The following is an 832,888-nucleotide window of genomic DNA, read 5'->3' on the forward strand; positions in this document are numbered from 1 at the left end:
GCAAACTGTTGTGTGTGTGTGTGTGTGTGTGTGTGTGTGTGTGTGCGCTTGCATGTGACATTTTGGTTTAACAAAACAACTATAAAGAATTGGCTCAACTGCATGAGGAAATCATATTTTCTTTGGGCAGAATCTCCCACATTTGGTGACATGGAAAACCAGCAGACTCCTCACTAAAGGCAAATCTGGAAGCTGCTTGCAGGGAGAGTTCTCACAGGAAGGGCCCGGGGGGAGCCTTGACTGTGCTCTGGGCCAGGAGCGGGAGCACACGCCTGGGATATTTTCCGGGAAATAATACAGAGGGGAGCCTGGTTGGCAGGCCTGGGAGCAGGGACACAGAGCTGGGATTACTGGGGGTGGCACATACAGCCTACTGGGCTTCGCTTTGTGTGCGCCTTTCAGGATGCCTGGTGCTCTGCTAATGTCCTTTACCAAGAGATCGGGAGGGTTGCGTGAGGGCCCTCCCTTATTCAGAGCCAAATTCGAAGGCCAGGCTGTTGGATCTTTAGTCTAATCCGGCCTGGTCCGGGCATTGCTGCACGAAATTTACCCACAAAGGAGTGCAATGGTGAGAGTCCCGGTTCCACGTGGAATCGGGGCCCTCCACCACCCTGCCGGCCACAGTGCAGCAGCAGGGCCATGTGGGTTTTCGGCGGCGCCCATGGAGATGTGGCGACTACGCCGCCTGCACACCACGCAGCGATCGTGACGTTTCAGTCATGGTGGGCGCCAAGGCAAACCGCAATCCAGCCTCTCCGCAGCCTTGTGAAAGCCCAGGTGTGCTTGCAGCGGGGAAAGAATGTGCTGACTGTGCCTGCTCCTGCCCGGCGCCCGCCCAACCATTGCAGCTACTCTGCTCCCATGTTCTCTGCTCTCAATTTACATACGAATAAGCGGGTTGGCCAGCCAGTCATCCAGGCTCCGCTCCACCCACAGGACTTCCCCACCCAGGCCTACTCATGGTGATGGCTTGCCCATTGTCTGCGCCCTTCCTTTTGTGACTGTTTTGTCGGGCCCCCGCGGGGGCCCTAAGCGTTGTTTCGTCTCAGCAGAAGCTGAGTTCATGGGTGGGCATATGACCGCAAGCATTTTTCGAGCTCGCGAGAAAGCCTTATCCACGTGGAAACGGGGCTCTCACCAAACCGCCACATAGCGCGGCGGTCGAATTTGGCTCTGAATAAAGAAGTCGCCCTCATATTCCCCGTTTTAACGCCCACAGGCTCCATCCCAGCCCTCTTGCGGTCAGGTCACGGGTGCTCGAGGCTGCGTGGCGGATGCCAAGTTTCAGCATCGGGCGAAGACGAGGGGATGGTGCTTGGTCGGTTATGGGCTGAAAAGCCTTACTTTTCGGGGCGCACACCGGTTAAATACCGGCAGTACCGGGCGGATAGGCGTGCGCTATAGGAAAAATCTGCATATTCCTTCCCAGCCTGCCGTTTCTCGGGGGAGGGGGAGGACTCTCCCCACCACTGTTCCAACGGAGCAGGTTTCGTTCGGGGGATCAGATGGGCGCGCGGCAAGAGGGATGGCTTTGAGTCCATTGTGATCCCCGTTCGATTCTTGCCTGGCCCGCATCGCCTACTTCTTTTTTTCTGGGGCCCAAGTTGCTGTGCAGGCAGTGTGATTTGCACATGTTTCCACGACAGGCATGCCCTGGCCGCGCCCCGGGGACCTCTCTTTTGTCCTTCAGATCACTCCTGCGAGAAAACACTAGCCTCTCATTGAATTTGAACGACTGGCCAGCCGCGGCCTCTGCTCTCCAAATCTTCCTTGTGTCCTGTCCTGCTTCTCCCTCCCTGCCCCCCCCGATCACAACATGGAGGACACAGGCCACTTCGGGGAGACTTGGCGAAGGACTCCCCAAACCCCCCTGCCGTTTCTTTTCTCCTGACTTTGTGTTTGAGGCACAATTATAGGACTTGTAGGAGAGATTTGCCTTGTGCCAAGAGTGGCGGAGGGTTTCCGGTGATGCCTGCCGCGGGGCTCTACCCTGAATAAGCGACCTGGCACCTGGTTCCAACAGAGCAGGAACAGGTTTTGGGGGGCAGATTTTGCATGTTCTCCTCTCAGGGCCGCAAGTTGGTTTGCGGGCCGTTTCATTTGCACATGTTTGCGCGACAGGCATGTATTCGACGCGCCCCAAGCGCCACTCCTTTGTCCTTCATATTTCCCTTTTGTGCGATGCAAGGCTGAAGTCATCCGATGTTAACATGCGCTCTGCCTCTCCCCCCCTGAATTCCCTCCCCGACGGTCGCAGCCGAAATATGCATGCTATCAGAAGGGACTGCCGCACAGGAGTCCCGTAGAGCAACAAGCAGGAAGGCCTGCTTAGTGCCCTGGGACTCCTTGTTCGAGCCCCGCATCGCCGCCCGCCCGGCCCGCCTCCCTTTTTCGCGTCTGCTGAGACCGACGGGTGGGAACCGCGCTGGCGGCCGCCGGTGTCCCCATGAATTTTTCACCGACCAGGGGGGGGGGGCGCGATTCTCCAAATCTTCATTGTGTCCAGGCCCTTTGGCAAGATTTGCACATGTTTCCGCGACAGGCATGCCCTGGCCGCGCCCCGGGGGCCTCTCTTTTGTCCTTCAGATCACTCCTGCGAGAAAACACTAGCCTCTCATTGAATTTGAACGACTGGCCAGCCGGGGCCTCTGCTCTCCAAATCTCCCTTGTTGTCCTGTCCTGCTTCTCCCTCCCCGCCCCCCCCCCCGATCTCAACATGGAGGACACAGGCCACTTCGGGGAGACTTGGCCAAGGAGTCCCCAAACCCCCCTGCCCCCCCTCTTGTGTCAGTATTGAGCCAGAAAAGGGTTTGCTCCAGGCCTTCCCCTGCCTGGGGAGACAGGGCAGGGCCTTGCATGGCTCTTCCCAGCCATGGGCCGGCGGAGAAAGGAGCAGCCCTGCCAGATCTGTGTTCCTTCCCACCCCCCGCCCAAATCCAGGGTGCTGGTTCCAGGCCCTTGGGCCAGATCACCCCCCAGGTGTGCCCTGGACCTCATGTGCCAATATTGAGCCAGAAAAGGGTTTGCTCCAGGCCTTCCCCTGCCTGGGGAGACAGGGCAGGGCCTTGCATGGCTCTTCCCAGCCATGGGCCGGCGGAGAAAGGAGCAGCCCTGCCAGATCTGTGTTCCTTCCCACCCCCCGCCCAAATCCAGGGTGCTGGTTCCAGGCCCTTGGGCCAGATCACCCCCCAGGTGTGCCCTGGACCTCATGTGCCAATATTGAGCCAGATAAGGGTTTGCTCCAGGCCTTCCCCTGCCTGGGGAGACACGGCAGGGCCTTGCATGGCTCTTCCCAGCCATGGCCCGGCGGAGAAAGGAGCAGCCCTGCCAGATCTGTGTTCCTTCCCACCCCCCGCCCAAATCCAGGGTGCCGGTTCCAGGCCCTTGGGCCAGATCACCCCCCAGGTGTGCCCTGGACCTCATGTGCCAATATTGAGCCAGAAAAGGGTTTGCTCCAGGCCTTCCCATGCCTGGGGAGACAGGGCAGGGCCTTGCATGGCTCTTCCCAGCCATGGGCCGGCGGAGAAAGGAGCAGCCCTGCCAGATCTGTGTTCCTTCCCACCCCCCGCCCAAATCCAGTGTGCAGGTTCCAGGCACTTTGGCCAGATCACCCCCCAGGTGTGCCCTGGACCTCTCATTGAATTTGAACGACTGGCCAGCCGCGGCCTCTGCTCTCCAAATCTTCCTTGTGTCCTGTCCTGCTTCTCCCTCCCTGCCCCCCCCCGATCTCAACATGGAGGACACAGGCCACTTCGGGGAGACTTGGCTAAGGAGTCCCCAAACCCCCCTGCCCCCCCTCTTGTGTCAAGATTGAGCCAGAAAAGGGTTTGCTCCAGGCCTTCCCATGCCTGGGGAGACAGGGCAGGGCCTTGCATGGCTCTTCCCAGCCATGGGCCGGCGGAGAAAGGAGCAGCCCTGCCAGATCTGTGTTCCTTCCCACCCCCCGCCCAAATCCAGGGTGCTGCTTCCAGGCCCTTGGGCCAGATCACCCCCCAGGTGTGCCCTGGACCTCATGTGCCAATATTGAGCCAGAAAAGGGTTTGCTCCAGGCCTTCCCCTGCCTGGGGAGACACGGCAGGGCCGTGCATGGCTCTTCCCAGCCATGGCCCGGCGGAGAAAGGAGCAGCCCTGCCAGATCTGTGTTCCTTCCCACCCCCCGCCCAAATCCAGGGTGCCGGTTCCAGGCCCTTGGGCCAGATCACCCCCCAGGTGTGCCCTGGACCTCATGTGCCAATATTGAGCCAGAAAAGGGTTTGCTCCAGGCCTTCCCATGCCTGGGGAGACAGGGCAGGGCCTTGCATGGCTCTTCCCAGCCATGGGCCGGCGGAGAAAGGAGCAGCCCTGCCAGATCTGTGTTCCTTCCCACCCCCCGCCCAAATCCAGTGTGCAGGTTCCAGGCACTTTGGCCAGATCACCCCCCAGGTGTGCCCTGGACCTCTCATTGAATTTGAACGACTGGCCAGCCGCGGCCTCTGCTCTCCAAATCTTCCTTGTGTCCTGTCCTGCTTCTCCCTCCCTGCCCCCCCCGATCTCAACATGGAGGACACAGGCCACTTCGGGGAGACTTGGCTAAGGAGTCCCCAAACCCCCCTGCCCCCCCTCTTGTGTCAAGATTGAGCCAGAAAAGGGTTTGCTCCAGGCCTTCCCATGCCTGGGGAGACAGGGCAGGGCCTTGCATGGCTCTTCCCAGCCATGGGCCGGCGGAGAAAGGAGCAGCCCTGCCAGATCTGTGTTCCTTCCCACCCCCCGCCCAAATCCAGGGTGCTGCTTCCAGGCCCTTGGGCCAGATCACCCCCCAGGTGTGCCCTGGACCTCATGTGCCAATATTGAGCCAGAAAAGGTTTTGCTCCAGCCCTCCCCTGCCTGTGGAGACACGGCAGGGCCGTGCATGGCTCTTCCCAGCCATGGCCCGGCGGAGAAAGGAGCAGCCCTGCCAGATCTGTGTTCCTTCCCCCCCCCCCCCGCCCAAATCCAGTGTGCTGGTTCCAGGCACTTTGGCCAGATCACCCCCCAGGTGTGCCCTGGACCTCTCATTGAATTTGAACGACTGGCCAGCCGCGGCCTCTGCTCTCCAAATCTTCCTTGTGTCCTGTCCTGCTTCTCCCTCCCTGCCCCCCCCCGATCTCAACATGGAGGACACAGGCCACTTCGGGGAGACTTGGCTAAGGAGTCCCCAAACCCCCCTGCCCCCCCTCTTGTGTCAAGATTGAGCCAGAAAAGGGTTTGCTCCAGGCCTTCCCATGCCTGGGGAGACAGGGCAGGGCCTTGCATGGCTCTTCCCAGCCATGGGCCGGCGGAGAAAGGAGCAGCCCTGCCAGATCTGTGTTCCTTCCCACCCCCCGCCCAAATCCAGGGTGCTGCTTCCAGGCCCTTGGGCCAGATCACCCCCCAGGTGTGCCCTGGACCTCATGTGCCAATATTGAGCCAGAAAAGGTTTTGCTCCAGCCCTCCCCTGCCTGTGGAGACACGGCAGGGCCGTGCATGGCTCTTCCCAGCCATGGCCCGGCGGAGAAAGGAGCAGCCCTGCCAGATCTGTGTTCCTTCCCCCCCCCCCCCGCCCAAATCCAGTGTGCTGGTTCCAGGCACTTTGGCCAGATCACCCCCCAGGTGTGCCCTGGACCTCTCATTGAATTTGAACGACTGGCCAGCCGCGGCCTCTGCTCTCCAAATCTTCCTTGTGTCCTGTCCTGCTTCTCCCTCCCTGCCCCCCCCCCGATCTCAACATGGAGGACACAGGCCACTTCGGGGAGACTTCCCCCAAATCCAAGTTGTGTGTGTGTTCCAGCCCCCCGGCAAGAGCACCCTCCAGGCTTCCCCAGCACCTTCTGTTTAAAGATTATCGCAGAAAATGGGTTCCCAAAACATGCAGACATGCTCAAAGCGCAACCCGTTTCCGGATCCAGGACATGTGTATTCAGTGTGCGGAGCCTGTTAAGTTTAAACATAGCTTTATTTTGCTGACAGACAGGGCTCACCATGGCAGGCGGGAACCCCAGGCCCCCTGTGTCCATTCACTCAACTGTCCATCGAGCCAGACGGCCCCCCCCTTCGACGGCCAAGCACCTGGGCAAAGCTCGGGACACGCGAGAATGCCCTAACTCTTTTTGGCGATGGTGGACGCGGGGTCGAAGTCCCAGGCTCTTCGCGGAGTTGCTCGGGTGCGTGCGGTCTTCCACGCTGAGTTGCCGCGAGAAAGGCGGCAGGAGACATCCCACCATCCAGCAGGTCAATCTCCTCCTCCTCCTCCTCTTCCTTCCCCGCAGTGGGGCCTGCTGTCGGGAAACCAATTGGAAAGCAATAAGCAGTCTTTGCCCCGACCAACCATACTACTGAGCATTGTGGAAACACCGACCAAAGCCCCCATCTAGGCGCCCTCTGTCGACCCAACAGTGACCTCGCAGCGCCCAGTGGGCCGCCATTAGCCACTTACTCCAAAACTGGTCCCGGCGTGCCTGGATTCTCTCATGGGCCAACCCCACAGCCTCCATCCGTCGCTCGGTGTCACTGGCTGAAAGAAAGGCGGTGTAACGATTAAGGAATTTCAATCGGTTGGTGATGCCCATCCCCAAACCTGCAAGCCGTGTGTCCCTTCTCCCTGGCAATCGCCACCCCCAGCCTTCCCCAGCACCGCTTCTGTCATATTGGGGGATGACCGGGCCCGCTTCTCTACCGACCGTAAAATTGTCTGGACACGCTTCTCGCCCGACCTATGCCGAGTGCAAAAGTGGAACTTGCCCGGGCATGCTGCCGGCCCAGACCATGCTCCGCTTTAGCCAGCTAGGCCTAGAGAGGAGAAAGGAGCAAGCCTGCAAGCTATGTGGACCCTCCCCAAACATGAGTGCTATCTCCCTGTCAGTTCCACGCTCCAGGCTGCACCAGGACACACAGCGTGCATATCCGCTGGACTCTTGTTGGTCATATTGGGACGTGTCCGCGCACGCTGCCGGCCCAGCCCATGCTCCCCTTTAGCCAGCTAGGCCTCAAAGGAGAAGGGAGCAAGCCCGCAAACTGTGCGGCCCCTCCCCAAACATGCGAGCTGTGTGTCCCTTCTCCCTGGCAAGAGCCACCAGTAGCCTTCGCCAGCACCTTTTGTTGACCTATCCCCAGCACCCAGAGTATAAAAGTGGAACTTGCCCGGGCACGCTGCGAGGCCGCAGGCCAATGTCCCCCTTTGGCCAGCTAGGCCTCAGTGGAGAAAAGAGCAAGCCTTCCAGCTGTGCGTCCCATCCTCAAACATGAGCGCTGTGTTTCCCAGCTGTCTGGCAGCTCGGCCTGCGCCTGGCGCCACACAATCGGCTGTACAGTCGGTTTGTTGATGTAATATTGCCTCTGACAAGCAGAGCTTCAGCCTTTTGTTTATGCTCACTTCTGTATCACCATCAATTGCTGACCATAATCATTATAACCATTAGATATCATTTTAATATTTCACAGTTTATTCAATCCTGTTAAGAGCAAGCACAAAAGAAATCAGCTCTTTAAAAGTTCTCCTTTTGGAGGTTGGGTGTAAAAAAAAGCATATAACACCTGCATTGGTACTGCTGCATAGTCCTTTACCTAACCTCTTTCCAAAGTGCAGAATCTTGTGATCTCAATCACATTCTTCAGATGGTAGATGCTAAAATAGCATGCCACACCCCAGAACTTCCCATATAGTAAAACGCACACAAAAGTTTTAACACTGGAAGCTCTCTATCTTGCTTCAGGAGGTAGAACCATGCAGGCAATGTACTGTGCACTGAGCCCGGCTTCTACTGAAATCAATAGAAATGCTTTTCTAGGTTGTGGGACACTTGGGTGCAGACAGGATTTCTGGAACTCAGCGGAGAACCTAACTTTGGAGTGCTGACCAGCCAAATACCAGCTGGTAGAGCTGTGACTGACCCAAGGCCATGCAGCTGGCTTCAAGTGGAGGGGTGGGGATTCAAACCTGGTTCTAATAAAAATAACCGCGCTGTGCGGCCGCAGGCCAATGTCCCCCTTTGGCCAGCTAGGTGTCAGAGGAGAACAGAGCCGGCTTGCAAGCCGCTAGGCTAGGCCTCAGAGGAGAATAGAGCAATGGAGCTTGGGCCGCCCAAAAGAGAATATAGTTTGGGCTGCCCAAGCACCTGGAGATCAAAGGTGTAACATTCCTTGGCCCGCAACAGAACACTGCACCCATCGAGGAACAGCTTCCGGGGGCCGCCGCCCACTTGTTTCTTGACCAGACTTACTTCGTGGTCGCTCGCCCAGAAACTCCTTCTCCACCATGTCGACCTCGATGTCCTCCACCACAGCGGTCAAGTTCCTGCGGACCGTGTGGGCGAGATCGACACGGTCAGGGAACAGCGACTCCAGGCGGAACGGCACCATGGTCTCCTCCGCCGCCTCCCGCTCGTGCTCCGTCAGCCCCTTTTCCTCCATGGCCGCGGCCGCCTGCTCCGCCCACTCCTCACGCCAGTTGCTTGGCACCCACTCTGCCATGCTTTGCGACGATGGCGGAGGCACGTCTGGTCGGCAGGGGAAGCCTCACGAGTTTGCGGGGGTTTGCGCGGGCAAACCAACCGCACAGCCAATTGCGTTGCACCACGCGGAGGCCGAAAGCTGGTTGGTCGTAGCCGAAAAAGCGGGAATCGGTGACACCGACCGGGTCAATGCGGCAGGTCAAGAGCTGATCAAGCCCCCCCCCCAATTCCTGGGGCCTCTGAACGGAAAACCAGACGCAGCCGTGATGGGGTCCCCCCGGAGGCACCAGGGGCAGTGCGCCCCTGGATTTTGGGCAAGAAAATTTTTTTGGACAGACATGTCTTAGACCTCGCCCGTGCACTCCCCCCAAGCCCTGGGCGGGCCCTGGGATTTCGGAAAGTCCCGTGTGTGTGTCTCACAAACATGTTCCACCCTCCCCAAGTGAAGACATGTCTGTGTTTGCCTGTGTTTGTCAAAGGCATGCCCCCCCCAGTGGACAAGCACCAACCAACGGACAGGGGCCCCCGCCCCGCTTCGAAGCCCTCAGGCAGCCGGGCAAGATCCCGGAGTGCGGGGGGGAGCCAGGGGGGCCATCTCTGACAGGAAGCCAAACAGTCATCCAATCTTTTGAGGCCCGCGTTGGAGGCCCCCGGACCAGTCCATTGCGCGTCACCTGCTCGCTCGCAAGCTGCAGGCAATAGCGCCATCTAGCAGTCATTGAGAGGTCCACAGCCCTCGGGATGGTAAAAATAGCCGCTCTGTTCTGGGAACTCGCTGGTCGTCAGGAGGGGCACGTGCAGACGCGGACACACAATCACAGGTCTGGTGCGGGCAGGACACGCGCCGAAATTCTGAAACAGCCACGGGCGGGCCGAAACAGACGGGAGCGCGGACACGTGCGCAACCACGTGTAGTTCTTAACGTCTGTTTCGGCTCTATATATCTGGCTCCTTCAGGAGTGCATGGATGAAGTATTTGCAATAAAGTTACACGCATGAGCTGAAATCACTGCCTGGCTGAAATCAGTATGAGCACAAGGCTCAATATTTAGTACTACACATTATGTTTTTTGATGTGGTGGGTCTGAGGTGGACCCAACTCACTTTCCACATTCTTTCATAGCTGCAGCTTGGAAAGACATTTTTAAAGTCCCCACCAGCTTGATTGGGCTGGAATGACAACATGAAGGGAGGAGGGACTCCTGCCTCTCCCCCATGCAATTTTCTAAGCCAAAATGGCCAAGGGGAAGTAATTTGTCCATCTTTGAAGCCGCATGTGCACAGAGTACTCCACATGCAGCACTAAAAATGGGCAAATTATCCCTCCTGGCCCTTTTGGCCTGCGAAAATATCTGGGGAGAATGTCAGGACTCGGAGTCCTTTCTTCCCATATGCTGCTATCTCAAGACCAATCAGGCTTCTAGAAATTTTTAAAATGTTTTCACTTACAGTGGCTGTGTGATCGTGGGTGTTTTGCCACAAATAGTTCTTTTGGATTTGAAGACAATAATCACACACGTATGGAAAGAAAGTAGATTTATTAAATCTCTCCAGTTTGATACAGGAAAGAAATGAATAAATCCATTCGAAACAAATGCATTGACTGCTTACTTTAATCTGCTCAAGTAATTTTGAGCAATTATTATGTGTAGATCTGAATATACCTATACGAAATGTTGATTAAAAATGGTAGGTCAGCACTGAGACTGGCAGTACCAGTAGGTTTGCATGAAAAGCTCTCATACATCACTAGGGTTTAATCTCTTTTTACAATAATCTCTTTTTATAATAGACTTGAGTTTATCGATCACAATCAAAGCTCCTTCAAATTACACAAGAATTAAATGAAACTATTGGCAGCCAGACATACGTCAATATGGCTCTTCCCAAATTATTTCATTGGCTCATCCATCATCCTGCCAAAAAAACTATTGATCTCTTGAGGTTATTTACTGTTGTTTTATACTAGGATGGAATTTTGTTCCCATTGCTGTGCTTAGAATTTTATATTGCAAACTTCAGACCATATCGGAATGTTGTTGAGGTAAGGGTAGTGATTTAAAAACTTGGATGGCTGTTGGTTCAGTGGTAGGCTGGAAGTCACCACAACTAATTTCTGTGAATGCACATAGTGGCTTTCTGTCATGTGTTTCCCCTCTTGTTCTTGATGATTTGCTGTACTATTTTCTTGTTTAATTCATAATAATGGCTATGAAAACTTTGCAGATGAGGATGGCACAAGGTCTTCCAACCCACAATTCTCCTTCTAGGGCTGCTAACTCTGGAAAAAAAATCCTTGCGATTTGGATATGGTACCTGGGGAAGACAAAGTTTGGGTAAGGGAAGGAGCTCAGCAGGGATGTGATGCCAATGAGTCCACTCTCCAGAGCTGCCATTTACTCCAGAGGAACTGATTGCCATTGTCTGAAAACCAATTCTAATGCCAAGAGAACTCTAGTATCAACTACCGCCATCATCCCAGAAGTTGATAACCCTACCACTGGCCCTCTTGTGTAAGCATCTAAATGTACATCAGCTGATCCCTTTCTGAACACAAAGTTGAATGTATGGATTGCTTCCATTGATAGGCATTTTATCTGAGGTGACATGAAAATCTGTCCTGTAACAGCTGGCTCACATGTGCTATTTATTACTGGCTTCCATTCATCAGACAATCACCATATTTATATGTGAGACGATCATCTAAGTGACATTCATGGTGTTCCCATCCATGTACTGATGTAACTAGTTTTAAAAATTGAACAGCACTATATACTGTAAGAGAGATATAAAGCTAGCCTTTCATTGACTCCCTAGTATGTCAGACTCTGGGGAGCCTATAATTCCCAGGAAGAGCAGGGCAATAAAATGTTCAGATTTCAATCTGAGTGGAGATGAGGTTCCAACCAATTGCTCTACTGTCAAATGGAGCTAGAAGGATGATTATGTGACCTTTGATGGCCAATAAAGTTTCTGGCAATGTGCTGTATGTTTAATGTATGTGTATGTGATTGGACATCGATGTCATGGGACCCATGAGGACTTGCTTTCCCAAGCCACAGCATGGGTGGGGGACGGGGAATCCAACCTTTGGCAGAAGGAGATAAAAAGATTAGTAGCTCCTTTGTGTATGTGCGTGAGAGAGAGAGAGAGAGAGAGAGAGAGAGAGAGAGAGAGAGAGAGAGAGAGAGAGAATGAGCAAGAAAGAGAACTGCGGACCTGGAACAGGGGAGGGCAGGTTACCTCTATCTCCTATACCTTGGGGAATGTTTTTTTCATCACATGCCATACAGAGATGGTAAGATAACATCAGAATAAATCTTAGATTAGGCTACTTAGAACATATTGTTTTCTTTCTTTAGTTCTGTTAGCCTTTATGCCATGATATCACCTTCCTAGCCTTTATGTGTTTTGCAAAATATTTAGTATGGTACAATTGAGATCTTTCTCTGTTTAAGAAGAAATCAGTGTCAAGAGTCTTTCCCTCATGCCTAGCTGTTCATTCATACTTGGAAATCTGTATGCACTCAGATGTTCACCAGTGCCAAACTGCTGGTGAAACATAAGCCTGAAAAAATCAATTTGGTGGGAGCAAGTCCAGAGACTAGATAGCCAAGAGGAGACAGAAGTGTGGGGTCCTGTTCTCTCATATGCAAGTGTGCACACACATCTTCCCTGGGGCTATACCTTTAGACATTTCTCTGAAATATAAAAACATACAGAACTTGGGGCTGTGTGTAGAATTTGAAACACTCAAAAACATCCACTCCATTTCTCAGATTTGAAGTCCACAGATGTGATGTTCAAAACAGTTCTGTGAATTTTGAATTGTGATGCCCCTCCTCCTTCCTTGTGTTTTCTCTAATACACCTGTGTAAACATTTTAAATTAAAGTAGGAGTGTACATTTTTCTGTTGCTGTGCTATAGCAATTATTTACCTCCTAGACTATCTTGTCCATGTAGGAAAATCCAGTTGTGAGTGATTGTTATAGCACAATGAATGACATAATATCCAGTGATGTGTGGATGCAGCCTAGGTTCATGCAGCTATGGTTTTGTGGGCTAACGAGTGCATAACACAGGAGATCTATTACTGGATCTCCTGGCATATTCTGTAATGAAATGCAGCCATAAGAGGAGTGAGGGAGGAATGTTGGCCCCTCCATGCCTAATAAAAATCACCCCCATGTAGGCTGTTGTTTCACTTTCACTTTTTTTTAAAGATTTTTTTATCTTTTTTATTAGCTACATTGACTAACAATACAGAGGGAAAGAAAGGGGCCAGGGGAAGGAAAGAAAAAAAAACAGCAACATATAACAACACTACACTACACATAATGCTTTCCCTTCATACTGCCATTATTAAAGAATTAAAACTTTGTATGATATTGATGGAGTGGTTGACCTTGCAAAATACAAATTACAATTCAAATTAAGTCTTCCTCCCCCCCCTGGGCCTCGGACGCAATTCTCTCTGAGCAACTGCAGCCGCAGTGCTCGTTCCCACCCCCCGCCCCCTTTAGACTTCGCCTTTTCTTCTTGCTTGGTGTCTTGCTGAAATTCTTGATTTTTGTCCTCAAAATCCCTTAGTTGATCTTCTGATGTTATCTTGTAAGCTTGATCTTTGTAACTGAACCAGATACCTTCCGGAAATAGCCATTTGTACTTTATTCCACGTTCCCTCAGAAGAGCTGTGAGCTTTTTATACTTAAATCTTCTTTTCCGAACTAAAAATGGGACGTCCTTCAGTATCTTGACTTTATTACCCAGAAAGTCCAAATCCACATTGTATGAGTTGTATAGGATAGTGTCTCGGATCCTTTTAGATGAAAAATCGATGATGATCTCGCGAGGCAGCTGACGCTTCGTTGCATATTTTGAAGAAGCCCGACGGACTTCCAAAATGGCGCTTTTTACCTCTTCTTTAGTTGCCTTCGTGGGTGTCGCCAATAGCTCCGAGGCCAGACCCCATAAATCCTCATTTTCCTCCTCTTTCATGTTCTGGAGGCGCAAAATTGTCTGTGTTCGTTCCACTTGTAACCCGATCAGCTTTAACTCTTTATTCATTGCCCTCATGAGTGACGCATTTTCCCGGGCAGACTTCTCTGCCCCCCCCCCCGCTGCTTCCTTAATAGTTTTCACTTCGCTCTCAATTAAGCCCACCCTTTGATCTGTTTCATTCAGCTTGTCAACAAAGGGCTTTATGGCTTCGATAACCGACCTCTTCACCAAGTCCTCGAGCGACTCTCCTTTCCCCTGCAGGGCAGCCGAAATTGACTTGCCCAAAGCGGGACTCTGCTTTTTCGCTGCCATTTTAGGGGGGGGGGGGGACCGCCAACCAAATTCTGAAACTCAGCGAGGGGGAAGAATGAGCCTTCTTAGCTTCAGATCCCACCACTCCTTCACGTGCACTTGTAATAACAGAAGGGATTCGCTTACTTACAGGCTTCCGCCTAGTTCTGCTCTTTGCCGTTTTCCATGGCCCGGCAGCACTCAAGGTGCTGCGCACGTCTGCCGGCCTCCATAGGGACAAATGGGCAATTTACCCCCCACATCGATTTCAGGGGGCTCTTCCCGCCGCGTCCTGGACCCTGCCTCCCTCACTGGGAGTCCTGGGGGCTAATCTTCGCAGATCAGCCGCCCGGTCAGGCTGCTCGGGTGCTTCCTCCCAGACCTGCGGAGAGGAGCGTCCGATATGGCCGAGAAAATGAAAACTTTCACTTTTTTTCACCTAGGTGAACAGCAGCTGGGGGAAGGGAAAATTTGATTGAGAAAGTGGATCATGTATTGTCGAAGGCTTTCACGGCCAGAGAACAATGGTTGTTGTGGGTTTTCCGGGCTGTATTGCCGTGGTCTTGGCATTGTAGTTCCTGATGTTTCGCCAGCAGCTGTGGCTGGCATCTTCAGAGGTGTAGCACCAAAAGACAGAGATCTCTGTCTTTTGGTGGTACACCTCTGAAGATGCCAGCCACAGCTGCTGGCGAAACGTCAGGAACTACAATGCCAAGACCATGGCAATACAGCCCGGAAAACCCACAACAACCAAAGTGGATCATGTGATTTATTTATCCCTGAGAAGCCACTTTTTTATGAATCAAAGCTTGTCCTTACACCTTACATGCTTGCTTTTACATTAAAACCTATTAATAGATATTCTTCTGTGGCTTTGGTAGCCTTGATGATAATAATGCCACAGCTGACATTAAACAAAAGCAGACTTGTTCCCTCTCACATACTGTTTCCATTCACTTATATCTTATAAGGAACCACTTTTGCTATCAAGGATTAGGGGCTGATCGTGGCTGATCATAAATGATGAAAGTGCTGTCCTTATCTCTTACTTATTGGAGTGTCAATCTTTTTTCTTTTTTCTTTTTTCTTTTTCTTTTTGGCTGGAAAATGAACAAACAAAAGAGCACTGATTTTCCTTTTTTCAAAAAAATTTCATTGAGCTCTCTTTTTATTCATCCCATTATTTGGATTTTAAGGAAAGATTAATCATATCAAGAAAAATGTGGCACAAAGGTGCAATTTGCCTCTAATTGCTTTAGATCAGAACAATGTATTCTTGCCAGAAAAATTAAATGCATCCCACTTACAAAGCTGTTTATGCCACGTGTGAATTATTTAGGATAGGTTTCATTATAGCTATTAATATGCATGATGTTGCCTCACAATATGAAACCTATCAAGTTTGGAACAGAGAATCTCTGCTCTTATTTTTTTTTTTTGATGTACAGCTTAAGAAAAAAGAAAAATGTATACTCTCAATCAAATCTTTCTGCTTTTTCACAGACTTAGTTCAGATTCCCAAGAAGCAATCATGCCTGTGAAATTTAATTTGTATGCACGATGCCCTTGTCACATCCCACTTGATGTGGCACACTTCCATTTTTGCAGCACAAATACTCGGATCTGTTGGGCTGTTTGGGATTATTATATGCCTGGGTGAGGAACAGAAGAACATTTAAAACTGGAGCAGAGACCTGAATATATCATATAGTTGCATGATAAGATCAGAAGAAGACATATCCCTAAAATATTATTCAGTTGGGTTGCTTAGCATCCACTTCTAGGTATTCTTTAGTCTGTATGTTATCTTGGTTGGATTTTGGACTTCACCAAATTTCACTAGAGGGATAAAAAGAGAGTGTTTGAGGGGTATTTATGTGAAAATGTCCATGAAATCCTGCCTTGATTAATTTTTCATGCATAGTTGTTTCTGTGCTTGCTTGCAGCTGCTGCTTTAGTTGATGATAGCATAATTAATGATAACAAAGCCAAATCAGTGTGCATATGGCTGATTTTTTAAATTTGTTTTGCCATTTTGTTATTTCCTACCAACAGAAAATTACTAAAACACAGAGGGGCATTTTACAAAGGGAAAGCACTGAAAAGCTCCCCACACTTAGGTACATTTTGGTTATTCCTGTTTAGTCTTGGTCTGAGAGACTTAGGGCCAAGCTACACATGACGAAAGACACTTGCCTGGCAAGTGGATTGAGTGGAGGGCAAGTGAACAGGGAGAAATACACTTGCCATTCAAGTGTCATTTGTCACTTGTAGCTTGGCCCTTAGGGTCAGAACACACAAGATAAACTTCATGTGAAGAGCACTTGCTTGGTCCTGCAATCTTTGCTGGGAATGTAGTCTAACCCCCAGCCCCCCAGCGAAGTGGATTTTCTTGCAAACTACATCCGCTAAACTGAAGAGATTGTCTTTCAAAGATCTTTCAAAGAGAGATTGATTCTCTTTCAAAAATCCAGTCAGCTGGTTTGCTGCTCAGAGATGGGAGTGGGGTGGGGGAATCCGAGCTGTGATTTCCTGCTTAGAGAAAAAGAATGGGCAAGACTGGATTTCTCTCTCTCTCTCTCCCTCTCTCTCTCTCAAAACACCTTGGTTTTTCCCCTGCCTCTTGTTATGTTGTTCCCCTTCACCCCACCCCATCCCAAGTTCTCAGAGGATTTTTAAAAGAGAGGGCATGTGTGTGAAACTCCCTCTTCCCTCCCCAGCTGAGAATCACATTGAGCGGATGGGGGTTTTTTTACTACAATTCCCAGAGATCATTGCAGGATCTGACACATCTCGTGTGTTTTGACCCTTAGGTTCAAACTCAACCAATAAGAGGAATCAAGCAACAGTAAAAATGTACAGGAAAAATCAACAGTGAACTGCTGTTTGGGAAATGAGTATCCTTTAACCTCAGGAACTTTGATCCTAAGGCTCATGCTAAATGAGACATCAGGCTCGAGTTCATTCCAGTGGCTAGTGATGCAGTTTTATCTGTCAGTTTGACAGACCCTGTGCCGGGTTCAACCCATGGGCTGAGGCTGCAGGGTGAATGAAGCTGACAGCTCCTGTTCTCCTGGGCAGCAGGAGAACGGGGTCTATCAAACTGACAGCTCTTGTTCTCCTCCTGCTTAGGTGGCATGAGAACAGGGCTGTTCGTTTCACTCACCCTGTGCTGGGTTCAGTCCTGTTCTCCTGTCCCCTGAGCAGTAGTAAGTCCCATTTATTCAATGCAGCTTGCTCCTTGTTCTTAAAGCTGCAGCCTACATGAATTTCAGGATGCAAAAGGGGCCTGCTCAGCCTAAAATGATGGGAATCACAGAGAAAAAGACCTTGACTCATTTCAAAGCAAATCCTCCAAATGTTCCTTTTCAGTTTCACCTCAACAGCCAATTCTGGGGACAACAAGGATTGAAAGGGTAGGGTAAGGAATTCACTGTCCTGGAACTCTGGGCAGTTTTGGCTCCTGGGCCAGGCACTTTTCTCAGCTTGCTCCTAGCTGCCAGTAGTCCTTCAGGGTAGCTGACAAACTGACAGCTCTCATTCTCCTTCCACTCGGGTGGCATGAGAACAGGGCTGTCAGTTTCACTCACCCCGTGCTGGGTTCAGCCAATGGACCCATCGCTGGGTTCAGCACATGGGGGAGCCTTGTTCTCCTGTCCCCTGAGTGGGAGGACAACAAGAACTGTCAGCTTCACTCACCCCATGCTGGCCTCAGCCCATGGGCTGAACCCGGCGTGGGATCTGTCAAACTGACAGCCCCCATTCTCCTTCTGCCCATGAACCAGGCATGGAGTGTGTGAAACTGATGGCCCTGTTCTGTTGCCACTCGCCGGTAGCAGGAGAAGGGGGCTGTCAGCTTCACACACCCTGCACTGGCTTCAGCCCATGGGCTGAAGCCGGTGCAGGATGTGTGAAACTGACAGCCCCCTTCTCCTGGGGCTCACTGGCGGCAGGTGAATGGGGCTGTCATTTTCACACACCCCTCAGCAGCACCAGCCTGTCTGGGGTCACAAAACACTCACGAACATGACAAACCAGGCCAAAAAGTCATGGGGTTCATGGAAAACGTGGCCCCACGAACTGCGTTTTCCCAAACCATGAACTGGCCCAGTTCGTTTCGGGTTTTTTTGGTTCATATTGTGGTTCGTGCCCACCTCTACTCTTCAGTCATGGTTTTGGTGGCCAATGAGTAAAAGAAACACAGCAGGAAGAGCAATCACCACATCATTGGTAAATGGGGGGAAATAATCAGAACTCTTTATCCACACAAAAGTAAAATTATTGTTTGTATATATCTTACCTTTGCCAACATATAGGCCAGGTGAACTTCTCTTGTATTTTTGACTCACTGGAAGAGTCTTGCATCAAATTTTATAAATCAGGATAACCTGGAATGTATTAGATGCTAATATAAATATCCATTATCCATAGCCACACATGTGCTGGGGATGCGGGATGACAAGATCACAGTAATAAATTCTGAGGCTTATCCTTTCTTATTTTATGAATAATATTTTGACTTAGGCATCATGTGATTATTCCAAAACAAGAACTTCTATGGAGCCTAAACTTTAGTTATGAGATTAAGGTAAATGGAATATAACCCTACTCCTTCGCAAAGAATTCACTCTCCTATAAAATCTAGTACCTGTCAAAGTGACAAATGGGTTTTCTTGTTATCTTCCCATCTGTATTTTTTTTAGTCAGATTCCTATCAAATACCAGGCTAACACTGTGAAAATGGATAGTACCACTGTATACTTTTTTACTTCCCTTCCAGGAAAAAAGAAGAAAGTTGCTTGTAAAAATGGGGTTTGATTTTGTTCTTTTTTGAAGCAGTCAAACATCTACACCTTAGATTAATTTGACTGTCTGTAAAGGTAAAGTCTTTGTTATGGAGTAGTAATGATTGTCTCTGACCCTTCCCTCTACCATAGTTAATTTGTAAAAGAAAAAATGCTTAGACTTAATGGCAGCATTCTTTGTCTGGGAAGCCTGGCCTCCAGTTCTAGATAAGAACTGTTTTCTCAGTGGTAAAACCATACTTCACACACACACACACATATATATATATATATATATATATATATATATATAAAGATACTTTTTTCTACTATATCATATTATTATGTCTCATATTCCATAGCTAAGTTCAATCAAGGTAATTTGAGAGATCTCTGTCTTTTGGTGCTACACCTCTGAAGATGCCAGCCACAGCTGCTGGTGAAACGTCAGGAACTACAATGCCAAGACCACGGCTATACAGCCTGGAAAAACCACAACATCCATCGTTCTCCGGCCGCGAAAGCCTTCAACAATTTGTAAATGGTTTAGAGTTCAGCTTTTGAGTTTCTTACAACATGATTTGTCTGATTTTCCCATTAGATAATATGACATTATTTAGGTCACAGTCTCCTATGAATTTAAGGTGGGTTCAGTACTGAAAGTGAATAGAAAACCATGGAAACAGAGCCATGGCCATGTTTAAGTAAAATGTGGCAGTCCAGTTGCTTTATTTTCTTCATCTTGTTACAAAACTTATCCCCAACCTTTCTGCCCTTGTGAGGGCCACACAAGGTTACCTACCTAAATGACTTTTTCTAGTGGAGGCTGTCCTTCAAGCACCAAAGTTCTTAACATCTATGTAAAGCCATGGGAGAGTCATCCAGAGATTTGAGTCAAGTTGTCACCAATATGCAGATGACACTCAACGCTATCTCATGCTTCCAAAAGTTCCCAGAGAGGCTGGGGAAACTGTGAACAGGAGTCTGGAGACAGTGTTGGGATGGATGAGGTTTGGCAAGATGAAGCTTAATCCCAACAAAATGGAAGTGATGTTGGTCAGGGGAAGGTTTGACCCAGAAATTAGGATATCTTCTGTTCTGGATTGAGTTGCACTCACCTTAAAGGAGTTCATAGTGTGAGGGAACCTGGGCTTGCTTTTGGATAAGGAGGCACCAGCAGTAGCTGGGGATGCCTTTTACCAGCTCTGGCAATGAGCCTTCTGCAGTCTTTCCTGGACAGGAATGATCTCGCCACTGTGTTGCATTTCCTGGTAGCATCTAGAATATATTACTGTAATTTGCTCTATGTGGGACTGCCCTTGAAAACTTTTTAGAAGCTACAATTGACTGGACTGGGCTTTAGGAACCATATCACTCCACTTTTGTTCCATATACATTGGTTCCCAGTTTACTTCTAGACAAATTCAAGGTGCTGGTATTGACCTTTAAAGCTGTATATATTTTGGACCAGCATACTTTAAGGATTACCTTCTTACATATGAACATAGTTAGCCACTTTGATCATCTTCAGAGGCTTCTCACTCTAAAAGGCTATGCTATTTCACTTCTCACTCTAAAATGCTATGCTATTTCATTCTCTTTAGTTACCACTTTATATATTTGTATTATTTCTCACTAGAGGTGGGCACGAATAGGAAAAAAATGAACACAATGTCCATTGTTCATTGCCATCCATGAACAGGGAATCATGAACAACCACGAACGTGACGCTGTTCATGAACATGTTCGTGGTTGGCTGTTCATGGGAGGGAGGGGGGAGACTTAGAAGGGAAGAATTTTTTCTGTGCCATTTGCAAAAGGAATGAGGAATAGACATGAGCAGGATCTGAATTACGATTTCAACCCCCCCCCCCCGATTTTGGCGTTTGCACCATCGTGACTCAGCTAATTGGTTCCATCCACGGCAACCGATCCAGCAGTTGGGGGTTTGCTTCTTCGGGAATTGATCGGATGTATCGGTTTCTGTTCGGAATTGCAGACACTCTGGCGCCAGTAATTTATTCCCGGGGCAACGGAGCCAGGGGAATGAGCTGTGTTTTCCCTCCTTCTGTCGCCCTCGAAACACGAATGGAAGCCCAGCTTTCCTTGATTAGCAGGCTTCCTTCCAACCACGGAGCAGCAACCCAGAGGAGGGAGGGGGGTGTTCTGAAGTCATGGGCACAAAGGAAAGGCAAAAGGCAGCGCGGGAGGCTGGGAGGCCACCCGCACCGTTTGTCTTTCCCCAGGACAAGGGGCGCTTGTCCTGGGGAAAGGCAAAAGGCAGTGCCGGTGGCTGGGAGGCAGCCCGCGCAGTTCGTCTTTCCCCAGGACAAGGGGCGCGTGGGCAAGCCGGCCACCCCTTGTCCTGGGGAAAGGCAAAAGGCAGCACGGGAGGCTGGGAGGCCACTTGCACCATTAGTCTTTCCCTCCCGCTTTGGCCTTCCTGATTCTGGATTGGAAATGGGGCTTGATCGGTTAGAATCGGTGGCCTGGGTTTGGCAGCAGCCCGGATCCGCGAACAGCTTAATCGATATTTTTTTTTTGGATTGTGCCCATCTCTAATGAGGAACCTCCTTCCCTTCAGTCTCCCTCCTTCCAGCCGGCTGGAAGAAGGGGGGGAGACTTTATCATGAAACCCCTGACAAATGGCTAAGTCGGGGGTGAAGTGCCCCTCTCCCTGCTGCTGTGCAGCAGTAGGGAGAAGGGCATTTCACCCTGACAGGCTGCACTCAGCTGCTTGTCAGGGGTTTCCCTGACAAGCAGTTGAGTGGGGGATTTAAATGTTCCTCTTCCTGCACTGCAAAGCAGCAGAGAGAGAGAAATTTAAACCATGTCAGGCTGCACCCAGCCACTTGTCATGGAAACCCCTGAGAAGCGGCTGAGTTGGGGGTGAAGTGCCCCTCTTCCTGCTGCTGTGCAGCTGCAGGGAGAAGGGCATTTCACACCAGCAGGCTGCACTCAGCTGCTTGTCAGGGGTTTCCCTGATAAGCAGCTGAGTGGGAGATTTAAATGTCCCTCTTCCTGCACTGCACAGCAGCTGGGAGAGGGAAATTTAAACCCTGCAGGCTGCAACCAGCCCTTGTCAGGGTTTCCCCTGATAAGCGGCTGAGTCAGGGGTGAAGTGCCCCTGGGCTTAGATTGGGGTTTCCAGGGCAACAGGAGTTCAGACAGAGTTCAGAAAGTCTGTGCCTACTGTTGCCAAAGGAATTGATTGAAAGGTGCCAGACTGTCTGGCTTTATAAACGGCTGATGAACACTGCGAACAGGTCTTGGAACGAACACATGTTCGTTGGGAATGGGGCCTCACAAACAGCTTGCTCGCAAACAGCTGATCAGGCTGTTCATGGCTTTTTTTTTGTTTGTATTGCTGTTCGTGCCCACCTCTAGTTCTCACTGGACCCGACTCCTTTGTCTGTATACGTCCAACAGTTTCTCAACAAGTTTCATGTCTTGTAAGGACAAGAACTCTTGCTACAATAAAAATAATTTTCTGTGAGCAGAAAGCTCATCTGATTGGATCCCACCAACTTTTTACTAATGAAAAGGGAGAAGGGGTCCTCCTTTGACCACATATTCACACAGAAAAAACCTATCCTGGAGAACATGGGGCCTGAAAGGAAAAAAAGCCATGCTGGATGGAAGCTTAATAAGGAGGGGTTTTAGGTGAAGTTGAGTGAAAGTGCTGGCCAGATTCAATCCATTAGGTCCAACCATTTAGATCAAACCAGCACTACTGCTCAGCCTCGGCAGCTGCACAGGATTTGGCCTTAAAGTTCCAAACTGCTGGGCTTTTTAAAGCTGAATATCACTGGTCTGAAGTCAAAAGGGGAAAAAAACTGAATTACACATTCTATTGACATTCACGTTAGCAAAGTATAAAAATATGTGGGAAGCTTGAGCTAATAGTAATAATAATAATAATAATAATAATAATAATAATAATAATAATAATAATAATAATAAAACCTTTGCAAGGCTTTGTGTTAATCTCACATTATTCTCCTCCCAGAAGCATAATGAAGATCCTGAATTTTTAATAAGGGAACTAAAGCAAACTCACTTGAATGGACAAGAAAGGAGAAAGAAAAATCCTCATCATTTGAAGAAGCTGGGATGGCTGGATCTCCTGGCAGTGCAAAAGCCATTTTTTACATTAGCTCAAATACCACTATGTATTGAATGTATGTGAATGAAGAAGCCACATTCCGTAGAACTGGAAGGATGTAAATCCTTCTTCCCCACCATGAAATTATATTTAAAAGGTCATCATTTTCCATAGAAAAATGCTGTCATGATTGTTCCAATTTGCTTCTGATTGGGAACAAGAACTTTTATACTACCTGAACGGAAGAGCATATATTCTATAATTAAAAGAAGACTGTGATTTACTGGGCAAAGCACATGGGACGGCTTGCCATGCAGAAGCAGTTTATTCAGGAATAAGAGAAGATCTACTGAGGACAGCAGAGAAGTGATAGCTGTATTAAACTGTCCACAGCACAGTGGAGAAATGTTATATGAAAGCAATGGGGTGATTCTTTACCTCCTTCATTCATGTTTTCATATGTAACTCCTTGTGGTAACTCCAGTACTATAGCAAGAGATAAAAGCATTATGTGGTACATACTTTTGCTAGGGAAAATGAGATTTTCCTCCAGTTCTGTTCTTCCCCTAAAATGAAATCAAGCTTGGTTTGAGTATAGTGGGTATTATTGGCACTGTTATTGGATGCATTTTGAATGCTGTAGTAAAGACTTTTGAGAAAACAAAGAGAGAAGGTGTGTGTGTGTGGGTGAAACATTGATTTTTTTATTGTTTGTAAAGATAGAGATAAAATTATGTATTAAAAAGTGCATAAGGTAGTGTGAGTTGCCCTTTCTTGGTATCTGTCTTTCAGTACCAGTTCTGCCTTGCTTCGTGACTTGTTAGTTTTCAAGACAGTGACTTCTTGTCTTATCTTTCTAACCTTCTCCATTATTAGCACATCTTGTTCTCCTTGCAGAGCTTATTAAGCTAACATCCAGATTCACACCAGCATTTTTGTGGAGATATAGTCACTGACCCCTGATTAAAAATTTTCATCAACAACAACAACAAAAAATCAAAGAAGAGGATACTAGTCTAAGTGGCATAAAAGAGCACTTTCTATAGAGTAACCCAGAAATACATTATTTCTGCAAATTGTTTACAACTACAACTGGATCCATCTTGATCACTACTGCTGTCATCCCCAGCAGAATGTAGCTGTCAGTATGTGGCCCAGTATGCAGTGTTTTGGGATCAGAATGCTATATTCATTAGGAAAAGTATGGAAGGGCTCAAAATTTCCCAGCTCAATCTCAGTTTAGTGTGTTCCCTATTCCCAACTGGCCATCAAGCCTCCAATTTGTTGCTTTCTCTCTCAACCTCCATCTTGACTACCAAGACGAGATTTTCTCTGCTCTTGATAATGAAGATGGAGGTCCAGAAGATTAGTGTTGGGCCATCTACAGTACAAAGGCAGAGAAGGGTCAGGATTGAGTATAATTTTGCATAATTTCATCAATCTCACAAGAAATGACAATGACCTCAGAGAGATACAAGTTTCTTCTTCCCCTAGCCTTCAGACCATAATTAGGACTCCAATGTAATTATACTCAAGAGTACTTTGGTACAAACAAGCTGGCTGTCTTGTGGCAACTTTGGGGCATTGGGTCAGACCCCTGGGGAGAGTGACACCAGTGGGGTGGCTTACCCCTCCTTTTCAGGATCCTCTTAAGGGATCTGAGGAAAGATCCTCATATCTGGGGTATGACGATCCTGGGGTCATACCTGGACAGGTGCTACACACACCTCCTGCCATCCCATGTTGCCCAGTAGGCAAGATGGGGAAGGCATGTCATCATATGGCAGGTAGGTTGTTCAATGCTGTGGATTTGTACCTTATGACACATCAATGTTCCAGTGGCTGTAATCAATAAAATTGTGATCTATTTCATCCAGCCAGGCATATGGTTTCATCATTTCAGCCAGGCATATGGTGGAGGCTAATTTTAGCCCATCATTGCTGAGCCTTCCACCGGTCTCCCTCTACAAGGTGTATGGAGAGTCCACGCCTGCTGGTTGCCCCGAAAGGGGCAAAATATTTTATATGTTTTTTATAATTGATTTTAAGTTGTATTTTAATCAGTGTTGTACCTCACCCTGAGCCCGCTTACAGGGAGGACAGGTTAAAAATAAATAAATAAATCCTGTGTGTATATGTGCTTATTGCCCAGAGCACCTTCATCATAACTAATACATCTGCAAAGAGACAGCAGGGAACATCACAGGATATTGATGAGCCCATTATCAACTTCTTACATACAACAGGCATTAGAAAGGGGAGGGTGGGCAAGCAGGCATTCCCTCCTCCCCCATCACTCATTCCAGCTGGTGAAGGAGCGGGGTGAGCATTGTCATCTACTCCCTGCCTGATCTGCCCGATCTGGACCATGTGAAGGGGTGATGGGCTTTGCTACCTGATCCATGCCTGATATATGCCAATTAAAGGGGGGGCATTTCCTCCTGTTCTGCGTCTGACTATGGCTGGGTGAAGGGGGGCAGGCATTGCTGCCTGTTCCGAGCCTAATCCCAGCTGGGTGAAGGTGCAAGGTGGGCATTGCCACTTGCTCCACTCCTGATCCCAAATGGGTGATGGTGGGGGGTGGGCATTGCCACCTGCTCCGCTCCTAATGCCAGCTGTGTTAAGGCAGGGGAGACGGGCATTTCCAACTGCTCCGCTCCTGATCCCAACTGGTTCAAAGGGGGGTGGGCATTGCCACGTGCTCCACTGCTGATACCAGCTAGTTTAATGTGGGGGTTGGGCATTGCCACCTGCCTCACTCCTAATACCAGCTGGGTGAAGGTGGGAGGTGGCCATTGCCACCTGCTCCCATCCTTCTCCTGGCCTGGGCTTTCCACCATGACACGTTTTCTGGAGGGACATGGTGCATTGCCTAGGCTTCCTTCCATGGCAGTGCATTCTGGTGGTGCACCAGGGTATAAAGTGAGTTGTCTGAAATATGCTTAATTATATAGTAAGATTCTTCTATTCAAGGATAAATTTGAAGAAATTATGGCAGAAACCTATCATCCCCCTCCTTTTCAAGTAATGAGTTGAAAAAATGTTGGACTGAGGAACTTTTTAAGTTTTCTAAGCTGACCTTTCCCCATGGCTGGGGATTTTAATATGCCTGCTGGTGGATTTTAATGTATTTATAGGCACCCAAGATGAGGATTAGTTGCTGAAAGAGGAGATGGAAAATCTTGACCCTAGGAGATAGATCAACCCCTTTTATGCTAAAAGTTATAAGGACTGTAAAATCAACCAGCTGGAACTCAAGATGTTGAATTTAATATTGGAACACAATTTGGTAGTGCTCAATAGTAGATGGTGAGTTGACAAATTCAGAGATTACATTTTACCCCTGAGCTTGATTGACTATTTTCTTATTTTTCCTGCATTACTTACTTTTGCTGCTGATTTACAGGTGGGTCCTTAACTTGGTAGTGACCACCAGCTGGTTACACTTGTCCTGGTGTGTTTGTCAGGAGAATCTTTTCCAGACCATCAGGTTCCCCTCTTGAGACCCAAGAATATACTTAGACTGGTCCAATGGAATGCAGATGTGGAAGGAAAAGTGGTTGCTCTTTTAGATTCTTTAGATTTTCCAAAATTTATTACACATCAGGATGCTCCCTCAGAATTCCTTTTGGGAATGCTGGACAAGGTTGTGGGAATACTGAAACCAATCTTTTCTAGAGGCTTAAGGGTGAACAAGAAACTACCTTTGTCTAGCAATAGTAACAACTCAAACAACTCAAGTTCATCGTAAGTTGATGAGAATTTATCGCTCCCAAATATGTATTGAGATGAACCAGCTAAAAATAAAATTTAACCAAGTGGTCAGAGATAAAAAGTATGAAGAAATCAGAAAAAGGCACTCCCGGAGCGTGCGCGCATGCTTACCTGGGTGCCTGGCTTTGCCCTCATGCACGGAGGGAGAGCGGCAGGATTTCCCGGGCATCCGGGTGCCTGTTGTGGGCGGGGTTTGGGAGCCGTTATTGGCTCAACCCGCCTTTTCCCTCCGTGCAGTCTCGGGCTGGTTCGTGTAGGAGACGGACGTGCGGAGCGTCTGCTGCCGGACGCTGGGACCGCACGCCTGATTAGTCTCCAGGAGAACGACTGCAGCGTGGTTTGACGGGCGGGTGGTTTTCCCGCGGTTTTGGGGGTGTTTGGCCGCCTGCTTCGCCAACCTCCGGCTGGGGGGTCTGGGGTCCTGCGCTGGCGTGAGAGCATCAGAGCAGTTGGCCTGGCTCTCTCGCCTTCTGGGCGCAAGTTTGCCGGCCGGTAGGGCCGTTCGCGCCGCTCTTTGTGCCGTGCCGCTGCTTTGAGCGGGCACCGCCTTGCTCATTTTGCACCGCGGTTCGGCGGGCATTAGACTGTGCTTGGGGTGGTGTCCAGGCCATTCATTGTGGGTCTGTCTCTCCCCCCCCATCACTCATAACTCCTCTTCTCCTCCTTGAGGGGTTTCGTTTTGGGCCCGAAGGTTGGAGCAGCAGCGTGGCTCCTGCGGCCCCTGGGTGGCTCCTGCCTTTGGTTCCCTTAATAAGTACGAGCATATACTTGATACAAAGGTAGAAATAACCAGGGTGTTTAGGTAGGCCGGGACCTGGGCGGCTGTGGCCTGGGGGCACTATTTGGTTTTTGGTCCTAGTTGTGGGTTCCTGGAAGGGCCTGCGGGCTTGTGCATTGTTGGGCTTTTTACACGCACACCCCTTGGCTTCGTCATTATGCCTCCTAAAAAGGGTGTGGGCAATAGCAAAGGCAAGCAGCCTGCTAAGCGCCCTAGGGTCAGCATGCTTGCCCCGGTGTCATCCTCTGATGAGGATGATGCAGGGTCGCTCCGGCAGGAGATTTTGGATAAGTTAGCCACATTGGAGCGGGCTAAGGGGGCCTCTTCTGGGCAGGTAGTTCTCAGTAGGGCAGGTAGAGTTTCTAAGAAGGTTTCTCAGGCTACTTTCCAGCGAGATGTCCTCACGCGTCTTTCTGTTCTGGAAAGTTCTGCAGGTGGTGTGGTAAGCGATGTGGGCACGCATCAAGAGAACCTGGATGGAGCGGAGCCTGCAGCACGTGCGGAGGAAGATTCTGCTGAGGTGCTGGACGTCCCTCATGTGGCGGTGGCTGTGGAGCAGGCTGAGATGGAGGGTAAGTCTGCTTTGCCACAGACACCTCAGACATGGCCATGGGGGCCTATAGGGGCAGCTGGTGGTGCTGCCGGCTGGGGACCTCAGCTTGCACAAGCTTCCTCTTCCAGTTCTGCAGTTTGGCCTGCAATCCCCGGGCAGTTACAATTGGTGGGTGTAGGGCCATGGCAGTCTTGGGGTCACGTGCCTGTTGCTGGTCAGCATGGGCTTGTGGGACCGGGTCAGGTTCCGGCTACGCCTGTTGCTGCACCCCTGGCGGGTTGTAGTCCGCAGCTGTTTGGGCAACCCGCTGCATTCTGGCCTCCCTATCTGGGGGGTCCTTACTATCAGCCGACCGCCCTAGGGGCGTTGCCCTATCAGGCTATGCCGTTTGGGGATGCGGCCCTCCCTTTGGGAGACCACCTGACTCCTGCCACCAGGGACAAGATATTGCGTGGTGAGTTCGTAGACGTCTTTACCCTTCTTTTCCGGGAATTGGAAAAGAAGGATAAGGAGGATATGGATGAGCGCGATAAGGAGAGGATGAGGAGGCGTAAGGTTGACCGATCCTGGGCCAACTGGCTACCAGGCATGTTGATCTACGCCGGGGTTATTGCCCGCGCGCAGCCTCAGAGGGCGGCCCCCCTGTTTCAATATATTGACATAATATACAGGGGATACACGGACTTCGTTGGTGCTGCTTGGATGCAGTACGATGAAGAATTCCGTATGCGGGCTGCAGCCGATCCCACCTTACCTTGGGATCGTATCCATCAGCAGCTTTGGCTGCAGTTGATGGCCCCTGCCAAACCCAATCTTGGTGATAGGGCAGATAGTGGACATTTGTTATACAAGCCTGCTTCCACCTCTGGTACCCGCGCCTCAGCGGGGCAGTCGGTTCAGCCCCGGCTGCTTTGTTGGGATTTTGCCTATCAAGGCGTGTGTTCCAGGAAAGGATGTGGGTTTAAGCATGAGTGCCCATGGTGTAGGGGTTCCCACTCCTTCTCAGCCTGTCCTCGTCCCAAGCCACGGGGCGGTGGGAACAGGCGCCCGGGAGGTGGCTCCGGGCAGGCTGTTCCTGACAAAGGGTCCTTCTCCCATAAAACTGAGGGCTCTGGCTGAGGCCCTGAGGGGTTATCCCGATCGAGTTTCTGCGCAGTTTTTGTTAGTTTTGTGCACGGTTTTAGGATTCCGTTTCAGGGCCCCAGGGCCCCGTTTATGTCCCGAAATTTGCGGTCAGTTATGGGTTTGGAGGACGTGGTTAGGCGTAAGATTGACAAGGAATGTGCTGAAGGGCGCGTCTTGGGCCCATTTGCTGTTCCTCCGGTCCCCAATTTGAGGGTTTCCCCCCTTGGAGTGGTGCCTAAGAAGGCGGCTGGTGAGTATCGGCTGATACATCACCTGTCCTTTCCCAAAGGGGATTCAGTTAATGACGCCATTCCGGAGCATTTGTGTTCCGTACGCTATACGTCATTCGATGAAGCTGTTAACATGGTTAAGAGTAATGGTTTGGGTGCGGAAATGGCGAAATGCGACATCAAGTCAGCATTTCGCCTTCTCCCTGTTCACCCAAGGGATTTCGAGCTGTTAGGGTTCTCTTTTGAGGGCCAATTTTACATGGACAGGGCGCTCCCAATGGGGTGCTCTGTGTCTTGTGCGGCCTTTGAGAGGTTTAGTTCCTTTTTGGAGTGGGCCTTGCATCATAGGCTGCAATGCCGTGACTCCGCCCACTACCTTGACGATTTTATTTTTTGTGGGCCGCTGGGATCTGGTCAATGTTCACGCTTGTTGGCAGGCTTTCTGGCGCTGGCAGAGGAACTCGGGGTTCCTTTGGCACACGAGAAGACCGAAGGGCCCACCCAGGTATTGACCTACCTGGGGATTGAGATAGACACGGTGGCGCAGACCTTTCGTCTCCCAGTGGCTAAGGTGGCGGATTTGCGCGAGCGGTTGGCCGCCATGCAAGGAAAACGCAAGGTGACGCTGCGCGAGCTGCAACAGCTCGTTGGTCACCTGAACTTTGCTTGTAAGGCTGTGGCGCCTGGGCGTGCCTTTTTGCGATGCCTATGTGGCGCCATGGCTGGACTTCGTTTGCCCCACCATAAGGTTAGGTTGTCTCAAGGTGTTAGGGAGGATCTTCAGGTGTGGGAGGATTTCCTTTCCTCGTTTAACGGAGTTACTCTATGGCGGGAAGAATTGCTACTGGAGGCGGAATTGCGGGTTGCTTCAGACGCCTCTGGGGCTTGGGGTTTTGGTGTCTATTTTAGAGGGCACTGGTGCGCTGAGCCTTGGCCGGCAGGGTGGCACGCTGGGGGCGTTACCAGGGATCTCACGTTTTTGGAGTTTTTTCCAATCCTGGTCGCGCTTTGGTTGTGGGGGGATGAGCTCGCCAACCATGTTGTCCACTTTTGGTGTGACAACATGGCAGTGGTGCACGTTATTAATTCCCTCTCTGCCAAGTCTCCCAGGATCATGGGGCTGGTCAGGCCTTTTACGCTCCGTTGCTTGCGCCTGAACATTTTGTTCAGGGCAAGGCATGTCCCGGGTATTGATAATGGGGTGGCGGACGCTCTGTCTCGCCAGCAGATGGAGCGCTTTCGCTTGCTCGCCCCCGATGCCGACCCCTCGCCTTCTCTGATGCCCATGGAGTTGTGGAGTCTTGGAGGGACGAAGTTCACAGAGCCATCCGTCTAGCCATCACCCCCAGCACAAGAAGGGCGTATGATCGCGCTGTGCGGCAGTTTGCAAGCTTCCGGATCGGAGCCGGTTTGGAGCAGAGCAGGCCCATTCCGGCCGAGCATCTTCTGCAATTTTGTGTGGCAAGGAAGTCTGGTGGCCTATCTGTCAGGTCCATTCGGGGGCTCTTGGCGGCCCTGGCTTTTGTTAGTAAGGCGAGGGGGTTTCAGGAGGTGACTGGCGACTTCAGAATTCGTAAGATGCTGGAGGGCTGGTCGCGGGAGGCTGGCGCTCGGCCAGATGCCAGGCAACCTATTTCGCCGGCCATCCTGAAGGGCCTGGTTGGCGCCTGGCGGTTGGTTTGCTCGTCAGATTACGAAGCTGCGCTCTTCCACGCAGCCGCACTAACAGCCTTCTTTGGGGCCCTCAGGGTAGGTGAGTTGGTGGCTCAGTCTTGCTCAGACCTCTCTCAGCGTGCATTGCTCCTTGGTGATGTACGGTTTGTGGGCGAGAGAGTCTCTTTATGTATTCGGTCGTCCAAAACTGACCAACGTCGAAAAGGGTCAATTGTTTGGCTAGGCTCGTGTGCCGACGCTGAACTTTGCCCTGTTCGGGGCTTGAGGGCGTACCTTAAGAAGAGGGGAGGGGGCGAGGGCCTTCTCTTTCACCATTGCGATCAGACCCCTCTTACTAGGTACCAGTTTTGGTCCGTTACTGGGCGGGCCTTGGCTAAGTTGGGCCTAGAGGGTGTTAAGTTTGGTACCCATTCTTTTAGAATTGGGGCAGCTTCCACGGCTGCGGCTATGGGTTACCCAGAAGTTGCTATTCGCAAAGTGGGGCGATGGCGCTCAGCGGCTTACCGGGGGTATGTCCGCCCCCTGCCTGCCTCGAAGTGAGCTGTGTCTGACTGTTCTTTCTTTTAGGTGCTGGTGTTCGCCGTGGGAGGTGTTGGATCCTCATCTGCGGGCACAGCATGGTCTTCTGGGCCGCCCATCAGGCCAAGAGGACCCACCTTGGATCCCAGCTTGGCCTCAGTCGTTGGGCCCAGATTGAGTGGCAGGGCCGTCGGGGCCTACGTTGGCCGGGCCTGTTGCCTCTCTTGTTTGAGGGAAGGTCTGCCCCTCCGCCTAATTTCTTAGTTATACATTTAGGGGGTAATGATTTGGGTTGGATTAAGGGTAAGGCGCTTACGCTGCAAGCGCAAGCCGATCTTAAGTTTATCTTGAACCGGTGGCCTGGCGTCCTCATTATGTGGTCGGCCATCCTCCCCTGGCGGGTGTGGAAGGAAGCGTTGGATCATGATGCTGTTGAGCGGACGAGACGCAAGGCCAATAAGGCCATGTTTAAGGCTTTGGGTGAGGGCCTGGGGGTTTATTTACCCCACCCTCAAATCCGGGACACGTACGCCGACCTCTATAGGGGGGATGGTGTGCACTTGTCCTTTAAAGGTAATGAGATCTTTCTTAATGACATGCGGCAAGGGTTGAGGTTAGCCCTGCAGGAGATGTGGGGCGTTGGGGCCTAAGCAGAGGCTTGGCCCTAACGATGGCAGGTTAGCTGGGGTAGGCAGAGCGGGCTGGTGAGCACCCGGTGGCACATCCCCATTGGTGGGGAATGGGGGTCTGTCTCGGATCGGCTGGCGGGCCTTACGGCTGCCAGCTGAGAGGGCAGACTGCCCTTGGGACCCCCCAGAAAAGGCATTACCTCGGGCCTTACGGCTGGGGTCTATGGCACTTTAAAGGGGGGAACCATTAGCCTGGCCGGCTGGGTTATAGCCATGCAGTGGATGGCTTGCACCTAGGGCAGGGGGTGCTCGCCCATGCAGTACGAGGAGCTGGTCACAGTGACCCCCTTGCTCGAACTGTACCGCTAGTTCACCCTTGCCGTTAGTTAAGTATTACTCAAGTTTGATGTTTAATGGTCAATAAAAGGCCCTGTTTCACCCAAGCCTTTGTGTCTGCCTCTTCTTTCCGAATATGGGGGCAAAAAGGCACTCCCGGAGCGTGCGCGCACGCTTACCCGGGTGCCTGGCTTTGCCCTCATGCACGGAGGGAGAGCGGCAGGATTTCCCAGGCATCCGGGTGCCTGTTGTGGGCGGGGTTTGGGAGCCGTTATTGGCTCAACCCGCCTTTTCCCTCCGTGCAGTCTCGGGCTGGTTCGTCCCACCCTCCTCGCCCTTGGGAAGGCAGTACAGGTATAGCCGGTCGCTGTTTTAGGGCCAGGTAGGAATTTTTTCACCCCTCACTGTATTGGCTATTTGTGAGGGGTGTTTTTCGCCTACCTTGTACTGCCTGGTTTAGGTGCAGTTTGGTTGTTGGCAGGTTAGCTGGGGTAGGCAGAGCGGGCTGGTGAGCACCCGGTGGCACATCCCCATTGGTGGGGAATGGGGGTCTGTCTCGGATCGGCTGGCGGGCCTTACGGCTGCCAGCTGAGAGGGCAGACTGCCCTTGGGACCCCCCGGAAAAGGCATTACCTCGGGCCTTACGGCTGGGGTCTATGGCGCTTTAAAGGGGGGAACCATTAGCCTGGCCGGCTGGGTTATAGCCATGCAGTGGATGGCTTGTGCCTAGGGCAGGGGGTGCTCGCCCATGCAGTACGAGGAGCTGGTCACAGTGACCCCCTTGCTCGAACTGTACCGCTAGTTCACCCTTGCCGTTAGTTAAGTATTACTCAAGTTTGATGTTTAATGGTCAATAAAAGGCCCTGTTTCACCCAAGCCTTTGTGTCTGCCTCTTCTTTCTGAATATGGGGGCAAAGGGGTATAATGCTCTAATTCTTGCCTCTTAAAACAATAATTCATTTTTTTTCTGTTCCTTGGTCTCTGGTGCTATGAGAAGAAAGAAGGAGATGGTTTTCTGCATCCCTCCAGGTGTTTGAGAAAAATCTTATGCTAATCTGGTCTGCCAATAAATGAAGAGCTTCTCTGGGAGCAAGGGATACTCTCAGCTTGGCCTAGAGTCTTGCATGAGAAGATAGATACTTTAATCAAGAAACTTGAAGAAAGAAAGAAAGAAAGAAAGAAAGAAAGAAAGAAAGAAAGAAAGAAAGAAAGAAAGAAAGAAAGAAAGAAAGAAAGAAAGAAAGAAAGAAAGAAAGAAAGAAAGAAAGAAAGAAAGAATTTTCTCCTAATGATGAATATAGGAAATACCTTCTTCAAGTTTAAGATATAGAATACAGTAGCCCAAATTGGAGAATGTCTCTGACATTGTCAGTTGCCCAAGTGTAATATTGCTTTTTGCCCTTCAAAGAAACTATATTACAGAGCTAGCTTGAGGGGTGAGGGTGAGGGCACAGAACATAAAGCAAAGAGACTGTGATTAGAGTTAAAACACCAATTTTTTATTGCTTACAAGAACCTTGGCGCTGCATGGGACACAAGTCACAGATTGGCTAACCCACTTGCAAGCCAATGATCCCCTTATCCCTTCAGATGGCAAACTGAGTGGGGACGCCGTGGGATGACAGTAAATGGGATCCTACCTATGCATATGCCTCTGTGCTGTTCCCTTGTCAACTGGGAGCAAGTATCCCCTGACAGCCCACTGAAATGTGCTTGTCACTGCCCTGCATTACCCCCAAGATTCTGTAAGGGGATCCCTTTTTATGGGGAAACAGATCACACAGGCCATGTTTCCCCACAAACAGGTACATGCCCAATGCCAAACCACGACGATACCCCAAAATGGCTCCCACCAAAGACCCTAAAGCTGTAAGCAATGTTGCAGGCTGTTCCAAATGTCCTATAATCAAATGTCCTGGCCCAACTAAACAAGTGCACCCCCTCAGGATGATACAAGGCCTCCAGTCAGAAGGAAATATCTGGGTGGAAGATGACCTAACCGGAATGGCAAACCAGTGTTAGATGGCCGATGATACATTTAAGGATAGGCTACATGATGGGCCTGTGGTCATCCGCTGGAGGAGGGCGGCACCTCTGGAAGCCCTGGATGGTCTGGAGTGCACCAAAGGAACCACAGGGGAAGCAGAAACCCTCAGCCTTGCTGAAGAAGTTAATTCCAACCAGATGATTGCACATGGTCTTGGGTGCCAAACCCTGTTCCCTAAGGGAGGCCAGATGTGGGCAGGGAGGCCCTGCCCTGGCTGAATAAGTTAAGTCTAGGAAGTTTGCCAAGGCCTGTTGGTAGGTTCACAGGGTGGAAGGGGAAACCAAAACCAATACTCCCTGCAATATCACCACCAAACTCCCATAGGTCCTCTGGTAAGAGATAGGGGTTCTAGTTGGCCTCTAGGGCAAGAGTGAATAACCTCTCTGTCTGGAAGCAAGATAATACATCTGTGATGCTATTACCAGTCCCTGCTATGTAACGGGCTGAAAATGTTAGCTGATAAGCAAGGCAGCACCAGAACGTGCACTAGGTACATGACTCACTAAGAGCATATGGACTTCCTATTCAGAACACAGACCACCACCTGGTTCCTGCACCAAAAGCAGACCCATTTGTTCCTGAACTGCCCTTGCTAGACAATGACCACAACCAAGATGGGGAAGAACTTAAGGACGGTAAGATCCTATCACAGTTCCATAGCTAGAGCCTGGAAGGAAGCCAAGCGATCGGCACAAACCATTCCGCCCACTGGGCCCACTTTCAGAAAGCCATCCAGGTAGTGTGTGACATGACAACACTGTATGTGGCCTTTAGCTGCCTACTCCAAGAAGGTGCTGAAGGCCTGGAAGGCCCTGCAGGCTACGAAGCATCCCGAAGGCATGGCTTTGTCAACATACCAGGCCCCACTGAATTAGAAAACCAGGAGACAAAAATCATCAGGGTGGATAGAGAATGGGCAGAAAGCCAACTGCACATTCACTTGGCCACGAGTGCTCCCGCCCCACAAGATCTGATGAGGCATAAGGCCTGATCAAAGAATGCATACCTTACAAAATAGTACTCAGCTGGGATTGTGTCATTAACTGAGGCACCCCGGGAAGTAGGAAAGGTGGTGAATTAAATGGTATTCCCCTGGACCCTTCTTGGAAACTACCCCCAGTTGGGACACCTGAAATTAGGCATGGACGGACTTCCAAAGGGGTCCGCAATACAGCCAGTGTATTAGCCTCCTTAGACGCCACCACCCCCAGCAAGTCCTTGGCAGATTTGAGATTGTCAGAGGTCATGTTCACCCTGGGAGCCCTGAAGAGAATGTCTCAAAACCTATCTCAAAGGAAGTAGCCTCTTTGTTGAGGTAAAGGGGGCAGATGGTCTCCTTGCTGATAGGGGAAAATGGAAGCTCCTGGCCCAATTGGGGGGAACTCTTTTCTGGAAGTGACTGGCTGGGCCCTGGCACTAGTGGACCCTCCCTCCTTGTGAGTGCTGGTGGAGGGGGGGGCTGGGTTGCTTGAAAGGGCTGCTGGCCCCCTGGGGACCCAGGGCATGTGGGCTGGGGATGGGGGCCAAAACAGCCATCACAAGCCATCACATCTCATCTACACCTGGGCCACTTACACTTCCCCTGATTGTATGCCCAACAAACTCACTGTGCTTTTTCACTGCCCAACTTAAGGAATGCAGCCCTGTCCTTGATGTGAGAACCTACCAGCCACAACCAAGCTTGTGACTGATGAGGTCCCAGTTAGCCATGGCATTATGAGACGCTTGTTTACAGAACACCTCATCATAAGCGATGGCTGCATTGTCCCTGGCAAGCACCCGTAGACACAACGTAATTGTCAAGTGGTTGGAAAGGTGTCAGCCCCTCTCAGGGTAAGCTGCCTACATGACCTCCATGAAGATAGTATAGCTCTCCAACCAATTAGAAAAAGTGCATGCCGCCTCCTCCTCTTTGATCTCTTCCTATTCCATTTGGAGGGGGGCACCCTGCCCATCCTCTGCCTCAGGATGTAGCAGGGGGAAAATGTCCACAACCTATCAAGGATCCTTTGTGGAACTTCTGAGCCAAGTGAACCCCTGGGAGAGCCTCTTCACCCCCATGGGGACAAGGGATGCAGAAGCATCCCTCCTCCCCTGACCAAGTAGCTCTTTTCCCAGGGACCCCCACCATCCCTCCAGTCCTGGGCCATTTGGTCCAGGCTGGCAGCCCAGGCACATGAGCAGACCTCCCTCCAGTAATCATTGGCAAGGTCCCTGTCCTCCCCCTCTGTAAAGGAATCACCAGTTGATCCTCAACTGTCTGACTTGTCGTCCCTGCATGATGATCTCCAAGACTTGCAGGGCCTGTGGCTCTGCTTCTTAGCTAATGTCTTCTTCCAGACTGCATCTCCTAGACCCCTGTGGTCGATGCACCCCCATGGCAAATGTACCTACTGCTTGGGAAAGGGGCTCAATAGGCCCTGGAACAGCAACCCCCACTGCTGCCCCATATCTAGAGGCACCCAGCTGCTCTACCCTCTCAGAGAGGAGCTCAACAGCCCTAGACAATCCTTGCAGAGGGTAGTTTCTGTTTGGCCTGGGAGATGGTTCCCCTGCATGTCTGCCAGGCCTCAAGTTTCCTCCCCCCTTACTCATGACTGCAGCTCTGCAAATTGGCTTGGCCTGGCTGTCCTTGACCAACTGTAGGGGAGCTGCCACTGTTGAGGATCACTAGCATTGGATCCTGGCCCTGCACTGAGTGCTAACCCCAGCTGACCTTTTGGGTGGCATGGCCAACTTCAGGTCCCCCTGGATAGCAAAGCTGTGAAGTGCCCCTGCCCCTAAGGAGAGAAGGCTGCAAGGTTGGAGTGTTTGATACTTTCCTCCGCTCCCTCACCATGATGGGGGACTAATCCCCAGCCCTTGGACCCTGCCACAAGCCCTGATATTTAAGGGGAAGCTGTTGTCGTGGGGCTTGTCCCCAAATCTGCTTCCCAGTACGTTGCCAGATTTGCCCCCCTGCTGCAGCAATGGCCACCATTGCCAACCAGCCAAGTGAAGTGGTGTCCTCTGTGCCACGCTGCTGCTTCTTTTGCATGCCACTGCCATGCCACAGCCATGCCACTGCCATGCAGCCACCAACCACTGCTGCTGCTCTGCCACGGAATCCAGGTGGGTCTCCTTTTTGAGCCTACTTGCCAGACCTGAGGGGGAACTAGGACACCCAGGTCCACCCACTCAGGCATGTCCCTTCACTTGGTCAGTCATCTTTTGATTGGATGGTTGCCATGTGGGGTCAGAAGGAGCTGTCCAGGCCATGAGCCTCCGCCACTGCACATATTCTGCAGCCCTGCAAACTGGCCTCCCATTGAGTTGTGGGGGGGGGGATCAGAAGCTGCAGAGACAATCCAGAATGAGCAAATGCAGTTCTTCTTTTACAAATTCAATTTCCACTTCGTATAGATTTTCCTTTTAGTTTAGCTTTTCTAGCAGAAGCCCAAAGCCAAGCAAGACAACTGAATTTTTTTTTAATTGAACAAAATCAATGTATTGGATTTGCCTTGCTTCAGAATGTAAGTTTGTTTTAACTAGAGAGAAGCCTGCATTTGCAGAACTCTGAAGTTTCATTAATGTATAGCCATTCCAAAATACATCATTGGTGCATTATTCATAGTTGTCTCTATTTCCCTTTATGTGGTTTTGGCCATCTGATCTGAGGAAAATAAAATAATAATGTTAAAATGCTGATACTTTTAAGATATTCTCAGTTATATTCTCAGTTGTTACAATCTTTGCAATCCCCTAAATCACTGTATATCATAAACATCTGAATGCAGTCTGTACAGTAATGTAGTTAAGTTTACTTAGGCACACAGAAAATTCAAGTGAATAAGGGGTCTAGGGATCTCTCTTGCAAAGAACAATCCATATTAGACTTCCCACTTAGACCCCCATACTCAGCAAACCCCAGCCAATGAACAAATACAATTTACATTTCACAAGAAATTATATTTGGCCATCTATTATTAAAAGAAGAGGAAAACAACATAGGATCTACCTTTTATTCCTCTAAACAAAGAATCCGAAGTTTCATTCTAAAGTAAGAAAAAAGTTTCCTTATTCATTTCTGAAGGAGCACAACACTGATAACTACACTACAGTATGGGAACTGCCTTTGTATCTGTTCTTCCCTATAGATTTTTTTCTGAAATAAATTTCCATTTAATTGCTCAGTTCCACATTGTAATATATTTTTTCCTGAAAAAAATTAGACAAAAAAATAATTATTGCACATTTAAGATAATGCTGACCTGATTTTTATGGGCTTTGATTTTCTCATCAAAACTTGCCTTTTCAAGAAGTATACCCTTTATTCAAATACACATGGAAGTCTGTACAGTGAGGGGAATACTAAAAAACTCAATGAAAAAAATTGTATGTTCTTCATCCAGAGTGGAAGCGAAACCCCAACTTACTGAGTGATTTTAACTCGGACTAAGACAAACACATTTGCAAAAAAGGACCCCCACCCCCACCCCCACTGAGAAAAGAAGAGTTTATCATCTGGCTTCCTAACTTCTTTTTATTCAGTTTTGTTACTAGAAATGTTTAACATCCTGTGTTAAACATGGCTGACCTTAGACTTTTTTAAATAAGGAGAATAATCAGAATGATGCCATCTTCCGACAGGGAATCTTATGGGACGGAGTCCAACATTAATGTGGAATTCAGTATGTGGAAGAACTATTGAGACAGCCAGTGTTTCATAGTGGTTTGAAAGTGGCTGCCAGTCTGGCACTTCACCTCCTTTGCGCTCTCTCAGCCCACGCCTTCCATCGACACTGTTGTTGTCGTGTGGATACAGGTCCTGAGGGTTTATGGGCCCGGGTTTGCATCTTTCCTGGTGATGGTCTAGCGGCTATCTCAGAGACTAGTGACAAGGTTTCTCTCATAGACTTTGGCTGGATGGCCTCTGGTACTGCTAGAGAATGGTAGGCAGGTGCCTCTTTAGCATCAGGCCCTCCCTGATCCTGCTGGTCCTCCTGGTTACCTGGTCATCCTCTGAGCCCTTGAATCAGAGTCACTAGGCTAGTCAGAGGGCTGGTCAGAGGGAGTCATCATGACTGGTGGGATTAAAAATAGAAGAAAATAACCACCTCAGTCCTGAAAGGGTGTGATTCAACATGCCCATATTTTGTATAAGAGATTAATTTAGTAGCTTATTATGCAACTACATTATGCAGTTTGGCGTAATGGTTAATAGTGTGGGACTCTAATCTGGAGAACTGGGTTTGAGTCCTCATTCCTCCACTTGAAGCCAGCTGGGTGACTCTGGGTCAGTCACAGTTCTCTGGAGCTCTCTCAGCCCCACCCACCTCACAGGGTGATTATTGTTGTGGGGATAATAATGACATACTTTGTAAACCACTCTGAGTGGGCATTAAGTTGTCCTGAAGGGCAGTATATAAATTGAATGTTGTTGTTGTTAGTTTTCCCCACACAAATCATAGTTTTTCATGAAGAGAAAGTAAGGGGTGGACAAAGCCAGAGAAAGAAAAGATTAAGATGAAATCTGACAGGGACAGATGCATAGCTGACATATTCAAAAATGTCATAAATTGAGATTCGTCACATGTTACTTGAGAAAGTGAAAAGCAATACAGAGTCAATAAACAATATGGCATAAAAGAGGCAAAATATTTACCTTACATGGTGAAGAACCAGGATACATTTAGAGATCTGCTGTAGCACAGTGTTTAAGAGGTTCGCCTGTGAATCAGCACTCTATTGGTTCAAATCCCATGACTGCCATGAACTCAGTAGGTGTTCTTGAGTATGCCACTCCTCTCAGCCCCAGCTCCCCAGCTGTATTGTGGGGATAATAATACCACTAACTTGTTCACCACTCTTGGTGAGGCACTGCTCTGTCTAGAAAAGCGGTATATAATAGCAGTTATTATTATTTATTATCATTGTTTTGCCTATATAGCTAGACAAACAGGTCAAGTGAATGGCTTGGATACAGGGACCGTTGCTATCCACTCCAAGAGCAAAAGATGAGTCTTCAGAATTGCTCTCCATTCTTCCAATAGTAGGTAGTTGTCCTATGGAAGAGCAATTCAAAAGACACATTCCATATGAATCAATTCAGGAGAACTGTAAATGGCATCTTCTAGTGACCTGTCATCAGTGTCACAGGAATGGGTGTAAAATCTCCAAGCATACCTTGAATTTGAAATAGCCTGGTTTCATATCATCTATCAAAAAAGGCCATCCATCAAAAATGTTTATATTTCTTAAATAAGGAACATACAGAATAAAACTGCACAACACATAAATCTTTATTACTGTTCAAAGGGGACACATGGATCTTGCTGATCTCCAAACTGTAAGGCTTGCCTGCCACTTCAGATGTTATCTTGATGCAGATGCTGAGTGGCTAAAAAGAACTATTGTGATGAAGTGTTCATGGTGATGTTTCCACTTCTCACAGGATTAGAACAGACAAGTGGAGACCTCAAAGACTTGTGGGAGGGCATCTCATTTCCCCCTTCCCCACCATGTCCTTTTTCTCTTCCCTGCCCCCCATCGCCTTTTTTTCTTCTTCCTTCTCTCCTTCCCACCACCCATCATCCCCCTCATCTTCCCTCTTCCCTCTAGAAACCTCTTTCTTATCCCTTGTATGTGCCAGCTGAGGTGGGCCCAGTTGCATGGTGGGAAACCTGCAAAGACTTGCAGGGAGTGTTTTATTCCCCCCTATATCCCCTTCTCCCCACTTTTTCCTCTTTCCCTCCTTCTGATAGCCTCCATATGGTCACTGTTCTATATATCCTTTTCTCCTTTAAACCCACCAAACAACTTTGGTATAGTGGTTAAGAGCGACAGGACTCTAATCTGGAGAACTGGGTTTGATTCCCCACTTCTCCACTTGAATCCAGCTAGGTGACCTTAAGTCAGTCACAGCTCTTCCAGAGCTCTCAGCCCTACCCACCTTACAAGGTAATTGTTGTGTGTGGGGATAATAATAACATACTTTGTAAACCGCTCTTTGTAAACCGTGGGTGTTAAGTTGTCCCAAAGGGTGGTATATAAATCAAATGTTATTATTATTATTATTATTTCCATTTATCTGTTCCCATCTTCATCTATATTTTTATTAATTTATTTCATTTATATACTTCTTTCCTCCATAAAGCAGGTTACATCATTCTCCTTGTCTCCATATTATCCTTACAACAACTCTGAGAGGTAAGTTAGGCTGAGAGTGTATGACTGGATCAAAGTCAATGAGCTTCCACAGCAGAGTGGTGATTTGAACCTGTGCCTCCCAGATCCTACTCTGAAATGCTAACCATTACACTACATTGACTTTAGTTGATGGGGTAGGGGCTGCTGTTGAACAGTAGCAAGCAGCCAGGCCTTGGTGAATTATGCAGGTTATGTTATATCAAGTGGTTTGCTTCTGGGTCTGGCTCCAACAAGCTATCCCTCAAAGGCCCAAACATCCCTGAAAAGGGGCTCTGCCTACTCCCCCTACCTTTACTGACTGAAATAAAGCCTGGAATACTAGTTAAATTGTTATGGTTGCCCGGCAACAGCCATTGAGGGCATCCAGTTAAAACTACAGGTATTCCTTTTATCATTTTTTTACTCTCAATATTTTGTTTTAGGTTTCATATTTTTCTGCAAACCTGGGATATTTTTAAGTGTGTAGGAAGATCTGTCTTGTCCATTCATGGCTCTAGTCTCTGGATTTAAGTATCCTCAGTTCAGGACCACTTGGCTAGTAGTATATAAGATTTTATACATTTTCATTGATAAAGTTGCATTGACTTTACCAACCATTTTCGTGACTTTATCAACCATTCACATGAAATTACATCCCTGTCCATTAAGCCTACTAGTAGTACCTCCTATACAGTATGTTTCTTTTCTTGCTTTTGTCATGAGGGTGTATCTGTAGAATGCTTTTCTCACCATAACTAAAGGCTGATTACAAAATATAAAAGCAATGCAATTAAACAGCATAAGACATTCAATAAACACAGAAGGCCTCAGGGCTCTCTCCCTACTTCAGTTTACATGTCTGTCTGTCTGTCTCCCAGGTCCTAGCCCAACATTCTAACCATTACACTACACTCTTGCTTCTTGTATGGAGGAGAAAGGCCTCACTTGCTGCTGTTGTTTGCTGTTGTCCTCAAGGAATCTATCCAGGACATGCTAAAGACATGAGATGGATGGCCAGAGCTTTTGTTTCACACTGCTGAACAATTAAAACAAAGTAAACTCAGAGGGACTGGGCTGATCTCACTGCATAGATGAAGTTCAGCATTATGGGTTTTGCTCCCTAATAAATTTGCCTTTATCACAAAAGGATCCCTCCCTCCCTGGTTGATTTTCCCAAGCAACACATGAAGTTTTAAGTGGTGGAGGTGGGCTTTCTTTTAGTTGAGCTGGATCTCAGTTACCTGTATGTGGAAAGGCAAGTGCAGCCCAGGCTCAGCACAAGTCCAGCACAGAACCACAGTGTGATTGACACACTCAGGACAGTTGCACTTAAGGCAGAGACAAAGAATAAGGCTCCAGCAGAACCATGCCAGATTTTTTTCTGAACATATGTCTCTCCTTGTACTTAGCTTTACTTGGATTCCTTGTAAGTGGCATTCTATCAACTGCCTTTTCTCAACCCTTCCAATCTTATAAATCCTGTATTCAGTCCTATGTTTCTGTACTTGGTTAAAAATTTTACTAGGTTAAAATCTGTACAAGGTTAAAATTTTAGAAAAGAAAACAAACACAAATCACTCTAAGATATAGCATACCATGGCCAATGCAGAGAACAGTTCACAAAAGTAAAAGACAAATGAATGCATACAATGGTCAGTGCTACAGTCCCATGACCTTATAAAAGCACCCTCCTGAACTATTCCATTATATTGCAGCCCTATATCCTTTATAAAAATGCCCTCCAAAACATTTCTCTTGTACACATTTTGTGAATTATTGGAATATATGGAAGCCTTTCTGAGCTCCTGAGCCAGGCCTTTCCACAAGGAGGGAGCCCCAAAGAAAAATGCAAATGTACTGGCGGCTGCTAATCTTACCCATTTGCAGAGTAGCATCTTCAGCAAACTATGCTCACAGTAGCAAAACTGTTTCTGCAGAGCTTGCAGGAGAAATGTAGATATATGCATAGATGTAGACCCAAAGCCATGAGTAACACCTTGGATTATACAGTAACTGGTAGATAACTATTGGCATGATTGCAGAATAGATGTTATATGCACACTCTATCTAGTTGCTCATAGTAACTGAGCTGCAGAATTCTATACGAAGTGGTTTCCTGGTTGACTCTAATGGAAGGCCCATGTAGAATACATTAGCCTTGAAGTTTCCTTAGCATGAATTAGGGCTGCCAGTCCCCTGGTGGGGGTAGGGGATTCCTCCACTCCCAGCCTCCCCTGCTACCAAACACCTGGCCAGAAGTGGGGAAGGGCCTAGGAGGCAAAAAAACTTCCTGGACCAGCACAGAGTGGGTGTGCCTGGCAGCAGGCATGTTCCTGATCTTCACAGGAGCCCAAATTAAAAGGTAGATTGGGACTTCTACAGCATTGCTGGGTGATTTGGATAAAGAAATACAGAGCTGGCGGTCATCAGCATATTGATGACAACCTACTCCGAAACGACAAATTATTTCTCCTAAAAACTTTACATAGAGATTAAATAATATAAGACTGAGTTCTATGGAATCCCACAGAGCAAGTCCCACACTGGTGATAACTGGTGCCAATAGTGACTTCCAGAGTCCAGTCCATAAGGAATAGGTTAAACCTATCAAAAGCACATTCTTTGATACCTCCAAATGTCTACCTCCAAATATCTCAACAAGAACCCAGAGTTACAAGTGGTGCCTTCACAGATCCCAAGACCCTACCAATAGGGGGCAGTCTTAGCCAATGAACAACAGGAGCAGCTGCACCAGGCTGAGGTGTCCGTGTGACCATCCATGGTCCTGCCCACCATGGAGAGTTTATATCTGCTCCATCTGAGGCTCAGGCAGCTGGTTTCTGGTGATGGCTTCTCCTTGTCTCTTGTTTGGCACCTGCAAGAGAGGCAAGCAGAGGAGGGGCTGAGGGAGTGGTAGTGATTCTGGGGCGACTTCCTAGACTTTTGTCCAGGGCCTACAAAACACTAAGACTTCCCCTACCTATCAACAGGTGCAATTGATGTTTCTACAGTCCCAACTGTATTACAACTGGCATCTAGATTGGAACATATTTGAGATATTTTTTCAAGAAAAAAAATTATAGAAGTGTCACAGTCACTATTTCCTGAAAATTTAAACTCTCTGACATAGGAGTCAGTAAGTGGAATAGGGTGCCTAGGAATGTGGTGGCTTCTTCCTCATTGGCAGTCTTCAAGGAGCAGCTGGATGAATACTTGTTTTAGGTTGTTTCTGTATTGGGCAGGGGGCTAGACTAGAATGGTCTGTAAGGCCCCTTCCATGAGTCTATGATTCTAAGTGCTAAAATACTTTAAATACTTGAACTGGGCTGATGCAATGGTAGCAGCGATGTAGGAATTATTACCACCTCATAGGACTTCCAATAGGCTCTATAGCATACTTTGACAAATTCACTTTGAGTTTTCCACCAACACTACTCTAGATGTCTTCTGGCCCTATTCAGGTCACTCAGCTCTGTAGTAAACCAAGGTGCCAGTTTCTGCAACCATGCTGTCCGGCGTCGGCGGCCATGCTGGATTTCAAGGGGCTCACCTGCCCCCCTCCCAACCCCCCAGCAGCCCCGAAGAACCCCAGCTCACACCTGGAGAGGGCGGTGAGCCCCTTACCTGCCGCTCCAGGGAGCTTGCCACCCAAGAGCCCAGGACCACCGCCAGGGACCGCCGCCAGCCCATCCCGCCACCGATCAGCTGTTTGGCGGCAAGGAACGGCGGGCTGGCAGCGGGAGCACGAATCGCCGTAGCGGAGGCCACCAACCCCTCCGGGCTCAGTGGAGGCTGCAGCAGGCCGGGCCTGCCCCCGCCCCAGAGCAAAGCCCTCAGCCAAGCTGGTGGCAGCTGGGGGAGCGGCCTCCAAGATGGCGACCATCGGGAAGGCGAGGAGGATACTGGAGGAGGGTGGGGTTTCAGAGGTGGAGGCAGGACCGGGTGGGGATGAGGGGTGGGGGCACCAAGCCCAAGGGCAAATGGCTGGCAGGGCGGGGGGAGGGAAAACACAGGGATAGAGAGAAGGCATGTTGAGGAGGAGGAGGGTGAAGGAAGGGAGAGCGGGGATTGGGAGCAGAAAGAGGGGAAAAGGGGAAGAGGGATATAAAAGGGAGGCTCTCAGTGAAGCCAGGGAGGAAGAGAGCTTATGTGGCCTGGTAGGAGGAGTGGCACGCTAAGCCAGGGGAGGGGAGTGGGAGCTCGGTGAAGCAACCACCCCCATCCCCTACTTCTGAGGTGGAGAGAGCCCCCCCACCCAGGAGGGGGGGCAAAGGGGAGCCAACAAGTCACAGCAGACCACAGGCAGGAGGCTGAGGACGAGGGGAAGGCCCACACATGCCAAAAGCTTTCAAGACCTTCTAAATTCAAACTCCCAATTTAGCCTCATTTGGGATTCTAAAATCTCCCAGAACACTCCAGATTTTGGTCATATCCATAAGTCTCCAAGGGCAGAGCATTTACTTTTTATATCATTCAACAGAAACATAGTTTTTGGTGTGAATCGACATTCACTGTGTAATCTAAAGCACAAAACCCTTACACCATCATCTCTGAAAAAGATCTTGCTGTGCCTTTTCTTTTTCTTATCTCTGTTGTTTTTTTAAAAGATCTGCACAATTGCTCCTTTGGGTTCAAAATCATAGCCTGTGAAATAACAACTTGCTCCTCTTAGATTGCAATCATACACCTTGGCTTGATTATGCACCCCAGGTACCATAAAGTCTTCAGGTTAAACCATTTGCATTAGTCTGTTCTTCCACTTCTCCACACAGTTGTTTCTGCTTTCCTGCGTGAACTCAGATCAACAAGAATTTATAACTTAGGAAGCTCTTCTGGTCTGTAAGATTTAAATTATGGTTGTCTTCCAGTTCAATTTAAATTATAGTTCGATTTAAATTATGGTTGTTTTCCAGTTTGTTCGTAACAGAAATAGTTGTCTTTCCTTTTAAGAAAGTATTCTGCTTTTGAAGGGTATTCTGCTTTATGTGAGGGGGGAAATTTGACACTTCTTGAAGCTAATGAAATGACCTCTGTATTCACATCTTTCAAATTTTAGATTTATGGTGTTGTCTAATTCATTCTTTCTACACTGATAGTTGCAAGATTTGCTGTAGTTGCACTGTCCTTGATCAATTTTATTCACCTGTCTGTTTAAAAATATTAAAGATTACACTAGATTCACCAAGTAACTATTCATAATATTAAGAAGGTATCCTTTAAATTTATCATTGTGCATTTGAAATCCTTTGCTTCAGGTGCAGGAATACTACAAGCATATTGTGGACCCCACATCGTTAGGCTGTCTTACCATCCATGCCTTCTCTTTGATTCCTACTACTATTCCTACTCACAATTCCTACCAGACATAACATATTGCTGCATTTCTTGCAACTGTTTAGTTGCAATGACTAGTTTGCATTCTGTATCTCTTTTGGTCAATATTTCTGACATTTTTTAAAAGCAATACTCTAGTTTGCATCTGGATGGTGTATAATCACTGATAACCCTTTGCCAATTCTCCAGGTCATAAAGTATCATATTAGAGAGGAGTAGTGGACATACATATGGAAAAGTCTGCTCACACTGAAAAGTACAATGACAGTTGTGATGGATTTCACTGTGAAAATGTCCCTGGTTGAAATCCCCACCCCCCACCAATATGTAATGAAGACACGGACACGTATATTGGGAACTATAGGCCAAATTTTATTCTGGCAATGAAAGAACATTAAACATGACACGGTGTCACAAAACCACATCAACCTCAGGCTTGGGCTGACCTTCCCCTACTCTGAGGTAAACTTCTCTTTAAGCCTATGAAGCTGTATACTGGGCTGGGAAAACTCTGGTAGCATGGTTGATGTTAAGCTTCAACTTTCCTTCTTGTCCCACCCTTAGGAAATATTAAAAATGGTTACCCAGCCAAGTCTTAGTAGGGGACAGATCAAGGGGTTGCACTTCCCTTTAGCAGAAACTGGCACACAAGGCTTGGGGAGGTTCAAAACGTAACTGAAGGTTTATTTACAGTAGGTTAAAGTCAAAAGGCAGGTAGGCAGGTGTTTGAACTTAAGTAACAGAAAGGTTTTTGTATAGGAACTTCACTGGTGTGAAGCACAAAACACTTGGTACAACACTAGGTTTCTGGCTTCTTTCAGAGGTTGACACTGCTTCACAGCTGTTACACTTTATATAGTCAAACACAAACACAGCATGACTTTCCCACCTCTCCAGACCTTAGGGTGCTCCACTGAGACAAACCCTTCCTAGATACTGGGCAGGCATTATAGTTATGAGCTATAACTTTGTTCCTGGCACTGAAGGGGAGATTCTTCTCTACCCACTTCCTTGGCCCTCTATAATTCCCAAATCTCTTGAGTCTAAGTAGGAGTTAGTGCTGGTTTCCCCCACTTTAGTCCTAGGACTAACAGTGCTTCATAAATATTATTTCCTCTCACAGAGGATTCTCTGGCTTACCCTCTCTGGTCTAAAACCAGGCTCCAACTCCCTTTCACTCTCTTCTTTTTCCTCCCACCCCAACTGACAGCTTTCCCAACATTCCATCCCCAACTGCCATTTCAGGCTAGCCCCATGGAGAAGGAAACATGTCAATCATACTCTCACTTCTGGAAATCTCAGCATCTGAAGCTGAGTCCATCACATATGGCAAGGACCTAGCTAGCGGTACAGGTCAAGCCCTGGGGTCCCTGGACCTCCGCCTTGACCTGTTTGGGCAAGCCCCTTTGCCCCCGGCATGAACCAACCACGAACATGGCCCTGCTCACGAACATGTTCATGGTTGGCTGTTCATGGGGGCCAGCAGGCTCTCCTCCAGCCATCCTCCAAGTTTGGTCAAGATCCCTAATGCACCACTCCCATTTCTACCTGAGAGCAGCCAATTTAATGACAGTTTTTCTGTCAAGGACTTCTTGTCCTGGGGCACCTATTCTGAAGAGAAACATAAGATATCCTTTAAAAACATGTGTGTGGGGTTTATCTAAACCCTATCTTTTAGCCCCAATGGAGACTCAGAGGCTGTAACACTTTGCACCTTTCCATTTCATCCACACAACAACCGGACAGGCTAAGTGAATGTAGTGGGCCCAAGGTCACAGGCAAGCGTTTTGGGTAGAATGGCATTTGAACCTGGGTTCTCAGATCCTAGATCAATGCTCCAACCACTATACAAAAGTAGCTCTTGTTAAGACATAGTATCATATAGGAATGACTTCACAGACAGGCTGAACACTGATGAAAAAAGAACTCTCTCCCAGCAGCAGCGATTGTAAGGTTGAAGAATCTGTTTCACGTTTTATATTAGTTCCAGTATATTAGGACTTGGAGTAGCTTCAGCCCAGGTTTAACTTACCTGTGTGTAAATTGGTTGAAAGATTGCTATGGAAGTTCTCTGTTAGGATCTGTTTCTGCTGAATAAAGTTACTCTGTGTTGACTAAAATAAAAGACCTTCTGCATATTCCTGAATGACTGCAAAATCTTACAGCAATGAGATTGAGAACCCTGGGAAGATCCAGCGCCATTCCTGGGTAGGAAGAAAGGAGTGTGGGTGTAGATGGAACCAACAAGGTGGGGGGAAACCCTGCTTTTAAAAAGGATTTGGATTAGAGGTGCAGGCTTATCATCTCTGTTAGAAAAGAAGCAGGTAAGGTGCTGCGAATTTGAATCATTACATTGATGATTTCAAGTCTGCTATGTCAGTGTTAGCTCTGTCAGCACTTGCCTCCAGGGGTGCTGCAGAATCTGCCTGGCATAGGTTTTCCTGTGACTTTGTACCATGCTTCTGCCAGCCAAAAAATAATTCAACAAATAAAACTAAATGATACCCCCAAAAGCCTCTGCAGCCTAAGTCGTATATCCACTGGAGTTTCTCCATGAGTGCAATATTTTCTGTGTGAGGAGCTCAACTTTCTCACCTCACAATACCACAGTATCCTGAAACCCCGCCCCCCCCGAATGCCTGTTCCTGAAGGTGCCTATCCCTTGGTGGTGGTGAGGGGGAGGGCGCTTTTCAAGCTGCCATGGGAAGGAGGAGGTGAGAAAGTCATGATCCATTGGCAGAAATCCTTTGGCCCACAGAATGTCTCTAGTGGCACTAAGCCAAAATCCTCAGCTCTCTTTGCTATATTCTTTCTCAAAAACTGCTGCTGCAAACTCAAGAGAATGAAGGCCTTTATACTTTGTGGTAGACAATTCTTTTCAGCATGTTCAGGAGCCAAAACTGATATTCACATATAGTTGCAGAAAGCCAGGGATTTCTTGTGAAATATTGTTTGCTTACCCTGGTATCCGACAGTTCAGTAGATCTCATTGAGTAATCCCTTCAAGTTCTTCACCTCCTTATGTTATTGAAATATAGCAGACAATAGTACTTTGGATTTGGGGCATTTGGTTCTCAGCAGGAAAGGCACAGCAGGCTGCTGAGTGTTTTTTTTTTTATGTTCCCCTCTAAGAAATGGCTTTTCTGAATTTAATGATTTAGTGCTTGCAATTCCTGCTAAAGTCTTTAGGAGCATCAAAGAACAAGAATTCAGCCAAAAAAGAGTGTAAGCAAGAATTCATAAAAAATAAGCCATACATCTACCTACTAAGACCCTGGAATAGCAATGCCACAGCTAGGAAGAAGGCCTTCGTTATTATTTTCTTTCCATGTTCATTGGCTGCATTTTAAAAAAATAATTAATTTGAAAATGTGTAGAAGAAAGCTCAAAATCAGCATTGGTGGCTCACCAAAGAAAGCTACCAGATGATGGGAAAGTACAAATATTAATCTGAGATTTTTTTTTGCGAAAAGTGTGCCTGATACAGGATTGTCTGGTGATTGTATTAAGCTGCACCACCCATCTGTGGCTATGGATAAAGAGAAAGATGGCATGAATAAAAAACGGGAGAACTCAAGGAACTCATGAACACCCATCCTAATAACCCAGTGTATGACTGCTTATTTTTATTTTTCAGACCAGAGTTCACCAGGCATAAAATATCTGGGCAGACCACACCAAAGGTCTATCTAGCCCAGCATTCTTTTTCCTATAGGGCCTGACTGAATGGTTCCAGGAAGGCTACAAGCAGGGCCAGAAAGCAATAGCCTTCCTCCTGCTTCTCCCCACCAGCTGAACAGGGAGGCTACATGCATGGCTTTCAACCACTGATAAACCTGTGAATCTGACTAATTCATAAAGTACTTCAAGAGTACTTTACAGATGACATTGTACACAATGAAATCAGCATGCATGTGAGGGAGCACTGTATGAGCATGCTGCTCCTGCCCAACCCCCACATGCAATCACGGGTTCATGTGCACTGATTCTGTGTGCATGCTCTGTATCCATGATGGGGAACACATTTCTTTTCAAATGTTCCTGATCACAGGGTTGAAACCTATGTGTTCATACTTCCTGTCCACATAGACTTCATGTGCACAAGATGGCAATCAATCGGGCAGACCCAACATTTTTGTGCCTGCTTTCCCGCTGCATCCATTGATTTCAATGGGCATAATGTCATAAAGGGCTCAAATTAGCGACCCTCATTGCACCATGGCAGAGAATTCCACACATTAACTGTACGTTGTGTGAAACAGTACTTCCTTTTTGTTTGTTGTGATCCCCTCTTGTGCAGGCTTCTGCCCTTTTAGACTTCAAAATTAAGTTGCATGGCAAACATTAAAACTAGCAGAGCTGTCAGAATGTCAGTTCTCAAGCCAAAGCTACGCCATGTTCTCCTGTTATAATCTGTAGTTATTTAGTTCTCTCCATCCAGTCCCAGGTGCTGCCCAGGCCGCCTATATCCATGGGAATGAAGAATTCTTATCAGCCCGGCCGACCTTGATGTCCTCGCCTTCCCAGGCCTTCTAGACAGGACTAAGGGGGGAGGCTGGGAAGGGGTGTTTGAAGTGTTGTTACTTTCATTTTATGTGTCATTCTCAACAAAGCTTCCATTCAGCCAAGGCCTAAAATCCTTGGAATATGGATGCTTGTATGTTGAGCATTGTCTTTCAATAAACCTTTTGGAATCAAGGAACTTTGTGCTTCTTGCAGAAGGGGGGAGATGAACTCTAGATAACTGGGATTCCATAGTCTGACAAGAGCAAGATTCATGTCCAGGAGCTCCTTAAAGACCAACAAGATTTTCAGGGTATAAACTTTCAAGAGTCAAAGTTCCCTTTGTCAAATACCTTCATCAGAAGGAAGCTTTGACTTTCAAAAGCTTATACCTTGGAAATCTTCTTAGTCTTCAAGGAGCTCCTGGGCTTGAATCTTGCTGTTTTACTGCAAATCAACACAGCAGCCCACCTAAAATGGAAGGCACCACATTCAACCCCATGGACTGGACATCCATCATCCTCATGAAAAAAATCTTGCTCATGTATAAGTATCTGACAAAGGGAGCATTGACTAGTGTACAGCCTGACCTTTGGTAGAAAATTGGTTTTATCTCCCACTTGAGTTTTCAGAAAGACGGTTGCAGATGTGAGTGTCTCATTTTAACTGAACCTGATCAGCTTTCACTATTAATTCCCAACACTCATGAATCTCATTGAGGCTACCCAAACAACCCTGTAGAATCCAAGTGGCATTGGGACACTCCAAGTGGCCTGGCCAGAAAAGAACATGACTGAGCCAGAAGAAGCAATGGGATGTCTTCAGGAGGGCAGTGTCTGCCCAAGACAGCCAAGCCATCTGAAGGGAGGCAGAGGGGGAAGCAAGGAAGAGTGTAGTGCCAGCTCAGGTGGAGGAAGCCAGGAAAGCCTGAAGCCAGGCAGGGTGCAGGAACGAGGCCTGGCAGGTTAGGCCACAGTTGGTCAGAAGGTGAGAGCAGGTAATGGAGAGAACGTTTGAATCTCTTGCCTATGGAATATTGGCTTGCAAATCCTCAGAGAGCAACCAGGATGAGATGGCAGCAAGAAGGACCATAGGGAATGAACCTTCAATTGGAAGGAATTTATCTCCTGCAGTAACAGCTGGCCAGGTAGACCTGAGACCACGAGGCAAGCAGGGACATTGCCCCAGCAGCAGCAGCAAGCATCTGGTACAAGGAAAGGACCCTGCAGAAGTGGTAGGCACAGAAGTGTGCGGGGAGCACCAAGGAAGGAAACCTGTGAAAGTGATACATTGGGTAAGGGATACATTTCAAGGCCAAGGAAGATTTCAAGGGACTGGCCTATGGTTAAGGGTCATGGCATCCCGTCTGAGGCCACAGGAGATAGTGACATTTAGTAAGTTAGGGTACTTTCTAAGAAATATATGACAAGCCATATTGGGGTGTTCTTATTCTTTTTTCAGGATAAGTTAATGTTAACTTTCCCATAAAAGTTTAGTAGTTCTCAGCAGGTATGGAATACAGAAATCATATGCCCACTTTTATCTCTTTTGTCTTCATGATGAAAAAGGAGATAAAAGAAAAAGAGACAGTCAAAGTAAAACCACCCTCAGCAGATCTTAATGCATTAAAGTGCCATGGAGAAATAGACATGCTTGGGGAAAAAACTGTGGCACACATATCCATACACTGGTTTTTACTCATTCAGGGTCTTCAAAAATTCTACTAGATATTTTGCATATCTTAACAAGAAGGGAAGATGAGGATGAAACCTCAGCCTGCAAAAACTCAAAAAAGAAAAAATATGTAACAACTTTGTATTTCTGTGTTGTCCACATGATTGACGTTGCAATTCTAAAAACATTTTCCTGGGAGTAAACCCCAATGAATAGAACTGCTTAGGATGGTGTTGTGAGTCACAGTTTACTCCTACAGAGTCACGGTTAACTTCCTAACACAGCTAAAATCCTACAGAGTCTCCATTAAAAAGTTGTGACTTGACAGCACTTTCCATCACCATCACCTAAAGAAAATAATGAAACTTCCCAAAGTTTCCCCTGAGCTTCTGCTGTTTTTATGCTGTCATTTCCCCCCTTCTATTGTTCTATAAAAGAGTAATGGATACACGTAAAACTCTGGTTCTCTAACATGGAATTCTAACAGCAAAGCTTAGGACTTTATACAACCTCCAGATCAAATGTGTGTGTGTTTTTAGCACCGATCCACAAAGGGGAATGCATCTAGAAGTTAGCAATTCTTCTAGTTTTATTTCTGTTTGTTTTTAACTCTCTTTGTATTTCTCGTGCTCATTATTATCTCTGTTTGAATTCATTTTCATTTCTATTGGTTTAAATAGACACTAGCTATAGGATTTTTTTAAAAAAATCTATCCAAATGTGATCAAGTTTAAAGTAATGAAATCATGGGATCTTGCCCACCAAATTTCTCCATTTTGAGACATTTACAGTGCAATCTTATGCAAAAGTATGACACTGTAAATCTATGGGGAAAATAGACTTAGGCTGGAGAAATTCTACTTAGAACCACACTAACAAAGGCAAAACACATTTCTAGTGGTAGCTTTTTTGTATCCCTCACTCAAAAAAATGAAACAGGAGAAATCACCCCCATTTTAGAGGCTGTTAAATATTCAACTTATTTCCAAATGTAATTTCTTCATTTCCTATCCATTTAGGATGACTATCTCAGAGATGTACCCTTAATGAAAAGTATCCTTTCTACAAAATTTAAGGCAAAAAGGACAAAACATCTATGGTATAGATGTAATTAAATTTCTGGCTAGTAGGATGGGCCCAGCCCTGGCCTGAATAGCCCAGGCAAGCTGGATCTTTTCAGATTTCAGAAGCTAAGCAGGGTCAGTCTTCGTTAGTAATTGGATAGAAGACTTCCAATGAAGACCAGAGTTGACATAAGTCAGCTATGACTTGATGGCACTCTCCACCTCCCCAGGATGAGCTGAATAAATCTGCCAGTGTGGCACAGTGGACAGAGACTGTGTCAGGAATTGCGAAAGGAATGCAACACAGATGTACAAATACACCAGCACATATCCTACCATAGGTTGGAGGAGGTTTATTTGGGAGCTTTTCTCCAGTTAAGAATTCTCAGTCCAACTTTAATGGCTCTTCCTACAATGAAATAGTCATTTAAGTAGGGTTGTTAAGTGGAATTCTCTTAAGTCCTCTTTGCCAAATTTCTCCCTGAAATCCAGAAATCCATTTAAATTCCTTTTTTTAGGAATTTGAGTCAGTTTCAAATTAATTCCTCCTTCCTGAAGTGGAAAATCCTACTAGCTCTCAAAGAAGTAACATAATCTAACCACTATGCTACAATGTCCCTAATAGCTCTGGGAAGTACTTAAACATCCCTCCTCCCGTTACTCATACACACTTAGCTTGGTCATTAGCACTTTCATTAAGCAACACAAGTTCCAGATTTCAGAATCTTAATACATATACATGGAGTCATATATGGGGAAAGAGGGAAATTGCATCCCTTCTCTAGCTTCTACAAGTCAATTTAAGAAGCCACCACAGCCACTGTGGTGATGCTGTGACTGGATTTTTCATTATAGGAGGATAATGTAAAATCTGTGTATAGACACATCAGTCAGGATGGTCCATGTGGCAGAAACACCAACAATCTGTTCATGTTGGATAATATCTTTGTCAGGTACACATCTGCAAAGTTGTTCTCCCTTCTGCCTGCCCCTCCTACCTTCAACTGCCTAGAAATATGAAATCAGAGTGTGAGGTGCCAGGTCCTGAATGTCAAAAATACTTCTGTTTTGATTTGGGACATTTGCTATATTATGAGTAGATATGGCTTAGCTCAGATCCTGATTAATAGATTCCAAACTGCACATCCCTGCTGTATACATAGGTATGTGTGCGACTGACTACACAACAGAATCCTCATATTTGTCCTACTTGTAATTTCAGTAAGTTATGGCAGTTCTTCATATTAGATAAAAGAATATGTGGTGGCAACTTGACAGTGTTAGCCATCCCCAAATGAAGCAGAATACCTCTTCTCAGTAATCATCCTTGTTGTCATGACTGATTTGTTGATCTTGATGTCCAGCCAAGAGCAGAGCACAATTAGGTTGTCACTGAAAAAGAAAAGAGCATTTATATATTTTATATGAAAGTCAAGTAGAAAAAAAGTATATAATGCTCAGAAGGCTGGCTTTATTGCTCTTATATATTTCAATGTGTCTGAGCTTCAATGGTAAATATGGGATTTGGAGACCGTATATGAATTATGTCAGAGAGATTTCGTTCAGCATGTAGGGTGTTTCAGGGCATGCCTGGGAACACCTGCAGCAAGCAATTCCGTCACCTCATCTCACTTGGGGTACAAGGCTTTTTGACTCATACATTCACTTTTAACACATCGAAAGTTAACTGCTTTAAAATCAAATGATACAAATGCATCAGGGAATGGCACAGTCTTGGCAACAAACTGCTCAGAAAACCCAATGCATAATTTTAGAGACATTGTAGGGTAGTGGTTAGAGTGCTGGACCATGATCTGGATGACTGAGGTTCAAACACTCTCACTGCCATGACACTTATTTGGTGACCTTGGGTCAGTCACACATGTTCAGTTTAAGTTATCTTAAAGAGTCGTTATGACCAAACTAGATGGGGGAAATCATATATGTCATCCTTTTCACTTCATTTTTTTTCATTTTTTTTAAAAATAACTGGGAGGTCATTGGAGAATTCAGGATTTACACCATACTAGATGTTTTAAAATTCAAGCGGAGTATCTTGTAATGTAAACATACATATGGAAATAGGTGATATCTCATATTACCTGCCTACTTCCATGAGTTTTTGAAAGACTGGGAATTAAATCAAGAGCTTTCCAAGCAATTACTACACTACCATAGAACTTCATCCTTCACACAAGACCTAAAAAGTGGCCAAATGTCAGGTCCAATTGTGGTTATGTAAAAAAGGGTTGTGCCACAATATTTTTCTGCATTCTGGAAAAACAACGCACCACACAATAAATATTTAACAACTGAAAAACATAACCTGGGCCTTGGCAAACTCTCCAATGTTGTGCTTCATTTTCTCCTCAAATGCTATATTCATTAGAAAGAGGAGGAAAACAAATGTGCAAGAAAATAAAGCAACCTCGCTCTGCATTACAGATACATATTTTTTCATGCTACATTTGGAATGGCAGCAACTGATTGCTTTGCCTTTCGAGGCAGGTGGTCTCTGGAGAGAGCAAAGAAAAAGGCTTGAGTTTTCGAAAAGAGCTGCAAGATTGCAATCGTTAGCTCACACTATTCCCCTTCCAGAGTGTCACTGTAAGCAAGAAAGAACAACAAAAGACAAAGGAAAAGAAATTGAGCTCGGAGCTGGAGCACTCATCTTATCTTTCAGATACTGCTTGCAGTTATCTCTCCTGACACACCTGCTCTGTATACATACCTCTTCTCACCCCAGCCTTTGCTTTCTGCCTGTCTTCATTATGCTGGTGAAATATCTTTCCTCCTCTGTGTACAGCCCAAACTGCTGTTGCCTTGGATGTTCTAGGGGCTAAATTAGCCAAGTTGTTTGTATTATTGTCCTGAGGGTGACCCAGCTACTCAAACTAATAAGACATATTTCCTTTGCCAGGTCTTTGCACTTGAAGCATTCTGGAGAACAATTTATATGTCTAAATTGTAGTGATGTATTTGGGGGGATAATAACACAGAAGCGAAATTAATTCCTTTTGGAGTTTTCCTTTCGGCTGAGATTGGGCAAGTCTGGATAAATAGGTTTCTCATCTAACCTTTTCACTCATGGCAGTGGTTTAAATCTTAGAGAGTTCGATAATGTCCCCCCCCCCCCAGCTATTTCATTGAAGTAATTTCATAGCTTCGCTCAATTTGTTTTTTGATACATGGCAATTTGCAAGTTTTGCTCTTAGCCAAAGATAAAGTGAACTAATTTGATAACTGAAGATTGATATTCTGATGCCATCAAGTCAAAGTAACATCAAATGTGAGTTAACTTCATTGGAGAGTGAAGAAATCCTGGCCTGAACAACCTGTGACATATCAAGCTGAATTTAGCCCAGATCACATGTGTGTCTGGGCCTTGCTTGTTTTGTTAATCCAAAGCAAATAGCACAAACAGGAAGTTATCAAGAACCTAGTGGGTCTCCACACTTGGTAGCTGGATAGTATTTGGTACGGTATATTCAGGAATGGCTTGATGCAATCTTTGATTTTCTGTATTTAGAATTCCTCATAATCTCCTGCTCTGATATGGCTACTGTACTAAAAAGTGCTTTTTTCATTGTATCCTGCTAAAGCTGCTAGGTAGCCAGGTACCCCTCACCTCCCATCGGGAGGGTGGCATCTCTGGCACTTACCCTAATGCACCACACAAGGTCCTCTTTTGTGCTCACACTTTGCATGCATGTGTCTTGGCGTTGCATGATAACATCACTTCTGAAAGTGACATCACCATGCTGGTTGCACGAGGGCTCCCGCGCTCTGCACAGGGCTGATTCAGCCCATTTGGAGCCCAAATCACCCCCAAACGAAGCTTGGGAAATCTTCCATGGGCAGTGCAACAACATCACTTCTGGAAATGACATTGCCACACTAGTTGGGAGAGTGTGCATGGCACATGCTCTAGAGGTGTCTGCTGATGGCAGGCAATCTCTGGGAGCTTGCCCTCTCCCACCAATCACTGGGCGATCAGTTGACAAGGGGGCAAATCTCCAGGAGCTTGCCCTCCACTGGCAGGCATCTGGAAACCCTATATCCTGCACTTATTTCTTTATGAAGGATATTTATATCCTGAAACGGATCCACAAGGCAGCTGAAACTTTGTCACTTTAGAACTATAAGAACAGCTTTATCGGGACTTTCAGTGGCTTCCTTGTCAGATACTGATACACAGCCTCTTAGTTACAGTTAGAAGACTCTGACATAATTTAATGTATAAACTCGCCCTTGTTACAAGCATGAAAAGGAATGCTTTCTCATGCCCATGCAAGCAATTCACACATGGTACAGCACTTGTAATTTGTAATGTCTTTGTAAGTCTTGATTTCAGTAAAGCTTTTGATAAGGTCCCCCATGACATTCTGATGGGCAAACTGGAAGACTGTGGAGTAGACTGTAGGACAGTTCGGTAGGTAGGGAACTGGTTGGAGGACCGCACTCAAAGAGTGGTGGTCAATGGTGTTTCATCAGATTTGAGGGAGGTGTTCAGTGGGGTGCCACAGGGCTTGGTTTTGGGCCCGGTACTTTTCAATATTTTTATCAATGATCTGAAGGAGTGGAAGGGCTGCTCATTAAATTTGCTGATGATACCAAATTGGGAGCGGTAGCAAACACCCAAAAAGATAGAATTAAAATTCAACGAGACCTGAATACTCTGGAGAAGTGGGCAGCTGTGAATAGGATTCAATTCAATAAAGACAAGTGCACAGTATTACATCTGGGTCACAAAAATGGGAAGCACAAATACTGGATGGGGGATACACTTCTGGGCAGTAGTATATGTGAAAGGGATTTTGGGGTAAGAGTGGACTGTAAACTGAATATGAGCAGTCAGTGTGATGCGGTGGCAAAAAAGGCTAATTCAATCCTGGGTTGTATCAAAGGGGCCATAGCATCGAAATCGCAGGAGGTCATAGCCCCTCTCTATACTGCCTTGATCAGGCCACACCTGGAGTATTGTGTGCAGTTCTGGAGGCCTCACTTCAAAAAGGATGTGGACAAAATCGAGAGGGTGCAGAGGACAGCGACAAGAATGATCAGGGGTCTGGAGACTAAGCCTTACGAGGAAAGGCTGAGGGCCTTGGGAATGTTTAGTTTGGAGAAGAGGAGGTTGAGGGGGGACATGATTGCTCTCTTTAAATATCTGAAAGGCTGTCATTTGGAGGAGGGCAAAGAGCTGTTCCAGTTGGCAGCAGAGGGTAGGATGCGAAGCAATGGGCTAAAACTATATGCACAAAGGTACCGGCTGGATATTAGGAAAAACTTTTTCACAGTCAATGTAGTTCAAAAGTGGAATCAGCTGCCTAGGGAGGTGGTGAGCTTCCCTTCACTGGCAGTTTTCAAGAAGAGGCTGGATGAATACTTGTCAGAGATGCTTTAGGCTGATCCTGCACTGGGCAGGGGGTTGGACTAGATGGTCTGTATGGCCCCTTCCAACTCTATGATTCTATGATTCTAAGTGCAGAACCACAAGTGACAAAAGGCACAGATTGGACACTTGTCTGCTTCCCTCAAGTTTTGATGGGAAATGTAGGCATCCTGGTCTCGCAGATTGGCTCTCTGACTGCTGTCCAATGGACTTTTCAACTGTCCTTTGTCCCAACATTCCGCCAAGCTGCCTACATTTCCCATCAAAACTTGAGGGAAGCAGACAAGTGTCCAATCTGTGCCTTTTGTCACTTGTGGTTCTGCTCTATGTCCCATCACACATCTTCCCAGATATTCTGATGCTATAGGGTGGTCGTTAGAATACATGAGCACTGTTTGGCTTCAGTTATCATCTTAAAAACTCCTTGCCTTACTCAAGAAACTACTGGTTCAGGAATAGAAATCACTTCAGTTTATTTTGCATCTTGTGTTATATCTCATAATGAAGGTTGTTGGAACTGAATGTATGCAAATGCCAAAAATGTTGTGTATAAAATTCAGCCCTGTGAATCAGGATTAGAGGGGGGCATGATCCAAAAAAAATTACCGATCAAGCTGATTGGGGATTGGTGCCAGCGATGACCCCAAATCACTGATCCACACCAATCATCTCCCATTTCTGATCCATGGATTGGATCAGGGATGCCAAAGCGGAGGGGCGCCCCGCTGTTCCCAGCTATGTGGGAAGGTGGGTGGTGGTGGTGACCGCCGGGCCCAGTGGGCACGGGGAGGCGGCAACAAGCTGCCTCCCCTCAGGGAGGGGACATTCACACACACACACACACACACACACTTTGAGAGCGGGGGTGTGTGTTAACCCGGCGATGAGCTGCCTCCCCTCAGGGAGGGGACATTCTCTCTCTCTCTCTCTCTCTCTCTCTCTCTCTCTCTCTCTCTCTCTCTCTCTCTCTCACACACACACACACACACACACACACACACTTAGAGCAGAGGGGGAAAAAAGTTTTTAACCCATCCCTGCCTCTCCAAATAGAGAGACACCCCGTCAACGTTTCAGCCAGCTTTTTAAAAAAAGCAGGGACAGAATCCTCCATTCTTCCCCACCCGATTTTAAAAGCAAGCAGCCAGTCTTCCAAAAGCATATTTTAAACACACACACACAGAGCCATGAATGAGGTTTTCCCACAAAATACAGTGTTTTAAAAGCAGGTTAAAAACAGAGAGGGACAGACAGAAAAACAGCCATTCCTCCTACAAAGCCCCATTTTTTAAAAAAGTAAAAAATGTTTGGAGTGCCCATGGCTACAGAACACCCCTTTCCCCCTCCCTCCTCTGGCTGTCTTCCAACTGGTGACTGCTTTGCTGCTCCGTGGTTGGAAGGAAGCCCTGCTAATCAAGGAAAGCTCGGTTTCCATTCGGGTTTCCAGGGCAACAGAAGGAGGGCAGACAGAGCTCAGGCATTCCCCTAGCTCCGTTGCCAGGGGAATAGATTGCTGGTGCCTGACTGTCTGGCTTCCCGATCAGATCCCGATGGCCCGATGAAGCCCCGATGAAGCCCCCCCCCCAAATGCTGGATCAGTTTCCGTGGACGAAACCAATCCGCTGGGTCCCGATTGCGCGAACACCATTATCGTGGGTATTTTTCTATCATAATGCCAATCGTGCCCATCTCTAATCAGGATGTCTAGTTCCTGTCTGCATGAATTTTGCAGCATAGTTGAGTTAATTTTCTTCAAATGTAGATAGAGTTGCCAGGCCCACACCAGCAAAAATGCCCAGAAGACTGGGAGTCAGTGCCTGGGAAAGGTAAATCTGGGAGGAAACTTCCAGGTGATGCCGTTTACCATGGAGGATGGGGAAATCTTGAAACTGCATGGAGAATGGGACATCACATCCAGGTGGAGGGTCAATGGATGTGAGTTCACTTCTGGATTATACTCTAGGAAACTGCCCTAAGCTCTATGGACTTTACCGTAGAGGTTGAGGAAATATAATCACTATCAATGCCATTTATCTTTGTCACCTGCTTCTCAGATTATCAAGGGTAAGAGATTGAGAGCTTGTGCAGAAGTTTGCCTACTGCCACTTGCCAATGGTAATCCTTAATGTAGAACAATAGATCATAATATGCAGCCATTGTGTCCCTCTCAGTTCTGTTATTTTGAGATTTAGCAATGATCCAAATTCTATTCAGAATGTTTGGTACATCATGGCTGCCTGCCTTCCAAGCAGTATTCCAGAAAACTGGAGCTGTTCAAGATTGGGGTCATCTTAGATTCTGCTATGAACTCTTATTTATTTGCATTATTTATAGTCCGCCTTTCCCCTCGAGACTCAATGTGTATTACACCGTTTGAATCAAAAGAAATCAACAGGATGGGACATTCAATAAACAATGCAACAGGGTTTGGATTGCAGAAATCTGAAACAAAGTATAAGCATTTAAACATGACACATTAAACAATGCGGAAATTGCATAGTAGGAACATACTTAAAGCAACAGACAGAAAATAGTAGTATAGTCCCTATTTCTTTACCAATGCATCTTTCTGAACCACTTTATAATAGTACAGCCCTATTACTTGTGTAAAAAAAGTTATCCCAAATAATTCAGTTTTGCAAAGTTTACAGAAAGCCAGAAGCACTGTAGGCTCTACTACTTTGTACTGTGTGATGCTGCAAGTATGCTCCTACTGAGTAGTTTCTAATATGGCATGTTAAATTGCTTACGTTTTGTTTCATCATTATTTCAGCTCTCTATCGGATTTCTACAACCCATGTCCTATTATATTGATTAGTTATTAATTGTAGCGACTTCCACTGTGTAATCCACCTTGAGTCTCAGGGCCAAGCTACACATGACGAATGACACTTGCCTGGCAAGTGGATTGAGTGGAGGGCAAGTGAACAGGGAGAAATACACTTGCTGTTCAAGTGTTATTCGTCATGTGTAGCTTGGCCCTCAGTGAGAAAGGAGAACTATAAATAACGCCCAGATATCGTGCCAGATGTCTTGGCTAATGGGTTGGACACCGTGGCTGTGTGGTTGAGACAGAGTCAGCTGAAATTAAATCCCTCAAAGACGGGGGTCTTGCACCTGTGCTGTGGGACAATGGGTGTGGGGATCCAGCTCCCAACCTTGATGGAGTGCCTTTAATGTCTATATCAATGGTGAAGAGCTTGGGCATGATCCTAGATGCTGCATTTTCAATGGAGGCCCAAGTCACAGTGGTTGTCAAGTCTGTACTTTTCCATCTTTGTCAAGTCAGGCAGCTTGCTCCTTATCTCTCTTCTCTTAACTTAGCTAAAATGATCCATGCAATGGTCACCTCCTGGACTACTATAACTCATGCTATGCAGGGCTACCCTTGGGTCTGACCCAGAAATTGCAACTGGTCCAGAATGGAGCGTCACGTGTCCTTAGGGGAACACTGTTTAGAGCACATATACATCCAGTGCTGTATGAGCTGCTCTGGCTCCCAGTTGAGTTCCGGATCCAGTTCAAGGTTTTGGTTTTGACAATTAAAGCCTTTAGTGGACTGCAACCAACATACCTACAGACTGCCTTTCCCCATATGTTCTACCGAGGGCTTTACACTCTCCAGATAAACATCTGCTGGTTGTCTTTGGCCTGAGAGACGTTCACCTGACCTTGACCAGAGCCAAGGCCATCTCAGTTCTGGCACTGCCCTGGCAGAATGCTCTCCTGGTGGAAATGTGGGCCCTTCAGGAACTGTTAAAGTTCCATAGGGCTAGTAAAATGGAAGTGTTCCGCCAAGCCTGTGGCTGAGGCATTGGCGATCTGACCCTACTAGCCTCCCTGCTCAACTGTGCCTACCCTGGATATGTTGGCAGATACTACGTTATCTAGATATGTTATCTGTGTTCTCTGGCTTCTACAGTCAACTTACCTGGATTTATTAATAGATGCCTCTGACTGGATTTATTTATGGGATCTAATATTGTATATTGCTGTTTTAATGTAAATTTATATTTATTTTATATGGTATATTTTATCTTGTATTTAGTCTTCTTGTAACCAGCCCTGAGTCTGGGGAGGGCGGGCAATAAATAAATAAATAACTTGTGGGGTCTGCAAATGACTCCTCTCAAGGCAATACAACACATCCACCCTAGCTATAATTGCTTGTCTTGTTGTCATAGCCTATATCATACTTTTGAGTTAGCAGGATCAAAAGGACTGTTTATTTCATATGTGTGAACCACACCATAGTGAAGAAAGAAGTCATCATTTTAATCTGAACTTGAAACAATTGAATCATTGGGGGAGGGGGAATGAGCCAGACTTTTTGAAATGTCAAAAATCATTAATACAGGCTTGTTTGAGACTGAATGGTAATTTATATTTATTACAGAGGCACCCAGTGTGGCAGGAACAGGTGACAAGCACTGAGTGGAGAATGTATAGCAAATCGTTTGTTGCTGTTGAAAATCATGTAAAAATATGTTATGTTGCTTTCTTATTTGTGTGTATCAAAATCAGTGAGGTGGGAATGTGATTGCTTGACTCATCTTGGTTTATTTATGAAACGTACTACTTTCTTATGGGACTTCTCTGGCACAGAGAATATTGCTAATACCTGTTTTTAAAAGGGTATCATGGTCTAGACCAAAATAATCTACTCGAGATTGAACAGGCCGGTTTTACACCTGGTCGCTCCACTATTGACCACTGCTTGGTGTTAGATTATTTTATTTATAAATATGTGAAACACTGGAAGAAGACACTGTATGGGGCCTTTGTGGATCTCAAGGCAGTCTTTGATTCTGTGTCTAGGGGAAGGCTCTGGGTTAAATTGGCTGACTTGGGCATCAATAAAAGGCTATTATTTTTATTAATTAAGTTACATGAAAATAATAGCCTTCAGATAAGACTTACACAGGACGGCAGACTCTCAAAAAGAATTCCAGTCCAAAAAGGGGTCAGACAAGGTTGTCTACTGGCCCCGTTCCTATTTAACATCTATGTCAATTCTCTAATCACATGCTTTCATACAACGGACACTCATGCCCCTGTGTTCTCTAGTGGCAGAAAAGTTCCAATTTTAATGTATGCTGATGATGCTGTTCTTTTATCTCAGACCAAAGTTGGCTTGAAGCGAGCTTTAGAAAAATTTAATGATCAATGTAACATTGAATTGTTAACAATTAATTTCTCTAAAACCAAAATTGTTCGTTTTGGCAGCTCATTTAGGAAATATATCTGGAATATGAAAGGTAATGTCATAGATCAAATTAAGAACTTTCAGTATTTAGGCATAACTTTTTCCTATAATGCCAAATTCTCAGCACATCTGACCTCATCAGCCACTTCAGCAGAGAGAAGTGCAAATGCCATCCTTAAATTGTTTAGAAGGAAAGGCGCTGGCTTTCTCCCTATGGCCTTAAAAACTTACCAGGCAAAATCTTTGGCCCAACTTTTGTATGGCTCACAAATTGGACTCTCTGCCAATCTTAAGATTCTTGAAACAGTCCAATCAAAATTTCTTAGATCTCTATTTGGTGCTCCCAAGAGTACATCTAATGTAATACTTAGACAAGAGGCAGGATTACCCAGAGTTGAATTAAAAGTATGGGAACAGGCAATATTCCTCTGGCTGAAAATTCATTATAATCCAAAGGGAATGATAACTCATCTCCTAGCTGCGAACCCTTATCCACCTTGGTTCACACAAATCTTTAACAAGATCAAGCAAATTGGCCTAAATCCTGAAGATCTTTTTAATGGAACCCTGAATATGGCAAAAACAGCTATTACTCAGAGGCTTCTTGATATTGAACTTCAAAATGAAGAAGCTTCACTTCCCAAGAACTTCAGGTGCTTAAAATCTTGGCCTAATTTTTCAGCTGCCCCATATTTATCCAGTATTACCCATGAGTCCTACAGATGGGCATTTTCTAGAGCCCAGTTTGAGGCATTGCCTTCAGCTGTATTGTACGGCAAATTCTGGCAGATACCAATGCATGAGCGCTTATGTCCATGCATGGACAATATGGTGGAATCGGTTACTCACATACTTTTATTCTGTGAATTTTATTGTGAAGAACGGTCTCGCCTCATACTACCTCTTTTGTCTAAATTCATCCCTTTGCAATCCTATTTGGAATTTAGACCAGAAGTTCTGCGCAAATTTCTTTTAGAAGATTCTCAGAGCTCAGTAACCTATGCTGTGGCCAAATTCTGCTCTTTAGCTATCAGAAAACGTAAACTTCTCTTAGTGGAAAAAACATTATAAATTTTTTTCTATTTTCATTATTGTTATTCCATTTTCACTCTTATCCCTTTATGCCTGTGGTTTTCCTGTATTGATAATATTGATTTATTGCTTGTAATCGTATTGTTTTATATTGCTGGCTTTTGCTGTAATAAATTGGATTTGGATTTGGATTTGAAAGGGTATCATGTATAAAACGGCAGCTGTGTGCTATAGGTGTAGATTGCATTCAGTAACTGTGAGATTCATTCTAGCCTGGTTTACTGTGGTGTGGAGGCAAGATAAAAGGGTATACCTTTCCAGGTTTACAAGATTTCTCTGATCTCCCAGTTTATTTACCAGGAATAGTTTCCCCATGAAATTCCTGTGAAGGGATACAAGGAAACTGAGCTTGTATGTGTTTCAATAACTCTAACATACTGCACACTGAAGATGCCAGACATGAAAATGGGTTAAACAAAGGTTATTAAATCAGCTGAAATAGACCATTGTGAAGGTCAGGGTTTTAAATGGCAATTGAGTAGAGGTAGCATCATGTGAGGTATGACTATTACGGTCTCTAGAACTTCCATGTGACAGACTGATACAGAGGTAAACAGAAAAAAACAACAACTGTACTTAACTTTCTTGGGCAGAATAAGGTTGTTCAGTAAAAAGGCTTTAAGCTACACACACACACACGCACGCACAACATTTTCTGGGCTTATTCAGTTATAATTCCTGGATACACTCAACAGTTATCAGCCAAGCTTTTATTCTTGAGGAGTCTTTCATCTTTCCACAGCCTTGGGAATCCCATAGTATAAGGGCCAAGCTAGATGTGCAGGTTTTTAAAGAGGTAAGTCTGGTTTCCCCAGACCCATCTTGGGTTCCCAGCAGCCACAATGCAGCTGTGGGGAATGGCTGTTAAAAAATATAGGAGAGCCCAAAAGCCTCAGAATGCCTCTGCTGGCGGAGGAGGGGCTCGTTTCTCCCCATTCAAGTAATTCCTCTGTGTCAAAATAGCACAGGAGGGAGGTTTCCCCCCGTTTTTACTGCTCCACGTGCACAGAATACTCCATGTGGAGCAGAAAAAAAGGGGGGGACCTCTCTTCTGTGCTATTTTGAAATGGGGAAAGGGATTGAGGGGGAGGGAGGAGCCCCTCCTCCCCCTGCAGAGGAATTCTGAGGCCATTTGGGCTGTCCTTTATTTTTAACAGCCATTTCCCAAAACTGCTGTGTGGTTGCAAGGAACCCAAGTTGAGTCTGGGAAACCCAGACCCTGCTCTTACAAAACCTACACATTTAGCTTGACCCTAAGTGTGAGCTCCATTAGGAAATTCCAGTTCTTTAGTCAGCTTTCCCCTGAAAATTGGTTCTTAGAAAGGTATAGTGTGCTTTTAAAGTGTTCACTAAGCTATCCCAGCTCTGAGACCTATAAAGTCTCCAGACAAAGAATTCCTCTAGTCTCACTCCTTGGAAGTACAAAGCCTATCTGACTGTCAGTTTAAAGGTTTTTCTTCTCTACAACCCTCTCCTATCTGGCTACTCCAGTGTTCCATGAGTCCTGATCAGCTGTTAACTACTCTACTGCTCTCAAACAGTTATACAGGGAATTGGTGACTGATAGAAAGAAGCTAGACCTTTACCCATCCATCACAATTGTATTCTGTTTTTTTTTCTCAGCTACCTGACAGATTCACCAGCATTTTGGCAGAACCACACAGGCTCAAAGGTTGGAGTGATAATAGAGCTGCCCTTTTTTTGCCGGCAGATTAATCAACAGCATTCTCCTTCACTGTCCAGTTTGAAATATCAGGTGATGATGAGCACTAAGGCAATTCCCTACCCAGGCCCTTGGATTAGTCAGTCCTCAGTTTATGGTTTAGTTACCTTCCTGTACCATTCCTTTTTAGTTGGAGGGCAGTATTAATATACTTACCCAGATTCTTGCTCTCAGGTTCATACAGGAAAGATGGTTATGGTCAAAACAATATTTATTAACAAGGAGATACAGGGATGGGATCAACTGCTTTCAAGACAAGGGAAGTCATGTATTCTCTACTTCTAGCTAACAAAGAACTAACTAAGCAGGGACTCCACCCCATGAAACAAAACCAAATCAAACACAAATCGGGGATGGGGGGAGCACATCGCTCCATTTTAATATGTACAATAAATATATCACATTCCCCAATCAATGGATGTTTCAGAATCCTTGTTAATCTAATAAACTTGAAGAATTTAACTTGCATTAATCAGGCCTACCCTTAGAACCAATGCTATTATAAGCAGTATGAAGCAGTTGAAAAAAGGAAATTTTCCTTAAAAAGTTGAGAAGAACTCCAAAATTCTTGCCATAACATTTATGTGCTAAGTGCTGGAAAATGTCCATCTAGTAAAATCTAGATAGGATTTGACTTGAATATGGAAGTACTAGGTAGAGCGCACTCGTATTCCCTGCAACAGCAGTAATGTGGGTGATAACGGCGGCCGCTGGGCCTGGCAGGCACAGGGAGGCGGCGATGAGCTGCCTGGGGCCAGGGGTCTGGCTGCTCGCCGGCAGCACCCCCCATTTGCCCGCCTGCCAGGCCAAAGAAGAGTGTGCTCGTATTCCTGGCGAAGGCAGGAATGTGGGTGAGGACGGTGGCTGCCGGGCCTGGTGGGCACGAGGAGGTGGCGGGTCTAGCTGCTCGCCGGCGGCACCCCCCATGTGCCTGCCCGCCAGGACAAAGTAGAGCACGCTCGTATTCCCTGTGACGGCAGGAATGTGGGTGATGACAGCCTTGCAGGCACGGGGAGGCAGCGATGAGCCACCTCCCCTCAGGGGGCAGGGGGTCTGGCCGCTAGCTGGCAGCACCCCCCATGTGCCCACCCGCCAGGCCAAAAAGGAGTGCACTGGTATTCCTGGCGCAGGCCGGAAGGTGTGTACTAGGGGCGGCCACTGGGCTTGGTGGGCATGGGGAGGTGGCGACAAGCTGCCTCCCCTCAGGGGGCGGGGGGTCTGGCCACTCACTGGCAGCACCCCGCATGTGCTCGCCCGCCAGGCCAAGGAGGGGCACGCTGGTATTCCTGGAGTGAGTGGGAGAAGACCTGTCATCATGAGGAGGGGGAGGGGGAAGATCACCCAGCAACTGCGGGTCCTCTCCTCGGGGTCTCGCTGAGGAAAATTTTGACAGCAGCCGACAGTACCCACCTTCCTGCCTTGCCGGAAAGGATGGGAGGGAGAGGACCTGTCATGTGGGGGGTAAGTTGGAAGATCCCCCCCCAACCTCCAGGCCAAAGAGGAGCGTGCTGGTATTCCCGGGGTGGGTGGGAGAGGACATGTCATCATGAGGAGGGGGAGGGGGAAAATCCCCCAGCATCTGCAGGTCCTCACCCGAGGTTCCCACTGAGGAACAGTGCGGTGGCGGCAGCCAACAGTACACACCTTCCTGCCTTGCCAGAAAGGATGGGAGAGAGAGGACCTGTCATGTGGGGGGGGGGGTGAGTGGGAAGACCCACTCCAACCTCCAGGCCAAAGAGGAGCGTGCTGGTATTCCCAGAGTGGGTGGGAGAGGATCTGTCATGGATTGGGCCCACCCAAGCTGATAGTCCAAGCACTAACATGAAGCCAAAGGAGTGTTCAAGATTCAAAAGCCAGGTCCAGTCCATAGAGCACAAGGTAAACACCGGGGGGTGGGGGCGGGGAGTGTCCAGAATCCAAAAGCCAAGTCAAGTCATTGCTTCCACATCTGGCAGTTTCTCCAGACTGGCTTTTATAGCTAGGCATGGTTTTTCAGCCAGCTGCTGGGGCTCCATCCTGACACTATTCATCATCGCTCTCCAGCAGCTGGAGTTGGCTCAGGAGATGAGCACTGAGCCGTCTCTCCTGAAATTCCTATCTCTGGCGTTTTCTGTGGCATTCTTTGGGCGTGGATGAACCTGTGTGTGTGTGTGTGAAGGCTCTTGGCTACGCTGCACCTGTAGCCTTGGATGTCCCTGGCTGAGATTCCCCTGTGGGGTTTGGCCAGTTTAAAGGGCCCTGCCATTGGCAGGTCCCTTTAAACTATCAGCTGGCAGGTGGTGAGGGGGATCCCCCCTGCAGCCTGCCAGTTGATAGTTTAAAGGGACCTGCTGCTTGCAAGGCCCTTTAAACTGTTAAATGCACCTTTCCCTGCCGCTGCTAAGCAGCCGGAAAGGGGTATTTAAAATCCATGAACCATGAACCACAAACTGGTTCATAACTGGCCCCAGTTCTGTGCCAGTTCATGGTTTTTGGTTCATCAAAATCCACGAACCACGAACCTCATGGTTTGGGTTTTTTTGGGTCCATGCCTATGTCTACTCACAACTTCAGGTCTCTAGTTGTAAAATGAGAAGAACCCTATCCATAGCTACATGGTTGTGATAGTTCACAAAAAGGTTTATACATCTGACGTTCAACGTACCACTTGGCTGATCAAGAAGCTGCCTCATCGCTCTGCTACCAATTGTCTCCAAGATGATTGCAGAGCAGGGCAAAAGTACCCCCATCCCAGATCAAATTTTCATTTATCTCAGAAGTCAGAGACTTTAAAAATTAAATGTCAGGAGAGAAAGAGACCTGGCAAGCAACTCATCACTCCTTGTCCTCTTTTCTTCAGATGACCCCCCCGCACCCCGCAATAACAAATGCATTTCAAATTATGACAGATATAAATTAGACAACACTTTATTTTAGCTTCATCCTCATAAAGTTTCTTTCAGGGTGTTTAAATGGCCCTTCGCTGTATATTAAATCCCCCTCCCCCAATAAAGTGAAATACAACTTTGCCCATTTCTTTTATTGCAGATTTGTTTATCTCTATGAGGAATGGGGGACTATTTTGCCAAGATCATTAATTTTATGGTGCTTGTGTTTCCAAAGAAGTGCAGAAGCTATATAGGTTCTTGTATTATTGCCTAGCTATGCCCAAACCATAAAGTTTAAACTTTAAGTGTGTTTACTATTCTCTTCCAAATATAATTCATGGCTCAGAACAGATCTTTATGTCAGGTGTTCATATATTCTCTTGAAGTTGCATTTGATAGATAATTTTTCCAGTGAACCCAACATCTAGATGCTTTGGTTATTGTTATATAAAAGGGATACTGAATTCAATAAAAACAGCCAAGTGTAGAACATTCAATGTGCGATAAGACAATGATTTTTAGACCTTTTGTGTAACTGATTACTTTTGTTTTGTAAAACTTATTACAGGGCATTGATCAAGATGGGCCAGCCCAACATACAAAGATCCCCATCATGCTGGTAAGATGAATTATTGGAACTAATTCACACCTGTATAACAGCATCTAGTATGATGGATTGGGGGAGAAATATATGAGGTCTCACTTAACCATGCAATACCCAGGGCAGCCATGGGAAAGACATTATCTTTATTTATTTCTCCCTGATGGAGACTCAAAGTAGCTTATAAGTAGCATATGTGCTACAAAATTCCTGAAGGGAAAATATATACAAAAATGCTGTTTGGGGTTGTTTCCATGATTTTCCAGAATGCTAACACAAATCTGGGGTTCATGGGAATTACAAAAAACCCTCCCTGAAAAATCCACATTGTTTTTCATTTTGGGCGCTTACTGTCAGCAATGCAGCAGGCATCTTATTTTTGTTTGAGTCTACTGATTTCCTGGGCTGTGGCCTGAGAAGGTACCTGATAGCACAAGCCAGGCACAGGGCCAGGAAGAGCTGTGGTTCTCACTTGTTCCTTCTCCTCCCCTCCCTCCTTTGTAGGGACAGATCCCACTTTTCTTTTGCAGGCAGAATGCCTGGGTGCCTCTTGTTCAGGGGCAAGTAGAACTGGGCCCCTTGGCCCACTTAATTTGAAACTTTTTTTTCCTAGACAGGCAGAACTAGATCAACCAACAGTTTAGTGTCATTTGGTTGAAAAACAGTCACTGCATCTCCCTAGAAAATATAGGGGATAATCAAAGAACTGCAGTTCTTTCCAGGTTTGATGGCTGAAAGCACCTTGTTCAGAGGCCCAAAAATTGGCCCTATTGTCCAAAATTGGGTGTTCTTTGGGGGACAGGTGGCTTCATTGCAATTTTGGTGTAATTTGGTTAAAAAAATACCCACCCTAGCCCTGCCCTTCCTCAAGTACCAATGGTAGATTGATGGTATGGGATGGAGGCGTTTTCCTCAAAGGAAGTTATGACGCCCCCCTCCATCCCTCTTCGGGACTTAATCAGCTTAAATGGCACCAGAGGTGTTTTTAAATTCAAAAATAAACACACACACATATTAACATAGATGGGAAAGGTCAAGTGAAATAAGCACTGAAAATTTCTGAGGTAACTCAGTGTAGATAACTCTGAGGTAAAATCAATACATGCACAGACTTAAGGTTTATGTTTCAGACTAATGAGAATTTCTTAAGCTCTTCACAGGTACTTAAATCTAGGGTGTGCACAGGGAAAAAATGGTTGATTTGGTTCGGTAATACCAAAGGGGGGGGGGAATCAGAATTCAAGGAATACCGAATTCATTTTCCAGTTTGGTTTGGTAATACAGAACAAATTTGGTAAAATTTAGCCATTGTTTCCCAAGGGAAACGCAATTTGGAAATTTTCAGTGGCCTGGAGGGGGTCATTTTTTGACCACATTTCATGAAATTTGCAGCAGACTGACTCCTACTTCTACCTGTCCTTTAACGATCCCCCAAGTTTCATGAAGATTGGACCATGAGGAACCCTTTTACCTGCCCCCCCCAGAAGGTGCCCCTAGCCACTCCAATTTCCGTTATTCTCTATGGGGAAAACCTACAACTAGCCTATCTTAAAAACACTTTTCAAAAGTTCCAATCAACAACTTTCTCCGGATACTCAAACACACACCGAAACACTACTAGGTTAAGTTAACAAACTAAACCATGCACCTAACCAAACCAAACTTCTTTGCCAACAGGAAAAAAAAACACCAACAGCAAAAAAAACACCAGCCAAACATCTGTAAATAAAGCCCAACAACAGGGAAAAACACACACACCCTTCCAGAAGAATAAGCAGTAAAATCAATAGTATATATAATTAACTTCAAAAGCCAGAAATCAAAGCCCCCCTTCACATGACAAAAAAACAGTTTTTAAAATGCAAAGTGCAAAAAAAAAAAACCCTTCCCCCCTCTTCCTCACCCTTATCCCTCCCAGACATCAGGGCAACCCCCTCACTCCAAAGAGAGGAAAAAACAACAACCAGTGAATCTATGACTCTCAAACCAGGCAGCAGCCAGTTAGGAATAGAGATGGACACGACCCACAAAAAAACGATCCCTGAGGTTCGTGGTTTGTGAGTTTTCACGAACCAGAAACCACAAACTGGCATGAACTGGGGCAAGTTTACAAACCAGTTTGTGGTTTGTGGAGTTTAAATGCCCCTTTCCGGCCACTTAGCAGTGGCAGGGAAAGGGGCATTTTACAGTTTAAAGGGCCCTTTCCTGCCTTGCAAGTGGCAAGTCCCTTTAAACTATCAGCTGGCAGGCGGCAGGGGGGGATCCAATCCTAGCCACCTGCCAGCTGATAGTTTAAAGGGATGGCCCTTTAAACTGCCGAAACCTCAGCCCCCATGGCGGCCATTTGAGGGGCAGGAAGGCCGTTGGTAGCCTCCTCCGCCACTATGGTGGCTATTTGAGGGGCGGGAAGGCTGTTTTCAGCCTCCTCCACTGTCGCATGGGCCCACAGGGTGGCGGAGGAGGCCAAAAATGGCCTCCCTGCCTTTCAAATGGCTGCTGCAGCTGGGCAAGGGGGAGATGGGTATTGCCACCTGCTCCGCTCCTGATATCAGCAAAGGAAAATGAGTAACCTCACGGGAACATACAATAATAATATTGGCGTTTTGGATTTTTAAACTGGATTCTGTAAAACCTCACGGTTTAAACAGTGAGCTTTCTTTAAGTTGTTATCTTTGAGATGTATTGCCCTTGGGACTGCTGAATAGAAGTTTGTATATGTATAGTTTATGTAGTGTTATTATACCTTTAAATGGTGTGTCATCAATTAGCCAGCACTAGATTTAAGGGAATTACTTTGGATGATTGGCGTGCGAGAGAAAGCACTGCCGCCTTGGTCCGGGATGTACGTTTTGTGTTTGTCCCTCTTTCATGATGGTATGTAAGCATAAGAACACATATAATGGATAATATATGATGTTATTTTTAATGAACAAAAGATGTTGATGTAATTGAATTTATATTTATGTTAGAGTGCACGCTCCTGATGAAGTGAACACGAAATCTGCTTTGTGTAGCCGGCCCCAGATTGGGTGTGACTGGTAGCCCTTTCCATCGGCTCCGTGAACATCTCTCGTCAGCTTCACGACCTCCCTGTGGAGGACGACGGAGGAACACAAGAAAAAGAGAGACTTAAGAGAGACTAAACTTTGACAACTTAAGAAGGATTTTTTTGCACCCAGTTGGTTGCTGCATTCAACCAGTTTTCATTTTCTTGTTCCGCATATTTATCTATTTATGAAATATTGAATGATATGGAATATATTGGGAACTAGCACTTTAAATACACTTTGTAATAGATTGTGAATGTGGTTATTATTATTGTATGTTCCCGTGAGGTTACTCATTTTCCTTTGCTGACTTGTTACGGGAATAGCCATTTCTGTTGGTTTGCCGCTCCTGATATCAGCTGGGTGAAGGCAGCGGGCGAGTAAGGTAATTAGACTCTCCTATTATTGCTAATAATAATTAGCAACAGAGAAAGCCACAGGAGTTGTGGCAAGAGCTTCAGACTAGAATCTGGGTGGCCATTGGGCACTCACTGTCTTTCAGCCTAACCTAACTCACATGATTGTTGTGAGGAGGAATGGAGAAAAATGTTGTAAACTACCTTGAGTCACCAGTGAAGAGATATGTTTGTTCTGTCGTTCCTTTTATGTACTTCTGAGAAGTTTGTTTCTTGTTTTAAATTGTGCTCCCCCCCCCCCAGTTTGTTGGCAGTCGTGGGCGGCCCCTCCACTCCAGGCCGGCTCTCCTCCACTCACTGGCTGAGCCACAGCTTGCCATTGCAGATCAATCATGCATGGCCCCACTGCACCCAGCTGGCGTCCTGTCCCTTGCTGCCTGCTGCAGGGCAGGCGAGCATAGCCCAGGCTCACCCACGACTCACCACTGGGCACCCAACTGAAAGGGCAGCAGTGCCTGGTATGCCCAGGCTATCTGATCTGTGGCTCACAGCCATGGTGACTGGTCAGCTTCCCACCTCGAGCTGCCCAGTAGGGCTGCAGGGTGGGCGTGTGCAGCCCCATCTCACCCACAGTTCACCACGGGCCAACCATCCAAAAGGACAGCAGTGCCTGGTGTGCCCAGGCCAGCTGATCCACGGCTCACAGCCATGGCAACTGGCTGGCCTTCTGCCCCACACTACATAGGAGGGCTGCAGGGGGGGGTGCGCAAACTCTGGCTGAGCCGCAGCTTGCTACCATTGCACCTGGCTGGAAGGGCAGCTGTCATGCCTCAGGTGGGGCGAGCCACCTATGCTGCCACCACTCTGGGATTTAGGGTCCCTTGGGAAGGCCCAGAGTACCCTCCCAACCCTTCTGACCTCCGAAGCTTGGCAATAAACAGGCATGAGGACCCAGCGGAGTAACAACAAACAAAAGGATTTATTTACAAGGAGGTCAGTTAATATCAAACAAACAAGCAAGCAAGCAAGGTGCATTAGCAACAATAGATGGGTGAAAGCAAAATAAACAAAAGGTCTAGCGTGACTGAACTTACTGTCCCTCTATCTGCCAGGTCTGTCTTCTCACTCTACCTGGATGAGGGCCTCTCCCCCTAACAGAAACCTCCTCTGGCTTGCTCCCTGGGAGAAAGAACGCAGGCTTTCCCTCCTCCTAGACTTATATAGCACTAGCCCCCTGTGTTCTGATTGGCCAAAAAGGTGCCAAAACAGCCCAGGGGCTACTGGAAATCGTAGGCAGGCCTACTTCCACTGCTAACAGGCTTCTGAGGCCTTGCTAGGCCTTCCTGGCATAGCCAGATCATGACAGCAGCGATGCAGGGCATGCATGGGCCAAGTGATCTGCAGCCACGACGCCTGGCTGGCACCTGTTCCATGCTGCCCAGGATGGCTACTGGAGGGATGTGCAACCCAGGTGCACCATGGCCCACCACTGCACCTGGCCTGCAACCTACCCTCACACTACATTCAATTGCCCTACTAGTTAGTATATGGTTGTTTTATATTTTCAGTTGGATTAAGAATTTATGAGGAGTAAAGAAATAACTAACAAAGCAAATCAAAGGCCATTTTTGTACACACAATTTTTCGTGTTTTTGGCCCCATACTTCTTTGGGTTTTCTTTTGAATTCTGGATGATTAACTCCCCCTTCAGATTTCAATGTGATGTTTCAAGGGTTCTCTTCTGAGTTTGCTCCCCACGCAGAAAAAGCACAGGCAGAAAACTCGGAAGAAAACGCTTAAAATGCCATATTGAAATCTGAAGGGGAAGTTAACCTTCTGGAATCCAGAAGAAAACCAGAAAAGGTATGGGGCCAAATGCAGCAAAAATCACCCGGGCACAAAAGGCCTAAGAAGAGTTATTCCAGTTTAAACTAATTGAAGTCAATAGGCTTAGACTAAAGTAACTCTGCCTATGATTGCACAGTAAGTGCAGGAAGCAGGATATATAAAGTCTCTCCAGTGACAAAATTCTAGAAAAATTAAATCCTGGCAGGCTCACTAATTTAATTATAGCCTATTCCGAGTACTTACTATAATGTGGCATAGATTTCAGGGATCCAGGCAGTTGTGGTCCTTACTCAGTGATCCCAAAAGCCCAGGGCTTTTTTTCAGTAAGAACGCGGTGGAACGGAGTTCTGGAACCTCTTGAAAACGGTCACATGGCTGGTGGCCCTGCCCCCTGATCTCCAGACAGAGGGGAGTTGAGATTGCCCTCTGCGCTGCTGAGTGGCGCGGAGGGCAATCTCAACTCCCCTCTGTCTGGAGATCAGGGGGCGGGGCCACCAGCCATGTGACCATTTTCTCCTAGGGCAACCCACTGAGTTCCACCACCTCTTTTCCTAGAAAAAAAGCCCTGCAAAAGCCAATCTCTGCTAGAATACATGCATCTTTCTCAAATGAATGTTGAGGAGGTATATTATGAATCTGTGAAAACATTGGTTTGAATTGAAAGTTCAAGTTTCTTGGGATGAAAGTGTAGGTCATTCTTCTGCTCAACTGTATTAAAGTTCAATAGTAATATTGCTATCAAAATGAACACTTGGTATATAAGTAGAGTTAAAATAACAAACATTAAGTATAACTTAATTTATTTAAAATATCTATATACTGTCTCATCACCTAAGGCTCAGGACAGTTATATTAAATATAAATGTTGCAAAAGATAAAATGGGAAATTTGCTGGAGAAAATAGTTGAGATGAAAATGGTTTTATTAATTGTGCACAAAACTGAAAATAAATTATTAAATACATATTATCTAAATCATCCATAATGGAAACACTGGTGGGGGTTGGGGAAATCTACAAATACTTATTGTACATAGCAGTTTACAGACTAACCTAAGCAAATATGGAAGAGATGCTTCCCTTCCTACTAGGACTCTGTAGTGTATATGTTGACAGCAGGGAAAGGGGCAAGACAAGGGTAATAAGGGAATTGCCTCAGTTGCATCTTAATCATTGCTTGGGATGATAACATTTGTGGAAATGATGGATTTTGATGAAGAATTTGAAGAAAAGGACCACATTGGAAATATTATCGGGGATTTCCAGACATAAAGAGAATTGAGAGAGAATGTGAGGAACAAAATATACATTATGTTTTGTCAGGTTCCAGTTCCTCTAACTCAACTTGCTCTCCTCTCAGCCACTCATCAGCTGTGAGGACTGGCATTTTAAAGGTCTTCAGAAGCCCAATTCAGCTTAGGACCATGGTATGGAAGAGAAGAGAACCCTGTCATCCTGCTGTGCCATTTTTCCAAGCCAGAACAGCCTGGGTGGGAGGAGTTACTTGCCCCATTTTGTAGCTACATGTGCACAGAACCCTGACCCAGTTCTTCACAAAATATAATATGTAATTTGGTGCTGAGTTGTTTAAATGAGGAGGATATTTTGGAGTGGCTTAGAATGGCACAGATGTAAAGGTCACTGTCAGGCATGTAATGCGACACCTTCCCAGCATGCAGCAATGCTGCCTGAGCCGGGTGCCGTTGATTGCCATTCTGGTAGGAGGGAGGCAGCACCACCCCCCTTCCTCCCATATAAAGGTTTTCTGGGTGGGGCAGAGCAAGAGCCTTAGGAGGCTGTGCTGCCCTGCCCAGCAGCAGTTGCTAGATTTGCTCGGCGAGGGAGGACTTGTCCTCCGGCCAAGTGATTGGGCGTGGCAGCAGCAGTGCAGTGAGGCCTTGGGCGTGTGCAGCCTTGCGGGCCCCACTTTTTGGAGCGGCTTGTGGAGCAGCGTTGCGGTATGAGGCGTTAGCAGCACATTGCTGCCAGCCTCGCCTGCTGATGCAGTGGCACAGTGGTGGCGGCACAGCACAGGTCAGGTGACATCGCTCCTGCCTACTTCCTGGTGCTGTGTTTTCTTTTATATATTTGCTGCTTCGCTTGGGTTTGGGGGCAACAGCGGCAGAGGAGAAGGTGCCCTGCATGTCCTGTTGGCGCCTCTATGGCCCACCATGCTTGACAGCGCCGGGCGTTAGTGGCTTAGGCACGGCTGCACCTGTAGCGGGTGGTGGCATGTTTGCCTCGCTGGAGGAGGCCTCCCCTTTTCTTTTGTTGGGGACTTTGGGGCTAGCCTGGTTGCCCCCCCCCATTTTTCCCTTCAGGATTATTAAGGGTGGCGGCCTTAATTGTTCATAAGATTTTGCCTTACAAAGAAGGTGAGTGTTTGGATTCCTATTGCCCTTCGCTAGCCCTGGTTGTCTGACTAGGCCACCCCCCCCCCCCAGTCTGTTGCATTGGAGTTTGTAGGGTCAGGCAGCCATTTCATTGGACACATTATTGGTGGGCCTGGTGGCCATTTTGGTGGTGGGCAGCCATTTTGTTGGGCAGGTAGTGGTCATTTTGGTTAAGGCTGCTACATTTAGCGCCTCCTGGTATACTGCCGCCCAAGAAGGGTAGAGGTGCACTTAAAGGGAAGCAGCCTGCAAAAAAGGCACCTTCCAAGCGGCCACATCTGGCATTATCCTCATCTGATGAGGATGACTCCAGTATTAGTCAGCAAGATATATTGAGGCACCTGGCAGCCCTTGAACAGGCTAAAGATTTAGGCTCAGCAACTCAAGGGGCTGGTGCATCCAGGCCAGTTAGGCATACCTCTAGGAATGCAGTGAATAGAGATATTTTACGACGTTTGTCTGTTTTAGAAGGTGCAGCTGGAGCCTCAGCCAGTGAAAGTAGTAGTACGAAGGTGGCAACCAATTTGGAACCACAGGAGCCAGCGGTGGACATAGAGCAGGAATGCCCTGCTGAATCACCCCCTGTGGCAGTGGCTGATGACCCGGTGGATGTTGTAGGTAAGGAGAGCTCGTCACAATCGGGTTGTCCTTGTCCTTGGGGGCCATGGGGGCAGGCAGCTACCTGTGCTTCTCTAGCTGTGTCCCAAGGGGTTTATCCTCCCTATTCAGGGGCTGTAGCTGGTGGGGTCACACTGCCTGGTCTGGGCAGGGTTTGGGGTTGGCTTCCCAGCATCAGTCGGCAGCCCCCACAGTGTGTGTGTATGGGGGGGCTGGACTGGCTGCATATCTTGGCCAGGGTATCCTGGGGGCCCTTGGGGTTTCTACGATTATCTGTTCTTGGCCTCTGGCCAGGTTCCTTTTAATGCTATGCCATTTGGGGATATGGCCTTACCCATGGGGGATCACTTGACCCAGGTTACCAGGGACAAAATCCTGCGAGGGGGAATACGTAGACATGTTTTCTCTTCTCTTTCAAGAGCAAGAGAAAAAGGATAAGGATGAGATGGACAACAGGGACAAGAAGTGCTTGAGGAGGAGGCGTGTTGACAGGACTTGGAACAACTGGCTGCCTGGCTTTTTAATATATGCAGGGGTGATTGCTAGGGCGCAGCCCAATCAGGCTGCACAGTTTTCCAGTACCTGGACATTATTTTCAAGGGGTATTCTGGCTTCTCGGGTGCTGCATGGATGCAGTACAATGAGGAGTTCCAGATGAGGGCAGCTATGAACCCCAATTTGCCGTGGGACTGTATTCACCAGCAATTGTGGCTTCAGGTGATGTCCCCAGCTTAGCCAAACTTGGGGGACAGGTCTGATAGTGGGCACTTAGTATAGCATGCTTCGCAAGCCTCCAGCACCCGCAGTGTGTGGGGGGGCAGCTGGTTCAACCCCGGTTGCTGTGCAGGGACTTTGCGTATAAGGGAACATGCATTCGGAAACCCTGCCGTTTCAGGCATGAGTGTCCTTCTTGCACAGGCCCCCATCCAAACAATGCCTGTAACAAGGTCAAGCAAGGCTGGGGTGGCAAGAAGTCAGGTGATGGGGGTTCAGGTGGGCAGCAAGTTCCTAGTAAAGGGTCCCAGCCCGGTAAGGCTGAGGGTCCTTGAACAGCTGTTGCGTGGGCGGGAAGATGCAGTTTATTTGTTTAATGGGTTTAAGTATGGTTTCAGGATTCCTGTTCTAGGGCCCCATGTCCCATTCATGGCTGATAATTTACGTTCTGTGTTGGGCAAAGAGGACATAGGCAGAAGATTGGAAAGGAATGTGCTGAAGGCTGGGTCTTGGGGCCATTTGCAGCCCTTCCAATGCTCAAGGGTGTCCCCCTTGGGAGTGTGCCCAAGAAGGCGGCTGGGGAGTTCCACTTGATTCACCACTTGTCATTCCCAAAGGGGAGTTTGATGAACGACGCCATACCAGAACATTTATGTTCAGTCATGTACACCTCGTTTGACCAGGCAGTCCAGGTGGTGCGCAGGTGTGGGGTGGGGGCAGAGATGACAAAATGCGACATTAAGTCAGCATTTCGTCTTTCCCTGTCCATCCGGATGACCTCAAGCCTAGGGAACCACTCTGTCCACTTTTGGTGTGACAACCAAGCGGTGGTGCAGGTACTCAGTTCCTTGACCTCCAGATCCCCCAGGGTGATGAGGCTGGTGAGGGCACTTACGTTGCTGTGCCTCCTGTGGAATATTCTGTTTAGGGCAAAACACGTTCCAGGCATTAACAATGGTGTGGCAGACGTTTTTTCTCACCTACAGATGGAGCGTTTTTGGCTGCTTGCTCCGGAGGCTGATCAGCAACCGGTGCAGATGCCTCTGGAGCTGTGGTGGCTTTGGAGGCTGAAGTGTACCGGGCCATTCAATTAGCCATTGCACCCAGCATGCGGAGAGCATATCAAAGAGTGGTAGGCCAGTTGGTAGCGTTTAGGAAGGCAGTGGGTCTTGTTGATAGTTGGGCCAGTCCCAGTACAACATATTCATTTTTGTGTGTGGCAGAAGTGCCATGGGATGGCAGTTAAGTCGAGGGCAATTGGCTGCCTTGGCCTTTGTTAGTAAAGCCTGGGGATTGCCTGAGGCCACAGGTGATTTCAAGATTAGGAAGATGCTCGAAGGCTGGTTTAGGGAGGGTGCCACTCGCACTGACCCTAGGGAAGCCATCTCCCCTGCAGTGCTTAAGGGCCTTAATGCTGCTTGGGAGGACATTTGCAGTTCCAAGTATGAGGTCATGCTCTTTCATGCTGCCACTTTGATGGCATTTTGGGGGGCATTATATGAGAGCGAGCTTGTTGTACAATTTGGCAAGGATAACTCTGATCGTGCCCTTATGGCAAGTGACCTGAAATTTGAAGGGGACATTGTCTCCCTTATGATCTATTGATCCAAGACAGACCAAAGTCAGAGGGGGACAGTTGTTCAATTAGGATGCTGTGCCGTGTCGGAGTTTTGACCCATTTGGGCTCTACAGAAGTATTGGCGGTTGCAGGGACCAGGACACGGTTGTTTCGACATCAGGATGGTGCTCCTTTGACCCGTTACCAATTCTGGGCAGTGACAAAATGGGTGCTATCTAAGCTAGGATTGAGTGTTTTTAACTTTGGCACTCATTCCTTTAGGATTGGAGCGGCATCCACTGCAGCTGCTATGGGGTATCCCGAACAGGTGATTCAGTGGGTGGGCAGGTGGAAGTCTTCTGCCTATTGATGGTTGTTGTGGGTTTTCCAGGCTGTATTGCCGTGGTCTTGGCATTGTAGTTCCTGATGTTTTGCCAGCAGCGGTGGCTGGCATCTTCAGAGGTGTAGCACCAAAAGACAGAGATCTCTCAGTGTCAGTGAGACATCAAAAGATCTCAGTGTCAAAAGATCTCAATGTCAAAAGATCTCTGTCTTTTGGTGCTACACCTCTGAAGATGCCAGCCACAGCTGCTGGCGAAACGTCAGGAACTACAATGCCAAGACCACGGCAATACAGCCCGGAAAACCCACAACAACCATCGCTCTCCGGCCGTGAAAGCCTTCGACAATATATCTTCTCTCTATTGTTCCTATGTGCGTCCTCTTTCGTGGTTTTGAATGTTTATTAATTGGTTGTTTTCTTAGGTCCTGTGTCGCATGGTGGCGAGCAGAGGATCTTGATCTGCTGGCACAGCTAGGTCTTTTGGGTGGCCCATCAAGCACGGAGGACACCTGTGGGGTCCCTGTTTGGGTTGAGTGAATGGGCCACAGTTGAATGGCAGGGCCGGTGTGGCCTTAGATGGTTGGGCCTGTTGCCTTTGTTGTTTGGAGTCGGGGGGGGGGGTGCCGCCCCATATCCTTGTGATTCATCTGGGCACCAATGATCTTGGGCTCATGCAGGGCAAGACTTTGTCCTCACAGGCACAGTTGGATCTGTGCCTCATCGTGCAGTGGTGGACAGGGGTGCTGATTATGTGGTCAGCTATGATCCCTTGGCAGATTTGGAGGGAGGTGGAGGATCACCAGGCCATTGAGAGGGCCAGAATGAAGGCCCCAATAGGGCCATTCAAAAATGATTGGGGGAAGGGATTGGGCATCTATTTACCTCACCCCATGATCAGGGCCGAATTTCCTGACCTCTACAGAGGTGATAGGGTGCACCTATCCGAAGCAGGCAATCAAATTTTTCTTAATGATCTGCAGCAAGGGCTCTGGTTAGCCTTAGGCTACCAGTGGGGTGCCGAGGCCTAAGCAGAGGCTTGGCCTGGGTGTTGGCAGGTTTGAGTTTGAGATAGGGTGTAGGCCGGGGAGCACCCTTGGTTCTTCCCCATTAGTGGGAAGAGGGGCCTGCCCGAAGGGCAGCTTTGACAGCTGCCAGATGCAGGGGCAGGTTGCCTTCAGGAACCCCCACTTGTGAGTCCTTCTCTTACTGCTATATGGCTGAGGTGTTCAGGAGCTTAAAAGGGGGGTGACCAAATTTACCTGGCTGGCTGGGTCCACACCATCAAGAGTATGGGTCGCACCCAGGGCTTCTGGGCTCACACAGACAGGTCAAAGCGGTGGTCCATGGAAGACCCCGTGGCTTGACCTGTACCACTTTAGGCCCTTGCTGCTGTTATTGTCATTAGTTGTATATAGCTAATAAAGTGGCCCTTAGATCCAAACTTGGTGTCTGCCTCTTCATTCCGACTAGGGTGGCAATGGGAAACAAAAAACAGAAAGATAAGATATGGTGAAACTGTGAAACACTTCGAAGGTATGAGCAAGGAGTTTGTGCTGGACATGGACAGGGACTGTAAGACACTGTAGGATTTGATAAAGTCATTTTTGTGTGGTGATATACATACGCTTTATGAGAAGAAGTCCAAATAAAAATATTAATCCCCTTCCCAAGTGGGAATTTGTCTCTAAAAGTACCTCATACTAAATAAACAACAAATAATGAGCTAGTTTATTCTTAGCAAATTTTGCAATGAATCCCTGGGATTACGAGATTACCCCACCCCAGCTCCTTTAATTTGTGAAGCAATACCTTTCAGCAAATTGTGCCCCCCCTTGGGGTTTCTTCTTTTTCCTGCTGAGCTAATTGTGCATGGCTTTTTCCATGCAGAATTTGTTATTTAGGTTTTAGTTGAGCCTTTTATCCACAAAGAAAGTAAGATAGTACAATCTATTTGTATCTTTGTACAAAAAAGTATGAAAAATATCAACTTTATGGGAAATTGAGATAGAGGGGAAAATACAGAGCTGATATTTGTCAGAGTGTAGGGCTTCAATTACCCAAAATTAGAGGAAGAATATACTCATTTTTTATAAAAAGAAATAAAATATCTCAATGCATTCCTCACTTGGAAATATTCAAGCATTCAAATAGCCCAACCTACAGAAATATTGGAACTTCAGAACAAACTAAAGCTGGTGACATAACAAGGAGTGTTTACACAGTGCCAAACAACTGCCTTGGATACTTCCCATATCCCGTATGGGCAATATCATATTAAACTGTCCATGTTACAAATCTCTGTTTCTCGTTCTTCCATATTTCCCTTGAAAGATTTAACTGCTGGGCTTCTCTTAAGTTTGCATAATGCTGGTCTAAGCTCCCAAGTTCAACTGGCATAAAAATGTGGGTGATAAAATTGACTTTTTCATTTTCTTTTGAAAGGTCAAGTCTCTATAATTATTCATGAGTAAATAGTATTTTATGACACATAACCAGAAGGACTATAAATAAAAGTGTGTTGATCTTTAGAGCCCTGGTTCAAAAGTCAGTGACTTGACCTAACTTGTGACTGAAAGTAAAAGCAATGGGAGTTAGATTTCTCAGGATTAACTTGTTGCACTAATTCAGGTGGGACGTAATAATGACTAACTCTAGCTGTACATACCTAATTACATGCAGTGCTACAGCTGGATGGAGCTGTAGCATTTTTATTTTCTCATGGGCATAAAAAGGTACATCCAGTGACTTCAATTTGAATTGCAATCCTGGTTTGCATTGGTAGTTGCATATACTGTGGGCATGTTTACATACCTGTGATGCCTTATCAAAATAATTTTTATAGGTTTTCCTGAGATAAGAAGATCTGTATTCACCTGCAAAAACGATCATACCACCAGTAGCAAATCTGTTTTCTAATGGATGGTTCCATAGTTCCAAGAAGAAATAATGGCCCAATCATTGTATTTTTAACCTGCCCTTCATCTAAGGTCCTCAGGACAATATACATTGTTTTACCATCATAAAAGTCCTCTTGACTGAAACAGATCCAATTAGCATCCTACCCAAGTGGGGATTTGTTCCCCAGTTACCCAGTCCAATTAACCACTGGCTCAGTCTGTGAGTGATCCAAGAGTAGACATGGGCACGGATTGAAATACGAATAAAATTTTGTGATGAATCAGGCCGATTCATGTTTCACGAAACACATTTCATGGTGCCGTGGTTTTCATGAAATTCATGACTTTGGGGGCTGATTCGTTCGATTCATGAATGATTCGTGATGCCAGACAGGCTGGCACCGATCCATTGATTCCCTAGGCAACTTAGGCCCAGAATGTCTGCAGACCTTTTGTTGCCGTTGGAAACCCCAATCTTAGCTTGCTTTGCATCAAGACTGCAAGCCTCAGAAGAGAGGAGATATAAGCAGATAGATATGTGAGGTACTGATGAAACTAGAGTAATCATTGTTTAACAGAGTTGGCATCAAAACATTGTGAGCTGCTCAAAGCCTCTTTATGACATTTATTATCTATTACCCTGTATAATGTTTTGATGCTTACTGTCCCTCCAAACACAGTGATGGCAAAGTAAAGGCTACTGGAGACATAAGCTGAACAATGTGGATATTTCCATAAAGAACTCGCTGTCTTAGTGCAGTAGAGAATAAGGGTATATTTTCAGGGCACTAGGCAGGCTAAATAGGTTGGGGGATTTTTGTCAACAAAAATAGTGCTATGACGATCATCGTAGAATGACTTGCAACCCTCATAAAATAGAAGAAGGACAAACACAGTTGCTTTAAAACTCCTTTAGGAACATATTATTTTTTATTCCCCACCCCCATGCAGGGGATTCCATTCTTTAATTGGCTGGATTGTGTACTGTGCAGGTTTGTGTGCATTACTGATTTATGTTTTTTGTTGGCATTGTTTTGAATGTAACTATTCACTTAAAATATTAATATCCTGCCTGTCTCTCAAGGGAGAGAAGGCATTGTGTCTGTCCCATTATCAAATGGGACACGAGGTTCCTATTAGTCTAGGGGCTCATATTGGGTCTTCCTAGTGCACTAGTCCTCATATACCACAGCCAACTGAACAAGTAGTTTTGAGAGGGTATTTTATTAGCTGTACAGCATTGGAGCATGCCTTTGTCCCAAGCTGGCCCATTTCCTTACACATTTTTAATAATGTGGGATTAAAATCTGATGGCATCATACAAGAACTTTTTGTGCTCCCCTCCAAATGGCCTGGAAAGGAACCTTTTTAAAGCCTGCTCTGCATTGTTCACTGGGTTGATATGTATTATAATAATGTCTGGATTTTGATTGGGTAGACTATAACTAGGGTTGGCAGGAAAAGCATTGGGTGCTATGCCACAAGTAAAATTATTCTATGAGCATCCTGAGGGATGGATGGATGGAAGGGCATTCCAAATTTGGCTGAAATGGGCAGGTAGGTTGGGAAATGGGTGCCCTTAATGCTGAGAAGCATCAACCAAGCCTTTAGCTGAATGTTGGGGAAGGGCGTAACAACTCGCAACACGCAGCATGAATATGCTGGTTGAGATAAACAAATCTGGCAGTAATGCTGGCCAAATTTTGTGGCAGATGGGATTTGCCTACAATACTGGTATCCACTAAAGGCTACCTAGTAGCAGTAGCTCCTGCTTCAAGTAAATGATGCTTTATTGATCCTGTAGATCAGCCAAGAATAAAACCCTAGCTTAACCCATACACTGTTGTTTCATGTCTTCATTTGGGGATGAGTTCAATAACCTTTATCTTGCTGTAAATGAAAATTGTTTACAGAGCAATTACAGCTATTTCTGTCCTCAAACTACGCTTGGGGCCAGATTAAAAAGAGCAAATACACCATCTAGGGACATCTGAAATTGCTGTTTTACCATCTGCTCAATCACCCTATCCAAGAAACATGAAGACTAGACAAGCCTGAAATGGACCTCATCTTCCTTCAGTAAAGAAGGTTCTTTAAGAATAGTTGAATCAATAGCCCCTTAAGAAGTTTAAGGAAGACTCCTTTGACCAACTAGATGTTTACAGTTTTAGTCAGAGAGATGTGTTTAATTTCTTGCAGAATAATTTCATCAACCAAGAAGGTTCGAGATCCAACTTGCATGTGGTGGCCCTCACAGTTCCAAGGATCCTATCTACATTGGTCAGAAAAATTCTCACAGAACTCTGACAAGCAGATCCTGAAACAAACCCTCTTTAGTCATTATTACTTTGAACATGCCAGGGGTAACGGGGGAAGTTATTGGTTAAGTAAGGTGATGTATATGAGTAAAAGCACCAGACATTAAAATAACTGTTCTTGTCAGGTTATATGCTCCTGATGTTTATTGTTTTATTTTTATTTATGTCATTTACAGTCTACCTTTCTCACTAAGACTCAAGGAGGATTGCATAGTGTGAGATTAGTACAATCAATTTCAAAGACATTTACATATCATTCTATAACAATCCATTACTACCCATAAACAGTCAAATATAGATAGCTTTTTGGGTTTGGTGAGAGTCTTGTAGAAGTTTTTGTTGTTTATAAGGAAGTCTCCATTTCCCCCCATTCATTTCTTAGAAGTCCCATCTGGTTGGCTATATTATATGGGACATCATCTATCAAACATAGCAATGAAATATGCAAAACTTGTCAATTCCAAACATGCACATGACTACCAAAAACAGCTGAAGTACTATACTAATATATTACAACAATACAAAGAGGCTGGAAATTAGTCCATGTGTTATAAAATGCCATGGCATATGCAGTCTCATGATTCTTCTTGCAGACGTCCTATTCCTTTATTGCTGGCTTCACCCAGGGTAGGAAGAATTACAGTGACAGTAAGGCTTTGTGGTGCTTCTGTGATACAGGAAAATCAGACCAAATGTGCTATGTAACTCCACCAGGACACATCAATCCAGCAATTTCCCCGACATTAAAGCAGCTTTTTTTTTGCGAAGTAAAATGAAACTTGACAAGCAGCTATGCTAGTTACTGCAAAAATGAATGTGAAACAGGAGCTGGCCAGGAAAATAAGGAATTTCTCATCCTTAACCAAAAGCAAACAGCAAGAAATCTCACCCAGTACCTGTAATGAGATGAGGGATCAACCTTACCCCCTTTGCCTGTGGCTATGAAATCCACCATTGTGAAGGCTCCTCTTTAGAATAAATGGTCATCCAGAAGGCATTCATTTTCCCTGCTGTTGTATCAGTAGCCCCAAGAGGTAGAACTTGGAGTTGTGTGCTATGATGTATCACTTGAATAAAAAAGAGCTTTAAGGTGCAGCAGGAAATCTCACTGCTTCATTAGAGCTGAATCTTTTCCTTCAGCGTGGTTGCTAATACTGTGCATAGAAGCTGGGCAGAGCAGGCAAAATGGTTGTTTTCATGATCACAATTGCAAGCCTCTTCTTTCAACTTCAGAAGGCTTGAAGCAATTATAAAACTTGTGTGGCTTACAAGCTGCAAAAGGCCTATGGTCTCAAGCAGGCCCACAGAAAGGGGGATTCACAGTAGGACGTCAACAGCACATTGCTAAGAGCTTAGAGAGGTTGGACCTACAGAGTAATGAATGTCAGGCCAAGTACAGATTTTATACTAGGTGAGAAAATTCTCAAGACAGCCCTGGCCCTTAGTGCTGTGTCCAGAGCAAAGAGATCCATGAACAAAGGTAAGTTCAGCCAGTAACAGCAGGAAACTACCAACATTCTTGTATTTCTGATTTTCAAGTATTGTGTTTCAATATTGTAGAAAAATATCTTGACATTTATGCCTAAATTCTTCATTGCTTTTGGAAGATCCCAGGGCGTATCTTTTATGCTTCTGGATACCACAAGGAGAATCGTTATAAGAACTTTCCATCTGTCCTTTCAGGCCAAAGCACAGACATGTTGAGTCTAGAAATCAAAAGCTGAACAAGTCCAGATCACTTTTTTCTTCCCTTTACAGGCTCTGAAAATCTGATGCTTGTAGTTGTGGGTGCTTTGGGAACAAAATGCCATGGGACTGGGAAGGCTGCACAGAGGAAGGTAGTCGGGAAAATTGTCCGTCCGTTCCCCCCCCCCCCCCGCCTCTAGAGTCTCTTGTGCCACTGGAACTGAGAACAGGTTAATTCCCCCAATTCCTTTTCCTTGTTGCATTCCCCTGTGACATTTTGACTTCTGTGGTTTCCAGCATCAACTTTTCAGATGGCTCAGAAGGTCCTTGGGGAGAACATAAAAAAAAAGACTTGTTTGTAGTAGATTCCCATCCATTCATTCATTCGCCTGCATTTCTCCCTGTGACTCAAGGCTGATTACCTAGTGTAAGTTAATGTGATCAACAGCTGGTATATCCAATAAATGATGCAATAGGTTTTGGACTGCAGAAATTTGAAAAGCGGAAATATGATACAGAACTGAAACAAAGCATAATCAATTAAATATGACATGTTAAACAATGTGAAAGTTTCCTAGTAGGAGCATACTTATATAAACAAACAATACACAGTAGTATAGCTTACAGTCATTATACTTTGACCAAAGCATCTTCCTGAACCATTTCCTTTCTGTGCAGCCCTCCATGTAAAAATGCTCTCCTGAGTCATTCAGTTTTGAATAGTTTGTGGAAAGTGGGTGCCCTCTTAGCCTCATTAGGCAGGCCATTCCATAAGATGGGAGCCACAACAGAGAAAGTGCATGTATGGGCTGTTGTTGATTTCACTCATTCATAGGGTGGCACTTGCAGAAGGCTCTGTTTAGATGAACAAAACTGCTGAGGCAGAGCATTGGGGGAGAACCGGTCCTACAGATACGAAAGACTGGGCCATGAAGGGCTTTGTATGAAATAGCCAAAATCTTGAACTCACCCTGGTAACTGATGGGTAGTTGATGTAGTGACTGCAGAAGGGAACTTACAGTGCAATCCAAAGCAAAGTTACTCCAGTCTAAGCCCATTGCTTTCAATGGGCTTAGTCTGGCGTAACCCTACTTAGAATTGCACTGCATGTGTCTCTTTTGGAGAAACAGTGGAAGCAACATTTGTTTTCATCTGATTTATATTATTCTCTCAAAAACAATGATCTTCTCTTTCAGTATATGTGTGCCAGGGTGAGCAATAGGAAAATAATGTGACACCAGCCATTTGAGAGGTCATCTATGGTTCTGGATATTTTCTGTATGCTTTTGAAACTGAAATGTGTTTGCATCCTTTACAGAACACAATGAACTCTTGAATGGTCTTTTAAAGATACATGTTTCAGAAGCATTCAAAGGCTTTCTACTCAGAGTTATTGTTCACTGAGCAAGATAGCTTCATGTTGCTCAGCCAAAGGCAGTGGTCTTCTTCCCAGCAATTTGTGCTTGCTTTTGTGCCTTCTCAGCTGGCATTGTATTTTTTTTTAATTAGCTGGGGCTAATTAAAAAGGTAACATTCCTAGACTGTTGTGGAAGTGATAATAGTCTGTGGATAAGGGCAAATAAAAGGTAAGTTAATTAAGGCTTAAGAGAGTTAATGAGAGTGAGAATTAAACTAGTCACAAGAATTGTGTAGAAGGTTCCATCGTAAACTACTACAAGGTAAAGATGGTCAACCAGGGACAAATCATCCCCCATCTGAAAAAGACCCATATTCTTCAGCTTTTCATGTGGGAGAAAGCACTTCAACCCTTGATGATTTTAGTTATCCTTTTATCTAATTTTTCCCACTCCACAGTATCTTTTTTTAAAAGATGGGGCATGAAACAGCTGCTCTGACCTGGATCCCTCAGGCAAGCCTGATCTCGTCAGATTACATAAGTTAAGCAGGGTCAGTCTTGGTTAGCAATTGGATGGGGGACATCCCAAGAAAACTAGGGTCGCTCTGCAGATGCAGGGAATAGCAAACCACCTCTGTTAGTCTCTTGCCTTGAAAACCTCAGCAGGATTCTCCATAAGTCGGTTATAAATTGACAGCACTTTCCACCATTGTCATCATGACCCCTATGACCAGCCCTGTGACTCTGATTTGAGAGTCTCAGAGGAAGAGCCAAGGCCAGAAAACCAGGAGGACCAGTGGGATCAGGGAAGGCCAGGCGCTGCAGAGGCACCTGCTGACCATGCTCCAGCAGTGCCAGAGGCCACCCTGCCAGAGCTCATAAGAGAGACCTTGCCATTGGCCTCTGAGATATCCACTAAGCCTTCACCAGGCAGGATGTGAACTCAGGCCCATCAGCCCTCAGGACCTGCACCCATGTCACAAGAGCGGTGTCCGAAGAAGGACCAGGCAAAGGCAGCACAAAGGAAATTCCTAGAAATTTTACTGTTACATATTGTATACATAAGACTGTATTTATTGTATTGATTGTCTATATAATAGAGCACTTCCAGTACTTTAAAAAGTTTCCAGATTGACACATATGAATTGTGTTTAAATTTTTGTAGTTATCCTCCGGTGGGCGGTGGCCTTCCTTCCTTTGTAGTTTTGTCTGGGGGAGCTGCAAGGAGACGGGCAGATGCCACGGCCAGAAGCTCCCTGTTGTGTCCAGCTGTAAGGGAACAGGGCAACAGGATGGCGTGGTCACTTGATTTTTCCCCCTTGGCTTTACCGATCATGAATATCATCAGACGGAATTGGCATATGGTAAGCAGCATCTCGGGCTGCACCCAGCCGCCCCTGGTGGGTCTTAGACGATCTAAAAACATCAAGGATCTGGTAGTGCACTCTGATTTCGGGAGGGAAGAGACGACTCGTACCTTACCAATTGGCCACTTTCCTTGCGGCCACTGTAATGTTTGTTCTTTGTCTGTCAATACAGACACTGTAGTGAATCCTGTGACCAAGAGAAATTTATATTCAAGGGATTTTTCCACGTGCAGTACCCGAAATGTGGTTTATGCAATTAAGTGTTCATGTGGTTTGCTGTACATAGGGATCACAATTCGTTCAGTAAGGTTCCGCATTCAGGAGCACATGTCGAAAATTAGAACCAAAATTCTAGAAGCGCCTCTCACTCAACACTTCATTCATCACCACACAAATGAACGGGAGCTACAGTTCACAGTTCTTAAAGTTTTAAAAAATGGGGCAGGTGTGAATATTAGGAGATCTTTATTAAGACTGGAAACAGAATTGATTTTCAGACTTCATACCTTAGCCCCAGAAGGTCTCAATCAGGAGGCAGACTTTACACCGTTCCTATAATGTATTGGGGGCAACTTGCAAACATTAAGAACTATGTATATAAAAGAATTTCTGTTCCAGCTCATTTGTTTAACATCAGTTTAGATTGTGTGATTGTTAAAATAGGAAATTTGACCTTCAGTATATTGTGACATGGGTCACTTTAAGTAGTTCAACACCTGGTAGCAAATGCTCATTAGGGGGCTGCATTTTTAAACTCCACCCAGATTTGCAGCAGCACCTTAGAGATCGAGAGAAGACAGAGGCTTTTAGCCCGAGATTGAACGAGGGAAATTCAATGGTAGACGACTCCTGCTGTGCAATTAATGAATTTATTGGTAAGCATGTAGGGAGGGTAGTCACTGATGTTTCATTGGTAGTTTCAAACTATAACTCCTGTGTAAATGATATAATTTTTGCATGTATATGTATTAATTTTTGTATGTTGTATTGATTGTATATATGTAATTCTAGGCAATTGTATGGAGGCTTTTGAAGAAGCGTGTTTGTAGCGAAACGGGATATTCAGCCGGGCATACCCGTTGCCATTCTCCCGTCAGGAGGAACCCCCTCCTCCTCCCCCAGCGGGGGTTCGCTCTCTGTACGGTCATCACCAACTTGGGTGTTTATGGTATTGCCTAATCAGTAAAACGACATCGGAAACAAAAATTGGTTGTTCTGCAACGGTCCTTTATTGGCTTCTGCGGTGGTTAATTTCGTTTGTGACCGTTCCCCACTTTTGGCTTTTGAGTTTGTAAGAAAGCCTTTTTTGCAAGTGCAGAAGTACTGGATCCAGTATAACCTTCAGGCTCTTACCCAAGTCTGCAAGGGTCAACTGAACTCCATTAAAAGTGGGAAACTCAATGTCCTTCAATATCTCTGCCTTCCCAATCAGCAGCATTTCCATCTTTCTGGGTTCTGTTTCAATTTGTTTGCTTTAAACCAACTTAAAGTGCAGTCCTAAGAAGAGTTACTCCAGTCTAAACCAATTAAAATCAATGGGCTTAGAACAGAGTAACTTTGCTTAGGATTGCACTGTTAGACATCTAGAAAGATAGTGGCAGAAAACTTGCACTGAATCAGATAGTGTGTGCTACAGAGCCTAATGGAAGACCTATAAAACAGTGATAATAGCAGTAAATAAATGTTATTTTTCTGCAACCATTGCATCAGCTGGTTTGCAACCATTCCAACTCTTTAAGGTATTTCAGCACCTTCTGACTCCTAATTCTGAACCATTATTATCTCAGGTACAGACATTTAGCTGTGACACCTTTGCAAAGTTCTTTGCTGAGAAATAACATGAATATGCACTGATGCTGGCTGTAATCCAGGCAAGGTGGAAGAAATGCCTAATACACTCTCTGGTTTGGTTATGGACCATGTTGAACCATTTTTAGTGATGGATATGAACTAGATTTTGTTACCTGAGAAGGCCACTACTTGTGCACTGGATGCTTGCCCATCTTGATTGCTAAAATCATGTAAACACCACATGAACGAGCCTTTGATGTCTACCACAAATCAAGTACTAACTCAAGTTTCCTTCCCCCAGCCACTGAAATAAGCATTTATCTGTCTGCTACTTAAAAAAAAATCCCTAGACAAAAATGATGTAACTAATTATTGCCCAGTCTCTAATCTGCCATTTCTGGGCAAAATGAGAGAGAGCAGTAGCAGACCAGCTCCAGGTCTTCTTGGATAACTGTTGTGCTCTGGACCCTTTTTAGTCTGGTTTCAGGCTGGTCTATGGGATGGAGATGGCTCTGGTAGCTTTAGTAGATGACCTGTGTCTGAATGTAGACAATGGTCATGTTTCTTTGTTGCTCCTCCTGGATCTGTCTGTAGCCTTTGACCCAGTAGATCATCAGGCAGTGATTTAAAACCTCTATTGTATCACCTGGGAATATGGATAGAGAGATATAGAGCTGGGTATCATCTGCATATTGATGACATCCAATATCATAGGTACAAATTATTTATCCTGTAGTCTTTATATAAAGGCTGTATAACATGGGGAATAAGATTGCACCCCATGGAAGCCCACAATATAACTCCCACCCTGAAGATAGTTGATCTCTAACAGTAACTTTCTGAGTCTGTTCCATTTGGAACAATTTAAACCAGTCCAAAGCATATCCCCTGATACCCACTTCTGCCTAAAAATGTCTTCTTTTCCTACATTTTGGGAGGAGGAAATATTTCTCAAGTCAATTAGCTTTTCTAGTGACATTTTCCAAGCTCCCAGTTAGGTCTTCTGGCTGAAGGAAAACGGATGTCTTGGACAGTCTCTTACTGATCTTCTTTGGGCCACTGCTAAGAGGTTGAATTACAACTCCTGAGAGAGAAACAAGATTGATACAGCAACCAAAGGGTAAAATCAAGTGAAATGTGACTCCTGGCTAGGGAACTCTTCATTTTGCAAAGAAAATGCTGCTCTCCCAGTGCGGCAGAATGCCGCTGAAGCTGGGAGCCGCCCTTTGAAGCTCCGCCTGGTGGAATGGAGACAGTCTCCCTTCCCGGGCATCTGGGGCTTTGCTGGGGGGCAGAGCCAGGAGCCGTTTACTGGCTACTCTGCCCTTCCCCAGCTCCAGTCTCTTCGATCGCTCGGAGAGGCTGGAGTGTTTTTTCTCTCCTCTTCCGAGCGACAAAGGGAAGGCTCAGCCCAGGCCTCCGTCGCAGCGCAGCATGGTGACATGGCCTCGGGATGATGGTGGAGCCGGTCCAGCCGGGAAGCATTGGGGCCAGTGTGAGGCCGGGTAGCTTCGCGCCGCGGCGGCGTCCATCGACCGCGAGGGCCGCTTTTTTGGTGGTGTTTTTCCCGCGCCTTTTCTTCCGCCGCTGGAGTAGCGGCGTTATAGTTGGCACCTAACATCCTTGCCTGCTCTGCGGTTCTTGTGGGGCCCAACGGTTTTCGCCCCCCCCCCCCCGTTCGTCAACTGTTTAGCCCCTGGTTTGCCCACCCACCCCATCTGTGGCCTGGTTCCCTCCATCCACAGTTGCCCCTTGGCAGGGTGGGTGTGACTGGGGGCCGTGGGGGGGAATGGACCTTGGTCGGCTCCTTGTGGCCCTCCCTCTCCCCTTTGCTCCTGCATAGAGTGTGGGGTGGGTTGATGGGCCTGGGGGTGGCTGGCGTGCGGTTTGGGGGATCTTACACACACATACCGCATTGCTGGGTTTGATTCATAGCCCTACATTGAGGCCGGTGGGGCTAACAGGTCGCTGCCTTATTAAGCTTGGGGGACATTTTGTTTCTGGCCCTCAGACATTTTGTGGCTAGCCTGTGTAATTTTGCTGAGGCTTGGTGCCATCTGTGGGTCTTTAAGGGTAACTGACTCTGTGGGTGGCTCAGGGGCTCTCGGCGCCGCCTAGTTGGAGACTGATCCTGTAGGCTGTGCAGGGGATCATAGTACCACCTGGCGGTGGCCTTTGGTTACTGTCTCTTGGTTGCACAATTTTCTGGCACTGGCCTACCTTGCAGGGAGGGGTTGTAATTGATTAGGTGAATGGACTGGGTACCAGTCCTATACAGCAATTTGCTTTAACAGCATCAGGGTTCTCTTTTGTGACAGTTATGCCGCCCAAGAAGGGTGGTGGCCCCTCTAAGGGGAAGCAGCCTGCTAAGAGGCTTGCGCCGAGGAACCCTCCTCCGGCTCTGTCATCATCGGACGAGGATGACGGCCCGAGTATACAGGAACTTATGGAGCGCCTTATGGCTCTCGAGAGGGAAAAAGGGGGCTTGGTGCCTGCTGTGATGCCCGCTCAGCCACGTAGGGGTGGATTTTAAGAAGGATTTTGCTTCTCACCTTTCTGCCCTCGAGCAACTATCAGGTGTAGCGGCAAGTGATGGTGGCGGAGCCCTGGAACAACTGACCACACTGGAGGGTGTGGCTGGCGGTGGCCAGGAATGGCAGGCGGACAGTGGGCAAGTTGCCATCATGGTGGAACCACCAATACCCGAGGGTAAGGATTCCCTGCCCCAGCAGAGCACTGCTTGGCCCTGGGGGCCCTGGGGGCAAGCTGCTTCCTAAGGTGTTTCTGCCCCTTCTGTGGGGAGTGCTTACCCCTCACAGGGTTGGCCTGCTGCGGGCCCCTCGGTGTAGCCTACCTATGCCGGTGGCGCCTTGCACCAGCAACAGGCTTCAGTCCTGCCTTTTCCGGGTGGGGCAGCTGGTTGGGACGGACACTCCTTTCCACCTTCTGCGCCAGGATGGCCTTACGGATATGTCAATCCGACAGGTTTAACCCCCTTATGCGGCTCAAGGATACGGCATGGTCCCTTATAGGTAATTGCCCCCGGGGGATACTGCCTTGATGCTAGGAGATCATCTGACACAGGCCACTCAGGAGAAAATTATTAGGGGCGAGTATGTGGACGTCTTTACCCTTCTCTTCAGGGAACTGGAGAAGAAGGATAAGGATGATCTTGAGGACAGGGACAAGGAAAAGATCTGCCGGCGGCGGATTGACAGGACCTGGGCTCATTGGTTGCCCGGGTTCCTGGTTTATGCCGGGGTTCTGGCTAGGGCACAGCCACACAGGGCCCTCCCCTTATTTCAATACATGAATATAATATATAGGCGGTACACTGATCTTGAGGGGGGGCGTGGCTTCGTTACAACGAGGAATTCCGCATGCGTGCGGCCTTGACCCCTAGTTTCCCCTGGCATCAAATAGTGATCCAGCTTCGGGTCCAGATTATGACTCCTTCTAAGTCCACCACAGGAGACAGGACTGACAGCAGGCATATGAATATTTGGCCCGCTCAGGGCTCCGGTTCCCGTGCCCTCGCGGGGCAGCAGGTTCAATCACGCCTGCTCTGCTGGGACTTTACGTCCAAGGGGGTGTGCCAGAGGAGGGCATGCAAATTTAGGCACGAGTGCCCTAACTGTGCAGGATCTCATGCACATTCCGCCTGTCCCAGGGGACGCCAGAGAGGTCAAGGTGGAAGACGTTTGGGGGGCAGTGGTGGCCAGCAAGGGCCTGGAAAAGGGGCCCAGTCCAGTAAGGCTGAGGGTACTTGAATGATTGCTTCAAGCATACCCAAGGCGCGTGGATGCAGAGTATTTACGTTTAGGTTTTGAGTTCGATTTTAGGATCCCTTTCCAGGGTCCCAGGACACCTTTCATGGCAGCCAACCTTAGGTCAGTGGCTGGCATGGGAGATGTGGTCCGCCTTAAGATTTTAAAAGCGTGTGCTGAGGGCAGGGTCTTAGGCCCCTTTGATGCCTCTCCTGTCCTGTCCCTGTGGGTCTCTCCTTTAGGGGTGGTGCCAAAGAAGGCGCCGGGAGAGTTTCACCTCATTTACCACCTGTCTTTCACCAAAGGGGGCTCGGTGAATGATGGCATCCCCGATGAACTCTGCACAGTGCACTACACTTCCTTTGACCAAGCGTTCACGGTTGCGTGTCGGTGCGGGGTGGTAGCTGAGATGGCAAAGTGCAATATTAAATCTGCCTTTCGCCTCCTCCCTGTTCACCCAGAGGACTTTGATCTTCTGGGTTTCGCATTTGAGGGCAAGTTTTATATGGATAGGGCCCTTCCTATGGGGTGTTCCATATCTTGCTCTGCTTTTGAGCGCTTCAGTTCCTTTTTGGAATGGGAGTTGCATCGCCGCTGTGCCTGCCCAGACACCGTTCATTATTTAGATGACTTTATGGTGTTTGGGCCTGCTAGCATGGGGCAGTGTGCCAGGCTACTGGCAGGGTTCATGGAGCTAGCTGAGGAACTGGGGGTTCCCTTGGCTCATGAGAAAACGGAGGGACCAGCTGTTGTCCTGATGTTTTTAGGCATTGAACTGGACACGGTTCAGCAGACTTTGAGGTTGCCATTGGAGAAGGTGGCAGACCTTAGAGACAGGTTGGAAGACTGCTTGAGTAGAGACAAGGTGTCTCTCCTCAAGTTGCAGCAATTAGTTGGCCATTTAAACTTTGCCTGTAAGGCAGTGGCGCCGGGGAGGGCTTTCCTTAGGCGGCTGTGTGATGCTATGGGGAACTTGCGGTTACCCCATCATCGCTTGCGAATTAACAAAGGGATGCGGGAGGATTTATTAGCGTGGAAGGAATTCCTTGCCACCTTTAATGGGGTGACCTTCTGGAAGGAGGATCTGCTGTTAGAAGCAGAACTCCAGGTCACCTCTGATGCCTCCGGGTCCACAGGCTTTGGAGTCTTTTTCAGGGGGCATTGGTGTGCTGACCAATGGCCCGCAGATTGGGTAGCCCAGGGATTGTCCAAAGACCTTATGTTTTTGGAGTTTTTCCCCTTGTTAGTGGCTGTGTGGCTTTGAGGATTACAATTGGCAAACCAAGCTGTCCACTTTTGGTGTGACAACTTGGCTGTAGTGCACGTGGTTAACACCATGGCATCTAGATCCCCCAGGGTGATGAGGCTTTTACTTTGAAATGTTTGCAGATGAACATTTTGTTCAGGGCCAGGCATGTTCCAGGTGTTAACAATGGTGTGGCAGACGCTTTGTCTCGCCAACAGATAGAACGATTCTGGCAGCTTGCCCCCTGAGCCGACAGGCAGCCAGCAAGGATGTCCCAGGAGCTGTGGGAGCTTGGACGGTGGAAGTAAATAGAGCAATCCAGCTGTCCATTGCCCCCAGTACACGCTGGGACTACGACCGTGCAGTAGGGCAGCTTTATCAGTTTAGGGTGTCGGTGGGGCTCCAGCAGTCATGGCCCATCCCGCCTGAGCACCTGATGCACTTTTGTGTAGTGCAACGGGGACGGGGTCTTGCTGTCAAGTTTATCAGGGGACAGCTGGCCGCTTTGGCCTTTGCCAGCAAAGCACATGGCTTACCTGAATTCATGGGTGTTTTCAGGATTTGTAAGATGCTGGAAGGCTGGGCCAGGGAAATAAAAATGCCAAGTGACCCGAGGCAGCCCATCTCCCCATCAGTGCTGAAGGGGCTGGGGTCAGCATGGGCGGAAGTCTGCACATCCATTTTTGAATGGAAGCTTTTCCACGCTGCTGCCTTAATGGCATTTTTTGGGGCCCTACGAGTAAGTGAGCTGGTGGCCTCATCGTGTACAGACGTGTCTGGATGGGCCTTGAAGGCCCAGGACATTACATTTGTGGGGGACAAAGTATCTATTGGGATCAGACGGTCCAAAACAGACCAGCGACAGCAGGGGACCACCTTGCTTTTGGGCCCCTGCTCTGAGCAAGAGCTGTGCCCTGTTAAGGCCCTCAAGGAATATGTCATGCTTCGTGGGGATGCCCAAGGGGGCTTGTTCCGCCACAAAGATCAAGCCCCTTTGACTAAATATCAATTCTGGGCTGTGACGGAGAGGGAGCTTAAGAAAATTGGTTTGTCAGGGGTCAAATTTGGTACCCACTCCTTCCTGATTGGGGTGGCCTCGACAGCAGCTGCTATGGGATACCCTCAGCCGGCCATCCAGAGAGTGGGCAGGTGGTGGTCAAGGGCGTTTCGGTCCTATGTCCGGCCCCTGCCTCAGTTTTAAATGGCAAACTACTTGTTCTTTCCTCAGGTGCCATGTCGGGCCATGAGAGGAAGAGAATCCTGATTTGTGGCCACAGCATGGTGTTCTGGGTGGCCAATCAAGCCAAGAGAACGCCGGTTGGATCCCAGCTGGGCCTGAGCACTGTGGCCACTGTGGAGTGGCAGGGCAGGCGTGGTCTCAGATGGAACGGCCTGCTGCCTCTCCTGTTTAGGGGACGGACGAAGCCTCCCCCACACATTGTGGTCATTCACCTGGGGGGTAATGACCTTGGGCTGGTACAGGGCAAGGCCCTGTCGATGCAGGTAGCCGAGGACCTTGAATACATAAGCAGCCGATGGCCGGGTGTGCTTATAGTATGGTCAGAGATGCTACAACGACGGGTTTGGAGGGAGGCCTTTGACACCAGGGCAATAGAGAGGGCCTGACGTAAGGCTAACCATGCCATTAAGAGGTCTTTGGAGCAAGGCTTGGGTATTTATTTGCCACACCCCAAGATTATGGCCACGTTTGCCCACCTCTACAGAGGTGACGGTGTCCACCTGGCACCTGAGGGCAATGATATTTTCCTAGATGACCTGCAGCAAGGGCTTTGGGTGGCTCTAGGCCACCTGTGGGGCGCGAGGGTCTAAGCAGAGGCTTGACCCTTGCGGTGGCAGGAGATTTTGGGAATAGGGTGCGGGCCGGTGAGCCCCTGTGGCATTTCCCCATGCGTGCGGTGCAGGGTCTGCCAGGACGGCAGGATGCTCTTTGCTAGGAGGGCAGGCACCTGAGGGGATCCCCAGGAGCAAGGCCTAACCTCATGCTAGTCGGCTGGGGTGTAAAGGGTGCTTGAGGGGGGATCCAAGGCCTGGCTGCCAGGTTCCAGCCATTCATGAGATGGCCTATACCCGGGGCAGTGGGGCTCACCCAGACAGGTCAAGGCGGAGGTCCGGAGTTGACCCCAGGGCTTGACCTGTACCGCTTAGTTAGCTCTTGCCGTGCATTACATTTATGGTCATTTTAATAAACAGCCCTTTATTCCAAGCCTGTGTCTGTCTCTTCCTTCCGGCTGGGGTTTCAAACTGAAAGAACCAGAACAGCAGCTTACCTGAAGATAAACCTTCTCTGACCTACTTTGTAACTTAGCCTTTTGCCCTTCTGTACAAGTGTAACCCTTGATACTTTTTGTGCTGCACTTCTTCCTGGGGAAACATATCAAAAGGCACCCACAGTGCTCTGTAGAACTTGACGATGTGTTCCCTTTCCCTTTAGTTCTCAGGATGTCCAGATTAACCGTGGGAGAGCTGAGGAAGTAAATGAGCCTGCATTCATCGCTTTGATGTACATCTTACTGAGCACTGCTGAGAAGGAAAAGCAGTGGAGTGAGCACATCAGCCTATAGCCTTTCTTTTTAAAAACTTCATTTTCATTATCAGTAATGCACAAGGAGACTCCTCCATTTCGGAAGCTTTAACGAGAGCTGTGCTAAATTGGATTTTCCTGTGGGAAGCAGCAGGAGATGCACCAGAACTACAACACTGCTTTAGATCTGTTTGTTTCTTTTGCAGTACTGTTTTCTTCAGATAGGTATTATTAGACTAGCTGAGACACCTAAGCCATTTTTGACCTATATCCAGGGATGCCATATTGAAGTTACCCATATCCTAGTGACCCAATTTGCTTATTAGGATAATCAAGCATACTAACTGCTGTGTTATCCACCAATTGCTTTGCATCTCCTTCTGCTGGCTGCCACAAAAAGGTAGACAAGTATGAGGAAATATACCTTTATCTGACTGTTCAAGCCAGGATTTGCCCAGACTCTTCTGAAACAGCAGATGTTTGGAAGAAAGATGGACTTAGATTTTGAAAATGGGTTCCATATCAATATTTCACAATGCCCCCCCCCCCCCCATTTCAGAATTCTGATTTTTTTTTTATTCTGAATTTTTGGATCCATTATTCTTTATTGGGGAGTATGGGTGGGGGGGAGCATTTTCAAGAAAATGACAATATGATTACAGAGAACCTAGTACTGCCGGTCTACAAGTGACCTCCCTCCCAAGTTTAAAGTGAATTGGATCAAAGTTTCCAATTCTGTGGAACCCTGAACAAGATATCCCTAGCCTTGCTATCTGCCTCTGTTGTTTCCTATGGGGAAAAAAGTCCTTGTGTTCTCCAGGGCAAAGAAGCCATCAGCAAACACACAGGAGCAACCATTGGCCAAAAGCCTCCAACTAACCCAACATAACCAAGTCAAACCAGAGAATCCAAGCCAAACCAACTAAAGCAAGGAATACTATTACAAGCCCAACAGAACCAATGTCAAAGCTCAGAAGCCAAACATAACTCAGACTGCAGCATTGGCAGAAGTGACATAAATGGGCAAAGCAATGTTAGTTATAGGGCAGGATTCCCGCCTTGGGATAAAGGCTGTTAGAATTTAGGTGTGCAGGGCCTAGGAGGTTGGAGGGGGTAGGGAAGGGGAAGACAAGGATGAGCTCATTTCATGTCTCAGGGAGATATGGCTCCGGCCGGCATTCCAAGGACACTTTCCCATGCCAGTCGAGAGAGCCAGTTTGGTGTAGTGGTTAAGAGCACGGGACTCTAATCTGGAGAGCCGGGTTTGATTCCCCACTCCTCCACGAAGCCAGCTGGGTGACCTTGGGCGAGTCACAGTTCTCTCAGCCCCACCCACCTCACAGGGCGATTGTTGTGGGGTAATAATAACACTTTGTAAACTGCTCTGAGTGGGCATTAAGTTGTCCTGAAGGGCGGTATATAAATCAAATGTTATTATTATTATAAAGTGAAAGCAGCCACCTGCAAAATAAGCTACTCTTGGCTACATAGTCAGACAGTTACCAAGATAGTTCTTTACACATTCTCAGAGGCCCAGAGTATAGAGAATAATTGACATACATGGCAGATAAGCAGGGCGCATCTGCCACCTGGCAAGCCAGTACCTGACACAGATGCGCACATGCATGTGCTCGCATACACACACAAGCATCATTTACCTAAGGAAGGCCTTAGAAAGTGAGAGGGATGGTTGGGGCACCCAAGTTCTTCTCTCTCTGCAGCCTGTAGCCTATGTCATTACTTGCTTGCAGGAGTTGTCTTAGGATCTGCTGCTGTCCATCACTGGCATTCCTGTTCCCTTTCACCAGAAACACAATGCCAGTACACATTGCATGAGCTTCCTTTTAGGTGCTTCCGCGGGCTCTGTGTGTTGTAATTAGCATATTCATTTACTTTCCTAACATCTCTTACTTCAATGGTATCTTGGGAGGTGGGTTTCTTATGAGAGAGGCAAGAATATTTTTGGCACCATACTCATTTATTTTCTGCCTGTAAGAGCTGCTGAGTCCTATCAACCCCCACCCCCATGCCACAAGGCACTAGAGTTCAGATGAGACTGGCTTTTTTATGTTTGTTTGTTTCTAAAACAAAATCTGTAACTTTCAATGGGGTTCAACTGACCCTTGCTGGCTCAGTAAAGAATCTTGGGGTTATAATGGATCCAGTATTACAGCTAGATAAACAAATTAATGCGGCTGCAATATATGCTTTCTTCCAGTTCAGTCTAGCCCAGAAGACGGCCCTCACCTTGACATGGCCGATCTAGCCAACTGGATTCATGGCATGCTAACACTGAGACTTGATTAATGTAGTCCATTTTACGCTGGTGTCTCTTCAAAATTAACTTGGAGACTCCAGTTCATGCAGAATACCACAGCTTGGTTATTATCTGGAGCTATACAAAGCATGCATATCAGTTCCATTCTATAGTCACTCCATTGGCAGCCCATCAGTTACTGGACTCATTTTAAGTTATTGGCTATTACACACAAAGCCCTTCATGGCCTTGGTCCCTTATATCTGTGGGAGTGCCTCTCTCCCTATGCTCCACCATGACAACTTCACTGGATCCTGCCAACCCGCTCAGTTACCACCCAGTCTCGAACCTTCCATTTCTGGGTAAGGAGATTGAGCAGGCAGCAGAGAAACAGCTGCAGAGTTTCCTGAAGGAGACCTCAGCCTTGGATCCCTTCCAATCCAGCTTCTGCCTGGGCCATGGGGCATTGCTGGTCCGAGACATTGCTGGTCGCCCTCACGGATGATCTTTGCAGACATCTGGATCGAGATGGAATGGCACTGCTGATTTTACTAGATCTTTCAGCAGTGTTCGACCCAGTCGATTATGACCTTCTGACCCACTACCTCTCTGACGTGGGGATACAAGGGACAGCACAACTGTGGCTTGTCTCCTTTCTCCACGGTCAGGGACAGAGGGTGGCACTAGGGGAAAAGTTGTCATCCTGCCATCCTCTAGTGTGTGGCATGCCCCAGGGGACAATACTCTCCCCATTATTGTTTAACATCTACATGTGCCCCCTCGCCCACTTGGTGCGAAGTTTCAGGCTTGGGTGTCATCAGCATACACCCAGCTATATCTGTTGATGGATGGCCGGCCTGGATTGGCCCCAGATGTCCTGGAGCATGCTTTTGAAGCCGTGGCTGGATGTTGAGGCAGAGTCAGCTGAAGTTAAACCCCTCAAAGACAGAGATCCTGGACTTGAGTTGTGGGAATGTGGATTCAGGGCTTCTGACACTCGATGGGGTAGTGCTTACACTGACTCCAAGGGTTAGGAGCCTGGGGGTGATCCTGGATGCCTCCTTGAAAAGGGAAGCCCAGGTCATGGTGGTTGCCAGGTTGTCGTTCTTCCATCTCTGACAGACCAGACAGCTCGCCTCCTATCTTTCAACCCATAACTTAATTACAGTGGTCCAGGCAATGGTCACCTCTAGGCTAGATTACTGTAATGCACTCTACGCAGGGCTCCCCTTGAACTTGATCCGGTGGTTACAACTGGTCCAAAATGCGGCAGCACATGTCATCACCAGAGTGCCTTCTAATGCTCACATAACACCAGAACTGTGTCAGCTGCATTGGTTACCAGTGGAGTACCAGATCAGGTTCAAGGTCTTGGTACTAACTTACAAAGCCCTATGTGGACTGGGACTAGTATATCTGCAGGACCGCCTCTTCCTATATGAGCCCTGGAGGATGCTTCAGTCCACTGACAAACAGCTGTTAATGGTCCCTGGCCCCAGGGAGGCCCATCTAGCATTGACCAGAGCCAAGGCCTTTTTGACCAGAGCCAGGCCCTGGCTCCAACCTTGTGAAATGCTCTGTCTAAAGAGACCCGGGCCCAGCCGGATTTGCTATCCTTCCACCCAGCCTGCAAGACAGAGTAATTCTGCCAGACATACGGTTGATGCTGGCTAGGCCTTTCTGCTGGCCAACTAGAGGAGAATGTGCCCCCCTACTGGAAGCATCTACCGCCCAGCCTTGTTAAATACTTTTGGAGATGGTCGGATGGTGGTTTTTGGAGAAGTCTGCTGCTGTATGTTTTTAAATGTTTATATGGTTTTATTGGTTTTAAAGCTATTTGTATTTTAAATTATTATACTGGCTGTAATCTGCCCTGTGCCTGCTGATGCAGGGAGGGCGGAATATAAATTGAATTACATACATACATGCATGCATGCATGCATACATACATACATACATACATACATACATACATACATACATACATACATACATACATACATACATACATACATACATACATACATACATACATACATGGTGGGAAGGGGGAGCAGCTGCTTTCCCTCTCCTTCCCCTCTCCTTGAGGCAGCATGCCCATCTTGGTCTGCAAATGCTGCCCCCACCGAGAGAGTTTATGTCTCCCATGAATGAACTGGCTTACACACTTTTTGAGGCAGTAGGAATTGCTTATGTGCCTTCAGCTTCTGAATAATTCCAGAATTCTCTTCCTTGGAAGAATGGACACACCGATATACACAGAAGGCAACAGGTAATTGTTATAAAATACTATATTTTTCTTTCTATGTCCAATAATGGCATCACTAGCACATCAAACAACTCCTTTTGGCCTAGAGGTTCTCCCCATGTTGTTCTTATCACCACCTTCAGATGGTACGGGTTTATTGGGACTTTGCCATCATATGATAGATAGCTACCTCTGGAGGGTAGATTACTTAGGAGTCTTTAGTGTGAGGTGTAAAAGAAAGGCTCTTTTGTTTGCTTCCTGACAAGTCATTGGCTCTTTGAAAATCAGCCACTGAGATCAAGACCATTGTAGATGAGAAGCTAAGGAAGATTCTGGGGAACAGCCAATTTGTTTTTCTACCGCTTGCTGATAAATGAACCTGATAACAGCTAGGTTCAGATCTAAAATCCCTTGGGAATATACTATTAATTGCAAGAGACACTTGTTCTGGAGTAAATGGCCTAATTGCACGGTAACTTCTGTCACCATTTATTATTTGGTTAAGAAAAAAATAAAAGGAGCTAATTAATGCTTTGGGGATTTGATGGGACCAGGACAGCAAGACAGGCTGTGCTTCTTGTAGTGAAAAAGAAGAAAAAAAATATTTCAGAACAAGCGTATTTTTATTTTTATTTCATCAATAATATTTGACAAAATGGTAAATCGTGTTTCTGAACACATGGAAATAAACAGATGTCGTTCTTTTCATCCGTATCTGAAAGTGTATTCGTACAAGCATATTCCCAGATGTAAACTCCACTGAATAACATGGGATTTACTTCTGAGTAAGTCTGTTTGGGATTTTTTTAATGAGTTATTACTCTGTGAAGCAGCAGAAGCGGCCAAGGAGAGCTACTCCTATTGGGATTTAGAGCCATTCCAGATCCACATGCTACCGTATTGGGATGGAACTGAGCAACTGGCATACTACTAGACCATTTTATGGCCACTGCTGGCAAGTTATCAGAGTAGGAAGAATGAGCAGGCTTAATGGGTCCTCTTGGCTGGAAACATAAAAATCACATCCCCACATGATTGTGGCTTCAAAGGACCTGCATGGCATTTGTAGCAGTGTGGACAGCTGTCGACTGACCATAAAGTGATCTGAATGTTACCACATTCCATCTGAAGGGAAGAATGGTGCCTTGTAGGTTAGAGTTTTCAAAAGAATTGCACTACTGGCCTGTTGGTATTCTCACTTACTGGTATTTAAAATTGGCATCATGTGAACAATGCAATCATCTGATAAACAATGCTCTGGATTTTCCCATTGCAGGCCCTACCTTCAAATAATCTGCTTTGTGGAAAAAATTGTGTGGAATAGTGATTAATATGTTGTATTAGTATATAGAAGTGACCCAGTCTCAAATACTTGCTCTGCCAAAGAAGCCCAGTGTGTGACCTTGTGCCAATCACTTTTTCTCAGTCTAACCTACCTCACAGATTTCTTGTTGTGAAGATAAAATAGAGGAGGAGAGAATGGTAGCCCCTTTCAACCAATCAAGTAATTTATTTATTTTTTTAGAAAAAAAACCCAGTTTGTGTAAGGGCAAACTGGGGAAAAATCTGCTCTTCCAATTCCTTCTATTAAGTCTGCAAAACGCCATAGGTCTGCATTGACCTTCATGAAGCTATCTGTATCCCGCTTATTCAGATTGCCTCCTATAAAATCTGCACATTTCTGATTGTCGAATTAATAGCCCAGCAAGAGGTGGATGGGGAGATGTTTCTCTTGTCTTTATTTTATTTACTTTATTTATACCCCATTTTCTCCCCAATGGGGCACAACATGGCTTATGTAATTCTCCTCTTTTCTATTTTATCCTCACAGCAACTCTGTAAGGTAGGTTAGGCTGAGAGTGTGTGACTGCCCAAGGTCACCCAGCAAGTTTTTGTGGCAAAGTGGTGATTCAAACCTGGTTCTCCCAGATCCTAGTCCAACACTCTAACCACTAGGCAATACTTGCTCTTTTTCTATACCCTGTGAAAGCTACATCTTTAAAAGTGGTTGAATAGGGTTTTTTCTCTATCCACTTCTTCCAGTACCTGTAAAATATTTTTTTAAAGCAGAAAAACTTCTGTATTGTCAGCTCTTTTTAGAATCACATTCCTAATTTCTTCCTTTCTCCACAAGGATTCGTTATAGGATTATATAATTAAAGGGCTGAATGAGATCTTGATCAATTATGACATATATGTCCTTGTTGGCAATTGATTTAGGCTGCAGATGCACAGATTTAGGATTTTAATGCCACTGGAAAATCCAGTCAAAACAGTTGGGTGATCGAACAGCTTGCCAGAAGAAATATTCAAGGCTGATTCACACATGAATATTCATGACTGATCATTCAGTGACATCACTTGATTACTTGCAGCTGAACATTGCTGCCTGAAAAGCAGTGAGTCTTAAGTGAAGTCAATGGACAAGAAAGCTTTTGCTGGTTTCTATTCACATATACATTTATAGCCCTTGATGATTTGATTATACAATGTGACATGATTAGCTGAACTTATGAACTGATCCACCTAAAAGAATTGAGGTGATACGAGTTAATACCTGTCTCTGGTGCTGGATCTGTGATGGCCCATTCATATATACATACCTCACCTTGACACTGCAGTTATCCAGTGAGGAGCATGAGTGTATGAACCAGTCTCAATTTTTTTATCTAGGAGGGTTATTTTATACCATTCATCTCTTCGTGTTTGTAGTAATTTAGGACATGCATTAACACACTTACACTCAGAAGCATTTTAAACCATACACTGATGTTTTGAGTTGGATTCAATTGGAATGTTCAGCCGAAAACATGGCATTCTTAAACCAGTATTTGCTGCCAATGTGCTGAGAAATGGTGAGAAGGGCAATGTGCATGGGGAATACAGTGAGAAGTTAAGGACTTAATAAGTCTGCTCACTGCCTTTCCCCCCATCAACTAGTAAACATGTCTCAGAACCTCCTCTGAGAGTAAAGGAGCCAAGACGGAGGATTGCTGAGGAAAAGCATGGGGCAGAGAAGTTTAAACACCCTTATCCTGCCTGTCTTACTTCCCCAGCTGCCACTTTGCTGCTAAAAGCAAAGATGGGGTTGGGAATCCCATGGCTGCAGCAAATGTTTGATTCTGCCTTGCATTATATTGTTCCAATGCAATGACTGGGCTTGATGGCTCTAAAGGGCAATTCCAGCATGCCACCTGCTCTAAGATTGTTTATCATGATTGTTTATTAGTAAAATATAATGAGGCCTTTGCTTCCTTGCTCTCAGCTAGATATGCCCAAAGCATTCAAATACAGTGAGTATTGTTTTTACAATTACTCTGAAGTAGGACTACAAAGAATTGGATGTAACTAAGGAAGCAGTACAGAAGTAGAGATAATGGGCATTCTTCTCCAGATGTAGCTGGGTTAACAAATTAAATGGACTTGGGTCAACTGATTAAATAAAAGCTATAATCAACCTGGCTAAATGTACTGGAAGGGGGGAAAGTGGTTTTATTGAATGAAATGCCAAGGTTGCCACAGAAGTTAATAGTTATGGTTTGATGGGATAATCTGGCATCTGCTTAGTTTTGCAAATGTTTAGCAAATATTTTATACTTGACTGAAGTTGTATTACTGTACAGTTTTATTAGTGAAGCTTCACTATTGCCCCCTCAGTTGGAATGAAAGGCAGACACAGTATTTGGGTTCTAAAATGGGTCACTTTATTAAAATTATAACAATTAAACATAAACTACAGCAAGGGCCAAACCATCGGTACAGGTCAGCCCCTGGGGTCACTCCTGGACCCCGCCCTGACCTGTCTGGGTGAGACACCTGCTGCCCGGGTGCGAGCCATCCATGGTATGGCTGGGACCCGGCCTGGCCAGGTGAAGTGGTTCACCCCTGTAAAGCTCCCCCACCCAGCTGTACAGCAGCGGGGGGGGGGAGACTGGCTTGTCCAAGGGTTCCCCACCACGGCGTCTGTCCTCGAAACTGGGCCATACAGCAGCCAGCTGCTCCTGACAAACCCTAATTCCCCACCAATGGGGAGGTGCCAAGGGTGCTCACCAGCCCACTCAAATTTTCCCCTAACTTAAAACCTGCCACCAGGGAATTACCTCAGTCCCACCATGCCAATTACTTTCCTCTTCTCACATTGCAAGGTAGGCAAAAAAACTCAATTCCCAAGTGCCAATAAGGGACAAGGAGAGAAAAATTCCTACGTGGCCCCAAAAGGCGACCAGCTAATCCTGCATTGCAATAGGGTGAGGAGGGTGGGCAGAGCATGAGGCAGAACTGAAGTCAGTGGGGGCGGAGAAGCCAGCTAAGGCTACAGACTCCACCCCCAATGCTAAGCCCTGGATGCCAGGGTGTGCCTTCTGCTTTCCTCCATCTGAGCAGGCAAAGAGCAGCCACCAGCCCGAGTGGCTGTTGCCAATGGCTGGGATGGCCAAATTGCCCCCTCAGTCAGAATGAAAGGCAGACAAAGTATTTGGGTTCTAAAATGGGCCGCTTTATTAAAATTACAACAATTAAACATAAACTACGGCAAGGGCCTAACTAGAAGTACTGGTCAGGTCCTGGGGTCACTCCTGGACCCCTCCCTGACCTGCCTGGGTGAGACACCTGCTGCCTGGGTGCAAGCCATCCATGGTATGGCTGGGACCCAGCCTGGCCAGGCGAAGTCGTTCACCCTTATAAAGCTCCCCCACCTGACCGTACAGCAGTGGGGGGAGACTGGCTTGTCCTGGGGTTCCCCACCAGGGCATCTGTCCTCAAAACTGGGTCGTACAGCAGCCAGCTGCTCCTGACAGACCCCAATTCCCCACCAATGGGTAGGTGCCAAGGGTGCTCACCAGCCTGTTCAAATTTTCCCCTAACTTAAATCCTGCCACTGAAGAGACCAAGCCTCTGCTTTGGCCTCAGCGCCCCACAAATGGCTTCAAGCCCAAACTAAGCCTTTGCCGCACGTCATTAAAAAATATACTATTGCCTCTTGTAGAGAGGTGCACACCACCCCCTTGGTAGAGTTCTGCAAACTCGGCCCGAACTTGCAGATGGGGCAAATTAATCCCTAACCCCCCTGTCATAGACTTGAATAGGTCTCTGTTGGCCATTCACCTAGCCCATTCTAAAGTGTTGTGGTCCAATGCATCTTGCCACACCCAGCATGGAAGCATTGCAGACAAAAAAATCAGGATGCCGGGCCAATGCTTGCTATTTTCCAGCAAGTCATCCTGCACCTGCCAAGACAGGGCCATGCCCTTCATCAAACCCAGATCGTTACCTCCTAAATGAATGACCAGGATATGTGAGCCAAGGTCATTACCACACGATAAATGACCAACGTGAGGTGGAGGGCCACACCTCCCATCAAACCATCAGGCCACTACTTGCCTGGGCGCTGCAAGCCTGTGTGAGCTTGTAAGGAAAGGGCCATGCCCTGTGAGAAAAGGTCAACACCACACGGTGAATGACCAGGACATGAGGCGGAGGACCACACCTCCCCTCAAACTATCAAACCACTACTTGCCTGGGCGCTGCAAGCCTGTGTGAGCCTATAAGGAAAGAGCCATGCCCTGTGAGCCAAGGTCATTACCACACAGTGAATGACCAACGTGAGGTGGAGGACCAGACCTAAATGACCAGGAGGCGAGGCAGAGAACTATATCTCCCTTCCAGACACCAGGCCACTCAGACACTGAGATGGGTGTGCGCCATGTATGTCAGAACAATGGTCACATCCTATTGCTGGACCTCCATGTACCAGCCAAGGGGACCCCTGGGCATAGCTCCTGACCACCCTGAGGCCCAATGGCCTCCTAAGCCCCATTGCCTTTGGCTCGTTTGCAAACGTGTCATCTGTAAGATTTGTGTCATGGGCCATAAAGGCTCCTCATGATCCATCCTTAATGGATTAGGCCACAACAAGGCAGAACAACTGAAAGATGTTTTGTCACATCAAAGCTGGGAGGCATGCTAAACCAAAGTTGCCATGCCTCCCCTCCACCTAAAAAGGTGTACAGCAGTATTGAAAGTCCATTGAGCACTGGGTAAAATGGCAAACTAGATTGCCCTGTACACCTCTGCTTTCCAAGCTGGGGAGGGGGGAAATCCTGAGGAATCCAGACCAGGGATCCACTGGTCTCAAGGGCAAGCTAACTAGGGCTGCCATCAAAAGACCTTCAAGCAGGCATCGGAGAAGGCCTAAAGCACACCAACTAGCAACAGGCCTCCCTCCATAAAGTGACTCCGTTAAAGGAGTTGAGAACCGTCCATACTTAGAGGTCCTCTCGCATGCCTGCTGTAATCCTAAAACTGAGATATGGAAACTGTGGGATAATCATGGCCATGTTAAAGCTGTGGGTGAGTGTTACATGCCCCCTCAAGAAAAGAGCTGAAGCAGCCAAAAGCCACACCTGAGACAGAGCATGTGTTTGGCAAAGCCCTGCCCATGTAGGGATAGTGCTTGAATGACAATACAAAAGCAAAGAGTCTTCAGGCAGGACCCAGGGGAGGCAAAATGCCAACTCAGTGTCACCTTTCTGTGCCAACTGCAAGCCGCTGATAACCTGATGGCCCAGACGAAGCATGGGGTGGCTTACTGCAAATATGCATGTTCAGTGCAGCATGCACGACAACTTCTCTGGCTATGGTATCCAGAATGCAGTATCATAGATTTCCATTGGAACTCTGTTTCCTTCACTCAGAAAAATTAAATTTTGGAGTAAAAATTGTCTGATGATTTTTGGCTATCCCTATGTAGAACAAATTATCAAGCCATGCCTCATCATGTTTGCCTTCTATAGCTGTACCTTGTAATGAAAATATATGATTGAGAATTGCCACCAAATCTAGGAATATGGTGTGGAGAAGCAGGTGGAAGGATCTGTATTGGAGAGAGAGTGTCTGGAGAATGATTGCCATTTGCTCCTGGGAGTGCTTTGCAATCAGACCCCAAATGTATCTCCAGACTTGACTTTCATCAAGTAGACACATTAGCTTGTGTGCACTTCAGAAGCAGGTGCTGCAAACCGTGATTAGTTACTCGAGTCAGGAATGTTGTACTGTGATCAAATACCTTGTGACAGCACTTTTAGCAATGTTTTAAATCAATAAATCTGAGCTATGGGGGCTTCACGTGTTATTGCTATCTACCATGTTGCTCCTGCTGCAGAAATGAATTGCCTAGAAGAACAAATGAGACCACTATTCAGGATTCAATTTTTTTTCCACTGTCCATTTATATATTAAAAAGAATCATGGCATGAGGCGCTTTTCTTCCACACAAAATCATACAAAAGGCTTTCTTTATTAAATATACATTATTTACAGTTTAAGTCTCTCTTCTGTACAACAAGAACCATAGAAAACAGAAAAAAAAAGCTAAGGCTAATTTTTCATTGTTGTTTTAATCCCCATACAGTATATTAAAACATGATACATGGTCTACAAAACTGACTTGGACTGAGGCAACATCCTAGGAGATTCTATATCAAAAAAGCAGACAGTGGAAGAAGAGTGAGTTAGAATTCCATTTTGGTTTCCTGTATTTTACTGTAACTGAAAGACTAATTTGCATGTCCCTTAGATAAGATTGTTTAATGTACTTTTTAGAGCAGCTTTGAACATTTAAACAAGAAGTGGAAATAGAAAGGGCAAGCGTCTCTCAGTTCTTATTTCTTCCCTCACCATCTATAATACAGCCCTGAAGTCAGATATCCAGTGAGAAGACACCTTGCAAATCTCCAAGACAGGACAAAACTGCCTTTCTCTGTCAAATAATATGCAAACATTCATGGGAAAGGAAGCAAGAGGTACCACCTGTTCTCCATACTTTCCTAAACACTCCAAGTAGCTCTTATTTAGCCATTGTTTCAGAAAATGTCTGCTGTTGTTTGGCTGAACTTGAGAAAATTAAATATTTTCAAAATGTATAGAGACTATATTAGGAATTCAAAACTAATTGTAAACCAAAATTGAATGACAATTAGGCAAACAAAAGTTTCTTGATTTGTACAGCAGATTCTAGCACAATGTAATCCATATGGCAGATTTTCAATTGTCCAATATGAATCAGATATAAGCATAACATCAACTTTAGGGACTAATATAATAATTGAATCAGAATTTTTAGCTAAATTTAGATATCCAAGAAAACTCTGATGATCAAGACTTACTAAAATAGTCAAAGCCTATGTGTGACAGATATTGTTAAAAAAATCATTAAAAAAATCATAGTCAGACAGCTTTCATAATCCAAATACATAACTATTGTTGCAGATTCTTTAAAATATTACTTCATTCTAGTTCTTATTGTTAGCCTGTAGGCAGCTGAGACTGAAAAAAAGAAATCCACAAATGAAATTCACAGAAGTTAGTCCAGAATAACAAAATGTTCACAATATCCAACCCCACAACTGACTTGATCTCCATTTTTCTCAGTGGCCCAATTGATGGTATCATGTTCTTATCTTGGTGCTGAACTGAGGAGTCTAAACTGTAGGCCAGAGTAGTTCCTGGGATATTACTGTAATTGCAACCAAAGATTAAAAACAGTCAGAAACTCACAGCCCTGTGCTTTCTGTCTTAACAAGCCTTGACTTTTTGGTATATTTTGGACTAAAGGAGCTCTATCAGTCATCTATTGCAAGATTCACCTTGGCTGTTTGTAGCCTGAGTCCAATATTATTGCAGCTACTGGGATGTTAGGGCTACTGTGTTCCCATAAAAGGACCCCATACATCTTTCATAATGTCTGGATGACTGATTTGTGGAATCATCATCAGCCTATCACTGGTAGTGTACCTCTGATTAACAGATATTTGGATGAACCCAAAGGGATTGGTTACACCATCACTCCTTGTTCATGAGCTTTCCAAAGCATCACGTTGGACAAAACTGAATCCAAAATGCTAGGCTACACAGACTCCTACATTCTTGTGATATTAATGAATGAATTGGAGCAGAATAAACAATCCTTTTTTGTCATTATCCTTGAATGTTTATCAAAGTAACTTAAGAATTCTGGTTAATTTATAAAGAAGTCTTCAGCAGAATTACACCCTTCTAAGCCCATTAATTTGAATGAATTTGACAAATGTTTAGGATTGCACGTTTGTTAGCTTCAAATCTACAATTTGACATCAGTGATATTTTGACTTTAAGCAAAATTATACCTTTTTCTGATCTTCACTGCCGTAAGAATAGCTGTATCTGAACTTTTCTTTATCAGTGAAGATGGGAGCATTCTATCTCTGGATGTTTTTGAATTCATGGAGATAATTCGCTCTCCTCCTTTGACATACACGCACACACACACAGAGGCAACTCCAGAGAGTGGCAAGTTCACACATTTGCCAGAGCCCCAAGCCTGCAGAGCCCCTGGTAGACCCACCATTATAACTTTGTGCAGAGCATCGAAGAAAATCAGAGGTAGCAAGAGTGAATTCTGGAATTACATATTCTCAACTTCAGGTTAGGGAAGTCTCCTAGGTGTGCCTTGTTAGAAGGCTCCTGTAATTCTTAACTGGACACAGTATGTGCACACACATACACACTCAGCACCTTGACAAGGTATGTGGAATAGTGTAGAGATTAATGCAATACTTACAACAAATATCAATGTAATTTCTATGGTGTATTTAGTGAGATTCTCTTTAGTAATTGCTTCCAGGCTATTCATGGTGGATGGAATACCTGGCCTGCTGGCGGTGTCACCTACTTGTCTTGCTGAACATATTCAAGGCATTCATTGTCCTTTAATCTTGGCCTATTGGTCATCAAATTAATGTTTGTGTCCCCCCTGCCTCAGTCTTTACTGTAAAAAGCTGGAAAATTTTATCCATGACAAAACTGAATCTACTTTTTTTAAAAAAATCACATTTTTGACATTTTCTATAATAGCTTTGGGATATCAAAGGCTGGGGAAAAGTTCCATGCCAGGAAGAGAAGACCTGAGATATAAATAAAAACAAAGGTTATGATCCTCCTAAAGCTTCTAATCTGCAAGTCCAACTGAAATGAACAAGAAACAGCTGCCTTTCATATGTTAGTATTTAACCTCAATATCTGGTATGTCAAGGGCAAAACACACTGCAGATATACAAATAGACTATCTTGTCTCCTACTACTTATCTCAGCAATGTCTGAAGCCTTCCTGTAGCATAAGGAGCTTTTCTCCAAAGGAAGTGGCTGTATCTCATCTTTCCTCTAAGAAGATAGAGGCAACTTACATGGCTCTTCCTTCCCCCTTTTATCCACACAACTACCCTTTGAGGTAGATTAGGCTGAAGGAGGCATTAATTTTTCATTTATTATTTATATCCCACTTTCCCCATCACTTAGGCGCTCAAAGGGTCATAGAACATCCTCCTCCCCTCCTCCATTTTCTCACAATAACAGATCTGTGAGGTAGGCTAGGCTGAGTTTGTGATGGTACCAAGGTCATCCAGTGAATTTCCATGATTGAAGTGAGGATTTGAATCCAGGTCTTCTCATATCCTACTTCACCATTCTATCCATTATGCCACGCCGATGAGTTGGATTCAGTACAAAGACATTGCAAGCACAGTGAAAAGATCACTGATTTTCTCAGCTTTCTCCAGCAGCCATTTCCAACCATGGGTAAGTTTACTCAAGTGGTTGAAAGGGCCTGCATGAAACAGTAGCCACATGGGTTGGGAGGCTGCATTGGGGCAGGTGAAGGGGGCAAAATTGCTGCTTTCTTCCTCTTCCATCACCAGAGGTGTGCTCACATAAGAGGCAGGAGGGAGCTATTATTGCACTTGAATCCTCCATGTGGCTGGAAATAAACTTTCCTGAGGTTTGAAATGGCTGCTGAGGGAAGGGAAACACCAGGAAGAGTGGTGACAATCAGTACCTTCCACTGACAGATCAGAATCCAATCTAGCAACTGGCCCAAGGACATCCTGTGAGATTTATGGTAATGTGGGGATTTGAACCCAGGTCTCCTGTGTCCTAGTCCAACCAGTACACTATAAGTATGTCATTCCAGCTTCTGTAGCATTAGCAGAGTATGCCTAACCTCATCAGATGAGAAGTGGGAAAATAGCCTACTTAAGGAAAAATATAGATGTGTTGGGTAGGCATATTAGATTTATTCCTACTTGACACACCCTTCCATGAATCACCCACTGGATATGACAGCATGTGGTGTGTGACTGGCCAGAGGCAAACCCTTTTTATCAATCCCTGCTAATCATTCTGCAGAGTCAGAACAATTCAAGAGACAAATGACTAATTTGCAAATTAGAGAAGTTTGCTAGTTAATGTGCTCTTTTTCATTTAGTTTTTCCTTTTTTGAGTGCTTTGGTGGAAAACTCGCAAGGAATAAATTTTGTGATATACTGAATAATCAGATCTTTTTATGCATTCTTCAAAATGGACAATGGAAAAAACAGTATTACAATTTCCCACACCCCAACATGTCGATGGAAGATTTCATGGCTTTGGGCTATATGACTATCTATAGGATCTCGAAATGTATAATTGTACTTTTAATGTGAATAGATTTTGGATATGCATAGTAGATACATTAAAAAGCAAATAAGAACAAAGAATTGACCATACTTCTAGGAGGAAGCAAATAAAATCCATAATCTGATAGTATCTGTGGGTGTGAGATAAGGCAATTTTAGCTGATTCTTAGCAACTCAATTTTAGCAACTCAAAATACCACCCTCCCCAAATGCTGTTCCTGGGGGGTGGGTGGCCCACAAGACTATCTGAGGAGGAGCAGAGTTCTTTTGGGAGAAGGGGAAATTGGGAAAAATTTCCCCCTTTTTGGTGCCTATAGAAATTCTATGTGGCATCCAAACCAAAGTCTCAAAGGAATTTAGTTATTTCTGGTATGAAACTACATTTGCATCACCTGATTTCTCATCACTGGGTAACATGCACTTCAGTAAATGAACTAACTCCACTGATAAATGCATTGAAGGCAGGCATTAGCTTTCTCTTTGGTTGTGATAGGTCATCACAGCTGCATGTCAAAGCACAATATTTCAGTTATCTTGAACTAGTTCAAAGTAAATTATTTCCTTTTATCTGTCCTGAACCCATTTCCCAACAATTCCACTGGATGTTCCCAAATCCCAGTATTATGAGAAAGCAAGAAAAAACTTTCTCTGTCCACTTTCTCTTCCCCTTGCATAATGTTATAAACTTCTACCATGTCTCCTCTTAGCCATCTTTTTCTGGACTAAGAAGAGACTAGATGGCTACCTGGAAGCAATGATTCTATGACTCAATATGAATGTACACAAATGGGGAGAGGAGGGCATGAAGGGATGAGTTGTGACTCTTTCTTACATGTCCAGGGCAATGCCAATCACTACTTTAGCATCAGGAAGGAATTTTCCTCCAGGCCAGTTTTTTTGTCTTCCTTTGGTCATAGAGCAGGGGTCACTTGGGCAGGTGAGGGGGGAGATAGCCGTGAATTTACTGCATTGTGAAGCATATTAAACTAGATGACCCTTGGAGTCTCTTCCAGCATTATGTTTCTATGTTTCTAAAATTTCCTGCCTTTCTCAGAGGAGAGGTATTCCAGTTCCTTAATCAGTCATCATTTTCCAGCTCTGCAATATTCTTTTTGAGATACGATGGCCATTACTACTTGTACAACCCTGGTATAACAGAGAAGATTTTAACACCACATTTTCCAGTTTAGTTATATTAGAAAAGCTCCTAGTTCTAAGTATGTGCACAGAAGTAAATGCTAGCAGAAAAGAATCATTTGCAACTTAATAGGATCCAGCCCCACTCTAGACATTCATAACAAGGGGGATGCACACTCAAGAACTATCCTGGATTAGGTCTGCTAGTCCTCCTGTGGGGGCAGTGGATAATCCTCTCCCAGCCTCTGCCCCTCCCCCACTTACCTGGTTTGTGAGGGGAGGCATGGGGAACAAGTCTGGGAGGCAAAATACCTCCTGAGCAAGCCTGCAGCAGGTGCACTTCTGGCGGGGTGCAATAATGTCACTTCCAGGAGTGACACCATCATGCTGCTTGCGGGAATGCTGCCACACTTTGTTTGTGGCCAGTTTGGGCCCCAAATGTGAAGCATGGGAGCATTCCTGCAGCCAGTATGATGGCATCACTCCCATAAGTGACATCATCACATCTGCACCAGAAATGTGCAATGCACTATGCACGCACACAAAGATGTTCAAACTAGTAAGTATCAGGTTATCCCCACCCAGAAGGTAAGGGGACCTGGCAACCCTATCCTGGATTAACAAGTTCATATCTGTGCTTTCAATTGATGTGATAAGACCTCAGAAGCATACCATGATGTGGGGCCTGTCTGCATTGCTTCCTGCTCCAGAAGGATATCTACAGGATGAAGCCATGAATTATCCTTATGGGATTAGAGAATGTAAATTTGGGATTGGGGAGAAAATCAGCAGTAGTAAATTTGCAGCCTGACAATGCAGTCTAAACGCATGGATTTCAATAGGCTTTGAAAGGAGTAACTGCATAGGATTTCACTGTAAGATGTCCTTCTGATCAGTAACAAAACTTTGTTAAATAATTTGGTCCTACTTATTTTCTCTTCTTGTACTTTTGTTTGTTTTTAATCAGAGGAGTTCTGCTTCAAAGGGACATAAATGGAATAAATCCACAAATGGCTCTAGACATGGTCTTCTTTGTGCTGCTGAGGTAGAAAATGAAGGGACTGTGTCATGTGAAGTATGCAACGGAAACAGATTTCAAACTGTTCCCAGGCACATGAAGACTCTTCCAGTGATCAACTGCCATGATGTGAGGGTCAGAACTCATGCTAACTACACACATCATACTCTATTGCTTATGTTAGAATATTGTGAGAGAGAAAAATTATATATACAAGGTAGCAAACAAGAAATTTAATGTATTTTAATGAAATGGGCAACTCAATCCATAACCCAGCTAAGTGAAACTAGGGACACTAAGATTTATACTGAGTTAATTCAATTGATTTAAATGTGGCTAATTAAGCTTACATTCTAGTAATTCTGTTTAACTGAGTGGCATATTGGACTGTTTTTCCTATATAAAAAAGACTATCAATAACAGCACAAAATACACCTCTTGGAAGTGAGCAAATTAAGGGCAGCATAGTAAACCCAGTCAAATCCTACCATCTGTAAATCTGCAAGCATGTATCACTCTTTCTATATAACAGATTAGAGAGTGACCTGATTTTCAGATTTTGCAAACGAAAATGAGTTCAAAGGCCAACTGACAAATCTAAAGATTGTATCAACAGGCTGACTGGCCCATTTGTTCTGGTTCCCTGTTAATTTACAAACTTCTGTGGCTAATATTGTGCTGTAATTTGTAAAGGGCTAGGAAAGGAAACAGTTTTTCACTAAGAACCTCCCAAACTTAGTAATAAGAAACTTCAAATTCTGTGAATGAAACTCAGAACTAGTGTAATATAATGGTTAAAGCCTCAGATGAGGATCCAGGAGACCCAGGTTTGAACCCTCATTTTGACAAGGAACATTGCTGGGTGACCTGGAGCCAGTCACACATTCTCAGCCTAACCAATTACCTCAGAGAGTTGTTATGAGGATAAAATGGAAGTGAGGAAAATGATGTAAGGCACTTGGTGTCACCATTGGGGAGAACTGCGGAGTATAAATGAAATAAAGATGTAAACAAACAAATATATGCTTGTGCCCCAATTCACAATGAGAGCCCCGCATACTAGAAATAGCTTCCTACGACACACCTGATGTGGATGTAGATGCGCATCCTTGTCTGCCTTACAAAGCTCTGGATTGTAATGATGTCAACAGTCATGCATTTTGATGTGCAGGGAGATGAATATCCCTATCAAAGTCAACCAGTTGTTAGGTAAGGCTAGGAGCACATGCTTAGAGGTGAATCAGTGTCTCAGAATTTAGTTACAAAATTAGAATTGAATGTGTGGGGATGGTGGAGGGAAGCAGACATTGGAAAACCAAAGAAGGCACAAGTCCTAAGAGACCCGAGTTAATTATGCAAATGTTAAATAGATTTTTAATTTTTTAAAGTGCAGGTGCAAAGAGTGTAAATATAATTATCTAACAACCAATACAAACCAAAGAATATTATATATCTACTCCTTCTAGTACATAAGTACTCCAACTGGTGAGTTTCTCAAAATGGATTAATGCCACAATATATCTAAGTCCAATCCAAACTAATGCTTGTCAGTGCTTGTCAAAAATAAGTATCAAAGTTCTTAAAATGAGTCCATATTACATATCCATTCCTTGTTTCTTTCTTTTCTAGGCAGAAGCCCATCGAATAAGAGTCAACAATGGGATGCAGTGTTCCTGGAGAGTTGGCAACGGATGTGCCAGCCCTTACAACATCCCGTTTCGCATTGCTTCTTCATAAGCCAATAATTTAAACAGCCTATAATATATAAAAATTCATTGGACTAAACATACAATAAATAAATAATAAATACAATAAATATTAAATACAAATATATGTCTGATCCTATTTAGTACTCACGTATTAATTCCAAGTCAATTCATTACACACATTGGTGTCACTTCTAACAATTTCCATTTTTAATCAGAGGTTGAACATCAGTTATATAACCAATTAAGCAACTGAACTCAAGGGAGGCTTAAAGCAACACCCATCCCACCTTTCTTAAATGGACCTAGCAAAATTTTCAAAAAGGCAATAAAATCTATTTCATGGTTTAAGCCTCTATGGGCAAGGCACCCAAGTCTAAAAATCCAATGCACTTCAATCTGCAGTAAAAGTTTTTGTAAAGAAGCATGCTGGTTAATTTCCACAATTTGTAACACAGAATATTTAAGCTCACGTTCCTGCTGATGAAAATGCTGTACTAGTGGAGCATCATAGACCCAATTTCTTATCTTGGATAGATGTTCTTGAATTCTAATTCTGATGGGCCACAAGGTGCTACCCACATATAAGAGACCACAGACACATTTAATAATATAAACAACTCCGGATATCACACAGGTGGAGAAATGTTTAGCACACAGAGGTATCCCTGTTCTAGGATTTTTAATGGTATTACTATTGACAGCCAATGAACATATTTTACAATAGCCACAGGTGAAATACATGAATACATGAGTACTGTAAATAGGATCAGACATATATTTGTATTTAATATTTATTGTATTTATTATATATTTATTGTATGTTTAATCCAATGAATTTTTACATATTACAGGCTGTTTAAATAATTGGCTTATGAAGAAGCAATGCAAAACGGGATGTTGTAAGGGCTGGCACAACCATTGCCAAGTCTCCAGGAACACTGCACCCTGTTGTTGACTCTTCTCGATGGGCTTCTGCCTATAAAAGAAAGAACAAGGAATGAATATATAACATGGACTCATTTTATTAATTTTGATACTTATCTTTGACAAGCATTGACAAACATTGGTTTGGATTGGACTTAGATATATTGTGGCATTAATCCATTTTGAGAAACTGACCAGTTGGGGGTACTTATGTACTACAAGGAGTAGATATATGAGATTCTTTGGTTTGGATTGGTTGTTTGATAATTATGTTTATACTTTTTGCACTTGCACTTTAAAAAATTAAAAATTTATAAAAAGTTGCATAATTAACGTGGGTCTCTTAGGATCGTGTCCCCTTTGGTTTTCCAGTTATATGAGACCTGCCCCCTTGTATCTTCAGTGTTGGGAAGCAGACATTGCCAGGACAGCATCACAGACAGGAATTATAAGGCAACAGAAAGCAGTACCAAAACTCAAGCAGATAGTGCCTGGAACTGGACATCAGGGATTTTTTTCCCTTAAAGAGAACTGAAAGTATGATGGTAGAGGCATAGTTTCCCATGGTATATACACACATTGATCCCACCATCCTTTCTGATCAAAGAGGCTATGCAGGTTCAAAAAACCAGATATAGTAGAAAAATGCAAGTGATGGGGTGAGTTACCTGTTTGTGATACTGCTTTCTCTAGGAAAAGAAAAAACTTGTCTGAATTCAGCCACTGTTCATTAGAGATGAGTACATAAAGGACAAAAAACAAAATGAGTGTTTCATGTTTTGTCACATTGCACGAATCACGAAACATGAACTTCCACAAAATTGTCCCGTTTCATGATACGATTAATTAATTTCGTGATTCATCAGAGCTCAGGGCACTTCAATAGCCCCCTTCATACTCAGAGAGACTGGGCTTGGGGGGATGGCCCCAAAAGCACCACAAAGACACCTGGCCAGGTGGGAGAGGTGCACAAAATAAAACCAAAGAAAACAACAAGAGTGAGAGCCCTCAAAAGAGCAGAGAAAGAACTAATAAGAAACAAAGGCAAGCAAAGAAAAAATAGGGAGGCCTCAGTCAAGTTAGGCCCCAGAGCCAAGCAAAGGCCTGAGACTAGGGTGGGGTAGGGTGCAGGGGAAAAAAGCACCCTCACCCAAATATCTTCCTAGCAAGGCAAAGAGCTGAAAATAAGAGGCTTTTCAGTCTTTTTTAAACATCAGCAGCCAAAAGCTCAATTCCACTCTTTCTCTCACTCTAGTCTCAGCAACAGGTCCTCCCTCTCCCTCTGTCTACTTGGACTGAAAAGCATGAGGCAGAGAGCTTTGCCTTATATAACAAACACTCACATAGAGCAGAACAGGAGGTCTGTGGTTGGCAGATAGACCTGCCTAACAGGGTTTGGAGGGATTAGATTGGTGTTCCCGTGGCTACAGAAGGTCCATCTCTTCAGTTGCCTAGGGGATTTACCCCCCTGCTCCTCGCTGTATAGGGCAGAATGGAAGCTCTCCAGTTGGCAAGGAGAGCTGCCTATCAAGTTTATGTGGGCTAAGATTGGGGTTTCCAATGGCAACAAAAGGTTGACAGACATTCCAGGCCTATGTTGCCTAGTGAATCAATGGATCGGTGCCAGCCTGTCTGACATCACAAATCATTCATGAATCAAACGAATCAGTCCAAAAAGTCATGAATTTTGTGAAAACCGCAGCTTCAAACATGCGTTTCGCGAAACACGAATCAGCCCGATTCAACACGAAATTTGATTCGTATTTCAATTTGTGCCCATATCTATTGTTCATACTTTTTTTGGCAACAATAAAGGAAACTTTGTTTAAGAAAAAAGAAACGTGCTGAACAAATATCGAGAACACCTGTACATCAGAAAACTTTGAGTGGATCCAACCAACGTTTCCACTCTATCTTGCCTAACTCCCTTCCTTACTACAGCCCATTTCACATGCCTGTTTCTTATGCAGCATAACCTGTTGGGATGGTCTGGGGTAAGCCGCTTCCTTCCCTTTTTATTACCATACTGTACCATACTTCTGAGAACAGTTTTTGATGGATATACAAAAATAGATTTGAGTGAGAAAGAATATGTACAATGTTCTTTTTTATTTATAAGAAACCTATGCTTCTAATTGATAAAGCTTAGTAGAATCAAATTCTGCCCCCCCCCCGCCCATCAGAAGGTAGTTCAGGCTTTTAAGTTACTTGAATAATGAAGAGATTCTGTTCAGCTTTATTGCCCAGACCCTCTCTTTTTATCCCATTAGAGTATCTGCTTGAGGCTAGATTTGCTACACTTTAGCTTGACTTTTATATCAAGGAGGGGGGGGGAGAATATGTAGCAGAGCAAAGGGGTGATTTGCTCTGCTACTCAACAGCTGTGTTGAGTAAGGGAAAATACAGCACAATAATTTATAGGGTGAAAAACTTATTGGAATAAAAATGTGAATTCCATTTCCCTGTTCTCCCCCTTTTTAGAATGCAATTAAGCATGTCACGAATGAATGGCTTCCTGTAAGTGAAATCATATAAAAGAAGATGACTCGGCCAAAGTACAGTCAAAATAATGAGGAAAAATATGATGCCCTGAGTCAGAAAAAGACTCATTAATGTCTGAATTTGTTTGTATCTCTTTATCTTTTTTTGGTTTTTTGCCCATCACTCAGAATTTAATGCAGAGAAACTTTATTGTGAAGAAAGCTTTTGGTTCAAAATGTTTTTGGACAAGGGGCCATTTAAAATTGCAGAAGTAGAGCTACTGAGTATCACCAGAACCATTCTGGTCATGTTAAGGAAGTTTCTGATAATCCAGTACCATACAAAAAGAAAGAGTAATAGTTGTTGATTGTCAGGGAGTAGTAAAGACTGCACAATAAGGACCAGATAGTCTTGGACCTTCTTGAAAGATGTTTCTATGAGTTCAGTTTCATCCCTTCATCTTAGAAAATGCTGGTAACCTACTTAACCACACGGAGCAATATTGTCATTGTCATCTGCAATGGATCAGTTAAAGTTTCATTTGTCCCCTGACTTAGGGAGTATATAATAAGAGTCTCCAATCAGTGGGGAATAGATATTTTACTTCTGAGAACAGTCTTTGATGGTTAACTCAAAAGACAGAAGCAGAGGAAAGAGAGACAAACTACAGGAGTAGTGGGAGACCAATTATCTAGAGAAGGGGAGCAAAATGCTTAGAGCAATCAGTCTCTGGCAATCTTTAGGACTAAGTCACGCCAACAGTTGGATAGAGACATTAACAGAATAAATGGTTTGACGAAGGCTCTTTCCACAGAGCTAGGCCACCCAGGAAAAGAATTTTGTGCCTTGCCAGTTCCCATCCTTGAAGAGCACAAAATCAGTCAATGTTCAGCTGCTTTATTGATGTGTACTAGCTGAAGAAAATGAAGGGAAGCCATGGTCTGCACAGTGTCACTGAAATTGTCCACAGTATAGAGGGTGAGTAATTTTTCAATCCTTGAGTGCCTAACTGCAGTTGAGAGCTGGATAGTAAACTTCTTTTTCTTCCTGTGTACTGAAATGGTTATCCTTGGACTGAATAAAAGCAACTTCCATGAAAAAGGTCCAAGTACTACAAAGTTCATACCTGAAGGACTGATAATAACAGGGAATACAACAGGTCTTCCTTGGCTATATGGTGTTGGATATTTCAGATAAACTCCAGCCCTTCCCAACACTTTCAGAAGAGACAAAAGATGTCTAGCCATAGCTTCAGTGCCTGTACCTAATCAAATAGCTGAGGAAAAATGCCATCATAAAGCCATAGCATCTTAATTACCCTTCAGCTTTGCTCCCCTTTACTTTACCCACTATAACTGAAAGCAGTTTGGTTCCATCTTATCCCAAGGGCTTTTTAAGAGGGAGAGGGGGCACCTTACAGCTTTTTCTAGGATAGAAGGAAGCAGTCTTCAGGTGCCAGAATGCAATCCTGTTCAGGTAAAACATAATTGGAGGAAAGTAGTGTAGTGCTCATCCCTGCATTAAGTCAAGGCCAGGTACTTACCATGCATCCTATGCAGAATTACTCTAGTCTAAGCCCACTGATTTTAGTGCTGAACAAGATGTACTTTGGTTTAGTGCTGTGCAAGATGTGCTACACTGCTGTGTAGTGATGTGCTTGGGTTAAAATGCTGAACTCCTACAGCATACGTTCCTTGTTACAGGTACCTACTCTGTGTTGTGAGCACTCAAATAAAATTTGACTGGGTTCTAAAACAGAGCCCTATTTCAAGGCACACCTTGCAAGAAGGAGGGTCATCTCATTTCCTCCTCCATCAATATATTATCTTTCTTTATCTGAAAGCCCCCATAGCTCTCCCCTTTTCCTGCATCCTTCTCTCCTTCTGACTCATCTGCCAACCTACCTTTATCTCCACCACCCCCACCACCCCCGGCCACATGTCATCGCTATTTCTCTACTTCTTTCAGTCTCTACCTGGGAAAACTGTGGCTCACTTACATGATGCTGGTGACTGGGCCAGGTCATGGTGCCACTGACAGCTCCCCCTGAGTTTTACTGACAGAATATGGCAAAGTTGTTGTGGTTGCCTAGCAACAGCCATTGAGGGCATCCATTTCTTAAATCTACAACAATCTTTTTATCATTTTCTGTTTTTTTAAAAAACTCCCATGTATTATTCTTCAGATTTCAGATTTTTTTGCAAACCTGGGGTGTTTTTCGCATTTGTAGAATGATCTGTCTTTTCTGTCCACTGCTCCAATCTCCAGATTTAAGTATTCTCTGAATTGGCCATGTTGAGAATTAGATATATTGATGATACAATTTTTCTTTGTTTCAAATATTAGGCAAGTAAAAAACAGAACAAAAACCCAGCCTCAGACTTAATTCTTCAGTCTGCTTAAAGTAATCATGATCCCGACCTGACATGCTTAGAGAGGAACAGATGTCCCTGTGGTTTCATTTTTTACATAAACTATTGTGTTATTTATAGGGGGGGGCGGGACATTTTCCATAATGACATGATCAGGAAAACCATGTCTTCTTCCATATAATTTTTCAGATGTTTAAGATTCTGTTATGTCATACTAGAATTTAACTTGTACATTTTACGTTGGATTTGACACTTGATCTTACAAATTTTGGAAATCTTGCTCCCCAATATGTGAAGGTGCCATTGCAATTTTTTCTTCAAGGTGGGACTACAGAGTGCCCTAACAACTTAAATCAAGGAAACTCACTGTGCTGCTTTCCTTGCTTCATTAACCAACCTTGCAAGATGAGTATTGTAATGGAAACGTGTTGTTACTGTTTGTTGGTCAGGTTCAGTACATTTTAAAGTGAGGGTTCCTGAAGTCTAAAAGTTACAGCAAAAGGAGAACAGGGAAGAAAAGGAGAGAGGGTATCAATGAATGAGAGGGAAATGTCATTCCAGATATTCAACTCTCAAAATCAACACAGCACCACCAATATGAAACAAAAGTATTATGCTGATTTGCAAAATAAGGAGAATTTGGCTCCTTTTAAACACATAATAAACAAAATGAGATAATTTGGTCTTATTCTTTTCCACTACCTTGTTGCAATAGCTGTGATGCTACATAGTTAGTTTGCACAATTTACCTCTAGTATATATCGCTCAGGTCCGACATGAAATATTGAAGTAAATGGATCCAAAAAGCAATGTTGACAAAATCCAGAAAGGAACCATCAACCATGCATGTTATGTGGAACTTAGGCAGGACACACAGTTGCTTGAGCTGTTAGGCATTAACTGTGGTGGGGCTTGGCGAAGAGCATGAGGCACTGTATTGCTGCCATTCTCTTCTGTGCAAAGCTAGTTCTTTCCAAAGGGGCAGAGAAATTCCCAGGAAATGGATGGGCAAAAAAACAATCACCATAATAATAATAATAATCAAAGAAATACTAAAATGTAACAAGGAGCTCTGGGGTCCATCAGATGAAGTATTCTCGTTTGCACTCGCTCACGGTGTTCTGCAAGTCAACATCAGTCTTAAATGAACTATCAAGGTGCTCGGGGTATTCCTTTTCTTTTGTCTGGCTGCTCCGATGTGTCTGCTTGTGCTGGTAAAGAAATCTGCTCATAATTGCCACAATGCAAAAGATAATGAAGATCACAACTGCTATAACTCCTGGAAAAGAGGAAAAAGCAATAAGAACACAAAGGGAAGGATGGAGGGGCTATGGTCTGACTACTCAGGAGCAGATCTGTATAAGTCCATGAAGACTGCCACATTAGAGCCTTTGTCTACATCCACAAGTATTTCAGTAGTCAAAATTGGCTGTGCCTGTTCTTTCTGCCTGGTCTCATTAGAGAGCTAGCCACATTTTGGTTGTATCCTTCCCAGGACTGGCATTATTTCAGCAGATGGTGCTGTCACTTGGCCACAGTGAGTGTGCAGGATATCACTGCTATGTTACTAAACCACCTCCTCTGCTAGAAAGAAGAGGCCTAAATAGATGTCTCTGGTTATCATATTTCTTTTAGGATGGTGGGACACCATTTTTAATGCATTTGGGCTCACAGAGGTAGTAACTGAAGCTGCCAAGCATTTTTGGCTTGCAAGTATAAATAGTTTAGAGATTTAAATCATCCATGTTTGGTCTCACTCTGAATAGTTGCTTCTAGTTCATTTAGTCACAAATGGGTCCTTAATCTATTGGGCTGGGAGGGTCAAATTGAATAGATATGGTGCTCATTTCATTACTCCCTTCTTAGGTATTCTAATTCATGTTTTTTAATTAGGAAGGCTAATGGGTCATAAGGTTTGATGACTTTAGGAATAAATAGTGCTTTGAGATGGTGGTGGATTGAGACTAAATCGATGCATCTTCATGAAATTCATGGTACTTTTTGTCAAGTGGCTAGACCTGTAAGCTATCTTCTTGTGTGAGAGGACTGAAACAGTATTTTAACTGTAGTTAAACCACAGTTTTCTATAATCACACTTCTCCTATTATCAATTCATTGCTAATAAATTGGAATACTGAATTTGCATCTTTTGCTGATGCACTAAACTGATTTTTCAGTGAACTTGCTATAACGGCCTTAAGCACCCATCAGTGTATCAGTTTCAATTTTGTTGTTCCTTCTGTATAGCACTATGCTGGTACTGTGATAAGCAGCCCCAAACCTACATGTGTGAATGTACAGAATAACTCATAGATGAGTAGGAATATATGGTGAGAACTGAGGATTGATGAAAACTACTGAAACATATAGCTTAAATATAGCTTGAAATCTGAGAATTCACTGGCACCTACTTGAAACTTATATTGAAGAGACCATGTAGTAGCAATAAACAGGCAAACAAAATCTAGAATAAGTACACAAAATGTAGACATTAAGGAAGGAAGAGAGAATCACCAGAACATGAGAGTCACTACTGATAAGCCATGGTAGAGAAAAAGTTTGCTTGCTCAGCTTTGTGTGTGTGTGTGTGTGAGTGAGTGAGTGAGTGAGTGAGTGAGTGAGTGAGGAGAGAGAGAGAGAGAGAGAGAGAGAGAGAGAGAGAGAGAGAGAGAGAGAGAGAGAGAGATTACCTCCAATGACAGCTGAATCACTCCTGACAGCATTTGTAAGTGGCTCTCTCTCATCTGCTTTCCCAAATGGATCTGCAATTCATTAAGGACACAACAGATTAACTTGCATTTTGTGTTCTTGTAAGCATTTTTTCTCCTGTAAATAAGTGTCAAAATACTTTCTTGGAACCAGAGAACTGGATACATGGAAATAGCCAATGGAATCCTTACTTGTGGAGTGCTCTTCTTGGGTTTTCTTCCTGGCTCTCACAATGGCATCCCACAAAGAGTTGTACACAGTCATTTTGTTTTGACTTTTATTAAGCCAAAAAAAAAAAAAACCACACAAAAACCAGAAGGCTGCAGTTCTAAGAAGAGTATTGGCAGCAGCGAGGAAAGCCTACTTAGCCACATTTCCTTGGGCCATTCATCCCCATTCAAAATGCATCTTTTTTCCATGCAGAAAATCCCAGGTTCAATCCTAAGCATCTATAGTACTCACCTTGATAGCCCAATGGTCTGCTTCAGTGTAGAATAGGAAAATGTGTTGAAAAATCTCTCCTCAAGCTAGCTGCTTTTCTGTTTATTAGGAAAATATAGTTCCTAATGCAAAGCACTGTTCCTAATGCAAAGTGCCATAGTGTAATGCAAAGCATTGTTATACCCTTCTAGACCCTTAGAAGTTGCTGCACTGTTGAAATGATTTTTAGCACACAATTAGCCTGAGTGGAAGTGGTTTAGCATCTCTTCCATGCATTGGCACCATGCATCAAGACTTATAGGTATGCTGGCTGAGGCCCAGCCACGCCAGCTCTGCGGTGCGCACCTCCACCCTGACACTCCCTCCAGTGCCCCTCCAGTGCCCTCGCACCCTGAGTCCACCGCCTACCTGGCCTCAATGGGCACACCGGCCCTGGTGGTGGTGGGAATACTGAGAATACTGAGAGCCAATTTGGTGTAGTGGTTAAGAGCTGGAGAACTGAGTTTGATTCCCCACTCCTCTGCTCGAAGCCAGCTGAGTAGGAATATATGACCTTGAGTCAGTCACAGCTCTTCCAGAGCTCTCTCAGCCCCACCCACCTCACAGGGCGATCGCCGTGAGGATAAAATAACACACTTTGCAAACCTCTCTGAGTGGGCATTAAGTTTTCCTGAAGGGTGGTATATAAATTGAATGTTGTTGTTATTATTATTATATTATAAAATGGCAGAGGGGGAATGGCTAACCTACCACCGAAGCAAGGTCTATGGCCTTGCTCCAGTGTGTGTGTGGGGGGGATGGGGGAGAGCTGCAACTACTTTTAAACTTAACTGGAGCAGTTTGGATTCAGTTAAGGATCTCTTGGGGCTCACCTAGTAATTCCCACAAGAATTTAAATATTCTATCCAGTCTTGGCACTTACACAGCCATGTTAAAAGATGCTAAAAATATTACTTCAGCACAGCAAACATTTGAATTTGGGGGTAAACAAAAGCAAACACTCAGCCTATAATAATAATTTTGTCCTACTTCTATTCAATCAAATCCAGATTTTGTTTTGTAATGTGTGCAAGTAACACAAGGCATAAAAAACAATTACATAGCAGCAAACAGGAAAGTTAAGAAAAGAGGTGTCATTTTTTAAAAATTGTGTCACCAAAATACATATGTACAATAAACTGAATTTATTCAAATGGATTGAAACCCATAACAATGCTAACAGAACTGAAATTTAAGCAATGAGAAATAGTGCAGCAATATGACCCCCCCCCCCCCCGCATGCCCTTTTTTGCCAACATGTAGTTGGATGTTAGAAAACTGATGGCTGAATAGTACTTAGCTTTGCTGTAGATGGCCTTGCAATGTAATGAATTCTGTTGGCTTAGCCATGAATATGATTATTTGACTGTTTGGTTTGTGACAAAAAAACCTTTGATTGCTTGTAAAATTGTACATCTTTAACCTCTTTGACATGATTGTATTATAGAATATAAAACAGATGCTGACAGAACTGGGGGCATGTATAGCTATTTCTGAATCTGGGAAATGGGAGATGAGAAACAAAAGATTTGAGATGGGGTTCGTTTTATTGTTTGCTACCAAGTGACTGTCAATCCAGGCCTGAAAGTCAAATTCTGTCCATGCGGGGGAAAGAATTATGAGAGAGGAAAACAGAATTAACAATTTGCTTGTTCATAAAAATAAACTAGTATGTTGTTCTCTAGTTCCAGAATGTATCTAGACTTCTCTTATAGGGCAATGCTATTCACTTAATTGGTGGGGCATCTTTGTGGCAGTAGCATGCATTAAAACTACATTTATAAGAAACTACTGGATAAGGTATCCAGCAGGCAGAAAGTGTCAGGGCTTGCCGCCGCTGCCGCTGGGCGTGGCACTGGGCGGTCTGCTCCTGACGTCACAGGGGGGCCAGGGATTCTGCAGGACCCTGCTCTGTGGAAGGAGGGGCGGTATACCTCACCCAGACTCCCTCTCAGTCCACTCGCTGGCCTGCTCAACCTGGCCTGCTTACCCTCTGCGTCCTCCTTCATCTCCTCCTTCCAGAACTCTCCTCCAAACCTCCACCCTTGCATCTTACTGCTCTCACTCCACATCATCACTCCTCACTCACACCCACCACCACAGGGCTCTTCCCAGCCAGCTTTTATAGGGCTTCCTTCTACTGCCCCACCCCTCTTCCAGCCTGGCCTTGGGCTGCACCAAGCAGTTGCAGCGGGGGTAGCTGATCTGGCCCCACTGACCAGCACCAGCTGTGCCTTGTTCTCTGGCTGCCCAGCCTCCCTGCCTTGGCTGATTGCTGAAGGCATGTCCAGCTGCAGTACCCTGGCTAGCAGCCCAGCCTCCCTGGCAGAGCTGATGGCTGAAGGTGGGTCCAGCTGCGGCTCCTTGGCTGGTTGCCCAGGGCTTCCTGCAGAGTGCCTCCAATAGCCCCACCTGGAGTGGCTTGGCTTTTGGCAACTCCTGGGCCAGGCTACTATTTTCTAGCTGGGGCATGGCTTTGGGTTGTTGGGGCTGCTGCTGCTTCTCCTCCTCAGGTAAGGTCTTTGGGTGGGTGACTGCTGGGCTCCCAATCCCTCTGCCCTTGCCCCCTTCCGCCTTGCCTAGCCCCCTTCCCCTCCCTAGGGGAGTGGGACTCGCTGGCCTCTCTCTGTCTCCCCCTGCCTCCTGAGGCCCTGGGCTTTTGCTCCTTGCCCCTGGCACCGGCAGGTTCTGGCTCCATTTGCCTGTGGGAGGGGTTGACCTGATGTCCCCCAGCTGCCCCCTCTGCCTGCCAGTCAGACCGGTTGACCTGCTGTCAGCTGGCTGACCAGTTGACCTGCTGTCTGCTGGCTGCCCCCTCTGTTTGCCCATCAGCCCGGCTGACCTGCTGTTCCCTCCTACCAAGTCTGGGGGCTGGGACCCAGACCCCGGACACACACCCCCCGCTTAGCTTTGAGTTGTGGGGGTCAGGGTCAGACTCAAACATGCGGGACATGAAGTCCGCATCCACATGCTGCGCCCCCTTGCGGTACTTGATGGTGAACCGGAAGGGGAGGAGGGAGAGGTACCACCGCAGCACACGGGGGTTGTGTGCCTTCATGTGGTGGAGCCACTGCAGGGGCGCATGGTCCGTTAGTAGGACAAAGGGATTATTGGCCAGGTAGTATTGCAGGGCCCCCACTGCCCACTTGACCGCTAGGGCCTCCCGCTCCACTGTTGCATAGCGCCTCTCTGCGGGCTGCAGCTTCCGACTCAGGAAGAGGATGGGGACGTCGGTTCCGTCACGTTCCTGAGTCAGGACTGCCCCAAGGCCGGTGTCAGAAGCGTCTGTGGCCAGCGTAAAGGGTCGGTCAAAGTCCGGGTTCCACAGGGCTGTGGTATTAGAGAGGGCTGACCGCAGGTCCTTGAAAGCTGCTTCTAGTGCTGGGGTCCACCGGACTTGGTTGGGCAGCCCCTTCTTTAAGCAGTCTGTCAGGGGGGCGGCTCGGGAGGCAAAGTGGGGGATGAACCGCCCGTAATACCCCAGTAGTCCCAGGAAATGTCGGACCTGCTTCTTGGTCCGGGGCTGGGGGGCATCAGCTATTGAGGCCACCTTGTCTGGTGGTGGGCGAACTCGGCCTCCCCCGACCACAAAGCCCAGGTACTGGAGTTCCTGGAACCCCAGGTGGCTCTTCTTTGGGTTATCCCGTAGTCCGGCTCGCTGGAGGGCCCTCATGACAGCTTCCAAGTGTTGGAGGTGGGTGGGCCAGTCCGGGCTGAAGATGATGATGTCATCTATGTACGCCATTGCATACGCCCGGCACTCTCCCAGCACTTGGTCCACCAGCCGCTGAAACGTGGCAGCTGCCCCGTGTAGACCAAACGGCATCTTCTTGAACTGGAAGAGGCCTCGTGGGGTGGCAAAGGCTGTCTTCTCCCGGTCCGCTGGCCGCACGGGCACTTGCCAGTAGCCCTTCGTCAAGTCTAGGGCCGACAGGTAGCGGGCGGACCCTAGGTGGTCTACCAACACATCTGCTCGGGGCATGGGGTATGCATCGAACTGGGCCACCTTATTCAGTTCGCGATAGTCGATGCAGAATCGGGTGGTCCCATCCGGCTTGGGCACCAAGACTATCGGGCTCCTCCAAGCGCTTCGCGAGGGCTCGATTACCCCAAGCCTGAGCATCTCGTCGGTCTCCTTCTCCACTGCCTCCCACCGCTTCCTGGGGATGGGGCGCCAGGTAGCCCGGGCTGTCTGCCCCGGGTCCGTTGGAATGGCATGTTGGATCAGGCTCGTGCTGCCCGGCCTGCGGGAGAAGACCCCGGGAATCCGAGCCCAGAGGTCTTGTAGCTGGGCCCTCTGAGCTGGGTTGAGCTGAGGGTTCACCTTGGGCTCCTCAAACTCCGGGGCATCAGTGGTCCAAGGCAGCACACTGTCAGGGAGCTCTAGCGGGTCCTCAGCCACGCCGCACTCCTCTTTTGGGCGCTCGTGCCACTGCTTTAGGAGGTTCACATGCAGGGTCTTCCGCCGACGCCGGCCGACCCCACACTGGACTTCGTAGGTGGTGGGGCCCAGCACCCTTCGAATCTGGTAGGGACCCCTCCATGGGTCCCCTTCCTCTCTTGGGAACACCGAGTGGTGCACGAGGACCTTCTCTCCGGCCTGGAAAGTCCTCATCCGCGCACCCCGGTCATAGGCGGCCTTTTGCTTTGACTGGGTGTGAGTCAGTCTGCGATTTGCCTCCGCTTGGGACTGTTGCACCCGGTCACGGAGCCGGCTCACGTACTCCTGTATGGGGGGCGCGGGGCTGCTGGCCCGGGGCCCCCAGCGTTCCGTCAGCCGGGAGAGCATCCCCCTTGGCTTGCGCCCATATAGCAGCTTGAATGGGCTGAAGCCAGTGGAGGCCTGCGTGGTCTCCCGGAGGGCGAACATGAGCGGGTCGATGTACAAGTCCCACTGGTGAGGCTTGTCCCGCGTCATCTTCTTCAGAGCCTCCTTGACGGTCTGGTTCAGCCGCTCTGCCAACCCGTCTGTTTGAGGGTGGTACGCCGAGGTGAACACCTGCCGGATCCCCAAATTCCGGCAGAGCTGACGCATGGCTGTGGCACGGAACGGGCCCCCCCGATCCGTCAAAATTTCATCTGGCAGCCCCACCATCGCGAAAAACTTGGACAGGGCCCGTACCATCCCCGGGGTCTGCATGGTCTTCAGCGGGATGACCTCGGGGAACCGCGTGGCATAGTCCACAATCACCAGGGCAAAGCGATGGCCCCGGGGTGTGCGTGGCAGTGGTCCGATGAAGTCCATTGCGATGCGTTGGAAGGGCGTCTCCATGACGGGCAGCGGGGAGAGGGGGGCCTTCGGCGGGCGGCGGGCTGCCACCCGCTGGCAGGTGGGACACGAGCGGCAGTGGGCCTTCACGTCTGCATTCACGGAGGGCCAGAAGAATTGCTCAAGAACCTTCCTCAGGGTCTTGTGGTGCCCGAGGTGCCCGGCCCAAGCATGCTCATGGGCCGTGCGGAGGACTTCCGCCCGATAGGCTGCTGGCACAAGTAGTTGGCGGACCTCCCCCTGGCCATTTGGGGCACGAGCTATGCGAACCCAGACCCCTCCTTGCTTCTCGATGCGAGGGAGCCGTTGGGACCTCCGTTCATCCCGCACTTGCTCCTCCTCACGAGCGGCTGTCTCTCGCAAGCGCTGCAAGGACTCATCTGCCCCTTGGGCATCACGGAATGGGCGGTCTGCAAGGGTTCCAGCTGGGCCTCCAGCCCGTGGTTCTGCCCCTGGCCTGGTGGAGGGACCCTCTCCCGGGTCGTTGGCCTCCTCCACTTGCAGAGCGGTGGCAACTTGTGGGTCTGTCACTTCCCCTGCCGCCTTCAGCCGAGACCCGGCAGTCCCTGGGGTGTCTCTTCCCAATTTCTTCGCTGCCTGCTGGAGGAGCCTGAAGAACCCTGGGGCATCTCTTCCCAGCAGTATTGGTACGGGTAGGTGAGCTAACTGGGCAACTTCCATTTGGTGGCGGACCCCTAGGTACTCTATCGTGATTAGGGCCGTAGGGTACGGCTGGGTGCGGCCCATCACATCCGTCACTGGGATCCAGCGGTACACTGGGGTGGCAGCTGGGAGGAGCTGGGGCCGAATTGCTGAGACTGCACTCCCAGAGTCCAACAGGGCTTGTAGGATCAGCCGGCCTATCTTCACAGTGGCACATAGACTCTGCACCTGCTTGCCAGGCGGTGGGTTATTTTCCCAAACGAGGGCGCAAACCCTTGGCAAGGCCTCAGTGAGCACGCCGGCTTGCCTCTGCAGCTCCGCTGTCTGTGCTAGTTCTACTGGAGCGGCTGGGTAGGCTGCCTCCAGCTTTCCCCACATCCTATCCTGGCGTTCCTCCAGCCACGGTCCAAGCTCCGCTGGGGCGGCGGCCTTGGGAGGCCGCCCCTTGACTGGTGCCTGCGTTGGAACGTCTCTCCCCGTACGGGCCACCAACTTGTCAGGGCTTGCCGCCGCTGCCGCTGGGCGTGGCACTGGGCGGTCTGCTCCTGACGTCACAGGGGGGCCAGGGATTCTGCAGGACCCTGCTCTGTGGAAGGAGGGGCGGTATACCTCACCCAGACTCCCTCTCAGTCCACTCGCTGGCCTGCTCAACCTGGCCTGCTTACCCTCTGCGTCCTCCTTCATCTCCTCCTTCCAGAACTCTCCTCCAAACCTCCACCCTTGCATCTTACTGCTCTCACTCCACATCATCACTCCTCACTCACACCCACCACCACAGGGCTCTTCCCAGCCAGCTTTTATAGGGCTTCCTTCTACTGCCCCACCCCTCTTCCAGCCTGGCCTTGGGCTGCACCAAGCAGTTGCAGCGGGGGTAGCTGATCTGGCCCCTACTGACCAGCACCAGCTGTGCCTTGTTCTCTGGCTGCCCAGCCTCCCTGCCTTGGCTGATTGCTGAAGGCATGTCCAGCTGCAGTCCCCTGGCTAGCAGCCCAGCCTCCCTGGCAGAGCTGATGGCTGAAGGTGGGTCCAGCTGCGGCTCCTTGGCTGGTTGCCCAGGGCTTCCTGCAGAGTGCCTCCAATAGCCCCACCTGGAGTGGCTTGGCTTTTGGCAACTCCTGGGCCAGGCTACTATTTTCTAGCTGGGGCATGGCTTTGGGTTGTTGGGGCTGCTGCTGCTTCTCCTCCTCAGGTAAGGTCTTTGGGTGGGTGACTGCTGGGCTCCCAATCCCTCTGCCCTTGCCCCCTTCCGCCTTGCCTAGCCCCCTTCCCCTCCCTAGGGGAGTGGGACTCGCTGGCCTCTCTCTGTCTCCCCCTGCCTCCTGAGGCCCTGGGCTTTTGCTCCTTGCCCCTGGCACCGGCAGGTTCTGGCTCCATTTGCCTGTGGGAGGGGTTGACCTGATGTCCCCCAGCTGCCCCCTCTGCCTGCCAGTCAGACCGGTTGACCTGCTGTCAGCTGGCTGACCAGTTGACCTGCTGTCTGCTGGCTGCCCCCTCTGTTTGCCCATCAGCCCGGCTGACCTGCTGTTCCCTCCTACCAAGTCTGGGGGCTGGGACCCAGACCCCGGACAGAAAGGGTTGATGAAATTCATTTCAAATCAACACATTCAAACACAATGCTTGGGATGAGAATTTCTTCTTTGAGTCTTGTTGTATTCCCCACTTGATTTGCAGAGAATCAGGAGATGTGAGATGTTAACCATACATATACATTCTCCTTTGTAATGTATACTTTCCCCAGCTCCATTGTAAAAGGGTTCTGCAGAGAGATGAAAAAGCACTAGCTGATCTGTGTACACGCCTTTGAAATCCAGAGCCTGAGGTTTTAAACTCAGACTTGAATTTCCTACATTGATAGAATGAATTACATAGAAATAGTGAACATAATAGGATTGAAATATGCTTCAAAATATGCTAAGATGTCAATATCCTCATTCGTCCAGCTATGTATTCATGTACTTCTGTGATAGTTTCTGTATTTCATATTCTTTAAATTTGTTCAATCTTGGGGTATAGTTGATCTTGTTTTAAACAAGGGAAAATCAGTTTTGTCTCTGCAAGCTTAATATTTCGTTCATATAGTCTATGAATTGTACAATGTTGGATTTTTTTAAAAAAACTGAGACATTCTTTATGCCCTGTTAAAATAATCTGACATGACTTATTAAATGATGTGACAACTCTCAGTAGGAGCATATCTACACCACAGACAGTACCTGGTAGTATAATCTAAAGTCTATGTTCCTTTACCAGAACATCTCTTTGAGCCATTTCTTACAGCACATGCCTATTACCTGAGTTAATAGCCCTCCTGAATAATTCAGTTTCACAAAAAGCCAAGAGAGTGGGAGCTTTTCTGACCTCTTCAGGCAGGCCATTCCACAAGATGGATGAGCTCAAAGAATTTAACTTCTGGATAACGTGGCAAAATGCAAGTGAAAATAGAATGACAACTGTAGAAAGTAAAATGACCCCAAATTTTCCCCCAAGGCAAGCATCATAAATTTACTGGTGATAACTATATGAAAATTGGGTCCGTCCCTGGGAAATATGAAAAGTTGAGTGTATATGCCATGTGATTCTTAATTTCTTATCCCAAAAGAAGCCATTAGGATTCTGAAAGGCAATACGCATTTTGAGGGGCAAACACCAATTTCAGCATTTGTAATGGAGTATCAGCAAGAAAAAAAAAAACTATTACATTTTGATGAATTTGTGTAAAAAAACAAAAGGCAGACTATTGGGTCTGATAATTTTAAATTTTTGTATGTGCTTCAGAATTCAGCTCAACATTCCTTAGACTTATGAATTGCTGAATTAAAAAAAAAACAGATTGGGGAAGAACACAGAGGTGTTTGCTGCAGAGAAACAGAGGGCAACTGACAGCAGAAACTTCCCCAGTAGGGTCTCCTAAATTCTGCAGTCAAAGAAAACAACTGACTTACATAAGACTTAAGTCCTCAATTTTTAAACAGATATAGCCCTTGAGATCATAGTGCAAAGACAAATTATACTAAAGGTTATCGTAGAGGACTGAGTACCCCTGATATTTCAGGACCTGCTCAAATGCCAGTAAGAAGTATTTCACTTTAATAATGGCAGACTAGCAGTGCTGAGATAAACATGTTTGCCCTTGCACTAGTGAATAAAAATGTCGAGCTTTCACCTAATTTATATTCTAGCCTTCTGGAATTAAAATCTTTTTATTTATGTAGTGTCAATAGAGAATCTCCACATCTATGCTTCTAGAATCTCAAAATCTATCTTAGATTTTAATTTTAGCAGCCTGTTTTGCCTAAAATTAGGACTGGCCCTATATTTCAATTGTAGCTGACTTTTGCTGGAATAGAAATTTCAAAGATCTGAGGTAACCATCCGAGGTAACATTGTTCACCTTGGTGCTCTTGTTTTCTGCTGCTGCTCAATGATTCAGCAGGAGAAAAAATGGGCAGGGTGATAGCGTAGCATGATGCAGTCACAATAGTTCTGGATAAAAATTGCACTGAATGACAATCTAGGAATTCCTTCATCTTTATGATATTTACCATAAAGATTGTGGGAATTCTTAGAAGTTGCTCAACATGGTGATGTGATTTCTAGGACTTCACCTAGGAGTGGTGTTATCATGTCACATAACACTTCCCATGTCCCACCCTCAAACTTCCTGGGATTGCCAGCCTTATGCCTGGCAACCCTAAGTAACCAAGATTATATGAAAATTAGGGTTGCCTTTCTGATTCTGTGTATGGTCATTGTAAACTGTTTAATGTCCATATTTCTTGCTGCTATATGTGATTAATTTTAAATGGAATTTTTCTTACAATGATACACAATTTACATTTGATTGATGCAAGAATATTTTAAAAACACATAAATGTGAAGAAAGAAAGTGATGCAAAAATACAGACTCAAAGATTTTGCACAGGGGAAAGTGAATTTTCTAGTTGAAACAGCAGGGTTGCAAAATTTGGTATCATATCTTTTAAAAAAATGCTGAACCAGAAAATTGTCCAGCTGCAGAGAGGAGATGGCAGACTCAAATTATTATGGTAAACATGGTTACTTTTGCTGCCTCGCCTGCCAATAAAATAATAAAAAAATGATGAAATGTTTAAAAGTTACATCGGCCATTAAAAGGCTCTCAACTGGCTGACAGGCAGTATGGAGGGGAGGGAATATTTAATGGTGAGTGTTAATTATGAGCTTAATGGCCTGCAATTAGTAGGCAGGTGCTGAAATTGCCAATGTTTTCAAAGAGTTGGACAAAAATATTTTTAAAATGTAGTTATCTATTTGGAAAACAGCACAACCATGAATTGTAATGTTGGAATGTGCTATTCTTATATACCCACCTAAAATAGAATTGATTTGATCTACGAGCAAGAACAGGTTTTGACAAATAGTGACAGATAAGTGTGTGTGAAAGAAATTGATATGTATATTTCTATGTGGAAAAGGTATGTGTATGAGCATATTAGAGAAATATGGTCAGTGCCATCTTAGGCAGAGTTAGACTAGTTTAAGCCTATTGAAAGCAATGAGAATAGACTGAAGTAGTTCTGCTTAGGATGGCACCATTAGAAAGAGAGAGAGAGAGAGAGAGAATTATATTTTATTTACGCACATGGTTACAAAGCTATCAGTCTATATTAACCAGAAGTGATTCCTTGGTGAGGCATGGGAAGAGAACATAATTCAGCCACCAAAAAGAGTAAGACATGGGAACGCATTCATCCCATGCAGTGGGATCATTTTTTTTTCATTAAAATCATTATTTTTCTGCTGAAATGTCTCTGGTACAAAGCACAGTGAAGTGGGGATCTAATGCAAATCCAGGTGGAATAAAAACAAGTAGGATACCTTATTTGTCATGACATGAGGAGCAAGATAACCAAAGACTGCAATAAGGGTGGTTACTTTTAGCTACAGCATTCACTTTTGGGTGAGCTAAGACAGGTTTTATCTATTTAATATTCTTTCACTGTTGGTGATTAGGGGCAATCCACTGGAAAAGTCTTCCAGATGCAGCTCATTAAAAGAATATAATTCCCATTAATGGAAATTTTGCAAGATGTTTCTTGAAAGAAGCAACTTTTGTGTCTCCAGCCTATGGTAAGAGGAATCCTAGTTTCATGTTGTGTTCTCCTTCCTAACATGCAAAACACTTAAGATTCCCAAAGGGCTACTTAATGATTGCAGGCAAGAATGAACTGCTGGGATCTTCATCAGCAAGTAATTCAACTCTCTTTAAATCCAGAGAGGATAAGAGGCGATTAGAGTGCAAAATACGCATGCACACAAAAATACTAGCTGTTTTCAGTGAGGTCAGTTTACTACTGAGTCAGTCAGTCCACTACTGAGGTTAAAGACAGAATTAGTGAATGGTGCTGCTGTTTACACATCAGAGAACAAATTGGCTATGCCTGGGCAAAAAAAAAAAGTTAATTACAGGGGTGAGCTGAACCATGGGAGGGGCACATTTCACTAACATCTCCTTGCCAAGAATTCACTCTTTTTTCATGGATTAATCAAGCAGCTCAAAAACCAGATGAAATTATTTATACCTCCTTAGCATAGGCAGGCAGCATCAGGTGCCTTCCTAGCATCCCATTTATTGCAAAAGGGGGAAAAGCACACAGAGAGAACTATGTCTGGGTACTAGTGAGGATGGCAATTCCCTCCCCTCAGGATGCAGCAGTCTCAGAGGAAACCTCTTTGTAATCCCAGCTGTTTACTGCATTGGTGCCAATCTTTTTCCACATCAGGCTTTCCTTCTTGGAAACAGTGTAGACATCATATAGCTGACTAGCTTTGGCAGTATGATGATATCATTGAGAAGGAAGCTATGTCAAAGGTGGGGAAATGTCCTTATTCTGCATCAGTTTAACCTCAATAATAGCATCACATGTCCAGTTTGCATTGGCTACATGCAACTCCATTGTTTGCTGTCCAGCTTCAAAGGGGCTGAGGGGACAGGGGCAAGATGACAAACAAGATACAGTGTCAACTTGTTGGAAATAAAAAGGCCACAACTGTATTGCTTTACAGCTTGGCTCAGCACAGGGCATAGATCCAAGCATTGGCCGACCCACCCTCCCAGCTGATGATCACCTGCCTGCTGGTGGGGTGATAAGACATGGGGTTCTAAATGGGCACAAACCTCTGCATGGGTCTCTGCCACATGTGAGCGAGCATGCCCTGACAGCCCCCCAAATGGGCTTGTCCCTGCAATGCAAGACCCTTCAAAAGAATCCCCAAGTATGGGAAAATTTGCAGGCCCTGCTTCCCACCAAAAGTTACCTGACACTGATTCACTGATACCACAAACATAACTCGAACTAGCAACTTCTTTTTTCACTTAGTTGGATGCTTTGATTTTATTTATCCCTGCATGTGGGTAACATTAGCAAAGGAATAATAGATATTCTAAGAAGTTTGTCTTTTCTTGTCGCAGCTCAATTATCTAACACAAAAACAGAACAATCAAACTGAGATCTTATCACACAAACCGTCAGTAAAACTAACTAAACATACCTGATGAAGAGTATATTGTAGTTGCTGTATTCACATCAACTTCAACTGAAGACCTACAGTTAGATTCTGTCAAGGAACCCAGGACTGCCACTGGTGCTATACTCGGGTGTCGCAAAGCAGCTTTCAGAGGAGCTATGTGATTATACTGGACAGAGGACATGCATCCAACAAATCCAAAGGTGTTTGCCTTGGAAACTTCTGGGTCTAGTCCCTGACTATCTGTAAAACACCAAGCAAATGGAAGCTGTTTTAATTTGTATTTTTGAATTGGAAATCAGTTTTCATTCATTCATTTACTCAAACATCTATCACTGGCATAAACTTCTAATTGCATTAGATTTTCTTTAATATAAGTATGGAACTAATAGAACAATGATTTGGATTTGGAACTTTCAGGTTGAACAAATGCATTGTCTGACCTTGAGTAAATGCTCTCTCTCTCTCTCCTCTTATTTTCCCAGATGTAAAATAAAAATAACAGTGGTCTACCACATAGATTTGTTGTAGCACTTTGATAATCTTTCAAAAGTGTTATATTCATAGTCAAAGTCAAACCAAGGATAGGTTTAGGGATACATTTCTAGCATCTGACCCAAGCCATCACATATAAATCATGTTTCCTCTGTCTAGAGCCCTTATTTACTTAATAATCCAGTTAACTAAAATTATATGATTAATTTATTTAAGCATATTTATGCTTTTTTTAAAAAAAACATATCCAAAATGCTTGACCAAAAATAATATAATGTATAAAATAATAACAATTATATATTTATTTTACAAATATAAATAAAATCAATCTAATTAACAACTAGCTGGCACTCAGGATAATAGAATAGAAAAAAATGAATAGAATCAGTTATGTAGGACAGAAATAATCAGTTCAAGAGAAGAACCTACCCCCACTTAAGTACACAGCTGATTTTGCCTGATGCTAAAAAGATAACAGAGAAACTGCCAGGTGAACATCTACTGTACAGAGTTCCTCAGTCAAAGTACCATTTCAGAAGAGGCCACTGGCCTAACTTCAGAAAACGGGAGCTTACTAAGAAAGGGTTCAGAAGATGATCTTCACTGACAAGCAGGTTTGAGCAGATGGGCCCAATCCCATCCCCCCTTCCAAAAGGTAAACTCTGTGCCATTCCCTTTCATGTCTCCCAGAGAATTTCACACTGATTAAAACAAAGTATAGACAGCACATGTAACAAATGTCCATAGAAGGAAGGGCATTGATGACTGGAAGAACAGATATATGACTATATACTTTTCTACCCATAAACATGCTTGATAGAATATGTTATGTGGGAAATGGACATTTCAAAACAACCCTAATATTCCTGACAAGAGGCCAGTTTTGCACAGGGTAACATGGTAGTCAGACTGTGTTCTTGGATAAATATGTAAAAAATGAACATTGAAAAGTGTAACTGAAACGTTCTCAGTCCCTTAAGTGCATCTGAATGTGCCCTCAACATATTAGAGCTTGCTAAACTGCATGTCACCTCATGCACCCGAGATTTGGGTTCTTCTTGGCTTCTGCAGATCCTTGAAATAAGAACAGGTTTTTCATTGATTGCTCTTTATGTCCTTCTACTGATAACGGCAACACTTCTTCACTGAGTCACAAGTTTGTCCCTGTATTATTGTCAAGTCTCTGACTTGTATTAAGGCTGTAATTTAAGACAGAAAGTAAGGGGGGGCCTACATTTCCTTAACAGAGTTGAAAAAGGCAAATATGTTTGAAAAAGCTCAATTTTTTCAACATAAAACTAATATTCTACAGCATCTTTAGATAATTTTTGTTTCTGTCAGTTACGGAGTGGTACAGCTTTCTGTTTTCTAGCTTGTTTAAGGCACTCTTGTGGGATGTTGTAGGAACATTTTAGATATATATAGTACATTCAGATATAATGGGAGGAAGTGTGATACTGTTCCTTTTGTAGTGTCAAATATAGTACAGCAATGCATGACAAATGTAGGGAATTAAAAGGCTGGCTGAAATTACCTGAAGAAGATAATTCCCAGGTGCAAGAGGATATTTACAACTGCTGGTTGCAGAAGTCCCGTAATGAAGATGATACCCAAGATGAAGATAATGCAATTATCACTAGGATTCCAAAGCTAATGACCTTTCCTTTTGCAATAACTGGTTACTGGAAGTTTAATAACCACAAGTTTTTAGGGGGCTAAATTTTACATATTAATTCCAGTCCAGTACCTCCGGCAGCATGGTGCCCTATGAGATAATAGCAATGGCACAGAGATGTCAGCTGGTTCATTAGCTATTGCACCTTGGGGTTCTGGGAAGCATTAATCATATGCAGCCCTTTCTTATTAATCATTCACAAACTTGCTGACCTATTGCCCTTTCTAATCACTGTACATCCCAGCTGCAATTTGTACCTTAGAGGCCATGTATTATCAAGTTTCTGAAACATTTTATCAAATTTGGGGCACATGCTTCTCACCTTGGTCACTTTGTCACCTCTACTTTTGATATATCAGTTCTTAAAGTCTGAAGGCTTCCTGGCCTTCAGTTAATGTTAATATTTAACATTTGGATTAAATATTAAAGGGTTAAATATTTAACCCTTTAATATCTGGGTTAAATATTAAAGGTCAGGAACATGAAAAGAGACATGTGTATGTAGGATTGGACAAATAATGGATCAGTAAACAGGGCTGCATATTCTTTTGCTGTTGTCTTCTAGTTTCTCATATAAGAGCCAACTATATTTCTAAGTTTTATACCAACTTTAAGGGTCGCAACTGCCCTTTTATCTCTGCCTGCTATTTTCAAGAATTAATGCTGATGGATCAACTACAACGTATTTTAGGATTAAGGAGAAGGGGAATACTATAATTACTAGGCAGCTAGCTATTTAGTGATTGTAAAGAAAAAATGTTATGTTTAAGAGTATAGGAAGCCCTTTTGAGAGCTGGGTTGGAGGCTTCCTTGGCTGGAGAAATTCCCTCCCCCCTTTTTGGAGAGGCTTTTCACTTTTGCTAGCAGTAAGTTATGTATGCTCTGTCCTTGAGTCAAGATAAGCTGTTCTTGCTAGCTAATTGGTAATTAACTTCACACCTGTAGTTTGGGGTCGTGTGCCAAGAGCTGCAGACCTTCCACACGTCCCTTTGCACACTTGTCAGGTGATGTGGTCAGGCTGGGAGTGGGTGTGGTTAGGCCTGTCTAATATAAACCGGCTGTTAACCAGCATGGAGAAGCTTATGTTGAGTGTCTACCTTAGACCTCTGCTTATGCTCTTTTGCTTTGTTTCTGGTTCTATTTGTTGAGAAGGACTGAAGCTCCATCTTTTGCCTTGCTGTTTTGTGGGACTTTTGCTTGCTACAACTGAGAAACCAACTTGCTTTGCCTCCTAAGAATTTACTGTGGTATGTAGAGCTTACTGCTGTAGGTTTTTGTTTGTTTGTGTTCACTTTTTGTCTTGTGTGTGATAACCCTGCACCTGGAATTAATAAACCTTTATATTTTTATCTTGTGTGGGTTATTAAGACTCTGAAGCCTCACTGCTATAAAACCATTGTTGAACTCACCCTATGTGTGCTTGAGATCCACCTACCAAACATCTATTCTTTTGCTGTGAACTCTGCCTGAAAGTTTATCCTTGCAAGGTAGACTTTGCTTTGGCTAAATTCCCTAATAGGCTCTGGAGCTTTGCTCCCTAACTCCTTAGCCTAGGGATAGACTGGGGAGCTGGTGGCAGCTTACTTAGTTTGCTATTTGCAACAGGACCTTCCAGGAAGCCTGTGTCCCTTCCCCTGAGCTGGGCTGGGCCCCAGGGGTCTGGAACTCCTTGACAGTGATTACTAGTGGAAAATTTCCAAAAGAAACATTTGGGGTTTGAATTGTTCTGTCTGCTGTTAACCATGTAGATGAGCTCCCTATTCTCTCCATTTAATGACAAAATGAATCTTGAATTTTTAGGGATCTGCACAGGTGTGGCAAGATCCTATGGGATTCTTTGATACTTTTTTTTAAGGATTCCAAGCAGAAACTTGATCAATGGTGCAGCAGAGACTTGAAATGCAAACCATTTGGAGCCATTTGATGATGTTGCTTGCTTCCCAGGGTATCTCACATACTAAACAAAGAATTGTTTGCACCCTATGGAGCTAGGTGTCCCGAAGAGGGTAAAGAAATGCATTGTTGAGCATTGTTGACAGAAAACTGTCTACATATAGCTCTTTAGAAGGTCTAGGAGGTAGTAGTGGTAGCAATAATGAAACTGTACTTCACCATCACCATTGGTTCAGCTACATCACATTGCCCAATTGTTTAAGACGTTTAGCATTCATCGCTTCCACATCAGAATTCTTACATTTTCCAGAATTAGTAATTATTTAAAACATTTTTGCTGAGAAAATCACCCAAACTTGCTCTGACTTGGACACAAGTTTTATAATAAAGCCAGAAGCAGAGGTGTCTAATGTACCATCTGGACTGCTTATGGATAACTTCTACTTGGTTACCCTTGATAGATCTCAGCCCATGCCCATCTTGGCTGTTGAAATCATGTAAGGAGAAAATTAGTAAGCTCCTCATTTTATTATTAATAACTCTGGTTTGGGTTGTTTTCCCTTTGGACCTTAAAAGATGCAGTTGTTTATCCATAATTAAAAACCTTCATTGAAGAAAAGGATATGGCAAACTAATGTCTAAAGTCTAATGTGTTTTTTGGGGCAGGGTGATTATGAGAGTAGTGGCAGAGCAAATCCATGTTTTTCTGGATGACACATATCCCCTTGCCACTTTTAAGCAAAGTCCAAGTTGTACTTTCTTATTGCTGTTACGAAAACTGCTATTTCTTCACAAATGAGTAAGCACTGCTATAGTTGATTGGAAAGTAAGAGGTTATCTAGTTGGAAGACTCATCCTACATTCATGAGCAGTACCCAAAGCCTTAACTAACCTGTTTTTTTCTACTTTTCAAGCCTGCCTAGAACTTCTGAGACAGTGTATAGAAATAGAGCAGAATCATTTTCCACAACCCCTTATCCAAAGTTTGGTGCCTGGAATAATAAAGCACCAAATTGCTAACTGTAGGCTCAGAATGCCACCCCAATACAAATTAATAATATGGTAACAGGATTTCCTTTCATTCTGTCCATTCCAGTTGATGACTGCCGATCATTCCACGGCTTGGTTGCAAATTAACTAGAAGAGAAAAGCATAGCAATTAGCAATGAATTTCTGGGCCAGAGCACACCAGCCAGGCAGAAAATCACCCTCAAGTGTACTTGTTTCTAAGCACAGCCACTAAACATAAAATTGGGTCCTTGGGACTCTGTGGAAAGCAAGTCTATAGTTACAAAACAAAGGGCATATTCTTTTCTACAACTGTAGAGAAGAACAATCCAGATAGCATCCTTCCTTCGGATGCTATCCATCCTTCTTTAGGATGGCACAAGACTGCTAGCTTTTTAGGCAACACTTGTGGGATGAGGTAGGACACCACTTGCCATGATCTACCACTGTTTGAGAATTGCACTCCCCCCTGCATGTTTTCACCTCCTACTGTAGCGAAGCATCTTGACTTCCCTATCAGTTAATAAACTTTTGCTGACTATGACTCACTCACACTATAGCTAATTTTGCCCATTTTTGTAACATCCTGGAAGACTATGCATTCATCTAAAAGTGAAAATGCTCCCATGTAAGTTTTGTTCAGCCTCTAAAGATATCTGTGACCCTTGCAAAGCAATGGGCCACAATATGACCACCAGTTTTGTTTTCTATTTTAATCAGGGCTTAAAATACAGAACATTGCAGTAAGAAAATATATGATTGATGCAACGTGATGGGGAGCTGTAGGTGCCAAAACAAAGAAATAGAAGATTCTTTTGATAGAAGACAGCTGCAGTCAATTTAGACAGTAACCACTCAGTCTAAAAATAAAGCTACAAGGGAGAATCTCAAGGGGTAAGAGGGTGGAGACCTTGCAACCTACTATTTCGACAATGCTCCCTGAAGGGATCCTATAGATACTCTCTGGAGGTTAGTATAAGGCACAGCAATTAAGTAATATTACTGTGCAGACGCTATTTCTGAAAATAGTGGCAGTCTCCAGAGGTGAATGCAGAATGTTTTTCTCTTCGTGTGAAGTGATTTTTTTCCTGCTCATGCTGGTGTACGTAAAACTGGGCCGTAAACAAAGAGCTAATAAGGTTTGGTTGCAGGCCAATAAGAAGGAACACCTCTTGGTTTTAAGGTCAGTTAAAGCCTAATTAGATAACATCTATAATGTGTTAAACCCTCCAATAGCTCAGTTTCAGATCTCACCATGCCATGACATACATATTATACAGAGATCTCCTGCCACATTAACACAAATTCACTCTTTGGTGAATCATACCCTCTTTACTGCATGGCTGGATTGAAATGCTAGGAAAGCAGACGTTTGAAAGCTCCAGTATTCCCCACTACTGTTCTTTGTGGTCTTTATGAGTTTACAATAAGATGCAAATAGTATAGATTCAAACACTTTCCAATGAAGACAAGTGCATAACCCTTTATACCTCAAATCTGGTGATGGTATGAAAAATATATGTATGCCAGCATCAATTTCAGTCTACAGTTTTTGTTGTGAAAAAAAACTTGATGCTGTTATCCACTGAAAATCTAGTAAGGTGAGGCATTGACATGCATTTGTGGTCAGGAGAATCTTAAGTAGAATAAAATTCAGAAAAAAGTTAAGTCTGTATACTGGGGGGCAGCAGGGACAACAGCAGTCCCTCTCTTTCTTGGTAGCCAGTGCTATCAAACTCAATGTTTACTGGGTCCAGGGAGGCTGCAGATGCACCCTTTAAAGATCCAATGGCAGCTGGCCCTTTAACAGCCAGCCATCTGACAATCTGCTGTCAGGTGGCTCTGCTCTTGGAGAAGAAAAAGGGACAGGCAGAGCAGAGATTGCTCCAAGGCCACTCTTGTTCTCTCACAGGCTTAGCCTCACCCCTGTAGGGTTTCTGACTAGAGAGAGGGCACTGATAATATCCTAGGCCTGGTTAGGGCCTTTAAAAGGCTTACACGGGAAGGCTGAGAAACAAGAACCAGCTTTGGCTCCCAGCTCAGAAGAGAGCAGAGTTAGGGGAGAGGAGATAGGATAGGGTGGTGCTCAGTCCTGCCCCTCTGTGTATGAAACCAAAGAAAGGCACTTCAACCAAATCAGACCTGGTGCACAACAGCCATGGCCTGGGACCCAACACTGCACATTTGATTTCTTCCTGGCTTAAAAAGCTTCTTTATGTTAGTAAAGAGTCCAGTAGCACCTTTAAGACTAACCAACTTTATTGTAGCATAAGCTTTTGAGAACCACAGTTCTTTTTCGTCAGATTGCTCTTCTTTATACAGCCTTAATCACTGATTCCACAGTAGTTTCCATTTTATGTATGGGGTCCTATCTGCTTAAGCCACAAATACATAATAGAATATGAGGCCTAAAGTGATGCCAAGTATGAGCTGGCATGCTATACTCAGTAGGTTTTCCCTTTCAAAGGTTGCAGGTTGCAAGGTCCAAGGCTGATGTAAAACCCCCACTTCCTGTAAAGCATGCACCATTGATGACATCTATGGGGTTGATTTAACATACAGTTCAAATTAATTTAAGGAACAAATTATTTTCACATTGTAAAATATATATTTGAGAGCCATACCTGAATTTTGGGGTCAGCTTTCAGAGCTCAGAAAGAAATACAATTAATGAAACTGAAATTTCAGAGAAATTAAAATTGTCCACCCAACTAGGGGTCTGGACAGGAAAAAAAAATCAGTAAATTTGGTTCAGTAAAACTGATCTGGGGAAAAAAATCAGTATCCCCCAAATATCAGATTGATTTTTTAGTTCAGTCCAGTATTACCAAGTAAATTCTGTAAAATTTGGCCATTGTTTCCTATGAGAAACTCAATTCGAGTATATCAGGTGGCCTGTGGGGGTAATTTTTTGAACAGATTTCACCATATTTGCAAGGGACCTACTCCTGAATATTCTCTAAAGACTCCCCAAGTTTCATAAATATTGAACCTTGGGGAGGGGCATTTTATTCCCCCCCAAGGTGCCCCTAGGCACCTCCAATCTCTATTATCCCCTATGGGGTCTATCAGGGGGCTGTGGGGAATTTTGCAAGCAAAATCCACCAAATTTGCAGGGGAACTACTCCTGACTTTCTTCTGTATGCCTCCAAGTTTCAGGGAGATTGTTCCCCACAGTCCAATTCCGTGGGTCCCTGAACAAGGTGCCCCCAGCCACTCCATTTTTTCCTATTGTGTGTGTGTGTGTGGGGGGGGGAAATCCACTGCAGAAACATATGGACTAAGGCTGCCATGACCAGAGGCACATTCCCAAATGTAAGCTCCACACCAGGCAGTCCTATAGAACCAAAATGATGCCTCTCCCAAACTCCCAGTGCCACCTAACCAGGCTGACTAACCACTTTCCATCGTCCCCTATGATAAGAACTTTTACAAGGGGCACATACACACAGGGCAAGGATGCCAGAGCCAAGGTGTTCTCCCAAATGCAAGCTTATCCCTGGGGAAGCCCAACTGAGTCAAACTGATGCCCCCCCCCCGCAAACCTTCAGTTTCCCCTGACAAAACTGACCAGCCACTCTCTATTGTTCCCTATCATCAACCAACATCACACCAGAGAATCACCCAACCAAACTGAAGCAAGGGACAAATTCATTCATTCATTCATTCATTCATTCATTCATTCATTCATTCATTCATTCATTCATTCATTCATTCATTCATTCCATTTATATCCCACCCTCCCTACACCAGCAGGCTCAGGGAGCTAGAAATAAACTGAAGCAAGGGAATGAAATCCCCCAAGAACAAAAGTGAAGTAAAGGGACAAACTTCACACCAGAAAATCACATCCATTCTACCCAAACCAAACTGAAGCAAGGGATATTCTTGCAACTTGGCCCAACAGAACCAATGTGATTTACAGCAGCCAGGCACTGGGTTCAGCCAGTGGGGGAACACCACAGAACAGAACGAAGCAGTACCCAGCCACAAGCTACCCACGTTGCCTTAGGCTGAAGTGACAGTGAAGTACTTGGGAAACCCAAGTAATCCTCTTTGCATCAGCCTTCATTATCAGCCCCCTCCCACCCCTGCAATGAAGAAGGTTAACATTAGACCAACACATTAGAACAATACAATACATCGGCCATCCCTCCCACCCCTGCAATGAGGAAAATGAAGTTAACATTAGAGCAACGCATTACATACATTATATTACCCAACAGCATTCTGTAGCTTCATTTGAGTGTTTCTATGGGTTTCCCTTTGTAGCACATGTTGTGTCATTCTCTACTTCCTTTAACATCTCTCTCTCTGACTCTTCCCATCCGAGAGGCAAGAGAACAACATTTCTGGAGCATCTTTTCTCAATTATCTGCACAAATCTGTACTAATGTGGGCTGGTGGTTTTGCTGTGTGTGTGTGTGTGTGTGTGTAGGGAGGGTCCAAATTGCAATGGGCATTTACTGTGCCAACTGTCCTTCTCCTGCTGGTTTTCTACCTAAATTTTAAGTCTTGGGAAGAGCATTTTCTCCCACCTCTTAGACTCCCAGAGGATGCAGTCCACAAGGTAGGCTTGCCTCATTCACTCTGGAATTCCAAAGTTGTAAAATCAAAGAGCAATAGGTTGACCTTCAGGAGGACCAACTGGTCAGCTCTGCAGGGGAGCAGGGGAGTGCAATGTGAACTGACAATGTCAACCACATGGGAAAAGATGTACTTGCTCTCCACGCTTGTCAAATGGCATGAGAGGAGTTTCTGAGCCAAGAGAGATAGATGTGGCTAGACCTCCTCTTTCTTGATCCAATAACCTGCTGTGAAGGAGAAAGGGGGGATCCAGCAGAGCTAGGCCCCTCCCTACCCCCTCTGCAGGTAGGAGCCCCTCTTGGCCTGCCTGTGTCACATCTTGGCCCTCTTGGCAAAGGTACCCTTGATGTGTGGGTCGCACATGGTCACCAACATGTATGACTTCTCCTCAGTGAGAGGCTGCAACTGGGATGTGATGCCCTGTTGCAGCCTTCTCATGAGTGTGTTCATGTTGGGAATAAAGTCAGCATGTCCTGCATCTGGATCCAGGAAGAAGACCATACTATTCTGAAATGTATGCACCAGAGGAATGACCAGACCCAGGATCGCCATGTCAGATGAGACCACAACAGTGAATTCCTTGAAGGGCTTCAGGACCTCCACTGGCTGGGAGATGGTGAGCCCATCCTCTGTGCTGTATTCACCCCCCCCCTCCAAGTGCTGCTCTCTAAGAGCCACAATATTAGGGTGGCCTGCTGCTCCACCAAATGCTCACCAGGAGGTGAAGTTTATGGGTCACACAGTAAATACATTTGAGGCCCAGTCGCACTCCTGCTTCCTTCGTGTTTGCATTACCATCAGTCACCATGTATCCCATAGTGATGCTGCCCTAACCTATCTAGTCCAGTAACTCTCTCTTGATGGCGATATTGATGTTATCTGCCATGTGTGCAATGTTGAGAACCTCAGTGTGGAGCCGGCCTGGTGGTCTCCCATCTGACCCTGGATGACACTGGTCGTCCCACCCCCATCCTGAAGGTCATCAGATTGCCATCAGTGTGCAGTAAGTGAAAGGTACACATGCTATGACTAAGTGCTGCTCCAGATGTCCAATGTGAACTTCATAGCTCTCCTGGTGGCACAAGACAACTGTTCCTTCATGCACTCCTTGGCAGCCCTTTAATGGGAGGGCACCATGGTCCTGTTCACTGTGGTTTGAGCAGGAGGTGTTTGCCAAGAACAGACTAGCTGGAGCATCCCTTGAAAGCCAAAGTCCTCTGTCATGGAGAAAGGCTGCCCATCTATGGCATTCATCTCCATGATCTTCCAAGTGAAGAGCCTAGATGCCTTCTGGATCCCCTCTCTTGCCACATTAGTGCCATGTACACAAGAAATGTCCAACAGAGATGTTTGGTGTCCCTTCCCTACAGGAAATTTGGAGGGAAGAGCACCAGAGGTGGTCGTGGGATGACCCCCTTTCTGGTTTGATGGCAGCTGTGTGGTGCCAGTCTTTCCCTCCCCCTGCTGAAGAAGCACTGCCTGGTGGTGCTTCCTCATGTGGTTCCTGAGACTTGACATTAAGAGATGATTCACATTCTTCCCTCAAATGACTTGGGCCTTGCAGTGGTGGTGCTGTGCATATTGGGGATCCTCCATCTTCTGGAAATGGTCCCAGACACTGGTGGATAAGTGAGGTCCATGCTGACTTGCAGCTGCAGGCACCCTAGGAGATGTCTCCTGTGAAGCACTTGGGCCAGACACACTGTGTCTAAGCTGGGCAGATGTGGCGGTTACTAGTTACACAATTTCTTCCTCTTCCTCCACCATCCTCGCCTCCTACTTCACCCTGAAAGGCCTGCTGCTGACCACAGAGGAAACTAGGGAAGGCTAACTGATGGCGGGCCCCTCCATCAATTCCTCCAACATACTCTGAGCCCCTGGACTGAGCATGAGGGACGGAAAACTCACATCCACCAAACACACCCCAGAAGACTTCTCCTGCTGCTGGATCTAAACAGCTGGAGGAGGGAAAGCCTCACTAGCAGGCCCCTGCCCAGTACCAGCTTTTGCCTTGGCACTAGTGGTGGGGGTTGTGCTTTTGCAGCTGCCTCAGAAAAGAGGGCCTTGTGAACCTCTTCCTGTCACCAGAAGTCAGGCTGGTGAACAGCATCTGCATTGGGGCAGGCTTCCTCCATGCAGGTGGGGAGGAGAGCTGCAAGCCTCTTCCTCCCTGTTCCCTCCACCCCTCTAGTCATATCTCTCACCTTTCCCCCAGGGCCCTCTCTGGTCTCCTGTCACTTATTTTTCTGTCCCCTGTAACTTATACTAACTTATAGCTAACCTTATTAAACAGTTACATTATCAACCCACCCAAAGCACCAAGCCAAAAATGAGTTTCTTTTAAAACCTACCTACTTACTTTGAAAGCTTGCTTTATTGGTCTAAACTTGGAGATGGACACACTCCTCTTTTTAAAAGGCCCCATTTAGCTATGTGGTACTACATTAGCAAGCAGCTTAATTCCTCTTCAGCAATCAAGCTACCCTTGAACCTCAATCTATAGGAAAACCTATAACAAAAACTACTTTTAATGTGCCTAGCCTGGCTCCAAGAGAGTGAGAGGTGGGAAGGGAAAGCCTAGTTAAATGTCATTAATGAGTCATCTATTTTTCTACAGAATTTGTCTAGAACCTCAACTTAATTCCTACACAAGCCTATTAAAGGGTGGTAGTCCCTAAAAGCTATCAATTAAGTTCTGCTTTACAATACCTACAAGTAGCCTATCTTAAAAACACTTTTAAAAAGTTCACAACCCTCTCAGAATACTCAGAGTACACCCAAACATCACTAGGTAATTTGAGCTAACAACACCCCAGCAAACACCCCCCTCAGAAGAACAACCAACCTGCAAGAATTGAACACCAAAGCTAAAATAAATTTCTATGGCAACAGAAAACAGAACTTAGCAAAAAACACAAAGAAAAAAAGGGGGGAGCCCTAACAAAGAATAACCAGCCACAGCAGGTGAATTTAATAAAATTAACTGGTACTGTAAAATACCAAACAACAACAAAATAAATGAGACACCTCCTCCCCAGAAGAACAAGCAACAAAATGAACAGTAAATTTAACCAACTTCAAACCAAAGCTCCCTCCCTTGCACAGAATCTCAACCAAAGCACCCTTCATACAGAAAAAAGCAGTTTTTAAAATGGAAAGGGAAAAAAACCCTTTCCCATCTCCCCAACCTTATCTCTCCCAGATGCCAGGCCAAGCCCCTCCTGTACAAAATAGAAAAAACAACAACAGTGGGTCTAGAATGCCCAAACCAGGCAGCAGAAGTCCTTCAGATGCAGAAGTCCTTCAGGTACAGCAAGAACAGGTCTCAGCAGGCAGCAGTAGGAATCCACTGGATCCAGTTGCATTCCATGTCAAATCCAAAGCAGGCCAGGCCCAGGTCAGACCACAGAGAGACAGTCCACAGCCAGCAGCAGGCAGGGTCTCAGATCTCTCCAGGTAGCCAGAGCACATACATCACACAAAATGCAGGCTGCTCTGAGGCAATCCTGCAATTTAACTCCTTGCAGAGCAGTTTTTTAAAAAATACTGTCTTTCTAGAGAATCTCATTGAAGGAGAGTTCCTGCAAGGATTGGTCACTCACTCCCCCTTCCATTCCTCCTTCTCCCTCCTTTCTGCCTCTGCCTCCCTCCCCTCTCCAATCTGTGAAAAAAGGCAGGAAACAGTGTTTCTTTGCTGTTCCCTAGTAAAGGGATAGCCCAGCCATGATTACTGAAGTTTACCAAATTAACCCAAAATAATTTGGTAACCTTAAGTTTGGGAATACTGAATCTGATTCAGTATTCCATTTTGAGTTCGATAATACCGAATTTTACCAAATTAGGTAAAATTTGGTATTTTTAAAGGAATGCTGAACCCAAATTGCACAGCCCTACACCATACCCTATCACAGGATACCAAAGTGTTAAAAATGAAATTCTTTAGGGTTGTGGGTGTGTGTAGGAGAGCAGAAGTAATTAAAATGTGTGCAGGGTGTAGGAAAGCATGCAAACATTCAGTTCCCCATCTGCCATCTGAAGTGGTACAAACCGATTACAGATGTATCATTTGAAGCTGCTGATCATGTGTTTTAGAGTGCAGGCTATGGGAAAGTTGCAAAATGCAAAACACCCAATTAAATGCAGAGGACTGAAAATGAGGAGAATTTCACAGCTACTTTCTACTGTATATATCCCTTCATCTTTGCTACCCAGGTACATTATCAAAAAGCTGTATCACCATTAGAACATAATAAATATAACAAAAATCTTAATGAGGAATATTATACAGAATAATGAATTATCATGTCTTACTTTGGATCATATGTGCTCTTCAAATTTCACCCAAGTAATGAAAGGTTAAGGATGGGAGATCAAAATCAGGGCCAGTCATCACATTCTGAAGATAGCCATTCAGAAATCAAAACATGGTTTTGTGAATAAGGAAAGTGCTTCTGCAGAAGCTGCTCTATTAATGTAAAATCTGTTATTTTATCAAAACTGTTATTTTGGAGAGGTTAGGTCATGTTTAAACAGCCATCACAAAAAATGTCTGATAAGGAGGTTGTTTTCATATTTTATTCTACCTAGGGGTTGGATGGATTTACTCATTCTATTTTCTCAGTCTATTGTTGGGATTGTGTTCCACTCTGTATTCTGATTTCCTTTGAGAATTTATATAATTAATTTTGGAATGTGCATGTGCACAGTTTCTGTCCATTTGTTCAATTATTTTTTTTCCTTGCAGGTAGTCCAACACATTAGTGATTGCGCTCATTAAATCATTGCTTTTTATTTTTAGTAAATAGAAAGTGCAGCAGTTAAATTTAAGCTCCTTTACTGCTCTTAAAAAGTCCCAGCTGAGAAATGAATTTAGGGGAAAACAGCATAATTAATGCCAAAAAAGCCAAATCAGTTGCATAATTTCACCCCAACTCAGATAAGGAGACCCATCTGAGTGCATGACCAGCAGCAGCAATAGATATTATAAGCGATGAACCCAGCCTGCTAGTTAACCCCAGCTAAACTGAGCCTCCAACTGATATATCAAAGGCCTTAATTTAAAGAAATATTGGTGTGATCTTATGCATAATCACACAATAAAGAAAAAGGGACAAGAGTTGCTCAGCAATCTGATGATTTTTACATACAGTATCTTCTGTCCAATGTGCCTTGGGAACATTCTTTTTATGGCTAGGATCTTATGAATGAGTTCCATGCTCTGCTGCACATAGTACATCTTCTTTCTCAAAAATTTTTGTTTTGAAAACATGGGCCCTTCTGAAAACTGATTTTTTAGAAGAAGAGCAAGTGTGCTCCATGAAACAGACTAGCAGGCACAAAGTTCATCCAGGCCAAAGAGTCTGCAAGTATGAAAATTGCATTTAATGGTTATTGGTGCATCTCTGGAGGTAAGCAGCCAACTGGCTCTCACGACTCTTTAATATACATTCCAAGCAAAGCTCCTTCTTTGACAGAGGTGAAATTATGAATGGGCTGACCTTTCCTATTTATTTTATTTATTTATTATATTACATTTCTAAACCACCCTCCCCGTCAGATGGGCTCCTAGCATTAGTCTCCCTCCAAGTGATCTATTCTCCCCTATATGCATTCCTCATCTGAGGATTTTTAGACAGTAAAGGAATTTAATTTTAAACAGTTGCACTAAAAAAAAGTGGTGCTTCGAAGTGCACAGTTTGCTGGGGTTCATGACTTGTCAGCAAGGGGGGAAATCACATGTATCTATGACAGGTACAGAAAACTCTACTAAGAGCACAATACATGCGCACAACAATATTGGGAAAGAATGACAATTCAAATTGAAGAAATGATAAGAGAAAAAAAACTAACTTGATAATGCTGTTCTCTAATCAGAAGGTATTTGGGAGCCTGTGGGATAAAATTTCAATGTAGAGGATTTGGAAGGCATTCCTAACTTAGTGCTAGAAAACTGAAGAGAAGTGAGCAAGGGATACCCAAGAAAGAAACAAGTGAAACAAATTACCATTTTAGAGTCTAATTATCCATTATATTATCCTTGCATCCTCCCTGGGTCCATCTTGAGGACATTTGGTCAGATGAGCCTCATGATGTGCCTCAATTTCCAGCGCACACAGGCCTGATTTGGAGTGAGACCATGCCATGTGAGGCAAGATGGCTTCAGCCTCCCTACCTCATGCCATTTCCCTGATGTGAAATGGCCCTGGGGAGTCTCTTTTTCCCTGGTGGGGAAACCCGCATGTAACTATCAGTACACATAGGTTTCCCTGCTGGGGCAAACAGTGGCTTCCCAGAGCTATTTCAGGTTGGGAAGTGGCTCGGAGGAATTGAGATTAAAGCCTTGCATGCCATGGTCTCAGTCTGAACTTGACCTTGAGTTCTCAGCATGCAATTCACAATGCATGTCTGATCAGAATTCCCCATGATACATTTAGGGAGGATGCAAAGATAACATGAAATCATAGAATCAAAGGGTTGGAAGAGACCTCTAGGATCATCTAGTCCAACCCCCTGCACAATGCAGAAAAATCACAGTTACCTCCCACTGATACACACACAGTGACCCTTACTGCATGCCCAGAAGATGGCAAAGCACCGTCAGGATCCCTAGCCAAACTGGCCTGGGGAAAATTGCTACCTGACCCCAAGGTTGTGATTGGTCTTACCCTGGGCATGGGGAAGGTCCAAAGGTGACAAAAGCAGAAAGATGGCAACTAGGGATGTTGACTTTCCCTAGTTAGATACATTTATTGAGTTTTAATGTACTGTTTTTGCACTTCCCTGAATGAGAAAGATGTTCCATGCTACAGGATCATATTTCTTATGAGAACAAAACAGTGGAGAGACGTTGGGTGCCTTCTGTAACATCTGTTTATCTATAATATATATATATATATATATATATATATATATATATATATATATGTGTGTGTGTGTGTGTGTGTGTGTGTGTGTGTGTGTGTGTGTGTGTGTGTGTGTGTGTTATAATAATATTTGATTTACATACTGCCCTTCAGGATGACTTAACATTCACTCAGATCAGTATACAAAGTATGTTATTATGATCCCCACAACAAAACACCCTGTGAGGTGGTTGGGGCTGAGAGAGCTAGAAGCTGTGACTGACCCAAGGTCACCCAGCTGGCTTCAAGTGGAGGAGTGAGGAATAAAACCCGGTTCTCCAGATTAGAGTCCTGTGCTCTTAACCACTACATCAAACTGGCTACTTACAAACATCTACTAACATACATGCTGAATGAGGGAAGAGCCAGGCAATAGTTGCCTCCAGAATAATATCCAAAGAACGTAAGAAGAGCCCTTCTGGATCAAACCAATGGCCCATCTAGTCTAGCCTTCTGTTTTCTAAAGTGCCCAACCAGATGCCTTACATGGAAAGCAACAATGCCAAAACCTCTCCCTGCTCTTATGCCCCAACAAATGATATTGAAGTATACTGTCCCTGAACCTGGCAATGCTATGGTTAATGCCATGAACGTAACATTAGTCCTCAGCAACAGCAAAACCTTGGCGCTCTTCCGCATCCCCTCCAAGGTTTCCCATTTCTTTCTTCTTCTCTGGCCAAACACAAAGAGCAAAACTATTTTGTTCAACTTCCATTCCTGCAGGGAGCATATGATACAAATGGAAATTATAATTGGAGCCATCCTTATGCCTAATTTATATTAATCATTATTGTTAAGGCCATCTGCACGATGGAAAGATGCAGACAGGAACCCTCTGTTGTGGACACCCTCTTTCCAGCATCCAGCTACCACCGGAAGTGTCATTAGAAAGAGGGAAAGCAGCAGCAAGACACCCTTCCACTGTGCCTGCAGAGAGGAAGAACCTCATCTCTTCAGAGACTGACGATATCTAGCTGCTTAAAGTAAGATGGTAATAGCAATTCATTTGGGAGGAGCAATCATTTTACTTGTAGCCTTCACAGCCTGAAGGAGGAACAACACCTAGGATTTGCTAAGACAAGCCAGGATTCACTGATCATCTGTAGACCAAATCCTGGTTTCATTAAATAACTACAGACCATGTTTTTGCATTATTTCTGAGCTAACCCATAGTGTTCCTGATTAAGTTCCAAAGTATGGCAATCAGTCTCAAAGTCCTGCCTATCATTCACAGTTCTGAACCAATCCTTGGGATTTTGGCCACAGGCAAATCTAAGTGATTGTCAGCCAATCAGATTCCAAGGGAAGAAGAGAGAAAATCTTCCCTCTGGATAAGATCATCAGTTTAGACAAGATTTTTTATTTGGCTTTTTGTTGAGATTTGAGGTCAGGTTAGTGAAGAAAACTTGATTTAGTGAGACAAACAAGCACTTGTTTTAGAGAGACAAACAAACACATTAAGGAGTGGCTTAGAACAGTAATGCTGTCACTTGGGGAAATAGATTCCAGTGAACCTTGAATGCTGAGTTTACCTGTCTGGAGAAAAAGGAATCAAATCTCCCCTCAAAGTTTCTGTATGAGGCTCAATTTCAATGAAAAAATTGGAAAAAATAATAATCCCATTGGAAAAATTTATAATCTCTGGGGAATGGTGAAAGTAGCTTGGGAGGCACTTTGAGCAGATTTGCTCATATTCATTAGACAAAATATAGTGCAGTCTACAAAAATCTCATGCCAAAATGTCTTTACTATGTCCACTGGACATTATCTCTCTGGTCCAGAGTGGAACCACAGGAAGACAGTAACAATGGTCTTCTGTTTTCTCCGGAGTCACAACCAATTGCCCAGCACAATCCTCAGGATCTCCCAGTTCTTCACAAATCTGACCCCTTCCATTGTCTCATAGCAGAACACAGCCATTGGGAGCTTTCTTAGATTGCACTGTTCCTACACAATCTCTGTTTTGTGATTAAAATAGCAAAGAGTCCAGTAGCACCTTTAAGTCTAACCAACTTTATTGGTTTTGAGAGCCACAACTCTCTTTGTCAGATGCATCTGATGAAGAGAGCTGTGGCTCTCGAAAGCTATGCTACAATAAGTTGGTTAGTCTTAAAGGTGCAACTGGACTCTTTACTATTTTACTACTACAGACTAACACGGCTAACTCCTCTGGATCTGTGTTGTGATTGATATTTGACATGGACAACAAAAAGCATGTCATCCAGCAAGGCAATTCATATTTAGCCCTTGTTGCTAGACATGTCAGAGATATAAACACATCCATACCCTATTTGCAGCTCAGCAACAGACTGGAAAAAAAACGTGCACACAGACATACCCCAAACAATATAACCCAAGCAGTGATCCACTACAAATTAGAAAGCCATTAGCAGAGCCTACCTGTGACTTTTCCCAAGGTCAAAGATTTGATGGCTCTGAAGTCAGTCTCTAAAGAGAAGTTGTGTTTGACTTTGAGAACCTGGTCAATCTGGAAGGGGGTCAATAAAAGTGATCCCATTATTACAGCATGCAGAGACCCCTGATGAATCTATAGTACAAGGCTTCTCACCAGAAAACAAGTAATACCTGCCCCTGCTGGGAGTCACTTTCCAGAGAAAGCAAAATAAATGTGCCTTAATTCTACAGGAAAGGCTAAAAGGTATGGCACAGTGTCTTTACAACAGGGCTTTCAAGGAACCTTCCCCACAGGAACCTTTATATAATATCTAGAAGTACTTTGGCCCCCACTGAGAATTCACAGCGTCTCATCTATGATTGCAACAAACAAGCAGGAAAGGTGAACTCTGGCTGGATGTTTCCCATTCTGAGTCAGTCTTATACTGGGAACGATAAATAGGATGATATAAGATTGGCATGTGACAAAGTGATAGCATAAAGTTCACTTTATCTGTAAGTGAAGAAGAAAAATCCACCTTCTTTCTTGTGTAGCCGCCTGTATACACTCCCCCCAAATTCTCCCCCACTGTAACCTCCTTCAAAAGTCACTCAAAGTTGGAAAGAGCCTTCCAGGAATTATGTGGGACACAGTGATTGGAGCTGAGCAAAAAGGGGGAAACCAGGGCCGTTTCCAGATGGCTTACCTGAAGCCGCTCCATGCCGCAATGTTGTGGATCGTGCCGGGGAAAACGCGAAATATCGCATTGCGACATCGCGTAAAACTCGCGCGAGAAAGCGCGATATTTCACGTTTTCCCCGGCACGATCCACAACATTGCGGCATGGAGCGGCTTCAGGTAAGCCACCTGGAAACGGCCCAGCAGAAGTGGTCCTCCTCTTGTATGAGCTTTTCATGCAGGACTGTTGATTTCTTAGATCACATCCCACATTGTTCCTTGATCCTTGAATGTGGCTTTTCAGGGGCAAAGGGTATCGCACTGGAAATGGCAAAAATCCCTTCTACAAAGTTGCTCCTTTTGAAAAAGAGATGCACTTATAACTGAGATTACTCCTTGGTTGTGAATTTAAAACACAAGCTATGGTTCTTTAGAGGTAGCTGTTGGAAGATCAGGCCAAAATCTGCCACACAGTTGAAAGACATACAGAAACTGATTTGGTCTCTTTGGTTTCAAAAGGTCTGTCCTTCATTCTCGTTAAAGTGCTCTGGCTTCCTTCCATTTTGAGCTCCTCAGTTAGAAGCAGTTAGTTATACATCTCAGTCCAATGAAGATAAATAACAATATAAGATATAACAAACTTGCCAACAATGAGGCGCTAAAAGTTAGCTCAGTGGTTCATGGGACTTCCCTCCAAAATGTCAGCTATCACTTTTTAAATAATTCGTTGCCTATGCCAAACATGTGGGAATTACTGATTTGCTGCTTCATTTTAGTCTGTACTTCTCAGTGTGTGTTGATGTTTGTAGTTTTTTATTTGGTTATGTTATAGCAATGTGTGTTGCATGCAACACTGGATGCTTTGCAGAACAGCACTCTGTAAATGTGAGAGACAAATAGATGATAAATAATAAATCTGTTTTCAGAATTTAATTTTCAGAATCGAGATATTCATTATAGTTCATAAATATTTAATTTTTGCTAATGAATTTCAAAACCTTTAGTTATATCACAGCATGGAGTCACTTCAGCAACCCCGATTAGTTTCTTTAATTATGAATTCCCTGTATTGTAATTAGGGAAACTAAGGCACAAGCGTTAGGGCAATATGCTCCACGTTCAAAGTACAATCATGAATAGAACTCACAACTATTGACATCTTTACTAGTACCAGCATTCTCCAAATGTAAAGAGAGCCTTCCTACCAGTGCAAGTTCCTCTCCGATGGTCCCTTCATAACTCATATCTTGTGTGTGTCTTAAGCAAGTCTGAAGTATGTCATGTCTTTCTGATATTCCAATATACACAAGTAGTCATGGGGAGACTGGTTCTGCTCAACAACATTGGGAAACCAATGATAAAAATACTTTGGCTTCTCCTGTGTCTTATAGAGGACCTGCACACTTTATGAACCGTTGAGCCAAAACCTTTCTACTAACCTTGCATTGTGGCTTACCAACAGCTTAACACTACCTTTTTTAGCAGTCCCAGAGAGGCAGCAAACCAGAATGTTTATTGTGTCTGTGGTGCTGCTTGGCTGTACATGGGGGGAGGGACACGGCTGGCTTGACAATCACAAGTAGAACCTAAGTGTCTTAAATCATGCAATACAACTCTATAGCTCTGGAGAAGCAAGAAAGGCACAATTTCCTTAGGATTCATGTTGATGATGATCAGGTCATTTGGTGTCAGAGGAAAAAATCTCCCTCACAACAACACCCGCCACGAGTTTTGTCCTTTTCCTCATAAACATAAATAGTCATTTATATGGGAAAGTGCAAAGACATATATCCAGATAGGGGTGAAATATGTTGGTCCCAGAAGTGGGGATTATCTACCCTTCAAGGGAAAAGCAGGTTATGTCCCTTTTTGATTGCTTGCAGCCTGTCCATTAGAAGCTAACAAGAGCTGTTGAAGCCTAAACCAGGTCCTCTTTGCATAGAGCTGCCTGTCCAGGGTTCTGGTTCTTTTTCATGCAAGAGTATGATGGAATAACTGAATGAGAGATTGGGATAGAATAATTGATAGGGAAATTATTGATTGATTGACTGACTTTTAGATAAAATAAAACAGGAGTCCAATGGCAACTTAAAGAAACATTTATTCTGTATGAGCTTTTGAGAGTGAATACTAGAGGTGGGCACGAACTGCAATACAAACCAAAAAAATGCACGGACCTGGCTGATTTGTGGTTCATTAATACACGGTTCGTGCAACCACATGTTAACGAACCCCCACGACTTTTTTGGCCCAGTTCATGCGATTTGTGAGCAGTTCGTGACCCCAGACAGGCTGGGTTCTCCTGCCGATGGGACAGTCAACTTCACACACTGTGACAGGTCAGCCTGACCCAGAGCCAGAACTGAGTTCCAGTGAGGACTACACAAGAGCAAGGGGGGCTAGTACAGCCAGTGAGGACTCCTCAGAAGAAGTAGAGCCAAGTGTAGCCATGGACTACATGGGAGGAAGGAAGTCCCAGGCAAGCAACCCCAATGCAGTCGACACCAGCAATCAGGGAGGACAGCTGCCAGCAGAGCAGAGCTCACCGGAAACAGCTGAGGCACCAACACCCTCAGGCTCACATGCCACTGGTGAAGCCCAGCCCAGGACTTCCCAGTCTCCTAGCTCAGCCCCACCTAGGGAAAGCCACAGGCAGCAGCAAAGGATGAAACTGCAGGAAAGGCGATGAAGTGCTTGCCTCCTGAGCCAGCACCAGCTGCTTCTAGGGAGTGATGATGAGTAAGCAATGAACTCTCATGCAGCTGGCTATGATCAGCACATTGACTATAAAGGACAGCACAAAAGAGCTGCAGGGTGTGGAAGTAACAAGTCTATACTCTTGACACTATAACTACTGCCTGAAACCGTGCCTGAATCATAGTGACCTTGGACTGTGTAGACCTAGCTCTTGCCTTATTGTTTGGACTTACTGGTATCGGACCCTCTGGACCCCCCTGACATTGTTTAATGGACTTGCCCTGAAACAATGTTCCTATCAGCTGGATTTCTGTGCCTTAACTTCAGACTGACTCTTGACTACTCTCCCACAGCCTGTGCACTGGACCACCTTGCTCCACACCACCCAAGACCACCTGCACCGGGCCCACCCTGCCCACGACATAGTGAAAATCTATGAACCCGGTTCGTGAACTGGGAAAGGGTTGTGAAGTTTGTGGCTCCTGGTTTGTGGAAATGTGATGAACCACGAATCACGTGGTTCAGGGTTTTTTTTGGTTCATGCCCATGTCTAGTGAAAACTTGCTTCTCCTTTGCCCGCTAAAGGTGGTGAAATTTCAAGTAGGGGAGACAGCAGAAACTAGTGGGCAAATTAAATACCTGAATGGTTAGTTCTCTTCCATCTCTATTAATCTTTACATGGTGAAGCTCCTGGTTAGCAAAGTTTCCAGAATCGATAGTGAAAATAAGGGATCTGTCCTTAATCAGCCTGTATCGAACTTGCAAGCTTCCTTAAAAAAAAGAGAGAAAAAACATTTCCATCTTAAAACGCAATACTAATTAGCAGTTGCCATACAACAATGTTTCACAGTATTGATGTGCATGCTCAACAAACCTTTTGACAAACTGTAGTAAATAAGAAGAGACAATACTTAAACACATAAAACTCACATGGAGGAAAAATACTCTCTTCTTTGCAAGAACATCTTCCTTACCAACAGAACCCAGTATCAGCCAGATCATAGATCTATAGGTCCTGATGTAATCTACCAAATATTTCCATAACATAGCAAAATGATATAGTAGTGACATCATAATTCTTTGGATCAGAATACAAACAGCAGCATCTCTTAATGCTCACCATTGATACACGAACATTACAGTTCTGGGCATTATCCTCCAACTCTGAATCAGAGAATAACTCCTTCTCCTCACTTCTGCCCACTCAATTGTTTACATAGCTGTTATTAAGACAGGGGAGTGCAAAATGGCTTTGAGTTACACCAAGAAGATTCCAGTCTCAAAGAGGGGAAAAAAACCATTGTCTATCTTTGGGAGAGGAGGTATAAACTGCTCAAATCACCATCTTAGCAGAGATGAGTTTCCAGCATTTGCTCAACTGCCAGAAAGGGACAAGATGGGTTTGGATGACCTGGGTTAGATGATAAAGGCTTGAGAGAATTGGAGAAAAGGGGGTAATATGATCCATGAGGGATTGCACTCTCAACTTTGTGATAAGGCGAAGGAAAACTCACCTAGCAGGGGCAGGAAGGGTTAAAAGATATAGAAACCCTGTCAGAAGCACCCAGGCTGAGGACAAGGAAGAGAACAGAGTGGTGTTGATGTTTCAGCAATCTTGTGTTCATCCCAAAGAGGGGATGCCAAGGTAGCATCAGAATCTCTAAAGCTTAGATTAGCCACATGTTTTACTTCCTTTCTTAGTTCTGCAATAACTCTCTAGCACTGTGATATACTTTCCTATGTACTTGTTTAGTAAAGATCTTTCTCTTATAAGAGTCTCACCTTTGTATCTGGCCACTTCTTTCATGTATAGGCTGTTAGAATCTCCTGGTAAGGCAGGAGAAAGTGTGGTGGGAGTTAGAATTCCACCCCCTCCCTATAGAGCCCTTCTTAAACTCCAAGCTATAGCAAATAGGGAAAAAGGAAAGAGCTTCAGTGGTGGCACTATCCCATATAGCGGATGGGATGGGAAGCAAGTGAGGCAAGCCTTCTTACACATACATGAGTAGTTTCCCCATTGTGAGAGCTGCTACTGCAACACATGCTATGGAAGCAGGGGGAAATGTTAGTTGCATTTTGAGCTAAGACTGAAAGAATTCATGCATGCATCACTGCATGAAGACTGCCTCGAATCACCTGGCCAAGAGCTCCTACGTTTCAAATTATACAATTCAATATCATTCCATTTGGATGATACTGAATTTGCAAAGTAAGAACAAGAAAGGTGACCTGGGCCGATTCCAGACGGCCCTCTGCAATCCGAAACATTGCGCGTTGTCGCGCGTCATCATGCGGAAAACGCGAAATATCGCGTTTTCTCGCACGAGTTTTGCGCGAGGTCGCGCAAAACTCGCGCGAGAAAACGCGATATTTTGTGTTTTCCACGCGATGACACGTGACAACGTGCAACATTTCGGATTGCAGAGGGCCGTCTGGAATCGGCCCCGGTAGAGAAAAATGTGGTCAAACCACAGCTAACTTATGGCAACCGCATAGACTTTTCAAAGCAAGAGACTTACAAAGGTGGTTTGTCATTGCCTACCTCTGCATAGCAACATTGGGCTTCCTTGGAGGTCTCCCATTCAAATACTAATCGGGGCTGACCCTACCTAGCTTCTGAGATCCAATGAGATCACACTAGCCTGAGCCATCCAGGTTAGGGCAAAAGTTTTATGCAGAGTCAAACAAAACCAACTTACATTATTCACATAAGCAAGCTATGTCTAAATTTATAAGTGATTACTAAAGTCCTCCAGTAATATTGGTCAATGCAATGAAGAGGGAAATAATTTTGGGGACCTAATGCTGTGATAACAAGGTTGTCCAACCCATTACTAATAAGTGGTACCCCTTGTAATTTGATACTTATTCTGTAAGGTTCGGATTCTGTTTGGGACAGGCCACTGGAGAGGCTTTCTATGCAGTGCTGGGCCCATTGAGCATCTCACTGGATCACAACATATAAGCTACATTATGCTTTATTGTATAATAATCATTTCCACCAGAGGGAATATAGGTCTAATGTAATTTAGGAATAGCTAACGTATACTTTAAAATTGAGTCAAATAAATCAGAAAAGGATAAGGACAACATTTTTGGTAATGTTTAAATGGAAAAAAAATATTCTGCTATCATGTATATTTAAATATGTGACTTGCTTTTAACATATTATTGTTTTGCTATAACTAATAGCAAAAATAAGTAACAAATTTGGAACAAATGAAAAAAAGGTCTTTATATATTACACTGTCTGTAGAAACTAAGGTAATTTGATGTATTGTTGAAAGCTTTCACGTTCGGAGAACGATGGTTGTTGTGGATTTTCCAGGCTGTATAGCCGTGGTCTTGGCATTGTAGTTCCTGACGTTTCGCCAGCAGCTGTGACTGGCATCTTCAGAGGTGTAGCACCAAAAGACAGAGATCTCTCAGTGCCTCTGAAGATGCCAGTCAGGAACAACCTTCCGCCTTCAGTCTAGTGATACACACCCTGTAGCAATCAATGCCAGTCTTTCCCATCCTCCAGGGCTCTGAACCAATCTTGGTGATTTAGGTCTCATGCAAATCCCAGAAACTGCCATCCAACCAGAGTCCTTGGAACTCTATTGGATGGAATGCAGTGAGCCAGCCTCAGTTTAAGGGGGGGGGGGGAGAAATTCGTGGATTTGGGTGACTGAGGATAACAGTATAAGCTTAGACAGGCTTTTATGTTACCTTTTAGTTAGGACTGGGGGCCAAGTTAAAGAAGGAAACTTGTTTTTAGTGAAATAAACAAGCACCCTGTTAAGGGTCTGTCAAATCCAGTTTTCTGTTTACAGGTTCTACAAGCAGGATCTCTGTGAGTTAAAGGAGCAGCCTGCCCTGTCAACTGTGATGAAGTTGAATCTTAAATGCTGAGAAACCTTGTTTGGAGAATAAAGAATAAAGTCTTCTCTCAGTGTTAGTGTTTCGTTAACTAAGGCTCAGTTCAGCTTGTTAATTCACAATGGGGAAAAAGTATAACCTCTGGGGAGTGCAACGGAGAGCCAGTTGTACATTCCATACTGATTATTCTACATTAAACCTTTACTGTGTTTATGCCTTATGTTTTGTAAATAATTTTTTGTTGTTGTTCAGTTCCAGCTATGATTTCTGTCAAGTCAAAATAGCTACATGAAAGAGATTATACTTGACAATTAAGTACCTGTAATAACCCAGCAATCTTTCTGCTGCCTCTCTAACCCTTCTCACTTTCACTCTCTTCCAAAGAGCACCAATTGTCACTGGCCCAGCATTCTGCCTGCTCTCATTGGTTGTTTCTAAGGAGTGGTGGAGCTGGAGCCAGTCCTGTCTGTCATAGTACTATACTATATCTTTCCCCCTTCCCCCACAACCTCTCACCCTTTTCCTGCTTCCTGCTCCTTTCCAACCAACTTTGTCTGCCCTCCCTCAGTCTTCATCTCCCCCCTCCCTCCCAGCATCCACTTCCCTATGGCCCAGTTGTATGGAAAGGAACTTGCAAGGATTTGTGGGGATACTTCACTTTCCCATGTATCCCCTTCCCCACACCATTTCCTCTTTCCTTCCTCCTGACAGCCTCCATATGCTCACCTTTCCCTACATCCCTCTCTCCTTCAACCCCACTGAACAGCTTAACATTCATGTGCCCCCCATCTTCTTCTATATTTCTTCATTTCTCCCAAAGCAGCTTATATCATTTTCCTTGGCTCCCTATTATCCTCACAATAACTCTGAGAGGTAGATGAGGCTGAGAATGTGGGACTGAATCAAAATCACCCGGTGAGCTATCACAGCAGAGTGCTGATCTGAACCTGGCTCTCCCAGATCCTATTCTGAAACTCTAATTACTACATTAATTGGTGGTGTTGGTGGTGGGTTGCTGTTGGACAATACCAAACAGCTGGGCCTGGGTGAGTCATGCAACTTATGTGGTTTCAAGTTACCCACTGGTTGTTTCTGGGCCTGGCCCTGAGTCATCCTTCAAAGGCCAAAAGAGCCCTGAAAATGACCCTGCCTTTTACTGACAGCAACCAAGTCTGTAATACTGGTTAAGCTGTTATGGTTGCCCAGCAACAGTCACTGAAAACATCTGGTTAAAGCTCTAGGCACTCCTTTTATCATTTTGGGTTTTTTTAATCCTTCAATGTTTGGTTTTTTTAAGATTTCAGTTTTTCTACAAACCTGGGGAATTTTTCAGGTGTGTAGGAAGATCTATCTTGTCTGTTCAGGACTCCAATTTCCAGATTGGCTTTTAGCATATAAGATTATTCTTTCAGTGTCACAAAGAGACAGAAGTCTTACACAATACCAACCAGTAAATAGAGCTTGTGTCTACCCTTTTACTGATTGTGAGGGACTGAGGGTGTTAAAACAAATAAAAGGAGAAGCCAGAGTATAGGCTTTGGACCACCATAAGTACAGAGGGCAGTCACCTCAGCAGTATCCTTCATCTCTCTCTCTTCTCCTGCCCAATTTCATCCTGATTGCTACTATACACCCCATTCTGTGATTTTTTGGTAGGCTAGCCCTCTGTGGAAATTGATTGTTGAAAGCGGATTACTGAAAGGCGATAGAGTGATATCAGTGTAAATGTTGCTTGATTTTTTAATTTGGCTTGAAATGAAGTCAGCACATGACCATCACTCCGGATGCAATTTGCCCCAGATACACTCAACCCTTACTTTTGCAGTATATGAGAATTGCTTCCAGTTAATGCAAAACTGGCAGAAAAGGAAACAAGCAATTTATATGGATTGGTATGTTAATTAACTTTAGGGCTACCTACTGATGAAATTATTTTATGTTGATTATCAATTAATCAACCTGAGGCAGATGATTAAGTACTAAAGCTGTTAATCATTTGTCAGCAAAGACTCTTTTATGGAGGGAAATATATCTTACAATTTACAGTCAACAGAAGTTACCAGTCATAGTTTGAAGGAAAGACAATCTTATACATTTTCTTTTTCATTTCATATGAACACCTTATGTACTCATACCATTGGTCCATCTAATTCACTATTATCTACTCTTCTAATGGCTTTCAAGGCAGTGAAAGGTTTTACCTGACACATGACAAATGAGCTCCTTTAACTGAAGATACTAAAAACCAAACTTGAGACTTTCTGCATGCAAAGTAAGTGTTTTGTTGATCTATGGTCCATCCATAATATACTAACCAAAATGTTGGAAAAATAAAAGCATGTCCTTAACTTGGAAGGCCCATCAACTAACCCCTCTTCTACAGTGATGGTGCTGTCCTGAGTAGAGTTACTCCCTTTTAAGTCCATGTGATTATGTGGGTCAAAGTCTGCTTAGGATTAGACATGGGCACGAACCAGAAAAAAACCAAACCATGGTGTTCGTGGTTTGTGGGGTTTTCACGAACCACAAACCAGCACAGAACTGGACCAGTTATGAACCAGTTTGTGGCTCGTGGGGTTTAAATGCTCCTTTCCAGCAGGGAAAGGGGCATTTAATCGTCTAAAGGGCCTTTTCCAGCCGCTTGCAAGGGGCAGGGCCCTTTAAACTATCAGCTGGCAGGCGGGGAAATCGCCCCTGCCACCTGATAGTTTAAAGGGACCTGCCACTTTCAAGGCAGGGCCCTTTAAATGGCCCAAACCTGAGCCCCCAGCCCCAGCCCCAGCCCCTCATCCCCTCAAGCCCCAGCCCCAGGCCCTCACTTAATTTCCCTCTGTTGCTGGGGTGGTGGAGGCCTCCTTTGCTGCCCTGCAGGCCCACACAGCAGAGGAGAAGACCAAAAACAGCCTTTCTTCCCCATTTTTGGCCTCCTCCACTGGCCTGTGCGCCTGCAGGTCAGCGGAGGGAGAGGAAAAGGGTTCAACTTTTCAACTTTTTCTGCTGAGCTGCATGCCCACAGGGCTGTGGAGGAGGCCAAAATGGGCCCTCTTGCCCCTTAAATGGCAGCTGTGGCTGCCATTTGAGGGGCGGGAGGGCCCCTTTCGGCCTCCTTCACTGCTGCGTGGGTCTGCAGGGCAGCAGAGGAGGCCTACACTCCCCCCAGCATTAGATGGAAGGTAAGTGGGGGGGTGAGGAGCTGGTGCTGGGGAGGTGGGGGTGGGGGTGGGGGTGGGGGTGGGGTGGGCCGGGCCGTTTAAAGGGCCCTGCCTTGCAAGTGGAGAAATGTCCATTTAAACTGGCCCTTTGGTATGAACCAAACGAACCAGTAGTCCAGTTCGTGGAAGTTCGTGGAAATGAGCTTCCATGAACCCTGGTTCATGAACCCTGAACTGGGCTGGTTTGTGGGGTTTTTTGGTTCACATTTATGTTCATGCCCATCTCTTCTTAGGATGGCTCTGTTAATCAACTAATGCTTTATCAATGAAACTTAATAAATCCTGCAACCCCTGTAATTCAGTCAGGGACCTTAAGTAACTCTACAACAGTATGCACTGTCAAGTCACTTGCCTCAGACTACATTTAAACATGTATACCAATTGGGAATAGGTTCATTAACTTATATAGCATTACAACTCTAACCCATCTTGATCAACAATATCTTAGAATGACCTAGTTTCTGCCTGCAAAACCTGCAGATTCTAATTGTTTCATTTAAATTTGTGACAAAGAAAAATGCATAAAAAGGACTATTTTTGTGGATCCTTGAATTTAGATTTTCTGGTTGATTGGAGTTGTATGCCACATTATGCCTCCAATAAGAGTATGGGTACAATCTATTTTATTTTAATTTCTGTATCATTTCTGTCTCATAATTGTAATTAAGGCAATCACCAAATTATGGTTCTGGGAGCTTTATTACAGTCATGAGTTGCTTTGTCATCCTGTCTGTGGCTTTGTGTATCTCAGCATGCATTCAAGACACGAAATAAAGCTTAAGCTATGTCTTACTGCCAAGTTCTTAGCCAGCAAATTTCAGAGTACTACTAGCTTATTTTGCAGATGTTCTCATTACATAGAGGATCCTGCAGTGCACTCCAAGATCATCAAACCAGAGTTGAGTAATTGACATCTAGGCCTCTTCTGCATGGTATAGTTTTCATTGGGCTTTTTGCATATTCCACCTATGAAGATTAGATCCACTTTATTCATCAGTTCTGACCCTATATTGCTTCAGTTCTTTCATTCTACGCTTAAAGGGAGTTGAACCAAAGTCATATCTGTTTTTTATTTCTGTGCTAAAAAAAATGCCCCAATTCTGCTGCACGCTTTGAAGACTCCTCAGTTTCCTCAGTCAATCGGCTATGGAATGGTCAGTTTCCACAGTGGATTGCTGAGGAAACTTGCAGAAGTTGAGGGGGGTATTTTTAATGGTACCAAGGTTGCAACACTTCCATTTATTTTTTTTAAAAAATCAGGGAGGGGGGGAACTTGATTGGTTTCTGTTCAACAAATAAAGGGGAGGGTGAAAGACAAGGTCAGACCTCACACTGAAGAAATCATTCTTTACTTCATAACAACCCTGGTTTGACTTTGCTGGGGAAAAAAACCATTAGGTATGTATGCAGGGAGAAAAGGGGCAGAAAAGCCAGGGAAAGATAGATTCTGCAGCAGTTGCAGCCTTTCTCCATGTAGACAGGGAACTCTAGAAGCAGTTTGGAGAATGAAACAAGGTATTTTGACCATGTGTGCAGAAGTATGGAGAGAAATCGATACAGTATGGGGGCAGAACTGATGAAAAGGTCCTGTGTGAAAAAGACCCTAATTTACTTGATTGTGTCCTCTGATGCTATTTTATTTGGGATGTCCTCCACAATTTTTGTAATACTGAGGTGAATACTTCACCCACAGTTTCCTAAGAGAATACAAAATGATTTTCAAAAGTTGTGAAAAGTTCAAGTATTCAGAAGTTTAATATGATGTTTCACGGTATTGTTCAGGAAAGACTACTGGATTACTGAAACACTCTTGAGGCTGATCTCGGAGACAACTTTGAAACTTCATTTGGTCCAGAATGCAGCTCATCTTCTGACAGCAATACAGTGATGGACATATATAACTCTAATTTCACAACAGCTGTATTATTTGTATTGTCGAAGGCTTTCACGGCCGGAGAACGATGGTTGTTGTGGGTTTTCCGGGCTGTATTGCCGTGGTCTTGGCATTGTAGTTCCTGACGTTTCACCAGCAGCTGTGGCTGGCATCTTCAGAGGTGTAGCACCAAAAGCTGTATTATTTGCTTATTTGTTTCTAGCCTTGCATGATCTGCAATTCATGTATTTGTTGGACTGTTTCTCTCTATACCTGTTTAGATCTGTTCAACCTCATCTACTTGAAGACTCCACTTTTAAGGTAGTGTATCAGGTGTGAGTGGCTGCTGTCCTTTCTATGGAGTGGCCTTCCAGATGAGGTGTATAAATTCAAAAAAGCTGTGTAAAGCTGTTCTGTGCCCTTGGATTCTTATACCTCACAGACTGGGAACTTTTTTTGTCTCTAGACTCAAGTGTGGCTATGGAAATTCAGTTGAACTAGTAATTTTTTAACTTTTTTTAACTGTTTACTTGTAAGCCTGAACTGGAAAAAAGGTTTGGGGCCTATTTCTGATTAGTAGACTGCAGATACTTAGATAGACCTTTGGCCAGACCAGACTAGCAGATAGTCCATGTGTGCATAGGCTTGTATTAATTTGCATGTTTAGCAAATGATCATAGGGCATGCATTTGAAAGGGACCACCATGACTAGGAGAAGTGGTATAAAGCAGGACTGGACTAGCTGAAAGGACAAGGAGGAAGAGAGATGTACACTGAAGGTGGTGCTCTCTGACAGGCAAAGCTTGTTTTCAAGCGCTGGATAAAAAAAACAGACATGAAACTGCTAGCTGGGAAGAATTGAACACTTCTTCCTGGGAGAACAGCAGTAGCTAGGAAGAACTGAAGACACTGGGAAGAGAAAACAGCAGGAATTACTGACAACTGAACTCTTCACTGACTGCCTGAGGACATCACCCTAGTACAGAGCTGCCCCATTTCATCTTGCCAGGAGGAAAAGGGAACTGCTCCTAGGGCAATGAACAAGCTTGAGGATCCATCCAGCATTTTCATAAAAAGAGTTCCTGCTCTTGCCAGAAGGCCCTCTGGGCGAACCCACAGCATTGTCTGCATCTTCCACATGAGTGGAGTGTGAGTAGGACTCTGCTCTGGGGACACTGGTTAAAGAACCAGTATTGATAACTTTGGGAACGTTTCCCACTGCAGCATTCTGTTATATTTAAATAAACTAGATTTACATTTCAAATTTGTTACTATTACTCTAGAATTTGAACCTGGCCTTTGGGGTTCAGGGGGTTACATACTGGTCTGGTTTTTTTTGTTACTAGAAACCACTTTGCATGTGGTACAATTTTAAATAAGAAAAATAAGGATATGGCTAAAAGGCACATGTCCAGCACTCTGGCCAGAGGAGTCTAGTTCTGCTTTGTCTCTGAAAGGAAGACTCTTTGGGCCTCTGTTTATGTCTCCTAGAGTTCTATGATGGAACCAATGCAGTGTACTGGCTAAATGTTCCGGCTGAGATCTAGAAAACCTGAGTTCAAATCCCCACACTGCCATGAATCTCTTTGGGTGGATGTGGGCTAGTAATAGTTTCTTAAACTGATTAACTCACTGAGTTGTTACATGGATAAAACAGAGGTCAAAGAACCACGTATGCTGCCCTGGACTCTTTGGAGGAATGGTGGAATAAAAATGTAGATAAACAGATGGAAGACAAATGGGATAGCAATGAAGTTTTAAAAAATCTGGCCAATAGCCACTCTCCAAAATAATAAAACATTGTGTGTATTTCATTGTTTATTGCTCTCCCCCATGTGTTCCGGTAAAGCAAACTAATAGTTTATAGTCTGGTCCACCATTAAGTCACAACCAGTCCAAAATACTTATTTTAGAAAAGACAGTTTCTTCAAGGTAAAATTCATTTTAGTCATTTAGTGCATCTGCCCATATGTTTTAGTTCTCAATTGCTGTAGCAGAAGATTACCGATTAAAAATTACCTCTAGTAGTTCATGGGAATGAGGGGGGAAATCTGCCATACAACTTCCCTTTGAAATAATGATTAGCTGGCACAAAGGGAAGGGCTAATACACACACAATAATGGAAATGAAGTTCAGTTCTCCTAGCTTAGCCATGTGACTTGTGATGGGCACTGATGTGCAAATATGATGTGCCAGACCTGAGTCTGTGAGCCTCTCACAAAACCATTAGTCAAAGATCCAGAGGAGTTAGCCGTGTTAGTCTGTAGTAGCAAAATCAAAAACAGTCCAGTAGCACCTTTAGGACTAACCAATTTTATTGCAGCATAAGCTTTCGAGAATCAAGTTCTCTTCGTCAGATGCATGATACAAACTGGTCAAATACAGAAGAGGAGGGGGGAGAGGGGAGAGAAGGAGAGGAGGGACAAGATGCAATTAGGGGGGAGGCAACCAAAACATTCCTTTGCTAGTAAATGTAAACATCTCCTTTTGGTGTGTAGTCAGTTTGCCGTGTTAGTTTGCAGCAGTAAAAGCATCCAATTTCTATGTAGTATAAGCCCTCGATAACCACAGCTCTCCCTGTCAGATGCATCTGACAAAGAGAACTGTGGTCCCCGAAAGCCCACACCAGGCGTCACTGGGCTCCCCCAGACCACGCCGCTGTAAAGGAAATCTGTTACCTGTGATAATGTGATAACCATTCATAGTCTCTATTCAGTCCCAGCTTGACAGCGTCAAATTTGCATATGAATTCCAATTCAGCAGCCTCCCGTTGGATTTTGTTTTTGAAAGTTTCTGTTGAACCACAGCGACCTTTAAGTCTTTGGTGGAATGTCCTGGTAGATTGAAGTGTTCTTCCATAGACGTACTCAGGCTGAGATAATTGACAAACAACAACACCTAAAGCAGAACCTCAGCCTTGGAGAAAGAGAGGCCATAAACAGCCTCCAAAATAATTCTGGCATCGTAATCAAGGAAGCTGACAAAGGTGGAGCAGTTGTCATCATGGACAAACATAATTATATACAAGAAGCAGAAAGACAACTCTCCAACACAACATTCTATAAAATACTACCTTCTGACTCCACGGAGCAATACAAAAGGGAACTCAATAAAATATTAAAAACACTCCCCATGGACATACAAGAATGCATCCAGACGGACACACCCCAGGAACCACGACCAGGAAGATTCTACCTACTACCCAAAATCCACAAACCAGGTAACCCAGGACGCCCGATTGTTTCAGGAAAATGCACTATCACAGTAGGAGTCTCAGGATACATGGCCTCTATCCTCAGGCCCTATGCCACCAGCACACCCAGCTATTTACGGGACACCACTGACTTCCTCAGGAAAATACAGTCCATTGACAACCTACCAGATGACACCATCCTAGCAACCATGGATGTGGAGGCCCTGTACACCAATATCCCACATGCAGATGGACTGCAAGCCATACGGAATATTATCCCGAACAAAACCACAGCACACCTCGCCACTGAACTTTGTCATTTCGTACTCACTCACAATTACTTTGAATTTGGTGACAACTTATATCTACAGGTTAATGGCACAGCCATGGGCACACGCATGACACCACAATATGCTAACATATTCATGGCGGACTTGGAGCAACGCTTCCTCAGCTCCCATCCACTGGAACCACTACTATATTTAAGATTCCTGGATGACATCTTCATCATTTGGACCCATGGGAAGGAAGCCCTTGAGAGATTTCATCAGGACTTCAATAACTTTCACCCTACTATCAACCTAAGCCTGGACCACTCTACACAACAGGTACACTTCCTGGACACCACTGTACAACTACATAATGGATGAATAAATACCACCTTATACTGGAAACCAACAGACCGATACTCATATCTACATGCCTCCAGCTACCACCCTAAACATACCACTCGGTCTATTGTCTACAGCCAAGCCTTATGTTACAACCGTATCTGCTCCAATGCTCTCGACAGAGACTCACACTTAAGAGATTTACAAAAAGCATTTTTGAGACTACAGTACCCACCAAATGAAGTGAAGAAACAAATCAACAGGGCCAGACTAGTACCCAGAAACAGTCTGCTCCAGGACAAACCTAAAGGAACTAACAACAGAACACCACTGGTTGTCACCTATAGCTCCCAGCTCAAACCCATCCAACGTATCATCAGTGAGCTACAACCCATCCTGGAAAATGATACCTGTCTCTCAGAAGCCCTGGGTGGAAGACCTTTCCTTGCCTACAGACAGCCCCCCAAACTTAAATGACTTCTCACTCACAACCATGAATCGGCCAGCAGAGTCACCAGCACAGGTACCAGGCCCTACAACAGACCCAGATGCCAGATCTGCCCCTATATCTACCCAGAGAATACAATTACAGGACCCAATGGCATCAACTACACTGTCTCTGGCTCTTACAGCTGCTCATCCTCCAATCTGATATATGCCCTCATGTGCCAACAATGTCCTTCTGCTCTGTACATTGGACAAACCAGCCAACCTCTACGCAAAAGAATAAATGGACACAAATCTGACATTAGAAATGGAAACGTCCAAAAACCAGTGGGAGAACACTTCAATCTACCAGGACATTCCACCAAAGACTTAAAGATCGCTGTGGTTCAACAGAAACCTTTCAAAAACAAAATCCAACGGGAGGCTGCTGAATTGGAATTCATATGCAAATTTGATGCTGTCAAGCTGGGACTGAATAGAGACTATGAATGGTTATCGCATTATCACAGGTAACAGATTTCCTTTACAGCGGTGTGGTCTGGGGGAGCCCAGTGACGCCTGGTGTGGGCTTTCGGGGACCACAGTTCTCTTTGTCAGATGCATCTGACAGGGAGAGCTGTGGTTATCGAGGGCTTATACTACATAGAAATTGGATGCATTTACTGCTGCAAACTAACACGGCAAACTGACTACACACCAAAAGGAGATGTTTACATTTACTAGCAAAGGAATGTTTTGGTTGCCTCCCCCCTAATTGCATCTTGTCCCTCCTCTCCTTCTCTCCCCTCTCCCCCCTCCTCTTCTGTATTTGACCAGTTTGTATCATGCATCTGATGAAGAGAACTTGATTCTCGAAAGCTTATGCTGCAATAAAAACCATTAGTAAATCTATTGGGGAGGGTGGGGATAGTCCAACTAGGTTGTTATAAGTAAGGGGTGTGCACTAAGAAAATTTCTGTTTCCGTTTTGGTTCTGGGGTGTGCACTGAGAAAATTGTTTTGGTTCTGGGGGATTCTGGAATAATTCCATTCTAGTACTGTTCATCCTGGCTAGGGCATTATTGGCTTGGATCTGATCCATTTGTTTCTTCAGTTTTTTTTCTCATTTTCATGAGTTTAGGTGGGTGTATGAAGCAGGCACCTCCCAAAATCCAATTCTAGGCACTGACCCACAGTCACACCAGACTCCTTAGGCTGCAGGAATGTGTCTATTCATTTTAATTGTGAGACTTTTCAGTCTTAGGGTCTGTTCTGAGATTGTATCTGTGTGCAACAAGTGACTACAGACACTGGCTGAAATAAAATATCTTTATTGAATACAGGTTACAAAGAGTGTTTGCAAAACATGAAATACTCTTTAGGCAATAGGCAAGATAAAACAAATAACACTACTGCTAGCTAGAACTATCTGATTCAACACTTAAAAGCTTGCTATCTTAGCTTCTCTGACATAGCTCCTTGGCTGACAAGTTCTCACTGTTAGGTTTAGCAAAGGGGTTCATTTCCATGCCAAGCAAGTCAAGGCATCTTGTTGGTAACAGGCATGAAACCCTGTTCTCTCTTACATGATGAGGAAGGAATAATGCCTTAGAGAAGAGAATCATGTACAGCATGGACCCATCTTTTCTGCCCTGCTGATGTCACGCTATCAGGGCAAGACCCATGGATAAGGAAACTACATATAAATCCATATTCTGAACCAGTGATTGCCAACTGGCACAGGAGCTCAGATGCACGCAAAAAGAAGCCTGATCTAGGTACACAAGATGCATCTGTGCAGATCTGATCTTGAAACTGAATTTGATTAGTACGTGCAGGACATTTGTTTTTGTTCCAGCTAGGATGGTCCTCTTAACCAACGCAGTAACAAATGTCTGGCACATGCTTCTCAAGAAAAGCACATGGAAGGGGGAGTAGGCAGCCCACTTTCACTAGAAAGCCAAAAAAGTGAGTAAAATATTTGATATACCATTTAACAATGCATGTTAACTTAAGTCTTTTACTAGATCAGGATTTCCCAACATGGTGCTTGTGGGCACCATTGCACCCACTGACACCTTTCCTAGTGTCCACCAAATATTCTTAGAAAGGGGTGATGCCAAGCGTGGCCTCTGATGAGCCATTGGAGTTTTGATTGGCTGTGCAGATTTTTAAAAACATTGCTTTGGCAGAACCTGCTTCCACAGCACAAGGTAAGTTGTAGCAGCCTTTTTGCAACTGACTCCACCTCCTGCAGCAGCCTTTTTGTAGCTGTGCCCACCACACTGTGTCAGACTTCCAAATGTGTCTGCATGCTCAAAAAGTTTGGGGACTCCTATACTAGATTATTAAGTGACAACTCTCTCATTATATTACCACAAAAGTGTGAGAAAGACTTACAAAGGAGAAAACATTGATGAGCGGTGTTGATTGAAGAAGGAAAGGAAACATTAGTGAGGTAATTAATAATGCTATGTACTCCTTATGTGCTATTAAAAATTGCACAGAGAGCTTTTTGCTATGATTTATTGGGCATAGGAAGAGGACTGAGAGAACTTTGTTGTGTTAGCTCTCAATCATGTCCTGCTGGATATGCTGGTTATTTTCAGAGCCATTCAGCATGAACTATGTTGCCTGAAAATTGCTGAGCCCTGGTGCTGCAATAGAATTCCTTTATAGTCTGGATGTTTTAAAATGGACTACCTCTTTCCCTGGGTGTAATGTCATTGTATCAGCTCAGATCACACAAGATACTCATGAAGTCACTCAGACATCCCATGCAGTAGATAAGTCAGTTTATTGGCATCATACAAAAAGGTTCCAAACAAACTACCACTTCCAAACTCCAAGAATGCCAACAACTGAGAGACAGGAAAACACTAAAGCCCTAAATACCTTTCAGCTGTGCTGGGGAAACTGTTTCACTTAAAGACACATTACAGCACATCCCCCGTTCACAGGAAAAAAAATAATTCAAAAAATAAAATCAGATAAAAACAGTTAAAAATGTGTATAACAATACAATTCATGGTATATATCTTTCTGGTGAAAACACAAGTCTACCACAAGATGATACATATCAAGGACACCTTTCCTCCACCTGTAAAAACATGTCTCATAAGGTACATTTACATCCTGTTTGACATCTTCCATAACCCCACTAGACATATTATTAGGCTCATTACATTAGGCTCATTATCAGGCTCTATATTTTGTTGTAAGCCTATAAAGTCATTATTTCCAGCCCCTCTATGTTGACGCCTTATCATGCGTCTGCTTTGCCAATAAGTACGCCCATCTGGAGTCATCACTTGATATGTGCAGGGCTGGTCACATTTCTCCATTAACAGTCACAGGGAACCAGCCATCATTAGATTCTACCCATACTGAATCTCCTTGTTGTAGTGGCTTGAGAGGTTTTGCTGTCCTATCATAAAAATATTTTTGCCTATCCTGACCCTTCTGAAGACCTTCTTGCACCCCAATAGGTATTTTGGGATGTAATAAACCAGTAGTTACTGGCAATTTACTTCTTAACATTCTACCCGTCAGTATCTGAGCTGGCGAATACACCATTCCAGTAAAAGGTGTATTATGATATTCTAACAATGACAAATAAGCATCCCTTTGCGATTCACAAGAAGGAATGGGGAAAAACAATATTCAAAAATATCAATAATTCAAAAATATCTACACTCACTTTTCCCCACAGTAATTCAGGAATCTCACATGATATAAGTGGCTCCTTTTGATTTTTTGGTGCTAAACATGCACACACACAGCAATTTCCAACCATTGTTTCAATGTCATTACCCATAACCGGGCCAATACGTTAATGCTCATGCCCTAGCTTTAGTTCTCTGCATACCCTGATGCGACTCATGAAGCTGAAACAACATATTTTGCCTTTGTAACAAAGGAAGAACTATCACCCACATAAAGAATACCATCTTCACAACATAACGAATCCTTCACTGACCAGAATGGCTTTGCCTCCGGTGGAACATCTCTCAAATATTGTGGCCATCCTTGTCTTATAAGGGCTACTACCACTTGAAGTTGGTAATCTTAACTTGTGGCCTGCTTTATAGTGGTTATTCCCTGGGGACAGCTGGCTGGGAAACATGCTCTTTAATTAGCTGCCCATTCCCTAGTAACTCCTGATGTATAAATTTACTCTTCAGGTAGAATAGTAGGTACTTTTATGGAATAGTGGGGACTATCCTCTGCAGCTTTTGACTGGTGGTAGGATTTATTTAGAAATGGCAATAAAAAATACATTGCCTATTTTTTCCCTCATTCCCAGTGATGGGATTTGGAAGGAGGGAGGGACAGAGAGAGGACTGATATATTTATCTTGTTGCAGTGGAGAACATGGGTGGAGAATGGAAAGTTTGTTCACTTACTGTGAATTTACCTTTCTGGAAGTCCTAGGGTGGGGCAATCTTCACTAATGTGAAGAAGCTGTTCCCTGAAGACAGTGAGGGTCACTACAAAACTCACTAGAAACAAACTACAAATAAAACCACAGAAACTGAATTTGGAAAAAGCAAGAATGGAGAGAACATGAGACCAAGGGACAGCCTAACAAGCTCAAACTAACTATACTGGAACCAGAGGTGGTTCAGGTATCCCCTTGGAGGTTGCCTCAAGTTTGTCCCTCCAGGACTCAGAGTATATAAAACTGCCCCCATCCTAGAGCCACCAAGGAGGTAAACAAACTTTCCGTTCTCTGGTAGTCCAAAATGAATCTGTCTTCACTAATAGGATATAAAAAGCAGTGTATCCCTGGGCCAGCCAAGTGACCTGTCATCCCATCAGAGGAGTCTTCAACCAAAAGGTGCACAGGTAAATGCCTCTCTGTCAGTGTGATAATGGTGAGTGAAAGTATCCATGGAATTCCAGGCTGCATCCTTGTATACAACTTCTAAGGACGAGAATGCCCTATGGGCAGCCACAGTTGTTGTCTCCTAAGCAAATGAGCTGTAACATCCATTGGGGGTTCCAGTTTCCTTGCCTTATAAATGATAGAAATGCAACTTCCATCCAAGATGGAAACTCTAGCTCCTAAGGAAGCCCATCTAAAGGACATGAACATGAAATTGGACTTCCTAAATGACTAAGTTCTATCCAAATACAAGCTTAGGGTCCTTCTTAGGGGTGTACAGAATGAAACAAATGAGCCAGAAATATGCACAGAAACTGCTGTTTCATTCCATTAAAGCAGCTTCCAGAATGGTGAACCAAATCTGGGAAACCAAGTTGTAACAACACCCTTCCACTGAAAAGTTCATGTGTTTTGCTTGAGTTCTTACCACACAGCAGCAGCAGCAGCAGGTAAGCAGGCACTGGGCCAATAGCATCTTCTTTTCCTTATTGTCATTTTTTACCAATCTGATCCCAAGGACAGAGGGTCCTTACATTATGTTATACAGCTAATTTTCATTGGTGGGAAGGGGGAATGTGCACAAATGCATGGCGGGGGGTGCTACCAGGGCAATAGCATTGTCTCCTTGCCAATTCAGACCTCACAAGGGGAGGCGCTCTAACCCCTCCTCAGCCTTCAGTTTTGGAAATGTTCATTTCTTTAACTCTGCTGAAGGGGAAATGTGCATCTTGTGGGTGGGAGGAAGGGAGGATTTGCAGTGCTACTAGGGCACTGGTCTGTCTCCCCCACCCCCATCAGGGCACTTGATTGGTTAGTCACTGTAAGGAAAAGTGCTTCTGGATGGGGTGCAAGTGATCTGTTCAATCAACTGAAATTGATAAAAGCCCTGAAGACTTCAGTTATCTACTTTGGGGGCTCTCTTTCTCTGAATAAAATGGCAAATGTGTACCCCAATGAAACTTCAGCTACTTCACAATTCCTACTGACACAACAATCTAGTTTTCTCTTCAGGTTTCTCCTCACTTCTATAATACCTCCCCCTATCCAGAATCCAACAAAACATTATTTTTTTAAAAAAATTCTCCACATCAAGCTTAAGTCAAGATCCCTGTGAGCCACTGGCCTACTCTGCCCTTTCAAAACTAATCCTGCCTGTCCACAGCAATAAGAAAACTTATGGGGGGAAAAAAACATGTCTGTTGGGAGGAGGGTGGGCAGGGTTCAGACAATCATGCTGCCTGCCTGCCTGCCTGCCTGCCTGCCTGCCTGTACTTGGACAATGGAGATTGGCAGTGGCTAATGCAAGAACACACATACCGCCCCCCCCATTTTGCCGAATGTCAAATGGAAAGATTTGCCCCTCGTTGGAACGAATCTGCGAAGCGCAAGTAAAGATGGCAGCAGTAGGCAACAGCAGGATACAAAGGAGGCACTATGATTATTTAGAAAAAAATGAACAAAAACTTAGAATTTGTTAATGTCTCTATGCTGCTGCTGCCCCGCTACAGCTTTGCCAGCCAGTTTCCCATAGTGTGTGCCTGCTGACACTCATCTTCTTCGAGGTCCTTTGTAGTGTGTGTAATGCACATGAGGAAAAACTTGGTGGATTGATGGTTTAGAGGTAAGGGGAGTAATGGTTGATGCAGAATACATCTGTCCCAACAGCTGTCTTCAGCCCGAATGTTGCCCGTGTAGACAAATCAAAGAAAGCTCCTGTGAAACCAGAAGATTGGTATGTGAAGGTATGCTTCCATCAGGTCCACTTGTCAGATAGGCAAGCCAGCCTGCCTCTCATACCTGTGAATGTATATCTACTGGGGGGGATGGGTAGTAGTGTAGCTGCTTTCTTGCTTCACTGTATCTTTGCTACACTTTGTTTGGGTTGAGTGGTGTTATCAGTACAGCTGAGACTAGGCATCTGGGAACTGACCAACCTTGAGAAATTCAGCTCTGCATCTTTTCCAGGACTTTCACATTTCGCAGCTCTGCACCAACTTCAACTGACTGTCATTTGAACTGGGGAGAGGAGACTGAGGGTATAACTTTTCTGGGAGGACTTTGCTTTGGCATTCCAGGCAATTACTATGTATAGTGTACTTCTAGGAAGCAAATCTCTAATAAAGAAAGACCTTTAACTCATACAGCTGTCTGATGGAGTGGAGAGTCTAAGAGAACTCCCTAGCCAGGCCTGACACCACTGATGCCAGGAAATCCCCCTTGTGGATTGCTGCAGTTGTTGATTGGAAACTTTCCATCTGGAACATCTTTCTTTTTATCCTGAGGTCCAATCATTTCAGATCCAGGATAGCAAAGACATCTCTGTTTCTCTTTGGAACTATGAAGAGAACAGAATAGACCGCAGATATCTTTTGGTTCTCTGGGAAACTATTACTTCTATTTCCAGAAGGTGCTCTGTAGCTGAGGACTGAGGGCAATGTATGTTTGGGCAGCAGTATATTTGGGACCTGAATGAATCTGTTTGGCAAAGGACCTTTAAATCCAAAGCATATCCATTGGTGAGCATATCTATTATCCAGCAGTACTGGGAGGAGGCCTTGTTGAATGTAGCACCTGAGCCAACTCTCTGTTTGTGCTGCTGCCACTTTTCCTTACTGGATTTGAAGGACCCAAAACTGATGTTGGGTTGTGCGTCATGAAAGGAGTAGGACCTCTTCTTCCTGCACATCAGCAGCACCTTTTTCTTGTCCATGTCCTGTACAAGTTATTTTGTCTATGCCATCCTCAAACAGATTTACTCCTTGGAATGGGACATTGGCTACCCTTGCTTGAGAACTGGGATCCACTTTTCATTGGAGCCAAGTGTCAAATTCAATGCCATCACTCCAGCAGAAAGCTGAACAGAGTCCAGAGATGTGTCAGCTGGGATGATTTTCTTGATGCCATCATCTAGCTCTTTTGGACTGTCATTGTTAGTTGTCAAGAGATCCGATGCTTAGAGGTAGACTGCCCTAGCAAGAAGGGAGCATGCTGTTGAGTCCCACAGAATTTTGGCCAAGGCCTCAAAGATTTTGTGCAGGGCCAAATCAATCCTCTTGTTGCACAGATCCCAATGGAGTCCATCTGCTTCAGTTAGGATTGCTGAATTGGAACTCAGAGCATCCAGCAGGGCATCTACCACTGGAATTTGAAGCAATCTATCATGCCTGGGGATCGGGAATAAAACCATGAAACGAGGTAATGGTTTGCCTTCAGTCTGGCTCATGCTTCCCACTCAGTCTTTTCCACCTTGTCAAATAGAGAAAGAAATGGAACTCCTGAGGAGGATGTACTCATGGATGGGAAAGCGCTTGCTGAACCCACCAGACAGGTAGGATCAGGTTCCTCTGCCTTTTTCTTACAGCTGGGAATCTCCAGGATGCACAGAAGATTGTAAAAGATAGTAGGAAGGATTTCTTACAGGAAAAGGTGAATTTGTGTGGTAGTCACAATGTATTATTCCTTCTCAGTGAGTTCCCTCTTCTCTCTAGCCGAGGAAAAGTCTGAGAGCTGATACCTCTGAAGCTGAGTCCATTAGAGGCTTATGGCTCCTGGATTTATGCATAGGAAGGTAATCTTGCTCCTTGGACTCTTGTTTTTCAGAAGGGTGGAAGGATTTTGGGATACAAAATGCGAGTCCCTGTCACCTTCTCTATGCCCCCTGGTTAGAGTGCCAGACTAGGACCAAGGTGACCCAGGTTCAAATTTCCACTCTTCTTGCTGGCTGACCTTGGGCCACTCACACACACCCAGTCTAACCTAACTCACAAAGTAGTTGCAAGGATAAAATGAAGGAGTTGAGGGAGAAAGTTGGTGTATAAATGTAGATAAATAAAAAATAAATATTATCCGTTTCTTCAAGAACTTAATCAGGAGAATTACAAAGTTTTAATGGGCAGGCTCTCCTTCTCCTACTTGTTCAAATAAAATGTGCTTGTGTTACACATCACACAGAAACTGAGTACTTCAAAGACAAGCTACATAGTACTTTGTAATACTAGCCAAAGGCTGTTTTTTTTAGAGAAACTGTGGAAACATGAAGACAAATGACCTGCCATATCCAATCTAGTGCAAGGGGTACATATGTGTGTGTGGTGGTGGGGGAACAGCCCAGTTTCTGACTGTCCTCAGCAGCCTACAGCTAATAAAGCAGTAGAGAGACCTAGCTGGAGCTCAGAGTTAACTGGATTTTATCCCAAATGGCATATGGGCATGGTGCTGGGCAGCCAGGATGCAGTGTGCAGATTAGTTTCAAAGCACTTGCATTGTCTTTCTCTCTCTCTCTATAATCCAATCAGAGTCTCTTGGCTATTGTGTTTGGGTCTCTTGTACATCTGTTGACACATCACTAGCCTGCAGAGATCTAAATGGGCAAAAATATCCATGAATTTAGCTAATGAAGAAGGCAACTTTAAGTTCCATACCAACCACAGAACAGATAATGCATTTGCCAACCAAGATCTTTGGCTGAGGATAGACAGATGTTACTGCCTTGCTACATGGGACTTGCATACTCAGGGATAGAGGTGGGCACGATCCCCCCAAAAATACCAATCAAGCTGATTGTGGATCCGTGCTGGCGATGACCCCAGATCACCGATCCACACCGATCAAGTCCTGTTTCTGATCCGGGATCGGGGAGGCCAAAGTAGAGGGGCGCCCCCCCCCCCACACACACACTTAGAGCAGAGGGGGGGAAAGTTTTTAACCCGTCCCTGCCTCTCCAAATAGAGAGAGAGAGACACCCCGTCAACATGTTTCAGCCAGCTTTTTAAAAAAGGCAGGGACAGAATCCTCCATTCCTCCCCACCCGATTTTAAAAGCAAGCAGCCAGTCTTCCAAAAGCATATTTTAAACAAACACACAGAGCCGTGAATGAGGTTTACCCACAAAATACAGTGTTTTAAAAGCAGGTTAAAAACAGAGAGTGAGAGGCAGAAAAACAGCCATTCCTCCTACAAAGCCCTGTTTTTTTAAAAAAGCAAAAAACGTTTGGAGTGCCCATGGCTACAGAACACCCCCTTTCCTCTCCCTCCTCTGGCTGTCTTCTCCCAACTGGTGTGAGTGTGTTGCTGCTCCGTGGAAGGAAGCCCTGCTGATCAAGGAAAGCTGGGCTTCCATTCGTGTTTCCAGGGAGACAGAAGGAGGGGAAACACAGCTCAGGCATTCCCCTGCCTCCGTTGCCAGGGGAATTGATTCCTGGAGCCAGAGTGTCTGGATCACAATCAGATACCGATTGATCCGATCAAGCCCCGAACAAGCGTCCCTCCTGACCGCTGGATCGGTTGCAGTGGATGGCACCGATCAGCCGGATCCCGATGGCACGAACGCCATTATCGGGGGTATTTTCCTATCGTAATGCCGATCGTGCCCATCTCTTCTCAGGGATTCAGAATACACTCTAAAATGAGAAATGTTCCAGAAGTTTGATGCAGATTTTCTCTAGCCCTCGGTCTGCATATTTTTCACAGCTTCCTTCAATGTTTGCCACAGCAGTTGAAGATCATTATAAGTACCACATTTGTACCAAGCACAATAAAATAAACATGGTTAACTCTGACAATCTCCTGCACACTAAGGTCCAAATCTAGCCATGACACTCCTGTCTGCTTGGCTGTGGTATTTTGGGATTAAATTAGACAAGATGATGGTAATTTCATTTTCAGAGCTCCTAAGCTTTCATTGCCACCCCAGTCAGAATGAACAGACAGACAACAATCTGGATCTAAGGGCCACTTTATTAACTTTATACAAGTAAAACAAGCCAAACAGTGGCAAGGACCTAAAGCGGTACAGGTCAAGCCACGGGGTCCCCCATAGACCACCGCCTTGATCTGTCTGGGCGAGCCCCGAAGCCCCTGGTGGGACCCATCCAATGGATGGGGCGGACCCAGCCGGCCAGGCAATTTGGTCACCCCCCTTTAAACTCCTGAACACCTCAGCCGTATAGCAGTGAGGGAAGGACTTGCAGGCTGGGTTTCCCGAAGGCAGCCTGCCTCTGCCTCTAGCAGCCATCAAAGCAGTACCAGTCCTTTAGGCAGGCCCCTCTTCCCATCAATAGGGAAGCACCAAGGGTGCTCACCGGCCCGCACCCTACTCCCACTCAAACCAGCCAGGACACTGCTAACAGGCAGTGGCCAATCACCTCAATCCCCAAATTCGGTGCAAGGTACGCGAAAAACGCCCCAGTTCCGAGGCCATTTTGGAATGAGGGGAGAAAAATTCCTACCTGGCTCTGAAAACAGCAGCCGGCTACTCCTACACCAATACAGGGAGAGGAGGGGGGGGCGAGCGATTTGCTGCAATGAGGCTGGGAAGGGCAGAGCGGCCGATAAGGCTCTTGCTCTGCCCTCCCAGCCACCCCTTATTTGGAGATAGGGGGTGGTGCCATCTTCCTCCTCTGGAGCGGCAATCAATAGCCCCTGGCCCAGTAGCGTTGCTGCATGCCAGGAAAGGGCTGCTTTCTTTGAAAACAGCAGCTATTCAGGGGCCCTTTTTGAATTGGGGCTGTGAAATAGGAAAATTTAGCCCTATCTCATGCTATTTTCCTAACCTGAATCAGACTCATGGACCTGCTATTCACCCTCTTGGGGCAAACTCTATATGTTGCCTGCAACTTGGACCCAAACAAATGAAACAAAAGGCAGCTCTGAAAGAGAATTTTATGTCAGAAAAATGGTGCAAGGAGACTGGGTTAAATCTCCCCTTCTATACCACAACCTTCAATCCATAAAGAGCCCCTGAAAATCTGCTGTTTATGATATTAAAAAAAAAAGCTCTTAACATGCAATTCTCAACTTTTTACAGGATTGATTGGCCATTTACTGTAATGAGGAAAACCCCAGTGGGCCACTCCGCTAAGCCCCAGCCACCTCTACACTGGGGCCAGAGAGGAGGAGTAAAGGTTCTGCTAGATGAAGCCAGAAGCTTCTTCTCAGCCACACCAATGAAGAGGAGCATAGGCACAGGACTACAGGCACAGTGCCAGCTATGCCTGTAGTCTGCCTTATTGTTCCCACTGCACCCAGGCCAGCAAAGAGGATCATGGGAATGGTGACAACTGGCTTCACCCTATGTCAGAAGCCTCCATATTACTCCCCACCATGCCCACTCCAGCAATGAGGAACACAGGTGTATTATTCTGGTGTGGAGCAGCTGGTGAGAAGGAGCACAGGCACAACAGTACTTGGTGGCACCTTGCAGGCAGAGGTTTGGGTCAGCCAGTAAAAAGGAGAATACTACTCTTCACCAGCTCTACTATGCCAATGCTGGTGAGGAAGAGCACATGACTTGTGCCAGCTGGAGCATCATGTTTCTAAAGAAGGGAAATATGGCAGTGCCCACCTCTGACCTGCTAGCACATGGGGGTATGGCCAGCAAGGCAGAGCACATTGGCACCTCCTTTCTCTACAGCTGACTCTTTGGATGTCTGTGAGGTGAGAAGTTGTAGTGGCTGAAGGGGCATGGCTCTTTTCTAGGGCCTTTTTTGCCTCCCAGTCTGCCCCTGCCTTCTCGTGTAGCTTGACTGTAAAATACCTACAAAACACAGCAACTAATCTGCTTTTAATTGAACAAAGTAGTAAGACTTTATTTAATTCAACAAAACATGTAGTTTCCATGACACTTTACAACCTTCTGCAAATATCCCATTGGAACTCATAATACCTTTCATTATCACCTTTACCACTACTGTAGACATTATTATTCATAGTCGCTTAGTGTTATAACAGCAAATATAAACTAGAAGCAAGAAGAAGAAACAGCACACCAGAAGGCTATTTTTAAATTAAATAACTTCAACTGCCTTGAGACTAACAAAAAATGGTGTAGACATAAAACGGATGAAGACATGAGGAAACGACAGACATTTAGGGAGGAAATGTTGACGATGCAACTTCTACCATGAAGAATGACTTCAAAACAGTTTTGAAGACAAGTTGAACTGAATACCCACAGCATAGGCTGAATATATAATTTTACTGATTCAAATGACCCCCCGTTACTGATAAAAAAGCCTTACTTGAATTCTGCAAGTTTCACATAAATAAAGTTCTCATAAAAAGTTAACCAGAAGGCTAAACTTCAACTGATTCCGCTACAAAAACACTACAAAATTAGTTACCATTATCTAATCAACTTAAGGTTGAGAATTTAAATTCAAACTGCATATCAGTTTTATCTATGCAGTTTAGAGACTTCCCTAGGGTTGCATCAGAGATGGGTGAAACTTGTCTGTTTCACCATTATTATTATTATTATTGCCTTTGAACTGTGAATACAATCAGAGCTGAGCATTTCTGGACTAGCTGCTGGACGTACACAGAGTGGTGGAAGACACAGATGAGGAAAACACATTTTTTAACATTTGGGGCACATACTATGTACGTGGGCCCAGTTATTGTTTGAAAAGTCTATGATATCTAATACGCTCTACAAAGTTCCTATGGGATGGTACAAGGAAAACAGAGAATTTTTCCACACAGCAATAATATAATAATAAAGAAGGTATGTTGAATTTAAAAACAGGAAGTAAAATTAATTCAAGAGATTCTTGAAACATTAGGGTCAAACTGCACATTACATTTTTTGACAAGTTGGGTCAAGGTTCCCCAAGATGAAGCTTCAAGGATAGTCAAATGCCACCCCAATATGGCCATTTAGATTTGAGGAAATGGTACACAGATGAGAGGGAGACCGGAGCTCCTCCTCCCTACTCACCATCATCCTGAGCCTACACAGAGCCAAGCTACAAGTGACATCTTACACAGGTTGGACACTTGTCAGCTTCCCTCAAGTTTTGATGGGAAATATAGGCATCCTGGTCTTGCAGCTGTAATGGAGAGCCAAGCTGTAAAACCAAGATGCCTACATTTCCCATCAAAACTTGAGGGAAGCTGACAAGCGTCCAACCTGTGTAAGATGTCACTTGTAGTTTGGCTCTCAGGCTCCTGGGGACTTTTAAAATGCCTATTCTTGCTGGTGCTGAGTGACTGCAGGAAAAGCGAGTTAGTTCCAACCAGTCAAAAACATAATTGCAGTTTGGACCTTAAGGATATGATGATCGGTCAAAGAAGTTAAAACAGCGGGGGGGGGGGTGTCAACTCTCTTAGACACTCAGGGCCATGCTACAAGTGATGAATGACACTTGAACAGCAAGTGTATTTCTCCCTGTTCACTTGCCCTCCACTCAATCCACTTGCTGCTCAAGTGTCATTCGTCACTTGTAGCTTGGCCCTCACACATTCCATCTGAATGCTATGCATCTGGAGATTTCACCAAACTTCCTGCCTTGCCGAGAAATGGCTTTCAGTAGAATAAATCACAGGCAAATGCTAACTGAGTGAAAATCACAACACTGTTCAGCGGCAGCAATATGATTGTTCAAGAAATGACATGAACACAATGCAATGAACGCAAACCCCAGGGCTGAAAAATAAAACCAATCAAATAACTAACATTTATGACAGACAGTGGCTACACTTTCAACCACTGAGCACATCCTCTCCCTTGAATTCAGCTTTGTGTTCTCAGGTGCTTCTAACTGAGCTGCAATGTCACAGGCCCTTTACCAGTTTATCCATACTTACCATTCTTGGAGAGAATCACAGCCAAATAGTCATGAGAGGATGAGTTGACATAAAAGAGGAGACTGGGTGCATGCGCTGTCAGGAAAGTAAAGGCAATGCTTTCCTTGGCCATAGAGGCATCTGCATAAATGGCAGAGGATGAAGTGCTTGCATTTTTGGTCACAGGATAAGGCTCCTGAAAATTATATGTAATGGAGGTGCCAGCTTCAAAAACTGCAGAGACTTCTAAAATTCAAAGAAAAGGCAAAATATCACTGAAAATCACACATCAAGCAATAGAATTATCTTTTGTTAAGTATCCTCCTGCAGGCCTTGCCACGATCCTTGCACTCCAGAGTTTACAGTGGCATTGGCAAACATTACAGAATGAAAATTTTTGCCAGCGTAACAGACTTCAACAAATGGTCATTGTTTGTCTCCTGTCCTGACTGCAGAATTCAGTGAGATTTAGTATAGAAATCTAGGAATCCAGTTCACAGGCACATACTTCCCCATGTCTCCATGTTTAAACTGTGCTTCTGACTTTTTTAAGTAGCCCAATTTCTACTGACTTCTGGGGGACGGCAAGTTTCCAGTATTCAAGAGAAGGAACTAAAACATCAATGTTCAAAGAAATCCTGGCTGTGATTTTTAAGGCAGAGGAAGATTATGTGGGATTATTAGGACTTTCCCCAAAGCACTTTTTATCTAAGGCATATGTTCTCCCTCCCCATCCTTTCTTCTTGCATGCAACATCTGTTGTGAAATGGCTATGGCCATTGTCTTCAGTCCTCTGAAAAAAAATCCTCCCTATTTCATTTTATTCACAATTGCTTGACTGCTGAATATTGATTTCCTAGCACGCTCCCAAGGTAAACAATAAGATGAATCTTCCTTACAAAGTTGTCCTGTTTGAGCTTGGCAAATAATTAGAGCTTGAGGAAATCTTCTGCTGAAGGCCCAAGTTCATTGGAATATAGGATTTTGTATGTTTCAAATAATTCATGTGTGATCCAAGACCAAAATTTTAAATTTATTGGAACAGTGGATTGGAGTGTAATCTTTTCTTACATGTTTGGAACTCTGGTAGGTGGTTAATTTATAGTCTCTCCTTATTATGGGTGTGAGGAAGCTAGATGAGAAAAAGGATAGAATTCCTTTGCCAAATATCATGGGACAAGTTCTGGGTATCCCCCCCAGCATCATCCACAGACATGTGGGTGGAGGGGATATTTTGTGATGGAACCAATTCAACAGGAAGCACTTCTTCATGCAACACATAATTAATTTATGGAATTTATGGTCAGTGGAATGGTAAATTCTTCCTGCTCTGTACTGCTTTATGTTTTTTTCTTTATTTAAACTATAAACAATAACATAAAAGCTATAGACAACAAACACAGAAGATAAAAAACAACATTGTAAAAAGAAATCACACTAATAATACATAAACAAGTGAAAATTGAGTTCCAATTTTCTCCGCCACAAATATATTTTCAGAGTCTCACTTATTCTAAGTGAGACTTTTAAGCAACCTGGTATCTTAATAGCTTCCATTTGACTTTTTAAAAACTAAAAATTAAATGGAACTTTTTAATCACATACAATTTGTCAAGAAATTTTCCTAATCTGTGATGTGTCATTAAAATCAACCTTCCACAATGCTGCATAATCATTTCACCCATCGACTTTGCATAACAAACTCTGATCATAGCTGGAGGGGAGGAAGCTAAGAATCTGCAGCATGGCCATACCTTTTCTGCAGAATGGGCCTTCATATGGAGAATTGGTGCAGTCACACAAAATGCCATTGGTTTTCTCCACACATTTGCCTCCATTGTGGCAGAGGCTTCTATAACTGCTGCAGTGCCCAGGGCATCCAGGTTTGACACCAGATGTCACTTTAGCTCTCTCTTCCAGGTCAAGTTTCTGCCCATTTAGATGGAGAGCACGAAGGCATCCCACAAACCCTTTGTGTCTTGACACCGTTCCACCTGGTAAAAAAGAGGCAAGCAAGAAGTATTAGAAGTATTAGTATAATGTGGACCTGTAATGTTAGCCTTGCTGGGTTTCTTTTTGATAACCTAGGGTGGGGATGAGCAGATTTACTTCTTCCATTCCTTGACTATTCCAGCATTTCTTCCTGCTGCCTTTTCACTGAGCCTTAATTTTGGTTTAACTATGGTCATTATTAAATGTTGTTTGAGAACTACAAATTGAGCAATTTGATACAGTTTTCAATTCCTTCAGTTCATGTACACTTGTACACACATGTGCATTGGTTAAAACACAATACAAAAACAATCTTAATAGAACTGTGCATACAAACACATCATTTCCTTTTTAATTTCTCAGTCAGTCACATGGAGATAGAAAAGATGCATATCAACTAAAGAATCCAAAAATGAATACTGTGCAGCACAGTATTCTACTCAAAACTCAGACTTAAAAAATAGTAATTCAACAATATATATCCCATGATGGAAACCAGACTGCTCCAAAATCTGAGGACAAATTTGGATAGAAGTTTAGAATATTGTTAAGTGAAGACAGCTGCCAGCATTCACTGGGTTTGGAGACTACATACATTTGTTCTGAGGCTATTAAACTCTTAAAGCTGCTTCCTATATTATCAAGAAGTGTTTTGAAAAATCCCTCTACTATTTCAAAAACGTTGCCTGGGAACCTTTTCATACCTGCAAGAAGAGCTAACTACATACATTCATCCTTCCAGTCTATGTTTCCTAGTACTGGGATTGTCTTCCTTGTGAACTATTCCATTAAGTCATAACAGAGGTCAGGGAACCCACTCAAAGAGAGGGCATTGCAAGATTTGCTATTGTTATGTTCCAAGTTCAGTCTTTGCCATATTGAATTAAAACAGATCAATATGTTTAAGGAAAATCTTAGCCTCTGGCCTTGCAGAGTTCTTTATATTTGTGCTAATACATATGGTTTCTTACCTGCTCCTGGAAACCCCTGAACTATCAAGTATATGAAGGAAGAACCCTTCAAGTCACAAGTGTAGTTTCTTCCATTTTTACGTTTCTATTCATCGTTCCACTAGAAATCATCTCTCCCTTTCCACAGTCTCAGGAGCACGGGTCAGATATGTGAGTCTGCTCACTTGCATTCCTCATTAAACATGTTTTAGTTTTCTCTCTGTTAAAGCATTGGTTACTATCCTGCTGTACATCCCACAACTGCTAGTTTTCATCTACTGGGGAAACGCCTTACCAATTTTTGTTCCCCAGATGAATGATTTTGTGAGTCCCAAGCATTTTTATACATATAGTAATTTATCCATATTAGTGAAAATTTGATTTATAGCCCCAGAGACTTTGAAATGGAACTTCAATACATATCCCCTTGTAAAGCTGCGTTGATGCTTTCAACATAGACTTTCTCTTGCTTCAGCTGTATTTGGTAGTTGAATCTTACAAATCATGAGTTGAAATGGACTGTGTAGAGGACCGAAATAATGTGTTAAAACTTCTTGGAGGTCAAAATAGATCTAATGGCAGATCTAAGGAATAACTGAAGTACAAACAAAGAGTTGCTGCTACATTAGTAACATCCCAAGCTAGGCAAATTAAGGCAGGGCTGTTCAACTTTCCATTGCACAATCAAAATTCCCAACTGCATCTAATAAAACTGGTCTGGCTCATGAAAACTTCTGCCACAATAAATTTAGTGGCAGTTTATAAGATGCTGCAAGAATCTTTGCTGGGTGGCTGAAGCAGATTAACTCCTCTTAAAAACTCCACAGCTTCCCAACAGCCTATTTTTCCGATACCAAATGATGCTCGTAATTTCAGTTATAAGCACCTTGGATTCAGAACCAGTTATAAGCCCCTTGGTCTTTTGTTATGGGTTTATATACTTTCCATTGCAAAAATTATTGATCTTTCTTTCCAGAAGCATCCTAGAAACTTGTGCTACTTAACCAAAAAGTAACTCATTAAACTGACTACACATTATATAAGAATGCGGCTCTCCCAGCAGCAGCAGAATGCAGCTCAAGCTGGGAGCCGTCCTTTGCAGCCCCTCCCTGGAGGAAAGGAGACAGGCTCCCTTCCCAGGCATCCTGGGCTTAGCTGGGGGGCGGAGCCAAGAGCCTGATTCAGGCGGCTCCTCTCTTCCGGGCTGCAGTCTCTTTGAGTGCTCGGTGAAACAAGAGCTCTTTGCTCTGCCTTCCTTTGAGTGGTGAAGCTGAAGGGAGGAATGTGTGCTGAACAAACATTGATGGCAGCGGTGGAGGCAGTTGGAAAGCAGTGATAGCAGTCAGCTCTTGGAGGCTGTAGGAGGCGGCTGGTGGCTGCAGCTGCAGCGCACAATACAGGCCAGGGCTTCAGGGCCTGTTGGGGCTAGAGTAATTGAGCAGTTTAATTGAGCAGGCTGGTGGGGCACTGCGGTGGCAGGCAGCTAGGCTGTATTGGAGGGACTTTGGCCCAACTTGGGTGTGGTCGCTCCCCTTAATAGTTGTCTTGGAGAGAGTGGGTGGTGAGAGCCCTCTCCCCCCCCTCACACAGCCTGTTTGTTTCCATTTAGCCTCCCCCCACCCCCGGCAAAAAGTAATATAAAGTAACTTAAAAACAGCCTGTGTTCTTCACTTTGGCTTACTGGTAAAGCAGCACCTAAGCCTATATTCTTGTGGGCCATAAAAGAGGGCCTGGTGGCCTGTCTCTACCTGATAGCCATTCTGTTAGCAGGCAGATTTGCTCAGGGCTATGCTCAGCACCATCTTTTGGTGGAGAATTACTGGTGGCCTGTTTCTGCCTGACAGCCATTCTGTTGGCAGGCAGATTTGCTCAGGGCTGTGTTCGGCGCCATCTTGTGTGGCAGCTTGGTACTGCTGGCAATTGCTACTTTTGCTGGGGCTTAGTGCTACCTGTCAGGGCTAGCGTCAACAGTTGGTTAAGGGGTAAAGCTGCGAGCCAATCCAACACATTATTAACGGCTGCTGTGTCATCATTTGGGAATGTTTATGCTGTCCAGAAAAGGAGGTGGCCCATCAATGGGGAAGTGGCCTGTAAACGGCCACTGCCGCAGAACCCTACTCGGGCTCTGTCTCCCTCAGATGAGGATGATGGCCCAGGCAGGCAGGAACTTATGGAGCGCATTGTTGCTCTTGAGAGGGCTAGGAGTGGTACAGCATCAGCTGTTGCACCTGTTCAGCCACACAAGGGTGCTAAAAGAATTACAATTGCTGCTTTTGATAAAGATTTTGCCTCTTGTCTTTCTGCCCTGGAGGAAGTATCAGGAGTGGTGGCAAGTGATGGAGGCAGCAGCCAGGACCATCCAACATCAACTGAGAGTGTGGCTGACATTGACCAGGAATGGTCAGCTGACAGTAGGCAAGTTGCCATAGCAGAGGAACGACCCGTGCCTGACGGTACGGATCTTTTGCCCAAGCAGAGTGCCACTTGGCCCTGGGGGTCTTTGGGGCAGGTAGCTGCTACCGGCGCTCCTGCAACTTCTGTTTTGGAGACATATCCCATGCTTGGTTGGCCTTCTGCGGGCCCAACTATTTGGCCTAGTTATGCCAGATGCTCCTTGCACCTCCAGCAGGTGCAAGTACTGCCTGTATTGGGCTGTGCTACCAGTTGGGATGGATAGGCCTTCCCTCTGTCTGTGACTGGGTGGCCTTTTGGTTATGGCAAGCAGATGGACCTGGCCCCTTATGGACCCCAAGGATATGGCATGGTTCCTTATAGGACACTTCCCCCAGGAGATATGGCATTGCCTGCGGGGGCGGGGAGAATATACAAAGGGTTAGTACATGGATGACTTTACCCTTCTCTTCAGGGAACTGGAGAAGAAGGATATCGATGATCTGTACGATAGGGATAAGGAGAAGATCCGCTGCAGGCAGATTGTCAGGAACTGGACTCATTGGTTGTCTGGGTTCCTGGTTTATGCAGGGGTATTGGCTAGGGCACACCCAGGTAGGGCTCTCCCCCTTTTCCAATACATGAATATTATATACAGGGGGTACATGGACTTTGAGGGGGTGGCTTGGTTGATACAGCTGTGGGTGCAGGTCACGGCCCTTGCCAAGTCCAACCTCAGAAATAGGAGCGAGAGTGGTCATATGATTACTCTGCCCTCTCAGGGTTCAGGTTCCTGCACTTCTGCGGGGCAGCAGGTTTAATACGGCTACTTTGTTGGGACTTCATGTCCGAGGAACTTTGCAACAAAAAAGTGGGCAAGTATATGCATGACTGCCCTGCATGCATGGGAACCCACCGATAATCTGCCTGCCCCAAAGGAAGACAGGGTGGGAAATGCTTTGGGGGCAGTGGTGGCCAACATGGGCCTGGCAAAGGGGCCCCGCCCAGTAAAGCTGAGGGTACTTGAACAGTTTTTTCAGGTCTCCCCAAGGCGCAGGGTGCTGACTATTCGTCCATTGTTTAGATGACTTTTTGATGTCTGGGCCAGCTGGCATGGGGCAGTGTGCCAGGCTTTTGGCAGGGGTCATGTAGTGTTCAGAGGAACTGGGGGTTCCTTTAGCTCATGAGAAAAGCGAGACACCATTTGTTGTCATAGCATTCTTGGGAATAGAACTAGACACAGTACAACAGACCTTAAGGTTGCTCTTAGAGACGGTGGTAGATGTTGGGCTCGATTGGAGGGCTGCTTGAGTGGAGCCTAGATATCTCTCCTTGAGTTGCGGCAATTAGTTGGCCATTTAAACTTTGCCTGTAAGGCAGTTGCGCCTGGGAGGGCTTTCCTCAGGTGGCTGTGCGATGCTATGAGGGCCTTACGGTTGCCCCATCAGCGTTTAAGAATTAATAAGGGCATGCGGGATGACCTTTTGGTGTGGAAGGAATTCCTTTACACCTTTAATGAGGTGACTTTTTGGAGGGAGGAGCTTTTGCTAGAAGCCGAACTTCAAGTCACCTCTGATGCCTCCTGGTCTACAGGCTTTGGAGTCTTTTTTAGGGGGCATTGGTGTGCTGACCAATGGCCCGCTGATTGTGTAGCCCAGGGATTGTCCAAAGAACTTACGTTTTTGGAGTCCTTTCCCTTGTTAGTGGCCGTGTGGCTTTGGGGATCACACTTGGCGAACCGAGCTGTCCACTTTTGGTCTGACAACTTGGCTGTCATGCACGTGGTCAAAACCATGGCATCTAGATCCCCCAGGGTGATGAGGCTGGTGAGGGCCTTTACATTGAAATGTGTGCAGATGAACACTTTGTTCAGGGCCAGGCATGTTTCTGGTGTTAACAACGGTGTGGCAGACGCTTTGTCTTGCCAACAGATGCAACGATTCTGGCAGCTTGCCCCCTGGGCCGACAGGCAACCAGTGAGGATGCCCCAGGAGCTATGGGAGCTTGGACGGTGGAAGTAAATAGAGCAATCCAGCTGTCCATTGCCCCCAGTACACACCAGGCCTACGACCGTGCGGTCGGGCAGCTTTACCAGTTCAGGGTGTCGGCGGGGCTCCAGCAGTTGTGGCTCATCCCACCTGAGCACTTGATGCACTTTGTGTAGTGCAGCAGGGCCGGGGCCTTGCAGTGAGGTTCATCAGGGGTCAGTTGGCCGCTTTAGCCTTCGCCAGCAAAGCACATGGCTTACCTGAATTCACGGTTGTCTTCAGGATTAGAAAGATGCTGGAAGGCTGGGCCAGGGAAATAAAAATGCCACGTGACCCGAGGCAGCCCATCTCCCCATCAGTCCTTAAGGGACTGGGGACCGCATGGGCGGAAGTCTGCTCGTCAGCGTTTGAATGGAAGCTTTTCCACACTTCTGCCTTAATGGCATTTTTTGGAGCTCTGCGAGTTAGTGAGCTAATGGCCTCATCGCGTACAGATGCGTCTGGCCAGGCACTGAATGCCCGGGACATTAAATTTGTTGGGGATAAAGTCTCCATTGGGATCAGATGGTCCAATACTGACCAGTGACAGCAGGGGAGCCCCTTGCTTTTGGGCCCCTGCTCTGAGCAGGAGCTGTGCCCTGTTAAGGGCCTCAAGGAATATGTCACGCTTTGTGGGGATGACCGAGGGGTTTTATTCCACCACGAAGATGGGGCCCCACTGACTAAATATCAGTTTGGGCGGTGACAGAGAGGGCCCTTAAGAATCTTGGCTTGTCGGGAGTCATGTTTGGAACCCAGACTGACCAACGACAGCGGGGAAGCACCTTGCCTTTGGGCCCCTGCTCTGAGCAGGAGCTGTGCCCTGTTAAGGCCCTCAAGGAATATGTCACGCTTCGTGGGGATGACCAAGGGGTCTTATTCCACCACGAAGATCAGGCCCCACTGACTAAATATCAGTTTTGGGTGGTGACAGAGAGGGCACTTAAGAGGGGGTCAAATTCGGAACCCACTCCTTCCGGATTGGTGTGGCCTTCACAGCAGCTGCTATGGGATACCCTCAGCAGGCGATTTAGAGAGTGGGCAGGTGGCGGTCAAGGGCGTTTCGGTCCTATGTCCGGCCCCTGCAGCAGTTTTAAATGGCAAACTACTTGTTCTTTCCTCAGGTGCCGTGCCGGGCCAAGAGAGGAACAGAATCCTGATTTGTGGCCACAGCATGGTGTTCTGGGCAGCCAATCAAGCCAAGAGAACACAGATGGGATCCCAGCTGGGCCTGAGCACTGTGACCACTGTGGAGTGGCAGGGCAGGCATGGTCTCAGATGGCCCGGCCTGCTGCCTCTCCTCTTTAGGGGATGGACGAAGCCTCCCCCACACATTGTGGTCATGACCTTGGGCTGGTACAGAGCAAGGCCCTGTCAATGCAGGTAGCTGAGGACCTTGAATACATAAGCAGCCGATGGACGGGTGTGCTTATAGTATGGTCAGAGATGCTACAACAACGGGTTTGGCGGGAGGCCTTTGACACCATGGCGATAGAGAGGGCCCGACACAAGGCTAACCACGCCATTAAGAGGTCTTTGGGGCAAGGCTTGGGTATTTATTTGCCACACCCCAAGATTAGGGCCGAATTTGCCCGCCTCTACAGAGGCGACGGTGTCCACCTGGCACCTGAGGGCAATGATATTTTCCTAGATGACCTGTGGCAAGGGCTTCGGGTGGCTCTAGGCCACCGGTGGGGTGCAAGAGTCTAAGCAGAGGCTTGACCCTTGCAGTGGCAGGAGATTTTGGGAATAGGGTGCGGGCTGGTGAGCACCCTGTGGCACTTCCCCTTGAATGGGGACAGGGCTGCTATTAAGGGCGGTATGCCTGCTTGTGGCTACCGTACACTGGCAGAAACCTGCGGGGATCCTCAATACAAAGCCTCCCCTCATGCCATGCGGCTGGGGCGTAACAGGTGCTTCAATGGGGATCCGTGGCCTGGCAGCCCGGGTTGCAGCCATTCAAAGGATGGCCTACACCCGGGGGTGTGGGGCTCACCCAGACAGGTCAAGGCGGAGGTCCGGAGTTGACCCCAGGGCTTGACCTGTACCGCTTAGTTAGCTCTTGCCGTGCATTACCTTTATGGTCATTTAATAAACGGCCCTTTATTCCAAGCCTGTGTCTGTCTCTTCCTTCCGGCTGGGGTTGCAATGCGGCTCTCCCAGCAGCAACAGAATGCAGCTCAAGCTGGGAGCCGTCCTTTGCAGCCCCGCTCTGGAGACAGGCTCCCTTCCCAGGCATCCTGGGCTTAGCTGGGGGCGGAGCCAAGAGCCTGATTCAGGCGGCTCCTCTCTTCCCGGCTGCAGTCTCTTTGAGTGCTCGGCCCACCCACCTCACCCTGTTTTTAGTGCAGGAATAGCTGGCTGCTGGGTCCAGAGCCAGGTAGGAATTTTTTCCCTCTTTTCCCCGATTGGCCTTTGGGAAGGGTTTTTTTTTTTGCCTACCTTGCACTAATGGCAGTGTTCTGAGTTATTGTTGGGTTGTGCTGTTTAGTTAGTAGTTGGCAGGAGATTTTGGGAATAGGGTGCGGGCTGGTGAGCACCCTGTGGCGCTTCCCCTTGAATGGGGACAGGGCTGCTATTAAGGGCGGTATGCCTGCTTGCGGCTACCGTACGCTGGCAGAAACCTGCGGGGATCCTCAATACAAGGCCTCCCCTCATGCCGTGCGGCTGGGGCGTAACAGGGCTTCAATGGGGATCCATGGCCTGGCAGCCCGGGTTGCAGCCATTCAAAGGATGACCTACACCCGGGGGCATGGGGCTCACCCAGACAGGTCAAGGCGGAGGTCCGGAGTTGACCCCAGGGCTTGACCTGTACCGCTTAGTTAGCTCTTGCCGTGCATTACCTTTATGGTCATTTAATAAACGGCCCTTTATTCCAAGCCTGTGTCTGTCTCTTCCTTCCAGCTGGGGTTGCAAAAGATACTTTTGTTTGGGTCTTGAGCCTAGAGTTAAGTAGAATATTCCCTCTGCTTCAGTAATCGAGAATCAGTCATGGGTAGAGATGGGCATGATCAGCAATACAATTTGAAAAAAACCCCAATAATTGCATTTGCGCCATCGGGACTCAGCTAATCGGTGCTGTCCATGGCAACCAATCCAGTGGTCGGACGTTTGCTTGTTCGGGTCTTGATTGGATTGATCAGTTTCTGTTCTGGATTGCAGACACTCATGCGCCAGTAATCTATTCCCGGGGCCACGGAGCCAGGGGAATGCCTGAGCTGTGTTTGCCCTCCTTCTGCCGCCCTGGAAACGCGAATGGAAGCCCAGCTTTCCTTGATCAGCAGGGCTTCCTTCCAACCATGGAGCAGCCAGCAACGCATCACCATTTGGGAGAAGAGAGGGGAGGGAGGGGGAAGGGGGTGTTCTGTAGCCACCACGGGCACTCCAAATGTTTTTTTGCTTTTTAAAAAAACAGGGCTTTGTAGGAGGAATGGCTGTTTTTCTGTCTGTCACTCTCTGTTTTTAGCCTGCTTTTAAAACACTGTATTTTGTGGGAAAACCTCATTCACGGCTCTGTGTGTGTGTTTAAAAGGGAGTGGGTAAACGCTGGATCCAGATGATTTTAAATGGATCCTCATGAATTCATATGATTTTTATATTGAAACAAAACAAAACAAAAAGGCTGTCATATTATAGATCATGTCCTAGTCTACAGACAGCAACAAAACAATCATGCATCCACTGATCCGTGGTGCTGCCACGGCACAAAAACATGCTAAAAAAGCACGGATCCGCATGGATCCTCTTGATTTTTAAGTGGGGCCACCCAAAATACACCACACAATCACAGACCATGTCTGCTGCCACAAATGGGACCAAAAAATTCAGCCATCCACTTCTTCATGGAACTGTCATGGCGCAAAAATACAGTTCAAAAGCACGGATCCACATGGATCCTCTAGGTTTTTACATGGGACCACCCAAAATCCACCATACAATCCCAGATCATGTCCATTGCCACAAAAGGGGAGAAAAATCAGTTATCCACCACTTCGTGGCACTCCCACGGTGCAAAAACATGGTCTAAAAGCATGGATCCTCATGGATCCTCTTGATTTTTACATGGGGCCACCCAAAATCCACCAAACAAAACCAGATCATGTCCAATGCCACAAACAGGACCAAAAGATTTAAAATATGACAGCCTTTTTGTTTTGTTTCAATGTAAAAATCATATGCATTCATGAGGATCCGTGTCTCAGATTCATGTTTTTTCACCGTGGCAGTGCCAAATATTTTTGGATCTGTGTTTTTTTATATTTCAGTCTGTGGACCTGGCTGTGATATTTGATTTGATGTTTCATTTGTGTTTTTCCTATCTAAAAAACTATAGGATCCATGAGGATCCATGTGGATCCTGGTTTTACTTTCTTTCTGTTTAAAATATGCTTTTGGAAGACTGGCTGCTTGCTTTTAAAATCGGGTGGGGAGGAATGGAGGATTCTATCCCTGCTTTTTTTAAAAAGCTGGCTGAAACATGTTGATGGGGTGTCTCTTTCTCTCTATTTGGAGAGGCAGGGATGGGTTAAAAACTCCCCCCCTCTGCTCTAAGTGCGCGTGTGTGAAAACGTCCCCTCCCTGAGGGGAGGCGGCTCGTCGCCAGGTTAAAAACTCCCCCCCTCTGCTTTAAGTGTGTGTGTGCATGTGAAAATGTCCCCTTCCTGAGGGGAGGTGGCTTGTCGCCAAGTTAAAAACTTTCCCCCCCTCTGCTCTAAGTGTGTGTGTGTGGGGGGGGGCTCCGCTTTGGCCTCCCTGATCCCCGATCCCCGATCAGAAACGGGACTTGTTCGGTGTGGATTGGTGATCTGGGGTCGTCGCCAGCATGGATCCATGAACAGCTTTATCAATATTTTTTTTTGGATCGTGCCCACCTCTAGTCATGGGGGTAACTGGGCTGTTTCAAACTATGTGGGGAAAAATAATAGTCCAAGACTGGTTCTCTGGAGAAATGGCATATACATTTTCTAAACAAATACATAAAATGGGGAATATATTTTTATGATAAACACTCCAAATACAAAATCTGAATACACAAACCTTTGATTTCTAGAGCCTGAGTTTTCTATTGTTAAGTGGTTATACACATAGGCTGAAAACTGAAACCCAATTTCAAATCTCACTTTCTATTAGCCTGAACTCCTTATGTATAAAACATAAAATGATAGTAATCTAGATGTAATTTGGGGAAGAAATAGTAAGGAAATGATACCAGGATTTGATTCTTAGGCAAAAAAGTACACACACACACGCACAGAATGAGAATAACAACAACATTTGATTTATATACCACCCTTTAGGATGACTTAACACCCACTCAGAGCAGTTTACAAAGTATGTTATTATTATCCCCACAACAAAACACCCTGTGAGGTGGGTGGGGCTGAAAGCGCTCCTAGAAGCTGTGCCTGACCCAAGGTCACCCAGCCGGCTTCAAGAAGAGGAGTGGGGAATCAAACTCAGGGCCAAGCTACACATGACGAATGACACTTGAACGGCAAGTGGATTGAGTGGAGGGCAAGTGAACAGGGAGAAATACACTTGCTGTTCAAGTGTCATTCGTCATGTGTAGCTTGGCCCTCAGTTCTCCAGATTAGAGTCCCGTGCTCTTAACCACTACACTAAACTGGCTCTCTGATGTTCATAGAAACTCTGATGTTCATAATCAAAAAGAGTCCAGTAGCACCTTTAAGACTAACCAATTTTATTGTAGCATAAGTTTTTGAGAATCAAGTTCTCGAAGAGAACAAGAAGAGAACTTGATTCTCGAAAGCTTATGCTACAATAAAATTGGTGCTACTGGACTCTTTTTGATTTTGCTACTACAGACTAACACGGCTAACTCCTCTGGATCTGATGTTCATAGAAGACGCTCCAGAATCCTGAAGAAAATGTGTTGCAATGCAGCGATTCAAAGTAGTGAACATGAGAAATTATCCTTCTGCTTTACACTCTGTAGACATGCAAAGAAAACAAAATGAGAGTCTGCCATTTACCTACATTTTGTCTAGTAACTCAAAATCTTATTAGTAAATCAGAAATATACACACAAACATGCACACATATCCAATTAGGTAGAAGAGAAAGAGGGAAAGGAAAGAGAAAGAGGAAAGGTTTCCTAAATGGCTTCCATCATGGGAGTCAGTTTTTCCACCATCACCACTGCAAGCCAGAAATCCATCATCTTGTGTCATAATGCAGCCAAGTTGACATCAATTAATTTCAGGGCAAATACTGAAGAAAATGAGTCATCAGACTTGTCTTTGGGCTAACTGTTAAGCACCCTTTGCCAAGAAGAGTAGGGCAACATTTACTTCCTCCTCATAAATTCACCAAGCAAAGAGCCAAGGACATAAAATATCTGATACGGGGCGGGGGGGGGGGGCATCTACCTTGCTGCAATCAAACTCTGCAAAACATCAATAAACTCCCGCAGGTTGTCCCTACCTACAAATAATTGATTGTTGAGCTGTAATCGGAAATGTCCTTCAGATGGTGCCTCCAGGGTCTTCTTTGGAAGGTTGTCCACCTGTAGAGATGTTTCCTTGAGATTCCTCTCAGCATGTAAATAATGCCACTGGTTGTCATTCAAGGGAACTAGGGACTGGACTGTGACTTCTGCTGGGCCATTACCAACATCTACTGTGAAGGTGATCTCTTTAGGAGCTAGAAAGAATAAGGAAAAGGAGTATCTCATGTGATATCAAATAAAACCAAACATACTACGAGACAGTAATCTTTTTGCCAGTAAATAATGACATAGCACTTGTCATTCCCTGAGATCCACTGGTTAAATGTTTGCATTCTTTGATTTTTAACATGTTGTATGTAGGAAAAGAGGGAGAGGCAGAGGACTTCTTTTTTAAGAAACGGAGCCATATAGGAACGAAAGGCCTTGTAGGTGGACGAGATTACCTTTTTCTTCATGCCTCTCATTGGCTAGTGGTGTATGATGGGACATCATGATGGGAGCTATGCAAGAAGCAATCCTGAGATGTAGGCAGGGAGAAGGAATTAGAGCTATCATAGACGGAAATTATGTCTGAAGCAAACAATGTGGTATAATTGCTGGGAAAAATTGTAAGATATTGCAAAAATCTGAAGCACTTTTTAGTCAGCTTTAATCAATTTAGTTGGTAGATTAATTACCTAATGCATTAATAGATTTTTTGGGAGGAGGACATTAATTAGTTGAGCCAAGACTGAACAGCACACTTGCATCTTCTTTTTTATTATAAAAAATTACTGTTTTGGTGTTTACTGTAAGGAATTATGAAGTAAATTATAGAACACAACTTTTCCTTCCAACAATGTCAATGAGTTGTAGGGGTGCGCTGTGCACTGAAAAAAATTCCATTTTAGTTTCAGAGCTGGGGCTTCTGAAGTAACTATGTACCGTCATTGTTTTTTTCAGGATGGGGCATAGTTGGCTCAGATCTAATCTTTGGCACGGTTCTTTGCAATGCGGGCTTCTAGGCTCTTTGAGGCAGCTGTTTTTGCACTTAATAGCACCAAAATCTCGCAAAACACAGTCTTCTTTCTAAATCATTGATCCACCAAGTTTTTCCTCAGTTATACTACACACACACACACAAAACAATGGACTCTGAAGAAGGTAAGTGTTGGAGGGTGCACACCATGGTGGGAAACTGGATGGCAAAGAGGTAATGGGGTGGCGGCAGCATTAAAAACAACCTTTTTATCTACACTTTTATGTGGGGGAGACAGACCAATTCCTGGTAGCTCTGCAAAACAAACAGATGCACCCAAAGAGGTCTACTCAGATGCAAGTCCCATGATATTCAGTAGTGCTTATGCAGCCTATGATTAAAGTCTGCACATTCCCCCTTCCAATTTTTTCCAAAGCTGATAGGTGGGGAAAGGTCTCCTCTTGTGAGGACCTGATTGGCAGGGAGACAATACCATTGGCCAGGTAGTGATGAGAAAAAATGATGCACTCATGAGCATTATGCTTATTCCCCCTTCCCACCAACAGAGTTAATAACATAAGTGCTCTCTGCATTTAGGATCCAATTGGTCAATGCTGTTAAGGAAAACTGCCATGTGGGCCCTGTGTCTACTTCTTGCGGCTTATACTGTGAGGAAAGAACCTAAACAAAACAAAACATACTTTTGGTGGGAGGGTGTCATTACAATTTGGTTTCCAGATTTGGTTCTGCATTTTGAAATCTGCTTTAACAAAACGAAACAGCGATTTTGTTCCATATTGTACACTCCTAATGATCAGCCCTTAAATATAGAGCATGGTAGGACTCTACCAAATTTAAAAAAAAAATCAAGGTGAAATGGATTTCAGGGCCCCAAAACTTTTCATAAAAATACATATCACAAAATAGATGCACTATACTTTTTCCATTGGTTGCAGTAGTTGTCTCTTTTTTCTCCAGTGGTTTTGGTGCCATTTTCTCCCTGGCTGTTCTCCTTCCCTGTGTACTCCTCACTTCTCTCAGTAATAAATGTTATAAAAGTTATAGCTCAGCGGCAGAACAGATGGTTTGCCTGCAGAAGTCCCAGGTTTAATTCTTGATATTTACATTTAAAGGATCTCAGATAATGGGGGAGGCAGAAGTTTGCTTGAATCTTGGAAAGATACGGGAACTCTTAGGCAATAGTGGGGTAGATGGATCAGAGTCCAAAAGTTTTACACATTCAGCAGTATCAAATTGATAGCTGAAGTACTGACAGGGGCGGTGCTGCAGGGTCTGAGGATGGTGCCTGAAGCTGCAAGGCCAGTGAGGGTGGTGGCGGCTGGAGGACATTGTCACCAGATGTAGTAAACTAAATATGACAAATTCTCTTATATCCCCTAAGGAAGGATAGGCCCACTTCTAATGGCCACATTGTTTTGTACTCTTAATAGAATGATAAATTGAGTAAATAATGTTTGCTATAAATCTGATAATTTCTGAGCCATTTGCTATGAGCTAGCTGGGACATGGACCATATTTACAGGATCACATACTTGAAGGTAAGTCACAACACAATCAGATTTGGGATAAGCCTAGGTAAAGGACATACCTACGTGTATGCTATGAAAAAGGGGGAAATCAGGGCTATAATTAGGCTGCCATCACTTCTGGGAAAAACCTGGAAGTGTTATCAGTAGAGATGGGCACGATCCACATTATGAACGTAAAAAACCCACGAAAATGGTGATCGCGCAATCATGACCCGGCGGATCATGATTGTCCACGGCCAACGATCCAGCGGTCGGGAGAGGCCTGGATCATGGCGTTCGAGCTCAATTTGGGGATCCAGACACTCAGGCGCCAGCAATCTATTCCCCTGGCAACGGAGCCAGGGGAATGCCTGAGCTCTGTTTGCCCTCCTTCTGTCGTCCTGGAAACCCGAATGGAAGCCCAGCTTTCCTTGATCAGCAGGGCTTCCTTCCAACCACGGAGCAGCAAAGCAGTCACAAGTTGGGAGAAAACACACAGGGGAGGGAGGGGGAAGGGGGTGTTCTGTAGCCATGGGCACTCCAATTTCATCCCTGCAAACCCTGATAGGCAGCTCTGATGGCCAAACACAGACCTCCTTTGTTGCTGAATGGGACCCATGCTTATAAATAGCCATGGGCTCCCAGGCTGGGTTTCACGATCCACGATCCGGGTTCAGGAACGGGACATGTTCATTGCTGTTCAGGAATTCGGGATCGTTGTCCGCACCGAACCACGATCCTCTGGTTCTGTAATTTGTTTTGGTTCGTGCCCATGTCTAGTTATCAGTCATCTCTAGGAATTCACCACAAATTTTCTGGAGAGGACAGATGTCACTTCCGGTTTTTCCCAGAAGTGACATCACAGTGTTGCCAATGGCACCCCATGTACCCAGCCTCCTGTTTCCCTGGCAACCTTAGCCTGGCAATTCTAGCTATAATCCTATGTAGGGCTAAATGTGCCAAAGCCCTATGAAAAGGGGGGAAATCAGGGCTATAATTATTCTGCCATTAAAAAAATATATCTATCATACTGTCATCACTTCTGGGAAAAACCTGGAAGTGACATCAGTCTTCTCTAGGACCTGATGGAAACTCTATGGTTTTACCACAGATTTTCTGGCAAGGACAGATGTCATTTCTGGGTTTTTCCCGGAAGTGACATCACAGAATTGCCAATGGCACCCCCGTGTACCTGGCCTCCTGTTTCCCTGGCAACCTTAGCCTGGCAATTCTAGCTATAATCCTATGTAGGGCTAAATGTGCCGAAGCCCATTGTTTTACTTGTATTTAGGTATACTGACTCTGCATAGGATCATGATGCCTTCTCAGCCATAGAAGTTGATCTGTGGTTTTCAGTCAGTAGATGTCCTGCAAGATCCACAGTAAGAAGCTGGTAAAATGAAATTCAAAGTAAACTATCTCCAGGCTTGCCCTCTTTGAATATCACCTGATTTTTCTGTGCAAATCAAAGTGCAAGCAAATGTCTAATCTTGATTGATTGCATTCTTTTGACATCAATTCATGCCAAAGCCCTGCTTTTTAAAAAATGGCCCTTGAGAATAAAATACAATTCACTGAAGTGTCAACCAAATAGGACTTTGATGTTCAATTAATACTAAACTATATCTTATTACCTAGTGATAATGCACCATGGTATTTACAATAGGTTTTATGAATTAAAGGACCTTATGGGCCTTATTTTAGTAGAATTTATGTTGAAGTTACTAGAACTTTATTATGAAATGATGATACTTCATGCCATGTTTGTTCAGCCTGATGGAATCTGCAACAGAAGGACCTTATTTCACTCCAAAGACACAACAGTCCTCACCTGACTCCATTACTAGCTAAACCAATGGAATAAAAGCTGTTAAAACTACCCGTTAGATTCTTCTTTAATATACTGGGCAATAATTGCAGTTCAGTTCCAAAGCAAAGCTATGTGATTGGCAAGGCACACTAGAACTATTATGACCCTCAGCATGTTTTGCATCTCTCAATTCATGTTCTTTTATGTGCCAACTATTTTCCAAAGGCAGATTACGTAAGTACTATTTACCATCAGCCAAGAACAACTAATACCAGGAGAGAGAAACAATTGATAACTGATATAATGCACCAGCCATGCAAAGCAGCTATTTTTATGAGTTGTTCCAGATGGGAGATAAGAGCAATAAAACAACAGTACAGGCACTGATATGAGCAGAACTATCCTCCCTATAGATTTATGAAGCTCTATGTGCATGCGCAAAAGACACATACACACAACTCTAAAGAACAACCTATTCTTAATGGAAGACAATTCTCAAGAAACCTTGTCCCTTTGCCACTGTTTCCACTAAAACCTTGAATATCAATGTTTTCACCCACCAACCAATCTCTTTCCTTAAATACTAGTTTTGATGTGTATTTTAAGTCTTTTACTACTATTATACCTTGCAGCTGACTGCTGGAGAAGTGGCAGGGGGAAGCATCAAGATGTTAAAGAAGAACAGGTAGAATAGGTGATTCTGGTAGTAGCCATGCACCTTTGAGTGTATCCACACATCTGTGTACACTTATAAAATGAATTTTTTTACAAGGTATACTATGAACTTCTATTTTTTCCCAGAGTCTTCTATTTGGAGATGCTTGCCACTATCCATGCTGACATGCTATATTAACCCTACTTTACTTTAACATGTGGTAGGGGAATAAGTTTCGACTATGGTTGTGTGAACCTATCAGTCTTTAGTAGAGTTGCTGTAAATTTCACCACTGTGTGCAACAGTCAAACTTAAAGTGTTTGAAGGGGTTGGTCAGACATGAGTAAATTATCCAGTCTGTTGGATTCATGCCAAACTTCTGCAATTGCCTGCCAAAGAGGCTTGCACCACAATTTTGCAAAGCTGTACATATGCAAAGGTGCTGCCAGTTCAAACTGATTGGCAGCTATTAGCATTATTAGGGACTAAAATGACAAACACTGAAGGGTAAGTTTTTTTAAAAAAAAATAGTTATTTGTGACTGATTTATGTGATTCATGACTGATTTAATTGTCTATTTAGACAATTGGTACAGAAAGCAAATTGTTCTATGCTGCATGATTAGAGGCAACATATCAAACAGCTCTGAAGATGCTGATGAACAGTCAAACTGATCATAGAAAAATCAGCTCCCTGTTTGTGACTGGTGAACAAGACATGAGCCAAACTAGCAAGTGTTCGAGCATCCCTTATGTTTAGTTCTTTTTGTGATCTTTAATACATGAGGAGCCCAAATTCTTCTTTCTTTGATTTTTTTTTTCATTCAAGATCCATCACCTTGAAGGTCCCATAGGCAGATGGAAAGGTGGGATTAAAAAAAATTAAATAAGTCAGTCAGTCACACACTTACACCTTATTTCAAGTCTGATGAAATCTTTCATTCCAAGATTTTCTAAGAAGACTCCAGATGTAGCATTGGTTTTGAAGAAAATGGAAATGTCTGCACTGAACTCCATATGGAAACTGGGGAAGTGAAGATAGGAAGCCTCAGTGTTGAAAGAAGCTGCATTCCAGAACTGTCCTGCAAATAGCAACAGCCTTCTCTATAGTTAATCAGAATCAGGGAGTCAACAAATTTTGCAAAAAAAAAAACCAAAACCCCATTTTAACAAATAAAATCCACAGAAGCCAAAAATCCACTCCCAAAATGAAACACACACAGAGAAACAAAGTCCATAGATTTGTTGTGGTATAACCATTGTGATTTAGTAGTTAAAAGTGTGGGGCTACGAGCAGGAAGACCCAAGGTCAGATCTCCACTTTACAGTGAGGCTTACTGGGTATCCCTGGGTCTCTTGTTTGCTCTCAGCCTAACAACAGCATAAGATTGTTCTGAGGATTTAGTGGGAGCACATCCTGAGCTTCTCAAATGAAGGGCAGAATAAAATAAAGTGGGAAAAGTTCAATTTACTGTCATTCATACTAAAAACAGACCTCTGAAAATAATACCCAATATATTCTTTGAAATGCATTGGGCACTGACAACATTATGAAGCCTATTTTCAGTATAAGAAGACTTTCTATTATATAAATATACATTTCTTGTGCAACCTGCATGCAAGGATACTGAGAAGAGCCAATACTCACTATCTCCATAGCAACGCAAAGGACCAATTTTCAACACAGCTTCAGAATTAGGTCTGTTTGTGTCAGTGACAACTATCTGGTTCACAGGTAAGTGGTCTTTGAAGGAAAGGAAGCCAGTATCGTTGGTCCTGGATATGTATATATAGACATATAAAAGATATATAAATAAAAAGCCATAATCCCCAATTAATTTTTCCCAATAAAATACATATTTGTGATATTATTACTTTGATTTCCAAAAACATGCTGAAAGGATTTGAAGTGTTTGTAGATAAAAATGTGTGTAATAGCTAATTAACAGAAGGATAAAACCCAATGAAATCATACAGAGATAAAACATCAAGGTTCTAACTCCTACTCATTGCTACAAGTCAGTTGAAATCTATTTGTGTGTGTGTTTTGTTTTATTTTCCTGAAAGCCAACATTCTGATGGCTGGAACATGCCATAGATAATTTCTTGTTTTTAGCTCTTTTGAGATGAAATTTCAACAACATTAGCAAAATCACTGCAGCTGATGCTAAATTCTATTTATATAGGGTAGGGGTAATCTCTCATTACCCATTGTGTTCTGTCAGAAGCACATAGGAATACAAACAGATCCCGATGGAAATGCTTGGAACAAGGGGAAGTTGGATTCAAAATAAATGGGGTTTTGCATGTCCATACCCACTGTATGATATCATTTGTGTGGGTATTCTGATAATCAGGAGCCAATTATAGAATTTTGTCAAGCAAAGGAAGAGGTGAACAGCTCTAGCTGACTTGACAGGAACACTTGCTATTGTGCATATTGTCACTAAAGTGGGTAGATGGTCTTCAAGACAAGCAAAGTTGAAACTAAGTTGCTTTATATGCAATTAGCTCAATGTTTGAATCATTATGAGGCATAAACACTGAAGCCAACAAAATCCTGCCATACCAGCCTGTGGCAAAGCCACTTAGGCAAGTGGCAGTCTTTTGACTCCTCGGAAGGAGGAAGGCAGAGGACGAGCCCTACATGCTGGGGCTCAGTTTTGGGGGTGGAGTCTTGCAGCCATTGCTGGCTTCTCCGCCCCCGTGGCTTCAGTCGCGCCTTGTGCTCGGCCCAACCACCTCACCCTATTCCAGGGCAGGATTAGCTGATTGCCTTTGGTGGGGCCAGGTAGGAATTTTTCTCTCCTTGTCTCGAATTGGCTCTGGGACTGGAGTTTTTTTACCTACCTCACACTGGGAGAACGGTGGGGTTAATTGGCTTGGTGGGTCTGAGTTAATTTCCTGGATGGCAGGAATTCAGTTAGGGGAAATCTGTAGTGGGCTGGTGAGCACTCTTGGCACCTCCCCATTGGTGGGGAATTGGGGTCTGTCAGGAGCGGCTGGCTGCTGTACGGCCCAGTTGCAATGATAGACACCCTGGGTGGGGAACCCCTGGACAAGCCAGTCTCCCCCTGTTTCTGTATGGCCAGGTGGGAGAGCTTTACAGGGGGGAACCACATCGCCTGGCCAGGCCGGGTCCCAGCCATTTGTCAGATGGCTCACACTCAGGGCAGTGGGTGTCTCACCCAGACAGGTCAGGGTGGGGTCCAGGAGTGATCCCAGGGCCTGACCTGTACCACTAGTTAGGCCCTTGCCTAACTAGTTGATGTTTGCATGTTGTTAATTTAATAAAGCGGCCCATTTTAGAACCCAAACACTGTTTCTGCCTTTCATTCTGACTGTGGGGGGGCAAACAGCACACCACAAGTTTTTACATGCTGGGCAAGCTGAATCTCTCTGATAATTTTCAAAGGTAGGCAAATTGCTGAATACAATCTGGAAACAGCACAGTTTAGGATCATTCTGTGCAGTTGTTCAAAGCGTGTCCCAAAGTCTCTTGCACATAATTAAAAAAAAAACCCTTTCACTGACAATAGTTTGCTATCATTTAATGGTGGACAACCCTTATAATGGGATATATGTGTACTATTTGACACACTAAAATATGCATGTCAAACGGCACACACATAAGAGAGAACCATATACCTACATTGAAGACTCTGGAACTGGAAAAGGGGAGAGTTCAGTCTTTGAAGAAATAAATGTAAGTAAAGGAATTACCAAATACTAAGAATTACCAAATACTAGTAAATGGATCCATTCTGCTGGCTGCTACATCAGCAGTGCAATCCTATGTTCAGTAACTATGTACAGTTTTTCCTGTGTATGGGAATAACTCACATAGGACTGCACTGTAAAATTGCTCTTGTTGTAGTGGACCACACAGCACCCAAAGCTTTTTTTCTTTTTTTAATTAAAATGTCTTTGTGTATCTAGTTATGTCACTTAATAGAGATTATTCAATAAAGGCCATAGTTACGAATGCAAAAATCTTGTGAATTATACTAGAAATACAGTATACTCTCAATAGAGGGCTACCTTGAGTTAAAATATGTGGAAAACCAAGAAGAAGTGAGAAATACATGTGAATTAATTGTACCATAAGCTGTTTGTTTGGAAAGGTCATTAAAGAGGACCTTATACCACTTAGTATTGTTCTATATAATCTGCTCATTAATATGAATTAATTAACTCAGCATGTTTTCATCTAATTTTAAATGCTGGATTTGCAAAGTATAAAATTGCATTGGAAACCCTGTTGACATTTCAATACCTACTCAAAGGTATTGAAATCCACTAGAAAACAAAACATTTGTTATAGTACACAATAAGTTTTTCCTTGATTTAATAGGACAAAGTAACTAGCACCTCTAGACTACATAACAGAATAGACAAAAAAAGAAAAGAAATAATGTGGGAATGTTGGTGTAGAAATCATGAGGCAGGATCTTATTTCATGATTTTTTTCAAGGTCTTTAACATTGGGGTTTCATAATTTCACTTTCAGTTGTCAGAATATGCATCACATACCTACCTCTATTCTATGCAATACACACTTACTGGGTACATGGAAATGAAACGGGATGTAATTATATAAGCAAATTTGCCCCCATCTTATGGCACATTTCAGATGTGACCATTAGTCCTGAAAAGAATGTCCAGCTTTGTCTTAAAAAAATGGATAGCTTTATGTGATCCAGCAGAAGCAGCTGTCTTTACCTTTAAGTGACAAGCAAGAACCTGGATTCTTGCCTTCTGGAATCATTTTTCATCCTTCTGTGTTGTAATAAATGGATATTCAGAAAAAGCTCATTCTGTTGTATTCCAGAAGCCTGCAATACTATAAAATGGTCATGTCTCTGGGTAAAACCATTCACAGTTTCCCCCCACTAACAGATGGTAGGGCAGTGGTGTCATTAAATATAATTTCATCCCTTATGGTACCCAATTGGTATATCTTCTCCTTTACATTAATGAAATCTCTAGTGGGTAGGTAAACTCAGAGGCATAGATATTTAATGAAATTTGTGATAGACACAGTATACTAGGGGGAAAATGTGCCATCAGCAGATGTCTCCAGCTATGTAAATTAACAGCATGGGAAACAAGCCAATAAAATAAACTCCAGATCCTGCAAGTTTGATACCTGTACAGTGTAGATTATTAATAATGCAACGGAGTAGCTTAATTAGCTTATTCCATGTATAATATAGCCAAGCAAGTTTAAGCTCAACCAGAATTAAATTGAGCAAGGTGCTGCAGATAATATAAGACTGGGGATGCTACAAGATAACCTCAGGCATTCTTAATTGGATTTTAGTCCAATTTCCTCTCTAAAACAGAATGCAATAGTAGAAAAAGAAAAATCTACCAGAGTCTAGCGATAGGATGCAGTAATATACCACTTTATCAGAGGTATCCATGGTGGACCTTTAACTAGTGACACTGCAGGATGGTCTATGAGCCAAACTAAATGAGATCCCTGACACAAGGAGGACATGTGTCAGTTTCCCACATGTTTCCCCAAGAAATGTAGTGAGAAAGAACCTCTGCCAGGGAGAAGAGGGAAAGAATCCCTCTTCTCCCTGGCAGAGGTTCTTTCTCTAGGCATCTCATCTAGTCCGCTCCGCTCCCTGTCACCCGCTGGTGCTCTTGGCTCCCTCTGGCTGCGGAGTGAATTTAGGGGAGCAAGGGATGCTGACAGCACCAAGAGGGAGCCAAGCATGCTAGCGGTGGTGACGAGAGGGAGCCAAGCATGCTGGCAGCAGTCAGAGGGAGCTGAGTGTGCTGGCAGTGTAATGCACTCCCCTTGCTCCCCTAAATGCACACCACAGCCAGAGGGAGCAGAGCGCGCTGGCAGCTGCGAGAGGGAACCACGCTCCTCTTGCTCCCCTAAATGCACTTGGCAGCCAGAGGGAGCTGAGCATGGTGGCGGCAGCGAGATGGATTCAAGAGCACCAGTGGTGGTCAGAGGGAGCTGAGTGTGCTGGCAGCGGCAAGAAGAAGCACGCTCCCTTTGCTCCCCTAAATGCACTTGGCAGCCAATGGGAGCTGGGTGCATCAGTGGGTGAGAGGAAACCGAGAGGACTAAATATGACACTGAGAGAAAGAACCTCTGCTAGGGAGATGGGGGATAAAATCCCTCTTCTCCCTGGCAGAGGTTCTTTGTCATTACCTTTCCAATGGAAACTTGTGGGAAACTGACATGTGTTCTCCTTGTGTCAGGCATTTGATCTAGTTTGGCTCTATATTACTTAGTATTGTCTAATTGGCATAGCTATCCGGGGTCTCAGACTGAGAAATATCTTTTATAACATCTTCTACCTGAGAACTTTTAACTGGAAATGCTAGAGACTGAGCTGGACCCCTTGAGCAGTCAAAGTGTCTGCCTTCCTACTTAGCAAAAGGACCTCCATGTGGGTGATAAATAGGATAAAGAAAAAATAATGCTGAGTACCAACTTGAGCAGGCCACCATGTGGAGAAAGCATCCAAAGCTGAAGGGAAAACTACAAACCAGCCTGAGCACCAAGTGCAGAACTCTGGCACTCACTTGCTCTGTGCTGTCAGTCTGCAACATTATGCAGTACTGCCCTTCTGTCTCTGTGCAAACAGCATAAGGGAGTCAGCAGGAAGTGGTAATGAATCCTCTGTGTGCAGGAGAGAAATGGTGCATGGCATTCACTGGACAAAATGATAAGTATGTGGGACAGCCAATGAGCATGGAGAAAAACTTCAGCTGTGCTCTGGTGTGAAGCTGGATTTCCTAATAAGTCTTCCCATGTGGGAACTAAAACTGGTGTCTTGGGTATTGTCCGGGGTCTGAGGCTCCGCCCCCAGACTCGCCGGAAGCAGAAGGCAGGAGGCAGCCAGGAGACAGTGACCCAGCCGCCCTGATGGACACCCAGGTCCAGAAACTGCCAGCAACAGAGAGAGGGAAAGAGTCACCCAAGCCTCAGAGGGTAAGATGGGGCAGGTGGAAGCCCAGCTAACCCCACCCTCCAGTGGGAGGCTAAGAGCCCCAACAAGAGGAGCAAGGACAGCCAGGAGGGGACCAGGGCAGAAGGAGAAGGCACAAGAGAGGGACAGCCAGCCATCAGCCAGCCAGACAGCAACCTTACTGGAAGGGAAAGAAAGGCAGCATAAGCAGCACAGGGCCACGCCCCAACCTGCAAACAGGGAGGAAGGGAAGAATAGGGACCAGCTGAGGCTGCTGGAAGCTCTGAGCAGGAGAGGCTTGGCAGCCAGCCAAAAGAGCACAGCTGTAGCTGCCCAGGGGCCTGAAACTCAGAGCAGAGGAGGCTTGGCAGCCAGCCAAGAGAGCACAGCTGTAGCTGCCCAGGGGTCTGAAGCTTGGAGCAGAGGAGGCTTGGCAGCCAGCCAAGAGAGCACAGCTGTAGCTGCCCAAAGCAGCCAGACTAGCTACCCCATGTGCAGCTGCTTGAGGCAGCCAAGGCCAAGGCTGGAGGGCAAACGAGGGGTGTGGCTGGCAGGTGGAGCCAGGAATGAGGGAAAGGATATAAGGGAAGACTGCCCACAGGACGGGGTGGGTTGTTGTGTAGGAGTGTGGTGGAGTGGAGGAGAGAATGAGAGAGCAACAGAGAGGACGTGGAAGAAAGGAGATGAAGTGGAGGAGCAGGAGTAAGACTGACACCTGGATTAGGACAGCTGTCATGGAAGGCAGCCAGGACAATTTCAGATTGAAGGGATCTGTGAGTGGACTGAGAGGGGGTGAAGTATACCCCCCTCCTTCCATAGAGCGGGACCCTGCATATTCCCTGAAGGTCCTTCAAGGCTGAAGTTAGACATGCTGGCATCTCACAGGGTGGCAGCCTTGGCAGAACCTCACAGGTATGTTATTCTTGTGATTTTCCACTGTTCCATACCTACTTCTGCATTCTTACTTGCCCAGTCCCATATGGCTGTTATGGCCAGGAATGCCAAATACCCTATAGGTATGCCCTGAATTTAGCAACAAATATGTCCAACAGTCAAAATTTATTGTATTCAAAAGTGGCAATCTGATGTGAGTCAATCACAAGGTCTGCTCAACTAACATCAAATGACTCGAATTCCTGATGAACAGTTTTGTAATGGATGTTTTCAAAATTGCACATATGTAAGGGATATTAACAATGGACTACTTAAACACCAAAGAGCAGGATATTTTTAAACACAGCATTTATTCATGATAATATATAGAATTTGAGACTGATTTAACTATCTACAGCTGCATCCATATAGTAAGCCACCATTTTTGCCACATTTTTTTCTCTGCCATGGCACTGGAGGGCCTTTTGAAGTTGTTTGTTTGTTTTTAGAAATTGATAAATAGTTATTGCATTATTGCAAACTAATGTTTCAATATCTGTTGCTCAGAGCTCTGAAGTCACAGGTGTACGTGTATGTGTATGTGTATGTGTATACGTGTGGAGGGTTTCTATCCCTGAAAATTTCAGCTGAGTATCAAAAGAAATAAAAGTCAGTGAACTGATTGTTTTCCTTTAAAATCAAAAGGAAACTATTAAAAATGGATGAAAATGGAAATTAACAAACTCTTTGTATTTGGCATCTGCCCAACAATAATTTTGATGCAATCACATTCACCATCACATCAAGATTAGTATCTGTGCACACATTCGTGCATGTGGCGCTTTATCAACTTGTACGTTGATAAAGTAGAAAGAGAGAGAAAGATTCAAATTAATGGAAGACATATTACCAGTTTAGCTATAGAGAGATACAGAATATATGCTCTTCTAGGCACCTGATCTTTCCTGCCCTTGAAACTGGTAGATATAGAATTACTTTTAAAACAGAAAAAATGTTACCATTAAACAAGAATAATGTGGATCACTATGTCATGATGGTGCCATGAGAAAAGAATTTTCTTGAGAGAGCAAATGATAATTCATCTATGCAGAAGTAAATCCCATGTTATTCAATGAGTCTACACTGGGGACAATGTCTTTAGGATTGCAGCCTTAATCTATATTCATTTTTATTTTCTCAGGCCATTTTCTTATTTCCAAGGAATTGGCTGGGCCAGTAGATGACAATACGATAAAAGTAGGAAAGAGCAAAAGTCCAGTAGCACCTATAAGACTAATAAAAAATGTGGTAGGTTATGAGCTTTTGTGAGTCACAGAACTCACTTCTTAAGAATAGGATGAAAGGACTGCTTAAGGATAATAGGGAGATGTCAGAAGAACTGAATGAATTCTCTGCATCTTTCAGATTTTCTGTGGAAAATGCAGGGCGTGTGGCTCCCGCCCCAGAGCCATTGTTTCAGGAAGGGCGTCTGAAAAACTGTAGTGCTAGAGATGAAGTTCTAAAACTACTAGGCAAATTGAAAATGAATTAAGTCTCCTGGTCCAGATGGCATAACCTGAGGGATTCTTAAAGAGCTCAAATGTGAAATTCATTGATCTACTAACCAGTATATGTAACGTCACTAAAATTGGCCTCTGTAGTGGAGAAATGGAAAGTACCAAACATTCCATCCGTTTTTAAAAAGAGTCTGAGGGATCCAGGAAATTGCAGGCCAATTTGCCTAACATCTATCCCAGGTAAATTAGTAGAATTACTAAGCACAGAGAAAAACAAAGTCTACTGAAAGGAATGCAATATGGCTTCTGCAAAGAGTAATCCTGCTTCACCGAATTTATAGAGTTCTTTCAGAAAGTTAACAAGGATCCGGGGGACATTATGTGTTATATATTTAAAGTTCCAGAAAGACTTTTGATAAGCCACCTCATCAAAGACTCCAAAGTAAATTTAGCAGTCATGGGATGAAGAGACTAAAAAATAATTAAATGACAAAAGATAAAGACTAGGAATAAACTGATAGGTCTCACAACGGAGGGCAATGAGTACTGGAGCCCCACAAGGATTAGTATTGAGAGAAGTAGTATTTAATATGTTCATAAATGGTTTGGATTTGGGATTGTGTAATGAAGTGGCCAAGTTTGTGGAAGATACCAAATTATTCAGCATGCTGAAAACTAGAGGTGGGCACAATCCAAAAAAACAACAACAATCCAGCTGATCGTGGATTGGCACTGGCGACAATCCCGATTTAATGATCCACACCGATCATCCCCCATTTCCAATCCGTGGATTGTGGATCATGGAGGACAAAGCGGGGTGTGCTGCTCTTTCCAGCGATGTGGAAAGGTGGGTGGTGGTGTCGGCCAACGGGCCTGGCGGGCACGGGGAGACAGCAACGAGCCACCTCCCCTCAGGGGGCATGGGGTCTGGCCGCTCGATGGCGGCACCCACATGTGCCCTCCCGCCAGGCCGAAGAGGAGAGCGTTGGTGAGAAAAGAGCGGTGGGTGATGTTGGCGGCCACCAGGAATGGTGGGCCTGGGGAGACGGTGATGAGCTGCCTCCCATCAGGGGGCAGGAGGTCTGGCCGCTCGATGGCAGCACCCCCATGTGCCCGCCCACCAGGCCAAAGAGGAGCGCACAGGCAAGAAAAGAACAGTGGGTGAAGACGGCGGTTGCTGGGCCTGGCGGGCACGGGGAGATGGCGACGAGCCGCCTCCCCTCAGGGGGTGGGGGGTCTGGCCACTCGCCAGCAGCACCCCCATGTGCCCGCCCACCAGGCCGAAAGGAGAGCGCTGGCAAGAAAAGAATGGTGGGTGATGACGCAGGCTGCAGGGCCCAGTGGGCATGGGGAGACGGTGATGAGCTTCCTCCTCTCAGGGGGTGGGGGGTCTGGCTGCTCACTGGCGGCACCCCCCATGTGCCTGCCCACCAGGCTGAAGAGGAGCACAATGATGAGAAAAGAACGGTGGGTGATTACAGCGGCCACCGGGAAAGGTGGGCATGGGGAGATGGTGATGAGCCACCTCCCCTCAGGGGGTGGGGGGGTCTGGCCGCTCACTGGCAGCAACCCCCATGTGCCCGCCCACCAGGCCAAAGAGGAGAGCGTTGGCGAGAAAAGAACGGTGGGTGATGATGGCGGCCGCCAGGAACGGCACGGGGAGACGGTGATGAGCTGCCTCCTTTCAGGGGGCGGGGGGTCTGGCCACTCACTGGCGGCCCCTCCATGTGCCCGCCTGCCAGGCCGAAGAGGAGCACGATGGCGAGAAAAGAACGGTGGGTGATGATGGCGGCCACCGGGAAAGGTGGGCATGGGGAGATGGCTATGAGCCGCCTCCCCTCAGGGGGCAGGGGATCTGGCTGCTCGACGGCAGCACCCCCATGTGGCCACCTGCCAGGCCGAAGAGGAGTGCACTGGCGAGTAAAGAATGGTGGGTGATAACGGCAGCTGCCGGGCTTGGCGGGCACGGGGAGATGGCGATGAGCTGCCTCCCCTCAGGGAGCGGGGGGTCTGGCTGCTCACCGGCGGCACCCCCCATGTGCCTGTCTGCCAGGCCGAAGAGGAACGCGCTGGCAAGAAAAGAATGGTGGGTGATGACGGTGGCCACCGGGCCTGGTGGGCTTGGGGAGACAGCAACGAGCCGCCTCCTTTCAGGGGGCAGGGCATCTGGCTGCTCGCCAGTGGCAACCCCCAGGTGCCCACCTGCCAGGCTGAACAGGAGCGCGCTGATAAGAAAAGAATGGTGGCTAACGACGGCGGCTGCCAGGCCCGGCAGGCATGAGGAGATGGCGATGAGCTGCTCCCCTCAGGAGGTGGGGGGTCTGGCTGCTCAACAGTGGCACCCCCTATGTGCCCGCCCGCCAGGCTGAAGTGGAGAGCGCTGGTATTCCCAGCAACAGCAGGAAGGTGGTTGATGACAGTGGCTGCCAGGCCTGGCGGGCACGAGGAGATGTCGATGAGCCACCTTCCCTCAGGGGGTGGGGGATCTGGCCACTCAACGGCAGCACCCCCCATGTGCCCGCCTGCCAGGCCAAAGAAGAGCATGCTGGTATTCCTGCCAGGGTGGGGAGATGTGACATTTGCCTGGGGCAGCCTGATCCCCCAGCAAGTGTGTGTCCTCGTCTGAGGCTCCCACCGAAAACCATCCTGACGGTTGCTGACATCACCCACCATTCTTTTCTTGCCAGAAAGAATTGGAGGGATATGACGTGTCATCATGAGTAGGGGGAGGAGGGGGGAAGGTCCCCCGCAGCCAGCAGGCCAAAGTCGAGTATGCAGGTATTCCCAGTGTGGGGGGGGGAGGAGGCAACATTCGCCCGGGGGCAGCCAGCTCACACCTTCCTGCCTCGCCAGAAAGAATTGGAGGAACATGATGTGCCATCATGAGGAGGGGGAGGAGGGGGAAGTTCCCCTGAAACCGGCAGGCCAAAGTTGAGCACGCTGGTATTCCCGGCATGGGGTGGAAAGGAGGCCACATTCACCCGGGGGCAGCCTTATCCCCCAGCTACCGGGTGACCTCACCTGAGGCTCCAGCTTAGGAGACACTAGATGGCTGCCAATATCATCCACCTTCCTGCCTCATCAGAAAGGATGGGAGGGACACGACATGTCATCATGAGGAGGGGGAGGAGGGGGTAGGTCCCCCAGCAACTGGCAGTCCAAAGTCGAGCACGCTGGTATTCCCGGCGTGGGGGGGAAAGGAGGCCACATTCGCCTGGGGGCAGCCTGATCCCCCAGCAAGTGCGTGTCCTTGGCTGAGGCTCCCACCGAGAACCGTCCTGATGGCTGCCGACATCACCCACCTTCCTGCCTCGCCAGAAAGGATCAGAGTTGCAGGACACATTCCCACCCAACTGAAGGAGGTCCCGTCAGTCCCGTTGACAAGGGGAGCTGCCACATTGTCAACCGACTGTATCCCTATATGGTACAATTGGCTGCTCGATTGCAACCGAGCTGTGTAACCAAGAAGGGAGCAGTAACAGGATAGTTCCTCATGAAGCAGGGGCAGACCTGATCCGCCATACTGCCTTTGCAGCATGTAGGGGATGGGCAGGACAGGAGACATTGTTTGGATACGTAAGTGTGGTTCCTGAGAGGGGGAGACAGAAACAAGACAGCAGCAGCAGCAGCAGCAGCAGACCTCAACCATCTTCCTGCCTTCGCAGGGCGGACAGGAGTCAGGGGACCCATTCCTTCAAGGATCCCTCAGCATCCTCCTCCTCTCCAAAATTTTTTAGGAGTTCCTCTTCCGCCACCGGCAAGAGATCTTGGGCCTCCTCCACAGCCTCAACTGGTGATTTTGGGGGAGCGGGAGTCTCTGCTGCTCCAGAGCCCTGCGTAGCACTGCTTCCCGTGCAACAACTGGGACAATCTCTGCACTTCCCCCCACGACCACTCTTGTCCCCCACCCAGAGCCCCATAGTGCCAGCCAACAACAACTGAGGAAAAGGAGATGATACTGAGAGCCCTCAGCCGAGATGCCCACCGAGCTTGGCCCCAGGGCCTGGCAGCAGCCCTGGCACCAGAGAGAGGGAGGGACTAGAGCCCTAGCCCACCACTCCCAAAGACCTGAACAGAGCAGGCACTAATGTGAGCCCTCAGCCGAGGTACCCACAGAGCATGGCAACAGAGCCTCAGCCGAGGTACCCACGGAGCTTGGCAACAGGAACTGGCAGTAGCCCTGGCACCAGAGAGTTGGAGGGACTAAAGACCTAGCCCACCACTCCCACAGACCTGAACAGAGCAGGCACTAATGTGAGCCCTCAGCCGAGGTACCCACAGAGCTTGGCAACAAGGCCTGGCAGCAGCCCTGGCAGCTGAGAGAGGGAGGGACTAGAGACCTAGCCCACCACTCCCACAGACCTGAACAGAGCAGGCACTAATGTGAGCCCTCAGCCGAGGTGCCCACTGAGCTTGGCCCCAGAGCCAGGCAGCAGCCCTGGAACCAGAGGAGATAGATCCCTATCCACTAAAGCCAAGCACAATTGTACTCTCTCAGTCTCTCTCTCTCTCTCTCTCCAAAGGCTAGCAAGTGGCAAGCAAGAGCTCTGTCCCATTCCCCTGCTAGCAGAAAGTGAAACCCAGCCTGGGAGCCCAAGGCTATTTATAAGCATGGGTCCCATTCTGCAACACAGGAGGTCTGTGTTTGGCCGTCAGAGCTGCCTATCAGGGTTTGCAGGGATGAGATTGGAATGCCCATGGCTACAGCCCCTTCCCCCTCACTCCCTTGGGTGGCTTCTCCCAGGTGGTGACTGCTTTGCTGCTCCGTGGTTGGAAGGAAGCCCTGTTGATCAAGGAAAGCTGGGCTTCCATTCGCGTTTCCAGGGCGACAGAAGGAGGGCAAACACAGCTCAGGCATTCCCCTGGCTCCGTTTGCCAGGGCAATAGATTGCTGGTGCCTGAGTGTCTGGCTTCCCGATCCGAGCACGATCGCTCCGATCCAGCCCCAATCTGGGCCCCTCCCGACCACTGCATCGTTGACCGTGTACGAGCTCGATCCACTGATTCACGATTGCACGATCGCCATTATTGTGGGTTTTTTCCCATCGTAATGCGAATCGTGCCCATCTCTACTGAAAACTATTCAGCCTGCCAACCTGAAGATCTCCAGGAATTATAACTGATCTCCAAACTACAGAAATCAGATCCCCTAGAGAAAATATCTGCTTTGGAGAGTAAACTCTATGGCAAACCCCACCCTCCCCAATTCCACCCCCCAAATCTCCAGATATTCCCCAACCCAGAGTTGGCAACCCTAAGGTGACTAAAGGGAACTTCCAAGTTCAGAGGTAGAAAACCTCTGAATATCACTGCTCGCAGGCAGCATTGGGGAAAGCCTTCGCCTCTATGCCCTGATTGTTGGCCCTGCAAGGTAACTGTGTGGAACAAATTGATGGACTAGATAGACCACTGGTCTGATCAAGCACTGCTCTTCTTGTGTTCTTATTACATCACCAGAAGGCAACATAGTGTCTAAGGACTCTATGGTGCTCCCCTAGGTTTCTCCCAGCATATCTATCATGACTGAGGAAAGTAAGGTTCCCAGCCTCACCAAGGTAAAAATTTGATAGGTCAGACATGAGCTTCTTTGGACCTGGTATTGCCTCTCCAAGTGAAAGTATTCCAACAGTTAACACCTTAATCGCTGCATATCTTAGTCATTTACTATTTAAACTGAAAATGGCAAATCTTTTTTAGCATCTCTTATTATAGAAGCCACTCTATATTGTAGATAATTTTAGCCATGCTCTTTTGTTCTTTTTCCAGTTCTACTAGATCCATTTTTAAAGATCAGCACAGATTTATATTGCTTCACTTTAATTTTTGTGTGTGTAAAATAGGTCAATGGTAAAGAAAAGGCAGATAAATCCATATTCTTCAAACAGTAACTTTTCAACCATTAATTGTAGGGTTTCTATCATATGTATTGTGTGCTGTGTTTCAGTTTTTGCCCCTTCCTCAAGGCTCAAATTAACTACCACCTCAGTTATTCTGACTTAAATTCACCTAAATATATAGTTTGCATGATCATGTTGCTCAAGAGAGTTGGATATTTGATGCTGACATGCACCTCAAAGCAGAGATGTACATGAGATTCTCCTGTGTAAGGGAGCTTCATTCATTTGAATGAAAGGGGTTAATCTACATTCCAGCTGTTGATTATATTAGATATCACTTGCACTCTGGAACACTTTCTCTACAGAGACTCATCTGCCCCCTTCTATTGCCATGTTCCACTAGCAGGTGAAGACTTTTTATTATTATTTGTCGTTCCTTCAGTGATTCTGCTCTTCCTGCCCAATATTTTAATTTTTTTTTAATGATTTTGTATGTGTACTACAGATCAGGTTTTAATTGCTTTAATGATGTGCTTTGTTGGGTTTAATAATTTTTAAGATGTGATTTTATTATGTGTGTTTTTAAGTTGTTAACTGCCTTGGTCACCCCCTATGAGGGCAGACCAAGATGGTTGGAGCAATTTGCTATGAAGAAAGGCGAAACAGTTTTAAGTTTAGAAATAGGATGAGTAAAGAGAGGGCATGACAAAGTTTTATAAAATTATGTGTGGGGTGCAGAAAGTCAGTAGAGAGAACTTCCTTTCTCATAATACTAGGAGTTATGGCAACCCAATGGAGGTTACAGACAATGGATTCAGACAGAAAAAAGTATTTCTTTACTCAATGAGCAATTAAATTGGGAAATTCATTGCCATTTGACATAATGGTGGCCACTAGTATTGATTCATAAAGAACTGGCTGATCAATGGCTAATAACCATGGTAATTAAGGGAACTTCTATATCTTGACACTGCAAACTTCTGACTACTAGTGCTAGCAAGAAACACTGGCAGAAGATATTTGCCTCTGTGCCCTGTTTGTTGGCCTTCCAGGGCATCTGGTTGGCCATTTTGTGCAATGGATGCTGGACTAGCTAGACCTCCCACCTAATTCAGCAGGGCTTTTGTGTTCTTATGTTAGATTCATGCTTGGATGGAAACCTATATGGGTGCTTATGACTCAAAACTGCCATATGGTGTAGTGGTTAAGAGCATGGGACTCTAATCTGGAGAACCAGGTTTGATTCCCCACTCCTCCACTTGAAGGCAGCTGTTTGACCTTGGGTCAATCACAGCTCTCCAGAGCTCTGTCAGCCCCACCCACCTCACAGAATGATTGTTGTGAAGGGCAGGGCCAGATCTAGGGTTGCCAGCACCCAGGGCAACCCAAGTCTGGCTCCGTGTGCATGCACACGCTTCCAGTGCTGCGTGATGATGTCACTTCCGTGACATCATCACACAGGGAGAAGCGTGCCACCCGCATGGCTCGCTGGCTGCCCCAGCATGCTGCGGAGTTGGCGGAGGCAGTGCGGGTGGCTGGGAAGCCTCCTGCGCCATTCGCATGCCCCACAGGACAGGGAGCACGCAGCAAGCCGGCCACCCCCTGTCCTGTGGGGCAGGCAAATGGTGCAGGCTGCCTCCCAGCCCCCTGTGCTGCCGCCCACGCACTCCCAGAGGCTGGCAGCTGCGCCCAGCGCCCTCTCTTTGGCGGCGCCGGGGGCAGACTAACCCCCCTGCCCCCCCCGTCAATCTGGCCCTGGTAAAGGGAGGTATATAAATTGAATGTTGTTATTTTCATTATTATAAAATTTAGTATAACCAAATGAACAAACAAGTTAATGAACAAAAATCAAAATCTGTCTCCATCCTTTTTAAAACCGCAACTACATTTATATAAACAGTTCCTATCATCACATACTGCCTTTCACTACCATTAGTCACCAATGTTCCAATGCAGAATTTATACTAGAATAATTTCCTGTCATTACCATTCCTCCTTATCTGCATCACAGTTACAAAAATATCTCAGATCCAGACAGCTTTCTTCCAATCCACAGGCACATTGCTGGACTCCTGGTGGAGATCCTCCCCAGTAAGGATGTTTTTCGTTGGCACGGCCAACCCACCAAACAAATGGCATTCCATCTGCGGAAATAAAAACAGCTGTCATAAGAAATCTGATTTAACAAGACTTCAAGGAGAAAATGTAGGAAAGCCTTGTTGGGAAAGAGTTCAGTCTTGCAGTTGGTTCAGTATAAATCCAATAAATAAATAAATAAATTACTCTGGGAATGTAAAGGTCATAAATTGGTAAATCCTTTGACAATGTGCTTACTTGATATGTTTTTGTTCTTTTTCTGTCTCTTTGGTGTTGTTGAAGTTTAGCAACTTTTAAGTCTAAAAGTGCACTGATATTGAAGTGGTGGTATGTGAGTATCATGTTTTAAACACACAGAACTCAGACATTGACAGTGCACTGCAATCTGGTAAAGATACATACTATATCTTATCCCTAGAGTAGATTAGAGAACATATGAGTTATGTAAATCTTTGCAAAGTTCTAATATCCAATCAAATGGGGCAATACTGCGATGACTATTTTGCACATAGTTGGAATTATCAATTGAACCATTGCGCAGGTTTCTTTACTTAAAACGACAATAGCTGGCAGAGGAGAAAAGAGAAGGAAAATAGCTGTAGGGCTTAATTTGAGTTAAGTACTTAATAATGCTCAGTTAGGCACTACGGTTTGGTTTTGAACTGTGAAGAGGAAACTATTGTCACTGGCATCACCTCCTTAAAAATGACAACATTTTACCCTATAAATGTAGGACTGTTATATGACTGTTACCTTTCTAAGAGTCACTCTACATGTTACACCTTTTACAAGTTCTCAGTGGAGCCTACCCATGCTCTGTACAGACACAACAGCTTCAAGGATAGGCTTTATATAAAAAAAGAGAGTGCAAATGGGCTAGGAAAGCTGCCCATTTTTCGCCATGCAAAAACAGTGTGGAGGGGATACATTTCCTCATTTCTGCTGCTCCACATGTAGGTATTGTGTGCATGTGAAGCAGCAGAAAGGGGGGAAACTCCCCCCCCACACACACACATTGTGTTTGCACAGAGAAAAAACCTTGGGAGAAAGACAAGAACTTTCCCTCCTCCTGCACCAGCATTCCGAGACCATTTGCACTCTCTTTTTAAAAATAGAAGCCAGTCCCCGGAACTGACATATGTCTGTGTGGAGCACAGGTTGGCTCTGTAGAGAACTCATAAAATAAATAATGTGTAAGTGGCCCTAAGCTGGAGAAGAAAACCTGTCCAGGCTACCAGGACACACAAATCAAAGACAAATTGCAGAAGCTATAGTGTCTGCTTCCTCTCTCACTGTCTCGGAAAATCTGAACAGACAGGCACGGTGTATCCATTATGTGCCATCAAGTTGCCTCTGACCTATGGAAACTATATGAATGAAAGACCTCCAAAACATCCTATCTTTAACAGACTTGCTCAGATATTGCAAACTGGAGGACGTATCTTTTATCAAGTCAAGCCATCTCATTTTGAGTCTTCCTCTTTTCCTACTGCCCTCCACTTTCCCTAGCATTATTGAGTTTTCAAGATAGTCTACCTATCAGCTACCATGCTCAATTGAAGGACCTGGTTATTACATACAAAGTTCTTCATGTCCTTGGCTCGACATACCTACGGGACCACTTCCCTCCCTATGTCCCTCCATGGCAGCTTCGCTCATCCAAACAGGGTCTCTTGCAGATGCCAGCCTGTACAGGGGCAAAATCAACTGCAGCCTGTACACGGGCCTTCTCTGTGGTGGCCCCTACTCTATGGAACAGCTTGCCTGAGGAGGTCAGGAGAGCTCCCACGCTTTTGGCTTTCTGCAAACAATGCAAAACTGAATTATTCAAAAAGGCTTTTTTTACTCAGATAGGAGGGCAGTATTGTAGGGAGGGGGTCTCGGATGTTTCGCCAATGAGTTGGGAACCATGGGCTCCACCATTATGTTGCTTTACATATTATCTGTTGCTTTGAATATGTACTCGTATATACTACTTGTGCTTCATGTTGTCTAATGTCAATCCTAGAATGGATTATGCTCTACTTCAGCAATCCTTCAACCCTGTATTGGATCCTTGCTAATGCTATTTCTCTGTAAACTTGTATTCATCTACCCTATGACACTGTTTATGGAAATGTCCTTGACACTGTATGGAAATGCCTACCCTTGTCCTTGCTACTGATTGTACTGATCTCACACTATGTAATTCACCTTGAGTCTCAGTGAGAAAGGCGGACTATAAATGACAGAAATAAAATAAAATAAATAGTCTTGTATTCTCATGATGTGACCAAAGAATAACAGCCTCAGTTTTATCATTTTAGCTTGTAAGGAGAATTCAGGTGTAAAGTGATCTAAACCCCACTAATTTGTCTTTTTGGCCATCCATGGAATCCGCAAAACTCTCCTTCAATGCCACATTTCAAATGAGTCCATTTTCTTCCGGTCAGTTTTCTTCATTGTCCAACTTTCACATTTATATATAGTAACGAGGAATACCATAGTTTGGATTATTTTGATCTTTGGAGAGACATCCTTATCTTTAAGGATTTTTTCTAGTTGCCTCATATCTGTTCTTCCAAGTCTCAATCTTCTTCTGATTTTTTGGTTGCAGTCTTTTTTGGTTGATGATTGAGCCAAGGAAGAGAAAATCTTGAACTATTTCAATGTCCTCATTGTCAATTTTAAAGTTGTTTTATTCCTCAGTAGTCATTACTTTTGTCTTCTTGATGTTTAGCTGTAACCCTGCTTTGGCGCTTTCTTCTTTAATCTTCATCAGTAGTCGTTTCAAGTCTTCACTCTTTTCTGCCAGTAATGTGGTGCCATCACAGCATAACTCAGATTGTTAATGTTACTTCCACTAATCTTCACTTCACATTCTTCTATAATCCAGCTTTCCTTATGATATGCTCTGCATAGAGGTTGAACAGGCAGAGAGAGAATATGCATCCTTGTCTGACATTTTTACCAATTGGAAATAATTCTGTTTCCCCATATTCTGCCTTAACAGTAGCCTCTTATCCAGAGTACAGGTTGCACATTAAAATGATCAGATGTTGTGGCACCTTCATTTTTTTAAACACCATCCATAACTTTTCATGATCCACACAGTCAAAAGCTTTGCTGTAATCTATAAAACATAAGTTGATTTTCTTCTGAAATTCTCTTCTATGTTCAATTAGCCATAGAAAATTGACAATTTGATCTCTAGTGCCTCTCCTTTTGTGAATCCATCTTAAACATCTGGCATTTCTTGTTCTATCTAAGGGCCAAGCTACACATGACGAATGACACTTGAACGGCAAGTGTATTTCTCCCTGTTCACTTGCCCTCCACTCAATCCACTTGCCGTTCAAGTGTCATTCGTCATGTGTAGCTTGGCCCAAAGTAAGAGTCTTTGCTGTAGAATTTTGAGTATCATTTTGCTCACATGGGAAATTAACATGATGGTCTGATAGCTGCTGAACTCTTTGGCATCTCCTTTTTTTGGAATTTGAAAGTAGACTGAACATTTCCATTGTGTGGGCCTTTGTTTTGTTTTCCATATTTGTAGACAGATTCTTGTTAAGATTTTGATGGACTCCATTTCTGTAGCTTGAAATAGCTCTATTGGTATCCCATCTCCTCCAGGTGCTTTGTTTCTCCCAATTCCTTTGAGTGTAGCTTTCATTTCACTTTCTAATATTTCTGGTTCTTTGTCAAAAAGATTTTTCTTTGAAAGAATCTGTCATCCTTCCATCTGTATAGTTCTTCAGTGTATTGTCTCCATCTTTCCTTTATTTTGTCCTAATTGGATACTGTATTTCCATGTTGATCTTTCAGCATCCTGAGCTATAGTTTGAATTTTCCTTTGATTTTCTGGGTCTTGTGGAACAGATCACTTGTTCTTCCTTTTTTGTTGTTCTCTTCTATTTCTTTGCACTGGTTATTATAATAGGTTTCTTTGTCTCTGTGTGCGAGTTGCTGAAAAGCTGCATTTAGAATTCTGCCTCTATTTCTGCCACTTTTTGCTTTTGCTTCTCATCTATCTTTAGCAATTTTAAGAGTTTCCTCAGTCTTCCATTTAAGCTTCTCCTTTCTTTTGGCTACAGGAATAGTCCTTGATATATCTCCAGTTTCAGCCCATACTTCTTCTGGTTCATGATCAATTAAGTTTAGTATTGCAAAGCTGTTCCTTACATGGTCTTCAGGAATATTATTTAGATAATATTTTGGCACTTTTGATTCTTTTAATATTTCTTTTCAACTTTATTCTAATTTTTGATATTAGCAACTCATGATCTGTATCACAATCAGCTCCTGGTCTTGTTGTAGTGGAGAGAATAGAGCTTCTCCATCTTCTGCTTCTGCTTATGTAATCTATTTGGTTCCTATATTGGTCACTCAGTGATTTCCATGTATACAACTGTCTTTTTGGTAGCTTGAAGCATGTGTTAGCAATGAACAGGTTGTTGGCTTCACAAAATTCTATGAATTACTCTCCTGCTTCATTTTGTGATCCTAGTCCAAATTTTCCAATAATATTTGATTCTTTTTTTTTCTCCAACTTTTGCATTTCAGTCACCTATGATTATCAGCATATATTGTTTAGTTCTATGATTAATTTCTTCTTGGACACTTGCATAAATTTTTGATTTCTTCCTCCTCAGCATCTGTAGTTGAGGCATAAATTTGAATGATGGTTATGTTAATAGGCCTTTTATGAAGTCTGATTCATATTGATTGGTCAGACTTAACGTTAAAGCTCTTGACTGCTTGTGCCATGTCTCGTTTCACTTTTAGAACAACACAATTTCTTTTGTGTTTGTTATTTCCACACGAAAATATTTTGTAATTTTCTGACTGAAAATGTCCTGAATTCAGTTCACATTAGTTCACTCACACCCAGGCTTGCAAAGTTTAAACTTTCCATTTCTTGTTTTATGATTTCTAGTTTACCTGGGTTCATACTTCTCACATTCCATGTTCCTATTATGCATCTCACATAGCTTTAGACATTCCTTTTGCATCAGTTCACATCAGCAACTGGATGTCCTTTTGGCTTGAATCTAGTCCCATAATTAAGAGTAGTGCTATTCAAACTTGTCCTTAGCTCTCCCCCAGTAGCCAATTGAGTGCCGTCTGACCTGGGGGGGGGGGTCATGTCTTCTACTACTATATCTTCTTTTGTTTTGGATTGTCTCATCATAATGTTTTCAAGTTAAGAGATTAGCAGACGCAGTTTACCATTGCCTTCTTCTGTGCAGTACTAATCAGGGTTATCTGAAGTGACACTGCCATGGTCTGTGAAAGATCCTCCGCCAGTGTCACCTTCCACTACTGCTGCTGCCCAGTAGCTAGCCTTCAAGAATTGCTCTGCTCCGATTCGGTTTCGTTTTCCCTGCCATATCGGACGCTCCTCTCCGCAGGTCCAGGAGGAAGCGCCCGAGCAGTCTGACTGGGTGGTTGACCTGTGAGGGTTAACCCCCAGGACTCCCAGTGAGGGGGTCAGGGTCCGGAGCGCTGTGAGAAGAGCCCCCTGAAGTCGATGCAGGGGGTAAATTGCCCGTTTGCTCCAACGGAGGCCGGCAGACTTGCGCAGCACATCGCGTGCTGCCGGGCCATGGAGAATGGCAACAAGCAGATTTAAGGTGAAAACCTGTAAGTAAGCGAATCTCTTCTGTTATTCCAAGCGTATGCGAAGGATTGGTGGGAGTTGAAGCTAAGAAGGCTCGGATATCTTCCCCTTCATTGAGTTTTGAAACTTAGTTGGCGGACTCCCCCCCACCCCTAAGATGGCAACGAAAAAGCAGAGCCTGGCCGGGGGCAAATCGGTCTCGGCTGCATTGCAGGGGAAAGGAGAGTCTCTTGAAGAGGTGGTTAAATGGTCGATTGTTGAAGTTATGAAGCCCTTTGTTGATAAGCTAAATGAAATCGGTCAAAGGGTTGACACAATTGAGAACGAAGTGAAAACCATTAGAGATGTAGCGTCTGGGGCAGAGCAATCTGCTTGGGAAAATGCAGCACTCATGAAAACTACAAACAAAGACGTAAAGCTTTTGGAGAATCAACTGATAGGGCTACAAGTGGAGCATGCTCAGATGGTATTGCGTCTTCAGAATGTAAAGGAGGAGGAAAATGAAAATTTAAAGGATTTGGTGTCGGAACTTTTGGCGTAATTCGCAAAGGCAACTAAAGAAGAGTTAAAAAGTGATATTTTGGAAGTCCGCCGGACATCTTCAAAATATGCAACGAAGCGTCAGCTGCCTCGCGAGATTATTATTGACTTTTCATCTAAGAAGACTCAGGACACCATCTTATATAATTCGTATAATGAGGACTTGGACTTTCTGGGTAACAAGGTTAAGATATTGAAGGACGTTCCATTTCTAGCTCGGAAAAGAAGATTCAAATACAAAAGGTTTGCAGCTCTTCTGAGGAAGCGTGAAATAAAATACAAATGGTTATTTCCAGAAGCCATCTGGTTCAGTTATAAAGATCAAGCCTACAAGATAACATCAGAAGCACAGCTGAGGGACTTTGTGTTTAATAATCAAGAGTTTCAGCAAGGAGAAGATCCAGAATCTGAAGGGGGGAGGGGGAGGAGGCAGTGAGCGCAGCTACTATAGCTGTTCAGAGAGAGCTGCGACCGAGATGCAGGGGGGGGGGGAGAAGACCTGATCCTGACTGTAGTTTGTATTTTATAAGGTCTACCAATCTAATGGCATATTAGAAAGTTTAACTTTAAATAACTGTATTATGAAGGGAATGCAAGACTTGTAGTTGTAGTGTGTGTGTTTTTATATGTTGTTCCTTCCCTTTCCCCTTGTTCTTCCTTTTTCCCTTTTGTAGTTTTTTGAGTTCAGTAATTAAAAAAAAACTATTTAAAAAAAAAAGAATTGCTCTGCTCCCATCACCACTGTTCCTCCACTTTGGGCAGCCAGAACTGTTTCTCCTCCGACATTTTTAGTGGCCACTCCTATTCTGTCCAATGGTCTCCTTGATGATGTGAGAAAGACACTGAAGATTTAGGAAGCTTTGTAAAACAGAACTTTTCTGATGGACTTTTCATAATGATCAACTGGCTTGTTTTTCCTGTCCTTTTATCTGTAGTGCATTTCTGTGGCTTGTAGATTAAAGTAGGGGTTTTTAATGTTATAAAGGCACTGTAAATCCCGTAGACTGGGAGAAAAGCAACATATAAACACTATACAAACTAAGAAGCAAAACATTTTTGACATTATTGAGCTGTATATAATTATAGCATACTGAAATATTTGTTTTAATTCTTTGCCTCAGTAACGGTTTATAATTCCATCAACAAGTTGGGGTTCACATGATAAATTTCTTGGCTATTCAATTCTATATCTAGGATGATGTAATAGAAACTTCCAAATAAATTGCTTGGCTGTTTTTCTTGAACAGGATCCATACATTCACCTCAAAATTTCATTTTAGAGATCATTTGATGACAATTCTAAATGCATGCTGATGTCCATTATTTAAATAGCCTGTGTTATACAAGCATCTGAGTTATAATCTGATAGATCTAAACCAAAAATACTGGGAAATTGCTAGATTAAATTCTGAAGACAGAAAAACACTCTGCCAATTTGGCTAGCTAGCCAATTTGGCTAGCAGACTCCAAGAGTCTGCGCCTTCCAAAACAGACTTAGACCTTTCTATGCCAATTAACTTCATTGGAATTAGAAGGTTATTACGCTGCTTAGAATGCTACTACATGGGATCCAACAGTTTATTTCCCTCTAGCAGTCCAACTACCAATTGAAACATACTCCTAGCTTTTAACTAATTACTCTTCCAAAAGAAAACCCATATTCTAAGTTTTCTTGGACACGTTGATCAGAGACTGGATTTTGAAAGCCAAAGAAACAGAAATGCCTACAAGATCTCCCTTGCCTATGAGCTTGTTGACACCTGTAGGAAGACTTGAAGACATCCAAGGGCATTCAGAATCCAGCAATTGATTTTAACTGACAACTTAAATACACATGACAGAAGTTCTGTCTAATTAAAAATGTGGTAATTTCAAGAAAAAATATTTAGCTTTAAAATACAACTTTGCATGGCTATTAGGAAATAATAGTGAGCATTAATCAAAGTCAAGCTGCATAATATTGCCTCTTGGATAGGATCATTAAGCTAGAGCATAATCATATGATAAACAGCCACCACCAGGGTATTAAGATAGAACAATTTTATAACATCTTCTCTGAATTTGACTATATCTATTTTATGGTACTACACCAACCAAAAGATTTATTAAAGTCTCCCAGAGTAGTACACTTGCCAAAGCTTGAGTCATTTAAAACCAGGCTAAATAGAGAACTTGCTAATACACTGCAGGGAACAATCTGACAAGGGATAGAGAATAGACTTCTATGGTCTAATGTATCTTTTTAAGTATCTGTTGTAGCATCTGATTCTGCCACTAAGAAATGAAATAGTATCTCACTTGAACCGCTGTAAGAGGAAGAATGAGTGCCTATAGACTCTCATACAGGTTTAACAAAGAACCTTAACACATGCTTTGGAAGGATTTAATTATGCTATTACTAGTGTGTATTTGCTTAACAAGCAGTTCAGAAGCAATATAATTATTGCATTTTTTATTATTCTACAGAGTTCCCTCATCTTTACAATATGCTTACTCTAGACCATTGCTTCAACTGGAATTAAAAATACCTATAAAAGGCTAAAGCTATTGTATGTGTTACTTATCCTTTACACAGGACATAAAAGCATGAGTACTCAATGTTTCCCACACAAAAGAGCTATCAATAGTTTAAATGTTCAGACTTTGGCCTTACTCTCTGAATAAAATAATGAATATCTTGTCTTTAAGGTACCAGAGCAGTTCAATTTGGTGAAGTGGATCTTGATATTACCCTCAAAGGTAAGTTCAAGGATCTCTGATTTCTACATTGTTATTATTATTCTAATTCTGAAGTGGGCCATACACAGTGCAATCTAAGAAAAGTTACTCCATTTTAAGCTGATTGAAATCAATGAGCTTAAACTGGAGTAACTCTGCTTAGGTTTGCACTCAGTGTGGATCAAAAAACCCACACAGACCAGGAATAAAGAGAGGGCATTACTCTACAAGTCTGGTGGAAGCCCCAAGGTTACAAAAAAATATGAAAGGCAAAAAAAATAAAAGGCTTTAGAAAAACGCTAAACCAGTGCATTGATGTTCTTTCCTCTGTACCAGTGCATAACTCCTTGGGAAACAAGCCCTATGAAAATCATAGAAGCAATGTCTGCTTCTTTAAGAAAAGCATGCTGCTAAGATCTCAAGAAACAATACTGTGAGATACTGGTGGCCATTTTGGTGATTGCTATGCAACTTCCAAGCCTCTGTTAGTTCAGCGAGGAGGAGGGAAAACAAGAAAAATGATAAAATATAGGAGGAAGGGAATGTAAAGCTGGAGGCAAGATGAGCAGAAAAGATAAAAAGGAGCAAACTGAAGACAGGGAGGATGACAGAAAAAGGCGAGGGCAGAAGCTTTCAGATGGAGAAATAGTAAAAAGCAGATAGGCAGGGAAGGAAGGATAGGGGAAATGCTGCAGACACTAAGAGAAGCAAAGAAGAGACCCAAGGGAGTGGAAACTTGAGATTCTGCCCCGTAAGTGCCCCACTTGTAATATTATTGGATGTCATTCATAGCAGAACTGCTCTTATATGAAAGCTAGTTAATGCCTTCTGAGTTTTTGTGGACTTCGTTAGAGGCATGGTATTTTCCTCTGATGGAAAATACAATTTAAGTTCAATGTTTAAGGATGACTGCAGTTAAGGAGGAAACTGGAGTACTATTGGAAGACAATAATACCATTGGATCAGCCTTAGACAAAGAAGAACATTAATAGAAATGAAATGAAATGCTATTTTTTCCTTATGTCAGAAAAAAAATAAGTTAAATACCAGATATATTTTAGTGAAAGGTTATTCGGTATGAGATAAGATTACATTGGCTTCATTATATACATCAAATGGACCACAGGAATAATGTTTTGTCAGACTAAATAGGGATTTAGGCTGAATCCTGACAAATAACTAGGGCTGCCAATCCCCCCCCCCAGGGTGGGGATCTCCTATTCCCACCTCCTCCCCCTCCGACCCCACTTATGTGGCCAGCAGGGGGTGCCCCCGGGCCCCCCCCAGTGGCATGGCATGCCTCCACGCCCTGCCACGACATGCCCGACAACGGGCCTGTTTTGGACCGAATCGGGCTCACGGGGGGAGGGAATTCAGCCCTTCAGCAAGCACAGGCATGCACAACAGGCTGCCCTTTGATCCGTGTGATTATGTCACTTCCCGGAAGTGACATCATCATGCACACACAGAAGAGATGCCAGATGCCATGGAGGGTGAGTGCCAGGTTCCCAGTCCCCCACCGGGTGACTAGAGGGACCTGGCAACCCTACAAATAACAGATGAGATGACAAAACTGTACCCTCACCATATAAAATAAGGACAACGACCCATCTAGAATCAGAATGGTATGGTCCTCTCTTTGAAGGATAAATTGAAAATCTGAACAAGTCTATTCAAATGTCTGACTTTAAACACACATACTTTCAGTTACCAGCCTTCTTCTGCTAAGTCACATTTACCCATCTTTGTGTGTGATCTAAACACTCTAAGTAATTGAAGCCAGTCTCTAGGGTCACAGCTAGGGTTTCCAAGTCCCTAAGGTCTCCCAGTGGGAGGGGAAGGGATCAGCATCTTCCTATGTACATTCCCAACCTGATGCAATGATGTAACTTCTGGAAATGATGTCATCATGCCAGCCACTGGAGCACTCCTATGCTTCAGAAGAGGCTGATTCAGCCCATTTGGGGCCAAAATTGACCCCTGTGAAGTGCAAGAGCACTCATAGCAGCGAAAGCAATGACATCACACCCACTGTGTACTTGCCCAGGTTGCCTGCCAATGGCGGGCAATGGAGTAAACCTCCAGAAATTTACTCACCACCAGTGGGCAACTGGGAACCCTAGTCAAGGCTATTTCTCATACCAGCTAGCCAACTACTTGTGTATACTTTACAATAATCATGGGTGAAAATAGTATTTGACTTGATAGTTTACATTATCATAATGATTATAATGGCTGAAATTATTTTGCTTTCTGTTAATCAGAAAATAAGCCAGATGAGTTGTTCAAAACAGGAAATATAGGACAGCATATGCATAAGAAATACTGTGTTAAGGGTATCCTGCAGTGTTCGTAGTAGCATGGGTTATCATGGCCTAAGCATCTATATGTTAAAGATGGATTTTTTGGTAAGAGTATGAAATCACTCTTCGATTTTAATTCTAAATATCTTTGCCTGAAAACAAACTACATTGAGATCAATGCAACTCCGTCCCTTCTGAAAGGTCATCTCTTCCCAATTAACCCATGCATCAGCTGTAGTCCTCACAGCAATTTCTTCTCTCAAGTCCTTCTTCCCATATGATATGCTCTGCCTTTCTCCACTCTTGGACTTTTGCAGTCACTGCTATGGCATTTATAACTAAATTGTGTTATGGAATGGCTTTTCAAAAGGCCCCAGTTCTGATGGCCTTTCAAAAGGCTATAAGACAGTTCTCTTTCAAAGGGGCTATTGCATGATGGACCCTTGCCACCTTTGATAATGTAATAATGTGACCTTGCCACCTTTTACAACATTTATCCTAGTTTTCGTATTCATTTCATTGCTTAAAAATACATTCACAAGAAGCAAATCTCCCTTCTGCTTTAAACGCTCTGATGTGCAGTTCTTTCTGTGATGCAGAATGTGAGCCAACTATGGCCTTGCAGAACACAAATTTCACTTTATGTTCTCATGAATAAAAGCCCACTCATGGCAAAACACTTTAGCTCTTTGATTCAGTGTTCATGTTATTTCCTGTAACACATTTATTTAGTCCAAAATAGCAGATGGGAACCAATTGCACAAATAAGCACATTACTACTGATCTATTTTCCCTCCTATTCTACAGAACAGAGAATCCACTCATAACATACATATTAGGGTTTTATTATACACAGAGTGAAAAGACAACTGAGCTGGTAGCCAGTAAAGGCCTGAAAGAACACAGAATCAGGGTAACTACAGAGATTTCATTTCAACAATTGTACTTCTGCCTAAGATAAGCAAGTATTAACCTCCCCTTCCCTACGATAGTTTTATACAGGACATAAGCCCACTGCAGAAGTTAAGTTCGTGCAAAATGGGGGCCTGCTAACTGTGTATATCGTGAGCTCATGATCCCCATGATGTACCTGATACATATGATTGCCATATCATGTGAATTGAACAACACATGGTTTTTCATGAGCAACATGTATGGAGGCAGTGTGTGCATGAAAAATCCACATCCTCAACTGGCATAATACAATGATCACAGGCTCCTAGTTTTCACAAATGTAACATTTGCAGACAGCATCAGCCCCTTTATTTACTTAAGGCAAAATTAGATGTTACGAGAGATGCATAGGTGCAGCCCAAAACTGCAGCTCCATGTCTTTTTCTCTTATTCTTGCTTACATCTACTAACTGTAAATGCATGATATGACATGACCCGTTTCCTGCCCCTGCAAGCATAATCCAGTGAAATGGTACAGGGATTGAAAACTCAGAAACACCGTTATGTCCCTTCACATCAGAGTACCGGTGTAGTAAAGTGGTTATGGTGATTGACTAAGATGTGGAAGACCTGGGCTCAAATCCCCAATCTACCATAGAAAATGCTTTGTAACCTTCTTTCAATCTCATCTACCTCACAACTCTGTTGGGAGGAGAAAATAGGGGAAGGAACATCCTTACTGTTCATCTCCTTTTCTCAAAAACATTTGTCCCTGTGACCCTTCCCTCTTTGAAATGCAATATCTGTCTATGGATCCCTTCATAGTGACATTCAGAACTAATTCATATGATCAGAAGCAGTTAGGATTTTCTCCATCATCATGGTTACACACAAGGAAAAGAATAGCATGTAAGAGAGCTGCTATAGCACAGTGGTTGGGTTGTGAATCAACACTCTGCTAGTTCAAATCCCACTACTGCCATAAGCTCAGTAGGTTGCCTTGGATAAGCCACTCCTCTCATCCCCAGCTCCCCAGCTGTATTGTGGGGATAATAATAACACTGACTTTGTTCACCACTCTAAATGGGGAACTAATCTGACTAAAAGAACAGTATTTAAGTGCAGTTATTATTACACTCTCCCAATTCCAGCAAGTATGCTGAGCACCATAACCTGCAAAAATGTAGTATATGTGATATAATGGCAATTTAATATGAACAAAAAGACTAACTGTACTTCCTTTTAAAGAAAAGCGCAAGCAACAACAACAACTTTGTCCTAAGCTTCTAAATGTACAACTTGCAACAGATTTGCTGTATCATACAAACTTTTCAAAAGTTAAAGAAAGGGATGGTGGGAAACTCCAGTGAACAGTAGGCTGTTGATAATTTAAAGAAATTGTCAGATATATTAGCCTTGAGAAACAACAAAGAAAAATCAAAACACTTTGAACTACACAATGGAAAAAGAATATTCTGCTCTATGGTCCAGTAAGTTACAAGCCACAGTAAAATTTTACATTAAAGAGTTTGCCATGACTAAAGGATAAGGGTGAGAGACACAGGCTATTTATCTTTGCTGAAATAAGCACAACTGTACCAAATGGGATGATGCATCTGAAGCATTTGCTGTACTTGGAATTTTCAAACACTGCACAAACAACCATCTCAAGGCTAAATGGCTGCTAAATCCATTCTTCAATGATTCTCATAGAGCTGTTCTATGTAACTGTATGAATTTGCTCTTACAGATAATCAGCTATTCCTACCAATTTTGAAGCTTTCTTACTACACTTGTTTTGCTACTTTCTAAGATGGACAGGATATACACACCAGTGACAGAAACTGAGATAAGTTTTATCTCACAGAATTAGGTCATGTTACATTTTAAATGTCCTTCTCCTTGCATAAAAACTATAACCATATAAACCCACTCATAACCCATTCCTCTATACTCCTCTATATGTACATGTATGTGTGTGTATACATTACTGTTAAAGGAAACTGAACACTAGGGGTGTGTGATTCGGTATATCTGTTCCAAAATTATATTAATATATTTGTATTTCAGAATTTTTCAGGAATATTCAAGTATAACCAAGAATCCCCATCACTGTCGAAGGCTTTCACGGCCGGAGAACGATGGTTGTTGGGGGTTTTCCGGGCTGTATTGCCGTGGTCTTGGCATTGTAGTTCCTGACGTTTCGCCAGCAGCTGTGGCTGGCATCTTCAGAGGTGTAGCACCAAAAGACAGAGATCTCTCAGTGGACACTGAGAGATCTCTGTCTTTTGGTGCTACACCTCTGAAGATGCCAGCCACAGCTGCTGGCGAAACGTCAGGAACTACAATGCCAAGACCACGGCAATACAGCCCGGAAAACCCCCAACAACCATAATCCCCATCACATCTGGCATTTCTGGGAAAGGTGATTGAGCAGGTGGCAGTGGAACAGATACAGGGTTTCCTGAAGGATGTCTCAGCCCTAGATCCCTTTCAGTCCGGGTTCCGGTCAGGACATGAGATGGAGACACTGCTGGTCGCCCTTATGGGCAACCTTCGCAGACATCTGGATCGAGGTGGTTCGGCGCTGCTGATATTACTGGATTTGTCAGCAGCGTTTGGCACAGTTGATTATGATCTTCTGAACCACTGCCTCACCAATGTGGGGATACGAGGGACTGCCTTACAGTGGCTTCTCTTTTTTCTCCACAGTCGGGGATAGAGGGTGGTGCTTGGGGAGAAATTGTCACCCTGTCACCCATTGGTGTGCGGGGTCCCACAGGGAGCAATACTCTCCCCTTTATTGTTTAACATCTACATGTGCCCCCTTGCCCAGTTGGTGCGAGGTTTTGGGCTTGGGTGTCATCAATATGCAGATGACACCCAGCTGTATCTGATGATGGATGGCCGGCCCAACTCAGCCCCAGATGTCCTGGAATATGTGTTTGCAGCTGTGACTGATTGGTTGAAACACAGTCAACTGAAACTGAACCCAACAAAATGGAGGTCCTGTAGTTGAGCCACGGGGGACTGGGTTCAGGACTCTGGCTCCCGGCCCTCAATGGGGCACAGCTTGTGCCAGTTCCGAGGGTCAGGAGTTTGGGGGTGATCCTGGATGCCTCCCTGAAAATGGAGGCACAGGTCGCAGCGGTTGTCAGGTCCTCTTTTTTCCATCTGCGGCAGACCAGGCAACTTGTCCCCTACCTGTCTACCTGTGACTTAACTACAGTGATCCATGCAATGGTCATCTCTAGGTTAGACTACTGTAACTCACTCTATGCGGGCCTACCCTTGAGCCTGACCCAGAGATTACAGCTGGTGCAAAATGCAGCAGCATGCGTCATTATGAAAGCACCAAATAGGGAGCATATTACACCCAATACTGTGTGAGCTGCATTGGTTGCCAGTGGAGTACCAGATCAGGTTCAAGGTTCTGGTATTGTCCTATAAGTCCTTGTGTGGACTGGGGCCACCATATTTGAGGGACTGTCTCTCCCTGTATATTCCTCAGAGGACTCTCCGATCGGGGAAAAAACAACTGTTATTGGTCCCTGGCCACAAGGAGGCCTGCCTCGCCTCGACTAGAGCCAGGGCTTTCTCAGTCCTGGCTCCTACCTGGTGGAATGCTCTGTCTACTGAGACCAGGGCCCGGCAGGATTTACTATCTTTTCACCAGGACTGTAAGACAGAGTTATTCTGCCAGGCTCATGGCTGAGGTTGGGCCTCCACTGGCCAGAGGACGTAACAGCTACCCCCCTCCCTGTGAAAGTTGCCCACCACTGTTTTTCAGCTGCTGTTACTGTGCTGCTATATCCAGTTGTACTGCTATATTGTTGGTTAATAATTGTATTGCTGCCGCCAAGCAAAAGAGTGCTGCTATTTTTATATGATGTTTAATGTTTTAATATGGAATGTTTTTAAATTTTTTAAGGTTGTTATCCATCCTGAGCTCGCTTGCGGGGAGGATGGAATACAAATATGATATAAATAAATAAATAAATAAATAAATAAATAAATAAATAAATAAATAAATAAATAAATAAATTTCTGATTAACCCTGAAAATAAATAGGGATAACTGGGGCTGCCATTTCAAATGTTGTCAAATATTAAAGGTGGATGCCCACAACTGTGGGAATCAAAATATCAATAAGGTTGAGAAATCAATCTATGTTATGTGGTATATTAATATTAATTTTGAAGTGTGCAAAGTGACTATGTGCTTATATAAGTATTAATAAATATTTTAAAGTGCTTACAAAAATCAATCCACATTCCACTAATAATCCATTACAAATCAGTACAAATACATCAAGATAAATACAATAATCATATCTCCTGATTGTCATCCAAAGATGTACATTCAGTACAAGTCCATGTTGTGTTTAGAATAATATAGGCCATTTCGCAAAACTTATGGAATGACAGCATCTTCATGGTACGATTTCCCATCATGACTCTGTTTTGTGATCTGATGATGTCAGAAATCTCGCCACAAAATGGAATCATGACAGGAAATTGCACCATGAAGATGCCATTGAGTTTTGCACCATTTTGCGCAATGGTTAAGATGTGTGAAAACAGCCACAGTCTCTTCCTTCATTTTTCTTGTAGGTGCGCAGAAGATGGGTGCTATAATCAGGAGCACCATTGCTACCAGGTAAGTCTTAAATATAGGGAACAATGTCTAATATCTTTTTCTTATTTCTTTTTCAGGTGGAACCACAAAAAGAGGAAAGGGAAGAAATCCCCTGACCTCAACAAGGGGCTGGCAGATTTTCACGCTTGTTTCATACATGTACTTCTTCAGGGGCCATGTACCTGGTCCACCATGAACTAATAAAATTCAAGCATTAGACTCTCTGATGTGCCAATCTTGGTGCACCTCAAATCTCAGCAGTGTAGCAGCTTGTTTTTCTTACCTTCACATGTTTCCTGAGAAAAACAAAGGAGGGGGGGAAGGAGATGACTCTCACAAGCAAATGGCATTGCTTTGAGGGTGAGCTCAACTGTCTGTCCTATTATGATGATTCTCTTCTTGAAACTGGAGGAGTCTTTAGTGTACATGCAAGTTTGGTGTCCTTTGCATGAAAAACAACCCCCAAAAAGATTCCCCCGTAAGGGACCTGGTTAATATTCAAAATCCTGAAAAAAGCCAGATCTGACTATAAAACTGGCATGAGAACCCAAATATTAGGAATACCTTCCCAATACCCAATTCTGAAAAATACTGAGGGGGGGGGGGTTAGTGCGCATCCCTTCTGAACACTAACAATTTCAACCAAATATTATAGTGCAGCCATGGGAACTTCTTCCTATTAATCACAGCCTTTTCCTCTCACATCTTATCTTCTTCAGTTCTTCAAACCCATCCTGATTAATCCATTGATCATCTAACTCTGCCGATTATCCAACATTCCAGTTTAATATCCTTACTGCAGAACAGCAATACCACTCAAAAGTTCAAACTACTTTAATATATGGCAAACGAGAAGGAACAACAATAAAAACAGCCTTCTGTTAATACCTTGTGTTGTTAACTTTTCTAATAGTGATAACTGGTCTATGCCCTACAACAACAAGCTTTCCTCTTTCCTTGAAGAGATGGTCATTTGACCTTATCCCATAGGATCATGTAAAATGGTGTATGTATTTAATCTTCCACATTTGCACAAGGCTGGGCTTCTATGCTTCAAACCACAGCAACTTGGTGTTTTTTCAGTGGCTAGAAGTAGGAATGATACTTTCAATTAAAAAACACTTCCGGCTCTGCCAGTATATAATTTATTTTGATAAATCATAGATCTGGCCATCTTCTGGGCACAGGTAATCATATTTAAAGAACAATTAAGATGGATGGAAGTGGATGACCAATTATAATGTACTATTGCTCAAGTGCAACAATATTCTAATTATACCTGTATGGATGTATCTAAAGATTCTGCTTTAAATGCCTCAATTACCAGTGGGTATACATGAAAATTAAGTCAACACAGATGCACCATTTCAGTTTTTTGCTGAAATCTTTTCATGCCCTGGTAGTTATTTTTGTTGCATTCAACCCATAGTACTCAATACACAGTAAAGGGGGAAAGAAAGACACCTTCTTTCATATCATATTTCTTGGAAAAATAGCTAGAAGTCAAATCCATTTTCTCAGGTGCAATCCATTTGGAAAATTACTCCATTTTATTTGGCAGTAATAAGATCTCATTGTCAATTAGAAGCACTAAATGCAGTGCACAGCCCGGTGGCAAGAAGAAAAAAAATAGTTCTGAAGGCTGAGTTGAGAGAAGGTTTGACTTTATGGATAAGCTGCTCTTCTTATCATCAGTGGATATGCATCATATCTTTGGCACATGACTGAAATGAAGCAAGACTTTGAAAATGACAGTGGCAAATGGTTCCATTACCCCAAACAATTGATGCATAAAGGAACTTCGCTTACTTTAAAAAGCTCTTAAAATACATGATGTAAAGACTGTACTCAAAATGCAAAACAGCTACCCAGTCACCTAGACAGAGGCCATATAGAAACCCTAACAGGCATAATATAAAGTAGACATGGGCACGAACAGCATAACGATTGGGAAAAACACATGAACAGCCCGTTTGTCTGTTCGCGAACAAGCCATTTGTGAGGCCCCATTCTAAATGAACAAGTGCTCATTGCAAGCCTCGTTCATTGCCTTCATCAGCCGTTCATCAAGCCAGACAGTCTGGCGCCTTTCAATCAGTTCCCTTGGCAGCGGAGGCAGGGAATGAACTCTGTCTGAACTTCTGGCTTTATTTCAGTTCCAAGTACACCGATAGTTCCAAGTAAACCGATAGTTACAACTAGTACCAGACACACCCCATGTTTATATAACAAGCCTAGGGTTATCCAATTAGGAAAAAAAAAAACCTCTTAAAGGGGCAGTGTCAGCAGGACACAAAACAGAAAAGTAACCAATACAGCACAAATGCAAACATGACAGAGAGGCAATACATGTACAATTAATCCATATACAAGGCAAATACAGAGAATGGACCATAGTATATACATATCAGGCAATCATAGATGGAAACACCCTGCTGTTTATCCTAGGAAACAGGAATAATCCATTGTAAGATTTAAACCCCCCGGCGTGATTGGTGTACTTGGAACTGCAATGGTGTGTGGAGTGAGGGGAGATGCCAGTGGACAGTAAGGAAACTTTTAATTGCCTAGATTGTAAACCAGTAGCTACATTGGTCAGGCTGTGTATAATGCTTATTACTGATGGGTTAATTTTATTTATAGTCCATAGAGTCTAGCCCAGGATGAAGAAAGACTGAAACGGGAATTGGAAATAGCAAGCTGTAGCCCGTCGGCTAGGTGTCTCTGGACACGTCCTTTTTCCACTCTTGGACATATGGACATTTCCTGAGTGCATCCTTCCATCTGTCTACACTCTCCCACCACCAGAATATTCATTGTATATAGAAATATATTTATTGTCTACCCGATAGACTACCTCTTCTTGTATATATATGCACTTTAAATCTTGTTTGAGATATATTACACCTCTGCACTGTTGCACTTTGGATTTAATACAAAAATTTATATCAACCTTGCATGATTAATTTTTGTGACCCTGGTTGTTGTACTTGTGTTGTCTGTATAGCCAGGGGGTTCCTTTTGTTGGTTTGTTGTTTTCTGTTTGGCCAGTACTTAAAGGGTGTCAGCTTAAGTCTTCCCACTCACTTAGCCTCTTTAAAAAAAACAGCCTCTTTTTTTAAAAAAACTGTTTATATTGTACTCTCTACATGGCCTTTTATCTCCTTTCTCTGTTCTTTTGAAGCCAAGCACACCAGCCATGCCCCAAACAATAAACCATCCAAAATGAAAGGCCAACACTATCAATGGACAAGAAACCTATTTACCCTTCCTTGACTCCTATCAAAAGAAAGGCATCCCACACTGGGTGAGTCACAGAAGAGTTAATACCCCTCATTAAACTTCTTTATAGCCTAATGTGTTAAAATACATTCACGAGCAACTGTAAATAAATAATTGCTGATTCAACATAGCTGTCAACCTCTGAGTAATTCCAGCACTGGAAAAGTTACAATTAATGTCAGTAGTTAATGTTCTAAGTAGTGGAAGGGGGAATCATGCTGCAATAAACAAATGCAGTCAATTACAACTTAAGGGCATATACAAACGACTGCACCGCCTTGGCTCAGCTGTCCCATTTGCAACCTGCAATTATGTCTCTGTTGGTCAAAGCAGCAGGGATGTCATTTGTTATCCCAGGGTGTGCTCAAGGGCTGCGTTTCAAAAAATGCAGCCATAGCAGAACATATGTATAGGCAGCACCATGAAATGAACTGGCTAAAAGCCAGTATGCTAGGGTTAAATAGGCCAAGAAAATAGAAATGAGAAAATTCATGGACTACTGTGCTCCAAAGACTCCCAGTAATACATCCTGACCAATTTGAAAGGTCAGTATGACAATAACCCATCTTCTTTATGGAGCATCTTAATCACCTTTGAAATGTTTTTTCTTACCTTATGAATAATGATTTTTCTAGCTCTGAACTTTGCTACTTACTATGCTTTAATATGCTTCCCACTAATTTTTAAACAAGCCATAATAATGTTTTGTATGTACTTATATGCAAATAAATAGGATAGGTGTGTGAAAGAATGGGTGTAGGGTGTATCTGCTCAATACTACAGGGTATCTGTGGTCCTGTTCTGTATTCTTTATGAATTTGGGATATGATGGTTTCTAGATATACATGATCAACTCAAAGTTATGAGGTCTTATAACTGATCCCCTACGTAGGGAGTTCTATAACCCAGCTGCCCCACATAACAACAACAGCATTTGATTTATATACTGCCCTTCAGGACAACATACCCACTCAGAGCAGTTTACAAAATATGCTATTATTATCCCCACAACAATCACCCTGTGAGGTGGGTGGGGCTAAGAGTGCTCCTAGAAGCTGTGACTAACCCAAGGTCACCCATCTGGCTTCAAGTGGAGGAGTAGGGAATCAAACCTGGTTCTCCAGATTAGAGTCCTGCTGCTCTTAACCACTACATCAAACTGGCTCTCATAATGCTACAATTAAAATAAGAAACAATGGCTAATTCTTTGGTTGGAAGTTCACTTGTATATTATCTGGCTCAACATGCAACAGATGGGCAATAAATTCACAGCATACAAAAAGTAGTACATCTTTACTCAATGAGTAATTAAATTATAGAATTTACTGCCAGTGGATATAGTGATGACCATTTATCATAGATTTGTTTAAAGGGGAATTAGACATATTGATGGAAGGTATGCTTATCAGCGGCTACTAGTCATAGTGGCCAGTAATTTCTGAATACCAGTGCTGGAAGGTAACATCAGGGAAGGCCTGGCCTCTATGCCATGTTTGTTAGCTCTCCAGGGCAACTGCTTGGCCAACGTATGATACAGGATGCTGGATTATATGGACCACTGGACTAATGCATCAGTGTTCTTTTTATATTCTCTAGGGTCATCCGTATGACTGCTTTCCCATCAGATTACATCTACAGGAAAGGATCCCAGGACAGACAGCCGCATGAAACATGGTCTTCTGAATATTTTCAACATGAACTCCATTTCCTTTGCAGTAGATATGTCTCAATGCTTGTAGATGATACGGTCATTTTTTTTCTTACTTTGAAATTGGGCACTTCTGAAGTAGGGTCTTCTAACATTTACTTCTTACTGCAAAGAGGAATAATTAATGATAAATTCCCAAAAGACCAAAACCCTTGTCTTCACCACAAGATTTCTTAAACCCAAATGGCAGACTGATGGTCATGAGACTGAAAAAGTTGGTGTTTAAAAAGCTGTGCGTAGTTTTTCAGTCATCTGGTTCATGGAGAGCTCAGCTTTCCTGTGTTATTGAGAATGCCTGAAGAGCAGTCTCAACAACTCTTCACAAAAGGGGGTTCCAATCTGAATTCCTTAGATCGATATTTGGGGTTCTGAGCTGTGTGCCCAACAGCTGTGTGCCCCAGCTGTGTGTTCTCAGAGCAGAATCAAGTTTCACTTGAAGCATATGGCTGGCTTCAAGCAGTATGGTTCTGGCTCAAGTTAACCTTCACCCCAAATGGATTAACCCCATTTATTCTCCTAAATAGTTACCTTTCAGGATGGGTGACAGCTATTGAGGAAAAATTAGAACTTTACAGTTTTATCCTCCTAGCCCTACAATATCTCGGGTTCTTAGAAGCTAAAGGAATAATTAAATAAAGAATTTGAGACATAGCTCTTCAATGGTTGTTGTGGGTTTTCCGGGCTGTATTGCCGTGGTCTTGGCATTGTAGTTCCTGACGTTTCGCCAGCAGCTGTGGCTGGCATCTTCAGAGGTGTAGCACCAAAAGACAGAGATCTCTCAGTGTCACTGTGATGCCAGCCACAGCTGCTGGCGAAATGTCAGGAACTACAATGCCAAGACCATGGCAATACAGCCCGGAAAACCCACAACAACCATCGGTCTCCGGCTGTGAAAGCCTTCGACAATACATAGCTCTTCAAGCTGAGCATGGGCCCAATCTGCTCTGGTAGCTGGGAATTGTGGCAAAATTCTGTCCTAGCCGACTATACATTAGAATTTCCCAAATACCACATAACTTTTCCTTGGCTCACTTTACTGTGGGTAGCCATATTGGTGTGCAGTAGAAGAGCAGGATTTCAGTCCAGTAGCACCTTAGAGACTGACAAGATTTTCAGACAGTAAGCTTTTGAGAGTCAGAGCTCCCTTCTTTAGACACAAGGAAGCAGTTGGTCTAGTTTTTTTAAAAAACTTTATGTATTACTTTTAAAGTATTGATTTGTTTTTAGTGCATGGCTGATCAAGGATCTCAAATAAAATTGAACTGAATTAAACTAAACTTAATGATTAAAACAGCTGTCAGACAAATGATAATGGAGCTGTATGGCTTTAGGACAACTTTTTACAAAGATAGGTTGATGTTTGCAATAAAGACAAAATTAGTTTTCTGTTGTATTTTAACAGAGTATGACAATCTAGCCACTCATCTACCACCTGATGTAAAATTTAAAAAAAACCCCAAAAACTATCATACAGTCGCACTGTGGTGCCGCTCCCCATTTGATTAAGGAAAAATAGCATACAGTGGCACTGGTAAGTTGCTGCTACCTTATATACTAATATACTATCAAATATATACTAGCCAAGTGGCCCTAATCTGAGGGTGCTTAAATCTGGAGACAGAAGCCATGAATGGACAAGCCAGAGCTTCTCACACACCTGAAAAATGTCCCAGGTTTGCAGAAAACTCTGAAATTTAAAACAAATAAAAAACAAAACATTGAGGTTAAAAAAACCAAAATGATAAAAGGAGTGCCTGCAGCTTTAATCAGATGCCCTCAGTGGCTGTTTCTAGGCAGTCATAACAGTTTAGTTAGTATTCCAGGCTTGATTTCTGTCAGTAAAAGGCAGGGGGGTCGGCAGGGTCTTTTCTAGGGCTAGTGCCCAGAAGCAACCACTGGGTAACTTGATATGACATGTCTTGCCTGACTCACCCAGGCCTAGCTGCTTATTATTGTTCAATAGCAGCAGCCCCCTCCCCCAACCCAGTGTAGGGTAGTGGTTAGAGTTTCAGAGTAGGATCTGGGAGACCCAGATTCGAATCACCACTCTGCTCTGGAGTGGTGACTTTGATCCAGTCACATTCTAACCTACCTCTCAGGGCTGTTGTGAGGATAATAAAGAGGCAAGAAAAATGATGTAAGCTGCTTTGGGTTCCCATTGTGGAGACAGGTAAACAAAATAAATCAAGAAATATAGATAAATATGGGGATAGATAAAACATATGTTGCTTAATGGGTTTAGAAAAAAAGCTTGTAGGGAAAAGTGAGTATACGGAGGCTGCCAGGAGGAGAGAAAGAAGAAATAGTGTGGGGAAGGGGATACAGAAGAAAGTGAAGTACTCCTGCAAGTCCTTGTAGGTTCCCAATCATGCAACTGGGCCCAGCTCAGCTGGCACCACACTACAGGGCCATAGGGGAGAGGCTGCTGGGGACAAAAGGAGATGAAGAAAGGGGATAGACAAAGATGGGTGAGAGGAGAGAGAAGAAAGTAGAAAAGGGGGGAGAGGCTACGGGAAGCAGGTAAGGGAAAGAGAATATGATGGGGGAAGGGGAAATGAGATGCTCCCTGAAAGACCTTGCTGGTCTCCACTTGTATTATATAATGAACAGAGAGTCAGGAACACATGCATTCTCAAGGCTGCTCTGACAGGAGAGCTAAGCTAAGTGGCCTTAAGCATACAGCTTTGTATTTAGACAAAACACATCAATGACTTTCAAACAGCTGGTCCACTTAACACTCCCATGTAAACATCTGTTCATATCCATGCATACAAATGAGGACATCAGCTGCAAAGTCTCTTAGGGCTGTTCCAGACATTACTTTTTTGAACTCAGAATCCTCTTCCTGAGTATTTTGTTCTCAGAGGTGAGGTAAGGAAGGTGCTGGTTCAGAAAGGTACTAAGACTTGGTGCTTTGCAATTACAGAGAGAGAATTCCAGAATACATCTTAATAGCCCTCCATGTAACTGTTTGTTTGGCACCAACTTTGAGAGCCTTTCTGTACTAGGCTAAAATAATTTTAAAAAATGGTTTGCAGTGAACTGGTATTTGTTTATCTTCACATGTAATAGTACTTTTATTATTTTATATATACTCCCACTACTTTTTAAATGTATTTGTGTTACTGACTATTTTGATTCTTATTGTATTTAACTCTAAGCCCCACTCAGGAACTCTGCTTAGAGTTCACAAATATTTTAAATAAACAAATGGATAAATGAACGTATGGTAACAAAATGAATGCATCTATAAATACATGTATTTTGTAAACTGTAAAGTGCAAAAAATATGGCCCTCCCAGCCAGCAGCTTCCACTGATAAGGCTGGGGGCTGCTCTTTGGCTCCCTGGAAGGAGAAGGAGACAGAGCATTTCCATGGTATCTGGGTCTCAGGCCGGAGGGGCAGAGAAAGGAGTCTTATGAGGCAACTCTGCCCAGCCGGCTGGCAGTTGCTCTGCGTGCTCGGCCCAGTGAGTACCCTAGGCATTTTTCCATTGATGGAGAAGAGGGTCTGCCAGGAGCAGATGGTACTGCTTGTGATGGCTGTCATGCTGTGTGGGCAGAGTGCCTTGGGGAACACCATGTGCAAGTAATTTCCTCACTGCTGTACGGCTGAGGCTTAGGAGCTTGAGCTGGGGGGATCCATTTTGCCAAGTCTTAGCCATCCATAGGATGGCTCGCACCTGGGGCTTTGGGGCTCGCCCAAACAGGTCATGGTGGAGGTCCAGGGGTGACCTCGTGGCTTGACCTGTACAGCTAGTTGGCCCTTGCCATATTAATGGTTGATGTTATGTTTAATAAAGTGGCCCTTTAGTTCCAAGCCTTGTGTCTGTCTCATTATTCCGACTAGGGTGGCAAAGTAATGTATGAAGCAGCTTCTTCGTTCATCTATGTCTTTACCAATCCTTCCAAGCATCTTCCAGGACCAAACAGTACCACAAATGATATGAATTTGTAAAGAATTGGTTTAATGTTCTAAGAAAAACTCTGGAAGAAGCTGAATGTTGGAAATAAAGTGTATTTCATCTAGATTCGAGACCAGCAGTACCTTAAAGATAAATATCGTTCATTTGTATTCAACCTATATTTAATCTATATTTCCAGCTGTTCCTCTTAAGATTTTCAACAGCACATTTTGAAATGGCAAGGTGTACTGACTCTGTCCACCATCCCTGACCTGGTCTTCTGGGCTCCATTTTATTTTCAGATTTTTACTATCCTCTAACATTGACTTACACAGAAATAGGACTGAGGTTGCCATATGCCTCATTAGATACATTGTTCACCCATATCTTCAAATTCTGCTGAAGTTTTCTTTTAGAACAAACAACTTAGGTAAGCTCTAAACTCATGCACTGTCAACTTTAAATATAGATACTTAAACAAAAGCACCTGATGGATTAGCTACTGTTTCCTAAGACAGCCTAGAAAAGAAATGCAGCCTGAAGATATTTCCTTTGGCCAACACAGTTTATTACAAAGTCAAAGGTAGAGCAGTAAGGTTAACTTTGATTTTGTGATAGCACAATATGCTGAAAGAGCTTGTTATTCCCAAGACTTGCAGCTTTTCAATAGTTTTAATACCCTGTTAAGGTCATCATATGTCAAGCCAGCATGTTTTTCAGAAGCAGAAGTCTTTACCCTTAATATGAAATTACCTTAAATACTTTATGCTGACAAATACAGTGCAGAGTTATTGTTTTTTTAAAAAAAGATGGCATGCCTGTCCAGGTAGAAAGCAGCCAGTCCCAAAAGATCTCTGCTGTATTAAAAGGCATATGTTAATTACTGAGTTTTTAGTAGCATCCCTTTGACCAGGCCACTGGAAAGATGGGATATAAATCTAGCTAGTAAGCAAGCAAAAAAACCCCACCCTCTCTACGCATCATTGCTTTTGGGAAAAAAATCATACATGTGGTTTACAAACGTTTGATGTCTCCATTGATAGTGATTTCAACATACCAAAAACCTGTTAATTCTTCATGTCTTTTATTTTTATAGGAGAATTTACATTTTTGCTGAATTTACAGCACAGGTTTCATCTAATTAGTAGATATCGGATCTCCAGAGTTCTTCAAACTCTCACTGCTAGTTTAGGTAATGGATGCTGATAACCACAGAAATGTCGTCACATGCATAATCCCTTTCCAATATATCACCTACAAATTAAAATCAATGACTTTCTTTCACTTTCTGATTTACATTAGACTTTCCTTTTCTCTTATCGTCCAAAGCAAATATGACTTTCCAGCTTCATTTAATGCTAATACAAGTATAGTAATATAAAAGTCCCCAGTTCATAAGATTCTGTTCCAGTCTGGTTAATAAAAAAAATCACTTTGAAATCAACTAATTGTTCTACTGACTGTTGAATAATAAAGCACCTAGTTGTATTTTCCTCCAGCATCTGGTAAATTTAGATTCAGAAGCTTTGTTGACTGCGTTACATCTGGACTCATCACAGTTTCTCAAGAACTTTGGAAAGTCATTCCCAATCAACTTGTGGTAGTCCAACTGAGGGTCACATAATGACTAAACACCATGTTCAGTATGATGATTAAAAAGAGAAGCAATTATTTTCTATAACTTAGAAAGGATGCAATTGATGATAGTGCCCAGGCTGACATTTACCATTTGTTCCCTTTTAAAGATGAACATTGAACTATCATCTCATGTTCAATTTAATGCAGAACAAGAAAACAATGGCTGCAAGGAGAACAAAGCCAGTATGTTGTCCTTTTGTATTGAACAAGTACACAAGGGTGTAAAACATTTTAATACGGCTTTGAAGGTACAAATGTCGTTTTTGTCACCTGGCTACTGTTGCAGTTAAGGAAGCATAATTGTCCTTTGGCTATTATCTTAAATGTATGAGGAATGAATATGAATGTTTTCACTATGTTATATCTGGGACACTTTTTTACGGCTAATTTCTGAGTCTGTGAATTATTCATAATACACTTCAAACTGGCTCTCTTGGATAAGGTAATTGACCTTGTCTGTATGAAGCACCAACTGCCTTGCTCTGGGATAATTAAATCTGTGATGTAGTCCATTATTTAATGAGAATGTCTTTTCATTAGCCCAGGTGATATATTATTGCTTAAGCTGGTCACCTAATTCTGCAATTAAGACCTGCACATTTTTACAATTTTGCAAAGGCCTACATTCACTTATAGCAATATTTTGGTGCTAAGCAGCATGGAACACTCTTGTTGAACAACCTTCTGAAAAGTGTAAGTATCAAGTGCTTCCAACCAAATTAAATTACAGTACAAGATTAGCCTGGAACGTTAAGCTATGTCTCAATTGGATCTTTTCTGAAATGCATATACTGTGTTTGCACCATCTCTAGATCTTGCCCATCCAGCCAGCTCCTACAATCCAAACTTGATGCTCTAGAAACCAAGACAGGAGTAGAACAGGTGGTGCCTTTTCCCTTCTGGATACTCTCTACTCAAGGTTAGATAGTCACAATGCATTATCTGCAGGGCTTTCTATGAAGACTTTCAAAAACAGGTTCAGAATGCAGCAGCAAGATCGCTGACTAGCATGGATAGGAGGGACAACTTCTTGCCAAAATGGGAAGATCTACAACGGCTGACTATCAAATCATCCTACTATATAAAAGGCTAAGCATATTCAAGACAACTCACTTCCTACCCTGGGGCACCACCAGAGGGTGCTGCTGTGGAGGGAAGCCCAGTTGAGGCAGCCAGACCTCCAGAGAGTGTGCCATGGTGGGAAGCCCAGGCTGGGATTAGGCACAGAGCAGGCAGCATTGCCTGCCTCCTGCCTTGACTCAGCTGGGATCAGGAGCACAGCAGGTGGAAATGCCCACCTGCCCTTCACCCAGTTGGGCTCAGGAGCAAAGCAGGTAGCAATGCCCAGCTGGGACCAAGAGCAGAAAGGGGGGAATGCCCACTGCCTGCATTCACCTAGCTGGGATCAGGAGCGGTGCAGGTGGCAATGCCCATCCCCCACCTTCACCCAATTGGGATCAGGGGCAGAGCAGGTGGCAATAGCTGCCCACTTCTCTCACCCAGCTGGGATCAGAAGTGAAGCAGGGGCAATGCCCACCCCTCACCATCACCCAGCTGGGATCAGGAGTAGAGCAGTTGGCAATGCCCATCCCCTCTTCACCCAGCTCAGATCAGGAGCAAAGTAGGTGGCATTGCCTGCTCCTCCCTTCACCCAGCAAGGATCAGCCACAGAGCAAGAGTAAATGCCTGCCCCCCCCCAGCTGGGATCAGAAGTGGAGCAGCCCCCCATCACCTGGTCACGATCAGGGGAGGAGCAGGTGACAATGCTCACCCCCTTCACCCAGCCTGGTTCAGGCATAGAGCAAGAGGTAACACCCGCCCCCCGTTCAACCTGCTGGAATCAGGCATGGAGTAGGCAGCAATGCCCCCACTTCACCCAGCCAGACTCAGGTGCAGAGGACATGGCCATGCCCACCCCATGTGCCTTCATCTGGCAGGGATCAGTGACAGAGGAGGAGCAAACTTTAGGGGCAAATCCTACCATTTCCTAGATAAATACATGCCACATGCCCCTTATCCTGAATCATGACAAAGAGATCCTTTGATTGGCTGTAACATATGTTGCAAATTTACCAAGAAAGGCATAACCTATCCATGACCTTGTAGTGTATGAAGTAACTTATGTAGGAAAGCATGTAGAAGTGGCTACATGGTCAATTGTTATACTGAATGCTGCAAACTATGCAAGTGCATAGCTGTTTGGCATGTTATCTGATTCAAACATCAAACAAAAAAGCAAGGTGATCAAATGATGGGTCTGATCAGGGCTTTTTTTCAGGGGAAACGCGGGGGAATGGAGTTCCAGAACCTCTTGAAAATGGTCACATGGCTGGTGGCCCCGCCCCCCGCCCCCTGATCTCCAGACAGAGGGGAGTTTAGAATGCCCTCCATGCCGCTGGGCATTCTAAACTCCCCTCTGTCTGGAGATCAGGGGGCGGGGCCACCAGCCATGTGACCATTTTTTCCAAGGGCAACACACTGAGTTCCACCACCTCTTTTCCCAGAAAAAAGCCCTGGGTCTGACTTGCGTGTAAAGAAACAGTTCAATTGTAATCAGTTCAAATTTAAATTGAATTTCTTGCAGACTTCACCAGCATCACTAGCTATGTTGTCTACTGATCTCAAATCCCAGCACTGAAGTTGTGAACTTCTGTTCAAGAACATTTAACAGTTTTGCTTGTGGATAACATGGCTATGGCTATAGACAACATTCTGGTCATTTACATTATTGCAGTGCAGTCACATTTATTTTGTTTCTTCTTCTTTGACTACATTGTTACCATGGTAATACAATTCATTTAAAATTGTCTGTTTCATGACACTGTTATACCCATTTATCTTTGCAACGGGTGCATGTTACATTGACCATAAATTTCATGCATTGGAAACATGACATCCTTCTGTACAATATGGCTGGGGACCTCCTCTGTCTTGTAGAAAAATGAGATAAATTGCCTGGGGTAGACTGTTCTTTTTGTTTTTGAAGACAGCCTCTCCCCCTGGAGACATCAGCTACAGCTAAGGTGATTACTATGACACTGAAAGGTGGTGATTACTCACTCAATAAATTTCCGATCTATTTAGCAAAGACTCCTTATGTTCTGAACAGTGATTGGAATCACAAATCAGTTTAACTGAGGATGCAATTTTGAAATTAGAATTTATATGCCAAACAGGAATTATGTCTTTTTCAGAACTAATGATTTACCTGAAACAATATCTGAAAAATCTGAATAATAGCAATACAGGACCCTTGATTTACTATTCGTGAAGGTGGAAAGCAACTACTATTACATTCATATTTGCAGATACCCTTGAGAAATATATGTACTTATGTCCAGGATGTTGAGAATTTAACATTACTGTCATAATACGTGACAACATTTAACTCCAGACACTTTCATGATATTGACTGTGTAATCCTCGATCCCATTGCCTCCAATGGCCTTAAAAGGGTGTAACTCTCCTTAGGATTACACTGTCAGTTCAGCCAGTCCCATCTGCCATTCTTAGACCTCTTTTAGATGTTTAAAATCAGTAACAGAGAAAACACAAGAAAACATGTGTGGTTCCCACACTTCTGAGTCTGACATGAAATGGGTAGAAGACACACATTATGTCTTTGAACAGAAGAGAGTCCAGTAGCACCTTTAAGACTAACCAACTTTACTGTAGCATAAGCTTTCAAGAACCACAGTTCTCTTCATCAATCTGACTAAGAGAACTGTGGTTCTCGAAAGCTTATGCTACAGTAAAGTTGGTTAGTCTTAAAGGCGTTACTGGACTCTCTTCTATTTTGCTACTACAGACTAACATAGCTAACTCCTCTGGATCTATGATTATGTCTTTGAGGAGGGATAATGCTCTCCAGATGCAGAGTCAGAATGTGTATCTTCCCTTTCAGATAAGACAGATATCAAAGATAAAACAAGACAGGTATCAAATGTTCTTCATAAAGTTTAGGGAAGAGAGAGAAAAGCACAAACGCACACTCATTTACATACTTTTTAAGAATAAAAGTTAATAGATATTGTGTATTGCAGTGTGAGAGGGCCTAGGACCAGCTTGCTTTGTTATGTCTGTGCTTTCTGAAGAAGTTTGAATTTGAATGTAGCTAATGGAGAAGGATTCTTGACCACTGAATCAACATTTTTTATTGATAAGGAAGAAGTATTGGATATATTACCATTTGTCTCATTCCCTGGCACGCCCAGTTACCATCTGCTTTGGACTGGAAGTCACCCTCTTGACCCTTGCTCATATGGTTGTGAATTTTATGATTGATAAAGGATTTCTGTAAAATAAGACTCGGACTTGGACTCAGACAGAATCTCGTTTACATATTTATTTATTTATGAAATTGTATTTATTGATTATTTACTTATTCACTTGCACTTGGCACTTTACACAAATATAAACTTGAGTATTTATGCACTGTTGCATTGTATGTATATTCCCAGACTTGTGTTGTTCCATAGTAGTACTATCTGGACGTCTCCCTTTGTATTGCAGTATCATTCCCTGGACTAGCAGGAAAAAGATCTGGGAGTGAAAATGATGTTGCACAACATGCTTAAAAACATAAGCATGTCAGGTTTTCAGGCAGATGTGATGCCACACACCACTGGACATCATTTCCTGCCATCACCCTGCACTTAAACTTCCTGTTGATGCCAGCTAGTGGCCTGACATCATTAGTTGGATATGATCCCATGGCACTCTCATTGTAGTGACTCATGCATCTTACATCTCTAATTTTTCTTAACAGATAATGTAAAGGAGTGGTTTGTGCTCCTCTTTTTGCTTCAGACTTTGAGACAAATATTTAATATCTCTTTTTCTTATCTGAATCTGGCCATCCTCAGAAGACCTGGACTCATCATTAAAGAAAACCCATTAGAACAGTCGTAGGTTTAGTATCAGAAAATGGAAGACAAGATGGGATATAAACCACAACCTAGGAACCACAGCTAACATTAAAGTCTTAATAAGTAATATAAGCTGAACAGAAAGAAGAACTGAAAGAATGGTTACTGACTGCACACAAAACCACTGAAAGCTCTTTTTCATGCACTATTAATGCTAATGTGGAAGAAGTACTGTAGCTTGTTAACTGAATGCTTAAATTTTTAACCTTTATGTAAACTGTGGGTTTTGAAGAAGTAATGATGATAAATGAAATGTCTCCATTTTGGAGAAAGGGAGGCACACCACATTATACAATCAGGTGCAGTTTTTGAACAGTATCAGTGTATCAAAGAAAGTGAGAAAGAAGGATTTCTTAGACTTAGGTCAAACTAGAATTTGGTCATCATGAAGAATATTCAACATTTTCAGTTAATAAAAAAACTCAGCTACAGAAGAGTTTTAAGGTCCTGTTGTCAGGACAGAAGTAGATTCAAAGTATTTTAATTGAAATAAATTATTTCAAATACATAAATAGGAATTCTTCAGTCCCCAGATTTACGTAATGGTAGATACAATTTGTCACAAAATTTATAACTAATTCTAGAAGTAGTATTGTAATAGATAGAGCACTGAGTGAGGAGCAAATGATTTCTGTGTGTATTTTCAGCTCATTTGTCCAATTCTGCACACCCTAGGGCTTTTTTCTGTGGAAAGAGGTGGGGGAACTCTCACCTGGGGCAACTTCTGGGAGGAGGTGGAGCCCTGGTCACTACATGCACACGTGTACAGTGTGTACATGCTCCCAGGACAGTGCAATGATGTCACTTCCAGGAAATGATGTCATCACACAGGCTCTGGGTGCTCCAGGAATGCTCCCATGTTCCACGGGGAGGGAGGGGCGATTTGGCCATGATCATGCCAAATTATGCCTCGATTGGGCCAGCATAGGCCCAGAACAGGTTGCCACAGAGTGAGGGAGCACTCCCTCACCTGGTAGCAGCCAGATCTAGGCAATTTTGAACCAAAATTGGGTCAAAATGAGCCCCAAATGGCCTGGATTGGGCCAAAATCAGCCTGAAAAGGGGCGCTGCCACATGAGACAACACTGCTCCACCTGGCAACAGCCCTATCCTGGCATTTACAGACCCAATCCTGGCTGTTTAGGGCCCAGATTTGGCCCAATATGGACAAAAGGGACCCAATATGGCCAGGATCAGGCCATTGCTGGGCAGGGGAGTGTTCCCTCACTTGGCAGAGGCCCGATATTGGCTGTTTCGGGCCAGATCCTGGCCATTTGGGGCCCAAATTGGATTGGACCTGAAACAGCCCGGATCAGGTCAGTACCAGGCAGGGGAAGGTTCTCCATTGGGCACCAACCCAATCCAGGAAGTTTTGGCCCCAATCCCAGGCGAAACAGCACCAAAATGGCTGAAAATGGCAATTTTGGACCCGCATCAGCCCAGATTGGGCTGAAACAGCAGGGATCTGGTCGGTATCAGGCAGAGTAGGGTTCCTCCACCCAGCACCAACCCAATCCAGGCAGTTTTGGCCCCAATCCAGGCCAAAACGGGTCCAATCCTGGTCAAAATGACCCCCAAATGGTTGAAAATGGCCTTTATGGGGCTCATTTTGGCCTGTATCAGGTCTTAAATGGCTGAGATAAGGTCAGTGCCAGGCAGAGGAGGGTTTCCTCACCTGGCATCAACCCATTATGGGCCATTTCAGCCCCAATCCTGGCCGAAACAGGCCCAAAATGGTTTAAAATGGCCATTTTGGGCCCCTTTCAGCTTGGATTGGGGCCAAAACAGTGGGGATTGGGTTGGTGCCAGGTAGGGGGAGTTCCCCCACTCAGCACCAACCAATCCTGGCCATTTTGGCCCCCGATCCAGGCCAAAATGGGCCCCAAATGACTTAAAATGGCCATTTTGGGCCCATTCTCCCGCCCTGCACTGACCCAATCCCCACAGTTTCAGTCCCCAAAATGGCACAAAACAGCTGGAAAATAATCTTAAAAATAACCACTCCAGTGGGTATTTTTAAAATTTTCCAGAACGGTGTTCTGGAGCGTTCTCCCTCAAAAAAATCCCTGCCCTTAAAACAAGTCTGTGTTTCCTCTATTTTTCATGATATGATCAAAAAAAGAAACTATCCTCCCCAAGAGGAGAGGAGCTACTTATAAGTGCTTAATTCAGGAGAAACAAAAGGAAATACATAAGTGATTAAGATGTTGAATTCACTGCCAGAGGATGTAGCGATGACATAGACAGCTTGAAAGGGGGATTGGGCGGATTCATGGAGGATACATCTACCTAGGGGCATGCATAGGAAAAAAATTAGTAAATTCAGGTTTGGTAATACTGAATTGGGAAAAAAAAATCCTGAATACCAAATTCCGTTTTCCAGTTTGTTTCAGTAATATAGAGCAAATTTGGTAACATTCAGTAATAAAGGTAAAGGTAGTCCCCTGTGTAAGCACCGAGTCATTACAGACCGATAGGGGGATGTCACATCATGACATCTTCTTGGCAGACTTTTTGTTATGGGGTGGTTTGCCATTGTCTTCCCCAGTCATCTGCACTTTACCCCCAGGAAACCGGGTACTCAATTTACCGACCTCGGAAGGATGGAAGGCTGAGTCAACCTTGAGCCGGCTACCTGAACCTGGCTTCCACTAGGATCAAACTCAGGTCATGAGCAGAGCTTGGACTGCAGTACTACAGCTTACCACTCTGTGCCATTCAGTAATATTTGGCCATTTTTTCCTATAGGAAACTGAATTCCAGTACATCCGGTGGTCTGGGGGGGGGAGGTAATTTTTGGACCAAATTTCACCAAATGTGTAGTGGACCTACTCCTAACTGTCCTCTAATGACTTCCCCCCAAGTTTCATGAAGATTGTACCCCAGGGGGCCATTTTATGCCCCTTCCAACTGGAAGGGAAAGCAATCTGGGAGCTATCCAGGGAGCTGCCCATGAGGAAAGCAATCTGGGACCTATCCAGGGAGCTAGGGGCTGGATTTTGTAAGCAAAATCCATCAAATTTTCAGGGGACCTACTATTCACTGTCCTCTATAGAATTCCCACATTTCACTGAGATTGGATCCCAGGGGGACACTTCATGCCCCCCCCAAAGAAGGTGCCCTAAGTTACCACCAAAGTCAAATCTCTGTGTCAACAGAAAACAGACATACCAACCAAATTAATGTAAACAAAGAGCAGCCCCAACAACTGCGGAAAACAGCACCCCCCCCCCCCAAGAACTAGCAAAATTTCACAGCACAAAACACCCATAACAGGGGAAAGCGCAGACCCCCCCCCTGAAGAACAAGTGAACCTAAAGCATACGAACAATAGGATAAAAGCGAAGAGCCCACCCCCGAGAAGAACAGCAAAATAAACACTAACTATAATATTTATTTATTTATTTATTTATTTGAATTATACCTCACCCTCCCCACAGATGGGCTCAGGGCGGCTTACAACATTAAAAAAAATACATTAAAATCACAAAAACATAAAATCAATAATAATTTTTTAAAAATCATTAAAATAGTCCAGGAGCAGGCTCTTTAAACAAATATTGGGAGTCCATATATGGGAATAGCAGATGGCTGAGGGCAGCCCCAGAAAAGGTGGTGGTCTTAGATGGAAGGAGGAGGACATCCGCTGGCACTCAGCCGAAGTCCCAGTGGAACATCTCCATTTTACAGGCCCTGCAAAACTGTAACAGGTTCCGCAGGGCCCAGATCTCCAGCGGGAGAGTGTTCCACCAGGCCGGGGCCAGGGCAGAAAAAGCCCTGTCCCTGGCTGAGGCCAGACGGATGTCCTTTGGGCCGGGGACCACCAGGAGTTGCTTGTCTGCAGAGCTCAACACCCTGCAGGGGACGTAGTGGAAGAAGTGGTTTTTAATAAGTAAAATCAAATGAAAACACCTCCAACACACAAAATCCCAATCAAAGCACCCCAGCACACAGGGGGAAAAAAGCAAAAAAAAATTACCTAAACTAGGATAAAACACCCCCTCAGAAGAACAAGCAGCAAAAATCAAACACCAAACCGGACTTCTATTCCAACTAGCTGAACCCTAACCGAACCTGCAAAAATTAACAGCAGCTAAATGCCAACTAATTATGCCAAGAAAATAAAGAAAGCACTCACAACAGGATAAAACAAGACTCCCCCAAAAGAACAAACAGAAAAATGAACAGTAAATGTAACCAAGTTCAAAAGCCAAATATCAAAGTCCCCCTCCCTAAAAGCGCAACCAAAGCACTCTCCCACACAGCAAAAAAGCAGTTTTTAAAATGCAAACTGAAAGGAAAAAACCCTTTTCTTTTCCCCCAACCCTTATGCTCCTAGACACCGGGACAACTCCCATCTCGCAAAGAGAAAAAAAACCAGTGAGTCTAACAACTCTCAAACCAGGCTGCAGCAGAAGCACACCTCTAGATGCACTCCTCCACGTACAGCAGCAGAAGTCCATCAGGTGCAGCTCTCAGCAGGTGACAGCAGGAATCCACTAATTCCATGATCCAGGTAGTCACAGTCCAAAGTGGGCCAGTCAGAATCCACAGAGACCACAGAAAGAGAGAGAGAGAGCCAACAGCCAATAGCAGCTTTGTCTCTCTCAATCTCCAGGCCAGAGGAAAATGGAGGCTCATTGAGGCAAGCCTCCTAATTTAACTTCTTGCAGCAGTTTAAAAAAAGGTGCTCTCCCTCTTGAGAATCCCATTGGCTGCAAACATTGGCCACTCACATTCCCTTTCCCTTCCCCCTCCCCCTTCCACATATACCTCCCTCCTCCCTCCCTTCTCCCCCCTTCCATCTGGTTAGAAAAGGCAGGAAGCAGTGTTTCTTTGCTGACCCTTAGCAAAGGAACAGCAAGGAAAAGCCCAGCTGCGGTTTCTGAAGTTTACCGAATTTTACGGAATCAATTTGGTAAACTTAAATTCAATATTACAGAATTTATTTGGTAATACAGAATTAAGTTTGGTAATACTAAATTTTACCAAATCAGGTAAAAATGGGTGTTTATTACTGAATACCAAACCTGAATTGCACACCCCTGCATCTAGCATTGGCTAATAGCTGTGGTGGTGACTAAAGGGAACCTCCACACAGAATGGCAGTAAACCTCTGAATACCAATGCCTGGAGGCAACATCAGAGGCCTCTATGCCCTGCTTTTGGCCCTCTAGAGTAACTCCAATGCAGTCTTCCCATCCTTGATAAGATCCAGCTTCATTTGGCACTCTACCACAGAAGCTGAATTCTTTTTGTTTTGTACTACTGAAGATGCCAATGGTATTTTTCTACAAGCATCATTAACCTTTGTCGGTGAGATAATATAACATATTTTTATGCACTTGACCGTTTGCCTTTGTGAGAATATTGTATCATTGTGCACTCTTTGCCCTGAGCCCCCTGGAAACCTGAAAAGGGCCTGATGCAGTCAGATCGCTAGGAGTGGAATACAGTGTAATGAGCTCCTGAAAGGAAAACTCTCTACTTATGCACCTCTCTATCTTGTGGTCAGGCTTTTCCATAATTGATTTAGCTCTCTTTTCAAAACCATTTTTTAGGATAACAAGGAAAGGTTTGGAACCTAAAGGACTGTTAATGTTTATTAAAGTTGGTTTCTGCTGCTTTGGAGTCAGGCTCTGTTGAAATTCATAGCTCTTCTTCAAGCAATGTTATTTCATGTTATCTCTCTCTTAACAAATAATTAATATTATAAAACTCAGTGAGACTATTATTTATTTACTAGCAACAGGGTCCGTTAAGTAAATAGAAACCCATTGGTTTATTTATCACTACAGAAATACAAAATCAAAATGGGTATATTCATACCAAATCAGCAAGCTTGTAAAAGTTTGTGTCACCCTTGATCATATCCCTAGTCTTCATCAGATTCAATGTATGCCTGTAGTCAGACTCAGAACTGTCAAAAGAAAGGGAAAAGGGAACAAAAGTTGGGGGGGGCTGGTCATCTTTTGAGCTCAGGAAGTCAGGCAAAAGTTTTCATACAGTGTCTGGGTTGGATCTGGTTGTGACAAGGGAGGCCCAGAGGGAAGTGGTCAGGACTTAAATTGACATTTTTAAAATTAAAAAGTTAACTTTTGCGTGTTTCTGCTAGAGTCACAAAGCCTGTCAAACTGAAACTTGTCATTTACAAGTTTTCTATATCAGAAATCACACACACACACACACACACACACACACACACACACACCACATAAACAATAGGTGGTAGGTCAGAAGGAGATGATTGAAACAATGGGCAGCCTGGTCCTAAAGGTCACTGAACAAGAAAAATAGTTCTTCAATAAAACCAATCAGTGTTCACAATGAGATAGGGAAATTCTCAGGGTACAGCAAGCAGTACTTTAGACTAGATCTTTTTTTCAAAGGAAGGGTAAAATACATTTTTGGTTGAGGATAAGCCATTTTTTATTTCACTTTTTGAGGACTGTGAGAGCAATCCTAATCAGGTCTCCTCAGAAATAAGTCCGATTTAGTAAATGGAATTTACTCCGCATAAAATATTCTTAGGACTGCTTTAGCCTAATTAAACTAGAAGAATCAGGGAGGCAACCACCAATCCTCTGACGAAGGAAACTGCAAGAACATCTTGCAGGTTATAGGGGAACTTAAAATCACTTCCAGGTAAGAAGAGACTCCACTTCCTAAGGAAGATCAACCTCTGGTTTGGGGGGGGGGGGCTTTGCTCTGCAGTACGACAGTCTTTTCTCTGACCCTACTGTAAGCTCAGTGTAGATGTAAAGCAGCAGCAGCCACAATGCTTAATGGGTTTGGGAGAAAAAATGAACATTATACACTGCCTGGTGCCTTCTTCTGCCATCACAACTGATTTCACTTTAATTTGTTTTTATTCCAGGGTGCCTTTATGGCTAAAAGGAATTCTATAAATAGAGTATATAAGTAAGTAAATAAACTTTAAGCTTATTTGGAGGAATGGAATTGCTGGAAGGAAGTACAGACTAGAGCACTCAAATGTTTTTTTTTTTTTAAAAAAATACCTGATTACTGCATCTAAATGGTAAAATGTCAACCTCTTGAAAACACAGTCATCAAAGTTTTCACTGAAGTGGATTTTGTTCCAGAGGTTCTCAGTGTAAGCAGCAATTCATCCTCTTAACCAGATTTATCTGCTACTTCCTACTTTTCAAATCACCGTCACAATAAATTACAAATTATTTGAGTGATCAACAAATGTAAATAACCAAAAAAAATAAACCCCACATAAAATATTGAGTACTATGGTAATTTTGGATTTGGAATTAGAGAGTTTGTCCTTGGTGTTAGTGTTGCTGCACAGGTCTACTTGTAGGATAGAAGATCCCAGTGGCTAAATGTTCCTCCATTATGAGTTGAATCTCTTTTGAATTAAAGAATTCTGGAATAAACTCTTAACTCCAAAGTCCTTCCTTTATTTCATCCTCTATCTGCCTAGCATTGTAGACATTAAACACAAATGACTAAAGGATTTGCTTTAAAAGATCTGGTTTGTTTCCCACCACCAAAGACTGTCCAGTTCCTTTGCAGGATTCAATCACATCACTCCAAAATCGTTTTTAAGTGAAATGTGCCTATTGTCTCCTAAAATACTCTATAAAAGGCAAAAAGGGGAAAAATACAAAGTGCTGCAAGGCAATTTCTGTGCACTTAAACTTTCTTCCTTAGACTCTCAAACATTTTTAAAGGACCCTCCACCTCAAAAGAGAGAGAGAGAGAGAGAGAGAGAGAGAGAGAGAGAGAGAGAGAGAGAGAGAGAGAGAAGAAAAGTGGTTTTCCAGGGATTTTGCATATCATTATATATGAAAGATCTCAAGCTAATCATACACAGACAGGGATTAGCATACAAAATAACTGAAAAGGATTTCTATCTATCATCAACAGGACTACAGGAAGATGGGTACGAAACAGACAGGTACTTATCCATCATGCCTAGATCCAGGTTACCTGAGAAGCCCTTCCCCAAAGAAGGGCATGCACCTTCCTTAATTCAGATGATGGAGTGAATTCTGGATTCTCCATGTGCAGAGCACAACCTTCTCTTTGTTCCTTCAGTTTCAAACCTACAGCTTCAACATTTCTGGTGTCCAGCATTCCTCCCTTTGCATTTTCCTTTTCCTCCCCTACTGATACATTCCATAGACCTTCATTGGCCCATATGGTACACACAAAATTTCCATCATAGTCTAAAGAAAATAGAGCTGGCTGCTCTGATCATTATATTCTGTAAGTTTAAAATAGACGTTTAGGGTAAGAAATAGGTTTGATTGGGGCTCTCTTCCTCTTATGCTATCTGGAGCTGCAAGGTGAAAGATCCATGAATTATGATTTCCTCTTAGGTTCAAGAATGACTCAGTCCCCTCAGGAAACCCACTGGCTTCCCTTGACCACTGCTTCTCCAATTTTTTTTTTTAAATAATAAATTTTATTTATCAACAAAACAATAAACAGCTTCAACCATACAACTTACAGTAAATACAAAAAGTAATAAGATACTCTTCATAAACAAAATTGCTGACAGAATGCGGCCCCTTCCTGGCACGCAGCTACGCTGCTCAGCCAGGGGCCGTTGATTGGCGCTCCGGAGGGGAGACGACACCACCCCCCTCAATCCTTATAAGGTATGCTGGGAGGGCGGAGCAAGTGCTCGTTGCGCAGCTCTGCCCTTCCCAGCTCAGTTCGGTGCAGTCGCTCGGCCCACCCGCCTCTCCCTATATTGGTGCAGGATTAGCCGGTCGCTTGTTTGGGCCAGGTAGGAATTTTTCTCCTCCATTTCCGAATTGGCCGAGGAAAGGGGGTTTTTTCGCCTACCTTGCACCAATGTTGGGGATTGAGGTGATTGGCTGAGGGTGGTGCTTGTTAGGAAGTTTTGGCGGATTTGAGTAGGAGTAGGGTGCGGGTCGGTGAGCACCCTTGGCGCTTCCCTATTGTGGGAATAGGGGCCTGCCTAAAGGTCTGGTACTGCTGTGACGGCTGCCAGATGCAGAGGCAGGTTGCCTTCGGGAACCCCAGCCTGCGAGTCCTTCCCTCACTGCTATACAGCTGAGGTGTTCAGGGGCTCAAAGGGGGGTGACCAAAATTGCCTGGCCGGCTGGGTCCGCCCCATCCTAACGGATGGGTCCCACCTGGGGCTTCGGGGCTCGCCCAGACAGGTCAAGGCGGTGGTCCATGGGGACACCGTGGCTTGACCTGTACCGCTGTTAGGTCCTTGCCGCTGTTTGGTTTGCTTGCTTGTACATAGTTAATAAAGTGGCCCTTAGATCCAACTTGGTGTCTGTCTCTTATTCTGACTGGGGTGTCAATGCTATGATTTGCAGTTCTTACAGTTAAAGATATTATACAAAATTTTCTTGAAGCAACTTAGCTCATAACTAACTATCTAGAATTTTCCAATATAAATGGTTTGGAGGATTTGCTTCAAATTTTCAAGTGTCAGCTGTGTAACAATGTTACATCCAGGTAAAGCCCTAAAGTGATGTAGGGTAGCTTGAGGAATTGCCAGAAACTCTCTAGCTTTATTATAGAGTTTCTAGTGATTCCTAGACTTACCCTATATAGATCCAGAAGTGATGTTCCAACATAGCCAACATCACTCATTAGCCATGTCTGTGCCCCATCCCTCTTTTCAGTTGCCAGGCTCAACCTTGGTCCAGTAGGGATTTTGATCCAATAGGGATAATTGGGTTCCAATCATTGATCCAATACTTGATCTAATAGAGATTATTGGTTTCCCCCAACTTCATCTCATTTAGAATCTGATCATTCTTTACTCATGGGTGTTTGAGACACAGATCTTCTATTAAAGTTCACAAACTTAGTAGAGGCTTAAGGAATGGAAATGGGCAAGTGAAGCCTTTTCATGACATGTTGGTAAATAACATCACCCTGTAAACGGCATTCCACTAAACATCACTTAAAGGGACAGGGAATTTTTCTCTAGGCTTGTTGTCAACCCTAGTTCCAGGTAGTCATTCTTAGGGCCAAGCTACACATGACGAATGACACTTGAACAGCAAGTGTATTTCTCTCTGTTCACTTGCCCTCCACTCAATCCACTTGCCGTTCAAGTGTCATTTGTCATGTGTAGCTTGGCCCTGAGTCTACAGAGAGTGCACTGATTTGTACCAAGAAATTAGATAGAAATGTCTTTTGTTTGATATTGTTTAAAAAGACAGGAATCTCAGTCATGATGCTTTCTACATTTAAATGGCCTCACCCATCACTCCCATTTTTTCCACAAAACTTTTGGAATGAGCTGCTGGTATAATGCTTCCACATACAGTAAAACTCACAGGATTTATTTGCCTCGGGGGACTTTCCACATTTACTTTCTTAGTATATTCTGTCACCAGCTCCCTCATATATCAAACACTGCATTTTTTTTCTTGGAGGCATCTCTAAAGTCAAATGAAAATATCACCCAGGAACAATCAAATGAGATACTTGCAGTAGAATATTTAGCTTCTGCAGGGGGGGGGGCAATATAAAGGAAACTTTCTTAGGCAGCCTTGAAGACAAACAAAACACATACTTTTCCCCAGACCACCTTGCTGGTAAGAGGGCCTTTTAAAATTTCCTCAAATTGCTTATATTTAATGTTAAATCATATCTTGCCAATTATCACTCAGTTGATGAACAAATCACAGCCGAATATCTGGTAATACATCTGTTGAGAACAGATGAGCGCTCTTGAACCCAGGTATTTTTCCTTTTGATGAATTTTACAAAATAGTGGCCATATGGCAAAGAATGTATTTATTTATACCTTACTTTTCTCTTTACTTAGCATGGATTCTATCATTCTGCCCTCCTCCATTTTATCTGCACAGCTCTGTGATATAGACTATGCTAATAGAGGGTGATGGGCCCATGGTCACCATGGCAGAGTTTGGATTCAAACCTAGATCACCCAGAGCCTAATCTAACACTCTAACCTCTATACTACACACTCTGCCAGGAACACCTAGATCAGGATATAACCATCTCTAAATGAATACATATTTTAAAGGCCCCCTTCACATATGATAGGAAGGGAACAATCCCATTTTTTACCTTTTATTCTGGGACTATATATAGGCAGAGTATCAACTTTCTTTTCCTTGTATTCTCTTTATATTTTTCAGAGATGGGGTGGAGTGGCTGCTTTCAACTAAATGGCAGCAAAATTGCAGAAGAGCTAGTAATGCCTGTCCACTAAAGATCATCCCCTCACCCCCAAGTTTCAAGCAAATTGGACTAAGGGGTCCAGTTCTACAAGCCCATGAACATGGTGTCCCAGCCAACCGACTTGCAGGAGTGTGGATTGCATGAGAAAAATCAACCTGGAAAAGGGTCCCACCCCCTCAAAAGAGAAAGGGAAGAAGAAGTCAGCCAGACTTGCAGTTGTGCAATGCCCTGCACCTCGCTCATGGCTAGACATGGGCACGAACAGGGGAAAAAATGAACAAGCTGTTCGTTATTTGTTGCCATCCACAAACATGAACAACGAACAGTAACGAACATAACCCTGTTCACAAACATGTTATTTGTCCGTGGCGCCTTAAAACTATCAGCTGGCAGGTGGCAAGGGGAATTCCCCCCTGCTGCCTGCCAGCTGATAGTTTAAAAGGCACTTTTCTGCCATGTGCAAGGGGCAGGGCCCTTTAAACAACCCACAAACTGACCTTCCCAATGTCCAATACCCAACAAATTTGCAAGGGACATAGTCTTCACTGTCCTCCAAAGACCCCCCCCCCAAGTTTCAGAGAGATTGCATCCCAGGAAAGGTATGATCCATGGGTCATTCCCTTTGCTGTCATTTTCTCTCCACAGTGGCAAAAACGGGACTCTCTGCTGGAAGTACTTTGAAGGGTTAAAGCCAGAAGGAAAGCCAGAAGGAGTTCAGACAGAGTTCAGTCCCTGCCGTTGCCAGGGAAATTGTTTGAAAGGCCCCAGACTGTCTGGCTTGACGAACGGCTGACGAAGGCAACGAACGAGGCTTGCAAGGACCACTTGTTTGTTTAGAATGGAGCCTCACGAACAGCTTGTTCACAAACAGACGAACGGGCTGTTCATGGGTTTTTTCCGTTTGTAATGCTGTTTGTGCCCATGTCTACTCATAGCAGCCAGAAGCCACATTCCCCTGCTGAAGTGAGATTCATTCTGGCCTTCCCCAAGCCACGAGCTGCCTTCCTGTTGCTTGAGAAACCTGTTAAAGGGGGAAAGGCAAGGAACTAGGCCTGGGTTCTTAAAATGCTGACCCCAGATATTCCTAAATATTTTCAGAAATATACAGGACCTGGATACATGTATTCCTGAGAATTCCAAATACCACTCTGGATACCCAAATATGCTAGAAATTCTAAGAAGGTATTTTTCAAGTATATTCTTACCAAATATAATCAAGTGGATGTCCCTAATGTGTAGGCCAGCCACAGAATATTACTCTGTTTCTGACTGGCCAGTTCCAAGAAGCATCTTATGGCACAACATCATAGGACAATGGTAGAGTATAAATTATTTCCTGTTCCTAGTTCAATGTTAAGGATACTGCTGGCATACATTACTAGAACTACAGTGGACAGCTATTGTTCATAACCCTATTCCCTATGAAAATAAACATAAATACACATATATCACATTCAGAATAAAGAGAACAGGAATTCCTCCAACACACCTTACATTTTCAGTCATCCTAGGCTTGATGTTAAGAATTGGGGAAACAGAATAATTTTGCTGAATATTGCAGTGATCAAGTCCCATTCAAGGGTCGTGGGGGGTAATTGTGAATTTCCTGCATTGTGCAGGGGGGTTGGTCTGGATGACCCTGGTGGTACATTCCAACCCTATGATTCTATGAACATTCTGGGGACATGTAGAAATCACACAAGGAAAGAGGGGCAGAATAAACATGCCTGTGAAGCAGTACTAACTCTAAATTGCAATTCCTTTTTGAACATTTTAATATATTCACAGAAATGCTGTTGCAAGTTTAAGAAGTTATCTACATCTGCTTGATGGAGAGAAATGTGCCTGACTCTTTAAGTAGATTGTTTAAAAAGAACTTCTTTGATGTAGGGGAAACCCATTTATTAGCAGCTACATCATAATATTGAAACTCTGGATTTTTCAGACACTTGTAAACCAAATAAGGGGTACTGAAACCCATCATGGGCCCCATTGGTGGAAAGGTTACACTTTGGAAATAAGACCACATAATCTGTAACTCCAAAATCTGGTAAGGGATTACATTGAGGGGAATTTCAGAATGATCTTTAATCGGAAGGTGTACATTTATTTTTCTCTAAAACCAAGAGTGTAGGGGATGTATTGTACAGCAGGTACAATGTAGTCCAATATTTGCCAGCCTCTTTTTTGTGAGTCACAGCTACAGCAGCTGAGCAAAACCAACCCCAAAGTGGATTAAATACTGATGCGTGAATCAAACTAAAGGTGAACACTTGATAAAGACTTGAGTTCCAGGCTTAGTGTGTCGAACAAAAATTGCAGTGCAATCCTCGCAGTGTTACACCCTTTTAAGTCCATTGATGTAAATGAGCTGAACCCAGGTTCCTGTTTCTTACTCAGCCAATTCGGCCATGCCTCTGGGCAGCTTAAGCTGTTCAAGGAGGTGGCCGTGCATTGCTCTCCTGGAAGGAGGAGAGCAGAGCAGTTTTTCCGGGCATCCAGGGCTTTGCCAGGTAGGCGGAGCCAGCAGCTGTTTCAGGCAGCTCCGCTCACCCGGCTTCAGTTGTTCTCAACGCTTGGCCCACCCTTCTCAGCCTGATTGGTACAGGATTAGCCGGCTGCCGTATTCGGAGCCAGGTAGGAATTTTTTCCCCTTATCCTTAATTGCAGTTGGGATGGGTTTTTTTTCGCCTACCTTGTACCAGGTCTTGTGTGTTGGAAATTGGCATGAGGTGGTGCTAGTTAGTGAAGTCACAGGTGTAATAGAGTTTGGTTAAAAGCAGCAGGCCAGTGAGCACCCTTGGCGTTTCCCTATTGGTAGGGAGGAGGGGTCTGCTAGGAGCGGCTGGTACTGCTTGTGACGGCTGCCAGTGCTCATGGGCAGACTGCCTGGGGGAGCCCCACGTGCAAGTCCTTCCCTCACTGCTGTACGGCTGAGGCTTAGGAGCTTGAAAGTGGGGAACCAATTTGCCAGGCTAGCCAGGTCTCCTAACCATCCGTGTGGAGGGCTCGCACCTGGGTCTTCGGGGCTCGCCCAGACAGGTCAAGGCGGAGGTCTAGGTTGGACCCCGTGGCTTGGCCTGTACCGCTTTACCCTTGCCGCAGTTATATTAATGTTGTGTTGAGGTTAATCTAATAAAGTGGCCCTTTAGATCCAACACCTGTGTCTGTCTCTTCATTCTAACTAGGAGGGCAATAACCTCATTAGGTGATCTTTAGCCAGTCACTCTCTGTCAGGGCTGCTGTGAGAACAAAATCTTGTTACCTACCCTGACCTTTTTGAAGGAGTGGTAGGATAAACATGTATAGATAGAGAAATGAATGCCACCATGGAAACTGGTTCAGGGAAAAGGTGCAAAACAAAACATGATAACTTGGAAATAGCCAAAGAGGTAGCAAAAAAATGTGAAAGGAGTACAACAATGTGAAAGAAAGCACCAAGAACAAAATGAAATGTAATTCTGTGAAGGAAAATTAACACGAAATTGCATTTCAAGAAAGCAGGGGCAGGATAAGTAATGTATGCTCTATACTCCCTATTATGCCCATCCCTTCATGGGACTCTTTAACCTGCAGTGCATGGTCTATATCCCAGGCTATGGTTGGAAGGCACATGATCCTACAAGCTTTCTTGATGTTAGGCTGATATAGCTCTGGTAGGTACCTGGATGGGAGACCTCCCAGGAATGTACTATTTACTTCTTGAGTTCAGTGATGGAAGATAGGCTTGACATAATATGTTGGATATGGTTTATCTTATCTGCATGCAAAGCTGACTAGTTGTATTTATGACCACCTAAACATACCCTTTCAATTGTTTGTCTAATCATTTCTATTATCTAAAGAACTAGTTACAATGTGCAGAACACTTCTCTCTGAAAAGCACTATAGTCACAATGTTGGCAGTTTAACCTGTCCTATCCTCATTCAGTGACAGCTGTACTCTCACATTTCTTTTACTGCATATTCTAAATATAGAAGTGTCGCCCCCCCCCCCCCTAATGTAGAGAAGTGTCAATGTTGCCAATCTGGTTGGTGGAAGAAATAAGGTGGCATCATGGATAACAGGCTTCTAGTCAATCATTCTCAGAATGAAGTCTCTAATTACCCAAGTAATAATTACACTATAGAAAATGCACCTGACATCCATTAGCCATTCTCAGAAGATAGGAGGCCATAGTCCTTATTGTTTTATGACAATGCCACATCTCTTGAAAATACCATGACAATAGATGGTATCTGGAGAGATAAAATGGAAATTATCTTTTAAAGTGGAGACAAAAGCAATGGAAAATGCAGTTCTAACAAATTATTGTTTGCTTGTTATGTGTATTTTCATGTCACTTCATGTTATAAGCTGGATGGATAAGATCACATCGGAGTCCATTTTTTCTTGTGTTATAGGACAAGCAAAAAACAAGAGGGAAAAGTTGCTGAAAATAGCAGATCAGCATCAAGACACCCTTTTGATGTAACATCTTCATTTCCCTTCAATGGTTCTCAAAGAATATTAGCTGCCCTAATAATAGTCTCAGAGGAAAAACACTTCCTAATACCAACTGACAAATATTTAAGTATCAGATTTAAAAAGGCATGATATAGTACCTTTCATAAATGTTTTCAGCTTTGACTTTAAGACATAATCATTGTCTTTTATTCTGTCTTCCAAGCACTAATTAGGTGCTAATTAGTACTAACTGTGATGACAGTGTGTAATCTGGGCATTTCTCCACTAATAACAGGATTTCTGTTGCCACCCACAATTACTAGGTGTTCTACATTGTTGGTTGCTTAGAATTAGCTTTAATTCTATCTAGTATCAACATGAAGAACATGGAAACTTGGTATTGCTTAAAGCAGGAACTGATGGTATTTGATCTGTTATTGCATAACAACTGTGAAGCACTTCTATGGAATCAATGCCCTATTGTAAGATTCTAGACAATATGAAATCTCAGATTTTCAGAAACTAGATCTCATGGTTTGACGGCAAGCTTAAAAGCACAATATCATACAAGAAGCACTATATATAGAGCCCAATTTTATTATGACTTTCAAGTCTTAGAGACCCCTTGTTTGGAAGAATTCTGAAGAGTTACTTCAACATATTTCAGATAATACATACATCTTAAAGTTCTCAGATTTCAGAAGAACACATCAGCAGTGCACAACCCTTCTAGAGATAGGACTCATCTTTAATCCTCAGACGGCAGCATGAAACCCATTGATTTTCAAGCACATGATAGGAAGTTGTGCATTGAATTTTAACACTTGCTATTTAACCTGCAGTAGTGTTTGTGTGTGAGACTAGATTGAGCTCTGAAATGTTTCATAACTTCTGTTAAGCCACAGACATGCTTCCTAAAGGCTGATTCAATGTGTACATGTATTCAGTTAATTTCTCTTCACATCATTGCTCAAAGTAATGAGTTGGCTACAACCAACTTTTCCACCAATGAAAAAGAAAGGGGGAGGCCTCTTAGACCACCCAGAAGCCTATGCTGGTGATCATGGAATCTGCCATGTAGGATTGGGGCAGTAGGAGGATACCTGGGTTAAGAGTGAATGGAAAAGCTGACTGGATCCAACCCAATGATTCTCAGCTGAATATATGGTCTTCATTCAAAATATCCACGTCTGAGGTGATGCCAGATAACAACAAAAACATTCAATTTATATACCACCCTTCAGGATGACTTAACATCCACTCAGAGCAGCTTGCAAATGTCATTATTATCCACACAACAATATCACCCTGTGAGAGCACCAGACAGCTATGACTAGCCCAAGGTCACCCAGCTGGCTTCAAGTGGAGAACTGGGGAATCAAACCTGGTTCTCCAGTCTCACATTCTTAACCACTACACCAAACTAGCTCTAGATGAGATAAAATGTCCCTGAGTGTTGTGGTTTGTTACTCCCAATGATTGGATATTTATTTATTCAAATAACTATAGCCCCACAATCTACAATATCTCAAGGAGGCTTACAAAATAGTGATAATCAAGCACTGTAAGAACAATTAAAACATAATCATAAGGTTTCAAATACAGATAACTTACCCAATATACAATTCCTCAAAACCCTATCATGGTAGGATTCTTTCTTTTAATTAATGGTTGCCACAAGGTTTGGTCCCTAGCTGAACAGAAAACTGGCAACCACAAATTCTGGAAAACAACAATAAGAAACTGTACCATCTGCTTCAGAGGATTTGTCCTTTCAAGCGGGACAGGGAATAGAGATGGGACAGTTTTTCCTACCAATAATATGTGACAGTTTCTCCCTCTATCACCAATGCCCCTCTTCCAGCTCAACCCAAAAGAGATTATCAAAGACTTTGTAGGTATCAGAGATCTGGCATCAGCTCCTTTCAGGAATTATTCACTGATTATGACAAATATCAAGGAAACCTGTCCACCCCATTTCTTTTACAATGTCTTTCAGAACTTTATATATACATGCTCCACAGCATTTATCTATTTGCCTCTTGTGAATTTTCTCCCTGAATGGTCCATTCAGAGTCATTACAGTAAACAGGAGGTGAGATAGTTCCAAGTTAAGAGTACAAAGAGTGCTTTGGACAATGTTGTCTCATGGTCAATTCAGTGTAAACTTTCTGTACGTGTATGTAGGGAGTACAGGATGAAAAGGAATACATATGTATGTATTTGTGTGATCAAAGAGGGCCTGAAACAAGCACAGACAGGGAAGCTATTTAAAGCTGTTTTACTAGATGGCCATAGTGATCATATTAACATAACTAAGTTTTATGTCTTTGCTTATCACCTTCCCATGTTGGAAGCTTTTTTAACATGAACTAGAGCAGTGGCAAATTTTCATTTGCTTGTTTTCAGGATAAACGTTGCTATTTTTTGCTGATATACCCCACCTCCTTTTGCACTATAAGCAGACTTGGAGATATTTGAAAATGTATGTGAGTGTGCATGGAGACCTGTGACTAGAGCATGTGCAAGAATTTGCTCAGTAGGAGCTCGCAAAATGTTTGTGAGCTTCCATAAAGAGCAGAGCAATGTCAATGAAGCATCAGGATTTTTCACGATGTCTGTGAATTTGCTTGGTGAAGACTTTGAAATGCAATGCAAACAGTGTTGGAGTTCAAGCATGATACATTATTTTGAAGTTTTTTCCCTAACCAAAATAACTTTATTTCAAAGTAAATTTCTTTATGATTGGAATCTGAGTGAGTCAATGGACAATAGTAAATTAGGGTAATGGAAGGATTGTCTGAAAAGGGCTGACAGTACTTAAAACTCCCATCACAGGCTACAGTAAAAGATTCACATGTAGCAATGGTAAATCTGACTCATTCTTGTTCTGATTCTGTTTATTGTACTGTGAAATTTTTCAATGCCCAGAGTCTATCTAGGTATCAAAAACTGTGTACAGGTGGAAGTTGTGGGATGCCAGACAACAGCTGACAGCAGTTGACATGAAGCAGCATGCATCACACTGCCCGCTGAAGCGCAGAAGTCTAAAGAAATAATAAATTGGACCGACTGTTCTTCAAATTATGTCAATGTGCTAGAGCCCGATGACAGAACAAACAGCTAATATAAACCGAGCACTTGTTGTATCTGAGACAAACACACAAATGAACACAAAATAAAATATATCACATGCCTGAAAAGAAACACAAGAGATGACATAAAATCAGGATTCATATCATTTTTGAGATGAAAAAAAGGTATAGGAGCATTATTAGTTTCTTTTAAAATGTTCATCTGATGCTTTCTACATATCTGGCAGAGAAATTGTTTAATTAAAGATCAAATATAGAAATCCAAGAGGCAAAGAACAAATTACTTTCAGTGGTATGATACTGGGGCCATGGTCCTCAAACAAGTCATTTCTATTATGATATTATTTTATTCATTTATTTTAATTTTTATTTTATTTATGCTCTTTATAATCTGCCTTTATTGCTGAGATTCAAGGAGGATTACACAGTGTAGGTTAATAAATTCAACTTCAAGCAGAATTACAATGAAGGATCCACATTCTAGTGGATATTAAAATGAAGGACCACATTCTAGTGGAATAATTCACTAGACAATAATAAGTCATTGTTGACTGAAGATGGTAGAAGCATAACTCTGTGATTTTTTTCTCCCAGTTTGACCTATCAGCACTATTACATCATGAAAGTATATCACTATTCTCCTGACCCCACTTGCAATTATACCCAGCCAAGAATACTTGATCCCTGCATCTAATGTGGAGAGCAAAAGAAGCAGAATGTTTAAAGGACTATAATCAAAGCCCTTTAAGGAGGCTAAAAAGAGAGCTAAAGCAACACACATTACAATTTTTCTCATAATGAAGTTATCAACTAAGTCTTAACTGCCAGCAAAGATCATGGTTTGGCATAGCCTTGTGCATTCATGCATGTTTACCCACACTCATAACTAGAGGTGGGCACGATCCAAAAACAAATACCAATCAAGCTGATTGTGGATCCACACGGGCGACGACCCCAGATCACCGATCCACCCCGAACAAGTCCCGTTTCCGATCTGGGATTGGGGATCGGGGAGGCCAAAGCAGAGGGGCGCCCCCCCCACACACACTTAGAGCAGAGGGGGGGTTAACCCAGCGAAGAGCCACCTTCCCTCAGGGAGGGGTCATTTTCACACACACACACTTACACAGTTAGAGCGGGGGGGGGGAGTTTTTAACCTATCCCTGCCCCTCCAAATAGAGAGAGACACCCCATCAACATGTTTCAGCCAGCTTTTTAAAAAAGCAGGGATAGAATCCTCCATTCCTCCCCACCCAGTTTTAAAAGCAAGCAGCCAGTCTTCCAAAAGCATGTTTTAAACAGGAAGAAAGTAAAACCAGGATCCACATGGATCCTCGTGGATCCTATGGTTTTTTAAATAGGAAAAACACAAATGAAACATCAAATCACATATCACAGCCAGGTCCACAGACTGAAATATAAAAAACACAGATCCAAAAATATTTGGCACTGCCACAGTGGAAAAAACATGAATCTGAGGACTTCCGGTTGGGAATCTGGGACTTCCGGTTGGGTTGACTTCAGTCAACTCCAACGCCCGTTTCCACCCCAACTTCAGGGAGAAGTTGGGCTCGAATGCTATGCACCCCCAAGAGCATGTGAACTCAGTGAGGGAGGGAGTTCTGACTCAATGACTCCCACCACCACCTTGAGGTCCCCTCGGAGAAGGGCGAGCTTCTATCTCTGCAGTGCCTCAGGAGTCATTAAATTGGCGTAAGATGGTCAGAACCAAGCTTCAGCAACAGCTTTTACCAAAGAATAAGCAAAGGAAACAACACAGACAACCCGCAGAATTGGCAAAGGTAAAGATGGTTTTTGGACTTTTAAAAACGGAACGGCAGTAAAAAGACCAAGGGAAAATAAAGTAATGGACAGAATATAAAAGAAGAGACATTTAGTAATAGAAGCAGAGTAAAATTGAAGATGCTGGGGAAGTAAATAAGGACTAAAAAAATGAAAAGAAATATTGTTTATACTTACTGCGGTTAGAACTGAGATAACCAGCGTGAAAAAGCGGAGGGGGGAATGGAGAAACATCGCGAGATGGGAAGTTAACAGCAGAGCAGACAACTGGATTCCTAGCAAGGACAGCAAAGTGAAAGGGAAGAGGATTGACAGAAAAAGGAAGCAAAATAAGTATACCACTGGGAGGCAACGAAGGTAACAGGAACAGGAAGTGCGCCATCTTAAGTAAGGTACAAAGTTAAACCAGAAATCATAGAGACGTTGCAATGGTACCATAGAGAAAAAACGCCCGACATTTTGGATTTTAAAAAGGCTCCCCCCCTTTTCTTTAAGAAATTTTAAGAAAAGGCAAGGTTTAAACGATTCAACACGGATTTGAAGAAAAGAGCAGACACATGGGGAGGCTTGAAACCAGGCCCCATGATGGCCGGGTAAAAAGGAGCAGATAAGGAATGGCAAATTTTGGTGGATGCTGCGATCGAAGGACTGGGGGAAAAAGTGACAGAGAATCACAAAGAGTTGTTACAGAAGATGCAAGAAATGTTGGCAAAGGATTTTAAAGAGAAGAGAGATGTTATTCAAGTCGATGTAGCTGCACTGGCAAAAAAGATAGAGGGAGTAAAGGAAGATTTGCAAGTGACAACTAAAAAAGTGGAGCCGGTGGAACAAAAGACAAATGACATAAAAGCAGAAATGAAACATGAAAATCAAGTGATTCAGACAAGAGTGGCAATGATGGAGTGTAAGGCGACGGAAAAGCAGTTAAGATTTCGTGGCATTCAGGAATCTGAGACTCAAACCACACAAGAACAGATGACAGAGATATTGGCAGAATTTTTAGGGAAAGAGAAGGATGAAATAATAGCAAATATGGATTTGGCGTACAGAATCTTTTGCTTTTGCACAACAGAGAAAGCTACCAAGAGATATTATTGTGCAATTAGTGACAAAGAGAATGCAGGAAGAGATACTTAAGAGGCATTTTGAAAAACCTTTAATAAAGGAGGGGAGCAGAATTAAGATCATGAAAGAAGTCCCAAAACGGATTCTCCAAGAGCGGAAAAAATATAGGGAATTGACCCAGAAACTAAGAGACAAAGACATCAGATATAGATGGGAAATTCCAGAAGGTCTAAGCTTTTATTACAAAGCCTTGAGAATTATCATCAAAACAAAGGAGCAAATGGAAAAAAAATTACAGGAAAAGGCAGAGGACTTTCCTGGACTATTAAAAATGTAAAATATGGAGTACAAATTAATATCGTGGAATGTGAATGGACTAAACTCACCTCAAAAGAGAAAGACAATTTTTCATTGGCTAAAGAAGCAAAATTGTAATATAGTATGTCTACAAGAGACACATATTAAAGATAAAGATATAAAATATTTTTAAAAAACAATTGGGGAAAGAATATATATCAGCGTCTAAACAAAAGAAGAAAGGAGTAGTGTTTTATGTAAAGGAGGCTGTAGAATCAAAATCAATTTTTCAGGATCAAGATGGAAGATATGTGGGCGTGGAAATAAATATAAATGCGAAAAAAATATTGGTAATAGCCCTCTATGTGCCAAATGGAGCAAAAGACCAATTTTTTAAAGACTTATTGAATAAATTAGACCAGGATGTCTTTGATCAGATGATATTGGTTGGAGATTTCAATGGTGTGGTGGACTTGCAATTAGACAAGAAATCAAAAACAACTGTTAAAAAATCAGGGAAGCTACCAAAAACTTTTTTTGAACTAGTTCAAGAAGAACATTTGGAAGACGTATGGAGAAAAGAAAATCCAAAAAGTACTGAATTTATATACTACTCCGCAAGGCATTTATCATTTTCACATATTGATATGATTTGGGTAACAAAAGATTTGACTGTATTGACAAAAAAAGTGGAAATCTTACCGAAGGTGAGCGCAGACCACAATCCAATGTTATGGAAATGGACAATGGGTCAAAGAAAATTTAGATGGAGAATAAATGAGGATTTATTACAAAATCAGGAAAATTTGAAGTATTTGACAGAAGAAACTAAGCAATTTTTTGTAACAAATAACAACAACGAAGTCTCAACACAGATGGTATGGGATACCTATAAAGCTGTAATGAGAGGAAATTTAACCTTACTTAACAGTAAGGATAAGCAAAGAAAGCAGGAGAAATGGCAAGAAATTCAAGAAAAAATATATTAAAAAGAACAACAATTGAAGAAAAGACCAGGAAAAAAGTTGATTATACAGGAAATTAAAATATTGCAGGATCAAATAACAGCCATTAGTAATAAAGAGCTAGAAAGGAAGTTAAAGACATTAAAGCAGAAGTCATTTGAAGGAGCAAATAAACCAGGAAAGTATTTAGCCTGGCAACTGAAAAAAGGAAGGAAATGAAAATTATTAATACGATAATGGAGGAAGGTAAAGAATTGAAAGATCAACTGATTAAGCGTGCGTTCTTTAAATACCATGCTAAATTGTTTCAAAAGAAATCTGTGAATGTACAAGTGATAGATGGGTATTTAAGGAATGCCCACTTACCAAAGCTACCAGAAGAGATGAAACAGAGACTGAATGCTCCAATAACAGAAGAAGAAGTCATACAAGTAATTGAAGCGGCTAAGATTGGGAAAGCACCAGGACCTGATGGGATCACAGCTAAATTTTATAAAGTAATGAAGGAGGACCTAGTACCGATTTTAAAAAATGTAATGAACGATATGCTTCAAGGAAAGGGTCTCCCAGATACATGGAATGAAGCTAGTATTGCACTGATCCCAAAAGAAAGCCAAGATTTGACAGAGTTGAAAAATTATAGACCCATATCGCTTATAAATAATGACTACAAAATAATGGCAAGAATACTGGCGGATAGGATCAAAATATGGTTAATGGACTTTATAGATGATCAGGCTGGATTTTTACCAAACAGGCAGTTAAAAGGCAATTTGAGAGTAGCGATAAATGCTATTGCATACTATGATAAGCGACCTGATAAGGAAGTTGGCCTTTTCTTTGCCGATGCAGAGAAGGCCTTTGACAATTTGAACTGGGATTTTATGTTCGCAACTATGGAGAAGATGGATCTAGGTAATGAATTTATACAAGCAGTGAAAACAATGTATAACTTACAAAGGGCAACAATATGTGTTAATGACAACCTGACAGAGAAGTTGGAAATAAGGAAAGGAACCAGACAAGGATGTCCACTATCGCCGCTTTTGTTTGTGATGGTCTTAGAAGTATTATTGAGGAGGATTAGAGAAGATGACAGTATAAAAGGAATAAAAATAAAAGGATCCTCCTACAAATTGAGAGCATTTGCAGACGATGTGATGTTTATAGTGGAAGACCCTCTACAAACCTTGCCAAGACTGCTGGACAAAATAAAGAAGTTTGGAGATTTGGCGGGTTTCTACATTAACAAAAAGAAGTCAAAAATAATAACTGAAAATATGACTAAGAAGAAACAACAAGAATTAAGTGAATTAACAAACTGTGAAGTGGTACACAGAACTAAATATTTGGGGACAGAGCTGACAGCTAAGAATATAGACTTGTTTAAGAATAACTATGAAAAGCTCTGGACTCAAATTGAAAGAGACATGATAAAATGGAATAAATTAAATTTGTCATGGTTAGGTCGAATTGCCACAATTAAAATGAATGTACTGCCCAGAGTGATGATTTTAATACAAACAATTCCAATTGTGAAAGATAAGAAACAATTTGAAAAATGGCAGAGGAAGATATCAGAATTTGTCCGGGCAGGAAAGAAACCAAGAGTTAAGATGGAAGTTCTTTGTGACGTTAAGGAAAGAGGAGGAATGCAGTTACCTGATCTAAAATTTTACCATGAAGTGATATGTTTGGTGTGGCTAAAAGAACAGGTGTCTTTGACCAATCATAAGTTATTAACATTGGAAGGACATAATAAACTATTTGGATGGCACGCATATATGTGGTACGGGAAGCATAATATGGATGCAATGTTTCAGCACCACTACCTGAGAAGAAATCTACTGTCAACCTGGCTCAAGTACAAGAAATATATAGAGCTAAAGAAACCACTTTGGATTGTTCCAGCTGAAGTAATCAACCCAAATATGGAATATCAGGGAAAGGAATGGCTTACCCTCAAAGAATTAACAGTATTAGAAAATGATGGGTTGAGACTTAAGCAAAATGAGGAGTTGCCATTTAAATATGGTTGGTTACAATATAGACAAATTAAAGATTTATTTGATTCAGAACATAGAAAGAATGGTTTTAGAATTAAAAATGCAGAACTAGAGGAACTATTATTGGGGGATAATAGTAAAGCAATATCTAAAATGTATAAGTTGTTATTGAAGTGGTTTACAGAAGAGGAAATAGTCAAGGTGCAAATGGTAAAGTGGGCCATAAATTGTAATAAGAAAATAGCGATGGAAGCATGGGAACAACTATGGAAAAATACCTTAAAAATATCAACTTGTACCAGTATTAAAGAGAACGGTTATAAAATGCTGTATAGATGGTACTTAACACCGAAAAAATTAGCCATAGCTAACAAACAGTTATCAAATAAATGTTGGAAATGTAAGGAGCATGAAGGTTCTCTATTTCATATGTGGTGGACTTGCCAAAAGGCTAGAGACTTCTGGTCTAGAATATGTGCATAGATGTCTTTGATATTACAATATAACGTTGCTAAAAATCCAGAAATGTTATTACTATCTTTACATTTAGAAGATGTTAATAGAAATGATAAGATATTGTTGTATTATATGATAGTAGCAGCAAGAATTTTATATGCTCAATATTGGAAAAAAGAAGAAGTACCGAATATTGAAGAATGGACAAAGAAGCTGTTGTACATGGCCGAAATGGACAAATTAACTAGAAATCTGAAAGAGCAAGGCCCAGAAATTTTTTTGGAAGACTGGAAGAAGTTTAAGAAATATTTGTAAAAGAAATGAGATGTTAAAGGACAATTGTGGTCTTTAGAGGGATTTTAAATTTTATTAAGTAAGACTTTAACGAAGGGAATATATATAAGATCTCTACCATGGGTAACATAATATAATTGTATTATAATGAAATAATAATCTCTATTAATAAACGGGGGGTTAGAGTGTTGTTGGAAGTCAATAGAGAAAAGGGGGAGGGGAGGGGTGGGGTTATATATTTAGAAAGGTTTAATTTGGGTAAGTTGCATGTATTAACCAACTATTTTATATCACCTCATCCAATAAAATCTATTTTTAAAAAAAAAAAAACATGAATCTGAGACACGGATCCTCGTGAATTCATATAATTTTTACATTGAAACAAAACAAAAAGGCTGTCATATTTCAGATCTTTTGGTCCTGTTTGTGGCATTGGACATGATCTGGGACAGTATACTGGATTTTGGGTGGCCCCATGTAAAAATCAAGAGGATCCATGACTAGGATCCGTTCTTTTGAACTGTGTTTTTCCACCGTGGTGCTGCCACAAAGCGGTGGATGAATGATTTTTTTGGTTCCATTTGTGGATATGGACATGATCTAGGATTGTATGGTGGATTGTGGGTGGTCCTATGTAAAAGCCTAGAGGATCTAAGTGGATTTGTGCTTTTGAACCATATTTTTGCACCGTGGCAGTTCCACGAAATAGTGGATGGCTGAATTTTTTGGTCCCATTTGTGGCAACAGACATGGTCTGTGATTGTGTGGTGGATTTTGGGTGGCCCCACTTAAAAATCAAGAGGATCCATGCGGATCCGTGTTTTTTTAGCATGTTTTTGTGCCGTGGCAGTGCCATGTATTAGTGGATGCATGATTGTTTTATTGCTGTCTGTAGACTAGGACATGATCTATAATATGACAGCCTTTTTGTTTTGTTTCAATATAAAAATCATATGAATTCATGAGGATCTGTTTAAAATCATCTGGATCCAGCTTTTACCCACACCCTTTTAAACACACACACAGAGCCATGAATGAGGTTTTCCCACAAAATACACTGTTTTAAAAGCAGGTTAAAAACAGAGTGACAGACAGAAAAACAGCCATTCCTCCTACAAAGCCCATTTTTTTAAAAAAGCAAAAAAGATTTGGAGTGCCCATGGCTTCCCCCTCCCTCCCCTGGCTGTCTTCTTCCAACTGGTGTGAGTGCGTTGCTGCTCCATGGAAGGAATCCCTGCTGATCTAGGAAAGCTGGGCTTCCATTCCGGTTGACAGAAGGAGGGGAAACACAGCTCAGGCATTCCCCTGGCTCCGTTGCCAGGGCAATAGATTACTGGTGCCAGTGTCTGCATCCCCGATCCGAGCACAGATGCACCGATCCAGGCCCCTCCCGATTGGTGGATAGTTGGGCATAGCTGATCACGATCTGCTGAGTCACGATCGCGCGATTGCCATTATCGTGGTTTTTTTCCGAACATAATGCAGATCGTGCCCATCTCTACTCATAACAAAGCAATTCACTACAACTCATCTACTAGTATATCTCAACCCACTGCTTCTTTTCCCCATCTTTTTCTGAACTAAATTACACAGGGTGTTCCAACTCCATGTTTACCTGTCATAAACAACAGCTGCCCACTAACCATGTGACAAATCTCTCTGAACAGCAAATCCTTGTCTTGTGATGAGTTTATAGCAGGATTCCAGCAACTGCCTCTGTGCACAATGTTATAGGAAAGGGTGTGTGATCCCCTTACTAAGAGCCATGAAAAAAGAGCAATGAAGGCACCAGAGCCAGGGATGCAAGCACCATATAGTCACTAGACTGAGTGGATAACAGAATCTTGTGCCAGTGACTATGACTGTGTTCTGCTATTCACTCAGATAAAAACTAGACATTAACTTTTGCCCCAGACTCCAAATAAAGACACGAGACCCAAGCACATGGATTTAACTAGTTTATTTAAATAGCTGATCTATGTCAACTGGTAGTCACTAGGGGTGTGCGCTTCGGGTTCCCAATTTGGAAAAAATTCCAGAGTCGGACCCTATCTGTAAAGGTTTGGGTTTTCTGAATCAGGGCACCTGAAACACCTGAATCAAAGCTTCCCGAAGAGATTTAGGTGCTGGAGGAGGGAGTTTAAAGGGAAAAATGCTCACCATGCCATTTGCAAATGGCGCAGGGAGCCTTCTACCCTTTAAGTTCTCCCCCACTCCCTCCAGCCAGCTTGAAAGGGGGACAGTTTAAAGAGCAGAAGGCTCCACACCATTTGCAAATGGCGCGGAGCTTTCTACCCTTTAAGCTCTTTCCCCGTCCCTCCAGCCAGCTGGAGAGGAGAAGAGCTTTAAGGGCAGAAGGCTCTCCATGCAGAGAGCCTTCTACCATTTAAGTTCCATCCCCGTGCCTCTGGACAGCTGGAGAGGGGAAGAGCTTAAAGGACAGGAGGCTCTCCCCACACCATATGCAAATGGTGTGAATAGCCTTGTTCCCTTTAAGCTCTGTCCCCTGTGCGTCCAGCCATCTAGCGGGAGAAGAGCTTAAAGGACAGGAGGCTTTTCCCACACCCCACATATGCAAACGGCGTGCGAAGAGCCTCCAGCCCTTTAAGCTCTTCCCCATCCCTCCAGCCAGCTGGAAAGGTGAAGAACTTAAAGGGCAGGAGGCTCTCCAAGTGGAGAGCCTCTCCATGCCCTTTAAAGCTGAGGAATGTGTAATAGATGGAAATACCTTATCCTAACCTAGCAGAAGATGGCCAAGAAGACGCAAACTCCCATAATAAAACTAAGACCATTTCAGAACACCAGAATAGCAGGACTTTTCTCCTAACTGAATCAAGGAGTGTAATGAAGCATCCATAATCATCATGGGGACACACATTGCTTCAGGGCCTCTCTTTCATTTAATAGCCTCTTATACACAACCAAGGACAAGCTGGCTCAGAAAACTTGTAATTTCCACAGTTCACACAGCTTATTTATATTTGTGCTCCACATCTTGCTAAATTCCACAGCCTTAGGCTAAACAATAAAAGTTCAGGATGACAAATGTCAAATATAATTAAAAACAAAAGGAGTGGGATAACAGGAAGAGACTGGGGAAAGAAAAATAATGACATGTTGAAGCCACCAGTTGTGTTTTCATAAAGTGTAGCTATTTCTCTGGTTCATCATATAAATGTGATCTACAGACACAGGCTCCAACATGCCAAGCAAAAGAACACGAGAGTTCTGTCAGATCAGACTGGTGGTACATCAGTTGCCCCAGAGGTCTAAAAATGAGGGCACAGAGGTCAAGGCCTTCTCCTGATGTTGTTTCCTAGCATTGGTATTCAGAGGTTTGCTGCCTCTGTCTATGGAAGTTCTCTTTAGTAACCATTGTTAGTAGCCACTGATGGTTTTTTCCACTATGAAGCTATCAAATCCCCTTGATGGCAGTTCATGCTTGTGGCCATCACTACATCCACTGGCAATTCGGCCCCTTCCTGGCAAGCAGCTTTGCTGCTCAGCCAGGGGCCGTCCATTGCCACTCCTGAGGAATGGACGGCACCACCCCCTTTGCTCCTTATAAGGAGTGGCTGGGAGGGCGGAGCGAGCGTTGCGACGCAGCTTTGCCCTCCCAGCTCAGTGCTGCTCAGTCGCTCGGAGGGGACAGACGTTCCCAGAGAGCGACTGAGGGCCTAGAGTGCAGGCGTTCTTGCCTGGCTCTGGGCTGGGTCGGCAGCGGAGGAGCTAGGCAGCGTCGGGAGGCTTAGTCGTCGTCGCCGCGTCGTCCCGAGGCCCGGGAGTGCGACGGGCGGTTGAGGCGCGGCGCGGCTGCGTGGCCTCCAAATTCTCCGTCGGCGGCATCAAGCCGACTGGGACTTGCTGGTTTGGTGGGCCTTGTCCGGAGGCCCGTGGGCGAGCCGGCTGGCGGCGGCGTGGCGCGGCTGGGCGCCTTTTCCCTTACCTGCAATAGGGCACGGGGAGGCAGGCTAACCGAGGGGGTGTTGGGGCGTGGGGTGGAAGCGGGCCCGGCCCCCCCTTTTTTCTGCGAGGAGTCTGAGTGGCGTAGTTTGCACGCGGCTTCAGGCCCGGCCGCCATTTTGTTCCTGGGGCCGGCGGCCATTTTGTGTAGGCCCCTTTGGAGTCGCCCCCCCCTTCTTTTTGGCCACTTCTGTTGGGCAGGGGGCATTGTGCCCTAGTGGGTAGGGCCTGTGCTGCACGTTAGTTGTGCCTACCGTGTGAGTGAAGGGGTCTGGGTCCTTCTTGCGGGGGCCCTTCCCCCCCCTTTTTTAGAATAAAGTGCAGCCAAGGCTGTGTTGCCTAGTGCTTAGTGCGATTTGGTTTTATAAAAAAAAAAAAAAAAAAAGGAGGGAGAAATAAATAATCCCCAGTTGCTTTTGGTGACTTGCCCACATCATTAGATCTTGGAAGCTAAGCAGGGTTAGCCTGTTTGGTTTGTGAACCGGGCTCGGAGCACGGCATGGCTCCCAAGAAAGGTACGGGAGCTTCCAAGGGGAAGCAGCCTGCTCGGAGGGTGCCGACTAAGAGGGCCCCTCCTCCGGCTATTTCGTCCTCTGATGAGGATGACTCCTTGGGGGACCAGCAGGACATCTTAAAGCGCCTGGAGGCACTTGAACGGGCAAGAGGGGATACGGGCTCTGCACAACAGGGGGCGCGAGCAACACGGCCTGTGCGGCGCGCAACTAGGGACGCAACTAATCGAGATATTTTGCGTCGTTTAGCTGTCTTGGAAGGCGCTTCTGGATCTTCGGCGGCTGGAACCAGCAGCGGTCGTGCAGCGATGGTGGCGGATGCCCAGGAACCGGCAGCTGAAATGGTTGACTTGCCTGAGGAGTTGCCGCCTGTTGCAGTAGCTGTGGATCCAGTGGAGCCGGCTGGTAAGGACAATGCACCACATTACACTGGTCCGTGGCCTTGGGGCCCGTGGGCGCAGGGCTCAGCCAGTGGGCTGGTGAGTGGTATGCAGGATGCCCCCTCCAACACAGCGGCTACTCTTGCAGGTGCGGTGCAGACCGGCTTTAACCAGGGCATCCCGGTTGGCGCTCAGCAGCAGCATGCGGTTCCCTTTCAGGCTTGGGGGTGTCCCCCCTTTGGCTGGCCAGGCTTGTCAGCCGGCCCTTGGGGCTATTATCCCTATCAGCCATTGAACTATGGCCAGGTCCCTTTCCATGCCCTGCTGTTTGGCGACACGGCTCTGCCATTGGGTGACCACTTGGCGCAAGCCACGAGGGATAAAATCCTTCGTGGTGAGTATGTTGACGTCTTTGCCCTTCTCTACCGTGAGTTGGAGAAGAAGGACAAAGATGAGATGGATGATAGGGACAAGGAGCGATTAAAAAGGAGGCGAGTCGACAGAACTTGGAACAATTGGCTGCCGGGCTTCTTGATTTATGCCGGGGTGATTGCCAGGGCGCAACCCAGTCGGGCCGCGTCTCTGTTCCAATACCTCGACATTATATTGAAAGGTTATACGGGCTTCACAGGTGCTGCATGGATGCAGTACGATGAGGAGTTCCGTATGCGGGCGGCCATGAACCCCAGCTTACCGTGGGACCGCATTCACCAGCAGCTGTGGTTGTCGGTGATGTCCCCGGCTAAGCCCAACTTAGGGGATCGTTCGGACAGCGGACATGTGGTTTCCCGTAATGCCCAGGTGACCAATACCCGCGGTGGAGCGGGGCAGCAGGTTCAACCCCGGCTGCTCTGCTGGGAGTATGCTTATAAGGGAACCTGCCCTAGAAAGCCTTGCCGGTTCCGGCATGAATGCCCATCGTGTGCGGGCCAGCATCCCTACAATGCCTGTGGGAAAGCCCGACAAGGGTGGGGTGGCAGAAAGCAGGGGGGTGGCAGTTCCGGTGGCCAGCAGCCCCCTGGAAAAGGGCCCCAGCCCGGTAAGGCTGAGGGTCCTTGAGCGCTTGTTGCGTTCTTATCCTCTTAAGGAGGATGCGGTTTACTTGTTTGAAGGTTTTCGGGATGGTTTTAGAATCCCTGTTCAAGGTTCCAGGGCCCCATTTATGGCCGAGAATTTGCGTTCTGTTCAGGGCAGGGAGGATATAGTTAGGCTTAAGATTCAAAAAGAATGTGCTGAGGGCAGAGTTTTGGGACCATTTGTGACCCCTCCAACCCCTAATTTTCGGGTGTCTCCTTTGGGGGTGGTACCGAAGAAGGTGGCGGGCGAGTATCGCCTCATTCACCACCTTTCCTATCCTAAAGGGGGGTCTGTTAATGACGCCATCCCTGGCCACCTGTGCTCGGTTCGGTACACCTCTTTCGACCAGGCTGTGCAAGTAGTGCGCAGATGCGGGGTGGGCGCGGAGCTGGCGAAATGCGATATTAAGTCTGCATTTTGCCTTCTCCCTGTTCACCCGCTAGATTTTGAGCTTCTGGGGTTTGCCTTTGAGGGCAAGTTTTATATGGACCGGGCCTTACCAATGGGCTGCTCTGTTTCTTGTGCAGCCTTTGAACGATTCAGCTCATTCCTGGAGTGGGAGTTCAGGAGGCGTGCCGCTTGCTGTGACTCCGCCCACTATTTAGATGATTTTTTATTCGTTGGGCGGGCACAGTCGTCTCAATGTGCCAGGCTCTTGGCCATTTTTATGGAGCTGGCAGGTGAGCTGGGGGTTCCATTGGCTCACGAGAAGACGGAGGGTCCAGCTACGGTACTCACTTTCTTGGGTATTGAGTTGGACACGGTACAGCAATCCTTGCGATTGCCTTTTGATAAAGTCGAGGAGCTCAGGGCCCGTCTGCAGGAGTTTAGGGGCAAGCGCAAGGCTTCCTTAGTAGAGCTGCAACAGCTTGTGGGGCACCTTAATTTTGCGTGCAAAGCTGTAGCCCCTGGGAGGCCATTTTTGCGTCGCTTTTGCGACGCTATGGCTCACCTGCGTGCACCCCACCACAGGTTGAGACTTTCAGGGGGTATGCGCGCCGACTTAGAGGTGTGGATGGACTTTTTGAGGGATTTTAATGGCATTACCTTTTGGCGGGACGACTTGCTACTTGAGGCGGAGTTGCAGGTTACGTCTGACGCCTCTGGCTCCACTGGCTTCGGAGTTTATTTCCGGAGGCACTGGTGCGCTGAGCAGTGGCCGGCTGATTGGCTGGCTTCAGACGTGGTTAAGGACTTGACTTTTTTAGAGTTTTTTCCCATTCTGGTGGCAGTTCAATTATGGGGGGCGGAGCTGGCGAACCACACTGTCCACTTTTGGTGTGACAATTTGGCTGTGGTGCATGTCGTCAACTCCTTGACCTCTAAGTCCACGCGGGTTATGCGATTAGTAAGGGCGTTTACATTATTGTGCCTGCGGCGCAATATATTGTTCAAGGCTAGGCACGTTCCAGGCGTATGCAACGGTGTGGCGGACGCTTTGTCTCGCCAACAGATGGAGCGTTTCTGGCAGCTTGCCCCGGAGGCGGATCCTCGTCCGGCAGTGATGCCTCCAGAGCTTTGGCTGCTTGGGAGGTCGAGGCGTGCCGCGCCATCCAGCTAGCCATCGCACCCAGTACGAGGAGGGCGTATTGGAGAGTGGTAGGCCAGTTAGAAGGGTTCAGACGGGAAGCTGGCATTGGGAGCACCTGGCCCATTCCGGTAGAACACATCCTTCAGTTCTGTGTCCACCAGAAAGGGCGGGGGCTGGCAGTGAAGTCCATTAGGGGGCAGCTGGCCGCCCTCGCCTTTGTTAGCAAAGCCCGGGGATTTCCTGAGGCCACGGGGGATTTCTGGGTGAGGAAAGTGCTAGAGGGTTGGGCCAGGGAATGCGCGGTCCACAGGGATCCGCGACAACCCATTTCCCCGTCTGTACTTAAGGGCCTGGGTGCGGTTTGGAAAACGGTTTGTGCATCGGGATACGAGGCGAGGCTCTTTCATGCGGCCGCATTGACGGCCTTTTTTGGGGCCCTCCGGGTTGGTGAGCTGGTGGTCTCGTCCGGCAAGGATGCCTCGGGCCGTGCTCTTATGGCCAGTGACTTGGTTTTTGAAGGGGATACGGTTGTTCTGACAATCCGCTGGTCCAAGATGGACCAGATGCGCAAGGGGACTTGTGTTCGGCTGGGCTCTTGCTCTGAGGTGGAGCTGTGCCCAGTCCGTGCATTGAGAAGGTATTGGCAAGTGCGGGGTCGGGGGCAAGGATGCCTTTTCCGGCACCAGGATGGCTTCCCCTTAACTCGCTACCAGTTCTGGGCGGTGACTAAGCGAGCTCTGGCGGCGCTGGGTCTGCAAGGCGTGAGTTTTGGGACTCATTCCTTTCGAATTGGAGCGGCTTCGACGGCCGCTGCCATGGGGTATTCGGGTCAGGTTATTCAAAAGGTTGGTAGGTGGCGGTCCGCAGCTTACCGCTCCTATGTGCGTCCTTTAAAGCATGTTTAAACGTTACTAATTGTTGTTTTTTCTTAGGTCCTGCGTCGCGGGTTGGACGTCAGCGCATCTTGATATGCGGGCACAGTTTTGTATTCTGGGCTGCCCATCAAGCACGCAGGACGCCGGTTGGGTCTCAGCTGGGGCTTAGCGACCGGGCTACGGTGGAATGGCGGGGCCGTCGGGGCCTTCGGTGGCCGGGCCTGTTGCCATTGTTGTTTGGAGTTGGGTGCGACAGGCCACCCAACATTCTGGTTATACATCTAGGGGGAAACGATTTGGGTCTGCTGCAGGGTAAGGCGTTATCTTATCAGGCGCTATTGGATATGCGTCTTATTGCGGCGCGTTGGCCGGGGGTGCTGATCATGTGGTCGGCTATGATCCCTCGGCGGGTTTGGAGGGAGGCTGAAGATCGCCAGGCCATTGAGCGGGCGAGGATGAAGGCCAATAGGGCCATCCAAAAGGGTTTGGGGGATGGGTTAGGCGTTTATTTGCCTCACCCTCGGATCAGGGCCGAATTCCCCGACCTCTACAGGGGTGATGGGGTGCACCTGTCTCAGACAGGTAACATGATTTTTATAGAGGATCTGCGGCAAGGACTCCAGTTGGCCTTAGGCCACCAGTGGGGCGCCAGGGCCTAAGCGGAGGCTTGGCCCGGGCGTTGGCTGGTTTGTAGGAGTAGGGTGCGGGACGGTGAGCTCCCTTGGCGCTTCCCTATGTGGGAAGAGGGGCCTGCCTAAAGGGCTGGTACTGCTGTGACGGCTGCCAGGCCCACAGGCAGGCTGCCTTCGGGAAACCCTGCCTGAGAGTCCTTTCCCTCACTGCTATACGGCTGAGGTGTCAGGAGCTTAAAGGGGGGTGACCAAAGTTGCCTGGCCGGCTGGGTCCACCCCATCCATTGGATGGGTCCCACCTGGGGCTTCGGGAGCTCGCCCAGACAGGTCAAGGCGGTGGTCCAGGATGGGACGCCGTGGCTTGACCTGTACCGCTTTAGGTCCTTGCCGCTGTTTTGCCTGTGTTGTTTGTATTAAATTAATAAAGTGGCCCTTAGATCCAACCTGGTGTCCGTCTTTTTTCTGAATGGGGTGGCAATTCGGCCCCTTCCTGGCAAGCAGCTTTGCTGCTCAGCCAGGGGCCGTCCATTGCCACTCCTGAGGAATGGACGGCACCACCCCCTTTGCTCCTTATAAGGAGTGGCTGGGAGGGCGGAGCGAGCGTTGCGACGCAGCTTTGCCCTCCCAGCTCAGTGCTGCTCAGTCGCTCGGCCCACCCGCCTCTCCCTATGTTATGGGTGCAGGATAAGCCGGCTGCCGTACGGAGCCAGGTAGGAATTTTTTCCCCCCTTTCCGAATTGGCTTAGGAAAAGGGGGGTTTTTCGCCTACCTTGCATCTATACTTGGGGATTGAGGAGTTTGGCGAGGTGGTGCCTGTTAGGTGTGTCATGGCTGGTTTGTAGGAGTAGGGTGCGGGACGGTGAGCTCCCTTGGCGCTTCCCTATGTGGGAAGAGGGGCCTGCCTAAAGGGCTGGTACTGCTGTGACGGCTGCCAGGCCCACAGGCAGGCTGCCTTCGGGAAACCCTGCCTGAGAGTCCTTTCCCTCACTGCTATACGGCTGAGGTGTCAGGAGCTTAAAGGGGGGTGACCAAAGTTGCCTGGCCGGCTGGGTCCGCCCCATCCATTGGATGGGTCCCACCTGGGGCTTCGGGAGCTCGCCCAGACAGGTCAAGGCGGTGGTCCAGGATGGGACGCCGTGGCTTGACCTGTACCGCTTTAGGTCCTTGCCGCTGTTTTGCCTGTGTTGTTTGTATTAAATTAATAAAGTGGCCCTTAGATCCAACCTGGTGTCCGTCTTTTTTCTGAATGGGGTGGCAATGAATTCCACAATTTAATTGCTTATTGAGTAAAGCATTTCCTTTTGTGTCCATTATGTGCTCCCAAGTTCTCTACCCCATGCACTCCCTTCCACCCAGGTTGTCTTTTTAGAAACTGAAATTCACAGACTCTTTAGCCTTTCCTCAAATGAAAGGTGATCCATCCCCTTAATCATCTTAGTGGTCCATATTTTGTCCTGCTCTACATTATCTTTTTTGAGCTACACTGGCAAAAACCGTACACACCTAATGAGATTGCACCATAGATCTATACAGGGCTATTATGATATTGGCCATTTCCTAAGAACCCCGATTCCGAACATGAAGTTTGTCCTTTTCACTGCTTCTGCAGAATTGTTCACATTTTCACTGAGTGAACCACTACATCCCAAAGATCTTTCCCTCTCAGTTTCAAGCAGTTCAGACGTCAGCATATATTTAAAAATAGAAATGTTCATTCCAATGTTCACCATCTGACACTTGCTTACATTGAACTTCATTTGCCACACTGTTGCCCACTCACCCAATTTAGAGTGATCTTCCTGTAGCTCTTCACATGAGTTACCATCAGGGTCACAATATAGGAATAATGACGAGAAGCTCCACTCTGTCTGTTTTGATTTTACTGAAATAGACTAGCATATACACTAACTGTTCCACTGGAATGACTATGCTTTTACTGTCTTTAAGATATTTTCACTGTCATCTTTACAAAAGAATTTAAGAAAATGCATTGACTCTTCTGTGATGTACTACTTGAAAAAAAGAAAACCCTGAATGTAAGATGACTCCTTCAGAAATGTTATATATATTCACACACACACACACGCTAAGTATTACTGGACATAATTGTAACGTATACAAATGTAAGATGCCCCCTTCTTCTTTTTTTTCTTTTGATGGCATACCAGGAAAAAAAAGTGTCTTGTATTTGAATAAATACAGTATTGTAGGAGACTTGGGGTCAGCTAGATGTGCAGGTTTTTAAAAAGTTGAGTCCATGTTCCTCAGACCCAACTCAGGTTACCTGCAGCCCCACAGTAGCTGTGGGGAATGACTATTAACAAATAAAAGAGAGACCAAATTACTTCAGAATGGTACCGTGGGGGGAGGAAGGGCTCCTGCCACGCCCCTGCCCCCGCTGCCACGCCCCTGCCCCCTTTGTCAAAATAGCATAGGGGAGGGTAATTACCTGTTTTTACTGTTCCATATACACAAAATACTCCACGTGGAGCAGCAAAAACTAAGACCACTCCCAAGTTTGCTATTTTGGAAAATGGATTGAGAGGGCAGGCAGGAGCCTTTGCTTCCCTTTGGTGCCTTTCTGAGGATGTTTGGAATCTTTATTTTTTAACTTCCATTCCTTACAACTGTTGTGTGGTTGCCAGGAATCTGAATTGAGTCCAGGACCCAACTCTTTAAAAACCTGCTCATCTAGTTTGACTGTTGGATGTATAGTAACAAGGTCAGTATATGTAGAACTGGTTTATCCAAGGCACAGCTGAGGACCACTGGGAACTCAGGAGCCATTACTCTAATCTTTTGCCTCTGCCTTCTTCTCTCTATGCATGTTTCAAAATTCCAGGGCGTTGCAATGGTAAACTGGCCCTAATTACCACAGCTTTAATCTGGACAGAAAACAACTGAGCTACATATTTTACATTTAGGATGCTAGGAGGATACATTCCAGCCTTGTGGGCAGCAGCAAACCCCTTGCCTATTGGGCAAAGGCTCAAGTATTCCTGACACATATTTCAACACACATTTTCAGCACAACATAATAATAAGGCTGCAACTGTAGCTCATTAACTCAACCATAACGTTGTTGAGAACAAAAGGATAAACACTGCCATGCCATCATTGAAATTGTTTGATCTCACTATGCTTGCGTCTGTTTCTACAATACAGCTACACTTGAAGGCACTCTGATTCCAATGAAAAAGAAATATTTTGTATCACACAGACCTCTCTCTGTGTGAGCAAGCAAGGAGGCACCTGACTTTGTGCTCTACTTTTTTGCTGGGTTTGCAGTGTAGGCGGTGTCTGCTGCACAATCAATAACAGTTAAGGAGGAAAGATTTCGCTTTATGACACTTACTTGGGGTGTTGAGCAGACGTGACTTTTTGCAGTGGTAAGCTGCCTCCTGTTCACAATATTCAGCACTATTTATCATTGCCTCCAGCTGCTCCACACTGCTGTTGTAGTTGAAGTTCAGGGTGTATGGCTTCCCTGGATCAGCCCCATGGACGTGAGTCAGGCCAGTGTTATTGTGTTGGACCACAGTCCAGATCTTGTCTTCTGTTAAGCCAAATTAATTAAAGAGAGATAAAAAAGTTCACATTATTTAAAGTTCCATGCAACATCATCAAGACACAGATCACTGAAACAGATACTCTTGGACAAAGCATTAATTTGAAACCAAGAAAGAGTCATAGGCCATTTTTAAGCCATGGTATACACTAATTGGGGTCAAGGGTAAAAACAGGCTCATCTGCAATTGCGTATGATCCAGAAGGAACACATTATTACCACCACTGATAGATATATTGGGTGGGTGGAGGGATCCTTGTGGAAATTCTTCTTGCTAGAAGTGCTTGTAAGAATTCATATTTAAACTCATGATTCACAATTGATGCTGGATATTTATTTTTGAGTTGATATCAACCAACAAGACAAACAGGTCATCACCTTTCTCCATCTGGATAGATGACTACAGTAGAAGATTATTCTACACACTCCGCCCCTCCCAAAGCCCTCTATAAACTTGGATCCCAAAGAGAACATACTGCCTACTTCTCCTTGTGGAGAAATAATTTTATTTTTATTTTATTATTATTTTATTTTTATTTTATCGGGGCGAAGAGGCAAGATCATCTTATAGAGCAGGTGGCTGTGAAGGTGACGAAGAAGGAGTACTTCACCACCTCCATAGCATCTGCAAGCTCACACCCAGCAAAATTGTTTCATGTAGTTTGCTCCTCGGTCTCCCTTTCACAGGGGTACTGCCAAATTAGAAATTCGGCCATCAGCTGGGGAGCTTTTTTGCAGACAAAATCTTGTCTCTCCGCCGCGACCTGCCTGCCACGATTGATACAGTAAGGGAACTGGCCCCTTGGCCATCTTCCGGTTCAACTTTGGATCACTTCAGCCTGGTCACCCAGGAGGAAGTGGACAGGATCCTGTGGCTGGTCAGGCCCACTATGTGCGCTCTGGACCCCTGCCCATCATGGCTGGTGAAAGCCAGTGGCGACGTGTTGGGGGCCCAATTGGAGGATATTATGAATTCATCATTGAGCTCCGGGGTTTTCCCCAGTGCATTGAAGGAAGCCATAGTGAGGCCTCTTCTGAGAAAAACATCCTTGGACACCACTGATCTATCCAGTTACCACCTAGTATCGAACCTTCCGTTTCTGGGAAAGGGGATTGAGCAGGAAGTGGGGGGACAGCTGCAGGTTTTCCTGGAAGAGACCTCTGTCCTGGACCCATACCAGTCTGGTTTCCGTCTGGGCCATGGAACGGACACAGTGTTGGTTGCCCTCATGGATGACCTCCGTAGGCACTTGGATTGTGGCAGGTCAGCGCTGCTGATTTTGTTAAACCTTTCAGCGGCATTTGACATGGTCAACCATGCGTTGTTGGCCCACTGCCTCACTGACATGGGAATTCGAGGGACGGCTTTGCAGTGGCTTGTTTCTTTTCTCCATGGTCGGGGACAGATGGTGGTGCTGGGGAAGAGATTTCCACACACCAGCCTTTGGTGTGTAGTGTCCCTCAGGGGGTGATTCTCTCTCTCTTGTTGTTCAATCTTTATATATGCCCCCTTGCCCAGCTGCTGCAGAGGTTTGGACTGGGTTGTCATCAATATGTGAATGACACCCAGTTGTATCTGCTAATGGACGATCAACCTGACTCTGCTCCTGATGCCCTGTTGAGAGCTTTGGAGGCTGTGTCTGGATGGGTGGCACAGAGGAGGCTGAAGTTGAATCCCGCAAAGATGGAGGTCCTGTACGTGGGCCGTGGACTGTTGGAGGAGTGGATCCATCTCTCAGGTTTTGGGGGAGGCACCACTTGTGCCCATACCATCATTCAGGAGTTTGGGCATGATCCTGGATTCCTCCTTATCCATGGAGGCCCAGATTGCGACGGTTGCCCAGGCTGCTTTTTTCCATCTTCGGAGGGCTGGGCGGCTAGCCCCCTAATGACAGTGATCCATGCAACGGTCACCTCCAGGTTAGATTACTGTAACTCGCTCTATGCAAGGCTGCCCTTGGGTTTGATCCAGAGACCACAGCAGGTCCAGAATCCTGCTGCACATATTTTGATGGGTGTTCCTTGTAGGACACATATTACACCAATTCTGCAGCAGCTCCACTGGCTCCCCGTGGAATTCTGGATTCGGTTCAAGGTGCTGGTTTTGACCTATAAAGCCCTAAATGGACTGGGACCAGCATACCTAAAGGACTGCCACTCCCCGTATGTGCCCCGGAGAATGCTCCGATCAGCTGGAAAACATCTGCTGGTGGTCCCTGGCCCCCAGGGAGGCTCAGTTGGCCTCAATCAGGGCCAGGGCCTTTTTGGTCCTGGCCCCAACCTGGTGGAACTTTCTTCTGAGGACACCCAGGCCCGTCAGGATCTTCTATCATTTCAGCGGACCTGTAAGACAGAGATGTTCCACCAGGAGTATGGTTGAGGCCAGCATGAGATCCTCACTGAGCCTCCCACCAGGCACCCACTGAGTGTGGGGTTATACAGTGTCCACTGGCCAGCTGCTCAACATATGGGTACAAGCACGAGGCTATGTAGTGCCCATTCATTTGCTGACCCACGTATGGGTTGCAGTACATTATATGTCCGTTTCTCTCCTCCTGTATGTTGATGGGCAGGAATCTAGAATTGATCCCATCTTGGGACAGTTATTATCTGTTTGTTGATTTTATGATGAACTGTTGTTTTATTAATTGTTTTAATATTGATGGCTGTTGTGGGTTTTCCGGGCTGTATTGCCGTGGTCTTGGCATTGTAGTTCCTGACGTTTCGCCAGCAGCTGTGGCTGGCATCTTCAGAGGTGTAGCACCAAAAGACAGAGATCTCTCAGTGTCACAGTGTGGAAAAGGTGTTGGCAGGTCATTTATATCTACTCAGGAGGGGTGGGGTTGAGCTGAGTCATCCTGTAAGAGTTTCCCAGGGTGTGGAATGCTAATGGCAGGAGGCTTCACTGTATCCTGAGGAGGTTCTTTTGCATATGGATTGGTGCTTGATGTGCTAATCTTCTCCGCAGGGCTATTGTCGGGTGTAGAGTGTTTTGTTAGCCTGGTGTTTTTCAGAACTGGAAACCATGCTCTGTTCATTCTTAAGGTTTCTTCTTTCCTGTTGAAGTTTTGCTTATGCTTGTGAATTTCAATGGCTTCCCTGTGCAGTCTGACAAAGTAGTTGGAAGTGTTGTCCAGTATTTTGATGTCCTGGAATAAGATACTGTGCCCTGTTTGTGTTAGGCTATGTTCAGCCACTGCTGATTTTTCAGGTTGTCCAAGTCTGCAGAGTCTTTCATGTTCTTTTATTCTTGTCTGGATGCTACGCTTTGTGGTCCTGATGTAAACTTGTCCACAGCTGCAGGGTATACGGTATACTCCTGCAGAGGTGAGTATACATCTTCCCATATTCCTGGACATCCTCTGAAGCAATGTAATTTATCTTTCCCTAGTAGCTCAGTCCTCCTAACCACTTCACCATCATATATATATATATTTTACCTTATTCCATGGAGAGTTTGTCCCCATCCTGTAGAACTTCCTTTAGAGGAGAGTCAGGCACAAGGGTTGGATTGTGCAATCCACTTGCAGCACTGGGGATCTTTCACATGTTTCCTTTCCTCTACAGATGCCACAAACTTCACAACAAACATGTTCCATTGTTGAACATATCTTGTTTAATAGATTGTCTGTTAGCCAAACCTCTGATATATTCAATTGTCCACTAACCACATCAGACAACTGTTGAACAGCCTTGCAGCTGTGCAATAGCTACAGTGATAGAGCTTTACTTCCTTACCTTACAAGAGATTAAGCATCAGCATAATAGGTGAGATTGATTCTACCTGGAGTCATGGATGGTCAGGTCAGGTCATTAAATGATATGAGGGGAGAACTATACCCCCATAAGGCTTTGTATATGCACATGTATGAAATAACATAACACAGATTTAATTAACACAAAAAAGGTAAGACTTTTTAAAAACTGGGTGTTCACTTATAACTGCTGGCTGATTTGAGCAAGGCTTTCACGGCCGGAGAACGATGGTTGTTGTGGGCTTTCCGGGCTGTATTGCCGTGGTCTTGGCACTGTGACACTGAGAGATCTCTGTCTTTTGGTGCTACACCTCTGAAGATGCCAGCCACAGCTGCTGGCGAAACGTCAGGAACTACAATGCCAAGAGCACGGCAATACAGCCCGGAAAACCCACAACAGCCATCGTTCTCCGGCCGTGAAAGCCTTCGACAATACATGTTTTAATATTTTTATTATATTTTTATAACTGCTGTACCTTGCCCTGAGCCTGCTTGTGGGAAGGGCGAGTTAGAAATGTAATAAATAATGATAATGATAATGATAATGATAATGATAATGATAATGATAATGATAATGATAATGATAATGATAATGACAATGATAATGATAATGATAATGATAATGATAATGATAATGATAATTTGCAGGTTTCTGCTGTGTCACCCAAAGTCTAAAATATGTCTCTTAACTGAGAACATATGGGAGGGGAGAGGAAAAATCACATGCTTTCTAAACCATACCCTATGCAGATATGGCCAGAAGCCTTTTTGTTAGAAGTTTACCCTTCCAGGGGTGTGTGTGCGCGCATGTGCGCACGGGGGAAGACTTGGAGGACTAAAATGCTAGAAAGGTTTTTTTCCTGGAACCTCTGGGAAAAGCTTCTCTGACCTGCCCCTTTGACCTGCCCAGGGGGTGGGCAAAGGGAGAAAATAAAATCTCCTGACACAGGAAGGAGGCTTTCTTTTTTGGCTGATTTGAGCTGAGAGCTGAAGAAGCTGAGAGATGGTCCCTTGCAAGTGTGGCTATTGATCGTGTGGACGTTGGAGGCTTGAACCAGGAAAGGTATGAAGACCTCTTAATAAGCTGGAACTTTCTGAGAGAGACAGTGTGCTTAAACAGACGGTCTAAGTTAGGCACATATAAAGGGAGAGAAAGAGGAACTGCATTTTCACCCATGTCTTTTTGAGTTCCTTTGCTGGCATAGGAACTGTGCTTAAATGTGTGTGAACATTTTTTCTCTTAAATGTTTTTTAAAAACACTCTTATGTGCTGGTAGCTGTTGGTTTGTACCACGTAGACTCCCACTGCTCAACCACGCTACCTAAAACAGGTGCCACAGGAAGAGGGTGTTCTATTGGCAATTGGCTGATCCCTCAGTGCAGTAGACAGTCCTTGTAGTAACCAGGTGCTGGGTAGGAGAAAACAGGCCACATGGCAGGGCAGTGGGGAGTCTCTTGGTCCTCCCCACAGGCAATTCCCACAATGCCCAAGTGGTGGCAGTGGATGCAAGAGAGAAGGAGCAAAAGACCCTCTGAGGGTAGAGGGAGGCATGTGCCAGGTGGAGACTTGGACTGCCACTGGTGAACCCCAGAGGGCAAGGAGGGGCAATGCTCCCAGGTCAGTGGGGCTGTTCTGCTACACTCCTGTTTAGTGTTGACCTCAAAATTCCTGCTGGCTGGAAAAGGAGGTAACTATTACATAGTACAAAAGGTATTTTATTTTTTATTTCTTTATTTTTATTCATGTCATCTGTATTCTGCCTTTCTTACTGAAACTCAAGTACTGAAACTCACACAGTGTGAGATTAGTACAGTCAATATCAAGGATATTTCCATGAAGAATGCCATAGGGTAAGTAAACACAAGTTTACAAAGATATAGCATTAGCAAGGATCCAATACAGAGTAGAAGAAATCTTAATTTCAGAGTTAAGCAGATCTGAGGGCTCCTTTAACCAGCAGCTTCTTTACCATGTTTATGAGGAAAAAAAACTGCAAAATGAGATGCAGCCGGGGATCTCCCACAACTGAGAGCCAAGCTACACATGACAAATGACACTTGAATGGCAAGTGGATTGAGTGGAGGGCAAGTGAACAGGGAGAAATACACTTGCCATTCAAGTGTCATTTGTCATGTGTAGCTTGGCCCTCAGATGCAGCCGGGGACGGCTGCCAATGGAGGACTGTGGGGAAAGGAGATGTAAGTTGGCATTGTGGGTAGTTCCCCGCCTTAGGTCAGCCATAAGCCACCTCACTGACGGGGTGGCTGAAAGGGAGCCTGAGGTTGGGCGACTGAGTCTGGCAGCAGAACAGAGACTGGGGTGGCTCAGAGCCCCGATAACTCCCCAAGGTCCAGGGAGGGGTAGCCCAGTAAGGGGAGGACAATTAACCCACCAGGGCTGGGTCCAGACATGAGCGGCGGGTGCAGAGCAGGTCCATTAGCCAGCCACAAACGATAATTGATTTGTGTCAGGCTTCTGGCCAGATTTGTCAGAGCCTGGGGGTTGCATGCCCTCCTGGTTGGCCTGGGTAGTGGTTAGGGCTCAAGGAAAGCCTCCGATATGGATGAAGGAGGGGGATTGGAGACACCATGGATCCCTTCCTCCCTCCCTTGGGATGGCCAGTGTCACTCCCTTTTTCTCTGACCTTGTCATGCTCTCTTATCTCTCCAACTCACTGTTTCTCCCAACTACTCATCACTAACTCCTTGCCCCTGCCCACCTTTACAGCCCCCCCCCCTTGGTATCCTCCCTCAGTCCAGAAGATGATCTTGGGGACACAGGAATATTCTTTTCAAGGAGAGGAGAACAGACACAGTCTATGAGAGGAGGTTAATCTTGGGAAGGAGAAGATATTTGAGGAGACAGGATATTCTTGAATGGGCTTTCATGGCTTGGGGTGCTGGGCTGATCGTCCTCCTCCTCCTCCTTCACCATCAGTCCCTCTTCCATGCCCTCTTCTCACTGGCCAAATCATTTGGCCTGAAAACTGTGCACCTCTCTGCAGAGGTCATATGTCCATAGCTGGTGCTCAGGATGGTGCATGGCAATGCTGCCCTTTCTACAGGGGTCACAGATGCAGGCGAGTCTGTACACCACCTCTTTGCAGAGAGGTTGCAAGTGGGTGGCCACACCTTCCTGCAACCTTCTCACCAAGTCCCTGACTCTGGGGAGAACAGTTTTTCCCTGCTCCAGTTCTTTGGCCAGCACCTGGTCCAGCATGCAGATCAGGGGGATGGCTTGACCCAAGCTAGCCATGTAGGAACAGAGGAGGTAGGAGGTCTCCTGAAACAGCTCCAGGACATGCACCATTTATTATTATTATTTATTATTTTATTATACTTCTAGACTGCCCTCCCCATCAGACAGGCTCAGGGCAGTGTAACAACATACGATTTTTACGTAAAGATTAAAAACAATAAAAACATAAAAACATTATTCCATATACAATTAAAATTGGCAGATATAAATTTTAAAATACAGCATAAAATACAGCATATAAATATTAAAATACAGCATTTAGGAGAGGGCTGGCCAGTTCAAGGAGCTAATGATGAACTCCTCTTCCCCCAGCACAATGGGCACAGAGGACATATCCTGCCCCACATTTCTTTGCTCCAACAAGCCATCATGACATAGGTGGAGTTCCAAAGGATGGACATGTCTTTGAAGAGCTGGTATTCAGGATCCCCTCCTCCCCCACCTCTTGTGTAGCTGCTGGGAAGAATTAATGCTGTTGGGAAAGTAGCCAGCCAGAAGCTGGAAGCTGTCCAACAAGTCACATGTGTCCAACGTTCCCTGGTCCCAGGTGGGATTGATGTTCTGACCCAGCCTGAGAGTATCCCTCATGACCAGGTGCAGTTTGTATGCAAGTCAGTTGATTCCCTCAAGGGACATAACATCCATGGCTTCCACTAAAATTCTACTGCTGAATGTGACCATGCAGCCATGGACAACATCACCCGTGGGCACCCAGTCCATAAGTTCAGCCTTGATTGCAATGGCAATGTTCCTCCCCCCATGTGGTCCTCATCCAACCCCTGCACTTGAAGTAGAACCACTCTGTAGCCCGGCAGCAGGGCTGTCCCCTCCTCCCAGGGCCCTGATTTTACCTTGAGGGTTCAGAGGTTCTCCAGTTGCCACCATTGGACAGTGAGGGCAAGGTAGCCATGCTGATGGATGCTCCACAGGTCCGCTGTGAAGTGCACTGTTTGCCCTTTTGCTCTGGACAGCTAATTACAGACCAGCTTTACCACAGAGCAGTAGATGGGTGGCAAAGCCATCCAACGGTTGCCAGCCAACGGTCCACTGTGAGGGCATGGTATACCTGGGGGTTACATGAGGCAGCACCCACCAAAAGCTCATCCCTCCATGACAGAAAAAGATAGTCCATCCAGGGCAATCATCTCCACGACAACATGAGTGAGCACCTCCTGAATTCTCCCCTGGTTTTCTTTCCTTGGCTGTGCCACTGACCCTGAGGGAACAACCTCCTGAAAGGGAGCCTGTCTGGAAGTTCCACTCCCACCCACAGCACCCTCAGGCCTAGTGTGAGTTTTCTTCCTTGGGGTGGACTCCCATTCCACTCCCCCTTCTCCCTACTCAGAAGCCCTATTCATTCCCTTGCTCGATTGTTCTTGCTCCAGAGGCAACAGACTTGGGTGGTGCCTCTACAGATGCCTGTGGAGATCACTGGAAAACAGGTGCTTGGGGTCCAAGCCCCTATGCACCAAGACATCACAGTGCTGGTAACGCACCGCACAGGGATCATTGGGGAGGGTTTTGAAATGGGTACGGGGACAGATGTGCCTGAAATGGGGACTGGAACGGATGTGGCTGGGAGGACGCAGTTAGGGATGGACTTCAGGCAGGGACAGCCCCAAGAGGTTGGGATGTGGAGGAGCTGGATGTTTCTCCAACCCACCCACCCCCGATGCACCCTGAGATCCCTCCTCCTCGAAAACTTTTGCAGCTGTTCTTCCTCTGGCAACGCTGACAACTCTTCTTCCTCCTCCTCGATCCCCACAAGCAGATCTTGAAAAAGAGGCTCTGACTCTGAGACCTCATCACTATTGCTAGGCACTGGTGGGATGGAAGGATGAGCTTGGGACTTCTTCCCTCCGTGACCACCCTTGCCCCTCACTCTAACCCTCATGGAGCTAATAAAAAAAGCCCTCAGTCTAGGACACCACTACACTGTTTTATCAGTCTCTTTTTGAGCAGCAAGCCAGCAACTCTACCAAAAAGCTCCCCAAAATGCCTTCCCTCACTCCAAATTCCAGTAACACTTCCTCCTTCTGCCTCTGCCTATTGGAAAATGAAAGCACACAGCGGAGAGCTGGTTATTATATACTCGTTGCTCTCATAGAGAAGAATGGGAGTTCTCCGGTTGGCAGGCAGAGCTGCCTATCAAAGTTTTGAGGGCTAAGATTGATGTTTCCATGGCTGCGGAAGGGTCTGCAGACTCTGCAGACGTTCATGCCTTCCATTGCCTAGGGAATTAATAGACTGGTGCCAGGATGTCTGGCTTCACGAACCAATCACAGCCCTTAACAAACTAGTCAAAAAAGTCATGGAAATTTGTGAAAAATGAGGCCCCACGAGCCACGCGTTCATGAATGCTGAACTGGCCAGGTTTATGATGAACTTTGGGTTGTAATTTGGTTAATTCCCACCACTAATAGGCACACATTATTCTTGCTATACATTAAATGCTCAGTCAAACAAATGTATTTTGGCATATCTTTTCTCTCTGTCCAGATGCTGCTACTGAAGTTTTATTAAATTATTTCTATGATTTAAAGAATCTTACTGTCCTAATGTCTGATTTTATGCTTTACTGTTATTAGCCACCATGAATATTTTATATTGAAAGGCAGCAAATAAATATCTGAAAATTCAGAAGAAAAAAATGTACTATACATGTTTCACACAGCTAGAAACAGAATTATTTACCTTTTAGGAATGAGAAGAAAATGAATAACTATGTAGCAGAGGCATCAGTTATATTGGCTTGGGGCACAATGCCAAAGCACTTTCCCCTAATTCTCATCTTGCCTCCAGTAGAAACAGAGATGGAAGTTTCTCAAAGAATGAGTCCAGGAGGACATTTGTTTTCGAGGGTTGCACAAACTTTGTACATTTTCATTTCTTTGGAGTTTCTGTAATATTCAGTGAGCACTGCTTTATCTCTTCCTGTGTTCTTTTCACAGAAACATGAATTCTGATTATTCTTTTATGCTATTATGACATTTGTTTTACGCCAGGTTTTTTTTTTAAAAAAAGCTTACAGTGACTGTTTCCGTGCCATTCTGCATCTTGTCCAACCTGTCATGCATACTTAACAAAAGCATCAAGGAGCTAACTCCGCATAGTTAAAAGCCATTGAGAAAACTATAGCGTGTTTTCAAGCTGGTAAACAAACAAATACGTTGGCAGCCAACATTGGCAGCAGTACTGCTACAGATCAAAACAGGATACTCGGTAAAGGTGCAGAGAAGCCTAGCATGTGGAGGAGCTGCTTCTGTTTATTTCCCTTTCCTTTCTTCTACCTCACACTCTCTTTCTCTTCAGTTGCTGCTGATGGTTCTGCCTTCCCATTGACTCCCAGTGGTGAGGGAGAAAATGGGTGATCTAAAGGGGATGAAGGGGAAAGGGGAGGAAAATATATAAAATTGACCTCCTGTGCTTTATTTCCTCACTGGGGTATCTGTCCTTTTCAGCTCCACCTTCTCTCCTCAGCTGATGAAATTCCATCACCTCTGGTTGACTTGCTGCTTCCTCTCACCAGCTCCAGAGTGGCTGGTCATCAACAAGAGGCCCAGCAGGTAGATGGCATCATGGACCTCTTCTCCTTCATCTCAGCTCCCCTTCTCCTGCCCTGTCAGGTCCGTGCACCTGCTGGTGAGATTATGCAGCAAAAGAGCCATGTATGGTCTGTGAAGAACCGTATCTGTCTTGTCATGAGCCATAGCTTGCTTATTCCCACTTTATAGCCAACCAAAAACAAACTAAAGGAATGCTAATGCACTCACACCACACAGTTAGAAAAATCCAAGAGCATCTATTTATTAATATTTATACCCATGAAATGAAAGCAATTAAAATTGTAGCATATCAAATTTAATTTCCTAATGTAAAAAAAGTTCTGAAAGCTGCTATATTGCATATACATCAACATTAGTCCCTGTAATTAGCTAGATGTATCCATATTATTTTCTCAATAACCCAAATGAGCTGTCTATGGACAGATTTTATGAACAAATAAAAAGATTTAATATTCACCACTGATTCCTTAGTAGAGATGGACATGAACAGAAATACGAACCAAAGTTAAGCATGAATAAGGCAGGTTAATGGTTCGTGAACCACAGTTCGTCAGATCCCATTTCTGACGAACCACCATGAACTTTTAGGCTGGTTCGTTTGGTTCATTTTTTGGTTTGTCACTGCAGACAACCTGGTGCCAATAAATCAGTTTCCTAGGCAACAGGGGATGGACTTCCTGCAGAGCTTCTGCTGACCCGGAAACTACCTTCTGCTGGCACAAAAGTGACCTTCTGCTGGCCCTGAAGTGATGATTTTCTGACCTGGATGTGACATTTTCATGAACCAAACAAACTGGTTTGCGAACCAGGGGCAGGTTTGTGAAAGTTTGTGGTTCACGGTTTGTGAAATTTGATGAACCATGAACCATCTGGTTCAGTTTTTTTCTGGTTCATGCCCATCTCTGTTCCTTAGACTCTCACTGTCAATTTGGGGCTGGGGGGGTGGATATCAGTAAACACAGTTACTCCATGGATACCTGAAATTTCCCTAATCTGAATTCTAAACTAGGTGCACTGAGATATCCACCAACAACTCTAAGCTGGAGAAACCCCACTGCTTAGGCCACCTTATAAATAACCTAAGAATTAAGGACTATCTGCAGTAAGCATTGTACTCAGAGATACATATATGGCACCAGAGTAGAGAACTGTTTGTGCTTTTTTCTATATTCATAGTATTAGCCCTTATAAACTAGGTTATTTTTAAAATCTTTTTAAAATCCATGCAAATTTTGACCAGTCACATAGAATGTGTGTGTGTGTATACAAAACTGTTTTTTCCACTATTTACCTAACTTCTATCAGGTTATTCCCTTCTGACACTGGGGTTCTTGCTCCATATAGAGATATAAGTTCTGATTACCATAAGAGCCAGAGAAAGGTGTGGTAAGTACCTGAAACTAGAGATGGGCATGAACCTCATTACGAACTTCAAAAACCCACGAAAATGGCGTTGGCGTGATCGCAATCCGGCGGTTCGTTATCGGCCACAGCCAACGAAACAGCAGTCGGTAAAAGCCTGGTTCAGTGCATTCAGCTGCAGTTCAGGAAGCCAGACACTCAGGCACCAGCAATCAATTCCCCTGGCAACGGAGCCGGGGGAATGCCTGAACTCTGTCTGCACTCCTTCTGTCGCCCTGGAAACCTGAATGGAAGCCCAGCTTTTCCTTGATCGACAGGTCTTCCTTCCAACCACGGAGCTGCAAAGAGGTTACAAGTAGGGAGAAGACACCCAGGGGAAGGAGGGGGAAGGGGGTGTCCTATACCCATGGGCACTCCAATCTCATCCCTGCAAACCCTGATAGGCAGTTCTGATGGCCAAACACAGACCTCCTGCGTTGCTCAATGGGACCTGTGCTTATAAATAGCCATGGGCTCCCAGGCTGGGTTTCACTTTCAGTGAGCAGTGGAGTGGGACAGAGCTCTTGCTTGCCACTTGCTAGCCTTTGGGGAGAGAGACTGAGAGTATAATTCAGCTTGGATTTGGGGGATAGGGATCTATCTCCTCTGGTTCCAGGGCTGCTGCCTGGCTCTGGGGCCAAGCTCAGTGGGCACCTTGGCTGAGGGCTCATATTGATTATTGATCAGTGCCTGATCGGGTCAAGTCTGTGGGAGTTGTGGGCTAGGGCTCTAGTCCCTCCTTCCCTCTGGTGCCAGGGCTGCTGCCAGGCCCTGGGGCCAAGCTCAGTGGGCACCTTGGCTGAGGGCTCACATTAGTGCCTGATCTGTTCACGTCTGTGGAAGTAGTGGGCTAGGGCTCTAGTCCCTCCTTCCCACTGGTGCCAGGGCTGCTGCCAGGCCCTGGGGCCAAGCTCGGTGAGTACCTCAGCTGAGGGCTCACATTAATGCCTGATCTGTTCAGGTCTGTGGGAGTGGTGGGCTAGGGCTCTAGTCCCTCCTTCCCACTGGTGCCAGGGCTGCTGCCAGGCCCTGGGGCCAAACTCAGTGGGTACCTCGGCTGAGGGCTCACATTAATGCCTGATCTGTTCAGGTCTGTGGGAGTGGTGGGCTAGGGCTCTAGTCCTTCCCTTCCTCTGGTGCCAGGGCTGCTGCCAGGCCCTGGGGCCAAGCTCGGTGGGCACCTCAGCTGAGGGTTCACAGTGTCATCTCCGTTCTTCTTCTCAATTGTTGTTTGCTGGCACGATGAGGCTTCAGGTGGGGGACAAGAGTGATCATGGGGGGAAGTGCAGAGATTGTCCCAGTTGCAGCACAGGAAACAGTGCTGTGAAGGACTCTGGATCAGCAGAGACTCCCGCTCCCCAAAAATCACCAGTTGCGGCCGCAGAGGAGGAGGCCGCAGAGGTCTTGCCGGTGGTGGAAGAGGAACTCCTGAAAAATTTGAGGGAAGAGGAGGCCAAGGGATCCTTGGAGGAATGGTTTGGGTTTGAGAAAACCTCCAGCCTGTCCCCATCCCAAACTACCGGTGGTGCTGTCCCTGCCTGCAGTCCACCCATCACTCCATCTTCCATTGCCAGCTCCGTGGCACACCCAGCAGCAACCTTTCATCCTCCCTCCCCTGGAACCGTTAGTGGGCCACGGTTCAACCTCAATGTTTGGAGGCACTTTCGGTCTCTTCCTACTAACCCCCGCGTGGTGCGGTGCTGTGTGCGGTGCTGGTGCACAGGGGCAATGACCTGAAGCACCTGTCAACGATGGCCCTGAAGAGGCACCTGAAGAGGCACCTGAAGAGGCACCACCCGAGCCTGTGGTATCCGTTCTTGGCCAGCGTAACATCTGTCGGGGGGAGAGCGAGGGCCACCCGCTCATTTGATCCAGGATCGATGGGAGGGTCTACGGAATGGACCCGAAGCAAGGAGCCTTGCCTCGAGGGTGTGGCTGACGGGAGCAGAAGGGTCAGGCAGGCTGCCCTGGGGGAAGTTGTTCCATCGGGGTCAGGGGTGGCTCCTCTGAAAAGGGTGAGGTCAAGGGCTCAGGAGGCGGGCGTTTGTGTGGTGGCTCAGACAATTGCCCTGCAAGGCTTCCCCTATTTGTTGTGGAGGGTGTGGGCTTCCAACTGCTGCTCCAGCACTTTGCCCCATGGTTCTACATGCCATCATGGCACACCGTTGGGCATCAAGTCGTGCCCGCCATGTACGAGGCAGTGCGAGACATGGTGCGCAGAGACCTGTCGGCTGCCCAAGGCAGAACAGTGCACTTTACAGCTGACCTGTGGAGCGGCTGCCATCATGGGTACTTTGCCATCACCACACACTGGTGGCAAGCAGAGGACCTCTGCCTCCCCAGGCCAAGATCTGTCAGCCGGAAAAAGGTGCTCAGCTTGACACCAGGCTACAGGGCGATTCTTCTTCAGATCCGGGGAATGGACAAGGTCCACACCGGGAAGAACATCGCCGCCACCATCAAGGCGGCTCTGAGGGAGTGAACGTCCGAGGTGGAAGTGTTTGTCCATGGCTTCATGGTCACGGATGCGGGCGCCAACATGTTGGCAGCCCTGAAAGAGGCATCCCTCCCGGGCCTTGTGTGCATGGCACGCAAGCTGCACCTCGTGATGCAGGACGTGCTCAGGCTTGGGAGGAAGCCAAGGGACAGCTGGGACAAGGGAACCTTGCAGAGGCGCAATCTGCTGGACAGCTGCCGTCACATCGCTTCCCACTTCTCCTGCAGCATAAACTCTTCCTGTGAGTTGTTCCAGAGGTAGGGGGAGGCAGGGGACCCCAAGCACCAACTTTTCCAGGACCTGCCCACCCGCTGGAACTCCACCTATGACATGCTATGTCGTCTGGTGGAGCAGAAGGGCATGTTGGAAGACATCCTGTCCTCTTCGGATGTGCTGAGGAGGGGAGAGGAGTTAAGCCTCAGCTCCATGGACTGGAGAGTACTTGCCCAGATGTCCTGGATCCTGAAACCCTTCAAGGATGCCACTGAGCTCTTGTGCTCCTACCATGCTAGCCTGGGTCAGGTCCTCCCTCTGATCCATGACCTAGACCAATTTCTGGCCCAGGAGCTTCAGCATGAGCAAGAGCTGCTCCCCAGGATCCGGGACTTTGCCCGGAGGATCCAGGCCTGCATCGCTGAATGCCTGCATCCTCTATGCTGAGAGGCGCCGTACCAATTGGCCTCCCTCTGTGACCCCCACATCAAGGGCAGCATCGCCATGCAGGCGGGTCAGATGCAGCACTGTAAAAAGGAGCTCTGCAGAGCAGTGCTCCATTTCCAGAGACAGAGGGCAGGAGAGAAGGAACCAGGCAGCCGCGAGGGGCAGGTGGTGGAGGAGGAAGGGGGAGGGGGAGGAAGTGGGAAGAGGGCCACGCCAGGGAAGAGCCACCCCAACAGACACATTCAATCTCTGGGACTCGTCGGTGGGCTGAGTGGTTGGCTGTTGCACAGCAGGTGCATCCCTCTCAGTGGAGGACTTGGCGGGGGCCATGGTGCACGAGTACCTTTCTGAGCCCACCGAGCCCCTCCACGCCAACCTGTTGCAGTATTGAGCGAGGAAATCTGACCAATGGCCGGACCTGTCCACCGTGGTAACAAACATCCTGTCCTGACTTCCCACCAGCATGCAGAACGAGCGGGTGTTCTCCCACCTGGGAGATGTCCACTGTCCCCACCGCACATGTCTGCACCTGGACCTGGTGGACATGTTGACATTCATCAAGGTGAACCTCAACCTACTGGGGCAGCCTCCCGTGGACCTGGACCTACCCAGGCTCTGAGCCACCTTCGGGTTGTAGCCGGCCCAGCTCGTCCAGAGAGGTCTCAAGCCTCCCTCAGTTCTTGGGGCTGCTTCCATGGCTGGTGACCCTTTGCCCTCCTCTCCCAGACAAGTTCCCGTTCACACCTCTCCCTCTCTGGATCTGTTCAGATGCCTCCCAACCTCTCCTGTCTTTCCCATCCCGTCTTTTCCGTGAAGGCAGGAAGTTGTGGTGCTGCCAGCTGATGCCGCTATTGGGCATAAGAAACTGATCTGCTGCTGTTGCCTATGTGAGAGTGGCACCATATAGTACCCCTCCTTCCATGGAACCTGGTGTCCCCTCTGAGCAGGGGGGAATGGGCCCCTCTCACCCTTTCCACAAAGGCAGGAAGTTGGGTGCTGTCTGCTGCTGCTGCTTTGGACCCCGAGGGGCAGCTCAGAAGCTTTTGCTGAGCTTGACAGGTTTGAGACACATGGTGCACCCCTATCCATGTGTACCTGCTGTCCTCTCTGTGCATGGGGGGAATGGGACCCACGACCAGTCACGTGTCCTTTCCGCGAAGGCAGGAAGGTGGCTGAGGTCTGCCGTGGCTGCTTTTGGGCACGAGGGGCAGCTCAGAAGCTGTTGCTGGTGTTAGTGTGGCACCGCATAGTACCGCCCCTTTCCGTGGTCACCTGCTGCCCCCTCTGAGCAGGGGGGAATGGGTCCCTCGCCCTCACACCCTTTCTGTGAAGGCCGGACGGTGGGTGCTGTGTGATGCTTCGGCTTTGGGCCACAAGGGACAGATCAACTACTGTTGCACATAAGATCGTACGTCACAGTGGCCCCTGCCAACAGCAGCGGCTGTCCCCTCTGGGCAAGGGTGAATGGGTAATGCTGCTATGACCAGTCATATCCTTTCCGCGAAGGCAGGAAGGAGTGGTGCTGCAAGCTGACACCACTTTCTGCTGTGAGGAGCAGCTCTGCTGCTGTTGCTGGTGTTAGCATGGCACCACACAGTACCCCTACTTTCCATGGGCACCTGCTGCCCCCTCTGAACAGGGGGGAATGGGTCCCTTGCCCTCATACCTTTTCCATGAAGGCTGGATGGTGGGTGCTGTATGATGCTTCAGCTTTGTGCCACGAGGGACAGATCAACTGCTGTTGTGCATAAAATTGTACGTCAGGGTGGCCCCTGCCAAGAGCAGTGGCGTTCCCCTCTGGGCAGGGGTGAATGGGTAATGCCGCCACGACCAGTCACATCCTTTCCGCGAAGGCAGGAAGGTGAGTGATGCTGGTGACAGCCTCCACTGTGACACAGGGGGAGTGGACAAGCCTCTGCCACAGCAGTCTGCATACTCCTTCAGAGTGGATGTGGGATCCCTCCATCCCGGTCCTGCTGCACAATGTGGCCAAGAAGCCTTGGGCTCAGCCCTCCTCTCCCACACAAGTACATGGTCCCTCTTCTCACCTCGCCCTCTGCAAAACACTGAGTCCCCTCCCAATGACCTCTCCAGTCCTGTCCTATTCTATCCTTTCCACAAAGGCAAGAAGGTGGTTGATGCTGGCTGCTGCTGCAGAGTTCCTCAGTGGGATCCTCAGAGGAGGCCTCACAGCTGTTAGGTTCTTCTGACTTCACAGACCCTCCATTCACCTGTCCCTCTCTGGAGCACTCCACCCCCTCCAAACGACATCTCCTCTCCCTCCCATCCTTCCATGGGCGGTGCTGCGGCCAGGCCCCCTCGCCCCCTAAAGGGGAGGTGGCTTATTGTCACCTTCCTGTGGCCACCAGACCCGGCAGCCACCATCATCACCCTTGTTCCAGCATGCACCGGGAATACCAGTGCACTCCACTTTGGTCTGGTGGTTGCAGGAGGATCTTCCCACCCCCACATGACAGGTCCTCTCCCTCCCATCCTTTCTGACAAGGCAGGAAGGTGGGTACTGTCGGCTGCCACCACAGAGTAGCTCAGTGGGAGCTTCAGAGGAGGTCTCGCGGCTGTTGGTGGATCTTCCCACTTCCCCTCCAAATGACATCTCCTCTCCCTCCTTTCCTTTCCAGCAAGGCAGGAAGGTGGGTGCTGTCGGCTGCTGCCGTACTGTTCCTCAGTGGGACCCTCGGGTGAGGACCCGCAGTTGCTGGGGGATCAGGTCCCCGTCTGAATGACATGTCCTCTCCCACTCATGCCAGGAAAACCAGCGTGCTCCTCTTTGGCCTATCGGGCGGGCACATGGGGGGTGCCGCCGGTGAGTGGCCAGACCCCCCGCCCCCTGAAGGGGAGATGGCTTGTCGTTGCCTCCCCATGGCTGCCAGGTCAACACCCACCATCTGTATACTGGGCCAACGTCAACCGGTGGCTCTAATTGTGTTGAGTGGGAGTTTCCTGGGGTCCTTGGATTGGAGAGGGTATAACTCCAAGATCTCTTTTGCAATCTTGTCCAAACTTGGGTGATGGCTGTAGGAGAGCCTGCAAAAGACTCCTTGGGGATATGGGCTCTGTAAGTGCGACGGGGGGCATTCCGTGCCTAACGAACTGCGAACCGCAAACCAGTTTGATAACGGGAAATGTCCGTTGCAGTTCACAATCTCGGGATTGTTGTCGGCACCAAACCGCAAACTGCTGGTTCATTAAATTTTTTTGGTTCATGCCCATGTCTACCTGAAACTCTTCATGGCAGCAGCATATTTTTTAAAAAATGGTTTTGGATTCTGAGCTGAATCAGGAAAGACAGCCCATATGGAATGCTGCAAATTGCTGATAAAAAGGATAACCCCAGAGGCTAGGCTCACCATTACACCATCATAGGTGATTTGTACCATATATAACATAAAAAAATATGTGGTATTTCCTGGGCTAAACAAAGGACAATTGGTAAATTAAAAAAAGGAATTTTCTGGAGGAAACTGAGAAGTATGAAGGCTGTAATTCAATTTCACCCTGAAAGTGATGGGATTTTTTTCAATTGTGACAATTTTTATATTAAAAAGAACCCTACTACCTATCATTACATGGGAGACAGGACAGATGATCATATAATACTTTCCTTTATCAGCCACCTGTGAATGGCTGTTGTTGTTGTTGTGTGAATGATCACTAGTTACGATTGTTTCCTATTATTTTTTTTTTTTACAGCTGTATTAGGCTCACTCCTGGCAAAAATCTGAATTCCTATGTAGAAAGTCTTTTTTCTAACTTTCTCACAGACCCAATTAAGTCTTTTGGGGATGGCAACTTTAGTACAAGTTGCACATTACAGGCTTAGAATGAAAAACAATCCTGATGATTGCTGGTATTTTGCTCTAATTGGGTTCTGAAGAGATTCAACAGGAAGGGAGGGAGGGAAAAAGCAAATGTATACTAACTTTTAAAAGTAGTCTGCTAATCCACTAAAGTGCCTCTGACAACTTCCAACATTTTACCAGTGGGAGTTGTGCCTTGCTGAGCCGCTTGAAAGATTCTTGCTGAGCTTTCCACTTTATGCTATAGATATTTGCCACCCTGCATATCACTAAAGCTGTTCATGAAAAGTACAAAAAAATCATACCCACCCACAGCAAATCACATGGATAACATGCTTACTCTGGGTCAAATGGATCTACTGATGGGTACAAATCATCATTCTCTTCCACTCCCAACAGAGATGGCCTTTTCACTGGCTTGTGTGCCATACACTTAAGAATTGTTGACAAATTCATTTGCAACAGACTGCAGCCTATGTTTTATACAAATGTCTAATAGAAATACAACCTTGCTGTGAAAGCAGGAGAAGAAAGGGACTGGGGCGGCAGGGGGAGGAGAGATGGAAAGACAAAGAGGACTTTTTAAATGGATTGCCCTCCCAGAAACCCAAAGAAAAAGACACTCATAGGTTTCAAATGGAACAAGGGAAAGACAGGGGGATTAAGGGGGAAAAATCTATATTGGTAGAAAGCTTTATATTTTTATATTTCCCTTCACTTCCAATATATTGTTTCAAATGTACACTACCTGTAACTTTTACAACTCAGAAATCAACCTAATGCTGGACTGAACCAAGAGTATTTGGACCAGAATAGCAGCAGCTACTTTTATAACAGATAGACACAAAATAAGTATTTTAAATAAATAATAATCACTATTAATTAAGAGCTTTGTCTAAAAGGTACAATCATGCAGATCAAGCATAATTTAATTGTTTTGTACACATTATTCTGCTTCAGTTAGGACAAAGAGCTACATGGGGCATCCCAGTCTCTTTCATTGCCTGGTTCTAATGACTGGAAATCTCATTCAGCTTGCCTTCTGGCTTTGAGATTTCATCAGATATTGGGATGGACTTAGAAATCCTACTCTTTGGGGGAGAAAGGACCCCCGGGAACAGGATTTCAGGGGGCAGGGTGGACTGCTGTGGGAGGAGAGAACCACAAAAGTTGTGCTCTGTGAGCAAAAGTCTTTGCACCTATGGAAACCTTGCACTGGACTCAACCCATTGCTCACAGGGTTTCAAGCATAATATCATAATCATAGTACTATGAAGGTTTTATTTTTTAGTGGAGGTTTCTGGGAAATTAAATTCTACACCTAGTATTGTAGTTTAGGCTTGTAAAGTATTTCAGCATCCAGACAATTTTAACAATAGACAATTGATTGACATGGCTGTAAGTAGCAAAAGAGATCCTCTTTTGTTCTGGAACGTCCCTCTATGATTTAATTACGAGAATTATATCTAGCATTGGTGTGTGGATTTGTTCATGTTCTGTTTGCTGCAGTTTACAGCTCCCTAGTTTAATTTACACTTTTTTCTCCTCTGCTTTATCTTATTAATAGAACACACCAAGAAAAGCAACCTCGATATGATTATTTCATCATGATTTTTTTCCTACTGTATTATTAAATGTGCACATGTACAATGACTACAATGAAGGAGAGAGGTGCATATGAAGTACTGAGCTCTGGGGATTTGTTAAACCTACAGCAAATAACCAATTCCCAGTAGTCTGTAAAATGGAGAATTCCTAATTTCAGTTCCATTTGGGAAAGAAGGTAATTCTGAACTCCAAAATCCAAGGAGAAAAATCACATGAGGAGAATTTTTAAGGAATTTCTGCAGCCTATTGGGTTGAATCTAGTGGAAAACTTTAAGTGAAGGAAGGGGACCATTTGGGTTTTATTGAATTATTTTATACTATTTTAAACATTTTAAATTTAAGTATAAACTCTGAGAGCCAGTTTGGTGTAATTGTTAAGAGCATGGGACTCTAATCTGGAGATCCTGGTTTGATTCCCCAATCCTCCACTTGAAGCCAGCTGGGTGACCTTGGGCGAGTCACAGTTCTCTGGAGCAGAGATGGGCACAAAATGAACTACGGAACAAAATTCCGTATGGAACAGCCAGTTCATAGTCAAAGAACCACGCATTCCGTGGGACCATGTTTTTCCTAACCAAACAAACTTTTCTTACCGTTCCGTTGCCGGTTCGGACACTTTTGGCATCAAATACTCCCTTGCCCAGGCAATGGTGGCAGTCTTTAGCTTGCCCCCAATCTGAGGCCTCCAGGCTTGATTGGTAGCTGTCCCTGCCAACTAGAGAGCTCCCACTCTGGCCTATCCAGCCAGGAAAAAGGGGGGAAAGAATCTCCAAGGCAACTGAGGAGATGGGCCTTCAGCAGCCATGGTAACACCAATCTCTTCCATCCAAAACCATGTTAGGCAGGTTTTTCTACCAACCAGAGTGCTCATGTGTTGTTCAATCTCTTGACTTTTTCCATAAATAGGGGAAGCCGTGTGATTCAGTTTTTTTAGAGTGGGAGAGGGAGGAGAGCTTGGTGGCTTGGTGGCTGCTGTGGTGTTGGGATTGGGATTGGGACTTGGATCTTTGGCCTGCACTTCTGGCTGCTGGAAAAGGAGCTGAAAAGCCTCTTTTCTTTTCTCTTGCTTTCTTGTTTTTCTTTCTGACTGGGGAGGTGTTTGGGGAAAGGGTGCTTTTTTCCTTTCTCCTCCCCCATCCTAGTCTTCCCCCACGAACCTCGAATCGGTTCAGAAACTGGGTGAATTCATTAAGTTCGTGTTCCGTGTTCCATGGAAATTAACGAACCATGAACCAAGTGGTTCAGGGTTTTTTTGTTTCATGCCCATCTCTACTCTGGAGCTCTCTCAGCCCCACCCACCTCACAGGGTGTTTGTTGTGGGGATAATAACATACTTTGTAAACTGCTCTGAGTGGGCATTAAGTTGTCCTGGAGAGCGGTATATAAATATTATTATTATTTTAAAATGTTGCTTTAAATTTTTTTAATGTTTTCATGTTCTCTGCCCTGGGGACCCTAGGCAGCATTCAAATGCTTTAAACAAACCAAGCAACCAACAAACAAATTTTCACCAATCCCTCTTCCTATTGCAGATCTCTGACTTTCCTCTCCAGCTGGACTTCCAGCTGATCAGCTGGAAGCTGCTTTCTTCTGATCTCTCATTCGGAAACTGTGGTGCCTCCCACACTTGCTGAGATGCAGTAAATTCAGGGGAGAGGATCAAATGCTCTCTTCTTTGCGGCACAAACTCAGAGTTTAAGGTGAGAAGAAAGAAACAAATTGCTTCTCTTTTCCCCACTGTGAGTGGGCTTCTGACCAACAGGCAGTTGCAAACTCGTTCAGCAGCTGTTGGAGTTGCTTGATGCAATCCAAGCATATCCCTTATTGACTCAACTTCTGAACAGGTTAGCTGAGGAATCTTTGACACACAGCACCACATTAGGGCAAGACAACAGCTACATGAAGACAAATGCTATTATGCTGGCATTCCATCTTCTCCTTTCCTAACCTAAATAGTCATTTATTACATTATTTCCCTTGCCTCTCTGCCATATGCACCTTCTGGTGTCATATGTGTGAGGCAACATCAAGTGATGGCATGAATATCTTAAATGGTCATCGCATATCAAATACCACAGCCAGAATTTTCACATCATCGGACAAAATTGCAAAAACAGGACTTCTAACTTAGGAAGTTGCACACTCAACAGCAAGCCATTGTGTAAGGAAGCAGCAAATGATGGCGAGGGTCCTGCTACATGCTATGGCAGTATTACCTGGCCCAGGTCATTTTAATTCCTTCTACACTCTGTGTCTGCTTTTAATATTTTACATGCAGCATGTGCAGAAAGGAGAACTGAACACTTTGCCCTACTTCATTTTTCTCCCATGAGAATTTTTTCCAGGAGAGCCCAGCAGGAGAAAAAATGGCTTGAGAAAACTGATTTCAGGTAGAGGTGCTACTGAATTACACTCCCCCACACATGCACACACATGGTTTTGACTAAAAATCCCCATTTTCATTTCCACTTTTTCCTTATGCAAACTGAACCTGTGAGTCTTTATTTTCACGTCATTTTATGTTTCTTCACACTGAATCTTTCCATTACATTTACATAATTTTTAATGTTATTTTTGTCGATGGTGTATAAATGGTGCACAAATACCTTTAAAATATTCTAAAAGAACCAATTAATTTGAATAAAACAGCAATGAAAAGTCACACAATGATGGTACCTTTACATCTCTCTCTTCCCCATCCTATCCCACTTTACAGAATGGCAATCATTTGCCACTGACCTTTCTAGTCTGGCCCCCAGATCTATGCTTGTCTGAATCAGCCTTCATACTGTACATCATAGCCATTTAGTAAATCACTCACTTCAGTGAATAGGGAAGACATGCTCTGGAGCAAAAAAGAAAGATATCCTTCCAATTAAAAGAATTTGGCAATCTTAGAATCCATCAAACCAGGCAGCCAATTTGGACACTTTACATTTTAGTTTGTATTCATGAGCTCAGATGTTTCATCTACATTCTTCAATTCAGGTGCACTGATGACTCAGGGAAAACAAAGGTAGCAGGTTAAGCACCATCCAAGTTGGTTGAAGAGCAGGCAATAGAGAAAGGGCCTAGGAAAAACAGGGCTTGGATGAGAGCAAGTCAAGTATCTATTGACCAGGGTGGAAAGTGGGAAGTGCACAACTACCATATGATGTGTACAGTGCATTAGATAAAATGGCATGGGAGGACAGTTAAAGAATATGCAATACAACCTTTTGAGATGCAGGGTGTGTGAATATTTCTTTCTATCAGGATCATAGACAATTCACTGATAATACTGAAAGGGCTTATATATGCACACATCTGTTTCAAAAAAGGTGACTTCTACTGTGGTCACAAATGCTATTTGTGGTCTGTGTGTAAAAATGAGGTTTTTCAATCTCCTCAAAAGAGAAAGTCTGCTTGGCAATGCAACCCCAAACCTCAGCAATGGCCGAGTACTTCTTTCTGAAGAAATTAATTGGCTATTCTGGGATCACTGGCACTGGCTCAGTTAAGCTGCAGGAGCTTTCTTCTGCTGAATCCCTGCTTTAGAAATAATTGTGAAAAGGGCACAGCCGAATAGGATGTGATTCATAAGATATGTAAACAAATAACGCTTTCTTTCCTCATTTCAACAAACAGGGAAGAACGTTATTACTTTTATGTCCTATTTTTTTCCTCCCTCCATTGACTTTAATTAATTAGGTCTCCCTAGACTTGCAAGCATGCAGAGAGAATGAGAAAGAAGCTCTCCACACAGTATTTCTGGCCTCCCTCCTGATACACTCCACTTTATTATTTCATTACACTCTTGGATAAGTTTCAAACCCAGTTCAGGTAAAACAGCTGAAGGACAGCTAATGTTCCTTGCATCACATTTACCTGGGAAAGTTAAATTAAGCCAGAAAAAGCCAAATGTCCTAAGTGGTTATTAAATTGTTTTGTAATACAAAGGTGACAATGCCTAAATCCCAAGATAATGTTACAGCATTATGTCTTAGCCATCTTATTTAATGGTACAATTTACTAAGAGATTACAGTGCAGAGGTAGTCTTAAAGGATGGCTCTCAGAAGTATAGAACCGTCCAATTCTTAACATACCTCAAGTTCCCCTCCTACATTATATGATGAAATGGAGGAAAATAGGGAAGCACAATTCTCATCATTGCCTAGTGTTTCTTTCCCTCTTTTAAGCTGATGGGACTTCCCTTCTCCTTTCGTGCATTTACCACATAAATTAAGAGAACTACAATTTGACAGGAACTGCCTTTTGAAGCTGATGTGATCCAGCATGCCGTGCCTCTGAAAAACAGCAGAACTGCAAATTTACAAAGCACGAGACCACACAGGGTAAAAAAAAACCTGGGGACAAAGTCTAAGAATGATCAATTGCCGATATCAGAGTGTTGCAACTTGAACCTTTCTGGATGCAAAGTTAAACATAATTGCAAACATAATAACAGCTGCCTTTGTAGCCCTAATCAGGCAGAAATGTGGGATTTTAACATGGTAAGTAAGAAGTAAGTTAGCAAATAAACAAATATTTTTAAGGGCTATAAGATTCCTTCTTGGGTAGCAGAATCTGCTTGGCTTAAGTAAATGTGGTGGTGGAAAGTGCCATCAAGTCATAGCTGACTTATCTACAGCTCTTCAAAAACCCAAAACAATGCTATTAAGATGGTCTCTTTTCAGAAGGCAATATTACTTCTGTAATAACCAATGGAAAATACATGTAATTATTAAACCTGTTTTGTTTAAATGTAGGGCACAGGAAGTCAAGGTACAAAAATAATGAAAGTGAGTTTTCCTAGGTAGCCCAGCACATTGTTTAACTTGAAGAGGGAGAAGATAATTTCAGGGCTTCAAAGCCTGTATTTGTTTTTACAGTTCAATAATGTCTTAAGGATACATGATGTTATCAGCCAGGGCTCAGATAGTCCAAGGCCTGGAACAGTTGCAAGCAACCACTCTTGCTCTCAGGTATCACTTGGGCAAGTGATAATCAGTTGTGTTATCAATCTAGACAGCTTTAAGACTGCAGAGGAAAAAATGACCAGCCTCCTAAGCTGCTTCCATGCAGAGTTGCAAAAATGACCCCTGTCATGGCAGTAGCAGAAGCAGTTTGGATGGAGTTTTAAACAGGTTAAAAACTGCATCCATACTGTAAACATAAGAACATGTAAGCAGTCGGCCCAGCCTCCACCATTTTAATAGCCATTTTTAATATGGCTGCTTGTGATATTAAAATATCACCAGGCCTCTGGATTTAAAATGGCAGCTGTATTGCCACCAGAGGACCTCCAAAAGTTGCTGAATCCCACCTGGGAGGACATGGCATGCATGGAATGCCACACAGGAATGCGGAGTGATTAAGAGGTGATTGGATTTGCAGTCCCTCCAGCCCCATAGGAGTAAGGTGCAACAAAGGTCTCGCAGAGTTATCCCTACTTAACACATTCCGTTCCCTTCTTCCATGATGAAATCTCCTGTCCTTGATTGAGGAGCTAATCAAATGACGTTCATAAATTTATACAATTGTTCCTGGGAAAGTACAGTCCCCGCCTAAAATCCATCAACTTAGCTCTGGTGGAATTCACTAGCAAACTAGGAGCCTGCCAGATCAAACCAGGGGTTTGTTTAATCCAGGATCCTGGTTTACGTAGTGAACTAGGCCAAAGCGTTCCCTAGATGCTTTGGTCTTCAGAAGTTTATTGGCTCTGAAGATGGAGGCTCCCTTTAATCACCTTGAGTAGTAGCCATTGATGGAGCTGGTACTTGTCTATAATAAAGGACCTAAATGGTAAAATAAGTTTAGAAAGGGACCATACTGGTCTCAGGACAGGCAAATGGTAATAGAAAATAGAAAATTCATTTTTAAATTGGTCAAGGGGTCTTTACATAGGGTACTATGTAAGAAATATGATGTGAGCAAAAAATCTCAACCTACACAGGTATAAGAGTATACTTTAATGCTGTAAGAGATCAAAGTCGCTTCAGTTCCATTATGAAATAGCCCGTTTTGGCACCAACAACGTGCAAATCAAACTGGGCAACAATAAGAGGGTTTTACTGCGCCCCCCTCCCAGTTTCATCTCATCTAGTTCTCATTTTTTATTCGTCTTGTTTGAAATATTCCTACAGAGAATGATTTGCTCCTGGAAACAAAATCATTTCTCTGTGATTTAGAATGTTTGTCACTGAATAAGATTATTCAGACTGATTAAATTTTAAACAAGTCAAATGTATGGTAAATGTTACAGAAGTAGGAAGAAAAACTCTGCAAGTTGGTACAATGCATTTGTTCCAGGGTTCTTCCTGGTATCTGTAACTTGCCATAACGCAAACTGTGTATCAAAAATGTAACTACCTTGGTTTACAACACAGCCCTTGTTAAAATGTTGTGGCAGCCTCAATACTTGATCATTATTTTTCTGAAATTATGTACATTGCTCAATTAGTTTGAGATAACGCCACTCAAGCAGCAACCATATAAGAGAGGTCTAACATTCCACCTCTATGAAGAGCCAGCAAGTACTGTCTAGACTAAATAACAGTGTAAGCAGTTCAATTTCTTACTTTGACTTTTTTGTTATCTTATATTCCTCATTCTGCTACATCTTCATATGCAACAACCTATTGTTTTAAATAGGCTGCTTAGTTAAATGGTACCCAAGTGGATGAATGCTGGGGAGTTTAAATCCTCTCTTTGTTCTCTGGTAAATGAAGTCATGGTACTCATATTAAATGTACAGAGGAATCTGATTTAAGGGCCCATAATGAAGGTGAAAGAGACCTTAAGAACTGACCGATAATAACAACCACCACCACCACCTTGTGCTTATATAGCACTCTTCAGGACAACTTAATGCCATACTTGGAGAGGTTTACAAATCTCATTATTATCCCCACAACAGACACCCAGTGGGAATGTGGGGCTGAGATAGGTCACCCAGCTGGCTTCAAGTGGAGGAGTGGGGAATCAAACCCAGTTCTCCAGATTACAGTACTACTCCTCTTAACCAGTAAATCAAACTGCAAGCAACAATTGAGGTCTCTTACTTTCACACCTTGGAATTTGATCTTTGTATTTACCCAATTGTAGAGCCAATGGCAACTCTCTTTTTCTTCTTCCCCAAGACTGAACTGAATTTGTCCATACACAGTCAAAGAGGAGGCCCCATTGAAAGGCTATGGCTCAATGGTAGAGCATCAGCTTTGCATGCAAACACTCCCAGGTCCACTATCCATCATCTGCAGTTAAAAGGATCAGGCAGTAAGTGAAGTGAAACTCCTCTCTCAGAAGCCCTGAAGAGCCACTTGCAGTCACAACAGACTATACTGACTTTGATAGACCAATGGTCTGACTCAGTATAAGGCAACATCATGTGACTGTGGTCAAGTCATACACCCTTATAACCACACATTAGTCTTCCCAGGAGATACCTGCTCACTCTGTTCACATATTGTACCCATCTCATTAACATGCTACAAATATCTTGGCATATCAGACTTTTTACAGTTATATTGTGTAGACAAATTCAGTTCAATCATGGGAAAGAAGAAAAAATAGAGTTACCGTTGGCTCTACAGTCCAGTAAATAGAAATATCAGATTCCAAGGTGTGAAAGTAAGATACCTCATTTGTGGCTTATAGTCAGTTCTTATTCTCTTTATAGCATTCCCCAAATAGCTTCTCTTTTTTCCACCACTAGTATTGGCAGGCATAGAAAAAGATTTTCATTGTTCCTACTCCCAACCTTCTCAAAGGCAACAGCAACAAGGCTTTCAATAATGGATAAATACCTGGCCAAGTTAAAATTAAGCATTGATCTTGTCACACCAGCATCTAAGTGTTATTGATTTCTTGGCTTGGGGTCTAAATACAACAAAACTGAAACACTTGGAGAGATACTGCAGTGGAATGACTCTGGGTATTGTAACCAAACTGTTCAGACACGGAGGTTAAAACATAATCCCGTTGGGAACATGGACAGTCCATTTTTAAACATTCTCCAATATACTTTTAGGATTTAGGAATCCAATCCAATACACTGGGGGGGGGCAACTATCAGAAGCACATCTGAGGCTCTTGAAGCAGAGCATATAGCCCATGTAAAGTTCACCTAAGGGTACTTTCATGCAATAATTGAGAGAAATGTGTTTTCCGGGTTGATACATGAAGCCAGCCACAAGTGACATTTCAATCATCTATACAGTTTTAGGAGTCACAAAATGTTTGGTCTCATCCACCACAGGTACAGTATCTGCACAGAGGGATCCCCAAAAGGAATTTTCTCCCCTTTTTTATGGAACAGTGTGCCAGGCTGCTATCAGGAATTGAAGATTCTTTCCATATCCCCATCACTGCCCCCATTCTCATCTTCTTGGTCAAGCAATGCAAGCCTGGAGTTCATATTCTTTGACTGAGCACACAAGAGAAGGCTTGACAGTAAAATGGAATGCACTTAAAATGACTTGGCACAGTGCCTATGCATACACCTATATGTGGGTTCCACAGGAGAAGGCATGGAAAATTATTATACCCATTTAAAGTTACTGGGAATGCCAGGGACTAGACTGACACTCAACTATTTTGCACATACCCATAGTTTTCATTATTTTAATTTTAATAATCAGTGGATTTAAGTCTTAATATATGCTTGCATATAATCAAATTCAATGGTACTTCACATGCCCTATTCTCTCTCTCTCTCTCTCTCTCTCTCTCTCTCTCTCTCTCTCTCTCTCTCTCTCTCTCTCATCTAAAATCTAAGATGCAGTGTTACAGCAGGAGGGGGATAAGTAGGGAGGGAAATGATCTCTGTTTCATTACTCTCAATAAGCGTTTTCCCTTTTGCCCATAAAAAGAATAATCTAGTCCGTCATTTTGAAAAATAGATGCAGAAGGACCTTGAAGTTACATAGGCATATCAGTTTATTGCACTGATATTGTAAAGATTAAAGCTTTATGTTAACAGACATTTTAAATATGTTTTACACCTTTAAAAACATTCTTAATAATTAACTGGTAAATGTTTAATTCATGTACGGTAACTGCCCAATTAACTCAAAATGGAAATTGAATGTGAGGCATAGGAGGAAGAAAATAATGTCAAGGCTAGCTTGTCAGGCTGCCCTTGATATCCTAGAACAGGGACATGATGTTTTCAAAACTGATCAGTCACAACTACACATGGCTGAGAACCACCAGGCACAGCCATTGATGTTACTTTTTCTTGCCCCCGCAAGAACTCAATATAACAGCATCTGCTGAATCTCTGTTTTCCTGTTCCCTGCAAGATCTCTCATTATTATCGCCCCTAAATTGTCTTGGATTGCCAGTTCTTGACAGACCAAAGAAAGAGTGGTGTTGGGGGGTGATAGTGAACTTTGAATTCCCTTCAGTAGAAAAGAGGGGAGCTCTAGTTTGCATCCATGGGCACTTGTCCACATCTTTACAATGAACAGGCAAAGAATGAATATGGTTTAACCCCATTCTATCAGAAGTGTAACCTCCTTGCTTACACTTGGTTTGCAGGGGTGTTGTTTTTCTCCCTCTTTTCTCTCTCTTTTTCAGTTGTCCTTACACGGTATTTACATACATTCAGTTAAAGAAGAGTTAATTTTAGTTAGCAGATACTTCTGTTTTCTTATGGGAACCAGAATCATTTTTGTCATAGACAAGATATTGAGAACATGCTCCAATTTAGTGCCATCTAGCAATTAAGGATGTCACAGTTACAGAACACATATATTCAGACACACTTGAACCATTACATGCACAATCCAAAGAACGATATGGCATTATAGCATGCATTCTCTCTTAAGATACAATTTCCCCCTTTTTTACAAATGAAATTATGAGTAAACTTTCAATCCAAAAGGTGGTAGAGCCTCCAGCCTGTGGGCTGCTAGTTGACCATCCAAGATCTAAAATTGTTAGGAGGATACTTTCAGAAAGGAAATAGAACTGAAGTTTATTGCATTGCTGATTGTATATATTAGCTTGTTTGTACACCACTGTTTTCTAAATTTTGTAACCCAGATGTATATGGTTTGTGGTTGGTCTTACTGAAGCTTTTCTAATACTGTAATCTGCTTTGTGTCTCCACAAGAAATGCAGACTGTAAGTAAACAAAGTATGTGCATTATCAAGAAAAGCCACACTATTCCAGAAGAAAGACTTTAAGAAAATCTGAAATGTTGTCTGCTGTGACTGCATGCTCATACTGATTCTAAAGATACTCAGTGTTTAGTTTCTTTTATATTTGTTTATATTTTGTCAAACATTTTGATTCTTCACATTTTACTATTGGTCTAGCAGTGTTATTTGCAATATGGACACATGTTGCACATTTTCAGATACTTCATACAGTATTTATAAGTCATTTATATTATTTGTTGTAGATTTTCTGGGCTGTATGGCCATGGTCTTGGCATTGTAGTTCCTGACTGTGACTGGCATATCATAAGCATAAGCACAATTTCAACAGGAAAGAAGAGAGTTTAAGAATGAATAGGGCATGGTTTCCAGTCCTGAAAAACACCAGACTAACAAAATACTCTACATCTTACAATAGCCCTGCAGATAAAATTAGCATATCAACCACTAATCCATATGAAAAAGAACCTCCTCAGGATACAATGAAGCTTTCCCCCATTAGCATGCCAAAACCTGGGAAACTCTTAGAGGATGACTCAGCCCAAACCCACCTTCCTGAGTAGATATAAATTACCTGCTAACATTTTCTCCACACATTGATACTGAGAGAATTTTGTCTTTTGGTGCTACACCTCTGAAGATACCAGTCACTGCTGCTGGAGAAATGTCAGGAACTACAATGCCAAGACAATGGTTATACAGCCCGGAAAATCTACAACAACTAACATTCTCCAGCCATGAAAGCCTTTGACAATATATCATTTGTATTATATTTATAATGTGGATTTATTGACATACAAATAATGTTGGGAAAAATCTGTACGTTTTACAGGAAAAGTAATCAGTGCAAGGAAATGGTGCAAAAATTATTAAAAGGTTCAATTTTGCAAGAAAAAAAAATCAAAATGGGGACTCTGGACCTCAAAACAGCAAATATGCAAATCATTATGAGTGGCTTGATCACTGGCCACCATAACTCTTCAAAGTTAAACAACAAAGGAATGTGCTTGCTTCTCATTTCTGTGCCTGACATTCTGATAAAAGGCCTTTTCATCTCTAGGGGGAAAATATGGATATGCCTTGTTTCTAGGAGGAGCTCAGAACAGTTTTTGTATTTTAGAGGGTTATGCATTATGATGCATTGCATTTTAACAAGATTTTATACATGGCAGTTAGATGCAGGAGCAATTTGATATTGTCCAAAAGTAACAAAGAATGCAAATTAAATTTCTTTCACAATACCTTCATGAATGAATTGTACTTCCAGTTTTATGAAAGGAAAGATCAGATCTGCACCAGATGACTTATAAAATTCATGGGTGCACCAAAAAAGGGGTATGCACCAAAAACAGGGGTGTATATGATCTGAATCCTAGTTTCAAGGTTACCCCCCAAAAATGGTATTCCTGAAATCTGAATCAGATTCTTTAATCTGGTTCTGTAAGATTAGAGAATCTTGAATTTATCCAGCCATTATTCCCTATGGGAAAAACTACCCTGGGGGCTGGGGGGTATTTTTCAAGCAAAATCCACCAAATTTGGAAGGAACCCACTCCTTCCTGTCCACTAAAGACTCCCCAAGTTTCAGGTAGATTGAACCCAGGGGTCCAATTCTATTGGCCCCTGAACAAGCTGTCCCCAGACATTCTCCATTGTTTCCGACAATGCCCAACAGAATCAAAGTGAACTTCAAAGCAGAGAATCCCAATGTAAAATTAGACAATCCCAAACTGGAGGGGGCAGTGCTAACGGTAGCTGCAGAGTTTTAAAAAGCAACTGGCAGTGGCTCAAAGTGCTGTTTTAGAAGTCAGACAGGGTTGAGAGGGCAATGAGACTGGAATGCACTCTGCCTGCTACCTCCTGTCTCCTGCAAGCCTCATGCTACTCTCTTGCCTCCACTTTGTACCACTGCCTTCTCACTCACTGCTGCAGCTGCCTGTGACCCAATAATCCATCCCAGCAGAGTTCAACTCCCCAGATCCAATCTTAGCTTCTCCAGTGTAATCTAGCATAACAGGATTATGCAGGATAGGCAGAAATCCGGCTATTTAGCTGAATCACATTTTAGTCCCGGATTGCACATCCATATGAGATTTGCAGCCACTCTTCCTTCACTTGCCTTTACATAACTTCTAAACCTTTACTATGTGGTGCTGGTTTTGAAATCAGCAGCAGCACAACCTTGTCTCCCTCTTCTAATGGAGCTGCATGGAAGAACCACGTGCCCTTGTTTGCTAACACACACACACACACACACACACACACAAAGACTACCATGTAGTTTAGGCCAGAGATTTCATAATTTAACAACTGTTACCCAGTACTAAATGCATACTGGATGAAAGAGATTTCTTACCTGTTATATTGCAGTAGACTAAAAGTGGTGCAAGTGAACCACTTGCATCAGAATCAATGTGGAAGAAACCAGACATCTTCCCTTGGTGCCTGTAGGCTTCACACGATCTCTCATAAATAGCTGAAAGAAAGAGAAAAAGATATTTACAGCCAACAATACAAACAGTCATCAGGGAGGCTTGGGACAGTTTAGCACTATGTGCTGTGTGCCTGTCCCACTGTATGAGGGTGGCATCTATCTGTGGAACTAGTAATCTACATTATCAAGTAGCCACAATGACCTTTACAACCTGTCACTGCCAACACATTACTATGTGTTAACTAGACAAGGCGGAGTTAACTACATGTCACTCTAAAAAGCTGGTTTACTACACAGATGCAGCTGCCACAAAATGAGACTATAAGCAGCCAAACAGCAGGGCTGTTTGTGCCATCTGAAACGCCCCATAGATGGTCCTGTTTAAGTAAGAAAAAAACTCAACAGTAGATAATTGCAAGTTGTCTGCTAATGATCTCTAGTGAGATCACAGTTCTTTCTATACCCCTAGTCAGGGATTATGTACTTTTCTTTCGTTAAGTCATCATGACGCTGTGTCGTTGTAGACCTGTGATTTTTTTGTTATTCATGGGATACAGCACAATATTGGCTGGCTTTGAAAGAGAGGCGTTAGAAAAAGAGCTATTAAGAAACAAATAAGGGCCAACTACTTTGGGGCTGTCAAGAAGATACAGCATTCGATAATAAGGAAAATGGGGTTCAAATGCCAAGTGAACTGTAAACTCTTCAGATGGATCTGGGGAAAATATTTGTGCTTTACCTAAGTGAACGATAATGACCTTTCTCTTGCACTGCTGTGGGATGAATGAAATGAGGACTGTAAGTACTTTCACATCCCAAGCATGATATAAAGACTGAAAATAATGCAATATCTATGAAGTTGTTTTGCCTTGATGCATGAATTCTATAAATTACACCCTCCACCCCCAATTCCTCTTTGGGAAGATGTAATCAGTTGCTACCATCATACATTAATTTGAGTTCATTAACCATAACAGCTTGCTGGTGGTTCCCCCCCCCCCAATAGTTAAGTGGTAAAAAGGATATTCCTCTACATGTAACCAATTGATCAAGATATTTTCCCCTCCATAGGAGGCAGAAATATTTGTGAAACATTTTGCAAGAATGAAAGCAAAACACAGATTTGCCCTTTGTGCTAAAATAATAGCTTTATTTGTGCTAATGATAGTATATAGCCATATAATCAGGCATCATCATTGGCTGTTCCAAGGTCAATTCTACACTTCTTTCTGCGTACTTTGTAGTGTAACATACATAGAATACTAAGTAGAAATGCCTTCAAAATGTGCATATACAAGCACACCAATGAAACAGAATACACAAGGATTTCTATTCTGCATGAACAATACAGATTGGGACAGCATATTCCAGTGAAAATTCCTATTAGGCAAAATTTGGAGGCATCCTGGACATGTACAATCATTTTAGAGGATGCAAAGGAAATGCACTTTTTTAACTTGTTTATGTATTGTTGGTGTCTTCTTTTTAGAATTTTTTTTATCTTCTCTTTGTTGTATATAGCTTTTATGTTATTGTTTATAGTCTAAATAAAGAAAAATTCCATACTGCAAAGGAAATGCAGATTGCAATATGCATGGGCAGCCCAATCCTAAGGGGGGGTGGAAGTGCATAGGGAGAGAACCAAGGCTTACATGGGCATAAGTGGCTCCTACACGGGCACAAATGCTCTTCCGCCGGCAGTGGCACAAGGCGTGCTACTGCCGCAGGGCCACCGCCACCAGGAACGCTTGGCAGGCGGAGGGAGATGGAGAAGCAGCGCAGGGCCCCACACCAGCACAGGAGGGGGTGGGGCGGAGGGCAGGGCCAGAGTTAGTTCACTCCCTAAGCCCCGCCAGGCACAGGAATGCCCACAGCGGCACAAAAGAGCTCTGCTGCAGAAAAAGGTGGCATAGCACTTAGAGGCCCATTGCCGTGGAAAACTTGGCCCCCTCTCCGAGCTCTCAGCCCTGCCCCCATGGCCTGAAGGAGCATAGGATGGGAACTACCACAGATGCCAATCTGCATCTGCTACTGGGGCGGACAAGCCCCCCTCCCCACACCCGATCACCTGCTCACATAGCCTACAAAATGTCCGGCTGCACAGCTCATGACCTCAGGTAAGTGAGCACGCAGCCAAAGGCTCTGCCCCTCAGACTTCTGCCGTGGGTACTTTGACCACAAGGCGGGAGAGAGGGAACTCACAGTGGCAGGTACTGAGTGCACTTTGGGGACTTTGCAAGAAAAGTGGGAGAACTTTGCACTCACTCAAGGGAAGAAGGGCAAAGTCCAGAATGTCTGGCTAACTAACAATAAACACTCAAGTTTCCTTGCAGGTTATCTGACTCTGAAGTTCCATCTCAGTAAGGAGCGAGGTAGTACTTACAAATAAGAAGGAGATGAGACGGTGGCTAACCTGGCTCGTTGATTTGTGCTGGCTGCCCTACCACCTGAACTCATCTGACCACTAGCCTTGGCAGGGGAGAGGATGGTGGCGGCAGTCCCTGCCTGCCCCGGAGGGAGTTGCCCAGAAGACTACTCTTGACCAGGTGTTTGTAACTACCTGCTTACTTTCTCCCTTAAAGGTAAAACCATCTGACGGGGAGGGCGGTCTAGAAATGTGATTAAATAAATAAATAAATAAATAAATAAATAAATAAATAAATAAATAAAATCACCACAAGGCAGGGTACTTCCTCGCCAGAGGGTCTTACATCAGCGGGTCGCTAGTTGTACCTGTGGGGCTGTTGGGGCTGCTCTCTACTATGTGCATCTTCTCAGATGTTGGAGTGTGGGCGTTGGCTCGGCCGTGGGCTGGGCTGGGTTACTTGCAACACATGTGTGTCTTTCCCTTGCAGGCACGTCATGACTCGTCCTGGGAGATGACCAAGCATGGAGCACAAAATGAGGGCTGCACAAAACGCCTTGGCTCCCTCACTTTTTCCAGTTTAATGAAACGTGTTGAACAACAACAAAATTCTGTGTTTGCATGCCTGACTGACATTGCCATAGCCCGTCTCTCAACTCCCTGTCACACATGTCCACTCACACATCCCCGCAAATGTATCAAGTGGCGCCCCATCCAGCCTCCCTTCCCCCTTCCTCCCCTCAATGTAACTTCAGACAGTGGGGTGGGAATTGAAGTGCGGCCCATGAATGTCTGTGGGGGGGGGAGGGGGGAAGGAGGGGATGAGGACTTTCATTCTCTGATAGTCTGAGCTGCTGGCATCTGATAAGCCAGGAAGATACTCACTGCACTTGGAAAGCTGCTGCCGGGGGGGGGGGATGTGTTTGCAGAAGCAGGGATGGACTTGGCCAATCTGGTGTGGGGAGGGCCTGTCAGTTCATGCTGTGGGGGGGGGTCAACTCCCCAGTACTGGGACATGGCTGTCAAGGTCCAGCCCCTGTTCTCACATTGGGGAGATGCAGTGATGTGTTCAAGTAGCGCTGCAGCAAGTTTGTGCATGCTTTTCATTCTCCTCCCTTCCAAACGGCCTCCTGGCCTCCCACGTGGTTCCCAATGGGCGTTCTTGTCACTCATTGAAGACCCCACCTCCGCCCATCTGCTTTGCTGGAGCCTGGGAACTACTTAGGGTTGCCAATCTCCAGGTGGTAGCTGGAGATCTCCCAGAATTACAACTGATCTCCAGGCAACAGAGATCAGCTTCCTACTATCCGGCCCTACTTTTCAGGGAGGGGGAACCTGTTTCTTGCGGTGATGGTGGCAGTGGCAGGTATTTGCAGATGTACCAAGCTGCAGCCACCAGTCTGGCCTTCATCGGAAATAGGGGCTGGATGGGCGAGAGGGTGGGTGTTCGATCTGAACCTTCACTGTCACCTCTGCCCCCCTTCCTGGCAGGGATGCCTGCTGTCTGACAGGGAGGTGCCTATTGGTGGCAGTGGGGATCACAGCCTCCCCATAAGCTGTGCCACTGCTTGCCCCTCCCCTGGATGTCAGGGGAGGGGTGTGGCGGGGTGAGCGGGGTTGTCAGGGGAAAGGTGGGTGGGTGCTCCTCCCAGCAGCCACACCTCGTTTTGTCACGCTCGGGCACCAGTGGGACTCACCTGCAAAAGTCCATAGGGAGCTGTGTGGCGGTGCCCCATTTACACAGACGCACGAGCACCAATGCTGTCTTGGGGGTTAGGATTGCACTGTAAATTTATGTTAAGCATGTCTAAAATAAGCATGTAAATGTACATCATGTGTTTGTGGATGATTTGTTGGGGATCATGGGAGCCCCATGAATGCAACATTTTGCACTGTGCAACAGATTGAGATTCTCACTGAAAGAGAGATATCAGGAATTGTTTAAACATATAAAAATTAATTTTTATTTTATTTTTAATGATTCCCCATGACCATCAAACCATGCTGTTAATACATTAGCTACTTTATACAGGGTTTCTTTTGATCAAAAAAAGCTTTGATTTGTATAGCACTTTCAGGTGGAAGAATGACAAGATGTTTTTATACACTAATCTGCAACTTTTACTCCAGTAATATGTTCTGACAGAATGTAAACCCCTTGAGGCCAGCTATACTAGTTTTCTTAACAGGTTTTCTCCTCCATGACTGAATAGATATTTTCAAATCTGTGATCAAATCTACACATGCAACACTGCCTTTTTCATGTGTTTTTCATTTTGTTAATTTTCATTGCTGGTTTTTCTGATTGGTTTGCTCCTTTCATGGCATTTTGACACTATGTTTATACCATTTATACACACCTGAAGTAAAAGTAGGTAGTGTTATGCGCAAAACTTTGTGCCTCTGTGGTTCGTTCTCCCTTTTCTGACCAATTACAATAAAAATTAAAATAAAGATCCTGGAGTCCTTTTTGAATTGAAGCAAAACAGATGGTTTAATTAAACTGGTGGATGAGCCCTTTCTTTTACACAGAAGTAGATGGTCTCCTCGTGTGCAAAGCTCATCCCCATTACAATAGAAGTGCAAAGCAATTAATACCTTCAGGTAATTATAATAATATTACAATATTCTAATATTTGTTATCTTATTGGCTCGTAAGGTATCTAGGGTCAGTTCTGATTTGAAGATGCAATTTTGGGTCGGCCCCTCTACTTGGGGGAATTCCAATTTTTGCAGCTTTGTATCTTGTCCTCATTTTGGAAGGACACCTTCCAACCTTTTACCTACTTCCTTCTGGGCATAACACTTTCACCTTCAATGGTACCAGGGAGTCTCAATCTGGCAACCTTGGTGCCTTCAGATAACTGAAGTCCGTGGGCAGAAAGGAGTGTTTCCCCCATTTCTGCCCTTTCCCCCAGTTTTTATTTGCAGCCTTAAGGGAGATAATGCCACAGGTGGCCAAACCAGCTTGCTACATCAAATCAGTTTTCTACAAAAGGTTCTCTAATACTGATTCCTATTGGAATCTTATAGAATAATGTAACATATGTGTAATATTCTTATAAGTGCAGCTCTACAAGCAATATATATATATATATATATTAGTCCTCAGTTCTTACAGAGGTTCAGCATACATTCTTCTCAGATCTTCTTGTTTCAAGTGTCATATTCTTACAGGTTGCATTACAAATACTACATTGGCTCCTGAGCATAGAAAAAGTGAAAGGCATGTAATACTGAAAAGGCACAGAAGTAGTATATAAAAAGTATATAAAATCCCTTCTCTTCAAATCTATATCCATCAGTAGGGCCAGTTCTATATACAGCTATTCATCAGAGGCAAACTAAATCCATAGGTGTATTGTCGAAGGCTTTCACGGCCGGAGAACGATGGTTGTTGGGGGTTTTCCGGGCTGTATTGCCGTGGTCTTGGCATTGTAGTTCCTGACGTTTCGCCAGCAGCTGTGGCTGGCATCTTCAGAGGTGTAGCACCAAAAGACAGAGATCTCTCAGTGTCACAGTGTGGAAAAGATGTAGGTCATTTGTATCTACTCAGGAGGGGTGGGGTTGAGCTGAGTCATTCTGTAAGAGTTTCCCAGGGTGTGGAATGCTAATGGAGGGAGGCTTCACTGTAACCCGAGGAGGTTCTTTTGCATATGGATTGGTGCTTGATGTGCTAATCTTCTCTGCAGGGCTATTGTCGGGTGTGGAGTGTTTTGTTGGCCTGGTGTTTTTCAGAACTGGAGCCCATGCTCTGTTCATTCTTAAGGTTTCTTCTTTCCTGTTGAAGTTTTGCTTATGCTTGTGAATTTCAATGGCTTCCCTGTGCAGTCTGACAAAGTAGTTGGAAGTGTTGTCCAGTATTTTGGTGTCCTGGAATAAGATACTGTGCCCTGTTTGAGTTAGGCTATGTTCAGCCACTGCTGATTTTTCAGGCTGTCCAAGTCTGCAGTGTCTTTCATGTTCTTTTATTCTTGTCTGGATGCTACGCTTTGTGGTCCCGATGTAAACTTGTCCACAGCTGCAGGGTATACGGTATACTCCTGCAGAGGTGAGGGGGTCTCTGCTGTCTTTTGCTGATCGTAGCATCTGTTGTATTTTTCGGGTGGGTCTGAATACTGCTTGAAGGTTATGCTTTTCCATAAGCTTTCCCATCTGATCAGTAATTCCTTTGATATATGGCAAAAACACTTTTCCTGTAGGTGACTGTTTTTCCTTGGTTGTTTGATTCATCCTGGGTTTGATTGCTCTTCGGATTTCATTTCTGGAGTAGCCATTTGCCTGAAGTGCGTGGTTTAGATGATTAATTTCCTCATTGAGAAAGCGCGGCTCACATATCCGTCTTGCACGATCCACTAATGTTTTCATTATGCCTCTTTTCTGTCGGGGGTGGTGATTGGAGTTTTTGTGTAAGTACCGATCAGTGTGAGTTGGTTTCCTGTAGACCTTGTGACCTAACTGAAAGTTTGCTTTGCGGATGACCAAGGTATCTAGGAATGAGAGTTTTCCCTCACTTTCTTTCTCCATTGTGAATTGTACAATTCACAATGGAGAAAGAAAGTGAGGGAAAACTCTCATTCCTAGATACCTTGGTCATCCGCAAAGCAAACTTTCAGTTAGGTCACAAGGTCTACAGGAAACCAACTCACACTGATCGGTACTTACACAAAAACTCCAATCACCACCCCCGACAGAAAAGAGGCATAATGAAAACATTAGTGGATCGTGCAAGACGGATATGTGAGCCGCGCTTTCTCAATGAGGAAATTAATCATCTAAACCACGCACTTCAGGCAAATGGCTACTCCAGAAATGAAATCCGAAGAGCAATCAAACCCAGGATGAATCAAACAACCAAGGAAAAACAGTCACCTACAGGAAAAGTGTTTTTGCCATATATCAAAGGAATTACTGATCAGATGGGAAAGCTTATGGAAAAGCATAACCTTCAAGCAGTATTCAGACCCACCCGAAAAATACAACAGATGCTACGATCAGCAAAAGACAGCAGAGACCCCCTCACCTCTGCAGGAGTATACCGTATACCCTGCAGCTGTGGACAAGTTTACATCGGGACCACAAAGCGTAGCATCCAGACAAGAATAAAAGAACATGAAAGACACTGCAGACTTGGACAGCCTGAAAAATCAGCAGTGGCTGAACATAGCCTAACTCAAACAGGGCACAGTATCTTATTCCAGGACACCAAAATACTGGACAACACTTCCAACTACTTTGTCAGACTGCACAGGGAAGCCATTGAAATTCACAAGCATAAGCAAAACTTCAACAGGAAAGAAGAAACCTTAAGAATGAACAGAGCATGGGCTCCAGTTCTGAAAAACACCAGGCCAACAAAACACTCCACACCCGACAATAGCCCTGCAGAGAAGATTAGCACATCAAGCACCAATCCATATGCAAAAGAACCTCCTCAGGTTACAGTGAAGCCTCCCTCCATTAGCATTCCACACCCTGGGAAACTCTTACAGAATGACTCAGCTCAACCCCACCCCTCCTGAGTAGATACAAATGACCTACATCTTTTCCACACTGTGACACTGAGAGATCTCTGTCTTTTGGTGCTACACCTCTGAAGATGCCAGCCACAGCTGCTGGCGAAACGTCAGGAACTACAATGCCAAGACCACGGCAATACAGCCCGGAAAACCCCCAACAACCATAAATCCATAGGAATTATACATTTCAATCTATAATTTAGTAATTGATTTGTTGAGAAAATAATGTTAAGCAGAACGGGACACTGACCACTTCTTCAACATAATGTATGCCCTGTCAGATTGCGAGTACATTACTGTGGCAAGGCAAGCAGAGTCTGGTTGAAATGTTTATGTTTACTAACAGGGCATAACTGAATTACACCTCAGGCTTAGAGACACATTTGGGAGTAATTCTCACTAAGCATGTGAACATGCACATTCAATGTTCCTGAATACACAATAGCATCCTTATTCATTGCAGGGTCAAAAGCTCCATCTGCACATCCCTATTGTATTCAAGAGAAACCCCAACACCACAGCAAAAGATGCTAATTGGGAGTTCAATATCCACATCGGAGTGCCTTTGGAGGCTTACATCAGGCTTATTTTAGTGCCATCTGTTCCCCGCGTTTCCAGAATCTGTTGCATGATTATATTGCTCATGACAGACACATTTCTATTCACTCTCCATAGACTCATGCACAATATTTTTTATGTTTTTATGTACACTAAAAGCAATACATTCAGATGACAAAATGCATATACTAGCCCAGTAACAACACACTGTGGTCCTAACAGCACGTATCATACAAGCTATGCAAAACCATGAAATTTCATACAAAGTCTCACATTCATAAAAGGTACATACTCAGACAAAAAAACCCAATGGAGATGATGGAACTGCCTCTGAGTTGCTCTAATTTTTCTTTATACTTTCACCTCCAAAAGTATATTCATTTTTAGAAATGTGTTTCACTCTTAATAACAATAATAACAACGTGCTTATATACTGCAGTTCTAGACAGATTAGTACCCCACTCAGAGTGGTGAACAAATTCAGTGTTATTATTCTCCCCACAATACAGCTGGGGGGTTGGGGCTGAGCAGAGTTGCTTAGCCAAGGCTGCATACTAAGCTCAAGGCAGTACTGGGATTTGAACCAGCAGGGTACTGATTTGCAGTCCAATTTCTTAACCACTACACTACAGCAGCTCTCCATTGAATTTGGCTTTAAGGGACAGAAAGAGCAACCCTAAGCAGGAATCCCCAGAAGTAACTGCCATTTTTATCCAGTTTTATTAATGTATTCTATCATAAGCATTTATATTTTAGACTTCTTTCATTATTAGTTTCTATTTAATTCTATTTATGCCCGCCTCTTCTCAGTCCCCCAAGTTCCTGGGAGGTGATATTATACTATGTACCAAAAACACAGCTTAAAAAATCTTCCATAATTACTGGTGCTTTAAACAGGGAAAATATAATTAATAGCTTATTTTATAAAAGCATAAAATAGAACTGGGACAAATGAGAAAACACGCCTCAATGAAACTGGTAATAACCAAACGTGGAAACCAGCCCACACAGAAGAAATGTTCTTTGTTCCTACATCAACTGTATGGGTTTAAGGAGAGTAAGTAATCCTAATGGGAGCCACATGATACTCTCAGGTGGGCCAGTAAGCTTTATAACCATGGGGTTATCTGCCACCATGGAGTACTGAAGAAAATAAATAACATGCAGTTCTTTATCCCCACCATCCTAAAAGATGCTGCAGCTTGGATATGAAGGGCAGGGAAAAGAAGCCCTGTATTTGAATTATAGTATGCACATAATTCCTTCCTTCCTCTTAAGGGCAGCATTGTAGGTAGAAAATCTGCAGCGGCAGTTAATTCTACAGCCTATGAGAGTTGTGGGCAAGAGACATACAGAAGTATGCTCAAAAGAAGACAAGAGTGGGCACTGTAATAAGAGTCTCCTCTTAAAGCACATATTGAATTTCTTACATTTTTCACTACAGGAACAATTTCTGTTTCTATTCCCAGGTTGTGACGGATAGGCAAAGGTCCTACCCCTTTCTTTCAGCCACTGATCCCCTGTAGGTCTGTTGGGAATGTGTGTGTCAAACAGCTAACAGTCAGTCATGGCCCATGGATGTCTGAGAAGTCAGACCGGACAGGGGAGTGAGAGAGAAAAGCTGATACACTGTTAGCTCCATCCAGATTGGGTCTGAGTTTTCAGAGAAAGAGAGAGACTGGGTGATCTGATATCAAAGTCTGGTTTGAGCCAAAGGAGGCTAAAACAATGAATGTTTGAAGATAGGATTTGTACTTATGGAGGAGTAGGCTGAAAATCTTTTCTCAGAAGTCTTTGAATGTCACTCATAGTCTCATAGAGTCTATTTTTTGTGAGAAAGCAAGTTAGCATAGTGAATACTTTTGGAATATAAAAGCACAAATCTTGAAGTGTACCCAGGGATCATCTAGTCCAACCCTCTGCACAATGCAGGAAATTCATAGTACTCCTTCTCCACTGACTACTGCTCTATGCTCTGATCCAGTGACCACTGCTCTAAAAGACTATAGCTGTTTGAGGGTCTCATTGCTGAGGGAAACTGATCAAAAAATTGTGGTTTCTGGAAGGAGCTCTCATTTACACTGTGAGAATGTTGAGGTTGAGGGAAAGCCAATATTCACCTCAAGAATAAAAGGCTGGCTGTTAACTGTTCTGTGCACCCAAGGGTTGACAACTAACAATGAGCCCAGCAAATGTTTTCCTGAATAAAAGGTATTTTTTATCCTGTTACCCTATTACCTTGTACATATAATTACATTTAGAAGGCCACTTTGGTTCAGTCAGTCAGTAGAAGGTTAAGGTCAAACTACACAGCATGCTACCACTTTTTAAACATTATAACAATAACATTTCAAACAGTATTTTAAATCCAGGCTTTCACAGAGGTAAGGTTGCCAATAGCCCTGGTGAAAAATGTGCTTCTTTCTAATTGAAGCTTGATGTGTGTAAAAGGGCATCTGAAGATTTCCATGGTATGGAGATAAATAATATCACCTAGTAAACAACATCCCATTAACACTCTGTTAAGGGGACAGGACTTTTCCCAGGCAGTTGGCAATCCTACTTAAGGGCCTTAGTGAACATGCCTCTTGTACTGTGCATTAATACACACGGGACAATAAAAGGATTCAAGAGATAAAATACATTGGGTTGGCTACAGTTCATAGTCATTTTTTACCACGGGCCTTTTAATAATCATCTCAATTGCCATGTTTTCTGAACCTATCATGCATTTCATTGAATGAACAAGGAAACAGGTGAGACTGCACTCATTAATAAAACAGACAGATGGTACTCTGGATCATCTATGCCAACAAAAGGGTCCTTTTGATTATCACATGAAAGGAAAGGGAAAAAAATCACCTCCTGAAGACCAAGTCAGAGTGTTGCATATTTACCAAGCTTTAAAAAGGTATATCACTATCACATGCTAAACAGGTTTTGAAAAGGATAATGTTAAAGACCAAATGAAGAGGTGATTTTTAAAAAAGGTTCATAGTTTCACAACACCACCACATTTGGGGATTCCACATGACTTTTTTTCTTCTCAGTTTGTTTTGCCTCTCCAGCCTTAACTAGTGTACGTGGGCACTATTGTTTCAGTACCTACATAGGGGAATTGTTCTGTCAAGTTACCCCATATCAAAGTCTCTTTCTACAAAGCAAGCAGTTTTCCATGTACATTCTGAGGGAGTACTGTGTTGCAAGGACAGTACCATGCTCTCTTTCTAAATGCCTGGATTGGCTTTCAGTCATGCTGTATGGCTATTTTCTGCTGTGCCAGCTATTCCTACAATCCCCCCCCCCAATGGTTCAGAGATGGTATCTGATTCTTAAAAACTTCCACAGATTTTGTTGAACTTTAGAGAACTAGTAGTAAGGTGAATAGCTATAATCACTTCCAAAAACTAGAGAAGGGAATACTTCCTAACATGTGAGAATACTTCCTAGCAATACCTCTTAATATGTAAAAAATACGAAACTTATGGCAGTATGGAAAGGAAGATGACACGGACAAGGCAGTCATACTCCACAGAAGACTGCACATCCATCAATACTACTACATCAGTATTGACCAGGGCTTTTTTTGTGGTTGTACTCACTGGAACCGATTACTGCCCTATTTGCTGGGGGGGGGGGCACTCTCCCAAGTCCAGAAGGAGGAATTTGTGGAAATCAGTGCAACCATATGTAATGGTTAGCACCTGGTTGTCACCCCTTTTTAAAATATATTGTGATTGCCTATGTTGGCTGCCACTGATTTTAATTTGTAGTGCTGCCCAGTTGTGATGGGGAAAAGATAAGAAGGGAGAACTGAATGGGGAGACCTTTGAAGTAAGCTGTCTCTTTAAACTGAGAGCATTGTTATTACCTCTGCTTTTCCTTTCTGGCTTTTCCTTTCCCACCCACCACAATATCAATAAAAAGAGAGACACATGCTTTGATTAACTGGATGGTAGCATGTAGCTTTCTGTTTGTGACACTAATAATGTGATACTTGATAATGAGAATCCCTTTTCCCACAACTATTTTGAATGAATAGATAGCAGACAGATGGAACAGGAAAACAACCAAATATTTATTTACAGAAAATAAGTTGTAGAAACAGTTAAAGATTTAGCATGGAATTGATAGTAAGAACAAATATATAACAGGTTCACACTCCACAGAGTTTATGTTCCTTTCTTACTGGGAGTTAACTTGTTGAATGTGAGCCTAAGTTAATAAAACAGATACTGAGAAACTAAATGGATGCTTTTCCTCCAGACAGGACTTCACAGTACATAAGGTTCCTTTGTAATCTCTTTTCCACAGATGTCAGGTGTCTACTCAAATACTACACTACTCTTTTAAATTTATTGGCACCAGAACCAGTACCATAAAAGTTTTATTTTGGACAGGCCCTTTTCTAAGGGTGCTTGTTTGCTTCCTTAAAACAAGGTTCTTACCCTGCCCTGCCCCAAAATCTTAACTAAAAAGCTCAAATGAAAACCCTAACTCGAGGCTGCAATATTCTTGTCCAAAGGAAAATGCATCAACACCCCCCTTTTAAACTGGTGGCACACTCCCCTCCCATTTAGTAGAGCTCCAGGGGCTCTGATTGGCTGTCTAATGTCTCGGGCTAGCTTCAGGGCAGATTCCCCAGGATTGGTTCAGAGCCCTGGAAAATAGGGGTTGATTGTCACACAATGCCTGTGAGTACTGACACCTTTAAACAAACAAACAAACAAACAAACAACTCCAGTGATTCAACGTTATTTCTACAATTACTAAGGCAGACCGAGGCCAATTCCACACATGTTGAATAATGCACTTCCAATGCACTTTCGCAATCCTTTTGAAGTGGATTTTTTGTTCCACACATGGAAAATCAGTTTCAAATGTTCACTAAAGAGTATTGAAAGTGGATTATCCAACATGTGTGGAAGCAGCCCAGTAAGAGAACTGAAAATGATTGAATACTTTGTCATTATCTCAATTTTAGATCCTACTGAAATTCTCATTTTTCTTCACAAAGATTCCTCTTCTCTCATACAATCAGTACCTATTAATGACATCATGAAGCAAAAAGCATTGACTTTGTCTTGGATTCCTTTCTCATATATGCTCCTCATTTTGCCAAGTCAGGTTGCTTCTTCTTTTCTAGATTCCCCTCCCCAAGAGGTCTATTAAATCATTGTTGTGATGTTACTGAGAACTGTTATCTGTCTGATCTGATGTGGATTGTCAGGCATCTTTTTAATAATTGGTGTGCAATGAAACACTATTTTCAACAACAACAAATAAAAGCACTAAGCAGTAGAAGGAAGGCTTCTCTGCTCCTCTCATTGCTCTAACAGCAGAAGCATTAAGAGGCAGACAGAGAAACCAACAGAAGTGACTGTCATGCTACCTCCATAATACAATTGTCATGTTAAATGCCAAAAAGAAATGAAATCTGTGCTATTGAAAAACTGATTTGACAGGCTCCACTGTTGACAGACTAATAAAGTCCCTGCTGCGATGTTCGGGGATGACAGATGGCTCATTTTCTCTTTGTTAAAAATACATATTTACTGGTATGGGACAAAAAAGCATACTGGGCTTTTTAAATGCAAACATAGCTTAAAAATAATGATTTTAAAGAGGAAGGTAGAATGTTTATAAAGGGTTATTCTACCCTTTTATAGCTTTGGTCTTTATTAGTATGTTTAGAACAATGTTGTGAGCTCTGGTAGAAAAGGAAATGGCTGCTCAGCCTGGAACACACACTTTCCTCTCTCTTTCTTCTTCTCCTTTACAGGAAAGCTGCATTGTCAGGTGCCTTGGTGGCAAAAATTTCAGTCCCTTCCCTCCCATGTAATAAAATCACACAAAGAAGGGTAAGCAAGTACAATGAGAAAAAGGGCACATATACAAGAAAGTATTCTTCAGAAAATTCCATTGATATGTGAAAGAACAACAGTGCCAATTCTAAGGACACTTTCTTGGGAGGAAGCTCCGCTGAGTAGACCTGACTTGGATTCTAAATAGATTGGATTAAGATGGCATTATAAATCAGTGAGATCACAAAATGCATATTAAGGAGTGCTTATTAAGATCGACTTTTGTCTCCAACACTTTTTTAAAAAAACCTCATCAAATGATAAATTTGAAATTCAAAATTTTAACACTGATTCTGGACCCACAACAGAATTTGAACAACTTGTTTTGATTGCCATCCCCCCTCCCCTGATAAAGAAATGGAGAGAAAGAATGTTCATAATATTTGAAGATATTGTATTGATTTCACATTGACACTTGAAAACTTCATAATGAATATATAAATATTGAACATATTGAATATATATATATTTATTGAAGAAATTTTTAAAAGGAAAAGATTGTAGTGCCATAAATAAAGTGAAAAATACGTACAACCTTTTTTTTTTTTCTACTGAAGGACCTCTTTGTAGACCTCATTGGTGATTTTCCCTTTAGGATTACCAGGCTGCTAGGCGAGCTCACTCTGGAGCAGACCACATAGAACTGCCCGTGTGAGAAGCAGTCCTCCCTCAAGTCAATTCCTGCCACCTTCAGTATCTGCCCCTGGGACTTGTTGATCGTCATATCAAAGCAGTCTTTGAGGGGGAACTGCAGTCTCTTGAACTCGAAGAGGTTATCTGATGGTATGAATGGTATGCATGGTATGAACACCGACTCCCCCCCCCGAGCACTGCTGATGAACAATGTGGCCTTGATGATGTTCCTGTGGAGGGCTTTCACTCATAGCCTGGTGCCATTGCAGAGTTTGGGTGAGCTGCAGTTCTGGACCAGCATCACTGGAGCCCCCACTTTGAGGAGAAGCTTGTGGGCTGGGAAGCCAGGAGGGTTGAGCATGTTGAGAAACTCCACAGGGTAGTGGACCGCATCATCCATTTGCACCACTGAGTCCACAGATCTGTACTTCATTTCTGCTCCTTCGAGGGAGTGAAGTTGTGTTTCATTAATGATGGCATCCTTGTTGTTCTTGGGGGTCAGAATGGCATGCTTGCATAGCCCATCCACGGACTGCTCCATGATAGTGGCAATATCAGGGTATATCGTGGCTGTTAGGTCTGCTCGGGTTGTCACTACTGTGCCTAGGCTTGCAGGGATGGTCACCTTTCCCTTGGACTTGGGACTTGCTGGTACTTGGCCACTGCTGCTCAGTGCACCACAGGAGTACGATGTGCTTATTTCTTTACCGTATCTCTAAGTTGCTTCTTCCTTTTAGCATCGGTATATCTTGTACAACATCTGCCAGGAGGCTTCTTAGGGGCAGTAAGAGATGATGGCTGCAAGAGGTGTGAGGTGGAGTTGGACTGAGGGAGGGATGGTGTGGTGGGCACTTCAGCAGGTTTGTGTGAGAGGTTCGCATTGAAATGGCCCCTAGAAAGGTCGTGCACCATCTCCCCATGAACATTTAAAAACTCAGTTGCCATACTGACTTTTATATAAAACCCTTTTTCAGGAGTCTTGTACTGTCTTTCTTCAACTGTTTGCAATTTCCTTTACCTATTTTTTACCTCAGAACACAGAGTTCCACAGCTGACCCATCAGCCTGCTAGCCACACAGGAAAGCCAGGCCCCACAGGGAGATTAGCAACCCTAGACTGGGAGGTGTATTTTTACCTCAGGACACATTCAGTGACTCCCAATAGCAAGTATATACTCTTTAGAATGTTGGAGAGATGACCAATCAAGGCCGCATATGCAAATGACCTCAGGGAAGAGTGGCGGTTGGGGGGAGGACCCTACCAGCCATACAGGGAAGTTGTATCCCTATGGGAAAACACATTTTACCCCTTTTTACCCCCTTAGGGAGCAAATTTCTTAAAATCCCTTCTTAGTGAGCCCCTACATCACAAAAGGAAAGTCCTGCCCAAATTTCACGTTTCTAGGTCCAGAGGTTTGGGCTGCACGTTGATGAGTCAGTTAGCACACTTGTCTTCAATTTATAACATATATGTTTATAAATTGGAACTTTAGTATTTGATCACAGATATCCTGCTGGAACATGATAGTTGTTTCAAACAATCAATCATGTGATAATAATCTGGGAAGTAAATATAACTGCTTGTAGATGGGACTATATGATTGGATTAATTAATGTTTGGGTGTGTCTAAGTAGAAGAGCATCTGTTTTGCATACAGAAAGCTCAAGGCTCCATCCCAGCACCTGCATCTCCAATTAAAAGGATCATGCAGTAAACGGTGTGAAAGACTACTCAGAGTAGACAGTATTGACTGTGACAGATCAATGGTCTGCCTCAAAATAAGGCAGCTGCATGTGTTTGTGAGACACAGGGAGAGAAACAATGAGATAAACTGTTCATGTATGAAACAAATGCTTATTTATAGCTTTCACATTATAGAATGTGTTTGCTTCACTTCCACAGTTCTCCTCACAATGGGATGACTGCCATTTTGACATATTATCCACACAGGTGGAACCAAGGCTTCATACTTCAAGCAGGGTTTCAAAAAAATTCACATATGCTGCATTGATTGGGAAAAAAGGAGAGGGAAACAAAAACTAGCAGAGCACAGCTGGCTCAGCAGCAGTTGTCAAAGTGAGGAATTCCAAAATTATTCAAGAACAAAAATAACAGAAGGCTACAAAAAGCTCACTTTTTAAAAGAAATGGGGCTGGGCAGTTTTAAACATCTTTATGTTATTGTGTCATAAGGCATAATATATTTTATATTACAAATTACAAAGGTTTATATCTTTGTAGAATAAGAATTGTCTTCAAAGTATCTCTTAGTGTCACTAATAAGATGTCAAAAGCACAGACAAATTCCTAGTCAACCGTTGGAAATTTAACAAAGTTATTCCAAGTACTAACAAAGATACTATGGTTAGTGACACTATCAGCTCTAAATAAATTAATATATGTTTTGAAGAAACTAATGAGAAGTTTTTCACACAGTTTATTCTTGCAGATAACACCTCCTCTGTGGTGGCTTCCGGTACTATGCAAGACCATCAAGAGCCTCACGATTTGGCCACGATCATATGGAAATGCCAGCTGTATGATTAAGTGCCTCTGCATGGATACGCAGGGAGTTGAAACCCATAGCTGCCACAAACATGTACCTTTCTGTGGCCACATGGACAGTTTTTTTATGGTCTGAATGCCTTCTATACATAGAATAGTATCACATCCTGAAGTGCATGACATGCTTGCAGGCCAAGGAGCCATCTAGGTGACAACAATCAAGAGACAAGCACAGGCTGTGCAGTGTGAACGATAACAGTCATGTTAAAAGTCTGTCAAAAACTGGTGTCTGCATCTTCTGGGCTTATTTTTTTCCTTGTATCAAGATTGTTTTCTTACATAAATAAACTTAATTTACAGCATCCCTACTTACACTGGTACTTCCCAGCCGACTTGGACGCCTTACGGCTAACATCATGAAAAAGTAGCTAGAGAAGTGTTTGCTTTCACACTTATACAATGTGACAACAACAGCAACTAAGAGCCAAACTAGACATTACATTTTTTAAAGAGACAAGTCTAGGTTCCCCAGGCTTGACTCTCTCTTTTCCTGGACCCGCATAGCAGAAATGTTGCTAGGGAAGGGGAGTTATTCCCCCTCCTTTTGGCCTATACAGTGTGCAGTATGCTGAGTATGTGTGAAGTAGTCAAAAAAGTGGAAATAACTCCCCCAAGCACCATTTCTGGACTGTAGAAAGCATTGAAAAGAAGTCAAGAATCCTTCCTCCCTCTTTGCGATAATTCCAAGCTCAATTGGGCTCTACTTTATTTTAAAACTGATAATTTCCACAGCTGGTGTGTGGCTGTGTGGAGCCAGGGTACAGTCCAGGGAGCTCAGATCCAATTCTTTTTTTAAAAATGTAATGTCTAGTTTGGGTCTAAGTAACACAGATTGGTTTGGATCCAACAGAAAAACTTTGCTGAATGAGATGATGGAACAGATCTTTTCCATCCTTGTCCTTCCTCCTAGTAGCCCACTATGATCCTTCAGGTACTATGTAAAGTTTGGAGGGCACTCTTGAACAAACTTCACTGTAATATGGGGTCAATGGTGAGGAAGGGGAACTGAGTGACATTATCTCCTGCTTTGGCATAACAATAGGTTGGATCCTATGACTCTTTTTCTGCTAAGTCATCCTTCAAGGGAGAAAGGCTTCTTCTGATAGAGAATTCCTTTTTCCTGACAACATCAGATGGGCGAAAGCCTTCCTTTGTTTAAAGGAACTGCTCTCTGTTAAAGGAAGACTTTGTAGAAGAGAGTCATAATAGTACCTAATGAAGGAGGAAATTTCATTCAGTCTGATACCCCCTTCTCATTGCAGCCCCTCATACTGTTGTGCATTTTGCTCATAATGGTCTCCTGAACTTCAGACAGGAGCTTTGGGACAAGCTCCTGAAGTTCAGGATACCATTGTTCTGAAGGGAGACCATTGTTCTGAAATCTGAAGTTCAGGAGACCATTGTTCATAATGGTCTCCTGAACTTCAGACAGGAGCTTTGGGATAGGAAGGGGAAGGAAGGATAAGCTCCAGTCCACAAATTCCTTCAGCAAGCATTTCCATGGAACGCAGTTTGCTATTCTTAAATAAAATATAATCATGGCTGTTCCTTGAAAAACTTTTTAATTGTAAGGATCAGCACATTGGCAGATGTAGCCAGGGTATGCTGATGGAATTTATAAAGAACTCCCATCAGGATAATTAGATTTGTGTTGCATGGAGACAATTAAAATAGCCCAATGAAAAATATCTCAGTTGAAAAATATAGTTTGGGAGATGAAATAAGATCCCAGATTGAACGAAACGTATGTAATCTTTTAAGGAAGTCAAAAAACAGAAAGTTCAGAATACCTGAATATTGTAACATTTAAGCATTTCATTCCAATGTGGAACCACAATGAATGTTTAAATGTTGACATTTCCTGTAGGATAAATTTCCATTTATGAAATGGTACTGATATTCTACATATGCTATAATGGAAATTCCACTGATCAATTGCAAAAAAACATCCCTCTGGCAGCAACAAAAAGAGATATTTTTACATATAAAAGATATAGCAAGCACCAAGACAAATATTAGGGATTGAAGTAAGTTTTGTTAGATATCTCATGGCAAGACATTTGGCCATACTGACATCACTTTACATCATTGGAAAGGTAGAGAATTTAAAGAAAATCTATGGGATCAGAGGGAGAGCTAATTGAATAAATGAAGGTCAGTTGTGGAAGTAGGATAAACACGAGAGCAGATGTCTCCAGGAGTGAAAGCTACACAAGAGGATTTAGAGAAAGTGGTAAAGCAGGGGAAAATGAGTATTTGATGGCAGAAAGAGATGCGGATCTTTCATCTTGGGAACAGAATGGGTCTAAGGTTTTGAAACACATGTACACACATAGCCAATATCCCCAATGAGATAATCTTCAGGGAGGATACAGGGCAGCAAGAAAGCCATTTCTCATTGAACTGTTATCTTAGTGTTATACTTCAGTTTTTAACCTAAGAAGTTGTATCAGTGTTTTACATTTGATTTATTTATGGTATTTCTATTCTACCCTTCTACTTCACAAGTCTGTGGAGGTAGTTTAGATGAACCAAGGACTTTCTAGTTATTTCTAAATACCAGCCTTTACTGGGCCAGCTCCAACACCTGTTCAACTGATATAGAGTAGCAGGAAAGTTGTTGGAAATTAGGAGTGTGCAATGAAAAAAAATCTGTTTCAGTTTTGAATCTTGAGTTCCGAACCAATTAAGCACTGTTTTTTTAACAGATGGAGTGTCACCAGCTCAGATCTAATCCCTTTGTCCCCCCCCCCCCGCCTCATTATCAGGAGTTTCAGCACTGTTATTTGCTATGCTGGTTCCAAGCTCTTTGGGACAGCTGTTTTTGTACTTAACAGTACCAAAATCTCACAGAACACAGTCCTCCCTCTAAACCATCAATCCAGTGAGTTTTTCTTCAATTACACTAAACACACACACAAAACAATGAACCCTGAAGAAGAAGAGTGTTGGTGGGCACATTCTATGGCAAAAAACTGCTTGGCAAAGGGATAGCGGTGCAGAGGCGGCGACATTAAAACAATCCTGCTTTATGTTCACTTTTTTTTCTTTTTTGTAGTGCCATATTTACTTGTACTACTCCCGGGGAAGCATCTTTTGAATTGCAGCCTATGATTGAAGTCTGTTTATTGCTTCTTCCAAATGTTTCCAAATCTGATAAGCAGTGAGGGTTCTCATGTACATTGAGCACATTCCCCCTTCTGCCAATAGAGTTAACTGATACTGTAAGGGCTCTCTCCAACTGGTGAATGCTGTTCAGGAAAACAAGATGCTGCCATAAGAACCCAGTGCCTGCCTGCTGCTGCTGCTGCAAAGTAAGAACATAAATGAAACACACACACTTTTTGGTAGGAGTATGCAATTATAACTCAGTTTTCCAGATTTGAGTCATTGTTCTGGAAGCTGCTTTAACAAAATGAAACAGCAATTTCAGGGTGTATTTCTGGCTTCTTTGTTTTGTTTTGCACACAACTTTTGGAAATGGACCAGCAGGACCAAGTTGAACAATCTGGGTGTCTATGAAGCTAACATTCAGCTATCCTAAACAAAATTACACTCATGGAGGTCATTCAGCTCAGAAGAACAGAACTCTGCTTAGGGTGGCACTGTCAGACAGTGATCCTGAAATAGTCATCTCCATTGTAGATAGCATACCTCATTGGGATGTTGCAAGAAAAAAGGGAAATAATCCAGTTATTCTGTTTTCTGATCCTTAAAAGAAGAACTAGGTACAAGTGTGATAGATATATTACAACACTCTGTCAAATATACCATGTGGTCTCTAACTATTACAGATGCAACAAATAAAATGTCTACTGCATTGTTGTACTGCATTGTATTATATTACATTGATATTCTTCCTGCTTTTCTTCCAGAGAACTGAAGGCTGCATGAATAGGGTTCCCAGGCAGTCCCAGAGCATATATTTGGCATGCAGAAGACCCCAAGTTTAATCGCTGGCATTTCCTGTTTAAAAAGACCAGGCAATAGTTGATGTGAAAGACCTCTACCTGAGATCCTGGAAAGCCACTGCCAGTCTCAGCAGACAATACTGACTTCGATGGACCAAAGTTCAGTATAAGGCAGCTTCCTGTGTTACGTTTGTTCACTAGGTACTGACCAAACTTGATTAGTTTTGGCAAGGCTAAGGCTTCATGTAGCTTCAGATTTCACCCTTGTGAAATACATATTGCTTCATGAATTGGGGAGTGTATCGATGATGGATCTTTGTTTATCTCAAATATAGCAAACAAAACAACAACATATCTATCACAGACAGAAAAGAAGAGACCCAATTGCTTGCTTTAAAACTGCCTAATCTACACTACATGTTTGTGCATCTTTTCTTCTCTATAACAGCTTCATGGACAGTTTCTTTTGTACACCAGGAAAATGCAAAACAATAAAGGAGATGAGAAAAAAAATAAGGAAAAGGGAGGATGTTTGTGAGCTCTCAGGGACAATGCCCCAGTTTAGGTATCCAGAAAATTTAGTAGAGCAGCAGTTACATCTTTCTAGCATTACTGCATTGATTTTTCCCCCTGCATCAAGAGGACAGTTTAATAAAAAGAAAGGGTATTTTGTAGGTGGCACAAATTGAATTGCAGTGATCTTAGCCTTGGAAGTGCTTCTTTGGAACATGCATCTGTTTCCAATAAAATGAAATTGCAATGCCATGTGAAAAATAAGATCTGAAACACTGTAGCCTAGGTCTAGTTCAAACATAGATTACTTTCACAAGATAGTCCAAGAATACTTTCCGAATTGTAACATTTATTTTAAAAAATGGGTACATGATTGCGGAGGCAGCTCATGGGTGAGGGGGGAGATGTTTTCTCTATAGTATATTCATGCAACACAACTTTGGCAGCCCATGCACACATGCATGCATGCACGCACACACACACACACACACACACACACACACAATGCCATTCATTTAAAAGAGCAAGACAATGACATCGGAAGAAGAGCTATGGGTTTTTTCCCCTTTTGGTTTGCCAGTTTGCCTTTTGCTATTGAACACAGTCTTCGGTTACTGATGGAGTAGATATTTGTATACTGCTGGGGTGGCAGAGGAGAGCACATATCTTTTTAAAAAACCGTTTGGATTCTAGCCAGCCCATTAACTTTGCCTTTAGCATTATAGAACAGACTGCTGAACAGCACCCTGTGTGTGTCTTTGCGTGTGTTTTCTTACAGGAGGGAAGGATAGGGGAAACCAGGTCTTTCTCATTTGTCTTCTCATTAGATTGAAGTTGAGAAGATAATATGAGGTTAATGGCACAATCCCTTGTCCACCTATGTACCAGTAGGCAACATTTAATACAGTGAGATTTATCTCTAAAAACAGTGCTGGGAGTAAGTTGTTTTAAATTTTTGCCTCCTCACAAAATGTTCTTCCAAAGAAGGCTTTTCTGTTTTGCTGAACACCCTACCCCCGCCATGAAATCCTCACACCTCTGCCACCTTTCTTTCTGCCTCTCTGGCATACTTACAGTTATGACAAGTTGTTCCTGTGTAATCTGTTTCACTGCAATCACAGTAGAATGTTATCCAGGACTGAGAACATTTTCCTCCATGTTCACAGTAGTTCGGCAAACATCTGATGATGTTAAAAAAAAGAGAATTTGTTTGAAACAAATTATATATGCAATAAAATATGCAACATATTGCCCTTAGATTCTGGTTCTTCTAAACCGTGAAATTTTCTAGGTCTACAAGCAGTCATACACAGACAAATATTTTTTTCTTCCCTACATATGGGTGTTTAGTTCAAAACAAAAGACTTCCAAAGAATAGCTTGCACTGAAGTATGAATTCATGAAGGAGCCCTAATTGATACCAGGGAGCTGAGAAGAGTGCATAGAGATTTACTTCTCATCTCTGCCTAGGCAACTAAATTACATGTTTTATTCTGATCTCTGATAAGAACAAATGTCAGGTGAAAACCTACATCATTTTTCTTACAGTGGGAAGTCCTTTTGTGTGTTTCACTGTCATTTGGATTGCTAATCTGACTAGTGCTGTACTTCCTCACTGAAAACACAAACAATACATGAATAGAGAGAGCAAATTAAAAACGAGATCAGATTATGAATCATGCACTTTGTGTTTATTCTCTAAGCATCATTGTTTTTTTCTTCAAAAGCTTTATTGCCAAGCTTCTAAAATGAAGAAAGTAGCATAAACAGTATGAAGCAGAGAAAGCCAACAGAAGCAGATCTAGAATCATAGAATCATAGAGTAGGAAGGGGTCATACAGACCATCTAGTCCAACCCCCTGCCCAGTGCAGGATCAGCCTAAAGCATCTCTGACAAGTATTCATCCAGCCTCTTCTTGAAAACTGCCAGTGAAGGGGAGCTCACCACCTCCCTAGGCAGCTGATTCCACTTTTGAACTACTCTGACCGTGAAAAAGTTTTTCCTAATATCCAGCCGGTACCTTTGTGCATGTAGTTTTAGCCCATTGCTTCGCGTTCTACCCTCTGCTGCCAACTGGAACAGCTCTTTGCCCTGCTCCAAATGACAGCCTTTCAAATATTTAAAGAGAGCAATCATGTCCCCCCTCAACCTCCTCTTCTCCAAACTAAACATTCCCAAGGCCCTTAGCCTTTCCTCGTAGGGCTCAGTCTGCAGACCCCTGATCATCCTCGTCGCTCTCCTCTGCACCCTCTCGATTTTGTCCACATCCTTTTTGAAGTGAGGCCTCCAGAACTGCACACAATACTCCAGGTGTGGCCTGACCAAGGCAGTATAGAGAGGGGCTATGACCTCCTGCGATTTCGATGCTATGGCCCCTTTGATACAACCCAGGATTGAATTAGCCTTTTTTGCTACTGCATCACACTGACTGCTCATATTCAGTTTACAGTCCACTCTTACCCCAAGATCCCTTTCACATATACTACTGCCCAGAAGTGTATCCCCCATCCAGTATTTGTGCTTCTTATTTTTGTGGCCCAGATGTAATACTGTGCACTTGTCTTTGTTGAATTGCATCCTATTCACAGCTGCCCACTTCTCCAGAGTATTCAGGTCTTGTTGAATTTTAATTCTATCTTCTTGGGTGTTTGCTACCGCTCCCAATTTGGTATCATCAGCAAATTTAATGAGCAGCCCTTCCACTCCTTCATCCAGATCATTGGTAAAAATATTGAAAAGTACCGGGCCCAAAACCGAGCCCTGCGGCACCCCACTGGACACCTCCCTCCAATGTGATGAAACGCCGTTGACCACCACTCTTTGAGTGCGGTCCTCCAACCAGTTCCCTATCCACCGAACTATCCTATAGTCTACTCCACAGTCTTCCAGTTTGCCCATCAGAATGTCATGGGGGACCTTATCAAAAGCTTTACTGAAATCCAGATAAATCACGTCAACAGAGTTCCCCCAATCCAGTAAGCTGGTCACTTGATCAAAGAAAGAAACCAGGTTGGTCTGGCAAGATCTGTTAGGAACAAAACCATGCTGACTTCCCCGGATCACTGAGTGGTCCTTCAGATGCTTACAGACTGATCCCTTTAAAATCTGTTCTAATATCTTCCCAGCAACAGAAGTCAGACTGACCGGCCTGTAGTATCCCAGGTCATCCTTCCTCCCTTTCTTAAAGATTGGGATAACATTCTCTCTTCTCCAATCTTGTGGCACATCCCCAGTCCTCCAGGAGGCCTTGAAGATGATGGACAGGGGTTCTGCAAGTTCTCTGGAAAGTTCTTTCAGCACTCTTGGGTGCACCCCATCTGGCCCAGGGGATTTGTATTCATGCAGTGCAGCCAGATGCCTCTCCACTACCTCTCTGTCAATGTCAATTAGCCACTCAGGTGTCCTGCCACATTTTCTACTATCTCTAGATGTGCCTGAGTTCTTCAGGGAGAAAACAGAGGCAAAAAAGCCTGTCTGCTTTTTCTCTGTCCTGCATCAGAGTTTCTCCATCTACTTCCAACAGCAGTCCAATTGCCTCTTTTACCTTGCGTTTGCTTCTCACATATCTGTAGAAGTTTTTCTTATTGTAGCGAGCCCTCCTGGCCAGACCCAGCTCGTACTGAGCTTTGGCCTCTCTGATGGCTGATCTGCAGTACCTAGCAACCCTCATATACTCATCTTTAGAGGTCTGTCCTTCTCGCCATTTCCTGAACATTTCCTTTTTCTCCCTTAGCTTATTCTGGAGCTCTCTGTGCATCCACATCGATTTCTTGGAGCCCTTACCATGTTTCCATCTTGCTGGGATAGTGAGAGCTTGAGCTTGCAAAAGCTCATGTTTGAGAATGGCCCATCCAAGTGGTGGAAACTACAATTTGGATCTAATTTAGACAAGCAAAAATTAATTTTATTAGTAGGTAGAATTTATGACAGAGATTTCCCCCCCTAGTCGGAATGAGAGACAGACACAAAGCTTTGGGTATAAAACGGGCTGCTTTATTAAAATGACAACAACAAACATCAACTACGGCAAGGGCCTATCTAGCAGTACAGGTCAGACCCTGGGGTCAATTTTCGACCCCACCCTGACCTGTCTGGGCGAGCACCCGCTGCCCCGGGTGCAAGCCATCCACCAAATGGCTGGGTCCTGGCCTAGCCAGGCGGAGTGGTTCACCCCTGTAAAGCTCCCCCACCTGGCCGTACGGCAGCGGGGAGAGACTGGCTTGTCCAGGGTTCCCCACCCAGGGTGTCTGACCTCGCAGCTGGGCTGTACAGCAGCCAGCCGCTCCTGAAAGACCCCAATTCCCCACCAATGGGGAGGTGCCAAGGGTGCTCACCAGCCCGCTACAGATTTTCCCTAACTGAAATCCTGCTCCTGGGACCTTAACTCAGACCCACCAAGCCAATTAACCCCACCTGTCTCCCAGTGCGAGGTAGGCGAAAAAACTCCCATCCCAATGCCAATAAGGGAAAGAGAGATAAAAAATTCCTACCTGGCCCCATCAAAGGCGACCGGCTAGTCCCACACTGAAATAGGGTGAGGAGCTTAGGCCGAGCATGAGGCAAGACTGAGCTTTGGGGGCAGAGAGGCAGCTAATGCCTCGAAACTCCGCCCCCAGCAGCTAAGCCCCGTATGAAGGGCTGAATTCCCTGCCCCCATCTTTCCAGGGAGGCAAACGGCTGCCACCAGCCTAAGTGGCTTATGCCACTGGCTGGGATGGCAGGATACCCCAAGCTTTTTTTAAAATGTAACACTCAACCACAAGGTGGTTTTGAAACTTTTTTTTAAAAAAATTTTTTTTATTGGATTAGAAACATATCAAATCATTTACACTCACATTCCCTTAAATTTCCAATTCTAACCCCCTCCCATTCCCCCCCTTTTATTGACTTCCAACAGTTTTCCAACCCCTCATCTATTTTCCCTTTACTCATATCAACTTTACTATATTTATTATAATATACTTTCAAATTCTTCTAAGCTTATCTGTCATAATTGTGCTATTTCTGATTCCTTTCCCTTACAAATGAATAGGACTCTCTTAACCTATCTTCTTCCCTAATGCTAATAATTTTCATTTTAATAACCTATACTCTATCTTACTCTTTCTACTCTCTTCAATATGGGACAAACAATTTGCCCCACCTTATACATATTTTCTAGTACTTCTATAAACATTACATACATTCATAATAAATCAATCAATTTGACTTATATTCTATATATATTGCTCCTTACTTCCTTTTACATGTCTTATCCATTTTAATTATCTAATTTCTCCATTATAGAGCCATCTAACTGAAGTAATCCATTCATATATTCATTTAACATAAGTCAATCTATTATATCCACATATCATATGCTAATATATATCCATTCACCCTTGTACAATTATTATTTACCATCAGAAAGATATTTGATTTAGTTTCTATCCTTATATTTCTTATAATAATAGCACTACTAATACCCTATATAATAATCCAATATGATATTTGCTTAGAATTATTCAGTTAACTCTCCACCCCTTGGTATAGTCACTTCCCTCTTCTTATATTGTGTTTCAGTAATTTTCAAACTGCCACAGTTCTCCACCCACCTCCCATTTTTTCACCAGATATTGTTTCAGCTTCTCCCAGTCCTTGTTAAACTGCCCTGGGTCAAGGTCTCTCAATTTTCTTGTCATTTTATCCATCTCCGCCATGTACAGCAATTTGTAGATCCAGTCCTCAATGGTTGGCACCTCTTGTACTTTCCACTTCTGCGCATACAAAAGTCTAGCTGCTGCTGTCATATAGAATAACAATGTCCTGTATTGTGCTGGCATATCTTGCATTCCCAAGTTCAGTAGCAGGAGTTCTGGGTTCTTATTAACTTGAAATTGTAAAATCTCACTCATTACTTTTATTATTTCCCCCCAGTACTGCCTAGCTACCTCACAAGTCCACCACATATGGTACAGAGATCCCTCATGTTTTCTACACTTCCAGCATTTGTTAGACATATTCAAATTCCCTAGCACAATTTTCTTTTGTGTCAGATACCAACGATAGATCATTTTATAAACATTCTCTTTAATATTAGTGCATGTCGTAGTCTTCAACGTATTTTTCCACAAGTATTCCCACGCCTCCATTGTTATTTCTTTGTTAAAGTTTATAGCCCACTTCACCATTTGCACTGTAACTGCCTCATCTTCAGTATACCATTTTAACAACACTTTATAAACCTTTGAAATTTCCTTTTTGTCTCCTTGTAGAATTACTTTCTCTAATTCTGAGTTCTCCATTCTTATTCCTCCCCTCGCACAGTCCGAATAATAAAGATCTCTGATTTGTCTGTATTGAAACCAATCATAGTTTGGGGACAACTCTTGTTGTGTCTTTATTCTAGTTTTAGAAAATTCTATTTGAGTTATCTCCTTATACGTTAAACACTGTTGCTCATTATCGACCGTTCTTGGATCAATTACTTCATATGGAACCACCCAGGAGGGAATTCCTTCCTGTAGGTAATCTTTATATTTCTTCCAAACTGTGAAGAGGCTTCTCCGAATATAGTAGTGCAAAAACATAGAATCTGCTTTCACTTTATCATACCATAAATATGCATGCCATCCGAACAGTTTTTTGTATCCCTCTAAGGCCAGCAATTTGCGATTTTTCAGCTTCATCCAATCTTTCAACCATACCAGACAGATTGCATCATAGTAAAGTCTCAGGTTGGGCAGTTGCATTCCACCCCTTTCTTTTGTATCCTGCAACACTTTCATTTTCACCCTAGGCTTCCTGCCTGCCCACACAAACTCCGATATTTTCCTCTGCCATTTTTCAAATTGTTTAGAGTCCCGAATAATTGGTATTGTCTGTAACAAAAACATCACTCTTGGCAAAACATTCATCTTAACTGCTGCAATTCTTCCCAGCCATGACAAGTTCAATCTATTCCACTTGATCAAGTCCTGCTCTATTTGAGTCCATAATTTCTCATAATTGTTCTTAAATAGATCTATATTTTTTGCAGTCAGTTCGATTCCCAGATATTTTACCTTGCTTGTTACTTCACAGTCAGTTATTTCCGTTAATAACTGTTGTTTTTGTTTAGTCATATTTTTGCATAATATCTTTGATTTCTTTTTATTTACGTAAAAACCTGCCAAGTTTCCAAACTCTTTAATTTTATCTATTACCTTAGGCATGTTTTCAATTAGATCTTCCACAATTAACATTATATCATCTGCAAATGCTCTGACCTTATAGGAAAAGTCCTTTATCTTTATTCCACGGATTGCATTGTCTTCTCGGATCTGTATCATCAGAATTTCCAATACCAAAATAAACAACAGTGGAGACAACGGGCAACCTTGTCTTGTACCTTTCCCTATAGTCAGTTTCTTAGTCGCCTCATCATTCACCACAATTGCTGCACTTTGGTCTCTGTAAATTTCTTTAACTGCTCTTATGAATCTTTCTCCCATTTGTAGCTGTTCCATAGTTGCAAACATAAAGTCCCAGTTCAGATTATCAAATGCTTTTTCGGCGTCTACAAAGAAGAAACCAACCTCTTTATCACAACGCCTGTCATAGTATTCAATAGCATTTATAACTGTCCTTAAATTGTCTCTGATTTGTCTATTTGGTAAAAAACCTGCTTGTTCTTCCCCAATAGCCTCAGCTAACCATCCCTTTAGCCTCTCTGCCAAGATCTTCGCAAAGATCTTGTAGTCATTGTTAAGTAAGGAAATGGGTCTATAATTTTGAACGTTAGTCAAGTCCTGTCCCTCTTTGGGGATCAATGATATATTAGCTTCACTCCAAGTATCTGGAGTTCTTTGATCTCTCAAGACACCATTGATCACCTCTTTTAAAAATGGCGCCAGCTCATTGGCCATTACCTTATAAAATTTTGCTGTAAGTCCATCAGGCCCTGGCGCTTTTCCCAAATTTGTTGACTGTATTGCTTTCCTTATCTCTTCCTCTGTTATTTCACAGTTTAATTTAGCTCTCCAGTCTTCCGAAATTATTGGGAGTTTTACTTTTCCCAAGTATGTCGCTATTGAATCTTTTTTCACTTCTTTTTCCCATACAATTTGGCGTAGAATTTGTAAAAGGCTCTACTAATGGCAGTCTGTTCCAGATGCACTTTATTGTCCTCACATATTTTATTTATTATCTTTTTTTTCTTTTCTCTTCTTCAATTGCCATGCCAAATATTTCCCAGGTTTATTTGCACCTTCAAACGACTTTTGATTCATTCTTTTCAAATTCCATTCCTATTCTCTATTATTCATTGCCGTCAACTGCTCTTGAAGAATTTTAATATCCTGATAAATTTTCTTTTTCCCTGGTCTTTTCTTTAATTGTATTTCTTTGGCTTTTATTTTCTCCATAATCTCCTGTCTCTTCTCCTCTTGTTTCTTTCGGGCTCTTCCGTTTAAGTCCATTAGTATGCCTCTAATTACTGCTTTGTATGCATCCCAAACCTTATTGGTTGGTACTTCTCGATTCATGTTGTGTTGTATGAAGAACTTAGTTTCCCTTCTCAACATCTCCATATTTTCTCCCTCCTGTAGCAAATCCTCATTTATTCTCCATCCTCTCCTCTTGTTTCTTTTCCCAAACTTCCACATAATTGGATTATGATCTGAGCCTACCATAGGCATTATTTCAACATCCTTAGTCCAGAGCACTAAGTCCTTTGAGGCCCAGATCATATCAATACGTGATAGAGTAGAGTGTCTTGCGGAGAAAAATGTATACTGTCTACTAGGGATGTGCGTTTCGGCATTCAGAATGCCGAAAGAATGCCGAAACAAAAGTGTTTCGGCTTCTTTCGGGGAATGCCGAAACGTTTCGGGGAATGCCGAAACGTTTCGGGTAGCCGAAAGAAAAAAGCCGAAACGTTTCGGGATTCTTTCGGCTTTCTTTCGGCTTTTCTATGGGAAAATGCCTCCGTCTTCCAGGACGTCTGGAGGAGGCATTTTCCCACCGAATAAGCCCAAAATTGGTGGGGACCTTCCTCTAACCCTTCTCTAACAACCACCCAAGTTTCAGACAGATTGGACTTTGGGGGGCCATGTTATGGCCCCCCAAAGCAGGTCCCCCCATCCTCCCATAAGAAAGCGAAGGAGCAGCATATTGTTAGCATGCGGCTGCTGATCTTTCTTCATTATTTCCTATGGGGAAAAAATGAAGAAGCAGGCTTCCTTTGCCAGGGGTGGCATTTTGCATGCAAAATGCCCCCCAGCCCTCAGGGGCCCTTCTCCCACCCCTCCTCCCACCCCCCACCAAGGCTCAGCCTGCTCCCACTTGGGGGGGCCATTTCATGGCCTCCCCAAGTAGGTGCTCTAATCTCTACCACTGACAGCTGGGGGAGGCTTGTGTTGCCAGGGGTGGCATTTTGCATGCAAAATGCCCCCCAACCCTCTGGGGCCCTTCTCCCACCCCCCCTCCCACCCCCCACCAAGGCTCAGCCTGCTCCCACTTGGGGGGGCATTTCATGGCCTCCCCAAGTAGGTGCTCTGCTCTCATCTCTACCACTGACAGCTGGGGGAGGCTTGTGTTGCCAGGGGTGGCATTTTGCATGCAAAATGCTCCCCAGCCCTCTGGGGCCCTTCTCCCACCCTTCCTCCCACCCCCCACCAAGGCTCAGACTGCTCCCACTTGGGGGGGCCATTTCATGGCCTCCCCAAGTAGGTCCTCTCAGCCCCTAAAGTCCACCCCTTACAGCCCCACACAAACCCAATTCCCCCCCAGCTGCCACACACAGACCCAAATCCCCACATTAGCCCCTCACAGACCCAAATCCACCCCCACCTGCCCCACACCCATAACCCCAGGAAGAGGCTGGCAAAGGCCAGCCCTCTCCCTTTGTTCCCTATGCTGGGAACTTCTAAACTCTCTTTCCCTGGGCAATTCTGCACAGCCCAGGGGTGCCACAATGGTGGGCACACTTCTGAGTGCCAGCTGGTCCCTGTGAAAGAGCACCTGAACCACAGACACCCTCTCTCAAATTCCCCCACCACCTACAGAGATGGCTGGCCAGCCAGCCCCATTGTTCCCTATGATGGGAACCAACTGCACAACAAAGAATAAAACACGAACACAAAATAAAGTTTTTTAAAAATTATTTTCTCCCTTTCAAAGTACAAGTAGGCAAAGAATTATGACACATTACACCAGCAGTCCCCCACACAGAAAAATTAAAACACAACTCACTTAACATCAGAGAATCACAAAAGCACAATTCCTGTCAAAAACACTTTATTTCTTGAACAGCTTTAGGATACACAGCAGGGAGGCGCACCAAAGGGCATGGCAGCAGTATCTTACACAAAAATAACACAACTCACTTCACATTAAAGAATCACCCCAAAAAATTGCTGTCAAAAGCACTGTAACTGCTTTAGGTTACACAGTAGGAAGGCACCACAGAGCAGGAAAGCAGTGTACTACACAAAAATAACACAACTCACATCAGAGAATCACACAAACACAATTGCTGTCAAAAACGGTGAAGTGGGTTGTATTATTTTTTGTAGTACATTGCTATCATGCCCTGTTGTGCCCTCCTACTGTGTAACCTAAAGCTGTTCAAGAAATAAAGTGTTTTTGCCAGGAATTGTGTTTTTGTGATTCTCTGATGTTAAGTGAGTTGTGTTATTTTTGTGTAAGATAGTGCTGCCATGCCCTTTGGTGTTCCCCCCTGCTGTGTAACCTAAAGCTGTTCAAGAAATAAAGTGTTTTTGACAGGAATCATGCTTTGTGATTCTCTGATGTTAAGTGAGTTTTGTTTTAATTTTTCTGTGTGGGGGACTGCTGGTGTAATGTGTCATACTGCTTTGCCTACTTGTACTTTGGAAGGGAGAATATAATTTTTTAAAAACTTTATTTTGTGTTGTTCTTGTTTTATTCTTTGTTGTGCAGTTGGTTCCCATCATAGGGAACAATGGGGCTGGCTGGCCAGCCATCTCTGTAGGTGGTGGGGGAATTTGAGGGAGGGTGTCTGTGGTTCAGGTGCTCTTTCAAAGGGACAAGCTGGCACTCAGAAGTGTGCCCACCATTGTGGCACCCCTGGGCTGTGCAGAATTGCCCAGGGAAAGAGAGTTTAGAAGTTCCCAGCATAGGGAACAAAGGGAGAGGGCTGGCCTTTGCCAGCCTGTTCCTGCGGTTATGGGTGTAGGGCAGGTGGGGGTGGATTTGGGTCTGTGAGGGGCTAATGTGGGGATTTGGGTCTGTGTGTGGCAGCTGGGGGGGAATTGGGTTTGTGTGGGGCTGTAAGGGGTGGACTTTAGGGGCTGAGAGGACCTACTTGGGGAGGCCATGAAATGGCCCCCCCAAGTGGGAGCAGTCTGAGCCTTGGTGGGGGGTGGGAGGAAGGGTGGGAGAAGGGCCCCAGAGGGCTGGGGGGCATTTTGCAATGTCTGTGGTTCAGGTGCTCATCAGAGAATCACAAAAGCACAATTCCTGTCAAAAACACTTTATTTCTTGAACAGCTTTAGGATACACAGCAGGGAGGCGCACCAAAGGGCATGGCAGCAGTATCTTACACAAAAATAACACAACTCACTTCACATTAAAGAATCACCCCAAAAAATTGCTGTCAAAAGCACTGTAACTGCTTTAGGTTACACAGTAGGAAGGCACCACAGAGCAGAGCAGTGTACTACACAAAAATAACACAACTCACATCAGAGAATCACACAAACACAATTGCTGTCAAAAACAATGAAGTGGGTTGTATTATTTTTTGTAGTACATTGCTATCATGCCCTGTTGTGCCCTCCTACTGTGTAACCTAAAGCTGTTCAAGAAATAAAGTGTTTTTGCCAGGAATTGTGTTTTTGTGATTCTCTGATGTTAAGTGAGTTGTGTTATTTTTGTGTAAGATAGTGCTGCCATGCCCTTTGGTGTTCCCCCCTGCTGTGTAACCTAAAGCTGTTCAAGAAATAAAGTGTTTTTAACAGGAATTGTGCTTTGTGATTCTCTGATGTGAAGTGAGTTGTGTTATTTTTGTGTAAGATAGTGCTGCCATGCCCTTTGGTGTTCCCCCCTGCTGTGTAACCTAAAGCTGTTCAAGAAATAAAGTGTTTTTGACAGGAATCATGCTTTGTGATTCTCTGATGTTAAGTGAGTTTTGTTTTAATTTTTCTGTGTGGGGGACTGCTGGTGTAATGTGTCATAATGCTTTGCCTACTTGTACTTTGGAAGGGAGAATATAATTTTTAAAAAACTTTATTTTGTGTTCGTGTTTTATTCTTTGTTGTGCAGTTGGTTCCCATCATAGGGAACAATGGGGCTGGCTGGCCAGCCATCTCTGTAGGTGGTGGGGGAATTTGAGGGAGGGTGTCTGTGGTTCAGGTGCTCTTTCACAGGGACCAGCTGGCACTCAGAAGTGTGCCCACCATTGTGGCACCCCTGGGCTGTGCAGAATTGCCCAGGGAAAGAGAGTTTAGAAGTTCCCAGCATAGGGAACAAAGGGAGAGGGCTGGCCTTTGCCAGCCTCTTCCTGGGGTTATGGGTGTGGGGCAGGTGGGGGTGGATTTGGGTCTGTGAGGGGCTAATGTGGGGATTTGGGTCTGTGTGTGGCAGCTGGGGGGGAATTGGGTTTGTGTGGGGCTGTACGGGGTGGGGTGGGAGAAGGGCCCCTGAGGGTAAGGGGGCATTTTGCATGCAAAATGCCACCCCTGGCAAAGGAAGCCTGCCTCTTCATTTTTTCCCCATAGGAAATAATGAAGAAAGATCAGCAGCAGCATGCTAACAATATGCTGCTCCTTCGCTTTCTTATGGGAGGATGGGGGGACCTGCTTTGGGGGGCCATAACATGGCCCCCCAAAGTCCAATCTGTCTGAAACTTGGGTGGTTGTTAGAGAAGGGTTAGAGGAAGGTCCCCACCAATTTTGGGCTTATTAGGTGGGAAAATGCCTCCTCCAGGAGTCCTGAAAGACGGAGGCATTTTCCCCCCCAAAAAACCCGAAAGAATGCCGAAAGAATGCCGAAAGAATCCCGAATCCCGAATCCCGAAAGAGATTCTTGTTTCGGCTTTCGGCTTTAACGGTAGAGAATCTTGTTTCGGGTAATCCCGAAACAAGAAAGCCGAAAGTTTTTTCCTTGCACACCCCTAATCCCCACTAAGGACTTTATCCTCCCTCTTTTTAAACTATTACACCAGGCCTGACCAGCATTTCTATTAGCAAAGCACCTGAATTTGTATTCTTTTTTATTAATTTTTGTACATACTTGATAATTACAAAGATATTCTGCTTGAGTGAGATCTGAGTTTGTGAAACCTCTTTGTAGTTCTAAACATGCCAAAAGAATCAATGTTTATGCCCAAGGCCAGGCCAAAAAAAATGTCATTAGACACATAAATAACAGATAAATGACACTTAAAAGGCACCTGTTCCAGCTGTGACTTTAATTCTCAGCTATTCACTCAAGTTGTTTTCACATACACTTATTCATGTTTGGGGCCTTAGTTCACCAGCATACTAATGAACTACGGTTCTACAAGGGGAAAAGTCCACCAAATAGGGTTTCTAGGTCCTCCAGGGGCCCAAGCGGAGGTGCAGGAGGCTGGGGGCAGTAGGGTACTAACTCCCACACATGTACAGCAAGATGCAAGCTCCTGCAATCCCGTTGTGTCAGAAAATTACATCATTTTCCCATGTGATGGGGGAATGCAGGAATGGCACATGCTCTCCCCCTATGCCTCCCACTTCCATCTGGATAAGAGGACCCAGGGGGAGCTGGAAAGCCTACTACCAATTAATATTTTTATTGAAGACAGCAAAGAGCAAACAAACGTTAATTCAACAATTCTTATAGCAAAACTCAATTGAAATCTTTAAAGTTGTTTTTTCCCCATTTTTACTGGCAACCAGAACAGTTTTTGACAGTATATGAAGAGCAATAGACATCAATACAAAATATCTACTAAGAAATAAAAAAGTGGATCCAGAAAATAGGATTTCAGTCAGTTTTTGAAATTCATCCCAAAGCTGCTTCCAGGTACATGCAAACTGAAAATGCTAGCTAGCTAAGCCCTGATTTATCAAAGACCAAAGAGATAAACCATAGTCCTTTCTCTTCATTCACTGTGTCTCCAGTGTTTCAGTGACATTGCCATCTCTTGACATGTCTTTTTTTTAAAAAATTTTTTTTTATTGGATTAGAAACATTTAATATCCATTACAATCAATTTCCTTTAAATTCTAATATTCCAATTCTAACCCCCTCCCTTCCCCCCCTTTTATTGACTTCCAACAGTTTTCCAACCCTTTGTCTATTTTCCCCCTACTCATTTCAAACTTATTTTATCTATTAAACATATATTTTCACTCTCTTCTAAGCTTATCTATTATAACACAGTGCTATCTCTATTTCCCTTCCCTTTTAACTTATCAACTAAATAATACATTCCTGGCATATATTCTTCAATAGTCATTTTAGTAGCCTGTACTCTATCTTACTCATTCTAGTCTCGTCTATATGGTACAAAAAATTTGTCCCTCATTATACATAACTTTAAGTACATTATAAGCATTGCATACATTCAATATAAGTCAATCAATTTGACCCATACTCCATATGTTACTCTTTACTTCCTTCTACATATCTTATCTTCATACTATTTTAGTTATCTAATTTCTCCATTATACAACTATCTGCCAAAAATAGTCAATCATTTTAACCCATATACACATTCAGCATGAGTCAATCAATTTAACCCATATTCTGTATGCTACTATATATTTCCCCCCCCTTTCTTGCATTCATTCATTTTGATTATATAAATTCTCCATTATACAATTATCTGCCAGCGATGAAATTAATTAATTTCTATCCTTATAGATCTTATAATAACACCTCTATTACTTAATACTATGTATAGTAGTCAAATAGAATAATTGCTTAGAAATTTTCAATTAACTCTCCACCCCCCGGTATAGTCACTTCCCTCTTCTTTTGTTATATTTCAGTAATTTTCAAACTGCCACAGTTCTCTTCCCACCTCCCATTTTTTCACCAAATACTGTTTCAGCTTCTCCCAATCCATGTTAAACTGTCCTGGATCAAGGTCTCTCAGTTTTCTTGTCATTTTATCCATCTCCGCCATGTACAGCAATTTGTAAATCCAGTCCTCAATAGTTGGCACTTCTTGTACTTTCCACTCTTGCGCGTACAAAAGTCTGGCCGCTGCTGTCATATAAAATAGCAATGTCCTGTATTGTGCTGGAATGTCCTCAATTCCCAAGTTCAGTAGCAGGAGTTCTGGGTTCTTATTAACTTGAAATTGTAGAATCTCACTTATTACTCTTATTACTTCCCCCCAGTACTGCCTAGCTACTTCGCAAGTCCACCACATATGATACAAAGATCCTTCATGTTTTTTACATTTCCAGCATTTATTAGACGTATTCAAGTTCCCTAGCGCAATTTTGGTGTCAAATACCAACGATAAATCATTTTATAGACATTCTCGTTAATATTGGTGCATGTCGTGATCTTCAACGTATTTTTCCACAAGTATTCCCACGCCTCCATTGTTATTTCTTTGTTAAAATTTATAGCCCACTTCACCATTTGCACTTTAACTGTCTCATTGTCAGTGTACCATTTTAACATCTTGTAGACCTTAGAGATTTCCTTTTTGTCTTCTTGTAAAATTACTTCCTCTAATTCCGAGTTCTCCATTCTTATCCCTCCCTTTGCACAGTCGGAGTTGTAAAGATCTCTAACCTGTCTATATTGAAACCAGTCATAACTTAAAGACAACTCTTCTTGCGTCTTTATTCTTAATTTAGAAAGATCTGTTCGTGTTATTTCCTTGTACGTTAAACATTGTTGTTCATTATCAACAGTTCTCGGGTTTATTACTTCGTAAGGAACCACCCAGGAGGGAGTTCCTTCCTGAAGGTAATCTCTATACTTCTTCCAAATTGTGAAGAGGCTTCTCCGGATGTAATGGTGCAAAAACATAGAATCTGCTTTTACTTTTTCATACCACAGATATGCATGCCATCCAAATATTTTTTTGTATCCTTCTAAGGCCAGTAATTTACGGTTTTTCAGTATCATCCAATCTTTCAGCCACACCAAGCAAATTGCATCGTAGTATAGTCTTAGATTGGGCAGTTGCATTCCAACTCTCTCTTTTGCGTCCTGTAATACTTTCATTTTCACCCGAGGCTTCCTGCCTGCCCAAACAAAGTCCGATATTTTCCTTTGCCATTTTTCAAACTGCTTTGAGTCCCGGATAATTGGTATTGTTTGTAACAAAAACATCATTCTTGGTAACACATTCATCTTGACTACTGCAATTCTTCCCAACCATGACAAATTCAATCTATTCCATTTAATCACATCTTGCTCTATTTGAGTCCACAATTTCTCATAATTATTCTTGAATAGATCTATATTTTTTGCAGTCAGTTCAGTTCCCAAATATTTCACCTTACTTGTTACTTCACAGTCTGTTATTTCCGTTAATAACTGTTGTTTTTGTTTAATCATATTTTTACACAATATCTTTGACTTCTTTTTATTTACATAAAAACCTGCCAGATCTCCAAATTCTTTGATTTTTTCTATTACCTTAGGCATGTTCTCAATTGGATCTTCCACAATTAACATTATATCATCTGCAAATGCTCTGACCTTATAGGAAAAGTCTTCTATTTTTATTCCACGGATCGCATTATCTTCTCGAATCTGTATCATCAAAATTTCCAAAACCAAAATGAACAACAGTGGAGACAGCGGGCAACCTTGTCTTGTACCTTTGCCTATAGTCAATTTCTTAGTCAGCTCGTCATTCACCACAATTGCTGCACTCTGGTCTCTGTAAATTTCTTTCACTGCTCTTATGAATCTTTCTCCCATTTGTAGCTGTTCCATAGTGGCAAACATAAAGTCCCAGTTCAAATTGTCAAATGCTTTTTCAGCATCCACAAAGAAGAGACCAACCTCCTTATCACAACGCCTATCATAATATTCAATACCATTTATAACTGTCCTTAAATTGTCTTTGATTTGTCTATTCGGTAAAAAACCAGCTGGTTCTTCTCCAATAACTTCGGATAACCATCCCTTTACTCTTTCTGCCAAGATCTTCGCAAAGATCTTATAATCATTATTGAGTAAGGAAATAGGTCTATAATTTTTAACATTAGTCAAGTCTTGTCCTTCTTTGGGGATCAATGTTATATTGGCTTCACTCCAAGTATCTGGAATTCTTTGATCTCTCAAAACACCATTGATCACTTCTTTTAGGAATGGTACCAGTTCATTGACCATTACCTTATAAAATTTAGCTGTAAGTCCATCAGGTCCTGGCGCCTTTCCCAGGTTTGTTGACTGTATTGCCTTCCTTATCTATTCCTCTGTTACTTCACTATTCAATTTGTCTCTCCAATCTTCCGAAATTGCTGGAAGCTTCATTTTCCCCAAATATGTCGCTATTGAGTCTTTATTCACTTCTTTTTTATTGTACAGTTTAGCATAAAATTTGTAAAAGGCTCTACTAATAGCAGTCTGTTCCAAATGTGCTTTATTGTCCTCACATATTTTATTTATTGTCTTCTTCTCCTTTCTCTTCTTCAATTGCCATGCCAGGTATTTCCCAGGTTTATTTGCACCTTCAAACGACTTTTGGTTCATTCTTTTAAGATTCCATTCCAGTTCTTTGTTATTCATTGCCGTCAACTGCTCTTGAAGGATTTTAATATCCTGATAGATTTTCTTTTTCCCTGGTCTTTTCTTTAGTTGTATTTCTTTGGCTTTTATTTTCTCCATAATCTCCTGTCTCTTCTCCTCTCTTTTTTTTCTGGCTCTTCCATTTAAGTCCATCAGTGTGCCTCTAATTACTGCTTTGTAGATATCCCATACCTTATTGGTTGGTACTTCTCGATTCATGTTATGTTGTATGAAGAACTTAGTTTCCCTTCTCAACATCTCCATATTTTCTCCCTCTTGTAACAAGTCCTCATTTATTCTCCATCCTTTCCTCTTAGTTCTTTTTCCGAACTTCCACATAATTGGATTATGATCTGAGCCTACCATGGGCATTATTTCCACATCCTTAGTCCAAAGCACTAAGTCCTTTGAGGCCCAGATCATGTCAATTCGTGATAAAGTGGAGTGCCTTGCAGAGAAAAATGTATATTGTCTACCTTTGGGATTTTGTATACTCCATACATCTTCCAAAGTTTCCTGTTGCATTAATGCGAAAAAAGTCTTTGGTAATAGTCCTCTTTTCTTTTGTGCAGTTGCTGATTTTTTATCCTGCTCCAAATTTGTGACTCCATTGAAGTCTCCTGCAAGAATTATCTGGTCATAAGAAAGTTCATCTAATTGCTTCCTCAAATCCTCAAAGAAGCTCTCTTTTGCTCCGTTAGGTGCATAAATTCCAATCACCAACACTTTCTTTAAATTCCATGTACATTCCACTGCTAAAAATCTGGCTTCCACATCTCTAATCACTAGCTTTGGCTGTAGTTCCTCTTTTATATATAATGCCACTCCCCTTTTTTTCTTTTTTGAGGCCGCTACAAAATCATTGCCCAATTTGCTCGATTTAAGATATTTTACATCCTGTTTTCTAATATGAGTCTCTTGCAAACACACAATATCACATTTCTGTTTTAATAGCCAGTGGAAAATACTTTTTCTCTTATTGGGTGAGTTAAGTCCATTTACATTCCAAGATAAAACTTTACACTCCATATTCATAGCCTTGTTGCTGGAGAGTCTTTTTCATTGTCCCTCAAAAACTTTTCCATTTCAAATTCAGATCTGATGCGCTTTTTCACTCCTCCAAACTCAAATGACAATCCTTCCGGTAATTCCCATCTGTACCTTATTTTCATGTCCTTCAGAATCTGGACTAAAGCTTTATATTTTTTCCGGTCAAGCAACACCGATCTTGGTAGCTCCTTCATAATAATAACCGTCTTGCCATCAACCTCCGATGGGTCTTGAAATTGCTTACTCACAATCATTTCTCTTATATTTCTAGTCGTAAATTGCACAATCACATCTCTTGCTAGTTTCCTCTGGGTCGCAAATCTTGAATTTATATGGTACACCACATCTAGGATAGCCACAGTTTCCTCCTCCTCCTTCCCCAGGTATTCAGCTAACACCTCGGCAATTTGTTCTTGGGCTGTCTTTCCTTCCACTTCCGGCAAGCCACGAAACCTCAGCTGCTTCTCCATATGTTTACTCTCCGCAACTGCCATTCTTCCCCTCATCACCCTCATCTCTGTTTGTTGCGTGTCTGCTAGGTTCTCCACCGCATTTTCCACTACCTTGACTCTTTGCTGTGTCACCTGCAGGTCATTTTGTATTGTTTCCATACCCTTCTTCACCTCTGCCAGTTCATTCTTTACTGTCTCTTTAACCTCTTTCACCAGCTCAGGTTTCATGTCCTTGAGCTCCTTAATTGCTTCTGAAAGTTTTTTATCCAAGTTCTCTATCGCCATTTGCCACTCTTTTTTCGACATTGTGGGGCTTGCTTTGCCTCGCTCCCATGAGTCTGCTCGCTTCCTTAACACCGTGGCATTTGGCTTGGCGTTCTTTTAATTTAATTTAAATGTCCCGCTTTTATAAGGAAAAAAAAAACGTTTAAAGAGTCCAAAATGCCGGTCGTCTTTTCTCTATGGTTTTTCTATAGTTTTTGTAATCCAATATGGCCTACTTCCTCTCCTGCTGAAGTCGAGACTCTTCCCTTTTCAAAGATGGCGATTCCCTTCTTCCTGTCCTCCAGTAGGGGCCATCTCTCTCCAGCAGCTCTATTGCTGTTACGTACTTCCTGTTTCCTGACTCCCCACAGCAGCTCTCGCGATGGTAAAAACTTTCTCACAGCCTACTATCTCCTTGTGACCACAGGTATGAAAAACAATAGTCCAATTTCTTTAATAACTTCGTTTAGCTTAGTCCTTTTTTTAATACAATTCTTGCCAAATCTTCCCCTCTTTATAATCAATCTGTTGCAGTTTAAAAGTCCACTTTAATACTTCATTACTTTAATTAATCCATCCCATTTCAAGAGATAGTGATCTTTACCTTCTCAAACGTCTTTCTGGGTTGTAATCACTGTTTCAATCTCAGATTCTCCTTCACCTTCTTTCCCCCTGTTGAAGCTTGGGCATGTAGGTCTTATGCCAGCCGCATTGGCTCCAGGACTGCCGCAGAGATTTTAGCCGACCTGTCTTAGGGTGGGACCTCAAGAGTCGGGAGAGAGTCCATTGCGCAGGACCTCCCCTCACCCGAAATCAACGCACCCTGAGGTACTTAAGCGTTCTATGCCTGTTCTCTGCCTGAGAACAGTTGGCCGCGAGCATGTGCTGCCCCGCCGGCCGTTGAAACGGCAGCCCGGTCAGCTCAGCACTTAGAGCTGCGTTAGACCTTCATGGATCCCCAGCCGGAAGTCCCATCTCTTGACATGTCAAATACCCAAATACTTGTCTGGTGAGATTTAGTATGGCCTGAGAATGCTTTCACGCTAAGCACTCTGCTGTGGTCTGGAATTATTTTTTTAATCAGTCCAAATAACGTTTTTTTGGAATAAAGCTCTAGTGTTCCAATAAACCCTGGAAGAACCCCATAATTTTTTTTCATTGCTGTCTATTTTTGATCCTTTGCCAAATGAATATATAGCATAAAACCAGATACATCATCTCTTTTCTGTTTTCCCAAATAGTCAGTTTTCCTCTGATCCCATCCTTTTTATGGCATTAGCTTTCACACAATTCTTACTGTTTTTTAAAAAAACAGATTTCACTTACTTCTTAGCACTCAGAAGAACAGAAATTGTCTTTATATTGTATTTGATCTGCTTATCTCGCTTTTCAAATATCACTTTACTTTATCTTTTGCCAAGCCTACAAAGAGCTAAAATTAGAGCTTGGCTCACAACAGTAGATACAAATTATCTAAAATGGAGGAAGGGGACTATGGATTAGCTAAAATGTCTGCAGACACACTAATCTGTACAGTGCTAAATAGGGATGTGCATTTCGGCATTCAGAATGCCGAAAGAATGCCGAAACAAAAGTGTTTCGGCTTCTTTCGGGGAATGCCGAAACGTTTCGGGGAATGCCGAAACGTTTCGGGTAGCCGAAAGAAAAAAGCCGAAACGTTTCGGGATTCTTTCGGCTTTCTTTCGGCTTTTCTATGGGAAAATGCCTCCGTCTTCCAGGACGTCTGGAGGAGGCATTTTCCCACCGAATAAGCCCAAAATTGGTGGGGACCTTCCTCTAACCCTTCTCTAACAACCACCCAAGTTTCAGACAGATTGGACTTTGGGGGGCCATGTTATGGCCCCCCAAAGCAGGTCCCCCCATCCTCCCATAAGAAAGCGAAGGAGCAGCATATTGTTAGCATGCGGCTGCTGATCTTTCTTCATTATTTCCTATGGGGAAAAAATGAAGAAGCAGGCTTCCTTTGCCAGGGGTGGCATTTTGCATGCACCCCTGGCAACACAAGCCTCCCCCAGCTGTCAGTGGTAGAGATTAGAGCACCTACTTGGGGAGGCCATGAAATGCCCCCCAAGTGGGAGCAGGCTGAGCCTTGGTGGGGGGTGGGAGGAGGGGTGGGAGAAGGGCCCCTGAGGGCTGGGGGGCATTTTGCATGCAAAATGCCACCCCTGGCAAAGGAAGCCTGCCTCTTCATTTTTCCCCCATAGGAAATAATGAAGAAAGATCAGCAGCAGCATGCTAACAATATGCTGCTCCTTCGCTTTCTTATGGGAGGATGGGGGGACCTGCTTTGGGGGGCCATAACATGGCCCCCCAAAGTCCAATCTGTCTGAAACTTGGGTGGTTGTTAGAGAAGGGTTAGAGGAAGGTCCCCACCAATTTTGGGCTTATTAGGTGGGAAAATGCGTCCTCCAGGCGTCCTGAAAGACGGAGGCATTTTCCCAAAAAAAAAACCCGAAAGAATGCCGAAAGAATGCCGAAAGAATCCCGAATCCCGAATCCCGAAAGAGATTCTTGTTTCGGCTTTCGGCTTTAACGGTAGAGAATCTTGTTTCGGGTAATCCCGAAACAAGAAAGCCGAAAGTTTTTTCCTTGCACACCCCTAGTGCTAAACTGAGCGCTATGTGTTTTTTATTGTTCATAGTGTCTGTATTGTCAACTGATGAATATGCATTTTCCATATCACGTACTATTCATTAGCCCCATGCAGTAAAGTTAATTGCTAGTGATTGACAAGCCTCAATAGATCTGCATTGAATATTTAACTTAATGTTTATGCTAATGGAGTTTTATCTCCTAGTAAACGTTTTAAAATATTGAAGGTCAGCCCCCATTTTCCAAAACAAAGACCAGAAGGAAAAAAAACCTCTTCTATTCTTTTCAGTCCCAATTCATTTTCAAAATGAAAATTGAAATTTTTAAATATACTTTTAAAGGGTTTATCCTGTCATAACTGCTGGCTCAGAGCATCCTAGTCTTGCACCTTGGCTCTCTGACTGCTGTCCAATGGACTTTTCAACTATCACTTGTCCAACATTCCTCCAAGCTGCCTACATTTCCCATCAAAACTTGAGGGAAGCTGACAAGTGTCCAACCTGTGCCTTTTGTCACTTGTGGTTCCGCTCTCAGTTGCTTAATCTGTAATCCTGTTCATGATTTACACAGGCCGGATGACAATAAAATTGCTAGTAATGATGACAGCCCTGAGGATCTAAGCTGATAAAACAGCATTGTTATGCTACTGTGATATTGGTGATGGAGCAAAAGCAAAAATCTACTGGAGAACAGGTACATTTTCAGAATCTCATTCTTGCTTACAGCTTAGTACCTGTACCTGGCAAAGGTGCAATGTCCCAACCATTACAACTGATAATCACATAACAGATCACATTTTTATCCAAATCTTGAGAAAATCACTGGCTATCCGGATGGATAACAGAGGTGAATACATGGGAAAGGAGATGACAAGCTTCCTAGAAGCAGAAGGAATAGAGCATCATTTCACAGTCCCATACACACCAGAGAACAGTTCAGTAGCAGAAAGGAAAAATCACTCTCTCACAGCAATGTACAGAAACGTTTCGGGTTGTTTCGGGTTGTTTCGGGTTTTTCAATGGGAAAATGCCTCCGTCTTCCCGGATGCCTGGGGGAGGCATTTTCCCACCGAATCAAGCCAAAATTGGTGGGGACCTTCCTCTAACTCCTCTCTAACAACCCCCCAAGTTTCAGATCGATTGGACTTTGGGGGGCCATGTTATGGCTCCCCAAACCAGGTCCCCCATCCTCACCTAAAAAAGGGAAACGTGAACGTATTTTTAGCTTGCTGCTGCTAATCTTCTTCATTATTTCCTATGGGGGAAAAATGAAGAGGCAGGCTTGTCTTGCCAGGGGTGGCATTTTGCATGCAAAATGCCCCCCAACGCTCAGGGGCCCTTCTCCCACCTTTCCTCCCACCCCCCACCAAGGCACAGCCTGCTCCCACTTGGGGGGCATTTCATGGCCTCCCCAAGTAGGTGCTCTTTTCTCTACTACTTACAGCTGGGGGAGGCTTGTCTTGCCAGGGGTGGCATTTTGCATGGGTAAATGCTTCCACTAGTGATATCCATCTTGACGTTTTTGTATATATTTGGGCTTTTATTTCCCCCCAAACATTCATCAGGGATTTTCTTATTATATGATCCTTAAAATATTTATGTGTATCTGTTTTTTGATACCAGAGGTAGGCATGCCATCCCAACTTAAGAGCATGTCCTTCTAATTTTAAAAGTCTTGAGTTGCGCAGTAGGATTCATTCCTTTATTCATACCAACGTACAAGCCTTGTAGTATATCTCCCAGTCAGGTAGGTCACATCCTGCTTTCTCTTTGGAGTTCTGTAGGACTTTGAATCTTATTCTTGGTCTTTTACTTTGCCATATGAATTTTGAAACTATTTTGTTTAATTCTTGAAAACAGGATTGATTTCTTATAATTGGAATAGTCTGAAATAGAAACATGTACTTTGGTAATATGTTCATTTTAATTGTAGCTATTCAGCACAAGAGAGAGAGATGCATGTTTTTCCATTTATTCCGATCTTCCTTGACTTCTTTTAGTAATTTCTGGTAGTTGTCTTCCATTAAGGAGGTAACTCTATTAGTTACGTGAATTCCTAAGTATTTTATGTTTTTTCCCATTGAAAACCGGATTTATCCATTAACTTATTAATTTGTATTTTTGTCATATTCTTGGTAATTATCTTTGTTTTTTTGGTAATTAAGTTTCATTCCTGCCATTTCGCCAAATCTTAATTTCCCCCTCAAGGAATCAATTGCTTCTATAGGTTCTTCCAAAATACATATCAAGTCATCCGCAAATGCTTGTAACTTATATTCTTTTCCTTTAATTTTTCCAGAAACCCCCGGGGATGTTTGGTCAAGATGAGCAATTTAAATCGGATTGGGCTGCGATATTGAACAAGTGCAGCCTCGACTTAATGCTGTTAATTATCAGGAGATGTAAAAAAGAGAGCGAGACACTAGCGGAGGAGATTGAGAAAACTGGGAGGAGGATTAGTGACTCAGTCCCCTTGGCTGACTATGAATCGCGGTTGAAAGAGATAGAACAGGAAGTGCGGGCTTTTGAGAACAGGACCAGGGAGATAAAAGTTAAAAAATATAAGAGGGATTCCCTGGACTATATGAACAACAGAGTGTATCTTTGGTGGGACACTCCCATCAACAGCAAAGATGCAAACCGGAGAGTGACTTGGGCGGATCCGATCCGATCCTATTCCGACCTCCGGGCTTTCAGATAGCTCCGGAGACGAAGGTCCTAGCAACCGCCGCCTCCGCAGCGGAACGGTCTTCCCCAACAACAGGGAACCTTTTTTAGGCAGAGGCAGAAAGCAATCAACCCCCAAGGGGAGACAGAAACCCTAGTAGTTAATCTTTCCAAACACATTTTAGAACCAGCAGAGTACACGGTGCTTAATAAGGGACTTGGATTTGTCCCTACACCTAGATATCAGGCTTTCCAGACAAGAAAAAATGTCTTTAAATTGATTAGACAGATCAAACTAAGGGCGTTCTTTAGCGGCGCAACTGAAACAATCAACAAGGATCCAGAGATAGCAATACCAAAACGTCTCAAACAAAAGTCCAACTTTATGCCTCCTACGGTTGATCATAGGATAGAGACATTTGATTACATGGTCATGAGAGATATCAAACTTCTTGAAAGTAAACCTATCAGGATGTGGCAGAACCTGTCCAGGGATGAGAGGAAAGCAATCCACACGCTAAAAAATGACAAAACCATTATTATAAAACAAGCAGACAAGGGAGGGGGAGTGGTAGTAATGGACCGGGATATGTACGTTAATGAAGCCGAGAGACAGTTAGAGGACACTGCTAGCTACCTTAAGATCCCTTCTGATCCAACAAGCCATATTAAGAACATTATCAGGGTAGTTCTTGATGAAGCAAGGGAGATGGGGGAGATTGATGAGCAACTACATAAGTTGTTACAGACTAGGACCCCACAGACGCCCGTCTTTTATATACTACCTAAAATACATAAAAAGATTTCCCCCTTCCCCCCTGGCAGACCAATCGTGTCAGGGTGTGGATCTGTCCTGGAACCTTTAGCTATTTTGTTGGATATGGCTCTCAAACCAGCGGTAGCCACAATAGGCCCTCTTATACAAGATACTAGGGACTTTATTCAAAGAGTTGAAGGAGTGCATTTGGTGGAGGAAGCTTGCCTCCTCACCATGGACGTAGCGTCACTATATACTATCATCCCGCACGAGTCAGCCCGAATGGTGGTGGAGGAGGCCCTGGACCTTGCAGGAGATAAAAGACCATCTAAAGGGTTTCTCTTACAGTTACTGGACCTTGTTCTGGAGAAAAATTATTTTCGGTTCCAGGAACAGTTTTTCTTCCAGACAAGGGGAGTGGCCATGGGCTGCTCTGCAGCACCAAACATTGCAAATCTGTTCATGGGAAAATGGGAGAGTCAGCATATTTTAGATCAATCTAACCCATTTGGAACACAGATCATACATTACTTTCGATTTATTGATGATCTCTATTTTGTGTACAGAGAAACAGAGTCAGTTGGCAAGTTTTGTGAGTGGCTCAATACTAGGGATCCCAATGTGAAGTTCACTTGGCAATATAGCAAGTATGGGATTAATTATCTGGACGTGGTCACTTTTAGAGACACGCGCAATAAGATCAGGGTGCGGTCCTACAATAAGGCCACAGATAAGAATTCTTATTTACGCTTTGACTCATTTCACCCCCGACATCTCCGGGAAAATATTCCGTTCAGCCAATTACTACGGGTTAAACGTAACTCCTCCACCCCAATTGATTTCAACAGGGATGGAAGGAGACTCTGTGGACAGTTTAACAGAAGGGGTTATCCGAACAAAGTGATAGAAGCAGCTTGGAGTAGGGCCAGCAATATAGATAGAGCATCGCTGTTTGAGCCGAGAAGAGTAGAGCAGGGAAACCGGATAGTTTGGGCTTTAGATTTCACTCCTAGGGCCAATCAAATTAAAAAGATAGTGTATCGCCATTGGCCCTTGGTAGAGGCTGTGAGAACACACCGAGGCTGTGAGAACACACCGAGAATTGGCTTTCGCAAAACTCGGAGCATCAGGGACGAATTGGTATGGGCTGATATTAGAGACAGTGTAAAGCCCCACAACCTTCCACTAGGCAATTTTAGATGTGGCCATTGCCAGATTTGCGGCATTCTCAGTGTGGGCAGGGAACTTCACATTCATGATAATAAGTTGATGGTTCACCATTTTGCTAATTGCCTGTCCAAGTGGGTAATCTATGCGTTGGAATGCCCCTGCAGGTTATTATATGTAGGATGTACAACAAGACCAGTTAAAGTGAGAGTATTGGAGCACATGTCACGGATCCGCAATAATGTTCAGGAAGCGCCATTAACACAACATTATAGGGAACAGGGACACCCAGATAATGCCCTTAAAGTCATGATCTTGGAAGTTGTGGAAAGGACTAGTGGTGGTGCAGGGCAAACAATGCTTCTCCGCAGGGAAGCATTCTGGATTCAAAAACTGGACACAGTAAAACCCAAGGGACTGAATAATGAGTTATGTTTAAACTGTTATCTGTGAGACGTAATGTATTGTGGTACTTGTTAAATTTGAGGCATGGGAGGTCATAAGGAAATCCAGGGAATGGAAATGGTATGTTGAAATGCATGGTCTCTTTAAGTAATAGTGATACCAATCAGCTTTGGCTAATTTAAACAAGGGGCAGTTAGCAGCGAGGCACGTGGAAGAGAATTTGCGATTTACTAACCAGGTGGAAAGAGAGATATGATGGTGATAGTTTTCCGTGGGATATCAGTGAGTATAAATAAGCATGAGCTATAAAGAAAAGGGGGTTGAAAAGTAATATTGAAGTTGATAGTAATTTTATAAGGTTATGTTAACTACAGATGGCACGCTCCTGATGAAGGTGGCACGAAATCTGCGTCCGTAGCCGGCCCCAGATTGAGCGTGGCGGTCTTCACTCCCCACCCCAGAGTCCTTATTTCCTTGAGGCCTGTATTTTCTTTATGGATTAGAGATATAATTGCTTCATTCCATGAATCCGGGATCTTCTCTTCTTCATAAATCTTTTCCAATAGCTGTTTAAAGGGCATTGACAAGCATTCTTCAAATGTATTGTTGGAGGCTTTCACGGTTGGAGAACGATGGTTGTTGTGGATTTTCCGGGCTGTATAGCTGAGGTCTTGGCATTGTAGTTCCTGATGCTTCGCCAGCAGCTGTGACTGGCATCTTCAGAGGTGCAGCACCAAAAGACAAAGATCTCTCAGTGTCACAGTGTTTTATAATATTCTGATGGGAGACAGCTGATATTTTAAAGCGACCTGCTGCTTGCAAGTGGCAGGCCCCTTTAAATGGCCCTAATTCCAGCCCCCACTGCCAGACCCCAGCTGCAGCCCAAGCCCCACATTTTCCTTGCCCAGCCACCCTCCGAGCCCATGGTGTCCTCCCCCTCCTCCTGCAGGGGACGAGAAGGCTGATTTTGACCATTTGAGGGGGGGAGGCCATTTTTGGCTTTCTCCACTGCTGTGCAGGCCTGTAGGGCAGCAGAGGAATTCAAAAATGGCCTTCCCACCATTTTCGGGAAGCGGGGAGAATGCTGCGGGCCCGCAGGGCGGCTGGGCAAGGTAAGTCTGGGTCTAGGTCTGGTTCTGGGTTTGGGGGGTGGGGGCTAGGGTTTGGGCCATTTAAAGGGCCCGCCACTTGCAAGCGGCAGGTCCCTTTAAACTATCAGCTGGCAGGTGGTGAGGGGGGATCCCCCCCCACCTGCTAGCTGATAGTTTAAAGGAACCTGCTGCTTGCAAGCAGCAGGAAAAGTTTATATGGCCATTTTCCCTGGGAAAACGGCCATTTAAACTGCCCTTTAATATGACCCAAATGAACCCCAGGGAAATGGCCATATAAACTTTTCCTGCTGCTTGCAAGTGGCAGGTCCCTTTAAACTATCAGCTGGCAGGTGGCGAGGGGGGATCCCCTGGGGAAACGGCCATTTAAACTGCCCTTTGATATGACCCAAATGAACCAGCAGACCAGTTCATGGAAGTTCATGGAAACAAGCTTCCACAACCCACTGGTTCACAAACCACAAACTGGCCTGGTTCGTGCATTTTTTTGGGTCATAATTCGATTCATGCCCATCTCTAGCTACTACTAGAAAAGCAAGTTAAGGCAGCCACAAAAAATGCTTTCTACAACCTCACTCTAGCCTGGAAGATGGCTTCCTACCTTGACAGGGCCAACCTGGCCACCTAGATCCATGCTATGGTAACATCAAGACTTGACTATTGTAATGCACTATACATAGGTCTCCTGTTTAAGTTAACTAGGAGACTCCAATTGGTGCAAAATGCTGTGGCTCAGCTGTTGTCAGGATTGAGCAGAAGCATAAATATCACTCCCATCCTGCGGTGATTCCATTGGCACATATAAGTTATGTGCTCAGGTGGCAGAGGGCAGAGCCTGGGAGCTATATATGGCAGCTTTATATGTTTATCTGCCATTGCATTAATCTTCTGTGATATTAGTAAGCCACAACATCTTGTTTACTTTCACCAGTAAACTTGTTTACTTTCACCTGTACATATAAGGCCACCCAAGATAGCTACCTAAATATCAGGGCCAGTCTTGCCCTATTTAATTTCAAAAGCAAACCTCTGAAAATGAACTGAGATTACATGAGGATGGCAAAAATGCAGCGTGAACATTTGATATCCCCAAGGATGGATATTTAATATTGCTAAGAATAAGAGGGGCCTGAAAAAGAGTGTCCTCTTTTACAAGTTTCTACAGCTCACTTCAGGTTAATTATTTCAAGGCAAATACAATATTAAATATTCGTTCCTTCAATCCCATCCAGGGAATTTGATTTCACTATAAAACAAATAAAGCTGAAACACATGGGGCATAATTAGAGAGAAAATTCTCTTGTTTCGAAGGGCAGTTTTATTTAAAAGAAAGAAATTCATAATTTGAGATCAGCTATATTCCTCAAATTAAATGTTAAAGAAGAGCTGGCATGTGCAAAAACAAGCTTCAGTTTTCATCTTTTCCTCTCCCCTCCCCCTTAAAAAAAAATCCTGCAATAGCATCTAATTTCCCTATGGTCCATTTTCTGTAATACAACACTTGCAAGCAATACGAGTTTAAATGGGGGAAGGAGAGGAGAAAAACAGAAGTCAGAAATTAAATTTCAGTGCAGATAGCTAGGTAAAGTAAGTGGATACATGCAGGAAACAGGGAGAATCCTAAATGGTAAATGTCAGCTCTGATAAGCAGACCAGATATCAAGTTAATTTTTTTAAAATATATATTTTTTGAAAGTTGTCTACGACAGACAGTAAGCATAGGAAATAAGCGTGGGTATAGAGCACAGCATATGATCACTAGAGATAGTTTTGAACTTCTTTTCACCTAATGTTTCTCACAGCTTTTAAAGATTACCTGGTCTTGTTTCTGAAGTAGAATCCTTGGGGTCAGAGCCAGAAAAATCTCTGCTGGTGGAAGGAATATCTGCCAGTTCAACAGGATTTATTCACCTCCTGCTCTAGCCCCCAAAGTTCCCCATATGCTGCTCCTAGGGAATGAATAACCCCAACCAGCAGTATGAGAGAGGAACTGGAGGTCTACCATGGGAGGGAGAAATCATTATGCTAATTTGGTTGGTAGGTAAAAGGTCAGAGTCTAGACCAGTGTGTCAAAGTTTTATCTGGAATTTTTAGCATGAATACATCAAATTTCATACAATTTCTAATCTGTATCTGCAGAGTCTGAGTCCAGTGGCACCTTAGAGACCAACAAGTTTTTCAGGGTAAGAGAGTCAGAGCTCCCTTCAGCAGATACCTTCAGAAGGGAGCGCTAACTGTCAAAAGCTTACTCCCTGAAAATCTTGTTGGTTTCTAAGGTGCCACTGGACTCGGATCCTGCTGTTCCTACCTATCTGATTTGTATCTGTGTATTTGTAAACACCTGTCCCCACCCCTATCCCGAAACATGATGTGCTATTAGTACAAAGGTGCTTAATCTCATATTTCTGTTTATTTTCATGTTAATTTCCACCCACTATTGTATCCTATGATTTCTGTGGTCATTTGTCGTCATGTAACAAGCTGCATTATTTTTTCTGGTTGGGGACACGACATGTATAGAATTATCACTGGAATTCAACTAAATCAATCCATAGATTCTTAAGAAACAGAATACAAATTATGTGGCATTTGCTGCATGACATAGCTACTGAGGTCAGCTGTCTTATTCGATGCTATACCTGCCATTCCTCAGCTTCTTGATGCAACTTGATCTACCAGCTCAGATTTCTATGGTACCCTGTGAAACTTCAGGTTTTTTCATGCTATAGGAAAAGATGGATTATATTTCACGAGCCATGCTGAAATGCCTCCTCCTTTCTTCTCTCTGCAACCTATGATCCTTGTATTTGATACCAATAATGGCAAAGTAATAGGAAAGCACTGAAACTTCCCTGAGCCATTTTTCTCAGTTTTGTCCTTGTGTATTTTCATTTATTTGCTGTTAATTGGTTCCACCTAGATTTCCACAGAGACCATGATGATAGTGTCCATCATCCAGTAATCCACCAAGTCCCCTTGAAACCTCCTGAAATTGCTTTTGTAAACTTAATGCCTCTTCATAGGTCCTTTGCTGCTTAAAATATCTTCTACGTGTTCATCAATGTCATTCATGTGCTCTGTAGATATTTCATTACCCTTATTGTGGTTTCTGGTAGAAAATAGAAGAGATAAAATTCTTTTTCACCAAAAAGCTGGACCATTCTCTTCCTCTGATATATTGGTCTACCAGCTGCAAAGCTGAGTTTCTTTCAGAAGGATTTCAAAACTTGTGCAAATAATACATATGAATTTCTAAACATGTGAATATGAAGTATGTATGGAAAAATAGAATCCAAAGGAGAGTGTTCTTGTTGCATTAATTATATGGTGAATTAGGAAGGACAGTTATGCGGAAGCTTCCTTTACACTCTTGGTTCAATATTCTGATGTAAAATTAGAAGTTAGGGATTATACTGGATCCAAAACTACTGCTAGAAAAGCAAGTTAAGACAGCTGCAAAAAATGGTTTCCACAAACTCAGTCTAGCCTAGAAGATGGCCCCCTACCTCAACATAGGCAATCTGGCCACCTGGAACCATGCCATGGTAATATTAAAATTTGACTACTGTAATGCACTGTACATAAGTCTCTCCTCTGTGTTAACTTCGAGACTCCAGTTGATACAAAATGCTGCAGCTCAGCTATTAATGGGATCTAGGAGGAGCATGAATATTACTCCCATTCTGCAGTCACTCCATTGGCTACCTATCAGTTACCAGGTTCAGTTCAAGGTATTGGCTATCACAGACAAAGCTCTTCAGAGCCATGGTCCATCATATCAATGGGATTGCCTTTCTCTCTGTGTTCTACCATGGCAGCTTTACTCATCTGAACAGGGCCCTCTGTAGGTGCCACCTTGCACATGGGCAAAATCAACAACTGTCTGTGGTGCTCTCCACTTTATGGAATGATCTACCTGAAGAGGTTAGGAAAGCTCCCACTCACTTGGTTTCAATAAACTATGCATAACTGAATTATTCAAGAAGGAATTTTATTCAGATAGGAGGGCTGTACTGTAAGGAAGAGGTCTGATAGAGATCCATTACTTAAGGGATAGGAATGGACCATATTCTTTACTACTTTTGCTGTAAGTATGAAGGCCTTAAACTCTATCACTATTGCTATAAATATGATCCTACTGGATAGTTCCTATGCTGTTTAATATGTTAGTCTTAGTATTGCCTATGCTCTGTTTCAGCATTTCTTCAGCTCTGTATTGGATTTCCATTGGCTTTAAATCTTTGCAAAATTGCATGTATATACAGGCTTTGTTTGAGGTGGGTGGGATAAGACATGATGGGCTTCCTTGGCCATTATCTGAAGACAGCTTCACATTTAATATGCACATTGTAATTAAAACAAAGCATGAGAGAAACAAACATCTGATTTTCAACATGGTACACTAAAATAAACACTGTATGAACCTTGCATAGGCAACATTTAATCTAAGGTTCATGAATACACAAGGAGGTGGGGGAGAGGGGACTGCAAGTGGTCCATCCACGGTCAAGATCTATGTATCCATTAGCTGTTTTGCACACAGCATATGCACAAGCTGTATGAACACTGGGCCAGTATTGAAAACTCTGTCCTGCAAATGAATGTAGGATATACAGATCACAAAGAGAGAACCTACGTTAATGTGGCAATGAACATAGAAGATTCATAGAGCTGGAAGGGACCACCACAATGCAGGAAATTCACATGTAACATGTAAGAGTCGGGAGCAAAGAGAGCAAGCACAGTACCCCTCTCCTTCACACATTCATTATTCCTGAATTCCACATCATTTGCTCAAAGCTATGCAAAATCTATGAAGCTGACTGGCCAGGTTCACAACCATCTCTCTCTCTCTCTCTCTCTCTGTATGCGTGCATGCATTATAGGCAGAGAGACTACACAGCTTCTGTATAACTAGTATGAACCTACTGCAAGGTGACCTGGGAACTATAGCTCACAGCTGAGGTACTTTTATCCATGAAGAGATGGGTCAGATGGCTGGGAACTTTCCCTTCAGGGAAAGGGGTGGAGATCAGCAGCACTGGGTAAAAAGTTAGTATATAATTGAATTAACACCCGGTTTTAGCTCTTTAATAAAGCTGTGGCCTAGTTAACTATCATTACTGTCTTTTGTATTCCTTCAGGGATATGGAGGGAATGGATATTCAGAAACAAAATCTCATCAGACTCGGACGCCCCTGTAAACCTTTCCTACCATGAAATCCACACCTAAACTGAGAAGTTTACTGGGAATTTAAAGTCTCTAAACATTAAACACTGAAATAAAAAACATGTACCCACTTATGACAGGTAAATCTCCCAGTGCTTTGTTCTATTGCCTGCTATTGCTCTGAGTGTTAGCAGGAGAAATTTTTTCTGAAAGACCCTGGCATAAGCACTGGTATATCACTTCTGGATACAATCCAAAAGTGACAATAGGAAGCTCTAGGAATTGCCCGGTGACTCCTAGAGCTACCTATTGTCACTTCCAGGTTGTATCTAAAAGGGTCCCAATTAGGGAACATATAACACCTATACTACACCAGCTGCACTGGTTACCAGTTGAGTACCGGGTCCGGTTCAAGGTTTTGGTGTTGACCTATAAAGCCCAATGTGGACTGGGCCCAGCATATCTGCAGGACCACCTCTCCCCATATGTACTCCAGAGGATGCTTCGTTCAACAAATAAACAACTATTGGTGGGCCCTGGCCCAAGGGAGGCCTGCCTGGCCTCAACCAGAGCCAGGGCCTTTTTGGTCCTGGCACCGACCTGGTGGAACTCTCTGTCTGAGGAAACCAGGGTCTGGCAGGATTTATTATCTTTCCGCCGGGCCTGTAAGACAGAGATGTTCCACCAGGCATATGGTGGAGGCTAGGTTGGGCCCCCACTGGCCACACTAAAGATCTGTCCACCACCCTACATATGAGCCAGGACTTGAAAAGAAGTATTTTATCATCACCATCTGAAGAGAAGCTGTATTATGTTATTTGTATACTGGCCCAGTGTTGTAATGTTATTTGTATACTGTTTTTATCTATTTTTAATTGTATTTATGTAATGTTAAATGTGGTACTCCACCCTGAGCCTGCCTGGAGGGGAGGGCGGACTAAACATCTAATATAATAAATAAATAAATAAAAATAAAAGTGACATAGTAACATCGGCAGCATCACAAACATCATACAACCCCCACATTCCCATCCCCCAACCCTCCCACTCTTTGCCAGGCTTGGCCCAGGAACCCTATTTATGAGAAAAAAAAAACCTGTGTCAAATTCAAGATGTGAGCATTCCTTCCACAAACGGTTTCAGGTGCGATATAGGTACATTTCTTGAGAACAGTGAAGATTTGCAAGTCCATAAAAACTAGATCATAAAACATTTTTCTTGTCCCTCAGCCCACAAATTCCTTTGTGGCCTTAAAAAAAAAGAGTTGAGTTTCATAAAGCTACTGGACAGGAGAAGATTAAGCCTTAAAATGGCCCAGGAGCAAGCCTAGCTAAGCAACTCTCACAGGGACTACTTGGCTTTAAATCTTGGCCAACAAAAGCACAAGAGAAAGCCATGAGCAAGTTTATGCTTGTCATCAACACTGCTGGCAGTGACTTAGTCAGGCAGCCTCTGTGGTGCTGCCAATGCCACTGGTGACTAGCATAATTTACTTCACTGCTCTCCAGGAAAATCACCACAGGTGACCAGTCAAATTTGTAAGACCATCATAGTTATCTGTCAACCGATACTGCACTTAAGCACAGCAGACTGGACCAGATGACCTTCAAGATACTTCGGTGAAGTCTGTAATTTTTCTTGTACAGGGCATTTTACTGTGCCATCATTGCAAAAGTGCTAGGGTACACACCATAGCATGCCATTCCTAAGCGATCCATTGAAACTAAACAGAAAATGCATTAAGGAGATGATTTAAATGGTCTACTTTACTTTCCCTTTTAAAACTTCAAAGCAATCAAATTGCTTTGCATAAAATTTAATCCTTATACCAATCTGCAGCCTGATTCAATTTGCATACTCCATCTCCCACAGTCTGACATGTAAAGAGAGAAAGCCTCATGCAATTTACCATTTCCTGGATGTTCACAGCATCACAGCAATATTTTCCATTAAGCACTCTATTATACCTAATATCAACAACACTGGTAGATTAGAATTTTCACTTACAGCAAATTACTTATAAGCCGCTTGGCTGAAAAGAAAACAAAACAAAAGAAAGGAGAAAGAATAATTACCTGTCTTTGATGCCACAGAGATCAATGCGCAAATCACTAAAGTTCCCCAGGGAGCCTTGCTGAACTAAAATGAGGTCCTTGGGCTGGTTATCAATAAAGATGAGTCTCATGCAGCCTTGGAAAGCCGTGATGGGATTTAAACATTTCAAATCGGTGAAATTGTCAGGGCACCCTGTGGGATAAAGAAGGGAGAAAAGAGTGTAGATGAAGAATACTTAAATGATAATTTATTTCCTTGGGGACCTCTGATGGAAAGGTCTAATTATTCCTAATGTTTTCATTGCTTGCTCAATGCAAGTGTCTGAGTTATAAATTCTGCAGTAATAAATATTGAAAAAAATGAAAAGAAAAAGCAACCAGGTGATAATGGTGATATAATACAGATACCTGGAGAAGTGAAAGGCTTTTTTGCCTTCTAAGAAAGTACAATTCAAACCTATTAAAAATGTTGCCACTGATGTCAGTGGGATATTGGTGGGACCTGCGGGGCACTACTCACTTGCTCAAGCAACTGTCTGTGTCTTTGAGGATGCCCCTCACTTAAGAGATGCAGCAGCGGTGGAGCACAGATTACATTTATTTATTTATTTATTTGTTTGTTTGTTTGTTTGTTTATTTATTTATTTATTTGGTTCGACTTTTAGCCTGCCCTCCCCGCAAGTGGGCTCAGGGTGTGTCACAAGAAGCATAAAACAATAAAGATAAATACATTTACAACAAAACCAATATCAAGATGATGCTTCAAAACTTTACTAGTTTTCCCAAAATAAAGCTTACTATTAGGTTGTATAAGGTTGTATATCTGTTGTAAGTCAAATCCATACCAGTCATGGTCTTAAAACTGAAGCAAGTGATAGGGCTGTTGCACTAAACAGAAATTTCACTCTTTCCTTCCAATCTAAAGCACAGTGTCACCTCTGTTATTCATGTGTGACCCACATCTTTATGTTCAAAGTCCTCCATTACCATGCCATGATAGTATTATCAGAGCAGTCACATACATAATGACTTCCACAGCACAGACACGAAAGAATCCCATTGTGCCCTCATCCCATTATCTGCCATGCTATAATGATGGGAAAGAACAGCAAAATCTATAAACAGTGCTCCATGCCCATGAAATACGTAGCAAACAACCAATCAGTGTGAATAGGAAGTACATTCATGGAGAGAACTAAGGGCTGTTAAGGACAACTAGGTAGCTGCCTGGATGCGTTTGTTACTCATTTTTCTGTTTAACATAGTAATGATAAACAAAGAACAGATTACAGAATACTCTGTGCAGTCCTAAACAGGCTTAAGCCCATTAATTTCAATGGGTTTAGATGGATGTAACCCAGTTCAGGATTATACCACTCTAAATGACCTTTATATCATTTTTAAAAAATCTCATCCTTCCTCCTGTCTGTCATTTTAGCCTCACAACTATCATGTCAGCTTGTTAACCAGAGAAAGAGTGACTGGCTCAAGGTCAATTAGTAAATGTCATGGCTGAATGGCGATTTGAACTCGTCTCTTCACTCCTAATCTAACCACTATACCACACTGGCTATGGCTATTTCAAACTAACACATTTTGATCTGAATACAGGAAATATCAGTAACCCCCGTTAGTATAATCTAGCACTCACAGGATGTTGATAGAATAGAGTCACAGGCAAAGATTGACTTCAACTGAGAGCAGCCTTTCCATGGGCAGAAATATGTCCACCTGCAGAGATCAACTGTCTTACCTCCCCCTTCTGCTGCATCCCAAAATGCCTCCCAAAAGCTGCTGCCAGAGGAGAAGGGACACCACCTTCCAGGAAAAGCATTGTGGGAGGTATTTCAGACTCCAGTGGGAGGGGATAGTGCGAAAGTTGTGTTCCATGGGCAGAAACCCTTGCACCCATGGAAAAGCTACTTGGGATCCAAGCCACTGCCCTCATCTTTTAAATTCTTAGGCCTTATATAAGAGATGATGGTTTGGTCCCACTTTCTTACAGGAACTCTAGTTTGTACTCCCATCAAGTTACTTGAGACATTCTCTAAGACCCTTACAGGTACACTATGGGGAGAAGCTAGAGATGTAAGCTACCAGAAATTTTGAAGCCATGGGGTGGGGACTTTTTTTCAGATTTTTTGGGCAAGGGGGGAATGGAAATGTGGGGAAAAATTGAAACATATGCAATACTTTTCTATCTAAAGCAAACGTATTTTAATACTTTAACAATATAGAGGCCCTTTAACAACATAGATGCCCTTTCCAGATGTCTCCATTTTCATTTTTATGTTAATTTTCTTTATTTAAACTATAAACTATAACCATTTTCAAAATGGTTGCAGGCTGTTTGGCTTCCATTTTTTCAGCGCTTTTCTGGAACTGCGGCAATGCAGCCCTTTCTGGCTGCCTCGCAGAGCCTTAGCTGGGGGAGGGGGCAAAGGAGGAGGAGACAGAACCCTATCTTTCCCAGGCATCTGGGTCCAGCCGGGGGGCAGAGACAGGAGCCAGAGAAGGCATCTCCGCCCCCTGTGGCTTCAGTTGCTCGGTGTGATCGGACAGAGCAGGAGGCGTTGTGAGGCTTCGCCCTCCTCACAGGGAAGGCAGGCCGTTTGTGTGGTGTTTCCACTGTTTGCTGGCTCTGCACGGCGGTGGCTGTAGTTCCTGTGGAGAAAGTGGACAAGGGCACTTGCAAAGCCCCTTTTGGTGGCATGGCTGCAGAAGGGTAAGAGGAGAATGGGACTGGCATTATCGATGGTGGCGGCCACAGAGGAGTGGTGGAGATCCTTTTTGGCCCTTCAGGGCATGGTTTTTTCGCAGTGGCCATGCTGTGCCATGGCCAGTTTTATTGGGCTGGTGTGCTTTTGGGGAGTGGTTTGTTCGCCACAGCAGGGCCCTGTGCCGGAGCAGGCCTTATGGGACTGGGGATCCGGCTTTTACCCCTGCCTGCTCCTGCAGCACAAGGAAGGCCTTGGTGCTTTTTGGACCTTGTGCTTGCCCTCAGGGCACTGGGTGGGGTGCGGTGCCAATAGGGGTATTTCTGACTGGTGGCTCAAAGCCCTCCCCTGGGGTGCCCCTTGGAGCTATTGTGCTAGTGGGAAACAGGGTTTATAATACCCTGGGTTTTGGCCTCAGGCATTTTGGCCACTCTTTGTCGTTATATAGCCACCATGGTGTGGTTTTCCACCATTTTGTGGTGTGCCCAAGTGCTGTAGTCAACCAGGCCCTGTGGGGCGGGCTTTGCCTGGTATTTGTCTGCCTTCTTTGATTTCCAGTAGACCTGCAGTGGTACAGTGGTTAAGTGGTTTGGCTGCAAATCCATTTTGCTGGTCCAGTCTGCTCATTGGCACGTGTTACATCTTATTCTACACTTCTCTTTAGCTGCCAGAGACATTCAACAAGGGAGTTGTAAGGGAGATGTCTTCCAGAAAGGGCACAGGCCAGTCCAAGGGCAAACAGCCTGCTAAGATGCAATCCCCCAAGAGGGCCCTGCCTGTTCTCTCCTCTTCTGAGGATGAAGGGAGTGGTGGTGGTAGGATTCAACTTTTAAAGCATCTGGAGGTGCTGGAGAGGGCCAAGAGGGTCACTGTCCCGGAAAGTGGCATGGAAAAGCGCACCAGGCTGGTCAGGGCAGTGTCTACAGGGGAGTTCCAGAGGGAGTTACTGAAGCGTATTTCTGTCCATTAGTCAGCAGCAGGTTCAGCGATAGTGGCAAGTACTAGCCTGGAGAAGCGTGCTGCGAATGAGGAGGATGATGGGGTTGACATAGTGGCAGAAGGTCAGGGAGATGGGGGCCAAGTAGCAGTGGCGGTGGAGCATGACATGGCTGGCGGTAAGTCTGCCCTGCCTCAGCAGGCATGCACTTGGACATGGGGACCCTGGGGTCAGGCCCCTGCTTCCGGCTCCCTGGGTCTCACAACACCTTCCTATCCTTGTACTCATTGCAACACCTCAGCTTGGCAGATGCCAGGACAGTTGGGGTGGCATGGTCAGGTATCAGGTACTACATGCTGTCAGGCAATGTTAGGGAGCCCTCAAGCTACCTGGGGGTCAGCCAGTGGTCAGCCCCTTTGCCTCCCATCAGTGGGTTGGCAATGTGGGGGGTGCCTGCCATGGGGCTTTCCACCTTATAGCACCCCCTCCTATGGACAGGTCCTGTACTGGGCACTCCCCTTTGGAGACACAGCTCTCCCCCTTGGGGGCCATCTTACCCAGGCCACCAGGCATAAGATTGGGAAAAGGGAGTACGTTGATGTTTTCACCCTTCTATTCCGAGAATTGGAAAAGAAAGACAAGGACGAGCTGGAGGAACGGGACAAGGAAAAAATCAGGAGGAGAAAGGTGGACCGTAACTGGCACAACTGACTCCCGAAATTTTTAATATATGCTCAGGTTTTAGGTAGAACTCAGACTTTTCAGGCGGTGCCTCTTTTCCAGTACCTGAACATTATTTACAGAGGGTACACTGATTTTGTCAGTATTGCATGGCTGCAGTACAGCGAAGAATTCCGGATGCAGGATGCTCTCAACTCGCACCTCCTCTGGGATCAGATTCACCAGCAGCTGTGGCTGCAGGTTATGTCCCCCACAAAGCCGAATTTGGATGATAGATCAGACAGTGGTCACCTGTCTGCTTCACTGCCCCTTAGCATCGGCAGGGGCTCGAGCCCCTGATGGTCAGCAGTCACAACTCCGGTTGCTCTGCTGGGATTTCACAGCAAAAGGGGCCTGTAATAGGAGAGCCTGTAAATACAGGCATGAATGTCCCTCTTGTGCTGGCAACCACCCCTAAGCTTCCTGCCCTGGATCCAAGCAGGGAGGGGGTGGTAGGTGAAATGGAGGGGGAGGGGGCCAGCAGGGAACTGCCAAGGGGATCCAGCCCAGCGAGGCGGAGGGTAATTGATTGCCAGTTGTAAGTTCCCAGTAAGGTTGGGACACTAGGCCCATGAGAAAACCGGAATAGTTTTTGATGGTGTTGGTACTGTTATTCAAGAAGGTGTTTTTTGTTTGGGCAGGGATGTCCCCCCTGGTGCATAGCAGCTTCCCTTGGGAGGCGCTGCTTTTCTGAGGGGAGGGCCCCTTGTGCAGTGGCCATGGTGCACCAATAATGCCCAATACTAATGGAGTTTTCCTAGGTGTGACTGATGTCAGCAGAGTGGAGCCGGATTGCGGAGATGGCTGGCCGAGACAGCTGGGTTCAAGTTGTTGGTTTGGGGGATGGAATGGTCCTCCCCTGCACTTTGGTTTTGGGGAAGGAATGGTCCTCTCCGTGTCAACTGTTTTGGGGATGGAATGGTCCTCCCCCGCACCCCTGGTTTAGGGGAAGAATGGGTCCTCTCCGTGTTCCTGTTGGGGGAAGGAAGGGTCTTCCCCTGCATTTTGGTTTTTATGGGAGTTTATTTCCTCCATATGTTTTGGTTAAAGGTCCGCTACAAAGTAGGTAGCATGGGAGGAGGGGTCCTTTCCTGCCTATTGTGGTTACATTTGGTCCAGTTTCTGAGGCGCTTGCACCTGATTCACCTTACAGTGGGGGTTAGCAAGGAACTTAATACTCATCCAACTGGGACCACTGTTGCCGGCAATTATTGTATGGGGCTTCCTGTATGAAGCTGATAATGATACCTTTTTCCAGAACCTGTGGCAAGGCTTGGGGTGGCACTAGGCCACCTGTGGGGCGCGAGGGCCTAAGCAGAGGCTTGGCCCTTCGCGTTGGCAGGAGGAAGTTGGGAAATAGGGAGCAGGCCGGTGAGCACCCTCTTGGCAGTTCCCCATCAGTGGGGAAATGGGGTATGTCAGGAGGGATGGTATGCTTTATGGCTGCCACCACCTGTCCGCCTTCAGGGAACCCCAGGTGCAAGTCCTTCCCTTATGCTGTACAGCTTAGGCTTTAGGAGCTTGAGGTGGGGAATCTTTTGCCTGGCCAGCTGGGACGATGCAATTTCAAGAATGGCTCATGCCCGGGGCAGTGGGGCTCACCCAGACAGGTCAAGGCGGAGGTTCTGGAGTGACCCCGTGGCTTGACTTGTACCACCAGTTGCCTTGCTACAGTTTAGAACGTATGTTGTAGTTAATAAAGTGGCCCTTAATTCCAAGCCTTGTGTCTGTCTCATTCTTCCAATGGGGGGGGGGCACTGTGGCCCTTCCCAGCTGCCTCACAGAGGCTTAGCTGGGGGGCGAAGTTTGGCCCCTGGAAGGAGGAGGAGACAGACCCCTCTCTTTCCCAAGTATCCAGGTCCAGCCGGGGGGGGTGGAGACAGGAGCTGGAGAAGGCGTCTTTGCCCCCCATGGCTTCAGTTGCTACGTGCGATTGGCCCACCCTCCTCACCCTGTTTCAGTACAGGATTAGCCAGCTGCTATTTCAGAGCCAGGTAGGATTTTTTTCTCATTCTCCAAATTGGCAAAGTGGGGATGGGTTTTTTGCCTACCTTGTACTGTAGCTGTACTGCTGTATTTAATAAAGCGGCCCTTAATTCCAAGCCTTGTGTCTGTCTCATTCTTCCGATGGGGGGGGGGCAAAGTACACTCCCAGAAAAAGCATCTAAAAACCTTAAGTCAAACACCCTGCAACTGTTTTGAAAATGGAGATGTCTGGAGTCAAGGGGAAAAGCCGCCAGCATTCGGTGAGTGGGCCATCCCTTATCGACATGTGGAATTGTCCAAAATGTAGCAGTAACTCAGTCACTTTGTGCTAAGCATGGTCCTCATGCTGCCTTCTACACAGTTAAGGTAGCTTGCCTGGCATTAAGCAAGTCCCATACCTTTTCTATTTTAGTTTCCATTTTGTAGAATGAGGAGAGCTCAGTTTTCAGAAATGTTCAGAAGGACATGCCTAGCCATTTGATTTTCCAGAGCTTTTAATGAAGTATAAACTGCAGCACCTTTTGGAGGGAGGGGGGTTATATCTGGTATCAAATGGGCTGCCTTCAGAGAACACATGAATAATCAGCAAGTCGCTGACATTTTAACAGAATTTTCTGTTTAACCATGCGAACTTAAGCAGAATCACACCCTTCTTAGTCCATTCCTATCAATGGACTTAGAAGGGCATAACTCTGCTGAGGATGGTATTGTGAAAGTGTTAGCATAACATCAGAAATCAAGTGGTGACAAGGACCTTTGTCTCAGATTTATTAAAAAGAACACAGTTGTACCTAACTCAAATTTACACTAGAATTTTGCCACGGTGGTTCACTAAAAGTTAGATAAATGTTCTGTATTTGAAAAATGATGGAAATTTACCAACAAGTCTCTGGTAGGCCACAATGCACAGCCTATGGGCAACTTGGGTTTGATGGGTCATAGATCCCAAAGGACAACTCTAGTCTAATTTCCACAGTTCTTTACAATGCATGCTGAAACAGGAAAAGAAGCAAAGTATCTGTATATCTGGCTAAGCCAAGGATATGGTCATAAACTAGCACAATTCATTGGTAATAGCAATAAAACAATAGCAGGCAGATGTTCAGGCGATGGCTTTGTGCCATTTGCTGCCAAGGTATACCCTAGAAACCCTTTTCCACCTTTTTCAATATGGCATTTTGATTGCACTGAGCTTTATGCCAGCTTGTAGGGGTTATGTCAGCATCTGGGCTAGAGTACTGCTTTGCTTTGGGAAAATGGTGCCGGGAAAATGAAAATGCCATCCATAGCATTATACAACCTGAATATAACCAAGAAACACAGCGTAAACTTGCTGAAATATCAGAGGTGTAAAGATCAAAGGAAAATGAAGTCTTTAATGCCTCTGCATCTTGCAAGTACGTAACAGCGATGGCATCAGACATAAAAAAGAGCTACTAGAGCCAAACAGTGTTAAATTGGGGCAAAGCATTGATCCAATCATCCAAGCAAAGAGCCCCAAACTGGGACTGGAAGATATCCGTAGGCTGTTTCTAAGTAAAAAGGCCAGAATTGTTCTGAGCAACACCTACAAAAAATATACGTCCAAAGATTTATGCTACTTCCACTCAAATCAGCAGAAGTTGCCTACATTGCCTACATGTACTGTCTTTCCCCTTGCCATTTATATTTGCTTGTAAAGTAAAAAAAGTCTTGAGCTTGCAACAACTCAGAGGGGGATTTACAGAATCAGGCAGCATGCTAATTGAGTTTTCTTCACCCAGGTGCTTATTTAAATTGTTTAATATGTTACTGTTTAGAGATGGGTACAAACCGAAATACGAACTAAAATTAAGCACGAACCAGGCCGGTTTGTAGTTCACGAACCACGGTTTGTCAGATCTCATTTCTGACGAACCGCCATGAACTTTAGGCTGGTTTGTTTGGTTTGTTTTTTGGTTCATGACTGCAGACAGCCTGGTGCCAATCAATCAGTTTCCTAGGCAACAGGGGATGGACTTCTTGCAGACCTTCTGCTGACCTGGAAGTGACCTTCTACTGGCCCAGAAGTGACCTTCTGCTGGCCCAGAAGTGATGATTTTCTGACCTGGATGTGACGTTTTCATGAACCAAATGAACCAGTTCGTGAACCAGGGGCAGGTTCATGGAAGTTCATGGTTCGTGGTTCGTGAAATTTGATGAACCACGAACCACATGGTTTGGGTTTTTTCTGCTTCCTTCCCCTCTCTATTACTGTTGCCCCCTTTTCTGATTTTAATCACATGGGCTCTGATTCACACAAATGCTTCCCAGACCTTCAACTTCATGTGATTACATTTCAAATAATAAAACCACAAAAGATCATAGTTAAGGAGAAAACTTTGAAAACTCGAACTCCTGGAAGTTTAAAAATCAGCAAATGAAAGAACTTATAATTTATCATTAATTTTAAGCCCATAAACTAATCAACATGTTGCATTTACATGCCTGGCAGTACAATTCTTGAACCTTGTATTTGGCAGTCAGAATATAAGAACATCTCTTGATAGTTCCCTCCAGCCCACTCACACGCAAGCTGTTATTTATTGCTGCCAATTCCCCTCTTACAACGTTAGAAAGGTGTTGTAGAAATATCCTAATAAATAAATAAATAATGTACAGATAAAGGGAGGGAGAGGTCAGAGAGGAAAAAAAAATAAGATTTTCTCTTTTTGTCCTCCTTCTCTATTCCCTTCAAAATCCTCATTTTGGGAGAGAAGTCATCCTGGAAAGGCCAGTATCACAGCCAGAAATTCTAGAGATGTGTTTAGAGGGCATTTTTGAGATTCAATCCAAGGAAATTTAGGTATGGCTGTTCATTTCCTAATATATTTTAGCTACTAAATCCCAGTTGAATTTTGTTGCACAGTTTTTCAGGTAGTTTCATTCTATAACTGTTCAACTTTAGCAACAGGCCTTATAAAAATAACATATTAGCTCCCCCCCTTTTAAATAGATTGTCATCAACAGTGTTCACACTGAAACTAACTTACCTCCAAAATAGTAGCTGTTTCCAGAATTAATCTGTGAGACAGTGGTTGCATGAACAGCAGATGCTACATCATTATCTAGAGTTAAGGTGATGTGATGTCTTCTTGCATTGATGTTAACTGAATGCCATAGGCCATCATAGAGATTGCTGCCTGGGAAATAAACAAGGAGCACAAAACAGATGAAGTGATCACAGGGGAAGAGATAATAGTTGTGAATAATGATTGCACTTTAGTGGAAGAACAAAACTCTTGAGCAGGCATAAACAATTCACACAGCTGAAAACTGGACCCTGATCAAGGGAGTTTCTGTAAACAAGCTTTCATAGTTATTCAAACGAGGGGATCTATTAATGTATGTGTCCTTCCTCTGCCCATAGATGTACCCCTCTTCCCCCCAAATAAGTCCTTGAGGTCAAGATTTGTTCTACATATTGGAAGTGTGTCCAGTGTCCACCACCACCAAAGAAATATTGAATTGAGAATGGAGTCTGCTACTTCGCAGTGTATATTCATGATCAAACCTACTCAGAGATCTTTCCTACAAGAAGCCAAATATGCACATTTGTTTTATGTATATTCCTATTACTCTACCCCCATCCAAAACATGCAATATGATGTTACAGTGAATAATAAAATCTGAACAACAAAGAAATGTAAAAGACTGGGGTGGGTATAGTTTTCCTTGAAGTAATAATCTCATGAATTTTGATCATGCTGTCCTTGGCGGATTAGAAAACTGGGATCCCAATCCTAGCTCCGAATACCTTTTGTTGCCAGGCTAATTGTTCTTAATGGAACTTCAAGAAAGTGCATTTAGGATTAAGTCAAACTTTTGTGAATTTTGATAATTTTGATGAAAAATGCATGTTCAGTGAAGGAGAACTGGTTACTTTTAAAAAGAGTGTTTGATTCACTTATACAAAACTGCAACCACCCCATTCTGTGGCATTTAATGGAAATATTAAATGCACTTAATTCATTGATCTCCTGAATATGAAAACCCTGCAATAAATGAGTTAATCTTTACAATGGCAAAGAACTTTTGTGTTTTTGCTGTAGCAGAGGAAAACATGGCTATTCCTCGAAAATTTCTGGATAGAATTTGTCGGGGAAGAGGAGGAGGTTGCAATTTCTTGCCTTTGAATTGCCATCATAGAATTCAGTGTCCTTTACGCAAATACCAAGCAAAGGGCTTGTCACATCAACTACAAACCTGCATATTGTTAAGATCTTCCCACTCACTAAACTTGGCAGAACAACTAAAAGATGGCTGTCAGCTTGGATTGCCTAATTATGCTTTCCCTTAAAACAAATGAGACATTTATGTACCATGTTCCAAGTTCTTATTAGTATCAGAAATGAGGACAAAACACAAAGCATTGCTGGTGGATATTCATTACCTGCATTGATTGTCACGTATTTCTCTGCTCCTTTCTGGATAATAAGTGACAACCGGCCATGATGGAGGTATACCAAGAGAGAACCTGAACTTCCTGACAGTTCTGTGGACAGGAGCAAACCATCCTTGTTCCATGTTCGAAACTGGAAACTTACTGACAGTCCATCAAGTTGTGGGGTGCCTGGTAAAAGCAGGTAACTGCTGTTGGAACTGTCGAAGGTGATGGGAGTGATTTGTGGCTCTGAGCAGGCAAAAGTCACATTGCCCTGAAATGTAATAAAAAGGGGGGACATTTTTAATAGGAATAAGGCTATTTTTATAGATTAGAACTCTGAGCCAAGGAATTTCACTCACTGAAAGTAAGCAAGGAATTGTGTGTGTTGGTCCAACCTTCCAATGGACCATCAGCTAACATTGCTCAGGACCTCAGCAGAGGCAAAGCTGCTCCACCTTCTCTACTTTGGAACTGTGACAAGTCTTGGTGGGGAGTGAGCAAGGAGCACGCAGCTGGGCAATTGACCATGTAATTGTTGGCAGTCAGGGGAGTGAGACTAGATGAAAAAGGCCAGAAACAAGGGCTTAATAGGAAAGGGGTTTGAACAGGTTGTCACTTTAGAGCATTGCTAAGTGAGAAGAAATGGATGCATCCTCAAATTAACTGTATTACATCCTTCTGTGCAAGCCACCAAGGGAGCCTTCTGGATCAAAAATGGGATAGCAATAAGAAATTCATGCGCTGAGCAACAGAAGTCAGGCTTCTGAGGGTGCGTGCATGAAATTTTGTATGCTTTCACTCATTGGCTTGCTCACTTGAATGCATGTAGAAAATCTCAGGCACATGCTCAGTTATTTCCTGTTAAAAAATCTCAGGCTGTAACCAGAAAAAGACCCAGGACAGCCGCTGGCAGAGCCAATGTTGCACTAGATGGACCATTGGACCAATAAACCATGAGGCAACTCCTTTCATCCTACATGGATTGTTGTACTCCATTTCTATAGCAGACTTTGGGCCATCTTTGGGGCAGAATAGATAGATAGAGCTCTATTCAGTGATAGAGAATCTGCTTTGTATACAGAAAGTCCTTGGCTCAAGCCTAGCATTTCCATGCAATAGGCCATGAGAAAGACCTCTCCTGAGAACCTGATGAGCCATTTCCAGTCAAAATAGACAATACTGATCTTGATACACCAGAGGTCTGACTCAGGAAAAGCTGTTTCATGCATTCATGTGAGTGTGTTCATGTGTGTGCATTTGGTGCTGTGGACAGGAGTACAGAAACCATTTTTATGTGGATTTTATTGTTGTGAATTTATACTGAACAACTGTTCTTTACAGTGGGCTGGCCTAAAGAGGCATGCCTTGAGGAAAACCAAAGCCTATGATCAAAAAAGAAAATATGTTTCTTAACTAGTTTAGATATCCCCTCAATAGGCCTTGAATGTTAATAAATTGCTCAGTCCAAGCACCCATCATAGTTGGAAAAATTGGTCTCTCCTCCCTGGGGGACACACATTTGTCTGTCCAGTTTAGAATTCGCTTTAAGAGAAATCCTCTTAATTCCTCTTTATTCAATTTCTCCCTTAAATTCTTAGGAATTTGGAGTCTGTTTCCAATCAACTCAATTTTTATCAAAGAGAAATTCAAAAGTGAGGAAGGACAGGAAGGGAAGTTCTACAGATTTTCAGAATTTCACTCTGTAGATGTTCAGAGGCCGGCATTGTCTTCTTAAACTTTCCTATCCTCCTGCTAGAGCACCACCCTGTGTGGTATAATATAAAACAACTGCAAGGGCTAAAGTTACAAACAGATGCAAAAGATGAGAAATCAAAGTGAATTAAAAGGGCAAAAAGAATAAGAGGAAACAATGACTATATCTAAAAAGTTAATTTTGGAAAAAGAAATTCTCCACACCATAACAATGATATTTGAATCTGGCAGAGGCACAGAGAGGAGCAGACAGACTGCCAGGAGCTTGCAAAACACCAAAGTGACCGTTACCAACTAACTAATCACCATGAAAGAATGTTAAACACGTCTTGTGCAAAAATATGAAATTTACTCACACTGTAGATATGTCACAAAGTTGTTCCAGCCACTACTATTGGAGCAACTGGAGCACTCTATATATTTACACTTCAGTAAGAAAACTCAAGGGGGCAGTAGAACATTCAATAAGAGCCCCTATTGGCTCTTAGGGGAGGAGCAGACAGACTGCCAGGAGCTGGCTGAAGCACACAGATAATGCAGAATCTCAATTTCTCTCTCTCTCTCTCTCTCTCTGATCAGGTGTGGAAAGCACATCTACTACCCTTTGGGAATAGATCTTTGTTTCCTCCTGTGATCGGCAGTGTATTTGTAAATACTGTACTTCAAAAATGCCATATGTCTCAATCTTCTCTCCTCCAAAGGGAACCAGCTCAGGTAAGCAATACTCCTTAAACTTCTAATCATTCAGAGAAAGCGACCCTTTCTGCTGCCAGCCTGCCTGTGCAGCAGGGGGTCGTAATTTGCTGCCGCGGCTGGAGGAAGAGATCACGCGCTTTTCCCCGAGCATACGGGGATTGTAAGGGGCGGAGCTAGCCTGTTATTAGGCTGCTCCATTCCCTCCCTGGCAGCAGTTGCCAGGAAAAGAGCTCAGCCCACCCTCCTCTCCCAGTATTGGTGTAGGATTAGCCGGTTGCTGTTTTCGGAGCCAGGTAGGAATTTTTTTCTCCTGTTACCCAATTGGCTCGGGTGCAGGGGGTTTTTCACCTACCTTGCACCAGTACTGTGGTTGAGGTGATTGGCATAGGGGAGCCGATTAGTTAAATCCCTTGGCAGGATAGAATTGGGGAATAGGGAGCGGGCCGGTGAGCACCCTTGGCGCTTCTCCATTATGGGGAAGAGGGGTCTGCCAGAAGCGGATGGTACTGCTTGGATGGCCGCCATGCTGCATGGGCAGACTGCCTTGGTGAACCCTGTGTGCAAGTCCTACCTCACTGCTGTACGGCTGAGGTGTAGGAGCTTGGTTGGGGGAACCAATTTTGCCTGGCTGTCCAGGTAGCTGCCATCTGGTGGATGGCTTAAGCCTGGGGCTTTGGGGCTCGCCCAGACAGGTCAAGGCGGAGGTCCAAGGTGAGACCACGTGGCTTGACCTGTACCGCTAGTAGGCCCTTGCCGCAGATAATAGTTAAGGTTGTTAAAATTGTTATATTAATAAAGTGGCCCTTAGTTCCAAATACCCGCGTCTGTCTCTTCATTCCTACTGGGGTGGCAAATGAGGTGCATGTAACGGTACAGATGACAGAGGAATCAAAGCAAATATGGATTAATATGTGAGTACTCAAATGAAAGAGCTATAAAGACAAGTTTAAGTCATTGACCTACAGCTATATCAGTACTAAACATTTTACACTAGAAACATCTCTATGCATCCCTATATGCATAAATACGAAGACAGATGCCTTACTGTATGGCTAATGGCTCTCCTACAAATGTCACTTGTTTGACAGGTGCTGCTTATGTGTTTTCAAGATTTGTTTCCCCAGAACCCTGAGAGAGATTGTCTCATGCTGAGTTTCAAATTTGAATGTGTAGATGATTAGAGTCATTATGTACCTGCCACTCCAATCTAGAGCAGCAGGTACCAGAGGAGTGGGCTTGAGCCAGGCCATTCGGCTACACTATTGCCTTTTTTCTCCTCCTGGCATGTGCATCTGACAGTGGGGAATGTCTTCCAGGTGTACACGTCTACATAGCCATGCACACATTGTGAAACATATTATATGAGTGTGGGTGTCAGTGCATGAAACTGTAACCTTCAGGAAATGGATCTGAGTAAATGGATGGACAGCTCAATAACTGCTATTTTAACACTAGTTTCAAAATAAAATCCTGCTGAGTTCTTATCCAACATAATTATCCCTTTGAGGTGTGCATCACCACTTTTGTAAGGAAATGTGAGGATTAGGGATTTACCAAGATCTCATTTTACCTTTTCCAGCAGAAAAAGAGTAGAGTTTCAAAAGGAAAGTTGAAAAATGCTTTTCTCTATTTAACCCCCACTCCCCGCTATCTGCATTAAAAGGTTGCACCACTATTTCCTAACAATTTATCTTTCTGATGAGTTGCTAACAACAGTTGCATCATTCAAATACATTTAGCAGACTATTGCCATCCTAAACAGATTCACAATATTCTTAGTCCATTGGCATTGCCTGTGTGTTGTCCATGGCTGGATTGGGGGGGGGGGAGGGTGAGCCGCGGAGTTGGAACATGGTGCACCACAGAGCTGGTGGCGGCCTCATGGGCAGCTAAATGGAGGGCTGGAAGTGCACCACGCCATTTGCCTGCCCCACTGACCGGGTGGCTGGCAGCAGCACAGGGTGCCTCCTGGAAGTGTGCTGCCCACGCTACCTACCACTGGAGGGAAGTGAGTGCATGGCAAGCCAGCTGTCCCATCACTGGGGAAGCGGAACAGTACAGGCGACCTTCCATCCCTCCACTCAGCTGCAGTGCAGCCGCCGCCTGCTCCATGGTGTGCCGTGTTCCGGGGTGGCTGGCTTGCCGTGTGCTCACTTTCCTCCAGCAGCAGCAGGGCAGCATGCTTTTCCTGGGGGGGGCATGTGATGATTCACAAAAGTGACATCATCACGCAGTGCCGGGAGCGCATGCGTGGGAGACCACGGGGCTTGGATTGACCCGGGCACGGGCAACCCTAGATCCAGCCCTGGTGTTGTCCTCCCTGTTTCACTGGGAATACAGGATATGTATTCAAAAGTGGTTCAAGGGTGTTTTGCTGCTGTGTCACCTTCCACCTGCCCCCACCTCACTGCTGCAGCCACTATCCAGACCGAGGAGCTAGATAAGCTAACTCACTCCCCATGCTTTTTCTAACCAGTCTGGTCTGTTTATCTATCCACACCTGCACTTATCTAGGGATGTCAAGCCCCGGTTTGTGGGGAGGGGGTCCCCTGCCCCAAGCTCTCATTGCCCACCAACACTCCAAGCAGCTAAGCTTGGAACAACATATGATACATTAAACTTGTTTGGATTATCCCACCTAGAGTGTATACATGATCAAATGTTCACCTAAAATAAAGCATTCCCCCACACACTGCATGTTTGGGGAAGACAGAGGTAGAACACTTCCCTCAGACATCTCTATGTAGGGATGCAAAAAGAAAAGTTACAGACTTACCACTTCATTCATGGTTAGTGATGTGGTGGTGGAATGAATCATCAAGTCACAGCTGACTTATGGTGATCCCTGCTTGGGTTTGCAAGACAGAAGACTGTGGTCTTCTTTGGAGGTCTCCCATCCAATTACTAACCAAGGCTAACACTGCTTAACTTCTAAGACCTGACAAAATCAGGGTTGCCCGGGCTAGTGATAACCAACCCTTATTTAGCTTCCTTTTCTGAAACTACTTTTCTATGCATTTTTCAATCTTTGTACCTTTTTCCTCTCTCTGGTGCTCTTCGTCCTTGGTCTCAGTTAAAAATGCATGCCTTGCAGCCAGAAGCTTAAAAAAACAATTATTTAAATTTCTATTGCTAGCAGTCTAGATTGTGTTATTATTATTGTGATTTCAAGATCCCCCCTTGGAATAAGTTTTAATACACCATCAAGCTAGAAATTAAAATGGCACATTGATTTGAGAGAAGGCTGGCAATGGACAATCCATGAAACTGCAGAGCCCCAGACACACACAGATCTTTTGCCACTAAAATATCCTTCCTGCCTACAGGATGACTAATTAGTATCCAACAAAATGGTGATTAAAAAAAAATCTCTGTTGGGTAACGTAACTATTCCTTCGATGCCCCATTGTCTTTTGTAATTAACAACCGACCTGGCAAGTCCGGTTTCTTTGCTGACTTCCCCATCGGCTGGATCCAAATGAGCAAATGTTATTAAGTTCCAGCCTCTAGTCTGATCTGGCCCAAAAACCCAAAGCAAAATTCTGCTGCCAAACATTTGCTTGAAAAAAAGAGGCTTTTCGTTAGACATGGGCATGAACCAGAAAAAAAACCAAATCATGGGGTTCGTGGTTCATGGGGTTTCCACGAACCACGAACTGGCATGGAATTGGCCCAGTTACAAACTAGTTCATGGTTCATGGTTTGTGGGGTTTAAATGCCCCTTTCCAGCAGGGAAAGGGGCATTTAATCATTTAAAGGGCCCTTTCCTGCCACTTGCAAGGGGCAGGACCCTTTTAACTATCAGTTGGCAGGTGGGAGAATCGCCTTCACCACCTGCCAGCTGATAGTTTAAAGGGACCTGCCACTTGCAAATCAGGGCCCTTTAAACAGCTCAAACCTGAGCCCTCAGCCTCAGCCCCTCACGCCCCCAAGCCCCAAGCCCAGTCCCCCACTTATCTTCTCTCTGATGCTGAGGTGGTGGAGGCCTCCACTGCCCTGCAAGCCTGCACAGCAGAGGAGAAGACTAAAAAAGCCCTTTCCGCCACTCAAATGGCAGCTGTGGCTGCCATTTGAGGGGTGTAAAGGCCGTTTTCGGCCTTCTCCACTGCCCTGCGGGCACGGCTGCCATTTGAGGAATGGGAGGGCCCTTTTCTGCCTCCTCTGCTGCCGCATGAGCCTGCAGGGCAGTGGAGGAGGCCTCCACCTCCCCAGCTTCAGATGGAAGATAAGTGGGGGGCTGGGGCTGGGTCTTGGGAGGGGATGAAGGGCTGGGGCTGGGGTGGTGGGGTTGGGGCTAGGGGCTGGGGGTTGGGCTGTTTAAAGGGCCCTGCCACTTGCAAGTGGCAGGTTCTTTTAAACTATTAGCTGGCAGTTGGTGAGGGGGGGATCCCACCTGCCAGCTGATAGTTTAAAGGGCCCTGTTGCTTGCAAGCGGCAGATCCCTTTAAGCTATCAGCTGGCTGGTATCGAGGGGGGAATCCCCCCTGCCTCCTGCCAGCTGATAGTTTAAAGGGACCTGCTGCTTGCAAGTGGCAGGGAAAATTTAAATGGCCATTTCCACCAGGGAAATGGTCATTTAAACTGGCCCTTTAATACGAACCAAACGAACCAGTAGTCCAGTTCATGGAAATTCGTGGAAACGAGTTTCCATGAACCCTGGTTCGCGAACCCAGAACCGGGCTGGTTTGTGGTTTTTTTTGGTTCATATTTAGGTTCGTGCCCATCTCTACTTTTCGGGAAAACAATTTCTTTTTGTCCCCTGCAGAGCAGTAAGCCATACCCTGTACCCACTGAAGCTAGCAGAGCACTCTATATAGGATGCTAACAAAAAGGCCAGAAAGATCTTTTTTCCTCTTCTCCCTTTTTTTGTTTGAGATTTTGCTAAGGACTACCACAGCTACCTACTTTTTATCTGATAAGATGTCTCATAAAGCATATTGTGTTATACAATAACTGTTTTTTTTTTTAAAAAACCCAAAATTTATAGTTTCAATGAAGCTGGATAAATACTGTCTTGTGCTTCATTTTCTTGATTTTTTGTTTCCCTTGTGCCCCCTTCAAAAATTCAGTTCCAGAGTACATTGCTTTCTGAAGGCTCCAAGTACGTTACACCAGTTTCAGCCACTAAACTTCCAGGGCACTTTGGTTCATCAGAGTGGAGTCATTCCTGGAGCTTTCAGCCTAAATCTTGGTATTAATATTAGTTCTATGTTTTCTTTTGAATGGGAGCTAAAGACTCAGTGTCTTTGTTCTTGGAAATGCCATTGTAGCTTATTCCACCAAGTGTTATAACAACCAATTAACAATAGAGGAAGAAATATACACTCACATCTCTTTCAAAGCCCATACAAGTTTTAGGGAGGGGAGAGTTGTAACCCACTTGCTTTTGAACTCAGGCAGGCAAATAGTGAAATATCAGCTGAAGTCTGATAAACCCTGTCAAATAAAAGACTTCCTCTGTGGTACAGCCTCTCATTAAAAATGAAACCTCATCCTAACAAGATTGTTAGAATTAACAAAAGATAACTGATGTGCAGGAAAATTATAAGGGGCTTGGGGATTACCTTGTTGAAAAGATAAGGCAAGCAAATAGCATGGCTCCCTATCACTTTGAATAGCTTTGAAAATTTCTTATTTGACAGTGAAAATTAAAAACCTGGAAATACATTTAATTCATCATTAGACAAAACAAAAGATTCAATGAGATCTCTCTTATTTCCCTAGATTACAAGAACAAGTATATCAGATCAAGAAATGGGTACATTCCCATGAACAAAGTTTGAATGGAAACATAGGCGTTCTTATCTATACTATACAGAGAATTATTAGAATTCAAATATGGGAAGGAATCTAATCAAACCCATATAATAATATGATGGATGTACTGTCCTATCAGATGGGAACATGCTACTTAGGTTGTTGTACTTAATCATAATTAAATGCTGGATAAATTCCAAATAAGACTGCCAAACATCACTTATTGAATATGACAGTTGTTTATTTGAAAGATTGTCTTTTGTTCCAGTACATCATAGCACAGTAGAACATGAAATTCATTCCATATGTCAGAACAACTAGAACATAGTTAAAGTTCATATAACAGAAGGCCTGATCTCTGTGGGGTTTTTTTCTTATTTTGAGAATGCTAATCTGCCATGTCAACATGTAGAACCTATGCCAAACTGAAAAGAGTTAGGCAATGAGGACAGCTGATGTCAGTGATGGAATCTATCCCCAAATTCACAGTTACAGCTGAAACTCTGTGAGCACTTCCTGAGATTAGATTAGAATCCCAACTCAGAAAAACTTGAATATTGCTATTGGTTTTCAAAGGTAAGCTGATCATACACAAAACAGAAAGCCGGAGTTAAAGGAACAGTATAGAAAGCCTGAAACTATCTGCTGCAGCCTGCAGGCAGCCAGAGATCATTTGAATGCTTAGAGATGTGAAATGTTTTTTTAAATGGAATATGTTCTAGAAAAATGGTTTATAAAGGATCTTCTGAAAGTGAAAGGCCAAGAAGAGTTTGGGGACATTTATTAATTACAATTAGTTGCTCTGTCTTTTAAATATATATTTTAAAGATTCCTGGATATAGTACTAAAATGGCCTACGTCACCTTAACTGACAAACTACATGGGAGACAGACTACCTCCTCTGAATGTTCTGAGTCTGACAGTTCCGTTTTGACCATGGTATCCATGGCCCTTCTTTGCAAGGCTACAGTGGAGAGTATTATGGTGGTTCTAGTCATTCTTGGGAATCATGGTTTAGTAGGTGGATCTATGGGGACTTTCCCGTGGTCTTTGACCTCTGAAGTTCTGCAATCTTGTCTCACACACTCTTTGATATCGATATGAAATACACCAGAATATTTGGGCTACAGAGTTATCCATATACTAATGACATCCATCTCTATTTTTGCTTGAGCCAAAAGAAACTGGAGATTGTATAGACTAGAAGGACAATGGCAGGCTGGATGAGGTTGAACAAAATTAATCCAATTACAGATTATGCAGAACCATGTATATTGAAGAAGTCGACCTGTTTGAGTTGGGACTGTACTCTCTATGAAGTTAATGTTCCATTTTGAGGGTATTCCTTAACCTAGCCTTGCTGATTCAGATTAGGTGGTGGCAGCCAGGAATTCCTTTTAGCAAGTTAGGTTGGTGTACCAGTTTCAATGATTCCTGGACAAGGCTGACCTCAGGAGCCAGTTGCATATGCCTTGGTAAAATGAAGACTAGATTCTTGTGGCACACTTTACATGGAGCTGTCTTTTAAAACTTCTCAGAAACTTCAATTAGCCCCAAATGAGGCTCAATGTTTTCTAGGCCTTCTCACTGAGACTATATTGTATTTATACTGATCTACTTATATTTATTTCAAATACACATATTTTTTTCAAATACCATGATTCCCAAGAAATACTAGAACCATCATAATACTCCTCAATGTAGCCCTTCTGTACAGCCTCCATCTCCTGCCCTCCCTCCCACTTCCAGAGATAGGAGAGCAGCCAGCTGGCTGGCCCAGCCTCCTGCTCACCAGGAATGCAGCAGGCGCACTCACCTGCCCAGCCTTCTGAGTGCCAGGGGAGTAGCCAGGGGAGTAGCCAGGGATGACATCACTCCAGAGTGATGTCATCACACCAGACCTGGGAGTGCAAGCACAAAAAAACTTGAGTCTGGTTTATTTTTTATGTCATCTGGAAGCCCTAGTGATTGTCATCTCACTTCACAGCAAATATCAGGAAAGTCAGGAAACTACCCAAAAAAACCCAACACAATTAACTAGAGAAAGAGCCACCCCCATAAAACAAAGGAGTTTGAAATTTGTCAATGACAGGCTGGCAAGGCAAATGGGTAAACAACAAGAATATCAGCTCAATTATACATAGATTGACTAATGAGACATTCTGATGTAATATCAGAGGCAGCCATTTGGTGTGTGTGCTTCAAAAGAATTCTTGTTAATTTTGGATGTTGGGGAAGGCATGCTTTCATTATCCTGAAATTTCTAGACCCTCATTATTGTTTGAGGATATTTTCCAGGTACTTTTAGGTATACATACTAATAGCAGTTTTGCAGACCATCTTCTTCTAGCTCCCTCCCCACTCCTCACTGTAACACTACAAACCCTGTAACACTACATAAATTCTGAGGGATAAATTTTCATTACTCCTGGAATTTTAGGAGTGTTTTGGTTCATTTTAGATATCCCCAAACTGACCCCAAATAGCTAACTTTGGGTTAATTTCAACCCCTAGTATCCATTTATAAGAATGGGGTGATCTTATAAATGATTGCCATGTTCAACCAAGTATTCCTTTTTATCAAATATCACTACTATAGACATTACTGATCACGCTTGCTAAGGTAAGTAGCACTCACTAGACCACAGCCATTTTAGGCATGGTTGAACATATCAAGTATAATCATTTACTAGCTATCCTACTCCATTAGATGTCTCATGAAAATAATAGGTGAGATTTCAGGACCACTTGGAAAATTACATCAGATCTTGGTTCATCCCTAGGGCCTTTTCTCAAACAGTTGATATTACAGCTGAACCCACTTTAATTGAAAACTAAACTTTTCCCTGGCTGAGAAATCAGAAAAGAAGTTCCTAGTCTCCAGAGAGAAAACAAAAGATCATATGTGTGTAGCTGCTAAAAACTCCATCTAGCACTCATCTGGCATTTGAAAACTCCATCGAGTCCAATGTTTCCAGTCTGATTAACGATTCTTTTAACAGGTAGTGAAATCTACTCCAAAGGGGCTTCTGCTGCTGTTATTACAGTTTGAACTTCCTAAATTCAGGCAATTAAACCGAGATATTTAACATTTCCTTGGTAGCTATCATCCTGACCCTCACCCACTCACAGGAGAGTTCTGTCACTATCTATTTTCAGGAGTGACAAGGCAAATGGGGGAATTGTTGCAAGCAGTCTATTGTAGAAACTAACAAACCAGAAACAACTTGTTTAGTTTAAATCATTAGAAGGCAGGAAGAATTTGTTTGGAGAATGTTGTAACATATGATATTGCTTGCAGGATAAAATGTGTTTTAAAGGGTACCAAACACCATCATTTGAAAGTTCACTTTCCCCACCAAATAGAAACCCAGGGAAACCTTGCACAGTCTAACCAGAAAAGCATCTCAGCAGCCACACTGAGACTAGGTGTGTAGAATATATAAATTCTTCTCATATTGGCTATTTTTCTGATTAATTAGTTGAGAATAACTGTTACATTGGAAGTAAGTTAAAATATGATTGTAGCAGAGATGAATATAACAGAATCTCTGAGGCACTATCAAATGTAGTGCCTCCTCCTCCTCTGCTGATGTTGCTGTTAATACCTGAGAAAGTACTGAGGATGCCTTCCTGAACCTAAAAATTTAAGAAGTAAAGTCAGGTAAAGTGAATGGGCTTAGATAGGCATAACTCTACTTAGGATAACACTATTATTATGTCATGTTGCAAAGCCAGAGTTAGGATGTCACAGAAACTCTTCATATTGCCCAAAACTAAAGAGCTCCAATTGGGCCTCTTCAAGCAAGACAATTTGCATTCTGGTATAGGCAGCCATGTACTAAAACAAGACAAAACAAAATTCACACATGCATATTGGGATGTTTATGTAATGTATTCAGATGTAGAAATCATATCTTTCTACTCAAAATACATATGGAGAGCTTTCCAGTGTGTTCCTGGTCTCCATTTGCTTATGTTGACCCTGTTTTCTTGACTGCTTGTGTTTTGGTCATGGATAGAAATAACATTTTACAATTATGATTTTTAAGTTACTGTATTTTGGATTAGGGTTGTTAAGAGAAATTCTCTTAATTCATCTTTACCTTGTTTCTCCCTGAAATTCAACTACCCTTTTCCTTTCCTCTTTTTAGGAATTTGGAGTCAGTTTCTAACCAATTCCATTTGATCCAAGAGAAATTTGAAGAGAGGAGGCACAAGAAAGGAAGTTCTACAAAATTTCAGAATTTCACTCTGTAGATGCACATAGTCAGTCGAGGATACTTTCCACATTGGGACTTTAAATCATTTCAGAACTGTTTCTTCTTCCTATGTTTGTGCAACTTTCACACTTGAAAGGTAGTCATGGGATGCAGAACCGAACATTGACCACGGTATCCCCAATTTTCCCCCTGCGCATATACCACAAGTTAATTTTGAAGTCATAAGCAAGTTGCAGCTGACGCAAACAATGTCAGTGTAAACACTTATACTCCTGTTCTGCTTCTCTCCCCCCCGCTCTCCTTTACCCTGGGAGCTGATTGGTCCAGGTGGAACCAACCACATCCACCCTCTACAGCTCCTCAACCACTTTTTCTGCCATCTCCCCCCCCCGAAAGGACAGCAATGTTGCCGCATTGCAATGTTAGAAAGTAATTTTAAATTATCATGTTTCCTAAAAAAGATAGTAGTAAATGGTGGGAGTCCAATGGGTTTGTTCATGGTGATTGGTCCATGTGGAACTAACCACATCTACCCTTCACAGCTCCTGGACTGCTTCCCCCCCCCCCATTTTTTTGGAGTTTTTGAAAGGACAGCAGCGTTGCCAGATTGCAATGTTAGTAGGTAATTTTAAATTATCACATTTCCTAAAGAAGACAGAAATAAATGGTGGAACTCCAGTAGGTTTGTTCACAGTGATTACTGAATCTTATTTTTTTAAATGTGTGGAGAGGAAGCAACACTGAAGCGTTACTGTAGTGAGAGGAAAGGCTTTTGCAGAGACTCCCCGATGTTTGTTCTTTTCCATCGGGAGTGCTTTCTACACATATGCTTACTGCTAGACGCTTCCTATTTTTCTAGGGGGGGGGGGCGTCAGTAGGATCCTTTCAGTCCAATGAAGGAATGATTGGCATGGGAGGTGGGATCCTGTCAGGTAGATGAGGTATCAATGTCACAACATTACAATGCCTGCACAAAGTTAAAAAAAAAAAGATGACATGCACCTCGTGGAAGCTGTGCAGTTTAAACTGTAAGTAAGAAAAGTACCCATTTTTTCAAGCCTTCCTGTCTTCCTGCTAGAGCGCTACCTTGGGATATATAGCATAACCACAAGGGCTGACATTAAAAAAAGTGTTTAGTTTCTCCTTGAAGAGAAATGAAAAAGAAATCCTACTCTTAAAAGAGAAAAAAGCGGCTAAGAGGATTCAGAAGCTGTATCTAAAAAAGTGAATTTTGGAAAAAGAAATTCCTTACCCATAACAACTGTATTTTGGACATACTTCTATATCATTTAAGTTGTCCTACCATTATTATGAAATTTTCATAAGCATGAGAGAACTGATATGGTGTCACAATTGATAGTGTTAGATGAAGACCACAAAGACTTAGATTCAGGTCTCTAATTAGCTGAGTTCACATCTTCACCCACACTCACTCACTCTCTCTCAGCCCAACTAAAGAGTTATTGTGTAGATAAAATGGAGGGAAAGAGAGCCAAGTATGCTTTAAGCTTGCTGGAGGAAGGATGGAGAGAGAGAGAGATGAACGATCATTAACAGTCACAAAGTATACTTTCTAAAAAATGTATAAATAAATATTTTTGTATGCAAAGGTCACCTCTATAGTTCTTAATACAGAACTATCCTCTGTACATAACCAAGCTAAAATTGTCAAATAAAATGAGGTGAAGTCATCTGTGGTCATCAAAAAACACAGATGTCCATTGCTGAATTCCTTTCCTTTAAAAAAAAAAAATCACGTACCATCACAGAAATATGTCCGTTAACAAAAAGTTCCCATCAGGGTGAAATTTCATCTCTGTGAGAGACTTGGTAGATAATATGCTTGGATAAGCAATTCTGAATTTTCTTTATTTCTTTATCAGAGTCATGTTTAGCTTTTAGGTCACTGGCCAACAGTGCAACAAGATGGCAACCCCAGCCACATTGTAGCCATTAAGTCTGGGTGCCGCATTTTGCTGCCTTAGAAGGAGACAAGGCAACTTTCCCCTTCCATGACCTGAGGGGTGGGCAGAGCTGGTGCGTTAAGGCGTACTCTACCCATTTCTCCACTCATTCAGCGCTTCGAGCTCAACCCACCCTCCACACCCTGTAACTGGACAGGATTAGCCGGTTGCCTTATTAGGGGCCAGGTAGGAATTTTTCCCCCTTTTGCCGATTGGCCTGGGTAAAGGGTTTTTTTTTCGCCTATCTTGTTCTGTTCACAGTGGTTGTGGTAATTGGCTCAGTGGTGCAATAGCCCGTTAGGTTAGTATCAGGTTAGAGTTGAGAACTGAGAGCTGACTGGTGAGTACCCTGGGCACATCCCCATTGGTGGGGAATTAGGGTCTGTCAGGAGCAGCTATGGCTTCACAGCCCAGCTGCAAGGGAAGACTGCCTGATGGGACCTCCCGGACAAGTCCTTCCCTTGGACTGTACGGCTTGGGGTGTTTGGAGCTTTGTGGGGGGAACCATTTGCCTGGCCAGCCAGGCTCAAGCCATCTCTGTTGGATGGCTCGTGCCTGGGGCAGTGGGTCTCACCCAGACAGGCTCAAGGAGGAGGTCCCATGGCGATCGCTGGCTTGACCTGTACCGTTAGGTAGCTCCCCTTGTTGCCGCTGTTGAATGTTATGTTGTTGCTTTAATAAAGTAGCCCTTAGTACCCAAGCCTGTGTCTGCCTCTTACTTCCGACTAGGGTAGCAAAAGATTTTACGACTTTTTTGCTTGCAGTAACTGAACGTTATCATGTCATTACCTGGTTCAGTAGTTGAAACTGACTGGAGAGAAAAGATGCAGCTCAACAGCTAATTTTAAAAATAATAAATTATTCTACTAAGAAAAAAAAGTAAAAGTAAGAAGAGGGCATCAAATGAAAAAGAGAGGGAAAATGAAAAATGCGTATAGATAACTTGGTGCCCCCCCCCTTTTGAACAGATGAGAAAAGGCAACGGAAGCCACTCTTTGAAATTCATCTTGCCCGGAAAGAGCAGGATAAGTGGACAGCTGGAAATGGTGAGTTTGCCCAAATGAAGATTTCATACTTTGTGCCAATTTGCAGGTATTATGCCCCCCCCAAAGTATTAAATATTGCAAGTGGGAGACCTGCAAGTACTTGAAGTTGAGATCTTATTTTTCCCTCCCCTACCATGTCCTCTTTCCCTTCCCTGCCCTCATAGCCCCTCCCCCTTTCCTGATTCCTTCTCTCCTTACTATCCAAGTTTGTCTACCCCCATCCCGTCTTCACTTTCTCCTCTACCCCCAGGCAGCCTCTCTCCTATGTCCCAGTTGCATGGCCCCAGCTGAGCTGGGACCAGCTACATGGTAGAGAATCTGCAAGGACTTCTGTGAGGTAAGCAGCCAGTCTTGGATGAGTCATGCATGTCATGTGGTATCAAATCACCCAGTGGTTGCTTTGGGACCTGGCCCTGATGAGTCCTTCTTGGCCAAGTACCCCTGGAAAGGGCCCTGCCACCTCCCCCTGCCTTTACTGACAGAAATCAAGTCTGGAATACTGACTAAACTGTTGTGGTTGCTTAGCAACAGCCACTGAGGGCATCTGGTTAAAACTGCAGGTGTTCCTTTTATTTTTTTTTTCTGATTTCTGATTTTTCTGCAAACCTGGGGCATTTTTCAGATCTGTCTTGTCCCTTCATGACTCCAGTCTCTGGATTTAAGTATTCGTAGGTGAGGGCTGCATGACCATTAGTATATAAAAGTGAGAAGACAGAGAGGAACATGAGAAAAAAGAGCAATTGCTCCATAAAAACAGGTATACAGAATTCAGACTACCATCCATGTTAATTTCTGAAAATATAGTCTATTGAATTCTAAGAGTCAAAGTGTTTTTTCAAGAATCATAAAAATCAGGCCATATTGGAGGATATCTAATTTGGGCAGAACTGGCAGAACAAAAAGTACAGGGCAATCTATTGAAGGAAGGAAGGAAGGAAGGAAGGAAGGAAGGAAGGAAGGAAGGAAGGAAGGAAGGAAGGAAGGAAGGAAGGAAGGAAGGAAGGAAGGAAGGAAGGAAGGAAGGAAGGAAGGAAGGATAATACAACATCATACACATCATAGTGTGGTGCTAATAAAATACTTGTGGGATATTTATTAACAAAAAAAGTCCTCTGAGAGCACACATCTGGCTTCTCCTGTGAATAAATATGACATTTCATTTGCCACCTATGAAAGAACTTGCTTTTAAAAATAAAACTAGATCAATTACCTAAATGGCTCAATATTTCTTTCTGTAATAACTGCCAGGAATTAATAAGTTAAGCAGCAATTACTTTCAAATATGACAGAACAGGATCAGGTGCATGTGCTTTCAGATGGGACAAAGCCAGCAACATTCCATAAGAAACAGTTGTTACCGTGATCATTCTGTCTCCATTTTGTGGCCTCAGTCTTTACCCCTTCCAGTTTATGACCAGCTTGCTTATCCTGCCATTTTAGAAAAAGTCTTGCCTGTCCTTATATAATATTGATAATAGAACTCCAAAGAAATGTAAAAAATTCTGGAAATGTTTAACCCATGGAGGTGAGATTATTTTTTCTAGAAAAAAATTGAAATTTGTAATACATTTCTTATCAAACTTAAAATTATTTTTATGACTTTAAAAATACAGGGTAGGGGGTGCACCCCCAAAAGATTCAGGTCTCCTGCTTCTGGTTTACCCAGAGCTGGAAGAAATTCTGGTAAACCCCAAAACCCGAAGCGGCAAGCCACTTTGGGTTCAGGTATGGGTTTATTAGGGAAGATTTGGCCATTGTTTCCAATGGGAAATGCTGCTTCTGGCTATCTGGGGGCCTGGGGGGGTATTTTCTTCCCTAATTACACCAAAATTTCAGGGGACACTCTCCCAACCCCTCCTCTCATGGCCACCTAAATTTCAGGGAGATTGGACTTCGGAGGGCATGTTATGGCCCCCCAAAGAAGGTCCTCCAGGCCGCCGCCTATCACCATTATTTCCTATGGGAAAAATCGGGGGGAAGGATCCCAGGAGGCTGGGGGTGGCATTTTGGAAGCAAATGCACCAAACTTTCAGGGGACCCTCTTCCAACCCTCTGCCCATGACCTCCCATATTTCAGGGAGATTGGACTTTGGGGGGCCATGTCACAGCCCCCCAGAAAGGTTCCCCGAGCTGCATTATTCCCTATGAGGACAAACTACACATTAGAGAATCACAATAAGAAAAAATTGATTAAAAATACACAAAACCATATGAAGCAAGTGAGTGAGCAACTAGAAGTGAACTAATGATCAACCTCCTCACAGCCAAACTGATGAAAGGGGATCAACTTCTCTCCAGAGAATCATTCATTGAATTCAGCCCAAACCAAATGGGCAGTTCTAGGAGACTGGGGGTGGCATTTTGGAAGAAAAATGCACCAAACCTTCAAGGAACCCTCTCCCAACTCTCCTCCCATGGCCTCCCAGGTTTCAGGGAGATTGGACTTGGGGGACCATGTAATGCCCCCCAAAGAAGGTTAACCACCCCAGCCACCCCACTTGTTTGTTTCTATTGTGGGAAAATCCAGACTCACACAGTAGAAACACATGAAATGTGGCATCCATGGCCACAGACAGAAATCCCCTTTCAATCAACCTCCCAACAGCCCAACAAAACCAAAGACAAAGTCCCCCAAATTCCCCAGCACCCCCCCCCCAAGCTGGCTGGTCAGCCACTAACCATGTTTCTCTATGACAAGAAGTATTTATGCCAATAAAGGTTGCTGTGTGTGTGTGACAAGAAGTTTTAAAATGCCTTTCCCTGGGGCACTTATGCACAGAGCGGGGGTGCCACAGCAGAGGCACACTCCTGAATGCATGCTCATCTCTGGAAAAGCATGACAGAAGCAAAGGAACACACCTCAAAATTCCCCAGCACCCCCAAAGCAGGCTGGCCAGCCACTCTCCATGGTTCTCTATTGGGCCAACCATCACAACAGAGAATCACACACACATGCACACACACAACATTATTTTTAAAAATGTATTTCTTGGTAACAGCATTAAAAACATCACATCAATGTTAAATCACAGTATACAGTTCTAGATTACATCAACCCTCACCACCACACCAGAGAATCAAAAACACACCAAAAACATACCAAAAATATTTTTTAAGAATTTTATTTCTTGGATTTCTGGCCCACCCTCCCCACATGCAGGCTGAGGGTGGGTAACAGCATTAATAGCACACACAGGTAACAAAACATACAGTTCCACATTGAAACAAAACCTAGCATCACACTAGAGAATCACAAAAATTATTTAATTTTTTTTTTTAAAAAAAATTATTTTTTTGGATTCAGACAAGCCCCCAATTCAAACCAGCCAGTCACTGCAGCAGCATTGGGGGGGGGGGAATTCAAAAAATAATGTCCTCCCAGAGAACCACCCAATCGGGAAGGGAAGAGCTGCTTGCTGCTGCAGCAACTGTCTCTTTATCTCAGCCAATCAGTCCCTTCCCTGACTCACCACCACTCACCTGTCACCACCCTCTCCCCCTCCCTCTCCTAAACACAGGAGAGGGAAGAGGGAAGAGCTCTTTGAAGTATTTTTCCTCTTGCCACAGCAAGGGAAAAAAGGCTTCACAGAGCAACCTGAAACAACCCGAATCACTTTGAGTTGCTCTGCTTCAGGTTTCCTGAACCTGGCCAGCTCTGCTGGAATCACAGATCAACGCGAATCAGGGTTGATTCGGGTTTGCTTTGGGTTTCTGAAACCCAAAGAGCACATCCCTACCTATGACTTCCTCCTGCTATGATGGATCATAACACCCTTATACCAAGTTTTCCTCCTACAGAGACAGACATCCTTCAACATGGAGGACGATCTTGTCTCCTGAAGGAAGGCTTAACAGAAGAGATTCTGTTAAGCCCCCATACCTTCACATCTTTACAGCCTCAGTCTGAGGTAAGAGGGAGGATAATATAAAAGAGGCTAGACTTGGTAGGAGAAAAGCATGAATAGACTATATTTTCATGATTAAATTTTAGTCATAGTGTTCAATGGCCAGCTCACTCAGTCATGGAAATGGGAAGACTTAGCACAAAAGAACAACCTGGAAATCAAGCACCTTCAGTTCTGCAGCTTTTATTCCAAGAAGTTTCAAGTCAATCAAAGCACCATGTCCTATTGCTTCCTCTCAATTTAGTCTAAGAGCAAAATTTTCCAGAGAAGCTCAAACCTGCAACCAAAAGTGCTTGTTGTGTTGATGCCATAACTATTTGTTGTTTCAGATCTGGTTACTTGAACTCAATTAAGAAGTTTACTTCAGATTTCTAAGCCCTTACAAGAGAAGCCCTCATCATTTCAACTGGTGGCAAGCCTACTATTTACATCTGTATATTCTGAGAGTTTATGGTGCCTGACTGCTCCCAATCCTGTTCTATATGAATCAATCTTTGGACCTTTTAAAACATTATTTACTAAATTCTGTCGGGATTCCAGCTTGAAACCCTTGTGCCTAAGGGTCATTCTGAATGTTACTTATTTCACAAGTTTTCCACAGTGCCAGCCTGTGCTCTGTGCAGTCACACAGCAGATTTAGAGAATGGCTTATATTAAAAAAGGAGATCCCAAATGGGCTCAGAAAGCTGCTACCAGGGGAGGAGAGCTCCTGCCTTTCTTTCAAGTTTTTTTCCTCATGCAAAAACAGTTCAGGGGGCGAGGTTTTTGTTTCTGCTGCTGCACATGCACAAACTACCTCTACATGGAGCAGATGAAATGGGAAACTCTGTCCACCACCCACACTCTTTTTGCACAGGGAAAAATCTTGGGGAAACCTGCTGTGTCACTGCACAAGCATGGGTTGGATCCATGAAGAATTCATGAAAGAAGTAATGTTTAGACAGTGAAATCCTAAGTAGCATTACTCCAGTCTAAGCCCTCTGATGTCTATGGGCTTAGACTGGAGTAACTCTGCTTAGAATTTCACTGAGAGTGACCCTAACGCCCTCCCGCCCTCCCCACGAATGAAATACATTAGGGCATCTCTTAACTATCTTGATTATTGGTCACTGATTAAATTACCTTCTAGCACTACCATAATTTCAAGATAAAAATCTCAAGAAGAGCTGTTCAGGTTTAAGCCACCCTTACCCCTCATGACAAGAAACAGTCATGTTGGCTTGGATCCTACACCTTCTTTCTCCTTACTCGTGTTCCTCTTTGTCCACTGTGCACTCTGGGGAGTACATTGCTTTTGTGCTAGGCACTTTTCAGCTCCTTAAAAGATATTGTGTGAGATGAAATGGCTGGCACTGCAGGAACATGTATTCTGCAGAGGAGGAAGCCTTTGTAACCAATGAAGAATTGTGTAAATGAAAGACCCAAGTTTTTCTCAGAAAAACATTATATTTCCTTATTTTTGACCAGCAGAAATGTGAGGAATGTGAGGCCTTTGTGTACTGTCTGTCTAGTTTGCTTTGATAATAATAAGGTTGGTAAGGTCAAAGATATTTGATCGTACTATCAAAGGTACCTATCAAAGATACTTGATAGTGAGATTAACTTCCTGGCAAGCTTTAAGGGGGTTCAAAGCAATTTAATGAAGCAATGTCTTTAGAGTTTAGAATGTACATAAGAAAGAATAAATTATTAGTTTGCATGCATATGTCTTTGGGATTTTCCCTACTTTTGTTTGATGTTGCCATTTTGATTTGTTTCCCAAGATAGCCCAGTGAAGCATTTCTGTTGCCACAGTGACCCCTGTTTGTTTTGAATTATCACTTCTATATTGTGCTCACCCAACTGACATTGATAGCTCACATGAGATAAGAACACAGTTGCAGTGACAGAAAGCTAAAAGTCCTTTCATTTTATTGTGAGTTTGCATCAACATTTCAGCCTCTCTATGGTATTTAAAAATTCAAATATATTAAAATTTATCTAATCTCTATGCTCTTTTTTAATGTAGCAAAAATTGACAGGGAGTCAAGAATCTTGTAATGCATACAGTAGAAGACTTTGCACAACACTATAATCTGAGTTGGTAATACTGTCTCATGTACATTATAAGGTAAGGTTGCCAGGCTCCAGGTGATGGCTATAGATCTCCCAGATTTACAATTGAACTCTAAACCACCAAGATCTGTTCACTTGGAGAAAATGGCTACTTTGGAGGGTGGACTCTATGGAATTATACTCTGATGAGATCCTTCTGCTCCCCAAACTTTACTTTCTCTTGGTTCCACCCCCCAAAATCTCCACCCACAACTTGGAGTTAGCAACCCTGTTACAAGGTAGCAACTTATACTGGCTGGTAGCCTAGTCCCTTTATTTCATACAACGTATGATGTAGTCATCCTGTCAGGTGAATATGCTTAATATTTTGTTATTATATTTGGAACTTTCATGATATCAGCTGTAAAATAATAAAAGGCTATTTATCTTTCTGAATGTGTCTTCCCATGAAACTTCATGTTGAAGAAAACATGAAAACATGTTGTGTGCCATTGTTTGTTTACTTTGCAGCATTTTATGACATTTGAATGCAGCTAATGTAAGAACTGGCATCAATCTTAACAGTAATATTTCTATTGAATGTTGTTTGTATGACCAAGTAAAAAAGGGAAACTGTAGTTTCATCATAGCAGGAACTGGAATTTTCAAACCAAAACATTATGTTCACAAAAATTCAGTGACATTCCAGTTCCTGATGCAAAAACCAAACTCAGGGTAAATGGCTTTTTAGAAGTCACAATTTTATGTATGTTATGCCTATTGAGGATGTAGATATGGGGTCACAGGTTTACAGTATTGACTCCCTCAACCAGTTCTGTCATCATTTAGAGAGGCATTCCTTGCTTTGTTGGTGTTATCAACAATATGAAAAAGCCAGAGGAGATGAGAAGGAGAAAAAACCTTCAGGGTGGCAATACAAAATAGAATTGCTTCAGGGTGAATTGCAAAATAGAACAGAATTGGGTAAGCAATGATGTGTTGGAAGCAGCAGATCCAGTTATACTTTACAAAAGGATGCCTACACAAAGCAATATCCTAGCTCAAGTAAAGTAACTAGAGACATGTCAGAGAATAGCCTATCTTTCTAAGTGGGATGAGGTTGCTGCTTGAAAAATAGCTCCATATGTGGAGGAAAGACCTTTCCCCCTAGCAGAATTAGCACAACACAGGGGCTATACTCCCTAAGTTAGTAAGACCTGAATAGGCTACTTTACACAGGAAGCACTGTAGGCGGAGAAAGAGGAAGACGGAGGACAGCACTTTCAAAATAGTCTACAGGTCTAGAGTAGAGATGGGCACAAATAGAAAAAAAAACCCCGAACATGATGTTCATTGTTCATTGCCATCCACGAACAGGGACTCACGAACACTTATGAGCATGACCTGTTCATGAACATGTTCATGGTTGGATGTTCGTGGGGGCCAGCAGGCTCTCCTCCAGCCATCTTTAAAGTTTGGTCAAAATCCCTACTGCACCACTCCCAGAAACCTTACCTGAGCAGGCAGCAGGAAAGGTACCAATAGTAAATAATAGCTTGGCCCAGAGCCTGGCAGCAGCCCTGGAACCTGAAGGGGTAGATCCATATCCCTCCACACACAAAGAAAATTCAAGCTCCAATGCACTCTCCCGGTCTATCAAAATGCCAACAAAATGTCTCTCCCTCTCCACTGTCTGCAAACACTAGCCAGAGCTGGGAGTTCCCCTCCTCCATAGTCTTTGCTCGCTTGTAACAAATTTGGAGCTCCATACTTGAAAGGAAGACCTGCCTATCAAGCTAAATTGGGCTTAGATTGGGGTTTCCATGGCAACAGCGGGATTTCAGACAGAGTTTAGACAATCCCTGCCTAAGTTGCCAAGGGAATTGATTGCAGGTGCCAGACTGTCTGACTTGACAAACAGCAACAAGGCTTGCAACAACCACCTGTTCATTTAGAATGGGGCCTCATGAACAGCTTGTTCTCAAACAGCAGATTGGACTGTTCATGCCCCCCCCATATTGCTGTTCATGCCCATCTCTAGTCTAGAGTAGTGATAGGAGTTACTAATATAATTATGACAACAGTAAAGGTAATGAAGCCAACAAAATTTATGACTGCTGCTGACACATAAGATCCAGAACCTTGCTTCTTCGGGAAGGAGGAGATGGCATGGGGGCGGGGAGGGTTTTGATATATGTGTACACATAGATACAACTGTGTAAGGATGGGTCTAAAATTTATATTACATTTTGCCAGTTTTTCAGCTTGCTTCTGAATTCCCATACCACTGAACTGGTCACTATTATTCATCTATATCAATAGTATTCCAAAGCTGTATCCAGAAAGTGACGATTCTCCACTAGAGATGGGCATGAACAGAAAAAAAAAATAACATGATGTTCATTGTTTGTTGCCATCCACGAACAGGGACTCACGAACAACCACAAACATGGCCCTGTTCACAAACATGTTCATGGTTGGCTGTTTGTGGGGTTCAGCAGGCTCTTCTCCAGTCATCATCTAAGTCAAGATCTCTACTGCACCACTCCCAGAAACCTGACCTGAGCAGGCACCAGGAAAAATATCAATAATAAATAATAGCTTGGCCCCAGAGCCTGGCAGCAGCCCTGGAACTTGAAGAGGTAGATCCCTACCATACCACTCCCAGAAATCTGACCTGAGCAGGCAGCAGGAAAGGTACCAATAATAAATAATAGCTTGGCCCAGAGCCTGGCAGCAGCCCTGGAACTTGAAAGGGTAGATCCCTATCCCGCCACACACAAAGAAAATTCAAGCTCCAATGCACTCTATCAAAATGCCAACAGCAACTGTCTCTCCACTGTCTGCAAAGTCGGAGCCCCCTCTCCCCCCTGGTCTTTGCTCCCTTGTTGTAACAAATTTGGAGCTCCACACTTGAAAGGAAGACCTGCCTATCAAGCTAAATTGGGCTTAGATTGGGGTTTCCAGGGCAACAGCAGGAGTTCAGACAGAATTCAGACAATCCCTGCCTAAGTTGCCAAGGGAATTGATTGCAGGTGCCAGACTGTCTGGCTTGACGAACAGTTACAAACAAGGCTTGCAATGACCACCTGTTCATTTAGAATGGGGACTCACAAACAGCTTGTTCGTGAACAGCAGATTGGGCTGTTCGTAGCTTTTTTTTGTTTGTATTGCTGTTCGTGCCCATCTCTATTCTCCACATAGCTCATGTTGCTGCTGCAACTACAGAAACAGAACATCTGTATGGCATTATTTTCATGATTTTCTTGCCTCAGCTTCCCATTCCTACTCTCCTTCCACTGGAAAGCTATTTTCAGGAGTTTAAAAATCTAGCAATGAATCCTACAAAAGCCTGAAAACAGCCTTCCAGTAACATGGCAGGAAGAACAGCAAGCTGCTGAGGGAAGAAAAATGGCAGAATGCTGGGAGGACTATTGATAATTCACATCGCCTCATCCATACTGCCTCATAACATACTTGGACTGCACTCTCCCCCAAAAAGACTGGGGAAAAGCAGGCTTGGGAAATAGTGTATTGATGATATGGAAAGGATGACTGGAGCACAATCAGACCCAAGTGTCATTAAGATGCTCTAAAAACAAGTGGTGCAGTTTGGCAGACAAAACCCTCTGTGAGGAAGCAAGCCCAAGTTGGCTATATTTGTACCATCTGCTTTGCTCAGTAAGAAAAGTAAAGCCAGGGAGAATTCTCATGAATTCGGTCAAGTGTGCTGTATGAGAGGGAAAGAGATGAAAACAGAAACTGGATTTTTTTTAAAAAGGGTCACTGCTCTCACAGATAACAGAAAGAGGTGTGCTGAATTTTACAGACCCATTGTTTCAACTTGAAAATATACATTTTGTTTTTGTTCTTCCCTTGTCTTTGTTCTCCCCTTGTCTTTTTGTTCTCCCTTTGTGCCACTTCGCTTCCTCACATCAATGCATTTCCATGCAATTTTTACATGTGTTAAGGTTTTCGTATCAGTCATATGTAAGTGGCATGCAATGTATAAATTGTGTAAAAGAATTAAATACATGTGGCAACAAAAAAGGACAAAACAAAAATGTTCACAGGACAACATATGAAAACAGAAAGAAATGAAGAAGGGCATATTCATGTATCTCCAAAATAGATAATTCTGGACCACAGCTGCACTTTATAAATATTAAGGCACTAAACAGGAATCTGAAACCCAGTTTTCAAAAAGCGTTTCACAATCCAGCTTCTCAATATGAAATGTGTGGTTAATTATGATGAACTCTGTATATTTTTCTACATTCTACATTCACTCTTTAGTCAGGCTTCTCCAAAATAAGACTCTGAATCCCACTAAAAAAAATGGAATCCCAGAAGATTACAAATGCGCACCTGTGTCTTTCAGTATCTCACAGCCTGCAGAAGCATCCTTCGAAGCGGCAAATTATGTGCATGGTTTTTCTAATATAAGTGTCTTTTGCTTGGTAGGGTGAGCAGTATCTGTCAACAGACACAACTTCAAGGGAAAAAACGAGTCAGTAAATAAAATAGGCGTCGGGTTCTTCTTACCACAATGTAGATCTGGGGCTTCCGTCTTTTTGCTAGGTCAATGATGTTGACTCCATTGTAATAAAGGTTCTCGATACAGCCATGGAAATTCTTCTTCAGAAAAGTTCCTGGTTTTCCTGGGACTGGAATTCCTCCAAAACTGAGCTTTGGGAAAAGAACAAACACAACAGTCTCTTAAATCTCCAGAAACTTTATTATTACGGAAAACACAGCAAGACACTGAGGGTCCTTGAATTCTGATGACTGCTGATGTTATCATGAAATGGCATCATCAGACTGGAGGAGTAAATTCGGTGGAGAAAGAAAAGTGTGGCATTGCTGGCCTTACTATGTGTTGCTGTTGTGTTTTTTTTATTGAGAATGTTATTGACAAGCACATTTAGGTACAAAAAATGTTTTGGTTGATCATCACTATGCTAGCTAAAAGGTGCACAATGTGCATGCCTACTACAGTCTTTTAGACACTTCCCATACTGCATCCCATTGCCGAGCCAAACCGGATCATGGTTCATGGAGGCCAAAGTGGCAAGCAAGAGCTCTGTCTCACTCCACTGCTCGCAGAAAGTGAAACTCAGCCTGAGAGACCATGGCTATTTATAAAGCATGGGTCCCATTCAGCAACACAGGAGGTCTGTGTTTGGCCGTCAGAGCTGCCTATCAGGGTTTGCAGGGATTAGATTGGAGTGCCCATGGCTACAGAACACCCCCTTCCCCCTCCCTCCCCTGGGTGTCTTCTCCCAACTTGTAAATGCTTTGCAGCTCCGTGGTTGGAAGGAAGCCCTGCTGATCAAGGAAAGCTGGGCTTCCATTCGGGTTTCCAGGGCAACAGAAAGAGGGCAGACAGAGCTCAGGCATTCCCCTGGCAAATAGATTGCTGGCGCCTGAGTGTCTGGCTTCCCAAACCGCGCCCGAATGCAATGAACCAGGCTTCTCCCGACCACTGGTTCATTGGCCGTGGCCAATCACGATCTTCTGGGTCACGATCACGCGATCGCCATTTTCGTGGGTTTTTGAGGTTTGTAATGCGGTTCATGCCCATCTCTACTCATGTCCACTGGATGGCTTCAAAGAAGCCATCTATGAATGCTCAACTGAGTGCCTGCAGCCCAGCAGTAATCTTGCTTTTGCATGTGCTGCTCTGCACAAGCGCACAACACTGCTCCTCGAGTTTCAGGGTGGGAATTACTGCACACATATTCATGTTACTATTACTATTACTATTACTATTACTATTACTATTACTATTACTATTACTATTACTATTACTATTACTATTACTATTACTATTACTATTGGCAGCAGCAGCAGCAGCCACCTGCTATCACAACTCTTCTCTGTGCTGCTGAAAGGCAAGTGCTGTCTGTTTCCACCTTGCCTGTCTGACACCTGCATTCAGCACAAGATGGCTGTCCTGGCTGAATTGCAAAAAAAAGTAGCCCTAGTCACTTCTGGGGAGGGGGGAGAAGGTTGCATAACAGGCTCTTTGTTCCCCAATTTCTAAGAAATAAAAAGTTTCACTAAGGCTGCGATACACAGCATGCAGTTCTGGAATTAAGTCCCACTGAATATACTACACCTTAACTTCATGATAAGTAAATATTAATAAGTAAAATAAAATCTGTTCTTTAATATTTCTGGGTCTTTTTCTTTAATTTTTTTACCCAATGGACAGTTACTATTCTAATCTTGGTAACAGCAGGCCATGTGGCTGTTTTGTTATGATATTTGGTTTGGATCAGGGGCATATGAGGGGACAGATGCAGTTGTTCAGGGGCCTGAGGTGGCTCTTGGCTGCCCAGTAAACATGCGGAAAGAGTGTGGGTGGTCCCCCCCCCCCACAATCCCTGCACAGAGAAAAGTTATATGTCAATGAGAAAGTGAGCTGAGAACCCCTTCCTATGATATACTAGTTTTCTATTTGCAGAATATTTTGTATAGGGGAACTTTTAATCATGTGAAACTCTACCTGCAGTCAAAGATGTTCAGCACCAAGTAGGCCAAAATAGGCTGCCTAATGGCACTTGGAATGGGAAACTTCCTCACTTAGCCTCATGGCAAAGCCACTCCTGAGGAGCTGTCACCAAACCTTGTTTTGAGCCCACTGCACTGGAAATACTACAAATGTTCATTCCTATAGAATGCTAAAATACCCAAATTAATCTTGTTATTGACAGGATAAGTTCTGTTTAAAATCCAGTTGGTTTTTGTGTGTGTGTGTGTGGTGGGGGGGGGGGCTTGATGCCTGGGATACAGCAACACATAAATTGAAATATAAACAGATTTAGCTCACTTGTGCGACATCTACCACTTAACTCCCTAGAGAGTTCCCAGAAATTGGTTGCACAAGATCTTGTGCAAGTGGAAATACAGGAAGTTTGACAGTGCAAGCAGTTATCACAATGTTTTTCTTGACTTTCCACTTAAACAAGAGTTCAAGCACAAGCAAAAATTATAAATTGGATCCAACTAGTTATTTCTTGCTCCAGTTAGCTGCCTCTGCCCTTTCTTTTTTAGTTCTTTGAAGTTTCTAGCTCTGGGATTCTGTTCTGTTCTGTTTTTTTTTTTTTTAGGGCAATCAATATCAATTATAGTGTTGCATTATTGAAAAACAGTTTCCTTAGTGATCAGTAATATTTTTAATTACCAAACTAATTGTTTTATTTCCCTTGGCTAAGTCTTTAATCTCCTAAGTGTACTAAAATAAACTTTCATTAGACTACTGTAGTGCTGGGGTAAAGTGATGGAGACATTAAAACTAAAGAATATGTTTCAGTAATTTCTGGACTGGTGGATGGTATAAATTAGGTAAATGTTAGCCTTCTATAATTGTGGGATTAAACTGGTTTACTGGTTAACCAGTGGGATTAAACTGGTTTATGCTAGGAATTTATCCATAGATGCTCATGTGAGAGATTTTTAGGGAACAGCCTGAACCAATGCAATTATGGGTAGTGTAAAGTTAAGCACACTTGAGTGCCACTGAAATCAGTGGAACTTTATTATGTTTATCTGCACGGGAACTTGCTGCCAACTAGGGTTGCTTGCAAAATCCTATTAGATTGGATTTTGTGATTGAGTCTTGGTTCTCCCTCATCAGAATGGTCTTTGGATCAAATAGGAGCTGTAATTTGCAGTCTGAGAGAGCTTTGCATTGGTGGGTGGGGGGAGTTCTCTGAAGCTGGCAGCTGGTGACGTGGCCAGAATTTTTTTTTAAGTGTCGTATGTGTGCACTTTCACAACTCTAAGATTTCTGAGATTATAACAAAAACATACATCTGACAATGTAGAAACTTGAAATTAAAAACTTTTTGACACAAAAAGACTAATACTGCCAACTCCACTGTGGGAAGTTTCTTAAAATTTGGGGGGGGCGGTACCTGGGAAGGTGCGGGGAGGAGCTCAGCAGGAATGTTTCTTCCATAGGAGAAACAGAAGTACTAGAGCAGCCATTTTTTCCTGGGTACTGATCTCTGTGGTCTGGAGATCAAATGTAATTCCAGGAGAACTCCAGGACTGCCTCGAGGTTGGTAAGCCTCACTGCAGCAAAATCAAAACAGGAGCCCAGTGGCATCTCAGACTCACAATATTTATTCCAACATACATTTTTGTGAGTCAGAGCTCACTTCATTAGACATGTGAACCGTTTGCCCACTAGGTAGATACATTTCAATGGGCAACCCATTGAAGATGATGGGCAACAGGTTCTGAACAAAGAAAAATAAAAATAAAATCATTACTCAATGAGCAGTTAAATTGAGGAATTCACTGTCTGTAGATCTAGTGATGGTCACAGCCACAGCCGACTTTCATGAAGGATATGTTTATCAGTGGCTACTACCAGCCATGGTAACCAAAGGGAATCTCTACAGTCAGATGCAGTACACTTTTGAAAACTAGTGTTAGAGGGCAACAACAGGAGAAGATCTTGGCCACTGTGACCTGTTTGGTGACCCACTGGGGCAACTGGTGTATGAGAGAGTGGCTAGATGGATCACTGGTCTGATCCAGCATCTCTTATGTTGTTATTTGTACTTAAAACTCCAAACAACAGAAAGGTGGTAGTGGTAGTGGGTGTTTCAAAGGGAGGCCAGTTTAAAACAAGATCCAATCATACTCATATTTAGCAATAAATCATTCCGAGTTTGTGATGACTACAAATTGTTGATAAGTAAAATGAAATTACCATACAATCTTACCCCAAAAGTAACAGAAAATCTTATCCGAAGAGTACAAGGTGAGATGTAATAAACAGATCCAATTAAGAAAGCAAAGATGGTTCAGAAGTTATCCGAACATATTTTCAGCTTTAACAGTTGGCTGATGCTAAAATATTTGCATGAATAGTAAGTAAGAAATCACAAATCCTTGTCCAAACCTGGATTGGGGGAGAGATGCTTCACTAACAAGATAGGGACTTCATCACTATGTTGCCTTATGTACTATCTATTCCTTTAAGTATGTGCTCCAATGTACTATCTGTTGCTTTCAGTATGATCCTACTGGGTAGTTTTATTTTGTCCAATGTCAGTCCTAGAATTTCTTATGCTCTGTTTCAGCATTTCTTCAGCTCTGTTTTGGATTTTTGCTAATGATAGATCTTTGTAAACTTGCATTTATTTACCCCATGGCATTATTTATTGAAATGTCCTTGATATTGACTGTACTAATCTCACACTATATAATCTGCCTTGAGTCTCAGTGAGAAAAGTGGACTATAAATGACATAAATAAATAAATAAATAAATAAATAAATAAATAAATAAATAAATAAATATAGTGATTTAGATCAGCGACAAAATGCCTTGGAAGATTAAAATATCCATTGAGGGGCTTCTGAATATAGTGCTTTTTAATGTCAGATATCCCCCTTATCCCACACTGGCTCAAAGTGCCGAGGGGGGTGGCAACGTATGACTTGCCATTTGTGGCTGTCATACGGCTAAGTGTGTTGGGTTGGGGAAAGCAATGGTGAACTACCCTGTAAAAACTTCACTGCGAGGCTTTGCGGATCTCTCTTGACACGCTATAGGACAGAAAGGCCTGAAGAGGGACGATCTATGGAGTAGCCGAGGGTCGGTCGCGACTGTGTCGCTTGGATCGGATCGGAACGTTAGATATGTGTCCTACACATATGAATTACTAAACACCTTCTATGATTATTTCCAGAACACACATTCTAAATCCATTTTTAATCTCCCTCTTCTTCTTGAAAAGTTTGTAATATAGGCTTCCAACCCTCACCCCATCCTTGCAAATGAATACCCCTCAAATAACTCTGACACTCAATGATGCACAACTGTCTTTGCTATATTTAAGATTTTTTTTATCGATGAACAGAAGGGATTTATTGAAAATGATATCTCTATATGTGTTTAGAATGTCTCCTTGACACAGAGAATTTGGATGGTAGGATAAGTGATGGGAGCCCTGGAAACAACAAGGATAACTAGGGCATGGTTAGCAGAAAGGGAAAATTAGTGGACGATGCAAAGGTTTAACATTACAATCTTAAACAGAGTTAAACCCTTCTAAGCCTAGTAACTTCAGTAGATTTAAAAGGGTATGCTTAAGACTGCATTGTTAGTCAACTGGATGGTTGTGGGGGGAAAGGTAGAAGGCAAGAAATTATGCATATTGCTGCCAAGCAAAGATGTATTAAATGAATGTACCAGAGACATAAACATACCAGTGTGATATAGTTTTCAAGCAATATTCCTCCCTCCCTCCCTTATTACAGAGATAAACTTTGCTACTGCTTTTGAGCTGGTATTTTGTACTGGGTGTAAGGTTGCCAGTTTCCCACTGGAGGCAGGGTATCTCCCTTCTGCTGCTCCTGTTGCTCTCTGCCACTCAGTTCAGAAATGGGAGGAAATGTCTCTACAAAATGGCGGGGGGGGCACAATTGGCATTCCTTGTGTGAAGATATTGCTTCCAAAATGATCTGGAAGTGATGCTGGGGGATGCTGTAGCATTCACCCAAAAATCTATGGTTAAACCATAGAGTTTTGGATGAATGATAAAGTATCATGTCCAGCACAATGACATCACTTCTGGCTTGTACTGGAAGTGACATCATTGTGTCAGTGATGCTGATCACACCCCTGGAAGTGTTGGGGAAATAAAGGTTAAAAATAGCTTTAAATCATAGGTGCAATGGATCTTGGATCAATAGAGAGTCAGCACACAAGTTTAGCTTTTAAAAAACATTTACTTCTAAAGGGAAAAGGGTCACAGGTTGCCTACAAAACAAAAACACCTGGAGCTAAAGAGCTGGGATAATGGAATGGAGAATCTTCTTCTTCCTCCTTCTTCTTGACCCTGAAAGGACAGTCACCTGACCTGTTGACCAATAACAGTTTACAAACACTCTCAAGTTTCCCGGGCTTGCAGATTATTGGCTTTGTGCCAGGTTCCCTTTCCAGGTCAATCTAAACAATAGCTTGGTAGGTAAACACATTAACCCCATAATGACTGAATCTCAGACCTTGCAACACACATATATTCCAACACCCCTTCTCAAGGTCTAGCATGGAAGTCATTATGCATTCATATTTAACAAACATCATTCAACTTTTCTTTCAGCATTAGGATCAAACATATTCAACATTTCACGAAGATACTCAAACTTGGTTTTAGACAATGGTTTAGTCAGAATATCAGCCACCATTTCTTCAGTACGACAATGTTCAATTTCTATTAGTCCCTTCTGGTACATATGTTTCACAAGTTCACATTTAAGTCCAATAGATCTGCTTCTTGCTTTAGTACTTTCTCCTTGGCATATAGTAATACATGCTTGATTGTCCTCAAACATAACTACAGGTATAGGTTCGTTTATTCCAAAGTCTTTTAGCAGGTTGAAGATCCACTCTAGTTCACTGCAGGCACTCGCCGCTGACACACATTCAGCTTCTGCTGTAGATTGTGCTACAATGGTTTGTTTTCTACTAGTCCAGTCTATCAGTCCATTTCCATAAAAAAATAGATATCCGCTGGTTGATCTGTAGTCACTTGATTCTTCTCCCCAATTGGCGTCCATATATCCAACCAGTCTTGGTTTCTCAGATGGCGAGATTCTCAGCTTTAGGACTGCTGTTCCTTTCAGGTATCTTGCTATTTTCTTTATCGCGTTCCAGTCATGATGATTAGGAGAACTTACTTTTCTGCATAAGATGCTAACAGCTACTGCTATATCAGGTCTTGTGGTTTTGCTCAAGTACAGAAGTTTTCCAATTGCTTCTCTGTATTCACCAATATTCCTAAGTGGTTTTCCATCTCTTTCTCTCAAGTAATCAGGTTCAATTGGTATATATGTCGCATTGCAGTTTTTCATGCCAATAGATTCTATAAAGTCCAATGTTTTCTTTTCTGACTTAGAAGAAAGGTTCCATCTTCAAGTCTTTCTAGCTGTATTCCAAGGTAATGTTGTGCATCTCCAAGTTGCTTCACCTCTACCTCTTTGTTCAGCCCATCAACTATTTCTTTGATGTCTTGTCTGTCTTGGCAAGATATTATCAAGTCATCAACATAAATAAGAATGTACTGGTATTGTCCATTTTTAACTCTGGTGTACAGACATGGTTCAGCTTTTCCTTGCTTGAATCCTTGCTTTTGTAGTAGCCCTGATATTTTGTCATACCAGGCTTTTGTTGATTGCTTTAAGCCATATAGACCTTTGTTGAGCTTGTACACATGATCTTCCATTCCCTTGATCTGGAATCCTTCAGGTTGCTCCATATAGATTTCCTCAGATAATTCTCCATTGAGAAAGGCTGTCTTTATATCCAGATACTCTACTATCATGTTTCTTGATGCTGCAACACTGAGTAGTGTCCTGAACATTGCATGGTTGATAACTGGTGCAAAAGTCTCAAAGTAGTCAGTTCCATATTCCTGGGAGAATCCTTTAGCTACTAAACGTGCTTTGTATTTCTCAACAGTTCCATCAGCATTGTGCTTGATTTTGAACACCCATTTGCATCCAACAGGTCTTCTGTCTGGGGGTAAATTTATGAGAGTCCATACTTGTTTTGTATTTATGGATTGCAGTTCTTCTTCCATTGCTTCAATCCATTTGTCTCTTTCATCTGCAGGTAGTTTGCATATATCTTTCCAGTTCTTAGGTTCTTGGATAAGTTGCACAGTTTCACAGAATCCATACTTCTTTGGTGGGTTTCCTTTGTTGCTTCTTTCCGATCGTCTCACAGTGGTTGCTGCTTCTGTCTCCTCTGGTCCAGTCCCTGCTTCCCCTTCTGTTTGGGTAATCTCTTGAGAAGGTGGACTTGCCGGTTTCCCAGGTGTCACTGCAGGTAACCAATCAACCAATTCTACAGGAGCAGTTTCTGTATCACTTGGATCAGTTGTCACTGTGGATTCAGTTGCATTAGAAGCATGTAATAAATGGCTCTCATCCACATACACCACGTTCTGTTCTTTGACTCTGTGCTCTTGAGGATTGTAAATTCTGTATCCTCTTCCACCAGTGGCATACCCTACAATTAGTCCAACTTCAGCTCGAGGATCAAGCTTTCCTCTCCTTTCCTTTGGTATAAAAGCATAGGCCTTGGAACCAAATGCTTTGATGTGCTTCAGAGCTGGCTTCTTGCCAAACCAGGCTTCAAATGGAGTAATGCCTGTCACCTTTGAAGGTACTCTGTTGTGTAGATAAACTGCTGTGTTCACAGCTTTGGCCCATAATGCATTGGGTAATCCAGAATGTATAAGCATAGATCTGCTCATTTCCTGTATAGTCCGATTCAGTCTCTCAGAACAACCATTTTGTTGTGGAGAGTGATGTATACTGACTTTATGTTCAATGCCTTCAAATTGCAAAAATTTCTTAAATTCTGCATTGCAATATTCTCCACCACCATCAGTACGTAGGCTTTGAGGAGCTTTTCCAAACTTATTCTTAACTGTGGCAACAAAAGATTTAAATTTCTCAAGTGTTTCATCTTTGCTCTTCATCAGATATACAATGCTATACCTCGTTTTGCTTTCAGTAAAAGTTGCAAAATATCTGTTGCCGCCAAGAGATGGCGCTAATGGACCAACAAGATCAGAGTATACAGTCTCTAGAAGTTCCTCATTATGAGTAGTGGACTTTCCTGTGTAGCTTGGGCTAGTTCCCTTTGCTTTAAGACAGGTTTCACATTTCTCTCTTGCTTTATCACAAACAGGAACAAAAATTCCACAGTCCTCTAACAACTTTTCAACACTTTGTATGCCTCTATGGCCTGTTTTTACATGCCATGAATACAAGCATTTCCTATGATCACAAGCACCTTGGCTAGTTTGATAAATCTGTCCTTCACCAGCATCAGCAGCTTCTGGTCTTTCACTAACATCCACAAAATAATGCAGTCCATTTCTCTCTTCAACAGCAAACTTAACTCCAGATTTCCTTTCAACAATTACACTTCTACTACCCATTCTCTTCTGAAGAACCACCACACAGTCCTTTTCCACAAGTTTCTTAGTTGAGATTAAATTCTCTGCTGCTTCAGGAACAAGTGCCACATCTTGAAGGGTAACATTTACTATTTCCCCTCTTGTTGTGCATAGCTTAATTGGCACCTTTCCCGTTCCTAGCACATTAAGTGGTTGTTTATTTGCTTGGAACAGTCTGGGTTTATCATCAGTATCAAGTTCAGAAAACAATTCACGGTATTTGCAGATATGCCAGCAGCTTCCTGAATCGATGAGGAATAATTTCTTATCCTGAATATCTTCATCATCAAAAACTCTTTGTGCACAATCACTCCTGCCATTTCTCTGAAATCTGCCTCTAGACATACTCCCTCTGCTTCTGGCTCTGAAATTCCCTTTTCTGCTATAATCTCTTCTGCCACGAGAAGACGCTCTTTCAACATGAGTCTCTGTACTAGGGTAACGTGCATTTGATTGGCTAGCAATGGCCGCTCCATTATTCATTCGGTTTAATGCACAGTCTCTGGCCATGTGGCTCCTTCCACCACAAGAAAAGCAGTTAGTCTGTCTGCCTCTATATCCATTTCCCAAATTCAAAACAGTCATTCCATCAGACACAGCCTGCAAATTCCTTCCCTCTCTTGAATCCAGTTCCTCTCTTAAACTTGTCAACAATTGCTCCAGTGTTAAATTCTCTTTATGTCTCAAGAGAAGTGCTAAATTTTCATAGCTGCTTGGTAAACTTTTCAGCAAGGCAACAACAACATCTCGCTCTTTCGGGGCCTCTCCGAGTTCTTCCAACTCTCTATGCAATTTCATAAATCTTTGCAATTGGGCTGGTATGGAATCCCCTTCTTTAATTTTAAAATCAAACAATTCTGTTTTAAGATAGATTATTTTGGTGCATGTCTGTTTTTCAAAACGCTTCTTTAAAGCTTCAAGCATCTCTTTTGCAGTATCAAAGGTATGCAAGTCCTGGACTTCATAATGAGATACTGAGGTCATAATTAATGTTTTGGCTAGAGCATTTTTCCTGGTAAATTCAAGCTTTATTTGAGAATCATCTGGTATGTTTGCAGTTAGAATGTCCTCAGCATTATGCATTTCAAGTTGGCTTTTTAATAATGCCAGCCACCAAGTAAAGTTGTTTTTATTTAAATGGGGCATATTGAAATTTCCTTGGCTAATTTGAAATGGCTTTGGATTACTCACGACTCCCTGGTCAGAGGAACTCATTTTTCAGCTGTGAAGATTCAGGCACACGTGGAGTTAACGATCTCCTTTGTTCTCTCTGCCGTCTCTGCTCCGCTCCGAGGGTAAAGAAAAAACTTCCAAATAGTTCTCAGCTGCAGTTTTCTCAGTGCAGACTAGTTTTAAGAAACTTTTAAAGACAACAAGATCTTTAAAATAATCTCCTTTTCCCAGTTACAACTGAATGCAGCAAAAAAGGTTTGGTAGAAAAAAAAATCTGAGCCTTTGTGCCTATCTAGCTTAGTCTCTCTTTAAAGATCCATTTCAAACTTATTTGCTTGTTTGGCAAAACAAACCACCATAACAAAATCACCAACCAAAATCGCCAAAATCAACCATCCTCTCTGCTACCACTTTGTTGGGGGAAAAAAGGTTAAAAATAGCTTTAAATCATAGGTGCAATGGATCTTGGATCAATAGAGAGTCAGCACACAAGTTTAGCTTTTAAAAAACATTTACTTCTAAAGAGAAAAGGGTCACAGGTTGCCTACAAAACAAAAACACCTGGAGCTACATTTCTCACTACTGTTTACAACAAAGAGCTGGGATAATGGAATGGAGAATCTTCTTCTTCCTCCTTCTTCTTGACCCTGAAAGGACAGTCACCTGACCTGTTGACCAATAACAGTTTACAAACACTCTCAAGTTTCCCGGGCTTGCAGATTATTGGCTTTGTGCCAGGTTCCCTTTCCAGGTCAATCTAAACAATAGCTTGGTAGGTAAACACATTAACCCCATAATGACTGAATCTCAGACCTTGCAACACACATATATTCCAACAGGAAGTTCCTGCCTCTCCCATCTCCCATCAGTTACCAGGCCATGCCAGGCAACTTTATCTGGGTTGAATGAATGTGATCAGAGGATGGAGGAATTGGTGATAGTTCCTTTGTCAGGGACAGACCACTATCTTCTCAGGTTTAGACTTAGGGGCATAACAGGAGTCTGTAGAGGTGGAGGGGGTCTGTTTAAATGATCCTCCACTGGAGACAGATGGTTCTGAAAGGTATTCTGATGGCTGAAGTAAATTTTCCTGTTGATATGGCTGGTGCTTCTGTTGATGACCTGCTTGACTGCTGCAATGAGGAAATGACCTGGACAGTTGACGTAATCACACCCAGGCACCTTCTCTCAAGTGTTATAGCCCAGGTAGCACCTTGCTTTGTTTGTTTTTTTAAGTTGGTTTGGCTTGAATTATCTGGTTTGACATTGGTTTTGTTGGGCTTCTTGATTCTGTTTGTACTTGGAGGCTTTTGGCCACTGGTTGTCGTGTGTGTTTGGCTATTGACTTCTGTGAATTTTTCCCCATAGAAAACAAGTAGGATGTGCAGGACCATCTTGTTCAAGGACCCATAAAATTGGACCCCTTGGTCCAATTTGGAAGAAAGGGGGAGAGTTTTTAGTGGAAAGGCAGCACTAGATTTCCAGAAATATTGGTATCACTTGGTTGAGAAACAGCCACTCCAGCCCAGTCCCTCATAGGGAATAATGGAACCCAAATAAATCTCAAATCCAGGATAAAACCAGAACCCAAATTCCTACATAGTATCAGGGAACCTGAATACCCCTATTTTTGGTACTTATGCCCTTTGTTATGGACCAACCCAGCCCAGCAGAACAGAGAGACAAACAGGACTCTTCTGAGGAAGAGGCAGCTGGCGAACCTGACCCAGATCCACAGCCAGTGGCAGAGGCACTGCAGGAGGAGGATGTCTCTGAAGGCTCAGGCATAGATCCACAGCCAGGTCCCAGCACATCAGTTCCTCAGCTTCCCAGCCCTGGGACAACAGCAGACAGCCAGGCACCTGCCAGCTCTGCCCCTCAGCTTCCCAGCCCTGGGCTGGCAACAGAAAGCCAGGTGCAGGCCAGCTCTCCCCCTTCATCACCAGAGCCTCTGGAGCACTGTCAGAGGAGGGCTAGGAGAGCCCTCCAAGCCAGAAGGCGCAGTGCCAGGCTAGCAGCACAGCACCGGCCCAGCATCATTAGTGATGATGAGTGCTTGCAGGAGCATGATTGAGACAGCTGGCAGGTGCATGATGCAGCACAAACTGCTGAACACTGTGAGGGTTAAAAGCAGCCGAAAAGGGAGTGGTTGTGTGGAAACACAGCATCCGCTTACTACTGACCTTGCTGCTGTGTTTGGAACTGATTTGCTTGTCTCTGACCTTGGCCTGTTATTGTGAACGTGTTTCTGGAATACCCCTTTGGACTTGAAGCTGTGAGTGTTGTCTAATTGGTGCCTGAACCTTGGAACTGTGATGTGTTCTGTTCAGACAACATGGGAGCTTTCCCTTGCCTGCTGCCTGTGTGAGTCGACACTCAGGGCACCCTTCCCCAAATCTGAATCTAAAAAATGCTGCCAATTTTTTAGGTTTGTATTCCTACCATATTCAAGGCTTTTATCACTAACAAGTCCCCTTATGATGCTTTTTTTACTATGACAGAAAATCTCACATTTATGGTATAATACAACATGCATACACCATAGTCATATATATAATCATAATCATAATCATAATCATAATCATAATCATAATCATAATCATAATCATAATCATAATCATAATCATAATCATAATCATAATCATATATATATGAATCATATACTATATATATATATATATATATATATGAATCATATACTATATATATATATATATAGTAGTCATTATGTTAGCTATACCAAAATAAGCTGCAACCATGCTCAAATCAAAGCTTCTCCTGAAAGCAACTCTCAAGACACACTTAACCCTGATGTTAAGTGAAATAAAAATGGACAAGTTCCCTTTAACTAGCATTCATCTGAATGAGCATTCCCTTGAAAGTTCAAGGAACAAGAGGAATAAGAAAGCCATTCCCCTATTCTTGAAGGCTTCTGGAGCAAGTAAAGCTAGTCCAGCACAATATTAGCTGCTCTAATATTGACTTCAAGCCATGGCTGAGGGTACCAAATGCTTTCAGCAGTGCATCTGGTTTGGTGCAGGGTAATTATTAATTACTGCCGAAGGATATAAACATCTCTCACACACAAGGCAAGCTGCAGCATGAGGGAAAGGTGCCTTCCTCACATTTGGCTCCAAAGTATGGAAAGACAAGTCAAAATAACAGAATGGTGAGCCAAGCACCTGTAATTGCCATTGGTAAGCCATCTGCTCCTGAATTAACAGAGAAATGGGAACTGATCCTTTAAAAAGAAGGGGAGCCAAAACTGACACCAGCATTTGGACCTGCATCCAGATAAGGGATATCAAGTTCTTGACACTACTTTCTTAACCTACTTATTTTGAAACGTATACCATTACAACTCAACAAGAAGCATTAACTAGCAGGAACAGAATTAAGAAAGCAAGAAATTATGGTGTTAAAAATACAAATGATCTCATCTCTCCAAATGGCTTGGCAGACATGAGCAATCAAATGTAACACAGGAAAGGTGTGTGAATTAGATCATTCCATGCCAATATGGACACTTGCCTTGGAGTGGAAATGATAACCACTGGAACAGGATGCTCCAATTTTCAGGCTATTTCTACCTCTCTTGGGTGGCTTCTCAGCCAGTGTTAACTTTTCTCTGCTGGAACAGATGGTATTAACATTTTAAACTACCCTTTTTGCCCTTTGATAGGTGTTTGATGCCAGGATGGTGCCATTACAGAAGAGCAAGTAAGATCCTCACTTTACCTCTGCCACCACATACAATATAAATGAACAAGAAAGGAAGTTTTCATTTCCTGAATTATGGGGGAATGTCTTTAAAATCAGACCATGGTAAAAATAGAAGTGCTATTTACATTTATTGGCTTCTGTACGACAAATAATAAACCACTTAAATGCATAGCCACTTCTGAATTCTTTCCCATGGTAGCAGTCTCCATGTGGCAAGTATGTGTATGAAAGCTTGAGTGATGATGATCTGGGAGTTTTCTTCTTGTCTTAGAAAACAGCCATTAAAAAGCTTGTGGTGCTGTGGAGAACTGATGTTGTTCTATGGAGAACTGATTTGGTGCTTGGAGCCACTGCCACAGAGATGAATTTAAAACAGCATGCATGCTAGCCATTCTGTGTGTTGATAATCAGATTTAGTGGGGATTCAGATAACCAACCTATCTAGTGCTGGAAATTTATTAGAAAGGGGCCAAAAGGAGTGGAACTTTGAGCAGTCCAACAACCAACTGACAGTGGAGTCAGTAAGCCACTGGACCTTTCCAGATAACTTAATTTGAACTGATCCTTTCCATTTTGTGAGCATCAAGAGTGATTGTCATTGGAAAGAAAAATCACTGATGGGTAAATCCCATAAGTTCATATATTGCATTCTAGAATTTTAGGAGGCAGGAAGGCCACTGGTTCTTATGAAGATATCACAGTATGTATCCCTATAAACAAACAGAATGGGAACTTCCAAGTACGCTTCTTCGTGGGTTGTAAGTAATACTCACTGTAAGTGACAGAATAGATGAGGCACCTGTTATATCTAAAAGCAGCATTGCTACTGATGTTATGGTACATTGCTTAAATTCATTGATACTTGGAACTTTTTTAATGCATTATGCATGTGCTATCCTTTCTGTATGTCAAGAACACTGCAGTAATCCATACTGGTCCTCTAAACTTAAGATGACATTTTAAAAAGTATGCAGCTATGGAAATACATAAATTATTAGTCCTGCAGGATGGATACTTGCTAGTATTACATCACTGCTGCTGATGATAAAGCTAGCGTGGACTATAATGACCATTTCCCTAAAATATTTATCTAGGGATTCTATGATGACATTCATTACACAAAAGTCCTCCTGACACACCTCATAATCAATGTCCAAGTCATCCGAATCTCCCTTAGTCCGGAAATGCTGCGTATGCTTGTCCACTGTAAAGTTCACTTGTTTATTGAATCGCTCAATGAGAACCGAATGCCAATGCTGGTCATCCAGGAGGCTGCCCAAGGAGACTGATGTGTGGCTGTTACTGAAACGCAGCTTAGCATCTCCTGTAGAGGCAATCAAAAGACATGGTTGGGACCAATAAATTATTTTCCTTTTGTATCCAGCCTCAGTAATGTCTAGTAGCTAAGATGCCTGCCCAAGTTTGTTTCTCAGAGCTGTGAGGATTCCTTCCAAGACACAAAGGATCATTCCACCCTGTAATCAATCCTTTGTGCGATATTCTTCCAAGTTCAGCCTTATTAACATCAACTTGCTTTACACACAAGGAGCCACTATTTGATATTTCATCACAGGAAACTATTTCTTGTTACACTCATGGTTGGGTCAAAGAGCCATAGATAATGTGGTGAAGGTGCAGACACAAAATATGCCACCATAAAAATTTCAAGTTTCCCCTTTATTCAAGGCTCCTATGTTCAATTAATCATGCATGTTTTGCAGCCTCAATGACGTATAAAGAGAAAACGTAAATACAGACTAGATCTAACAATGACAATGACAATGACAATGACAATGACGACGACGACGACAACAACAACAACAACAACAATAATAATAAATTTGCCACAATGCGGTCTGCCGGAATATCTACATATGTTGGTGTTTGAGCTGTGTGGAAATGTCAATTTCATTATTTCTGCCATGACAGTATTAGGAGAATTGTTCCATTGCCTGTTACCCAGATCTAAAGACAGTAGTGACTGTAACACTTAAGCACACCATCTGGATTAATTGAAAACTTGAGCATACAAATAAATCAGATATATTACGATCAGGGCTCGTACAATTTAATTACTCTTGGCATTTCAACACATTGCATTTTGCAGAGTGTATTTTAATTTTAATGAGAATACTGCTATCTATACCACTTTGGAGGGAAAACACAACAAAAAAGAATAATAATATTTTGGAATGCCATGGAAGAAATGTAAACAGTGAACAATATTTATGTAGGACATGTTTGCAAACTCCATAACAGAGGAAGAATGACTCCACAGTGCAATTATAGTTGCATTGTATGATATTGGAATCCATGTCTAACAATAATAAGACCACTGAGAAAGTAATTGCCTAATGGAAATTGATCGGGCACTGGAGAAATGTTTACATCATAGGGTCCCTTTTGGTTGCCTCCTCCATTTTGCTATGTTAACGCAATAGGAGACATAAATGTCTACTTATGGCTGTCATGATGTCCATGTTCATTGTCAGCACAATCGTAATGCCAGTGGAACAGCAGGATTTGACCAACAGAAACCAGAATTCGACCAGTGAAACCAACAAGATTTTCAGGGTATAAACTTTCCACAGTCAAAACGCCCTTTGTCAGATACCAGAAGGGTGACTGGCCCAAGGGTGCTTTGACTCTCGAAAGCTTAAACCCTGAAAATCTTGTTGGTCTCTAATGTACCACAGGGTTCAAATCCTACTGTTCTACTGCACACCAACATGGTAGCTGAGTTGTAATGTTTAACAACTGAAAAGGCACACCTTGATCGTCGAGTCTGTGAATCATGTTGGTTTGGATCCTGTGGCTTGAATCCAGCTGAGTGTTTACATAGATGGAAGGATTTTCACCCATAGAATACAACTATCTCCTCTATCCTCTCCTGCTACAGCCCAGAATGCCCTCTGCAATGCCACTCCTGAAACATTTCAGGAGGGGGGGGGGATATTGGTCTATGATTAGAGATGCAAAGCAAGAAAGTTGTGCTTCGTGGGCAGAAAGCTCACAAAAACAACCTGCTAGATCCACACCATTGACTCCAATAAGTGAACACCCTTTTTCTGGTATGGCTGAGCAAGAGCCGCCTTCTGGTAAGGCCTTGTCCTTGCTGTGGCAGAGGAAGGTTCTACATTTAGCAGAAGGAAATTATAGGATAATAGCATAAGTTACAACTTCGTGTTTTTAAAGACTCATTAGGAATGGGCTAGGACTGGCAACAGTTAATTGTGACTCACTTTCCCCCTTCCTACAGAATAATTCCTCACTTTCTTTGAGGTGAGAATGATTTTAACAATATCATTATATTTAAAAAATAGTATTATGAGAATGCAGCCCCTTCCCAACAGCTGCCTCGCAGCTTAAGCTGGGGGTCAAAGTTTGCCCCCTCGGATGGAGAAGGGGGCAGACTGGTTTCCTGGTCATCTGGGCTTCAGGCTGGAGGCAGAGACAAGTGCACTTGGAGGAGTCTCTGCCCCGTAGCTTCAGTCTCTCCGTGTGATTGGTCCACCCGCCTCGCCCTGTTTTAGTGCAGGATTAGTCGGATGCTGTTCCAGAGCATGGTAGGAATTTTTTACCATTACCCAAATTGGCTGGATGGGGTTGGGTTTTTTGCCTACCTTGTGCTGAAGCAGAGGATTGAGGCATTTGCAGGGTGGTGCCTAGTAGGTTTCACTGGCAGGAGAAAGTTGGGGAATAGGAAACAGGCCGGTGAGCATCCCTTTGGCAATTCCCCATCGGTGGGGAAAGAGGTCTGTCAGGAACGAGGGTAGGCTTCATGGCTGCCACCACCTCTCAAGACCACCTCCAGGGAACCCCAGGTGCAAGTCCTTCCCTCATGCTGTATGGCTGAGGCTTTAGGAGTTTGATGGGGGGGAACCCTTTGCCTAGCCTGCCGGGTCCAGACCATTCTATGAATGGCTCAAGCCCTGAGAAGTGGGGCTCGCCCAGGCAGGTCAAGGAGGAGGTCCAGGAGTGACCCCGTGGCTTGACCTGTTCCACCAATTTGCCTTTGCCACAGTTTAGTATTGATGTTGTGTTTAATAAAGTGGCCCATAGTTCCAACTACTGTCTGTCTCATTCTTCTGATTGCAGAGGCAAAGCAAGAGCCCTAAAAATGTTCTGAAATTTACAAGAACATTCTTATTATCAGATCATGTCATGATCTGATTTTCCTCTCTTGAATATTATCCAGTTGTGCATTTTATGATCTGAAAGATCATGATGTTAAATATCCTTCATCTTTTGAGCAGCTGAAAATTGAAGAGTGCATATTACAAAGTGATAGCTTACAAAACATCAGATCAAAGAAGTACTTTATCAGCATGTGTATAAGATTTGTTTTGCTCTAAATCCAAATACACACTGAATGAAAGAAGTCATGTTCTAAGAAATCATCCTTAACTTGTGGAATCCGGCACACCCAGCTGCAGCAAAGCTGCTTTGGCTGGGTGCCGTCCATTGCTGCCTTGCCTGGAGGGAGGGGCAGACTCCCTTCCCGGGCATACGGGGATTCTGGCTGGGGGCGGAGCCAATGCTTTCTAGCGGCTCCGCTTTCCCAGCCAGCAGTCGCTTTCTGCTTCGGCCCACCCACCTTGCCCTGTCTCAGTGCAGGATTAGCCGGCTGCTGTTGCAGAGCCAGGTAGGAATTTTTTGCCTCTTCACTATATTGGCCTTTGGTGTGGGGGTTTTTTCGCCTACCTTGCACTGATGGCTGTGGCGGAGGTTTTGGCCTGGGTGGTGCTGTGTCGGTCCCTTGGCAGGAGATTCTCGGGAATAGGGAGCGGGACGGTGAGCACCCAGTGGCATTTCCCCATGTGGGAACAGGGTCTGCCATCAGTGCGGTATGCTTGTGACGGCTACCAATGCACAGGCAGACGCCTGCGGGGATCCCCAGGAGCAAGCCCTTCCCTCATGCTGTACGGCTGGGGCGTTAGGAGCTTGCGGGGGGGGGGATCCATTCGCCTGGCTGGCCGGGTTGCAGTCATTCTCAGGATGGCCTACACCCGGGGCTTTGGGGCTCGCCCAAACAGGTCAAGGCGGAGGTCCGGCGTTGACCCCGTGGCTTGACCTGTACCGCATAGTTGGCCCTTGCCTTAGTTATAGTTATATTTACTGTTATATTAATAAACGGCCCTTTACCTCCAAGCCTGTGTCTGTCTCTTCTTTCTGGCTAAGGCAGCAATGAGTAAGCACTCCAAATCTCTCTGAAGACTTTTGCTTTGACAGAGAGCTTCTATAATCTTTGGACTTTTTGTATATCTTTCCTCAAAGATGATTCTAGATGAGTTATTCAGACTTTAAACTGCTGAAATTAAATCCCACCAATTTTTGTGTATATGCTGGGAAACTTCAAGAAGAACCTAATGTTCTCCACAGGAATCTTTTCCACACATCCTGGGGGGAGGTTTACATTACTCCTTGAGAGTCATAACTCTAAACAAGTCTTGCAGAATTTATTTCATACCCTTTAGCTTGATGTACAGTCATGGTCAATTTTAGCATTAATAACTGACAGTGTGAGTAGCAATGATCTTTACTAGGTTACCCAATCAGGGCAACCATTGCTGATTTTTATTTGTTTGTTTGTTTATAGTCTACCTTTCTTACTGAGACTCAAGGTGGATTGCACAGTGTAAGTTAAGATGATAAATGGCTGGAACATTCAATAAACAATACAATAGGGTATAGATTGCAGAAATTGGAAAACAAGTGTAAATTCGAATGCAGAGCTGAAACAAAACATAAGCAATTTGGCCTATGTTAAACAATGTAGAAACTACCCAGTAGGAACATACAGCAACAGACAATATACAATAATATAGATTATATACAGTAATATAGATGTATACAGTAATATAGATGAAAGCCTTCGACAACAATATAGATTATAGTCTGTATTTGCCTTCCCAGCCAGCATCACTGTGTCTTTTCTGGGTTCAGTTTCAATTTGTTCACTATCAGCCATTTGACCACAGCTATCAGACAGTGACTCAAGATCTGTACTGCATCACCAGGGTATTTAGATAGAGACAGAGTTGGGTGTTATCCATGTAGTGATGACACCCAATTCCATAGCTACAAATGATTTTTCCTAAAGCTTTTATATAGAGATTGAATAACACGGGAGATAAGACTGTGCCCTGTGGAATCCTGCAAGATAATTCCCACACTGAAGAAAGCTGGTCTTGAACAGCAAACCTCTAAGTCTGGTCCATGAGGAACGGTTTAAACCAGTCCGAAGTACATCCACTGATACCTGCTTCTGCATCCAAATGCTTAATCAGGATGACATGATCTCCTGTATCAAAGGCTGCAAACAGATGCAGGAGGAGCAACAAAGATATCAACATTCAGACAGAGATCATCAACTAAAAAACCAGAGCTGTGTCTGTTCTATAGCCCAGCCTGAACATGATTGAAAATTGTCCAGCACATAAGAGTTATCCAAGAAGACCTGGTGTAGTCTGCTACTGCTCTCTCAAGCACTTTGCCCAGAAATCACTTTGCCTAGACAAGGTGATAATCAGCCACATCATTTTTTTGTCAGGGAATGGCTATTTTAGTAGTAGGCTGATGACTGCCTTTTTGCAATGTTGATTTAATTTTCTGCAGAATCCAAGACCTCATTATTTTAGGCTTATTTGAACTGAGACCTGCACAAATTTCACAGAAGCCAAACAGCTGAACTGGAAAGCTGGCCCAGGTGTCACACTCATATGACCAATTGGAATGCTCTCTCTATTAATGAGTATTTCTATTTGTCCCTACACTCAGGGCCAAGCTACAAGTGATGAATGACACTTGAACAACAAGTGCATTTCTCCCTTTTCACTTGCCCTCCACTCAATCCACTTGCCGTTCAAGTGTCATTCGTCACTTGTAGCTTGGCCCTGAGTGTCAATCAGCTGACAGAATTCTTGTTATAATATGCCAGATGATGTACTTATGAGAAATTCAATGAGACACATAAATACTCCATGTATCAAGGGACAACTAACAGCTTTGTCTTCCTGGGAACAGAAGATCCACAGGTTGGAGGAAGACTCCTTAGGCTGGAGCAAAACTTCTTAGGCTGAACTTCCTCCAGCCTAAGGGACGGCATCACTCATGATTTGCACACACACCCCCAGTCAAAATGAAAGGCAGACACAAAACTTGGGAATAAAATTGGGCCACATTATTGAATACAACATAATTTGTCACTACGACAAGGGATCCAGCTAACTAGTGGTACAGGTCAAGCCCTGGGGTCACTGGGTACATCTGGGGCTCATTTCAGCCCTGACTTTCCTGGAACTGTTTCCTATACTAGCAGTGGTCTGTTTGTGGGGGGCCAAACTGGCAGATCGTACTGTCCATTTCTGGTGTGATAATCAGGCAGTGGTATGCATCCTTCGTTCCTTCTCATCCAGATCCTTATGGATTATGAGGCTGCTTAGGGCATTCACGCTTCAGTGTTTGCAGCTGAATGTTTTGTTCTGGGCAAGGCATGTTTTGGGTGTGAATAATGGCATGGCACATGCTCTGTCAAATATGGCCCATACCAGTAAAACATCTTATGCAGTTCTGTGTGGAGCAGAAAGGTAAGGGGCTGATGGTTAAGTCCATAAGAAGCCAGCAACTCTTGCCTTTGCCAGCAAGACTAGGGGCATGGTGGACCCCACTGGAGACTTCAGGTTGAGAAAGATGCTTGAGGGTTGGTCACAGAAAAGAGGATCATGTGGTAATGTCAGGCAACCCATTTCCCCTTCGGTGCTCTGAGGCCTCAGCCTTGTGTGGAAGAATGTGTGCCACTTGGACTTCAAAGTGGCATTGTTCCATGCTGCCACTCTTATGGCATTTTGGGGGGCTCTGCGGGTTAGTGAATTGGTTGCCCAATCCCTTAGGGAGGGGTCTGGTCATGCCCTTATGGTGCAAGACCTCAAGTTCATTAACAATACAGTTACTCTCAGGTTCTGGTGGTCTAAAACCAACCAGAAGGGCAAAGGGACAGAGATTCAGTTGAGTTCCTGTTCTGAACTGGGTTTGTGTCTCTTGAGTGCACTTAAGCAGTTCGTGGAGTTGCGAGGGGATAGTGAGGGATTACTTTTCTGCCATGTGAACAACATCCCTCTTACTAAGTACCAGTTCTGGGCGGTCACAGGTAAGGCTCTCGCCAGACTAGGTGGGTGTCAAATTTGGCACACATTACTTCAGGATTTTACTGGGCCTGCCATCCAAAAGATAATGTATTGGCGGTCCACAGATAACAGGGCATACATGCAACCTCTGTCATCCTTGTAAATTGTTGGTTCTGTTTCTTTCTTCAGGTGCTGTGTCTCACTGCGAGAGGCTCTGGATCCTCATCTGTGGACACAGCATAATCTTCTGGGTGGCCCATCAAGCCAGGAGGACACCGAACGGGTCCCAGCTCAACCTTAGTGAGTGCACTATGGTCGAGTGGCAGGGCCATAAAGGCCTTTGTTGGCCTGGGTTGCTGCCACTCCTTTTTGAGGGAAGGAGAGGCCCACCTCCTCACATCTTAGTCATCTACCTAGGCAGCAATGACCTTGGCTTGGTGAAGGGAAAGGCCTGGGAGGACTTGCTGGTTATGGGCAAGTCCTGGCCTGATGTGCTGATCATGTGGACAACAATGCTTCCACGTTTGGTATGGTGGGAAGCCTCAAATCCTGCGAGGATGGGGTGGGCTAGGCACGGGCTCCACAGAGCCCTGGAAAAAGCTCTAGCAGAGGGTCTGGGGATCTACTTGCCACATCCCAGAATTCAGGCCGGCGTGCCAACCTCTATTGAGGTGATGGGGTCCACCTTTCAGTGGCAGGCAACAACATATTTTTGGATGATTTACAGCAAGAGCTCAGGTTGGCTCGTGGGTCATGAGGGCCTAAGCAGAGGCTTGGCCCTAGCAGTGGCAGGTTAGGATGGAAAATGAGCAGGCTGGTGACCCCCTTGGCACAGCTTCATTGGTGAGGAATTGGGGTCTGTCAGGAGTGGCTGGTAGGCTGTACAGTAGCCAGCTGCAAGGGCAGGCTACCCTGTACAAGTATGGCCCTCCTGCTGTATGGTGAGGTGCTGCAGGCTTGGAGGGGGGACTATTTGCCTTGCCGCCGAGTACAGCCACGCAGTGGGGGCTCACCCAGACAGGTCAAGGAGGAGGTTTGGAGTGACCCCAGAACTTGACCTGTACTGCTAGTTAGTTAGATCCCTTGCCATAGTGACAAGTTATGTTGTATTCAATAAAGTGGCCCAATTTTATTCCCAAGTTTTGTGTCTGCCTTTCATTTCGACTGGGGGGCGGGCAAGACAGCCCCTTCCCAGCCAGATGCAGAGTAGCTTGGTCGGGGCCGCATTTGCAGCCCCGTTAGAAGGAAAGGCTGACTATGCCTTTCATGGGCATCCGGATTTGCTGGGGGTGGACAAAGCTTAAGGCATATAAGCCCTTCCTTCTGCACCCTTGCCACATTTTGCTCAGCCCACCCACCCTCACTATTTCAAGGCAGGATTAGCCAGTTGCTGTTTATCAGCGCCAGGTAGGAATTTTTTCTCTTCTCCCAATTGGCTTTCAGGGAGGTAGGTTCACTTACCTTGCACTGCGGGATGTGTTTAGTTAACTGGTTTGGTGGAGCTGTACCGTATCACTCATGATTTATATAAGACTTTAGAGTGTGTCTTAGGAGTTAGGCAGGCTAATTTACCATCTCTTCTGCTTTTTTTTTTTTTTTAGCTGATTCACAACTGCTCTCAACATTTCCTGCTTCTAAGTGTATGCTTCCCCTTTAAGCTTCATTTTTGGGGATTGGAGTTGCTATTTTTCTTTCAGTTAATTTACATACCTGGAGTAAGTATGCAAAGAAGTATTTCTAAGTATGTAGAAATCCCTATGTGGTGTGTCAGTGGCCAGGTTTTGTGATCATAGGGGTGGCCAGCTACTTATTATTTTAAGGAATAATTTTTATTTATCTGTTATGAAGAGATTTATTCAAAATATGGAGGGCACATTCTTGAAGTAAATCCTTTAGGATATTCCTTCCTGCTGCTTCAAAAATAGAATCTTTTTCATCATTTCTTCTTTATATAAAGCAATTTATGCATATTATTTCAATAGTTCTCAAATGACCCTTATCCAAATGAGGTTAATAATAAATAGATTGTTGTTGTTATTCTCATATTAATTTTACAGCTGAGTTTCTGACGCTGTGTAAAAATACACTGCATAAGGCCACTGGGTGAACTTACACTAGAAATCACTTATTGACTTTGAGATCACACTATTGCATCCCTTCTTGCACTAGCAAATCCCATCAGTCATCATATGTTCATGGATTCCTGAGGACAAAACAGTGGTACTCTCACTCCACAGTTTGTAGAGCCACGTTCATAATTACCATCAACTAAAACAGCCCCATGACAACTGAATGAACTTTGTGTCACACCACCAAATATATATGTAGAATAATATAAGGTATAACTATTAATATTAAATATGTACCTATAAATTTTTAAAATTATCACAGTACCTGAGTATATGTAAGGTTGTGTCTCCTCACCACTGCTTAACGTTAGCCAGCCCTTGTGTATCTGAAGTGAGGGGAGGGGATTCCCTCTCTGCCTTCTCACTCTCTCCTCAGTATAAGGGCCAGAAACTTAGATAAGAGAGTGAGATTGCCAAGGTTCCAGGAAGAGAGCAAGCAGGCTGTGAAGAAAGGGGAATAAAATCATCACCACCCCACTGTGGGAAGTTTTGTTTTTTTCCTGGATGGCTGCTGTGATGGTGAGGTCTTCTCTAGGGGCTGCTTGCTCTCCTCCCAATTGCCACCTGGATGCTGGGACAAGAATGCACAGCGGAAGTTTGAGGGAGAAGATGGGCCTTACTTCCATCCCTGGAATGAACTCATTTCTCAGGACGGCTCATGGTTTAGCTATCCTCCAGTTCCTGCAGTGGCAGGAAGGTGGAACCACCTGCTAACCACAAGTCCTATAGAGCAATGGCCTTGCTTGCTTTCCTAGAATGGGAGGAGGTGCCACATTGGGAAACAGTGTCCAGAAGAGCCACAGATGGTATGGTAAAGAGCCATATATAACTCCCAAACCACCGAGTAACATTGGGATAAAGAACAGAGATGCATTATCTGAAACTGTAGAAAGACTAACAAATACATTTGCCAGGGGATCTCCCACCCCCAAGGATATGCTCCTGCTATCTCTCACCTGGCCAGTGTGCATGGGGGGAGGTGGGAGAATGGGGTGGTGGGGATGAAATATGCTCTCTTGTGCTCTGGAGCACCTCCACATTGCTTTCAGAATAACATCATTCCAAAGTGATGGATCATGCAAGGTGAGTTCCCCATGGCACAACTCCCCCCATTACCCCCTAATTTCCCATTTTTACCCCCAGCGGGCCTGGAAACCCTGCTAACAAAATAGTGACTATGCTCTTGGTTACCTATTCCATTGCTGGCAACTGGCAAAAGATGGGAGGGGCATAGACCTGATGACATGGCATTGTGCAATGCCACAATATCACTTCCAGGAGTATAACCAGAAGCAACATCACCATGTTACTCAGTGCTCTCGGATTTCTCTGCTCAATGCCTTCAAGTTCCAAAAATCTTTTGAATTCTGCATTGCAATATTCTCCCCCACCATCAGTGCATAGACTCTGGGGTGCTAATTAGTGCAAACTAATTATTAACTGTGGCAAAAAAGTGTTTGAATTTTTCATCTTTGCTCTTCATCAGGTATACAAAGCTGTATTTTGTTTTGCTATCAGTAAATGTTGCAAAATACTTGTCCCCACCAAAAGACAATGCTAGTAGGCCAACAAGGTCAGAATATATAGTCTCCAGAAACTCCTTATCATGAGTAGTAGACATCCCAGTGTAGTTTGGGCCAGTCCCCTTTGCTTTAAGACATGTGTCACATCTTTCTTTTGCCTTCTCACAACTAGGAACAGAAATTCCAGTCTAGGGGTGTGCAAGCCAAAAATTTTCGGCTATAGCCGAAAGTAGAAAGCCGAAAGAAGATTCTCTATCGTTAAAGCCGAAAGCCGAAACAAGAATCTCTTTCGGCTTTCGGCTTTCGGGATTCTTTCGGCATTATTTCGGCATTCTTTCAGCTTTTTTCTAAGGGAAAATGCCTCCGTCTTCCAGGACGCCTGGAGGAGGCATTTTCCCACCGAATAAGCCCAAAATCGGTGGGGACCTTCCTCTAACCCTTCTCTAACAACCACCCAAGTTTCAGACAGATTGGACTTTGGGGGGCCATGTTATGGCCCCCCAAAGCAGGTCCCCCCATCCTCCCATAAGAAAGCGAAGGAGCAGCATATTGTTAGCATGCTGCTGCTAATCTTTCTTCATTATTTCCTATGGGGAAAAAATGAAGAAGCAGGCTTCCTTTGACAGGGGTGGCATTTTGCATGCAAAATGCCCCCTCACCCTCAGGGGCCCTTCTCCCACCCCTCCTCCCACCCCCCACCAAGGCTCAGCCTGCTCCCACTTGGGGGGGCCATTTCATGGCCTCCCCAAGTAGGTGCTCTAATCTCTACCGCTGACAGCTGGGGGAGGCTTGTGTTGCCAGGGGTGGCATTTTGCATGCAAAATGCCCCCCAACCCTCTGGGGCCCTTCTCCCACCCCTCCTCCCACCCCCCACCAAGGCTCAGCCTGCTCCCACTTGGGGGGGGGGCATTTCATGGCCTCCCCAAGTAGGTGCTCTGCTCTCATCTCTACCACTGACAGCTGGGAGAGGCTTGTCTTGCCAGGGGTGGCATTTTGCATACAAAATGCCCCCCAGCCCTCTGGGGCCCTTCTCCCACCCTTCCTCCCACCCCCCACCAAGGCTCAGACTGCTCCCACTTGGGGGGGCCATTTCATGGCCTCCCCAAGTAGGTCCTCTCAGCCCCTAAAGTCCACCCCTTACAGCCCCACACAAACCCAATTCCCCCCCAGCTGCCACACACAGACCCAAATCCCCACATTAGCCCCTCACAGACCCAAATCCACCCCCACCTGCCCCACACCCATAACCACAGGAACAGGCTGGCAAAGGCCAGCCCTCTCCCTTTGTTCCCTATGCTGGGAACTTCTAAACTCTCTTTCCCTGGGCAATTCTGCACAGCCCAGGGGTGCCACAATGGTGGGCACACTTCTGAGTGCCAGCTTGTCCCTGTGAAAGAGCACCTGAACCACAGACACCCTCCCTCAAATTCCCCCACCACCTACAGAGATGGCTGGCCAGCCAGCCCCATTGTTCCCTTAACATCAGAGAATCACAAAACACGATTCCTGTCAAAAACACTTTATTTCTTGAACAGCTTTAGGTTACACAGCAGGGGGGAACACCAAAGGGCATGGCAGCACTATCTTACACAAAAATAACACAACTCACTTAACATCAGAGAATCACAAAACACGATTCCTGTCAAAAACACTTTATTTCTTGAACAGCTTTAGGTTACACAGCAGGGGGGAACACCAAAGGGCATGGCAGCACTATCTTACACAAAAATAACACAACTCACTTAACATCAGAGAATCACAAAAGCACAATTCCTGTCAAAAACACTTTATTTCTTGAACAGCTTTAGGCTACACAGCAGGGGGGGGACACCAAAGGGCATGGAAGTAGTATCTTACACAAAAATAACACAACTCACTTCACATTAAAGAATCACCCCAAAAATTGCTGTCAAAAGCACTTTATTTCTGTAACTGCTTTAGGTTACACAGTAGGAAGGCACCACAGAGCAGGAAAGCAGTGTACTACACAAAAATAACACAACTCACTTCACATCAGAGAATCACACAAAAACAATTGCTGTCAAAAACAGTGAAGTGGGTTGTATCATTTTTTGTAGTACATTGCTATCATGCCCTGTTGTGCCCTCCTACTGTGTAACCTAAAGCTGTTCAAGAAATAAAGTGTTTTTGCCAGGAATTGTGTTTTTGTGATTCTCTGATGTTAAGCGAGTTGTGTTATTTTTGTGTAAGATAGTGCTGCCATGCCCTTTGGTGTTCCCCCCTGCTGTGTAACCTAAAGCTGTTCAAGAAATAAAGTGTTTTTGCCAGGAATTGTGTTTTTGTGATTCTCTGATGTTAAGTGAGTTGTGTTATTTTTGTGTAAGATAGTGCTGCCATGCCCTTTGGTGTTCCCCCCTGCTGTGTAACCTAAAGCTGTTCAAGAAATAAAGTGTTTTTGACAGGAATCATGCTTTGTGATTCTCTGATGTTAAGTGAGTTGTGTTATTTTTCTGTGTGGGGGACTGTTGGTGTAATGTGTCATAATGCTTTGCCTACTTGTACTTTGGAAGGGAGAAAAAAAAATTAAAACTTTATTTTGTGTTGTTCTTGTTTTATTCTTTGTTGTGCAGTTGGTTCCCATCATAGGGAACAATGGGGCTGGCTGGCCAGCCACCTCTGTAGGTGGTGGGGGAATTTGAGGGAGGGTGTCTGTGGTTCAGGTGCTCTTTCACAGGGACCAGCTGGCACTCAGAAGTGTGCCCACCATTGTGGCACCCCTGGGCTGTGCAGAATTGCCCAGGGAAAGAGAGTTTAGAAGTTCCCAGCATAGGGAACAAAGGGAGAGGGCTGGCCTTTGCCAGCCTGTTCCTGGGGTTATGGGTGTGGGGCAGGTGGGGGTGGATTTGGGTCTGTGAGGGGCTAATGTGGGGATTTGGGTCTGTGTGTGGCAGCTGGGGGGGGGAATTGGGTTTGTGTGGGGCTGTAAGGGGTGGACTTTAGGGGCTGAGAGGACCTACTTGGGGAGGCCATGAAATGCCCCCCCCCCAAGTAGGAGCAGTCTGAGCCTTGGTGGGGGGTGGGAGGAAGGGTGGGAGAAGGGCCCCTGAGGGCTTGGGGGCATTTTGCATGCAAAATGCCACCCCTGGCAACACAAGCCTCCCCCAGCTGTCAGTGGTAGAGATTAGAGCACCTACTTGGGGAGGCCATGAAATGGCCCCCCCAAGTGGGAGCAGGCTGAGCCTTGGTGGGGGGTGGGAGGAGGGGTGGGAGAAGGGCCCCTGAGGGTGAGGGGGCATTTTGCATGCAAAATGCCACCCCTGGCAAAGGAAGCCTGCCTCTTCATTTTTTCCCCATAGGAAATAATGAAGAAAGATTAGCAGCAGCATGCTAACAATATGCTGCTCCTTCGCTTTCTTATGGGAGGATGGGGGGGACCTGCTTTGGGGGGCCATAACATGGCCCCCCAAAGTCCAATCTGTCTGAAACTTGGGTGGTTGTTAGAGAAGGGTTAGAGGAAGGTCCCCACCAATTTTGGGCTTATTCGGTGGGAAAATGCCTCCTCCAGGCGTCCTGGAAGACGGAGGCATTTTCCCATAGAAAAGCCGAAAGAAAGCCGAAAGAATCCCGAAACGTTTCGGCTTTTTTCTTTCGGCTACCCGAAACGTTTCGGCATTCCCCGAAACGTTTCGGCATTCCCCGAAAGAAGCCGAAACACTTTTATTTCGGCATTCTTTCGGCATTCTGAATGCCGAAACGCACATCCCTATTCCAGTCTTTTAACAACTTCTTGACACTTTGCGCACTACAGTGTCCTAATTTGACATGCCACGAGTACAGACATCTGCAGTGATCACAAACACCTTGACTAGTTTGACAAATTTGTCCTTCACCATTGTCAACAACTTTTGAGTCTTTACTAACATCTACAAGATAATGAAACCCATTTATATTTTCAACCACAAACTTAATGGCAGATTGTTTACCAACAGTCATACTTCCACCCAGTTTGTTCTTGAGAATCACTATATGATTATTTTCTACAAGTCTCTTAGTTGAAATCAAATTCTCTGCTGCTTCAGGAATCAGGGCTACATTCTGTAATTTAGCAGTCACTGTATCTCCAGTAGTGGTAAGGATTTTGATTGTCACTGTTCCAATCCCTTCTACATGAAAGTGGTTCTTTATTAGCTTGTAGAAGTCTGGGCCTATTCTCAGTATCAAGTTCAAAAAAGGAAATGTGCATGCGTAATCCATTGTTGACCATGAATAGTTTCTTACTTTCAACATCCTGATTATCACACATTCTTAGCAAATGATCACTTTCAACACTCTGAGTATATCTGCCATTGCCTCTCATTGCATTAAAGTAATTTCCTCTGGTATGAGGTCTGAAATTCCTTCTGTGGCTAAAATTTCCTCTGCAGTTGTAATTTCCTCTGCCAGCAGGTTGTACTCTTTTATAGTGAGCATGTAAACCATGTTCTGTGCCCTTTTTGATTCACAGTCTCTGGAGAAATTATTTTTCCCCCACGAAAAGCAATTAATCCTTCTATTTGTGTATCCATGCTTCAAACTCAAAACAGCCATTTTTCTAGACACAGTCTCTGGGTCATCAACTTAACGCGAATCAGTTTTCTCTCTCAAGACTGACAACAAATCATCAAGTGATAAACTCTTTTGATGTCTCAGATTAGACATATGCATGGAATGGGAAAAAATGAACCACATGGTTTGTGGTTTGTTCATTTTTACGGAACATGAACCACGAATTAGCCAAACTTGAGCCATTTCCGAACCAGTTCAGAGTTCAAGGTTCGAGGTAGCCCAGAACAGGCTCCTTCACGCTCACAGCAAAACTAAACAAGATTTTCCCAATGTCCAATACCCATTAAATTTGCAGGGGGCCTATTCCTCACTGTCCTCTAACCCCCCCCCCCAAGTTTCAGAGAGATTGAACCCCAGGAAAGGCATGATCTGTGGGTCCCTCCTTTTCCTGTCATTTTCTCTTCACAGTGGCAAAAAAAATGGTGTGTCTCCTGGAAGCTACTTTGAGGGGCTACTAACTGACCTTCCCAATGTCCAATACCCACCAAATTTGCAGGAGACATAGTCCTCTCTGTCCTCTAAAAACATGCCAAGTTTCAGAGAGATTGAACTCTGGGAAAGGCATGATCCATGGGTCCCCCCTTTCCTGTTATTTTCTCTACACAGTGGCAAAAACTGGAGTGTCTGTTGGCAGCTACTTTGAGGGGCTGACCCTTTTCCTGGCTGGATGAGCAAGAGTGGGAGTTCTCTAGTTCACAGGGACAGCTGCCAATCAAGCGTGGAGGCCTTAGATTGGGGGCAACCAAAAGACTGCCACCGTTGCCTGGGTGATGGATTGAATGGCGCAAAGTGTCTGGCTTCCCGAACCAGCAACAGAATGGAATGGAACAGTAGGAAAAGTTGTTTGTTCCATAAAAACGCAGACCCACGGAATGCGTTTCTTTTAAAACAAACCAGTCGTTCTGTTCAGAATTTTGTTCTGTGGTTTATTTTGTGCCCATCTCTATCTCAGACAAAGTACAAGACTCTTGAAACTAGGAGGGAGACCTTTTAAAACTGCTGCAGTAACATCTTTGTATTCAGGCACTTTCCCCAAATCTCTCGATTATAGATTCCCACAAGCCTTTTCAATTGAGCAGGCAATGAATTGCTTTATCTCATTTTAAAAATCATACAGTTGGCTCTTTAAGTATAGAATTTTACTTGATGTCTGCTCTTCGTACTTTTTCTTTAAGAGTTCAAGCATAGCTTTTGCAGTTTCCAGGGTATGCAAGTTAGGCACCTCATGGTGAGTTACTGAGCTCATAATTAAGGATTTTGCCAAGTCATCTTGCTTAAAAAAGTCAATCCTCTCTTGCCCATTTGCTGAGATTGCTATAGTCAATACATCTGATGCTCCTTGCATTTGTAGCTGATTTTTCAGGACACTTTGCCACCAACTAAAATTGTTTTGATTCAGATGGGGTAAACTCATCCCCCCTGGGCTAGAGTCATTGGGCTTCCATGTACTTATTTCCCTTTGATTTGAAGAACTGGGAGTGCTCATCTTAGAGTTTTAGGCAGTATTCTTTCAGGCGCACACAGGGTTAAGAGGCTTCTTTCTCTAACAGGCTCAGCAGGCTGCTTCTCTGGGCTGGTTTGCAGCTCCTTTTGTATTTGAGGGAGATAAAAACTTTAAAAAAAAAGTTTCTGCTACTGCAGCTTGTGCAAAATACAAACCAGTTTAGGCAAAAGTTTCCCAGACGCTTGATCCAAGATTTCTGCTGTCCTGGTAACAATCTGCAGTGTGCAGGGAAGTGCAGGAAAAAAGTGATCCTTTTAAAATCCAAGCCTCTCTGCCTAATTAGTCTAGCATCTCTCTAAAGATCCATTAAGTCATTCAAAAGTCATTAGCTAGCATTACAAAACATTCCAAACGTTGCTTAGCTAATTTTGTTGCAACCATCCTCTGCTATCAATTTTGTTGGGGAAAAGTGGGTTAAAATAGCTTAAATCAGAGTTTCAATGGATCTTAATCAATAGAGAGTCAGACACTTGTTTGTTTTTAAGAAAACATTTACTGTAAAGGAATTCTAACATGGGATTCCAACGAAACAAAGGACTCTATAAAGACCACACCAGTAAAATGGAAAATATGCTTCTTCTTCCTGACTCTTGGATAGGAAGTCACCTAACCTATTAACCAAAAGTAGTTTCTTAGGGCGAAGCTACAAGTGACAAATGACACTTGAATGGCAAGTGTATTTCTCCCTGTTCACTTGCGCTCCACTCAATCCACTTGTTGTTCAAGTGTCATTCGTCACTTGTGGCTTGGCCCTCAGTTTCCTGGGTTTTCAGATAGATAAGGCTATTGGCTCTGTGCCAGGTTTCCTTCCAAGTCAATACAAACAGGGAGTACACTAGGTAAACTCATTAACCCCATAATGACTGAATGTCAGACATTGCAACCTATATTCCAACAAAAGATACAGCAGGAACCACACACTAGCATCCACCAGTGCTGAAATTAAGAAGCTGGTCTGCAAGACCACCCAATTTGGATCTATTTCTGGATGTTTTCCTGAGCACAACAACAACAACAGAATATTCAAGAAAGAACCATGTATCATCATACCGAAATCAGCTCTGCCAGCACATTAGATCCCATCATAGGGTATTTATGCATGGTCAGCTTACTCCTGATTTTCTTGGCCGTTGATCCACAAGCATTGGAATCTGTTTGGGAACTGTTCTTCTGCACATGCACCTTCCATCTGCATTTTATTGTTGTGCAGTCAGCTTATTTTCTCCTGCATGTGCCTTAAACAATCAAGGGAGGGTGCTGTCATCATTAGTGGCATCACAGCACCCCTGTTTTATTTTTTGTGCATGCTTATATTACTATACTGATATAATGGCTAGATTTTTTAAAAGATTAAAAATGAACACACACATAGAGACAAAGTGAAAGAAGAAGGTCCATGGATACATGCAAGGCTACCAGGGAGGGGAAGAATAGCATTCCCAGATGGGACAACTGCAGCTGGCTGTTGGGGAGGGTTGATGTGTGCCCCCATGCTTGCCTATCTTTGCACAGGGGAGCCTAAAAAGGGAGCAGCTTCGCCACCCATCTGTTTATGAACCTTATGTGCTATTTCCCTTTGAAACTATGCTGCTTTTTTCTGGCACTGGAAGTGTACATCTCCCCTCCCCTGGGCCACCAGGGCTTTTGCAATTTTTTAAAAATTTGCACTTTAATATCACTATATCAATATACCATTGCAATGATAGGTTTAGCAGGTTCTCTGAGTTCTCATCTTTCATTTTTTTTAAAAAAAGTAAGTCTCTAGCCCTTTTCCTCATGGAGATATAAGGAAAAAAACATATCTCTGCAAGGGAAGGGGCTAGAACTTAAAAAAAGAAAAGAAAGCTGGGGATTCAGAGGACCAGCTAAACCTATGATTGTAATGGTATGTTGCTATTGCAATATAAGAATTAAATTTTAAAAATATCCAAAACAAAACAAAGAGAGAGGGGAAGGAAGGCAGTGGGAGGAGTGGTTTGACTATGCTGAATGTCCAATCATTGAAAAGTGGGCTGGAAGTATTTGGGAGTGAGTGGAACAAAGAAAACCAAAAGAAACATTACATACAAGGAAAGAAGGTTATTCAAAATCAGTATCCAGAAACAGATTGGATTAAAATCTGTCTCAAAAGAACTTGAGAAAACTAGGAAAAAAACAAAGCAAAAATGAAATGCACATTAATTTGTGTAGAAATCAGGGGATAAAATGAAGCAGTATGGGGACAGAACCAATTAAAAAAACATGCAGAAAGCCCACAATCTGGGAGGTGTGGTCAAAGGCAACAGAACAATATTGTGTGGCCTTCATTTATGATCCAAGTAGTACCATTAGGGTGATGTTTGGGGGATATAAACAGTGCAATCTTAAAGGGAGATACACCCTTCTAATCCCATCTATTTATGACTGCAGTATGTGCTTTTATGCTTCTATTAAGTAAGGTAAAGGTAGTCCCCTGTGCAAGCGCCGAGTCATTACTGACCCATGGGGGGATGTCGCATCATGACGTTTTCTTGGCAGACTTTTTGTTATGGGGTGCTTTGCCATTGCCTTCCCCAATGCTTCCATTACTGTAATTTAAATAATGTTATTTAATGGTAGTGCAAAATATTCACAGTGCTACATTAACAGTGCTGTCCTAAGGAGAGTTGTACCCTTCTAAGCCCACTGACTTAAATGGTGCAACACTGATTAAGACTGCACTGTAAATGAGACTTTGATCTGTTAGAATCTTTAGGTTATCTTGGACTTCCTCCCAAACTGCAAAGCCACTACTAAAGTCAAAGAACTGAAGGTTTTAAGATCCATTCAGACATGAATGTTTATGCACTGTAATGCACAAACCTCTTTTAGATAAGGCATAATAGACATCATTTTTTACTACAGAAAATAAGAAAGAGATTAGTTGAGGACAAAGTTTGTTAATCAGTTTATGTAAGAAGAAGAGGAAATCTCTGGAAAATTGTCAATTGCATTTTAAACAAACATAATCAGAAAAGAGAAGATGAGAGGAAGGATTATTAACAAGTATTCCTTTAAATGCTTTTATCTCAGTCTTTTCAGCTTAAATTAAAATCCAGTTAAGCGTCAAACACATAAATTAAGCTTGATTTTAAACATTGCTTGATTTCAAAAAGCCCATGTACCACAAGTGGCTCACAGACCCGTTTCTGATAAACCAACTCTTGCCTGCTGATTCCTGGGATCTTTGCAAAAAATATGGGACTAGAGGAATCTTGGTGTGATCCAATAATATATGCATTTTAAGTTTAAAAAGTCAGGATCATTTAACATAAGTTATTTATCCAGGCTGTTACATAAAAACCCTTGCTGTATAAATTTACAACATACTGGTGGACTTTGGGGGAATCTAATTTTTTTAACAAGTGAACCACACAAGACTAAAATCAGCCCAAATTGGATGAGATTCTATGCAGAAAAAGTCACCTAATTGTCATACGTTTACTATTTAAGGCTTATGTGGTAATAATAGAAAGGATTTTCAGTCCTGTACATGTTAACTCAGAAGTAAATCTGATGGAGTGCTGTACTTAACATGGGAAGGTCTATGAGTCCAATTACAATATTTGAAATACACACACACACACACACACACATATTGCTATGGCAGAAGAATATTGCTATGACTAATTTTTTGCAGAACATACCATCAAATGAAGTCTTGATTAGGTTTTAAAGGGTGTTTGATGGGATGCTGTGGAAATAATGAATTCTTGCTAGAAATTACAAGAGACTAGGAATATCCTTTTGGAAGACTCCTATTCAGCTTTGTTTCTTGCATTTGAGAGGTGATATTCACTTGATTGCAATATGATAAAAAGTACAATGCAGCCTTAATCATCTAATAATGATGGTTCTGTACATAAGCTGGGATAGTTGCCAATTCATAGAAGAAAAATCTTTTGCAGTTCTTCCTTAGGGTCCAAGAGATGAATAGATGTTTAAAGCAAACAAAAAAGTTGAGAAAACAACCAAAGAATGTCATGAAATGCAAGAAAAATTTGGATAAGAGCAAGCAAAATGCTACCCTGCCATCCACTTTAGGGTTGCCAGCTCAGCAACCAGTAGGAGACCAGGAAGGACACGAGAGGTGACAGCATAATATCACTTCCATGGGAAACCCAGAAGTGATACCATACCTCTCTAAGCATTGCAGAAACCATGGTAAAACCATAGAATTTTTGGCAATTCCTAAATAGGAATAACATCACTTCCAGGATTCTCCAAGAATTATTGGCAATCCTCTCTAGGAATAATTGGAAACTCTATAGTTTTATTGGCAATTCCTAGAGTAGAGTGATGTCACTTCCTGGTTTTCTCTGTGTAGGAAAGAGGATCTGGGAGCTGGCAAGCCTTATCTATTTACAAGGGCCCAACATCTTGTATTTACTTCATCCCTGATACAGAAAAATGGAAGGAGCTATCAAGAGCTGAAGAGGCCACCATACATCATCGTTGGGCTGCATCTGGCATTATTGGTGCAGGCTTGCCTTAGAGTATCCTATCTCAGAATATATATTGCACAATAGAACCATTCTATTCTGTTATGTTCTGTCTTTATGGTAGTAATAACAACAACAACATTTGATTTATGTACTACCGTTCAGGACAACTTAATGCAAGGTGTGTTATTATTATCCTCATGACAATCACCCTATGAGGTGGGTGAGACTGACAGCGCTCTGAGAAAGTTGTGACAGACCCAAGGCCACCTAGTTGGCTTTAAGCAGAGGAGGGAAGAGTCCTGCTACTCTTAAACACTACATCAAACCGGCTCTCTTACACTGCACAAGAGCCTGCAAGATATGTACTACCTATTTTTTTCTAAAACTCTCATGGAATGTTTAACCTGACAAGGAGAGGTGATATGATAACCATCTTCAAATACTTGAAGAGTTGTCATATAGAGGATGGTGCAGAGTTGTTTTCCACTGCCCCAGAAGGTCGGACCAGAACCAATGGCTTGAAATTAAATCAACAGTTTTCGGCTAAATGTCAGAAAGAACTTCCTGACAGAGCGGTCCCTCAGTGGAACAGCTTCCTTGGGAGGTGGTAGGCTGTCCTTCTTTGGAGGTTTTTAAGCAGAGGCTAGATGACCATCTGACAGCAATGCTGATTCTGAGGTAGATCATGAGAGGGAGGGCAGAATGGGTTACATCAGTGCTTAGTTCTTGTGGCCCTCCTTACATGCCCAGGGCAATGCTGATTGCCACCTTGGGGGTCAGGTAACAATTTTCCCCAGGCCAGTTTGGCTATGGATCCTGGAGGTGTTTTGCCCTCTTCTGGGCATGGAGCAGGGGTCACTGGAGTAGTCAGGGTGGGGGTAGTTGTGAATTTCCTGCATTGTGCAGGGGGTTGGACTAGATGACCCTAGAGGTACCTTCCAACCCTATGATTCTAAAACACTATTTTGTAGAATAAACACTGTGATGGGACTGATTCGTTTTAAAATGTCTCTCTCAAAAGAACACTACCTTGACTCATGCCTCCTCTTATTAACAATCTGTCTAACACTCTTTTACCACCCACAAGACATCCAACCTTCCTCCTACTTGTCAGATGCCCCATATTCATTCTGCCTTTTTAAAGTTCATCTATTTATGACAATTCAAAGAAATCTGCAGTATATAGTATATCTTCTGCACAGCATACTGCAAAAATAATAACTATCTGAAAATTATTAAAAGCACCCTGCAAGCAATAGAAGCTAATTTGGGAATTGTGATGTTTTTAGATAGCTTGTCTTTAGGTTCCAATAGTTTAAAAGTTGTCTTTGATTAAGCAAATTTAGACACCAGATAATGCTTCTCAAGGGTGTCCTATTGAACTCCAAGTGCAAAAGAAAAATCTTTTATAAGTGCAACAGAAAACCACAGGTCATATTGAATGATTCTGTTTTAGCCTCAACTACTAAAGAGACACAACTTTTACCAGAGGCTAACAGTTTTACAAAGCTTACAAGTCAACTCCTCCAGGCAGGGAAAGTCGAGGAGATTTGGGAGTGGTACCAATGGAGGGGGAATTTTGGGGAGGGGTTTCACCTAGAATCTACAATGTACCATAGAGTCATAGAGAGAACTCCAGGCTCCACCTGAAGGTTGGCAACCCTATGCCTTTCCCAGAACATAAGAGGAAAATATGAAGGCAAGATCTATGTTTTATTTTCTCCTTCTGTTTCTCCTTAGGGATCTAATGCTGTCTTTTATTTCACACAAACTCTGTCAACTCTTTCTATATTCTGCAGACATTTACTCTTGCCCCCCCCCCCCTCTGCTTGGTTGCATCCCAGTAGCTGAATGCAGCACATACAGCTAACATGCTCACTCGCTCAAGGCAGGGGTTCAATTACAGGAAATCAAAGCCCTGTTTTCTGCATGGACTGAGATGACCCTGCATGGAGAAAAGCTACAATAGCTGTGAAATGAATCTTTGAATTGGACAAATGGGCTGGGAGGGACACACCTCAGTTCTAAAAGGATCGTCTGAAAAAAACAAGAGGGTGGGAAATGGAGCTTCAGCAGGCACTGCAATGTAATTATTTTGAAGTATCATGTTTGTAAAAAAGGAACCAAAGCAATAACATAACTGGCAATTAGTGTTTTTTGTTGATTAACTATACTGCTCTTAACCAATTAATCTATTAATTTATGAGAACAGCAAATCTCAACCCTTACTCAGAGAATGTTTAATGAATATCTATGAATAGCAAACATAACAAGCAACCAATTAAGGGGCGGGGAGGTGCTTTGTATGAAAAATATTGGTCTTACATGCCCTGGGTTGGCCCTGTCAATGCCCTCATGGAACAATGCATTCAGGTCCTATGATGGACTCTAACCAAATTGCAAAGGTGGGAATAGGGCTACATCCGGTTTAGTTTGTTGCAACTGCATTGGACAAAAGGTGGCGATTGCTGCAATCAATGTGTTAGTCTTTCAGGTGTCATAAGATTCTTGGTTAGGCTGCAATTTACTAAAATGGCTAGCTGCCTAGAATTAGTGAACTTTGCAGATCAGTGACAACTTTGCTATCTTCTATGGAAGAATGACTTTGAAAACACAATGAGCCCAACTCCTTAGACAACATCATTTGGATAGGTCTAAAAACCTTGTTCCTCCAAAGCAGCAGAAATTACATGTTAGAATCCCTAGGATTCTGTTTCTGCTGTTATCAAATGCAAAGGTTAAAGTGGTGGCTTCAAATGAATGGGAATTAACAAAATCTAAATACAATCACTATGTTTCCTGACAAGCTACAGCCTAACAAGCAAAATTTTATTGGGTTACAGTAATCAACACATACCAGAGCACACAATGCCTAAAATCAGCAAAGCAGATTGCAAAGACTGAAAATGATACACATTAGCAAGCAAATTAACATGCATCAAGGAGAAAACACACTACTCATGGCTTAAGTGGTGAATAGGTAAGGAATTTCCCAGTTACCTATCAAAAAGGTACAACTAAGCTGAGTCAATATGCAATCAGTGCCACTTTTCAAATTAATGCCCAGATCAGAAGTGACTGACTGGCCAAAGGACTGCAGCTTATTTGCATATTTTCATTCCCTGTAGTAAACATAATGTGCCTATCATTTTTATAAGCATGACAGATGCCAAAATACAGCTGGCAAACAAAGCACGCCCAGAGAAGCCTATTTAAGGATGCTACCGCAATCTTCCAGCATCTTTCTTCAACATAACTTTTGCTAAAATATAAGCCTTTGGATTTTTGAAGTATATATGAAGCTAGTAACAACAACACGCAATAAAAGAATAGATGCTGCTGTGACATTACATTACTCTCCACTGTCTAGAAACTTGATCCCATATGCCTTTCAAAAACGCCGATTAAAAGATTTTTTTTCACATGGGCATATTCTGGGATGATGATGATGATGATCTAAGCATAAAACTGCAACGTAAAATATGTTGGAAAGTTTGAGCATACGTACCCAGGTTGAGGTGCAAAGCCAGCTTCCCTTTCTGAAGCTCCAATGTTATATAATCTCCACGTTGCCCTTCTCCATGGAACAAGACCCCATCTCCTTGCATACTCTTGAACTTCAGGGAAATAACATCTTTAAAAGTGCTCATCTGTTTTTGGTTGAACCTATACAGGAGGGAGCTTCTCCCATCAAAGTCAGCAATATCTGATTCTACAAGAAAGAAAGAAAGAAAGAAAGAAAGAAAGAAAGAAAGAAAGAAAGAAAGAAAGAAAGAAAGAAAGAAAGAAAGAAAGAAAGAAAGAAAGAAAGAAAGAAAGAAAGAAAGGTTATTAAAACATTAAGGACTTGGAGCAGTGAAGTAACTTTAAACTTTCTTGGGGAAGGAGCAGTAGATAGCATTCAATCAAAAATAGAGTGCAACTATTGTCAGATGTCTCCTGTTTAAAGGTACAGTTCTTGTTTTAAAATGCCAGGGATGGTTTATACTTTCACATGGCAGCCACTTTTAATCACTGTAGCTCATACTTGTTAGCAGAACACTTGTGCCATAGAGGCCAAATGTGGGGGTTGTGAACCAAGAAAACTCACCGTTCAAATTTTGCCTTCCAACCATTCACTAGGTCTCACAAAAATATTCCTTAGAATCTGTCCCATATCCAATATGGAACAGGAAAAACAGACCTACCTTACATTGTTGGTGTGGGGTAGGGCTGCCAGACCCCCGGTGGAGGTGGGGGATCCCCCGACCCCACCCTCCCACCCCTCCCCCTACTTACCTGGCCAGTGGGGGGGGCGCACCTTCCGTGCACAGCTGCCACCAGGATGCCTGTTTTGGCCTGGATCAGGGCCACTGCAGAGCGTGGGAGAGTTCCTGCATTCCACAGGGGCCCACAATGGACCCGATCCATGCCCAAACGGGCCCAATCCGCACCAAAATGGGCGATATGGAACTCTGGTGGGCAATATGGAACTCATATGGAACTCTGGTGATCAAGAGAAATGGAATGAAATCTGAATCACTGACCGTATGGAATGGACCTAAGTATCTTTATGTTAACATGCTGAGGCATTGTTGAGAAGTTTTGCGAAGTATTCATGAACCTTTCTGCTCTGACATTGACACAGCCACAACTTGTACAAAAATGAATTGCTACACTTAAGTCACTATTGTCACATGTGATTATTAGGAGAGCTGGGGAAATAAGTCAGTCATACAATCATAGAATCATAGAATCATGGAATCATAGACTTGGAAGGTACCTCTAGGGTCATCTAGTCCAACCCACTGCACAATGCAGGAAATTCACAACTACCCCCACCCTGACTACTCCAGTGACCCCTGCTCCATGCCCAGAAGAGGGCAAAACACCTCCAGGATCCATAGCCAAACTGGCCTGGGGAAAATTGCTACCTGACCCCAAGGTGGTGATCAGCCTTTCCCCAGGCAAATAAAAAGGGGCCACAAGAACTAAGCACTGATGTAACCCTTCCTGCCCTCCCTCTCATGATCTGCCTAGGTTCACAGAATAAGCATTGCTGACAGATGGCCATCTAGCCTTTGCTTAAAAACCTCCGAAGAAGGAGAGTCCACCACCTCCCAAGGAAGCCTGTTCCACTGAGGGACCGCTCTAACTGTCAGGAAGTTCTTCCTAATGTTTAACTGAAAACTCTGTTGATTTAATTTCTACCCATTGGTTCTGGTCCAACCTTCTGGGGCAGCAGAAGGTCTCACCCAAGCAGAGTTGCTTTCTAAGCATTAGTTAACCACAGGCCTTTGAATAGCAGAGAGACCTTCAGGATATAAGAATTTACAGGAAGATAGAGGAGGAAAAACACGAGAATCATTTAATGATTTCTGATCCATAGAAAACAAATTACAGTTCATCTCAGAGTGGACTAGAATGTGTGCTGTATTAGTATATACATTTAATTAAATGGCTCACATGCTGTTGCTTCTCCAAAAGTGGCAACTATAATGTTTGGAGCAGGCCATACACTTCTTAGAATCCAACAGGAGTCAAGTATTCCTTATGGACTTACTTGACAGCCCTAGCAACCACAGCAGTAGTTATGGTTGCCAATCTCCAGGTGGAACCTGGAGATCTCTTGACATTACAACTGATCTCCAGATGACAATTTCAGTTCCCCTGGAGAAAATGGCTGCTGGATATGACATTGTACCTGCCCTCCTCAAACCCACCCTCTGTAGGCTCCACCTCAAAAATCTCCTGGAATTTCTCAACTTGAAGTTGGCAAACCTAGCAGTAGTCAAAATAGTCAGGTATCTTTTTATACCACACTGGTGACATGCTCAAACCTCTAAAACTTTAGAAGCTCACTGTTCATTAAAAATATTTGTGCACCTGCACACACATTCATATTTGAAACAATATTGCTATTTTATGCTGCAACTTGTTTGATTATAATTCAATCCCCATATTAATTGATGAGATATTAACACTTGTTTTTTTAAAAGCTGTTTATAATATTAAATCTTCTGGTGTTTATTCTCTGGTAGTTTCTTATTTATGCCCTGATTTTCTCCCTTAAATACTGAAAAATAATTACTTAAAGGACAGGAAGACACAAACAATTCCCTTGAAAAGGGAATAAGGTGTATATTTTTGCATCATATCCAAAAGTACTAGTTGGGATTGTCAAGTTCTATTTGGGCATCTCATTTAAGGCTGAGAAAGGATTTTAATAAACAGATTTCAATTCAAGTAAGGTTAATGCCAACAATGTGTCACACAAAGTAGCATACTCAGGGGACATGAGAAAATTGCAAATGGCACACTAAATTGTAATGTCTTGCCCGATAACAAGACAAAGATTTACCTATGAAAAATACACCAAGGTTAGAAAAATAAAATTTCCTATGAGAATGTGATGGAGGGAAGCTTTAATGGTGTGTTGTTGCTTGGCAACAATATCTCCTTCCACCCTAGTCTTTCTATACATGTTTCTCTATATTCTTCTCTTTCACCAGATAAGGGCATTTTTAGCGTCAACACCAAACCTCTGCTTCTGGATCTTATGAAGCAAAAGGTGTAGGCAATCTTCATCTTGGATCCAACTAAAAAATCATGACAGAAATTAATGTCACCTCATGATGTAACAGCTAGGTCCCTGTGAGAAACTGGTACTCCCCTTCCTCATAGGCTAAGGTTGCCAATTCTGGTTTGGGAATTCCTGGAGATTTGGGAGTGGTACCTGGGTAAAGAGGAGTTTGGGAACGAGAAGGAGCTCAAAAGGGATGTGATTTTACTCAAGGAGTTCCATTTCTCCTAGGCTCTATAGTATATCTTGCCAGGTTTTCCTCAAGAGAAACTGTTGTCTGGAGATCAGCTGTAATTCCAGAAGAACTCCAGGTCCCACCTTGAGGGCGTATCCTGAAATTCCATGAAATCTCTCCACATGCAGACCCAAATGAACAACTTGTACTTGTGGATCAATAACCTGACATTCCAGACTAGCAACCAAATAGTACATATCTGTTTGGTAACTCATTCAAGCTCTAAATCAGCCGATAACCATCTCCTTCCTGATTCGCATACCTCTTGGAGTAACTCAAGTAATAAGAAAGCAAAAATCAAGCCCACAACACCTTAAAGACCAACAAGATTTCAGGGTAGAAGCTTTTGAGAGTTAATGCTCTGATGTATCTGTTGAAAGGAGATTTGACTCTTGAAAGCATATACCTTGCTAATCTGGGTGGTGGTCGGTGGATAAATTTGCTGCTATATGTTTTTAAAATCTGCTGTTGTATTGCTTTGTTGTGCATTTTTAAATATTTAAGGAGTTTTACTAGTTTTCAAAGGTGCATGTATTTTATATTATTGTACAAACTGTAATCCGCCCTGAGCCTGCTGATGCAGGTAGGGTGGAATATAAATCGAATAAAATAAATAAATAAATTGATCTTTAAGGTGCTACTGGACTCAAATCTAGGTTGCTATTGTTGCTACAGTTGCTCAAATCTAGGTTGCTATTGTTGCTAGTTTAGAGAAAGTAGGCCAAAATATGAGATACACATTTTCCCCACAAAAGAACAAAAATAAAATAGTAAAAAGGAATGGCACTTGCAAAATCATTTGTCTGGGAAAAAATTAAAAACATGTTATGCCACTCTTCTGCTCTGCTGAAGATATGAAATCTGTGGGGAAATGAAGAGTTCAGAATAAAAAAAGCATGCCATCTAAACAATCTGACATTCAGAAGTCAGCAGTGGCAGTTTGCATGACAACAAATCATTGGTTTCTACTTAAATAGAATAAGATCCCCAGTACATATGGAAGGCTTATGTTCCATTGAGCCTTGGAAGGAGCACAAAGAGATTAGTTCTTGTAGTAGCTCTAGAATACAGAAACAGCTCCTTTTAGGGGGTTTCAGATCAGAAACTTCCAAAAACAAAAGCCGGACACTTAGCAAAGGCATTATAACATACAAAGTAATCCTGTCCATGTTTCAACAGTTGTAGCCCCACTATGAAACAATTTTGCCATGAAAGTTTACCTAAAAATATTTCAGCTCCTGCCCTTGCAATACTCTGAAGACCAAAAGACACTGGGAGGAAACCTGTTCCTAGTTCCTAAGGATTCTTCCTTTGTTACTATTTAAAGGCTTCCCTGTATGTCTCTTTAATAAAAGGTAACTCATAAATGTTAGGGGTATGCAGTAAAAAAAAAGATATTATTCTGATTCAGGTATCCAGAATTCCATATATATTTAGTATTCCCAATATTTGTATCAATAAATACCGGTATAATATTCAGCTTTGTTCATTATTTGGAATGTTTAATATATTCGGCTTTATTGTTCCCTATAGAGAAATCTTTCCAGAGGGCTGGAGGGGCCATTTTTCAAGTAAACTACACCAAAATTGCAGGGAATCCAGTCCTGCCTGTCCATTAAAGCCCCTCCCCCCAGTTCTAAGTGAATTGCACCAAAGGTTCCAGTTCCAACGTCTCCTTAACAAGCAGCCACCAGCCACTCTCCATTGTTTCTATGGGGGGGGGCAAGGCTTTCTTCAGGACACAGGAAAACTTAGCCAACACACAACAGCAAACAATAATCAAAAGCCTCCGAATGCAAACAGAATCACTAAAGCCCAACAGAACCAATGACAAACCAGATAATCTCACCAGTACCAATGCCAAACCAGAGAATCCTAGTAGAACCAAACTAAAGCTAGGGGCACTGTTCCAAGCCCAATAGAACCAACATCACTCAAAGATTTCAGGCAGAATCTACATGCCCAACAGAACCAACATCAAACCAGAGAATCCCAACAAGCCAGTAATATCAAGGCAACAGCCAGACCTAATAAAAGCAAATGGCAAGCAAGCAATACTGACACAGTCACGGCTCACAAAAGCTCATACCCTACCACAAGTTCTGTTAGTCTTCTAGGTGCTACTGGACTCTTGCTCTTTTTTAATGCTACAGACAGACTAGCATGGCTACCCATCTTATCCACTAAGTTTGTACATTTTCAAGTCTAGTCTGAATCCCGAAGAATTACGATTTTTTTTAAAGAAGCTGGCATTTCAGGATGCAGAATTCCATACTGAATCCAGTTTTGTGTTTCCAATGGTTCTGTCAAGGAATCTACATGATGCTAACAGCCTCCTTCAATATATTTTTTTCTTGGAGGAACATAAATGGAATACTTTAATTGCATCATGTAAGAACTGAAAACTCGTACTGACTATTCAGTGATTATCTAGCATTCAGACCGATAGATCTTTCTTGGAAAATCTATGCAACCTTCAGTTTTGATATAACATTATACTTTGTCTCTGAACATTGATAGTGTGCTGTCTCTCTCTTAAAACCCTTCCTTAAAACCCATTTCCCACATGGCTTTTTCAATGTGGCTGTCTCTTAAATGTATAATCCTTATTTCTAGCCCACATTCATGTCTGTGGTAAATTGTAGTAACATCCTTGGAAACAGAGATCATGTCTATGAGACTCTGCATGATGATGCGTACAGTGATAATTCTAGTACCCACATTACAGTGGACACAATCAGTATATACTGTACACATGATTTTAATTTAATTTAATTTAATTTTGTACAAGCATTCTTACAAAACTTTAAATGTATGTACAGATGATTGGGCAATTTAAACCCCACATTTAACCAGCTATAGGTTCTAGTTGTATTTTTAAAGGGCACATCTCTTGGCTCTTCCTTGTAACATGTGTACCTGAAGTACTCTACAGTACTGTTCACATGTTATTGTGAAAGTATGTTCTGCCTGCATGTATTACTGTATATCTGTTTGTAAGAAAGAAGCAACACACATTCACTTTACAAAGGAAACTGGGGATCAGCACCTGGATAAATGTGGGATTTAAATCACACGTTCAGCTGTACATGAATTAAATATGTATTACATGGTAAATTCCTCCGCACATTTGCACTGTGCAGATGACTGTGATTCTGCAGAGGCAGGAGTGGGGACAGCACACTCATGTCTGATGTCCCTCCCATGCAGTGGGTCAATGCGCAGACAGGTCATATGCACAGGATTCTACCCTAAGACCTGATACAACTTTAAAAGCTACCTCAATAATTTATTGCTGTGATAGCAGGGACCCACTGCTAAAATGCCTTCATTTCATGAGGTGATTGCCAAAGTGGATCTATATTCTTTGTCACCCCCCCCCCCCAAGTAACCGCACCTCACAATAAACAAAGGATGCCCAGAATCCTCTGTAATGTCATGACCATGTCACACATGCCTAAAACAACTACAGTGCCAAATGTCCACTTACATAACTTGACAAGTCAAGCCCAGCCCTTTCAGTTATTTTACTCATTTTCTCCTACATTGTCTGTCTGAAGACTTAAACTATCCCTGCTTTCAGTTCATAAGCATTTCTCCTCAGTACATTAATTTTATCTCATGCTATGAAAGGCACTGTCAGAGACAGAAAAGAGGAGGTGGTATAAGGAAGACCTGCAGAGTAATTTTCTCCTCAGAAAAGCAAAAAGGCCACACAATATCAAATCTTCATTCCCTGGAGTTCAGCCCCCAGAGGGAGAAATCATACTCTCTAACCTCTGAAAGGACAATTGGATTATAATACACATATATTTAGCCATTTAGCAGAATTCTTGTTAGGTTGTGCCTTTCAGAACATTAGCTAGATGTAGAATATCAGCATTCAAAATGTGGCCCATAAATCTCAACCTATTAAAAAAAATCACCACTGGTCAGCAATATTTACCAATGATAAGCTATCAAGACCTTTTCTGAAATATACATATACCAACCTACGACCTCATTTTTTTGTCTCCCGCAATACCAAACAATCAACCTGCAATTTGTGTGAATTTGTCTTCTGATATTATTCTAGTTGTTTGTCATCATGATCGGATTGCTGGCTGGAGCTAGGCAGTAAATGTCTTATGCATTTTTATTATTATATTATTGACTGGGATTTCTCTCTCTCCTTAACATACAAGAAAAAAAATGCTCTTATATCTTGGAAATTCCATGCTCACGTGAGAAGAGTGTAGCACAGTGGCGCTACAACAGTACAACTATCAGATCCATAGGAGAGTTCTGGGCCCCATGGCCTCTTCTGAGATCACTGAGAAAAAAATTAATAATAACTGCTTGATGCCATCCTCCACAGTAACTTTTTGTGAGCATCCCTACCAAGTATTCAAAAAGTCTGATACGTATGTGCTATTTTACAACTCAACGGGGATGCACACAATCTCTCTCACACTAGCGTGCACCTCTTCCTGACAGCTTCCGGAGCAATAAAAAAATTACTTTTACAAAAGAATTGACTGGAATTAGTGGGAACTTGCAGAACGCAGGAATGCAGAAAAGGCTTCTTTGTGGTCCATCCTCTTTACAATCACACAATTCCTATTTCCCCCTGTCAGTAATAATGAAATGGAAATTCTAGGTTTCCAGGCTCTGTCAGGAGAAACAGGAGAGACCAAATTTCCATGATCCTCAGCAGGCAATAATTAGAATTACGTAATTGCAAGAAACTTTAATGAGCCCTCCCTACTGCCTGGCATTCCTCCTCACCACCACTGTCTTTCCTCAGAAAAGGTCTTGTTGCTGTAGAAGGGGGAAGGGTCTTTAATATCTAAGCATATGATTGTACCTGGAAGAGAATCCGCAGGCAATTTCTAGAGTTAGAGCACTAGATTTGCTAGGTCCTCTTACCCTCCCGGTTTGGTGTGTGTGTGGGGGGGAGATCTTACCTCAAGTTTCATTTTGCGTGCTCCCAGCCTGCCTCTCCCCTCCTCTTAAGCCTTTTATAGATTCCCTTTTAAAATAGGCTACTGGTGGTTTGTTTGGCTCATGTGTCATCCCTTCCATAACAGAGACAAGCCCCATCTGAAACTACCCCAGGTTAAAAGAGTGAATATGGGGTAAGGGAAATTCACAATATAAGCTCCCCCCCCTCAATATTTTTCTAAGTATTACTAATTCAAAGGGCTTCACAGATAGTTCTCAGAAATCTTTACAATAATCCTATAAAATAGTATTGGCTGAAGGGAGACTGAAGCTAGAAGATAGTGGCTTCCTAAGGCTATCTGATGAGCTCACAACAGTGGTAAGAAGTGAACTGGGGATTCCCTAGCTCACAGCTCAGTCTCTTAGCCATTATATGACATTATTCTCCATTAAAGGGAACTCAAGGTTTGAAATGGGGCAATAAACTGAAGGTCTGAAAAGAGAATAAAATTATTATCGGAGAAAAACTATCGTCATTCTGAATAGAATGTCCTTTGCCCTCAATGACATTATCATATAGCCAAATATCATGGTCTATGTAGCACTGTAACATCGTTACTAGTCTACATGATGCCTTTTTATCTAGGAATACCCATGTAAGAAGTCCAGGAAGCATTGCCCTCATTCTGAATTAGCTTTGCCCTCATGAGACCAGCATACTGCCAAATCCAATTGGCTATGTAGCATCATGATTCATGACATAAGTACCTTTTATCATGTGGCCTCTGATTGGCAGGGATTTGTCCTCAGCCAATCATTTAAAATACAGAGAGAATAATTCTGACTCACTCCACAAGGTTGTTGCTACAGTATGTATGTGAGGCACTTTAAAAAACTGAAGGGCTATACAAACATGAATGATGTTGCTGCACTATTCCTATTGTTCCATTCACTTGCTATGCTTCCTCACACTATCTTCATTTGCCTAAATCCTTACATATTGAGCTGTATTTAAGGGGCTTACCCACTGATCCACCTCTACATTGCATATAAATCAGAGACATTTGTGAAGCTTTAATCTGATAAGTTTTCCCCCCATAAAAGAAGCTGTTCCATGTTTTCTAAAAGGACTGCTGTTCAGTTGATGTCTGAGGCTTTTCCATTGTTGTTCTGTTGCTGCTTTTGTTTCTAAGAGAAAACAGTGAGCAGTTCTTTCGACCAGAACCTCTAAATGGAGCACATTCTGCATAGCCTTACCTTGAGTGCTTGACACAAGAAGCACACTCTGCATTTTGAAGGTCTGTTTCATCAACAAAGCTTTTGTGCAATTCTTCCTAAGAGGGTGTCACTCAGAAAATCGTGCCAATTTATAAGGAAACACTGAGATATCACTAGCAAAGCCTGGACAAATTTAAAAGGCAAACTGTTTTTACAAAGCCTATCAGACAATTAAGAAATTAAGACTGTCTATAAATGCTAAATCAGCCTGCACAATCTGCAGCTAGCCAAGTAGAATACAGCCAATTATGCTCCCATCAGGTGTTTCACAATAATGCTGGTTTACTGGCCATAGACCTGTCAGTTCATAAATGACAGCGCCTAAATGATGGAAACTTCATTCTGGTGAGGCCCTACAGTTTAATACAAGAGGAGCCAAAGGACAGAACATGGAAGGGTCCAGGCCTGGGACAGGGGAGGAAGCTCATGTGTCATGCTGTGCCCATGCACAAGGGGTACAATGAAGTGGGAAAATGAAAGAGCCAACAATATATGCACAGTTATTGCATGTACTTTGCAAGCACCCTACTATAAAGCAATACATTTATACAGGCCAACACAGATTCACCTAACAAAATCCACAGTCCAGTTATGTCACAAGAAAGCAAGTCCTAAAAGTACATAACACAAGCAACAACAACAACAACAACATTCAATTTATATACCGCCCTTCAGGACAACTTAACATCCATTCAGAGTGGTTATTCAATTCAATTCAAATACCTTTAATGGCATATAAAGATCTAAGACAGCAAACAAGTCACTATAAAATTACATAAAATATCAGAAGTCAATATATTTATAGAAAACTTGTATGAATCTTAAGCACACCCACTGAAAACTCTGCAACCACTTTAGAAATCGCTGTATCATTATCCTTTAACAGAAAACAACAAAAGGATAAATTGTCCTGGTGTTCAATACATTTTGGCAACCTTTCAAACAGCATTCTCTGCAACTTATCATATAAATGGCATTTCAAAATTATATGCTGGATGGTATCTGGGCAGTTGGCTCCACACAAACAATGTCTTTCTGAAAAGGGGACTCGCTGGTATCTCCCCTGAAGGACATTGGAGAGAAAGGCAATTAGTCTGGCCAACATAAAGGCCCTACGACAGCCTGGGGTCTAGAAATCATAAAAGTACTGCGGAATTCTGCCAACATATGTAGTCAATCCTAATGCAGTTGAGGAGCAAACAAAAGGTTGGGCTGGAACAGAGTGGTTATTATTAAGCAGGTTAAGTACAACCACATTTTATCCATTCAGTGATACGTTTGACACAAATATATGTAACATTATGATTAACAGGTAAACAATATATTAATCATTTTTCAGATGGAAAATAGTGAGGCTGGGAATTGGGGACTCCACATGTACTGATGGGCTACATTCCCCAATAGGGAAATGACTCCCTGGAAAATAGCAGTGGGGAAAGCTTAAGCCCACATCCTTGCATTCCATAGTCCCAGTCCAAATTGGGTCCCCATTGAATGGGGAATAAAGTTCTGAGTGCAGAAGCCCCAGACCACTTCTGTTGACTGGGCCCAGGAACATACCTGGGAAAGATGTGCTTAGGCCTCAAGAGCTTAGGTTTTCGGAAAGACCTTTCTCCACCTGAGACTCTGAAAGCTGCTGTCAGTCAGAATATACAAAACAAAGCTCAATAGAACCATGACATGGCTCTCTAAGGCAATATCAAACATTTATAAGTTTTGTAGTGGCTCACCTCTGCAGGGGGGTCAGGGCTCAAGAATTCTGGATGGGGCACACAGCACCATGGACCACAGCAGGAGTGAACCCCAAAGAGTGGTTGTGGGAGCTCCGATTTAAGCAGAAGCTGCAGGGGCTGAACCACTCACAGCCAAGCTGGAAGGGTGCAGGCAGGGGCCAGGAGAAGCATTAGGATGCTGTTGAGGGGGCAGGGTCCAGATGGGGAGGCAAAAATTCCAAAAGGGAGGCTGGAAGTGAAAAGCAGTGTGGTGGTATTGAGGAGATAGAGGGAGTGCGAGCAAGGTGCAAAGTGCAAGGAGGAAAGCAGAGGAGGAGGAGAGAAGCAAATGGACTCTGGCGAGGACCAAGTGCTGGCACACAGCCAGCAGAGGCTCGCCTTCCCTGGCAGAGAGACAAAAGACACAAGCAGGCGCAGAACCCCCAGGTTAGCCAGGGAGACCGTAGCTACGCCACCAAAAGGACCAGGAGAGTACAAGGATTCCCAGCCACTCCCTTGCACTCACAGACAACATACAAAAGAACTCTTTCCCCATGGAGCACAGCCAGGTTGGTGAAGGGAACATGACTGGGTGAAGCCGAGGATAAGAAGTCAGACATGCCAACAATTCTAGTCAAAGCATCCTGCCTCTGAGGCCTGGAGAAAAGCTTCACAAGTTCATTTGACTGTGTTCACTTCCTTGAGCTCTTTGGAAGAAGTCTATCATATATATGTGGAAAAAATGGAAAATATAAAGAAATGTATAGTGCACACATAGAAAACCAAGTTTTAGCCTATTAGTGCTGCACAATTCAAATGTAATGTGAGGGTTGGAAGACGGGGAATCTTTGACTGGGAACTAGCTCTGACACTTGGTCATCCTTGCATCCAGTAAATGATTTCTAAGCGCTTGATTCAAATAAAGATAAGTAGATGTGGTGGACCTTTTCAGTAACCTGGGGTAAGACTGCTGCAGGAAAATAAAATGTTCAAGTCATTTAAAGATGGGTTACATTGGCAGACAGACAGAAGAACTATTCTTTGCAGGGTTTTTTTAAATATTTCAATTGGTATGTCAGACTGTATGTGGCAAACATGCAGGGATTATTTTTATAAGTCCCCTTATTGGATATATTCAGGAGGAGCTGCAAACCTTGATTGCTTGCCAGGGTCTTTGAAGGGGTATGAACAGCAGGCATCTTTTGCTGGGCAGTGGAGGGCGGGGGGAGATATTTAAAGGTTTTATTTTATCTAGTTTTACCCTGCAATGTTTTAATTATTACCTTTAAGCAACAAACATGAACAGAAAAGGTGCAACTAACGAAAGACAAACTGAATAATTTTACTCTAGTCTTTATTTAACTCAGTTTTCCTGGGTTTGCTCTTAAACAAACAGTAACTCTTAGCATTCATCAACAGCTCTTCAAATTATTTCAAAATCAGGTTCCTTTGAATTCTTTTGTCCAGTTCATCACTTTTCATTTTCTGCTAATGCACTTGAGATAATAATCAGCATACATTAGCACAGGCTCTAGGGACTTTAGTGGGAAGGAGATATGTTGCTCCTGTAGTTCATACAAACTTCCTAACCAGCCAGCAAAACAACAACAACAAAACACCTATCCTTTTAATAGAGATTTACTATGCAGAAACTGGCCACTGAAGTTTTTCATGGCATGGAACTAAATAACACCAACTGAAAAAGATCCCTCTGATATTAAAGGGGCAGATAGGCAACTCTTAAGTTCATACTAGAATCACCCCTAAAATTTAAGAACTAAGATAATGGTGGACAACTTGCAACAGGAGACAGACACAGGAGGTGTGACTGTGTTGATTTTCCTGGATCTCTCAGCAGCATTCAATACAATCATTATGGTAGCTTTCTGGACTAACTCTTGGGGTTGGGACTGAAAGGCACTATTTTGCAATGGTTTCAGTCCTACCTGGAAGGTATGTTTCAGATCATGATGCTGGCCTCTGGTCTATGGGGTCCTGCAAGGTTCCATCTTATCCCTCATGCCTTTCTCCATCTACATGATACCTCTGGGTGAGGTCATCCAGAGATTTGGGTTGTGTTGTTATGAGTATATATCCCAGAGAGGCTGTAGAAACAGACCTGATCCCTGAGGCAGTTTTAGGATGGATGAGAACACTGAAGTTTACTCATGATAAGATGGAAAAGCTACTGGTGGCCAGAAGGACTGACCCCTGACTTGAAGTGTCTCCTGCTTTGGATGAGGTTGCACTCTCCCTAAAAGAGAAAGTTTGAGTCTTGGTTCTGCTGGACCTGGGCCTCTTATCAGATAAACAGTGGCCATGGTGGCCTTGGATGCCTTCTGCCAACTTTGGTTGGTGAGACAGCTGCAACCTTTTCTGAATAAAAAAAGATATTGCCACTGTGGTACATGTTCTGGTAATATCTAGGTTAAATTACTACAATGCATTCTAAATGGGGCTGTCTTTGAAGAGCCTCCAGAAGCTACAGTTGGTACAGAATGCTGCAGCAAGAATGCTGTCTGGAGCAGGTCATAGGCCAGACAATATCCATCCAGTTTGGTTCCATCTGCATTGGCTTCTAATCTGTTTCCAGGCCCAATTCAAGGGGCTAACATTAATCTTTAAAACCTTATACAACCCAAGAAAAGGCCTTCTTTCCCTCTAGGGAGCTTCATCTATTCCCCTTAATCATTGTCTTCTACCAGTGTGTGAAAACTTCTCTATTTTGTCGGGTGCACTCTAACTGATCCTCCTTCTTGCTCCTTTTAACTTGCTGTTTTTACCTTTATGTGTTATTTATAAAGGTTAGTTTTAATGTCTTTTTCATCATTGCCTTAAGGACCCTATTTGAAAGAAAGAGGGCATACAAGTTTTAAAAATAAAATGAAATAAAATAATTTCATTCTAAATATGAAGATGGAATCTACCATCATTTTATATATTCACGAAGTCTTCTTGAGATCAAACAATGTCCACGGAAGCTTGTACCTTTCAGCTCACCCCCATAAAAGCCCCCCCCCCCGCCCCTCCATATCCATAAGTAAGGGAACTGGAAGACAGCCATGCACAAACTTGTAACTGTTCCACTTGTACCTTTCTTGAACAAGCTTAAATTGTAATGTTAGAATTAGTAATTTTATCCATTCACACATCACAGCCATGAAGGAGGATCAAAGTTTGAAACTGGGCCTGCACAGAAATCACTGTATCCCTAATCTAACCTACTGTCCATGAAAACGTCCTTTCACTTCTTTCCATAGTTTTCAGCAATGTTATGAGCTCCTTTGAGAATCCTTGGGGTGGTGGGTTAAGAGAGTAAACTATATATACAAATACATGTATGTACACAATGTGAGGAGGATGACAGGAAAATCATTCGCAGAACTTAAGAGCCATGTAGAGTTGCTAGGAGTCAATGTAAAAAGCTGGAGTGAGGAAAGAGAGTCCTCCTAAACATGGTGAGAGCAAATGAGAAAATTCTTTTCATGCTGCCGCATTCTGGTCAGGGCTTACTTTGAGCCAGGGCTCAGACCTAGAAGCTATTGTCAGCACCTAGGCTTCCTGAAGACAATCTCAATAAATCTCTTTTGCTAGAAAAAAGATAATCTCCCTGGCCTGCGTTCACCTTTTATAAGTGTCACTGTTCTACTGGGATAACTAGAATATACCTCCACCTCTGTCTCTATATCTGTGTCTATTCTTTTATCCTGCTCGTTTGTCCCCAGCTAAAGGAACTATTTCTTTTGTTAAGCATCTTTTTAAGTTCTTCTCCTGCTACTATTTCCAAATATTAACTCTACAACAATATTATTTGCTCACACTTTTAATCTGTAATCCTCCTTCTTCCTTTTTGCTGTTGCTTGCCATTAGCCTATTAACTGTAAGGAACAGGACTCACCTGACCCTTCAGCCCTAGAAATATCAATGTGTATTGATTGCACGTAATAAGCATTGAATAAATAATACTAATAAGATGAATAGGATGAAAAAGATCCAAGAATAAAAACCCACTTTCCTTAGGACAGCCTGGTTGTCTCCTTACCTAGGACAGAACAATCTTCCCCTTAAATGATGCTGGTCAGCAAAGAAGACATTTGAAGGGTGTTTCCTCCCCTTGTTCAATCATAGCATGCATATCAATAACAGGTTTTTCTAATTATTACTTCAGAAAACATAGTAATGACCCACAGTCAAAATTTATTTATAATTAAGAATAAGGATTCATTTCAAAACAAATGTGAAAAAATGAAAAAAAAATCCCAATCGTTACATTAATAAGGTTAATGAAAACAAATTGAAATATCGACAAATAAATGAATGATGTCTGATGTAAAAAGTTCAATTCAAACTCAGACAGAAATAGAGACCATGACAGTGGAAATCATCAAAGCCAAACATGTCTAGGATGTTTTGAATTTCTCTACAAATGGGTTCAACGGTTGAAATCACAGCATCCGACAGTATCAATCATACAGGAGCCAATCACCCAGTCTGTTCCGTTTGTGGTGAACCATCATAAAATACCTACTGAAGAGATCTGCATATTTGTTTGTTTGTTTTTGTTTTGCAAACAGCTCATCTGCAAAGACGATGCTGATGCAAACCAATCTGCTGCTATTACCATAACTAGGGACTGCTTAGACGGACACTCAATTTTATTAAATTCAGCATTTATTTATGACAGATTCATATGATTTGTGACTGATTTAACTGTCTATTTAAATAATTGCCTGCTGAGTAGATCACTTACACAACAAGGTACTAGAACTCAATCAGGCTGTGTGATAACATGCATGCATGAAAAGCCAATTGCACTGTAGTACATGTTTAGGAAAAAATACAATGAAACAATATGCCAAACAGCATATTGACCATTTTAGCCAATTGTCAAAAGTTTATTCCCTCTTTGTGACCCCCTAAATAGGTTGTGAACCACACTGGTGTATGTTCAAGCATCCCTGAACATGTTTAAAAATAATTGTGTTAATATATCTTTTCACAGTTCTAGCAAACAATTGTTGAGTCTGACTCAGTGATATATAGAGTAGTTTATATATAAGCAGGGTTTCCCTCATACCATCATTTCCTTGTTGCCTGATCTAGTTCTGTTTTCTTTGTAGTGGAGATTGTCGGGTTTATTTGTTCTCTGTTAACCTAGTATGTAAGCTTCCTTGATTCTCAGTTTGTCTTATCTCTTTTTTTATTGATTACAGCACACACATACATATTCTCAAGACAAATTATTTTCACCAAGCAGTCACACTAATTGAAGTTTGCTCATGTAACATGTATGCAGAAACAAAAGAGTTAGGAAATTGTCTTGGCTACAGGGGCACCGCCAGTGCCAGGGTTTCTGGTGCCTGTGGCCACCCTTTTGTATGCGCGCACAGCACGCGCACACACACCCAGACTGCGTGATGACATCATCATGTGATGACATCATCACGCAGTAAAGCTGGGGCCATTGGCCGGCAGGTGGCTGGGGCGGCACAAGGAGGCTGCCCGCGCTCCGCATGCTGCCTCGGCTGCCTGCTGTCCCTGGCCTGTGGCTGCTGCGCCCGCCCGGGGGGTGTGGTGGCGGCAGCGCGGGCCAGGCACACCAGCTCCGTGGCACGCTCTTCCACCACTGGCACCCCCTCTGGTGCCCCCTCCAGCTCCACGGTGCCCGCGGCCCCCACCTCACCGCCTCAATGGTGGTGCCAGACCTGCACAGGGGCAAGAACAAAGCCAAAGGGAAGGGTGGCTCCCTGTATCAGTTCTGCCCCTTCTGTTCTACTGAGGAAAAGAAGAAAGCAAAGCCACACAGACCGTTGTGCTGCAAAATTTGAATCCTTTTATAAACTTCAAATGCTTGGTATCTTATTTACAGGCATGAATCATCAAAACCGCAGTTGTAAGCATGCTGGAAATGATTTTACCGCTGAGGAGCGCCCAAGTGCAACGCGGGAACTACTCCCGGCGGGAGAATGGCTACGGGTTTGCCAGGCTACGTTGGTACCCTGTTTCGCTGCAACAACGCTTCTTCAAAAGCCTTCACAAAATTGCCAGTGTTTGTAGTTGCCGACCACTAGACAGGAACAAGATAAATCAATTCATTCAAAAACTTCATCTGCTTTCATTCCATAAGACAAAACAGAAGAAATTGTCTTACAACTCTTACAAATTGTCTTACAACGTAGCCTGGCAAACCCGTAGCCATTCTCCCGCCGGGAGTAGTTCCCGCGTTGCACTTGGGCGCTCCTCGGCGGTAAAATCATTTCCAGCATGCTTACAACTGCGGTTTTGATGATTCATGCCTGTAAATAAGATACCAAGCGTTTGAAGTTTATAAAGGGATTCAAATTTTGCAGCACAACGGTCTGTGTGGCTTTGCTTTCTTCTTTTCCTCACTTTTGGAGACCGTTCCCCTAGTGGCTTTTGTGACCTTCTGTTCTACTGCCTGTCTTCCAAATGCCACCTGTGCCTGTTCTCTTATGTTCCTGCCTGCCTTTCTGGGATATAAGCAAACCATCTCTCTCTCTCTCTCTCTCTCTCTCTCTCTCTCTCTCTCTCTCTCTCTCTCTCTCTCTCACACACACACACACACACACACACACACACACACACTTTAATTCTGTGTAGCTGCTCCTTCTGCAAGCACAGCATCTTCTACCTTTGTGCCCACTCTGTAATTCTACCTTGTTGCCCATGAGGTTCCAGGTGCTAACCTCTGTCGGTCTGTTCTATTGGACTACTGCCTGACTTGCCTTCCTCAGTCAGGATACCAAATGCCAGCCACTTCCTCCTTTCCTTGTACCTCTGCTTTGCTTTTCCGTTGGTTCAAGAAAATTGCTGACTATCGTTTTTTAATGAACTACTGTTTGCATTGCCTTCCTTGAGGTTCCTTGTCCTCCGTGAAATTCTATCTAACTTCTTGGAATGACCAAATGGCTCATTATGCAGTACAAGAATTTCCTTAGAGGTACAAATGTTTCCCCACATTTCATGGTAATTCAAAAGTAGCTTTCTAAATATTGCAGCATCCATTTTATTAGATCCACTAGTCTTTATTTTAATTGCATATAAAACTGGACCTGTCCCTCCTCTGTCTGAAATTTGACAGGCAGTCATTATCTGAGGAGTATAGTCCCTGAAAATTCCATCCAAATCATACAGAAAACAAAGATGTTATAGCCAGAAATTTTTTCCATTGAAAATAATGGAATCAAAAAGAATTAATGAAATAACAAAAACAATTTAAAATCCTGTGATAACCTGTGTAACAAAACTGTCCAAGCGAAATCCCAAATACATCCCTGTTTATAATTAGGTAGTTTGTTTCTACAATAGTCCTGACTAAAACCTTCAATTATCTACTCCTGAACCTTAATTATCTGGCTCTCTAATTTATGCAGGCTTTCAATATATTCCTACCTGAGTACACTATCCACATAAATTACATTCTTTGTTACCAATATTTAGTATATCAGGGCCCTTATCTTTATAACACAATGCACAACATTCTTCTTAATGCTCCCCCTTCTACAATATATTTGTATAGAAATCTCAAGTTGCTTGCTACAGAAAAAAAATAAGAATGTTCTATATTTTTGAAAGGACACTTCAGGCATAAAAAACCCTCAACGCTATTATAAGGGAAATACATTTAAAAGCAATCACTTGCATATTGCTTCTCAACTCAATTGATAAATGAATCTTTAACACTTGCCTATCTATAACAGTGATAGAACTAAAATAAAACATAATTATGACCTGGCCCATGGAATTAAAATAAAACACCGGCCCTCAGACTTACCTGGGGAGACCAGGTTACAGTCTGTGGGCAGACTGCTATCTTCCCAGCTCCCAGCAGCCCCTTGCAGCCCCTGTTCAAATTCCTGACCAACCAGTCAGGAGTGTATAGGACCTATATTCATCTACATTTGGGGGACCCCCAATAACAGTTTCTTTCTTGGCATTCCCTGCAGTTTGATGCAAATCAATATGGATATTTAGGCATAGCATCATTCACTGGACTGGTATCTATACATCATTGTCTGGATGGGGTTGGCAGCTGGGACTAGACGGAGCCATTTATGTTACCTGGATCAGCATTGGAGGATACTATGGGACTCGTTGGTACCAATGGTTCTTGGACAGGACAGGCATCACGCCCCCTTCCCCGATGCCCTGGTTATACAGCTGGTGGAGAACAACTTGTGCACATGGTGAGGACTGAACTTGAGGCATTCCATTGTGGCTGACCTAGGACTTCTCCAAGGATGCTTTCCTAGGATGCATCTACTGTGATGGGACTTGTTGGAACAGTATTCATGGTGAGGGGCTGCTGGCCAGGAAAAAATTTGTTAGGGTGTTGGAGCAGTTTGTGGAGACAACAGCAAGCATAGTGAATTCCCCATACGGACATATCTTTCTGGCCAGAGGCTTTATACTGTTCAGACAGTGTGCCCCTGTTCAGCTGGAGACAGGACATTTGGTTGCAGGATATTTGGGGTGACCTGCGGCACCCCCTCTGGCGCCCCCTCCAGCTCATTACAGCGTTAGGAGCTTTGGTTGGTCTTGTGGTGGTTTATGTGGGTCTTGTGGTGGTTTGGGCATTGGGGGAAAACAGGGCCTATGAGCCTAGTTTCCTCAATAAGGGGTCCCCTTAAGGGATCTTGGGAGTGAGGCATGGTAAGTGTATGCCCAACTTGAGGGCTGTCTCTACTGGCAGAGGATCCACACAGAGGTGTATGCCCACATGGTACCTCAATAACTGTCATCCTGTGCCCCCCACCCCTCAGAAAGTGGGCTGAGTTTTGGTGGGTCATCGGCTGGCAGGCCAGTCAGCTGATGTTTGAATCTGTGCTCTGTGCATCACCAATGGTTCATAAGCTGTGAACCAATAAAGTTGTGGCCTCTTTTAACTCCAGCTACAGTTGTTCTGTGTGTCCTGTAGCCTTGCCCTCACCCCCCCCCCATCTATCAGCACTGGGCCTGCAAATATAATGTTGTATTTGTGCATATGACAGTTTACTTTAGGGCTGTTCACAGCATTTTGTATTTAGGTGTCCAACACATATGACTTTCTATTGAGTATACACTTGGTGACAGACCCAGTTTATATATCTGTAATGTGTTAAATGGCATAGATGTCAAAATATGATTTACTTGGTCTCCCTGTCAAATGAACAACATGACATCCATAACTTTGGTAAAAAGATGACATATCTATCATATAAATATCAAATACTTACTGTAGGAACATCCAAAAACCTCAACCCGTAGGCCTATCTTTCCACTGAAACTCCACTTCAACGGAACAAAACGTACAAAACGAGCTTTCACAGAGTGCAGAAATTTGTGCTGTATAACACTGTCAGCATTGGTGTTTCCTGGAAAGATCTGAAAAGATAAAGAAACTTGGATAAAGCTTAGATCAACTTAAGTTACGTAGCAATAGATTACATATAATTCATTTTACCTCACTGAGGAAACACAATCTACTCCACTGTTACCCATTTAATATATCTAATTGTATATTGGCTGACCTATGTGTGAATTATGCAGTCTGCAAATCAGGTCTCTTACAGAAAAGTAGAGGAATCTACAGTAGAGATGGGCGCAAACCAAAATATGAACCAAAGTTCGGCACGAACCACGCCAGTTTGTGCCTTGTGAACCGGCAGTTCATCAGAGCCCATTTCTGATGAACCACCATGAACTTTAGGCTGGTTCATTTGGTTCATTTTTTGGTTCATCATTGAAGACAGCCTGGTGTCGATCAATCAGTTTCCTAGGCAGCAGGGGATGGACTTTCTGCAGACCTTCTGCTGACCCAGAAGTGGCCTTCTGCTGGCCCGGAAGTGACCTTCTGCTGACCTGGAAGTGATGATTTGCTGACCTGGATGTGACGTTTTCATGAACCAAATGAACCAGTTTGTGAACCGGGGCAGGTTCGTGAAAGTTCATGGTTTGTGGCTCGTGAAATGTGACAAACCATGAACCGCACAGTTTGGTTTTTTCCCGGTTTGTGCCCATCTCAAATCTACAGTCATGGAGTAAAATACCCTGAAGAAGATATGGGAATGACTCTATAGGTATTTATTTGTGTGCAGTTTGGATCTTGGAAAGGGTGAATAAATTTGGATTGACAGTGCTGTTTCAGATAATCCACATGACTATTTGTGAAATAGAGAATATGACATAATGGGTTAGCTTGCAATGAATTGCAGTTTAAACATTCCTACTACCATACAGAAATGTTGCACAGTCTCTACAAACATTGTTGCATCATTGAGACTGAAAAACTAGATACCAACAAGCATTCATCTAGAGTATCCAAGAAGATTAATGGCTCTTTCTGAAAGGGAAATCAAACTTCTTGATTGTTTTATTAGAAAATAAGACACATATGAATAAATATTAGTAAGAATGGAGAGAGAGAGAGAGAGAGAGAGAGAGAGGCATGTACCGCAGTCTTCACATATACAGACACCCATGGAAACCTAATAAGACAAGAACTTCAGCTCAGGACTCAATCAATAGAAAGTAATCAAATCTGCCATATTTTAATCTGTCAGTAGAAGAACTTAATTCAGTTCATAAAAAGTATTTACACATCTAAAGCAAGATCTCGTGTACAATTTGGAATTAACAGATACTTTCACTGATTCTGCTATCATTTGCACCAGCTGGGGACCAGACTGCAAACGCTGCTTTAAGCATCAACCTTTGGCAAAAAAGCACACGGAACCTTGTAGCTATGAATGTAAAAGGAGGGGGGAGTCAAAAGGTTCCCTTAGAAAAAGACTGTCTGCTCATCAAACCATAATAAATTAAGTGGTAGCATCAAACTCAAGCTGATATTTCTATCTCACTTGATAGCACAAGCCCCAGGATGGCAGGCAGTGGTGTATTTACAGACCAATGCAAGCTGGCTACCATAAAGACTTTGGTGATTATCTTGTCTCCCACTTTATTAGGCAGGTAATGGGGTAGGTTTGAACTGTGAATGGAAGGAAGCAGTGTTGGCACACATATGTGAATGGTGAGATGGCAGAATGGAGGTTAACTACTTTCCCAGGGAGTTATTTTAAGAGATAGCTAATGCTTTCTCCTCTGCCAAAGTCACAGAGGTGATCTGAACCAAAGGAAAGAAAAAAGATTAGTAATGTGCAGGTGCCCACATCACAGATGTCTGTAATTTACTTTGTTGCATTCTTAATCTAAGAAAGTGCAGATGCAGGGCTCTGCCCACTGCATTCGACTGAACAAATAGTCCACTTCATACTTGCTAATTGAGCCTGAAATCATGTGCCAACTTGTACACCTGCAAGACTCATTAATTTCAAGGGAATTCACTGCCTGTGCAAAGTATGTTTTTTGCAAAATTTGCCATGATTATTATCTTCACTATATAACACACTGTTGACTAAATACAGAACTTTTGTCCCAATTATCATGCAATGGATGTGATCGGGGACTTTAAAAACCGTGCAAATCAAGCTTCCTACATTTTGTGAAACTTTACATTTGGTTTATGTTTATATTTTATGGTTTTACAATCCTAAAAATGGAGGGTGAGAAATTTGAAGATGTAGATAGTGCACATGATATTACTGGCATTATGATCAGCAGGACAGACAGATGACCTGACAGGTTGCAAAGGACTTTGCAGAAGTTACAATGCACCTCTTTGTAACACAGTATTCTCATAGCTTCCCTCCAGGCACAATTTAAACATGACACTGGTGAGACAATGAGTTTCCCCATTCAGCTGTATATAAGATAATCTAAACTGTACTGTAACTCATGCAAAATAGCTAAACTGCTGTAGCATACTAGCTCAATATCCACAACGGTCACAGATATGGGGTGGGCAAACTAAGCATTTTTTGCTACTTTGCATGGGTTGAAAACCTGAGCCTGTGCAAAGCCATATAATGCATTTGTTGAGCCCTAGGTGTAGAAGCATCTGAGAATTGCAAGAATGTCCAACTTCACAGAAGTGACGATATAGTTCAAAGATGGGCATATTGGTAGAAGGTCAAAATAATCACCACGGATTCTTCCTGTGTCACTTCAGATTGTGATAGCAGCATGTGATGTGGTGTGGATACTGAGAGCTGAATATGGTATAACCAGATGAAAAGGAAATGTACAAATGGTTATCTTCTGATCATTCTCTTATCAAGCATGATAAATGGCTGAAGAAAGATTCTCTAGCCACAAAAAGCAGCTGCCTGTCTCTCCCACAGACGTGGGAGCTTCCAGATGCCATTGGGTCAGGCTTTGGAAAATATTTGTTCTTGAAAGAGTGCTTTCTTGGATGATAATTTTTCTTGACACATTATATACATCATTTGAGGATGAGAGAAAACATTTAAATTATCTAAGTTATGGCAAGTAACAAGAAAATACAATCTCTATTCTTATCCAAATTCTCTGAAAGTCATCCTACAATGCAGATAAGCCTATAAATAAAACTCCCGAAGTTAATAAACCTCTCATTTTATTTCTAAAAGTTGATTTTGTTAGCTATTGGGAGAGGTTGCAGAATGTGTGCAGAAAGGCAGTTATCTTACATGGCATGGCTACAATAGGTCACTTTTTAAAACATAAGCAGGGAAGACATACAAGACAAATGTGGAAATTAGCCCATGATAAGATATTGCTCTCCACATCAATATATATTTTAATTGCGTGATGCACTTGAGCAGAAGAACACTCATTATAGGCTATGAAATTATGAAACTTCTGCTCATAATCCACATAGAATACTAACAATATTAGTAGGTACTTGCTTGCAGCAAAGAACATAATTTTTTATCACTGCCAAAGTCTGTTTAATTAGTTTGAAAGAACTGATTATTTTGAATGATTTCTAGCTGATGTATCATGTGTTTCATTTGTAGTCCCTAAAATAATTACATAGAAGAAAACTGCATTGAAATCAATGGGATTTTACTTTTGAGTAAGCATGGGGTTACAGGGTTCTACTAGCTTGCTTTGGGAAGAAGAGATTGGGGTTTTTTGTCTTCTGCATGGCCTGGCAACCAGCAGGAGACTGGGGTGGGTGCTAATGGCATGATGTCACTTCTGGGAAATCTCATAAATGATATCACACCATCAAGCCAATAAGTGTTTTTTGTTTGGTGATCTTGACCACCAGGACCTGTCTGTCTTCTCAGTTACCAAGATGATCTTGCTGCTGCACAGCAGGGGTGCTCTTCACATCCCAGTATGGAACTAATTAGAGATGAGAGTTAGGAGTTAACCTCAGAGGAGTGAGGAAGAAAAATAAGCAACAATGTCAAAATTACAAATTTTTCATTAATAGCACAGCTCTGATAGCTGGAGCTTAAACTGCACAGGGAGCCGACCAGGTACTCTGCCAGCATATCACCAAGATACACCAGCACAGTGCTCTGGCAACACTGTCCTGGCTGGGCACCAGTGTGTCAACAATGCAGAGCAACACTACTGCACACTGCTATTCTTGCAGGGAAAGGAGCAGACCCGGGGGCATGATGGGAGTTATTCAGCTCCCCAAGCCCCTTAGCCTGTGAACAGCAGAAAGTAAAACCATCAAAAACCACAGCATAGTCATAGGTGTCCATACAGAGGAAGAGGCCAAGTGCTTCCCCAAAGGCAAAGTGCTGCCTACAGGTACAGAATGTTAGCCACAGCCACAACCAATCACCCCTCCCCTGCACCCAATCACAGCCACCCCAGCACTACATAAACCCAGCGATGACATCCCATAATTCAGTAGGAATGGCATAGGACTCTGTTGAGACATCTCTGCCATGCACATAGTGCAAAACATTGAACTTTGGTGGTGGAAGAGGCACAGAGAGAGCACTTAACACCACTGGGAGAGCATTTAACACTAAGGAGAACTTAGCACTAACATCCAAGGGGGAAAGCAAAGTCCATGCAGTGTGGCTAACATGTCTCGTATCAGAATCTTAACAGATATCCCATCTCTGCAAGCTCAACCCAAATGAGCAACTACACACTGACAGATGAGCAGGGGTGATAATCCTGCTGCCTCAACCTGGGATTCTGCACCTGCCTCCTCTGTTCCTCTTCCACAAACCCAGGAGCCACTTCAACAACAAGAGCTCTCACATCCAAACCTAGCAGTGTGTCCGTTCCACAGGTATCTCCCTCTACATTTGTGAGTTGATGAGACTAGCTTCCCCCTTCCCATCTGTGCCTTGCCATCAGGGCTGCCCTTTCACATGTCCAAGAGGGTGGGCCCATGCTGGGATTACTGTTGTTGGTCTTTCTGGAGCCACTGGATTCTGTTTTGTTCAGCCGGGGTCCAGTGGCACCTTGGTCCCTTCCCCTTTCTTACATACACTGCCGTTGTTTTCTTGCAGCTCATATAGGGAATGGGCTGGTGGTTGGCCCAAGGGTGTGTGTGGCTGCTGTAGTATGATGACATCACTTACGGGGAAAACCTGGAAGTGAAGTCAAGGTATATAAATTACCAGAAAACCTGTGTTACAACCATAGCGTTTCTGGTGATTCCTAGAGCTACTCACCGTAACTGCCAGGGTTTCCCAAAAGTGACATTATTGTGCTGGTGGTTCTATTTAATTTTTTTCCCTTGCTACGACTTGGAGCAGCATCAAACAATAAAAGCTGAGGGTTTAGGATGCCCTACTGCCACTGGGAGTTTGGCAATCCCATTTGTGGTATTTTTCTTTAGCCATGATTAAGGCTAAGAGGTGACTATTTCGGGGATTATATTGATAAATTTGGTGGCATCAAATGTTCAAAGGTAATTAGAGCACGAACCGAAATACGAACAAAAGTTCATCATGAACCAGGCTGGTTCATGGTTCGCAAACCAGCGGTTCATGGGAGCTCATTTCTCACGAACTGTGACAAATTTTAATCCAGTTCATTTGGTTCGTAGTTCGGTTTGTCACTGAAGATAGCCTGACACTGATCAATCAGTTTCCTAGGCAATGTGGGATGGGCTCTCTGCACACCTTCTGCTGACCTGGAAGTGACGTTTTCACAAGCCGACCAAACTGGTTCACGAACCGGAGCAAGTTCATGAAAGTTCGTGGTTCGTGAAATACAACAAACCATGAACCTCATGGTTCAGAATTTTCCCAGTTTGTGCCCATCTCTAATGGTAATATAACTGCAATCAATTTGTAAGCAAATGACAAAAATGTTGAGAGTAGGGAGGTAGGAAGTCTAGGTTGCTTATCATCAGTACATTTTTTTAAAATTATTATTATTATTAAAAAGTTATTTCTTTACTTCAGCTCAGCATTGTGCCATCCTAGTGTTAGAGATTAGCTTGGTGCTTCTCTGACATTACACCACTTTCTGTAACAGCAGGAAAACTCAGTCTGGTTTCTGGTCCATTTACAGTCTACCTAAATTCTCCTAGAAATATCAAATGGCTTGAGCATTTTTTTTAAAGTCTACCTGGCTGTATATTATTGCTCTTCTCTCAAAGTAAGCTGTATTATTTGAGTGTATTGCTTCCTTTCATCAAAATGTGTAAATTCCCCAAATATAGGGTTTTAAATATCAATTCCAAATGGTAAACCATGCTGGGATGGTATAGAACACATTATAACTGTTATTAATACTAACATTTCAATACCTTATATGCCACAGAGCCTAAATTGTTTAGAAGAAAAGCTCTGCAAATGTACTCCAGTTTCATCTATCTTTGATCTAAAGCAAAACACTTTTCTCTATATTTGAAAGTTTCTGCACTGGATTGAATTAGTGTGATTAACAACACAGTGAATATGTTTATTGTCTAGCAGTGCTTAGAACCCTCCTCTATTTAGCATTATCAAAACGAGTTTAACAAGCTAGCATTATGTCTCCTCACACTTGATAATTTTCTGGGCTTGGCCAATGAGGTGTCACCAGAGAGGTTATTCTATGCTACAGTGATTTCAAATGAAATTTTTTACTTCATTATCTTACTATATTTTCAGTGGTAATAATATGACAGTACCTCTATTCAGAGATGTGAAATAACACTGAATAAAATGGGGTAGGAGGATCAATTTGATTTTTGCGGTGTTCTATAAGAGTATGGGGAGAATTCATCACTGAGTAATGTAATGGAGGTATGAAAATGTGGCATTCTTAATGAGAATTCAGCCCTGAGGGTCTCAAAATTGTCCATTTATTCAGCATAGTTAAAAGAATTTCAGTTCCTTCTGGGAAGTGAATAGAAATTTAAGTCTTCAACATGTTTGTTCTTGATAGTTAAGTAAGCTTCTAGCCTGAACCTATATACCATGACACAACATAACTATATTCCCCTTTGGCTAAAGATTGCCTCAAGAGATCACCTAAAAGAAGCAAAGCAATTTCCAGGGTTTGAGATCTCTGGGAAAGTGACCTATGGAGGGGTCCACTACTTTCCACAATGGATGCTTCCACTTATACATTCAAAGGAATCCCAGAGTTACCTTTTTGCTTGCTAGTTGCTGGCAACCTGATGGAGGTTTTGAGTTGCCCAGAGATCACCCGCTAGCAGCAGGCACCCCAGAACACATGCAGCACATGTACTCCTGGGGTGGTACAACAATGTCACTTCCTGAATTTTGGCCCCAAATAGGACAGAATTAGCCCCGTGTGAAGTGCAGGAACATGCCCATGGATGATGTAATGACATCACTTCCTGGAAGTAACATCATCATGCCTCTCCAGGAGTACATGCATGCTTTGCATGCACAAAGAGACTTCTAAAGGTAAGTCATGGGTCCCCTACCTGCCACTGGGAGGGGATAGGAACCTGCAAATCCTAATGTGTGTGTGTGTGTGTGTGTGTGTGTGTGTGAGAGAGAGAGAGAGAGAGAGAGAGAGAGAGAGAGAGAAGGAAGAGCAACTGTGGTGACAGCACAGACTGCTTCCTCATTTTCAGTTCCAGTAATAAAAGCACTGTACGTTTGTAAAACTCTGAACAAAATATTTCATTGGGATGGTCAACTTTTTATCCATTTTCTAGGGTAGTAAAAAGAACACACACACCCCAAACACCCTGTTGAAAATGTCTAAGACAGTGGCTGTTCTTCCTCCTTGTGATCAACTGATATGCCCTGAATATGAAAGAACCTGTCATGGGAGGGATAAAATGGCCCAAAAAGGTATCCGTGCTCCTGTTCATGCATGTGGAACATCAGCATCAATGGAGCCCTATAATTGCCCTGGCGTGCTGACCACTATTCCCATGTCTCTCAAGAGGAAACACACTAATCAAGAACAGGATAAGAACTGTATTACTCTATGTATTCAAATGTCATTCATGCACAGGGAGGCCATCGTTTTATTATGCAGAGAATGGACATTGAGATAAAACTAAAAAGGTGTGCTTCATTTTTTTTTTTAAATGTACACCCCAAATTGATGGGAGCAGGTCTACCAAACAGGAAATACAAGTTACCCACCCAGTGTGAGGGAAGGAAACACTGCCCTACTCTTACTTGCTTTTGTGACTTTCTTATACAGCTAAATCTGATTGAATAGACTTCTTAAGAATGCTGCACAGATAGAGTAAGGGGAATCCTTCCCATTCACAGCCTGTGTGTGTGTGTGTGTGTGTGTGTGTGTGTGTGTGTGTGTGTGTGTGTGTGTGTGTGTATGTATATGTATATGTATATGTATATGTATATGTATATGTATATGTATATGTATATGTATATGTATATGTATATGTATATGTATATGTATATGTATATGTATATGTATATGTCTCTGAGTTACGAATGTATACAAATACATATATGTATAAACACACTTATATATTCATATACATATACATGGAGGGTTTTTTTAAAAAAACAAATTATAGTAACAGAATGCAGCACCTGTACCACAGTTGCCCTTTGAGATCTTAGTGGCCATTCTAGCAGTTGTTAGGCAACCACAAAAATATTGATATCCTTCAAACCTTGGTTTCTGTCTATAAAACACAGTGGGAAAGAGCAGGACCCTCTTCTGGTTTTTTTGTGTGTGGTGGCGGGACTTCCCAGTCCACCCTTGCACCCCTTCCTCTTGCCATGGAGGTAGGACTTACCAAGTTTAGAAGCAACTACTAGGCAACTTGCTACCATAAAATTTGTGCAACTCACCCAGAAGTGGCAGTGGTTATAATATGATGCCACACAACTCACCTGGGCTCAGCAACAGCCTCCACATAACTTACACAACTTGACCAGGCCCAGCAATAGCCACCACAAAATTCACCTGAGTTAATGTCTACTGCATACTTTTTCAACTTGAGCAGACTTTTCTCAAGGAGATGCTGCCAGAAAGACTGAAGGAAAAAAAACCCTGAGAGCCAGTGTGGTAGTTAGCATATCAGACTAGGATCTGAGGGCCAAGCTACAAGTGACGAATGACAATTGAACGGCAAGTGGATTGAGTGGAGGGCAAGTGAACAGGGAGAAATACACTTGCCGTTTAAGTGTCATTCGTCACTTGTAGCTTTGCCCTGAGACACCTAGGTTCAAACTCCCCACTCTGTCATGGAATATTGCTGGGTAAGCTTGGACCACTCAGTCTTTCTTAGCCTAATCTACCCCCAGGGTTGCCATGAGGATAAAATCAAGGAGAAGAGAATTATATAAACTGCTTGCTCTTTTCTGTATCTTGCTACAAATAAATCCATTCCTCTTAGATTGGGCAAGGAAGCTTTGGTTATTTAACAAAAATTATAGAATGGTCTGCCCAAGGAAATGAGGAGGGTACCAACACCCCTGTCCTTCGTAGGGTGTGTATAAAGCCCAGTTTTGGATGCTGATGGGGTTGCCATATATTTGATGAACAACATATTGTATAGTTTGGCTGTTTAGGACTTTTTGTGTATGTTGTTGAGCCTATAAGTATTGATTTTATTGGTGTTGGAATCTGTGAAAGTGTCCTACGCTCAGTCATGAAAGAGTTAAATTGTTGTTCTGTTTATTTAGTCAGATAGCTAGTTAGCATAGGACCACTTAGGCATCAAGTAAAAGTTCCTGCCAGAGAAAGTGGGTGTCTTTAGTCTTAATGAGAGAATCTAGGGCTGATTCCACACATGTTGGATAATGCACTTTCAATGCACTTTATCAACCGTTTGATCCATTCCAAATGATCTATAAAGAGGATTGGAAGTGCATTATCCAACGTGTGTGAAATCACTCTAGGATTGTCTATTGGATGAGCCAGTTTATTGGGGGGCAATTAGCTAGCAACATATACTAAGGTTTTATTGCTCTTTGTTCAATACTATACTACTACTTCACTAGACCATGCAGTCTAAGCTCAGTCTACTTCTCTTTGCAATCTAAGCTTTTCTCTCTCTCGGACCTAGTTTAGACATCAACACGTAATCAGAAACTGTTTGTTGTTTTTCCTACCAAATGTACCCTTTTTACCCTATTATGTAGTAAAGTATTTTTATAGAGCTAGAATCACAGAAGTCTGTTTACTTATTTCTATTGCGCTATTATCAAACTCTGCTACTCTGTAAACTTATATCTCATTGCTGTGCAACCCCCAACAATTGTCCTACTTAAATCTAGTGTTTGCATTTGTAAGCTCTCTTGAATGTCTAGAGAAAGAATATAAATATTTCAATCAATAAAATGGATCTCTATATTGCGCCTCAAAAGTAAATGAAAGAAGAAGAGAAACACTTTTGAATCATTTTTTAATTATAGATCTTAACCTGTTCATTTAAACATTTTGGAGGATTTGTGTATTCACCTATTAAAGGTCAAGTTGTAACTGCTATCAAGCAAGCCTAAGAAAAAGGCTGCTCCAGAACCCTGAGTTAAACTTTGAGAAGGCAATTTAATTTCTTCAAACATCAGAGCTGAACCAAGCAAAAGTACATGTTTTGGAAGGAAAACAAGACCACAAAGCAGTGGACTGGAGCAAATACAGCATGCAAAATCAGCACCAAACACAGGTCACAAACTGATTTGAACTACATCACAAAGCTGAAATGAATCTTCAAAAGACTACATAAATGATTGTTCATGCTACAGAAGAAGGCACTGCCCTGCCTTTGGACAGAACTGTTATATCTGCAAGAAGCAGAATTACTTTGACATTTGGAAGAAAGCAGACTTGTCCCAGGAAGAAACAAAATATCAGTGTTTTGTGTGGTGAAGAAAACAACCAACTATTTGCATAGAAACATCTGCTCCTTCTGTATGCTTTTCCTGAGAAAATCTACAAGAAACATTAGCATCTGCCGAGCATGCACTTATCCTAAACAGAAATGGATTTTATACATTGGACACTGAAATTCAAGTAAGCATAGTAGCTGAGGTTAATGTAAAAAGGATTAGGCTGCGTTAAGAAATCATGCAAGAAGTAATTAAACTTCAATGTGCACAAATTCTAAACGGAGAGATTCAGAAGATCATCTTGTGTGAAATCAATAAACTCCACATTCACAAAGACAGCTGCCTCCAGATCTCCCAGTGAAGTCTTATCAAAGCCAAAAAGTATTCAGTCGAGCACCATATACTAGAAAAGGAGGAAGGTTGTGTGTGAGGAGGAAGAGGTAGGCGTCAGCACAGTAGCTATCTATGTTTGTACCCAACCTAAATTCAGTTAAATTTTGTCACGAGTACAATACCTGAATTCATCCTTGGAGGCCTTAGATCTTACACTGGGCAGTGTAGTTCAGCCATTGGAATTTGTGAATTAGATGTTCAAGGTGAACAATAATGTTATTTTATGTCATGATTTCAGATAAATGGGTACCTACAGAAAGCTACTTTGGCCTGCAGTTAAGGAACATAAGAAGAGCCCTAGTCCAGCATCTTGTCTCACACAGAGGCCAACTAGTTACTGTGTAGGGCCAACAACAAGTCATAGAGGCCAAGACTTTCCCCAGCTGTTGCCTCCTGCCACTGGTATTCATAGTTTCACTACCTCTGAATGTGGAGATTCCTTTTAGTCACCAGAGCTAGTAGTCATTGATAGACCTATCCTTCATGACTCTGTCTAACCCACTTTTAAAGTTGTCTATTCCTGTGATCATTGCTACATCCTCTGGCAGCCACTTCCACATCTTAATTGTGCAGATTTCCTTTTGTCTGTTCTCAATCTAATGCCCATCAACTTCATTGGATGCCCTCAAGTTCTAGTATTTGGGAAGAGGGTGAAAAAGTTCTCTTTCCTCCCTCTCTACCCCATGCATAATTTTACAAACCTCTATCTGTTCCTCCCTTATTTGTCACTTTTCTAAACTGAAAAGACCCAGACTCTGTCTTTCCTCATAGGTCTTTCCTCATAGGAAATTCCTTAATGATCTTCATTCCCCTCTTCTGTACTTTTTCCAGCTTTGCAACGTCCGTTTTGAGATATGGTGAACAGAACTGCACATTGTATTACAAATGACGCCACACCATAGATGTATACAGGAGCACTGTCAGCTCCTAATTGTCAGTTCTTAATTCAACCTGCAGAGCTCTTAGGGCTGCCAGGTACCCTGCTATAATGGGATACCTCCTGCCAGCAGCTTCAGTTGTTCTCTATCACTCAGTAGGAGGAGCATTGTACCAACAGCATGACATCATTTCTGGCATGAACACAGAAGTCACTGTGTTGGTGTGATGCTCTAGGACTTCCCCAAAACTCTATGGTAAAACCACAAAGTTTAGGGGGGAATCCTAGAGTGTTGTGCTGATGTGATGACATTTCTGAAGTAACATTGCAGTGCCAGAAACCCTTTTCTACATCTTCAACCATAAACATTCTGCTGGATGCCACCTGTGGGCTGGCAAGCTGAAGGGATGTACCCTCTACATCGATATGGTATAAAGACCTGATGCTTGAGAATGGGAAGGGAGAGCCTGAATGCCACTTCAGATTGTGGATTTTCAGCTTTTCTAATTTTTGTCAATATAAGTAGCATGGTGGTATAGTAGATCCTCCAAGATCAATTGCTGTTGCAGAGAGTTTGGGGAGGCAGTAGGTGAAACAAGCTTTTGAGGTGGGAGTGATGTCAAGAAGAGTTTGAGTAACAACTGGAGTATGGTAATAGTAGTGACTTCAAAATAGTAAAGAGTCCAGTAGCACCTTTAAGACTAATCAGCTCTCGCCAATGCAGGTGTTTACTAACCAACCATGGTTTTCCCCAGGAATGGAATTCCAACCTCACTGGAAACAAGCAGGCATGTTAACGCTAACTGATATCACTCTTAAAGGTATTCTTAGGGGAAAAGCTGATCTAGAACAATTTTAGATGTGAAGGTACCTTGGTACTGCTATCTCCAGTTACAGCATTTAATAAGAGACGCAAATGTTCAAAAAACAATAGAGACCCAAAACAGACTTTGAAAACATACTTGCTATAAACAAAGGTGCCATGAAAGGTTTGTTTTCAATTATCTACAAAATCCGCTTAAAGAAGATGCAGTTAAGGTTCTTAAATATCAAAAGACCTGGCAGAATATGTGTTCCATAGATTTGACAGAAAAACATTGGAATCACATCTGGAAGTCATTTTCAAGGAAGGCCTTCCCTATCCGATTGCAAACATTCAAAATTTGCCTTGGTACTTCACGCCTCAAAAATTACATCATGCCGATAAATCCAGCATAATCTCCCTTATGCTGGAAGAATTGCAGGAACCCTGGCACATAGGCACACTGTTGGTGGGCTTGCCCAAAAGTGAAAAAGTTCTGGGAGGAAATTATTTAAAAAATCATGAAATAACTGGGTGTTCCATGCCAAATACACCAGAATCATTACTACTAAATGTCTGGGAGAACAGGCCTGATTTGTCATCGGGGAGAGAACTCATAGGCTGTTTGCACACACATTGAACAATGCACTTTCAATGCACTCTAGTTATCCTTTAGAAGTGGATTTTGTGTTCCACACACGAAAACCCAGTTCCAAATGATCACTAAAGAGCATTGAAAGTGCATTATCCAACGTGTGTGGAAGCAGCCATAATTAACCTAATATAGGAGCAGCAAAAATGGTCATTGCAGCTAAATGGAAAGATGATTGTTCTCCCACTATTCAAACATGGCACAAAAAACTATGGGAGTTTTTTACATATGAGAAAATCTCAGAAGGTCTGAAACAGTCAAATACAGAAGACTCCTATGACAAATTCTTGCAAAATTCATTTCCATTGCTGATTTACCTTAGTAAACATGACATTTTACCACCTTTCCCTCCTTTCACCTTCTTCTAAAATATGTTGGGATCTTACATATGGCTGGTAAGCTAAACTCTCCCGATCTTCTTGTAATGTATTTTATTTCTAATGTTAGTTTCTTCTAGCACATTGTTATGTTCAATTATTATATTGCATTGATATTCTTGTAATTTGAATTATCTATTGCAATCTCTGTATTATGATTTTTTTAAGCACACCAATAAAGGAATTTGGAAAAAAAAGACTAACCAACTTATTTGTAGCATAAGCTTTCAAGAACCACAGCTCTCTTCATCAGGTGCTCTCTTTGTCAGACTAACATGGCTAACTTCTCTGGTAGTGACTTCAGGAACAGATGTCTTGATGTATTTGGATTTTGAGTCATTATACTGTTTTAGATTGTTTATGATTCTGAAAGCTGCTTTGGATATTGAGAGAAGCAGCATATGAATATTATAAATATATATATAAATAAATATTGACATTTAAGCCAAAACAAATATTATGGAGGCCTAAGGACAGATGAGCACAGACTATCAGATCAATTTTCAGATTGATAGCTGTGTCAGTCTGCTGAAATAATAAAGAGTTTTGTGGTGTGTTAAAGATTAACAAATTTATTGTGGCCTAAAATGTGAGGCAGAGCTGACTGAGTCCGATTCACTAAGTGTTATGTTCAATTGGTAAGTATATATAAACTAGCAACAAAGTCCATTGTGGGAGAAAATACAACAGGCTCTAGAAAGGGGATGGTGGGCAGGCAGGCATTCCCTCCTTCTCCAACACTGATCCTGGCTGGATGAAGACAGGGGGAGCGGGCATAGCCACCTCCTTTGCACCTGATCCCGGCTGAGTCAAGGGAAGGCAGTCATTGCCACTTGCTCTGTGCCTGATCCCAGCTGCGTGAATGGGGGGCTGATATTGCCTCCTGTTCTGCACCTGAACCTGGCTGAGTGAAGGGGTGGGTGAGCATTGCCACCTCCTCCACTCCTGATCCTAGCTTGGTGAAGAAGGGACAGTCATTGCCTCCTACTCTGTGCCTGATTCCAGCTGGGTGAAGTGGAGGGGGCATTGCTGCCTGCTCCATGCCTGATTATGGCAGGTAGAATGGGAGGGGGCATGAATTGCTTCCTGCTCTGCACCTGATCCAGGCCAGGAAAAGTGGGGGGGGGGGGCATTGCCTCATGCTCCGCTCCTGTTCCCAACCGGGTGAAGGGGGTGGGTATTGTTATCATTTCCTTGCCTGATCCCGGACAGGTGAAGAGGAGCAGGCATTGCCACCTGCTCCACTCCTGATCCCTGCTGAGTGAAGTTGGGGGCAGGCATTACCTCCTGCTCCATGGTTGATCCCGGCTGGGTGAAGAGGGGGGTGGGCATTGCCACATGCTCCACTCCTGAAACAGCTGGGTGAAGGCAGGGGTAGGCATTTCCTCCTGCTCTGCAGCTGATCCCGGCTGGGTGAAGGGGGGTGGGCATTGCCACATGCTCCACTCCTGATATAGCTGAGTGAAGGCGGGGGTGGACATTGCCACCAGCTCTGCTCCTGATCCCACCTGAGTGATGGCAGGGTGTGGGCATTGCCACCTTCTCCGCTCCTAATCTTGGCCAGGTGAACGTGGAATGGGCATTGCCACCTGCTTTGCTCCTGATCCCAGCTGGGTGAAGGGAGGGTGGGCATGTCCTTCTGCTCCACAGCTGATCCTGGCTGAGGTAAGGGGGAGGGCATTGCCACCTGCTCCACTTCTGATACTAGCTGGGTGAAGGTGGGCTGGGCATTGCCACTTGCTCCACTCCTGATCCCAGCTGGATGAATGCAGGGAGTGGGCATTGCCACATTCTCCGCTCCTAATCTTGGCCAGGTGAAGGGGGAATGGGCATTGCCACCTGCTTTGCTCCTGATCCCAGCTGGGTGAAGGCGATGGGCTGGCATTGTTACCTGCTGCACTCCTGATCCTAGCCTGGGCTTCCCACTGCAGCACACTCTCTGGAGGTCTGGATGCCTCAACTGGGCTTACCTCCACAGTAGCGCCCTCTGGTGGTGCACCAGGGTAGGAAGTGAGTTGTCTTGAAAACACTCAGCCTTTTATATAGTAGGATATATATATTTGGATCTATCTGAAACTGTATTTGAATCTGAGCAAGTTTCTTCATGAGGATCGGATGCATGATAATGTTGGCATTAAAAAGCTTATAAAATGTGAATAAGCCCACTTGTGCTAGCATACATACAGTCAGAAATGTTTATCTGGCTCTTGGAGAAAAGCTAGAAGGGGAATTAGCTAGATTAATTAAGCAAGACATTATAGTTGAAGTTGAAGAATTTACAGACTAGGTTAATTATCTAGTAATTGCAAGGAAAGATTCCTATGACTATGAATAAAAGTGTTAAATATTTTCTGATATTAGACAGGTGCAATATCTTCTTTGGAAGCATTTTCTGGATTCTGGCAGGTTAAAAAGTAGCAGTTTTCTGCAACTAATTACTAGACTACTTGTTACTAGACTGAAATCCGGATTCTACAAAAAGATAAAACCAATAGGGAATTGGAGGCACTAAAGTTTCAACTGATGATGTCTTGGCAAGGGGACTAAAAAAGCACTAGAAAGGGCTGATCAAACTACTTTGAAATGCAAAAGAAAAAAATGCAGATTTAGAAATAACAAAAGAATCTATCCAATAAACAAGTTAAGAAGGTGTATGTATTAATCCTAACATAATCCAACAAAGCTCTCACACAATCCAAAAGATACAACAAAGGACTCGCACACTCCAAAAGATAAAGAATTTTTTACAAAAAATAAATAAATGTGGAGATGGGCTATTTTGTTGGGAAATTTGTCCCCAATTTAGTTGATCACAGCATCTGTCTCAGGAATCTATTACATTAAAAAAATCCCATGTATGGGAATCCAAACAACACAAGAATACATCAAGCAACTGGTAAAGGCAGCTCCTGTACTGATTTTTTACTATAGTAAATGTTAAATATCATGTTTAAATCGAATGTTATTATATTATTATTTAAACTGACACATTTAATCACAGTCTAGCAGCAACGTTTAGGCAAGTATGGTGATTAGTGGACAGCTATAGCACATGCATATTGGGCCTCAACATAAACTTCCAATATGCCAAACTGAAATGCTTTCGTGTTTGCATTTTAAAAAAAGTTTTAATGTGTGGAAGAACAATATTGACAGAATCTGATTACAAACCACTGGTATCAAAGACAAAACAAGTATGCTCCTGTATGGCTAAGATGATATTACATTTACAGTTTGATGGTTTGCAACTAGAATGCTGCAATCCGGGCCAAGGCCACCCTCCATCCTAGCTGTGTGCCTTATTTTGCTGCCCTGGAAGGAGAATAAGCAGTCCCCTCCTTCCTAGGCATGCTCAGCATCTGGGGGGCAGAGTGAAGTGCATTAGAGCGTGTTCTGCCTGTTAATACTCCTAGTCTGTACCTTGTGTTCAGAGCTCTTGGGAGTGTCTCCTTTAGCTCCGAACCTCGAGACCGTGGGACCGAGTCGCTGCGGTCCAGACTGTGCTGCAGCTGCAGCCTTCTTCACCTGGGCAGTGTGGCTCAGATCCTCTGCTCTGGCACCTCGACACAGTGTTTCTGCCTCCTCCCTCGTTGGCCTTCTGCTCGCCACGAGCCAGCAGTTCAGGGGTTCCCCCCTCCCCTCTTTCTCTGCGCCTGCATCCCAACTTTTTGCTAGAAGTAGCTGCAGGGCCAGTGCATGGGGAGGTGGCTGCCACGGCACTTGCCAGGCACATTGGGGAAGCAGGGGTTTTTCCCTCACATTGCTGGTTTGTGCGGCCAGCAGCAGGGTGAGAATGTGTGCATTCGCTGCCTGGGCTCTGGGAGGAAGACTGGCAGCCTCACAGTGCTTTCACAGCTGGGCCCCAGGGAGGGAGCTCTTTGGGCCAGCATAGCAAGGGTGCCCGTCACCCATCCATTCCTTTGCTGCTCCTCCTTTGGTGGCATGGTGTGCCAGCCAGAATCTTGGTGACATGGTGTGTGATCAGGCCAGCGGGCATCTTGCTCATTGGAGCTTGTAAGTCGGCCATTTAGCCTTCTTCTTTTTTTTTAAAAAGAATTTTTATTGGATTAGAAACATATAATAACAATTATAATCACATTCTTTAATTTTTTCTAATTCTAACCCCCTCCCTTTCCCCCCCCTTTTTATTGACTTCCAACAGTTTTCCAACCCCCTATCCACTTTCGCTCTACTCCTTCATATTTATTTTATTTGTTTATTATAATATACTTTCAGATTCTTCTAAGCACTATTTCCACTTCCTTTCACATATAAATTGTCATATAAATTGTCATATAAATAAAATCCTCTTAATCTATCTTCTTCATTAAAACTACTAATAATATTCATTTTGATAACCTGTGTTTTATCTTACTCCTTCTATTCTCTTCAATATGGGACAAACAATTTGCCCCCCTTTATACATCAATTTCAATACTTCTATACACATACTTATTATACACACTTATTGTCATTTGCTTAGGCTTCTGTTCTATATGTTGTTCTTTATCTATACATATACCATAAGTCTAACAATTAGACCTATCTTTGAATTTATGTGTGTATGTATATATTCACTCTATGTTATACGGTTATCTTTCCAAAAAATATAGATTAGTTAATTTCTATCCCATTAATTCTCATAGTATCAACGCTATTGCTACTTAATATAATACTTAAAAATCATATAAAGTTGCTTAGAATTTTTCCATTAACTCTCCACCCCCTCGGTATAGTCACTTCTCTCCTCCTGTGTACCTCAATAATTTTCAAACTGCCACAGTTCTCCTCCCACCTCCCATTTTTTCACCAAATATTGTTTCAGCTTTCCCCAGTCCGTGTTAAACTGCCCTGGATCAAGGTCTCTCAGTTTTCTTGTCATTTTGTCCATCTCCGCCATGTACAGCAATTTGTAAATCCAGTCCTCAGTAGTTGGCACTTCTTGTACTTTCCACTTCTGCGCATACAAAAGTCTGGCTGCTGCCGTCATATAGAATATCAATGTCCTATGTTGTGCTGGGATGTCTTCCATTCCCAAGTTCAGTAGCAGGAGTTCTGGGTTCTTGTTAACTTGAAATTGTAAAATCTCACTCATTACTCTTATTATTTCCCCCCAGTACTGCCTAGCTACCTTGCAAGTCCACCACATATGATACATTGATCCCTCATGTTTTTTACATTTCCAGCATTTATTAGACATATTCGAGTTCCCTAGCGCAATCTTCTTTGGCGTCAGGTACCAACGGTAAATCATTTTGTAAATATTCTCTTTAATATTGGTACATGTCGTGATTTTCAATGTATGTTTCCACAAGTATTCCCACGCCTCCATTGTTATTTCTTTGTTAAAGTTTATAGCCCACTTCACCATTTGCACTTTAACTGTCTCATCTTCAGTATACCATTTTAACAACACTTTGTAGACCTTAGAAATTTCCTTTTGGTCTTCTTGTAAAATTACTTTCTCTAATTCTGAGTCTTCCATCCTTATCCCTCCCTTCGCACAGTCTGAGTAATAAAGATCTCTAACTTGTCTATATTGAAACCAGTCGTAGTTTGGAGACATCTCTTGTTGCGTTCTTATTCTTATTTTAAAGGATTCTATTTGAGTTATCTCCTTATACGTTAAACACTGTTGTTCATTATCGACCGTTCTTGGATCTATTACTTCATATGGAACCACCCAGGAGGGAATTCCTTCTTGTAGGTATTCTTTGTACTTCTTCCAAATTGTGAAGAGGCTTCTCCGAATATAGTGATGCAGGAACATAGAATCTGCTTTTACTTTATCATACCATAGGTATGCATGCCATCCAAATAATTTTTTGTATCCCTCTAAGGCCAGCAGTTTGCGATTTTTCAATGTGATCCAATCCTTCAACCATACCAGACAGATTGCATCATAATAAAGTCTCAAGTTGGGCAGTTGCATTCCCCCTCTTTCTTTTGCATCCTGTAACACTTTCATTTTCACTCGAGGCTTCCTGCCTGCCCACACAAACTCTGATATTTTCCTCTGCCATTTATCAAATTGCTTGGAGTCCCTAATGATTGGTATCGTCTGTAACAGAAACATAACTCTTGGTAACACATTCATCTTGATTACTGCAATTCTTCCCAACCATGACAAGTTCAGCCTATTCCATTTGATCAAATCATGCTCTATTTGAGTCCATAATTTCTCATAGTTATTCTTAAATAGATCTATATTTTTTGCAGTCAATTCAATTCCCAAGTACTTCACCTTACTTGTTACCTCACAGTCTGTTATTTCCGTTAATAACTGTTGCTTTTGTTTAATCATATTCTTACATAAAATCTTTGATTTCTTTTTGTTTACATAGAAACCTGCCAAGTCTCCAAACTCTTTTATTTTTTCTATTACCTTAGGCATGTTTTCAATTGGATCTTCCACAATTAACATTATATCATCTGCAAACGCTCTGACCTTATAGGAAAAGTCTTTTATCTTTATACCACAGATTGCATTATCTTCTCTAATCTGCATCATCAAAATTTCAAGAACCAAAATAAACAACAATGGGGATAGCGGGCAACCTTGTCTTGTACCCTTTCCAATAATCAGTTTTTTAGTCAGCTCGTCATTCACCACAATTGCTGCACTCTGGTCTCTATAAATTTCTCTCACTGCTCTTATGAACCTTTCCCCCATTTGTAGCTGTTCCATGGTGGCAAACATAAAGTCCCAGTTCAAATTGTCAAATGCTTTTTCAGCGTCTACAAAAAAGAAACCAACCTCCTTATCACATCGCCTGTCATAGTATTCTATAGCGTTTATGACTGTCCTTAGGTTGTCTCTGATTTGTCTATTTGGTAAAAAGCCTGCTTGTTCTTCTCCAATAACTTCGGCTAGCCACCCCTTTATTCTCTCCGCCAAGATCTTTGCAAAAATCTTGTAGTCATTATTAAGTAAAGAGATAGGTCTGCAGTTTTTAACATTGGTCAAGTCCTGTCCTTCTTTGGGGATCAATGATATATTTGCTTCACTCCAGGTATCTGGGATCCTTTGGTCCCTCATAACACCATTGATCACCTCTTTTAAAAACGGTACCAGTTCATTGGCCATTGCCTTGTAAAACTTAGCTGTGAGTCCATCAGGCCCTGGCGCTTTTCCCAATTTTGTTGACTGTATTGCCTTCCTTATCTCTTCTTCTGTTACTTCACTGTTTAGTTTAACTCTCCACTCCTCGGACATTACTGGCAGCTTCATTTTCTCCAGATATGCGGCTATCGCATCTTTATTCACTTCTTTCTTATCATACAATTTAGCGTAAAATTTATAAAAGGCTCTGCTAATAGCGACCTGTTCCAGGTGTACTTTATTGTCATCACATATTTTATTTATTATCTTTTTCTCCTTTCTTTTCTTCAATTGCCATGCCAAAAATTTCCCAGGTTTGTTCGCCCCTTCAAACGACTTTTGATTCAGTCTTTTCAGATTCCATTCCAATTCTTTATTATTCATGGCCGTCAACTGCTCCTGAAGGATTTTAATGTCCTGATATATTTTCTTTTTCCCTGGTCTTTTCTTCAACTGGATTTCTTTGGCTTTTATTTTTTCCATAATCTCCTGTCTCTTCTCCTCTTTTTTCCTTCGGAGTCTTCCATTTAAGTCCATTAATACACCTCTGATTACTGCCTTGTACGTGTCCCATACCTTGTTGGTTGGTACTTCTTGATTCATGTTGTACTGTATGAAGAATTTAGTCTCCCTTCTCAACATTTCCATATTTTCTCCCTCTTGCAACAAATCCTCATTTATTCTCCATCCTCTTCTCTTAGTTCTTTTTCCAAATTTCCACATAATTGGGTTATGATCTGAGCCTACCATAGGCATTATTTCTACTTCCTTAGTCCAAAGTACTAAGTCCTTTGAGGCCCAGATCATATCAATACGCGATAAGGTAGAGTGTCTTGCAGAGAAAAAAATATACTGTCTGATTGTGGGATTCTGCGTTCTCCACACATCTTCCAACGCTTCCTGTTGCATTAATCCAAAAAAAGTCTTTGGTAATAATCCTCTTTTCTTTTGTGTAGTGGCTGATTTCTTGTCTTGTTCCAAATTCGTAACTCCATTGAAGTCTCCTGCAAGTATTATCTGATCATATGAAAGTTCATCTAGTTGCTTCTTTAAATCCTCAAAAAAGCACTCTTTAGCTCCATTAGGCGCATATATTCCAATCACCAACACTTTCTTTAAGTTCCAAATGCATTCCACTGCTATAAATCTGGCTTCCCCATCTCTAATTATCACCTTTGGTTGCAGCTCTTCTTTTATATATAGTACCACTCCCCTTTTTTTCTTTTTTGAGGCCGCTACAAATTCAATGCCCAATTTACTTACTTTAAGGTATTTTACATCCTGATTTCTAATATGAGTCTCTTGTAAGCAAACTATATCACATTTCTGTTTTAATAGCCAGTGGAAAATACTTTTTCGCTTATTAGGTGAGTTAAGTCCATTTACATTCCACGATAAAACTTTGCACTCCATATTCAAAGCCTTGTTGTTGGTAAGTCTTTTTCATTGTCCATCATGAACCTTTCCATTTCCAATTCAGATCTGATGCGCTTTCTTACCCCTCCAAATTCAAAAGATATCCCTTCCGGTAATTCCCATCTGTATCTTACTTTCATGTCTTTCAAAGTCTGGACTAACACTTTGTATTTTTTCCAGTCCAAGAGCACCGATCTGGGTAACTCCTTCATGATGATAATTGTCTTGCCATCAACTATCAATGGATCTTGAAATTGCTTAGTCACTATCATTTCCCTTACATTCCTTGTCGTAAATTGCACTATCACATCCCTTGGTACCTTTCTCTGGGTCGCAAATCTGGAATTTATTCGGTACACCACATCTAGGAAAGCCACAACCTCCTCCTCCTCCTTTTCCAGGTATTCAGCTAACACTTCAGTCACCTGTTCTTGTGCTGTCTTTCCTTCTACTTCCAACAAACCTCGAAACCTCAGCTGCTTTTCCATATATTTACTCTCCGCAACTGCCATTCTTCCCCTCATTACTCTCATGTCCGTTCGCTGCGTCTCTGTAAGGTTGTCCATCGCCTTCTCCACATCGTTAACTTTTTGCTGCGCTGCCTGCAGGTCGGTTTGTATCGTCTCCATTCCCTTTTTTACTTCTGCCAGCTCATTTTTAACTGTCTCTTTGACATCTTTGACTTCTTTCACCAACTCCAATTTTGTTTCTTTAAGCTCCTTTAGCATTTCACAAAATTTTTTGTCCAAATTCTCTATGGCTGCTTGCCACTCTTTCTTCGACATCGTGGGGCTTGATTTACCTCGCTCCCACGAGTCTGCACGTTTTCTTAGCTCCGTGGCGTCCAAATTGGTAGTCCTTTTAATTAATTTAAAAGTCCCGGTCCTTTAAATGAACAAAAATCGCTTCAAAAATCCAAAATGTCGGGCGTCTTTTCTCTATGGTTTCTCTGTACCCTTTTGTAATCCAAGATGTCCTACTTCCGCCCTTGCTGAAGCCAAAGCCCTTCCCTGTTCAAAAAATGGCGATGCCCTTCTTCCTGTCTTCCAGTAGGGGCCGTCTCCTTCTGGCGACTCTATCACTATTACGTACTTCCTGTTTCCCGACTCTCCGCTGCAGCTCTCGCGATGGTAGAAGTTTTCCCACAGCCTGCTATCGATTCTCAACCACAGGTATGATAAACAAATGTCTCTTTTCTGAAATTACTTCTTTTTACTTAGTCCTTTTTGGAATCTATTTCTTGCCGGGTTTCCCCCTCCTTATAGTAAGTCTGTTGCAGTTTAAAAAGTCCTTTTAAAACTTCGTTACTTTTAACAATCCATCCCAATTCAGGAGATAGTGATCTTTACCTTTTCAAACGTCTTTCTGGGTTGTAATCACTGCTTCAATCTTAAGTTCTCTTTCCGTTTGTTTTCCCCCTGTTGAAGCTTGGGCACGAAGGTCTTATGCCAGCCGCACTGGCCCCGGGTCTGTCGCAGAGATCTATGCCGACCTGTCAAAGGGTGGGACCTCAAGGGTCGAGAGAGAATCCTTAGCGCAGAACCCCCCCTCGCCCGAGATCAACGCGCCCTGAGGTCTTTGAGCGTTCTTTGCCTGTTCTCCACCTGAGAGCAGGTGGCCGGGGGCTATTTGTGCCCCTCCGGCCGCTGAAACGGCAGCCCGGTCAGCTCTGCACTTAGAGCTGCGTTAGACCTCCATGGATCCCAAACCGGAAGTCCATTTAGCCTTCTGATGAGCAGGGCCTATGTGAGATCATGGAGCACCCTGCAGTGCTGGAAAAGGAGAGAGGCGTGCCTCCTCCTTCCCAAGGAGGGAGCAACAAGCTCAGGTCCTCTAGAACAGAATCTAGACAAGCTTTTCAATCTGATGTTTTAAAGCATCTTTCTGCCCTAGAAGGAGTGGCATGCCCAGCAGAAGATGAAGGGAGTGGAGCACCCCAGGAAAGCAAGACAGTAGCCATGAGTGACGTCGAGCCAACCAGAAAGGAGTGGTCACCAGTGCCTGGGCCAGCAGCTGTGGCAGTGGATACCCATGAAGGCAATGGTAAGTTGCATGCCCCTCAGCAAGGGGCTGGTTGGCCATGGGGCATCTGGGGCCAGGCCACAGTCCTGGGTTCTTCCAGTTCTGCCACTCATGCTTATGCACTGCCGGGTTCCTCCTACTGGCTTACGCAGCCTCCCACACAGCCCACTGGAGAGGACCCTTATGGGCTTGCTGTGCCTGGACCTTCCCAGATGCAGGATACTGTGGGCGCTTGGCCACAGTGGGGGCAACTTTCCTGGCCTGTCACAGGGGCTAGACCCCTTCCTGCCCAACAGGCACAGCAACAATGAAGGGGGAATGGAGACGGTACAATCTAAGGTCAATAAGGCCCTTCACAAGGCTTTGAGAACCAGACTGGGAATTTATCTGCCTCATTCTGGGATAAGGGCCAAATTTGTTAGCCTCTATCAAGGTGACGGAGTTCATCTGTCCTATAAAGACAACAATATTTTCTGACCAATTTGTGGCTGGGGCTTCGGGAGGCTTTATGCCACTTGTGGGGTGCTGAAGACTAAAGAGAGGTTTGGCCTTGCTGGTAGCAGGTTAGAATTGGGCAAATTAGAGTGGGCCGGTGAGCACCCTTGGCACATACTCATTTGTGGAGAATTGGGGTTTGTCAGGAGTGGCTGGTTGCTTCATAGTGCCAGCTGAGATGAGAGACTGCCTGATGAGACCTCTCAGACAAGTTCTTCCCTCAGGCTCCATGGCTTGGGGTGTTTGGAGGCAGGGAACCATTTGCCTGGCCAGCTGGGCCCCAGCCATGACTCGTGGATGGCTCGTGCCCAAGGCAGTGGGTTTCACCTAAACAGGCTCAAAGATGAGGTCCCAGAGGAACCACTGGCTTGGCCTGTATCACTAGTCAGGCCCCAGTTGCCACATTAAATGTTTATGTTGTTGCTTCGATAAGGTGGCCCTTAGTACCCAGGCCTGTGTCTTCCTCTTACTTCCAACTAGGGTAGCAATGCAGTCCTGCATATAATAATTTTATAGATTCCTTGCCTTGAGGTTGAAATATGACTTCTATTGAACTGAATTTTGACTCTGGAGAACTACACATCAGGGATGATTCCAAAGTTCTCTTAACTAAAATATCTCCACAGCTTCTAAACTTCTAGATTACCTCATCTCATTTGCAAAGAGGAATCCATGCATTAGAAATCTTATTGTAAAAGTATTTATGCTGCAGCTCTCATATTGTCAGAATAATGTGAGGACACACTTTTACGCTTGAACTCAGTGGGGACTTGGGATGATTAACTCACAGCAAAAGTAATTGTTCCTTACAGGTTCATGTACATTATTCAGATGCATCTACTTTGCCAATTCATCAACCATTGGGAATGGCCCACACCCATTCTGAGTAGATTACATAATCGTTTTACATCTTTCTGCAATGTTACATAACACCTCTATATCCTCGGAAATGGGGGCCTGCTGATCTCTATGATAACTCCCCCACCAATCAACCATGTCTTTCTGCTGTTTGTAACTCTGGGAATAAATTTCTGCCAACTGAATGTGAAACTTTATGAAACTGAGGAAGGAGGCTCTGGCTCACAAAAGTTTATGCCATGACAAACATGTTTACGGTCTCATAAGTGTCCCTGGAATCCATTTTAAACTGTGATGCTAGGGTAGGGCTGCCAGGCCCTATCCCAGCTCCCCTTTTTCACTGCTGTTCAGAGTGGCAGTGGGAGAAAATGGTCATCAAATAATGGAGTGGCATCACTTCTGGGAAAAATGGATATTCCTAGGAAACCTAGAGAGTTATGTTTTATTTTTTATTCTCAACTTAAAGATACCTAACCATTGTTTAGGTATTCTCAGATCCCGAAGGGTATAAGGTTTGTCTTTGTATCAGCATCTCTGAAAGTATTTCCCCTTCCTTAGCCATCTTAAACTGAGTATATGTTGCAAAGAATTGGCTCACTGAACTCTGATTTCTGTTTAAAGATTATAATTGTCATGGACCACTGAAACGGAGCCAGAAGGAATTAGCAGCTAGTGATAGTTAATCTATTGCTTCCAGGTCCTCTGATTTCTTCCCTTGCTTTAGCTGATAATTAGAGGAATATGGTCCATGAAGCAGAATAACTACTTCACAAATTCCTGATAAAATGATGGCATAGAACTGGTTCGTGTACATTACAATAGTATGGGAAATAGGGACACATAGAAGAATAAGGAAGCTTGTTACTCAGTTCTGAAACAGGAAAACATGGAAGAATGAGGAAGGTTGGTAGTCAGTTTCGAAGATTTAATGGGGGGATCAGTTTTAAAGCATATGAGGTTCATGCAGGAAGTCTTTACCAGGGTGAGACAAGTGAAGAGAGATTGTCATTGCTACAGTACAGGGCTGCCAAGCCCCCAATGGGAGTAGGGGATTCCCTGCCACAGAGCAGTGGCAAGAGAAATATTAAAAAGTCCATTGGTCTGATGGTATGATGCCACTTCTAGGGAAAACCTGGTATGTTTTTACCATAGAGTTTCCAGTGAGTCCTAGAGAGGAGTGATCTCATTTCTAGATTTTCTCTGTAAGTGATGCCACATTGGTGCCCCCCCCCGTGCCTGCCCCCATCTCCTGTTGGTTCCCTGGCCAGGCCTGGAAACCTACTACAGTACAATCATGTTGCCCTTTCTGATGTAGAGAGCAAATTGTCCATCTAGAACCTTCAGCTCTTGTTGCCCTTTTAAACTGATACATTAAACTTGGTTAGCAATAAACTTAAGAGTTCATATATTTGTCTTAAGGCATTACTGAATTTCTCCATCTGATAAAATAATATTAGCTCTTCAAGAGGAACTGTACCAAATTACACTGTCTAATTTTTTGTAAGAACTGTAGAAATTGAGTAAAACCCCATGGCATCATTATCAGGGTCCTGACAATTTGAAGATCAATAACAGAAACAACTTGAAGTGCTTTGAATGTGCTTTGTTCTAACAAAAATGGGAGGGAATGAAGTCAATTATGCCTGCTTCATTGTGAAGGGAGTGGAAGGCATATTCTCCAGCTCTTTTTATTAATTAAGTCTATAAAAAAATCTTCAAATTAACAGAGAGAGAATATAGAGCAAAAAAAAAGCTGCTCAGTATCACTAGGAAGATAGATTTAGAATCTGATCAAGGATAGAGTACTTTCCTCTCAAAAATCTGCAGTGAGGATCAATTTATATTTCAAGATGCTATTTGAAGAAGAGAAAACGAATGACATTTTCCTTTTAAGGAATTGTGCCTGCATACATACCTTCTTTCTATGGAATAAATGAGGATGCTTGTTATTCTAAGCAAGGATTATCTTACTGTATGCAAAATCAATTTGATACACTTTTCCCAAAGCCTCTAAAGTTCTATTTCACTTCGTCATCCTCCTACCAGTTCAGTCGGTATTTTTCTTTAAAAAATCAATTATTAGAACATGAAAAATAATACCTCATTTTCTGTAGGAGAAGTGTGTTAACATGATGACGCTTCCTATTTAATCTTCTTTCTTCAATCATTTTGAAAGAAAGTCAACACAAACCATATGAATGCACAATGACCCATTAGGTATCCATTACCAGTATAGCATGCCGATAAGCAGTCTAAGCTGTTGTACAGATGTCCCTCAAGATTTAGTTTCATTTTTTAATGAAAAAAACATGGCAACAAACACAGGAACACAATTTAGTTAGAAGGGAGTCGACTCCCTCCATACACACACCCATGATTCAGAATAACTACATGTGGTTATTCTTCAGCAGCTCCTTTCTGGTTATTATAATAACAAGAAATCACAACAAATCCTCTTAAACATAGCCTGTTCTGCAATTCCATTTGGGAGATACACAAAAATCGTCACTGAACCATGTTGTGAATTCTAGCCTCTTCTGTTTGAAGCCTTCTTGGCCTGAAAATGTCACCCTAGAACAAAGTGCTCTGATACACTTCCCACCTGTCTTCTCTAAGAACTCCATAAGCACCAAAAGCTCTCCAGTTTGTAAAATATGAGCATTTATATAATAGACAAGACCTGAAGAGTGCATAACAGGGTCCAAAACCATATTCCACCAGCAAAAACGATAATGCCGAAGTATTCTGCAGAGTGTAAAGATCTGGAAAGTGGGAGGTGTGACATACAATACAATTTTGAAGGCCCAACATAAATTCAATTGATTGGGAGTTAGACTGCGGGAGTAGCTGAAATACACATCAGGTCTCCCCCCCCCTTCCTTATTCTATATTTACATGTCTGTCAATTATTTCCCTGTTATTATTAGCAGTAGCTGCTAGACCACTTCCATGCTGCCTCTGTAAAATGTTCTGATAAATTATTGTCCATATAGGTGCAGTGAGGCTTGCTGACACCTGAAATTGGGCAGATGAAACTGATATGTGAAAGCTACAGCTCACCATCTATTAAAATAGTGCATGAGGACTAAGCAGGATAAGCATTTTTTTCTGCATCTTCTGGGATTTCCACTGACCTGGAGAACAGCACAAGCAAATGAGAGCTACTGAAGGGGATGTAAGTCAAAGCAAATTAGCCAAGTGCTTGTCTAGTTCAGTCTCCTGTCTGCAACTATGCTTTTACTACTGAAATTTGCACACGACTGTCCCATGAACTGTATATCTGCTGCAAATCAACTGCAGATAGTCACTTTATGGTGGGATGGTGGCAATGAAAACCCACTTCTACCGCTAGAGAATGGTTGCAATGAGAGTAAGTGAGCCACAGTGTTTACAGATTAATGCAATAACTGTAACAATTCTTTCAGAAGTTAACTACAGTTAGGTTTTCAAGAGAGAGGAAGGTGCTAAGGTGTCCTCATTCATTCCATTGGTCCCACTGCTGTCTCTAGTCAAACAGTAGAAAAGAGCAAGAGTCCAATAGCACCTATAAGACTAACAAAATTTAAAGTTCAGTGTGAGCTTTTGTGAGTCACAGGCAGCTCACTTCTTCAGACTAGACTCTTGCTCTTTTCTACTGGTAAAGACAGACTAACAAACTTGCAAAACCTATTTGACTATGGTCAAAGAGGTTTTGCAAGTTTCTGAGCCATATAAAAACTGGCAGGGAAAAACATGTGAATGTTGTCATGATTAATCAGCATTTAAAAAGATTTTTGCTACAGTCTTTAATTAGTCCATGGAGGCCTTCAGTTGTCATATGGACACAAAGGGAAATGTAGTCTTTCAGGCCTTTTAGGACATTGCCATCTGCACATCAGAAACCAATGTTCCCCAAAATACAGCCACTCTCAAATTCCAGTCATATGTCTGTAAACAACCAAACAAAATCTTCCCACAACTGGGGTACAAAATGATCCCTAAAATTTTGACTTCTGGGGTGCTTTTTACCCCAATTCATATGACATATAGGAGTACAAAAATACCCAATGAAGGATTTGTTTGTTTGGTTGTTTGTTTGTTTGTTTGTTTGTTTGTTTGTTTGTTTTAACAGAAAAGACTGATCCAGTGAAGCATTTTAAGTGCTCTGGAGAGATACAACCTCTCCTGATGACCCTTCCTTATAATCCTAAGAACATATACCATACCACAAAGAGATACGTTCTTGGGGTACAAAAATACCTCATGTGCAAATCTTGCTATGTAATAGAGTAAGTGTATTCAAGACAACTCACTTCCTAACCTGGTGCACCACCAGAAGGCACTGCCGCAGAGGGAAGCCCAGACAAGCAACATGTCCCTCCAGAAAACGTGCCGTGGCAGGAATCCCAGACCGGGAGCATTATGGGAGCAGGTGGCAATGCTCCCCCCCTCCCGCCTCCACCCAGCTGGTATTAGGAACAGAGCAGGTGGCAATGCCCACCCCTCGACTTAACCCAGTTGGTATTAGGAGTGGAGGAGGTGGCAATGCCCACCCCTTGCCTTAAACCAGCTGGTATTAGGAACAGAACAGGTGGCAATGCCCACTTCTCCTTCAGCCAGCTGGGATCAGAAGTGGAGCAAGTAGAAATGCCCCCCCTCAGCCAGCTGGGATCAGAAGCGAAGCAGGTGGTAATGCCAGCCTCCCGCCTTCACCCAGCAGGTATTAGAAACAGAGCAGGTGGCAATGCACACCCCCTCTTCAGCCAGCTGGGATCAGGAGCAGAGCAGGTGGCAATGCCCACCCCCACCTCAACCCAGCTGGTATTAGGAGCGGAGCTGGTGGCAATGCCCAGCCCCCTTAACCTAGCTGGTATTAGGAGCAGAGAAGGTAGCAATGCCCACTCCCCCACCTTAACCCAGCTGGTATTAAGAGTGAAGAAGGTGGCAATTCCCGCACCTTGCCTTAACCTAGCTGGTATTAGGAGCGGGACAGGTGGCAATGCCCACCCCACCTTAACCCTGCTGGTATTAGAAGCAGAGCAAGTGGCAATGCTCCCCCCCTTAACCTAGCTGGTATTAGGAGCAGAGGAAGTGGCAATGCCCACCCCCTATTCATCCAGCTGAGATCAGGAGTAGAACAGGTGGCAATAGCTGGCCCTTTAACCTAGCTGGTATTAGGATTGGAGCAGGTGGCAATGCCCACCCCTCACCTTAACCCAGCTGGTATTAGGAGCAGAGCAGGTGACAATGCCCACCACTGCCTTAACCCAGCTGGTATTTGGAGTGGAGTAGGTGGCAATGCCCGCCCCTCATCTTAACACAGCTGGTATTAGGAGTGGAGCAAAGTGGCAATGCTCACCTCCCTGCCTTAACCCAGCTGGTATTAAGAGCAGAGCAGGCGGCAATGCCTGCCCCTTGCTTTAACCCAGATGGTATTAGGAGCAGACCTGGTGGCAAAGCCTACCCCCCACCTTAACCCAGCTGGTATTAGGAGCAGAGCGGTGGCAATGCCCACTCCCCCTTCAGCCAGCTGGGATCAGGAGCAAACAATGCCTTTCTTCCCTTCTCCCAACCGGGAAAAGGAGCAGAGCCAGTGGCAATGTATGCCCCCTGCCTTAACCCAGCTGGTATTAGGAGCAGAGCAGGTGGCAATGCCTGCCCCGTGCCTTCACCTGCATGGGATCAGCAGAGCAGGAGGCAATGCCCTCCTTCCCTTAACCCAGCTGGTATTAGGAGCGGAGCAAGTGGCAATGCCTGCCCCTCACTTTAACCCAGCTGGTATTAGGAGCGGAGCAGGTGGCAAAGCCTACCCCCCACTTTAACCCAGATGGTATTAGGAGCAGAGCAGGTGGCAATGCCTGCTCCCCATTCAGCCAGCTGGGATCAGGAGCAAAGCAGGTGGCAATCCCCCCACCCCCACCTTCATCCAGCTGGTATTAGGAGCAGTATGTAACAAAAGCACCCACAAATGAATAAATATACACAGTTCTAATAATATTATCACAATATCTTAAGATCTTTAAAGTGCTTCATGCTACAAATGTACAAAGAATCAATATTCAAATAAACAACGTTCCTGCAAGGAAGTCCCTAGGGTATGATGAGTCCTTCACTGCCGTGTTTTCTTGCTTGAAGAGCTCAAGCCCAAGTCGGGATCCCAGGAGGACGTGGTACAACAGCCAAATAGAAAAGACCTGTTGAATCTTTTTCACTTTTTCTTTTTCTTTTATATTCCAGGTGAAAATCAAGAAAACAGGAGGAAAAAGGCCCCAGAGCAGGGCTCCCCTCACTCGACTCACAAGTAAATGTGGCACAGCTGCTGACTTGAAATTGACATTCTTAAATCTGCTCTCTTTTTTCTTTACAGGTTAAGTCAAGAAGACAAAAGGGAAAGGCCCAGCCGGGGCTCCCCTGGCTCGGCTCTACAAGCTGCCGGCTTTATAACTCAGCTTGTTTCAGGATGCACAATCTTCATCAGGAGCCACTCTTGTATCACCACAGCAGTCTTGAAACTCTATGACTGAACCACAAGCATTCATGTGCAGAAATTCAATGCACAAACCGAATGGCAATGTCCATCCCCCGCCTTAACCTAGCTGGTATTAGGAGCAGAGGAAGTGGCAATGCCCACCCGTCGACTTCACCTGCCTGGGATCAGGTGCAGAGCAGGAGGCAATGCCCTTCTTCCCTTTACCCAGCTGGGATAAGGAGTGGAGCTGGTGGCAATGCATGCCCCCTGCCTTAACCCATCTGGTAGTAGGAGTGTAGCAGGTGGCAATGCCCGCCCCATGCCTTCACTTGCCTCGGATCAGGCGCAGACCAGGAGGCAATGCCCTTCTTCCCTTCACCCAGCCAGGATAATGAGTGCAGCTGTTGGCAATGCCCTCCCCCTTCAAACTACCAGAATAAGGCACTGAACAGGCACCAATGCCCACCCATCTTCACCCCGCTAGAGTCAAGCACAAAGCTCGTCACTCACCTTCACCTATTGGGATCAGGTGCAGAGCAGGAGGCAATGCCCACTCCTCCCTTCACCCAGTGGGGAGCAGGTGGCAATTCCTACCCCACTTCACCCAGCTGGGCTCAAGCTAAGAGCAGGTGGCAATGCCTGCCCCCCTTCCCCAGCCGTAATCAGGCGAGGAGCAGGTAGCAATGCCCGCCCCCCCCCAGCCTGTATCAGGAGTGGAGCAGTTAGCAAAGCCCACCACCCCTTCACATGGCTGAGATCAGATGTGTAGCAGGTGGCAATGCCCACCCCCCTCCTTGACCAGCTGGGATGAGTGATGGAGGAGGAAGGAATGCCTGCCTGCCCGCCCTCCCATTTCAAGAGCACCGTTGTATTTTTTTCCTGCAACAGGCTTTGTTGCTAGTGTTATATATTACTCTTTTAGATATTTCACTTTAAAATGTATAAAGGTCAGTTAGTTTTATAATATAGTTTCAAAATATATATTTTTTTTGTTTCAAATGAAAAAAATAAATTATAGATTAGTTTTATAAAGGGATAGGACTGGTATGAGCTATTCAATATGCAAAAGGAGAAGGGTCAGTATATGAAAGTGTGTTTTCATGCTCTGTGTGTTTGGGTACGTTGAAACACTTGGGACTGTTGCCACTACAACATAATTGTGGGACATTTCTTACCCGACAAATACAATAAAATTGTTCTTGAGGAAAAATATACCATGCAATATATATATATATATATATATATATATATATATATATATATATATATATATATATATATATATATATATATTTCGGCCACTCCCGGCAGCCACAAGTGGCTATGGCCGGGGGGCCGGGTTTGCAGCCTCGGATGGAGGATGGGACTTTCCCGCCCATCCGGGGCTTTTAGTGGGCGGGCGGAGATAGAGCCATTGCTATCTCCGCCCTCCCCAGCACGCAGTTGCTCCAAGCGATCGGCCCACCCTCCTCTCCCTGTTTCAGTGCAGGATTAGCCGGTTGCATTTGAGCCAGGTAGGAATTTTTTCCTGCTCCCCCTGATTGGCCTTGGCGGGGGGTAGGTTTTTTGCCTACCTTGTACTGCAGCAGAGGATGATGGTATTGTAAGGGTGGTGCCTAGTAGGCTTCCCCTGGCAGGAGAAAGTGGGGAAATAGGGAGCAGGCTGGTGAGCACCCCCTTTGGCAATTCCCCAACGGTGGGGAAATGGGGTCTCTCAGGACGGAGGGTAATGCTTCATGGCTGCCACCACCTGTGCAGACTGCCACCAGGGAACCCCAGGTGCAAGTCCTTCCCTCATGCTGTATGGCTGAGGCTTTAGGAGCTTGAGGGGGAACCCTTTGCCTGGCCGGCCGGGCTGAGGCCATTCCATGAATGGATTACGCCCGGGGCAGTGGGGCTCGCCCAGACAGGTCAGGGCGGTGGTCTGAGGGACCCTGTGGCCTGACCTGTACCGCATAGTTTGCCCTTGCCGCAGTTTAGTGTTGATGTTATGTTTAATAAAGCGGCCATTTATTCCAAGAAATTGTGTCTGTCTCATTCTTCCAATTGAGGGGGCAAATATATATATTTGCAAGCACATTGAGAAGTTAATGGGGTTGCATCACAAACCAGTTGATGTTGAACATCTCATAGCATATTGCAAATTTTTCAATGCAAACTTACACACTTCCCAAACACAGTTATATTTGTGCTTGTTTAATTTACAAGCAATTGATTCTCTCATGGACACTGCCTGGCTTAACCTTAAAATAAGGCATTGTGCATTATATGGCAACAATTGTATCAGATACATTTTCTTTCCACCACCCACCATCATGCAGCATAAACCAAGCCCACGACTTTGCATCTATACCATTGTGTTTTCCCCTTATTAATTCAGCATAGGCAGCAAACTGCTTTGGTTGCAGTCGTTAACTCTCTATGTGACATTTGTGGTTACAGCCGCATGCAATCTAAGAAATGACATTACAATTAAGGAACTACTAAGCAAAGCAAGTGCATAATATAACACACAGAGATGATGCTCTCAGTTTCTGTTTTAACAATGAAGCCAACAAGTACATTATAAACTGGCAGGCAGGTATTAGGTAGCAAATAACAAAATTCATAACTTATCTCAGTGTAATGAATGTGCCAAAGGCAGGCATTGAAAGTGCAGTCTTCATAATGCACTTTAGCTCACCAATGTCATTTGAAAGGCTATAAATGAGAAGTCAGATTAGTTTACCTTTTCAGTATGACATAGCATGCTTGGGGGGCACAATTTACCTTGCACTGAAGCACACAATAACAGAATTTGGTTAGAATTCCTGCAGATACTACTATTTCTCCAAGTGCAACTGAATGTATATATGCAATGTTGATTTTTGCTTATGTTCCTCCATACAGTTCACAGAATATGTATGTGGTATGTGTGTGCATGGGGTAAAATAAACATCTAACATGCACATGCCTTAACAAAGAATAAAAATATCTGACAATGGCTATCAGGTAAGATTTATCCCTGTAGCTGACATAATCACGACGCAATGGCTATTATTTTTATTAGCTATTCAATCACTGTGTCCTTTTCTCCTCCTTGCTGCCTTCAATTAGGTCACCTGCTTCTCGGGTCCTAAACAAGTCCTGTTTCTACCACTTAAAAGCTGCTTGGCAGAAGGGTCTGCTGATTGCTCCTGTAATGCAGTCAACTTAGCAATAAGGACAAGATCAATGCTGTCGACTAGCTATAATGCACTATGAAACAGAAAGGCTTAAGTGTCAAGTACCTCTCTTTTTCTCAGGAGAATCCAGACACTGGTATTGGGTTTGGTCCTAGAGCAGGGATCCCCAATCTTTTTGAGCCCATGGTCACCTTTGGGAATTCCGACACAGGGTGGTGGACACAACTACAAAATGGCTGTGGCAGGAGGCAGAGCCAATCACAAAATGTCAGGGAGGAAGGTTATGCCTAAATCTAACAGTAACTCTTCTACATTTCAGGCAGAAGCTCAGATTAACAAGATGCCTTTTAGAATGTACATATTGTTTTAAAATGTTCTCTTTTTGCATACACACTGCTTACTTTCAGTTATGCAGTCGGTGATGATCCTTGTGCTGTGGTGGCAGCCGCTGCCAAAGAATTTTTGTTTAAATAAAATCTGCACAGTCAGTCAGAAGCCCTGTTTGGCAAAAGCCCCACTGGCACCACTCATTTTCTAAAAATGCTTTGTGAGCACCAGAAAAGCTGTCCTTGGGTGCTATGGCCCAAGGACACCATGTTGGGCCCCCTGTCCTAGAGATTTTATGCTCTCTTTATACTTAACCACAGTGTCATATTTCCAATACTGCCTGAGAGGCACCTCCTTGAGAGACACCTTCCCAGGGACAATTACCAAGTGGAATGGGCCCAGCAGTCCTTACTGACAACATGATGGAATTTTTTTTTTGTTTCCTGTGAATCATTTGCTAATAGTTCTACCCTAAGCAGAATTATACCCATCTAAACTCACTGAGTTCAATAGGCTTAAGATCAGCTTAGTATGGAAGCACTATTTTCACTAAAGAACTAGACAGAAAGATCCTTATTTTCAGAATTACTAGTCCTAAATATGGTTGTTGTATGCTTTGTTTCAGAATGTGAGACTCTGTGTCACCCACTGTGCTGGTAAACAACTCTACCATCCTGCGGGGTGCATTGAGAGTCCTCCTTTAGTCCTCAGAATAGGGTAGAGGAGGAAGTTACACCACCTGGTTCCTCCTCCTACCCACTGCATCGTGACACATCAACTACCAGTTCATGCCAGCTTTTTTCTCTCTGACCCCATTGGGAATCCTCCCTTTTATGTCACCATGCTTCCTTCCACCTCCCAGAGGTTGCCAATTCCCCTTGGTGCCATGTTCTTCCATGCCTCGCTCCCCTGGGGATGAGGAAAGCAAGACACTGTCTGTTTGCTGCTCAGCCTCAGCTAAGCCCTCTCTTGGGCCCAGTGTCCAATGGTCTCCCTGCAGGGCAAATGGGGCTACACCCACCAACCACCCCCAGGTTTCTGCCCTCTGTCTTGGGCTTGCTCAGCCTGTCAGCATTAGATGCGGTCAATCCTTGACCAGTACACCAGTCACAGGGGACAAAGTTGGCCCTGCTTGAGTGAGGTTTGGCCCCACCTGCCCTTGGGCCTCTCTCCCCTGCAACCTGCTCTTGGTGGGTGTGGAGTACCATAGTGGCAATGGTGGCAAAGGTGCCAGGAGCTTTCCCGTCATCTGGAGTGCCACCATGTTGGCTGGTTTTGGCGGTGACTCCAGCCCCAGCAGCGACAGCAGTGGCCATTGCTGAGCCGTGGGCTGCTCCGGCTTGCTTCTTACTACAATGCTCTCTTCTTCTTGCCCTGGGGCTGGCAGGTAGGCCCGTGAGGGCTGAGGCAACTTCAGGACTAGAGGGGCATCCATGCCAGGGGGATGTTTCTGGGCCTGTCCCCAACCCAGGGGTTGGCACTGAGGCCAAGTATGAGGCAGCTGCTGTCACTCCAGACACAGAAGAGAAGCCAATGATGTGTTTGCAAGAAAGAAGCCCTCCATCCTTCAAGGAAAATAGTGCTGTAGTAGATGCACTCCCTAGCACCAAGAGAAAGAAAGAAAGAAAGAAAGAAAGAAAGAAAGAAAGAAAGAAAGAAAGAAAGAAAGAAAGAAAGAAAGAAAGAAAGAAAGAAAGAAAGAAAGAAAGATTGTATCTACTTTCACATGATAGAGCCCCGTGGCATTGTGTAGTAAGCTGCAGTACTGCAGCCCAAGTTCTGCTCACGACTTGAGCTCGATCCTGGCAGAAGCTGGGTTCAGGTAGCTGGCTCAAGGTTGACTCAGCCTTCCACCCTTCCGAGGTCGGTAAAATGAGTACCCAGTTTCCTGGGGATAAAGTGTAGATGACTGGGGAAGGCAATGGGAAACCACCCCGTAAAAAGTCTGCCAAGAAAATGTCGTGATGCAACGTCCCCCCATTGGTCAGTAATGACTCGGTGCTTGCCTTTTTACTTTCACATGAGGACACAGAAAAATAAAAAGCATATCAGGAGTTAATAACTAGTAAGAGAAATGTACATTAGGAGCTGATTTGACTGCAGATTTGGCTACATACTCTGCATGTAAACCTCACATTGTCGTCCATTCAATTGCTTCTCCCAAGAAACAAAGGGAACCATGACTACTGTGATGATGATGATGATGATGATGATGATGATGATGATGATGATGATGATGATAACTGCACTTATATATATAACTCCTCTTGACAGACTAGGACTCCACTCAGAATGGTGGACAAAGTCAGTGATATTATTATTATCCAGCCACTTAACCTCTATGCTGTAGCAGCTCCTTAACAATATGCACTGGAGTTGCTCATAATTTGACATTGATATAAGGATTCCATCTGGTATCCTTATACCTTATAAACTAAGTAGACACAAAATCTTGTCTGTGAAGTCACTAGACAGTGTGTTTTCACCTAGTAGTAACACTAGATAGCTAAAAGCAAGGGCAGGTTAACTCATAGAATGATCTCTTGTACAGATGACTTAAAATTTCTCATCCCTGCTGTTCTGAGCCCCTCCCCTAACCCATTTTGACTTTACTTCTCCTTCATACAAATCTAACTTGTGATGCTTTATTTTTGTACTATATTGTTTTCTCAGCTGAATTTCCTCTGTAAAATATATGCAGTTTTTTCATTGCTATGAATGAAACAGATATCTCTCCCCAACTAAAATAACATAGTCATTTGACTGCTTATGGCAGTTACCATTTTTTAAAACTCTCTGTAGATGGTAGATTCCCCTCAGAAGTGGTATCGTGTGTGTGTGTGTGTGTGTGTGTGTAAGGAAAGAAGAGCCAATGGGGTGGAGGCATACCTCAAAACACCCCCATCTTGATGCTACTTACTGCTGTTGCCACCCTGCCCTCTTCCCCTTCAGTGCAGAAGCACAAGCACAACAAGAATCTTGCCTGCTTCGCCTCTCATACATCTTAGGAATTCCCCTTTACCTTCCATAGCTCAACTGTGGCCCACCTATTAGTTTTAAAAGCACTTTAAAAGGGCTAAAAGGAGAGAGAACAGCTCTGCCTCTCTCTCAACAAGGCTGTGTGTCAGGCCTGCCTAGAGGATTCTCTCAGAATTTCCACTTCATCCAGCACGGTTGCATGAGGTAAAGGTCTTTATTCAGATAAAACTCCCTATAAGTGCTCTGTTACATAGAGATTGCGCAGAATGTTGAAGTACATTTCTCCCCAAGAGGTTATACTCTAGTTCCCCTACCCTAGTTCAAACAAGTCAGTTGAAGTCAGTAAAAGTTCTGCAAAAGATGCCCAGCCAAAGTTCCCATGCTTGGTTCCCACAGCTGCACTGATAAGGTCTCTTAACCAAGCGTAGGCATAGTGAAGGAGCCTACACTATAGGAAGAAAGCCCATCTTCCCCAGTAGACACGCATTCACAGTTATTATGGCAGTTATTATGGCAGGCAGGCTGGCTTGCCTGCCTGACACTGTGAGCCAATGCTTCCCTACAGCCACCTCATCCATTTCCCTTTGATGATTTTTTTTTGCTCTGACTTAAAGAGGGAGAACTGTGGGAGCCCTGTGGTATATGATCTGAATTAGTATTATTGTAGTAGTAGTAGTAGTTGTTGTTGTTGTTTGTCATAAAAGCAAATAATAACTCTCCCACTAAATAGTTTGTGTGTTTTGTTTCTGTTCTTGCCTTGTAGCAGTTTTCCTGAACAGTGCCAATCAGATTCCAAGGGGAGAGAGACCTTACATTATTAATTAACTCTGTTGGCTGGAAGAAGGAATGAAACCAATGTGTGCAGCATAAATGCATCTTCCCACCACCTATGGGAAATGGGTCTCCCTCCCTGTCAATCTAGTCTTCGCAAGGGGAGACCCCTCCCCTCCTATCAGCTTTGGAAACATTTGAAGGAATTGGCCCTGCCTGCCCCCACAGCAAAAGGAAAACTAAGATCAGTTTGGACAGCAGGGAGAAGGAGGAATTCAGCCATTCATTCCATCTGCCTGATTGCCTGAACTTGGGCAATGGAGAAGATTGGCAACAAGAATGCCCCATTTTGCAGCAGAATGCTGAGAATAAAAAAGAGGGATTTGGATTCACCCCTCATCATAGGAGCAAAGCACAAGGAAATATAAAACCAACAGGCAAGAGCAAAATACAAGGGTAATAATTGGCACGATCTGCATTACGATTGAAAAAAAACCCCATGATAATGGTGATCGTGACCCGGTGGATCGTTATCGTCCATGGCCAATGATCCAGCGATCGGGGGGGGGGGCTTGGATCGGGGCAATCGGGCTCGGATCGGGGATCCAGACACTCAGACGCCAGCAATCTATTCCCCTGGCAACGGAGCCAGGGGAATGCCTGAGCTCTGTTTGCCCTCCTTCTGTCACCCTGGAAACCCGAATGGAAGCCCAGATTTCCTTGATCAGCAGGGCTTCCTTCCAACCACGGAGCAGCAAAGCAGTCACCAGTTGGGAGAAGACACCCAGGGGAGGGAGGGGGAAGGGGGTGTTCTGTAGCCATGAGCACTCCAATCTCATCCCTGCAAACCCTGATAGGCAGCTCTGACGGCCAAACACAGACGGCCAAACACAAACACAGATGCCGCTGGCATCACCCACCGTCGCTGGGAACAGCGGGGCGCCCCTCCGCTTTTGCCTCCACAATCCACGATCCACAGATCGGGAACGGGAGATGCTCAGTGCGGATCGTTAAATCGAGATCGTCGCTGGCGCCGATCCACGATCAGCTTGATCGTTAATTTTTTTTGGATCGTGCCCACCTCTAGTAATAATTACTGGTACGATAGAAAAAGAGAAAAGTGAACATGATGCAGGCTTGTTCTTTGCACTTGTTGCAACATTCTCCTACTTAGGAATGCCTCCTTGCTCCACCAGCTGACACTTACCTTCTATGAGTCAGTTATTGCTATTGTGTGTGTTACTATACTTGAAGAAAAACTCAATGGATCAATGGTTTAGACTGGAAGGGTGACTAATGGCTGATGCTGCTTTTGGTTAAGCACAAAAACAGAGCATTGTTTACTCACTCTCCTCTGAAAGGAACAGTGTACATTTGTGCACATGCATGCACAACAGACTGAAATGAGAAAAACCAAACAGATTGGTTCCCAGCCAGGATTGGCTGAATTGAAACAAACTAATAATGAAATGGGATGATTCTGGAACTTCCAGAGCTGAAACTGAAATGGAAACTTGGCCTGGGAACATAGCAACATTTTGTGACTGGCCACGCCCACCCACCATTTTTAATTAGCCCTATTCACCTGGCAGCCATTTCATGGTAGAGCCACCTACTCTTTATCAAAATTCCGTAAGTGTCCCTGGGCTCAACAAAGTGGGGAACCACTGTTCTAAATCTGTGGTGAATTTTAAAGGAGTTCCAAAGCAAGGAGCAGAAAAACATTATGCACTGGGAACATTTTCAGCTAATATAAACCACAGTGGAATCTGTAGTTTATTTTGGAGTCTGTGTTATAGATTGTTCAGTATCACAGCTAGTATGCCCCTTTTAACACCTGAACCCACTCTGTCTGTAAAATATAACTCCACTGTGTTTTTCTTTCAGATTGCTCATGACAAGAGTAATCAATAAGGCTTGTTAGTCTATGATATGAAATAGTCTTGGGGGCTGCTTCTATTCCCTGGGTGCATAATTTGAAAGGGCAATGAGGATGTACCACTGTGCTATACAAAGTAGCAATCTCAATCAATGCATTCTGTTTGTAATGGCTCAGACTGAACATACTAAATATTGTCAGGAGCAGTCTGTGTTTTGGTCATAACACTCACATTAGGGTACAACTTTAGTGCTGTTTCAAGACCATAATGCAACTCTCATAGCTTCATTAAGATGTTCTCATTAAGATATCCACATACATACCATATTTTCTGTTGATATAAATGTATGCTGAAGAGCCAAGTGGCAAATATCAGAAAATTTCCTCATACTATTAGCTCCTGAAGTCTATTTTATGATCTGTACACTAAAGGATGCTTCCCATATATTTTGACAGAAGTTTTCCACTATGTGAATTTGCAGCAAGGAGCCAAGGTTAATCCTGGCTGCTTTGTGTATCTACATGACTGAAAGTTCCATCTTTTTCAAGAATGTTTTCCACCATCCAGGTGCTAACACATTGTCCCCATCCCCCTCCCCCCAAAAATTTCAATGCAACTTGGGCCATTACTTTCCCAATGGAGAACAATAATGTCAAACAGAAACCAGACATAAAAATTACACAGGACTTCCTAGTATTAACCACAAAACATGTGTCATATTCACAGCCTACCTAGTTGTGTGTGTTCTTTTTTAAATATTTAAAATATTTTATTTATTATAAAAAAATTGTATTTTATATTGTTCTATTAATTGAAATCCGCCCAGAGCCTGTTGGTGCTGGGAGGGTGGAATACAAATCGAATAAAATAAATAAATACATTGCAGATATTATGAAGATGCATTTGTTTAGCAGTCTGTCTCCCATCTCTACTCATGGATCTAAGGTTTGGTCTATGTACTTGGGAGGTAGAATGATCTGTATAACTTATGAAAAGTTACATTTTTTTCAAAGACACCATAAACTAATGATTCCTGGTAAGTGGAAAATTAGGACCAATTGTAAAGGACTAGACTTGAATCTTTCTCCCTGCTATTTGTTTTAGTCTGCCAGGTATTTTTACATGAGGGAGCATTACAAATGTGGCACTTTCATCTAAAGCCCATTCTATCACCTCAGAATTCTGACAATGCATTTTACAGTGTATATGGTACCTAAGACTTTAATAGGAAAATGTAGCAACCAAGGTTTCCCCCCATTTTCCATTCATTTAAGAGAAGGGCTCTGGTCAAGTGTAAACAGGCCCATAAGAAGGACTCCAGTCAAGTGTAAACAGGTGGTGCAAAAAGGAGCTGTGGCCCATCAAAAGTTTGTCATGCCCCTCGATGAGTATTAATCTTTCAAGTGTAAATTGTCTATGTGTAAGGGGGGGGGGGGAAGCAGTTGGTGTAGAAAGGTATGAATTCTGTCTGTAGGTGACCAGAACAGATTTAGTAGTTAACAGGACTGGAGAGACCTGATTTTAAAAGGCTGCAGCAGGAAGGGCGTGGGTAATAAAATCGTACTGGAAAAAACAAAGTGTAGTGGGATGAGTGTGAAAGAGAAAAGCTAACTAAGGAAGGAAGGGGCTAAATTCAGCAGACTTACAGCAAAGCAAAGAAAAAGAGAACAAAAAGAAACAGAACAATATTCCACAATAGTTCTGTAGCTCTCTTATAACTGAGGAAATTATTTTTGACAGAAGAGGAGAAAAATAATAAGGGGTTTAGGCCTAGGGTTACCAGGTCCCCTGGAGCTCACACTGGGGGATGAGGGTGTCATTACAGGGGGATGTGTCAGAGAAGCACATGCTCAGGATGGAATGCTTCCATCCTGCATCAAGAATGATGACATCCCTGGTGTGCCACGGAAGCATTCTGGAGTGTGCGGGAGCGTGCTTCAGGGGTTCTTCCCCATTCCCATGCCTTCCCCCCTCCACTGGCCAGGTGAGACTGGAAGGGGCAGAGGCAGGAAGCAGGGAATCCCCCACCCTCAGCGGAGGAATGGGACCCTACTTAAGCTCAGAGGTAAGTGAGCACAAGACTTCTTCTGCTAATATATACTACCCAGAGGGATATTTATCCAAAGGGGAGGGGCTGTGGTGTTTGCTCTGAAGATGTAAAGGTGATGGGAAAGGATTCCTCAACAATGGGCAGCTTCAGGATCAGGCCACTGTTCACTTCAAAAACAATCCTACTCACAACCTATTCCTATGAATATTATTTATCTGCTTTATTTGCAGTCCACATTTCCCTTTGAGATTCAAGGCAGAGGAAACATCAGAGAAGCAATGCAACAGGACTAGGATTGCAAACGTTTTAAAACAGTAAACATTCTTAGATATGATATGCCAAACAGTGCAGAAAATTGTATTTCAAAGGTAGAAAGCAATGCAGAAAGAGGATAATAAATACAGCAAACAGATACACTTAACAGACAGTGATATAGTCCACACACTCATGTTCCTCCTATAAAAGCATCTTTTGGAACCATTCACTATTGTCTGTATAGGAATGCTTTCCTGAACAATTCTGCTTTACATAGTTTGCAGAATGAAAAACAAAGGGGAGCCTTGCTGACCTCCTCAGGTAAGCCATTCCACAAGTTAGGGACCACAACAGAAAATACACCTCTACGGGCAGTAATTGATCTTACTCACTTGCCAAGTACCACCTTTAAAAGGCTTGAGTTAGTGATTTAGATCTGTGTTCAGTTTGTAAATCATTTTAAAAAGGTTTTTTAACTCTGACTCACATTTTGGGTGTCTCACTTCTGTATTCTCTTGTCCAAAAATAGACTGGTTCATAACTAGGACACCAATAATTGAAAAGAGTATGCAATAGAGTATGAAAAGAAGTGAAGCAATTTGTCCTCCAGACCTCAGTCCAGAAAACCCTTCATGACCTTGGCTTCCAAATTACCCCAAAACAAAATCTGGATGCACCAACAGAGTTCTAGCTACAGCTGGTATAATGGGCATTCTTAGCTGGAATACTTTATTTCAAGTGACACAGCTTTCCATTTCTCTTGCAGACAATTTACAAAGGACTGAGAAAGGGAGGTTGCATTTCCAGTTTCAATAATTGGAAGAAAAGCCCCCCCCCCACTTCTGTAATTCTGCAAATTGTGTAAAACAGTTTGTGTCAAACACAGAGTTGTTATGTATTATCTATTGATTGTATGTACTATTGTGTTCTTACTATATAGTTTTCTACTCTTGTCATTCCATCTTCTGCATAGCTTGACATTTTAATTTAAATTTAATTTAATTTATGTTCTTTATAGTCCACCTTTCTCACTGAGACTCCAGGCAGATTACACAATGTAAATCAATACGATCAGTGGCTGAGACATTCAATAAACAATGCAAAGGGGTAACAAATTGCAGAAAATTGAATGCAAACAGAAATCCAATACAGAGCTGAAACCATGCTTGGGGGAAAAAAAAGTAAATTACCAAAACCTATTAAATGATGTGGAAACAATCCATAGGAACATACATAAAGCAACAGACCATATGCAGTAGTATAGTCTACAGTCCCTATCTCTTTACTAACACAACTTTCAGAACCATTTCCTTACAGCACAGTCCTATTACCTATGTAAAAAACCCTATTGAATAATTAAGTTTTGCATAGTTCGTGAAAAGCTAGGAGAGTGGGAGCTTTCCTGCCTTCTTCAGGCAAACCATTCCATAAGGTGGAATCTGAACTCTTCAAGCAGGGCATTCCATATGTGGAATCTGGTGAAACAAATGAGCCAGACACAAACCCAGAAATTGCTATTTCATTTAGTTAAAGCAGCTTCTAGAACAATGAAGCAAATCCAGGAAACCAAGTTATAATGGCACTCCCCCACTGAAAAGTTTGTGTGTTTTGTGTCGGTTCTTAGTGAGAAGTGGTGGCAGCAGGCAGGCAAGCAGGCACTGGGCAGGCAGCAACTTGTTCTCCTTAATCACATTTTACCATTTGGATCCCAAGGGGAGACATTATACCACCTAATTAACTCTGTTGGAGGGAAGGGGGAATGTGTGTGTAAGTGTAGCTTTTTTTTTTTTTTGTAGTGCTACCTGAGTTCCTCCAACCCCATCAGGGCACTTGGAAGGGCAGTTTTGGTGAGAAAAACAACACTAGATAAGGTGTGAGAAGTCTGTTCAATTAATTGAACTTGATAAAAGCCCTGGAAGGCTTCAATCATAGGCTTCAATCCTAAAGACACTTTCCTGGGAGTAAGCACTACTGAATAACATGAGGCTTGTATCTGAGTAGACCTGTTTAGGATTGCTTCCATAGTCTTTTGAGGGTCTCTCTTTTTCTGAGTCAAATGGCAAACGTGTATCCCAATGAAACTTCAGCTGCTTCACAGTCCCCACCTACACAAAGATGAGTCTACTTTTTTCTTCAGGTTTCCAAACTACTGCAAGCTCACTCCCATTCAGCATCTGCCAAGACACTTCTCTAGGAGTAAGCTCTATTGAATAATATGGGACTTACATCTGAGTAGACCTGTTTAGGATTGCTTCCATAGTCTTTCAGGCTCTCTTTTTCTGAGTCAAATGGCAAATTTGTACCCCAATGAAACTTCAGCTACTATACAGTTCCTACCTATGGATCAACCAATCTAGTTTTCTCTTCAGGTTTCTCTTCCTGCTGCAATATCCCCTATCCAGAATCCATCAAAACGTTATTATTTTTTTAAAAAAAGTTCTCAACATCAAGCTTAATTCCAGCCCCCTGTGAGCCATTGGCCTATTCTACCTTTTCAATAACAATCTTGTCTGCTCCCACAGCAAAAATAAAACTTTATGGGAAAAAAACCTAGGTTTGTTTGGGTAGGGGATGGGGGTAGGATTCAGACAATCATTCTGCCTGCCTAGCTACACTTGGGTGATCAAGAAGATCGCCGGTGATTAATGCGAGAACAATCTGTTTTGCAGCAGAATGCCAAGTGTCAAAAGGAGGGATTTGGATTAATCTCTCATCTTGGGAATGAACCTGAAAGCAGAAGGAAACATGGGAACAACAGGCAACAGCAGAGTGCAAAAATAATTTATTGATACTAGAGAAAAAGAAAAAAAATGAACAGGAAGCAGAATTTTTATTTTTAATGTTGCAGCACTATACTGGTTTGGATGCTCTCCTGCTTGGGCACCACCCTACTGCCACCTCTACCCCACTACGGCTTTCCTAGCCAGTTTCCTGCCATAGTGTGTGCCACTGCCAACCAACACACGTCCTTATCAGGGTCTGTTGTTGCTGTTGTGTATATATGTAGTGTAGTTGAGGAAAACCTCAGTGGATTGATGATTAGAGGGAGGGGGACTAATAGTTGATGCCCAACTATTAGGTAAAGGTAGTCCCCTGTGCAAGCACCAAGTCATTACTGACCCATGGGGGGACGTTGCATCACGACGTTTTCTTGGCAGACTTTTTACAGGGTGGTTTGCCATTGCCTTCCCCAGTCATCTACACTTTACCCCTAGGAAACTGGGTACTCATTTTACCGACCTCGGAAGGATGGAAGGCTGAGTCAACCTTGAGCCAGCTACCTAAACCCGGCTTCCGCCGGGATCGAACTCAGCCCAGAGCTTGGGCTGCAGTACTGCAGCTTACCACTCTGCGCCACGGAGCCCAACTATTAGTCTGCTGGAAAAGAACACTGTGTGCTTGTGCAGCCAACACTTGCCTTGACCCCCTTCCCCAAGCATTCTTCAGGTTCCATAAACACCAAACCCGATTCTTGTGTGTGCTCAAACTCAGTGGGTTGATGGTTTAGAGAGAGGACGATGTTCTCTGTAATTTTGGTGGTGTTAACTGCAAAAAACAGTTCTCCCAAAGAGCCTTGAAGGTCTCATTGTAAAGAATGGGGCTGAAAATTACAATAACAAAAAAACCCCTAAACAGATTAGATCTGAGCCAGCAACACTGCATCCAGAAAAAAAACCCAATTAACAGTAGACAGTTTGTTCTAAAACCCTGGATTTGAAACTGTAATGAAAAGTTGCTCAGTTCACACCCCTAATATCTGATTCATTTGCAGTTTTATAATTTTTGTAATCACAGTCCTATTGCATTATTGTATGCAAATTAACAGACTTATGCAAGTTAATAGATCCAGAGGATTTAGCCATGTTAGTCTGTAGTCACAAAATAGTAGAGTCCAGTCCTTTAAGACTAGCCAACTAACTAACCAACTAACCACAGTTCTTGAAAGCTTATGCTACAATAAAGTTGTTTAGTCTTAAAGATACTACTGGACTCTTTACTATTTTGCAAGTTAATAGAGCTCTCTCCCCAGTGCAGTGCAGTGACATATTAGATTACAACCATTTTCACCATATAATCTGCCTTGAGTCTCATGAAAAATGCAGACTATTAATAGAGTAAATAAATAATGATGGGCTGCCCACCCATGTACTCATCCCCTCCCCCAACACAAACTTTCCAGCTGCATGATACACCACTGGACTTATTTAATTATCTAGAAAAATAAGCATGACTGTTCTGTACAGACACACAATGGGCTGCCCACCCACTGTGCTCATTTGCCAATCTAACAAAAAAAATCTGGCTACAGTCCTGACTAGACATGGGCATGAACCGCATTACAAACCAAAAAAAAACCATGGACCACCTGTCTGTCCGCAATCCAGCAGTTTGTGAGGGTCCATGGCCAACGAACCAGGGTTCGTTGGAAGCCAGGTTCGTTGAGTTTGCCCGCGGTTCATGAAGCCAGACAGTCAGGCACCATCAATCAATTCCCTTGGAAATGGAGCTGGAGGAATGCCTGATCTCTGTTTGCACTCCTTCTGTCGCCCTGGAAACCCGAATCGAAGCCCAGCTTACCCTGATCGGCAGGTCTTCCTTCCAACCATGGAGCTCCAAATTGGTTACAATTGGTTACATGGGAGAAGACACCCGGGGGGAGGGAGGGGGAAGGGAGGTGTTCTGTAGCCATGTGCACTCCAATCTCATCCCTGCAAACCCTGATAGGCAGTTCTGACGGCCAACCCCTTGTACACTGGGCCAACGTCAACTGGTGGTTCTAATTGTATCGAGTGGGAGTTTCCTGGGGGCCTCAGATTGGAGAGGGTATAACTCCAAGATCCCTCTTGCAATCTTGACCAAACTGGGGAGCTGGCTGGAGAAGAGCCTGCTAAACACTCCCTGTGAATATGGGCTCTCTAAGTGCAATGGGGGCCGTTCTGACACCCACGAACCACGAACCGGTTCGGTAACGGGAAGTGTTCATTACGTTTCGTTTGTTCAGGTTTGTCGGCAGCACCAAACCACGAACTATAGGTTCATTAATTTTTGGGGGGTTCGTGCCCATGTCTAGTCCTGACTTTAAATTTTACTGTGACAAAACCCAGCAGGAATCTTACAGCTAGGGTTACCTCTTACCCAGTTATGGCAGGGGACCTCCCAGTGATGCTCCCTGTTCCCTGCCTTTACTCAGTGGAGGAGCAGCATGGGGATGGGAGAGAAAAATAGCAAGAGAAAATCACAGTTTAAGAACAGTATGGTACAGTATGACACTCTACGAATTTCAAAATCTGTATGGTTTATGGTTTAGTTTTGTTCCAATGGACTAACACTGTTACTACTCTAGAACTGGTTTAATTTGTTTAACAGAGCTTCTGGGAATTGCAGTATGAATGAGCTGGAGAGCTCTACCATAGTATTCTCTGCACCTTCAGAAAATAACATAATTCCTTGGAAGAAGCCATGACTGCTAAATCTGTCCACGTGAGTAGGACAGATGTTTCCTGAACCTGATATTTCCTAAGTGTCTTATTCCTTTGGTTTTCTTTGTACAACTTTATAGTAGTCATTTGCAATCCATTATGGATTGCTTCCTAGTTATATTCCATTCCCATGTGTTCATATGCCTCTTGAATCCTGATATAACATACCCAAGACTTGATGCAATACTAATCAGACTTCATCTGAAATTCAAAGCAGCCTGGAACTATTGCTTCCTATCTCTTCAATATATACTTCCTCCCAGCAGACTAGTCAATGAAATTGTGTGTTGAACTCAAACCAAATCAAGGCAAATAAGAACCTTCTCAAATGAAACAAAGGTGAAACAAATGAGCGCAGATATTAAAATATTACAAAAGAAAGCAGTGGAGTTCTCCAAGGATGCAAATTCAAATTTAAATGTTTCATAAAAGAAATAAATATTCACTTTTTTATTTGCAAACCGGAAAAAAGCCCAGTTCAATTGTGTCTTATTGAGAAAAAATTTAAACTTTCTGAGCTTCAGTTATTTTGCATAGATGATTAATCTGCTTGTGAATTCATAAGGCTAAGTATCCTCAACCCTTGGGATATTCAGCTATTCTCTTTATTAATCTAGAAGGCTTCATCCTCTTATCACTTTGCTGATTTGCTTTCCATCTCCAGAGGTCTGTAATATATACTGGTATTATCTAAATCCAAAAGCTAAAACTGAAGACAAAACAGCCCATGAAAGCTGGGGGGAGGGGACTGGGGATATTATTCCCAGTGTTAATTTTTGAGAGTACTGTTTAGAGCTACTTTTTATACAAGTAAATTTGTACAGTAAATGATTCAGACAATGGCAGCAGAATGAATGTGCAAGCTTAATATGTAATTATTTTACATTTCTTAAGCATTGAGGTGTAGTGACAGATGGGAACTAAACCTCCTTACTTGACTACCTTTAGAAAGATGAAATTGTATAGATAGTAAAACTGGTACTGGCATTAAGTTTTTATCACCTAGCTTTCCATCTGATGATGTCACATACACCACCAAGCCAAGAGAAGATGAATAAATAAAAGGAATAGTGCAGCAGATTTGGAAAAGACCACCAAGAAAGAAAATCTTGCAAAGCAAAAAGGATGAATGTCTTTGAAGGTTCAGTGATAGAATAGACATTAGTACAAGGCAAAGTCCCCAGATTCAATCCCTGATATCTCCACTTCCAAGGATGTAGGGCAGCAAGTGTTATGAATACCTCTTTCTGCCTGAAACTAGAGTAAACCATAGCCAGAGTAAACCATGCAGAACTAGATAGACCAATTGTCTGATTTGGCATAATGCAACTTCAAAAGCCACCTATGCAACTGAAGTTACTTGCAGTACTAACTTTGGAACCACATGTGACCTTGTGATGGAAAAGAAGACAATATGTGGAGGGCGGATGGGCAGCTGATTTGCTGGAACTTGAAGCCATAGCTCAGACTACTGATTAGCTGAAGTCTCCTATTTTTATCCCAACCATCTTCCAAGAAACTCAAGACACCAGCATACATAATTTTCCTCTCATCCATTTTATCCACACAATGTGGCCATCCACGGCAGCCATGAATGGCTTTGGCCGTAGGGCCGCACTTTGCCTCCTCGGATGGAGGCGGACAGACGTTTTCCCGGCCATCTGCATCTTCAGGGGGTGGGCGGAGTTAGAGCCGTTAGGCATCTCCGCCCCCTCCCTGCTCAGTGGCTCCGAGCGATTGGCTGGAGCAGGACGTGTTTTGGGTTCCTGCTCTTCCCGACGCTCGGAGTTTACAGGGGGGATTATCGGAGCCTCGTTGGGGCCGCGGCCAGTGTTTCCCTGCTGCAGTGGATCAGCTCCGGAATGGCAGCGCGGCTGCACGTTGGGGGCAGCAGTGGCGTTTTTTCCCGGCCAGATTCCTCGATGGTAGAAGCGGCTGCGGGACGCCTTTTTGCGCGCTTCTGCACGGCTGGTCTGGGCGCAGGGTTAGGGTGGGGGAATGCCGTGGTCTCTTGCCTCCCCCGGCTGTAGGTAATTGGGCCGGTGGCCTCCTGCAGGGAGGTGATAGGGGCTTTCCCATACGGGACCAGTGCCCCCGGCCTGCGGTACATTGCCTCTTGGCTTTCTTGGCGGCGCCATCTTGGGCGCGTTTCTGACCAGTTGCCATTTTGGATAGCCACTCCCGGCCTTAGGGATTGCCCTTTCTTCAGTTGCCTCCCAATTCTCGGCTGCCTTGTGAGGCAAGCTGGCCTAGTGGTTTGGAGGGTGGGTCACTACTTTAGTGAAGGGCATTTGCTTCTCATTCCTCCCACTGGGGCTAGCAGGGTGACTCCAGATCAGTCACAGCGTTAGGTGCCCCCTTGGCTTTACCTACGCTAGGTGCTGTTTGGGATGGCCTCCAAGAAGGGCAGGGGTATGTCCAAAGGCAAGCAGCCTGCTCAAAAGCGCCCCTCCAAACGGCCTCCCCCGGCAGTGTCTTCCTCGGATGATGAGGGGGACGGTAGCTTTAATTTGGCAGTTTTGAAATGCCTAGAGGCCCTGGAGAGGGGCAGAGGAGCGCCTGCATCTGCGGGTGAAGCTAGTGAGCGAGGTAGACCTGTGAGGGCTGCCTCTAAGACGGCATTTAGGTGCGAGATCTTAAAACGCTTATCTGCTCTTGAGTCTACAGCAGGATCGGTGGAGGGGGAACCGATAGCTGTGGTGGAGTCCCCTGTCAAAGAGGAGGTGGTGGCTGGTGACACAGATCCAGACGGGCAGACGGAAGGTGGCCAAGTGGCGGTGGCTGTGGAGCCTTGTGGACATGATGGTAAGTCTGCTTTGCCTTCACAGGCATGCACATGGCCATGGGGTCCCTGGGGTCAGGCCGCTGCCTCCGGGTCCCCAGGTCCCTCCACACCATCCACTTCACTTAACTTGGCATGGCAATGGCCTGGGCAACCGACTCTGGCTACCGCAGCCCCGGCTGCGTCCAGTGCTTCTCCTTCCATGGGTACTGCTCCAGGTGCGGGGGGGGGGGGGGCTCCTGGTACTCAGGCTCTGGGTGTGCCTTTCGGCTGGCAATACAGCAGATATCCCCCTTGGAGCTTTATGCCTCATGGCGTTTATGGGCAGGTTCCTTACAGGGCACTTCCATTTGGGGACACGGCTCTTCCCCTTGGGGATCATCTTACCCAGGCTACTAGGGATAAGATAGTTAAGGGGGAGTATGTGGATGTGTTCACCCTTCTTTTTCGGGAACTGGAAAAGAAGGACAAGGAGGACCTTGACGATCGCGATAAAGAAAAGATTAAATGTCGCAAGGTAGATCGTACGTGGCCCAATTGGCTCCCAGGGTTCCTAATATATGCAGGTGTTTTGGGTAGGGCTCAGCCTTTACGGGCAGTGGCCCTCTTTCAATACCTCAACATCATCTACAGGGGTTACACTGACTTCGTCGGCACTGCATGGTTGCAGTACGATGAAGAATTCAGGATGAGGGCAGCATTGAACCCTCAGATCCCTTGGGACCAGATACACCAGCAGCTGTGGCTGCAGGTAATGTCCCCTTCGAAACCTAATACTGGTGATAGGGCCAATAGTGGCCATTTGATCCACCGCCCTCAGGCAGCCGTCACCACCCGCTCCCAGGCGGGGCAGCAGGTTCAATCCCGGCTGCTCTGTTGGGATTTCACCTCGGGGGTCTGTAACAGGCGGGCTTGTAAATACAAGCATGAATGTCCAGCCTGTGCAGGATCACACTCCTACTTGGCCTGCCCCATGTCTAAGTCAGGTGGGGGTGGTAGGCGCCCAGGTGGGGGCAGGGGCCAGCATTTGGCTGGAAAAGGGTCCCAGCCCGGTAAATCTGAAAGTGCTTGAGTGCTTGCTGCCGGACTATCCAAAGCAGCACGATGCATCGTTCCTGTTGAATGGTTTTAGGTTTGGTTTTCAGATACCATTCCAGGGCCCGCGGGTTTCTTTCATGTCTAAAAACTTGAGTTCTATTGTCGGTATGGAAGCTGTTGTGCGGGATAAGATTTTGAAGGAGTGTTCAGAGGGTAGGGTGCTGGGTCCGTTTCCTAGGCCTCCTGTTCCACACCTGCATGTTTCCCCCTTGGGGGTTGTTCCTAAGAAGGCCCCTGGTGAATATCGTTTGATTCACCACCTTTCTTTTCCAAAAGGAGCATTGGTTAATGATGCCATACCCGAGGAACTCTGTTCGGTGCACTATACTTCCTTCGACCAGGCAGTCAAGGTAGTGCGCAGATGTGGAATCGGAGCCTTTATGGCTAAATGCGACATTAAGTCAGCCTTTCGCCTGCTTCCGGTACACCCGGACGATGTGGATCTCTTGGGCTTCATTTTTGAAGGTCAATTCTACATCGATAGGGCCCTCCCTATGGGTTGTTCAATATCATGCACGGCCTTCGAGTGTTTTAGCTCCTTTTTAGAATGGGAGCTGAGGCGTAGGTATAAATGTCGGGACACCTGTCATTACCTCGACGATTTTATGTTTGTTGGGCCCGCCGGCTCGGCACAATGGGCCAGCCTGCTAGCCGGCTTTGTGTCCTTAGTGGGGGAGCTGGGGGTTTCCCTGGCGCATGAAAAAACCGAAGGCCCATCTCAGGTCTTGACCTTCCTGGGCATCGAGCTCAACATGGTGCACCAGTCCCTGAGTCTCCCGGCTGATAAGGTGAGCAAGCTTAGGGAGCTGCTGTGCACGTTTAGGGGGAAGCATAAAGTATCTCTACTTGAATTGCAGCAGTTGGTGGGTTCTCTTAATTTTGCATGCAAGGCGGTCGCCCCTGGCAGGCCGTTCTTGCACCAGCTGTGTGATGCAATGTCTGCTCTGTGGGCCCCCCATCATAAAATTCGTATTGACAGGGGCACGCGCGCTGACATCCAGGTTTGGGAAGAGTTTCTGTCTTTCTTCAATGGAGTTACCTTCTGGCGCGAGGAATTGCTAGTTGGTGCCCAGTTGCAGGACGCATCTGGGTCCATGGGCTTTGGGGTGCTTTTCCGTGGGCACTGGTGTGCGGAGCAGTGGCCTAAGGAATGGGCCGAGAGCGAGATGGTTAGGGATTTAACCTTCTTGGAGTTTTTTCCCATTCTGGTGGTGGTTTTTCTCTGGGGCAATGAACTTGCTAACCATGTTGTGCACTTTTGTTGTGACAACATGGCAGTGGTGCAAGTGGTTAATTCCCTTACGTCTAGGTCAGTCAGGGTTATGTCGTTAGTTCGGGCGTTCACGTTGAAGTGCCTTCAGCTTAATATATTGTTTAGGGCCAGACACGTGCCGGAAGTCGACAATGGGGTGGCAGACGCTTTGTCTCGCCAACAGATGGATCGCTTCTGGTGTCTTGCTCCCGGGGCCGACAGCCTTCCCTCCAGAATGCCACCGGATCTGTGGCACCTTGGCAAAAGGAAGTGAACAGAGCTATTCAGATGGCCATTGCTCCCAGCACTCGTCAAGCATATGCGCGAGCGGTAGGACTGCTTCAGGACTTTAGGGAAGGGGTTGGACTGAATCAGCTGTGGCCCATCCCCGCCAAGCACCTCCTGCAGTTCTGTGTAGCTCAGAGGGCACGTGGTTTAGCTGTTAAGACTATCAGGGGCCAAATGGCTGCGTTGGCATTTGCCAGCAGGGCGCGTGGCTTGCCGGAAGCTACGGGTGATTTTCGGCTCCGGAAGATGTTTGAGGGTTGGTCCCAAGAATCGGGTGTTGTTAAGGATTCTAGACAACCAATTTCCCCTGCTATTCTCAAAGGCTTAGGAGCGTTGTGGGGAGAGATCTGCAGTTCCAGTTTTGAATGCCAATTGTTCCATGCAGCATCTCTTACAGCGTTTTTTGGTGCCCTTTGGGTAAGTGAGTTGGTGGTTCAATCGCAGAAGGACGATTCAGGACGGGCTTTATCGGCAGCAGACGTTCAGTTCACGGGGTACAAGGTTTCGATTCGGATTAGAAGGTCTAAAACTGATCAGAAGCAAGCGGGGTCTGTATTAATTTTGGGCCCCTGTGACGATGAAGCTTTGTGCCCAGTTAGAGCTCTTCGTTCTTATCTGAAGGTTAGGGGCGAGGATGAGGGAGTTTTGTTTTGCCACTGTGATGGCTCTCCCTTGACCCGCTACCAGTTTTGGGCGATAACTGGTAGAGCGTTACCAGTTGTTACCGGGCTGGGTGTTCAATTTGGCACCCATTCATTCCGAATCAGGGCGGCATCGACTGCTGCAGCCATGGAGTATGTTGATAAGACCATTCGGAAGGTGGGCAGATGGAGGTCCTCTGCTTACAGGTCTTATATTCGTCCTCTTCTGTGATTGAGTCTCACTCAGTTTTGTTTTTCCAGGTGCGGTGGGCATCTTTGAGAGGAAGCGGATCCTCATAGCTGGCCACAGTATGGTGTTCTGGGCTGCAGTGCAAGCCAGACGGACGCCGATTGGAGCTCAGCTCCGGTTGAGCGAAGATGCCTCGATAGAATGGTTGGGCCGGCATGGTCTTCGGTGGGCAGGGCTGCTGCCTCTCATGTTTGGAGGAAGGATGGGTCCTCCTCCCCATATTTTGGTCTTACACGTGGGTGGTAATGACCTGGGTCTTTTGAAAGGCAGAGCCCTCTCCTTGCAAGTGATCGCCGACTTGAGGGTGATTAGGAGCCGGTGGCCCAATGTTTATATATTCTGGTCAGAGATGCTCCCCCGACGCAAATGGAGGGAGTCTCTGGACCCTAGAGGAATGGCTCGAGCGAGGCGCAGGACCAACAGGGCCATTCAGAAAGCCTTAGCCACGGGACTGGGCATTTACCTCCCTCACCCTCGCATTAAGGCCGCAAATGCCACCCTTTACAGGGCTGATGGGGTTCATTTGTCCCCATCTGGCAATGACATCTTCTTAGATGATCTGCGGCTTGGGCTCAGGTTGGCACTAGGCCACCTGTGGGGCGTGAGGGCCTAAGCTGAGGCTTGGCCTATCGTGTTGGCAGGAGAAAGCTGGGAAATAGGGAGCAGGCTGGTGAGCACCCCTTTGGCAATTCCCCATTGGTGGGGAAATGGGGTATCTCAGGAAGGATGGTAATGCTTCATGGCTACCACCACCTGTGCAGACTGCCTCCAGGGAACCCCAGGTGCAAGTCCTTCCCTCATGCTGTATGGCTGAGGCTTTAGGAGCTTGAGGGGGAACCCTTTGCCTGGCCGGCCGGGCTGAGGCCATTCTAGGAATGGATTACGTCCGGGGCAGTGGGGCTCGCCCATACAGGTCAAGGCGGTGGTCAGAGGTGACCCCGTGGCTTGACCTGTACCGCATAGTTTGCCCTTGCCGCAGTTTAGTGTTGATGTTATTTTTAATAAAGCGGCCATTTATACCAATAAGCTGTGTCTGTCTAATTCTTCCAATTGAGGGGGCAAAAATTTTATTTGGTAGGTTAATCTGAGGAACATCCAACCAGTGGGGGAGTGCGAAGTGAAAGACAGGAGCATGAAATACACCTGGAATTTGCTGTTTTGTTTAATTAAAGTGCCTTCTGGAACGGTAAACCAAATTCGAGAAAAGAAGCTGTGGAAAGTTTGTGTGTTTCATTTTGGTTCTTTCCATGCAGTGGCAGTGCAGTCAGGCACTGGGCTAGCAGCAGCATCTTGTTTTCCTTAACAGCAAGTTAAATTAACCAATCAGACTCCAAGTGGGGAGAGTGAGCCCTTAGCATTATATCACTTAACTCGGTTGGCAGGAAGAGGGATGTGTGTGCATTTTTTGTTTGGCGCTTCCCAAGCAATGGCATTGCCTTCCTGATGATCAGGTCATTGAAAGGGGAGGAGCACTGACCCCTTCCCCCACCCATTAGCTTTGGAAATGTCCATTTAATTCAACTCTGATGGAAGGGAGGAGGGAAGGTGCATCTTTCCCTTTTTTTTGGTGCTACCTTGGCAATGGCATTGTCTTCTCTGTCAATTGGAACTTGGGGGAGCTCTGCCACTGACTGCCCCCTCTACTGCCAGCCACCCTTCATTGTGGGAATGAAACTGCAAAGCATAAGGAAATATGGCAGCAACACACAAGAGAAGGACACAAAGGCAGGAATAGTTTATTGACACTATAATCACTTGTAAAAGGAAAAAAAGGAAACATAAAAGCAGGATTTTTCTTTAATGCTGTCACTGTGCTGCACTGGGTGGAGCACTCTCCTGCCTAGGAGCTGCCCCATTGCCACAACATCACTAATGCTTTGCTAACAAGTTTCCTACTGCAGTGTGCATCCATCAACACTCGCCTTCTTTGGGCTCCATTGTTTTGTGTGTGTGGGTAGTGTACTTGAGGGAAAACTTGATGAGTTGATGGTTTAGAGAGAGAGCTGTGTTCTGACAATTTTGGTGCATTAAGTGCAAAAACAGCTGTCCCAGAGCCTTATTTTCTAACACCCCTCGAAAAGAAGTGTGAGTCTGTGCATGCACAGCCAACACCCACCTTGACATGCACCTTCTCCAAGATTTTTTGGGTTCCGTAAACATGGAACTCTGTTGTTGTGTGCTCTCAAACTCAGTGGGTCAGTACTTTAGAGGGAGGCCTGTGTTCTTAGCAATTTTGGTGCCATTAAGTGCAAAAACAGCTACCCCAAAGCTTTGTTTCCCCAACCCTCCTTAAAAAGAAAAATGTGCATCTGTGCTTGTACAGAGAAAACTCACCTTGCACACACAACAGGGCTGAAATGCATGATAACAAAATAACAACAACAACTTTTGATTTCTATACCACCCTTTGGACAACTTAATGTCCACTCAGAGTGGTTTACAAATTATGTTATTATTATCCCCATAACAATCACCCTGTGAGGTGGGTGGGGCTGAGAGAGCTCCTAGGAGCTGTGACTGACCCACGGTCACCCAGCTGGCTTCAAGTGGAGGAGTCGGGAATCAAATCTGGTTCTACGAATTAGAGTCCTGCTGCTCTTACACTAATCAGATTCAAGCCAAACCAGCAACAGCCCACCCAAAACAAACCAATAATGGGACAAAGTTTGTTCAGAAATCCCAAATTTGAAATGGTAACATTTTTTTTCACTGCACACCCCTATCAACCAGCAACCTTTATAGCTAGGGATCTGCCTGCCTTCAGTAGGTGTCTGCCAGCAAATCCACTTACTTGCCTTCTAACGCTGATCATCACAGCAGGAGAAAATGAGGGAGGAGTGATGCGTAACACTTCAGGAATCTTCCCAATTTCTGTTGTCTTTATTGTAGAGATTTGGGGGGTTCCTAAATTGTCACCCTTCAGTGATGTCACTCCCAGGTTAGATGCAATCCTCCCCCCTTTTCCCACCACAATGAATAACAGGCCTGGCAACCCTATTTATGGCTGAGCAAGGATTTGAACCACAGTGCTCCCTGGTTCTACTCTGGTAGCCTAACATTAAACCACGCTGGTTCTTATTATTAGAACTGAACAAGGTGATGTGGATTTCCTGTGGGAAATTATTTTTCAGAATAATACTTAGTCTAGCAAATACAGACTCAAGACTGAAGTCCACCAATATCATCACAGGGAAGAAATAAAATGCTTCACATTTTCCACTAGTTTAGCAACAGGCATACAATAGAAAGACAGACAAAAAAGCAAAATTTATAAAATAATAATAGCCAAATAATGGGTGCTTGGATTTTATTTTTGTGTTCCTGAAAAGTCTCGCTGAATGGCCCATAGATTATGAGCATTTCAGAAATTAAAGACCAGACCTTCTTCTATGAATCATGTTCCTTTCACCCCAACATGCTACTAATCTATCACAAACTAGTGCCCTTGAGCAAGATAAGTCCACCATGAGACTTCCATGCCATGCTCATTCTGAATATCAGAAGCTGGAGGTGGCTGTCAACTTTATGGCCATTTTGTGAGAACCCAAAGCATTTGGCTGGCCACTGCTGGAAACAGAGTGCAGGACCAGATGGAATTCTGTCTGACACAATAAGCCAGGTCTTATGCTCCTAAGGCAAATAACATTCCTTCCATCTTTCCATGTACAGCAGCACTAATTCATTTGTTCTACTAGTTAACCTACCTTTTCTGGACAAAACTAAAGCAAAAGGCTTCCATACCTTGGGAATTTATCTCATGGTAACTTCATTGCCTTTACTTAATGAGTTTGAGATAATAATGCTTGGCTTATATTATTAAAGGGGGGACCTTTAAACATGGCAAGAAATACTGACTGAAACAAAGACAAAGACTTCATAAAGTAAAATTGCTTGTATGCATTTTCCCACTCTACAGTTTACTAACTTATTTATTTATTTTATCGTATTTATATTCTGCCCTCCCCGCAAGCAGGCTCAGGGCGGATAACAACATTAAAACATTAAAAATATTTCATTAAACATTAAACATGAAACATTAAAAACATTGTATAAAGATATTAAAAATAGCAGCACTCTTTTCTTGGTGGCGGCAATATCGTTGATTACAGAAAGTGCAACAGTGCAATTGAACATGGCAGCAGCTTCAGAACAGTGGTGGGCAGCTCTCATAGAGAGGGGAGTAGATGTTATATCCTTCAGCCAGTGGAGGCCCAGCCTCAGCCATAGGCCTGGCGGAACAACTCTATCTTACAGGCCCGGCGGAAAGATAGATCCTGCCAGGCCCTGGTCTCGGTAGACAGAGTGTTCCACTGAAATAAAAGTCTGAACAAAGTCCAACAGATGAAACCAATTATGATAAATAGCTAAGTCCATGCATACTTAAGGATTACCTGATTGTAGCATAATTACTTATAAGATACCCTTGGGGATACTATAGAACAGTGCAGCAAAATCATCATTACTTTCATCACAGTAATTATAAATCATCATAATCTTCTCAGCTTTTCTGAACAGTGTCTTCTGATATTCTCTTCACTTTGCTATGCCCAGCTTCATTCCCATCTATAATGTATTCATATAGACCTCTGGATGATGTGTTAACATTGCATCTCATCATTTTTGCACAATTATTTATGTAATGTCAGTTAATGGGAATGACACTTCACAGGGTATAGGAAGATGTGTTCCTGTCCCGAGAAACTTGCAATCAAAAATTTGAAACAAGAAAGATAACAAAGGGAGGTGAGAGAGATGAAGGTGGGAATAGTTAGGCAACGATAACATATTTGTTTCAGTAGAAGGGAGATAGTTTCAGAGCCCAAGTTTACAGTCCAGCCCACAATTTAAGTATGACTACTTGGAAGAAGATGATTTACTAAATTTATAAAATAAATACATAAACATTCACATTTATCTTAATGGGTCTATATTGATACAGATCCATGTCTGCACATGCCTGAACTTCAAAAGCTGTCTCTATATAGTAGTTTAGCAAATAACCTTTTAAATGATGTTATCCTCTTATGAACAATAAAGGTCCCTCTAGACAACTGGTTTTTTCTTGAATAATTTTCCCCCTAATGTATGTCAGGGCTTGTCACTGCCGCCGCTGGGTGGGGTGCCGGCTGGGCCGGCCCTGACATCAGAGGGGCACCAGGGATGCTGCAGGACCCTGCTCTGTGGAAGAAGGGGCAATATACATCACCTAGACTCCCTCTCAGTCCACTCACTAGCTTGCTCAACCTGGCCTGCTCACCCCCTGCGTCCTCCATCATCTCCTCCTCCCAGAACTCTCCTCCAAGCCTCCACTCTCACACTGCTCTGCTCTCACTCCATGCCATCACTCCTTACTCACACCCACCACCTCAGAGCTCTTCCTAGCCATCCTTTACAGGGTTTCCTTTCTCCGCCCCACCCTCCTTCCGGGATTGTTCCCTCTCCTGACTTGGCCCAGCTGTGCCTTCTCTCAGGTGTTTCCCTCCTATCACTAACCCTTTCTAGGCTTCCTTGTCTTGCTGGCAGGGTGGGGTTGAATGCGAGCCATCCCCAGCTGAGGTCTCCTTGGCCTTGCTCATGAGGAGCTGCCCCAGTAGGCCTTTGAGCTGCTGAGCTTGCCTGGCCTTGCTCACGAGGAGCTGCCCCAGCCAGCTTCTGTGCTGCTGAGCTTCCCTGGCCTTGCTCGCGAGGAATTGCCCTGGCCAGCTTCTGGGCTGCCTGCTCATTGATGCTGGGTGGGGCTACCCATCTCCTCCCCCAGAATGCCTGTGGCAGCTCCACCTGGAGGGGCTTGGCTCCTAGCAACTCCTGAGCCAGGCTACTGTCCTCTAGCCGGGGTGTGGCTCTGGACTGTAGTGGCTGCTTCTTCTCCTTGGCTGGTAAGGGCTCTGTTTGGGCTGCTGCTGGGTCCCTATTCCCCCTGCCTTGGCCCTTTTCCTCTGGCCTGCTTAGCCCCCTGTCCTCCCCCTGGAGGGTGGGACTAGCTGGTCTCTCCCTGCTCCCTCCAGCCCTCTGAGGCTTTGGCCTTTCACCCCTTCCCCCTGGAGTGGGCAGGTTCTGGACCTGGTTGCTGGCTGGGGTGGCAGGGACGCTGCCTCCCGGTTGCCTCCCACTGTTCCCTCCTGGCAGTCTGGGGACTAGGACTCAGACCCCGGACAATGTATATGGTGGTGGAGAGTGCCCTCAAGTCATAATTGATTTATGGAGACTCCTGGTGGAGTTTTCATGACAAGAGACTAACAGAGCTGGTTTGCCATTGCCGGCCTCTGCAACCCTGGTCTTCATTGGAGGTCTCCCATCCAATTACTAACCAAGGCTGACCCTGCTTAGCTTCTGAGATCTGACAAGATCAGGCTCACTTTGGCTATCCAAGTCAGGGCGAATATACTAAGGCACTATTTCCCTTCTGATCTCCTATTCTCACCAATCACATCATCTTTATATACAACTTGGCATATCAGTTTGAAAGCCAGTTTAGGGTAGTGATTGAGAGCCAGTTTGGTGTAGTGGTTAAGAGTGTGGGACTCTAATCTGGAGAACAGGGCTTGATTCCCCATTCCTCCACTTGAAGCCAGCTGGGTGACCTTGGGCTAGTCACCGTTCTCTGGAGCTCTCTCAACCCCACCCACCTCACAGGGTGATTATTGTTGTGGGGATAATAATAGCATACTTTGTAAACCGCTCTGAGTGGGCATTAAGTTGTCCTGAAGGGCAGTATATAAATGTTGTTGTTGTTTGGTATTCGGTAGACTGATTCAGTATTAGATGGGTATACCAAATAACATTAGAGAATTCCAATTAAAAGCAGGATACTGAATAAATCAATGCAGAATAAACCCATATTTGGTTTTATCCAGCAAACACAGCTACAGCCTTTCTAAAGGTGGTTGGCTGCTTTTCCAATCTCTGTTCTCCCCCCACAACTTTCCAAGGATTCCTGGTCTTTTTCCCCTCGGAAGGGGAGAGTGAGGCAGGAGGGAGGGTGAGTGAGTGAATTAGTGAGGTTTCCTCCTTTGCAGACTTCTCAGAAATGTCCGGTAATGTGTTAATGTTGCTTGATGTCTCTGTCGGGGTTGCAACACTGTCCTTCCTTGCTTTTGTTTGGTTCAGTTTTGTCTTTTTGACATTGTTTTTGTTGGGATTCTCTGGTTTGGAGTTTGTTTTGTTGTGTTTGCATTGGCCCTGGGTTCTGCCTGTCTGGGTTTTTTTGAGTGACACTAGTTCTGTTGGGCTTACTTCAGTTTGGATCTGCTGATATTCTCTTGGTTGGCATTGGTTGTGCTGGGATTCTCTGTTTTGACATTGATTCTGGTGGGATTCTCTGGTTTAATTTGGTTCCTCTCACTGGTTCTGATTGGACTTCCTAGTCTGACATTGGTTGGGATCTCTGGTTTGACATTGGCACTTCTCACTTCAGTTTTGGTGGGATTCTCCAGTTTGACATTGTTCTGGTGGGTTTCTCTGGTGTGATGTTAGTTCTCTTTCATCAGTTTCTTCTAATGGAATTTCATTGCTTCACTTTGGTTCTGTTAGTCTATGTTGGTTCAGCTTGCATGGGACTTGCATTGGGAAGTGGCTTTTGGCCATGGGTTGACCCTTTGCTTAAGGTTTTTGTTTTTTTTAAAGTTTTTCCCCACAGGAAACACTAGAGAGTGGCTGGGGACACCTAATTCAGGTGCCCATGAAACTGAATCCCTAAGTCTTCCTGAAACCTTGGGGGTCTTTAGTAGACAGGCAGGACTAGGTTCCCAGAAAATTTGGTAAGGTCTTCTTGAAAAATGGTCCCCAGCCCCCCAAGATGGTTTCCCCATAGAGAATAATGGCCAAATATATTTGGTATTCCCTGTTAAAACTGAACTCAGTTTGGGAATCTGACCCAAATATCAAGAATACTAAATATTTATGGTAGTCCTGATACGTGGATCTAAATTTAGTTGTGTGTGTGAGAGAGCATACGCATGCTCATGTGCGTGTTCATACGCATACACTCCTACACACAACCTCCAGTTAGAAATTCTGTTCAGCTTGGAAGATAACTCATTAAGTTCCTTATGGGGATCTAGCCAGGAACTTGGAAAGAAGGGGAAATGGAGAGATATTTCAAATTAGTAGAAGCTTTTTACTAATAGTGTTAAAAGGAATTATTTTAATTCTTCTTTCTCCCCAAATTCCAACAATATATTTTTCCCTCTTTTTAGGAATTTTGAGGAAGTTTCTAATCAATTCCTTTTTGATCAAAATTTGAAGAGAGAGGAGCAGGAAGGGAGGCTCTGCAAAATTTCAGAATCTCATTCTTTAGATGCTCAGAGGCAGCCGCCACCTTCTGAAACCTTGCAACCCTCCTGCTATAGCAACACCCTAGAGTGTATAATATATATATTTTTTAAAACCCTGCAAGGGCTGAAGTTGCAAAAGGGTACATAGAGATGTAATAGAAAATCAAGGGCTGGCATCCTTAATAATAATAACAATAATGATGATGATGATCACCGTGCATGGAAACTGCAGATAAATATGAGTGATTGTGACAGATACGTATGCACATATCAGGGGAATAGTTGTGGATTAGTGGCAGAGCACAACGTTTGTATGCACAATCTTTGTATGTTTGATGCCTGGCATTTCCAGGATACCAGTCATTTGTAGCTGTGGAAACCTTGTTCTGGCTTTGATCCACCACATTTCTTCCACAGAAGAAAAGATTCCCACCTGTAAGGTGTGACTTTCTTACGTCCTTCATCCTACTACAGCCAAAAATGACCCCTGATTCAGCCACAAATCCTTCTGTCCATAGAAATATTATTGCAGGGGTCTCGAACATGGAGCTCATAGGTATCATCACACTTGCCAACACCTTTCCTGGCACCAAGTGCTTTTAGAAAGGGGGGGCAGATAGGGCTTTTTAACAGCAGCAGCAGGGCTTATATACCTCCCGCCGGCACAGTTTTTGATGTTTATAATATAATGCTGACAGTGGTCTTATAGAAAGTACTTTACCTGTGCAAATAGCAGAGTGATACTCTACAATCACAATGGGACTTGATTCTGTCCTAACATAATTGGTCTGCATGGCTAAAATGCTTAATACACCTATCTGGAACTTCTATTGAAGTTATCAGATCTCCCCAGTTTGAAAATGTTTTTACAATTCAGGTGGAAGTTGATAATGACATCACTATATCAAATTTTGGTCACTTACCAAAAATAATTTATGTTCCTATCAAAATCTGGCCAGAACCCATTACACGTGTGCAAGGAGACCTTCAGAACCAACTGTCATTGTCATAAGTAATAGTACAGGTTAAAACGGTTGAGTTTATGACAAAAGGGCTCATTTAAAGGGGATAGGATAAGCAGCATTCCCCTCCCCCTTTCCCTTTTGTATAAGTACGTTAGTTGTCCGTAAACTGAAGACAGATGCTGCCATTTTTGTTTGTATGCAGGAAAATATTTTAAAATTTATTAATTTTAAAAGTCATTCAATTAAACAGTTTTCACATGCTATCATTGTTATGTATGATTCTGACATTAGGTGGCTGGCTCCACCTCTCATGGCAGCCATTTTGTGGTTCTCTCTGTCTCTTGTAGCAGCCATTTTGTGGCTGTGCTAACCATCTTCTGTTAGAATTCCAAAGATGCCTCAACACTCAAAAATGTTGGGAACCCTTGAATTAATGGATCCAAACCATTGACTGACAGCCTGAAGAGCCTCTCCCAGTCAGAGTAGAAAATACTGAGCTTAATAGATGAATGGTCTGACTCCATATAGGGTGGTTGTGAATGTTCATAGATATCAGCTGCCTTTTAAAAAATACAACTCAGTGTTCTCATACTCAGTTCAGCAGCAAGCACTGAAACAAAAGAAGCTACCCAATTATTAATATATAATTATTATTTACATACCAGAAGAAACATTATTTATTTAAAGAAGAGGATTTCTGCATGCATGCCAATTAAAAAGACAAACAGAACATTTCTAGTGCTTCCAAACCTTCAAACATTTGCAGCTGCTTCACCTAGCTTTCTAGAGTCTGATATCATCCTGATATTTTTCCTTATCTCTTTGAAAGGTCGCTTGCTTTCAGTCTTTCTTCATAGTTTTCATTGTTAATCTCCTTATTGACAATAGGTCATGAAATACTCTGTTCTACTGAAGCGATACAGACACACTCCATTAATAGTCAATGCATTATTTTCAAGGATAACTCAAATGATGGCACTGAAGGTAGGCATTATGTTTAAGTTTATCATCTCTATCAGCAGAAAGGGTCAGATTCAGCAATCTGTATTTTATAAAGGTCTACTTAGCCAGCTTTATATATTCTGCTTTCCTGCATGCCTCTATGGAAAGTGGGGGCCATTATTTGTAACAACCATTCTAATTCCAATATATCTCAGATGCTGCCTTTTGATTTTACACGAAAAAACATTCTGTGAACTTAAGTTTAGCAATTCATTGCTTAGCAGTGAGGAAATCTATTTGATTTTTCTATCCTCAAAACCCAGCAAGTTCTCTACTCTGTGGCAAAAAAGTACCTTCTTCAGTGAGATGAACATTTCAGTATGGAGAAGTGTAGCCTCATCATAAAGCCTCACACTTAATCCATATGTCTAGGCCAGGTGATGTCACCTTACCTCTTTCTGTGTGTTTAGCTTTCATGTCAAATTTGAATTCTGTTCAACCTGAGATTTTTCAAAAGGGGTGAAAGAAATCTTTTGAATTATTAGTGTCTGGATAGTGGGAGCTTCCTGGGTTCAAAGAAAATTCAACTAATACATGCAAATCCAACTGTAGAAAAATGTATTCTTGTATGATATCCTTCACTATCAGAACAAGAAAACATCTTTAAGTTCTATAGTGATAGACACACACATTTTGAACTCTTTAGAAACATTCTAAAAAATGAGTATGTGTATAAACTTATACGATTGGCTGAGAACTGTTGACAGTTACTGCCAACACATTATGTACTTCAGCAGCAGTTCAGGCTAGTTGGTTACATTCTTTGCTCTGAAGCACTCAGGTAGCCCGGAGAAGCCACCATCCACTTGGCATTGGAAATAAACTCTGACTGAGATGCAGGGCTTTGGCCATGCAACTTTGCATATGTCGTAAGTAAAACGTTGCTATGTATGCACCATCTCACTTTCCTATCATTGACCTCATGGCCAGAATCCCAGTATATTATCCTGTATTTTGATTATAGCAATTTAGCAACCCTAACCCATTTGTTTCTCCTCAACCACACTAGTGGTAGCTTAGAAGGGATAGAATTACCTGTAGTATGAATGCAGAACTGACCCTTCCACTAAAGTCTATGCAGATAACTCCTTGCAGGTGAAGGCAGTGGTATGAACCCTGGAACCCTGGACTGGGGCCAATCTCTCACCATAATTATGTACTTTTGATTTTCATCTGCAACTATTAACATCATTTTAGTCTAAATTTTGGACATAGTAAGTATTAATAAAAGATAAAAGGCACATTCTACTGATCTGCTCAGTTAAATGTGGAGCCTTCGTCCAGCATAAGGAAGGCTTCCCTTGGGCCAGAGGAAAGCTACTTGGGTCAGATAAAGGCTTATCACAAAGCTGAACACAGTGAAATAATATAAAGTAGAATTTTTGGCGCCATTATAGAAACATCAAGCACTACAGAAACATCAAACCTGGAAGCTGTTAGTTCTTATAACCTTGACAAGTGTTTACGGCAACTGTCATCACTGCAATATAAAAAATTGACTTTTCATGGTAAGTCATGGTAACTCTGAGAGATCTCTGTCTTTTGGTGCTACACCTCTGAAGATGCCAGCCACAGCCGCTGGCGAAACGTCAGGAACTACAATGCCAAGACCACGGCAATACAGCCCAGAAAACCCACAACAACCATTTAAAAGGAAAGTTTGAATGCTCTCAAAACTGGCTTGGAAATTAACATGATTTAAAGTTAGAGCAAGTAATTTGCATTAAATTCCCTATACTATTATAACACTGATTCCTTTTAATTCTTCAGTAGTGGTAGTTTAGCAAGCAAGGCAACTTTTTCCGAAGCTTTCAAGCTGCAAAAGTGAACCTACTTATGAAACACTTAATAATCGTAATATTTGTACATTCTTTGCTCCTAGATATTTACACTTTATTCATTCCATCTAATGTACTTGCCTACTGAGAACAGACCTTGTAGTGGTTTCCTTTCCCTTTAATTTCCCCCTCCGCCAGTTCTTTCATATCACAAAAATTTAGCAAGGCTACTGCAAGACTGATGTATTTCACTCCTCTAAAGTGTCACAATCAAGCGACAGACTGGTAGACATGTTACGTTCTACAGAAGCACTGAAAGATTTATTAATTCTGCTGATGCCTACATTTTTTTCCCGTCATGAGGGATCTCTTCAAGCCTGCTTTTGGTGACAAGAAAGTAACATTTGGAATTAAAATTAATCAGAGAAATGACCCTCAAGGTGAATGAATGCACTTTTATTTTAAAATTTTCATGCTGCATAAATTTAGAAGCTATTGAGTGCAAATAATTTTGCTTTGTAGAGGGTGAATATCAAAAAAGCTGCACTGTCCTTTGTATGAAGCATAATATTTGCATGTATTTAAAAGATATCATCATCCTTACTGCCTCTTTTTGCACAGGCAAGAGGGCATATATTAAACATTTCTCTTATCTCTGTCCTCTGCCTATTGCAAGCAATAGGAACTATAATTCAAAAAGTGAAATATTAAAGCAGAGTCTTTGACAGTTATAAAAAAAGGGATCAGATAAAACTTGCTTCCTAATGATAATGAGAACAGTAAATAATTTTAAAGTTCTTTCCACATTCGGAAAAAAAGCTATCTTCTGAATAATAAATCCATATTATGCTGAAACCAGCAGGGATTTTTTTTTAAGTTAAATATAAATTTATTCTATAGGGATGCTTTTTTAGAATGGCAAAAAGATGCTATCTCTTCAGCATTTCTGTGTTGGTATCAGCAAAACAAATCATTACTTGTTGGGTGAATTCTAATTGGAAGACTGCCTGGAGTTTTCCATTTTTATTTTACTTAAAAAAAATCTGTTTCTCATCTTCTCATTAAAGACTTGGCAATTATACACAGAATAAAAACTAAGAAGATAAAAAAGTAGTAATTAAAAGGAGAGCTATTAAGGAAAGGGCAAGAGTCTCTGATATTTTTCAGAGTAGAAGCTATTGCAGTTTGGTTCCTTCTCACATAGCTCAGGTAAGAGACATTCTAGGCCACAAGGACAATAAATGCAGTTAGCCCCAGTGCCAGCATTAACTCAGTTTCTAGGAGGGGCAACATTAGCATGTGAAGGAGCCACAATATGTTTTTGATGTTATCTGAGAGGCACTTGTACTCGACAAAAGTCTTTCAGCACAAATCAAACCCCTTAAGCTTTGTTTCAGTTTTGCTTCTGCTTGGTTCAGATTTCCTAAATCTTATTATATTGCTTAATTGGTGTCCCATCCTGTTGATCGTATTGATTGTACTGCTAAGTTCTGATCTCTCAGCTTTCTTGTCATTTTATCCATTTCCGCCATGTACAGCAATTTATACAGTGTTATGAAAGATTCCTCTCGTCCCCATCCCAAACTCTCGGTGGTGTCCCCTCCCTCAGTCCACCCCTCACCCCGTCATCCGTGTCCAGCCCCGCAGTGCAGCCTGTAACCGTTTGTCCTCCTTCCCCTGGGACAGTTAGCGGCCAGCATTACAAGGCCTCCGTATGGAGGCACTTTTGGGCCCTTCCTGATGACCCCCATGTGGTGTGGTGCCGTGGCTGTGAGGTCCTGGTGCGCAGGGGCAAAAATCCGAAGCACCTGTCTTCGATGGCCCTGACTCGGCACCTGAAGAGGCACCACCTGAGCCTGTCTCCCTCTTCACCCAGTGAAATATCCATTGGGGGAAGAAAGGGGGCCACCCGCTCTTCTGAGCTGGGGTCAGTGGGAGGATCACTTTGCCCTGAGGGTGATGCTAGTGAGAGCAGAGCACTCCAGCAGGCTGGGCTGGCAGAGGTTGTCCCCTCAGGGTCTGGGACAGCACCGCTTACAACCTCGAGGCTGATGGCTCAGGATGTGGCTGCTGCCGCACTGTTCCTCAGTGGGACCCTTGGGTGAGGACCTGCGGTGGCTGGGGGATAAGGCTTCCGGTCCGAATGACATGTCCTCTCCCTCCCACGCCAGGAATACCAGCACGCTCCTCTTCAGCCTGGAGGCTGGGGGTGGGATCTTCCCACTTACCCCCGACATGACAGGTCCTCTCCCTCCCATCCTTTCCAGCAAGGCAGGAAGGTGGGTGATGCTGCTGATGGTAGCCTCCTTTGGGCACTTGCGCAGCAGCTCAGGAACTGTTGCACATACAGTTCTGCCGTTCTGTGCCCCCATCCATCGCAAACGCAGAGCCCTCTGAGCAAGGGGGAATGGGTCGCTCGACTGATGTCCTTCCCGCAAAGGCAGGAAGGTGGCCGATATCAGTTGCTGCTGCTGCTGTCACGTTTCCATCTCAGGAACCACTCTGACCCATCCAAACAATGCCTCCTGTCCTGCCCATCCCCTACTTTCCACAAAGGCAGGACAGCAGATCAGGTCCTGCTTCACGAGGGACTATCCTGTTACTGCTCCCTCCTTGGTTACACAGCTCGGTTGTGCTCGCACAGCCAATTGTATTGTGTATGGATACAATCGGTTGACAATGTCCATGTCCAGCTCCACAGCGCAGCCTGTAACCGTTTGTCCTCCTTCCCCTGGGACAGTTAGCACCCTTGTCAATGGGCCTGATGGGACCTCTTTCAACTGGGTGGGAATGTCTCCTGCAACTCCCGTCCTTTCCGTCAAGGCAGGAAGGTGGGTACTGCCGGCTGCCACCATATTACTTCTCTGTGGGACCCTCGGGTGAGGACCCACGGATGCTGGGGGATATTCCCCCTCCTCCTCCTCATGATGATAGGTCCTCTCCCAACCACTCCGGGAATACCAGCACGCTCTCCGCCGCCTCCCTGTGCCCGCCAGGCCTGGCGGCGGCCGCCAACACCCACCATTCATGTATCACTGGGAATACCAGCATGCTCCTTTTTGGCCTGGCAGGTGGGCACATGGGGGGTGCCACCATTGAGCGGCCAGACCCCCCGCCCCCTGAGGGGAGGTGGCTCAATGCCGTCTCCCCGTGTCCACCAGGCCCGGCGGCCGCCGTCATCAACCACCTTCCTGCCATCGCAGGGAATACCAGTGTGCTCCTCTTCAGCCTGGCGGGCGGGCACATGGGGGTTCCGCCATTGAATGGCCAGACCCCCTGCCCCCTGAGGGGAGGCGGCACATCACTGTCTCTCTGTGCCCTTTCTTGCTGGGAATACCAGAGCGCTCCAGTTTGGCCTGGCGGGAAGGCACATGCAGCCAGACCCCCTGCCCCCTGAGGGGAGGTGGCTCATTGCTGCCTCCCCGTTCCCGCCAGGCCTGGCGGCCACCGCCAACACCCACCTTCCCACATAGCTCGGAATACCAGTGTGCCCCACTTTGGCCTCCACTATCCACGATCCGGCTCGGTTCGGGAATGGGAGATTGTCGTTGCGGTTCGTTAATTTGGGATTGTTGCTGGGACTGAACCATGATCCGCTGATTCGTTAATTTTTTTTTTGGTTCGTGCCCATGTCTAGTAATGAGTCTCATTGAGAAAGACAGACTATGAAAAAACAAAAATAAAAGTAGAAGAAAATGGCAGAACACAAACCACTGATTAACAGAGACATCCTGTGATGGCATTAGAATGGAAATGTCTCTGAAGAAGAGTATGACCATTTTCCCTCATCATTTTAATAACCAATGTCTCAGAGATACACCTTGTATATCAAATTATGGTTTTGGTTATGAACTATTATGGTCCAAACAAGTAATTTTCTTTGAATTGGTTCACAGTTTGCTTATTTACTTCATTTATACCCCCGGTGGTGACTCAAAACAGCTTACATCATTTTCTTCTCCTCCATTTTATCTTCATAACAATCTTGTGAGGTAGTATAGGCAGGAAGCGTGTGAGAAGCCCAAGGTCACTCAAGAAGCTTCTATGGTAGAGTGCAGATTTCTGTCTGGGTTCTCCCAAATCATAGTCTGACACACTAACCACTCTACCACACTAGTCTTTTAATCAAAGACCAAATCACTGGCCTGAAGCTCTTTCTACAATCTTTGCAATTAAGGAAGAATGTAATTTTGAGATTCAACAAGAATAGTGTCTTTTTTAAATAAGTACAATAAGAAGCGAGATGAATTCTCTACAGATATCTGTATCCACAAATCATTCATATGCACCTACTCTTCTTCTGTTAAAAAGATCTAGCTTGAGAACAAAACAGATACAAACATATTTACGAATTTTACTCAAAAATTACAGATTTGAGACTTTTTGCATGATATGCTTACTGCCGAAACTGTTGTGTTCTTTATGGTTCACCTCACCAAGGTTTCCTGTTACAGGGGAAATGGTTCATCTATTAACACACCTTGCTTATCAAGATCCAGATATTATTATGGAACTATTTGCTTGGAAATTCATTCTTTATTTATATTAAGGTATTTGTGAATGGGAGAGGTGTCATACTGTGTTATTCTTTAATCTGCAAAAGAGATTAATGCAAAGAAGGATTAACAGAAAAGACATGTTGTATGTCGGGGATTATCGAAATAAGAGCAACGAAGCAAGGTTTCACATACTTCAACATATTCAGGGTTGAAAGAAGAGTGGTCATGCAAATCCTGAAGTTTTTTTTTACCATTATACTTACAACCTTGAGAGAGACAGAGAAACCTCAAGGCACTGAAATAGTACATGCATCAGATAAATGAATAGATTTTGTATTCAGTTTGGTGCTTTCATCTCTTAAACATTTTTCTAAGGATCATGTTTCTGAATCCTGATCATCCAAATTGAATGCAGTGATCTGATTCCAGATCATCAGCTAGGCCCAAAGCAAGGCATTACTGTGGCAATGACATCCAGAGCAGGACATTAAACTTATGATGCCACAAATACATTCAAAGAAGCTAACAGTTCTATGTAACATTTTCTGTAAAATAACACAGGAATCTGAGTTGGTCTGCTTCAGAAAATGAAGTCTTGTTTTCCTAAGTTCTAATGAAGAAATATTGGCATAAAAAACAGGTTATTAAAAGTAACAGGGCAGGCATTTAATAGTTCAGCCATGTCCATTGAAGCTATGTGTGCTGTTGTGTCAGCCCATTCTGTTCAAAAGAGGCGTGAGGCATTATTGGCAGGGTTGGAGATTCTCCGGCCTTTAGAAGGGCTTGTTATTTATTGTACCCTAAATAAGCATTTACTGCATATTGCTGACCTCTGGGGGGGCAACATGCTACTAGCCAGTCACCATGATGTGTGATAAAGTTGCCAACACTGGTTTGGAAATTCCTGGAGATCTGAGAGTGAAGTATGGGGTGAGTGAGGTTTGGGGAAGGGAAAGAATTCAGTGGGTTATAGTGCCATAGAGTCTACCCCTCCAAAGCAGTCATTTTCTCCATGGGAGCTGATCTCTGTAGAGAATAGTTGTAATTCTTGGAGATCTTCTGCCACCACCTGTAGTCTGGCAACTCTGCATGCATTATTGTTTCCAAAAGGCTTTTAAACTGTGGGTGAGCCAACTTTATCCATTTAATATTTATCCTAAAGATGCATTTATTTGTCTTATCATTTGTTAGGCACAAACTAACAATGCATTCCCAAATTGTTTTACAGTCTGTACTCTGCAGTATTTTCTCAATTTAATTCATTTTCTAATGGCCATTTACTTGGTACAGCCCCAAATAATAAGTGACTGGAAGGAACTCCCCTCCACACAGTATGTAAACCACTCTAAAAGTGACTAAGATTATATATTCAAACTATAATTATACATCAACTTGTCTAAAATCAGTGCCAAATCTCAATGGTTGTTGTCAGTGGTCTTGCCTAAGTTGCTAACAAGTTTAGCATTCCAGAGCATGACCTGGCAACCTTGCTAAAGCTAAACAATGACTGAGTCTACTCAGTGCCTATTTCAGAACCCCAGGTATGCCATTTTGGTTTCCATGATGGAAGAAACGCAGGATGTAAATGTAATAAACAAATATATCTCAACTAGGACAAAATAGGATAACTATGTGCCCCACCCTGGCAAAAAGAGCCAGACAAAAAATGTGATGCATCGTGTGATAAAACAATAGCAGTGGATACGTGCCCATCAATTATATCATCAAAGTAATGTCAAATGCTTTAGCTATGTGGACAGAGGTGATATTTGAATTTTTTTGCATAAAAAACTGTTCTCATGGCTAGCCCAAAGTTTGACGCTCTGTCTTGGGGCAATAGCATTTTTGCCACTCATCCTTACCAATTCATAACTGTATGAGAGTATATAGTTCTGTATTGGTGCCTATTAATATACAATGCTACCTGAAGGGCATGGAAATGTGTGGCAAGACCACCAGAAGAACAGGTAGAAGTGAAACTAGTCTATGATACAAGAGGATGCAAAAATTAAAAGAAGAGATGGCAAACTCTCACAGACTGTATTCAGAAAAGTTTGCTCATAATTCCCAGCTGAGCCCCCAACTGCATCCCACCCACCCCTCTCTATATATCTTATATCTACTGCAGTGATGGGAGATCAGGTAGCATGCTAGCCATCTAAAGGTAGAAAAGCAAGCAGAGTCCTCCCTCCCATTTCCCAGCAATCATTGCTGCCACTACCAGTAGCAGCAGCAATAGCAGCAGCAATCACAAGCTAAGAGGGGTAAATAGGATAGGCAGAGAGTTCTTCCCTGGACTGGATGTACAACCTGAGCCAGAGGAAAAATTAAGGAGTGTAATGCTCACTCACTTGAAAATGAACCCTGAGGTTCCAAAGCCTGTATTCTGAACCTAAGGAATATGATCTTCAATAAAATCTCTAATTGCAACTGCAAGGAGGCAGGAGGAACAGAACTCTAAACAACAGAACTGAATTGTTAGGCTTTGGCTGCCTTAGAGTGTATTTGAAAATACTTTAGTTTTAATTTGGACAACTACATGCTAAGGGAGAGATTATTGAGCAGTATTGTTCACTATACCAACACACACCATTATTATGACAATAACCAGGCCATGGAGCACTGAGGTGAGCTTGAAGGGCATCAGTTCCACAGTTTGCATACATTAACATCAATATCCTCAGAGTGGGGTAAGCATTCTGCCAGAAGCAGGGGTTCTTCCAAAGATTTGGAGGGTCAAGGAAATTCACTTGAGGCAAGATACTTTAACAAGATAAACAGACCTTTAATGAGGGGGGCGGCAGGGTTTACAGGCATGTAGCACTTCTTTTCCAAAGGGAAAACAAAATAGCAATCCATTAACTCACTGCAACAAGCACACCCCTGAGTAGCCCCAGTTCAGGCAGGGAGGTTCCAGTGCAGGCAGGCTCCAGTGTGGACAACCCAGTTAGTAAGCTTGCCAATCCCCTCATCACCTCTCACCTGACCAGCAGGGAGGAAAGATACAAGTATGTGATGGGGGGGAGCACACTCCCACACACTCTGGAATACCCCCATGTCACTCTGGAAATGACATAATTCCCAGCACAACACACAAGCAATGGGTCACACATGGGTTCCAATTGAGCCTCCAAAACTATATTGGGTGCTGAGGTGAGTGCCCCTCCCACACTACTCACCTCCACAACTCCTTCATTCCTCCCTTTCCCCCCAGGGTCCCTGGCAACCCTGCCAGCTAGGTCTCTTCTTCCTATTGTTATATTATGGGCCTCTTCTTACTAGGCCCTGCTTCCAGGACCAGCAACACCTGGCAGTTAGATAGGTCATATTAGGTTAGGGCTATCTGCACCTGACACTCTGGCAGCTCCTTTAACCCTTCCTTAAAAGGAGATAATCCTGCACCTACTTATGGCTACTGGTATTCTTGAAGACAGAATTGGATCACCTGAAAAAAACATTCCCTAATCCTTCTTGGGGGGGGGGGGGGTTCTTCCACAATGGCACTACAGTGAGATGTAAAAATTTTCACAGAACAGCGTAAGTTATGGCTGCAGACTAGAGGGCAACCCCGCAAGTAGTATTTTTGCTCAGAAGAATCAGCCTGTCGCCTCAGCCATAACTGACAGTGTGGCAGGACAGATCTGGGAGCCCTTGAGGAAGGTGCTGTAGCAGCGACAGAAACTCCAGATGCCACAGAGGTAAGGAGGGAACTGTTACCCAAATCCCCAGCCAGGAAAGCGGTCCCTCCTCCAGGCCAGCCAAGCCACAATAGCTGCCCATGGTACAAGTGTGGACAGGGCAAATGAGCTGGGCTGGGATTAGACAACATCTGCTATGGGTAGTGAGAGGATTCTGCTGAGCCTTCGTCATGGCTTGGACTCAGGGATACTAGACCCCCGGCGGGGGAAGGGGATCCCCTACCCCTGCCCCCACCTCCACCCCTACTTACCTGGCCAGTGGGGGGGCATACCTTCTGTGTGCACTCCCCTGTGGCGCTGCATGCTCGTGTGTACAGCAGCTGCCTGGATCAGACCAGTTTTGGCCCAGTTCAGGGCCACTGTAGAGCGCAGGAGTGCTCTTGTCCTCCATAGTGGCCCAAAATGTGCCCGTTTTGGCCCAAATCAGGCTTGTTTTGGGCCCATTTTGGCATGGATTGGGTCCGTTTTGAGGCATTGCAGATATGGGCCTGAAACAAATCTGATTTGGGCTGAAACGGGTGCGTTTTGGGCCTCTGTGGAGGGCAGGAGCGCTCCTGCATTCCGCAGTGGCCCGAATCTGAGCCTCTGAGGAGCGTGGGCACACCCCCAGGGGGCTGCGTGATGATGTCACTTCCTGGAAGTACATGTGCCCCCCCCACCAGAGTTAAGTGCCAGGAGCTATTCCCCTGCCATGAGGTTGAGAGGGCCTGGCAACCCTACTCGGACAACCAAGGAGGGAGAATGTGGGCAATCACACAAATTAAAGTGTTTTTGTAAATCACCAGATTCATGATAATACATAGAAAGGAAAAGTAACAATCGCTTATTGTTTCCTTGATGTTCTATCACTTTTGCATTTTACATTTGGGAAAGTTCTCCTAAAAGCACATGGTTTTAATACAAGATATGAATGCATTAGAAGCTTGGAAATATAGCATTACAGCCAGGTTCTCACGTAAGTGTTTCAATAACACAAACTTTAGAAAAAGGCACCTGCAGAGTAGGTACAGGTAAAGAAAATTCTGAATTATTTGATACTTAAAACACTGAATAAAACCTACTTACTTATTCACATAATACAAATTATGCTTTCGATCTCCCAATCAATAGCCAGTGAGTCTATGCACAGCTGACATCCAAATTGAAAATATAATTATAAGCCTAGTTTGCTGTAAACTACAAAGTCCTTTTGTAACAGATTATTTAAATACAAATAGGTTTGGAAAATTGGTTTTAAATGTCTAATCTGTTTTATCTTACATCCCAGCTGCTGAATTTACCAACATCATAAATGCAGGCTGAATGAATACACAAAGATTTATTTGAATTCCACTTACAAATAGCTAGCATAGTTTTCTCATTAATACTCAAGCTGATGAGAGATGTAAGCATGCACTTTAATTTGCTGCATAATCAATGCCCATTTAAAGCCAGAGTTCTGTATCACTATAGTGTGACCAAGAAACAGAAGCCAGAATGAAGCTATGTAAGTGGGAGGGAGCAGGTTTGCTTCTAAGACACTGGAATCACCATGGTTAGTAGGCTTCCCAGTTACTCACCAGTGGCGGGCACTCTCACAGGGGTTTTCCCCAGAGTTTGCAATCTGCCTGGTGATTGCCCACTACCAGCAGGCAACCCAGGAAAGAAGGTGCGGCAATGTCACTTCCTGAAGTAATGTTATTGCTCTGGCCGCAGCCATACTTCCAAGCTTCATTGGGGCCAATTTTGGCCCCAAATAGCTTGAATTTGCCCCATGCAAAGCACAGGAGCACACCTGTGGCTGGCATGATGATGTCACTTCTTGGAAGTGATGTTATCCTGTAAGCACTGGGAGTACATGAGCATGAGGAAGAGACTCCCAGGAGGTGCAAGGAAAGTGCTGGGTCCCCTCTCCTGCTGGGGAGCTGAAAATAAGTCTTCCCTGTTTCTTAGCCATGAGAGGTCAGCTAAGAAAGACAGTGATAGTCCAACTCACATCAAGGAGAATTGCTAGTGAAATCACGTGAGGAAGTTACAAACAAGAGTGATACTGAATTTGAGCCACACTGGTCAGATGTCTCTGTCACTTGGGAATTAATGAGGCTGACCTCTGTGAACAAACCAGTTTAAATGATAATGTATGATTATATGGCAAACAAAACCAGAGTTTGGGATTTGATAAACTATTACTATCCATAGTTATTGGAATGGCTTACATTCGGATGTGTACACTAATTGCTGTTGTTGTTAGATTTGTAGCCCACCCTCCCCGTAATTGGGCTCAGGGACGGTTACAACAGGGTATAAAATACATTTAAAACCAGAATAAAACCACATCACAATCATACATTACAATAAAATACAGTTCTTGAGATAGCGGCCCATACCATCCACCTCTGCCAATGATGCACAGGGGAGAAGGGAAGAGGGAGGATCACATTATGACTCATGTGGGGGCTGAGATGACTATACAGCCCCCCACTGACAAGAGACCTGTAGGGAGGCTCACTCCATGGATATAATCTGAGCTGGACAGATCAGCTGAGCTTACGTGTATGTCACATGTTTCTAAACATGAAGTTTGTCATCATTCGTTATTCACACTAACATTTCTAATATACATTTTAATGTATCTTTTGCTTGTCAAAGCAACCTCAGGAGGCTGCAAGCCAAGCAGAAAACAGGCTTGAAAAGATAACAGGAATGCTTACCAAATATTCTACCAAATTTCCCCCCAGATTTGGGGGCTCTTAATTACAGAAATTTTTAACCAGAGTGACACTGATGTCAAAATCTGGGCATTGTTTGTTTGTGGGGATTTCTGTAGGTTTCCTACTTCTCCATTATGAGGGAAGGATATAAATACATAATGAAGGGACTTCAGATGAATCAAGGAAAAAGTTGTTTGTAGAAAAGGACAATGAATGATATTTTCAGTAACCCTTAAACCAGGATATTCTCAGCTCTCTCATATGTTGGGAGTTTGAATTTCAGAAAGGTAGTATACCCTAGGCAACCATTTATTTCCATACAATTAAATGGACCTCAACTAGATTTGTCACGTCTGCCAATGGTGGGCAAACTCCCAGTGATTAGTACCTTTGCCCATGATTGCTGGCTGATTGGTGGGAGGAGGCAAGCTGGTGAAATGGGCATAAATGTGCCTGTGTCCCCAGCTGATTATATCACTACCAGTGTGGTCTGAAATGGTGTCACACCAGGGCTGATTCTCTAAAACTTGGTTCCAAACACTAAATTTTGGGGCTGAGTTTTAGAGAATTGGACCTGGTGCAAAGCCATCGTTTCCTGGTTGCTGCTGAAATGACATCATTGCGGGATGCTGTGGAGTGCACACAGAAACTGGTAAGTTACCAGTGCCCCCCAACCTCCTCCAATTGCTGGGGGGGGCAACCCTTACCTCATCTACCTTGCCAAGAAAGAAAGCCATATATATTCTCTCTCTTGATTATTAAACACTTCCTCAGTTCAGCTACCTGCTGCCCCTGCCATGGCTCCCCTTTTTTCTTGGACTTCTCTCTTTTTTCTGCCTCTCCTTTCTGTTATATACCCATAGCTGGAGATACTGATAAGAGTGTTCCTTTAACTACCAAGTGACTTGATTGCTGCTAAAGAATCATGAGAAGTTTCTCTTCTGACTGAACACAGAACAATGTATAAAGTTGGAGTCCTGAATAGAGATGGGCACAAACTGAAATACGAACCAAAATTAAGTGTGAACCAGGCCGGTTCGTCGTTTGTGAACCACAATTCGTCAGATCCCATTTCTGATGAACCGCCATGAACTTTTAGGCTGGTTCGTTTGGTTCATTTTTTGATTCATCACTACAGGCTGCCTGGTGCCAATCAATCAGTTTCCTTGGCAACAGAGGATGGACTTCCTGCAGATCTTCTGCTGACCTGGAAGTGATGGTTTTCTGACCTGGATGTGATGTTTTCATGAACCAAATGAACCAGTTTGTGAACCAGGGGCAGGTTTGTGAAAGTTCGTGGTTCATGGTTCGTGAAATTTGATGAGCCACGAAACACATGGTTTGTTTTTTTCCCGGTTTGTGTCCATCTCTAGTCCTGAACTATGTTTTTTTAGACATCAAAGAAAGTCCAGAAAACCTTTTATTTTTCACTGATAGCTTGTCGAACAAATCACTTCCTTGAAATACCTGAACATATTTTTCAAAGCATATTTGCATTTTCTCCCTAAAGTTATGTAAATCTATCTTGTACATTTTTCCTGCCCTTCCACCAAGGATATTGGGGAAGTGTGCATGGTTAAATTTCCCTCTCCCCATTTTACCTTGCAATGACCCTTTGAGATAGAGTCTCTCTACATGATAATCTATTACACGAGGATGCTCAAATGAAAGGAGAGCAAAGTTAGCCAGAACTTTTAGTTTAAAAAGATAGAAGGAAAGGATCTGTCAATTTCCCCTCTCTACAAGAGGGTAGTTTAAAAAGATAGCTGACAGAGATGCTCCTCACAGGGTTTGTTAATTAGGTGCAATTAACAAACACTTTGTGGAGCAAAGGGGCCCTGTCTTTTTAAACTATCCTCCTGTGACAGAGCCTTTGGCTTTTAAACTACTACTCCCAGCTCCATTGCATCTCCCTTCACTTGACCATCCTCACATAAGTAGTATCGTATCGTATCCAGAGACTCATAGGTTAGGCTGTGACCAGCTCTATGTCATTCAATGAATACATGAAGCTGCCTTATACTGAATAAGAGAACTGGTCCATCAAAGTCAGTATTGTCTACTCAGACTGGCAGCGATCCCAGTGTCCGGCAAAGGTCTTTCACATCACCTACCACCTGTTCATTTTAACAGGAGATGCTGTGGATTGAACTGGGAACCTGCTGTGCCAGACTGATGCTCTACCCCTGAGCCATGGCCCCTCACTAAGTGTCATGTCTGAGTGCAGATTTGAACCTGTGCCTCCCAGATCCTAGTCTAAAACTCTAACCACTACATCACACTGTACTAAAGACAATTTCAGCATAATGTGGAATTTAGGTTCTTTCCACTCTGCTTCCACTCTGTATAATCAGGGTGACTTTAGGATGTATTTTTGTTTATATTCGTTGGACCTATTTGTTATGTAAGTATGTAGTATCCTAGTTTAGAGTGTAAGGGCATAAAGGGCTAGATGACCTTCAGTTCTTTGTCAGCTTTCACGTTCTATAATTGTGTTGCCACAAGAAACGTATTTGACCATTGTCAGCATTAGTAGAAACTGCAGTTATCTTGCAGGCCATCTATTCCCATGGTGAACAGTAATAGAAATAAGGAATCACACAGTGTTACGGAATCACTTGAAGGTATAACTTTGCCAGGTTTCCTCCTAGCCTTTTTATACCATATAGTATTTTATGACCTTTTCTGATAAGATTTCATTGTTCACCTGATAACATCTAGGCTGCTAAGATTACAGCATCTGCCAGCAATTACTGCAGATGCTGCAACTAGATACTTCAGGAATTTTGATTGCGGCAAAGAATGCTTAAAGGCTGAGCAGTGCTGTAAAGAACAAAGCAGAGGACATGGTGATATAAAAGATGCACAAATCCTAGCGATAACCCTAACAGAGTCCACTATAACTCTCTTTGTTCTTATTGAAGTTGAGATGCCAACAAATCAGCCAAATATTCTACAAAGCCAATAATAACATGCTATAGATGTCATTGAAATCTGTCATTAAACACAAGAGGCAAGAGTGATAGCTCCTTGCTTCTCACCCTCGTGGATGTCACAGCCTACACATATATACCCTTCATAAGGGAAGAGGCACCTACATAACCAGAGCAACATCCGGAAATAGACAGGAGTCTTATGGCAATTTATCAATTTTACAACTAGAAGTGCCATGAACTTCCAGGTGAAAATGTTCAGCAGGAAAGCATACCATTTCTGACAGCCACACTAACTCATATGCTGAGTCTTGGATCCCCCCACTTCTCCATTGAATGACTGAAGCAGCTAGTGAACAGCATTGTTGTTTTGCTCTGAGCCTCAGATAATGGAGTTTTGTCTCTTCTACCTTGCTGCCACTTTTATATATACATAATGGGTTAAATATTTATTTTATTTATTACATTTCTAGACCGCCCTCCCCGTCAGATGGACTCAGGGCGGTTTAACAACATACAATTTATAATATACAGTTTAAAACAATAAAAACATTATAAATAAGCATTTAAAACACTATTCCATGTGCAATAAAATTTCTCAAATGGTGGATATAAATATTAAAATTCAGCATTTTAGGCACAGGGCTTGGCTCTTACATAATGACCTGCATCACACTTTATGAACTCCTGCATGGGTGGTGGACGGTCTTCAGTGGTATGGCCGGCAAGAGGACAGCCTAGTCCCCACCAAATGCCTGGTGGAACATCTCCATCTTGCAGGCCCGGAGGAAAGGTAACAAATCCCACTGGGCCCTAGTCTCCTCAGACAGAGAGTTCCACCCAGTCGGAGCCAGGACTGAAAAGGCCCCAGCTCTGGTAGAGGCCAGACGGACTGCCCTGGGGCCAGGGACCATCAGTAACTACTTATTAGCTGATCAAAGTGACCTCCGGGGAACATACGGGGAGAGGCGGTCCCAAAGGTATGCTGGACCCAGTCCACGTAGGGCTTTATAGGTCAACACCAAAACCTTGAACCGGGACCCATTACTCAAATGGTAACCAGTGCAGTTGACGGAGGATGGGGGTTATATGTGCCATTATTGGAGCTCTGGCAACCACTCATGCAGCTGCATTCTGAACCAGCTGCAGTTTCTGGATCAAGCCCAAGGGAAGCCCCGCATTGACCCAGTTACAGTAGTCTAATCTGGAGACAACCATTGCCTGGATCACTGTCGTAAGGTCATGGGTCAACAAGTAAGGGACAAGTTGCCGAGCCTGTCTTAGGTAGAAAAATGAGGATCGAACAACCACTGTGACCTGTGTCTCCATAGATAGGGAAGCATCCAGGACCACCCCCAGGCTCCTAACTCTCGACACTGGCATAAGCAGCACTCCATCAAGAGCAGGGAGCCGGAGTCCTGCACCCATGGACCCTATACCCACATGCAGGACCTCCATCTTCAAGGGATTCAATCTCAGCCGACTCTGCTTCAACCATCCAGTCACAGCTTCGAAGGCACGTTCCAGGACATCTGGGGCAGAGTCAGGCTGGCCGTCCATCATCAGATACAATTGGGTGTCATCTGCATATTGATGGCACCCAAGTCCAAAACTCCATACCACCTGGGTGAGGGGGCGCATATATACATTAAATAGCAAGGGGAAGAGTATTGCCCCTTGAGGGACACCACACACCAGTGGGTGGCAGGATGACAATTTCTCCCCCAGTGCCACCCTCTGCCCCAACCGTGGAGAAAAGAGACAAACCACTGCAAGGCCATCCCTCGTATCCCCACATCGACAAATACATCGGCAAATTACTCTGAGTGAAAATATTACTCAGAGTAATAGTCAGTTGGCTTAGGTAATTAAAATGACATGTGGGGCAAAAACTATGTTTCCCATAAGGCTGTGCAAAAAATACTACTGCTTGAAATAACATAAATAATGCTAGGCTCAAATATCAAACAATAAGACTTACCAAAAAAAAGTGTTTGTTTATAAATTACTGATTTACTCACTGGTCAAATAATTGACTATGGAATAGTGTGCAGCAAGCACAGGTCTGGGTAGGATTTCCAGAAAGTGGCTGGCAACTGGCAGGAGGCTTGGGGGGGGGGGGTTAGAAATGGGGGGTACCATCACCCGGCACTATTACTTCACTTCCAGGAAAAATCTGGAAGTGATGTCATGCCTCTCTAGGAATTGCAGGAACCTCTATAGTAAAAACATAGTTTCTGGGGATTTCTAGAAAGTCATGACATCACTTCTAGGTTTTCCATGGAAGTGATGGAATGTCATTGCCCAGACGGCAATTTTTTAGTTATTTTTCTCCCACCAGCCAACAAAGCAGCAGTGAGCTGCAGGGGTTGTCAGTGGAAGGACTCCTGCCATAGCAGGAGACTGGCAACACCAGGGACCTTTCTGGACATGAGGTTAAATTTGGCATTTATAATTAGTCATTCCAATCAATGTTGATTTAGCTTGGCCTTCCTGCCTTCTGCATTGTGTGGTGCAGATTCAATTTGGTGTCTGTTTTTTCATTCCAGATGTTTGAGAAAGTGTTGGTGTAGTGTCGGGCTTTCTGGGCTTTGTGATCCACATCACTTTTTTTGTGTGTGTTGCAATGTTGCAATTACAGGTGCCTAGCATCCCCCTCCCCTTCTAAGTTCTACTGTTGGCTGATTGGACAGGATTTTGATGCCCAGAAATGAAGCTCTACTATTGGACATAACCTGGTCATGTGATTGTGACTGGGGAGGGTGATGTATCAAGTAGCCCTCCACTGCTGCAGTCACCACTATTTTGTTAACCCTCACAAAATGAAACCTGGAAAATTCTTTGAACTGTAACAGTCATAAATAAATAAATGAAATCTTCAATCAAAGGTGCATGAATGTGGAGTCTGCGCAACCTGAAAGCAAATGTGTTTTTATCACATGGGCTGATCACAACATGGCAACATTGCAACTCTTTAAAAAAAGCTTCAGTGTTGCAACACTTAAAAAAGGAAAAAATTGAAAGGTGTGGTGCGACTTCCTCTGGCACCCGGAAGGTATTAGCAGGCTACCTGTGACCATGGTCTGCTTAGACAGTACTAAAAAGTAAACCCAGAATAGAATGAATATTACTACAGTAATGTTTCAGCATTACTACTCTTTTTTAATATAAAAAGGTAGGGAATTCGTTCAGAGAGCTGAGAAGAGTGAGAGTGGTTACCAGCATGCGACCAACCAATCAGCTCCTGGGGAAAGGAAAGTTATTGTATGTCCACAAGGAAAAAACTCGAGGAAAAGCCGGAGAAAATTCGATTCTGCATTGCAGGCCTCCCTTACATGTGTGGAACTCTGGAGATCATGAGAAGCAGAATGGAATCAGAATCACTCTCATATGAATGTGCTCACCTAGGTCTGGGAGAAATCTAGGATTGTCATCAGATCACTTGGGAACGTGCATATGTGAAATGTTCCTGACTGTTCTACACTGTACTGTTTGAATACATGAACAGTAGCCAATCAAACAGGTTTGAACTGCTCACAAAGAGTTTAATGAACCCTCAGTTGCTTGTTTGTAAATGGGAAGCAGAACAAGAGCCAAAATGGTGGGAACTCAAGCATCCCTACTTAGAGCTTATATGAAGAAATCCACCCCAAATCCTGGGTGTTGGGAGGGGGGTCATGAGGGGGAATCACATGGGAAGCACTTACCTAACGTATGTGAAAAGAATGCATGTGCTCCCAAGTGCCCCACATTGCACAAAGAACCATGTCATAACTGGTATAATGCAGAAGTAATGGGTCATGCCAGGGAAGACAATTGAGTAAAAATTGACTCCAAACACTAAATTGGAAAAATATTTTTACTTAGTCAGCCCCCAGCCTGACCTGTTGCTTCCATGTCATACCAAGAATGATGTCATTCCCAGCATAACATGGGGGCATGCTTTGTGCGCACAGCCATATTTTCACTGACCAGGTGAGAGGTGGAGGGGCAGAGGCTGGGGGCAACGGATCCTCCACTGAGGGATGAGCAAGCCTAATGCTTAATCTTAAACAACAATTATCTCAAGGGAAGACTTCAATTAAATAAATAAATAAATAATCCCTCAGTTTCTTTCTGAGTTTTCATAGCCTATATCTAATTTATATCAGTAGGTCATAAAGATTTACATGAGTCTTTTTGATGACCTAAATTTGCCAATATCCTATACCAATTGGATAGAATATCCTTTTGCTCACTTATGTTCCTCAACAATAACACAGTCTAGATTAACCCTCTTAGTTCATCTTGAGGTCTCAATTCCTCGTAATAAAATCTCAGATCTGAACAAAAGCCTGAATCCAGGAAGGTCATTCAGTTCTTTGTGTAAGGAGTTCTCCTGCCCCACCTTCCTGGGTCTTCTCCCAGTCCTCACCCAGCTTTTCCTTCTTGCCAAGGCCCCTTTAGTGGTGCGTCATCTACATAGGGTTGCCAGGTCCCTTGACTCCCCCGGTGGGAGATTGGGAGCCTGGCACCTTCCTTGCTATGCTCCTGGGTCCTTGAGTTCTGTGCACGTGCAATGTGTGCATGCGCTTCCAGCTTGTGTGATGACATCACTTCTGGGAAGTGACGGCATTGTGAGGGTCAAAGGTCAGCCCAGGAGCACTCTCACACTCACCAAGGGACTGGATTGGCCTGCTGTGGTGCAAAATTTGGCCCAAAATGGGCCCACTGCTGGGTGCATTTTGGCCTGATTGGGCCACTGTGGGTGTGAGAGTGTGCCACGCCACCTGGGGGCATGCCATGCCACGGGACGGAGTGCCCTGGGGAGCACGCCCTCACTGGCCAAGTAAGTGAGCATGGGCTGGGAAGGATGGGAGCAGGGGATCCCCCACCCCAGGTGGGGGAATGGCATCCTTACATCTACATCCCCATTCCTGTGTGCCAATACTAGCATTTGAGATAGGGATCCCATTCCCCTGGTGGGGGTGGAGGATCCCCCATTCCCAGCATCTGTCTCCCACCACCACCTACCAGGCCAGCTGGGGGGAAAAGATGTGGGAAACAGGCCTAGGAGCTTCAGAGAGTACTCCTGCACACTCTGTAGGACTTCTTTGCCTTGCCCCAAGCACTAGTTTGGGGTCCAATTTTTATCAAATCATCCACATGCAGGGGCCTTCACTTTCTTGTCATTCCAGGAATGACGTCATTCTCAGTGCAACAAGGAATTCCTCTGGAGTGTGTGCATGCAAAGCACATGTGTGAGCTAAATTCCCCCTATACACCCCCATGACCCCTGTGTCCCCCAGGTTGGGCCCTAGAGGATGCAGTGACCCTAGTTTGGGATTTCATTTGTGTCTAATCTTTCTAACAAATAAGGCCCTATACCAGGCCTGATTTTTTACCCTTCTTATCAACACTGATGACTTATTGTTTGAAAATAATGTAATTTTTGCATTCAAATTCCCATTCACATTCCTCTCTCCATTAATATGCAGGTAGGATTCTAAAGTAACTCTAACATACTTCAGTTCTAACTGAATGCACATATCTGACTTTAACCGCAGCTGAGAATTAAGCTACAATAATTGCACAGCCAATATACATTAGATATTAGGCCTTAGGCATGGAATTGCTCCCAGTAATTCCAGCCACTGCCCACCAATTGCCAGATTGCCACCTGATGAGCAGGCGGAAACAAGCCAGCCAATTATGGGGAGGGCAAGATCCACCCTACATAGTACGTTCCTCCCCCCACCCCACCCCATCTCTCACCAATTGTCATGACTGGCAACCCAAATTAGGCAATGCTAGCCCACCTTCTTGAACTGGTTTTTGTAGAGTATCTAGCTTGACATGGAGCCACTTCTCAGCTCAAATGAAGTTACTTAATATTTCACCTCATCTTTTAATGTTTCTGCAATCAACTATAGAAAACCGGGGGGGGGGCAAAAATATAAATTTGGGGAGAATTGCTATCTTGATTTCATTCATTCTTTCAGTCCACAGACTTTAACTTGTAACAACTACCTAAATGTCCTTTCATTTTTTTACAATAGTACTTTATACATCTGTTTTATATCAGTTGTTAATATTAGTCTTAAATGATCAGTTTTGTAATGGAAATAATCCCAAATTCATTCATTACCTGATCCATCATAACTACATTTGTTACCAATAGCTGTTTTATCTTTGTTTCTCTTAAATAAAAAAAAATGGATCATTAGTCTCTAAAATTATGGGAAGGTTTATTTTTTTATAGTGATAGCATAATGGTCTCTGTTAATTCAGAATTAATTTTAATCTTTGCTTTACACAATGATTAAATTAACTGAAACCATAAATTAAATTGATTATTCATATTAAATGCATCAAGTACTCTAAATAGATATTCTCCTTCAGCCCTGTCAAATACCCCAGCAGCATCTATAATACTGTATATACCAGAAGTAGCTCCATTATCTATAATATTTATGGTCCTTTGTTACATTATTTATCAAAGACCTCAATTTTATAAACCTCCCCTGAACTGGATATATGTATTTACCAATTATGTTGATTAACGTCTTAAATTATATTGCTCTTGTAATCTGTACTGAGTTTATACGATTTCACCATTGTCAGATGTTTTGGGATCAAAATAATACTGCCTCGTGCCAAGATTTTTCCAAGTAATAGTTAAATAGATCTGCCAAACTACGCTTAGGAAAGGGTAATGCTTACGCTTATGATAAGGACAAGTAGGATATACTATTTAACACACAACAGGCACAGGCCTCTTTCCTGGGAACAAAACACTGATCTCCTCATATTTCAGGTTGAGAGGAGAGGATTTTCCTCGATGGAGACAAATGAGCAGGATGGAGATGACCATTGGCCTGCCTGACAGGAAGAAGCAGGACAGACTGCTGTTTAGATATTCCGAGTTGGAGCAATAAAAGTTGAGGACCCATGCCTTGTTACGATTGGATAAAGGAGCAGGGTTGCACACAGCTCAAACCCAATTACAGGATAGATTAAAGAAAAACCCTCCCAGCTGGGAGAGAAAGAGTTTAAAAATTTAGCATACTGTGTGAAAGGCGCACGAGCCAAAGACTGGTAGAAATGGAGTAGACTGCATTGACCATAGCCTCTGTTTCAAAGTTCCAGCTTCTCTTGTGTCTGTTCCTCAGAAACGAAAGTCAAGGGATGTTAGGAAATAAAGAGCTTTTTTTCCCTTTTAAAGATCTCAGAGTATGTCCAAAAAGTTCTTACTCAAGCTCCTGGCCATTCAACCACATATGGCCAAAACACTTTACAGAGCTCAAGGGCTAGCAGGACAGGGGAAGGGCAGTGCACATCAGTGAATGTGCATGCATGTAGGACACGACTGCTAGTGCCTCAAACCACTGAGCAAGGAAAGAACTAATGAATACAAATGGTGGTAGGAACATACCCCTTATGATACAAGGGAATGGGGCAAGTGGGTAGCCCCCTCACTCACACACAGATCCCCCAATGTATCTTGGGGATTCTTGGGCAAGGAGAGTGGGGAAAGAGGGAGTGGATCATTACATCATCTAATCTCAGTACTTTATTTTTAAGCAATGTATTGTAAGTAATTATTGAATTGAAATAGGAGTGCTGCCTTCCACTGAAATATCACACATTGTGAACTAAATGCCTAAATATCCTCAGTTTACAAAATCTCTGTTTGATACAATTTATTCCTTATTAGTTTGAACCACTCACTGTTGATGCACTTTCTCCTATCCTTAATTTCAGGTAAAGGATAACTTTATTCTTTTTTTTTGTTCTCTTTTTGCCTGCTGAGATGCTAGAAGAAGTTTCCCAACAAAACTAAGCAAAAACCTGTGCGCCATGTACAATCTCCTTCTGTATCTGTGCTTTATTTATAATATTAATACTAATAATATTTACTGATATATAATATTTATAATATCAGTACTAATATTTATAAAATCAGTATCAGTATTTTACCAGTACTGATGTAGCTTCTAAATAATCATTTGCCACCCTCCCCCATCCCATGAGTTTTAGTGAGGTTTTAGTGAGGGAAGGACAATGTTGGAGCAGCTGGATTTTTATAAACTGAAATTGCTTTTATTATGCTACCTGTTTTACATCGTGATGTAATCCGCTCTGAGCCTGCTATGCAGGGAGAACAGAATATAAATAAGTAAATGGTTATGGAACCAAGGCCTATGTTCAGCTTGCAGTGGGCTTCAGGTAACAAGGGATGTGCCAGCTGCACCCACATACAGTCTTTCATCTTAGGGTTCAAATATCTCCAATTGACTGTCTTAGGGTTCAAATATCTCCAACTGACTGCAAAATATTTCTAAGGACTGCAAAATTCCAGTCCTTCAACTATTTTCTAATTTTTGGTATAACATTTGTAATACTATATCCCCTTCTGAATTTATCCAAGACTGCATACAATATCATGGTGAAATCTCCAAACATCACTAGTTGTCCTTTCTGAAAACTCTCACTGTCCTTTACTAATATTTAGAAATTAAATTAACCCATTATTTGGTGCATACATATTAGCAGTCATGAATCATGACAAGTGTTCTTCATTAATATTTGACTACATTTCACCAGAATTTCATTATTAATTGACATTCTGTTGCCTTCTGAATTTTAAATTTATAGATATGTGTAGACAATTTTGTTACCACGAGAACTAGAATATTTAAAATACTCCAACAATATTTATAACTCCAGAAAAGGATTAATTAGAATTTGAGTACAACTATATCTATTATAGTTGATTGTACTGTAACTAATAATTCAAAACACTTCAGACCTACCCATACGATGTCTTCCTGTCTGTATTGCTTCCAATTGCGACCTGTATCACTGAACATTAGAATGTAGCTTGTTGTCCAGTCTGAGCTTCCATATCTTCCTTGAGTAGCAACACCTGTAATCTCCACTCTGTCTCCCAAATCAATCTGAATCCATTGTTCTGTGCTAGAATCCATTGGAGACCATCCACCAGCTCCTAGGAGAGATCAGGGAAAGATGAGAGCTGATTCATTCCTAGAATAACTCTCATACTTGCCTTAATAAATTTATGTATATTATCTCCAACTGATGCTAAGGATGCCATAATCCCATATCATAGTTCACCATCTTCTCACATCTATTTCTATATTGTCTATCATTTCGCAATCTGTTTGCATGATCTTTCATCTATTATCCATCTCCTGACAGATAAAAGGAGGTACTTCTTAAATCAAAGAGTAATTCACTGCCACAGAATATAGTAATAGTTTAGCTGGCTTGAAAAGAGACATGGGTGATGATAGGTCCATCAATGGCTGTTAACTATGATGACTAAACAGAAACATCATTCCAGGAACATCAAGTTGGCAACTATTGCATTGCAGTAGTCACTGAACACCATTCAAACTTCATTCTAGCCTAGGGTTTCATTTAGTTCCCTCCAAGTCTCTGCAACCCTTGGGGCTACAATGACTGAGTAAATGTTGCTGAATATAGTACAAAAGTGGACCTGCTTATCAACTACAGCCTGGCAATTCTTTAATCTCCATCATCTCCTGCTCCCTACTGGCTATTGCTGCCCTCAGTCACATCTTTAGAACAAAATCTACACATCCCATACCCCTGGCAGAATGCCACCACATTTAGCTAACTAATCCTCAGCAATGGAGAAATTCAGCCTGTTGCAGCTATGGTAAGAATGTCACTGGAACTGATACCATCATAAAAATTCCCACATCTCTTACAGCAATGGCTGATACACACAACCATATATCCCCTGCTAACAGGAATTATGCAGATTGTCCCTTAGCCCTGCTTGCACATGGCCCCAGGGCTGGGATTCCACAGGCAGTACACTCACTGCACTAATGATAGCTCTGTCCCTAGAGTGGCGTGGAATGGCAACTTAGAGTATTCCCACTTCATATGTACTTTCTGAAACAAATAGTTCTCGTAATTTGGAATTCAAAATGAGACATCTGAAATGAGATTTTAAAAATTTAACACATGTCTAATACTGTTCATATGCCACTTAAGAATTAATCTGGACAGACTGCAAAAGCTAGGCCATTCTTTTGCTTTTTAAAGTTTAATTGTGTTTCAATTGGCTGTATTATTCACCCATTTTACATATTACATAGTTAAACACAGTAATAAAGATTGAAGTAGTAACTAACAAGCTATTTTTATTTTTATCTTACCTCCAGGTAAGGCCTGAACATCTCCCAGGGTTACAACAACTGATCTCCAGATTAAAGAGATCAGTTCCTCTGGAGAAAAAGGCTGCTTTAGAGGATGGTCTCTATGGCATTGTAACCAGCTGAAGTCTCTCCCCTCCTCAGACCCTGCCGTCTCCTTTCCAAATCTCCAGGAATTTCCCAACTCAGATCTGGCAACCCTACTTGAGTTTCTAGGAACTCATTAAAATGGAGGATAGGATAGCAATGTATTCCTTCCTCCATTTTATCATCGTAACAACTCTGTGAGGTAGGTAGGCTGAGAATGGTTGTGCCGAGATCATGCAGTAAGCTTTCATGGCTGAATAGGGATTCTGAGTTTCCAAGGTAGAGTTGCCAGCCTCCAGGTGGTGGTTGGAGATCTCCCAGAATTACAACTGATCTCCAGCCAACAGAAATCAGTTCCCCTGGAGAAAATGGCTGCTTTGGAGGGTGGACTCTATGGCATTATACCCTGCTGAGGCCCCTCCAAACCCCTATCTACTCCAAGCTCCATCACCCAATTAAATCTCCAGGAATTTCCCAACCTGGAGCTGGCAACTCTTTTCTCAGGTCTTACTGTGATATTCCAGTCACTGTACCACATTGACTCTGAATAGTAACCATGCTTGTACTATAAATAGACTCAACCACATGTGTCTTGTTTGTGTAGATTGCTTAAAAGAATTAGTTGGATGCAAAAGGAACAAAAAGAATGAAGAGGTTTTTTTTTTTTAATTATGCAATTGCAAGCCATCTAGATGCATTGCAAGATGCTCTATTTTGCAGAAGCAGCCTGAGTGCCAGGTGTTGTAAGAGTTGCCAAGGTAAATATTTTTGCTTTCCTGAACACAATACATGGCCTTTTTTTTTTGCACATTTAATGCAAAGGGAGATGAAGACAGGTTTGCATCTGTTCCTAAGAGGCCATGCCTCTTCTCTACCCTCCCCCCAATTATTTTTCACTAAATTGTTTTATTTGTTTTTTTTTTTAATGTAATGAATGTGCATATTTTGGCATGTTTGGAGTGTGGCGTTTTCTTTCCTGCCATCTGTTCCACCACCCTCTTGTGACATATACACTCCAGGGAGCATATGCCAGTCGTTGTGGCCCAGGAAAATTAAAGTTTATTACTATAGCATCAGCAATAGTGCCAAGATGAAATAGTAGAAGAGCAGGTTAAAAACTGAGGCAGAGGAGTAAAGTCTGCTTCAGGAATATTTCAATGACTTTCTTATTAATAGCAGCTCAGCCAATTGCAGTGTGTGGTTTTATTACCTGTGCTCTCTTTAGTTTTTTCTCAGCCTATCAGGAATATCCACAATGTCCCAGAATCTCGCACACAATTGGAAGGATCAGATGATTAATGAGCTTTCTGTATAATTAGCAATTTACAAAATAATCACTATGGGGCCTCTTCTTTCCTTTTGCCCAGATCCCATTGGCATAAATAGAGCAATTGTGTGCAGGCACCAAGAGAAACAGAGTTCCCCATGGAACCCAGATCATTCCTCATCAAACATTGGATGCTGCACGTGGTACAAGAAATGGTCCCTGATTGGGTTTTGTGCCAGAGGACTCTTGTATGTGACCTTTTATTCACGACAGCAACCAAGTGTAATTCAAAAGGAACCAAAATAGCATACGCTTAGGGGTTTTCAGCTTTTAAAAAATGAAAGACAAAATATACTCTTAAACACACATGGCACCATTTATGAAAAAATAATTTTAAAGAATCCAGCTTAATGAAATTGATGTTCTTTACTTGAGTATGTGTACATTAGACATGGGCATGAACAAAAAAAACCCCAAACCACGTTATTCGTGGTTCATAGCATTCCACGAACCACGAACTTCCAACTTTTTCCCAGTTTGGGAATTGGTTCATGGTATTTCCTCCGCCCCGGACCGGCTGCTGTGTTGAAGCCGGTGCGGGGCATTTGAAACATACAGCCCCTTTCTTCTGCTGCCCGGGCAGCAGGAGAATGGAGCTATCACTTTCACAGACCCCACACCAGTTTCTGCCCATTGGCTGAACCCAGCACAGGGTCTGTGAAACTGACAGCCCCTTTCTCCCGCTGCCCGGGCTGTCAGTTTCACAGACCATGTGCCAGTTCCAGCGTGGGGTCTGTGAAACTGACAGCCTCTTTCTCCTGCTGCCAAAGTGGCAGGAGAAAGGAGCTGTCAGTTTCACAGACCCCACATTGGAACTGGTGCGGGGTATGTAAAACTGACAGTCACAGACACCGTGCCAGTTCATCCAATAGGTTGAAACCAGCATGGGGTATGAAAACTCCGAACCGGCCACGGAACGGCTGGAAAAATTCATTTGTTCCATAAAAACGCAGTCCCACAGAATGCATTTTGCTGCAAACAAACCAGCCATTCCATACGGAATTTTGTTCCGTAGTTCATTTTGTGGCCATCTTTAGTGTACATGTATATGGTCTCTCATGCAATTTAGAAAAAACGAATTGAAGCAAATTTGTTTTAAGCCATAAATGTATGAATAAATGTGTGTGCTGTGTGCTATCAAGTAGCTTCTGACATATGAAAACCCTATTAATTATTTAAAATGTCAAATCATTGACAGCCTTGTACAGGTCTTGCAGACTGGAGGCTGTGGCTTCCTTTATTGAGTCAATACATCTCATTTTGGGCTTTCCTTTTTTCCTACTGCCTCCCTCCTTTCCTAGCATTATTGTCTTTTTGTCATCCCACGATGTGATCAAAGTACAATTGCCTCAGTTTAGTCATTTTAGCTTCTAGGGAGAATTTAGGGTTGATTTGATCTAGTATCTACTTATTTGCCTTTTTGCCTATCTATGGTATCTTTAAAACTCTCCTCTCTCCAGCACCATATTTCAGATGAATCAATTTTCTTCGAGTCCACTTTCTTTGTTGTCCAGCTTTCATATCTATACATAGCAATGTAGAATACCATAGTATAAATGATCTTGATCATTGTCCCCAGTGACACTTCCTAATCCTTAGAGATCTTTTCTAGTCCCTTTATGGCTACCATTGCAAGTCTCAATCTCCTTCTGATTTCTTGGTTCTGATCTCCATTTTGGTTGATTATTGAGCCAAGGAATAGAAAATCTTTTAATAATTTCAGTTTTTTTATTGTCAACTTTAAAGTTGTATAATTCCAGGTGATTACTTTTGTCTTCTTGATGTTAAGCTAAAATCCTTCTTTGGCACTTTCTTCTTTCTTCTTCATTAGTAGTCATTGCAAGTCTTTTCTAGTTTCTGCCAGGAATGTGGTGTTATCTGCATATCTCAAATTGTTAATGTTTCTTCCTCCAATTTTCACTCTACGTTCATCTAAATTTAATCCAGCTTTCCTTATGACATGTTCTGCATGAAGTATAAACATACAGGGAGATAAAATACATCTTTGTCTGACACCTTTGCCAACTGGAAACCATTTTGTTTCTCCATGTTCTGTCCTAATAGTAGCCTTCTGTCCAGAGAACAGGTTGTTCATAAACACAGACAGACACTCCACTCTATATAAAGCCTGTTTTGAATTATCACTACATTTTAATTGTTGACTGTAGTAAGTATCTTCTTTGATTTAATGTCATACCACTGATAACTAAGGATTCTGGTTTAGTAACAGCATAACAGAAAACAGCCTTTTTAAAAAGAAGAGTTGCCTCAAGACATTACCAAATTCAAGCAGGAGGGGAAATTTGAAGATTTCTGCACATGCAAGATATTTAAGGAAACTGGAGAAACTAAAGCTGTTTTAATATAATCACTGACATTTCTACCAGCAGTCACTAAATGAAGACCCAAGACAATATCATTTAGAGTAAGCTAGATGTTATTGCATCACCAATTTTATTTACCCATCTTTTACATGTGGATTTCAGTTAAAGCAGCACACTCTTTGCTTGCATTTGGGCAACACTGACCTGGCTCCAAATTTGGCCAGTTGTACTTGGAAATGCCAACATGATGCTATAGGAATTCCCCAGATGTCTATGTTTTTTCCCATAGAGAGCACGGAATTCCTAGAGCACTGTAACATCACTTCTCAGTACAAGTGATATCATACGTTGTTGCCCCGAACCCCCACCCCATTTTTTCCCCTGCTGGAGCAGAAGCCAACTGGCAAGCCCAACTGACAACTAGCCCAACTTAGCCAGTGATGCTTTTTGCTACATTTGCATTAACTGGCACAATTGCACAATGGCACAAGCAAAACCCTGAATGAACATTTTTGGGTCAGGGAAGGAAACACATTCTTGCATACAGATATGTTCCAGTCCACAGCTGCTTGTGAAAGAGTGCAAGGAAGAGTCCTATTTCCACAAATGTTTGTTACTGAAGTGGGGGGGGGGAGATTACACGTTTCCTTATCAGAAGGTGTCAGAAGATAGCAACAGAAGCAAGCCTATGGCACACAGCTTCCAAATGGAAAACAGAGCATGATATGGAGGCCAGATTCTTGCTGGCTTTAAATTCTGTAACCATCCAAGGCTGTAGGTGTGGCTCCAGAATTTTCCTTACTGTCTCCTGACACTCTTCCATGAGGGACTTGTATGCCCCATCCCTTTCAGCAGTGCTCAGTCATAGGAGTAGAAATCATACCTGTGTTGCATTGCATAAGCCACTGCTGGAACTTTCAGGAATCCAAAAGAACTAGAAATTGTGGAGCTTTTCAATTAAAATATAGTGCCAATTAGTTGAAGGGTCCTCCTCTTCTACCACTCTCAGCATTTTTGTCATTGCCTTCCTAGCAAAGAGATACTAAACTTAGATTGCCAATAGTGATGGGGTATGCTGCCTCTGGAGCAAACAACACCACAAGCGCTTGAGGAAAAGCGTACATTACTTATATAATGGAGGGGACAATTATGAAACTTAAATGGTTTTATAGTGTACATTCTTAGACTGCTTGAAGCATTCCTGTTGTACATCCTTCCTTTAACATTCACATCAAATACATAAAACCTGAAGTAGGATGATTAATTTTGAAAATGTATTGGCTAGTCAGGTTAGGATTGAATAAAAACCAGTGGGAGGTAAGCATGACATCCTATTTTCTCTATTAAATACTTTCCTAATTTAATAACCCAACTCAAGAGACACACATACACTTTAACACAGATTTTATTTGGAGCCTCTCATAGGACCTGTTCAAACATTCAGCTTACTATGGTTACTGCTGAAAAGTCCTTGCATAACCTGGCAATATATTCATGTTTGAATTCCTCCTGGCCAACTTCACCTACTCGGAGGATATGCAACACTAGCACTCTAGCACTGTATAAAATGGGATCTACACAAGGGACAAAAAAGTTCAACATGATTCCTCAGTCATAGATAAGCAGAGACTTCAGGGCAGTTGCTTTGGTTAGGAATGTATGTTTGATTCAGACCTCAAAATCAGACCTGAATGTTTGATTTAGACCTAGAGAGGTTTAGTCTAATTCTGGTATCAAAATATGATATCCCACAAGAGCATAAGGTCTACCTACGACAGCATCACATTTCCCAGAGTGACTGCCAGATAAATCCATGAAGCCCACAAGCAAAGCATGAAGGCAATAGCACTCCTCTGCTGCTGCCTTCCCTGACAACTACTATCCAGAGCGATACAGCCTCTGAACATAGAGTATCCATATCAAGAGCTGTTGATATATGTCCTCTCCAGAAATCTAACTAATACCTTGTAAAAACCATGCTGGTGATTATCACCAGATCTCGAAGCAGTGAATGCCCTAAATTATATGTGCTGTGAAGATCTCTCCTCTCCTCTCCTCTCTCTTTCCTGCTTTGAATCTACAGCCAATCAACTCTCTTGAAACACATAGTGCTATTGTTTTGAGAGAGGAGACACAGTCTATCCATTTTCTTTAAGCCATGAATATTTTAATAAATCTTTATTATGCCCCATCTCAGTCGTATCTTTTATAAACTAAAAATTCTTGAATACCTTATTTTGTACAAAATATATTCTCCCTTTATTATGTTGCACCATTTCTAGCTCTACATCCTTTTTTTAAAATGATGGAGCAATCAAAAACGTATGCAGGATTTCAAATGTGGCTGAACATAGAATCATATAAAGATGTTAAAATTAGAAGCAGTTTTATATTCAGTTCCATTCCTTATAATCCGTAGCCAGCTATTCTAAAACATATTAACATATTAGCCTACATAATAGAATAGAGACAGAGTAAAATCAACAAAGTAAGAGTGAAATTTTCTCCCTACTATCAAAATAATAACTTGATTAGTGTACAGTAATGACAAAAACAGAATAAAACAGCTAGCATTTAAATGCAATTAAGATTCCAATTCTAAGCACACTTATTTGCATGTTCCATCACAACTTTTTAGATTCCCTATAAGATATTGGTGGGACTCCTGTCCAAGACAGAAATATCAGTGATACTGCACCACTGAAATGCCCTCTGAGGACTGAACTACAAATTTCATAAAAGCCCAACATCTAATAGTTAGTTCTGCCCTCAAACTTTCCACAGCTGACATAAAGCAGCAGAAGTCTTTTGCCAAAAACCATCAGAACATAGTTTCATTACTCCATTATACCTTCCTGTCTTTTAAACTTTCATTCTTCTTTTCCTGCTTCTTAGCTCATTCACTACAACTCCTATCTTCTCCTTTATAGTCCTCTGGTTTCCCATAAATCTAAGGCTGCCAACTCCAGGTTAGGAAACTTCTGGAGATTTGGAGGTGGAGCTGGGAGAGGGTGGGGTTTGAAGAGGAGACCTTAGCAGGGTATAATGTCATAGTAGTGTTGCCAGGAATGATGGGAATTTACTTGGTTGCTGGGGGGGGGGGGGCTTGCTTGAAGGTGACATCATTATGTCACTGGTGACACAGTAATGCCTCTCCCTATGTGACCAGTAGAGACATCATCACATATCCAGGAACAATGAGGAGGCTCTGGTATTTTGGCAAAACTCTATGGTTAAACAGTAGACTTTTGCCAAAATACCAGAGCATCCCTTAGCAGAGTGCAGACATCATTTCTTGGTGCACAGGGAATGATGTTAGTGCATCAGTGCTGACATTCCACTCCCCCTCTAGTTTCCATTTCCACCCCCTGCTGAGCATTTTCCTGAGCATTGGAAGGAAGTGCCCGCTTACAGTAGGGGATCCCCATTGCCAGCAGGGGAATATCAAGTCTGTGCCATAGAGTGCAACCTCCAAAGCAGGCAATTTCTCCGTGGGAACTGATCTCTGTAGTCTAGAGATTGGTTGTAATTCTAGAAGATCCCCATGCCCCACCTGAAGGTTAACCAAAACCAAAGGAGAATAACTCCCTGAGGGAACAAAATCCTATTATATAGTAAAGTATTATATATTTTAATAAAGTGCTATAGTACCAAATGTGTTGAATACCAATAAATAAATATATATCAATAAATATCCATCTAATAAATACAATAAATATATACAAAAAGGCACTCCCGGAGCGTGTGTGCACGCTTACCCGGGTGCCTGGCTTTGCCCTCATGCACGGAGGGAGAGCAGCAGGCTTTCCCGGGCATCCGGGTGCCTGTTGTGGGCGGGGTTTAGGAGCCGTTATTGGCTCTGCCCGCCTTTCCCTCCGTGCAGTCTCGGGCTGGATCGTGGAGGAGACGGACGTGCGGCTGCGTCTGTTGCTGGACGCCAGGGCCGCATGCCTGGCCAGCGTTGGACGAGACTCCAGAGTGGTTTGGCTGGCGGGTGGTTTTACCCGTGGTTTTCGGCGCCTACTTTGCGCCGGGTTCTTTGAGTGCGGGAGGGCGTTGGGGCGGTTGGCCCGGCCCCCTGCAGGGCTCGCTCGCCTTGTGGGCGCAAGTCGGCTGGCCGGGAGGACCGTTTGTGCCGCGCATCGGGCCCCGCCGCTGCTTTTGAGCGGGCGCCGCCTTGCCCGGTTTGCACCGCGGTGTGGCGGGCATTGGATTGTGTAGGGGGGTAGATCACGAGCCGTTCACTGTGTCTCCGGCTGCCCCCCTCCCGATCACTCATCCCACCTCTTTCCTCCTTGGGGGGTTTGAATTCTGGCCCAAGGGTGGGAGCTGCAGCGTTGCTTCTGCGGCCCTTGGGTGGCTCCTGCCTTTCTTCCCCTCAATAAATATAGACATACATCATTAGAATTGATACTGGGGTAGAAATAACCGGGTCGATTAGGATAGGCCGAGACCTGCGTGGCCGTGACCCGGGGGCACTATTTGGTATTGGTCCTAGTTGTGGGTTACTGCAGGTGGCCTGGGGGCTTGTGTGTTGGTGGGCATTTAGCACCCCCCCCGTCTTTATCATTATGCCCCCTAAAAAGGGTGTGGGCAATAGCAAAGGCAAGCAGCCGGCTAAGTGCCCCAGGGTCAGTGTGCTTGCCCCTGCGTCGTCCTCTGATGAGGATAACGCAGGGTCGCTTCGGCAAGAGATTTTAGACAAGTTAGCCGCATTGGAGCGGGTTAAAGGGGTCTCTTCTGGGCAGGTAGTTCCCAGTAGGGCTGGTAGAGTTTCTAAGAAGGTTTCTCAGGCCACTTTTCAGCGAGATGTCCTCACGCGTCTTTCTGTTCTTGAAAGTTCTGCAGGTGGTGTGGTAAGCGATGTGGGCGCGCATCAGGAGAACCTGGAAGGAGCTGAGTCTGCGGCACGGGCGGAGGAAGACTCGGCTGAGGTGTCGGAAGTTCCTCATGTGGCAGTGGCCATGGATCAGGCCGAGACGGAGGGTAAGTCTGCTCTGCCACAGACATCGCAAACATGGCCCTGGGGGCCTATAGGCACTGCTGGTGGTCCTGCCAGCTGGGGATCTCAGCTGACACAAGCTTCTTCTTCCAGTCCGGCAGTTTGGTCTGGGATTCCTGGGCAACTGCAATCGGTGGGTGTAGGACCATGGCAGTCTTGGGGTCACGTGCCTGTGTCAGGTCAGCAAGGGCTTGTGGGACCTGGTCACGTTCCTGCTCCGCCTGTTGCCGCACCTCTGGCGAGTTGTAGCTCGCAGCTGTTTGGGCAACCTGCAGCCTTCTGGCCTCCTTATCTAGGGGGTCCTTACTATCAGCCGACCGCCCTGGGGGCGTGGCCCTATCGGGCCACGCCGTTTGGGGATGCGGCCCTCCCTTTGGGAGACCACCTGACTCCTGCCACCAGGGACAGATATTGCATGGTGAGTTCGTTGACGTCTTTACCCTTCTTTTCTGGGAATTGGAAAAGAAGGATAAGGAGGACATGGATGAGCGCGATAAGGAGAGGATGAGGAGACGGAAGGTTGATCGATCCTGGGCCAATTGGCTGCCGGGTATGTTGATCTACGCCGGGGTTATTGCCCGTGCACAGCCTTAGAGGGCGGCCCCCCTGTTTCAATATATTGATATCATATACAGGGGATATACGGACTTCGTTGGTGCTGCTTGGATGCAGTATGACGAAGAGTTCCGTATGCGGGCTGCTTCCGATCCCACCTTGCCTTGGGATCGAATCCATCAGCAGCTTTGGCTGCAGTTGATGGCCCTGGCCAAACCCAATCTTGGTGATAGGGCAGATAGTGGGCATTTGTTATATAAGCCTGCTTCCACCTCTGGTACCCGCGCCTCAGCGGGGCAGTCGGATCAGCCCCGGCTGCTTTGTTGGGATTTTGCCTATCAAGGCGTGTGTTCCAGAAAAGGGTGCGGGTTTAAGCATGAGTGCCCACGGTGTAGGGGTTCCCACTCATTCTCAGCCTGTCCCTGACCCAAGCCACGGGGCGGTGGGTGCAGGCGCCCAGGAGGTGGCTCCGGGCAGGCTGTTCCTGACAAAGGGTCCTTCTCCCATAAAACTGAAGGCTCTGGCTGAGGCCCTGCGGGATTATCCTGATCGAGTTTCTGCGCGGTTTTTGTCAGAAGGTTTTACGTACGGTTTTAAGATTCCGTTTCAGGGCCCCAGGGCCCCTTTTATGTCTCAAAATTTGCGGTCAGTTAAGGGTTTAGAGGATGTGGTTAGGCGTAAGGTTGACAACGAATGCGCTGAAGGGCGCGTTCTGGGCCCATTTGCTGTTCCTCCAGTTCCCAATTTGAGGGTTTCCCCCCTGGGAGTGGTGCCCAAGAAGGCGGCAGGTGAGTATCGGCTGATACATCACTTGTCCTTTCCCAGAGGGGATTCAGTTAACGATGCCATTCCAGAGCATTTGTTTTTTTTTTTTTGAAAAATTTTTTATTGGGTTAGAACATTTTTATTTTTACATTACAATCAATTTTCCCCTAATTTTTCGTTTCTAACCCCCTCCCTTTCCCCCCCTTTTGTTGACTTCCAACAGCTTTCCCACCCTCTGTCCCTTTTCCCTTACTTCTATTAAATTCCTCTGTCTAAAACAGATATACATTCTCCATTATATTAAGCAGTGCATCATTAACTCCTTTAATTATTATACACCCAAACTATACGTCTTTAGATAAACAATTTATCCCATTTTCCAGTTTTGAATAATTCTATATAAACCTATAAAAATATATGAACCATAAAAATTTCCCACATTTAAATCAAACAATTTGATTTATTCTCTATATATTACTCATTTCAACTTTTTATGGTAATTCTATATAACTCCTCAGATACTCAATCAATTTAACTCTTCTATACATTCAGTTTGGTGCATATAAATCTTGTCAAAGAAAGAAAATATTGTTAGTTAGTCAATCCTCATGTTTAAACCTTATCATTAATTATTCTCTATCAGTTGACCTATACATATCTATATATATCTCAATCAATTAATCTAACTGCTTATAAATTCACATTTCTCTTTCTCCCCCGGTAAAGTCACCCCTCTCTTTTATACTTTTATTATATTTCAGTAGTTCTCAAACTGCCACAGTTTTCCTCCCACCTCCCATTTCTTCTCCAGGTATTGTTTCAGCTTCTCCCAGTCTGTGTTGAACTGCCCTGAGTCCAGATCTCTCAGTTTTCTTGTCATCTTGTCCATTTCAGCCATATACAGCAATTTGTAGATCCAATCTTCAATAGTTGGTACTTCTTGTACTTTCCATTTCTGCGCATACAAAAGTCTAGCTGCTGCAGTCATATAAAAAATCAACGTCCTATGATGGGCTGGAATTCCCTCCATTCCCAAGTTTAGCAGCAGGAGTTCTGGGTTCTTATTTATTTGAAACTGTAAAATTTCACTCATTTCTCTTATTATTTCCCCCCAGAACTGCCTAGCTACCTCACACGACCACCACATATGATAGAGGGAGCCCTCATGTTTCTTACATTTCCAGCATTTATTAGAAGTATTCAAATTCCCTAGCGCAATCTTCTTTGGTGTCATGTACCAACGATAGATCATTTTGAAAATGTTCTCTTTAATATTGATACATGTCGTTGTCTTCATTGTAGTTTTCCACAAGTATTCCCATGCCTCCATTGTTATTTCTTTATTGAAATTTATAGCCCATTTCACCATCTGTGTTTTAACTATCTCATCCTCAGTATACCATTTCAGCAATACTTGGTATACCTTGGATATTCTTTTCTTGTCTTCTTTAAGAAGGGTCTGCTCTAGTTCCGAGTTCTCTGTTCGTATGCCCCCTTTTGCAAAGTCTGAGTTGTATAAGTCTCTAATCTGTCTATACTGAAACCAATCATAGTTAGGTGATAGTTCCTCTTGCGTCTTTATTCTAAGTTTAGATACTTCAATCTTAGTTATTTCTTTGTACGTTAAACATTGTTGTTCATTATCCACAGCTCTCGGATCTATCACCTCATATGGAACCACCCACAAGGGGGTTCCTTCTTGTAGGTAAGTTCTATACTTCTTCCAGATTGTAAATAGACTTCTCCTTACAAAATGATGCAGGAACATCGAGTTGACCTTTACTTTGTCATGCCATAAGTATGCGTGCCATCCAAAAATTTTTTTATATCCCTCTAGGGCTAATAGCCATTCCAGAGCATTTGTGTTCCGTAAGGTACACGTCATTTGATGAAGCGGTTAGAATGGTTAAGAGTAATGGTTTTGGTGCGGAAATGGCGAAATGCGACATCAAGTCAGCATTTCGTCTTCTCCCTGTCCACCCAGGGGATTTCGAGTTGTTGGGGTTCTCTTTTGAGGGCCAATTTTACATGGACAGGGCACTCCCAATGGGGTGCTCTGTGTCTTGTGCGGCCTCTGAGAGGTTTAGTTCCTTTTTGGAGTGGGCCTTGCGTCATAGGCAGCAATGCCGTGACTCCGCCCACTACCTCGATGATTTTATTTTCTGTGGGCCTCAGGGATCGGGTCAATGTTCCCGTTTGTTAGCAGGCTTTATGGCGTTAGCGGAGGAACTGGGTGTTCCTTTGGCACACGAGAAGACCGAGGGACCCACTCAGGTATTGACCTACCTGGGGATTGAGATAGACACGGTGGCACAGGCCTTTCGTCTCCCAGCAGCTAAAGTGTCTGAATTGCGTGAGCGGTTGTCCACCATGCAAGGAAAACGCAAGGTGACGCTGCGCGAGCTGCAACAGCTCGTTGGTCACCTAAACTTTGCTTGTAAGGCTGTGGCGCCTGGGCGTGCCTTTTTGCGACGCCTGTGTGGGGCCATGGCTGGACTCCGTTTGCCCCACCATAAGGTTAGGTTGTCTCAAGGTTTTAGGGATGACCTTCAGGTGTGGGAGGATTTCCTTGCCTCGTTTAATGGAATTACTTTATGGTGGGAAGAATTGCTACTGGAGGCGGAATTGCGGGTGGCTTCGGACGCTTCTGGGACTTGGGGGTTCGGTGTCTATTTTAGAGGACACTGGTGCGCTGAGCTTTGGCCGGCGGGGTGGCACACTGGGGGCGTTACCAGGGATCTCACGTTTTTGGAGTTTTTTCCAATCCTGGTTGCGCTTTGGTTGTGGGGGGATGAGCTCTCCAACCATGTTGTCCACTTTTGGTGTGACAACATGGCGGTGGTGCACATTATTAATTCCCTCTCTGCCAAGTCCCCCAGGGTCATGGGGCTGGTCAGGCCATTCACGCTCCGTTGCCTGCACCTGAACATTTTGTTCAGGGCAAGGCATGTCCCTGGTATCGACAATGGGGTGGCAGACGCTCTGTCTCGCCAGCAGATGGAGCGCTTTCGCTTGCTCGCCCCCAGAGCCGATCCCTCGCCTTCTCTGATGCCCATGGAGTTGTGGAGTTTTGGAGGGACGAAGTGCACAGAGCCATCCGTCTAGCCATCGCCCCCAGCACAAGACGGGCATATGATCGTGTTGTATGGCAGTTTGCGAGCTTCCGGATCGGGGCCGGTTTGGAGCAGAGCTGGCCCATTCTGGCTGAGCATCTTCTGCAGTTTTGTGTGGCGAGAAGGTCTGGCGGCCTATCTGTCAGGTCCATTCGGGGGCTCTTAGCGGCCCTGGCTTTTGTTAGCAAGGCGAAGGGGTTTCCTGAGGTGACTGGCAACTTCAGAATTCATAAGATGCTTGAGGGCTGGTCTAGGGAGGCCTGCGCTCAGCCTGATGCCAGGCAACCTATTTCACCAGCCATCCTCAAGGGCCTGGTTGGGGCCTGGCAGTTGGTTTGCTCGTCTGATTATGAAGCTGCGCTCTTCCATGCAGCCGCACTTACAGCCTTCTTTGGGGCCCTCAGGGTAGGTGAGTTGGTGGCTCAGTCTTGCTCAGACCTCTCGCAGCGTGCATTGCTACTCAGGGATGTACGGTTTGTGGGGGAGAGGGTCTCTTTATGTATACGGACGTCCAAAACGGACCAACGTCGTAAAGGGTCGATTGTTTGGCTGGGCTCGTGTGCTGACGCTGAACTGTGCCCGGTTCGGGGCTTGAGGGCGTACCTTAAGAAGAGGGGAGGGGGCGAGGGCCTTCTCTTTCGCCATGGTGATCAGTCCCCTCTTACTAGGTATCAGTTTTGGTCCGTTACTGGGCGGGCCTTGTCTAAGTTGGACCTTGAGGGTTTCAAGTTTGGTACCCATTCTTTTAGAATTGGGGCGGCTTCTACGGCAGCGGCTATGGGTTACCCAGAAGCTGCTATTCGCAAGGTGGGGCGTTGGCGCTCAGCGGCTTACAAGGGGTATGTCCGCCCTCTGCCTGCCTCGAATTGAGCTGTGTCTGACTGTTCTTTCTTTTAGGTGCTGTGGTTCACCGTGGGAGGTGTCGGATCCTCATCTGCGGACACAGCATGGTCTTCTGGGCCACCCATCAGGCCAAGAGGACCCACCTTGGATCCCAGCTTGGCCTCAGTCATTGGGCCCAGATTGAGTGGCAGGGCCGTCAGGGCCTACGTTGGCCGGGCCTGTTGCCTCCCTTGTTTGAGGGAAGGTCTGCCCCTTCGCCTCATTTCTTAGTTATACATTTAGGGGGTAATGATTTAGGCTGGATTAAGGGGAAGGTGCTTACGCTGCAAGCACAAGCCGATCTTAAGTTTATCTTGAGCCGGTGGCCTGGTGTCCTTATTATGTGGTCGGCCATCCTCCCCCAGCGGGTGTGGAGGGAGGCATTGGATCATGATGCTGTTGAGCGGACTAGACGTAAGGCCAATAAGGCCATGTTTAAGGCTTTGGGTGAGGGCCTGGGGGTCTATTTACCCCATCCTCAAATTAGGGATACGTACGCCGACCTCTATAGGGGGGATGGTGTTCACTTGTCCTTTAAAGGTAATGAGATCTTTCTTACTGACCTGCGGCAAGGGTTGAGGTTAGCCCTGCAGGAGATGTGGGGCGTTGGGGCCTAAGCAGAGGCTTGGCCCTAACGATGGCAGGTTAGCTGGGGTAGGCAGAGCGGGCTGGTGAGCACCCAGTGGCACATCCCCATTGGTGGGGAATGCGGGTCTGTCTCGGATCGGCTGGCGGGCCTTACGGCTGCCACCTGAGAGGGCAGACTGCCCTTGGGACCCCCCGGAAAAGGCATTACCTCGGGCCTTACGGCTGGGGTGTATGGCGCTTTAAAGGGGGGAACCATTAGCCTGGCCGGCTGGGTTATAGCCATGCAGTGGATGGCTTGCGCCTAGGGCAGGGGGTGCTCGCCCATGCAGTACGAGGAGCTGGTCACAGTGACCCCCTTGCTTGAACTGTACCGCTAGTTTCACCCTTGCCGTCAGTTAAGTTTTAGTCAAGTTTTCATGTTGAATGGTCAATAAAAGGCCCTGTTTCACCCAAGCCTTTGTGTCCGTCTCTTCTTTCCGAATATGGGGGCAAATATCATATCTCATGAAAATATACAATCTAAATACACCAATTCATTACAAACAATATCCACAATAAATAAGTGTTGGACGGATGAATGGTCCAATTATAACATCCTTAGGTGTGTCCTTGTGAAGTATTTAACCTTGTCTTTTCCTCTTGTAGGTGCAGCGAGACAAGGAACAAGAAATGGCTCTGTCCGTCTCTGGCAAGTATATAGAGCTATTAATCTCTTAGATGTGTTCTCCTCACAGGTTGCAATTTCATATTAGGGGACAAAGCCCAAACGACCCTACCAGGTGCCGGCTAATTATATACTTGTTTCTTGGCAATACTTCATCAGGAGTCATGTAAAGAGACCACCATATATCTACATTACAAATAAATACTCAATAAAGTAATTCAAAGCTCAATTGTGTGTTCATTCACAAACCTACACAACAATATCCATCTCACAATTCCAAAACTCACAAATCAGAAACTCACCCCCACAGACACTTGAGTTCTCTTGTTTGTCTGTGTAGGCACACCTCAATAATCGGCCGTGTGCAAAGCTACACATCTTAGGTAGGGTTTAAAAGGGACTCAATTAAAGATACAGTACCCATAATAGAGCCATTTACCAGGTTAACAAAGGAGTCCACCCCCTTTCTACAATAAACATGTCAGACTAAGCTTGTTGTTTAGCCCTGCTGGTCTCATGCCTTCTGCCACTGCTGGCTGCTTGTCAGATTCAGGTTCGGCTCTCTTCAAGCTCTCCTCACTGAAGCTTTCTCTCCCATCCTTCTGGTTCTGCTGCTGCTCCTCTGCAAAAATCTGCTCCACTTGGGTTTTCCTCCAGGAGCTTGGGGGCGGGGGGCATGTCAGAGTAGCAGCAGCAAAATGGGAGGGAAAGAGTAAGCGAGGGGAGTCTGCCACTGCTAGACACCTGGAAGCTTCGGGCTCCTCTCACTGACTCTTTCTCTCCCGTCTTGCTGCCGACTATACTACCAAGGTAAACTTGCAAGAACCTGACATGTGTCAGACGTCTCCTGTAGTTCAGCCCTTACAGTCTCTCTAAACAAGACAGCTGACATGTTCTTCATGTGTTGGGATAAACGATGTTCTCTGGCAAGCATAGTTTTAAAATACAGAATCAGCAGAAATCGCTCCGGAGTTGATGGATTCTCTGACAGCCCTGCCACCTCTGGCATTTCCTCTTCCAGAGCCTTTGCCCTTCCTAGGCTTGGTTAATTCAAAGTTTTAAACAGGAATGGTGGCAGGGCAAAGGTTCCAGAAGGGGAGACAGTCTGACGCACCAGAGGCAGCAGAGGGCTGTGTGAGAATCCGCCCCCTCTTCTTGAGGGATCTCCACCAGCTCTGTCATTTAAAACTTCACTTCCCAGCTAACATTATGCCTCCTGGCAGTTGACAAACACACACCCAGGCATCTTGTGTAGAGACATTTTAAAACATAAGAATCACCTGAGAGCCCTCCTATGCAGATCTTGAGATCACGCCTGAAACAGAAACTAGTGCTTGAGAGCTCTCTTAAAGCTATACACGAGAACAACACACTTAATAACAGAGGATGAAATGTAATCTCCAACACTCACTTGAATAGCCCCTCAGTCTAATTGGAGGAAAGAAAGGACACAGAAGCAATAAATATATCAGCTTTCTATATCTGTTTTACATTGTTCTCCAACATGAGCTTTTAGACTAGAATAAATTTAAGTAATCACTAAATGACTTGTTATGGTACCTTTAAATTTGAAGTCGCATTTCATATATTGTTTTTAATTTTATCGCATCAATGTTTCTAAATTTTGGCAGTACATATTACCTACATTGCTTGAAAGTTAACCTATTTCTAAACGCCCCTGTTTGGATGCATGTGTTTTGTAAACTTCTCTGTGTATTTATACAGAAAAATGAGGTCAAGTTGAATAAAAAATTATATAAATTTTTATTCAACTTGACCTCATTTTATTCAACTGTGTGTGTGATTAACAAAATGTGAAGTCTACAAATTCAGGCACTCATCAGGAGAGATTCTCAGTAAATTGCCAGAGCAAAGGAGCTTCTAATTCAACCCTCTTCTCTACCCTGTTAGTTCCTTCCAGTGCAGTGCACTATAAATCAGCTGTTTTAAAAAGGAACATATCCACCCACCACCCCTCTTCCTGCAAGCAAGGCCCTGCGCAAGCAGAATGTGTTTGGTTCAGCCCGAACATTCATTATTCTGTCCTTTAACAACTGAACCTTTTAAATTCAACTGTTCATTATTTATTCAAAAGCTTACATTCTATTGTGCAAAACTGTGCAAATCTGACTAATAAACCTTCTGCTAATGTAGAACTAGGTCAAGCTTGATTTAACTTTGTATATATTTATCCCAAACTACTTAAATGCCTTCCAGTTTGTATATATTCTCCAGGCTCTGCTTTACAATACTAAATGACTGAAGGTACAGTGCATGGTATGTTATTATAATTTCTATAGCTTTTTTATATTGTGTGAAGTGCCTTATAGCAATTATGTTATCCTCACTTAACACCGACATGAGGAATTCCACGGGCAATTTATGTTTCTGGTCCAGAGCTGTAAATTTCTAAAGAAAATTCATCTACTGAAGTTAAAATTAGGGTTGCTGTTCCCCAGTGGGGGTGGGGGATCATCCACTGTCACCTTCCACCCCCTGCTATGACTCACCTGGCCGGCGGGGGGTGGGGAGGAGGCAGGGGGAACAGGCCTCCAGGACATGCTCCCAGGGTGGCACAGCAACTTCACTCCTGGGAGTGACATCATCGAACCACATAGGGAGTGTTTCTATGCTTTGCATGGGGCCAATTTTGGCTCTAAACGGGCCAAAGAACTTCCCGGATGTGCCATCATCATGCAGGCCTGGAAGCACATGTGCACTTTGTGTGCATGCAAATAGAAAACTGAAGGTAAGTGTCAGGTCCCCCTCTCTCCTTCTATCCTAGTTAAAATCCATGCTTGGGTTCAAAACTTGATGGGAAATTTCCAAATTTTTGTGTGGAATCACAAGAGGGGAAACAATTTTGAAATCTTTTCTCACATTCACAAGATCTTCTTCTATAGGATTCTATAAGGTTGAGCAGGATAATTTCCCCTCTCCCCTTTCCCTTTAAATCTCAACATTAAACGCATAGTCATTTCTTGCCAGTATTTTCTTGTTCTCTTAGTTAACTTATCAAAGCATGTTTTTTCTATACGCCTGATAAATCCTCCAAGAAAATCCCTACCTTTGCTGTGACTTTATGGCATTCCTGACTGGCATAGGAATCAGCAGCTTTATTATTAAATATAGCAATGGGTATCTGTCCCATATGCAGCTATAGGTCAGCAGATAATATAATTGTTTTGAGCCACCAGCTACAGTCTGCTGGGTTTAGACTGATGGGGTCTTTCCCCTACCTATGTTTCTGTTGAAGATAAAAGGAAACCCAGTATAAAGTGCAGGCTGATTTTTCCAGAAGAGCCTTCTTTTCTTTGTATCAGTTCAACCACTCTACACCTGTGTGAAAGTCCCTGAGGCCTAAATTAGGGTTACCAGCTTCTCACTAGAGATGAAAAATCCCTGACCTCCAGCTCCTGTTGCCTGTAGGCACTCTGACAATTAGTGAGAAGAAAATAATTCTAGAGAAACCCAGAAGTAACATCATGCCAGTCTAGGAATTACTGGAAACTATAGTTTTACCATCTAGTTCCTAGAAATTCCTAGGCTGGCATGATGTTACTTCTGGGTTTCTCCAGTTGTGATACCACACCGTAGCCCGATGGTGCCCCTGACTCCTGCTAGTTGCCAACTGCCAGCTGGCAACCCTTATTAAATTTAACAGTGATGTTGACTGAAAAAAATGTACTTGTACAATTTTGGATGGACTCAACATCTTTGTTTAAACTGGGTACTCTGCCCCTACACGTACAATTTTAGCATGACAGAGATCAGTAGTGCAGGTGAACATTGATAATGTCACTCCAGTTTAAAGCAGACACTGCAACATTACACAGGTAAGTACTTTTTGCCAGCCTGTGTTAAACTGGACTCCTTAGGGCCAAGTTACATATTTCACTTTCCATGGGTTGCATCTAAATGCCCACTATCTCTCAGTTAGTTGTGCATCTCCTGAATGTGCAGTACCTGATTGGGACACTGATACATGGAAAGAAAGGCCTTTATTACCCCCTCCCCCAATAACATTTTTCTAACCTGAAAGGGTGCCATTTGCCCCACTAGGGAAATCCACAAAGATCCCATTAGTACACTTACAGAAATGTACAGACTCCAGTGGGGTGAACAGTGCTCCCCAGACTATTTTTGATCTGGAAAACTGCATGAGGATGAAGACTAATATCCCTTCTCCCCATTTACTATGGTCCCCATCCGAACCAGATACCATGAGCACAGGAATTGAGCATAGGGTTGCCAACCTCCAGGTGGTGCCACTAGATCTGGGAGAATTACAACTGATCTCAAGACTACAGAGATTAATTCCCTTGGAGAAAATGGCTGCTTTGGAGGGTGGAGTCTATGGCATTACACCCCACTGAGGTCCCTCCTCTTCCCAAACTCCACACACCCCAGGCTCCATCTGGGGATGTAATCTTCTGGACAGGAATAATAACTGGACATGGATACTGTGGTTGGAGAACTTTAGGTAAAAGATGACAACTACCCCAATGCCATCTAAATAGTTAACTCTAATTTTAGTGTGGCACTACTCAGAGCCGAATAGGCTGTATGAGCAGTATCATTAAAGTAAAGTATAGTTAATGGCTAAGCAAGTATAGCCATATGCTGTGATCATGAGTGTCACTGTCAACCAATCACCATGGAGACCTGGGTTCAAATCCTCTCTCTCGAATGAAGCATGATATTGGGTGTATAATCTGTTTCCACTCTGGCTATTACTGTAAGGCAATTGCTTGGCTTATGGAAAACAACAGTCTGCCACAACTGGCCATGTGATATTTAGTGACAAAAGATGGATAGTAAGGTCATAAAATAATTGGCATGAGGATCATCCCAGTCTTACATGCTTCTGAGCTGAGTGAGCAGCATATTAGTAAGGATACAAGGATTCTTTGCTCTAGTGTGCTTCAACCTGACTAGTGCAGGATAATGGTTATACTAGGACCAGAGAGACCCAAGTTCAAATTCTTATGGAAAATCAGTGGGTGACCTTAGGCCGATTGCTCTTTCTTTCAACCTAATCTATCTCACAAAGTTGCTGGGAAGATGGGAGAACCATGTATGCTGCCCTGAGCTCCTGGGAGCAAAGTTGGGATGAAATGTAAGAGACCTCAGATACATGTACAGATTGGAAGCCAGGTTTGTGCATGTGTGTGCCCGTGCGCGCATTTACTATTATAACATGGAACACATGCACACACACAAAGACAAATAGCCACATGTTCCTAGTCATAATGTTCTGAGTGAAGCAGAAATAAATTAAGAACCTTAATCACTGAAAAATCAAATCAGCTTGGGAAGTACCAGTCAGGGAAGCTTTCTGTGCTCTGAAAGAAGATTTGCCTCAACCAGTTACCACCTACTCTAATTTCCTGATTACAATCCCAGCGTGGACCCTAGTCAATCCTCATTCCAGTATCAGGAAGGACAATCAGCAATTCTCAGTTAAATATAGATATACTTTTGATCTGATCTGATGATCTTCATAGAGTCTTGTCTCTTAATAAAACTGGAGCATAAATTCAGTGAACCTGGGCACTGGTGAAGTCAAATAACAAGTAATTTGGTGTTCATTAAAAAAAAAAACTTTTCCCTTCTAAAAAATTAGCTTTAGAGTGTCTCAGCATGGATTATTTCAAGGCAGACTCCTAGCAAATGTGTCAGGATGGCAACTGAATGGTAAGCAGGTGTGGAAAACCATTCTCGGCTCTGGATAACTGTCTCGACACATTTGCCAGCTGGTAAGTCAATTCAGAGAACATGAAATCAAACTTGAAGCAATCTATGCTGGACTTGACTGGGCTGTTTTTTGGCTGAGAGAAGGTGCCCTTCATGCCATAAGATAAGCACACAGCATTTTTCACATCTCTCCAATGTCCAGGCTCCATTAAATAGGTGGTCTGTGTTTTTCCAGACATACATTATAGTAATGATCCTAAAGTGTGAAGCCATCCTTTTGACAATCATCTGATACGTGGAAAATTGCATTCCATGCTTAAGGTGTTTTATGCCAATGATTTTCTAACCCATATATATATAATTGCAATGTGGCCCAAAAATGGGTCACATTATATGGTAAGAATAATAGACATTCGAGAGATAAAAGATTGCCAGATAGGGAGTAAAATCAGGGTGGTGGTGAGGAATCAGATTACTATGGAATCACTGCTGAGTCCCGGATGCTTCAGGCAAAATTCTGCTGAACACTTGGGACAAGGAAAACTAACTTGAACAAAAATGAAGATGAGGTGTACAGCAGGATAGAATGCCAGAAGGATGAGATTCCAGTGGTCTACAGGAGAGAGATACAAATCATAAATAATGGGAGTTAGTAGCATTGGTTTGGGACAAAATATGTGGCTTTGGATCTTTACACTGCTTGCGACTGTTCCTGATGTTATCTCAGTGGCATGGCATGCATTCTTTCTCCTTTCCACACTATACTAGTTGTATATCAAAAGCCCCAACACATGTGGAAAGTCTGCAATATGGGTTTTTTTTCCTCACTAATATTGTCTGGGCCTCCATGAAGGTCCACACTGGTATGATAACTAGCTATTTTGCTGGCTCATATGGCCCAATAGTGTTTTTTGGGGGGCGGGAATCCCATGGCACTTTGAAAACAAAAGAAAAAGAGGGAAGCTAAGAATTCCAGAGGAGCTTTATCAGATTGGATCTAATCCAAAATGAAGTTTTGAAGAAAGCAGATCTAGCCTGTACCAAATGCAAAGGAGTCTAGATTAATTCCTGGAATGAATTTCTACCACCCTTTGAAGTTTCCACAGCAGTTTCCTAGGTTGCCATGAACAAATACTGCCTATGGAATATTAAGGTAGGTTTCTAGACTCTGAAGGCCCTAGAAAGAAGGACTCAAATGAATTATGCATTACAGCAATATTGTGACAGTGATCTTACCGTCCCGTCTGTTGAGCTTTGCAAAGCTGGGTCTGTGACTGCTGGAGAGCGCAGAGGAGCTGTCAAAGGCTGTCATGGGTAATGAGGATACCAATGGCTCCTCACAATTATCTACAGAACAAGGGAAATGATAACAGACATCAAATGTAACAGAAATGCACCTTTAGCGTGCTGATTTTTCTTTTTTGCAAAGGCATTTGATTTCTTACACATTATTTACTAGTTAATGAGCTGCTTCTAGAAGAGAAATATAATATTGGTAATAGATTCATGAATGAACAGACTGCCCTCCCCCACCATCAGAAGGTATTTATATTTGTCTCACTTCACATTGCAATAGAACAAGGGATAAGCTTTTAACAGACCTTGTGGAAGGACAACCTCTCCTATTCATTGGGTCCATTGCATGCCTTTTGCCTTGTTTCCTGAGCCTTTAATAATTCTAGAAAGTTGTGCCAGTCTTGTGGCAGACCCTGTCCCCATCAGGTTCCATACGTGAATGTGCTCATGCCAACTGTCCCCTTCCCCCAACTCTAATGCATAGAGTTATGTGTAACTTTCTTTTGTTAAAAGAAATAAATGAGTGGTAGTGTAAGCCCTGAGCTGTGGCAGATTAGTAGACTTAAAACAGTAATGGAAGAAAATCTTGCAGGCTTAACTGGATTACAACTGTGGGTTGTGTAAAGATTGCAGGTTATCTTGACAGCATAATAGTGTTCTCATTCTGCACTTATTTCATTCGTAGTTCTCCAACTGGGCACTCTGGGGATGCTTTCATGTGACAAGGAGAAACAGTAGAGGCTTAAAAATGCACCATGTGATGATGCAACTCTCTGTGATCTCTGACTGTGCAATTAAGGCATTGGATAGGCATTATTTGACTGAACTCTGCAGACAACTTCCTCCACTTTGTAATTATTGATATAATGTGTGAACTGTGTGGCTCCTGGTTGTCTGAATGTAACCATAAGATTGCCAAAATAGGCTCAAAAGTTTGTCAACTTAGTTCTATTGGAAAATGATAATTGGGACGTATATTGTCTGGCCTAGACATGTCAAAATCTTATGACGGATCTTCAAAGGATGCCAGTGTTAACAAAAAAAGATATTTATCCATTAGGATGGATTTCAGGACTGGCTTTTGGTCCTCCCCCCTCCACCGTGAACTGCTGTTGAGATTCAAACTGAATCTATGGGGAATTCCAGTTAGCAGTCTAAAGAGAGTTTCTACTGTTGTATTTCTATTCATTTTTTTCTTCTGATTTATACTGTAAACATCAGAGGAAATCTTTTAAACAAATCCTAGTGGTATACAACCTCACCTGGATGGTCCAGGTACCCCAATCTTGGAAGCCAAGCACAGTCAGCTCTGGTCAGTATTTGGAAGGAAGACCATCAAGGAAGCCTAGGGTTGCTGCATAGAGGCAGACAATAGTACACCACCTCTATTATGTTTCTTCCCCTGAAAATCCGACAGGGTTGTCATAAGTTGGCTGCAACTTGATGGCACACATACAGAGTGGTATATACTTCTATGACCATGAGATTCGTGGATTCTAGGAAAAGCATACCTATTCCATGCAACTAAAAATATAGCATAATGTCCCTTTAAAACTAGTTCTTTGTGTGACTGCATGTGTGTGTGTGTGGGGGGGGGGGTGTTTTGCATTTGAGCAAACAAAGGGTTTTTATTGTTTTGTTTTTTAACATACTGTAACATATGAGTGGGATACTTAATTCTTAGGGCCATAGAAGTATGGATCTATAGGATTTTAAACATGTATTTTTCCAGTCTCCACAGTCTCTGAAGTACATTCTCTCTTTATCGCTTGGATTCTTCTTCTTGAAAATCAACAAAATCATTGTAGCCAAATTTCAGGAGTAAAGAAAGAATGAATCCCAGTTGGGGCAATGCTGAGAACATGTTCTCATCAGTAGAAATACCACTCTGACAGTGCAATCCTATACAGAATTAATACAGTCAAAGCCTATCAGTGTCAACGGCCTTAGACAGGAGTAATTCTATATAGGATTACATTGAATATTTCTTCATCTGGAGAGAGCTGTTTACAGTTTTGCTGGTTACCAAATCATAGATATATCCAGCTTTATTAAGATAAATCAGTGATTAAAATCATTTACTCCCATTATCTAAAATATATATGTCATGTGTGTAAAAACCCTTTTCCCATTAATAATTCCTTCAGCACCCTTTTGCTCAACTATTTTTTTTCTAGAGCAGAAGTAGTTCATGGCTCATGGAGGGCCATGTTCACCATTAGCATCCAGAGCCACAAAACATGAGAGTAGACATCCTGTGCTCCAACCCACCAAACACACACATAAAATCATCCAAGATATAACTATTAATATCAAATCTATGTCTATAACTTATAACCATGTTCTTCTGAGCACATAGGATTGTGTCTCCCAACTGTTGTTGAATCTTAGCTAACCCTTGATTATCTGGAATAAGGAGGAGATAGCAAGAAGGCAAAGTTGGAAGTAAAGAGTGATGAGTTTTCTTGCTGTCAGAGCCTGTTTTAGTAAGGGCCAATCATGAGGCACAGCTATGGTTGCCAGGCATGGCCTGGCAATTGGTAGGAGTCCAGGCAGCAGAGACATGGGGGGGGGGGGAAGGCACCATCAGCGATGGTATGACATAACTTCTGTGAAAACCACAGAGTTTCCGGCAACTCTTGAAGGCATGGGTTTTCCCCAGGTATGGGTTTTCCCCAGATGTTCTGTCATAATGTTGGCACAATGATGTTTATTTCATTTTCTCCTGCCACAGCTCTGAGCAAAGGCAGAAAATGACAGCTGGAGACCAGGGCATGGCAGGAAGATGGCAGTCATTGCCACAGCTGCAGGTTAGGGAACAGAGTAAGTTTGTGAAGGTATGTGGAAGACAACAAGTGGGCCATGAACAAGGGGAAGTAACACCATTACCACCATTCATTGTGGCCATCTTGCTCTTCTCCTGGGTGGTTGTTGTGACGGTGGCTGATGCAGCCACAGAAGAAGTCTCTGAGTGGGCAGCAGCAGAACAGACCGTATGGGGATCAGAGCAACCAAAAGGCATTGCTGCACTGACAAAAGATGCTGCATGGGCTAGAGATGGAAGAGACTGTACATTAGGTATGTCAGTCCCATGTTATGGAAGGCTTTGAAGGTAAGCACCAGCACCTTGAATTAGAGTCAAAATTGGACTTTGTTGAAAAAAAATAGTTTAGGATATTGTGATCCTCCATGGGTTCCCCTCTTTTTTGAAACCATGACATTTATATGGCTTCTACATATAATCAGTTGGAACATTGCAACAGATTTTCCTCTTTTTGTTATCAGCCATGATAAAGTGTAGCAGGAGGTCGAATGTTTCATTACTTGATCATCTAAAAACATGATTGTACCCGTGCCTCCACTGCACTTTTGAACCCACACTGTTTTATAATGCAAACAAAGTTTTACTTCAAAAACAGGTTTGCTCATTTTCTAGTCTATTACATGCTTACATTCCTAGTTAGAATATACAGCAATGACTTTCACTCAAGCATAAAACCATGGATTTTAGCTCAATCTCCCTAGGAGGAAACTTGAGTATATAATTAGTGGAGAAGTCCTGCAGGTTAGCAAAATCTCAGGCTCCACAAGCATCTTTCAGCTCATATAAATATGTTTGTATGTGTGTGGGGGAGGGGATGCTTCATTAAGGTTAGAAGAGTAAAGGCATGCAATGCTTCAGGCTCTCACATTAATTCTCTGCACATTTTGAACTGGGCAGCTGAACTCAGCTGCTGGGATTTTTCTCAGGCAAATTCTAGCACGCTCTCCTACACCACCTTCCAGGATTTATTATAGCCAAATTCCTCCATTTTGATCCCCAGTCAGCCTTAAGTACAGCTTTAAAGTGCTCAGCCTTTGCAAACACATCCTTTTGCAGTTAATTTCATGGCTGCTGCCATGATATGGAACGATCCAGATCCTGATCCCTTCAGCACTTAGTCCTTCTGAACCTGGTAGGGATGCATGCTATGGGGCTAAATGCACTACCTAGTCACTTTATGCCAATCACGGGACACAAAGCTGTTTACAAAACAGTGTCAAGTAGAGATGGGCATGAACCACAAGATGAACTAAAGTTTGTCATGAACCAGGCCAGTGCGTGCTTCGTGAAACCGTGGTTCGTGGAAGCCTGTTTTCTATGAACTTCCATGAACTGGTCTGCCTGTTCGTTCGGTTCATGTTAAACCCCAATACCCCTTTCCATGCCGCTGCTAAGCAGCAGGGAAAGGGGCATTTCAACCTCCGGATCAGCACAACATATTTTTCTGATTTTTTTTCATGGTTGCCCAGCCAAGAGGTGGAGGGCAATGAAGAGGGAGGCTGCAAAACACCTGGTCTACCTACACATTCCTAAAGTTAAAGAAAGCAATATATTTCAGACAGAATTAAATTTGAAGTCTTTACATAAGAATTAAAATAAATTCTATTTTATCATATTTTTCTTTCCATACTCCAGAATACATGAAATGAATTATAATAGCCAAACAACATTTGCCAGACACATGGAGTTGGCTAATTTTATTTCTTTAGAGACCATCTTCCTTAATACAGATTACATAGTACAGAAAATGAGAATGTATGTAATTATGCAGTATAGAACATCAAATGAACAATGCAATAGGACTAGAAGTACAAAACTGAATGACAATGTGAGCAACAGTGTGAACGTACAACATAAAACACACAATGGACAACACAAATGAACAGTGCAATAGAACTGGGAATACAAAATTGAATGTGAACCCAAATGCACTAGGACTAGGACTACTAAATTTAAAGAAAACGTGAAGAACATACTGCCCAGGCCTGCACAGTGCAAGCCTTTTCTTTGGGCCAAGGTCCCACTATTTAATGCCCATCATTTAGGATGAGTAAGAAAAACATGAGATTTCTTGGAAGATACTGCAGTCAAGCCATCGGGCTTGACCATGTGACATCAAAAGGAAGGGCTTGAGACTGCAGACTTGTTTGGTGTATTATAGACCTCAGTATGTTGGGGTCTGCATCTATGGGCCAAGCTACACATGATGAATGACACTTGAACAGGAAGTGTATTTCTCCCTGTTCACTTGCCCTCCACTCAATCCACTTGCCGTTCAAGTGTCATTTGTCATGTGTAGCTTGGCCCTATGTTACTGTACAAGTAGCTTGACATGGACCCCTGTTATTCTTCATTAGCCTATGATCTCCAAAACAATTGTTTTACAAAGGAATAATTCATCTTCAAAGCTCAACATCTGTACCTTACAAAAACTGTCCGATTTTTTGAGAAACAGAAGAGGAGTCTGTTTGTAATGACTCAGCAAACATTATCCCCATAAATTCTCGAACAACTGAGGAAGTATTTTTAGTTCCAAATGAGATGCTGAGTTTGACAGGTTATGCAATGTGAGTTCCTAGCAAAGGGGAGATTTGAACCAGGTACCTCCTCGCTTCTCTCTGGAGGAAATGGCAACTTTTAATTGGAACAGATTGCTGCTGGTCTCTCTCCCCTGGACTCTCTCCATGCACTGCCCCAAATCTCCAGGAATTTCCCAAGTCATAGTGGGGATTGCAAGCCTCATATGTCACACTTTTTCTGGAGCGAGATATCCTTGTGCAAAGGATAAGAATAGATGCAACCTATTGCGTCTATTCTGATCACAGTCATTAAATATGACTGTGAAGTACTGATGGAGCACATTCCAAAGGAAGTGTTTCTAGCTGAAAAATTATGAATTTACCAACAGAAAGGATTTGCAGCCATCATCCTGTGAATTTTCTGAAGTCATAGAATAATCTTCTGGTAAAGAATTCCTATTATTGTTCATTTGTAAGACTCAGCTCTTGAACAAAAAAATGCTATTCTTTAGAATCCTTATGTATAATTGGAACAATAAATATGGAACAATAAATCGATTCTTTTCCATTGAGAACTTCTTTTTTGCAACATTTTATTGAATGTAATTTTACAAAACTATATAGGCTATGTAATGAATTTAAATGTGTGTGTGTGTCTTTAAATGCTTGTTGTGGTACAGATGAATAGTGGGGGGTGAAAGAGAGGGATGAGTGAGTGATATGATTGGTTGATGACTGAGAGAGTGGGCAGAGTGAATGCAGATTTTAGACTATGGAGAAAAAAGATTTAGTCTGGGGGAAAGCAGGCAAGCTGTGTGCAGCTTGAGCGTGTTTAAGCATTTCTGAGAGAAATATAACCTCTGTGGAAATCTGAACTCTGTGTGTCTGAGGGCCAAGCTACACATGGCGAATGACACTTGAACAGCAAGTGGATTGAGTGGAGGGCAAGTGAACAGGGAGAAATACACTTGCTGTTCAAGTGTCATTCGTCATGTGTAGCTTGGCCCTAAGAGCCAAGCTACAAGTGACTAATTTCACTTGCCTGGCAAGTGAACAGACTCACATGTGTTCCTCTCTGTTCACTTGCCATTAACTTTCTCTCCACTTGATCAAGAAGAGTGCAAGTGAATGGCAAGTGAACAAGGAGGAATGGCTCTAAGGGCCAAGCTACACATGACGAATGACACTTGAATGACAAGTGTATTTCTCCCTGTTCACTTGCCCTCCACTCAATCCACTTGCCGTTCAAGTGTCATTCGTCATGTGTAGCTTGGCCCTAAGAGAAACCCATTCATTCTTTCTGAAGCAGACAAACTGTATGTGCAGCCAGAGAGAGAAAGTTTATGAAGACCTGAGTGACTGTGCCTATGAAAAGAAACTTTAAGAACAGATAACACTTTTTGAAACCATCAAGCTTAAGAAATAATATGAAACTGATACACTTCTTATAAAAATAAAAGTTTATTTATTTATTTTGTCCCGGAATTATTTCTATATCCTATTCCTTTCCTCTGGGCCACATAGTACCATGAAGGAGCCTGATGCTTTGGCACATTATTAAAAGGGAAATTTAAATTATTTTGGAATATAATTCCTGGTGGCAGCAATCTGCCCCAAGGAGGCAAGAAGAAAAAGGTTAAATGCAAACTCTAAAACCAAGAGAAAGAAAGGGGCTCATAACAGGCTGGATCCAGTGACTTCCTAGCATGAAATTGGATCAAGTGACTCCTTTTCAATGGAGAAAGAATACCTCCAACTGAATAAGACTTCTTTGACAAAAATGAAGTATTTGGATGAAGGAAGTAATTGGCTCCAACTGAATATGCATAAAAGAAACAATTCAGTAAAAATAGTAATAATTATTATAAAGGGTCATAAAGGGTTAAACAAAGGGTGCATTCTTTTTTTTTGTTTAAAATTCATTCCTAGTCTTTAATCACATATCCCATCACCATTCCATTGCATGCACATCCTAAAACATTATAACTGCTTTTCTTGTTGATATCTTGTCTCTATGATATAGCTTAACCTTAGACTTTTAACATTGTATATATTCAACAATATTATCTCCAGTGTGCAACAATATCATTCCCAATGTCAGATTTTTGAAGATTTTAGTGGGATTTTAAAGGTATTTTTCTGTAAGTTGGATGTTTGCTGACAAATATCTGTGATGATAACAATAAAAAATAGAACCAGAAGTAACAAACATACAGTAATGACATTAGCTACTGTAGAAACTGAGACTTGATGTTACTATGCATGAAAACACTAACATTGTATATATCTAGTTTTCATCTTTGATTCTCATGGATTTTTGTTTCCAGCCTATCATTTCACTTTGTATTAAAATGCCGCTAAATTTTGCAGATAATGCTGTAATCAAATGGCATGCATGGCTTTGATTGAAACTGTAAATTGTTTTCACACTGGGATTTCATGTCGAAAAGATTCTCTTTTTGCTTTTAGGTGAGATAAAATCCTTCTTAGCATTGCATGCTTAACAGCCTACTTTGTTTTAAAGACATAAAATGTTACATTTTTCTACAAAGCCTTCAACACTGCTTAGGAGTGATAACTCCCACTTTTAGCCTCATTGATTTTCCTCCCTTGTCTCCGCAATTCAAATTTGCTAGATACAGAAACAAGAACTTTAAGTATTACTGCTGAAAACGGATCTAGTGTCTTTTGTAGTACAATCAACAATGAGCAAAAAATGAGCACAGGTTTAATCATGCAAAAGTGAAAAGAACCAGATATTAAATAAACAATTGCCATGCACCTAGAGAGGAAGAACATGGGCAAGCTCTGTGTTTACTCCTACCACTATCACCAATACCTACAACATTTTTTCCTAAGCTCCTTTATTTCAGTTTTGCCACCCTATAATTTTCTGAAAAGCAATTGGGAAAGTAAGGGAGATATGGTCTTATTTTCTGGCAGTGAAAACCTCTCTCTACTTTCCCTGAGGCTAACTTGCCCCATGAACAGCTGGGAAATCCGTCTGTTAGTGTAGAGACATTGCCTATTTTTCAAGATACAAGGCACTAGTGGAGACACTTATTGATAAACAGCATTCATTTTTTTCCTGCTGTACTGCAAGAAGATCTTAGTTATTAACTAGCTAATTGGGACCTTTCTTCCCAATGGCTCTGTTTTAGTAGCAGGAAAGCTTTTATCCTACTGAAAACTTTGACATGGAATTCAGGCAATCTGCACTTTCACATCAACATTCCTATAACATCCATTGTTCCCATGCATCCTTATTTTGCAGAAATAGCCCAGTCTGAACCATATCTATGATCAAGGTTGGCAGCACTGAAAAATGTCTAATTAAAAAGCATACCTTATTTTTGTTGGTGAAGTATTCTTGACATAAGGCATAATAGTCAGATAATGGACCATCAGGCAAGATTAGGGATGGAGAAATCAGGAGATAGATGCATTCCCTTATTAAGTGGAGATGATATTTTAAATCTCATGGAGGAAATACATTTGGGGACTATTAAGAAAAAATGGGAATTTAACAAAAAAGTATTCCATGTAGGGCTTCATTTTAATATGAAACAGAACAGGGGTCCCCAGTGTGGTGCCTGTGGGCATAATTATGCAGAAGCAGCTTCCATAGCGCAAGAATCTTCACGTTGTGACTGGAGATAAGCTGTAGCAGCTATTTTGTGGCTGGTTCCATCTCCTGCAGCAGCCATTTTGTTGCTGCACCCAAATGTGCCCACAGGCTCAAAAAGGCTGGGGGGCTCTGAACTAGAAAAATTACATGAGAAGTAAATCTCATTCACCAAAGTTCTTTTCTCTCCACATCAAGAGGTTTATTGGAATTATTTTATTTCCCTAGAAACTTTTAGGCTGAGCCGAACTTTTCAAATTTGGCACCAACTTTACTTTAAAATTCAGCAGTATATTTTATTGATTTAAGATATAAAAAACTTCTTCAAGAATGTACAGTGTCAGGAATCTTCACAGTTATTCATTCTGGATGGAAAACTAGGACCAGTGCTACCACTAGAAATATTCTTTATAACCACATATTCTAGAAAAATAGGCATTCAGGTCCCAGACCTTAAGTTTGCTACCGCCGACAGTAAAATATGTTATCTACAAGATAAACTGCAGTCATTGTATTTTGAGAAATTTGTTACAGAGACAAGTGGCCTGTCTACTTTCTTTTCTTATTGTTCTTGCTGTGCTAACCCAGATTCTGCTCAGTTGGAGGAGGAAAAATGAAGGTTTTGATTTCATCCAAACTGATGATCTCCCTACTCTTTTAAACAAAATCCTGTCACAATGTGTCCCATCACAACCTATACTAACAAGGAGTTCCACAGCATATGCTATTCAGTGGCTGTGCTTGTCGTGAAGAATAAAACTTGATCGTTTAAAAAAAAACTTTGTTAAAGTGACAAAAAGTATGGATCCATTTCTAACATTCATAAATACAGAGACATGGCCATTTCATCCACAATATTAGGAACTAAAAGAGTCTTTGTAGGGCTTCCATTGCCTCAAGTTCTAATTTCTGTGCTAGTCACTCACTGATTGTCCTTCATTATTTCACATCTTTTGGTTTTCTTCTCCATCCCTCTCTCTGTTCCTGACAAAAGAAGGAAGGACCAAGGTATGAGAATTGTGGATTTGCAGTTAGACCCTTCTTGATGTTGATGCAAAACCAACCTTTGTTGAGTTCTACAGGAGTTCCTTTTAAATGGTGTGCATAAGCCCTTGCACCTTTTTTCAACCGCATTTGACCCAGACCATGCCCCTTTACTAGCTGCACCACCAATTCTATAGTAACCTCAGGACTGGACTATTGTAAGGTGCTGTATGTGGATCCGTCCTTGAAGACAACGTGGAAGTGTGAGATGGTTGAGAAGGTGGTGGCAAAACTGACAACAGGGGTGAAGTACTTTATGTGTACTATCCCAAGAATGCAATTTACTGTGGATTTGTTTTCATATTCAATTCAATTTTTAAAGCCCCCCCCCATGATCTAGGAGTCTCATATCTGAGGGACCATCTCTATACATATGAGTCTATACAACTCCAATTTGTCATCCCTTTCTTTGCTGTAAGTCCCATCACCCAAGGTGATAAGAACTAGAGGCATGCATTGAGAAAAAAAAATCATTATAACTTCAGATTTGGGCTTTGGAGGGGAACTTTTTACCATAATTGCTTATGTACAGATAGGACATTACTGGTTCAGATTCAAATTTGTGGGGTTTGGGGGAGGGGGTTTCTGGAGTTCTGGGACTATTATTTTCAACAGGAAACATATATGAGGGTCTATAAAGATAATGGCACCAAATATGCACAGAACAGAATCCTCCTTCTGTTCTAAAGCCCGCCCACCCCCCACCACACCAAGTTTCAGGCAGATTGAACAATTTTACAGACCCCCACAGTAAGTCCCTCTCTGGGCAGCACTAAGTTCTCTCTACTAATTTCTAAACTGGCTATCAAGCAGCAGCTAACAGAAGAGCTTTAGCTAGCTGCCATACATTAAAAAAAAAGCTCTGCCTGCATTCATTTAATTTCCCTAAACTTACAATGACAGATATTAAGACAAAAATTACCTTTCCACTGGAAACTATATTTGTCATTCTTCCTTATTGTGGTTTGTTGTTTGTTTCTTTTCAGAAAGTTAGGAAGGCTTCCATTGCAGACCCACCACATCCCATAGGTCTGCCATTATTTTCTATGGGAAACCTTTGCACGGGTGGGGGTGGAGTCACTTTTTTAACCAAATGACACCAAAAATGAAGCAGAGCTTCTTCTGCCTATCCAAGAACCCCTGAATTTCAAGCAAATTGGACAAAGGGGGAGGGCCAATTTTACAGACCCCCACATTAGGGCCTTCTCTATGCAACTGCACTAAGCTCTCTCTATTGGGTTCTAAAATGGCTGTCAAGCAGCAGCCAGAAGGAGAGCTCCAGCTGTCCACTAGCATTAAAAAAACACTGTTGTGTTCATTTCGTTTTCTTACTTTTATAGTAGCTGGCTTACAATTTGTTTTTGTTTTTTAACTTTCTGTTGAAAATTGCATTTGCCATCCTTCCATGTCTTCCATTTGTTTTCTTTCACAAAGGAAGGGAGACTTTTTTTTACAGAACTGGCCTTCCAGTCTGCCATTATTCCCCATGGGGGATTATTGGGGGTGGAGGGTGGAGTTATTGTTTTTGAACCAAATGTCACCAAAATTGCAGTGGAATTTCTTCTGCTTGTCCACCAAAGAACCACCAGGTTTCAAGCAAATTGGACAAAGGATTTAAATTATATGGGACCTTTTACATGTTCAGGCTTTCTACTTTCAGAAAGAAAAATCTTCTCTCCCCACCCCACAAGGAGTGGGGAAGTTGAATAGCCACTGTCTGCAGCTTGGGATTGGCTGGGAGTATTCTGTGTTCCTCCCTTGCAAGGATCTCAAGTGAGAAATGCCATTGTCCAGGAAATGAGCAGAATCAAAGGAAAACAAGAACTCATACTGCATGGCCAGTAAGCACCAGAACTTGTGAGGGGCGGTGGGGACAGATTTTTTTCAGGGAGGAGGTTTCATGACTCCCAAGCAGACCGGATTAGTGTTACTGTTCCAGAGTATCACACAGTAACCACAAAATCAATTATTTTAATATTCTTTCTGGCTCAGAAATTTTGTAATGCTGACCCCTAATAAGGGCTTCCTTAGCCCAGGCCTGAGCATTTTCTGTGGCCACTTTGGTTCTATGGAGCAGCCTCCCCAAAGCATACTTTAGAGTTCCTAGTTACTGTGAACCATTTGAACTTGCTTTTGTGCTCTTTGATTGGAGTCAGTTATGTATAGGAGATGTATTTCTGGTACCTTTTATTTTAAATTGTAATTTGTGGATTTTATTATAAAATCCACTCTGAACTGTGCAGTATGGGTAACAAAACTAGGATAAAATAGTTTCAAATGAATAAAAATAGATTATATACATTCACTTTATCTCCAAAACTTATCTAGCTGCAGGATTTGGGCTTTACTGTTTCAAGAGTACACATTTTTACTGCATGGTTCTAGCCTCCATGTATATAAAATATTCCATTTTATCTCCTTGAATCTCATTGCCCATTTCATCCCTCCCAACCCCCCAATCTCCACATTTGTATACATTGAGAGAAAGTAAAAACATTATGTTCAGGCATGATACATCAAAAATATGTGAATCACAGAAGCCGTTTGTGTAAGCAAAGAAAGGTCTTTGGAAGTGGCACAAAGTAGACATGCCTTGCTGCCAATTGTGCAGAACCTCTCCTGAATGAAACTGTGATCTGGGAGCTCGTTAGCTATCCGTCATTTCTTTTGAGAGCATAGGCCATCTTTGCATCAGAAAGAGATTTTATTACCGTCTGGCAGCATGGAGATCTCAGGAAATAGCAATGGCAGCAGACTGCAACTGGCAAAGGACCCGAGTGACACAGTCTTAGATACACATGACAGCCCTTGTCAAAGAAAGACAGGAAACTTCCTCAGTTTTTGTACGCAGAGAAGGAAAGCTTAGGCTGAGCGTCTCTCAGCGATAGATTTGGCTTTGGAGGAGGGGGCGAGATAAATGCTTTACATTGTTAAGTAATCTGATATTCTCCAGCTACATGAAGTACATATTCAGCAGTGCTTTCAAGCAGTAAAAATATGAGCTTCTCAAACTCAACCACTCCCAAGCATTCAACTAAAGGAAGAAAGAGAGGAACAAAAAGGAGGAACACATTCCCTTGCCAAAATGAGGATGGGAAGAGTTGCACCCACACACATGGGATGCTGTTCTTCTTGGCTTTGGCCTCCCTATTACATGGTTTAAACTGCAGCTGCAGTGTTGCTTTTGAAATTATTTACTGTGTTTATTGTCTACCTTTCTCATTGAGCTTCAAAGTGGATCACACAGTGTAAATGTATAAGAGTCCACACATAGAAACATCTAATAAACACAGTGCTGGTGAGCAATGTATTAGGACAGATAAGATTACCACAATCTGAGTGCACATAACATGATACAGAGAGTGGATATAATGAAGAAAAAAATGGTATTATGTCAGTAGAAAACAATGAAATGATAACGTGCAGCAAATTAATAATATTATTTAGGGGCATAATATACAGTCCCTTTCCCTCTATAAAGCACTTTCCTTAATATCCTGTTATATAGCTCTATTATCTTTATAGACAAGCTCTCCTGAACTGCCAAGTTTCTGCTGCTCTTTTTTCACATGCACACTCTATGTGCATCCAATGACATCACTTCTGGATTAAACTGGAAGCAACAGGGCATCAGCACGGCTGATTCTTTAGGAATCGACCCCAAACAGCATTTTTATTTGAGCAGAGACCTCATCACTTCCAGTTTAAACTAGGAGTGATGTCATTGGAGTGCATGTGTGCTATTTAGGTGTGTGCTCCGGGCAGCTTCCCCAACACCACCCCCCTCATCCAGGTGAGTGGGGATGGCAGCTGGAGCAGGGATTTCCCTGCCCTCAACTGGGAGCTGGCATCTCTTGTGGAATGGCAGGAGTATGAGAGACTTCCTGACCCTTCGGGCAGGTTATTCACCAATACAGAGGCTGCAACAGAGAAAGCACGTGTACAGGCAGTTGTTGATCTTGCACATTTGCAGCAGGGGGGGTGCAATCTGGATTTCCTGATTTGGCATAAACTGGCTATTCTGGTTCATATCAGGGAATTCCAGATCAGATCTGGGAAGCTGGATCAAGATGTCCAGATTACACTGGGTTATTTGGTTTAATCTGGCAAACGCAGCTTCAGTTTGTTAGCTGGCTGCTTCCCAAGATTCCTGAGTCTTCCTGGGATTTCTCCCAAGAAGGGGAGGGGAATGAGGAAGGAGGTAAGGGGGAGTGAGGCAGGGAGGGGGAGTGAATGGCTAATGTCTCCTTGTGTGGTCATTAGGGATTCTTGGATAGGAGAAAGCCTTTTTCAAAATGCTTGCAAGGAGTTAAAATGCAGACTTGGCTCACAGCAGACTCCATTTTGTGTGGATCTGGTCTTCTGGAGACCATGGAAAGACTGTGCTGAGTGCTGCTGTTGCTTGCTCTCTAGCCTGCTATCTTTATATTTGGAACTACCCAGCCCACCACTGGATTTAGCTGCCTGCTGCCATTATTGCAGTGCTGCTTCCTGCCTCGAGGAAGACCTGAAGACCTGCACTGCCTGCCTGGAGGACTTCTACCTGAGAGTCATAGAGATGCTTTATTTTTTTCCTTTCTTTGGGGAGAGGGGGGTTGGCCTAGTGTTTGGGAGGAATAGGGTAAGGAGAAGGAAGGACAAGTTTTTTCTTACAGTTATTTTTTAAAAAAAATTGCTCTTGCTATTGTAGGAGGGGTACTTTGGATTCTGCTAAATTGTTTGTAGTTGCTGTCCATTTATTTGCTGACTGTTCTTCTGGGGTGGGGGCTGTTTGATTCTGGAAGGATTCTCTTCCTTCAGTTTGGGTCTGTTGGCCTTTCTCTTGGTTCAGCTTGCATTTGGGACTGTGCCTTTGGCCAGTGGCTGTCTTGACCCTGTGTCTTTTTGCCTGAGAGCCAGCTTGGAATTTTTACCCACCGTAGGAAACAATGGAGAGTGGCTGGGGGGACCTTGTTCAGGAGCCAATAGAACTGGACCCCAGGGTCCAATCTTCTTGAAAATTGGGACTCTTCACAGTGAAATCCTAAGCAGAGTTACTCCAATCTAAGCCTATTGATTTCAGTGGGCTTAGACTGGAGTAACTCTGCTTAGGATTTCACTGTTATGGACAGGAAGGAATAGGTTCCCTGCAAATTTGGTGGAGTTTGTTTGAAAAATTTACTCCCTGGGATAATTTTCCCCATAGGGCATAATGGCCAGATAAATTTGAGACTCTCTACTCTTACCTAACTGGATTAGAGAATCTGAACCAAATTTCAGTGATGTCATTTTTTTATGGTATCCCTGACACCCAGATTCATATTGAGCCTTCTTTTTTATTTTAGAATAGTTGCAAGGTGGTACCTGATGAAGGCCCTGAACAGATGAACAGTGCTTTTGTGATTGAGCATAGGAGGAGAGGTGGAGCTGCAAATATGAGAATCCAAGGCCTCTTGTATGTGATTATCAATGCTTTGACTCAAACCTGGTAGCTGATGGGCAGCCAATTGAGTGACTGAAGAATGGATGTAATGTGCATTCCCTGTCTAGCTCCTGATAATACCGAAACTGTGGCATTCTGCACTAACTGAAGCTTCCAGGTTGTCTTCAAGGCCAAACACATATAGACTGGATTACAATAGCAGTGTGCATTATGGAAAAAAAGAGCTGAAATTGCATACAAATTTTGCTGATTCGTCTCATTATAGTGGAGACCATAACGCTAAACCGAACTTGGGAAACTGATCTGTAACGAAACTGCCGTTCTGTCTGTGTTTTCGTGCCGAGTGTTTCGGCTCGGTTCTTGGGCTAAGTGGGCAGCAGGCAGGCCTATGTCATTGTGGAGGGAAGGAGAATGAGCCAATTGAAAAGTAAACAAAGTCATCTATTGGAGAGGAGGGTGGAAGGCAAACTGGGGGGGGGGGCAGTTCCAAGGCCACAGCATTTTTCTTTCAACCACTGGAAACTCAAGGAATCAGTAAAGTTGCTGGCTTGCACTGCAGGACTCAAAGATAATTGTGCACAAAACTTAGTTGATCAATGGAAGGAGGAACAGTGCATTTGGTGCCCTTTTGGAGCTGTTCTAAGCAAATCCAGCTACCCCAGAGCACTGTTTCCCTCTCTCCTCCCATGAAGGATGATCAGGGAAACATCCTTGATTTTTCTGCCAAGCATGCACACCTGCCTGCTGACAGTCTCCTTGGGGGAAGTGTGTGGGTATCTTTCTACTTGTGTGCAAAACTTAGTGGGTCGATGGGAGGAGGAGGAGAGTGCATTTAGTGCCATTGTGGGGGTATTCCAAACAAAGGTGGCCTGTTAATGTGTGTGTGTAGCATTTCCATCTCCCCTTCCTTCTGGCAAGGACAGTCGGGGAAGCAGCAAAGTGCATGCATGGCCACTGCCAAAATTCATGACATATAATGGTAATGAAAAAGACAAGATCTGAAATGGCCCTGGGGCCACTGAAAAAAAAAGTGGGTGTGGCTTCATTCCAAAACCCAGAATCCAAATCTAAAATGGCAAAATTAAATTTGCACGCCCCTAGATTACAATACTCTAATTTCAGTATTACTGTTGCATGGATCCAGGTGGCTAGATTGGTTATCAAAGTAGGAAATCACCTTCCAGGTTTGATGAATTTGGAAGAAAGTATATTTTGCAGCTGCATTAGCTTGTTTCTCCACAGTAATGCTGGATCAGGAATGACTCCTAGGCTGTTAACCAATTCAATAAGGGTCAGTGTCATGTCTGTCTGTCTACATTAGAGATGGGCACGGACAGCGATATGAACAAAAAAAAGCCACGAACAGCCTAATCTGCTGTTCATGAACAAGCTGTTCGTAAGGCCCCATTTTAAATGAACAGGTGGCCGTTGCAAGCCTTGTTTGTTGCTATTCGTCAAGCTAGACAGTCTGGCACCTCCAATCAATTCCCTTGCAACGCAGGCAGGGATTGTCTGAACTCCTGCTATTGACCTGGAAACCCCAATCTAATCCCAATTTAGCTTGATAGGCAGGTCTTCCTTCCAAGTGTGAAGCTCCACATTTGTTACAAGAGAGCAAAGACCATGGGGGGGGGGCTCCCAGCTCTGGCTAGTCTTTGCAGACAGTGGAGAGGGAGAGACAGCTGCTGTAGGCATTTTGATAGAGAGATAGGGAGAGTGCATTGGAGCTTGAATTTTCTTTGTGTGTGGTGGGATACGGATCTACCCCTTCAGGTTCCAGGGCTGCTGCCAGGCTCTGGGGCCAAGCTATTATTTACTATTGGTACCTTTCCTGCTGCCTGCTCAGGTAGGGTTTCGGGGAGTGGTGCGGTAGGGATCTTGACCAAACTTGGATGGTGGCTGGAAGAGAGCTTGTTGGCCCCTACGAACAGCCAGCCTACCCCTTCAAGTTCCAGGGCTGCTGCCAGGCTCTGGGGCCAAGTTATTATTTATTATTGGTTCCTGGTGCCTGCTCATGTCAGGTTCCTGGGTGTGGTAGGGATCTACCCACCCTCAGGTTCCAGGGCTGCTGCCAGGCTCTAGGGCCAAGTAATTATTTATTATTGGTACCTTTTCTGGTGCCTGATGAGGTCAGTTTTCTGAGAGTGGTGCAGTAGGGATCTTGACCAAACTTGGATGGTGGCTGGAAGAGAGCTTGTTGGCCCCTACGAACAGCCAACCACGAACATGTTCATGAACAGGGTCATATCCATAGTTGTTTGTGAGTCCCTGTTCGTGGATGGCAATGAACAACTGGGACGGACTCAGCTTCAGATGCTGAGATTTCCAGAAGTGAAAGTATGATTGACATGTTTCCTTCCTACCCCCCATGGGGCTAGCCTGAAATGGCAGTTGGGGATGGAATGTTGGGGAAGCTGTCAGTTGGAGTTAGAGAGTAAACAAGGGAGTGAAAGAGAGTTGGAGCCTGGCTTTAGACCAGAGAGGGTCAGCCAGAGAATCCTCTGTGAGAGGAAATAATGTTAGTGAAACACTTTTAGTCCTAGGACTAAAGTGGGGAAAACCAGCACTAACGCTTACTTAGACTCAAGAGATCTGGGAATTATAGAGGGCCAAGGAAGTGGGTAGAGAGGAGTCTCTCCTTCAGTGCCAGGAACAGGGTTATAGCTCATAACTATAATGTCTGCCCAGTATCTAGGAAGGGTTTGTCTCAATGAATCACCCTTAAGTCTGGAGAGGAGGGAAAGTCGTGTTGTGTTTGTGTTTGAGTGTATAAAGTGTAACATCTGTGAAGCAGTGTCAACTTCTGAAGGAAGCCACCAACCTAGTGTTATACCAAGTGCCTCACACCAGTGAAGTTTCTGTACAAAAACCTTTCTACTACTTCAGTTCAAACATCTGCCTACCTGCCTTTTGACTTTAACCTACTGTAAATAAACCTTCTGTTACCTTTTGAACCTCCCCAAGCCTTGTGTGCCAGTTTCTGCTAAAGGGAAGGGCAAACCCCTGATCTGTTCCCTACTAAGTCTTCGCTGGGTAACCATTTTTAATATTTCTTAGGGGTGGGACAAGAAGGAAAGTTGAAGCTTAATATCAATCACGCTACCAGAGGCTTCCCTGCCCAGTATACAGCTTCATAGGCTTAAAGAGGAGAAGCTTTACCTCAGGGTACGGGAAGGTCAGCCTAAGCCTGAGTTGGACATGGGTTTGTGGCAACAATGAACATCATGTTCATTTTTCTGTTCGTGCCCATCTCTAGTCTACATACATGCCATGATTGTGTTGCTGACAATCATTGTTTACTACTGCTGACATTATGCTGAAGTCATGCTACTGTATTAATGTGTATTAATTAATATGCACTCTCTCTCTTCCTGCACAACTGTAGTGCAGATGTTACTGAGGACCCAAGCAAGGGTCTCTCCCTTATCTTAGAGAAATATGCGAGTCTTGGCTAGCTGTAACCTTGAAGCGTCTAAATGCCAGTTTCAGCTACTCTCCCCAGATGCTGGGAATAAGTTGTTGTCTATCTGATTCTTAGTCGTAACTAAGTTGATTCTCACAGAACTTGTGTAAGCTTGTGCGCCAAAACTCTAATTGTTGTCTGAAGCATGGGAAAATGAAGTATAACAGAGATTGCCTGATTTGAATTGCCACTTCTGTCAAACTCCGTGATGGAGTGCAGACCAGAACTGTATGGATTCTAATAAAGCTACTTCTTATGGAACCAATGTGTGTTCACTACAGATGGGCTTGACGGATCTACCTGCTAGGAACTGACAGTCAGCTGAACTCCATGAAACATGGGAAGTACAAAAACATAGTCATTTCATTGCTACATTATAAATTAACAAAAAATCCCATCAGTAAATCAAAAGTATGGTACCTACTGAACTCAAGTATCTAAAGCAGAGTTATTACATAGCCTCATCTTGTGGAAGCTTTAATTTTTACATATTTTTTTTAAAAAAATGGAAAGTACAATGTCTTTCAAGGTCTCAGCCTTCTCAACTAGCATGACTTCCATTTTATCAGGGCTCACTTTCAATTTGTTCTCTTTTAGTCATTTAACCATAGTGGTCAGGCAACAGTTCAAGACCTCTACAGCATCATCAAGAGATTTGTACAGAAAGATAGAGCCAAGTGTCACCAGCATATTGATGAAACCCAATTCCAAATCTATAAATGATTTATCCTAGGAACTTTATATAGAACTTGAATATGTGCCCTGTGAAACACCACAGGATAAGTCCCAGGCTGATGAAAACTGGTTTCTATTAGCAACTCTTGGAGATCAATTCCTAAGGAATTATTTAAACTTGTTGAAATAATGTGCCCTGATACTTTTCTGTCCCCAAAAGTCTCAGTAAGATGGCATGATCCACTGTATTGGAGGCTGCAGATATATCTAGTAAGAATAACCAAGAAACATGAACTTTGTCTACATTCAGAAGGTGATCATCAACAACTGCTACTAGTGGTATTTCTGTCCCATAGGCTGACCTGAAACGATATGGAAAAGGATCCAGAGCAGATAAGTTATCCAAAAATACCAGGTGTTTATCTGCCACTGTTCTCTCAACCATCTTTCCCCAAAAGGGCAAATTAGAGAGAGGACAATAATTGGCCACATAATTTTTCTGTAGTGATTTATATTTAAGCTGCTGAGGAAATACACCTTGAGTTAGCAATTGATTTATGATGTACACCAAGTGCTCATTAGTGTGATCCTTACATGATTTCAGCAGCCAGTATGGCTAGAGATCCAGAACAGAAGTGGTGGCTTTCATATATCCCAAAATCCTGTTGACAGGATCAACAGTCTACTGGGATTTTGGGATATACAAAAGCCACCACTTACGACACTCTGGATCTCTGCATCAACTGGATCAAAAAGCAGTAGAACCAGACATCAAGGAACTACTACTCTTCTTCCTCACTTTGCATTATTGACAGTAATAAGGCTGTGCATAATGAAATTCTCAAGCCGGGAAAAAACAAAAATAAATGATTTTGAGTCTTATATGATTCTCCAAAACCATAACACTAATCCAGGCTGCCTGGGAATTACAAAACCCCTCCCTGTTAATGGGGGTGACTGGTTGAAACTCTTCTGCTGGCTGCTGCTTGATGGCTCTTTTAAGAATTAAAGAGAACTTAGTGTGGCTGTGCAGAGAGGGACCTACTTTGGAGAGGTCTGTAAAATCACCTCCCTTTGATTAATCTGCTTGAAAATAAAGGGGGCTTTATATTAGAGGGAGGGTTGTGTTCTGTGCCATTTTGTGCCATTTCTGTACAATTTTGGTGCCATTAAGTGTAAAAACAGCTGCTCAGAGCCTCCAGCTGGTCCCCTTCCCCTTTCCTATTGAAAAGAATGGTCACAAAATTCATGAGAATTCATACACCATACACAAACAAAAAGAAAAACCCTAATGGATTTTGTCCCTGACCTGGCAACTTCCCACTGGAAAACTGCACAATCACATTAAACGTTTCATTCAATAGATCCAGATCCAAAACCACAATGAATTTTCTAGATGCATGCCCCTAGACATTAGTACAATATCTATGGTGACTGACTATGGTGCTGGAAGCAGCAGCACAGAACACTAAAGGCTAATTGATGCCAGCATCTGAAACAGGGCACAGGCTCTTTCCTTCTTCTAGGACCATTTCTGCTGGTGCTCGGTGTCATAACATCAGACAACATGCTGTGACATGCACCATCTCTGACTCAGGATATTTTCCTGCCTCAAGCAGATTTGAGTGCCTTGAGTTAATGAGTTGCCCACCACCTCCCAGACCTACACTTCTAATGGGAGCTGGATTGTTATCATCCCCCCTGGTGGTGTGGGTAGAGGAGGTAATTGGCATCTGTCACCTCCCTAATCTGTGGCACTGGAAGTCAAGTTCCAATGGCACTACCAGCACTGTCAATAGCAGTCAATATTAGAGACATGATGCCCATTGCTGACAGTTGCCTTCTCCTACTCCACAAATTGTAGTGCCCCAAGCAGCCATGTTAATCACTTGTGAGATGAGCCATCCCTGTTTATTTTAAATCTTTCAGGGAAATAGGTTTATTGAATCACTGGAAAATAATATTAGAGGAGAACAAGTGGGGGGGGGGGAAACAGAGAGCAGCCTCCCATACTGTAATTAAACTAAATTGTGGAAAGCATTTGGTGTGCTCAAGGCTCAGCAATTGATGCAGAAGGCCTGCCTTTTTAAGCATGAAATATTGTACATTCTGCCTAAAAATACTAGAAAGTTGTTAATTGTAAATTAGCTCCTTTAATTATAAATTGAATTCTAAATGGATTCCTTTAATACAGAATGAACAACTTAAGATATTAAAAAGACTGAAAATAAAACAAACAAGAAGATGCATGAATTTTCTGTGTTTAACATGTAATAACAGGCACCAGAACTGAAGCCTATCTGAAGCCTATCTAACCCCCAGACACCAGCAGAGCTTACTAGGAGCATTTTTAATGTAATAGCACCTGGAAGAAATAGGAAATGCAAACACCAAATGCATCCTGGTTTTTCTTTCTCTCTCTTATTTAGGAGGCTGGTGTTTATCTCCTCCTATGAAATAGCTTCTGTCTCTTCACAGGAGGAGATATGAATCTGAATTCCCTACTCAGATTCTGAAATTGTGGTAGCAATAAAAATGACTCTGTAGATCACATTTTCTTTGATTGTCCTAAATTTTTCAGAATTAAGAGCTGAATTGACCTCTCCATCATTCAATCAGAATTCTCTTTCTGCAGAAGTGAAATCATCTTGGCTACTCAGAGACAAAGATAAACAAACTACTTTGTGTGGGGTGAAATTTTTGGCAGCTGTTGTTCAGTTACATGATCATTATTTTTTAGGTTTTCTTTCCATGGGATGAGGGTCTGCAGTTTATAATTCAAGCTGTAACAACAGTAAGGAGTAAAATAATGTAAATATTAAGAACACCAAACCCATAACTAAGAATCTATGAGCATTCAGCAAGTTAGCTCTGAGATTGCTGCTATCAGATTTTGCACATGGATTATCAGTAGAACCTGCTCAACAACAAAAAAGTTGTGCTTCTAAGATCACTCTATTAGTTCTGACCTCCACTTCTTCCCCACAGGGCTCATGGTAATAGCATTTTGCCACATTCATATATAATTGTCCAACAAACTGAAATCCAATGAGGCCACTATCTCAGAATATATCAATCTTTCATCTTTCCCTTGCTAGATGCACTTTTTGCACATTGTAAATCTGCAGCCCTTGACTCTAAAGCAAGCATTGGAAATCACGATAAAGACGTAATATGCCACAAGTTTTCCATAGACATGTCCATGTGTTATGAGGAGTAATTTTAAAACATCAATAAAGTTTGAACTGCATGCTGGATTTTAAAATTCATCATGGTCAGATGAGCTCCATTTTCATCTTTCTCTGCTGCTTCGTGCCGTCCTTCAAATTATGACTGCAGACGATTAAAAAGAGGGAAAAAAATACACCGAATGGTGCTTGCTATATATATTTATTTAGAAGAGAATCTTTTCAAATCAAATAACATGTGGAAAGGCATACTGAAAAGCAATTATTATTCAGATGGAGCTTGACTGCTTTCCATAAGGCTGGGAAGAGGATGTTGAATTTGCAAACTGCGACGTGTGGATTAGCAGAGATGAAGGCAGCGGTAAGTGCCTATGTACCATTGCATTTAAAATGTAATATCATTTCATGGAATAATAAGTAATCATTTCATGTCTTGGTAACTTCAGACAAAAAATGCATTTCTTGGCGGGGGGGGGCGGGGGAGGCTACTCTACCTCTGTGAAAGTGAACACTTTCAATAAGAAGGTGGGCTAAAAGTAAAGCGCTCTGTTTTTAAACAACGTTCATGGTGCTTTGATGTGGGTTTATTTTAATTTTAAAAATCAACAACATTAGATCTGCTTTACTTCCTCAGGGTATTGTTCTTCCTTTCATCTGACACACTGCCACTTTTTAGAAGCTATGGTGGTAAGTGTTATAAAGGTCTAATTTCCATAGCGTTTGTATAACCAATGCTAATCTCGTCACTTAAAACCTTCATTTCCCCTTGATTACATTAAAAAAAATCTTCAGGAAGAACATGACTGCAGCTCCATATGGTATTAACATGTTCAGTAGTACGAACAAAAGAATGAACGAACGAATGAACGAATGAGAGTAACTGTATTCATCTTGGTAGATTGTAAAGTAGCATTCTTTCCATCTAAATAGGGTTGTTAAAAGAAATTCTCTTCTCTTTACCCAGTTTTTCCTTGAAATCCAATGAACTTTTTCTTTTATTTTTAGGAATTTGGAGTTAGCTGCTAATCAATCCCTTTGATCAAAGACAAATTTTAGGGAGAGGAGAGGCTGAAAGTAGGGTTGCCATGGACCTGGCACTTACTCTGCACCTTGTTCATGTCCAGTGCTTGCATGATGATGTCACACTGGCAACAGGCATGCTCCTGTGCTTCTCATAAGGTTCATTCTTACCTGTTAGGGGCCAAAATTGGTCCCAGTGAAGCGCAGGAGTATGCCTGTTGCTGGCATCATGACGTCACTGGAGCATGCCCAGTGTGTGCTTTCCTGGGTTGCCAGTGGCAGGTGATCTCCGGGGGGGGGGGCTGCCACCTTCCGCTGGCAACAGGGTAAATCTCCAGGTGATTGCCCATTGCTGGCACACAATTGAGAAGCCTATCTGGAAGGGACGTTCTGCAAAATGTCAAAATTTCACTCTGTAGATTCTCAGAAGCGGGCAGTGTCTTCCCAACCCTTCCTATCTTCCTGCTAGAGCACTACCTTGGAGTGTTTTACATAAAACAACTGCAAGAGCTGAAGCTGCAAAAGGGTGCCTTTGAGAGAGTGAATTTTAGAAAAAGGGTGAATTTCAGAAAAAGAAATTCATCCCCCCATAACAACTTAACTTCTAAACTGGTATATTCAGCATCTTTGATACCATCTGGAGTTTGGGAACAGTTAGTTTAGAACCCCTTTGTGCTGACTTCAGGAGTTTCTAGAATCCTCCATCTGGCCCACATCTAAGTTCAATTGATTTGTATCAGGTTCCTGATATTCTGCAGAAGATGTGGATATGGAACCATTAATCCTTGCAATATGTCCCATTGATTCCAATTGTAAATAAACTGAATGTGAGGCTTGATGTTATCATCATAAACACCAACAATCCTTCTTAAATCTCACCCATTGGCCATATTAGAGTGATTACACTGTATGTTATTATGATTTTAGCAAGTATATTTAGGAAGTGAATTTCAAGGTTTCCTCACCAGACAGAAATAACAGCAAACCTAAGTCCACAGTATTTCCAGGAATATCTCTCTGGGCTGTTGTTTGGAGTTTGTATTGGACTGATGTAGTTTAATGAGGGCTCTTAGGAGGAAAAGGGGGATATAAATGTTCTAAGATGGGGGGTGGGGTAAGGAATGACGCCTCTCTTCCGTGATTTTCTTTTCGTAACACTATGCAAAAAGGTGAGAATCTGCAAGTGGGGAGAGAGACTGGGCTAGGGTTGCCAGCTCTAGGTTGGGAAGGACCTGGAGATTTGGAGAGGTGGAGCCTGGGTAGGGTGGGGTTTGTGAAGGGGAGGGGCTTCTGCAGGGTATAATGCCATAGAGCTCATCCTCCAAAGCAGCCATTTTATCCAGGGGAACTGATCTCTGTCACCTGGTGATCAGTTGTAATTCTGGAAGATCTCTAGCTACCACCTGGAGGCTGGCAACCATAGATTGCGAACCTGTTGATAAATCAACCAGGCCGACACATACTAGAGGGGCTGTGGATCAGTGACGGAGCACTTGTTTTTCATGTAGGAAACCCTAGGTTCAACCTCTACCCCGGCATCTTCAATTAAAAGAAGCAGGTAGTGGGTGATATGAAAACTTCCACCTGAGGACTCTGCAAAGCCACAGCCAGTCAGAGTATACAGTAGTGAGTGTGATGGACTAATGGCCTGAGTCAGTATATGTCAACTGTATGTGTTCATATATGTTGAGCAATCCCAGTCCCATTATGTAAATTTTGATGTAGATGATTATACAGGTATGGATCTACATGTAGATCTACCGCATTATTTTCCATGAATAGGCATTTCAATGTAGATCTGAGTGCACATTCCCTATCAACATTCAGCAGCATTGTCATGGGGAAGATTGATCGATGACATAACTAAAATAAAGAAAAAAGATTTCTTTTAAAAATGAAGGCAAAAAATACACACATCTTTGCTGGGAAAACTTAACTGGGAAAGTTTAACATAAAGGATGGGCGGACGAAAGAAAGAAAGAAAGAAAGAAAGAAAGAAAGAAAGAAAGAAAGAAAGAAAGAAAGAAAGAAAGAAAGAAAGAAAGAAAGAAAGAAAGAAAGAAAGAAAAAGAAAAAGAATTTCCCTCCTCCTCTGGCCATTCTTTAAATCACCATCCTATGAGTACAGCAAAGATCCTTTGTCATGTTATGATGTTTAACAAGTGCTACACAAACACAGCAAAGACCATTTGCAAACAATTACCCACAGAAGCCTGTGGGCATTCTTCATCCATATTCATGCTGCTGGGACTTCTTTTCTTTGCTGTAAATTACAAACACATCACTTAAGAATAGTTTCACTAAAAGCCAGTGTTGTGTAATTGCGCTAGAGTTACACTCAGATCTGGGAGATGGTGTTCAATCGCTGCTTTGCCCTTAAACTCACTGGGTAACCTTGGGCTGCTCTCTTTCAGCCTAAGCTACCTCCTAGGATTCTTGTGTGGATAAAAATGAGGAGAGGACCACATAGGCCTGAGCTCTTTGGAGGAAGGGTAGGATAAACAAATGATGAGTTAAAATCCATTTTGCATTGTAGAAGAGAGATAGAAATCAACTCTGAAGTAAAGGTATATTCAACAGTTTATATTTACAAAATGTATGCAATCAACTGTTGATAATCTGAATGTGTGAAAGGAAACTATGAAGGAAACTAGCAGCTGTTCATGGTATGATGAGCCACCACAAATCATTGCCTTTTATCACCTCTTTTGTTTGCTCCAAACTGAAAGAGAAGTCTATATGTGGTGATTATCACATAAAACATGTTTCTTGGCCCATCAAGTCAACAGATCCAGCCTCCCCACAAATGGCACATAGTTTCAAGTTAATATAAGTAAATAAATTGGCTATTATGCAGTTTATTAACCGCAGTAGGGGAAAAATAGGCATTTCATATCATCAAATGTTTTAATGGACACCTTGTGTACCTTTCATACCATGCAATGGACAGCTTGGCCTTGTGCTTAAATGGATTGAAACTCTAAAATGGATTTGGGGCAAGATTTAGAACACAATCCTAAAGCCATCCTGGAACCAACTGATTACGATGGCAAATAACTTTCTATACTGGTTTAATTTAGAGATACATTCATATATTTGGAGATACAGTTCCATGGACAATACATGCTGGCATTTTTCCTCAACAGGTTTTTGATGCATCTTGACTTCTTACCTGCATCATACCCCTCCCCCCATATCATTTATTCTCCCAGACCCTCTGAATTCTAGAGAAAGGACACTGCACAAAAATGCATTTTGCATGGCCAGCTGGCTGACATTGGAGTAACTCTGCATAGGTTTGTAACGTAATATGGAACTACACATTATAAGACAAACCCAGAGTTTCCAGCTAGAGATGGGCACAAACAGCAATACGAACCAAAAAAAGCCATGAACAGCCCAATCTGCTATTTGCAAGCAAGCTGTTCATGAGGCCTTGTTCTCGGCGAACATGTATTCATTCCAATCTCTCTTTGCGGCATTCGTCAGCCGTTCACAAAGCCAGACAGTCTGGCGCCTTTCAATCAATTCCCCTGGCAACATAGGCATGGACTGTCTGAACTCTGTCTGAACTCCTTCTGGCTTTCCTTCTGTCTTGTAACCCCTCAAAGTAGCTTCCAGCAGACAGTCCAGTTTTTACCACTGTGAAAAGAAAATGACAGGAAAGGGAGGGACTCATGGATCATGGCTTTCCCAGGGTCCAATCTCTCTGAAACTTGGGGGGTGTTCAGAGGACAGTGAGGACTATGTCCCCTGCTAATTTGGTGGGTATTGGACACTGGGAAGGTCAGTTTGTAACCCCTCAAAGTAGCTTCCAGCAGACAGTCCAGTTTTTTTCCACTGTGAAGAGAAAATGACATGAAAGGGGGAGACCCATGGACTCTCCTTTCCACGGCTAAAGTTCAGCTAAGTCCCAAGGGGGACATTCTGGCTCCCACAAACTTCCAACTGTGAACATGTTCATGAACATGTCATGTCCATCGATGTTTGTGAATTCCTGTTTATGGATGGCAATGAACAACGAACATCGTGTTCGGTTTTTTTCCTGTTCATGCCCATCTCCGTTTCCAACCCCATGCTTGTCATGATAATATAATGGCTGAATAGACATTTGCAGGGAACATTTGATGGGTAGGTGGGCACTTAATCCTTTCCCTGTTCCCTAATTAACACTTTCTATGCCAACTTATTTTTCCCTGACCCCCCCCCCCCATTCCTTTTTAGGTTATTTCCTCTGTATCAAACTGCCAGATGAAAAATAAGTCAGGTAAGGAGAAGAATGGATCACAGAAGGGGAAATGTGCAGGGTAGACAGAAACCATAAATATGGAAAGGATTAACTATTCCTACTCCCCATCTACCACAAATGCCCCACCTCTGCTGCATTTCATTTCTTTCTTTGGCAAAAAGAAGTTTGAGATCATGAGTCTGTTAAGGTTCATCCCATTTCTGTGATTGATAGCTATTCTTTAATCACAGGTTGCCATCACAATACTACAGAACTCCACCTAGTATAATGACACACAGAATCCAACTGCACACAATTCAATTATTTTATTCCTTCATTTAGAAATTGTAATTAGACTCATGCAAGCTATGACTCCAGTCTTGACAGAAATCTTGTTTTTGAAGTATTTTCCATTTAAATATTAACATGTTGCTATTTAGAAATATTAAGAGTTTGTTAATTTTCTGACCTTAATAGCATACACATGCAAAAAAAATGTATCTTTCATTCCCATCTACCAGCACTACAGAAAATGGCAGCAGTACAGTTTAATATGGATTGATGTCATTTAGAAGCACAACGGATACATTTAGAATAACTTGGGGACTAATTTGATTAATTTATTTTCAGAGATGACAAACAGACAGCTTACTCTGCCTTTCTAATTGCTTGTCAGATTGTACAGACCAATCCTTTCCCCCCTCCATAGTGAGTTACTAACTCAAATGTCATATGCATAATTATAGTACTATAGATTTATCAGTGCATTTTAATTTAAAATAAAGAACATAAAGTGTTAGCATTAAATTTGGCATGCAAGGAATCTAATTTTGTTTAATCTCACTGCCCTCCTCCCTTGAGCTTGTTTTCTTATATCCCCAAGGTTTAACTATTAGCCCCTGCCCCATTTCTAAACATGACTTCTTATAGGCTCCTTCTTTGGTTAAACAATTAACAAAGCTAGTTGTCAGTCATTAATCTTTTGGTTCATGCTCTCCTAAATCTCTGGAGAGGTACTAAGAGCTGGCATTTATTTTGCCAGCTTTGAAATGTGAATCATTCCTGCAAACTCCTGAAGCCTTGAGACTGAAAATCTAATTACCTGCAAATGTTTGCAGGAATAAGTATAACAATTCAAACACAGTCCTCAACCTGGCAAAGCCTTTTAAAGATCAAAGAGCCCCCTCGTGCCTTGAGGTTTGTCACTTGGAAATGCCTATTAACTTTTAATAGAGCCACATGGTCAAAAGCCATGTACAACATTTTGAAGAGCATTGACATCCCTTTATGGTGAAGTCACCATCAGCAGTGGTGCTATTGATTAAAGGAATTTAGAAGAAGTTCTGACGAGATGCATTGCAAGAACTCAGTAGGAGACAAGGGCCAGGCAAAAGAAAAACAACCATTTGCCTAGGGCAGGATTATACATATCTCCTAGTTTTCTGCCTTGTGTTAGCCATACACCAGTTTCCCTGGTAATAGGAACATAACTTTTTGTTCATGCATAGGTCAATAGCATGTGGAGAGCTCCCTGAACAGCAGTTATTCAAGTGGTCAAAGCATCACATCCACTGAAGATCACTGTCTAGTGGGAAAAAGTACAAACCCTCCTAGATAACACATCCTATGAACAGAGATTAAAGGAACTTTATCATGTTCAGCTTTGGATGGAACCAAACCTAATTTTGTTCATGGTATTGCCATTAAAAACAAATGCTATAAATGCTATAAAAACCACAGTTCCATATTGCACAGTTGCATGCACACAGGGCTCTGTTCAGACCTTTTGTGCATCCCTGTACATAGAGTTAATGTACATATGTAGGGATATTTGATAAGGGCTATGGAGGAACATGATGTGTTATATTGTATGTATCCTGCATCTGCTCCACTTTATTGTTTTTTTCTGGGAAGACAACAGTGATGAACTACCCAATAAAACAGTGTCACATGAAACGCTTTCATAACTTCAGTTTAGTCAAAAAGTCAGTTTTTTCTATGACAACCATTTGATTTGCATCACATCTAATTCTGGACTTCATAAGGAGAAGTTTGAAAGAAAGCCAGGCAAGCCATTACACAAAAGCCATTTTTACAAATAATGATCGTTCCAGTTCTGATAGAGGATATAAGGGATTCTTTCATTAAAGTGGGAGAGTAATTGATGTAACTGACACTCTTTTACAAGAATCAGGCTGTGGTCCTACAAATAGAGTTCCTCATTGCTAGTAATCCCATACAAAAAAGAACTCTATGCTTATTGGAGCTCCACAAGCCAGTCTAAACGGAAGGGATTTTACCTCATATTCAAGGTTCAGCCAATTACAATGTTTGATGCTGAGATTAGGAAGGCAGCCTTCCCACAGTCAGATCACCATGACTTTTTTTTTGTACTGCAGCAGCTTGTTTTTATCATTAAAACCCTTCTCATATATTTTGACTTGTGCTGCTTATGATTTGAATTCTTTATATGATTGTGGAGAAGGGAAATTTCTGATATCTGGACAATCATAGGAGTAGGAGGCAGTGGCCCAATGTGGAGGGGGCAAGAGGGGCAGTCGTCCTGGGCGCATAATTGTAGGATGTGGATTTAATGAAAGAGATTTTATATACCTTTCTTTGCCTTTCAGTATTATGCACTTTTAGTATTCTCAGGAGCTATTGTAGTATTTGTAATGCAACTTGCAAGAAAATGACACTTGAAACAAAGGACCAAAGAAGTATGTACGTTAAACATGTTAATCACTGTGAGAACTGAGAATTAGCAATACGATACTTGCTATATGGTAGAGATGCACCTGTCACATGCACCTGCTGTATGATTTAAAACTCTTTGTAGAACTGTCTATGTAAAATGAATCCATAGAAGCTTGTAGAAGAAGATGGAAACAATGTTGCTGAGAGAAGGAAGAATTTTGCTGTAAACAAGTTAGAGCAGTGGAACTGTCCAAGGCTAGCAGGACATACCAGAGAAGGAGAGATTGCTCTCCTCCCACGGAATCCGAAGGAAGAATCCCTGAATCAGGCCCCCCCACAAGGTTGCTGAAAGCGACACTGGGGCACCAATGGCTAGATTGCAAAATGTTACATTGACCAAAAGAATGGACATGAATGAAAAAGCCTAGGAGAGAAATGCATGAGAGAGGAAGTAAGATGTACCATCCTAGAGATATGCCAAGGACAGATGAGATAAGAAAAAGAGTATTGGGTAATATTATACTTCAGCTATTGACCTAAGCAGTATTCTTCCAATAAGAAGACCCCTGGACAGTCTGTAGGTGCCCTTGGCTGCCCTTAAGCCAATGTGGTGGCCACTGTGTTTCTGATCCAATAGAATAACAAATATTATAATTAACCAAAAGGTATTAATTGCTTTGCACTGCTATTGTAGCTCTGATGAGCGTTGGGCATGAGGAGACCTTTTAATCCCTGTGTAAACATCGCTCCTCCATTGTTTAATAAACAATCATATATTGCTTCATTCTACAGGATTCCATGGTGCGTCTCTCTTATTGTGATTGGCGAGAGGGACACCCAAGGCACAAGTTTGTGCTCAACATAATTTTTAGGGGGCACTGCACTGAGCAGAGCCTGTGCTCCATCCACAGGAAGTTGCCCATAGTGCCCTGGCCACCTTCCATGCTGACAGGGTAACCGGCTCACCGGATATGAGCTGATGGCAGTGGTGTGGGTGGCTGCCATGAAGGGCTGCCTGGTAAAGAGTGGGATGGTGAATGGCCCAAATTGTGGGAGAACTCCCAGGGGGTGGTACATAACTATTAGGGGGTGAGGTGAGGCGCCAAGGAGAGCTTGTGCTGGGTCTGCACCACAGGACACCACCTGCGGTGCCCTGGCTGCTTGCCACGCCAATGGGGCGGCTGGCTTGCTGGGCACTGAGCTGACCATCCTGCAGCCAAGGAGTGTGCTGAGCTGGCAGCGGCAGCATGGGCAGCTACTGTGGAGGGTTGCCTCGCAAGGGGCAGGAAGGCGATTGGCCCGAATTGCAGGAGTGCTCCTAGGGGGGTGGCTACACCCTGCACAATGATGTCATTTCCCAAAAGTGATGTCATCATGCAGTCCCTGGAGTGCACGTGCATGTGTTGCCAAGGGCGCCACCTCCTACCAGGAGTTGCCCAGGGTACTGCCAGCCCACACTATGCCACTGGTAGGAGGTAGATTGATAAACAAGAACTCTAGTAAATTTTAAGTTTTCTCTGAAATGTGTCTACACGGACTACTCACATTGTGGTGGTTTAGACTGGCATCATTTGGGGTGGGGGCTCTCTCAAGTCCTGAGGGGGGAGGATTAATGGAAATTGGTGCAACCTTATATATGAGTATTGGTACCTTTTTAACAACAACAAAAACCAGGCACAGTATAGGGCTGTCTGATAGGCAGCACATAACATGATGCTTTTCTTTTAGGGGATTCCCCAAGAGGATTTATTTTATCAAATGTAGCTGACTGCTTAGGGCTATTAGAGGTTTTTTCTCCAATAGCAGCTATTCAGCATAGTTATACATGAGCAAAGTGCATTGGGCTACAATTCAAAAACAGTGTACTTTTAAATAGCTGTATTGAGGCTTCATAACTCTATAGGATTTCTCACATAGCAAATGATGATAGTGCTCTGGGATCAATAAATAGATACAAGCATTTGTAAAAGACATTGCTATATTTTCCAACAGGCCCAGTCAACGGGCAGTGTCACAACAGTGTAGTACCAAAAGTATCCCATAAGGAAAAATGATTCCATATTTAAAATCCAGAACACAGCCATATTAATCCTACAGGAGAGTTCAAAGCAGGGGCATCAGTGCCTAGCCTTTATAATTCAAGATTATTGTGGTTATAGACATTGAAAACAAAGAAATGATATTTAATCTCACAGCCATTTCCAGTCCCTCCCGATATACACTTGGATAAAACAGCAGCAATGACAGTTTTTCAGATTCATTAGCCAACAATGAAACTGGGAATAATATAGCCCCTACTCAGAGGAGATGTCAATAGTGTTCCCACTGATATTTTTTTCCTATGGATATCCAATTGAAATTTGTATATTTCAAGAAACTGTTCAAACTAGGCTATCTATTGTCTAAGGCTGATTAAAAAATGTGCCACCAAATATTGTTTTTTTTCTTGGCCTGTTCACAAGCAATCAGCAACCACATTAAAAAGAAATTTTCTGCTCAGTCTCTCATTTAAGTCAATAATAACAACAGCAACAATATTCGATTTACAGACCTCCCTTCTGGACAACTTAATGCCCACTCAGAGCGATTTACAAAGTATGTCATTATTATCCACACAACAATCACCCTGTGAGGTGGGTGGGGCTGGGAGAGCTATGGAGAGCTGTGACTAGACATGGGCATGAACCAAAAAAAAATTAACAAATCCACGGTTCGTGGTTCAGTGCCAACGACGATCCCAAGGTCACAAACCGCAACGAACATTTTCTGTTGCCGAACCAGTTCATGGTTTGTGGGGCTCAGAATGGCCCCTGTGGCACTTAGAGAGTGTTTGGCAGGCTCTCCTACAGCCATCATCCAAGTTTGGACAAGATTGCAAAAGGGATCTTGGAGTTATACCCTCTCCAATCCAAGGCCCCCAGAAAACTCCCACAAGAATCCAAGCTCAATTATACTCTCTGTCTCTCTCCCCAAAGTCTAGCAAGTGGCAAGCAAGAGCTCTGTCCCACTCCACTGCTCACTGAAAGTGAAACCCAGCCTGGGAGGCCACAGTTATTTATAAGCACAGGTCCCATTGAGCAATGCAGGAGGTCTGTGTTTGGTCGTTAGAGCTGCCTATCAGGGTTTGCATGACTACAGAACACCCCCTTCCCCCTCCTTCCCCTGGGTGTCTTCTCCCAACTTGCAACCACTTTGCAGCTCCATGGTTGGAAGGAAGACCTGCTGATCAAGGTAAGCTGGGCTTCCATTTGGATTTTCAGGATGACAGAAGGAGTGCAGACAGAGTTCGGGCATTCCCCCGGCTCCGTTTCCAGGGGAATTGATTGCTGGTGCTTGACTGTCTGGCTTCCCGAACCGCGGCCGAACGCACCAAACCAGGCTTCTTCTGAATGCAGGTTCGTTGGATGAGGACAACCACGAACCACTGGATCGCGATCACGTGATCGCCAATTTCATGGTTTTTTGAAGTTTGTAATGCTGTTCGTGCCCATCTCTAGCTTTGACTGACCCAAGGTCACCCAGCTGGCTTCAAGTAGAGGAGCAGAGAATCAAACCCGGTTCTCCAGATTATAATCCTGTCATTCCACAGCCATTTATCATAGAAGCAACTGTCTTTTGATAGTTTCTTTAGTCTAAAAATGAATGGATAAGAGAGAGATCCACAAGACTTTGCTTTATTACCTGCCAATGTTACTTTGAACCAATTGCATTTTAAATAGGAACATTTCCACATATCCAACTGTGAAAACAGATCGCTACTTATGAAAACATTGGAACTTCATTTGAATAAAAGCAGAATGGGCCTGCAAACTGACACCATTTACTTTGTGACTCATCAGATCATTGAAGGGTCCTATTCTAAGGGATGGCACCCATTGCAATATATCTCCTTCTTTTACATATGTATGTGCCATCCAGTTGCAACCAACTTATGTCTACTCCAGCAAGGTGCTTTCAGGGCAAATGAGAAGCAGAAGTGGTATGACATTGCCTTCTTCTCCAATGTCTTCTTTGGTGGTCCCCCATCCAAGTACCAACCCTACTTAGCTTCCAAGATCAGTCTATACCACATTGCCTTTCCTCCCCTCCTTCATTTTACTGATGTATTAATATCAGAAGCTGAAGACTTTATGAGAAGATTTTGTGGCAGTGCTGGCACAGGAGAAAGCCACAGCATGGGCTCAGGGCTTCTGATATTATCTGATATATTATCTTAGTGCAAGAAGAAGCCATGGCACAGAAGCTCTGATACCTTGAAAATAAAGTGGAAATTCCTGAGAATTTCCTTCCATAAAGAACATATGAAAGCTGTTTCAGTATCTCTCCCCAGAGTTCCTCTAAGCTAAAGTATTCTTTTCAAAGGAGTTGTAATTCAAGAGCTCCATCTGCAGGCACCTAACAAATAGCCACATGATGCTATATAATTGCCCTTAAGGTTGTGCAATTAATTTGAAACCTTTAGAAAGAGTTCTTGGAAGTTGCTAAATCATGCAAGAGACAAGTTACTGCAGCATAAGCAGAACCAAAAGAAGGTTTATTTTAACTGGCCTGAATATTCTACTGAATATATTTGTATTGCAGTGGGAGGTGATATTAACTTCCTGAGAAAAACATAAAACATACTAAAAGGTCAAACTCTTTATATTAAACCACTTTTATAATTGTATATGCTAAAAACAATAAAAATAGAAGGCTATAGCTATGAACTTTTGCAATTCAGATGAGTTTACTTATACCCTTTCCTATAAATTTCTGTCATTTTTCCTTCTAATGCTATTTGGTCCCTTCAGTTGCTCTTTTTCTCCTTCTCTTCCCACTGAGTCTCTCATTCCTGGTTTAAGATCCCCCAAATGGCTTGAAAATAAAATTATGCCAAAGAACATTTATTTTCTTTTAGAGAAATGCTTTCCACCCTAGAGCATTACAGTAATTGGGTTTCCCCTTTGTTCAAGTTCAGGAGCCTGGCTTCAAGTTGATGGCAAGTTGTACATATTCAGGAGCCTGGTCACAGTTAGAAAAGTACAAGGAACCCAGTTCTTTAGTGCTTAGAGATAGAAATGGCTCTGGCCAGAGAGAGACAAAACATTTACCAGCTAATCCCTCAGCTATATTGTTATACTTATGGACAGAGACTAGGAAGCCCTTTGGGGTCAAGAAAATTTGGGATGGCCCCACAAGGGGATGGACTCCCACTGGAGAGAATATACTTTCCCTGGATATGAGGGAGAGCCTCTCTTGCTCTTATTCTTCACTTAGATTCTTAGCACATGGCCATGGAGGACTAAGCCTTTACAATAAGATGCCATCTGACCCCATGTTGAGGAACGATGTAGAGAAGCCCCAAACTCTAAGGTAATGGAGGATTTTGAATGTTGCAACTTTAAGAATTACTAGCCTATCCTGATGCAACATCATATAGGATAAAGATGGAATTAGGATTTTGAGGGTTTACACTGTTTCCTTCTATCTTTATTCAGTTTGATGCTTATACAGGCCATGTGCATGGTTTTTGTTCATTAAACTTTATTTTAATGCTTGATCTCGTTGCCTACATCATGCCTAATTCAGCCCCACTTTCCAAAGAGCAATAATGGGGAAGAGTGGAGGTTCAAGCCCACCATGCCTATAGTTTTTTTTTTTTGAAAAAATTTTATTGGATTAGAAATCGATCAGTATTATACTCATTACAATCCATTTCCTTTAAATATTCCAGTTCTAACCCCCTCCCTTTCCCCCCCTTTTGTTGACTTCCAACAGTTTTCCAACCCCTTATCCATTTTCCCCCTACTCATTTCATACTTATTTTATTCTAATAAACATATACTTTCACTCTCTTCTAAGCTTATCTATTGTAACACCGTGCTATCTCTGTTCCCTTTCCCACTTAACTTATCAACTAGACATTACATTCCTGGCATATAACCTTTAATAATAATAATCATTTATCTATTTTTTGTATTCTATACTCTATCTTACACGTTCTAGTCTCATCAATATGGGACAAACAATTTGTTTCACATTCTACATGACTTTAAGTACTTCTATAAACATAATATACATTCAACATAAGTCAATCAATTTAACCTATACTCTATATGTTACTCTTTACTTCCTTCTGCCTATCTTATGTTCATTATATTTTAATTATATAATTTCTCCATTATACAATTATCTGCCGGCAATGATCAAACAATTTGACCCATACACTGCATATTTCTGAGTACTTCTATGAACACAATATACATTCGGCACAGGTTAAACAATTTAACTCATATTCTGTATATTACTATATATTTCTTTCCACCTTTCTTATATTCATTCTTTTTTAATTATATAATTTCTCCGTTAAACAGTTATCTGCCAGAAATAAAACTAATTAATTTCTATCCTTATAATTCTTTATAATTATTATAATAACACCTCTATTACTTAATACTATATTTAATAGTCAGATAATATAATTGCGTAGAAATTCTCTTTTAACTTTCCTCCCCCCGGTAAAGTCACTTCCCTCTTCTTTTGTTGTATTTCAGTAATTTTCAAACTGCCACAGTTCTCCTCCCACCTCCCATTTTTTCACCAAATATTGTTTCAACTTCTCCCAATCCATATTGAACTGTCCTGGATCAAGATCCCTCAGTTTCCTTGTCATTTTGTCCATTTCCGCCATATACAGCAATTTGTAAATCCAGTCCTCGATAGTTGGCACTTCTTGTACTTTCCACTTTTGCGCATACAAAAGTCTAGCAGCTGCTGTCATGTAAAATAACAATGTCCTGTGTTGTGCTGGAATGTTTCCATCTTAGATAGACAATTTATCCCAATTTTTCAATTTCAGATATTTCTATATATCATAAACCATATAGATCATACATTCGTTTATATCAAACAATTTGACTTATTCTCTATATATTACTCATTCTATCTTTTTATAATAATTCTATCTCTCCTCGCGTAGTCAATCAATTTGACCCATCTATATCTTCAGACATTCAGTTTGGTACAAAACTTATCAGAAAAAAAGAAAATATTGTTAGTTAATCAATCCTTATATTTAGTCCTTATAATTAATTATTTTCTCTATGTTCTGTTTGTTAACCTATATATATCTATATATATGTCAATCTATTAATCTGACTGCTTATTAATTCACATTTATCTCTTCTCCCCCCGGTAAAGTCTCCCCTCTACTTCAGTACTTCAGTAGTTCTCAAACTGCCACAGTTTTCCTCCCACCTCCCATTTCTTCTCCAGGTATTGTTTCAGCTTCTCCCAGTCTGTGTTGAACTGCCCTGAGTCCAGATCTCTCAGTTTTCTTGTCATCTTGTCCATTTCAGCCATATACAGCAATTTATAAGTCCAATCTTCAATAGTTGGCACTTCTTGTACTTTCCATTTTTGCGCATACAAAAGTCTAGCTGCTGCTGTCATATAAAATATCAACGTCCTATATTGGGCTGGAATTCCCTCCATTCCCAAGTTCAGTAGCAGGAGTTCTGGGTTCTTATTAATTTGAAATTGTAAAATTTCACTCATTTCTCTTATTATTTCCCCCCAGTACTGCCTGGCTACCTCACACGACCACCACATATGATAGAGGGAGCCCTCATGCTTCTTACATTTCCAGCATTTATTAGAAGTATTCAAATTCCCTAGCGCAATCTTCTTTGGTGTCATGTACCAACGATAGATCATTTTGTAAATGTTCTCTTTGATATTAGTACATGTCGTTGTCTTCATTGTAGTTTTCCACAAGTATTCCCATGCCTCCATTGTTATTTCTTTATTAAAGTTTATAGCCCATTTCACCATTTGTGTTTTAACTATCTCATCCTCGGTATACCACTTCAACAGTACTTGGTATACCTTGGATATTCTTTTCTTATCTTCTTTAAGAAGGGTCTGCTCTAGTTCCGAATTCTCTATTCGTATACCTCCCTTTACAGAGTCCGAATTATATAAGTCTCTGATCTGTCTATACTGGAACCAGTCATAGTTAGGTGATAGTTCCTCTTGTGTCTTTATTCTGAGTTTGGATGCTTCAATTTTAGTTATTTCTTTGTACGTTAAACATTGTTGTTCATTGTCAACAGCTCTCGGGTCTATCACCTCATATGGAACCACCCACAAAGGGGTTCCTTCTTGTAGATAAATTCTGTACTTCTTCCAGATTATGTATAGACTTCTCCGAACAAAGTGATGCAGGAACATCGAGTTGACCTTTACTTTGTCATGCCATAAATATGCGTGCCATCCAAATATTTTTTTATATCCCTCTAGGGCTAATAGTTTCTTATTCTTTAATGTCATCCATTCTTTCAACCAAACTAGGCAGATTGCATCATGATAAAGTCTCAGATTGGGCAGTTGCATTCCGCCTCTTTCCTTTGCATCTTGTAAAACTTTCACTTTCACTCGAGGCTTCTTGCCTGCCCAAACAAAATCTGATATTTTCCTCTGCCATTTTTCAAATTGTTTGGAGTCTCTGATGATTGGTATTGTCTGTAGCAAAAACATTACTCTTGGTAACACATTCATCTTAACTGCTGCAATCCTGCCCAACCATGACAAATTCAATCTATTCCATTTAATCAAGTCTCTCTCTATCTGAGTCCATAGTTTTTCATAATTGTTTTTGAATAGATCTATGTTCTTTGCAGTTAATTCGACTCCCAAATATTTCACTTTACTTGTTACTTCACAATCCGTTGTTTCCATTAACAATTGTTGTTTCTGCTTAGTCATGTTTTTACATAATATCTTTGACTTCTTTTTGTTAATGAAGAAACCTGCCAAGTCTCCAAACTCCTTGATCTTATCTATCACTCTTGGCATGTTCTCCAATGGGTCCTCTACAATTAACATTATGTCATCCGCAAATGCTCTGACCTTATATGAATAGTCCTTTATTTTTATTCCACGAATTTCCTCATCTTGACGTATTTGTATCATCAGAATCTCCAATACTAAAATGAACAACAATGGAGATAACGGGCAACCTTGTCTTGTTCCTTTACTTATCGTCAATTTCTTGGTCAATTCATCATTCACCACGATTGCTGCAGTCTGGTCTCTATAAATTTCCTTAATTGCTCTGATGAATCTTTCTCCCAATTGTAGCTTTTCCATAGTGGCAAACATAAAGTCCCAGTTTAAATTGTCAAACGCTTTTTCAGCGTCTACAAAGAAGAAACCAACCTCTTTGTCACAACGCTTATCATAATATTCAATAGCATTGATCACTGTCCTTAAATTGTCTCTTATTTGTCTGTCTGGCAAAAAGCCTGCTTGTTCCTCCTCTATGACTTCCGAGAGCCACCCCTTCAATCTCTCCGCCAATATCTTCGCAAAAATCTTATAGTCATTATTGAGTAGCGATATAGGTCTATAATTTTTCACGTTAGTCAGGTCTTGGCCCTCTTTTGGGATCAATGATATATTCGCTTCACTCCAAGTGTCTGGAATCCTTTGATCCCTTAAAACCCCATTCATCACCTCTTTTAGGAATGGTGCCAGTTCATTAGCCATTGTCTTATAAAATTTAGCCGTAAGTCCATCTGGCCCTGGCGCCTTTCCTAGATTTGCAGATTGTATTGCCTTACTTATTTCCTCATCAGTTACTTCACTGTTCAACTTATTTCTCCAAGCTTCCGAGATTTCTGGAAGTTTGGTTTTCTCCAAATATGACGCTATTGATTCTTTGTTTACTTCTTTTTTATTATACAGCTTAGCGTAGAATTTATAAAAGGCTCTACTAATGGTAGTCTGCTCCAAATACGTTTTGTTATCTTCGCAGATTTTATTTATTATTTTCTTTTCCCTTTTCTTCTTCAATTGCCATGCCAGGTACTTCCCAGGTTTATTAGCACCCTCAAACGCTTTTTGATTCAGTCTTTTAAGATTCCACTCCAATTCTTTATTGCTCATTGCTGTTAGCTGTTCTTGAAGTATTTTAATTTCCTGGTATACCTTCTTTTTCCCTGGTCTCTTTTTTAGCTGTATTTCTTTGGCTTTTATTTTCTCCTCAATCTCTTGTCTTTTCTCCTCTTTCTTCTTTCTTGCTCTACCATTTAAGTCCATTAGTATGCCCCTTACAACCGCCTTGTAAGCATCCCAAACTTTATTGGTTGGTACTTCTTTATTCACGTTGTATTGTATAAAAAACTTTGTCTCTCTTCTCAATATTTCCATATTCTCTCTTTCCTGTAACAAGTCCTCATTTATTCTCCATGCTTTCCTTTTTCTCCTTTTTCCAAATTTCCACATAATTGGATTGTGATCTGAGCCTACCATCGGCATTATTTCTACCTCCTTAGTCCATAATGCTAAGTCTTTTGAGGCCCAGATCATATCAATTCTTGATAATGTAGAATGCCTTGCAGAATAGAAAGTAAACTGTCTGCTTTTAGGATATTCTCTCCTCCATACATCTTCAAGAGTCTCTTGTTGAATCAACTCAAAAAAAAGCTTTGGTAATAGTCCTCTTTTCTTTTGTGCCGTTGTAGTCTTTTTGTCTAGTTCCAAGTCTGTCACTCCATTGAAGTCTCCAGCAAGAATTATCTGGTCATATGCAAGATCGTCTAAATGCTTCCTTAAATCCTCAAAGAAGCTTTCTTTTGCACCGTTAGGTGCATAAAGTCCGACTACCAACACTCTCTTTAAATTCCAAATGCATTCCACTGCTACAAATCTAGCTTCCACATCTCTCATAACAAATTTTGGCTGTAGCTCCTCTTTTATGTACAACACCACTCCTCTTTTTTTCTTGTTGGAGGCCGCTACAAATTCTTTGCCCAGTTTTCCAGATTTTAAATATTTTACATCTTGTTTTCTAATATGGGTCTCTTGCAAACAAACAATGTCACATTTTTGTTTTAATAGCCAATGAAAAATATTTTTCCTCTTAATCGGTGAGTTTAGTCCATTTACATTCCAAGATAATACTTTACACTCCATGCTCATGATCTTGTTGGTAAGTCTTTTTCATTGTCCTTAATAAATCGCTCCATCTCTCGCTCAGATCTGATGCGTTTTTGGCCCCTCCAAACTCAAAGGACACTCCTTCCGGTAACTCCCATCTGTACCTGATTTTCATGTCCTTCAAAATCTGAATTAGCACTTTATATTTTTTCCGGTCCAGTAACACTGATCTGGGCAATTCCTTCATTATAATGATCGTCTTGCCATCAATCTCCAATGGATCTTGAAACTGTTTTGTCACAATCCTCTCTTTCATATTTCGTGTTGTAAACTGCACAATCACATCTCTTGGTAGTTTCCTCTGGGTTGCTATTCTCGAATTCACACGGTATGCCACATCTAGGATAGCCACAACTTCCTCCTCCTCCTTCCCCAGGTATTCAGCCAACACCTCAGTCATCTGTTCTTGCGCTGACTTTCCTTCCACTTCTGGCAAGCAACGAAAACGTAGCTGCTTCTCCATATGTTTAGTTTCTGCAACTGACATTCTCCCCTTCACCAATCTCATCTCTGTTTGTTGCGTGTCTGCTAAATTCTCCATCGCGTCTTCTACTGTTTTAACTCTCTTCTGCGTTCCTTGTAATTCACTTCGTATTGTTTCCATACCTTTTTTCACTTCTGACAGCTCCGATTTTACTGTCTGTGTAACCTCTTTAACCTCTTTTATCAGCTCCAATTTCGTGTCCTTAAGTTCTTTAATCATATCTAAAAGTTTTTTATCCAGGTTTTTATCCAGGTTTTCTATTGCCGATTGCCACTCTTTTTTTGACATCGTGGGGCTTGCTTTAGCTCGCTCCCACGAATCCGCTCTCTTCCTTAACTCCGTGGCGTAAAATTTAACGTTTTTCTATTTTAAATGTCCCGGTCTTCTTGTAAAATTTTTTTAAAGAGTCCAAAATGTCGGGCGTCTTTTCTCTATGGTTACTCTATGATTTTGTAATCCAAGATGGCCTACTTCCTCTTCCGCTGAAGCCGCGACCCTTCCCCTTTCAAAAATGGCGATTCCCTACTTCCTGCCCTCCAGCAAGGGCCGCTTCTCTCCAGCCACTCTATTGTTATTACGCACTTCCTGTCTCCCGTCTTCTCACAGCAGATCTCGCGATGGTGTTTTTTTCTCACAGCTCCAAAGCCACAGGTATTCAAAACAATAGTCCAATTTCTTTAATAACTTCTTTAAACTTAGTCTCTTTTCAAAAACAATTCCTGCCGAGTCTTCCCCTCCTTTTCACTAGTCTGTTGCAGTTTAAAAATCTACTTTTTTTCCTCTCTGTTATTATCAATCTGTCCCGTATCAGAAGATAATGATCTTTACCTTCTCTTCACTTTTCTCGGGTTGTAATCGCTGTTTCGATTTTAAGTTCTCCTCTCAGCTTCTTCCCCCAATCGAAGCTTGGGTATGTAGGTCTTATGCCAGCCGAATTGGCCCCAAAACTGCCGCAGAGATTATAGCCGACCCGTCGCAAGGTGGGACCTCAAGGATCGGGAGGGGACCCGTTGTGTAGAGCCCCCCCTCGTCCGAGGTCTAGCTCACCCTAGGGTCTTGAGCGTTCTTTGCCTGCTCCCCACCTGAGAGCAGTCGGCCGCGGGCTATTTTCACCCCGCCGGCCGGTTAAAACGGCAGTCCGGTCAGCTCCGCAAGTGGAGCTGCGTTAGACCTCCATGAATCCCAAACCGGAAGTCTGCTATATTGTTATACATATGGACAGAGACTAGGAAGCCCTTTGGGGTCAAGAAAATTTGGGATGGCCCCACAAGGGGATGGACTCCCACTGGAGAGAATATACTTTCCCTGGATATGAGGGAGAGCCTCTCTTGCTCTTATTCTTCACTTAGATTCTTAGCACATGGCCATGGAGGACTAAGCCTTTACAATAAGATGCCATCTGACCCCATGTTGAGGAACGATGTAGAGAAGCCCCAAATTCTAAGGTAATGGAGGATTTTGAATGTTGCAACTTTAAGAATTACTAGCCTATCCTGATGCAACATCATATAGGATAAAGATGGAATTAGGATTTTGAGGGTTTACACTGTTTCCTTCTATCTTTATTCAGTTTGATGCTTATACAGGCCATGTGCATGGTTTTTGTTCATTAAACTTTATTTTAATGCTTGATCTCGTTGCCTACATCATGCCTAATTCAGCCCCACTTTCCAAAGAGCAATAATGGGGAAGAGTGGAGGTTCAAGCCCACCATGCCTATAGTTTTTTTTTTTTGAAAAATTTTTATTGGATTAGAAATCGATCAGTATTATACTCATTACAATCCATTTCCTTTAAATATTCCAGTTCTAACCCCCTCCCTTTCCCCCCCCTTTTGTTGACTTCCAACAGTTTTCCAACCCCTTATCCATTTTCCCCCTACTCATTTCATACTTATTTTATTCTAATAAACATATACTTTCACTCTCTTCTAAGCTTATCTATTGTAACACCGTGCTATCTCTGTTCTCTTTCCCACTTAACTTATCAACTAGACATTACATTCCTGGCATATAACCTTTAATAATAATAATCATTTATCTATTTTTTGTATTCTATACTCTATCTTACACGTTCTAGTCTCATCAATATGGGACAAACAATTTGTTTCACATTCTACATGACTTTAAGTACTTCTATAAACATAATATACATTCAACATAAGTCAATCAATTTAACCTATACTCTATATGTTACTCTTTACTTCCTTCTGCCTATCTTATGTTCATTATATTTTAATTATATAATTTCTCCATTATACAATTATCTGCCGGCAATGATCAAACAATTTGACCCATACACTGCATATTTCTGAGTACTTCTATGAACACAATATACATTCGGCACAGGTTAAACAATTTAACTCATATTCTGTATATTACTATATATTTCTTTCCACCTTTCTTATATTCATTCTTTTTTAATTATATAATTTCTCCGTTAAACAGTTATCTGCCAGAAATAAAACTAATTAATTTCTATCCTTATAATTCTTTATAATTATTATAATAACACCTCTATTACTTAATACTATATTTAATAGTCAGATAATATAATTGCGTAGAAATTCTCTTTTAACTTTCCTCCCCCCGGTAAAGTCACTTCCCTCTTCTTTTGTTGTATTTCAGTAATTTTCAAACTGCCACAGTTCTCCTCCCACCTCCCATTTTTTCACCAAATATTGTTTCAACTTCTCCCAATCCATATTGAACTGTCCTGGATCAAGATCCCTCAGTTTCCTTGTCATTTTGTCCATTTCCGCCATATACAGCAATTTGTAAATCCAGTCCTCGATAGTTGGCACTTCTTGTACTTTCCACTTTTGCGCATACAAAAGTCTAGCAGCTGCTGTCATGTAAAATAACAATGTCCTGTGTTGTGCTGGAATGTCCTCCATTCCGAAGTTCAGTAGCAGGAGTTCTGGGTTCTTATTAACTTGAAATTGTAAAATCTCACTTATCACTCTTATTATTTCCCCCCAGTACTGCCTAGCTACCTCACAAGTCCACCACATGTGGTACAACGATCCTTCATGCTTTTTACATTTCCAGCATTTATTAGACATGTTCAAATTCCCTAACGCAATTTTCTTTGGTGTCAAGTACCAACGATAAATCATTTTGTAGACATTCTCTTTAATATTAGTACATGTCGTGATCTTCAATGTGTTTTTCCACAAGTATTCCCACGCCTCCATTGTTATTTCTTTATTAAAATTTATAGCCCACTTCACCATTTGCACTTTGACTATCTCATCTTCTGTGTACCATTTTAACAACACTTTATAAGTCTTAGAAATTTCCTTTTTATCCTCTTGTAGAATTACCTCCTTTAATTCGTGAATTCTCCATTCTTACCCCTCCCTTCGCACAGTCCGAATTGTAGAGATCTCTAATCTGTCTATATTGAAACCAATCGTAACTTGGAGACAACTCATCTTGCGTCTTTATTCTTAGTTTAGAAAGTTCTATTCGTATTATCTCCTTTTACGTTAAGCGCTGTTGTTCATTATCGACAGTTCTCGGATCTATTACTTCGTAAGGAACCACCCAGGAGGGAATTCCTTCCTGTAGGTAATCTCTATACTTCTTCCAAATTGTGAAGAGGCTTCTCCGAATATAATGGTGTAAAAACATAGAGTCTGCTTTTACTTTGTCATACCACAGATATGCATGCCATCCAAATATTTTTTTATATCTCTCTAAGGCCAGTAATTTGCGGTTTTTCAACGTCATCCAGTCTTTCAGCCACACCAAACAAATTGCATCATAGTAGAGTCTTAGATTGGGCAGTTGCATTCCACCTCTCTCTTTTGCATCCTGTAGTACTTTCATTTTTACTCGAGGCTTCTTGCCTGCCCAGACAAAGTCCGATATTTTCCTCTGCCATTTTTCAAACTGCTTAGAGTCCCGGATGATTGGTATTGTTTGTAACAGAAACATCACTCTTGGCAACACATTCATCTTAACTACTGCAATTCTTCCCAACCATGACAAATTCAATCTATTCCATTTAATCAAATCTTGCTCTATCTGAGTCCACAATTTTTCATAGTTATTCTTGAATAGATCTATATTCTTTGCAGTCAGTTCAATTCCCAGATATTTCACCTTACTTGTTACTTCACAGTCTGTTATTTCCATTAATAACTGTTGTTTTTGTTTGGTCATATTCTTACATAATATCTTTGACTTCTTTTTGTTTACATAGAATCCTGCCAGGTCTCCAAATTCCTTAATTTTCTCTATTACCTTTGGCATATTCTCAATTGGATCTTCCACAATTAACATTACGTCATCCGCAAATGCTCTGACCTTATAGGAAAAGTCTTTTACTTTTATTCCACGGATTGCATTATCTTCTCGAATCTGTATCATCAATATTTCCAAAACCAAAATAAACAACAGTGGAGACAACGGGCAACCTTGTCTTGTACCTTTACCTATAGTCAATTTCTTAGTCACCTCGTCATTCACCACAATTGCTGCACTCTGGTCTCTATAAATTTCTTTCACTGCTCTTATGAATCTTTCCCCCATTTGTAGCTGTTCCATGGTGGCAAACATAAAGTCCCAGTTCAAATTGTCAAATGCCTTTTCAGCCTCCACAAAGAAGAAACCAACCTCCTTGTCACAACGCTTGTCATAATATTCAATAGCATTTATAACTGTCCTTAAGTTATCTTTGATTTGTCTGTTTGGTAAAAAACCTGCTTGTTCCTCCTCAATAACTTCAGAAAGCCATCCCTTTAGTCTTTCCGTCAATATCTTCGCAAAGATTTTATAATCATTATTAAGTAACGAAATAGGTCTGTAGTTTTTCACATTAGTCAAATCCTGTCCTTCTTTAGGGATCAATGATATATTGGCTTCACTCCAAGTATCTGGAATCCTTTGATCCTTCAAAACACCATTGATCACTTCTTTTAGGAATGGCACCAGTTCATTGGCCAGTACCTTGTAAAATTTGGCTGTAATTCCATCAGGTCCTGGCGCCTTTCCCAAATTTGTTGACTGTATTGCTTTCTTTATCTCTTCCTCCGTTACTTCGCTATTCAATTTGTCTCTCCATCCTTCCGAAATTACTGGGAGCTTCATTTTCCCCAGATATGTCGCTATTGAGTCTTTGTTCACTTCTTTTTTGTTATACAATTTAGCGTAAAATTTGTAAAAGGCTCTACTAATAGCCGTCTGTTCCAGATGTACTTTATTGTCTTCACATATTTTATTTATTGTCTTCTTCTCCTTTCTCTTCTTCAGTTGCCACGCCAGGTATTTCCCAGGTTTATTTGCACCTTCAAACGACTTTTGGTTCATTCTCTTAAGATTCCATTCCAGTTCTTTATTATTCATTGCCGTCAGCTGTTCTTGAAGGATTTTAATATCCTGGTATATTTTCTTTTTCCCTGGTCTTTTCTTTAGTTGTATTTCTTTGGCTTTTATTTTCTCCATAATCTCCTGTCTCTACTCCTCTCTTTTTTTCCTGGCTCTTCCATTTAAGTCCATTAGTATGCCTCTAATTACTGCTTTGTAGGTATCCCAAACCTTATTGGTTGGTACTTCTCTGTTCATGTTATGTTGTATGAAGAACGTAGTTTCCCTTCTCAACATCTCCATATTTTCTCCCTCTTGTAACAAGTCCTCATTTATTCTCCATCCTTTCCTTTTAGTTCTTTTTCTAAACTTCCACATAATTGGACTATGATCTGAGCCTACCATAGGCATTATTTCCACATCCTTAGTCCAAAGCGCTAAGTCTTTTGAGGCCCAGATCATATCAATTCATGATAACGTAGAATGTCTCGCGGAGAAAAACGTATATTGTCTACCTTTTGGATTCTGTCTTCTCCATACATCATCCAAGGTTTCTGTTGCGTTAGTGCAAAAAAAGTCTTTGGTAATAGTCCTCTTTTCTTTTGTACAGTTGCTGATTTTTTATCCAATTCCAAATTTGTAACTCCATTGAAGTCTCCTGCAAGAATTATTTGGTCATAAGAAAGTTCATCTAATTGCTTCCTCAAGTCCTCAAAAAAGCTTTCTTTTGCTCCATTAGGTGCATAAATTGCAATCACCAACACTCTCTTTAAATTCCATTTACATTCCACTGCTAAAAATCTGGCTTCCGCATCTCTCATCACTAGTTTTGCCTGTAGCTCCTCTTTTATATACAGTACCACTCCCCTTTTTTTCTTCTTTGAGGCCGCTACATAGTCATTGCCCAATTTATTCAATTTAAGATATTTTACATCCTGGTTCCTAATATGAGTCTCTTGCAAACACACAATATCACATTTCTGTTTTAATAGCCAGTGGAAAATACTTTTTCTCTTATTCGGTGAATTAAGTCCATTTACATTCCAAGATAAAACTTTACACTCCATATTCATAACCTTTTGCTGGTAAGTCCTTTTCATTGTCCCTCAAAAACTTTTCCATTTCTAATTCAGATCTGATGCGCTTTTTCGCTCCTCCAAATTCGAAGGATATTCCTTCCGGTAGTTCCCATCTATACCTTATTTTCATGTCCTTCAGAATCTGGATTAAAGCTTTGTATTTTTTCCGATCTAGCAACACCGATCTGGGTACCTCCTTCATAATAATAACCGTCTTACCATCAACCTCCAATGGTTCTTGAAATTGTTTGCTCACAATCATTTCTCTTATATTTCTAGTCGTAAATTGCACAATCACGTCTCTTGGTAATTTCCTCTGGGTCGCAAATCTTGAATTTATTCGATACACCACATCTAGGATAGCCACAGTTTCCTCCTCCTCCTTTCCCAGGTATTCAGCTAACACCTCGGTAATCTGTTCTTGGGCCGTCTTTCCTTCTATCTCCGGCAAGCCGCGAAACCTCAGCTGCTTCTCCATATGCTTGCTCTCCGCAACTGCCATTCTTCCCCTCGTCACCCTCATCTCTGTTCGTTGCGTGTCTGCAAGGTTCTCCACCGCATTTTCCACTAGATTGACTCTTTGCTGTGTCGCCTGCAGGTCATTTTGTATTGTTTCCATTCCCTTCTTCACTTCTGCCAGCTCATTCTTTACTGTCTCTTTAACCTCTTTAACCTCTTTCACCAGCTCAGGTTTCATATCTCTGAGTTCTTTAATCACTTCTAAGAGCTTTTTATCTAAGTTCTCTATGGCCGATTGCCACTCTTTTTTCGACATCGTGGGGCTTGCTTTACCTCGCTCCCACGAATCCGCTCGCTTCCTTAACTCCGTGGCGCTTGGCTTAGTGTCCTTTTATTTTAAATGTCCCGGTCTTTTTGCAAAAAAAAGCGTTTAAAGAGTCCAAAATGCCGGGCGTCTTTTCTCTATGATTCCTCTATGGTTTTTGTAATCCAATATGGCTTACTTCCTCTTCTGCTGAAGCAGCAGCTCTTCCCCTTTCAAAGATGGTGATTCCCTTCTTCCTGTCTTCCGGCAAGGGCCGCTCCTCTCCAGCAACTCTATCACTGTTACACACTTCCTGTTTCCCGACTTCCCACAAACAGTTCTTGCGATGTTAAAGCTTTCTCACAGCCTGATATCTCCTTGCAACCACAGGTATGCAAAACAATAGTCCAATTTCTTCTATAACTCCTTTTAATTTAATCCTTTTTCTATTATAGTTCTTGCCGGATCCTCCCCTCCTTATAATCAATCTGTTGCAGTTTAAAAGTCTACTTTAATGCTTCCTTGTTTTAAGTAATTTGTCCCGTTTCAAGAGATAGTTATCTTTACCTTCTCCAGCACTTTTCGAGGGTTGTAATCGCTGTTTCAATCTCAAAATCCCATCAGCTCTTCTTGCCCCTGTTGAAGCTTGGGCATGGGGGTCTTATGCCAACCGCATTGGCTCCAGGACTGCCGCAGAGATTTTAGCCGACCTGTCTTCGGGTGGGACCTCAAGGAATGGGAGAGAGTCCGTTGCGCAGGACCCCCCCTCGCCCGAGATCAACGCGCCCTGAGGTTCTTGAGTGTTCTATGCCTGTTCTCCACCTGAGAACAGTTGGCCGTGAGCTTGATTTGCCCCGCCGGCCGTTAAAACAGCTGCCCGGTCAGCTCAGCACTTTGAGCTGCGTTAGACCTCCATGGATCCCAATCCCATGCCTATAGTTTTCATGTCAATTCTCATTGTAAGAATTTTACCACAAACTTCCTTTGCTGTTGCTACATGTACCATCATTTTGATCATTTAAAAATGAAATGACATGCAGGGTATACTGCCAAGCAGATACATTAATATTTTTATAAGATAAACAGCAGAAAATACTCCTCTGTGCATGAGGAAGGACTGGAGAGATTGAAGAAGAAATTAAATAAGAGACCAAGGGGACAGCTGTCTCCTCTGCTCTATAAAGGGATTTGGGGTTCCTCAGATCTGCATTTCAAAGAAGCAGAATGACTATTTCCAAACTTTGGCTTAGGTATATTAAGCATGAGGCTCAGGTTGATGAGGTCATTCACTGCCTAAGGCTTTCCACTATCATAAAGTCAGTTCCAAACTGTGCCTGCTGCTCGCCTTGCTTGCAGTGGCTTGATTAAGTGTGTTCAGGGTCCAAACTCAGCAGGTCTCCTCCTCCTGCTGAGGAAAAGAGCATTTATTTATTTTTTCAACCATCTGCTAGAGAATTAGAAGCTCTAAAAATCTAGAAGGTCTAGTAGAAATTAATGTGTTTAAACTTAACTTTTAAAATGTTGTTAACCGATTACAAGAAGGATAAGAAACTAGAGAGGACCTTGGCAATAAATGCACTTCACAGACAAGCTTGCCTTTTATTCCAGAGTGGTGCAACATCCTTGCCTGATTCTGAAATACACCTAGAGAGTACAGCTAGGTCTAGATCTATAGTGATAAGTCTACAGGGCAAATGTTTTTGTGATGTAGAAAGAATATATCATCACTAGAAGCTACGTAAAAATTTTGGCAAGAACAACCAATGTAGTTAATACTCTGGTAAATATTAGTATTTTGAGTTGGGTCTAGCAAATGTGGTATCTGGCCTGTAATAGATTACTGATGGAAGCACATATTAATGAATGGAAGTGGACCAGGGTGGGATAGCTCATGTTCTTCAAGAGTCCAGATTTTTGACTTTGTGATCTCCCAGTGCTGATTCCCTACTTTATAACAAATGTACATCTGCCAGAAAAGTAAAAGGGTAAAGAACTGAACTTTCCTTTGCCAATTAATGTTTATTCGGTGAAAGGTATCACTTTGTCTGTTTCATATCTGCCAACACCCATATTGTTATTTATGTTGCAAGAAGCACCGTATGTGTTTGGGCTTCAGATTATTTCCTATTGTTTACAGGACTTCTAAACAAACCAATGAAGAAAGAAGTTACTGGGAAGCAATCAGAATTACAATTCCATCCTGTTCTGTCATTTAGCACATTCTTGTCCTACAAGATCACTGCCTGAGCTCTCTGAAAGTTCATTAATCTATAAGCATCACTGCCCATGTCCTCTATTTGTTTTTTGTTTTTTAAATGTAATCTGGATTGTACAGGATGATCCATGAAATTTGGAGTAAGGAGAATCCTGCCCAAAAATAGAGATTAGCTGCAGTTTTATGCATACTTAAGAGTAAACGGCACTGAGTTTAATATGGCTTTCTTTCAGGTAAACATGTGTAGGATTTAGGCTGAAAATGACCTTCAGGTTCTGTCTTCCTGTACGAGCTTGCAGTGTTATAAAGAGTGCACTAAGACACAAAAGACATTCAGCACTTTCATCCATATCAGCCGATGCTATGCATGTGCTATTGTCTTGCTGTTCTGTATTGCTGTAATCCAAGCATTCTTGTAGTTTCTGCACATTTGCAGGATCAGCACTGACAATATCCATCTCCCCAAAGGCTATTCAGAGGGGAAAAAATGGTATTTGGTGAGCCATCCTTGTATAATAAGCCGAACAAAGGTGTTATTAAAAGATACTGCCCAGCTTTTGGAAAGCTTAGGTATGCAAATGAAGCAGGTTCAGCTTAGTCCTAAAAAGATAATGACAAGAAGAATAGTCTCCTATGGGATCTGGCATCTTGATATTTTGCTCAAAAGGAAATGGTAATGGATATGAATACATTTATTTCTCAGATGCAGTGTGCATTCACATAGACTTAACCCCTATGCCGACCTCTAAAGAAGAAATGGTTGCTTGGTGCCCAAAAGGCAAGACAATGGTTCCTCAACTATATGTATTTTAAAACAAAATTCTCCTCAGATGAGAGTGCCCATTTATCCCTGACATCACATTTTATACCTGCTTCAAATTATTTATATAAAATATTTCTCCAACAATTCAGTTGTAACATCTCTTAACATTTTCTCTGGCGCCAATCAAAACTTTATTTGCAACTATTTGCAACTTAAAACAGAAAAATGGATGTTACCTCTATTTATAAGGGGGCTTATATATAAATGTATGAGTATGTGTTCCCTATCTCCATTGAAATCTGTGGGTTGAACCCAGATGTGTTTCCTCAGGCACAAGGATTCCCACCCACAGAGCACTATGTTCCTGCCTCCCCTCCTCCTGTAGCAGCCTGAAATGCCCCATAAATCTTGCTCCTGGGGGTTCCCTCTGCTCCAATAAAAGGATTTGGGGGGCATTGGGACAGAAGTGGGGAGGAAGGAAAATTATGCTCTCCCTGCAACCCTCCAGCGCAATAGAATTTATAGATGTTCACAGTAGATAAAAAAGTCTTTTGCTGAAAACTGGCCACTCATCTAATCAATGCCTTGAGCTCAGCAGATTCTTTTTTTACAATGATTGGCATGGAGGGGAGTGAGGAAGAAGTTGCCAGTTTGCTGGCAGCAACTCAGCAGCAACTGAGTTTGGTCTGGGCTAAGTTTGTTTTCCTATCTGTACAGATATTTAAGAGCTTGAGAAGAGCCACAGGCAGAAGCCAGAGGGCTCTTGGTTCAGGGCTTGTGTTAGGCAGTCTTGTTGAACACCAGCTGCCTGTGATCTTTTTGTTGTTTGTTTTTTCATTGTATTATTGTATTTTGCTACTTTTTGTGAGCAGCTTTGGCTCCCTTCAGGGATAAAGCAGCACAAAAATGCTGTAAAAAAATAAATTCCAAATCTTTCTCTGTTGCAAGATCCAGGATTGAGTGGAGAAGTTCTGAATGTAAAGTTTGTAATGAATATTTTATTGATTCAGCTGTTCTTATTTAAATATTGTTATTATTGTAGTTGTTTTATGAATTATTGAAGTTGATATTTTATTGTATAGTTTTAAACTAGAAGTCAGTTTGAGGGCCTAAAGGAGTAAATATTAATAAAGAAAATGACCACTACAATGAGCTTTTGTTCACACAAATCAGACCAGATTCATAACATAGGAATCAGCTAGGGATGCGATTGCCCTGGTGAGGGTGGGGTATCCCCTACCCACCCTCTTCCCCCACCACTCACCTGACCAGTGAGTGGTGGGGGAAGGCAGGGGAACTGGCCTCAGGACATGCTCCCGGTGCAGCACAATGATGTCACTCCCAGGAGTGACATCATCATGCCGCACCAAGAGCATTCATGCACTTTGCATGGGCCTTAATTGGCCTTGTGTGAAGCATGGGAGCGCTCCTGGGCCTGTGCAATGATGTCACTTCCCAGAAATGGCATCATCTTGCAGGCCCAGGAGTGTGCACACTCAAAGAGGGAAAATAAGCTGCGTGCCTGGTCTCCCTCTTCCCATCAGGAGAGTAAGGGGACCTGGCAATCCTAGAAATAGCTCCAATTCTTTCTTCTCAATACAGCCCTGTCAGAAAAGAAGAAAGTAAGTCTTCTGAAGAGGTCTCCTGGGAATGCAATGACAATTTTAAAATATCTTCTATTCTGTCTACCAACACTGTGCTGATAAGACTAGCTCCATTCTTCTTCATGCCATTCATCTTGACTATTTACAATGCAATAAAGCAAATGCACTTTAGAGGTTATTTTCACTTAAACATTTTCTACTTCTTTATAGAAAAGTCTTGGATTGTTGCTTAGCTGTAGAGGGGGGATGATTGTTGCTTAGATTGTTGCCTAGATGTAGAGAGACAAATGCATTCCTAGGTTTCAAGTTGTATTGGCACTTGAGGAAACAAGTAATAGTAAATAATAATAGCTACTGGTGAAGAGATGTCTCAAAATTCCAACTAATAATATCAAAAGCAGGACCAAATACATCCAGTTCATCTCTTACATAATAGGGTATGCATAGAGGAGGATAGTTACACTGACTGCAAGGTGAAGGGGCAACGGCCATTCTTTCATTCTGAAAGCTCTATGTACAGACAGCTTTTGTGGAAAAATATGAAAATTATAAAAAGACAAGAGTCTGAATGAAGGTAAATTCTGTCTCCAAACAGTATTGTTGCCTGATAGATTTGTGTCTCTTTCCAATTATTTAGCTACTCAATAGTCTGACTATAAGTAAGAAGATGCATACTGGCTCTCTCATCCAGTATGCATGCTTTGCATTTTACGTAGAGAACCTGGTACTTACCCATGTCAAATCGCATCTGATTAAAATTTGCCCACTTTTCCAGATCTCATTGAATTCTCTCTCTATCTTCAAGGATGTTTGCATCATGGGCAAATTTAATGAGGAATCTCTTCACACCCTCATCCAGATCATTTATAAAAATATCAAAAAGCACTGGGCCCAGAAGGAAACCCTGGGGCACTCCACTAGACACCTCTTTCCAATCAGACATGATGCCATTGACATCTACTCATTGATTGTGGCTATCTGACCAGTTCCCTATCCATCTAACAATCCTGGAGCCCAGCCCACAGTCCTCCAGTTTACAGCGTGAAGAACTTTGTCAAAAGTTTTACTGAAATCCAGATAAACTAACTCTAACCACTTCACTACATTGGCTTTTGGGGGTGGGGGAGGGCAGAAGGGCGGCTACTGTTGAATGAAAACAAGAAGCTGGGCCTGGGTGAGTCATGAAAGTCATATGATGTCAAGTTGCCTAGTGATTTCTTCTGGCACTGACCCTAATGAGTCCTTTTTCAAAAGCCAAAATAGCCCTGTAAAGGGCCCTGACATTTAACTTACAGAAACCAAGCCACAGAACTGTTGTGGCTGCCTAGCAATAGCCACTGAGGGCATCTGGTTAAAGCTACAGGTGCTCCTTTTATTATTTTGGGGGTTTTAATCCCCTGCATGTATTTAATTTTTTTTTAGATTTCAGATTTTTCTGCATATCCAGGGCATTTTTCAGGTATGTAGGGAGATCTGTCTTGTTCATTCATGGCTCCAGTCTTCAGATTTAAGTATCCACAGAGCATGGCTACTTGGCTATTAGTATAGTGGAGCCCTTGTTTTTAAAGAGAAATAGTGTGTTAAATGCTGAGTCACATGCATGAACCCTGTTAGGTTCATTTATTATCAACATTTGTTCTCCTACCCATGGCTAATGCAATCTAACTTATGGTACAATCAAAGAGCTAAGGGATTTGCTTGGAGTTAATCAAATGCTTCAAAAAGCAGGACACAATGAGATAAGTTACCAGAAGGCACGAGTTTTATGTCTTTTCATCACCAACATACTCAGCAGCTACTGTTACTGCTGGTTTTGTTTAATATCTTCATATCAGCTGCTTCTTGTTCCTTCTAGGCAGTGATTATCAGGAGATCAAAGTGCCAATCAGTCATTTAGTCTTGGTTATATGATGACATCATTGAGATAAAATTAGGGCATTTGAGAGATGGAACAAGGCTTGGATTAATTACTTGGGTAATCTCACCCAATCAAGGATCGTGCTGTGAAACTAGTTGATATCATAATGCTGTCTAGCAAATTATATTTGACCATACTATGATACTACTGAGGGCAAGTTAAATCAACGCAGACTGAAAGCAAGAGGGAGGAATATAAATGAGCTGGCAAATATTTTCATAAATATCATCAGTCCCAAAGGGTATGTATTGACACTGTATGTTTGTGTAAAAGGCCGTAAAATAACAACTGACTTATGGCGACCCAGCAAGGAGCTTTCAAGGCAAGTGAGAAGCAGAGGTGGTTTGCCATTGCCTTCCTCTGCAGAGCCTTCCTTGGCGGTCTCCCATTCAAGTACTAACCCTGCTTAACTTCTGAGATCTGATGAGATGACGGCCCTCCCAGCCGGCAGTTGAACGCTGATGAGGATGCGAGCCACTTTTGCAGCTCCGGAAGGAGAAAGCGGCTGCTTGTCTCCTTCCAAAGCGCGAGCTTTTGGGGGGTGGGGCTAAGATGACTCAAGGTGGCACCACCCTCCTTTAGCCCTCACAGTTGGCTTTGCACACTTGGCCCACCCTCCCATCCCTTTACCAGTGCAGGAGAGCCGGTTGCTGTTTATCGGGGCCAGGTAGGAATTTTTTCTTCTTTCCCCGCATTGGCTATTGGGGGAAAGGAGTTTTTCACCTACCTTGCACTGTGTACTGGGTTGTGTTAACTGGTTATGGTGGTGCTGTAAATAGGTGATCATCTGGCAGGATAGAGTTGGGAAAAAGGGAGCGGGCTGGTGAGCACCCTTGGCATAGCCCCACTACGGGGATTAGGGTCTATCATGATCGGCTGGTGGGCTTCATGGTGACCAGCTGAGAGGGCAGACTTCTTCTGCAACCCCCTGTAAAAGTCCTTCACTTGGGCTGTACAGCGGAGTGGTTGGAGCTTAAAGGGGGGAAGCATTTGCCTGGCCGACTGGGTTGCAGCCATGCACGGGGATGGCTCGCACCTGGGGCAGTGGGGCTCACCCAGACAGGGCAAGGCAGCAGTCCTGGTGCGGCCGCTGGGCTTGACCTGTACCACAGATAGATCCCTTGCCGTATTTACAGTTTGTTAATTGTTTAATAAAGTGGCCCTTTAATACCCAAATGCCTGGTGTCTGCCTCTTTATTCCTGTCTGGGGGTGCAACAGGCTATACCGTGCTGCCTTCCCTCCTGGGGTATATTGACACTTCCCTCCTGGGGTATACTGACACTACTGAAAATGAAAACCTGTGTAGCTTTATCATATCTGTAGTTCCACTACTCAACACTGATTAAAACCTCATTTTGAATTTTTTTTCCCATTCTGTCTTTCAAGAATTATGTTGAAAAGCTGAGAAGAAACCAAAGGCAAAGTACAGTATGTAGAAGTCATATTTTATGAAGGATAATGACAGAGATGTATCTTCTAGATAGGGAGCCATGTTAGGCATTTGAAACAAAAACAGTCTTGTGGCATTATAAAGGCTAAGTATTATTGTGGAATAAACTTTCATGTGCGAGAGGCACATAGGATGAAGTCCACACCCACAATAAATCTGTTAGCCTGGATTCATGCGTCAGTGGATGTTATACTTCTGTAATTATTCACCTCCTGGATTATTGTATCCTCGATTGGAAAGTCCAGGTAGTGAATACACTAGGACTGTATCAATGATGTGTAAATACAGCATGGTCCTGTAATCATTCAACTGCTAGAATTTCCAGTTAGGACATGAAAATCCACAGGGTGAATAATTAAAGAAACACAATAGAGCAGCACATGACTTCTACATTAAGGTACCATGAAACTCTGTGAAAGTACTGAAGAAAAGAGAGGCAGATATTCACACTGTCATTGTAGATGGGTCTCAGGCACAATAGGGATAATTTAGATTAAATGTTAGCAATACTTTCTAAATAGAAGAACAATGGAATACTGTGCTTTATGAAGCTGTAAATCACCTTTCATGGTGCCTCGAAGAAAAGATGGGACAAAAGTGAACTATTGGTATTGTTTTAATTTGGTTCTAGCAGGGGAGCACAGCTATCGTATACCCTTGACCAAAGAATGGTACACTCCTTCTATCTGGGATGGTCGTCCTCTTCCACCGAGCGCGCAGCTTCGGGAGGGATGCACATGGCACGGTGAGGGAGGAAGGGGACACCCGCCTAGCCAGCCAGATCAGCCAAATCAACCCTGGTGATCAATGGGGTGACAGATGTCGCAGCCAGATCACCCTCACATCTGTATTGTTTTAGTTTGGATTCCCACCCACCCCCCAGCCAGTACATACTAAAAATACTGTTGGAAAGGCAATTGACTTAGAAGGGTGTCACTCTGCTTAGTATGCCACTATTAAATGTACAATTCAATTGAAGTGAACATCATTAGGGATCTGCATCCTTTCTCAAGGCAAGAGGTGAAATGAAATAAGGTAAGTTCAGCTCCATGATAACAGAGTTTCCATTTTGTCATGTCAGCTATACCAGTCAATTACATACAGACAATGCTGGTCTAGCAAGATCCAGTGTTGAGCTAATCTAGAACAGAATTTGGCTACATGGAATTTTGCTTCTAGAATATGTCTAGAATAACATTTGACAACTTAATTCATACTCTTCTACTAAATCAGACATAAGCTTTGAACTGTAAGTAATTATCTCCAAAAAAATGTTACTGGAGTGAGTGACATTAATTTTTATTTTATACGAAATTTCACACAACACTCCCTTTTTTGATTTGTATAAAATATATTGTCTGAATTCTGTCGGAACTCCTGCTGTTGCCCTGGAAACCTCAATTTAAGCCCAATTTAGCTTGATAGGCAGGTCTTCCTTCCAAGTGTGGAGCTCCAAATGTGTTACAACAAGGGAACACAGACCAGGGGGGAGGGGGGCTCCCAGCTCAGGCTTTGGAAGAGGGAGAGACAGCTGCTGTTGGCATTTTGATAGAAAGAGTGCATTGAAGATTGAAATTTCTTTGTGTGTGGTGGGATAGACATCTACCCCTTCAGCTTCCAGGGCTGCTGCCAGGCTGTGGGCCAAGCTATTATTTATTATTGGTACCTTTCCAGCTGCCTGCTCAGGTAAGGTTTCTGGGAGTGGTGCGGTAGGGACCTACCTCTTCAATTTCCAGGGCTGCTGTTAGGCTCTATGGCCAAGCTATTATTTATTATTGGTACCTTTCCTGGTGCCTGCTCAGGTCAGGTTTCTAGGAGTGGTGCAGTAGGGAACTTGACTTGGATGATGGCTGGAGGAGAGCCTGCTGGCCTGACAAACAGCCAACCACGAACATGTTTGTGAACAGGGCCATGTTCGTGGTTGTTCGTGAGTCCCTGTTCGTGGATGGCAACAAACAATGAACATCATGTTCAGTTTTTCTCTGTTCGTTTCCATCTCTAATAATAATCCTTATGAAACACCTCACATGACATTTTAATGAAAGTTATAGCATGTTCACTTGAAACTGAATTGGAATATATGAAATATATTCAATTTATTGTTTAACAGCTGCTAACCTGTCAGTACTGTTTATTGCTAATATATGCCAGATACATTTCAGTCAAACTTTATAGATGTGGAAGGATGCCGACAAAATGCTTTCCATCACCCTTCTCCAAAATAAAGCAAAAGAATATTACTTCAATTACAAGTATTCTGCAGTTAGCAAGGACCTAATTTCTGAAGAACACTGAATGTATAATTCACCATAGAGCTAAAAACCTCAATGGCTTGATGCAAACTGATCTATTGCTTCATGCGTGTCTGGAGCTTATAACTTTGCCATACTATTTATACAGAAACACAAGGTTGCCAGCACAAAGCTTGCAACTAGCAGGATATTCACTCCTGCAGAGGGGGCCCCACTGGCAATGCAATGAAGTCAGCAGTGACTCACTGACATCACTTCTGGCATGACTGGAAATTATACCAGCACATCGCCAGCTATGTTGTAGCATTCAGCCCAAAGTCTATGGTTTAGCCATAGAATTTTGGGTGGATGCTAGAGAATTCTTGGTCATGCACTGACATAATTTCTGGTTGTGCTGGAAGTGATGTCAGTGAAATAAGATGCTGGCTGTCACCATCCCGTTTCCCTTTCATTTTTCTCCCATCACCCAGCTGAGCAGCAGCAGGAAGAGTCCACTAGAGGCAGGAGATGGTAACTTGGCAAATTTGCACGCACGCACACATGCACACACACACACAGGGGAACCGCAAGGACTCATGAGGGAAACCTAATTTTTTCATTCCTCTCACACATCTTGTCTTCCCTCCTTCCTTCTTTGCATTGCCTTGTTTTGCTTTGTCTTGCCTTGCCTGCCTACCCACTGCTTCCTTCCACAATTCACCTCCAGTGTTGAAGTGACACTGTAGTGGCTATTTTTGATTACCAGAGTCACCTAGGCAATCCAAAACAGCTGCCAAAATCTCATGAAAATGAAATCCTGTAAAATCTCATCATTTTAAAACTCTTTAAAACCATCTCCCCCTTTACTGTTTTACAGTTTAAAGTTATTCTGCAAAGCCTTGTCCCCCCCACCCCAGGCTTGTAGAGAGATGTTTGTAGAAAGATCTCTTCCCGTGTTACATATCTCTAATCTGTGGATTTAACAATCCACATCTAGGGTCATGCCCAGAATATTTATACACACACACACAAGCATGGGGATCTATGAGGCATTAGGAAGGATCCCACGCTTTTTTCTCCCCTTGCTCCCCAACGGACCAGTATGCCAACCTGCAGCACTGCCACCTTCACTTCTATCTGCTTGTCTCATACAACAGTAAGGAGTGGGAGCAACTCCCATTCTTGCCTCCTGTACTCTCTCTTCCTGTCTCCCACATGCACCCACCCTGGCTGGGCTTCATATAGCTCTCCATCAGTTGCCTCCACCATGAGGAGGGTGGATAAGACAGCATCAGGACCCCACCCCATCCCAAGGCCCATGTCCTCATTTCAGGGTCACAGCATAGCTGCCTGGTGCTTGAGCAACCAGCTTGTTACTGGTCAACCAACAAATTTTAAGTCTGTGGTCAGTGGGACAGGACTACATTGTTTACACTTATGCAGACAGTTCTTCCCCATTTTGGATGGCCACCAAAGTTTGTAGATGAATCTCCTTTCTTTGGCCATAACTTTAATCTATGGATTTAACAACCTGCATGTAGGGCCATGTTCAGAGTTAGATATAAGAATACATATATACATACACACACAAACACACACAACAGAACCTTAAGCATTACATAAGAATATATAAAAGTTAAGCATCTCAATAATTACCTCAAATTCCTAAGATTTAAAGTTTTTTAATAAGTGAATGTATATCACAAAAACTGTATTGATAAAAAGCTATTGATTACTTTGCCAGCACATGACTTGTTAAAACAAACTGTAGGGGAGAAGGGACAGGAAAATGGCTCAGTGAAGAAAACAAAGGGACATATACTAGTCCTTAGAAGAAAAACAAATGGTAAAGGTAGCACCAATAACTTCTCTGGCTGCTATCTGTTCCTAAATCACAACATAGATAAGAGTTACGTTTCCTGTTTCTTTGTATTATGTTTCCCAAAGAGGCCACTGGGGGAAATCAAAACGTGTATCATTTCAGGCTTCTGTATTCTGTGTCGCTTTACAGAAATAGAAAATGCTATTGTCCTATCTGAAGGCCTCATTTTCTCTTCACTTTGACCAAGCTATCTAAGGCTTTATGAGAAACAATTTTTTAATCACAGAAAAGACCGTGTGAACTTGGTTGCAGTTAAACTGGGAATGATGGACGTACTTGAGATTCATTGCTTTCTAATATAAAGCAGAAGTCAGCTTCAAAGATACCTTTAAATTGACTTCAGTTTTGCTTTTGCATACAACATTAGTAACTAGTGGAGAATATTTACAAAGGCTGATATTTAAATAAGAGTAGGGTGGGTTAGATTCTCTGTGTTCCACACACACAATTTCAAATATACCGTGATTTCTGTTCAGTGAAGCAACTGTGACTTCCAGTTATGGGTGGTAAAACACAGATTTCCCTTTAATTAAGTTCCTCCTCTAGGGATCCATAAATATCTGTGATTTTCTGCTCCACTAAATTGTGCTCTATCACACAAAGGGACCATGTGAACTCTACCACATTTAAATTCAATTGAAATTGGAAATGTCCTTTTAAACTATGGAAGCACCAGAAAGCCATGATTTCCTAATGCAAGATGGATAGAAAGAGACATTCCCATTTATTGCAGGTTTTTTCTACTTTATGCACCACTAGTAATTACTGGAGAATATATACAATTGCAGGAAAAGGGTCCCAAACATATAGAAAGCGGAAAATAATCCGCAAAGTAAAGGAACACGTTTTGCATACATCTATATTCAATGGTTTTGGTTGGCCTACAAGTATTTCTTTCTGAAATTGCTTGCCAGAGGTGGCAGCAAGGATTGTCATTCTTTGGTTTCTTTTGAGGCCTACAGTTCATCAGAGAGCCAACTGCCTGTCCTGATCCATCGGCCCTTTTCAGGAATTTGCTACCACCCTACAGTTGTCAGGTCCCCTTACTGTCCCAGTGGGAGGCTGGGGACTTGGCGCTTACCCAATTTGGCCCATTTGGGGCCCAAATCAGCCTGCTGCAAAGCATGGGTGTGCTCTCAGGGGCACAATCACATTCTGCCAGAGACTGGACAATCTCCCATTTGCTGCTGGAAGTGGTGCCTGTCTGAGCAGGCCTCCCCTACTGCTTAAGCCCTGCTTGGTCAACAAAGTCAGAAGGTGCATACAAGAGTTGCACTCTGTTCCCTCCTTCACACTCATGATCCTATTTAATGTAAGGCCACTGGAAGATAGCTTGCCCTCCAAATTAAGGTTGCCAACAGGCCTGGAGAAAACAGTCCTGACTCTTTCATAGAGGCTTAATTTGTGTAAACAGGCAGTTGAAACTTTTCATAGCATGGAGTTCAGTTTATTCTTTAGTGCCATCTCTCCAGGAAACCAAAAGGGTGTCAAGTTCTCGGAGATCCCTAAAGAAGTATATCACTTCTGGATTTTTTTCAAGAAGTGATGTCACTCTATTGCCTACCAGTGCCCCCCTTCCACATGCCCCCTATCCCTCTACATGCCATTTTGAGAAGCTATGCACATTAGAGATGAGCATGAATTGAAATATGAACCAAAGTTCATCACACACCGGGCTGGTTTGCGGTTTGTGAACCGGCAGTTCATCAGAGCCCATTTCTGATGAATCGCAGTGAACTTTAGGCTGGTTCATTTGGTTTGTTTTTCAGTTCATCACTGCAGACAGCCTGGCACTGATCAATCAATTTTCTAGGCAATGGGGGGTGGGGGTGGGATGAGCTTTCTGCAGACCTTCTGCTGTTCCAGAAGTGACATTTTCATGAACCAAATGAACCGGTTCACAAACTGGGGCAAGTATGTGAAAGTTGGTGGTTTGTGGTTTGTGAAACACGACAAACCATGAACTGCATGGATCAGAATTTTTCTGGTTCACACCTATCTCTAATGGGGATCTGGTACTAGCATTGTGAGGCCAACAGTTTTGCCTGCCTTTTCAGCCTATACTGCTAGGCCCCAACTCATTAGGCTAGAGCTAAAATCATGCAAAGGCATAGATGGGTGCTAGGCAGTTCATGCTGTTTTTCCTAAGCATCTGCTAATCAGAGGTATTTAGCTATCATTTGTGACTAATAGCTATTGATTACCCATGAATTTATTGAGCATTGTTAAAGCCCACTTCAGCTAGTAGCCATCACCATATACTATGGTAATGAATAACTTAAGTTAATTATGCAACTTGTAAAGAAGTGCTTCCTATTATTGTCCTGAACTTTCAGCCAATCAATATAATTGAATGATTCCAAGTTCTAGTATTGTGAGTGTAAGAGAAAAATTGACTCTGTTCATTCTGCTCATACCCACAATCCATACTTTTATACAACTCCATCAGGTTCCTGCCCTCAACCATTTATTTTCTAAACTTGAAAAAGCCCAGCCTTTCTTTGTAAGGAAGTCATTCCAATCACTTTTATTTATCCTTTGTGTGTCTTCTGTAGCTTGCCATTACAAAAATTATAAAATAAGACAACTCAAATTAAGCACAGTATTCTAAATGCAGATTAATATAATGTCTTGCTGTTATATTTTCAGTCCTTTTCCTAATAATTCCAAACACCAAACATTTTCTTTTCACATGCTTTTAGCATGTGGAGTTGGTGTTTTCAGTATGTGTTATACTACAGTTCCTAAGCCTTGTTTTAGAACCATCTAAGGTCATGTGATCTTAGGTCCATGCCTTCAACTACCAGTTCTGTGCTACTGTTAAGCCTCTGAACATAAATTCTACCACTACAGCCCTCATGATGTCATGATGCAACTACATATTCTTCTTCTCTAGAGAAGCGCGGGCGCCCGACTTACCGGGCGACCGGTTTGCTGCCGTGGGGGCGCGGGAGCGGGACGAGCGCGGCGGCCGGCATGCTGGCTGACCCGATCTCAGTCGGGCAGCCAGCAGCCAATCAAATTCAAACCCCGGCCAGCCAATCACGGCGGCCGGGAGGCAGGCTGGGGGCGGGGCCAGCCACCGGACCTCAGGGAGCCAGTCTTCCCTCTGGTCCGCTGGCTGGGTATAAATTCAGGCTCCCGCCCGGCCTCGGTTCACTCGGCTTCGGCTGCGGTCTCAGTTTGTCGCCGTGCCTGCCAGCCTCCGCGCCATCAGCCTAGGCTGCAACTGTCTTGAATAAACAAGTAATGATGATCTCTGTATAAAAGCCATAACATTTGAAGCAACCTTCTGGTCTTTGCAAATTGGTTTTACCAGACTGAACACTATTTAGAAGTATGACTGCCAAGCCCTTGATGGGGGCAGGGGATCCTCCATCAGGTCCCGTTCTCTGCCATGGCTCAGAGTGACAGTGGGAACTTTTTTAAAAAAAAATGCAGCCTCATGTACTTACTAGAAGTGACAAATGATAGCTCTAGGAATTCCAGTGACTTCTAGAGCTACTGTTTTTCATTCTAGGGTAGCATTAAGACCTGCTAGACACTCTATGGTTTTACCACGAAGCAATTCTCAGAACTTCCCATCATTACTTGCAGTAAGAATTTCTGGTAAGTACACAAGGCTGCGTTTTTTGAAAAAAAATCTCCCATGCTGTTGCTCCCCCCCCCCGCCCCATAATCCTTCTGCTGGCACTGCCTGGCAATCCTACATACAAGTTATGTATTATGGTCTGCTGAATACTCTATAGCCGTCCTGTTTATGCTGCCTCAGGCTCTCAGTAGAAACAGGAGGTTTATTGGCCACAGTTGGAGTCTGTTTGACTTAGTGAATAAAAGAAGTTTTATTGGTGTTCTAGCACAAATCCACTGCTCCAAGAGCCTGTCACTAATTGTGACAATATCTGATACACTACAAGGTTACTTTTTTAAAAAGTATGTTGCATGCATGGAAGAGGAAAAAGCTTCCTGGGTTACAAGAAACCCTAACGGAGCCAGCTAATACAGTTCTGCATAGACTTGTAATGTGGAGTGGTATATAGGAATTTAGTTACATTAACTGAAAGCATGTTAAATTTACTGGCACATGCCCATGAATTATGGTCCATGAAGATAAGCAACTGTGTGGCTCAGCCAGACCTGTATTTGCCTTTCACAATCCATCTCTTGTGTGCTACAATCTCGCTACTCTGTTCAATTTGTCAATGGATGCTATTTTAAGTTGCTACCAAACAAATGATTGTTTGTGCTGCAATAACTTAAGTCAGTCCAAAGGACTTCACAGCCTCCGTACAGCATCACTAAACAATGGCTGCACAAGAAAACTCTTCTGACCAGCTGAGAACTTTCTTTTCATTGAAGTCTACCTTTGTCTGCCTGCCTTCCAGGAGACACTGAAGCTTTAAATTGGCAACTCTTGGATCAGCAGATGAAGAAGTCCCCTAAAATATTTTCAGCCAATACTTGTCAAAAGCTGGGCAACCATCAGACATACAATACAGAGCTAAACATAATTCATGGGAGCATAACCTGACCCATCCTTGAGAAAAGCAGGTAATTGAGTAGCAGTCTCAACAGTGTGGCTCTAGTTAGTTCCATTCAAGCTCCCCACTATCTCCTTGGTCAGTTTCCCACTCTGGGAGTGTTTAAAGAAATTCTCATCATACTTACTTAAAAAAAAAACAGCTACTCATATTCACTTCCCCCCCACATAGTGGAAGGCTGTGATGACCTACCCTTAAAGGCACAGTAATCATCTACCCTTGAAGCTAGTTATATAATGAAGGGGAATCAGATAACAAGTAGATGCCACCTAAATGCAATTTGTCTTACAAGTAGAGTGGGGTCTACACTAGTGATATCTAAACTTAGCAAGGGCATAGTAGTCTAAAAATGGGGAAATGGCAAAGGCATATTGAAAGAAATAATCACGGTGCTTTCAGAGTTTCGGGGGGGTGCATGCGCACAAGCACACACGTGTGCACTTCGTCTTCTAGAAAACTGCATAGTTTTGAGATAAATTTACATTCTAGGATCTCATCCAAAGCAGGCCAGATGCTCTTGGTATATCATCAATTCTAGAAAGTTCTCTGACTCCATTCTTTCCGTATCTCAGCATCTTTAATTTAAGCCATCACCAAGTAGTAAGGAATAGAATCCAAATTACAGTGTTCATAGAGCCAAAAAAGAGTATCACTACATTAGAGAAGCTATTCTATGTGACTCCAGAAACTACGCTGCCTCCTTCATCAGATCTCTGTCTCACTCCTTGACCTTTCTCAACAGCTGGGGTGCTCCCCATTAGCTAAACATTTCATGCATAATTGAGAATGTATTTTTTAAAAATCTGCCATAATAGAGCATTCTGATTTTTGTCAACATGGGATAACAATAGGATGCTTAAAGTATTCTTTTTGATGATTGCAGCATGCAGTGGGTATCCATAAAACAGCACTGTAAGATTAGATAAAGCACGAAGAATGTTGACGTTGGACTCAATCCATATTTCAATGAAATAAATTTAACTTTTATCCACAATACAATAATTTTGTTCTAAACATCCTGTAGAGAACACTCTTCTACAATAGACATGGTATTGAAGGGATGGAAATGTCATCACATCAAAAAAAATAACATTTCATTTTCTGGACAAGAAAGAAATTTAATCAGAAATAGCAACCTACTCAATGGATAATTAGTATTGAATCAACTGTTCATATGCATGAATAATTATGAATTGAATTACGGTAATGTCTTTACTAATATGTTACTAATGCAAAGTGTAGGCTGAGTAATGAAGTAATTATTTGCAATGTATCATTTTCATTTAGGTTACTGGGACATCCTCTCAGGCCTGTTGCAGTCTTTACTGGGTACTTTCTTCCTTCTGTGAGCCCAGCATGTACTACACTGTAACTGCTTCCAAAGAACAATAAAATGAGATACAGATGGACCAGACATTTTTCTTGGTCATTTTTTTTAATCTTTACATTATTTTTTCCTTGTATATATGGAAAAAGAAAAGGATTCCATTTAAATTTCTTGAATCACTTCTCTAGTACATGTTTCTAACAACAATAGAAGATTGCAGCCTAGCGATGACAACAGCAGAGGGGAGGGGAGCACAGAGACAAACACACACCACTCATTATCTCGGAGTGAAAATGACCACAACTTTATTTAGCTAAAAGGAGCATTGGTGATGCATAGTGGTCAGATCCCAAGCACTGGCTGACCGGCCTGCCAGCCAATGTCCTCCCACCCCCTCAGACCACCACTGAGGGAGGGGAAACCAAAGGAGTGATAGCCAAAGGGAGATCACGTGGATGTACAACCCTGTGTGACTCCTCTGTCTGGGGAGTGTGACCTGGGAGTGAGTATGCTATGGCAGCCCCCCAAGCTGGATATGCACCACCATAACTCATTCCCAGGATTCTTTATAGGAATCTCCTTAATGGGGAGACTGGACATGCAGACCCCCTCCCACATCCCTCTGGTCCAGTGCTGGGCCCTGCCCTGCATGCAACTCCCCAGCCACCCTGATTGGGTGTCTGGGAAGTTTAAACTGATTGGCTGTGGGCCTGCCCCAGGAAGCTGGCCAGGCCTGCAAATATGGTGGCCACCATGCCCCATGCCCCTCCACCACCCCACAGACAGCAATCCAGGCCACCCAGGTAAGTCTGGGGGCTGTAGCTTTTATTAGCATATTCACATATTACAGCCTGTTTGTCAGGGTACTGATAATACGGCACTTACCTGGCTGGCTGCACGCAGCTACAGCCGGGTGCCGTGAATTGCAGCACTGGAAGGAGGGAGGCAGCACCAACTCCGCCCTCCTTCCATGCGTGGGTTTGCTGGGCGGGGCAGAGCTAGAGCCGTTGAGGCTGCTCTGCCCTTGCCCAGCCGCAGTTGCCTTTTGTCGCTCGGCCCACCCTCCTCACCCAGTATCGATGCAGGAGTGCTGTGATCAGAGCCAGGTAGGAATTTTTTCCCTCCTTTCTAATTGGACTTATGAAAGGGGGGGTTTTTCGCCTACCTTGCACCGTGGATGGGTTGAGGCAATTGGCTTAAGGTGGTGCTGGTTAGTGTGCCATGGCAGGTTTGGGGTCGGATAGGGTGCGGGCTGGTGAGCACCCTTGGCGCTTCCCCATTAGCGGGGAAGAGGGGCCTGCCTGAGGGCCTGGTACTGCTTTGACGGCTGCCAGGCAGGGCAGGCTGCCTTTGGAAACCCTCGCTTGCGAGTCCTTCCTTCACTGCTATACGGCTGAAAGGTTAGGAGCTTAAAAGGGGGGTGACCACGTTGCCTGGCTGGCCGGGTCCGCGCCATCTACTAGATGGGTCGCACCCGGGGCTTCGGGGCTCGCCCAGACAGGTCAAGGCGGTGGTCCAGGGGGGACCCCGTGTCTTGACCTGTATCGCTTTAGGCCCTTGCCGCTGGTGTTATCTTTGTAATTAGTTAATAAAGTGGCCCTTAGATCCAACTTGGTGTCTGCCTCTTCATTCCGACTAGTGTGGCAATTAGCAATAACAAGCAAACAAAAATGTTAACTCTTCCCTCCCTAAATCATGGATGCCATTGAGGGAAGGATGCAAAGTTAAAGAGGAAGTTCCCCTACCATGCTTTCAGACTACATTTGATTATTCTTCAAAAGTATTGACGTCTATGACCTGACTGCTGATTCCTGACAGAGTTAATGTTACTGAAATTTATGCCAAAACTCTCATCCCTTTGATTAAAAGGGGTAATTGGCTTTTGTTGAAGTCATTGTTATACTCTCTCTGGCATATGGAAAAAAACTAATCATGTTTTAAAATGTTCTTAAAATACACTTAAAAATTACCATCAGTATATCCAAAACTAGAGGTTTTGATCCTTTTACCATCATTTCTTTGCCATTCCCTCCCCACTGAAGTCTGAATGGCACCCCTAAACTCCCCACCCCAACAACCTAGTTAAAACACAAGTAACCAAACTTTAAAATCAACACAGCTTAACGCATAATCAAGTACTTGAAATTTAGAGGTTTATGGTTTAACAGTTTGTCCAAAAAAATTGAGTCTTTTTTCTTCCCTTTCCTCCAATTCTTCTTGCCATGGTGGACAAAATTATTCCTGTTCTGGTGGATAGGTTCTTGCAACTTTTTTTCCATTTCTAGAGATATTTTTTGGGGAAAGCAGGATTTGTGGCCAGTAGCACCTTAGAGACCAACAAGATTTTCAGGGTATAAACTTTCAAGAATCGAAGTTCCCTTCTTCAGATACTCAAAGGCATCTGAAGGGCATCTGATGAAGGGAGTTGTGACTCTCAAAAGCTTACACCTTAAATTTTGTTGGTCTCTAAAGTGCCACTGAAATCAAATCCGGCTGTTCTACTGCAAACCAACACAGCTACTATTTCATGGGAAAACTGATCATACAACATTGCTGAGAAAGATGTGAATAAATACCCCAAATCTAGTTTTAATTATGACCAAATGAAGGATTATTATAGGTAATACATACAAAGCAACAAATCCCAATTACCTGAATGTTTTCTCTAGTAGACCAAATGTAAGCAACCGTAATGCACATGAAGGGGCTCCACCAAAGCAGATATTAAGATTAATTAATTACAAAAAAAACATGAATACACCATTCAGATCTCTTCCTCCAAATAATGGTTATTGTTCCAGTACTCTTGTCTTGTATTCCTGATAGCCATGATGACAACCAAGCATCCCCAACCATGGTTCTCAGGAGGAAATTGCCAGTGATCACAAGGATTTGAATTCTAAAAAACAACTGATAATAAAAAAATCCATATGTCATTCAAAGTCAAAGGATAACAGGCATCCATCACACAGTGCCAATATGTATTTTAGGCTGTGGAGCAAACTGTGGAATATTTTGAAAGTTTTAACTCCCAAATTAGTGTTCTGTAACACATTGGGTGCTGATTGGGCTATAACAACATCTAATTTCTGAATTATCCAAATTTAATGTTATAACAAATATTAAACTAAGTGGTGCTTGACTTAAATTCATTTTTTAAATTCATAATGGAGTCAAAGGTTCAAGAACATCAAGACTGAAAAAATGAATGGAAATGAATATTTTAATCTTATAAGTGGAAATCTACTGTGAATGAAATCTACTAGTGAATGAAAAAAAGAACTAAAGTGCTAGATCTGACTCCATACTACTTCTCCAGAGACAGAAGAGAAGAAGGACTGAGTACTATTCCTTCAGAAGACCCAGAAGTGTCTGTCTGTCTGTCCCCCACCCTCCCTCCCTTATTTCCTTGTATTGTTTTCTCCATCACGATGAATAGAATCTGGCAGACTCAGAAATAGTTCACAATGACAATATCCCTCACATGAACACTTCAGGATATTATGGGGGTTATTGTTGGGCATCAATAATAGCATGGCACCATGCTGTGAAAATTGGTACCTCCATCTGGAAGCTATGCAATCAGCTACTAAAATTTGTGTGACCAAGGCAGCTTATCTTTTTGGAATTGTGAATATTATAGTAGGCAGGTGTATACCCCCAGGTTTTCACCAGCACTGCTTACATCAAAGCTCTATTTAGTAAACATGCTTGCTGGCAATCCCTGCACACTCCCAAGGCTTTCTCATAAAGGCTGCAGTAATTATAAACCTGAAAGTTTGTTCTCCCTTCTGCAGGGGCACTGGTAGACAAGATGGCGAGGGGGCCTGTCTTGCTATCCTCCTGCTGATCTTTCTTCCTTTGGGGAAAGATCTTCTTTGAGGAGAAATGCAAAATAACTTGAGCTATTCACACTGTATTTTCTGTCAGACATTTTGTATCTAATAGCCCTATCATGCCCCTGGCATTTTTTCTTTTTTTAAATGTGCACATTACAAGACGCAATTTCATTGGCAAGCACAGAATCTCATGCTGAAGTGAATGGGGATTTGGTGTTACTCTAGAACAAATTTAGAAAAAGGGGGCAGGAATTGCAAAACAGATGCTCAACATGTAGCTGCTCTTCTCATTTAATGGATCGAAATGTTTGACAATTGTATCTGCTAATATGTTTCTTAATTACAGGTAATGTGAGGTTTTTAGAAACTCATTAGGAGAGAATTACACTTATTGGTGAGCAATTGGGTTATGCAAGAGCCTCTAAATAAGCCCAAGTCAAACATTTAAGGAAATAGGATGCATTTTATTGTATGGCTACCCCAAAATGCAAATAAAACATCTGCTTATTGGAGGAGGATGCCATAAAAGGAGAGAACAGGTGTGCATACATTGCCAAATTCATCTAAAACGGGACTGAGGAGACAGCTGTGTAGAATGGGATTACAGACATGATCCAAAGCAACTAACAGCTGGTTCACATTTTGAACAGGGCATGGTTAGCTTCATTTATATTATTCATTTCAAGGTCTCTAAAAATGTTTCCCATAGATTATCACAGTAATATTGTCCCTATATCACAAGAGGCAGTGGAAAGGTAATGGTCTATAACCGGAGCAAAAAACAGTCCCCAAATCATGTATATGCCTTTGCCCATGCACCCTGCAGTACACTACTCCCCTGTGCCTAGTCCTGCCAATACTGTGTTCTGCCCAGTCATTCTTCATTGCAAGTGCCATTCAATCTGACTTCAAACAACCCCTATTCTGGGATTTGGAACTCAGACTGGAAACTGCATAACTTGTATAAAAATATAGTTGTGCTTCAACCTCTTGCTCTACCTCTTTGGTCTCTTGCCTCTCTCTGCAGTGCTGCACTGAATTTTTGCATCCAATGTATTATCATTTTTAAATAAAAATGGGCTTTTGGAGGGCTGGATTGACGGGGGGCAGGGGGGGTAGTCTGCCTCCAGCACCGCCAAAGAGGGGGTGCCGGGTGCAGCTGCCAGCCACTGGAAGCACACCAGCGGCAGCACAGGCAGCTGAGTGGAGGGGGGGATGCCGCTATTGCCATTTGCCTGCCCCACAGGACAGGGAGTGCGTGGCCAGCTGGCCGGTGCCTCAGCGGGGCAGGCGAATGGTACAAGCAGCCTCACAGCCGCCCACACTTCCGCCGCCAGCTCCGTGGCGCACCGTGCACCAGAGCAGCCGGCTTGCTGCGCTAGTGGCATGTTCCACCCTGCATGATGATGTCACAGAAATGACGTAATCACTTAGCACCGGGAAAGCACGGGCTGCGTACATGTGCGCAGCCGGATTTGGGTTGCCCTGGGTGCCGGCAACCCTAGATCCGGCCCTGGGCTTTTGTGAAGTATGAAAAGCCATTTCAATGCAACCATAACATAGTGGTCTTTCATTTTTTCCCCATACCTGGCCACAGCCCTGATTTTCTGCTGTTTCACAACAACTTTTAAGTCATCTTCAGTTTGCAATGCTAGCTCATCAGGGATCATGAAATTATACTACTGTAACTTCAGAACTGGATAACTGTAGTACACTCCACATGGAGATTAAAACTAGCCAGCTTGCATTTGGGTAAACACTACTTTTGAATTTTGTCAGTGCCTATTAAGTTTACCAACTATTTGGAGGGGGAAAAGGCATGTCCCTTCAATAGAGCTTAATGGGATATTATTTACCAGGTGATGTTATTTACACCCGTGCCAGAAAAGCTTCAGCAGCCATTTTTTGCACATTCTCTATTAAATGGGCAGACCATTTTTCTCCAGGCCTGTTGGCAACCCTAATGTCCTTGATGATAAAAACTGCAAAGCTTACCTGATAGTTGGTGAAAGAAAGTTTGTTGGTTTTTCCCCTTCTGCCCCAATCCAAAGCATGTAGCTAAATTCAGATGTCACACAAAACTATGTTAATTAACAAAGTATGGTTAGAGCCACCATCCAAATGCAGATCAATCAACTCACCAAGATTAGGGTTTGGGTATGTCAATTCAGGTTCTCAAACCATGGCTTGAGGTTGGTTTATTAGCCATAGTTAACTGTGCTTTTATGTAACACATGAATGCCAACATCCAGGCATAATCCTGGCTTATTCCTTGGTGCCACCCTTGCTGCAGTGGCAGGATACCAGCTGGGTCTTTGTGGGACAAGGACATTATGAAAGCAGCATTTGATGAGGCAAACCAGGATTTCAATCATTGTATGTCAGCAGAATCCTAGTTTCACATCTTAACCATGGTTAAAACAAGCAGTTAGGTATTATTTCAGTATATTGCCAGTAAGGTCTACTTGATTTCAATGGATCTTAAGCACAGCTAAATTTCTCTGAATGGGGACAGTTCATTTTATCATTTTTGCTGTTTTTCCCCACCAGATTAACTGTATTTGTAGCATTATTTTTTGTTCTTTTTAGGACTTTATTGTTATGATGGTGTAAACTCTCTTCAACAGTAAGAATGGTGGGATAAAAATGTTTGAAATAAATAAAATTGAATAAAAGGAATTTTTGTGAAAATACTAAGAAGGCTTCTACTCCAGTACAGTCTGTGCAGGCCATTTATTTGAAGAGCCTTGTTAAATAGAGGGGCATTTTAGCAGAGAAAATAGAACAAAACACATTTCCAGATACCTCCAGCTACAAGATATAATCACAGATGTGAACTAAATGACCATATCTAAAGCGTTCAATGTCCCTTTTGGCCTCTGGTATCATCTGTATAATGTGAGAAACAATTCCGACTTGTATGCCTCCAAGGCATATGAGAATTAATTTCTTAATAGCTTCTGTGATTCTGTGGATATATTAAGTTTGGGGAGGAAATGACAAACATCCTTTTAAACTAGGTTACTGAGTGTGTCTGAGGGCTTGGAATCCTCCCTTCACCCAGCTATCAATGAATTTAAACACTTCTATTCTTTCTCCATAAAGCACTTCTCTCCATTCCTCATTCCTTTGCCTCCCTCTGACTCTTAGAAAGATCCCAATAGTAGAATAAGTCTGTTAGACTCACATTAATAGGCCCCTGAAAGCACAACAGATGGACAGGAAAGATGAATGGCATACATTTAAGTTGGAGTTGGACAGTTTGGTGAGATGGATAGCAGTGGTTTGAATGAGAGAGCCAAGTATTTTCTGTTAGCTAAAAAGAAGGAAACAATATTTTCAGTAGCTTAAAGAAGATCAATGCTGAAACAAACTATTATCCTCCCATCCCCAATTTGATAATAGAATTTTGATCCAATCTACCCAACCAAAAATCCATTAATTTTTTGATGGGAGTTATGTGGAGTCCCTTGCAAGGTTTTCTTGATGGGAGTAGCAACAATGTTGGGAGATTGCTCAATGGGAATAGCCAGAACTTCCTTATACTTATTAAGGATGCCACAACCATTTCACCTGTTTGTATTCTGACTATACTACCAGGTGGCAACATACTGTCCAAAAACTTATATCAGTCTGATTCTATTCAATTTGCTCCACATAAGAAAAAATAAAATTGTCAATGGCTGGATGTTCACATTCTCTTCTCTGGCCATGATCTAACCCAAATGGCATCTGTGACGGACTCAGCTTCAGATGCTGAGATTTCCAGTCATTGAGCTATGATTGACATGTTTCCTTCCTCCACACCCCCTTAATGTGGCTAGCCTGAAATGTCATTTGGGGATGGATTGTTGGGGAAGCTGTCAGTTGGAGTTGGAGGGCAAACAAGAGAGTGAAAGGGAGTTGGAGCCTGGCTTTAGACCAGAGAGGGTCAGCCAGAGAATCCTCTGTGAGAGGAAATAATGTTTGTGAAACATTTTTGGTCCTAGGACTAAAGTGGGAAAAAACAGCACTATCTCCTACTTAGACTCAAGAGATCTGGGGATTATAGAGGGCCAAGGAAGTGGGTAGAGAGGAGTCTCCCCTTCAGTGCCAGGAACAGGGTTATATATAGCTCATAACTATAACGCCTGCCCAGTATCTAGGAAGGGTTTGTCTCAGTGAAGCACCCTTAAGTCTGGAGAGGAGGGAAAGTTGTGCTGTGTCTGTGCTTTAAAAGGGAAATATTTGTGAAGCAGAGTCAACCTCTGAAAGAAGCCAGCAACCTAGTGTTATACCAAGTGTTTTGTGCCTCACACCAGTGAAGTTCCTGTATAAAAACCTTTCTGTTACTTAAGTTCAAACACCTGCCTACCTGCCTTTTGGCTTTAACCTTCTGTAAATAAACCTTCTGTTACATTTTGAACCTCCCCAAGCGTTGTATGCCAGTTTCTGCTAAAGAGAAGCGCAAACCCCTACTAAGACTTGGATGGGTAACCAATTTTAATATTTCCTAAGGGTGGGACAAGAAGGAAAGTTGAAGCTTAACATCACGCTACCAGAGGCTTCCCAGCCCAGTATACACTTTCATAGGCTTAAAGAGGAGAAGCTTTACCTCAGGGAAGGGGGAGGTCAGCCTAAGCCTGAGTTGGACGTAGGTTTGTGGCAGCATCCCATTTATAAATATCAGAAATGTTTCAAAACTAAACAAAATAGTTTCTGACTTAGGGGATCAGGGGGAAGCCTTCCACCTGCTGTTATTGATTCTCTGGGTTGCAGGAGGGTCTGATGCAGTGAGAGAGGTGGTGATTCAACATCGACATTTGTACAATGGGGACATCAGGGACAGGAGCATCCTGACAGGCTGTTTTATGTTCAGCATTTCCATTTTGTGCAAATCATTGTGCCCAGTTCACTGCTTCTGGGAGAGCTGCTGCAGCATGGTCGTTAAATGGTTGGGATGCAGAACAGCACTCTGCTGGTTCGAATCCCATTACTTCCATGAGCTCAGTAGGTGGCCCTGTGTAAGCCACTCCTTTCAGCTCCAGCCCCTAGCTGTATTGTGGGGATAATAATTAGACATGGGCATGAACCAGAAAAAAACTAAACCATGAGGTTCATGCTTCGTGGGGTTTCCACGAACCAGGAACTACATACTGGCATGGAACTGGGCCCTGTTATGAACCAGTTTGTGGGGTTTAAATGCCCCTTTCCAGCAGGGAAAGGGGCATTTAATCATTTAAAGGGCCCTTTCCTGCCGCTTGCAAGGAGCAGAACCGTTTAAACTATCAGCTGGCAGGCAGGGGAATCCCCCCTGCCGCCTACCAGCTGATAGTTTAAAGGGACCTGCCACTTGCAAGGCAGGGCCCTTTAAAAGTCCCCAACTCAAGGCCCCAAACCAGCCCCCACCCCCTAGCCCCACCCCAACCTGCAGCCCCCAACCCCTCACCACCGCAAGCCCCAGCCCCAGCCCCTCACTTACCTTCCCTCTGATGCTGGGGTGGTGGAGGCCTCCTTCATTGCCCACGCAGCAGAGGAGAAGGCTAAAAATGCCCTTTCTGCTCCTCAAATGGTAGCCGTGGTTGCCATTTGAGGGGCAGAAAGGCTGTTTTCGGCTTCCTCTACATTCCTGCATGCCCGCAGAGCAGTGGATATTTGGATGGCATGCATATTTGTGGTATGAAAAAGTAAAAGCAGACTCTATGTTTTTGCACCATTATATCCGTAGAAGCCTCTTCACAATTTGGAAGAAGTACAGAAACTACCTGCAAGAAGGAACTCCCTCTTGGGTGGTTCCTTATGAAGTAATAGACCCGAGAACTGTTGACAATGAACAACGATGTTTAACATATAAGGAAATAACACGAACAGACCTTTCCAAGTTAAGAATAAAAACACAAGAAGAGTTGTCTTCAAATTATGATTGGTTTCAATATAGACAGATTAGAGACCTTTACAACTCGGATTGTGCAAAGGGAGGGATAAGAATAGAGAACTCAGAACTAGAGGAAGTAATTCTACAAGAAGATAAAAAGAAAATCTCTAAGGTCTATAAGGTGTTGTTAAAATGGTATACTGAAGATGAGACAGTTAAAGTGCAGATGGTGAAGTGGGCTATAAACTTTAATAAAGAAATAACAATGGAGGCGTGGGAATACTTGTGGAAAAATACGTTGAAGATTACGACATGCACTAACATTAAAGAGAATGTCTATAAAATGATTTATCGTTGGTATTTGACACCAAAGAAAATTGCGCTAGGGAACTTAAATATGTCTAACAAGTGCTGGAAATGTAAAAAACATGAGGGATCTTTGTATCACATGTGGTGGACTTGTGAGGTAGCTAGGCAGTACTGGGGGGAAATAATAAGAGTAATAAGTGAGATTTTACAATTTCAAGTTAATAAGAACCCAGAACTCCTGCTACTGAACTTGAGAATGGAGGATATTCCAGCACAATACAGGACATTGCTATTTTACATGACGGCAGCGGCTAGACTTTTGTACGCGCAGAAGTGGAAAGTACAAGAAGTGCCAACCATCGAGGACTGGATTTATAAATTGCTGTACATGGCGGAGATGGACAAAATGACAAGAAGATTGAGAGACCTTGATCCAGGACAGTTTAACACGGACTGGGAGAAGCTGAAACAATACTTGGTGAAAAAATGGGAGGTGGGAGGAGAACTGTGGCAGTTTGAAAATTACTGAAATATAACAAAAGAAGAGAGAAGTGACTATACCGGGGGGGAGAGTTGAAAAATATCTAAGCAATTATTTTATTTGACTATTAGGGATAGAAACTGATTAATCTCATTGCTGGCAGATAATGGTATAATGGAGAAACTGTATAATCAAAATGAATGAATACAAGAAAGTAGGGGAAAATATATAGTAATATACAGAATATGGGTCAAATTGATTGACTTATGCTTAAAGTATAAAACAAAGAGTAATATATGGAGTATGGGTTAAATTGATTGACCTATATTGAAGGCATGCAATGTTTATAATGTACTTAAAGTTATGTATAATGAGGAATAAATTGTTTGTTCAATATAGAGGAGATCAGAATGAGTAAGATAAAGTACAGGTTACCAAAATGATTATTGAAGAATATATGCCAGAAATGTATTATCTAGTTGTTAAGTTAAATGGAAAGGGAAATGAGACAGCATTGTGATATAATAGGTAAGCTTAGAAGAGAGTGAAAGTATACGTTTAATAGGTAAAATAAGTTTGAAATGAGTAGGGGAAAATAGATAAGGGGTTGGAAAACTGTTGGAAGTCAACAAAAGGGGGGGAAGGGAGGGGGTTAGAATTGGAATTTTTTAAAGGAAATTGATTGTAATGGACATTAAAATATTTCTAATCCAATAAAAAACTTTAAAAAAAAAGGGCCCTCCTGCCCCTCAAATGATTGATAGTTTAAAGGCTCCTTTAAACTCTCAGCTGGCATGCGGAGAGGGGGGGATCTGATAGTTTAAAGGGACCTGCCACTTGCAAGTGGCAGGAAAAGTTTAATATGAACCATACGAACCAAACGAACCAATAGTCCAGTTTGTGGAAGTTTGTGGAAATGAGCTTCCACAAACACTGGTTCGCGAACCATGAACCGAGCTGGTTCGTGGGTTTTTTTGGTTCGTATTTAGGTTCATGTCAATCTCTAATAATAATGACACTGACTGCATTCAGCTCTCTGAATGGGACACTCTGTCTAGAAGTACAGTATATAAACACAGTTTATATTTTCTGATTCTCAATAACCACCTGCACCTGTTTCCTGATCTGTTCTGTTATTTAAGGCTGTGTATGGGCTAGGCAAGTAAGGAGAGACTCTATTTGTATCTGCTGGCAGACAGGCAGGGCGGACAGGGGGTAGAAGGACAGCAGCTACAGCTTACCTCCCCATTCCTCACAATAGATATACATACTGGGCCAGGCAGCCTGCACCTGTGTCATGTCAAAAGAGATGTGAGAGGTTGGTGGTGAGGAAGAATCAGATCATCACTGAAAACCGTTCAGGATCTGATAATTCCCACTGCCTATAGGTTCCCATAAAAGCACTAATCAGCCTTATTCTTTTTCTTGCTAATCATCATTCATCCTCTCAGGTTGTATTAGCTCAGCTGCTGTTAATTCTGACTGACAGAAAATATATCCATCCCCTAATGTTCATGTGTGAGGATGGCGCAGGGGAACTAAATGTTAAACCATTCCACTTCTTATTCTGGTGTTTGAAACATTTTTCTTTAGCCTGGTTGAGTTCTATTGGAGGCATTGGGAGAAAAATTGTGAAAGAAATGAATAATAAGATAAGAGTCATGGAAAGAAATATCTGCCCTTACCTACATATTCCATTTTTTTAAAAAAAGATTCCCCCCCCCCATTTGTTGACCCTAGAAATGGAAACAACACCTTTATCTCATGCTAATTCATGCCTGCCTGTGCTCACAGTGCGGCTGAGATTTTAAGTACCTGTAGAATTGGGAAATTTTTCTATCACGCAGCCCACCTCAGTATCAGACTCTTTTGCATGTCTAAGAGAGCAGTTCTACACAGATCTACTCAGAATCACATGCATATATATTCAATGGGGTTTACTCCAAGCAAACAGCTTTTAGGATTGCACTGTAACTCTGTGCCCAGACCACTATTTTATGAAAAGCACTGTAATAGCTGGAGAGATGAAGGTCCTAAAAGTGAAGGTATCTGAGCATCTCTTCAGGGTTTTGAGGGGGGAGGGATGTCAAAGACTATAAAGCAGAAAAAAATGGACAATTCCACAGAAATAAAGTCACAGGTTTGGCATATCCCTGGTACATATAACACATTGAAAATGTTGGTTCCATACCTACTACTGGTTTTTTTTTTCTTCAAATTAACCATTTCTACATATAATTCAAGGGTACTCTTAGAATTCTAGATAAATGAAATCCAGCTACCTCAAGTAACTGAGCCATATCTCTTCCAGGACTGCATTCCAGCAGAACTGACAATCCATCAAGTGTGGATATGACACTAAAAATTAATGCTCCCTAGTCATCAGTTGATTTTCCAAGAGGAAGATTGATTCCCTATGGACCCACAACAGGATCACTGATATTCGATCTCAAGTGAGTTCAGCAACAGGTTGGTGTCTTCATTTATATACCTCTGTATTTAAAAATCCAATCACTTCTGAGAAAATGGGAATTTCTTTTAAGAACTACTTTTCATTAGTGAAAAAAGTGATTAATACATGCTCACCATTTCAGGGATATATGACAGTCTGGGTTTGCTAGATTTTCTCCTCAACTTAATTAGGATTGTGAGTAGGTCTTAATAGTACTTGTTCTGATTTCTCCCAAGTGAGAGAATGTCCCATTGTCCTTGTAATTCTTGCTTCCGTTTTGGCAGTGCAGGGTGAGATGGATTAGGTCCCCAATGAGCCTTTCATTTGAACAGCCCCATAAACTTGCTGAGGCATCACAAGGAGAAACATACAGCAATATCTGGGCTTTGGCTTTTATGAATTAACCAAATTTGCCCAGAGGGAATCCAGCAGAAACTCCCCATTCTCTGTAGTTATGGCTGAGGGCAGTGGCAGGCAAGGGAATTTAATGAAAACCTAAAAATTCATGAGAGTAGCAGCAGTGGGGTTGGTAACAGCTGCCTTCTGATGCACACAAACTCTTTCATTCATATTATAGCAGGACTGACAAGCCATAAAACATGAATGTAAGGTCCAGAACTGAAGTCGTTCTGCCAGTTGCACAACCTGCCCCATGTTGCTGTTGTAATTTCCCCCCTTTAATTAGATTTGTATCTCACAGTTCTTTGAATGAAATCAAACAGGCATACATTAGAGATATATGTTCATTCCAAACCAAATGATCCCCTCTCCAACCCTATTACTTTTGACAAACAAGACAAAAATGAGCATCAAAATGAATCAACTTACTCGCCCCTCCACCCAGGCTATAACTTCTTTAATTGCCACCCAATGTAGATATAATTTCAGGTGTTGTGCCACTCATCAGAGGAAGAAAGGCTCCTAGTTTTATATGCATTTAAAATATAAATCTGTAATTAAAAACCTGATGCCAGAGCATCTATAAGGCTACTAATTCAATTACTGCAGAATATAGGGAAACGGTGCAACTCCATAGGCAATGAGGAAACATTCCATGAGTTATCAAGATAATTGAGAAACATTCAATTTTTCATCAAAGGAAAGAAGAAACTTTCTACCAATAGAGAAAAGGTTATTAATTCAATGTATATACCGCCCTTCAAGACAACACCCACTCTGAGCGGTTTGCTAAGTATGTTATTATTATTCCCACAATAATCACCCTGTAAGGTGGGTGGGGCTGAGAGAGCTCCGGAGAGCTATGACTGACCCAAGGTCACCCAGCTGGCTTCAAGTGGAGGAGTGTGTAATCAAACCTGGCCATCCAGATTAGAGCCCCATGCTCTTAATCATTACACCAAAACATTCCATCGCACATCAAAGCAAAGCAAATGTACGGTTCAAAAAAAGGGGGGAGTGCAGACGAATCAGGAGATATGATACAGACATATCAAAAACGTGCACTCAGCTATCAAAACATTTTTTTTTAATTTTAAATTTCTGATACGTGATGCCTATCACTCTAAATTGTGGGAGGGATTGTTTTTTGGATGAGGCACATAATCCCCAAGATTCCCAGTTTAGTGCCAACTCCAGCTTTAAAGGAGGTGTGAGAATGCTATTGGTTCTGATGGACCAACTTATAGTTGTGAAGAGGCAGCATACATGTTTCCTAAATAAAATAAATGGACAAATAAGATCACCCAGTGAACTTCATGAACCCAGTTTTGCCAAAATCAATAATCTACCTTACCACACCTCAGTCTGGCGCACACAGATATACTTTGAAGAATTCTATTATGTGGGAAGCATGCCTTGAGCAGAGCTAATCCCAGCACAACAGAGATATTTCCCCAATAACATTCCTAGACAGCATTAATAAGATTCCATACATGGCCTGGTATCCATAGACCACATGCATTAGATGTTCAAAGTTACTTGAGTGTCATCCTTCTCAGAGGAGTGTGCACAGCTGCCAAGGTTTATGTATATTCCTCATGCAACTCACAATCACTGTATCATATACATTTGTATGTGACTATACACCAATGGGGGAAAGGGGGAAGCTCTGATTAATCAGTGATGGAGTGCTGATTGTGCCTGTTTTTAAGTCCATGGCTTTAGCAAGTATTACAAAATGAATAATAAAATAGAGGAAGAGGGGAACATGATTTAAAACAGTCAGATAATGAGAGATGAAATGATACAATTCTTGACCACCCATTCAGATTCAGTTTTACAGACTCAGACAGTATCAGGACTGCCAGAATTTTATCAGGGGAAAATAATTTTATATTAGGGAAAAGGTACAACAAAATCCATTTGTTCTGATGAGAAGCGGTGGCCTCAGACTTACCTGGGGCCTGGTTGGTGCCGGTGCTGCGGGGAGGGAAGCGTTGCGGCCGCCATGCTGCTGGGCTCGCCCGTTTGTCCCAGGGCGAGGCCAGCCAATAGTTTCAAACCCCGGGCGCCCAATCACGGGCGCACGGGGTGTGGCCGAGGGGACCGCGGCTGCGGTTCTCCCTCTGGTCCGGCCCCGCGGCATAAATGCCTGGGGCCGGCCCCGCCCCGCTCAGTCGTCGGCAGAGTTCTTGTGGAGAGGAGGACGAATGAGGAGGACTTTGCGGCGGAACGGGCGAGCGGCGAAGACCGAGCGGACCGGAGCGAAGGAGGAGGTTGGAGCCAATCCTCTCTCCTCTACCTCGCCGCAGGAGCTGCGGCAGCCCGGCTCGGCAGAAGGCGTCGCGGGGAAGCGCCCGAAGAACTCGCAGGCACGAGGTCCGGGCTGAGCCTCCTGCCTCGGGGCCAGAAGCGGCGCGGCATCGCGGAAGGAACAGCGCGGGCCCCCGCAACCAGCAGACCGAGCCTCTTCTCCCGAGCTCCGAGCGGCACCCCCCCCCGAAGGGAAGGCTTAACACCGCCGGACTTGCGCAGGAGGGACAGGAAAAATTTGTTTTCTTTCGGCCAATCCCGCGGCAGCCAGAGGCCAGCAAGGATGGCCCCTACAAAGCGGGGGAAAGCCCTGGGAAAGCGGGCGGGTGGGAGCCGGGGGGGGCAAGGCGCAGCCACGGCGGGTGGCAACAGCACGGCCCCTGCGGGGCGGGGGAGCCGGGCCTCTGCTACAAGCAGGGCCAAGGCTCCTTCCCTCCTAGGCCAGCCAGCAAAAGGGGTTGCCATTTCGGAGCCTCGGCAGGCCAGGGGCGCCAGGCGTCCCAGGTCTACCCCCCCAAGCGGGAAAAAGGAGAGCCGCAGCTCTAAGGCAAAGGGCCTCTCTAAAGGGGCAGCCAACCGGGGGGGGGCTTCATCCGCCACAGGGGTTGAGGATGGGAGCCCTAAGCGGCTGGGGCGTCAGCAGGGGAATGGGAGGCAGGCCCGCTCCAGGCAAGGGCCGGCACCGGAGTCGTTGAGTAGCATCAGCCGGGCACTGGAGCTTCTCACAGCCCGGGTAGAACAGCTGGGGAGCCCTGGGCCCGGGGCAGACCAGCTGGACCCTGGGCCTGCTGGGGCCCACAAACGGGGCAGAGAAGAGCAGAGAAGGAAGCGCTCCAGGAAGACGCCGTGTTCTCCCTCGTCCAGCTCGTCAGGGTCAAGCAGCAGGGACCGGAGGAAGCCTGCTAAGAGGGGGCGGAGGCTGCACAGAAGGAGGAGCCGGCAACACCGAGAGGAATCAGACAGCGGGGGTACATCAGGTGGGTCCTCATCATCAGAGGGGGGGTCCTCTTGGGAGGATTATTGGGAGGTGGCCTCGGGGGTCCCAGGCTTGCCGGCCTGGGCCTCGCGGCAGCGCACGAGGGGACGCAGGGAGGAGGGCACCCCTCGGGAGGTCTGGGGTGTGGATGATAAGACCCCCCAGGCCTCGTCCTTCATGGACGACAAGGACCCCCCAGGCCTTCACCTATCGCGCAGGGTACGTGAGCATATTTTGGATGGCTATTATTTGGACATCTTCTCACTCTTAAAACCCGAAGCGGAAGATGGCAGGTCTGCCCCCTCGTCCAGACGGAAAAAGAAGGCAGGGAGGAAGGCGGCAGCGGAGCACACATTTGCTAACTGGCTGGAGGGGTTTTCAGTGTATATGGGGGTGATTCAGGCAGCCTACCCTGACCGGGGTTGGCACCTTTCCAACCACCTAAGTAACGTCCTCCGGGCCCGCGCCTTGGCGGGGGAGCAGGCCGCCATGGAGTACAACGAGGCTTTTCGAAAGAGAGCCTCCCACAACCCCAGAGCTCGGTGGGACCTCATCAACCAGAAGCTGTGGCTCTGGTTGGTGGGGCCGCACATGAGGGGCAGGGGGGAGGGGTTCCACGGCGCGCGATGGACGGGCCGCCATGACAGGCCTAGGGGCCCCTGTTGGGAGTACAACCAGGAAAAGTGCTTCCGTCCCAAGTGCCGTTTCGATCACAATTGTGATTCTTGCGGCGGCTCCCACGCGCGCCCAGCTTGCCCCCGGGGTTCTGCCCCATCCCAGCCCTTTCGAGGGGGCCGGTCCTCCGCCGCAGCAGCTTGGAAGGACAGAGGATCGGCCGCCTCAGCTGCCCAAGCCACCAGCGGCGGCTCCTAGTCCCGCTCAGGTTTTGCTGGGCCTCGCCAGCACCCCCATCCGGCTGGCCGCCCTCCTTCCCCTCCTGGCACACTATCCAAACAGGCAAGCTGCCCAGTATTTGAGGGAGGGCTTCTCAGTGGGCTTTCGGATCCCCTTTACGGGCCCCCGTGTGGCCACCACCGCGGGCAACCTAAAGTCCACCAGGGAATTGCCGGAGGTAGTCGCGGCTAAGGTCGCCAAGGAGGTGGCTGCGGGCCGCGTGGTGGGCCCCTTCGAATCCCCTCCCCTGCCCAATCTCAGGATCTTGCCACTGGGGGTCGTCCCTAAGAAGACCCCCCGGGGAGTACCGCTTGATAAACCACTTGTCCTACCCCAAGGGCTCGTCAGTTAATGACCTAATTCCGCCTGAGTGCTGTTCTGTCAGGTATGCCTCGCTGGATCAGGCCATCCGGCTGGTCAGGGCATGCGGGCCGAGTGCCCTCATGGCTAAGTGCGATATCCAGTCAGCCTTCTGCCTGCTTCCGGTCCACCCACTCGACCACTGCCTCCTGGGCTTTAAGTTCCAGGGCAGGTGGTATATTGACAAGGCCATGCCCATGGGCTGCTCGGTGGCCTGCGCGGCCTTCGAGACATTCAGCACCTTCTTGGAGTGGGCAGCCTTTCATCACGCATTATTTGGATGACTTCCTGATAATGACCCCCCCCCAGGTGGCTCGGCGTGCGCCAACCACCTCAGGTCATTCCAGGCCCTGGCCCGGGAGCTGGGGGTCCCTCTCGCACAGGAAAAGACAGAGGGCCCCTCTTCCTGCCTCACATACCTAGGTATCCAGCTGGACTCAGTTGCCGGCTTGTCTCGGCTCCCTGCAGACAAGCTGGCCAGGCTTCAGGCCCTCATAGCCTCCACCCTCTACCGGGAAAAGTGCACTCTCAGGGAGTTTCAATCCATCATAGGTCACCTTAACTTCGCATGCAGGGTGGTCTCCCCTGGGCGGGCCTTCTGCTCCCGCCTCGCTAGGGCATGCCGGGGGGTTACCGCTCCCCATCACCGCATTCGGCTCAACAAAGGCATCAAGGCTGACCTCCAGGTTTGGCTGCAGTTTTTGTCAGGCTTCAACGGGGTTTCCTTCTGGCAGGACTTCCTGGACCTGGGCCCGAGCTTGCAAGTCCATTCGGACGCAGCTGGGAGCCTGGGGTTCGGGGTCTATTTCAGGGGGTGCTGGTGCGCTCAGCGCTGGCCTCCCTCCTGGGCAGGCTCGGGGATCGTCAGGGACCTTACTTTCTTAGAACTCTTTCCCATTGTAGTCGCAGTGGTCATTTGGGGGCCTCAACTGCGGGACAGGCGGGTCACCTTCTGGTGTGACAACCTAGCCACAGTCAAAGTCATCAACCGGCAGTCCTCTCGCTCTGAGCGGGTCATGTGCCTCATCCGCCGCTTCGTGCTAACATGCCTCGCCGCTAACATTACTTTCTCAGCCCGCCATGTTGCAGGTGTGGATAACGGATTGGCCGACGCACTATCTCGATTCCAGATGGAGAGGTTTTTCGCTCTGGCTCCAGAGGCACAACGCACCCCTGACCCCTTCCCGGAGGTGCTGTGGCAGATTGGAGGGACGCCGTGATGCAGGGAGTATTGGGCTCGGTGGCCCCGTCCACCCTCCGGGCGTACTCAGCAGCGCTCGCCCGTTTCTTGGCCTTTGCTGGAGCCGCTGGCGGTGGTGGGGCTTGGCCCACTTCTCAGGACATTGTCCTGCGGTACCTGGTGCATCTCAAGGGTTCGGGGCTTTCCCCGCATTCCATGCGGAGGGACTTGGCAGCCGTCTCCTTTTTCAGCAAGGCCCAGGGCTTCCCCGATCCTTGCTGCAGTTTCATTGTCCGCCGGGCCCTGGAGGGTTGGGCCAGGCTCACCCCTCTTCCTCCAGACCGAAGGTGCCCCATCACGTTGGACATCCTTGAGCGCGTGCTTCAGGCACTGCCCGGCCTCTGTTGGTCCCCGGGCGAGGCGAGGCTCTTCCGTGCCGCCTTCGTGGTAGCCTTTTACGGCGCCTTCCGCGTCAGTGAAGTTGCGGCGGGGTCCCGTTCCAACACGTCGGGCCGGGCCCTGGCATCTTCCGACCTGACCTGTTCCCCCCGCTGGGTGACCATCACCCTGCGGCGTTCCAAGACTGACCAGCGCGGCCGGGGGTCCACTGTCACTCTGCGGGCAGCTAGGCGCCGGCTACTATGCCCGGTCCGGGCTGTCAGGGCCTTCCTGGATTGCCGTCCCCCCCACCCCGGGCCTCTCTTTATACACGAGGACGGTTCCCCCCTCTCCCGGTACCAGTTCTCCTCGGTGCTCAGGGCTTGCCTGCGGTCCGCGGGGCTACCCCCCATGCAGTTTGGCTCACACTCCTTTCGCATTGGGGTGGCAACCGTGGCCGCTGGCTTGGGGCTCCCGACGCCGGTCATTCAGTCCATCGGTCGCTGGCGCTCCAGCGCGTTCCGTTCCTATATTCGCCCCACGGGGGGTGCCTTGCACTAACGTCTTGATTTGTTGTTATCTCAGGCAGGAGGAGGAGCGTCTGGGTGTGCGGCCACAGTATTGTCCACTGGGCGAGCAAGTACGCAGCCACCTCGGGCTGGGGCCAACACCTGGGGCTGGAGGACCAACTCAGTGTCTGCTGGATGGGGGTCCGAGGAATGTTGTGGGAGTCCCTTGTCCCCATGCTTACGCGTCAGGCCCGGCTGCAGGGCCCACCGGATGCCATCGTTATTCAGCTGGGAGAGAATGACATCGGCAAGCGGGAGTGTCCCGACCTGAAGCGGTCCATGTGTGCCGACTTGGAACATCTGCAAGGACGGACGACCTTCCTCTGGTCGGACCTGCTGGAAAGGCGGGCCTGGCGGGGGGCACGCTGCCCTAGGAAAGTGGACGGCATCAGACAGAGGCTCGCGCATGCCATGGAGCGGTTCATCTCGGAGAAGGGGGGTCACCTGATTCAGCATCTGGACATTTCGCACCACTTGGAGGCTCTTTTCCGGCCAGATGGGGTCCACCTATCCAGCTGGGGGCAAGACCTCTGGCTGCAGGACATCAGGGACGGCTTATTGGCTTGGCTGGGGTTTTAGGAGCGTTGGCGGGGAGCCCGGGGGCCGGGCTCTCGTGGCGGTTGGCATCAGATCAGATCTCGTTTGGGGGGGGCCAGGGCCTGTGCGCCCAGGCCCCTCCCTTAGGGGATTCCCATAAGGAATCTTGGGGGTGAGTGCGGAGGAGCATGCCCAGCTCGGGGGCAGCTAGGAAAACTCACTCCCAGGTGGCTGGGGAGGCCACTCAGGGGTGTACACCCAGGTGACTCCCCGATAAGGCCACTCCTCGGGTCCCCCCCTCAGCATGGCTGAGGGGGGTGGGTTCTTCGGCTGGCAGGCGGGCCAGCCGACTCGTTCCGGGATCTGACCCTCATGCAGCGCCAATGCTCCTTGGTTATGTTAATAAAGTTGTGGCCTGTTTTTTAACCCAGCTTTGGTGTCTGTCAGGTCATTTGGACCGGTCTTTGCCATCTCGGGGGGTGGGGGCGGCGCAGCATTCCCTCTCCACTCTCAGCATAGGCAGCAAGCGGTGGCCTCAGACTTACCTGGGGCCTGGTTGGTGCCGGTGCTGCAGGGAGGGAAGCGTTGCGGCCGCCATGCTTCTGGGCTCGCCCGTTAGTCCCAGGGCGAGGCCAGCCAATAGTTTCAAACCCCGGCCGCCCAATCACGGGCGCCCGGGGTGTGGCCGAGGGGACCGCGGCTGTGGTTCTCCCTCTGGTCCGGCCCCGCGGCATAAATGCCTGGGGCCGGCCCCGCCCCGCTCAGTTGTCGGCAGAGTTCTTGCACCCACCCACCACTCCCTGTTCTTATAAATCTTTTCGTCACAACTTTGTAGGCGGTTGGCATCGGGTCAGATCTCGTTTGGGGGGGCCAGGGCCTGCGCGCCCAGGCCCCTCCCTTAGGGGATTCCCATAAGGAATCTTGGGGGTGAGTGCGGAGGAGCATGCCCAGCTCGGGGGCAGCTAGGAAAACTCACTCCCAGGTGGCTGGGGAGGCCACTCAGGGGTGTACACCCAGGTGACTCCTCGATAAGGCCACTCCTCGGGTCCCCCCCTCAGCATGGCTGAGGGGGGTGGGTTCTTCGGCTGGCAGGCGGGCCAGCCGACTCGTTCCGGGATCTGACCCTCATGCGGCGCCAATGATCCTTGGTTATGTTAATAAAGTTGTGGCCTGTTTTTTAACCCAACTTCGGTGTCTGTCAGGTCATTTGGACCGGTCTTTGCCATCTCGGGGGGTGGGGGCGGCGCAGCATTCCCTCTCCACTCTCAGCATTGGCAGCAAACTCCAGGCTGTTAAGATAGGACCCAACAAGGAAATCTCACCCCTCTGCCCCCTTGTTCTTACATCCTGGCATTCCATTTAATGCTTAAAGAAGTTCTTTGGTGTGCTTGTCATCTTTTCAGAAAAGCAGAATAAACAAGAGATTATATAGGTATAGATGGTGCCCACTAGAACACATTAATATTTATATTCATTTACAAACACCTAATTGCATGTTAGAAGCAAACCCATTAATTTTTCAGATGGGCATTTTATGTATCAAAGTAGATTCCACCCCCTCCCCCCCATTCCATTTCTTCTCTGCAAATTCTATTATTTTATAAGATACATCTGATCTGCAGGAAAACTCTTGCAAAAATAAACTTGGTCAAGACAGAGCCACCACCTCCCCAGACTTTAAAACACAGAGGAAATTGTTGCAGATGACAAACTATGTCACAAAATCTTAGGAAAATAAATCTATAGAATATCTAAAATGTTGGGCCATTTGTGTTACAATTAGAGATGGGCATGAACAGCAATACGAACTAAAAAAAGAGCCATGAACAACCCAATCAGCTGTTCGCAAACAAGCTGTTCCTCAGCTGTTCCTCAGCTGTTCTAAACGAACAGGTGGTTGTTGCAAGCCTCCTCCCTTGCTGTTCATCAGGCCAGACAATCTGGCACCTGCAATAAATTCCCTTGGCAACTGGAGGCAGGGACTGCCTGAACTCTGTCTGAACTCCTGCTGTTGCCCTGGAAACCCCAATCTAAGCCTAATTTAGCTTGATAGGCAGGTCTTTCTTTCAAGTGTGGAGCTCCAAATTTGTTACAAGGAATCAAAGAGCAGGGGGGAGAGGGGCTCCCAGCTCTGGTTTTGCAGACAATGAGGGAGAGACAGTTGCTGTTGGCATTTTGAGAGAGAGACAGGGAGAGTGCATTGGAGCTTGCATTTTCTTTGTGTGTGGTGGGACAGGGATCTACCTCTTCAAGTTCCAGGGCTGCTGCCAGGCTCTGGGCCAAGCTATTATTTATTATTGGTACATTTCCTGTAACGAGCTTTTGCCCGTGTCTGAAACTAAGCTTCTACTAGCCAAGAGAAAGATGTATCTCTCTCCGGGAAAGCTTACAGCAATTAGTCTTCAGACCTGTCAAACAGATAAGTTCTTTGAACCAGCTGTTTATCAGTACATTTATTTATATAGGGTTCAATATTGCTTTGCAACTCTTTATCAAACACACAAATACCTGTCTAGAGTTTATTTCACTTCATTGAAAATACACCCTAGTTTTTTAATGAAGCAAGTAATCAAAATATAAATGGCTATTAATATAAATCCTATAAAAGCAGAACACAGAAAGGCAATAAGAAATAAGTTTGCTAACATTTCTTAATAAATCCTAAGTTTAACATGCTCAAAGTTTCTATGAAATACATAGGTAAAATAAGTTCTCACCTAAATTCTCTCAAGAGATTTCTTCCATCAGGACCCTACCATTCTATCTGTGTTTGCAATTATATACCTCATCATATGCAAATATTTAAGGTCTATTCACATGATAGCACAAACAATGATTGGTTTGACACTTCACTGAATATTCATAAGCTCCATAGTACAGCCTTCCAATTAGTAAAAAATTATGTCATACTCAGATCTGCACAACAAAACTACAAATCTCTGAGAGGTATCAGGAAAAGTTAAGTTGAACGATCACCATTGGTTGAATCTCTGATAGAGGAACATTAATCTCGATAGAGTCCACTATTTTAATTAGCTGTCAAAGGATGAAAGCACACCTGTTAGAATTACCTAACACATAGAAAAAAATACACTGACAGTTCATGCAAAAGTTCATCTAGAGAATACAAGAGCTTGGCCTAGTATTGTTCAGTATTGATTATTGTCATGTGATTTTAATCTATATTGGCTTAACATCCTGCTTCCTGCTCAGGTAGGGTTTCTGGGGGTGGTGTGGCAGGGATCTTGATGGCTGAAGGAGGGACTGCTGGACTCCATGAGCAATGAACAACGAACACGTTCGTGAACAGGTTATGTTCGTCAATGTTTGTTGTTCATTGTTCATGGTTGGCAACGAACAACAAACACCAAGTTTGTTTGTTTTTCTGTTCATGCTCATGTCTAGTTACAATATGTAGCTTTGCTCAGTTTTTCAAGAAATGTCTCTGGGATGCAGACGCTTTCATTCTGAGCTTGATGCAGTTTAACTGGAATTATGTGTATTGATCTGTGTTGTAAGAATGGGTTTGGGAGGATCTCATTTGAGAATTATAGGTTGGACCTATATCATCTAAAAGCAGGGAGGATGGATAAAAAGGTGAGTGCTGTGTTCAGATGTTCTGAATGCTCAAAATAGGGATGTTAATGAAATTTTGCTATCCCCCAGTCTCCTTGCTCCCCCTACACTAGCCAATCTTCTTTGTTGCCTGTACTAGAGAAATCAGAGCCTCTACAACATTAGGATTCCATGACTATAAATATTTATCCCATTAGATAATTACATTCAGTTCTCTTGGGGATGTATTTCATTGAAAGTCAGCTTACAAATGCTATTTTTTTATACTTTGCATCCAGAATCTAACAAGCTAACTACAACATGTATTATAGCTAGCTTCCTGATATTCTAATTTACAACACAACTCCCACTCTCTGCCTGGATTATAAGGACTCCTTCCTTTTCCCACTCTTCATATCTGATGAAGGAAGCTCTGACTCTTAAAAGCTCATACTCTGGAAATCTGGTTGATCTTCAAGGTGCTACTAGACTCGAATCCTGCTCTTCTATTACAGACCAACATGACTACCCACCTGAAGCTTACAAATAGTGAGTGAATAAATGTATGAACAGCTCCCTGCATGTTTACTGAATTCAAATTTCAGTGTTTTCTATGTACACTTAAATATCTTACACCACTGAAAAGTAATGTGTGAAGTGTGTCTTACGGTGCCCTACAAATACACTAAAATTACCAGTACGACATGCAGCCAACAATAATATAATTTTGGCAGCAAATAGTTATATTCCCTACCCCCTAACATCCCCCAAATAAACATTGTTACTTTTGAGTTGTATTCATTCCTATTCACACTGAACATTCAACCAATATGAAATATGGGACAATTTATAGCATCACTTAAAAACATAGAGTCATCTTCATCATAAGCAATCACTGCTACAAATTTGGATTTGGCTTCCTCGTTGTATGGAATAAAATTGTGTTTTTACAGCATGCCTAATGTCTCACAGTTTAATTAGTAATATTTCCCCAGGCTGAGAGTGATCAATCATGATGCAGTTAACTTAAGTTTATAGTTGCCTAAATGTGGATGCTTCCATGAGTCAGTCTAGTGTTTCCTTTAAAAAGGGTGTAGGAAACGAACTTTTAAAAAATGCAATAGCTAAAATTGCTCCTTGATATTGAGCAGAAAAGTGAGTAGGTCTTTCCGTTATGGCCTCAACTTTCTGAAATGGCCTCCCAGATAGATTTAGCCTATGATGTTGCTCAACTATTTTAAAACTGAAATAGCAAAATAATTTTATCAAAATTTTGATGGTAAAAAAAAGGACAACAAGGATAATCCAATATTCAAAATGCCTTGGCAGATAGTGAGAAATGAGCGGGTACCACACCAAGTGACACTGGATCATTGGATGAGAAAAAAATCTATAAATATGTATGCTCCTCCATCTCACTTCTCTGTTCCTATTTCCACCTCTTGCCACTTTTAGTTCTTCAGCCTAATTTTTTAATGCACACTACTGATTTTCCCTAATCAAAAATGATTTGTCTGTAGCATTTGGTTGAGAGAATATTGTTCTTATTAATTATCCTCCATTCTATCTCATGTATTAGGATGTGGTAATATTTATTGCCATTGGATGGTATATTGATCACCACATTAAAATGAAACAGTTCATCTAATAAAAAGCCTCTAATTGGTTCTGAGTCCATGGAAGACACTGACTCAAACTGGATGGAATCTCTAGTGGAACACAAACATGTTCTGAATAAGGTTTTAAAAAGCAGATTTTGGTTAAAAATACTTTCAAGCAAGCAATTGTTAATCACCAGCCTCTTGTGCAAAGTTAGAGAAAAATGTCATGTCCTCTATTCCTTCTTACACATATGTATGCTTCCCAGGAAGTTTGTTGTGTCAGCACTGATTTTATTAAACCTCACAAAGTGTAGTTCTCTCTTTGGCCTGGGCTTGTTATCATTCATCAGGACTTCTTTGCTTGACGGCCCTTCAGCTGTCATTTCCGTCTAATTCTACTTCCTTCCTGAGAGCCCTTTTCAATTTTCCACATTGCTAACAGAGCTTGAGGTGAACATAAAAAATCATTTGGGTCCATCAGCAGGATCGATAATTTTATGTGCCATGCATTTTAGAACCAGTACTGTAATGGACACATATTTATCAGCAGAGGGGCCATATTTAAGCCATCATGCACTGTCAAGCCATCCTCACAACAGAGCTTTAAATGTATTGAATAAATTTGCTGTGAAGCCTCACATGCAAAGAATGGCTCTATGTATAGCCAGGATAAAGAAGACTTGCAATGATTTTTCTGTAAGATGAGCAAAAAGGGTGTGATCAATCAAAGGTGCTGCCAATTCCACTGCATCCTGTGGTCACAGAATATCTTCACGTTACCGAGCAGGGTAATTATTTTAAAAAGGTGGATTATGTTAGTCTCGTGGCAGTTTTTTTAATGGGAAAAAGCCTCCCCAGGCTTCTCTGAAGCCTGGGGGAGGTATTTTCCCACCGAATCACCCCAAATTTGCTGTGGGCCTTCCTCTAACTCCCCTCTAACAACCCCCCAAGTTTCAGAACGATTGGACTTTGGGGGGCCATGTTATGGCCCCCCAAACCAGGTCCCCCTATCCTCTCCTAAAAAAGCCACAGCTTTAGGTTGCTGCTGCTCATCTTCATTCATTTTTTCCTATGGGGAAAAAATGAAGAGGAAGGCTTCCTTTGCCAGGGGTGGCATTTTGCATGCAAAATGCCCCCCAACCCTCAGGGGCCCTTCTCCCACCTTTCCTCCCACCCCCCACCAAGGCTCAGCCTGCTCCCACTTGGGAGGGCACAACAGGGCATGATAGCAGTGTACTACACAAAATAATACAACCCACTTCACCGTTCTTGACAGCAATTGTGTTTGGGTGATTCTCTGATGTGAAGTGAGTTGTGTTATTTTTGTGAGGTGGAATGCTGGAATGCCCTTTGGTGTGCCCCCCTGCTGTTTTTGACAGGAATTGTGTTTTTGTGATTCTCTGATGTTAAGTGAGTTGTGTTATTTTTGTGAGGTGGAATGCTGGAATGCCCTTTGGTGTGCCCCCCTGCTGTGTAACCTAAAGCTGTTCAAGAAATAAAGTGTTTTTGACAGGAATTGTGCTTTTGTGATTCTCTGATGTTAAGTGGGTTGTGTTATTTTTCTGTGTGGGGGACTGCTGGTGTAATGTGTCATAATGCTTTGCCTACTTGTACTTTGAAAGGGAGAAAATATTTTTTAAAAAACTTTATTTTGTGTTGTTCGTGTTTTATTCTTTGTTGTGCATTTGGTTCCCATCACAGGGAACAATGGGGCTGGCTGGCCAGCCATCTCTGTAGGTGGTGGGGGAATTTGAGGGAGGGTGTCTGTGGTTCAGGTGCTCTATCACAGGGACCAGCTCGCACTTAGAAGTGTGCCCACCATTGTGGCACCCCTGGGCTGTGCAGAATTGCCCAGGGAAAGAGAGTTTAGAAGTTCCCAGCATAGGGAACAAAGGGAGAGGGGTGGCCTTTGCCAGCCTGTTCCTGGGGTTATGGGTGTGGGGCTGCTGGGGGTGGATTTGGGTCTGTGAGGGGCTAATGTGGGGATTTGGGTCTGTGTGTCGCAGCTGGGGGGGAATTGGGTTTGTGTGGGGCTGTAAGGGGTGGACTTTGGGGGCTGAGAGGACCTACTTGGGGAGGCCATGAAATGGCCCCCCCAAGTGGGAGCAGGCTGAGCCTTGGTGGGGGGTGGGTTTTATTCTTATTAATAGAACAATAAAGTATTTGCACCAGTCATGAAGTTGTGCACTGATGATATCTCCACATCTGCCACGCAAAAAGATATTCATAGACTGTTCCTTACACAGTGGACCACTGGGCTTGAAGAGCTTGCAGCAACTCTCTCCTCTGTCAGAGGACACCCATAACACAATGGTTACAAGATAATGCCTGCAGTTAGAAACTCCAGAGCATGCCCTAGCTGTCTGTATCTCCCATGGTCAGGGCCACTGAGAGAGGGAGACTTCAGGGAGCTCTTATAAGAGTCCCTGAAGCCTGAGTCATGTTGCATTCAGCAAAAATATTCCAATCTATTTTATTTCTAATGCAGTTCTGCACTACACCACTAGTAGCACAGGGAAGATCATAGAACAAATAGCAGTAGCTCTATTTCCTCGCCATGCCTTTCTGCAAAATTTAGTACAAAGCTGAGGCAAACCCTATCAGATCCTGCTAAACCCATCAACCAAGCTAGCATTGGAGTAGAGCAAAACCAGTGAGCACAGCTAATGGCTGTTACAGTAATTGCCAGGATACACCCTGCTAGTGAGGTCATTGTCTCTATCAGTCTATTGTTTTCCTCCTCCTTTTGTTCCATTCAGCTCCAAAGTTTAGTTTGCCCAGCCAGATCTTCCAAAACTGTTAGTGTGTTGTAATAAAATAAAACAATCTTTCCTCTCTTCTCCTTAATTTCTCTCCCTCATTCCATACTTTTCTCCTCCTCCTCATTCCCTTCCCCTCTTTTTCCAAGTCTTGTCTCAACTTCACTATCCTGCTTGGCAATTTAGAACATACTTGGTAGAATAGCAGCAAACCTTTTTTAATATTATGGAACAGAAGATTAGGGGAGAGCGAGCGAGCTAATATTTCCCCACGATCTATCAAAGCAATAAAAGGACGCCCCCCAATACATTCATGGTAATGGGATGTTAATCTGTTTAGTGGTTATACATATGAAACAGAAGTTAGAAGAACTCTCTCCCTCACCCATTAGATTTAATTACATCTTAAACACTGTTTGGGCAGTGGGTTGATGTTATTATTATTTTATTTATAATCCCTTTTAAATGCTACTCTACTACTGGAGGGATTAAGCTTCATGTTGTACGACAAATGGCATAATGCTTTAAAATGTTTGAAAAAATCAATCCCAAAGATCTAGGTTTGCCAACTACAGGTTGGGAAATTCCTGGCGATTTGTAGTGTGGATCATGGGCAGGGTGGGGTTTGGGGAGAAGAGCGACCTCAACAAGGTTTAATGCCTTAGAGTCCACTATCCAAAGCAGTCATTTTCTCCAGGGGAACTGATCTTTGTGGAGATCAGTTGAAATACTGGGAGATCTCCAGGCCCCACCTAGAGGATGGCAATCCTACAACAATCCTAGTATTTCTCTACTGTAACTCATTTTGCCTCTGCTTTTGTGCTAGGTTAAGGTACAGGTACAGGTACCAGAGTAAACTGAAATAGATTTCTTACTTATTTACTTACGAAAGATTTATTTTGACATGAGTTTTTGTGAACTAGAGCCTACTTCATCAGAGGTAAGATGCATATCCTCTATTTGTAGACATATGTGTTAAATTATGAAATTAGACACATGGCTATAGAGAGTAATATTCAGAGGCACAGCCTGTACAAATTGAGTAGATGAGGAGAGCATTTTTAGCAAAAACAGCTTGCATGGAATGAGAAAAGAAAGCTGCTCCTGTTTCTTTTACACAGTCATGAAGGCTTATATAGATACCAGGGGCTTGCCCCGATGGCTACACTTGCAACATTTAACAGTAGTTTGAATGCTGAGAGAAGTAGTTCTTCCTGTCAAAAATAGTAGCAGCAATACCTGATGAAGCAACAGCAACAGAGATCATCCTTTTTTGTGAACTGTAGGCATTTTCATTTTCTCCAAGAGCAAGAGGCAGCCTTCTGAAACACTACATTGGTTTGAATAAGTCTGTTCTAAAAATGTCTCTTTTTTTTTGTAGGCATATGGATACAATAAAACATTTCCAACAACAGAAAGATTTCTGTCTGTGGACCTCAATTTTCTCACCTCATACTTCCTACTGTAGCCCAGTATGATCCTGAAAATGTTACTGTATTGGTTCCAGCACACTTTGTTACACCATCTTTGTGGGACTGGGCAAATATCTAAACAAGACAGAGGTTCTCTGGGTTAGGAGAAAGGCTGACCAGCAATGTGAGATCACCCCTGTCTTGGATGTGGTTGCACTCTCCCTGAAAAATCAGCTCTACAGCTTAGGAGTACTGCTTGACTCTGCAGTCACCTAAGAAAGTCAGATGGCTGTGGTGGCTTGGAGTTCATTTGCCCAGCTTTGGTTGGCACATCAGCTGCGTCCATTCCTGGTTCCATCAGATCTAGTCACAGTGATTCATGCCTTAGTTACATCTCTACTGGACTATTACAATGATCTCTACTTGGGCCAACCCTTGAAGAGGGTTCTGAAGCTGCAGCTAGTACAGAATGCAGTTAGACTGCTGGTTAAGGATAGCTATTAGGAACATGCGATTCTGATATTATAGCAATTACACTGTCTACCAATCAGTTACTGAGCTTAATTCTAGGTATTGGCACTGTCTTTTAAATCCCTACATGACTTGGGACCAGGGTACCTGAAGGATGGTCTTCTCCCATATGTTCCTGCCCAGGAGCTAAGATCACAGGAAGTGGACCTCCTGAATGTCTCATCAACCAAAGAAGTTAAGCTGGTGGGTACATGGGAGAGGGGCTGTTCAGTGGAACAACTGTGGAACTAGCTCCCTAGTAAGGTGTGCCTGGCCCCCTTCACTTTCTAGCTTCACCTGGCAGCTGAAGAATGTTTTATTTAGGACAGCTTTTTAATGTATTTTAACTGTGTTTTTATCTGTTGTTATTTGACATAGTGTATGTTGTTTATATGTTATATTTCAAGCCATCTTAAGCTCCTTTGGTGGAAAGGGGGCTAATAAATGTTTTAAACAGATGAACAAACAAGGAAAGAATTCCAACTAACTTCTTTTTTTTTATAATTTTTTTTATTTTTCATAACTACAAAACACTACACAGCACTACACAAGACTATCACAAGGAAAGGGGAGAGGGAAGGGACAAAGGGGGGTGGAAAAAGAAAAAAAGAAAAAGGGGGGAGGGAATGAACTACAAACACTAAACACTACACTTCAATGTTTCCCTTCATACTGTCATAATACAAAAATAGCTCCATAGGATAATGATGGAGTGGTTAATCATACAGAGAATAAACATTTCAAATTCTGATTAAACTTTCCTCCCCCTTCTAGGTCCCGGACGCAGTTCTCTCTGTGCAACCGCTGTTGCGGTGCTCTCCTCCTCCTCCCCCCCCCTCCGGCTCCTCCTTTTCTTCGTTCTTGGTGCAGCAGAGTTCTGGGTTTTTATTCTCAAAATCCTTTAGTTGATCTTCTGATAATATCTTATAGGCCTGATCTTTATATCTGAACCATATTCCTTCCGGGAATAACCATTTGTACTTTATTCCATGGTCCCTCAGAAGAGCTGCAAACTTTTTATATTTAAAACGCCGTTTCCGGACTAGAAATGGAACGTTCTTCAAAATCTTGACTTTCAAACCCATAAAGTCCAAATCCGCATTGTATGAGTTATATAGGATGGTGTCCCGAATCTTTTTAAATGAAAAGTCAATAATGATCTCACGAGGCAACTGTCGCTTTGTTGCATATTTTGAAGAAGCCCGACGGACCTCCAAAATGGCGCTTTTAACCTCTTCTTTAGTCGTCCTCGCGGGTATCGCCAATAGTTCCAAGACCACCTCCCACAGATCCTCTTTTTCCTCCTCTTTCACGTTTTGGAGACGCAAAATTGTCTGCGTTCGTTCCATCTGTAGCCCGATCAGCTGGTTCTCAACCAGCTTCAGCTCCTTTTTTGTAGCCTTCACAAGTGACGCACTTTCCAGAGCAGACTTCTCTGCCCCCCCCCCCGCTGCTGCCTTAATGGTTTTCACTTCGCTTTCAATTAAGCCCACCCTTTGATCAGTTTCGTTCAGCTTGTCAACAAAGGGTTTTATGGCTTCCACCACCGCCCTGCGCACCAACTCTTCGAGCGACTCCCCCTTCAAGGTAGCCGAGATTGACTTACCGAGAGCGGGACTTTGCTTCTTTGCTGCCATTTGGGGGGGGGGGGGGCGCCAACAAAATTCTGGAACTCAACGAAGGGGAAGAACGAGTCTTCTTCAGATCAACCTCTCCTTCACAAACGCTTGTAGAACAGAAGGGATTCGCTTGTTTACGGGCTTCCGCCTGTTTCTTTTATTTGCCGTTTCTCGTTGCCCGGCGGCACTCGAGGCGCCGCGCACGTCTGCCGGCCTTCATAGGGACAAACGGGCAATTCCCCCCCCCGCATTGATTTCGGGGAGTTCTTCCCGCCGCGTCCCGGACCCTGGCTCCCTCTCTGGGAGTCCTGGGGGCTAATCCTTGCGGATCAGCCGCCCGGTCAGGGTGCCCGGTCGTTTCCTCCCGGACCAGCCGAGAGGAGCGTCCGGCATGGCTGAGAAAACGAAACCGAATCCATTCCAACTAACTTCTATTGCTTTTCTCCATCCATGCAGCACTGCATACTATCTGTGCATGAGGATTTTGGAACACTTCCTCCCAGTGAGTATATATCAGGAATAGGATTATACAGAATATTGTATCAGAAGGTAAATTTCCTTGAAACAGTTGCATTTATTGAACTCTGAAGGTAAAGTACAGGTAGACCACTGGGGAATCAAAAACTCTGGTACCAGAATAGTCCTAGGGAAACTTCCTGAGATTTTGATGGATTTCTGAGCTCTAAATAGAATCACCTTTTGCAAAACCTGCCTACTGACTTACACAGGGTTCACAGCCTTATAAAAGAAAGCTAAGGTGGAAATGGCCTTAACAGTTGCTTTTCTTCTAACTGACCCAATAACAAAATGATTCCAATCCTGCTAGTTTTGCTTCCTAGTTGATTAGCAAACCCACAACCTGAATCTGCACCGAGTGCTCCCGTCCCCACCCACCCCAAAAGGTTTGATATTTGAGCCTTTCACTAACATGGTTCTTTTCCCTTGCCTCCTGTTTCCATCAAGTGAAGGAAATAGAAAGAGACACTGAAACTAAGGAGATGTCCCTTCTTTTTCTGTTGTATTAATTCTTGAATTCTCCCTGTCCTCCACCCTTGTCCCATTGACAAAGGAGAAAGAGATAGCAGAGCGTGTAGTTGGGCTTGTCAGGAGAGCACTTGGAAGTGGACTGGTTCTCCACAATTCCCTCAAGGAGCCTGTTGGTATGAACAGGTGACAACCAGGGAAATACAGTTTCTCCAGAATTCCACAGCATCCCGTTTTTATTGTTTTACAGCAAGCATCTGGATCAAGTGTATCAGTCTTACCTAACAGTTAATGTGCCATGTAAATTATTCATGTAGCTGCATATTGAACAAATGACAGTCTGGATAGGCAGTAATTTTTTCTCTCCCAAGCTATTCATTTATAGAAGAAGCAAAGGTGAATAAGAGAGAAGCCATTAATATGAGCTGGTGCCTCAAGGGAACTAAACCACTGGCATGTGTTACAGGAAACGTAGAATGCATATAAGGAAACTGATAGGAGAATTTAAAGCTCTGATAAAAAGGTCAGTGACATACCAAATCAGGCACGGAGATAACCCAAAACACAGGTTTGAGTCCAAAGAAATATTTCAGTAAACAGAGTTGCAGTATCATTTGATTTCTTAACATTCAGAGTGGCAGCTGAATGTGGGAACTCCATTGAAAAGAACTACGTTTGTAAGATGAAAATTCTGTGGCATTGGACTTGTGAGGTTCTTTTCACATGGGCAGTTTATCATCTGTTGTCGTCAAGTGATGAATGTGTATTACAGCAACATTGAAAAACAAAGTGAAATTTGCATAGATCAAAAATACATTTTGATTACTAATATTCAGAAACTCTCTTTGCCTTTGAAGTGGTTCCATTGTGACTAGTAAATTGGGATACATTTTAGTTTATTCATACAAAAGGTCTACACGGAACATAGAAAAATGGATTTGGATTGTCATTGTTTGCTTATGATTTGGAAGTATGTTTGTAAAAGTACATACATGATGCAAAGATTCACAGATAATTGAGTTATTCTTAAAATCCAGTTCTTCCTGCACACTGCTTTGATACCACAGCCACTTGTTTCCCAGTTGGCCTGTGAAACTAAAAAATAAAACTGGCTATGAGGGGAACAGGAAGTTCAGAGGAAAAGTGGTGGACAAAGCAAACATTCAGCAGCCTTGTCATATTTCTCCATTTAAGGATCACTTCCTGGCCGTACTATTTTACAGCTATTTGGTACAGCATTAAAACATATATATTACACACTCACTCATCAAAGAGTCTTGAACATTATAGTTGCCAACCTCCAGGTGGAGCATCATGATCTCCCAGAATTAAAACTGATCTCCAGACAACAGAGATCAGTTCTCCTGAAGAAAATGGCTGCCTTTGAGGAAGGACAAGAACACTTTACCCCACTGAGGTTCCTCTCCCCCCTAAGCTCCTCCCCCCAGGCTTCACCCTCAGATCCCCAGGAATTTACCTACCCAAAGCTGGCAACCCTACCACTGATCAGGGAACTGTTTGGCTGCAAGTCCATGTACGCAAATCACCTGCATCATGTATAAATGACCAAAAGATACCATTAAACACTGGATTGGAGATCTCATCTGAGAACATGATTACTAGGTCTGCATCAAGTCACTTAACCAAAGCAGTTAAAACTTCTCAAAGACAGTATGCAGATGACACTTGTTTTTCCACACACTGAATTTAAAGCACATCCTGCTTCGTCACATACTGGGATTTGTCTTGATGAAACGAGGAGGAAAAATGAGTGGGAAAGCTTACAATCAAAATCTGAGTGATGCAAGCAGATTTGTCTTAGTGGCAGGTAGGAGTCTTGTATAACTCCCCGGAGCAAAGAGAGTAATGAGGTTAGTGATGAAAAATAAGACACTGTTGAAGTACAGAAAAGCATGCAAGAGAAAGCAAGGGAGAGAGAGAGAGCGAGAACAGGCAGTAGCTGTGGGCCATTTAACTGACAACAGTGTTGGCAAATAGCAATAAAAAAGACAAAGAAAGCCTCTGGATATTTTCAAGCAGCATGCATAAATGTAGCCAGCCGGTACATGTGCAAGAAAGTTTGTGGAAGGCTTGCTTCAAGTGCTAGTTTAAGGCTCCCCTCACTTTGAAGTCTTCATATCAGTGTCATACACTGTAATTTTAAGCTCAAAAGGAGAAATTGATTTCCGGCAGTCCTTTCCACCAGCTGGAGGGCTGGAACTTTGGGAAAGGGGCTCCAGAAGCTCCGGAAATATGACTATTCAGACTGACTCAACCCTTGACGTTGATAATATCGACCATTCAATGCTAGTAGATTTGAAAAAAACTAAAACCATTGTCTTGTGTGTGTGTGGGGGGGATACTTTTATCAATACTGTAATATGACTGTCCCTTATTCTTTTGGGGTTGAAAACCTCCAGGTAGTGGCTGGAGATCTCTCAGAATTACAGCTGATCTCCAGGCTATAAAAATCAGTTCCCCAGAGAAAATGGCTGTTTTGGAGGGTGGATTCTATGGCATTATACCCCAATGAGGACCCCTCCTATCCCAAACCCTGCCTTCCCCAGGCTTTACCCCCAAAATCTCCAGGAATTTCCCATCCCAGAGCTGGCAACCCTAATTGTATCCTTGTCCAAGCCTATACCTAGCAATTGTAGCATAGTGGTTAAGTGGTTGGATTGCAAATCAACACTATGCTGGTTTGAATTCCACTACTGCCACGAGCACAGCAGGTGACCATGGGTAAGTCACTCCTCTCAGGCTTGTTTACCACTCTGAGTGGGATACTAATCTGTCTAGAAGAGCAGTATATAAGCACAGTTATTATTACTATCATCATCCTTATCTATTGTTCCGGCAAACAATATGCAGTCCTCCTAACTAGCATACTTGAAATTGGTTTGGCTATACATTAAGCCATAATTAGTAGGTCTTACTTTGAAGAGATGCATTTCTTCAGGCTCAAGTACTTCTGCCCATGGAGTATCACTTCCTTGGTTCCCATGGCAGACAAAATTCCCCTCAATCCTGTTCCTGGGGGTCCCTCTACCCCATGTGAAAATGCTGCAATTCATAGGAGTGAGGGTATTATGTCCCTCTCAAGCTGTCGTTCAGACAGAAAAGCAGCTTAACAATATGCATTAAAGCTCTTCATTTATGGTTACAAGATAATCATACATAGTTCTTACTGAAAGCCAGAGACTTACAGTGTAAACATTTCAAATGATCTATAACTTCATATGTTCCCTTCAGTCTGAACTGTTTAGTATTTCACTATGGTGACTAAGCTTAGAGATAATATATTCTACAAAATTTATGTATGCTAAGATTTACATCCCACCAAATATAGCTTTACAGACCCCTCAGGGCAGCTAACAACATAATCTAAAATAAAGATATAATAAAACAAGATAAAATAAAACAAGATAAAAACAACACTATCAATATAAAATCATACACATCAACAGCAGCAACAGTTTAAAAGCCTTTCTGGCAAACAAAAAATGTGCTAAATAGAAGACTGATATCTTCATCCATTGGATTCTGAGAGTATTCATTTTAAGGGACGAGAACAGAAATAACTATCATTTTGGATTATTTTGTTCTTAATATTTGCAAATATTTTCTTCATCATTATTATTATACATAGTCATGCTCTATATTCCTTTCAATTATTTTCCCACTAGAATACTTATCCACCTTTAAAAGCCCCACCTCCGATATAATTTCAAAGTATTATATCCTTAACCCAAAGGATATTTCCAAACTGCTTTCATGCAAATATGAGAAACTGTTTCCATTGTAGCTGCAACAAAATTGCTAGAAAGTGGAATCATGCACCAGAATGCTTATCTAGATGTTCCTGTAAAGTGGGAATATATGCTAACTGTTCTAGTTGGATGATGTCCATGTCAGGTGCATATCTTTTTTCTTCTTGCCCCTCCCACTGACTGAGCTACTGAAAGGAAAGTAAGGTACCAAAATAATGGTCAGCTACAAATGCTTCCTATTATTATTGGATATTAAAATTATTATGTGCAGATTAATTATATCAACTACTTTAAACAGGAAAAAATCATGTCAGATTTTGATTATCTAAACATCCTCATTTTAATACCTGATTTCCCCCCCCATTTACTTTCATACACATTGGAGACCTTCAAGGTCTCACAAGGGAAGGTAAATACCATTCTTCGCATTCTATTGACTCTCCCACTTCTTCCCTCTTGCTCTATCTCACTTTCCCAACTTTCTTACTTCTTTCTACTCTGACTTCAGTTCCTCCCTTCATGTAGTCTTTTCTTTAACAACACCCATAATTCATCTATTCAATCATTGTTCTCACCAACTACCTGCCTGATCTTCTTTTCTTCCAGCTGAGTCTCATTCCCCCACCCCCACCCCGCATAGCTCTAGTTTCCTCCCTTCTTGCACAGATTCACTTTGATTCCCTCTCTCCTCTCTAGTTCTGTTTCCTTCATTGATTTTGGTTGCTGCTTTTTCTCCCCCCCCCCCCCCACCTGTTTTCCTCTCCCCTGGCCATTTGCCTTGTTTCCACCATTCCTCAGCATCTCATTTTTCAATCTCTTCTCTTCTTCACCTGCTTTTCCTCACATTTACTGGTTGTCAGGTTCAGTCTCTCCCCCCCACTATCCCTCTACTGCTTAGACTTAAAGATTCATCTACCCACCCACCCCCATCTTAACATCCAGTTCTACACCCAGGCTGTCCCTCAGCCACTGTGAAAGGAGAAAGCTTACCTCACCCAGATCATTCCCTCAGGTAGTTATGAGGCTAAAGTTCATCCTGGGATTTGTCACAGGGCATGATTATTGATTTGATTATAATATTATAATTTTACTGCATTTTAATTATTTTTTTCTATTCAGATGTATTAATGGTTGTTAATATACATAGTGCTGAGTGCCTTCTGGCAGAACACTAATTCCAAATGCGATCACTAAATTATTATATTTAATCTAATCACCATTTTTATTTCAAAGGCTGTTTTTCCCATTTTTGTTTTGTTTTGTTTGGGCATGTGTTGCTTCTGGTCTAGTTATAACCAAGCTATGGGATACCACTTCTAAAGCCTACATTTGAAAATTACATGTGAGTGAAATTTTCTGTGTCTTTCCTTAAGCAGAAAATTATTCATCCTTTTGATAACATGCAAGTCTCTGAAGGGGATTTTTTCATCAAAGTAGAACTTGACACAGATGTCTCTTGCCCATAGTCACTGACCTTCTTAGAGTGAAAAACAAGAGGAAGAGATCCATCTCAGATCATCAATTTCAAAGATCTGAAAAGAGCCTCATTATTGTGGTCTATGCTACAAAAGCAGCCAGAGGAATCAGATCCCCATTGCGCATACTTTTCACAACCACAGAGTTAGGTCTTTTGCCTCAAATGTCTTAATGAAGTATTTTCACTGTGAACACCTTGCATAAGATAATAGCAAGAGCAGCCAGCTTCAATTATTTACTTCTTTTTCTTCATCATAAGATGAATTGGCTCTCCTGAGATATATAACTGTTATTTAAAAAAGTCTGTCATATTCCTCTCTGTTTTTGTTTCTTTCATGTAAGAGTGAATAACAAATACTTGCATGAACCTGAATCCTTTCTTTGGGATGCTTTCATATGAGAGGAAGAAAGAATTGACCCAATGACTAAAGATGGCACACGGGTTAATACAGGGAAATAAAGTATTTCAGGTACACAGTCTGTGTGAAATTTTAAAAGTTGAAATAGGCATCTTAAATTGAACCTGGAAACACATCAGCAGCAAATGCAAACACAGACTGGTGTAGAAAGCTCCATGTCCTAGTAAAAAGGCAAGCAACTGCGTTTTAAGCCAATTGAAATCAAAGAGAGTCCAGTAGCACCTTTAAGACTAACCAATTTTATTGTAGCATAAGCTTTCGAGAATCAAGTTCTCTTCGTCAGATGCATGATACAGAGACTGGTCAAATATAGAAGAGGAGGCCAATTGAAGTTTCTGAGTTGACTTTAAGGGCAGCCCCATGTAAAGTACATCACAGGAATCCAGCATAAAGGCTACAGTTGCATAGATCAGCATAGGCAGATCTGCAGGATCTAAATGGGGCATTAGTTTCCATATCAAATGTAATTGGTATAAAGCACTTTTGGCAATAGCACCATTTCATTTCTTCCTCAACAAAGCTAGGTCCAAAAGTGATTTTCAAACTCTTCACATCTTCTGCAATTAATAGGACTGCCCCATTAAAAACTGGCATCACAATTCCCTTTCCAAGGAGCATTGCCTCTGTTTATCTGGATTTAGCTCATTTCCCCTCAGCTATTGGCTATAGTATGTAGGCAAAGCCTAGAAATAACACAGCTGTTTCTGGAGATTTAAAGTACTATAGAGCTGTGTGTCATCTGCTTATTGATGACACCCAGCTCCAAAGTATAGATGTGTCATTCAGAAAAACCTTGAGTTGATCAACCACAACCCACACAGTTTCATTTCCCAGACTGTTAGAATCTTCCTTAGATAAAGTAGGTTTAGTCAAGAGGTCTAAAATTAGCCTCATTCAATATGTTCAGGAAGATACTCTCACGAAGATTCTGATTCACTATTTTAACAAGTGGAGCCCAATTGTTCCCCAGCAAGTGTTTATAAATCAGGAAGGACAAGGCCCAATGTAGAAGCCATGGCTTTCACAACTCCAAGAATCCTGGCAGCATCCACTTGGAGGATCAATCAGAATCAATCTAAACCTGACTACATGGAGCTACCAATACTTCTACCATCAGGTTTATACCACCCAGTATCCCAGTCAGATCAGGTTATAGATTTTATCTACAAATAATTTTGCATAAGTGATACAGGGGGCATTTTCAGGTGCAGGAGGAAGGGGAGACAAGAAAGTTTTGCCCTGCAGGCTGAAAGCCTTGCATCTGCAGAAATCCCACAGTGGATCCAAGTTGAATACTTGCATCCTTTCACTCTTCTCAGCGAAGTCTAAAGCCTTTCTTCAGCCTAAGAAGAATTCCATTGACAGAAATGGCTATGGAAGGCTTCAAACATTACTGAACAGAATGTAAGGTTATCAACTGCCTGGCCCCCAAAAATGTCCTGTCCGTTTAATAGAGGTTTGATGGGAGATTATTTACCAAGTGATGCTAGCTTTTGGTCTTTCTTCTACTGTCTCAGCTTTTTTGCTAGCTGATACAGATTTCGGTATAACACTGGCTGTGGCAATATTTTTGGCTGCTGTGGCTTCAAGGCAAGGATAAAATTATTTCTGTGATTTATGTTGTCTGAGACAGTTGGGTCATCCAATTATTTGAAATAAAGGAAGGCCCAAGTGATGCTATTGACCTCCACCTCTTTAAAAGCTTCAGCTGCACATTTCCACACATTAAACTTTTATTAAAGGGACAAGACACCCCGCCCCCAGATCCCTTGGCAACCCTAATGACATGGTAAGATACAAGCCAATGCAGTTGCTGTTTGCACCAAGAACATGCTGAAAGAGAAGGATTCATGGAGAATAGTGGCAACCCAACTTTCCCTACCAGAATCTGGGACTTATGCACCTAACTAACTTGGCTGCAGTTGTTTATGACAGAAGGTATTATCAGTATCCTCCATTCAGCTATCAGTTGTGCACACCAGCTCGATAAACACACTTTCTATACAAAGTAGAGGATTATGTAGATCTTATTTTTTTACATCAAGGTTGCATTGGAGGCTCAAATTTCTCTGGATGGTGAAACCTATTTGGAAGTCAGACAAATAGAAAGTGCAAAAATATCTCCCTCTTTGTCCCATGCTATGTACTCCCTTCTTCCATACTCATGTGTGTTTGCTTAAAAGTAAAGCCCGCAGGATTCAGTGGTGCTTGCTCCAAAGTCTTTGCACCTAAGACTGCAGTCTAAGAAGACAAAGGTAGACTGAATTCTAATATATCTGAAAGCATTCTAGAGAAGAAACTTCTTTCTTGCTGAACTGGAGCCACTGAAAGTGGAGCTGAAACCTTCCTTGTTCCTGTGTCTCCACCCTTTCGAAGGACCAACTGACCCTATTCTCAGCTGGAACTCTCAGAATATGTATTGGTAAATGTCAGTGATATTCAAAATGCATTATTTGTTGTGGACCTTTACCCACATTTTAGTGGGAAGTTATAAGAGCTAACAGGAAAGAAGTGGAATGGAAATATTGAGTCTATGTCTTTTACTCTGCCTGACTGATCTCAAACTGATGCCAGATGGAGAATTTAATGCAAAAGTACACAGTCCAATGCATTTCAACAAAATGTCTTCCTTGGGGACAATAGTTATGACGAATTCTCTTGTTGCAAAGTGGTGCTTCCTCTGAGAGCCCTAGATGCCAGGATACATTTCTCATTCTGACTGCCTGGGCCCTATTCTCTCAAGCTTTTCAGTACTAGTTGCTGATCAACAGTCACACCTTAGCAGTGACTCCCTCAGAAAATGTGCTGGTCTGCTTGCAAATAATGCTTGCTTTCAGTTTGCTGTTAACTGAAAGCTACAGCAAAATGCAAACATCTCCACTGGTAATGTGAATATTGTTTGCTAGTTTTCAGAATATTGTTTGCTAGCTTTCAAAAATATATTTAGTGAATCAGTTAATATAAACCTAACTAAGTGTAATGTGACTAACCTCTCCATCCTAAGAAGGTCTACTCAAAAGTTACATCCCCTTTTATTCAGTGTGGCTTACTCCCAGGAAAATGTTCTTAGGATTGCAGCCGTAGTTAGATTATATGTAAAAAGTTCCAAGATAAATAGTTAAAAATAAGAGCACAACTTGCAGTCTTTTTGATCTGAACACATTCTAACTGTAGTCTATCCTCAATATAGGGTTTGGGGAGGGGACTAGAGGATTATGGCAGACATTCAATCAATTTGAACTAGGATTACCAACCATCTGGGGGGGAAGGCATGACGTTAAAAGAAAATTGTGGTCCAGTTGCTGGAAAAACAAGAGCTAGGGCAATTCTTTCTCTGAGCTAGGTTTTTAAAGCTGTCTGTCTTAATCAAGTCGATGGCTTCGTTCTTGGCTCAACCCATGGGCTGAGAATTCTCTGTTAACTCCAACCCACCTGTAGAATTCTTTGGGGAGAAGGAATAACTTTGAAACCAATTTGGGCAAAAATCCAGAAGTGATGTCACTCTGGAAAAGTGTATAAAACTTTAATTTCCAGCAATTTCTAGAATGGAGTGATGCCACTTGCCTGTTTTCCCGAGAACTGATGGGATGCTGTTGCACCAATGGTGATTTTTTTTTTAAATTCTCCTACTGCCCACCAGAGTGATGGTGGAAGATATGAGCTTGGGGTAGGAGATTTGTAGCCCCCAGTGGGTAAATAGCATCCCTAACTTGTAGCCAATATAAAGGCTTCTGGATCCCAGAGCCCCATTAAAGTGCCATTCCACCCTCTCTATGTGTGAGCCCTGTCTTCACCCTATTACCTGGTGTTAATGTGTTTAGCTAAATCCAGATGCCTTGACTTCCCCATTAAAGCACAAATTATCCCCCCCCCCATGCACATTGTTATTTTTAGCTACATACTTGGAAATGATGGCCTGTGAAGATTTTTGAGTGACAGCACGCAGTCTTGTTCTGTCACTTGTCTGAGAACATTTCTTGGCTTTTGAAAATGCTAACTGAGAAATGTGGGCATTCAAGAGGATATTGTAATCCAAAGTAAACATTCTTTCTACTGATGTGCAGTTTTTTGTGAGGAGGCCTGGGGAGCTGCACCATCTTCTAGCTGTTCACTTGGCGATCAGTTTATAATCTGCAAACAGATCCAATGTCATTTTAAAATATCCAGGGTTAAATCTTTTTGAGGGTGGGTTTTTTGTCATGCTTAGTCACATGACAAAGACAGCAAACCTAATGGAACAGTTTTCAAATAATCTTGCAATAACAGTTTATATTAATCAGACTTCCATGAAACTGTTCCAGAGTAGAGAATTCAAACAGTGCCAAACTTAGGCAAATTGGTCATTTACCCAAAACGATTAAACATTTTCCATAAATTTACAAATCAACACTGACACTACCATGTGGTAGCCTGCTGTAGCATAGTGGTTAAGTGGTTGCGTTGTGAATCAGCACCCTGCTGGTTTATCTCCCACTACTGTTTTGAGCTCCGCAGGTGGCCTTGGGTAAGCCAATCCTTTCAGCCCCAGCTCCCCAGCTATATTGTGGGATAATAATTACACTGACTTTTTTCACTGCTCCGATTGAGCACTAATCTGTCCAGAAGAGCAGTATATAAGCACACTATTGTTGTTCTTGTTATTTAGCAGATTTGATTTCCTGCTAAAGCTTTCTTCAAAACTGCATTCCATGCTGGGGAGAAAACTGTATTTATTGAATTTCTGCCTGATGTTGTTAAAACTACAGAACCTCTTCCACAAGATGTTCTGTTCCTAGTGGAAGTTCTTTCCATTTAACCATTTTGTGACCAGGTTTGGGGAAAGCCTGTTGCCAAGTTGGAAAGTATTAATGCATTCATGCAAGTCAATACTTATCTCCCCCATAATTGTGTAATTAGATCAATTAATAAAAAGCATTCTTCTTGTTCCATGTATTTAAAAATGTGCAATGGCATTAATCTTAGGCACATTAATCTTAGGCACACAAATCCCCTCTCAGATACCCTTCTGAAATCAAAGCTTGAAAATGCAGTTTCTCCTTTGCTTCTTCCCATTTGTCCTGTATTAAATATTGAGAACTTCATTTATTGAGTAACCCTGCTCAAGTTGTTTGACTTAAATTATACCTCCACTAGCAAAATCATATTAGAGTAGATTGGAACAAAGCTGCTTTTTTTTAAAGCCGCTTTTCTCCATATTCAGCCATTTGTGGGATTAACTTTTCTAATGAGTCTTATGTGCACACAGGTTTCCTTTGTTTGTTTATTTGTTTTTCCAGAGGTAATAGAGCTGGATGAATTATTCACGATTCACCCGCACCAAAAAAAAATCAGTGCAAATTCATCCTTTTTCTCTGGTCACATGGAGCGCCTGTCTTGGACAGAAAAATGTATACTGCATAAGTAGTTCATTTGTGCTATTTGTATTTAACACTGCTCTGCAGAACTTGTACAGGTATTGATAGAGTTTGCAACAGGCCTGGAGAAAAATGCCTTTTCTCTATGAGAGAGGGTTAACATATATAAATGAACAGCTGAAGCTTCTCATGGCATCGAGATAAATAAAATCCCATTAGAAGGACAGGTCATTTTTTCCCTTCCAGAAGGGTTGCCAGATGGTCTCTGAAATAAAATGGACTGGGGGGTCCAGGGCAATATTCACTTTAGGAAGGATCTTTGTGTGTACACTTTGCGTGCATGTGCAACTGGCCCCAATGCGATGATGTCACTTCCTGAAGTAAAATCATCATGTCAGGCCATGCAGGCCCCAGCCTCTGAATCTCTCAAAGGCAGGACCAAGTAGCTGTGGGCTGGTGGTGAGGAGCCAGCCTGGACAGCCCAGCCCTCCCAGAGGCATCCCTTGATGGAGAGCAGTCAGACAGGGGCACTGTGGGCCCAGCCTGCAAGCTGTGCCACCCCCTGGGCCAAGGCCTGGCTGTTCCATGGTGGTGAGTGGGCCGGTTTTCTGAGCTGTACTGCTCCCTCCCCTTACTTGCCTTTTCCTTCTCCTCTCTTCCCTCCAGGCACCTGGTATTTTGAGTGCATTTCCCCTGGACAGTCCAAGAAAAAACCAGACTATCCTGGGGAAAACCAGACATATGGCAACACTTCCTTCCAGGCAGTTAGTAGCCCTATGGAGGAAAAGAAGTAACAGTTTCATGTGTACTTGATAACCAACAACAGATTGTGAACTAACTCCACAGGAAAGCAAAGCAGTCAATAGTATTATATATGTGTGATGGCCAGTACATGGATCATTTCACATACTTTCATTAGGTGAGGAGCTTGCATGTGAGGAACCCTTCCACAGCTTCATTTATAACAAGATTCAAGATCTCATTGTTTAAACAAATAGATCCGCTAATGGCACTCTTATCCCACTTCTGCAGTTTTAAACTGGAGGTTGATATGCCAATGTAGTCTCCAAGCTGAGAAAAAAAATCATAAAAGCATATATGACTTAGAACAAGGACTACGGTTTATTGTCCTGTATGTCTTTGTTCAGAAAATTCAAGGTTCAGTCTTCAGCATCTCTTATTAAAAGGATCCTAAGTGAGCAGGATTTTTAAACAGCTTGCACTATGTGAACCTATGGAAGCAGCTGCTGATCAAAGTAGAAAATACTGAGCTATATGGACCAGTGATCTGACTTGACATGTCAGTCTCCTCCTGTGGCCATATGTCTTTCAGGGCCAAGCTACAAGTGACAAATGACACTTGAACGGCAAGTGTATTTCTCCCTGTTCACTTGCCCTCCATGCGATCCACTTGCCGTTCGAGTGTCATTCGTCACTTGTAGCTTGGCCCTAAGTCTCTTTCAGAACCTAAGTTATAGTTCAAAAAGTCTGCCACAGTGATTTAACTTGTTCTAAAAAAAATCAAATATTATACCAATGCTGTATTTGGAACGCTGGTGCACAGAAGTCATTTAATAATGCTGTTTCTGTCGGAGGTTGACATTGGACAAATATGTCAAAGCTTTAGTTCTCAGAGACCACTTTAGACATCCACTGCATCTTAAATCCTATTTGGATAATTAGTGAAGGAGTTCTGATAACACAGGGATTCCCAAATAATTTGAATGTGAGTGACTATTTATGAGCTGAATTCTGGATTCCAAACTAATTATTTGGGACCTAGAGAAACAGCTGTGCCTCAGGGTGTGCGCTTTGAATGAGTTGCTGAAGACACAAATCCTTCTTCCAGGCACAAGCCTGCTGGATGTGAGGGCACTCAAAGGCCATTCCGGGATGGGCTGCTGTTGCTTTCTCCCAGGGCACCCTTCCATCGGGGGTGGGGAGGGGGGGCTTGTGCCTGGAAGAAGGATTTGCGTCTTCAGCAGCTCATTCAAAGCGCACACCCTGAGGCGCAGCTGTTTCTCTAGGTCCTTCCCACTTTTTCCTTTCCCTTCCCCATTGCTTTCTTTGGTCATTATTCCATCCCATCCCCCTCCCAGTCCCCCCAAAGAAACTTATCACTTTTCCTCTGCTCCTTTCCAGTTTGTGAGGTGACAGGCAGGAGATAGGGAGGAATGCTTTGGGGCTCCACCCCCACAAACAAACATACATGTTCAGAGAGGGCAGTGAGCAGTGGCAGAGAGGGGAAAGCTTCTCCTACATTGCCCAAGAAAACTTGCTTGACCCTTGTCTTGTTTGGTCTGGCTCTAAGTTGCCCCATACTGCTGTCACTGCTGCCAACACACAGCTGTGGGCCAGGTGCAGCAGGTGGCTGGGGTGGTGCGGGTCAATTAAGCAGTCTGGGTGTGTGCACACACATGTGTGCACATGTGTGCAGGGGCAGCAACAGCCCTGAAGCTGCCCCTGGCCTCAGGTGCCAGAAACTCTGGCCCTGGCCCTGGGGACTAGGCATTTTTTCCAGACCTGTTGGCAACTCTAATCTTCAGTCCAAGGAAGCCAGCATTTGTTGAGGCAAATCAGGATGTGAGTGACTATCTATGAGCTGAATCCTGGATTCCAAACTAATGATATTTAAAATAAACCATGGTTTTATGTTATGCCTAAACTGACTATATGTGGCCAAAGAGAGATTTTCATTGTTTCAAGGAAATGGAATGGGAAGAGACAATGTCATTTCCAGTGTCCTTTTTATAGAGTTCTCCATCATCACTTTCCACAGGAAAACTAAAAGGCAAGACACCTGAGCTTGAGTGGCTATATTTCAGAAACTGTGTTTTTGATTATTTCTTGATGGGCTTTATTTAATGTTTTCCTGTTTCCAGGCCATAGGTAACAGGTAACATTTACAGGTAATAATTGTCACAGCAATGCCAAAAATATAGCTAGTTCTACATCTCCCATTCTACATAACAAAAGATGTGCAAGTCCTTATTCTTTGAATTTTTCTCTCTTCAAAGTTGCCACATCCCTGCTTAATATGATCCTTTGTGGTAGCAGGCAGGGCTGCAGGAGAGGACGGATGCATTTGTCAGACTCTAAATGTTATAACAATAAGAAAAAGGATATGTTGCAAATGAGTGGCAGCCTTGCAGCATTTGGAGGTATCTTTTAAAATATGCAATTGGCTGAACAATATGGTATGTTTTTTGTGCCATGATTCTGGAACAGCCGAGTACTTGCTACCCTGCTGCCTGGTGTGATGATGATAAAACTGTCTTACAAGGATTTTGAAGGTAGCAGCCTAGCTCAGTGGCTTCTTTATAAACCACACCATGAACCTCAGCTTTCTGCTGTTAGTTTTATCTACATGCTGTGTTCATAAATCTCAAACATATGAGCCTCTATGGGCAAAGTTTTGATAAGCCTGTAGGGAAATTCCTGATGTGGGCTGCTCAGTGTGGGGCCAATTAGAGCTGCTTGGCTTGCCTGACAATGTTTTGCCTTGGAAGAGGGAAAAAAAACACCCCTGTTTGATAGGCTTTTTTGTGTTTCAGTCTCCACATGCGGTAAACTCCATTAGCGACCACAAGGAGGCCCTCTGGCTCTTTTTATTTTTTTATTTATGTTATTAATAGTCCACCTTTCTCGCTGAGATGCCAGGCGAATTACACAGTATAAGTCAATACGATGAACAACAGGGACATTCAATAAACAACACAATAGGGAATGAATTGCAGAAATTTGGAAACAAACAGAAATCCAGTACAAGAGCTGAAACAATGCTGAAACCAAACAAAAGCAATTTGACATGATGTATTAAGTGATGTGGAAACTACCTAGTAGGAGCAAACTTATGAACAGACAGTACACCTTAGTATAGTCCCTATCCTTTTAAGCAAAGCATCTCTCTGAACTATTTCTACACAGCACAACCCTATTACCAGAGTTAAAAAGCCCTCTCAGCCTCTTTAGGAAGGTCATTCCATAATGGGGAGCCACAACAGAGAATCCTCTTATATGGGCAGCTGTTGATTTTGCCCTTTTGCAGGGTGGTACCTGCAGAAAGCTCTGTTCAGATGAGCGAAGCTGCTGTGGTGAAGCATAGGGAGAGAGGTGGCCCCACAGATATGAGGGACCATGATCGTGAAGAGCATTTTATGTGATAGGCAAACCTTGAATTGAGCCTGGTAACTAATGGGTAGCCCATGGAATGACTGTAGCATGGGTGTAATATGCATGCTCCCCCTAGCTCCTGATAATAACCAAACTGTGGCTTTCTGCCCCAACTTAATGTTATGGCCTAGCCCACACTATCCATAGGAATCTGAATCCCTAGCATCACAACATTCATGGAATCTAAAGGCTGAAACTGGAAGTCAAGTTGCAAAATGGGATTTCCAACCTCACTGTTGTGAATATCGGGATGGGGTGCAATTGTAAGGGTGGTAGACAGATCATATAGCTTAATCAATTCCCTACCTATTATTTTCCCCTCATAACTTCAACTTTCCAGAGCTTTCCCCAAAGTTATGCTCTGAGAGTGCACAGCTGCTCAGTTGAGGGGGGTGGAAAAGCCAGATGGAGGTGAATGTTGTTGGAAATTGCAGTGACTGGTGTACTGCAGCAGCAAGAAGGGAAGAAGGGCGTTCTATACAGGGGGCAGCAAGGATCACTTAGTTTAGACAGTGAGAGCAACATTTCTCTTGTTTCCTGGGCATGATTTCCTTGTCTCCTATTGAGCTAAACAGGGCAATATTCTGCTTCTTCTCTCTCCTGCCTTATCACTCTTCTCCAAGATGTAGTCAGATAGTCAGGACTCTATATCTCTTCTTCACTCTCACATATGTATTTCTTAAATAAACTTTTAGCCTCTTTAATCAGCAATGCGTAACAGAAAATGGGAAGAATGACATACCCAGTCATGCCAATCAGCATTCACATTGAGACACACCATGTCTAATTCTGAACTAAAGTCCCACAACACATTTACAAGGAAGTACAATGAATGAAAGGATTTTGAGATGACAATATCTGGGGTCAAAAGAACAGCTTTTTCTGGTAAAAATAAGAAATGAAGACAGAAACAGTGTCTAATGGCCAATGACAAATGCTTTCACTTCTAATAAATCACTTTTGTTTTTTTCTACTGGAGATATTGGCTAAGAATTGAAACACCTACAGAACATCTGTCTGTCAGGGCAATTTTGTTATCACACTCCAGAATTTTTGGTAGTTACATAAGGAGGGGGCTGTGCAACAGCCTGGAGAGTTAAAAATAAACTACAGCAGTATTTTGGCATCCACTTTCTTCTCTGGGCATTATATTGTGCTGTTGTCATCGCTTAAAACACAATCAATTCTATTGAACCACTGAACAGATGGCAGGATCTGCCCATAAGAATCTGTGCTGGGCAATTAGAAATTGCAGATGCAAAATTAATACAAGGGAATTAATTATCACTGACTTCTACTCTGCAATGTATACAAAAATCTGCCTGTTCTCTGATGCTAGGTAGACATGTTGATCACTGTGATGACTCTCCTTGTTTTAACAGCCAGGACCTCTGAGATTTGACTGGGAAAGCAGAGTTTAATTACACAGGAATAAACCCCACTGGAATTTCTTACTTCTGTCAGTACATTGGCCATGGGAAGAGTTTAGAAAATTGCTTGTTTGTTGAGAAGCTTGCTAAGAGGGATTAAAAAGCTATACTTGAAAAGGTACATAACAAAGCTGTCCCATAACCACCCTGTCACAAAACATTCTGGAATGATCATTAAACAAAGATGAGCCATTCAGGTAACTCCAGATGCACATCTGGTATGCATACACTCATCTATATTATCTTCTTCATTGAGGCCCCAGTGTGAATTTGATGGCTGTGTCTGTTGATGTTGATGCATGTTCCAACTGGGGACTACTTCTCAAAAACAGACCCATATCAGAGTACTAGGTATCTGATAAGGAGGCAGATGACCAGACCGAATCCCAGTTGGAGTGGGAGATTCACAGCATCCTACTACAAACACTCAACTGGGCTCTTGCTTTTCTTAATTTTACACATTATAATTATTCCAAGAAATCACATACTGGCCTGCTCATGCAGTAATAAAATATCTTTGGATTGAGGACTATTTAAAACCATATGAAATAACTGAGAGCTAGTTTGGAGTAGTGGTTAACAGCGCAGGCCTCTAATCTGGAGAACCGGGTTTGATTCCTCACACCTCCACTTGGAGCCAGCTGGGTGACCTTGAATCAGTCACAGCTTCTAGCTCTCTCAGCCCCACCCACCTCACAGAGAGTTTTGTTGTGGGGATAATAATGACATACTTTGTAAACCGCTCTGAGTGGGTGCTACGTCATCCTGAAGGACAGTATATAAAACAAATGTTGTTGTTGTTATAACCAAACAAACCATTTTGGAATTATTAACAGAAGTGAAAGAAAATAAACTTCATTCACAAGTTATTCTTACATAGATCTACTCATGTCAGTCACAGCCCAGTGTAGAGATATGTAGGTTTAAGCTCTGCTGATTCGATGTGTTCAGCTGTATGCTAGATGGTAGGCATTTGCTTAGTGCACAAGCAGAATTCAGTGACAGCAACAGAACTTTACCACCTCTGCTCTTCCAGTTTATTTCATTGTTTCCTGAAATGCTTTTCCCAGATGCTGGGGTGGGGGGGACACTTTTTGATGACTCGGTTGCTTGGATCCCACTCACTTTTCCTGCAGTCACATGGCAGCTCCAAGGAAAGGCCTTTTTAAAGTCCCCAGGAGCATGGCTGAGCTTGGGGCAATAGAGCAGGGGGATCAGGCACCTACTTCCCCTCTTGCAATTTTCCTGCTAGGGAGGATAATTTGCCCATTTGCCCTGAGGAACAGCTGTGGGAAGGAGCAATGATTGAATTACAATCCCTGCTTTTCCAACAGCAAAAGTGCTCTTCTGCCAGGGAAGAACAAGTTTTGGGTGCCAGCTATTACTTATGAGTGTGAGAAGCTCAAGAACTGTACTTCTTGTTTTCCTCAAGGCTCTGGACTCTGGAGCTTTTTAGGGCTTGTACAGAAATCCTTGAAGTCTTAACAATCACCCATTGGGCACATTTACTGAGGTCTGTCCATAAGTTGGATCCACTTTAGCATTTCCTTGGAAGAAAATCCTATCCATGAATTTCTTGACTCCCTCTCTTACCTCAGCTCCATATGGCCCCAGAAATACTGTTCTCGGGGGGGAATGGCGTTTCAGGGGCATTTAGGGCTGCATTAGGAGGGGGGATGTTTTGAGTGGAAATCTTTCCATCCATTGAAGTGCTCCAGTGGCTCCAAACCAATGACTTGGGGCCAAGCTACACATGACAAATGACACTTGAATGGCAAGTGTATTTCTCCCTGTTCACTTGCCCTCCACTCAATCCACTTGCCGTTCAAGTGTCATTCGTCATGTGTAGCTTGGCCCTTGGACAAAAGTGGGGAGGTATTTATACTGAATATACTGAATATTCTGCACATCTGAAATAGATTATTTTCCATTCCAAGGTGAGGAATGGAAAAGATCTTAAGGAAAAGATGTTTGTTTTGTACCACTGAAACATTTATGTTCAAATTTATGTTCCAGACCAGATAATTATGAATTTTAACATCACTAGATTTTTGTATTCAGTAGCCCCATTAATGTGACTAGATATTATTCAGCATGTGGAAAAATAAGCCAGCATCATGAGGGCACATATGCACAGTAAGCAGCCTGCAAAGCACAGTTGAGTCTCAAGAATCTAAACTCAGCAAGACTCCAACTTTAGAGTCTCTGAGAAAACAACTACAGAATTGAGCTGTGCCAAATCAGCTGCTCTTTTGCTGCCAACATTCACTCTTCACTTGCCACTACAGCCTAATAAGACTAGAAGGTGCTAAATATCTACTGTTTCTGAAGGTGATATCAACTCCCATATATATTCATACTTAGCCAAGCTACTTTTCAATTACCATTTTAGCCTTTGACACTTCCTCAGAAGGAAACTACTTCAAATAAATTGTGATTCCAGTATCATCAAAAATACTTTTTTGTATATAGGCTCATTGAAAAATGCGTAGCCCTACAATAATTTGAGAATGGGTGTCAAAAATTGGTATGAACCAAAGAGAGGTGGAAGAGAGCAGATGTAGCCTCTGTAGTACTTTTCCTTTTACCCAGTGAGATATGTAGAAATTATCAGTGCACTCCTATGCAGAGTTACTCTATTGTAAAGCTGATATTCTACTGAATTCAACAGACCTTCTACCTAAACTCTGATAGGATCAGGCTGTAAAGATGAGAGAAAATAGATATGGCAAGCAGGACAAGTTGTTTATGTGATGACTGAAGCATTAATAGAGGTGTGCTACTAGAGCAGTTTCACTTGCATGCTCCAAACAGGTCACATTCAAATAGCTAGCTAAGCCCTACTGTGTATGATCAGATGAATGTGGAAACAACGCTTTGCACCACTCTGTAGTTTCACAAAAACTTAGCAGAGTGGAGTCACTCGATTCAGCCTTGCTTTTTGTGAGAAAAGCATGGGAGAAAGAATCTCTTCTTTGGCAGCGGAGCTTTATTTAGTTGAAAGAAGAAATTCATTTATTGGTTGGCATAGATTTTTGACAATAGCAGGACTGGCTCTGTTTCACTAAAATTCTCTTACAACAAGCTGCAGCAGCAAATATTTTTGGTGGCTGAGAATTGGCTGTTCTAAACAGATTTCACAAGAACCTGTGATCTCCTATTATTATAGGCAGAGATTCCCCTAAGTAAATACTTCCCTCCCATTAAAATCTCCCATATCCATCATGGTATCATGTTGGATCAATGAGAGCACTTTCCCAGATAGTTTCTATTGTGGTACAATGAAGATTCACAAGGATCTAACAATTTTTGCTACTGATGCTCAAACACCTGCCGGTTCAGCATTTACTGTTCACCAGTGAATCAGCAAATTGTTTAGATATTCGCAACCTTCACAGGCTACTTGCATTATCAGAAAACAGCTGCTAGCTGGAAAGGAATTAGCTTCTGATTTCCTGCTGTGGAAATTTTGGTCGGTACCAAGAAAAAAAACTGAGAGGAGAATCAGGAGCTAGAACTTTGGATTAGCGTCTTGGACACTTTGCTGCACACTGAACTTGCTGTGATGCAGTAGATTTTGGGGTGGAGCTGATTAGAAGTTCACCTGTTTTCCGTTCTCTTCTCTTCACCTCAAGCTGTCAGGTTGGGCTGTGCAGAAAAGCAATTAATTGCTTGAACTGCAGAAAAAGGAAGAGAAACAATCTCTCTTTTCTCTTTTGCAATAGGGAGAACAAAATCAGATTTTTTTAACACTGCAAGCTGTAAGTGATTAATCTTGAATCTGTACATAGTGTGGTTTTAGAGATCAATATTGCACTTTCTGGTTTATTGTCTTGTATGTGTTTTGAGTTGTGATAAAATGCTTTGTTATAATTTCAATAAAGGTATGGTATTTCTTTGTTCAAATAAGTACAAATAAAGATCTATTTTTCCTGTTCTTTATGCCGGTTGCACTTGAATATTTTTTCTTTTGTTGAACAACTGTGCATTTGAAAAGATAGATGAGCAGCTGTACTGCTGAAAAAACAACAACAACAATCTAGAACAAATAGTCTGGGGCACAGAGTGAATGTAGAGATGGTCATATTCGCTCAGCAGTTATTAAAGTGGCAAAGTGGAGGCAAGATTTTTGGAAGTTCTATGTATTAGCAGTTCCCAGTGAAGTTTTAATATCAACAGTCTCACTTATTATGAAATAAATTACTGTTCACAGAGAATGTAGGTAGTTGCAATTTCAGAAATTAGCAGAGATTTGTATTTCAGAAATAATAGATTTTGCTGGCAATGTTGTAAACTCGTGTGGGTCTCCATTGAGGAGAAATAAAAAATTAGAAAGTAAATTGCCCAATTTGTTTTCCATTGACTCATTACCGAGCACATCATCTAAAAGTCCAGTTTTGCTAAAACTAACACTTTGAAGTGCTATTGCTTTTGTACCCAAATCTTGCTCTTTGACTGCAGACTGACATGGCCATCCACCTAAAACTTTTCCTATCTATTTCCAAACATTCAAGAGACCTACATATTCTGGCACCGGAGAGTCATTTGATCAATAGCTAGTTTTTTAAATGCATACTAAATGCATATTCTCTATTAGACACAGCCATTTCACCCTTTCCTGAAGGTTAAGGCTCAACTGTATCTATTTAGGTCTACCTAGCATTCTATAGAAGTTGCAAACAAGAAGCTTTAGAATTAGGACCCCAATTGCACTCACCCTGATAAAGAGATTTGGAAAGCTCAAAAGCTTGCACCCTGGTTTGTGTTGTTTTGGTTGCTTAGAATAAAAATTATCATAAGGTTTTGTTTTTATAATACAATTGGGACAATTGGAAATGGTGTTCTCACAACATACATCATAACTGGGATTTTTGATACAAGCATTTAGTGTCAGTGTGGGAATGTGCATGGACAGGCACATGTCAGTATGGGGAAGATTTGAGTTGGGATGAGTACACTTGAATCTGACTGGGAAGGAAGACAGTAGAAGGACAGGTAGTAGGAAAGTCTAGACATTTTTTTTAGTTGACCTTCCAAATAACAAGGTAGGTGGAACAAGAGGATCTGCAGGGTCTTTAGGGAAGAACAACTGGCAGAAAGAAAACTGGTAAGCACATTATTATAAATAGTGCCTCTCTGTATTGGCAGAGACTGTCCTTAATATTTTGTAGTTAGTGATCATGTAGTGGTCAAGTGGCGTGCAAGTGGAGTGCAAGAGAACAGGGAGGAATACATGTGAGTCTGTTCACTTGCCGTTCAAGTGTCATTTGTCACTTGTAGCTTGGCCCATAATTGGCTTAAGTAGAAGAATGAATCAAGCTGAGGACTTCTACAATCCAAGGTGGGGAGGGAAGCACGGATTTCCTCTCCTGGTGGAGACCTCAATTTCCCTCCTCATTCTATTTGCAAAGGTCTCTTGCCCCCTAAATAATTATTTCAGTGAGAATTTTGGGCTGAAGCAGGAGTGAGGAGGCAGGGAAGTCCTGCTTTGCTAATGGAAATCATTTTCATTAGCAACAATTTTCCCTGGATTCAAGCCTATCACCACAGCAACATTCTGTGTTGGAAAACTTCTTGTTATATACTTGTATAAATAAGATGCTTCTTTCCAAAGTGGGACCAATGCATTCCATTTCTTATTTCCAATTATTTTGCAGAGTACTGTACATGTGCAGGATGTTGCCACTTTCCATTTTTTCTATTCATTTGTATCCCTCCCTCATCCATTACTGATATGTATGAGTCATTGATAAAACACTGCACAAAAACAATCTTGATATGATTGCACAGACTGTATTGTGATTCTCTTTGGGTGGCATTTTACCAATGCATGTATGTGCATCAATAGATCATTGTACATAAAGAACCTTGATGTAATCAAGTATGTGAGCACAGGCAATGACTTGAGATGCTGGAAAGGACGTGGACTGATGGGCACTTTCTTGCATTGTTGGTGGTCTTGTGTAAAAAATCAAGCCTTTTGGGAATAAATCATAGATTTACTGTTAAACTTCTGGAATAATACCACAATAGCATCTATTAGAAAAGAAATGATAGCTCTCTTGTTGATGGCAGCTAAATTTCTGACAGCACAGGAAATTGAACAAAGTACCAACCATCATAAAATAGAAGAACAAAATCTGGGATATGATGGTGATGGACAAAATATGAGACCAATTAATAATAAACGAAACCCAACTTTCCAATCCAGCTTTTTAGAAAATGCTAGGTAGACCTAAATAGATAGAGTTGAGCCTTAACCTATAGAAGTTGCAAAGAAGAAGCTTTAGAATTAGGACCTGAAACATACACACACAAACCCCAATTGCACCCACCCTGATAAAGATATTTGGAAAGCTCAAAAGCTTACACCCTGGTTTAGACTACATTTCAAACCATAAATCATCAGAGACCAACCTACCAAAGAAGTATATGGACTTTGTATTCTACTAACTACCATAAATACTTAGTCATTTGGTTAGATGTTTTGTTTGAATGTTGTTTGTTTATCCTGTTTTATTATGTTCATTGTTTTAAAAAGTTAAAATTGGAAATAAAAAGTTTTTTTTTTTTTAAAGTAAGTGAGCACATTAATATTGTTCTTACAGAGTTTTATCAATGTGCTGGTGATCATTGGGATATACACTGCAAGCTGATGCAAATGTACAGGAAAGGAAAACTGCAGCAAACTTTCACAGGCCAATCTCATGTCACAATTAATTTTAGAAAATATTCCATTCATTTTCAATGGGATTTACACTCAGGAAAGTACTTGTAGGATTTCAGCTATAGAGAGTAGCAATTAGAATGTAGGACAAGGATCAGGGAGACCCAACTTCAAATCCTCAATAAAGCTTGAAGCTCACTGGCTAATCTTGGGTCAGTTACTTTCTTTCAATCTAAACCACTCCCGGGATTTTGTGAGGATGAATTGGAGGAGAGGAGATCGGCTGGGAGGGAAAATTGGCTGTCCTGAAGCCCTTGAAGGAAGGATGAGATGGACATGCAATATCTAGACTAGCCAAATAGCACAGAGTGACATTCTGAAAAAATAATAGAACAGAAAGAGAGAATCTGCTCATCCATGCCTATGGACTTTTCAACCAAGAAAATATAACAATTCACAATCTTACTTTTTCTCCATCACCCAGAGAACAGCTCAAGTACAATAAGGGGGAAAAATATCTAAAGGACTGTCTGCACTGAATAACGCCACCCACACCCTGTGTGTGTGTCTCTCTCTAATGGCATTAATGAAACCAGGAATCCTATCATGGCAACATTCTGAAATCCATTTCAAAGCCTATTCTTTTTAGTGCAGCTATTGTCCCACTTCCCTGTCCTCTTTTGCACTTTTTGAAAAATGTGAGCTAAATGTCCATTTCCCAATGTCTAAACACATTTGCAAAGTGTTTCTGAATTTTCCATGCAGGTATGAATGAGATCCCTTCAAGTGAGATTTATTTGAAGTTTAGGAGTCTGCTATTAGAAGGGGGATGTTTGAGCAAGTAGAAGCATCAACAAACATTTCTGGATCTATCCAATTGTTTCTACTTAATTTTGGTAATCTGCTTTCATACCCTTTTCTGTTTTACTATTCTTCAGTGACTGACATTTTCCCACTTTACTATTATATTGTACAGTCCACAAATTGCTATTTTGCTTGCAGATGCACACAGCCACCTGAGAACATTCAATACTGTGTGTGTGTGAATGAGTGTGACAGAGACACAGATACTCCCAACATCTACAGAGTAACACCAAAAAGTACATGTATAAACACAATTGTGGGAAGCATGTATGGGAAGAAAGATGTTAAGATCTGCAGTAGAGATCCTCCTTCAAGCCCACTTTTCTATTGAACTAAAACGTATCCATAGGACTAAAATGGTATCCATTATATATATGATACAGCATTATTAGTGTGTGTGTGTCTATTGTAGCTATTTTCCTGTCATTAGTATCCTGGGGAGAAATTTCATTGCTGCTGTAGTTATTTAATCTAATAAAGTGCTGCAAAGAAGGGAGCCGGAGGTATTTCTGGAACTGCATTAGCATGAAATAAGTCTAATGCCTGTAACAACATCCACTGAACTTCTTTCCTTTTCATGTTGCTGAGATTATAGAAATGTTTTGTGAGACAGTTTATTAGTATTCAGGTCATGCACTGATCAAGAAGATAAACAGTCAAGACAGCTCTTCATTTCATAACTCTGTGTCAAAAATAAAAGAGTTGGAGGATAGCACATTTGCTAACAAGCAGTTAGGAAATAGAACTCTCAATTTACATTTGCTAAATGTCAATCTGTGCAGAAATAGATCAGAAAAATTTCTATCTGGAGGCATCACCAGAATCTTTCCAAAATTATTCATTCTACATGAACCTCTCTTACCTAGAGTATGCTATGATTTGGATTGACATGGGGCTAATCTATTAGGAGTCTGGTAAATCTTGCTGGTGCAGAGGTTTGAACAAAGTGACCTTCTTCTGATCTGTTTCAATCTTCTGATACTCTATTTCTATGCTGCCAAGAGTTCAATATTCCAACAGAAGTACTTGACTTCCATCAGCACCAATTTACCTTCTGGTAGACCAGGATTGTTCCAGTTCATTGCTAATTTAAACAAGCTACACGGCTGGATAAACAGATGGATAGTTAGATGCACAGTGTAGTTAAACTTAGGTATGATTTTTTAAAATACACACACACACACACACACACACACAGTGTGCCATGGAAATTTCTATAGACTAAGGGACTGCCGGAATGATTTCTTAAGTTCAAACTCTGAGTTGCAGAGCTCACATGAAAGCCTACTACATGTGTCAGTTTGCAGAGTTCACTAACTGATTATGAAACTTGGCATGTTCTAGTGTGACTTGTTACTGAGATGTTGCTGTAGCTAGAATTTCATCCATATCTTTTATGGCTGCAGTCCTATGCACATTTATTTGGAAAAAAGTGGAAACTCATGGGGACTTGCTTCCAATAATGAATAGCTTAAATACGGCCACTAAGGCTCCAGTCTTAAACACATTTACAAGGGCTTAAGTCCCACTGAAGTAAATAGGACTTACTTCTGAGTATCCACACTTAGAATGGTATTGGAAGACACTCATACCAATATAATCTGTAACTATTTACTAAGAAAACAGCAGATAAAATTATTGGCATTCTTCTATATTTATAGGTTATTTAGATATTGAAATAGCTTATTACTAACATTAAAATTAGGTGCAAGATTTGGATCCAGTAGCACCTTAAACTAGATTTCCAGAATATGAGCTTTCCCTTTGGTGAACAGCCAAAGAAAGATTATGAAACATTGAAAAAAAAGTGGGACTCATATCCAAGTCTAATCGGGTTTAGATGCTATGTTTTGCTTGACATGCTAAGGGCCTGTTTTGCTGAAAGGTGAAAACTTTTCAAATTGGCTGAATATCCTCCTGGAAGGATATGTACAAGGTTCCCTGAAGGTTTAAAGCTAACAAAGTTTGGGGGAAAACTGGTCATTATTGCTGCTTCCTGGAAGAATCTTTAGCTGAGCTCCTGGGAAAGAACATCCAGCCTAATTCATTGATCAATGAATAAGTAAAAACTGTACAACATAATAAAAAGATTGATCATTGTGGTTCATAAAGACCAAGTCCTAAATATTTAGGGAGCAGTTGGCATGTTCAATTGGAGTGTTTATTGGCATAGGGAAATTAAAGTGTCACAGATGAAATAGGAAAACTCATTAACACAGAGTTTCCTTTTAAATGTTAGGAATTAACTTTATGACCACATTGGTAATAGCAAGCCTTCTTGCTTAAATCGCCTCCTGCTCAGCACTGCTGATCATTATGAAAAATATTAGCCAGAGTGTTATTAGGGCTGAAGAATATCTTGATCTCTGCTTATCATTTTTAGCCATTAAAATAAGATCTACATAAGACCACTAAGAGAGCTGATACTTATTCATGATGTTTATTATAGTTGGTTTTTTCTATTACTTCTGTTGTACAGACAGGAGAATTTATCTTTCTTTAACACCCCCCCCCCCATCCTATCTGTCTTTAAAATATATAATCAAAAAGACAAGAGTGACCTCTAGTGTACAAAAAACCAGTAGAACTCAAAACTCAGCTAACTCTTTCTATATCATGACATGAAAATGTCATTTGTTTTAAACATGTGCTCATTATTCTTAACTGTTACAAACTGCCTTCAGTGAACATAGAAGGTAGTCACATTTTCAACCAGCAACCAAAATGCACCTTTCATAAACCAATTTCATTATCTAATTAATGAGTGCCTGATAAAGAGCCTAAACTATTTCTATGCACAGTGACCCCTGCTCCTTTACTCTTACTATGCACACAGATTTATGGAATTTTAACAGTCCTGAGTTTTATAATACTGATATGGTTCCCTGATATATGTTCTCTATCAACTCATAAACATAGAATTGGCATATATTATTCTCCTGCTTACTGTCAGTTCTACCCAAGGATAGCTTCGTGAGAGCAAGGCTGATTCAGATAAATATTAGATAAGTCAATCCTCTTGTGTTGACTTTCTGTTCCTATATTTTGCAGTAACAATGAATGTAGATTATAACCTCAAAAATTGGCTTCTGTAAGGTCTAGTATAACTGCTAAACCCCAACTCCTTTCAGGTGAGGGACAGTAGATGGGGAAAGACAGAAGACCTTAAGGGGGCTCTTTCCAACTGGAAAACAAAATCATTTTAAGGAACACTGCCAATGATTTAGAAAGAAGAGGTGGAAATTATAGATTACTCGTAATACAATCAGATTTGTATCACTCTTCTTTTTAAAATACCACTGGAACCCTTCCTGATACAGACTTCATGAAATTCAGTCACATGTGCTACTAGTATAAATATCATGTTCTGTTGAGATCTGGTTTCCTACATTCCAATGTGTACTTAATCCTGGCTTGGGAAAACACAAGCTTTGTATCACAAGCAGCAGCTGTGTTGGTGTGTTCCAATGTAGCTGCACATCTTTTCTTAAAAAATCACCATCAGGAATACAACAGGAAAATCAACTATCCATTTCATGCCTATATGATTCAACACAATATAGGCTACAAAAATCCAGGTTGAAATGGGGGAGAGGTAAGTTGTGAATCATTAAATCTTGGTCTGAAACAAGCCACACTCTGCAATGGAGGTGACTGAAGGCATTTGCCTGATTTCATCAGTGCCATGAGAAATGTAGGAGTAAAAATAAACAGCAATTCATTCAAGGACCCGGAAGAAACCACTTCAGGAAACCCAGATATGCTGGGAAGATGCAGGGAAGATGATGCCCAGATTTCTACAACTTCCTATTGCAGAATAGAGAGAACCCTCACCTTAGTTCTCCTTAGCAAGGGTCAATTTGCAAGGGGGTGGGGTGGGAAATGCTTAAGCCAACTTTATTGGAGATGTGGTGCAGGCTGACTTCTCCCCTTCCAGTACTAAACACCCCCCCACACACACACACACACACACCCCAAATCATGTAAGGAGGTCACTGTGAAAAGGGCAGTTTGATACTTACGGTTGGTAGCTGCTAATCCAAGATGCCACAAACTGAACAACAGCAAAGTGGAAATGAGTTGTGCAATAGGATCCATTTTCGTTTGCTCTCCCTGCCTCTTTAATCTCCAATTTTAGGCAGTGGCTGCTCCGGCGTGTCTTGCCTTCCTTTGCTCATTTACTCCATCCGGCATGCAGACCCTCCTGAAAATGTTGGAGAAGGAGAGGGAAAGAGAAAGAAAAAGAGCGAGACCCTCCTTTAGGAAATCCTCTTAAAGGAGCAGGTCCAAATCAACTGTGCCTAATGCCAAAAGCGCGGGTAAGGCAGGGTCTGAAATCCACCTTCAGGAGCGACGACTGGAATTCAGCAAGCCTGGAGCTGGACAGCTCCTTATAAACGCGGGGAGCCGAGGACGCTCACTCCACCTCCCGCTCAGCCTCCTCCCCGTCACACCTCCCGTCTGCTAGGGAGGATCCTTTCTCATTACTATCATCAAGCCCTGATGATAAGCTGCGGAGTTGCTGTGGAAGTTGGCTGCCCGTAGAATCTCTCTCTCTCTCTCTCTCACGCTCTCCCACACACATCCCCCGACATTATTGCTAGCTCGTGTAAAAGGGGGGAGGGAGTCGTGCCACATAACAGAAAAGGTAGGAATGAAAGGGGGCGAAAGGGGGCTTATTGTATGTTGCTTTCTGCGAAGAGGAAAGAGAGATCTTAGAAAACCATTAGATCTTAGAAAAAACAGGAAACCATTCTCGAACTGAATTTGTACCGAAAATAACACGCAGCCTCGCGGCACCTTGAAGACTCTCGGAATCTTTTTTTGTAGGCGAATGCATGAGGTGGACAGTGAAGATGAGGAACTGTGTGTGTATAAATCCAGAGTACGGAGTAGGATTAGACTGTTTTGCAACAGAAAGCAGAGAGGCTATGCATTTTTAGAGAGCAATCTTAAGCAAGTCTACACGGAATGCTACTTAGGGCTATTCAATGGGGTTTACTGCCAAGAAAGTGTTCTTAGGATGGCACTGTTAATTTATAAATAACTTACCCTTGCAAATGAGGAGAGGAGCATGAAGCAATCTATGTGTACTGAGACCTGTGCAAATCAGATTCGCTGTTGGAACTTATGTCCCTTATCAGTCAAGTCTGATTCATTGTTTGACTGCCTCGGGAGAAGGGGAAAAGCAATGATACTCTTCAGGACAGGAGAATGTTGTTTCTTCTATAGTAGTGAAGATGCAAAGTGGAAGATAATTGTTTTCTCCTTCCCTTATTGCACTCTTTCCTGACTAACTCACCACTCTGTTGCTGTATTTTCAAGAACTTTAGCTTAATAATTTCCAAGACTTAACCTTGTTGCTTTGCTGCTGCTTCAACCCACATCAATAGCAAGCTGTATCAAAGGCAGATAAAAATTGCATTAGTGATCCCGACTTTAATCCAGGAAGAGAGAATTTATTTGGAGCATTAAGGTTTTTGTTGTGAGTAATTTGCTGGTCCCCAGCCATAATAAACTTTACCATAGAGAGGTCAGAAATAATTAGGAGGTTTTTAGATCGTTTGCCCATGCTTATGAAGGGCCCAACTAGAGAGTGGCGCTCTAAATTGCTGGCATGCTGAAAGAAAAAGCACAGGCTTTGGCTCTTTTGTGGAGAACTGTTTGCTTAGTGATTAGATAGTCTGGAAAATTAAAAAGCAATACGAAATAGGATTTGGAGTTTTAAAGGGACCATCAAACAAAAACGGAATCTCACGTTATTGGGATTTGTTTTTATGTATAAAAATGCTGCTGAAACTATTCCTTAGGGGAACTTTCTAGACAGGAGAGGAAGTGGGAGATCAAAATTCTGTGAAGAGGTAGGAAGGGAGAAACAGTTTTCAAGTTAAGTTTCCAGTGTTCTTAATTGTAGAGGAAAGATTTTTTTTAAAAAGGAATAAGTTAGCATGCCAAAATCCTAAAGTTGATTCCAAAAGAAAAATAAAAGTTACATGCAATTCACAGGATCACTTAAAATCTGTGTGTGTGTGTGTGTCATTCACTCACACACATTCAGAGAGAAAGAGGGAGAGAGAGAGATCCGTTAATATAAACGGCACTTTACAATGTGCCAGGGAAAAAAGAGGTTCCAGCCCCAAGGAGCTGATAACCTACAATTCAACACTAGGCGAGGGAGAGACAAGAGAAGGGAAGGAAGGGAAGGGGAGAGGCCAGGATGGCACTGGAATTGTCCAGATGCAGTTACACATCCTGAGACTTATGTTCAGTTGGGGATAAGCCTAAGATTCATGGAAGAGGTGAGTTTTAATGATGGATTAGAAGGAATAAGTTATAGGGATATGCATTTGTTACCACATGAAAGGGGGAAAAAACAACTGGAAAAGCCCTATTTCATTCATTATGGTAACAAAAATGAAGGGGCAAAATAATGAATGAAGAATTGCCATGGTTCCTTTGCATTCCCCCTTCCTCTTTGTTTCTATCCCTTTTCACTCTCTCCCTCTCCCCCTTATTCGGAAGGTGGTTGCTACTGCTGGCCAAGCTTTTTGCAGCCGCCCAAACAGAGTGAAGGACAGCACACAGACGGGGAAGGAGATTGTATCTCCTCTCCCCACCCACTATCTTGATGCCACAGGTGATGTTTCCAGCATATCTGATGGACCGGACCTCAGTGTGGACTACATCCCCCAAGGTAAACCAGGATGCTGCCAGAGAAGGCAGGGAGAACAGGTGATACCTTTCTCCTGGCTGACTGGCTGACTGGCTTAGGAGTCTGGCCCCTGCTGCCAGGACCACAGAAAGCCTGTCCAGCAGTAGCCACCTCTACTACCATCACAGTCATTGCAGAAGAGGTGAGGCTGTTGGCACATTCTCCTTGAGGCCATGGGAACCAAGACAAATACAAGAATGGGAGCAGACAAAGAATGGATTTTTGAACAATAATAATAATAATAACAGGAATGAAGGAGGGATCACTGAGGGAATGCCAATTGAAGCAGAACTGAGAATTTATACTATGTAATGAAGACCTGAATCCACCTTGAGTTTCAGTGAGGAAGGTGTACTATAAATAAATAAATAAATAAATAAATAAATAAATAAATAAATAAATAAATAAATAAATAAATGTCTTCACAGAACAGTATACTGCATTCCTCTTTCTCATTACAAAGGTTCTGCCCTTTCACAGTGTAAAGAGTTTTTGGGAGGGGAGAGTAAGGAAATAGGACCAAATAAAGTGCTTTCTGTTTTATTCTAATGAGACTAAGCCAGAATTCTTCCCATTTCAGTCTTCAGACCCATTAAAAGTTTGTGGCATTCTGGACTTGCAAGAGGAATTCCTGGGCTGGGATATGCACCTCATGTTCAGCATCCTCCCACCCACTCTCTGGGATACTGTCTGCTATTAGAGGTTTACACTGATCATATTTCCATCCCCCCTCTCCCTCAATGCACAGTGCAATCCTAAGAAGAGTTAGTCCAGTCTAAACCTGTTGATTAGATTGGAGTAACTCTTCTTAGGATTGCACTGTAAGTCACATGGCACTTGGTCCCTCCTCGGTAATGAGGATAGGAAGTGCTTATCAGGCCACTTATCGTTGTTATTTCTTTTTTTTAATGTTTTCAAACTAATATCTTTTTGCAGAGCTGGGGAATTCTCTGAGCAGGCAGAAATCCTAATCTAATCCCGATCCATCAAATTCAGCAGTAGGTGAGATAATACATTGCTTTGCAAACTCTGTGATGAGAATGGAGATTGCTGTCCTCTGACACAGGCATATATCCCTTGCTCCCTTTACAGCATTATAGTCAATGGAGGCCAGGCCACCCAGCATCACAGGTGGAGGAAAACACTGACTCACGGGAGTAACTGGCAGCCCATTCATGTTTATGTGAGAATCTCAGGAGGTGTGCTACAGACTACAGTGGTGTTCCAATGCATTGGGATAGTGGTTAAACCTGCTCCTTTCTCCTAGTAATTCCACCTTGTAAACTGGATAGCCTCAACCTGGATTCTATTTTTTGGACATACTAGAGCATGATGGAATCTCTCTCTCTTTCTCTTATACATATGTATGCATTTATATATGCATGCATGCATACATACAGTTAAAATGCTTCCTGTCCACCATTTTAGCAACTCTTACAACAACTTTGCAAGGCAATTCCATGTCATGATCCCTATATTAAGCAGGATCAGGGCCTTTATTATTTGCATTTTTGTGGACTGCCCCCCCCCTCCAATCTTTGTCCCTTTTCACGCTGGTTTGAAAAAAACCTTGGAGTATGTGCAACAGATGTGTCTTGAGATTTGTCACTGTGTGAGGACAAAAACGCCACAGTTATTAAGGGAATGGAAAGCTCTGCAGCTGTTCCTTGAAGAAAAGGATGTCAATAATGCCAGAGGGCATTATGCTGGCAAGATTTTATTATCAGGAGCCAAGATGTTAACTTGAGCAGTGAAGCTTGAACTCAATGGATGTCACAGGTCCTCCTGGCACAAATGGGAATCTGAGTGTGTTTAACGAGAGGGAAATACTCAAAAGAGATATTTGGCTTTGAAAACTGTTTTCAGTTCTTAATGCCACAAACCTATTCCTTTAGGCAGCTCACAAACTAAGAAACATGGCTTTACTGTTGAAAACTACAAGTGTCAAATCCTGCTCTTATAAAGCAGGGATGAGCAACTGCCATTTAGATTTGGCCATTTGAAAGTGGGCCCTCAGGCATCAATCCAGAGAGAAAAGAGGAGTGGTTTTTGTGGCAACACGCTTAGGCAGTAGGCAAGTGGAGAGGACACCTACAGTCCCATTCACCAGTCTCTGCCCAAAGCAGCCCTCTGCCAGAACTTAGTAGCTGAGGACCAAGGCACAGATAAAGGTTTGCAGTCATTACAGTAGTGTGCCACAGAAGTGGAAGCCTTACACTGTGGTATTTTTTCACCTGTCCAACTGCTGCTACATGATTGATGCAGTTCTTCAAAGAGGGCAGGGGAACACACTTGCTCAGCAAAGTTTTGGGCTGCTATATTTTTAAGTCTGAGTTCATGGCATACATCCCTTTCTTTTTTAGAGACAGGTAACCCAAAAGAGTGTCAAGACCTGTGGTGATTTGTTCTTTTAAGTTCAAAACTCAGTATTCATTCATTCGTTCATATTCTACTTTTCTGTTTAAAAGAATACCCAAGGCAGTTAACAAACATGGAACATCAAATAACTGACTATTAATTAACACAACAGTACCCACTGCCAAGGTTGTTTGTTTGACAGGCAGGGGCAGGGGTACAGCTGAGCAGACAGATGTGTTCAGTAAGATCTCCCCACCTCCAGGTTCCAGCTCCTTTTTTAGGCATCAGCAGTCATTGGCTGAGATTGAGCACATGGAACAGCTCAGCTTAGATGGCGAAGTCTCCCCATACAGATAGTCATCGTCTCCAGGTTGCAGCTTCTTTGGAAATCTTCCTTGCACTGAAGCACAAATGAATAAATGAATAATATTTTGGAATGCAAGGGCCTCAACTCTATTACTTAACAAGATCTGCAACTCACAATTTAACTCAAGCTATACATGTCATTAGGAAGAACTAGGCTAATGTGGATGAGGCTGCCGTACTCTTGTCAGTCTCTTTCTGTGTCTGGGCAACTGCACCCTTGTTTGGAACCTGTGCAGAGAAAATCTGGCCACTGTGGTGCATGTCCTGGACTGGTTACATCTAGATTAGATTACTGCAATGCACTAGGGCTTTTCTTGTAAAATGTTTGGAAGCTTCAGCTGGTACAGAATGCTGTGACCAGAATGTTGATTGGAGTGGGTTGTAGGGACAGTATCATTTCCATGTTTGGTCAATCTACAGGGCTCCCAATTTGGATTTTGAACCAATTCAAGGTACTGGTTTTGACCTTTGATGCTATACATAATTTGGTACCAGCATATATTAAGGACCATCTGCTCCCATACAAACTTACCTAACTGCTACCATCATCCTCTGAAGTTCTGTTTTGGATACACCCATTTTCTGAGGCTGTACAGAAGGTAACAAGAGAAAGCCTTCTTAGGTGTGGAGCCATAATTCTGGAACTCTCTGCTCAGGGGTATTCATCTTTCCCTTTCCATCACTATCATCTACCAGAGGGTGAAGCCTCTTTGTTTTGTTATTTCTGTTGTTCTCTCAATGGTCCTTCTCTCCTGCCTTGTTTGCTACCTTTTGATTATTATATGTATTTTTGGCTCTGATTTTAATTGATTTTATGGTGTATTTTATCATATTGTTTTAATTGTTAACCACCTTGGTAGCCCTGATTAGGCTGAAAGATAGGATATAAATATTGTAAATAAATAAACTTCAGACAGCTGACTGTGTTGTTCTGGACTCCTCACAGCGTACACATTTAGAGGTGTTAATGAATGACTTGCCCTGAGCTAGTTCCTATTCCAGATCCCTGGTTCAAAGAATTTTAAGTCTAGTTAGAGGGAAACCAGTTTCACTTCACAAGTAGCACAGGGCTTCAAGATCATTGCTGTAGCTGATATTCCTTTCCCCTAGTTAACACTGTTAGAGATTTTTAAAAAAATAAATGGCAACTGACCAAAGTAAAAATGAGCTTCCCTTTGAACCTGGAACATGAAGAAGCACACACACACCCCGCCATCCTAATTTCCTTGGCTATTGTAGGCTGAAATGGGAAAATCCTTTCCATACCCAAAAAAGTAAGACAACCTGCTTGCAGAGAGGGCAGGCCAAATACTGAGTAAATTAAACAAACAAACAAACCTTAAATCCAACTTCATCATAGCTTCTAATTAGCCTGCTCATGTGGTGTAGAAAAACACTGTACTCAGCAGTTCTCCAACCTTTGTCCTGTGTGCAAATTTCCCTCTGTCCCCAGCAAGTCTGTTAATCAGGCTGAATGACATGCTTCTAAAGGGTGTTAACAATAATGTTGTTATGGGGAGTGGAAATTCTTTTTCTAAAATTCATCTTTATATATAAGATAAGTGTCCTAACTGACTCATCAACGCCCAGCCCAAACCCCTGGACCTAGAAATGTGAAATTTGGGGAGAATGTTCCTTTTATGATGTAGGGGCTCACTATGAAGGGATTTTAAGAAATTCATCCCCTAAGGGAGCAAAAAGGGGTAAAATGTGCTTTCCCATAGGGATACAGCTTCCCTGTGTGACTGGGAGGCTGCTCATCCCCCTCCCCCCACCAACTGCCAACTCAGCCACTCTGCCCTGAGGTCATTTGCATATGTGGCCTTGGTCATCATCTCAACATTCTAAACTGTATGCAGGACACATGCAGTACTCAGGACACATTCAATGATTCCCAGTCATTGAATGTGTCCTGAGGTAAAAATACACCTCTCCTCTAGGGTTGCCAATCTCCCATTGGGGCCTGGCTTTCCTATGTGGCTGTCAGGCTGATGGGTCAACTGTGGAGCTGTGTTCTGAGGTAAAAAATAGGTCAAGGAAATGGCAGACAGTTGAAGAAAGACAGTACAAGACTCCTGAAAAGGGGTTTTATATAAAAGTCAGTATGGCAGCTGAGTTTTTAAATGTTCATGGGGAGATAGTGCACAACGTTTCTAGGGGCCATTTCAATGTGAACCTCTCACATGAACCTGCCAAAGTGCCCACCACACCATCCCTCCCTCAGTCCAACTCCACCTCACACCTCTTACAGCCATCACCTCTTACTACCCCCCAATACGTCTCCTGGCAGACGTTGTACAAGATGTACCAGTGCTAAAAGGAGGAAGCAACTTAGAGATGCAGCAATGCACATTGTACTCCTGTGGTGCACTGAGCAGCAGTGGCCAAGTACCAGCAAGTCTCACATCCAAGGGAAAGGTGACCATTCCTGCAGGCCTGGGCACAGTAGTGACAACCCTAGCAGACCTAACAGCCACGATATACCCTGATATCATCACTATCATGAAGAAGTCCATAGACGGGCTGTGCAAGTGTGCCATTCTGACCCCCAAGAATGACAAGGCTGCCATCATTAATGAAACACAACTTAACTCCCTCGAAGGGGCAGGAATGGAGTACAGATCTGTGGACTCACTACCCTGCAGAGTTCCTCAACATGTTCAACCCTCCTGGCTTCCCAGCCCACAAGCTTCTCCTCAAAGTGGGGGCTCCAAAGTGCGGGGAACCATCAATGAGGTCTACAAAGAGGTCCTTCAGTAGAAAAAAAAGGTTGTATGTATTTTTCACTTCATTTATTGCACTACACTATTTTCCTTTTAAAATTCTCGTTAATAAATGTTACATTTTGAAATTCACTTCATTGGTTTTAGGCATCATCATGCTCCGTTTTATTCAAACACTTTTGTGAAGCGCGGGTACTATGCTATTATACTACAAAACCAGCTAAAAAGACCCCACAAACCAAAAAATGTTACATATAATACATATAATACTTATGTATTATAATGGGATTTAAAGTAGTTAGATACCATAGCGAAGCACAGGCATCAAGCTAGTTTTTATATACAGCCATTGATTTCTCCTATTTTCTTTCAAAACAGGATTTTCTCTTTAATTCCTCTTTGTATCTTTCTCTTACACCTCTGTGCACCTTTTTGTAACTTCAGCACTTACATAGGTGTGTGGTTTTTTTTGTTACACACCACAGGGTGGTGGCTGTAGCAGGGCAGAATGATTTGAAAAGATGTTGCCAGACTCTGAGCATCTTCAGAATGAAATTATGAAATTTTGTAGAACATCACTTCCTGCCTTTTCTCTCCTCAAATTTTTCCTTTGATCAAAATGGAATTGATTAGAAACAGATTCCAAATTCTTAAAAAAGGAAAAGAAACAAATTTGATTTGGTGTAGTAGTTAAGAGCAGCAGATCTTTAATCTGGAGAACCAGGTTTGATTCCCCACTCCTCCACTTGAAGCCAGCTGGGTGACCTTTGATCAATTACAGTCTCTTTCAGAGCTCTCTGAGCCCCACCCACCTCACAGGGTGATTGTTGTGGGGATAATATTGGCATACTTTGTAAAATGCTCTGAGTGGGCATTAAGTTGTCCAGAAGGGCAGTATATAAATCAAATGTTGTTGTTTTTTATTGTTGTTGTTATTATTGTTGGATTTCTGGGGGGGAAACGAATTAATACTATTTCTCTTCCAAGACTTGAAGTGAGAGGGGAAATTCACTTGGAAAAGAACTGAACTTGACTACTAGATATTTTTAATTATTTATCTATCTTATTCAGTAACAGATTCTGTATCACATATAAAGGAAGGCTTGCAACATTAAGGATAATCCAGCAATTTCTGTTACTGAACCCATTGGCCTGATGAAATTCTTAATATAAAAACTTGTAACTCTTAGAAAAATAAAGGTTTCTAACATTAAATTTAATGATTCTTCACTACATTGTTAACCTTCTTAAAATAAGGCTATGCTTAATAGTCTCGCTTCTTGTTAGCTTGTTGGGTGACCTTGCATACTCCCATACTCTCAGTTTAACCTATATCACATGAGTGTTGAGAGTTAAAAATGGAGGAGAGAAGAATGATGTAGGCTAGTTTGGGTCCCTACTGGGGAGAAAGGCAGGGTATAAATGTAGTAAGATAAAAAATATAATTAAAATGACTATCAAAGCAAGTCATATCTGGTTGTTGTGGATTTTCCGGGCTGTATAGCTGTGGTCTTGGCATTGTAGTTCCTGACGTTTCACCAGCAGCTGTGGCTGGCATCTTCAGAGGTGTAGCACCAAAAGACAGAGATCTCTCAGTGTCACAGTGTGGAGAAGATGTTGGCAAGTCATTTATATCTACTCAGGAGGGGTGGGGTTGAGCTGAGTCATCCTGTAAGAGTTTCCCAGGGTGTGGAATGCTAATGGAGGGAGGCTTCGTTGTATCCTGAGGAGGTTCTTTTGCATATGGATTGGTGCTTGATGTGCTAATCTTCTCTGCAGGGCTATTGTTGAATATAGAGTGTTTTGTTAGCCTGGTGTTTTTCAGGACTGGAAACCATGCTCTATTCATTTCCAGTCCTCTCGGCACCCACTGGTATGCAGTGTGCCGCAGGGGGCAATACTCTCCCCATTATTGTTTATCATCTATATGTGCCCCCTCGCTCAGCTGGTGTGAAGTTTCGGTCTTGGGTGTCACCAGTACGCTGATGACACCCAGTTATATCTGTTGATAGGCGGCCGGCCTGGCTCAGCCCCAGATGTCCTGGAGCATGCCTTTGAAGCTGTGGCCGGATGGTTGAAACAGAGTTGGATGAAATTAAATCCCACAAAGACGGAGATCCTGTATTTGAGTTGTGGGTGCATGGATTTGGGACCCCAGCTTCCTGTTCTCGACATGGCAGTACTTGTACTGGCCCTGAGAGTCAGGAGCCTGGGAGTGATCTTGGATGCCTCCATGAATATGGAGGGTCGGGTAGCTGCAGTTGCCCGGTCTTCTTTCTTCCATCTTTGGTAGACCAGGCAACTTGCCCCTCTTCTCTCGATCTGCAACTTAACTACAGTGATTCAGGCAACGATCACCTGTAGGTCAGACAACTGTAACACGCTCTATGCAGGGCTTTCCTTGAATCTAATCCAACAGTTGCAATTGATCCAAAATACAGTGGCATGTCATCACCAGAGTGCCGAGAAGTGCACACATTACACCGGTATTGCATCAGCTGCATTGGTTACCAGTAGAGTACCGAATCAGATTCAAGATATTGGTATTAACCTATAAAGCCCTATGTGGACTGGGACCTGCATAGCTTCGGGACCACCTCTCCCTATATGTGCCCCAGAAGATGCTTAGATCTAGTGATAAACAGCTACTAATGATCCTTGGCCCCAAGGAGGCTCACCTAGCGCTGACCAGAGCAAGGGCCTTTCCGGTCCTGGCTCCAACCTGGTGGAATATGCTGTCTAATGAGACCAGGGCCCAGCGGGATTTGTTATCATTCTGCCGGGCCTGTAAGACAGAGCTGTTTCACCAGGCTTTTAGTTGATGCTGGGTAGGGCCCCCGCTGGCCAAAATAGGGTAGAACAAGGCCCTCCCTATTAGAACATCCACCTCCAAAAACGAAGTTTCCTTCCTTAACTATTTTTCAGTGATGGTTGGAAATGGATTAATGAACTGTTTGTGCTGCTTGTGTTTGTTTTTAAATATTTATGCTGTATTTATTATGTTTTAAATTGTGGTTGTAATTTTAAAGTATATAAATGTGATTTGCCCTAAGCCTGCCGGTGTGCGGAGGGCAGAATACAAATTTAAACAAACAAACAAATAAATATTACAAAAAAATCTGTGGCAGCATGTTTGAATTACTAAAGGAAGTGTAAGACAACTTACTGTTTAATAAACACTTTGCAATCTTAAGCAGAGTTACACCCTTCTAGTAACGGACCACTGCTGCCGAGAACCACCTCAGCACCTCAGACAAAAATTCCATCTGCCTTCCCCCCATATGACCCTGATCAAAAACAAATGTCATAGCAAAACAAATCATTTTGCTTGCTGTTAAAGTAAACAGAATAACAATTGTCCATTAGGTAAGATATGTGACAGGATTATTAAAGAATAGATTTTACATAACTTACGATTTACACAGTTCTCATTACAATAGGGTATGGTACAAAAAAAAAAAAAGGAGCAAGCAGAATCAAGAAGACTCCCCAACCAAGAACAGAGCCGGAACACAGAAGCGCATTATCAATTAAGTATAGGTGAGACACCGGTTACTTGGGAATAAGCCTCATTGAATAAAGTGAGCTATCAATTTCTCTCAAAAAGTTAATTTTTTAAATTACATTTTTAAATCCCTCTGTAAAAATGAGGCTAGGATACCTTTCTGGATAAAATACCTTTCTAGATACCTTTCATAATAAAATAAAGTCTTGCTAGATCACACCAGAGGTCTCTCTTGTCCAATGTCCTATTTGCCATACTAGTCAGCCAGATGTTTCTGGGAATCTCACTGTCAGGGAATAAAGAAACAGGTACCCCAACATTTGCTCCTCAGAATTGGCAATCAGACTTATACTGCCTCACAACATGGAGGTTCTATTTGGCCGTCATAGCTGATGGCCACTTGTGGGCATGTCCACCTCCATGAATCTGTCAATTCCAGTTTTAAAGTCTTATAACCAGTGGATATCAGCTCTTATAGCAGTTTATTCAAAAATTAATTATGCAGCATGTGATTTAGTACTTCCTTTTGGCTAACCCTGAAACTACTGCCAAGTAAGTTCACTATAGGTGAATTCTGGCAGTGAGACAGAACAAAATTCTCATTTTGTTCACATCATTCATTAGTTTATAAACCTCTGTGTTTATATAGCTTAATGATCTATATAAGCCTTCATCACTGTGTGAAAGAAATAGGGTCAGCTTTCCTCATATCTCTCCAGCCAAGAGGTTCCTACCAAATATGTTCTCTTCTATCTATTCAAGATGCTAGAACATCCGCTGTTCTTTTTTATCAGCTCCTGAGGATTCCACACATCATCTACTCAGTTACACAGCCTGTGCTTCTCAATATTTTCCTCTAAAGCTAAGGGTGTGTGTGTGTGTGTGTGTGTATGTACGTATACGTATACATATATGTAATACGTATATGTATTCATTCATCATTCATATATATATATATATATATATATATATATATATATATATATATTCATTCATTCATTATGAAGTGGGCTCCAGTTGGAGCATAATGCCTACAGTAACAAAGCTGCATTTACAAAAGGCCAAGTATCAGATGTCCTACTAACAACAACAACCCAATGTTTGAAACAGTGTTTGATATGTAATTAAAGTTCCTCTAATTATTTGGGAGAGGTAATTTCTAACATCTAATTTCAAACTTCATATGTGCTTTAACCAAGTCTAAAACAAGACACATTTTAAAACCACAAACACAAATTACAGTCACATATTTAAGCTAGGAAATTGTTTGCCTTGATATAAACTGGAACTAAGACATTCATTTAAGCCGGCATTCACTATTCCACGTTTATAGTCATTAATACAGATTAATACAAATCACAATGCATGTAAAGTATGGAGGGGGCAGAAAATAACCTTTCACTACTTTGATATATTCTTGGAAAATATTAACTCAATACCCTCCCCTTCTGTTAATAATATAAACAAAGGTTTCCTTTTCTACACATAAGGATGTTTAACTCCCCAGCCAGGGTAAGGATGAGAAGTAAAGAGACTGGAAAATAAAGGGGAGGGGGGAGATAAAGTAGGTGTGGTGAGAGAGAAGTTAAAGCATTCCAGACTAGTTGGTGGGATTAGCACCAGAAGTGATGCCATCATGTCACCAGCAAGCCCTCCTCCCAGGGTGAGTCTCCTGCTGGTTACCAGCCATATGCTGCCAACACTATGTCAGAAAAACACCCCTCTTGATGATAATTTTGTCTAGTTTTATGGTAGTGATCCAATTTGTTGTCATACTGTTACCCGAAATGGTGGGGAGAGTCTCCTTGTGAGTTGGGAGAATTAGTGTATAAGGAAAAGCAGAGAGAAGAGTAACTAGCAGCATTTCCACCTATGTATACCAGGATCATATCCTCAGAGGACTCTCAAGTAAACAGGCAGATGTTCAACAGGAATGGTTTTTATTAAAGGATCAGCAAGAGAGCCATCACACAAAATACACAGAACACACATAGAGCTTACTAGGAAATCAATGAGGAAGACTGAGAGAGATTCAGGGAAGGGCTATATTTACCAGTCCTGGGAGAGAAGAAGGTCCATGGAAGTAGCAGTGAGGATGACCAGCATCTCATGGAAAGGGGGGGGGGGGAGGACTCATGGAAAAGGTTTGATTATACCTTCCTGGGTGGAAGTATAGGTTTAAAAAGTTGATTGATGACCCGTAATAATGATAATGATAATGATAATATATTTAATTTATAGCCCACCCTCCCTGTGAGTAGGCTCAGGGTGGGTTACAGCAATAGAAAAAATTACAGTAAATATACAATAAAATCACAAACTCATTTAGCAGAAGGGAAGAGTTTATCAGGTCTCTGATTAGGAAGGGAGGCGATTGGCAGGGTGTGGGTGATTAAATCAGGAACTCCTGGAAGACCTTTTGGCTTTACACCTATGCACGTCTCTGGGGTGTGGGGCTGCTAGCCAGTCCTGCCTCATGATACATGTTTCAGTAATTTTCCATCTCCAGCCAAAGTTGGGAACTGTTTTACCTAGCCAGGCATATGCTTAAAGCACATGGGGAAAGTTATAATGCTGGAATTAGACTACAAAAGTCATCAACAACTCAAGTATTTAGGAGTGTGGTATAAAACTTGAGCTTGCTCATAATATATAAGCCACCAAGATTTTTTCACACTAGTGAGTTCTTTGAAACTGCAGCATCAATAGTAAATTTATCTATAGAGTCAGATGTTCTTGCATATTTTTTTCTGTGTTGATACACAAGTGATAGCTTAGTCTATGGATATCATTGAAGAGTATTAGTCTAGTATAACAAAAATAAACAGGAGACTTGTGTCATCTTCAAAACTAAGAACACTTCATTCCAGGTAAAAAATGTACTTTCTACATTTTATGACCACTTTACACTGCTGTGTATCTTTTGTTATCTGCATTACAAAGATCTATGTATATTGGATCCAGTCATTGCATCAGAAGATACGTAGTCTAGCAAAGCTTATGCTAGAATAAAATGTAATTAGTCTTTAAGAGGCTATGAGACGCCTGTTTATTTTGTATATAATTTTAAGGTGATAGTAGTTTGCTAGCTATCTGATTTATAGATAGATAAATAGAACCAACTGATAGATTTATAGAGACAACATGTGACACTGTGATATGGAGAACTTGGTAAACATTTAGATCCTGAAAAAAGCCATAAGTCATCAAATAGTGAGTAATGAAAGAAATCAAATAATGAACCAGCACAATGGCTCACCTGTTTGAGAAGCTGTCCTCACCTTTACCCAATTCATCGTATGCAAATGCCCAAAGATAAAATTCATTGGGCTGCATTCAAATATCCATGAGCTGAGATCAAGAAAACATTCTTAGCTCCTTCTTTTTCTAGCCCCCTTGCATTTCCTGAATAACTACTCCTGAGGAACTCTCTGGCATACTGCAGGATGCTGCAGAAAGGGAAATCAGCAGAAATCAACTCCTTGTCCTATTACACAGTTTCTGCGGCTGGTGGAAGTTTGAATCCAACCTACCAAGAATAACTGGGAGGTATTATTGTGATGAAAGAATACTTATAGCTACCAAAATGAAGATGAGATTGTTTGCAAGGCAAATATGTGTATGAAAGTACAGGGGAGAAAGAGGCCAAATAGCGGAGAGGAGAGCAGGTGCTGATGGAGCCATTAAAGGCACAGTCTTGGGCCTGCTATTACAAATATATGGGTAGAAAAATCCCCCATATATGGAAAGCATATGGACTGTAGATACAGATGGGACTGATTCTCTAGCAAGAGTGTAGAGGATAGTGACACATGCTACACGTGTTAGCATTGCTTACGCCATTTCACTTATAATAAGCCATTCTATTCCCACTGTGCAAATACAGCAGATGGTTACACAAGATGCAACATGCTGTTCATTTTGGGATTGAATTTATATTGTATCTACTTTACTTTTTTCTGCCTTAAAAATACCCAGTGCATATTCTCTTCCTGGGTGTGTTAGGAACAAATGTAAGTGGTTCTCAGAGGAGATAGAGTCCAGTTTGAATTCAGATTGGAAAACTTGGTTCATTTCTTCTCTGGTCAAACAGGACCAATATATTTGGTGACAAAAAATGATTCAGATAGTGCCAAGATGTTGTCGCATTTTACTAGAAATTTGGAAGCATATTGTGAGCTTATATAATGTGGCTGCTTCCGCTGGATAGGCCAGGGGCCATCCTTTGACAGCCCAATGGAGGAGGAGGCAGGAAACATCTTCCTGGCCATCTGGGCCTCTGAGCCAGGGATGGAGCCAGATGCCTTAAAAGGTGGGTCTGCCGCTCAGGCTCCTGCAGTTGCCTCATGCTTGGTGCACCCACCCGCACTGTAGTAGTGCAGGTTTAGCCAGTAACAGATTACCAGGGCCAGGTAGGATTATTTTCTCTTTTCCTGAATTGGCTGATGGGGAGAGGTGTTACTCACCTATCTTGCACTGCATACATGGGTTGTGGAAACGGGCTTACAATGGAGCCTTAAATAGGTGCCACTGGCAGGATAGAATCTGGGTTAAGTGAGTGTGCCGGTGAGCACCCTTGGCACAAACTCATTGTTGTGGGAATTGGAGTCTGTCAGCATTGGCTGGTATGTTTGACAGCTGCCAGCTGAGAGGGCAGACTATCCGATTGGACCCCCTATACAAGTCCTTCCCTCATGTTTGATGGCTAGGGTGTTACTGGAATTGGTCTCCTTGCAAGTAGGAAAGAATTAACAGCTAGAAGAAGGTTCTGCGAGAGGGGTAACAAGTGCAATATTCCACCAATTTTTACGGTGTCCCATCCCCAAGGAAACTGATGAGACAGATGTTCTTTGAAATAAAGAGTAGTTTTTATTTAAAGGGGAAAACTCGCACACACAAGAGACAAATACACAGTTCACACAAGCACACCAGAGTCCTAGGAAATTAGCCAGTTGGAATAGAGTTAGGGATTCGGGATATAGTCACCATCAGAGGAGTTAGCATTGTGTAGTCCAAGGAGTAGTGTAGTCCATGGAGGAAGAGGGCTTCAAACGTTCTATGTCTTTGGCCAGAGAAGAAGGCTCAGAGAGAGAGATTCTGATGGAGCAGTGCTAAGATTCAAAGTAGGCACTTACCACACTGCTTGATTTGATTGGGGCAAGGCTAGGGTTCTTATGGGGCTGGATGTGCCCTGAGGCTGGAGAATGACTTAAGCTGTTAAGACCTCAGCTTACTCAAGGGCACAGGGAATCAATCAGTAAAGTATTCAGTTCAGATGTGTAGTATTAGCTCCCTGATGGACATATTGTGCACTGTTGTTTATCATTTTCTTGAATTAAGAAAAGATTAGCTGTATTGCTGACATAGAGAGCCTGTGTTTTTTCTGCTGTATCTTGCTTGCTTTCTCTTTAAGAGCCTCTGTTCTAGCCAAGATCTGTTAGGGACAAAACCATGCTGACTTGCCCGGATCACTGAGTGGTCCTTCAGATGCTTACAGACTGATCCCTTTAAAATCTGTTCTAATATCTTTCCAGCAACAGAAGTCAGACTGACCGGCCTGTAGTTTCCCGGGTCATCCTTCCTCCCTTTCTTAAAGATTGGGATAACATTTGCTCTTCTCCAGTCTTGTGGCACATCCCCAGTCCTCCAGGAGGCCTTGAAGATGATGGACAGGGTTTTGCAAGTTCTCTAGAAAGTTCTTTGAGCACTCTTGGGTGCACCCCATCCGGCCCAGGATGCTGTTAATGCTGTTGTCAAATAAAATGGCCCTTTAGTGTTCATATACTTTGTTTGCCTCTTTCTTCTGTCTGGGAGGGGCAATTTCTGTACCTTAGAAATTAATATTTTTGAATGAGAATGTTCGATAAATTAACAGAACAAAAATGTCATCAATGGCATCTCAGTAAGTAAGCTACTAGTTACTGATACAGCATATATATCCAGTACTGCAGAATGTACTAGTCAGAGGGAATACAGAAAAAAAGGATTGTATAACATAATTGTATAGATCAAAAATAAATATATATACCAGAATATCTAACACAAAAAACATTTCTCAACAAAATCCTCTTCATTATACTTTTAAGACATTGTCTATAAAATACAATAGTACTTATTTGTGTTGAGACACATTTATACTAGTCAGTTTCATGCTTTTCAAAGATCCCTAAAAAAGCTAAATAGGATCATGGTATCACTGAAGCTCAGCTATAGCACATATTAGAACTAGTTCCAGAGGAGTTAGCCGTGTTAGTCTGTAGTAGCAAAATCAAAAAGAGTCCAGTAGCACCTTTAAGATTAACCAGAGAACTGTGATTCTCGAAAGCTCATGATACAATAAAATTGGTTAGTCTTAAAGGTGCTACTGGACTCTTTTTGATTAGAACTAGTGATTATCACTAGAATATATGAAGTAATAGTAAAGAAGACTGTTCCTTATACATTTCACTATTCATTCATTAAGCAGAACCACTGGTCCTAGACAGCATTAAAGTAATTTTGGAATGAGATAGTAACCTCTCCACCGCACTTACTTAAAAGCAATATCAGTAAGTACTTTTAGTTGGAGATAGTGACGGGCACACTATTGGTTTGTAATTAGTTTGGCTCAATTAAGAATTTGACTGGTATTTATAAACTTTCTTGTGTGTTCAGAAAATATTAATACACTAGCAAGAAAGCCTGTTGGGGGAAAAACCAACGGACTCTAGAAAGAGAAAGGCAGGCAGGCGGACATTCCCTCCTCCTACGTCACTGATCCCGGCTGGATGAAGGTAGGGGGCGGGCATGGCCACCTCCTCTGCACCTGATTCCTGCCAAGTGAAGGGGGTGGGTATTGCCACCTGCTCTGTGCCTGATCCTGGCCAGGTGAAGTGGGCAGGCCTTTCTACCTGCTTCACTCCTAATACCAGCTGGGTGAAAGCAGCAGGTGGGCATTGCCACCTGCTTCATGCCATCCCAGCTGGGTGAAGGTGGAGGGTGGGTATTGCCCCCTGCTCTGTACCTAATTCCAGCTGCATGAAGGCGGCAAGCAGGCATTGCTACCAGCTTCACTCCTGATCCCCGCAGATGAATGTGCAGGTGCTCATTGTCACCTGCTCCCCTCCTGATACCAGCTGGATGAAGGGCACGCAGGCATTGCCAGCTGCTCCATTCCTAACCTCATCTGGGTGAAGGCAGAGGGTGAGCAGTGCCACCTGCTCCATGCCAGCCCAGCTGGGTGAAGGCAGGGGCAGGCATTGTCACTAGCTCTGCTTTTGATCCCATCAGGGTGATGGTGCTGTGTGGGCATTGCCACCTGCCCTGCTCCTGATCTCAGGTGGGTGAAGGGGGGAGTGGGCATTGCTACCTGCCTTGCTCCTGATCTGAGCTGGGTGAAGCGGGATGGGCATTTCCACCTACTCCACTCCTGATCCCTGCTGGATGAATGCAGGGGGCGGCATTGCCATCTGCTTCCCACCTGATTCCAGCAGTGTAAGTATAGAGTTAGAGAGATAAAAATAAACTGAAGGAACAGAAAGCAGCCAAAGAAATTACGATCCTTTTCCAGAACTGATTTTAGAAATTCTACTGATTAATCTGGAATTTAGCAAACAAGGGGAACAAATCTGGAACAACAGAGAAATTGGGGGAAAATCTGCTCTCTAAATAAGCACTGAATATGATCTCTACCAATTCCCCTTCCCAACATTGGTTATGTAACTAGATTGAACAACACCTTTCATAATCCTGATGCTTTCAGCATTCTTCTATTCATTGTCTATGTCTGGATTCAAAGCACAATAGGAACATAAAGGAGCTTTTTATCTACAGTTTAAGAAAGGGGAAATGGTTGGGGCCCTTTTAGCAACAGGGGTGCTTTCAGAAGAGGAAAAAGAGGGGAATTGTTGTCTCAACAACCATTATAGGTGGAGAATGGCATCTTCTAAAAATTATTAGAAACCTTAAAGAAAGCTAGACCTTAACAGACTTCTAGGTACCTTTGTTGCTTTCTTCTGATATCTTTAATTTTGCTAGTATGTGCCAGTGTAGTTTTGTTGTTCCTGTCATTCTGCATTCTTTTGGTGCCTGGAATCCCTGCTGCAAATATATATATTATATATACATAATAAACAACAAGACATTTAAAATATTTTAATCAGTTAATACAGATGGTCTATTTTATGTTAGAAGCAGAGGTACAATTTCCAAGGGGGAATTTTATTTAGAGCAGCGGTGAATCCACCTTCTCTGTGGGTAGTGATGGAAGAGAGGCATCTCGGTAGTCATTTCTAATGTTGTTTATTATATACTTTCAGTTTTTTCTTTGATGGAGTTAGCATGGGGCATTTCTAAGGCATTTGTGAAGCCTTGCATACAGGAAGACCCATGTTACCAGGCTGAATTATTTTTTTCACCTCAGAGTAAATAAGAACAATTCCAATTGCAATTATAAGATGTAACTCAGCAGGTTTACTGCCCTCAACATAAAGATAGTCACAGAAGTTGCTTCCCGTGGAGGTGTTGTCTTAGGGCAAAGTTTCAGTTCTTTGCTAGTGCTTTAAAAAAAATTATTCTAACTTTTGCTTCTTTTTGTTTTATCAGTCTCTCTTTCATGATGAACAATCATTTTTTCCTGCTTTTATCAGAGCTTTTTTGGCTCTGATTCGATACCAGTTTTATTTTAAAAAAGATAGTTTAACTGGAAATTCCCAAACATCATATTAAAAGGGCATGGATTAGGGCCTTACGAGAAATTCAGCTTTGTATGCCCACATTATTAAATTATTTGGGTCCGATATCTTTAGGTTAATATCATAATAATACATTTGCTATGATAGTACCTAGTACCTCACTTCTAATCTAGTTTTCAAAACTGAAACAGGGGGTTCTCTCACTGCATGGTGAAATGTGTGTGCTATGATTACCTCAGAACATTCTGGCCATTTCACTAGAAATGGGGATCAAATATACAACTATTTTTGAAATACTGTGTTTTAGCACCGCTCAAAAACCTCCTTTTTAAAGTAGGTACTGTACCATTGAACTTTCTATTGCCTCAGAGCACTGATGATAATTGGTGGGGGGTGAGGGGAGGGTGAGGGGTTGTTTTTGTTCGGTTATAGAAGACTTGCTTAATGGATCCAGGGTTGGTTTTAATTTTCTGTTCTCTCTGGGTAGAGGGAGGAAAATGACAGAAATTAAAAGAGATGTTAGCTAGTTGTGGTAGGAATCATGTATTACTGTGAATTTCCATTTTGTGATTTTACCACTTTGCACTGTATTATTGAATCAGTGCCTAAGTTTCCTACAAAATCCCTTTATGCGTGTTGCTTTCTCCTGACTCCTATTTATTATTTTTAAATAAATTCCTGCTTCCTTTCCACATCTGTGTGAAGCGTAGTCTGAGAAGACGGACTCAAGGCATGAGGGATTTGTATTAACTGAGACTGTTCTATGTGGTACAACCTGAGAAATTTGGGATTCTTGTACAAATCCAGGGAGGAAGACAAGCCAAGGGGGATAAGATATGGTGTTGATGAGTACCAGGCTGTGACCTTAGATCAAGTTTGTGATACTATTTGTGTGACTGAAACAAAATGACTCACGTATGTTCTTGTTAGCCAAATACAAATACTTGTTTGAGAACTTATTCTCCATCAATATATCTATTTTTTAGCATAGCCCCATCAGTGGATACTTACATCTGGAAACTGGGAACATGAATAGACAAGCTAGATCTTTCTACATATGTGAGAAAAGCCCCAGGCTTGCCTAAAAATTTGAAATCTTAAAAGGAAAACAAAGCAGCACCTATCAGCGGTGTTGTGGGAGTTGCTAGGCAACCACAACAGTATTCTCAGCCTTGTTTTTTTTAAGTACAAGACGGGGGGGAGCATCAGAGTCAGGCCCACTAGCAATCACCAAACAACTTACTACCACATGACTTGCATGAACTGACCTAGCTGCTTGATACTGTTCAACAGCCACCCCACAAAAGCCAGTGTGGTATAGTGGTTATAGTTTCTGACCTAGGTTTGAATTGTCAGGGATGAGGAACAGCCAAAAACCTCCACAGAGGCTGTAAGAGACAAAGACTCCCCCAGGGCAAAAGTGAAACCCGAGCACCTGGGGCCAGCTGAAAGGAGGAAACATAGAGATAAGTCAGCTCTGTTGGAGAGGCGAAGGAGTGCCCGTTTACAGGCACAGCACCGAGCGGAGCTGTTAGAGAGAGAGGCAACAGCTGTTCCTCATTAGGACAGCATAAAAGGAAGATGCCGAGGAAACCAAACGTGGAAGCAACTCAGCCCGCCACTCCCTGCTACCAGAGCGCTACGCCTGGACGCTCTTGCCTTGCGCCCTGCTCTGCTGCTTGATTAGACGTTGAGCCCGGCCTGCCTTCTGACTACCCTTCTGCCTGCTCCTCTCTTTGACTGGCATATTGGTCCTGACACTTGGCCTGACTTCTGGACCCTGGTTTGCTGCCTTCTGGACTACTGACCTCCGGCCTGTTGTGTTCAGCCCTGCAGTACCAGTGAGCCTTCTGCCTGCTGTGCCCAGCCCTATGCACGACAGGCAGAGTGGGGATTTGAACATAGGTCTCCCAGATCTTAGTCTGACATTTATATCTTGTTTATTAAAAATTATTCACATTGTTATCCCACCCTATACAAAGTGCAAAGTTCCCCCAGCACACTCTTGCCCCACCTGTATGAGCACCTTCTCCCACCTCATACTCTAAGTCCCCAAGGCAAGGGACTCATGGGCAGAGCATCTGGTTGCATCCCTCCTTACCTGGCGCCATGGCCACCTTGGCTGGAGTTTCTGTAGGGTGAGCAGGGGACTGACCGGCTGCCAGAAAGGGGGCTCAGCTGCCACAGGGGCATGAGCAGATTGGTCCCCGTAGTAGTCGGCAGCCTATGCTCTACCGGGCCACTTGGATGGGGCCAGGCAGAGGAGTGATTGACTTTTCTCACACAATATGTCCCTATGGGCTATGCCATCATTTTTTGTGGTGTACCTTTACGCTGCTATTAGGTGTGTGCCCAGGCCCAAAATGGCTTAGGGAGCCAACTTAGCCATGGCCCACCCCAACCCCACTGGGCGTTGATGCAGGGACTTATACCACCATTACACTGCTACTGAGCCATGATGGCCAGGTGCCAGTGGAGGGCTGTGGCGGAGCAGCTCCACACTGCTGCACTGTCATGAGGGGGTTACACTGGCATAAGTCTGGGATATGCTGGTGTAACTCTTATTCAAATCCCTGAATGCTTTCACCCCACCCCACCCAAAAAATTGCACTGTCCCTCCCTTTATAATGACAGTAGAAAAGTAGCAGTGGAATGGATATCCTTTCCATTTACTCACTCTAGGGGTGTAAAGTGGATTTCTCTTAATTCCGTTTTGCTGAATTTCTATCTGAAGTCCAATAATCCTTTTCTGTTCCCCTTTTTAGGAATTTGAGTCAGTTTTGAATCAATTCATCTTTCCCAAAGAGGAAGATTCAATCTAGATCTCTACAAAGTAAAGTAATTATTTATACATTACGAGCGTAGTTGAAAAATTAACAGCAAGGTGAGCCATTAAAGAAACAATTAAACACAAGCTAGGATTTGTCTAAACATATCCTTGTTGTATCAGATTGCTTTTTACCCTTTCTTTCATATTACAATGGCTCAGCAATAGGTGGAGAAATCTATACTATCACATGGTTTAAAAATCTCAAAGATAATTTAATGAGAAATCAAAGAGAATTCCTCTTTTGAAAGAGGAAAAGAGAATAAGAGGAACCACTCACTAAATCTAAAAAAAATGTTGGAAAAATAAATTCTACCTCCCATAACAACCCTAAGAACCCTAACTCACTCTCCCTACTACCCCAAGCTTATTGGGTCCTCCAGTTGTAGAAATGGTTGTGAGTGACAGAGGGGCAAGCCATGAACCAAGAGCAGAAAGAGCCCCACAGTAAGTCTAACATCTGTGTGACTACTGACTTACAGTATTTCAAGTATTGCAATACCATATTTTATGATATTGTTTTAAATTTGTCACAAACAAGTGTTGGAAAATGCCTCAAGATGCACAGAAATATTATCTGGGGGTTTGTCTCCCTATTAAGTTCTGTGCAAGGGGGCTGGCAGTGGCTGCTTCCTGAGACAGGAAATGGTACATAACCAGGATCCCCAGACTGTTTGGATTCCTCCTCCAATGTAGAGATTCCTGCATCTGAATCTTTGACTGTGGCACATACAAAGCTTTAAATTGATTTCTTGTACATAAGGTAAGTTTTCAGTCTTAAGGAACTCACTGTTCCATTACTTTAAAATGATATTATCCCTGTGTTTTTGACATACCATCTGGTTGATGTATTCCTAATCCCTTATCTTGACTATGGGGCATTTAAAAAAATTCTTTGGAAATGAGAACTTGGTATTATTTGGGTTCATGGATTACTGCTTTGGAATTTGATATTTATAGATCTGGGATGTGACATAGTTAGACAGGCTTTGTGTGTACAGAAAAGGGAAATGGACAAGGGTTACTCGTTTCTGGACCCAACTTTCTTTTTTGCTTTCATCTGGGAAAAAAAGACATTTTAATGGTTTTGGTCCTTCATCATCGAATTTCTATATCTGCATGATGCTATTTGTCATGGTATTTAGAGAGAAAAGAGGGGAAAGGAGATCAAATAATTGTGACTGTGCAAGAGGATAAGATCTGTTAATAATATGTTGTTATCAAAGGAGAAAATGAAAAACAGCAGAGACATTGATTTAGGTCTTCTGATCATTACATTTCTGATTAGTTTTCACATCTTTCATGATCTGCAAAATCTGCATAGTTTGAAGTTTTGTCCTCTTTGCAATCTCTGAAATTATCAGTATACAGGACAGGACATAATCTTGATTTTATGCACTATATATGTTAGGGCTTCATCTTGAGAAGACGTTCATTTTTTAGTTCTGATGCGAAATTTTGGTTAAATGTGAGCTGTTTATTCCCCCCCCCCAAGTCAAAATAAAAGGCAGACAAGTTGCTTGGGTATAAAATATGGGCCACTTTATTAATTAAACATAAACTTAGAATTGGCAAGGGATCTAACTAGCAGTGCAGGTAAGGCACTGGGGTCTCACTGGACCTCTGCCTTGACCTGCCTGGGTGATCTCCCACTGCCCCAGGGGTGAGCCCTCCAAAGAATGGCTGGTACCCGGCGGCCAGGCAAGTGGTTCCCCTTTAAAGCTCTGACCTCCACTGCCATGAAGCCCATGGGGTGAACTTGTCCAGGAGTCCCACTGGGCAGTCTGCCCTTGCAACTGACTGTCGTGAAGCCCACCAGCTGCTCCTGACAGACCCTCAATTCCCCTAAGGGAATGAGCCAAGGGGGTCACCGTCCTGCTCAAATCTCATCCTATCCTGCCAATGTGGGGGTCGAGCCTCTGTTCAGACCCCTGCATCCCACAGGTGGCTTATGGCCAACCTGAGCCCTTGCCGAATGTTTTCCAAGAATATGTTATTGCCCACCACTGAAAGGTGGACCCCATTGCCTTGGTAGAGGTCAGAACATTCAGCCTGAATCCCCGGGGTGAGGTAAATAGATCCCCAAACCACCGGCCATGGCCATTTCAAGGGCTCTATCAGCCTTCCTACAAGCCTTCTCAATAGCTTTCGGATCCAGCTCTTCCCGCCATACATGCCTCGGTATAATTGCAGACCACACCAAAAGAACACCAGGCCAACACTCACTTATCAAGTGCAAATCCACATTAGCCTGCGCAGACAGTGCATGGCCTTTCATCAAGCCAAGATTGTTACCACCAAGGTGGATAACCAGAATGTGAGGAGGTGGGGTAGACCTCCCTTCAAAAAGAAGTGGCAGCAGGCTGGATCACCTCAAGCCTCGTCGCCCCTGCCACTCCACCATGGCCCACTCAGTAAGGCCGAGCTGGGGACCAAATACAGTCTTCTTGGCTTGATGAGCTGCCCAAGAAACAAAACTGTGCCTGCAGATGAGGACACGCAGTTTCCTGTGGCGAGCCCCAGCACCTGAAAAGAAAACAAATTCAATATACATTCACAAACCGACAAAGGGGCGCATATATGAGCGGTATGCAGAGGAGCGCCACCGGCCTACCTTCTGAATTGTAGTCACTGGGTAGCCCACAGCTGCTGTGGTAGAGGCAACCCCAGTATGAAATGAATGCGTCCCAAATCGGACCCCCTTCAACGCTAACCCCTCTAGGGCTCTCCTGGTAACCACCCAAAACTGGTATCTAGTTAGCAGGGCACCGTTTTCATCCCCTGATCCCTAAATAACTCCTTAATGCCTGCACAGGACACAAACCCAGCTCATCACAGGGGCCCAACACAATAGTCACCCCTGTACCCATCTGGTCAGTCTTGGACCATCGTACCAGGAGGGATACCTTATCCCACACAAAATGAATGTCCGCCCCCTGCAAAGCTCACTGACCCACAGTGCACCAAAAAAGGCGGTGAGGACAGTGGCATGAAAAAGGGCTGCCTTGAATTCCAAACTACAGACATTACCCCACATAGCCCCCAAAGCTGCCGGTGAGATGGGCTGCCAGTCATCCTTCCCAGTACCAGCCTCTTGGGCCCAACCTTCCAGCAACTTCTGCAAATGGAAGTCCCCTGTAGCCTAGGTCATTCCCTTAGCTTTGCTGTCAAAGGCTAGAGCCACGAGCTGGCCTCTAATGGACTTCACTGCCAAGTGCTTATATCATTGCTCCACACAGAACTGCATCAAATATGGCACGTGGGTAGGCCACACCTGCTGCAGCCCCTTAGACTGCCTAAACTCTGTGAACTGACAAACTGCCCATTGTAGGACCTCCTCGTGCTGGGGGTGATTGCTAAGTTAATTGCCCTGCTTGCCTCTAGCATCCAAGGCTCCACAGGTCCTGGGGCATCACAGCCAGCAGCAAGTCAGCCTCCGGTGCAAGCTGGCGAATATGCTCCATCTGAAAGCAAGACAAGGCATCTGTCACACCATTACTAATGCCAAGAATGTGTCTTGCACAGAACAAAATGTTCAGCTGCAAGCAATGTCCCTTTTCCAGCGAAACCATGGGTCCCACCATCTCCCGCCTGGGAGCCTCCACCGCCACCCTGCTTACCCCACTTCTTCGGTTGCCGCAAGCATCCTGAGACAGGGTGGGATCCCCTGCAGATTGGGCACTGATGCATAAACGGACACACCTTTCTGAAACAGGCCCCTTCATAGCAATAGTCCAAGCAGAGCAGCCAGGGTTGAACCAGCTGTCCCACTGGGGTGCGGGATCCCTGGGCAGGCTGCTGCTTCTGGAGTATGTGCCCACTATACGAACTCTCACCCAGGTTTGGCTTCTCAGGGACCATCAGCTGCAGCCATAGCTGCTGATGAATTTGGTCCCAGGGGATGTTCGGGTTCATGGCGGCCTTCATATGGAATTCTTTGTCATATTGGAGCCAGGCTGCTACGGCCAAGTCCATATAGCCCAAGTAAATAATATTGATGTACTGAAAAAGCGGGGCTGCATGCCAAGGTTGCACCCTGGTGATAATGCTGGCGTAAATCAAGATCCCTGGGAGCCAATTGGCCCAAGTTCTGTCTACCTTCCTACACTTCAAACATTCCTTCTCCTGGTCACCCAACTCCTCCTCCTTTTTTTCTTTTCTAACTCCTGGAAGAGGAGCATGAAAACATCAACATGCTCCCCTTCAAAATCTTCTCCCTGGTGGCCAGGGTCAAGTGATCACCCAACAGCATTGCCGTGTCCCCAAACGGAAGAGCTTGGAAAGGAACAGACCCATAAGCTGCAGCTTCCAGCCACGAGGGGTACCATGGTGCCCCTAGGAAGCAGCCCCACCATGGGGGTTGGCCTGTGGCCAATTTAGCCAATCCCCCAGCACCTGGTGCCTGACCAGTAGACTCTTGAGATGCCTGGGTGCCAGTGGGGTCCCTGGTCAGAACTACCCACCCAGGTTGCCCCCAAGAGGGAGGGAGAGCTGACAGGGCCTGTCCCCCTGCATAAAAGGGGGCTGGAGAGGCCGCTTGTGAAACCACTGATGACACTGAAAGTACAGCCCCGCCCCAGGGCCCCCAGGGCCAAGAACCTGCCTGTTGAGGCTGAGGTGGCTTACCACCTCCTTCAGGCGGCACCACAGCTAATGCCACCAGCCCACTCTCTGTTGCCGCATCCTGCTCAGCCGGCTCAGAACACTCTGCCTCTCCACTGACCGCCGCCATGGTGGAAACAGGATCCTGGCTACCTGGGTCATCTTCAAGAGCAGAGAGATGGTTTAGTACTTCCCTCAAGAACGTTTTATCAGAAGCATTCCTGACAGCCCCAGACCATTTAGTCCTGCCCTGCCCAGAGGCTGAACCACCCCTGGCTTTCTCCAAAGCTGCTAAATGCTTAAGTATGTCTTGCCTGTCCAAGGCACCACCTTCATCCTCTGAAAAGGAATCAGGGGGTGCGGCCCTCTTAGGGGCAGACCTCTTTGCAGATTGCTTGCCCTTAGAAGACCCCGTGGCCTTGCCTTTTGGCATGGTTAACCCACGTACAGTCCATTAGAGAAAAGCAAATGCACGCTCTACTCAAATATCCAACCACTCAGCCCAGACAAAGGCCAGGAAATGGGGTGGAAGGGGAGTGGGGAGGGATACCTCAATGCCCCAACACGCAAGGGCCAGCTGCCAGGCAAGTAATGCAGAACACCAGTGCAGCAGTAGCCTCAAACCTAACTGCCTACACAGAAGCCAACTGCTTCAGCCTGGAGAAGGCAAACCAGGTGTATGTGCATGTGTGTGTGTGGGGGGGGGGAATAGGCACCAGCCAAACCATCTTATAATGGGCAAGCCTGCTGGCTAATAACCAGGGGGACGAACCAGATGCACAATGCCCCTCAAGTCCCTGTAGGCCCCTGGTGGATCCCCAGCAACCCGGGCACCCTGCAAACAAATAGAACCACAGAATAAATGGGGGGGGGGCTGAAGCAAGAGCCAAAGTCACCTCTAACCCCCCCCCACACACACCACTAGTGCATGAAGCACCGCACTGCAAGTCTCAAGGGCAACAAGCAGAAGGCCGGGCAAGCGCAGCGGCCGCTAATGCCCAGCAGGATGCAACCCACCACCACAGCCTGAATGAAGGCCACAAACATGACCACACCAACACTTGGGCCTCCTCACTGCTGCCACTGCTGTGGGCAAGCAAAAGCACAACATGGGCCTCCCTGTCTCCACCACTGCTGCCCAAGGTGAGCAGGCGTGCCCCAAGGACTCCTCACTGCCCACACCGCCATGCAGGCAAGTGGCTGTGCTTCACGGGCCTCTTTGCTGCCGCCGTCCCCACCCAAGGCAAGCAGAACGCTCTGCAAAGATACTCCCACCTCCCCTCCTTCCCGACGCCTGGCTAGCGGCTGCCACAAGCCCCGCAGCTGGCAAAGGTGAGTGAGAGAGATGCAAGGATGCCTTGCAAGGATGCCCATGGTGCTGGAAGCCGACCGCCACTGCTGACGCTGCCGAACAAGGCCTCCGCAGCTCCTGCAAGCTTGAGCCAGGAGTACTCCTCTTCTGCCGAGCAAGGCAAAAGGCTGTGGCCTGAGAGGTGGAGTGGCTTTTATGCTCTTTGCTCCGCCTCCCAGGGAGAAAAATCCCCAGATGCCTGGGAAGGAAAGTCCTCCTTCCTTCATCCGGGGCTGCAAACTTGGCCCCTGCCCTAAGCAGCTTTGCTGCCGGCCAGGAGGGCCACATTGGTAAACTAGATGGTTCTGTACAATGCCACAAAAATCCATCTATTAGGTACAGGGCTTTAATGGGGTTAGAATCTGGATCTCTCCTGTCCCACTCTGGCCCTCTGGCCCTATACCTCCACTCTGGTCCTATACCTCTATGACTATTTGACATTCAAGTTCATTTTAGACAATGTTTCAAATTCCACCGAAACTTTACAGATAAGCCCCAGAACTGAAACTGTGGCATCCATGACTTTACTCCCTTTATTGTCTTACTTGCTTCTACCCTTTTCAAATGGTATGTCCTCACCTTGTTACCCTAAATGGGGGGTGTCTTTGTGAGTTGGAGGAATTAGCATGTGAGAAGAGGCTACAAAATGAGGGTAACTGTGAGATATTCACCTACATATACGAGGATTGTCCCTTCTAGAGAGCTCTTTCAATAAAGAAGCAGATGCTCAATAAAAAATAGTTTTATTTGTAAAATAATAAAAGATCAATGGCACACAAAACACACAGCATGCACACAGAGCTAACCAGAAAGTACAGAGGAAAATTGGAGAGGATAGCAGGATTGATGATAGTTACTAGACAAGAAGAGGGTGTCTATGAGAGAGAAGTGAGCAGTGCTTCAAAACAGGAAGAGCTCAGATGGGTGGATGCTGGATCCAAAGGCATGCACACAAATATGGTGGAGGGGCAGTCCAATTATACTGTGGAATATACTCTGGGGCAAGATTGTGTTTTCTCCCCCAAAACAATAGCTTAATGATCATCTCCATGGTGAGACAGTAAACTGGAAAGCTGCATGGTGAGATTAAAACTGGGAAGGTTTGATAACTAAGGTTAACAATGATGACTGATGACCGGCAATGGCTAGATAGGTGAGGATATCAGAGCACTGAATAGTCTGGAATGGGAGGGTAGATAAGGGAAGATTGGCAGGTTGTGTTAAGGAGATTAATTCAGGAACTCCTGGAAGACCCTATTGTCTTAAGATCTTTGTACATCTCTGGGACATGGGAACTGAAAGCTGGTCTCACCTGGTGACTCACAGGTCAGTAATTTTTCAGCTCCTGGTCAGGATCTGGCATCCATTTCCTGCCTTGCTAGGCAGCATTTTTGTGTTTAAAACACATACAGAGTGGGAATTTTGATATTGCCATATTCATAAGCCTTCTTAATATCATGTGGGCAAATCTGACTGCTAATAACCTATTGGAACCCTACAAACAGGTGTTGACACTCCCATGTAGTCTTAACAGGGATGATGCATATATTTTGTGTGTGCAAACAGTTTTGATACCTGTGAATAGGGGTGTGCAAAGGCACCTCGATTCGGCTTTCCCGATTCGGGTATACCTGAATCGAGAAGCCGATTCAGGAATAGCCGAATCCTGAATCGCCAAGCCGATTCGGGAATGGCGATTCGGGATGATTCGGGATGATTCGTGATGATTTGGGAAAGCTTTTTCAATGGGAAAAAGCCTCCCCAGGCTTCTCTGAAGCCTGGGGGAGGCATTTTCCCACCGAATCAAGCCAACATTGGTGGGGACCTTCCGCTAACTCCCCTATAACAACCCCCCAAGTTTCAGACAGATTGGACTTTGGGGGGCCATGTTATGGCCCCCCAAACCAGGTCCCCCTATCCTCGCCTATAAAAGCCATAGCTTTAGTTTGCTGCTGCTGATCTTCATTCATTTTTTCCTATGGGGAAAAAATGAAGAGGCAGGTTTCCTTTGCCAGGGGTGGCATTTTGCATGCAAAATGCCCCCCAACCCTCAGGGGCCCTTCTCCCACCTTTCCTCCCACCCCCCACCAAGGCTCAGCCTGCTCCCACTTGGGGGGGGGGTTCATGGCCTCCCCAAGTAGGTGCTCTGTTCTCTACCACTTACAGCTGGGGGAGGCTTGTCTTGCCAGGGGGGCATTTTGCATGCAAAATGCCCCCCTACCCTCAGGGGCCCTTCTCCCACCTTTCCTCCCACCCCCACCAAAGCTCAGCCTGCTCCCACTTGGGGGGGGGCATTTCATGGCCTCCCCAAGTGGGTGCTCTCAGCCCCCAAATCCCACCCCCACTGCCCCACACAAATGCAATTCCCCCCAGCTGCCATACACAGACCCAAATCCCCACATTAGCCCCTCACTGACCCAAATCCACCCCCAGCTCCCCACACCCATAACCCCAGGAACAGGCTGACCAGCCCTCCCCCTTTGTTCCCTATGCTGGGAACTTCCAAACTCTCTTTCCCAGGGCAATTCCGCACAGCCCAGGGGTGCCACAATGGTGGGCACACTTCTGAGTGCCAACTTGTCCCTGGGAAAGAGCACCTGACTCACAGACAACCACCCCCTGACACCCCCACCACCTACAGAGAAGGCTGGCCAGCCTGCCCCATTGTTCCCTATGATGGGAACCAACTACACAACAAAGAATAAAACATGAACAACACAAAATAAAGTTTTTTAAAAATTATTTTCTCCCTTTCAAAGTACAAGTAGGCAAAGCATTATGACACATTACACCAGCAGTCCGTCACACAGAAAAATTAACACAACTCACTTAACATCAGAGAATCACAAAAACACAATTCCTGTCAAAAACACTTTATTTCTTGAACAGCTTTAGGTTACACAGCAGGGGGGGGGGCACACCAAAGGGCATTCCAGCATTCCACCTCACAAAAATAACACAACTCACTTAACATCAGAGAATCACAAAAACAATTCCTGTCAAAAATACTTTATTTCTTGAACAGCTTTAGGTTACAAAGCAGGGGGGCACAACAAAGGTCATGGCAGCAGTATCTTACACAAAAATAACACAACTCACTTGACATTAAAGAATCACCCCAAAAATTGCTGTCAAAAGCACTTTTTTTCTTTAACTGCTTTAGGTTACACAGTAGGAAGGCACAACAGGGCATGAAAGCAGTGTACTTCACAAAAATAACAACTCACTTCACATCAGAGAATCACCCAAACACAATTGCTGTCAAAAATGGTAAAGTGGGTTGTATTATTTTGTGTAGTAAGTGAGTTGTGTTAATTTTTTTGTGTGGGGGACTGCTGGTGTAAAGTGTCATAATGCTTTGCCTACTTGTACTTTGAAAGGGAGAAAATAATTTTTAAAAAACTGTATTTTGTGTTGTTCATGTTTTATTCTTTGTTGTGCAGTTGGTTCCCATCATAGGGAACAATGGGGAGGCTGGCCAGCCATCTCTGTAGGTGGTGGGGGTGTCAGGGGGTGGTTGTCTGCATATCAGGTCAGGTGCTCTTGCCCAGGGACAAGTTGGCACTCAGAAGTTTGCCCACCATTGTGGCACCCCTGGGCTGTGTGGAATTGCCCTGGGAAAGAGAGTTTAGAAGTTCCCAACATAGGGAACAAAGGGGGAGGGCTGGCCAGCCTGTTCCTGGGGTTATGGGTGTAGGGCTGCTGGGGGTGGATTTAGGTCTGTGAGGGGCTAATGTGGGAATTTTGGTCTGTGTGTGGCAGCTGGGGGGGATTGGGTTTGTGTGGGGCTGTAGGGGGTGGACTTTGGGGCCTGAGAGCACCTACTTGGGGAGGCCATGAAATGCCCCCCCAAGTGGGAGCTGGCTGAGCCTTGGTGGGGGTGGGAGGAAAGGTGGGAGAAGGGCCCTTGAGGGTTGGGGGGCATTTTACATGCAAAATGCCCCCCCTGGCAAGACAAGCCTCCCCCAGCTGTAAGTAGTAGAGAAAAGAGCACCTACTTGGGGAGGCCATGAAATGCCCCCCCCCAAGTGGGAGCAGGCTGAGCCTTGGTGGGAGTGGGAGGAAAGGTGCGAGAAGGGCCCCTGAGGGTTGGGGGGCATTTTGCATGCAAAATGCCACCCCTGGCAAAGGAAGCCTGCCTCTTCATTTTTTCCCCATAGGAAATAATGGAGATCAGCAGCAGCAAGCACAAAATAGGAGATTAGCAGCAGCAATCTAAAGCTATGCCCTTTTATAGGCGAGGATAGGGTGACCTGGTTTGGGGGGCCATAACATGGCTCCCCAAAGTCCAATCTGTGTGAAACTTGGGGCTTGTTAGAGGGGCATTAGAGGAAGGCTTCCACCAATTTTGGCTTGATTCGGTGGGAAAATGCCTCCCCCAGGCTTCAGAGAAACCTGGGGAGGCTTTTTCCCATTGAAAAAGCTTTCCCGAATCGCCCCGAATCGCCCCGAATAGATCCGGGGCATGCTGATTCGGGATTCCTGAATCGATTCGGGATTCCCCCAATCGATTCGGGATTCCCCGAATCACCTCGAATCAGGGTGGTTCGGGATTTTTTCGGGATTCGGATTCCCGAACTGCACACCCCTACCCATGAACTAACTACTGGATTTTTTAGAGTTCTACTATGCACATACCAAAGTTGTATGGGCATGCAAAATACATGTGTTTCCCTATTTTTACAGCATGGTAACTATGCATGTCAGGAGTATCATGTGCACACATTCTTGATAAGTATAGTTGTTGGGTGCCCAGTACATGTGGCTATTTATGTCTGAACAGGGGTCACATGTTAAGGGCTCATCATATTTTTATGATATGAGAAATCATCTTACCAGATAAAGTTTCCACACTGAATTTTTACCTAAAGTTAATTTTGAAGTAAATTGTTGTTTAGGCAAAATATCGGTAGCAACATTTTTAGCTGGTCATTCCATCCATCCATCCTTTCCATCAGATGTTGCTGTCTGCATTGTGCTAACATAAGCCTGCAGATTTTGCTGTCCTTTTAAAGATCTGATAATCTCCTTTCTATGACTTATCTGTGTTTGCTGTGAGTATTTCATGTTTTGCAGTACAGATGCACATATAGAAAATTATGTTGCTGTGAAGAGGCAGTTTAAGTCATTTTCCATTTTCCAATGCTATATCACCATAATTCTGTATCTTTGATATTTTGATAACATTGCAATACATGAGACTTGGTATATATTTCTGTCAGGCTTTCTAAGGCTTGTTTCCATATGAGGAATTTCCCCAGGCGGAACACAGCATGCTCCCATTTTATTTGGGAGTTTCTATACTTTTGGAGTGCCCAAAGCTTTCCCTTTTACGCTGTAACAAAGAAAAACCTTCTTTGCTCTGATTTAAAGGGGACATAGTTTGCCAGCTACAGGCAAAGTTCTTCATGACATCTCCAGAAGGGGGCATAGTTAAGCACCGCCTTTAAAATGGTGACGCTCAACTCCAGTATCCTCCCAAGCTTTTAGCCCTTTAATATGGCTTTTTAGTTTACAAAAATAACTCAGCTGAGGCACAAGTGGGAAGAAGGGTTGAGAGGCTGTGGGGGCTGGGGGACTGGCAAGATTCTCAACAGGTTGCCACGTCTGTGCCAATGTGATGAACAGAAGAGGATCAGGAGGAGTGGTGCCAGCAGTGATTGGGGTGTGAAAGTAGCCTATGTTCATCCCACATCTAGGATCTTTATTTTGGAAATGCAGATATCAATTTCCATAATTCTTTGCATGGGCCTGGAGATCTGCCTCATGCACGACATATATACAGCAGACAATTCCCCATCCTATTGCACCCTGTGGAGCATTTTGTTAACCAACTATAATTTAAAGAAACCTTTTGGATCTGCCTTAGTTGTGTTCAGTCAACAGCTGGCAAAAAATGATTCCTTAAAGGAGGGAATTGCAGTGAGCTGATCTACATAAAATTGGAACATGAGAATCGCATCCAGAGTTCTGATGTCACATTAGCTATCAGTCAGTCAAGTCATGCAGATTTATGAGGGAAGATTAAAACATATAAATCAATCCCTCCAGTCCAGATGTTTCTCTTGCGACTTCATAATGAAAATGTTAAATAAGACATATTGTGGCTGGGAACGCTTACAAATTTCTCCACTTCTGAACATCAGGGCCTTCTTTGGGAGTTCTAAAATTACTTGGTCTTGTCTGAGCAGTAGCATTAAGGCCGAGGTGACCTTCCCTGTTCTCTTTTTAACTTCTGGATTTTGTTCAGATTGTAGCACAAGCAATGTTTTGCAGTTTTCAATTCACAACATTTTTTTTCCTTTCCAGGAATGCCCATATGTATATTTTTTTTTTATAATTTTTTTTTTATTTTTTATAACTACAAAACACTACACAGCACTACACAAGACTATCACAAGGAAAGGGGAGAGGAAAGGGACAAAGGGGGGTGGAAAAAGAAAAAAAGAAAAAGGGGGGGGGAATGAACTACAAACACTAAACACTACACTTCAATGTTTCCCTTCATACTGTCATAATACAAAAATAGCTCCATAGGATAATGATGGAGTGGTTAATCATACAGAGAATAAACATTTCAAATTCAAATTCTGATTAAACTTTCCTCCCCCTTCTAGGTCCCGGACGCAATTCTCTCTGTGCAACCGCTGTTGCGGTGCTCTCCTCCTCCTCCCCCCCCTCCGGCTCCTCCTTTTCTTCGTTCTCGGTGCAGCAGAGTTCTGGGTTTTTATTCTCAAAATCCTTTAGTTGATCTTCTGATAATATCTTATAGGCCTGATCTTTATATCTGAACCATATTCCTTCCGGGAATAACCATTTATACTTTATTCCATGGTCCCTCAGAAGAGCTGCAAACTTTTTATATTTAAAACGCCGTTTCCGGACTAGAAATGGAACGTCCTTCAAAATCTTGACTTTCAAACCCATAAAGTCCAAATCCGCATTGTATGAGTTATATAGGATGGTGTCCCGAATCTTTTTAAATGAAAAGTCAATAATGATCTCACGAGGCAACTGTCGCTTTGTTGCATATTTTGAAGAAGCCCGACGGACCTCCAAAATGGCGCTTTTAACTTCTTCTTTAGTCGTCCTCGCGGGTATCGCCAATAGTTCCGAGACCACCTCCCACAGATCCTCTTTTTCCTCCTCTTTCACGTTTTGGAGACGCAAAATTGTCTGCGTTCGTTCCATCTGTAGCCCGATCAGCTGGTTCTCAACCAGCTTCAGCTCCTTTTTTGTAGCCTTCACAAGTGACGCACTTTCCAGAGCAGACTTCTCTGCCCCCCCCCCGCTGCTGCCTTAATGGTTTTCACTTCGCTTTCAATTAAGCCCACCCTTTGATCAGTTTCGTTCAGCTTGTCAACAAAGGGTTTTATGGCTTCCACCACCACCCTGCGCACCAATTCTTCGAGCGACTCTCCCTTCTGCAAGGTAGCCGAGATTGACTTACCCAGAGCGGGACTTTGCTTCTTTGCTGCCATTTGGGGGGGGGGGGCGCCAACAAAATTCTGGAACTCAGCGAAGGGGAAGAACGAGTCTTCTTCAGATCAACCTCTCCTTCACAAACGCTTGTAGAACAGAAGGGATTCGCTTGTTTACGGGCTTCCGCCTGTTTCTTTTATTTGCCGTTTCTCGTTGCCCGGCGGCACTCGAGGCGCCGCGCACGTCTGCCGGCCTCCATAGGGACAAACGGGCAATTCCCCCCCCGCATTGATTTCGGGGAGTTCTTCCCACCGCGTCCCGGACCCTGGCTCCCTCCCTGGGAGTCCTGGGGGCTAATCCTTGCGGATCAGCCGCCCGGTCAGGGTGCCCGGTCGTTTCCTCCCGGACCAGCCGAGAGGAGCGTCCGGCATGGCTGAGAAAACGAAACCAAATCCCATATGTATATTTTAATAACACAAGCCTTTGACACAGTTGACCACTCTATTCTTATCCACCAGCTTGAATATGGTGTTGGTTTTAAGGATGTAGCTCTTTGATGGTTACATTCTTTTCTGATTGCCAGACACAAAGAGTCTCCACCAGAGGTGCAGAATCAACCAGGTGGGATTTGTCTTGTGGAGTGCCACAGGGTTCTATCCTCTCACCCATCATCTTTGATATATGTATGAGACTCCTAAATGAGATTACCTGGAGCTTTGGGGTTGTGAACCATCACTATGCAGATGACACCCAACTCTATATTTCTTTATCCAAGTCTTCAGATACATCCATTTTGGTTATGAACCAGAGCTTTGAGTCAGTGGTCAGGTGGTTAAGGTAGAACAAACTGAAGCTGAATCCAGATAGACACAAGTAATACTGATTGGGAAGGCTGATATTCTAAAGGGATCTATTTGTTCTAGATAAAGTTGGCTTTTTCAGAGCAGGTTAAGAGCTTGGTGATGCTTATGTACCTTGCCTTGTTCTTTTAAAAATAAATTGGCATTTTAGCCTGGAGTGTCTTTTATCAGCTGTGCCTGGTGCATCAACTCTCTCACTACCTACACTTAGCCGATCTGGCCACACTAATCCATGCTTCTGCAACCTCATAGTTGGATTACTGTAACATACTCAACATGGGGCCACCCTCAAAGACAACTCAGAAACTAAAACTGGTCCAGAATGCAACAGCTCAACTATTATTAGAGTCTAGCTGCCAGGAACACATTACCTATTTTGAAACAGCTACATTGACTGCCAGTTTGTTTCTAAGTTCAATTCAAGGTGCTGGTCATGAATTTTTAAACCCTTTATGATGTGGTACCCACATATTTGAAAGACCGTCTCCTTCCATGTGTCCTAGTGTATCAGCTACTATACTCAGTTAGGCATGCATTGGTTGTCCTACATTTTAGAGTGGCTTGTCTGGCAGAAACCAGAGGCCAGTTCTTTTCCATTTTGGCCTCTGCCCTGTAAAAGGGGTTCCTTGAAGGGGTGAGGGGGGACCCTTCCTTGGAGAACTTCAGATGGCACTGGAAGGCTTGCTTGTTTGTCAGGTCTTTTGAGGAGGTGTGAAGGGCAGGAATCTTAAGAGGAGGGAGGCATTTTATTTTGGTTTTACATTGGAAATTCTGAAAAATCATTCTGTAAGCCACTTTGAATTATATGGAATGGTGGGTAAAATGCTTAAATAAATAAATAAATAAAACACATACAGAAAAGAATTCTGATGGATCAGCGTTGTTGCATGAATTAAAATTCCTTTTTGCATACTCTTAATCACTGTGTATATCATTAACACATAAGGACAAAAGAAGTATTTTTTAAAAATGAAAATGTGTGTGCATCAATTCTAGAAAACATTGCAAAAAATCTCTAAGTAAAACTGTAAAGCATGAGAATTGGAGCACAAAGTCAATCAATGAAATGAAGTTGGGTATCCATTAATATTTCTGTCAGGCCCAGTACTATTGATACATCCTTTTCTTGCTGCATTTTTATAGCTGAAACAAAGTGCCTCAGCAAATATATGATTCGGACTTGGCTTTAGCTAGAATGACTATTAACAGCCTGCCAAAGCAAATACCCCATAGACCCAGAATTAAGTACCCATTTGGTTGATTACAAAAAAGGAGTTTCCTATTCCCTTTCTTAAGATAAAATGGACTGTGGGCAACAGTTACTCTCAGTTGGGGAAGAAATGCCACTTTGCAAAAACAATCTTATGCTTTATACTACATCAAAACTAAATTTTCTTAGTACACAAGGGATGCTAAAAGTACTCCTTACTTCCCTAGGAGATGTAATGCAAAAATATAATTGGTTAAAATGCTCACTAATGTTACAAATGTCATTCTTCTCTCCTTCTTTACTTGTGAGGAATGATTATATGATAGCATGAATAATAAAAGAGAAACTCAATGGTGTGAAGCCTGGAAATTAGAAGTAGGAAAATGCAACTATCTGAACATGCATAATGCAGGCCATTGCAATATACAAAATTCTCAGAGTGCCCAGTAATAATAATAACATTAATAATAACATTAGATTTATATACCACCCTTCAGGGCAACTTAATGCCCACTCAGAGTGGTTTGCAAAGTGACAGAAGGCAGGCCTCCACACTTTATATGCAACCTCATATCCACTAGTGTTTGTTATCTCTTCAGATATTTCATTTATATCTCACCAGTACAGCTGGGAGGAGTTAAGGTGGTGTGTTTGATAAACAAACTTGATAAAAGCCCCTGAAGACTCACTCATAGTATTTTGAGGCATGATTTCTCTTTAAATGTAAATAGCAAACATGTTTTCCAATGAAACCTCACCTAGTTCACAGTTCCCACCTATGCATCAATCTGTGTAGTTTTTATTCAGGTTTCTGTAGCCCCACCCCCAATACAGCTCCCCTTGCAAAAACACTACTAACACACATACACACCAATTCTCTGCATAGTTTGTGAGCTATTGGCTACTCCACCCCTGCCTGCCCACAAAACAAAACAAAAAGTTATGGCAAAAAAAAAGGCCTGTTTGTGCTGTGGGAGGATCATACTGCCTTCCTGCCTCTGCTTGGGCAATGGAGGAGACAGGCAATGATTAAAGTGAGAACACCCCAGTTTGCAGCAGAACACTGACTGAGCAGAAAAGGAAAGATTTGCTGCTGGCTGCCCCCCTTATCGTAGGAATGAAACTGCAAAGCACAAGGAAACATCCAGCAACACACAAGAGAAGGACACAATGTGTAGGAATAATTTATTGACACTATCTTCACTTGGAAAAGAATAAAAGGAAACAGAGAAGCAGGATTTTTATTTAATGTTGTTGCTGCATTGCATTGGTTGGAGCACTCTCCTTCTCGGTTGTTGCTTCACTGCCACCGCAACACCACTACTGCTTTGCCAACCTGTTTTCACCATCGTGTGTGCCTACTGATGCCTCCCTTCTTCAGGCTCTATTGTTGTTTGTGTGGGTCTGTACTTGAGGAAAAATAAGTGGGGATATGATTTGGAGAGAGGACTGTGTTCTGTGCAGTTTTGATAAGTGCAAAAACAGCTGCCCCAGAGCCTTGTTTCCCCAACCCTCCCTGAAAAGAACAGTGTACATGCACAGTTACACTCATATTGTGTATAAAATCGGCTGAAACAGATGATAACACAAAAACCAAACAGATTCAAGATGAACTGGCAACAGACTCTGAAAAAATTAACAGTGGAACAATGTTTGTTTGGAAACCCTGTAGCAAAATTTTTCACAGTGCACACCCCTAGTGCTAAATGTAAAAGGTAGTTGTGTTTTTAGTGTTAATTTGCCTCTCATCTTCAATCTATACCTGCAGTTGTTATCACAAGCATGCATATTACATATCACCTATCCATTCTTCCCCCACTGAGTGGTGATGGGCAGAGCAGGTGGACGGTGGGAGATCTGCTGCTGTAGCTGGAAACCTGGTTTTCTATATCTGGTATATATATCTGTATGGTTGTTGTGCAGTGAAAGGGAAACACTCTGCACATGTGCAGAATGTTTTCAATCTCAGTATTAAGATAATTGGTTGTTCATATTTATTTATATCCTCCAGAAGGATCTAGATTTTTATTTAGTGAGAGATGATGGTGCTTAACACTACCTGAATATTATGTCCTATCTGGGACCCAGCCTACTGACTGGCCTCCACTTGCTCACCCTGCCCCCTTGGCCCATGACTTTTTTCTATTTTCATTTGAAAAGAAAAATAAGAGATAAAAGTAAGCCTCATATATAATAGAAATAAACATATGACAACAATAGTGAGAAATCTACACATAAGATTTCCAAGTATCTAAAAATAAGTCTATCCATAGCTGTCATCTAAATGCCATACATTCAAATATAGACAAAGTTGTAAGGTCTTTTATCCACTGAATTATGGAAGGTGGGCATTTTTCTCTCCAGTGTGGTAATGTAAGTCTTTTAGCTATAATAAGAGCAAGGATGGTCTACTTTGTTGATCATCGATTAAATTTTAGGGTACAGGCAGGTAGCTTAAAGGTACATAAACATCCTCAAAGATCAATGGATATTCCAATACAAAATTAATAAGAGTAATAACTTCCTCCCCAAAAGGTTGAATAACTGATCCTAGCCAGAGTGTGTGCTTAAGAGATGCATCCTGTAAACAGCAATGCCAGTAATTAAACATGTACTTATTCCTTTACTATAAATGCGTTGTGTTGTCAAATATACTCTAAACATAAGTATTTGCAGAATAAGCTGATGCCTTGGGGCACCCAACTTACTTCCTGGGACAGAGCAGGAGGCACCTCATCCCCCAGGAAGCAGTGAGCCAGCCCTGAGCCCCAGTGAAGAGCTCCAGAGATGTCCACCAGAGTCTCAGGTTGCAAGTAGCTCCAGGATGATGCCATCATTAAGTGTCAGACCAAGAATGACAATGCTGGGTTTGGCTGGGATGCTGACATGCTCCCAGCCTCTGGGATGGGGTCCAGAAACCACTCTGTCTCCAAGCCTCAGTAGTGACCAGAATCAGTCCTGCCCTCAAACAGGCAGTAGTTGGGCCATGGGGACCAAGAACTGACGCGAGGTTAGGAGAGACCCAAAGACTGGGGCCAGTGCCACAGCTGGCATGAACACTAGCCAATGAGGACCCAGGGAAGGACCTATTGGGATGATACTTGGCTGTCTAGGGGAAATGGTGCTGTTGAGTGAGGTGTTGGGGCATGCCCTGGAGGTAGTACTATGGGAAGTGGGGTTAGGTTTCAGGAGGATATATAAGAAGTATTTCCATACAGGCTGGGCAGGAGAAACATGACTGTAGGTCCTGAGACAAAGGGCTACCCTAGGGTTGCCAACTCCAAGTGGGGAAATTTGGGGGTTGGAGCCTGCTGAAGGTGGGGTTTGGGAAGGGAGGGACTTCAGCAGGGTATAATGCCACAGAGTCTGCCTTCTAAAGCAGCCATTTCTCCAAGGAACTGAGCTTTATGGCCTGAAGATCAGTTTTAATTCCAGGAGATCTCCAGTCACTACCTTGAGACTGATAACCCTAGGCCACTCTCTGGGAACAAAGGAGAGCACCTTGAGTGACATAAGCCAGACTCCCCTTTGCTTCCACATCTGAGGCCTGCAAGAAGTCCTCACCAAAGAATAGTCCATGATGGCAGAGGGCCAGGAATCACCCCGGGGAAGAGCCTTACATGTCCCCTCAGGCTTTTGGACTTCTGTAGTAAAACACTGCTTTTGACTTGTAAAAAGTTGTCTTTGGTCTTTTAGTCCTAATACTTGATTTGGTGCTTGGCAGTGGTGATTCACTGGTGAGTAAAAAGCATCCTCTGCATGCTTAGAGCTGTACTTTCCTTTAATAGATAAGTTTACCAAGGTGGATTATAATTAGTGATTAAAACGAGATATCAGGCTTTGTGAAGCTGCACATTGTTTTCTTTTTCTATTTCTGCTCTCCCTCAATGCCCCACCTATCTCTGAGGCAAAATTCCAACCCACTTCAAACAGAGGAGGTAATCTCAAATTAGTATACATTTCACTTCTATTTTCTACTTGTCACTGCAGACTTCAAAGAGGAGAGAAGCAAGCAAGCAAGAAATCAGGGACCAGAGATAAAAGGTAATGAGACAGAACATAAGACAATGTACTCAGTCAATAAGGGGTTAACTGATTCAGCTCTAGCTAACTTGCAGCTCCAACCCCACCCCCCACCCCATGCCTTCCCAGGAAATCATGACAAAAGCTGCTCTTGTGCTTTCACTTACATCTCTGCAATCAAAGCAGCTAGACTTTTTTTACAGTGAAAGTTGGGGATTCAGAGGTGGGCCATGACATATTTCTAGGGGGCATTGTGCCCCTGTTGGCCTGGCAGTTAACATTTGAACCAGCATCCCCTTGGATTACATCTCAGTGTCTTGGCTGCTATACCACACCAATATCCTAGTGTTGTATATGTTCTGAAAACAGAAGGATATGATAATAGAGAGAGCCAAGGGGAAGAAAAGGATATCAAAATATTATATCACCATAATAACTTGTCTCTAAGAGTTGCTGTTAATTCAGAGGCAATTTCTTGCTATCTTCAAGAACAAGTTTTCCTTCAGAAAAGAAGATCATGTGAATTTCCAACTACTACTTCCACCAGATGCAGAAGAGTTAGCCGTGTTTGTCTGTGGTAGCAAAATCAAAAAGAGTCCAGTAGTACCTTTAAGACTAACGAATTTTATTGTAGCATAAGCTTTCGAGAATCAAGTTCTCTTCATTCTCTTGCCATGCAAGAGAATCAAGTTCTCTTGACAAAGAGAACTTGATTCTCGGACTTCTGGTTTGGGATCCATGAAGGTCTAACGCAGCTCTAAGAGCTGAGCTGTCCGTGCCGCTGTTTTGAAGGCTGGAGGGGCGCAAATTGCCCGCAGCCACCTGTTCTCAGGCGGAGAACAGGCGAGAACAGGCGAGAAGGTGCGTTGATCTTGGGTGAGGGGGGGGTTCTACACAACAAACTCCCACCCACCCTTGAGGTCCCACCCAAAGAAAGGTTGCTAAGATCTCTGCAGTGGCTCTGGAGTCAAATTTTGGCATAAGACCTACATGCCCAAGCTTCAGTCAAACAGCAAAGGGGCTGGATTCGATCAGATAACAGAAGCAGCGACTACAACCCAAGAAAAACGCCAAAGGAGGTAAAGATCGCTATCTCTCAGTACGGGACAGATTTTAAAAAGAAATAAGAGGCAAAAGTGGATTTAAGAACTGCAACAGATTAGTTATATAAGGGGGAAGATTCCAGCAAGAAAAAAAATTGAAAAAGTAAATTTGTAAGGAGAAGCTAGCGCGGAAATTGGATTATTGTTTACATACCTGTGGCGGGGAAGAGATAGCAGACTGTGAGAAAGCTTAAAAATTGCGAGAACTGCTGTGCAACATAGAGGAACAGGAAGTGCATCAGAACCATAAAGAGACAGAAGAGAAGGGCCCTTTTCGTAAACGCCAGAAGTAGGGCGATGCCATTTTGAAAGAGGGCAACTGGCGACTTCAATGAAAATGGAAGTAGGCCATCTTTAAAGAAGGTAAGGGCGAGCGCTTCAGTACAAAACCATAGAGAAAAAACGCCCGACATTTTGGACAGTTTAAAACAGTGTTTGAGAAAAATAAACTGGATTTGGACTTTTAAAAATAAATAAAAGAAAGTAAAAAAGTAGCGTCACAGATTTAAGGATAAGGGCAGACTCGTAGGAGCGAAGCAGAGCAAGCCCCACGATGTCGAAGAAAGAGTAGCAAACTACGATGGAAAATTTGGATAAAAAAGTTTCAGGGGGAAATAAAGAGCTTAAGGACATGATGCTAGAGATGGAAAAAGAATTAAAAGACTTTAAAGAGACGCTTAAATTGGAGATGGCAGAACTGACAAAAGGTATGGATAAAATACAAAATGACCTACAAGCTACACAGCAGAGAGTCAACGCAGTAGAGGAAATGGTGGAAACTTTAACAGACGTGCAAAAGACTGAAATGAGAGGGATGAGAATGGCCGTTGCAGAAAGTAAACAGATGGAAAAACAACTTATATTTCGTTCGATCCCACAAGTAGAGGGAAAATCAGCCCAAGAACAGATTACAGAAATTTTGGCAGAATACCTGGGGAAAGAAGAGGAAGAAATTGCAGCTTTCTTGGATGTGGTGTATAGAATCAATTCCAGATTTGCAGCTCAGAGGAAGTTACCAAGGGATATGACTGTTCAATTTACGACTAGAAGCACAAGAGAATTAATTGTGAGCAAAGAATTTCAAGATCCATTAGAAGTCGATGGAAAAGTGGTGAGAATCATGAAAGAGTTGCCCAGATTGGTGCTGTTCGAGTGGAAGAAGTATAGAGAACTGGTTCAGATGTTAAAGGAGCTGAAAATCAGATATAGATGGGAAATACCAGAAGGACTGACATTTGAGTTTGGTGGAGTTAGAAAGAGCATCAGGTCTGGCCATGAGATGGAGACTTTTATTAGGGAAAATGAAAAGGACTTACCAAAAACTATAAGAAAGTGATCATGGAATGTAAAATTATATCTTGGAATGTTAATGGACTAAATTCACCTTGTAAACGCAAAGCTACTTTCCACTGGCTATCAAAACAAAAATGCAATATAGTTTGTCTGCAAGAGACACATATTAGAAAGCAGGACAAAAAATATTTGAAATTTGTTAAATTGGGAAAAGAATTTGTTGCCGCCTCTAAAAAGAAAAAGAGGGGAGTTGTATTGTACATAAAAGAAGAACTGCAGCCCAGACTAGTTTTAAAAGATGCAGAAGCCAGATATTTAGCAGTGGAAATTATTTGGAATTCTAAGAAAATATTGATGATCAGGATTTATGCACCTAATGGTGCAAAAGAAAATTTTTTTAAGGACTTAGAGAAACAATTAGATGAATTGATCACATTAGATCACATTAGATGAATATGATCACATAATCTTGGCGGGTGACTTCAATGGAGTTACAAACCTGGAAGAGGACAAGCAGTATAAAGCTGCTCACAAAAGAAGAGGACTATTACCAAAGGCATTTTTTATGCTTAAGGAACAAGAAAGTTTAGAAAACGTGTGGAGGAGACAATACCCTAAGAACAGACAATACACATTTTACTCTGCAAGACATTTCACACTATCAAGAATAGATATGATCTGGGCCTCTAAAGAACTGACACTATGGACTAGAGAGGTGGAGATAATGCCAAAGGTAGGCTCAGATCATAATCCAATTATGTGGAAATTTGGGGAAAATAATAAAAGGAAAGGATGGAGAATAAATGAGGACTTGTTACAAATAGAAGAAAATATTGTGTTGCTGCGAAGGGAGACCAAATTTTTCAAACAATATAACCTGAACAAAGAAGTGCCGACCAACAAAGTATGGGACACATATAAAGCGGTGATAAGAGGCATACCAATGGACCTGAATGCAAGAACTAGGAGGAAAAAAGAGGAAAAGAGATCTGAAATTTTGGATCAAATAAAAGCCAAAGAGATACAACTTAAGAAAAGACCGGGGGAGGGGGGGAAGATATATCAGGATATTAAAATTCTGCAGGAACAATTGACAGCAATGGACAATAAAGAATTAGAGTGGAATTTAAAGAGGATGAATCAGAGGTTGTTTGAAGGTGCAAATAAACCTGGGAAATACTTGGTGTGGCAGCTAAAAAAAAGGAAGGAGAAGAAAAGCATAAGTAAAATTCTAGAAGATGATAAGGTGCTTATGGACCAAGCGGCTATTAGTAGAGCCTTTTTTAAAGTTTTATGCAAAATTGTACCAAAAAAAAGAAGTGAGTAAAGATTTAATAGCAGAATACCTAGAGAAGATTAAAATTCTGACAATTCCTGAAAAATGGAAAGAGAAATTAAATAAGGAAGTGACGGAAGAAGAAATAAAGGAAGCTATACAATCAACGAAGATAGGAAAGGTGTCAGGACCAGATGGACTAACGGCAAAGTTTTATAAAGTGATGGCTAATGAACTGGCGCCATTCCTGAAAGAGGCAATGAATGGAGTGATGCAAGATCAAAGGATTCCTGACTCATGGAACGAAGCCAATATATCGCTGATACCGAAGGAGGGTCAGGACTTGACCAATGTTAAAAATTACAGACCAATTTCGTTGTTGAATAATGACTATAAAATATTTGCAAAGGTGTTGGCAGAGAGGTTGAAAGGATGGATGTCGGAATTCATTGCTGAAGAACAGGCGGGATTTTTACCTAACAGACAATTTTTTTTTTTTTGAAAATTTTTTTATTGGGTTAGAATCCGTTATTTTTACATTTACATTCAATTTTCCCCAAATTTTTCATTTCTAACCCCCTCCCTTTCCCCCCCTTTTGTTGACTTCCAACAGTTTTCCAACCCTTTGTCCCTTTACCCTTACTTCTATTAAATTCCTCTATCTAAAACAAATATATATTCTCCATTATTCTAAGCATCACATCCTTAACTATTTTTCTTATTATATACCCAAACTGTAAGTCTTTGTTTCCATCTTAGATAAACAATTTATCCCATTTTCCATTTTTAAATATTTCTATATATCATAAACCTATATATCATAAACCATAAAAATCTTACACATTTAAATCAAACAATTTGACTTATTCTCTTTATATTACTCATTCTGTCTTTTTATGGTAATTCTATATAACTCTCATCACATAGTCAATCAATTTGACTCTTCTATACCTTCAGACATTCAGTTTGGTGCATTATACATATCTTATCAAAGAAAGAAAATATTGTTAATTACTCAATCCTTATAGTTAATCCTTATAGTTGATTATTTTCTATCAATATTCTATTTATTTACCTATATATATCTATATATATGTCAATCTGTTAATCTGACTGCTTATAAATTCACATTTATCTCTTCTCCCCCCGGTAAAGTCACCCCCCTCTACATTTTATTATACTTCAGTAGTTCTCAAACTGCCACAGTTTTCCTCCCACCTCCCATTTCTTCTCCAAATATTGTTTCAGCTTCTCCCAGTCTGTGTTAAACTGCCCTGAGTCCAGATTTCTCAGTTTTCTTGTCATCTTGTCCATTTCAGCCATGTACAACAATTTGTAGATCCAATCTTCGATAGTTGGCACTTCCTGTACTTTCCATTTTTGCGCATACAGTAGTCTAGCTGCTGCCGTCATATAAAATATCAACGTCCTATGATGGGCTGGAATTCCCTCCATTCCCAAGTTCAGTAGCAGGAGTTCTGGGTTCTTATTAATTTGAAATTGTAAAATTTCACTCATTTCTCTTATTATTACCCCCCAGTACTGCCTGGCTACCTCACACGACCACCACATATGATAGAGGGAGCCCTCATGCTTCCTACATTTCCAGCATTTATTAGAAGTGTTCAAATTCCCTAGCGCAATCTTCTTTGGTGTCATGTACCAACGATAGATCATTTTGTAGATATTCTCTTTGATATTTGTACATGTCGTTGTCTTCATTGTAGTCTTCCACAAGTATTCCCATGCCTCCATTGTTATTTCTTTATTAAAATTTATGGCCCATTTCACCATTTGTGTTTTAACTGTCTCATCCTCAGTATACCATTTCAACAGTACTTGGTATACCTTGGATATTCTTTTCTTGTCCTCTTTAAGAAGGGTCTGCTCTAGTTCCAAATTCTCTATTCGTATACCTCCTTTTACAGAGTCCGAGTTATACAAATCTCTGATCTGTCTATACTGGAACCAATCGTAGTTAGGTGATAGTTCCTCTTACGTCTTTATTCTAAGTTTAGATGCTTCTACTTTAGTTATTTCTTTGTATGTTAAACATTGTCGTTCATTATCAACAGCTCTCGGGTCTATCACCTCATATGGTACCACCCACCAAGGAGTTCCTTCTTGTAGATAAATTCTATACTTCTTCCAGATTGTGTATAGACTTCTCCGTACAAAATGGTGCAGGAACATCGAGTTGACCTTTACTTTATCATGCCAAAGGTATGCGTGCCATCCAAATATTTTTTTATATCCCTCTAGGGCTAGTAGTTTCTTGTTCTTTAATGTCATCCACTCTTTCAGCCAAACTAGGCAGATTGCATCATGGTAAAGTCTCAGATTGGGCAGTTGCATTCCGCCTCTGTTACCTAACAGACAAATTAAAGACAATTTGAGGACAGTAATAAATGCTATTGAATACTATGATAAGCACTGTGACAGAGAGGTTGGTTTTTTCTTCGTAGACGCGGAAAAAGCATTTGACAATCTGAACTGGGATTTTATGTTTGCTACCATGGAAAAGCTGCAAATGGGAGAAAAGTTCATACAAGCGGTCAAGGAAATTTATAGAGACCAGAGTGCAGCAATCATAGTGAATGAGGACTTGACAAAAAAATTGAAAATCAGCAAAGGAACCAGACAGGGATGCCCGCTGTCTCCATTGTTGTTCATTTTGATTTTGGAAATATTGATGATTCAAATACATGAAGATGATACATTCGAGGTATGAAAATAAAAGAGTTCTCCTACAAGGTCAGAGCTTTTGCGGATGACATAATGTTAATAGTAGAGGATCCAATTGAAAATATGCCAAAGGTAATAGAGAAAATAAAAGAGTTTGGAGATTTGGCTGGATTTTACGTGAACAAAAAGAAGTCAAAGATTTTATGTAAGAATATGATTAAAGAATATGATTAAACAGAAGCAGCAAGAGCTAATGGAGATAACAGACTGTGAGGTGACTAATAAAGTAAAATATCTTGGCATTGAACTGACTGTGAAAAACATAGATCTGTTTAAAAACAATTATGAGAAACTGTGGATACAAATAGAGAGAGATTTAATAAAATGGAACAAACTGAATTTATCATGTCTGGGAAGAATTGCAGCAGTAAAAATGAACGTCTTACCACGTGTGATGTTCTTGTTGCAAACCATACTGATTATCCGAGACTCCAAACAATTTGATAAATGGCAAAGGAAAATTTCAGATTTTGTGTGGGCAGGCAAGAAACCACGAGTGAAAATGAAGGTTTTACAAGATGCAAAGGAAAGAGGTGGCTTGCAACTGCCCAACATAAGACTGTATCATGAGGCAGTATGTCTTGTATGGTTGAAAGACTGGATAACTTTAAAAAAACGTAAGTTGCTGGCCCTGGAGGGACATTAAAAAATATTTGGATGGCATGCATACATGTGGTATGACAAAGTAAAAGCGGACTCTTTGTTTTTGCATCACTATATTTGGAGAAGCCTCTTCACGGTCTGGAAGAAATACAAGTTGTATATGGAAGATGGAATTCCTTCATGGGTGGTTCCGTATGAAGTAATAGATCCAAGAACTGTCGATAATGAACAGCAATGTCTAACTTACAAGGAGATTACACAAATACAATATTCAAAGCTGAGAATAAAGACAGAAGAAGAATTGTCTCCTTGTTATGGATGGTTCCAGTACAGACAGATCAGAGACCTTTATAATGCGGACTGCCAGAGAGGAGGAATAAGATTGGAAAACTCGGAGTTAGAGGAAGTGATACTACAAGAAGGCAAGAAAGAAATATCTAAGATTTACAAATTACTTTTAAAATGGTTTACGGTGGACGAAACAGTAAAAGTCCAGATGGTGAAGTGGGCAATAATTTTTCATAAAGAAATAACAATGGAAGCATGGGAGTACCCATGGAAAAATACAGTGAAGATTTCAACTTGTACGAACATTAAAGAGAATGTGTACAAAATGATTTACAGGTGGTATTTAACACCAAAGAAAATTGCGCTAGGAAATACTAACATGTCAGACAAGTGCTGGAAATGTAAAAAGCATGAAGGATCATTATATCATATGTGGTGGACATGTGAAGTAGCTAAACAGTACTGGGGAGAAATAATTGAAGCAATAAATGAGATTTTACAAATACAAATTAATAAGAACCCAGAATTGTTGCTACTGAACTTGGGAATGGAGGCAGTTCCAATGCAGCACAGAACATTGTTATTTTATATGACAGCAGCGGCAAGACTTTTGTATGTGCAGAAATGGAAGACACAAGAAATACCAACTGTAGAAGACTGGATTTACAAATTGCTGTACATGGCAGAAATGGACAAATTGACAAGGAAACTCAAAGATCTTGACCTAGGACAATATATTGTTGATTGGGGGAAACTGAAACAATTTTTGGAAAGAAAGTGGGATGTAAAAGGAGAACTGTGGCAGTTTGAAAATTTTTAAAGAACAATGTTGCAATGAGAAGAGAGAAGGGATCTTACCATCTAGGGGGGAATGTAATTATAATCTAAGCTAATGTAATATTTAAGGGGATTTTACATTGAGTATATGGGATAACGAGAAGGGGTAAACAGATATCTCAATGAGGTATACTATATATGATATATAACATAAAATAACGGGTTAGTGGATCAGATTCTACATTATAACATAATATGTGGTTGTGCTATGTGGTGTTGTGTGCTGTGCTATATTGGTGGCATAGCATAGAACATATATATAATATATTATTGTGATATATACTATATTGATAGTGTATTTGATGGAGTATATGCTTAAAAGAAAAGAAATAGAATAAGTTTAAAGTAAGAGATAGGGTGATCCCTGCTATATATAATATTATATTGGTATGTTATATTGATATGAGATATAATATATTGATAGTAGGTTTGATAGAGGCTATGTAAAAGAATAAGAATGTGCTATATATCACATTATATTGGTATGCTATATTGATATGAGATATACTATATTGATAGTAGGTTTGATAGAGGTTATGTAAAAATAAGAATGTGCTTAGAATAAGAGATATTATGATTTAAAGTTGGTAGGAAAATATAAATGAAATAGATTTAAGTAATAAGAAGGGTTAAGGGTTGGAAAGCTGTTGGAAGTCAATAGGGAGGGGGAGGAAAAGGGTGGGGGACAGAGCAAGGGGAAAAATGGAATTATTTGTGTTAAATTTGGAAAATTTTCTTTTGTTTTTCCACTCACTAATAAAAATTTTATTAAAAAAAAAAAGAGAACTTGATTCTCGAAAGCTTATGCTACAATAAAATAGGTTTGTCTTAAAGGTGCTACTGGACTCTTTTTGATTTTACTTCCACCAGGGTTCTGTTATGATACCACCTCTTTTAAAAATATCCTTCACATCAAACCTAAATATATTTAGTACAATGCATAGCATCAACCTGCTAAGAATCCAGGTACACATAGCAATATTGTAAACACTGCTCAGCAATAACATCAAGCACATCTGAATCTGGGACTCAATTTTCAGCTTAAGTCCATTTCTACAAGCTTGTGTGTATCCTCAAGAATGTCTGCAGCAGAGGCACGTGAGACAATGCAAAACACAAATGAAACTTTCTCAAGTACTGTAGAAAAGAGCACGAGTCCAATAGCACCTATAAGACTAATAAAATCTGTGGTAGGGTATGAGCTTTCACAGCTCACTTCTTCACTTCTCAAGTGCTGTTTGGTTTTTTAAAGAGCTGTGCAAAAGTTTAAAGAACCTTTTCATTATATTGTCTTATGTACATAGACCCAAAATCACACACAGTTATTCACTAGACATCAATATAATTTTTACGTTTTCTTTTCATATTCTGACCTGAGTACCACAGCTCTACAGATAGAGGGGGGGGGGAGTGTTAATTGTTTTGTCAGTGGCTTGCAAAAGAGTAACTGGTAGTTTGTTAAAGCTGTCTTGTCCATGTACAGCCTACAAAAAATTGTCACCACTCTGTAGTAATGTGTGTCAGATAGAAGTGTGAACTACAGATCTAAAAGCTCTTAACTCTCCTTACATGCCTTTAACTGTGCTCTAGGATAAGCAGTATTCAATGTCACCTGGAGCACAAATGCAAAATGTCAGGCAGTCTTCAGAGGTATGAGACTTTGAAAAGGCTCGTGAATTATCCTCCCTGCCTTACTTTACCTTGGGTTTTCTCTACCCCTCTAAAATTGTTTGAGGTTTCCTCCCAGATATTTGGACAAGGAAGGGACAGGAAGGTGTATAAAAAAACAGATTAAATTTAGAGACATTCCCATACATTAGTTAACCTTGTTAAAGGAATTGAGGATTTGCCATGTTACCCTAAATTGTTCTAGAAACAGGATTAGAGATTTCTATGCAAGCTGTTTTAGTTGCTCTTCATATTGAAGTTGTTTCAAGCCATTCTTTTAGTTTCTATCCTGAGGCCCTGAAATTACAACTGAGATTTCCAATAATAGGATTGAGTTTCTAGAGAGCCTGAGGTTAATAGGCATACAGATTCTTTGAAATTCCCAGTTCCTGTATCTTCCTAATGTAAAGGAAAGAGGGGGAATTGGAAACATTTCAAGTGAGACAGTTGCTTTTCAGCTAGAGAAAATGGTGGAGGCTCAAAAGCCCCATCTCTCATAAGGCTCAGTGTCTCATGGAGACAACTTTCAGAGGAAGCACCAGCTGACAATAGATGACAAGAAGATGAAGAAGCAATCTGAAGAATAGAGATGGGCACAGACCGGGAAAAATTTGAACCCTGTGGGTTCGTGGTTTGTTGCGTTTCACGAACCATGAACTTTCACAAACTTGTCCCAGCTCACAAACCGGTTAGTTTGGTTCATGAAAACATCACTTCTGGGGCAGCAGAAGGTCTGCAGAATAGAGGTGTGCACTTCCAGTTCCCCCCTTTCAAATGCTGGCCACTTTTCAGCTGATGGGAGGGGTTTCCCCCATCAGCTGAAAAAAGATGCTGGTGTTTGAAAGCAGCAACACTTTCCTGCATGGCAAGAAAAGTGTTGCTGCTTTCAATCCCCTGCCACTTTTTTCAGCCGAGGGGAGGGGCATCCCCCTCCCAACATCTGAGGTCCTTTTTGCACTGGGTCTTTAAAGCATTTCAGTATCTGTTCTGCTTCCCATGTTTGCAGGACTTTGCTTATTTCCTGTTGGCTTTAAAAGCCAGGAAAGAGTTAAATGGCTGTTTTTCCCTTCCTCCTTTGGGGTATGCACACTCTCTCTTTTTTTTCAAAGGCAAGAATGTGTTGTAACATAGCAACATTGTAACTTTGTAATGTTAATGCACATTCCCTCTGCTTTTCCCTTTCTCCCAGGCATGTTTCAGGCTTTGCCAAAGAGAGGGAAAAAATCCAAGCGTTTTGCACAGCCATTTGGAAACAAAGTGGCAGGAAAGCTGCCAGGATAGGATGAAGCAGCAGTATTTTAACCTTTTCCTGTCTTGGCTTAAAAAAAATTAAATGAGAGTGGAACAAGCATGAAAAGTACATGTTTTCCCCCAGAACTCTGCCACCAATTGCCTCACCAGTGGGCAGGGGACAGACCAATCAGCAAATACAGGGGTGATGGGTTCCAACATTGCAACATTACTATGCCTGCTCAAAGTTTTTTTAAAAAGTGTGACGTGAATTGCAAACGAGGCAGCTTTTTCAACTGATGGAAGGGGGAGGAAGGACCCTCTCCTCCCCCTCCCCTCAGCTGAAAAAATTGGGCAAGAAAAGTGTTGTTGCTTTCAAACACTGGCAGCTTTTTTCAACTGATGGGGGGATCTCCCTCCCATCCCCACCTTTACTGCAGAAATCCCATCCCTGGTTGCCTAGGAAACTGATTGATTGGTGCCAGGCTGGCTGCAATTACAAACCAAAAGATGAACCAAACTAACCAGCCTAAAATTCATCACAGTTCATTAGACATGGGCTCTGATGAACCACTGATTCATGAACCATGAACCGGCCTGGTTCATGAGGAACTTTGGTTCATATTTAGGTTTGTGCCCCTCTCTACTGAAGAATTATATATAGAAGAGAAAAAGATAAACAAAAGTTCACAACAAGGGGGAGATAAATGCTAAAAAAAGTTACCTTACTGGGAGCATCATTGCTAAGAAAGTTACTTACAATTCTGAAAACCTCCAGGTGAAACCCTATTTCTGCAGTTTGCTCACTTGTAGCCTTAGGCAAGCTAGTCTCCTCCTATTTTCAGTATGGATATAATAGTGCTGACCCACCCTGCAGGGTTGTTATAAGGATTGGTGATGGAGAGTGCCCTCAAGTCAGAGTTGGCATATGGTGACCCCTGGTGGGGTTTTAATGGCAAGAGCTTTGCCATTGGCTGCCTCTGCAACCCTGGTCTTCATTGGAGATCTCCTATCCAATTACTAGCCAAGGCTGACTCTTTGCTTAGCTTCTTAGATCTGACAAGATCAGGCTCATCTGGGCTATCCAGGTCATGGTGTTATAAGGATTATAGCAATATAATTTGTTTTGACTACTGACAGTGCTACATAAATACTAAGTTTTAGTGCTATTACTTTGCCCTTCTCCGGGCATGTGATTTTAGTATTTATGATTTTGTTTCTGTAAAGTGCTATCAAGTTGCAGCTGACTTACAGTGACTCCATAGGGTTTTCAAGGCATTGCCTGTCTGTGCATAGCAACCCTCAACTTCCTTGGTGGTTTCCCATCCCAGTGTGAACCAGGGCTGACTCTGCTTAGCTTCTGAGATGGGGTAGCCTGGACCATTGCAGTCAGGACATTATGATTTTACACTACACTTAATGGTGAAGGGAGTTTCCCTGCAGCCAAGAATAGCACATTTGCAATGAAATGGTTTAGTGGGAGGGTGTTAGTATAGTAAGCTTGGACGGACATGTGCAGTCCAATGCCTCCAACATTATTGCAAACTGAAGCAATTGGTCAAGGCTAGGAGTTATTGTTCAGGGACACTAATTCAAAGCATCACAACAAACATTCACACGGAAAACAAGCTCATTTAGCCCATCCATCATCATCTGTTCAAGAAATGGAGACATGATTCTATTATCCACTGAATATACCGTACCTATAGCCCATTTCAGATGTTACACTGATGTGTAACAGGAGCTTGGCAACCATGCTTATCAGTACCCACAATGTCTCCGATGCATACAGTCACTATGTTGTGTGAACAGTGTATTTTGCCTACATGTACAATTTCCATATGAGTGAACCATTACCAGAACCATAAAGATCCAGTGTTCATGTCACATATACCAAAACAGCACACATATGCAAAATATACACATTACTTCTTTTCAGACAACTGGGCAACCATGTGTATTGTGAGTCTATATATGGTTAGGATGCTCCCATTAAGGTTGGATGCGTGTGTGTGGTGCCCTCAAGTTATAGCTGACATGCATATAACATCTGAAAAGGGTTTGTGTGATTAAGCCCAGTTGTCTTCACAAATAATGAAGAAAATGCAACAGCAAAACTATTTACATTTAAGATAAAGTCACCATCCTTTTTTTTTTGGAGTATGTAAAATCATCTTGGTTGCTGATCTCTTTCAACACCATTAGAATTTAACCTCATTTATATTCATTTAGTTTCCTAAAAAATGCTTGACAGGGAAGTTCTATACACTTAGGAAATGAACCTGATACAACACTCTTTGGGCTCTTTTCATTCACCAGAAAGCAGATGAAGGACTGCATCTTTGAATACTCCTTTACATTAAAAAAAAATGCCTACATGTACCAAGAAAATTAGATAATCAGGGGAAAGGTTAGAATCCTTCCCCTTGACATGGCTAGCTTTCCCTTTGATATACAAATCCTGATACTCATGTCAACTCTAACATTTACATAATTTGGTTGCAGCAGTATTGTGAAAATGACCTTTTGACTGGCCTTTTCAGCCAGATCTGCTCAATTCAAGGAATTGCAGTCATGAAGGATTATCATGAAATTCTATTAAGGTTGCTTTTGCAAATGAATCGTGGTCTTCCCTCTCTTGGAGTACTCTTCTGAATTATGGGAAACCAGTTTCCAAGAAAGGTTTGCACGGAGGGAGGGATCCACCAGGTTTTTTCACTGTGTATCTGCTGAGGCTGTGAACAAAAAGAACATCATAGGAAGAATGCATCCATGTATTGTAAAAAAGGGGAAACCAAAAATAAAATGAGACCCAGTTGCGCTATATCATGAACACACACAAATCAACCCGTCTTCAAAATTAGTTCTTGTTGTGCTAAAAAGCATTTTATTATAATGTGTGTGAATGTATATGTGCATACTAATTTAGAAGCACCCATGGCTCTATAAATACATTCTGGAGGTCTCTGAAGTGTTTGGAAACATTGAAGAACCAGAGAGATTCCTAATCTCTTTGTGCTTTCAGTTCTGATCCTGAAAATTACATGATGTCTAACAGAAGATCATCCAAACAGAACCCCAGGAACAAAGATTGTGTGTGTGTGAGTGAGTGAGTGAGAGAGAAAATGTATTTCTTCCTAATAAATAGATTTTATGGATATCCCCCCCCCCAAATCCTCCAAACAAACCATGAATCAACACAATTCAATGTCTTTCTTTTCAGATCTTCTCTATTTAGGACCTTTCACATCCTTTTGTTTAACAAAACATAATCTCCCCCTCTCAGTTATGCAGATTGCACTCCTGCAGTATGGGCAGACTCCTTCCACTTTATCTTATCATAATTTGTAACATTTTAGGAACACCTAATAATTTAGTATTAAGGATCACTCCTCTGGTATTGTTCAGTTAATTGCCATTATCTCCTTTGTCATCGGCTATAATATGCCATGAGTTCTCCCCAGTATTGTCAGATTAGTAATACTCTTTTTCTCTCCATTAAAAAGGCTCCTTATAGACTTGTTCTTATTGTTGAGTCTTGTTTCATTTTATCTTAGAAATTACTCTTTGGGTTCTGCAGTCACCTTCAGCCACTGATGGTGTAGATGATTTTCACATAGCAGTGTACCTGTATTTGTTCTTGGACATCTATTAGTGAAGTTGAGCTAGTCTCTTCTTTCCATCTTTCTCCTTCTGCCACTCATCTCCTCTCTCTCTGTGTTTTTTTTTTCCTTTGCACACATCCCATCCCACTACAGTGATTCAACAGACAGGACTACATTTCTCCTAACACTATACAAAGTTAGAAAAGAAGGAACTTATGGCCTCATTAGGGCTTTCTGAACACACTCAGTTCTAACAGCTGTATTGACAATACCCTTCACACAGGCTACAGGCAGAAGACATATAATGTTGTATTATGTTGTTATGCTATGTTGTATTTATTATGTTAATGTTATATTATAAAAGGAAAACTCATAGCACATTCATAGTATTGACTTTACAGCTTATCATTCAGGCAAACAAGCTAGCAAATGGAACACTGGCTTAAGTTTGGAAGTCTTAGTCCTCTACACCCACTAACTTCCACACTCAACTAATCCCATTTTTTCACAGTCAGGTCCATAAAAGGCAAGAAGTTTGTAACACTTTTGAACTGGTAGCCTCTCCCCAGATAATTGATTAATTTTCTACAAGAGGTGGAGGAAGAAGTGGTGGTAAATGAGTAGATGGGCTCACAGCACTGGAGAACTTAAATCACTGTTTGATACTGTACTACACTTCATTTCTTAAAGTGATCACAGAGCAGCTGAAGAATGTTGGTTTGTTTATTTAATTTGGATCCCACTTGTCTCCTCAGTGGGGATCCAAAATGACTTAGAACATTTACGTCTCCATTTTATCCCCACAGCAACCCTATGAGATAGGTTAGGCTGAGGGTGTGTGACTTGGGTTTCCTAGATTCAATCCAACATTCTAACCACCACATCACACCAGTTCTCAATGTGAGCTTAATGTGTTGTGAGTAGACATGGGCATGAACCAAAAAAATTTAATGAATCTGCAGTTCGTGGTTCGGAGCTGCCAACAATCCCAAGGTTGTGAACCGCAACAAACATTTTCCGGTTTGCGGTTTGTGGTGCTCAGAATGGCCCCCATTGCACTTAGAGAGCCCATATTCCTGGGAAGTGTTTTGCAGGCTCTCCCCTACAGCCATCACCCAAGTTTGGACAAGATTGCAAAAGGGATCTTGGAGTTATACCCTCTCCAATCCAAGGCCTCCAGGAAACTCCCACTCGATACAATTAGAGCCACCAGTTGGCATTGGCCCAGTGTACAGAAGGTGGGTGCTGACAGTGGCTGCTGAGCCTGGCTGGCACAGGGAGGTGGCAACGAGCCACCTCCCCTTTAGGGGGTGGAGATCTGGCCACTCACCGGCGGCACCCCCCATGTGCCTGCCCGCCAGGCCAAAGTGGAGTATGCTGGTATTCCCGGAGCAGGCTGGAAGGTGGGTACTGCCGGTGACTGCCGGGCCTGGTGGGCACAGGGAGGCAGCGATGAGCCACCTCCCCTTTAGGGAGGGGGGGTCTGGCCACTCACCGGCAGCACCCCCCATGTGCCGGCCTGCAGGGCCAAAGAGGAGCATGCTGGTATTACTGGTGCAGGCAGGAAGGTGGGTACTGCCGGTGGCCACTGGGCCTGGCGGGCATGGGGAGGCAGCAACGAGCCACCTTCCCTTTAGGGGGTGGGGAGTCTGGCTGCTTGCCGGCAGCACTCCCCAGGCGCCCGTCCGCCAAGCCAAAGAGGAGCACACTGGTATTCCCGGCATGGAAGGAAGAGGACATCATTCAGATGGGGGAAAGGATGGGAGGGAGAGAACATGTCATGTGGGGAGTAAGTGGGAAGATCCCCCTGCAATCTCCTGGGCTCACAGGAGCGTGTGTTTATTCCCAGCGAGGACCGGAGGGCGGGTGATGCCCTCTCTCTTTCTATTTCTATCTCTATCATTTTCTACATACAATTCTCCCAATATATACCATTCTCTCACTGTTAACAGACATTCTGTATGGTGTGCACATGCATTTGAGGGTATTGAGGGTACTTATACATTCTGTAACATTTGTATCTTACTCTATTTTTGATTTTCAATTCTTTTATCCATGGATGGGTCAAGTTCACATGTCATTTGGAGGGGAAGTGGCAAGATCCCCCAGAAACCACAGGGCCTCACCCAAGGGGTCCCTGAGGATTCCTCTGGAGGCAGCCAGCACCACCCACCTTCCTGCCTTGATGGTAAGGATGGGAGTTGCAATGGATAGTTGTGATGGATAGGGGCACTGTGCGGCTCAACTATATGTTCAACAGCTCCTGAACTGTTGCGCAACTGCCTAAAGGAGGCTGCCTCCAGCATCACCCACTTTCCTGCCTTCGCAGAAAGGAGGTGTCATGATGATCTGGCTGTGCCTGGAAGGCCTATCAAGGTCTCAGAAGCCTGTTAGCAGTGGGACTGGACCTGGCTAAACCTGACCCAAACGTGCAACCCCTCATTCAAGAAACCCACAGGACTTGACGGGCAAGGGTGCGTGGCGACAGCATGGAGAAACAAGGGGTGAAATGTTTTAGTAGCCTGCAGAAACACACGCACTCCACGCTGGATAGGGGCAAGCCATGTAGGGCAATAGTCTCTGCCAAGACGCGAAGGCCCGCCTCCTGAGCCATCAGCCTCAAGGTTCTAATCGGCACTCTCCCAGACGCCAAGGGGACAACCTCTGTGAGCATGGCCTGCTGGAGTGCTCTGTTCCCACCAGCATCACCCTCAGGGCAAAGTGACCCTCCCACTGATCCCTGCTCAGAAGAGCTGGTCACCCCCTTTCTCCCCCCAAAGGATGTTTCACTGGGTGAGGAGGGAGACAGGCTTGGGTGGTGCTTCTTTAGGTGCTGAGTCAGGGCCGTCAAAGACAGGTGCTTCGGGTTTTTGCCCCTGCACACTAGGACATCACAGGCATGGCACTGCACCACACAGGGGTCATTAGGAAGGGCCCAAAAGTGCCTGCATACGGAGATGTTGAAACATTGACCGCTAACTGTCCCAGGGGAAGGAGGATGAACGGTTACAGGCTGCGCTGTGGAGCTGGCCACGGACAATGGGGTGAGGGGTGAACTGCAGGCGGGGACACTACTGAGAGTTTGGGATGGGGACGGGAGGGATATTTCATAACACACAAACCATTCCTCCAGGGATCAATCGCCCACTCCCTCCTCAAAATGTTGAGAGAGATTCTCTCCCCCCTACAGAAAGACCTCTTTGGCCTCCTCCACAGCCCCCACAGGTGAATTGGGGGGGAGCGGGAGGACTCTCTGCTGCCCCTGAGCCACACCCAATACTGCTTTCCACAAGTAAACCAGGAGGACTGCCATCACACTTCACCCCTGAACAACCCTTGGTGGCCAACACAATAGGAAGACTCAGTGTGCCACCAAAATAGAATTAAAGAGGACAGGAAAGGAGATGACTCTGTGTGCCCTCATCCGAGGTGCCCACTGAGCTTGGTCCCAGGGCCTGGCAGCAGCCCTGGAACCAGAGGCTGGGGCTACAGCCGTAGCCCAGCACACCAAGATGCCTGGACAGAACATGCACAGAGACTAATAATAATAATAATAGTAATAATAAGAATAATAATGAAAATGATAATGATTGTGATTGTGATAATAATAATTTGGTGAGCCCTCAGCCGAGGTGCCCACTGAGCTTGGCCCCAGGGCCTGGCAGCAGCCCTGGTACCAGAGGGAGGAAGAGACTAGAGCCCAAGCTGACCACTCCCAGAGGCCTGACCAGATCAGGCACAGTAATAATACTGTGAGCCCTCAGCCGAGGTGCCCACTGAGCTTGGCCCCAGAGCCACGCAGGAGCCTTGGAACCAGAGGGGATAGATGCCTATCTCCAAAATCCTAGCTCAATTATACTCTCTCTGTCTCTCCCCAAAGGCTAGCAATTAGCAAGCAACAGCTCTGTCACACTCCACTGATTGCGGAAAGTGAAACCCAGCCTGGGAGACCAGTGCTTTTTATAAACTGAGGTCCCATAGAGCAATGCAGGAGGTCTGTGTTTGGCCGTCAGAGCCGCCTATCACGGTTTGCGGGGATGAGGTTGGAGTGCCCATGGCTACAGAACAAGGCTCTTATTGAAGCTCTTATAAAAGATACTGTCTGAAATGTCTCAAATATTCTGAAGGGACAGATAAATGTTAAGCATTCATTCTCTTTCTTATGTTGCACCAGCATTAAAACATGAAAGTGAGTTGTAAAGGGCCAATGACTGGAACCTAGTATACTCATGAAATAACCAATAATTTGTGGGATTTGGGAAAAGAAATGATGTGGCAGTCCAGAATATGCATAGCATATAGGTAGGCCCTGTAAAGAGAATAATATGGCTATACAGTACCTGTTTCCTTCTACTACATCATTAGTCATGTGACAATGATGTGTCACCCTGAACTATACAGTACATGTGGATCTGGAAATAGAAAATAACTAGATAAATGGTAGGGAGTCTAATGGGAAGTAGTACAAGGGACTGATGAGAGAAACTGCAGGGTTAATTAGGAAAACCAGAAAGACAAATAATTTTAAGGTATTACATAAATGATCTTACACTTAATCCAAATCTAAAGAAAACATCATTGTCTTAACAAGACAGTTGGTGAAGGTGTAATTCTGGAGACATAGATGGATTTTCCATATGGTGGTTCTGCGACTCGATTAGGACTTTTTGGAGCGAAGTGATCTGAATCCTTAAAGTTATTTGAATTCTTAAAGACAAAGACTGGTTTCCAGTGAATGCATGAACATTTAGGCTGGGTTGTGTCATAGCTCCTATGAGCAATAAAAATGTCAGAGAACTGATAATTAATTGTTGTTTGCAGTCAGAACTGAAGTAGCAGAAAAATAGAAGCATCATAGTAATTATTTGGTCCCTTGGCTAAAGAAGGATTTAGAACTCCTTGGTTTTGGCAAAACTAATTATCATGTTTAAAGTCGATGAATAAAAAATGAAAAAACATTGGGAAAAAATTGTTAATTACAGGAATGAAAAAAAATTAGGGTGAAGTATATTTTCAGGCATATTAATATTCTATTCCTATATAAGGTTGACTGGTTTGTTTATCCATAGACCTAGCTTACCGTATCTTGAATGTCTATTATCCACAGCTTCATCACACTGATGCCTTTTCTTAGACATTTGTGTTGCCCAAAATGCATTAGTAGTAGAGAATCCTGCAGTAGCAATGTATGGTTAGATAACAATCATTAGTATGTATTATTAAAGATAGAGATTGGAAAAATTCAGTGCCCCTATATCAAGGCAAGGAAAGGCTTCGATGTTTCCAAGGTTTTCAGAAAATTCTCCTAAATGGTTCCCTGCCTGCCCTCTGCTGTCTCCAGCCTTCTCTGCAGTCAGTTTCCCTTCTTCCCCCTTTCTAAATTTATCTTGTAAGGGGAAGAAGGAAGCAACTGATTTAAGGGAAGGCTCACCAACTACTTTGCTAGGGAGGGATCCCATTCCCCCAACAAGGAATGGGAAATTCCTCACTCCCTTCTCCAATTATCTGCTACTATGAGGGGCGGTAAAATTAAAAAAAACAAAAAAACAAAAACCTACAGTGCTGCATGTGACATCACATCACTTCCAGTAAAAAAAAAATTAATCAAAGTGACATAGGGTAGCTCTGGGATTCACTGGAAATGCTATGCCCCCCCCCTTCACTCATATCTCCACTCACAGCCCCCTCCCTGCCAGTGCAAGGTACTGCCTGGCAACTCTACCTCTTGCAAACTCCCATCCCAATCCCTTTCTATGATGAAACCTACATGCCTTCCAGCTTTCAATCCCTTTCTGAATCCCCTTGTGTCTTTCCTTTCTCCCAAACTTATTTTCTATAACAGCTTTGCCTGGGAAGGGGCATAAAAGGAGAGCTGTCCTTCATAATTCATTAGGCCCATAGGTTTCCCCAATGGGAACTTGCAGTGCAAAGACTCGTGCATTGCCAGCACTTCTGGATCTTTATTCATGGTCAGGAAGCTCTGGCAAGCATAACCCCAGTTTGAGGGGAAAGTGGAGAGCTCTCAAGAGGATTTGAGCTTGGGGAAAAGACTATCATGATGGAGATGGGTCTTGCAAGGAAATCTGGGATGCAATCCTCTCTCGTCAAACACTTTTTCCTTTATCTTTCCCTTACAATATACGTTTAGAAAGGGAAAATAGGAAGGTGGCTGCAAGGAAGGCTGGGGACAGTGAGCTCTGGATATAGCCCTCTGTTTTTGGTTCCTCCATTGTTGAAGGGGGGGGAGAAAAAAATGCCCTGTCCCTTTAATTGACGATTAATGTGTAGACATAGGCTGCTGAAGGCTTCATGGCATGGAGGCAGGCTTGCCAGGTTCCCCACCTCCAGCTCACCCCCAACCACTATCCCTAGCTGCTGATCACCTGGCCAGTAGGGGGGAAACCATCCAGGATTGGGGAAGACAGGCTGGTAGGCACACCACAAAATTTCTGTTGCCCACATCCCCTGGTGATTACATCATTCCCCGGCACATCTTAGAAGTGATGGATTGTGGCAGGGCCCACTTTTTTTAAAAAAATCACCCCCTCCCCACTGTTTGGGGCTGATTTTTAAAGAACTGGTCTCTGTTGCTTCCAGGTTGCACCAGAAATAACATAATCATTGGTGGGGCACACACTGTTGAATACTTGTGGCTTCCTATACTTCGCTATCCCCAATTTTGATATGGAGGGACCTGGCAAATCCTTCATGGAAATAAGTTAAGCCTCTGTTAAAGAGACAGGACATTTTTATTCCAGATAGTTGGCAACCCTAATTGCTGCTGCTGCACCATAAACTTTGGAAAAGGAAAAAAGAAGGTTATTATTATAGTGAAATAACCCCACATGCTATCCTGCTACTGTTATTGAACAGACAAGCCAACCTTTTGCCTAACCCTATACAAAGTTAGAAAAGAAGGAACTTATGAGTTCATTAGGGCTTATGTCATAATTATCTGTGGAATGAGCAAAAATTCAAAGGGATTTTGATACCGGTTATTTCCATGTTGAAGGCAATTTTTTCTTACACCCCCCCTTCCCCGATTTCAAACCCTCTGTTAAAAAATTAGCAAAACGGGGGGGGGGGGGAAGAGACTCGATGGCAATTAGAGATAAACATCCAATTAAATTTGTATGCCTTGATTATTATGTATCTTGCTTAGCTTCTCTGTATTTTAGAACTTGTTTTAACAGTGTCTCTAAATCATTAAACATTCATACATCTCTAAAATACAGCTTTAAAAAACCCTGATGCTGCATAACTGAAGTGGCTTGGCACAACTGATAACCTATTATCTTTATTTGCTATTTAGGGCTGATTATGACAATTGCTTTTGGCTTTTTTTTTGTATGTCTGTTTTGCTGTCCATTTAATAGGAAGAACAAAGATTGGAAAAAGGCAATAGAATTAAAATTTGACTGTACACAGTAGGATACACATCTAATCTTGCCTTCCAAAGAGGTATTAACACAAAATCTATGATGAAAGCTCTGTATAGTTATACCATATTTTCACACACAGTTCTAAGTAAAACATAGAGTTGTCTCCAAACAGCTTTTAATCTGATGGAAAAATAATTATGCTGGGAACAATGAGTACAGTATGTACAAAAGTCATGTGTGGTAGGGCTTTAGTAAGAAGTGAAATTATGAAAGATTATGTGAAAAAGATGGCTGGATCTAACTCATAAAGAACGAGATAACATATAAAACTTCATGACAGGATATCTGAAGTCTCTTTAGTGTTGACTTGATCATATGGTGAGCATAACCATGGGTCATCATGAATATAATCCACATTTTGGATGGCGGTTCGAGTTTATCATATTCTCTTTGGTCTGATGAAGCAAAAATTATATACTACCATAAAAAGTAGTTCCAAGAAAAGGCAACTGATAGATATGCCATGGCTCCAATGAAAGTATAATTAGCTATCACTTAGATATTGATGTTATGTGTGTCTATTCCAGTTACCTGAACCATCAACAGTTAGAGTGTTTAATATTTATTACATCCAACAAAAGCATGCTGCTTCTTATTTTTAAAACAGAATTACAACATCTGAGCCATGCCTTGAAGAAACTAATTTCGGGAAGATTAAATAGGTTTCCATTCTAAATGTTTAATTAATTTCTTTAATGAAAAAAAATTAGAGCTTACCATATCCAGATTTTCAGAAATGTCTTTTCTCTTAAATGAGGTAAGACTTGACATTGTTTGATGAAAACAACAACAACAACAACCCTTTGCATGTTTGGTCTCTGTTGATACTGTTGTTTCATCAAACGTTTCTAACAGTTTATCCAGGGTCTAAATTATATCAAGATTAGACAGGGGCACGAACAGCATTATGAAGAGAAAAAACCCACGAACAGCCTAATCTGCTGTTTGCGAACAAGCTGTTTGTGATGTCCCATCCTAAATGAACAGGTGGTTGTTGCAAGCCTCGTTCATTGTCTTTGGCAGCAGTTCATCAAACCAGACAGTCTGGCACCTGCAATCAATCCCCATGGCAACCGGAGTCAGGGACTGAACTCTGTCTGAACTCCTTCTGCCTTTCCTTCTGGCTTTAAACCTTCAAAGTACTTCCAGCAGAGAGTCCCGTTTTTGCCACTGTGAAGAGAAAATGACAGCCAACAGGGAGACCTGTGGATCATGCCTTTCCCGGGGTGCAATCTCTCTGAAACTTGGGGGGTCTTCAGAGGACAGTGAGGACTATGTCCCCTGCAAATTTGGTAGGTATTGGACATTGGGAAGGTCAGTTGGTATCCCCTCAAAGTAGCTGCCAACAGACACTGCTGTTTTTGCCAGAACAGGGCCCTTTAAACTATCAGCTGGCAGGAGACAGGGGGGAATCTCCCCCTGCCACCTGCCAGCTGATAGTTTAAAGGGATCTTTAAAGGGCCAGGTAAGTGGGTTTGAGGGGAAGGGGGGCTAAGTGGGGGGGGGGGGGTTGGGTGGGAGTGGGGTTCTGGCCCCCACGAACAACAAACATGTCTGGGAACAGTTCATGTTCGTCCATGTTCATTGTTCATTGTTCGTGGATGGCAACGAACGACGAACATGGTATTTGGGTTTTTTTTCCCCATTCGTGCCCATGTCTAGTCAGGATTCACTTTCAAGTTGAAGAAAAGATAAGTGTAACAAATATAAAATCTGTCTTTTCCAACTATTTATATTTTCAATTTTGTTTTTCCTCATGGAGTTCATGATGCTATTCATATTTCTCCTAGACTTCATTTTATCCTATGAAGCAGGCTAAACTGAGTGAAAATGGTTGTTGTGGATTTTCCGGGCTGTATAGCCATGGTCCTGGCATTGTAGTTCCTGACGTTTCGCCAGCAGCTGTGGCTGGCATCTTCAGAGGTGTAGCACCAAAGGACAGAGATCTCTCAGTGTCACAGTGTGGAGAAGATGTTGGCAGGTAATTTATATCTACTCAGGAAAGTGGGTTTGGGCTGAGTCATCCTGTAGGAGTTTCCCAGGGTGTGGAATGCTAATGGAGGGAGGCGTCACTGTATCCTGAGGAGTTTCTTTTGCATATGGATTGGTGCTTGATATGCTAATCTTCTCTGCAGGGTTATTGTGGGATGTGGAGTATTTCATTAGCCTGGTGTCTTGCAGGGCTGGAAGCCATGCTCTATTCATTCTTAAAGTCTCTTCTTTCCTGTTGAAATTGTGTTTATGCTTATGAATTTCAATGGCTTCCCTGTGCAGTTTGACAAAGTAGTTGGAAGTGTTGTCAAGTATTTTAGTGTCCTGGAATAGGATACTGTGTCCTGTTTGAGTTAAGCTATGTTCAGCCACTGCTGATTTTTCTGGATGGCCAAATCTGCAGTGTCTTTCATGTTCTTTTATTCTTGTCTGGATGCTATGCTTTGTGGTCCCGATGTAAACTTGTCCACAGCTGCAGGGTATACGGTATACTCCTGCAGAGGTGAGGGGGTCTCTACTGTCTTTTGCTGAACGTAGCAGCTGTTATATTTTTCTGGTGGGTCTGAATACTGTTTGTAGGCTGTGCTTTTTCATAAACTTTCCCATTTGATCAGTGATTCCTTTGATATATGGCAAAAACACTTTTCCTGTGGGAGACTGTTTTTCCTTAGTTGTTTGATTTGTCCTTGGTTTACTTGATGGAGTTTTTAAACCACCTCAACAATATCCACCTGAACATACAATTCACCATGGAGAAAGAAACTGAGGGTAAACTTCCATTTCTAGATACCTTGGTCATCCGCAAAGCAAACTTGCAGTTAGGTCACAAGGTCTACAGGAAACCAACTCACACGGATCGGTACTTACACAAAAACTCCAATCACCACCCTCGACAGAAAAGAGGCATAATAAAAACATTAGTAGACCGTGCAAGACGGATATGTGAACTGCACTTTCTCAACGAGGAAATTAATCATCTAAACCACGCACTTCAAGCAAATGGCTACTCCAGAAATGAAATCAGAAGAGTGAGTAAACCACTAACAGACTTGACAACACTTCCAACTACTTTGTCAGATTGCACAGGGAAGCCATTGAAATTCATAAGCATAAACACAATTTCAATAGGAAAGAAGAGACTTTAAGAATGAATAGAGCATGGCTTCCAGCCCTGTAAAACACCAGGCTAATGAATTACTCCACATCCCATAATAAACCTACAGAGAAGATTAGCATATCAAGCACCAATCCATATGCAAAGGAACCTCCTCAGGATACAGTGACGCCTTCCTCCATTAGCATTCCACACCCTGGGAAACTCCTACAGGATGACTCAGCCCAAACCCACTTTCCTGAGTAGATATAAATTACCTGCCAACATCTTCTCCACACTGTGACACTGAGAGATCTCTGTCTTTTGGTGCTACACCTCTGAAGATGCCAGCCACAGCTGCTGGCGAAATGTCAGGAACTACAATGCCAAGACCACGGCTATACAGCCCGGAAAATCCACAACAACCATCGTTCTCCGGCCGTGAAAGCCTTCGACAGTATATAAGTGAAAATGACTGGTCAGAGACCTTCAAGATCTTAGGTCTCATCAGTCATTATCTGACAATTCCCAGCCTTGCTGAGTTTGTGGACACTTGGAATTTTGCAAACAGGTAATGGGCCACAACAGGTAATGGCTATAGGTAATGGCCACAACAAAATCACCATTATAGGCGCTGAAGGAACCAGTTATAAAAGGCCTACCACGGGGAGTGGCTGGGCCAGTCACAAAGCATCGGTGGATTTCCACAGAAATGTTAGGAAGTTCCTAACCAAGTATCTTACTCTGGTGGAGGCAGCTGTTTTCAAATGGATGCTCCCTAGGCTCTTTCTTCAATAAAATACAGGAAAGACAGGACTGGTTATTTGTTTTAGAGAAGAGATGCTCTGGGGAGAAGAGAGTGGGTGCCAAGAAATACATAGGTCAGTGCCATGGAGCCCACAGGCACCGTTAAGTATCATTGGTCTAAACACTATGAAATACTGGCTTTGTTTGTATACTATTAATTCTAGAGAATGACATATTACACCAGCCCTTTACATGTGTAACTACAGTGAATTGGGAACCACTTTTCTGTGACTTCATTCTACATGACTTCAGAACCAGTTAAAGCTGGTAATGGATGAACTCAGCCTCTCGTGGGAAATCTTCTCATGTAAGCATTATATTCCATCCAGCCCCGGCAAAAATCAGCTGTTGTATGCATTCAACTATTATTGCAGCAGCACAGGATCCAGCTATAGAAGAGCAATTTCCATGCTGTTTTGTTAACATATGATGGGACTTTTCATCAGAATTTGGAGCTTAAATTTAAGTGCTTGTTGACTTGTGGAATAACTTGCTACTTGGTATTTCTGTGATCTATACTTGGGACTCTTCAAAGCTGCTAAATTTCTTTAAATTTTTATATCCAGTGGTACATTGAAGAGAACAAATGTGCAACAGGGTCCTGTTACAAGTATCTGATAATGCTGAATGTTGAAGATTTTGGTTCACTTCTTATTCTTTTGTAACCTGTGGGATTGTCAATAAAAACACATTCCCTTTGTTCTTTGTGCCAGGCTCAATAATGATCCTCCTCATTATTTTTGTTGTATCTATATTGATCCTTATGTGACAATACTAAAATACCTATAAAATGGAAGAAGAACAGGAACTTTTCCGTTAGAGAGATTGTACAGTTCTCTCCTTCCATTTTCAGCACTACATGTTTATGATGTGACTCCGAATGTACGGGTTATTGAAATATATGCACATATTTAGAGAAAAGTATTTCTATTTAATGTGAAAACATATGTTTTCACCATCTGATTAATACATGTAGGGAGTCCTGACAATCCCTCTCTACAGCTACAATGTCCGAAGTGCCTAGAAAATGATGAGATGCACAGTACATACCTGGACTTGCCCCTGACACAGTAGGTTTCATTATTGATGCTTTCTTTAGGTTTGCAACAGAATGGATTGTCTACCAATTCTCCAAGCAGATCAGCAACAGAGTTATCATGCCACTATAGTGAAATCTGACATTTTTGACAAGGTTAGCTTTGCTTAGGGACTGTTGAATGACTTAAATCTCTTTAGGAAGCCTTATTTCTGGGTTTAACTTTTTGGTGGGGGGCAGTAGCTACAGCTTCATTTTCCAAATTTGTTCCACCATTCCAGAAGTCACTTTAATGAGCTGAACCAGTGATTTCTGTGTGTATTTTAGCTCATTTTTTGTTATGCATGCCCCTAGTAATTACTGTTATCTTACGCTTTCAGCATCTCCAAAGACAGCCATCATACACACCCAGTCTATTGTCACCTCTGGAAATATCTAGCTCCAGCTGTCATTCCAAATATCCAACAATCCTTCCCTACCATAACCTCCAAAGATGAAACTTTCCCACCTGGTCATCAGATATCAATAAAATTAGATTACCAATCTAAAAACCATCCTGATCCTAGCATTTCCAGGGCTTTTGCTGTATAAATATAGCCCCAAACGCCCCTGTTACATTGCAGCATTTCCCCCTGGCTTTCCTGCTACTGCTACTGTACTGACTCAGCACAGAACCCCTGGAGATGCAAGCTGGTTTCTGTCTCCATCCTTTTCTGCTCTCTCTCATCAGACCCTCCAGGACTTCTTTTTCTTTAGGACTGGCTTGTATGTTTTTATTTGTTCCTTTTAATTTTAGATTGTGCTGCTTAGGTGTTAGGTTTAACACTTTACTCTGTGTATGTGTGCATGCACAAGCACACTTGTGTGCTTGCAAGTGTGTTTAGATTCTTGTGTGTCGCTAATTGTTCCTGTTCTATATTTTTTCTAAATGAAGATTTGAATTTTATTCTATTTTCTGCCAGCTTATTTCTGGTAATATCCCCACTCCAAATGAAGTATACTCAAATTCAGGAGGACCCAGGTATACACCAGGCTGTGGTCCCTTTAATAAAGTTTGCCCTGGTGCACAGGGGGGGTTTCTTAACACACTGGAGCAAAGTGCCCCAGCAGGGCTTGGAGCCCAGGGGCAGGAGTTTGCCCCCTGCCCAGGGCAAATGGCTACCCTAAACTCAACCCATATCTAGTGTCTCATATCTTCATTTGAGGGTGTGGGAACAATGAATATCCTGAGATGTTCTAAGAAAAGGGAGAAGGCGGGGCTCAGAAGGAAGAGTTATAGTTTAAATGAAAAGATACCACATAACTCTTGCAGCTTGTTTCAGTTTATGTTTTCATCTGAAATGTTCCATTTAGCACAGGAAAGTTAAGTAAAGCTGCTGTATTTTATAGGAAAGAGATCCCACTTTGGCTGCAATAGATTTAACATTACCAGACCCATATCTATTACCAAAGTTTCTCTGCTGTGTAATTTCATATAATACTGGGGAAAAATTAGTAAAGAGAAGCCCTTTTACTATCTGCATATTAAATCAGGCAGAGAGACCAAAATCTGCTCATTTAAGGGCAGAAAAACTACTTAGGGAGGCAACCCCCCCCCCACTAGCCAACAATTTTGCTCCTTTAAAACTAGCACCTGATTATTCCAGCACGGCTTGTACATCTGATGTGTTATTTTAGGATTTGTTATGTAGATTGTACTCTACAGTTGAAATCTCCTTTCTGTGTAAATCTCTTGCCATCTCTTTTGTCCTCATCAAACAGATAAAAGACAGAGATTTTACACAGCTTTTACTTTTCTCATTTGACACATTTCTGTAAATTTTTCACACACAGAATCCTAGTAATAGCTGGGTGGAAATATCTGGATGTAATTGGACAGATGAGAAAAATAAAATGAAACTGGGATCTTGGCTATTTTCATTGTCCAGCTGTCAAAGTTTGTAGAAGACAAGTGGAAGTATTTTGGTCACTTTAATCAAGTCCTGTGTCTGAAAAACGTTATGGCTCTGTGTGTGCGTATCCAGAAAAATGAACAAATAAACAAGTCAGAGCAGAAATGACAATCACCATTCTTAATCCAGAATTTGAAGAAAACTAATTAAACTTTCTGCCCTTTTTAGTTGTCTCCAGATTTAAAAAAAATCAGTGTTACTGCTTCAAATTTATTTAGCACCTTGTGTTTATTATTCTATGTCATCATTCAGTCATAATCACCTAGTGCTATTTATTTCTTCATTATTGATTTATTTAACTATGTATATGCCACGTACTCTGTCAAACTGACTCTGGAGGCAGATTCCAAATTAGTACCAATATACAAAAAAAGATCTAAGACAAACTGCAAGAATATCAAATTATTAAAAAGATTAATAAATAGTCATAACATAAAGGGACACCTAAATACTGAAACAGCAAATAACAGAGAAAACAGCCGAAAAGTTAGCCTTAAAATGAAACATTCATTGTCATGACATCATAAATGGATTTTTTAAAAACACACACCCATATCTGCAGTATGAGCTGGGAGATCAGGAACCCGAGTAGTTACCTTATTCCTGACCTACAAGCAAAAGGGAACATTACAATGTCAACATTTGATCCCCCCTCCTCTAGCTCCATAACATCAATTTCCCAGTAATTCCTTGTGATTTTATAAGCTGTCCTCTTATATAATGATATACTTAACATGTGTGGGAGGAAAGTAAGCTGGGTAGCCAGCATGGGTTACCTGCTCTGGGTTCAATGTTTTTGGGAAGCAGAGGTTTTCTTTTTCTCTGCGTCCAAAAAGTATCAGGGTGCATTCGTGTACACCCTGGGGTTTGCCAGCTGTTCTCCAATCTTTCTCATACTTGGTTTGCTCTGAAGTTTTAGAATAGATTTTATTAAAGCCTCAATGGCTGACATGTGGCAGACACTTGGCAGACATTTTTCTTAACCCTCTCCATATGGTAGAGATCTTCTTCCTCTGCCTTTATTATTTTAAAACTGAAGCATTAGAATATGATTGTATCAATATAACATTATATCGTATGTGTACCATGTTCTCTGAGTTTCCAGTTTTCATTTTTTAAAAAGGAAATCTCTAGCCCCTTCGTTTGTGAAAATATAAAGGGAAAGGCATATCTCTGCAACTGAAGGGACTAGAGATATTTTTAAATGAAAGTTGGGAAATCAGAGAGCCAAGTATGCATATTGGTAACATTGTATCAAGATAATGATGTCCTAGTGCCAATTTTTTTAAAAAATGCAAAAGCCTGGTTGCCCTCTGCAGGGTGGCAGCTGCTGCTGGGGTGCTAGGGGAAGGAACTTGCAGGAAAACTAGTCTGGTGGGAATCTGTACTGCTGCTGCAATTTATCAAAAAAACTCACCAGCAATGAAGAAACTATGCATGCCTATCCCTGGTGGAAACCACCTATCTTAAATGTTTTTTTTAAAGAAACCAAAGGACTAAAATTAAGGATTCTAAGTCAGAATTTATTTTTTTTAAATTTTGCTATGGAAGATATTAATGTTTCAGATCAGTGCTTTTTTTCAGCTGGAACACCATGGAATGGCATTCCAGCACCTCTTAAAAATACCCACGTGACCGAGTAATTTAAAGATTTTTTTCCAGCCATTTTGGGCCTCTTTCAGCCAAATTTGTGCCCCAAACGACCAGGATCAGGCTGCTGCCGGGCAGGGGGGGTGCTCTTTCACACGACAGCAGTGCGTTCCAGGCCGATCTGGGCCCAAGTCTGGCCCCCTGAGGAGTGACATCATTGCGCGGTTATCAGAATGTGCACGCACTTTACGCAGGCATGTGTATGGTACCCAAACTCCTCATACCATATCATCAGCAGAGAAAGGGCCTATGGCCTGAATATTCCATACATAGGGCCAGCCTAAGAAGAATATCAATGCTTGGAAATATTTCAGATTCAATTCTTTGTCCTGAAATATAGGCAAAGATCAGAATAAGATGAAAATGTAGGTCACCTCCATGAACAAAGATTTGTCCTGGGCTCAAGTGAATCCTCCCTATCACTACGTCAATCCTACCTTTATGGATAAATGTAGATTGTACTACACTAGCTATGGCTCAGAAAGGATAGCCTAGCGTGTTTCTTATCATCATCCTGTTATGTACCTATGACATTCCCTATCCTTACACAACAGAAATGGCAACAGAGATATTTTGAAAATTCCAAAAAATAATTAACTAGTATATTTACTTTAGAGGGGAAAGGTCAGGTGAGATCATGGGTTGAAAATTTCTGAGATAAATTTAACATATATGTGTATGTATGTATGTATGTATGTATGTATGAAAAGTCAGAAAATGCATGGACTTTAGTTCTTATTCTCTTCACAGATACTTAAAGGTTTATATTTTGAGACTTTGTTTCCCTTGTTTTTCCGTAAGCACTGCTTTTTTTCTAAAAAAATGTTTAGGGGTACTTTCAGTTTGACTCAAGAAAATCACCATTTTATAGTCCAAATCGGAAAAAATAAATGCAGTCAATGGACAAAAATACCAAGAACATGCATTACCTCATATTACACAGCTCACAATAACTTCCAGATTGGCATGAGGTTGTGTTCACTAACATCTTCCCAATTCCTCTGCTTGCTTTTGGTGTCCGTTGCCAGATGTCATCCTTTCAAAAACCATGAATTTACATACACTGAGGGCTTAAAGAAACTCAAAGGAGGACCTACTCATTTTATAAACATTAAGTTTATAACCGTGAAACTCCGTGAAAGGAAATGACATCAGAAGACTTTTGGTGATGAGAATTATGGGTATCAATAGTGCCAACCAAGCCCCTCTATAGTGACATGTGCGCACAACCAAAAAGTTTCGGTATAGGCAAACTCTTCGCATTCTTTGTGCAAAACGTACAAAAATACACAAATTGGTCACCGCCATCGGGGGTAGCAACAAGACTGACCAATCACCTTGCTAGATTCCAACTACCAGAGTTCCAAGTGGCTTAGAGAAGACTTGTTTGTATTTGTCTGCACCCTAACCATCACCGATTATGCCAGCGATCTCGGTGGCGTGTTCAATGCTCAAAGACATTCCATTTTTTGTAAGACGAACAGCGCTCCTAGTGAGGTTAAATATAACTAAATATCTTTGTTGCCAACATACGCTACATAAAACTTAACAAATCACATAAATATCTATAATACATTTGGAGCTGGTTTAGCGGGAATTCCAACATTTTAAAATTTTTACTTTCTCCTGTTAGATTCACAAAATGTTTACTTGCGTCCCCCCAGAAAAAAAGCACTGTCCCTAAGTATACTTTCTTTTAGTATTCTCTCTCTCTTCTGGCATTTAGAATCCTGTGGTAGTGGATGGGTACGAGTTGTTCAAGAAAAACTGGAAGGGTAGAAGAGGAGGCAGAGTGGCATTGTATGTGAGGAGAGGGCTTGATTGTCAGCAAGTTCTGGAGAATGTGTTTGACAGCCCAGTGGAAAGTATTGTCAGGATCTAATATGTTCTGTGGTTCCTTGGTCAGAGTTATGCCATGTTTAATACTGTAGTCATTAGCCTCTCTCTCCCTCCAGGTCCAAGTGTTATTTTGACCGCGCTTTCCATGGGAGAGAATACTCTTATCTGTTTCTACAGCCAAAGACCTTGACGGGCCGAGCCTTCCCACAGCAAAGTTCTCATTGCTATGGAAGATGGGGGGGGGAGGCTGGGAGTGAAGGATTAGATGTACCACATGTTGTGCTTTCTTTTTCCATTCTCGACAATGACTGTGTTCAGCCAAGATCTTTTCTAGGCCTTGGAATATGGATACGTGTGTCAGAGTTTAGTCTTTCAATAAATCTTTTGAAACCAAGAAATTGTGCTTCTTGCAGAACGGGGGAGATGAACTCTAGATAACAGGGATTCCATAGTCTGACATTTTGTCGAGGATCCTTACTTTTACTCCCCCGACCCCTCACCCAGGGAGGATGGATACCAGCGGGAACCTGACTGATCTGTCTGTGCCTGGACAGGAGGGTACTGGGACTACTAAACTGCCTGCTGGAGGTGCCGGGCAGGACCGAGCGACTCTTGAGGGAGTTTGACCTAGAATGAGTGGGATTTGTGAATGTGAACAGCTGATATCGTTGCCAACTCCTCGGCAGTGGGGCTCCAGACCCCAGGAATCCAGGGAGAGGCGAGCTGGCACAATGTTTTCCCGCTCGATGATTGATCTAAGTCAGACCATCAGGTCGACAGAGCAGGGAGCAATGGGAGGACCTGTTTGGGAAATGGGTCACCTGTCCATGCTCTCAGCAGGTGCCACTTGGACCAGCTCCCAACAGTGGTTTAGATGGGATGCGGAGGCCAGTCACCTGGTGGAGGATGTACAACGGGGGAAGGCCAGTGGGCCTCAGAATTGGGAGACTGCGCATAATGAACTTTTAAGTTGGGATTACACCGATGTGGGCTCAACTGGAACTTGGGACACTGGCGCAGGAGCCCCAGCTGCAGACCCATGTTGGAATCGATTACAAAATCAAGCTCATATGGTGCAGTATGGAATACTGGCCGTTATGGGAATGGCCAAGGGCTGGATAGCTAGTGCGGCAGAGGAGGAAGAACGCCCTAGGGAAATTTCGGAGGTGACTTCGGCGGTTGAAGATTGGGTACCGGGGGTTTCAGGTGACCCTGCGGAAGAAGCGGATAGACAGCAGCACGACTGGGAAGAGACCCTGCTCCTGCCGGATCAGACCGTGCCAGCCGAGGGGGAGGAGGTGGAATATGGCACTCCTGCCCATTACCGACGGCTGGAAGGCTGGCTGGATGCGATGGAAAGGGACCTGGCCCAAGTGGTCTATCTGATCGGCCTGCTGGTGCAGGGTGAGGGCTCCGCCCAGCTGGTTTCTCAAGCCTGGGAGGCAGGAGGGGTGCAAGCTCGAGCTCATCCGCCCCCTGCGCTACCTGCTCCAGGACCCCAGTCATGAGTTCAAGCCCAGCCTGGGCCTCAACAACCTGTGCCACCACCGGCTACTCAAATTCCGCAACCACAACAACGGCCACCACTTCCGGTTCCGGTTCCGGTTCTGTCCCCGCAACTGCTGCCTCAGCAGCCACTGGTGCAACCTGCGGCCACCCTGCAGCCTGTGCTGCCACCACCACCACCACTGGTGCAACCTGTTCCGCCGCCACCACCACTGCTGGTGCAACCTGCAGCCGCCCCGCAGCCTTTGCCACCGCCGCTGGTGCAACCTGCACCAGCCTCATTACCTGTGCCGCCACCACTGCCACTGCCAGTGCAACCCGTGCCATCCCTGCAGCCTCTGCCGCTGCCACAGTTACCCACCCCGGGCCCGCTACCGCAACTGCCAGCAGGGCAAGTAGGACCTCCAAGGAGACTGGCTAGACCAGGTGGGCAAGCACCGGGAGGACCAGCGAGACCAGTGCTTAGACCTTTGCAGATCCCGGGCCATGTACCGGTTCCCCTCTGACCACAGCCGCAACAGCCACCACAGTTCGGCCCTCCGCCACTAGCCCAGGGATGGCAAGGAGGAGCGGAATTACCTTTGGGGTGGATTAAGTTGGAGGCCACCTTTGACGGAGATACCCACAAGCTGGGATTTTTCGTGGTACAAGCCCTCCAGTTTTTCAATCGGTGGGGCTATTTGTTCCCGGATGAGGAGAGCCGGGTCACCCATTTAGCATTCAGACTAGAAGGCAGAGCAGCAGAATGGTACATGACTCTATATTACTCAGGGGCTCCGGAACTGGACACTTTACAGGACTTTATTGCTGCACTTAGAGCCCAATATGAAGATCCCTTAGAGGAGGAGTGAGCACATAACGAGCTACAAACCCTCAGACAAGGATCTCAACCCGTGAGAGAGTATGCAGCCAAGTTTCGTCAACTTGCAGCCAAGTGTCCTCATTGTGAGGAAGGGACAAAAATAGTGATGTTCCGAAATGGAATGAATCCCAGGTTGCTTGAATGAGCTTTAATGCAAGATGATCCCCCGACTCTGATGGGATGGATACAACTAGCATGTGAGGTGGAAAATCGTACCCAAGTAGTCCGCCTTGTAGAGCAGCAGCAGGCAATGGGATATAGAAGACCACCGCCCATAGTGAGAGGGGCTCATGGAGCACCACCGACTAGGGGATCTCGAGAAACCCGATGGAGGCAGGGCCTTTGTTTGCAGTGTGGGAATAGCAGGTATTTCGCAGCCCAGTGCCCTCTTCGAGGGCAAGCCCAACCACCTCCCTCTACCACTCACCCAGTTCCGGCCCCGAGAACCAGTCAAGGTACAGGAATGCCAAGACGGGGCCACCTAGACAAAGGACTAGAAGCCGAAGAAGTGCAAATGGAACTTGATGTCCATTTAGCAGAGGCGGATACGCCCAGCCCGCAATCGGGAAATGAGATGGATCTGTCATGAGGAGGCCCCAACGGCAGATCACAAAAGAGTCCATCCCAGCAGAGGTGAGAGAGAGGGGGGCCATTTTATTCGTTCCAGTAATGTTAACTAATCCAAGGAGGGGAACTCATATCTGGGTGCAAGCTTTAATCGATCCGGGTTGCTCAAGAGACATTATTGCACCCGCCCTAGTAAATGGCTTGGGATTAGAAACCCGGGAACTTAAAAGTGCAATTATATTTGAACAAATGGACAGTTCAAATATGAACCCAGCTATCCGAGAAATGGAACTGGTACCCACGGGAATGGGCAAACATTGGGAGAGCCGGACCTATATCGTTAGCCAAGCGGCCAAATATCCCCTCATCCTAGGCAGTCAGTGGCTGTGGGACCATAACCCTTACATTAACTGGGCCAAAGGTATGATTGTGTTCAATCGGGAATACTGCAGCAATCATCATTGGCAAAAGGACTGGGGAGAAGAGTCGTCATTGAACTTGGAAGTAGCGTTGCTCTCTGCAGAAGAACTCAACCTGGTCCCAGTGGAATACAGAGACTTGGCACAAGCTTTTAGTCAGGAGGAGGCGGACAGCTTACCACCGCACCGAAAAACTGATTGTGCAATTGAACTGATCCCAGGGGAGAGCCTGCCCAAAGGAAGGCTTTATTCCATGAGCCCAGCTGAGAGAGAGGAGCTCCGAAAGTTTATAGATAAAAACCTGGAAAGAGGTTTCATCCGCCCGGCTAGCTCCCCCCATGCTACACCAGTGGTATTTGTAAAAAAAAAAAAAAAAAAAAAAGGATGGGGGGTTGAGGCTTTGCACGGATTTCAGAGGCATCAACGCAGTGTCCATGACCAATGCCTACCCAATTCCCCTGATTTGGGACCTGCTAAGTGTGGTGGCACAGGGTAAGATCTTTTCAAAGTTGGACTTAAAAGATGCTTATTTCCATGTTAGAATCAGGGAAGGGGATGAATGGAAAACCATGTTCAATATGCCATTAGGCCAATATGAATACCTCATCATGCCTTTTGGCTTATCCGGAGCACCTGTTGTTTATGTGTCCATGATCAATGAGGTGCTACATAAGTTTTTATATAAGGGAGTGGTCGTTTACCTGGATGACATGTTAATTTTTACAGAAACCAGAGAGTTGGTCAGAGTTGTTTTAACCACCCTGATACAGCATAAACTCCCTATCAAATTGTCCAAATGTGAGTTTCATAAGACTGAGTTGGACTACCTGGGCTATCGCATTTCAGGACAAGGTTTAAAAATGGATCCGGCTAAAATCCAAGCCGTAAGGAATGGCAAGCCCCTACTACCCAAAAGCAACTACCATCTTTCTTGGGCTTTGCCAACTTTTACAGGCAATTTATTAAGGGGTTTGCCTAGATCACCCTCCCATTAACAGATTTACTAAAGACAAAAGGGAGGGGAGAGCAAATGGCTAAACCCACGAGCAAGCTTAGCTGGGGGACGGAATGCCAGGCGGCATTTGAGAAACTGAAGGACCAATTTACTTCTGAACTGGTCCTCCAGCACCCAGACGAAACCCAAACCTTCATAGTGCAGGTAGATGTGAGCGATGCGGCCATTGGTGGAGTCCTCTTGCAGAGAGGGGAGGACGGAAAAGTATGGCCCTGTGCATACTTGTCTAGAAAATTCACTGAGGCTGAGCGCAATTGGAATGTCTGGGAGAAGGAAGCTTTCGCAGTTAAGATAGCCCTTTCTACGTGGCGGCACTGGCTGGAGGGGGCACACCATCAGTTCGAGGTGTGGATGAACCACAAAAACTTAGAAGCTTTGCGCACCCCCCGAAGGCTTAATGCTAAACAGCTTTGGTGGGCCGAATTCTTCTCAAAGTTTGATTTCACCCTAAAGTTTCTTCCAGGCAAATCCAACTTCTTAGCGGACGCTCTCTCGTGCATGCCCCAATTGCAAAGCAGAAGGGAGGAGACTATTGATACTGTTTTCTCTCCCCGTCAGTTGGGAGGTGTGGTCACCACTCGTAGCCAAGCATCCAAACAGCAGAGTGAGCCAAGTGGCGGGAGAACTAAAGTGAACAGCGAGGTGGAAAAGGAGGGGGAGTGAGCGCCCACAGGAAAAATGTCTCAAACGGCAGCAGGAGACTGGATTAAAGAAAACAAACTTTATATTCCCGCTAGCCTCAGGAAAGAGGTGTTACAGCAATGTCATGATGCCCGCACCGCAGGTCATTTCGGTTATCTAAAGACTTTACACTTGGTTCAAAGACAATTTTGGTGGCCGGGAATGAGAAGGGATGTGTCACAATATGTGTCTTCCTGTCCTGCTTGCATTATGGCCAAGCCTAGAAGGGGAAAACCTCCTGGATTGCTTCAGCCCCTGGAAGTTCCTAATCAGCCTTGGGAGGTGATCTCTATGGACTTTATCACTGATCTACCCCCCTCAAAAGGTTGTACTTGTATTTTAGTAGTGGTGGATTTGTTTTCCAAACAAGCTCATTTCATTCTGTGCAGCAGCGTGCCTACAGCTAGAAAGCTGGCCAGTTTGTTCATGAAACATATTGTAAAACTGCACTCTTTTCCTTCCAAGGTGATTTCAGATCGCGGTGGACAGTTCGTTGCCAACTTTTGGCAGGAGCTTTTACAACTGGCAGGCATTGAACAAGGATTAAGCTCCGCCTACCATCCTGAGAGCGATGGGCAGTCTGAAAGGCTAAATCAAGTATTAGAGCAATTCCTCAGGTGTTACATTAATTTTCAGCAGCATAACTGGACTGAGCTGATCCATTTAGCAGAATATGCATATAACAATTTGGTCCACAGTTCCATGGGAGAAACACCTTTTAAAATTGTGCATGGATATGAAGGAGTAGCGTTTCCATTTGACTTACAACCAGAAAGCCAGCAAGCCGGAGACTTGGGAGATTGGTGGACCTCCATCTCCAAGCAATGGACCTTAATTCAAAAGACTCTAGCCAAAGTGAAAGTGGATTATAAAAAGTATGCTGATCGCCATCGTGTGGAGCAGTGGGAATTGCAGCCTGGGGGAAAAGTCTACATCTCCACCAAGAACTTTAAAACAGAGCAAGCCAGAAAAAAATTAGGATTGAAATATTTGGGACCCTTTGAAATCAAAAAAGTCATAAACGGGGTGACAGCAGAACTCGAACTCCCGAAGAATCTACGCCATGTACACACCACGTTTCACATCAGCCTACTGAAAAAAGCACCACCCCCAGATGAATGGCATCCTGAGCAACCGATACCCCATCCAACTCTTATTGATGGCCAAGTACACTATGAAATAAAAGAGATTTTGGACTCAAAACGCAAACATAATAAACTCTTTTACCTAGTTAGATGGAAAGACTTTGAGGAGGGGTTCAGAGAGTGGGTGGAGGCTTCTCAGGTCAGAGCCCCAAGGCTCCTTGCTAAGTTTCATTCGAGGTACCCAGAAAAGGTGGGGCCAGAAGGGTGAGAGGAGGGGTCTTAAGGGGGGCAGAATGTCAGGATCTAATATGTTCTGTGGTTCCTTGGTCAGAGTTACGCCATGTTTAATACTGTAGTCGTTAGCCTTTCTCTCCCTCCAGGTCCAGATGTTATTTTGACCGTGCTTTCCATGGGAGAGAATACTCTTATCTGTTTCTACAGCCAAAGACCTTGATGGGCCGAGCCTTCCCACAGCACAGTTCTCATCGCTATGGAAGATGGGGGGGAGGCTGGGAGTGAAGGATTAGATGTATCACATGTTGTGCTTTCTTTTTCCATTCTCGACAATGACTGTGTTCAGCCAAGATCCTTTCTAGGCCTTGGAATATGGATACTTGTGTCAGAGCCTAGTTTTTCAATAAATCTTTTGAAACCAAGAAATTGTGCTTCTTGCAGAACGGGGGAGACGAACTCTAGATAACAGGGATTCCATAGTCTGACAAGTATATGGGTGTAAATAAGGGGAGGAAGGACAAAGGGTATTGTTGTTGGAGTCTGCTACAGACCGCCTGGCCAGGGAGAGGAAATGGATGCTGTCCTCCTTGAATAGATTAGTAGAGCATCCAGACATCAGAACCTTATAATTATGGGTGACTTTAACTTCCCCGATGTGTGCTGGGAGACAATCTCAGCAAAGCGACATGACTCATGCAACTTCCTGACCTGCCTGGCCAATAACTTCCTTTTTCAAATGATGGAGGAAGTTACAAGGGGCTCAGCCATAATATACTTAATATTAACCATCAGGGAAGAATCAGTAGATGGGGTGAAGGTGGTGGGGACATTAGGGGGAAGTGACCATGTCCTCCTTGAATTCCAGTTGCTGTGGGGGGCCAAGGAAGTACGTAGCCAGACTCATAGGTTAGATTTTCATAGGGCCGACTTCAATCAACTCAGAGTCTTGATGAGAGTCATTCCATGGGGGAGTGTGCTGGAAGGGAAAGGTTTGAGTGAAGGGTCGGCTCTTCTCAAACACGAGCCTTTGCAAGCTCAAGCCCTCACTATTCCAGCAAGATGGAAACATGGTATGGGCTCTAAGAAACTCATGTGGATGAACAGAGAGCTCCAGAATAAGCTAAGTGAGAAAAAGGAAATGTTCAGGAAATGGAAAGAAAGACACACCTCCAAAGAGGAATATATGAGGGTTACTAGGTACTGCAGAACAGCCATCAGAGAAGCTGAAGCTCAGTATGAGCTGGATCTGGCCAGGGGGGCTTGCTACAATAAGAAAAACTTTTACAGATATGTGAGAAGGAAACACAAGGTAAAATAGGCAATGGGATCGCTGTTGGGAGTGGAAGGAGAAACTTTGATGGAGGGCAGAGAAAAAGCAGACAGGCTTAATTACTTTTTTGCCTCTGTTTTCTGTCTGAAGAACCTGAGTCCATCTAGAGATGGTAGTAGACACAACAGGACACCTGGGGGGCTAGTTGACATTGACAGAAAGGTTGTGGAGAGGCACTTGGCTGCACTGGATGAATACAAATCCCCTGGGCTGGATGGTGTGCACCCAAGAGTGCTCAAAGAACTTTCTAGAGAACTTGCAGAGCCTCTGTTCATCATCGTCAAGGCCTCCTGGAGGACTGGGGATATGCCACAAGACTGGAGAAGAGCAAATGTTGTCCCAATCTTTAAGAAAGGGAAAAAGGATGACCCGGGAAACTACAGGCTGGTCAGTCTGACTTCTGTTGCTGGGAAGATATTAGAACAGATTTTAAAGGAATCGATCTGAAAGCATCTGAAGGACCACTTAGTGATCCTGGGAAGTCAACATGCTTTTGTCCACAACAGATCTTGTTAGACCGACCTGATTTCCTTCTTTGATCATGTGATGAGCTTACTGGATCATGGGAACTCTGTCGATATGATTTACCTGGATTTCAGTAAACCTTTTGATAAGGTCCTCCATGACATTTTAATGGGTAAACTGGATGACTGCAGACTGGACTATAGGACAGTTCAGTGGATAGGGAACTGGTTAGAGGACTGCACCCAAAGAGTGGTGGTCAATGGTGTTTCATCAGATCGGAGGAAGGAGTCCAGTGGGGTGCCACAGGGCTTGGTTTTGGGCCCAGTACTTTTCAATATTTTTAATCAATGATCTGGATGAAGGAGTAAATGAGCTACTCATTAAATTTGTTGATGATACCAAACTTTGGCCTGGCGGGCAGGTACATGGGGGGTGCCACCAGTAAGTGGCAAGACCCCTTGCCTCCTCCCCGTGCCTGTCAGGCCCGGCAGCCACCGGCATCACCCATCGTTCCTGTATCGCTGGGAAGGGAACAGTGGGGTGCCCCTCCGTTTTCTCCTCCACGATCCCCGATCCATGGTTCGGTTCGGGAACGGGAGATGTTCATTGCTGTTCGGGAATTCGGGATCATGATCTGCACCAAACCACGATCCTCTGGATTGTTAATTTTTTTTGGTTCGTGCCCGTGTCTACTCTGGAGAAGAGAGTGGTTGTGAACAGAATGTAATTCGACACATGTAAGTGCACAGTATTACATCTGGGCCACAAAAATGTGAAGCACAAATACAGGATGGAGGATACACTCTGGGTAGTAGTGTATGCGAAAGAGATCTTGGAGTAAGAGTGGACTGTAAACTAAATATGAACAGTCAGTATGATGTGGTGGCAAAAAAGGCAAATTCAGTCTTGGGTTGTATCAAAAGGGCCATTCTATCGAAATCGCAGGAGGTCATAGTCCCTCTCTATACTGCCTTGGTCGGGCCCCACTTGGAGTACTGTATGCGGTTCTGGAAGCCTCACTTCAAAAAGGATGTGGACAAAATTGAGAGGGTGCAGAAGAGAGTGATGAGAATGATCAGGGGTCTAGAGGCTGAGCCCTATGAGGAAAGGCTAAGGGCCTTGGGAGTCTTTAGCTTGGAGAAGAGGAGATTGAGGGAGGACATGATTGTTCTCTTTAAATATTTGAAAGGCTGTCATTTGGAGGAGGGCAAGGAGCTGTTCCAGTTGGCAGCAGATGATAGGACTCGAAGCAATGGGCTTAAATTACATTCAGAAAGATACCGGCTGGATATTCGGAAAAACTTTTTCATGGTCAGAGTAGTTCAAAGGTGGAATCAGCTGCCTAGGGTGGTGGTGAGCTCCCCTTCACTGGCAGTTTTTAAGAAGAGGCTGGATGAATATTTGCCAGGGATGCTTTAGGCTTATCCTGCATTGGGCAGGGGATTAGACTAGAAAGTCTGTATGGACCCTTCCAACTCTGTGATACCTACTTTCTAGTACCCCAGTTCCCTTCTCTTCACACTCCAGGGCTTTCCCTGGAGTTAGTCACTAACTGAATCTGCAGGTATCCACAGGCAGTTTCCAACCACACCTGACTAGGGATCTCTTCACTCTCCAGAGCTACCTCCCTGTTTGACTGGGTAGAGAAAATCTCCTCTCCTTAGAAAATTTAGCCCCTTTCTTTGGCCTATTTGGCAGTCTGCACCTACTTACCAAACCTCCTTGCCTTTTCCCAGTTCTCCCACCTGTGTTTACTGCTCTCCATTAGGACTCCATGTTTCAGCTCTTCACACTCGATTCTTCTCCACTAGGACTAAAAAAAAAAAGACCTTCCTCTTTCCAGCTCATGCTACCCAAACAGGTCCTTCAGAGTAGACTATCACTCAAAGCTCTCTGATTCTGTTTGGGATTAACCCTTAACAGTCCTGCAGCTGTGTGTGTACAGCCTGTCCAGGCTTTTTAAAACTCGCAATCAGTCACAGTTGTCCCCGGTCTGGGCTCCAGCCCCCAGACTTGCCAGGAGGGAGCAGTGGGAGGCAACTGGGAGGCAGTGGCCCTACCACCCCAGCCAGAAACCAGGTCCAGAACCTGCCCACTCCAGGGGGAAGAGGCGAAAGGCCCAAGCCTCAGAGGGCTGGGGGAGCAGGGACCCAGCAACAGCCCAAACAGAGCCCTTACCTGCCAAGGACGAGCAGCTGCCACTACAGCCCAGAGCCACACCCTGGCTAGAGGACAGCAGCCTGGCTCAGGAGGTGCTAGGAGCCAAGCCCCTCCAGGTGGAGCTGCCACAGGCATTCTGGGAGAGGAGATGGGTAGCCCCGCCCAGTATCAATGAGCAGGCAGCCCAGAAGCTGGCCAGGGCAGCTCCTCGCAAGCAAGGCCAGGCATGCTCAGCAGCACAGAAGCCGGCTGGGGCAGCTCCTCACGAGCAAGGCCAAGGAGACCTCAGCTGGGGATGGCTTGCATTCAACCCCACCCTGCCAGCAAGGCAAGGAAGCCAAGAAGGGATTAGTGGTAGGAGGGAAACACCTGAGGGAAGGCACAGCTGGGCCAAGTCAGGAGAGGGAACAAGCCTAGAAGGAGGGCGGGGCGGGGAAAGGAAACCCTATATAAGGTGGCTAGGAAGAGCTCTGAGGTGGTGGGTGTGGGTAAAAAGTGATGGTGTGGAGAGAGAGCAGAGCAGTGCGAGAGTGGAGGCTTGGAGGAGAGTTCTGGGAGAAGGAGATGATGGAGGATGCAAAGGGTAAGCAGGCCAGGTTGAGCAGGCCAGCGAGTGGACTGAGAGGGATTCTGGGTGATGTATACCGCCCCTCCTTCCACAGAGCAGGGTCTGGCAGTATCCCTGGCGCCCCTCTGATGTCAGGGCCGGCCCAGCTGGGGCCCCGCCCAGTGGTGGCAGCGACAAGCCCTGACAACAGTACCATCTTGGACTACAAGGTACATCGGCTATGGACTGCACTTGGTGTTCAGCTTCCATGTTCTTATTTTTTTGACAGCATCTCACAGAATAGACTTTGGTCTAAACCTGAAGCCTTCACAATAGATCATAAACTCCTTGTTCTCATATGTACACTATATGAAAACAACTACCTGGCAATGAGATGTAACCCACAAGGGCATCTGTCCCATGAGGTCCCAGTTAGGAGAGGGGTAAGACGGGGATGTATCCCTGCCCCCTTATTATTTAATTTTTACATCATCCCCATGGTACAGATTTTATCCAATCCTGATTTCCCTCGCCAAATATGGTGAACAGGCCATTGCCACACTTTTATATGCAGATACTGCTATGTTATCATGCACTGAAGTAGGGTTGAGAAGACCCCTCCAAGCACTCATGGGATTTTGTAATGAAGAGCACTTCACGATTAACCTCTCCAAAATAAAAATAACTGTATTTGCCAAAAGGTTTGTAAAACACAGATGACAGATAGATGGTCACAAGATAGACCAAGTCAAAGTGTTCAATTATCTAGTCGTTGCCTTTCAATCATCTAGTTTATGGGCTATTCAACTTTCTCAGGTAATGGAATCTGCCCAAAGATTGGCCTTAGCAATGTTAAGATTTTTCTACATGAAAGGGGGATCTCATATTCCATAAATGCTGAAAGTATTTCAAGGTAAGGTGGTGCTTCTGTATAGATCACAGCCTTGTTTATATAATGATTATCTCAAACTGGAAACTATTCAGTTAAAATTTGGCATACCTTGGTGTGTACACAGCACAATGCTTAGGTTAGAGGCAGGTCTGGTAACATTGGAATCATGAGTTTGGTTGCTAGCTACATGTTTATGGTTAAAGCTAAACTTCCCCCACCAAATTCTTTAATTTTTGCTGACTTTGGAATTCCCCAAATATCATAGAGCTTTTACTCTTGCTTAACTAACAGTGGAATCCATAGCAGAGTTACTCCAGTCTAAGTGCATTGGTTTCAATGGGCTTAGACTGGAGTAACTCTGTTTAGGATTTCATTGTAAATGTCCTTCCATCAGCCCTTCTTGATGGGAGATATGCTCATACCTTGTATGAGAAATGTCTCAGACTATGCCATTCTGGCATGGTAGAAACAATTGAGCATGTCTTTCTATATTGTCAGTTTTACCAGAACATCCAGAATATATATCTCAGTCTCTTTATGCAGTTACCCTGGTAGATCAAATTAATTTTATATTTCAGTCCTTCATGGCTATTGCTGCAATGAAATCTCCTTTAAAGTAACTAAATTTTGTGCCCAAGCATGTTTAATTAGGCAGAAGAACATGGCCACTTCAGAAAATTTAGCAAATTTTAATTAAGATTTGTATTTTATGTCCAGTATGTTTTATGTATTTGTGACATGTATTTATTACATTTGTCTGTTGATGATTTTGACTCTGACTTCTAATCTAGGATCATCATAAGAAATATTAATACTACTACTATGTAGTATTTAAAACATTTATTAGCTACCTTTCTACCTTTTATTTGGCTTACAACCGAAATAAATTATAAATAATAAAATAAATAAAAATGAAGTTTAAAAACAAGGTTTAAGACTGCCAATGAACATATACACAAAAAGCAAAAAAAAAATGAAAATGTCTTCAGCTGCCTCCTGAAGATCAGCAGTGAGAAGGCTATGCTCATCTCCCTGGGGATGCTGTTCCATAATTGTGGGACTGCCACCAAAAAGTGCCTCTTTTTTTGTAGCCACCAGGTGAGCTTCTTTAGCTGATGGGACAGTCAGGGCCCCTCCTTGTGATCAATTCCTGGAATATATGGGAAAAGAGTCTTTCAGATACCCCATTCCCTAGCCACATAGGGTTTCAATGGCCCAAACTAACACCTTGAATTGTGCATGGAAGAAGACTGGCAGCCAGTGTAATTGCTGTAATATCAGAGTCATACGTCCCTGAAAACTGGCCCCAACCAATACTCTAGCCACAGCATTGTGCATGAGCTGCAGCTTCTAAATGCTCTTCAATGGTAGCCCCAAGTAGATCACATTGCAATAGTTCAATCAACATGTAACCAGGGCTTTTTTCTGGTGAAAGAGGTGGAGGAACGCTCACGCGGGGCAACTCCCAGCAGGAAGTGGTGCCCCTGTCACTATACGTGCATGTGTAAAGCACACGTGTGCTCCCGGGACTGCGTGATGACATCCCTTCTGAGAAGTGACATCATTGAGCATGGTGTGCCCCCCCCCCCCGGGAGAAAGAAAGAAAGAAAGAAAGAAAGAAAGAAAGAAAGAAAGAAAGAAAGAAAGAAAGAAAGAAAGAAAGAAAGAAAGAAAGAAAGAAAGAAGGCACGGAATGGCTTGGAAAGAAGGAAAGAGAAAGGAAGGGAAAGAAAGATAGAAGGAAAAAGAGAAAGAAAGAGAAAGACATACAGACAGACAGCCATGGAAAGAGAAAGGGAGGCTTCAGCTGGGAGGGGGGAATCCCCCTCCTCTCAGCTGAAGTTTAAAGCCTGTTTGGGGCTTCCCCAGCTTCAGCTGAGAGGAGGGCTTTTGGGGCTTCCCCTGGCTTCAGATGGCCCATGGGGAATTCTTGGGCTGCAAGGAGAGGTGCTGGAATGCAGTTCCACCACATTCTGGCTGTAAAAAAGCCCTGGATGTAACTAAAGCATGGATCACTGTGGCTAGATCTGAGCCAGGAACAGGCATACCAGATGCAACAAACAAAGCTGGGCAGTTCCCATCTGTTAGGATTTTTTAAGCCAGGAATGGTAAGGATTGAGCTCACAAGTGGTAGGCCTCACCTCACCGAGGACGTTGCCCACTTCCTCAGGCTATACAAGCTGAAAGGAATCCATTTAAATTGGACAATCAGATGACGTATATTATCTGAACATGTATCCATGTCAGCATCTGAGAGCAGATCTGGGCAATTTTGTCTGCAAAGTAAGTAGAAAACTGACCATGGCAGGATGTCATGTGGTCAGTAGGGGTGTGCAAGGCCTGCCTGTTTCATTAAACCTGATTCGGTTTTAACTGAATCAGGAAACCGTTTCGGTATTCAGGGATTACCGAAACAGCAAGCCAATTCGGTGTTCGCATTTCGGCTTGATTCGGCCATTGTTTTCAATGAGAAAAACTTCTCCCGGCTTTCCAGGAGTCGGGGGGGGGGGCGTTTTCTGTCTAAATCACACCAAACTTGGTGGAGATCTTCTCCTAACTCTCCTCTAACTACCTCCCAATTTTCAGAAATATTGGGCTTTGAGGGGCCATGTTATGCCCCCCAAACAAGGTGCCCCCATCCCCCTACAATCTCCATGGTTCTCTATGGGGAAAACAAGTCATCTTTCTAGGTGGCTTGGGGTGGCATTTTGCAATCAAAATGCACCCAACTTTCAGGGCACCTGCTACCACCTGTCCTCCCATCCTCCACCAAGTTTCAGGCAGATTCCACTCTGGTGGGCCATTTTATGGCCTCCCAAAGAAGGTGCCCCTATCCACCTCCACTCCACTATTCCCTGTGGGGGAAATAAGACAGGCTTGTGTGGCTAGGGGTGGCATTTTGCATGCAAAATGCCCCCAAATTTCAGGGGACCTCCTCCTACCTGTCCTCCCTCCCTCCACCAAGGCTCAAGCAGATCTCACTTGGGGGGCATTTTATGGCCTCCCAAAGATGCTGCTCTTAGCCCCCCTTTCACCATTATTTCCTATGAGGGAAATAAGACAGTCTTGTGCGACTAGGGGTGGCATTTTGCATGCAAAATGCCCCAAACCTTCAGGGGCCCATCTCCTACCTGTCCTCCCACCCTCCACCAAGGCCCAAGCTGATCCCACTTTGGGGGGGCAATTTTATGCCCCCTCCCAAAGGTGGTTCTCCTGCCACACCGCTTTGTCTTTCTACTGTGAGGAAGACTTCCGCACTGCAGAAACACATGGGATTGGGGCTGCCAATGGCCACAGCCACAGTCCAGCTGCACCCAAACTGCCAAATACCACACCCCCTCCCCAAAACCTAACCTCCCCTGTCCTGTGGCTAGCCACTTTCTATTGATTCCTGTTATGGGAAAATCTCCCACAGCAGGAACCCATGGAATGTGGCATCTGTGGCCACAGGTACAGTCCCCCTTTTAAATCCACCCTCCCACAGCCTCACAGTGACCCAAAGACACCCTCCCCAACATTCCCACTACCCCAGGAGCAGGCTGGCCAGCCATCCCCCATTGTTCCCTGTGATTGGGACTTTTAAACTCTCTTTCCCAGGGCAATTATGCATAGCCCAGGGGTGCCACAATGGTGGGAACACTCCTGAGTGTGAGCTTGTCCCTGTAAAAGAGCACCTGAACCACAGACACCCTTCCCTAAATTCCCCCACCACCTACAGAGATGGCTGGCCAGCCAGCCCCATTGTTCCCTATGATGGGAACCAACTGCACAACAACGAATAAAACACACACACTGAATAAAGTTTTTAAAAAATATTTTCTTACTTTCAAAGTACAAGTAGGCAAAGCATTGTGACACATTACACCAGCAGTCCCCCACACAGAAAAATAACACAACTCACTTAACATCAGAGAATCACAAAAAGACAATTCCTGTCAAAAACACTGTATTTCTTTAACAGCTGTAGGTTATACAGCAGGGGGGCACACCAAAGGGCATGCCAGCAGTATCTTACAAAAAACAACAACAACAACACAACTCACTTCACATTAAAGAATCACCCAAAAAACAATTGCTTTCAAAAACACTTTATTTCTTTAACCGCGTTAGGTTACACAGTAGGAGGGCGCACCAAAAGGCATGAAAGCAGTCTACTACACAAAATAACACAACTCACATCACCATTTTTTACAGCAGTTGTGTTTGGGTGATTCTCTTATGTGGAGTGAGTTGTGTTATTTTTGTGTGGTAGACTGCTTTTATGCCCTGTTGTCCTCACAGTAGAAAGACAAAGTGGTGTGGCAGGAGAACCACCTTTGGGGGGGCATAAAATTGCCCCCCAAAGTGGGATCAACTTGGGCCTTGGTAGAGAGTGGGAGGACAGGTAGGAGGAGGCCCCCTGAAATTTGGGGGCATTTTGCATGCAAAATGCCACCCCTAGCCACACAAGCCTGTCTTATTTCCCCCATAGGAAATAATGGCAAAAGGGGGGCTAAGAGCAGCATCTTTGGGAGGCCGTAAAATGCCCCCCCCCCAAAGTGAGATCTGCTTGAGCCTTGGTGGAGGGAGAGAGGACAGGTAGGAGGAGGTCCCCTGAAATTTGGGGGCATTTTGCATGCAAAATGCAAAATGCCACCCCTAGCCACACAAGCCTCTCTTATCTCCCCCATAGGGAATAGTGGAGTGGAAGTGGATAGGGGCACCTTCTTTGGGAGGCCATAAAATGCCCCCCCAAAGTGGAATCTGCCTGAAACTTGGTGGAGGATGGGAGGACAGGTGGTAGCAGGTGCCCAGAAAGTTGGGTGCATTTTGATTGCAAAATGCCACCCCAAGCCACCTAGAAAGATGACTTGTTTTTCCCCATAGAGAACCATGGAGATTGTAGGGGGATGGGGGCACCTTGTTTGGGGGGCATAACATGGCCCCTCAAAGTCCAATATTTCTGAAAATTGGGAGGTAGTTAGAGGAGAGTTAGGAGAAGGTCTCCACCAAGTTTGGTGTGATTTGGACATAAAATGGCCCCCCAGACTCCTGGAAAGCCGGGAGAAGTTTTTCTCATTGGAAACAATGGCCGAATCGTTTCGGCAATCTCTGTTTCAGTATTACTGAAATTTTTCGGTATTCAGAAAAAGTTTCGGTAATACTGAAAATACCCGAAATGGCCCTGATTCGGTATTTTTAACCTAATCAGTATACCGAATTGCACACCCCTAGTGGTCAGTCCAATTTCATAAGCGATGATGTAAAAGCCACTGAACTACATGGAACAGCTCAGCCAGACAATTACATGCAAAAAGAGAAATTCTGTCTTTTTTCACCACCAAAAGCAGATAGACTACTATGTGTAGACAGAGAAATATTACCTTTTTCAGTACAATCACTGCCACAGAATCTTATATACTAATGGAGAAGTGATTCTGATTTGAGGATACTTAAATCCAGAGATTGTAGCCACAAACAGACAAGACAGATCTTCCTACACATCTGAAAAAATGCCCCAGATTGCAGAAAAAATCTGAAATAGGAAAGAGGTTTTTTTTAAATACAAAACAAAAGGATAAAAGGAAGCCTGCAGCTTTAATCAGGTAGTTCATTTACCTCAGTACCTGTTGCTAGATAACTATAAGTCAGTATCCCTGGCTTTGTTTCTATCAGGAAAAGGCAAGGGGAGGGAGCAGAGCTCTTTTCAGGGCTGTTTTGGCCTTTGAGGGACGGCTCATTGGGGCCAAGCCTAGAAGCAACCATTGGGTGACTTGCTACATGACTTGCATGACTCCCAGGTCTGGCTGCTCACTATTATTCAACAACAGCCTCCCCACAAAAGTCATTGTATTGTAGTAGTTAGATTTTAAGGCTCAGGTTCAAATCACCGCTTTGCTGTCTAAGATCACTGGGTAATTTTGGTCTCAGCCTAACCTACCTCTCAGAGTTGTTGTGAGGTTAATATTGACCCAAGGACAATAATGCAAGCTGTATTGTCGAAAAATAATAATGCAAGCTGCTTTATATCCCCATTGTGGAGAAAGGCAATATGAAAATGAAGTAAATGTAGAGGAATACAGATATGGAATCTGCCGGGAGGAGGGAAAGAGAAATAGTATGGGTAAAGGGATACAGGGGAAAGTTAGGTACCCCCTACAAGTCCTTGTAACTTACACACCATGCTACTATGCCTGGCTTAGGTGGGACCACACAAGTGGGTCATAGGGGAGAGGCTGCCTGTGGGGGAAGGGGGAGACATTTGGTAGACAAAGGAGGTTAGAAAGGAGAGAAGAAAGCAGGAAAATGGGGAGAGTCTGTAGGGGCAAGGAAGGGAAAGAAGATGTGGTGGGAGAGGGTAAAATAAGATGCCCTACCAAGTCCTTGCAGGTCCCCCACTTGTAGGCTCTAATATGGGCTCTATGCTGTGTTTGATCAGCCTCACAAAGTTTTTTGCCAATGGTGCTGTAGCCATTATCTCTCTGGTTTCATTGCCATTCCCCTGTAATCTCGGGAGACTGCTTGGCTTTGTCAGGGAATAGAGGGGGTTTAGTGGTTATTATGTCTCCCTATGCCAGAGACACTGACAGGAAATCACTGGGATCCATCAGGCTCCTGGGGTGGACCATCTTAATGGGTTCACCACTCCCACAGAGGAAAGAGGATATAGTAAGTCTAATTATCAAGTAATGATCTGTCCATGACAAGGGAGTAAGCTTTAATTTCTCTACCTCCCCCACCTGTGTGTACTAAAGAAGGGGTAGGATAAAGAACACCACTGGCATGACTAATACCAGGTGGTATATGAGACTGAAAGAAATGCCAGTGGGGTCCAAGATTGGTGCTATTCCCAAGAATTAGCTTAGCTCAGGGTTTCTTTTTATGTATATGTTGGGCCTGGATATAATTAGTTGCGTGAGTATTTTTGAACTAGTTGATAAGTTTAAAAATGCTATAGCTTTAACACTAACCTTAAGATTTCAACCTTTTGCTTAGAATTTTGCTTCATGTCAAACATATTCTAGTTTATCCATTGTTTTAAAAAAGAGCTGGCAACTTTGCCATGACAACAAACAAATGGGATTGATTCTAGGGTAGTAGGTTGTGGCTCTTATTTTAGCAAAGAGGCTGATGACAAGACCTGTTAAAGGCATGGATTAATAAATGTACAAACACTGAAATCACAATTTAATTAACTTCTGAAACAGCATATGACAAATAACCCCTTGAAATAATGTCAAAGGGCAAAATGATACATATGCAGTTTCATGACCTTTTCTATCACCTGCCATGTCAGACTATTCCATTCTGGAACTCAGAGTTCTGTGAATTAATTGGATGAATGCCCTGTTCTTTAAAAACTTCGATTTTTTTCTTCTTCTTTTAGAAGATCATCCACCAACGGTTTAATGATGGATATTACTGTGCATATAAAATAAACAAAACATTTGTACATCTTACATTTGTTGCAAAGAACTACGAATAAGGACATATACCATGAAGAACTGTGCCCTTCCATTTAAGGTGGGCTTCTGAGAGTAGAACCCCAGCACTCAAGATCCCATTTACAAAAGCATGTAGAGGGAACTTATCTCATCACTGGTTCTTTGTTAGGCAAACGTGCTGTGATGTCTTGGTCCACATGCAGTATGCTAGATGATAGAACAGCACATCTGACTGAAAGGAAGGTGTTGTCCCTGTGTGTTCTCTGTGTTAGGAAGACTAGGGGCTCTTCAAATCCTAAATGAAGAATCTACCAATGCTGTTACCAGGAGTGTAAAGGATGGGGTAGACTTCCATTGCTTAGCCAGCCACTGAAGCTTGATATTTGTCTCCCTTATCTGGAACCTACAGGCTGCCTCCACTGATCTCTTAGATCTTATCATTTCTCTCCTTCTAGATGGACTTTCAGGCTGTTTCTGAGAGGCTCTGGGGCTAGGATTTCCTGCCATTGTCTGGCAACTCTTGATAGAGGGAGAGGATTGGCAGAGGGGTAAGCCATGATTTTTTTGTCTGATTCCTAGAGTGATATGGCAGTGATGTGACATCATTTACAAGTATTTGCTGAAAAAAAGGTTGGGTCATTGGTGTACAACCAGCTTTCCAGCAATCCCCCATTACCTCACTCACAGAGAGAGGCTGAGGAAGAATTTTTTCAGCTGTATTCCCTATTGGCTAGGAAAACTGGCTTTTTTAAAAAAAAACTTGCTGCTACACTGCATGGGATGAGCTGAAGAATGCTTGTTTGGCTGTATGATCCTTAATCAGATGTGAAATGAACAGGAGTCATGTGATATCAGGGCAAAATTACTTGGTAATATAGTAATCAATCAAAGGCATTAAAAAGGTAAGGAATTTTTATTAAAGCCAATATCTCATACTTTACTACTTCAGGGGAATTGGTGAGGTAACTGAGAAATTAGCATTGAATGCGAATACCAGCTGGCCTAGAATTGTCAGCCTCCAGAGAGAGCACTGAGTTCTTCCAGAATTACAACTGATCTCCAGACAACACAGATCAGTCCCCCTGGAGAAAATGGCAGCTTCAGACAGTAAGCTCTATGGCACAGGTCCCCAGCCTTTTTAACCCTGTGGGCACCTTTGAAATTCTGCCACAGGGTGATGGGCTCCACCACAAAATGGCTGTCACAGGAGGTGGAGCAAATTATAAAATGGTTGCTGCAGGAAGTGGAGCCATATACAGAGGAAGCCAAAATGCTGAGGGAAAAAGGGGTAATTTAAAAATACACTGAGAAAGAGCAGTGAGAATGCCACTGAAACATTGTTTTAATCAGATTTCCAATGGCCAATCAGAAGCCTTGTTGGCAAGAGCTGCACATGGCCTCACCCACTTTCTAGAAACACTTGGTGGGCAACATGAAAGGTAATGGTGGGCATCATGGTACCCTCAGGCACCACTTTAGGGGTCCTGTTTTATAGTATGCCATAGATTCTAGGTGAAATCCTTCCCAGATTCTTCCCTCCTCAAGCACCATCCTCAATCTCAAGGAATTTTCCAGTTTCAAGTTGGCAATTCTAGGTGATAGTGAGGTTGTGGGTTCCTTGTTAGCAGAGGCTGGCAGTCTTTTAGGCCTGCAAGCAATAACAAGTGAGATCCAGCACCTATAAGGTTTAAATCAGGGTGAGTTGGCCTTAAATAAACACATAAGAGACACATGCTATAATCCTTAGAATTCTTTTCTGAGAGAAAGCCCTATTGACTAAAATGGGACTTATTTATGAGTACACCTGCTTAAGATTGCTCTCTAACTGATCCCCACATCAAAAGGAGCTGTTTGCATCTCCATATCAAATGAGTTGTTTACATCCCTCCTTTCCTCTTCCCCTCCCCTCCTCTATATTTGACCAGTTTCTTTCTGCCCTCCATGCATCTGACGAAGAGAACTGTGGTTCTCGAAAGCTTATGCTACAATAAAATTGGTTAGTCTTAAAGGTGCTACTGGACTCTTTTTGATTTTGCTACTACAGACTAACATGGCTAACTCCTCTGGATCTATAGTCTCTAAGGCTGCCTGTTTCATAAGCTAACCCACACACACAGGAGGGAGGAGAAAAGATACAAAGTAGGAGCTAGTCGCTATCAACCTTCAATAAAATTCGGCCTAGTTTAAATAACTATATTATGTCTTCTATCTTCATTTTGTGATGCAACGGCAGTATTCTATTGGATCTGAAATAAAAGAAACATTCTTGTGGTTGTATTACTTTCACTGTTGATTGCTTGTTTAAAACACTGTCACTTCTTTTCTAAGTAGACAAACTAACAATACCTTTTAAGAATATAATGTGGAAAAAACTAAACTTTTAAAAGACTAGAAAAATATTTTTTCTTTTTTAAAAGAAGAGTATTAGCTATATTTGATTGTATTTGCTTATATTGAGTCACATCCTGTCACTGACTGAAAAACAGTGCTTCAAAGACCTGACATTTCCCTGACATAGAACATGAGCCCACCATAGTTAAGTACTTTTAATTCCCCTTGATTTGACTGAGACAATAAGCATATACTTAACTACTTATTAATATCTATGGGAGTTGTGTATTCAAAATATAATATGACATAACTTCAAATAACAAATTTGACTTGGGGTCATGCTCCCCACCCCAACCTCTTCCCTGTATCTTCATACCTACACAAACAGTTCAAGCTTAGTATTTGGCATTCTTTCCAGTTAGGGCTTTCTGAGGAAGTTTACCATATCTACTCTTTATAATTTGTACTCCATTCGTAGTGCTCTGAATTGCGAGATTCAAGGACAGAATTGTGACATGTACTCATAGCGAATTTGAGGCCACAAGGAGCCATCTAGAGACATTAAAGTCATTTAATATGTTGCTATTGGATTTAGTGTGATAGTGCTCACATTTTAGGTAATTTCCAAGCTCTTCCATCAGTTTAAATGTCTGAGAACTTTCCTGAAGGATTCATAGAGGTGAAAGGGATTGTATAAGGGATTCTACTCCAGCAGGGCAGATTTGTTCATGGAAGCAGATTTTGTAAGTAGAGAGGACCTAATGTACATTCATTTTGCACTGTGTATTCATATTGCATATCAATGTTTAGAGGACTCATACAGCATGGCCCCATGTGCATTGCAAAAGGTGGGGAGAAGTATACCTTTCCATCCATACTGCAGTGCAGATGGTAATTATCCTTAAGCACTCTTGGCCATTGTCTGGACTGTTGTATACTATATGATTGTCTTTGGAACAGGGTCAAAGTATGTAGAAGAAAAAATGTTCTTCATTCCAAATTTTGACCTTCACATAGTGACTTATTCCCACTCATCTCTTCCTCTTTCAGCTTGTTAAATTCATTCAAATTGTGTTTGCCAAGCATCCCCATCTCCAATTTTGATAAATGCATTTTTTTCCAAGCTGGTGTTATTATAGTTTCACAGGATTTTCATTAATTGAGACCATTTGTTATGAGACAGTATCAGGATTCAAGGCTAAGAGCTGAGGTTACTTTTCATAATGCTGGTACTGGAAAGCAATCACAAAGGAGATTTCTTCAGACACCCAAGAGCTTCCCTAAGTGAATAGCATAACTCACCCACAAACACAGAGGGCTATAACACCTAAAAATAATTTATGGGGTTGTCAGGCCTGAGGAGCTGAAGACTTCTCCTGGGAGGCAGTTTTAAGAAGGAACTTTGGAAATCACAGGTTTGATAAATAGCTCCACAATCAAGCATTTTTAAAAGAAGAAAGAATAGGAAGTCACAATGTAAGGTATTGGCCTCAAAGCATTTCACAATAGCCTCATGGTACAGGGTGCCAATGTGAAAAGAAAGCTGTTTTAAAATATATAATTTCTATTCTATAGCTGTTACATAGAGATGATGCAGTCATGTACACAGGCTGCTTAAATTTCATCAAAGGTGGTGGGGTTTAAACAGCTGCACATAATTTTTCCAGTTATTATTTCTGGGAAGAACATGGTAGTTTTCATGGCATGGATTTCCCCCCTCTTCCATAATGGTAAAAAGTGTAGATTATGCCGTTATTCAAATCTTCTACATCTTATTCAGCTTCAGTGTTTCATTAACAGTTCGGCACTCTCATTTGGCAGCAACAGCCGCTATGGTTGGAGGCCATGCTTTGCCCGCCCAGAGGAGGATGAGGCAGAGACGGCACCTTCCTCTTTCCCCGGGGATGCACGTGAGGGGCGGAGTTATACAGAGCGGTTGCCTCTGATCCACCCCTTAATGCCTCAGTGTGCCTCGTGCTTGGTGCAGCAGGACACTGTTTTTTTTTGAGCTCCTGGCACTGTGCATGAGGAGTGGAGGATGAGCAGCGGGGCCAGCCTACGGAGCAGCAGTGGCTGGCGAGGCTGCTTTATTCTCGGCGCTGAGTCAGCAGCCGGGGTGGTTGCAGAGCGTTCGGCTGGGAAGCCTCATTCGCTCCTGGGAGCAACACAGCGAGGAGGAGGCTAAGGCGGCTGGGGATCTAGGGCTGCGGAGCACTTGGCAGGGGCCTCCTTTGCTTGGAGTGCAGTTCTGTACTCCCCTTCACCACTTTTTTCTGTGCATTGCGGCTTGGCCTCTGGTGCTCCTGGTGGAGGAGCGGCTTGTCAGTGGCTGAGGTGTGTGGGCTGTATAGCGTTCCCTTCACTCGTTTTTTTGTGCTGCTGTGAGCTTCTGATTGGGCCCGTGGCCATAGAGCACTTTTCACTTTTAGGTCATTTGGGGTGGCTGCCCTAGCCTCTGACCCTCTCGGGCCTGTTATCCCCTCCCCCATGCTGGTATAACACTTTTCAGGAAGGGGTCTAATAATCCCCCCCTTGCTACATATCGTGGGCTCTAGGAGGGGATTACGTGGTGGGGGCTATTTTGGGGAGGCTTGGCTGAGGGACTTTGCCATCTGGGAGGTGTGCAGGTGGGCCCAGTTCACTGGGGGTGGGGTTGCTAGGCCTTATTCCCTGAAGGGCCTTATTACCTTGGCCAATTGGGTGCCCAGGTTTCTTATCTATGCAGGGGTCATAGCTCATGCCCAGCCTTGGAGGGCAGCCCCCCCTGTTCCAGTACATTGATATTATATACAGGGGGTATACGGACTTCTCTGGTGCAGCCTGGCTGCAATATGATGAAGAAGGACTGCAGTGATAAAGGGGAAAGGAGTAATAATGCCCCCTCTTCTGCAAATGCAGCTACTTTGACAGAGAGAGAAAACACACTTTTGTCCTCTTTCCCCTCCTTACTGCAGCTATCTGACCCATGTGGCTGTTAGACCACGTGAGTCCTAAAACCCCAGTAACCAACATTTCTAGGGTCAGAAGGGACTTCATTGTGGAGAGGTGGTGGTACAGCAAAAATCCACATCCTCCAACACCTGTCACTGATGGATCACCAGATCTAACCCGTACAGTCCCACTTCAATATTTCTTCCGAGTTCCCTAGTATGGTTTAGTATGTGTTCCATAACACAAGTCAACCCTCTCCTGCAGTTTCCCTTGATTAGTTTTAAATAAGTTTCCATTCACCTGTCCGATGAATTAGAGTTCATGCTATCACAACCTACTATCTCATCCCAAACCTGTCCTGTTTCTGCTTGCTGCAACCCAGCTAGGAACTAACTAATCAAACAAAATGAAAAGGACCTCTAACAATTTACTGGGCAGAGCTGGAGAAACAAGGTTTCACCCCCTCAGCCCATTCTTAGAATGGCACCCCCCAAAAATCCTACTCAGGCCGAAATATTATTGTCTATGAGTTCACTGTAGAGATGGGCACGGACCGGGAAAAAAACATGGGCCATCAGGTCATGGTCCATTGCATTTCATGTACCACAAACATTTCATGGACCCACCGTGGTTTGTGGACTGGTTCGTCAGTCCAATGTCTGTCACATTTGGGAGCCTGTCAGCTGTAGCCAGCCCCGCAGGGGAGCTTTCATTTCCATGCTGCTTGTAAGCGAGGGGCATGGAAATGGGCACGTTACACCCCGCACCTTGCTTCAATTGGCAGGCAGGGAAGTCCCCACTGGTCAGCTGGAGCAAGCCAAGGAGGATTAAATGTTAAAGTGCCCCTTTCCCTGTGGCTTACAAGCTGCAGGGAAAGGGGCACTTTGCAACCCCCTTCAGCTTGCTCCAGCTGACCCAAGGGGGAGTCCCCACCAGGCAGCTGGAGCAAGCTGAAAGGGCTTAAATGTTAAAGTAGCCCTTTCTCCTTGGCCTGCAACCATAGGGGAAGGGCCGCTTTGCAACCCCCCTTGGCTTATTCCAGCTGACGTGTGGGGACTACCCCATATGTCAGCTGGAGAAAACCAAGGGGTTTAAATGTTAAAGTGCTCCTTTCTGTGCAACTTGCAAGCTGTGTGGAATGGGGCACTTTGCAACCTAGTGTGATTGGCTTCAGCAGGCCAGTGGGGAGGAAGCTTCTCCACCCATCAGCTGAATCCAGCCCCATAGGAGAGTGCCCATTTCCATGCCACTTGCAAGAGAGGCAGGAAAATTGGCACTTTAAAACCCATACCTTGCTTCAGCTGGCAGGCGGGGAAGTCCCCACCTGTCAGCTGAAGCCAGCCCCGCCAGGAGTACCCAGTTCAGTGCTGCTTGTAAGTGAGGGGCATGGAAACGGGTGCTTTAAACCTTGTGTCTTGCTTTAGATGACAGGTGAGGAAGTCCTGGGGAAGGCATGGACCAATGGACCAACAGACCGGCCCAAAAGTTGAGTCCATGGAAAACACATGTCCCATGACCCTCTGGTTCATGAAAGCTTAACCAGGCTGGTCCGTGTCAAATTTTGGTCCATTTTCTGGTCCGTGCCTACCTCTAGTCCACTGTAATGGTACTGGGTGCTATGTGCTCAAAAAGCCTATTATCCTGTGCTGAAGTGCGCTGTAATCAAATGTCTTATACCTTTTCAGAACAACTATTTCTTCCTTTATGCATCCCAGCCCTCACTCCTCATACTTCCTTCTTCTCAAGCGGAGGAAATGACCCTGCATGCAAATAGTGAAATTGCATGGGTGATTCCATCCAATCAAGGGTCAGAGATCATGCAGTGATTGGAATTACATCATAGCTTTATGTAGCCATACAGTTTCACCTGTACTGTGGTGTCACTAAGAATAGGTTAATAAAATAAAATAAAATAAAATAAAATAAAATAAAATAAAATAAAATAAAATAAAATAAAATAAAATAAAAGTGAACCTGTTTTTTAAGGACAGCCAAAATGTTAACGGAAAAGAGGAAGTATTGTGGAGCAATGTCAAAAATATTCAAGAGTAGCTTTGTCTTAGCTTTAGACTGAAGTAGTTTAATTGTGCATGTGATTATAGTCGGAGGTTATTTTCGTATATACCATAAATCATTATTTGTTCAGACCAGGGCTGCTTCCACACCAGGATGATTTTCCAAGATTGTCTGATTGCTGATGTGATTCTCTGTGAAATTGCCCTCGTGCCTGACATTCCAGACAGCTCAGGGTAATCCATTTTCTCTCCATTTTTAGCAGTGGTTTGCCTTTCACACCTGATGTGCATTGAAGCCACCTCTCACTGTGTAATCACATGACCTTCAGAACTCTCCACCCACCCTTTTTATTTTGAGGAATATGGGTGATATACCACAGTATCTTTTTAAAAAAACTTCTTAAAAACCCTCAATATATTTGCAGACACCACCATCCACCAATGTTCCCCTCCCACCCTCCCTAAAAGGCAGGCTGAGCTGTGGATGATTCTTTTCTTTGTTTTTTAAAAAAATGAGCATGGGTAATGCTGAATAGGTATAATGCAATACCTTTAACAGCCTTTTAAAAACCCTCATATATTTACAGAGCCTCTGACAATCCCTTCCCCTCTGTCTAAAAGGAAGTCAATTTGCTTCTCTTATGCTAACTGTTGCCAGGGTCTGGTCCCTTGGGGTCATCAACAAATGAAAAAAGTAATAGGGGAGTAATTGACTAGCTCTTCACTGAAGTCCTGCAACTGTGCTGTTTCTCCTTCAGACACGAGACACTGCCTGTGCTGATAGCATCTCACCCAGGCAATACCTTTTTAAAAAACAGATTTAAAATAAAGCATATTTGAGGGGAGGGGTGGAAAGAATGGGCTGCTCACTCTCTGCGCACAAATAAAGAATGGTGTTGTGTGGAAACATGGGGGAGGCACCAGTCAGAGGGTTTTAAAGTGGAAAATTCTTGGTGGGGAAGCAGCCCAGAATATTATATCTGTCTCTGCAGTATGGTGATGAAACAGAAAACATAATGTTATATTTAGAATTCACACTTTTCTCTTTTTATTCATATGTATTCTTAAGCCCTTCCTTACTGCTTTCCCTATGAATGGAAAGAGACTGTTGTATTAATTCCTCCAAATTGCCATCTGCCTGAAGAAAAGAAAGTCCTGTACCTTTAACAGAGGTTTACTAGGATGGTATATATTTACCAGATTTTATTTCCCTCCATGCTATGATAAAGTTCAGCTGCCCCTTTCCTCACATTAAGCCTAGTTAAAGAGACATTTCTCCCAGCTTGTTTGCAACCCTACTCCCAACTTTCCCCTATTCCACACACACACACACACACACACACCCGAAACCAGTCCCTGAAGAAAAGCCAATCTGTTTTCTTATTCTTCCTTTCCTGTTAAAGTCCCAGGATCTGGAGCTACATGAGCTACTGAGCCTAGTGGGCCTTCTTTTGGCAGGCTGGAAACAGTCTGTATGGTGAAGAGTAGCTTGATAAAAAAGGGAAGGAGCGAGTAAGGAGCATGTATGATATGAATGATGTGAGACCCTACAAGAGATCAGAGGTTGTATGGCTGGTGTAATGTAAATGTCTGTAAAACTAGGCCCATGGCCTGAAATCCAATCATGAACAGATGAGATTGGTAAAGACATCAGATAACCTGGTTAATGGAGCAAAGAATTGTCATGTCAAGCAAAAAAGATTAGACAGCCAAATAGACTGTCAGTAGGTGAAATGAAATAGTAATACAGCAGACTGGGTAGAGGCAGAACTATAACCTATGTAAAATTTACTATTTACAAAGGTTGTGATATAAGATTTCAGAGTCTGTTGGACAGACAAGATCAAAAACCTTACAGGGTCTCAGATTTAAAAACAAGAATGGGGAGGTTATATCATTTTTTATTTTTTGTTGACCTCAAGAAGCACAGTTTTCTTCTTGTGACAAATTTATGGGCTAGACTAGGTTGTAGAAAAAGAAAACAGCTTTCTCAAGGCCACCCAATGAACTTCATAGCTGAATCAGGGCCTCCTACACTCCAACATGACACCTTAGTTGTTGTACGACAATGACTTCCTACAGAGTAGCATGCTTTTAAGGCCAATGACATCCATGCAGATTTCTGACTCAGTTTTCTAGCTGCATCTTAAATGCAAAGATATTTCTTCTAAACTGATGACCTGACTAGAGATGGGCACGAACCCCCCCAAAAAATGAACCATGAGATTCGTAGTTTGTGGATTTTAATGACCCAAAAACTGGCACAGAACTGGGGCCAGTTATGACCCAGTTCATGGTTCGTGGGGTTTAAATACCCCTTTCCGGCCACTTTACAGGGGCAGGGGAAAGGGGCTTTTAACAGTTTAAAGGGCCCTTTCCTGCCTTGTAAGCAGCAGGTCCTTTTAAACTATCAGCTGGCAGGTGGCAGGGGGGATCCCCCCCTGACTGCCAGCTGATAGTTTAAAGGGACCTGCCATGGTAGGGCCCTTTAAATTGCCCAAACCCCGTTGATATATAAACGTGTGTTTATATATCAATACCTTATACCCTGCCTTTCTCATGGGTTTCAAGGTGGTTCATGGCTGAGCGAGAAATGAACATTGATCTTACCAGTCCTACTCCCAAACTCTTAACTGCTATACCACGCTGTGTTTCCTTTACTTCTTCACGGTTTCAGCACCCCATAAACTAGGTGCAACTTGACTATTCACCCCCCCCCCCCAAAACACACATATCCGTGGGAAAAAAATCTCCAGTTGCATTAAAAATGACTTTTTGAATACTGTTGATTTTGACATGTGGTTTCTCAAGCATAGCATTTATCTGCTATTAGGATAAAAGACTTCAGGGGTTCTGGACCACAGCCTTTGTTCCTTGCCTCTGCCCAGTCATATATTCAGAAGGATTTTCCTACTTTGTTGCTCCTTTTTGGTTGTTCAGAAGCACAATCATATACTTTGGAGGGGGGGGTGCTTTGTCATTGCTCATTGTACAATGTTATAAAAGAGAGAAAACATACAATTTGTTCATGGTAGCTCTATAAATGATAGAAAAGAAACA

The 832,888-nt window shown here is 43.5% G+C and overlaps 1 protein-coding gene across 1 annotated transcript; it reads right to left on the minus strand.

Moving 5' to 3' along the window:
* Nucleotides 1-127,471: 127,471 nt before the first annotated feature.
* On the minus strand, nucleotides 127,472-600,038 carry CNTNAP5 (contactin associated protein family member 5). The gene is made up of 24 exons (XM_054970095.1): nucleotides 600,035-600,038; nucleotides 599,826-599,936; nucleotides 576,191-576,384; nucleotides 486,042-486,189; nucleotides 465,604-465,807; nucleotides 440,924-441,108; nucleotides 425,439-425,582; nucleotides 399,562-399,826; nucleotides 398,162-398,311; nucleotides 388,812-388,983; nucleotides 354,466-354,572; nucleotides 331,387-331,506; nucleotides 298,107-298,307; nucleotides 227,910-228,066; nucleotides 212,403-212,530; nucleotides 211,666-211,836; nucleotides 205,779-205,997; nucleotides 193,729-193,968; nucleotides 191,996-192,220; nucleotides 164,987-165,117; nucleotides 160,978-161,065; nucleotides 142,042-142,260; nucleotides 129,080-129,151; nucleotides 127,472-127,668 (listed from the first exon to the last, which is right to left on the minus strand). Exons 1-24 carry the CDS (start codon nucleotides 600,036-600,038, stop codon nucleotides 127,472-127,474), a joined length of 3,852 nt encoding a protein of 1,283 aa, XP_054826070.1.
* Nucleotides 600,039-832,888: the final 232,850 nt, after the last annotated feature.

Source organism: Eublepharis macularius, chromosome 2 (assembly GCF_028583425.1).
Source record: "Eublepharis macularius isolate TG4126 chromosome 2, MPM_Emac_v1.0, whole genome shotgun sequence".
Lineage (NCBI taxonomy): Eukaryota > Metazoa > Chordata > Lepidosauria > Squamata > Eublepharidae > Eublepharis > Eublepharis macularius.

Excerpts from the sequence above, each read along its gene's own strand:
- CNTNAP5 (XM_054970095.1), bottom strand. Across the intron at positions 205,998-211,665 it reads CATCAGACTTGAAATAAGGT|CTCCTAAAGAGATCACCTTC; the intron begins GTAAGTGTGTGA and ends TATTCTTTCTAG. Across the intron at positions 193,969-205,778 it reads CAACAATCAATTATTTGTAG|GTGGAACGGTGTCAAGACAC; the intron begins GTAGGGACAACC and ends CTTTTTTACCAG.